The sequence below is a fragment of the Vidua chalybeata genome, chromosome 18 (genome assembly GCF_026979565.1).
Source record: "Vidua chalybeata isolate OUT-0048 chromosome 18, bVidCha1 merged haplotype, whole genome shotgun sequence".
Taxonomy (NCBI): domain Eukaryota; kingdom Metazoa; phylum Chordata; class Aves; order Passeriformes; family Viduidae; genus Vidua; species Vidua chalybeata.
The window spans coordinates 6276288-7421970 of NC_071547.1; the positions used below are offsets into that span (position 1 = coordinate 6276288).

The 1145683-nt window shown below is 43.2% G+C and overlaps 11 protein-coding genes, 1 long non-coding RNA gene and 1 other non-coding gene across 36 annotated transcripts; 6 read left to right on the plus strand and 7 right to left on the minus strand.

The window, feature by feature from the left end:
* Positions 1 to 119574: 119574 nt before the first annotated feature.
* LOC128797334 (uncharacterized) lies at positions 119575 to 120439 on the plus strand. Its single transcript, XR_008434093.1, has 2 exons — positions 119575 to 119783; positions 119883 to 120439. It is a non-coding gene; the product is annotated as an uncharacterized LOC128797334 (long non-coding RNA).
* A 106936-nt stretch (positions 120440 to 227375) lies between these two features.
* FBRSL1 (fibrosin like 1) lies at positions 227376 to 729230 on the plus strand. 6 transcript variants are annotated; one of them, XM_053959334.1, is made up of 20 exons: positions 227376 to 228040; positions 361288 to 361488; positions 446726 to 446827; positions 457643 to 457678; positions 559360 to 559389; positions 635540 to 635593; positions 675562 to 675607; positions 703599 to 703995; positions 705574 to 705827; positions 709874 to 710361; positions 712486 to 712536; positions 713458 to 713553; positions 716889 to 716960; positions 717524 to 717562; positions 718405 to 718476; positions 719728 to 719860; positions 723005 to 723082; positions 724509 to 724592; positions 725611 to 725851; positions 727868 to 729230. In XM_053959334.1, the coding sequence occupies exons 1-20, from the start codon at positions 227747 to 227749 to the stop codon at positions 729099 to 729101; spliced, it is 4002 nt and encodes a 1333-aa protein (XP_053815309.1). In that variant the 5' UTR covers positions 227376 to 227746; the 3' UTR covers positions 729102 to 729230. The 6 variants fall into 6 exon arrangements, with proteins under 6 accessions (XP_053815309.1, XP_053815310.1, XP_053815311.1 ...); XM_053959335.1 differs by having other exon boundaries at positions 710126 to 710361; positions 717524 to 717553; XM_053959336.1 differs by having other exon boundaries at positions 710126 to 710340.
* Positions 729231 to 763723: 34493 nt separating this feature from the next.
* CHFR (checkpoint with forkhead and ring finger domains) lies at positions 763724 to 784888 on the plus strand. Of its 2 annotated transcripts, none has more exons than XM_053959494.1 (18): positions 763724 to 763796; positions 764182 to 764329; positions 766052 to 766151; positions 770849 to 770958; positions 772502 to 772561; positions 772715 to 772927; positions 773621 to 773836; positions 774127 to 774283; positions 774511 to 774665; positions 775107 to 775269; positions 776115 to 776257; positions 776741 to 776860; positions 777137 to 777220; positions 777944 to 778014; positions 778619 to 778706; positions 778873 to 778980; positions 780011 to 780083; positions 782170 to 784888. In XM_053959494.1, exons 2-18 carry the CDS (start codon positions 764194 to 764196, stop codon positions 782210 to 782212), a joined length of 2040 nt encoding a protein of 679 aa, XP_053815469.1. In that variant the 5' UTR covers positions 763724 to 763796; positions 764182 to 764193; the 3' UTR covers positions 782213 to 784888. The 2 variants fall into 2 exon arrangements, with proteins under 2 accessions (XP_053815469.1, XP_053815468.1); XM_053959493.1 differs by lacking the exon at positions 763724 to 763796 and adding an exon at positions 763846 to 763951.
* Positions 784889 to 788529: 3641 nt separating this feature from the next.
* Positions 788530 to 820545, minus strand: LOC128797273 (uncharacterized). Its single transcript, XM_053959660.1, has 8 exons — positions 820438 to 820545; positions 801500 to 802494; positions 797416 to 797467; positions 797215 to 797317; positions 795828 to 795991; positions 791807 to 792052; positions 791141 to 791185; positions 788530 to 791044 (listed from the first exon to the last, which is right to left on the minus strand). The coding sequence occupies exons 1-8, from the start codon at positions 820543 to 820545 to the stop codon at positions 790430 to 790432; spliced, it is 2328 nt and encodes a 775-aa protein (XP_053815635.1). The 3' UTR covers positions 788530 to 790429.
* Positions 820546 to 826789: 6244 nt separating this feature from the next.
* On the plus strand, positions 826790 to 851539 carry GOLGA3 (golgin A3). Of its 2 annotated transcripts, none has more exons than XM_053959439.1 (24): positions 826790 to 826875; positions 828570 to 828922; positions 831712 to 831993; positions 832857 to 832969; positions 833444 to 834135; positions 835320 to 835431; positions 835825 to 836131; positions 836732 to 836934; positions 837150 to 837287; positions 838254 to 838415; positions 839195 to 839563; positions 839899 to 839976; positions 840940 to 841203; positions 841709 to 841803; positions 841967 to 842183; positions 842765 to 842908; positions 843549 to 843746; positions 844235 to 844351; positions 844582 to 844721; positions 845510 to 845642; positions 845837 to 845959; positions 846296 to 846460; positions 846666 to 846826; positions 847267 to 851539. In XM_053959439.1, exons 2-24 carry the CDS (start codon positions 828793 to 828795, stop codon positions 847472 to 847474), a joined length of 4551 nt encoding a protein of 1516 aa, XP_053815414.1. In that variant the 5' UTR covers positions 826790 to 826875; positions 828570 to 828792; the 3' UTR covers positions 847475 to 851539. The 2 variants fall into 2 exon arrangements, with proteins under 2 accessions (XP_053815414.1, XP_053815415.1); XM_053959440.1 differs by having other exon boundaries at positions 831712 to 831870.
* An 826-nt stretch (positions 851540 to 852365) lies between these two features.
* On the plus strand, positions 852366 to 870084 carry ANKLE2 (ankyrin repeat and LEM domain containing 2). Of its 5 annotated transcripts, XR_008433993.1 has the most exons (14): positions 852389 to 852707; positions 856196 to 856627; positions 857564 to 857755; positions 858579 to 858772; positions 859612 to 859800; positions 860107 to 860229; positions 860576 to 860642; positions 861287 to 861468; positions 862841 to 862947; positions 863799 to 863992; positions 864602 to 865283; positions 865413 to 865544; positions 866307 to 866611; positions 869750 to 870084. XR_008433993.1 is itself a non-coding variant. In XM_053959248.1 (13 exons), exons 2-13 carry the CDS (start codon positions 856207 to 856209, stop codon positions 866524 to 866526), a joined length of 2703 nt encoding a protein of 900 aa, XP_053815223.1. In that variant the 5' UTR covers positions 852366 to 852375; positions 856196 to 856206; the 3' UTR covers positions 866527 to 869466. The 5 variants fall into 5 exon arrangements, 4 of the variants coding, with proteins under 4 accessions (XP_053815223.1, XP_053815219.1, XP_053815220.1 ...); XM_053959248.1 differs by lacking the exons at positions 852389 to 852707; positions 869750 to 870084 and adding an exon at positions 852366 to 852375 and having other exon boundaries at positions 866307 to 869466; XM_053959244.1 differs by lacking the exon at positions 869750 to 870084 and having other exon boundaries at positions 866307 to 869467.
* On the minus strand, positions 870020 to 879290 carry PGAM5 (PGAM family member 5, mitochondrial serine/threonine protein phosphatase). 2 transcript variants are annotated; one of them, XM_053959250.1, is made up of 6 exons: positions 879016 to 879290; positions 875738 to 875916; positions 874375 to 874500; positions 873891 to 873979; positions 873464 to 873594; positions 870020 to 871651 (listed from the first exon to the last, which is right to left on the minus strand). In XM_053959250.1, exons 1-6 carry the CDS (start codon positions 879270 to 879272, stop codon positions 871501 to 871503), a joined length of 933 nt encoding a protein of 310 aa, XP_053815225.1. In that variant the 5' UTR covers positions 879273 to 879290; the 3' UTR covers positions 870020 to 871500. The 2 variants fall into 2 exon arrangements, with proteins under 2 accessions (XP_053815225.1, XP_053815224.1); XM_053959249.1 differs by having other exon boundaries at positions 873464 to 873597; positions 879016 to 879289.
* Positions 879291 to 890884: 11594 nt separating this feature from the next.
* Positions 890885 to 1003054, minus strand: ZDHHC8 (zinc finger DHHC-type palmitoyltransferase 8). Its single transcript, XM_053959593.1, has 11 exons — positions 1002871 to 1003054; positions 917461 to 917582; positions 913977 to 914134; positions 910682 to 910854; positions 909401 to 909503; positions 906054 to 906145; positions 904298 to 904430; positions 903306 to 903423; positions 902467 to 902576; positions 898566 to 899602; positions 890885 to 897233 (listed from the first exon to the last, which is right to left on the minus strand). The coding sequence occupies exons 1-11, from the start codon at positions 1002972 to 1002974 to the stop codon at positions 897062 to 897064; spliced, it is 2322 nt and encodes a 773-aa protein (XP_053815568.1). The 5' UTR covers positions 1002975 to 1003054; the 3' UTR covers positions 890885 to 897061.
* A 7412-nt stretch (positions 1003055 to 1010466) lies between these two features.
* On the minus strand, positions 1010467 to 1020476 carry RANBP1 (RAN binding protein 1). Of its 6 annotated transcripts, none has more exons than XM_053959907.1 (6): positions 1020381 to 1020476; positions 1018231 to 1018367; positions 1017069 to 1017226; positions 1015228 to 1015356; positions 1013242 to 1013307; positions 1010467 to 1012334 (listed from the first exon to the last, which is right to left on the minus strand). In XM_053959907.1, exons 1-6 carry the CDS (start codon positions 1020474 to 1020476, stop codon positions 1012213 to 1012215), a joined length of 708 nt encoding a protein of 235 aa, XP_053815882.1. In that variant the 3' UTR covers positions 1010467 to 1012212. The 6 variants fall into 6 exon arrangements, with proteins under 6 accessions (XP_053815882.1, XP_053815881.1, XP_053815886.1 ...); XM_053959906.1 differs by having other exon boundaries at positions 1010467 to 1012337; XM_053959911.1 differs by lacking the exon at positions 1020381 to 1020476 and adding an exon at positions 1020142 to 1020247 and having other exon boundaries at positions 1010467 to 1012337.
* LOC128797444 (small nucleolar RNA SNORA77) lies at positions 1013032 to 1013163 on the minus strand. Its single transcript, XR_008434138.1, has one exon. It is a non-coding gene; the product is annotated as a small nucleolar RNA SNORA77 (small nucleolar RNA).
* Positions 1020477 to 1020479: 3 nt separating the features above from the next.
* TRMT2A (tRNA methyltransferase 2 homolog A) lies at positions 1020480 to 1031242 on the plus strand. Of its 2 annotated transcripts, none has more exons than XM_053959904.1 (12): positions 1020480 to 1021306; positions 1022001 to 1022109; positions 1022590 to 1022771; positions 1023619 to 1023733; positions 1023991 to 1024106; positions 1024676 to 1024787; positions 1025260 to 1025382; positions 1025674 to 1025749; positions 1026248 to 1026364; positions 1026588 to 1026684; positions 1026982 to 1027337; positions 1030880 to 1031242. In XM_053959904.1, exons 1-11 carry the CDS (start codon positions 1020726 to 1020728, stop codon positions 1027265 to 1027267), a joined length of 1914 nt encoding a protein of 637 aa, XP_053815879.1. In that variant the 5' UTR covers positions 1020480 to 1020725; the 3' UTR covers positions 1027268 to 1027337; positions 1030880 to 1031242. The 2 variants fall into 2 exon arrangements, with proteins under 2 accessions (XP_053815879.1, XP_053815880.1); XM_053959905.1 differs by having other exon boundaries at positions 1026982 to 1027073.
* On the minus strand, positions 1028571 to 1047939 carry DGCR8 (DGCR8 microprocessor complex subunit). 3 transcript variants are annotated; one of them, XM_053959901.1, is made up of 14 exons: positions 1047830 to 1047939; positions 1041329 to 1042328; positions 1040749 to 1040911; positions 1039475 to 1039617; positions 1038491 to 1038773; positions 1036794 to 1036991; positions 1036336 to 1036437; positions 1035690 to 1035788; positions 1035217 to 1035299; positions 1034031 to 1034131; positions 1033502 to 1033608; positions 1033157 to 1033284; positions 1032727 to 1032840; positions 1028571 to 1032387 (listed from the first exon to the last, which is right to left on the minus strand). In XM_053959901.1, exons 2-14 carry the CDS (start codon positions 1042049 to 1042051, stop codon positions 1032304 to 1032306), a joined length of 2328 nt encoding a protein of 775 aa, XP_053815876.1. In that variant the 5' UTR covers positions 1042052 to 1042328; positions 1047830 to 1047939; the 3' UTR covers positions 1028571 to 1032303. The 3 variants fall into 3 exon arrangements, with proteins under 3 accessions (XP_053815876.1, XP_053815877.1, XP_053815878.1); XM_053959902.1 differs by lacking the exon at positions 1047830 to 1047939 and adding an exon at positions 1047227 to 1047407; XM_053959903.1 differs by lacking the exon at positions 1047830 to 1047939 and adding an exon at positions 1042680 to 1046208.
* Positions 1047940 to 1053750: 5811 nt separating this feature from the next.
* Positions 1053751 to 1082460, minus strand: TANGO2 (transport and golgi organization 2 homolog). Of its 4 annotated transcripts, none has more exons than XM_053959618.1 (9): positions 1082282 to 1082460; positions 1074023 to 1074144; positions 1070015 to 1070103; positions 1069695 to 1069814; positions 1068587 to 1068701; positions 1061696 to 1061766; positions 1060211 to 1060364; positions 1058396 to 1058500; positions 1053751 to 1056712 (listed from the first exon to the last, which is right to left on the minus strand). In XM_053959618.1, the coding sequence occupies exons 2-9, from the start codon at positions 1074076 to 1074078 to the stop codon at positions 1056592 to 1056594; spliced, it is 831 nt and encodes a 276-aa protein (XP_053815593.1). In that variant the 5' UTR covers positions 1074079 to 1074144; positions 1082282 to 1082460; the 3' UTR covers positions 1053751 to 1056591. The 4 variants fall into 4 exon arrangements, with proteins under 4 accessions (XP_053815593.1, XP_053815592.1, XP_053815594.1 ...); XM_053959617.1 differs by lacking the exon at positions 1082282 to 1082460 and adding an exon at positions 1079327 to 1079399; XM_053959619.1 differs by lacking the exon at positions 1082282 to 1082460 and adding an exon at positions 1079108 to 1079223.
* Positions 1082461 to 1145683: the final 63223 nt, after the last annotated feature.

A 1145683-nucleotide genomic window follows, 5' to 3' on the forward strand; every position in this document is an offset into this window, starting at 1 on the left:
TTGGTGACAAGAGGGAAAAGAGTGGCCCAAGAAGGAGCTCTTTAGCCCAGCTATTCGCTGGCAGAGGCCTGGAGCCATGAGCAGGGAAACATTTCCCAATTTAAAACTGGAACCCTGAAAAAAAAAGAAGACTTGGAGTATCCCTGCTAAAAAACCACCTGTGACAGTGACCATCCCCAGATTTCCTCCCAGTGACCAGGACAAGCTCTAACAAGAAGTACTATGAGAAGATGTGTGTTGCACATCTATGGTCTTTGCATCTGTGTGACAGCATAACTGTGCCTCAGTTTCCCCCACACAGGACGAGGCTACAGCCTTGGCTTTGTCCAGTCCCTTTCTCTGGGGGCCGTGGCAGCCGATGCCCAGAGCAGGGGAGGTGCCACAGTGCCACAGCAGATGAAGAGCACTGGCTGAACTCCCTGCCTTGTGGCTGCAGCAGTGCTTGTGACCACAGCCACGTGGACACCATGCCGTGAGGAGGAGTTTTCAGGGGAAGAGAGACATTTATTAAAAGAGCCCTAGAGGCAGGAGGAAGGGGCTGCTTCCCAAAGCACCAGGCTCCTCTCCAGAAGCCCCGCTGCGTCCCGCTGGACTGCCAGCGGCAGACAATTAATAATGTAGTGGCTGTCTGCTCCTGCCAGGGACCCGGGGGAGGCAGGCCAGCAGCTGCCTGCTGCTCCATTATTGAACAGATCTGAGAACAAACGTAATCTGTTTTCCATTTACTCTTCAGGGATTACTGCATGCCGCCTTTGTCTAGAAACTGTCTCCACTTTGCAAGCCTTTTTCCATCCATTTGCACAGCCCTGGTCAGTCTCTGGCTTCAGAGGGGCTCCTGATTTCATGGCACATCTCCAGAACTCTGGACCTTCTAATTAAGCCAGGCTGCAAAATTAGACCATGAATGACCTCTTGGTCTGGGAGAGTGAAACCCCCCCAGTTTCACAGGGGTCCTCTGCAGAGCATGTGAAGAGGAGTTACAGGTGTAAAATTTGGGGAAACTTTGGAGATATAGTCTTACATCCTTTAATTTAAAAATCAAATAACCCAGAAGACATAGATTTGGATTTATCATTGGAGCAAGCCACCTCTCCTCACTATCGGCATCAGCTGACAGGAGATGGTCCCACACTCAGGACATGGGCATGGCTCCAGGCAGAGAGGGGCAGGTCTGTCACTTTACCTGCTCCTGCTTTGTTTGCCTTCTAGTAGCAGTAACAGATTCACCAAGGAAGGAGGGGCATTTGCCTTCTGATTTACCCAAGACTACAAGCTGTAGGAGAGGTTCTTTAACAAATCTCAGATCACAACTGCAAAGTAAATCCCATCTCTACATATATCCCAGAGGACTGAGTGGAAGAAGACAGGATCTAACAGAATCCTTCTGAAGTGGTTCAGACTATATCTCTGGCACCAAGAACAACAATCCTCTTCCTAGCAGATCATCTTCATCTGGATCCCTGGGGCTGTCCCGCTACAGAGCAGTGCCACTCCTGCAGTTTACAAACAAGGCTGGTCAGAGCAAGGCTCTGATTTGTTATTGCACTAAGGACAGATGGATGATAAGGGTAGCTAATCCCTGATCACCATCCAAAAGCTTTTCTGCAAGATCTGGAGCAGAAATATAAAATTTCTATTCCCCAGGCTATTTCTACACACTTGCCATTTGCATCTGTCAGCAGGTAGCACAGGAAAGAGAATCTCAGCTCTGCTGCCCGAGGCAAGGAGACCATGGATGATTCCTATGAGCTTTTCTGAAAGCTATCTGTAACTTTTGGGTTCACTCAGTCCCTCCAGCACTCAGTATTCCTTTTCTACATGAAGAAACAGCTTAAAGTGCTGTCATGAGCTAACAGACAAATCTTAATGGGTCTGCACATCACCACCCAACCTGCAGGCAAATGTTCCTCTGCATTGAGGCAGGGCTACAAAGGAAGGACACCCTTGGGAGTACTGCTGGCACTCCTCACACCAGTTAATGCTCTCCCTGCAGAGAGATTAAAATTTAGGAGGAGAGGAAAAAGAAGAACAAGATGAGAACGAAGAGAAGAAAAATAGATGGAATCTGCCAGTGTTGCAAGATGTGCTGGCAAGTGGGCAGCCAACTTCTCTCTGCTTGAGAAAGGACATGTTACCACAGGCTGAGGCCTCAAGAACTTGGCTGCTGTACCTGGTAAGCAGACATTCACTTCCCCAAATTACCTGGTTTCTCTGCAATCACTGCTGGCTGCCAGCATTTCACTAACTGGAGAGCGAAGCCCCCACCTAAGGACACGCTGCCCATAACAGGACCCCAGTGATACCATAAGGTGCTGTTACTTTTGGGTCTGACCTCAGGGCTGAAGGGGTCAGAAGAGCTTGTTTGCCAACAAGATATAGGAGACCATTTGAGAGCTACTCAGAGAGGCTTCCTAAAGTCCAGGGCTGAGAACAAAAGCTCTTTTGGTACAAATCCATGACAACACTAATGTGTATTAACCCATGGCACATAAATCCTTTAAACAGCATGAAGAAACCATTAAGCAAAACCCATCAAATCCATATAAAATCATGCTTGCAGAGCAGGAAAGGGGTGGAGGAAACATACAGTGCTTTCTAAAAGTCTGGCTGAGGAGGAAATGTTTGCAGAAAGAGTGCAGAGACCCCAAGGAATCCATTAAATTCAGCATCACCACAATGCATTGCCAGTGTGGAAGGCCTCATTACTCTCAAATCACAGCCTCTAACCCAAAGCACAGAGCTGCTTCACTGAGATCTGTACCTAGAGAGGATAGGCAGTACTTTATTTCAGAGACACTTGCTGTCTACAACCTCTTGCTCTGACACAGGAGGATATTTGATGTCCACGTGCACTGCACTGAACCAGAACACACTCCCATCTCAGCATCTTGAAATAATTGAGAGTCCTTGGAGCCAAATGCAGAAGTGCTGTAAGGCAGCAGCACTTCATTCCCATGCTGTGTGTTCATAAGGAAGACCTCAAGGCTCTTTGAGAACATCACAGTGTCATAAGGGCCTTGCTGCAGCCATTATTAAACTCATTTAGCTGGTGTGTAAATGGAGGCCCAGACAGGATAAACAATCTGTCTGCTGAGAAGTGAGCACCTCTGAAATGGCAGTCCAAAATGATTAAAACTCTCATTTTCTTTACTTATCCCAAACATTTTTCCATTCCACTGGTGAGGCAAGGGGACATTATTGCAAATGTTTCCCTCCCCATCCAAATTCACTCTTCATCCCTGTCTGTTTTGAGACAGCAGAAGCAAAAGAGTTCCCATTTGTGGGGAAGAAAGCATCTCCTTCCCCTTTTGGGTGGGTCAGCACACTTTTATGTCTTTATGTCTGTGCTCCTGCACAAATGCAGTCACAACTGGAAATCTCCACCCTCAACCTACAATTGCCATGGGCACACCAGTCTGTAGCATAACAACAGGTCTTGGTAAGCAGGAGTGCTTGCCACACACCAAAGTGCTTGGCTGGATACACAGAAGTAATGGAAAAATGGAGCCATCCTTCTGCCACATTAAGGACATTGATCAATGAAAATGCTGCATTGAACAGCCTAATAGAGTTGTTAAAAGATCATTGCTGCTTCTTGAGCTAACAGGTCAGCTTCTGAAAAAATCATTTTTTATGGAACCCAAGAAGATATATCAACACTGGCTGAGATAGCCAGCAGGTGTAAATTGATGTAGTTCCACAGATGGCCATGGAATTGCCTTGATTTAAAATCAGCTTATAACTTAAGCATGTAGTATTTTTCAGCAGTAAATAATACCCATGAAAATTAGACAGGGGGTGAGGGGTCAGACAGGCTAAAGCTATTTTCTGTCTGTAGTCTCCATGCTATTTCCATGCTGTGGAATTCTTTCAACAGTGCCAAGAGACTCAGGGTCACCTGTAGGGTCCTAGCTGATCTGTGACACTGTCATCAATCAGGCTATTTCCTTCAGACTGAAAACCAGGGAAGGGTGTGGTGGCAAAAAGAAAATGCAGGATTCCTTCTCTTGCCATAGCTACTGGTCTAACCCCAAATTATTTGAGCCAGAAGTGCTGCTCCGAAAAGGGCTTTATTTTAAAAAATGGGGTTTGCTTTCATGACCCTTCACACTTCAGGATTCTTCACCCTGATCCCAGAAGGTGCCCTGGAGGTGGAAGAGCCTTCACCAAGAGAGCAGGCTCCTCAGGGACCATGCACTGGGGCAGGGTGGGTGCAGGTTCAAAAAGCAGGGGTGGTTTGTGAAGGAAGCCCCTGCTGTGCACGCAGCAACACGATCTGCACAAGCCCTAATCCCATCAGCTCTGGTTAAACCCATAGAGACCATTAAGATTAGCAGGATTCCAAGGCATGGTATCCAGCTGACTTCCCACGGGAATTAGACAGCTCTGTCCTTGAGATCTTCCCCTCAGGCTCAGGTACTGTGTTTCACTTTCCACAAGCAAACAACGCTGGAGAGAATACAATCAACACAGCAAAAAACAAGGCAAGAAATGGAACAATTTCCTGCATAAGTGCCTCGTGTGCTTTGTCTGGAAGTGGATTCTGAGGACATGAGTAATACCAATCCCAGAAGAATAAAAGGCAATGTGACTGCAGCCCAGGGAAGGAAGCATCTCCTGAGAAACCCTGGAAGCAGACCAGCATCCCACAGAGAAGAGCGCTGCTTTTGCCAGCCTGATCCATGAATGCCAGCAGCTCTGCCCAGCAGCAGCCAGGCTGGTACCACCCCTCCCAGGATCTGGCATCAGTCCAGAGGCGAGAGCTTGAGCTGATTCCTGCCCTTGACCTGGGCCACCTGAGCTGTGCAGGCAAGGCTGGGCAGCAGCTCAGGAGCTAAACCTGCCCTCACTGCCCATTCCAGCACCACTGGCTCTCAGTTGTTGTCCTGTTTTTAACTCCATGAGCCCCAGAGCTCAAAAAAAGGCGTTTTCATCTTCCAGAGGAGGAAACAGCTTCACCAAGAAGGCAACAGATTAGAGAGGTATTTATCAGGGCCTGATCCTTTATAAAAAACAACAAGTAAATGAGGGCAAACAGTCCCATTTTTGCTCTCTCTTTGCTTCTCTAAGCACCACAGACACGTGTTCAGACTCCCCCGTGGCTGGTGCCACTGAGCAGAGCAGACGAGCTGCATGCAGCCCTTTGCTGGCACCATTGCTCTGCTGCCTTCCGGACGCCTGGCAAGCAGCAGCTTCCCCAGCCCATAAATCGCACAGGACTCAAAATTAAGTCTCCTGCCTCCACTCCTGGTTTATTAACCCCATGAGGCATTAGGAGACCTTTTTAGAACCAGAATGGCAGATAAAGGAAAAGGTAATAAAGCAGAATTGGCTCTCAAACAACAAGATTTAGTCCCCAGGAAGATGCTTCTGGTCATATCTTTGAAACATTTATTCTGCCTCCACCAGCCCTGCAATAGCAGCACATTCAGATACCAGCAGCTGATGATTTTCTAAAGACTGCAGCATAAACATGAGACAACAAGAAGCAACACACCATGTTGTAAGCAGCAAGACATTTCAGGAGCATCTGTGCCTTGCCAAACCAACTCTCTATGATCCAACACCTTGGAACACCTCACCAGGAGCTGGACTGTAGATGAAACCTCTCCCCCTGACTTTTAGGAGGAAAACCTCCAACAACTTCAAAGGCAACAACATTTTCACCTTTTGTGAGGAGCAGCTGCAGAGGTGCAAGCCAAAGATGCTTTTATCACCTCATAGCACTTGGCATAAAGGATGGCACATGAGAGGGTCTGGTGTCACTTCTGTCTCATTCCAGCTCTGGTCTCCAGGCAGAGAAAGCACCAAGACACCCAACCCAGGGCTTATCCACCTTCCCAGCACCTTGGCACAACAATGCCAAGGGATGTAATGGTGACCTGTATCTCTAATAAGCTGCCAGATCTCGGTGTTCCTTCACCTTGCTGCCCCTGTGCAGCGAGGTGCATCTCACTAACCTGCTTATTTCACCGCGCCTCTGCCTGAAGATCCTGCCAACAGCAGCAAAACCCATTCTGTGTATCAGGTACGCCTCTCCTCCCCATCACCCAGCCTCCTGTTACATCCTGCTCTCTGGAGAAGGGAGCCTGCCGTGTTTTGCAGTTCCATGCCCTGCTCTTCAGACAGATTTCACAGTAATTGCAGAGCCGAGCCGCCTGGGCTGCGCGCGGTGCCTTCGCTTCAATGTTTATCCAAGGTGCCACGGATTTCCAGCTGTGATCTGTCAGTGATTATTTCCATACCCTTCACTTCACCCCTGTATGCAGGCATGTACCGAGGAGAGAGCAGTAATTAGAAGAATTGGGGTCTATTTAATTAGCTTCTGACATGATAACACAGTGGCTGCCTTCAAAGCAGGGAGACTCCCAGCGAATCAGGTGGAACGGCAGCAGCGTGGGACCTGCATCACATTAGCACAGGTTGCCTCTGCTGGCAGGGGGGATGGAGCATTTGGTCCTGGCTGGCTCAGCAGGAGGCAAGCTGGGCTTTGGAATGAAGGGGGGTTGCCCAAATTCACCCACAAGAGCCAGAAAGAGTTGGTTTCACACAGGTTCACGACACCTCATCCCTCAAGAAGAGGAAAGGTCTCCTCCCACACAACTTTCCCCTCTCTCCTTAGCAGCAGCGCCTGATTTCAAGAAGACAAGAACAGCTTGGGAAGGCAATGGGTAGTGGAGGTTCAACCTGCACCTTCTATAGCCCAGAGACCCTCAGAGGACCCTGGGGAAGGATCTGGACTGTTCACCCACAGCCTTTTCCATGGGAGAGCTGAACAGTGAATATCAACCACCACACAGCCTCAGGAGAAGCACCATGGGGTGAGTGGTTCAGAGAGAAAACTCGAGCAGCCTGCATGTCCCAGGGTGCACTCCTGCACTGGAACATTGGCACTGAGCTTCTCACATTTGTTTCTGTGTCAGGATGTAATTGCTTCTCCTCATCACCCTTTCACCCTGCATCCCATGGGCTGGGTCTAAGTTTGTACTCATGAAGGTCATGGTTCTGCTAAAGGCATCTTATTTTTGTTTCCAGCTCAGGCAGAGGGCACAGAGCTCTGGGGAAGGATGCCCCACTGCCCTGCCTCCCAGCAGGTGACCTCAGCCCTCCTGCTGCAGGAGATGACTTTCAGCAGCTCTTCTTCCCTAACACATCTCACCTCCGAGCTGTACCCTCGATCCTTTCGGACACCTCCTGCCTTAGGGGAACACAATTATCTTCAGGGGTGTTTGGAAATTAATAAGGCCTGGGTGATGGCTGGAACACATCTGTGCCAGGACCACCAGAGCAGCCTCAGGCTCGCTCAGTCCTGCCTTTGGGGATGCCAGCTGGCTCCCCACACCAATCTGTCACAAACCTGCGGTGAAGAGGCAGGATGTAAAACCCACAAACTGTTCCTCTACAGAAAGGAAATGAAAACCAAGCAGAAAAATCTAACCACACACACCCAAGTTCATCAGGAGACAACCAGAAAGAAGGAAAAAAAGGAGATCCCTCAAGATGACAGCAGAGTCTGTGCCACCAGCCTGATTCACACCAACTCCAGGAGGAGCTGCAGGTGCAGAGCACCTCTAAAGACAACATGGTTTTAGCTTCGTAATTCACCTAGGAGCTCACAAGAAAGACACCCCACCATCTCCTCCTAAACAGAAAGCCCTTTCAGAATCTGTCAGGATATTGAGTTTTTTCATGACAAAAAATGAGTTACGTGAAAGTCTCTTCCCCAGAAATGATTAAATGAATTCTGTCTCCACTTCTCTTTTGGTTTTACTGGTGCAAAACAAGAGAAGAAGATAGCTATCTTCTCCTAAGCTGTTTGCTGGGTGTATGCAAAACCAGGATATTCTGGCTGATTTTGGATGTAGGAATCAATGTCCTATCTCTGTTCTGCAGAAGGTGGTTTCTCTCAGAGCCTAGCAAGAATATGCACATCTATGACTTGAAATTCATTCTCTGGAAAAGTCCTCCATGCTTTGTTTAAAATTCATTGTTTCTTGTAAAGCCATTTGCTAGAATATTAATAGAAGGAAAATATATAAAAGGAAGAAATGCAGCTGACAGGAATTTGGTTAAAAATTTAAACCAATGTTCACAGTACTTTTCAATTTCTCTGCTCTGAGTTACATAATTTTCAATGCACAGGCCCTGAAACAGGCCTGACTTCTAATGCTATTTTGAAAAGAAAAGAGATGATTAATGTTTTGGCAGATCCTTGATTTCCTTTTCAGCTCACTGTGAAAATATGATTGAAAATGCAAAGATGCCATAAAAAAAAGAAAGGAGATGAAGGACAGAGCATTACACAGGAGAAAAGAGCTTGCATATCCAAAGAGGTCAAAAACTGAATTTTCCTTAATGAAAGGCTTGGCAGTGCTAGGTTAACACTGGGACTCAGTGATCTTACATAAATGATTCTGTGGTTCTAAGTTTGGGTCCAAAGCAACCACAATAAGACCAAAAGGTGCACAAATCCATTTTCCTTTGGTGGTGCTCCAGAGGAGTGAGGAGAACAATTTATAAGACCAATGGCTTGGAAAACACCTGCAGCTCCTTTCCCACAGCCACCATTTGACTCCACAGTGCAGGGGTGAATGATGCCTGAACCAGTGACCAACTCATTACAGCATTCAGGTCTGTACCTAATTCACATACCACTGCATGTGTTTCCATTAGACGAAATAAATACATATGATTCTATGAGTAATATCATTCTAAGTTGCAGAAGAAAAGAAATTGGTGGGGAAGGCAGGAGGGAGAAATGACTGAAGCACTTATTAACGAGAAACTACCCTGTAATTACACAGATTACCATTACCCCATCAAAAGGCAGCAAAACCACACTGAATTAACACCCAAACACTCCCAACAGGCACAAACTATTTCATAGCAGAGCTCTCCTTACCACAGACCCTGCAAGTAGCAGAAGACTTGGCCTCACAGATGGCATCTGCTCTCTATCCACCCCCTATTTATCTCCAACCATAATTAGGAAAAACACCAGCAATCAGAGGCCATCAGCTGCTCCCAGCCCATATTGGAACAGGGCTGGAACAGCTGTGTCACAGCTTTGTACCATTATCCTTTCTCCAATTCTCTAACCAGTAACAGCTTCATGAAGAATAAACCTTGCTTCACCTGAAATACTTCAAAATAAAGGGATGGCCTGGCTCTGCTTCAGAAGCAGCAAAAAGGGGACAGCACCACAGTGAGCTGCCTTACTGGATCTGTTCAGTCACTACTACTGGTGTTAAAAAGTGCAAAGGCTTGATGTGACTGTGTCACACCAAATAAAGCAAAGATTCCTCTCAGCCTTTATTCAAGCAGTTAACCAAGATCACTGCTACCCTTCTGGGGCTGGAACATGACCCACAGTAATCAAACTCACCAGTACAGGCCAGAGGAGGGAATTACCCTCATGGGAACTGCAGCTGCAATTTCAAACGAGCAGAGCACAACCATCTGCACTGGAGTCTGGCTCCGACAGCTGCTCTTCAAGACTTCTTCAGACTTCCTACAGCCTTTCAGCCATCTTTCATTTGCTGTGCAAATCCCCTCCCAGAATTCAGCCCCTTGTAAGAACATCAGCAAAAATGAACTGTTGAGTGTTAACTTAATGCAGGGCAAGAACAGAGCCAAATTCAACACCATCCTCCACGAAGGGCATGACCAAGGAAGAGCTGGTCAAGGGCACTGGTGAGCCAGCCCAGCAGTGCTCTTCCCCCACTGTCTACTGAGAGCAAAGCTGAGGACTGCTGCAGCCCTCTTCCCTCCTAGCTCTGGTCCCTCCTGACACGTGGGCTATGGCATCTCCTGTCACCCATGGCCTGGCACTCCCTCCCTGCTGGTAGCACAAGATGAGCACAAAGCAGCAGCACGGAGCTCATCCATAGAGCACTGGGCCACTCTGTTGGGCAGACGAGGCTGGGACAGCAGTGCCTCTGAACTCCCAGTGCTCAGTGTTTGAATGGTCTCACAGGGAGAACTGGCACCACACCAGTAACAGTGTGTAGGTACTAACTGCAAAAGGAGGTCTCAGCAGTGAGTAGTGCCACCCTGAGCAATGCTTGGTGGTGTTACTACATGAGTTTCCAGGGCCATTGCCATGGTACCTGCCCATGACACCCCAAAATCCTCCTGGCTGGGCTGGGAGCTGCGTGGGTGGCCGGGAAATCCTCTCCCCAGACATGGGGCTGAACCCAATCCAGATCACCCCCTCTCCCACTCCAACCACATGCACACTCTTGTGCAGAAGGCAAAACTCTCCTCATGGAAAACCCAAAAATGGCTATTGCTGTATTTGTGAGCGTGGAGGGAATTCTTCACTGGTGAGAAGCACTGGCAGAGACTCTTCCCAGTATGGGGTTTTGCCAGGACAGAGCCCATCCTGCCCAACAACTCAGCCCCAGTGCCCAGCAGGGCATAGACAGGATGGGCCCCCAGGTGCATGTCTGCATCAGCAAAGTCTGCACAAACCACAGAGCCATTATCAGGGGTAAAATTAGCTCCTGTTACTGACAGCATCTATCACTCTTTCCTACTCTAATCTCTACCAAGGGAAGGATTTACAAGCAACAGTGATGAAAGAGAAAAGGGAAGGGGGAAAAAAATCAAAGCAATACAGAGGGGAGAAGAAAAAAAATCAAAGCAAAGATAACAAAAGTATTTGTGAGGCTGGAAGAAACAAACTACATTGTATTACAGGGACCAAGGGATCCTTATCATGCCCAGATAAGATTTTCATTCACCATGTTGGGAATTTTTTTTTTAACTGTTTAAGAAGATTCAAATACACTGGCAGGTACCTCCAGCTCTATAAGGATTTCCTTTTAGCCATGCAGCATTGCAGCAGCTTGTCCTAGTAAAAATCCTAGGGAAACACACACAATGGGAAGCACATCAAAGGGACACATGTTGTAAGTCTCCTACCAAACAGGTATAAGAACTTAGGGTGGGGAAATTCAAAGGTCAGATTTTATGTCAATGTTATTCTTTAAGAGAATAAAAAAGGATTTTTAAAAGGATTATTAAAAAAAAGGATTTATTAAAAACCTATCATTCACAGAATAACCAGTTTTAATAAACCTAACCTTTAGATGAATGGAGAGTACACTACTAGATGTGCATTAGTAAATGATTATGTAATGCAGACATTAATGAGATGTTATGAAAATTATTATTAAAATATGACCAAAAGAAGAAAGAAAACTACCAACACTGCTGCTTGTTAGCTCCCAAATAACCTTTGCTTTGCTTGCCCTTAATAAAGTCCTTCAGTTACTGGCAGAATTAATCACCACAAACAAATGTAACTTGTGGATGCACTATTCTGTGAGCTGCCCAGGAACAGAGCCTTCCTTTCCTGAAGGGACACACCTAATGCCAACTCCACAGGAGTCAAAGGCACCTCAGCAACCTGCACCAACACCATCCACAAAAACAATCTGGTTAAAATGTGCCTTTTATGCACAGACCTCAGAACACCTGACCAGTGGTTATTAATGGAGCTGTTCAGCAAACCTACCCTATCCTGCTCCTGTGGCCGCTGCTGTGCCAGGGGAGAGCCAGCCATGAGCTTCCAGCCTGACTTGGTGTCACACAGCCAGCTGGAGAAACAAAGGAGAAACAAAACTGAGTGAAGGGCCTGCCTTGTCTTTACAGCTTCGCCACAGGCCAGTCTCCCACCAGGTTTCTCCAGACTTGTGCTCCTGAGCACCCATTTGGATGGGGATGCCTGTAGGATATGGGCTAGTGGGAGCTGAAAGGCAGAAAGCCATGGGCTCTCAAAACATACCTGCTGGAGCTGCTGCCAGGCAGGGTCTCACAGTGAAGAGTAAAGAGAATGTAGGGCTGTCTGACCACCCTGTAGTACCCCTCTCATCCCTCTCCCTTCCCTCCTGGCAAAGGGAAGGCATCAACATCTCTCTTGTAACAACATTGAAATAAATGTGAGGAAATTACCCATTTGCAAAGAGAGGCGATATGTATGCATATGTGTGTTGGGAAGTCTAATTTGCATTTCTGGGCCTCAGAGCACCCCTAATAGAATTTACAGTGGGTTGTGAAGATTGCCATCCCAGCTAATCAAATATAATAAATAGCTCTGACTGAGCAGATGACTCTCCTACAGCACTGTGGTTATCAGAGGGATCGGTCTTAATTTGAGACTCCATTCATCAGCCCTGCTAACAGGATTGTGCCGAGAGTGATATTTGACAGAAGTGTTTTCGAAATTCCTAAATGGAGAGTGTGCATTGAGGGAGACAAGATGGATGTTTCCATTACAGTGACCGTGCAGGATGTCACAGCAGCCCCAGATTCCCACCCAGCAACAAATAACTGACAGACACATGCCATTAAGGTGAATGCAGTAGCCACAGATTCCTTCTTGTTTTCTTTATCTAAAGGAAAATAATGAATTAATTCTAGGGATTAAGTGTGGCAGCAGCTTGTGCTCCTGGCTGTACATCACAGTGACAAGCAGCTGTAAAGCTCTACCTGGGGACAGTGGTGAAGGCAGGGGAGGCCTGAGGAACACAGGCACACTTGTGCACATGAGCTGCTGCAGTACCTCCCACAGCCCTGGGCAAAGGGGTTGTTAAGGATCAAAGGGCAGAAAGGACCTCCTGATTTAATGATTCATGTACTCCGCAGGTGGAAACATCTTAGAATCCCTTTCTGCAAGTTATCATGTCTCCGTAAAACCAGTTGGGTTTTTAGACCTCACTGCTCCCACTGGGCACTCACCACTCCGTGTTTTGTCTTGATCTTGACCTGCAAGAATGGCTCTCCACCCTTCATACAAGGAGCAGCAGGAACTCCTCTCAACCTTTGCTTTGCTAGCCTGAATGTCCCTTTAGTCCCTTTAACCTCCATCCATAACATAAACTTCATTTTGCAGCCATGCCAAACTGAGCTCCCCTTGGTCACCTGGGGCAACACCCTACTACAGGTGAGTTTATGCTTGCCCTTCCCCAGCCCTCTCAGGATCCTCCAGACCACTGGAGCTGTCTCCAGTTTGCCCCCACTCCACAGGGAGAAGTGCAGGGAGACTCATTCAAGCTGGGAAGAGCTGTGATGAAACCAGACCTGTTTGCTTTGAGAAGCTCTCCCACAGCAGATTGGGCCATTGATAAGAGATTAATGAAAGACTTGTTAATTATCACCACCACCATCATAGACGTGCACAGGTTTTGAGACACAGTTGATAGCAACTTTCAGCACAGAAACATCCTCTTCCATTTCCTCGGAGGAGGATAATGCAAAGCCATTTTCTCCTTCTGTCAACAGCACGGGCGGAGGGGCAGATCAGATACAGCAAGCTGATGAAGGGCAGCGTGAGAAACACCACTCCTGGCCCAGCTGTGCAGCAAGCAGGTACCCAAGTGCCCCACAAAAGCATCTCAGGGGCTGTGAAGGTTGGTTGCTCCTGAAAGAACAGGGCAGAGGAGCAGAAAGGAGCAATAAAACCCAGGAATGACCAAGTTGTCTCAGACCCATTCATCCAGGCAGTACATTTTACCCCAGATTTTGTAAACAACACGGTGGAAATGGTAAATCACACAGTTAAAGTGACATCCAATATTCTTTCCATCTTCCTTCTCTTCATCTGGAGCCATTCCTTTTGGCAGAAACAAAGGGAACATGAAACATGCTGGAAAAGGCTTCTCAGCTCTTGCCTGCTTGTTCCACCTTGAATAGCCACAGAGCTGAGAGCTGCTGTCCCAGTGTGAAACAAGAATCACTGTGAATCCTCTTCAGAGACAACCCCATGCTCAAGGGACAGAGGGGAGCAGGGGCAGGTCAGTAAGGAACAGGAAAAATATATATAAAAATACGGTTTTTCTATAAATTAAAAAAGAAAAGATAAAAGGAAAGAAGGGAGCTTATTCTGCAAGTCAAAAACAGTTTGGCATTTCCAAGTTAAATAAAAGTGAAGCTTCTGTCCGCATACTTCATTGTAACACTGTTGCTCTAAATCCCCTTTTATCCCTTTAATTATGCATGGAAAAACCACACGACCTCCCTGCTCGTATGCTCAGCCGAGCAGTGGCTCACAGTGCAGAAGGCTCATTATACAGCTTTAGCGGGGCTGAGTGCTCTGAATTATTTAAATCTCCATTAAGCCTCCACTATGGCATATCTGTGTGATAAACGGATCAGGTGCTGCTGGATTTCTCCCCTGGCCAACCTGCTCTCCCTTCTCCTTCCCTCTCCCCCTCTCCTTCCTCCTGCAAAACTCAGTAGGAAGGGAGATAATTGCCAAAAGGGAAAGAGTTTGCACTCGTGCTATCAAGTGTTTCGTTGTCATTTAAAAAAGGCCAACTGAGCCAAGTAATAAAGACACTTAATCAGGATTAGCACTAGAGGGCATGGTAAGGTGGTCAATGCATAACTTGTTTAATGGCCATTTTATTGTTTAAATTAAATAAAATTTAAATCATTATGTTTGACTTAAGCGGTGTGAATGCCCTGTCCCTGTTCCCGCAGCACCACTTCAGCAGCACAGAGAAGAAATGGTGTATGGCCAGAGATGGGGCAGTGGAGATGATGAGGATCAGTGTACCCAGAGTGGGGATCATCTCATTTATCCTCCCTGTCCCTTTTTCACATGCCCACTGTTCTACAGGCCAGTATCATCAGGAGAGCAATGGTCCAAGGAAGAGTGAGGAGAGGTGGACTGAGGGATCTTGGAGCACAAAGGGTGAGGGTGTTTGTGGAACAGCCTTCTGGACCCACAAAAGGGGGAAGAAAAAGAATAATAATCACAGTGAAACACAGCAGTCCCTGCAGCTTCCCTGGGAGCAAGGGAGTTCATCCCAGACCAAGGAGAGGCCCTTAATCCCTGTGAAGGGCAAGATCAATCCTCCTTAGAGACAATTTCCTGCTGCCACAGAACTCTTCAAGCATGAAAGGATGGGGAAACAGAAGAAAAACTCTTCCTATTGCTATGCAAAACACCTCCTCAAGGCACGGGCAGACATACCCAAGAGCACCCCAAGGGCCATGGCAGGAAAGCTGCAGGTTAACACTTTTGTTTTCCTTGATTTCCTACTCCTAGGGACAAGTAGGCATGGGTGATACCAGGTCTGGGAACCCAGCAGCCACAAAGTCTGGAAAATAATTAACAGAAATCTCAGGTAGAAACACTTTCAGAATGCTTTTGGGTTTGGGGAAAAAAAAAACCCTTTTAATGAAAAACACCACCAGAGCTGAATATACCTCCGTGGTTATCTCAACACCAGGGAAGAGGAAGGATCCTTCCTTGGATGCCACCACTGAGGACCAGCACAAGTTACTGAGAGTTCCTCACCAAAGCACACTCAGCTCACCAAGAGTTGTGTGGCATTGTCACATGCCACAGGCACCTGTCACCTGAGGTACACACCCCAGTAAAACAGACCTCCACAGTCAGTCCACAATGGCTGTAAGGGAAGCCACAACCCAAAACTACAATTGTTGTCATGTTCAAGTCACAATTCCCTACCCCCTTAAAAAAGTGAACAGGATTTAGCTCCTGATCAACCCCAGGTTTCCTGAGTGAGCATGAAAAAGTCCCAGATCTCCACAGGCTTTGGCTCCTGGCCTGCAAGATGGAGATAAGGGTCCATCTGTTCCCCCCTCGTGCTGTGGAAAGGCTGGAGGATCCCGAGGAGCTGCTGGAGGCTGAGATAACTGCCTGGCTCTCCCCACGGCCTCAGGAAGCACCCGCTGAATGGGGCAGGAAGCAGGTGGAGACAAGGAGGTGCGTTAAGTTATTTATTTGTGAAAGCAATGAGAAAATGTGCTGAGGAGAGGGAAAAAAAGTCTTCTGTGTTAAAAAATAACCTCTGCCTTAAAAATATTTAAAGGCATCTTATTTTAGAAGTTTTCCACCATATTTACTTGAGATAAATGGAAGCAGCACAGTGGCAGCATTTTCTTAAGACTTGAGAAATAGATGGCAGGACTCTAGAGACAGGTTTCACTCATATATCATTGCCTTCCCCTCCCAATCTCTGGGGGACACATGTTGCTGTGACATCTTTTACTAAGATTTACAGAGCAGTCATCCTGTCAGGGATGTGAAGGCAGCCTTGCTGCCACAAAGCTGCTGTCAAACCAGCCCCATGTTCAGGAGGCAGCAGCTAACCTTGTTTTCAAGCCACAGTTTCTATATACAGAGGCAGCAGGGACAAAGAAAGAGCCCAGAATGCCCCGCTTCTTCTGCAAGGGGACTATTTGCTGTCTACTTACAGTTTTTTAAACTGGTATTTATTTTGCTGCCCTGGCAGTGCTTATTTCATCAAGATGCAGGAAAGCGATTAGAGCTGGGCATCCTGTTCCTGGCTCTGCTCCTGGTTCCCTCTGGGTTACCTTTGGGGATGGTGTGGGGGAAGCCTGACCTCAGTGGCAGTGCTGGAGCTGCCTTTGCTCTCCCTCCATGCCTCAGTTCATCACACTCCTGCCAACTCCCGTCTGTATTTTTAAAAACAGCATGAGTCAGGCATGAGTCAAAGTCTTAAAATGTGAGGAACTGGCTTTAAATTCAGGCTGCATTTTAAGGAGGAAGGTGCCAAATTTTGTGTTTGTGAAATCTCCAGCACTGACCCCTAGGTTCTTCTTCTAAAAGTCTGAGATTGATAGTAACTATATAATATTTACAAGCGTGAATCATCTCAGTTTACACAATATGTTTTCCCTTTTGCTGACAACTCTCAAACTAACTTGACTACATCAGGGCAACCTTTCCCAGGCAAAAACCATAAGGCATTGTCTCCCATGAACAATAAAGCCAGAATAATATTAGGCCAGAAAGGGAACTTAGGCCTCAGAGCTTCAATGGGTGCCTCGAGTGACTGTCCAGACCAAAGTTCAGGGGCTCAGCCAAGGGGAGGGGATGCCTCAGCACCCCCAGTGCCCCATCCATCCTCCTGGGGAGCCACCGTGCTGCTCCCAGCTTCCAGAGACTGATCACAAGCAAATGCTTGCAAGATGGATACCCAGAGAAAGTTCAGTATTAAAAGAAAAGCACTATCAGTTTCTAACACAATTAACAGCCCCCTGCCAAGAGAGCCAGTACGAGCACTTCATCAGACCATTATAACCCTGGAGGGTATAGAGAGGCTGCCACGGTAACTCCTTTAATTGCCCTTAATGTTTCATTAAACACAATTACATTTAAACCTAAACTGTGCCATTTGTTGTGGTTTTAATTAGACAAAGGGCAAGATAAAAGGATTGGATTAACCCTCCTCTTCCCTCCCTCCTGTCTACCAGGGACTGGCCACAGTCAAACTGGATTGAAATAGGGAGAAAAGTAAAAAGGATGGAAGCACAAAGCACATCCACAGACCTGCACATGGTGGAGAACAGCTGGACCTGAGCTCATCAGAACCTGATGGGGAAGGTAAAGCAGTGGCTGTGCCTCTCCACAGGCCTTGCAGTCCCCATCCTGGGGCTGCCACCCACCTGCCTGCAAGGTGTGTGCCACTCCTGAGCCCCGAGATCCTCCTGGCTCTGCCAAGTCTCTGCTGAAGTTATCAATCAGTGGTCATTTGCTTCAGCTAGGGCAGCACTGGCTGGATGTGGGATTCCTCAGTACAGCCACACCTGGGAAGGACAGTCCCAGCATGGGTGGGAGCTCTGGGTGGACACTGGCCTGAAGGAAAGGCATTCCTCTACTTCCATAATCCCTGTGCCGACAGCAAACAGCGCTCTCTGAGCTTGTGCAGATCACACTTACCCATTTTATCCATCTGAAATCAGTGATTTCCCTTCAATACACCCCCAGTTACAGCCCTTACACCATGGATTAAGGTCTCTCCAAGATCACCAGCTTGTTTCCATGCTCCAGCAGCCTCTGCAAGGAGAGCTGGCAGCACCCTCTGCTCTGAGCCTTTCTTCCAAGTCCAGCACCCCTTGCTGGAGTTCCAAACCTCTTTTTTTAAATCCAGTTCTGCAGTTTCTTTGGCACAATGACTGATTCCCATGGCCACACAGTCACACTGGTACTGATGCCTTTCCTCTGCTAGGAAGATGCATCAGCCCAACTCCTCTGAAGAGAGGCCACTGTGCTGGATGTGCTCTCAGTCCCATAAGCCTTTAAAGCCATTCTTGAAACACACACTGAAAAAGAGCATGCAAACACTTATTTCAGCCTAATAAAAAGAAAAACCATACAGAATTTATTCGGTACTTCTTTAAGTATTGCTTCCAAATTAGGTCTAAGGCTTAAATGCTGAGACTGTGCAGTCCTCTTTGATGCTGCAAACAGCTTTGGCAAACCAGGCTGTCTCCTCCATCTTTTCTGAGCCTTTCAGTGACTTACAGGAGAAAGAAAGAAGATTTAGCTGCGGTGCCACACACCCAAATCAGAATAAACTGCTGAAATGCTGCTCTGTTCAGAGATTTATGATACAATTAACATTTTCGTTGGTTTCTAATGACTTCTTTCTTCCTTTCTGAAGCTGACAGGAGAGTAGGAATAGCCACGGGGTATAATCAGACTGTCTGCAAGGTGGAAGGGAAATGAACAGAGCAGAAAGGGACTCTCTGAAGCAGCCGGGTATCATTATTATCTCTTTGTGGGAGCATTAGCACCATTGGAGGGCACTCGGGCACCACTGGAACAAGAGCAGCATAAGAACTTGAATAGAACCGAGGAGAAGATTAAAAGAATGAAACAGACACTCAGTGACAGGTCTGAATAGTCTCCTTTGTGCCACAAGACTTGCTGAGATTTTGCTATCGCTTGACAAGTGCCAAAACTCCACAGGTCTGATCCGAAGACTGCATGTGTCAACAGGAAGCCTCCCATTAACTTCAGGGAAACTTAGCCCCAGCCAAGGTGTAATAGATCATGTACCACCATTACAGGGAAATAAGGGAAATCCATCTTGGAATTCTCACTACTAATTTTCAGCAATTTTTCACAATATATCTCATCATCACAGTGTCTACTCACACAATAAATCAATGCTTCTGCAGAGCGGCGAGAAAAATGAGGGGATGGGGCGGGTGGGAAAGGTGGTAGGGGAAACATGTGCCATGGCTGAGCAGGGAGTAATTGCAGCAAGAACAAGCCTCCCTTTGGCCCATTAACACAGCTGACTAATTGCTGCCAAGGTGCACAGTAGCATCACCAGTTGAGGAGACAAAGCTTTAACACCTCTGCTTGGGATGGGAGGGAACTGAGGCACGGAGATTCCTCTGCCAAGGTGCTGAGAAAGGAACAGCTCTTGTGAGATTGCTGTGGCCACGGCTTGGTGCTCCACTTGGAAAAAACTGCCAGAGCAGGGCCCTCCTCCATCAGTGGAGGCTGCCTGTCTCCAGTAAAGCTCCAGGTGCTGCTGGAAGAGCACGTGCACATCCCTGCTCCTGCCTCCAGGATTAAGGGGTGACCCTTAGGTTTGAGCTTTGGGAAGCCAGAGGGAGTGAGGGGCAGAGGGGTATGAGGGAGTGGGGAGAACAGCTGTTAAGCTGTTAGAGATAATAAATTGAATAGCTCTGAAATTGGACCCACAAGGATAAAAGTGATTTTAGTGCCTATAAGACCGACTATAAACTCAATCTGTCAGACAGCAGCAGCTGTTAAAGATAATGGTCCTGGTAAATTTAACTTCCAAACTGCCACAAAGGGACTAGTGTGATGTTAAGTTTCTCCCTTCTTTGAAAGGGGGTAGGGAGAAGAAAAAAAGGCATCAAAAAACCACAAGATCTTAAACATGCATCTCCCGTCAGCTCATCAAAAAACCTGCTTTGAAGAGCCAGGATGGGCAGTACCCCCATGGGGGAGAGAGATCTCCCAGAGGCTTTTAAGCAGATGAATACCTCTGGGCTGCTTTGATAGGATTCTACAAATAATACCAAATATTTGCTAATCAGCCAAGGTCAGCGGGGAAAGAAGTGACTCTCTGCTCCAAAGCCAGGCATCTCCTAATTATTTAAGTCCATGCTGTGACTTTTTCATCAGCTCTAGGCAAAGAAAATCATCTAGCTGGACTGCTCCTGAGCAGATGGTGATGGAAGTGTTCCCTGTCCCTCAGCCCTCCCTCGTCCTGGCAGGGCACAGGGATTGCCCAGCACAGAGTGTGGATGGGGCAGTGAGGGGGCAGCCCCAGCACAGCACAGACAGGCAATCTTTGCTCCAGCTAGGGATGCACTTGCCTGCTCACAGAAAATTGTTGCTTGTACCAAGTGTCCCACCAAAAACACAAGGAATTTTACCACTGAGCCCAGCAGGGTCAGGGTGTGGCTGCAGAAGAAAGTTCTAGACTGGCAAGTAATTCTTCCTGCCAAGCAGGTGATACAGCATGGCTAAGGACATGGTTTACACTGACCACTGTTCCAAACAAGCCATTTGCAGCGAGTGGTTTTAACACAACAATCAGAACTACTTAGGCAATTTTGGAAAGGCAGCAGGATTTGGCCACAGGAACTGAACACAGTCTAGGTAACTTCACCTAACAAAGCAGCTATTGCAACTACAGAACCGTCATCAATTTCTTAGAGAATAAAGCAAACAAGACCCAGATGGCCCAGGTGAGAAGGGAGGGCTGGTCTTGCTGGACTGCCTCCTCATCCCTGCTTGGCTCCACACCCCCAGCATGGTTTGCAGCATGTCCACTTCTACAGCCCTTCCCAGGGCACACCACAGGGACATGAACCTTTCCTACATGAACCTTTCCTTAGCACATATTCTTAATATCCTGCTTGATTCAGGATCAGAGGAGGGCTTCATCTCAAGAGGATTTCTACACAGCTCATTTTTCAACTGCCTGAGTGGTACTCTTGGCCTCTTGCCACTCTGAGGGAAGTGGTTCCTTTGGAAATGTTTTTATCCCAATGGAGACAAGATTTCTCATGTGCTTAGCATAACATCTGTGCCTGGATGGATTTGGATTTCACTGCAGTGAAGGATATGGTGTCAAATGCAGCAATGCTTCCAGTCAAGGTCTTGGGAGAGGACCATGCAACTGCTTTGAAGCAATATCCTAGAGTTACTTCCCAAGCCTGGGATATTTTTCAAGGGGTTGGAGGAATCACTCCTTTTGGATGCACTTCAGCAGTACTCATCATTTCTAACCAGTAGTCAAAGAGGGTTGAAGGTCTAAAGTCAGAAGCAGAGCAATGTAAAATAGCTTTAAGCTACTTTGAGTTAAAAACTCCTGATTTTATTCAACACTATGGTTATTTATCACTGTTGCTGTCACCCAAGGACACAAGAAGAGTCCAGTCCAACTTAAATACATAGAATACCTAGGGGGGCATTTACAGATATGCTAATAATAGAAGAGAGCAACCCCAAAGCCCAGTGATTTACACGTTTCATTGTCACTGGAGAGCCCCGATTCAAGAGCAGCTCCTCCAGCCTTTTCTGTATCAGTGATATGTAAGGACAGTATGGAAAGGATTGAGGGTTAATCCCTGTGAAATGATTTATCACAGCAACCATGTACAATACAGCTTCTGTCACAGTTGTCTGTCACTTCCCAGCAATGAACCAGGGAACATTATTCTCAGGAACATCCAAGTTTAGAACTGGAGTTCCCCTAAAGCAATTCCCCAGATATGAGCAGCCCTGTGCACACAGCACACACTAGTTATCTACCTCCCATCACATTTCTTTGTGCTCTCATAGGGGGAAAAAAAGAAAAAAAGGGCGAGGGAAGGGAGGGGTAGAAAAAAAACTGGCCTCTGCAGGCCTCCGGGTTAAACTGTGACCTACTTCAATCCACACTGCTGCCCATTATTACCAATCCAATTATTCCAGACAGGTTAACTCAGCTTTAATTTATGTCAATCCAATTACTTTTTTTTTATTATTTATTAAATAAAAAGATCACTTCATGCTTCAAATGATTTATGAATACTGGGTCAGCATCCCAGGGAAAGGACTTGGGAATGCTCAAGGTCAAGGCTGGCCTCATGCAGGAAATCCCTCCCAGAATTTGTGGAGAGAGCTTTACTCACCTCATCTCTCTTTTTGCATTTTAATTGGATCTCTCACACAAAAGCCTGTGGCTTCCAGGACTCTGCTCAGTGAGCAGGAATGGTATTCCAATTGCAAATATGTTTCAGCTGAAGTAAGAGGCACTTAAATTAACTAGATCTCTGTGTCTGCTGCAGTGTAATGGGACAGTCTAGCACACAGCTTTCCCCTTCAGGGGAAAAATGAATCCAGGATGGACATTTTTCAGACACAAAGGGGAGTCAAGTATCCAATTCCTGCAAATGTCCACTTCATCCCCCTTTGGTGACCTTCTCTAGAAGGCAACAGCAGAGCCGTTTTAAACAGCCCCATCCCTACTTTCACTCCTACCTTCAGTCACTGCCAGAATTCTGGCACTTCCCTGTGAATCAAGTGCCTTGTATCAGGGTGCTGTTAAAACATGCTCAGCAGCTCCTCCTCAGCAGGGCACAAAGCCTCAGCCTCCCCTTTGCCTCCAGAGCCAGGACTGAGGCACCACGAGATGCTGTGTCTGCTTTCTGACACCTCTGGAACTGAGCCCACCTCCCCCCAAAAAGGAGCTCCAGATGACCCAGCTCAACTTCTGCCACTAACCCACCCTCAGACCTTGGCAAACTCCTTTTGACTTGGGTGCCCTGGTTTCCTGTCCCACAGAGCCACCCACCCACTCTGCCTCCTACCCCTGCTCAGCTTGGGCTGGCCACTACAGCCCCTGCCAGGGAGCAAGACAATCTGACCCAACAGCCTTCTGAGTGTCTCCCTGACTCCCAGACAGGCCATGAGCAGAGCTGGCTAAGTTCTTAACACATATTCCTCAATTATTTTCTCCCCAGTGTTTCTAATTAGGACCAAAATAGTTTCACCCTTTTTTCTTTAATACTGTGCAGCCGATCTCGGCTGCCGTGGCAGCAGAGTCAGTTCTGCAGATAACGTGGATGCCAGACCATTTCCAAGGCTTTGAGTTAAAACCTTGAGAGGTACCTTGAAGATAAGATAGAGTTGCTGAAGTCGGTGAGACCCAGTTTCCCAAGCCAAATGGCAGCAGCCAGGAAGCCACACTCTACAGAGGATGGTGCTTCCAAGCCAGCCCTGGAGCAGAGCCTTGGGGGTTGAGGCCACAGAGGCATGCTGAGTCACAGGGAAGGGGATGTAAAGCCTAATTGCATCCAGATGGGGAAATACAGGGAAGAGAGATTTCAAGGATAAGCATAAAATCACTTCCAAAAAAGCATCTTCCTTTTGGAAAAAGAAAAGGGAAGAAAAAGCATCTCAAATCAAGAATATGATTTTAACAGCCTCCTAAAAATGCTTCCTTCACCTCCTTAGGTGAACAAAATGAGGACTACCTACATCTCAGCCTTAACCAGACAGTTGGACAATAGGGTTATCCAAAACCATCTCAATCATGGACAACACAGCAAATCCTCCGCCTGAAAGCATGTGCAGACATCCAAACACTGAGTCACTTCAGTATCCCAGCCAGTGTGTCCTTGGGGGAGAAAAGCCAGACACTCAGCTGGGACACCCCAAAATGCCAGACACCCCCCTGAGGCAGAGCCCCTTCGGAGCAATGCCAGCCAGAGTGAGGATCTGTGGTAAGAGGTGGGATCTCGTATTACCCTTTCCCAATCTCTCCTGACTTTGCATCCTCACACTACCCACTATCTCCAGCAGCCTGGGCAGCAACGCCTTCCCATCCCTCCCACATTGTTTTGGGAATAGGGCATGTCTGTTTTTATCTAACATCCTAAGAATAATTATCTGTGTGCACAGATTGCTTGTAGCTGACTGGGTATTGTCATCCTACCCCAGTTTTAGATGAGGACACCAGAACAGGTCAGTAGGCTACTAATAGGTACTCAGTTCCCAAAGGCACCTCATTAAGGGGTGAAGGACTTTAGAATTTATTTAGTACAAAGTTAAATGCTGGATAAAGAAAGCATTAACATGCACAAGCCTATTATATTATTCCTTTCCTTATCCTCAGGAATAATATTAGAAAATATGTGCCATTAGGAAAGTACATGAGAAACTGGAATTTGCTGTATGGCTTCAATAGATGTCCACGTGCTTCTCAAGGACTTTTTGGATACAGCTTTGTGGAATGCACAGCCCAAAGTCATTATGTTCTGAAGCAGTTGTTGAGTTGTCTGAAAGCAGACAAATGGAAACAGAACCCTAACCAAAATTACTAACTTTTGCAAAGAGGCATTTTTGAAATTCAGGAAATGCATTACTAAAGCCAGAAAACTTAAAACTCACATTTTGCATGCCACCAAAGAAATGTGGATAGGCCTCCTTGGAGAGAAAAAGAAAACAAACACACACAAATAAAAAGAAAAAGTACACGTCCACCAAGTGGCTTTGAAATTTCCATCCCAAACACCAAGATGGCCCCTTAGGCTGGGACTGCGTTGTTTCAATTAGTGCTGCTCTGCCCAGCCTAATTGTAAGTGTTGGGAACAGCCAGCATTCCCAAAGGGCCATAAGCTCTTCCCCCTATTGTTTTAGGCTCAGCATTGAGAGAGCAAGTGGAGGAATACCAGAGACAAACAGGAGAGAGGCAGCTGTAGTCACTTTCCCTAGGGCTATTTCTGCCAAGTCTTAAATTAATATTGAGATCCTTCACCCTCCTCCCTCTACATTTTCTACCACAGACACCAGGTTTGTCCCAAGTTGGCTGTGACCTGGTACTGCATCTCCTGAATGGAAGCCCCACTTTTGAGGGCAAAACCTAATGTGGGCAGGTGAAAGAAAAATCCTTACGGCTCCTGCCTTTGGCTGAATCCCGGGAAGAGTTTGCTCTCTGCAAACAAGGGCTGGAAACACTTCCAGTTCCAGGCTGGTATGCACTGAGGGGAACCAGTCCCGCAGGACCCTCTCTCTGCCCTTCATTTCAGAAGAAGTCCCTCAGCAGGCTCCAGCTCAGCATGTGCTGTCAGTTCACTCATGACACGTGCTCGTGTTGCTTTTCTGACAACCCTCTTCAGAAGCAAAAAGGAGGAGACAAAAAAAGAAAAAAAGTACAGCAAAAAAATGATGCCACTCTCAAGAAATGGCACTTTAGGCAGTCTCCACTACATCAGTAATGACAGTCAATAGTGCCTCCAAGGACTTCCTTTCTTCAAGTCAATACTACATTCTGACAGCCAGTTTCTTCCTGGATCCATGAGCCTCTCTTCCAGATTCAATCTTGCTCAGACAATCATTCCTCCAAGGCTTTTATCCAGCTTACAGATAGTGCAGAGATACAAGAGCCAAACTGTGAGGAAATCTTTCTGCTGCTCTCCAGAAATGCACTTCTTTACTAAGTGGCTTTTCTTCCCCACCAGGGTCACACGCAGCACTAAGCAAGCCAAGGGTCATGACAAATACAGCAGAGATGCTTAAACAAATACCTCATCCTGGATTCCACACAGCTTAGGCTTCAGGTGATCCCCTCCTACAGCTTTCCCTCTAAGGGGATTTACACTGCACTGGCTTGCAAACACATGCACAAGAGGAAAGCAAGCCAGAGAACAGGACCTTCCAAGAAGACACCACAACTTAAAATCTACAAAGCACATTTCCCTGACTTGGCTGCCTAAGCTAAGTCTGTCACCAGTTTTGGTGTCTCAGCAAGGAAGGTCCCATCTTGTTAAAGAACTGTTCACCTCCATCATTAAAAACATCTTTAGCAGACAGTCTTTTTCCTCAGGCACCAAGGATGAAATACACAGTCATCCTCTAAAGAAGGCTTGGAGAAGAGAAATCATGTACTAATATAATTAAGTTCAGTGCAACAAGCCCCTGGCCTTCACCTGCAAAGACACAAGTGTAATTGCAATATTAAACAGACACATGAAAGGCCTCCAGGGCATAATAGGTTTTGCAGAGATCAACAGCAAGTCCTGTGCCTTGGCAGCTTCCACACCAAAAGGGAGGTGCTTTGTGATCATCTCTACTGATGTCCCTGTTTTACTCACAGCCTTGTATTTCAGGAAAGCCATATTTGCTGTAAACCTTGGACAGAGCCTTTAAGGTTTTTAAGGTACACTCAGTAAGGACCTGTTCCTGCTTCTGCAGAGGCCTGGTTTTAATGTACCTGAGTGTTGTGTGCTGCCAGGAGGAGCAGCAGAGGGGTTCCCTGCCAGATGGTGAGCAGCACAGGCAAAGAGATCCACTGTAAATTAACCTGCTGCTCCCAGCTTTGGAAAGCCACAGTGGGAAAGCCAGGTAGCAGTGGTGTCCTTGAGGTGCTCCTCCTTTCCTACATGCCAAAAGCCTTTTATGACATGAAAGCTATCTATCAAAGAACATTTCATCAGCTAAACTGGGCTCTGCCTCATTCATCACCAGGGCCTCTGCCCTCCTTCCTGCACATCTGATACCTGGAGCGAAGGAATGGACACCAAGCCCCACAGCTGATGTTGTTCAGTGAGTAGATGAGGGCAAGCCTGAGAAACAAGGAATGAGATTTTTTTCCAGCACCTTACACCTACCTCTGCAGCAGCAGTAAGAGCATTACACACCCACAGGCAAGACTCTCCGGTGTCACAGAAAGTTCACCATCTCAGAGTGAGAATGTTGGTGACTGATGGGGTCCAGGGAGGGAAGGATTACTGCTGTTTGTACAGCTTTATGGAGGAAGCTGTAAGAGTGTTCTGTAGATGAAATCAGTACATATTTGCACATTAATGTAATTTAACCTGAACTCATTCTTTCTTTTAAACCTCTGGAGTGGCAGGGAAGACCCATGAGCAAACAGGCAAAGAACATCTTTATTAAGGAAAGGCTAAAGTGACAGTCTGTAACATGTCAGGCAGCTAAGGCTAGCAGGAGGCTGTAGATCCATGGAAGAACAGATTGCAGGAAAGAAATGTCTCAAAAGTGTTCTCCAGTACCCACACAGAACAGAGAATTTTACCTGGCAAATGCAGTTAAAGCAGTGTAATCCTACACACTCAGGAATAGCTTGTTTGCATGGCTGTTCTCTTAGAAGGAAATGCTTTACCAAAAACAGATGTTCACACAAAATCCCCAGAGGCTTCTGAAAATCCCCTGCAGTTAGGAGCTGTCATGATCAGTATTTTGTACAAAATAATGCCAAGGACTGCTCAGTTCCCCACAGGGCAAGGTAGCTCTTTAGAGATTTGTTACTTCAGCCCTCCTCTCCTCATTGTGCTGATCTAGGACAAACTCACCTTGGTGGCCCACAGCAGCGAGGACAGGCTGACTGTGCTGCTTGGCTTTGTCCCAGCTCAGCCTGTCCTTCCACAGATGGTGCAGGAGCACAAGAAGTCACCTCAGGTGCTGCAGCTAATTCAGCAAATATGAGCATAGAGTGGACTAGCTTGTCACACACACAGCCTCAAATATTTTTGGCCACAGCGACCTCTCTGTCACAACACCTCTGTGGAGATGGCCCTTCCAGTGCTGCAGGATGCACCTCCAGAGCAGCCCAGACACACCCTGAGCTGGGACACCCACCAGCAGCAGGAAGGGTGTCTGTGAGGGCTCTCTGCAACTCAAGCAGGTGTTCCCAGTCATGCTGAGCTCCTCACTGGCACCGCTAGGCAGATCCCAATGCCTGGCACAGCTTGCCACCCTGCTGTGTTCACAGGCCTGACATGAGTCCAAGTCCAAGGCTGTCAGCTTTGTCCAGCTGGAGTTAAAGCTCTCTACCAGTAACAATGATCACAGCATTCCTAGGAAGGGACTGACTCACAACAGACCAAGTAGTGGATAGAGCTGAGTCACATGGGATAAACTCTTAGCATAACCCACTTAGAAGAAAGCTACCTCCTCAGCAGGAAGAGAAAGGGAAGGAAAAAAGGAATATCCTGAGAAGTGATTAAGGACATTGCTTAGGAAAATGTCCTTAATGAGTTGTAGGATTTCCCATCATAGCTTCAGGGTGAAGCTGCAGAGACAGGACACAGAGCTCTCTCTCCCACACAGTCCCTCCATCCTGTGCTGCAATCAGGGAAAGCATTCCAGCACTCCTCCAGCCACAGGACTGCTGTTCCCCAGCCCTCTGACCACAGCTCCTCCAGTCAGGGAGGCCAGAATTGTCTGCACTACAAGCAGGACATTTTGCCTGGGCCCCCTCAGATTCAGATGTGCAGCATCTCCCAAATGCCAGTGGTCCTGCACTCTGCCCTCATCCCAGAAACAGCTCCCAGTGGCTGAAGCACAGGACAGTGCTCACCCCCAAATCCAGGGAAGCATGCTGCTTCCTGCCAGGTTGAATGCATTAAAATTACACCAGGAGCTTCAGTGCCTCTGGTAAATACTGCACAGACTTGTTTAGCCTGTGGCTCTTTACACGCACCCACCAGGCTCTTTAGATGTTCCAACATAGCTTTTCTTATGGAGGACAGAGTTAGGAAAGGCTGAGCAATGAAAGCAGAGATTGTTACCAGCTTTAACAGGCTTTGGATCATGCCAAGAACAAGTTTCACTGTTTTAGTTGCTTCAGTATGATAATCCCACATCTTTTCTATAATAATCAGATGCTCCTACACTGCAGTCAGCAGCAGAAGACAAAATGAGTAGTAAAGAGATGAGCAGCAATCTCTTTAAAGAGCTGAGAGGACTGCCAAGAATATATGTGATCTGATTTCATCCCTTGCCTTCCCTGACCTGTCACTGGAACCCAGGGTGATCTACACAGTGGGTTTCAGGCTGTGGTACACAGAACACTTCTGAGCAAACCAAGGAAAGCCAACTGAGGGGCAGACTGAGATTCATCTCAGGCCTACAGCACTGACCTATGCCAATTCATTATGAAGGACTTTCACTTTATTACCATTTATGAAGGGGCTTCACTTTATTACAGGTCACGGAAAAAAAACCTAGTCTAGTAGGGTGATCTATTTATTTTAGGGAAAAGATCCACTGAGTAAACTATGACCTGAACATCAGTTCCTCACTATCTACAGTGACAAAGACATAGCTGAGATTGAAACAAATTTCTAACAATTTTTTTAAAGTAAAGAGACTTCCATTGAACAGTATTGAAGGTGAATTCCCTCATGGGGAAAGAAAAAATTATTTATCATTTGCTGTCTGTCACAGCAGAGATGAACAGTGAGAGCCCAGCAGGGTCCTCTCTGTGCAGGACACTGAGAACTGCAGCCACTTGTCACCTCCTCCCTGCAAGTCTGAAGTGACACAGGCAGATGATCTTTTTGAGGCATGTAATACAACACACACAAAAGAGTAAAAAAGCCACACCATGATTCAGTGGCAGCACAACTGTCTTGCCTTGCACAGGATTGCTCTGCTCAGCCAAGGACCTTTTCTGCAGAACGCACAGGAAAACAGCTGCAATAAGAGCTCCATGCCTTCAGAGGGATAATAATGTTGACAGTAAAAATATGAACCCAGCATAGCTATTTGTGCTCATTTACAAACAAGACACTGCACTAATTTATGCTCATTTGCACGTGAAAATTGCTGGAGTATTTACTGTACATTTGGGTGATCAGAACAGCTTTGGAGCTGCTGTCCTGTGACCATCACAGCAAACAATTAAATACATTTCATTACTCATTTCAGGGAAGGCATCCACAGTTACAAGGGAGAGGCTGAAGTGGATGACAGGAGTGTTACATAAATGTTATTGATTTTGTTTCTCCAAACATTCACAGCAAACACAGCGACTGGTTTTGCTGAACAATGCAATGCATCATTCAGCTTTCCAACAGAACATATCAGACATCAGCTATGCACAGTGTGTTCACTGGATGCTGCCATGAAGGACTGAGGAAGGGTGAAGTGGTGATCAGATAAAGGGAGTGCATTCACTCCTCTGGCAGCAATGCAGCAGCTAAATTTCCCAGAAGCAGCAGAAATATAGTGGTACTTCTCAGGCAGAATTTACATTCTAAAATATATCTTAAATCAGCCTCTTTCTTGGTAATATCTGTAGTGACACAGGAGTTCTGTTCATCAGCACAGCAAAAAAAATCTCCACCCTAGTGCTGTAATTGGAAGTAGGCACAACAAAGGAGGAGGGAGAAGATATCTTGTTCTTCCCCCTTGGGAAGAAAAGATCCAAGTGCTTAATGTGGTCACACACCAAAAAAAAAAACAACCCAACAAAAAACCATAGCATTTTTATGTTAGAGGCAGGAAAAACAATGCTGAGGAGAAAATATCACCAAAAAGCGCAACAGATACTTATGGGCAGATCATCTGCAAGAGAGGGCGTTCCAAAAAACAAACCAACCCATGTGGCCAAGCACAAGGATAATGTTGTCCTTGTTTCACCCACACCTTCTTTCCCAATATGTCTCTTTCTTCATCAGCTAGAGATCTGGTAAAAAAAAAAAATCTACATTTAAAAAAAAAAGGAAAATTATGTAACTCACAATTCTCCCATATGCTCAGTGTCTGTTTAGCTCACAAATCATGGAATTGTGTTAACTACCATGGCAAGGGGTGGATGGACACACAAAAAAGCAACAGAGACTGGCTTTGGTATGTAGAGCCTTTGGGCGATGAAGAAATCTGTCGCTACATGTTTTTAACACTTAATGGTTTATTTTTCCTTACTCAACAGAGGGAGAAGAAGAGGGTGCTGAAGATGTGAAATACTAACTACTTTGATCTTTCAAGAGTTTGGCAACAGAATTTGTGCTTTGATACATCTAGTTCCATAAATCTCAAGACACAAGGAAATAAAAATCAATGGCTAAGAGAGATGGATCACTCACTGGGATGGAGAGAAACGAGTCAGCTTGTATCTGATCAGCCAATGAGGCCTAGGCAATCTGTCAAAATGCATTTTTTCAGGGGCAATAATCCCCTTAACCAAGGGGGAGAAGTCTCAAGTACCAAGGAGGTGAAAACTTAACGAGAGAAGGTAAGAATTCTCAAAACATTTTGGGTAATCTTTTCTATTTTAACTCTGAAGCATCGTTCTTAACTCTTTCACTCCATTGAAGAAGGATGGGACATCACAGACTCATTGCAGCTTCACTCCTGTATCACACTTCGAATGGAACCCTTGTGGCTAACCAAAAAAACATCCTACGTATCATTTGTTATAAAACTCAGATCATGGAAACAGACTGAACCCCTGCCCTGCTAGGAAGAAGGAAAATGGCATGGAAAATCCAGCTAGCTGCCTCCCTGCAGCACTCAGCTCTGTGGGCAGGGGCTGGATGGCATGTCCCACAGCGCTGCCATCACCTACACACCCCAGCTGGTACCTGCCCTTGGAGAAAGACATCAGCAAATGCCTTGGCAAGCCACACTCAAACCACTTACAGGCTCCTTCAGTAGGTCAAGTTTTCCCTCTAGTAACTCAGCTGCCCCACCCTCATGTATTTTTAGCATGCTTAGGTAAGACTTTTCTGGTATTTCCTCACATCAGAATTTCACCTGTTGCATCTTGCAGTCAACCTGGGTGGGGCTTTTTTCTCTCTCCTTTTCCTCCCAGAGCATTTTGTGGGCAAGCAACTACTTGGGTATTGGATGGGGGCCACAAAGAGGAAGGGAACGCAGGTGGTAAAGAACTGGAGATGCTTTTCCTTCTGTTTTTCTGTGCTGGCAACAATAACTGAAATGCCACACCAAAGCCACCCTCTCTGAAAAACCTGAGCGGGTACAAACACAGAGGCCCATCTGCTTAGCAACACACGGTGCCAGCAAACAGTTTCCAAGCCTCAGGCTGAGGCTCGCAGATATGGCAAAGGCACATTGGGCTCCCAACTCCACAGACAGCCATCCAGAGAGGGGGCAGGGCAACAGTGGCCTTCCCACAGCAGGCAGGTGCCACCAGCAGGGCACACCTCCTTCCCTTCTGGCAGCTTCACACAGCAGCAGCCTGCTTTAGGATCTCCTGTCTTCTGCAATCCTCTTCAGATGCACCCTCTTCCTCTGCTCCTTCAGTGCAAGGATGCTCTGTGCAAGAACACCTTTCCTTGAGCTCAGGAGCAACATCCCCAGTCAGACAGCAGCTTCTCCCCCCTCTCTCCCCATCCAAAACACATTTTCAAATTTTCCTAAATGCATTCTGACACCTGACCTGCTCTCCAAAGCTCGTAAGAAATGAGTCTCTACAGCATGAGCTACACCTTACAAATGTCCCATTACAGGGGTGCTCCCTGATTTCCTGCTCTCCTTCCCATCTCCCAGTGAACCCCTTTACGTTCCTTAGTGTCAGCCTGTCCCAAGTGCTCAGCTCACAGCAGCTTTACCTCTTTTCTGGAGCTTCTCTGCTGTGCTGGGCAAGGATCAAGGCTCACATGTGCTGTCCCACACCCATCCCTGCTGCCCTGACACAGCTCAGGCTGACAGCACTGCAGGGGAAGTGGCTTTATGGGATGTGACTGCAGGATTTCTGATGCATGTCACCCTTGATGCCAGCAGCTGCAAGAATTCCCCGCATTAGCAAAACACAATGAAAGCTGCCCCGTGGGTCACCCTGCAGGTCAGGGGATGGGAGCTGCCTTGCATGTGAGTCAAAGCACTGCCAGGGAAACCCAGCAGAAGATTGGCTTTGTCTGAGAATAAAATCTTTGGTTCAAATAGATAAAATCCCACCCAGGAGAAAACATCTGAATGCTCTGCTCAGAAGCCCTCCCCAGGACAGACATCCTGGGTGTAGCCCAAACACAGCATCCCACAGCCCTGCTTTGGCCTGGAAAAATACAGAACAGGTGGAGTGCTTGACCAAGAGAAATCCTGCTTTTTGACATCCAAGAGCAGACAGCGATCAGTCCACAAATCAGGACAAATAATGCAACTGAAGGCAACAGAGCTATTAGCAATTCATAACAATCCGGGTTGCTCTACAGGGTGACAAAGTTGTGGCACTTGAAAAACTCTGTCAATCGAGTGGGACTTCAGAGAGGTTTATAATAGAGAAGAACACACTTGGTGGAAAGTTAACCAAAAAACCTGTGCCAAACATTAAAAACTGGCACAAAAAGCCAGAGAAAGTCAAGAACAAACAGAAAAAAGGAAAAAAAAAAAAAAAAGAAAACACAGTTAGAAATGCCTGAGTGATCATAAGGAAATTATGTTTTGTTGCATGATCCCAAGCCCTCTGCCATAGGTGTCATATAAATAATTATTAATTATGTTGTTGATTATCTGTGTGAGCAATAGAGCTAATGAGCTGGTTCTTACAGGATATAAATACAGCTTCTAAAGAGCAGGGCAGCCATTCTGCCAACGGCAAGCAATTAGAATTATTTCTTCTCTGCTGAGAGTTTGCTTTTTTTTTTTAAACCTAAGGACAACCAATACACACTGTAGATATTTGCTATTAAAAATCTACTCCCTTCACAGTCCCAGTAGACATAAACTGAATTTCCTTTAATGACTGGGCCCAATTAACTGGAACCTGGAGCTCCACTTTGAAAGCAGCAGGGTTCCTCTTTGGAGGCTTGGCCCCGATGGGCAGGAGGCATCCAAAGGTTGAGGATTAAAGTTGCTTTGTTTCACTGAGCATGTACACCATACTGCAGGATGGTTGGCATGGGAACACAGCTATGGAGCAGCCTGTAGTGCACAATAAACAGTCTCCATAAAATACAGAAGCAAATAACTGGAGAGATGAAGGGTAAACCCTTCACCTATCATTGGGAAAGCTCAGCAGATGGAGGAAGAAGGAGCAGCCCTTCCAATTCACAGCCCTTCATCCACACCTGCTTGCAGGATTTTTGTTTTAACATTAGTGCTTTAAGTGCACAAGTGTACTTGACCCATTTCACCATCTGGTGTCCAAACCACGGGATCCAACAGGAAATTCTACTTTAGCTGCTGTCAGCCTTGAATTGCCACATCTCTCAAGGTGCTGGTTAATCCTAGGACAGAATTTGAGAAGAGGGTTGGCCAGCAGGGGCCTGAATATCCATCAATAAAAGGAAAAGGGCAAGTTTCCTCTACAGAAAAATACTCTTTTCCCTCAGAGTCATAGATATAGGTTAAAAGAGGTTGGACCCTAAGTCTAATTGACAGAAAGTGCAGCAGCAAATAAGGAATAAAACTCATAATCCTTCTGCTGCATAAGAGGGGAAGTGGGAGGAAAGGAAGAGCAGGAAGATAGAGAACAACCTTAGGAAACTTGAACATCTCTATTAACACTTTGCTTTGCTTCTTCTTTTACAACAACAGAATTACCAGATGAAACACCACAAGCATCTTCTGGAAGTTCCTTTTCTCTCTGATCTCACCCATGGCTGTAGTTCCAGCACGCTGACCTTCAATCTGTAGAAATTTCCTGATCCTGATCAACGCACTAGATAAAACTTGCAAAACACTGACCCTGGGGATTTGCTCAAGAGTCAGGAACGCAAAGATTCAAACAGGAAAAGCTGGAATTCATGGACTTGCTGGCAGTCTGGCTACAGTGTGGACATCAGTCTTCTGCAAGGGCTGAGAAAAGCCATTCTTTGTTACGAGCAAGACAGATCAAAACAGACAACATCCTCTGTATACCCAAAATTATGAATTCTAAGTACCATCCAGCCCCTCCACCACTAAAAGCAAAGACACATCTTACACCAACCTGCCCTGAAGGCCTTCTGATGCAGCTTTGTCCATGGTTTTGAAGTATGCAGTAGGAAATTAGTACATTTTCAGGCCTCTGAGTTACATTTCTTTTCTTTAAGAAGAAAGTCCATGGTGCACTGACACAGGAACTTTAAAAATGCAGCTTTAAAAGGAGCACCCTGGGCACTGACCTACACAAGCTGCTCCACTCAGCCAAGCCATCCACTTCTTTATTAGACATGATCCACAGTACTTTATGCATTTCCCTGCATTTAAAAGGGATCAGACAAGAGTTCCCAAACAGGCTTAGAGCTACCAAGGAGCCCTTGCTTTTTCCTCCCTCTTTTGTTCTTCAGTAGCCGTGTGCTGGGAGCAGGGCTCTGCATCCTGAGGTTATTACACATTTCTCTAATGGATCTCCATGCATAATAAATTAGCTCATTAATGAATTGATTTGAAGGAAGAGTTCACTGCAGGGGCTAGAAACCCAAAGACACACACCTATGACTGAACAAATAAGTCACTTCTGCAGCATCACATCGTGCATCCTGCTGGTGAAGGCCCCATTAAATCACCTGGCGCTGCTGCTGCCTGTTCTCCATCCTCACCATTATAAAAGATATATGGGAACTGCTTTTGCCTCACAACTGCTTATTTGTGGAGGTCTGGTCTCATTCCTTACAGGCCTTTTCCATTTGGGACTGTCAGGTTTGTCGTTCACGTTGAGGGAGTTTGTAATTCCAGCAGCAGCTTTTGCAGTGTTTGAATGATTTGGATTGCGGCTCATTTGGATTGCAGCACAGGACTGCAGGTCCACCCTGAGGGTTGTTACCAGCCTGAAAAATCTCAAGGCTGTGGTGTTTGCCTGCTATTGCTGCCCAAAATGAGGGAATCATGTCTGAAAACAGCTGCCCTGAGCTGCTAACTGAATATTTCCAGATGATCCCAGGAACCTACCTCCATGCTCCAGCACCAGCGCTACCTTGTAAACAAACGCCCTTATATAGGTCTGTGTGGGCAAAGTTAATTATCTCCAAATAGCTTCCAGAAGCCTCAAATCAATTTATGAAAACAAAAATTAACTTTCCATATAAACATAATTACAGTCAGACAACAGTATCCAGCCTGGTGCTACTGCTGTTTTTGGAAGCTGGGCAGAAAGCCAAATGAGTTCATTAGGCAGTGTAATTAATAATGGTTTTTTCCTGCTTTAGGAAGCCATTTATGGTCCTAAGAGGCAAAGGTACTGGGGAAAAAACCCACAACTGACAAGTTTTTAAAGGTGCTTCTGCAACAACAATTTATTTTAGAGCCTCTATGAGAATATATATCATTTAATGAGCAGAAAAAAAATTTACACTGCAGTGAAATCCATTCACTCTGCTCACAAAGATGCCTTGGAAGAACTTTCTTGAGAAGGAACCACCCAGTTTCTGCTCCAGGAATAAGCATCTCCTACTTCATAACCCAAGAGGCACAAAGACAGCACCACATAACCAGCTCCCCCTGTTCAGTTCCCCACATCCATTGTGCCATGGCCCTAGAACAGCACAAGATTCTACAAATGCAAGAGGAGTCCACAAACAAACACCATTTCATGACTCTGGTCCCAGCAAAACCCTGGAAGTTTCTTTGGTTGCTAAGTCTATCTGATTATTACTTATCAGTTCTGAATTGCACTCTCTCAGGTTACAGAGACATGCACTTTGCAAAGACAGATCACTTTGTCTTTCAAGGTGGCAACACAATCTGAAGTGGAGCTTCTCCATGTGTGAGAAAGCCACATCTGTTACCCTCTGTCCCACTAGAAGTGTGTGTTGATGCTACCAGAGAAGTGCCAGCTGGTGTTGATGGACACTGCACAGGGTGGTCAAGCCAGAAGAGCACAGGAGTTGAGCCACTTTTCACTGTGCACTTGTTTCTGGGGAAGTAGAGGGTCAGAACTGTGCAAGTCACCAAATATCTACTTAACAGGACGAATTAAAAGCAGATAGAGACAGCAGCCATCTCATCATCCATATCTAAATATCTGTGTGGCTCTAAGCCACATAAAGGGAATATTTGGGTGTGCATGCACCAAAGCCAAGAAAGTTGGCAATCCCTGCCCTCTAACACCCCAACTCAGCTTCTTGCCCAGCTGCTTCACCTCCCCATAGCAGAGGGTAAATCCCCCTGCCATGGATTGCCTGGTGGAATACACAAACCCTGGCTCAGCCCTGCAGCACAGCAGTGTAATCTATTTATGAATGGCAGCGGAACTCCGAGATTGAATTAGGAGGCAGGTATTCAATCAGGCAGGATGTGTAGCTGCTTTCTAACAGACTGGAGGATTAAGAGAGCGAGAGAATACATCCTTTCCTTCCACATGACAGCATCTCCCTCTTCTCCCCTCCCCAGTGAAGAAACTAGCAGAGTCTGTACTTGAAGAGAAGAGGATTTGCAATGCTCAGGACTCACAAGAAGGATTAGAGAAAGGTTAAAGAGAACATGCATACAAGAGACAACTCTCCTGTATCACGCCCAGCAGAAGAATTATTTAAAAGCAGTCTGTGCAAGACAGTGCAAACAAACCTGAGCTACCAGGAGAAGAGAAGGTGCCGCTGGAGGAGCTGCCAGCTGCTCAATTTGCACTGTGTCTGGGATAAAACCACAGCACCTGTTTTTAGCAGAGCTCAAAGATGAGCTTCACAGTTTTTAAAAAGCCTGTTCAGTGCAGGGAATTGCAAGCAAGAGAACCTGCAGTCAGTTGGTTTGAATATTCCCCTAACACCCAGGGTTCATTGCCTCTAACTGCTCTAGGTCCTGCACAAGCAGAAGAAAGGAGAAGTCCCTACTCAAAAGAACACATCACATGCAATGTAGAAATCCCCATTTTACCCATTGTCACCATTCCCAGGGACATGGAATGTCTGGGCAGTAGCAGAGTATGACAAAGAAATATGGAAATTTATGGCTTAGAACCTAGAGAAGGACACAGTGCATGGATGTGAAAATCACCTGATGGGAAAAGGCTGCAGTCTGGTGCAAGAAGACAGAGGACAGTGTTTCACATGGCACAGGGAAGAAATTCTCTATCTGATGCAGCAGGATTACATCATGTCTGACGGCAGAGGCCCATTGTACTCTCGCTTGTAAAGGAGGATTACTGTATATCTGATCTGCAAGAAGGATTATTGTGTTTGAAACGGGCTTGCTACAATCAGGATGAACTGAAAAGCAGTAAAATATGCTGGTGGAAAGTTTCACTGGATTTGTGACATGGCAGATGCAGAGCTGTGTATCCCTCTGGCACTAACAACTATGATTCACACATTGGAAGAAGCCCCCGGACCTCCTAGAGATGATTTCAGCATGTGGCACAGGCCCACTTCACTGCCAGCCCCCAACTCACTTGACAGGTCACTGAACAAAACTTATGCCTTAGCCTATAACAGAAGTCCATGTAGTTCTGGGAAGAAATGCCAAACTCACTTAATTCTCTTGATTTCAGTCTCTCTTCTGTCCAGTCTGACCCAGAACCTATGCTTAGCCCTTCCCTGATCATAATTTCCCATGCTTGAATGGTCAATTCTTTTGATTTATAACTAAAACCTTAATTGGATTTGACAGTGATAAACATGCAATGTATTCTTTAATGTCTTACAATATATGAATTCTGGGACATGTATCTATTGCATTCTCCATTATCAATAGTTCAATAAACTTTCTGTTAAACCTTGTTATAAGAAAATTGAATTTTCATCAAAATCACAGGACCGGCCTATTATAGCAAGAACCATATCAGGGAAGACATCACAGCCACTCACACACAACACAAGCCAGACAGCTCTTAACACACTGGGGGCATTTATCAAGATACTGACTATAAATCATTGCAAATGGAACTGCAGGAGAAGGAAAGTCCTAGGGGGCTGTTGGGATCATGCAGGCTTTGTTTTATTTCATGCTGGGTCATGCAGGCCTTATTTTATTTTATGCTGGGTCATCCCTAGGTTTGTCTTCAATAACTTTCTTAGTTCTTTATAGACACCATCCCATCAGCAGGAGAAACCCTGTGCCTCACCACCTGAGCTGAAAGTTCTGCATTAAACTCCACTTTCAGCACTTTAGCTGAGGCATAGCAGCCATGGGGACTTGGCAAGAGAAGAGGGAGCCTATAGACTGCAGATAACCCTCCCAGCTCCTCATCTGAGCTGCTAGGAAGTTCATCCTCAGGTTTGGCACAAAAAGAAACCTCTTTATTAATATTCACCCACAAACACATTTCATTCTTTCGTCCTTCTTGCCAAATCCTCCTGCTAGAACCCATCCTTCAGGAGAAAAAGAAAACCAAACCAGTAAAACCCTTCAGCAAAGCAGGCAGACTTGCTGCACTTGTACTTGACAGAAGGGAGAACAGATTGGGACTCCATGAAGAGTGACTCATTATCAGCAAATAGTTTTAAGTGATGATTGTTTCATCACCACCCACCCAGCTCTTCCCTCTGTCTGCAGGCTAGCGCAAAAACTCACTGAAAGAGGATGACAAAAAAGAAAAATTAGGCAGACGACCTTACCTCTTGCTTCCTCTCCCCGGATCGTGAGCAGAACTGTCTAAAAAGGGATCTGTAACCTTGGGTTACAAATTGAGCGCTTAAAGGTTGTCTTTTCTTCCAAAAGCAATGTGTAATATTGTCTCCCTTCTTAACCTATCCAAGAAAACGCTGAAAAACATTTTCAGATAGCTGCCCTTTTCCTGCACAAGCATATGCTGAGCCTAACCCTTAGGGACACTAACACCCTTGCAGTCATTTAGCCGATAAGCCCTCGCTGTAGGATCAAAGCTCCGTTGCAATGTGCCAATTGATGTTGCTGTAAATGAGCATTAGCACATTTGGGATCCAGCAGGACTGGTGCCTGAAGGTGAAGAATCCCATCCTTGGAGTCAAAACACATCAAAACTCCATCAATAGCAGGGTACAGAAGGTTACAGCAGCAAAAATGAAACCCTGGCTGTATCACGTTGCTCTCAGCAACTACTTCCAGCAGCGAGCTGCGTTCAGAGCAGCTGCAGAGCAAACGGAGAGAGAGGGAAAGAGCAGACTCTACCTAGAGAGGGGGTTTGAATTGAAATGGCCCAAGGGTAACCATATAAGAAAATGGAGTTGTCTGGCTCCGGGCACAACAGACGAGCTTCTCCTGTCGTAACCGGGAGAAAAGAGAGAAGGGAAGAGAATGGGGCAGGCCCCCATGGTGGTGTTCTCCCACCCACACAGCAGAGGCAGCAGGGTCACAGACTGGGCTTTCCAGAACTGTGACCTCTCCTGTCCACGTCTCCAGACAATAAAAAGCTGTTTCAGGTTCCCAAACGCTTTCAAAAGGATTCTCGGCAGGGAATCCTGCTCACTGAATAGCTAATCCAGCACCTTCCCAACCCTTGCCAGGCAGAGAAGCACACAGGAATTCTGTTCTCAAAAGATAATCACATCCCCGGGGCATTACCAAGCACAAAATGCAGCTGTGTCTCTAATCCTCTGGGTGCAGTTACCTCCTCATTCACCGTGCTCCCACCTGCCCTCAAGCTGCCTTTAGTTCTATTAGGAAATTGTTTGTACTTCTAGATTGCTTTAAATTATTGAGCAGTATCTGAAGCCCTGAAAGGCATTATTTCACCTATCCAAAATGAGTAAATAAATAAAACCCTTTGCCATCAGGACATCCACTTAGACCTGAATATTCCAAAACCAAACAAAATTTACACAAAGGCTTAAAAAATTCCTTGTGATATTAAACACAAACCCACACCATAAGAAACTACTCACAACTCCTATCATTTCAACATCCAGATATGCTTGTAGGCATTTTGCATCTCAGCTTCCAGCGTGGGTTGTATTTTGCAGGCTTCACATTGCCACCAAAGCTGGAGACAGCCATCATTGACTCGTTTGCCAAGCAGTGATACAAACTTAAAATATTCTTCAATTGCTTTTTTTGTACTGAGGGCTATCAGCCTCATCTAGTTTCTAACCAATGAGATCTATATCTTTTGATTTCTTCTGAGTCTCTGAGGAATATAAAACCAGGCACAGTGGAAAGGAAGATTCATGCACAGTTTCTCCTCCAGAATTTAGTGATAAGGAAGGATTCAAAGCCAGATGAGTTGGAGATGATGCCAGCTATCTGTTTCCAGGGAGGGGAAGAGCAGGTGGTTACCTCCCCACCCTCCCATCACCTACTTCAGGATCTGACCAGAAAAAAAACACACTGCCATGCTGGCAGCTGCCACCACTTTATCAAAAGGTACTTTAGAGGAGAACTAGTTTTAATGACTTCCTGTTCTTAGCTCTCTGCCACTGTCCCTTAAAACATCTCTACAACATGGAGGTAGGGAGCAAGGAGAGAGAAAAACTGCAAAGTGACCCAGCTGACCTCCCTGACTGACAGAGGTAGTCTGAAAGTCTCCATTATCCAACAACTCAATCCCTACAGGGTCATGCAAGTCACCCCACAGGCCAAGGTCACCCTTAATCTCCATTAGCATCAGCTCTTGTTTATTTTCCAACCTTTACTCCCAGGAAGCTGAAAGCCCAAAGCAGGGCAAGAAATACAATTCCTTTCCCTGGACACTTACTGCATTTATTAAACATGGATTTAAACAAGGTTTTCTATCTGTATGCTAAAACGCCTTTTTTTTCTTTAAGACAACTTTGCCTGAGGGAAACCACTCTTTGTTTTGGCTTAACTGAACACCCATTAATTTTATAGGAAGGTCTAGGGGGAAGGGCTTGTGTCTCCACAGATTTATAGTCTTTTCATGCCAACTGGGAAGGAAACTCTCACATGCTTGTGTAGCATCAGACTTCTCCCACAAAGCTCATATTTACAGAAGAATGCAAAGCTCCCCCAGGGAGTCTAGGAGTTGATGAGACTATGAGGATCTGTTCTTTATATTATAACAGTGCCCAAGATTTTTGGCCATTGCACATATTCGGGGGAAGATGCAGCCCCTCTCTGACAGGGTTCACGCTCATAGCAAATTACTCACTTTCATGGAAATCAGCATGAGTTACACGTGTTTTTCTGGAACAGAGCTATTGGTTCACACAATCAGAGGCAACCTGATGCCTTCATCTCCCCACTCCAGCAAACAATGAGCCTACTCATTCGGATCATGGCTGCTGTGCCCAAACTTGCCAAACAGGATTTTTGGTCGAGCAACAGAAGAGCCATCCTGTGCCAGGTGCACCAACACCCCCTGGGAGCAACTCCACTGGAGTTGGTCACTGGTGCTGATTGTGAAAGAAATTTGTGTGCAATCTGACTGAGTTTATGAAGCAGTTGAATTCCTGAGAGAATGCTGGATCAACAGAGCTGGTGTCATCACTTCACCTTCAAACCACAGATGATTCATCCCAGTGAACATAACCTGTTTTCCACCTGCATGTGCTGGGAGGCACAGGGTGAAGGAAAGCTGCACCATGGTTTGCCCTAGGGACAGAGAACCCTTTCTTTTTTTTTCATAAGAAAATCTGTATTGAAGGGAAACAAGTTATTTCACTGACTCGAAGGCACTCATTGAGCTTACAGAGCCTTCCAGTATGAAAAAGGCTGATATGGCTATTATCTTTAATTCACTCTGAATTTGCCTACAAGTGTCTGGTGCAGGTTCTATGGGAGCTTTCTAAAATATCTACAAGAGAAAAGAAGGGATGGGGGAAGACAGCACTATTCAGGAAAGAACAGACTATTCAGACTAAGACAGACTATTCAGGAAAGAACCAGAATGGGTAGGGGGAAGAACGGAAAGGCCCAGTAAGGGTCAAACACAGAGTGACTTCTGCAGACCGCAAAATCCTTTTCCTATTTGCAATTCATGTGCAGAACACAGAGTGATGGACTTAAAAACACAGAAAGAAAAATGTGAATTAGAATGAAGAAAACCCTTTCTAACAGAAAGAGCAAAATTTGTAAATGAGAGATGCCATGGCACCTCAGCTTTGGAGGTCTGCAAAGAATTGCCCAAGTGCACATGGTCTGAAAAAAGAACTTACTTGGAGTCCCCTACCAGTCCTACAATGAACACAGAACTCTGAAAACAAGTGGTGAAGAAATTCAAAGTGTTTCCTAATGGCAGAGCTCTGGCTGAGGCACACAGGCAGTTTCATCACGACATCCCAATCTCTCAAGCACACACCAGGCGGGCTGCATGTGAATGACAGAGCTCCAGGAGGAGGCTGGAGCCTGCTCAGGGGACCAGCAGAGCCCTCCCATCCTCACACCAGATTTGAGTAAGTCAATGTCGTGAACTGAGACCAGAGGCAGCACAAGCAGGAACAACTGTATTTCCCAAATCTTGCCCGGGGCAACACTACACACAGGATTTAGCCAGAAGTGCTCTCACTCCCAGAACAAATCTTCCCACAGCTCAGGTTCTCCTGGAGGTGATCTGAGCATCCCTGCCCTCGGGGCAGCAGGCAGGTGCCTACCAACTCCCTTTCCACATCAGATTTTACTTTTTCTCATTACTTTTAACTGCTGATAGGAAGCAAAGCCCGTTGTCATACAAGGGTTTGTAAGTGATGAACATTTGTCTCTCTGCCTACGGAAAGCTGCCAAATCATAAAGCTCCATCCTGTTTGTAAAATAAGCCCTGGGGTATTATTTTTCCTAAAGTCAATGATGTCACAGAAATACTACTTGAAAACAGAATCTAAAATTACACTCTTGAGTGCAGTGCATTCTGGAGTTTTCATTGGCACTGCTAAAATTGTTCTGTTGTGTTTTTCTGGCACAGTCCATAGTCAGATAATTGCTTGGGGCTAATCTTGAGAAGGCAAAATATACACAACCAGCACAATTCCACTTCTGCTCCATCTTCTATTAAGAAACAAATATTCTCCACAGCATGAAGTCAGGTTTTTGCCAACAAACTCTACTAAATGGAGCAGAGTGAATTTGGGGGAGCAGGGGGTGGAGTGTACAATTTTGGCAAGGCAAAAAGCTTTTGTGAATTATTGCATGGCCAAACTGTTAGCTTTTTTTAAAAGGGGGAGAAGAAAGGCTATAACAAGAGGTCAAAGAGTTTTGTTTAGTCTCAAAGATTTCCGAATTATTTTTCCCTCCAGAAATACATATGAATGAGGAGAAAAAGGGACACCTATGCTATTTACTCTACTCTGGCTCCAAACAGAATTTCATGACTGTTCCAGACAAGTTCAATCAGCCATTTAAAGACCTTTCCACCGCCTATATTTACTGTACTATAAAAGATTTGCTGTGCAGCATTATTCCACCCTATTTCCAGTAGCAGTGCCAAGAGCCAGAGCACACCAAGTCATGTTGGTGAGGTGGTAACAAGCAGTGCCAAGTCCAGCTTTCAAGAATATGCTTGCAACACCACCAGCATGATTGAGTCAGATATTGTGTAATTCAAGCAGATATTCACTTGACCTGGTCTGGCAGAAACACCCATCATTCCCAGATGGTGTTTTCACCTCAGCTTTGCTGGTGGGTGACTTACAGAGACTTGCTGCTTGTCCAGCAAGCACCCATTCCTTCACATGAGTTCCTCTGTGTGGGTGAACAGCCTTCCTTAAGCAAAGCAAGACATGCAATTTGGTTTAATACACTCTTTTCAAAGGTCTTACAGAAGTTAATACACTTTTAAAGGCTGCATAGTTGTCCTCCACCTGTGAGGAGATACTGTGTTTGAAGAACAAAAAAAATTATATGACCATCAAATCAAGATACTGAGGACCAGAGTGCATAAAGTGGATCACAAAAAGTCATGTATAGGATTTAATCTGTCAAAATAATACAAGCTGAGATTTCTGTAAGAAAGGTCAACCTCTTGGACTTGGAGTGAGAAAACCAAAGAGTCGGATAAGACCCAGCAACTCATGCTGAACCAGTATTTCTGGTTGCATGTGGCAAAGTTCACATTCCCTTTTGAACAGAAAAGCAAAAGCCTGCAGAGGAGAAAAACTGGAGAGAAATACAGGGGATGTCACCTCCCTTTCATATCCCATATTACCAGATAGTCCTGAATCAGTGTATTTAATACCAACAGTCATTTCAAACACGGGATGCTGACTTGCTCCAACTTATCACAAGTGAGAACACTGAACAGGGCTGAGCCAAAGCCTGCACCATAACCCAGCTCCCCACCTCTGAGCTGGCAGGGGCAAGACACTATTCCTTCACCCCCTATAAATCAGCACAATAATTAATAATATCCTATAGGGAGAAACAGCAGGATGTAAAATCTCCTTATTTAGGTGCACTGCCAATGCTTCCAGTGAAACCATCCCATCTTCCAGCCAGCTAAGATTTCTAATTAGAATATGAGGAATTTCAGCTTCAGCTGACAGTAAAATACTTGAATTAGCCACAAGCCATGGTAATTTGGGATCCTGGTTTCTGTCATCCCCTGCAAAGCTGACACTACAGTATGCAATTTCTGCAAAGGAAAAAAGTCAAGTTTGTTCAAGATAAGGCTCTGACGCAGTTTATTTATTTGCAATCTTTAGGACTGCTTAGCAAGCTCTAGAAACAGGCAAAATGGAGAGTAATATGATTAATTCCATTTATTTAGTCCATCAATGACACTGCACACACACCCACCTTCCCAAAACAGCACTCTTCAGGTAACACAAGTCAAGGCACAGCCAGGGTGGTGGAGGGGAAGTCTGCTTTCAGCCCAGGAAAAAGGGAGTGGAAAAGCTGAGAGCTCTTTTTAACTCTAAACACTGCACTACAACCAACCAACAAAACAAAGTAATCTTCCTACCCATCAAGGACTGCTGTGACAATTTAATTCAGAGAAATACAGCATAATTTCAGAGAAATTATGGCAATTTTTGTTGGCAAACATTCTAGTGGCGCAGTGATGCATGTTTCTCAAATGCCAGTAACTGTTATTTAGGTTTCACCTGAGCAACATCTCTGTGGGCTGGGACCTTCCTTGGGAGCCACAATGGGTGACCTCTCTTTCCAAGCAGAAGGGCTCAGTGGCTATTTCATTGTCTCTCCAGAGACAACAAGAAGGGGAAAAAAAGTCTTACTGTGTGCCTTCCTCAGCAATTTATCTAAGAGGCCAAATGCCTCCAAGACAGAGACTAATATTTCAAATAAAGTCTCTTGATTATCCTCACAAAGCTTCCCAAAGGGGCTGGAAGGAAAAAGATACTCTGTGCTGATCTGGTCCGCTGGATTCCCTCAAGGCAGATTGTTCCACAATGACGTAAGAAAACACTCCAGCTAACAACAGGCCCTCTTACTTTCTTATTTTCTTTGTGAGGCTTGGAAAATCCCAACCCCAGCCACTCCTGCTTTATTTTGGCACCTTTGCTATTGATCCCAGATGAAGCCAGATACCACAGAACTGCGGAAACATTAAAGAGAAATGCACACCACACTTCATCAAAACTCAAACTCCAAATCCTCACAGTTTGGGCAAGTACACAAGTCAGTTTTATTTTACCTAGAGGTTGATCCTAATTAGAATGAGCATATATGTAAAGAAAAATCTATGCAGAGCCCAAGTGTGCAGCTAGTCAGGGAACACAGAGGTCATACTTCAACCACTCAGACCTGATTTCAGGCTGGGATTTGAACACAATGCTGAAAATAAAAGCAAATACCTGGAGATCAGGATCAGCACAGGAGCAGAAGTTTTAGGAGCCTCCCAGGAAAGCCAGCACTCATGCTTTGGATTCCCATCCTCCAGGTTCAGATCAGCCACTGCATTTGATGCCAAACCAAAGCAGAATACCAGGTTTCTGGGGTTAAGTCAAGTCTAGCTTATTATGCTGTAGTGCTTCTCAGCTGTGCTCATGCATGCAGTCACAGAGGAGCTGCTCTGGTGGAACTTGGTCAGTAGTACTCAGACCTGGATTACAGCAGGGGTAGTAAAGAGCATCAAACCAAAGGAAAAAAAAACATCTGGGTGTGGAGCATCAATCTCCTCCCAGCCTGTTAAAGGGTACAACCAGCTCTTGATATAGCATGTGTCACTGCTGTTCCCTTAAAGCCAGGGCTAAGGACTCTACTCAGTGCTGAGAACACTGTAGTGCTGTATTTCTACAGCAGCTCAAACTGGCAAATCCCAGGATGCTGCAGGTCTTGATTCCCTGCTGAGCCACATGCTCCCACATGCTGTACGAGGAAGGCTTCCAAACAGGAGGCTGCAGATCTTGAGTGGCCACACATCCCTTTTAGCATGGGGAGCATTCCTTCCATAAGAGGAATACATAGCAGTTTCATGGACGGGAAGCACCCTGGATCCCCCTGCCACCTAATATTCAACAAAACTGAGAAAGTGAGCATGGTGTCCCTGCACGAGCAGCTCACCGATACCTAAAATGCACAACGAGTGCCATAAGTTGCTTCTGAATTCCCTCGGGCCAAGGCTTATTATACAGAGAACAAAGAGCTTTTTTATGTATTTTTTTTACTCTCAGACAAATAAAAGTCCTGCCTTTTGCCTGTGGGCTGTGCTGAGAAAAGGGCTGTGCCTTGCAAAGTGAACAAGCTGCCCTGAGGCTGACAAATGCAGGGAACAAGGCAGCTCAGGGTCATCCCGAGGGGGCTGGAGGACCAGAGCAACCTCAGCTGAGGGGTAGCACCTTGTCCACAGCTGCATTTAGCAGCAAAGATGGGACCAGCCGGGGCCAGACACAGCTACAGTCAGTGTGGGGGTCATCTTCAGCTGCACTGGCGTTTGTGTGCTTTGAAGAAGCCAGAAGGAGCCCTTTAAGTGTAGGAAATCTGCTTTAAGGATGAAGCGACACCTTCACAAGGCTGGCACACGAGTCCAGCTTCAAAAGGAAAGCTAGAGGCAGGAGTTCTGGAGGGTTTCAGCCTTTCACGGGGGGAAGTCCTGTTACCTGCACATCTCTGTGCTGCACTCTCACATTACATTTCCTCCAGCATCACAAGGAATTTCACTGCAGATGAGCAATGCTTTCAGACAGACAGATGTGCAGAGAGGCTGGATAAACATCACAGCCCCACTGGCTAATTCAGTGCTGGCCCAGGGGCACAGATTAAAGTGGCTCACAACCTTTGTTCAGCCCTCATTCCCACAGGTAGCCAGAAGATGACAAACAGCAGGAAAGTCAATGCCTTGTAGTCATACAAGACAAGCAGTGGCAAAAAGGTCCATGCCCAGCTGCAGCTGGTCAGGAAGCATGGCCACATGTTTTTTTCATTGTCGTTTCACGTCATAACAATCAAAATCTTGTGAACAATTTGAACAGGTTCTAGAGTTGGCAAGACTTCCCACAGGCAGCCAAAATATCACACTTCTGTCAAAACAAGGACTTGAGCCCTATTCTCCTCAATCACTGGCAACTGCTGAACTGTTACGCTTGCTATTCACAATTAAAGTTCATGAGATTTACAGGGATATCCTTATTTTGCAGGTGAAAGCCAGTAATTAGAAAATAGGGAGTTGTGTAAACACCTCCAAAGGGGATGAAAACAAGAACCTCAGCCTTCTCATGAGAAGCATCCAACCCCTTTGTCTCCATCACCTCTCAGCCACTTTCTCCAAGACGAGCACTGAGCTACAGCCACCAAGTCCCAGCAGAGAAAGCAAGATGGCAATCAATGCTCTCCAGGGCCTACACAGCTGCAGCAGAACTGCAAGTTGCCACCCAAGGGCTGTAGCAGCAGCCACCATGCCCTGCTGATTCAAGTGGGTTGGTCACTTCACACAGTTTGCTCAGCCGAGTCCCAGGAGAGTTTGGTCACAGCCAAGCACCAGCCCTTCTGACAGGGGAGGCTTGCACTGCACAGGGAGGGCAAGCAACAGAGGTTGAATCCAAAAGCTGTGCTTCAGCAGTGCCCAGGGCCCCATGCCATCAATAAGAGCCCTGTTAAGCCTCAGGCTGTACAAGACAGACAGGTAGCTTCAAGCCCAGGACAGAGATTATTTCAGTTTGAGATGAAGCAACAGGGGAACAAAGTAAGTAGAAAATGAAAGTGGGTAGCATGAAAGGAGCAGTCCTAGGATAGCAGTGAATAGGTTTAAACCTGAACTCTCACAAGTGTCAGAAATACTGGTCTAGCTACAGCCCTTGAACAGTTCTAGGGCTTGTGCAACCACTCACTGTGCAAAAATAAACTCGAACAAAACACCCACTCACTCTTCTAGCACTGAAGTAGCTGCTAGAGATGGACCAGAAATGCAGATGAATGAGAGAGTGGAAAATCTTCTCTTTTGGTTTTGATCTTAAGATAATACTGTGGACAAGAGAGGTGGTCCTGCAGATATTTAATGGACGACAAGCATGTGCCTGAACACAAATGGTGAAGACATTCTACTTAATGTGGCAAACAGGCAGTGAAAGCTGCAGCTCTGACAAACAAAAGGGAACAACAGCACTCACAACAGGGCAATAAGGCAAGAAGTTTATGAAAGGACTGGAGAGAGCTGAGGCAATCGAAGTGACTACCAGCTTTTTGCAACAACATCTGGACACACATTTCCTGAATGCACCGGTGACTAGTGTGGAAATCCCTGGAAGATGCAAGAACTGGAGCAGAGATGGAGCCATGACATCTAATCTGGGGTGACATCTGCTTCTGGGCTCGAGCAGCGAGATTGTTTTTGCCACTACTGGAAAGAAGATTGCTGTAGTCAGGAACAGAGCCACTCAGGGAAAAAAAGAAAGCAGTAGTGTGAAGAGAAAGCAGAATTCAGTATTATTCAGAAAACTGAGGTGCAAACTGGACATGATCTGTAGAACAAATAAAGCAAATGCCAGTCTGTAATCCTTGTGGGTCACACATAGTGACTGAGGAGTGACACAGTTTGGGAGACAGGCCAAGTACCTTCTGTGTATCATTCTGACACTTCAGTTGTGGCAAGAGCCATTTGGCACAGACACCCTCCTGAAGTGGAAGGACGCAGCTGCAAAAATGGAGACCACTTCCAGTAACACAACCTGCAAGGTATGAAATCAAGAGAGAAGCAGGATGGACACAGGCAGAGGCATGGAATAAACAGATCAGATCAATTTGGGCTTAAAATGAAAGACATGTTAGAAAGTCAAAATGAAACGTGTCTGTTTATTGATAGATCTTTGAGACTGAGCTAAATTTAAATCAAGAACACTTGAAAATGAAACATTCTGCAGAGATGTGGTTTTTTGTACAGCTTTGGTTAACACCCTTCCTGGCAGTGAAATGCGCTTTAATGTGGTAAAGGCAGTGCAAGAAGAATGTTGCTGTCTTCTTCTCACCGTGCCTTACACATTAATCTTTGCATTTTCCTTACAAAAATCCTTGCAGATTTTTGCCCCATGTGTCTCTGTGCAGCCCCATCCCCACAATCAGAGACCTTAGAAGTTTACTCAAGTACCAGAAGGTCTAAATCATCAGTTCCCAGCACTACATTACATCCCAACCACAAAACAGAGCATCTGGAACAGCCTGCAAAGCATGGAGCTCCCTCAGCATCACCCAAATCTGGAAAAAAGGATTCTTCTTTCCATTAAATCCCAAGTCTGTCATTGCAGAGGGTCAAGGCAGACTCCTCAGAGAGTCACAGGCTTCATGCTGTCACTCATATTAATGATGCAATGCTTTATTAATTGGAGTTTTCCTGAACAGCATGTGTAGTATCAGTGACACTCATAATTAAATAGGCAGGCAGCATTTTTTTTTAAATGAGCTGAGAGTTAATTGAATTCTGGAGTCCCTGTGATCAGCTGTGAAATTTATACCTGCAATTTGTGCAGGCAGCAAGAACTAGAGCCTTTGGGGCCTTGTTATTCATCAAAAATAGGCTGATTTATTTGTGCCAAGTATCTCTGTAGGAGGCTCTTGGGCCCGATGTACAGTCACTTTCCTCCAATTAACCTCCCTGGCCTAGAGGGAAAAGAGAATTAGACATCTGTTAAAAGCACAAACCTAGTCTTGAGAAAGTAGGCACATTTCAGTGGAAGCCAGCTCTCAGCTGAGTTAACCTCTGGCCACCACGGGCTGAGGAGTTCCCAGCATGAAATATGTCAAAAACAGCCGACACAAACTACAGAGTTAAAGCAATCACAGATGATAAGAAGTGGAAGGGTCCTGGCACAAGTCAGCTGGACCACTCTGCTTCACAGAGAGCAGACCCCTCTGGATGAGGGGGAGGACCCCTGCTCTGGTTGACAAGTGCTGGTGTAGGACAACAATTCCTCTCCTCCTGTTTCCTATCTCTGCAAAATTCACTTCCCAGAAGAATGGGTGCTTAGCAACCTCTTTTCATGGCACCCTCCTTTCTCTTACTGCTCAGCATGGGTACATTGTACAAGGACTGGAACTGGTTCACTTTTTTAGTTTCCTTAGGTTGGGGCCAAGCACAAAGCAGCTCACTGTGGTGAAACAATTTCTTAGTAAGAAGTATACACACGCTTTCAGGAAGATTTCCAGCCACAGACTACTTTGTGTCAGAATCATAAGGATCAGCCAGAAGCTGAGAAGAGATCTTGAGGACTGGAGCTGTATCTCCATTCTGTACAAATCCTTTTGGGATCCCTTCTTAGGGCCAGTCATTGCCCAAGAGCACCCATGAAATGGTACAGCAGAGCCAGGAACCAATAATACTCCCTGTTCAATGGATTTTCCAGTCCAAAGTTAACTCTGCCAGCAATATGACAACATTGTTCTTCATCACTGAAGCACGGCACTGAAGCATTAGCTAATCCCTCTCAAGTGTGTGGGAAATAGTTTGGAGTTCTGCAGTTGGCTTTTATAAAACCGTCCACCAGAAATGGCTCCAAGGCACAGACAAGTCTGCCATGTGGCCATTCTGGAGAGCCCAAAACGTGACTAGTTTTGCATGGGAGAAATACAGGCCAGCATTTATTTAATAATGTTTGCTTTCACAGAGAAAGTCTCAGATCAAAATGGCACCTGCTACCCTCAAAAGTACACCAGAACAAGCACAGCCAAATTGTCCACCCTGCTTTTGTCCACAGCAGATAGCAGCACCAGGTTTTTATTTTCACCATACTCTTTCCAGCTATGGGACCTGTGACTTGTGATTGGGATTTTGTTTGCCTCTTTTTTCAGTGCTGGATTTCCTTTAAAAAGCTGTAATTTAGTTTGAAATTTATTTTGGTTGACTTGGGTATAAAGTTTACTCTGTCCACCACCTAAGAAAGCCTATATCCATGTCTGCTGGAAATCATGGGTGGTCAACATGCTTCTCTTGAACAGTTCTTCTCCCCCATACAGTATCACTGGTTGTTTTTGGACAGTCATTTAGGGGTAAAACAAAAACCCAAACACACAAACCACAATAACATACACCATACTGACGGCCTGATCAGCTGTTAAAAAGCCTATCTTTCCATATGACTAAAAGCAGCCATTTAAAATCAGCAGTCAAGACTTGTTAATGACTCTTGTAAAGACCTTCAGTGATGCCCTATGACAACATCATCACAAGAATCTATGTAAAAACTGTTTATATAGAAACCAGTCTCACAGGCAAACTATTTCATAAATAGTTTTAGAAATTCTTCTGTATCTCAACTGGTATTTGTTTATGAACTAGCATAAAGTGCAATGCAACTCAACCTCCAAGAAGCTTAGGTGGTTGATTACCAAAAAAAAAGGCAATGGCAGAAGCTGGTCCCAGAAGTCAGCCTGGGAACCTCTTTAGAAGGACATTTCAGTTCCCCGAGACACTCCTGCCACTGCAGAAATGAAGTTGCAGCACAGCAATTGTAGCCTGCCAGCATTAGGTGGGATCTTCAGTAGGGTAAGAACTGCTCCAGTGATCCTGGATGTCTGCAGTTTCTCGCAGGAGCACTTCATCGTTGAACCACGCTTTAGGGTACGCTGCTTTCAGCAGGGGTCTCAGCAGGTACCTTTGCTCATTAAAGCAGACAACAGCCCAAGATTTCCTGCTGATCCAGGAAGTTTCCCTGCTAAACACACAGCAACTCCAGAAGCACACAGTTTCACATCCAGCCACTACTTATAGTGTCCGAGTTCAGTGAGCAGCAGAAACACCACAGTATATTACCAGGGAAAGACATAACACAAGTATAACTGCACAGGAGTTACATGACAGGAGTCAAATGTTTAAAAGCATGAGATACACAGGTCCACAGTGAGGTAAAAGAAATCCCACAGGAAACAACCAGGCTGCTAACTAGGACAACACAACCAGGACTTATCAAACAGCTTTGGGTACTTTCTGTGAATGCAAAGCTGCATCTTCAACTTCAGGCATTTTAACAGGATTTGAGTACTTTAAGCAACACAAGCTATTTGCAGTAGAGAACTGGGTACCAGATATCAGGCTCTGCCAGCCAGGGGGAGGACCATGCCACCCCATGAATGAGCCTCCCACCCTGAGCCAGTGTGGTTGGGACAGAAAATATCACTGCTGGCACTTAGAGCTCTTCTGGATCTCTGCAGGCAACAAGCTGGAATGAGTTTGGAGCTGCCTTCCAGAAAGTCTCAGACAGTTCATGGACAGCATGCTAACTCACAGCTATGTTAGAGAGAGTCACTCAGAGAAATCAGGGCACAGATGCAAAAAGGGCAAAGTTTTCAAGCCATTCATGGCAGAGGATCACCACTGAGATTTTGTGTTGGTTTCGTTGTTGGGTTTCTTTTAAGTATATACATACACCTACATGTAAACACGCTTACAATGAAATCAGAACATGTACCTTGAAGTTATTTATGCAATCTCTATAGGTTTAGTCATCATAGACAAAAACATTGCATCCATCTGTCATGCTGGATCAGATAACCAATCCCTCAAACCTAATAACTACTTCTGGAAAGCAGGCAAAAAACACACTTGCTTAATTCTGCCTCTTAAAGACACAGCCACTTGTCTCAGTGTGGGCACACAGGAGCCAAGCTCCAAAAGGACTATATCAAAGGGCATCAAAGGTTTGCTTCAGGTCTCTTGAAAAAAAAAACTCAATCACCAGGAAACATAGAAGGATGAAACAACAAGAGGCTCTCCTGGTGAGCCATCCAAAAGTCAGCCATCAAGAACTGACCCTAAAAAGAGGTCATCTTCAGTACATCTCTTTTTCATCCACCATCATCCCAGCTAACGCAGCACCGCAAAACGCCCAGAACTCCCTAGGGCACTGGGAGTGAACAGCCCAGACCTCACGTACCTCGTGGTGGGGCTCTGCAGCCTTCATCCCAACAGGGATCACACAGCGGGCTCTGCATTCCTGCATCCCAACAGGGATCACACAGTGGGCACTGCAGACCTGCATCCCAACGGGGATCACACAGCGGGCTCTGCAGCCTTCATCCCAGCAGGGATCACACAGCGGGCTCTGCAGACCTGCATCCCAAAGAACTCACAGTGGGGCTGTGCAGGCTTCATCACAACAGAACCCGCACAGGGGAGGTTCTGCATGCCTTCGTCACAATGGAAGCCCCTCTCTAGGGTTCTTCGCACCTTCCCCACCATGGAACTCTCGCACGGCAGGGATCTGTGCCCCTTCTTCCCACGCTGGCTGGGCACGGCAGCAGGCGGCTGCGGGAGCTCTTGGGCCGCCGCGTTTCAGCCATCGTTGCCCTGCAAAGCCACGCAAACCCCCAAATCTGTTCTTTATTGGAAACACATGTGCCTGCCAGGGAGCTGCCCGATACCCAGCTGCCCGACCCCGGGCCGGGGCGGCGCCGGCCACAGGCGCCTTGGCTTTGCCGCTCGCCCGGCCTGAGGGCCGCAGCCGGTCCCGCACAGCCACCGGCCCCTGAGGGCAGCAGGAACCCCAGCCGGCCCGGGGCTCTGGGGCAGCCCGCAGCCGATCCCGCACAGCCACCGGCCCCTGAGGGCAGCAGGAACCCCCAGCCGGCCCGGGGCTCTGGGGCAGCCCGCAGCCGATCCCGCACAGCCACCGGCCCCTGAGGGCAGCAGGAACCCCCAGCCGGCCCGGGGCTCTGGGGCAGCCCGCAGCCGATCCCGCACAGCCACCGGCCCGGGGCGGCCACCAGAGGGGGACAGAGCACCGCACTGGGCCGGGCCGGGCCGGGCCGCGTTGCCCGGGCCCACCGCGGGCGCTCCCGGCCCGGCCCCTCGCCCTCCACCCGGGCTGGCCCCTCCGCCGTGCCCGGGCCGGGCGAGGGGCACACGGCAGCCTCTAAAGGGCTGCAGGAGGTTCCCCTGCTCCCCACGGTCCCCCCGTGTTTGGGGTGTTGCTGTAGGGTCTGCCCGCTCTATTGGGAGCTGCCCGGCAGTTTGGGGTACCCCCCAAACCTACAGCTGACCCCAGCATCGCCATCTGATCAAGCACCGCAAATAACGTTGTTTGTTTAAAAAAATACTAGAGCAGCTCTTTGCCATAAGTGACAAGTCATTATTTAATTCCTTTGGTATTCACGGAAATAACATCAATCAACATGAATGCATCTGCTAGCTAAATATGAATGTAATCATCCATTAAAATGTTAACATTTATGAAAACTGTTTATTAAAATAAAGTTATAAGAATCTCATTGTGATTTGATAATCAGTTAATGTCCCCTTAAGGCAGAATTTGAACATTTGATGTTTGGAACTAGATAACATTTTAAATGCCCCATCAGTTTATAACTCCAGTTATTCTGAAACATGATTAAGCCTTAGTGTTGCAGCCCTGGAAACAAATGTCCTTTTTTTATCCTTGTGCCCTGTGCAAAAATGGGCCTTCCTCCCTCCCCTAAAAAACCCAAATTCAGATAAAGAACCAATGAGGTGAATGTATGGAACCAAAATGAGGTGGTCTACCCTACCGGATCTAGTAGGGCTTGTGTGACAACAAGAAGTGCTGAGTTAGGAGAGCCCTTTCCTTCTGGCAGGGTGAAACTGGGAGGGGGTGACAGAGGAGCATCCTCAGTACGAACGGGCTGTGCCCAAGGAGACACCGATGTGACCAAGAAGCCATCCACGTTCCCAAATGTGCCTGCAGCTGTGGCCCTACAGACCACACTCTGTCCTTGCCCTTGTGTACCTCCCAGCTGGCATCTCCACTTGGATATGCACACTGGCATCCTCCACCTCAAACCCAGCCCCTTTTCCAGGAAGGGAGATGTAATACATGTAATTAGGTACCACTTTGCTGTAAGGCAGCTGACAGCCATCCGCAGGTTTCATTCTGAGTCATGCTTTCTATTAAGCCCATATCAGGTCTGCTTCCCTGTGCAGAAGCCCCAGCTCCCCAGGCAGCTTGCTGTGTGCCCAGCCTGGCGTGCAGGAACTACACGGTGCATTCATGTGCACTGAGATTTCTCGCCTTCCCTGTTCTGGTAACTCTTCGACTCAGATTCAAATGTGACTGCGACAAATTCAGTTGGCACCTGTTTGCTCCATCCAGCATTTCAACAGACAGCTCTGAGGGGAGCCAGGCTCCTAATTCCTGCTATGCTTTAATCTCCAGACTCAAGCCAGCTCTGGCATATCTCCATAGAAAGCTCATATATGCCATTGTCCTTGACAGGTACAGTTTGATCCTAAAGGACTATCTCCACCACAGTTAATAATGAATCATAATGAATAGACTTCGCAATAACTTACTCAGGAACTAAATTGTTTCAGACACCCCCAAAATTGGTATGATTAGTCATAAAGTCCTGTGTTGAAATATGAAACATCCAACACTATATGGGAATAAGAGAATTTTGTATCTTAATCTGGCTTTGTGTGTACTCTTTTAAAATCTTGAGAACTCTTAACACATAATAAATAGGGACTTTACAAATTTCTGAGTTTCAGCTGTTTCAGTTGAATTTAGTAAACTGCAGTTTCATAATTCCCAGTCAATTCAGCTATAAACCCCCAATCACTGCCAATTCATTACATATTAGTTTTACCAGAATAGATCCAAATTCCTTTGATAACCACGAGGAAACTGTCTTTGTTCTGGAGAATTTCCACTATCATTCAGCATTAGTCAAGCACTAATGGACATTAAAAAATAAAGAATTGCTGTAGACTGTAAAAAAATACATGATTTCAACTTTCCCATGTGACTGACGCCTTGAGAAATTGACTGACATAGCTATAACAAAATAATTATCCTGTTATAGCTGTGCCTATATAACTTCTCCACATGGACACTCTATTCTAAAATTTAAGTGACTTTATTACAGAATAATTACTCAAGGACTTTAGACCAGAATGAGGTTCTGCACAGGAGAGTTTTGCCAGTGTGGCTCTGGTGATTTAAATTCACCGTACTAAGCAGGTAAATTTTGCTGTGCGGACTCTCAGGAGAGCCTGCCAGCAGTATTAGATAAGACATCCCAATTCTGTATTATCTGAAAATTGAACTTCTGCACTGTGCAGGGCATAGCATCCTATTTTGCATGCATTGTCAAACAGGCAGGGCTTTTGCCTCCCAAGGGAATGTCTTCTTGAAGCTCAGAAGGAAGGACAGACAGGCATCGCTCCGTTGTAGAGAAAAGAAGTGAGGACAAACCCAGAGTCACATTTTCCAAGTGCACTATCACTTCCATTTGCAAACACGAACTCTGATGTCCAGCCTTCCCACCCACTTGCCTATTCTTTTTGGCTAGAAAAACACACCTCTGAGGCCAAATTCCTTTTGCTTGCTGGTATTCTCCTAATGGGCTCTCAGGAACACGCGGGCCTCACACGGGTTACAGCTGGCCCTTCAGACACGCCGCGCTCCCAGCACACGCTGTCCGGACGTGCTGCCGAGCCCCTGGCTCCTCTGCCCGCTCCTGGCTGCCAGCCCGCTCTGCCTGAGTCACCCTGGCCACAAATTATTCATTCGAGCCACCGAGCACCATCACAAGCCACATTCTTTTAACAAGACTTCACACGCCTCTGCTAGCAAATGTCGTGATGATTTGGGTCGTGGAGACACGGCGAGAACCTTAAGTGTGGGATGCACAAGGGAGTTGCAACCTCCTCCTCCTCCTCCTCCTCCTCCTCCTCCTCCCCGCATCAGCCGGGCTCCGGCGGGCGCTGGTTACACTGGAACAGAGAGCTGTGTTTTGCCTGATCTCGGCAGCAGGAACAACTCTGGTCTCTGCACAGAGACCACCCGGGAACCTTGGGTGCTCCAGGCACAGAGTCATTTACCACGTGTTTGAAATTGAACTAGTGGAAAGATCTTGTTCGGTCCCAAAACACAGCTGAGCTAACACACAGGAATCAAAGGAAACAAGCAGCCCTATTAACAGCAGGATCAGTGAAGCCTGGTTTGCTGCACATTTGTCTTTCAAAGTTGAGCTGCTCTGTGGATTCCCTCGTGCCTAAAGACTGAGTTTGTGCCTTTTATTTGACGGACAAGTGTACTGGTTTGCATGACAAGGTTTTGGTGGCAGGGGGGCTACGGAGGTGGCTTCTGTGAAGAGATGCCAGAAACTTCCCCTATGTCCAGGAGAGTCAGAGCCAGCTGGCTCCAAGACAGACCCACTGCTGGCCAAGGCCCAGCCCATCAGCAACAGTGGTAAAGCCTCTGAGATAATATTTAAAAAGGGGTGGTGGGGAGGGGATGGGGGGTGGGAGTGCCTGTGCAACTGCATCTGGAGAAAGAAGCAAGAGAAACAGCCCTGTAGGCACCAAGGTCAGTGAAGGGGGAGGATGTGCTCCAGGCACCGGAGCAGAAATTCCCCATAATGAATGATGGCAATGGTGAGGCAGGCTGTTCACATGCAGCCCGTAAAGGTCCATGGTGGAGCAGATACTCACATGTAGCCTGGGGAAGACCCCTCATTGGAGCAGGAGGATGCCCCAAGGAGGCTATGACTTTGTGGGAATTCTGCACTGGAGCAGGTTTGCTGGCAGGTCTTGTGCTCTCCCTGGCATCCCTGAGAGGGTCAGCTTTCCACTGAGCTGTGGACCACTCCACAGGACAGCTGGGGGGGACTGTGCTGGAGAGATGGGAGAAATTATTTTTCTGTAGACCTCTTCTTAGTCCAAAATCAGGGGGAGTAGCTATACATGGGACATCCTGTTTTGAAAGAGATTTCTTAAAAGTAATCCTTTTTTCCCCCAGAAATTTTGACACTTCTCATTCTGGACTCTACTCACCATAAGTTTGTCATGGAAAAAGAGTTCTGTAGCATTAGAAAGCAAGGAAATACTGAACAGTTCTTGCCTTGCAGCTAAGTGTGATCCAGGCTCCACTGCAGTCAGAGCCAGGAGTCCCATTGACATCAGTGAGGCAGGGATTTCACTTCTGAAAGTTTGGGTTTTGTTTTGTGTTTGTATTAAAGAGCCTGAGAACCCATGCTTGATAAGGTCAAGCAAGCCCAGCAGGGTCAATACAATGCTCTTCTCCCCTCTCAGATCCCAGGCACAGCCCAGACCACTCCGTGTGTGTCTGCCTCTGAATTATTTAACTGTCCAGCTGGTTAAAAATAGCACAGCAGCAACTCCCTCTCCAGCCTGTGACTGTTAAATGGGCCGTCAGAGCCCAGCCAAGGCCGAGGTCGTGGCCTGGGCTGCACATGTGGCCAGGGCGAGCTGGATGCCAGAGGGAGGGAGAAGCATGTCGCCGCAAAGCCTGGTTCCAGCACGATGATATCAGCCTGTGAAAGAAAGGCAAGGCAAACTCAGAACACTATGAAGCTGCCAAAGAAAACACTGTCTTCACAATGAACAAAAGTCTGATTAATTATTAATTGCCTGGCAGCTAATTAGCATTCCCTTGGGCAGCTGTCTACAGAGTGCCTTATATTTCCAACACACTGTGGGCCAACATCATTGATGCAAATGGCTTTGGATCAGAGTTAGCAACTGATTTGTTGCCTGAACCAAGTTGTACCCCTCCCATCTCCCCATCTCCTCCTGTCACTTCTCTTTTCTCCACCCAGGGACTTGGGCTCATTACAGTGTGCACTGAGCAGAAACCATCCCTTGCTGATGAATCTCCTTCCTGTGGTGCTTTTCCAAGGCAGCCGGACACCTCCCAGCAGCCACCCCTGTGCACAACCCCAGCCTGCATAACAGGAGGATGACTGCAGTGCTCCAGCCCAGGAAAAAGCCTTCCTTGGCTGTTTTGTGACCAGAGGGGAGGGGAGCAGTTCTGGGTGGTGAGGCAACTGCCCAGTCTGGGCTTTAGAACTCAAGGCAGCATTTAGGGAATGCAGCATCAGCTAATGATGGAATCATGTAGGTTAGAAAAGGTTTGTAATATCATTGGGTCCAACCCACTGCCAAGGGCACTACTAAGCCATGTCCTTAAGCACCACATCTACACATCTTTTAAATCCCTCTAGGGATGGTGACTCCACCACCTCCCTGGGCAACCTGTTCCAATTCTTGACAACCCTTTCAGTGAAGAAATGTTTCCTAATATTCCAGCTAAACCTCCCTGCTTGCATTCAGCTCCTATTAATGTTAATGGGACTTAGGCACATGCATCAAGGGCAAGCAGACCCCTTATGAGAGCATGAACATAAATTAAGCTATGCACAGGCAGAGCAAGCCTTCAACTTGCCAACAAAGATGCACTTTCCATTTTAAGAACTTAGCAGCTTTAATTTTTTTTTTAATGGAACAAGTCAATGGAATTGGTGAAATGCTGCAGCAAAATCTGAAGATTTCTCAGTTTACCATCACAGCACTTGGCAAAGGCTGTCCATAAACCTGTGCAGACTAGGAAACAAGTTTAGGATTACTAGTGTCTTCAAAATGCACCTTTCTGAGGTTTAAGTAAGTGTCATGCTGTCCCTGCAGTACAGAATTAATTTCAAAGAGTTTTTGACATTTTCCCTGAGACATTCACCCAGGCTCTGTATTTTTACACCTGACACCTGAGTGTACCTGTCACTCCTACTCATTAGATGAAGATGTGTCTTTAAAAGGCAAACTTTAAAAGGAAAGATGGTGAAGGAAGCAAGGATCAACTACAGAGTGGGCTCAGATGTCAGCTTTGGCCATCAGGAGCCAGGAGTACCAGAGAAGGTGAGCTGACCTGGAACCCAGCAGAGGTAATGGATATCACCCCAACAACTTCACCAGAGCTCAGCCTGATGCTCCAGCTCCAGACATTAGAGGAATGATCGCTTTCCTTGCAGACAAGGCCAGGTGATAAAAGCTGCCATGGTGATCAGAGGAGCCCTCATTAACAGGAGCACAGAATTGTTGAGCCAGAGAGCAGTTTCCTGGTCTGTTTACACATTTTTTGGAACAAGGAGTCCTGCATCTAAGACTATGTGTCCTGGCTGTTACTGCAATATAAACATCATAAAATGACTGTTTTCCTACCCAAAAGCCAGAGGATAAGTGCTGATGCAGCAAGATGATTGAGATAAGAACAGTTGTTTTCAGAGTGAAGGGATGCAATCTGTGGGAAGTTCTTTGTTTCTAGGCAAAGAACTTGAGCTACCAAGTGAAAAAAAAAACCCACAGTCAAGTTTCAAGTTCTTATTCTCATTCCACAGGTTTACCCTGCCTGCTGCCTTGCTCTAGCTCTACACTGTGCCAGCGAGGCAGCACATTAGTCAAATATGAGACCATTAAGTTATATCTCTGTAGATATGGAATATAACCCCTTGAAATATATATGCACTGCAGAGGAGCAGAGCATGGTTCTGTTGTACTCCTGTTAACAGTTCTGCAAGGAACCTGCAGCTATGATGCACAGCCAGATATTTTATTAGACTACATTTCTCCTCGCATACATGAGTCGCATAGAGTACATAAACTCATGAAGTCCATCTAAGACTGGCATAAATCAGGGGTAACACCAGTGGAGCCAATAGAGTTGCACTGGGGTGAAAGTGGCATAAATCAGAGGCTGATCAGGTACACATTTTCTTTAAGGTAGATAGACCATTAAGTGGCTTACATAGACTTCTTATCACATTACAGTTCTGTAAGGTAAATAACAGTCACCAAGCACTGTATATAATGAATTGCAGCCTGCAACATACAGCAAATGGCCATTTTTCTCTGGGAATCTCTCAGCTCAGAGCTCTGAGACCAAAAATAATGGGCAATATTCTCCAGCATTCGTGTGTGACATTCCCATTAGTATAAACACGAGGTATGTGCCCAAAGTCAGGATGTATTCATCAGCAATCTGAATTGGATATTACTGAGGCTCCCAATGAACATTCCAGTTTCATCCCCAGCCATGACCCTCCTAGGGAGCAGCCACAGCTCTTTACTTGCCTTTGCACGTGAAAAATATTTATTTGGTGCCAGGTAGGGCTGGAATCAGAGGAAGCAGGGTAGTCTGGTATCACTCACCTCTGAGCATCAGCCCCCAGAGGAGCCTCACACGGGCAGCCCAGCTGGCAGCAGGACTCACAGGTGCATGCAGTGGGCGTCTATCACAGCAAACAGCATCAGGACTTGGAGGCTGCATGGCAGCTGAAGCCTGAAAAAAGTAACAGAAGTGAAGTGACCACAAAGTTACAGGACAGATCAAGAATTTTACAACTTAAATGACCAGCCTGACTGTTTCCTCCCAATAAAGCCTGTTTTCTGCCTATATACACATTTATGGTACGTTGGAAGGGCAGTAAAGAGATCAGTTTGTTTAAATTGAAGTTTAAAAGTAATTTGTCTAGATCAGGGTAGAAAGATGCTTCTTGAAAGCTTGATATACACATTAATTGCTTAATTTTTAAATTAGACTTCAAGGTGACTGGAATACAGAGTTCAACAGGCAACCAAAGTGTAGCTGACACAGGCAGGGCACGCATGTGTACACAGCTCTGTTAACAGGAACAAATTGCTTCCTGCCCTGAATTGCACCTAAGAAGAGCCATAAGCTGGTTCAAAACTAAATATACACCACAGCATACGTACTTGCTAAGAAGGTCATTAGAACACAAACCTAGGGGAGACAGCTGTACCAGGAGAAAATAAATATAAAAATAAGATGTAGTGAAATCTGTGCAAGAGAAAACTGAAAAGACACAGAAGGCCAGGGAGCACAGCTGCTTGAAATAATTCTTTAGAAAAGAAATGGTGCAGCTGCATGCCTTATTCTAACCTCCTGTCTCTGAAGGTAGGAACCTTAGCAATGCTATTCCTGCTCTACTCAAGAGTAAGCATCTGGCACTACAGAATGCCTTATGGAGAGCCAAAGATGAGACTGCCCATCCAGCCTAAAGAATTTGGTTATAAGGTTCTGGAGGTCTTGGCTTTGCAGTTTAACAAGTCTCCCTAGCAAAGACTTTCTCCACTGCACTAATACAGACTTCTCTCAGCTCTAAATGTGAGGGCTTAATCCCAGAGTTATTGGCTTGTCAACAAAGTCTCCAGAATACTGTCCATACCTTGGACAAGCTGCAATTAGTGTAACAGAACAACATAAACAGGCCTCTAACCTAAACGTGACTGGCAGTGATACAATAGAGGGGTCAGGGGGAAGCTAATCCAGAAATTCAATGTGCACCCCCTTAAGCAAGGAATTTGAGTGCAACTAAAAATAGAAGGTGAGACTATCTGACAGCTAAATTGCCAGTGGTAGTTTAGCATGTATTCGGTTACATTGCTCAGCGACCCTCAGTGAATTAAACAGATTGAAATGCTAATGATAGAGTGAATTCCCAGTACAGAGGTAGAATAAAGTAGTCAGATTAGGCTTCAGAGAAGGTGAGTTCAACGGCAGCAAAGAGATCAGAGTTTGTTTAGATCAAGGTACAAAAGTAATTTGTCTAGATCAGGGTAGAGAGATGCTGCTTTAAAGCTTAGGGGCTCCCCAATGTTAAGTAACATGTCAAAAACAGTGTAGACCTGAGAAGCTATTTCAGTGACTGCTATTTTAGGTGATTTCTGTCAACACTGGAACATTTCTCACTGGTCTCAATACACTCCTAATGGCATCGTCATTTATCTCCTAATTAATTAAATGCTACTCTGATGACAGATGTGCGACAGTTCACCTGCGCTGTCACTCAGACTGTACTCGTTTCATCTCTCTGGATATTCCAGCTAGGGTAGTGCTGCAATGAAACCAAAACTGTGGCATTTCTTCTCTTTGGGGTTTACAGGTGTTCACCATGACATCTCAAGTACACAGAGGCTCATCCCCACTGCTCCTCCTAAAGCTCAGGAAGCAGAAAGAAGTCACAGGCTTGATCAAGTGTCTTACCTGCCACTGCACAGACCAAGCCCAGGCCAGCTGCTTAACAAAATTTAAATCCCAGGCTAATGATAATGGAAAGTGATACTCACAAAGCACACACAAAAATTAAGACCTGAACTTGAAACTCCACTCAGGGTTCAGCTATTCAAAACAACTCTGGAGGTTCTGCAGAGCAAGTGTATTAATACATAAATTCTAGGATCAATTTAGCCTCAAACAACTGATCCATCCCTTCTCTTCCAAGGTCACAAGGCAAGTCAATGCCATTAGATTAAAACCAAACTTGATAGAAGATGCACTGTCCTCACAGTGAGGGCAATTAAAGACCTTACTTGACAAGATAGCGGGCTCACCATCACTCAGAGTTTTAAAAATGGGATTAGGCATCTTTCTAAAGGATGTGTTTCAATTCACTACCCTTGTAATTCAGGATAGTTATTCTCATAAGAAAGTGACATTGCAGCTTGTCATTCAACTATCAATCAGCAGTGTCATAATACTTCAATGTCAGTTGTCTGTTTCCATTACAATAAATAAATAAGAATTACGTATTCTAGTCAAGAAAAAGCAATGTAAGCCTTTGTAAGGTCAGGGGAGGTGTAACATGTCATGCCCATGGGAGTTGCTTTTGCTGTAGTGCTTAAATGAAGCGAGAGCAAGAAATCCAAGCTCTCTGACACCCGTGTTTTCAGTCTAAGCACCAGACCTCACCATCTGGCCATTGCGTTAATTACCATATAGGAAAAACTACAAGAAAAAACATCTCCCAGAGTGATAATTTGATTTAGGTTGCTCTGCTTGAGGTCTGACACAAACAGGACCAGTTTTGAGGTGGCAGCTGACTTGGCAGGAGTCAGTCCCTCAGACAGACAGGCTGCACTTTGAGCAGTCACTTCTCAGACACCGCATATGGGATGGGACTCACTTCTGCCTTCCTCTTCACAGAGGCCAGTTGTTGGCTTACTCTCAGTATTACTACAGGAAAAGGCTCCGTGGCCAGTATTTAGGAACTGTGTGAGACAGCTTTGATGACTGCCCATGAGGCACCACCTCAGCACCAGCAGTTAGCAAGATCTGGGACCAGCGCAAATCTGAGGAGCTGCAGTCCCACAAGTACAGAGGAGCTGACAGCAGAGTCTCACCCCTTGTGGTTCCAGGCCAAAATGAGATGCAGCAAGTGGAAATAATTCTTGAGAAGCAGAGCCCTGATGTGCTTTCTCCATTCATAGTAACAGTCCACTTTATGCCAAGTGACTCATTACCGTGAGTGAAGGGAACGTGATTCAACCAGAAAAGCACATGTAATTTGCATAGATTACTTTTCCACTTGGTTTCCATGCTGTGAAGTAACAGGGACTGCCTTCAAGAGAAAAAAAAAAAAAAAAAAAAAAAAAAAAAAGTGAGTCCCATGAGTAATTCTGTGCTTAAGTATTAAGATATTATAGATTGAAGAGACATTTGGATATGGCAATCTAGAGGAAATAAAAACAAACCAAGCATTGTGTTCCAGTTATTTCTAGTGTTGCAAAAGTGAACAGAAACTATTGTTCAGAGAATGCTTCAAACATCCTTGCAAAAGAATAAATAAATGTTTCTGTGAGCCCATGGAAGAAAGACAGAGGCGGCAGACTCAGCCATGAGTTGGTGGGATTTCAAGATTTGTTTTTCTTCATCGGCTGAGTGCATCTTGTGTTTTTGTCAGTGGTGACACCACCCTTACCAGCCTCTGAGGAAAGACCACTGCAGAGCTGGCTACTCCCTCTGAACAGGGTGTGTTCTCCTTCAGACTTGCACCTTGCTCTGGACACCGCAGCATTTCACAAGATGAAATTCAGAGAGCTTTCAGCATCCATATATCCAACCATTAATGTAAAACTAGGATGTGATTTCACTTGTAACTGCACTGAAATGCAGTGGCTGCAGTGGGTAGTTTGCAATTTCTTTTGCTGAAGCACTTGCTGGCAGAATTGTGATAAGAATAAGCAACTGGTTCCAGTGAAGTCACAAGGGCAAACCCAAACTGCTTACTTTGTGCATAAATGGTTTAATGTGACAGGGCATGGGGAAAGCAGAAGATCTGTCAGAAAAAATAAACAGGAAAGAAAATATTACTTCAGAATAACTCATCCCAAGTAAATTGAGCTTTCCGAAGAAGCAGCTTGTAAACTATTGGGTTTCAAGAGTTGCATACTGGCTCCAGGCAATGTATGATGCTTCACTTGACAAACAAACCAAGCTCAAGAAAAACAACTTTGCTAGATTAAGACAGCAAGGAGTTTTTGGGAAGAACTGAAGTGACACACGGCTCACCAGATACAGGGCTCGTTTCACTGCAAGAGAGCAGTCAGGCTTCAGATGAGGCAGATAAACAAACAGCCCTGACACCCACAAAGTCTTTCCCCACATTTTGAACCAACTGCAAAGATCAATAACACCATATTTTAGGAAATGTGCAGAAGAAAAGTTGCACCTCCTTACAGCAGCACAATGAAGACATGCAAATCAACATGCAGCTACAAGCCTGGAGCATTACCCAGCTTTCTATCCCCAGGCCTGCATCTCCTGAAGCCTTCTCCCTCTGCCTTGCATTTCTTTTACTTCCATCTCAGTGGCTCAGAGGTGGTTACATACCTGAAATTGTGCTACTGAAAGAGGAGGTTCACCTCTGCTGTCCTGAAGGATAGGAAATGTCACTGCAGAGATGGGTTACATTACACCCTCTAGAAGGCACTCCCTTAACATTCCAAGAAATTTATTATGAACCTCATATAAGAAACCACCTGAAAAATAAAGAGAAGATAAGTAATAGAAGGGCACTGCAAAAGTAAATAGAATTCAGCAATAACAGAACAACAAAAAAATCCCTGTTAAGTCTCTGATCAGCTTCACATTTTGATCTGGTCCATCTCAGCACGTCCCAGCATCTTTGACAAGTGGGCCTTGTTTACAAGTGGCAGCAGCTGGAAATCTCAGCTCCAACTGAGATCTCCTTGGGCAGAGCTCCCTGAGGAAATGGGAATCAAAATGTGCTGGGTGAGAGTTTACGGCAGCACAGGAAGGTTAATAATAATGATACTTCGCGTTTCTTTATTGCTTTAAATGGCCCACACCCTTTACAGACGTTGACCCTCCCAATGCCCTGGGGAGAGGTGACTGGCTATTATTATCCTGTTTTTTCACCTATGGGGACAAAGAGGGTGAAATGTGTCATTCCTCAGGCCATGACAACTGATGAACATACTTCTCTGTTTCAAGTCCAGCTCAAGTGCTTAATGAAATAGCATAGTATTCTCCTTCTGATCAACCTTGTCTTATTGTTCCTCCTAACTGCAGACATTTGGAACATCCTTAACTCCTTTGCTGGAACAGTTGGTTGGAGGCCAAGCATAAGGTGCCCTCACCCTTTGAGGACAGACAGCTCCTTTCCCTGGGACATCACTCTAGCCCAGCCCCACCTGCCAGCAGCATTCCAAGTGTGTGTCCTTGCTGGGCTCACTCCTCCTAAACATCTTACTACAACCACCGATTTTATTGCTCCAGTGCTTCCTGTAACAATCTCCTCCTTTTCCCCTGCTTTTCCAGCTGAAGGAGGACCACACAGGGCTGGGAATGGGGCTGAGCAATGATTTCTAGGAGGATAAATAGAGAGAAGGGAAATAGCTACCAGGCAATGTTGACATAAGTCTGAGTGGAAATTAAACAGTTTCTCACCAGCAGAGTAAGCTCTGGAACAGGCCTGGGAGAGCAGTAGTGGGGAGTAAATATCAAGGACAAAAAAAAAAAAAAACCCTCAGCCAAACTATGTAGTTTTAAAATGGAGCTTGTTCAGTCTATAGGGATGGACCTTATAGGATGATCTGCTGATGGAGGAGGTCTCCCCAACCTGGAACTCCCTGTGACTTCCTTGAAAGCACTGAGCTGTGCAGCTCACAGCCACCAAGGTCATTTCTGTAAAACCTTGGCTGCCAAACAAACAAAGTAGTCATCAAGAAAATTGCATTGCAGCACTCAGCTCCAGCTCTGTTCTGGCACTTTGGGAATCCGTGTCTTTATGTCCTGAAGAAGTACCTCCATCCCTCCTATGGCAGGAGCTGCTCAAGTCCCACCTTAACGAGGTCCTGGGATGCTTTGCCATAGGGCTGGTGGTCCCTGGCTCCAGTGGCACTCATTCTGCCTCCCCATGTCACACCCAGCTGCTCTGATTCATTTTGTTCTGCTCCAAAATAAATTTACAGCCAGGGCTTCCTGTGGCTGGCATGTCCTGTGGACACGGATCACAGGCCCCTTTGGTCAGGCTTGTGGAGAAGGCTGTAACAACAGCAAGGGGAGTTGGTGTGATTTAGGAAATGTTGGGAACTTACATTCAAGAAGGCAGCCCCTCCACTCCCCTCCTTGCTTTCCCAGGGTGCAGACTGCCCTCGTCCCCCCCAAAATCAGCCATGCAGTGGGCACACTTCCAGCCACAGGGGATGAAAGGGACGGGTCAGAGGCCAGGTCCTACTGCCTGACCCAGGGGGTGTCAGAGGCAGCCAAAAGCCATCCATCAAATGTAAGTGTTTGGTTATCACAGAGGGAGTGCTCGAGGCTTTGTCTCCATGGGAAGATTGTACTGGTATCGTTCAGGGTATGAACACAAATTGCTGTGATCCCTTGAGGCCCTTCTTCGCTAGAAAAATGTGAGTCCTTAATGCTCATTAATTAACTTAAAGGAGGCTTTGCGGGAAATGTGTAGTTTTCACATGAATCAGGAGGTTATATTAAAGACCAGCTCTGCATATTTTATTGCTGTATGATTCAGCAAAACTCAAGCATGCACTTAACTTTAAACATCTGCTTAGAGCTCAGTGAAGTCAAGGGAAGGCTGCTAAAACACTTCAGTGAATTGAAGCTTATTTACACTGGGTGTGATTTAGGAATCAGCACTCAAAAATTTCCAATACTTTACCTTGTACTGTAGTACCTGAACATGTCCTCCTTTCCATTTGGCTGGAAAACTGCTGGCACTATGGGAATAGACAAGACCCAAGAGTACAGATAATTCAAGGCTGGCAGTCATGGCACAGAGGTGCATATTTCTCTCTGCAGGACTAAATCATCCCAGTGCAATAAGGACCCATACATTGGTTTTCTGCTTTGCTGAAGGCTGTTGCATTACAGACTGAACTGCTTTGTGCCAAGAGGCTACAAGGTGCTGCCCAGATATGCTAAAGAGCTTGTAAAAGTGCTGTGTGTGTTTGGAAGGCACTCACAGCCCTGGGATGACGAGGTACTGCTGTAAAGTTGTGAAGATCAGCTGTGCTTTTCAGCCTGGATAGTGGCAGGCGTAAAGCATGTGCTGCCACAAGAAGGCAATTCCTGGAGCTCTCTTTTCCTACCATAAAACAGCGATATAAGAGGGTCCCAAAACCAGCAAAAACACCATCCTTCAAGCTGGGGCTGACTCGCAGCTGGAGCAGCAGATGCAAGACCCAGGCTGTTCCCCACTCAGCTTTTCAAAGGGCTCCCTTCCTCCACCAAAGCCTAATGATTGTTCTTTAACCTTAAAATATGACAGCCCCGTGCTGCACTTCTGTGATCCTGTAATCATATCTTCCTACAGACACCCTTCTCGTGCAGCTTAAATATTTTACAAATCCATGTCTAAGTACAAATCTACCACATTAACTCTTGTATAGAGGGTACTTATTTTCAGCTGTGTGGCTGGGATTCCTATCAGTGTAATTTACCATGCAGCATGACAGAGCTGAGCTAGGAGGCACAGCTTTTACTAGCTAAAATACAATAAAATATGCTACACCGTGTTTCACAGATGAATCACTTCTAAACCATGCCTTTAAGTATTGTCTGTCACTGCAGTTCCTTATTGTAATACTTTGTGAGAGCTAAGAGAAGGAGAGAGAAATTGCCCTTTAAATCTCTACAAAGCCTATCATCTAGAAGAAATTAAGGACATTTGTTCTTGGAGTCAGGTGGGTTATGTAAGATAAAACTATACACAACAGGTTTTATAGGAGTGGAGGTGAGGCAAATGTGTTTTCACTTATTTATATTATGTTTTATTCTACGAATATTCAAGGACCAGCTCACAAACAGAACAACACCCAAACTCTGTAAAGAGCAGCTGCAGTCCAAAGGGTGCAGACAACTGTTTCCTCTCAGCTCAAGCTGCCAGGCCACCAGCATAGAGACCCCAGGAGAGCAGAACTTCCTGATAGCTGCTCTGAATTAGCTCCCAAGGGGAGAGTCAGCAGCATGTGGACAAAGTAGAGGAGCAGGTCAGACAAATCAGCAGACAGTAAGGTATTCCCATCGGCAGTCAGTGCCAAATGGTCTTTGCAGCCCTTGCTCCAGAGGACAGCACTGGAAGTACTGGCACGAGCCCCAGCAGCCACAGAAAACCTGAGGAGCAGACAGCTATTTGGGAAATGGCCATACAAGACCCATGCCAAAGATCTCTGAACACTTCCCAATGTCTAAAATCAAACTGAAGTAGGAAAGACCCAAAGTTGCAGGGAGAGAGGAGTAATGATCTCCAGTGGGATGTCTAGAGTCTGGCCAAAGTCTTTATAATTTATGTGATTGGAAGGCACACACTTCATTCCTGCTGCTAAATACATCTCCACTCACCAGATACCCAGATTTTCCCTGCATTCCTTGGCTTGCCTGCAAGGGCCCCAGAGCCAAGTGTCAGGTTATCCCCAGGGCTGCTGGAGCCCTTCACAGACCCAGAAGTTTTTTCTGCAGATTGCAGCAGGTTGTTTCTAAACCAGCATCTCCTGGGCTCTCCTCTCAGTTCTTTAAGGCCACCTCTGAAATAATGCAGTAAAGACAAAGCTGGAGCAAGAGGGCTTTCACAGCTGGTGGCCACAGCTGCAAGGTTGGGCCAGAACACATTGTTCTTCCTGCTGCAGATGCTTTCTGTTAATAAGACACTTACCACAGAGATGTTTTCTTCTTTGGGCATCTACAGCACAAACCAAAACCAAGGTCAAAGAAAAAGTCTATTTTTTTCATGTACCATTTTTGAAGGATAAACAAGAAACGCTTCAGTCCCATTTGACATAAATTAATAATGCTCCTGTTATTCACTACCTGTCAAAAGCTTCATCAAGCTCAGGTTTTGAAAGATATCCAAAGGAGATTAAAATGCTGATGATAGAAGAACACTTGACCTTGAGGGCAGAGCTGCTCAGCAGCAGTGCAGGAGCGGTGCATGGCTGCTGCACGGGGGTGCACACACACAAACAGCCTGGTCCCTGCAGGGACTGCCACTGAGCTGCCAGCACTGGGATGAGTGTTAGAGCTCCCTGTCCCGTGCACACTGAGGGTACGATCCAGAAGGTTTCTCTCTCCAATATATTGCAGAGAAGCCTCCTCTCCTGCAGCTCTGAAATCAAGTGCAGCAATCATTTCATGCTGAACCACAGCATTCAGCTCCAGAGATGAAGGCCCTCTGGATTGTGTAACACTGCCTTTTGGTCACATAGATCTGAAAATAACATAATCAGAGGGGAAAAACTGAGTATCAGCTCAGTGACAGTCCTCTCTTCCAACTTCAGAGAAAAGTGTGATTTGGGGTTGCTGGAGATCCCTGTCATGCCCAGGGCTGGTCCCAGGCTTGCATGCAGCTCTGGGTAGCTTGGCGCAGTTTCCCAGTTCACTCCACCCACAGAGTTCGGTTTTCTGTCTCAGGCTGCACAACTGAGTGTGTCTCAGTACCAAAAAACAGCATTAAGTTAGCTGGACTGGTGCCTTCCTGTACATTTTGTAAACAGTTTGAGACCACGGGGTTTCACTATGTCTCATGGCTTCTGCAGAAGGAAGGTGAGTCAGAACTGGCCAGTGAAGAAAGCTGTTGTGTCTGGGACCCTGCTCCACCAGTTTCAGAAGCTAGAAGGTGCACATTACACTTTGCATGTATGTTTAGTTCACTTTCTTCAACTGCCCTAGTGGTCTGGGAAGGGGAGCCATGAGGAAGGGAGAATTTTTCCTTTTCTATTGTGACAAAACCAGAAAAACCCCAAAACCCACAGAAGTATCAAGTCTCAGTTTTATGCAAGAACCTTCACAAAGGTCCCCCAAGCATTTGCATCTAGAATAGCTCTGTCTCCTGCAGGCACTAACACCTGCTCTCATCAATTTCCATTGAGCATCACCTCACCCCGTGGTCCCTGCAGTCACATAGAGCTCAGACCAGTGCAGGACAGAGCAGACAGATTTTCCAGCCCCTCACTGCCTCCATCCCAGCCATGCACCACACAAGAAGGCTGTGTGAATTTGAAGGCATGCAAATCTCTGCCTATAAACCTGGCTCTGCTCAGCTGCTCTTTCAGCCCCAGAGATTTATGTATCCCCTCCCTTTTAAGTAAACTCTTTTTCAAGATCATGACTGTAAAGGTAAGTTCAGGCATAGAACTGTGTAAATTATATGGTTTGAGCTCCCCAGGGATCAGCATGGTTTCTGCAGTCTCTCCACTGCTCAGGCTCCCCCGTATGCTCCATAATCATTTCCAGGTCCCTTCAGGCTCCCTGACTCAGAGCTGTAACTCAGACTGTCACCCTCTGTGCTGGAGAGGCCCCTCTGGCAGCTCTCAGCTTGCCTGGGGACCAGCCCCCGGGCAGCTCCAGCTGGGACGGAGGAGGTGCCAGTGGCCTGGAGCAGTGGTGCCCTTCCAGCTGCCAAGGTGGGACTGGGAAATATGCCCTGGTTCACTGGGGGACAATGGACTGTCAGTTGAGGAGACCTGGGTGTTTTTAAAGATCATCTATTTTACATCTACATTGTCAAACTGAGTAAAAGTTGCCCTTGTAGCAAACGACTTCTATAAAGATCAGAAATGGATGTTGCTTATTGCCTATTGATTTCCTGGATGAGGAATGTGCACATGGCACAGAGCAGAGCGTTCACACTACAAACACTTGTATAATTATGGGAGAAGTACACATTAATGAGGGGCTGACTATATTTTCCTTAAGTGGAAAGTGTATTTAAAAGGAGAAGGCTCCTAGAGCTTTTGAAGTCAGTAGTTGTTAAACAGTCAGCAGCTGGAAATTTAAAATTCCTTCACATCAAGGCTCTGTGATCAATAGGGATTAACTCAGACAGGACCTTTCAAAGCCTTCAAAGCTTCTAGCCTTATTAACAAATAGGTATCTGAAACACAGAGGCACTGTGGAGGTATCTGTGAGACCTTGGTGCCAGGAGAGAGGCAAGGGGACAGAGGCTGAGGCAGAGACAGGACCATTGTACCTGGCTGACTCACCTACAGCCACAGCAGCCAAACCTGGATGCTCATTTCCCTTCTTTTGGTGCTGCCTACTGATCACATGCCAGTCTGAAGAGGAGGTTTCCTGCCAAGTTTCCAGGCATCCTACTCCTAAATATGCTCCTTTCCCACCAGGAGCTCTCTGTTGTAGCTCAGATGGTCACAGAGGATCAACCAGTCCTGGGAGCAAAGACCCACCTGTGGGCAGGGAAGGTGCAAACAGCTGCTTTGCATTTGCTCTACTTGCAAACGTCCCTGGTTTTATTCCAATTGCTTGTTTGGGTTTTTGTGTTAAACTTAAAGCTTCTCAATTTTCTTTGGGGAAGGACTCTGTCTTGGAACTTGTTTCTGCTGCTGCTTAAAGCCCCAAGGCCTGTGAGCTACAGGTAAAGTAAGATTCCCTCTGGTACATGTTCACATCACAAAGCAAGGGGACTGATTTGTAAAAAGATCAGCAGCTCATATCTCTGCACCTCTGGACCCACCTGAGCCCTGTCTGAGGACTGATATTGTGAAATGCCTGGTTAAGGGATTACAACAGTCTTCACTTTCTCCTGTCACCTGAGAAGCACTGAAAAGAGGAGAACAATGGATCTGAATATCTTTGTCTTTTTCTATTTTTTTTTTTAATCAAGGAAAGGGAATAGATTAAGATCCTTTCCCTTTCCTGACAGTTTTCCATTAAGTATGGACTGAAAAAGCATTAGGTCCTGGGCCCATAGAGAAGGTGTCCAGGCAGCAATTCTGTGAAAGAGGAGCAAAGATTAAGAGCTTTCCTCTGATCAGTTCCAGAAATCAATTTCTTCTTCTTGTAGGATGTTTTTATACATCAGTTTTGCAGTTTTACTAGAGTTATAAATATGCTGTCTTTTGAAGAAAAAAATAGATTCCTGCAAAATTAAGAAATCCAGTCCCTTTCTTTTCTTTGTATCCAGCAGGTGCGAGCTACCAAAAGAGATTTCCTTCTCAGCAGCCGCTGTATCCGAACACTGCGGGTTCATTTACAGTATTTCCTGCATGAATGAGCATAGCCCTGTTGCTGCCACGTCTTTGGATTTACGATGTGGTCAACAGTTTGTTATTTTCTTCTCTGCCTTCCAATCGCCTTTGTCTCGCTCGGGTGACACAGGAGGCTGAGGTGAGCCTTGTGGCCACTGGAGACTGCTGTGCATCTTCCCCAAGTGGCAGTGGGAGCTCGGGGACCCCGCTGATGTCTCAGCCAGAGAGGCACTGCAGTGACAGATGTGAGACCAGAACAGCTCAGAGCCCGCTGTCCTCGGCACAACATCACCGCACTGACGAGCAGAGGGAAATGTTTTCTGTTGCTGTGAAAGGAACCGACGCGGCTGGAGACTGAATTGTTTTGGATTCATCCTGGCACAGTGCCACCGGTGTGTACAAATGGAGCATTTAATGTTTAAAGCTCTGCTCTGGCTGCGCTCTGACCTCGGTGCGCCATGGCGCGGTGGGGATTTCCAACACCGCGGTGCCGCACGCGGCATCGCCACTCCCAGCGTTTGAAGTGGGTGAAAAGCACTCACCCTGACACTGCAGCCTGCCCTCCGTGGGCTTGGCACCCAGCGAGGGACCTGCCTGGACCAGGGGGCTGGATGGAGAGCTCCACTGGTGGCTTCTTGGCATGGCAGCACATGGTTGTGGTGCACATCGTGACAATCCAGGATGTGACTTCACTGACCACGCCGGTCTGTGCCTGTTGAATAATGTCAGAGGTTTGGAAAGGACATCCTTCTGATAGTGTGGCACCTGTTTAGGGCAAACACAACCATGTGGAAAATAAGGTTGCACCAGCTGCAGCAGCTTCCTCTTCCCGCACTTCATTCCAGATCAGCTTTCCACAGCTGGAGACCACAGTAGGAGGAGACTGCAAGTCCTGCATCCCCCTCTCAAAGCAATAGCAGACCTGGGTGAGGAGAGCTGGATCTCTGCCTCACATTGTGCAAAAGTAGAATGAGTACTAGAATATTATGGAAATTGAATCAAATGGGGAAATGCCTTTTTTGTGCATATATTTTTTTTTCCATTCCTCTCCCCGGCCCAGCAAAATGACAGACTCCTACAACTTGCAAGCTTCCTGAGGATGCCTTTATCAGCCAAAACAGGGATTGTTTGTAACATTCCTCTCTTTCTTTCTTCCACATCACTTTTTTTGGCTGGTTCAGCTTCCGCTGCCATGTGCTGTTCACTCCTCCAGCAGAGGAAATGAGCAGCACACACAGGCTGGGCAGGAAAACAATATTAATGAAGGAATTGGGTACCATTTAATGCAAATTACCCTGGGATCAGACTGAGCCTAGCCACTGCTCCCCATCTAATATCATTTTTGTTTTTAAGAAATATCTAAACGCTGGGAGCAAATTTCAAGTGTTGTTTGTACTTGGCCCCAGTGTGGGCCAGACAATACAAAGCAAACTCCCACATGCTCTGCCCCAAGGAGGCTGATTTCTTCTGCACTCTGATTTCCTCCTGCCCTGAGAAGTAGGTATCATTTGTTACTCAAGCATTTCAAATGCCAAATGTGGCAGGATTTGTTCTAACCAAACTCAGCAGTACTGCTGAGAAAGCAGCTCTGAATCTGAGATACTTTTTTTTCTTTGAACATTTCCTCTCCGTTGCTAAACCTTACAAGCACTTTCAGCATCTGGCAAGTTTCTTGGTTGGGTTTCCTGGGACTAGACCTCAGGAAGCCACACAGTTCATCTCCTTCCCCAGGGAAAGTCTAGTTAACAAAGTCATCCCTGACAAATGTTCACCCTTTTTAGAAACCTTCCCAAGATGGAGGGTTTGTAGCCTCCTCATGTGAGCCATTTGAGTGCTTCATAATTGCAGAAAATACATGACACCTTGGGAAAATCTCCATAATATTACCTCAACCCCATTCTGCCATCTGCTTTGGTTTTAGTAATGACATCTCTTAGCATTAGGGAAAATCTCTAACTCAGTATTTGCAGGACAATGGCACACACAGGTATCATTGCAGGGAGAAACTCCCAGGAACAAGTGGATTTAAAGAGATTTGCTGAGCTTTAGTTGTGAGGTTAACTCTGGATATGAGAAGAAAACACAGAGGGACCGTGAGGTATCAGAAGAGCTGAGTTAGACAAAGAGGTGTGGAATGGTGCAAGAGAAGAGATGTTCTGTCCTCACAGGCATCGTTATCCAGTGGAAGGAAAGACCTTACAGAGGGCAGTACTGCAGGCAAAGGTCAGCCTGTCTGGTCAGAGCATCAGGACAGCCCTTTCTACACCATAGCTTCACAGGTGCCAGCCTACTGGGAACCAGACAGGACCTGGCCACTCATCAGGGCACTGAGCAGCCTCAGGGAACGCCGAGCACATTCGCTCATTACTGACGTGGTCTGATCTGGAACCTCTGTGGTGGAAGGGAAAGCACCTCTGAGTCATCCCCGCTCTGTTTACTGTTAGCAGTGAGTGCTGAGAACGGAGCAGCCTCCTGGGGCACCTCCTGCCACAGAACCACCTCCAAATGGCCCACGCTCTGCAGAGCAAATGGAAAGGCTGCTGCAGCTGGAATTTCCTAGTGGGGAATGGTTCAGAGCGGAGTGAGGCTCACTGTGGTTGCAGTTTGCACATTCTATCAGCTTTCACCTCCAGCAAGTGCTCCTGCGTGCCCTGTTCTCAGGAGTGTATTTTGGGACATAATTTAACTTCCCGGCCAGGCAGATCAGCTGGGTTCCCCTCCAAAACACTCAGCCAACCCACTCAGAAGGGCTGGTGACCCTCACTCCCCAGCTCCCAGTCCCAGCTGCTTCCCAGAGCACTAGTTGCTGCCTCACAACCTCCTCATTGCTCAGGTCCAGGGGAGAGGACAACTTCAGCACCCCTGATCTGGTCCCACATCCCTCAGCCCCCATCAGCTCCAGATGCTGAATCTCACCTGGTCAAAGCCAAACCTGTGGATCCAGGGCTTGATCCCAGCAGAGAAAAGAAAAGGAAAGTCTCAGGAACACAGAGGCAAGAGACAGCAGGCACATCGTGTCCTATTCACATTCACACAAGGGTGCAGCTTGCCAGCATTTGAAAGTTCCCATGTTCTAATGTATTTTTTAAAATAGGCTTTTTTAAAAGTCCTCTCACACAGAGAGGATTTTTTTAATAAAATAGTATTTGAGGAAAGAATAAAGCTGGGATTTTGTTGAGGCCAGAGGGCCTAGATAACACCACTGAGTAATGAAACAGTGTTCCCCATCCTAATGGGCTTATCTGGATGGTCCTTGGGTTTCTCTTTGTCTCCAAGCCAAAACTTGAGAAAACACCTGCAGCAAAAATCTTATCTGCACTCTTCAGTTTTCTTCCCTCCCTCATCTCCTGCACTATGTGTTATAAATAGTTTCTTTCCCTCCTCCCACTATCCCATTTATCAGCACAGCACTGGTTTCGTTAAAATAACGCTACATCTAGAACTAGGCTCCAAGCCTATTCGGAAGGATTTGTAAGTATTATACATTTCTTTTGTTCAGCAAACAGAAATAAAATGGGAATAAATCTGTGAAGGAGCTCGAGGCTGATACCCTGACCCCCTAGCAACACCATCAGTTCTGGCAATTTTCTTAGCAGGCACTGAGCTGCTGTGAGTCCCCCTCAGGTGGCACTGCCCGCCCAGAGCAGATACAACACAGATGGAAAAAGGCAGAAATCAAAGCCCAGGAAGGGACTCTGTCAGCTTACCAGAAGTTTAAGGAAATTTTGAGTAAATTAGAGCAGGTTGTGCTGGCCTGGAGAAGACAAGGGCACCTGAGATGTGTGCAGGTGGCTCTTGTAGGTGGTCTGAACAGGGAACACACTGACTGCAGGGAAAGCAGATCCCCAGCTGTGCTTCAGTGCTTTTGGAAAGGAGGGATTCACAAGAGGATAAAGCAGAGCTCCAGGCCCAGACATAGGTTTGGAACAAAGGTGACTCCAGCCTGATGACTCTGAGAAAGGAAAAGCAGGTACTTGGGAATCATCCTGCAGTAGAAGCTACAAGAATAAAATGGCATCTCAGCCTCAGGTAAATTTATAAAGGGAAGAGCAAGAAGAAGAGGACAGAGGATGTCAGGACAATGTGCAAACATAAGAGCAGCTGACTGTGCATACCCAGAAATGTATCTGAGCTGGGATGCATCTCACTGTACTTCAGAGGCATCTCTGTCCCCCTCATGGTGACTCTGGGCTCCCTTTATAGTCAGAGCAGAGAAAAGGGCCCATTTACAGAATGATTCATCTGACCTATTTTAGACATTTACTCTAGCATACAATGACTCATGTCCTTGGGGTGCCCATTTCTTTCCTATAAACAAGAGTCTAGACAAGTAACTCAGATGTAGACATTCACAATTAGATGTCTACGTTTGGACAGATGAATTCTGCCTCTAATGTTCAACCAGAAATCAGCCTAGAAGCTCTGCCAAAGACAGCTCTGGTTGATAGCCACGATAGGGAAGAGAAACAGGGTCATTCATTCTTTTTGATGGTGCGTAGCTCCCTGCACAAAACGCTCAAAGCACTTGCTGAAAGATTAAATATCCTGTGAAGGGCTGTGAGAGCATTCCTGGAGCAGCAGCAGGGACCAGTAAATGCAGATTCATTATTGCAACTATTTTTCTAACCTACACCTAACGTGTCAGATCCCTTTTCAATCAAAGTCATTTGGCAAAAGGAAACACAAATCAGAGGAGTCTGGAGTGCCATCACCTCTCGGGGTGGTTGGTGATGGTAAAGATGTGCATCTCACATGGCCTTCCACTCGCCCAGACTTGAGAGGCCACAGGAAAAGCTGGTGGCAAATCTCTTGCTAATCCCAAGGGTCCTTTCTGCTCTCAGCAGAGTTAATGCTGGGGCTCTCAGAAGCTCCTCAGGCTCGGAGGTAGCTGGCAGGATCTTGTGATGCTTTAGGAACCAATAATCTGGACAAGTCAGGCCAGACCACTGGGAAGACTTTTTGTTTTGACAGTTTTAAAGTGTTTCTCATTTCAGTCTGTCAGTCTGATTTCCTATGGCTCACACACTCACACTGGCTGTGTCTCCCTCAACAACTTTGAACTCATTGAGCAATTTCAGCCAAATTTGACAGAGAGATAACAGCCTCAGAGACAATTCAGTTCCTCAAAGGTTCACAAAAATAAACATCCACGTAAAGGAGAGAGTTGTTATGAGTAACCTCAACTGAACAAAAGGCTGCAACGTGAGCTCAGCCTTGAGAATCAGCACCAGACATTCCTCAAAGGAAGGAGTCTTTGCAGATCACTCAGACCCCAACCCTGGGAACAGTTTTCCTGACCTCCTCAGCATCCCAGACACACCACCCCAGAGCAAACTAGTTTCACCCAGCAGCCACAGAGCACCAGGGTTATTCTCCAAGCAGTTTTGGTAAGAATCAGCTGAAGTTTGAGCACAGTCTCACCTCAAATTTGAAAAAGCAGTTCTGTTGGGTGGGTGAGTTCTGTTTTTAATGTTACAACTCCATTTTCAAATGTGTAAAATCAGGATACTTATTCCCACAGAGCTGAGTTGTGGAAGGGAAAGATAAGCGTTTTCTGAATTAAAGAGTGTGATAGGGAGGCTCCCCAGCAGCTCCTGCCATCACATCCCCCAGGGCAACCCTTCCCGGGCAGCATTGCCCAGGGAAGCGCCGTGGCTGCTGAGCCTGGGCAGGGAGCACAACCCAGCCCTCACTGCTGGCACCAGCCAGCCGATGTCCCTGCCCTGGGTGGGGCTCAGGAGCTGCTGGCTGCCCTCCCCACCCCCCCCTGAGCTGAGCAAATTGGGTTTATCAGTGCCACCAAGGTTCAGCTCTGCTTTGGGTCCCTCAAAGCTCCTTGTGGGCTCTGCCAGCAGTGGCTGGAGATGCCTCAGCTCAGCAGAGGCTCCAGAGAAGCCTCTTGCTTCCCTCTGATAAGGGGTGAGTGGATGGGAGGCTGCTGGCACCACATCCCCAAACTCAGGCAGGGGCCAGGGAGTCGTGCAGAGACAGGCTGCACAGGGGGACTCAGCTCTGAGGCTGGCACCATGGCAGCCAGGTTAAATGGCTCACAAGGCTGCCATGGCTATGGATGAAAAGGAAAAGTTCTGTGTCAGCAGGAAATTTGCACGCTCTGGGCCAAGTTCTGCATGGCTCACTCCCCAGCCAGAGCCAGGTGCCTGGCTGTAGGAGCAGCCCTGCTCCCAGAGCCCCGGGGTGCAGGGAATCAACCCTGAGTTACAGCTGGATAACTGTTACAACTTCCCTCTGCCTGCCAAAGGGACTGCCCTGCAGCAAAAGGGCAGCTGGAGAGTGAGTGAGGAATGAATCCCTTCCTCAGCACCACACAGAGCCATGGGCACTGCCAAGGCTGGGAGGCAGCAGAAGGCACAGCTCTGTGCGTTCCCCTCATGGCCAAGTGGTGGGAGCAGCCCCACATCAGATCAGGATTTCATCATGGGCAAGCACGGGTTTATCAACCCAAACCAAACCTCACAGCTTCTGGGCACTGCGGGGGCACAGGCTGTGAGAAGGAGGAAATCTGCAGCATCATCTGATTTCTGTTGCCACCTGCCAACCCTCTCTTTCCCTTCCCACAGCACCCCAAGATGCAGCACCTGCAGAAGCCCTGGGACAGCTCTGCTGGCCCAGAGGAAGCAGTGGCATCAATGGCAAACACAGGGCTCTGTTTTCCTCGGTGGCTGACCCTTGCAGTACTGCAACAATCCAGCCCTGCACAGCCAATGCCTGGAAAATTCCTCCAGGCTGCCCCTCTGGTGACCCCCAAGTGATGAGATTTTATTCCCTGTCTGACTTTATCACTCCCACAAGTGGCAGAAGCCATAAGAGACCAGAAATGCATGCTTGCACTGGGCTGCCACAGTTTTGGCAAAAATCAAAAGGGCATCAGAAGAAGGGGGCTGACTCCAAGGGAAGAAGCACATAAAAAGTTCCAGACATCCTGAAGTGCTCAGACAACTAAGGCGGGCTGTCAGCCACCCTGAGAAAGCACAGATAAGCCAGAAACCCCCATTTCCCACTTGCCAGAGCTCTGTGAGCTGGAGGAGAGCTCAGCCACTCCACAGCCAGAGCTGCCTGCTTGCCAGAGCTCCTCACCAGTGACAGGGGAGCAGCAGCAGGAGGGGAGACGTCCCTTCAAGGCACCACCAAGATCATTTAGACACACACCAGTCTAAATGATCACCACCAGACACCAACTTATTTTCAATACATCCCTTTCCCCCCCAGCACAGCTTCTCCTGCAGTTCAAGCAGCACGAGTGGTGCATCTCGCTGCCTCATTTATTTTAAATGAGATTTATGTTGGTTTTACTGAAACAAAGCTGTCTCCCTTTCACAGCCATAACGTTAATGGACAGAACCAAAACCCCAAACCAGGCTCTCTCACCAGCTCTGCTGTTCCAGCCCAAGTGGCAGAGGGACCTAAGATCACACCTCATGCTCTTTCAGGTGGGTCCTTCAGCCCAGCACTGCCCAGTGCCCTCTGTGCCCAGGTGGCATCACGCCTCCCATGACACATCAAGGCTGCAAAGCCTCCTCTGAAACCCAAAGGAGAAGGGAGCTTTGCCCAGCCAGGGAAGCACCTGGCAGTGGGGTGCAGAGCTCCGAGCATGTGAGTGTGGGAGAGGCTCTGTGTCTGCAGCAGTGGCTTGTGATGGTTCCTTCCACACTGCTCTGCTGATTGATGGCTCACCAGGAGCTGTTAACGCAGCAATATCCCAGCCCTATTTACAGACATCTCTGCACATTTACTTTGTCACAAGTAAACTCTGCACACGGCAATAAAGCTTAAGGTAATGACTTCTTCAGCACAAAGCCAGCAATTTCCTGTCAGCTTGGTTTACAAATGGCCAACTCTGCGCTTAATTTTCAACTGTGGCTCCAAAGATGGCTATGCAAAGTGGGGGTGAGGGGAGGGAGAGACTCCAGGCTGTGCCACTCTGAGCCGTGGCAACCCTGCTCTGAAGGATGAAATGCACCCCATGCTCACCCACAGTCACGCTGTTCTGCTCTTTTTCCATCAGCAGGAAGGCCAGGGAGTGGCAGCCCCAAGTCTTGGAATAACTGCCTCATGTTCCTGTGGTTGTGTGCCCTTCTCAAAGCCAGCTTGGCTCTGTCACAGCTGCCGTGACACAAGGGGAGACCACAGTGGGTTTCCTCTCCAGAGGCCTGTCTGAAGGAGATGCAGGCATCTCATCCCACTTCCTACAGCACCCTGCAGCAGTGCCAGTGTGACCTGGGTGGGAATTGTGACCACACTCCCTCTACCATGCTCAGCATTACCAGAAACAGAGCAGATCATCAGCCTGGACAGGCCTGGGAGTACCTGCATGGGCTTCAACACCTTCCTCTGGAGCAAAGGGGAACAGGGCAGGGAGGCCATAGACCAGGGAACTGGGCTGCAGGTAACCTGCACACAACTCGCTGCAGCCATCAGGGAAAGCAAAGTGGCTATTGCTGCTCTCTCCTGCAGCATCAACCTTCACGTGCTGAAACTGTGCTAAACATCTCCAGCCTCCTGCTATAATTAGTGCAGAGAGAGAATGTCTGAGAAGAGGAATCTATTTTAGGTGTCATGAGTCACCTTCCAGAGATGTGGATTTTTTTTTTTTTTTTTTTTTTTGCACTGACCATATAGAAAGATCTGAAAGTAGATACTTAAAATAGATGGTATAAATACGCATTGAAAGCTTGGAGCATCCTGCCCTTTAACTGGGTTATGATGTTCCTCCTTACCAAAGGGTGTGAAAACACTTTGTCACACTGAAATCTAAGCTGCTGCACCTAGGAGGGCTGTCAGCAGCCAATCCAGGTACAGAGGCACAAAATGATGCTGGTGGAGTTTTTCCAAACCATCCTGAACCAGCATCCTCATCCCACTGGAAAACAGCAACCTGCTTTCCAGCACAGACCCTGGACTGTGAGAAAACAGCTTTGGCATTGTTGAAAAGGGGGGGAAGTTAATATATTTCCATCTGTGAAAAAAGGGTCAAAAGATCAAGAGCTCTTGTCAGCTCAGTCTCCAAAAGGCAGGTCTATATGTAATGTTTTCATTTTAAGCTGTGGCTAAAAGGTGAAGAAAATAAAGATGGGAAAAGGCATGCTCTTGATCTATGAGGGGAACAGCTGCAGTGAAGCCTCAGAGGTTTTCCACACTGGAGCCCATGATTTGGGGGCTTCCCATTTTCCTCTTATCTTTCTAGTTTTATTTTTCCCACTTAATGTTTCTCTACTCTTTCACAACAATTTTGGACACAAAAATTGTGTTGGCTAAAGCAAACCCCTGTGTTTTCAAGAGCCCAGTCTTTAACATGTTTTGCTTATTCTTATTGAGATCTCACTCCCATTGTTTCATTTCTACCTTGAAACCCCTCAGTCTCCTGTTTCCACTATGAGCTGTTGTCATTGTTCCTTTTTTATGCCCATTCCAATTCACCCTCCTTTAAAGGTCCTCCTTTACCCTCCCAGCTTCCATGAAGACTCCCTCAACCCCTTCTGTAAATACTTCAAAGCTTTAGAGAATGAACTGTGTGCTTCAGCTCTGCATCGGCTTAAACAGTTCGCTGAATATGCTTCTTGTTATTTTTAAGAATCTCTTAGAATTAAATCCCTGTAAGAAATCTGCCACCATTGTGGGGGAGAGCACATTAATCAAAGACACAAGCTTCTCCCCAGCTGCCTGGGCATGGCCCAGCCTGGGATTGATAAATTGCACCTGGAGGTAACTAATAAATCTGAGAAGTCATTTGCTTTTTATGAACAGGAGCTGCAGGAGATCCAGCTCCCAAAGGAATTTGGGTGGAAGCAGAGCACCCAGCACATTCCTCTTCCCATTCCCCTGCTCACTGTTACACCTGATGCCACCCCCTGAGCCACTGCCAGGCACAGCAGGTCCTGCCACGCTCGGATGGGGAATATTTCAGTGAATCCCTGGGGTTTTTCTGAGGCACAGGGCAGGAGAGCAGCCAGAGCTGCATCTGCTGGCACAGCCTGCACAGCTCCAGTGGGAGGGGAGGATGCCCTGGCCTGCAGCTCTGCCCAGAGCAGCAGTGCTGCTCCTGCCAGGGGCTGTGACAACTGGAGACACCTCCTCCATCCACGCTGCCTGTGCTGGAGGAGGAATTTTGCTGTTCTCAGCATTGGAGCAGCAGAGAACTTCCTCATGAGGGGCTTGGAGGTGAAGTTCTGAGATTCCCCAGCTCCTGTCACATGAAGGTCAGCACCTTCCCCCTCATCATGTTCTGAGCAAACTGTCCCCACTCCCCACTGAGCAGGGGCACCAGAAGAGTCACCCCTCGTGCCGCAGCCTCAGTGCCAGCACTGGGACCCTGCTTTCTGCCAGCATTACCATCATGTACATGCAAATTACCAGCCCATGGGCAACTTTCTCTCACTGCTATCACTGTACACATTTGACTATTACCTCACAAGTTTAGGAAACACATTCCTTGTCTTTCTTAGTTGGAAACAGTTACATGGTGCCCACATCATAAAAATCTGCAAAAACTAGGATAAATCATTAATTAGACATCTGGTCCTAGAAAATACTACAAATGACTCCGTTCAAAAACACGGGGTCAGTGAAAACCCATCTTCTGTAGCACTGCCCAAATATTATTTCCTGTTTTCTCCAGATCACAAACTCCCATGGTAAGCAGCCTTTTGTACCCAATGCACTGCACAGAACTGAACACAGAGCTCTAGAAAACACACACCAAACACCTACACTTCAGTGACCCAGAAGGGAGGATCAGACAGGATGTGATCACAGGAGGGATCATACTTGACATGGGTTAAGATGTTTCCTCCCTCCCCTTCCTTTTCTTTTCATGTGAACATCATTAGGGCAGGCTGGAAGAGCTTTCCTGACACAAGCAGTGCTTTTTCCAGGAAGCCAGGACCAGGCATGGGCAGTGGGGCTCAGGCCCTGGGCACAGAAGGAGCAATCTGCTGGCACCCACTTGATCCATGGTGGGAAACAAATGCTTTTCCCTGATACATTACAGCACAATTTAGACACCAAACTTCAAATCACAAAGCTGCATTACAGCCTGTATTTCCCCACTGACCTCACTGCAAGAGAGGATCAGAAACATGTTTAGAAATTCAGAGGTGTTTGGGGTCATGCTGAGATAGAGGCAATCCTTATTCTGCTCCAGGATGTGCTGGCCTTTGCCAAGGCTCCGATTCATTTACTATAAAAAAAATATCTCTGCTATCCAAATGTCCATTTTTTCCAAGTCATTCTCTCTGTGGGCAGGGAGAATGAAAGAGCCTCATCTGCACCTCTCAGTAGCACACCTGGGGATAAATGTGTCCCCTCCCCTGAGGCACTGTGCAATACATCCCACTCACCCAGAGATGGACACAGATGAGCATGTCACATCCAGTGGAAATCCTCCCAGTGCTCCTGGCCACATCCAACACCCACACCACATCCATCACTGTGGAACATCATCCCCAAACCCATCCTCTGGGTCACAATCAGCAGCTGTGACTTTTATTTTCCCTTTCCTACACAGGGCTGCTCTGGTATTTGTTCACAACACGGGCTGTGTATCACATCAGAGGGGAATTACTTACTGCCAATTATTACATTAAAGTTCAAGTGGAACGATGCACTAATTGTCTTGTTATAGCTATTAAAGCTCTGGTGTGCAAGCAAGGCACTTTTCAGATTATCTGCATCCTCTGTGGTGACACATGAAGCATAACACGATCTGCTAAGAAGTGATTGCTGATACAGTCATAGACTCTTTAATAATATGTACATTAAATAAGCAGATATTATATATAAATCTAATAATAATTACATATATATGTAAATAATAGAAGCTTTCAAGTTCAAGATTTGCTGGGGATTCTGCAATCTCCTGGAAGCAGCTACTTTCTCACTGCCAAAGCAAAAGTCCTTATGAGGTACTGACCATATCCAAAATTTTAAAAGGGAGTAAATACAGCAAGAAGTACCACTCTAGTAAGAAGAGGAGAGGAGACATCTCATCTCTTCCCAACATGACACTGGCAGAAAGCCATCCCAGGCATTTCAGTGATCCCTGCCCTCCCCAGGGTCTGATCCCTTGCTGGAGGGTTTTGGACATATAGGAAGGAAGAGGAATCCTCTTGTGAAGAGGAATCCTGGTGAGATTTCATGGAACTCTGAGCTGTCTCTGGCATCTTTGCAGGGAGTTAATTCACTTCCTTCCAAAGGGCTTAACAGGTAGATAAACGAGTGAGCTGCTCCAGGGACTTCCAGCTGGGGGGGGCAAGGTGATGTGAATGGCACCATGACTTTCTTGCAGCTAGGGGAAGAAAATAGCCTGCTGTATCCCTGCTTCCCACCACTGGGATCAAAGCAACCTGCTGGATCATGGTGTCATGGTCAGAGACTCAGCAGGAGCCAGCTCTGCTGTTCAGACATTGCATGAACATCTCAAGATATTAATAGGAGGTAACTAACTATTCCCTCAAAGCAATGTGTACAAAAGGAGGGATGAAAGGCCAGAATGGGATAAAATCAAGTTTAAAAGGCTGCTGCAGGGTTTTATCCTCAGTCAGGTTCTTGTACAAGCTCTCTTGCAACTACTTATAATGTTTTTCCAGAGCTCCAGCTATACTCCTTGCACAATTCTCATAGACCACCTCTGGGGAAAAGCCATTCCCTGGCCAGATTCACACAGAGGTGCTTTACAGCTGGGACACGAGTCCAGCTTCCAAACACACAGCTCAGTCCAGCACAGTGGGGTCTGTGGCTAGAAAATGCCTCGCCAGCCTGGGGGCCATGTGGACCCAGAAAGATCAGAAGCAAAACAGAGATGAAGCAAAGAGCACCAAGTCCCCAAAGGAGGGAGACCTGTATCACTCTGCCACATCCACCAGGTACCTCTCTCCTCCTTGCACAACCTCCCCATTAGCAGCAGATACCTCCTTATTGTGTGACCAGAGCAAGAACCAAGATCTAAGTCTTTCCTTCTTGAATTGCTCCTCCACTGGCTCAGGTTGAGGATGCCAGCACAGCAAAATCTGTCACCAGCAGCTTCCACTGATGGGATGACTGAAAGCTTTTAGAGATTAAAGGAAAAAAACATGGAGAAAGAAACTCCTTTCTGTGCCAGAAACACACACTAAAAGCTAAAAGCTTTCCACAGTGCAGGAGAGGATGAGGATTTGGGGGGCCTATTCTAACACCCAGTAAAGTCAGTGAAAATATTTCCTGAGTATTTTAGTGGGCCCAGCAGAGGAAAGAGTAGTGCTTAAGAAGTCCTTTAACCTTAAAGTCTTAGAGACCAGATCTGTTCAGATTGCTGCTTTTGTGGGTTTGGGGAGGATTGATTGAGAAGAAGAGACAGATAGGAGCTGAGTTTCAAAAAAAAAAAAAATAACCATTGTTTTCTTTGTGATTATTTGAAACTGTAGCTTAATGTTATCAATCCCTTGGCCTGGTGCAGCTTGGTACCAGCTCAGACCATGCAGGCTGGCTGGTGTCACCACTAAAGGGTGATCCTGCTTTTATAGCATTGCCTCAAAGGGAGGGCAAAGCAATGAACTCATTTTGGCATAATCTTTAGTAAGACATAGGAAAAAAAGTGTGAGCAGAAAGTGTTTTACAAAGGGGATAATGAGAGATTCAATAATATTCAGGTATAAACAGGAGCTCCTCTAAACTATCCAAGTTAAACTCCAGTCTGAAACTATGCATCACACTAGACACAAATTGCAACTAAAAATAGACAACTTTTGCAAGGAAACAACACTGCAAGCTAACCAAACAAATGGCTTCCCACTTCAGCCCCAGCTTTGTCTTTCTCCTGGCCTGGGTCCCCTTCCAGCACACAGGGCCCACTCACAACAGCCCACACCCGTGTGCCTGCTTGCAGGGATGGAGCCACCTCCCCCAAAGCCCCATAAATCCAACCTGACGTGGAACAGTCAGCTCCAGCGAGCCCTGAGGAAGGCAGCAAACCCTCCTGTAGGCAGCAGGGCTCCTGCTGCACCTCTGAGGTCTGAGAGAGGACAGCAATGTGCCACAGCCCCCTGTAACCCATCGGGGCGTGCATCAGAGCCCCTGGGATGCACTGACTCAATTATCACCCACATGGGCTCCTCACCGACCCATCCCCTGACAGCCAACAGAGCTGCAGGTTCCAAACCTGTAAGGGGGAGGAAAACACCACCAAATAGATTAGCTCCACAGTTGGGCTCTTAATTATGGGTCATTTAGTTCAGTTAATCAATAGGCAGACTTCTTTAACCGGCTAATTATGCCAAACTGCTTCCACAATGAGCAGGTTTGCTGCTGGTTGTTAACCATGAAGGGATAATATTTCACTGTAAAGATAAGAACGGTCCCAGTCCTCAGACAAATGCTTTGCAGTCACGGGCTGCAGTTTAACCCATTCCACACCAAACAGAGGCTCCCAGCTGGAGCAAAAAGGTACCAGCATCACTGGCTTCTCAGGGCTGAAGCACCAGGGTGAGTATTGCCTCGAGTGAATCACTCAGATCATTTACTCTCCAAATCACTCCTGTTCAAGCTAAACAGGAGCTAAAAATTATCTATGCAAATCAACCAGCTGAACTTTTCTTGTGGCAGCACTGATACAAACTAGCCAGCCTCCTTTGCCTTTCAGGCAAGGAATGCAATTCCCTCCCTTGCTTTGCCAGGGAGTTGCATGAGACAGCGAGTCCCAGCTGAGGCAGGAGTCTGGAGAGCCAAGCCACATCCTCCTTCCAGACCCTGCAAGAGCAGATCAGCATGCAGAGGAGGAGGTCTAGGCCCTCGTTTGTCAAAACAGATAAAAGGCCAAGACAACCTCTTGTAACTTTTAGTTGTTTAGAAAAAAGAACGGATTTTGTTGCAAACTCGAAGAACTGATTACTGGATTCAAGGCCTCTGCTGAGGTCATCAAATAGTTATTGCAATAGAGCAAGATAAGAGCTAAGTGATAGCAAAAGTTTGTAGCTGAATTTCCTGGATATTTGTTTTAACAGAACAAAGCAATCTGTGCTCAGGGTTTGCTGGCAAGTTGCTTTAACTGGGGAATAACAGCGTGCTGAGAGAGCATCCCCAAGAGAGCCCCTCAGGATGCTGCTCTGCCAGCCTGGGATCCCTCTCCCACTGCTGGGGTTTCAGACACCTCTCTCCTGGAGGGCTTCACTCCCAGCCCCAAGGATAACTGGGACTGTCCTCAGTGCCTCCACTGGCTTCTGAATGACTGCAAGGCAAGGCACAGTTCCTGTCCTACCTGTATCCCCTATTTTGATTTCCCCATCTCATTTCCCCTTCTTAACACCCACCTACTGGCAAACCAGACCTTGGCTTTTGCTGCTTGAGAAAGCCCATTAATGGAGCCTTAAATAAAACCCCTGTCCTTAAGAGCTGGCCAAAAATTTATCTGCATGGAAAAGTCACACTGCTGTAGTTTACACCAGGATGACTGATCCAGTTTGATACTGTCATAAAAACACAACTGAAAGCAACAAATACCTTCACCAGTAGTATCAGCCATCTTTGTGAGGAGGACAGTTCAATGATATGAGCAATCAGAATCATTTTAGAATAAATCACTGTGTGTCTAATTCAGCCCATCACACCAGCACAAAACTTGCATTTCCACAGTTCTTAGTAACAGGGGATTCTTGAAATGCAGTGCCTGGGCCAGGGGATGGCCCACAAGCTGCCTCTGTCACCTCTTCACATCTCTGATGACTTTTTTGGGACCACTTCACTGCATTCTCAACCACAACAGACTCAATAGCTTAAAAAATTAAGATTTTTGCTGATAAAAGTTTTACCTTTGCTCCCCATCACCTTCTTTTTGGCACATGAAGCTGTATTGTTTTCCAAGGAAGCAAGGCTTTAACTTCAACATTTGTCTGCCATCAGCTCGTTCTAAAATATGTTGTTGAAGTGCAAGCTTTATGTAAGCTTTACAGTTTTAGAAGCTATTTTCTAACCTCCTAAAACATTACAAACATTGCAATGTTGACTGGAAAAAAAAAATGGAACACAGACTTGTAGAAAAACAGGCATTGCTGAATCACTAAAAAAAAATCTTTAAAGAGCAGTAATGTTTGTATCCCAAAGTGTATCATCTGCAGAATTTTCTTGCTGAAAAACAGGGTGCTATCAAAAAGGGCTGCAGTTGGATTCCAAGGGAGTTTGGGCAGAACTGCAGGATCAGATTCCAGGCTAATTCCATGTTTACTCTGCAAAAAAGTGCTACTGAGATTTAAACCCACTATTTCTAATACTATAAAACATCATACATTCCCACATGCAACTGATTTATTAAAATTTAGTGCATCTGCCAGCAGCAAAAATATCAAACTAGAAACTAGGAAACAGAAGCTTAATAGTTCATGTTAAGGAAAAAAAAAAAGTCAAGACTGTTTTTACTGGGATCACGAGAAAACAATGGGACAAGGGGTATTCCTCTGGGACATGCAGTGCTAGATTGCAGATGTGATTCACAGAGACATTCAGTCAGATGGCACATCAAAAGCAATGGTAAATTACACGTCTTCAATAAAAAAAACCCATTAACTCATAGATAGTTGGCCACAGAGGAAGGCAATTAGACTTAGCATTATTTGTTAAACAACAGGCACAAGATGATACATGGTGAATTTTTTGCAATAATAGCCATTCCTGGTCATTGGTTTTGAAGAGAATAAACCTGTCACTTGAGTGAAAACAATTGACAGCACCATTTATTACCCTGCATGTTTCAGAATAACAGCACAATTTACATGTTGCCCTTTGGCACTGGGACTCTGAGCTCGCCTAGAAACAAAGCAAAAATATCTACAGACCTGGTAGCAAGGATTTGAGCAGCAGATGACCTTATGGGGTTTATTTAAACTTCTATAATGGGCTCTCTTGTTCAGCCTCTGGTTGTAGAAGAAATAGGTTCTTCTGGAGAATCCACAGCCTTGAGACTCTGAAACACGAAGGGTCATGCAGAGGTCTCTGTGTGTAATAGTTCAGAGAGTAATGGTTTAGCTCTGATCCTCTGAGATATCTCCTGGGAATTAAAGATATTTGGTTTCCTTTCAGAGGCTTTAAAGGGCTGGGTCCATCAAAAAGGAGGAAATTTTCCCCTAGCTCATGAAGATAAATCTTTGTGCTAAATCTTTCTTTTCCATATGAAAAAGGCCATGTCCTCAGTACATCCAAGCCATTAAGCCCAATGTAAAATAAACCAACAAAGTCTAAGGGAAATATTACTGGAATAGAATATACTCAGCCAAAAAAGAGACTAAATATCTGAAGATGCTGCCTTTGATAGTGACATCTGTGTGGCATTAGCTGTTGGCTGGTGTTTCTTTTTGAGAAGGTGTCCTATGGCACCTGTAACAAATACATGAGACACTCAAGTTTGGGTTCAGTTATAATGGAGGAGAAGTCTGAAAACAATTTTGGAAAGGCATTTTAAAGGTATAATTAGCTCTTTGAATCCAATAGAAACACTTAGGTTGAGAGCTATTATAAACCTCTACAAAGCACTTCTGTCTACTTCAGCAGCAAAAAGTTGTCCAGAATAGGTAAACTGAAAATAACTTACACTTACCCTTATGGAATTAAACTGGGATTTCAGGTCTATAAATGGATGCTTGGGACAGCCAGGTGCTGGCAGGACTTCCTCTCTGCACAGGGAGGTCTCCACAACTCCAGCACACCCCTGCAAAAGCCAAAACACAGCTTTTCCCACCACAGAGCCCTCAGTTTAGCAGTGGCAATTCCAGCTCCGAGGGTTCAGGCTGCTCTTCCCTTGGCAGTGATGCCCTGAGCCTGAAGAAGGGAAGGGCAGGCCAACAACCCTCTCTTGTTATGATTACCATGCAGACTGGGCTGTTTGGTTTCATTTCCCACTGCTTGGTAGCACATGGCCAGATCAGTAATGGCTGGGCCATTTACTGAGGAAGGGCATTTCCACCAACCCAAAGCACTGCTCTGCACACGGTGAAATTCTAGGGCATTATTAGAGCTGGAAGTAGCATTTATATTTTCAACTCACACCTTGTGCCTTTGTGCCTCTTCCTGCAGCACCCTGGTCCTTGTAGAGCTATGAAGCACCTGTCACTGAATTTTCCTACTCTCAGCATTGTGATATTGTTATAATAAAGTCAATTAAATCCTGGATTTCAAGTACCTTGACAGATTTTAGCCCTGTACTGTTAGAGAACATTTGCAAAGATCCAGGCTATATCTGCTTTCCTAGTATTTTTTTCCCTAATTCCTGGAGATGCTAATATATAAACAAAATGTCTTTTTTTTTTTTTTCCTTTTTTAACAGTTGTCACCAAACTGTAGTTATGTTGTCAAATAAACTGCTGATACAGGTATATTATTTACTTCAATTTCTAGTAGGGCTGAGAGCAGAGTTTCTTTTGTTTGTTTGTTTGTTTTTTCCTTTCTTTAAACACCACAATGTAAATTCCCACCTGACTCACATGTCAGTTCAGAGCTCAAAAACACCCTAAATCCATGTGAATAGACTGAATGACCAAGAAACACATGAGAGGGTTCTGGACAGCCCAGGACCATGAAAGTCCCTGTCCATAAGAGCAGACAGAAACCACCAACCAACCACAACTCCTTGCTACAAACAGCAAACACCTGGAGGTTTGAACCTCTCCCTCTCCACTGGAATCAAGAAACAAAGGCTCTAGGTAGGGATTATTTAGCTATTTAACCATTCAGCTTCCATTCAGAAGAACCTCGGCCAAATCTTGTAGATGTTGTAATTTTTATAAAGAGATTTGCGCAGCGAAACTCTGCGCAATGGGATTTTTGTTTTACTTTATTTCCTCTTCCTCAAGTCTGACACAGAGATGTTCAAGAGGAATTGTGCCTAGTCTGTGGTGTATAAGGTGAAAGCTAGATCTCCTCACATTTAGAGTTCTCTTAACCAGGCCTGAAATCCTTTATCCAGTTCCCTTCATTGTGCTCCACATCTGCTTCCTCTTTAAAACAAAATTTGGCAATGGATAAAGCAGCACAATACCAGGCTTGTGGGGCAAACAGAGGTCACATAACCTGTCTCTGCCTGTGGAGTCTAAAAGCAGAATACTGAGTGTTATTAGCTTTTCTGCATGAGTGACCAATTCCAAATTGGACATAAGGGTGCCATGGACAGACTGATAAAAGTAACATTTATTTTTTTCTGAGTGAGCTATTTACTACTTACTTGGGACTACAATAGCAACTGCAAGCTCTCCTGCAGTGATGTGCTGCTATCATTCTTTGTGATAAGGCTGAAACCATTAGGCAGACAATAAACAAACAAACAAACAAAGGGGAAAGTGCTCATGTAAATGCTAGGGGAATACTTGAAGGCAAACTGGATGTCTGCTAAGAGAAATGACACCTCTAAATTTTATCCTTCATAGGGCTACTCCTGCTACCTCTCTACAGGGATATCTGAAGAAATAGAATAATCTACCAATTTTAGGTAGGTATTTACCCTCAAAGGCTCTACTACACAGGGGCAAAAGACTGCTTCCCTTTCTCAAACACACTCAGATAACAAAATGCCCAATTCTTGCACAGTTTTCCTTCACAGCCTTTATTTATCTTTTATTTCATAAATGGAGAGACGAAGTCACAGCCATGCTGTGCCAGGCAGCACAGCTGAGTTTCCCCATGTATAGCTGTGGGATTTTGCTCACAAGAAGAATGAAAACCCCACCAATGAATCACATTAAAGTTCAGATGACCTTCAGCAAGTCTCAGAAATTAACTCTGACACACCCATACACCTTGTAAGGCAATGGGGAATTATCACCCAGCTTTGACACATGGTCCTCCCAGGGCCTTTTGCTCTTCAGATGAACTTTCTCTGAATTTGAAAAGTTTCTGCCTCCTGGGAAGCAGGGCAGCTGCATCCAACAGGGGCACATCTTACCAGGTCAGGCCAAGCAGTTGTTCCTGAAGGTGAATTTGAGGGCCACCACAGCCCTTCTGCATCTTCCCTATTCTCAAATGTCTAGAAGGAACTGAAAGAAGTCACGTCCTGGAATCAGGGAAATCAGAGCAGGGCACTGCCTTCAGCCCAGTCATGGCCCCTTGCATCATGAGAGAGAGACACCCATTTCTTTAAAATATTCCCTCAGCTTCTGGTTTTTTGTTTCACTTCCCTTCCCTGCTCTTTGACACTGCAGACCTCAAGTTTGGGCTTTAGCACCCAGGAGCCAGCAGGCAGACCAGCCTGGGTCACTCCTGCCCCAGGCCAGCAGTGCAGGCACTTTTGAAGAGCATCTGGTCCACCACAGGAGGTAAAGCAGGGAACAGTCAAAGGGCTCTGAAATTCATACTTTGCACTTTGCCAGGTAATTCCCTTTTTAAGCATTGTCCTTTCTATATGGCAAGCATGCCAACCTGCACAAACACCTTGAAGTTACTTTGCTCCAGAAAATTTTTTTCCCAACCTCCACCCCCAGTAGGAAACCACCCCACAGGGGCAGAGGGTCATTGCCCTGTCTGAGCACAGTGGGCACCAAAGGAGCAGCACAAGAACCAAACTCTGTACAAAACAGTGCACGGAATTTCCAGAAGCCCCCACATAAATCATCTTAAACCCACTGAAATCACAGCCCAAGCCAAAAAACAGTTCCTCTTAACACTGGGACATTTTTAATTTTTTTTAACTGGCAGATTAACTGGAAAACCATTTTCATTTCACATGGCTTTACAAGTTGCTCCAAGTTGTTTGCAGCCCAGCAATTTGAAATGTCTGCTGCTGCATAGCTGTCTACATTTCTTGGCACAGCTGAGTTTTCTACTGCAGATCCCATGAAATTAATCTGTTCTTTAGAAAGTGAAAGTCAAACGAGGAAGTCCAGTTGCAGTTTTGGGAATCTTTTCATGAGCTTTAATAGAAACTGAACACTGGGATAACTCAAGGCTTTGGAACAGTCCACAGGCTTGAGACAGCAGACATGGGGAATGGACTGCAGTGATTGATGCATCCCTGGATAGTGCTACTCCCAGCTCTGACTGGCCAGCATGGAGCACATACACCAGAGCCATGTCCCACAGGCTGTCTGGGGGGGTTGTGGTGGTTAATTATTGTGGATTGATAAATGAGGGCAAACAGCACAAGCACACACCCACCCTGAGCACAGTGCAGGTTTTACAGGTGCCAGGACGCACAGTGTGCTGGCCCTGGCCGTTTGTGTCACACACCCCACGTGTGAACCACACTACAGCCCACAAGATCTCCTCAGTGGTGCATCCTCCCAGCCTCATCCCCAACTGCAGAGACACAAAAACCACAGGGGACAATGTCAAGGAGGCAGTCAGCCCAGGTCTGGGATAAATCTCAGGAACCAGACACCTGGCAGTCACCTTGCTCTGCTCCCCCAGCAGAGGCTTTTGCCTCTCTGGTGGAACTGCCTCCAGCAGCCATCCTGCAAGAGCTTGTTAAAACAAGCCCAGCAGCACCACTGCTGCCCATGCCAGAGACTTGAATCATGAGATCATAAACAGGGCTGATGGGATCATAACTAACACGCCTGACAGCTCTCGCTGCTCACTCCGCTTTTGTCTCGCACAACGGGGACAAAAGGGGGCTTGGAGCTGAAAGAGAAGCCCAGGACACATCCCTGCAGCCTCAGAGGTGTTACTGGGCTGTGCTGGGCAGCAAACACAGCTCTTGTAGGGCACTGGAAAACAAGCTGCTGCCTTGCTCCCTGCATGCCTGAGCGGCTCCGGCAGGGACCCTGCCAGGCTCCCTCCCAGCACAGCAGCAGGAGCCCACGTGGGGAGCCTGGGATGGAGGGAGGGGGCAGGAGAGTGCAGCACAGCCCATGCTGGGCTCTTCAGCTGTGGGAATGTGAGAATCATGGTGAAAGCATATTCTTTGACTATAACCAGAAAATGAGACACATAATGAGTCATAAACATGAAGGAAACTGCTGAAAATCAGCAAGAACTAGGAAAATACACTTCCTTTCTGCATCCAGAAAGCAAGGGTAGCAGTATTTCCTTACCTGGACAGGTAAAACACTTCTCTAGGTCTGCAGTTATTAGGTTGAGAGCATCTTCAGGGACTTGAGCAACAATGCCATGCTCAGGGAAGCAAAGGCTCCAGCCCCATGGGGTAAAAGGCAGGGCAGCTGCAGGAGCAGCCCAGCCCAGCCACCTCTGTGGGTATGGGATGAAGACAGATCAGCCCAGGGGGCTGCCTGGCTGAGTGGGGCCATGGCAGAGCTGGGGACACCCTACAGCATCACTAGGGAGGCAGAATGGCCCCAAACTGAGCCAAACCAGGCTCTTGTACCCCATCACCAATCACATGCAGGTGAAGCACTCACACACTCATCCCAAAGCAACTACTCTGGGGTGCAAGAGTCACCCCAGGCAGGGCGTGACCCCCTCCAGGGGGCTGACATCTCCCATTTATCATGTCCCACTGCACCCAGCTCAGGCTTCCATCCAAGGGGCGATCCAAAAATGCAACTGGGCCCCTGCAATCCCATGAGCTGCGGAACTAAAAGGAGATGAAGCTTTTTCTACAACTGCTGATTAGGTTATTTGCATGGATAAAACATTAATGATAGGTTTTTGGATGGTAAATGGGTATGGGAGGAGATGGATTTTCCAAGGTGTCAGAACATTTTGTTTCAACATTTTTCAAAATGAAAATGTTGACATTTTGCAAGGAAAAAAAAAAAAAACCTAATTTAGATTTTAGTTTAATATTAAATGTGGTTTCATCAAGAGGAAAACTCCAGAAAATTATCCATTTTTTTGTCAAGCATTTTAGAACTTAGGTCAAAATGAAATTGGGGTTGAGATTTGTTTAATTAATTGAACCCTTCTGGAAAGTACAGCTTTCAGCTGGCCTGAAGTGATACAACCCAGTTTACACATTCAGGCATGGAGATAGATAATTCTACATTCAAATAAAAGGGAAGTGGGGGAAGATAAGCCAGCTTGAAACACAAGGAATAGGTTGGGAGAGGGAGTGAGATGTACAGAATGGAACGGTGCAGATGTCAGGGGAGAATATTCTAAGCAAAAAATTATGTACAAGTGCATAGACCCCACTGGAAAGGGATAGAGGATTTGGCATTCTAGGGAAAAGTAGGATGCAGAAGACAAGGGGCTTTGCAAGCATGCCTTAATCCCTTTGCATCCTCAGGCTAAGCCCAGCTTCAGAAGATATAAATGCTTAAATAAACATGAGTCAATTTATTATTCCTCTGTGTTTCAGATCCTCCTCACCTTCTGCCTGGCTCATTTACTGCAATTAAATGCTTGTAAACAGATTATACCCTGAAAGCTACATTTTCCTGGTAAGTGGTCACCTTAACCTCCTCTGCTTTGACTGTGGCTAATATTCCCCAGGTCACACTATAATCACTGAGTAATGGGAGCAGAGTGAATCACGAGGTCACTCGGTTGGACAAAACTCTCCCCAGCATCCAAACCACATCTGGGACTGGGCTTTGCTGGTGGCTGTGACAAGCACTGCTTACACACTCAGCAAGAGGATTACTAATGTCATAGTTCTTACAAATCTGAACAAAACCTGCCCTGAACACAGGGCACACGCTGCTGTATAAGGCTGGTGAGCATAATGACAAACTCTGCACTCCCATGGGTTTGCTCTGTGCTTGGTTATGGCATTGTACACGTTGTGAAAACAGCCAAGTGGAGCCTGCTGTGACACAGTGCAATTTTCTGGAAACCAGAAAAGCTTCTCCAAACCATTCTTAGAACTGGTGTTCAATCACTTTGCTTTAACTTGGATCAAAATATTTTTCCTCACAACCAATACAGGTGTGGGGAACTGCATGGCCAGCTTGTGGAACCTTCAACAAGCCTGACTTTTTATGCTTTGTTTGGTTCTAGAGGCAAGGTCTGAGCTGAAATACTACTGACAGGGACAGAATTTATTATAGATTCTCAAATGGGAAGCAAGTTCTGAGATGGTGTGGATGAGCAACTCTCCTGAATCTAGGAGGGTCACCAGTTTACAGTAATTGGTAGTCTTGCTCTGTATTTTCTGTCCTCTGACTGTCAAACTGCATTTATTGTCTCTGTCAGAAAAAAAAAAAAAAAACAAAAAACAACAAAACACATATATATAGGGGAGAATAAACAATATTCCCACATTCAGATTAGAAGATTTTGCTCTCCTGAACAGGCTCAAGCAGATAATTTCTCTCCTACATTTCTCAGTGCCCACCCTTCATCTCCCCCAAACACAAAATAGCTCTGCAAAAATGAGTAAGAAATCTGAAGTTGTCATGGAAAAGAACTGCATTGCCTAAGCTGAGCTTGTAGCATGAGTTTCACAGCTGAGTGGTGCCTGTCATGGGCTGATCTCTCTACATCCCTTTGGAAAAGCAGCCTGAAAGTCAAGACTTGTGCTCTCCCCCAAGCCAACACGCTGTGCTGCCCTTCAGTGCCTCAAGCCCAGCAGAACAGAGGAAAGGAGGCTGCTGCATGCCACTCACTACAGGAAGCCAGCTCTTTGTTTTTACATAATCATCTCTATTCTGAGCTTTATGAAAAGTTCATAAAAGGGAAGGAACAGAAAGTCACGGTGACAATGCAGCCCAGCTCAGAGATGCAGTGTGGTACTTAGCAGTGTTTACCTGCTCCAATAATTCTGATCCCAGGGCAGAGCACTGAAGATTAGCTCCAGACCTCATTAGGCAGGATAGAATTATGTGGGTTAACAAAGTAATACTCTTGGCTTTCTCTTGCATTTTAAAAGTGGCTTGAGACCTATAAAATCCCTTTGAATTTTATTAAAAGTCTTCTGCAATCATTTTTCATCCTGCAGCCCAGTTGAGCTGAACTAATAAATTAGCATGTTATCTGTGTGGATATCCATTAGAGCTTCAAATGAAGATTATTAGAGCCAAAGAACTAACAATGCCACTTACAGCTGGGGAGGAAGCAAACTGCTCCAGTGAGCAATGGGCACGGAGGATAAGGAAGGAGGGACACATCAGCACAAGGAGGAGCAGCTCCAGCTGCCCAAGGGCAGGCTCTGGCCACCCCGGGCAGGCTCTGGCCACCCCGGGCAGGCCAGTGAAGGCAGGGAGCCCAGGCACATCCCACAGGGTGCTGTGTGGCCAGCGTGGATCTGCTGCAGGCTGCCAGAGCCTGGGCTCACCCTGCAGCAAGCTCATCACAAGGCAGGGTTTTAAAGGAAATGTCATCACATGCTGCCTGGCTCACTGAACCACAGCAGCTTGGTTGTGCTTCCCTGGGCTCTTTTCTTTCCCTTATACAAGACCCTTTTTCAGGGCTCCAGCCAAAAACTCGCTTCTCAGCCCCCACCTGCATCAACACCAATCTGACATTCATGTGGGCATGGGTTGTTCTTTCCCAAAAGAAGAGAGCTCCTGCCTGAGCTTGAGCTTCATGATGTGATACACAAAGTGAATTTCAAGATACATCTCCAAGCTGCTGCTCTTCCCCTGGGGTCATACAGTCAACCATTTCAGAATGTCTTTATTTCCAGCCTTCATCCTCTTCATCTAATTCCTTTTCACCTCCCACTCCTATCCTTTATTACTCTTCTATTATTTTCTAAGAGGAAAATGTTTCTTTTTTACTCTCAATCTTTGTTCTTTTCCTCCTGTCATTCCCTTCATGTCTCAGCCATGATGATATTTTTGTTCATGCAATAACTAGTTTGCTCTTTCTCCTCTTCCCACTGGGCTACTTTGATCTACTGCTCCTGTGTCTGTTTTACACATTCCTTTTCCTCCCTCCAAAGACACATCAGCCTATTTCCCATTCCCTCCTCCTTACTCATCTCTCTTTTCCTGCTCTGATCTATTCTTGCTGCACCAAGCTCGTTTCATGTGGAGATGGATTTAAAACCTGCTCTACTGCCCGGATGGGCACTACAATAAGTGCTGAAGGATATGGTCTGTCAGTCCAGTCACCCTAAACCAGCACAGGATGCCACTGTAACACCCTGCCCATGCTTTATTCAGAAGAACACCACCTGAATTCCAGAGGCAAACCTAACCCAGGGAGCACTAGGGACCATAAACCCTCGGTCACTGCAAGTTCAGCAGATCAAGTTGCAGCACAAACCTGGAAAAGCCCCCAGGGAGCTGTCTCACTGCCTGGATCTTTGACAGGAAGTGTGCCAACCAACAGGAATGGGCTTTTTGTTGTCTGTAATCAAGAAAATCTCCCCAAAATGAGCAAAATTCACTTGCAGCTTCACAGCATTGTGGAAAGAAGAGCTTTTAGAGCTGTGTACAGTTACAATAAATCACAGCAAGATCAAACAGGAGGGAGCCTGTTGCCCCTCCACAGCAGAAACAACCTGAGGGTGGAAATTACTCTTCCCCTCCACATGGCAGCCACTTGTAACCATTGTCCCTTGCCTGAGAACCTGTCTAAAACCCATGCTTTTCCATCCTTGCCAAACAAGACATCAGCACTCTCTGCAGCTTCTCCTCCTGATGAAAACACACTTCTACATAACCTGGCTGCTTCAGGGAGCGAGCAGGTAACAAATGGCACAGAAACTGCTGTAGCATCCTCTCCTGAGACAGAAAAATGCTTCCTCAGGGGCAAACACTGTGAAACAGGGGCTTTTGCAGCCAGAACATTTGGACAAAGAGCTCACATTTGACCATTTGGTGCCCAGCAAGTGCCCACTGGGCATCTGGGCTGGCTGCCAGGCCATTTGTCCAGCTGCCTCACCTCCAGGCTGTGCTGAGCAGCACTTGATTCAAAGGTTACAACAGAGAGTTTTGGCCACTTCAATTCATAGTACACCATCCAGCGATTTCATTAATGCTGTGGAGCTCTGGGACTCTTGCAAACGCTGGCATTCTCCTGGAAAGGAGTAAAGAGGCTTACTGCATTTTTCTGGTTCCAGACTGGAGAATAGGGGAACAAAGTGCTGTGCTTGTTGTGATAGGAGCGGTCTGTCAGCAGAGCAAGTCTAAGCTAAAAGACCCAGCTGATGGCAATGAAGAACAGTTAATTTACCATTTGCAATGCCAGTCCCAGGAATCTGGCCTTGCTTCTTTTACCTCAAACCACCATGTGAATCAGTCATTTTCAAGATGAAAACTGCAATGAGAGTCACAATAATGGCAGCAACCTGCAAGAGAGCTCTGTGTGCACTCCAGCACCCATGAAACAGCAAAGTGGCCACAGCAATCTTTGTGTTATTGCAAAGGTTAGGTGCAGGCTGCCCTTTGCACGCCCCAAATCCAAACCTGGGCTATGTCTGAGCAGGGAGGCAAGGGGGGGACTGAGATGAAAGAAGTCTCAGTGATTGCTTCACACACAGTGCATTGTTCCATAGCAGTGGTCTGAAACATTACACTCTCACAAGGCTGTAACTGCATCACTTAGAGCCATTACACAGGCAAAATGCAGTTCAATTTGGCAGCATTTTGCTTTGGTTTTTTTAGCACAGATGGGAAGAACTAGAAGCCTCGTGAACTTATGTAAGTCCATCCTAAATAATTTCACTGGAATGTAAAGTATCATGCCTCAAGTCAGTTCAATCTCTGGGGCATTAAATTAGCCCATTTGTTGAATAAATACCATTATTTCTATGTAGAAGACAGCAGTTCAAGTAGCTGACAAGCATCTATTGCCTCTTTGACATTCAACTGTGCCTGTTGTAATGGGCACAGATCTCCTGCATCCTAGATTCCAGCAGTATGGCCACGTCTCAAATGCTGCAGAGCATCAAAAATGTCACAAGACACCTACATTGGGGCACCTGATCCACTCCCACGTGGCCCTGCAACAGCAGGTGATGTAACATGATAAATCTCAGTGTGGAAAATCCCTCCTCTGCACAATTTCCAACCCACTTCTGACCATGAGCTCACTGAGGCCTCACAAAATTACCTCAGGGTACAAAGACAGTTGATTTAACAACAAAGTCATAATTATTAGTATATTTATGTATGGCTTCAATATTGTATATATTTGTGTCTCCCCTTTGTTTTCTGCTTACCAGTGGTGAGCAAATTCTCTCCTTGGAGGTACGGTGAAAGCCTGTGGGCTCAGATCAGGCTCCAGTCAAGGGCAGCATTTGTTCATAAACTGAAGTGACACAGGTTAATGGAGAAGAAAGATAATTTCATTACCTGAATCTGAGCAGATCTCATCATATTAGAAAAAACCTTAATGCAGTGCTGATGGCAAATATAAGTAGATACCTTAATAGCTGTCATCACTGCCTGAACCATACGAACACCTATCACAACTGCTGTGCTACAAAACAGCTTTTGACCTGCTGGTAACATTTCATTTTGAACTCAGCACTAGCCACAAAACCCAAGTCCATTGAACCTGTAAGGATGTACACACTGCACACACAGTGAACTCCTAGCCTTGAGGTCGAATGTTGCCTTACTTGGTGAAAATTGATTAGATTTGTCAGGCAAATAAAATTCTTTATTACATTTTCCCAGTTGAAACTTTGCCTGTGTATTTTATTTTTTCATTAGAGCACCGCTGAATTTGTCTGAAGTAGTTAAGAACATTTGTAAGTGATATGGCAGTAACAATTGGACCAAGCCACAGCAGAAACCCCCCAGGAGAACACACTTTGCCTATGGATCTAAACTCTAAACACTGCTGGTTTCAGTTTCTCCCTGCCAGAGGGGACCAGAAGAGAAACTAGGCTAGAAAGTTCGGGAGTTTTTTTTTAATTTTTAAACAAGAGAAAATAAAACCCTCAAAAACACCTCTCCTCACTCGCACACAGTCTGCCAGGAGGGACAGCACAAATATTTCAGAATTAGCTGTGAAATTTGGCAACAAGCATCAGGGCCAGGCACTCAGCAGAGCTGCCTCTCACCCTCCCCTCCCCTCTGTGCTCCCCACTGCCCTCTCCACACCAAACACATCCACGCCTGGGGAATTAGCTTCAGTTGCCCCAATCTGATTTCTAATTATGATGCAGGATGCACGGTGATAAATTTCCTATGGGATACTCATTATATAGAGCATATGAATGTGCTGTAATCGGGCGTATTTGTTGCTATGGAAAAGCACAGCAAGCACGCAGAGCCTTCTGTGTGGCATCTTTGGTGTCCCTGCACTCAGATTCCTTGGCAGTGTGTGGCATAGCAACATGTTATCTGGCACCAAAGCCAAGGACCATGCGAGTTTCAGCTGGAAAACTTGAGGGTTATTTTAGCCTGTTGCGACTTCAAGGGGTGTGGGATGGTATAAATTTGCATTATTCCCTTTTAAAGCAAAGAGATCAAAGAAAATGGTCAGAGAAAGCAGGAGGTTTAGAGTGTGACCTTTCCCTCCTCCTGTTTGCTGCCTTCCTCATCTGCAGACTGGCCACATCCCTTCCAGGAGGTGGGATGGGATTGCTGGTCCTGTATTCACGTGCCATGGCTACATAGGGCCAGGTGTGGCTTTCCCTGTGCCCAGGTAAAAAAAAAAAAAACAAAACAAAAAAAAAAAAAACAAACAAACAAAAAAGTCACTCACTCTGCTTATTAATTAAATCCCGTGTTAATCCCTTCTGTGAGAAGCTGGTGGAGGTGGGGAAGGTGCCAAAGCACAGTTCCCTCTGTGCTGCTGAATTAAATGGATCTTGAGGCACATGGGAACACTCAGCCCGTTTGTTTTATGCCTCCCATACTCTAAAACACTTAACCCGTGGCAGCAGAGCACATTCCCTGGGGGCTTGCAGAGTCTCCATGGAGAGACAGGACAGCAGCAAAGCCACCTCACTCCAGAGCCTGCTCCTCCAAAGGGACAGGGAGGCAACGCTCACTTTCATCTTCTCTAAACAACTCTCAGCTCTGTATTGCTGGAGGCTCTGACCCAGAGTCTGCTTCTTGTGAGGCTGTGCTTGGTGTGAGGAGTGAGATGGCATAGCTGAAGGTCTGCCTCCACACCTGTATGGCCCACACAGAAGTTAAACTGGGACAGTCTCAGCAGTAATCTACTGGCATGGCCAAGCACCCACCAGAGGGATGTGGATCCTCCCAGCTAAAACTCTTAGAAATTCTTCCTGTCAGGAAAGCAGGGTCAGTTCTTCTGGTGGACTTTTGCTAGGCTATGTGCATGAAGCTGGGAGCAGGCCAGTTTATATGCATAACACCATAAAGTCAGGGCTCCTCACAGTGCACAGCTCTCACAGCAGTCTGGGACAGAGACTTGGCTTAGCTTGAAGCCTGACTGCCCAGAGAGAAGCACAACTAATGAGGGACACACCCATCCAGGGAGCCTTGTGGCATTGTTGCCATTCTTGTCCTTATTCTTATCTGAGCATCTCAGGATATTCCACAAAATCAGATTAATACCATCACTCCTACTCCTTTTGAAAACTGGGAACCAGGGAGCAAAAACTAAAAAATTTTGTTTCATTTTCCTGCCAGCTCCTCCTGGGTTTTGAGGGGACACCACGCTGTTAGCCACGTGTGTGTACAGCCCCTCACACACCATCCCAATATCCCAGATGGATAATATCATCCTACTCACTCCATAAAAATTTACCAGCATCTCAAGCTCATATCATATCTCCCTCCAGAACAAGTTCACTGATGAAAACTCATCTGCAAAGAGGCTGTGATATTAAACTGAGCTGACAGCAGACCAGTGACTGCCACACTCCCCAGCCCCTGGCAAGTAGCAGGTTAATTGTGAAGTGTTATTCATTCAGCTTGAAGGAAAACTGTTCAAAACATAGCTGGTTTTGTTAGCACAGCTTTACACAGTGCTTATAAATGAGGAACTGGACAAGAAATGTGAATACACTGTTTCTCAAACAAAACACACATAAAAGAGTGAAACTCCCCTCCAACTTCAAGGGAAAAGTGTCTCATTTGCTGATGCCAAATACTGATTTAAAACACTGACAGACCCAGACCACTAAAACTTCCCGTAATAAACTGTGGTTTTCAGTGTTGGTAAAAAACCTCAAAACACAACAGGAAATGAGGCAAAGGGTTTGTTTTGTTTCCCCTACTGGTGCTTATATCAAAGGGAAATCGTTATTGTCTATTGCTAAATCCATAACTCAGAAAAAAAGACCTGATCTTCCCACTCCCCTGCCCCAGCCCCTCTCCCACACTCCCATGTGCCCAGGGGAGCTGCACCACTGAAAGAGGCACAGGTCTAGGTCATGCCAGGTGCAAATGAAAGCAGAAGTCTGGTGTTTTTTTTTGAAAAAACCTTCCAAAACCGCTTTTCTTTTCTGTCAGCTGCACACTGCCAGCACCACCACCATCATTACCACTGGGGCCTTTGGGTTTAAAAGTTTTTAGTGGCTTTTTGACTCTCTGCTGCATGTATTGATATTTTTAATCTCTCTGCTGAAATGTTTCATAGTCCCATGGGGCTTTTCTCTCTCCAAGCATAGGAAACCAACACCCATAAAGTTTTTTTCCAACTCTGAATTGAGTGTGAATGTAAGTATTTGAGGTTGCACTCCCAGTCTTGGGGACCAATCACACTTCTGGGCTAAGCTAAGTTTTACAAAACTTGAAATGTAAAAATATGCTTTTTGCAATGATTTCTGCCTAGAAACGATAAATAATTTTTTTTAATCCATAGAAATATTGCAGACACATTTCCCCAACTGTGTTCAAATTAGCTATGAAAGGAGCCTGCTAAGCAAGGCAGTATTAGCACGTGTAGCAGAGCAGCTCACTGCAGCGTTCATCTGCCTCTGCCACACTGCATTTATCCCCAAAGGACAGCAAACACACAGGACCAGCTCTCTGGAGTGAGAAGTGCTGCTGTTCTGTGAACAGAATCCAGCACGAGCAGCTGTAGATAGTAAAGGGGAAAAAAGAAATAGAAATTACCTTAGTTTTGAAGACAGAGTCCAAAAAAATCGCAGCAAAGATCCCCAAGCTGCGTCACTTTGGAGCTCAGCCAGAAGGTGCCATAAATAAGGTCTGGAGGGCAGGATGCATTAGGGAGGCACGAGGACAGTGTTCCCATGAACAGAGATGGCAATCTCTGCTCAGCTGCAAAGGGCTGCAGCTGCTGAATAATTGCTTCAATAGCAGTGGTTTCAGAGAGGGCTTATCAGCCCGCCCTGTCCTGCCCTTGGAGTGGGAGGTTAAGGTCCAGGGACAGAGACAAATTTAGAGGGACAAAGAGATGATAAGTAGAAGGAAGAGGAAGGCCTCAGCTTGCTTCCCATTCCACTTCTAGTTTAGAGAGATAAGGATCCTTTTCTTTTTGTCAGAGCAATAAAAGGGAAATGGATTAACTGTGTTGGCCAGGATTTTCACTGTGGAGCTTGAGGGAGGGGGAACAGCCAGCCTGGGCTGTGACTCTCTCCTGATGTCTGACTGTGGCATTACTGATACCAGCTGTCCTGGAGGTGAGCAAAGCCTCTTCCAAATGGGAATTCACCTCAGTGTAGCTACTCACTTTTTAAGGTGAAAAAAAAAAAAAAAATTACTGGTTTGTATACTTTTGCCAGAGCAGATGGGATTTTTTTAGCAAAAAAACTAGCACAGATTTATTAGCTGGGGCACAGCAGTGAGCTGATGCTACTCTACAGCTTCCAGGAAGCAATAAAGCAATGCCCAGCAGTTCAGCACACAGGAGCTCATCTGTGTCTGTTCTGGCCTGAAATAAGACCCCTTAAGAGCATTAAAAATAAAAAATAAATAAAAATACACCTTTTAAACCTGCATCTAGCAGCAGTGAGACAGAGGGCAGGTAAGTAGGAAGAGGGAACCCAAAAGCTTCAATGAAAAATTTATGCTCCCTTCATTTTCAGGAAGAAAATATCCAGCAGTACATTGTGCTAACACAGCACTGCTGTACTTAACAAAAAAAAAAAAAAAAAAACAACAACTTTGCAGTGGGTTCTCCTCTTGGCAGCAAAGCTGCACTCTGCTTCTGGGCTGAGGCTTGTGGAGAGACCATGTGCCCTCAGCCTGGACCTCCCACTTCATTGCACTGCTGGGAAGGGCACCGTGGAGGGGCACAGATGATTATCTTAGAACAGCATTTTTTAGTGGTTATCCATGGCTACACTCAGTTTTGTCAAACAGTACAGCACTGGGATGATGTCACTTCTTAAACCACAGTTTAGCATAATTCTTAGGTGCCTCATTGAACTCACAGGAAATTAAGCAGATGATTATCTAATCAAGAGCACAAACTGCAATAATTTCCCCTTATCTCCTCATCAGCCTAAGATCTCAAAGCAATTTACAGAATGAGTGAGTCAAGACATGTAGCTCATCTCCAAGGGATGGTACTGTGCCATTCTACAGATAGAGAAACTGAGGCACAGGAAACAAACTTTCACTTTACACTGTGGAGACTCATCCAAACCAAGGTGGGTGACTGTCGCCGTTGAGCAGGACAGGAACAAAAGACTCCAAGTTAGAAGGCAAAGAGAATGAACTGATTTATTTCAAATGTTCCGCTCTATATATAGAGAACATTGTGCAGATTAATTTCATTGGTCTTAGAGTAAAAACATCCCACACCATCAGTGTGCAGTGAATGATGCACGGTGGCAGAACGTATCTATAAACAATGTGAACAACAAGGTAGATTAGAGAATTATTTACATTCTTTCCCACCTGCTTCCCAGGCTCTCGCCAGGTTAGAAAAACCTTTCTCTTCCTCTCTGACTGAGCTGAGAATATCCACAGGTGACAGTTGAAATGGGAGGACGAAGGGAATAGGGACAGCCCCAAAAGCCTGAGTTACAGATCAAAGGTGGATCAGAGCAGGAGAGGCCTCAGGAGCAGGCGCTGCTCGGTGCAGCCATGGCTCTGCTCTCCCAGGCAACACAGAAAGTCTCTCTCCCTACATCAGTAGGTACAACACACGTGTTGCTCTGTGAAATCCATTCCTACACCACACTGGTGACTTACCAGCCCTCTGCAGCAGGGGAGGGGTGATGGATTCACATTAACATGCATCCCGGGAAGCAGGCACATCCCCAGGGGAGCAGCATGATTCATTTTTAATGATACTTCCCCGAGTCTGTAGGCCCATAAGCCAAGAATTACAAGCCTTGAAAGTCATCACTGCTGACTGGGCTGTTGTTGGTGAAGGAGGGTTTCCAGCCCAAGTGGGAGTCGTTACAGCAGAGGGATCATTTTAAACTAAGTGACAAGAATCTATCAGGGGAAGGAAAATTACACTTTCCAACAACTGAAGAAAAAAAAAAAAAAAACAACAAAACACACTTCCTGCCAGAAATTCTGATTCAGAAACAAGACAAGAAGGCAAATTGCGTCCCCCAGTCTACCCGGCATGGAGCAAACCTACACACATAGGTCAGAGGCCTGGCAAGAGCCTGAGGCTAAACTAATTATTGTGATTTGCTCGTCTTTTGTAATTAATCTAGGAAAGGCTTAAGGCTGTTAGCAGCTTTAAAGAAGTAAATCTGAAGGACCAATTAATTAAGAACAGCAGTGCTTAATGAGGACCTTTTGGTTCTCTCATGTTGATTGTTATATTTGTTGAAAGTTAAGTTTCCGCTGTCTGTCAGATCTTGTCTAGTCTTGTAAAATAGATCTTCTTACTTGGTGCTTAACCACTTGACACTGGAACAAAAGCTTTCGATTACAAAGCAATTTGTGGGGATTATAATGGAATGAGCTACGCCCACATTCCCTGATTTAACAATCAATTTCAAGCAATGTTCAGTTCAACCCAGAAGGCTTAAGGATCCTGAAAGTACAGTTTGGATCTCCTGGTTCCCTGCCTCCCGGCTAGACCCCACAGGTGCTGATGGTGGAGCTAGGTTGAAGCATGCACCTCAAATCCTCTGAGAACAAAATAGGGATGTACTTTGCCTTACTCATTCTTCGCTCAAATTGGCAATTAAGCACCCATCTCTCTCCACATTTTCTGTGTGCCAGTCTGGTGCAGACCAGGAAAATCATGGCCTGCTGCACAACCCAGAAGTGAAATTCAGCTGAGCACCACAGAGATACAGACACATCTTTATCCTCTCACACCAAACATCATGGATCCAAACAGTCAAACCACATCCTGAAAGAGATCCTGCACCAGCAGAGCCCTTCACCTGAGGCAAATGCAGTTGGGTGCAAGAGGAACAAGACACTAGAGATGTCACAGCCAGACTTGACAGGAAAGGTCAGTGCTGGTTCTGCTGTGCTCCTCAACACCTTACCTGATTTTCTCACCCATGGAAAAAAAGTTGATGCTTCAGTTTATTTAATTGGAGGAACAAATAATTCACCTCAAGAACAGCCTGTTTTTTTCTGCTTTTGTTAAGATGGATCTCTGAACCAAGTCAGAACAGTTCTTCTGTGGGGGGAAACATGGACAAACACATCACCTAGAGGCCCTGAGCATCTTGGAGAGACCAGCAATATCATTCATCAACTGAGGGAGGCATCTGCCATTCACAAACACCAGGACACCTCTGCCTGTTCTGTCTTTATGCAAGATAAACACAAGCGTTTTGTGCTGGAAGAGAGAGACCAGCAAAGGAGTAAACCAGTGTGAAAGGAACAAAGATCAGGTTACCAGCTTACCTCAGAAACAGTCCTTTGTGAACAGTCCTATTTTGCTTTGCAAGGAGAGGAGACATACCCATGCTGTTCTCTTTCAGACACCTTCCCTGTCATCTGTCCCCACTGCCAGCATTTTTCACATGCAGCAAATTAATTTTACATTCTCAGCAGGCATCTCTTCTAGAGACCAGCCAACTTCCTGATATTTTCTGTTCAGCTTTTTTATCTGCAGATCTATTTTAAATAAAAAGCTATGTGTTTTACAAAACATGAGTGCCAGTAACACAGAGAAAGAATGTGACATTTTTCTCCCCAGGATATTTTGACTGACACGTGAAAAAGTCTATAATCTTACATAGGCTCAAGCTGCTCATGTTGACATCCAAATGTTTGATGAAAAAGAGCTTGACTGCCTTCCATGAAAGGTGTAGTCTTCTGATTTAGTCTCTTTAGCCCAGAAAAAAAAAAAAATGACCCCAAGCTCTTTCTCAAGGTATTTTATTTTATTCCCCTGTCACAAATGCAGCAGATGAATTGTGGGTGAGTTGACTTCCAACTCCCTAACCAAATCTCCATGCAATACCTTGTTTATTTTCATCATGTTCTTATACTACCAGCTGAGCCTGTTCTGAAAGCCACCTCAGCTCAGTGCTCAGCATGGTGGAAATGCTCCCTGGCTTTTACAGCTATGTGATCATTAACTCAGTGGCCTTCTTAGAAGCTCCTCACAATGATCCCTCATCATCCTCCTGGAGAACCAGCCACCCCTGCAGACAGGGAGCATCTGACTGTGGAAGTGAAAAAGCCTTCCCTATCCCACACCACCACTGTGCTGCCTCATCTCAACGTGAGTCAGCTTTAAACACCTCCCAGACAGCGGCACAAAACTCCAAACAAGAGCTAGAGCAACATTTTATAAATTTTTTGTATCCTCTGGTTCTGTACTTGAGTGAAAGCAAGACAAAAAACATCCCCCAAGGGTTTCCATTCTCAAACACCACAGTGAAAATTCTGCAAGCTTTGAGTCAGTTTTAGACTTATTGTGTCATCAGATATTGGGAGAAACAGGCAGAACTCACCACTGAGCATTGCAGGGCATGGTAAATCTGCTGGAAACTGGGTCTCTCTGAGCAGAAACCCACAAAATCAGCTCTGCCACCCAAAATTGTAGAAGTAGGTGTGTTACCAATGTGAACAAGTTGCTAATCTCTCCAGGATGAAGACAAACACAGATTTCATACTGACCCTTGCAATGTGTCAGCATTTAGGAGTTCAGTTTGTGCCTGAGCCATATCAGTGCATAAGACAGGAAATAATATATGAAAGATAAAAAGCTTATTCTGCAGTGCAGGGAGAGGTCATCTGTCCGTGCTCCACACTAGGTTCTGAATTCAAGCACTGGGGATGGGGAAGCTGGCAGTTCACTGCTGCATCCGTGGACTCAAAATGTGGGATGTGTATCTGTGTCAGCAGGTGTTACCATACTTCACTTCACAGAAAGGAAAACTTGGGGCAAACAGTGGAAGAGGGAGATTTTTTTCTGGTTCATGCAGATACACAGAAGTTGACTGAGGGAACTGATGGTGGGGGGGTAAATGCACCTCTTCTGATCCTGGGTTTGGACATGAATAAGGTAATTTTGAAAACTGCAGAGCTAGAAGAGATTGCTACAGAGTCACAGCAGGGCTAATGCCTGAAAGGACCAGGGCCTTAGGATTAGCTCTGAGCATTTCATGGTCACTTAACTGTGGCTAACCCCAGTTTTGATTTATTTTAGGAAAAAAAAAAGTGGGGGGTGTGGGGGAAGGACATTTCACTGCAGAGCTGTTAAAAAACAGGGCTAGCCTGAGGGATGAGGCTGGCAAAACCCTACTCTTATATTTAATATTAGTACAAGCACAACTGGGCATTGCTGGACCCAACCAGCCTCAGAGCTGCAAGGGCTGGATGTTTATATGTGCTCTGAGACCAGTTTCTTGCAGAGCTCCTGGTCTGAGAAAGCAAATATTTACACACAAGTGTTCCCCTGCTTATGTCCCTGTCCCCCAGCCCAGCACAGCCGGTCTGGCTCTGACCCAGCTGGGCACCCCCAGAGCCCATCCCTGCCCCAGGCAGGGCCCCAGAGCCAACCTGCTCCAGATCCTGGTCCTGTCAGCCCTCCCAGGGAACAAGAGCAAACACAGCCTGCACAGAGGAGATCAACACCCAGAGGTGAAGTCAACAATTTGTGTCTGTTGATACAAACCCAAGCAGACAGAACCGTCTGCCACAGCACAAACAGGAGCCCAGCCCTGCCTTTTAACTTCACTTTCTACAGGACACTGGGCTTCTTTTCTTTAGCACTCTTTAACTGAGTGCTAAATATTAAAATCACTAAGATATTTTTCTTCTCAGCATAAGGTTTCCCAGAACTCATTTTCCAGCAGATCTCAGCCTGATGGTCAGCAGTTTTGCATAAACACACACACACACACATCAGCTTCACAACTTCCCAACCATAAATGCAAGACAGGCAGAAGACTGGCAAGCTGGTGATTGCTCTGATGGCAACTGGGAAGGGAACAAAAAATCCTGATCCAGCAAGGTTAATTCCTTGTTTGTTCAGCTCAACTTGGTAAAGACCATGGCAGCATCTGGCTGCTTCTAAACAGAGAGGACAGAAGTGCATGAGCATCTGATTTGTTGAGTATTATCCCTCCAGACCTGGGCCTCAGCACCTCTCTAGGACTGTGATTTTTGCATATTCACTTCAGAGTAGGGCCCTCCTGGGAATGAGGGAATCCAGCAGTCACTGGAAACACTGACTCCCTGCAAATCACAAAGTAGAAAATAGTGTATAGTGATTGGTTTTGCCATAATTCAGAGTAAATAAAAATCTAGTAAGATAATCAGGAAGGGAACATCTAAATGCTGTCTGTTTTATGCAGGACAAGAACACTTGTTTGGAAGCAATCAGAAGATGCTTGATAACATGTTTGCAGCTGTGTCACTGATGACCTATCAGTCTCCTCACATATGGAGATGGATGTCAAGGCTGAGCCATTGTGTATTCTTGAGATACAAAGGAGAATACTTTGAAAAGTAGTCCCAGAGCACTCCAGTCATCACCATGAGATGAAGTACAATAAGACATGTGAAAAGCTGTGGCAGTTGTTTTATGTCTCATATGTGTCTTTGTGAATAGCAGCTTCAGTAATTTATGTTCCTGGTTGAAAAGCTTTTTGTGGCCTTAATACACAGAGTGGTTAACCCTTCTAACTCCTCAGCTCAAGAATCTGTACAAGTCACTGAAGACAAATAGCACCATCCTTGGCTCCATCTCCAGCATCCTTTTTTACAGCTGCACACCAACATCCCTTATTTTCCAGGCATATAGACTGGCTGCAACCCTGAAGCACAGAAGATACTTCAGAATACTTCTTTTAGGGTATCAACACATTAATTTCTCTACCCTTCTGCCACCTACCTCTCCCTCAACATCCTTTGTTTTGTTCCTTTGGTGCTCCATCCTCTCCTTCCTGAAGAATTAATCTTTTCCCTTTGCTGCCTGTACATAGCTTGCCACCCAATCCTTCCTGCAAACATTTTGCAAGGGAACAATTCTCTACAGATCAATTCAACACAATTTCCAGTCTTTTTGGGCAAATTCAGGTCTTTCAGAATGACCTCAACAAATCATATTGAGATACAAAGAAACCCAAGTTGCACCCATCAGCTACTCACACTTTTTAGCTGGTAGGATTTCGATAGAAGCACTTGCAGTGGTTTTGCATGTGTGTGAACATGCACACAATGAAGGAGGTGATTAAGAGAACAGCATCACCCAAAAAAAGAACAGAGAGAATAATTTGTTGTAATAATATCAGTAGAACAAGAATTTTTATTGCTATGTGCTGTAAAACCAAAATAACCCTATCTTTAACTTGTAACGGGCATTACCTCTTGCCTACATGCCTCTATCCACCCTCAGCCTGCACTGGCCTGTGCCCAACTCTGTGGGGCTGAGAGTCAACAAAACCCTCAGAGAGCCAGTGCAGGGACAGGAGATGCACTGAAACCCTCTGAGGTGTTCACACATCTGCAGGAGAAAGTGACACTGCCTCTGTTACACCCTGCTGCCACCACATGTCACTGTTACGACAGAATGGCAATGAGTGACAGGGATTTTTAGGGAAGGCTCTACATTTCTCATGGAGGTGGACCCCACAGTCCTCAAGAGCTGCCCGCAGCTGTAGCTCAGCCAGAGGTACAGCTCTCCTGACACAAGTGCAGCATCAGGGCCTCAATAGCATTTGGGCCAAGATGAAAGCAGCAACAGAAGAAAAACACATGCTTGGAAGAGGGAAAAGGGGGGGAAATAGATGTGAGAAAAAGGATGTCAAGGGGAAGGACAAAGAGCAGTGACTAAAGATCACTTGCAAGCAGAACAAAGTTAGGTTCTTACCTCTGACAGTGTCTATCAGCAGTGAGCAATTTCACAGCAACACAACCATGTCTGTTTTAATGCTAACAACAGCAACAACAAAAAAAAGAAACTTCAGTGTGCCCAAAATTAATAGCAGCTAAGCAGGGACCACTACTAGCTGCACTTTGCTGGTGTGTTGGCAGCCCATCAGAAGCACAGCTCTCAGCAGCACTGTGACAGCACAGGATAAAAAAGCCATTTTCAGAATCTTCCCCCCCTGCTCCTGCCCCTGCAGCCACAGGAGACCCTCTGCTCCAGTGCAGGTTCTGGAGCATCTTGTGCTTGGCCTTGTGTGCTGGCCTCGTTTCTAGTTATGAGATCTGGGAGACTCATTTGAGATTAAACAAAGGACTAAAGATTAGGTGTTCTGTAATTTAGTACTTCCTTTGCCTGCTTTATGTTTAGCAGCTTTTGGCAGAGGAAAGGAGCAGCAGCAGCCAAGATGGGCTCTCTCTGAATCCACACAACCTAACCAGAAACAAGAGCATATACTTGACTCTAGTTAGCAAGAGAATTTTCATCCAGGGTCCCTTTCCAAACACTACACTTGCATTCATTTTGCCATCAAGCCATGTGGTTGTTTAACTAGGCTCATGGAAAACACATTAAAAAATAAACCATAGAGCAGATCCAGATGTTTTGAAATGCTAAACTTAGTGCCTCACACTCTTCCCTCCTCATCCAGCTTAAAAAAATTCCTGAAAAACTCAAAAGCATTCCTGAACTGGTTTGTCATGAGCCATTACTTCATACCAAAAAGTATACTCTAGCACAGACTTAAATAATCAATCTTTTAGCCATAAACACAATTACCAAAACACTTTGAAGGTTTGGATCAACTTCATGAAAGGATAAAAATTCTCTGCTCTCTCTCCTATTTTAAGTGAGAGACTTGTTTCCAATAAAAGTTTCTTTCCACATTGAAAATATACACGGAGAAGCAGGATGATATCCCTGAGTTCCAATCTCAAGATGATGCAGTAGGCAAGGAAGGCTGGAAAAGAAGGAGGCAAAGGCACGTCACACATGGTTTTCAAGGTGTTATGCACAAAGCAGGAGAAACAGAGCCCAGCAGCATTGCCCTGCTATAATACCCTCAAAATGGGAAGAAAAATTTTTGCCAGTTGTACTTAGTTCTGCAGTCAGGTGCCATTTCCATGTTACTCCTTTGTCCCACTCCTACATTTTATTTCCAATACAAAGATTTTTAACCTGATCTCCTTCCCTTGAGCTGTCCAGGAACCTCCTCAATTCCCTCCCCACACCACATGTCAGACTCTTAATTTAAATAGCTGCCAGGCCAGAATCAATTACCTCATTTTTCCCCCTTTCTTTTCCAGGTATTCTTCTAATGGTTCCTAAGCTCTCTCCCAGAATATTTCCTACAGCTTTCAGGCAGTTTGAGAAACAATGGAGATCACAATCTATTTTTTATAATCCTAGATGTGGTAATTGAAGCCTTACATCCCTGAAAAGCAGCTGAGGGTTGTTCACTGGATGAATGTCAAGTGCATGAATACATCCAGCTTCACATTCAGCCATGAAAAGCTTTACTGGGAAAGACATTAAGCCTAGGTCACCACAATGAGACAACTGAGGTGATGGCCACCTTCTTCATCCCTCAGGCCCAGTTTTCAGATTTATTTATGCACAAATACCAAGAATGAATGAGCCAGCTTGTCCAGGTGCTTTTGAGAATGCCCTGAAGGTACTCATCACCAGCTATAAGCACTTCACTACCTCTGAAGCCTTGATCCACAAGCTCTCCTTTACATATGGAGCACAGAAACCCTATAAGCCACCCAAACCTCCTAAAAAATGAGGGGTTTTAGCCAATGGGATGGTCTTTGCTTCAAAATCATCCACTGAGATACATAAAAAGGAAAGGGGAAATTATATTTTTTTTCTAATAAAGCTTGCATAAAAATGTCAATATAGTATTCCTAATATCAAAACTCTGGTCATGTCTGTGTATCCTCTCTGCACTCTTCTCCCTCTTTTCCCCCAACCCATCAGGTGGTGCCACTTTATCCAGGCCAGTTTGTGGTCAGTGTAAATCTTACATGCATCAGTGAAGATTTCCCCAACAGAGTTTCCTGTAAAAACAAAGGATCTGAGTCTTTGAGACTTAACTACACATTGCACATCAGCTTTAAAATCAGCTCCAAAACATTTGGAAATTGTTACAGTCCGCTGGCTCTGTAATTATAAAAAGCTGAAATTACTTTTGAAGCTTCATTTAGAGAAGACTAATGCTGCAATTACTCAACAGAGCCCTTTGCAGCCTGATTATCAATGAGGGTTCCTGTCTGCACAACCTGAGGCACAGAAGGGCAGGACACCACGAGCCACCACCCCCAGGCACCTCTCGTTAATGTGCTCCCCCCATAAAACAACCCGCTATCAGCTAAGAAAATAATATATTGCATGCTGGTTTAACTGTAATTTAGTTTCCATGTAAAGCAGCGCATGCAAGAGGGCACTGAGAAAAGCTGGAATGTTTTACAGAAGAGGCCAGCAAATTGTGACTCAGCTGTATGGGGGTGATTAGCACCTGCCTGTCGGTACAAAGCAGCAAAGCCCACAAACCATGAGCTCAGCGTTTGGCCCAATGCAGAGACTGAAAGGCCTTAAGTTTTCCTGGGCAATAAATCCAGTGATTACTGAGATTATTATAACTCAAATTAGCTCTCAACGTGGTTTTTTTTTTTTTTTTTTTTTTTTTTTTTTTTTCCCTAAAAGCACAAATAGCCCAGTTGGGCACAAGCCTTAAAGGTATTGCTTCCTGTGGGAAGGAGAGATGAGTCACATAGGAAAACCTGATCCTATGACCTCTACTCCACTCACATGAGTAGACTCTAAGCCTGGTGAATCTGCTCAGCAATCAAAAACTCTCAAATTTTACAGATGTTTGTGATGAGAAAAACTTCTTCAGTTAAAAAAAATATAAAAAATGACAATTTTTCTCTCTAAATGTTGTTCTTTCAATACACACACACAAGTAAATTCATTCTGCCAGCAGAGAACAACTTTTTAGCAATTTACTGACAAGCAAATAGTTTTGCCAGACACTTTAGCAAAATGAAAATACAGTTAAAAATAATTCCTAAGGAAAAACAACAGTTTATTTTGTTGGAGGGCTGGGTTGGCTCAGCTTGGGTTTGAGTTTTGTCTTGTTTGTTTTTCTTTGTTTGTTTGTTCTGTTTGTTTGTTGTGGGAGTTTTTTTTACTCTGTCAGACTCATTTTAATTACAAAGCTAATAGTGAGAGTAAAGATTGCAAAATTAAGGTCCTTGAGTTATTTGGTTGCTTTCAGCAAAACACACAACAGCCAAGGAGACTGTTCTTCCCCATGAGGAAGATGCTGTGCAAGGGCCACCACGAGCCCTGGTGCACCCAGCTGACATGCAGAAAAAGTATTTGCTAGGAAATCTGCTAGGTCATAATGTTATTCATCCTCCAATTTATAAATGCTGTAAATTAGGAAAAAAAATAGAGTTGCTGCTGTGGCAAAAATGCTGGTTAGATGCAGACAGGGTTATAAAACTAGGCAGAAGCATCAGTCTTCTCCCACAAACACACAGGCAGTGAGGAAGAGGAAGGCAACTTCCCACCCAGTTACTTCTTGCACGTTTGGCTCTAATTCTTTTTACAGGCATGCAGCCCTTTCTCATCGATGGAGCTGTGTGAGGAAGGCCCTAAATTCTTGTCTGTTTGTTAATATTGACTATCCTGGAGAGTGAAAAAAGTCATTCTTCTGCCTATCAGTGCCAGGGAGACGATGAGCTTAGCAGGAAAAAGAGCAGAGGCAGGATAACAAACATCTCCATCTCCCAGCACCTGCAGGGAGCTGGGGGAACACCTGGCATCAGCCTCGGTGCTGCTCAGAGGCTGCTGATGGTCTCTGCACATCCAGCAGCAGCTGGCTGCCTGCAGCACACCTGGGGTTCAGCACCCAGCCGGTCCCCCAAACATGAACCGCTTTGAACAGCACACTGCGGCCTCAACACGGCTGCAAACATCCCTGAACCAACACCCTGCAGCTCGAGGAGGGCTGGGGCAGACAGGGCGTTGCCACACGTCTTCAAGCAGACACCACCTGGGAGAGAATAAAAGGCAGCACTTTCTCCTTGGGTAATACTGACACTTTCACTTAATTAAAAGCGTTTAATAGGCATCTCCCTCCCTCACACCTCCCTGCTAGCAGACACTTATTCAGAGGCGGAAGATTAACAACACTTTTGCTACTTTGATGGTACCCAGCACAAATTAAAAGTTTAATGAATCTAGTTAGTCACTTCAAGTACAATGCCTTTTGTGTTACATTACTAGGGTTTTTTTTTTTTTTGTTTGGTTTTTTTTGGGTTTTTTTTTTTTTTGTTTTTTTTTTTGTGTTTTTTTGGGGTTTTTTTTTTTGTAGCCTGACACCCAAACTAGAAAGCAATTGGATACTTGTGTGCTCACAGCGTTCAAATTTTCTCTGTTAGTGTAAACCTGCCCTAAAGCTTTGACTCAAAGTTGTGAAGCCACAGGTATATGAGGAGGGGGAATAATTGTTATGCAAAATTATCAACATCACTGCTTTATAGTTCTGTTTACCTCAGGGGCTCCTTTCAATGCCATGTCCTGTTTGGAAAGTCAACTTTGAACCAAAACAGATACAGCACCACAGCAACCACAAAGTCAGCCTGAGTATCCCTGAGGATGGAGATTCCCCATGCCCTCTGGGCCCCAGCTCCAGTGCTAGACCACCCTCATGAGGAAAAATAATTAACAAAACAACAGCAGTTCTCATATTGTAAGGTCAGCAAGGGGATTTGACTGTTAATCTTTTATCAAATGTGCAATCTGAAGCAGCAGTGGTGTGATTGCATTTCTGCCTGAACCCCTGACCTCTGCTGTGCAGGGCTGCCAAGAGCACATGCACAAGAGGGGAAGAGAAACCCTGTCAAGAGCATCTTTGCTTGCTGCCCATTTGCTTGCTGAGGGGTAGGTTGTTCCTCTCCCTTCCCATGGAAGCAAGCTGTTGTTTCACTCCTCTGATAAAGCTGTTGGTGTGGTAAACTGAGCACTGAGAGGCAGAGTTCAGCAGTTCAGGAAGGCAGCTGTGAAGCAGCCCCAGCAGCATAGACTGCTCAACCCATGTCTATTAAAAACCTTGCCCAGAGCTGCTCCCTCTCCACATGGGTTTTTAGGTGCTGCTTTCCTCCCTGGACAGAAGTGCAGCTTGTAAATTGGGAACTGCAGCTACTCCTGTTAACAGGCTTCTCACCGTAAGCTGAGCCACACAGTTCCTCTCTGAATATTTTATCTGTTCCTAGCATCGAGAAAAATTGGCTCCTTCCCCTTGGCCTCCTGTGTTGACCACAAAAATGAAGTTACAGGATAAAGTACCTCCCCAGCAGCAGCACAGCCACATCACCATGAACCAAATCCCCAGTTTAAGCAAAGTTTTTTTAGAGAACCCAGACTTGTGGGCTCAATGAGCTCGTGTGCCCCTGTCTGCCTCTCTCTGCCCATCTCCAAGCTCTCAGACAGGATGCCCAAACATATCAGACATTAAACCCAGATCCAGCAGCCCTCTCAACTCTTCAAGTAATCACTCCCCACCTCCCGTGGTTTCTCTTCTCTCTCTGCAGGGCAGATGCCACTCTCCAGGGCCATGAAACTGTACCTCTATCACATTTTCTCATCTCTATATAAAGTCACAATCCCTTTCTCCCAAAGGCAACCTTGAGACTACAGTAATGCTCGGAAATGAAAAAGCCTATGAAAGGTACAATAATTAAAATTCCATTTTAATTCCTCTGCACAGGGGAAGGAGACAAAGTCTCCAGCACATGTTCTCCCACTACCACAAACAGTTCGTGCATTGTGTTATAAAATTTTTCAGTGCCATTTATTTTTATTTGGCCTGTGAAATACTTTGGGGAAGGCCTCCTTGTAAATGGCCCATAAAATTTGACAGGAACTAAACCTCCTACTGTTTTTGTGACTGATATAAAAGAGAACCAACTTAGTTGGCACCCTTAATGCATGTTTTATGGGAAAAGGAAGACTGTCCCCTGTACGAGCAGTCAGTTCCCGAGCAGGCCGAGCTCAGGCCTGTAAGGATCTTTTGTGGCCTTTTACGAGGTAAGGCTTTCCCTATAAAGTTCGGGCCTCACCACAAACCCACTTCCCTCTGGGCTCATCCATTAATAAGCACTTTCATTAAAATTCCACCTTTCTTAGGGAAACAGCCGAGCTAATTTAACAGGAAATTGACTTTTGCCGTCACCCGCGCGCTCTGGCTGCGGTGACACCGGCTGGCGCTGCCCAGAGACATCCTGCCATTAGCATTTCTCCTTCGTGCATCGATTTGCAAAAGCCACAGAGCTCCTGGCACGGTTTGGGGGAAGAGGAAATGGGACAGTCACGCAGAAGATGCAGCTGCTTTCAGATAAACATTGAGAGGAGATTGATCCCTTGCATCGTCGGCAATCGCCAGCCTCAGGAAAGCACAGGAGCGGTGATGAAACTCGAGGACTGGGTGAAAATAGAGTGGGCTGTGGGTCCAGTCAAACACACAGAAGATGCACAGCAGGAGGAGATCTGTGTAAGGGGGATTAAGTGCAGGACAGGGTCACACAGACTGTGGGCAGGAATCTGGCTGTCAGTCCATGCTATGCAAGCATCATCCTCCTCCTGAGGTGTTACTACAGTACCAAAGGATCAGCCTTGCAAAGAAAAACCCCAACCTCCCGAGACAGACTACATTCCAGAATATAAATTTCATCATCATGCCAATACTTTTGGAGCAGAGTTCATTAAATACATTATATGTATCCTGCATATTGGCAAACTTAAAAGAATTAAGGACTTTTTTGGCTTTATTGTAAAAATCTATTTCATTCTCTTTTGGCTTCCAAGACAAGCTTTCAGGTGGAAGGCTGTACGTAACGCCACTGTATTTAGAAATGAGAAATCAGAAATGACACTGACTCCATCTGTCCATAAAAAAACACAGCATAAAAAATTCTATATGAATTTATTCTGCATTCTAGTGAGGTATCTCTCTGCATTTCACAAGAAAGTGTCCAGGGAAAGTGACAGGTTTATTTTTAGCCTTTCTTTAATCTTTGCAGAGTATGGCAGCAGATTGCAACCCATCATGAGTATCCCAAACTAGGCTGAGATATGCTGCTGAAAAAGAATGGGTTTAGATTGACTGTCATACTGCAAAGATATGGAGATGTTCTTAACAACCAGCCCCACTCCAGCTATAAGAAATTTGATCATATGCATTTCATTCTCAGTGTCACATATAAGTGGGAGATACATTTGTCACTGGATAATACATTCAGAATTAACAAGAAGAACTTGTCAGGTTTTGGCTGCAACCACTGAAGCTAAAGCCTAGAGCGAAATAAACTGTCAGATCAGAGCTTTGTTAAAAGGATTAAACCCATTCTTAAGGGTGGAGCTGTGGAAAAGCTTTTAAGCTTTGTACTTACACCTGAAAGGTTTTAAACCAGGTTTCTAAAAAAGACTGACACAAACCAAATGTTTTAAAAAACAACAGCTAACCTGACCTTGGAAGCAGGACCATCTCCAGGATCAGCTGTGTCATGAGCCCAGCATTGAGCAAATGCTGCTGAAAACCCTGGATCCATCAGGCCGTCACTAATTATTGGCCACATTTCTTGGCATCTGCTCAAGTTGCTGTAGAATCAGTAACTGTTTTGTGGGTTAGTCTCATTACAGACCTACTACAGTAATTGATTTGCACAGTGGCCATGTAGTAACTCATAAAACTTTTCACAGGAGTCCCAATTCTGCAAATATTTCCTCCTGCACTTACGGGGAACAAAGCACCCTCTAGAAGCCAACGAGTTCAGGCACACGCCCAGCCGGCACAGAAGCATTGGGAGGGTAGATCATTGCAGTGCAGCCTTTATGTGAGGGGAAAAAACTCTTTTCCTACATTTAATTAGTTGCAAAATTGCACCACATGATACCCTTGCAACTGAAGTAGGTGTTACCATCCCACTCCCCTGGCAGCTGGGGAGGCAGGGCTGGACTCAGAGGTGCAGGGAGCTGCTCAAGGTCACACAGTAGCTCAGTTATAAATAGTATACAGGTGCCCAGCTCTGAGCTTCCTCACACTGCTTCTGCAGCATTTTGGGAGCATAGCTTCAGCTGCAAACAGGTTTTGAACCTACTCAGTGTTTGGCCTGTCCTGCATCTGCTTCTCTGCAGCAGGGAGGCTGATGGACACCAAAGCAGGTCGGGGGGGGGGCTGCTGCTGCACTGCCAGGGCCCTCCTTACACTGACCCAAAAAATGTGCATCAGGAGTGTCATCTGGAAGCAAGTGAATGGTGGAATCTGCAAGTGAAAACATCCTGCTGCAACCATAATAAATATATCCTACCACAGAGGCCACAACTCCAGCTGTCAAATGAAAGGCTCCACTACTACACATAACCTGTGGGCAGAATCTTCCCAGCACCCGAGTAACATCTGAAACTTCTGCACCTGTAATCAGCCATTGGCCAAGGACAGCCTGGATGGGACCAGCTTCCAGCACCTGGTCTAGTGGAAGGATCTCTCAGGTCCTTTCCAACCCAAACCATCTTATGATCAATAAAATACAAAGTGTGTCCTTCAAATCCCTGGCAAAGCTCAGACATGCAAACAGCTGAGGGTGACCTTTACCTCACCGGTTTGGTCTCAAGGCAAGGATATTGGGCTCTGCAGCTGTGGGAGCTTGTGAGAGTTGAACTTCACAGGACTGGACCCAAGAAAGAAGGGAGAACCAGCTGCAGACCTCCTGGCTTTGCAGCCTCTACAATGCAAGGACAAGGAGCTAGAATGAGTGTGCATCACACAAGCCAGATGTTTTGCCAGAAGTGCCATAAAATGAATACTGATAAGATTAAAGTTTAGTGATTCTGAGAGACATCAGGTAGACCTTTGACACTGTAATGGGATCACAAGAGCTGAAGTCTAATTTCACTACCAAATTGGTACAGTCATCTAGGAATGTGAGCAAGTGTCTTAACTTCTCTGTGTCTCTCTGCCACGTGATAGGATACATCTCCATTGACTTCATCTGTGCAGTTTATCAAGTCATCAGAGCACAGCCTGTTGCTCAGCAGTGCAACCCCCACCGCAGACATTAGCCTTCCATAGCAAGCTCATATTTAATGCTGGCCTCTGAGTGGTGTAGGCATTGCTAAATCATTTTAAGGAATATGTTCAGGCTTCTTAAAGCAAGGAATTCTTGTTTCACAGTTGAAGTCACTTTTGGTTCAAAAAGGCTCAGTTGCCCCACCTGGGAGGAAAAGCATCACAGCTTTTTTAGTGATCAAACCAAGCTCTGCAACCTCCCAACACCTTTAATCATTGTGTGCCATAACTGTGCAGCACCAGTCCCTGTGTGAAACTCTGCTCTCACCCCTCCTGCTTTCTACACCAGCCTGTTTTAGGGCTGGGTTGTTTCACTGTTTTGTTTTGTTTTGGTTTTTTAATATTTTAACTCAATTGTGGTAAACATTGTACACTCACTGAAATACCAATATACCCCTGGCCACCATTCCTGCCAGGTAATTAGGTTTGTTGCTTTCAAAAAAAAAAAAAAAAAAGGAAATAGAAAGCAAATAAAATAAAAAAAGTGTAATTATGGTTTAGAGCTCACTGGTCTAAATTTTTCTGTTCTCAAAAGTCCTCTAGGGAGACAAAGAATGAGCGCTACTTATTGATTTCATCCTCCTAACACTCACACACAAGACTTGCTGGAAAACAGGACCCCTTGCTAGAAATCACCGCTGTCCTCAGCTCCCCCAGGGAAACACAACTGAAGGCACTTGAGTTGAAAAGGGAAAAAAAAAATAGAGAAGAAAAAAAAAAAAGAAAAAGAGGGCAACAGTTTCAGCTTTCATTATAAGCACTGTTATATCAACAATGGCTGGGGAACAAAGGAAGCCATTTCCACTAGTTCCTGCTTCAATTAGTTATTTGAACTAGTGAAGATTGTGCCACTTTATCTCCCCCTTGTAACATAATCATTGTATTTTACATCTCATGAGAAAAAAGGCCTGCCAGAGGACGTTATCTGGCTCTGGGTCATACATCACAGGAGATAACATCGTTATTCATGTCAAAAGGGATGATCAAGGTCTTCCTGTTTTATCAGCGATTAGCCGGGAAAGAAAAGCTGCTGCTGCTGCTGGCCGGGAGCCAGGCGCTGTGCAAATCACAGGAACGGTCCTTCCAAAGCCTTCCAGCCCCGGCTGCTGGGGAGGCGCTGAGCGGCGGCGGAGATCTCCGCAGGGAGGGTCTGATCCTGCTCCCACCTTCGGTACCGCTGCAGCCCCCTGTGCGGAGCAAGGCTGGCAGCCAAGCCAGGCTTGTAACAACTTCGGGTAGTCTGGGAGGCACCCAAGTCCCTTGGGAAGGAGCCAGCCTGTCCTCTCACCCCCACATGCCCTCACCTTGGCTGCTGCCATCTGCGCTTCCCTCCATCTGCTGTTCGCACCGTTCCTGCTCATCCTGTCCACAGATGGCTCTGCGGTAAAGCTGGGGCACAGCTCAGCCTCTGGCTCTGCCACCCGCTGAATTATTCCACTTTCCCTGGAGCTCAGGGCTCTTCACTCCTGAATACTTAGCATATTCCCATTTTAAGCATCTCGAAAAGTTTACCTACTATCTGAGAGCAACAGTAAAACCTACACACCTTATCTCAGCTACAAGCCCAAAGGGAGTGAGAATTCAGTGCCTCGTGCCTCCAACACTAACAAAAAGAAGAAAACGGCTGCCATTTGAAAAATACACCGTGTTGAACTACAGAGGTAAATTCCATGGTGGCTTCCTGGAGCTGCTGAGCTTTATGTGCGTGATGCAGGGTTCATTGAACCAAGAAAGTGTTTCCACTCACTTGCTGAGCTCCAGCACTGTATCCTCTGGCAGTAACACAGCATCATGGAAATACAGTGCCCCAAATCACCAGACAAGGCTCATCTGAGCAGGGCTTTACTGCTTTCTCCCACCCAGCTGGCAATAGAGAGGTCCTTTCACCATCAGTACTGTCATAAATCAAAGCATGTAGAAGATCACATGCATGAGCTGGGTAATTCTTTTAAGAGGAAATATGTACAAGTTCTCAGTGTTGCTAAAATAAAATTTAAAAAAAAAAAAGTGTTTAACAAGCACAGAAACCCGTAAGGCATACACAAGCTCCTGCTGTGGGAAAAGAAAGAAGTCCTTTGAATGCACTCTTGGGATGGATGCATTCTGTAGGTTTTAAAAATCTTCCCAGATTATCCATCATAGGCCAAAGATGAGGAAAGACACACAGGAACTGCTATATCAAAACACTCTAAAGTTATTCCAACAAGTTACCCCAGCTCAGAGCCCAACATGCAATTGTGCTGTTGCAGCAGCCAGCATGAAACTGGAAGAGTGTTAATAGCAAAAATAAAGTGTGAACCAAAAGCTATTAAACCTTGCCATACGTTGAAAATAATAACATAAGAAACCTGAGACTAAGTGCCATTTCCCTTCAAAAGGAGATAAAATGAAAAATGACTCAGCAACTATGAGTCAGGACGGGAAACTTGTCCCAGAGCCAGTGATTGTAGCTGCAGTGGAAATGGGCACAAGGGCTCTGAATTGCTGTGGCTGGCATGCTCATCACTGCCAGCCCTGCCAAACACAACGCGTGACCTGTCTGCAGAGCTGCCCGGGACGAGCTCACCACAGAGAGCTTCACAGAGTCAGATGTTCCTCCAGATGAGTTATGAAAAGGAAACATAACTGCTCAAACAGACCACAAAAATAAGCCCAGTTAAGCCAACACAGCTGGGGCGCTCTCAGGTCACACAGTTAAACAGAAAAACAGCGAGTTTGGGGCACAGGTTTCTTTTTTAGAAGGGGTTGTGGTGGAAGGCTGTGAACAGAACTTTTCTGAGGGCAGAATTTTCCTCCTGCCCAGCCACAGTGCTGAGGTGATGATGTACAGCAACTGTACCCCAAAGTACAACCTAAACTTCGTCATCCTTTTGAGTCTGGGCACAAAAGGACTTGGACTGAGAGGCATCTTGTCTGACCAGCTGAGACAGCTGAGTCATCCCAGCTCTTACAGCAGAGCCATGGCTTGGATTTGCCACAAAATTCATGAAAGCGGAGCTGGAAGCAGCACCCTGGCACCCACTAGAGCTTAAGGTCCTGCAGTGCCCCTCCTGCTCCTCACAGCACAACAAGCAGCAGGTCCCTGCTTCTTTTTCATCTTGGGGATGCATTTTGCTGCCTTGGCACGCTCAGGACCAGGAGGAATCTCCACTGAAGTTTGGCTCAAACTCAGCTGATGTCCCAGCTGCTCATGAGGCAAATCTTGGGAAGCTGAGCTGTACAGAGGGAAGTCACCTCCACTGTCACCATCAAGACTAAGTCACGCTGATAATTGGGCTTCCACCCACGGACATCCTGGGCAAAAATATTCAGCCCTCATGAGCTCCAGTTACTAGAAATCATGGGATCCAAACTGGGAAAGGCTGGCAAATAAATCCATGAGTGGTTAGCAAACCCTGCACTGCTCTTTTGGAGCAAGACCCAGGAGATCGCTATCCAGATAGAATTCATAAATTTTTACTACAGAGATCATATAAGCCCTGCAACCTTTAATAAAGCCATTGTAATTACAGAGGATTCTTATTTTTAAAATCAAATGCTTCAAGTAGCAGGTATCTAAAAACACTGTTGCGCAAGCTGCCAAAAACGAATCAAGCAAAATATATTCTCTCCCAGTAATTAGTATTTATTAGTGGTAATTTGCATGCAATCCCTCATCAGATCTAGAAATGCCAATCCTGAATAACTGCCCAGTTTGTCCTTTGGGCATACTAGCCTTGCTCATATCCTGTCAAACCTCATAAACCTCAAAAGACCAGCAGAAAGAGCCGGTACTTGCTGCCACAGGAGGATCCTTATCGAGATGGAGCAAACTCCTCACGGGCCACGGCAGCAGAAGCTACAAAGCAAACCCCATATCTGAGCTCCATTAATTAGCTGATACATCTTGAGTTTAATCTTTTCCTCTTCAAAGGTGGTCCAGACCATCCCTCTGGTAGAGTCCTCCCAGGAAGCAAAGCCTCTCTTGCAGGATTTTCCCACCCTGCCTGGAGCAGTTTTCCCACAGCCTTGCACATCCCATCAGGAGCACCCTGCCCCCAGAGCTCCAGCCCTGCAGAGGGGCCCCGCAGCCCCCAGTTAATGGGATCATCGTGGCTGCTGGGGGATCTGCAGGAGCAGAGCCAGGAGCACAGAGCTGGATGCAACCTGGCAGGGCCAGCCCGAGTGCAAACCGGCCCTGGTCTGAGCTGGAAGGGTCTGTCACAGATAACTGCTTCTACACCCACCCCAGGAAAGCTCTCTGGGGTTGAGTAATGGATATTAAAATACCAGGGAGATGAAATCCATCTGCAAGTGTTTCTCGTGGAAGCATTGTGCACTACAGAAACTGCACACACTGCTCCAAGCCAAAAGTGTTATTTTGCATGGGCTGTACCACATGGTTATTTTTATTACTACACTTCATAAAATATTTCTGAAGTTTCCTGGAAGATACTGTTTCACATGCCACCAACAAACACAAAGCTTGCTCCAAGCAACTCCTGACACACATGCAGAGGAGAAGAAAAACAGATAATCACCTAGAGCTTTTTCATAAACCATATCTCTTATGCACTGCAGAGATAAGAGCCGTGACTTGTGATAGATGGGGCTATCACTGGAGTCCCACTCATGCAGAGCTTTCCCTGAAAACCACACACTCAGTCCATCAGGGCTCCCCTTGGATCTCAGCAGCAGTGAGATCACCAGCAGGACAGTTTCCCACACAAGTTTCCAGATGCACCCTGCCAGCACAGTCCCCTCTGCTACCACATATGGTCACTCCGTGACTGCTGCAGCCCAAGGGGAACCAGAAGGGGTTTTTGGGTGGCAGCAGCAAACCCCAAAGTGTGCTGCTCAAAGCCCTTACCAGCAATCCTCCCCCATGACTTTCACTTCTAATCCTGCAACAGTTGGACCTCAACAGCACAGAGAGAGCCCTGAGCACCCACATGTTTATTTCAGCCCAGCTCCTGAAGAGCCATTGCCCACAATGTCGTTTTATAGCCTGGATCTGCTCCACAGCATCTCCAGTAACTGGTATTTGTGTCCCACCTCCACACCTGGAACACCACTGACATCAGCAGTGACAGGGTTAGCCCAGCAGCTTCAGCTGGGAGAAAAGGAAACACACATTAAAAAAAAAAAAAAGGCACAATAGTATTTTAAATAAATGTGGAATGATAGCTCATAGAAGTGCTGCTATTAGGTAGCAGCTTGGAAAAAAAAAGTCTGCTAAAAAAAAAAAAACATTTAAAGTGGTGCTTGTTTATTCACTGATTTCTTAGGTATTTATCAGCTTGGTATGGGTTAGCAAGGCATAGCAACACACTGAAAAATTACTTTTAAACTCATACTGTGACAAAATAATAGCTGGATAATAATGCAATGACTTCTAAAGCCCACTTAACAGGGGATATTAATGAAGATATTCCCTAACTTCTAAATTACTGATATTGATTATATCTGTAGAATGAGGATAGATAGGATTTCAATTTGAGAGTTAATGCAAGTGCTGAAATAATGCACATGAAAACACTTCCACAACTCAGTTACTTTTGTTTCTTTAGAAATGCCGACTTGAAACATATTAACAGATTACTGGGATCTTACAAGAGAACATCCCAAATTCCTCCTTCATGTTTCAGTGAAGTGGGTATTTCCTCAATGGTTTCTCAGTAAATTTATTACAAGCGTCACACACAGAAGAATGTGGATTAAATACCTCAGTCTGAGAAATCGTTAATTTTTGGTATTTAATTGAAATTTTTATCCCTGAAAAACTGATGGCCTCCAGGCACGATCTAGCTATAAAGAAAAATAAAATCTATGATTCCTGTATTTCCTGAGGAGCCAAAGGAAGACTAGAAGCAAGCAGTGCTAAAAGAAATAATAATCATAAGCATAGACATGCAAAGTTCCTTTAGTCTTTTATTAAATGATTCAATAATTTGAATCCTTGTAATATCAAGCAACAAATTACTGGGAACACAGGGTCATTGTCCCATTGCTACTGGATAGTGGTGCCAGTGTAATTAATAACTCTCTCATGGATCCAAATGCAGATACTGGAAAAGGCTTGTCTTTGAAAATGTAGAAATGGGGAAAACCAAACAAAAAATGTTGACCTACACCTTTGAAATAGAAGCACAGATTTATCAAGCCCTTCTTCCAAGAACACATTTGCCAGAGAGCCATAATGCCCAGAGAGCATTTATAATAATAATTATCCATAAGAGTTATGGAGAATGACACTAAGCACTAAGTCCTAGACTCACTCATTGCTCCTGCCTCAAATCCCCTTGCTTTTTCCTTTGCTCTACTTCTACTTTTGTGGGGTTCATACACAAAATAAAGAAACCTTAAAATACTTAATTTCAAGCTCCCTATTTATCCAAGTTTCCATAATTAAGAACTTGGAAACAGCAAGCTCTATGACTTTTCATTCAGCACTAACCACTTTGGGATATACAGATTTTTTTTTTTTAATTAACCCCAAAATTTCTGCCAATATTTAGGGGAGGAGGAGATGTATCCTGGAAGGGAGGTGCTTAAGATAAGAGTGAAGATTCCTGCAGGTTTGTTTTGCTCACAACTTTGCATACACAATCAGTAGTCAGGGTTTAGTTTATTGACAAAGTTTGTGGCAGATCAGACAAGGTGTTTGTGAGATATGGGACTCTGAAAAATGAGGTGCAATTCAGCCTTTGAAATATTCCTCTAACAATTTATCCTCGAGCCATATCTCAAAACCTACTTGACCTAGAAACTTCAGGTTTGTTTTATTCAAGAGTCCTTGGCTAGATTCAGTGCACAGAAATGCTTGAGATAAGGTCAAAGTCTTATTTACTATATGTTACCCCCCATTGGTTTTTTTTTGTTTGTTTGTTTGTAGTTTTTTTTCCCTTCCTTAATCCATCAAACACTCCTTCAGTCTGTAAAAAGACTGCAAGACAGGCTCTGCCAGGATTTTGGCAGGGATTAGTTGCTGCGTGGGGATGTGGACACAGAAACACCATCACTGCTCAATTAGCTTGACTTCCAGAAGATTAATTCTTGCTCCCCAGCTATTCCCTGGGATCCTCACACACTGGCACTTGATTCACTCCTGCTGGAGCCACACAGACAGCAACACAGAGCCATTCTGTAAACTGCAAAAGGAAAATCACTCCTGTCCAGAGCCAGCAGACATCAGCACAAGCAGCAGCCTCCCACACACCCCCAGCAGAGGGGCTCCCCAGCACCTGGGCAGGAGATTTCCAGACAAATCTCACACCATTCTAAGGGAGAGAAAAGGAAAAGCCTTGGATGAAAGATTTGTTACCCAGGTTTCTTACATCACTCAACTGCTCAACTCCAGCTTCACATGGAGCATCCCAGATGCACCCAGCACAAAAACTGATGGAGCCTCACTAAGTCAGACAAGCTGGTACCTTCAGGCTGAAGGTAGGAAGGCTTAACAGGATAAACAAAGCACACAGATTTGTGATCATACAGTGAGGTGGGGTGTGGCAAGCACATTTCTCTCTCTGTGCACCTCAATAAAAAATCCTGAGAGAGAAATGTGCTTGCCACAGTGGGGTTTACCCAGAGCAGAAGGGGAAGCTGAGAGAAGAGTTTCCAGAGAGTTTCATTTTAATCCAGCTATTATTTAGAAGAACAAAAATACAAAGCCTGCAACTGCTGAAAGAATAAGTTCACCCTAGGTTTATAGATGTTGATGTAGCTTGTTAAAGTCTTCAGCAACGAGAGAGAACTCAGGTGTTCTAGAAGTGCTCCTCATGGCATAACATCTCCACTTAGTATCTAACATTCAGACAGACACATTATCTCAGCTTACCTCTCTGATATTGGTGCTGGTTTCTGGCACATAAAAGGCACTCAAGCTTCTGGAGTCTGAAGAAAAAATGGAGAGGACAACAACCAGCAGCTCCTTGGTACCTCAGAGGACACCACCCAGCTTCCCCAGGCAATGCTTTGGCTGAAAACCAAGGGATGAGGCACCTCACCACCAGAAAGGAACCACAACCCCCCTCCCTGACCCTCTTTATCAGCCCCTGTTTTATCACTCCCATCAGGCCTCCCCTGCCTGCCTCACCTACCCCTCATCCGTGTACTGGACCAGCATTGGCTGGAAATTGCCATCCATGGCGGATGGATCCAATTGCTTTTGACCTTACAATTTCAATAATCAGGTAGGCTTTTCACCTGTCACCTACCTTGACAAGCAAATTGATGTTGCAGATGGGAAAAAAAAAAAAAAAAACATCAAGGAGGAGGGGAAGAGAGGGGAAGGGGTGAGAAATGACAAGCTTTTCCTGTCTTGCCCCAGGTGAGTGTTGCAAATTGGCAGCAGTGGTGAGAGAGTCACCCAGGGTTGCCATGCAGTGATTTGAGTATTAACAAGCATCCTTCATTGTTTTAATCCATAATGTATAATTAACCCCTTGGAGCCACCAAGTCTGGGAGTGCTCTTGTAAGGGCTGATGTAAAAGGCAGCATGACACGCTGCACTGGGAATTCCTAACAGCCCACCATCAAAGGTTTAATCATATGCAATTTATGCCTTTGCAGTTTATTATATATTGGGGCTTGCTGGAGCCTCTCCTGTTATCATGCACCAACATGCAACAACTCCGTGTAATCTCCAGTTGAGAGCATTGTCTCACAAGTGCCCTTTCCCCACAGGAAGAAAAAAAAAGCCAAGCAATAACAAAGCATTTTTAAAGAGTCTAGACTGTAAATTGAATAGGAGGAGATGGAGGCTGAGAATGGAAGATATGAATGTAGCTCCTTTAATACAGGAGATCACGCATACATAACTTGCTTTACTTCTTGTGACAGTTTTGGAGCACACAGAGGGATGCCTGAACAGAAAGGTTTGACTTTTCTGGGCTCTAAAATACTTCCATTAAATATGTATATATCACTTTTCCCAGATGGAATTTCTTAATACCCAATATATGTGTTCTAGCAGCAATTAACAACAGAGAAATATTTATTAAGATACAAACTACAGCAGCAGACTGTCCAAAGGAAACTGCTGAGACTCAGTTTTTGTGTGGACAGTGTCAGCTCCATGGGATTCTCTGCTCCAAGCTAGAACAGAAAAAGCAGCTTCTCTCCTGGCTCCAGTGCTGGTTCTGCACAGGTCCATCCCTATGCACAAGACTGATGAGTTGAGCCTGGGGAAAGTCACAATATCAGCCCAAATTTATTTGTATTTGAAAAAATAGCAGATTCCAGCCATCTGGGGACATCTCTCTCAGAATCTTTTTTTGCACTGGTGCTAGTGATGTTCTTTTAAAAGACAAGACAATTAAAAAAAAATCCAGAGAACCCAGGAGCCAAGATTCTCATAAAGTCATTGAAGTCAAGAAGTTGGGATTTAAATATTGCAGAAAATCTCATGAAAATCTCAGTCTGGTTAGCGGTGAACTGGAGGAAACTGAAATATATTCCAAATCCAGAAGTTAATCACCTAAAGTACTTTATTGGTTCCAAAGAGTCTGCTGAGACTCCTGCACCCAGAAGAGCCCTGCCTGGACCACAATCTGATCCACAGAGAGCAGGCAGATGACAGGGAGGAAAATGCAGTATTGTGTTACAGATGAGGAAGAAGACAATTAAGTGACTTTATATCACAGGCAATATATATTTAAGTGGCTTTAAATCACAGGCAATATATAACAGAAATGAGGGATGAATTTAGACCTCCATAACTGTCATCCCAGATTATTGGCACAAAGCTGGCACACAGTGCCAGAGAGAAGCACAGAAGAGTCACCCAGAAGTCACGGTGTTAGAAATGATGGACGGCTCCCAGATAACAAATGCAAATAGATCTTCATTGCAAAACGTGGCAGGATGTTTTTCACATCTCAAAGACAAGGTCTCAGTGCACACAGGGATGCTCCCAAACAGAGAGGATTTAATTGTTCTGCAGACAGCACTGAAGGGGGAGTTTGCCTTTGCTGTAGCAATGCCACTGGAGGAATGTCATCCTCACCCAGGCCTGGGAGTGACACTGGAGCTCCTCCAGCAACGAGAGATACAGGATCACATGGCAGAACACCTGGGATGGGAAATGTCTTCTCGAGGGTTACTCAGCTCTTCTGCTTTCCAGTTTGCAGAGGAAAAAAAAAAAAAAAAGAAGTAAAGGTGGTTTGAAATTATGGAAAATCATCAGTAGTACTGAATGCTTGCATAAAAAAAAAAAAAAAAAGTTGCAAAGAATCCAGCCAAACAGGCATATTGCTCCATTCCCACTCAGAATCCATCTCCCACATCCCTCCTCCTGTAAGGCTGTGTGTCTTTAAATCTCGTATCAGCACCTCCCTTCTTCCTGCAGCGCCGGGCTGAGGATGTGTGTGCCGGGCTAGCAGGGTGGCAATGGATTTTGTATTCATGGCTGCACAATGCAAACTCTGGTGGCAGAGGAAGCAGAGGTCACACAATCGTTTGCTGCTGCTCACCCTGCGCTGGGCTCTCACACTGGAAGGAGGGGTTCCAGCTCACATCCTCACTCCCCACCCCAGCACGCCCTCCTGGCTGGATTTACACCAAAAGCAAACCCAGGGTCTGAACCGCTTGATGTAATCAGGGAACAGCTGTAAAAGGAGAAGCAGTGCTGGGCTGCTGCAGGGCTGGGGTGTGACAGCTCAGCTGGGGCTGGAAGCAAAGCCAGCTACCCCTTAGAGCTGGCCTGGAGGGGTTTGTGGGGACCAGCTCACCTCTCCAGTGTTTCATCCACCGCAAGCTGGATTCCAGCTCACCCCTGTCCGAGATGTAGTTAATTACCTCTGAGCAGAAACAACTCCACCAAGAGAGAAAATGACAACATCTATAAGCTAAAAGCCCTTATTCTGATTTTTGCAGACTTCTCACACATGCTTTCCCCCCACTTTGAACAGCTACTGTCCTATCAAAAATCATAACATCAAAGTTCATAACAGAGCTATCTGCCCAGGGGCTAATCATGTTTCTCACAGCCAGGAAGCAATTTGGGCTCTGACTTCTCTGTTCTGGGATCCATGTCAGCAAACCACTCTTCCCAGGTCATTCCTGGTCATCTCCCTGTACTTTGAGAGAGGCTATGATCAGTAACGAGGTGCTAAGAGGAAATCAGTCATTAGATTCGGGATCTCCAAAAAAACCCAGATCCAGTTTAGGATAAACAGAACTGTTGTAATCTTGGCTGCTTGGGTTTCCATTGCCAGACACACACACCCAGAAATCAAACATTCCTCTGCACTTCAGAGGAGGGATTGTGACAGAGCAAAAGCAGGTCTGTGGGTGTGTTTCCCTATCTCCCCTTAAGCCTATTTTCTTGGCATCTATTAAGAAATTACTGTGCATTATTAAGATATCTCTTAATTAGCATTAACTACATTACACTCCATTTTTTCCATAGGCAAACCAGATCTCTTTACAGCTTCATCATGTCAATAAATATCAGATGAACCTCAACCTCACATATGTTCAGCTTAGAAAGAAGTGTAGCTTCAATTTGAAGCGTCCATCATGCAGAAGGAGATCTGATACAGAAACTCTACTTTGCCATCATCCTCTGGCTGCTCCCTGAATGTGAGTGCAATGTACAGAGCTTCAGCTGAGCAGAGCACCTCCTAAAAAAAAGGGTATGGAAGCTATTAAAGTTTAAAATGCAATCATGTGCATGGAAGAGAGGTCATTCCTTCATACTGCTTTGAGTTCAAGGGAAAAAGAAAACAGTAAAGTATTTCAGCTGATTAGAAGAGGTCAGTGGAAAAGGACTAGAAAATGGAAGTGGTGGGGGAGAGATCCCAAAATAACTTAGACTGCAGTGTCCACATGATGCCCAGAACAAGGAGCAGGGCAGCTTGGTCAGGACACTGCCACCCCTGGCACATTTCTTCCCCTCTCCTGGCCTCAGCTCACCCAGAGAAGCCAGGCCAGGGCAGGGTTACACAGATGTGCACAGGCTTTCTTCTGAACCATCCAAATTTCAAAGTGAAAAATGTCAGGTGAGATGCAGCTCACATGGAAACAACCATCACTGGTCAGGGCTGACCTCTGTCCTTGCCCTGGGTGGAGCTGCCAGCACAGGGCAGGGCTGCACAGGGACAGGGGGACAGAGTGGGGACACCTCTCCCACCTCCCCACAGCCTGTCCCCACTGCAGACCCACCCCACAGCCTGTCCCAAGCTGGCCTGGTGGGAGGAAAGAGGAAAATATAGAAGACACAGATCTTACCCCTGGGAGACATCATGTCCTCCCCAAACGTGAGGATGTGCAGGGGGTGGAGGGTGAAATTGAACTCCCAGCTGTTCCATGAGGGAGCAGGTCGGAAGAGGCAGCCTGCTGTATCAATAAAACCAGGACAAAGAGTGCCAGAGGTGAGGAATACCTCACCCATGGCCCATTGCTCCCTTCCTCACCCTCCACCTCCACAAAACTTCTCCACAAATATAGGGGTGTTATTTTTTAACAGCAAAACTCCAGAAAAATGAGGGGAAATGGTGAACTTTGCCTCTCCAGCAGCATAAATATCTACATCTATTTTTCATAACATAATTCATTCTTAACCCGGGTCTCTGTCAAACTCCAATATTGGTTAAGACCTGTGGAAGCAATAATTTATAAATTACTAACAGTAGCAAACAAACAGCTTTTTCAGCATCTGTCATTGCTTGTGACAAAAAGAATATGCAAAGCTCTGGAAATCACAAAGTGTCACCTGAAGAAACATGCCAGGATGAGTTTCCCCATCCCTCAGAGTGACCAGCACATCTAACCACAGCTCAGAGCAGCAGAAAACAAATGCTTCCAACAAGCTGCTCTGTATTTGCTCTGGTGACTAACAGCTCGGGGGGGAAAATTTTGCAAGCAATTTATGAGTGGAAAAAAAAGGTAACACTTGAATATTATTCATTACAAATTATTCATGCTCTTTTTCATGCAAGTAGTCTGCCCATTCATCAAAATTTTTGCTCCATCCAGGGCTGGGAAACAAGCTGTTACTCATTTTTATTTTCTTGTATTGCACTCAAGGTATAATATATGAAGAAAGTCATATTCTGCTGGTGCACAGGCAAAGGACAGAATTACAGAGTGGAAAACTGCAGGCAGCAGAGCCGTGGGGCTGCAGGCAGCAATCCTGGAAAGGGATTACCACTGTTGGTGGTAAATCCACAGAGGAAGGTCTGCTGTCAGTGGGGAAAAGCCAGGCTTTGGATTGCACCCCACCTTCAGCACTGCCTCTGTTGTGGGGGTAGTGGAAAACCTGCAGAATCTGCTGTCACCCAGCACAGAGGGTCCCAGAAGGCCAGGGAACCTCCTTGCCCCCCTGGAGGGCTGAGGCCACCAGCACTGCTTGGGGACACAGGGCAGTGCTTGATGGGCTGAGCTGCTCCCCTGGCCCTGCTGCACAGGAGGGAGGAGGCAGCACATGCACCTGCACAGGGATTGAGTCATTGCATGTGGCAGGTACCAGACGGGCCTTTGCATGCATAATTATCCAATCTGCATTGGTGATAATTGCCTGGGCGAATCCGGCACGCAGGCGGGTGTTATCCTGGGCTTGTTAGACTGCTGATAGAAAGGAAAAAAAAAAAAAGATAAAAAAGAAGTCAGACTTGCTTATGCATTCCTGTTTTGTTGTTATTCCATCTCATTGATTAAAATGTGAGAGTGAATTTAGCCTTAATGAATGTCGAGGGCTCTCTTGCTGGAAGGAGAGCTAGTTCAGGCGCTGCTCTGCAAACTCCGGGCACGGGGCTGTGCCAAGGCAGAGTGTCCCGACTTGCCGAGCTCCAGCCCCACCAGAGCAGGGCACGGGGATGGGAATGCTGCCTCCCATCCATCCCCTGTGCCTGGGCTGCCCATCCAGGGGGAAGCAATAGGAAAAGCCAAGCCAGGCTGGCGTGGAGGTGCCAGAAATGCCATGACTGTGGTTCTGCTCCTGGAGCACCCACCCGGGCCAGGCAGAGGCAGCAGCTCCTGCTCTGCCCTTGCAGAGTGAAGTGTTTACCTCGAGCCCTGCCTTTCTGCAGCAGCTGGAAGTAGGTTGAAATACAGGAAACATGACATCATTTGCCTTCTCCCAGCACAAGATAGATTAGCTCCTTTGTAAGGGGAAGCAGTGGTGAGAACACACACCCCCAGCAGTAAATTCCACTATTACAGAGACACATTTATTGGGAGATAACAAAAGAAAGCTGCTTCTGCAGTGACTTTTTGGACAGAAAAGAGAAGACATCTATTTTATTCTTTGAAGTAGATGCTGTGTAGGAAATGGCTAGCTTTTTACAGCTGGCTGTGTTTTCAGCTATAGCTTTCCCCAAACCTGCTCCTGAAGCTATGTGCTATATGAGTCACTCCATCAAATAAAGAGCAATAATAAGTTATTGTGAGCACCAGGCTTTTAGATTTCTCAGTCTTCTCATCTGAAGAATAAAAATTACCCCCTTCCTGACTTCTTAACTTTGTTGGCCAAACTTTAAAGCTGTGGCTGAAAACCAAGCAAAACTACCAAGTATGCTACTGTAGTGCAACTGGTTTCATGTAGTTCAAAGTCAACATTCCTGGGTTCATTTCCCAGCTCTACCATGGCCTTTTCTTTTCTTTTTTTTTTTTTTATTAAACCTTCATCGAGTTATTTGATGAGTTTTTCCTCTGAAAACAAGCCTGTCCTGAAGGACACCAGGAGGTGCAGGAATTCATACAAGCAAATTGCTTTAAATCATTCTTTGCTTGTATAGAAAATCAAATTAATAATGAAATTAGTTGCTTCTTCCTGAAGAAATTAAAATTTAAGGTAAATGTAACCCCCTGTGGCTGTCTCATCCAGCATTTTTTTTAGGATAGAGTGCAAAGCTGATCAGACCAGGGCCTTTGACATGTCAGCCTGGGTTAGATGGGTTAGTTCTGGGGACATTTCACAGATTTTCTGCAATTAGGCTCTTGCTGCACTGTTTTTTGCGTTTTCTTATTCCTCATACCAAAATCTCCCTCCCGTCAGCCAGCTCCATCCCTGCAGCTCTGCTCCTCAGTGCTGGGATGGCTGGGGACAGGATGATGTGTCCCATCAGGGACTCTGCAGGGAGGACACACAGTTTTGGCACTGCTTTGGGTGTGGGGCAGCCTTTTTTGTCTGCAGCAGCTGATGTAGCTCCACGCCTTGCACTTCACACCCAAACAGAGAAAGGAAACCACCTCTGTGTGCCTCTGCACACACTGCTAATTCCCACAGAGCCAGGGAACCTGCCAGGAAGGAGTTTTTTTTTCGAGAGGGCAGATCCTGGCGAGGTCTGATTTCTAGCTGGGAAATGCATTATGCATCTGGTACCGTGGGGAATCCATGGAGAAGGCTGAGAGAGGCTGGCAGCGGGTAGCTATTAAATATATTGCAGCTATTATTACTGTGGAGAAGGCAGGCACCAGAATATCATTGAGGGGAGCTGAGGAGGAGAAATGCAAGCAAAATACAGGCATCACATAGGAAATTACACTGTCCTCAGAAAGTAACTCAGGGAAATGCAAAATGCTGGTAAAACGAGCTGGAACAGGCAGTTTTTCTGCAAATGTTCCCACATTGACCCCTCCACCTGCTCCTCAGGCACCATCAGAGCCCCATTTTGCACTACAGTGGAATGGTTAAACCCAGCAGAAACGCAGCAAAAGTAAAGGTTATGTGCTCAGTGTGAGATTCCGCAGCCGAAAGAGCTCATTGACTCCAGGGGTCCCTGGGTCAGGAATTCACTTGTACAGATTTGGTTGGAGCTATTCTGGGAAGGATGCTGGCTTGTTCTTCTGCTCTGCCTGTGCAGCCAGGTGTTTTGGGAATACCTGGCACCACGATACCCTGTGAACACTGGTTCTCAGAGGTGAAATTGCCATGTCCCTGAGGACTCTGCACTTTGGAGGAGATGGTCTGGAGGCAGGAGCAGGCAAAGTGCAGGGCTCTCCTTCATTTCCTGGTTTTGGCAGCATTTTGCTTCCTTAGAAATAAGAATTAAGGCTATCCTAACCATTTCAGAATTAAAGACTCCACCCAAAGCCCAGTGAGGAGGAATGAGAGATTCCCAGTGAGCCCGAGAGTCAGCCCACAGTGCATATTGCTCTCCTGATTTATTGGAGACTGAAGCTCACACTCCCATGGGATCCCCAGCAAAGAACAAATGAAATTAAGGCTGCTGCCTTTGGAAATCAGATTTCAAGACAATTAACTGCTGCAAAAAGCTTGCTGTTCACATCACAGCCCCTAAAACTGCAAAATTCTGCCTTTTATTCCTCAGAGGTCCTGCGGTAGTTCATAGTTCTGTTCATACAAATAACTCTTTCCACCCATAAATACCCCTCTAGCTTTCACCTCTCAGCTTTTTCTGTTAGTGTCCTAGATCTGCTACCAGGAAAGCATCCTTATTATTCCTTGTAAAGATTGTCATAGGAAAGTAGATACCACATGATCTAAATGCTGTACTGATGGGAAGTAAATCACTGCATTCTCACTTAAAATGTGATGGCATTCAGGGCTCATGTCAAAATCTGGATCTCTCTGTGCATGGGGCGGTGCAGACTTCCAGCAGATAACCCCTATACAAAAGGCAGAAGGAATTGGAATAAAGGTGTGTTGAAAGCACCCCTTTTATTCCACTTTGTTGAAAGAAGAAGAACTTTAGACATGTTCCACTTCTTTCTTCTAAGGAAATCAATGTGGCTATTGTCACCGTTTTCAAAAGAACCAAGATCAGGCCTTTCACTGAACACACCAAAACAGAAAGGAATACACTTTCCCTTCCCTGGAACACTGCTGCTGTTTGGCCAGCCTGCCTGCCCTGCACAGACAGGTAATGCTGTGCCAGCTGCAGCACGCTGGGACATCACAAAAGCCAATTACACTGAGAAAATTCAGTGTATGGGATTTTCCAGCAGCCAGGCCCAGTTCGGATGGTCAAATCTTTCAGGATGGCAGAGTTGAGGATAAGCATTTGCCACCCACCTCCCTCCTGCTAGGGACAAGCAGGTAGATGGAGGCTAAGCTCTTCCCATGCTTATCTCTCTCAGAACTCTACTTCCTGGGGAATTCCTAAACAAAGCTGCTTTTATTCCCAGCTAGACTGGAAGTTTCCCAGAGGAAATGTCATTTATGCTGAAGTGCATGCCAGGCTGCAGTGAGGCCCAGCTCTCAGCAGTGGAAATCCAGTGCTTCCTTGGCTGGAGCAGAGCACAGGGCATCTGTTCTGTCACACACGGGCAATCTGCTATCTGCAACCTGCTGTTAATTGCATGGGCTTTTGATGAATGAAGCACTGACTTTATCAGGTGCTTCCACAGGACAGTTCTGTGTGCTTCTGCTGGAGCCCCTCAGGAAGGTTCACACACTCCACATCCTGCTGCGGAGCAAGGCAAAATCCCCAAGTGCTCAGACACAGCTCCCAGCACGCAGGAGATGCAGGAGCTCTCCATCTCTGAACTGCAAACACTCCTGTCCCATGGAGTGTGGGCTGAGGTGTGCCCCAGGGCTGCCTAGGTGTCTACAGCCAGAGGGTCCCTCCACCCCCATTGCAACATTCATGTACATTTGGTCACTGGGCTGTTATGAACGCTGCTGGTGAAGGGTTTTTCCATGGAACAGCCCCATTCTATGCTAATGGCCAAGGACAGCACAGCTCCAACCAGCCCTGCACTGATGTCAGCCTTGTCCTGACCACCCCGCAGCCCCCCAGTGGCCTCACCAGCAGCTTTCCCTGCACACCCCTTCCTCAGCATCCCAATGTGCTCAGCAACACAAATCAAACATTTTTGCATCAGGCTGGGCTGGCCCTGGGCTCCATTTGTGGGCAGGCCAGGGCTTGTGAAGGCAGCACCTCCCTGCCTGCAGGGTATCTGGTGCTGCCTGTGGCTTGTCAAACCACTTGGGGATTTCATCTTCCCTCCAACTTCCTTTGAAAAACGCAGCCCCAAGGTTTCTCTTTCCCTAGCTCACATAGAGGGAAATTTGGGAGATGAGCTGAGGCAGTCAGGTTTACCTCTGCAGGGTTTGAAGGACCTACCCAGTCTGTACAGCCTCCTCTCTACTGCAAGGGGAGGAGTGAAGTTCCACGTGGTCAAGTCCTATTCCCCCTTTATCTTTTAATTTCCAGCCCTGCAAACAAGTACATCTGCCAGGCTGCATGTAAACAGAGTAATGGGTTCTCTGGCCAGCAGGAAGGTATGACTCATTAATTGCTTTACACCACACTATAGAAATCCATCAGCATCTGCTATGCCCAATCTCCTTGTAGGAAAGACATATTTGAACTTCATTGCTCAAAAGAAGTTTCTGTGTGCTCTGCCACTGTTTGCTATGCAAATTTTGGTGTTAATTGCACCAAAATGAGAAACATATTACTTAAATCAGTGCACTCCTCAGATGGGCATCAGTGTGTGTGTGTGATATTCTGCCAGATGTTATTTTATTACTGCAGTTTAATACCTAACCATCTGCTTCCTTCTTATTTTGTCATGGTTTGTATTCTCCCTGGGACCTCTTTTCTGTTACACTGGCTTTTATCATCTGCATTATGTATTAGTGTGGCCAGGGCTAAAGGCTGGCAGTATCAAGAGCATGGGATTTGAGCAGAGAAGCAAATGAGCAGCAGATCATTAAAGGAAGAGAATAGAACTGATACTCCAGTTGGATCAAAGAACAAAGTTGATAACAAAAAGATAAAATCAGCGTTGAATGCTCAGGGATTAGCTACAGTGATCCCAACTCAGTCAGAGCGTGCTATGCTCTGGCAAACATGTTGCAACTTGCATCACCTTGTAGCTTAAAAAATACCTATAATATTTTAAAGCCTAGGAGGGATGGACTGGAAAAAAATGTATTTTATGCACTTATTTGAAATTTCCTTTTTCTGCTCCTTTCTCTTTCCAGACTGCTCAGTGCTGCAAATGCCCAAACACAGACTAAAAGAAGAGACAGCAGCAGAGATTTTAGCTCAATTTCCCCCTTGCTTGTACCATGTTAGCAGTTTGAGCCCTGGCACCTTGAGAGCACTGAGGTGCAGCACAGCAGCTGCACAGGTGCTCACACTGTGCTTGCATGAGGGCAAGGGAGAACAGAAGGCAGTGGAAAATGCAAGAGAAATTTGTATCAAGATGAACTCTTCCATATTTCAGGAGGACAGTACTGCTAACAAAAACTAGGAGAAGGAAAAGCCCTGTTGAACGTGGATGTTGTCAGGGGTTGCCCAAACACAACGAACAACAACTGGAATTACAGGATATTTGCCTTGGACACAGGCATTCCTACCTGAACTGCTTCAACCCCATTTCATAAACCAAGTTCTTCATTGGCAGAAAAGAGTGTAAATACACCATCTCATAGCCACCCTGCAAAGGTCTTTATCAAACCTAATTTTTGTCAAACAGGGCCATGTTTCACTGCTCTTGATAATGGCTCTGAATATTTCCCTGATAGCAGTTAGGATTGCACCACGTACATCCAGGGAAGGGAAGATGTTGAGCCAAACAGCCACAGGGGCAAGAAAGTGAAATCAGCAATCAGATAGAAAATCTCATTCTTATTTCTCATCCATTTTTAAAAACAACTAGAGAAAGTTTATAATTTTTCTTATAATTTACATGGAGATGTTTTTAAGGGTTTAATGGACCACCAAAATCCAGGAGCCCACCTTTCCCAGGTTCAGTTGAGGTCTTTGAGGCAGTTTCACATTCCTGCTCTAGAGAGGAAATGAGATGATTCAGATAATTCATTTTATGAACACATAAAGCAATATTTTCAATAATTCTGCCTAGTTTTCAATTTTATTGTCTAGTAAGAGATAATGGATAAAAACAACCTGACCTTTTTGTAAGTAAAATTCCACTGGCCACACATAAAATTAACCAGCACTTCAGAGCTTTGAAGCAGCATACAAATACTTAGTGTTGGTAATTTTCCAGTACACTAGAGAGCAAAGAGTGCAGCATTTATGGGAAGCATTGGGACCACAAGGTATAAATCTCACTGGTTTGGGGACTGTACTACACCAGGGTCATGTCCTTGCCATGCTATCCCAGTTTGCCCAGTGGTCCTATAACTGTTGTGAATAATGCCCTGTAAGGCCATAAAACAAAACCAGTTGTGTAACAGTAACCCATTTCTGGCTCCCTTTCAGTTAAGAACAAAATTAACTTTCAATTGATTAGGAATTAAAAGCATGGCAGGGAATATAACCCAAATGCACTGCTCGACGGGCAACAGACCTGAGCACCAGAAGCTCCTGCCTCCAACCTTTAAAGCTATTAGCCCTGGCATGAATTTTTATTTAGTGTTAATTAGGGGACTGGCAGCAAAAATCAATTAATTAATTACATCTCAGATCCACTGGAAAGCATAATGGAAATCAAAGAGAGTTAGGTTATTCTGCCTCCATGGAGGAAAGGCTGCTGCACAGCCCTTGGTGATGGCGCTCCCTGTTTCTTTTACTGTAAAGAAACAAGTGTTAAAAACAGAATTAAAAAAAAAAATCTGGGCAAGATCATTTCCCCTAGTTGGAAATGCCAAATACCTCCTTGACTTGGCCCATCTGTCAAGGGCTGCTGCTTTCAGTTTTGCTTCTGGAACTCTCTAACCCTGGGGATTTCTTGCACCAGTCCTACAAAGTTCACCCTCCCCCTGCCTGCTTGCAGAGCACCATCCACACCCTGCCCACAGATCCAGGTTATGGGACCAGTGGAGAACGTCCAGAAAGTCCCCAAGGGAGATGTTTCTGCAGGACTCAGAAGCAGCCACATCCCTCACAAGAACACACACATTTGGCTATTTCATCTATTTCAACAAAATTATGTGTGAGGTTTGGGTTTGCTTGGGTTTTGAATGCCCAAGGTACAATTAGCTAACTAACATGGCTGGCAGTGATTAGCGGGTGCTAATTACAATAGAATTCCTGTCAAATTACACGGTGCATAAGTACAGCCTGACAAACTAGTTCAATTTTTAGGGAAGAGGGGGTGAGTGGAAGGGCTGGCAGTGCAGGCAGGCGTCTCCAACATTAACACCCCTCATCCTGCACAGTGTTTCAGGCAGCCAGCTACCACAGAGGGATTTTTATTTGGGCAGGACAATGACATTTGTCCCTTATGACTTCAAGAGACAAAAACCAAGAGGTGAGCAAGCGTGTGTGCTTGTGGTGGGCATCAAGAGCTGCCCAGAGCACAAAACTGCTGCTGTGGCAGCTTGAAAACCTTGAATTTCATTACAGGGATGCTTGAGAGCAGCTGGTTAACAAGGTCCTGAGTGTCCTAACTGGAAGTGTTCTGATGGGGTTGATAAGAGAAGGGCTGTGTTCCCTGCCAGCCCAGGAAGGTGCTGGTGCCAGAGCCCTTTGCTCCAGGAGAAGCAGGCAGAGGGAAGCAGCTCCACGAGCCTCTGCCGACACTGCTCAGCCCATTTATCAGTGCCACCACAGAGAATAAATATTTATAAATGGTGTGTCAGGTCTAATGTGATAAATTATCTCCAGTCATCACAGAGATGGTTCAAGATGTGTTAAGCCAGTTTTAAACATTTAGCTAAGAAAATGTCTCAGAGTGGAGTTGAAGGAGGAAGAACAAGAAAAAAACCCACATGTGCCAAAAAGAGGACAAAACATTTACCTGTTTGACTTTGTACCATACTCCTGGCCCTGGGTTTGTGAAGTGCAAGTAACCTGTCGAAGTACATTAAAACTCTCTTGACTTACCCCAGTTTATTGTAAATATTACATCAAATCCATTGTAAACAGCAGCAAGAGGCTTTTGGGAACCCATTAATCAAAATAAACTGCTCTGGAAAATGCCTCTGCTCAGCTTGTTTAACTAGTGCTGCAGCTCCATACTGCATAGCTGATTTCAAAATATACAATTTATTGCCTTGGATGTCTTTGCTCAGAGCTAGAACTAAATTCCTCTGGGTACTTTAACATACAGTTAATCAAAGCACAATGCCACCCCTATCATATTTACAATCTGGCAGGCAATTAGTCAATAATAAATAAAATGCATTGGAAAGACAAATGATATTACTGTGTATGTATCAATGGGCTTATAGGCTCAAAAGATTTATCAGTACCACCGGAGAGAATAAATATTTATAAATGGATGTGTCACTCATAAAGTGATAAACTATCTCCAGTCATCACATGAAGAATGCATATTTTCAAGTTGACATACTTTATTATCTACCTAATCATTTTTCAAAGGTGTTTTTCAACTTTATTAGCTGTACTTAACAACTGGAGGAACTTATTATCATCATCACTGAATTGAGGTTGTGCAGCAAAGCCCCAGTCAGGATTTCCACTGCAGGTTGTACAGAGAGAATAATAGATTCCCTTTCTGCTTTGGCCCCAGACTACTGGAAGACCTTCAAACCCTATTTTTGTGAGTAAAATCACTTTAAAAGGATTAAAACCCATAACCTACCCCCAAATAAAAATTTCAACATTCATAATATTTAAATTTCAAATGCCACTGACATACAGATACAGGAAACCCATTGGGACTCAAACATTTTGTTTAGTTCTACAACAGTTCCCTGCTGGGAGGGAGCAGGGTTTGAAACATCAGTACAAAAAAGTATTTTCCTTACAATTCTTTTCTCACCATCTCCAAAAATAGGAGCCCTTTTTATACCCAGTCCCGACAATCTAAATGAGTGATTTACAGTGTCCAAACTAAGGATGTGTTTTAAAACCCACTGATTTTTTTGTGTAAATATTTAAATAAGAGTACTTTTTAGGAAAGTAGCTTGTGTTAGCAAAAGTGTGAATGAAGTTGTATTTGCATAAAATTTAAGCCAATATAACTGCATCCACACACAGAAATGTTCACAGCAATCACACAGAAACCCAGTAATTCTTTTCTGCTTACATCCTCACCAACAGATCATTAGCTAATGATTAACTCAGCCGTACTTATTTATAGAACTTTGATTTTCATCTTATTATATGGTATTTTATTGACTGAAAAGCTGGAGTGGTTACATTCTGACTTAGCCACGCAACCGTTTTAGGGCCATTAATAACCCAATAACAAAGCTTTCCTTCACAACTAGAAATACCAGAGTTTGTCCTTGCAGGAGTCCAGCCAGACACCACATGCTGTGAGGACAGATGTTGGATGGCTGCTGCACCTCTGGGTTTCCCTGCCCCGGGGGATGGAGCTGTACTTGCACATGGAAACTTGTTAGTAAGCAAAGGAAACTGGATATTCTCCACATTTGCAAATCCGCCATGCCAGTTAGACCTGATAAAATTTTAAATGCTCCCTTGAATGAAGTTTTTTAAATGCTGCTGTTGTTATCCCACTCATTTTACATCGGAGTTTGGCAGCGGATGCCATTAGTGAACATTCAGTGTCAACAGTGTCATGATGTTGCTCTTAGAGATGTGTCAAGTACCGTAGCATGATCTTGTTGCATTTAAAATTAACCACAGCAGTGAGACTGTGCCAATTTCTTGCATTAGATCCAGAATGAAGCCAGCAAACGTGTCAGGTGCACAGAGCGTGCTTCAAGAATAAACAAGCAACAAAGGAAAACTCCTTTCTTCTGCTGCTTTTTTCTTTCCAGCACATCTTGTCACACAAATTAATTGTTAGGGAAAAGCCTTTCTTCTGCTCTGCTGTGCTGAGCAGCCTGCCTCTGCAAGGGGAGAGGAGAGGTGGTTGCCAGCCAAGGGCCCCAGAGCCCTGGGAATCCTGTAAGGCAGCCACTTACAGCCTGGGCTTAACTTGCTTCTCATTCAATATTCTTCACGGAATCTTTGGAGGCAAGACAGGAATTTAGATAAACCACACAGATCTAGTTCCCTAGGATAAGAAAAAAACCCCTTATTTTAGAAGTGTGGTGCCCAGGCCACGTTAGTTAGCAGATCTGACTAAATGTGCTTTTTTTTCCTGACGTAGTCACAGAGTTTCTCTCTGCAAGTCGTTTCTCTGTCTAAATCTTCAGTTTCTTGGAAACCACATGACTGATGGTCCTGACTGCTCGAGCTTGAGATAATCTATTGCACTTCAGCTGCAGACTTGCCCACTCAGCGTTATACATGGCTCTGGTTTGCACCACTTGTTTTATGAGGTATAATACCAGCTTTATATGCTTTGTAGCTGAAAGACTGACAATTTTTTTTTCTCTGTGATTCAGACCAGAAATGCATTTGTTGAAGTGAGAAATTCTCACGTTAAACCACTTTAACCTTGCTTATTCACATGAGAAGATTTAGGATGGAATCCCTGTAGTGTGCGTGCAGAACCAGGGTTGAGGCAGAGACCTGACATGTCAAACACCAAGATCAGTTTGCCCAGGGTCACCTGGGGCTGGCAGCAGGACTTGTGCGTGACCCAGGGACTTTGGCAAGTCCAGTCACCTTCAAAGCTTTTGAAAAAACCAACTCTGTTCCTGTTTCATAGCAGAGTGACGGAGACCTTGCCTTCCCAATACTGCTTCTTGCACAACTGGGTGCAAGAAACTGGAAAAGCTGCTGGAGCCAGGTCACCTCAGTCCTAAGGCCCAGCCCAAAGCCCTGCCCAGCTCCTGTGAGTGCAAGGCAGAGCTCACTCCCAGGTAAACCCTGCTGCTTTCATCCTGGGCATAGGGCTAGGTTCCCCATATCAGATGGGCACTGGTGGCAGCGGGGCAGGGGGCTCCACATTCCAAGGCCACATTCCTCCTGTGTGAGCAGTCCCAGCCTTGCTTTATCTGGCTGGGATGAGGCTCAGTTGCTGTCTGACCCAATGGAGATGTTTCCTAGGGATGAGAATTTTTTCGAGAGCTTGCAATAAAGCAAACTGCTGGAGGCAAAATAACAAAACTGGGAGTATGAGCTCTTCCAGTGGGTCATCTGAAGCTAATGCTTTGAAAATAGCAATCTTTCATCCAACTGCACCTCACCAAAACATTTCCAAGACAGATATCAAGTGACCTGCAACAAATCACCCAGGAACTTAGGTTAGAGCTGAAATTCCAAGAAAATCTGAGCTCAGGGAATAGTGGCTGAGCTCATGCGTGGGAGAGTAGACTTATGCTGTGAAAGGTTATTCTGGTGTTCAGTAACAGCGGGGGAAATGATCTTTCAAGTTAGAGATTTCTCAGCTGAGGGTGGCTGTTGAATAAGCCGACACCAAGGCTCAGGAGGACATTTGAAGGAGCTGACTCCTTACAGCAGTGTGCCATGCAACTGGCATTTTATTTCTAGCAGTTGAGCAAAATTGCAAACAGCTGGTGGATTTTTGGAACATTTTAAAACATTTCTTTCAAGGTACGTTATTGCTTCCTTAAAAATAAATACACATGCCACACATTCCTCCTTTTGCAGATACAGCGAATGTGTGTTCCAAGCACCAGTTATTAGCTGTGCTACAAAACCCCTGTGCTACAGTGGTGGGACTTGATTTTAATTCTTTTTTTTTTCCCTGAAGCCTGGTAGTCCCCCTATACCAGGTGAACAAGTGCACATGGTAAAGCAGGAGAGGGTGATCACAGAACAGCTGTATTATTATTGTTCTCTCCCTCCTGGGGCACAGCCCCTCAGCAGAGCATCCCAACTCAGCAGGGAACCAAGAGGGTGTTTCTAAAAGGTGACTGGAAAAACCTGATTACTTTATGCATGAGGGACTTGTTTCAAACGCTGCTGTGGGAACTCCCCAGAGGTCCTAAAAGCTAAGGATAGATTGCAAAAACCGCGTTCTTGCACGTGGAGGGAGGAACTGATGACTGCTCTGCTCAATTCCCTATAGCAAAGGTCAGGAATAGAAAGGCAAAAATTTAAATCTCAGCTCACAAATTGTCTCCCTGCATGAATATTTTGCCTCCAGTTAACACTTACTGCTGCCTGCTCCCAAATCCTTCCTGTGCCTCCCTTCATCTGTCACTGCTGAGAACACAAACATCCTCTCCACCACACAAGGTCATCTCCATCCTCCAAGCAAGGCCCCGTTGTGCTCACCCTCCCCTCGCCCTGCACTGGCACCGGGCTGCATCCTTTGCCTGCACCACTTGCAGTGCAGTGGGAACCAGCTGGAAACAAGCACAGACAAGGTGAGGCGACCCTCCAAGGCGAAGGGCACGGAGTCAACAGCACACAGCTGCTGGGAATGCTGAGAGCAGTGGGGGATGTGGCGCTGCACTCCGTGCATTTTAACACAGGCTCTAATTGAATTCATTATGAGAACCACATCCCCACATCATCAACACCATACGGTATTTTGCAGCTGTGGTCGTAACTCAGCTTCATCAAAAGCCTGCAGTGGCGAGGAATGAGCAATAGCAACGGTGTGTCACTTTGTCAAAGGCTCTTGTGCAGGGTATGCATAACAGGCAAGTGAGTGCAAAGTCAAGAGGAAAGTTGGGGACTGTGATTTTCTTAATTTTAATGGCAGTTTTGAAATATCAGAAAGAGAGACTCCTTTGCATATGGACACATTTTTTAAAAAATTAGCAAATAACAATGAAGTGCAAGGTCAGTGCTGTGGATGTACCTAGGGGCTGTGTTACATCAGGGACAGTTCCCAGACTGAGCAGATCCAGGGTTTGTTGTTGTCACAGGGCCATACCACATTCAGTCCCACTTGTCTTCCCTCTTCTCCATCCTTTCCTCTGCTCTCAGAAAACAACAATATGCAGCATGAGAGACATGTTGGAAACCAGGAGTGAGTCCTGACAGTCCATGTGCTTTAGCAGCTGTTACCTTGGGATAATGAGGTCAATCCTTTCCAAAGTGAACTTCACAAAATCACCATTCTGTCTGGAGTGACACATAAGGACGTCACAGCAGACCTCCTACAGACTTGGCACAACATGTGACACATTTTCACAGACTTCAGTTAACTAAGGCCTCACAGAGTTCTCCTGCATCCATGTGCCCAGGCAAGGACATTCCAGGGGGTATGGGGGGCTGTTCCCCCACTCACAGGGATAAGCAAATGAGGGGCAGGTGGGTGGATGTTACAGAGGGATGTTAGAGGGCAATGATAACACTTTCTCTTTTCCATCGTACAGCAACTAAACACTGGTATTAACTTGACAATGAATATTTGGTATTTCCCCTCTTTCCTAGGGTGTCAGTCTCTAGAGACCTCCCCTGCCCTATGCACGTGGGCACACTTGCACACACTCATCTATCTAAAATAACTCCTGCTTGATCCACACCATTTAAAAAGCCTCACAGGCAGTGGCCAGGACTCCTTTCTTTCTTTGTCCTATGATAAAACTGTTCAGCAAGCCAAAGGACAAAATGCCAGGAATTTCATCTTGGCTGATCATCGCTCTTTCTTCTCCCTGTCTCAGAAGTGCAGTTGCTTCCAGCAGCTCTGCTGCCTTGCCTTAGGAGAGGGTCTCTTTAGGAGGAAACCATAGTTCTCTTAAATTGAGAGGGGGCAGAGCTGAAAAAAAACTTGGAGGCTTGACAGGGCTTAGATCTGAAGCTTTGGTATGAGTCTCCCTAAAGACTGAGAAAAGGAAATTTCACAGAATGGTTGTTAAAAAAAGAAAAAAAATCTGTAATCAGTCTAATTTGATAACCAATTTGTCACAGCTATGCTCTCACCCTTGCTTTTGAAATGAATGTTGTTTGGAGACAAATGTCAGCAAGCCAGGCTGGAGTGTGAAATCCATCACAAGCACAGCCACCAGATGTGTTGGCTTTATGAACTTCGGATTTCCTGAACCTCTTGGTTAAAAAGCATCTGTCTCTATTACTCGAGATCAGGAGTGGTGAATTCAGCAAGTTGAAGCTGCTCATTGAGAAGTTTCTTATTTCTCGAGAAGTTTCATCAGATGAGGTTATTCATCATGGAATACATGCTCCATTCAAACAGTTTGATACTTTCCAACAATTGTTTGGTTCCAGACTCACTACCTGGATGCAAAATACTCTAATATAGTTATCATTTCCAGGTGTAAATGTTCAGTAATGAACCCAAACTTGTCTTTTGTTAAGGTCTCACAGTGGAACTTATGAGATTTATTAATCTCTAGAAGTACACACTTCTGATGCAAACTATAAAATTATCCATTTGAGGCAAATCCTAGATCTTCATTGGAAAAGGCTTGATTTATATGGTTGTAAAACTTTTGCAGGAAGCATACAGTCTTTGACTTACAAAGAAAGCTGGAAAAAGGAAAGCTTCTCCATTTGCAAATTCAGCGTTCAAGATCAAGAGCAACATTCTCGTCTTCAGACTTCCCTATAAAACCATTTTAACATCACTGAGCTACACTGAGTATGTACCCATATTTACAGAGAACTTGTTGGTATTTCTATCATACCAAGGTTTAAATTCAGCATTTTAGCTCATGCCACCTCTGCTCACACAGCACACATGGGAGATGTCCCTTCTTTTCCAAAAAACTCTGGGATGAGCAGCTCCCACAAAAAAAAACCAAACCAAACCAAACCAAACAAACAAAAAAAAAAAAAAAAAAAAAAAAAAAACCAACCAACCAAAAAAAAAAAAAAAACCCACCAGCAAAGCTGTCCCAAATCCAAGTTCAGTACCAGCTTTGCAATCTTCTGTCCAGCAACATTTGTTACAAGCACACATTTACACAAAGCTGGCTGGATCCATACAGAACAGGAATTGTACATTTTAAACATTTTGTTCTCAAATTTCTCTGCTAGGGTCAAGACAAAACAGCTGAACTGCTCATTCATCCGCCCTAATTTAGTTCCTTGTGTCTGGGACTGAAGGGCACAGGAGGCATCCCGTTCACATCCCCAGGTTTCGGGGCTGGATGCATTTCTCCCAGTGGAGAACAAGCTCAGGGAGGAACTTGCTCAGCAGCACCAACATCACTGAATGAGCCCCAGGCTGGGCACTGCCACAGGTGCCACCACAGTGCCCAAATGGCCTTCCCATTTTTCTCTTACCTCCTTTCTGCTCTTGATGACCATTCCTGCTCCAAAAGGCAAGAAAAGCACAGGGGATGCTACTCCTCCTCCTGTTTATCTGAGAGCCCAGCACAAAGGCAGTCCAGGAGCAACTGAAGTGTACTGCAAATTGATGATCAGGCAATAAAACTGTCTTTAGATAAGTAGAACAGTTTGCATGCGCCTTTGTGCGTGCACCTGCCTGTTCGGTGAGTCATCGCTCATTTCACAGCTCATTTCGCTGACTCTGGTCTGCAGGTTTTATCTCTTTAATTGGCCAAACAATACACACCTTGTCTCTGCACATAAAGTCCAGTGCTAACCTGTGTGTCTCCTACAAGTTGGTGGTTTGGCTCTTTTTTAATCAGCTCGAAGTAATGATGAGCATTTAAGGTGGAGGGTTTTTTTGTGATTGTTCTCTGTCTGCAATGCAAATACTCAAATTTTTGCAAGGATTTTGATTCTGGCCAATCTTTGAGAGCCCACATCTACTGAAGCCCAGGGGCAGAGTCCCTTTGATACCAAATGGCTTTGGGATGGACCCAGCAGGGCTAAAATGAAAAGACAAGAAATGTGAGTTCCCCTCCCTCCCAAGCAAGGAGTCTAAAGCAGAATAGGGTAGTAGCAGAAATTTATCAGTTACCCTACTTCAGGGGGTTTCTGTAGAAAATGATTGGGTTTGTAAAAACTCACAAGCAGTCACAGGCTTTAGGATCTCCACCGAGGCCAGCAGAGTTAATGCAGTTACAGCCTTGGCTCGGCAAGAGCGGCTGAAAGTGCCCAGGCAGAGCACGGTCCTCCAGCAGTGTGCTCTCCCTCCTGCTGCACCTTTCACTGCTCCCTCTCCCAGTGCTTCCAGCGCCGTCCTGCAGGGCACGGGCACAGTCCCTGTGCATCCCGCAGGGGGATGCAGGGGATGCTGCTGCTGCACCATCACCTGCCAAGGGCTCTGCACAACCCAGCTCTGACTGTGCCTCCCGCCTGAGCTACCAAGAGCCAGGACAAACACGACAGAGTGGACGAGGCTCTCTGGAAAAGGATGAGCACCCATCCCTGCGGCAGTTTGAGCAGCAAGGCCAGAGAGAACCACTCAAAAAAACACACACACACACAGGCTTTGCAGCATGATTAGTTTTTGGCGAAGACACACGGAATGTAGGGGGGGAAAGTGCTGTCTTTGTTCGAGGATGCAAATGAGCATCTTTTTTAGAAGCTGAGAAAGAGCCCCGACTAACCAAAATTGTGCATTGACTGAAATAAGCCAGGCTGCCTTTCAGATGTAGACTTCAGACAGAAAATGAAACATATCAAAGTGTCTGATTTGACGTGGCTTGCAGCTGCAAGGCAAAGCGACTGTCCCATTTTTTTCCCCTGAGGCAAACACTCAAGATTTTCTTGATCTTATCTTTGTCTTTCTATAAGTCTTTGAAAACCATCTGTAGAGATTCATAAAGGGTATTTGTGTTTTAAGTAAACTGCAGAAGTGATCTATACCGAACAGATGGAAACAAATCAAAAAGCTTAACGGGATGCAGAAAAACAGCAACACTTAGAAAAATACTAGATATGAATGAGTAGGCAGGTTGCCTCCCATTTGTATTACATTTCGTGTGGCATCTCTTTCCTGGAGCTCTCTCTGCAGCCCGCACAGTGAGCTCTCCTCACTCCTCTCCTGTCCTTGTTCACAGGCTGCAAAACACTCCCCTGGCTGCGTTTGCTCTTCTGGACAAGCATCCCCGTGATGGGAATTGTTCAGCTCCTTGGCAGAGCCCTCCTATCCACCCGGAGCCCTCAGTGCAGCTCCCTCAGAAATAGATTGCATTTGACAGCAAAGGGTTCTGATTTTTCACGACTTGCCAAAACATTTCTGCACAGGGAAGGTGGGGGAGAAAAGTGCTACAAATCAATCTCGGCGTGCTCGGGGATCCTGCGGTTGTTTGTTTGTTCCGGGTGATGTTTTTTTCTGACAGACGATTTCAAAGAAGCACAAGACTGCTTCCTCAGTACCAGCTTTTCATAGAAGACACAATAAGGTGCAAAATGATGTGTCTTACTGGAGTGAGTGGGCGTTAATGGGACTTCCTGAGAGTACTAGCAAAACCCACAGAGAAAAAGAGAAAAAAAACACTTTAAAAAAATTTCCCTGGTGTTTCAGCTGCAGCCTTGCTTGTTCTTGTCCCCATTAGTCAGAGCCCTGTGTGCCCAGTTTGAGGAGGATGATGTGGCACTGCAGGGGAGCATCAGCCCTGGTTCAGATCAGTCATTGCAGTGAAGCTGTGGCCGAGGATGGGTTTTGCTCAGGGTTACAAAGACAGTTTTTATATCAGCATAACTCTGACTTCACAAAATTCCCAGCAGTTTGTTGGGAGAGTCTGGTCCCTGCTAACACAAAGTCTGGACTGTATAATCTCCTCCATAAATGTATCAGCTTCCATCATAAAACCACTCGGACACAGGGTTGCTGCACAGCTGTTTCATAACCTCAAGCCTCTGGTGGCAGCAATGCCTGTTTTCCTTCCAGCTTACATGTATTAATGGCCAGTTTGTACCTTTATTTTCCCTCCTACTTTTCCTTTCTTTACTCACCAGTCCCTAACAGGCCCAAGGCAAAGGTTAAGGTAAATTCCAGATGGGAGACCCAGATGGGGATGGAGAAGCCTGTTGGAGTGACATCAAAGCACTCCTCCACTTTGTTTCTGTAGGATGTTACATGATAGAAGTTCAAGATAAATGTGTGCTTCTATTGAGCTACTTAATTTATTACGAAGCCAAGACATGGGTTCTGCCTTAAGGATCTCAGGAGGTGGGTGTTCTCATCCTGCAGTCCCCAGGATAGGTCCTCAAGAAGGACATTAGGGACAGTCCTGTCCCTTTAGACTGAGACTCTCTGCTTGGGGTCCCCAGACACACTTCAAATGAAGGAATGACAGGAGATGCTTTGGCCCCACATCAACCTTCCCCCACCAAGATGAAAGTCCAGCAGGTTTAAGCTATGGGCTGAGCTCAGCGCAGACCCAGATGTGCTCCCACTGCTGTCAGAGGGAATTCATCTTTGGCTTTGCTAGAGCTGAGCGGGACGATGTCAAAAGCATCTGAAATCTCAATTCTCCTCTCTATGCCAGGAGGCAGGGCCAGAGCAAACCCCTGACATCCCTCCACTCCCTCAGCATGGGGCTCAGGCCAGGAGCAGCTGTAGTGGGAAGGGCTCTTCTGTGACTATCCCCCAGCCTCCAGGACAATCACTGTGCTGTGCTACCCACTTTTGCCACCTCTCTCTTTGATCAAGGAAATGAAGCATTCCTATGTTTTTCTCTGCCCCTTCCAAAGGGGTCATTGCCTTCTGCTCAGTCATGCCAGCTCCCTTCTCCAGAAGGGAACAAGCCAATACTGACTTCCAGCCTTGTCCATCAGGCCACACTCATGAGACTATGTGTGGATGACATCTGGGGCATTGTCACCCTGAACACACCCATTTTCACCCCCTCTGGAGCTTAGCCAGCTCCAGGCTCTGCCTCCTGAGCAAAGCACAAGGCCTCCCATGCTGTCGTCCCAATGGCCCTTTGGTATGTGGGTCCATGTAAGTGCGAATTCCCAGTTCTATCCATCTACCAGCCTGGAGAGCCTTGCATGCAAAAATAGAGGCAATACTGTGACTGATATTTTTAGAAAGGGAATGCATATGTAAATTATTCCCCTGAAAATGTCTCTGTGCGTCAGCCTCTCCCCTGATTCAGAGAACATCCCTTCTATCTTTTCCTCAAGTACACGCTGCGTACAGAGAAGCTTAACATCTCAGGCAGGGAAGGTTGCTGCAAAGTGATTCATCTATCACATCCTTCACAGCTTCGGTAAACGGGAACGGTGCGAATCTCTCTGCCCCCAGCCTTGGCTGCTCCAGAGCTCCCGACTTCCCTCCCATTCACAGCTTCGTGCGCACAGCGGAAGGCGAGGAGCGCGGCTGGCTCCCTCACCTCGCTGTCCCCAGCCTCCCACCGTATGCTTCCTGCTGAGGATGCAGGCAGAATCCAGACAGGCCCATCTGCCGGCAGCTCCTTCCCGGCCGGCGCCTCGGGGGCTGTGGATGGAGCTGTCCGGGCGCTGAGGAGCCCTCGCTGCCCTCTGCAGCATCCCACCAAGCATCCCACCCGTGCTTCCTGCACCCAGAGCATCCCACCCGTGCTTCCTGCACCCAGAACATCCCACCCGTGCTTCCTGCACCCAGAGCATCCCACCCGTGATCCTGCACCCAGAGCATCCCACCCGTGCTTCCTGCACCCAGAACATCCCACCCGTGCTTCCTGCACCCAGAACATCCCACCCGTGATCCTGCACCCAGAACATCCCACCCATGATCCTGCACCCAGAACATCCCACCCGTGATCCTGCACCCAGAGCATCCCACCCGTGCTTCCTGCACCCAGAACATCCCACCCATGATTCCAGCACCCAGAGCATCCCACCCATGATTCCTGCACCCAGAGCATCCCACCCGTGATCCTGCACCCAGAGCATCCCACCCGTGCTTCCTGCACCCAGAACATCCCACCCGTGCTTCCTGCACCCAGAACATCCCACCCGTGCTTCCTGCACCCAGAACATCCCACCCGTGCTTCCTGCACCCAGAACATCCCACCCGTGCTTCCTGCACCCAGAGCATCCCACCCGTGCTTCCTGCACCCAGAGCATCCCACCCGTGATCCTGCACCCAGAGCATCCCACCCGTGCTTCCTGCACCCAGAACATCCCACCCGTGATCCTGCACCCAGAGCATCCCACCCGTGCTTCCTGCAACCAGAACATCCCACCCGTGATCCTGCACCCAGAGCATCCCACCCGTGCTTCCTGCACCCAGAACATCCCACCCATGATTCCAGCACCCAGAGCATCCCACCCATGATTCCTGCACCCAGAGATCCCCCCCGGCCAGAGCCGAGTGTGCTCCAGGCTGCTCAGCCCCCGGCAGGCGAGGTATCCCACCCATAATTCCTGCATCCAGAGCGTCCCACCGGCTCAGCCCCCCGCAGCCGAGGCATCCCGCCCGTGCTCAGCTGGAGATGGAGAGCCTCCCAAGAGGAGGAGGAGGCACTCCCAACCACCACCACAGGCAACTGTGTTTCTCCACCCCCTCACATTCACATCCTCCATCCGTGCAACCTGCCCAAAACTTCCTCCAGAAGCTGCTGGGCAGCTCAGGCAGGGCAGGAACTGTGCACAGGGATCTCACAGTGCCCTGAGCTTGGGGAGGTAAACAGCCCAGTCCCCGACGTTATGTTCCATCACTGTCCAGAAGCTATTAGGGAGCTAATTAAAATGAATAAATCACTTAAGTATTCAGAGTTCATATCCCATTAATTCAACAGTGCAAGATACAGAGGAAAAGACAAAGGCTGAAGAAAAGGCCAAGGACGCTACAGAAACCTTCTGCTGTGTGGATTTTTTTACCCTCCATTCTTGTAATACAAAAGATAAGTCTGTCTCCTGGCTTATCTAGATACATTTGTAAAGATTAAAACCACACTTCTTTGCCTTTGCATTCTGCTGTAAATGATTAGCCCATGGTATTGTTAAGCAGGCACTCTGCCAGCCCCAAGGTTCTGACTTAAGCCACAAAAACAGGGAAATTCAGAGGGGAACCTGCTGCTGCCTGTGAGGAGCAGCCAGGCAGGCAGGACACTGCCACTTCCTTGCCCTTGCAGGCAGATGGGGAGATGGGGCTGCACACACAGCCTCAGCTCTACAGGAGAGGCTGGCCCCAATACCTGCACCAGGAAAAAAGAGCATTTTCCTGTTTTTTGGTGCTGTTTGGGAACATGGACACTGGTACCCAGGCAAGGACATATCTCCCACCTGGAGCAGCCCAAGATTCCACTCTGGCTTTGAGGCTGGCTATGAGATGGGAGTAGCAGTTTCAAAAGCCTTGGGCACAATCCAGGGAGGTGTTTCTGCAGAGAAACCACTGTCCCCAAGCACATCCTGAAAACCCAGCTCAGCAGGAATGAGCAGGCTGCAGAAGAGGAGTCAGGTAGCTCAGAGGGTGGGAAATGGGATCACACCTTAGAAAAGCCACTGAAAACCAGCTGTTGCACAGCCCTGCAGCCTGTAAGGCCTGGATGTTCTCTGCTGCAAAGATCTGTTTGCAACGGTTCAGTGTGAGGCCTTGGAGAAATTCAAGAGTGGCTCTGGTGCCAACCCCACCTCGCACTGCCAGGTTTATGCTGCTCTATCACCCTGCTTCATATTCCTTTTTCAAACTGGCATTGCAGGCATCTAAGTCCTCTCTGTCTCCCTGAAAATATTGCTGGGTCAGAGAAATTCCTGAAGGCAACCTCTTGAAGAATGGGTGTGCTTGTACCCCAAAAGATTCTACTCTATGGTTTGGAGCTGAAGAAAACCTAACTCAAGGAAAGGCATTTCTTTGTCACATTCCAGACCAGCACAAATTAATGTATCGACATTAAAAGTCCATGAAAAATGGGGTTAATTACAGAAACGATGACCTTTATATAGTGCAGCTCAGGCATGGGCTGCTCTCATACATCATCACATTAGGAAGAGCCACTTACTGACACACAACAGCAAATAATAAATAATAAATAATTAATCCATCAAACTAAATTGAACTTTGTGTAATGTAGTCCTGACAAAGCATAGATTAATTTGCCTAATCCATCATCTGTTAATCCTTCATCCCCAAGAAATGCACATAAGTGCTGCAACTGTGTCTATTCCTACAGGCAGGGTAACTCAGGTACAGTCTTCCTGAAATCCATCAACTGAATTTCCCACCTTTAGCAAATACTGCCAGAGCTTTGCAGATTCCATATGTCAAAGGTGGATAACTGGAGCATCAGAAATTCTGGATTTATGAAGCCACAAAAATAACAATCAGGGGTTTATATCATCTGTAACTAAGACAGTTACACTGAGTTTAGTGCATTGTTTGCACTATATAAATAATAAATGCTAATATTCAATGTTAAAGGAAACTGGAGCTGTAACCCATACTAGTAGATTTACACCATAAAGCTCATTGCATAAAAGCTCATTGCATGAAGAGAATAAGGCTCTTGGTAAAAGGAGGAAATGAAATGGATTTCTAGGTTTCAAATGTATTTTATTCTGCGTCATTTTAGGGTTTTGCAGCTGTGGGAGAGGTAACACAGCATAGCTGGGGAGCTGTACCTGGAGAAGACACAGAAGTGGTGGGTGTGCCCACCTTACTACAGGTACTGGAAATTGGCACTGTATTTCTGTAGCCACCAAGTGCCAAAGTCCCAGAAAAAAACAACCACTGGATTTAAGTGCAATAAAATCTCCCAGACTTTCTGTGGTAATCAGAAGCTTTTGTGTCAGACTCAGTTGAAGTCAAAGGTGCAAACCAGCAGCTGGTACCGAGCCCTGTAGCAGGAGACAGGCAGGAAGGCAGACACCCAGGCAAGTTTGGTACTCAGATCTGCCCAACTTCCCCGGTTAGTGAGCAAATTTCATACAGAATCCTTAAATACTGAAGGAATCCAGTATTTTTTTCCCCAGGTCATGCTGAGTACAAGTTCCACAGCAGTGGAAATACTCACTTATCCAAACCATTATTGGAAAATAATGCACCAGAAAGGTGCCTACTCCCACACGAGAGCTGGAAATCTGTGTCTGGTTTTAAACAAAAAGCCAAGAAGCCAGCAATTAAATACTTTCCCTTCCTGTAACGGATTACTCCAAAGTCAAGTAGTTTCCTAGTCTTGTTGTCCAATCTAATTAATTTGTTCTTTGCAACACTGCTTGCATTTGCTTTAACTGTCAAGTGACACCATGAAGTGACAGTGCCAAACCTGCCCAAGAGGATCCCTGCAGCCCTTCTGCATTCAACATTAACCCCTTGTGTTCCCACTCAGCCTGTGCATTGTGGCTACTGCATCCTCACCGAGCAGATGGGAGAGTGTGCAGGCCTGCAGGGTCGTTCCCTGGCAGAGGGACCAGGAGGATGCCTTTTGTGGCACCAGCACAACACAAATCTTGAAGAACATTCTAGAGATGGCAGGAGCAGCAAGGACAGCTGCTGACAGGAGGGTCATGTTTTGCTGCCTTACTTGGCAGCAAAGAACAGCAACTTGCATTGGTCCTGCCCCCTGCAGAAGTCTCCATCCCCACACAATAAATATAGTTTGAGGGGAAAAGCTTTCAGAGTAGAAAGGCAGGACTGCTCAGTGGAAGACAACACAGCCAACCTTTGCTACACCTCAGGGAGAGGGCACTGCACTCCTAATGAAGTCTCTAGGGTAGAATTGCAAAGTATTAACATGCATGTGTGTAGAAAGTGCAGTTATGGCCGAAAGCTGGAAACCAAGGATTAATGGAAGAAGCCACAGTCACCTGTGCAAATGCATATTTAATGTTCTCAGAGGACAACTGTGCCAACTGCTCGGCAAGCAGGAACTCTTTCTTAAGAGCTACTGTTATAAGCTTCTGATCTAGTTCATAAATAATCATCAAATGAAATGATTTGCTGAACCAAAACTTTCTCTGTTCTTCTTCAGCTCCTCTTCAATGTCTGGGAGACGAGGGGATGCAGCAGAGCTGCAGGAGCTGGGGCTGATGTTGCTGTGCACAGGTTAAAATTGTCCCTTGCTTTGCCAGGGGCAGTGTAGGCAGCTGAACCTGGCACAGGGATACCCATGGGATGGACTTGGGGACAATCTCAGGATGCTCCTTGGGTCCCAATGGCCATGTCCATATCTGGGACCTGCCCCAGGCTCCTGCCCTGCACAGCATCCTTCAGGTCCTGCCTTGTGCCAGGCTAGGAAAAACTTATCCCAAAGCAATGATGATTAGATTTTTACCCAGACTTTAATCTCAAAAATCCCAGTCCATTTTCTCCAGTTATCCCTTTACTCAGAAGAGCCAGACTGACCATAAATTGACACCCAAGTGTTATACGATTATCACTATATAAATAAATGTCATCACATTTAAATCACAACCCAATCTAACTTTGAGGTCAGCCCTGCTTTCAGCAAAGGTTGGACTTGGTGACCTCTTGAGGGCCCTTGCAACCTAAATTATTTTTTGATCTGGTGGTTTTCCCTGACAGAAACTTCCTTCTCTTTTAGCAGAAATAACTTATTGCAAGCCACAGGAAAAAGAAAGTTTAATAACAGATACCTTCTATTTTGAAGCTATGTCGGACTCAAAGCTTTAGGAGAAGTAAATACATTTAAAAGACACTGGAGCCTTTAACAGAGGGCACAGGTTGCAATCCTGCAGCACTCTGCACAGGGCAGGCACCCAGTTCCAGTGCTGGCATGACTGCTTTTATAACCATTGCTATTTGATTTTATAATGGTATCCAATTACTTTTCATAGTATAGAAGACAAGACATAAAATATGCCCTATATTTATTTTTGTTTTCTTATTGCTAAAACCCAAACTCCCTTGTAGCAATTTACAGGCTGCCCTCCTCCTCCTGTGAACACCAGTCAGCAGCACATTTTTGGTATATTTATAGAACCTTGGGGTCAGATGGTTATTGTGGGGTGAACAGCCCCTTGCTAAGAGACCCCAGGAACTGCGTGTGCCTCCTGCCAGAGCCAGGGCTGTCCCCACAGCCCCTCCTGCCCCGCCAAGCAGCCGCAGCCGCTGCGAGCATCAAGCCGCGCTGGTGTCGGGCTTTGATGTTCCCAGGTGGAGGGAGCTTTAACGGCGCGGTGGAGTGTTGTTTTTACACAAGATTTATCAGCACAGTTAACACACCGCCACGGAGCTGCTCTCTGAGCATGCCCTGCATGGCAATGAGCGCTGGCAAGCCCGGCTGCTGCCGCAGGTACGCGCTGGCACTCACCTTCAAAGGGCTTTCCAAACAGCAGCCCAGGCAGCATCACCTCCGGCTCCCCGGGGAGAGCCCGGCTCCGCTCGCGGGGAGGGCAGGGAGGAGCAGAGGTCAGGACTGGCTTTGTGATGGGCTTGGGAGAGCCGGGATTCAAAAGAGATTTAAGTATCTTATTTTCACACAGACGTTTATATGAGGCTTACACATTGTACTGCCTGGAGGAGCCTCGCACTTCGGCGCCTGAGACTTTTGGTGGGTTAGGATGTATTTTATCCTGAGCTGTGTAATTTTTCAATATCCAACAGGATGAGCCGCTCTGTAAAACAGAGTTCTCAAGCAGAAGCTTTGTTGAATTTTAACAGAGACACATCAATGAATCCACACTGAGATCCCAGGGAGATCAAACAGGAGGCTAGAAAAATTACAGGGGAAAGCATCTGGGATCCTTTGGGGGGAAACTGTCAAAGTGTCACAGGAAAATATAAAGCTTGATGGGGTGTCAAGAGGTCATCCAGTCCAGTGTTTATAAACCTTTAAAAATCACTTAACTCTTTAATCTAGAAGTCACAGACTACTTTGTGCACTGCTGCCACAACTGCCTCACTTGCAAACCTAACCAGGATTTGGACCAATGCTGAAACACATTTTTTCTTCTCCTGTTTTCTTTTTTAATCTCCTGCATCATTTATTCTTTCCTGGTTGTCTTCTGAGCTACCATGGGAAGTTCTGTGAACACCTGGCCTCACCTTCCAAAGTCACAGGTAGGTGCCATCAAAACCATCCACACCAGCCCATGACAAAATGCTGTTCCCTTCAGTGACCTCCAGGCTCCATCCCACACGTCACCCCATCATCTGAGATCAGGGCTCCTGTGGTTTCCCTGCACAGGGACATGCTCATTTACAGGCTTTTAAAAACAGACCATCCTTTCACATACTTCTTGTCAAAACATTCCCAGTTTCTTCCAGTCAAAGCTGGGATGAATACGTCTAACAAAAGCAAATGGGTCCTTTGAATTTGCAAAGGAAGACTGCTTTGAGATACCAGAGTCATCCTTGGACCTCTGTGGACAGCACATTTTACAGATCCAGCTGTGCTGCCAAAGAGAAAAGCCCAGCAATTTAAATGAATACTATGTCTCTAATCCTTGTTGCTCACTGTCCTGCCCAAATTTGACTGTCTCCTGAGCTACCCATTGCTGTAGGAAAGGCTTATCAATACCAGGCACTGAGACCAGATAATCTGTGCAGCCTCTGTACAAAATCCTGATCTCACGCAGAGCCAATCCCACCTCTCCTAACCCTTGGTGCAGGACTCTGGGCCCATAACCATCCACCCACCAGGACACACAACCTTTGGGAGGACACCAAGCAGCTATTTTCCATATCCATACACAAAACCATTCCCCCATCAGGATTCAAAGCCTTTGATACGACACCAAGCGTACTTTGGGTTTGTTTTTTTTTTTTTTTTTTTTACATATTTGGGCAGATAGAAGCAAGCATTTCCCACACCTTTCCCACACCTCCTCCCCGGAACAAGCCCAGCCCATCCAACTCCTTTCCCAGCCACAGGAACCGCAACCCTCTGTGATTTGTGTACGTAACTAATGCGCCGAGGTCTGCTTTTTGTTTAAAGAGCTGTGAAAAGCAGAGTGTGTGTTTTACCCAGAGATATATTACACTTGATTAGCCGGGGCGCTGGAGCGCGAATGCTACAACAGGAGACGGACGTGCTTAACCAGCGGTTTGAGCCCGCGCTCCGGCACCACGGGGTCAAGGGAAAGATTAACTATATCTGACTGCCGTGTCAAAACACTCAATTGCAGCATTTATAAACCCACAGAACTAGTTGCCTCGGTCGGCAGAGCAGATTTATTTCCCTCTGTGTAGCTCCCACGAAACCAACTGGGGCAGTTGGCGGGGCCAAGCCTTGCTTTTGGCTCCTGCCAAAGGGCAGGGAGAGATGAAAAGTTCAGATGGAGATGGGAGGCTTTCAATATCTTCAGAGAAAAAAAAGTAAATCTTGGGGAGAAGGTGGTGATCTTTCCATTGCCTCTGCTTATGGCTGACACACAGGCAGGTGTATAATTCAGCTCTGCAAGTCACCTGACTAAACACTTTTAATAGAAGAAAAAAATCCCATTTCCCTGCTCTTCAACACATGTAACACGCACATAATAACTTCTGATTTACACTCAAAAACCTTGTGAAAACCAAAGTCCTACTTTTGACGCTAGGGATGTTTGGGTTTTATTGCTCTGTAGAATCCTAGAAATGTGTTTCTGTGCAAAACAAGTTGAAGGTGACTCCTGAAGAGAGATTCCCAAGGGAGCCCTCCCACTTCAAAAATCAGCATCTTTTCAGGATGCTGTGTTCTAAACTCATGGTTAGATTTGGAACTGCACATACAGCTATGTGCTATGCAAGTTTAGTCCTTTTTATCTCAGTATACATCTCCACTGGAAAAGACTGAGTGATGCCCAGTGTGAGCAGACAACTGCAGCATGTGGCCACTGAGAATCAGAATTTGGACAACTAGGATCACCACTTTAAAAAACCAAACCAAAAAAACAAAAAAAACCCCCACCATCTCTTCAGCTTTATGATATGTATGAGTAAGGAAAAAAGCTTTGGTTCCCTTCTGCTCCCAAATTCAAGAATTTTTTTCTCAGCATCCAGACTCAATTCTATCCAATTTACTTCAAAATTTTCCATATCAAACTCAGTGGCCATCATGTGACATTACTGACAGCTTATTCCTCCCTATTTCATCTGTGGTTTCAGCATCAAGGTCTGGACTGGAGATGTCACCAGCATTTAAAGAAAAAGGTGCCAGACATCCAGGGTCAGTGTCCCAAGAGCACACCTCCACTTCACCACTCACACTGCAGGTACTATTGCTATTGCTCCTCACGCTCTTCAAAAGCAGCAGATTCTCCATATCTCAAGCCTGTAAGAGCACTTTTGTTTCCAGGGGCAGGACCGGTGTATTCAAGAGCTACCAGAACTAGAAAAGTTCATCCTTCAAAGCCTCCTAGGTGTTTCTGAGCCTACTCCAGGCCCTGTGGACTCCCCAGCTCCAAGCAGCCATTGCTCGAGGGTTCCTGCTCTGCACCCTGCTGCACGACACAGCTGTGCCCTGGCAGAAGACACAGACATGATTTCTCCACTCAAGTCACAGGAATGTTTCTGGGTAGAGACTGTCTGGATAAACCAGATGCTTCAGCACCCTGAGCTATGCTGCAGGGGTGCAATTTTGTTTTTAAACTGCACTTAGTAGCGTTCTGACTTGTAGGTTTCACTTTTTAATAGTAAACACATTCTGTAGGTGCCAGAGAACATTTCAAAGCATTTCAATGGAGTCCTTTTACCCCCACAGCCTGGGGGCACATACACTGAAACAACAGCTGAAATCCAATTACTGAGGAATATTCCCAAGTGCATTTCCATAGGTAATTTGTTAGTCTGTTGGAACATGCAAAGTGATTTTTCTCCACTTCTTGATGCTATACCATAGGCTCCTAGATTGAAGATCTCTATCCAAATTGCCAAGTAACTACCACTGGAAGGGAATCCACATAACCACGGGAACAACCTGCCAGCACTTTCCAGGACCCAGCCCTCACCTTTGATTTGACAAAAAGTTCACCAGCCCAGAACCACCACAATCCCTGCTATCACCGAGTTTCTCATTGCCCAATCGGTTTGATGCATAAAGACATGAGAAGCCTGAAAGTATTTTTCCTTCAGCATCCTGTTTATTGATTTAGCAAGGAGCTGACACAGATGTGCAGTTCTAGAGACAAGGCGTAATGCAATCCCTTCATCTGCTGTCACTCAATATCACACAAGCTGGCTGCTGCCATAAGGGGAGGAGTGGCCACCCTGCTCATTTTGGGACTGCCAAACAACCCAGCCAGGAGCTTTGTCCTCATTAGGGAGGCACCCCCAGATTGCCACCACATCTGTGCTGTATGTGCCATCACAGTACATCAAACGCTGTGCCCAGGAAACCTCCACGTGCTGGGACAGCCATGATGTCCTTCCCTCCTCCCCACAGCCAAAGAAAGGGAAACACAGCACAGACCAGCCCAGAAACCACCCCTGTGCTGGCCCTGCTTGGGGTGCTCTCTCACACCTTCAACCCAGGGGAAGAACCCCTGGCCATGTCAGTAACACAAGACAGGTTCACAGCACGGGCTGGTCTGCAGGTGGGAGTACCTCATCCACTCACTATCATCCCCACTGGTGAAATATCACTGGAAATTGGTCTAATTTCAGAAAGAGGAAACAAAAATTAAACAGACAAAGTTTGGGTCAGAGTGACAAGGAACGTAATCAGAAAAGAGCATAGATGAACTGCCTGTGAGTTAAAGATAATTCAGGGCAAATTAAAGCATCTGAACTCCTACTGAGAGCCACTGATTTAGAATTATGAAGTTAACTTACAGCAATCATTTTCTATATGAAAGCAATTATGGATGGGTTAAAAGCTTCTGTTATTATGGATTGTGTATGGCTGCCACAGAGGGTTCAGTCTCCCAGGATGAAAATTTAGCCTTCGTGAAAAACTGCTACATCCTGTATGCCAAATCTTGTTCACCCATCAGAAAGTCATTGAACATCAGACATTTTATTAGCCAATGCAAATGCAGACGGCCAGGGAGAGGTAGATAGGGAACATCCTGCTCGCCAATAAAGCACATACACACAAATCACCATGGTTCACTTCCCAAAATAATCACACAGGCTCAAACACACAGCTGTGATGGATGGCAAATTTCCAAGTCTTAATGCATCAGAAAGCAGAACCGTTGTTTGAAGTGGTCATCTCTTGAGGGGAAGAGAAAAGTCGGGGGGAAGCTTGTGAGAAACCTGCAAGCACAGGGCCATCCCCAGGAACGGCCTGGTGGTGCCTGCAGGAAGGTCACCAGCCATGGTGACAGTGGCCTCCTCCATCTGCTGCTCCCCGGGCAGAGCCTCCCAAGCAGGTCCAGCTCCCACAGGGAGACAAAGGGATGTCAGAGAGCAACACCCCAGCCCCTGCTCCCCGCCCTTGGCAGGAAAAATGGGGCACTTGGGGTCTGGGGGCACAGCCTCTTGTGGGACAGCCCATCTTCATGTCCACAGCCCCCAGAGCTCCGAGGAGCAGCCCCCAGGACAGCTGCCTGCCCTGCCTGCCCCCAGACCAGCCCTGCCTGCCCCCAGACCAGCCCTGGCACTGGGTCACATAGCAACAGCTCAAAATGGAGCTGACGAAACCACTTACCAAAACAATCTATTACACTGAGCCTCTTCCTTCTCCTCATTCTTAATTGGGCTTTATTTCTTGTTCAGTGTTTTCTGAGCAGTTAAACGAATTGACAGACCTTTTGTTTCTGGAATGAAAATGAGATTTTGACTGCAATATGCATGGCAATGAGCCAAGTGTGTGAGGGCATCTCCATCATGTGTCTTTCAGGGAAGAGATTTGGAAGAGGGGGGAGAAAAGGGAAACCTGTCCAAGACCTATTGGAAACCAAAGGTTCAGAGGTGTTCTGTGTAGGTGCAATGGTGTAGATATTTGGATTTCTCCTGCTGCACAGGCTGTGAGGGCAGGAGGGGTGTGGAGTCACAGCCAGCCTGGCCCTGTGTCCAAGGAGCAGCCCTGGGGCACTGCAGGCATCCTTCAGCCAGGGCAGGGAAGCACTTGCTGCTGCACAGAGGCCAGCAGAGACTCAGCACAAGGGTCTGATGGTCAGCATGGATCCACAATTGACAGTTACAACAAATGAAATTGAGCAGCTGAACTGCGAGGGTTGTGATAACAGCACTGAACCCAGCAGTGCTGCAGAGGCAGGAGGAAGCAAGGCTCGTGCATAATGCATGAGGGGGAAACCCAGGGCACTGACAGCAAGGGCTAAATGCTGCTTACAGAGAGGTGGAAGGCAAAGATCTCATTGGATTCAGTAAAATCTGAGTCCTAATGAGGAGATAGGGCAGCTCATTCTCATCACACCATCCTCCCTGAGGACACCCCAGATCCTGCTCCTCTGGCTCACCTAAGGGCAGAGATCTTCTGGCAGGAGGGCTGTAAGCCTGAACACAAACCCTCACAGGTACTTCTGTGCTCTCCTGCTCATTTCATCACGCATGAGAATCTCTCTGTTTGCCACACACAGCCATCAGTACCCGTGGGTGATTGAGGTGGAGGCTCCTCATGGTTTTCCCAGGGCCAGGCAGAAATTCTATGCCAAAGCACAGCTCCAGGCACTAAATGAATAATGGAGCATCCTCCCTGCAGCTTTTGGGGAACTTTAGATGCTGGTTTCCTGCATGGGTTCCTGGCTCAAAGGTAAATGTGATAAATAATCGAAACAAAGCTTTGCATTCCCAGAAATCCCCTGCTAAGGTGGATTTGGAGTCTTTATTACCACCTCAAAAGTGCTGTTTAAAGTGGTATCTTTTGGGAGCAAAAATCCCCAAAGTGGCCATAAAAACTGATAAATGATCACTGGGAAGCAACAAAAGAAGAAACTCAATCTTTTTCCCTTTCTGCTCATCTTTTCTGTGCATGTTTTCCGTAGCATATTCAACACAAGAAATGGCACCTATTTAGCACTATTGATCCAACTTACTTCAGTAACAAACCACATTAAGTTAAAATCAATACCAGCCACTCTTAAACTGATTTAGGAGTGTCCACACAAAGGGGCTCACACCAGTTTAGACAGATTTGCTTTGTAACCAATTTAGTTAAAACATGCAATCCAGGGACTGATCTGTGCTGTGAACAGCTGGGAGGCATTAATTCCTGGGGTTCAAAGGCATCAATTCCCAAGTGTCATCAATGGCTCTCAAAGGACAGAATACAGGAAGTGTCAGTGACAAACATCCATCTTTCTTGGCAAAACATACACGTCTCCCTCACTCCAAAAGCCAAAGAGATGGGGGAAACCCAAAGAAAACCAAATTAACCTCAGAGTTCATTTTATTTCTACAGCTCAAACTTTGCATTTAAAAAAAGAAAAGGCAAACTGAAGCTGCAGGAGACAAACAGCTCAGAAAGCTGTGTTTTATTGCTCCCCCTGGAACATTTACTCCACAGGACACATGCACTGCAGATCACTGTGCCCTCTGTAAATCCAGCAGCACTGGACTTTGCAGCTCAGGTTGCAGCAGCAGCCCAGTGACCAAGGTTAGGGAATGCAGCACGAGGAAGGGTCTGACAGTGCTGTTTATCACGGCAGCCTCCTGCTGGTTGAACACCCGAGGGTGTGTGCGTGGGGCTGAGGGGAGCCCTGGGGAGCACAGCACAGATTTCATCACACACCATGACATCATGGCAGCGCTGAGCAGGCTGTAAATCTCAACACAGCAGAGGGATCTTACTTCAGGGGAGATGAGGCTTTAGTGTTTCGTCAAGGGCAAGCTCAAGGTCTCCATCAGATGTGATGCCAGGGAAAGGCTCCAAGAAAACTTTTGGTGTTGCCTATCCTGGCCAAGGGGAGGGAGCCCAGGCCCTGGGAGGTCCTGCCAACCCTGTGCCTCAGCACCCAAAAAGCTGACACATCATAGAGAAATCAGTAAAGAGTATCTTAGGCTAGAGCTTCAGAGGGAAACTATCAAAAGTTTGCTCAGGACTTGGGGATTCTTCAAGCAAACAGCTTTGGGCAGGAGCAGTTCTGGTTCACCTATAGCAAAGGAGAGAAGAGGAAATCAGGCTATTCATCCCATGCTTTTTGCCCACAATATCATAAAATTATTGCCTTCAGAGCTCTTTTACACCTTGAAGGAAAATGTGGAAAAGCATCAGGCCAGTGATGTTTGTTTGGTTTAGAAGCAGGTCTTTAGGTTTCAGATTTGTGGTGGTTACAGCCACGGGATGATCACAGAGCACCCACACAAGGCTGCCAGATCAGCAGAGGTAATAACCCTCAGAGCCCTTCAGGAGCCACACACCTCCATTCTCTAAACCCTGTTCATTTATTTCCCCTTTCTCCCCACTCCTTCCCTGCAGCTGCAGGCACCATTTCCCATCCCTGTTCATTACCTCAGGAGATCAGGATCAGCCAACCCACTAAAAGCCTTCCAAAAGGCAGGAAACACCACACTTCATTGCTGCTTATCCACCTACAAAATATGCATGTTCAGGCATCTTCTCACCTCAGCTGCTTTTAAACCTGCCACTCAGAAGTGGTTTGGGGCTTCAGTCTCAGGCTGTAACTCTGCTTTGTGATTTTCTGGATACCTGGAAGAGATTTTTAAATGGTTTTCCCTGCTGTTACCAGGTAATAATTTGTTTCACAGAAAGAGTCAAGAATTATACTTATGTTGCCGAATTAAACACAGGAATGTTTTGGAAATAGAAATAAACCTTTTGGGGTTTTATTATTTATTTTGCTTTAAAGCCTCAGGTGCTAAAAATTAGCCTCTACTGTTCCATAAAAATACAAGGAATGGGTTTTTCCCTAGGGTAAATAAAATAGGTAAAGAAAAAAAAATCATTTTCCACATATTCCTGCTGGGTGTAGACCGTTCCTAAAGAGGGACAAATCCTGCGGAGATGTCCTGCCTGGGGTCTCCAAGGGCAACAGGCACTCGGATCCCAGAGCCAAGCAGGGTTTGGTGCTGGCATCCCAAGTTCCTGGGCAAGGGGTCAGGTCTGGGACACGATGATATCTCCACATTAACTGCTCCACATTAACCACACCGAGCACCGCATCCCATCCTCACACTGGAATCAAACACCTCTGGGAGCAGCCAGTGCCTCTGCCCAGCAGTGCACTGAAACCCTTATTTAGCTGACAGAACACAATGCCCCTCACTCCAGAGACCACAGCTGGAGCTGGGAGGACTGGCATCTGTCATCAGGCTTAATGCTGCACTGCAAGGCAGAGCCAGGGCTCCGTGAGCCCAGGCCGGTGACAAACGGCGATCAAGGACACCGAGCCCGTGGCTCTGATTGCTATCAGGGCCTTACTGGCAGGGAAAGGCAGCATGCAGCTCACATGGCCATTTAAGGCCTTCTCTGATGCAGAGAAGGAGAGAAAAACCCTTCTGTGGGTGCTCCACTGCAGGGCAACATGAATTAAAATGCTTCCTGTGGTGAGCAAGTACTTTCCAAATCACCAGATCTAAAGAGAAAACCGAGACCCTTGTGGGCACAAAGCCCACGCTTGCAGAAGCTTCTGCTGAGGATGCTGAGGAGGATCTTCACTGCCAAATGCTAATGCCAGCTGCACTCGTGGTGGTGAGAGGGTGACATTTGGTCTGATCTCTTTCTTCTGAGCATGTACACACATTATACAGTGCCAAGGGCACTTTGCAACAGGAGGACTTAAAACCCAGTTGCAAAATGTGCTGCAAGCAGTGATAAGCAATTAATCTATTTTCACTGTCTAACCTAATGTGTGTGGCAAGGCTCCCACCACTCTGCTGGACCCACTCTGAGCTAATCTGAGAGAGCCCAAGAAGCTCTGCCCAGGTCACTCTGTTTCTGTTTTCATCAGAGCCACAACAGGAGCTGGAATGGGAAAAATCTGCAGTGCTCCAAAAAAACCACCTCCAAGCCCAGCATCTGAACCCCTCACCAGAATTTTTGGTATATACAGCCAGTCCTTAATTCAGTTTCACTCACAGAAAATGCCACAAGCCAAGTTGGTTTTGCATGATTCCAGAGAAAAATAAAAGTATTTTGGGGTTTGTGGCTTCAAAGGAAGCATGAAGTGCCTATTGACCACATCCTCCCAGTCATTCCTGCTAGGAGTTAAATTCACATGACCCTCCTGGCAGTGCCCTCACAGCAAGGCCTCACCCAAGGGCTCAGGCTCGCTCAGGGTGCTGTGGGGGCTGGTGTTCCCATCTCTGTTGTGTCCTCTCCCACTGTGAAGGTCCCATATAACCAGTGCTCCCCAAGGCACCCCTCAGGCACAGCCCGTGGAACTGCACTCGCCTCTGGCCAGCCAGGCAGGAAGAAGTTGAAGCCAAGGACTAAGAGAAGAAAGGTGGTCAGGTAAGGCAGACAGAGGGACTTCCTGTCCTCAGTTTCGGTGTGATCCAGGCTGATGGTGCAGCAGAGGCCACAGCACAGGCAGAGGTTGTGTTTGTGGCCACAAATCCCCCTTCCTACCATCCTGTCCTGTCTCCAGCCTGCACTTAACTCCCTCCACCTGCTGAGCATTCTCAGAGACACAAAAGCTCCCACCTGACTACAAATTCACTCTGCACAAGGGGCCAGCAGCCTTGCTGCTCTCCCCACACGTGTGTCCCACGCAGGGCCACCAAGGAGCCTCTGTTAGTGTGAGCTGCCACACGCACAGGTCTGACCCCAGGGACGTCTCCCACCTCTCCCTGCTCTGGGGGCATTCCCTGCCCAGGGAACAAGGACAAGCCCAGGTCCCTGTACAGGCACATCAGCCCCTGTGCCCAGGCAGCTCAGGCCAGGCCCTGGGAGAAGGGACAGGAGCCACCCAGCCCCCCTTTCTGTCTGGGCACATGGCTGTGGCCACCAGCAGTGGTCAGCTCGAGGGTACCTGGCTCTGTTTGCAGCACTGCCATTGATTCAGCACGCTCAGAGATTAAGAAAGCAGCTTTACCACATCCTGGCAGTATAAGGATTTCTTAAAAAATAAATTTAAAAACAAATCAAAAAGCCATTACCTAAGGTTTATTTAATCAGGATTTGCAAAGCACTGAGAGATATTCAGGCACCCTTAAGTGCAGATGAACATCTCCAATCACCAAGTGTCAAGATGTACAGAGCTGCCTATAGACATGAAGAGGCACTTGGCCCACAAAAGCCCCCCTGTTCCCCTGCTTCTGGAGTATCTCTGTGAGCCTGGGGCTGGATTTACCAGGAGATGCGAGGCCTCCAGATGAATGCACGGGATTTGAATGCACCTGGGAGGGGGCTTCTGCTGGGTGACAGCCAACAGCATCAGGCCACCATGGTCCAGGGGCATCTTTGGGTTCTCAGGCTGCTTTGGCTGCAGAAACAAAGCACTTTACCTTCAAGACAGAGCACTAGGGGAACCAGAGCATCTCCAGCCACCCTACCTCAAGACTAAATCACATCTTCTCTTCCTTACCTTCAAAGCAATAAATGCAAGAAAGGATTTATTGCTTTTTAACAAGTGCCACAGAACATGCATTTCATTAATTTACACGGGAGGTGGGGGGGAGGTGAAGCCAGTTCAATAAATTCTCCCAGACTATTGCTTTGAAACAAACAACTCTGCAGATCCAGCCTGTGGATGTCACAGCAGAGGCTTTTATCCAGATGAGCTATGTGTTCAACAGGGTGACTAAAATGCTTCAAGAAAATGAAAAAAAAAAAAAAATACCAAGAAGAAACCCAAAGAGGGTGGAGACAACAGAGCCGCTCTCTACAAAAGGCAACGTATCACTGACACGTTGTTTGAACTCCCAGTGGTGTATTAAAAAAATAAAAATAACCCCCCTCTGAACCACAGCTGCATCCTTAGCTCTCACTGCTGTGTTGTTTTAGCTCGGAGGGAAAAACGACATTGCTAATGCCTTTTTCTTCTCTCTTCCCCCCCCACCCAGAGAGGAAAACACGTTTGTTTTTCTTGCAGTGTTTACCATGTGGATGGTGCAGCTCCACTCCCTTCAGACTGGGGAGAAGGGGAAGAGTGTTTGGAGAGGGGTGGCTTCAGGGTGGGATCCTTCCCATCTGATTTAGTGGCCAGGCCAGAGCAAATAAAAGGGATAGTCTTTCCCCCACCCCGAGCACAGCAGGGCTGCAGATGTGAACAGTGAATACAAAATCCCGCCTGAGCCCACAGCATTTCTTTGACAATAGAAAATAAATAGCTCCATATTTGTTTATTTAGTTAACTTCACTTCTGAGGGATTCATTTTGTGCTACTGAAGAGGAGGAAATAGGGAGGAGATGAGGCTGGCTGGGCGGCCCTGCAGACCCTGCTGCTGCTGACACCAGTCCTTGCCACAAAGCCTGATGCTCCCTGACTGTGCCACCCCAGGGAAATCACAGGGATGTGGTGCCAGCCCTTTGCTGAGCTGCCTCAAGGTCACCAAACATCCCAGGAGTGATGTCTCACAGTGCCAAGTACCCCAAGCCCAGGGCAGGTGGTGCTGCCTGGCCAGCCAGGCACTCACAGGAGACCCAAAATGTCCAGGGGTTCATCCCAGCTTTGCCCTGTTTGTGACCAAGGACCACCACTCCAGCTGTCACCCCTGCACAGCTACACAGGGTCAGCAACACAGAACCAAACTGTGGGTGGCTGGGGAGAACCTTCCATTTGTCACCTGGTGCCAGGGGCACCCCAACACTCGTGCTGTTTCCTGCACATCACCAGTGCAGGGAGGGATCAGGAGCACCCTTTGCCCCTGGGAAGGGTGGACTGGGATGGGATGAAGCCAGAGTAGGACAGGGAGTGTGATGGGAACCTCCAGACATCATGAGGGGATTCCCCCTTTCCCCACACAAACAGCTGCACGAGGTCAGAAATGGGCATGAGACCACCGAGGGAGCAGAGGCAGGAGGATGGAGCAGTGAAACATCAAAGTTACCCAGTGGTTCTGCAACAGAGCCAGGACAAGAAGTATTTTCTGCTGGCACCTGCTGCACTGCAGGTTTCCATTAGATTATGGCATAAGGATTGGCACTTGAGTTGCACAAGCTCCAGGCATCCCAGTTTCCATTTTACCTTTCCATCTTGTATCACTTTTCTCTTACAAAAACAAACCAGAGGCAGACAGGTACCAGTGTGTGCAAACTCATCGTTACCCTCGCCCTCCTGAAGAACATATCAAACAATCTGACACCAGCAGCTCAGGCACACACTGTTCTCTCCCCACGCTGCTCTCAATGCCATTTATCAGGCACAAAGCTTTCACTTGCACACCTGTTTCTGAGTTCCAAATCAAAAGCATCCTCTTTCCTTAAAAAAATCTCCCAAATGAGCCAAGTAAGCAAACCACAAAGTCACAGTGCAGGCCCTGCTCCTGAGATGGGGAAGAACAGACAGATCCAAGGGTGCTCCAGGCCCACTCCAGGCTTCTTTCAGGATTAGGGCTCAAGCAGCAGAAATTCACCATCAGGTTCATTAAGGTACCTGGGGGTCAGGAGGAGCAGCAGGGCAGCACTGGGGGACCATCCTGAATTACCCCTGTCAGGGAGATCTGCTGGGGAGGAACCTTCCTCCAGAGCCTCATGGAACACCCACTGGCATTTCAAATGTGCCCTGTGCTCCTCTGGCCTCCTGGGAGCTGGCTGTGTGTCCTCTAACACAACTCACCCCGTTCTATGGGTTTTTAACACTGCTACCACAAAGTTAACTCAGTGTGGACATACACTCCTGGGATTTCCCATTTTCATTCAGGCTCTGTGCCTCTTCCCCAAGGTCTGCAGAGCTCCTGGGCACTGGCAGCCACTGTCCCCTGCCATCTCTAAAGGCAAATATTGAAGGTAAGGCTTGCAGGTGCTCATTTAAACAACTGGCAAATACATCACCCTTATCAGAAAATGTTCTGTTTGATCTGCTTTGCCATCAGATAAGAGTAAAAGCAGAGGGTTTTGTTTAAAAGTGTACAATTTTCCCCCCAATAATTACTGTTAAAATTATTCTTTTTATTTTCTGATGATTTCCAGACTTGTTTTTAAAAATCTTCCCGCAAATACCAACATTTCTGCCCTGCTCATTGCTACACCTTCTCAGCACCTCACAAATCTCAATTAACCTCAGCCAGCCTGGGAGGTAAAGGTATATTAATAATCCTGTCTCAGATATGGAGAGACCAAAGCTGTTAGCAAATGAGGCCAACACTTCTCACCGAGTGCCAGGGACTGACACTGCTTGATTTGGGGAGCAGGGAGGTAGAATAGGAGCTTCAGGGCTCTTCACCTTCCCAGCAGCATGTCCAGAGCACACAACACAGGGAAGTGGCTCTGGGAGCTGGTGGCAGAGCCAGTTCAACTGGAATTATTCTGCTAATTACATTTCAGCACCCTCACTGAAACATTTCTGCTCCACAAGATGCAACACCGAAACCACTAAATCAGTTTTTTCCCAGAGGATTACAGATTTTGAAACTGCTACGTTTCAACCCTAAACTCAGTTGATTCCTTTTCCCCCCATCTTTCCCCATGCTCTGGAATGGATCCCATCACCACTCCCTCGTAACTTTTACTGGGCTGATCTACACAGAATCTCCAAGATAACCAAGTGCTGTTATCCCAATTTCACAAGGCAGGAGGGGAGCACAGACAAATTAATTTGGTTAGCTGCTATCACAACCATCTATAGCACAGCCAGGGGAGGGACACCCCAAGTCAGAAGCTCAACTTAACATCTGTTCTATAATTCCTGAGATATCAGCTGGGATTTGACCTTGTAGCTACTTGAGCAGAGATAGTGAGCTCTAACACAATCTTCAGAGAGACAATATTACATGGCTGCTTCCTATATCACACAAAGATAACACTACTATGTTTTTAAATCATGTGTTATAAAAGAAGGCAATGAGAGATTAAGGCTACTGATATTTTCCTGGCAAAAATTTTCAGTCTCTCCACAGCAGCTTTGTCACAGAGTTTAGGGCTCTGAGAATTGCAGTTACTCTGCTTTATTCCCCCTGGACCCTCTCAAAAGCTAATTTCCCAGGTTATAAAGCTACTGGAATGTAACACACATTACCAGACTCCTGTCTTCTGAGGGCACCAGCCCATGAAGCACCATGGCAGGCAATCTCCAAAGCCTTGTCCATGAGCAAGAAAGCCTGGTGGGTGACAGCCTGCAGGTGACACCCACCAATTCTTGTGGACACACACCCAAATAAGGCATCACCACACCACAGAGCCCCCTCCTAGAGACCATGATAACAGCTTCTTATGCCAGCTTAACCAGGAGTTAACCAGCTCTGCTTCCACCAACCACAGCCTCACAACCTTCCTCTCCTCATTTGTTACAAATGAGATACATCCCAGCCAATTAGCTAATAATTAAACCTTGACTACCAGGGCTCAGAAGCTTTTAGGGCACCAGTTCCCAAGCCTAAGCCTCCTCCCAGCCACTTTCACACAGGTTTGAGCTCAGGATGCGTTTGTGTGTCTCAGGGCTCTGGGGTGATTCTTGGCACAGGGACTGCGATGAGCCCAGGCCAGCCTCGGTCACTGCTCTCCCTTTATCTCTCCTTGCTGCAATAAACACCAATGCAAGGACCCAGAGTTCTTGGTCCCCTGCCAGCGTCCCTTCCTCTCTGCAAATAGCCCGGAAGAGGGTTTGTGACAGCTGCCTTTGCACTGCCTTTTTTCCCTTTGCTTTGCAGGCGCTCCCCTCTCGCAGGGTGTGAGGTTTCCCTCACCTGCTCATTGGACACGCTACAAGCCTTCTGTCTGCTAGAGGTTATTCTGCCAGCCAGGAAACCGTGTGGGACTGGTGGTGAGACCCAAACTGAAAACAAAACTCGGGACAAAAACACTGAGAGCCTGCAAACCTGCTCAGATTAACAGCAGGCGACAAAGAGGCTTTCACAGGCAGGACAGCAGCGCATGCTCTGCCCTCCCTAAGCTGTCACTGCAAAATGAAATTGCTGATCTCAAATGCCAAGGGAAAAAAAAGACAAAGAACTCGATCCAAAGAGAAAATCTCACCCAAACTAGCCTTCAGATGGGGCAGCAATGGAGAGAAGTTGAGGCCCTGCTCCCCATTCTCCCCCTGCTCCAGGGATGCTCATTTTTATTTCCCCCCTGGAGCAACAAGTGGACCCATCCTGACTTAGATTAATTGCTTATGGAAGAAAATAGGCATTTCCTATCATATTTTCCTCCAGCACTTGGGTGGGACAGCAGCAGGCTGATGAGTTTTGGCAGCAGCAGGGAGCTGGGGAGTTGGTGGGAGCTCAGCCCAGCACTTGCTCAGGGTGGGACGGGAAATTCACTGTGGATGTCGGTCAGCAAGATGTGACTGCCTCGAGTTAAAAGCAGAAGCATTTTAATAAGAAATATGCCTCTGAGTCACGATGCTCCAGGGACCAGTGGTGTACTGTCTTACCCACCAGCCTCACTCAGGGACTTTTTAAGGTCAGAATCTGGGCTTAAAATTGCTCAGCTGTAAAGAGAATAAACACTTGGTCATGTTTGCTCACTCGAGCTAAAGGTGAGTCACCTGTAATAACTTTCAGAGGGAAAATTATATGAGTAATACTTTGAGAACAAGGTATGAAAAATACCAAGAGGGAGCCTTGTGATGTATTTAATAATCACGACCCCTTGCTGAATCATGATCCTCTCAAAGAACCATTCCCTCACTCCCCATCATTTGATTGCATGGCTCTGGAGCGTGCTAACCCTAAAACATTCTGCAAATACATTTGTGTCGCTCAGCTCTATCTGTGTTTAGAGAGTGCCTTGGAGAACACATTAAACACTTCAGCTGCTAAAGCGAGTGTCAGCGCCGTCCCAAGAGCCTCTGAAGTAAATGATGTCGTTAAGCACATCGTGGGAATAGTCATATTAATCTCCCAGCTCTGAGCAAACCTGCCTTTCACCAGAGCCACGGGGGTCAGAGTGGGTGTGCTGGCACATTTTCAGCAGCTCCCAGCTGCTGGTACCGGCAGCAGGACGAGCTGTGTGAGGCCTGACCCTGCTGCTGGCTCCTGTGGAGCTGGAAATGGAGGAGCAGGTGGGAGATTCTGGCCAGGGCTCCCCACAGCCTGTGTTTGCCTCGGCGCCTGGCAGCATCTCCTCAGCCCTGCTGGGCTCCTGCTCCCAGTCCAGCCCAGTGAAGGCAGTGGGGCACACCAGCCTCGAGGGATGAGCATCCACCCCTCAAGATAGCCTTGGATCAGGGGATCAGGACCAGGGAAAGTGCCTACTGCTGGGTATTCAGTAAGGCCAGGGGGCCTGGCTGCTCCTCCCAGGCAGCTCTCATGGTGTGCTATAATCTGCTCCTGAAGGCTGGCCAAGTCCCTGGAGAAGCTCAAGCATCAGCCCCGAGCTTCCTGGCAGGTTCCAGGTTTGGATTTACAGCACGCTAAAGCACCATGGGGGGCTGAGAGAAGGCTGAGCCGTGGGCGCAGTGGTAGCAGAGCATCTCCAGCCCCGAGGGCAGAGCTGCAGGTGCCCCAGAGCGCAGAGGTGCAGGGATGGGCTGTGCCTGGCAGAGCCAGGTGCTCTGCTCCCAGCCATCAGTTTTCCTGTGCTGTCCTTGCCATGTGCTCAGGACGCATTGCTCACGCTGCCGGGCAGCAGGATCCTGACACGGCTGTAATGTAATTTTGCATGTGTTAATTTCATTTCTTGGCTTTGCTCAGGATCAGCTATTATTCTGCTGAGATCGTAACCAGGAACGGGTGAAGCTGGTTCAGAGAAAACAGCCAAGCCCATGCCTTTCATTTCCTCTCTCCTCCCAACTGCTGTGACCTTTGCCCATTATTAGAACCAAAATTGAAATAAGCCTTTTCTTTCTGAGGCTCTGAAATACTCAGCTCTGAGTCAAATTCATGGAACAAGGGAACTGATTCAGACAGCCACAAGCTATTGTTTCAGTTCCACCTTAAAGCAGTTCCAGCTCTGTCAGCTCTTTTCTTTCCTCCTTTTAAAACCCAGCTCGGAAAAGCCCCAGTAAGAGGCCGGTTGACACTGGGGATGGAGGCACTGGGCTGCTCACAGCTCTTTCCAAAGCAGCAGCACACACCTCCCACACTGTCCCAGGCAGGGGCTGGCTCCCTGTCACTCAGGGGACAGACCCTGTCCATTGTCACCTTGCTGGAAAACCAGGGCCATGATATGGCAAATATGGAGTGGGTGGCTCCTGAGGCAGGAGCTGATTCTTTGGAGGGCCTTGGTTTCACTAGATCCCAAAAAAGCCAGCAGCTGGTACTGCATCCCTTGGAGCAGGGAAGAAGTCCCACTTGAAGGACTGCTCTGCACAATCTCACTCCCACAACACAATAGTGTTATTTCAATAAATAAATCCTCCATCTTCAGCCAGCAGCATGACAAATTCTGCCTGGACATCCCTGCAACCTCTCCCTGGAGGAGGGCTCCCTGCACTGGTGTGAGCATTTCTCCCAATTCCACCCTGTTTCTGAACCACAGGTTCGTGCTGATACAGACCTCGGTGTAGCTACACCCATGCTCAGTTCCCTGGAGAGGGTAAGCCAAGCCCCTAGGAAAAAGGCTATTATGGGATTCTCTGAGTCACCCTGTGCCTTCTCCAGTTGTACTTAAACCTGATACTGATCCATACTGTTGTTAAAAGCAGAAATTAAGCAGATAAACAAGTAGCTGGGAAGGCACTTTAAAGACTTCTCCATCAAAGGCGATTTCAAAATATTTTCCAACTCGGCATCCTTTAGCATAAATACACCACCCAGGTTCCCAGGGGCCTTTGGGGTAAGATCAATGTGGTAAGGAAGCCTCTTCTCTGCCAAAGTCTGATATTTGAGCAGCTCCTACTTGCAAAATAACACAGGCACCTGTTGTTTGTTTTGGCAATTCTGAAATCACAGTGTTCCCATAAACTCCACACACACACGCACATGGGTCCTGGGAGAGCCCTCACTCTCGGTGCTGGAGAAGATAGTGTTATTTAAATAAATAAATCCTCAAGGTTTCTGAGTGGTTTAGCCAAGACTGCATGGAAAAATTACCGTGCAACTGTCAGATAGTTGAGATTTAGGCCCAAAGGCCATGAAAAGTGTCTGTTCTTGTTTCATTGCAATGAAAGCTTGCCAGCCATGACCACAACTGAGCACAGCTCCTGGTAACAGAAGTGCTTCTTAACAAGGAGAGGTGGGATTTGCTTTTAGAGCACCTTTGACACCCAGTCCAGTGGAGATCTCACAAGGAATGTGGTAAAAGGTTAAATTCAGATGCAAAGCAGAATTTAAAACCACCAAGAGCTAGAGCAGGTACCCACATGTGTGCAGGCACGAAGATGTGTTGGTGCAGGACCCTGAGCAGGGATGGGCACAGGGATTCTGCACCACACTAGGGAGGAATGGACAGTGTTTGAAATGAGGCTTTTTGTCCTCTTCCAGAAAAAAAAAAAAAAAGCCCATGGTTGTTAAAACTGCAGAGCTGTGCATGAAATAACAACCTGTTACCCAGCCTCTTGCCTGAAACATGTTTGCTTTGTGCAGCGTTTATGCAGAAAATTTTTTCAGACACCCAAGACAGTTGTGATTACTCACCTTAATGTTCAGCATTTATCCATATCTATCTCATGGTAGTTAACATACACAAGCCAGCCAGGCTTAGCAAGTCTTTGCCCTTTCCTACATTATTGATCTGACATTTCCTCTGGAGTATTTCAACTGAGAATTAAATTAACGCCGTATCTATGGACATTACCTAGTTAAAGCAGACCAGCTGCACAGCCTGGCACACCCTTTGTTCAGTCAATCACCATCTTCCTTTTATTAATTCATGAAACCTTGTTGTTATTTCTTAAAAGTGGAAGATGCCATTAGCAATGCTAATGAAAACTACCAGGCTCATTATGGGCAGAGCTCTGCAGACAGCCCTGAAAGAGCTCCCTCCATCCTACAGAGACCTCGCTCTGCCCTTGCCAGGCAATAGGAACGAGCTGTTTGCTTCCCCTCAGACGTGTTCTTGGGAGAAGATGTGCCTGCACGTTAACTGTGTGGTGACCAGACAAACCTGCTCCACCTGGGCCATCTCCAGGAGTCCCCTGGAATGGTCCCACCTCAGTCCTGGCGCCAAGGAGGAGCCAGCACAGGTAGGAATGGCATCACCCCAGTTCTTTCCCTTCTCTTTTTAAGCTCAAACTAGATTGTTTCCACAGTTAAATATTAAGGTTGTTTCCACTGTTAAATATTCATTTTCCCTTTTGCTTTTATGTCACAGAAACACCACTGAAAGATCAGCAGGAAAAACAAATTACTCAGGAAAGGCTGTTTGGCCTCAGGAAGAGGTGTCCTCAGCATAGACTCAACTGCCTTCCTGGATTTACAGGGCTTTCTTTGGTATTTAATAAAGATTGCTGCTCTGACACTAAAGAGAAACATCTGCTGCCTTGTGTCTGGCCAGCTTTAACAGCCTTTATTTTTCCTTCTTAAGAGAACAGTTTGGATTGATTAAGACTCAAGCAAAGTATTTTATACTTTGATACATCCCCCAGCTTGTTGAAATCTTAAAAAAATCCCAAACAAACCTACAAACAAACAAACAAACCAAAACAAAAGAAAACAAAAAACCCCAAAAAAACCCCAGTATGTGAAATGAAAGTCTGGAGGACATGTGAAGGCCCAGAAACTTCAAAGCAGCACTTTCAAGGCTGAGGACTGGATCTAAAGACTTTTATATTGCTCCAGCCACAAAGAAGGCCTTCAGCTGGGCTCTGCTCAGGCTGGGGCTTCACCTGCACAAAGCTTTGCTGCAGCTGAGGGGTTCCCAGTTTGTACACACACACAGAGAAGCCTCATGAAGACCAAACTGGGCAAAATCCCCAGTTTTGGACTGTCTGACCTTCCACCCAATTGGAGAGCAAAGCATCCAGAAGTTTCATGTTGCTGGATCACTTGGAGATGTGATGGGAGAACCTAAGGATGCTCTAACACTTGCAGAACTGTATCTTCAGACTGGAACAAGACAAATTTTCAGTTTGAAGAGTGATAGTAACACAGAACAAAGAAAACAAATTGGAGGTGGTGCCTTTTATCACATACAAAGCTCTGAACAGGAATCAGTGCAGTCTTGTTGACTCCAAGCATAGAATACCTCTAGGTAAATAAAAATACTTCTGCGTCACACATTGCCCTGGGTTATTCCTCCATGGAATACCTAAAAAGAGGTTTTTGCTGTCAGATTTCACTTCCTTCTTTAAAACTCCTCTAGTTTTCATTTGCAGAAAGGAAAGCTGCCAGAGAAGATGATAAATGTTAATGTTGGTAAATGCACTGTGCTGGGTGAAGTCGTGGAGCATTCAGGCAGATGATGGCTCTGTAAAAGCATTTCAGAGGAGAGGAGATCAGGCTCAGGGCTGGCTTGATGCTGGGACATGCTCCAGGTTGCTGCTCTGCACCCAGCATGAGTAGGCACAGGGTAAGGGGTTAAGCACATGCAGCCTCTGAGCTGCAGCAAGAGGCCTCCCTCACGCTGAAAACTCATCACTTGAATAGCCCAGCTCAGCAAAAAAGCCTCCATTTCAGAGATAGGGAAATGATGTGCTACGGTCCCTTGCACAGCTGAGCTGATGGGTTTTAGGAATAATGTGCCTTGCTTCTGTTATCAAATGTAAAAAAATTCCTTGCTTCTGTGCACCCAAAGAGTCCGTTCGTGTCAAAGCATGGGGTGTATTTTGTACTGTGGGTAACAAGTGCCCACTGGGGTTTAGACTGGGGCTACTTCACCTCCCCCTGACCACAGGCACCAGCCAGGGACCACCCTCACTCAGCTCCTTTGTCTTCTGTTCCCCCTAAGGACTGTCCCTGTGTTGGGAGGGACATTTAATTCACTCCCTTCTCCTGTAGTTTAATTGCTGAAATTATATTATAGAACTGGAGAAGGACACAAACCATAGAAACCAAACCCCTGGAAACATTGTGACACCCAACCACAACCCACTCTCTTCACAAAGAAGAAATCACATCAGGTCAGCTTCTGCACAGCCAGTTTATTTAGCTAAGACAAGAGAGTTGCTGGAGCAAATAATTGAGGAATAATATGATAAAACACAATAACAGCAATAACTGCCTTTGCTGATGGGCCTCTGAATGAGACGTGCTCAGTGTGCTGCACGTGCCCCACGTGCTGTCATTTCCTTGCTCTGAACAGATTTGCTGAAGATTTGAGCCCTAATCTGTGCACTGTAACATTATCTCAGCATTTGTATTTGTGTGCTGATCTTCTGTGGTTAGACGTGGGCTTTGGCTCCCGCAGGGCTCCCTGACACACTGTGATCCTGTCTGCTCTAAATAACTGCACACCAGGTTTTACTTGGGGGGAAAAGGTTTGTTTGGGTTTTTTTTTAATAGGTTTTTCTTTTTGGTTGGGTTTTTTTTTAAAGCAACCGATTTGTGGTGTCTGACCCCAGTGCTCACCCTGGATTTCAGAACTGCAAAGGCATCCACTGCCTTTGGCAGAGGGCCTCATCCAGGTACCCAAAACAAATGACCTGAGCACAGACCCTCAGCTGATGTTAAATCAGTGCTATTCACACTGCATCCCAAGGCAGGACCTGTCTGATTCACTGACCACTGAACATGCAAGAAGCCAAGTGAAGACCCCAAACTGTTACCATATAACGTTGTTTTTTTAATGTGCTCAAAGCTAAACAGTCCATGTCAGGAGCATTATCCTGAGAAGGAAGAGCACCTGCCACTCCTATGGTCACAGTCTCCCTTTTTCTTTATCTTGGGCTTCTGACTCCTTAATCTGTTGTGGAATGTCATTTAATTAAGCATTTTCAGGGTTCACTCTAGGCCGTGGGATTATGCTGTAAGCAGGCAACGCTGGCCTGAAGTTGTGATAATTAAGGCCACGAAGGACAGCTTGGCACATTGTCTAATCAGGGAGCCAACATAAATATGCCAGAGCTGGTACTAAATATTTCCATGGTAGAAGCATTCAGACTTACTAGATGGGGTTTCCCCTAATCATAAAGGAATAGAGAAATAAGAAAAAAAATTACTTTTTCCAGTTAAATTAAATTAGAAAGGAAATAAAAGACATTAGAAACATTCTTGACAGAGGAGGGCCTGAAAAGACTTAATTCCAACCTTAATAACTCTATGATTTTATGAATAAAGGATTAATGAGCACCAGGAAGGGGAGGAGCTGGGCAGTGTAGGGCACTGCTGCCTCTGCACCCCAGCTCTGAGCCAGACCCCAGCCCTGTGAGCTCAGACTAAGGGAATTGGTGCAATTGGGCTGACCCAGGGAAGCTGCTGTGGATCCACCAGAAGAGCTGCCAGTGCCACCTGTTCAGTGCTGCCAGTGCCACCTGTCCAGTGCTGCCAGTGCCACCTGTGCCAGTGCTGCCAGTGCCACCTGTGCCCCTGGTCCCTCGGCACGGAGCAGAGCAGGGCCAGGCTGCAGCTGCTGAGTGCTGGCACCAGCTCCACAAACAGTCCCTCCCTCTCCACGCAGGGTGTCACAGCAAGAGGGGCAGCTGGGTCCCCACAGCACCCGTCGGGCAGCCTGGGAAAGGAGAAGAATAAGTTAGGGAAGGAGAAGAATAAATGAACTGCCCAGGCCCAGTTCCCTCAGGCAGTACCTCCGTGCAGTGGCTCACTGCCCAGTGGTGTCTCTGGGAGCCACAGGAGCACTCATGGGTCACATGAAGGACAGCCACCACCTCCTCCTACACTGCAGGTGCAGAGGTGTTTCTTGTATTCCTGCCTTCACTTCTCACCTTCAGCTCCAGCTGAGTTGTCCACACTGCTTCCTGGGCATCACCTCTCCTCCTGTCTCCATGCTCTCCCTCCCACTCCAGTTCTGTGCTCCACACCATCATTGCATTGTGCAGTTTCTGACAAATGCCGTGGAAAAAGACAGAATCCCTCAGCACAAGAGCACCTGCCAAGTTTCCATGCTGGTGAGACCCAGTGCGCACCCAGCACCCAGTGCTGGCACCCATCCCCTCCCAGCCTGGAGTTCCTGCACAGGCAACACCCTCAGGAATTTTCCCCTGTTCCCTGCTCCTCTCATGGGATAGGAATTTACACAGCATGATGTTTCTCTTAGTGATAATCTTGTCTGTTTTCCCAGTTTGCTTGGGCTTCTTATGTGCTGGCAGAGGTTTATTTTATCCTTGAACAGGCTCAAACACAGCAGATGGGTACAACCAGCTCAGCTACCTGCTGGAAAGTCTGTATTATGGTTGTACTATGAATGCTCACAGAAGTTTCTTTGAAAATTACCAAGTGTGACACACAGTTTTGGGTTTGAGGGCTCCTATTGTTTCCAGTATTGCCAGGCATGACAAGTTCATGTAATACAACAACAATGTTCAGGGCGTTACAAAGGAAAAGGGGGAAAGATGCATTCAATCTATACAATGTGATTATGGAAGAAAGACTGAAAGGCTGGATTAAAAAAAAAAAAAAGAAAAAATAGAGAGGCAAATGATAAATAGAAAAGAGCTCTATAGTCTAAGCATAACTTCAAGTAATAGTGTCTCCTGGTTACTGAACTGCATTTTACAGGACAGGGAGACACTTGTGTGTCCAGCACTGAGCACAAACAGGGCTCTCTGCGATCCTGTGCACCAGTGGATCTCACAGCTGCCATTCACACAAAGGCTTGAAGGAACCAGGTCATTCTCCTCCTTTCACCTGCACCTGAGTAAAACGCCAAAGAGGCTGGAAAGCAGCCCTGTCCTCCCTTTCTGTGGCCCTGTCCTCCCTTTCTGTGGCCCTGTCCTCCCTTTCTGTGCCCAGCAGGCCCCGAGCTGACAGCCAGGGCTGCGCGCGGCGTCGCTTCCCCAGCACCTCCTCATTAGAAGCCTCTCCTGAAACATGCTCAGTGTCATTTCCATTTAGCATCAGGTGACAGGCATTTCCTTCTGTAACATTCACTTTAACAGTGGTATTATTACTTTTACTTGAGTGCTTTGATTTAAGCCACGGGAGATGTCACAAATTAGTGTTTACAAAACTTAACACGAGGGGGCTGTCAGTACTTGCTTGAAGACAAGGATTTAGATGGTTGAGACCCCATTGAGGAGGTAGCAGACTAATTGCAGGAGCCAGGGTACAGAAGGATTCTAGACCCAAGTGTCACCTCAAGCAGAAGTGAAATTAATGATGCTCAGAGCAATGAAACACCCTTCCCCCTTCTGTTGTTTGTTGTTGTTGTTGCTTGGGTTTTTTACACAGTGCAAAAAGGAATTAAAAGAACAGAGTGACAGAGTCCAGCTCACCTTGGTAACTGCTCTATCTGCTTACAGCATCCTGCCACTGCCCATGACATACATGAACACACTCAAACGGTGAGCATCACTCATGAACCAGCACCAGAGTTATGTGCTGCAAGAGAACAGAATCCAAGAGGGCTTGAATAAATAAATTGCCTTGTGATTCAAGGAGGATATACAAATTCTTCTGTGATCCAAGAATTCAGTGATACTATCTGTTAGTTGGGAGACTGTTTTCCAGCAGTTAATTATCCAAGTGGAAGGAATCTATTTTGCATTCGAGAAAGTCTGAAAAATACATGTAATTGCTCTGACTAATAAACAGTCAGGAGAAATAAAAATTGTAAAAGCGTGATATTTAAAATCCTTCAAGTATAGAAGGCATCAGTGTGCAGAGGAATGCAGAGTATCCCTTAGAAACACGGCTCTCCTAAGAGGCCCTTCAGCAAGGCTAGGTATTCCCATGTTCACCATTAATGAACAACAACCTGCCACTAAACACACACCAGCACTAATGAGGAGTTTGATACAAGTGCAGCTTCCTTTGTGAGATGAACACACCACCCCAGAGCCACCGAAGTGGCCGAAGGTCCCATCAGACACCTCCTCTCCAGCCTTTCATCATGATTCATTGCACTGCTCAGTGCAAATCACAAGCTACAAAATTGCATTATCAGTACAGCTCTTTTTAATCAATTCAAGGTACTGATGTTTAAATATCTCCTGCACTGAAAAGCAATTGCTGTTTAAATCCATTTTTTTAAAGAAATCATTATAACATTCTCATAATTGCTTATCTCTCAGAAGAAGATAACGCAGACACAGCTGCTATTTCAAAGGCCATTTTAAACACGTAACTCAAACAGTCACATCTGAAATACAGCAGAGATTCTCTCTAATTCAGGAACCTATTTACTGCTGACTGCATCGTGTGGCAGGGCTGTGGCCTTAATTACACTCACACCAGAGGTATTTATACACTGTGACTTGCCCAAGGACTTTTTCCTCTGCTGGGCCCCCCTTCAGCAAAACATTTCAAGAGATGCTCGAGATCACACTCGAGCGATTTACTGAGCATCTCTACACTGGCTTTAGGGAGCTGTTTTCCTCTGGATGATGCTCCCTTTGCTTCCCCCAGCCAGCCAGGCAGAGCACCTCGTGTGCCCCACCAGCCACCTCTGCTCAGGGTGGGTGGGTGGCTTCAAACCTCGGCATTGCCCCACGCTCACCCTGGGAGCCCCAGGCCTGCCTCTCTAATAGAAAACCTCAGGAAAATATCTGTGTGGTAGATAAGGTCACATAATGCTGCTGGGGTCAACAGCCATCTCTATCTGTCTGGATTTTAAAGAGGAAATATGATCTTGCCTTGAAATTGAATATCTCCCTTGTCCACAGGTGAGCGAGCGCTTCCAGCTGCCTGTGAAATGGAACGCTGCCTCCCCACCCAGCACAGCCACAGCAGCAAGGCTGCTCCCCTGGGGCAGCTCAAATGCCAGTGGCCAGGGCCACGACAGCACCACAGATAAGTGCACCAACTGCTGTTAGCAGTGGGATATCAGCTCCCACAGGGTTCCCCGGGAGCAGCCCTCCCATCCTGCCATCCCCCTTTTTGCTGCTTTCCTCGCCCTGTGCAGCCTCCCAGCCCAGCAGGGAGGGGATGATCTCCCAGGACACTGCACCCCTGCATGCAGCAGTGTCCCCAGACAGTGCCCACAGCACGTTCCCACTCCCACCCCCTGGGAGCAGCTGAATCCCATATCAGCACCCTTTGATGCGGCGCCTGCTCTAGCAAATGCAATCAGAGGCTCTGGAAGAGTGCAATTCCCATTTCAATCAGTGATTAGAGAGCCCAGGAGCCTTCCAGGAGCCAAGATTTCCCACCAGTTCACAAGCAATTCATTGCCCTTCCCCTGACGTGGCCTGAGATGCAGATCTCCAGCTCCACAGTGCACATTCCTCTGGGGTGGAACCCATGACCAAACCCTCTCTGCCATCCTTTCCTGAGAGGAACAGAACTAAACACAGTGCCCCAAGCACCAGGTTTGGGAAGTCCCAAAACATGATGGCCCATCAGGATCATCCATCTTCCATGTAGTACAGGCCTCAGGGCTTCCAAAAATTAATGACAGTGGAAAACCAGAGACATTTCTTCGGAAAATACACATCCCGATGTTATTATTGCTAGTACTGAAGGAGGCACTGGTGCTTGTGTTGTTCCAACAGTTAATTATCTTCACTTTTAAAAATGTGCATCCTTTTTCCCCTGACAGAAAACTATGCCAACAAATTAGTCAAGCTAATCAGTGCCCTGACTCACTACCTAACATCTAAGAGCAGGAGAAAGAGATGAGATAAAATACATGGGTAATACAGGTTCTAGAAAACTACAGATAAAAATACTCTGGAAACTAGGTTAAATTACCAGGAAGATAAAGCACATTAAAAAACAGGAGGATATGAATCAATAATTTACATTTCAGAACAGTTACTCAGACATTTACAAGAGCTTTCAAATACCTGTCTCCCTCATCCCTCTCCAAATCTTGACCCTGACAATGATCCCCAAAAATTTCCTCAGAACTGAACTAATTTTACAACCTCCTGTGATTTTGCTAGACAGGAACATGGCAAGTGAATGGAAAGGGAGAATATATTTGGGGCGTAGGAGGGGCTCCAGAATCTCACTTGATTGCAATTGTTGCCACCAACACAGTGTAGGTGATTTCCCACCACTTATAATTTAAACAAATGAATGCAGTTCTGCTGCTAAACATTGTGTTTAAGGACACAGAGCCCCTGATGCTGTTAACACAGCTGGAATGCCAGCTCAGAAATGTCATCTTTCCTCCCTGCACTGCAAAAGCTCTACTGTTAATTTTGACATCTGGTTTCTAGTGAGATGCATTTCTTGCAGAGCAAATGCACACTGACAAATCCAGGGCCCTCTGTGTATTTTGGTAAATTGCAATCCATTATGAATATATATCTTGCTGTAATTAAATGTTAGCTTTGCAGTTGCAACGCAAGCTGTCCAAGTATCTGGTGGGAACATTTAATAACAATAATATTTTGCTACCTCATTTAAGTATCCCTAATACACTTGCCTGGATGAGTTTTTCCCCCGATATATTAACAGCTTAATAGCACACAGGTGAAAGCAACGAGGTGATATTGAGATAAAAAACTGCCCTGGCAGCTTGGAGCCTCTCCGCAGAGGAAGCAGAACATTGACATGTCTGCAGCAGCTCCCACTGGGATCTGGCTGACAGCAAACATCATGGATCAAGACAGTCCTGCGACAATGCACAGCTCAATTACTGCACACTGCTCACCCCGAGTGTGCTTTGAGGGCCTGGCCCAGGGACCTGGGGGTGGGGATGGGTGCACTGAGCACATCCCCCACAGGGAAGGAAGCAGGGCTGGTGAAAAGCCTTCCCTGCACCTGCTTTCCAGCACTGCAAAGAAGGAGTCCTTGCTCTTCTCGGTGATAAACTGTTTATTTTTCTTAATTTAGCCCAAAATATTCTGAATACAAAATCAGATCCTAATGTGAAGAGTTGCATCTGTCTCAGAGGAGAATGGCTGAGGACATGGTCAGGGATGCCAGGGAAGGACTGCATCCCCAGGGCAGCCTGAGTGCCCACTGGGGCTCGGGACTGTGCCTCCCAGTGCTGCTCCCTGCACCAGCAGCCACAGCCATGGCAGCCCAAATACTCCAGGCTGCATTTAGGCCTGACCTATTCAGAGATCCAGTTGCTTCAGCTGGCTCAGTTTGACTTGGCCCTGGATGTGTATCCCAGTAAATCACCTCCTGTCAATGGCACAGGCTTCCAAAGGACTCCAGGTCAGTCTGGTGGCACACCAGCTCCCTGCACTCCAGAGGGGCTGGCTGCCTTCTGCTGCCCCGGCCAGGGGGGATCTGGTGGCAGGAATGCTCAGCAATGCTTTGTCTTACAGGATCACATTGCTCCAGCAGACACAGTCAGCACTGAGCTGCCCTGCCCGGCTGGGAATGTGTTCCCTGCCTGCCTGGAGCTGCACAGGCAGTGCTCCCAGGCTGAGGGTGCCCAAAATCCCAGGTGACCACCCTGACCACAGGCTCTGTCAGCAAATACAGGAGCTGGTCAAGAGCATGAGGCTGTGTGCTTCAGACCCAGGGGAGAGGTGATAAAAGCCAGCATTGAGACAGACACACAAAGCCAGGTGCTCCAAACCCTGCAGTCAGGCACTGCTGGTCTCAGATCTGCACTCACACGGGGCCAGGGAGAGCAGAACAGAGCCAGAGCAGCCTGGGAAGTCCAGCTCATCTGCTGTTCAGTGTCAGAACCTTTCTGAGCAAAGCTGAAAGCAATCACCCCCCTGGCAGAGCCAGCTCGCAGCAGCAGGCTGGAGACACAGCCACCCCCTCCACATGGCATCACCTTTTTCTGCTGTATTGCAAAGTTAGTTAATTTATCCCAAAGCTTCAGGAATATCTGACTCTACCTGATATTAAGGATTCTGTCAGAAATAGATTAAAAAGGAGGCAGCAGTTGCGTAAATCATGGCAAGTTATGACAAGAAAAAGAGTACAGTGTGGCCTAGACACCAGAAAAACAGACCAAGGAGCTATTTAGACACAAGCATTACTTTTAATCTCATTAATTTTGCAAGAATTGCTCTCTTTCTTAAATTATATAAAACAAAAATAAACTATAGCATTTAGAAAGAAAACCTCAAGAAGTCATTAAAACTTTTGATGCTGTTTATAATCAAGAAAAATGAATATAAGGTAGCAGGGGGAAGGCAACTCAGCAGCACAGGTACTACAATTCCTGGGGATTTATGAGCAGCCTTGGTGTGGGGAGAGGGGAGTTTTCCCAAAGCTCTGCATGCAGACTGGATACAGCCACACAGAGCTTTACACAACAGGAAAACAGGCAACAAAGAGAATCGCAGGTTCTCATTTCTTCTGAATTGCTCATCATGTCTTGCTCTAGCACATAAAATTTGGAATTTTATCCAACATATATCAAGACTCCAGACAGTAAAATCTAGAAGGAATTAGGACCTGTGTTTTTTCATCTCAAATCAGTACTTTGCCCATCTACTGGAACAGTAACAGTTATCCCAGATAAAAAACAGTTTGCACCATCTGCTATTACTGTCAAACTTCTTATTATACTCCTTGGATGTATTTTATTTTAAAGTGCTACTTCATAGGAGGGAAGCAAAGCTCACAGTGGAAAGACTTAACTGACATCAGGGATCTGGATCAGGCCCCTAGTGAGTGGAAGAGAGTTAATATTAATTCCGAACTTTCCTATTTGAGCATGACGTGCCCCCAGGCTCGCTGCTTGTCTTAGCAGAATCACTATCTCCTGTTTAGGCATGACAATATTTGTCAAGTGTAATGCTCATTAGGCTGCTGTGTGGTCAGGCCAGCAGTGGATAAACTCTGGGGAAGATCAGGTGGGGACTAAAGGTCTGTGCTTTGTGGTCAATTACAGCCAGCAGCATTAATGATGTCACCATGGAGAGCCACGTGGGAGGAGAGAGGGAAGTGCTTCTCCAAGGCTGGTCTTGACAACACACCTTGGCTGAGAGGAGCTGGCAATGAAAAATGTAGTGTGCACTTCCAGCCCCTGCCTAACCCTCTCAGTGATTTATTTCAAGAATAGTCTAGTGCCTTCTTTTTTTTAATATCTGAATAAAAGACAGGCTTTCTAACCTGAAGTGCGTTCTCTTGTATTCTTCAGAATTCATATTGTTGATGATACTTCAACTTGATGTCTAATCAAAGAGAGAAAAGGCAACACAGGAGCTGAAGGAAGTTTCGTATCTATGCCTTTGTTTTGAGCTTTACACTTCTCCCCCCCAAACCCTGCAATTTCCCAGCAATCCCTGACATTTTGACTCTATTTGCTTAGAGAGTTCTTGTCCCAGTTTCTATGCAAACTGGAAAAAAACCAATATGGCTTCTTAGCCCTCTGCTCTTGAAAAATTACATGGTTTTGTTTGGGGTTTGTTTGTTTGTTTGTTTGTTTGTTTTGGGTTTTTTTTTTTGTTTTTTTTCTACTTTTAATAATTATTAAAATGGGGATTTAGGTTTGCAACCTCTTAAAAAGGGAAGGATAAAATAATCCACTTTAAAAGCAGAAAGATGCAGCAATACTTAAAAATACTCACTAAAGGAAAACTAATAATATGGATCATCATCTTCAACTGGCAACATCCCACTTACTACCACAGGAGAAGGGCCACTCGTCAGCCTCTGCTGCCAACCCATTGCAGGGCAGTGCTTTAGTGAAAGCACCATCAATGAAAGCAGAAACAGCACGAGCTTTTGCAATCCTTACTCAGCTCCCCAAGCCCACTGGAGCACTATAAATACAAAGGAGCATGAGACAGCAGTAACAGGTCCTGAAACTTGGCATATGCATAACGGACTAGGTAAGCACGGGTATTCCAAACTAAAAAAAATAACCCAAAAATCCATGGTCCAGCCTTTCCCTAAGCAGGAAATTACTTAAGCTCAATTTTAAGCAGGATATAAAACCATGTATTTAAGCTTAGGACAGGTTGAATGCCTTGCTGAAGGAGGAGTGCTTTGATCAGAGTCATCATTTGTTTAACCTATGACCATTCATTTCAATTTAATTGGCACCCATCATCCTCAGCAATGCAGTGTAACAGAGCACTAATATGGGGGGGCTGGCCATATTCCATTCCTTTAATTGCATTTGTCAGCCTAAACAGAGCCCTCCATGTAAGGTTATTTATGTACTTGTCCATGGACAAGCAAGCTAGCATTCAATATTTGATGCGTTCCCTAAAAAAGAAAACCACATTTTCTGTAAGTGAGGTGTAGCTCAGCCAGTAATTCAAACTCTCAGCATCCATGAAATCCTGCAATCCATTTATGCCTGCTTTGTAGAGCTGACGTGTGCTTGGTGGTCTAAAGCCTTTTATTTTTCTCTTTTCCTTTCCAGCATGCGCTCTTGTACTTACCAGGGCACTTACAATATTATTTAGGCTGCTGCCTGCAATATTTTCAAGCTACTAGAAGACAGTTTCATAGACATTTTCATAATGTTTTGAAATGCTGATGAGGATTTAGCATTAAAATTAATGGCAGCCAGCCGTGGTCTTTCAGATGTGAGACTGTGCAGTATTTTCTGGGAAAAAGAGGGGGAGCAGTGGGGAGAAGAATGGAGATATAAATAGCCAGTCTTCCTTTTCTCTAAGCAGGATCCTTTTAATCATGTAAAATAGATTTTAAAGATTAAAGATTCTAGGCTCCTTTCTGCCTTTGCTCATGTCTCGTATCACCAATTTTTTTGTATGTAATTTGAATGAAAAAGGACACACATGGTGTTTTCATTTGCATTATCCCAAACTGGAATTTCCCCTTGAAGAACTTAGCCCCTATCTCCTTTGCTGCAAGGAGGAAGCCACCATACCTGTGTGGAACAACACAAAACAGGAGAAAAAACAACAACAACGACAAAAAAATCGTTACCCTATTTCTTGGAGCTGGAACTTCAGTTTTCTGAGATTTCATTTTGGAGCTATGTCTTAAGATCTGAAAAGGAGACAGAAGAAATATAGTCCAGCAGCTGTGTATGCATGAATTGCAGCCTCAGATTTCATCCAAACACCACCTGCACGTGGAAAACCTGCACTAATTGAAATAGGGGCATCAGCACTGGGAAAAAAATGGCTGCACCAGGGGCAGGAGATCTCTGTCCTGCTCAGAAAGTTCAGTGGTTCCAGGGGTGCTCTGCAAGAGCTGCCAAAAGTGCAGGGCAGAGAGGAAAGGCCCAGCTCCACAGAGGAACAGTTAATCAAGGTTGTCCTGCAGGACCGCACAGCCTGGCAAGAAGCCAGAGGAGATGCTGGGAGGAGAGAGTAGATGAAAGGACTGAAAATCTGGGGCAGAGTAGCCTGTCCATGCCCATGAACAGCCTGTTGACAGAGATGGAACCAAGAGACTTCCATCTTCTGCCACTGGCATGATAAACCCTGTTTTGCCACATCACTCCCTCTCACCAAGACACACAATGCAACAGGACTTTGATCTCAGCACAGGTCAGTGCTCATTCTTAAATCTACTTTTCCAATGCCGGTTATGGTCAATTCCCCTTAGACATTGACCAGAGCATCCTTTCTCCACCTTACACTCCTCAGACTTGCAGCTACAGTCCCACTCAGTTTCCAGCTGCGACTCTCCTGGAGCAGGAGGTCCCTCATCTCCTCCTCAGGATTCTGAGGCCAACAAAAATCACTGCTGGAATGCATTGGTTTTATTATCTGTACTTAGTTGTACTTCCCAAATGACACAGGCACAGGACATCTGGATAATTCTCCTTGATTATTTATGAATACTCAGAGCATCCTAACTTTGTTCCGTATACTAAAATATCAGTGGCCTCATCAGCTAGATATTCTTTCATATTCATAAGCCAAAGAATAGAAAGGAAACAAAGGACATTGTTCATCAGACACAAGCCCATAAATCCTCCTAATGACATTTGGAATTCACCTAAAATCCTGACCAAACGTGAGACAGTTTTCTGGTGAGCTTCATCTCTGTGGGTTTAACAAGTAGAGTCTTGTACCCCACACAATTACTCTGCCATGCACGTGGCCTGTGGAGAGAGAGGTACCTAAGAGCATGTTTACATTTAAGAAGCTGTTGTCATTCTAAGCAGTGCCTTCTTGTTGGGACTGCTTGGTTAGAGTGAAAATAAATCATAGCATAGTTTGAGTTGGGTTAGACCTTTAGAGATCATGTAGTCCAATCCCTTTGCATTGACCTCAATGACATCAGGTTCCTCAGAGCCCCATCCAACCTGACCTTGAATGTTTCCATGGATGGGGTATCCACCACCAATCTGGGCCATGTATTCCAGTGTTTTACCATATTCATCGCGACAAAAAAATTCTTCCTTACATCTAAAACATACACACACAACCATACTACAAGAAAATAAAACATGTCTGTTATTACAGGGAATGACTTTTCCTTGACAGCTCTGGAAATGAAAGTTCACAAAGCACATGAAGTGTGGGAAGTGTCAGCACAAACCTCCCACAAGAGCCTCCACCAGCATGCCCGGGGGATGAGGGCAGCGTGTTCCCAGCTCCAGGCCTGGTCCTGCCTCTCTGCCAAAAGTGGCCACAAGCACTTTCAATTAATTCCAGGTGGGTTTGTTCCACAGGCACTGATCCACTTGGAGCTGGACCAAAACGCTCCCCTTGCTGCACAGATACTGCACATACTCTGCTCAGTCCCAGCCTGCAGATCTGTTTCAAGGTCCTGACCCGAGTTTTTAAAGCCTTTAATAGGCGAGGGCCTAATGAACCTTGGAGACTGCTTCTTATTGCACAGTCCAGAGCAGCAGCTGTGATTGCTCTGGGTGAGCAGGGCTAAGTGAGCGCAGGGTGAAGCCCTCCTTGCTTTCTGCAGCCAAGCCTCCTGCCACCAAAGCCTCAGCCCTGCCTTTTAACACCCTCAATCACTCATCTGCAGTCCTGCCATAGCTTTCTCCACTATGGCTGCTGCAGCATTCATTAAAACATAGCACAAGATAAAGAAAGGCTGCATTTTTTAAAAAAAAACTTCATTTTGGAAACAGGACATTTCTTCAGGTCTTTGCAGAAAGCCATGGTGAGCTCATGTCCTCCAGAGCAAAGGGAGAGGGACATCTTCTTAGATTGGTCTCCTCCCTGTGGGGCTACAGCAAGAGCAGCTCAAGCACGGGCACCCTGATGGAGCAGCTCTGCAGTGAACAGGACCAGCCCACTTCACGTCCAGAACAGCACAGCCAGACCCCCACAGCATCACCCTTCCTAGCAAACTCTGGGAGAGGCCGTGCCAGATGTGTGTGTGGAATCTTCATACTTGGTAGGAGCCAACACTGCATGCAGCTGAAAGAAGAAATTCCCGATTCCTGATATATTAATGCTCCCTCGTTTGCTTATCAGGCTCTTCTCACTCCTGCACGTGCAGCCTCTGCTTTTCCTGCTACACAGCTATGAATAGAAATGCAGAATTACCCTGCCCCTAAATGCTGATTTGAAAGCTTGTCTGTACCTCCATCCTGCTTGCCACATGCTATTTCATACTTTATTATCAACTTTAAAACAGATGAGAGGCTGCTGAGCTGAAACACACCCAGCCTGTTACTCCTACAGCACTAGCACCACTCTCTCCCTGCAGTCTTCCTCTCCTTCATATCCATCTGTCCCCTTTGCCTCCCTCTGCCACCTGCCCTGTCCTTTCAGCAGAGCACAGCCCTTGCTCAGCCAGAGCTCACCTGCCCCTTCCAGGGGCCCACCAGGCACAGGTTTTGCTGAATCCTTTGTCTTGCCAAGCAGCTCATTCCTCTGTTCCTAATTTTTGAACTTCAGCTGGCCACACTGGGCCCTTCTGGACAGCATGTTCATCTGCTTTCACAGCCTGCTGTGTTTTGTAAGCACAGGTTTCAAAAGAATAAGCAGTAATTACTGCAGCCACACCTATACTGGAAATGCCTGTGCAATGATCTGTAGCTCATACAAAGAAAACAAGAGCTGTAAAGAAATGAGCATCCATTTGATATCTGGTCCTTCTCTGCAGCAGGGACCCGGTTCTTTGGTGCCCTGAGCTGCCATAGCCCCTGAGGGACTTCAGCTTCTTCTCATACGTGCAAATACAAATCAGAAATCACACTACTGAAGCCAAGTGAGTTATGCAGGTGTAACCTCAGTGTGACAGCGAGAGCTCATGGACGTCAACAGAGCCTGGAACAGGTGCCCTTTCATTTTACACACGATTTTTCATTCTCAGCCACTTGTTTAGTGCAGCTACAGCAGCACATGTGGAGCTGGTGCAATAGGATGGCTGATATTTAGGGGAAATCACACGCTTAGATCAATGCACACTGCAGGTATTCAGCTGGAACCAAATATGTTGGAAGCAGTGTAAACCCCAGGGGGCTTGTTCACTAATCAATAAACACGAGGAATGTATGCCACTGAGTTATTGCTGCAGCGTTAATTGCAGCTATACAGGAGGGTTTTTTTCATTGCTAAAGAAACTGACATCTTCAAGAGGTATGGCTTTTACAAAACAGAGATGATACGAAAAATACATTGCTATTCAGTTCTCTGATGTTTTTGACTTTAGGAAAGCACAGGAGGGTCTCTGTTTTGTGGCTAATTAGAATCTCCCTGTGCTGCCTCTCCAAGGAGAAAGGGAAGTTCAGAGTGCTTCCAATGCCCTGGCTTACCACAAGTGACATTTAAGCAGTCACCTGGGGGAAAATCCCAATGGGAGCACTGACAAAGCTTACCATTTGAAAAAGGTCACACCTCCTCTTCTTGCTCTGAATAGATGGTGCTGACCTTAAAAACCTTCCAGTCCCAGTCCCCCTCCTCACAAGCATGTGATGGAGCAGCCAGGCAGGGCCCTTCCAGCCAGGAGGAGACACAGGGCACCATTGCTCTGCAGAACTTTCTTATGCCTTGTTTTCCTCTTGATAAATTGCAGATAAATCAACTCATCTGAGAGCAGGTGCTCCCGAGAATCAGCAGCACAGGCATCAGTACAGGAGCACCAGGCAGGGCACAGGCTGCAGGGGTACACATACCTCTCTCTAAGGTGACTGCCTTGAAAACGGGTGGCAAAAATGTAATAGCACTCCAAACTCAGGCAGACGTGGCATTTGGTGTAAGTGTGAAGGAAAAAGGGGGATTCATAAAGAGCAGCTTTAATCAAGGCACTCAGAGCAGGATTTGCCATTTAGCAGCCCTGATTCAGCCTCTGGAAAAGCCTGTTAGATACAGACACTGAAAGAAACTAGTCAGCTAAAGTTAGCTTTGTGAGACCCCTCTCTTGTTTCATTGATTAAGGCCCATCCTCACTCATCAATTTAATTACAGAAACAAAGAACAGGCAGATGGAGAAACAACATCTTCACCCTGTGGATGGAAACTAAACCTATGGTAACACTTTGAGCACAGGGTCAGGCAAGGCTCCCAGAGCAGAAGTCAAATCTAGGTTCATGAGGTTCTAGCTCAGGGCCTCAGGTGAACCTCCCAGTGTAATCCTCTTAGTCTGAACCTCTAAGTGTCAGCCCTACCTCTTCAACCTGATGGGGAAATGGCACCCTAGCACCAGGCTGCAAAGTAAAAGTAGCACCATGCCAGGCAGATGCACTCAAACACAGCTCTCTGCCCCCTCAGGCCCTGTCAGAGGGTGCTGATGTGGAGGGTGCTCTGCACAGGCTGCAGAGACTTGCAGCTGGTTTATCCTGTGGGATGAAACAGGACAGCCCACAGCAGTGATCCCAACTGCTGCAGTATGCTAGAAAATCAGTTCCTGACTGCTGCAGTCATGAAAATACAATAAACATGCCCTATGATTCCATTTTTAGTTGCTTTTCAATGCAGCACTGCAGTTTGTCAGGCTTTCTTGTCCCAGCTGGAATAGATGAATTGCTGATGCTTTTTAGGACCATTGGCAGATGAGCACAATAGAAACATCGCTCAGATATTGATGACTAATGCACACAGAACGTTTCCAAAAACTGTGTTGCCATCGCAGCTAAACAAAGTGTACTAAATTAACATTCACATGGAAGGAGAGGAGCTCATTTCCACATATTCAGCATTTAAATGAACCTATGGCACCACTGTGAAACTCAGCTGAAATCAAAAACTGGCCACAGTTCTCTTGAAAGTTTCATGGACCTACCAAACCCTAACTCAGGTTTCAGGTTGGCAGCAAAGCCTGGGATCTCTCACAGGGTTTGGGATTTCATTATAGAAACTTCTAGCCACTACTGGAAGAGCTTCTCTCAGGTCACAGACCTGCAGATATCATCCTCTCTTTAAATTATTGTTGCCTTGCTACAGAACTGACAGGAATTACTTGTAAGGAAGTGTCTGGCACATTTCAAAGCTCAGAAATCTTTTACCAGCTCAAAGGAATTAGATCAGCTTCTTCATGGGAAACCTCCCAGACAGTTTTCCCTTCAGGACTGGAAGTAACCTGCTTGAGCTTGGCACAAGACAGGGCTACCCTGCAGTGGTAACAGAAATCCCTGCAATGGCTGAAAATGCCACCACCACAAGAACTGAATGCACAGAAAAAATAACCTAATTTAGAGAGAAGCTAAACCAGCAATAACCAGCACATCTAAGAGCAAGACAAGGGAGCTACAGACAGACAAATGCAGCAGAAGGAAGAGCCCTCTGGAGCAGGGTTAAGAATATGACTCATGATGAAGTTCTGTTGCCATCATCTCTGACTAAACTTTATATTGAAGTCCAGATAAAAAATGATCTGACTCTATGGAGAGCTCAAGCACTTGGAAGGAAACAGAACTCCCAGCTCCAGTTCCCAGCTCACAGTCATTTGAACCCTCCTACACAGGGCTGATCCACCACTTGAAAAATTATAAGCAGGAAAAAAAAAAAACAAAACCACACCAACTTTTTTTTCCTGCCCTGTGTACTCTTAAACTTCCTATTATGACAGCAATAAAACTTATAAATGCAGAAGCACAGACCATTTCAAGTCTCCAAGAGAATGCTGCTTGTTTTGTGGCTGAAGTTATGCATTTCCTTCAACATTTTGTGAGGATTGATGCTTCAACACACTTAGAAATTGTCTTAAGTATTTTTTCTAGCACCCTCTTCAGATTATAGTTTGTTCTTCAGGTACAAACAGACAAACAGAGCAGATCTCACTATCTCTGGCTATGATGCCAAACCCAAAAAGTCCCTTTTTGTACAGATTTCAATTACCTTTGCACAGGTAAAACTTTTATTGACTCACAGTGTGCTTTCTGCAATGCCACTAACCATTAAGAACCCTAGAAACTGGCTCATATTTCATAGATAAATATCCATCCCTCCTCTTAAAACAGGAATATCACCTCCATGCTCCTGGTGATTGCAGCTGCTGAGAGCCAAACAGGGTGGATATATTTTAACAAAAAGCTCCCTTCCAACAGACTGAGCCCATATTAATGAAATTGTTGAGGGGAGAGAGGAAAGAACAGGAAATGTTCTTGAAAATAGTAGAATGTTTTTATATATCTCATGGATTTCTGTTTCATTAGATATGGGAGCAGTGCCTTTAATGTAACTAACATGTGGCAACCACAGGGTAACCACAGAGAGTAAATCTGTCCTGCAGGAGGAAGCTCAAATGCAGCAGGGCTTGCTTCAACTGAATAAAAAAATCTTTTTAGCACTGGTCTCAACTGGGGGTGGAGGGGAGGAGAACTGAGAAAACACTAATAATGACAGCTGAAAACAGAAATGTCTCAGCATTTGTGGGTGGGGGAATCAAACAGGTCCCAGCATCCTGTCAGTGCTCCTATTTCTGCTCCAGATTTGCTCTTGTTGGGGAAAAAAACATATCAAAGCAATAGATCTAAGTGTCTTGAGATGGTCTTGAGATATATCTTATTACCAGCAGTCAATCACAGCATTTCTAGAGATGTGCACATTTCTGTGCAGAAGCCATGCAAGCTGGAGGAACTGCAGTAAGGCTTGGCTCAAATTGCCCTATGGTTGGGAGATCACAGTCTGTTTCACTGCTTTCCTTCAATATTCCCATCAGGACTGCAGCTCCCTTGCTTTGTTCCCCACACAGCCCAGCATTTAACAGATGTCCTAAGTAAATCATGATCATTTGGTAGGCTTTGGGAATAGAAGCTAGATGGAAAAATCACAGTCTAATAAAACAATCAAAAAAGCACCAGCACATTACAGGCCATTTCAAAATAAATTAGGGTATCTTTTAAATCTCTATGCAACAATTTGTATTTGAAATCAAAAGACCGTATGTCATTGACTTTCCCCTGAGTAATCTAAGTGAGAGAGCTCTCTGAGGTGCAGTAATAGGATGTAAGTGAAGAACTGGGTATTATTTTACCCGTGCTGTGATAATCTGAATGCATCACTGCCCAGCATCATAAACAGTGAAGTGAGAAGAACAAACAGCACTTTCAAAACCCCCATTGCATTTGGGGACTGCAGGAGGGGGTGGGAGACCAGGTCTCCAATGAGAGGGAAAGCAAACATTTAAAACTAAAGCAGAAGCAACACAGTATTATTTAAAGTCTAAAGAGGAAAACTACAAAAGCCTGCTTTCCACCTCTCCAAGAAGTAAAAAAGGCAAGTCAGAAGCAATGTCAAGAAATAACGTTGCAAGCAGGGAGTGCAGATCTTAATAATCAGCAGTATTTTAAAGATCTTCTTGAAGTTTTGCACTGAGACACTGTAATTAAGGGAAGAAATCAAAGCTTACCAGTTATCATCTGTCTGGAGCAGGGAGGGAGCTGATGCTACAGGATTTTTTCCACGGAGTAACACACACTGCAGAAGTACCAGAAAGGGAAAAAAGTAACAGAGCCATTAAAGGCAACGACAGCAACCCCACAGGTCATGCTCTGTTTTCCTTCTCTTTCCCAGCCAGCCAGGGGGGTTTCCTCCTTCTCCCCCAGGCACAGCCCCCTTCCCCTGCCCAGCATCCCCCCACCCACACGGGGACAGGCTCCAGGCTCCATTTTAATGGTGTCAGGAAGGGAAAACCAAGCCTTTAAGCTGCCTCTGGAGCAGACTGGGGTGAACAATGCAGCCACCCGGGAGCAGGATTATCTAAAGGAAGGCTCAGCTCAGTTCTGAGTCTTACCTGCACTAATCAGGGCAAATCAATTCTTTTTAAAGCATGAAGACAGAGAAAAGGACGATTATGTGTAATTATTTTAAAGAACTGTTTTAACATCCTTTTCAATGTGAACTGTGCGAGTTAATGCTGCACACGCTGAGGAACCCACAGAGGTTTCTCTGTCTGGGAAAGGATTCTCACACACAGATTTGCCTCCCAGGAGATTTCTGTATCTGCTTGCCTACCTGCATCCTCCATAGCCTACCCAGAGCCTGCCCAAGCAGGGCACACAGCTCCCTCCTCCTCTTTTTCATTAAATGTGTTTGCCCACAGACAATTGGGATCATGAAGCAGAAGAGTCACCCAGCACACCAGAGGGAAGGTGCATCTGTTACTCTGCACCAAATCTGGAAAACAAAAAAGTGGCAACTGATAATCATATTCAACAAGCAAACTCCTGCTTTTCCCTAGAAAAACCCTTTTTTTTCCTCCTCACATTAGTTCACAACACAATTGTCAAGTGTTGTGGGTTTGCATCTGTTTGCCAGGTCATTCACGTTTAATTTCTTTTGTCTGTAATTTTTGTTATGCTTTCCACAGAGAAAGCAGGTAACACTACACAGAGCTCTCATGTCAGCAGGACCCCAAGAAAAACCCAGGTACAGTTCAGTGGGATACCTACCTGCACTGAATAAAAACCCTCACAGACTGATCTGTGAGCTGCTCCTGGATTACTAGGGGTGATTGGATCTGAGAAACACAATAGCTTTGTACACCAAGCCAGTCCTTTGACTCCAGATGCAAAATTACCATTTTTCTGCTGAAAGGGTGATTTCATGCCATAACTTGCATGACTAAGGTTTCCAGAGAAGACTTTTGTTTAGATAAGGACAAGAGATGCCCGGAGGCTTGTATTGTAATGTTATATGGATATATAGATAAAGAAATTTTTTGTTGAGCTGAGGGTGTGGTGTGATTTTTATCTGCATGATTACTTACTGACAGACACTGGGAACAGCAAGATTCTTCCTGACCTTTTTTCACCTCTGCCTGGTTGGTTACAAGCTTCACAGCCAGTGCAGTTCCTGGGTAGCACAGGCAGCCCAAAGTGCAGCTGGTTTCTCTGTGTGCCCACCACAAACTCTCCCAGGACACTCCAGGAGCATTGCTGGAAGCTTCACTGTCCTGTCTGAGGCCATTCACTATTCTTCTTCTTATCTTCTACTTGAGTCAGTGGATTATCTCAGTTCAGATTACTAGAAGGCTGTAAAACTCTATCTCAGCCTAAAAATTAATTCTCAGCAATTTCTGAGCTCAAGAGCAAAGCAAGGGATTGGATGGTTGGGGTTCAGTAATGTCGAAACCAGACTCACTAAAGGGATAGCTAATCCTGATAACTGCAAAGCCTTTTCAACCAAATCAGAGAATAAAAACCACTCCTGCTTTCCAGACAAAAAAAGGACAAATGAAACCACTGGCTGTCAAGGTATGACAGAGAACTTTCAACTGCTGGCTGAGGAAAGCTGCAGTAAGGCAGAAGAGAAAGACCCTGGGATAAAGCCCCTGCTCTGGCAGCCCTTCCCCAGCCCCCTCTGCTCCCAGACTGCTCTGGGAACACACACACAGCAAGTGGCTGCCCTCCAACTTTGCAGCTGAACATGTTTCCCTTCTCCTTGCCTTCTAATTGATATCCCAAATCAGAAACCTTGAGCTTGTCTTTAAACATGAGCATAATCTCAGGCTCAGACAACTGATCCTCCAGCAGGAACATAAAGACAGGCAGTAATCAGCTCCAGCAGTGAACCAGAGTCATGAGCAAGTCATGGAAATGGCATTTCACAGTATTCACTGTCAGGTTTTGTGATATATGATTTCATGGCATGCTTTGTTTTGTCCATCCATCTAAGTTTCAAAAGTTTCAATAGTAAAATTGAAGCTTTCTTCTAGCCAGAAGAATACCAGTGAGTGCACATAAGTACAACAACTGCAGTTTAAGTCACATAATTCAACAGTACCATTGCAACAAACTCCTGACAGTGGGACAAACCCAGTACCCTATTAATTCAAGTCCCAGGGGTAAGGTAGTTCAAAAACAAATGTGAAAATATTGTTGATAATATGAGTACTTCTAAAATGCAATCTGACTTTAGAAGCTGCAAAATATTAAAGAAATATTTTCCCATCTGGTTTCATAGGTAACAGCATTTGAAGAAGCCTCTTTCAGCAAAAAAAGTTGACAGTTTGAAAGGGTTTGAGGGCTTCTTTCCTCCTACTTTTGCTTTCAAGCTATCTGTGATGCAGCCCAGCATCACAGTGGCACTGTGTTAAGGGGATTGAATCCTCTGTTCCTTTAAGCCTGAAGATTCTTCACACTTTCAGCCTTATCCTTATTCAGCTGTGGGAAGGGAAATAATCTGTCTTGGATTTTACTCCACATTTCAAAATACCAAAACCATCCAAACAAGAACTGCTTGTGTACAGGGCAAAGTCTTTGTTTTGACTGGCACACAGGAGGAATTATGACATACTATCATCAAAGCAAACTGCAGATTACGGGGTAAGCAAAACGAGTTTTCTCAGTTTTCTGAATTTTCTCATCATACAAATATCTCTGTAATTAAACAGGTAAAATATATAGGTGTTAAAACCTTGGAACCAATGTAGAAAATTGATTTTCAAAAATTAACTACTGTCCACACAGAAGATGTTTCTTGAGCATATGAAAAACATGCAACTTTACTATATATATGTTTTTAAATAACATTCCATCAGGTTTTGTGGATATGTACACACATAACAGAAGTATTTAACACTTCCACATCATGGTCACACATGCACAAATACACTGTTCTGCAGTGGAAGAATGCTCTTCCTCTGCTTAGTTCTGTATAGGAAATACTAATCTGCTATAAATTTCATCTTAGCGTAAAGACTCATCCTGGTGCCTTGGAAAGAGGCTCTGAACCTTAAAAAGTTTGAGCACCAAGTTAAGACTAGCATTGCATAAAAATCTTTGGGCTGATTTCTTGAGAGATGTTTCTTCAGGAGCAGAAAAAAAAAAAAAAAAAAAAAGTTGTCATGGCTTTGTAGTTACCAAACACAGACATGAAGAGTTGGGATTTGAAACATTTCTGTAAGCTTATAAAAACTTGGAAGATGCAACAAACTAATTTGAATCGTTTAACACAAAACAAATATTGGTTGGGCACACACCAAAAGAGTCTTCCTGAAAGTCATGACCTCTCCCCACAGCACATCACCATCCTGACAAGATGAATAGGGCAGCCAGACACTGTCCTTGTATCTCCACATGAATAAAGTAACAGGTAAGGACAATGAGTAAAGATTTTTAGCCAAAATGCAAATAAGAAATTCTATATTTTCAAAAGTCTGGTTTTCATCAAGTTTGACCTCAGTTGGTTTCTTACCTCTCAAACATTTGCTTTTCATAATTCCACTTTTCTAACAAAGCTCTTCTGAAGCCCTCTAATCGAAGTGTATTTTTAAAGCCACACAGATCCTTTGTTGAAGTTTCTATTCTAATCTGGGAACTTTAATTTTCAGAGAAGCTGATTCCTTAGAGGTACGGAAGCATCAAGATGAAGGTTCAGTGAACCCAAGGTCAATAAGTCACGCATTTCTTTTGACTAGTATTTGTTCTTGACAAGCAGGCTGCTCACAAATCCCTTTTGCAAGTTTAAGGCTCTGTGTAGCCTGCAGAGACAAAATTAGAATATAAACATCTACTCACTAGAGAAAACAAGGGAGTTATTGTCACTGTAAGGAAGGAGACATCTAAACCATACCCCCTCTGCATTAATTCCATTATTGTGCACAGGCAAGATGACAGCTATACCACCAAGCAAACTGCAGTTATCTAGTCAAATGATCATTTAATGTTCTTTATTCTACTTTTTCTAAGGAAAATTGATTTCTTGCTATTTATGTTCTGGGTATTTCATTGTGCTGTGATTATAAACCAGACTGAATGCATTTCCACCGACTCCCTGCAAAGTGTGTTTTACAGCCCTTCCTGTTTGCACAAGGCAAGATGTCTTTTTTAATTGCCAGTCTGTTTTTTTTTTAAGTAGGATGCATGCTTGTTTGTTTACTCAGAAGCTCTGAGAGAGCCAGGCTGGACTCCAGTCTTCCAACAGGCTGCTGTGAGATATGGGAGGAAATATCCCCAGTAACGATGTCTGCTATGCAAATGACAAAACCGCCCACAGCCCATTAAACTTCATCAAGGCTTTGCAGCTCTCTGAAATGTAACTTGTAAGGACAATTCCTGGGGTGGGTTCTGGGTCACAGCTGTCACTTGTATCCCATCAGGTGTTCTCTTCCATTCTGCTGGAAGGGTTTCCAGCCTGAGTGGACAGTGCAGAAGAGCGCAGCTGGAGCTGGCTGAGGCTGCGCAGCAGGAGCACCGGCTCTGAACGCACATCACCAGATCCTCTCTCCCACACACCCAATTAGCCCCTTATCTCTGCCCTGCCAGCACACAGAAATAACATGAAATGACAATTCGGGGAGTGCTGCAGCAACTGGTGTTTGAGCTGATGGAACAGCAAGGCACGGCCAAGCTCTGCTGCCAGTGTGACACCAGCCCCACGCTGAGCCAGGTTTATCAGGGATTCACTCAAATTTCGTCATCTTTGAGGAAATTAAGTGATCCCTTACTTGAGAAGATGCAAACTTTCCACTTTTCATCTGGTTAATTTACCCACCCCTAGGCTGAGAGCCTTTGAAGGACAGACGCTTAGGCTCAGGTTTTGAAACACATTCAACATCCTGTGAATATTTTTTTTTAATTTCCTTCCCACATCTCAGTATGTAAAACCTTATTGCTGTGGAAATAAACGTGTGAAAAATCAATCAGGGACCTTTGCAAGCTATAAAAAAACCTAACGTAGCATCACAGGTTTACCACCAGCACTTAAAAAGAAGCTCTCTACAAAACTGTGTGGGAGACATTCCCCATGACATGAGGATTTTGATGGACATACACAGAATTTTGATGGACATACACAGAATTTTGCGTAATCCAGCAACTATTTACCTAGAAAACCAGTCACTTCCACAAACACATAGCTCTATAAATATTATTTTACTGCTGTCCTGGTCATCTTTAGCATCCCCCAGACAACCCTGAAACACTCAGGAAAAGTGGGATTTTGGCAACTGAAAAGTTGACAGGCACACACAAACACACACCCCATAACCCCAGATATGTGACACTTTCTTGGCTGCCCATACAGAAAATTAATGAAAACTACAGTGAATAGCATGGAACAGAGGTCAGCAAAAATACAAGAGTCACTCCATCAGCATGAGTATCAGCCCTTTGCTGACAACAAAAAGTAAGTTCATCAGAGCTTAACAGGGACGAATCTACATCTGAAAGAATTAAAAGCAAATAAACTCGCCTTAATCCAGCCTTGCAAACCCTGCTCTCCTAATTCCCTGCTGCCCAGGCTGGAGGGCGTTATGACACCTTGGCAGGACACGTTTAGTCAGCAGCATGACCTGACCTGTTGTGCAGGGAGAGCCCTCTGTGCCCACATTCCAGCCCTGCCCTGTGCTGCAGCATTTCTCCACCGTTACCGCGCACGGTTCCGTCCCAGCAGCATCCCAAGTGCACGGGCCATTGCCCTTCTCCTGCACAGCACAGCTGACTCCAAACACCCCCACCACGCTCCTCTTTGGGTTAGACAGAAGCTCAGCAGCACTCTCAGTAATGCCTTTCAAATTCCCAGCCATGCCTTTTTAATGGATTCTCCCTAAAGCAACCGCTGCTCCTAGAAGCAGCCTCTTTGCTGGCGAGATGTGCTTCCCAGAATTCTCAAAGGCAAGGAGCTGAAGAGGGGGCTTGTCTACACCAGACAAGCACATTAAGCTCTGCATGAGCCTGTGTGTGCACTCTATTCTGCAGACAAGTCATCAGCTGAGCTATTTCCCAGTCAGATTAGAAAGGAAAATCCCAGAATTATAAAGTCGAACTTGCAGGGCCTGATTCTCTGCTGGATTGGATAATTCTAGCAAAAAATTCCAGATAAAGCAAGTGTAAGGCAATGCTACATGAGAACCAACCTCATTGAAATCACCAGGACTGTCCTTTTAAAGGACCATCTCATTCAGTGTCCACGAAAATGAAGCTGTTCCCAAGAGAGGTCCAATTGCAAGTGAGAACTGCAAGGAGTTGTGAGAAAAACAATTCTCCCAGGCTTTGAGGATAAATCCTCACATCTCTTGGTCACAGCTCCACTTCTCCCAGGTTTGTGAGGAAGCTCACAGTGCTGATGGTACTGAGCTCATGTAAGTGTCAGTTATTTTGGAATCTCTCCAGAGAGAAATATTTTGACAGTCATATTCTGTTCATTATTCTTCCAAGAGAGGAAACACGCACATCATTATCAAAAGGAGTTCAGTCAGCCCACCATGCTCTTGCCTGACTGGCTTACTTATCTTGATAAATGCTGGCTAAGATCAGGACTTAGTGCCATTAGATGTGTCTAAAACATGAAGCTGTCATTACTGTGTCAGCACCAAGGATTGTTTCCAACCGTGATAATGGTGGGGCCACGTTTTGAACAAAGATTTGAGCCTGCACTGGCCTGCCACACCAGCTGGTTCCCATTACCGCACGGAGACCTTTTGCTCACGATTATGAGCTTCACCATTTCTTTCTTTTTAATTGGAAACCAGAGATATCCTCCCCATCTATGACTCATGTTGGGCCTAGCAAACGGTTACCTCATGGTTAGGGGCTGGCAGGGTTGGAGTCTGCAACAGTTCAAAGACCTATTTGATGCAAAGCCTGAAGAACAGCGGGTTAAGAGCTCCAGACTGCAGCCAGCTCTGCCACACAGATCCTGCATCCTGATCCTCCCACACTGCCAAAGCTGCAGCAGCACGGGCACCACGGACACAGAGCTGATGACACACAATGCTGATGCAAGAACACATCTCTGGAACACCTCTTTGACACTGGCCAGCTCTAAGGTGAGCAGTTTCACACCAACAGTGAGATGGGAAGAACTCAAATTCATTCCAACCTGACTCAGCCCAATATTTCAGCAAAATGCTTAAGCACTTCCCTGTCCAGCAAAGCATTTAAGTGTGTGGTTTAATTTATAAAAGTAAATGTTTATGTGCTTTTGGACTGTTGAACTGGCAGGTATTACACCATTACACCAACTGCTATGTATGTACATATAATTATATATAGACAACTGTTGGTAAAAATACATCTATAGCTGGTTTTAATCTCAGGTTTAAGGGATTCTCAGTGGGTTTGTAGAAATTACATAGCCCTGCAAACAAACATAATTACATACATCATTCAGTTGCTTTCCATTTTCCTAGCAGAGCTCTGTCCCTGCAAGGCAGCAGCCTGTGCTTTATTCCCCTGAGCCAGCACCTGAAGCTGCGTCGTGTTCCTGTCCCCACCAGACTGAGTGCAGAGGATTCCACACGAATATAGATTTAAGACTTGCTGCTTGAAAATGTGCAATGTCGTGTCCCACTGAGTTTTACTGAGCTGGCTGTGGCAATATCTGCTACACAGTGCAGCATGATCATTTTAGACTTTAATCCTGCCTAATCCTGTTCTACAGGGTTTCATATTCCCTCCCATCCTCTTGGCCTGACGGTTTTGGCACCTATACCACACACATCACATTACTTACATTGAAAATTAAGATCATCTTAGGGTAAGGACTTTTGCTGACCACAGGGTTTTTCTGAGACCCAAAACCCAGCACCTTGTGTTCTCACCTTGGAGTTCTGTCCAATCTCACCTTAAACCATTTAAATTCCATTGTGCTGAGAGCTCCGCACATTTTGCTCAGTTTACACTTCAGTTGGTGGCATCTCTTACTTACAGTACATTGTAATGCAAATAGTTTGCAGCTATTCAGCATAACAAAACTGTGATTTCAGAAGAAGCAGGAATCATGTGCCTCTTCTTTTGATTTTTTTCCCCCCTATGGCAAAGCAACAACTTACCATCCCTAAAATAAAACCAGTTAAGTAATTAATTTCCTAGTAAATAGACACAGCATTAGAAGAGGTTTGTTGAACTGTCTCACTGGAGCTGCAGGGTTAACATCAGGTGGAAGCTTGGCCCTTGCTTGATTAGGAGCTGCCAGTTTTGGAGCAGGCACTGGGCACCCTCCCCCCTGAGGAAGGGAGGTGCTCTTTGGGTGCCCACAGAGGCACAACCTCATTGCCATTCACTAACAGCCAAGTTCCACATTTTTAAGTATTTGTCTTCTGCAAAGAAGGTAATAATGCCTCCTGAAATGAGGAGAGAGATGAACCCACAACGAGCACAAGACTGAAAGGGCAGAGACAGTAAAATGGTCTTGTAAACAACTTAGTGTGGAGACACTTTGCTGCATACTGCTAATGCTCCAGTCCTAGAAAAATGACAGGGCTCCTGAAAACAGCTGTGGGCACTGCAATGTGAAAATAAACATCAGAGACTGCAAGGGCATGGTTTCAAAGGGCAGACATGTATCTTAGACCTGTCTTCAGGGCAGGTATAATGCAGCAAACCAAAGAGATGGAAAATAATCTTGTTCAGAATATGGCAACTCATGATCCCAAGTGGGCAGCAGTAATAAAGGAAATTGTTATTTACTATCCCCACAATGCCTGACAGGCCCTCATTTGAGGTAAAACACACAAAGGTCTCTTATGGACCAACCAGAAAGTTTTAAAAGGAGAACACCTGGGGCTGTATTTGGTAAGAGCTTCCAAAGCCACGTGGGTGTCAGCCCAAGGTTTTAGGGTAGTAGCCTGTAAGACAAACTGCTTGCAACCTCCTCAAGTGAAGGACAATAAGATCTGGTACTTCTCTTCTTTAGACTCTGAAAACTGAGGTGTTTCAGGGCTTTTTCATTAAGCTCAAAGCATTCAAGGGATTCACTGACAGTGAGCACCCAGATAAGAACCTCATCTTTGGAGGGAACCCCAGAGGAGAGGAAGGATGGCCCACAGCCTTTGCTGTTAGCTGGGATTGGGAAGTCAGAGCTCATTTCCCTGGTTTGATACCAGCTACAAGCCATGGTTCCTCCTCTGCCTGGACATCTCATCTGTGCAGTCAGAAAGACTGGGCTAACAGCAATCCTTTGCCTTCCACACTGCTGGTAATGAGCTGCAAGCCTCCCAGTACCACAGAGGCCCCAGACTAGAAGTGATACAATACATGATGGGTCAGAGCAGAACAGATTTTACCACAAAAGCAGCTGTGGATATCTCAGGCAGAGGTTCAATGCAGTTAACACGCTCCAAAATCATTCTGCTATCATATGTTGTCACTATTCAACAACTAAAAAATACAGATATAGATTTTTATGCCTTGAACTTTCTTCTTTTGACAAAGCACTTTTGCTGAGAATTTTGGAAGGTTGCTACACTATTTTTACTTTGTTCAAGTGTCCCTGATGACAACCATATCCTGGAGTGTATTAGAGTTTAAAAATACAGCAGCAAGATAAGCAGTGGCAGGAAGATAGAAGAATTCAGAACTTTGAGAGTCAGAAGAAAAGACATTTCTAATCTCTGCTGAAAATATAAGACAAAGTGGATAAGGCAGACAAGCATGAGGAGGCTGTTACAAACAGGAGAGGCTGGAAAGAAGGAAAGGAGGAAAGGGAGGGGGAGCTTCTCACAGCAGCAAGTGAGTTTGATAGCAAGATGAGAGAGAGAGGTCACAGCAAGACAAGTAGAGCAAGCAAGGAGAGCTCCACAGAGATACAGCCTAGAAGACAGGTCAGGGCAAGTCTGTGTCTATGGTTTGCTTTGTTCTTATTTTTGGCTTTCCACATACTTTCAAAAGGAGAGGTTATCAGATAAGATTTGATGGGACACCATTAAGACAGAAGGTTTTTCCAGCTCTATTGTGTGCATGGCATTCCTTCCCCTCTGGTCTCCAGAGAGCTGTACATCTGGGGATGTAATCTGCAAAGCACGAACACAGGACGGCACAGCGACGCTGCCTTTGGTGAGGAATTTGATCAAAGGTGCAATTTAAAGTGGGTGTTTAACGGCCTCATGGTGTTTCTTTACCCTGGGATTGTACAGCCCAGCCTGTAACATACCCCTTTGTGCTACCAACAGGTGCTGGGAAGTGTGCCAATGTCCTCCTCTCACTGAAAGTTTCTGCCTTTGCTGATGGACTCCCCATGCTAAAGGAATTCTAGACCTTCACTGCTGTAAGGCAGGAGATTCAGCCACCTCAGCTTAACAACAATAATTGGTACCAGATGTTGATTTCATGAGGGTTAAATCTACAAGAATATAATATATTGTAAGGGGAAAAAAAAGTAGTGTGTTTTATAGCAATGCTGAGGGAATTGAGGAGAGATGTAAACGGAAAGGCTGGTTTCCACTGCAGCAGTCAGAAGTGCCATATTTCTAAAGGTCAGAAGATTCTGCATAATCAACATGGGAAAAAAAATACTGGTGTGGAACACTTGGCAAAAAGAATCAGTAACCATAGAGGTGGATAATAGTATCACCAGTGGTGCTGCCAAGGTGAAAGAGGACCTGATGCTGTTAGCTTGCTGAATACACACTAAGACACCAGCAGATGAGATGGGGGCTGAGGTGGGAGGAAACTATCATTCTAAGATTTCAGCTGCTCTTTTACAGGAACCTACCAGTTCCTCCCTTCTCTGAGCTTTCTCTCCATTCACCTTCACACTGAATAATCTCCAACAATTCCATTCTCAAAGCATTTTCCATGTTGCCCACCGTATGGACCAAATTCTGCCAATTTATGCCTTGCATCAAAATTACTTTAGACTGCTTTAGTTTTAAAGAAACTCCAGGCCTCCCATGGCCACGTGGACTCAGACAGATGGCACTGGAAAACTGCTCAGCACTCCCTTTCAGGCAGAACTTCTCTAACTGACACACACAGGATATCACATTGCCCAGCACAGACACTGCTCCAAACAGCCCACCCTTGAGCCATTGGGTTTTTTCCCTCCCACAAGCAGCCAGAGAACACAGGAGAAAGCAGAAGCTATGACACAGCTAAATGTAGGGTCTCTGGGAAGACAACAGGGAAATGGCAGAGATGCATGAAGATATCAGAGGTAGAAGGAAATGACAACAGGGACATCAGGAAGATGGGAGAGACGAGGCTATTGCAGAGCAGAAACGAAAAGTCTGCCAAGGTTGCTGCAGCAGAGGAGCACACAGGACTGGACAAACCCCCATTGCTTGTCAAACAACTCCTTGTTTGCCATTTAATATTCAGTGCTATTTTACAGCAGCAGGATGCCCCTGACTCTTCCCCTGCTTTGGAATGTCAATAGCAGCTGTCTGTGCTGGTGGTGCAGAGCTGCAGGTGTGCTCTGCCTGTGCCACCAGCACGGCCTGGCAGGAGAGAGCCCAGCTTGCTAATCTTGACAGGCTTAGGAGAGAGATCAGATTTGAGCAGTTCAGCATCAACAAGACTTGGATAATTCTGGGCATGCAGAGGAGAGCTCTAAGTACCTCAGGAACCCTCTTGGTGGTGATACTCAGCTGCTTACAGAAGTAGGCAGGAGCAGTCAGGATTATCCTTTAGGATTTAGGTGCCTAAACTCTTCCTTAACATCCTCCTTAGGCATCCATTCCTTTCTGTAATTCCAGCACTTTAAAAAAAAAAAAAAAAAAAAAAAAAAAAAAAAAAAAAAAAAAAATCAGTGCCCCTTGTCTTCCCTATCCATGGTTTAAACCACCTCACTCTCCAAATAAATCCAGGCATCCTGGAACCTCATTTGCTCTTTGCAGCTGACTTTGGTACAGCAAGGTGATATCATAAAATCACAGAAATGTTTAGGTTGGAAAAGACCTTTAAGATCATTAAGTCCAACAGTTAAACAGAAGATAGATAACAGATAAATAGATAAGAAGATAAATAACCTTCAGAAATAGGCAAGAGTGCAAGGAACAAACAACTACAGCAGGAGATCGTGAAACAAAAATACAAAAACAATTACAAGATTGATCTACTTCTGTCCTAGTGAAGCAACTCACATTACTGCTCTGCCCCTGGGATTGCCTTTGGGTTCCCATCAAATTGACCACAGCCACACAATTGAGGTTTTGAGGGCTACTCATAATTTTTCCCTTTTTACTGTAACTTGGCCCCAAGAATCCCTCACAGGAAGCCTTTCTAATATCCTCTCTCTTTTACTAATTATAAATGAGTAGAAATATTAAGATCTCCTTGCAAGGAACCTGAGGATTCCTGCAGAGCTTGTTTCAATGTAAATCTCCTTAGTAACAAAGGAAATGGAGGGGGGAAGAGAAGGAGTCTGCACAGGATTTGCAGCCTGCTTTTCTAGGGGTGTTTGCTGCCACGCTGTTCCAGAGATGATTCAGCCTCTCCCCACCAGCACCCCTCACTGCTCCTAACTTCTGGCAAGGATCACCCAAGAGGAATGTGGGTTTTTTTTTTCAAAGTTCTCAATGAGGTATCAGCTGTTCTTTAAAGAGATTATGGTGGGAGCATTCCTAGCACATTGACTCCACTGTGCAGCCAGCCTTGTGATTAAATGGCTCAGCAAAGGTGGTTTCCAAGGATAAACTGTGCCAGGGATGACAACATTTCCTCACCAAAGGGGGGAGAATCTAATAAAAAATAAGGATAGAGGGAAACTGCTCTAGCTCTACAGCTATTATTAGTGTCTCAGAGCATTGTCACTGCTTTGCCTGTGCTGTCAGATGTCACTTTGCATCAGTTCTGGGCAATGCTCAGAAGAAAAATGGTGGAACTCATTGAATTCTGCAATGCATGACTGGGCTCCGCAGCAGGGCCGCACAGAGGGTTAAGTGACCTCTTAATGCTGGTGGGAGCACTGCTCAACAAGTTCAAGTGGGCTCTCCAATAATTTATGCAAACACCTTTTTGCATAGGCTGGCAATTTATAGTAATTTATCCCTTCTCTCCAGCTGCTCTCGCAAAGCATAAAACAGGAACTTAAAAATGAGTTCCAGCACTCTGTCCTACTGTCCCCTGCAGCTGCTCCTTGCTGAACTGGCAATCCAAACGAGGGGGAAAAGACAACTGAGGCAAGGAAATGACTGACATATAATGGACACTCAGACTTTTGGGCACACTGGCTTGGAACCCAAGTCTGGGTCACGAGTAACACATTAGCAGCAGCACAGCTAAACCCCTATACCCACCCTCTCTGGAAATTTGCTTTCCCACAGTCATTCTACTTTTTGGATGATCACCCTTTTCATGTTCATTTGTTTTTCAGGGGCAGCTTCTCAGCATAAAGCTGAGCAACTTTGTCTCAGTGAAGAACTCTGCCCTCAGCAGATGCCGACTCGAATTCTTTCTGCTTTGAGGAAGCACGTTATGAGCATCCTCTGCCCTCTCAGGAGGAGTCCAAAATCAGAACATGCTCTTTTTCCCTGTTCAGGATGACCGAATGGTTGAGTTCATTCTGCTGATCACGTGGCAGTTTACTTTGAACTCTGTGTACAAGCGAAGTTAATCGGAGCTGACGTGAGACCTACACACATCCTACAGCATCCACATTACATGCTTTACACGCCTGCCTTTGCTCTGAACTAAAAGCCACAGCCACCAAGAAGAAAGAAACGTATCTAGTTTTCCTTCTGATCTTAGTCACCTGCCAACACAGTTTGTCTGCTCTAGCAGAACACAGGATTGTTTATCAGCCAGCTAAACACAAGTTAAAATGGCAGCTTTGGGGGTGAGAACCAAAAAACAGTGGTTTTAGTGACTTTTTAAAATAGGCTAAAATCATACCTTAACATCCAAGCTGCAGACAGACCCTGTATTCTTGAGGTGAATTTTGGGAAGCTAATTTAAGTTCTCCTTTCAAAACATCTATTAGCAATTCGTCACACTTGATGTGACTGGGAGCAATGTCATGCTGACGGCTGCAAGATTTCAGCCAGACTTGTAGATCAGAGGACCTGATGGATTGCACTTCTAAGTACCTGCACAGCTCTGAAGCTCAAATTGACGGTCTGGCAATATTCTTTCTGTCCTGCTGCACTGGAAAGCTTGATTTTAAGGAAAACCTTTCACAGTTTTGACCACAGTGTCCAAACCTCAGAACATTGAGGAAAAACAGATTTTTATTTTCTGAAGACAGCAAAAGACAGCTGTGTATACACACAGGCTGTGATGTAACATTAGGAAAATCAGAGAGAGACTGAAGCCATTTTTGTATGCAGACACACACCTGATTCCCTGGGAGAAGGCAATGCACTGGCATGAATTCTCCATGGCTAGCCTGGAGGTGGAAGGCAGCTCTGACAGCTGCATGATGAGACAGATCCCACAGCTCCCATTTCATCAAGGGCCCTGTCCCCTCCATTTGCTGGGTTCTGCTCCACTACAAGTTTATTACTGGCCATGTCCTGCTACCTTAAGAGTCAAAAGCTCCACTAAGCATCTTTTTTTTTTTTTTTTTCCTAGACCAAATCAGGAATAACCCCAAAACTAGAGGAGAAGGAAATAAAAAAACCCTCATGCACAAATATTCGAGCTGTTAAGTACCACTGGGGAACTCTTAGACTAGAACGCACAAACAGAATTTAATGATCATCCAAAGATGCAAGTGTGGAAGCATATGAATTCCAACTTGGGAATGAATTCTTTGAGAGTTGTGCTTCTTTGTTTCCAAGGTCTGAATTTGTATTATTTATTTTAGCAGCAATACTACTGGTAATGTTTTCCCCCTTCCCTCAAGAAAAAATAGTAATGTCTACTTTAATTTGTTTTCTCTAAGCTGCTGCATTTGAGCTTTTCAGAGTGACACAGAAGTCTAAGCAAAATTTCACTGACTCCAAAACCTCTTCCTTTGGTTTAATCACAGTTAAAGCTTGAGCAACAAGCACACAAAGACTACCTCGAGTGTAAAAAAAATAAAAGGGTGAAGAAGTACATCAAGTGCATCTGCCAGGCAGAAAGCAAATGGCTAAATTTATAGAGGTGGCTCCTGCTAACAGAGGAGCTGCTCAGCCCCAGCTATTTCATTACTATTGCACTAAAGGATCCTAGGGACGTTCTTTTTGAGGTGTAGGCAATTCAGAGAGCAGAAACAGCACTGTAATTTGGCCTATGAAAAATGAGTAGGTGTTCACAGTTCATTTCCCAACAGAGAAAGTCATGCACATCACAGAAACCATCATCATGCACAGAACTAATAGCTGCCCTGCTCGGCAGGCACACCCATGCACATCGTGGCAGCCTTGCAGTGCCCCAGCTCTCACCACATAAGAACAAGAGACTTTGGTTGGCAACACTGTCAGCAAAGCACCTTTTTTCCCAGATCTACAGACAGGTGAAAAAATATAGCAGTGCTGTAAGTAAGTAAATACGAACAACCGACACTAGACTGCTGAAACCACAAAACAAATTGAAAACTGTGAAACATTCCCAGAGAAATCCCCTGCTCACAGCTGAACTGAAAAAAAAACCCACTGAGAGAGTCATAAACACAAAGTGAAAAACTCAAGGATGTGGGGGAGAGGATGCAAAGCTAACAAAATGTTGGATAAATAGAATAAAGCCCACTGCTGCTTATCAGAATGAGTAATATCAGCTGTGGTCAGAGGGCAGTGGCTGGACAGGACACAGTCTTTTTCACATTCCTGTTGTAGGCAAAGGAGAGGGCAAGGCTTGGGAACAACAGAGCACCAGCTCTTGGGATTCCAACAGTCAGCTATGAGCCTACACAGAGACTCAGCCTTAAGCCCATGCCAAGTCTTAGAAAACCACAAGATCCCCCTAAAAGACCATTAAAATGATTTCTGCTTGGATATTGTGAAAATAAACCAAAGTCAAAATTAGATGTGGCTGAGTCCAATTTCACCTTGATTAGTATTTACATAATGCACAGGAAAGAGGAGAGGGGCACATAAATAATGTACTGCTTGTTGCAGGCCTCTCAGGAGGAGAGTTCTCAGCTCTGGTATTGATCTGCACACACGCACCAGCTCCCTGTGCAGAAACCCCAAATCTGCCCTCTGTGCACAGCAGCAAACTTCCAGAAGCTGAGACACACAGGTTGGGGTGCTGACTCAGGCTTTACTACACCAGAGGGTCAGCCAGCTGCATTCCACAGCCTCTTATGGAAAAACATGGGGAGCTCCCAGATCTGGTTAATTTAGAGGACGTTCTCCATTTCCTTCACTTCTTTCCTTCTAGTGGATTTCACATTTATGACAACAGTTCCAGGAAATGCAAATTTGGGAGAGGCTGATTGTTGAATTTTTCCTTCTGTTACATTACCACTGCTTATCCACCCAGTCTTAATGCAAGTTGGGGGGACTCCAAAACAAAATTATTACCTGGGAATGACTCAGTACCACCAGTTTCTAAGGCAGCTGCACAATACAGTATTACTCAACAGCCACAAGCTGTCGGTGCCACCTGTGAGAATAAAGTGAGAACAGTTTCTCTTCCCCATTCTCATTCTTTTCATGTTGGAAGGAGGGGTTAACTTCATGCCCAGTCCACGTGGGTACAGGTGGAGGGCGTCAGGACACTTCTCTACTATATCTTGGTGAACATTGTTAGGAAAATAATTCCAATACTCTCTTTGAAGAGACTTTTCCACTTCTACTTATCCTACTCTGAACTTCTGGGTTTTTTTTAATGACACCACAATCCTTTACCACACTGCTCCCCAAAGCACCAGATGTATCTGATCCTGGTTTGCAAAGTCCTGGGAAGCATCTGCAGACATTCAGCCAGAGTGACAGAAGATGGTCATGTGGCAAAGCAACAATTAAATCCCACCATATGCTGGAAGCTACAGTGTTCCTCTGCAGGTTTACAGCCCTAAAGCTGGAAGTTTACAGCCCTTAGCTGTAAGCTAAGTAGCTGAGGGTATAACTAGTGGCAAGAGACATCTAAACTGTCCAACACAACAACTATTCCCTGATAAGACACTCATACTGAGCCAGCAAGAGAGGTACCACAAAGATTCAGCATCACTATTTTCCTGATGCATCAACATCTCAAGTTTGCAGCAAATGAATGTCATCCTCAAGCATACTGTTAGAAAAGATTGCTTAAAACTAATTAGCTCAGTGACAATGGCCTGTCATTATGCTACTAAGTCACCAGCACGAGCACATAAGTTACAGTGACAGCTCAGGGTATAAAATAAGCGCCTTTATATCAAAATTTGCAAAGTGCTTAGCAGTCAAATGCCAATCTATTCACTTCTGGTAATATTGCATAGTTTCCTCTTAATAGACTGCTCCAAACTCCCACACAAAGATATGACTTATTTTACTACAGAGAGGTCTTTCTACTTCACACACTGTCCGTGCACAAATATAGAAAGCTTTTTAAAGTGCATTTATTTCTACGGTGTTGATTCATTCCACATCAAGATGAACGTGAGATTCAGAACATGACTTTAGAAAAAGCTGAAGGTAATGGAACAAAAACTCTCTCTTGGGTGACTTAGCCAGGGATGCATGATAAACTGAAGGTAAGGACTGGATTTCGAGAGGCAAGAACATCAGCAGTTCCCACATGCAGCACTTTACAAGATTTCCCCAGTAGAGAAGGAAATAGTTATTGCTATAATTATTTCATAGTTCCAGTCAGCTGCATTCAGTTGTACTGTTATATTCCAATGGCAGGAAAATGGAATACAGTAAACTATAAATATCTGTCAGAATTCCTTTGAAAGGACAACAGTTAATTGCATAGCTTGATCTCCTGCCGTGCAGAGCTTGCATTTCAGGTTAGAAAGGTACAGATTGTTATTGATTTCATTCTCTTGAAACATGTGTGGTATTAAACTGTTCAAAAGACTTATGGGGGAGAAATATATGCTTCCAAAGGAAGTCCTACAGCACAAGACTGTGGCAGGCTACCTTCTTTTAAAATGCTTTCTGAAATTCAATACATTCCCTTCCAAAAGCCCTCACAGCCCCCTCAATAAATTGAGGCTCCTTGCTTCATTTGCAGAAGTGAAATTAAATCGTGAATCAGATGAAGGACAACAAAAGATTAGCAATAATATAAGGTGCATGTAAAAATTTTCTGTGTTAAGAATAATTCAGTTCTTATTACACACTCACTCTAACAGAGCCATTCCCATCTTTCCTGTTTTCCTTTCATCTAACTTCCAGTTCTACCTTCCTCTTTGCAAAATGATTCCAGGCAGTCAAGCCAATCCTTTTGACTATTCTATTCTTCTATCTTTGAATCCCCTTCTGATTTGGCTTGTGCAAAGTTGGTCTGGTGACCCAAAGACATCAGGACATACAACTGTGCATTAATTAGTTAAGCCTCATCCATTCTGGGAATAAATTTCCCCTCATAGGCATGGGCAGCAGTGAAGGTGAAGCCCTGTTTAACACTTGTCCAGCTCATCTACTTGCCATGAACAGTAACTTGACCCAGTGTAAATTATGTATCATTGTGATTTTGCCAGCCTCCCCCAGTGCTTAGCCTGCTGCTGGTACACAGAGAGCCAAAATCCCACTGCAGGGAAGCCTTTATTAACAAGTTACACAGCTACTAATAAATAGCTTACGCCCAGATTCTGTAATTAAGATGACACAACTTCCTGACGATTGCTTTAAAGAGACAAAATATTAGTGGAAGAAATGCTGCAGAAATGTTTCAGCACCTGTTTATCATGACCATGTGTTAAGCTCCATTTGCACACCCTGCCAGCCTTTATTAGGAGAGGTCTGCAAGTTGCAGACTGCCAAATGTACCTTCTCTGAATCAGTTGTTACTAGCATTCCCCTCACCTTCCAGGCTTAGGACACAAAACCATACTTACAGTCTTAATCTTCAGGTTTCCCAAGGTGGGTGGATGAGGGTTCTTTCTTGTTCATTTGGGAATTTTTAACATTTTTTTTTTTCTTTGAAGCATTAGCTGATTAATAATGTGCACTGAGGGATTAAAATGAAATACATTGCTTTAACAAATATAAGAGTCAATTGAGCACAACCTATGAGACACTTGGAAACAGAAGCAACTTCTACCTGAGGAAAATTTTTAACACTTGTACCCAATAAAACTGAAAAGATTGTGACTTTTATTCACCCCTAAACACCCTGCACCAGGACACAGCGAGCACTGAGGACTGCACACTCGCAGCGTTCTAAAGGCAAGCAAAAGCATCATCAAATAGATGACTGAGCCCAACAGGATTTAGGCATCCCTAGCCAAGCAAGACACCGCATTAGCAGGGCCTGACAGCAGGCACGGAGCTCTGCAGGCTTTTCCCAGGTGAGGCAAGAGGAGCTCAGAGCCTCCCCAAAGCCACCCGTGCCACCCAAAGCCCGGGCACCGAGCGTCGCCTCGCCAGGGCTGCAGTTGGCACTGCCCGCACCCAGCGGCTGCCACCCGGCAAAAACACAGCCGTGGGAGGGCAGGGGAAAGCTGCACCGAGGTGAAAAAGGTATGAAAGAATCTCTGGAGGAGAAGAATAAAAGAAATTAGAGAGATATTTAAGATAACAGACAGGATGCAAATGAGGAATTCTCCCAACGGATTTTTACCGTGCAGGATCACAGGAAGCGTTTGGGCTCAGTGCTGCATAGGTGAGGAATACAGCCTACTAAAGACATCATGGGAGAGGAACACTGGGCTTTTGTCTCTCGAGCTCCATTTCGGTGGTTTAAAGCAAGGATAAAGATAATAACATCCTGTCCTGAAACAATTTCAGGAGCTAAATAGAGTATATACAGTCAAGTAAAATTAAGCTATTGTTATTAACTCTCACCTTCTCTCACCCATGATATCAGATGAAAAAGACAGTTTCTCTGAAGAAGGAAAAAAGGCATCATAAGAGCTACCATTCACACTGCTATTACCTATAATAGCATAAATCCTCAATATCTGACTATTACAGATAGACTTGAACTTCCTCCAAAATTCCCTCTCCTTTGCCCACTCAGAACAGAAGCAGGGAACTCCTTCCTCACACCCTGGCAGTGAGGTGAATTGGGACAGAAGCCCCTGCTCTGCACACAGCAGCCTGGCAGGAGGGCTGAGTGCCCCAGAGCTGCTACAGCTGGGCTGGGCACAAGGGCTGCACCTTCCACCCCCTGCTTTATGGCTCCTCAGACCACCAAAATCACCCCATGTCAGCATATGGAAGCAATTAGTCAACGAGGGGAGGGTCAGATCCAGCTCTCTAAGCATTGATTGCAAGCTCACAGTTTCTCCCAAAGGCAAAAAAAAAAAAAAAAAAAAAAGTTCTTGAACCCTTACTTAGAGCAGATAGGCTGAAGCTGATTTATTGGGGTGATTTAGATCTGTTGAAACAAATTTAATTTTGAATACAATTTTATATCAATTAACAGAGTCTCACAAGTGTAGCCATTAAGGAATCTCTTTCCAAAACCAAAGCCAAATATTCAAGATTTATGAGACTGACTTGCCATATTGGAAGTAACTAATTATTCGTAATGATTCTTTGTACTCTGACAGTGATTATGTATTTTCAGTGCAAATGACCATGATGAAGCAAGTGATAAAGGCAGCCCATGTTTGTGTAAAGGATACTAAGCAGTTAAGGCCTGATTGTTTTGGCAAAGTATTGGTGTAGCAGGGAAAGAAACAACAGAAAACAACTAAGCCCATCGACACAAACCCCAGCTTATTTAACATCCTGAAGAGTCTCCTGGTGCATGTCAGAGCTGTAATGAAAGTCTGTGGTCTCCTTTTATTGCCTTAAGCAATTTTGTATTCAGTTTATTTATTGTGACCTTTTGGTTGTCCTTCCACCTTGGACATGACAGTCTTTAACAAAGCAAAGCCTCGCAGACTCAGCTTGCAGCATTTGCAACAGATTGTGGAGCGTGTTTGGGGTGAGAGGAACAACACAGATTTGGGGCATGATTCTCACTTGCATTGAATTTTCTTCACCTCTCTCTGATGGCACTGGGCAGAAAAGTATAGTAGCAACCCACCTCCAGTGGAAGAAGGAAATGTCTCTGGATTATTCTGCCCTGATTAAAGTACCTGTGAATCGAAAATGATAGTTACACAGGGATTGGGTAGATTTTCACGTTGCCTCAGGCTACAGAGGATACAAAAGCACCACCTTTCTCCTTTTTCATAACTTCCAGTACTGCCCCAGACACAGGAACAGAGTAATTGAGAACAAAGTCCCTGTTCCAGTGAGGTGCTCAGTGCCAGCAAGGTTAATGTCCAGGGGCAGGCTCGTGGCAAGAGCAATGCCATGTTTACTGCTGTGGTTGCTGCTGCTCTGATACCACACTCACTCCGGCTATGAACAAGGGTCTAATTTCTGATCCTCAAAAGGCAAAGGCACAGCAAGTTTGTCATTAAAATCCGCAGCAGCACGCGTGTGATTAAAATGTTAATGTCAATATTGTAATCAAGGTCTGACTCACAGGACAGCTGGTAAGAGACTTGATCTGTATTGCTTAGCCCCAGTCACCTGATGCAGACCAGGGTTACAGAACGGTTGTGCCCCATCACATGGCAGGGATTGGCATTCACTGGCTCATGTGGCGAGCTGGGGGCTGCAAAGGGACAATCTGCTCAAACCCAGGTCCAACACTGGTAAGTTCAGCTGCGCCTGCACTCCAGCCGCAAGAAAGCTTTCCAATAAATTTCCTCAGCATCACCTGAGCTGCAGCTCTGCTGCAAAGGCACTCATGTCCCCTGCCTACCTGCAGTGCTGCTCCTGGGTTGTCCTGTCCCCTGGCCTCACTCACCCATCTCTCTTGCTTTTGGAATTTTCTGTGCTAGTTTCTATCCAGTTGAGTTTTAGACATTTAAGCCTGTGGTAAATTTTGCCTGATGTTGTCTAAGCACCGAAAGAGCTATAGTCTGCAAAGCTTCTTTTCAGTAAATTCAGGATTAACGAAGAAGGCCTCTCTATTGTTGGAATGTCTAATACAATTATCCACTGAATGAATGGACTAGGCAGCAGTGGAGGGCTCCCAGGTTTGTGGCAGGGAATTGTCTGTTTTAACATCCATCTGTTTTCATTCCCTCTGATCCATTATCATTCACCTAGAGTTATAACATGATGAATATCATTGTATGGAATGCCATTTGATGCTGGGGGGAAACAAAACCACTGTAGGTCTGCCTTCTATTGAAAACACGAAATTGCCTTGGTGGAAGGAAAGGCATGATTGATTCAGAGACGCTGTTTCAAGCAGAGGCATCTTTTCCATGTGGACTGCTTGATTTTGTTAATTCCTTTGGATGACCCTTCTGCTGCATCTTTCAACAAGAAAAAATATATATACAAAAATGAGAATAACTATGGACAATCATAGTGCTGCTGAATTTGTGGAGTTAATTGAAAAAAATAATGGTATTCACAACTTTCCCCAGAAGGCACCTTTGGTTTACGTTCCCAGTGACATTAAACTCCTGTACGTAAACACGGGATGAGAATCTTGATGACCCTGCTGACAGGAAATAAAGAAAGGAACTTTACAGGCAATTTCCACTGTCCTTGTTGGTCAGCAAATTTGGAAGTGAATGAAAAAAAGAGAACTAGAAATGCATATTAATGATGGAGGGCCTATAGCACAACGGGAGTGAGATGAGTCCTAGCAAGAGAAAAGGTTAAAAATGCCCCAGTTTATCTTTTTAATGACTTACCCTTGTGATGTACTTATAAGCAACATAGGAATTACCTTGTAAATAAAAGGACATGCTCACCAGTGTAAAAATAACTTACTGAACTCAGTGTAAATGCTTTTTTCTATGAAGTGTCCCTTAAAATACTGGTAAAGCAAATGCAGTTGTTAAACCCAATCCAATGTTAAACTAGGTAGATCTAAACTGGGACCTTTAATTAACAACCATCTCCAGGATCTTGGTTGTGCCTTTCAAATACCACACATTCAAAAAATTTCTGTACAGTCATTTAATGAAACAGGAGAGGAAATACCCTTTGGAAATCCACAGTCCAGCAAAACCCAGGGCAGATAACTGTCTGGCTCCCCACTAGCCTGTAATTACCCGAGGAAGCAGCTAGATTTAGCTATCTTCCTTCTTTAATTGGCACGCAAAAGATTATAGGATTTTATTAGGACACAAATGACACCGATATGAGTGTGATTGAGGCATGCAATGCATGACTGACTATTTGCATTAAGAGGCTTTGCACTACACTTGGGATTTCTACCTTTGGTTTTAAATGGCTTAAATTTAAATGACGTTTCTGTGCTACATTTTAAGAGGATGATATTTATTTTAGCACTGGTCTAAGTAAGGTAGCGCAACGCTGTTGCCAGACACCAGAAACCCTTCTCAAAGAGCCTGTTTGGGCCAAGTGGAGCGGGGTTCATTTTTGACTGCTCCAGTGTTACAATTAGATCAAGAACATAAGAAAATGGTGGGAAAATGGTCATTGAAGTGCCCACACTGAAACCTTTGATGAGTGTCTTCTGGGGATACCAGCCTGAGGAAACCACCATCCCTGGTGATGACTGAACTGGAACACAGTGGGAGCAGATAGCTGGAGATTTTTTTGGTGTCCCTTACTTCCACTAACTCTGAATCTCCTTCATGGATTTTTTTTTCCCTTATACATGAATCTCAATGGATTTCTTTAGGCTTTATTTCACAGCCTCTTTCTAATGCCTCTCACATCCAGAACTAAAGGCTACCCCCCAGGGAAGGTGAAAGCAGCTGAAGAAGTAAGGAATTTAGGTGAGTCAGTCCAACGGAGCAAAGCCAGGCCCACACAAGGAAGAGAGCACCCAGAAGTGATGGTAGCGTGCTGCAATATGTGACTTTGTGCAATAAAAGATGATAACAGGAGGATTAGGTCCTGCTACCATTGTGATATGTAGGACAGCCCTGTGCAGGAGCCCTGATCCAGGCACACCTTCCTCCTCAGTGCTGTCCTTGGCACCGGGCACTGCACTGGCTTGGCAGTCAGCCACCAAGGCAGTCCCTGTCCCAAGGGAACACCTGAGGACCAAGCCTTTGGTCAGGCGATGTTGGAGAAAGGAGAGGGCCTGAAACTGCAAGGAATCAAGGAAAGAAACAGCCCCCTCCCACACTGCAGAGCCCGAATAAAACCTCGAAAGATGAATGGATGGGGAGCAGGGGCTAATGAACAGGGTCTCCTGTTTCCATCTCCATGAGTCTTAACCCTCGGTTCCCTTACACTGCTCCATGTCCCACCTAGAGCTCTGATGTCCAGCTCCCATGTCTTGCACCCTCATCACCAGCCCATTTCCTAACTTGTCTCTTGACACACAGATTGTTCCCTAGCTCACCCCTCCGCTCTCTCCATGCCTCTCAGCTCTTTCCTGTGTTCCCCAAGTTGTCCTGAACCCCCAAGCGATCCTTCAGCCTGACCCTCGGTTCAGCGTTTAATCCTCAACTCATCCCGCAGCTCGTCCCTGGCTCACCCTCAGACCCCCAGCTCACTCCTCGCCCCTGGGCTCATCGTTTGACCCCCAGCCCATGCCGCAGCTCAGTCCCGGTCCCACCGCTCGCTGCAGCTCGTCCCCTGTCCCCGGCTCCCCTCCATCCCGTCCCGGCCCGCGGCGCTGCCGGCGCTGGCCCCTCCGTGTCCCGGGGCAGGGCGGCCGCGGGGCCGCGGGCCGGGAGCCGGGCCGGGGGAAACTTTTCCCGGGGGCTCGGGCGGGCGCCGCGCCCCCGGCCCGCGCGGAGGGGAGGCGAGGCGGCGGCGGGGCGGGAAGGAGGAGGAGGAAGGGGGGGGGCCGGGGGCACGGCCGGGCCTGCGCCGGGGAATGACGCGCAGCTGGCAGCCCTGCTCATGCGCGGCCGGCCGGGCGGTGCTAGCGCCGCGTCCCAGCTCGGGGAGAATGGGGCGGCATCCGGGCAGCGCCGACTGAGCGGCTTCTGGGGGCCGGGGCTGCGCCGCGCCGCGGGCGGCCGGGCTGGGGCGGGCGGGCGAGCGCCATCCGGCAGCGGGCGGCGGCGGCGGGGGCGCCGCGCCGCGCCGGCGGGGGGCTGCGAGCCGCCGGCGGCGCCCGGCGAGGAGGGGTCGGCGGCGGCGGCGGCGGGCGGCGGCGGCGGCGGGCGGCGGCGGGGGCTGCCCAGGGATTGTCTCGCTCGTTCCGCGGCAAGAAAGTTGGGCGGCGAGCGCGGCGGCGGCGGCGGCCCCCCCGGCGGTGCGCGGCGGCCGGAGCGGGGCCCCGGAGCGGCGCTGCCCCCGGGGAGGGGGCGCCGCGCCTGGATTATCCCGAGCTGGGTCGAGCCTCCTGGATCTGCCTCTCTCCTCCGCGCCGAGTGAATCCGAGGTGTCCTCGTCCTGATCCAGATAAATCTTCCCCCCCTTCTCTTTTTTTTTTTTTTTTTTTTTTTTTTTCCTCCCCTCCTCTTCCCGTCGTTGCTTTTTTTGGGGGGTGGGGGGAGGCGGGGGGTGGAAATTTGTCAAGGTCATTCCGTGGATTTAATATTTTTTGTGTGTGTGTGTGCCGCTCGCCCCACCGCCACCGCCACCCAGCCTTGCTCTGTGGATTATCATCGCTCTGGATCCGAGGCTCTGAACAGCAGGATTTTTTTTTGTTGTTGTTGTTGTTGATTTTTTTTTAATTATTATTGTTATTATTTTTTAAGAGCTCCGGGGTTTGGAGAGGGGAAGCGGTGAGTTGGAGGGGGGCGACTTTTCTCTCCCCCCACGCCCCCCCCACTCCCACCCACCCCCCCTCTCTCCTGGCCTTCTCATTTTCATTTTTTAATTTTTTTTAATTATTATTATTATTATTTTTAAAATTTTTTAATTTGCTTCTTCTTCGGCGATGGATGGGAAAATCCGGCAGAGCCGGAGGTCGAGGTCGCAGCGGGACCGCGTGCGGCGGCGGGAGGCGGCGGCCCGCGACCCGCGGAACCAGAGCCCGTCCTCGGGCTCCGAGAAGGAGCCGAGCCCCGGCAAGGAGAACGGCGGCCAGAACTGCACCGCCCCGCGGGGCCCGCCGCCCGCCGCCCGCGCCGCTCGGCCCCCGCGCCGCCGCCGCCGCGAGTCCAGCTCCCAGGAAGAGGACCTGATCGATGGCTTCGCCATCGCCAGCTTCAACACCCTGGAAGCGCTGGAGGTAAGAGGGCCGGGGGGCTCTGCCCTCCCGCGGGGCGGGGGCTGGGGCGGCGGGGAGGGTTGGGGGGGGGGTGTTGGAAGGGAAAAGGAACGGGGGGGGGGGTGGGAAAATAAAAAAGGATTTGAGAAAGGAAGCGCGGCGCTTTCAGGCTGCTGAATTTTGCAAATAGCAATTAACGTGCATTAATCGTGGTGTCAGCCCGGGGGGATCCCGGGGCTGCGGTCAGGAGGGTGCCGGGCCAGCCCCGGTGATCGCGGCTCTGCTGGCAGCTTGCTGCCCCCCACCTTTCCTTGCTCCTTCCCTCCCCCGGTCCCCTCCTCTGCCCGGCTCCGGCCGGTGTTCGCCATCACTTCGGGCAAGTCAAATGTTTGTTTGGGGTTTTAATTGGCTGCAAAATAATTCCTGGCGTGTTGGGATGGTCCGGCATTGTTGTGAATGGTGGAGCTTCCCCCCCTCCCGCCCTCCTTCCTCCCACTCCCCCCTCCTCCAGCTCGGGAGTTTGTGTTTGCATTGCCAAAATGTTACTTTATCTGTCTCCGGAGATTGTTAGCAAATGGCTAGTGTTTGACATTTTGTGGAAAAGAGATGTTTAAATGGATAATAATCCCTCGGTTGTAATTCCCATTTTTGAAGTAATTGAACAAATTCTTCATCTCTTGTTGACTGTACATATTTTTCTGGTGTTAATAGGCTGGCAAAAAATATTGCTTGTCTAACTTATTACAAACAATATTTGCTGAGCAAATACTGCCTGCCTTGTCTGAGCTAAGTTAAGCAGAGCAGGAAATTTAATATTTTCAGAGGGGCATTGACAAACTATGACTTAGGCTTTTGATTTTTGTTTTGTTTGTGTACAATTGGAAGAAGTGAGTTGTCGAGAGGAAGCACCTCACAAGTTGCTTGTTGGGTGTAATAACTTGAATTCCCAATAAGTATGAGCAATTCTGGTGCTTTTGCCCACTTTCTTTGACACACCATGGTGGAAACCTGGGCAAAGTTTTGGGTGCTCTCCTTACTTTGGATTTCCTGCCACTTGTGTATCTGCTAACCCGTGTTACAGCAGTGAAGAGTTCTGCGTGGGCTAATGAATGCTCTGATTTGCCCTGGGATCTTGAACGTCTTTGGCTCAGACTGTGAGGTCCCATTTTGTTCGTGGGCTTTGCTGCTCCCCAGCCCACCCCTCCAGCCACGCAGGCCTCTGGTGACATCGTGGTTGTCTGGAGTTTTTTGCCTGTAGGACCAACTTCTCAGAGTCCCAGAGATGGTCCCTGTGTGCCCAAGGAGGTGTCAGCGGTGGCCTTGGTGTCAGGACCCTTGCTGGGGGTGCCAGGGGTTCTGCTCAGCAGGGACATTTAGCCCAGCAGTCCCTGAGCAGCTCTGGGTGTGCAGGTGCTGGAGAGGGAAGAAGGTTTGTGTTAGCTTGGTGGTGGCTGTTTTTTGGCTTTTTGTGCTGTCATTTGTGGGGTGTTGTCCTAACAGGAAAGCCAACTACTTTGTGTATGCAGAACTGATAATGAGCGAGCAATCTGCTTTCGTGTGCCTCTAAACCAAGCCCTAGACCTGCCTGTATAACCTTATTTTTTCTTTTTCTTGGGCATGCTCTTAGTCAAATATGCATCAGCAGATAGGTCCAATTAAACCCCTGAGTCTCTACTGAGCTGTCAGGGAAGAAAGAAAAATTCATCTTCCTGCAGAAATTTTCTACCATGATGAGCACATTATCAGGAAATAGAGTTCAAATGATAGTGCAGTCCCTCCAGGCTGACGGGGAAAACTCTGGGCTTTTCAGATGGGGAGAGCCTTGTTATTGAATCAGCCAAACCTTGACAATAAGGTACACAAGGGTAAAAAGTGACCTTAAATATCTGCCACCCCAAGGTACTTCTGTTTGTGGAAGCACTTCTGGTTTTTCTTTAAAAATAATAATAAAAAAAAAGTCCTTACAAAATGATCCACTTTAAAATTCTTGCAAAAAAACTTCAACGCCACCTGAAATTAACCCATTTCTACTCTATTTACGAGCATGTACGAGAACAGCTTCCTGGAATTAACTGCTACCTACTATGTTTACCAACATGTACTAGAACACTTCCCTGAAATTTTTACTATATTTACCAACATGTAAGAGAACACCACCTGAAATTAACTGATTTATTGTGTATTTGCCAACATGTTAGAAAACAACATGTGTGCACCTCTGCAACCATGGTAGTTGACACCTCAGTGGGAAAAGTGCGAGCAGAATTCACCTGTTTCACACCAACCCAGTGTGTTACATTCAAGGTTGTGTTCTTGGACATAATGATGGTGTGCATTTCCTAAATCTCTGTAAAACTAGAAAGAAGAAAATACATTGTGTGGATTTTTCCCTGCAGCACTGCCTTGGACCATGGGTGATGTTTGGCAGATGTGATGCAGCAGCAAGGGAAGGGGATGGTTAAGGCAAAAGCACTTTAAATCAGTATATACCCATGGAAATTACTAAAATGGCATGGTCATTTTGTGTGGTGTGGAACTGTGTTCTCTGGTGAACTTGACTGCAACAGGTAGTTTTCGTCTGCTTTGAGGAAATCTGTATATTGGTGTACATTGTTTTTTTAAGAGGATTTAAAATCTGCTGTAATGCTTTTTTAAAAATAAATAAGAATTGAAACCTTCTATGCTCATGAGGGGGAAGAAAGTGTAGAAGTGAGTATATGGCTTAGGGACAATACTGAACTAAGAAAGTATTTTATTTAATTTTTTAATCCTTAAAGGAGCTTTTGTTGCTTATGTTGTAGTTCATTGTGGTATTCTAGGTTGGTTTGTCTCTTGATGTTACAATGATCTCTGATTATGTTTAATAGACTAACTAAGCCTTGGGTTTCCCCTTGGAAATGAAATTTTTCAGTGTTTAGGTAGAACTTAATGGTAGAATCATTTGGGAGAGGTAAGGTGGTTTTTGGTTTGTTTTTCTTTGTATCTCACCATATTGTGAATTCCCCTTCCCCACTGAAGGAAATTCTCACTGCTGGTGTTCCTGTAAATAAAGGGTGCTTTATAGAATAAATATATGTATTCTTCCTTTGTGTTGACCTGGGAGTATGAGCAGTTAAGGTTAATGCTGAGGGATGGCTTTGAGGTCTCCTTTAGTTCTCTGGTGTGAATTTTAAGCATTTTGGATTTTAAGTCCTGTGGCAATGTTTCCTTTGGCAGTTGTCATCTGAAAACCATGTCTTGTTTCAGCGAAACTTGTGACTTATGTATCTCCTATCCTACCATCTTCCAAATAAAGACTGAGTTGATTATATATTTATTAAATTAAATAAAAAAGAACACAGACACACAAGCAGCACCCTGTTTCTGTGTATAAGAAGCTAAAACTTATCCTTTCTCTTCCTTCCCCTGGGTCTTCCTGTATAAATCCAGCCCAGGTTTCACGCAGTTTAGGGCTGGTGTGTGTGTGTGTGTGTCTAGGGCTGGTTTTTGGGGTTTTTTTTAGTACCCAGCCACTCACCACGACTTTGGACTTAACCTGGAAATGTAGTTTGCTCTGACCTCCTGGCTTGAGGTGGTCAGTGAGACGGTCAGCTGCTGGAAAAACCATCAGGTGCTGCCCAGGAGTGGTTGCTGTGCCAGGGGCCAGGAAGGCTGGCGGGCTGAGGAAAGGGGGATTTCTGCCCGCCTTCCGAAATGAATGGTGTGGATGTGAGCATGTGTGTATATTCATTACGTTCAGATGAAGCTGCTAATTATTCTTGAAGGTGATTGGTGAATCAGAGCGAGAGAATCTAAATGAGTGAGTCGGTAGTTGAGGGCTCTCTCTGATCATAGCTGTTCCTTTCAAGTATGAAAAACAGCGCTAAAAGGGAACTTCATCAGAATGTTAATGAATGCGATCTTTGAGAGCAATTGTTCTCCCAAAGTAGTTGAAAAGACAAGGGGTTGTGTTTTCTTTTTGGCTGTTGTTTATCATTTTTACAGATTCCAGCAAAGCTTTGGCGCTCTGAATGGAAATTTTAACTTTCTTGGGGGGAGGGGGGGGTGTGTGTGCAGTTTTTTTTTTGAGGAATGTTTAACCTGTTTATAGACTGTGGAGAATCCGTGCTCAGACGTGTGTGGAGTGCTGTGTGGAAGCAGCTCCCCGAGCTGAAAAGGGGCAGACCTTGACTCGGTGCACGTGGTGTTGAAGTGGAGATGCTGCCCTTACAAGCTGAGCTGGGGCCCAGCTGTGCCCAAGGAGATGGATGCTTTACCCACTCCCTGTTTGTATCCAGAGGTCTGCAGTGCTGCCTCGCAGTCCCTGCTCTGCCTCAGTGTAGCAGAGTTTAGAGAGCCTGTTGCTCCTAGTAGACTCCTGGACAAAATCCATAAGTTCTCCAGCTGTCATCTTGATAAGACTGTTTTCACATGTGTGCTGTACACTGTCCTGTTACTGTTGCTCTGATCTCTCATTGATAAGAAAACCAATGTATTTAACTGCAGCTTTCTGTTCCAAAGGTTTTGTGCTAGCTCCACTGACCTAGTGATGTAACTTCTGATTTTTCACCATCTCCATGTCTGCTTTGCAGCTTAGATTTTCCCATAGCTAGCTTATGTTTTAAAACAAGTTTCTAGATATTTAAGTATTATTTCCTTCTACTTAATTCTCAAGTGATGGTGTATCAAGCTAGCGTTTCTGATGGCCAGTTATTCCTCTTTAAAAGTGCTTTTGACCCCAGGAAAGCTAATGATTTTCTGGATGATGCTCTAAAGGCTCTAAATGCCTTTTGGTTTTCCTGAAGGCTTGCTAGTCTCTATTGATTTGTTCTCCTAGCTGTTGATTTTCTTTTTTGTTTTTGGTGTTTTTTTTTTTTTTTTTTTTTTTTTTAAATCTTGTCTGAAGCAGGTACTTAAAGTGTCTTTGTTGTTGTTGAGGAATCAGAGGTGATTAAAGCAGAGGAGGAGAGCTCTAGAAAGCTGTGCCAGGAAGGGAGGTTTCCCTGCAAACCGTGGCTGAGTGGTGGGCTGTGGTGAGGAGGGATCCAGCCCTGCTGCTGGGTGGGGAATTCTGCCTCCTCAGTGAAACCTGCCAGGATTAAAGGAGTGATGGGGTGCATGGCAAGTACAGCTCCTGCCTGGGGCCATCCCTGCAGCCAAGGTCAGGGCACATTTAGTGCACATAAAGTGGCTGCAGGGGTTTTGAAGGGAGGAAATTGCTTGGAAATCCCAACCAAGCTCAGGGGTCACCCTCATCCCTACCTGAGGTTTCATTTTTAACTCAAATTGCCCTTGATTCTGTCTGTCTGGGTGTTTTGGAAGAGCTTTTAATATCCGACCAATTTTTCTGAAGTAGTTTCCCATAGTATAACTGCTCAGACTTTCTTGACCACTCTGAAACCTGAGGCAGAACATGAGGTGAAGTTTGCTGAAATGTCAAGTAGACCAACCATCACAGAGAAATTCAGAAGATACAGTCAGTTTTAAAATAAATTAGAATCTATACTATTTAAAAAATAAAGTGCTCTGTATTGCACAGGTAATATTTTTTTTGTAATAAAAGGGACATAATAGAACTAGTGTTCCACTTCATTCAGATAATAAATGTTTACTTGCAGTAGTGCATTTGACTTCATGCCTAGTAAGAACTGAAAACTTTACTGTCCTCTCAGTGTGCTAAGAAGATGCACTTTTTATAGTTTATCTCAGTTATTTCACAGAATGAGACTGACTGTCACAATGCTACTTTCTGGGAAAATAGCAGTGAAGAAGGGAGCTGGGTAGGATGAGATCAGCCTGGTGTTTCATGTTGTTTTTTGGTAGATCCCTGCTTGCTCTGCAGAAGGGCTGATGGTCACGGGACTGCACTTGTGAAAAAATTCATTTCGGTGCAGATATGCAGTACTGTGGCTGGAGACATTGATAGAAAGGCTTTGGGGTGGTTTTGCTTCCCTGCTTTTTTGGGGTGAGGTGTGTGAAATTCTCCAGGCACAGCCACAGCAGGCTGCTCCCCTGTATCAGGCTTTGCATGCACACAGATCGCAACTCCTTGTGCACCTTGTCTGGGTGCAGTGTTGTCAAAATGTGCTTACTGCTTCAGCATCTGGGCTTTGTCCTGGTGGTGCAGGATGAGGGAATATTGTGTAGTTTGTGGTGCTCCTGCAAGTACTCGAAAGAGAACGGTATCAGCAGAACTGAAACGCTGTTTCCTGCTTGATGCAGTTTGGGTTTTTTTTTTTAAATAAAGATTTGAAATACAGTGCGTAGGGTGTGCAACTTGGTATCGGTTGTAGGTGAACATCCAGCTCTAAGTGAGAACAATTTCCAATTCACTGCACTTTAATGCCTCCAGTTTATCATGGTAAATGTATAAAAGAGTTTTATGTAGGTGAAGTGGCTCTTGCTGTTTAAATATCTCCTGGCTCTACCGTGTTCAGCACAACGGTGGCTGTGACTGTTCCAGCCATGCTCTTCAGAGGGGAAAGAGTTGCAGCACAGTGTTACCAGCCCTGGTCCATCTCCTTGAGAAATTCTCTTTCTCAAAACTAATGAACTGTTAAGAATACTGTTCTGATGCTGAAAGGAGAATCAGTCTTATGTTCTAAATCCAGAAACATTTAACGTGGAGGCAAGGGTTAACCAGCTCCAGAGCCGCCCAGGCAAAACCGACCCGTGTGTAGTAGTCGGTCCAGTTCCTCTGGTGCAAGAGTTGTGAAAGCTGGGCAGGTACAAACTGCACCAGCTGTGGCGCTCCCACCTGCACCAGCCAGGCCAGCAGTGCCGAGCCCCAGTGACAGGCAGAGAGGTGAGTGTCACCCTTTGCAGCCTAATTATTTTGTACTGAGTGACTGGATGGGAAGTGCAGAATTACCTGGCTAACAGGAGCACGGGGGCAGCTGAGTGCACAGCGCTTGGATGATCCAGGATGAATGTAGAGTGTTTCCTTTGTAGCTCTGTCTTGCTTCGAGCCAAAAAGGGACTGAATTTGAACAAAAGTTGCATCTGCAAGGTCAGTGGTTGGCATGGATAAGGGGATTGAAGGGATCAAAATTATTTCCCTGCGCCACTGGCTGCAAAACATGGGCTTATGGCACCATTCCTGTCTCTCCCTTTGTGCTCAGAGCAAAGCTTTTGTAAATCTTGTGCTGGCTATCTATAGTGCCACACAAACGTGGCAATTTGAAGTTAAATGTTCTATTTTGAGGGCTGCTGTGCATGGTCAGCAGGGCAAGGAGCTGTGCTTGGGCTCCTCTCCTCTGCCCACAGCCTGCCTTGCTCTGTCTCCTGCACAGGTTGTCATAGAGAGGAATTCAGAAAACACATGATGCAGTTGTGCCTGTAGTCTGAGTGTGAAGCTTATAGTGTTTGTGGTTTGATATCATTGTGTTACCTTGCCCTTCAACTGATGTTCTTTCTAGCTTCATAAAAATAAGATAGTGATTGTTTGGTGTTTTGATTCCCGCCCCCCCTCAATTTTAAATATAGATTGATTCACTCTGGTGCTGGGGTGTCCCTGACCTAACCTGTACTTAGTGATGAGATGCTGAAGTTAGGAGCAGCCCAAGTTGGGAAACAAATGGTAATTCAGAGCTGCTGGCTGTTGGGTGGCTGCTGAAGGCCACCAAGCTCATTCCTTTAACCCCTCCTCTTGCTGACTGAAGCTGCAGCTTCTTTCCTGGGAGCTCTTATTTGTAGAGAAGAGCAAAAACCCCCAAAGAATTTCAAGGAAAGTGATGTCTCAAAGCTTACAGTGACATCAAGTGCATCAGGTAATAAAATGCATTATTGCTGTTGATGTTTTGGTGGCTCTTAAATGTCTCTTTGCACTGCTGTGGAAGAGGATGTGCAGCCTCTTAACTCCATTTAGCCTGAGCACATACCTGCACTCAGGGGGAGTGAGACTCAGGATGGTGTGCAGCTAAGAGGTGTTTATTCAATCAGTCATACTTGATATAAAATAATTATGATGTTTTGACATCTTGTTAATAACTTGCAGCCATTGGGAGAAATGGAATTATGGCATTCTCAGTCCTTGATGGAACCTTGGCATTTCTTTCAGATTGTAAAATTAAAGAAAAAATGTGAAAGCCATTAAAATAGTTGGATGTGGGGCCTGGGAAAAATGATGGCCTGCTTAATTGAAAAAGTGCTTCTTTCCAATTGAGTTTCATTCCAGTTCAGTTCTGCCCATTTCCTTGCATCTGTAATGGAGAAGGAAAAGGGCTGATCCCCCCCAAAATCTGTCTGTGAGAGCGTTTTGGGTGTCACTTGGTTCTTCATCTTATCTGTGAATGAAGTGGAAGGAAATCCTAGTGAGCATTAGACATGAGAGAAAAGTCTTGTCACCTGTAATGACTAAAATCCCCTGAAGTGTTGCCAGCGTGTACTTTAGGAATCATATAATTATATGATTATTGAAAGAGACATAAAAGACCTCATGGCAAAAACCTTAGAAAGGGGGAGGGAGGGAATCCGTATGCAAATAAAGATATGCAGAATTTGCTGCCTCTCTCTTTTTTTTTTTTTTTTTCCCTAGTTATTTTTCAGTCCAAAGCTCAGTAATTGCTTTTATGGGGATTACTTAATAAAACTGGGGCATGCAAAGGAGGGAGAAATTGTTTATGCCAAGTCACAGGGCTGGCTTGAAGTCCTACGGAGTTGGAGTAAAAATGGATTTTTAGAAGTAAAACTGCAAAGTGGGTTTTCTGCTAAGAGAAAATAGCTATTTGTTGAAATGTTATCCTACAATAAAAGTGTTTTGTGGTCTGGCGGTTAAGCAGAGGGGTCCGGAAGTTGAGATAACGGGGTTTTCTTTCTGACTCTGCCACAAGTTTCCTCTCGCGGAGCTCTGGGCAAGTCCTTTCATCACTGCCTGTGTCACCCTGGCTGTGCCACTGCTGGGGTACCTGGTAGGTGCTGGAAGTGCCACTCAGGGAAACTCCTGTCACCCCTGACGCGTCGGAACTGTCAGACCTGATGTGAGTGTTTGCGCATCACCAGGAGGTGAGGGGAGAGCCTCTGATGTCAAAATCTCCTTGTGCAAACTCCTAGGGAAATGCTTCCCCTCTGCCCCACACCAGGTGTGGGAGAGCCTTTCTTGTGGCATGTCCTGAGCAGTGCCAGGCCCTGCTCTGAGTGTGCTGATGGTGCAAATGCAGCCTGAGATTTTCCTGAGCTCTAGTTCTCCTCTCAGAGCTGAAATACAGGCCTTGACTTCAGGCTTCTTAAGTTCCCTTAAGCTTCATCAGTCCTTACTGATGCTCTGGATTTATAATCTCGCTTCTCATAGCAGCACTCATTCATGCCTTCACTAGGAAACCCTCCTGATGCAGAACAGACGTATCTCAAGAGAGGTTTTGTTGCAAGATAGGCAAAAACTGCCTTCCATTTTTTTCTCAGGCTTAACTAAAGCACTTGGTGCATTAAAAAAAAAGGAAAAAAAAAATCCTGTCATACTTCTGTTAGTGTTGAGTTACTGAATTTTTTGCAAGATCTGCCCAGGAAAGAACACCACCACTTAGTCTGGTATTCTAGTTTGGCACTGAATGGTACAAAGTTGTGATACGAGTTTGCTGGTGCGATTTTTAGCTGAAAATGACAATGGTTTTCCAACCAGATGGATTTTATAACTTGCCTGCCATCAGCTCATCCATCAAACTCCGCAGAGATCTGTACATTCGTGTCAGCGTGCACATGGCAGTGTTGTTGATGACATCAGACAAACTGATAACTCTCTTGGAGCCCTGTTCCCACTCCCTGGGCAGCCCCTGGGGTGGGTTTGGCAGGGAGGGGAGCGGTGGGGGTTTGTTCCCAGCCTGTCCCCCAGGTTCTCGCTGGCAGCGTGGAGCTGAGCTCTGTCCCAGCTCCTGTCCGTGGCTGTGGAGGTGGCTGCAGCTGCAGGGTGCCTGGAACTTGTGCAGGGAGCGGACACAGGCACTGGTGTTTCCAATGCTGTTTGTGTTGGGTGAGAGCTTGGGGCTGCACAGGGTCTGGAACTTGGTTTCACACAGCTCTTTCATGCTCATACATGGCTGTTCTTCCACGTTGCTGGAAGATGCTAAGTCACACGGGGTTGTGACTTGGAAATTAAAATTTTAGCTGCATCTAGGCTAGAGTGATTGCAGGGCTCAATCAGAAAAGGTTCCCATGTTCATTACTAGGTCTCCTGTAGAACTTTTCGGCTTTTTGCAAGGAAAGATGCTCTTTTTAGCAGCTGTTGGATACAGGAGCCACATGTTAACATCAAGCTGGTTTGCCCTGGTTAGAAGATGACCCTGTGTTTTGGCAGGGGAAGGACAGGCTGTTTCCAAACCAGAGGTTATGGAACTGCTCTAACGGGGCCTGTGCAAACTAATGTAAACTCCCAGGTGACACCTCAGACAAACAGCTATATGCAGTTTGTTTGCTTGGTAGGTTCCCAAGAATTATTTTTAAAAAAAAAAGGAAATAGTTTACACAAGCTGTTTCCAGAGAAAGCTTTGGTTTCTTACATTCAGCTGTGTTATGTCCTGAGAAACACGTGGATGGGTTGTGGAGTCTGAGTGTGTTGCCTGGTTCTCCTCTGCACAGGAGATACTCAGGGTTTTATAATTATAAAGTTGCTGGTCTCCAAACACTGTAACTCTTGTGCCACAGCTCTGAGGCCAGCCATGCTACTGGACTGTAAGATTATTAATATTATTTCCTGTGACGATTGCGAGGTGCTGTGCTGCTCAGGTGGAGCAGGCGTGTGTGGCTTTCCAGGGGAGGCTGTTCAAGCCTGGCTCTCGGGCAGGAGCGAGGGCTCTGCTTTCCTGATCAGCGCTTCCTGCTCAAAATGTATCCGTGGATTTTCATCACCGCTGCCAAAATAAATGCTGCAGACAATCCAGGGCCAGGAATGTCATCATCATCATCAGGTTACTGAGTTTCTGCCTGAAGGTCAGCTAACTGTGACTGCTACTAAATAGCTGTTTGCTGATATGGTGTCTGCAATCATACAGCACGCCTGGTGGCACGTTTTCAGAGGAGTTTTGGCATGGAGCTGTGTGGCCCAAACACAGGGGCATGCTTGTTGATAATTGTAAGGGTGATACAACCTGAAAAGATACTAATTTGACCTAAAAAAGGACAGAGCATAAACTGTTGAGTGAGTGTTTATCTGACTTAAGTACAATGTGCTGGCCATCCAAAATCGAATTAATTTGGTTTGCTGTCCTTCTGTGGCATGGGATGGGGTCAGCACCTGGGGTGGTCTTGAGCAGCATGGTGAGATGCTGTAATGCAGAGCATGTGTCAGCATCAGGGCTGGTAGATGGGCAGCTTCTGGTGTTTCCTGCTGGCAAATAAAGCTCGTCTTCCCTTGGGCTGCTTCCCTTGGTTTGTTCTTTTGTGTACTTCTGATTAGCTGCTAGTTACCTGCAGGTGAATTTTCACTGTTCAGTGCACATACCTGGACAAAAAGGAGCAGCTACTGAAGAGGGGGAATAGATATTTGTCTCAAACAAAAAAATGAATTCTCCTTGTTCTTTTATGTCTTCCTCCTTTTGTGCTTGTGAGTGTTAAAATTCCCATTCCCTGTTTATATATGTTTATCAGATGAAGTCACTGGTGTTTTTTCCCAGTATTACCTTTACAATGTTATGAACATAAGCAGAATGTGATTATTCACTGCTGAATGCTGTAGGAATAATGGGTCTGTGCCTAAAGCATAAAGCCAGGCACATAAAGCGTGCCATAAGAATACGGACATGAGGGGGAAATGCCAAGTGTAGTTTCTTTTACCAATTTTACCAGAGCATTCAAGTACTTACTTTGAGTTAGGAGGAGGTTAATCATGATGTAAGAGTGGTATTTTGATGTGAGGGAGCAGAAAGTGGGGAGAGTGTGGGGGTCACTTCCCACCATGGGAATCTGTATTCCGTGGGGAGAGTGACAGCTCCCAGCAGTGCACTTTGTGTCTTCATGGGGATCAAGCCTTTTCAAAAAGAGTGAATTTTAGTGTCTTGCAATGTATTCCTGATGCTGGTGAAAGGAACAAAAATAGGCTGTGGAGGTTTTCCCACCTGGTGCATTGGCATCCCGTTGGCTCTGCCTTCCCAGGCAGCTGCCAAACTAGAAACTTTGGAATGTCTTTTTGCAGGTACTTTTTAAGAAGGTCAGAATTTGGGTTGCAGCTGAATTACAAAGTAAAAGCTTTGCTGTGATGTGCAGAAATGTTTTTAGACTTTCTCATTTTTCTAATGATACATTGCCAAGCTTTAAAGTTGAATGAACTTTAAATATCACCTCTGTTTAGCAGCAGTTGAACTTTGTTTTCTACTTCCTTCAGCCTCAAAAAAAGAAATAATATTGTGTCCTCTTTGGACTATGGCCACTGAAATGGTGTTTGTCTCTATTGTTAAAAAAAGAATGAGAATCTGGCTGCCTAATTACCCAGTGCTGCTCCTTTTAATTTTGAAAGTTCATCCTTTGCCCCTGCTCTTTTTAATGTAGATTTTCTAAACAGCGTCTAAAAATGTGTGTCTGAAAGACCTAATTAGTGTTGATATTTCAATATCTGAGCTTATAATTTAGCTTTTTTTAATAGGGCACCTGGGTATCAGCACTAAATATGAAGAAAATTGAACCTATCCCAAAAGCGAGTTCATGTAATTTTAATTGGGGATGGGGGAAGAAACAACCCTTAGACTTCAGACTGAATTATTTGTTTGGGCACACTTGGAGCGTGTCCCAGGGAGGGAGGGGGGGAAAATGGTATTTAATTAATGCTTTAGTAATACCATGCTCACTTAGCTTTATGGTTTTAGAAAAACTTGCCTAGCCAAAGTCATCCTGGCCGAGGTGGATATCTGTTTGCTTGATATTTTAAGTCCGATACAGCATTGTTCACACCTTCTTGGAATGTAATACAGGAATAAACGGGAAACCCAATCTCCTTAGCACCCTGAGTCACACAGACAGGCCGTGCTCTGAGACAGGGATTTATTTCATGCATGGTGGCCTAGACATGAAACAAATGTGTAGAAAGGGGAATTATGTAGAATTGAAAGTGACAATTATGCAAACATTCCAGTTGAGGAAGAAGTAAATTCTTCTCTTTTTCCATGTGCTCAGCTTCAGAGCTAACGAGCAGCCTCTTGGGGGTTTTGCTCTGTGTGTTTGTATCTGTCATATCTCTCTCATCTCTCTTGCTTCTTGTTCCTTTTTCTTTTTTTTTCTTTCTGGTTTGACCTTATTTTCCCTTTTGTTCCATGGAGTCATTCAATCTTTGTACTGCCGGGTTTGTTTACCTTGCCAGAGGAAAATGTTAGCACCCTTCCATTTCGGAGCCCAGGGCTGCTGTGCTCAGGCCCTTGCAGCCCAGCACCGCGGCCTTCGCTCCCTCCCTGGGCACAGGAACATGGTGACTGATGGCATCCAAGCCCCTTTATTCAATTGTTTTTTTGCTTTTAAAGGGAGTAGAAGCTGCTGAGAGAAGAAACAAGCTGTGAAAATAGCTCTGTGTTTAGATGGACACCCTTTTGCAAAGCTGAACAACTTGATCTTCCACGCTGCTGGGTAATTCCCGTGCTCGCAGAAACAGGGGGAGAGCGAGCAGGGAGCTGGGGCTGTGACCACTTTAATCTGACATAAGTATGTGTTTTTGCTGAAGGGGATGGTCCTTTCCTGCCCTGGCTGCTTGTCCTGATTACCTCCCTTGTGCCAGTGCTAGCATTTATGCTGCCAGGAAAACTAATTCCCTGGTTCCCTGATCTGGCTCGCTGCACAGCCACGCAAATGCCCTTCTGGCACGGGGCAGGCAGGATGCAGGGGAGGAGGGGATGCAGAGCAGATGTGTATTGATTAAAGAAACCCTGCAAATATGGCCAGAGCCTCTGGAGCAGGATTACAGCTCATGTTCTTCCTGTGTTTTAGGTTGTCTTCCAAGTCTGCTGAAATGGGTAGTGTAAAATGATGGTTCTGCTGGAGTGACTCTGGTCTTGGTTAAGCTTCTGAAGTTGGTCATATATGGGGTAGTGGGGAGTGACTGAAGGTAGAAGGGAAAGATGAAACCTCACTTGCAAGTTAATTGCTCTGAGAACACAGTTTCTACCTTGTTTTCAGTGATTAGTTTCAATGTGACAGGGAGAAAGAGCAGACAAGCCTTTTTGTGCTTGGCTGGTTGCTTGGAGTGGATGAGGTATCTAACTCTTTTGATGGCAGAAAGTTAAAAGCAGTTCAGTCTGTAAATGGCATTTGTATCTCTGTTCACACAATAGTTCTTCCTTTTTAGCCTTCTGTTATTTTTTTCTCCTCCTGTCTTTCTTTCTGTACTGTATCCCATGCATGTGTTCTATTAAAGAGAAGCCTGTATTGAATGTTAAATCCAAAGAGTGGGAGAAGAAGGAGCTCTTCTAATCAGTGTCGTTTTCCCAGCTGTAATCCCACAGAGGGATTGAAGAAAGTGTCAGGAGGATAAGATCAGTGTTTGAGCCCAGCTAAATGCTGGCTCTGCTGTGTGAAAATGGCTTTAATGGAGCTTGGTTGTGTGGGGAGAAAATTGCACATAAATTGTGCAAATTTCTCAATAAAAAGCATTTAATTGTGCTAAAAGAGAGGGAGGGCCCCTCTTGTGTGCACATCGGAGACTTCAGTGAGCATAAGTAACCTCTGTGGCACAGCAGTCACTGACCTTGTCAAGCCCTGCCATGGGAGGTCACGTGTGGTGAAGTGGGTTGCCACAGGGGATTAGCACATCTGGGCAGAGGGTTTTTCCTTCTGAGCCCGTGCACGCCAAAGCCCATCTCCAGCAGCGCACGCGGAGTCATCAGAGAGCGCGAGGGGACGGGGAGGAACCTGCCAGAAGAGCAGGGAGAAACCTGTCTGGAGCCAGGGGCTGTCTTGGCCCCAGCTGCCAGAGAAAGAGCACTTGGTTACACCACGGACTCCCAGCTCCAATGAGGAAAAGGTGGATTTGAAAATTAACCATAAAACCCCACAAACTTGCCTTGGTAATCTCATAATGAGATAGCTTTGCGCACAGAACTGTCTTTTTGCCCAGGTTTCCCTTACAGTTTTGCACGTACATATGTACTTTTGCATCCTGCCTGCAGCTGTTGGTTTGGTGTGAGAGGTACAGTTTTATGCAGGAAGAAGGCTGATATGCTTATTTACTGGGCTGGAAATATGCAGAGGATGATGTTTTGTTATAAGCCTCAGAAGGAATGAGTGGTGTATCGGCTCCCATGTAAGACTGCACAATTGCTGTGTGAAGATATTAGGCCCAATCCACAGATGGTAGTGTCTGAAGTACAGGGAAAACAGATAATTACTAGCAACTGATGCATTTGCTCTGTGCCTAAAGGAGAGAATATTTAAGGCTGGCTTTCCTGCTTGAATGAAGTGTTTATTAGAAAGCTTGAAGCCATGGCATCCTTGAAGTCTAAGCATTGCAGTGTCAGATTTTATACAGATCTGTTCTGCTTTGCCTCCTGTATTCTTTTACAATTCTGCCTTAGTTGAATTAATTTCATACCCCAGGAAGAAGGTATTAAAAGAAAATTACCAATACTTCCAGCAGGAATAGTTGGTATCTTAGTAGGCAGAAGAGGCATTAAAGTTGAAGCTCTCTAGTCTTTGTGTTTGCCAGTAAAGGATATAATTTGGCATTAATGCCCAGTCACCTCCTGGATGAGGAGAGAAATGATAATGCTCTGCTTCTGCCTTAGTTGTGAGTACCTAGAATGAAGCTATAGTTGGTTGTAGTTACTAGAAGACTGGGTGCTGATGGGGTTTGATGTTTGTGCTGAATTTTTGCTAGGCAGGGAAATGAGAGTTCTGCAAATTTATGAGTTATAGAAGGCACAGTCTGAACATTTTCCATCAGGAAAATGATGCTGAAGGTTGGCTGTTGGAGATTCTTTGTTCAGGCTCACAAGTGGCGTTGATGACACCACAGAGATGCAGCCCACGCTGGTGTTTTCAGCACTGGTGGCTTCTCAGACTTCTTCAGAGGTTACACAGTTCCTACTAAGAAGTGTTCATGACTGCTGGGCATAGGTGGTTTTTTACAGTCACCTTTAGAAGCTGTGCCTTGACTTCCTGCCAGGAACTGTGGGGCACAGATGAAAGTCTAGACCTGTGTCACAGTAGTGGTGGAGATCTGGATGGATCTGGATCTGTTTTGGCACTTACTGTACCGTATTGCATCTGAAATACCAGGTTGGACTTGGAGAATTAAGTGGAGCAATTATGAAGCAGAGGGAAAAAAAAGCCCACTTATGTGGTGGCTGTGATAAATTAGTCATTTTGTACCTCCAAATAGCCAATTATTCCTCTGACTGGCTTTTATCTGACCAATTTGCATGTGCAGTCATGGTAACTGGTTTGCAGATTAGGTGCAGAATTTCGTGTGGATCTGATGTTGCGTTTTCGTCCTGCTCCCTTGGAAGCAAAACACATGGATGAGGGGTTCTGTGCAACTCATTACTATTAGCTGCTTTGTTTTTTCACTCTCAAAACTTCTTCAGACTTGAAAGAAACAAGATGGCTCACTCTTGTAGGTTGGTGTTTTTTGTTTTGTTTCTTTTTTTTAATATCAGGCAAGATGATGTGAAGTGGTCCCAGCTCCATAGAAGCTGCAGCACAGATTTCATTTGTATTGGCGTTCTTGGCTGCACCTTTTGAGAACACATTGTTTGAGGGCTGGGAACTCACTGGAGTGTATTTCAGAAGAGATGTGAAAGGAGAAAAAAAATAAAAAAAGCTAAAAGAAAGAAGGCAAAATGAACTGAAGTAGCTTGGAGTGACCAGGGGTGAAATGGTGCCTCACTGAAGCAAGTGTCAAAACTCTGTGCTCTCTGATTTTGATCTGAAGCTGAAAATTAACAAATGGTGGTATATATAATACTGTACACCTAGAGAGCTAAGTGAAGTCTTAATTTGAAGAATATTAATTATTCAGGTAGCTGAATTTTACTAGTAGGTTACACATAAGCTCTGTTTCTGTCAGGGATTTGTGTCAATTTAGCTTGCTGTGGACTTTGGAGAATCTCTGATATGAGCAGTCTTTGAAGTGGAGAAATGGTATAAAATATTTGCCAACAGCCATCCAGCTTTTTAAAGCTTCATTTCCTTCAAATAAGCCTTTTTAAAAAACAAACAAAACTGAGTTGCAAGTACAATAATAAGTATCAAAAGCTGGAGTTTTTTATATAGGCTCCAGCAATGCAGCTGTAGTTACCTTGGTCTCCAGTGCTGCTAAAGACAAATTAAGCTAATAAAACAGTATCTTGCAACATCCTAACAAATAAATGGGCTAATCTGCATGCAAGTTTCTTGCTGCACCAAATTTACACTGCTTGAGCATTTCCTCTTTTGGTGAGAGGTAGAGATTTTTGTAAACATAACCTTTTCAAGGGTCTGTGGAACAATGCCTTGTCAATCATTCAGGATTTAGGGATTGAAGATTGCATGTGAAGAAGTATTTGAGGAAATTATATGTTTATTTTCTTGTGACAGCTTCATGTTAAACTGAAGGCAGGTTCCAGGGAGGCAGCTGTATCCACCTGCCTGCTGTTACACAATTCCATTGGTAGCTGAAGGAGTTCCCTGGTTTCCATCATGTCCCAGCTAGTATATGATCAGTATAAAGTGTACGTGGGTGCACATCATGTGTGAGCAAATGTGCTTTCTCTCCTCTATGTGCTTAAAATAGTTGGACTTGTCTTAGGTTGCTTGTAAACTCCTGCTTGTTCCTCCTGTTCTTTTGGATTGAGCACTCATTACACTTTGGTTTTTTTTTTTTCTTTTGAGTGGAGCAGCACCTGTGTCCTGGTCTTGCATAAAGCCCTCCATTAAAATAATTGCAAGTGGACAAACATCTAGCTTTAAATTCTCTGAGCTGTTTAAACTTACGATTTTTTTTACATCCTGCTTATTGAATTATCAGGGTGTATGTTCTATTAAACCTGGGTGTGAAATTTAATTTTTGCAAATAATTTTCTCTGCAGTAGCTGCTGAAGAGCCCTTCCAAAGCACTTTCAGCACAGCTTGGGGCAAAGCTGGAAAAATCAGAGTTGAAAATTGGGGCACGTCACTTTCCCCCCTCTCTAGATAAGTTATTTAATCTCTGTCCCTCTGTTTCTTCTGTAAAACAAGGATAACTTATCTCCTGGCACTTTACTGCTTAGTAGTTGTAAACCCTGCAAGCAGGATCTTTCTGATAGGGAGTACATTAAGATTAAAGTACACGGTGTTTTGTTCTGAAGAGTTTGAGGATGAAATTTATAGGCAACTGTAAGCTGCATGTTTGCTTATGATAAAATTGGGGGATGAAGTATAAAGGAACAGACATTGGTACTGGCCATGTAACTTGCAGCTTTACAGTACAAACAGCCTCTTGTTTGTGGTGATAAAGGCAAGAAATCCAGTGTATTCTAACAGCTACAAATAGCTGCATGGGGTAGAGCTTTTCACTCTGTAAAAATGGTCTTTTTCTCATTCTCAAATCAGTCTCTCAGCTGTTCCTAAAAGGTCCTCTCTCCACTTGTTTAGTGACTGTGAATTTTTGTTACTCTAACAGGAAAAAGCATCTTTCGCTGCTGAATGTCCTTCAGCCATTCCTCTCCTCTCCTCTCCTCTCCTCTCCTCTCCTCTCCTCTCCTCTCCTCTCCTCTCCTCTCTCCTCTCCTCTCCTCTCCTCTCCTCTCCTCTCCTCTCCTCTCCTCTCCTCTCCTCTCCTCTCCTCTCCTCTCCTCTCCTCTCCTCTCCTCTCCTCTCCTCTCCTCTCCTCTCCTCTCCTCTCCTCTCCTCTCCTCTCCTCTCCTCTCCTCTCCTCTCCTCTCCTCTCCTCTCCTCTCCTCTCCTCTCTCCTCTCCTCTCCTCTCCTCTCCTCTCCTCTCCTCTCCTCTCCTCTCCTCTCCTCTCCTCTCCTCTCCTCTCCTCTCCTCTCCTCTCCTCTCCTCTCCTCTCCTCTCCTCTCCTCTCCTCTCTCCTCTCCTCTCCTCTCCTCTCCTCTCCTCTCCTCTCCTCTCCTCTCCTCTCCTCTCCTCTCCTCTCCTCTCCTCTCCTCTCCTCTCCTCTCCTCTCCTCTCCTCTCCTCTCCTCTCCTCTCCTCTCCTCTCCTCTCCTCTCCTCTCCTCTCCTCTCCTCTCCTCTCCTCTCCTCTCCTCTCCTCTCCTCTCCTCTCCTCTCCTCTCCTCTCCTCTCCTCTCCTCTCCTCTCCTCTCCTCTCCTCTCCTCTCCTCTCCTCTCCTCTCCTCTCCTCTCCTCTCCTCTCCTCTCCTCTCCTCTCCTCTCCTCTCCTCTCCTCTCCTCTCCTCTCCTCTCCTCTCCTCTCCTCTCCTCTCCTCTCCTCTCCTCTCCTCTCCTCTCCTCTCCTCTCCTCATTTAGTTTGCAAAATTCCCCCCAATCCTTGGGCTTAATCAGCTGGAAAGTGCAGCCAGCAGCCTGGCAAGGCAGTAGGTTGCTCTGGATGCTCATCCTTCTCCCAGCCCCTGTTGCCTGCTCTGCAGAGGCTCATGGATTGATGGCTCTGGAATCACACTGGGATTGCTGCAGCACATCAGAGTGCCCTGCAGAGCACAGCCCTTCTCCTGCATCTGCCCTTGGGATTTCTGTTTTGCCTTCCAGAGCTCTGCTAAGTGCAACAGCAGCCCTGCTTTGTTTTTCCCACCTCCCAGCTCTTCTGGATGTTGTGTATATATTGGGAATACTGGGGAGGGGGATGAGGTTTGTGTGGAGGATGAGGCATTTTGGAGAGGGAAATTGGCTTGGTATCCTTGGGATATGATTTAATAACTAATAACTGGAGATGTCTCTTTGCTTCTCTCTGATGGATCCACTGTCTTAAAGCTTTTTGGCAGCAAGATTCAAAACTGATATTTAATCTTCGACAAGGGGAAAGATGAAAAGCTGGAAGATCATTTCTCCTCAAGATTGTACATTTAGATATTTCTGGATGTGTGTCTGTGGGTTGTTCTTCATTCCCAGCACCTTCCACAAACACAGCTCATCATCTTGTGCCATTGATCATTCCCTTGTGGTTTTGAGCCAGAAAATCTCAAAAGCTTTTCATACCTGCTTAGGGGATTTCTTAATAATAATGGGCCACTGGGGCAGGTGTCCAGGAAAGCTTTTCAATGGTGGATCAAAATTTAAACTAAAATTAAAAAAACCTAAACTGATAATACCCAGCACCAAACCCATCCAAATTGGGTAATGCATATAATGAACTGTGAGCCATTTGCTTCCCCAGAATTCACACTGGTGCACTGTTTAACCTGTGATGTGGGTTAAATATCCCTAAGAGAGGTTGTCTAGTCAAGCCTTAGATCTTGCAAAATGAACAAATCATGGTTTAGGCAGGTGTGTGAAAGGCTATTTTAAAAAGAGCAGAGGGCCACATTAACAGGGTTGTAGCTGGGATAATCAGGAGAGTTATGTGTGGAGCTGCTGTAATGATTGCTGCCAGGGCTGGTCTGCATCCCTTTACAAGAAAGTTACATCCATAGCATGGTACTAACGTGTTTACATGAAATCAGGGTGAGCCTGGGCTAGGGCACTACACCGTGCCAGACTTCTAGATCATTGCCTAAAGAGGGGATTTTGCTGTGGCAGAGGACCATCATGGGGAAAACTTTCCTTTGGGACTGTATTCCTGTTATTTTGTTGATATTTTTTCAATAAATTGCAGGAAAAAGCAGCAGAATACCCAGATATGGAGAAGCAGTTGGCTGGTCTGTGGGTCAGTGGCAGGGTTGTATTATGTTCAGTATTATTGTTACTTGGTCATTTTATTTTTTTCCTCTGCATTTTGTTGAATTCTCCATCTCTCCATGCACATTGTAGATGGGAAAATTGCAGGGAGAGTTGCACAAAGCTGCCTTTCTTGTCATTTCTGCTTAAATCTCACGTGATAGTTGGACAGAAGCTGTTTTCACTGCTTGAAGTGAGGGGGAGGTGAAATGGGTGGTGGATTTCTAAAGAAAACTATATATACTTATTTTTCTGCATGCAGGCAGCTTGTGTTTGTGGTGGTGTGGGCAAGGAAGCACCTCATTACACAATCTATATTGGGTCTGTAGTGGAGAGAGCTTCATTTCCTCCTGGGTACAGATTTATCTCCCCTGTCAATTGAGTTTGGATACCCCTGTGGAGGGGATTTATTCTGCCTTTCCTTCCCAACCAGTGACTGCTGGGGGAGATGCAGGCAGTGGGAACACAGGGTGTACTTTGCCTTTTTATTTCTTTCTTCCTTTTTTATTTATTTCTCTTTTCCCCTCCTTTCAGTGGAGAGTAGGTGCAGGGTGGAGATGTTTCTAAACCACATTAATTGGTTGTGACGCCACTCAGCCTCTGGCCAGAGCTGACCAGCCAGGGCCAGTCATCACCCCTGCAGCATGGCCAGACCTGGGCTTGCACCACAGCCCGAGCCCTTCACTCTCAGGAGGGCTGGAAAAAACACAGTTTAGCCGTGGCTGGGATTTCCTGGCTCGGATGCAGGAGCTGCAGCACTGTCTCCCCAGACCGGGGCTGGTGGGTTGGTAACTGTGTCCCAGCACACTGCAGAACATGGCAGGGCTGTGCTTCCTCCATCTGCTGCTGCCTCCCCAGGGCCACCTTCCCCAGGGCTGTGCTGCTGGGGTTGGTGAGGCTTCAGAGACACATGGGTGTGCTGGGACACCCATGGGCCCACTGTGACTGAAAACAAGGGCAGGGAGTCCAACTAGAGTAAATACTGAAACGGTGGAGAACTAGCCAAGCTTGACCCCCACACCCATTGCCTCCTTCACCCTGAGGTCAGTGGCTGGCAGGAGGACTGACTCACTCCTGGTTCCTACTGAATAAAACATTCCAGCTGCAGTCCAAAAGTGGAAGTGGAGCTGGTCCTGGAGTGCTGGAGCTCCTGGCCAGCCTTCCCAGCAGCAGCACAGTGCCAGGCAGTTGTTCATGTGGAGTTCTGCGTGGTGCAGCAAGCCAAGGAGAGAGGAGTGGTCCCTTGGTGGCCCAGTGGCTGCTGTCCCTCAGGTTGGGCTGTAGATGAGCAGATCTGTCCTCAGTGTGTTGCTTAGTGCTAGGAGCAAGTCAGGCTCTGTGTCCTGGTTTCCTGTGGCCACAAAGAAGTTTTTCTGTGAGAGGTCAGGTGAGCTGCGGGCATGGGTGTGCTGCTGGGCTTGGCCAGCTTGGTTACACAGCTCTGCCCCTCCTGTTGCTCTTGCAGCAGCTGTAAGGGAATTAAACCTCAAATTTGAGTTGGTGTTTTAAAGTCATGCACTCTTCAGAGCAGCAGTCAGGGCTGTGATACAACACAGTGCTGTATGGGGGAAAGAGAGGAGCAGTTGGCACTGGTATTACACACTCTGGTTGTTTTTAGTGTGATATTCTAGATGTCACTAAGGGGAAAGAATTTAAAATACATTTACTTGTTGATTTAAATCTCTACATCCCTGGACTTTGGGCCAGTTCAGGTCTAAAACTGAGGGTTTCTTTTGTTGCAGAAACTTCTTTTTTCTCATTCCACCACTTTCTTCTTTATAGGAGCGTGGGGATGCCCAGCCAGGCTCAGCTCATGTAACATGGGTCAAGCAGTGAGCCTGGCTTTGGGCGAAGGCTGTGAGCAGGGAACGTTATCCCAGGCTGGCATTTGTGCCCTCTGGATTCATGGGGACACACGGTGTACAGCGGGAACGGGTGGGAGAATGAGCCCCATTGTTTGCCAGGGGATAATGTCTGCACAGTGTGAAAGTCAGCTGGAGACTTGGCACAACAGAATTGCAGTGTGCGCACGCACGTGGTGCGGGGAGCCCTCGGCACAGCCAGCACTTCCCTCTGCCTGCCTGGCTTCTGGCGTGCTCAGCACTGAGGCAGGGTCTCCTATGGTATTTAGTAGGAAGGATGGGTGATCAGGTTTAGTTTGGATTGCCTTCATGCCTGTCTAGGGAAAACAACTTACAAAAGAAGGAACAAAGGTCATCTCACACACACGACAAAAAATGTGGCAAAAATACATTGCAGTTGCGCCAATTTTCTTTACCACTAGGACTTTATTGGACTAGAGAGGAAATAGGAACCCAGGAGAGGTATATTGAAGAGGTGACCTTTTGAAGTCCAAGGGAAAAATAAATTGTCCAAAAGCTTACAGTTACATATTAAAAGTTGTCACCTGCCTACCCCTCTCTCCGTATCTTTCTCCCGTTGTTTTTTCTGCATCAATCTCATAGACTGTTTTTCTCCTGGCTTCTTTGCTGACTCTAGGTATGTGGTACTTGTCTGTTCTCTCTGAATTCTGTTCTCCCTGGCCATCTGAAAAAGCCTTCCTTTAGCAGACAGCAGCACTGAGCAGCAGAAGCACAGGCACATGTGAGTGAACAGCAGAACAGGATTTGAGTGTTGTTGCGTGTTTTGAGAAATGGTGATCTTTCCCCTGAAGGACTGAGCTCTCACATCTGAACCTGGCACTCCCCCTAAATTGGACTTGGCTTTCTCTGGGAACTGTAAAACCAGCAAATTTTCAAAACCTCCTGCTAATGGCTTGCTGAGTGAAGATCAATAGAGATGCCTAGAGGAGCCAGGCCTGGAGAAAGAACATATAATGCAAGCTGCCTGATTAATTTGCTCTGGAGAATAAAAGCCTTCAGAGATGAGAACAGGGTATAATAGAAGTAGTTATAGACTTGCTATCCACTGAGTAGAATATGTTAACTTCAGTCTGGTTAAGGGTTTCCAGCATTAGTTTTGTAATAGCATAGTGTAATTCAGTGTGAGAGGGAATAGTCAGAGTGTGGATGAGACCCCTGCCTATTGCTCTGCCACCCAAAGCCACCTTTACTTCTAATCCATGTGTTGTGCAAGCACAGGAAAGGAGATGTGCTGCCTTCAAAACTGGAATATTTATCTGCTTCTAGTCCTTGGAGTAGGTTCATGATTTCTATTGTCAATGCAGGAGTTTAAACAGTCCTGGCTGTAAACAACAATAAGAAACTGTTTTCTTCCCTTTTGGGCAGTTTCAGTCTGTATTTAAATACAGTATTTCTTCAGGAGGATTAGAGTAATCTCTGTTCTCTGAGTCACGTTTAACCATCTTTGTTGGGCAACCACATCTGGGGTGGAGTGTCCTGAAATTGAAGATGGGCAGTGAACAAAGCTGCCCTTGGAAGTGTTTGCATGTTTGCTTCTCAGCTGCTCCTAATTCAGATGACTGCTGCCTTCCCCAGCCCAGTGACTTGCATGCTTGTGGTGTTGTTTCTGTTGTTCTTCTTGATGGCTCCAGTTAAGAGACAAGTCAGTTTTCCAAAAGAAAAGAACTTTAAAGGCTGTTTTTTTGCACGCTCTTCTGTTGCCATGATGATGCCCATGTTCAGATCATTGCTGGTAAAGAATGGAAATTGGGATTTTGGCCAAGACACTGGTCCTAATCTTCTCCCTCTGTTTAGAAAGGTTTGTTAATCACAGGTGTTCAGAACCCCCAGTAAATATCCCGGTGGCACTTTGCCAACAGCAAAGGTGTGGTGGTGGCTTGACTAGATCCTGGAGTGATTACTTGGGCTTCCTGCACTACTGTGTTTCCACTGAGAAGAAAAATGTTATCCTAAAATCTTGTTTTCATGTTTGTTCTCAAGCTACTTAACATGCACGGTTTATTTTTAGAGAAAACAATGTCAGCCAGATTTGTGCTAATTGTTGGCAACAGTATGTTAGCCCCTCAAATGCTGACAGGGAGACAATGTTTGGTGATTGCAGCCATGCAAAGCTAAAAATGACTTTAATTAAACAATCATGAAGTATACTTTTCAATGTATGAGTAAAATAGTGGTTTTTGGATTGGAGTTTCATTTATGTAGCTTTTTTTGCTCAGTTGATTGCAGGTGTTGTGTGACAAATTGGATCTCATTGTGTTCTGCCTTTAATTATTATTCCTGAACATATGAAAAAGATGAAGACTGTGGCATGTCCCTCTCCTTATGACCCCTCCCCTTTGCTAGCATTGTAGTTGCTCTCTGCTTTAATTGCATTTGTTTGTGGGCTTTGTTTGGTTTTTAATTTGCTGCCGTGGGGTTTTCGGTGGCGTTTTTTTGGTTGCATTTTCACAGATCTTTCTTTTCTCGTTTGAATGTTTGAAGGCCTTGGCTCACTTTGTAGTGCTGAGGCTCAGCTGAGCTACAAACACTGATTTTTCTTGTTTTGGGTGAGCAAGCAGAGCACATTGGGTGCCAGTTTTCTTGTGGACCAGTTTGTGGGGTGCAGCACAGGTGGGTCCCTCACCTTCCTCATGAGCTGCCCTTCCTCTGCTGGGTCTGGAGGGGCCCAACAGGTCTGGGGGCTTCAGTGAGTCCCCACAGTGCTCTTTTTGTCCAGCCGTGAACAGCACGGAGCATTTCCTGCCCTGGTGTTTTGCTCTGTCTCAGGGATGTTCCAAAACCCCCTGGAATCCTGCTTGGCCTTGGGAAGAAGAGCAGCACTTGCTCTCTGAGGACACACAAATAGTTGCTGTGTATCTGGTGCAATTACCAGCTGACTAATTTGGGAGTGTGCTTAGGCACCATGTGGTTTATTGTCAAGTTTCATTATAATTTCACAAAATCTTAATAAGAAAGTTTGGGAAGGGAAAAAAATCCCCACAACTCAAAAATCCCCACAGTCGGGAATGATAAATGTTCTCCAAAGTAATATTATTAAATTTATTTTTAATTTAATTTTTCTTTAAATCTGAATATGCATGTAGAAGTTGATGCTTCTGACTCTAGGGAAGTTCTTGTTAGCAGCCTGGGGGTCCTGTTGATGGCAATTGTAGTTAATGAATTTTAATAAATATGAAATTATGATTCTGTTCCAAATCTCCTACCCTACTAAAATACAATCGTGATTTGGCTTGGAACACACCCTTTTACTTTTGTTTTATAGAATAATGGGGCTTATGGGGCTGGTTTTTCTAATTTCTTTTCCTTGAGAAATCAATTATGTATTTCGTGTGGTGCCAGAGTAAACAGTGCATTCCAGAGCAGAGCAAAGAGCACAGCAGCTTGACTCTAATTCCAGTGTTGCATCTTGTCTACCTTAAATCTCTAGCCATTTTAAAACCACTTAGAATTAATTATTGAACTTTAAAGCACCCCTTCTCTTGTGCCTGCCTACAGTAGCCAGCAACAGAAAGGAGGATTCTATATAAATAAATGGTGTTGCATTGCATTCTCTGGTTTGAAGACATCTTTTTTTCTCTTCATTTATAACCTTTCAAGTGGAATTGCCTATTGAAACGTGACTGTTGGTGTTGAATCAAGTGGCAGGGCTCCATGAGGCTTCAGAGTGCTGTGCAGTGACAGTGCAGAGGAAATTAGGTGTTTCAAAGAGCTGAACAAATTAGAAGGCAGAGAGTGCTACTTATGGCATATTAAAATAGGAGTTTTAAAGGGCCTTTGAACTTATTTTTCAGTGGCTGGGTCAGAAACATGCTGTTTAGCCTGACAAAACTGCTCTTTCCTCTTTTGTTTGCTTGCATTGCTGGGTCTAGGGGAAGCAAGAAAGGAGGTTTTGTATAAGCAACCTTGTCAAAAAGCTTAAATCGGTTGGGTTTATTGTTGGTGTTTCCTAAATACTCTTTAGCAGTGGTCATGTATTTCTTAATTCTCACTTTGCCGTGGTGGTTATTAAATCCTTTTGCCTGCTGCAACTCAGACCAGGTCCAGTGTGTGTGCTGTTGGTTGCTGGAGTTTTCTCCAGAAGGTAAATGTATTGGTGTGACACCTTCAGAGCATCCTCACCACCTTCGGCAGTTGCTGTGTACCTGTTCTAACCCTCGTGTTCCTCCTCCAATCTTTCCCCTAGAATGCCAGGCTGCCTGCTGTGGCCATCTTTGATCAAACAGCTTTTATTTTCATTCTGTACTGTGAGAAACTGCTCCAATTTTAGTAATGTAAAAGAAAAAGAAACTACTTGGAGGAAATGTAGTGTATCCCAATTAGCCAGAAGAAGCAAGAAGAAAAACATTGAGAGCAAACCCAAGCAAGCAGCCAGGAAAGCCAGCACTGTTTATTTTTGGCAGGAGCTGCTGAATGGAAGCTGCTTGTAGTTAATGCTGTTGGTGGCAAGATGCAGCCAGGGTCAGGTTACAGCTCGGATTCAGTGACCAGTAAATGGTTTTCCTTTTTCTCTCTCCTGGTTTTTTCCCCCCTTCTCTTCCTTTTGCATAGATGTTTGGAGGACTTCTCTGGCCCTGGGTGCCCTCGGAGGAAGATGCTGGGGTGGTGAGATAATCTCCAGCAAACCCAGCAGCTCAGTGGCTGTTGCACATTGGCGAGGGTCTGAGTGTGCCCGTTGTGCTGCTCCTGGCACTGAGAGTGCTGCTTGTATTTCAAAGCAGTGCAGCAGAAAACTTCACAGGGAGAGCCAGACTGGGCCAGTGCCGTGAGCTGGGCCAGTGCAGCTTTGGCAGAGGCAGCAGGAGCTGCTGCAGTGGCCGCAGAGGTGCAGAGAGCCAGGCTGGCGTGTCTGCCATCAGCGTGCACACAGCGTATTAAACAGATCATGTCGGGTAATGCCGGGGTTTGATCACAGCCATGGGCAGGAATGAAGGCTTTTCAGATGAGTGAAAGGCCCTGATGAAAGGTAAATAGATTAATTCCTTAGAAAACAATAGGGAGATCTGCTGGAGGATGGAAAATGTATTTGCTGGTGGGTGGAAAGAGCCCCTTCCTTTCCCTCTGTGCATCCGCTACTGCTGCTGCCCCTCAGCCTCTGTGACTTTCAAAGTCACTTTTTGTTTGCTTCTCTCTGGAATCTTAGAAGGAGATACAAGTCACATTAAAAAATCGACTCCACAAGGAAAATAACCAACCCCCCTTTCAAACACAAGCAAACAAACCCAACCACACACAAGCAACAACAAAACCCAAACAATTTTAAAACTGTTTTGTGTTCTCTTTCCTGTCAACTACTCTGTTGCTTGTTTTCTTTCAAGGAGGAAAAAAAACCCCAAAACATAATTTGTGTTCATTTGTATTAGAAGAAATGTACTTCTCTCAAAACAGAATATGGAGTAGATGTTTAAATATAATTTTGCAAGGTAAATAGTTTCCCCTCAGTCTTCCACTTTAAATACTTGAATTCCCTGTTTTACAGTTTCTGGATTGAAGCAGCAAAGAAAATTCCCCCACCAGCATCCTCTGAACTGGGAGCAGAGATCTGTTATCTAATCCACAGTCTGGCATGTTTATTAATACCTTTTGCTACAGTGTTACAGTTCATTAACACCACGTTAGGAAGTTTTAAATCCAGACAACAAATACTTTCTAATTAGAGTTAAGGGATAGCTTGTTGCAGCTGTAATCTTCTGTTTTGCTGTAATGGTTTTAAAGTTAAAAAAAAATTAAAAAAGGAAGCTCACATCTCTACAGAGTTTCTGTGTGGCAGAACTATTGGAAAATTGGTCATCTCCTGGCAGGCAATGTCTGTGTTATTTTTCTTTCTCCTCCCTACAAATCAATGATTATAAGTAGTTTTCTCCTTATGCTGTGGTTCCCTTTTTGGTGCCTGTGTAAGGGTTCAGATGTGAAATACAGCATTACTGTATTTCTGTGTGGAAGTGCAGAATTGAAATGCATTGGCTGTAGTGCTGGGGAGCCACGCTGCATTTTTCATATTCCCATTTAGTGAGATGCAAGGATTAGCTGCAGCTCAGTCATCCTGCAGCATTTCTGGAAGTAACTGAAAATCCGTCTAATTACAAAGCCCAAGGCTAATAAAAAGCACATATGTGCAACTCACAAAAGAGAGCAGCTAAAGATGGGAAGGCTATTGTAATCTTATCTCAGTGGGGGAAAAATTAAGGACGTCTTTGGCTCGAATTATTCTCTTTGTCTCCCTTGCTGTGAGAATCAGTAATGACCATCTTCCTACAAAACTGGTGTTTTAAATTATCTCCTTTTTGTCACTGGGTGGTCACTGCACTGCTGAGGTGGGCTTGGTGGCTGCTGTGGGTGAGACTCAGCTGAGATTTCAGAACCCTGAGTGTTTATACAGTGTCCTCTTCATGTTAGTGCTGGGATTCTAATGTGCATTTTTCCTAATGTTAGGAAGTCTCACCTTGTGAATGACACCCTTTAAGTCCTGGAGGCTCCTGCTTGACTATGGTCACATAGGTGTTTGTAGAGCTACACTTGTTTGATGCATACATTACATTTAAATTGCTTTGGTTGTGAGCTAAGGGAAGGAAGGGCAGAGAGTAAATGACCTATTGATATGTTTCCTGCAGTGCATATACCTGTCCCAGAGATGAGTTTCCAGGTAGCAGCAGCTCACTGAGTTGGTTCACTTAATTCAAATGTGTCCCACCCCCCAAATGGTGGGACTAAACACCAGCTTGAGAATTTAAATATTGAAACGATTGATTTTTACTTCTGGGAAAAAAAAAAAAAGTCTTGAATTATTTCCTCTCTAAAGGAAACATTGAATCTCTGGATGGAAATGGTTGGTGTGTATTTCTGGAAAAAACAATTTGCTGAGCAGTTCCCAGCAGCTACACTTGTTCCTCTTGGAGCATCTGACCAGAAAGAAGGTCTTGCAAGGGAATCTAATGCTCCTGACTGGGCACACAAATATTCACACACTTAGGAACCGAGTTTAAAATTTAATAGACAAGTGTAACTGTTGAGAAAGCAGATGTACTACTTTTAGTTCAGTTGTGCAGAGACTTCTCACATGTTTACAGTTAAGGAAATGGGAAGTCTCATGAGAGATTGGGGGAAATACTTGGAAACATGCTGTGGCTCTCTGCTAGATCAAGGCTAATGCTGTACTCATTTTTCAATTTTAATTCTACTAACATTTTGCTAGCCAAAACCCCCTAAAATCTGCAAGAAAACTGTACAGCAGTGCTTTTATTTAATTTCTTATTCACAAGACCCTGGAGCAATTCCTAGATTTTCTGGTAAGTTGTTGAAGTGACTCCCATTTCACTGCTGCAGACACAAACCTTGCTAGTGAGACAAGAAGACAAGAATTTGCTTTAGCCAGTGTTTGAATGGGCCACCACAGTGTCCCTGTGACAGCTGACCCCAAACTGTGACAGGGTAGCCCCCCAAACTGTGACAGGGTAGCCCCCCAAACTGTGACAGGGTAGCCCCCCAAACTGTGACAGGGTAGCCCAGCTGCCTGTTCTCCCCACGTGTGTGTTGTACCAGATCCCATCTCTCGTCTGGGCTGAGTCAGGAGTTTCCCCATCCTCCTGCACAAAGTGCAGCCTCCAGGAAATGACAGCTTTGAATGTGGTTTGCCTTCTTAAAAAAAAAAAAAAAAGTCAGTTTGCCATATATTGCAGTTATTCTCTGAAGAGGAATAAACCATACTGCAATATTATAAGTGAGCCTGTGTAGTCTTTTCATTCCCTTTAGTGAGCTTCACCCACTCCTTGGAGCAGAGGGGAGCCTTTCTGCTGGCCACCGCTCAAAGCACTCTTGGGCCTTTTCAGGGCGGAATTAAGACTTTAAGAAATGGTGCAGTTTGTTGGCAGGAAAACACAGTGATGTTGTGTGTTCTCTGTGAGCACCTTCCCTCATCCCTTCAGCAGCAGTCCCAGTCCCAGAGCAGTGAACCCCAATGAACTCGAGTTTTTTCAGGTTCCATGGTTTGAGGCCTACATGTGGTAACTGTAGAGATGGACGTGTGTGACAGGCACAAAGGAGCAAAACAATAACCTCAATCAATTATGGTAATAATTGATTATAACCAGTTGTAATAATTGATAATAATCAGGCAATCTTCAACTCAGAGCAGCACTGATACAATGCTTTTTCTGGGCACTGCTCTGAGTCAAAAGTAGATGGAGAGTGAGCTGCTAGAGCTGAAATAAGTAGGAGCAGTTGTTTTTAATTTGCAGCAGGTAAAATAACGCGTTGACCACCTAGGTTCTTGGGAGTTTTGGGTGGGGGTTTTTTTTTGGGTTTTTTTTGTTGTTGGGATTTTCTGTTGGTGTCAGTGCTGTGTGTTCTGGAGAAGCATTAGGGACCATTAATAATTGAGGAACTTGCCCAGCTTTGGTTTGGTTGAGCTGTTTGTGGAGGGCCTCGTCCTGCGCAGGGGTGGTACAATGTGCTTGGGGAGACAGAGGGTGTTGCACTGGGGCAGGGAGGTGCAGCTGCTGGCTGTTTGCTGCTGAAGACAGGGCAGCTTGTGCCTGGGGAGCCTGCAGCCTGTGTGGGTGAGCTGCTGTTCCTGCCCGTGCTCCCAGAAGGGAGAGTGTAGGCATGGACTTGAAGGAGCTTGTCTGCCATTGCGGGTTGAACTTGGTGGTGTGATTCCCCTGCCCACCTGCTCTGTGGAGATTTCCCTGCACGACTCAGACTTTCAAATATACTTTCTACCAATTGCATTGCTTTTGCAGCAAAGCGTTATGGCAGGGTCTCAGTGGATGAGGGGTTTTGTGTGTGTGATGCCTTCAGGCTTGCATTTGGAAGTGTGGCTGAGGTGGAAGGCAGTGGAACATGACTCACAGTGAGGATTATTTCTCTCCCACCAGTGTTTGAGCAGGTTGAGTTTGATGGCTGAGGAGGTGACAGTCTGACTTGTCTGTAAGGTCAGTAGGATCCAAGCACTTTCTGTTAAAGCTCTGTTTCTAATATTTTCTGAAGTTCTTGAATTCAGTCCAACAGTAATTTCCTAGTTTGTCAGGAAATTATTTTGCTGCTTTATTGAATGAACTGCAAAATAATTCTGAGGAGAGGAAAATGTCTTAAGGAGAGTCTCAGCAATGCTTTAGCTGCTGGTGCCTGGTAAAACTGTGTAGATCAAAGGTACCCATCCAGCTTTTTTATCCTTATTGCTTTCAGCAATGATATTGAATTGATTCTCAGGCAACTGGAAAATGCTGGGTGGAAGCTAATCAATAAATGCACAGCAATATCTCCTCACCCATACCAGCAGGACCCTGGTTGATGGAGGAGCTGCTTTAGGTCCATTGAACCCTGAGTGCAGCAGAGGAAAAAGGCTGTGATATTTTTCCTCTCAATGACTTAAGTGGAAGGTTTACGAGCTGGGTTGAGGATCTTTTCCTTAATCCTCCTGGGCTGCTATTTTGATGTTGGGTCATGGCTGGGTTTGGTGTTGGCCCTTCACAGTGTGCTTTTTTCTGGACCTGGCTCTTACCTTCCACTCTATGGCCAATGAATGAAAAACAGCACACAAGGAATATCACATTTTACATCAGTGTCAATGACTTTTAATTTACAGTATTATGGAAACAATGTCTCTAAGTTTTCCTTTCATGGGTCATACTTAGTATTTACTTTATTATGTGCTCTCTGATAGTGTCCCACCCTCTTGCTGCATAACTTGTTTTCCTGGAGGCTGGACCTGCCTCTAGTTGAAAATATTGCCAAGCAAAAACTAAATAGCTGGCTCAGATGAACAGCTAGAAAATGTTTCTACTAAGTCTGTGTAGGAGGGTAGAAAGGGAGAGGCTGTATCATGGCTGCAGAATAATGTAGAAGTCATATGCTAAGTAACTTCCAATAAGTAGTAAACTTTTTCACTAAGTTGGTATTAAGAAATATGAAAAAGTGACACAGTAATAGTGCACTTTGAGTATTGTCCTCCTTCTCTGCTCTGGCCAGGCTTCTGCTCTGCCTGCCAAAGCCCAAGCTTCATATAATAGATGCTTTCTTAAAATAAAGCTGTATTGAAAACGAGTGAGAGGCTTTAGTGATACTAAACCCCCACCCAGTTATGAAATGCTCAAAGGGGTTTTTGTTTTTGTGGGGTTTTTTTTCCTGTTGTGGTAAAACTGATAGTGTGGTTGGGGAAATTAGGGAAGGGGCTTGGAACTTGAATATGTGTTTTAGAAGCAACCAGACTTTAAATGTTTTATTGCTGAGGTGAAAGTGCTTCTTAGTGCTGCTGAGGAGCAGGGGCTGGGTCCGTCCCCTCCTGGGGGTAGGGTATGGAAAAATACCTGAGGCTGTTAGCACCAACCTTCTAAGGCTGAGGACAGCCCGGATATCCTGGAGCAAAGCCCTTCCAAAGGGTTAAGTAGTCTCCAGAGAAATGTCCCCTTTGAGATGCCAATGTTTGATCCCAGACACAACTAGCTGTGTAAAAAAAACTGGGTGTAATTTACTGGATTCCTGCTGCAGGGAGGCTTTTGTTTTTGATGCACAATTTGATGGGCGCCTTGGGGAGGGTGTGAAATTCCTTCCTGATACCAGTTTTGGGACATGAGGGAGTGGACTTTCCATGGAGGCTAATGGCCCATGCAGTGTAGCAAAGCCACATTACTTCCCTGAGCCAGAGGCAGTGGAAACAATCCTGAAGTGAAAGTTCTGGGTGATCAGATGCTATATTGTAAAAATTTTTGCCACAGACATAACTTATCTTGGGCTTGTCAGTGCTTAGCATCCCCCTCCTCTGCCCATTTCCCACTTTCCCCTCGTGTTTTACAGCTGCTGTCAGCCCCAGCTGGGAGCTGTTGCAGCCCCTCCTTGGAGGGTCAGCAAAGCTGGACTCCAAGTGCTTCCACCACTTATGGAAGGAACACCTATGTGACAATAAGTCTGTTCCTGCTGTTCCATGGCCACAGCCTGAACAGTGCAGGGAAAATACCCCGGGAGCAAAGCGTGACTCAGCAGGAGAGCCCTGCTGTGTGCCTGCACCAGGCAGGCTGCTCACATGAAATATTCTTGTTCCCAAAGTGCTGCAGCAGCCCAAAAGCTGTGTGGTAGCTTTGCCTGTCGGCATTGCTCTAGGTAAGAGTTCTCTGCAGGCTTATCTCTATCCCCTCTAAGCAGGGACGTGGCAGACCTTAATTCCCTTCGGGCTGTGTCATTGAACCTCAGCATCTCATTTTATCCCGTTACACAGAGACTTAAGGAGGATCCAGCCATCTGAGGGCTGCTGGGGCTGGACTGGACTGGTGCTCCAGGAGGATCTGCCTGAGCCTCTGATGCAGATTTCTGGCATTTCTTTTCAGTCTAATGGGTTCTTGCTCTGTCTGCTCACAGACTTCCCTCTGAGCTGAGCCCTGGTGCTCACACTCCATGAATAAAGAGCTGCTCTGTTGCTCCTGGGATCCTTAACACGATGCTAGGAGCTGTCTGATTTGTATTTTGCTCTTCAAATAATTACTCAGACTTTAAAAAGTCTGAGAGCAAATTTCATGGTGAAGGAACTTCATATGTTACACAGAGCCCAGGCTGTTCTGCAGGAAGAGTTCATGCTTTGGCTTCTGCAGGATGTTTCAAAGCAGAGGAAAGAGCTGTGTGTGTATTGATGTGTATATAGCTGTGGGTCTGATGGGATGTGGATGCCTCAGGCTGCTGCAGAATTCACCACAGTCTGGTGATAGGAAAGTTGCAGGTAGAGGTTTGTTAAGCTTTGTTGAGCTGGCATGCGTTGTCTCAGATAAATGGGTCTGTGAGCCCTGATCAGAAGAACCCTTTTATTTTCTCATATTTTTTAACTTCAAAATCAGTTGAGCTGGATCTCAGAGAGCTCTGGATTTCAGAGCTGACTTGGACAAGTTGTTAATTGTGCAGGATTTTATATTTCACTTGCTGCAAGGGGAAGAAAATCCCCCCCTTACAAGGGTAAACTGATAGGGCTAATGGCTCTGTCTGCCTGCTCACTTGACCTGGTGTTCTGATACCAGGTGTACTGTCCAGCTGCTAGTCATGATGTAAACAAGATTCTTACCTGCAAAGAGATACCACATTAAGTCTCAGAGTAAATAGATGGATCCCACCTCACTCTGGCCAGAATAAGTGCTGTTAGCTGAGGAGGAAGGAGCTGTGCTGTTTCACCATTGTACCTTTTCATCAGCTCGGGCATCGCAAATTTTAATTCAACTTCCAAGGAATATTGGAAGAATTTCAAAACCCTTTGTTACTGATACAAAGTCCGGAAGAATTTCAGTGAGAAGACATGCTTGGCTGTCCTCTAACAATGACACATGTGTTACGTCCTGCTGTTGCTGCCTGTGCTCTGGAAACTTCTACAGAAGGCAAGTTGGATTGTAGCTGGAATGAGCTGGGCTTTTCTAGACATATTTGGTAAATACACAACGACTTCCTTTCCCTTTTTCTGACTGGTGGCTTGGAAATGAAGCTTACACATATTTGATGAAATCAAGTATATTTATTATGAATAAGTATATGGGATTTTTTCTTTGCTTGAACTCTATAGTAGGAAAGACAGGTGTATATTCTACTGTCATTTCTTCCTGATAGTGAAATCTCAGACTGAGAAGCTAGGTCAGTGCAGATAAAAATAATAATTGAAAACCCCCTAAGCTACCCCCTGCCATTAGAATTGCAGTGGAATATGTGGCACAGTGTGAATTGTAGGAAAGGGCACTGCTGTGGGAGAGGCTTTAAAATGAAGTCTGGTTGCAGGTGAGAGAGTTCTCTTTTGGGTTCCCTTTGAGTGGTGGAGCAGTTGGTAACAGCAGATTTTTCTCCTGTGTGGCCCTTGCTGTCCGTGTGCTCGGTCCACGCCGCTGAATTGTTCTCTTGGTAATAAACTGCTCAGTCACAGAAATTCTCACTCAGGCACTGGGGTGACACTGCTGTGGAGCTGGCAGCTGTGGGCTATCATGACTGTTGGGTTATTTTAGCATCATCAGAGGGCTGAAAGAAAAAAAGAACCATCAATATCTCTTGAAGCAATGGCCAAAACCCAGGATTGGCAGGAGGAGACCAGATGCACACACAAATGTCATGGTTAAACACTTAATAGGATTTGGGGGAATTCTTCTTTTCTCCAGATTGATTCTCTTAGTATTTCTGTAGTCTCCTCAGAACTGTGCCTTTCTTCAGTGATGCTAAAACCAATTAGGGCAGAAGTTCTGACTTAGGCTTTGAATTTTCAAGTTTAAACTAAGTTACAAATAGCTTTCAAGGTCAGTATGTAGTTGCATGCTATGAAATTTAATTGATATTTTTCTTCCCTAAAGCACTGACATATTAGCAGGCAGCTCATCACTTGCATAGTATTCCCCTGGACATCATTAAATTTAACCTGGGATGCTTTATCTCTGAAGGACTTGTATTCAAATTTTAAACGCTTTCTTTTTCCAGAAATAAGTGATAAATCCTACTTAATGTTTCCAAAGGAAGTATGCATGATGAGAAACAGGAGGAAGAATGATTTAAGAGTGGAAGTGCACACATGTAATACTGAGCAGAAATGTTTTAGGTGGAAAAAGATGGAGGAGCTGAAGTTAAAAGTCTTTAGAGAAAAACAAAGCAGAGAGTTTAAGTGTGTGAATATTGCCAAGAGAGAAGTGATTTTTTTGTTAAAATATTTAATGCAAGACAACAGCATTTTCATTATTGTGCTTTATATTGTACTTAAAATATTTGGAGACCATTTCTAAATCATTAACAAATGTATAGTGAACAAGCACCATTTGTCCTCGAAAGAGCACGTTTTGGGGGATCATTTAAATCACATAAAGGTAATATGCAAACGCTCTTGCCCTCTTCAGAGGTTTGGACTCTTTTCAAGTTTTCACTGGGTATCTAAGCAAGACATTCCTGATTATTGATCACCTCAGACTTAAGTCCAGGTTTTTCATCGCTAATGAGATTTTTCCAGCGTGGCCAGTACCTGAACAGTGCCTTTGGTATAATAATGTGCAGTAACAGAAAATGATGTGCGAGCCAAATGTTATGTGATTCCAGTGCTGGACTCTGTCCTATTTATTCCTGGCAAGAGATCACGTACCATAAGGGAGTGGTGATGCTTCCAGAAATCCGTGGCACGTGATGTGTTTTTCTGCACTGAGGCACGAGGCGATGTGCCATGAAATGTCAGCTCCCTCTCTGTTTCATAAGCGAGTTTGTTCATTCAAGGGAGACGGCAGCATTTGTAATTAGGCAGGTGAAATTGCTAGGAGAAGCATCCCGTGTCCCTTTCCAAATGCAGGTCAAGGTGTTGTGTGTGTAATGAAATCTATAAAGTAATTTGTGTTTATAATATAAGTTAGAATGAGCAAAATTCTGGCCTGTGAGAAGTTGGAGAGCAGAGGGGGTTTTATTTTAGTACATAATCAAGCAAAAAGAACAATATCTCTTTTATGTTGATAGCCAGGATTAAATTATTCTTGGACTCATTATTAAATGAAGCATATGATTAAATATTGAAATGAAGACTATTATTTTTCATATCTGCATTGGAATGAGGAAAAAGGGGGGGGAAAAAACCCCTACGGATGAGTCAGTTCCTGTATCCAAAGCAGTGGGAGAGAAGGGAGCTGTTTCCTCACAGATGAGTCCTGGGTTTGCAGCGTGGGGAGGAGGAGGTGTTCACATGTGACTGGGGGCAGCAGGCATTGCTTACTCCTCATCACAGCTGTGCAGGTGGAATGAGGTACCTCTTGTAGGTGCATCACCAGCATCATCAGTGCTTGGCATAATGCTGTAGGATCTGGTGCTTTTCTCAAAGGGATCCTCTCTCTGCCAGCACTGAGAGATAATGATCTCCCAGAAGACCCAATTTCCTGCTGCTGACTTGCATATGTGTATATCTCTTAAAGCAGATGCTGGCTCAAAATGTACATTTAAGTGGGTAAATAAATACTGGAGTATTTAGTTGCTGTGGGAGATCCCAGTGAGGTTAGTGCTGTGCTAAATCCTGCTCGACCGGGTCCTGTTTTACTCAACAGCCCCAAGAGCTGTGCCCCAAGGGTCTGCACAGCAAAGGTGATGGACAAAAAGGAATGAAAGGTGATTAACCCCAAAGTGCAGGAGTTGTGCTTCAGGTCCTCAGTGTGTAGTTGTCTAAAGCCATATGAAAGGCTTCCCAGAGATTGGAGCCCTGTCTTGTGTTTATGGCTTGGTTACACACGTGTGTACATAAACCAAACAAACCCCCACTACCACCAGCTCTTGCAGCGTGTTTCTGCTTTCAGGTGGGGGTGAATGTGCTTCTTGCCTGCAGTTTATGGGAAGAAGCTAAATTGGTAGAAGCATGCCTGAGAGACGTGGTATTTCTAGTGAAGTAAGAATATCGTAAGGGATAGAAACTGGGGAGGAAGTGAAATTGCCAGGCATAATTCTCAAGTCTGTTTAGGTTTACTGTATATGAATCAGTCTGATGGGAACTCGGCTGGGAGATGGAAAAAAAATTTCTTATGGATGCAGAAAGTTATGTTTTGTTGATTTGTGTGCTATCAAACCTCTTTACAAGAAAAGAAATTTCAGTTATGAGTGTTTTGGGTGGCAGCTGCATTGTGCTGTCAGCCCTTCCTAATGGCAGTGGCCTGTTCTGCTGGGTTTACTTTGGTTTTTGCATCCACTCTTGTGCTAAGGTGGTTAAAGTAGAATGACCCTTTTTCCCTAAATGAAACTAGAACATTTTAATTGATTTCTCTGCCATGCCCACAGTTGAGGAATTTCCCTCATGCAATTACTGGCCTTTTTCACATGATGAAAAAATAAGAATTTCAAATGTCAGAGGAGAGCTGCGAATGAGAAATTGATTTCAAATTCAGGTGGTGTTATGTTATGTGTGACAGTCTGCAGCGTGAGCTGAGTGCAGGGAAAGACTTCACGCTGCAATGTGCCGTTCCCAACCTCCTCCTCTGAAGGCACATCCCTGTTTCCCTTGTGTTGCTCCCAGTTCCCACAGCTGGGGTTAGAGGGGAGAGCAGGTGAGGAATGTGGCCTTTTTTCCCAGGGCTAGACATGTCAAGCTCTCTTGACTCCATCCACAGTAGGGTGCATGAAAGTTTTCTGCTTCTGAGTAACATCCTCAGTGTTCCTATTTCTGCCAGATCTCAGAGGTGTGATTTTGGCTGCTGCAGCTCCCTGATGGCCCCATGACTCAGAACTTTGACTTCACTCAGCCTACCACTGTCCCCTCCCATGCCTTGGCCCACTGTGTTTTTGCAGTCTTCATATCTCTGCTGTTCCCTCAAACGGGGAGAGGGAGCTTCCCAAATCATCATGAGGATGACTTTGGTGATAAGTGAAGCTGTGTTAGTTGCAAAAAACATGAGAGTGAGTAGCACAGCAACATGTGTGTTTTCTAAGGCTTTTTTTCTGCTGCTCTGGTGAAATAGCTGCCCTTGCACAGTTTGTTGCTTGTTTGGTAAACTTTCTAGTACAGCTATTAAAAGTATTTAGTTTGTTGTTGCATTGATGGTGCTATCAATAGCCTAACTTGGTAGGAGTGAGTGGAAGTCGATGCAGTAGTACAGGTAGGCCTTACCCAGGCTCCATTTTGTTATTTTTATTAGTGACAGATGTGCTTTGCTGGCATGCTGTCTCCCACAGCTGAAATGCATCAAAGTCCTCATAGTCTTGGAACGATATCATTAAAAAAAAAAAAAAAAAAACTTGTTTGGACTGTGGAGCTGAATTTTAGATTGAGTCTATGGGGTTGTGTAATTTCTTAAAAGTGTATCCCCAAACTTGCTGAGCTGTGTTTCTAATTCAGGCTTCAGTCCAGTTTGCAGTGTCAGTAAACCTCACGAGTGACTTGGCAGTTGGCTTTTGAACGCTCAGTGGGCAAAGTCCAGCTCAGCCGGGCCTGTGTCATAAGCAATACCCAAATGTCCCACGAGACAAGTGTGTCAAATTGCAGGTTAGTGTGTGTTTTCCTGTGCCTGGGATCTTGGAGTTCTTCAGCCATCCGAGGACCATCGGCTGCTGTGTTGGTTCACATCTTTAAATAACAGAACCTGCCATGGGCTGATCGCATCGATTCCAAACTGGCAACTAATGAGGCAGATCAAATACACCAGGGAGGCTCTGCTCTTCCAGAAATTAAAGTTTTCGTTATAGAAATGTGGAAATGGAAGACTATTAATTTTGTTCTCTTGACAGTTGTTATTAAATCCTACTTATTTCATGTGGTCTCAATTATTTTCAATTTTGACATTTCAGTGCACAGGAGATCTGTGCAAAAAAAAGCCCAGTCACTCTAGAAGTTACTGACAGATCTGGAAGTGTTTTAAGGGGGGACCCTTGGGGTTGTTTCTGCTTTATCTGGAGCAAAAATATCTGCAATGAAACTCCCATTGCCAATGCAAAGGCCCCTTTGCAGCCTGCCTCAGTCCTGGATGGGCAGCATTGTGTTCTTTTATATCAGAGCTCGCCTTTCTGAGGTCTTCAGAGCTGTCAGTAGAAGCAGAATGGGTTTATGTTCTAGCACAATTTCTAGGTGAAAAATGGTGTGAAAATGATTCCTTTTATCCAAGTCTCTAGCAGGGATTTCCTAAGCTCATGTAAGCCTGAGCTGGGAAAACATAAAGGGAAAGGTTTGTAAAATAAGATCCTTTTGCTCCTATTAATGCTTAGAGGAGGCTTCCCAAGTTGCTTTCAGAGAAGAGTGTTATGGATTTTATTTTAAAGCTATGTCACATTTACTTCATTGCTCAATTCAAAATATCCCAGTGTTAAATCAAACTAAACTAATTTTTTCCCCTCCTGTTTCTGCATTGCTGGTTTGATCCCTAGATATAGAAGATCAGCAGAAATCCCCCACCATTTAAAAGGATTAGAACTGGCTGGTGAGATTTTGGCTGTGGAATTAACTGGTGGGAGCAGTTTTAAAGTAATACTGCACAGGTCAAACATGGGTATGCATTGTGTGTTTCTGTATAGAGCAGAAAACAAGGTGTGCAGTCCTTAAGCACAATTCTGTGTCTGCTCAAAATGTGCTTTTATACTTTCTGTTTGGCTTCATGTTTCAGACTTTCTTTTTCACTTGACACTTGTATTTCAATTACTCCTGTTGCCTTGTACCTCTTTGCTTGCCTTTTGTGGTCTGGGCAGTCCCTTTCTTTCCAAGTGAAATTCCCCTTCTGCCTCACTGGTCGTCCCTCTGGTGTGGAACCTGCTCTGCTGGTGAACGTGATTAATGACCACGCCAAGCCTGCTTGTCTGAACTCTTACTTTTTCTGGCACAAATGGGGAGGCTGAAGGGTCCACCAGGGCTCACAACAACAGCTTTTCACTTTACTGCATTGCCTGCCACCATATACTCACAAAACTTCCTTTTATTTCTTGGAGCAGTAACAGGCACTTGTCTCCAATGGTGTGGTGGTGCAGCAGGGAAGGCTTTGAGCTGTTTGGGATGCTAGAAGGATCTCCCCCTATTGCCTTTTTGTTCTTGAAGTCTGTTTTCTGTGTGGCTTCCCCCTTTCCCAGTCAGTGGAAGGTGAGGGTCAGAATCTTGTGCTGCTAGATCCTGCAGCTGAATCTGATTCCTCAATCTCCACCAGTAGGTTCAGGAAGTCAGTGAGACTTGGCTATACCTGAGTGTTCCTTACCCTGTGAATTATTTTTGTTAGAAATGGAAATGAGCCTTCTGAGGAAATAAATTTGATTTATTTCCTAGAAGTTTGTCTTCTTACTCTCAGCTAATGTTTCTGGTGACTTTTTTGGTACCATCAGTATCTGATTGAACAGTTCTGCTGTACAAATCCAAGCTATTTTCAACATTGGTGTTAAGCCAGAGGTTTTAAGAGAAAGTCAATCAAACTGACTTTGGAAAACCTTTGTCCTATTCTGACTGACTCAAATCTTTGCTCTGGAGAGCCTGTGACCACTGCAGCAGGTGATCTGTGTATGTCTGCCCTGTGGTGGTGTTATCTGGGCCTGTGTTGGCTGTCCGTGCCAGTAATTAACGCCTGCACAACATCCTTAATTTTGAAGGGCTACAGGAGATGTAGATGTACAGAAACTCTTGAGAACTGTATGAGTGAAGTGAGAGAAAACTGAACTAGTGTGAATTTACTAAATTGTCTCTGTATAAGGGGTTGGAGACAACATTCTTCTGCAAAGGTGGGGGGCACCTGTCTCACTGTGCTTGTAGTTTTCATGTGAACACCTGGGGAAAAACTTAGATTGGGAACATAGCCAAATTTCCACCTTTTAGAAAGTATCTTGCAAAACTGGCTCCAGTTGCCTTGCTCTGGGGTTGGCTTCTTGCAACTATTGGGGAAGGATTGGTTTGGGTTTTAATTGCTTGTCATCTGAAATAAAGCTCCAGACTTTCTCTGGCTTGGGTTAAAAAAGACTTGTCCTCAAAAGTGAGTAATTTCCTGGCTATACTTCACTTACTACATGTATGAGCCAGAAAAAGCTCTTCAGTCTCAGAAATCCATCAAGCCATCTGAAGAGTGAGGTTTCTGGTGATTTGAATCTCTGTCTCCTCATGTGTCTATTGAGCCAAATCTAGAATGCAGCTTTTCCAGTGTATCACCAGATTGATGTGCACTGGTTTTGTCAGAGATGCTGTAGTTAAGGACTGGGGAAAGTACCTGCACTCCATATGCAATATTAAATATTACTTCTGAAATAAGATACTACTTTTGGTTAGTGTGTCCAGCTTAATCATTAACTTCAGGGAGAAAATTCTTCTAAATAAAACACTGGTTTACAGTTCAAGAGCTACCCTGACTAATCAGCAGATGCTTTTGTACCCAAAAGTATGTATAGCTGCTTGACTGAAATGTTATTTTTCATTTTTAGAAGTGGAGTGCATTGGCTAAGGCTTGGAGTTTGGGAGCTCTGACTGCAGTCAGTATTATCAGTTAGATTTTAGAGAGAGGAAATTGAGGCAAAAAGTAAACAATTTGCCTGAGGTTAAATGAGAAATACGTGACAGCTGCTGATGTCTCCTTATTCTTTGCTGGCCTTGTCTGCTTAGAACTTGTCAGAAGCTGTTTTTTGTTCCCCAGCCTTTTTATAGCACCTAGTACTCTGATTTTGATTTAAGCCTTTAGCCTTTGACTTGAGGGCACAGTGGCTCCTGTAACATGGTAATGTTGAGCCCTGTGAGTCTCTTGGCATGCAACGATCAACATTTGAACAGAAGTAGCAAAAAGATTGCAAATACTCTTAATTCCTTTTCTCATGCTGTCTGTTGTCGTGCTAATAAATTCACAAAGCTTATGTGATTAAAAACTTGAGAACCTGGTGCACTGTATGAGCTCCAGTTAAAAGCAGTAGAGAACATGAAGCTTTCTTTGAAGGGCTGGAGGTGGCTTTGAGAGCTGGCTGCTGGCAGCAGGGCTGTGGCAGTGTGGTGGGGTTTGCTGCAGGGCAGGATGTGGTTGTGTGCTGGTTGTACCTCTGCAGCTCCAAGCAGCACACCCGGGGCTCTGACACAGGGAGTGTCTCACTGACTCACTGGCGTCTTGCTGTGACCTGGGTAGTTCTGCTCAGTGCTGCAGTGGGTCACTGACTGATGTGGCTGGGTTCCTAAAGAGAACAAAAGCAGTCCTAGTAAAAATAAAGTGTTTTTTGCCAGTGTCTAGTCTGTAAAAGTGGTATGTTTGCATGGTGAGAGCCTTTATGTAGTGGTTCCAGGTTTAAAAAAAGCTTTCCCTCTGCCTCCAGATCCAAGGATGGCCCTTCATCTTCTCTCTTTAAATTGATGTGCTGCAGAAGTTGCACTCTGCTCTCCTGAGCTGCCGGTGCCACAGGGTCACTGATGGAATGTTTCAATGAAATAGGACTTGTGTCTAATTAGGATCAATGGGTAGCTGAAACCTTTGTGTCTAGGCTGCCTGGTCAGAAGCTGGGTGGGTGATGCTGTAGCCATGGGTGAGGTGATGGTGAAGGCTGGAGGCCATTGTTGTCTTCACCCTTGGCCATCATCGCCCAAGGAAAGCCATCACTGCCCTCCTTATGGAAGGAAATTGAAGTAAAGCAGTGTCAGGCTGTCCCCTGTCCTCCCAATTTCACTGCTTGGTTTTAGCCACAGTCCTGTTGTCTCTCTTAATTGGTCTGCTCTTGATTTACTATAAGAAAAAAAGGTAATTTTGGCTTTGAGTTGGTGCACTCAATAAACTCTGGCTTCTTGGCTGTTAACCTGAGCTGAGTAATGCTGAATGAATGAATCATCTCTGCACAGCAGCAGCTGGGGAAAGGCTTCCTTCAAGGATCAATCCTGCAGTTTGTTTAGCAGCACAAAGGGCAGTGGCTGTGGCGTGCCCGTGGTTCAGGGTACAGCAGGGTGGCTCTGTTAGGGTGCAGCATGATGAACTCAAATAAAGGAACACCAGGGCCCAACTGGGAGTGCTGCTGCTCAGCCCTGCCCTTCATCCCTGGGAACCAGGAGACAAGTACCCTACTCTGCTGGAAGCTTGATCTTATTAAAGAGTAATCAGCAGAGGATATGTGAGCATAATTTACTGGGTATCAGAAGGTCTCTTTAAACACTGCAGTGAATTAAAAAAGAAAAACTGCTATGCGTGGTTTTATTGTTTCTTTATGAAATACAGCTGTTCCATTTGTTTTTTCCCTCATTATATTCACTGTCCCTCAGCCATTCATCATTACAGCTCTCTGGAGCTGTGATTGCTCCCCAGTCTCAAATATTAAAAACCCATCAGAAGAGTCCAGTTGGAATTTTCCAAGCCTGCATGGCACCTTGGCATCATAGTTCTCATTACTTCTTGTGACGTGAAGGATTGAGATCCCACAGATAGTCTTTTGGAAATATTTTGTTTTCATGAATAAGAAAATGGTGAGGGAATTTTTGCCTCCAAACTCCTTTTTCTTGGTTTTCTTTTTTTATCTCTTGAAGTGACTAGATGCAAGTACTTCAGTTATCCTGTTGGTGAAAGCTCCCCTCCAGCAGTAAATGGGAGCTGGTGGTGTGGTAGGGAGCCTGTAGCTGGCACACAGAACACTTGAATTAAAGTAGCATCTCTGCAGGTACATATTTAAAGCTAAAATATTACAGCAAGTTAAAACAACTTTGGCAGCATGTGCAAATTACTTGGCAAAAGTGTTAATTTCCTTGTTAAACGTCGTAGCAGAAAGGGCCTTTGATCTCAGCAGCCTGTTGGGAGTCCTTCCTAATTGTTATCAAACTATCCTGTAGCTTTAAACAGATAAGACCTAATTAGCTAAAGTGGTGCTGCATTTTTTCAAAATAAAGAGTGCCCTCTCAGTGTTAGGCACCTGTGTTTCTGTGCTTTCAGCTTGAATTACAAATTTGGTGCAGTGCCCAACATAGGACTTCAAGCGAGAGCTTGGCTGTGGCGCTTGGTGACTGTGGCTTGTAGAGACCCAGGAACAAGGTACAAATAACCCCCTTCAGATGGGAGGCAGAAAGTGACACATTTTTAATGACAGCAATATGAAGGGCTGATATAACAGCCTTTGTTTTTGTATCCTTTGTGCTGTGAAAAGGAGCAGGGGAAAGTGCATCAATGAAGCGAGGTCTGAGTTCCTTGTCTTGATGTGAAGTCTTCTCCACTTCCAAAGATCACTTTAATGATGAATCTGAAATTCTCTCTGCTATTTTTATACTCAGGCTATTAGTGAGGCCACCACAGATAAGAAGGAAGGAGAGATGTTGGAAATGCAGTATTCTTGTGTCTCCTCCACCCATCTGCTTCCAATGGGAAAACTGAAGCATTAAGGATTTGGTTCAACACCTGTTAGGTTACTCAAGGAAAAACAAAGACTTTGCCAGATGTTTAAGAAGAAACATATGGCAGGCAGGGAGGGAGAAACTGTGCCAATTTGTCTGTTTAATCAATCAAACTTGTAACAATCAATGCTATTGTCCATACTCTTAATAAATAATTGTTCCCATGAAATGCTGGTTAATGGAGAGAACTTCATTAATGGCCCATGGCAGTGGGCAGAATGAAGTGAAGGGTGCAGTAGGCTTTCCTTCCTTCCCTTGCTGATGGTGCAGAGCTTTTGAATTTTTCTTGTTCTATGTGCTTAAGACCTAAGCAAAACAACAAAAACCAATCAATTCTGGGAATAGATCAAACTACCTGCACAGTTTTCAGAGGTCACTTGAATTTTAGTTTCAGCGAGTATCAGGGAAAGTTGTTTTGTAAGGTATTTTGTGGATATGGGTTCCTGGAAGTTCTGAAACTTAGGTTCCCTTTTGATATAAAGTAGAAATAAAAAATATCACCTTTGCTTTCAACGCAGGCTGCCACTGATTGCAGTCTAGAAAAATACTGTTGCTGTAAATCCAGAGAAGCCCCTTTAGTGGTGTGACATGTGTGTGAAAGGTTTCCAGTGGTTTATGGAGAAACACTCCACACCAGGTCCCATCAAAGATGCCTTTAGGACCTGCAAGGATGGAGCCCTGAGTCTTTTGCCTGCCCCCTCACCCTGGCTGCATCCTCCAGTCTTTGGCCGTGGGTCAGAAGGCACTGAGCAAGCTGGGGATGCTTTCTTAGTCATACAAATGTGGAGCATGTTAGGATAAGCAACTTGTCATTAGAGGCAGGGCACAGTTCAGCTGCTGACATTATCTCGCAGTGGTTCGCCTTCTGTCGCATCGTAATGATTAATCACAGCCCTGTGCCATGTGTTACCAGGCAGCCTGCATTTGCTTAGCAGTCAGGAACTGCTGCACGTTCTCTGCTGCCTTAATCCCCTGTGACTGTTTCCTAATGCTAACAGTGCTGAACAATGGGATATCGTGACAGCTTGTGATTGATTCTTTTTTTTTCTTTTTCCCTCTTTTGCAAGGAATTGGGAATTTCCTGGTTTAAGATGCTTACTTAGCTACCTTTTACTGTCAGTGATTAAGAACTGCACTGGTTGCTGCCATTATCAAATAGCTTCTAACTCCTCTAATACACTATTTGGCCAAGCAGAAAATAAGTGTATTTCCTTTCTGTAAGTTCAGTGTGTGAATTGTTTGGTAGCCAAGTACTAGGTCAAACAGAGGGGAGCATTTGGAGCTCAGGTTTACTTCAGCTGCCCTGTACAGCTCCTCCTCAGGCACTGGAGAAGTTGCAGCAGCTTGAAGGATCATGTGTCTTTAAAAAGTCTCAATTGACATCCTTGGATTCCAGCTCTGCAGTCTTTTCTTTATTACAGTGCAGATGGAACTAGTTTTATTCTGCTTAGGAAACAAAAAGCCCCAGTTGTCACAGAGTGTACAGTTTGGTAAAGGAAACTCAGGGTTTTGCTTTGGCCTCCACCACAAGAGTTGGATAGAAGAAGTCTTCTCCATAGCATGTGGGAACAGCAGTATGATTTTAAACAGCATTAAAGCCATCTACAGACAATATTTTTCTTAATTCATACATTTTTTTGCTGATGTCAGAAACTTGTTTAGACCCAGCTCAGTGTATACTTTAGCTGTCAGGCTCTTTGTGAGTGTGGTGATTATTGTTAAGTGAAGCATATGCTAATCCAGGTCGAAATATGCTTTTTCTCTATTGCGTGACACTGTGTTAATTAAAACATCCCTTTGCTGTAGGAGCTGATGGGGGGGAGTGCCATCCTGTTTCCTTAGAGCTCAGCTCAGGCTGGGCACTGCTGCCAGCCAAGGGCTCTGGGGGTTGTGGATCCTGGCCCTCCTTCTGCTGGGCACCGCGTGCCTTTGAGCAGAACTGAATTATTAGTGGAGGAATTGGCTAAAATTGCAGCTTTTGAGAAAAGCTGAAATTTGTGGGGGGGAGCTCCAGCGTGAATGATTTATGGCTATTTCTTCCCTACCCTCTGCTCTGCTGTGGTGTTGGTTTTCTGGGAATGAAAGATGCCAGAAGGTGGAAGGAGAAAGGGCTGTGTGGCCTATCCTTTTTCCCCAACCTCATATAATCTCCTTAATTTTCTTTGCATAAACCAATTCTCATTTCCTGGCACTTCCAGGCACATTTTTTCAAACTGTGGGAAGCATTATGTCCACTGAATTTCATTTTGGAGTAATGAAATTGTGCTTTGCGTTAGGGGCTAAATTATGCCCCTGTAGAATTTTTAATTGTTCTTTTTTCCCCCTTAACTTTCTGGGTATCTAAAGGAGGCTTTCCTGCTTTAATCCAGATCACTGGGATTTGGTTATATATCAGATGCAAATCTCTTTGCATCCATAATCCTTCTTTATAAACTGTTGTTGACTTTTCTGCCAATTTTTTTTTAAATTTTATTTTATGCCCTATCTCAATGAGTACATATATTCTGAGGTTTGAATTTTTGAGGAGTGCATCCCAAATGAGTTATGAGACAGATCTGTACTAATATGGTTTGACAGCCCGCTGTGAGGTTTGGAGGATTGTGCTAAAATACAGTATCTGCCCTGTATAAGCTCTTGCATTTTCTGAGATGCAGGGATGAAAAGTTTGTCACTGTTCTAAAGACTTCTGTGCATGGCTTCCCTGGCAGAGCAGTCCCTTGTGTTTACCAGGCTCGACTCTGGAACCAGGGGGAGGAAAAAAAATTGAGGCTGTGTTTTATTCAGCATTAATGGAATTGATGGGCGTCACATCCTGGTGTTGTCAAGTATGACGTTCTTCAACTCTGTGAGGGTTATAAGAGAGAAAAGAGGAATTCTGTAATTGAAATTTATTCTGAAGACAGCTGGATTTAGAATAAGTGTATTAAGCAATATGTGAGACAGTGGAAAACAGCATGTCCGTGGTTGAAAGGAGAGGGGCAAAGATGATGTCTTAGAGCCTGATTAATTGGTGATCTCATGTATTACTGCCCCTTGCTACAGATGGAGAAGATCCCTAGGATGACTTATTAAATGATTAGTTTAATCTTTGTGTAGTTGGTTGATTGCAGTGCAGTAAGTAATTTTGTTGCTATTGCTGTTTAAAATTCCAGTTTGATCTGGAGTAGAGCAGAAGTGTAGCAGAAATCGGGTAAAACATAATAGCACCAGACTCTGTGATTAGAGCCTGGAAACAGAATCAAACTGAGGAGTTATGATACAGGCAAAGGCAGGAGAAGGTGCTGGTGGTAATTGATCAGAGATGGTAAATCCTCTGGGATAGGAGGGATGTGGGAAAGACAGCAAATACCACTGGGCAGGGTCTGCACTTGGCTGGGAGGTGGCAGCTAGGACATGGTGTGTCCTGTGTGTCAAAAAGAAAGTGAATGCAGCAGTGAAAGTTTCATGTTTCACCTGAAATGTGTGCAAGTGATAGAAAAGCCAGGAATGATAATTCTAGGGTGAGCTGCTGCTACCTGAACCTCTGTTAGGCAAACAGTACCTGAGGCTGGGTTCAGCATGGGCCAGCCCCTTGTGTTCCTCTGTGATTCCTTTGGCTGATAATGGGAGAAAAAGCACTTCTAACCCCAAGTATCAGTGATCCTTGCCTTCAAGTAGGGTATCCATAGCATGGTTTAGGTGGAAAAAGACTTTCAAGATCGAGTCCAACCATATGGAACAAATCTTTACAGCATCTTCTATGTTGGGTGCTAGGAAAAGAAAATAAAACTTTTTTTTTTAATCTTTACTAGAATGCACCTAATTAAAGACAAGAAAAAAAAGACATCCAGATTGTAATAGCAAAATATGCTTTAATCACTGTGTGACCCTTTTATAATGGTTTTCTTGTCACAACTGTAATTGCTGATGCTTTGATACCTCCTCCAGCGTGGCTTACAAAAGTTGCAACATGAATATAGAAAGGATGTGTACTGAGTTTTGCAGTTTTAAAAACATCAAAGCAAAGCTGTGACATTGATTTTTATTCTTTTGTTGTTCATCTGCATATTCTTGCATCTGTAGGGAAAGCAGGCAGTGACTAACAGCTGGTGAGTAGTTAGAGAGTGGTTTGGGGTTGGTACAAGGTGAAAACACTGAGCAGTTATCCAAAATCCATTATGTATTTACATGCAGCTGTTTACCTTTTGAGGCAGTGGTTATAGTATTTAAAAGCCAGCTTTTGCTGTCACACTGTAGGATAATTTCCTTGTGTTGTGACAACAGCAGCAGTGCTGGTGTTTTGTCAGTGGATTTTCATTGCTCAAGATCCTTAAACAAAGAGAGCGACTCCTGGGCATTTCCCTCTGACAAAGAGTTTTATCTCCTTCTCCCTTGTGGCAACCCAGCCTTCCTTCCTTTACAAACATCTTGCAAGATGGTGTATGGATTGAAGGAAGCTTGGTGGTAATAAACCTGCTAGGATTTTTTGCCTGGATGGTAAGAATTTATAATAAATGCAACGAAAAGCTGCTCCTTGATATCACTGCCCAAAAGCAGCCTCAAACAGAAAGCTTTATAGCCCCAATGTGCTTGGGGTGAGACAGCAGGTTTATCCCATCTCCTTGGTGAAGGGCTCACATGAGGTTGTTCCAAATTCCTCTCCTGGAAGGTGTAACTCTCCCTGCTTGTTTATCCCTGTTTGCAGGCGGGAGCAGCTCCCACCGCCCGGGAGTCGCAGCGAGCGGGGCTGTCAGTGTGAGAGGCACACAATTGAATCAAGGCACTAAAACATGCCACTCCAAAGCTGTTTAAATCATCCTAATGCGAATTATGAATTTATTACAATACATATTACCTCAGGGGACAGAGAGGGAAGGGAGATCTGAAGGGGCTGTTTGTAAACATGTAAAACAATAAGCGTTTCCTGCGTTGCTACCGCGACAGGGAGCTCGCCTGCGAAAATAAAACCTAAATAAATAAATGTGTTGACAAGCAGCAGCTCACCTGGGCTCAGGTGGCTCCCAGTGGATCATGTAACAAACAGCTTCCCCCCCAAAAAATGAGCAGCAAACAACAATGACCCTGAGGGGGCCAGGAGGAGGCCAAACCTCTGAACATTATTTTGCTGTTTGTGGAGCAGAAGTGCTGTGCTCTGCATGGTGTAATGTGACCTGTGCTTTAGACAAGCTGCCACAAACTTAAAAGACAGACAAGGCTGGAAAACCACAAATTCAGCAGTGCTTCCTAAGGGGAGAGGAAAGAAATGCACACCTCTAGGGGAGCATCACAAAAAGTGCATGGACACTCGGCATTTCCCTGAACAATGCTTCTGAGTGTGCGTGGTGGTTGTTTGGGGATTTTTCTTCAGTTCTTAGCAGCAGTGCTGATCCTTGGTGTCTGACAGCCTCAGCTGTCACTTCTGAGATGCTTAGAGAGGTGAGATCAGCAGCAGCTGCCTTCCCCACCTTCAGCTCTTCTCACCATCAGTGGGCTGTGTGCTCCAAAGAGGATGGGCATCCCCTGATGGTGCAGAGCCCTGCCAGCCCCTCCGTGCAGCTCCCTGGAGAGCAGTGCTGGGATAACGAATTCCAGGCACTGCAGACTGGGAGAACATAACAAAAGAGACAGCAGCCAAGGAGGGATGGCTCCATATCCCAGTGCTTCTGCTTTTGAGAGCAGTGTGCTTCACGGGGGCTCTGCAGGGGATGGCACTGACTGATGTGGAGGTAATGATTTATAAAGTGGAGGACCTAAACATAGTGCAGGCTGCATTGCCAGCACGCTGGCTGTCCTCAAAGGACTCCGGAATCTGCTGCGTTGCAAGACTGCAGCGATTTGGCTGCAAGCTATATTTAGCCTATTTATTCTTTGTTGGTGTATAATGTGCAGTTCAGTGGAAAACTTGGTCTCTCCAAAAAGGAGGTTTGAACTGGAGTCAAGACAGGGAAAACACCATCTGTCTAGAAACCATTTTTCTTAAGCGATTAGAAAGGGGAGGCTGTGTACGTAAGATAAATGTGCATGGTGCTTGGTTTGCTGCTTGGGTCTTTTTATTTCAAGTTTTTTTTTCCTTCTTCAGTGGTCTTTTACCCTGTAAGTTATTAAAGGCTATTAAAAATGTAGACAGCAAAATGCACTTTGTAATTCAGCTTTATAGACCAATTCTTTAGTAAGAAAATGGAAATTGTTTTTCTACTCGCATCAAAACTCCATGTTAGGGTAAAAATCAACTGTGCTTTGAGGTGGAGCTTATTCCTGTTGGAAGCACCTTTAAATGTTGAACAAGGATTAGTCCTATTGTGTTAAGGAATGGAAAAGAGCAACAAATACTGTCTGTTTTAAAGTGCTCACAGTCTGGGATGAAAGGTTGGCAAACTGAATAGGTCACAGTGAGCAGCAGCAGGCTGGTGGTGGCTCCCAGCGATTCATGCATGCAGGAAATATTTGTGCTCTGCCTTGCCAAGGAATGTGTGCCATCCCTTAGAAATCAGTTCAGGAATTACCTTTGGGAAGAGTCTGTAGCCTGAGATGTGCTCCCCTGGGATTTCCTGCTTTCCCAAGACATTGTCTGCCCTCATGGAAATTTGAGCCTGATCACCTACTCAGAGAGGTAATTGCAGAAGGTGTTCTGAGGTTGGCTGGGGGGAAGAGAGAAATTCTGACAGCTTTGCTATCTGTTATTTTTTGAAGCTCATACAGTGTATCTGCATAATGATATAGGTATCTTAAAATACTGCTTTAAAATGACTGTATAAATAAATTCTGGGTAGACCATACATGGAACAAAATTCCATCTATTCTTTTTGAGTTTAAATAGGCAAAGAATCTTTATGCAGATAACACTTTCTTAGATAACATTTCCTTAGTTTTAATAATGTTATATATGAAATATTGCTTTTTATGGCTGTGCAATACCTTTTTATGCTGTTTCTTGGGTGTCTGTTCATCTGTCTCCATAATTATATTTTACTTCCTGGAATTACACAATCCATCAATGTCGGGAAGGGCAGGGTGGTTAAGGGTTGCTCTGAGACTCATCAGACAAATGCAATGCATTGCTGGCAGTTACAATTGTATCCCTATTAAAATGGAGAAATTTATTCTCCCCACCCCCTCCCCAGCTTCCATGATTCAAAAATACACCTCATAAAATAGAAATCTCAGTTTCTCACTGTGGCTTTATAAATTTAAAATTTAATTTAAAAATAGCCCATGGTGAGTATTTTTAAATGAATTGTTCTTTGGCTTTGATACAGCGTGCAAATATCAAAGGGTTTGGCTGTAATGGTGTTTGATTGCTGCCTGGCTTTTCTGGCTCTGGAGACTTTCCATGGGAAAACTTGGGTTGTACTTGGGGAATGTTCCAGCAGTGCTGACAGCAGTGGGCAGGAACCACAGCACAGTATATATTTTAGACAGCCTGAGTTGTACATGGTGGCTGTCAAGGACCAGCTTCAAAAAATGTAAATAGATTTAAAAGAAAAACAAATATAAAAATAAAATGAATGCTGTCTAAAAATAAGTACAACTTAAAAATCAGTAAAAAAGAAAAAAAATTAAAAATGAGAAATACATCTAAAGTTTCTTAAAAGTAAGGATAAGGGACTAAAGAAATATAGCATGTGCTGTACTTAACATATGCTGTGAAAGACTGAACTGAACTATTTTTGGTAAATTTAAAATGGAAAATGGAAGGGACTGGAGTTGGGGGATACATGGTTCATTCAGACAGCCTTACAAATATCTTATTGTGATTATTAATCCACCCCTGCAGAGCCCGGTGTCCGGCTCACCGTGGAGCAGGCTGCTCAGTCTTAGGAAGAAGTATGAAAAGTCTTGTGGAACAAAAACAGGCAGCAAGGTCTCGACCTCGCTGGGCACCGGGAGCCAGTTGTGGTGGTGAAGATGAACAGCAGGAATGCTGCCATGTGGGTTTGGTGGAAATCTGCTCTGATGAGCTGTGCTGCTTTTGAAGCCAGCTTCAAGCTCTGTCAGCTGGATGAGGCAGAGTTTCACCCCCAGGGCTCAGTGTTTTGGGATCTGGTGCACTTTGTTCTGCTCAAGAAAAAAAATAAACCTGAATTTTTAATTCGTGGTCCAATGGTGACTTTTTTCACCACGTCTTTTTTCACAAGCCGGTGAATACTGAGCAGGCAGGTATGATTCTCTGACTCCCTCAGCCTGTGCCATGCACAGATATTCCCACAGCAGACCATCAGCATAAGTGCAAATCTATAAATTATAAAAGCAGGTGATAAATGGGAGAGGCTGCAGGTGCACTTCAGCACTGCAGTCTCTTAAATCCTTGCTGAGGGTTTTCTTCTCTTCCCTTTTCTTCCTCAACAGTTAAGCATAAAGGCCTTGGGCTTTGCTTCCACCTCCTTGAATTCTTCAGAGTGCACATCACAGTGTCTTTAAACAGTGTGAGACACGTCGGGGAACTGAAGGCATTAGCAGAGCGCTGGGATTTATTGGCAGATTGACAGCCTGATAGGCACACTCCCTTTCTTCTCTGTTTGTCACTCTTTGATACTTTCCTTTTCACGCTCCAGGAGGAGGGAGGGGTCCCACTGTAACACTAAATGTCTTCAGCAGTTCTGCTCTGCAAAACGCTTTATCTTGGTTTAAGATTTTTTTTTTTTTTCAAGTCTGAAGTTCACCTTATCCTTAAAGGTGCATAATTTACCAGGCCTCCTGTGATAACTTTGTATCTCGCAGAGAAACTGGAATGGGAACTGAGCTTATTAAAACTAAATTAGTATAAAAATAAAAATGTTTTTCCTTTGTGGGAATGCTAGCAACTAGTGTGAAAACCTGAGATGTGCTGCTTTGTTGGTGTGAGGATAGCAAATGAGGTGGTATCTTGGGAAACTGAATCTCTCTCATGATCTGTGTTGAGCAGTGCTCAGTTTCAGACTCAGTAGGCTAGAGAGAGGCTGATTACGTGTGTGAGACTGGGATTTAAATACACTTCTCAGCTCTGATGTTTCACAGGTTAATCTCCCTGTGCCTCCCTTACCAAGGTTTTCAACAAGACAAAAAAAAACCCTCCCTCTGTCACTTGCATCTGTTCTGCCTTTTTCATTTAAAAGACATTTAAACCCAGCAGCACAGTCTGTGTGTGTTTTTACTGAGTGCACCTACACACTGTGGCTGTGCAGCGAGCCTTGTAGCTGGCTCAAAGTTTGCACCCCTAAAACTGGGGTCCGTACCACTCAGAACAGTTTATTTTAACCTACACAAGACAGCACAAAATGCTGACCCTTGGTATGCAGTTTACTTTCTGCAGCTCTGCCAGCTCTGACCGGGCACTGAGCTGAGCAGCAGCCAGTATTGCTTACCCTGGATCCTCTGCCTGCAGCAGATAATGCCTCAAAGCTGCTTCCTCCTGTGCATTTAAAGTACACAGCCGTATTAGAAGATTAAGTTACTTTGAACAGGAACAGCTCCTGTATTGTAGCTCGGGCTGGTTTTCACTTTGTTCCACTTAAGATGTTGCCAAGGCTCTCTGTGACTTTTTTCCCCCCATGATGTAGTTGCAGAGCATGAAATTGTTTGGTACTGGATAATTCGGTGACCATGGGGTTATTGCTGCTGCCTTCAACATATTAGGCAGCTGTAATTTCTCTTGACATTTTAGTGTCCAGGTGAGTTGGTTTCTGTGGGTTTTTTTAGGGGGGTGTGTGCTATTACTGTCACTTTTTTTTTTTTTTTTTTCCAGAGCTTCTTTCCCTGCCTGGCTTTGTACCTCACCAAACTGTCAGATGAGGAATGAATACATTTGGTAGAGAAATTAGACCATTAATTCCGCAAGATGTTTTCAGTGATATGTCAAGATCTCAGTTTGATAGAAAGGACTGGTTAGAGGAGGAAACCATCTGATCACTTCAGATTGAGCAATTAACTACTTAACAGCTGGAAAAAAGATTGCAAGTGATGTGATTCTTCACACCGGCAGCACTTAGCTATTCCATCCACAGTTTTAAAATGCTTTGAACAGGAGATTAGTATCTTGCTCATTTTGCAGATGAGCAAACAGAAGTACAGAGGGGAGATGAATAGGCTGAAGCAGTAGGTCAACAGCAGAGCCAAAAGAATGAATCCTGGCTGTCTAAATCAGCTCTGTTAGAGCTGAGGCAATAATGTTTTCCCCTAGGATTATTTCATCTGCCAGGGATGACAGGGCCAAAATTTTCAAGGCTTTATTTTATGTTATTTTTTTTTCTTTAATATATGGGTGACTGAACAAAATCCTCATAGTGAGTGAGTCTACGTCCAACACTTTGCAAACACGTGAGAGCCCCTGGTTCAGCATGCCTCATCTTTGTGATACCTAAAGAGCAAAACCAAAATGCTTCTCTGCACATTTGAGAGCTGGTTCAGTGATCCTTGAGCCCCAGCTCAGTGTGCTGACCACCTTTGCCATCCCCTTGGTGGTATTTTACAGCAGCTCTGGAAAAAGTAATGGGGCTGGAGCTGTGTAGCTCTATAAACAGCCAGTTGTGCATCCTGGTGGTGAGAGCCAGAAAGCTTCCCGCTCTCCTGCAGCCTGTATTTGGGCAGACCCCTTCATTTTCCACTCCCTCTGGACTCCTGGGGCTCTGATCTGATGTAGCTGTTCCATGGCGCTGCTTCCCCATTAGTCACGGACCCGCAGCTAAATTTTGGGTTGGAGTTTGGCTGTGGGAGTTCAAGCAGGCTCTGCTTCGCACTCGAGAGGCCTTGCTGCTCCCCTTGCTGTGTTGTTCTGTAGCTGGGTTTAAAATATATATTGTTGCTGGCATTGGAATCCATATCTGCTCCCAGCATATGCTATTGGCACAATACCAGCAGATGCTGTTGAGCAGTATCAAATCTCGAGGCGCAGCTCTGCTCTGAAGTGTGACTCTGTGAAATGGCACCGTGGGGCTCCTCCTCAGTGTCTCGGTGACTTACACGTGAAGTTCTCTCTTAGCAAGTGAAAGATGCTGGTTGTTTGTTTTTGACAACCGTCCTGACAAACCAAACCTGTAACTGGATTTGGTTTTAAGGGAAATGGCAGGGCTGGGGTGGGTTTCTGGCTGCTGTCCTTGCTCACAGCTCCTCTCCTGCCTCTTTCTGTCTCACTTGTGCAGCAGGGAAGCTCTTGGGGCTGGGAGAGGGGCATTTGTCAGTGCCAAAGGACTCAGGCTGCCCTTGAAGGTTAGAAATATTTCCATTTTGCTGTTTAATAACAAGTTGGTCATGCTCCATTTGAAACTCTCTTAAAAATGCAAAATCCATTGGGGGGAATAAAAATTTCAGAGATGTCAATAATTAGCATTGTCAAGAGTATGGGTTTAGTTATAAAAAAAGAAAGTAAATGAATACTGAGTTAATATTCTTCTTTACATCTTTCCATCCTTATTCTCCTTTTGCTTGTTTGAGATGAAATGATTATAAGCAAACTTACTGCACAACTGACTCTTTGCTTATTGTTCCTCCTCCTATGAAGTGCGGTGCCATCTGGCACATGGACAAGTGGGGAAGATTGATGGCTAACAAAGAGCACCATTCATTTTCTCCTACCAGATTTGGACAGAAAACAAACGTTTTTAATCAAATCTATATGTTTCTAAGGAATATTGGCTGCTGAAAACTTGCCAGCAGCTGAATTTTCCCCCTTTCCCTGCCTTGTGAGAATTATATCCTGCCAGGCTGATTCATGGATGGGACAGTGTGGGTGCTTTTTCTCCTGTGCCTTGTTTTCTTTCATCTTATTGAGAGACAAGCAAAAAAAAGGGCTGTCGGTGCTGAGGAGAGAGAAGAGGGGGAATGGCTATGTGTGGTAGCACAGTCTTAAAATTCAAGAGTACAGTTGTTTTAATGGCCTCACAATGAATCATGCAAAACAACTGTCAGAAGAAAACACACAGTTGATTTCAATGAAACAACTAAAACATCAGTGGAAAGTTTGCCTGCAGCATTCTTTCATTTTCCTGAGAAAAATGAAAGATTTATGGATTCCTTCTCCCATCTATCTTCTCTCAATAATTATGCAGTCACTGGATAATACAGGAATTTAGGATCCATAAGGGGAATTCAGTCATGGTGCTCAGCTGGGACGGGAGGAGATTCAGCAGAGATCCTGGGAGGGTGGATCCATGGTATGGAGCAGCTGAGCCACAGAGTGATGTGGAAACCCAAAGCTCTGGGTGAGGGAGCTTGGAGGAGGTTCTGGGATGTGGCTTGGCTTCCATGGAGCAGAGGACAATCAACTGCCTGGCGCAAGAAAGGAGGTGGTTAAGGCAGAGATGACGTCAGTTTTTGGGGATCAAGGAACATTGTCATAGATGTTTAAATATCCTGGCAAGTGCTGGATGGGTGCTGGCCTTGCTTAGCTGTGTTTTCACTAGGCACATTTAATGAAAGGGGCTTTTGCTTTCTGCTAAGATACAGAAAGGGGTGGGAAAAGACTTGGCCATTTGAATATTAAATTCAGATGCCTTTAATAGTACCTATAAATTAATAGGATTTCATGCCCAGCATTCAAAAATATTGTAAAGAGGATGTGGATATGTAAAGATAAAGTGGATTTTGTAGCGCTTTAGCTGTGGAAAGAAAATTATTTTCGTTTTGATTTTTAAAATGTATTTTTTCCCTTTGAAGTCAAATAATGGACTTAATTAACTCTAAGCACCTGGATTTGAAGCTTTGAAAATGATCCTTTCATTGCAGTGCTGCTGAATTTTCTGGAAAGTTGCATCTGCAGGTACACAGCCTTGTACAATGTACGTGTGCTGGTGGCAGGCACAGCCTGAAACTGCTGCAGGTCTGAGCCTGGAGTGTCCTGGGCCAGCACTGGGCTTGGAGCTGGGGTCCCCCAAATCCCCAGGGCAGGTGGGAGCATCTGCAGGGGCTTGAGGAGAGGGGAGAAGGGACAGCTCTGCTGTCGTGATATTTGAAGGAGAAATAAAACCAACTGAGGGAAGGGAGTGACTGTGTTGACACAAAGTTTCCAACTGTTATATTTATATATAAAGTTCAGAGCTTAAATTGCTCTTGAAGCAGGCAGGTTGATATTCCTTCCAAGCATTGCTGCCTGCAAACTGTTCCCCTCTTCTTTTCTTTCTGCTGCTGTAAATCTGGATGCTCTTGTTGATACAAATATTCTGTCTTTTAAAGAATTTTTCTAAACTTTCCACGCCCTGAATCAAGTCTCATGGACTTTGCTTTGCATGGGATGATTAAGTTTTCCCTTTATAAGTCTTTAATTTGCTGCCTTTTCAATATTTCCTTGCACCTTTTTTGCATAATAGGAAAATACAGAAGGAAGTGTATTTCAGACAGAGGGACAGCTGGTCTTTGTATTTGAAGGAGAAAGCTTGTGTTTCTCTGCTTTAAGATGGTTTGTAGGAAAAAAGTGGCTCTGAAGAGAATGGCATGGCCAGGAAAGGGTTCAGGGTGGAAATGTGCATATTCCCTGCTGCCTTAAAATGTTCTGGTGTGGCCTCTTAGCAGGGCAAAAGTGAGAAGCAGTGGCAAATCTTGGAAGGTTTTCTTTTTGCTGTGACTCTGCACAAAGGCTTTAATTAATGAATCCAGTGATGCTGCTAAATGCCTGTGGTGCTCCCCTGGGGACAGCCCAAGCCATTTGGTCCCCAGGAGGGTGCAGGATCCTCACTCTCTGGGCTGGATAGTGCTGCCCTAGGCTGGAGACAATAACCTTCAGTTTGGTGAGAGGCTTGGCTTGGTGTGTGAGAGCTGAAAATATTCAAATATGAGCACTGTGAAGAGAGGGATCTCATAATCTTCGTGCCTGATAGAAATCCGTGGGTGGGCTGAGGAACCAGCACAAAGCTGTATTTGGGGCTGGGTGTCTGTCTGCCCTCTCTGCCTGGTGTTAGTGATGACTTTCATGTCATAAATGTGTACTTAACCAGCAGCGTGGCTGAGCGAGCTGATGTGCAGCCTGTAGAAGCAAAGGGGCGGCTTTCCATTGTCTTTAGTGAGTTGTGGATTAACTCTCAGGAGAATAATAATATCATGGTTTACTTGGCAGTAACAATGCTAGCAGTGCTGTTTGACTGCAGACAATAAACTGAGCAAGTTATGGAAAACATGATAGCCCTGTCCTGAACAGGAGGAGAGCCACTCAGACGTGAAAGCAATCCGTTTTGCATACTATTTCTGTGGGGAACTTTCAGCAGGGTATTTTGACATATGGCTTCTACGTAGATGAAGTGCCAGACCTTAACTGGATAAAAGATATAATTAAATTTTCAGTGAAATTGCTGGGAGTGAAGTATGAAACTTCATTTGGAAGTTCCCAGAGAAGGGGAGACCTGTCTGCCCCTTGGAAGTGCAGAGCTATGGCTGTGAGATGCTTGTTGAGTTTGAGGGCTGGCACTACCACCCTTTGTGCTGTGCTGAGAGGCTCCCACTTCAACAGCTGTGCTCTGGAGCCGGTGGTGTGGTTTGTCAGGTCTGGGAAGGGACCTTCTTTGGTTTTTAAGTGGTTTTATATGAACTCACTGCAGCTTTTCCCGTTACGGAGATGCTGCTGCTGATCAGACCTGCTGTGTTCAGCAGTGTCGGTTGAGGAAACGCTCTGGGTTTGATGCCAAATTAATGATGTGGACTCTCAAGCTTCCCACAGGAGGATGAGAGCAATGTTGGAATGTTCACACAGGCTGAGCTTCCAGGAAGAGTCCTTGTGAGGCAGCAGTCATGGGTCTTCGGTGTCACTTAATGTTGGTTTCTGCACGAGACACAGGTGTGCCAGGGATTGTTGACTCACTGACTTGCTGTTTGTCCAGTTAGAGTGACCCTTCATGGTCCTGCCTGGTGGCTTCTTTGTTTTGTAGGTGGCAGTGTGAAATATATTTAAAAAAAAAAAAGGACCATGCTGTTGTATGCTTATTTAAAAAAATGGTGAGGAAAACGAAACAGAGATTAAGCCAGGGTTCTTAAACAAAGGAGTGCAAATCCTCAAGGCACCCAATGGTCTGATCCTCAGAGGTAATTAGTGGGTAGCCCTATTAATTTTAATGGCAGCTCTGAGCTGTTAAAGCTTGGCTATTGCCTCTATATTTTAAATATTATTAAATGTTACACATTCTAAGTACTTCATTGCTCTCATTTAAGAAAAAAAGGCAGCTTGTTCATTGGGTGCCTCACTGAAAATTATTTTTATTTTTAGTGCCTGTTGGAAAGCAGGTAGGCTCTTCTGGGAGGCAAACTGCTGTTAGGGTAATTGTACTCCTGTGCTGCTCACAGCTTCAGGGAAATCCCTTCAGGCTGTGCTGGTAAGAGGCTCCAGGTGATGAAGGTGTGTGTTGATAATCCTTGGCTTTGAATGTTCCTCCAAAGCCAGAGCTGTGCCACAACACAGCTCTTGAGTGACGGATGCTGGCAGCGTCACGCGGTGCCACAAGAAGTCATTTGATGCTGGAGTAGGGATAAGTGGTCCTGCCAAGTTTTCACAGCCTCTTATTTCTCTGGCTGGTAGGACTGTTCTTGGGTGGCAGAAGCTGCTTTGAAAGGCTCCCCCTTGGCACTTCCAGTAGCTCTCCCATACTTGTATGCCCTGTGTCTCCTTTTACTCCCCTGCTTCTCCCAAGCAGGTGCCTGGGCTCTCAGTTGAGCTTGTGACATGTGTTTTAAAACAACCCTGGAAAATACAGATGTTTTGAAGACCTGATTCTGCGTAGGGTTGTAGCAGCTGAAGATGATTGTGTGGAGGGTGACAGTGACTTTTTGCTGGAGGGGAGGATGGTGCAGCGGGCTGTCCTTGGGCCAGCAGCAGATGTGACCTCTCTCTGGATTTGGGAGTGAAGTGCAGAGCATTTAACCTTTCCCAATGCTCTGTGGCATGCAAGGTGAGGCGAGTTGGAAACCCCAAGTTTAGTGATTCCTTTGAGGGTGTCCTGGCAGCCTGTCAGGTCCCAGGCTATCTAACATCCACAGTGCTACATTGTTTTTCAAGTGGAAGAGGTCAGAGCTTTTCCTAGGCTTTTATTTATTTTGCTGCTAGTTTATTCCAGGTCAAGTTGTGAATGGAGCTACCATGGGCTATGCCCCAGAAATGCTTGGCTGCCCTACAGCTTTCTTCTGTGTGCAGTGGGGCGAGTATTGCCCAGGGACCTGCCTGAGGAGGAGCTGGTCATTATTTTTAGGGCATGGGGTAGTCCTCAGCAGTCCCACTGTGATGGAGATAGATGTTTGAGAGCATTGCTGTGCTAAGGGCAGGTGGGCATGGTGTGAGCAAACATCCTTACCAGGAGGGAGGAAGGATGAACTGCAGTGGCAGCCAGTGCTGCCCAAAAGCCTCTTGCCAGAGGGAAGCTGCTTGAGTGATGATCCCTTTTTACTCACTTCACGTGTAAAATATAACCTGCAGCATCTCCCTCTAGCAGCAATGTCCTTCCACATCTCCCTTTTATTGGAATACGTGCAAAGTGTTTTAAAACTCACCTATTCTTTCTGTATTATAGCACTGGGAGAGAGGGTAGTAAAAACAAGCCCCTGCCATTTCCAAGCAACGTTGTTTGTCTGGCACTGAGACTTACTGCTGCTTGCAGTTTGCTGCCTTCACAAATGGCTGTTAGAGCAAGAAGTGAGGCAGCTCTGGATTTGTGCCTCCCTTTGCCTCCCACCCTTAGGAAGCAGGCTTCCAGTGTGGTGTACGTGTATTACAGCAGCTGATTTTGTATTAACACAAAACCCCACCCGTGCTGTTATCTTCTGAGGGAGGCATTTTGAAGGGAGCTAATACTGGAACGTCTTCACAGGCTCACAGCAGGATGCTGAGTTACTCCAAGATGCTGTGCTCGGCTGGCACTCCACCAACAAGCTGATTTTGGTTGAGCAGATGTCTGTTAATCTTTGTGAGTGTGGTGGGCTGACCCTGGCTGGATGCCAGGTGTCACTCACCTCCTCAGCTGGCCAGGGAAGAGAAGGTGCAGCAAAAGATTTGTGGGTCGAGATAAGGACAGAGCGATCACTCACCAGTTACCATCACAGGCAAACCAGACTGACTTGGGAAATTAGTTTAATTTATTACCAGAGTGGGGTAGTGAGAAATAAACACAAATCTTAAAACCTGCCCAGGTTTTATTTTCCCCTTCTTAAATTCCTCATCCCAGAGGCACTCCCACTGGCACTGATGGGCTCAGCCTTGGCCAGTGGTGGGTCCCTCTTGGAGCCAGCTGGCCTTGGCTCCACTGGACACGGGGGAAGCTTCTGCCAGCTTCTCACAGAGACCACCCCTACAGCACCTCCAGCCCCTCCACGACCAAACCTCACCACACAAACCCAGCACAGTGAGCAGCTACCTTGCCATTCTGTCAAGCACAGCCTAGAGGACAGATGTTTGATGAAAGCACTGAAATATTTATCTAGGATATTTTTCCCCCTGCAGCCGAGATTGCTTGTTGTGCCTATTAATCTTTTACAAGTCTTGCATCTACTCAGAGGTGGGTTGTTTCAGGCTTTGAATGAATTCTCTGTGTGTGTGGCTTGAAAGAGTGGTGTAATGAACAAACATGATGTGTATATGAATAAATTGAATGCATAAAGCAGATAAATTAATCCCTTAGTCGCTGAAAGTCTCTTCCAGTAACAATAATAAGAAAATCCTATAATGCCCCTTCTTCTATGGGCATTTACTCCTCTCTTTCAGGAGCATCTTTGCCCTGTATTTTTAAAATTAGGATTTCAATGGGCATGTCCTTAAAGAGAGTTTGTCCTTTCATGTATGGTTTTATAAAGCCTGGGTACAGCATTGCTAGGTAGTGCAGAATTCTCACCCTGAGTTAGTAGCTCTCTTGTTTATTCAGAATTTATTTTCAGCTACAACAGTACCTTTCTGTAAAGCTTATTTCTTCTGCATGCACTTGTAATCAGAGGCACTTGTGTCTCCCTTTCCTCCTATTGTACCAGGTGTGTTCATCAGGGCTGGTGACTGAAACTCCGTAACAGCCTTGGAGAACCAGGGGCATTGAAAAAAAGCAAAGAAATCACATGCAAAACTTCCTCTCCCCCACCAGGAGTAGCCTTGTTGGACAGTATTTTATACCCTGTATTGAACTTCGGAAAAAAGTCCCAGCCCCATAATTAATAGTTAATAGGGATTAATACTTGTAAAGTTATTAAAGAGGTCTCCAATGCACTTTTTTCTTTGCTATTTCTGACTTAATGGCTCATAGCTGTTTTTTTTTCCTGGTCTATTCCAGCCTGCTTTTCTTTGAATGTTGCAATTCTGAGCTTAAAATCCAGTATTGTCTTTTAAGTATCTCATGGGTGTAATCCAGTTTTTGTTTTCTTTAAAATTCCTTGGCTTTTGAATCCCCCTCTTCTTTTCTCCCTGTATTAACTAAATTGAAGTAAAATGGGAAATTGTCACACAGAGCCATCTAACTTACCCCTTCTCTGAATAGATGATAAGTTACTCAGTAAGAGTAGCACCAATTTGAAAATGATTTAGCACAGCCAGAGTTCTACTAACCACTTTGAGAACATTTCAGGGCAATCCCATGAGATGATGGTGTATGATGATAATTATGCTTTAGCAGAATAAGCCTATGGGATGAACAGCTCAGGCTTAGACACTTATATCCAGTCTGTGCTTTAAGGTGTGCAATTTATTCAGTTTTAAGTATTCTGTTTTCTTCTCTGCATGTTCATATTTTATATGCAAGATTAACTTGCTTAGTCTGTAAAATTCACCAGATATTTTCTGTTTATGTGAACCTGCCTAGTTTGAGTGATGTTGCTCACGTCACAGAAAGTGACGACAGCCCCAGTGATGTCTTCTCTGAGCAAATGTTCTCAGAAGAGTCCTCACTTAATTGTAATGGAAAATTAATTGTTCAGCTGTCTGTCGTCTTTTTTCATGCCCTATGTATTCTGCTCAGTAGCATTCTTCTTTACTATGATTCATTAGTCTTCAGATTGCTTAAAAATATCCTGGACTGGAAAGACATATTAGCAAAGTCATAACTATATTGGCGGATGAATATAATCTCTTTTCAAGTGTCTGCATATGTGCCAAGATCACATCATGCATAGAGAGAATAAATGAGTGGGCTTGTGAATGAGCAGGCTTCTGAAGGGCTTCTTTTGTTAATCACTAGCAAAATTGGCCAGAGACGTTAAAGAAAAATCCAGTCGGCTTTTTTTAGAATTTTTATCACATTTTACTCATCGTCAAGGTGCTTTTTTAATGTAAGAACTCCTTGTCCACCTGTTCCTCCTGTGAAACCTGTTGTGCTGGACCTCAAAATATAATAGACTCTTCAGAGGTGTTTGTAGAATTGCTGTATTAATCATGCCAGATAATTATGGATTTGTTTTGGCCTGCTTACCTGGTTTGCACATCTCACAGCAGTGCTGCAGGGCAGCCCCCCAGTGCTTGCCATGTAAGCATAAGCAGGATTTTCCAAAGCACTGGCATTGCCTGAGAGGAAAAAATCCACAGGAGGGAGAGAAATTGTGATTCTTATTAGAAGCATAATTGTTACATTGTGATTTGCCATGGTTTTCTTGTTTTGCAAATCAGGCCCAGTTGATGGAAACCATTCTGTGGCAGAGGGACGGGAAGAGATGCTGGGGGCTGGAGGGCTTGGGAGGCTGACTCAACACTCTCATATCTGCTTGGCAATGCCTTTTCTCTTAACGGTGTTTAGCTGCTTTTAGGAGGGATGAGCAAGACATGGGTCTTGAGTTTAGCTGAAGGACTGAAGAAACGACAGAACTTGTCTGAAGTGGTGCACGTGGTTGTGTGTGCCATTGCTGCAGGACGCCGTGCAGCTTCCACTACATCATTTTGCTGTGTCGAGCAAGGGGAAGAGAGGGGGGAAAAGAAAAGTTGGGGACCTAAATTGTGACCTCAGAGCTGTTGATACATGTTGTGTCTCCATCTGTTCTGCACACATTGCTGAGTGGGGGTGAGCCCTGGCGTGGCAGCGTGGGACAGGCTGTGCCTCAGCTGTGGGCTCTGTTTGCACTGTGAGCCTTGACGTGACTGGTTAATGGAACTGGCTTTGGCAGAATGGAGTGTGTCAGGCTTTCCTTTTTGTTACGTTCATGGGTTATTATGTAGGACATCCAAACTGTCTTTCTAAATATGGTGAGCTTTAGTACAAGGAGTACTAAAGGAGTACAAGGAAATTAAAATGGAAAGTATAAGCAAGGCAGGCGTTTATAAATGATTGAACTAAATTGCACTCGGTAGAATGAGCTGCAGCTGTGACAGTGATGTTTCTTTCTTCAGGTAAATAACATTACCCATCATTACTGGTTATGCTAAAGAATCATAATTCCATGTTAACATGTCTTATTGCAGTCTGATAAGTCATAGCCTAATCTCCATTACCAGACTGGCCATAAATATTAGAGATATGTGGGACAGGGAAGGGAAGGAATGAAACCTGGTTTTGATGCAGCAGTATTGGTGCTGGCTGGCCTCTGACAGGTCACAGCTGAGTAATTTGAGATAAGGCAATTCCTGTAATGTGTATGATGACTTTGTTTTTATATAGTTAAATATAAAGCTGTTTTGTCACCTGCTCACTTTTCTAAGAAAAGGAAATTGTCCCAAAAAGCCTTGATGACTTTCGCACACAAGGAAATACAAACAAGTTTTAGCTTTAAGGTTGTAAGGGTGTTGTACCACAAATGCAATACTGCTGTTGTTTTCGCTTCACTAAGTTATTGCTTTTTGTGGACAATAAAACCACAGGCTGTTGAAATTATATGGTGTAATAATGGAGTCAAATCCACATGCTCAAGTGATCCTGTGTGTTTTTGACATTTTATTAAATTGATGAGTGAGTAAAAGGTTGGATTTTTTTCCCCCTTTGCTGCTAGAGTTTGAAGGAAAACAGAGAAACACAAACCTTTCCAGTTAACTATTCCTATAAAACATACATGGTATTTTTTATTTTTTTCCAAAACAGTTGAGAAAGTTCATCCCTTGGGATGGCCTGGAAGTGAATGACGCTGTAGTCCCTTCATGTTGGACTTCTTAACTTTTCAATTCATGGTGAATTGCAACCAGCACTTGTTTACTGCAGAAACCCTTAGACTGAAGTTGAAATCAACGGATTAGCTTTGTTTTGTGACCCTTTCAAAAGCATCCCGTGCCAAATCCACTGAAACAATTTCCATTGAAAGCTCAGTGTGGTTTTTTTTCCCCCTCCCTATTCTACACGCAGAATGTGCAGGAGCAGGGTTTTTAATATGTTTAAGTAACATGGGTGGCGAAGAGAAGTTTGAAACTGTTACTAATATCAGGTGAGGTGTTCCAACTCAGCTGTCTGTTCCCTGAAGTTATAATAGAATTATAGTAGAGCAGCACACTGATAACTCTCTTGGACAGCCTCATGCCTGGGATGGGGTGTGAAAGGGATGCTCTGTGATTTGTTTAAAAGGTAAATAATTTTGGGCTTTAATGGAGCAAAAGCTGACCAGTAGTTGTAAAAATCCTGTTAGGGAAAAGGGTGAGAAGAAACTTTTTTTTTTACTCACAGGGGTGTGAGTAAATCAACGTGAAACAAGTTAGGGCATGAACTTGGAAAATACCTGTGATATTTTAAAAGTCTTTTCCAAGCTAATCCCATAAATAGCTGTGTGCAGTGAGCGTGGGGAAGATCTTCCCCAGCTGCAGAGGTGGGTCAGTCTGGATTTGGGGAGGACTTCCACAGCAATGTGGTGATGGATACACCGGTGGTGTTTTCCTTGGATGAGCAGAGTGTGCACACATTCATGGGTTTGCAGAGATAAAATGACATTTATTTCCATTGCTTAGTTGTGTGTTTTCCTCTGATTCTGCTGGATTTTTTCATTGTTCTCTGTTACTAATCCATGCTTTCCAAGCTTGCTTTCCCTGCCTCGGATTTATTGAGGGAGCACGAGGGAAAGATGAAATGGAGTAATATATTTTGCTTGTCGTTGTCTTGCTGTCAATTGAGTCTTAGTGGTACCATTACTCATTTTATGACATGTTGCTGTACCTGGGTGAGTTTTGCTCCCCTCTGTGTGTTTGGCTGAATTTCTAAACATGTTTTTGTGGGTTGCCATACCCCCCTGAGACTGGAAAATGTGCATTTTCTAAATTCAGTGACTTTTTGAGCTTTCAGACCTTTCCTCCCCTCACCCTCTTGTATCAGTCTGTATTTGTGAGAGCTCTCCAGGGCTGGAAGTGAGTTTTATCCTTGTTGACACAATTAGCTGCTTTGCAGTGTGAGTGTGACAGCGACTGTGTGCAGGTCTGGTGTACTGTAATTACAGATCCCAAAAGAAGATATAATAGTGAGGCTGACCAAGGAATCTTTAATTTTGCAGAGCTCTGCTCTGTAAGGGTGCTTGTGGCAACCTCAAAGCTTATTTTACTTACATGAACATTCAGAATGGTTAGCTTTGTTAAATTTATAGAATCATACAGTGGTTTGGGTTGCTGGGGTCCTTACAGATCATCTCATTCCAACCCCTCTCTTCCCCTGTGGCAGGGGACACCTTCCACTAGACCAGGTTGCTCCACCCTGTCCAACCTGGCCCTGAACACTTCCAGGGGTGGGACAGCCACAGCTTCTCTGGGCACTCTGTATCTCACCATGCTCACAGGGAGGAACCCAGTTCTGTTCCCAGTCAAAATGATCACCATCACAGATGTTCAGGAGCCTTGACCCAAGGGGGTTAGAGATGGAGATGGATCTGAGCACAGCTCTGTGCTTTCCTACTCCTTCCTTGCAAACTCTAAGTACAGCAGAAAGGTTTAATGAAGTTCACATAGCACAGGAGAAACTGGAGTTTCTTTTCTGTCTGTGAAAGCTGTGGAGTCCTTTGTGTGTGCATGTAGCTTATGATTGCTGTTGCTAACAATTGGTTTATAGAATGTGGTTAGTGGGATTGGCAAGTGTGTATTGGCTCCAAGGAGCTGGATGCAAGCAGCAGGCTGCTAATGCACCCCTACAGAATCCTTGGTTTGGCACTTTTTGCAAATTATTATCTTTGGGCTCTACCTGCATGAAAGGCCTCTTGGGTTCAATGCTAGAAGTGTGAAGTTTGTGGTAGCAAGTGCCTGGCTGACTAGGTATAGTTACACTGGTTAAAACAGAGGTGTTAAAAATGTTTTCACTGAAAACTTTTAGCTGAGACTATGATTACAGATCACAAACTGATTCTAAAAGTTGACTAAAAGGGCGGTAAACATGTCTCTAATCATAACAGTGTGATTTTGAGCATTTCTTACAGGGATCGTTCAGCTGAAGGCTGAGAAATTTTGATGTAAAGCCTTCAGTGAATCACAGCTCGAGGGCAGGGAGGGGAGAGTTTGAGAGCAGAGAAAGAGAACCTACAGGTCAAATGAACCATCTTTTAGTCCAAAGTGGAGGTGCAGGCCAAGTTTTTTGTCCCCTCCACCACACTCTGAGCTTTCCTATATTCCAGCTTTCTTGAAAATAAAATAGAACCGAGTTTGTTTCCCTCCACTCTTCCTGACTGTGAGTTAGAACTGCTGGCTCCCTTGGTGTGAAGCCACCAACTGTGTCTCCACAAAGTGCAAGATCAGACCAGTCCGGAAACTAAGGCTGTCAAGTTCAATTTAAAGAAAAAGGATTTTTATTTAGTTCGGTTTCTTTAAGTGCAAGCATCAGGAAGACAAGCCAATGTCATCTACCACATTATTGCTATTTTGTGTTAAGGGTTATAATGCTTACTGTAATACTGACACAGGCTGGCATCTGTTTTGTCTCAGCTCTAGTGATTGAGAATTACCCAAAGCCATCATGCTTTTGGGACTGAGATGATGTGGAGGTGAGGGTTAGCCAAGAAGGCTGCTCAAAATGGGGCTGTTACCCCTGCTAAAATATCTCTGTGGGTGACTTGGATATTGGTAAAGGAGATTGCATGTTGGTTTGCAGGAGAATTCTTTTGAGCATAGACAGTAATTTCATAATTAGCCCTTAAAATTACATGGTAGTGAAAACTCAGAAACATTAAAGATCACTAACATTAAGGCATCTGTTTTGTATTTCAGCTATTCTTGTCTGGATCCCACTTGCAGCTCCTTAAAAAGGACGTGAAAAAGATAGTGTGCTTTGAATTAGTGCAAGGACTGGTTAGAAGGGTAGAGATGATTAAAAGCAGCTACTAAACTGGCCATAAGCACAGGCCATGGGATGCTCTGAAAGGACAGGGAAATATTTTTGCACAGTCAGAGCATGTGTGTGCTGAACAAGTAGATTAAATCTTCACTGTCTCTAATATTCAAGGATGTAAAGTTTATTTCAGGTAACATAATTTTCAAACATCCATTGATACCACAGTGATACTTCCACAGAGTACGGGACTTTGTCTCTTACCATGAACTTTGTGAGTTCAGGTAAGACTTCAGTGAACAGAATTCACAATTTAAAAAAAGCCTGATGGGTGTTTCCAATATTGTTATCTACAGAGATTTTTCATTTTCTTTCTGGTGACAGCCTGTTGCTCAAAAAAAGACAGAAAATGATGTCACTAGAATCAACTGTTATACCAAATTATGGAAATTTAGCATTGGTTTCCCCCTACTGCCTGCACCTTGTTTTCCTTACTTAGAAGCTGGTAACTGTTTAGGGATAAATCCTTCTTTTTTTTTTTTGCATTCCAGTTGCCCAAGTTGCATGTACACAGCTGGTTTAGGGACACGCAAAAATCCTTTTTCTGACTGGGCATTCTAAACCAGCTCAATTCCCACCTATGAGCCCACTTAAACCATTTGGAAGTGTTTTCAGAGCTTGTCCACAGGACACTGCAGGTAGTTACTGAACAATCCCACCTTTCTGTTTGAGCAGGTGGAACCACATGGCTGGGTCCAGCCTTCTAGTTATCCTCCACCTGCCAAGAAAGTCTGTGTCCAGTCCAGGTTATGGCCTGAAGCTCTGTAGACTGGAGCTGTGTGGGCCTTGGTTTTGTCTCTGATACTTGAGAAAAGGCTTCTTGTGATACAGACATGTGAAATGCTTTCAGCATCCCCACTGATGCCTGGCTGACAAGTCACGGATCAAAAACATTCAGAAAAAATCAATTTAGCAGTCTTTAACTTTGTGTTGTAGAGAAGGAAGATACAACTTAATTGCTTTTCTATAACAGTGGAGTTATTTTAAAAATTGTGTTGAAAAACATTTCCATTAGTGTTTGGTCTAAATAGTGGTTATGGTATTTTCTATCTAATTTATTCTGCCTGTATGTATTTCATTTCTAAATGTCAGTTTGCCTTTCGATGAAATTAAGTGTAAGGTGATGACTAACATCACAGCTTTTCCCAACAGTTTACACATTTGCATATTCCTAGGGCCTTCGTTCAAACAGAAAAAATACAGACTAGGTAGGAAGAACTTATTTCAGGAAATGTTTAAGTGAAACACTCATAGTACCAGCAAATGTATTGTCTTCTGAATTGTAATTTTTGCTGTCAAATCCATGTGAGTTTCTTGCTTTTGTTTGGGTTTTGTGCCTCTTAGGAGTGTCTGAAAGAGACTTGGAAGCCCAGATCTGCCTGGGCTCTAAAGGCAAGAACAGAGTCCTTTCCTTCTGGAGCAGATATAACTTGTGAAGAACCCAAGGCCATGGAATTCTGGTTCTGGAATCCCTATAGGGAGGAGGCACTTTCTGGCACTGAGGAGGAGAATGCAAAATAGCCTTCTCCTTGGGTGTGTAATTGCACACACACAGTGATTAGCCATGGCAGGCACAAGTGTTGGGAGCTGGCTGTAAAGCCAAACCTCTGGCACGCAGATCCCACCGAGCCAGCACTGGCCATGCCCAAGCCAGCCAGGCAGCAGGAAGGAAAATCACCTGGCTGGTTTTGAACCCATTTTCCTTTCTTCTTTGACACTGGCTTGTGTCACTGAGCATGTTGTCCAGCGCTCTGGTTTTGCTGTTCAGCCACAAAGCTGGTCAGCATTGTGAGGGGCAGGCAGGAGAGCAGACTGACACAGGCTGCACCACGCTGCTGAGACCTGATTGTGGTTAACACCTTGCTGAAAGAGCAGGGAGACCTTAAAATCATCTATCTCGTCACCACAGTGCTTTCCTGCCGCTTATCACTTCTTGTGCCCAGAAGAATTTTAAAGCTTTGAAATGTTAACGCTTGTGGTTTAAGTATCTCTTGAAAATACAACAGCAGAATCATGTATTTGTGCACGGCAGTTGAGCAAAACTAGGCTGGTGGCATCTCCAGCCTAATTTTTTATTCTTAAACACTGTATTGCTCAGTTCAGAGAGCACTTATAACCCCCATGCTTTGGAGGAAGCTTTTTTGTTTCCTGGACTCCTCACTGTGCTGCCTGCTGAACCGGTGGCCAGCCACTGGGATGTTAATCTGAGTTTATCTAAAGTGTGCTATTTTCTGTCTGCTGACACCATCCAAATCTCCCAAATCCACTACCTCCTCTAATGCTGCTTTCAGGGAAGAGAGTAACAGATGTACCTCATCTTTTGCAGGGTGGTCTAGACTGTCATGGAGGTTTAGAAATAGAATATATTAATAATGAATGTTCATAACACCGCCATTACCATTAGCGTTATTTATTCACAGCTGCTTTGATCCTCCTCTCTTCAGTCTTGGCTGCAGTGCAAGGGGCAGCATAAAACCTGTGATTTGAAGCCCTGGTGGGGAGGGGTGAGCTTGGGGAGTGGGAAGTTCCTTCACACGGAGCAAACCCTACACGTGAGGGTGATTTCTGCTGGGAAAAGGGCAAGAGGAGGGAATGGGAAAAAAACATTAAATGTTTGAGGCAAAGAGTGTCTTTTTGTTTAAACAAGCTTTTGTAGTTAAAAAGAAAAATAGGTTGAAAGAGGGGAGGGTACAATGAAGGGAGTTGCAGGGTGAGAATGTGAATTCAGCAGCCCAGACGTGCAGATCTGGCAGTCCAGGGTGGGGTGGAATTGCTGTGTGTCCAGTCTGGGCAGCAGAGTGGAGGTTTCAGATTTAACCAGAGCTCTTCAGCTGCTGTGGCAATCCCTGATGGCTGCCTGAGAGAAAATCTGTGTTCTCATGCATCCCCTGCCTTCTGAGGACTGCACAGATCCCTCTTTCCATGTGTGCTGGGGAGGGGTAATGTCTTAAATCAGCTTGCAAATAGGAACTGTACCCCAGTTTCTAAGGGGCGGCAAGTGGGGGAAAAAGCTCCGCCTGAATTCCTGGTATGAGAGGAAGCTTTATTCCAAGCAGACTTTTAAAATACATGTTCCCAGCATTTATCAGAGCATGCCCTGAGCCAAGTTATGATTCTTCTCAGATTTTTGTTCCCAGGGCCAACCCACCCTCAATGTTCATTAGCAAATAAAAGCACCACATGACCCACACACTTGGCTAGCAGCACCCCAGCCATCTTGTAAGCATTTGAAGTTATAGTACAACTTGCATACATTTCCCAAGCAAGCTCAGTAATTTTATGTTTAAAGAGTTTGAGCCAACTGGTATTACTTCCAAGAGAAACATTGTGTGTTCACCCACTTTACCTTTAAAGCAAGAGAGAAGGAAAAGGGTTGTATGGCCTGTGTTTTGCCATCTCTCCCATGGGGCTGCTTAACTGCCCTCTTGACATTTCTTTTACAAAAGAAATAGTAGCTTTCAATATTTTTCTCCTTGAGTTTCCTTAAGAAAATACAGTAAAAAGAAACCACCGAGGTGCTGGTCCCAGTGGAGGGAACTGACCCTTACTTGGTGATTGGCTTGTGTTGTTCATAGTTACCTTTTACAGACTCTTCTAGAAGTAATCAAAATACTTCAAACTGGAAATGGATGCAGTGGGAGACTCAGATGCTGCAGTGACACAGCTTTGGTACCCTCAGGGGGGATAGGCTGTCCCCACCATCTTTTCATCCATTGCAGCTTCAGATTTGTGGCAAGGCTGAGAGGAACGAAAGGGTTGCTGGTAGGTTTGAAAAGGCTAAGGGAGAAGTGAATGTGTTTGAAGCAGCCTCTGGGGATACTGATGAATGAACATCTGGTAAAAATTAAATATCAGTTACTGCAATAAAAATAACCCCAACAAAATGCAAGGTGGCTAACAGCCAGGAGATGGCTGCTGGTACATTCTGCAGACTGCACAGAGGTTTCTCCTGCTGCATGTACCCCAAGCCTCACAATCCTAAACATAACACAGCTGGTACCTACTGCCCTGTCCTGGGCTATCCCCAGCCCCAGTTAAATAGCTCTCCTCTAGACCATCAGGCATCTGCTTTCTAAAGTCCTAACCACTACTGTGAAGTGACCTGTGACTGTGACAGATGGTTCATAAACACATGCATATTATTTAGGTGGTCAAATCATGGTGCATTTTAGGAAGCTGATCTACGTAGGAGGAATTTTCAGCAAATTGGGTCCCAGGTTGTAAAAAGGACCAAATAGAAGTTTTAAAACTGGTTGAAATGGCCATCAGGTATTAAAATAACTTTCTTAAATACTGCATCCTCTGCTGATGGGTCCGTGGGGTGTCTGGCTTTCAGTTTATGTGTCTGAGCTTTCCTGTTGTAACCTTTGTGTCTCGGCTAAATATGTTTGAAATCAGGGCAAGTCTCTCTATTTTACTGGACCAAAGGTAAGAATTCTGCTTACAATGCAGCCAAATTAATTGTGAGGTATCCAGAAGGTTAGGGATCCAGAAAGTTTCTAAGGAATGTCATACTTTTCTCAATAAACTAAATTTAGTAAATTGACAGTGTTCTGTATTAAAACAGATTAGACAAATCATGTGTTCGCTGCTGTCAAGTGTCAACAGTGATCTGATTAATGCAAAGTAATGTTGTTTGACTGATTGTTTGTAGCTGTCCATAAGATTTTGAGTTTGAATGTGGGGTTGTAAATTAATGAGTTTGGGAACATTTTTCACTCCTGATGGTGGTCCAGAGCCAGATTTTGGAAAGAATCAAAGGCAAATGATTTGATTTGGATGTACTGTGTGAGGGAGAGAACATTCTGTTCCCGTGAGTGCTTTCCAGCAAGGGAACCTGCTTTGCCTGGTGTCTCTAGAGATGGCACATCATGCTCCAGCCTAGGGCTGATCCACCACCACTGCCCCTTGGCATAACCAGTTCAGGCTCTGTTCTGCCACCTGTGCAGAAGACTGGTATCTCAGGAAAAGTTATAGGAGATGAGAGTTCTGGTTCATGTGAGCAATTTTACATTTTACCATAGAGCAAGGAAGCAGCACTTGGTCACTGATGCACCTGAGCTGACTTCTACAAACCTACCTGGGTAATTATTTGAAATAGCATTTCATGCCTCAGGTGTACCATGTGTTTGACAAATACAGGAAGAAGTATTTTCTCTGAAAAGTATCTTTTAGGTGCACTGTGTGTCAATCACTTCTAGTCTTTCTCACTTTCCAGCTTATCTCTGACCAATTTAAATAAATTGACCTTTGGGGTTTTTAAGGTAAAAAGGAATAAAGATGTGACTAAAATGTCATGAAAGCCACTGGGTTGACTCTAGGGATTTCTATACCATGTTATCTTTGCTTTTATCTAAAACTCTGTTCTGATGTACTTTGATCTTCAAGGATTTTCAAAACATGTTTTTTTTTTAATGTGCAAATGGCTACTAAAAAGTTTACAGATTCATAATGTGTGTGCAGTGTAGGGCTCTCTCAAGACTGCTTTTGATATCTGACTATATCTACCCCAAAAAATAATCCTTGAGCACCTAAATAAGCTTATTTTATATGATAACACCTGGGTCTTACCAGTGTGTTTTGTCTCTGGGCGTTGAGGCTTTTTAAGGATTCGGTTTAATTTTCCTCATTTTACAGATAGTGGGGGGGGAATGGGAGTTGGGAAGTACTTGTTTAGGAGTGGGAGTGGGGAGAGAGAGAGAAAGAAGGGATAATTTTCATTTCCAAAAAGGCTGGGGAGTGGAGACACAAATAGCAGCTGCCTTGCCTGAACACCCAGTCTGGTACTCCATAGGATTGCATATGTTTTTTTCTCCTGGGCATGCGGGCTTACAGCTGATGAAATGCATGATGTCTGGTGTTTGGTTTGCATGAACATTTATTTTTATTTTGCTAAGGTTTTTAATATCTCATGAAGACATGTTTATTGTGCCTTAGAATCTGATTTTTCCCTTGTGTGATTTTTCAGGCTCTGGAAGGACTTCTAGTATCTCAGTTGAAACCAAAGCCTGATCTTCCCGTTTGGCTCTGGCAGATGTTGTGGAGGATAAACAAAGAAAAATCTGTGGAGCTTTTCTGTTTATTTGTAGTGCAGTCTAATTTGTGTTCTGGTGGAACAGGAGTAGGGTGTAGGACTGCAGGAAGCGCAGTACAAGTGGTGCTGGAGGAAGGGTATCATCTCGTTCAGATTGCACAGTTGGACTGTGCATCTGAATAGCTGAACATTTTCATGTGCTTTGCTAATTTGTTGTAAAACAAGGCTGACTGATAGCAGTGTTCCAAAGAATCTGAACTGGAAATGGTCGTGCAAACTACTCAGCACCTTTCAGTCACCATCAAAGCCATTAGTTTCCTTGGAGAATGAGCATTAATTAAATCAACAGGAATGGACAGGGAAAGGAGTAATAGATAAACAGCTGTTCAGAGATGAGATAAAAAAAAATCACACATCAAGCAGGACATGTGATAATGTGGGGAGCTCTTTTAAATACTTGGATAGTGGCATCCAGGAGTGGAGACCGCCCTTCCTCCCAAGTCTTTCCAGCAGTCTCTGGAAGGAGGCAGAGATCAGGGGAGCGAGCATTGATCTTGGTGACCCTTCCATGCTAATGCCTTCCTCGGTGCCACCTCCTGTGAGCTGGCACAGCCTTGCAGCACCAGCAGGCACGTCTACCCTGCCATCTGTCCTGCGTGCAGAGAGGCAAAGGTGCCAAATTCCAGCCAGGGCCTGGCGAGAGACTGCTCGGGGTGGGAGACGAGCAGGAATGGACACATCCCTGCACACATTCCAGCGTGCTGTTCCCAAACGTGGTGCTGCCTGCTCTCCTTGGGTGTCTGGGTGATTTGGGGTGAAGATGGTGCATGGAGCCCAGAGCTGCAGCAGCATCAGAGCCTTGGGTCCACTGGTTAATTTTTTGAGTCCAGCAGAGCACAGAGATCAAACAGTGAGGGGGCAGAGAAGAGTTGTGATAGAGTGAGGAGAGTTGCAGCCCTGATCTGTTCTTCTTTTGCTCCTCTTCACCTGCTAGCAGTTGGCTCTGTTTTTCCCAGTGCACTGCTGAGAGCTGCTATAAACTGCAATCAAACTTGATCTTGCCAAATGCAAGTTAAAATGTCACAATGTTCCTCAAATCCTTTTTTAAAACTACAGACTTCTAAGGTACTCTCCCCCAGTATTTTCTCCTCTTTATTCTTTTTTCTCCTATGATTCATGAAGTGACCGTGTGCTCCTGTGCATAAAAAAAAAAGCGAGCATTATGTTCATAATGCGTCAGATCACACAGAGCTACGTTTTGCTGGCACGTTTGTACAAGCTCCCATTCTGCACATTGGAATATTTTCATGCTGGCTTCCAAAATTCATGAGCAAGGGCAGGCTAGGTTTTTGTGTTGGACAGAAATCAAAGGATCTCGAAATGTAGCCAGTGACTGTAGAATAAAAGCAATTACCACATGCAACAGTATGTAAATGTGTTTATTAGGAATGTGTATGTCCCTTGTTAGTGTGTATCTTAGTGCCACAGTGTCTTTCATTGTGACAATGGTCTTGTGAAACATAATAGCGCTGTTTTTCCCCTTTTGTAAAGCTTCATCCTAAATAACTTCCCCTTCAAATTAATTCTCTTGGCCCCCTTTCAGACATGCTGTTATTTTCTTTTCTTACCAGCCATCTAGCGATGTGGTTGACCTTGGTTTTCATATCCTGCAGGCCAGATCAACTACTTCCTGAAAAATATTTGACCAAGGGGAAATGCAAGGCAGGACAGAGATTTCTGACACGTTCTGCTTTCTGTGCACAAGCTAGATGGTGATGAGGCAGGAGAAGATTGTAGAATAACCTTGGAGGCAGTGGGGATGATCAGGAAATTATCTTTTGGAAGTCTGTCAATGCTGACTGTTTAAAAGCAAATAACCCCCACCCCCCAGGTAAACAGACATAAACAAGGTGGTGTGTATGGAGTGGGCAAGGGAGGTTTTGCTGTACCTGGGCAAGAAACAAGATTTGACAGCTGGTTAAAGGCACAGGTGGTGCAGTGCAGGGTGCTCTGTGGAAACATTTTCTGAAGCACCGGGAGAGCTTTTGTTGTCATCTTTACCTTGAACCACATCTGTGCAACATCTGTTGTTTTAAAAGCACATACCTGTCATTAGGTGTACATAATTAACTTAATTTCATTTGAAACTCTGTTTATTTTTTTTGTAATGAAGCACAGGCTTGTTTTCTCTTCTGTGGGGAAACTTTGTTTGGGAGTATACTTACAGAAAGCAAGTCTATTCTAAAATGTAAGAGCAGCAAAGCTTTTGGCCTTGAAAAGAGGGTGAAGATTTCTGAAGAAAACACCTTCCACTTGATAATGTTTTGGCAGGAAAGAGTTCTTCGTGTCACATCCAACCTAACTTCCCATTCATGTAGCAATACTTTAAAGGAAATGAAATAGATATTCTCATGTTTTTTTGCCAGAGCCTGTGCAAGGTGAGGGCTGCAGGTCAGCCTCTCTGTGCCTGTCTCCTGTGGCCACTGGATGCTCAGTGCTGAAGTACAAACGTAGCATGGTGTCTGGCAAATCTGCCTCCTTTCCAGCTTGTGAAAGCCATCCTGAAGGCTGGAAACAGGACAGCAGTGTGAACTCAAGACAGGGTGGCTTTGGAAGAAAGGGGAAAGTAAATAACAAGTGCAGACTGCAGTTCAAATGTATAACCCCCTTCCTTCCTGTGAGCAGTGGCACAGGGATGGGCTGGCAGGTGAGTGGTGTTCACCCACTGGTGACTTTCCCAGCAGCTGTCATAATGTTATTCTTTTCAACAGCCTCTTTTGTTTTTGTTAAGAAACTGTTTCAAACATTTCAGCCTTGATCCTGTGAGAAGGAATTAGAAGTTTTGGCAGCTGGAGTTCATCCACTGCTCCCTTCCCTCCCCCCAAAAACACTCCTCAGGGAGCTGTGGCCATAATCGCTGTCTGCAGCGTCCCCAGCACTGGGGTGACTGTGGCTGAATGGCACCGGGGCGAGTGGCAGTGGCAGTGCCCCGTGCTGAAGCAGCTGTGACAGGCTTCCCTGCTGTGTCTGAGGGAGCCTTAATAAGAATTGAAAGCTCATTCTTGCTGTGGATACGGTTCAAAAGCCAGCACGGGTTGTTGTGGGGTGTTGTGCGGGGGACGTGCCATGGTGGGCGCTGGGGAAGGGGAGCCATTGCCCCTTGAGCTGGTGTTTGAGTGAGAAAGGACTGGGAGAAAGGCACCAGGGGCTGGCTCTCACAGCAAGTTTTCTTCAGCATTTGTGTCTGGTGGTGGGTGGAAGGCTGTGCTGGTCTGGTTAGCGTGGCTGGACACCCAGCAGGACTGGTGTGTTTGAAGTGTCAGAAAAGCCGGGGCTGAGCCCAGGGGCCAGGGCAGGGCACCTCTCCTGGCTGGGTTCTGCACAGCTCTGTGTCACATTCGGGCTGAGGGCTCAGCCTGACCCACCTGTGCCCATCAGCAGCAGTGCCCCAGGTCCCTGACCCACTGAATTTTGGCTCCCCAGCGCTCCTGCCCTCGCCTGAGGCCAGCCGGTGTCCTTGGCACCCAGCTGCTGTCCTGGCAGTGCCCAGCTCTGCCTCACCTGCCGGGGAGCAGCGGGCAGCAAGGGCCAGGAGGTGAGTTGGAGCAGTGTCCGACGTGGAATAAGGAATTTGTGAGGAAAATCTGCCAGGGTTATATTTGGGGATGACACTTGGAGCACGGGTGTGCCAGCAGGAGGGAAGGAGGGGCAGCAGTGCTGGGAAAGGAAGGCGTAAAGAAGCGGTGGGTGCAGGTGTGAGGTGAAACCCCAGCAGGTGCTGCTGAGAACATTGAACCAGGGGCTTCTGGCTCCTGGCAGGGACACAGCAGGGCTCTTTGTCTCAGAATTGGTGGGGCCCTATCTGGGTTTGGGAGGCTGTGGTGCCTCCTGGAAAAGGGAGCAGGTTTCAAACCATCTCTGCCATACCTGTGACAGCTGCCTGCCAGCTGCTGGCCACGGTTGATGGAAGGAAACCACAGAGATACTCAAGCCAGAGGTACAATGTGGGAAAAAAAATAGAAGAGAGGTAAGACATGTAGCCAGGAGAGGGAGGAAGTCTAGGTCCTGTTGGAATGAGGCTGCTTCCACAGCAGTAAGTACAGGGAATGGATGCACATTTGTGGTACTTTGGGACTGTCAGGCTCAGGAGACCTTTTTTCTTTCCTTTTTTTTTCCTTCCAGTTAATTTCCCACAAAAGGTCATGGCCTGACATGGTCATGGCTGATTTGCAATCCCTGCCCAGCCTTTCTGTGCTCAGGGATCCTTCGGCATTCAGGACTGTTTGCCCAGGGCAATGATTTGACTCCAGTCCACTTGCCTGTTACTCAGACTGCTAAAAACCCTTCTCTGCACTTGCCTGAAGTTAGGCTGTGATTTTTCTAGTTCTCTGAGTGATTTGCCTTCTCTCCTGATATAATTTAGACAGGGAACTGTAATCAATCAATCAGCATAGTAATTGCCTGCTTAGCATTGAGGACAGTTGAGAGATTGCCTTGCATTTAACAAGTCCTCTCTGGTGGAGACAGAGCTCAGAGGTCAGCACCCTCTGACTCCAGGGATCTGCTCCCTGGGGAATATGTGACTCTCTTTTGGGGGATACACTGCAGGGAGAGCAGTGCAGTTCAATTTGTAGTGCTTGCTGTACTGGTTTAGTGTCCTGGATAAGAATGGCAGCAGTGGGATTCTGAGAGATCCTCACTGGCTGCTTGGCTAAAACATTGTCATGGGATACATATCCAGGAAAAATCACAGTGGGATCATGGGCAATTGGTTTCTTGGGTTACTTGGAAATTTAAAAGTAGTATTTGCTCATATTTGGCAAGGTATCATGGGGGATGTGGGCCAGAATTTCTTTTGGTGGGGAACATGTTTGTGAACTTCCCCCCAGATATGTCTCTTAAGAGGAGGACCTGAAACAAAGGGAGAGGACAGTTTGCCTGTAGGACATGTAGAAGTTGACAAGTAACATGAGCAGACTATGAAGCTTATTCCGGGTAGTTATGCTTCCTGTGATAGGATTTTCCAAGTCATTGGGTTGACTTTATCAGGTAACAAGACCCTAGTGGGTTTTGGTCAACCTACTTTTCTTGTCCACCTACCTAACATCTCACTGCCTGGCAGATGTTTACAGCACTGTCCCAAAGTCCCTTTTCAAAAAGCAGTTATCCAGATAAATGGCAGTTCCTGCTTTGAAGCCAGTTCAAATCAGTGGTCAGTGAACCACATAGTTGTGCTGCTCTGAAATCTCTACTTCTGCTATTTACAATGTTAGAAACATGTAAAAAATGTACAGCTTTATCCCTTCCCCTCTCTTGCCTTGACAGCTGCTGTGTGGTGATCCCAGGCAGTTAACTTACACTGCCATTTTTGGCAGGAGCCAGGCTGGTTGTGTTCAGCAGCCACCAAAACCTCACACACTTTTCCAACCATTTGATTGTAGAAGTTCTCCCAGCAACAAGGTAATAATAAAACATGAAATCAACAAACACTCCTTCAGACCAGGAGAGAAAAATAAAATAATGGAAAAGTCAGTAAGCGGCATTAAAATGTAAAATATTGAGAGCACATAAAAACAAACAGGTTCTGGACAGAAAACATCAGTGGGTCTGAGCTCACAGAAATCTGAGCTCCAGTCCAGATGCCTGCAGTTGATGGTGTCCAATTAAACTGAGGGCACGGGAAGGAGTTCTCAGTCATACCGGTCCGAGCGGTTTTGTGTTTCTCGTTCCTGCACACGTGATGTGCTGTGCCAGCTGAAGGTTTCTGACATGGCTGAGTTCTTCCACACTGGTGGAAGCTCTTTGGTTCCCCTCCCCTTCACCAGTTCAGGGAATTGGCTGATCCTGGGGTGGCAGTGAGCTGTTTTGTGAAACCTGAGTATCATTTGTGCCAGCAGGAGATAGTCTCCTCCCCCCATTTTCTTTTTTTATGTTAAATGAGGGTGTTAATTCCTTCTGCCATTCTTCATTTCCCGGTCTGGATGTTGAAATAGTTGTACTGCCACAACTTGCAGCTGTGAGCACCCAGTGGCATGAGGCCGGGTACGGGGTGGGCAGCAGAGAGAAGGGAAGAGAGCATGACAGGAACTGCTGTAAGCCACTGTTACTGCCAGACACATCACAGAAACACAGCCTAAGTGCTACTGAAAGATTAAATATTCAGCAGCAGAAATATGTCCATTGTGAATTAAATTGTAAAGAAAATAGTTAATTCACATTTGGGCATCCAGTAGGAGGGTGTCTGTAGCTTGCTGCAGAATTTCTCTTAGCAATTGAATATTTTTCTGCTTATTGTTCAGAATTCCATTGTAAATTTGATATTTGGTTTCTGGAACCTGTTTAAAGATAGTCTTTTGACTATTTAACACCTTAAAATAAAAATTCTCTTGCAGTCTATATAGAGGAAATAAGCACTTCTTAAACTACTGTCATTAAAAATCAGCTGTTGAGGGTTTTACTGTGGAGCTTTGCATGTGGTTATGATCATTGTAGAGTCCTTTCATGGGGGTATGGGCTGTGCATCATTAGGGAGTGTACAGAAACAAGGAGTGCATCATTAGGGAGTGTACAGAAACTAAGACAAAATATGGCCGTAGAAATTGCACTGAAATGCTGCATCTAAACCAGCCAAGAACAAAAAGGATGAATCTGATGGTGTCCCTTTTCTGAAGACACTTTAGAGCCCAGGATTGCATAAGAGAGGAGCCGCCAGGTTTGCAACCTTGCTGGCTCCTGGTCTCATCAGCACTTGTTCTCTCCTGCCCATCTCCAAAGGCTCTCCATGAACAGCAGATTGCAGAGCAGGTGCTCTGTGACTCTCGCTCTCTAGCAAGGCAAAGGAGTGCTTTTGCTTGTGTTTTGCAGTAAGAGTTCATCTGTGTTGTAATTTAAGTAGATTCGTTGTTCTCCAAGAAGGTTTAACACGCACCTCCCCTTCCCAAATCAGAACGCCATCCCTGTGTCTTTACCCATCCAGTTTTCACTCCATGCTGCGTGGCAGTGTGAAGCCATGTGTTGCCAGAAGGCTGGCAGGTATTTTTAGCATAGCCTGTTTGGCAAGGAAAGGGACGTGTCCCTCTTTCCCCCTGCGAAAGGAAGCAGGACCGCAGGCCATGGTGTGGTTGGATGGTGCTTTTTAAAGTCTTATTGGGGTAAATAGTTGCCTTCCCCTCTTGTTTGTAAAGAAACATTTAGTGCATGGATGCTCCAATTTCCATAGCTGTCTTAGCTTTTGCCTGTCCCTGTCTGTCTCTCCCTATTTTTTCCTCTCTTTGTCTCAAATTAGCGCCACAATTAAAGTGTGAAGCCTGCTGGCAGCTCACTAGTAATTACTGTACAGTGAAAGAGAGGAACATCTGTCAAAGCTAGGACAAGATAACAGCTGTAATTGATTGCCACATCATGGAGCTTGACCACCAGCAGATGGCTGGGGCCAGTTTTGGAAAACCGGTAACAGCAGCGGTCCCAGGGATTCGGGGTGACTCTTCTGAGGTGACTGCATGGGAGTTACACCTGTTCAAAAGATGCAAGGCTCCATCCATTTGGTTCCTTTATTTGGTTTTCCTTATTTATTTTTGACTCCCTGCTCACCTCGGAAGCCGCAGCATGGAGCAGCATATGCTGGCGCTGGCGCCAGGCGCGGGGAAGAGCGAGCGAGGCACTGGAGCTGCAAGCCATGGCTCCGTGGGAATTGGCAACACTCGGCACTCCGCGGCTCAGGAAGTGCCTCCCGTCACTGCAGCACTTGTGAAAAAGCACAGAAGCAAGTTCAAATTCATGGCAAAACGCAGGGATCCCTTCCGAGGCGAGCTTTTAACAAGGAAATGAAGGGGGAAGCCATTTACTGCAGAGCATGGGGCTCCTGCAGCAGAAGTAAATGCTCTGAGTGCTTGCCCCGAGATAACAGGGCTTAGTCCCCCTGTTACATCCCCTCCAGTTCGTAGCTCCTACTCTCATCTCCTGTGTTGGGTTTCTGTGGCAAAGCTGACAGTAAAAGGTCTGAGTTTGTTACAGCATCACGATTGGTAAAACCTGCAGACTCAGGCTGTCCGAGGAGCTGTCATTGTTTCCACTCCAGTGCTGGCTCTCTCTTTGACTGCGTTGTTTCCAGCATGTTTGTGGCACATTCTCTATACATCAGAATTGTTGCTGAAGAGGTAGAGAATGAATAATCTGGAGAGAAAGGTCTAACTTTTATTGCACATAATGTCACATGCTTTGTGGTAGCAGTGAGATAAGGCCTGAGGAATTGGTTCTGTCCTGATTCTGTAGTTTTCCTCTTCTGGTCACACACATATGTACAGGAAGCAAAAGGGATTTTTCTTTTCCAATGTCTTCAAACCCAAAGGAGTGTGTGCCAAGGGGGGCTGGGGGAATCTTCTCTTGTTTTCCATGAGAAAGCAAAATGCCTCAATGTAAATGAATTGCAGAGACTGGATGTGAATCCCAAAGTGCAGAAGGCCTGAATGAATAGCTGCTGCCATTCAGCTCTCCTGGTGTTCAGTCATAGGGTTAATTGTTAAACAATTAGTGCTGCATTTCAAAGGCAATCAGACAAATTGGCTCAGGTATGGTGAGCAGTTTCACCTTGCACACCACCCTCCTCCCATCCTTGCTGTGACTCAGTTGGATGGAGCTTCCTGGGTTATTGTGTAAAACAGCAGCTTGTTCTAAACAGTGCAATCTGTCATTAATTCAGCTAATAAATCACAGCATAAGAACAAGAGTCTTGTGAGATTAACATCTACAATCAATTGGGAATTACAACATTGGCTTTCATAGGCAAAGCTGGTCGTTAAGTCATGGAAAATTTATTACTTTACGAATCTGCTTATAGAAAGTGTTGACTTGAAGCCTTTATAGATTGTACTTATTATCAGATATTCACAGTTTTTGATGAAAGGTTAAATAACTGTATTTGTGCTCGGGGTTTGAATTGCAAAAAGCAATGGGCAATTTTCTAAGGTAGATGGAAATTTTTGTGCAATGATCCTATTCAAGTATGTGGTTCTTGTGAATCACAATCTTCTTAGCTTGACAATGCCTATGTTAAATGTCATAGGAGGCCAAAATCATCTTGTGAAGTGTTCCAACAAGTCTTCAAACAGTTTTTGCTGGTGCAAGGTGAAGCAAGATGTTTTATTTTTTCTTTATCTGTGATGGGAGAATTCTCTTAGAGCTGCAACGCCACCATTGTCGAGACTGTCCTGCCCTCTAATAAGAAAAGGAAGTCTGTTGAAGTTTCCTATTAAGAAAACAGCAGATCCCTCTATAAAATAAAACAAAGTCCAATGAACACACCGTACAGTGAGTCCTGGATCTGTTGTGTTTGTTTAAGGGCTTTCTTGATCCCTAAAATTAAGCTCCTGCTTAAGTGAGAACATGGATTCTTCACCCCGAGTATCACCCTGTAATTTCTGCTCAGAATAACCAGAAGGTAACTGTACAGTGTATGCATAATACTAGATATTTTGTGATGTGCAGAACATATAACCTTAAATTTAATTGAAAGTGTTACTGGATATTCCAGTGGCAGCTCACTGAGAATGAGACTGAACAGCTGAATCCTGGAGATAACTAAGAGAGTTTCTGATATTTATTTATTTATTTGCCTATTTATTTTATTAGCTGGATTTTTAACAGTTGCAGCATTAAAAAAAATGTACAGATGTGATCCTGGTAACTGGTCACTTAGCACCTGTTCATGTATGTAGGAGTCATTTCCTACCTTATGGGTAGGGTGTTTTTTGGGCTGGAGTGTCTGTGAAATGTTATCTAAAGGGTCCTAACCCAAGTGTTACTGTCACAATTTGATTTGGGAAGACTCCTCTTCTTACATATATACATATGTGTGTGTGTATATATATGTGTGTATATATATGTGTGTGCATATATATACATATTTGTATATGTTTCCTCTTTCTGTGTACCCACCCTATTTTTTAATCCCAGGAGAGCTCCATCTGAAGCTGGCAGCTGGTGAGAGGCAGCAGAGGGGGCACTGGATGCTCGGGGTTTAGGTGTGGGATCTGGAGGCTGAGGCAGGCGAGGAGGTGATGTCAGCATCTGGGGCGCGTGCCAGCTCGGTGCCATTCATGCTGCGCTGGCAGCGGGCTCCAGAGAGTGCAAGAAAGTGAAGAAATGGAGGGGGAGGACAGAGAATGCAGAGAAAACAGCTTTGAAAAATAGAGGAGAGGAGAGGGCAAATGCAGGAATTAATAAATGAAGGAGCGTATTTATGGTGTGTGGACTGGGTACAGTACCAGCTGGGACTATGTGAAGCACTTAGGCAGCTTCAGAAATGAATTCCCCATCCCTTCACCCCTGTGCCTTGTTGGTGGCACCTCGGGGTTAGTGTCCTTTGCATTTATATGCATTCCAGAGCGGTGGAGACGGCGGCAGGCAGCACACTTGACATGGAGAGCCCCTTTGTGCTCCTGAGCAGCAGGTCAGCGAGTGAGCAGGGTTTGAATAAGCAGCCCTTGTGTCTTCATATGTCTCTCTGATCCCTCGAACAAAACCAGCATATGAAAGGCAGTAAGGCAATGTGAAGGCCTCCTAAATGTCACCATAATGTCAGCAGCACTGGGAGCAGAGCAGCCTCCGAAGAGCAGAAAGCTTTGTAATATTTATAGAAACAGAATTTGTTAAAAATACATTTGCCTGTTACAGTTCAACCTTTTGGAGTCCTCACTCCTTTCAGCTCCGGGAGTGGGTGGTGAGTTGAGAGTCTCTGCATGTGTTCCAGGCTGGGTTTAAGCTGTTGCAGTCAGGCTGGGATCCTAGCACATGCTGGAAATATGAGAGTTTTGTAATACTGTGGGCCAGGAACAGTCGTGGTCCTTCTACCAAATGAGTTCTAAGTCTCTTAAAAATAAGCCTTTTCTGCCTTTCTCTGTATAAACATGAAGGGGCTCAGAACCAGTTTTGTGTTTGCAAAACAAAGGTAAATGTGGTGCAAAGCAGATAGTGATATTTTTACCTCCTACTAGGTAACTGAGTCACTGGCAAGGCATGAGATACCTGGCACCCCATCCCTGGAAACCCGTTTTGTCTTTTGGTAGCTGGACTGGGAACTGACTGCTGAGAACAAGGCAGACCTGTGTGCTTGTTTTTGCAGAGCCTGCTGCCTTTAACTGCACTACCGTCATGGTTTGTCTTGTCACCATGATCACGGGCATGTAATGCTTTTACAGCATAACAAAGTGGACCTGGAAAACAACCAGGAAATGGAGCAAGAGAATGCTGTGAAACTACCCTGGATAAACCTGTCTCTTGCCCCCTGTTGTGCAGAAATGCCAGCGATGGCTCTGCTGTTGCACACTGCCTGTCAAACAGCAGTGGGGGCTGGCAGCAGGCAGGCAGTGTCCGTGACCCAAATGGTCAGCAGTGCTTTCCTCCCACAGCCCCAGCCCTCTGGAACAACTGGGAGATCTGCTCCATGTGTTGTGGGGAGCAGCTTCTGCTGTTAGCATTGGTAAGAGCATCAGGCTGGACCCTCAGTCACCTGAAGTCACAGGCACTTGTGCAACGTAAAAATTATTTTCTTTAGCAAGGCAGAACTGCTGATTCTCATGTAGGCTTTTTAAATTTTTTTCTTGCTCTTGATTTCTTGCACTGTTCCTATTCCCCTTCTAATCTTAGGGGAAAACCTCTTTGGTCAGTCAGCACCCCATCCAGAACTGTTAAAAGACAAATATTAGTGCTTGAAAACTGTTGTGAATCCCTTTCCTTTCCCTCCCCTTTCCCCCATTCCGGCTCTTAGTTGCTTACATTCCTGATGGTCTGGTGAGCAGGAGTGTGGAAGATGCATTGATTCTTGATTCCCAGCTTGGTGCTCCTGGTTTTGCTGCTCCCATTTATCTGACCTTTATCACAGTGAGGTGGAAAAAATATCTGTAAGCCCACCAAGCTGATGATGTCTGGGTTGAACATGCAGCTGTCGTGTTTTAGAGCACAGTCTAAGGCTACATAGGATATATTCCATTGGGGGAGCAGGAAATCATTCTTTTGTTCTATGTGTTTGATATTGTGCAACATTTCCTGGTACCAGATTTGCTACTGTGCTGCCCGCCTCTCACTGATGTCTGCTGGTGTGTAGCAGTGTGCTGGGAGAGCAGAGCACTCACTGCCCCTTCTCGCTCAAACCATATGTTTTGCAAAGGCATTTTCTCCCTCACTCCCACCCTTCTGAGCAGGAAAGGCCAACAGAAGACGTAACAGCTCCTCCTGGTTTCCCTTCCCTGAACATTAAAGTCATTGACAAACACACCTCTTGAATATTGTGGACTGAAAACCGGCAGAGCTCAGATGCAGAACCAAACTCTGTTCATGCACGGCTGTCACAGCCACCCAAAATCTGGGGCGAGGCAGCTGGCCAGGGTGTAACCACAGGAGCCCTCCTGGGCCCTGGTGAAATCTGCTATTTGTGGGTTTGCACGGACACGTCCTGACTGCCCTCCCATCCCCTCTGCTCTCACTGAAACTGCACATGGGTGAGTGGAGCTTCATTTTACTCGCGGGGAATGGATGGAGAAGTGCTGCTTGGTGGATTAATAGTGTTTCTCGGCAGTTAGTGGGTGCTTTGATTACAGTGTGTCTTTTTTAATGACCACTTGACTGCAGGTGGTGAAGGATGGCTTTAAAAGGCCCTTTTAAAATTACTTTCAGACTCCACAAAGAAATATAAAATTGTACCTTTTCCCCTTCCAGCAGAGCTCTAGCAGAGCTGTTACTTGCTTCTGGCATATAGAACTACGTGCACCTTTTTGATTTGTTTCTCTTATCAGTCTCTTCTTGTGTGGTTTTTTTCCCTGTGGGCAACTAAATTGGTTTGTAGGGAGGAGGAAGATTAGCAAAAGGAGTGTTTATCCATCTTAATTAGTGCTCTGTTGACAGAAATTATTTTGAGTATTTGCTGCACAGTAGTTACTGTTCATGTATTTTTTTTTTTTAGCTTGAATTTACATGTTTATTTCTTGAACTAAGTTATTGATGGGACTTAGTGCAGGTGGCTACTGATTCCACTTTGCCACCAGACCCTTGGTGACTTTTTGGTTAGTCAATTGCCCTGCAGGGTTGCCATAGGCTGTACTTACAGGACAGACCGTGGTGGCTCAAAGCAGGAGAGCTGAGCTCTGGCAGTAAGCTGGGGTCACCTGTTTTTGGAGCTCCAGCAAGAGAGGTTTGGAGCTGCAGCCCTGGATCATGACCACAGGGTGACTGTACCCAGGGGTGGCTGCAGGGAGAGGGCTTGGAGAAGGAAGGTGTCAGGACATGTCTGCAGAACTAAACGAGGACCCACTTTGTGTCACGGCCTCCACTCTGTGTGTTATCAGAAGGTAAAAAAGAAATGATGGGCAGAAGGACTTGAATGTTGAGCACAGCACTCCTTGTGTTCACTGGCTGTTTTTGGAAGCTTGCACTGCCACTTTCATTAATCCTCTAATACGTGTGAGAAGTTTTGTAGCAAAAGCTCAGCTATTCCCTGGCTTGGAGAGGAAGTAAAATATCTAACAGGGCTTGAAGGGATTTGTGGATTTGCCTAGCTCTTGTACCCTGTAAAAAACCAACCCAGCTCTTCTAGCCCATATCCGTCTGGAATAGGGACTCAGAAACTGCTGTGGGGTTCTGCAGGGGACTGACAATACAGTTCTGCAAGAACAATATGTGTTAAGGTGTGGGATGCATTGATTTCCAGTGGTGAGCATGCTGTTGCTCATAAATATCTCCCCTTCACAAGCTAGTAGATGACATTTAGTGGAAGATTCTCTGTAAAAGCCCTTTTGGTGACATCCTAGTGGTATACAACTGCAGTGTTGTATACAAAGAGATAATTTTCTCCACACTCTTAGGAGAAAAGGTGTCCATATAGTGTCATCCTGGGCCTAAGCTGTCCTGGTCACTAGTGGCTGGTTTAATTTCACAGATTTATGTTTCTAACTCAAAAGAAAAATAATACATGGCTATGGAGATGGAAGGTTGCCATCACGAATGTTTGCAGAGTGCCTTGAAGTCCTTAAGTGGAGCGTGCTGTAATGGATGGTCTTGAGGCTTTGTGGTATTGCATTAACAACTTCCAATGACATTCCCTGCCTGTCCTCTCCCATCTCCCTGCTCTTTTCCTTGGATTTTTAAAGAAATGTGGCAGGACCATTTCAGTTTTGAACCGAACTTTTCAAATTTAGTGTGAAAAACCGCCTGCCTCTGTGGTTTACTGACTCCTTGGGTAATGTCCCTTTAAAGCAGCAGCTGCTGCCAAGGTCTGGACGCCGTGGTCACTAAATCATTTAGAGCTGTGCTGTAGCTGAGGGCTTCCAGCTTCGCCTTTTGTTACTGTCACACAGTGGGACCTGGAGGAGCGCCAGGGCTGCAGGCGCCTATTGTGCAGGAAAGCCGCACATCTGCAGTAGAAGACGAAAACTGGATGTCAGCTGCCTGAGCAAAACTTCTCAAAAGTGGTGTCGTAAGGCCCTGAAAGGGGGCCTGGCAGGGCTTTTTCTCTTCTTCTCTGTGCAGCCGGGCTGTTCTGGCGTGTTTTGAATCCTGATCTGTCTCTGTGTTTTTAAGCTCTACCTTTCATTTTGGTGGAGGGGATGGTGGTGGTAAGAGAGAAGCGTGGCCAGAATCTTTATAACTGTAATAGACTGCGACAAAAGGTCTATTCACTTCTTGATGAACCGGGGATTTACGTGCGTTAGTCCCCACTCTGTACAGAGAGGGGACGACTGCCTGATGAAAGGAGAAATTCCTCTATTCTGTGCACCCCTTCTGTCACCCCCCACACCAAGTCAGTCAATGGTGTCTGTCAGTAATCAGGAATCTGCAAACTCTCTGCTTGGGGGAAGTGTTTCTGCACTTTGCTTTCTTGAACATTCACACAGAGCAGCAGGAGCTCCTTTATTTATTTTAGCTTTCTATTAATTTTAATTTTCAGTCCAAATGTTTGCAAACATAAATTAAGTAGGGATGGGTTTACATCACAGCCAAGATAGTTGTTAAATGAAATTTGTGTATAATGTATATATATAGTACAGAAACAGCATGCTTGTCTCATTAGTGCAGTCAGAAGTAATTGCTCTGAGTCTGAACATTTATGTTGCAGCAAAGCCCACAAGATTTAAAAAAGGTCCATGCTGCTGGATGATGTATGAACTTGTGCAGCAGAGTACAGTAAGCAAAAGTGAATGAGTTTTAAGACCTCCTTCAAAGTTCCAGACAAAGCTGTACTTTTTCCTTGAGTCGAGGGAATACCTTTTTCTTACAATGTATTTCTCTACCCATCCCACCTCCTTGTAAGTCCTCTGGGCACTCCACTGAGTCAGTCTTCTCCATGTTGTGAGGGACTGAAACCATACTCTGCCTTTGAGGGAGAGGATGGAGCTCCCACTGACCACTGCGTGTCCAAAGCTGTCTCAGGGCAGCGTGGTTATGGTGGGACTGACTGTGGGGCTTGGCCTGTTGCAGAGTTCTGTGGGGATCTCTGTGCCTTGAGATCCTGATCAACATTGGAAATAGCTGAAGTAACTGATGGAAAACATCTTGAACAGTGGGAAGGCCAAATTTGCTGTATTGCAGGGTTCTGAGTGTCTGTTGACTGGAAAGGATTATTCAAAACAGCAACATACGTGTATGGCGTGTGGTGTCATGCAGAGGAAAACTCCAGCTCCTGTGGCATCCAGCCCCTTCCTGTCTGCTGGTGCTGAGGAGCTGTGACCCTTGGCATGTGCTGCAGTCTCTTTGTGCCTGCACAAGTCTGGCAGGGACGATAGGAAGGAGAAGTGCGGCTTTCCTTTAAAAACAAAGCGGAGGACAGGAAGGAACAGCTGCTCTGTAAGCAGCTGTCTACTGATGCAAGTGTATTTTCCATTAAAACACAACTGGGAACGATGTACCCACACTAAGGGAAGATCTGATGCTGTAGTTTATGTATGTGTTTTGGGCTGGAAAAGTGTCCTTATCCTGTCTCCATAGCACTGTACTTTGGGAGCTCCTTCATTCAGGCTCCTGCATGCTGCCAAAATATGGATGTATTTCCAGGGACATGGGACCAACTCATTCTTAATTCCTCCTGAAAACACCTTCTCTGAACCATCTCCTTGGGCAGGCATAGAAAGAAGCACATTTTGTTTCTTCTTTTAACATTTAAGCGTGACCCCATGCTACAGTTCATGAAGTCAAAGCTGTGAATCCCCATTCCCTGGGGTTTTCTACTAGCTGTCTTTGGCTCTGGGATAATATGCCAGGAAAACTCTCTGGATTTATGAAACCACAGCCTGGCTGGATTATGCTAGCAATATATTTGGAAATGCAATTGGTCTCTTGAAACCAAAAATAACAGTGCACTATTTTTCATAGGGCTCTCATACTGCTGATACAGCTAATGATTAGAGAAGATTTGGAAAGAGTTATAGCAAATCATAAAAATAAATCTGAACTGAGGTCATAATTCAAGAGGAACCTTTGGTAAATCTAGGCACATCATGTTTTCCTGATTAGAGGTCACTCAGCTTGCATACTTTCTATAGTCAGTTAATTCTGCACAGCCTGTGTGTTAGTGTCCTGTATCCAGTAAAACAGAGCTGAAGCTTTCTTTTTCAAGGTATTAAATTCTGTAGCACTCTGCCAGTCTACTTTTATAGTTACTGACAGCTGTAGTTGAATTTTGAAAGGTGGATTAGTCCTCCTCAATTCTCTCTGTGCCCCAGTGCAGCTCACCTGCAGTACAGATGGACCTGGCTGTGTTGGGTGTTGGCAGAGGCATTGCAGGAGCTCTGGGGAATCCATCCAGGCTCAGGGCTTGGGCTGCAGTGACTGTGATGGTGTTTTGGTTGCAGACATGCTCCCGTGGTGCCTAAAACACCAGTCAGAAATTTAGGGGAATGAGAAGGTTGATACACAAATTTGGGATAGGAGAGTCTACAGGGGGGTTTGGTTTCTAAAAGACAAGTTTTGATCTTGAGGATCACCCTGCTACTGGCAATGGGTCTGAATAGGCAGGAGTTGGAAGCAGGAGGGGGGTGTGGGATGTGCTTGTTGGTGGTTAATGGTGTGCAGGTCTGTAGCTGGTACTGGCAGCTAGGGTCTTTAGATTATGCAAATGGCCAATGCATTATTAGTGAAGCACTGTTCAATTTTTAATGTAGTACATGGAAGCATAGTGATATTACTTCCATTATTTAATTAGAAAGTTGTCTGGGCAACAATTGCAATCCTACTTTGAATTTTTGCATGTTAATAACTGCTTTGTACCAAGTTGGGAGTGCCCGGTTTTAATAACATCACATGTGTAAATACTGTTGTCTTCAGATTGCTGAGACCTTTCCGCAATACTGAGGGGAGGGAAACAGTCTGTATACAAATGTTTAAACTTCATTCTGACCTTGTAAATCCTGTTTCCTCCCCAAGTGCAAATCTGGTGCAATGCAAACAGCAGTGCTTCAAAAATAACCCTAATTAGCAATTAGCTGCAATAAATCAAGCTTGGATGGGTATGCTCAGTGCTGTTGAATTTGATACTATATTATGGCACAAGTTGTGTAATAGACATTTAACTGTTTTAGCTTGTAACACTGCTTTTCTCACATTAAGTAAAATACCTAAATGTCATGTGAATTTCAGCAGCAATGTAGTGGATCATACATACACTTCTGGTATAGTGCAGATTTGCTTTCTGCATAAGGATAACAGATAATCTTAAATAACTACATGCTGCTGAGGTATTGATGTCTTTATTCAATATTAATAAATATAAAGATTCGGCCATTCTGGTTTCCTTCTGAACTGTGTCAGGTTTAAATATAATGATTTCTGATAGCAGCCAGAAAAAAGCTAGAGACATGAGAGGGATCTGGGGTCTAATTGGGCTTGTAAAAAGGCAAATGGTATTTTGATGATATTCTAACCAGACTGATGAGAAGTGCATTTTTATGGCCTGGGATACATGAATTTTCTAAGATCCTTTAGAAGTAACTGGAAACTATTCAGCATTTTCTAACACGTCCCATGCTGTTTGTGGGTACTGAAGAAGCAATTCTTCTCTGAAAACAAGAATCAGTGCTGGTGGTTTCAGGTGTGGGAAGATGACAGCGGTCAGCAGAGCAAGCACTGACATATCTCTTCAGCAAGAGATTTTTTAAAATGGTTTTAAACTCCACCTTTCTGTAAATGGCTTTAATTTTTCCATAGCAGCAAAGGTTTGACGCCCCTTGTGCAGCTGTGGGGCTCTGCAGGGACCCCAGTGGGGTGTGGGGTGGGTAGGGAAGCCCAAAGTGCTGCTGGCCCCAGAGCCCTTGGGCAGGGATTGATTGCCCTGCAGCTGCTGTGACTCAGGATTGCAGGGTGGAGCTCTGCTTTCGGGGCTTTCCTTTTGCTTTTGTTTTCTTCTGGCTGGTTTGGACATTTATTGCACCAGTGAGTTCTTGTTTACTCACTTTGAATTTGCCTTTGAAACTTTGTATTGCTGTTAGATCAATGTTTTGCTAATACAGATTTGGATTTTGGGGGATTTAAGTGTTTTCAAATTGAAAAGTCAGTATAATCTCTAAACAGTAAATACCAATGAATGTATTTTTCAAAGCAGCGATATAAATAAAACTTTATATTTTGCATACATCTATTTTACACAGTATTTGTTTCGCTTGGTCCTTCTTTAAGCTAGATAAATATTGCTGTCAGGCCTCTGGGTCAGCTGCTGAGATTAGGAGCCTTTTCCATCGATTCCCAATCCCACAGCTCAGTTAAAAGATTACATTGACTGGATTTGTCTTTATTTAAATTTGCCTCAATGTGAGCAGTGTGGCCTGGTGTTACATTCAGGGCCTCTAAAGTGGCCATAATTCATATTCTGACTTGGTCAGACAGTTTGCTTTCTTTCGGTTAAAAAAGTCAATATTATATTATTGTACAGGAAAGAATGGCATTAGTGTCTCTCACACCTCAGTTTCTTTGAAAGAGAATGTAATTATTGGTACTAATTTAGATGGCGGATCCCTAATTTATCACCAGCTATGTTCTCAAAATGCTTTACTTAATTCCTTTCTTGATTTTTATCTGTGCCTTACAGAATTATAATGCTGGTCTTAGAGGTCACCCCCCTTCAGTTTCTGGAAGGATGGTGCCTTGCTGAAGTTGTATCAAGGCAGGAGTGGTGCTGTTGTGTTGAAGGGGCAGAGAAAAGCAGGCGCCCGAGGTCTGTTTTTGTTTGAAGCTGCAAGAACTCTTGGTGACTTTGTTCTGCAGGGTGAGGGAAAGCACTGCCCTGTGTATGGTCAAGTAGCAAAAGTGACATTTTATCCTTGTGACTGAATGAGCTTTGGCAGAGTAGGAAAAAATAGAGGTGCATTTTCAAGAAAATCTAATTTTAAAAAATTCTAATTCTGCATGTACAGGAGCAAAGACACTCTTTTGGGGTGAAATTAGAAATCAGAATAACTAAGGGGTGATGATTTAAACTGTGTGTTTATGGCTTTTAATGTGAAATAAGTGCTTCCTCTTTGTCTATTTATAAATCTTCTGCTCTTATCATACCTTATTGTTTCTGTTGAGCTTCCCTGGGTGTCCTCACTGTGTGCTGAGGTCTGTTGTGACCCTGGGGACAGGCAGCTGCTTTTGGGAGAAGCTGGTGCAGGAGGTGTCTGTGGTACTGACCCCCCCAGCCCTGCCCACTCTGCAGGGCGTCAGAGTTGTGCCCTTGCGGGTTCTTACCCTCCCTTGGACTCTTCCATATATTATGGGATAGGTTGGACTGAATTCCTAAGTGAAATTCTATTCTCTGCAATGACTGAGTTTTAGGATTTACACCAAAGGAAGAGGCGTGTTTTCTTTTCCTACATGTTTTCAGTGTGCTGTTTGCATGCTTTGAATTTTTATGCAGAGACCTTCTCAGTGTATTTTGAAGACAGGTAGTTTAATTTTGAGCAGTGCTTTAAAGGATGCTGGCTCTTATTCAACTAACAAGTGAAATCCTTTAACAACTCCAATCTTAACCTGAAATTTGTGTTCTCTTCTCCATAATCTTACTCCACTCATAACTGACTGTGTGTCATGTAGTAGCAAAGATGCTGATAGTGTTGTCAGCACCAGCTGTCCCTCTTTGCTGCCGTTTCTTGTACTGAATTATTTACTACTGGGATTTATGCTGTGTATATAGTGTGAAAGTTTTATCACAGCAATTGTGCATGTAAACCAGTACTGGGTACAGAGATGGTCTCCAAAGTGTTAGAGGAATGCTGAAGGGGAGGACTTCAGTTTAATTGGTTTTATCTGTGGCTCCAGATTTAATTCTTCTCTTTATCTGTAGCTTTACAAATAGTCATTCTCCATAATTTGACACATTATATGGCTCAGTAATTATGTTCTAATTATGGAATCCCTTAACTGCAAGGTATAGTTCCACAAAAGGTTTGGGTCTTTTATTAACTTGTAGGCACATTTCCATGGGGTCTTTTTTTTCAAAGGAATGTGAGGGGTACCAATACTGGAAAACTTTAGATTCATGTTGTGATTCTTATTTTCAGGCAGTGAGACAGGAGTGAGTAATGGAAGAGAAAAATGAAAAGATTGAAGGGCAGCTGTTAGCCAAAAATCTTGGGTTAGTCCTTCAGTGCAGCCAGCAAGAATCACAGTACTTAAACTTTAGCTGAACTGAAAGGGAGGAGGGTGTCTGACTCATAAACTTACAGCATGATACATTGAAATGTAAGCAGATGATTTACGTAGTTTAATGTACCTGTGACTAGTGTCTTTTTTGATGACTTCTCTGGATATCTCTAATTCTAGAAAGCACTAATGTGCATCCATTAGGTGGCTGTTACAATAGTTCAGGACTTCTCCAAAGTGAAAGTCAGCAGATGACATTTTTTAAATGAAAAAGAAAAATCCAATTTATGAAAGGCTTAAATGTAGTGAGCCGGGAGTGTCCCTGGAGCATGGTCACCACTGCTGCTGGGTGGAGTATCTGCAGTGCTGTTGTTGTAGGTTTGGAGCCCATTGTTCACTGATGCTCTCCTGGGCAAAGACCTCACATTGTCTTACTCAATGTGCTCAGTTAGAGCTGCCTCCCTTATATCTGTACAGATTATTTCCTCTAATCTGTTGATTTAATGTCCATCTAGGTGACAATCTCTTTGTCCTTCCCCTGGGCAGTTGTCTGGCCTGACTGAGAGTGCTTGAAGACAACAGCACTGTGCAGTAAGGCCAGAGGTGCCTGCTGAGTTAGGTCATATCTAAGGAGTTTGAAAATTTTAGCAAATGTCCAAACCAGCAGCGTTATGTCCTTTCCCAAAACAGCATTTGTTAGTTGCCAGCTATTCCCTGCTGTATTAGAAATCTTCAGGGAAGAAATGCTCGCCCTCCTCAGAAAGGGCTGCATTATGTGATATTATAAAAAATAGTATATTGCAGAGCTTAATGCTCTTCTAAAGTGTATTTCCTAAAGACGTGTCCCAATTTTATTGTAATGTAGCATCTTGGATCTATCAAGACCTGGAATTGTTATGAGATGCTGGACACATTCCCAGCCATGTAATTTGATGCTGTTTTGTTTGACAAACAAGAATACGTAGCTTGCAGTTGCCACAGTGTGAGTGGTAAGTGATAAATCACAGGTGTGGTGCTTAGCTGGGGACTGCTGGATTGTTTCCAGTAATTTTCAGAGTATGTGGAGGTGGTGGTGCAAAGCAGACTTTCAAATCTGGTTTTCGGGGCTATGGCACTTGATAGGACAGGAGGGAAAGAGCAGAGGAAAACCCTTGATGCCAATCCTATTTGTGTGCATAGAGGCTGGAAAGCCAGCTACATCTTTTCACCTTTATGGGAGTTACTTTTTTGTTACAAAAGACATAAATATCACTTTTTGTTTAGCTGTTCATATAAATTTCTAAAGTGAACTGCCTTTAATTTTAGAGAGGGATGAAGGAGGTTTGTTTTCTTGTGCTTGAGCCTAAGAATTGCACTGCCTTCAGTTTTAGAGAGGAATCAAGGAGGTTTGTTCTCTTGTACTTGAGCCATGCTAAATGGGCATCAAAAATAGCTTCAGAAGGTGCTTAGGACAAGGTGAAGGCAGGCACATACACAGCCTTGTGTGTGCCTGCACAAACTCAGGATATTTCCCAAGCATGTTTGTCAGGGTAATCTTTTAAAAAGAATGGTGGGAGGATTTATCCAGTGGTCTTCAGCCAGAGGCACTCAGAGTTTGCTGTCCCATCCTCCTTACATAAAGGGTCCATAAAGAATAGGAGATCCTGGCTAATAACTATCCTTCTGTGCTGGAGGAGTTCCAGTTCAGAGGTGGACTGTCCTTTAGCTACCAGAATTGATGTAGAGACCCCTTTATCCAGTCTGGGTTTGATGTTAGATATTATTTCTGTCTAAAATTCTGAGAAGGGGATGTCCTGAGGAAGAGTCTGTTATTGCCTTTCTCGTTAACAGAAATTGTGTTTCACTACCAGTGGGCAGAATTTGGCTCTTTGGAGACATCCTATTAAATTGTCTAGGGAATAGGTCATACATGATGTGTTCATTTCCTTAGTATAATTCCCTATCACCAATGCCATTAAATGCACCATTACCAACCATCTTATGTAAATGATTTTTCCAGTCTTTTCTCTTAGCTCAAAATACCCTTTTGGAGGGCTCTTGATTAGTTGAACTCAATTTGCTCAAAGGTTAGCATGTTAAATTGGTATTTGGTTTTCATTAACCTGTGGAGTAATATCTTGTCATTAGGAAAGGCCCTTTGCAGGGTTTCCATCATCATTCATTTCTTGTAGCCAAATGCTTTGCCTTTTTTATCCAATTCACTCCGTAAAGGATGCTGCTGTAAAAAAGCAGCTTGTCCTTTGTACCACACAAGAAAAAACTCTGTGGCAGGATGTTGACCCAGAAGTGTTCTGTGTAGTGGGCTCAGTTAGCAAGAGTAGCTGTTTGATTCTGGAATTTTTTTTGGTTAGTCTTCAATTAGGTTTTATTGAAGTGTTATTGTTAAAATTTCTTAAGAGTATTTATTGTTTTGCTGACTGAGGCACAGTTGAGTGATCAAAAATTAACAGTATAAAGAAATAACCCTGGGGAAACAGGTGACTTTCTGCAGTGGCAGACTTTCAAGAGACACAGATTAGAAAATCCAAAATATGCTGCTAACGAAGGTTTGGCTTGTTTTTTGTTTCCTAAATAATGATGGCTTGCCTGTGTATCTGCAGGAGGGGATGTAAAGGCAGGGGTCTAAACATATGGTTGCAGTAGATTTCTGAATAATGCTTGGGCTATCTATTACCCTGTAATTGCTGCCTATCAAGGCTGTGCTGCATTAATATGACTGATCATCCGAGGTGGTTCAGGCATCTCCTGCTCCTGTTCTGCCCAATGCCTCATTCTGAAGTACAGTCATGTTCCTTCCTCCTGATGCATCTCTCTCGCTCATACCAAATTGATAAAAGCAGCATATTTGAACATAAATAAAATTAATGGAGCAATAAAACAAAAGAAATTGTATTCTACTAAATCCTCTCTGTTTGCTTTGCTTAAAAAAACAATACATTATTCCAGGGATAAAGGGAAGCAGCACAGGACAAGCTCTGAATCAAGTGAGTTTCTTATGTGCTTTCCATCTCAAAAGAGGGGGGCATCCATACAAATTGTTGCTGTAAAAAAGCAAACCCAGCAATTAATCTTTGGTGTCTAAGACCAACAGTAGAATATGGAGTGAGATTTTCTTCCAATGCTGAACAAAAGTCAAAATTGGAGAGAAAAGATGGCAAGCTCCTGTCCTCACAGAAAATGGGAATTATTTTTGTTTTGTAGGCTAAAGTTTCATCCTGCTCATGATTTATTACCTTTATCAACTCACCAGTTCTGGCTGCGGAAACTGTTTGAGTTTTGCACCACAAAAAAATTATTGTAAAAATCTTACTGCTTGTAGAAAGATGTGCAACTTTGGGCAACTCCTCCCCCATTTATTCATTTTATTAGTAATTTCAAAATTGCAATGTGTCCTTCTGGGGTTGCAGCAGAAATCAGAGTGTAGCTGAAATGCTGCAGGTTGGTGTCATCTCTTAGAGCAAACTGCTGACCTAAGTGAATTCATGTGGCACCTCTAAGATGCCACTGAGACAACTCTGTTCTTCTGCTCTGCCTGCAAAGACATGAATGTACCTAGGCAGAAGGAGGGAATGTGGATTTTTCAGAGCTTCTTCCACAGAAGAAAACAGCAGCTGTCCCCCAAGGGAAGACTCAGCTGGGTCATCCCCATTCTCACCCAGCTCTGAGGAGGCTGCAGGCTGGTCCTGGCATTGCTCAGTGGGAGGAATTGAGACCTGCACGCTTCAGATTTTTACCTGGTTAAGCAGGAATTTGAATGCTTTAGGAGTTTGAATTTTCTGTGCAAAGCTTTGCTGCATTAAGAATTACAGAAACAAAAAAACCCCTCTAAAAAACAGAAGTCACTCTTACTTTACAAAAAATCGAAGAACAGAAACAACCCAATTTATTACATTTCATTGAACAGAGATTTAGAAATTCCCTTAATAATTTATTTAATTTCCTTTACCAAACTTCTGTTGCATCTTGGTTTTTTGATTTTTTTTAAAGTTAAATTACACAAGTTTGTTATTACACATGAATAATAGCAAAGGGAAGAAAGTAGAACCTGATTAAAGTGTAAATTTCCTGGGGAGTGTTGCTTTAGCAAAAGAATCACCTTTTGTTTTTGAGGTGTCACAGTATTAGAATCACATGGGTTATGAATGATGTATATTAGAACTTTGTTTTTAAACAAAGTTAGGTTGGTTTTAAGTGGAAAAAAGATATTGCTGATGCTCGAGACCTAATGTAGGCAAAGGTTTAAGGCATCTGTTTCAGCTTTTACTTTCTAATCTCGCTGGTAATTGCTTGTTCTGCATTTGCCCTTTCACTCCTAGGAGAGGTTTCACTTTTCCCTTGCCAGGAGCAGCAGAAGCTGCAGAGTTTGCCTTGTGTGTGGCAGAGTGCAGTCCCAGCCTTTCTGCTGAGCCTGGGGAAGCAGCTGGTTCCCAGCTCAGCTGCAGGAACACCAGAGATGATGAGGATGCTCCCCAGCACCCCCAAACCTGTGCTGACAAAGAGCTTGGAACGCTGACTTGTTCCCCTCTGCAAGGAGCCGGAGCTCGGAGTTTCCTCAGCTGTGAGCAGTTTGAAGCATGGTGTCATAAAGTAATGGTGCTTGGCTCTGAGGAATTGCCTGGGATTGTTTCAGGCCAAACTATCAAGAGGGAAGAGTGGAGCAGCAGCTTATTGAATCTAAAGCCTGAGCTCACCTTTGATACGTCTGCATTCCAGTTTAAAGAGCCCTTAAAATCGCTTTATTCCGTGCCTCTCAGCAGTGCTGTGTGGGCAAATAGATGCTTGCAGAGTGTTTGCTCAGGATGTAAATACGTGCTTTTTATGAATAAAGTGCTTTCCTGAGTCGTGTGGCTCTGTCCTGTGAGGGGCTGGCTGCTCCAGGAACCCAAACAGCACAGACTGCATGGGAGTTTTCAGGGAGGGGCAAGGGGAAATGGCAACTGGAAAATAATTTGCAGAGCAGATGCTCTGTGTCAGTTTTTCCTGTTGCCATGCTCCAAATTTTCTGGGTCTTTGGGTGTGTTTTTCTTGATATTTTTTTTTTCTTTTTTTTTTTGCTTTTTAACGTTGCCTTTTGAGATCACTGGGATTCCTCTGGCTGAGCACTCAGGCTAGGTCAGCAGAAAGAAAATCAACTGCTGACTATTAGACCAAATGTGTTTAGATGAATCTGTCTCACCTGTACAGCAGGGAAGGCATCCTCAGTTACCAATGGAAATAGGGCCTCTCCTGCTGTTTCCCCACCATGCTCAGGTGCTGCAGCCCTTTGGGGAACCCTGGGCAAATAACACTGATCCTGTGAAGAGTGGGATTCCCCTGATTCCACCCTGAGCTGATGGGAAGTGTGATTAATTTCTGGCAGTGGGACACGGGAGCTGACAGCAAGTGGAGGGTGCAGGGCACAGGTATAGGCAAGCCTAAAGAATTTAGAGTGCAGATTGTGATAAGCAATGCTTGGAACAAAGGGTTTGTCACTCTGTGGATTCCCTTGGAAGAAAGCATACCAGTTCTTCTCTGCTTCTGTTGGTTTTATTCTCCTTTAAATCACTTTTGGAAAGGCAGAATAAATACTAACTTAAGAATAGCTGGGAAAATGAAGCCAAACAGTTGCAGGCTTAAGCTTTGAGCAGCAACAGCTGGCACAGGCACGTCTCCTGGCAAGTGACATCCTGACTTTGGAAAGCACATGCCACTTCTGGTTGGGGTTGTGTCAGGATCCTAGGACAAATTCTGAAGTTTTGAACCCTGCAGAAGTTCCTCTGATGCCAGAGCTGAGCTGGGCAGGATCATGTTGGAACAGCTCTATTTCTTTCCCCCAGGGCACTGTTTTCATCTCTGTCCTACCCCTGAAAGGGAGAATCCTGATTTGTTTCCCTCCCTACTCAGTGCTCAGCAATGTAAGCTTTAGTAGCAAATTCCAGTATATTATACCAGACTTAGACTTGCCAAAACTGCATACACCAAACAGACTTGATTGAAAATTGGAATTTAAAAAGTTGTAAAACCTGATCATTCATGTTTAAGACTTCCCTAGTTTGCATAGCTCTTTCATCCTCCTAAAACTGGTCTCTCAACCATCACACCTTCCCAAGCCTTCCAGATCAGAGCTTCCCTTCTCCAAAGTGCTGTGTTTTGTTCCTTCCAGGCAGCAGTGGGGATGGTGTTTCTTCTGGAAGGAATATTTTAGCCTTTTTGGTCTAGAATTTGTGGATAATTATCAAGGGTCCATGAGAGCTGATTGAAAAACCCACGTTTGTGTGTGCTGTAGAGCAGTGGATGTATGTGAAAATTCTGTAGATGTCCACTGGCAAGAGGCCACGCTTTGCAAAGACTGTAAACCATCACTTTATTAATCGATAAGGCCCTATTATTTTTTTTTTTTAAGATTTCTGGGCAGAAGTGAAGGAATGTGAAATATGCTGAGTTAGGAACTTAATAACCCCTTGCCCTCACATGTGCACTCTGCTACAGATTGGAACTGATCCCACAGTGCTATTTGTATTTTATATGTGTTCATTTCTTTTATTCTTTTTATGTTGACCAAAAGAAAATCTTTCATGGGAGTACAGTGAATTTATTTTAAATGATGTATTATTTACACAGTGGTAATGGCTTCTTTGTAAAGATGTCTTTTGAAACTTTTTAGCATGCATATTATCATTTAAATTCACACACAGAGACTATTTAAAATGTGTATTACAGTGTACATGTGTATTTAGAGGCTTGTGTATATTATTTTATCCTAATGGGTAATCCATCTTTTCACTGTGTATTTAGGGACACTTAAATCCATGGATTATTCAGCAGTTGAGCATGCACATTAGCTTTGCAAGCTGAAATTCAGATGAAATGTTACTGTGTTTAAAAAGAAAAACACACCCAAAAAATGAGGAGTAAACTAGCTTTCCTTGGACTGCTCATGGGGAGGGGGACCCTCTAAGAATCAGTCCATGTATATTTTGTACCAAAAGATATTGCCTTTATGTCAGAAAAAAAGAAAAAACCCTCCATTAAAAAGTAATGCTCTTACTCCTCTCCTGTCTTGTATTTGCATTCCCTTTGACTTGCAGACAAACAGCGGGGAATTGAAACACTTTTAATTTAAGAAAAAAAGATTTCTCTTCATTTTTGGCAGTAGCTCTGTCTGCTAAAGCAGAGTAGGGTTTTCTTTGTCAAACCTGCTTTCATTTGAAGTAGGGGCAGTTGGCAGTTTTGGAAAACTCTTCTTTATGAAGACCTAATTTTTGGGCTTGATCCTGGTCATCTCTTGGATGGAGAAATACCACTGACAAGCTTAGTTCTGGTCTCATTTTGCATGTGGGTTTTCACTGAGACCATGAAAAAAACAGGTTAAGGCTGGCTTGCTTTTTTTTTTTTTTTTCTTTTCTTTCTTTTTTTTTTTTTTTCCAAACAGCCTGCAAACCCAGAACTGCTGACACGTGGTGGAAAGCTTTACTGTCTAGAAGAAATAAAAATTCTGCTTTTCTCTCCATTTTGCTTGTTTATTTCCATGAGTGCTAACCTGAAAACAGATTGTTGCTCTCTGGATAATTTGTCTGCTTTTGGGCAGTCTTGAACTGTAGATAGCCATCAGTGCTGCTCGTTCTTCAAGGAACACAGAACAGCAGCTTCCAGCCAACAGCGAGCTGAGAACTTGGGCACATTTTAAAAAGTAAATCTTCAGATTTCGGGTGGATCAAGCTGATGAAACAGGAACGTACAGGCAGGAGAACAGGCTCCTGTGAGGTTCCTTCCCTTGCTCAGTGATCCTTGGCACAGAGCAGCAGTGTGTCCTCGGGATGCTGCCTCCCACCTGAGGAGCTGCTTGCTCTAGGCTTTCAGTGGTTGGGGTTTTTTTAAGGATATTAATCCATGAAAAATCATGACAGCTGCAACTGGATTCAGGACTGGAGAGGTGGCTGTAATCCACTGGGGTTTTTTTTCTTAAAAGAACTGTGGCTATTTTTGCTCTGAAGTCCCTTCAAAAATAGCGAGGCTGTCCAAAAGCTGGGAAGCAGCTGAAGGAAGTGGAGTGTAGGAGCTCCCTGCGTTCAGTGGCGGTAGCAAACAGTTTGTGAACTGCGTGCAGGTGCACAGGAGCATCTCACAAGCCTTGGCCAGCAGCCTCTGAGCATGGCCTGCAATCCTGCTCAAATCGACTCTTTGATATGCAAAAAGGGAAGGGATTGGCTTCAGCCATCCGAGACGAGGCAGCTCAGGCAGAGAAAGCACAAGCGTGTCCCGAAGAATGAGCCACTTGTACCTACTGGAGTCAAGCAAGCAGATGGCTTTCTGCTCTCTTGTACTCCACAAATATGGTATTTGCTGCTGTATAAGCAGCGATGCAAGCCAGTTGCTGGGAGTATCTTTTCGTCAAATGGCACAAAACTGATAATCAGCACAGTCTATTTCAAGGTGGAGGAGGGCATGCAGCAGAAAAAAAAGCCAAGCAGTAGCTTTTACTACATGTCCACAGATGTTGGACATGACCTCAGCCAAAGTTTGTATTGGCCCTCTGGGGAATTGCAGTTGGTGCTTTCTGAAACAGTGGAACTTGGGTCTGTGTCTTTTTTTTTTTTTCCTTTATTTTTCTTCTCTTTTTTTTCCCTGGAATATTATTTTTGCTATCTTCCTGACTATGCACTTTTCCAGTACTTGGGTGCATGCAGAGTTTCTCTTGGTGACAGCAGAAGGATTGCTATCATAAAAATATTTTTCAGCTCTAGGCTGTGAACCGTGGATAGAACAGACCAGACCATCAGTCCTGCTGCTAAGAGCAAATGCCATTCCCTGGGAGTCTCTTGCTGGAAGTAGCTGAGCTTGGTGAAGGGAACACCCAAACTAAAAGTCACCGTTCTGCTCTTTTGATTTTTGACATAAACACTGTAATTAACTTTTGATCACCATCAATTTTCATGTGCCTAATTCCATGGAAATGTTAATGTAGGAAAGGCACAGACATTTATCAGCTCTCAACCAAGTCATGGAGAGGTGTCTGTTCTGCCAAGAGCTTCAGGGTTTTGATACCAGTGTATTATTTACCATTTCCCCAAATAGCTCATAAAGCAGTGGTGAGTGAAGAGACTGCAATACCAAAGCATTAAAGTGTGAAGCTTTTGAATGTCTTTAATGGGTCATTTTGAAGGCTTTTTCCAAACCTCAGCTGTTCTAAATTAAGTGCTGTAAGGTAGATGTTACAGAATTTGCCTTCTGCATGAAGAGAGGGGAATTTTTCCACCCCCACTTCTCAGCCTACTATTACTGCTACAAGAGGCTTGTCATCCTACACTTCTTAAGGAAGCCAGATTTTTGGCTTGAGTTCAAACATATGTTTCTCTGCTGCTGCCTTGTGTGCTCTCTGATCTGCCATTGGAAACCAGTTTCAACTGATGCCCTTCCCCAAATTTCCTTCCCCCACTCCTGAAATGTTGCAAGCACCTATGAAGTACGACTGGTGGATTGACAAGAAAATTCATGTCTCCTTAGAAGACTGAACTTTATTATTCTATGGCCACTTTATAGATTTTTCAGTCTCTTTAAAATAAGTATTAAAAAATCTATAGCACTGTTATCCCAGACATCAGGAACCTGTACTAACAGAGAAAGGTACTGTATTTATTAATAGCAGTATTGTTAGTATTGTTTAAATATTTAATGGAGAAATTATAGACTGTTCATTGGCTGCAGTGCAGGAGTTTCAAGGACCTGAATTCCCATGTTAGCAATTTGTACAGGTCTGTGGTGCTTTCTAGTCTGTGTGAATGTGACCTGCATCTAAATGCAAGCAGCTGGTGGAGGCACGAAGTGCAAAGCATGGTGTTTAAACACATAAAGGCTGGCTGCTCCCGTGGGCAGGCAGTGTCCTGGGACCTTTGCCTTCTCAGCTTTTGGAAGTTTTAATGACCAGTCTGGGGGAGTAGCTAAAGCAGCAGATGCTTTGTCCTGGGAGTTTGTAACCAGGCCATCCTCAGATTGTTTCAGCCTGTAATGAAGTGTCAGTGAAAGGATGCTCAGTGGGGTTACTGGATGTGTGATTTTAAAAAGTACTTCTATATGGAGTAAAAAATGTAAAGAAAAGCCCCAATTTTGGGCCATGGCTATGAAAGAGGAGGCTTAAACTCTGGGAACTCCTGTGCCAAGTCTGAGGCATAAGGGCAAGAGTAACTAGTGCTTTGTATTTACCCGGTTAGAAAGTGCTGGAGGACTTAATTGTGTGAAGCCAGGGTTTATTATTAGGTTTGGGCAGTCCTTTGTTTTGGGTTTGTTACAGGTAACTTCAGATACTGATTAAAGAAGAAAAAATACCTCTGCAAAGTCCCAGTTCTCTGTGGATGTTTTCCTTTCCCAAATTAGCAACCTCTCCATGCAGGTCCTGCCTCTGTAAATAAACCTGCTGCTTCTGCCTTACCAATCAATTCCTGCACTCCAGGATCCTGCTGGGATCCTGATGCTGCCCATGGGTCTCAGGTGTGAGGCAGGGCTTAGCCAAGCTGGCACTTGGCTGCCAGCCCTGCAAACCTGGCCCTCGGGGCCACTGCAGGGAGGGTTTGATGTTCTTGCTCCCAGTGGGGATAAACTCCTCCAGCTCTCTGGGCTCTGCACCTCAGTAATTGCAGAGGACTCAGTCCACTAAGCTCATGGAGACTTTACTGAGCCATTTCTCACCCTAAATTTCTCTAGTCCTGAATCTGCACCTTTAAGGAGGAAGCAGCAAACAAAAGCATAATTCAAGAAAGAGTGAGTTAAAACTCAGCAGGTTTTTATCTGGATAGTCTCTCAAGTTTGTGGACTGCAGAGAGGTGTTGGGTCACCTCTGGCAGCTTTTAGTGGGTTTGTTGCAGCAATCAGAACACACCCCTTCTGCTCTAGCACGTGTTTGCCAGTCTGCAGGGCTCCCTGGAGCCTCTGCCTTACCTGTTCTGGGCATCACCTCTCTGTTCCTACCTGCAAGCTTCCAGCAGGTGCATCACAGCTTCATCTTCCTGTTATGGCTCAAACAGCAGGAAGCACTTCTGCCAAAAGGAGACATTTTCACATATTTATTTACTCAAGGTTAAGGTTACCAAGAAGGCTTGTAAAAATACAATAATGGATGTAGGCACACGGATGCATTTTCATAAAGGCTTCAGAAAGACTTTTATAAGTAGATGTTGAGTGACAGCTGTGTGCTTTGTTTGGAAGTTTTTGAGAAACGCTGGAAGGAAATATTTAGATCACGTTTGGTTTTCTGGAGGTTTGTTTGTTTTTTTCAAGGGGTTTGGTTTGTATTTGTTGATTCACAAGGTGTGTTCATGAAGTGATACTTTTTCTACAGTATTTGAAATTCTCACAGCAGAGGGAGAAAAGCTTAGTTAGCCCTTTAGCCTTCCATTCAAGTAAACAATAGTGGGCATAGCCAAAATCTTGCTAACAGGCAAAAGCCTGTTTTTACTGCTGCTGAGACAAACAGTGTTAATTATATCAGATAATCAAGAGTGTACTTTTAGTCCAAATCTCTGTTTGAGAGCTCTCAGACTGTGACTAGAGGTGTTGCTTGCTAATACAGCCCTGCTGTCCAGGGGCCTCTGCAGTTAAAGGGGTTTCACTTACTCTCTTTTGACCATCACTTTCCCAGCTTTTTATCTTGTTTTGGCTGTGGTTTTCTGTGGTTGCAGGGGTGTGTGCGAGTGCTTTGTGTGCTTTGATTTAAAGGAGGATTTTTAAGCGGAATAATGATAAATATTTTCCAAATTATGTCAAAATCTGATACATTTTTCGTCAGTCTGACATTTTAGGATAGAAACAGGATGGAAACATTGTGCTTCAATAGGATCATCACAATGATCTATGTAATGTTATCCTTTCCCTGAAATGCCTCATGTGCCAGATGATGCACTTGCATGCTTAGATAAATTTTCCAAAACCTTCCTGTTTTGAAGGAAAAGTAGTAACAAATTGATTGGAAAGAACAACAGAAAGAAACACTCATTAAAAAATTCCACAGTCTCTCAGTCCCAGGAATGAGTGTGGGCCAGGCCTTGGCAACCTTTTTTTTTTTTGGCAGCACCTTCCCAAAAGTGTCCTGGGGCAATGGGCTGTCAGGGTTCCAGAGGCTGCAGCAGCTCTGGCAGGGTCATTGCTCACAGTGCAGGGAAGGCTTGGCAGGAAGGGAAGGTGATGAGCAGCTTTCAAGTCCTTAGCACTAATGAGACATGGTTGTTACTGAGGGAAACTGTTGGTGCTTCATTTGTGCCTTGGGTTTAAAATTGAGGACTAACTTAAGTGTAGCTTCCAAAATGTTGAAAATCTTTGTGGTTGGAAATGTAGATCAGTAGGAAAATGGAAAGGACTTGTTCAGGAACCAAAGCTCTTCACTCTGACAAACCCCTGTCTTTTTGTTCCATTGACCCTCTCCAAGACTAAATACTGATGTTTCTTCCAAGTGCTCCTCCTGCCTTGACCTTTCTGATGAAACACTGTCCAGGTCCTTCTCATCTCTTGATGGCTTCAAGCCTCTCACTGCTGACCTCTTAGAGATTTTATACCTTTCCTTTATCTGCTCTGCCTGCACAGTTGTTCAAGATGCAATTTAGACATAATCTCTCAAACTTATCTCTGGCTGTGCCATCCCTGGTGTTGCTGCATTAGATTAAAATGAGGAAGGGGACCAGCTTCAGAATTGGTGAGTAGTGGACAAGAGGTTTGTCCTAGAAATGTATGTGTATTTGCTGAGTGGGGAGATCTCAGCCAAATCACTTATTTATTCATTCTTCCGCTCCCTGGCCTGCCTTGGCTGCAGGTGTTCTGATATCAAAAAGGCTGGTTACTCTACTGGTGGCAGTACATGTTTGCTTTATCTTTAACCTGACAAGCCATTTGTGCTCCAGGGCATGTGTAAGAAGAATTAAATGCAAACAGTCAGAGTCCTCTGCAGGTTAGAGACAAGAAAGATAGTGCAAAGGGATTAAGGATTAAAGGGAGAACAGCCATAAGCGGGATAGAAGGTTCATTTATGCACTTGGCTCCAACTAGATAAATATTTATGAGCAAGGGGAATGGATGGCTGTAAGAATTTCTGGCGTTTGCATAAGCAGGGCAAATATAAAATTCTTGAAGGTTTCGGCGCTGTTGACGTTCAGAGATTATTTTTTTTTCCTAGCAGTTTGAAGGAGTTAGGAGCGCAGATCCCATTTAAAGCCCTCATTAGCTAGATATTTATGGCCACTCCAATTCTCTTCAAAAGTTTGAAAAAATTGTATTTCACGGTTGAGCTGTACTTGATCTGCTTTTGGTACTCTTTTCACTTGCTTCTCTTCAGAGTAAGTTTTCTATTCATGGGTTTTCCCTATGCTATGTAGATAACACACTACTCTCACCATAGCATAATTTTCAATTTATTGTGAAGATTTTAAATTATTGTGGATCTACAAAATAAAGTAGTATGAGATGAGAGGGACTCTTTACCTGGATTTTTTGTGGTTTTTTTTTTCTTTTTTTGAAACAAATGACCAATGATTTTCATTGAGAGGACTGGGAAGTCTGTTGGCAATAGAAATGAAAGGAAACGTCTTTGAAAATGAAATGATGACACTAGGCCAAATTCCAGCAAAGTTTCAGGAAGACACTTGCAGGGAAATGAGGCTCGTTAATTGTTTGCCTTGAAGTATTAAATGATTAAGAGAGAATCTTGCCCTTAATGATTTGATGCTTTGGCGACTTGACTGGCAGCAGTCATTTGTGCAGTCTCAGGGGTCTAGGTTGGGTTTAACCTGCCAACTTTTGCTAGACAAGATAAAGGCTTTACACTGACATGGCTAAAAACATTGGCAAGTGTAGAGAAAGTTCATTTATATAATTTTTGTGGTAATTCTTATGAATATATTCAGAACCTCATTTTGCGGAGATGAGTCAAATCATAATTACAGGAGTGTTTAAACAAAAACTTTGCATGGGGAAGACCTGGAGTTGTGGTACTTTCAGAGCTGTTGCTGCAGCTAAAGGAGTAGACCAGGAGAGCTTTGCCTGGTCTGATTGCAGATTTACTTCAAGAAGTCCTTGTGGTTGTTCCTGCCAGGCAGGATAAGGGGCTTGTCAGTTCTAGTGACATGAAAGCCACTGAAAAATGACATGGCCAAATTTGCTAAGTGCTTTCCTTGGCGGGCAGAACGTAAGGAGGACAAATCCCTGGTGAGCTCGCAGAGCTGTGTGAGACTGATGGGAGAGAGCTGTGAGCTTCTCCTGGGCTGGATGTTGTAGGAAAGCTCCCAGTCCCTGCCTGCCCAGGCTCCCTGCCTTACTCCAGGCTGTTCCTGCCAAGTACAAGGAAAAGCAGCACCCTCCTTCAACCTCGGGATGTGCTCAGTGCTGGGGATAAGGTGCTATCCAGGCTCTCAATGCTGTAATGTGCAGTGTTGCCCATGAAACTGCCATTTTACATTGATTTCCTACACCTCTGCATGAATTTATCATTAACAGCTTTATCATGCTGTTCTAATAAGAAATTCCAGATTGTCGCCCCTGGGAAGTTTATCCAGGGCTATCTTTACAGCTCTTTGGGAAGTGGGAAGAGGAATCCAAGCATGGATTTAATTTCTTTAGATGAGGGGATTGAGAGACACTTGTTCTACAGCTAATCTTAGGTTTTCTTTGCACTTAAACTTAATTCTGTGCCTTTTATTCTCATCCTTAGTCCAGAATCTCAGCACTGACAAGGACCAGAAAGTCATAACCTCACTATTTTGCAGGTGAAGTTGCTTTTGTTTTCATTGGTGTTACTGATTCATTAGAGGACAAACCCCAGAAAGACAAAGGATGTGCCTCACTCCTGAGTTGTCCCTGTCTTTGTGTGCAGGTGAGATTTCACAGCAGACCAGAAATCCTTTAAAAGTGTGTCACTAGTGTGGAAAGTAGGCATCTTTCTTTGTGGTATTCGTTTCATACTTTTCCTTGCACTGGCTTTTTGGCGGCATTTGAAGTTTGTAGTTTCCAGATCTTAGATTTGGAGTGGCTCAGGATCAGGGTAATTTGAGAGATGAAGGTACGTATGGTTTTGTGCCATCAGGAGCATTTCTTAAAGAATAGAATTGGCTTTGATTGAGAGCAAGCAGCAAAGTAAGAGACAAATGGTAGAACTTGGCATTGACTTCTGCAGTGTGCAAACGTGGTGGTGCTGCTGGGAGGAGAGCAGTGGTGGGCCCTGCTGTCACAAGGATGAATTTTGGGGTTTAGACCCTGAGGATTCAGCTGTGTGTATTTAGATATCATTTAGATGTATTCCTTGCATCCCTTTCTCATGCTTGCTGGTCTGTCAGGGACCTATCTCCAGCAAGGCTTGTAGAAACATGACGTTGGCTGTGGTTGTGGCTTTTCAAAGAGACTTCAGAGCAGCAGAAGGACTTTGCAATTATGGTATTTTGATACAGAGAAATCTATTTTAAGCACAAAGCAGGAATGTGAAGTCTGGTTGGTGGCAGGTAGATGTACTGGCTGGTTTCCAGATACATCATTCTGTGGAGATGGGGGAGGAGGGGAGTGCATTTCACCATCTAGTCTGGATGACCTCCTGTTCCAGTTCTCTAGGATTTAGAAGAAACTGTGCAATAACCCCATAAAATAACTTGTAATGTTATGGATCAGCAAGCTCAAATACCTCCTTTTCTTGAAGTGGGGCTGCAAAGTGTGCTTGTCCCATGCAGCTGCCGTGGATGGGTGAGGCTGGGAGCTCACAGTGGAGCTGGCTGAGCTCTGGCTGGGGCTGCTTGTGCTGTGCAAGGGATGGGGGCACGTCTTGTACAGCCTCCTGCTCCTCTGGAGAGCCTTGTTCTTATTGCTCTTAAATCTCCTCCCATTACAGACAGTCTAATTCTATCGTGGTGGGATTAGGGGACCCCACTGAGAGGAGCTAAGGGGACCAGCTGCTCTGTGCTTCAAAGGCACAGCCCTGGTTTCCCTAATCTCAGAAGGCCACTCTGCATAATCCTGAGGAGTTTCCTCTGGGAGCAGGAGCTCTCCCTTCCTCTGCTGGGTGTGCTGCCAGTGCTCCTCCCAGGCCTTGGGCAGGTCGGTGACACCCCCAAATGTGCAGCTCTGCTCTCCACAGGGACATTGTAGATAGATGAGTGTGGACTCCTGGACACTGAACAAGCTTTAAGCTATTTACATGGTAGCTGGGAGCTCTGTTTTTCTCTGAGATCTGAAAGCCACTTGGTTCCAATATATTTTGAAGTCAAGGGGTTTTGTCCCAGCATTATTATTTGTTAATGCAGATACTGAACAGAAGCAGCATGAGAGCTGCATTCCAGACTGTCCAACTGGAAGGTTTCAGAAGTGGGCAGACAAAAGCAGTCTCCAGAAGGTATGTTTGTACTAGGTTCTTAGCATAGCACTATTTAACTTCTTTTAATCAGTGACCTGGAGCAGAAAAAATAAAACCATTACTCATAAAGCTCTCAGATAACACGCAGATTAGGTGGAGTGCAAGATAAGGCAGGGCCTGAGTGACTGGGATCGCTCTGTGAACAGTGTGTTCTGATGCAATAAAATGCCATACTCTAGAGACAAAATGAGGCCCTTCTGGTATAATGAGGAGATGGAGGAGGGATAGCTGTCTCCTGGGAAATGGCTAGCCTGAAAGAGGCTGGCGTGTCAAGGCAGATAACCATCTGAACTGGAGTTTTCCCAGCCTAACTGTGCCCAAGATTGAATGTGTAGACAGGGAAGTACTGAGCTGAGTAGGGCCAAGGTGGTTATAGCCCTATATTTGGCATTGACACAAGTGTAACCTGAATTCGGTATTCCATCCTGATGCTTGCAGTTCAAGAACAATGGTTAAAATTGGAGAAACTTCAGAGAAGTGTCATGAGGACTGTTAAAGATTCAGAAAATCTGTTTGGCAAGGAAGGACTCCAGGAGCTTTGTCTGTTTTACTGTAGGAGGGCAAGGGGTGACATGACTACAATTTATAACAGCCTGTGCAGGGCAGAGAAATTTGATAATAGAGAGCTCTTCTGTCTGGCAGTCAAAACTGTAAGGAGATCCAGTGGCTGGAAGGCTCTAACACTGATACTTTTAGACAAGAGATAAGCTGCAAAATTTTACTGGGGTGAATAATTAATGACTGTAGCAGTTTACCAAGGGTTGTGATGACTCCATCCCTGGATATATCCGAACAGAACCTTTCTAAACAAGAGGCTGTGTTTGAGCCTGGGATTAATTCAGATAACTTTGGTGGCCTGTGTTGTGGCATTGTGCCTGCAGTTTTGAGGCAGTAGATTTTTCTTGTAGAACAGTCTGGGAATTAATTTACACCTGAGGAAGCCAAGCTGCTGCCCAGGTACGTGAGTTTTAAGAGTTCTCTGTGCGCTTACCATTTTTGTAAGTTGTTCTCAAACACCTTGATCAGTTCCAACTTGAAGATGCTGCTACAGCTCTTGCTAGGAAACCTGCATTTTTGAGGTTAGTTGTACACCAGAGAGAAGCGGATCTCTTTCTCTGTCATGCTTCTGCTTCTCAAGATTCAAAACCATTGGGGAAGCAACGTTTGCTGTTTTTTCCTTGATACTGCAGTTATGTTTTGTAAACTGATGAATGCTTGGTTGGAGCTTTTGAAATGGGAGAGATGGGGACACCTGGCACCTTTGATGCATTGGTCCCTTTTGTTTGCAGTGAGGAGGGCTTGCACTGAGCTACACTGATGTTTTGGCTGAAGAATTACCTGAATTTTTGCTTTTGATCTCGCTGTAGAGGATCCTGCCTGCCTCCCTCCCTGTCCAGGATTTTGGGGGAATATATTAACAACTGACATGGATGATGTCAAGAAAACATTGTAATACAGGTGCATTACAATTGCTGGGGCTCTAAGCATTCTAATCTCTCACTTCTTGATGAGGTTTGTGCTTGTTTTGCTTATATGTCACCAAGTGGGTCATGACTCAAATTTAGCCAGCACTGTTGTTAATGCTGGAGCAAGTCTCCAGCAGGCTATTTTTAGCAGCCAGGGCTGTTGTTGAGCGCTTGCGCTCGCTAAAAATGCCTTGGAATGATTTCACAGGCGATAGTGTCTGTGCTGGAATTCGCGCACCAGCTGTCTGTCTTCGGGCCAGTCGGTTGTGTTGACACGAATTCCCTGTGATTTGTCATCTCTGCCTCCCGCTCCCGATGGCTGTGACAGGCGCGCTATCGGTGTCTGATGGCAGGGAGGGAGGGCTGTGACAGCAGCAGCCTCGTCACTGACAGCTTGGGAGAGGCTGAGGTGGCAGGGGGACCTTGGCCTTGGCCGGGCTTGGGTTTCTCCTGTGCTGCCAGCCTCCCTGCCAGCTGCCTGCCCCCAGCCAGGCCCTGCCTCGGGGCTGCTCAGCGGTGTTTCCAACATCTCCCCGATTTTAGTGGGTTCCCCTACTGCTGAGCTTTATTTTGTTACTGGGGGTGACCTTCTCCCTTAAGCTAAGAGGGTAGATAAAATGTAAGCCGAATTTTCAGGGAGAGAATGCCCCACGGAACAAGGCTTGACATGGGATCGCTGCAAATTGTGATTCTGGGTTTGACCTGTCTGCTGATTTCATGTGTAGCCTGGTTGTGCATGGCTCAATTCTCCCATTGGAAGTTAAAGGGTAAAGGAAAGATATGAGGTTTATAAATTAAGTGATTAAAATTTATTATGTAGTGTATATCCGGGGTAGTTTTTAACCTTCTAAATACAATAAAATAAAAAAGACTTGCTAATACTGGCAAGTGCCCTTGCTCCTGTGAACACAATACACAGAAATGTGAAACTGCACCTGTGACTATTTTCTAAGTAAAATTACTAGTTCAGTTAGCGAAATAAAAGGGTGTTAATGCTTATTCAGGGATTTCAGTGTGTTATAAGTCCTGGAAATACAGAATCGTGACATACCTTTGTGTTTTGTGACTGAGAGGTGAATCAAAGCTGCTGTGATTAAATGATTATGAATTCATTTCAGGACTTTGTTTTATAACAAATCCACTGATGAATGCAAACAATACAAATCTTTCAATTCACAGACCTTCAAAGCAACCCTTTGCTCTTGTCTCTTGAATCTGAAATATCTTACTAATTTTTTAGTGTTACACAGATAGGGATCTCAAGTGCATCAGGTGTTATGAAGTGAGTGCACATGCTGCTTCTAAAAGTGTTTGCTCTTTAGTTATTGCTATGAATCTCTGAGTTGGTGCTGTTAGTTAATCCGTTTAATCTGTTATAAAGAGATTCAGAGATGGAGCTCTGCTTATTGTTCTTGTACCTTCCCTCTTAGCATCTCTCCATTCACTAAAATCATAAGTCACCATGGTATATTCAGAGCATCAGGATTTTTTGGTTCCTTGTGGTACAAGGAACTTAGAAAAAGGTTCAATGATAGGAGTTTCTTATTCAGATTTCTAGCCACTTAATGCAGCCTCTGACTGATAAGAGTAGAAATAAAGTGTATACATTTTTACTGTAGTGTCCTTAAATACCCTTAACACTTGAGAAAAGGCTTACGGGTTTATTTAAAGAATATTGAGAGCATTTGGATTTGGTGACCTTTCTTTCAGTCAAACACTGGTGGAACTTCATCATCACTTCTGAATGAGATGATTTGACCTTTATCAAGAATTTAAAACCTCTGGACCCAGAAGAAGAATCCAAAAAACCTACTTCTTTCAGAGTAATTATAAGCATATGGCTAGATCTAGCAGTGCCATTTCTTTTTTAATTGGAGTAATGTGCTCCACACAAATGCGTGCAGAATATGAGCACTACTAAAGGAAGCTCAAATGAAAGAAAATTCCTGGGCTGGTTCTTGTTGAAAGTAGTTTCAGAAAATGCAAGTTTTCACAGTATTCCAGTTTTTGGGGGTTATTTTCTTCCTCCTTAAAATGCTTCTCTATGGAAGCCAGATGTGGGCAACCAGCATGGTTATTTACACAAATAATTTAAAAACGTGCATCAGAAGAAATGACAGTGTATGGGACATCATACTGGGTCAGCTGTTGCAGGCAGAGATCTACTTTCCCCCATGAAGAAGTTTATGAGGGTCTTAAAACAATGAAATGCTGTTTCCTCACTGTTTTGTCAGCCCAAACACAAGGTAAAATCAGCTACTTTTGCAAAAGTGTTCCTTGGGAGGAGAATGAAATCCACACTTCTGAATGAGTAAGTTCAGCTAGAGTAGATTATTTCCTCTTCCTTTGGTGCACAACAGTACTTTGCTTGCTTGTTTAAATCTGTAACCCATAATAAACCCTTAATTTTTGTGTGGTTAGCTTGAATTTACAGTTCTCCCTTTTTTATTTTTTTTAAGGTTTCCTTCATCTCTGTAACCAACAAGCTGCATTAATCCTTTCTGTATACACAGATTTATAATCTGTTGTTGAAAGTATTATCCTTTGCTTGTAGGGATCAGATGTCAAAAGCAGTGTTTGGGATTCTCTCTTTTTCTTCAGATTGCTGCAACTGTAGGGTTTTTTCTTCAGTAAATGTAGGCTAAACCACTCTCTTCCTTAAGTACTGTCTGAAAACTAGCCCACCATAATGGTTTTAACTTGGTAATGAGGGGTTACTCCTCCTTTAATACATAAGAAGCAAGGGCAGAGAGATGAGGGATGTGGGTTCATTGTCCCTGAGGGCTTCTGCTGCAGCAGCTGAAGGTGATTTAACTGTGATCAATTTATAGTTTGCAGTAATCCATCAGGTTATGAACTGCTGTGGGCTGGGTGAGCTCTGTGCTGTCAGCTGCACTTTGGAGTGGTAAATTCCAGCAGGAGGGCAGGGAGGAGTCAGGGCAGAGCTCTCCCAGCACTGTAATGGAATCTAGCCGAGGTCACAGGGACAGGTGCTTTAAGGACACACCTTTGCAGCCATCAGTGCCCAGGGATGGCTGGAGGGATGGCCCAGCTGGCTCAGCACGGTGACCAGTGGCTTGCTGGTGGCAGTGGCACCCCGGTCAGGACACCTGCGGTGCCCCGGGTGTGGCGGTGCTGTGTGTGAATTTTGCAGCTTTTGTTGCCCGGGTGGTGTTTGGGCTGTGAGAGGAGCTCGCTGCACTTTGCAGCCCTGTGGTATCAGCCAGCATGACCAGCATCACCTGAGCCAGCCAGTAAATTGTCCTGCCCAAGCCCCAGACTTTGCTCCTGATGTGTCCTGCCTGCCTTTCTGCCAGGTGCTGCTTCTGCCGGGAGCCTTGGGAGGAGCCTTGGTAATGGTTTTGCTGCGATGGGCCTGAAATTTCAATCTCAATTACTTTCAGCTGCACTTCTCTGAGAACTGTGCTTCCACAGTACATGCTAAATTGTTTGGAAGGACTACATATGCCTCAGGATCAAAATGCAACAGGAAACGTCAGCAGCATGTCTAAATAAACATCTCTGTCTCTCTTACAAGAGTGTTTAGCAGCTCCGTTGGCAGATGTTTCTATAAAATGTTAAATACTGTGCTTTCCAATCCTCCAAACTGTTTGTAATGAAGCAAATAGCAAAGGACAGAGAAACCAGCTGAGGAAGGTGTGGCAAAGAATGGGAGAGCCCTAAAGAATCAGAGGTTCTGTAGAATCAAAAAGTGAAAGTGGGTCCTGGGAATTAGTGCTTCATTGATAATGGTGGGGTTTAAAATCCTTTGTTACTGAAGTACTGTGGTTTAGACGTGTAAAAGTACAGAAGGCAATAGGTCAGTTTTATGCAAGTAAGGGGCTTTGTGACTGACTGATGTCTGATTTTAATGTATTGGGAGTTTTCTACGAGCATTTTTGTATCAGTAGCCTGACTTAACAAGTTTTTGAAGTGTAAAACCTGAACAGAACGTAGTGATCTGGTTTTGTGGATTGTTTTTGCAGTTGTTATTTTGTCTGGGGGATTTTTTTTTCCTTGTGCATCCCTTGCATCTTAAAATCCTTTTCTGTTTCTCTAATTACTTTTACTTTGGGGTGCTAGGGGAATAAGGGGCTTACTCTCTCTTTTTCAGTTCCTCGTTGTGATTTCTGTCTCTTCATTCCTTCATCCCACAATATGTTTCAACTTAAGCTCAGAATATCACTTGTTTAAGAACTTGTCAGTGACTTTGCTGGCTGGGGCAGTCACCAACACCTCATCCCCTGCTTGCCAAGCTCAGCTGTCCCTGCGTGGTAGAGTGCTGCTGCCTGCTGAACTGGGGCATGTGCTGCTGCCCAGATGTTTGTGCCGCTGCAGCGGCAGGGACCCATAAAGGAATTCTGAGTTGTCCCTCGGGTGCCTCCATCACCCCTGGTAAAGGAAAAAGCTTTCTCAAGGTCATTCTCAGCAGGTTTGGGCACAGCTGGGATGGGTGGCAGGGATGGGACATGGCCTTGCACCAGCACCTCCTCACTGCCCACAGAGACAATTAGCACCTTCCTTCTAATCTCCCTGGGTGCTTCTGCAGGCTGTTTTTCTTCCAAATGCTTTAAATGCCAGACCTGCGATACTGTCAAGTACCAGAAAGTGAGATTAGATAAGGGGAAGTAGCAAGTGTGTGCTGAGAGCTGGTGGAGGTTGCCAGAATGGAGCCTTTGCATGGGGACAGCTCTGGGCTCTGTGTCCCCAAGTTCCTTGGCTCTGGGACCACTTGTCACGTTTCAGGCTTGAGGCAAGTGCTGGATCCTGAAACCACAAGCCAGGCATTAGGGGCTGGAGCTGGGAGAAGGCACTGTGCTGGCAGTGGTATCACTGCAAAATTGAGGAAGGGATAATTGGCTTGTTCCATAAAGCCAGCTGATCTCTGGGAATGAATGAAAACAGGTCAGGCTCAGAACAAGATTGGACTACTCTGTGTAAAATACTGAGATTTTAGAAGGTGGATAGGCTGTCTGTATTTTCTCAAAGTGTAACAGGCATTTGGTCTGATTTTTGACTTGGCATAAACTAAGATCGTGATTGTTCTCTCTTCTCCACCACTGTAACTTTCCTTGTCTCAGTGGAGTTCACAGCTGCATAAAACCATGTAGGTGAATGCAGAATTGGATGGTAGATGTGATATGAGACATCCCACTTGTTCTCTTGAACAGATTGCAATTCATGCTGTTACCTAAGTATTCTCACTTCCTTATTGCCAAATCATCCCTGAAATGCTAGAAACTGAAACTAGAAAAATCTAGTGCATTGAGTCCTGGTAGCAGGAGAGAAGGAAGGAGTGGCCTGTGCCATGGCTGGGAGGCCAAGCTTTAAGAAGTTCTAAGCCATGGAATAACATGTTGGTTTTGTCTGCTGTGTGATGCCAGGAGAATGTCATGCAAGAGTGAATGTGATAATAGAGGTGGGAAAACGGGATTTTTTGAACTTATGGATTAGTTTTGAGGCAGGAGAAGAAGTGTGATACCCTCTGCTTCAAACCTATCCCAGGAAAAACATTTAGCGTTTTTGTTTGGTTTTGTTTGTGGGGTTTGTTTGTTTGTTTTTTACTGTTGGCAATGCTTTCTGCAAACAAAACAAATGCTTACCTGGATCTTATCTGCATGAGAAATTCTCAGCCCTTCTATTGCCCTGAAGTCACTTAACTGGCCCCGTGTTTGCAGCCTGCTGAGCTGGCTTTGCAAAGGCTGAAGAGATTTGGAGTCTGTGCTGCTGCACTGATATGTCACTTCATCTGTCAGCCAGGAGTCTCTTCTGTCCTCTTTGTATACACATGCCCATGCTGGCCAGATGGTGCTGGATTTGGGTGCCATCCAAAGCACTGCATTAGAAAGGCCAGGTTATGTGTCGTATTTCAGAAGCCAAGAAGTGCTGCCAGTTCTGCTCCTCTGGTAAAAAAACAGCTTGACTTAATATATTGGTCATGTTGTCCTTGCTATTCTCAAGCTGATTTCATCTAAGACACTCAAAGGGATATAAGGTTGAAGCTGTACAGATACCACCTGTTGCCCACTCTGTAGCAAATATCTGCATTTGCACATACTGTGTGTCCTAGAAAAATCTGCTCTCCACCACCACCATGAAACCCTTCCCAGTGCCAGAAGGAGATTTCAGTGTTTGACTGTTGGTTCTCCTGCAGCACAGAATGATCAGGAGCTGGAAGATGTAGATTTGCCAGAGAACTGATGTTTGATTTGGAGCGAGCTGCTTTGCATTTGTTAATTTCTCATTCTGTAGAAATAGAGGTCAAAATGCTGATTCCCTTTGTGTTGTGCTTTAAGAATTGCTAATGAGAAAAGCTTGATAAAAGCCAAATTGTGATGTTATTTATAAATTATGAAAGAACTTTCCCTCACCTTCTCAGCATGCTTTTTTTTTTTTTTTCCTAGAGGCAGACTTTTGCTAATGGGATGTGAAAGCCACAAACCCCATCTGTATCAATAAGAGAGTCGTGTGGAGAGAGAGATGGGGAATTAAGTGCCATTAAGCACGTGTTAATTAACATGGCCCTGCACTCCCCGGGTTGCTGCCTTCTGTGGGATGGGTGCACGCTGAAGCCGGTCTTTCTGGTTTTTAAAGCCTTTATATTGTCAGCCCCGGTCTGTAAGGTTTATGAATACACTTGCCTTGATATATTTGCAAAGAGAGTGCTGGTGTCTCAGTCACCTGCTTTTACAGATTCTGCTGAAATCTGAGAACTAATGCTTACAATTTTGCTCGGTCACAGTGGGGAACTTGAGAAAACCAGATCCTTCGCTGGAAACAAACACCTCAAAACCCCTGTGTTTTTAAACCCCTTTCTGCTTTAGTGAGCACTTCTGTTCTGATGTGTGAAATTTCCCCTTGTGCCCTTCTATCAGCTTTTTAAAACGGAGTACTCTTGATATTATCTTTTTATAAGCAGTTTTTACTGTCGTAGGGCTCCCTGAATTCCCTGACAAGAGCTGCTTTGCGCACAAAAGCGAGATTATCAAAGGCTCCGGGAGAGACGCTGTGACCCGTTGGGTGCCCGGTTTGGGAACAGCACTGAGGCACTGGGGGGGCAGAGCTGGAGGATTCTGCGGGCATCCCGTGGCACTTTGTCTCTTAGCAACAGCCTCCCGAGATGGAGGTGGCAGAGGGGACGCTGCCCTGCTGCACCCCAGCCTCTCCCTGCTCTGCTGGCCGGGGTCTCAGCTCTCGCTGAAGCGCTGCTGCCCGGGTGTGATGTGCTGTGGGCACCAGGAGCGCCCTGGTTGCAGCTGTGATGGAGATCAGAGCTTTATTAACAAACAGGAGTTGCAAGATGCTTTTTATAGGTCTTTGTCGTCTTGAAAGTTCTTTGTGTTGTTGCACGTTTGAGCTGTGCCTCAGCTTTTACGTGATTTTATGAGCAGGTTTTAAAACAACTTTTAGACTAAGTATCTCACACATGAGGTGTTCTCTGTTGCTTGTGCTGTTGTAGGGTTGTTAGGCAGTGTGTGTACAATATAATTGCCATGTCAGCTTTTTTGTTTCTGGTTATCTGCATAAGGAAGCAGAGAGCTGGTGGAGATGTCAGCTGTGATGTGGGTTATTAAGAACTACAAGACAGAAGTAATCACAAGAAACCCTGCTTCCACACAGGCTGTTCCCCAGAGTCTCTGGTTGCATCTGTTCCATCTTAACCTTCTCACATTGACTGGGTTTTTTGGTTCTTGCCAAAGGGTTATGCCTGTTTGAACAAATAAATGCTGGGTGCTGCCTCTGTATTTCTCTCTCTGTGATGTTTACTGTTGACAAGGTGCTGTGAACAGTAAATGAGAGGCAAGGTTGAACTCTCAGAGATGTACAAAAATCAGATGTTCAAGTGCTTTTAACTAATTTGAGTGGGTCAGCAGGGATGAAAGGTGCTGCTCTGTACCATGTTTAATTCCCTATTGTGTTTCAAAGTTGAAGGCTACCAGCAAATGGAAAACTTTGTATGAATGCCCTTTTCTCTAGTCTCTGGCTGGCAAAGTCTTTTTGAGTAAGGAAGAAAAATGTCCTATAAGCCAGCCAGCCTTCACTTTCGGGTCTGGGAAGTGCAGATACAAGTTTTTGTATCTGAAAGCTAAGCATTAAGAGAAACTTGTCATTTAGCATGGGAATTGAGGAAATGGTTGCAGAGAGACAGAGCTTAGCACCTCTTGGCTGGGGGAAGACTGAGGTCCTCTAAGCATGATGGAGAGAGAGTGTGAAAGCCGATGAAAACTTGGAGCACTGGCTCTGGGTTTGGTGAGAGGGCGTGGAGTGAGTGTCAGCATGAGCTCTGTCTCTGCCGTGGGTCGTTGTCCTGGCAGCTGTGCCTGCCCCGGGCTGTATTTGACATGCTTGGATGAGTGGATCACATCATTCCCATTCTGCACATGTTCTCCTCGCTGCAGCTTGCTGGGTTTGTTCTCTTTTATGCTTTAATTGTCTGCTGCCCTTGTTGGGTGTTTGCTTGGTTACTTCTTCCTTCATGGCAAGTGAGACTAACCAGGGAAAGTACAGAGGCTCCTTTTCCTCAGGACAGTAATGGATGTGCTGATGATTTATCTGTTCCTTCTTGGATGGCCCGTTGCAAGCTGATGTACCCAGGATCTGGTGGTGTCATTTGTCAGTCTCTCTTCCCATTAGCACTGCACTTGCCCTCCTTTTCTTGCTTTCAATTTCATGTCCCGGAGGAAACCGGGCTGGAAATGAGAATGAAATATGGGTTTCCTTCTTAAAAAGAAAATAAACCAAACCTTAAGGTCTTCCTATTGGAATGTGATGGGATTGGACTCCTATCTCTTATCCTTTGAAAATCCCAGCTGGAATTATTTAATGTCAAAGCCTGGAATTTCCCAGTGTGAAATCCATGGCTGGCTAAGGATGCAGTGGGGATTAGAGAGACGTCACTTTGCCAGGGTAGCGTTGCTGTCACTGCAGGACCTCAGTCACACAAAGGGACATTGCTGGCATGTCCTGCTTCAAAGCTGAATCTTGGGGATGAGATTCCTCAATTCCCATTGAGGTTACCTGCTGTGTGACTGACAGCTGGATTGGAGCAGAATAAACCAGAGTGAGAAACACTTTGCACTGGGAATAGAGAGGGAAAAAAATGAGGGAGATGAGCAAAACATAATCTGCTGATTTTCTTATGTGGTAAGAGGATAGTTTGCTAGTGTACATCTAAAATTTCCCCGAGACAACAGCTGGGTGATTTTGCTCATTTGACGGCATGATAGGAGAGTCAGATGATTACAATAATTTAATCTGCCCCAAAATTACAATAAAATAAAAATCTATGTTATGGGACCCTGTTGTCTTGCAAAGCTTTAGCTTAGATAACAGCACTCTCCTTAGGAGAAATCTCTAAGTTTTGGAGGATGTCTTCTCAGTATCAAAGTAGTTGTATAAAGAAAAAACAGCATATTTAAACAGGATACTGGGTAAACACTAAATGCTTTTTTGTCCCTCTGATCAAGGAGGAATATTTTAAGTAGGCATCAATGTCTGTATTAGGGATCTATAAAGGACTTAAGTAAAACAGAAGCTGGTGGCTGGATGTGCACTGATTGGTGAGGTGTTAACAAGGTGTTGTTTCTGAGACTCATAAATCAGCAGTGCTTTAGGTGATGGGGGGAGAGAGAAGAGCAGCTCTAAAAGCATAACCTTGCTGGCCTCTTTTTCTAAACTGTTGATCTATCTATAAAAGAGGATTTGCCCTGCTGTTCTAATAAGAGTGATAATATATGTGTAATTAGAATTTAATAATTATTTGTGTGACTGGATCTACTGCATAAGCTGGTTCAAGTGATTGTGTAACCTTTGCATTGTGTTCATTATCTAATGTTAAAATAACAGCTGGAAGTTGAGAGACTGACATTCAGTTTTAAAATTACAGAGCTTGAAATTGCTGCTGTCTGTAAACATATGAAAATCTATTAATGACCTTTGAGCTCTCTGACTGAAAATGTTTTGTAACATAGAACACATTAAAATTGCCTGCTACTATAGTGTTTCCATTTCTCAGCAATTGCCTAAGATATAAATGAATGTTTTGCCTCTGCCACAGATATCAGACTGTTTGAAACTATTCTAGGATGCCCTAAGGATATATTGAAACATTTGGCTGCTCATTGTTTGTTCAAGCAAACCAGTTATAGAAGAGCTGCTCAGGAGCACGTGATGTGCTCAGCCCCTGGATGTGGGAGAACATCTCTGCAGTGTTCAATGCATCCCTTCAGCAGCGCAGGAGCAGGGGTGCCCAAGGTGGCACAGATGCACTGTCCTGGGCTTTTCATTAGCACATGTGACATTTAGATAGTTAGAAAGGCATCTCTCTCTGCTAGAAGTCATCCTGCTCAGAACTTTCCCCTTAGGTTGCAGTAATGTGCTATGGGCAGCTGTTTCTGGAGGAGGTTGGCTTCTACATACTTCCTCTTGTTGAACCATTTATATTTTTTGTTTGTTTCCCAGCCAGAAGAAAACTACCAGAGGACTAATTATTGAATACACATTCTAGAGCTCATGACAGCTGAACTGAAAATTGTTGCCTACCACTGAGGGCAACTGCAGAGTTGGTAAAAAAATGCCTCTAGTGTCATGGTGCTTAAACATAAATTAATTTATAACGCAGCCCCAGGGATCAGGATATGGCTGTTTTTATTTCTGGAGACTCTCACCCCTACAGCAGAGTTGGCAGGAGCGAGTGAGCGAGCGCTTGTCTCTCCTGGCTGTGTCAAACTGCAGAGCTCACAGCCTGCTCTGCTGGAGCTGAGGAGCGTTCACCCCTCTGCTCTGCTGCAGCTTTGGGAGCTGCACCCTTCCTGGAAGGTGGGAATAAAGAGTGTAGGCTGGGAGCAGAGTCTCAAAACGTCTGCAGTTGCTGGTAGAGTGAATGTGTTCGAGGCTGTCACCGTGTGGGAGATTCGTCTGGAGCTTTCATGCTGTAGGTGCTACTGCCTTAAGAGCAGTACATTTTTCATGGCTGTGTTTTAAAAGTATGTACCATGAAGTGAACGTGTGGTGGAAACCTAAAAAATAGAGAAAAACTTTGTATTTAGCAGGTGGAAGCCTTGAATTACTTTAGAAATCAGGCTGAGGTTCTTGAAGTCATGACCAAGCTACCGAAGGTTATAGCTGTAGCTCTTCAGTCTCAGTATGAAGCTACTCACGTGGGAGTCAGTACAATCACACTGTGGTTGTTGTGTATTTCACACTGTCAAGATCAACACTTTAAATGCAGGAGCATAGATGGAGGAGAGCAATTTAGGCCCCTGCCTTTTGTAAATGAGCCATGTGTCCAGTCCATCTGCCCAGCCTCAGCTTGGCTCAACTCCATTTCCAGAGTCCAGCTCATGGAAGCATGACATCCCCCTCAGCAGAGGTAGGAGCAGTTGGGTCTTCTCCTTCTGTTTTTCATTTTAAAGAGTCATGTAGTATTTCTAAGCATTCCTGTCTATAGTAATAAATAGGCTGGAGGCCTATTTTACTCTACATTGTGTTTCTGGTTTTATCTGACTAGCTTAGCTGAAAATTGGTAATGATGAATGCATCCAGCTGCCACACCAGTTTGTCCTGGTAGGATCTTCATTGCCTTTTCCTTTGGCAGCTTAGGGCCAGCTGGGGACTGGGGGTTGTGTTACCTCCTGGCAAGACTGGAAATGAGGGATGAAGTGGCCACATCTGGCTTTAGGGAAGGAGCTGCTTCTTCAGGTCCTGATTCTGCTACTTGGTGGGAGCTGTTTCTTGAATTCAAGGAGTGCCTGTTTGAATAATCTGGGGAGAGGGAATTAGTTCAGATTAAGTGTTTAAAGGCTGCTCTGTCAAGAAGCATGTGTTTGCTAGCTGTCAGCAGTGAGGGCTCAGCAGTGTCCTTGCATATTGGCACACTTGAGGAATGTCTTCCCAAAACACTGCACCTGGAGCGTGTGCCTGACTGTGTCACTTTTCTTACTTGCTGGATGCCCATGGAAGTTACTTGAGATTGATGGCCCCAGGTTGCATTCTTCAAGATGGGGATGTTTTTGCATAGTCTGTCAGTTGTGGGATGCTGGGCAGTGTGTGGTGCTGCTGCCATTCCTGATGGGTCCCTTGGGACGAACTCCCAGGAGGATGGGAGTTTGCAGGAAGGATGTGCTCCCTGCTCAGCATTCACACCTGGCAGTGCAGCGATCAAATCAGCTGGAGAAGATGCTGTCTGACAGGCACAAGCTCTTTCCAGCTTTTTTGTACACTACATAAACCAGGCAGGCTGAGCTCCCAATCTTGGCTGAAAGCAGCTTCAGCCAAAATGTACTTCTTATCTGCAGTGAAAGCTGGGCAGGGTGGCCTGCTGGTGCATGGGCAGCAGCACCTTTCAGCACTCCTGCAGGGTGTAAAAGCTGGGCAGGCTGCACTTGCAATATGCCTCATTTCATCTACCTGAAAATGGTGCCCCAGCTTCCCTTCAATCATTTAAGCTCCCTTGCTCTCTGACACACTTTCCGCTGACAGTAATTCTGTGAGCACTCGTCGGGCATTTACTGCCATCACTGGAGGTAATACTGATGGCTTAAAATGGGATCATTTCCTTTCTGATGGACAGCAAGCACCTGTGGGAGTCCTAATAGCTGTGCAGTGTCTGTGAGTAGGCAGCGAGGAAGACGGGTGCAGTTCTCTGCGGCGAGGCGCCTGCAGGCTCTGAGGAGGAAATTGGAGGAGAGGGAGAAAGTCACGGCTGGCTGCCCATGGAGCTCGTGGAGTGCAGCTTCAAACGGGAGATTTTGTGTATCCACCTCCCCTATGGGTGATGGTGGACAGGGGTTTATACCAAAAACATGGGCAGCCCTATGCTCGCATTAGTGTGGATTTCCTTGGCCTCTTGCTGAAGTGAAGGTGTTTGCTGCGTGCATTCTTACTTTTATTGTCCCCTAAATGAGTGTTAAACACTCTGTTTCCCTGTGCTTCCTACTACTGTGGAAGGAGAGGACTGGATTTTTCCTTGAATAATTGAAAAAAGGAAGGGAGCAGTATCACCCCCTTTCTCCTCAGTATTTAAAAACAATTACTGCTCAGCACTATATCATCATTATTTATTCAGGTCACGTGCAGACAAAAAGAGCAATCAAAGCCTTGTAAATTCAACGTGGATTGAAGTGCATTTAAAAGAATAGTGAACCGACCTTCTTTTTTGTAATTTTGGACTATGTTTTGTTGAAGTAACATTTGTCCAAGCTTTCTCTACATGATACGATGTCTTTGAGGTCCTAGAAGCAAAGGTCTTAATTCTTGGGAGACATAACAAGTGGGCGTTCAGCAGAGTATGGCAGCTTGCTCTTCAGCTATTCATAGGTGACAGGAACATATCCTCTGGTAATAAATTTGAGTGTTTCAATTACAGTAAGTTTCTTGGTTCATCCACTTGTATTTTTAAGTTAAATCGTGTATCATAAACCTGCAGACCAGTGTCAGCTTCAAATGTCTTAACATTTCCAAATCTGTCTTGTCAAAAAGTCATCTTATTCTTGAGCTAAACATGTGACAGGGTCAGAGCAAATGTGATGCATTTTAAAAAGCAGGACCCAAACTCATCTGGAATATGTCAGCTGTGAAAGGAGAATTGCAGTCCAAGGTTAAACAAGCAAGGATTTCATTTGCAATCATTTTAATTGATATTGATTGCGCTTCTTGAATGTCGGGTCAAAGCAAAAAAGTCACTTTAGATCTAGACTCTTGTTTCTGCCTTTTAAAACAGCTTTAGTGTCTTTGGCTGAGAAGCTGGGGGGGCTTGAGTTATGTTTGCAGTGAAGTTTGCAGTGGGGAGAAGAGAGGGCTGGAAAGTAAAACAAACAAGTGTGTGTTATATTACAGGAGAAGTGAGAACTTCCCCATCGGTGGAAATTGAGCTGTCTGGCTGGGCATGCCAGCAGACTGCTTCCCCGAGTGCCCTGGGCTCAGACACACTCTGGGAGAGTGAGTCTGGGCTGGCCTCCTGCCATGGGGGCTTCCAGCAAGGAGCCACAGTGCTGAGCTATGGGCCAGCCCCCCTTCCACACCCCTGCCTGTCCTTGCTGCCAGCAAACTCTGCCCACAGCTCTCCAGGGCAGAGCTCAAACTTCTCCCCTCTCCCACTGTTACATGTGCTTCTACTAATTTTTGAGGTCTCCTGTTGTGTTTGCTTCTTGTTCACCCTGCTGAGTTCAAATTCAGTCACATGGCTGTAGTCCTACCTGATCCCCTTCAGTGGTCCTTTTTATCCCTTTTTTCTTTCCTTATTTTTCACCTAATTTCATTTGCCTGGTGGCTAATCATCTCTTCTTGTGCTGGCTCCTGTTCTTGTGGTGGTTTCTCTCTCTCTACAGACCTATCTTCAAATCCATGCTTTAAAGTTAGTCTTTCATGTACATTTCTCATGTATATCTCCAATATTATCTTTCCATTTTAATTACTGTCTCCTGTGTCCCCTTTAAACAAATAAATGGACAGTAGTGATCTGTCTATTTGTAATGTATTTTGTCTGCTTAGAAAGCACGAGAACATTGTCAGCAATTGTTTCTGTGGTGCTGTTCTATAAACTCTCAGGTCAGTAGAAATATTTAAAAATTAACCTACTTAAAAATAAATCTGTTTCAGATCCTTTCTGAGCTGGGATCTTTCCCTGAACTATTAAACAAACACATTTGATAACCCTACTGCTAATTGCATGATAAAGCTGATACAAGGATAGATGGTGCTCAGATCCTCAAGGGCTTTTCCATTGCAATTTTTTGAGAGAATCTGGAGGCAGAAACATGGACAAGCAGGGTCAGTTTCAGAGGCAGTGGTGTTTTTCATTTCCTTTGTGTGGATCCTTCTCCTGTGTGATGTTCAGTAGGATATTTTGCATTGCCCAACTTGAGGAATAAGTGCTGCAGTGAAGAGCTGTGAAGAGAGAAGCTGCAGGCTGTCTTCCTTCTGGGAAATCAGCCCATATAATCTGCAGTTGGCAGAGGCAGTCTGGCAGGAATGGAGTGTAACCAGTCCTTGGCTGAGCCTCGCAGTGTCCGATGGGCCCTGGGGACGGGGGATTGTAATGGACTTGATTTTGCACCAGGGCTGCATCTTGAACTGATGCTCGAGGGCTAAGGATAGTTATTTTATTGTCTGTAGGTGTTACTTTTATACCCTCTGCATCCCAGCAGCAGACTCGAGGGTTTTCATCTAGCTGTGTGGGTTTTGGACATTTTCTTCAGGTTCTTTAAGTGTTCCCTGTGTATGAAAGGTATTTACAACCACAGCCTTCCCCTGCACGCTTTCTGAGATCTCAGAGCTGTGTAAATTCAGAGGATTAAGGCTGAGTTTGAGCTGGGCTGAGCAAACAGGCAGTGATATCTCCAGCCAGTGGATGGCTGTGGGATGTGAGCTTGTGCCAGGCTCCTCCAGGGCTAATCATTATTTCCTGATCAAACAGAAAACGTGGAGTCCATCGTGCAGAAGTGTCTTGCTGTGGCATTTTAGGGGTAAGAACAGTCTCGTTCCAGAGCTGAGGGCTGTGCACCCACATTATTCCCAGCTTTACTTCTAAACTGGGCAGCGTGTACCTTGAGTGTCTTTGGAGATTGCAGCTGTGCTGTGGTGACAGAAGAAAAATGGCTTTTCAGGAAGTAGTGTTCCAAGTGATTTAGGGTTCCTGCCAGATCTGCTGCAAGCAGAGGTGCAGTTGCATAACTAGCTTGGGCTGATAGTGATGGGAAAAGAATCACAAAGGTTTTTATAGTGGACTCCCAAAATCTGTTGCAGGGCCAGCTTGGGCTTCCAGCCTTTGCCAGGGTCTTTGTCAGTGAATCTTCACAGCTGCTGGTGTGCGAGGTATTCCAGGGAGAACTGGAGGAGGTACCACAACCCCATTTTCAGATGAAGTGTTCTTTGGTGTCTGTACATCCAAATAAACAAATAGGGAGAGAGAATCTGTATGTTTCATGGAGTAACTGCCAGAAAAGAGGCTCTGAAGAAAGGCCTAATTCTTCCTTATCTGTAACCATGCAGCCAATTAGAACCATCTGCACTCCGTCTGCAGCCCAGACAGACAAGGGGGCTGCAGATGGAGAGGCTGTAGCCTGCCCTGGAAGGTGTCAGAAAAATTCTGAAGTGAGGACAGGTAGGAGACAGTCCTGGAAGCAATAAGTAGTAAGGAACAAAACAGTTTTCTATATTCTGGAGCAAGATTTAGCAGTCTTGTTTCTGGAACTGAGAGAATGGGCCTGGACCCACCAGCCTTTGCTGGAGAAGGGGATTTACTGGACCTGTGACAGCAAAGGTGGTCAGGTCTGCAGACTCCTGGGTTGGGCAGAAACCACAAGACCTATTGACTTTGGGATCTGACTTCAGGTACTGTCACTGTGTGAATCTGCAGGTTTTACCTGATGTGCAGAGGGTGAAAATATCTGCTGCTCTGGGCTCACCTTGGGGGGAAGGCTCCAGTGGGGCAGTTTGTCAGGAGGCCAGTCTCACCTGTAGGCTGGGATTTCTGGATTGAAGTCCATCAAGGTGCATCAATAAACGTCCCCTCTTGTGATGTACTGTATATTCTGGATGTGCTTAAATTTTCCAGCAATTGCCTGTGCACAAGCACAGATGCACATCCAAAAATAGTAAGCTCTTGTGCTAAGTGAGGTCCCCAACTTGGAGGTCATAAACTTTAGTAAAAGAGCAATCACTGGAAGGCTCTTTTAGTAGAGGAAATAGAAAGGAAACAAAGGAGGCAAGAACAGAAACCCCATTAGCCCCCTCCTGCTCTGTGCCTGAGGCTGCAGAGGTCTGCATTTAGCAGCCCACAGAACAGCCTGCTGTCACCCTCTGTCAGCAGGGACATGCTGAGTTCAGTGTCCTGCCTTGCCAGGAAAAAGTCCTGTGGGCTGTGTCCTCTGCTGAAGCAGGGAGAAAAGGGACTCTGGAGTGGGTTTTCTTGTCACACAAAGGTGGCTTTGTCCCTGTGGCTGCCCCAGGTCTCCCTCCACTGTCCCCCCATTGGAGGCAGGAGCAGCCTTGGCCTTGGGGCTTAATTCACGGCTGTTTGGAAAGTGCTTGAGATTCTTGGATGGCACTACAAGTGAATGAATTATTTCCTTGGCTTTGATCCAGCTATAACTGTATTTCATGAATTAATTTTGCTAGCAGCTCAGCAGTGAGACAAGCCTTAAATCTCCAGACAAAATAGGGATGAAAAGCTGCATTTCAAAGTAGGGAATTCTGTAGGATTCAGTAAGGAGAAAAACAGAGATTTGCAGACCAGTTTTGTGGTGATAGGAATCATCTGAAAACCTGCAGTGAATGTGTTGTGGGTACCAAGGGAAGACTTTCCCTAAAGCATTAACAGAGGCCCCACCACCATATGAAACCAGATTGAGTTTAAACCAAAAAGGCGATTTATTGGCTTTGAGGGCATCTGTAGAAGCGAATATTGCCCCTCAAGCCAGGAGGGCACGATTTGCTGGTGCTCTCAGGTGATGGCATTTCCCTGCCACAACCTCCTTTCTCCCCCATCAGGGGTCCATGTCATCTCCTGCAGCATCTTCCTTGCACCTGCTGTCACATCACAAGCTGCCTTTGTGAAGAAGTGTATGTTTGTGGTGATTTCTGTTTCTAATGTTTTGCTGAATATCAGTTAGCAGATACCATTTCCACGTGACAAGTTTTTGATTAGTTAACTGAAGATTAGCAATTTGATTTTTATCTCTGTAGCTTCCCAGTAAACAGCACAATATGACCTCCTTCAATTGGCATCTTGAACTGCTGCTTTAAAATGTTACCTTTAAACTAAACACCAAAGTGAGCAGGTAAACACTGATTTATATTCCTTTATCATTCATGGATAATAATGCCAGACAGGTATTTTCCTTGCTCTTTCCCTAGTAATTGACTTTGCAAGTTGAGCTGTGTTCTGGTGTGTTCTGTGCCTCCAAAACAGTGCTAGTTATTTTAATTTTGGTAGAAGAGTTGTATTTTGGGGGGTTTTCAACTTGATATATCTGTGTGTGCTCTAAGAGGAGCCTCCAGCCCCTCAGGACTCCTGTGCAGGGTGTATAGAGGTTGGGTGCTGACTGATTCTCTGGGAGCCTGGGCTGGAAGTGGAAACAGCTGTATTTTATTGCCTTGGTTCTAATTTCAATGTGTCTGTGACCCTAAAGTGCCAATGCATCATCTCACTTCCCAGGGAGGGGTAACTTTAAACAAGTGAGTGATTTGGAGTGGAATCAGCATGTTGCACACTGAGGCAGTCAATTCACTAATTAAAGGAGAGGGGGAGGAAGTAATCTGGAGCAATCAGCAGGGCATTTCATTCCAGTTCCTAATTTTCTTTTTTTGTTGGGCTTCAGTTTTTGAGAGAGTAGAGAGCTAATGATTTTCATGAGCTCTTTTGCAGTACTGAAGGTGTGTGCATTGATGTGAGCAGTTGTATTGAGAACTCCATTCATGAAAGATACAAATACTTGTCATGTAACTGCTTGAGTCAAAAGCAAGGCATTTAGAAAAATATCTGTGGCTGAGTTTTGGCATAGTAAGCAGCGCTTTTAGGGTATTTCCTAATCTATTCACCTCACATTAAAAAATAATCGGAATAGATATCCTGCAAAACATTCCCATGACGGTTCAGTTTTTACCCTTGAGCAGTTAATAAAAGACATAAGGGAAAAATGTATCTCGCTGTAGTGACCCAATGTCATAGTGATTTGTCATATTATTTCTTCAACTCCTTTTCCACACAGTGTGCATAGAGAGGGATTTTGGTACTGTCACTGGGAGTTCAGCTTCCAGTCCTCAGAGATGCCAGGGATAGCAGAGTAATTCCCTTCTCTGATCTCACTTCCAATGTTAATCATTATGACATGACATACCTGCTTTTAAACTGTGCTTAGATTGTGTGTCACAGCCTGGTTCAGGGCAGACACTTAACACTTAGAAGTGTTCAACCTCTGTTGTGTGTTTGGATCCCATTGATCTCTCTGGCTCAGGGAATTTGTGGTAGGGCTTTAGAAGTGCCTTTCTCCATATGAATGCTGCTGTGAATCACAGACTGTCAGCCCCAAGGGGGGTCTGATACTTCTCAGATCAGAAACAAAACAAAACCCACCTCCATTTCAGTTGAACAGTTTAAGGCTTCCCTTCAGGATGCTGATTTGCTCATGTGCCGTTGAGGTATGGTTTCTGAATTAATCTGAAGTGAGCTAATTTTCATACCCAGTTTCAGCATCACTGGAATTAACCAAACGCATAGCCTGGAATATTCATCCTAATCTAATCTAAAATTACTCTTTGGGTTGTGCATGCCTAATTATTCATCTTAAGTCATCTTTGGAAGATACACACTGTCTTGTTATTTATACATCTTAATGCTTAAAGGTGGCCACAAAGAACATAAAGAACTTACCATTCTCTTTTTTATTCTCCTTTACAGAAGGACATGTCACTAAAGCCTCAGGAGCGGAAGGAGAAATGGGAGAGGCATCCAGGCAAGAAACCTAGAGAATCTGAAAACTGTGTATCTGCTGAGCCAAGTGAAAATGGCCATAACAATGATGCGGGGAGCTCCGAGAGAGAGGCAGAAAGAGGCAAGGAGCGGATGAAGAAGAAACTCCCCTTGAAGCTATCCAAGCAGGTAGGGAAATGCTTCTCACCTGAAGAGACTGTCTTGGTGTTGGGCACTGTGAAATGTTGTCCTTGCTGGTAGCTGAGGTTGTCCATGTAAATGGCTTCTCTGGTAATCTGTGCTGGTGAAAACAATGCCTCTTAGGAGATTTGTGGCCAATGCACAAATCCTGTGTGGAGGGCAGCTTCCATAGGCTGAAGTGGAAGCCAGGTGTACTGAGTAATGTAGGCAGGAAGCAGCAGACCTCCCTGGTGCCTTCAGCTTTGAGACAGTGCAGTGGTTCTTACAGTAGATTTGTGGCCCTGATGGTCTTGAACACAAATAGGAATCATCCATCAGATCACAACCTCCTTTGGAGGATTTATGCAGGCTCTGAGGAGGAAATGTGCACCTGGGCAATGTGCACCTGGAAGTTGCAGACTTCTATGTCCATCTCACAACTCGAGTTTCATTTACCCCCAAAAGAGACTGTTGAGGAGGAGAGACTATTCAAGTATTTGAGAAGTGGAAAGGCATTTTGCAGGAAACTGTGCCTTGGGCAGTCTTTCCTGTGTACCCTTCTAAAATGTGGTAAAGCACTAATGAATGAAGAGTTGTCATGCTGGAGGGAATTATTCCAGAGACTCCATCTGAGTCGCAGTGTGTACAGAGGGGCAGGTGACAAAGAAAAGGCACTGAGGCTGGCAGGCTCTTTATCACTTAACTGCTGCTCAGCAGGGAGATTTGTTAGTGACTTAGTGTGCATTCATGGGTTGGCAATCCCCATGGCACAGCAGCATCTCTCCGTGGACACTTTCCCAGCTGTCCTTAACAGGGTGCCAAGTGGCAGCCAGTGGGAACACCAGTGTACTTGACCTTCCAGCATTTGTTCTGAGCTAAGAAACACACTAAGATGAAAAAGTGGTTTTTATTCTCCATTTCTCTAGCAAAAAAAGAGCTGTTTAACTCAAGCCACCTTCTGTTCTGTGAAATTAATCCCGTGTGTGTGCCAGACAGCCAAAGATTGAATTGTCCAGTTTCTGGAAGTGTTTTTTCACACTTGCAATACTTTTAACATTTAAAAATATGGTGAAGGTTATGTCATGAGACACTCCCCTATAACTTCTCCACCACATACTCTTTTGTGTTTCAGCATATTGATTTAGAAGGGCTCATCACATTTTAAGTTAGAAATTCTCATGGTCTGGTGAAAGTTATTTCTTCAGTTCTGTTACACTGCAGGAAATGCAGTGCATGGCAGGGATTTGCATAGCTGTGGATGTGTGAGACAGTGGGGAGGTTTCCCCTTCCTGCAGGAGGAAAAGGTTGTTAACAGTGACATCTTCTACATGAAATTTAAAACTGTTTCACATAGCTGCGTCCACTAGGGATTTCATGGCACTTCCATAGAAGCCTCTGGGGTAAGAGATTTTGTTGCACTGACAGATTCCAATTTCTCTCATACTCTGCTGCCTTAGTTTACCAAATATTTAGTTTCTTTGTAATTCAGCTTTGAAAAATGAGGATGTCTTTTACTTACTTCTTTTGAATAGTATTTGGCTGCCATCAGTGGTTAAATAGGAGATTTGCTGCCGCATTCATAAAAACCTGAATTCAACTTCCATAGTTTAATTTTTTTTAAACCTGTAAGGATAAGAAATAAACTCTTTTTCTAAAAAGAGTGAGGAGCTTGCACAAAGAGTATAAAAGAAAACCTGTGATGAGTGGCTCATTAATACATGGTGCCTCTTTAAATAGGTCACACTTAGAATTCCTGTTGTTGGAAAGGGAGGTTTTTTAAATACCTGCTATTATCCTAGCTGATACAGTTGTGAAAACCAGACAAGTTTGGAGGTCTGTTAAGTTGATTAAAGTAGCAGCAAAATCTAAACTACATAAACTAGGCTATTTTTAGTTCAAACTCATTATGCAAATGATATAGACAAATTCAATAATTTTCCTTTTTTTTTAGTAATCACAAAGTTCACACCTAGAATTCTGGCATTTCCTGCCAAGCTGTCTGGACAAATTTGCTGTAATATTAAGTTTCCTGGAATTTGGGGGGTGATTTTTGCATCTCAGGGTTATTAAACATAGGTTTATACCTAATTTGGATAGTTTACTGTAATTAATGCTAATTATATTGAGATGTTGCTTAGAAATTACTGTTCAATTTGAAGCTTTCCTTCTACTCTCATCCCTTCTCTTCACAATGCTACTGAATTGTCATCTTTTCTATGCAGCTTCCTCTAATAAATCAAATTGGGCATTATAATTATGGCATTCTGCTAATCCTTGTAGAGAGGTGCAAAGTGGTAAGCTGATTTCAGTGCCAGGTTGTCTGCTTTGTTTAGAAAATTAGATTTATACTTCACTCCATTTGACAAAGCATCCAGATTGCTATTGCTCCTGAATATTTGGTTGTTCTGTACCTCAGGCTATGGGGAGAGGGCTGCAAGAGCCAATCTGTCCTTTCCAGCCTATTACTCCCGACTGTGTATAAAAATCATTCAAACACATTTATCTCTTACTGTAACTAAGCAGAGGGAGAAAAAGGCATTTCAAATGGTCCTTTTCTCCAAGATTTGTCAGAGTTTGGGGCTGCTGTCAGCACATGTACACAGGGAAAGATGCTGACTTGAAGCTGCTATTCTACAATGGGGATCAACAAAAGCTCTTGCAATCACCAGGATCAGGTACATCAAGGATGAGAAAGTGTTCAGAGCTGTGGTGTATTTTGGTGTAGCCAGAGTGGCCTGCAGTAAATCCAGCCCCTCTGAAAGGCTGTAACGCCTCCAACACAGGAGCATTCCTTGCAAGTTGAGTCATGGCCTTTTCAAAAGGCCCTGTCCAAAGCTAACCCAATGGTTGGGGCAAAGGGACAGTGCTGGTGGGGGAGAGCAGCCTATCACCTCTTTAAAGGTTTTATGTATAATTTGATTAGATTAAGTAAGAGGTACATATATGATGAAACCTCTTAGTTCCAGTACTCCCTTATGTGTCCTATGTTCTTCTTTTGGTTTTTGGAGAGTCACTCTTTGAACTTTGAGTCAGTCTTTGATTAGCCTTAGCTGAGCTGTTCTTCTCTTTTCTGGTTTCATTTTTGGAGTTGCTTATTCCTCTGAATGTCTGAGCACCGTGGACATAGAATAGTTGGGGTTTTGGGTTTTTTCCGTCTTTTTCTGGGGTTTAGAACACGTTACCCTTTCTGTACAATGACCTTGTGAAAAGAGTTGGGGCTAATAGGAAAGAGTTGCTGTTATTTCCAGTTAGTTTAACCTCAAGCTCTCTGTTTAGTCAGCTTGGGAGCATCATGGTGTGTTGAATATATTTAGATGTTAAATGCGGCTGTAATAACACAGTGTTCTGCAGATAGTCATTTGTCACGAAGATTAGTGTCTTACACCTCCTCCTTCCTTTTCTCACCCACTGTTTAAATCACCCGAGATGAGGGAGAGTCTCAGAGAAGCTGAGGAGAGCAGGGTGGTGTAGCACGTATTTAGTGCTCATAAATAGCGTGCTGGGTTTGGAGCCTGGGAGGAGAGGGCAGGGGAGTTAACACGGTCCTGTTGCTCCGGAGGCGTGACATCTCTGAGACTTCAGCAGAGCTTCCTGGAGGGAGGGAAGGCACAGCTAATTCCCGAGCCTCATTCACTCCCCAGCCTTCCCCAAACTGCTGAGTGCCATTGGTGATTAATGTATCGTGTTGCCGCGGCTCTTGCTGGACTGGAACTGCTAAATTGCATTAACAAGTTTGATTACCTATTCATGTGGTTTCTCTGTGATGCTCATCATCTCGTTATCCAACCTTCATTAATGGATAGAACACCCTCCCTGCCCCCCAGGAGGGCTGTGCTCTGGGTTACTGCTGATCTGAGCTAAAGGTGATACACTAAGTCATTTTTTCCATCCAGGATGCACGTTGTTTCTTCTGATGTCTAGGTGAAAATTGATAGCTCCTTTTCAAACCATTTACATACCCTTGGCCCCATTTGTGAGTGCTGGTGGTACTGAAAGGCTGTGGGGCCTTTCCCAAGACAGAGAGAAACTGTCTAGAAACTTGTCTGGATAATGAAATACTGTGGAAAATTTCCTTTGGCATCATACTGCTCATGCTGACAGTTGGGCAATAGGACTGTGTAGCTGCTTGAGTTTTACTTGCATTTTTCAGATAACGGTAAATAGTATTTATCATGCTTGGATTTGTAGCCACTGGTGGGCTGGAGGCAGTGTGTGCTCCAGTGGTGCACGGTTCAGAGGCTGAAATGTCCCTTTCTTAGCTGAGGTTCAGCTGCCACACAGGAGAGTGAGTCTGGAAAATAACCTTTGGAGTCTTTGTCTTTAGCCAGAGGACACGGATATGCCTGTTCTTCCGTGGCTTAATAATGTAGCATTTGGAAGCTGAATTGTGTCTAAGAGGCTCTAGATATAACAGTAACTTATTCTGTTAGCTTCAGTATCTCTACTAAAACCAAATGAATTCTAGGCAGTCAGCTTACAGGAAAAAAAAAAAAAAGAGAAGAAAGGTTGCCTTTAATGTGGGTTTTGGTGATTGTTTTGGTTTGGTGTGTGCTGCTTTGGTGTTTGCATTTCACTGCTTTTGAACACTGAAATTATACAAACTAGTTTCTTTTTGTTTCTAATTGATGTTACCCTTTTTGTTAGCAGATATTGTTATTTAAGTATTCTTTGAAACCAAACAACAAAGCAAGAGGAAAAAAGTCCATTTTCTTTTAATCAGTAAAATGTTGCTTAAAAGCAGGATCCATTTCTACCTTTGTGAGTACAGGAATGTACAATTTGGACACGAAAGCTCTTACACCGTTTTTTTTAAAGCAGGCATTTGTGTTGGCTGGGAGAGCAGGGCTGATAAGGTGGTGCCATTACCTGTGTGAAGCCTCTGTCCCAGACTTTGGCCAGGCTGTCTGGAAAGGAGAGCCAGGGTTTGGCTTTTGGTAGCATCCAGAGTGGACGTGGCTGGAGCGGAGGTCACCGGGCTTGGTGAGTTGTGGTGCTGGGCTCCAGCAAAGCCTTCCCAAACACCAACTCCCTCTGAAGTTACAAACAGCCTGGCTGGCCCCAAAGCTCCTGCTGAGGGTGTAGGGCAGGGTCCTGGCCCCAGGGATTTGGGAGGAGGCCCTTGTTCCAGCTGAGCAGGGCTGCAGGCGCAGCCACAGATGGCCCTGCCCTGCTCTCTCACGCTAATCTGCAACTGCAGAGGCTCCGCAGCTGCTGGGAAACCACTGGGGAGCAACGGTGCAAAGCACTGAAATGGGCAACACAGCATCCAGGCATTAGGTTTTGCTAATCCAAGGCCTAAAATCAGCCTCATTTCAATCAATAGCAATCTGTTTGCACTGTCAGGAACTAATTTAAAAATCTGCTTTAAGTCCTGGTTAGGCACTTGGTATTCTGTTTTTTGGATCAAAGTGGAGGGAAGCAGTGGGCATAGCACAGCAGTGGCAGGAGGAGGAAAAATCTTTTGTAAATAAAAACTGGATGTTTATTTCCCAAATGAAACCCTGCTATTACAAAGAAGTGCTGTTGTTTTTGCTAAATTTATCCAAGAATTCATCAAGATTCTTGAAGTGGCTGCAGAGCCCGCTCTGCAGCAGAGGGAGAACTTTGCAGTGCGTGTAGTTTGTTTAAAATGCTGTACCAACCCTAGACCATTAAAGTCTGCATTATAGCTGTGGCACAGGTAACTTCATCATGGGATTGCAGCCACCTCTGGAGAGCTACAGAACGGCTCCCATAGCAGATTTCTGTAACACACTGCTTCAGGAGTAGTGCAAAACAGTGCCATAAACCCTCTGGGAACTGTGACAGGAGGCGGCCTTTGCTTAAGCCAGAAAAAATGTATTTCAAAACCCTCTGCAGTTCTGGTAAGGAAACATAAATTGAAGAGATCATGCTCATGAGAATTGTGGGGTGTCCAACTATTTTTAGACTAATGCCGAAGAATGAAACAGAAGCATATGCTGGATTTTACTAAACGGCAAATATTATTTTCTGAATGGTGCTGTAAAGCTTGTTTTGGCTGCTGGAAGTGTGGTATGTAAAAGAATGTGGCTTTGCCTTGCTCACTGAATAGTGAAACGCTTGTCTGGACCAGTGGGTTCCCGTTTAGTAGCTGACCCTCCCTTGCCAGTATGGCTGCTCCATGTGCCCCACTTGTCTCTGCTTTCGTAGAGCTCTCCTGATTCTTTTAGAGAGGCTCAGCTGCCTGTGCTGGCTTGGGCAGGGCTGGCTCACCTGGCCAGCATTTTACTGCCATGGGCTTTTCTTGAGTGAGGATTTGTTCCTGGGTGTCAGAGCAGGCAGGGCTTGGGGGGCTGTGGGGATGGGGATGCAGTGCTGCAGTGAGTGCCTTGCCACATGCGCTCTGCTCCCTGCTGTGTGTTTAAGGATCACACTGCTGCTGTTCACAGCATCAACGCTGCTGTGTTCACAGCTACACCCCAAGGCTTTGCCTGCAGCACTGGCTTCTGCTTTCTTTGTCCCTGCTTTTCCTCTACTCCAAAATTCCCCTCTGTCCCCACTCATCTCCATGTCAGCCTCTCCCAGCAGCAGGGTGGTCAGGCCTGCAGATGGCTGCTGGCACTTCTTAGGACGTGTTGGAGTAGATTTGGAGAGCACGGTGACGAAAGCACTGGATGCTGCCAGTGCTGCCTGTGCTGGGCTGTCTGCAGTGACTCCAGGGGCCCCCACCTGGGCTCCCCATGGGAGCAGAGGCAGGAGCTGCAGCCCCAGTGCAGCGTGGCCGAGCAGAGCTCTGGAGCTGGAGTTACACACTTGTAGGCATTTCCTAGCAGGGGCAATCCAGGGGAAGCTGCCCAGAGCAGCTCCCATCGGGCAGGACTCATCCCCAGCAAACAGGGGCTTGCAAACGGGTGGTTTGCAACCTGATGGTCCTGGTGGTTTCAAAGTTAAGACAGGTCAGAAAATTCAAGTGGTAGGAAGACAGTTAAGGCACGCTGGTGCAGTGTTAGGAAGTGATATTGTATGTGTGTGGGGAATCAAACCAGTTATAAACTCCATGTTTTAAAACTCTTACTGGTCACTTTTAACTTCTCTGCCTGCATTGAGATGACTGATAATGACTTTAGGTCACATTTGCTTAAACATAGCCTCAGAGAGGAGCAGAATAAAGGGAAACAAGGCGATCCTCTCTTCTCGATGACAGTCTGTAAGTAGTTGTGAATGAATCTCATTAGAGCAGCTTCTTTTGAGAGGGAGAAATAAAAAGGAAATTTCATTGCTAACAACTTATGTGGCATTAGATGCTATAAAAAAGGTTGTTGGTGGTCATTGGTTACATTGTTATAAAAGAAGAGCTAAATGGTCTGTAATTTAGAGAAGGGGATTTAATTACATGAAGTAATTTTCTGGAAGCTATAACCACTTGTATCTTTTTTTCTGTTGAATATAAGTGGTTGACACAATGCTCTAAGTCCTCTTTCTTTTCCTCCTTCCTTCCTCTCACTTTATTTGTTTTTTTTTTTTTTCTTTGAGAAGGTACCAAGATAAAGCACTTCTGTTGGATCTTGTGATTTTAGCAAGTTGAAAAATGGAGTAGCGTGGGCTATTTGAATAGATTCCTTGAATAGAGCCCTGGCTGGAGGTTTTTATTGTAAATCTCTTCATAGCTGTGAGACAGGACGTGCTCCAAGTGTCCTGTGAGATGTGTAGAGACATTATTCCCAGGTTCAGTGTGAATGCTGCAGGAGGGGCTAGGACCCTAAAGAAGCCACAGTCGTTTTGGATGTTGTTTTTCTGATTTGGACAAGAAGCATCTAAAGGGTTACTTCATCTTGCTTTAAGCTGCCCAATATTTTAGCTAACTTTGCAGAAGAGGCTGGGATCTGTTACCTAATTGTAGCCTCTGTTCCTCTGCTTGCACCACGTCTGCATGGTCTTTGGGATGATCACAGGTATTTTTATTGGTGTGAAATAAGCACAATTGATGCAGACAGCCAATATTCTTCTCCTAGCACACTTATCAGTATGATGACTAAACCATCTGCGCCACACCAGTCTAAATCTGAGCTGATTTAAAGCAAACAAAATGACATCCCAATGTGGTTGAGGCAGGATAAATACCTTTTTCATGAGGTACTGCTACTTTCCTCATGCAGAACTTGTCCCTGCTGACTGCTGGCCGTGGATCTCAGCTTCTGCAGGAGGCTGCTGGGATACCCAGTGTGCCAGGGCCTGCAGCAGGATGGCTTTGACAGCTGCCAGTCGTTGCCTGAAGTCATTCAGTGGCACTGGTCCAGCTGACTTGGCTTTCCTTGTGGAAGCCTATCAAAGCTGATGCTGTGTTCCACCTCCCAGTCCTCTCCCCTCCCAAACTGCAGCCTTGGGCAGTGTTGCCCACATCCTTCAGCCTCTTTCTGGGTGGATTCTTAAGGGAGATAATTTTCATACTTCTGCCTGATGGATGGTTTACACGAGCTGTTGAGAACATACCCAGCTTGAGTGAGCACATCTTTGGTTCGAAGGCATCTCTTAGGTAAAATAAGCACTTGCATTTTTCCTTCCAGCAAGGTTATTAGTAGCTATTCAGGTGAATGCCATTGCACAATTGTTTTGGCAGAATCAGTCTATTTTCCCTAATGTTTTGTCTTAAACAAACATAAAAATTAAATAAAGACAGCAGGGGTTTGTGATAGATTTAAAGCTCTTCCAAACTTACTGGCTGGGAGAGTCCTAACGTGTAGTTGGGTATGTATCTTCTAACTCAAGAGGCGAAATATGTTGTGTCTGTCTGTAGGCTTTTCCAGCTATTAGCACTCTAAGTTGATTCTAAAATTTTTCTGAAGTTTAGCCTTGAAATTAATTTATTTTAAAAAATCCTAGCAACATTTCATGTGTTCATTTTAGGAATTATACTTGTAAAGTCTTGTTATTGTTATATGCAAAAGCTGGTGCTTTTTTTTCTTTCTGGTAGCTTTCTTTCAATTTTGCTTTTTTCCACAGTTGGAATTGTTGAGATTACAAAGCAAAGTATTCTTTGGGTAGCTGCTAGATTCTGAATGTTGGTCTCTGAAGTCAACTGTGTAAATAAGTGCAGGTTTTTAAATTTCAAACCAAATCTTTTATCTTCACCTTTTCTTCCCCATTCCACTTTCTTCTGATTAAAGAGTTTCAGTTCAGCTCTAGGGAAAGGAGCACAGGCTCGATTCTTCCTTCATCTGCAGATCCATTGCCAGGTGAAGATTAGCAATGGGTTTCGCTTTGCTCTCTGACATTTCCTCTCACAGCTCTGCTTGACTCATTGAACTGAACAGTAAAAACAAGGAAAAAAAAACTCTCTCCAGGGCAAATCTTTTCCACTGGAATAATACTGCTAAAAGAATCCAGGGACGAGGTAATGGATCAAGTAGGGGGCATTGTCCAGGGCAGCTTGAATAACAGTGCCTTGGTGACCAGCCCTGTGATGCTGTACCATTGCAGCCTCCTGCAAAGTGGTACTAGATCTCATGAAGTTGTTTTTCTGTTGGTTCTCAAAAGTTTCAAGTGGTCATAGGGCAATATTTTATAATTTGACATGACATTTATTGGCTGTAGTGTCAGTCAGAAATATCTCTTTGGAGTTAGAGCTTCAGTCCTTTTAGGGTCGGAGCTGGAGGTAGCTCAGCAGGACATTGCAGAGTACATCTGCAGCTTTAACATGAAAACAATGGATGTTCCACTTTCCAGTTACTTTTTAGCTGCTGTGGAGCAATTTCAGTGTATAAAGGTGTAAATGGCGATGTCAAAAAGAGTCATATTGTGAGTGTTACCTGAACTGAGGGCTTTGAACTTGTTCCAAATTTGTACATGTGCTCCTTTTCTTCCTGGTTCAGACTGCAAAAAGCAGCGATAGAAAAATAAATCAGTCATTCTTTCCTTACTGCATAGGAAATAACAGCTGAACAAAGCTGAGGTCCTCAAAACCCAAACCCGATTCTGCAGAGGATTTGGTTTTTTCCCACCTTGTGTCCATGCCCTCTGTCAGAGGGGCTGGCAGTGTCACCTGGAATGTTCCTGAGCTGTGGTGGTGTGATGGCTGGGAGCCACTGGAGATTGCTTCCCCATTTTCGTCTCTCACTTTCCTTGCGGCTGCCTCATTTTGTTCATAAAGCAGCTTGTAATTGAGTGTTTGACAAAGAAGTGTTTACAAGCAGTGTTTCTTGTGCATAACTGCCTAGCTGAGGGGAATAACAATTTGGGTCTGAATTTCAGCCCTCCTTTGTCACTGTCGTATCATCGTCAGTGGCAGTGCTGTCTCTGCTTAAAGAGAAAGATGGATTAAAATTGTTTCAGGGCATGGCACCCGAGTGGGAGTGCATGGTCTTGGAAGAAGCTGCCAGCTTTCCTTTGTGGCCCCTGCTCGTCCTTTGTCAATGTCCTGATTTTGAGTGCACCAAGGTGTGTGCTGATTAATTACCAGATGTGGTGACTTAGGGGTTTTTACACCCCTGGAGTCTGCAGTTTTAGGGGGAATTCTATTCTGGCCATATGAAATGTGAAGGTTGGAGCTCTGCCAGATTTTAAACCTTCTCTAGCCATTGTGGTGGGTGAGATGCTGTCCTAATCTGCATGGGGATATGGTTGGAGTTCAGTCTTCATGGGTTGGAACTGACAGTGCAGATGGGACCGATGTAATCAAAATAAAAGCCACGTTTAGATATCACACAGGAAGAGAGGGGCTCTAGGATTAAGCTTTTTAGTTCAGGCAGCATGTGGGTGTTTCAATTGTCCATGCTAAAACCCTTCTGCAAATTATGCCAACCAGGCAGGGTATGAAGGGAATAGCAGCAATGAAGTTATGCATGAGTAAGGAACAGCTCAGGCTTTATTTAGACCCATTATAGGCCATTAGCAAGGGTTTTTTTTTTTTTTTCTTTTGAGGGGGGTGTCTTTTAAAGGGGCTGTTTGCAGGAATTAACATGTTTGCTCAGAAGTGATGGGAATCAGCCATAGGGAACAAGCAAAGACAATCCCTAGAACCACCCACAAATCACCAGAGGCACATGGAGCTCCAGGCTCACTCCAGGTTGGGGGGCTGAATGGGATGGTTCCCAGTAATACTGGTACCAGTCTGTGACTAAAATCCTCACACAGAGTGAAAAGAAATAAATCACAACATTGAAACAAAAGTCATGCAGTCAGGCATGAGTAAGAGTGGTACTCAGCATTGTGGCCAGTGAGATTAACTCCTTTCCTGCTGCTTGATGCAAGCCTGAAGTGATTTCTGTAGCAAGTTTGCCAGTGTCAGATCTGCTTTTCTGGGTAGAGTTATTGCCTATTGGTTGATACTGATGTGTTGAGCAAAACCAGACCTACAGTCAGAGCTTTACTGACAAAACTAGGGGAGGGTTAATGTGATGACTGCACTGCTCAGAGCATCTGTGAATTAGTGCTGTTGCTTGTCAGGGTTATTTGACTGTAGCAATGTACTGAACTGTTAAATTCCTGTACAAAGATGACCACACCACTCTCACATCCAGCGTGCCTTTTATTTGTCCTCATGCAAAGTACTGCAGGTGTTTTGCTAAGACATCTTCCAAATCCCCATAGCCTTGTTCTGAATCATCCTGCTGCTTTGAGTAGCTCGATAAATAAACAGTGTGGTTTTATATGCCTCTACAAATGCTGGTCTCTTACAGCTGGGTATTTCCTCCCTGTTTACCTGACTTGTCAAGAGCAGAGGGAGAAGAAAAATGTCTTTGTGACAGCTTTTTTTTTTTTCCTTATAGCAAAGCAAAGGAATAAAGGGATTATTTTTTTCCCCAGACAGTCTACCCACAGCAGCAGCACCAGGGACCTCTAGTAAATTGATCAAGGAACATATTTGACCTTAGGGCTGCTTGTTAGAGAACATTGTTATAGGCACGTTGTAATAGCAGATGTAATAAAGTCTGCATTGTCCCAGAGAAAGAAACCAAAACAGTAGCATGTTTTGTGGTGGGTTTTTTTGCTGGTGTTGGTGGGGGTTTTGTGTGTGTGTGTTATTTAGTAGGAACTGCATTGTTGTCTGATAATCTTGGGTCACCTCAAATAGGCATAAGCCTAAGGCAGAGCCAAAAGCAGATATTTTGGTAGTTAGTAGAGACTTCACTGACCCAAGAAACAGGGAAAGAATATTTTTCAGGAATTGGCTATCTTTATAGTGCTTTGTGTTCATCCAACTATCACGTAGCTTTGTAAAAATTACTGCAAAAACCCATTTTTATTCCTGCAGCTTTTGAGTCCTAGCTGCTTCAATTGCATATTTGTCTTGCCTTTTCTTCAGTTATACAATTACCACCACTCTGGATCTCAGCATTTACTGACCTGACAGTGTACTTTAAAAATAGGAATTTATTTACAGTCCCATGGTAACTGGTCATCACAAATGATTATTTTTCTAGGAGAGTGTTTCAGTGGCTTGAGACTTGGTGCTTGTGAAGTCTGAACACATCTGTGTGCTCTTCCTGTGAATAAAAAAATACAGGAGAGGATAAACTACGTTGGGAGTTTCTTCCCTGTGAGGGTGGGGTGGCTCTGGCTTGGACTGCACAGAGGAGCTGTGGCTGCCCCATCCCTGGAAGTGTCCAAGTCCAGACTGGATGGGGCTGAAATTGACCCCATAAGGATTCAGTTAATTGAGAGCCTAAATCCCAGTGACTTGTTGATGCAATGTGCCCCTCGTTCACTTCATCATTTACACAAATCCCACATATCAAGTTTACTCTGATTTCTAATTTCATATTCTGACATCTTTCACTAGAATAAATGTCTTTCTTCTACTTTGATAGATCCAGGCACATAAAATGTAAAAGCTGTTTTAAGATATTTGTTGTGCTCCATTAATGAGACTCAAAGTAGGATTTCTGATAATTCCAGAGGCTTCCTTCTGTGGCATCATGTGCTCGTTTCCTAATGGTTATTATTTATTTATTTTGGCAGAATGTCTGTGACTTACATAGGCAATAAGAGGAATTTCTACTGCTTCAGCTGTGTTCATTTGCAGGATGTAGAAAAGGAGAGGATTTTTGCAGCCCTCAGCACCATGTGGCCCACATTGATCAGGTGTGTCCTGCTGTTCAGAGACCTGTGGAGATGAGCTGTCGTGGCCTGAGGAGAATCTGCTAAACCTGCTAAAAAGCTGAAGGGCTTTTTCACTTGCTTCCTGCAGCAAAGGCTGTTAATGCAACTACACAAATGGGAGCCCTCAGTTAATTCCTAGTTAGGTATTGACACACTTGTTGACTTGGAGCTTGTTCTGACAGAATTAAGATTTAATCAGAAGTCAATCTTTTCTTTCTACCTATCCAAAAAATGAGCTGTTTCCAGTGCTGAACTATATATGTTACAATAAATATTAAGCAATGATACATTATTTTTCACCATCAGATAATGTCTTTCACCTAGTAGTCACTCTGTAAGGGATTAACTTGTACATGATATTTTTATTTCTGTATTGAATATGAATCTTGATCTCTAGCGTGATGGTACTTGGTGTCTGAGTTGGGTTTTTTTTGTGTTTCCAGACTCTGCAGGCTCATAATTTTAAAACCTCTTCTCTTTGTTCTCCTCAAAAAATAACTCTGTCTGGGAGAGGAGGAGAGGGCATATTCTTGCCAGTAGTGTTAGTTGGTAAAGTTGTCGAGTTTAAAGGATTTCTGCTACCAAGTTGTGCTGCTAGATTATTGGGCAGGAGAATTAATTGCTTAGTCATCCTTTGTGTGGCTGCTTATCTGTAATGGGGAGAAAATAATTTTTACTTCATTTTCAAAATGTTTGCAATACACAGAAGAAAAGTAGCAGGGGACATGATGATTATTGTATTACCATACAGGAAAATACAACACTATTTTTTCAACCTGAAGAAGGAATAGAGGAGGTCATTGCTGTAGGAGTCTGGGTCTTGCAGGATTTAAGGGACCAGCCTTAAGTTGTGGAACCCTCAGCATCCAGAGACTTGTCTGGATTTGGAAACAGCACTGGCACATCAGCTCGGGGCTGACTCAGAGCACAGCAAGCTGGTTCAGATGGAGGACATGGGAGAAGTGACTCCATCCAAGTCAGTATTTCTGCATCACGCCAGATGAATGTGCCAGGTCAGGTGCCCAGGATGGATGCCAGCATCAGATTTCAAGGACTTGCTTAGAGGTGCTGAGCACCACTCAATGATTTAATCCAGCAAGAACTTTGCAGAAAGCTCTGGCAGTTGCTGAGGATGATCTAATGCTGGTATTAATCATCATCTCATGATTGAGAACTAGGTGTGAGTACTGAGGGTGTTTCCACAGTACAAACCCAGGCAAGGATCTTGATAGCAAACTCGCTGAGCCAGTTTTTAAACCTAACCATTTTCTTTTTCTTAATTATATACCCTCTAAAAGTCTTCTAGGGTGAAGAGCTGGTTAGAAGTACTGAACGTGTAATTTTGTGGTTTTCTGTCCTTGGTAACTGGTTCTTGGGTAGCTTTAGGAAGGAATAGATCCAGTTAAGGAAGCTTGAAATAGGGCTCAGGTATCTACTGCTCTGAAATAGCCCCGCTTGATTAGAGTGAGCTTAGAGTATGAAATCTACATAGAGCTGATTGCAGTGAGCTAAACAGCCTTGCCAAGAAAATAAAAATTCTACAATTCAGTGTTATTTCATTTATTTTATTTTTCCCAGAAGTGGCATTTGTTTATGTGCTGCCCTTAGCTCAGAGTGCCAGACCTCCACCTCTCATGTGGTCTCCTGGTCCTCCTGCAGTGAGTGCAGGAGCCCTTTGCTTTCCTCACTGACCTCAAGTGGGAAGTGGCAGAAGGAGTTGTCAAGGTCTAACTGGGTGTGAGGGTGGCAGATCTGTGCTTCAGGGGGTTTGGCATCCAAAAGATTTTTCCTACCAGAAGATGGGAGGGAAATAGCAGCTGCCAGTGGGTTGTGTTGGCACCTCCGGTGTTAGTGGCTTACATTCTGTTTGCTGAAACTAACTGGAAAATATTCCAAATTCTTAAAATTCTGCCTGCCCAGCAAAATCCATGGGGAGTGTGGCATTCCTGGGCATGGGAATGATTGCCTCATTTAGCAACAAGTAATGACTATTCAGTGGCACAGGCTTCAGCAGAGAGGAGGAGCAGGAATGCAGGCCCATGGGGACCCCAGCTTGTTAACCTGGGCTGCCTTGGACTCTGCTACCTCACGTGTGCTACCTGGAAGGAAATCTGGGGTGCATTCATCCATGTCACAGCCCAACCTTGGCTTTGCTTCGTACGTGTTCCCGTGGAGCTGCTCATGTGGAAGTGGGACAGTTGGGCTTTGTGTGAATGTGAATGCATGTGCATGTCTGTCAGGTTTACTCTTGCAGCTTAACCGTAATTCATTACATAAAGCCTGTTTGTCACACATGACTTTAAATATCCACGGGCCAGTCTCATGTACTAACTCCAGTGTCAGTTGTAAATACAGTGAGGAAAGGACTGCAGTTTACCTCAGATCCAAGCACAGAGGATGAATGTAGCCCATGATGGGAATCCTGCTCCTCACCCAGTGCTGTACCTGCCTTTGTTGAAGCACCAGAGGTTCAGGTGACTTGTCAAAGGCTGCAAAGCAGGGGAGCAACTCACTGACATTTGATATCAGGAGCCTTCTGCTTCCCAGTCTGCTGCTGATTTACACTTTCATCCTTCAGTACACATAACTGCTGCTTGAATTAAGCCGTGACACGTCTTCACTTCAGTGTAAAATTATTTCAAGTTAGACCTTGCACAAGGAATGTTGTTCCTTCTGCAAACACCGCGTCGGTTCAGCCCGTTCCCACCTGGTCCGTATGCCAGTTCAGCAGCACCGACTAATAAATTACAATTATTGAGGTATCAATTCATCATGTCTGAGGCATGGTGTTGCCTGTTCCACTGCATTGACCGGAGCCGTTTGCTGGCTGCTAATGTGCTGCGGTTTTACTCTGTCTTGTCCCGTAATGATGGCATCCCTTGTACCAATTTGAATCCTATTAGATTGCAATTAATTTCTCTCTGCTGCAAACTGAGGCTGAGTCAAGTGCTGTTCAGTGCAGAGCTTACAACATGGATATATCACAAGGGTGAAGTGCTAAGAACCCAGCCTGAACAATTTTTTAATCTGTGCTTCATGTTCCCCAACTTCCCTAATGGCACTAATTAGCAAAGCAAATTCCTTGCTTTGGGAGCACAAGTGTGAGCAAGTGAGGAGCAGAAGGATAGAACTGGTTTGAGAATGAGAATCAGAAAGGGGGGCAATTGCAGAAAGCTGCTCTGGTGGGGGAGGGATCTCTGCCTTCAGGTACAAGAGGTTTTTATTTCACTGCAGTGGGACATTCTGCTACAAGACTCGTTGAGCTGGCTTTGTTTCACAGTGAGTCATTTAATGCATGGAAAGTCTTGCTACAGGATCCATGAGGAGCCTATTCAGGTGTGGCTTTGATGTTCTTGGTAGGAGAGTGCCTGGGCAAGGTTAGTGCTGTTCTAGGATCGATGTTTCTCCAGCAGTGCAGGTGTAGCCTCATGGGCACAGTCAATACACAGGTGCATTGAAACTCCTTCCTCAGAGGGAAGTCCTCAGGGCCCCAGGAAATCTCTTAAGTGGTCTTCCTCAGCTCTGTTTCTGTAAACATCCTGAGAATGCCAACACACAGTGAAGTCACCTGGAGAATAGCAAAAGTGAAGTAGCTTCAGGGAGGAAAATTGAAAAAAGAAACCAAAACCTGTCCTGGGACAAGAACCTCCATCTGTCCTTCTTGGTTGTCAATGCAGTGCTGGAGCTGTGCTTTCAGTGCTAAATAAATATGTAAATGTCAGCATGGAGTCATAAAACAGTTTTGTTTTATAGTTCAAGTCCAGATTTTGGAGAAGGAACTTGATTGCACCATCACAATGCGGTTTCTACTGGACAGATTGATCCTTGGAAGCAAACTAGATTAATACTAGGAGGAGACGGATTTAGAATTCGTCCTTCTCTGTGGTTTCTATAAACTGAGCAATACTTCTGGGCTCTTTGTTGCTCTAGCAATTTTCTCTCTGTTGGATGATGACCCTTTCAATAAGTGGTCATCCACATTGAATTTTTCTGACTCAGAGCTTAAAAAACAGGGCTTTTTATTGACTATAGAATTCCCATACTGTAGCTTGACCTCGCTGTCGGCTTTCTTTGGAGACCATACAGAGATTTCAGCTAATGCCAAAAGAAGCCGTTCACCTTTTAAGCTTTCTTTTCCCTGGCTCATAATCTACATCTGAGTGAAATACAAAGTATTGCTTATCTCCCATCTGCAAAGCTTCAGTAAGCTCTGGGCTACAAGAGTGCTGCCCGACAGCTGTGACACCGCTCTGCAGCACCAGAGCTGGCACACCCAGCCCTGGCACAGGTGGCTTTTGGGGCAGGCAGTTCCTCAGACAAACTGGGCATATTGCTTTAATTTTTCTTGACTTATAGAACCACTCACATTGGAAAAGACCTTTAAGATCGAGTATTGCATGTGAGCTTTGTAAACTTACTGTCTTTATTAACTTAAGATTGCTGTCACATATGACACTGAGAGCCCTCTTGGCTCCCTTCAGGAAAGGGAATGGATTTCTACTCGGTGTAAATCCAAACAAGAAAAGGAAATGCTGTTACATATTAATATTTGTAATTTCTATTTGAAATCTCATGTTGTATTTGTTCCAATTTTTTTGTTGGCCTTTCACTGAGAGTTTACAGCTCTCTGGGGATATCTGCGCAGAAAAAAATACTTGGGGTGGGATAGGAAGGAGAAGGAATGAAGGAGAGGATGCAAAGAAATTAAGAAAGCTTCTACTAAAGTACGATTCTAGTACTGTTTGTCAAGCTGAAATGGTTTTATCTTTAATTTTGAGGCAGGCACTCTGAATTTCATGTGCTGCTTTCCTCCTTAATTAAGTAATTTTGTTCTACTGCATATTTATACCATGTCTTACTACTGTAAGTAAGTGGCTACAATATTACCTCTAAACAAGGCTTCTTGAAATGATTAAAAGTTGATGTTTATGTATACCTTTATGTATACTTGTAGTTTTGGGCCTTTCCACTGGAAAGAAATATTTCACTCTGATTTACACTACATGAAAATCCCCTTAATGATAGCAGGAAGAAAAGGTGGTTTCTCGAGTGAGGTGCAGAAGGTGTATGGGTCATCTCTAGATCCACATATGACCTTCAGCAGGTTATTTAAGGTACTTTGCTCCCAACTGTTCTGTGTCTAAAGCCAGGCATAACACCTTCCTATTACACACAGGAGTTGTAGGTTGACATTTTGTGACCATTACATATTCCAATATTGCTGAGACTGGGATAGCCTATAAAAAGAACACTCTAAACTTCCACATGCTAGGAGTAGGAATTTGACTTTCAGACTCCCTTCAGAACACCCCTAATACAAAGCTATTAAATCTGCATGCCAGATCACAGAATGATGTAAATGGTGGATGTTGGTGGATGAAGGGTACAGATGGCAGTCTCTGGACCTTGTCAAAGTGCTATAAAAATCAAGCTTGGAAAAATGAAGGTTTTGAGAGTACCTTGTTAGGTTTGTGTGGGGATTTCACACTGGGCTTTTGCTTTGAATTACTCAGTGCTGCTTAGCAGAGGAGAGGTGGTGACTTTCCAACTGCACCCGTGGGCTGAATGCAGCCTGCCAGATAAGTTGGCTTTTTTGTCTGTACTTACATCCAGGTATCTCTGGATGATGGACCTCTGATTTACCCTAAAATAAAAAATTGCAGGAGGGGGTGGGTCCACCAGCCTGACACATGCTGATCTGTGCTCTTTCTGGTGAGCAGGGCTTCTTGGGAAGGGAAGTGCAGCACGTTGAGGTGGAGCTCCAGGGAAGCAGAGGGGCAGGTCTCCATCCTGTTCCCAGCTTGGAATGCTGGATTTCCCCACCGTGGTTTCCTGTCTGCCCCCTCCTCCTGAGGGCTGCTTTGCCTTGCGGGCTGCCCCAGTGACTCCAGTGACTGCTGGAGACTGACTGCAAGCTGGTTGCAGTCAGAGGAGATATTTTTACACTTCACATTGCCTGAGGGTCTGACCTGTGTTCCCTTCTTTGCAGCTCTCCCGCCTCTTGCCGTGCCAGGGATGTGAAATCCAGAACCTCTCCTAACGTGCACTTGGCAGTTTGTGTCTGTACCTCTCCAGCTGGAAGGGCAGTGGGGGTTGTGTGCATTGATTGTTGACCCTTTGAAATGTTGGCTCTTCCAATTGCTTGAATTTTTTATAAATATTAAGTCTCTGCATAAATGCTCTTGCACACCTTCTACAAAGCATAAAAGAGGAGAGATTAAATTGAAAATTAGGTATATTGGACTTCAGAGCACAAAGATAAATACGTATTTAAGTTGAAGTTTAAATGAATAGTTCCTCTGGATATGTACTGGTGGGTTCAGAGGGTAATTTTTTGTCTTAACCGTAATACGTTCCACTGCAGCCGTGCAGATCTAATTAGTGCGAGCAGCACTAACAGGGCTGAGGCACTTTCACTGTGCTGGGCAAGGCAGAAGGAAACCAGAGGCAATATTCTGGACTTTTCCCCCAGTCATCATTAAGTTTCATTCCTCTCAGTCCTGGCAACTTGCTGATGTTTCCCAGGCCAGTGGCCTGGCCAGGGAGGATATTCCATATGCTGCATAAACCCAGAATATCCCTGGAAAGGGTGGGTACTCCAAATATACTGCAAGCTAGTAACTCTTGGATTAATCATCTTTATTTTGGTTGCTTTTTTTCTTTTTTCTTTGACTTTTCTTGAACTACTGAATAAGTGATGCATGAAGAGAGTGATTGCCAATCCTGTGTTGTCTTCAGTGGTTTTTAGCTGGTGCACCTTCAAGGATGTGACCATCTCCATTTGTTCCTCTGCCACTTGACATGTCCTATTTGGCTTCTTACAGAAGTACCAGATTTTGCACAGATCCATCTGTGTTCTTCTCAGGGGCCCTATTTGGAAAACACATTTTCCAGACAGGAAGTTATTCAAGAATACTGTTGGGTGCTTTTACAGTAACGCAGACAAACCCCATGTGAATATCCTCGAAGTGCAGAGGTATTCTCAGATCAGAGATGGATTAAAAAAGTTTAAAAGACCATTTTATCATGTAAGAATTAGTTGATCCTCATTTCTGCATTATTCTAACATCAGTCACAACTGATGGCAAGTCATCACAATTGTGCAGCTCTAACAAAAATGGAAGTTAGGTCCATGGCTTTGAGAATTCCTGTGTCTTTGTTTTGTAAGCAGTCATAAACTATCTTAAAAAGATAAAACAATGAAAGATTTGGGTTTTGATTTAGAGATAAGGAAGTCCTGTATGCTGGTTGTTCAGTGTTACCAAATATTCAGAATCATAATATTGTCCTCAAAATAGATGATAATTCAACATAAAATATTTAAATCTGTATACTTGCCATTTAGGTACATAACTTTCAAATCCTGCAGTTATGGGGGCTGCTTAAAAGGCTTTATGAAAAGAAAAAAATTTAGATATTCAGATCCCAAGACTCCAGGGTGTTGACTTTGAGAAAAATCTACTAAATATCAGAAGACTGCCAACTCTCTTGAGTTAATGACTGTGTTCTCCTGTCACAATGGTTGTGCTTCATTTTGCATTATAATGTTGTCTAACAGCAAGTGGCACTTCTGATTCTTTTGTAATTTCCAAGCAAAAGGCTGTTTGCAAAATAAACATGCTGAGCATTTCCTAAACCTAATGCCATCAGCAGAAGTGAACTGCCTAGCTGGGTCAGTTCTTTGGTGGAACAGAGATGGCTGGCTTCTCTTAATAGTTGCTGCACAGATGTGAGCCCCAAATTGTTTTCCTCCTTCCTTCAGCTTGAGCAGACTGCAGCTGTGCTATGCCAATTTATTGCTGCGCAGTGGAGAATGAAGCAAAACCTTCCTACTTTGCTGCTTTTCAACAGAGTTGACAGTAAGACGAAGCAGAATTGCTGTGCTGCTGTTCTTGGAGCACTGCTCTGGTGAAATGGCTCCAGGACGGCTGCCACACCACGGGGTTTGAGCACCAGCTCAGGACAGATCTGGTAAAGGGAACTGAGCCATTTCTCCTTTGTATCAGCCCTCCTTAGGGAAGGGAGAGAGGGAAAAACAAAAAAGGTTTTGCTTAACCCCTATTGCTGTGGATTGTTCTAGTATTTAATTAAAATAATAATCTAATTAATATAACAAGAATATATTATGTATTCTAAAATACAATAAATTAGGGAGGTGGCAGGGTAAGCAGTGATGTAGGGACCTGGTATTTCTTCTCTTCATCTTTTAATGCTAGAACAATTCAGGCTAGAAATTAATGTATCTGTGACTGTGAAGCTTATATAGCAGTGGGCCAGCTTAACTGGGATGTGACCAGAGGGGTTTTTTTTGCCAAGATTGAGTTTCTTCCTCAGAGAAGCCTTCAAAATTTAAGGGTAAACACCATTAATAAGCATGGTTACTGTCACCTCTTCACGTATGCCGTGAAGTTTATCAGCCTTGTGTTCGTAGAATACTGCCCTGCATTAGATGAAAACCTTGAAGCTTGAGTGCAGAACATAACCCTTGGTAATAATCAAGTAGCTACAAAATTTACCTTTTGCCGTCAATTTCTTAGTCTTCCGCAGAAAAGTTCTTATGGCAGTGCTGCAGATGGGAAAGCTGCAGGCAAGGCTTGCGGTGGGGCTGGGTTCACCGTGGCTATCCAGCAGGCACACAGGGGAGGGTTAGACGCAGACCCCAGCCCCCTGTTCTCAGCTGCTCTGGTGGACTGCATTTCCTCCCTGTTACTGAGCCTGCAGTACGAGTGGAGATAACTTTCAAGAGCGAAACCACAGGAGAGCAGTCAGCCGTGCAGTGGTATTTGAGTTTGTTCCTACACATGGGCGATAACTGCTGGTAGTTAGATAGCACTGTAGGAAAACTGCGGGTAAACGTTGATTCATGTGTTTAAGGGTATCCGCTGTGGGAGCGGGGGAGGTTCTGAAGTTGTCTCTCTGCGTGTGTGTAGGAGGGATATTAAAGATCCAACTTGTCAGGGTGTAAATTCATGCCAGAATGAAGAAAAGAGAACGCTCCAAGTGGAGGCTTGCTGTATGGTTAAATTCCCGTGGTGCATCGGGGAGACAACAAAGGTGATGTAAACCGAGCACTGAGGTTGGCTGATGCAGAGGAACTGGAAAGGAAACCACAAACCCCTGCTCTATGCAAATGAGAGCAGTAGTGGCAGTGAAGATTCGTGCCTTCTCAGAAAGCTTCAGTGGTAGGCAGTGTAGGGGGAGTCCTGTCTGCAGGTCAGGGTGCTGGACCTGCTGGGCTGTTGGTAAAACTGAGCTAAAACACAGGAACTGTCTTAAAAATTTGCATGTAAGCTGCTGAACTTTCTTGGAGCAGAAGTTGTAGAAAGAAAAGGGAACTAGGACAAAAAGCTATAGTCAGTAACCCTGAGAGAATGAGGTTTCTGTTATTCTTGTAGAGCACATCTCACTTGGAAGGAGCAAATGACCCGGGCTCTCCTCTACGTGATGTCTGCCTCTGGCACACAAACACTCCGTGGTATCTTTTGGTGACTTAATATTTATGGCATGAGCCACAGGCCATCCAAGCCAGTCAGACCTAGTCTGGGAGAGCTGAAAATATGACAGCCTGAGTAAGTACCATTTGAGAGTATCAAAGAGCTATAATAATGTGGATAGCATTACATTAGAAAACCAAGGTGGGAGGATTACATGAAAGCAAAACACACAGACAGGCCCCAAGGGGAGACCATCCACCACAAAGGATAATTTCCTATGGGATTCAGCCCCAAGAGCACATTCCTCTGAGGCTGCTTTAAAGCATCCAGGCAAGACATCTAAGGAGAGAGAAAGAAATTCATAATGCTTTTCTTAAACAACTGTGTGTAGCTGGAGCAGATGCAGCAGTGCCTGGTCTACAGTTCTATCATTCGTCTGGACTCCTACATGTTTTCCTCCCTGTGATCTTCTTTTCAACCTAAGAAGGATGTTTTTGAGATATTTTTTTTTCCCCTTCAGGGAGAGAAGAGGGGAAACATCTTTCATCTGTGTTTTGGTTTTGTTTTTGCTATGTAGGCAGTGCTGCAGCCAGATCCAGGCTGTTCCCTGGGAATTGTTCTGACTTTGCAGGACAACACGGTGGTGTTACCACAGCTTTTCCCACAAAAACAGGAAGAGTTTTCAAACTACCTTCAGTGCTTAATCCTGGTGGTTGATAACCTAAATGCAATAAGTAGTGATTTTTGTTTTCCCCTCCCAAGTTAGGTGCTGTTTATAGCCCTTTCTCCCAGACGTCCTCTGCGGTAACTGAATCGCACGCAGACTTGTGTGCGTGCTCGTACACGCAGTGTCTGCATGCATTGCCACAAAGCATCATAGACAGCCTTGGACAGGGCAGGTTTAGACTCTTTGTGAAGCTGTTGCAGTGCTTTGCCCTTTAGTGTTTGTGTGAAGGGCCAGGAGGAGAATGCTGGCTGTGTTTCTCCTTTTTGCCCCTCTAGCCCATGATGGAAGCACAGCAGGACCGTGAGGTGCTGCAGTTCCAGACACGGTGCCCTGGCAGGAGGGTTGGGGTGTGTGGGGCACAGGTTTCTCACGTGGCAGCAGGATTTGCCTGTTGTCATTTCAGCTTCAGGCCTCTGGGAACAGAGAGACTTTTATTATGGGGAAAGTGCTGGGGAAGGAGCAGCAGCATTTAAAAAAAATAAAACAGTCCAGTCCCTCTGTGTGACAGTAAAATATTCAGAGAAATATGTGCTCTTTATCCAGTAGGCATCCTGAAACAAGGCATTGGCACCTCTATAATACAGAAACTGGAGCAAGATGTTTGGAAAAGACAGATAGACAGCTGGTTTGTGCCCAACTTGTGGTTGTATGTAATCCATCACTGCCAGGCCTGAAAACAAGCAGGAGCTCACAGGCACTGACTTCCTGGCACGGTGTCTATTCAGCAAAAACTCAGCAGTGGCACGAAGCTTTTCAGGGCTGTGGAGAGGTGCAAAATCCCTTCATTCTCCCTTTGCTGGGGAAGCTGCTGGTAGGTGGAAGCAGCTGAAGTTTTTGGGCTGCTCCAGTCCTGGAGGAGCTGTGAGTCCAGGGGTATTTTTCCTTATGATCAGTCTGCACCACTGGCCAGCTGGTGGGACAAGCCATGTTTTCAGGGAAAAGGAGAACAAAGCAGGAGGATTGGCCTTGGGGCAGAAGATTGTTTTAGAAGGTTTCCTAAAAACTCTTTTAGTGTTCTTGCACAAAATTTGTTGTTGTTATTATCACTCCAGAATCCTGTAGTGTGATAAAAATCTTCTGGCCATAGTGCCAGTACTGTGTCCTCAGTGGTGATGACAGAGCAGTTTGTGGGACCATGCAGCTGATATGTCTGTATTGGAATACCCATCTTATTGCCACGAGTCTTGTGGGACCTGTTTGTTCCTTGTTACCTCACTGGCCTGAATTCCATAACTCAGGTATGGACACCAGGCTTTCTTGTAGCTTATTGGATATTCAGCTTAGATATTCCTAGTGTGTGCTGCGTGTGAACCGAATTTGTTGGATGTGAGGATTTTCTGGGTGGTTTTTTGTTTTTGTGAGGACAACAGTACAGCCCGTGGTGCTGTGTGGTTCAGAGCATGCTGAAAGCAGCAGAAAAGGTGCCTGTGGATTGTGTAGGATTTGGAGGCCAGCCAAACACCACTTTATTGCAGATTTCATATATTTTTCTTGAGATGATTGCTACTGGATATATGTTCAGGCCTGTTACTGATTAACAGCCAAGAGGGAAATATCCTCTTTTCCCAAAATTGTTAATGATTTGCAAGCTGGTGCTCATGTTGGGAGAGGGTTTGGTGCTGGGCTTTACACAGAACGGGATTGATGTGTGGTGTAACTTCAAGTATCTGTTATCAACAGTTACAGCTTCTGTGAAATAATAGAAAAGATCATACAGAATCATGTAATTAAATATCCTGTTACAAGCCCTGAAGGCAAAGTATCAAACCAAGGAAAGGGCCTATTTTTTTTTTTATTTTTTTATTTTATTCTGGAGCCCACACTTCAACAGTTAACATTGTACTTAGCTGCCTTGTACAGTTCTGCTCACTGCCCTGCAGAACCTGAATAATGTGTCTCTTCCCTGCAGCAGGTGAAGAAAATATTTGGGGAATTACTGTGGCTTAGCCCTGTTGACTTCAGTACAGCTATTGACGTATTTGGGGTTCATTCTTTGTTACTTCAAAAGCAACAGTCTCTGGGTTTTGGGGTTTGATTTTTCATACCCCTCCTCCCCAGTATTGCACAATCCCTTTGATCTTCAATTGCTTTCTTGGTCTTTATTTAAGCATGTTTATGAGAGCTTCTCCTGGGTTGGAAAAATGGTTGGTAATAACGTATGTTCCAGTAAAACATGACACAAACAAACAAGTGATTCTGCAAGAAGTCCTGCTCAACAAAACACGGTAAAAGGCACAAAGCCTGTGATACAGTGTCTTTTCCTTTGGCAGCAATTGTTCTGCTCTTTGTATTATCTTACCCAACATGACCACACCACCCGCTGCTCTGACTTCTGAAAAAACAAAACTGTTCAGCCATGAGCCAAGAGGAACCAGAGTGATTCTAAATTACATAAATTGTAGAGGAAATGACTTGTTCAGTTGGGCTGCTTACTACTGAATGAGCTTCTCTTCATCTGCAGCGTGACACTGATCAACTCCACAGAATTCCTGATGGCCATGGGTTCCTCAGGGCTGTTAGAGGGTGGAGGCTGGGATGGCAGGTGTGGAGGCTGCTGGGTTCCAATCCATGCTGGTGGGCTCTGCTGAGCTGTTAGTCTCCAGAACAGTGCCCTGGTAGGCACAGGCACAGGATTTCCTGGCAGGAAACCCCAGGACAGCACTCCTGGCATCTTTACTGTCCTAAGACTGTCTTGCCTTCAGTCAGCTACACGGTGCTGCCAACCTACACCCCACATCCCAGCTGTATGCAAATGAAGCAGAATTATGGCAAAACTGCAGTGGCTGGTTGTCCCAGTGTTTTACCTTGTTACCCTGTTTTACCTAGAACAGATGTGTGTGTTAGTTGATTCAGACGTTCTTTTTTTGTTGTTGTTATTGCTTTTGATTGTAGCAGTTGAAAACATCTCAACTCCCAAGGCTTTTGCTGGAAATTTCTTCCCCACGCACTGTCTTATCACACATCCTCCCTCATTCTCACTTTGCATCCACTGTGAAATGGCAGTTTCCCAAAGGGGAATTCACCTTAGTGGTTGCTAAGCTGTTTATTTCACTGGTCCCTAACACCCTGCAATTTCCTGCAGACAGCTGGAGGGTTTAATTTGTGAGATGTCTCTGGTGGGTTGTGTCCTGCCTTTGCAGGGGACGGAGCATGTAATCTAATAGGTGGTTTGTTTGCTTTCCTTTTCCAAGTGCTATAGTTGTGTTTCTGTTGGAATACCTTTTCCGTTTTTGAGGTAATGAATGTTAACAAATCACTGGAAGTGAAAATAAAAATAGAGAAGGAAAGTAGGTGAGATTACCACTGCAAGCTTGGCTTGTGCTTCGTGGATTCTTTTTTAATAGCAAAAAAAAAAGTGACATCAGCTCTGCTGCAGGCATGAATTAAAGATGAGAACTTAATAAAACTTGTTGGAGGGGAGAGGGAGGCAGGAAAGTGGAGCTAAAGCAACGATGTCTTTATTTTTAAGCAGACAGCACCACCTCTGCTTCAGCTCTCTGAGATGGCGATGGAGAAGAACAAAAAGCTGCTTTTGAAGTGGTCTGTGAATCAAAAGTGCCCTCTGCTGGGAAAACCCTGCATGAGGGAGCGTTTCCAGACCATACCCGAAAGCCTAATTACCCTCTTTTGCTGGGGAAGAGGCTGGATGTGGTCCAGGATGCTCTCAGCAGTTGCCTTTGCCATTACATGCCCTGTCGGGATTGCAGTCTGAACATGTCACAGGGTATTGGAGCAGTCTGTGATTTCATTAGGGCTTGACATCATGTGTGTGTGGTTGCTCAGTCACTGCTCTGCTCCTTGTGAACAGAAAACAGGAATTTGCATTTGCAATATTGCCACGTGAAGGATAAGAATCTGGATGCAAATCCTGTGCAGATAACATCACCCTTGGCAAATAAAAAAGTGATAAAATGGGATGGAGCTGGGAAGGAGCCTTCAGTAGCCCTGATTTAATTCTTATTTGTTTTATGTGAGCAGCATTGATGAAATACGTGGTGTCCATGCCAAACTACACAGCCCTGCAGGGAGCCCTTGTTCTTCTGGGGCTCTTCTGTGCCCTGCCCCATTCTGAACCTGCTGGTGGCTTGGTTGCCCCAGCAGGAATAGTCATGGGATCCCTGCTGCTCAATCCAGTGGTTCTTCTGCATCTCCCATCAGCTCCTTCATGGGACTGCACAGAGGGGGCTCCAAGGGTGGAGGATGAAGGGCTGTGGGGAGGACATTGGTGTGAGGTCCATAAGGTGAGTCAGGAGGTAAGAGCTGAGACATTTCCTCTAGGTTTCATGGGGACCTGTGGATGTCCAGCCCTCCTGCTCTTGCAAAGCTGCATGCAGCCTGGACGTCCTTCAAATTTAGGGAGAGTGAAGGCTCCATCTACTTGCATGTCCTGTGGTTCAAAACTGTCGTGAAATGAATTATTTGTTTGCAAAAATACAGCTCCCACAAGTTCAGCTGCTTGCCTTCTCCAGCTGGGTGTTTCTGTTCCAATCTGTAAGTGCACAGAAGCACAAGCAAGAAGAATCAACAGAGAACAATAAAAATGCAATTGAAAAAAATAAACAAAGAACAATAAAAATCCAATTAAAAACATCAACTTAAGTGTACAAGGTTTCAGCTGTTAGTACTCTTTTCTGAGCTTCTTTAGCAATTTCAGTGACAAGGGCTGTTTCTTATCTAAAGTAATTTATCTTAACATCTGGAGCAAAAAGGAATTGATCTGTCTTGTTATTTGTCATCACAAAAGACTGTTTTAGAAGATGAATAGTCAGAGATATAAAAATAGCAGAAATCAGAGCAAATAGCTAAACTGATTTTAAAAATACGGTTAGTACTGGTGTGCTGTTTGTGCCCCTTGGGAAGAGAAGCTGCTGTACGATGCATCATGTTGATGTTATATAGCAGCAAGGAGTGATATTGATGAATTCTGAAAGAAGAGCTGGCCAGGAAAGGAGGGAAATAATCCTTGTGGCTATGAAACAAGCTTGAAATCCTCTGGGATTTGTAACGGAAGCCTTTTTTGTCAAAGGAGCTGTGGAGCAAGTGTCCCAGGTTTCACTCTACTGGCACTGGTTGATTTTGGCAGGCAGGAGTTTTTCCTATAATTGTCCTTGAGAAGCCTTTGATTGTTCTGCCTGCACTCGTGGGTGGGAAGGCAGCTTGATTTAAGGAGGAATAAATATTTATTCTCTTGGAGCACTTGCCACAGCTGCTGCTTTGCAAAAAGATGGTAGTTTCAGTTAGAAGCGAGTCAGGCAAACTCTGTGCTTTTATGAATTTGCACCTGCTGAGCTGTGGTTTGGGTTTGAGTGAATCTAAAATCTCAGAGGTAAAGTTCACCAAAAGTGGTAAGTTTTGACTGTCTAAACCCAGTGAATTATTCATTCCTTTCTCCCAATACCATTGAATTACCACCTTATGCTCCTGCCGGTGCTCTGGGTGGATTTCTTAGTAAGTTTGGATGTTTCAGGTGCACAGCAATCATTTGGCCTGTTTTCAGATTTGATTTCAGAAGAAATGCAGAGCTAAGTCTCGTCATCCAAAATACCTATGAATTCAGAAACGGGGGTTTGGTGCCCAACTCAAACAATGCATTGAACAGACAGTGTGATTTCTGTCTGTTTCAATTTACAGCAAGAAATGGTGGTTTTAAACTATGTGAAATGCCTGTTTGGTGTAGAGCTGTTATCTCTGAAAACTACCACCAGTTAAATGTCATATTGCCTGTTAGAGTGTGTTGTGTGCTTGGCAAGATGTACTTGAGCAAAACGTGGATTGTACAGGAAGTATTTACATAATACATATGCTCCTAATGGTATTTGGTTTCTTAGTTACTGGGTGTTTGTTAGTCTGTTCTGGCACTTCATCCTATCATCAGCTTTTAGATCCAGACATTCAGGAGTGTCCTTTTAGGAGTTGTAGGAATGGAGAAGTGTGCTGCAGACAAAATATGAGTTCAAATGCACAGGATTTTTCTAACTGGTTTCTTCAGAAGTGGGGAATTTAAGTGACTTTGTAATAGTTACTTTTTAATCCACTCCAGTTTCTTCCTGCTTGTCCATGGACAGTTCTAACATAGAACTTACAGACTGATGTTCCTCTTTCCAGGTAGTGAATATGAATCAGAAAACCGAGATTTAAAAAAAAAGGAAAGGCCCCATATTTTAATATGATAATGCTTATTTCTAAGCAATATTTGGTGCATTTGTAAGAGTAGCAGTGATATTTTCAGAGGGATTTGGTGCTTAGTTCAGCCCCAGGATATCATTGTCTTGTAATGGAGAAACTTATGCTGGGCTTCTGTAAAAAGGCACCTACTGCTGCAAGCTCCTTGGGAATGGTGTCCTAGCACCACACTGCCCTTCCTCTTCCACTGTGCGTGCTCTGTGTTGGTGCATGCAAGGCATGAGTCAATTCCACCTCCAAAGGCGAGAAACAGCAGCTGGCAGTGCCTGGGGGCAGTGCCAGCCTCATGCCCCAGCTCCCGTCCTTCCCAGCAGAAGCAGAGCTTCAGCAGCTCAGTGCCTCAGTGAAGGTTAATTGGGTGTGCTTGGGGAGAGTGCCAAGTGCTGATGGCATGGCACAAACGTGTCAGAGGCTGCTGATGTGTCTGTACCAGGTCAGGATTTGGTCTCTTTGTCCACACCGGAGTTTCCTGGAAAAGGGACAGGGAGTGCTTCTGATCACAGTGAAGGTCTGCACCCAGGGAGGGGACATGCACAGGGTCTTCTCCTCTGGAGAAGCAGCACATTGCCTTCTTCACACATTAGTGAAAGGGGATACATTTCAAGGGATTGATCCAGTGATTTGGAGTATGTGTTTAGTCAGCAAATCAAAGGAGGCTCAGCTGAGGGAGCTGTCTTGCAATCTCAGCATGGGTCATGGAACAAGATCTGTGAAATGATTCCTTGCTAATTTGTCTCATTAGCAAGATGGGGAGCTGTATGTAATGCAGAGTGTTCCTTTTCTATTGTTCCCCATATTGGTGATTTCTAACTATAACAAACTAAATTCCCTCTGCATAAGCAGTCCCTGAAGACAGCTGAGCCACTGGTGTTCCTCATCTCTGCACCTCACTCCTGTATTTCTGCATGGAGAAACAACTGCTTGTCTCAGTGCAGAAAGAAACTGATTAAAAAGCCACACTTGGTTGCTCTTTTGTCACTATTTCAGCATGGAATTCCTCCTCAAAGAAGTCCCAAGTTCTAAAATACCTGAAAGCTCAAGCAGGATGTGCTGCTGTCTCTGCCCCTTGCTGGGGAAGCGAGGGCAGCCTGAGCTCCGGGCTGTGCGCTTGCTGAGGTCAGACTTTCTTGTCTCTTCCTTCCAGTGCTTTTCATCTTTCCATCTTCTGATGAAATGAGGCCATCCTGATAGAAAGGAATGCCATGTACTCTCAGTGTGTCTGGTTTGTTTGTTTTTTAAAAAGCTTTAGCTTTTTTCATATTTCAGCAGTGCTTTAGTAAGAAAAATAAAAACTCATGCAGCAGTCTTCATTATTTTGATCATGATTCTTTTCAAAGATTTTTTTTTCCTAATAATAACTCCTGCTGTGTACATATGTACATGAGGTACATAGTGTTTGGTCATTAAAAATAAACTTTATGAGGAAGCTAAATTTTAGGAATTTCCTCTTACAGTGAAATAACAGATTTTGCTTGTGATAGAGCATGTGAGTTGTCACTCCAGCTCATGTCCATTGGTATGCAGCAAAACATGAAGATGGGGGAGGCAAAGAGAAAGGAGATGGAAATGTTTGTTTGCTTAGTTTGGCATGGAGACAGTGAGACAGCATCCTGAGTTTGGTTTGGACATTCAGAAATGAGCAGATACAAAGGTTTTGCAAGGTGCACTGTAGGTCTCCTTCTGCTAAGCTGCATCTCTCTGCAGACACTGCTCTGTCTCTGCTCTCCTGACCCCCCCGTGACTGCCTGTAGCTCATCCCTGCTGCACTTACTCTGCTCCTTGGGTTCTCCTTTCTCAAGCACTTTGAGAAGTGAAGGGTCTGATGAGCACCAGAGGTGTTCCACCAACTGCTCTGGATGTGGCCTTGTAGTCCAGTGTCAGTGGAACAGGAGTTTGAGGGAGTGTCCTGGAGTTGTGACGTGCATAGGAAGCTCATGTTTTGGGGAAATGATCATCACTTACCCAAAGAATCCTGCCAAGTGAGATGAAGAAAGCAGCAAATGTAACACAAAGTTTAAGCATCCTTGAGAGTGAAACCAATTAAGAAATTTAGCCTGAGTTATTTTCTATGCATAAACTGAGCCAGGTGTTTCTGGAATAATATTTTACCTATTGATGTCTGTATTGGTGAGCATCTTCTGCTTATGGCCCTGGCCTGGCTCTGGGGCCTTGTTTGTTGTTGAATTTGAAGTGCTGCTGAAAACCAGTCCAGCTGGGGTTTTGGTTTCCTGCTGGTTGAACTGGTATTTGCAAACACTGAAGGATTAGCAGTGTTGTGATTTGCAGAGCTTTGCTCTGCAGAGGGGAAAGCTGCTGCCATGGACCCATCCCACACTGGTGAAGTGCTTAAGCACCATCTCAGGCAGATCCTCACTGTCAGGGCAGTGTTAAAACAAGATGCTTAAACCCTTCTAAAGCTGCTGATTATTGAACAGAAACACTGAGCTCAGGAAAGCTATTAGTATGCCAAAGAAGCCTTGTTTTCTTACTTAATTTTAATGTGAATAACTTCATTTTAAATTGGTGCTGGTAAGAATTGGGAAAAGCTTTCTGAGTTTTTTCTTTGCTGTTAGAATAAGCTCATTTCAGGCTGTGCTGTGAGACTTTGTGGCAGCTCCTTTTTGTTGGAAGGTTGCCCCAGGTGACTTATGGTTCATGCACTCTTGTAAGTGCTATTAATTTGTGAGGTTTCAGTGGTTAGACTGAGCTGCTAAGTGGGCTCTGAGCAGATAATGAGGTCAAGCAGGGAAGAGAGGGAAGAATTCTGCAGGTTCCCACTTGGCATTTGTACCCAGGTTGCACATTTTATGGAGATTTTGTCCTAAAAGCGAAGTTCCTGTTAAGTCATAATTTTGCAGAGGTGATTTACAATGCTTGTCCAAGCCTGAAAACAAGCCTAGTTGTTCATGCTCTGTGGCGCTGCTCTTGAGATCACTGCTGTCATGCTGAAATGCAAATTTACTGCTGTTTGTTTTGGATCATTTTGTGCTGCATTAGAATGAAGAAACTACTCAAATGCTGGTCCTTATTTTCTGAGGGATTTTGCAAGGTGGAAAAGCTTAGGGCATTTTATATAGAAAGCAGGTTATGAAGCATAGGAGGGTGCAAAACCAGCTGTAGAAGGAGCATTATTGTCATGTGTTCAGTTGCTGGAAAGCCTCAAATACATTAGCTGAAGCAGTTTGCAAACAGTTGTCTTCTATATTTTACTCTAATCAGCTCCCTGACTTTGACCTTGTCATAATCTTCAACTTTTAATTATATCACAGAGGTCCTAGGTTACACAAGGATTTTGTATCATTTCTGGGATTTGATTATCCATTACATTCACTCTGAAAGTTTCAAATACAGTCATTCAGCATGTCCAGGGTGGGAGGTAGCTATAAGTACCTCATGAGAGGCTCTCTTTTTACATTTTGAGGCAGGAGCATGACCCTACACTCTTCAGAGTTGACACAAGTGGAGCCTTTGGTGGATGTTAAGTCAAACCAAGAGTTAAAGGAAAGTCCCATTGTTTCATCAGCAATCCTGTCCATTGAAGCTTTTTGTGTAACACTGAATTTTTGCAGAAGCTACTCTACTTTTTTACCTTTCAGGTGGTAATTTCAGTGGGATTATTGATGTTGCATATAGTGAAGTGTTAATGTAGGATCAAGATCATCTTTAAATCTGCTCCTTGCAGGTCCAAATACAAACAGAGTGTTCTGCAAAAGGGAACTGGCAGCACTGGTTCTGACCTACAGCCAGCTGCTCGTCCACAGATGAATCAAAGTTACTTGAAGAAACCAGGTCTTGAAAGGATCTCTCTCTATTTCCGAAAGCATGGTATGATTTTTAACAGCTGTCTTATTGACCCAGGCGAGGAAAGCTTCAGTCTTTTTTAATAGAGCAATGAGAACATGCCTGTTCAGTAATACTGCAGATGGCAAATGTTTCTGTGCTATGCAAAGTCTGCTGGGCGAAGGTGACCGTGGTAGTCATAAGACGTTTTCTGTAATAGCGCCCTGTGGTTTCAAAATGTGCATTTACGCTCCCTTGACACTTATTTTTTTCAGTGCTCAGGGTTTCATTAACATTGTAGTGATATCTTCAGTTGGATTTGATTTGCATACGGAATACTTGCTTAAAAAGGGGCTCGTGGCTGAGTCTTCTGTTGCTTTTTGGCTGATGTGTCTTTCCTCCTGAGCTGCAGCTCAGTGAACAGCACAGAAGTTCAGCATTGTGATGTTTCACTTGCCATTAATTTCTTTGAGAGTGGGAATTAGCATTGTGGCAACCTCCTCTTCTGTAAGCACAAGTGCACATGGAATAAATGCAGCACTTTGTGACTGTGGGTCTTTTCCAAGACACATACTGGGTGATGGTGTAATTTGGGTTTTTGCAACAAGAACGAGTCCATGCTGGAAAACATGGGTTGTGGGGAGGTGTTGCAAGCAGACAGAAGCTGTTCAGGTTGGTGTGGTTAGCAGCACTGACTGAGGCAGTGGCTGAAGGAGGGGTGCTGGGGCCCTGCAGTGACAGGGGCAGTCAATGGCACTGGTGTCCTGGGTGTGCAGGGCAGCGCTGGGTGAGTGCTCACCTGTGTGGAAAGAAAAGAGAGGTGTTAGTACAGAGAAGCAGAATGTGTTCTAAAACCACTGTGGTTAAGGAAGTACGTGTGTTGGTTGTGGACAGGCTGGTGCTGGAGTTCAGTGGCAAGGAGGGATGCAGAAGACAGAAAGCCTTTGGCAGGATGGCACCGTGTGAGCAGTGTGTGGTACTCTGAGCTGACTTCAGAGTCATCCTTTTGGATTTACAGGGCACACAACTCTGCAGAGGCACCATCCAGCTCTCTTGCTTACCTAGGCAAGGCACAGATGTGTCTGCTCTACCTCAAGTGCTGGTTTGAGTGCCCTATTGAGCTCTGTGAGGAATGTGGCTTTTCCCTCACAGCTGCTCTGGGAAGAGCTTGAAGAATCCTGTAAGCATGTGCTTAGATCTGAGTGTTGGAGCATGTGACAACATCTGTACTCTGCTTTGCTCAGGAACCTGCTTGAATAGAGTGGGAATATTGATAACAAGTAAATAAATGTGTAAAAAAATACTTCATCCACCCTGCAACACCCATTAGTGTCAGTGTTATTTAGAGTTGGTGTATCAGGATCCCCTATAAGAGGTGGGAGCTGATGACACTGAGCAAAATGCAGCCTATTGCAGGGGGGTTTTCTTGTTTACATTGGGCTGCTGATGCCTAGAAAATAGAGGAGGTAGCTTAGCTATCATCAGCTGAAGTCACAGTGCTTGTTAGTGGCAGGGTTTGGATCAAAGTGTGTATCACCACAGTAAAAATGTGGAAACTTAGTTATGTGTGCCTCATGTGTTGTCTGTTGCCAAATATTAGTCATAGGCTACTCCAGCAGTAAACTCAGTCCCTTCCTTCTGAAAGTATAACCACTTGCTATAACCTTCATAAGTTTTAATTAAAATGAGCATGCAATGATTTTAGGATTGAATCCAATTTCATGTGCTGTTTAAATTAAGAAATAAAATTATTTCCATCAGGCTTTTAGTTCAAGGCTTGTGACTGCTGGATCATTTCCTTTTTCATCAGTTTCTGAGTTTTAAAATGGCTTATGAACTTTAGTGAAATCATTTAGCAAAGGATTTAATGCAGGATAGTTAATAAATGGATAGCACAACCATGTAGTGAAATGAATCTTGTTTGCATCTCAAGCAGCACAAATTTAAATAAAACGCAGGGCTTTGCATAACAACATTTGTTTTTAATGCCGGCAGTATTTTTCAAGCCACCTCCAACGTCCTTCATTTTTCACCAGGATATCTTTGGCAGCAAGGAGGATTTTCAGGGGCTGATTCAAGGTACATAATTGGAGCAGTGAGACTACACACACAAAGTGTCAGTTAATGGATGAGGCTGGTTTAACTGTAGGCTGCTCAGAAATAACCCAAGAAATACTTCACTGGTAGCTAATGCAGAGGTGTAATTAGACTTCTACACAAGTGTAATTAGTCTGATTGCATAGAAAGAAAGACAGTTCATAAGGTTTTTCAAACGTGTGCAGAGACATTTTGTCTCAACTGCCTTGTCCCTAAGCTTCTGCTGTATTTGTGTTGAAATTGAATAAATAAGCACATTGGTCTTTAGCTGGCAGTTACCTGTAATCTTCCATCCTTCCACAGTGGGTTTTACATTGCTGTTTGTTTATTTTTAAGGAAAGCTCCAATGCTGCCATGCCCAGGCCAGGGTAAGGCTGTGCCCACGTTCAGCTGTGGGTCTTTAAAACAAGGAGGGGGTAGAGAGTTCTAGGGAGAAAAAAAAGGAAAGCCTGTTTTTTGAGAAATGGTGTCTAGGTTTTATTCTACATTTGTTTAAAGCATTTGTTAAGTGGTAAAGAGGAGGATGCTTGCAGTAATCTATAGTTGTTGCCAGTTGTGAGCATACAGAAATCCAGAGGAAATGTACCCCCGAATCAGGAGCATAAAACACAGGGCTGTTTCTAGCAGGATCTAACAAGGGAAACAATTTCTACTACAGAAAGCAAATGTGCTGCACAAGGGAGGGACACTGAGGGGATGCTGTGGATTTCTTTACATCAGCATGAATCAAAAAGTATAAAGCCTTCCAATGGGTGTTGTGTGTTCTCTGGATTCAGCATGACTGATGAATAGAGGTAACATGCAACATTTAGTGCTTATAAGCTGATGTTTTAATGAAAGAAACCCACATTTTAATCAAATATGGGCTATGTCCCCACTCCTGTTCCCAGCATCCCAGTGCATGGCCCAGAACCCCTCTTTGGACTAAGGTTTTTATCTTCATTTTGGAGAGACTGAACTAGAGATCAATAAATTAATAACTTTCTGAATCAACTAGGCATGAGTTCATCCTTAGTTCAAGTTATTTACTTCTCTGTTGAGAATGGAGTTAGGTGAAGTTTCAGCATCATTTTGCTGTCTATGTGCTTAGATAGGTAAATAACTTCAGTGAAAAATGAGTCTCACAAAGAATCATCTTAAGTTTGCCAATTTGTACTTCCACACTTGAGTATCTCTGAATGCTTTTGTGGAGTAAATCCCAACATATGGCTCTAAGTTGATTATAAAATACAGACACTTTTGTGTGGTTATCTGGCCCATTCTTCTCCCAGCTCGGTAATGGCCATAACTGTTCTGTCTGACAGCTGTGCAGTGACTTAGAGAACGAGACAGTGGATGCAGTCCAGCTCCCAGAGTGCCAGCATCTGCACTCCTTGGCTCCAGCCTGCTTTTGGCAGTCCTGACTGAGAAACCACTGATTCATTCAGCAGAGAGAATGAAGCTGAGTCTGACCCTTAGAGGATCTGCTGCTGGGTCAGTGGAGACCCACACTGGTGCATTGGGAGAGTTTACACCTTCTGGCCTCCTGCTGTGTTTTCCTGTGTGTAAATGTGACTTCAGCATCCTGGAATACCTGTGCAAGAGCAGGGCTGCTGTCTCTGAAACCTCTGGCTGCAGTGGTGCCCTGTATCACAGAGGAAAGGCCCATGGGGCTGGTCATCTCTAATGCAGGCTTTGTCTTTGCTGCAGAAACAGAAAAAGAGGGAAGAGTTCCCATAACCAAAGTCAGAGAACAAGAAAGCAGACTACAGTAAGTGAGGAGGTGGTGACAGGAAGTACGTGGTATGGAAGGGACAGAAGAGAAGCAAATCTCCTGTACCCTCATTGGGCTTGTTTTGGGTTAAGACCTTGTTGCTGTCTCCTGCTAGTCCAGCTTGCTCTTATGTGACCCTTAATTTCCAGTCTTTGCCTTCTCCACTCACATTTTTATTTCTTTTCCTGGTTACTGTGGGTTGTACTGATGGATAAAAAAGCAGGACATCATATGAACATTTATACTGCATAGCATTCATGACACATGGGCCCAAAAAACAGAGCTAGTGGTTTTATGGAAATGGTAAATATTTATTTCCTGTCCTGAATTGGTCATGTTTCTCAAGCAGAACATTCCTGACCAAATCCTTAACTTTGGTGGTTTTTAGAAGACCTCCCAGTTGTTTCTTTATCCAAGGTGACAGGAAAGAATATAGAAGAGCACCATCCTGAGTTGCTGTTACAGGCTGGCACCCTCTAGCTACCTTTAGCTGAGGCTCTTGAGCACAGTGTATCTTATTTTCTCTAGTTTTGTTAAGTGGTAGCATTTATTATCTGCCAGGTGCTGGTAAGTTGTGTGATTACAGTAGCTTGTTTGTCTTTGCCCTCTAGCTCAGATGGCTCTTGTGGGCCTCCATAAGTGAAGAAACACCATCTGGCTGCTGCTGCAGGATGCTGGGAGATTTCCATCTTTCAGTTCTTTCGAGCTGGAGACTTTTTTTACATTTTAGAAAGCCTAGGGACACTTCCAGCTCTGTTTTCCCCTTGTTTCTTTCCGAGCTGAAGAATGTCTCATAGCCTCTTATTTCCAGCCACTTGCTGCGGGCAGGCATTGTCAGAGAGCATTAAATGCTGGGAGCTGACAGAGCTTTTCAGGGTTCCTGCCTCCCTGCTCTCCTGGTGGCTCGCAGGGGAGGACCCTGGTGGTAGCTCGGTGAAATGTCTGACGGAGAATTGTTTTTCTGAAACACTGCAGATGTTACCTAGCTGAGCAAAGGTGGGTGTTCTGTAATTCCCCACACACACTGCACGTAGGGCTGTTGTCAAGAGGAAAAACCCATCTTCAGTGAGGGGTGTGTGTGTGTCAAATGAAAAGTTATATAATAGCAGCTCAGATCTGACCAGGCTTTTGGGTCTAAATTAGTATTTATACCAAGAGGGAGAGAGAGAGAAATAGATGTAATGGTTATTACTGTGCAGAGCTAAAGGTAGCTGGGGAGCAGCAATATTTAAGCAGGTCAATTCTCATCCCTCTACCTCCTCTGCAGCTGCATTAAAAATGTTTCTTATAAAATACCTATTGTCAATCTAATGAGGTAATGTAATGTAGCCATCTCTCTGTATTAGCTGCATAATTACAGGCAAGAAGGAAATCCTTTCCAAGAAGGAAATGCAATAAGATAAATGGGAGAATTGCTCAGGACAGGGGGGTTAAGGGTGAGCTCTGTGGCTGGGAAATGTTTGTGCCTTTGCATATGTAATGCTGCCTGAAAACCACCTTCACAGGTTGTTTTTCCCCATCCACCCTTCAGTGGGGAAAACCAGGGTATTATTTTCCCTTGAGAAATATAAAATGTTTGAGGTTTCCCCCATCTCCTCGTGTTAGAGGCTCCTGGTGGCACTGTGTGTGAAGGGACTGCTTTGAAATAGGGCTCATCCAGCCCTGAGTGTGTCTGTGGTTCTGCCATCAGGCTCCTCCAGGGTGTGGATTAAAGCTGGCTGGGAGAATGACAAAGTTGCTTTGTTGCAGCTTCTGAGATTTCAAAGTTTGTTTTGGTTCAATGTTGCAACAAAAGGAAAAGCTTTTGAATGTTGTTTGCAACATAAGAGTGTGTTGAAATACCTAATTTTGGGCAGCCTGGGTGAGGATCAGCCAAGTAGCTGCCAGATGTAAAATGGCTGGAGACAGCTTTGTGCTAGAAGAGCAGAGACTGGGTTGTATTTTATTCGCCTGGCCTTTTTCTTTAACACAGCACTCTTGGCATCAGAGAAAATGACATTCTTGCTTTGTTGGCCAAAAATAGCCAGCTAATAGCCACCTCCAGGAAGATTTTTCTCCTTAATGCTATATGGGAGCCATTTATTGTATACAGTTCTGGAGCAAGGTATTGTTTAGGCACTGAGCCTGTCCTGCTGCCTCTTTCCACCTGGCTATTCCCTAAGGCCAGCTTTCCCTGGTGGCAGGACAGCTGTGGCTTAGGATCAGAGTCAACTGGGTTTTCTCTTAGTGGGTCAGTTTTAGTTTTGTCTTTTTCTTCCATGTTTTGAGAGTTTTTTCAGCCATACCACTTTCCTGATGTGCACCATCACCTTTGCCGAGGTGCAGGAGCAGCAGTGACCTGGAGAAGATCCCACATTTCTGGCCTCTGTGTGGGTTTGTGTTGCATTGAAGTCCCTGTAAAATTACCTCCCTAAGGTTGTAGTAGGTACCAATATTTTACACTCATTAACCTCTTGAAGTTGGGAGATTTTTGATACTAATAAGTCTTGGCCAGATAGAGGATTTAGAGGGGAGGAGGATGAATTGCATTTAATAAAATAATACATCTTTCTCTCTCTTCAAGCCCCAGTATCCTGCTTGGAGCTGCCTTATCCCACCACAGTGGTTTACAACAGCTAAAACAATCGTGGGTGCAGTGTGATTGCAGGTTTGAGCAGAGTTGAGCAATACTCTTCCACTGTGGACAACACAACCTACAGTTTTAACAGCACATTAAAGAGTTTTTAGTTTTCAGGCAGTACAAACTATGACAAATTGTAATTTTTTCAATTAAAATCAATAACAATGCAAGCTAAATAAAAGATTTAACAGCAGGTGGGTGGTTCAGCTGGTAAATTGATTTCCTTTGGGTGCAGGTGAATGTGCATCATGGTGCTTCTGTCATTAAATAATTTCTGTGGTGAGAGACACAATCAGCTTTATTAATGTGAGTATTCTTGTGGACATCTAACATAAATCAGTGCCTGCTGGAAAACTTTGTGTAATTGGTTAGAGAGATGTCAAAGCAATATAATAGAGAGCAGTTTACTAATCTTTGCAAAGTGGATTAAAAAGTGTGTTGACTGGAGAGGAGTAGTAAGTGTTCATGCTGTCCTTTCCAGAGTAAAATCAAAATAAAGTTTACACAGGCTTAAGAAAAAAAAAAAAAACTCTACAGGATTTACAACTCTCTGTGTTGGTGCTACTGTGGCTTGAATGCATGATCAAAAACAAGATTGTATTGTTTTAGTAGCACAACTGAACAAAGTTCTGGATACTTCACATGTGGTAATAATTTTCAACTGTGGAAAGATCACAAAGTAACTGGCATATTGTGAATCAAGCTGGTTAATAATACACCAGAAATGATAAGATACAAGGCTGAAAAGTCCCTGAATCTTTACCTTCCTTATCTCTTATCACTCTCCTTAATAGTTATAGTTTTAGATTAAGTAACCTCTCATATCATAAAATAATTTATGTTTTATTGCTGCACGATACAATTTTGCTTCCTATTGCCTTTTATTGAGCTTTCAAAAATGTCAAAGGTCAGCTTTTTTTCTTTTGTCCCTTGTAGCAAGTGCTTTTCAATTCACAAGTAAGAATGTTGTTACTTAAAAGCTACTGATACTCACTTTCCTGGTCAAGGTTTAGAAGAGGATAAACCAGAGCAGAGGACTTTCAGTCCAGCAGCCAGGGTTAGAAGCCAGACACATTTTATTCAGGGTGCTGTGCTCCTCTCTGTGGCTTTAAGAGCTCATTCCTCACCTCAGTTTCCTCCTCTGCAAAATGGAAAGAAGACTCAACCACGCACTTTCCTTACTGTGGCTCTGCTAGTTAAATATTCTTAAAGATTTAGGGGATGGCAAGTCTTCAGTGTTAATAATTAACCTGCCTCTCTAACTGTCCTGCACTGTAACTTTCACTTCTCCAGCTCTGTATTTTTCTTTTTGTTCATCTTTGTGACTTCCAGCATTTCTTGTTCTCACTGCAGTGCAGAACAACCTTTCCCTGGCTCCTGGGGGCCATGCAGGGCTGTGTCAGCCCAAACAATCACAGACCCTGCTGCTGTGGGAGTTTCAGCCAGGCTGTGGCTGGGCAAGATGGGCTTTCCGTGGCAGTCAGGGGAAACAGACCTGGGGAACTGGGGCTGCTGAAGGTGGGAGGTAGGAAGGAAATAGTTCTGGTCCTGCCTTTCCCTTCAGTTTCTCTGTTGTGTGGGTGCCCCAGCATGATTGCTTGATTTCAGTTTTGACTACTTGATTTCAGTTTGGTGAGATGGTGGAAGATATAAGTATTTTTTTTTTCTTGTTATTTTCCTTGTTTTCGAACTTACTTGGTTTTGTTGGGGGTGGTGGTTGATGTACACAACCCTGTGCTGTACTCTAGAGATCCCAGTTCTGTTTTCAGTCCTTGTTTTTACTGAGAAACATTTAGTTCTCTTACTGGAATGTGAAGATACAGTGCAGACTCTTCTAATTGCTTATGACAGACCTCCACCTGAAGGAGAAGCTCGAACTGCTCAATGGCAATAGACTCATCCTCTAATGGGAGATTCTGCACGTTTCCAAATCCTCTATCAGTTTGTGAATCATATCAGTATTGATTAAAAACGGTTGTGTGATGCAAAGCATGGAGCAGGAGTTTAGGATGATGATGGTAGTATCTGATTCTCTGAATACAAAATTGGTGTTAATGAAAACATTTCTGGAGCTTGTGAAGTTAAGTTCACAAAGGGGAACAAGAGTTCTGAGTCTCAGCTGTTCTAACATAGAGCAGATGGTTAACTTGCCTTCTAAATCTTTGCTAAAATTGAGTAAATTCTCAGGACTATCTATGATCTTTCAACCCATTCCCTTTTTTTTTTTTTTTTTTTGCATGCTAGGAAAAGAGTAATTTGCAAATCAGATCCAGGCTGTGCAAAAAGAAGGATTTTGCAACAGTGAGAAAGTATGAGTCAGAAATAAGACCTCAGGTTCCACTTGCAGCATTTTGCCTGCTGCAGGTTGGTTTGCTGGAAGCTGGGAATTCTGTCCTTGAGGCAGTGTGGAAGTGAACTGTTTAATGCCTCCTCTCTGGTAGTCTCAGATGAAGTGCAGTATAAAACTGCTTAGTCTTGACATTCTTCAAACTATCCCAGCAAGACTGTGAGAAATAATGTTATTCTGAGTTATTCTTTCTTGTAATATCAGTAGTAATTTCAATTTCTCTGAAATTTTCTGTTCTCTGGTCTCTCACAGAACCTTGAGTTTCGTTTCAGCATTTCTCATGCATTTTCTTTTATTTCCTTCATGAAGAATTCAATTTGCTGCAGCAAAATAATCTTAGTACTCAAATAATAGATATATTAAAGTTGGAATTACCTTGGTGGCAATAAAGGACAGGATTTTATTGTTTGTTTATCAAGGGGGTTTGTGTTTATGAGTTCGCTGAGAAGTAAGAGCATTACATTAGAACTAAATTTAACCTGGCTTGGTAACAACAGCACACATAGATAATCCATAAAGACGGTTCAGATTTATATGGTAATAGTTTAAAGAAGTTTAAAAAAAATTTCAAGGGCTTTAATGTTTTTTTTATTTGACGATGAAGTTGTCGGTAGTATTGATAAAATAGATGAGTGTAGCTATTTTTAAAGATTTCCACAAAGAAAACCCAAACAACAGCTAATCAATAGGAAAACTCTTGTAGGTGGAAAGCATTCCTAGTCATCCAAGGAGGAGCTCAGGCTGCAGCAATTTGGATAATACTGATTAAAATCCATCTCTGTCTCTTAGGTAGAAATGAATGACTCTTTTCCAGACTGTATAGCTCAGCAAAATCAAGTGTTGTCAGCAACAGATTATAGGCCCTAAGTGTTTTATTCTTAGATCTTGTAAAAAGTAGAGGGAAAGAGCAGACCACTTTACAGGGTAATTCCATTTTCCAGGTTAATTTATATCTGGTGAGCTAGAGCTTTTACAAGGAGCAGTCGCATGTCAAGATTAGAAGCTTGGATTGACCAGAAATGTATAGTGTAAAGTGGTGAGTGAGTAGTTGGGCTGCTTCTACTGAATTTTCAAAAAGTCATTATTCGCTGTGATAGTACTGACTAGTGCTTTGTAATCTGAAAAACCTGGTTTGAATAAAAAAAAATTCAAGAGGGTTTTCTTGAGTTGAGCAACTTCACCAGCCTTGTTCCCTGAAGCACAGGAGTCTTTGGTTAGTGTGAAGATCAGCTGGGCAACTCAGCAGCTCAGCACCTGACATCCTTCTGATCCTTTGCAATTTAGGAATTTTCATGTGTGAATGTGTGAAGGCACTTAATAACAATTGTTTCAGGTAACAGCATGAATAACCACTCAAGACACCTGCTCCTCGGTCTCCATCTGGCCGCTGGTTTTGTGGGTACAGTGCCTCTGCTGTAAACTTCTGGATGGAAGATGATCTAAAATATCATGTGTTAAACAGCAGTTAATTAGAAGATCATTAATTAAGTTCATTTAAGTTACGGGCAGTAAGTTGCATTCAACCTATTCTGTTTGAGGGGAATATAGAATAGTTAATTCCATTATTACTTTGCCAGTGAGAGAGTAAGGCTGTGGTGTGGGACAGAACAACCACAGAAGGAGGAAGAACTCATTTTGTGTGGAGAAGTGTAGCTTCTGAAGGAGCTTTAATAATTGGCCAGACAAATATACTCACTTTTGCTTGCTTCAGAAGTGCAAGCAAAGTTGATGCAACGTGACCTCACATTTTTAGACAGCTCTCAGTAAAGGGGAATCTGAATTCTTTTCTATTTTGTTACGGGGTATTTCCTTTCATTCGTTAATTCGGTTCCCCAAATCACCATCAGCAGCAGTGGTCTCCCTGTACTCCGGTGGCTGTGCAGACACCTCACACTCATTCCTGCTGGCTCTTGACCTTGGTGTTGTCACTGGGTGCAGAAGCAGCACACGGGGACGGGCAGTGCCCACTGCCACGCGGGGCCATCGACCCGAGCAGGTGGGCACGGCTGAGGCCGGGGTCGATGCGCTCTTTGTCCAGCTCAGCACAGCTGGGTGGGGAATTGTTTCCATATGCTCTGCTTTAAAGGCAGGCTTTTGCTTTCAAGGGCAGGCAAGGAGGAAGCAAATCTGCAAAGTCTGAGCAATGTAGCTTTAATTGGAGTTGTACATCTTGATGGAGCAGAGGTGAAAAGGAGGAGACTGTATGGTGTAACCTTTATTTTTGTGAAGTTCCCTGATAAGCCATTGATTTGATAAGAAATACTGCTCCATTGGCTGAGCTTGCAGGGTGCAGTTCCCTGATAAGCATGTGTTTACTGTCTGCCATAAATGCCTGAAGTGACAGTTTATGGTGGGTTGGATTGAATGTTTTAAATGCTGAGTGGCTGCATCATAACTGTGCTTTCACAGGCGAGCTTGCTGTGCACTCAGGTTGGCTGGAGAAACAGGTTGAACTGTGATGTTCATTCCTCCTTGGAGCAGAGCAGTTGGACCCAGAGTAATGCACAGCCCTTGCAAATATTACACAAAAGGAACTCATTAGAACACAATATCCAGCCCAAATAACCTCCCAAAAGAGCCTTGCAGGAGGAACACAAAGATGATGTGTATTTTGATACAAACTGCATGGCTTTTATGACTAGATGATCACTTTCCTCCTATGTGGTAGACACTCATGCTGTCCAGATCTTGATGTTGCCTCCTTTAGAGCAATATTCATACACACCCAGATTTTCATACCCAGTGAATCAAACTGGTGGAATTCCTTGATGTAAGAGACCCAATGCTTTCCCAATCAGGAATTCAGGGATGAAAAAAATATTGGTTTTCACAATGTAAGAGAAAGGAAATAACTCCTCTCTCTTTGGGCTAATGAAGGCTACCATGATATATTTACGGTTCTGTTCCTACCTGTGCTGGATAATTTTTCTGGAACTCAGGATATATTCTGATTTAAACTGAAGACACTCTCTTATTTCTTTAACTACATTTATGTCCTGTAATGTAAACAAATTAGTTTGTGTTTCATGTTAGACACTGATTTATAGAGGAAAATGGGAGTTTGCATCCGGTATGTCTCTTGAATCATTAACTTTTGATTGAAGAAAGGTTTTAAAATAGGATGTAAAATAATTTTCCATCTTTAGCAAACGGATTTCTTGGAGTTTGCAGCATCTGGTTGGTTTTTTCCCCCCCTGGTGTGCGTATACCGAGAAATCTTGAATTCCCTTTCCTGATTTTGGAAGCTCACCCTGAGGGAATTGAGCAATTTCTCTAGTTTGCACCGTTCACTTTCTGTTCATATGAAGACAACATCTCTGGCACACTCAGTGACAGCAGCACAGAAGGGACCTGGCCACAGGCTCCTCCAGGAGCTCTCCTCTGGTCACTTGGGTAACTTTGGTGGCTCTGCTGCACTTGCAGGTGCTGGGTGTGCCCAGGGCCATTGCACAAGAGCTGATCTTGGCTCCCCAGTCCCGTGGGAGCTGTGGAAAGCCCAGGGTAAACTGCTTTGGTTCTAAAGCTGTTCTACCTGTCCCATATGCATAAACATTATGTGATATAGGCTGCTTAGCATTGGAGTCATAGCAATGTCTTAGTAGCTTAATTTCACTTCTCTGCTCCAGCATAAAGAGAGAAATAATTAGGAATTATGTCAAGGCAGTGTCTAGTAACCAGAGGAAATTACATCAGATGGACTGATGGTTCTGTCCAGTAGGGGTAGCTGGTTTTGTTTTGGTTTTGTATGTCACTTGCCAGCTACATTTAGCATGAATAAGTGTTTTCATATGTCCCATATATCAAAGTCTGACCTGATGTAAAAAATCTATTGCAAGAAGAAAGGTAGAAAGAGACACTGGGTGTTCTGGCCAGTGAATGATTTGGAAGATGAGCCATTGAGCTAATCCTGCCTTGTGGGTGAGGTGTTCTAGGTAAAAATCCCATGGGCCTACAAACATATTTCTACTGTGTTACACCCAGTCATGCCAGGGCTGGGGCTGGTCCTGCCTCGTGTTTGCTGCCTTTGATTTCCCTCTCCTCTCCCACACAGCAGCTTGTGACAGATGCAGCCACCACTTTTAACAGGACCTTTGTCAAGCTGGGGAAAATGGCCACTTGAATTCAGAGGGAAAATAATGATCCTTTTGATGAAGCAAGCCGGGGCTGGTGGCTGGGCTGCGCACACCGGAGAGCAGAGCTCAAAGGGCACCTGTCTGTACCACCAGCATGGCAGGAAGTGTGCCTGGCTGCAGGAGAGAAAATCTGGCCTTGTGTTTGGAAAGGACCGAGGAAGAGAGATTAGAGGTTAAACTGGAAAGGGTGTTAAAATATTCTCAGTGTATGATGGCTGTAGCAGTGGATTTAAATTGCTGAAATTACCTTGTCAGGATGCCTTATCAGCTGCTGTTCTAGTGATTGTTTGGTTTAGATAAGAACTGGAGTGTGATAAAGCCTTGATAAGAGTTTAGAGATTACAGCTCTTTTGAAACTGCTGGCACTTGCCAGGGGCTCTGAGCTACGCTTGGATTTATTCCACTACATTTTTTTTTTTCTCCGCCCCCCTTCTCTTCTTTTGTTTCATGTTTTTGTTTAAGTGCCTAAGCTGTTGGTTTAGATCCTCCTTATTCTGAGCCACGCAGCCTCTTCTGAGCGCTGCTGGGGAACGGGTGCATGTGCTGGAGGAGGGGAGCCGTGCTGAGGAGTGGAGGTGAATGCCAAGGCAGAGAAGAAGAACAAGGTACTGCTGCCCTCTTGCCATCCCATCCCATGGCAGGCTCTGAGCTGTGCAGTTTCCCAGGCTGTGAGGATACAGAGGGCTGGGTCCCACAGCAGGCTCGGGAGCTTTCTGCTGGGTACTTCCCCAAAGTTCCTGTAACAATCTGTTAGTTTACAGCAATGCATTGAATGGGGATGTAAAACACCAGCCCTTAAAAATCTATGCTGTGCTTGTGGCAGCACGTTTGTGTTCTTCATGCTGTTTTTGACTGTATTATCTCTTGGGGTTTGTGATTTTGTGGGGTTATTTTAAAATTGAGACTAGTAACAAGCCTCCAGCTGAACTCATCCCATCTGCATGCAATGAATGGGGCAAAAACCAGTGTGGTATTTTTGTCTAGTTCCTATTGAAGGTGATTTATATGGTATGGCAGTATGGCTGTATTTTGGTCCTGCTTCTCTTCTAATAAATTAAGCAATCAGCAGCTCTTGAACATCTGAAAGCATATGCTTCTTAGTTTTCCAGAATAATTCAGATTAGTTTGGTTTTTTGTGTAAATATAATTTGAAAGGAGGAAGCACAGGAACTTGTAAGTACAATGGAAAATAAGGAAAATTTTGAATTTGTAGGACTATGGTTAGAAAATGGAATCTGAGGTTGAATTTTTGTAGTGAAAACCCTTTGTAGCGTTTGCTTTCAGTCTTCTGCTTGTGCTTATTAGGATTAATAGTAAAGCAGTGCATCCAGGCATTCCATCTGTACTCATGTGTTTTTAGCCTGTCCAGCCAAAGGATAAAGTTAAAACATTATGAAAAAAGCATGAGGAAGAAATACTGCTGCTGTTAGACGGGTATTCATCCTGCTGCTGTTGTGTGAACCTGAAGATACTTTTGTCCTGTGGTTATGAAGTGTAGCTCTGCCAGGAGCTGTATCCAACTCCAGCTGAAGTTACAGAGAAAGTGGAAGGTGTTGGTGCTTCCTTATCTTGGTTACTTGTGCTTTTCATCCAACCAAAGAGTCCTGAGATGTCACAGTGGTTGCGACTCGAACCTGCTTCTTGTAGTGTGCTTGAATTTGGTTTTACATTTGGTTGTGGTTTGTGTAGCTCAGTGATTTTTTTTTTCTTCCCCTTTAGTAGCAAATCTGGCGTGTCCCCTGTTCCACTGGTCAGCCTGATAACACACTAAGTCTGCTCCAGTTGGCTCGGGCACAACATGTTCTACAAAGTTCACAACAAAACTTTGGACCACATAAGTTTGACTATCTGGGGATATGTCAATAATTGCAACACAAAGTACCGGGGGAAACTGTACTCTGGAATAACCAGACTTTGCTTCATTGTTGGCTTTGTTTTTGCTGGGTTTTATTCTTTGTTTTTAAACGGAAATGCTTCTATTTTTCTTATAACATGGGAGGAACTTTTCTGGCAGTTGACTTACTGAATATATGCCCATGCCTGCCTGCAACTGCTGAAACATGTCATCTAAAAGCACCAGTAAATGAAATTTAAGGGATTGGTAGTTCTCTATATTAGTATATCTCAAAACATCAGTTTTAAAATATCACTGCAGAGTGACCACCTGAATTCTTTAGGGTTGTAAAGGAGGTCTGTGAAAGAGGAATTTAGCAACAGATGGACCACAGCAGAAATACTACTCCAAACTATTTGAGTTATCAAATCTAATCAAATAATAAGAATGAACAAATAAGCTATCCAGCAACCAAGACACTTAATGAGCACCGGTTTAGAGTCTTCTTAATTGTATTCAGGCACTCCTGGGCTGTATTTGCAAGTCTGTGTTTATGACTTGAGACTGTACACTTTGTTTTTTCCTCTTAATGAAAGCTCAACATTTCTTTTGTTCCAGCAAATTCAGAACTTAGAAGATGATGCCAAATTATCACATGCCTCACTACAAAACAAAGAGCTGGCAGCATTGCCTTCCTAGGGAAAACTGGAAATATCCCAGGCTTGCTCCTGCCATGTTCTAATTTGAGGTTTAACGCTCTGTTAACATCAGCCCACGGCTGCATCCCTCGAGTAGATGTGGGCTGGGACTGGAGAGAGCCAGGAGCACTGCACTGGCCTCTGCACTGCACGGGGATGGTCAGAGCCAGGAGCTCAGAGAGGACTTGCACAGGGAGAGCAGGGTGGCTTTTACCCCCCAGGTCAAGCTGTGGGTGAGGATTGCAAAGTGAGCTGCAGTTTGCTCTGTGGTGGGGTGATTGACAGCTAATTGTCCATCAGAAGATTGCAGTCAGTGGCTCAGGTGAAAGTGGCCCTTGTGGGTCTTCCCTTCAAGATGCAGTTTCACAGAGCTCCTGTGGACACAGTCTCGCTGGTTCTGTGTGAGAAGAAGGTGTCAAAGCCAAGGTGAGCCATTTCATAGCATTCTTTGCAAAACTCAGAAGTTTTGCTTTTTACCTTAAAATTTCATTTTGAATCTCAGCTCCATTCCAGGTGATGCTAAAAGAGAAATTCAGCCAGCTCTTCTGGGCTGGAACTTACCAACAAAGGTCTTGCAGCTCACAAATGGTTTTCAGTGGGAAAAGGCAAAGGTGATAAGTCATTATTCTGGTTCTTAAGATATGTCTTAGGGAGAGTTACACTTCTGCAGGCACAAAAGCTAGATGTTCCTGCCCTATCCCCCTGTTGCTATCTGGATGTTTCAACTAGGACTTCTTACAGAAGGAGATCTCAGCCTACTGCTTCCTTCAGCACATTCTGCTTTGGCAATTAGGAGGTAAACTCTGCATTACCTCTGTGATTTGGTGAAAATAGTGACAAGACAGTGGTGTCCCTTCCTCTAGAGCCTGACTCTGGTTATGATGATATTATTCTTGAAACTCTTTGCATATCCTACACGCAAGTAATTCTGTTACCGTTCTCTACCACCAAAAAGGCAGTAACTCAAATTGCACAAAGGTTTTAATACCAGTCTCAGTGGTTGCTGTGGGCCCTGGCACCATGTCTGTCTGGAGGAAAGGGTGGTGACAGAACTGCATGCCCTGGGTTCGCTTGTCTTCCTCTCTGTGTGTGTGTGAAAATGGAGCATATACATGAGGAGGGTCTAACTAGTGAAACCACAGTGCTGTTGCAAAATGCAGAGAGGCTCAGAAGTTATGCCTCTAAAGATCTGGTTTGTGACCTGCTGGTCACCTTTCTCATGTCTCTTAAGACATGAACAGTCTTACAGTAAAATCTAAATGCAATTACAGTGCTCAGAACAGCTTCAAAGCAGCCTGGCTAATTTTGGGTTCAAGTTTGACCCCAGAAGCAGGTCAGTTGCATGGGATGGCAGGCTTACATCTTGAAGATTATGACTAAACCACACCAATTTATTTAGCTACAGTGAAGAATTTGAGTTATTCAGGGTTGGTTTTTCTTTTCCTTATAACCTCTCAAGAAAGGCAAACTTTAAGCTACCACACACAGCTGGTGTTTCTAATAAGACACAGATGTGTTTTGGGATCTCTTCCCATCTCCTGCAACATTTAAATGTAGATAAATAGAACTTAATCAGCTATAAATAACAGCATGTCATGCCTGTGGATCACTAACCTTCTCTGGGACTCCCACAGGACTAGGGTTAAGCTTAATTACTTCAGTCTACTGCGAACAACAGAATAATCAGCTGTTGGATATATATGTTGCATGGGGAAAGGTGGAGGGAGCATAAGGAAGCAAGTCAACATCCCTGGCCGGTGACTTGATGCCCCAGTGCTCAGTGCAGGATATTTGGAATGCTTCAAGACCGAGGGGATTCTTTTATTCCCTGTTTTGGTTTCAGTGCACAGGAGGTTTAATGTCAGTACTACATCTGTGAGCGTTGTTTTAAAAACAAACTCAGGAGGTGCCTATGAACTCTTTTCCCCTCTCCTTAGGGATATCTTCTTCCCCTCAGGGATAAATGCCCAGACTTGCTGTATAAAAAGGTGGTGATTGTGGTTGTTCAGCTCTGTTGTAGATGAAGGCAAGTTATTCCTCTGTGGCCACTGCATATTGCTAATTTAGGAGGGCAGATTGGTATGTCTGGTCTGCAGTGTGGTGGCCATCAGCCACAGGCAGTTCTCCTAGGCTGGAGGAGTCAATGGCTGTCAGCTTCCAGCTCTGGGCTCTGTGTGTCTGGCCAGGCTGGCAGGCAAGGGAATGTGTTACAGAGCTGCTGTTTTCTAGCAGCTTTCTGCTGGAGCAAATGTGAGGCAGATGGTGGTGAAACCACTAAGACCAATCATCCATTGCTGCTGGGCCCTGCTCCTCCTGTCCAGGCACTGCTCAGCTCTTTGCTCAACACACAGCTTTGTTTCCACACTTTGGAGGGACCATGGACATCACTCCTCCAAAGGCCAGGCCATGACAAGGGAAACTGTGATGTCTCAAGCTGCTCATTGTTGGCATTTGTACCGATAGGCTAATTACCATTTCTCTCAAGAGCACTGGTGAAAAGATATTTGCTAGACATTTTTCCCTTTTAGTTTCTGTTCCTGCCTGATGGTTAACAGAAATGGGGCTTGTTATTTCATAACCTTTTCCCAGCTACAGTAAGTTTGAGCCATAGATTTGGTTTTTTACAGTAGATTTGATTTACAGCAAAGCTGTTTCTGCCCCACATACCTGCTGTCCAGTAATACAAGTGTTGGGCTTTGCTGGGCAAAGCCTTGGGTGATTCAGCCAGGAACTCAGGGCAGTCCTTACAGCGCTCCTGAACAAAAGGGCCTCACAAGGGCTGTCTGGAAGAGAAACTGCAGTGCCTGGCATTCAGGGTGTGATTTGTGGTGTGGGTTGTATGCAGTTCAAGTGCAGGGACTCTGGGTTGGGTTTGGCTCAACACTCCGTGGCTTTCAATGCCTGCTACTGTCCCTGCTCTGCTTTTCTTCTCAAAGAGAGAGCAGGTTTTGGGTGTGCAACTAACACAACGTTACCTCTTTGACTTTTTCTCTTCCCTTGTGTCCCTGTAAGCTGTGTTTCCTGCATGGGAAGGTAGTTAAAGGTTTTATGAGGGAGGAGGGCCCTACCTGGAGGGCTGTGCTGGGGCAGAGCTGGCCCACGGCAGCCCTGCCACCCCTTCCCGCACACAGCCCCAGCTTGTTTGATTTCCCCTGCTGCGGGCCAGGCTCGGGAAGACAGGGGAATATTTATTTATAAGCTGTCTGTACAGATGTTTTCGTTGTGGTTTGCGGTGCATTGGTGCCACTTAGTGGGAGGAGAATTGAATTGACAGCTTTAACGGTGCAGGGGAAAACAAGGAGAGATGGGTTTCGTATTCCAGCCCCCCCTCCACCTTCCTGCAGTATTTCTGCAGTTTAAAGACAAATCCAAATCTGCTGCTAGCCACAGAGCTGTGGTGGGTTTGGGAGCTGGCTGTAGGCAGAGTAGTGCTGGCAGGCTGGGCATGCACTGACCCTCATCCCAACAGGAAAGCTGCATGGAAAGCACGGCAGAATATTAGTCTAAATAGGCTTTGCTAATAGAAAAAGCTAATCCAGCCATGCCTTGTGTTTAGCAGGTTTTGGTAGGCTTAAAAGCCATCCTCTCTCTGTTACGATTTCTATTATTTTAGGTGTAGCAGGAAGGATGATGGATCAGGATGGTGTTAGCTCTGATTCAGTTTTGGAGGAGCCAATCTATACAAAACGTTAACAGTGTTTATTCAAAATCATTTAACTAGATTTTGTATTGATTTCCCTACAGAAAGGCCTGTGGGAAAAAAAGAAAATCCTGTGCTGTGATATTTGAAAGTAGTCTATTCTGCTCCCCCTGATAAATGCTTAATGTTAACTAATGGTACCTGGAAATAGGCTTGATGTCTGCTGCTGGCAGCCATGGGCATGGCCATCTGCCACATGTCCCCATGGGCCTGGAGAGTCATGGTGAGGGTGCAGGGGAGCCCATGGCACTCAAAAGGCTTTGCAGCATCCTCTGTTGTGTGTGGGGGGTGTTCCACCTTGTCAAGATGCTCAAGAACATCTTGTCTTTGATTGGTATCTATGTATTTTTGTCTTGTGTAGGATGGGACACTTTGGTCTGGTTTTACCTTGAGTTGAATTGAACTACTGAATTGTTTTTTTTTTGTTTGCACATGGACTCCTTACTCTGTTGAGTCATTTCTCTGTACTCCTCATGCAGTGGTGCATGTCCCTGAGCTCCAGGGGCTCTGAGCCTGTGTTTGGAACTCCTCCATGTGGGGAACTGCTGCTAATTTTAGTGAAATTTCTGGGCATGGAACAAGTTCCACTTTCAGTCCTTAAGAAAACACTCTGTGGCCAAGGATTGTGCTCACTGGCTCTAATCATACCTGCTGTGGCTTTCATCTTAGCTGGTCCCATGACCCTCAGCAGGAAAAGCAGCCCTCGGAGAGGCTGGCACATCCCACCCGTGGAGATGTTTCCCGGAGCCCTCGGTGGCTCCCTGTGTGTGCTGTGGTGCTCGTGGCTGGGACAGGAGATGAACTGGAGCGGCTGTGGGTGCGTGTCCTGGTGTCACCCTGCGAGCTCTGCTCCAGCCTGACCTGTGCTCGCTGCCCGTGGCCCGTGCCATTCCTTCCCAGCTGTGCTGACAGCTCCTGGGTGATGCTCCTGGGGCACAAACTCTTGGCTCTTGTGCCTGGTTTTGAACCCGTTTGTGCCTCTGTTGCGCTCTCACCAGAGGGCACTGCACAACATGTCGCAGCCTAATAAATAACCTCTTAACCTGCTTAGCTGCTTTATGCTCAGTGGCATGTTTTACAACGTTACCTGGAGTCCTTGAATGCTGGTTCCCATGGCAACCTGATATAGCATTTTTATTCTTTATTACTATCACTGTTTTATTGCTGCCTTGTTCAAATGCGCTGTCATCTTTATTTTGCCTTGGTGTGTGCGTGCGAGCCACAAATCTGTTTCTCAGAATTATATTATTAAACCATTTAGTGAATTTAGAGAAAGGGTGGTGATCTGTCACTGTCGATTTAATATTAAATGGAGAAGCACACCATAAATGGAAATAAGCTAGAAAGGAAAATAAACTAGCAACCCAAATATTGATACAGACAGTTTAGGATGTTTGATGGAGGTGCAAATAGTTGGGTAAAATCAAATTAATTGAAGAAATGCTGTTTCTGTAAGGGAATATAATAGTCCTATAAGAGGGCAAATTGACAGTGTCCAGATGTTCTTAGGAGTGGAGTTTGGCCAAAGATTGTAACAGGAGCAAGGACCTCAACTGTCTTAAGATGAAGTTTAAAACATTCAGAGAAGCTGTATGGCCCAATGGGGAACAGCCAGAAATTAAGCTGGTAGTGTGGATAACTCAGGTTGTGAATAACTCATTGTTTGCACCATACTTACCCTCTATTAATCCTATGGCTGATGGCTCCTGCTTCTCTGCAAGGGTCAGGGAAGATTTCTTCTGGGTGATAACTGGGCTTCAGGAGTGGGGGCAGGAGAATCAGCTTCTCTGCAGGATGAGGTGGGGCTGGAGATGGGGTGCAGGTGCTCCCAGGGTTGTACAAAGTTGCAAAAGGCAAGCGTTGACGGATTTGGTGTTGGGAAGGACCGGTGGGATTAACCCAGACCTGGGTAGAGAGTTTGCTTCCTGCTCAGTGCAGGGCACAGTGTTCATCTGCTGGGGGATTGTTTGGGGTAGCTGTTTGTGCTTCCTGTGGGACCAGCCCTGCTGCAGCCTGGCTGGCGGGGGCTCCTTGGGGCCGGTTAATCACAGCTGACAGCAGGAGGGGGTTTTGTGCAGGGCAAAGACTGCGTTTGTGGGAACAGCAAAGCAAACAGAGTTAAAGGCAGGGTGATGCTGTGCACACAGGAGCCAGCTGGCAAAGCCCAGATAACAGATATCTTCCCAAGCACACGTTAGGAGCAGTGCTGTTTTCAGTGGCTCCCTTGTAGATGCTGTCGTCTCCCCATCCTGCTCAAAGTATTGGGGGCTGCTATAAAAATATTTGTTCTTTCTGAGCTCCTCTGTCTCAGTCACTGTTTCCTATCGACTGCTGCTGTGAGCGAGGCACAGCTGGAGGATTTAAGTATCCCTTGTGCAGAGAGAGGATGTTGAAAGGACTGGGGTCAGGGCTGACTCCTCCAGGGTGATCTCCCGTATCTGAGGAATGGAGAGGCATCATTTGGAAAGGTATAAATTATCTAGGACAGCACATAGAATTTTACAACCTGTACTTAAATCCTTCATTATGTCTTCTGCCAGCAGCAAGGCGGATTCTGCAGCCCTTTCTAAGGACACTGAGCTGAAGATTCAGATGCTTTGGAGGATGTGTTGTCTGTCCTTCCAGAAAAATCTTTTTTTTTTTTTATCCCACTCCCTTCATTCTTTGCCAGTTCCTCTATTTTGGGGCGATGCTTTGTAGTAGGACAGGTTTGGCTGTGATGCTTTGGCAAGAAAATGTCTTTTAAGTGCTTGAAGTACACCCTTGTTCATCTCCAGAACCCAAAGCAGAACAGATGCAAACTGATCTGTAAGTGGAATTCAGTCCTTGGGAAATTTAGGAAATTAGTCCACCTGGGCAGAATAGCCTTCCTAAAACAAAAACATTTCAGGATTGCCAGACTGCTGATTATTGAGTAGGAAAGTAGGGAGAGCAGCATGGGGAAGACAATGGGTTTCGTGGATGTGAATTTCAGTCAGCTCAGAGCTGCAGTCTTGGCAAGCTGCTCTGAGTGAAGAGGAAGTTTGGGAGAGTTAAAGGTTTCTTAGAGAAGCAAATTCAATGCACAAGTAGAGCTCTCTTAATGGAGAGGACAGATGGGAAACATAGTCAAAGATTACTTTAGCTAAATCACAGGGTCTTTAATGACCTGAAACTCAAAAGCAACATAAAAATGTTGGAGAGTAGGTAGAACTATTGAGACTAATTTTATCATGAACATGCAAAGAAAGTTGAGAAGCCAAGGTCCAAATGAGCCACAATTGGCAAAAGACAAAAAGGGCAGCCAGAGGGGTTTCTATGAATGTGTTTGCAGCAAGAGCTGGGCCAGGGAATGAGTTAGTCCACTGCTCAGTGGAAAGGAAAAGCTCTCAGAAGATGGAAGTGAGAAAGCAGAAGTACCAAATGACTTTTTTATTCCTTCTGTTCTTCCTGAGAGGGTCAGTGCAGCCAGCGTGCTCTAAGAAAAGAGGGAAAGAATAGGTTTGAATGCTTAGCAGAGCCTGGAGGAATTCAGCTCCAGACAGTTAGAAAACTGGCTTAAGTGATTTCAGTGCCATTAGTGATAATCTTTGAAAATCTGGAGGACAAATGAGGCTTGAGAAGACTGCAGAAAAGAAAATTTAATGTGATATCTTTCAAAAAGGGAGGAAGGGAGGAGCTGAGGGCTGAGAAGCTTGTAATGCCTAGGGAATATTTTTCAGGAAAGTATGATAAAGATGATGAAGTTGTTTCTAAGCACATGGAAGGCAGCAGTCCCTCCAAGCATTCTCCATCTATATTAACACTTGGAAGACACTCTAGTGATCACAGCTATCCTGCAGGTCATGCCAGGCTGAGACAGGTACAAGCACAGCCAAGTTCAGGACTAGGATCCAGGGGATCTGAAATAATAGAAAAGGTCTGAAAAAGGTGGGTTCCAGCTTAGCAGTGCTAAGCAAAGAAGGAATGAACTGTAAAAGACCAGAAGTGGTCAGGGACCTCTTCTACCAGAAATGATAAAATAAAGTGTGAGTGGAGGGTTTGGGGTTTAGAGGAGCTTGATCACTAAGTGCTCTGGGATCTGCAATGGCATCTTTTTGTAGGGGGGGAAAAAGTCATCATGAAATAGAAATATGGTTCTCTATAAAATATTCAAAGCATTTAGTTCCCTTTAGTCAGTTCTGGTGGTGGGTGCAGTACGTTTCATTCTGAACATCACCGTTCAGGGAGGATACAGGCTGCCAGAAGAGACATTAGGAGAAATTTGCAGCATGGGGGCCAGCTTCCCTGGGGAGGCTGCAGCTGCAGTGAAGCAAGAGGACCCTCAGGTGATATTTCAGCTCAAGATAGGAGTGATTTATTTATTATTTTTTAAATCATTCTTTTACCTCCTAGCAGAAAAGCTGAGAGATTTATTCACGCCCAGGGAGTAGTAATGTGAAGTAAATGAAAATAGAGAATTCCAACCTAATTGGCAAAAAAAGGGGGCTTTTTTGGACATGCAAGTTACCAGGTAAGACAGGTAACTTTTGGGCATCTCATGTAAAGGCTGTGTACCTGGACACTGCTTTTTCCTTTCTTTTTATTTTTACCCCCAGGTAGCCCAGCTGGATAATAATAGCAATAAAGCACCAACTTGTTGTGACTTTCACTTGCCTGGGATCCTTAAGTTGTTACAGTTGAAACATCAACAAAACTGTAAAATGTTTTCGTTTTGTTCTTGTACACAAACGTGGAATTTTCTGATTTTACATAGTGGGTTAGTGAGAGAGATCCCCGATTTAAATACTGGTTAAATCCCTGGTTTAAATGCTGGTTTGCATGAAATGCTGAAGCATGGTGCCTGCAAATTCCTTGGTTCATTGTTGATTTTTCATATCTCCTGTCTAACTCTAAGGGTGCCTGAAGACCTATAAAAACATAAAACCCAAATAGACAGAAATTAATACCAAGTTCTTCAAAAGGGAAATGGAGAATATAAGTGGTGTCTGGGGTGACATCAACTTTTGGATTCCCCTCTTTCAGTCTGAAATCAGGCTTAGGATGGAGATGAAATGGCATCCAAGAGTTTTCATGACAGGAAGAGTCTTCAGACATCAGAAGACTCTTTAATTATGGGCAGAGTGATTCATTCAGTGGTCGGCATCTGTATCTCGTTAAAGTCTGAAATCCTTCACTGTTTCTCCTTTAAATATGAAGGTATCCCTGTTTTATCTTTCTTGGCTTAGCAGAGCTATATTTTATGTCAGGTCAGTGCAGTGTACCATTTGAGTGAGCCTGAGTTATGTGCAGATTATTTAATGCTGAAAATGTTGAGCAAATGTAATTCACCTGTGCTGCTTTCTCCAGAATCTTTTCTCCTTTAGCAACCAAGCGCAGCAAAAAAGCAGCTTGAAATTAAATTGGAGGATTAATTTCAAATTATTTGGGGAATGGGAGTTATCAATGAAAATAAAATATTCTTTGTGTTTATTCCTGCTGGGCCCTAATCAACAAGTAAGGATTTTCCTGGAGTAAACTGTCTCAGTGAGCCCAACCCAACTTCTGCTCACATTGATGGAAGAAAAAAATCTCCTGTGGACTTCAATGAGAGCAGCCTGCTTTGAACTAACTTTTATTGTGGTGGGGAAATATGCATTCTGTCTGCAAGAGATTGACCATAAATACCTGTGCAGATGAGCACAGCTGCAGCTCAGTACAGCAGGATGGAGGTGCATGAGGGTCAGGCAAGATAAGCACAGGTGAAAGCTTTTTGCTGTATTCCTTCTGTTCTTCCTTTCCCCCATGTCACCAGAAAACTGCAAGGGATATTTTGGATCAATAAAGGAGGACTTCTCAGGCTAAAAAGTATAACTTGCCAGAATGTCTCAATTTCTTTTCCACCATCTTGCTGTGATTTTTTTTTTTAGATTTTGGAAAATGGGGTGTGTGCACACATAGGATTTTACAACCAAGTAGAAGCAAAAATCATTTTTCGTACATCAGTTGTGACTAGTGCAGGGGCTTTCTACTCTACTGCCTCTTTCCAAAAGGCATTAAGGCTGTCAGATGTAAATTGGGGGCATCAAAGCACTTTCTGCATAGGGTTATGAGCTGGTCTGTAGTGCAGCTTGCTCTGAATTTTCCCAATGTGTCCAGTGCCAAGCACAAATTGCATTTTAAAAGCAATGTTTTGTTTGGCCACCATGTATTAGTGTAACTGCATTCAGCAGCTGCGTGGTTAAATTCTAGTTTGCCAGTTGGCTTTAGGGTTTAAAAGAGAAACACAGCAGCAACAGGTTTCTCAGCCTTGCCTGTGATAAAGTGGTGCTGGAAAGAGTGGGAGAGGAGAGAGTGTGGAGATGCCTTAATTCATCAAGGGCAAGCACTGAGCCACGCAGGCGTTTGTTGCTCTTTGGTGGGTGTTATGATCTGCCCAGAAATACCGAAAAGAGGGAGACCTAGGTGGAAAGTTGGGACAAAAATATATAAGGAGCTGGAAAGAGGGCTGACTGCCAAGATCTGTGGTGTTACAGTTGGCCCCCAGCTTTGCTCCTTGCTTGTCTTGGCACTGTAGTTGCAAGACAAATATATTTGTTTTACTGTTGTTCATGAAATCTGGCTGGCTGCGGAGCAATGGTGCTGAGCAGCAGGGAGACTTCATCTCATGAGTCATCTGTGAATGGGGAGCCAGGATGGAGGGTGATGATTTGGGTCATGCAGGCTGGGAGGTGGGGGTTTGATGCTCTCTTTCATAAGCACTTCAGCAATAAGAAATGGCCCCAGGCTGAAGGCTTCTCTCCTGCAGGCTGGAGCAGCAATACTCTGCTGGAGTGGGGCTGTCTGGTAAAGGAGAGAATGTGGGATGGACCAGGAGCAGTTTTCTGCTGTCCCAAGAGGAAGCAGGTGGGGGGAGTAAGGAAGAATCATTGATGGTTACAGTGTCCTGATTCAAGAGATTAAGTCTCCTTGAAGCAGCAAAGAGCTGAATTCAGTCTCCAAGCCCTGTTCTTTATCTGTGGAACAGAAATCACATCAGTGCCCAGCTCGCCCGAGCACTGTGAGGATAAATCCACTGAGGACTCTGAAGTGCTCAGATAAATACCTATGAGAGCACAGGGAGACATTTGTGCTTGTATGAGGGATAAATGCTTTATTAGTAATGACCCAGAAAGGACAGAGCTACTTGCAGGTGTAGTAAGCACAAGCAAGTACCTCCTATAGTTGACAGGCTCTTGGTATAAATCATTTGTGGAATAAATGACAAAAGAGAATTCATGCTTCCTAGAGGAGAAGGGGGAAAGTCTCTGCTGAGTTTAATAAAAATGAAAATTTGGTAATGGATAATACAAGTCTAGAGAGGGTCACAGTCTGCTTGACAGGAGCTGTAAGGTCACAGATTAAGTAGGTGCCCAAGTCAGTTGCAGCAATATACAGGAGATTATTGAAGGGAGATGCATCCTGGGAATCTCTCCCACAGAACAGCAAGATCTGGAGTAGCTGTAACTGGGGTTTTACACAGCAAAATTCAAAGTAATTATTGCAGAAAACAGCTAATTATCTATTTGACATCATACCTTCCAAACAACCAGGTTGGGTTCCAGCCTCATCCTCCTTTGACTTTTGGAAGATCCCTGTAAAACAGGGCAGGCAGAGCTTGCCCTTTGCTGTGCTTCCACCATGGTCCCCTCTTACAGAGAGAGGGGTCTCCAGCCCCCTCCCTGATACTTCTGGCCACACGTTCCCTCTCCCTCAGCCAAGTGTTCATAACTGCTGCAGAGAGCTCAACCAGCCAAAAGCTAGCATGATGAGAAAAAAAAATTTACTTTTTTGTGGGATAATTTCCTGAATTGTCTCACCACTTAGTCATAAAGGTACGGGTGCAAGAGAGAAGGTGGGAACATATGGCTGGGGGCAAAGAGAGGAGTGGGAATTGGATAGTTTATAACTCACACCACCTAAAGCTGCCATGGGACTGTCATGTCTGGGCTGTTATGGCTCTGTCTCCTTGGAATGGAAGAAGTGCATCAGGCCGGGGTGAGGTGTTCCTTTGGCGTGTGGCAGCTCTGTCTGACCACTCCCCGTGTTCTTCCCAGGCCTGCTGCAGGGAAGGAGCAGTGGAGGCAGCATCCTCCCCATGGTCTCCAAAGGAAAAATGGGTTGACTGGGGAGCAACAAGCAGCTGCTGCTGCTCTGCGGTGGCCACAGCCTAGGAAAGCTACAGAAACGTACCTGGGCAGGTTCTGTTTGTGGGAAAGCAGGAATTTTAGCTCATTAAACCACCAAGGCTCCAAACATTGTAAAGCCGAGGTCAGGAAGTGGCTGTAAATTGAGTGACTGCAAAGGAAACCCAATTAGCTGCTTGTCGTTGTTCCGGAGCTCCTGCGTGGGGGTCATGCTGCTGCTCATCACTGCAAAAGGCCTCCAGGTTGGTGCAGTTCATCTCAATCGATACAGGCTTTCACTCTCCTGCAGTCCTGTTCCCCAGCACTACCTTTAACTGCAGGAAAAAAGTATTTGAAAGAAGGCTTCTCTTCTATATGGCTGGATTTTCCCTGTTATAGCAGTTCAGACTTCTCCTGTGAGTCTGATTCCTCCTGCTCTCCAGAATTCACATTCTTCAGGCATATAGCAACTCCTACCAGTTATTTTCCCCACAGTGATCACTGTAGAGCCAAGTTATACATCTCATGTTGTAGAAATTTTCTTTTAAAAATAGGTTACTTCAGCTCCAGTAATAAGTGTTTGTTAGTTTGGGGTTTTATTTCTTCCAACAACTTTATTAGTGTCTGGAAGACTGGCCAATGTACAGAATTAAGCTGCGTTTAGGCTGGAGAGGTGCAGCTCTCTCCCTTTTCTGTGTAATGGTGGCTTGTTTGTACCTAGCCAAAATTTTGCTTGCCCAGGCACCTCACTTCATCATGCTGCATACTCTTGCCTAGATTGCTGTTTTTCCTCACCACCCTGGACAACTGTATGTGCCAGATGCACTTGTGGTTCTTGAGACACAAAGCCATGCCCAGTGGTGTAACTAAGCTGGGAAGACACTTGCTGGCCTGGTCATCTCACAGCTAAGCCCAGGGGTTTGTAACTCAAGAATGAAACTTTCATTATTACCCTGAAAACAGAAGCATAAAAGGAATCAATTTGGAAAGAGCTTCATGTAAAATGTTTGTATGCCACCCTGCTGCCAAGATACCTTGCCAGCTGGGTGGTAGTAGCATGGGGCTTAACTTCTCTCTCTGTATGCCAACAGGATGACTTAACCTGTCCTCTTTATCCCAGAACAAAAGAAAAAGCAGATGATTGGAACAGATGTTTTGTAAATTAGGAGCTGGCTCGTGGTGCGGTAGGGGAGTGGTGTGGTCTTTGAACCAAGCTTTGTCATTTGCCCCTGGTGCTTCCTGACTGTGCCCCCCATCTTGTGCCTAGCCAGGTCTTTTTCCAAAGGACAGAGATCACAGATAGCCAAAGGGAGAGACTTTCAGGGCAGGAAAAGCTGGCAGCTTGTGCCTGATTGTGAGCAGCTCTGTTGTGCTGTCAGGAGAAACAGCAGCACAGCTCTGGGGGTGGAGTGGGAGAAGGAGTCTCGGTGCTCGTGGTGGGAAGGCAGCAGCAAGGGCTGGAGATGTTTGGGACAGGAATTGCAGTGTGCCTGGACAGGGGGGATATGGCAAGGTTTTGGATGTGCAGTGATGAGTGAGAGTCACAGCCTGCCAGGCTGGTTGTGGTGGCTGGAACGGATCATTCCCCAGAGGAAGCCGGGGCTCTTGGAGGCCTCCTTAATCCAAAGAAATGGCAGCAATTTAGCAACATCATTTTCCGAGTACATGTAGTTAAAGTGGTGCAGTCCCTTAGCATGAACACTCAAATTGGTTTAGGAGTGGCTGAGATAGATCAAATGTATTGGAACCAGCTAATTTGAGAGCGTCCATGCAACGGGGTTACACCAATTTAACATCATCAATTTCAATGCCAGTAGCTGCATTAGTGTTAACTGCAGTGTTTGCAGGCTAACGGGGACAGCAACTAGGAAATGGCTTGAAGCAGCATTTTTCACTCAAAAAGTATGCAAAGCTACTAAAATTAATAAAATCTTTGTGGTTTTATTCATAGCAGAAACTTGTGATCTGATCTCAAAGGGACTTGAACTTTCTGGGGACAGAAGGAATATTATTTTCTTAGTTTTTATGTAATGAATAGTGGAAGTGCATGATTTCCATATATTATGCTTGTATCTCCTAAAATATTTCAGAAACATTCCCCAAAAATGCAAATTTTAAGACAGTGAGAGATTGATTAGGGTCTGCATGGCAGTCAGGTGTCCCAGCATGTGGGATTATAGTCAAAAATGAAAAAATTAAGTCTAATGGTGGTTGGCATCCCTCGAGGTTGTTATCATGCCTAACTAAAGTTGGTGCTTTATGCAATGTATTTCTTCCTACACTTGAGAGATCTCTTCCCATCCTCCCCCTGCTCTGTGGTGTTACTGCACTTCCCCAGCTACAATTAAAATGTTGACACCTGGCTTGGCTCTGCAGATTAGGATTTGATTTTCTGTAATTATATGTTATCGCTCACATTCAGTAGCAATTTTGCCTTCTGTACAGTATGATAACACTTATTAATTCAATAAAAGAAATCAATTCACAGGCAATTTCCAAATGTAACACCTTGGTAACTGAGTACTAACCAATCAGATTATGCATCTGACATTGTGCCTTGTCATTTAATCAGTAATGGGTGATTGCAAAAGCAGATATATGTCAGATGTTAATTACAAGTAACACAGTTTGGGACCATAATGTTAGCAGTGCCTGTTTTGTTATGATGCTGTGCTGAATATAGCTAATATTTGACTTGCACTTAAGTATTATTTACAGTAAATGGAACGATAAGGATATTTATTCTGTCTCTGTGTTCCAACAGATGTATTAAATTTTCTTTTTAATCAGTGGAACACTGAGTGTTAATGGACTGCCACACAGTGCACGTGTATGTGGGATGTGGAGGTGGGTTTGTTTATAGTGAACATGCTCCATCTTATCTTTTAGAAAGTTATACAGTCTTGCTTTCCTGTGGCTTTTTAAATCTTTTTGAATTGTTTTACTTGGCATCTGCCAATCAACTCTTTCCATCAGAGTATTGTTATACTGTGGAAAAATACATGAAAGCTGTGGGTATGCACTGCCTCAGAACCTGCCAGGACCCTCCCACCTCTCCCTCCTGCCCCTTGCAACAGGTCCCAGGTGAAATTATGTTCTCCTTCAGTCCTGGGGACAATTAACTACGGGCAGATGACTGGAATCACCATCCTCACCTGCCATTTCACCCCTTCTGCTTTCACTCCCTTTACACCTGATGTTTTCTCCCTTCAGGACATCTCCAGGCTCAAACATGGTTCACAAGGCTTCAGCTGGGGCTCGTTGCCCTCCTGGGTCTGTTGATTGTGACTCACAGCATTGTCTGCCCTTATCTTCAGCTGCTTGATGGGCACTCAGTGCCACCCACTCTGCTTTCACTGGTGATCAAAGACATGCAGGACCTGGCCCTTTAATTTCCTGTCTTCACTTTAAAGACCCATTTGTTCTGTGTGATTAGTACCTATTAGTCCACTTAAATCAAGATGAGAACAGGTGAAATATGCCTGAAACTGACATTTCAGCTTAGCCAAATGTTATCATGCTGACACAACCTTCCTTTCTGCTTTGTAATTAAGTTAGAGCCAAGGCCACCAGCTATTGAACTCAACAAAGCAAATATATAAGATACAAGGTATCTCCAATAAAGTTGTAAACTTCAATTAGATGGCACCAGCCCAGGGTCCTGAGGTTTCATTGGATACTTACCTAATTTTATTATAACAGCAGAATTCCAAATAAGCAGCTCTGGGGCACAGTCTATTAATTTACCACTCTGCATATTCATTAAATCTTACAAACTAGCATCAGTGTTTTGTTTTTAGCAGTTTATTTATTCAAAGAGAGAGGCATATTCAACATTAGATCACTTACATTTTCTGTTCAGTAAACCACTATCATTCAGAGTTTGCCTAAAATGAGGCAGTTCATACAAGTTGGAGTAAACTTTCCCATTGAGGTAATTTGCTAATGGTTGATAGAGCAACGTGGAGCTTGTAAAACCATTTGCTGTGAAATTTCAACAGAGGTTTCTCTTCTGCCCCAAGATATCCTTGTTTTCAGGGAGGTGAAAGCATTGCAGATGGAGATGGCAAGACATTTTTCAGCCATAGCCTGTTTTCCCCTCACTCCATTTTACATACAGACAATGTAATGTTAATTTCTCTATTTTTATTTTTTATTAATCATCCTTAGAGAAGAAAAAGGTGCTTCAAAATAATGCTCTTCTATGTAATCCTCTCTGTTGTGATGATGAGTACTTGTTTTGGCTTCTCTTTTCATTAGTGTCCCTCTATAACTGAACCAGTCAGTGATGTCAGCAGAGCTCTGACAGCTCAGATCCCCCCATGTGTGAATCTTGGCTTATTACTTGCGTGGCTTTCTTGAACTTCTAAGGAAGCAGGGATGAGGAGAGCACCTAAACCTTGTAAATGGTCAGTTTTTTAATTGTCTTGTTGCACAGGAGTTTAGAAAACACCTTGTCCATTCAAGAGGTCTTAATGTGCTAAGTATGTGTTTCTCTAATGAAAGATAGTTATGGTGTTAATTTTTTTATGAAAAGGAATAACTTAAACTATTTTATCATGAGAACTTGCATTTCTAGTTTGGATCTTCTACAAGTTTTCTCAGTGTCCTTAAGGCAGTGAAAAAAGGTTTTCCTTCCCTGCAGCTGGGCCTGGGGAGCAAAGTATGACCCTGCTGTTTTCTGGCAGAGTGTAACTGATAGATAAATTGATACTGGAAATAATGTGGAACCACTGGAATTAGGTCAAGCTGCTGGTTTGTCTGTGATATGAGAGGCTTCTATTTCTCCTTTAGGAACGGATTTATAATGGGATTCTCTGCATGTTTGTGCATATTGAAGGAAAAGCAGATCATGGGCTGCAGGGTTTGATCAAGCTGGGACAGAACAGTGATTTTTACAAGGCAATACTGGCAGAAGCAGTGAAAATTTTATGAATGCACAAGTAACCTCATGTCACACAGGGATTATTCCTTTAATGTGTTTATGCCTTTATCAAGGATGGGATGGCTTTGTTGCCTAGCTATATAGCATTAACTTGCTACTATCTGAGAAATAATACCCATTAGTAAGTTCTGACTTAGGTATTTATTTCCCATGTTCCTTATCTGGTATAAGTTGATATAAATCCTTCTCCTGACAAATCAGAACATGGATGAGTTTCCTCTGGCAAAAACTGATATTGCAGCTCGTCCTTTAGCTCTCAGGCCTCACGGGTTTAACATCAGTGGTTTGACCCCTTCCCATTCTGAGGACACCCTGAGCACTGCTATCTGTAGAGATGCACGATGACAGAGTAATCATACTTGGTGCTGAAGATTACAGTGCTTTTGGCAGTCACAGATAAACTCAGCCTCACAAGCTGAGCATAATGACATTATGTAGAACTGGTTTCTATTTAGGGAAGGAAAAAAAAGAGGGAGGGAGGATGATAGTGGAGATGAATGTGCCTGATGTCAGAGCTGGGGTAGAACTTGACTCTGCCGTGTTTGCCAGCCACTGTGCTGTCCTGGCTGCTGGACAGACAGCTTGTGTTCTGCTGGATAAGCAGATGTCCTGGAGAATTAGGGATTGCTGTCACAGGCCTGATGGCAAGAGTCCAATCTGCTCTTTGACATGGAGGCTTTGCCTCTATTATCTCTCCATATGTATATTTTCCTGCCCAGGGATTTCATGGAAATGAGTGTTAGACATTGGGATGAGAGAGGCTCCTCAAGGTCACTTTGCTCTGTGAGCAGGTACATTGCACTGCCACTCACAACTGGGCACCAGTCAAACCTTCATGGGGCTATGGTGAAAAACACAGCATCACAGAGCTGAGTCTTCACCCAGCAGGACCTAGATTTGTCAGTGAAACTGGAACTCAGAGGCATTTAAAAAGCACTTTTAAGTACTTACATTCCTTCCCTATATTTAAATTCAGTTAGCACAGTTTTATGTCGGAAGTCTCATGGCCACCAAGAAAGGTTCACTGACTTTGGGAGCTGTCTCTCCTGTCCTGGTTGTACTGACTCAATACACATAACCAGTTACAAAGCAAGTAAAATTTTGACCTGTACTAAGCTCTTCATTTCAACAAAGAGTATTTCAAGACTTCAGCACTTTCAGACAGATTTGGAAGGATACAATATAGATCTTAAAATGCATGGTTGATTTAGTTTAAGCTGTGATAGTAAAGATGGATAAAAACAGAAATAAGCTCTCACTACCAAGGTCATTATTTCTCAGTTCTAGGTCATTTGATTTATTTGCCAGCATACTGCAGGCTCTGAGAGCTGAGTAGATGCTTAACCATGGTAACAGTTTTACTTTACCCCACCAGTGTTGCTACTGATTGGTAGAGTAAAACCTGGCTTTCAACCACGATGGAGGGGCACAGAGATGCTTAATGGCAAAGCTGGAATCTCTGCTTTCTGTTGAAGCACAAGGTTTGTCAAAGAGCAGTGTTGTTTTTTGCCATGCTGGTTGGAACTGGCTCTTCATCACCTGGTTTTCCTTTGGGAAATCAGAAACCCATGATAGCACCAAAGGACTTCATTTTAAGGCAGCGTGTAGGTCTCTTGAGCAGATGGGAGAAACTTGGGTTGAATTAAAACCATATTGTGAAAGGTGATCATTGTACTCCTCTCTGCATTTTCTGAATTTACTTAGGAGGATGTTTAGGAGAAGAGGGAAAGAATTTAAAATACCAAGTTGTCATCCTGGGAGTATAATCCCTGAGGTGCTTCCTTTTTTAAGGGGATTATACTCCAGAATTCAACAAATAATTAAAATTAGTCCTCAGAATGCTGACCATTGCACAACTATTCCTGTCTCAGCCGTGCAAGGAATGTCTCCTGCCTTTCTGCCAGCACCTCCCCTTCCCTTTCAGTGACTCTCCCATCTGTCCCCTGCTCGGGTCCCACTTCAGTCCCTCTTCATGGTGAGGCTTTCAGGGCTCTCAGCCAGCACGTGAACCTTGTGCTCTGTGTGCAGCTGTAGCTAATCCCAAAAGCACGTTCCAGGTTGCTGTTCTCATCAGAAACGTGGGGAGAAAGCAGGGCTGGGAAGCTGGGAGAGGGCTCAGCATTCCCACACATGACAGCAGCCCTGTGGGGAGGGGCTGGCTTAGGGGGAGGTTTAGGAGAGCAGCAGCAAATTTAAATCACTTCAGCTCTGCTTAGGGCTGTAGCTAAAACTTCCAGAAGTTCATGTGACCAATCTGAGAGACTCCCCTACCAAGTTATGTGATGAAAACCAGAGCAGATGATGTGAAGGCTCCTTACAGATGTCCTTTGCAGAGCCACCACTGCTCTTGGATTGATCATAAGGAATTAAAGAGCCTCTGCAGTGGCTAAGCAGGGGTGTGTGCCTTTCACAGCACCACGAGCTGCTTACATGGTTTGTGTTCCATGGTATATCAACAACAAAGCAGCCCGGGTGCAAAGCCTGTGTGAAAACTGATCCTCAGTGAAATGGGAATTTACAGATGCGGTGTGTTCTCTCAAAAATAAAATTGAGCTTTACCCATATTACTATTAAAGTATAAAGCTTTAATTATGCCCTAAATCCACTTCTTTAGCTGGGGGGGCTCACATGATTAGCAGCAAGGAAAAAAAAAAGGGCATCTGGAGAGGCTGTGTGGTGCCATGTTTTCCCATATGTGAAATTTTATACAGTACAAATTATTAAACACCAAACCTCCGGAGAAAGATTGTAATGAAAAATTTAGCACTCCCCCATCAGGCTGCAACTAATTTGCCTTCTGACTAGATCTGAAAGAACAGAGGGCTGTGCTGGTGGTAACCCTTGATGAGTTGCTGGCAAGAGGAAACAAGCAGTATTATAATATAGTGCAACAGGAGCTGTGGGGTGATGCTTCTGTGGACAGCCTCTCTGAGACACATTTAAGGTAAACATAAAATAAAAATAAATCACTGCTTTCAGCAAAGGTCTGTGGGAGCATATCCTCTTTTTTCTATTTTGGTTTTGGCCTCAAGCTCCCAATTTTCATCTTGCAACACTTTTTTGTAATAGAGATGTGCAGGAGAGAGGAGGCCTGGACCAGGTGCTCTCTGGCTCACGTGTTGGGGCGTTCTGCCCTGTTCATTCACCTTCCCCTGCCCTTCTCCTGCTCACAGCTGAACCCTGCACGCTCAGGGGCTTCAGATGTGAGAGCAGGAGCTGCTCACTGCTGTCAGAGGCTGTTCCCCAGGAGATAGTGATGGTGTTTATAGAAACAGGCAGCTAATGGTGGACTGTCTCTCTACCTGCTTTACATATTTGTTTGCAGAAGAACCTTAGTTAGCATTTCCTTTACAATGGTTAATGGATAATTTCCCTTTTTTCCCCAATTTCTTCTCTGCCCCCACACCCTTTTTATTTTAAGTTTGGCCCTGAAGAATTTTGAAAGCATGTAACTTGACAGGTAAAGCCAAAAGGATGCTGAAGGTAGCCTGATGTGACTGGGGGCATCCACTGTGTGCTTCTCTGTGATTAACCATTGTTACACTCTGCTAGGTGCTTATTACAATTAAATTCTTCCTTCCCAGAGCAGCCTGTGCCATCCTGATTGGCACGGGGGAGAGCTGACAATGTTGCAGCAAAAGGTTGGACTCTCCACAAGCACCTGCTTTTTTCTGGCCAGTTTTTTCCACATTTATTGCTAACAAAGGAAAGGCCCTGTGTGACCCCAGGGGCAGTTTATGCTGTCTTGTTACAGCTGGAACATGATTTTAACAACAGGAAAGTAACCTTGTCATGTGCAGTGTGTCCTCTGGCTCAGAAAGCCTCTGAATCCCTAATTTCCTTGAAGAATTTACCCCACCATCCCTAAGTTCATACTTGCCCCTAAAAGCCAGGGATCCATATTGCCTGGATACTTCAGAAGCAAAAGTCTGTAGGCACAAAAATCCTTCTCCTCACTGAGTCAATCTAAAATCCAGATTTTACAGTCTAAGTCCAAGAAAACTCAGCGCCAGCAGATTGCTCTTGGCCCCTGCCTGGCAGGGTGTTGATTAATAATTTGAACCTGCAAATCCTTTTTCAACTTCTGTGAAATCTAAATTGTCCATCTGAGGCTTGCTTCTTTCAAAACAATTCTACTGTGATTTTCACTGCCAGCATAATTCTTTGTAAAATAGATAACCCTGTCAGTGGCAAAGCTGTGCTGCACACCTGGAAGGCAGCACAGCTGCCTGGCTGCTGGCAGATGAATGTGGAGAGCTGAGAAGAGCAGAATGGAAAACTGAGTTCAGTTCAGAAATACCCAAATACATTTTGCTTCATTTGCACTGTACCATATATGTTTGTCTGCTTCAGAAGTTTTAATTTTTTTTCTTAAGGCTGAAATTTTGGGGGATAGACCAGGAGAGATTGGAATCTCAACGCCTGTAGGAGTCAAGTTGTGGTTAGAAAATCTCAGTTTTAGGACTCGCCAGAAAATAATGGTGCAGCCACTTACTCGAGCAAGTCACAGTTTGAGGCCCCACTGCATTGTCCCTGGGGCAGAAGGAGGTGGTTTAGGGGGGTAAAACAACAGAGGTTTCTGTGAGATGAGTTACAGGCTTCTGCACAGGTGGCCTGGGAGGTGGGAGCATGCTGGTCCTGCTGGGTGGATGATTTTTAGGAGGGACAACACCAAGCTTTGACAAATGTGTTGTAGTTTGTGAACTTAATGGTGTTACAAGATGCTTTCATGTTTTCTGCTTAGCTGTTCTGTTTCCATTTCGGCTCCTTTTTATGGCTTTGGTAAAATTATATGATTTTACTCTTGCATCAGTGCAAATCCATAGTAATTCTATTAATGCAAGAAAAAACAACACCTGGTTTTAGAAACCGTGAGAAAAGCAATTGCTGTGGTGTTTTTGAAAAAGGACCTTGTTTGCCCAGTAATTCAATATTGCTCTATCATCTCAATAATGAGAGTTCAGCTCATAATGGCAGCACATTTCAAAAAAGGCCATACAATTTAAACATGTTGTAAATCCAACTAATAAGTATAAATGGATATTTAAGGGGAAAAAATGCATAAAACTAATCTTTTACCATATGTTTCAACTCTACCAGAAACCTTACTAGAATGGTATTTCAATGTGCTTTACCTATTGTGCTACAAAATTTTCAGGCTCTGTCAAGTTGTACTAAAGCTTTTAAAATACAGATGGTGGTAAAATCCCCAGTGGAAAACAGACTTCTATTTCAAACTTCAGTACTGTTTTTTTCTCTTCTAGTTCATAGCAGATTTTGACAGATCAGAAGAAATATTCACAGCTTGATGCAGCTGGATTCTTCTTTGGCATGAGCAGAAACATCTGGCCCCAAAACAGCACATTTTACCAAAGGGCCGAAATACATGCACATGCATCTGTTGTGCTAATATATTTTCCTGTGAACTCAGATGTTAATTGCTTTGTTTTGCTGAGACAACAGTGTTAGTTCAGTGAGTAAGATTGTTTCCTTTAGCCCTCTGTTAATGGTTTCCTTTAGCAAGTAATCCTGTTTTAAATAGGAAACTGCCAGGTACAGTGTGAGCAGCAGTAAGATGCAAAGTGTTTTGAGCAAGGGTATTTACACTGCAGTGGTATCTGGATGTGTGTTGTTATGAAGAATTTGTATGTTGACTGAGACAATTATTAGCACAAAAGCTCCATGTGAGACCAGTTTCACATCTCCAGAAGAAATGTTCAATTTCTGCATCAATATTTTAGAGGCTTTGGCCATCCCTCCTTGCTACTTCTGTTGTTCTCTTTCTTCTCCTCTGCAGCCAGCAACAAAGGAGCCATAAAATCTGGATAATTACCTGGTTATTTAGCTCTAGCCATAGAGCCTTCATGAGATTTGTTTCTTTGGGCTTTGTTCCTTCTCCCAGAGTTGCTTTTTCAGGAAGAGCTACAGTTCAGAGAAGTCCTTTTGCTGACTTCTGGTCTCTGGATTGAGCATTCAGTTTTGTTCCCCCTGGTTTGGGGCCCCAGTGCTGCTTATAAAGGTCCCAGGTGAGACAGACCTTGGTCATTTCCCAGATCTGTGTCCCAGGTACTTGGAAGCCTCCTGCCTAGGGCAGCACTCAGACACAGATCTTTGTGCCACAGGAAAACCTCACTGACCCATGTAGCAAGAGCAGTCCTGAATCCAAACAAATCTTCCCAGTAGCAGAGGCCATGCTCCCTTATCGGTTTCCACAAAACCTGCCTTATCTGGTGGCTTCATTTTTTTCATGCTGTAACTCTGTGTCTCTTTTTACTAAAATATTTCCTGTGGAGGTGTAGGGTTTCCATGTAGAATCCAAGAAAGCAGCAATTCCTTTTTTTGCTTTCTCAGCAAGCTCTACTCTATTAACATTATGCTTTCATTTTAAGAAATATTTGCTTACATGTCACCCAGGGAAAATGATCTGGTGGTTAAGATGCAAGATGGTTGCTGTTAAAAGCTGCAGTGCTTTTAGCCATCCAGTTTTCTCTGTAGTTGTAGTCCCAGCCTTATTCCAGGTTCATTGCTTGATGTTCCCAAAGTCACCTAGTCTTTTCATCCCTTCCGAGAAGGGATGATAATACTACCCACTGCACATCCTTGCTATTTAAATTTGATGGGTATTTGCAGAGTATTTGGAGATGCTCTCAGGAAACATTAGTAGGATCATTAATAAATGCATCTTGCTATTACAGCATCCTCTAAGGTGCTGTGTATATAATTCTAGACTTTCCCACTGAACAAGTAGAAAAGCAGATGCTTATTACTGTTTAAAATACCCTTCTGCACCAAATGTGACAGGGAAGATGAGCATTTCCTGAAGCTAAGACCATCCTTATGGGAAGGACTGCAGCAGGCTCAATTAACTGGGCTGTTACTTTAATTTCATTTCAGAAGCTTCTTGTTCCAGTTCAAGTTAAACTGATTGATAACTTATTTAACCTGAACAAAATGAAGGTTTGGCTTAAAACTTGACAAGCATTTACAATGCTTTAAATCAACTTCAAATCAGGCTTTTAGTTGAACTAGTAGACTTGTTTATTTTGGGCTTTGGCAAGCCTTTGTGCCCTCTGTGAAACAGTGCAGGTGCAATGGCTCACATTTCTCTGAGCCTGCCTTAGGCAGGCTTCCCCTCCTCTGCACCCAGCTCATCCCCAGGCACAGCCTGACCCCTTTCTGGAAGGCAGCAATTACATTTTTCTCTCCAGAATCAGTGAGGAGAGGCTGTCTAAACTCACAGGGAGCAATTCAGGCCAGCTGGATAACCCTCAGTGTCTGCCTGGTGTCTGCCTCTGCAGTTTGCCCTTTCAGCTGTATCGAAGCTACAGAGTGTCAGCCAGTCCTTTTGTGACTGACAAATGTTAAAAACCACTGTTTTAGGGAATGGCTAGCTAATGCCAAGCCACTCCTGTGCTGCACATCATGAGTGTACAGCCAGGGCCAACAACAAGAATTTATCTCTACCATAATCTGCTGGAATCTGTGGGAAGAAGGCAGGGCAGGATCCCCGTCCATCTGCACTGAACTTTTGGTGCTGGCTTTAGTTCCTTGCACGTTTGGGTAGTGCCCTGTGTCCCTTGATGGTAGCAAGTACCAAGCAGGTATTTCAAGGAGCTCTGGGCTCAGCCTGACAGCAGAGCTGCCTTCTAAAGAGCTGCTTCCCCTTCCTCAGCTGTGAACATTAATCTCAAAGTTCAGTGGTCATTAGCTAAAATAATTGTCACCCCTTTTTAGTTACTTAGGACTGAAAATTACCAAAGGGTTTCACCTTAGTTGCTTAGCCTCTAATTATTCTGAGATTTTTGTTTTCTTCAGGATGTCAGTCAGCAAACAGGATGTCCCCTGGGCAGTTAGAGGAAATTGCTTCTGTGTTTCCTTGAGGAACTGGCTGTGCTTGCTCTGGTAGTTTCAACACTTTTCTCAAATCAGAAAACTTGCCCTGGTGGTGTAGGAGCTCATGGCCTTACTGCAAGTTTCCTTGACAACTCCAATGTTGTGACTGATCATAGTGGATGATCACAACCAGACACAGTGGTGTTTCAGGTTGCCTCTGCTTCAAGTCCAGACATGCAGAGGTGTGAGGTTTGCTCTGATTTTTGCCAGAGTTGGCTTGGTTCATCTGCTAGTGCAGGGAGCCTGGAGAAAATGGCTCTGGCTCTTGTGGAAGGGAAGCAGCTGTGGTCAGCTGTCCAGTGCCTCTGGGAGACTAGGGACAGCTGGCTGTGGGAGAAAGACCTCTGCCAGGGAAAAGACAGACCCTAAAAGTCTAGGCAGAGTTCAAGGAGGGGCTTTGTAGAGTTTGAATTAGTAATAAAAGCAAATTGTAGGTCTGGCTTGAACAAGGTAGGAGCTGGAATAAAAGTACTCATGGTGGCGTGTATGGGAATTGTCTCTGCTTTGCTAAATTCCCACTGTGCCAGCCAGCCATCAGTTCCTTCCACAATGAAGTGGTGATTCTTTTCTTGCCTTTAATGCCAGCAGCTCCCCCAGCTGCTGTGGGGCTGCAGCCTTGCTGCTGGGTTTTAGGGGATTGTCAGCCATAAAAGGGACATGACTGGGGCTGGTCTGTGGAACGGCTGAAAACACCAATGTCAGCCAGATCCTGGGCACGGGGGAGACTCTCTCCTGTGATTTGAACTGTGCCACTGCAGCTTAACCTCACCCCAGTGCTGGGCAAGAGAACTGGTTTGGGTCCATTTCTATTCCATGGGAATTGCCTGCTCCGATGGCCCAGGGCCAGGCTGTGACTGTCCTGCTGGGGGTAGGGACCAGCATGGCTGGAGCTCTGCTCAGCACTGTGATCTTTGACAGCAGTTTCTGCAAAATTCATTATTCCCTAGGCAGCCTTTGCATTTATTTATTTACTTTGTTTCTTTTCTTTTTTTCACTTTGGTTTATTAGTTGCACGTGTGGCTTTATCTGGATAAAAATGCATGCAATTTATGCATGCCTACAGTAGCATATGTTTTATATATTTGGTTTATAGGGATGGTACTGATTCCTGAATTAATTTGAACAGCAAATTGTTGTTGTATCTGCACACAGTATGTCTTTTCTTTTTTTAACATGTATTATATGACACACATCTGGTGGTGTTTTAATTGTGTTATTGTGGTGCCTCAGAGTCCTAGCAATGAATTTGAAACCCAACTGTACTAAGCACAGCTTTTTCACATGGGACTCTTGGAGGGGTTGAGCGAATTGTTGAGCTAGAATGTGGGTATTTTTGTCTCTGCCTTGAATTGTGGACAAGAACTCAAAGGGGTTTGCAGGCTGCCTTCACTGTTGGGCAGCTTTTGTGCTCAGCTCTAGGTAAGGAGACCTGCAGTGCCTCACACGTGGAGAGCTGCTGGCAGTTTCTGCTTTTTTAAATGATGGTTCAGTTGGTCTCTGTGATCCCCATAAGAAGGACTTGGACCAGTTCAGGACAACTCTCCAAGTGTGTCCCATGGGTTAGGCTGTACCCACCATGGCTTATCTGTTCAGTAGAGCTGTGCCTTGCTGGTGCCCTGAGGAGGCTGAAGACCTTCCAAAATCATTCCTGTCAATGCTGTATCCAAGAGAAAGTGGCCTCTCTTGCCTTGCTGAGGGGTTGGATTAGTTCCCTTTGGGTGTAGCATTATGCAGGAAGACCATAAAGACACACTAGTCCAGTGTCACCTCCCAGCTTTTCCCAACAGGCTCTGTTTGGCAGCACAGCCTCTCTTCTGCAGGCAGCTGCTCTCATTCCTCATGACCACAGTGCAGCCCTGCTTTGGGATACTTTTTTTCTCCTGAGGTGTGTTTTCCACAGAATTCAAGCTGCTGCCTAAAGCTGCCTTCCCCTCCTCTTCCTTATTTTTTCTAAAAAGGTATCATTGGCATCTATGAATTTTATCTGCAGTGGTTTTGATAACATTTTTTCTCAGATATTGATGTGACTATTGAATAGCTTCAAACCTTGTTTAAATCCTTTTACCTTCTGTAGCGAACATTAATGTTTATTTATTGACACTACTTTCTGAGAACTCAGCTGATCTGGTCTCCACTTAAAATATGCTTTATTGATATTTATATAGCACTAACTTTTATCAGAATGTCTTGTAGTATGAGTGTATCTAGAATCCTAAATGTATCATATTTATCCAGTTCCCTTTTCAGCCAGAATCACTGAAGAAATGAAACCAAGCTTATTTAAAAAGATTAATTTTCCAGAAAACCTTGTTGAAATAATTTGAGTCAATTGACTCCAGTTCTGGTTTTCTTTTCTTCTGCTGCTCAAGCCTGGTATCACAGCACTGTGCCTATAGCAGGCCAGCCAGGCCTTTTTGCTCTTCTGAAATATGTGTCCAATACTTGTCTTCTGTTTGTCTTCTCAGTGGATATTCCAAGATCAGCTGAAACATCTGTGTGACATGATCTCCCATTCTATTGCTTGTGTGACAGCTCTGGACTGTGTTCTTGGCAAATGTTGTCTAATATTTTCCCTTAGCTATCAGAAGGCTGGGGAATGTCTGTTTTCTTCCCAATGTTGAGGCTGAACTGCACTGAATGCTTTGCCTGTCTGACATAATTAGTAATGAATTTACCTTGCTTTTTGGGATCTTCTTTTACTAAAATCACTTTTGAAAGTTATCATCACCTTTCACATTGAAATCAAAGTCCTCAGTTTTGTGGAGTACCATTACCAGAAGAGAACTACTGTAATACACAGATATTTTTCTTGGTGGAATTTCCTAATATATTTTGAAACATCTCCTTAAGCTTCGGACAATTTAATATGTATATTAAATCTACGTTTGCTTGGAACATCACAGCTGCTGATATTAGCCTTTAATAGATGGTATCTGTATGCATAGATGGCAGCAATGTTAAAGCTGTCAATTCTGATTGCCTCCTACATGGTGTTTAAAAGCATCGTGTAAGCTCAGCCTAATTTAGTCCATTGGCTCCAGCTGAACACAGCTCTCTCCTTGCTAAGTGGATGCTCAGTCAATCATCCCCCTGTCCTGCTTGGAGCTACTTCCCTTACAGTGATCCTTTCGCTATGGTCCACTGCACCAGATTGGTAACACTTGATGCATCTGCTCTAAGAGTTCTCAGCTCATCTTCAGTGTATCCATTACTTTCCCATTACCAAAAAAACCCGTGCCAAATCAATTTTCTATTTGATGCATATTGGATGGCATTTTATAACCGAGAGTCACAGGTCCAAATCATCTTTATACGAAACTTGAACCTACAAATCTTATTTTCAAGAGGCACGGAGGCTTTCAGCTCTAAGAAGCTCAGAGGCTTTCAGTTCTCTCATGGGCTATTTATTGGATGCTACTCCTTGAGACCTGTCACCTCATTATGATCTTCACCACAGGCTCCAGGGGAACTTCTGCTCTGCTGCCTAGAGCTCCTTCTCCTCCTCCTCCTCCTCCTCCTCCTCCTTCACTGATATGGTGACTGCAGGGCTGTTTCTCTCGCATATTCTCACTCCTCTCTCTGGCTGCAAATGCTGCTGTGCAGCAACTTTCCCCCCTTCTTAACTGTGTTATTCCAGAGGTGCTGCCACCGTTGCTGATGGGCCTGGCTTTGGCCAGCCATGGGTCCCTCCTGAAGCGAGGTGGCATTGTCTCCACTGGACATGGCGGAAATTTCTGGCAGCTTCTCACAGAAGACTTTGCCACCAAGACTTCGCCACAGAAACACAACACATGCCCCTCTGCTGCCCTGCCTGGCTCATCCAGCCCTGAGGGCTCATAGGTGCCATCTGCGTGCCCTGTTGTGGAAGGCAGCTTTTAGTTAAAAAGGTTGGAATGCTGTTTCCCCCTCAGCAGTCCCAGTCCCAGCGCTGGCTGCCTGTAACCTAAGCAGGTCTACGCTGACACATTTTATCACTGACGTATGTCAAACCCAGATTTTCCCAGCTGTCTGCTGCCATCTGCCAAGTGCGGCTGGGGGCATGCAGAGTGCAGTTTGCTATGCAGGCCTGATGGCAGCTGTAAAATCGAGCAGTTTTGCCTGCTTAAGCACCAGCTTTTTTTCCAAAATAAGCATTAGCTCTCGCATGGCAGCGAGGCTCCTGATCCTGAGAGCGCGGGCCGTGCTGGGGAAGCGGTGCCGGCTCTGCTCCGCAGCCGAGGCCACCTGCCAGCCCAGAAGCTGTGAAAAATCACTGCAGCAGTTCCAGAGCTGCAGAAAAGCCAACCCTGCTGCTCCATACGGCCTCTGTGTGCTGGCCACTGGGGAGAGAGGCTTCTCCAGGCCCCCAGGGCGCTGGCCTGCTCTTTCCATGGCACCTCACAAGAACCATCAGGTCAGAGTTCCTCACTAGTCAGAAGTGGCACCAGGTCTGCAGAAGTGTCTCCCAGAGAGCTGAAGCTGAGCTCATTGCAGGATGTTGCCCTGGCTAATCACAGCACCAGACAGGAGTTCTTCCAAAAATTGCAAAGGCAGCTGCCTGTACCAAAGGAGCCTGGGTTTCATTTGCTCTTAGAAATGGAAGGTGACCCTCATATCTGGTTGCAAGCATTAAGATGTAAAGTTAAGTTGTTAGTAAGTAGTTAATGTTGCTCATGTAGCTGAGAAACTATCAGTGGCTTTTGAATATTTTGGTTTTTCACTAATAATACTTTTTATTATAAGTTGTCGTGCTTGCCTTGCTTTAGCAGCTGACTCAGTCTAAGCTCAGAAATCCTTTGCTAGCATCAATTCAAGCTCTCTGCATCTCAGGGAGAGGTAAAAGCGAACCACTGTGTCAAAGACTTCTTGGCTGCAACACAGGTTATTGATGTAAATTAGCCAAAAGAAACTGGTAAACCAGGATTAGGGAACCAATAGTCTGCGTAGCAGGTAAATGTACAAACACTAACCTTGGAAACATCATGGAACTGAGTGACTGTTAAAAAAAAAATGGACAATTTTCCTTCAGTATCATAACACTGCTGCTGTTTGCTTCTTCATCACAGTAAGTAAAAATAGACATGTCCTGTTTTAAATGACTTATGGCCACGATAGCCCATCACAGTATCCACAGTAGCACCACCTAATTAGAAAAACTACTCTAATCCAACCTGATGCTACTGTCATTTTTTTAAAATGAACCCTACTTCAATCATAAAATACTCAAACCATTATATTGCTTTCTACTCCATATGTCCTTATTTAGAGGGGAGAAAAAATGATTGCACCCTTAATTCAAAGGAAACGTTTCCCTCTGAGCCAGAACTCAATAAAATGTATCAAAAAAAATTGTGGAAAAGGGCAAGCAAAGAAAATCAAATTGTAGCGTGTGAAACGATTTAAGGAGGGACCTAGGGAATACATAATCTCCAAACTGCCAAGTTAGAGCAAGTATAAAATATACAAACAAGCTTGATATTTTTCCCAGTTGATCTCATTATGAGGTATGCTTGGGATAGATAAATTTTGTTAGAATGCATTATGGCTGGATTTTCAAGGAAACAAATCAGAAGTAATGTGTTTAGCTGATTCCACCTTGTTTTGATACGTGGGTCTTTTCAGGTTTAAAGAAGTACATTTTTAAAGCCAAATGGTTTGTTTTGTTTCAAACATTAAAACCAGAGGCAACTGGGTGACTTCCCCCCCTTTCTGGAAAACAGACGTTTATAATTTCAGCGTGATCTTTAATCATTGGGGTAGAGCTCTGTGCACTTTTTCACTGCCACTTATTGTTGCCTGCCTAAAATACACTGTGTAAGCCTTGAGTGCAACCCCTTAACAGACTGTTTCATCCACAAATAGTACTTTTTCCAAGTCTCCAATATATTTTAATTAAATTGTCCATTTGTATTTATTAAGGCAGTTTACTGTCTCCTGCTGCAGAAAGCTGCTACTGCTGATAGTCTACCAGAGAAACATGAGCTTACCTGGGACTTGATAATAAAATGCAAGCAAATGTTAGCAAAAAGTCCCCGAAAATACTGTTTAAGCATCCTTTCCATCATTTATTGGGAAGGGGACAGGCCATACAATTATTTTTGATAAGTTTTTTGAACAATTGGTGTTATCAATTCTTGTAGCCATAGTAAATCATGATCTTTGTTGATTGAAATGTTACCTGCAGGAAATTTTTCTTAAACCCTGTAGAAAGAGTTGAAAAAGGGTCCTTTGGCAGAGCTGATGATAAAGTCATTACCTGCTGATGAGATGTAAAGTGGTGTTCAGCAGCATTAGTTTAGATAGATGAGCATGATAAGGTTGATTCATCCCTGTCTCTGGTGATCTGAAAGCTTGGACCTAAATTCTGGGACTTGGACGCCTCTCAGCTCTACCCACTTACCTCCAAGTGGCTCCTGCCAAAATAGATTTACCATGAAGTCGGTAACATGGAAATCCAAAGGCTGTGTTTGGTCTGTCCTCTCTCTCAAGACAAATGAAAGTGGATCTTCCAGAGCTTTAAAAAGGAATTAAACTTTCTTCTCAAAGGTAATGTGCTCCTGAAAGGAGGTAACTTGGCTCAGTGCTGTGTGGAGCTCTTTGCCCTTCTGATCTGGAAGGGCAGCTTTGTTTTCATGGACCATTCCTGGCTCCAGAGTGCAGCACAAAGTGCCATTCCTGCTGGTGCCTGTCCACTGGCAGAGGTGACAGGATTAGTGGATTAATAGACCCATCTGAGCCACCAGAACAGGCATCCCTGAGATTAATATCTTCATTATGTGTCTCCCTGAGGCTTCTGCTTTCTGTCTTTCCTTCAGAACTGTGCAGAGAGAGGTTGCTGGGAATTTCTTTTCCCACCCTGTGTGTATGCAAGACCTCTTCTATGCAACACAGATACAAACCCAAGCAACAGCGAGGGGTTTAAAATGAGACCGCTGTGACTTTAAGAGCGAGGGAAAAAAAAAAACTGTTAAGGAAGGAAAATAAAAATCCCACAGCCTGTTGTAGCAGCTGTAGCTTCAGATCGTGTGGAAAATGAAGGCAGATGATTCAATTTGGCCTGTGCCCCGAGTACATTTCCAAATGCTTCTGTGTGTGCGCAAGATAATGAACAAATATATTGAGATGGCACAAGATCAGTCCGAGCTTGCCGCTGCACAGGCCGTGGAGCTCCCAGTAGGAGCGCACTAGCTGTGCTGGGTTAATGGGGGTGAGGGTCAGCAAGCCCAGCACCTTTCAGAACAACTTAAGAAAAGAATTTGTCTCCTTTTGCCCCAGGCTCCCCGTGGCACTCAAATGGAGCTTGTGATAAATCGAAGTGTATTTATTAATAATGAGCAGGGGCAGCGTGCCCATGATGGGAAAATAGGTGTGCCAAATAAAAACGTGCTTCCCTCTGACATCGGAAAAGCTTAAGTAAATGGAGAGCAGGCTGATCAATTATGATTAAAAAGCGGGGGCTGAGAGCCAACATAGTGGTAATGATAAAGCCCTTTTAGGGAAGCAAGGCCCATTCTGCCCATTCATATATTCCTCCACCCCCACCCCATAGGAAGAAGTAGGGAGGGGGAAGTTGGATGGGAGAGATGGAAAGGCAGCAGCATTCCAGGATAGCAGAGCTGGAGCTATTACCGGGATGAGTTATGATATTTAATCATGCTACACGATGTCCAACAGCGCAAGGTTCATAATTCTTGGCTCCAAGCGTGACTTGGGACTGTCCGTGAGCACCTGCAGAATGCAAATTGATCATGGCCTTACAAACCCTCTGTACCTGCCCCCAGCCCTTCCCCGCCGAGCCAGCCCCGCCTGCAGCCCTGGCCCGCTCCCACCGAGCTGGGAGCAGCCTCTTCCACCTTCCCAAACACAAATCTGTCCTTCCTGGTGAAAGCTGACTGCAGAGAGCCGGGATTGCCTGCCACCAGCTTTGCTCTGTGGTGTGTGGTGGGTCTGGGGTGTTATTTATCTTGCAGGAGACTGCATTGGTCTGGTTTTAAAGCAGCTTTGGGTTTAATTAATGCTTTTGGGGAATTCCCGTCAACAATGAAACAGGCTCTGCTGGAGCAAAACTTTAGCACCTATTCAGTGTTTCAGTTCCTATGCATGGACATTAATGTCTTGCTGTCTTAGGGTTTGGAAAAGATAAATTAACAAAGAGCTTCAGTTGTCCCCATGTGCCTTTTTATTTTCTTACAGCTTTGCTCTCCTGAAGTGACACAGTAGTCAGCTTTTGTCTCAGACAAGATTCCCTCCCACCTCCAGCCCTTCAGGAAATGAGGCTGAGGAGCACCTTTCCAAGCCCCTCTCTGCAGAGCTTTGGGCATCAGATTTGAGACATTTTCCTTCTCAGATGGCTCCCAAAACACTTTGAGCAGACCTAAGGGCAACTCTATCAAACACACTCAGGTTTGGCCCACACACTGGTCCCAGTCTCTGTTTTAGCCCTGTTACTCTGGCTGGAACTCCAGTTCCAGTTCGGAAGGCAGTTTGGATTATTCCTGCCTCAAACAGGGCAAACCCATCCAAAGGATTGTTTTTGCCCAAGTACCTGGTACACTCAGTGGGTAACGCAGAGGGATGGGGACATGCAATGTGTGTCTCAAAAGGATTGGATTTTGGGTGAGAACAGCCTGTAATGTTGAATTGCGTATGTAATTGTGGTTGCTGAAGGACATTGCCACTGTGTGTAAATACCCTGGACAATCAATATTGGCTGCTCAAGTTTTAGGTGGGATATTTGGCTCATCCACTAGAGGTGTTTCAACCCCATGGCTGGTGTTGCATTAATGCCTCTGGAGGTCCCTGGCAATGTGTTGTAGGAGAGGATGTAGTGTGTTTTGCCTGTGGATTTGGGGAATTGGTTTGTTGGGTCTATGCTGAGCTGGAGATGACATCCCCAGGCTGGGAGCAGGGCCAGGAGCCCACTTTTTGCCTCTGGCCCACCTCACCTTTGCGGGCTCTGGAACAATAATGACTTTTTCCAAGGGAGAGGAATACTAGTTTTTATAGTAAAACTCAATCAGGGAACGTGGTCAGGAGGAATTTCCAGAACTCAAGCAAAAACACCCAGAGAAAATCACTAGAAAGCAAGCAGCTGAGCCAGTAGCAACTTTGGGAAAGAAGCTTTGGCCAGTTTGCTAATACCCAGGTCTGCCGAGAGTGCCCCTGAAACCAATGCATTCATTTAGCAGAGCAACTTGTCCTCCTCCTTGGGTCCTGCATGTGGCTCATTAGGGTAATTACTGATGAATTAAGGCAGCTTGGCTGAGCGCTGGGGCTGCGGGTGTGCGGGCTCCCCTGCTGGCAGGCAGCAGGTGTAAATGAACAAGATCTGTCAAAAAGGCTGATGACCCTCTTAATTCACAGCAGCAAACTGGGGACAGAGGTAGTGCAGCAAGTTTAATAATTGATATTTACTTGGAAAGGTTAATGGCAGCAGTGATGCTTCTAATTTGCTTGCCTGTGCAAGACCTTGTCAGGTCAAATTGTCTCAATTTGTTACTGTGTGTGTAGGTGTAGTTTTCCTTTAATGAAATTTGGAGAAAAGAAACAGGTGGTGTTTGGAGCTGACTGTAACTCAAGAAAAGCAGCAAAAAGATCCAGTCTGGTAACAGGTTGGGTGAGTCTGTGCTAACTTTAAACAGCTGGCAGTTTAGTCCTTTTGAATTAATTCTAGCAACCATTTGCACTTGGGAAGGTGAAAGGATTTGGAATGGCATAATTTATTTTTCCTTTAATTTGCAGCTGTCTAGGAGTTGTTTAGGTCAGAAGTGTAATAATTTTGACAGGCTTTGATGTGTTCCTAGGTGGGAGGGAGAAGGTTATGGATCAGAAGTCAGAAAGCTGCAGAATTCAATGGGCATTTCTGTACTGTATTAGGGAAATTGTAATTCTGCCCTGTAATGGTTAAGTGGTTCCTATTTCAGGGCGAAACAAAGCACCTGCTGTGTCTGGAAGGATTGAAATTGGCAGGTCACATACTTTACATCCAAGAGTTTCAGAAGAACTGGCTGATGACTCTAAACCAGTGGAGTTGGGTTTTGAGTAAATGTAGAAAGACCCAGATGACAGAAAAAAGCTGGAGTGCCAGTGTTATGAAAGGCTGTAATTAATGGGGTATTACCATTTGTCTTATTGGCTTGGCATCAATCCTAGGCAAGATAATGGCATAGCTGAAGTAGTAATTGCTTAATAAAGACCTCAAAAAGAATAAAATAAGCGAATGACAATCATTTAATGTATTTAGGAAAAAGTATCTTACCAAATTTACTTAATTATATGTGGAATTAAAAATTTGATGGCTTATGGCCAATATTGATGTAGTACAGTTAGATTTCTCTTTTTGATGTTGTTGACCTAGTTATTAAGGAAACAGACAATATGGATTGAACATCATGAACTTCAAGTGGATTATTTCTTGCCTTGATACGTGGTGTGGATAGTTGCAAATGTAAACTCCCTGTTGTTGGAAATGCTTCTAGCAGACCCCAGCAGAGATTGCCTCTCATTGCTGTGCTGTGCTTTGAACATTTTGACATAGGAGCAATGATGAAATATTGGTCTTGATAAAAGTTTTTAGGTGGGCAGCATATTTGACAGGTGGTGGACAAGGAGTGAGACAGGGCACTGCACTGAGAACGGTGGTTGTATGAGGTGGCCATGAAAAAATTTTGATTTCTATCACTTAGATGTGTCTAAAAGTCTTATCCTGCAGAAGAAAGTGTATTGGTGAGGTGTAAGGTGGCAGAAAGGCATGCAGAGCAAGGACATTATTCAGAAATCTACTGAGCATCATACATTTCCTTCTACATCTTTTACTTCTGCTACCCAAGCCCATACAGGGCTGTGCACTCTGGATGAGAACTGGAGCTTATTCTCCACACAGTACCCTGAAAATTTCATTAAAAATATTAACAGACTGTGGGGCACTAACTGGCAGCACTATCAAACATCCATGGAGTGCAGTGATCAGTGCTCCCAGTGCTCAGAGTGCCGTGCCCACATGGTGACAGCATGTCCAGGGGCAGGGCTGCAGCACCACAAGCAAGCCCTGCTGGCTGCCAGCACCACCATGGAACAGGACAGCAAGAAACAAAGGGATTTTATTGCCATTAAAAATACCAATTTGTACAAGCCGACATTTTAAATAGTGTAATTTAAATGGAACCAAACTGATATGAATAGAACCTATTAATAAATTAAACATTTATTTCCACCCAATATTTCATGAGGGAATTAGCAGAATAATTTGTTAGTAAATGAGCCCAGGAATGAAGCTGTGAATGACATCTATCCTACCCCTCTCCTCCCCCTGTAACACTCCTTGCAGATGTAAGAGGAAGGTTGCTGTGATTTCAAACACTGGCTCTCTCACTTCTATCCAAACACAAGCACAATTTCAGGTGAAGGCAGTGGGATGATTCAGCAGTTAAAGCACCAGCCTTGGCTGTAAGAGTTAATCCTGATGTACACCAAATTCTGTGTAGTACCTCAAGCAAGTTGTTTCAGCAAGTGTCCCTCAGTGGCCATCATGACCTCTCAGTGCAGTCCCTGGGGTGGCCCCAGGGCCCATCTCTGGGCTGGGAAGGATGGCCTCGGTGGGCCAGGCAGCCCCAGCAGTGTTCCAGCTGAGGAGTGCTGGGAGCAGACTGAAGGGGGTCTGTCTGTCCGCTTCCCCCTCGTGTCAGGCCCGAGCACTTTGGCACAACCTCGCCTGCTTCCAGGAGTGCCAAAAGCACCTTCCCTCCCACGCTGATGAAAAGGAGCATGGACACACTCAACATGGTCAAGCACAACTGCAGGGAGCCCCATGCAGTCCCTCCCTTCCACGGTGCCGTGGGCGTGGGAGTGAAACATTGACTAAACTGCTGTCGGCAACCTCGGGAACAGGTGGCAGAGCAGTGCTTGAAAATCTCCTTTTTCCCCCTCCTTCTTCTCCCTCTAGATGAAGGTCCCTACAAGCAGAAGTGGCAGAAATAGCGAGGAAGACAGCATCAGGGAGGCCACAAGCTCTCAGCGGAGCAGCTCAAGGGACCGACTCAGTGATGTAAGTACCGTTCAGGAGAAAGCATCGCTTCATTGCAGCAATTCCCGCTGCTGACATGGCTTTTCATAAATCTTGCTGAACAAATGTTGGCATCCAGAGGTCACTGTGTAATAACTTTTTTTTATGTCATGATTGAGTGTTACGGCATAAGTGGTTGAGCTGCCTTGCAAACACTATAATCATGGTGCAAATAATATGATAAGCGAAAGATCAGAGATGGGAAAACAAAATGGAATTGTTATTCCTTGGGGAAAAATGGCTTGATGGTTTGTTTTGTTTTTTTCAAAGAAGTTGTGTTAAAAAGCTTTTTACAGCATCTTTGGGTTTAACTGCTGCACGTAATCACATAGTTTGGGTGCAAAGTTAGTTCATCTAATTTTATGCTTCCTGCCGCCAAGATATGAGAGGGTTTTGGGGGAAAGCTGTCTTTCTCTCAGGAAATTCGACGGTACATTGAGTGAAATGTTATGATAAAACAAAAGCAAATGGTGCCTTAGTGTGTAAACACACAAATGGGCTTTTGAGTCACCAAGAAATCAATGGCAGTGCTGGGATAATTTTATACGAAGGCTTTTTGTGTTAGCAATTAGCATTTCGCCTTCATTAAAACATGATTTTTTACTAATTAGGACCTTTCCCGTTAGGAGAGATTTAAATGAAGAACAATAATCAAACGCTGGCACGAGCATGTCTGAAATATTAAATTTGCCATTTCAATGGCAAGCCACAGAAATCCCAGAGCGAGTGGTTTTCATGTTGAGTTCTATTAATGTAAAATATGCTTCATAACTAAAACCTGTCACAGAAAACGGCTCACACCAGCTAAATTCAATTGGACAGTTAATTTAGCTTTAAAATTGAAAACACTACCTCCGCTTCAGGATGCAAAAGGAAGAGGGGGGGGAAAGCCTTTGATAAGTGTAATGTATTTGCTATTAAGGCTTTCAGAGCCCGTTCTACAGGAGGAGAAGGGAGAAAAAGGGGAAAAAAATGGCTCCCACAAATGTGTTTAAAAGCTGAAAGTATTTATTAAAAATGTCAGCAGAAAAGTGCTTTTGGCAGATTAAAGCGGGATTCAGCTTGACAGCTCTGACAGGGAAATGTGACGGGGGAAAATTCTCTCTACATGTTTGGAGTGTGAATGGGGTGCTGTAAACAGCCGACGCAGTGGGAGGAAGAGAAAAATAACATGTCCTGTGATCTGCTTCCAGGATTGCGAGCCCACGCGCCGCCCTGGGGCCAGGCAGCCGGGGGTGCCCCGGGACCAATCCCCTTGCTGTGGGACATCCTTGGCTGTGTTGTTAGTCAGTAATGGTGGTGATTTTATATACACACACATCGATGGGATTCTCTGCTTCCCCTCCCCTCGGCCACTCCTGACGGGTGCGTGAGCAGGAGTGCCTGGAGCTGCACTGTAGCTGTAGAGTGGGGCTGCAGGAAAGGAATAACATATTCCAGCTTAGCCATTAGCTTAGGTCAAAGCGTTAAGTGGTCTTGGAGACTTTTCTTGTTAAGCCGATGCACTTCCAGTATTTCTCCTCCTTTCCCTTTGCCCCCAAAGTTGCAGGCTGAGCCTGTAGGAATTGACTCCGAGTGCCTAATTCCTGCAAAATCTTCAAAGCCTGTTCAGCAGCCAGTGAAATTCAGTGGGAAATAGGCACTCTGTTCTTTTTTAGTCAGAGGAGACGTTTGGGCAGTGCCTGGAGGCCGGGGCACACTTCAGAGCTTTGCTGAAGCTGCTCTCATGACCTGGCGACCCATCGCAAATGAGAATTTTTCAAATTAGTAATTAAACAGTTTGAAAAGTAAGGTTCATGAATCACAGAATGCTCTTCGTTCGTTATTTGATGAGTGCAATTTAGCTTTAATTACATCTAACACTGCCTCGCGTACTGGTACACGTTCTGTAGCCTATTCAGTGACTGTCTCAAAGTCTTAGGAAGTCCCACGGGTGCAATCAGATGGTTTTCCCCATTTCTGTGCAAAGGGATGAGGAGGCAGGCTGGTTCTCTCGCTGTAGAGAGGGAGCAGGGAAAGAGAGAGGAGACAACAACATGCTACTGAGTGTTGATTTCTGCAGGATTTTCTGTCCAGCCATGCTTGGTCCCTGTTGGCTCTGGAGCCAGCACACAGTTTAAATAGCTGCTGTGCCACTGGAGTGGCACAACAACTTACGTGTCCTCAGGATCAGGAGCACAGGGCAGTCAGGATGCCCAGGGAAGGCAGGGATGGTGTTTCCTCAAGGCTGGTGGTTACAAACCGAGGCTCCAGCACCCAGCTGTGCCCCTGCAGATGGATGCTCTGCAGCAGGAGGCACCTGGGCTGTTTCTCACTGTCCTGCTGTTCCTTGGTGCATTTGGCCTTCAGGACTGCTCTCTGTGCTGCCTTTCCTTCCCGTGCCTTTCCCCATTAAGTGGGGTGAACAATGGAGTGACCAAGGCAGGAGGTGACAGGTCTGGCTGCTGTAGGGTAGCACACAGCAGGTGTGGTGGGAAATGTGCCTATCAAAGTGTCAGCTGTCGTGGTGCCATCTCAGGAGCACTAGATCCTCTCTCCAGCTTCACTGGTTCCCATTTCAGAGGTGCTATTCTGAACAGCTTAGCCCCTCTGTGCCATTTGTTTCTTAAGGTGACTTGTTCAGTGGGATGCCAGCAAGTTGTTCTTTATTTACATTAATGCATGTCATTAGTCCCTAATGGACCGTGAAGTCAAGAGGTGGCCTGGTCTGTGGTGAAATAATTGCACTCTAAAGAAAACTGAGGCAAATGATTGATTATGTTGTGCACACACACACACAAACAGCCATTGGTTCAACCACTATGAAACCCAGAGCATTTTGCTCCTTCCTTGCCACAAGTGAAAATTCTGTGGGGAGAGAATGACACGATTTCATAGTGAGACAGTAATTGTCTGGCTTGTAAAGTAAGTCTTTCCAGACATTACACCGAGTGCCATTTATTATGGGTCATTGGGGGAAAAAAATGCTTATTATGATCTAGTGAAATCATCTCTGGCTGCAGAGGTTTGATTTGTTGAGGCTGGGCTCTTCTTTGGGATGATGAAACTTCAGAGCAGAAAACCAATGAAGTTTTAGCCCAAGTTTTGTGGTGCAGAGAGGAGATGGGAATCTGCCACTTATTTATGTTCCCAGTGTTGATGTAAAATTCCCTTAAAAACTACTACTGAGCTAACATCCTTGTTACACATGTACTCTCAGGTCTTCTACAATCAAAACAGATTCAACAGCCTTTCTCCAAAATGGGATTTTCCTCTGCTGCTTTTCAGTGTGAGGTAATTGGAAGTTGCCAGAGAATTAAGAGCCAGATAAGCCATATTGCTATTTTGTTGTGTTGACCCAAGTAAAAGTGGAAAGCTTGGGCATTTTGTTTTGGTTTTCCCCATGTTCCATAATTGTCCTAATCTTTTCTGATGTCCTGAACAGTCCAAAAATCCACACAGAGCCTTGTATAATGGCTTGAAAAAAGGGTTTTTATCTTTTTCTTGACCCATCAGCTTAAGAACTGCCTGCTTTTTAATGGATTTTCTCCCTCACTAAATTGAATGGATCGTCCCTCATTATCATTTAAATAGAAGCCTCACTCCCTGTGAACATGGAAAATTTGAATGTGGTAGTAGAGCTGTGATAATTTGAAATATTCGGAAGGTGGGGGCAAGGAGGGGGAACAGGCGGCAGAGTGCAGAATTGCTGAATGTAATTGTCATGGATTCTCAATTTTGTTGCCACAAGATGGGAAAATAGACTAATAATTGTCTTCCAACCCTAGTAGAATAGTTGCCCTAGTTAGCTGAAGCTAACACTCTAATTGTCATGGGGGCACAGAGATGAATGAGGATGTATGCAGGGCACAGCCAGGGCTAAATTGAGTGATATACTAAGGCAAAGAGCAAATTGGCAATTATTGGCCCAGCTGAAAAGGTTGGCAGGTGTGCTGCTTTCTCAGGAGCCCTTAGGGGGAAATTGGAAATATAAAATATCGACCATAAATACTTGCTGATTAGGAAATATGTTGCAAGAGGTGCTGGCCACTTAAGAGTCAAAACTCTCCTTTTCAAGGGATTGGCTTCAGCTGTGCATAAAACCAGCAAGCACTGCTACTAAGTTGTTGAGAGCCTTTTCCTCTCATCCCCCAGGCTATCTTTTCTAATTTTTTATCATCCCATCCTCATATGTTTGTTTGTTTTTCTTTAAACATAATGAAAGAAAAGCAGTCTTTTAGGAAATACAAAGATTTTCCTCTCTCTAAATGTTCTTTGATAAGTGTTTAGCATATTGTATAGGCTAGATATAAAATTCTCTCTCTGGTAGATGAATACAAAATAACTTCTGTGATTTCTAATTCAGGCAGTTCACTGTGATCTGCTTTCCTTTGTGCCATCACAGGCACTGTCTCCCCCTTCCCTCCTAGTTCCTGTACCACGCTTCCCCTCCTGGGGCACAGGGATTGGAGCAGCAGCAGGGTACAAAGCTGGAGGTCCCTCATGTGTGCCTCAGGCTGAAGTACCTTGCCAGAAGCATAATCAGATGAGCCTCTGAAGTGAGAATTGGACCACAGTCACACATTTATCCACATTCATCCACACTGTAAACTTTGGTGCACGTGGGATGCCTGGTCTTGGCTCTGGCAGGGTGGCACTGGGACCTCAGAGCCATGGTCAGGGGTGTCACAGAGCACATTGAAGGAGTTTCTGGAAGGCTTGGAGTAGTAACATGTGGGCTGCAAACTCCTTGTGCTGTCCACTGTTCCCCATGTGTGACACACGGATCTGATCTGCAGTTTGAAGAGTGGACTAACACCATCCTAGTCAAAAAGAATAGCGACAGGATAGTTTTAAGACGCCTTGCACAAACCATGACTCTTGGGAAACTGGTTTGAATATACATGGAAGGATCATGAAACCTTGCAAATCCCAATCTTTTGGAGGCAAAAATTACCTTCAGCATGCTGTCTGCTTTTCTCTGCGTCCCACAAAACACCTAATGCTTGCGTGGAAACAGCTTCAGCAGAAATTAAGTTCTAATGACTAGCACGAAGTTTCAGTGAGGGGTAGTTAGGAAGAAAGAAAGTCTGGAGAAGTTTTGTGAAGCTGGCAGAGGTGATGGTTTGAACGGGAGCAGCACCCCTGTAGGTTCTGTGCATCTCTGAGGTCTTTTCATGTTGTTCCTGGCTAACTGCACTCAGTTTGTTCATTCCTGGTCAGTGGGCATCTTTCCTTCTGCTGTCTGCAGCCATCAGCTGTAGGAATAAAAGTGTCTTGTGTAGAAGCTGTTCTGTAGCTTATCAAGCCAGTTACAGATGTTCAGACCTTGTATAGTTTGATACCTTACCAGACTGGTTTTGCAGTGTTTCTTAGCATAACACTCTCTGTTTATCCAACAGAATAAAATGAATTCAAGAAGGAGCACATTCAAGCATTGCACGACATGCAAATCATTCATCATGTGTTGTGGTTATCTTGTCAGGTCCGGGTTCTGATCTCAGCGAACATCAGATGCACTGGTGACCTTTGCCATGTCAGTTGAACTCATTGTATCAGCACACAGGAGTGTGGCTGTGGAAATTAATTGCATTAAGAGTCTCTGTGTTAAGGTCTGGGATATCTCCTGCCCTTGGCTCTTTTTGCCCTCCTCTTCACTTACCCTTCTCATTCCAATATTTGGTATTTGAGTTTTATAAGGGATTTGCTTGGGAAGGAAATATGAGATTTCTCTAGTATTCAAAGCTGAACCCATAATCTTTTCTTGAATGCTCTGTAAATGACCAAAGGGAGGGTAAACTCATGCAAATCCTGGTGCCTCTGCCCTCTCTGACTGTGGAATTGGGAAAGAGTGGAAGGTGGGTACAGCTGAGGTGAGTGTCATCCTGAACAAATGTTATAAAACAGAATTCAAAATCAGATCACTCTGCACATACTATTGATTACCTCTGCTGAGTACTAACCAAGCAAATCAGGCTTTTGCAGCACTGATATGATAGGTTTGAGCCTGTGATTTGGCAAGGCAAGATTTGGCACTAAGTAGGAGTTGGGAATTCCGCCTCAGTTCCCTCCTCTGCTGGGGGCTCCTCAGGTGCCACTGGGCATATTTGAGTCTTTCCCTGCCTCAGTTTCCACACTAACACAAGGATGGCCTTAACAGTAGGTTGGAGGCTGGTTTTGGGGACTGTCCTGTGCCACATGGGAATAGCTATTGGCTGAACACAGCCATTTCAACAGCTGGCTCGGACGTACTTGATACACTCTTGGTTTCAGCCAATGAAATGGCACATGTCATAAAAGCAGGAATGAACTCTTGACATTTCTGGAATATGTTAATTTGTCCTTTAGCCAAAGAGGATGGAAGGGAGCACTACAAATGACCTCATTTTGTGGTTGCGCTGCCATCACCTGCTTTTAACTAATCCCCTTATAGCTGGGTTTTATACCAACGACACAAAAGATCCAACTTGAAACCTGCCTGACCCATTGAGAGTGGGGAATTGGTTTGAGGTGCCCTATTACCTTGATTATTACTGGATTTTAAAGCCCTTCCAGTTGTCTTTTGAGTTCAATAGTAACCCAATAGCTTTAAGAATCTGAACAGAGGGTGTCTTAATTTCTTTTGCATCATGAGAGCAATGGAAGGCCATGCTTTTATTTATATAAGGGAAATAACTTTTTCTGTCAATTTAATGGACAATCTTGGAAAAACCTGCTGCAGGTTATTGGTGAGATTTTCTCATTATTTTCTTTTCTAAATTGCAGTTGCCGTTTTTATCACAAAGAAAGAAAGAAATCTTTTAAATACAGTTGCAGATAGCAGTGTAACTCAAGCTCTCAAGGACATCAGTGGGGGGGTAGCAGAGTCTTTTAGCAGTAAGATTTTGCCTTTGCTTCCAGAAAGGTGTATTTTTTTATATCCAGTGTAATTAACACAAGGGCTATCCCAGGGTAGAAATAATTCACTCTGTGACATAACTGAAATGTCTTGTCTGTGCTGTCTGGTTTTGTTTTTAACCTTGGGCTTAAAAGGAACCAAAAATCTTTAGTTGTAAAAGAGCACATCATCTGCAAAATATTCTTAGCCATTTATCTTTATGCACAAATGCCACCTAGCAGTGCAGCTCCTCTTCTGCATCATTAAATGCACACACCATACTCATTTTGCCCCTAACTAATAACAGTCTCCCCTAGGAACGCTGGGTATTCCAAACAGCCCTGGAAGAGGCAAAAGCTGGTGCTCAGCAGGCAGAGAGGCTGCTGCCCTCCCTGAGGCTCTGCTCAGGGTTGCTGTGCAGCTGGAGCCAGAGGTCTGGGATTCAGTGTCTGGCTGCAGGAGCTGGCTGGGTGGGGTCACAATCCTGGCTTTGAGCTGTGTGCTTGTCAACCCTTTTCCTGCCTGCTGTGGTTTCTCCAGGCAGTGTTTAATTTTGAGGGCCAGAGCTGAGCCTTCTTGGGTGCCTGTGTTGAAGCTGGTTTGGGTTTCAGTCTCAGGTGAGCCAGAGGTCCCAGGCAGGTGCTGTGCTGGTGGGAGCAGCACCAACAGAAATGTGGCTGGCTGGGTACCACGGGCACCATCGTCCCCTGCTGCTTGAGGCCCTTCTGACAAGGAGAAAATTGACCAAACCAGCAAATAGCCTCTTTGGAGAGTGAGAGTTGTCTGACAGCCCTCCATGTAAGTGCTCCTGTCCTTGTAGGTAAGAGGCTTCGTAAGTTGTTCCAGCTGAAGGCTTGCCCCAGTAATTACTCCTGCCAGACAAGCACTCATTCACTGTGAAAGGAGGTTTCTTCAGCGTTGGGTAGATGCCAAGTTAAACTTCCACTAAGATTTCTTATATTTGCAGCCACAATTGATTACTTTTCTCATTATTTGATCTTGATATAGAGACATACGGACTGAGCCGCGTTTGTATTAACCCCCAAAGATTTTTTTTTCTTTAGGAACATCCATCACAGTTGCATGCAAACTGTTCTGCTCTGGCACTCGTAGCTGATATTAGCTGGTTTTTTTTTCAGAATTGCTACATGTGACGATTGGTATGGATTTGCCTAAAGAGCCGCAGTGTTCCCAGCTAACCAAAAAAGCAACAGTGGTTTGTTAGATGTGCATGCAAAGAGCCCTGGAGAGCGTGGGGCATGGTTGTGCATAAACCTAATTGTTGGAAAATATTTTACAAGTTGACTCCAAAGTATTCACCAGTTACTAATTTTATATATGCAAGAAAAATTCTGAGGGGGGGGGAACCCCACCCTTTTCCACTGCTGATTTTTCAGGAAATTTGATTTTAAAACTTTTAAGAGAGAAGAGGCTCTTGGATGTGAAAAATACCAGAGTCAATTGCCATTCAGTTTTCATTATTTCTGATGTAACACTTTACCCAACAACTGGTTTTATTGTTTTCTACTCAGTGGTTTTAAATCAGTGGTCTGCAGATTCCTGGGGTTCTTGGACAGACAGCTTGGGATGCCTGAAAGTTGTCTTAAGAAAAGCAGGTCTGTTGTTAGTGTGCTTGATTTGTTGTCCAAGAGTCTACTTCATCCCAGGAAAACATTTTGCATGTGCACAAAGCTCAAAGATTAAAAATAACTGTGAGAGTGAAAATGCTCTGAGGCTGTTTCCCTAGAGAGAAGCTGCTAATGAAACCTCTTGTTTCTGTTTTTGGTTATTATTTCCAATTTGTTAGACCTTGTCATTCTTGGTTAAATCTCAGTTGATGGAGGGCTGGAGTGAGAACTTACACCCTTTTTCCTTTCCTCCTCCTGCCTTTCCAAGCAGGTAATTTGCCTCCTCGTCATTTCTGTGTTTACTTTAGGTGAACTGCCTGGTCAAGCTCTCCAAAGTGTTGGAACACATAATTGTGTTCAGCTGTTTGACATACTTATGCAGATAGCAAGATATTGTTATTAACCTTTTTCTGTACAAGGCTGAATTCCATGAGTACTTCGGGGTATAGAGTATGTAGAGAGAGGGATAAGTTTGTCACAGTTTCTCAAAAATAGAGGTAAATGCCACTGCCCTTCATTTCACTGGTCTGTAGCCTTATTTCTGGGCAGTTTATATTTAGGAGGTTTATAAATAAATCCCTACTTTTTTTGTAATGTTTGAAGGCGGTGGCCAAATCTGTGTTCAATATGCAGAAGGTGGGAATTCAGATGGTGTTGTCAGTGTTGTTGCTGCCTCAGGCTCCCCTGTGGAAGCTGTCCCTTTCCAGCAGCACAGAGGTCTCTGGAGTTACAACAGGACAGAGGTGCAGATGTAGCATGCCAGGGGTGGGGACTGGCACCCAGTCACACTTTGGCTGCAGACGTGTGTAAGAGCTGGGTCACATCTTTCCTTCTGTCTGGCACCCTTGTTCTTGTGCCAGCTGGTGAGAGGGTTAACAGGGAGCCCTCCTCCTATACCCACATAATTGTAGGACTTTGCTCTTGCCTCTTCTTTGCTTTGGGACCTTTTCCTAATGGGCACTTGGCTGCAGAATTGCCTGTCTGGTGTCAGAGGCAGGTGCAAGCCAGTGCCACGGAGCTTGCGTGGGCAGAGCAAGACAATTGTGTCTTCCACTGAGAGCAGGAGACTGGAAAAGGTTTCCTGTGTACATCTAGGTATCCTCTGATCAAAAGGCTTTCAGACTGCTAGTACAAAGGGACTGTTATCTTGCTGGTGAAAAATTACAAGTATTTGCAATCAGTTTGCATCAATCTCTTAGGGGTATTGTGCTGTGCTGATTTAGTAACGTGATAACTTTTGGCACTGCTGCAAAAAGACAAAATAATCCTCACCATCAGCCTGCAACAATTTGGTATTTTTGGTACCACTAGAACATCAGTCTTAGAAACAGGACTCCCTGGATCTTGTTTAATAAAATCATGTAGTGAGGGCATCATGATTATAAATCACACTTGGAAATTGGCCTGCAGAGTACTTGCTGGGTTATGTGGTGTCGTGTGTTCCTGGCTCCTTTTTAATTTCCGAAAAGAAGGCATATAGCAGCAGCTGTAGCTAGAGGTGGAATTCATTTAGCTGCTTCGAGAAAGCCACTGCCAGCAAAAACCCAGCAGCTCGACAGTCTTTAGTTGTAGAGAGAGGAAAGGGATCCAAGTGATTGGAGCTGGTGTAATGAGAAGGAAAAGAACCAAATGATTTGGCAGCATGTGAAAGAGGTAAGGATGTGGTAGATAAAGGAGCAGGAGGAGCTGAAATGAAGAGCAGGAGTAAACAATGTAATTTAACTTATTCAAAAGGGACAGAGTGCTTATTAAAGCTCTGAGAGATGATAAATTAGTGCTTTGCTGCTATTGTTATTTCAGATAGAGTTGTCATATGGTAATGCTGCAGCAATGAAGGCTGGAGGCTCACAGATTCATGGAGGGGAATGGAAAGTGGGATATTTGGTTACATGATTGAGAGTTGGAGTCGATGAGGCAAAATGTGCAAGCCTGGTTCTGGAGAGCATCCTTACATGTGCGTGCTGTTCCCAGGAAGCGCCGTCACGTCCTGAAGAGGGATGGCTCAAAGTGTGTGTCCTGCTGCTGTGAAGACATGTCCCACGCTGACAGCTTTTACCTTGGTTGGGAGGAGCTGTTGAAGCCCTGCTCTGGCTTATGAAACCCTGCCTGAAATAACCCCAGAGCCCTCACCTGGAAGTGCTCTCTGCCTGTTACTCCTGTGGCAGCACACAGAGTATCAGGAGATCATTTGAGGTTGTGGAGTTTTCCCCTAAGGAATACTGGGCTGGGGGAGGGAATCGCAAAATGATTCTTATCTTACATTACCCAGAATCTCTTGCATTACTTACTGTGGCATATTGTTTCCTCCCACAGAGTTCTGCTCAATCGCTTTCAGGAAGAGGCTACTCCGTAAGTCATTTTACAGCTAATTCTTTCACTTCTGTTGATGTTGATTGCAGAGGTTTACACTACCTGTTGCACAGCCACTGACATGGAAGAAATGCAGAACAGAAACAGGGTGAGAGCACAGGGCTGTCATGCACCTGGCAGGGGACAGCCCTGACATGTGAGAGTGCATTAAGAGCCTGGGGGCCTCTTAATTTAATATTATACTTATAGGGAGGGTTTTTTTGGTCAGTTTATGGTGTATTCCAGCTAGATAGTCACCAAGACCTGAGTGGGGAGAGTTTTCAACACCAGCAGGAGATGCCTCCCTCCTCTCCTCCCCTCCCCCATACACGTTTTCATTTGTGTGTTAAATACAAGAATCAAATACACAATTACTCCCATTTTACAAAGAATTGCAGCCCTCACCATTGTGAACAACAAGAAAGCCAATATTCTCTTATTTACAAGCCTCTTAGTTACAAAACAAGCTCGCTTGTTTTCAGGGGAAGGTGTTGCTGATGTTTCCTTCACAGGAGTGCCATCGAGGGTGGTGTTACAGGGTCAGGACACGACTGCCTGTGTATGCAATGTACCAGACATGTTTAATTGTCCATTTCTGTTCATATGTACCTTATTTGTATGTGCAATAATGACATTTCTTCATATAGAGGTGGATTAATTTGTTTGTTTTGGGTACATTTTCTGCTCAGCTGTCCAAAAAGGCAGGCACAGACATCACTGAGTAAAGTAATACAGAAATAGGAGAGGGTGTGAGAGGCTTAGTAGAGTCAACATGAAAATTCCTGGAATCACATTATATCTGACTCTAAAAACAAATGTATGGTGGGGAGATATGACACCCTGATTGTTTAGACAGTAAGTCATGTGGAGTGCAAAGGTATATGCAAATCTGAAAATGGATGTCTCAGTCCAGTAAACAATATCTGCCTACACTGTTAAACAGTAATTGCTGTTTTCACAACCTCTGCCATGATAAAGTTTTGCCTTCTAGGTGAGTGGTCCCAAACTGTTTCATACCAAGAGCTAAAGCTGCTCATTCTCTATAGAACCAGAACAAGGGTGGATTTTATGTACTTCAGGAAGTTGGCGTGGAGGCCTGGAACACATTTCTTGTTACAATAATCACCAGAATTATTTACTTTCAATAATTTATGTTGTAAGTTTAGGGTGATGGAACTTGTTGAGCTTCTACCCAGTGCACAAAGAGAAAAAATTGCCAGGCAGTGCAGAATTTATGGTCCGATTTCATAGCAATACTGTCCCATGCTATCATGCATATTATCAGAAATTCATAATACAAGATTAAGTACATTTTCATCATAAAACCATTACAAAATAACATATGACTTGAAAAGTCTTACAGTTTTAATGAAATAATGTCACAATTTTTAGACAGGCTATTAAGTAGCCTGTCTAATTTTTAGGCTATTAAGTAGCCTCCTGTCTTGCCAGTGTCCTCCTAAATCTTGCCAGTATCCCAGGTGAGTATCATTGTTTAATTCATTGAGGGATGAAGAATGTTTGCTCTAGGACCCATTAAGTGCTGCTTTCCATACATTTGGAGAATCAGATTCACCTAAGCTTCTAAAGGCAGATGCTTTATCTTCTATTTGTCTGTAAAATGCCATGCATGCCCATGGCACCACATAAATAATAATGAATCATCTTCACAGATTTTATGACTGAGGGCCTGGTTTGGGAACTAAACAATTTCCCAGTGGCTATAACATAGGTTGCAAAATCGTAATGGAAAAAGGCCAAAGAATTCTTCTCAGAGTCTCAAGGCCAATAAATCATAGGACTCTTTTCCTCCATTGCTGGCTATTCAGAAATTTACTTTTGTTTCTCAGAGAAATGATTTTGAGAAAATTACTAGTTCCTTCGCTGTGCATGTGTGGGGACAAGGTTCTCTTATTTTGCCAACCCATAACTTCTCAAGGGAGGTAAGAGTTTTCTGCATGCCAAGGCAGTATTTTGAGATCATGAGTAGTATGAACTGGCATTGCTTTTCTTTTCGTCATTTTCCCTGTTAAACTGCCTTCTGCCCCACCATGTGCCAGCTCTTGAGGCTGGCTGTTTCCCCCAAGACTCTGATGCTGCTTTGAATTGATTGAGCAAAAGTCAGAGACTGCCACTTCCATTGGCCCAGACTCCCATGGGAAGCTGATTCTTGCAGGTGGCACGGAGATGTTCAAACCACCAGATCCAGACAACTGGCCCCACAGCAGGAGTTGTCCTTAACATCTATAACAGTTCTCATTTTCTCACAAAAGCAGCTGTCTATGAAACATTAAGTCACTGTGGCATTTTGGCTCTGCCCCCGTTTACATCGGACGAGTTGTTTCCCAGACATAGTGAAAGCAGTGGTAGCAGGAGGCATGGTGGAGACACTGCTGTGCTGGGTGTTCCTCCTGATAGCTGTGCTGATGGCTTGTGTTGTGGAAGACTTGTGGAATGATGATCTGTATCGTCACTCGGTGAAGTTCTTGTACTGGGTTCCATCGGCAGCTGTTTAAATACCACAGACTATTTTGTGCGTGCTCAATTTTAATTACCTCGTTCTGAATCTGCACTCTTCACCATTCACTTGCGTCAGCTGTCCTTGCAGATATGTTTGCTTTCAGAAACATTTGTAGAAAATGCACATTTTAAGGAAATGAGCATTTGCCAAGAGAGAACTTAAAACCTGCAGTAGGAATCTTCACGAAAAAAATCTCAGTGCAAGGTTTGGCTCATCCAGCTGAGCCATCAAGGCCTGTCCAGGCAGTCAGAGCAGGCTCATTGGTGAAAAACCTCAGCAAATGCCTCGTCCATGAAGTGCAGACCCTGGAGCTAGAGGCAGGAAGAAAACTAAATGCAAATGTCTAAATAACTAACTCCTGAGGATTGGATATTCCAGCAACTTCCTTGACTTTAGGCTTCCCATAGACTATTAGGTGCCTAAATAAGGAGCATGCTTGAAATAGCTGTGAAATTTTGGTCTTATTGAAGTTACATCTGATGAACTCCAGTTGCACGTAGATTTAATTTGAGCCTCAAAACCAGCAGTAACAGTGACCTGGCACATAGTTTCAGAGTCTCCTGTACATACCACGGACAAACTCTCTTAAAACACTATTTCCCCAAATTAATTTCCAAATTATGTTTACTTTTACTTGGATAGGACGAGAAATTTCTATGTCTGTACTGCTGGTGCAAGCTCTTTCTCTCCTCAGCAGCATGTGTTTCATATCCTTATCTCATTAAATGTATATTTCCGCTGTGCTGAGAAATAGAACACGAGTTTGTTTATGGAGGTTAATATCTCATTCCCTCTATGACTTGATGGTTACATTTGTGTGATAAACTACTCCAGTCATTTGTCACATTTCCTGCATGCACAAATGAGATTAGTGATCTTAGTCACAAAGGTCTGTCTATCTTCTGAGCAGACAAAACAGATTCTCTTTTTGGTAACAGGATGAGAGGCCTGTCTACCTGAAAATGCACTGATTTGTTGAAAAGTACACAGAGAATCAGAAATTAGAGTTAGAACTAGTTGAGATTTTTATACATCACTGATACATATCCACGCTGTGGATGTTTGTCAAGTTTTTTTCTGGTAGTTAATTTTGAACCAAACATGGTTATAAACTAGTTACAATGAATATAAGATAATACATACAGCTTGTTATTAATGGCCAAAAAGTTGCAGTTGTTTATAAGGTTGAGCACGCTGTAGAGACGAACTCAAGCTGCAGCTGAATTTGACTCAGTTTTGTAGAGAGGATGGAAAAGGATAGAGCAGGGGAATATGTGGTAGCTTAAAAAAATAAACAAAAAACCTCTTCCAATAAATTATGTAGTTTATTTATAGAGCATCTGTGCAGCTGTTCGTCTTCTGAACTGGAAGGGGCTAAAATATGGGAGTGAATAAAAGAATAAACTTGAAAGCATATGGCAAATGGATGGCCAGTGAGCCAACCTGTCTGAGTGTGCCTTGGAACAAAAGTACAGGAGGATGAGACATCTTTGTTTGGTTTTATTTGTTCTTGAAAGGGCTTTTTTTTTTTTTTTTTTAACTAAAACCAGTAACATACACTTGGCTACAGCAGCAGCTGATTTTTATTCTGAGCTTCTGTAAAATATCAAAGTCTTTGTAGCCTAGTCAAATCCCTGGCAGCTGATCAAATTCTGTTGATTTTACATCTTCTTTGTTGAGTGCAGGAAACCAGTGTCTCAGATAACTCGGGCTGGAGCTCGTGGAGAGAGAGAAATGTGCAGAACACCATAAGGCTTGCAGAGACTCTTGGGTCATCCAGAGTCAGCTCAGTGCTATCTGCAACCTTCACTCCACCTGCTTGGTGATGTAGCATGAGAACACTTATCTCATTCCTCAGGTGAAGCTGAACCTGAGGTGACTCAGGCAAGTGCTGGGTAGGCTTTGAGCACCCTGAGCCCACTGCACTGTCTGCCTGGACCCCAGTCTGCCCCTTCCTGGCTGTTCTCTCAAATGATCTTGTTCATTTTTGGACTGGCTTTCCAGCCAGTTTGGATCTTTGCTGGCAAAGATCTTTACAGCCATCCAGGACTCCTCTCCTGTGCTGTGTGCTCAGTGTTGCTGTACAGTGGGGCTGTTGCCCAAAAGAGTTGCCCACAACCACCCTGCCCCTGTCAGATCTCTTTGGCTCGTGCCCATGAGTGCACTTGCTGGGACATCCAGTTCTGAGCTGCATTCCCCTGGTTTGCAGCACAGAGATAGTGCTCAGCTCAGCGACCTCAGTAGGAGGAAGGACAGGTACAAAGGCTGCAAAGTGCTGGGAAATCATCAGCAGAGGAACTGTTGACTCTGCAGGTTTGTATCCCCTGTAAAGCTCTTTTCATGGCCTCTCTCAGTTTTGTGCCAGCTCAGTGAAGTTCTGTGAAACTCTGAAGCAGATGGTGCCTGCTAAGGAGACTGCTCTCAGGCCAGAAATTCTTGGTGTGAGCATGGGCAGGTTCGTGCCTTTGGTGCAGTGGTTACAGGGGCTCACTGAAGATCCCACCAGCAGCATTCCCCAATCCACTCTGTGCTTTGAGGATGCTCTTGTGCTGTTAGGTTGGAACCAAATTATCACTTGGAAAAGTACCTTTGACAACATCTTTTCTGTACAGACCATGAGTCAGTACCATTTCCCACATGGATCCCAGGGATGATTGTATACCTTGACATCTTTGAGATGGCCATGGAGAAACTGATGTCCTGAGAAGGATAAATTTCTACATAAAGATAAAAAAATTATTGCGATGAAGCATGTCATACTTCTGTTTGGGAACTCCTGAGCATGCTTTCCTCATGGTGTGGAAGCACGCTCGGTGACCAGAGGCACATTGGAATTGTGACACACAGGGTTTTTCCACCTGCTTCTCTGTCACACACTAATGAAAAATATCTTCTGTAGGTGGGTAACATTTCTTAGCTGGGCTGGAAAATTCATTGTATTTTAGGACTTCTGATAAATTAGCATTTTTCTGTGCCAAAAATCAGTATTGGAAACAGGGCTCTTGTTATGACTCTAAAACTCCTTGAGCTGGAGCCAAAGGTAAATGATAAAACTGAATTTAATATGTATTTCCTACAATAGTGTGCCTGTGGGCTGGCAATATGAGCAAGACTTTCTGGACAAGATTTATGAATAAAGGAGTATTAATTCCAAAATAAATATCAATCTCCTTTTGCCATGATGCCAAGCATAAAAGAGGTACTCTAATTGTCTTTTTCTTCTGGACAAGAAAAAGAATGGCAGATAGGTCTCCTTCAAGTGGAACAATACTTTGAAGACAGAGAAAAGAAAAAGGAGCTATAAAAAAGTGATGTGGCCTGCAAGTGCAATGACAGCACAAAAGATTTAAAAAGATAGAAAAATAATAATATGGAATAAAAGTGTAAAGTATTTGAAAGAACTTTTCCCTGTAAGATACCAGGAGTTTTAGAGAGCCAGGAATAAAATGGTGGGTATCAGTCCAAAGCATTTAACTTCTGCTGGTTTTCTTTTCCCATGTTCCTAAATAGCTTCACTTTACAAAAACTATCCCCATGCTTGAATTCACCTGGACAGGCTGAGTTCACTGAATAAATAGAGTTTTGTTTGCTTTTAGTGCTGTGTGGGATGGAGCCAGGTTGCTGTAAGCCAGCTGAGGAGTTGGACCCTTGGCTGCAGGGACTGTCCCATAAGCCATGAGCTCAAATTGAGCTGAGTAATTAGTACACATATTATTCCAGATCCGTGGGAGCTCCTTTGAGGGTTTTTGAAACGTCCCATGAAAAGCTTAAGCAGAAGTACAAACATAAATAAACTACATACTTCAGCTTTACAAATATTGAAGTCCGTGAACTTCCTTACAACACATTTTCCTTTAGAAGTTCCCTTTTCTGAAAGTCTGTTTCTTCTTAGATGACCTCTGCTTTTAATTAGGATGAAAAGTCCCATGGATTTTCACTCATCTCCACAGCCATAAGCAAGCACAAAGGGCCCTCTCTGTCTGAGTTTCCCCCTGCCTGAGCAGTGGCCTTGGCAGAGGGGCTGCCTCGGAGGCTCAGCAGTGGTGCCCCTTTGTCCCTGTGGCCGGAGCGGGACGGGATGATCCTGATTTCCATAAACCCCCAGCTGCAGGGAGGCACAGCCAGCTGACACCGTGAGCCCCTCGAGGGATGGGACATATGACTTGCGTGTGATTTTTGCCCGTGTTTTTAATCTCCCTGCCACTGCCCTCCGCTCGGGGCACGGTGGGGAGCAGACCTCTAATCTGACTAGAAAGCCGCTATTGTTAAACAGATGCATCCCCTGAAATTCCCAGTGCTCCTCGGCTTTTGGGCTGGGATAACCTTGCTGTCACCGGCCTTGCACGCTAAAGTGAAAAGTTGTCCTAAATCCATCTTGAATTCACCAGCCTGGAAAGGATTACATCCTGCTGAAGAGGAAAGGCAGAGGATTTTGAGAATATCTGGTCTTTATTTCTGGACCTTTTTGATTAAGACTGTCCTGAAGCAGTTGTGTCATATATGTGCTGTAGCTTTCTTTGTGTAGCAGAGCAGGGTATTTGCTTGTCTGTCTCAGCTGTTTTCACATTGTTGTTTGCTCTCATGACTCCGTTTCCTTAGAATCCATTGCCTTGTTTTAACTCTCTTTCCTTTCCCTTTACCAAAGCCAACAAAAAGATGATTAAAGCAGACAGCTGATTAGGATCAGGGCTCCTTACCTAACTACCACAGTGAGCAGGGGTTAAGTGTGGGACCTCTTGGGGGATTTGTTTTTCATTTTTGTTTAATTCTCTGATTGTCTTGTGCAGTGAGAATGGGCAGTTTTGGTGTTTTATAATTACAGAGAGGGTTAAAATAGTCCATTTTTGAGGGCTGCCCATGCACTGGTGCTGGATGCTGTGGTAGGTTCTTCAGAGGAAACTCACAGGGGTGGGTGGAAAAGGGGCTCACGCTCTCTTGTTTTGTCTCATATTTCACTGCACCCAAACCCCCAGCATGTAAGGGGAGCAGCAGTGGAAATAACAGTGCCACAGCAGAATGCAATTGTAGAAATAAGAGATGAACATGTTTTGTTGGCCTTGATGGTGAACAAGAGAGATCAAGGAAAAGGGGATCGATTGCATCAACTTTGTGGGTGTTTTGGCATTAGAGAACACTGCTTGTCATCTTGAAGCATCATAAATATTTAATTGTGCAGCTCAGTGGAATAACCTGATTGCTATCAGTCCTAAAATGGTTTTCCTTATGTTAAACTGTGTTGAAATAAAATAGTCTAGAAGAGGGTAAGTTCTTTGGGTGATGGTAAAACTAGTCACTGCACATTCAAGAGTGTAGGGAAGGGTTCCTGTAGGTTGGTGGGTTTTACTCACTTTCATCACTTGTATTTCTTCCTTGTCACTTTTTTTTTTTTTAATTGGGATTTGTTATTATAGATGAGAGAGATCTTTAGTTTCTTTCCTGTCCTAACAGAAGGCAAAAATGCAACTTTAGTTTAGCAAAACAACAGATGCAACCCTAAGTCAGCTCTCACACCAAAGAAAACTTTTGATAACATGCTGAAGGTGTGGGGGCTCTGCTGTGAAAGCTGCAAATGGGTGGAAATCTGCTGTAGGCTGAGGTTTCTCTCCTCACTTTGTGTTTCAGCCTGCGATCGAGCTGGCTGCTAAAATGTGAATATACTGGGCCATGTGGTTCCTGTGCAGTGGGAAGGCCGCTCTGCTCCATTCCTTGTGGGGTGAGAGAACAGAGGGGCTCCGTGCTGGTGTCCCTGTGCAGGTGGCTCAGGCAGGAGCCTGGGGCTCTGGGCTGCCTTTCCAGGAGCTGTTCAGCTCCTGCTGCAACAGTAGAAGAGTTGGTGAAGAGCAACTTTCTGATCTGCAGTGCTTGCGTGGCTGGAAGAGGAGCATTCAGATGGAAACCTTGGTCAGCCATGTGAGATGTTTTCTACGCAAGGTCAGTGTTTTCACTTCCTGCTGCCTCAGCATTTCAGCATCACAGCTACTCATGGTCAACACAAGCCCCAGTCACCATGACCTGCTGGTCACATTTTAGAAGGTGTCCTTTCTTCTTTTTATAACAAATACATAAATTAAACTGTAAGAGCCTTCCTATATGATACAAAAGGACCAACTGCAGTTCTAGAAAGCCAGGGAATGCAGGGCAAAGGCAGAAATGTCAATGAATCCATTGTAACTTGGGTGTGAGATAGGAATCACACCAGGGTGAGAGGTCTTTGCAATACCATTTGGCAAGTAATAAGGCTAAATACTCTCTGCTTGTTCCCTGTCTCTTTGTTTTATTAAATACCTTTAGGGAGGCAGTGGTGTAATTCTGAAATTCAAGCACTGCTGTATCCAAAAGTTGTTTTAAAACCCTTCGATCACTGGTACTTAGTTTCATGAAGAAATTTTTAAGTTCCAGTTCAGAATACGTTGTGTTTCAGCATAGTTTTCAGGTGATTGTAGCTGTTCTCTCTTTTCTCAGTTCGTCACAGGTCAGAAACTCAAAGGCATTGAGGTTGAGTAAAACAATTCTTCATCACTCTGAGCTCTGCTTTGTTTTTGTGGGAATTGTCTGCTTCTGTAGCACCTTCAGTTTCATTACTTGTTATAAAGTTTGGTTTACTAACCTGCTCTAGGAACAGATACAACCACCAAAGCCACTTTTTAATTAGCCCTGTAGCCCATCCGGTGTGGATGTGCTGACGTCCTGGCTGTACAATGTACTTCCAATGAAAGGGAACAGTCTGCCATAGAGTCTTGTGACCTTGAGGTCAGTCTTGTGTTCAAAATTGCTTTTGATTATGGAGTTAGTATGTGTCTCAAAAATATAATAAAAAATCCAGCAAGCACTAGCGATCCTTACACAGTGCTGCTGAGTTACGCACTCAAGTGGTATCACATCTAGATTTTAATGGAATTAACTGCTTTATTTATAGATACTTTCCAGATGCCGTGCTTCTGGTTGTGAATATTTAGAGGTTTGCAACCAGAATGATGGAAAATTGGCATACAGTTACATCACTGTGGACATGGCTGCAGTGGTTTCTACAGGAATGTAGCCTGATTCATATCTTTACTGTCTGCATTTCATCTCTGTGCTATATGATGGATAAGACTTTGTGTGACTGAACACTTACAGCCTAGATGTGTAGTAGTATCCTGAGGAATTTTCTTGTCTGATTAATTCACCACATGTGTTCACCAGAAAGCCTCAGGACATTGGCAGTTTTTGGGAAGATGCTAGATGTAGCTGCATGGTACTTGCAAACCTCAGTTCAGTTTTTTAGACTGGTACTTTGTTATCTGTAAACAACAAGACATTTTGGAGTTGATTAAGAAGCTGTCATGTGTGGTTCTTGGGTTTTCTGGACAGGGGGTTGAAATGGTTCATGCTGCCCTTGAAATCAGCTAATCAAAGCAGGACAATTTTTGGACATCCTGTAGCAATTAGAGTGCTGTAGATGAGGGATGGTACAGACTGTGCAGTGTGTGCTTTGAACTTGTGCAGCAGCATTCTCAGACCAGTTGGTAATCACCAAAGGAAAAAAATGTTGCATTTGAGTTGGGTAAAGAATATATGTGTTTTATTGGATTGATGAAATTCTGCCATCACCTGCAGGGTAGCAGCGGCATTGAACAGCTGAGAAGCTAAACTTAGTGGGATGCTTGTAATGAACCAAAGATTCAAAATTTGATCTCAAAAATCACTTGTCTAAAAGGCTTTCTCTGCAAGTATTTCTCATAGCAAAATATGAGCAGGTGTTGGCACAAGCAAGGTTATAAGGCTCATGACCAAAGTTAGATCAAACCAGTTCACAGAACACATTTTCCCCATATATTCATGTCTCTTCCAAAGCTGCTTAACAGCATCTAGTAGCATCCTGGTTTAAGAGAAAATGAGCTCTAGTCACAAAGATTAGGATGTCACAGTGGAGATGCCTGAGGCCACAGAGCACTTTGTAACTGGCAGGCATCGAGCTGTAACGGGTGCAGGATGCTCATGCTCACAGCCTTTGCAAAGTATTTTTCCTTTCCTCTAAAGACTTGTTCTCTGAGGAGCCCTAATTCAGTTCATTTCTAGAAAGCTGGGGAAGAGGGCAGGAGAGAATAATAAATGGTCCCTGGAAAACAAGAGGCAGCAATAGACGCCACACGACGACACAAACAGCCTATTTAACTGCAGCCAGTTTCCTGCTGAAGATTCATTTCGAAGAGATTGCGAGAGCACTTGAACAGGAAGCTGCAGCTTCACCAAACGGTTTCAGTATCAGTGTGTTATCTGTGGTCATTCCCCTCCACAGCTTGCGGCTGGCTTCTGGTTAGCAGAGACAGACACTTTGAGCTGAGCTGGCATCAGTTCCCACCTACTTAATCAGTTAAGTTGTGAGCCCTGTGGTTAGCTCGAATCCCCTGGTTGTCTTGTGGATTGCCAGTGACAGGAAGGGGGAGATGCATTGAGTGGTTCTGGCAGGAATAGCTTGGTTATCTGATGGTCACCCCAGAAACTGATAAAATTATGTGAGCTCTTTTCTGAGAAGACATCAAAAAAGCAGAAACTGTTGTCTCTAACCACCTGAAGAGTTTACAACGTCAAGGGAAATTTTGCTTATCTTGAAAGCCTCAAAACTGTTAACCCGCCTTCACCACTGCAGACCACAGCACTGCCTCAGACTCGCAGTGCACAGAGTGAAGTACAGATCGTCGTGTGCAGAGCTGTAAATTCTTACTGAGGAAACATTATCGTTCAGATCTTCCAAAATTACTTTGGCACTTCAAATTCAATTACTTTGGCACTTCAAATTCCCAAATTCAGAGGTGAACAACATGAAATGTATGAGAGAACCGGGCTTTTCTGAGGAAGCGCGCTCCATATTTTTAGAAAACTTGGCCTCCTTGAGTCTGTCATGTTGTCAGGAGTTTGGGCATGCAAAGTGATGAATCACTTTTCAAAGTGTAGCCTGTTTGATGAGCCTGGATTGGTCTGAAGCCAAAGTGATGGGGACTGACAAGGGCTTGCAAAGGTTAAACAGAGAAGGTGGTCATATCCTGGGGATGACTTAGGGTGTTTGGTTTGTTTTTGGCATGTGTTTGCTGAGCAGACTTCAGCACCAACATGGATTTCAGAGAGAAACCTTAAGTAAATGAGATTTTAAATCAGTACTTTCAAAGAGCCTTGGGCAGGTTCCTCTGAGCTTCAGTGCCTGAGTGTCTCTAGCCTTTAAATGGAGTACTGGTACTCGGGTCTTTTCTTGAGGTGTGTAGATGGGAGAGTGTTTTACTGAGTATTTACTGAAATAAGTGAGGTACTTTGGAAGATCCACCTAATGTTCTTGTCTTGTGCCTAGAATATAAGGAGCTGCTTGTCCCATGTCCCTGTCTGATCACCCCTCTCTTCAAACCAAGCCCCTCAGCTTCTGTCCCAGGCCACAGCTTGCAGCCCAGCTCCCCATGCTGCAGGTGCCTGTCCTGATAGTGGCTGTGCTGCTGCTGAGCAAGCATGGGAAAGGCATTGCCTCCTGCTGGAGCAAGGGGCTGGGATGTCTTTTTTCCATGGGAGAGAGGCTCCCGTGGCTGGTCCAGAGCCCTCATGCCCATCACACCAGCCCGGGGCATTCTGGCCCCTTCCTCACTGTTGGCCTTGGAATAAAAGGAAAGGTGGGCTTGGCAGCCAGGCTCCATCAGCACAGCCTCACCCCGTACCTGCACATCTCAAAACTTTACACTGAATTCACACAATATGATGTGTGATTTGTAGCTGTAACAGTCATCATGATGAAACCCTGCTTGTCTGCTGCTTTTGTCCAGGTTTTGAAATCAAGGCTGGGTGTTTGTAAGGGCGTGTGTCCATACAGGAGGCATGAGAGATGCTTTAGTTTGCTGACGTTGTTTGGCTTAGCCTGTCAACGACAGCCACAGCAATCAGTGCATTTTGGACTCAAAGCTATTTCCTTTCCTGCTGCAGATTATGTCTGGTATGCATAACATGTTAATTTAACAAAGCAGTTCTTTTGATACAGCTTTAATTTTTTAACAACAGCTCGAAGCCAATGATGTACAGATTATATAGTGTCAGTTTCCCAATTAAAGTTTTACAGGAAAATACTCTGGTTTTGCTTTAAGCCTGTTTTGAATTCTTCCTTCTGGCACTTGTGCAAATGGAAACTGTGCTATTGCAAAGCATCCATTTGAAACTTTGAAATATTTATTGAGGCTGCATTGAATACTGAAGCAGGAATCTTCCTGTAGGCTTGTTGATGTCTGTCATATGCATTTATTTTATAATTAAATATCTGGAATCTTGTGTGTGTGCCTGAGTGGTTGGTTTCTTGTGTTTTATTTTTTGCAGGTTTTGTTGTTGTTGCACTGGTTTTTCTGATAAATGCTTTTAACCTACCACTTTTAAGAGTTCTGTGAAAAATTATCCACAGCCAGACCACATCTTTGATGTATAGCAATGAACCTCCTACTAATTGTTGTGCAGAACACTGAGGAGGTGGCTAAACTGCTGCCCTTCCTAGAACACCAGACCTTGTGAAGCTCATTGCTGCAGCAGAACATGCCTGTTTGAAGACTGGGGGATGGAGACTAGATGAGAAAATTTCATTCTTGAAACACTACCCACAAACTGAACTATTTTATTATTTTTTCCTTCCCTCTTTTTTCTCCCCAGCCCTTTCTCTTGGATAGTATCAGGTCAGCGTCCTTACCTGTTTATATGGGCTGGCAGCAATTGATGGTATCTGAAATTGCCCCCAGAGTGTGTTCCAAGGGATGGGATGGTGGAGCATAAGCTGAACCTCAGAGGGCAAGGCACTGGCATTAGACAGGACCAGGAGTCACCAGCTCTGGTGACAGCAGACCATGCCTCTGTAAAGCTGCACAACCAAATGCTCCTTGGCTTTTCCCTGGTGGCTCTGTCCAAGTACTCCCCACTGCTCATCCTGACTCAATGCATATCCCTGCTCCAGGAGTCTTGCTCTCCTGGAGGTTGTGTGATGACTAGAACTAGAGTATCAGACGTCTAATTCAGATTAACTTGCAGCCTGGAGTGGCACGAGTTATTGCCCAGATTTGCAAGGCAGCAGGGTAGTATGAAGGTCTCTGTGGTTGCATTCCAATCCAGCTGCTTTTAAAGGACAGGGAAAATGATCCCTGAACCTGTGCCCACCCAATGGGCTGGAGCAGGCAGCTTCTCTGCCCTTGGAATGTGCTGAGAGTCTGAAGAATTCCCTGCTGCCAGTGTGCCAAGGAAGCCACCTGGCGCACTTTGAAACCAAATGCTGTGTCTCATGTGTTTATCACTTCCCTTGTTTTCGTTCTTTTTCCGTTTCCAGCTAATCTCTTTGGATTAGTCCTACTGCTGGATAATTATGACTTTCATATCTACATCTATTTCTCAAGTTTGGCTGCATTATTTTTGGGCAGCTATTTAAGACTTTGTTTATTTTAAAAAATATATTATGTCTGTATTTGCATATTTGCATTTCAGAGCTCACAAACAATAATACTTCTCACAGTACATCATTCTTCAAATATTTTTCTTAACAAGTAGAACTTTTTCAGGCATGCCAGAATCAGCTTCATTATATGAAATCTATTCATGGATCCTATTTAGAGCATTTGCAGGGAGGGAATTAAATGGGCTGCTCTCACAGATACATATGTCTGGTCCCATGTAGAAAGGGAGGGTAAAAACTGATATTTCAAGGAAATTGCAATAGTTACTGAGAAGAAAGGCCCTTCCCTTTTTTATTCTTTTCCTGTCTTTTTTTCCTTCCTTCCTGGAAATAAAGTACACATTTATGTGGGAAATAAATGCCAAAGCCTTCATTATCAACACCAAAAGAAATTGATTCTGCAGCAGTGCTTTAGTTCAGTGACTTTATTTCTATAAAGACCAATGAATGATGTAAAGATAATGGTTTTATCTGAAGGATGTTAGCACAAGCTGACATGTACCCTCTGCAGCACTGATGGGCTGCACCTGGTTGGTGCAGAGAGCACAAGTGTGGGCAGAGTGGTCTGTCAGGCCCGACTTCATCCTTCACCTCAGAGGGTTTTAAATCATCTCGGGGAAAGGGGGAAGTAGCAGCTCAGCCCAGGGATTTTTGGAAAGTGTTTCCGTTGAGTTCCTCAGTTGAATGATGGCCAATGAGCTGTTGGGTTGGCAGAATCAAAGTGATAGCTGGCTTTTAGAACTGAATAATGAAATCTGCAAATGTAAAAGGAAAAATGCAAATGTAAAGGAAAATGCAAAGGAAATCAGTTCTTCAAAAGTTTCCAGTACTACTGCAGAGAAATGATCAAAATAATGGAAGTTGTTTTAGGCAATGCAGTTTAAATGAAGAGGATGTGTTCAAACATGCATAAAGAGCAATGCAAGTGCACTGTAGATTTCATCTGGTGTTTAGAAAGGAGGAATTTGGTGTGTTTTTAACTAGAGTGTCAGCATGGTGCCCATCTTGGTGGCCCAAAGTGCTCTGACACGCTGCCTCAGTGACTTGTGCTTCAAAGTTTCTGTTCAGGTGGTTGGGTCACCCGTGGAAACAGGCTCATGGGGAGAGCAAAGGGGAAGGCAGGTTCTCCAAAGAGAGACAAAAATTAGAAGGATAGTTTCACATTAATTTTCTTCAATGCTATACTGGATAGCCAGGGAAAGAGAGCAGAAGATGGTTGTGTGGAGAGTTTGAGTAACGTGGAATCAAAGCTGCTTTGGGGGCTGCCTGACAGCTCTGAGGTGTGGGGCCGACAGGATGATCATTATGAGGTGTGTGAATAGTTCAGCCTCTGAACAGCACATTTGGCACTACCAACTGGTTTATCTAGAGGTTTGGGGGGACAAGGAAAGGGATTTTAGAGATTTTTTTCTTTGTTTTACTTGAGAAATGGAGTGTGAAAGAAAGATCCTCAATAGGACTAGTTTCTGCTTCACATCATGGATGGTTTACATCTGATCTGACCAAAATCTTATCTCTGATCTGTCTGCCTTGAGCAAACATCCTTGTTGGTATTCTGTTCAGGTAGCTCTTTACCTCACTGGCCTTGGACAATGAGTGGGAGAACAGTAGGATTTTCATCTCTGTCAATGACAGCAGTCAAAAATTGCAGGAATCCCAAGAAAACACAGTCTGGAGAAGGGAGTGGGTCTTTGTCAGCTCAGCAGGACCACAGCATGGCTGTGACTTGTGGCTTTACTGAGTGTGGTGTTTTTCACTCACCAGTACCTTCTCAAGTTGATTAATTTTGTCAGAATTTGTTTTAAAAGGAATGAATTCTAATCGGTGGTTGTGAAACTTAAGGCAAACCTGTCATTGAAAATAAGCTTACAGTGGTTTGATCAAGATCCTATGATTTGAGGTTTTCAGACATTTAAATGTGTTCAATTGCTGTGAAGCTGGAAGCACAGGTAGGAAAGACTCCTAATTAAAGTTGCATGCTGAGGAGCCAGCTTCAGAACTTCCTGGAGCCTTGCTGATGGCATTTTCTGATTCCAGATTGGTAGTAATGTGTTTATAATATTTATTTGGGTTTCAATTTGGTCAAAGTCCGTTGCCATTTTACCCAAACCTCTTTTATAATGGTAGGTTTCTCTCATACCTCACTTGGAGTCTTGCTCTGGTGGTTTTCAACCTCTTCCAATTTGCAAACAACCTAAGAAAAACACCACTAAAGTTGCAGAGCCCTATATTTTGAATGCAAAGCCATCTTGACCACAGGCTTGCATTTCTTAGCTACCTTTTTATAGCTCATTTAAGAAGTACTCAGCAAAGCTGGAGGTCTCATGTCCCAGGGCTGAAAACCAGTAGCTTAATGCAGTGGGGCCCCGTTTCTGGTTCCTGGCTCTGCTGTAGTATGAATACAGACTGTGCAAACCATGTTTTACAGAAATTTTGTTCAATAAAAGTATGTCTTCAGTATTAGCACAGACTCTGTCTACCGCAGTGGATTTTCTTCCTTCTGACTGGAGTTGGGGTTGGATTTGTTTGGATATTGTGGTGCTTTCTGACGCCTATTTAATTTTGCTGGAGTGGTATTTTTGTGACACCATGGTGCTGTGAGAGTTGTAAATTATTCTTTTACTCAAGTAGACTTTGTAATTTGGTGGGAAAAATTGCTTTCCAGCAAAACTCAGCCTGAAAGTTAACATGTTCATTAGTCACTGCAGTGGCCCACAGTAGTACAACTTGTGGATTATTTTACAATATGTACTTTTCTGGTTGCTTGCACAAATGTAATACAAAAGTTGCTTTTATATTAATCTTTAAAGTTTCGGCCTTGAACGCTTGTAATTTCTGCATCCTGAATATTAACCAACAAAGGAAGCGAGGTTTTGTGTTCAAAGCCAGGAGGAGGAGACAGGAGGTCTGTGCTGTATTCCCAGCGCTCCCGTAATCTTGCTCTGGGATCTGGGGCGTGCTGTTTGCTGTGCCTCAGTTTAGCTCATGCATGGGGCAGGGAGACCTTCTGGGTGTGTTCACTGGCCCAGTTGTGTGGAAGCTTTGATGCTCTATGGGATTGCTGGTGGGAAAATGTCATAATTGTGTTCAGCGTGCAGGAATCTGTGGGTTTAGAAGTTACCCCAACAGTTCCAAGTGGCATTTCTTCCACTTCTGGCCAGGGCTGGCATCTGCCATGAGCACCCCCACTGCTATTTTCCCCCTTATATGTTTTGCACACAGGAGCTCGAGCAGATGTGGGCTTTCAGACTCGGTACAACCACAGATGATGGTTCATCCTTGAATTCTATGTGCTGTTCTCCAGTATCCTGATCTGTAAGGGTGCCTCTCTGCAGAAAGTTCCTGCAGAAGCCCGGCACATTGTGTTACAGCTGGCCCCTTGTTAAACTCTGAATTTCCCTAGTTCCTTTGCCTCTCCAGGTTTGAGTTAGACGGCTTGATGTTACTTCAGAGCCGTCCTTTTGATGGCTGGAAACGATAATAGCCTGTGTCATCTGCCCTTTAGAGGGAAGGGTTATGCCTCGTCCTTTATTCCTCGTCTCTCCTGACAAAACCCGTCCCACAATGCGCCCGAGCCGCTCGCAGGTGTTCCCGCCGCTCTGCCCTCTCACATGCACCGCAAATTAGTAACAGAAGCTAATGGCCCAGCATGCGGCCATCAAAGCGCTGACAATTCCAGCCTTTGCAAAGGGCCCTTTATGTCAGAGCCCCCCACGAGAGCTGTCCGGCTGAAAAGGCCGTTTGTGTGTCCCTGTGTGCGGGCCGCTGCCGCGCCCCGCCGGCCGCGGGCCTCACGCTGCGCCCCGGGCCTGTTGCTGCTGGCAACAGATAAAAATCGCTGTTCGCCACAGCGGGGCCCGCAGCACATCAATCATCCGCCCAGATAAAGGCCTCGGGCCTTTGGCCCCATCCCTCGCTTGTTCCTAAATAATTTCCACTGGCTGAGCATGCTATGGTGTAGGCTGGGTAATTCAGTCCAGAAAACTTCATTTCACTAAAAATGCTTTGATTCTTTTCTTTTTTTTTTTTTTCCCTTTTCTTTTTTTTTTTTTTTTAAAAGACAGTTTTTGTTCAAATAGATGTTTGTTTCGAAAGGGGGAATTTAACTGATGAAAGGGATGCCGTGAAAGTTCAGAGTGAGAATAATAAATAGGACTGTGTGGTTAAATATAAAGTACAACCAAGCGGCAGCAAAAAGAATTAGCATTTACCAGGAGTAACAAAGCACCTTCGCACTTCAGAAGACACCTTTCAGCTTTGGCATCATTCAGCTTCCTGAATTTATATATATTTAAATAGAGATTAATCTTTATATATGGATAGCATCATTTCCCACCACACCTTTATTAAAGAGATTTATAGCCGGGTATCAAATTACACTTTTAATATAGCCTAGTTGATTTTTTGGTAGCAGCAAATCATATTTGTAACTCTGAATAACTAAACAAATTTGACAGTAGCAAATTTTCTCCTTGACACAGCTAATTCTTCATCCTGTCCTAATGTTCTGCTGTAAAGCCATAAGAAATTGTGATGCTTAGAGCCTGACAGTCATAGGTTTTGTTCTTGCCACTTAGCAATCCTTCAAAGAAGAAACCATTGCAATTTAAATTGAGGGACAACGCTCTTTGTAGATAAGCCCTGGTTTGTAATGTTGCTGGCTTATGCTGTAAGGATAGGGTAGGTGGGATATAGAGGAATACTGAAGGTAAAAATCAAGTGTAAGGTCACAAATAAAATTGCTGTGGAAACCCTAAAAATTAAATCTCAGCCAGCCTGCCCTCTGCACAAGCATCTTTGCATACTAATTGCATGGGGCTTTGTATTATTGCAGATACTAATTACCAGTAGTTCTCAGAGGGAATTGGACACCTAATTCTCTAATGCTGCTTTTAACCTCCCAGCTTACAAGCCTTGCATCTCAAGGCTCCTAAATCCCACTGCTGTCTTCGAAGTACAGGCTTGATCCAGCACACAGGCGCTGCTGCTGCTTCAGTGATAGAGAATCCTTCAAAATTTTGCAGTGTTGGTGTCATCTCAGGGTTGCATGCGATGATGGACTTCAGCAACAGCTGGAAAGGCTGGCTGAACTGGGATTCCTCTCTGAGTCTGCTGCAGTCACTATACTGGGCTTTACTTTCCCTTGTTGCTTGTATGGCTGTGTTGAAGCTGAAAGGGACAAATAAGGAGTTAAATTCTCACCTGAATGGTATTCATGGGAGCTGAGCCTTTCCTTTCACCCCGGCAGGACTTCATCGAGAGTGCCCTAACAAAGCGCAGAGCTTCTGAAATATGACTTGTTGCTTTGTAGAACCTGGTCTGCATTTCACACTTCACTGGACACATGTGATTTATATGAAGAATTTGAGAAGTTTTCTGTAGAAACAGGAGAGATATTGGCCTGACAAAATATGTTTGTGTGCTATGTCCTTCAGTATCATCTCTAAAAACAAAACAGATATTAAGATTGATCCTGTTGGATTTTGAAATAAGTAACAGTGAAATAGTTTCCACCCAGCAAGGTTGCTGTAAATGCTGGCATCAGATCTGAATGATGTGCCACTACCCTGTTTCCACTTCTGCTTCTTCTTTTTAAAAACTCCTGTATAATGCTGCCTAAGAAATATTGCAGGGAATGACAGGGAAGGGTAGGCTTAAATAACCCTGAGGGTGCTTATCTTCCTTGGCATTAACTTCATATCCACATTCATTACATGAATGGGCCAGGGAAACTGTTTCTGTGACAAATTGGAGTGCAGGGTAGGTTGAACAGACTCAGTTCAATTTTGGGTAATGGTATACAATCATCTCTATGGCGATGCGTAATGCATGGTGTAGTTCCTCATTTAGAGAAGTTTGAATGCATAAAGCCCTATAAGAAACACTGAGATAACTCAGTTTCCTATTTTCAGAAGGAGCTGCAGTGTGCACAATTAGCTCCTCCATTCCCTCCCCTTCCTCTTAATAACACCAGAGAGGAGCTTCCCTTCATCTCTAACACTGCCTTGTCAGGGCTGAGCTTCCATCGCAGCTGCAGTTGCGAGGAAGATGGGGAGCACGTGAGAGATGCTCAGGCAGGAGATGGACAGGCACATTGACACAGCCATTATTATTCCATGGCAGCCAGGATGGGTTACTCTTCCATCTCCCCGCTGTGTGCATACATCAGACAAAAGACAGCTTCAATTTGAATGGGAAGATGAGTGGAGTCGGTGCTTGGGGAGAGCAGCCTCCAGAATCTTAACTAACACGTCTGAGCCTTGCTGTACAACGTGGCTGGGAGTTTGCTGAAAGGTTGCTTGTGGAAAATGTAACAGAACTTGTTGATAAATGTTCTTTGTGCTAATTGACCACTGTGTTTGCAGACAGATGCGCTGACCTAGAGCTTCCCACGTGCTCGTGCAGATCCCTAAGATGGGCTAATTAACTTCTCCATCTTCATTTCCTTGGCAAAATCCACTAAACAGAGTTATGCAAAGCAAGTGAAAGAAAACATTGGGCTGCAAGGAGGAGGAGATCTGGGCTACATATAATTTGTGTGTTAAGAAAAGGCCAGCACTGGGTATCTCCAGGGCAAGACACAAAATTTCCTCTTTTATGTGTATAAATGAGAATAAAGAATGATCAGGAAGTCAAGAAATTGTTCTTCCTACCAGTTTTTAGATTTGGATGTCATTTTATCAGCTAAACCTAGAGCCTATGTGCTGCTTTTTAAGGCTTTTCTGATAGGTACCCAATGGAAGGATTTTAGTCACAGTGACCGCTGCTAGGCAGGGGGAGGTTTACTTTAGTTATTTAATTAGGTACATATCCACTGGCAACATTATATTCCATTTGTGTTAGATGGATGCCTGACTTGACCTAAATGGTTCAGGACTGTTCCCAGTATTACTGCCTTAGTTTACTGGTGTGCACTGGTTATTGGGTGCTGTACATTACCTGCTGATGGCACCTGCTCAGAGTTGCTGGTTGCACAAGAGGATGAGACAGTGTTGTCGTGCCTGTGATCTTTGCAATATGGGTGTGCTAATGTTTCAGCCTGCCTCGCCTTTTCTTTCAACATGGTGTGGATGCCACCACCTCGTGTGTTTAAATTATTGCTAAATTGCAGTGTTTTGAAGCCGCAGGAATATTGCTTAAAGAACTCTTCTCATAAAACAGCTCATTAATATGTGTGATATTCAGGGTTTGCCAAAAGTTTTGTGGTCTGTCTTGCCTCCTCCACTCTTCACTGCTCTCTGCCCTCAAAATGTCTGCAGGAAAGCGTGGGCAAAATTCATTCCCCTGTGGCTGTTTCAAACTACACAGTTCGGGCTCATCCTTTGATCCCTCCTCATGACTTTATTTCATTATCCCTTAAGTATAAGGAGGAAAGTTAATGACATCATAAAAACTAGAACTCTATAAAAGATGTTTCTGCTGATTTACTGCCAATGTACTAGCAGCATGTCATATAACTGCCCATTAAAGATGGTGAGTTGCTCTCCTGCCTGCAGCTTTCCTTATCACCAGCCCTTTTATTTATGACCAGATTATAGGGATTGGGTGTGCACGGTAAAACATAAAACTTATTTTTATCATACATATAATTAACCCTTTAATTATGGAATTAAGTTGCATCCATCCTCTTTTTTAATTTAAAAAGGAATTATTAAATGTTCCTGTTTTTTTTCAAAGAGCCTAATGTGTTGCTGGGAGAATGCAGTTCATGGTTTCTGATTATATCTCTCTTTCCCTGTCCAAGCATTACCTAAACAGTTATGATCAGTGAAGAGGACAGGAGGAATAGTAGAAGCTTCATTACTTAAATAAACAAAATCCTTTTTTTTCCTGTTAAAGGAAGTTGAATTTGGTCTATGGAAACCCTGATCTACTTGCTTGCCTGCTTCTTAAACTCTAGTTCTTTAGGCATCCCTCCTCATCCCTTTGGATACACAGTCAGCTTGGTAAGCAGTTATTTGCCATCACAGAATCCTTCAGCACTCTCACTGGGAGATGTGTCTGGTCATGCAGCTTCAGGCTGTTGCTTTGAGCAGCATAACATGAGTGTTTCTGTAGTACTCCTCCCGTTGGGCCCAGTACCTCCTGTTTGCAAGGAAAGCTTCTTGTTTTGGCTACCAGGAACAATTTTGAGTGCCAAACACTCCCTCCCTCCCACCTACAGCTCTAGGTACTTCAAGATAAGCTTTCCTGCTCTGAAATTAGGGCTTCTCTTAAAACATCTTGAATTGTAGACAGGAGTGAGGAAAAGGTTGGGTGTTCTGACATGACTCGTTGCTCCTGAGAACCTTTGTCAGAGAAGTTACTTGTTTAAAATTAATCATGTTCCTTGTGCATCAGGCACCTTCTATTAACACAACCATGGTGGTTTGTTTGCTGGATATGAGGCATTAGATCTTGGTCTTGGGAGTGCACTGTGATTGACTTTCTACATTATTAAAAGCTGTTTGTCTTTTTGTCTTTTACCCAGTTAGTTGTTCTGATTTTGTTTTGCTGATTATGAATTGCTGAGAAAGAACAGGCATTCCTCAAGTGAAAAGCCAGAACAAAGCTTTGCATTCACACCATCTCTATTACCCAGGCTTTTTATTAATACTGACATAGTTCTTGAAAACGTCTAAGAACAAATGCTGTCTAATAGCTGTTCTGCTGGGTTTTTCCTTGGCTAGCAGTAGGAGTTTAGGATTCCCATGTGTAGAGCTGATAGGCTGTTGTAGGGAGATGATAGTGAGTGGGACACTGTGCTGGCTACACATTTGCCACTTGTCTCAACTGGGAAATTTTCCCTGATTGTTTCAGTTGTTTTGAGCTGGTTTCCTCCCCCTCCTTCCAGGAAAGAGTGGGAAATGTGATGTATGATTGCATAAGATTGTTTTTATTCATGTGAGTGATGAAATAGGAGAAGTTCCAAATGAGGAAGTCATAAAGAAAAATAATAAAGGAAGGAAGCAATGAATTCAACTCTCAGTGCTTTGTTGTGTGGCTGTGATTTATAAAGAGGTATTTATTTATATCTTACATCTCTGCATAGAGTAAGACAAATAATAATAATGTTTAAAAATAAAGTATTTCTGTGTCCGTACTGGCTCCTGGCTGCCTGTGATCTGCTCACATTCATTTTATTTAGGATACAGTAGGTATCTCTCAGCTGACAATAGCACGCTCAAAATCTAGGCAATAGACAGTAGCTTTGTGTTTTTTAATATCCCCATTTTATGACTAGGAAAGAATAGCAAGTACCACACTGTTCTGAGGGAAAGGTATTGAGCATGACCCATTCTTAATTACAAAACTGTTTTAGTTGATCTGGTGGCTTTAAATGACGCAGAACAATGCTATTGCCTTTGAGGCAAACCTAATTGTAGAACTCTGTAATAGGTGGGTGTTCAAATTGAGTGGAGACTCCCAGGTCCCTGGGTGTCTATGCTGGAGACTCAGAACCTGTCAAACAGGAAAGGGAAGCTTTTTGCAGGAACCCCTCTTTACATTCTGATTTTAAGGGTGGTGGTATCTCAGTTTGTTGGCTTAATGAGAAGAGGCCTCCTAGATCATAAAGGTCAGCTATTCCATGTGTGTGTTGGACGAGGTATTCCACAAGCTCCCCTCCCCCTCTGGGCTTCCAAAGATCCTGTGCTCATTGAAAGCTTAATTAATTAATAAGTAATCAGTTTTCAGCTCTAGGGTATCAATTTGAAGGAAAAATTTATTTTCAAACCCAAATGTCTTAGACTATTTATATTTTGAAACTACTGTGCATGTCAAAGTTCTATTTAGAAAAGTGTCCAACTCCACTCAAGGGCAGGCAGCCTGAGGAATAAATTAATTTTTATCCATCCGTGGATGAGTGTTACAGAGAAGCTCTGAATATCAGTGTGCTGGTGAGAAGGAACCTTGTGATTCTCACACCTGAATCAAAATTGGCCAAGTATTTAAAATGCACATTTCATTGCTGCCAGACATTTACCTAGGATGAACATTAATAGGATGAGAGGGAAAAAAATTAGAGGTTCAACAATAATTTGAAGTTCTCTGTTTATAATGTGAGAAATCATCAATTAATTCCATACCTGGAATAAAACATGCCCTAAGGCCTACCATCTGCCCACATTTAAACTTGAAGATAATAGATTTGGAAGAGAAGTTTGTAATTATTTGCTAGGTGGTTCTGATTAATTTACAAGGAAAATTGCTAATACCGATAGTATATTACCCTGGGGCCAAGTGGAAATCACAATATTGCAGAAAGGGATAACAGGTAAATGATGGCTTGTGTGTTATCTGTTAGCCTGATTGGACAGTCTGATTATTTTTTCTTAAGCCACTAATGGATGCATATAAGATTAGAGTGTGCTTTGGACAACATGACTATAACTCTCACCTAACAGGCTGTAGAAAATAGGAAGTAAATATACCCCAGTGGCGCTCCTAGAAATTAAAAATGCTAAAGGCTAGATTGTGGAATTATAACAGATTTACAGCAGCGTGACTGAGATCAGAATCTTGCCTTGTAGCACTGAAAAATATATTTATGGGGTGATCTGTACTAGAAAGAAATTATTACACAGGGAATGCATGGGAGCAGACTAATCTGGCAAGTACTCGCGTGCTTTCAAGATGTGCTGAAAAAGCCACTGCAGAGTCTTGTATTGAATTCAAGTTGAAAAAGACTTTACTGGACTGTAGCCCAGTGAGTATGGAAGAAGATAATTTATTTTGAACTCTGAAATATTTAGTTTTGGCTGCTATTTACTCTCTTTGGAGAACACTGTGGACCGTCTGTGCACCATTACAGTTACAGCTGCGCAGCTGCACGATTTGGGACTGACCTTTAAAAAGGGTGTGAATTCCGTGTTGCCAAGGTACAACTGGTGGAGCACAAGGCGTGTATGATGTAGAGAGTCCTGCAGTAACAGCAGAAAACTGGTAAGGTGAGACAGGGAACTCATCTCCCTGGCTGCTGGCCAGAGCCACTGCCATCAGCTTCACGGCTTCTCCAGTTCGCTCCTGCTCCTGTGTGGGTTGTTTTACTCAGTGTAGCAAGAGCCAAATGGAGAAGGACTCCTAAAATGTTTTGGGTGGGTCTTTAGGTTAGGGAACTGTCTCATCAATTTAAAACAGGAACAAGCTTCCAAACAGAACCTCCCTCCCTGTGATAGAATTCTCCCAGGTAGCTGGAATCAAGCAGAGCTGTTGGTCCTCAGCAGCTTGTGTGCACATATCCTGGTGCCTGGTGACTTACAGAGATCTCCCTCAGTTCCATCAGACCCAATAAGTTATGAGTCTCTGAAAGACTGCTGCATTTTTAGAAGGAAGAGGTAGCAGTCATAACAGAGGGAAAAAACAGACTGGAATAGCTTTTTGTTTTCCTTTTCTGTTTCCCCATCTTGTGTTTTCTCTCTCATTATAGAACCTTCCCTTACCTCCTCCCTTCTGCTGGGAGCTCTCCTGGCTGCCACTCATCTCTAAATAGTTGTGATAACTTGCAACATCGGGTTTGTGCTGGTGGATTGTTGCCATACGCCACTGTAAGTTGTCAGTGAGCATCTGAAGCTGTCAGTCGAGACACTCTTTCCAAGTCCTGCTGCTGTGTGAGCCTGAAAGCCTCTGCAGATGCCCCTGCCTTCCCCCAGGACAAGGCTTTGCCCAGGCTCAGCGTGCTGCTGGGATGCAGCCAGTGCACAGGGATAACTGTGCTGCCATCAGACCTGGCAGGGATCTGGGCAGGAATTTATTTCCATGGTCAAGTGCCTAAGTTAGAGGGAAGCTGGTGCACCAGCAAGAAGAGAGGCTGTGGCAGGTGGCAGAGACAGGCTCCATGGCATGGGATTGTCCCCATGCCGTGGGTCAGTCCATCATCTCTCCGTGCTCTGTTCTCTGCCGTGGCCGTGGTGCAGGGGAATTGCATCCACCCAGCAAAATGCTCAGGAGGGGAGTGCTGAGAGGGGCTGAGTGTCTGTCTCATTCTGCTTTAACTTTGGCAGAGGGTTTGGTCATGATTGCCCCTGATTTAATTGTTCAGACAACCATCTATTTACCATCAGTCTGTACAGAGCTTTCATTCAAGCTAAACAGACACATGCTCTTTGTCACTGTCACGGTGTCAAAGTTGCAGGCACTGCATTTCCAACATGTCCTTTTATTGTCCAAAAACTATTCTGGAGAAACTGGAAGGAGCTACCTGCATTGTCTTGCCTGGATCTTCTTAGTTACACTTCAGCCCTTCACATTCAGGGAGTTTTATCTGAGAGTAATGTAATTTTTTTTTCCTCTGGTTACTTTTTAATTAATATCCCGTAACTGCTTCAGACTTGGGAGGAAAGTGGTTTTGAATTTCTCTTTTATCAGGTAACTTTAATTATTCACACCATTGGCTTCATTAAGTTAAAACACCTTAAAATTATGTGTGAAATGATGATCTTTGGAACAAGACAAAAATTATTCCTAGTTTTTTGGAAGCAAATTGGCTAAAGTGCCACCAAAGCCACACATCCCTGCTGTGAACAGATGCTACATTACTCGTGCTCTGCTGTGTCCCAGTGGGTGATGCCTGCAGTCCCCCCTCCTCAGCACTGACCCATGGGGTTAAATGCAAATTGACATTAAATTAGTTCCTGCTTCTGTTCGTAGTTTTTCGTTTCTGTTCCATAGCTTTGAGACTAAACCAAGGAGTTGATAGGTACAAGAAGGGACATTGGAAGCCAGTGTGGTGAGTTTGCTGTGTGATTATTGTTCTTCATCCCGTGGCATCCTGAAATGCTGATCATTAAAAGACTTTTGCTTTAGAAAAGCACCTCCAGCTTTCAAACTCGGGCATCTTAATGCAAAAAACTCGTGTCTTAGTTATATCTCACAGCATCAAAAATTAAAGTCTTCTAACTGGCAGGATTACAGTCTCCTGCCTATTGTTGTGAAATTCACATTGTTGGCAACATTGCAAATGAAAACCGGAAAATACAGGATAAAGGAGCATTGTTCCAGCAATTTCAGTGCTCCCTCAGTTGTATTTATTTAGATGTTGCCTGTGGATTTGGTTATTTTTGTGTTCCTGTTGGTTTTAGTAATTGTGTGGATTGTGGCAGTGTGGAACAATCACACTTGCATGAATTGCTGTGTCCTGTTTAGGACTGCATTGTCCTCCTCAGTTTTGCTGAACTTCCACTGGTAATCCTGTCATTCCTCAAACTGGCTGCCAAAGACATTAGGATCTTTTCATAATTGTTTGCTTATGGTTAGAGAAGTACCAGGATCTGCTTTTCTTGTGCCAGTGCAGATGGGGCACAGATGAGAAGTTAATAACAGTGTCATTCAGGAACCAAATAACCTCCAGTACACACCAAATCTGGTTCAGAAACTACGATCCAGGGCAGTTCTTACAGCCCTCACAGGTGGATGTGCACCCACTGAATGGGCAGCTCCATTTCTGCCAGCAGAGGAAGAGTTGCAGCTGAGGATGGTGTTCCTGGCTACCTGTGGGTGAGGTGTGTGCTGGTGGCAGGGCTCTCCTGCTCCTAAAGCCATGGACTCACAGCTGGGAAGGCACAGGGTCACAGCCCTGTGTCTGCCAGGCAAACCCTGCTCCCCTTGTTGTGCAGGGGTCCTCTCTGAGCCTTCTGCTCCCCTTCAGAAAAAAAGCATTTTAGTTTAAATGCACACCGTATCAGTACATTATTATCCTGTAGCACAGCTATATACTCTCCCAGTTACCTGTTCTAAGTACATTTATTAAAATGTGATAGTGGGAGCTGACTTCTAAAGGAAAATCAAACTGAGAGCTGCAGGCTGCCCTTTAGTCATGTAACAGTCTGGCTAAAGTGCTGCTGGGTCCTGTGCCCTAAAATCCTTTCTCAACCAGGGCAAGAAAATGAAACTTGCAAGCTAATTTGACATTTAAATATATATATATATATATATATATATAAAACAGGCAAGTAAATGTGTCCAAATCAATCCTTGAAAAGTGTGTTTTGAACTACAGAACATTTCTATCCTTGCAGAATGACAGTTAAAACAGTGCTGTTAAAGCAGCAAACGGAAATTTCAGTTGCTTGTCAAAACAAGCAGCACTTTCCTTCTGCGGAGCCGAAGATGCTGAACAATAGGCAGCACCTTGCAAAATGGCATCTTTGTTATGCAGGCAGGTTTCTAATTCATCCAGGAACAGTGTATTATTTCTCCATAACACTTTGTAATGAGTGGACATTAAATTAATGCTACATGACAATGGAATTCCTGCAGAGTTATGTACTACCCTGAGGCAAGTGCCAAAGGGATTTGGTGCGATTAAAAGGAGACAGTGGAAGTGGAAGGAGGAGGGAACTGATGGCTTAAGGCAGGCACCTCAGCTGAGCTGAGGATAACAGGACTGTTCAAGGGTTTCAGGCCTGAGGGAGGGCTAAAAAAATCCACAAGCCCAAACCTGAATTCAGACCATAAATGTTAGATTTTCTGGCTCAGGTTCTTGGGAAAATGATTAACATCCTTTGCTACATTCTCGCAACTTTAATCATTAAAATCCCTTTGTCTTAAATGTGAGCAGGATGCATATGTGAATTTGGCTCCATGGATCAGAGCCATGGGAAGCTGTAGCAGAGGGGAGAGTTTCACACACTTTGAACAGAAAAGGATGGGAGAGGATCACAGCTGTCTGATGTCCACATGGAGATCGTGCCAGTTCCTTACGAGATCTGTGATGGGGCCGTGCCACATGCATGAAACCCTCATTGGCAAGAGATCGTCTTTCCTCCCATTCCTCCTATCCAGGGTACTGAGTTGCAGCATGCTGATTAAAAGTGTTTTTCAGAGGAAATAAGAACCAGACATGAAAAAGAAAGAGCAGCAGCATTCGCTGTCTTCTTGATCATGATGGAGTCCCTTGGATTTGAAGAGAACACAAGGAAAAACTTGTGTTCATCTCTTCCATACAAAGCTGAATTGCAAGTAACAGGGAGTCCTGTATTTCTCCATTCCTATTGCCCATGCCAGTGTGCTGCCTCTGAAAATACCAATTTGAATCCAAGTGAGAACTCAAGAGCAGCATATTCATGGGACAAAAAGAGAGTTGTTATTCTCATGAGTATTTTTACTAGGCAGTGGCAGTCAATAGGCTTTTTCTGTGTGTGCCACGAAGGCGTAGCAGACAGTTAGAGAGCAGGCATGCAGGCATGCTGTATCATCATCCCTGCAGAGAACAGAAGTAGCAGGCCATTTCCTTCCTTCATGGCAGAGAGCCTGTAAATGAAATCTTCTCTCTGAAGACATAGCAGAGGCCAGATGGGAGAGGAAACCTATCCTGGAGCGTAAAAGCTGCGTCCTGCTGCTGACTTCTTGGAGGACAACAAACAGTCGGAGGCAGCCTTTGACCAGCTCGGTTGGTGGTAGGTGCTGATGAATAATTGGGCAGAAGGCAGCAAGTGCTGCTGTTTCATGTCACCAAGACTTGTTTCAGTCTGAAGCTGGAGCCATTTTCTCACTGGTACAGCAAGAGCTCTGTATTCCTTCTCTCCTGGGTCTGCAGCAGTACTGACCGCAGGGGAAGCTGCAGGGCCCATCCTTCCCCCTAAAGAAAACAAGACTTGAACAGTTCAGTCCAGGGAACTGCAGCCCTGTTTGTCTAAAGGCATGGTGATTTCTGCTCCCAGATCTGATTTCTCCACAGTCTTTACAAGAAGAAACTGTCATTGTATGTGTGTGTAGCCTGAGCACACACTGTGGAGCAGGTGTGTAATTGGTTCCCTGTTTCACTGAGCCGTGACCTTCCAGGAAGAGTCCCTGCATTTGTGCAGCACTTGATAATAGTTCTCAAACTCAATCCCAAAATCTCACTTTGGTTTGGAGTAATCACAAAAATGAGTTTCTGTGAAAATAAATAAATAAAGCTTATCCTTGTTAGCAAGTGCTACCTGAGGCTGTCAAATAGCCGCACTGACAGGATGTTCTGTTTCCACAAAGCTGTCTGTATTCACGAGGGTATAATGTGCAATTCACAGGCTTGGCTGCTGCTTTCCAACTTTCCCTAAAAGATCTGCAGTCTCCTCATGAGCAGATGTTACTAAATCCCAAACCCCTTATAAAGTCTTTTCAGGTAACTCGTCCTTCTCTCTCCTGTTTGATGCTCTGAAATATATTTTTTTAAACACCCACATTCAGCCAAGAAATACGACAAATAATTCAGATAGCACAGAGCTCTTTCTTCTTGGTGCCTTAAAGTTAACAATGCCTGCCAATGGTGTGCTCATGGCAAATAAATATCAGAAGTAGGATAGTCTAAAAGGATGTCTCAGAAAAGGAAATAGAGATAGGCAGAAACACGAAGATAAGTTGGAACAAAGAAATGTCACGAGCTAATTATTCTCAGCACATTATCAGAGATGAATGGCACGTACGTCATGTGCAGTTACCTTCCTGTGAACCAGAAATTACAGATTAGCAGCAGACGTATCTGCTAGGTCTTGACGGTCTGTTGGGCTGATCAATAGTATCAGTCCTATCTTGCTTTTCTCTAGATTAAAATAATAATAATGCCTTGCAGTTGGGTGGGCACCCGAGCTGCTGTGAGAGCACGGACAGGGCTCTGGGCCAGTCTCCGTGGGGTTTCTTAGACACTTTCCATTACAAGTTTGCCTAATTGCTATGGCTAGGTATTGCAGGACAAATAGTAGCAATAAGAAACACAACAGACATTACTTGAAAGGATTTGGATCAGCAGGGTTTTTGTTTTTAACTGCACAGAAGTAAATGCAACATATTGTGAAGGAAAAACTAGTGGTATTTAACACATGCCTACAAGTAGATACTTGCTGCATAATCTCATAAAAGGACAGTATGAATGTTTTCCTTGGGAATTACCTTCCCTTTCATGCTAACTTAGAATATTTTTGTTTCATGCTGAAGTCTGAGCTGTGTCCATGGAATTTGCCAAGCCTTCTTCCCTCCTCTGCAGCTCAGTTCCAAGCCTGGGTTGGCAGCAGGGCTGCAGGAAACAAAGCCCAGGTCAATCTCTGAGCCATGTCCTTGGTCTGTCCCTTCTCTGCCCTCAGTGAAGAAGGTGCAGGTCACAGCTTCATTGTCTTTTCCATCAAAATGCTGGTGTGTCTCATGCTGGTAGTTGGTTTTCTTTCCCCATGCCCTCTCTTTCGTTTTCTGGTATTCCTATGTCCTGACTTCCATCTTTCTGACTGGGGATTTCTAGAAAGATGCCTTTGTAACCTAATGGTGAGCTGAGGTTGATGATGCAACCTGTGCAAGTGAAGTAAATGAAGAGCACAGGTTCTAGCTCATTGCCTTGTTCTGGGCTGTGCTCTCTGGTGTGTGACTTGGAAAGTAAAGGTCAGGATAGTTCATTGCCTCTCTCAATCTTTTTTGCTTGTAGATTTATGCTTTCTTCCTCCAATTCAGCTTAAATTTCAAAAACCAATGGGCCAGACCTTTAGCTGGAGTAAATTGTCATAGCTCCATTGATTTCAACTGAGTGTGGTAGCTTTCACCAGTGAAAAATCAGTCCTGTAAGCCAAAATTATTAACTTACAAAAACATTTGATTATCACATTTGTAGTTTTCTATTGTTTTTAATGTACTGTGACAATCTTTAGAAGGATGGTAGCTCATGATTGAATTATCTTTTTGTCCTTTCTAAAAATGTAACTATTTTTTGTTCTGTTAAGGAGAGAGATGTCTGTGTTCAGAATATTTGTTTTGTAGTGATAATGCTTCGCAGATGCCAGTAAAATCCTAGTAGATTGGAGTTGAGCAGGAGGTTCTCCTTTTTAGTTATTACTTTAAATCTCTGCCATAAATTATTGGGTTTTGGTGTGCACTGCACCTGTGCATTATCTGCAAGGTATATGGGAATCCTTGGGAGATTTTGGGCTTTGTACAGTAGGGCAGGTCAGCAGCTGGCATGACTGAACTGTCTTGTCTCTAGCCCACACCAGTTAAGAGTCTGGACCAACCTATGAAAATGACTGTGGAATAATTTCGATGTAACTAAGTCCTAGCTCTGTGTGAAAAGCACCTGGGCTGATCTGCTGAAGTCTGTGAGCACTGGGTAATCACAGTGAGGATGTTGTTAGGGAGGCTGTGTCTCCTGTCCTCTGGTGCCATGTGCAGCTCCAGCCATTTCCCTCCAGAGCTGAGTATGAGCCAGGAATGACAGAGAAATATCTGGCAACCGAATGCTTAGATTTCTTGTACATAAGGAAAAATATTGGTTTGCCTGTGCTTAGTACGTGGAAGAATTAGTTATTCTGATTTTCTGCAATACCTTTCCCCACACCGAGTGACACAGGGCATTCGTCATTTGCCGTTTGACCTGGTTTTTATAGAACATACTTAAATGCAGTTTAATTTCATCAAGATTTATGCACAGTAAATTTCCAATTATTACTCATGTCTTAACGGCTTCGTCCAGAAAGCTTGAAGCTTTTCCCCAGCATATGATCAGATGTTCTTTAGCACTATAAAATTAGTTAGAAAGTAATTTTCTTAATTTGGTTTCTTGCAACCAAATAAATGAAAATCCATCTCCAGCTGAAGCTGCGGGATTTAGGGTTTTCCTTTATTAAAGAGAAATTATAATCTATAAAGCAGGGATGTGGCTGGGGACGAATATTAACTACTGAAAGGCTTATCTGCCATAATATCTTAGAGATGCTTCAGCAACTAGTAATTCCCCATTGACATTTCTTATATATTTTGCTTGCAGTAGGAAATAGGACAACTCTTATGTATCCTAAGGAAAAAAAAATGGAAGATTTGGTTAAACACTCTCTCCTCTTCTTCTTGTGACATACTGGTATAAAAACAGCAAGGACCCTGATTTAATATAAGTTTGACACCAATTCATGGAAGCATTTAAGCATTTGCTTAAGTACATTCTTACTCAACAAAGCACTTAAAACATTCTTGGCTCCAGGCACTTTAAGTCCTGGTTATTTTAATGAAATTTAAGCGTGTGCCTAACTTTAAATAGATGCTTAGCAGCTCAGCTGAGTGTAGAGCTACATTTTAGATACATGACACTGATGTTCTTTTTCTGGTGAGAAGAAAAACAGTAATTCCCCATGGTTATGGTTACTGAAAGATGTGGAGAGATGTCATGATTGACTGAAGGTAGAGGGAGAAAAATGACATAGTGCAGGTGCTGCTGACAGGACTTGAAGTGAAATTAGGAGCCTGAGATCACAAGCTCCTCCAAAACCTTGGGTATCTTCAATCCTGCCTCATCAAGGCTCTATTTTGCACTCCCAGCCTCTCTCCCAATGTCAGTATTCACATTGTAAACTCCTATTCCTATGGAATAAAGTCTTGTCACTTTCCTCCATCATCTGTCTGTCAAATTTTCCATGTTTTGTTGATTGACAACATTATGTAAGCTGACCTCAAGCCATTTCCATAAGTACAGATGATAATTGGGGCACCCAGCAGCCAACATTAACCATGCCAGCTCCCTGTCTTCTGCAAAGAAATACATAAAATGTGATAATGAGTAAATGAAGTGTGAAGGCTTTCCTTCCTCTGATTTATGTGCAGAAGTGTTTCTAATTTTCCTGATGTTATCTCCCTTTACAGGATATAATTACCTGATTTACTTGATTGCCTTCTGGGAATATTTTTTATAAATTGACTTAAAATTGTTTATACTGTTGCAAACTGATAATTTCATAAAGTGCCTGCTAATCTGCTTGAGTTGTTTGTTGTATTTTATTTTGTATTTTTTCCTCTCTGCCCTTCATTACTTCCATTTGTAGTTATTATGGGAAGTTGATATCATGCTTTGGACTAAGCTGGAAGTAGAACAGCTTGTCAAGACTATTCATGTTGTTGCCTCAACACGTTACTAAGAATAGAGCTCCTTGCTTCACTTTATCAAACAAAACCAGGGCTTTAACTTTTAATATACATGACAGCACCTCAGGAGGTCTTAGGAAAAGTTCTCCATGTGAAATGTGGTGCGTGAGATCCCTTTTATTCAAACAGATGTTGGCGAGAAACCATCTCACTTCACTCGTCTTAAATTCCTGAAAAATTTAAGGCTTGGACTGAGCAATAAAACGTGTTTCCATGTTTCCATTGTCCTTCAAAGACATTGAGGAAGGAAACATCTGGAGGAACTCTTGGGCTTCCTTGAAGTTTATGACAAGACAATAACAGGCTTTTTGTTTACAGTCATTACATGGACATAGGGTAGCGATTTATTCTTTGAAATATATAAAGCTGTATTTGGGGACAGAGGAACGAGCCTGTTGAAAAGCATTGAGTATTGGGGTTGTATTTTACATTTCTGAATGGCCTGTAGATGTAGTCCCTATGAATGCCTCAAGGATTTTTGTATTTTCAGAGAGGAAAGCAATTTCAGGAGATCCTTTATGTGCACTTCATTCTGCAGCCAAGAGCTCAGTGGTAGTGATGCTCCTGGTACTGTGGCAAATTGGTCATTTGGCCCAGGATTTCATGGTGACCTAGCTGGCAGTCCTGAGCCATTTCAGCTGTCACCTCTCAGCCACATCTCTGGCTTTCATGTTCATATTCCATCCTATTGCTCTGTGCCCATTACCCCTGTGTGAAGGCACCTGTGCCAAGAAGGTGCCAGGATGCTTCCACCTGTCTCAGGGCCAAGCTTATGCAAAGATCCCCACAGACTGTGGTGATGTCTCAGTAACTTTTAGTTGCCCCTATTTTGGGCTTGCAACTTCAGATGTGTTATGATTATAGAAGAGCTAACAACTGCTTGATGCTGTTAAAGAGAGGGATAATTATGATTTTATTTAATAGCTTCTCTACCATGCTGCTCTATCTGATTACCATAAGCTGAGCACTAAGCGAAGTGAAGAAGCCTCTCCGTCATTGCACTCGCTGTGTTTATTGTTATTGTGCCGTGTCCCCCCTCTGGAGCCGCCTTGGGTTGATGGCTTGCATTTGTTCAATGATACTTTACCTCCAGCTCTCCCAAAATGGCATCTGTTGCCCGGAGGCCACATGCTCCTCCCGTATAGGCAATTGTGTGATCTGTAAATAGCTATTAGACTGGCATGGCCTAAATTAACTGCAAATTGACAACTCAATTGTAAAACAAAAAATGACCCAGTAATTAACAGGATATTTCCATAAAGGCGTAATTACCATTTAGCAGGCCGCTAGTTGTACTTCCCTTTATTCTAATAAAGCCTCTTTTTATTTCATCCTTCTGCCACAGAAAATATTATTGTTCCAGTTTTTATCAATTTTTCAAGCTGACTTTAGGAAAATAAATGAGGATGAGTGAGTCGTCTGTCTCTGTCCTCCCCTTCCCTCTCCTGTAAGGAAGAGTCAAGTTTATTTGTAATAAACAACCTTCTCTTAGTGGGGGTTTGGTTTCTTTGTTTTAACTTGGCGATAGCATCTTAACTCTGCTTCTCAAAGTTAAAGGCCTTTCTCCTTTTGTCACTTACAATCACTGGTATGTTGGGCTCTCCCAGCAGCTCTTCCCCACCCCCTCGTCCTTTCTCCTCCTCCAGCCCAGGGAAATAATGGCACTGATGAGCTCTTATCTTTTTGTCACACTCCTGCCAGCAGAGGAGACAAATTGATTTATGTATGTGGCATCCTACTCCTGATAGTGCCATAATTTACCACTAAATATTGCTTTGACACAATAGTTTTGTAACAAATACATAATGCATATTGCTCTACTTTCCCTCCACCTCAATCGGTTTTTGAATTAATGGAGTGAGACTCCCTCAATTCAGAGGAATCTCTTGTCCAACGCCTGCGTGGAGCCTCACGGAATACCAATCTGCTGCCTCTCCTCCTTCTCTGCTTAGTGTCACCTTGAAATGAAGCTGGCTCCCCCATTAGGTTTTTTCCCCTTCCTTGCACTGTCAAATGAGGCGGTTCTTCACTCCTTCACAAGGAGTGATGCTTTACTCAAAAAGGCCTGACTTGATTTATTAGATAAAGAAATAAATTGTGTAAAAGGCTGGAAGGCTTTGCATGTCCTTGCACAGAGCTGAAGTGGTGCATGGGAGCTCGCAGCCGCTGGTTTCATTACACTGGAGCAACACACTTGGAAATGCAAAATCCTTCTTGAATAAAAGAGGACAGACACTTTCTGTCTGACTTGATTGATAGACTGCCTCTTGTCCTCACCACCACAGAGAACAGATCCCACGAAGGGGATTCTTCATCCTCAATAATTATTCAGGCAAGTGAACAGTTCAGTGCTTTTTTCTTTTTTTTTTTTTTTTTTTTTTTTTTTAAGGAATACCATCCATAATGATTCTGTCACTGAAACCATCCTTGTGTTTTCTTGTCACTTGGTTTAGAAACAAAGCAAGAGAGCAATGGTGAAATTGGGAAGTGGAGGTGTTGAGGGCCTTTCAGACTATGTGGTATAAAACACAGGCTTAAGCTGGAAATGCCATAAACTGGACCTGGTTAACAGCAGCAGGGGTGTGATGACTTTCTCTCCCTTTTTTTTTTTTACTCCTTTTGAGGATGTACATCAGATTGAAGTACATCTTTCCTCAGTTAACCTGATGAGTACTTTAAAAAGCAAAAAGAGGATAGAGAAAGATTTCTTTTCCTGTATTATTCTGTAAGTATTTTGAAGAACAAGGAGGACTGTGCCCCCATGACAACATTTGAAATTACTCTGCATTTGTGTGATGAGCAGAGTCTGCTGAGGCTGATTGAAACCACATCCCTGCCCTCCAGAGTGGTCTGTGAGATGCCATGATTCCCAAAGTCTGCACACTTGATAAAAAGTGTGTGGCATTTTTATGTTTGCCTGTTTTCTCTGCTTCCCCTTTGCTCTCTTTTTGATCTCCCATTTCTTCTTTACCAATCAGGGCATAGAGAACCTGGAGGTGTGGGGGAGAATTGTGAGGAGCAGCTGTTTAGCAAATCCATCAGTGACACAGGGCAAGCCTGGCAGGGGCTGAAATGTCATTTAAAGCCAGGCATTTTGCACTGGTTCCTGAATTCAGGTGTCCTACCCCACCTCCCTCATCCCCTCTAGCAGTTCAAAGCAGCCATGCTCCTGCTTTGTGGCAATTACCCTACACTTACGTGCTACTAATAATGGATGTTTGCTCCCTGCGGGTCTTGTACTAATTTTCAGTCAAGCTCTATTGAAAAAGAGGAACTTCTGAAATGATTATGGGTTGTAAACTCTATCTGGCAAATTACTACATATTTCTAGCACAGTTTCAGTTGTCAAAGATACTTCTCAGCCTGTATGCTTCCAAACAGTCCTATCAATTATGTTCCTTTTGACGTTTGAGTGGAGCTACTGTCAGCTCACTTAGTAGCAGTTTTTCTTTGCTTTTGCAGCTTTCTTGTGTAACCAAGTACACAAAGCCCAGGGGAGTCTGAATCCTAAAGCAGTCATAAACGAAAAGTTCTGTTTTCTATGATTTTTTATTTTCTAGCTGGGAGAGAGGTTATTTACAGGCAAGTCAGATTTGAATTTCAAATGATGGTGGAAAATAGAGATGGAAAAGACAGTTTTTCTAAGTTTGTCCCATTGCAGGTGATCAGATTGTGCCCAGCTGTGTACATGCAACCTGGCTGATGATGGCCAAAGCAGCAGCAGCCTTTCTGCATTCCCCTGGGAAGGCTGCTGAACTTCTGCAGTTGCTCTACATTGTAATTTATTTAATGAATCTTAGTATTTTTCCATTGCAGACAAGCCAGAAAAACAGATTTAATGTTTCCCCTCTTTAGGTGTCTATGTTTCAGTATATTGTTAGTTGTAGTTTTTCTTAACGTGATTTAATGACAACATACTTCCCCTCCAGCATGGCATTTTTGCATGGCTGTTGCTGTCAAGGCCTTCTCGTTCATTCTGTCATAAGTCATGAAGAGATTGCTTCAGTTCCCTAATTATTTTTGCTGTTTGATTCTCTCCAGTTGAGCAGCATCATTGTAATTCAGGAAGGTCTGTTGCTGACCGTGGTCTTTGAGCAGTGTCAAAGCTGTTAGACACAAAATGATGGATTCTCTCCTTCTCTGTCATGTAGTGCCTGCTCATACGTCACAGTGATACATCATCGCTGTAAGATTTTTCAATCAGTGTATTGAGCTGAAAATGTATGACCCAGCCAGCTGGTCTTAACTAAGACTGATGTTAATGCTTATGATTTGGCAGCAGAAGACAAAGATATTGCAGCATTAGGTGTACGTGTCCAACTTAACCTGTTCTGGATGAGCAAAGGAATAGAATTTAGCGAGGCTGCCACAGGTGTGTGCTGAAAATATGGGACTGAATATAAACCCTTTAACCCACTTTTACTGCTACCCATTTCCTGGTTTTATTGTCTCCTCTGTTTTGAGGAAAGGTCTCTTGCAGCATCTTTGGTTTTCTGTCATTTTAATGCTTGACCCCATGAATTGTGATGTTGTCAGATGCTCATGCGTTTTGAGGGGGATGCCATTAGATGTGATTCCTTCAACAGACTCAAGGACTGGTCATCTGTAATTACATATGGCCAAGAAAATTTGTTACCTGCTGTTTGTTAGCCAAACAGCATTCAAGATGTGAGATATTAGTATTTATTTCAAATTCCACATTTATGAAATGTAGAAAGCTGTGCTGATGAAAATTATGTGCAGTATTTAGCAAAGACAAGGCTGTCAAGTACTGGATTACTGCAGTTTTCTTAAATCACTTTTCTCCTTGAAAATCACAGCATCAATTTACTATAAACATTGCCTAAGTAACCAACACTGAGCCAACTCTTCCATTTCTCTTTTGTTTGAGAAATCCCTTCTTGAATTGCTCACTAAAATTACAGCATTTAGGAGAGGGAAATAGCTCACAGTCATCAACATTATCTCTTCAATCTTAAGAATACCAGTGTCTTATCACTCAGGCAGTTGTTGAGCAATTCATTTCTCTGCCTCTATGCAAGAGGAAACAAAACAGCTGGGTGCCTATCAGAAACATTCATTATAATGCCAGAGTAATTAAGAGGTTCTCTTAAATGATAACTTTGCTGATCTTTCAGATGATCCTAAAGTAGGGTACTTGCTAAGGCTGCAGTGTAAGGCTCCCTTATTGGTCACAGTTGGTTAATTACTGTCCTACAAGTCATTAAAGTTTAAAAGAGGAGCAGTGCTAGTTGCCACTAGCTCTGTGTGTGCTTAGAAATGCAACATCATGGAAGAGAGCACCAGTGGAGGCACTGAGCATTTCATACATTTGGGAGGTTTGATAGGTATGGGTAAGGTAAATCAGCTTGTTCTTCACAAAATCATGAAGAATTTGGCTCATGTCAGGAAACTGCCAAACCTTCGAAGTATGGACAGTCAACAAGGTATTTGTGCTGTAGTTCACGGCCACCTTAATATTTCCAATCAGGGGTAGTGACAGTTCAAGTACAATGCAGCCAAGTGCACTGTCTAATAAGGTTGTATAATTTTGATGTAACAGCCTAGCTCTGTTGTACTATTAAAGCTTTAAAATATTAATGCTCGTTAATGGTGTCACTCAGCCATTTTATATGATTAGTTTTAAGTCTCTCTTGGGTAGGCAAGAAGGGGAATTTTTAATGAAATGTTCCCTGCTCATCTGACCTGCTGTATTACTGCATGAATGCCATTTTTATGAGGCAGGTTTATGACGTTCATTACTCTGCTCCTTGAGCCACTTCATGGCTGCTGTAATTTTTAAAGAAGAGATAAAAATAAGTCAGTTCTTTCTTTGCAGTCAAGAAGCTCTGCATTCTAGCTTTGACCTTTAAGCTGTCATGCATGGATTAATCACATTTCAGCTGGAGATTGTTTTAGACTTAATACTAGCAGTGGACTTATTAGCTTACTTGCCTTACTGGAGACTTCTTAAGGAGGTTTGTCAATGATTTAGACAAAAAAGACAAATAGCTTTGTTTCTAACCTGCCAGCTTTGTGTGTCTGTGTGCATTCACACAGGTATACTTGCACGTGTCAAATCTACGTGGCAATGCATATATTTTGTATGTAGATAACCTTAGTGCTACAACCACAGGTTCTTAGCATGGAAATTTGTGATTTGAGCAGCACTGGAACAGGAACCAAAAGCCAGACTCCCACTTCAGAGCTGTAACTAAAGAAGCTTTTTCTTTGGAAAAGAGAAAAAAGCTAAATCCAAAAAAAAAAAGGAAAAAAAAAGAAAAAAAAAAAAAGAAAAAAAAAAAAAGGAAAAAAAAAAACAAAACACTGCCCCAAAACATCAACACTTGAACAGCTGTTTCCAGGTGAAATGGTATCACATTGTTATCTACTGTAAATGGGATCAGAAGTTTAACTGCAGCCAGCAGCTGCATACAGAAATTTGACAGAACAATAGTACAGAGCTGCTGCTGTTATTAGCAGCAGTGCAAGGTTTATGACCTTTGATAAGCAAATCTGGTGGGAACACTACAGTGAAGTACTCAGGACTGGCAGAAATGGTATTTCATGATTCAGTGATCATTTAAAGAAAGTTCTTGAAGTAGGATAAGAAACAAGTGCTGTCTCAGTCAGAATCAAAGTGTGGGAGAGGGAACTCTGCCGTTGGAAGGTGCAAAGACATAAGGAAAGCCTAGATGGAACATGCAAAGTGAGAAATTTAAAAATCCAAGAGTTCTTAACTTTTATAAGGGAACGCTTGTTTTTCCCTTTGGTGTCAGAACATTCCTGTAAGCACTAGAAAGTACACTTGCTTCCTAAACCAGATGTTTTGAGGACGTAGGTGAGAAATCACATTATAAAATCTTCACTACACAGTGAGAGCTGTGGCATTGCACAGTAAGTAGAGTTTTAGCCAAGTGTAAGGCTATATGTTTTCTTGTTAAAAAGATCCAGCACCTCAGTGCAACGCAGCTCTTCATTATCCAGCTGGGTAAAGACTCTGACTGCAGTCATCTGTTGGGGAAAGGCAAGAATGGTGAAGTCACCTGGTGACCCTGTGTGCCGAGCATCAAAGAGCCGTCAGCAGGACCATGGCAGGTGTTCACATGGAGAAATGCAGAAATGAGAAGGGACTAGAGAGTCACAAAGCTCAGCCTGGGTCTCCTGGACGGAGGAACAGCACAACATCCTTGTGCTGTGCTGTAGTGTGAAATAAATAGAGCCTGTAGCTTGTCAAACAGCAGACAAAAGATTCCCTTGTATGGGGTTTTGGGGTGATAAAATAAATCATGGCAGCAGAGGCAAAGCAGTTTGTGCATTCAACAAGAAGGACCCTGTGATAAAAATAAAGCTGTATAAGACATATTATGTAGATGTACTTTACTGTTTGATACTTGTATATCAATGAAAGGTGAAGATATTTTATTCCAGCTTCAAAATTTCTGTTTTCAAATGCCTGGAAGTGATTTCTCCGTGGTGCCATTGCTTTCATGTGACCTCTGTGAGCTCCTTTCTCTCCCGCAGTGCCTTGCTGCCTCCCTCATATTGCTGTGTTCTGGGGTGGGAGACTGAAGAAATGCTACTGCAATATAGTAGCCAGTTTTTTCTTCAATATTTAAGAGCTCTAGTTTTCATTTGTGACAGCAGTTTGAGGAATGTTACAGTGTATTATCACAGTACATGGTATTACTTAGTGAAATGTAAGGCTCTAAAAGGCACTATTTTAGAGTCCTGGTTAAGAAACAAATGTATTATGCATGCCTACATCTGCTTTTACTAAAGTGACAGGTACAAACTGTGCTGCTCTCCTCTTCCATTCACCTATTTAATATGATTATCTGACTGTTTCAACAGAGCATAATTTGAAGAATGGATTATATACTGAGCATTCTTAATAAGACATGATAAAAGAGCAATTCATTTACTCCTCCCTTAAGTTTCACATGAGCTGAGTGAAATTTCTGCCAGTGCTTCTTTTGTGAGAAAACCAAAAAGCATTGGTGCTGGGAGCTGCTCTCAGTCATGGTTTCTTTCTTACCTTTATAGGTAATGAGACAAAACATGCTGCAAGTGTTATCACATCAATTAGATTCAAAGGAGGGCTGATAAGATTAATTCTGTTTTATGGACAAATAGAGTTGTTACCACATGTGGGTCATTATTATGAAAAATAGATTTAAAATAAGGAAGATATTCAGTGTAGCAGGGATGGCCTTGGTGCAGCTGAGGATGAGGTCAGGGTATGATACTTCACTCAGAGGACAGACCTGTCACCATCTCTTGATGATGATGTTTAACCACATCAGCTCTTGGATTTGAAGCCCTGCTAGCTTAATCCTGACCTTTTTTTTTTTTTTCCTAAAAATTGATTGTGCAATTATTTCCTCTAAAAGTCAGTAGCTGTAGCTTTATCCTTTTCTCACTTTGCCTACCATTGAGATGTCAGTAAAAAGCTTTCTCAGGAAAGGTTATGGAAGAGGTGAGGTACCTAGACAATATTTTATTGGACAAACTGCTGTAGCTGGAGAAAACAGACAAGCCCTTCTTTAGGTCTGGAGCAGAAGTGTCAAACTTCCTGCTGAGTGCAGCTTAGGAACGGGTAGATGGGATGAGCTTATTGTGTTCAAGCACCTCCAGTCTTATTGAAGAAAAAATGAAGAAGCAAAAGCAAATCCAGCTTAATTTATCATGTGGGAGCTCACAACACGGCATGTTTTTCCCTTGCTAGGTGGTTCTGTGTTCTCAAAAGGCATTAGGTATTTCACACAAACACCAGGCAGAACGTGTGCCACGTGGTTCAAAGCTCTCTCGACTTGGCCTCAATCTGCGAGGGCTCAGCTCTTCATAAAAACAGAATAATTATCCTAGCATGGACAGGGAAGTGGCTTAGTGTTAAGCGACACAGAAAGTACTTGTTATGCATGCTGAAATAGCTATTTTCAGAAAAAAAAAAGCCTTTCAACCACACTCCTCCCTGGCCATGATAGCTTCTTCCTCCTGTTGGTGTGGGATCTGTATTGGAGCACTGAACCTGATGCAGGTAGCACTCCATTATAATGTACTTAAAGTTGTATAGCTAGATACATAAAGGGATATAAATTTAATTTAATGGAATTATGAAAATCAATAAAGTAAAGTTAAACATGCAAACTCATCAAACACCCAGTCCTGCATACACAGTCTTTATCTTGATGTTCACTTCTGTGTTTCCCCAGTTGCAAACACTATAAAATCTTCCCAGTGTGATCTCAGACAGGGTACTCACCATCTGTGCCTCCTTACCTCCTATGCACATCCTGACAGTATTTGCAAAGTGGTTTTTTTTTTGTGGGAGGGGGGGGTGGGTAGTTTTACACGGGCAACTTTCTAGCAATCAATTATTTTATGTGACGCACATGCTTTTCTTTCTTCGTTGTGCTCTTATGGCCTGAAGATTCCTAAATACTTTGCAGCACATTGTGTTCCCTCTGCAGGCACCAGAGAGGGAACGTGGCTGTGCTGTGTCTGACCCTCCTGAGGGAGTTTGGGAGTGCAGGTCTTTATAATGGACAGCTCAAGAAAAGAGTGATAATCCTGCAGCAGAAAACTCTGTTTTTAGAACAACCAAAGCTGCATTGCTTTCCCTCCCTTGTCATGCTCTCCAAGGGACCCTCCCTGCTCAGAGGAGCTGCCTGTGTGTGCACCTTATCCTTGCCTAGGCTCGTAAAATGATTCTAAACACAGACTTTGTTCTCTGTTACTTCCCACTTTCTAAACAGTGCCTATCACCCCCTTCCTCCAATAAAATAATCCTGGAAGCCTAATTGTGGTGGCCTTCCCATTGAACTGTATATCATGCAGCTGTCTCTGAGACAGCTATAAATTCCAGCATTTATGTACCCTGAGCTTCCAAGTATCTTTAACTTTTATTGAAAAAGACAACATTAAATTACAGAGTTGGAGTAACTCTCCTCCTCTCCTCCCATCTGGCAAGAGCCTGCCCTGCCTTTCCAAGTGGGCAAAGCTTGCAGGAACCTTTGATAAATTCACTGTTGACCTCCTGAGGTTGTGTTTTTCTCCACGATGCTGAGCATTTATCAGCATGTGGGACCTTTGTTTCCATCTCCCCTGTTGTGGTCCTCACAAATAGCCCATATCAGTGCCCCTCTGAAGGGCTGGTCAGGAGCAGGGTGCAGCCCAGGGGCTCTCACCAAGCACAGAATGCAGGAGGGCTGTCTTTGTGGTGCCGGCACCTATCAGCACACTGCTAATTACCTCGACGTTATTTATACCTCACTTCTTGAAGTCTGGAACACAACCCTTCCATTTTAATTTGAAGCCTTATCTTGGAGCTGAAAGATAAAACCAAAACACTGCATTTGCATGTAGATATCAGTTAGGAAACAATTTGGGCAACAATTAAGATACAGTCAGAGGGGGGGAAATTCCTCATGCTGTGGGTCTTTAAGGAGGCACCAGAAGAGAATATTTTAAAACTTCCAGTGATTTTCTGTGCACTCTGAAATGGCAGAGTTGCAGCAAGCAGGCAGGGCTCATTTCATCAGTGTTTCACTGAAGTCTGTACATTTATGTGCCCTGTAGGGCTGTACATTGTCCAGCTCAAGGGCTTGCCCTCTGCCTTCTGCCCAGCGGCGGAGAAAACCTGCACACAGCAGATGTGGAATTTGGCTTGACCGGTCCTGGGTTTTGGTTCGGGTGATGTTTTTTCTGCCTGTGGTGGTTTTTCCTTAGTTGGAGTCTGCAGTGGGTGTGCTGCTTTCCATCCCTGCCTGCAGAGCCGTGGCTGTGCTCATGCTGCAGCTCATACAGTCCGTGCTGTAGGCTGCAGAGGTTTCTGCTTTTCCTGGGATGTTGGCAGAAAGGGCTACAGAACATTCCCAACAAGGCTTTGAACCTAACTAGAGGTGAGGGTCAGTCCTGCCTGGGGGTCTAGGCTGGTGGAATGATTTCTCCCCTCCACAGCCATGGGCTCCCAGTATTTCAGGAACTCTCTGCCACTTTCTTCCCACAATGTTAAATTGTACTGCATTTCAGTTGTATTGCTAAATCATGTAAACCTTAATAGTTAGAGTCTCTGTTGAGCAAGATGTTTGTAGGTCCGCTGCACGTATTAGTAGAGAGTTTTAGTCATAAACATGTTTAATTTGGTGATGTGCAACTCTGCACTCAGCATGCAAGTAAAGATTTCACTGTAGCTGCTTATTAGTAATTATCATCACTTTATAGTCTGCGTTCTCTCTGTTTCATTGTTGCTTCATGTATTTCCTTAGAAATGTGGATGGGCAGAGGAGTCAGAAAATCCTCCTTATCTTCTTTCCTGAATTATATTTTAAAACTAAAAATTGGAAGTTAAACTGCATCTTGCCTTATGTTATTATTTTCCTGTCATGCATGGCGAAGGGGGAATCTTTGATTTAAAGGGTTTATAGACAGGTTCATTGACTTCTGACTTAGTAAAAATGCATGTTTCCCTTGGAAGTCTTGGATTCTAAAACTGATCCAATTGTCCTAAATTTGAAGAAAATTGTGCTCTGTTTTCCCTTTAGAGCTCTCCCATATGCTAATTCTTATTTTATATCATAAATATGCAGTGACAGCACTCGTGGGTTTTCTCTTTTTTCACACCATACATTATGTTACATGTTTGAGAGCAGAATTCATCATTTACACTCTGAGTGACTGGAAGGATGCTCAGTGCTGTGCACAAGTTGTTTGGGTGTCCCTGTCAGATACTGGAGGCAAAAACTGTCTGTGCAGCTCTTGGAGGACCTACTTTATTTGTAGTTTGTGTGTTCTGGCTAGATTTTAAATGTACTTCAATGATTACATATTTTCCATTTAAAAAGGGAGAAGGGGAGGGGAACAATATGATGGCAAACCAATAAACCCAGCAGCATGAAATGAGATCTTGGTCTAGGAAGTCACATCAGGAAGCAGGGAAAAGAAGTGTGAATGACCAATCTGAGCAGTTTGCTGTAGATTCCCTTTTATTTCCAGTACAACAAGCTGTAGGTCTTCCTTGCAAAGCACATGTTTAATTACAGCTTCAGGAACATAAAGCCTGTTATTATTTTAACAGAAGGAGCTGAGATTGAAATAAAGCTGAGCTGGGCCCATGTCTTTTCCTGGCAACTTGTAATTTCATGGATGGAAAAAACACCTGTTCAGTGGGGAATCCTTATCATTATGCTTTAGATTTCCCCATTAATTTATTTTACAGTCTTTAAGCACATATACAGATGGAAAGCAATCACGTTTAAGGCCTCTCATCACTCTCTCCCTAGGAATTATGGTGAGGATGTCACTTCTTCATTAATTTACCACAGCAGACTCAGGATTTACCTGTGCAGTGAGTGCTGGCTGGTGGCAGTGGGACACAGGGACATGTCCTGCAGGGTGCCAGGCACAGGTCAGCCCCATCCCTTGGAGGAGGTCACCTGTAGCTCAGCAGTTGTCATGCCTCGGGGCTCTGCACCCTTGTCAATATTAAAATCTTCACCTTCAGCTATCACCACATAGCCAGGAGTTATAAAACTATTTTACTGAAATAGCTCAAAAAAATTAGACTCAAAAAGGCACCTTTGTGTCCTTGTAAGCAGGATTTAGCAGCGTTTGTTTTTGGAGGTGGCTGCCTTTAGATCCTGACCCTGGGGCAGGCTTTGAGGATGTGCTGTCCCCCCTTGCTGGCAGTGGCAGGCAGGGTCAGGGCAAGGTGAGCTGTGTGGCCACACCATGTGTGACTTGGAGCATTAACAGGAGCATTTCCCAGAGCTGGAGGTTGGAGTCACAGCCATTGGGCTGGATTTGAATGAAAGCAGCAAATCTGTGAAGTGCTGAAAATGCTGATTTGGTGCTTTTAGTCTTTTTTTCTATAGAGAATATCTGGTTTTATTTTTTGTGCTGTCAAAGTAGAATAAGGTTTGAACATTGAACTGAAGTGACCCTTTGCAGGACCAAAGAGAGCACCTGGAGATGAAGGCTGAACTCGGTTTGGCTTGGAGCAATTAGCTTGTATTACAAATGACAAAATGAGATAAGGTGATCATGAGGTCTTCGCAGCTCAGGGAACTGCTAGTGGGATATAGAAATTTCCATTTTCACTGGGCAGCTCAAATCAGAATCAGTTAAAAACTGTAACTGCCTGATGCCTGTTGAAGACTTGAAATGAAATGCTCTGGGTGACAGCACAGTGTGTCCCAGCAGGTGCTTTGTGTTATCCACAAACTCTGGCAGTGCCACTGGCCCCAGGGCGACTGATACACAGAAGAAACTTTTCCCTGTAAAGGTGGTGAGGCACTGGAACAGGTTGCCCAGAGCAGCTGCCTCATCCCTGGAAGTGTCCAAGGCCAGGTTGGATGGGGTATTGAGCAAGGAGCAGCTGTGGTCATCCCCAGCATGGATGCGGCCACATGACAGCAAGGGAGCAAGAGCCTCCCATGTGTGCAGTGAATTTTGTGCCACTTCTCCAATTTTTAGCACCAGCACCCTAAAGGTACCGTGTGGGTAAGAGGCTGTGGGGTGGGCACACTGCTGGCACCGTTCCTTGAGCAGGGCCTGGTAAGGCAGAGGATGGAGTTTGTCGTAGGATAGACTGGAGTGCAGCTGTTCTAGCAATTTGTTGTTAATAAATATGCATCAAAATTGAAGCAAAAGAGTATCAGTGCTACTTCATGATCATTTGACTCCACATAAATTCCGTGACAAGGAGGAAAGTAATCTGTTGTGGGGGAGAGCGGGGAGGCTTCTCTTCTTTCACCCTCCCCTCCTTCATTCCTCTTTTAATAAAGAAAATCACTTTTCTTTGTCACCATTTTAATGATTCCCAGGGCACTTCACAGCACAGACATAAATCTGGAAATCAGCTCTCAGAAAGAATGAGAGATTTCTCTTCTCTAAATCACAAAAGTATGCTGAGCTCTTTGTAAATCCCCACAACAATGTAATTGCGGTTCTCCCATCATTATGTGGAATGTTTTTGGTGGCTTGTTTACAAGCTAAATAAATAGCTGTGCAAAACATCTGGAACCACAGTGTGTCTTAAAAAGCTGCTTTTAGTAGGGCTTACAATCTCAGTTAATACTGGGTTTGAGTCTTTCTGATCTGATTGGCATATATTAATAAACTGTATGGAAATATTTGCCTGAAATATGATTAATGCTCTTAATTATTCATTGTGAGAGATGGAATGATTCGTGTTTTATGGGGAAACTGCACTGATCTTTCTGTATAATAAAATACCCACAAAACCAAGGTGTAGCTACCTTTTGTCCAGATGGTTCCACTGTCCAGTTGATGTCAACAATTTACAACATGGGGTTAAGGCAGAACCAGGAGAGATGGAGGTGTAGGAACTTATATCAAAATCTTAGGTAAACTCCTGGTATCCCAGGGTTCTGTTGTTGTACTGTGGAGCAGTGTTGGGGTTCTTTTAGCCCTGTAGATATGTTTCTCAAGAAGAGAAGCTAAAATTCTTAAAATGAAAGATAATCCATTGAAGCTTAGCAGATTAGTTTGTGTAATAGTAAATAATAATAATTGTAGGCAGTGGCAAGCAGTGTGGTCTCCTAAAGTCTTGGCTGAAGCATCAGGAAACCTGCAACTGCATCCATTAGCTCATGGTAACTGAATATTTCTCAGCTACTGAACTTTCAGAGCTGATTTTGAAAACCCCCGTGCATTACTGCAAGCCTGGCCAAGCAATCTCATTTCAGCAGACTTTTTAAGATGGGTGGGAAAGCTCATAACTAGTTAAATCTTCTCCTCTGGGAGGGACACCCTAATTTTTTGTCTGTGATTCACTCAGTTGCCTTTGTATGGTCCTATGTTTAACACACTGTGGACATTTGGGATCAGTAGGAGGAAGGGTCTGGAGTGGAGGGGCTTCAGCTGGACACCTGCACTGGGGGTGCCCCTGCACTCTGAGTAGACCAAAACAGTTGTCATTTGAGTTCTGCAACATCCAGTGTAAGTTTTAGTTCCAGCACTCATGTAAGGACTTAGTAAATCAACATGAAATGTATGATAGTTACTGTACTGGTAAATCACGTTGCCTGGGTCATTGCCCACATTAGCCTAACACAGTAGCTCTTGTGATTTGTGTGGGGTTGTCAGTGCAGTGCTGTGCCTGGTACAGGTCTGTGTGTTGTTTTCCAACCCAAAAAAAGAAATTGTGAATAGGCTGGCCCAGAGCAGAAATTCTCCCCTGTGTTTTTGGAATGGTTGTATTAATCTAAAATGATTTCTCAAAGGCAGAGGCAAACTGAGCCCATGAAAGGCTTTCCAAAGCTTTTGGAAAAAGCAGAGGTGCTGGGGTACGTTGTCATCCTTCCAGCAAAGAGCATGGGAGAGCTGATCCTCCTAAGAGAAAGGAGGGGACTAGATGGTCCTGTCCAGAGCTGGGATGCTGGAACTTCACTGCAGGGTGAAGTTCTTCCCAAAAATCCCAGTTTATCTGGTCAAAAACCAAAGCTGGGTGGTAGGGCCTGGACTCTGCTACTTCTCACTGTTTGCCTCATTCTTCTAATTTTGTGGGCCTTCAGGAAACATTTGGGATTCTCATCAAAGTTGGACAGTTCTCTACTGTGCTTCCCTTTTTTAGGTTTTTACTATTGCAGCTGGGAATTTCTTTTTTCCCCCAGTACACAAGGGGATAACGGGCTCTGAGAGCAAGTGCTGCAACAGCCAGGAACCTTTGAGACAATAGGCCAGCCTTCAGAAGACTTTGTGTGATTGTGGATGATTTACTGGGGTTACCAACATGTTGAGAGAAGGGATAATTGGCAGATTCCCGTCCTTGTCACATGCAATGAAAAAGGCTTGACCCAGAAACCTTAAGTACTTTTCTCTATCAGGTGTTTGGGAATTGCTGTAGCCAGCTCATGGCCCTGCGAAAAAAAATTATTAAACTCAATGAGAGCAGAACAACTGATATGAATATGTGATTAAAACAAGCTTTTCTAGGCTTTACACTAGTCCTTGTGCTGGTTATTGAATACAATGGAAAATGCACCGTAAATTTTCCATGCAACATTGAGAAAATAATACTTACGGTATGTTTGATGGTCTTTTACACTGCAATTAGCAGGGAAAGATTGCTTTGGGGAAGGGTTTTCCCTTTTAAATACAACATTTCAGGATGGAATAAGACTTTGTTTACTAGTCTGATATTGAAGTCATTACTTTTAAAGCGTGACTTGAGCAACCCTGATTGCCTCCTGCAATGAAGGGGGAGAGAATGAAATTCCCATTTTCTACCACAGCAAAGTTTCCTTCCTTGTGTTGCTTGAAGGATCTGTGGTGCTCAGCCACATGAATTGAGTCCTATGGATTTCAAAAGTTTCGCTTTTCAAACTTGAGAGGAGCTGCACCAGTTGTAACTTTTATGAGGAAAAATCTGTTATAGAATAAGCCTAAAAGGGAAAAGAAAACATGCCTGTCCAGACTGGCCAACTGGCACAGGCCTGCGTAGTAGTAAAATGGGTAATTTTCAGCCACATGGGCCAGGGAAGATCCAGAGCAGGGCTTTTTCCCTTCCTTCCTTCTTTCAGAATGCTTTGGAGACTTCTAAAATAAACCACAGTTCAGTCCAAAAAAATAGCCACTCTAAAATCACTTCCATCCGTGGCTGGGGGTATGTCATACTTGAGTTTACTGGAGCGCTGTGGAAAGCCTATGCACTTGTCAAAAAAAACCAACAAAAAAAGGGAGCAGGGGATCTACCTCATCTCCTTTTTCTTCCAACCACCCCCTCTTTCATGCGCCTTCCCAAATCTGTCATAAAAGGTATCCCAAGGTGGTTGTTAGTGAGCTCCCCTCATGAGAGATGATTAAAGCCAGATGAGTCGGAGCCCCGAAACACAGTCCCTTTGTTAGGGAAAACAAAGGCCTTGGTAATTGGATTCACATTGAGTGAGGCACTTAAAACAGCAAAGTAACAAGAAAAATCTGCCGGGTTATGTCATAACTGCCAGGGTGGGTGTTTTGTTATTTTAAAAGAGCATGACCGTCTCATTTTTTTACTAGCTTAGTCTGGTATATTGAAGTGGAAGATTAAAAAAATATATATATCCCCAATTGTAACATATTTTACACAACCGACAGAGAGAGTTTGGGACATGGGAAGCAGCAGGATCCGGAGCAGGTCGCCGTGCTGGTGCAATAGCCATAAAGCAAGGAGCTGTTTCCATCTGTTTGCCAACGTTGTGATGTGTTGCAGAGGATATACCCTCCCAGAACCTTTGGTGGGGCAGAGTCAATCCCAGCGTTTCACTCATCCTTAAATCTCACTTGTTTGGCTCATGGATAAACTATTCAGCTTCCAGTTGGCCTGTAGAGTCGTTTTCCATAGCTTGGGAGCAGGCGTGTACAGATGGGAATTAGTCGTCACCATCTTGTGCTGGATTTGGGGAAAAAGCTAATAAATACCAAATTGAAGGGAGACCTGAGCTGTCTTGGGGATTTACTGCAGGAGTGCGTGTCTTCCAGACCTTTGATCATCGATTTTGCTTGGAGCACTAAGAGTACAAGGAACAGCTGAATGTGCCAGGTTATCAGGCCTCCAAAAAAACAGGTTGGTGTTACAGAGGTGCTAGTGAGATCTTGCAGGAAGGATGTGAAGTGGCTTTCAAGAATTGCTTTTCACTGTGTCATGGCAAACAATTTTAGATTTAATATGCAAATGTCTGCCAAAGAAAAGTATCTGGTTTGGCAAAGACTGATTTATTCCATCATAGGCTCCAGAGTAAAAATAAAAACAACTACAGAAAATAATCTGCTCTGAAGATCCCAGTGCCTATAAAAGATTAGTCTTAAGAAGAGTTAGCAGAGTGTTGAAAAATGTCGTGTCTTGTTTTCCATTGAAACTTGGCTGGCATTCTTGGATGGAAAACCCAGAATCACACAGCCTAACACCCGCAAAGCTCAGCACTTTTCAGCTCAGATTAAAACACTCGTCTGCTTTCTTGTTGCAAAGGCGTGATGCACACAGCTCCTGGGAAGAGCAAACCTTTGATTACCAAGTCAGTCATAGGTAAGGGGTAGTGCACATTCCTCACTTTGGAGACAGTAGAGATCTTCTTTATTAAAATTTCACAAAGCTCTCAGGGATTAAGGCACCCAGTTTCCATTAATTTGAACTAAGCATCCAGATCCTGCTGGTAGCTTTGTAAAAACAGCTTTTCTTCCTCAGAGTCAGTGTACCTGTAGTTCAGGATTTTTTTTCTGGATCCCAGCAGGAGCTGGGTTCAGTGTGAGCCACAACAGGTTTTGCAAATATATCAAACTCCTTCCCTGTATCGGGGACTGAGGTGATGCACAGCTGAATGACAGGACTTCTTTCCTTTTTCTCTTTGGGTGGGGTTACTCTCTCCCTTGAAGGAGCTGCGGCATTTGTGCTTCACAGGGTGTCTGTCTTCCTCTCCTCAGCTGCACAGTCTGAGCTCTTGGTGCTTCTCCATCATCCCTGTTCAGACCTGAGTTCCTGTGGAGGTCCATCAGCAGCAGCTTCTCTCTGTGCTGGCCTTTCTTGGTTCTTATTCAGCCTCTGGGTTTAAGCTCCCAGGAAAAGTAAGAGAAGAGATCTTGTAGGACTGGGGAGTTCCCACTTCATTCTTTACTTAGATGGGAACGAGCCAAAGGGATTAAATTCTCTTTTTGCCCTTGCTGACTCTGAGAACAGAGGGAGAAAGCTACCAAATCTGCTCTTTGGCTGAGTTGTTGCAGGATTTAGAGCCTAAAGCCATGTCTCATTTCTGTAAGGCCCTCATGCTCTGTTGGTAATCTCTGAACTGTTTCTTCAGGGATGAACAAACCTCAGTCACTGAGTGTGAACTGAAAAAAAAGGTACTAGACTGGTGCTGCTTTTCCAGGAGCTGTGAGCACAGGCTGATGTGTTCCACCAGGGAATAAAGTCATTTCCCTCCTACGCATGTGTTGTTACATCTCTGCTCCTGGTCCAGCACAAGCATAATTTCCCAAGACTCTCCTGCAGGGAAGAGTTGTGAATACAGCCCTTAAGTCCTGACTGAGCCCCTGAATCTTAGGCCTTAGTAAGGTTGGTGTGATATAAATTAAGCCTAACCTGTAAATCAATTTGCCAGTTACTCAGAATTGGCTGGGGTTAGCAGTTGAAATCCATTTCTACAACAGCTGCAAATGATGGGGTTGCAGAAGCTCATGCATTTGGGGAGCACACAGGGGAAAGCAGGGAGATAGATGGGCTCTCATCTGGGAGAGACCAGGTGGAAGAGAAAAACCAAGAGCCAGCAGAGTCTTTGGACACTCTTCCCAGCCTCATGCCCCCATGGTTCAGGTGTAGCGGGCGCCCCTCAGGGTGCTCAAAGCAGGGAAGGCTTTGCACATCTCCATACCAGCCCCGCTCAGAAATGGCAGTAGCAGGGTAATAAGCAGCTCAGCATCTAGAAGTGTGCTGGGGAGGAGGGAGCCACAGCTCTCCTCATCCCTGCAAACCCATTCCACGTTCTGCAGTCAGGCTTATTGCCGGCAGAAACCTGAGCTGCCTGTAATGCACCAGATGTGCAAAAAGAGCAGCCGTTCCTCTTGCTATCATAGGCAGCCACACTTACAACAACAGTGACTTGTGCTTTGATTGCTTGTCTAAAACTAAAATTCAATTATGCAGTGCAGGCAGGCTTTGCTGTGACACAGAGGGTTAGAAATTAATGTTAACACTGTTTCTGGTTAAGACTTTTTGTGTTGATAAATAATTCATAAGGCAGTTAGCTCTTTGAGTCTGACAACACAAGAATATATTAATACAGTAGACTCAGCTAAAGGTCAGCCCTGAACAGTGAAGCATCTGAGCCATCTTTTATTCATTTTCTGACACAGACTCATTAATTATTACCACATTTGAAGGTCTGCACGGGAAAAGTGCTAATGAGAAAAAGGATATTGGGTTTGATATCTGACGCTCACTCTTTGAAATTACTTTAGATTAAAAAAAAGAGAGCAGAGAGAACAATACAAAACAGGCCAGGTAAGACCTTTTCTTTAATAAAAATCAGAATTAAAAAATGAAAGACTAAAGATAAATTGGGAGACATTATTCAGTCAAAACCAGATGCTGATGGGCTGCCAGTTTGAGTGGCTGATGGGTGATGAAGTTTTTAAGAAAGCATTAATAAAGACATGATTAAAATATGTCCCTGTTTAGGTGAGATGTAGTTGCTTTGACTCTTATTTGTTGCCCTCAGGTTTGTTTTCCACATTTTTCATTTTGGCTGACCATTTACCTTTCTATACTGTTTATGATCACAAAAATGAAGGTTGTTCTGGCTTTGTGCTGTTGCTCCTGATGTTTTTCCATACTTTTTTCATGCCATGATGGTTTTAAATACCTTACAAAACCTGCCTTGATATACTTATCCATGCAGCCATCTACCACCAAAGGAGATGGTTGCTTTTCTCATTTAGCCTGGTTTCCTAAGAAAGCACGGTCTGTGCAATCACATGTCCTTGTGTGTGTGTGTGTTTGTACTTCCCTGTTCTAATAATTGTTTTAATCCCATCAGAGAGTTGGTCTATCAAATTTGATGGAACAATAAATATCTCAAACCCAGTAAACCTACAGTGTTTGTGGGGAAAAAAAAAAGAAAAGAACACATCTTCAGTATTCCCATAGGGAAAATGTTGAAGCTTAAGCTTACGCCTTATTGGATATCAGAGAATTTACACAAGAAGGAACTCTAAGCACAGGCCAAAGGCAATGGGGCCTCGTTGGCAATTCTGCTTGGGGAAGTGCCTGGGGACAGGATGTGAGCAGAACTCTGTTTATCCATAAGGCAGATGAGGTCTCCTCATGCTTTTGCATTTGTTAGCACAGGTGTGTCTCGTATTTATTAACGAAAATACAGGAACCAGACCTGGGCAGTTTGTGGAATTCAGTGATACCAGCTTGAAGGTTTGACGTGTGTGTGTGCAACTTGAAAAAAATACATACTTCCAGCTCCTGGACTTCCAAGTAAGGGCTTGTCTTTAATATCAGGTTCAAGTCAGGCCACCACTATACCAAATAATCTTTACTGCTTACAGCATGTTTCCATGGAGTTCCTGGGGAAATGCAGCAGCCTGGTAGGAAATACTGCACTGCTTACATGATGCTGGTCTATGAAACAGTCCTTATTTACATAGTGCAGCCTGTGTTTTGAAGTGATACTATGCCTGTGAAAGAGGTGAACTGAGGTTTTTTCGTGTGCTAGTCAATAAATGGAAACCTGTCTCATATGGGCAGAAAGAAATGATCGATCTATTTTGAGTTTCATTTAGTCTCACTCAGAAAAAAATATATTTTCTTAAACTGTGATGAAATGGTTGCTTTACAAATAGAGCTTTTCTCCATGCAATCAAAATTGCACTAAAAGATACACCCATTATTGATGGGAAAATTGAACCACACTGAAATACAGCTATAATATGGTGGGTTTGATGTAGTCATTGAAGGGAAGAGAGCACTGGAGCTAAGACCAAACTTTTCCTTAGCTTTCATGCCACTGTGCTTTGTTGCTGCTCAGTGTGCTGGAGGGGAGAGCTTGCTCCTAATACTGCACCATCATTCAGGGCCGTCGTGCTTCGTCACAGGTAACCTCATCTGTCTTGCAGGAGTTTACAGAAACCTCTTGTCTCTCCACACAGTAAAATGTCCTCGTCTTCACACCCAGTTGCCAACCTAAAACTTCCAGTACAATATCACCTCCTACAGAGAGCAGCTTAGACTCCTGAAATAAGTGCAATTATTTGTTGAAAATGACTGAACTGTGATTTCTTCCTAAATTCAAGGCAAAATTAACAATTTTAAGGTGAATGTTACTCACCTTGGTTAAAAGCCACCTGATATTTCAAGAAGGCTTTGAAATACAGACCTCCACTTCTCAACCATCCCTGGGTTATAGCTGCTGGTCAAACATTAGAGACCCTCCCTTTGTCAGAGCTTTGCTGAACAAACTGGCAAACTATTCACTAAACCAGTGAATGATGTTTCAAGGCTGTGAAAATATTAGCATGTAATGTAACATCTCTGGAAATGTAATGTTTGCTACAGCTGTGTATAAATTTGTTTAATGGGTCTCTAACTCACCATCAGACTCATAAAGGCAGCCACTGTACAGGCTATTAGGCTGCAGTAACTTAATTGCTCGTTAATTGGGTAATTAGTGCTTTGTTTTGCTTTAAAGCCTAAACACTCATAAAAAGTGAATTAGCTGAGTAAACAAGAATGGAATTTTCATGATATGCTGTCCCAGTTATTGCACATAATTAATCAACCTTTTATTATCATTCCTTTTTTTTTTTTTCCCTCTTGGTTACTGCCTCAGGTAGGTTGGATAAACATCCCAGTTCAAAGCCCAAGGAAGGAGCCCCCAGTATATCTCATTAGCTGAGGGTGGTGCCTATATTCCATGGCTAAGGGTGTACTGCTCCCAGAAGCAGAGAGGGCAACTCAAGAGGCTGGGACTTGGTGGAGCCAGTTGGCTTCTAGGTGGGAAGCTGTGCAAGAAAGGACTAATTTACATCTTCCTATTTCCTGGTATAGTGGTGTTCAGTTCCACAGCTCAGACTAATCTACCAGAAATGTAAATGAAAACCCAGCAGCCTGGAAAACTGGTTTATTTAACCAAGATGTGCATTAACATGAAACTATTGCTGTACTACTTTAGGTATTTGGGCAAGAGATGGGCCTGCAAATGAATGTTCTTAGCAGTAAATGTCCCCCTGGCTTTAACACAGGTAGTTAAACTAAATATTGGGAAAGGAAGAAATTAATGGAAAGCCTGTTTGCACCCAACTGTAGGAAGCTTAATTTGCACTCCCAAACAGGATCACAGCACCCTCATCCCTGCCAGGGTCACACAGTCCTGAATGCCAAAGGGATTGCAGTTGCCATGCTGCTTAAACAGTGCGCGTCCTTAATTGGGATGACGGCCGTTGTGCTAACGAGCGGCTGCAGTCGTGCTGTAGGTGCTCCATGGTGCTCTGCCTTCCATTGCTGGGCCTGGCTGTTTAATGATGTCTTAATTGGCTTTGAGAACTCCTCAAGAGGACGAGAGCCAGAAAGAAAGGCATTGGTGCATTTTTTAATATGTTTATTCTTGCTTTAGAGAAAATTTTAAAGGGAGGACAGCCAAGGTAGAGTAGTGCTCTCGTCGTGTAATATTACACATAGAATTTTACATGTGAAGAACAGTTTGGTTCCAGTAAAGCAATGGAAGTTAATGCTGGATTTCCACATTGAAGGGAAGTTAAGTATTTACTGGTAAATGCAAATGTCAGCTGCCTGAGCGTTCACTGACTAAGGCTAAAGGATTTGGTGCACAAAGAGAGCACGAAATGCAATTAAAGTGAGTCCCAGTAACTTTTATATTTGGCACTTGTGGTCAGATGTTGATACTAAATATAAGCAGAACTGTGCTGTAAAAATTAGACCTCTTTTATTGCAGAGCAATTGAGGTTTTACGAAGAATGGCACCAATCCACAGAGACTTTTTCCTAGTGAGCTGATAAAGGGAACAGCTGCAAAGTTTGACGCGTAGAAAGTTTGAGTTATAAATCTTTGATCTTCTTGAATATATGAAGTTAAACACTTCTTTCATGCTTCACGTTTTCCAGATTCAGCACTGTCTATGGTTACTTTCTTGGCTGTGCTCTGCACAGGCATCAGTTAGCAAAGGGCTGAATGGTCTGTGAAGGAGAGCACCAGTCTCTTCCCTCCAGCATCGTAGGCTGGCTCTGGATGGCCTCCTGGGAGCAGAGTTTCTTAGAGATCTGGTTTGGTGTGTGCTTTTATTTAAAACCCATCTGTCTGTAACGTGCAGAAGTTTGCCACGTAGCTGCTGCTGCATTGTGAGACACTGGAGCATGCAAGGGCTTGGCTGGTGGTGTGGCTGTGGTTTTCTAGTGCTCAGAATCCAGCTGAATGTGGCCTGGTCCTTGTATTAATTGTCAGGAGGGCTGGGGCTAAAGGAAGGACTGGCCAGAGTTAGGAACCAGGCGCCTGGAGTTACAATAGCCAGATGAATCCTGTCTTGATTGTCTCTCACAGACCTGGCATTTCTTGAGGTCACTAATTGAGCAATAAACACTCCTTTTCTATGTTGACTGCAGTAACTCCACTAGACCATCACTTATTCTTTTTTCTTCTTGAGAGATTGTGCCATACCAAACTTACAAAAACTCAGGAAGAGACTTTGCTGTTTTTACAAAAAGAATTAGAGGAAAAAGTGATCTTAATGAAAAGATTGAAACAATTTGAAATACCTTGCCTTTCCCTGCACTTTTTAAATGTATGCTGCAAAATTCCCTACAAAAATGCTGACTAAAAAAACACGTGTGAAAGGTGTGTATTTTTTTCCACATAATCTTATACCCTCACCGTTTTTTAAAGTAGCATTCCAGATAAGTTTCAGAGAATTGCAGAAAATGTATTCTGTAATTTGTACTATTCATGTACTTCAAGGGTTTATTTTTCCCTTTTGCAGAGATTTTTCCAGTCTACAAGGAAATATTGGCTCCTCCAAAACTGTGCTGGAATTTTTTAAATTGGCTGAAGGTATAAATGCCGGGAATTAACAGGTTTCAGCCTTTCTTTATGAATGCATATTAAGCTATATGTAAAACATACATTTCTCCCAAATAGCAATTCATCATCTATTAATGCTCAGGCTGCAGTGCCTGGCACGTGCTGGAAGGAGTAGACAGCAGATTTCCCGTTAACCACTGCTTGGCTCTGCCCATGAATTACCTACAGCCACATTCGTCCCAAGCAGGGTGCAAATTTGCAAAGCAGACAGACTGCCAAGGCGAGGCAAACGTGATTTATTGTTTCACAGTTGCGTAAGTTCTGCTTGTGTTTTGGAAACTTCACTTGCTCAGAAGCTGCTGAGGAGAGGGGGAAAGGAGGAGACAACCCTGTAAGCACCAGTGCTCAAGAGCCTTCTGTGATGGTCTGTTAGGAGCAGTCAACATCCAGATTGAAACCTCTCATTGAAGACAGTCTTCAAAACTGAAGCTCCTTGTGTTTTTTGCCTTGCATGCAAATACACTCTTACATTTATCTAACCAAGTGAAAGGTAAATTTCAGGTTTAACTTTTAATCCATTGGCCAAATGAAAACTTCTCTCACTTTTGCTTAGGATCTCATTTTTTCAGGATTATATTTTCCGTCTTTCATTTGTGAATCACATTCCTTGAAAGCACAGTTCATAGTGGAAAAAACTTTCCAGCTGGATGCCATGTGTTCCTTAGCGAAACTGAGCCTGAGAAGCAAAGTGAGCATTGATGGAGCTGGGGGAGGAGGGTGTTACCTGGAAGCTGGCATGAACTTCTTGTTAGCTAAGTGCTCTCACGGGAATTGGTGAAGTTCCTGGCAGGCTTGTTATTAGGTGTGGCCAATTAGTAGCAAAACAGATCATAATGGGGTGAAGCATTATCATGGAAGAGTTGTCCTCAGTGAATCCCCCAAATGTCAGAGGGGGATTCTTTTTTTCCCAAGTGTCTTGTCCCCAACCCTTTGGACCTAACCAAGGAAGTCAAAAGAGAAGCATGCAGACATTCCTTCTCCCTCCCAGATTTTTTGCTGAGATAAAGTGGTTCAGCTGGATGTTATTGTTATTATTGCTGGTATCATAATAAGGGTGACAGTTTTGTTGTGAAGGGATACAGCCCTCTGCAGAGCCCCACCCCTGGAAGGCTGTGACATTGTTTGGCAGCTGCCTTGATCTCTCTGTTTCAGGGAGTTTTCAGGAGGACTGTAAGGGCTGATAAAGGCTGACAGAGAAGATCAAGCTGATAAATAGTTGGAAAATTTTCACATACAAAACCCAGCAAATCTGAAAACAGAGCCACAGCAGCAGAGAGATTTATGTATTATGTATTGAAAAATACAAGCCTGGCATGCTTTGTGAATGCTGAATGGCTGGCTCTCCTCAGCTGGGCTTTCCAGTCTATTAAATTTCTCTGGGCCATAATCTGTTATAATAAATCGTTTGCATAGCACCTCTGGAGCACACTGCCAAGCAGAGAAAAACAGGCGACTTTTCCTCTGAAAAGCTTGTGGCCTGACCAGTGAGGAGTCACAAATGGGGCAGTGGTTCAGGAGAAAGGAGATGGAAAAATTATTAGGAAGGGGGGTGGCAAGGGAGGTTTTCCTGGGAGGTTTGTTTTTTATAGTGGCTGTGTAAAGGATGAGAGTTGGAGCTGAAAGATGAGGAGGGAAGAAGATGCTAGAAAATAAAAGAAGAGAGCAGAATGGGATTTCTGTCATTTAGCCTCTGTGGGATCAAGTGCATTACTGCTCTGAATAATGCCCTCGTTTAGCTCCATTGTGTGATGGATTTGAAGCTTCAAAACATAAATGAAACTAAGGGCCTAGATAGCCTAATGCTGTTATAAATTTTGAAGACTTGGTTTCAAATATGATTCAGGGGCCTTAGTGAAATGTGTTTGGGGATCTCTGCTCCATCCCTGTTGGGTAATTGTGCACATCACAGAAACATCACATCCTGGCATGATGCTGGTGCTCTGCCAAATGGAGGCTCTGAGGCTGCAATAGCAAGGGCAGCTGCAAGTTGTGATTTAGGAATGTTGGCTGGGAGATGTGGAGGCAAAGTCTACAAAGTTTCTGCCTAGAAAGCATTTTAAAAAAAGGAAAGAAAAAAGAATCTCCAAGTTTATTCTCTTGTGGAAAAAAGCATGTTGGGAAAGAGGCAAGTACTTTGTGAAATTGCCAATGCCCCATTTCCCTGCATTATAAAACTTCTGGCAAAATACATCAGCTGTATTCCCCTCCTCTTTCAGATTACATGTAGTGTGTTTGAAAAAAAACCAAAAAACTTTTTAACAAATCACAACATTTAAAAGGAGGATAAAAGTCTGAATAGTATCTGCTAGGTCAAAGATGAAATACTGGCCTAATGTGCAGCAAAAGTAGCTGCTTCCATTACTGCTGCTATTCTAAAACTCATGGTCACTGGCTGGTTGTGTCCACCATGTGGGATTATTGGCATTTTTCTCTGTCGTCCAAAAACGTAGAAAAACTTAGGCTGCAAACATCCTCAACTCTGTTTGAGTAGCTCTAATTTACATGACTTAGGTAGGCGTAAAAAGTGAGAAATGACCTTTTCAACATGACTTCAGATATTAAAACGATCTTACAATCTTATTATCATGAGAACATTTCGCAGAGTATTAAGCTCAATAAATTACCTTTTCCCCAAGCTGCTAACCCTCGATCCCTCAGGGGCAGCTGCAGCAACGATGTTGGTTCACGGCCTTCTTATTTTAGCTGAATTGCTTAATTGGTATGTGTTCTACATCCCCGATTGAGTATTTGGAGCACAAATGAAGGTTAGAACCTTTGCGCTAGTTATCGACTGGAAGAAAATTGATTCATGCTCAGGAGTGCAGTTGGGAGACAATTCACAATCCTCCCTTGGAAGGAAAGATTCTGCTCTTTTCTTTTCCCCTAGATTTCTTGCAAAGGTCACTCCAGCTGAACGCGGTCATATTTTTGGTGTGGTGGTTGCTTTTTACACAGCAAATCGCTGTTAGAGAGCCGGAGTTTGAGTTTCCTGGGCGTGTTTGTAGCTGAACTTGAAATTGAAGTGCTGGGGATGTTGTCCTTCCCTCTCCCTGCCTCCCCCTGGTCTTTGCACACCTGCATTTGCTGTTCTCCAGAAGAGATGTCCCTGTGTGGGGCATCTGTGGAAAAGCAAGTTATAATTCCCCAAGTGTTCTCCACCTTTGTTGGATCCAAGAGAAGGGAGGAAAGGGTTATGAAAGAATGCCACTGTTTCAGCTCCTAATCTCAAGATGTATCCCATAAGGTGACTTCCCGAAGACGTCTTTCCATTGTGCTGAGCATCTTTAGTTCAGTGAGTGAAAATAAATCCTTATGTAAAGGTCATTCAAGATGAAGCTCAGAAATGCCAGAAAGCGACAGCAAAATTTACCAAATTGCTGTGCTGAACAAATTTAAACTGAGCACGTGCTTTGTACTGCCTGATAATTGATCTTTTCTCTGCAATATGATCAAGCCCTTCTGCATCAGCTGCTACAGAAGCCTTTGTTTTTTTTGTGATCCTCGTAGCGGGAACCTGAGCTTTCTTGTGGCCTGTATTAATAGAAACATCAAAATGGCAGAGATTCTGCTTTCTTTTTATTGTTCATTAAAGGGCAAACATGTGACTTAGCCGGCCTCAGCAAGATTCCCTGTGGCTCCATGAGCATGCCAAAAAGAGAGGCAAGGCAGCCAAAGCAAGAGGCATTCCTGGACTACAGAGCCTGTTACACATAATCCAGAAGGGAAATGGAAAGAAAAAGCTTAAAAGTCAGACAGGCACGGAGGGGGCAGCAGGATGTCAGCTCAGCATGTTGACATGCCACAATCTGTTAGCTCAGTCTCATTAATACGGAGGCCAGTGAGAGAGGAGATAGACAGGATTGGAGGAGGAAATTTGGCAGCATCAAATAAACCCAGATAGAGTCACTGAGATACCATGAGATGCTTCGTCTAAGGAACACTGTAAAATTAGAATAGAGCTCTTCAATTCAGCAGTGAGCAGTGTGCCACCTTGAGTGCTTTGTTCAGTGGGTGGTAACTAATCTGAGCACTGGTAGATCTCCCCCATTGCTCCAAGGGACAGCAATACAGTAGAAATGGTGAATTTTGTATAATGCATGACCAGGTACAATGGGAGAGCCCATTTGCTCTGACAGGTTTCGCCTCTGTAACTCACTCACCCTGTGGGCTCTGCAGAGTTCCAGTGGCCATTGGCCACCATCCCAGGGTCTGTGGCTTTCCCAGGCACTGCAGAGGTGGAATGTTAGTGCAGCAAAGTGAGACAGTTGGTATCTTAAAGATAATTCCAGTGCTGGCTGTTGTCTGAAGGTATGTAAATGCCATAGTGGAAAGCTGGAAGTTTTTTCATTTGGCCACTTGCCTTTACATTTTCTATTTTGTGGCACCCTATACTTCATTGAAAGCCTTTGGATGCCACTGAGAGTCTTACAACTTGTGGTAAGCATTTTGATGGCTTAAATGTATAAATTTAGATTTGTTCTTCTGGCAAAAGAATAAGTGTTTTAACTACTTGCATAGGAAATCTAACAGAAAATTATCCACTGCATGAAATGCAATACAGAAAGATATCACTGTCCTAGAAATCTGTAAGGTAAAAATATAAAATATCAACCGCGAATCAGCATTCAGAGATATCAACAGTAGTTCTGTGAATGTCTCCGTTTGTTTTTGGATTTACCCTGAGTTGTATATTATCTTTATTTTAACACAGCTAAGATTTCAGAGCCAAAGACAAATATCAGCATGATCAGTGACTGACCATAAAAATAAGTAAATGGAGCACTCCCCTGATTCTTGGCACTTCTGCAATGTTTTTTCTTGGTATTGTTTGGAAGAGTCTCTTGGGACCTTCAAAATGAAAACGTTTCCTTATGTTTTCTCTTCCATTAAAGCTGACACTGAACTGGAGGTTACTCTTGCTGTCAAACTCTTGGTGTTCAGGGGCTTTTATTTTGGCTTTTTTTTTTTTTTCTGAGAGAAAAGTAAAAAGCTTTTCAGTCATTTATTTTAAATTTTCTTGCTTCTCACACAGTTAAAACAAGATAGGTAACAGCTCATGACTTAAGCTGAAAAAGAGATATTTTCTTCTTGTGTCACAGTAGTTACCTTACTTAGGTTGTTCCAGATCTCCTGCTGTGCCTGGAGGAGATGGGAATGTCACCTTTCCCTGTGGAGGAGACTCCCCTCCCAGTAGCAGAAGGGCCAGCAATGCCACACCAGGGTTTTTCCAAAGGAAATCCAGCAAATGTGAGCATGTTAGGAAAGATGCAGTTGTCTCATGCTGGAAGCAGAGATGGTGACCTGCCCTGTCCCCAGGGAGCATCCCCAGGACAAGACCTCCTGATGGACCACGCGCTCTCCTGTCTTGTCTCAGTCACAGGAAAGAAACTCCGTTCTGATCTTGGGCCTTCAAAACTTTTTGTCTGTTTCTCTTTTTCTTCAACAAAGAAATCCACACACACATGGATTTTGTGTGGTCTAAATGTATTTATAACTCTTCTAATAACCCACAGGGTTATCCTGGCTGGGTTTGCCCTACGACACGGCTGCAGCTCGTTTTGCCATTCTGATAAAGCAGCATAGTCGTTAAACCACTTGAGATCTCTCTTGGCTGAAAAGAAATATGTTTGTTATTAGGCTGTGTAGGGGAACGTAAATAATTGTATTGGGAGTGAAATAAAATTTGTAGCTTTTATTTGTATCGTGAATGCTTGCAGTGAAAGGTCTAAGGAGCAAATGAGCAAATACCTTTTTTTCAGTGTCTGTATCACGCACATTGTCTGCAGATACCAGACACCAATTCCATAACTTAAAAGTTATAGAAAGCTAACTGTAAATATGTCAACATTTTCTTTGTCATCCCAGAGCACTCAATAATCTCTTAGATAACTTGGATGTAAGCCGGGGAGTGCCGTAGCAATAAGGTCCAAGGCTTTGAACTTGATTCAAAATTGTATGGAAACTTAGTTTATATCGAAGATTTTGATGTTCTTACAGTAAGTTCTCTTGCCAAAGGGACAAATTCCAATATTTTGTATTACTTAGGATATTTGAGTGCTGTAGTCTTCATGCCTAACGTGCTGTCAGTTCTGTGACCTACATGGCAGCATTGAAACTGCAGTCCAGCTTCCCCTCCCTCTGGACCGTGTCCTTTGGCACTGCCTCAATTCCACCCCAGGTTTTTACCTTTTGTGTGTGGATCTTTCATAGGAAGAGAGAGACATTCGTGCACAAAATGTCCAAGCTCTCTGTGTCGGCAAAACCACCAAAGTGGTGGCAACTTGGAGGTGAAGTAATGGAGGCATGTGACACTTTGGGGACCTATCAGGTTTATTTCCACCTTCTTTATTCAGTGGTGTCGAGTCTTCAACAGCCTCTTCAAGGCAAAAGAACATGTCCCATCTTCCTGTAACATGTTTTTGCCTTGTGCCTCTCAGTTGGTGAGCTGCTGTCATTGACTGGAATAGCCAAGTTACTGAAAACCCAGGAGTCCTGGCTGTGTTCCCCAGGGGAAATGAGGAGGCAGAGGCACCCCATATTCTCGGCGCCGTTGCAGCAGTGCCCAGGCCGAGCCGGGGGCACAAGGTCCGTGAGGAGCCGGGAGCGGAAGCGTCCAATTCTCACCCTGCCAGCTCCGGGCTGGCAAACCTCCCTGCTGGCAGCCACGCCACTGGGGGCAGCCTCCGATTGAATTTCCCAGCCTGGAAAATGTTCTAAGAAAGGAAAAGGAGTTAAAACAGAAATAGACAAAACATGCCAAATGGCAGCCAGGAAGCCGAGAGCAGGTTCTAGGCCAGAGGCCAAGCGAGGCTGAGCGCAGCGGCGTCTGACGCGCAGTGACAGGACGGGGACAGGGCCGGCACCTTGCAGAGGAGCAGCAGCCACCAGCACTGGTGGCAGTGGGGTTTTGGAAGAGGAAACAGCCCTCCTAGTCTCCTTCTAGGAAAACCACATTCTAAGGGCAGAAGGGATGACTTTTTAAGAAAAACCAGGCAAGCCAGCGCAGCATTTGCAAGCCTAAAATTCTGGATTCTCAAGCCAGTTTTTAATTATTTCTTTTTGCCATTTTTTCACATCTCGATTTTTCAAGCAAATGTTTAAACTTCGGGACAAAAGTGATCCCTGTGACTCAGAGAGCAGCCGTGGAGGTGTGAAACGAGGGGCCTGTGGGTGTGAGAGCAGGCTGAGCACAGGGAGGGAGTTTGGATGAGCGATGCTGAGCAGCCAGCTCAGTCAGACTGCAGGTGATCAAATACAGGTGGCTAAGAGCTTTAGGGAGTTTTAAGCCAACATAGTAAAGTACAGAATATTCTTTCATAAAAAAGTAGTTTTCAGGGCCAGATGGAACCAGTTCCTTTCACACTTTATGTATAACCCAAACCAGGTAATTTTATTCTTTCAGTCTTGTGAGCCTGGTAACTTGGGTTTGGCCAGTTCACGTCATGCTCAGCTCTCCTAGTCTGGGTCAGAAGACTCTGAGCAGTGATGAACCGCAGCAGCTAGGCCAGGGAATGGGGCAGGGAGTGTTCTGGGAGGATAGCTGGACAGACACCTCTTGGCCTCCTTTCCTGTGCATACTGCATATCACAGCTGCTTCCGGCCTTGTCTTCGGGATGGTTCAAATCCACTGGTTTTCTTTCTCCTTTTTCATATTTCAGCAGCAGCAGTGACCCAACATCCTGCACCAAATTTTTGAATTTGTCCATCCACCATTTCTTGTTTAGTTTTCTGTTCATCCAGGAATAAAAACAATTATATTACCAATAAATCACTTCAAACCCAGTGAAGGAAATTTTGAAACAACAGTGATTAGCTTATAATCATTGTGGCCCTAGTTTTGGATTAAAGCAAAGAAGCCCATGTGTCCAGCATGTGAAAAGATATATAATTCTAGTTTCCATCTTCTGAAGCTCCTGAACCAGCAGTAGGAATCCTGCCCAAATGTGGAGGGCAAGTATGAGCTCAAAAGCTTTGAGGTTCTTGGATCTGTCTTTTCCTGGGAAGGGTGGGAGCAAAAAGAAGGCACAGAATGTTCTCATAAGCTTTCACAGGGAAAACAATATGGTAAGATTGAGAAGATACACATGTGGAAGGAATGTACTCTTAAAATCAAGGCACTCCAGAGGGAGATCTTGGGTACATGTGATTCCTTGATTAATTCTCATTGCCTGCACTTGTGGCAGAGGGAAAAAGGGAAATGAGTATGAGCAGGGTGGGCTTATGTCTTCTCTGCTGTGCTCTTCAGGTGCACCTTTTTGTTGTGTTCCTCAGCTCAGACATTTACTGCAGCACGAGGAGTTGCCTGGCTTACACCATCATCCAGGCTTCTGTGGGCTGGTTTTTTCACTGGTTTTCTCTTGAAGTTATAGCTATGCAAAAGCCATTTGTTTTCAGTGAGTTGAGCAAGTTTCTTCCTCCTGTTTCTTAGAAGGATAGCAAGCAGACAAGCAGGTTGAAGCAGAAACTGAGAAATGTTTATTAACACTTGCTTTGAATGTGTTTTACTGAAAAGAAGCTAAAGAATCAATATATATTTTAATTCTGCTAAAGAGGAATGGGTGACTCACTGACAAAACTCCACTGTCTGTGTTGGGTGGAGTTTTGCAGGTTTATGCTTGTTAACATTAGTATCTTCTAAATAGACAGTTTTAAATAAACAACCCAACTCTAGTCAGAAATTGTGTTTCTTTAATGCAAAAGAAGTAAAATTTTGCAAAATAGTCTTACCAATTAAGATCAGGATGTAAGTTTATCAGATGAAAAGTAAAGCATACTTTTCTTTGTTCTTTAATGAAGGGCTGGTTGTTTTGAGCACGTAGCCAGCCCAGGTCACTCAACCACAAAAGTCTTTTCAAAGGTATTTAAATAGACAACACAGCCTAACGCAAAGAACTTGTTTTTGTTTCTGTTTTCATTACAAAGAATTACATTAAATGAGGGAAGTTATCAGGCTGAATCTTTGTTATCCTAAACTTATGTTTGGAATAGAATAAATTACAGGATCAGGTTCTTCTGTAGTCATTGCTGGATTTAGTGATTGTGTAACTGAATATGAAATTATGACCTAGTTCTTTTGGAAGTGGTCGAATACACAAGTACAGCCAAAGATTTCTTTGATGTGGTCTTTTATTTTTGTTTTTGCAGTTGTAGGTTTTAAACACACAACTAAGCTTTTGTTAAAAACCCACAGGACACAGGTGATGATTAGGAACCAAAATGCTTGACCTTGAAAGAAGAGTTGAGATCCAGATTTACCTGTGTTGAGATTTGGAAAAGGAAGAATATTTGGTGATAGCTTTTTTTTTTTAATATGCACATCTTAGGATGTGCATATAAAAATGGCAAAGGATGCCACATTCATAGAATGTAAATGTCAAGTATATGTGAAGAGGGGACTGTGGCCCCTATTACAGATGTGGTGTCATTCCTCAGACTCCATGTGTTTTGAATAGGTGAGTTAATTTCTTGTGTTTAGGATGTTATTTGATGCCTGGATGATAAGATTTTTCAGGTCCAAGGACTGTGTTTACTCTAGAGAAGCTTAAAGTGGCCGAGAGAGAGAAAAAGAGAGTAAACAGTTAATGTGTTCAGGAAACAGACTTCAAAGATTGCTGTGAGAGTAACATTCTTCCTCCCGAAAGTTCAAAATGCCAGACTCTAAAAGCCACTCAGTACTTCAAAAGCAAATGTATCACAGTAATGCATAACCTTCTAGATAAGGTGTCTCCTGCCAGCAGGAAAAAAGAAAGTAAGCCTGAGTGTGTGTGAGACAGACAGAGATGTTGGGGTGTGGTGGGCAGGGTCTGGGTTCCAGCTGTGTAGAGATGGTTTTTCTCTAGTGAGGTCCTGAAGCAGGGCTGGAGACAGAGCCAAGAGCTCCTCAGTGGCACTTGACTTCATCCCATCTCTCCGTATTCCTCATGGCAGGAGGCGTGACAGAGTGGGGAGCCATTAGACCCCACTGTGCAGCTGCCTCTGCTCAGTCCAGCAGCATAAAAATTATCCTTAGAGATTGCATGTGCTCTGTGTCCTCCACATTTCTCAGTATTTCCAGTCCTGTTTCACAAAACCATGTCTGCACCAGTTTCACCAAGAGCACACACTGAGCATTTGGCAAGTGTGCTGCTACATGCAGATTTTTTTGGGAAGCGAGTCAAAGTGGGAGTAATGACTTTCATGAATCATTGTGGTAATGGAGAAATTCTCTTTATTGACCTGTGTGGCTGGCACTGATATCAGTCTTTACTCTGTGGGGCTGTGGGAAACCTTATGAACATCATTCATTTAAGCAATAAACAATAAAAAGAAAAAAGGCATCCAGACTGCATATTGTTCCCATTGCAGCCTCTTAGCAAAGAATTGTCTCTAGTCCACTGCAACTGTGTAACATTTCATACATATATGCGTTGTTATTCTTCCCCTATTTTTGCAAAGACATTTTAACTGTTGTTTTCTATAATTAAAGGATTGTTCTTCTCCTCCAAAGAGTACTGTACAGAAATCACAGGATTGTTAAGTGTGGAAAAGACCTCCAAGATCATCAAGTCCAGCTGTCCATGTAGCACCACCACCAAATACTCACCACTAAACCATGACTTCAAGTCCATATCCATGCATTTTTTGAACATCTCCAGGGATGGCAATTCCACCACTTCCCCAGGCAACAAGTGGCTGATGGTTAAGCAGTAGCTGTGTGACAGCAAACCCTTTACATTGGTGGGACAGTAATTTCAGAGGGACCTTTCCTGCAAGAGCAAAGACAGTTTTGCCCTCTGATGCTGCTTTCCATCCAGGTGCTTCGTACACTCTGGGATCAAGCTTCTTTCCATCCCTCTGTACTTGATCCTATTGTCCCAGAAAGAATAAACAGCCTTCTCTGAAGCACTGGACATGAAGTTGTGGTGGTGGGTCTCTTAGAAGAGCAGGACTGAGGGCCTTCAGCTCCACTTCCAAAGCTTCTACAACCCTGCACCTGGCCATTCCCTGCTGCCTCTTTAGCTTTGGAGCAGCAAATGTCTTTTATGATGTTTTGTTGTGGCACGTAGCCAAAGCTTGGGCAAGGGCAAATGATGAAGAATGATTTTTTCCCACTCTATCACCAGACAGGTACACAGGTGAGTCAGTAGGTAGAAGGAAAAGGATGCAACTAAAAGTATTTCCTCTCTTTCAAGCTGTAGCAATCAGCCAGTCCTTTCCCACTGATGCATATCAGATAGGTGCATAAAACCATACAGCTTCTTTTTTCCTTAAAGGCCTCTGCACGCAGAATATTCTGTCCTGTTTTCAGCAGCAGTGCAGCTGCACCAGGGCTAACAAAAATTAAATGCTCGTGTAGACAAGGCCTATTCTCTCAGTGGGTTTTTTTCATGGCATTGTAGTAAAAACACCTGAGCCCTGTCTATTTTCAGATGCACAGGGCTGTTGGGAGGTGAGTGTGTTTTGTAGGGTACCAGAGGCCGCAGAGCTGGCTCCTTGCTCTATAACAAATACCGCTGGAGAACATTAAGCAGCAATTCGCTGTTTCATTGGCAGGAAATAGGATGTTTTTGAAGTGTGACAATGTGTCTGTTTAAATTTTGATGAGACACAGGTTCACAAAAGGTAATAAGGGTTTGTTAACCATCCTGGAGTGCTTGCTGCAGAGGTGGGTGTCTGTTTTCAGTGTCAGCTGTTGGGGAAGGATGTTTGTCAGGCAGTGTGTGACTCACTGCTCATTCACTGAATCTGGTCTCCATGTGTTAAGGAGAGGGACAGAAAAGTGTCACTGGCCACTGAGCATTTCTCACGGCTGACCAGTACCTTGAAATCAAGCTATTCCAACCTGCTGGAGGTATGCACTGGAAAGAGTCCTTAATTAAAACTCACTTGGAATTAGAGCCTCATACAGGCCAGCTCACTGAAGAGCACTGCAGGGAGTGAAGGCTTCTGGTGTTTTACATATTAATTTGTTAGATATGCTGTAGGGCAAGCTTTGTCCTTTCCTAGGTGCCAGGACCGATGCTTTTATGATCTGGCATGGGATTTCTGTGTACTAATTTCCACCTCCCTTTGTAAGGCCACTATCCTGGTGTTCAAATTGTCCCTTCAGAGCAGATCTGTGCTTCAGGAGCACTGTGGGGTTGTGTGAGTCTTGCTGGGTTATCCCATGAGCTTATTTTCACAAGGTACATGTGAGTTAATAAGGCAGCTCCATTTCAAGTCTTAGGTGGCTTTATCCTTATCTTGTCTTCTGCTGGGAACAGTTAGCAGCATTTACCTTCTTCTTTCTCAGATGTCTGAGATGTACTTTGGACTCTTCCACATTCTTTGTTTGTGTAAAGTACAGTAAAAACTGCAAACAGGAAGGATGTATGTGATTGCCTGCTGGTTATGAAAGCTCCTGTAAGCGCCAGCTTGGAACAAAGGAAGCACTGAAAAAGGCAACTGTAAAGAAGCAAAGGATTAATTTTAATGCAGTTTAGAAATTCCAGCAACTTTTTTTCTGAGTGTAGAATAAACATTTTAGTGGATCGAGTGAAACAATCTGGAGGAAACAGGGATTTGTGTTCTTCTTGATGGACTTGATCCAATTTTTAGTGGAAATTATCCTTCAAAGCTTTACTGAGGCCCAGATTTGAAAAAAGCAGCCCTTCCTATCAAGCCTGTTCAGATGAATCATTGTTCATTATTTGTGTTATACATTAATGTGTGGTTGCTTCCATCCAGATAGATGTTCTGCCATCTGCAAGCACATATTAGAGACAGACTTTGCCAAGAGCCTTCTCGATAGCTGAGGGGGGAAGCAGGATGGGAGAGGAGGAGGAGGAAGGAGGGCTGGATGACGAACCAAGCGCCAACAGGGAATGTGATTTCCAGAAAAAGCCTCCACTGAAAGTCTGCCAATGTAAAACCAAGGTTGCCTCCCCACACATCTTCCTCTAATAGTCCATCATCCATGGACTCCCAAGACATTTGATTGCACCTACCTCCTCCTTGTATGCATTTCCTTAGCTGGGAAATCACACTGTCTCTGAGCATGATTTATTAAGGCTCAAATTGTCATAAATAATGGGAAGTGACTTGGTGGAGCTGTGCTGCTGTCCAGAGCACCAGCATAAAGGTCACAGAACATGCAGAAGAGTGTCACCTTCACAGCCCAGCTTCTGAGCTCTTATTCCTGGACCTAACAGTAGCCTTAGGAGGAGAACTAATAAAAACATAATGGCAGAACAAATATACAGCAGCCTGAGTACACCACGTCTTCATTTGATTCTGCATCAAATACAGTCTATGATTTTTATCTCCATCACCTCAAAGCAAAAATAAATAAATAAAATACAGCTTTTCCCACCTGTTATGCATTACTATACTTATCCTGTGCAATTGAATCAAAAAGAGATGAAAAGAGGGTTAATTACCATATGTCAGTGTTTCAGATTCCACAGATTCTGGGGATTATGACACTATTTAAAAATTGCCAAAGATAGAGAGATAAATATTTTGCTTCTCATCAACAAAAAAGTTCACTGTCTGGAAATATCCCATCTCTCCATCATACAAGATCCTGTACTGGAGCAGTGGCTGGGATCAGGGTAAAAAACATTTGAGTGCAGAGTCATTCCTGTAGGCACATTCCATTCCATAGATTCAGTGGGCCAAGCACATCATTGCATGCTTTGCAGCTGAGGAATAAGACAGCAGAGGTTTTGGCCCCTCTCTTCAGAAGTGAGAACCATTTATCAGGACTCCATTCCTGGTTCCTCATGTGCTCAGGGGGGGAGCTGCGCTCAGCCAAACGTGAAGGGGTGTTGGAGCACTAGAGATAGTTTATCTTTCACTAAAACATCCGATCTTGATTTTCAAGTGTTACAAGGTATTATGGTGTTAGTGATGGACTGCCACATTCAGACCTTCTGAGTCTGGCAAGAGCATGCATGTGCCACATTATCTGCACTTCACTTCTTTTTGCTCATATTAAATACTTGAATTTATTCCTAATTTCTGTAGGTAATTATAATTAACTGCATAGTTTTTCTCTCCATTTTTGCTAGTTATAATTAGATGTCACAGCTACTGTATGTTACTGTTCTTATAACTTTAGGAAAACAAAAAACACTGATATAATAGGTGTCATTGCTATAACATTTTCATGCCAACTTCAGAAATCACAGAAATGGTGAAAGATCTGAAACTCCCTCACTCACCAAGAGGGAAAGCGAGGAACAGCTGAGTTAGGTCAGTTGCTTCAGTCCCAAGTGGTCATGGCTTGGTTCAGAGCAGAGATTTCACCTCTGCACCTCAGGATCTCTCAGACAAACTGGGAGAGTGATAGGTACTCTGGGCTCTCACAGGGGTTTTCAAATCTTCTTTTTACCTTTCTTTCTTCTGAAGAAATGTGTAAAATAGGGTTGCTTTCACAAGATGTGCATAAAGAAGGCAGCTGTTACCAAGCTCTGAATAGACCTGATTAATCAGATGTATCCACAGCGGGATGTTGTGTGTCTTGTGTGTAATTTGGAGTTGGATGTTTTTACCTCTAGCACACCTTAAAACCCTCTCTGGATAATTCTCAGTAAGTCTTCCATCGATCATATGGAATTTTTCAGCTGAAACCTGCTTTCCATTTACTTTTCACCTTCAAATTGCAGTTCCCCAAGGTCCTTTATAGAGAACTATAAATTGTAGATAGACGTTTTTGATTCTTTTTATTCAAGCTTAATATCTTGCTCAGTTAGTGAACCCTTAGGAATTGCCGTGCGGCCCCTTATAACCGGGGTGGTAATAAAGTGGCGGATTTGCAGAAACCCTATAAAAATGTGTGCAACGGTAAATTGTATTTAGGCTACTACTGGGGAGAGAGGCATGAATGTACAATTATGAGAAGGATGTCCCTGAAGAGAGATTTCAGTCCGTTGCCATAGTCTAAATCCTCTATCTTGTGGTGCACAAGGTAATTCAGGCATAGAGCAGAGGATTTTTTTTCCTAAAGAGATTATATTACCCATCTCCTCTGTTGATGGATTTTATTGCACAGGTTCACTGAGAGTTTTATTATTGCATTACTTAATGTGTTTTTGAGGTTCCTGAAACATTTAAAATATAATAATGAGTTCAGCTGTATGCCTGCACTTGGCTCCTCTCAATCTGTGACCAAGGCAGAGCTGTGACCCCAGTGAGCGGCCGGCCCGGCCGCTCCTCGGGGGGTCAATGGCTGTGGTGGATCCCAGAGCCCTGATTCCCTGGAGAACGGCTTGAATGTTAAACAGACTTGTCAGAGATCATCTAAATAACAGATTCCAGTCTTTGCCTTCTTTCGAAACAGGGCAAGGGCGAGTTATGACAAAGATGGAGCAATGGCTACGGGATGTGCCCGTGATTGACAGGCTGCTTCTGCCACCCGAGTTCCTGGTGCCACATCTCCTTCTCAAAGCCAGCTGCTCAGATAACGAAGTGTCGTTAAGAGCCATGACACTTGTCACACCATTTTAAAGAAGTGTTGTGGTGTTACTAAGAAAAAAAAGCACTCCTATGTGGAAATCGTGGCATAACATCCTTCTTCATAGTGTGATAATGTGGACCACAGTCTTAAGTTCTCTTCAAATAGATAAGAAGTTCTTCCTAATTAGCAAGAATGTTTATATTGTGTTGATAGGATGATTTTTGAGACTTAATCCAGAGCCTTTTTAAAAAAAAAAAAAAGTGTTTCTTTATTACAGGGTTTTTTTCATAAGGAAAACAGAGGATTTTGCTGGCCTAACTGCATTTTTTCTGTTATTCTCAACAGAGTGGGAATAGTAGACCTGTTGGAATAGTTCAGCATTCATACATTGTTTGCTAACCCAATCTAAAAGCAGCTTGGGAATATAGATCTCTATTACAGTGAATTCCCATACTGCTAATGTCAGAAATGATACAATATTTTGGTAAAAGAGCAACTTGCACTACTAGCAGTAGGAAGGTTCCAGGTTTGTGATGTCAATTATATCATAAGACAAAAATTAACAAAACCACCATGACTGAACCATGCAAGAGGTTGACTGCTCTTTTGCAAGGTTTCCTTTGGGCTTTGCTAGGCTGTGGACTGCTGGGCAAATCCTGCAGAGTGCTGCCATGGCTGAGACAGGTATCTGAGCAGTCATGTTGGATTTCTTCTTTGGCTTTTCTTTTCCCAAATGGTTACCTGCAGCAGCACAAAGTTCTCCCAACAGGAGGAGTTTTCTGCACCCTACAGGGCTTAGTGAATTCAGTTTTCAGCATTTTTCCATTAATGGGACCCTGAAGAAGTTCAGTAGAATGCACACAAGTGCAGGCTTTTTACAGCTTGGTAAAGTCTCAAATGAGTTTGCCTGAAAGTTTGTATTCATAGCTTACAGAGCAATGCTTAACATGAGTAAGGCAGTACTACTGGATAGGGTCTCTTATTTAAGTCTTTTTCACTCTCCTTTCCAGTGAATTATGTGGATTTAGGATTTAGATTATGGCATCTGAATGTGAGGATGAACTGAGACCATTTAGCTCAGTATGAAGATGATCTAGCATCTGGATTTTAGAGGAACCATGTCTCTAAACTCCAGAAAGTTGCTTTATTTTTCAGTATATTGAAAACAAATCTACTTTATTCCCTTTACTGTTATTGCCAAATACACTTTCCTTTTGTGTTACCTGTGCCTTGCCATGTTTCTGATGCTGGTGAATAGCAAGTATCTAATGTTCAAAGGTTCCTTCAGGATTACATTCAGTACAACCAAAGCAGCCCACCTGTGCCTCTGAGCTCTTCTGTCTAGTAGTCTCTATATGTAGTTATAAGCCACATCTACAAATGAAGAAAATCCTGGATAGGCAGCTGGAGACAAGGGAAATGTTCTGTTGCATGGCTGAGGACAGTTAATCTGGCAGCCTTCGTTAGGCGATGCTTAGCTGATAATGAGCCTCAGCAAATGGCCTGCATTCAATACAAACTCCTCTGTGTGTTTCAATGTTTCACCAGTCCACAATATAGTTTAAGCTTTATGCTTCTAATTTTACTCAATGGAAACCAGATGAAATGAAAACAAGAATAGTCAAAAGAAAACAGTTTGAAATACAGGCCTGTGAGCAAGGAAAAACCCTGAATTCTTTCTAAACCCAGATGAGTCACCAACCCACTGTAAGAGATGCCTCAATCACTTGAGTACTCTCCATCTTTTATTAAGCTCAGCAGGAAAAGAGCTTAAGCCATGATAAAACTGACCCTGCAGCTGCGTTATTTTCTCGGGCTAATCAGCCTGGGATGGAGGACGCCGTGATTTCACAGATCTGGATGGTGGAGGTTGGCCACGTTTCACCCAGCAGATTAGTCACTGCTCTGGTGGCTTTGCCTGGTACATTCCCCTCTGCTTAACCATTGCCCACGATCGATTGGGCTGCGTCTGTGTCGAGTTTCCTCTTTGTGGTGGATGTGTAGGAGGCTGAATTTTGGTTCTCATGAAAGCGAGAGAGCGAGCGGTAGCCAAGCATGGGACGTGCAGGTGCTGCTGGGGCGCTCAGTCATAACCCAGAGCCTCAGCTGGGACCTGAAACTGCCCCAGCTATTTAGGGTTTAACTGCAGCCGCCGTGGCCCCAGCGGGACCGAGGTGTCTCGTGTCTTGGGGACACGGACACGCTTCCGTGGAGATCAATCTGTGACTCTGAATCTTATTTGCATTACTAGTAGAGACAGATCGTTTTTTAAACATAGATCTTTAAAATGTCAAGGTAAGATATCAACACAGTTTAAACATATTAGTAACTAATAAACAGAAATAAACCTCTTAGAGAAAAGAAATCTGGGAACAGACATGCTTTAGATCTTCTCCTCTTTGGTGAAGGATTTGTCCTTTCTAAGTTCTGTCTCTTCAATCAGACTTTATATTGTAGATTGGACTCAAACCGGAAAATTAAATGCACTGGGTAATAATTTAAAAATACACAAGCAGAGATGTCTGAAGGTATAAGCGGAAACAGAGTATCTGTGGTTTGGTACCATGGAAGTTCCCCTTATACCTAAAGTAAATGGTTTTTCTGTGGCAAATGATAGGCCAGCTTTAAGTTCCTGGTTTACTTTTTGAATAAGAGTACATTTTCATTTTTTGCAAAGCCGTTACCAGCACTGTTTCAGCTCTGTTTCTAGGACTATCTGGGAAAAACATGAGGGGTCCACTCTTTTATATACAGTCATTATGTTTGTCTTCTCCCTTGGAGGTTTAGTTACAGGATGTCTGGTAAAGTAGAAACCAAATTGGTCATGCTGGTAGTGCTGGTGACTCACATAGAGATATTTTCTTCTTTAAAACTGGAGCAAAGTGGTGCAGTTGCTGGCTCTGCACTCAAGCTTGATGAATGTTTTGGGCCAGCAACAATGGACGAAAGCTGCCCTCATTTGCTCCATTATGTTCTCAGTGAGGAGCTCCAGAGCACAAACCAGCTACAAATTGGTCCAGCTGAGACACTGATATGAAAATCTACAGGACACTTTCCTCTAGTCAGAACTTCTTTGTGCATGAGCTGCTCTGCGATCTAACACATTTCACTTGCAACATTGCGGTGATCTGAAATGAAAGACAGCACTTCCCACCATGGCAGGAACAGACAGGAGTGCAAGGGAAGAACAGTCAGGGGAAGCAACAGCTTTGTTGGATATAAAGCAAACAGAAAAAGAAGGCGCTTGGCAGCAGTGAAGACTGAAACAAAATGGTTTGCGAAGGATTCGTATTCACTGATACTGAAATTAAGCGGTGGAGCCCAAACACTCATTTCAGAAGGAAGCTGGTCAGGATCTCAGTAGCCTCAGAGTGGGAGGAAACTCAGCATCAGTGCAGGATTGACACCTGAACCCTGCTCTGTTGTTCCCCAGTGCAAACTCAGAAATTATTATAGAGGTATATTTATTTTTTCTTTTTCATTTGCGGGTCACCACAGTGTTGCATGATGAAGAGGTGCAAGCTCAGGTCTCAAGAGCAGCAAATGGATTTTGAATTCTTCTGGCTTTTAACAGGCCAGGTGTTTTCTTAGCAGTCACAAAGTACTGTTCTGCTAGAGTCGTGCTGGAGTCAGGCTCAGACTGGGACCAGAAACTTCCAAAATGTTCCACACCCAGTGCTGAATTCTCCATGTGTCTACCAAGCACTGAAACAGCCATATGTGGATGTGATTTGCGAGTGTAGGCTGTCCAAAAGACACAGTGAAGTACAGTGTCAGCTTTAGAAAAGCAAAATTAGTAATTTTACATCAGCTGTCTATCCCCACTCACTGTTCCCAGCAGATTTAGAGTGCAGCTGAGAATCCATCCTCACAATTTTGCCAGGAAGGCAAATCTCTGAAAGATACTTCCTGCAACAAAAATACACGTCCCAAGAAGGAGAAGATTGTTTGCTCAGAGAAGTGCAGCCAGGGAGCGAAGCATGGAGAAGAGCAGCTGGGAAGAGCAGCGTTGTGCCTTGCTGCACCCAGAGCAGCTGGGAGGAGCTGAGGCAGCGGTGCTGGAGAGCTGCGTGTCCTGGTGCAGCCATGTGGGAGCTGAGCACGGTTAGCTCAGAGCCTGTGGCAGTCACACAGAGCAGTGTTGGTACTTGAGAGAGGCATGCTGAGGTTAAATTCACTGCATTTTTCTTTATCACCCAGTTAAGATACAGAATTGATGAAGCCAGTGTGTTTATTTACTTTGCCTTTGACTTTTCATCTCTTGTTTACTGTGTTTCCTCTAAACATCAACAGATTATCTTTCAAAGGCCAGGATGGCACTCATCAGCAACAGTTTATAAAAGGAGAGAAAGAAGCTGCTATCATTCTTTCCTGTCACTTAATTGTAAAACAAAGACTTAGTATTCTGAATAACTTTTTTGCTTTTAGAGTAGAAGTTGAATCCCATTTCTTTTCCAGGCAGGGTCATGATGGCAATAGTTGAGTAAAATTTTTGTGAAGGAGAAAGTATATTGACTGAAGAGTTTGCTGCTTGTAAGGGTTTGTAGTTCTTGGAAACTTAAAACTTCCTGATTTTGGCGGCAGACACTTTTGGGGGTTTGACTGCATCCCTCATGAGTGTTCAGAGTCTTCTGCTTTAACTGATGGGCTGCAGCTTTACTCCTAAAGGCTCAGTACTGGGAAACCTAATCAAGTGTTGCCTTCCAATTCCAGTGTCATTATTAGAAAATTCTGATAAGTACCTCTGTGCCTGCCAAAACCCTTCTGGGTTTAGTGGTACCAACTCTAGCAAGAGAAATACTTCCCAGGCTCTTGAGTCACAAGCAGCATATGGTGTTACATATGAAACTAAGCCTAGCACAGGTATAGGAAACCCCTTCAAACCATTCAGACCAGGAAATTTGGGGTCTAGTTTCAAAACAGAGCTGTGGGAGAGAATGAGTATACATATGTGAAGTCTTGTTTCCACTGAGATCTTAAACACACTGCCATGATCATGAGAGGTTTTTCCTTGTTTAGTAATATTTTTAGCTGAAGGTTCTTGCCTAAGTTCAGAGACTTAAGCATATGTTAAATCTGTCTACTTGCCAAAAAAGCTTTCTGTGAAGTGAGATTAATTAAGAAATTACTCAAATTCACAATTCAGGCATCCCTTCTTGCAGCATGTTCCATGCTACTCATGTGTGGTGTTTTTGTGAGATCAACACAGATAGAGCACACAGACTGTGGTGAGGCTCTTGGCTTGTCTTTGTCCAATAGTCTGTTCTGGAAGAGGTGGTATGTTGAGAATTGAATTGGTATGTTGAGGTGGTATGTTGAAGAATTTGATGCAGAATAATTTTTAAAAGCATGGGAACACAGATTAGGGAAGTTTTTGATTTGAAGAGTGATTCTTAGTGACTCACCTGAGGGGTTTCTCTTTATTAAACTAACAAGGAAAGAAAACATTGAGCAGTTCAGACTTTGAAGGCCTCGTCAAATTCCTGCTTCTGCTGTGGTGAATTTGATTAGGGAAGGGAAGGAGTTTCACATGATCCCAAAAGCTTTTGTGTTACACTTGTTTCTTGTTAGTCCACTAAACAGCCTTGTTCTCCTCACACTTGATCTATGCCTGACCTACATGTCAGCAAACAGCAATTCCTTTTGTAATCTTAAGAAAAAAAACACCTCAGCTGAGTTTTAATAAAGGTGCAGCCAACTTGCAAAGCATTCGTGTGTCTAAAGCCAGTTACTTGAAAAGAGGGTTTAGATCTTCTTAGAAGCCATGCCAGACATAGTGGGATCTTGCTTCCCATTTAAAAGGTGACATTTTGGACTGCGTAGAGTCCTGATAAATTTTTTGTGACCGACAAAGTTTCCCTGGAGCCCAATACCTGCTTGTCAGCACAAAGGTACATTTGGGCCATTTTCACAGCGATATGCAGACATCAGCATTTCATGACACCAGATGAACCATCTTAGTTGCTGTGTTTTGGACAGGTTGGTGTAGTGAGTGCTGTGCCCTTAGCAGAACAGCCATTTCAGTGTTCACTTTTATTGTAAACTGGGTGAATGATGCTGGAAGACGCCGTTGGCCAGTGAAAATACGTTGACAAGGTCACATGTAGCCTATAAAACTCCTGTTCCTTTTAGATCCAGTTGACAGGCATCCTTTAAACTTGAATATTGCTGTGTAACCTTCCCAAGGACCTCCAGAGCTGAAATATTTGACAAGAAAACTGAAGCTCAGCACCAAGGTCTTCCCTGCTCATGAATTTTTCATGTCTTTGTTTGAAAAATGCTAGGCAGTAAAACCCTCTTGTTATCTCTGCTGTAAGGCACGGTAATTAACATTCACACTGGAAGAAAAAAAAAAAAACAAAACAAAACCAAAACAAAAAGAACTGTCTTGTTTCTGTTGAAGCCTAATTGCTATGTTGATTTTATCTTTTGGGTTTGTGTGTGTCAGTGAAGCCCCCACTCATACTCTCCTCTTTCTCTTCCTTCTTCCTCGCTCACCCCTTCTATTACAGATCCCAGTATCAGTCTCATGGCAGCCAACAAAACACACACCATTGGCTATGATGAGATCAGGATTCAGCCTTGAATCCTGCATCTCCCCGTGAAGCAGGATGGGTAGTTGGTGTTAGCAATGCCCTCCTTGGCATTTAGGTGCTGCTAAACTGTTGTGTTGTGATGGGTTTAATACAAGCCATGGTATCTTAGACCTGGCAGTCTAGACTGAAACAGTCCTGTTCCAGCAGCAATGGCTCCATCCCGCTGTGCTCCTCCAAAGTGATACCCTGTATCACAGCTCCTGCCTAGGTCTCACACTGGTATCCAAAGAAAATACTGTCAGCTTGAAAGTATATTCTGGGAGATTGTATAAATGCCCTTAAAATATGGAAGAGTATTATTCCCTGCCCTGTAAGGGAATAATGTTCATCCAGGGAGAGCTTTGGCACATGCCAGCTGTCACTTTTCTCAGGAAAGGAGACCTGATGCTTCCCAGGGCCTTCTCTGATCCATACTCATTAATAAACAGGACCAGAGAGAAGGCATATGATATCCATGTTCCTCAGGCTTTCTACAGTAGCTGAGATGAACTTTTAGTTTTGCTGACCTTCCTCATAGCCTACAGTGACTTTGAGACCCCAACTTCCCCCTGATGAACCGAGGTGCTGTACAGATCAGTCATGTTGACCTCCAGTACCCATTTTATGCGCTGTGGGCAAACGTGTGGTTGCAGAATGTTAATGGAAAGATAACAGTATAGCCTGACTTGCCTTTTTTTTGGTGCAAAAAACAATATATTGTGATAAATGACAAATTATTGTGCATTGTAAAGTAATACGATGACTTTAACACACTCACTGATAGTTCCTACAGCAGGAGTGTATGAACAGGTCAACCACTCCTCAGTTCTCTGGCCAACTTTCCTAACCCCTAATTATTAGCTACTTTATCAATGAGTATCTGAGAAATCCTTTTTTTTTTAACCAGAAAATCCTGAACCTAGTCCTTATTGCTGTTGAAAGGGAAGGGAGTATGCTGATTTACCTACGTGCCAGTTGCTCCATCAATGCGATGTAGTAAAACAATTGTGGTTTGGAAAATTTGCAGTTCATTTGCATTGAGGGTGAAAAAAATCTTTATTCAAAGATAATTATTGCTTAAGAACTTGCTACAAAAATACCAATGGATTTTTCTTTTTAAATATTGTTTAATATTCATAATATGTTACACAGAAGAAAAGTACATATCCCTACCGATCTGTCAAAGGTAGGACTGGTGAACAATAGATACTGTTCTACATGGGAAGTGCAAAAAGCTTTAGCTAGGATAAGGGTCATTATCATCATTAGTATTATCATTTTACTCCTCCTTAAACTCTGAAATAAATTGAACTAAGACTTTTCAACAGTTAAGAACCTGATGGAGTTTAATTAACCCGTTAAAGAAAATTCCACTACAGAGTTGAAAACTGATGAGGGGAAATTTAAATTAATGTATTTTAGTTGATCAAAGCTCAGTCTGTGGAACAAAAGCTTCTGAACATAATTTTTTTAGCCTCCCCTAGATTTTGAAGAGCATTAAGCCTGTAAAAATTATCATTAATGTATGTCAACTCCCCTAGTTTCATTTTCTGGTGACTTTGAGCAGATGTAGTTCACATTTATAACCAGCATGATCTTCACCATCTGAACATTCATGATTTTATGAAATAAGACCCTTGAGACATAATGTTTTATTCCCTCAGGGTGAGATGTACCCATGAAGTGACTCAGATGGAAAGCTTGTCTCTGTTACACTCACTAAACTTTCTCTCTGTGGTGGCACCAAGACTGTCAAATCAGTGGGCGGCGTGGTGTGATTGGCAGTGCCGTTTTGAAGGTCGTTTTGCTCAATGTATTCAAAGTGAGACAGATGTGGCTTTTTTTTTTCAGTTCTTACTCTGATTAATTGCCTCATTCAATTTCAACTCTATTGCAGTTAAACATTAATTCAGTAGGACTTAATAATGTATTCATTTATGATCTTGCTTGTGCATTAATGACAATGATTTGCTGTTTTTTTAATTATAGGGATCCATGCAATGCGTATTTTACATCCACTTACAGGAAAATGCTATATACTCTTGTTCTTTCATGTCAGATAAATTAAACACTCAAAGAAGTGCTGAAGTACTTTATGAAATATTTCATTCTAAATATTTGCTGCAAAATATGTGTTGCTACAGGCTCTAGCTTTAAAAACACTTGGCAAAGATTTGTATATACCTAGGGATTACATCTTTTCATACATTATGTGAGCGATAGTCCTAGACCTCTGCAAGAGCCCACTACAGACAAATGTGCATTCTGCATAATAAGAAAGTGCCTTTGTTTCATTTTAACAGTAATTAGGAGGTTTGCTTTGTTTTGTCTTTCTTCTGCCTCGGTTCTTTTCAGTAACTCAAGCACTGGAGAATAAGTGGTTTAATATGGTTTCTGCATCATGGTAATCTGTCTCCCAACCATGGGGCATCACTAGAAGACCCCACTTTCCCTGGTCCCCAGATATTGTTTTTGACGTCAGCTCACAAAGATTTTGCTAAGCTTGAAGAGCAACTGTGATGCATCTGTAGTGGTTTTAATTCTGCATGGTTTTTCCTTGGTCACATTTCTTACTCCATTAAAAAACCCCAATTTTTGTTCTCTGAGCCTCCATGTCTATTTCTGCATCATAATGGAGTTCAAAAGTGAATATTCACACACTGAGTATTTCCTTGTTTTGTGCCTACTGTTTCGGTACATTTCATCTTTATTTCATTTCAAACCATGACAGGCAGTGCCTGCTCCCGCAGATGTGGTTACCCCATCTTGCTCAGTACTTTTATAGGATTAGAGCCACTCATCTTCCCTGCATTGCACTGGATACAGCTGCCTCCTGGGACCTCAGTCTCCATTCAGACATGGCTGGAGCTGCAGGTACTAGTTTGCCTGGTAATCCTCAGAGGTTACCAGATTGGGCATTAAGAGCCTTCCTGTGGCCACATTTATACTACTCGTGGTTCCTGCTAGCATAATTACTTAGTGTAGCTTGAAAGGTCTGATCACCTACCGCTAAAATGGCACTTCAATGGGGATTACAGCTTTCCAGCTCGAGTGTTCAGTGGCTTTAATTAAGCAGGAAAAGGCCAGATCAGTAGCAGAGTCAACATCTCTCTGTTGGGTGGCATTCTGGTTTGATCCCAGGCTCTGCATTGGTCCCACGGGAGTGATGTATTGGGATGGCCTTTTGGCTGTAAATGACTTTACATATTCTGCCACATACTGTTCCTCTGATACAGATTGCATTCTGTATTACTGAAGTCCAGTTCCATAATTTCAGATGAAAGCTGGGCAGGAATTTCTTCTTTTCTTTTTCTCTTTTTCCACTCTCCATTCTGGGGGTACATTTTTTTTTTCCTTGTGCATGTCAGATTAAATATTTTTTTCATTCTCATTACTACAGAACAACTCTTGGGAAGATATTTGTTTATGTTCCACTAAGGCCATTAGATTTTTGAAGTTCAGCAAATGTTTACTGATTCCTGAGATATCTCTGTATCTCACAAACCAATGGGAGTATTTCTGGTGATAGGAGAGGGAGGTAAAACAGTGTTTTTCAAATAATTATGAGAGCTATCTTTCTGTCTTAAATATTTTCATCTATCTTAAATATCTTCACTGGGGCATTGAATACTCTTTCTCTCTCTCTTTTATACATTTGTTTATCCACTTGAAATTTAAAGCATTTCCTTGTGTCTCATGGGTTCTTCAGTCTTTGGGCAGATAGTTTAAACTTCTGCAGTTTTTATTTACTGATCTGGATTGCATTGGGGCATCAGCAAGCCCAAGCCAGAAATTCTAATTAGCACTTTACATCTTCAAAGCATTGTACAAATGTGAACTAATCATATATTAATCATGCTGAATTTTATGTTGGCTTATGTATTCTGTCTCATGTGTTGTGTGTTACAACCATCATACTATGAGCCATAGTATTGGAGAGATGAATACAAGCTCATCAGTGTTGTGCTCTGTAGAAGAAAGGCAGTTGTCTCAAAATAGCTCCTACTGCTTTTCTTCCTTGTCTTTAACATTTGGCACTATCAGTAGTCATTTAAAAAATTACTATCCTTATTTCTATGGATTGTCCATTTATGATTGCTCTAATCTGTTCACTCTGATTTCTTCTGATTGTTGCTTCACTGAGCTGTTATTTGTCATTATGTAGGTCCTGGAGTTGCTAAGTAGAACGTAGCATTGCTTTAATTTAAAAAAATATACCATGTAGTGTTTGTGCCCATATTGATTCTTCTTCCCTAAGTCCATTTAATTAATATGGAATCTCTCTCTTGCTCCTTGCTATTTGTTTCTAAATGAAATAGTAAGAAGTTGTTAGGATACCAGTACTGGTGGGTTCAGTGAGAGCATTGGCACTGTGCTGGGCTGTCTGTTACAAATGCAACCCTGTTACTTGTGCAATGGTTCTGATTCACATCTTGTCAGGCGTGACTTAGCTACAAGATCTACCAAAAATAAAAAAAAAATGCAGGCAATTTATTTTTAATAGCCACTCCTTGAGTAAAATAAGTAAATTTAATTGTGAGGAAAATTAGCTAGAGAGCATCTAATCAAAGTGTCCTGGTGTCATACTGTGGGTAAATATTTGGAACCTGGTCCTGTAGCATGTGAGTGCTGTCATTTCCCACCATCCCACCAACCATTTGCTCGTTGCAAAAGGTGTGTCCAAATGATTTCCAAACCTCAGGACAAATCCTAGTGGAGCTGTGCTGAACACCACAGGTTGGTAAGGAGCAGCAGAGCATCTGAGGTGCCAGGGTGTTTGGCAGGTGCTTTAGGATCCTGAAGGTTTTCAGGTGACTGAGCATTATGGAAACTTGTAATTCTTGCTGCCTGTGCTCAGAGGAGTATTTCTGATCTGAACCTCTATTAACTCTAGCATGATACAATTTGCTTAGACATTACTGTGCTAATTACATGTTAACTTTTCATACTTACCATGTCCTATACCTCCCAGAGGAAAATACTGTATTCAGAACAAAAAAGATTTAGAGTTCATGTGCTTAAAAGAATGCATAAGACTTTGGCAGGAAGAGAGTATTAAAGTAATCTATCTTCCTAATAACTAAAATAAGCAGCATTGTGTTGCTGTAGGAATTTTTTAGTCAACTTTGGTTAGTTCTTTGAAATATGGTAGGATGATGGTTCCTACTCATATATTTCATTTGTTTGTCATCCTTTTCAGAATGGAAATTTATGAGAACAGATTTTGCTGAAAACTTCTATAAACTAATTGCACAAAGTACAAAAATTTGTGTGTGGACTTAAGTTACAAATACACTTCAGAGCAAAATATAACTTTTGTTGACACTTAATGGGTTAGTACTGCATTTCTGGATATTACATTAAATCAGATCAATACAATAAATGAGGAAATGCATCACACAGTTGCTTTATCATGTGTGTCATTGTCTTTAGAGGTCATCAGATAAGCAAATAAGAAAGTAATTTCTCATTTCTTATTTTCAATGAGCAATTACTAGTAATGTTGAAGTATATTATGCATCATTACTTATTCGGTGTCCTTTATTAATAAAGAAGTGTAGAGGTTTAATGAAAGGTCTTTAGATAACCAGAAAGTTGTAGAAATATAGGGAAGTCACTTAAAGCAAATTTTAAATGAAAATTGAATATTATTGCTCCTTTTCTTTTAGCACTGTATTCTCAAAACAGGACTGTGGGGTGAAAGATGCATTACCATCATCCTCCAAGAGTCAGGAAAATCAAGGTTCAGAACCACTTGGCAATCTGTGGTTCAAGTTAGGAAGTGAATCCAGTCCTTGCTTGCACTCTTGTCTTCTGACCACTTCACTGCTTTCCAGACCTCCAGTGTATGAGCAGCAGAGAGAAAGGTGAAGTGGATGTTACCAGTAACATTTGCAGTAACATGAAGAGGAATTATTTTATTAACTCTGGCTCAGTACAGGAGAGCCTTGCCACCATCCCTGGTGGAGGAGCAGCCGGGGTAGGGAGGCAAAGCTCGAGCAAAGGTGGCTGATGTGCAGAGCCATGTCTCACTCTGCTTCACTAATGGTAGCCATGGCAACCCCAGGACATTAACTTACGCAGTGATTGCAAGCCATGAGCATCAAAGCAAGTAATTAGGGAGACAAATGGGAACTCTTGATGGATTCTTCCATCAAGATCAAAGCTTTATATAAGTTTTTTGTTCACTTGGGAGCAAGCGCTGAGATTATGTCTATGTTCTATTAGGCTATCAATGAAAATTGGGACCAAAGCTAGATTGTTTCATAACTTTTCAAGGAAGGGCCACTCAACTGAGCCCAAAACCATTTAATAGCCATGATACTAAATCAGGAATTGGACTTGTTGATTCAGGCCATTGGAGTATTCCATACACACCTTGGTATTTTCAGGAGAAAATTGTGCTGAACTGAGATTTTCCATGTCATTACCAGGAATGTTAACTGTAACTAAAAAATTTTAGGAATGCAATTTTTAATCCATGACATGTGCTTCTAAAGATTCATATGATTAGGGGATTCACTCTGAATATCTTCAGATCAAGAACAGAGGAGAGTTACTGTCTGAAGTGTAATGACTTGTGCTATATGAATGCTCTGAAGTGATGCTCTGTGCTCCCTTCTGCCTGTATACTTTTAACATGTCTTCTTCAATGAAAGACACTGGACAGCAAAAACCCTGTGGGCAGCATGAGGTCCTCAAACAACAAGGGAGAACATAAATTGAATGATGCAACAACAGCTACTTGTAATGTAGATCTTTGCACAAACTTTTGGATGGGCAAGTTCTCTCAGTACTGGGCATTTGGAGTGAATTTTCAAATGCTGCATTTCCTATTTTCCCCCAACTGCACACACTTCAATGACCATAGGGTCTGTTTCTCTTTGCTTTGATTGAAAAAGATTTGTTTTTCTGACAGGTAACTTATCTAAATTAGGCAGGAGTTTTTCAAATCAATGAAATTTCCACAGCACTCCATTGAGTACAGAGCTTCATGTGGGATGCAGCAATAGTCCCTAGAGCATCAATAATTTCATTTTGCTGGGATTTTAAGGCAGGCATTAATATTTGGGTTGGGCTTTCATTTTTAATTGATGAAGGAAAAGACTATCTCCCTTTCTTTGCTTCTTGATAACGCAAGCTTCTCTTTAGTAACTTCAAACACCCCAATTCTTCAGTTAAAGGCGAATTAAGTTTTCCTGTATTTAAAATTAGCTCTCTGAGGGTGGTATCAGCTCTCTTTCTTTTATGTTTTAAGTCCCAGTCCTTTAATCTGTTTCTAATACATTCTGTTCAGCAATTTTGCATTTCTGTTTTAGTGGAAGCAATGCTGATTAATTCCTTCTTATGACATCTGTGGCTGCATCCTAGATTAAACCTACTCTAATACAGAGCCTATCATTAAGTGTTAAATATTCTTGCAAGGCTACTTAAATTAGATTCAACATCAGTGGATCATTTAGTAGAGAGTCGTTAATTCTCCATCTTATGGCAAGGCCACATTCTGGTGATGCTTTTAATCAGAAGATTATTGAGGTATGATTTGAAAGGGATATGCTGCCCATATTTTGCCTTTGGGCAAATTATGAAAGGTCAAGTTGCCAAGGAAACAAAACTAAGATAACATTACTAATTCCTGACTCCAAGAGTTGTCTTTCCTGATCATATCATTTGCTCACTGTACATGCTTAGAAAAGATACCAGCTGACAATATCTCTGCCATTTAGTTCAACAGAAAATGGCTTTATAATTCTTGCTCCTCTAGATAGTGTTTGCAGTGATGACAAGGCTCACCAGAATACCTGGCCTCCATGGAATCCACAGATTGGTTGGTTTGTTCACAGATAAGGTAAATTATTCCTGATTTATGGAAGGGAAAAGAAGGAAGGGAAGGGTTACAATTTACATATTCAAAGATAGCTGCAAAGTTAAGATGTTACCGGTTTTGACAGGCTAATTTACAGCTCTTTAGAGAACCCTGATGTTCATAAAGTGAAGAGCACTTGATAACACAACTTCATTAAGGCCCCTCAAGTTAAACACTCAGAGTCGCTTCTTCTGGTCACTGGTCAGGCCAGTAGAAGAGCCAGGAAGATTTCTCCAATATTTGCTGCCATCCTGAGTGTCATGCTTCCTCTTTTTCTGCCATTTTCTCTTTCTCCTTTCCAGGTGGGAAACAGCAGTATAGGATTGGCCCTGGTGCAAGAGAGCCTGCATGGAGTAGCAGCGTGCTGTGATGAATCCATTCCTGCCCCTTTCTCCTTTCCATCCACGTGTGTGTGTGAAATGTGTGTGTGTGTTTGTGTTCAGTTTCTGGTCCTTCTTTTGAAGAACTCATGAGAAAGGAATCATTTAATTCCCTTAAGTATCAGTATCTGAGATTGTGGTAGATTCTGTCCTTAAATTTTCATTGGGAACTGTGCTGTGTCGTAGGACACTGCATAATGAATACGACCCTGCCAATCAAGACACTCTGTTTTATATCACTTATTACTAAATTGAAAATGGTGTTTTACTACAGCCATAAAGGGCTGGTACAGCATGAGGTACATTTTTATACAACTCTATGAACTTTGTCATTGAAAACATTATAGCCTTGAATTTGAGAGCACAGTGGAAGGCAGTATAATTTGATTACCTATATTAATCAAGTAGAGTACAACATATAAAACCAGTAATGCATAAGTCTGACTGGAGCCAGATAACCCTCTTGTGCATCTTAGAAAGATTTATTTTCTGTAATATAATTCATTTGACATGAAAGTATCATAATTGTAGTTGCTAGGAAGGATTTCTTTCTTTCCTTTTTTAGGGAAAAAAAACTATCATGCTTTCAAGAGCAGTTTGTTCTTCTAAAGCTCTGCTTACTGAAAATTGAAAACAAAGATTTGTTTTTGTAATTGTGGCAATTATTCATTAGCCAGCTGAGCTAACACAGTGGTTTGTTTTGAATACTGCTTCTGCTTCATGAACAAGTATTAGGTGTGAATTTAAAAGAATATTTTTTGCTGTACATTGATTTCATTGATTATTAGTACTGTCATTCTCAGCCTGTGCTTCTAAAAGCTGCCCAGAAGCTCTTGAGCCTTCAGTTACCTTTGCATAAGCTCTGAAAAGAACTTCCCCTCACTCACTCCATGAAAAGGCTTTAAAGCATGTTTAAAGACGCCTGATTGCTGTGCAGTCTGTGAAAACCCCTGTTGTTATTCGATATGCAGTAGGGACACGTACTAATAATAGCATTATCGTGAGTTGCTATTTATGCGTTTTATTGCTGAGTGTGGCTGCAAGCCACACGTGAGCTGGTTGGTGTATCACAGCTGATACAGCAACATTCACAAGTGAAAAAGGAACATCTGACTGTGCCACAGCTCCTTTGGAGCAGGAAAACTTGCCTGCTCCATAGTGACAGTGCGCACAAACTGAGAGGGGTTAAAATATCATGGTCAAGGTATTTTCCAGTCCTTCAAACAGATTTCACATTCACCTCTGTTCGTCATAACTTACTGGAAAATAAAAGGTTTGTATAATTCAATGTGTTCTGACTCTGTGACAAATACATAATAGCTCGTTCCAGCTAATTATTATTTCCTCGTTGTGCTAATGAAAGGTGATAGAGTCCATTCCCAACAGTGTTGCTAGCCCCATCTCATTATTGGTCCGCAGAGCAGTAAGTTGTTTTTTTTCCATTCTTACTCTTCAGTCTTCTGTTCTTTTTCTCTTCTTTCCCCTCCTGTTGAGATGTTTTCTCTTCTTTTTATTCTCTAATTGCTCAAGTCTGGATTAGATATACAGGGGGTCGTCAGTGCTGAGGGAACACTTTGGCATGTTGGAACTTCTATTCACAAATGGCATCTATCCACAGAGCTGAGCATTTCCTCATCAGCTCTGGAAGGAAAATACAAATTTTAAAAGTGACGACAGAAAGCATAAATTTGCTCAAGCCTGTTCAGAAAGTTTCAGGATGGCTTAGCTAAGGATACTCACATTCCCATCTTTCAACATGTACAGCCAACCCTTGTCTTGGTCTTTGAGGTCAGTGCTGGTCAAGCTACCTTGGAGTCTGAAAGCAGAGCAGTGAGGTAGGAGGCTCCATTTGTAAATCATCACATTTCCATCAGTCATGGGCATTTTGGAGGCTGACAAGAACAAATGAGTATCTAGGGGCTTTGAAAGAGAGGAGCAAATGTACAAAGGTAGGGAGAAGCCTTTACAATTTTACCTGAAGTAGGTTATATATTTTTTCAAAATTACTTAGTGTTTAAAGGTTTGTCATTTAGTGGTCCAAATAAGTATTCTCCAGGTAATGGCATAGGTCTTGAAGCTTTTATATTCAGCTTTGAAGGGCATAAATCTGTAAGAGTGAATAACGAAGTGTGTTATTTTCTTATCAAATTAGCTTGAAGTCTCTGCTATATTCCTTAGATTACATTGAAGATGCCCCAATGTATGTCCTAGGCAATGCTTGTCCTTCAATTCCAAGACTTTAATATTTTTAAGATCTAAATGGAAGGAAAGAAAAAAAAGCAGACTTAATTTGCATTGTATTAATGCTAATGACAACTGCTGGATATTGGGGGTGTGGGGGTGTGCAGAGGTGGTTTTTAGTTTTCATATTTAAAATCTTTTTTATTTCTCTCTTGGTGATTTTTTTTGTTCCAGGGTAGTTCTCCTGTCATGAGTGGGGCAGCCTTCCCTTAAGGTTTATTTTAAAAGCAGTGGTTGAAATCTGTAAGCACATGCTCTGGGTTTCCTTGGAGGAATAGGCCTTCTGTAGATGTCTCAATTCTTGTGCTAAATCTTTTACCAGATTTGAATTTTAATGTTCAATAATGCAAACATCAATGGTAGCTATAGTAAACTTAATATTTTTACCCACAACAACATAAACCTTGCTATGAGTTAAATAGCAGTGGAGTTAAATAACATTAATTATTATATTAATTATATATGAGTATAGTTAATCTTGTCCCTGACAGCAACTTTTAGGGACTAAAGGCATTTGGCAAAACAAAGCAGCTAATTCACATAACCTTCATATATTCATTAAGTGAAGAATAAGCTGACGTTCTTTTCACTGAATTAATGTATTTTGTGAACGCAGTAGGTGCTTTAGATTGTTTTCCACATCCAGAATCCCTAATTAAACAGTGCTCTAAAATACTGTATTTACCGGGGCAGTGGTGTGTTTCCAGGTGTGTAGCTGGTCAGTCCAGCTTCACCCACCTGCCAGCTCCAGCCTAAGTGCACAAGGCACAGCAGAGATTTGCCTTCACACCTGAGTCATGTCAGCTCTGGTTCTAAAATTAGTCCCCACTTCTAAATGTTCATGTTAGACATTTTTGGGCCTTCAGCTTGAATTTGAATGCAAAAAGCTGTAATATACCTGTGGGGGAGCTTTAGGGTTCTCAGATGGGTGTCTTCATGCCTAACCTGGTGTGTTCTTTTGTCGCTGCACCACTTGGACTTAAAGGGAGAAGTAAGGAGCAAAGAAGTTGGCAGCATGAGAAAAAGTGTGTGTGTGTATGTGTAAATACATCAAGAAGTTAAGTGTATAAATGAAATAAAGTAAAGATTCATGTGAATGAGCTGTAAGAAACCACAGCAGGCTTCATAACCAGAAATCCATCACCCTGATTCCGGAGGGTGGCTGTCATTAAGCAGGATAGGGAGGTATTTGGGAATGCCTTTCCTCCTGAGTTCCATGCTGAAATCCTCTCTAACAGCTTCCTGCAGCTCATAATGGTTCTGCACAGAGGGAAGACAGCCATGCATGTTCTCTAAATAAATATGTAAATGGAGCTCCCAAGCAGAGTCACATACCATGGAGTCACATAGCTGAGAATAACTAAATGCTTTCCCATTAGAGGAGGGTACTTTAACAAATTCTGTTGTTTTGTACTGGCCCAGTAGTTTTTGGTGACTCCACAGTGACGTGGACATGGCATAGTAATAGACTAGATTTGCAATCCAAATAGAAGAAAACTGATGTTTATAGTAAATGGGGAATTACTAGACAGATCATTATGGTTAAAGTGGCTTTTGACTATATCCATATTAAGTCCTGAACTCCTTAATTTTAGAGAAAGCTTATAACCCCCTCTCCAAACAGCAGCAGCCTCTCATGGTTATAAATAATGGCTTTAAGCCATTTTTCTTCTGTTGGATGTATCATCCAGGCACCCTTGCATTAAACAAAAACAGAGTTGCTCTGTGCAGTCACTGCATATCCCATCTTGGTTTCTGCTCCTCCCAGGAGAGCATGAGGGACCAAAGCAGCTGGGGCAGAGGGTCCAGGTAACCCTGTGACAGGAGGCTCATGGTAAAGGGGACAAGATGTCTCTTGCAAGCACATGGTGTTAGTCATAGCCTAAAACAAGAGAATTAGAAAGTAATGGGTGTTTCTCTGGTTTCTTAGTGAAAACCCATGTAACAGCTTCTGTAACATCCCCAAGAGTGTCTGTCTAATGAAAAGAAAAAGAGTGGCAGGTGACACAATGCCCAAGCAAGGGAAGAGTGAAAAGAGCTTGTGAGCACTTCAGAAGAGAAGCAGACTGCATCCCTTTTCTTGTCAGAGTTTCCTCTGTTTTGTAAATTGGTGAAATGCAGCATCAACCATTCAACTTTGCTGCACTGTTCTTTCAATTACCCAAGTGTGGCTGTGGGTGCACCACCGGAGATGGCGTGGAAGCAAGGAGAGATAGGAAAGAGGTGAAAAAGCTTCAGTTCATTATTTGTGTGATCCCTGCAATTGCTGGGCTAAGTGTGGTCCATAATTCACATTACCCTTTGGTGTAGTCATAAACAGTACAAGTGAAAATTACCTCCTGCATTGTTTGATCACTCTCCTTGGGAAATATGGGCTGAAATTAAGCATAAAAATTGTATGTTGGGTTTCCCAAGCTTTCCCAAGGGTGCTGAGATTCTGCAACCATAGATATAATGAGTCAATCACAGTCAGTAAATTGACTTCCAGGCAGCTCCATCAGCCTACCATTAAATACTTAGAATGAGTCCAAATGGTGAAAGAGAAAGTGAGGGAGACTATATATTGAAAGAGGTGTATTATATGGGGATAGATAGATAGATAGATAGATAGATAGAGCTACTTTTTTCTGACTATTGAGTAGAATAGATTGATTCTGGAAAGAGCATCATTAATTCATAAAAAAATTATGGCAAAGCATTCTACTGGTATATTAAGGCCTGAAGTAGGAGGTATAATATGGTGAACCAGCCAGAAGGCCTCTCCTGAGTGTGGTACCAGACTCTGGTCTGTAGATGACATTGGATGCTGACTTTTCTTTTTTTAATGAATGTGTCTTTATTAAGCATTTAAGTAGCAACATTCATGTGTGTAGGCTCCAGTAAAAGACTGCACTATGGAAAGATCTTTCTACCTTTCCTGTTGGGGGGAAAAGGGCAGGGATGTGGGAAATGAAGCAAAATCTGGTGGCTCTTACAGCTTTTTCAAGATGGGTTGGTCACTCTCTCCCTTGAACTAGGTAATTTTTAGACTTGGCTGGAAAGTAGGCAGCTGTAGATCTTATCTTGTAGATCTCAAGGAATAATTTGTGATTATTCCTTTTTCTCCAAAGTGCTTTCCTGTGTATAGGTATAATAATAAAGAAACCATTTTCAGCATAAAAGATGTGCTTGTCAAACCACAGCAATGATTTTCCAGTTCCTGGCTTTTTTAGTTGTGCAGCCTTCTAATATTTCTGCTTGAATTCTTTCACGACAGAAGCAAATGAAAATTACACCGTGGTTTTTAGGTCTCTGTTCCCTGATTTTTGCTTGTCATGTCATGAACTTCTTCGAAGCAGTGAAATGGCAGCCCATCTCCCTGAGAGCTCCAGACAGATTTCTAAAGTTGTCTTGTTAACAGCTTGTCAGAAACCTACATTTCAGTCTCGCTGAGTTTATATCATGCAAAAAAAAAAAAAAAAAAAAAAAAAAAAAAAAAAAAAAAAAAAAGTTGCTGGAAATTATGATTTTTACAGGTTCTGACATTTTTCTAAAGAACTGAAATGCTCAAGGCTGCTGTCTCCCTTAACAGGCTGTGCTGTTTTGGGTAATATTCTGCGTTGCATCAACTGAACATCAGAGCAACATTCAGTTTCTTCCCTTTAACATGTTCTTTGAATTATTTAAGGTGTTTTGATGTTGGCTAGAATTCGTAACAAAGTCCTCCAGCTTTTATCCTAAAATATCAAAAAGGTTGAGATTTTTTCCTTCCCCCCCCCTCCCTTTTCTCCCTCTTCTCTAACCCTTCCTCCCTCCCTCCTCCCGCTTTTAATAGATCCTTGCATGGATCATCAGGGGACTTTCTTTTATGTTGTACAGCATGAAATGACTTAGTCAGGGTCTTCCTGATTAATTTATGAGTGCTATGAAAAAGGGAAGGGGGGAAAAACAGTCCTTGAGGGATTGACCCTAAGCTGCAGCAGATCAACTCAATTTTATGGAATGAAAAGAGACTTAAACAGTATTTTTAGCGTCGGTTTCTCAACCCACAGAGGCAGAGAAGCTCCCTGCATCCGACAGGCTGGAGCGGGGCGAGAGGTGCCCATCTCTCCGGGTGGCTGATGGAGTGGAGCTCGAGTCTTTGGAGGCACCGAGCACGTTTAGAGTTAAAGCTGTGGCAGATTGGTGGATTAATGTGCTCTGCCTCCAAGGGACAAATGCTCTTTTTTTTTTTTTTTTTTTTTTTTTTTCCCTTTTCCCTTCCCCTTGCTCCCTCCTTCCCCACTCTGGGCTTGCAGATGACAGCTGTTGGTCACTTAACAAAATGTCCTCTTGATTGCTGCTTCACAACAGGGGCCCCCTCAGACCAAACAGCACATAGCCCGTACAATGCATCACTGCCCCTCAAAATTAGTTATAGTGCTCTGGGCTATTCTCGGCTGCCATAGCTAATACTCTCTTGCTGTTCTTCTCTCTCCCCCCCTGCCCTCCCCCTCTGCAGACAAAGGCTCAGCCTATACATCTGTAGTGCTCATAACCTCCCCCTTCCCCCAGCCAAATGCTGAGGAGAGAAAGGGAAAAAAAAAAAATTGCTGCCCTGAGGCTCAATCTGTTTCTTACAGCTCTACCCCGGCACTTGGAAGCCTGAGCTGGTCTAGCCGTGGGGAGGCCCTGACTCATTTCATCAAGCTGTCAGGGAGGCAGTGGAGCTAAGAGGACTCTGCTGCCTGGGGCAAGTTCAAGTCAACATTCGATTTCCGTCCTCCCCCCGGCCCCCGCCTTTCGCTTGGACACTTTCTGTGCTCTGGATCTAAACTTCTCCCCGAGCTGCAGCAGCTCACAGCTTCTTGCCAGGAGGAAGGACTTGTGGGACCTTATAAAGGACACAGTGGCAAAATTGCTGCAATAAATCAGTGGCCCTCTGACACTTGGCGGTAGCTTAATGTTTTGGCACTTTCTTTCCTGTGTATGCCTCAAGTCCCATTAGCAAGCTTTTCTGTCAGTCTGGCTCATGATAAAACTCTCTCTTCCTATCATCTTAAGCAAGCCCCTGCAGACATGAATCTGATGCCAGACTTAATAGGAAACAACACCCTCCCCTGCACACACAAGCGCGCATCCATACGCACTGCCACTGCTCCCGGGAAGTCAGCTCAGAGGGCATGGAGAAGGGAGGGCTCTGAAAAACAGGCTTGATTTTACTCCTTTCTTTAAAAGAAACATTAACAACCCGGGATTTAAGCTTAGTGCTTCCCCAAGCCTTGCTATTAAAAGGAAATTCAGTAATTAAATGTGGTTGGAAATAATAAGATAGCGGTAATATGGCTGTGGAGTGGGTGTGCAGGCTGCAATAGGTGTCTACAGTGTTCAGATATTCTGTGCAACTTTCTGCATACATATTCTACCCTGCCAGCTTTCATTGTAATGTTATAGGCAGTATATTTAATATTTTTGCCTCCTCTCCTCTCAGCTTTGCACTTCCCCAGACAGTTCTAGGTGCAGGTAGACTGGTTAGAATACATGTCCCTCCAGGCTGGGATGTGTTTCTTCACATGGCTAGCCTAGATGTCTATCACCCTCTGCTTAATCACAATATAAATAATATCTATAGGTATGTGTGTTTATGTGGAGAGTTAAAAACAAGCCTTTCTCTCAGCTGTCTGGGCAGGAACCTGTAACTCCTGTGCTGTACAGCATCTGGCACAACAGGGCCCACAGCCTTGGGACTGTGTAGGCACAACCTAAATCATAAACCACTGGGTTTGGGTGAAGTAGGAGATAACCATTTTTGTGTGGATAAGCTGAGGTGACTTCTCAGAAGCTTGGAGGAAGTGGCTCCATGTGAAATAACCATATTTCTCTGCACCCATTGTTGACATAACATCCAGGTATTACCAGTCTTGTTGGAGTCTTAGGAGACTTGGGTGGCTTTGTTTTCATTTCTTGAAGCTCTTATTCCTGGTATGAGACAGTTTACATGACAATGTGATGTCAGTTAATCAATGTAGTGTTTTTATTATGTGAAGAAAAGCTGGATGATACAGTAGTTAAAACATTGGTGGTAAGAAAAGAGTCGAAGGACATTCTCCTGATTCCTAAACTCACCAGAAAACAATGAGAATCATAGTACAGTTTTAATATAGCTTGTAAGGAGCTCGATGCCAGTCTAATGGTAAGAGAAGGTCCTTTGCCAAATACGCTGTTGCCTGTTTTACAGTAGCCGTAAGTCCATCTTTGTCCCCTCTTTGAGGTGGTTTGTAGAAGGAGGTGATGGAATGCATCACAGCTCCTTGCCTGGTTGAAAATCCATGATGGAGAGGGGTCTTGTAAAGAGATTTCACCCCAGGCATCAAAAAAATGAGAAGCCACAAAGCCCAGTCTGCACGCATGGATGCTCCGTCTGTGGTTCCTGAGTTTTGTGTTGTCCTGCTGAACCTCACCTCACGGGAGGCTTCCTTCCAACTGGAATCTGTCACTGCAAGAAATTGTTTCCAAAAAGCTGCACAATTAGGGGTCGACTTTGCAAACATTCTTGGTGGAATTGAGATGCAATTGGCACAACCCAGTGAATAATCCCTTTAGGAGCCTTTATGAACCCTGTACAATGGCTGTTTACAGTCCTGCTTATAGACCGGGAGTGTTAACAGGACTTTAGAAAAATCCAGGTAATTGAAGCTTTTGTCTTTCAATGAGCCCCCGTTGCTTTCAACAGTTGCCATTCTCCACATTTTCTTTAACTTTTTTTGTTTTGACAAGGGCTTTTGTCCCTCAACAACAGCAGCGTGGGAGGTGAGCCTGGCCGGGTGGTGGCCTCAGCCTTTGCAGCATGGCCTCCTCCTCCTCCTCCTCCTCACACGGGATAAGTTGGCTTTTAAGACACAGAAAATCCTCTGTGGCCAAACCAAAGTTTCTCCCATGACTGCATTATCCATTCCAACATCCCAGCGAGGCAGGGTCCCTGCCTCAGTCTGTGCTGAGCCGGGGGTGAGGAGGAGGCTGGAGGAGAGCGGGCGTGCAGAGGCTGAAGGCGTTCCCACAAAAACTGAACCAGCCCTTCGAAACCGGGGGTTTTCAACACGCACACCCCGGCCAAGGGCAGGGAGAGGGGTCAGCACTGGTTCTGCTTTTCGCAGCTCTGTCTGGGCCCGCTCGGTTTTGCTGTTGTCAGTTTTTCTGTGCTGTTGCTTGTTCAGCAGCCTCTGGGTTCCTGTTTCTTGATGCAAGTGTGGGAGCCTGTTCCTTTTACATAAAACAAAGAAAACCTGTGGGAATTCTGAAGCTTGGGGCCTTTTCCACCAAAGCTGGTTGTATTTTCTTCAGGAGAAAGAAAGTTTTTATTTTCTTGTATGTACTTGTCTCAAGTTTTTATTTTCTTGTATGTTAAGCAGAAGTCCAAATTTTATAAATATCAATGTGTTAAGTTTTCCCCACAATCTCTCATCCCGTAGGCCAGTTTGGAACATCCTCACATGGATTAAGATAAGTAATTTGGTGGTTTAAAGCCAGGTAGGAACCAATACAAGGGACAGTTTGTGAGTGTGAGTGATCCTACATGGCTGCAGAGGGGGCGGAGGATTTGCTTTCACAAGGCAAACAAGAAATTAGGCAACTCACTGCCACAAACGCAGTTTTTAAACCACTCATCTTGCAATCACAACTTCACAGAAGGCTCTGTGTCCACATGGAGCCACATCAACATGTGGATCTGCATCCACAGCCCTGCTGCCTTCTGCAGTTTCAAGACTGATGCAATCATGATTAAAGTAAGGAAGATGTAAGCTAAAACGAAACAAAATTCTTTGCTGTCTTTTCCATTTTAAAAACAATTAATTATGAAGTCTTTACAGATCCTGAATGGGGAAAAATGTATCCTCAGAGAGCAGATGTTTGCTTCGTTCGTATGTCTGTTTATAAAATCTAGCATGTGGATTTGATGGTTCACTGGCTTTTTGCAACTTTCACTTATCTACATGAGACAAAGTTGCATATTGGTACAAAGCAAAATTAGGCACCTAAATAAAGCAGTTCTGCACCTTTTAGTAATGTAAGCCATCTGTAAGAGGGTTTTATACTCGTTATAGGTATACAAATTTTGGAAGTCAAATCTGTTTTCAACAAGAAAAACCCTCTTGTCTCTTTTTTAACATCATAATGCAGTAAGAATTAGGAAGACAAGTTCTGTTACAAAACCAGAGAAGACTAAAATACTACCTTGTATTTGAATAATGGTAACTAAAGTTTCAAAAAAATTGTTTGCATCTCAAATATTTTTAAGCTAAATTTGGTAATGTTTACAGTACTGAGGTTTTATTAAACCAGGACTCATAGGCAAAAGTATCTGAGATTTAGTGATAATTTCAAACGCTTTCTGCTCAATGGATTTCAAAGTTTAATTTATTGGGTTATTTTATTACTGCAGTTAGAATTAGAATTTGTGTTGATTTTGCCTAAGCATACAATTTGAAGTAATTCTGAGTGTGCTAACTTATTTTTATGCCCTTCTTGCAATAGGTGTAATTCTACTGTAACATGCTTTAGTCTGAACGATGAATCACAGTGTCAAAATATTCTGCCTCTAAAATACGAGTGTTCATGTGAATAAGCACCAGGATTAAAATGGTAACTTAGGATACTTTAATGTAGACAGGCTTTAAAGGGTAAAATAACAAGGTCTTTGTGACCCACTCCATTATGCCAATAATTCGGGGGAATGCACAGTCCCTGTAGCATTAGGGCTTGATTTGAGCTCCCCCTGGGTGGAGGTGAAAGGCTTCCCTCCACTCAGCCAGTGTTTCTCAGGAGCATGTAAATAATAAGTGGACTGCTGTGACTGCACCCTCCCCCACCCCCCACCTCAGTTGTGATGAATGTGTTGCTCTGTCAGTGTGAATTATCGCTGTCTTGGGCAAGCACAAATGCAGCAGGTACTGGGGCAGCCTTTGCCCAGCAAACCTGTTTCAGCATGTCTCAATGTGATGGACCATTAGTCCCATTCCAGGCCCAGAGCAGACACTTCTAATTGTTTGTGGTTGTGTGACACAGGTTTGGGGAAGTCAGCAGATGGCTGCTCGTGGTGATTTATCAGGATTGATTTTACTTTTGGTTTGTGAAAAAAGCCAGAAACTGTGTTTCATATAATAATTTTCATAAAGGTCAGTGACAGAATAAAAGTCACAAAAAGGCACAAATGGCTTATGGCAAGGTGTTTACTAAAGACATGGCTATCTGATGTTCTTGCCTACTACAAAGCAATTGGCTGGGACTTTGTGCAGTTTGCTGGTGTTAACTCTGGTTTTTCCCATAGAGCTTGCCCACCCACAGCTCCTGGCCCCTGCAAGGCAGTGTCTTATTACTTCTTCCATTTTTCTTTGGGTTCTTTCTTTTCCAGAATGGTTTCACATACAATTAGATCTGTGCACATCCTGCTAAACAGTCAGATTTCTCTGTGAAAAACATGCTGCGGATCATGTGAGACTGTATAAAATGGTTTCCTTTTGAAAGAAAAAGAGTTCTGCTTAGTCAAGACTATAGAAAAACAGATTCCTTAAACCAAGCATTTTCACTGCAGTAAAATGGGAATAAGGTGTCAGTTGGGAAGCTGAGCACTCTTCATTGCAGAATTACTGTGGGAGATTCCTCCAATATATCAGGGCTGTTTGTGTGCCCGGTGTGTTTCAGAGAATTTAAAAATAGAAGGTTCCTCAAATATTTCGGGTCAGTCATTCCACGTGCCAAATAGAAGAAGAAGAGATGAAATATTCTCTCATAAATCAGCAGAAAATTAAGAATGTAACAGTTGAAATTTCTGCTGTGTGACTTGAGAATAAAAGGATGTGACAGGAAAGATCCCTCTTCCCCACTTCAGGAAGAAATCTGGACAAAATGACCAAACAGATCTATTCCTTCTTTGACATTCATGGCACCAAATCATGTGCACTCTCATGGGCCATTTCCACATTTGGAGGTTGTCACTGCTGGCTTGCAGAGTCCCCTCTTGTTGACCCAGTGAACTCTGTAGGGTGCTGCCAGTTACAGAAACCCACCAGGCCATGCCCATCAGCAGTTGGCTAAAGGAGAAAATTCCCATTGGGCACCAAGGCTACAGAACACACTGACCACTTCTGTCAGCATAACAGACACCAAGAAATTTACTGCTGTTCCCAGCTGTAAATCTTTCTGAGCACCAGCCAGCAAGATGTGCATGTCCTGAAATGTTCAGTGCTCAAGTTATCTCTCCATCATTTGTGCTGTGAAAATAGAGCATTTCATTTTCAGAGCCTGAAAGAGATTGCACTCCAAAACTCTCTAAGTAAACACTTCCCCCTGGGATCGTGATCTCATTCAAACTAAAAAATGTACCCAAATTTATGATGTATTTTAATTACCATTCTTGGTACCACTCATTAGATAGGAAATTGATTGCCAGTTTCACAGTTTCCTTGTTAGATGACAAAGTTCTTATCAAGGTGAAGCAATGCAAAACTGTTACTATATAGTCCATGATTTGGGATGATAAAAAGGCATGCTTTTTGTTGTGGTACTCAGGTTACAGTGGTTGTTATAATGTATCGTTGATTGTCTTTTTTATTTAAAGTTTGCTTTCCCCCATCCAAGTAAGAGTACACCATAAATTTGTATAAAAGAGGATCTGGCTTTGTCTGGTTTATGCTAGCAATGTAAAAGGCATTACTGCAGACATCAGAAGTGTGTTTCATTGAACTGTGAACATCATAAACAGCTATCCTAAAGATTTAAGAGGATGATGCAAAAGATCCCTATACATAAAGGTGTTTCTCAAAATCTTTTTTTCTCTCTCTAATCCACAGTGTGACAGCGAGAGCGATATTGACGATAAGGTAAGACTGAATTTTCTTATTTCATATGCTTGGAAATTCCATGATAGTCAAAATAAGAATGAATTTGAAAATAACATTTTCCTCCAGTCTTCATGTCAAATTTAAAAATATCTACAACTGAATGAAAAGGCGTCAGATCAGCTACTCTGTGATCTTCACTAGCTTCTATTTACAGGAAAGAGAGTCCCATTAACATAATAGTATTTATTGATTATTATGTGAGCATTTTGTGAGACCTGAGTTGTAGCATTAGTGCTGTTTCAGTGGAAGTTTCCTCTGATAACTTGTCAGGAGCCAATATTTTATATATAGTAACCTTTGAAGATGTCAGTTTTGTAATCAGTTAGAAGATGGGACCTGCCCTCCAAAGGCAGTGTGGTAACTGTCAAGGAGTGTTTTGTCATGTTGCATGCATATTTATCACAGAGCAATGATTTTTCTGACCTTCTTTTGAATACAGAGGTTGGTCATTGAAAGGTTGTAGTTTGTGTATGGGGATTTCTTGTTCACCTCTGCAAGGAAAACAGACAAGTCCCACTGTGTAGCACCAGTGGCACCATGCTTTTAAACATCAAATATAAAAAAGACTTGAGTATTCCCTGCCAGCTTCTGGCAGATCAAACCTGTCAGTCTCAGGTCAGCTCTTCATCAAACCTTTATTATATTTTGGCTGTACAGTCTCTTGCATTCATTGAGGAGAAGCTGTGGCACAGAGTTTTCTCCTGGATCAGCATTACACAAGTAAAGGCTGACTTCAGACAGCCTTGTGTCCTCAGCAGCACACCCAGCTGCATCAGAGGTTACCATGAGTTCAAGAGACTACTCTGAAAGCTTTTTGTTAGTGTTGTTAGAGCTTTAGAAACATCAGGGTTTCTTCAACTTCTTCTTTTAAAAATCCCATCAGATACTAAATATTCTTGGAGTATGGCTAAAGTTGTGTTTTGAGATGGCAGCTTGATGGAAGAGAAACATTTAAATCATGTGTTGAATGAAAGATACTGTACATATTTCATATTATTTTAAATTTATATGAGTATATATGTATAAAGTCACTCACTGAAACCACACCTCTCCCCAAGTTCTCTTTCTTACAAGGTTACACAGCAGCAGAGCTGACAGCAGGGATGGTGAGGGTGAAATATTATTCCCTAAAAGCTTAGATACCATGGGGTTAAAACGTTTCTCTGACTGCCCAATCAAAGGAAGTAAAAGCAATCACTTAGAAAACTGTTTAAAGATCTGCCAGTCAAACCTCAGATGAAGTTGTAAGTGACATGTAGTTTTATTATACAGCTATGCTATTAATGATTATCTAAATTACACTGGTAGACCCAGCTAGCGGCATTACATCTGAGACTGACGTTTGTTAGATTAGGTTTGACTTCACCTTGTAGAGAAGAAATTGAAATCTGAACAACATTGATTAGCTTTCAGAATGTGGGATCTGAGGTTACCTTCAGAGGAAGCTGCATTGTGTTTGGCTGGTAACTTGCTGTCCTTTACAACGAATGAAAGGCTATTATAGTGTTCCTTACCATTAATATGACACTTCTTTACATTTCTGTAACTGTAATTTGACTTTCTCAGCTCACCTATTTCCCAGCTACCTTCTCCTTAAGGTGACTCTGCCTTAATAATAACATTTCTTCATAAGGAGAGCAGCACAAGATCATCATCTTTCTATCTCTTGCCTGATCTGTGGACTCATAAAACATGACACAGTCCTATTAAATAGGTCTCTGGAATTAAGTGGGGTTGCTTTTCTTGTCAGCAAAGACGTGGGCGCATGCACACAAACTCACCAGGGTTGAAGTGAAGATGCTTCAAGCCTTTCATGGGGATAATGTAAGTGCAACGTTACCTTCCAGCTGGGGAGCACGGGGGCAGCCTGACTTGCTCTGTTGATAGCTGACATTCTGCACTCCCCTGGAAACTCATGCAGTGTTTGTCTAAAACTTAACCTGAGTGATGCAACAAAGAGCTGTAAAAATTTTGGTGTGACTGTCCTGAGGGACTACACTCATTTTCCTCCTCCCTGTGATGGCAAAATGTATCTCCTGCTAATGCTCCCAGGCTATTGCAGGCAGGTGGAGGATTCAGCACAGTGCCTATCCCAGCACCAGCCTTCCCAAATTACGTGATGGCTCGGCTTCTTTCCCCACTGCTACAGAGCAATGCTGCTCTGCTGCCTGGTCAGCAAGAACCAGCTTTTTCAAGGTACACCTACACATGCTGGCACTAAGGAAGGGCAGGGCAGGAATTACTAATGTACTTTTGATTTGCATAACATTTTTTGTTAGTCATAAACAGCGGGCCAGTGTTGCCTGCATAAAACTCACGAGGAAAGCAGACAAAAAAAGTTCGTGTTCAAGTACAAACTGAGTCAGCGACTGAGCTAGAAGCAAAACTGAAATTTTCCACCTCCTACTTCTCTCTCTGTACCATGCTAGTAATTATCCACTATTTATTTAGTTCATAGGTGTATGGGCTATTGAGCTCCTAATGTTTTCAAACATAGAGTAAAATTAAGGTTTTACCTTCCCTGCATTGTAAAATATAAACACACTCCTGATGGCTTGGTTTTTTACCTTGTGCAAGGCTCCAGGGGAGAAAAGCAATTGAGCATAGTCAGGCACACGTACAGTGTATCAGAGAGAGGAGCCATTACTTCAGTGCAAGGTACAGTTTCACAGCAGACTGTGAGTGTTTCCAAACATTGCACTGCTGTTTTTAATAACTGGAGAAGAGGAGCTCAAAGCAGGGGACTCGTCAATCCCATCTACTTTCTGAGAACTGTCTCTGGCCAAGTATAGCCTTTCACTTCTGCATCACTGCTGAAATCTCAAAGGAAGTAAGTGGGATGATACTTTCTCACACCTATCATTCTGTCACCATGTGCTTCTCACAGAACTGTTTGAGATACCCAAACTAATAAAGTGAGCTGTCCAGCCATTTAACCAAGCGAGAAACTTAGCAAATCATGCGTTCCCCGAGATGGAAATGCAAATCCTGTTTCCTTTACTCTGTGTTCAGTGAAGGGCATTGGGTTGGGCTCTGCAGCTGTAAGGAGGATTGCAGTGTTGCTTGCTGATGCTGTGGAAATGATACTGTGCTTTTTGAGAGGGAGGAGGGAGAGAAAGGGAATCAGTCTGATACTTGCATTACACTGTCTCTTCTCTGTGCACTAGCTGAGATGTGAAGCTCACGGTCCATAAACATTGTTACTGAAAATATATACTTCCTTTAATAGCAACAACAGCATTAACAGATAGCAATTACCCTTCATTTTCAGGAACTATAAAGTCTCCATTAATTCAAGATTTATGTAGTTATAGCATTTAGCACAGGAATAACACCACAGAGAATTGGTTTATACACATGTAATGAGAGAGCTTATGGCATACTTTAGTGAACATTAACATAATAGAGTAATATAAACCATCAACAGTTCCACTTATTGTCTCTTACCTGCTTTAGCATCACTGTGAAAAGTGGCTAGCAGCTTGGTAATGTGCTCTGTTAAATGGTGTTCTGCAGAAAGCCAAAAGTCAACTTGTGTAAAACAAGGGAATGAGTAATCTCTGCTCGTTACTCCAAAATGTTGCTCTCATTTTTTTAATAACAGTGTTCAAGATTGCATTAAAAAAGGCGCCTGTTTCTTTCTTTGAAAGTAATTCAGTGTTCATGTTCTTTCAGTCTTGGACTTCTGTCTGCTCTGTGTGAAATTGTGGGTTGTCAGCTTAATTACATGGCCCCGCCATGTAAGTGAGCTCTCCAAATCAGGGGTTAGATATCAAGCATTCTTCATTTAATGTGGTGCTAAGTAAGATGTGCAAAAATGGAACTGTATTTCTAAGTTCAGTCAGTATTTACCGTATATTCATTCTGTAGTTTATCTTTTAGCTATAGCAAACAACCTCTGAGACAGGCAAAGTTAAATCCAAGGTGGAGACAAAAACTTTTGAAGTATTTTTTTTCTCATGAATTTCTGCAGCAGCCCAGTGAGTTCCTTAGGCTGTGCTTGTGGCAAAGTGAATCAGCCTTGCCATGCTGTAGTTTGCTAATCCCAGCATCCCAGGAGGTGCCTGGAAGTCGGCAGCAACACGAGAGCAGGTGCAGTTCAGCCTGTGATAATGGGAGGGGAGCAGCACTGTGGTGCTGTGATCCCTCCACCTGGGGCTGGGTTCCCATCCTGCTACGTGCTGTAGAAACACAGACCAGCTCATGGGTTAAGGATGAGATGAGAGAGAAGGGACCCAGGTGAGTGGGGGGACACTGTCAGCAGCAGCGCTGTTTCAGTATGCCAGCAGCCTCGTTGTTGTCCAGCTTTGATTCCCTAGGTATTAATCTAAAGGGGGTATTTGTAGGTATTAATGTTTCAGGAGGCATTTGAGAGGGAAAGTCAGGTAGCTTTATGGCCATGAATGGGAAGTTCTTCTCTGTAGCAAAAGGCACAGTGGTAAGTAGTGGAGGTGCATATTTGAAAGTTACCAAGGGGGTGATTGAATCAGACCAGTGAGAGATGGAAGTTTGCAGCAATGCTGAATGTCAGTGTTGGGAAGAAGAAGTAAGCTGTGAAAGAGTCAAAACACAAAGAGTGATAGTTTGCCATTCAGAAAGTGAGAAGCTGTGTAGGAAGCAAAGCCACAGACTAGGAAAATGATCTTGCAGCTACTTTTCCGTGGCACATGGACACAGTTACATCTGCTGTCACCAAAGGAAAGTGGTAAATGAAGGGTGAGGTAGCTTGACCAAGAATGTAGTTGTGTGGATAAACAGAGGATGCTCATTATCACAAGGATATGCAGGACTTAAAACATAGGTTGAATGTTTTGATGTCTGGAGTATTTTGAGTCAAAGAGAGTGCTGAGAACTGTGGGCTTGAGTGAGAGATGGAGGTGATAAGATTAGAAGCAATGAGAAGAATAAACTGTATGGAAGATCTGGGGGATGAAATTATCACAGTTGTTTCAGCTGTGTTGACCTTGAAAGGGTATCCACAAGCCCACAGGAAAAATCATAGTTCAGGCAGCAAGAGAAAGGGATGCAATAATGAAGAGAGGCCTAGGAGCTGCTCTAGCAGGAATGGTCACTCTGTGTGTGTTTGTGTATGAGATAACCCAGCAATAAGAAAAGCCCCCTCCAGCACTATTGCTGGAGGCTTCTCTTCCTCTGCTCATTACATTTTATCTGGCAGTGGAAAAGGTGGGTTCCATCTGATTTGTTTTTGTGAGGCTGGAAGTTTAGTTCCCACTTCAGGTAATCTGTTATTTGCTATTTCTGAAGCTTACCCAGACCAAAGTCCCCAAACTGGTTTTGTCCATCATTCAACTGTCCTTTTCTCTGAGAAATTAAACTTGGTGCTTTCCCAGAAATTGAGATTCATACTGGTTGCAGCAGAAGGGAAAGATCAAACATGGAATTGAACTGAGGGCTTTCACATGGCAGTATTTGCACCTCTGTTAGCATTACACTTCAGTCTATGACAGTTTTCAGCTGTGGCTAATAGTGAGAAATCTCCATTTGCCAGTTACTTCCCAGCTGGGTTCTCAGACAGACCTGAAGTGGTTTTTACCATAGGATGCTCTGGCTTATGGACAGCAGTGCTGAATGTCCTTGTGGAAGTGTGTGGCTGGGCTCTGCTGCAGGCTTGGCATCCTGCAGTAGTGTTGCATATATGCATGTGCATGCACATACATGCACAGAATCAGTGCTTCTGCTGAGCTTTATTTCTTACAGACAGAAAACCCAGTGACACAGAGTGAAAACTAGTGAGAAAGCTCTCTCCTATATAGTAATAACTGGGTAAAGACTGTTAGTTCTCCTAATGGAATAAAGCCTCTGTTTTACAGACAATCTGCGTGTTGTTATTACAAACAGATCTGCTTTTTAAACAATATCAAAATATTGAATTTAAAATAACCTTGTAGCCCTTGAAAGATTTGGGTGCTATAAACAGGCAAATGTAATCTTGTTGCCAGTACAGGAAGACAAAAATTCACCACTTAGTGAATTTGTTTTATTTCATCGTTCTCCATGAATAGATTTACCAGAAAAAATAGCATCCTCTAAGCCCACTGCATACCCAGTTCACTCAGTTGCTCTTTGGGAAATGCCATATGGGGGAGAGGCTTGGCATGCCCTGGGCTTCCATCGTTCCACCCACCATGTGCGTGGAGCAGACACAAAGGTTCCCGCTGAGACTTGGGGCAGTTGAGTTAAGCCCTGCAAGTCCTTCCAGAGGGAGAGGAGCCTTCCAAGTTGTGCTTCTCAACTACAGCTCTGGTAAATATTATTAGTAATAATAGCCCTTCTTGACCTTTATATTTAAATAAAGCAAGAATGCAGTTAAAAAAAAGAAACAGAGTCAAAGCTTCAGCACCAATGTGCTCCCCTCCTACTGAGATTTTGTGGTTTTTTTCCTTATCCAGACAAAAACTCCAATTTTAAGTACATTAGTCTGTATATAACAAGCTGAGTCATCACAGTCTGTTGTGCCCATATTCATTCTTGAAAATGTAGAGAAGAGTTTTCAGAGCAAACAATGAGAAGAGCCTTTTAGTTCACTGAAAAAAATCCATCATTAATTCACATAAAAGGCTTGAAGAGATCTTATGTAGAGCTCTTGGGCACAACAGGATAATACCAGTTCTGTTGCTGGCAGTCAGCATGTCCCTAGCTCCCTGCTTTCTCCATTGTTTAAAATCTCCCTGTTCCAGTTCCCCATCCAGGAGCATTTTCTTATCTTACCAGGGACCTTGTGAAGAAACTTTTAAGATGTGAGGCAACAGAGAAGAGAGCAGTTCTGTACAGCTGTCTGCCCACATCAAAAAAAACCATTATAACATTATAAGGTAGTCTGAGTCCAAAGGGCTACCTGTGCAATGGCAGGAACTCCTTGGAAGGCGATCAGATAGAACATAACAGAGTAGGCAGGTGATAGGAATTGGCAATTGAGTTAAGCAATTCAATTAATTAAATCGAATTATATAATTAACCATAAAGATGCCAGGAGATGAGAATTCTGGAGGATGCATGCTCCAATAGCCACAATTGCAGGCCCTCATTTGGCTTGCAGATCATCTCATTCCTGTATTCCAAAATCATTTGCCAGGTTAAGTAATACAGAAGGGCACGGTGTGCACCATCGTGTCCCCTGGGCAGGAATGAAGGATACAGCTCAAGTGGGCTCTGTTCCTGCCCTGGCTGCACCTGGAGTGGGAAAATGAACCTTCCTCTGCCCTGCCCACCCTTGATGCTCAAAGCACATTATCTGCAAACATGATACTTTTCCCTCATCACAAAATTCAAGTTAGAATGTCACTTCTGATTCCATATTAGTCATTATTAGTTTCTCTGTGTGTACTGTAAAGATTGTGTCATTCCACTTAATACTTCATACTTTTTAACATTTCCTCATGGCCTTTAATACTGAGTTCTACCCACTGCATTTTTCTTGAGAAGGGAAATGTTCTCCTTAGCAAATGGCTCACATTTGGTTTTGTAGTACCAGAAAGCTTCACTTGATTCCTGGTACGGCTCTTGGTCTTCCAAAGTTTCTGCATTTTCATGAGTTTGCTCTAATTTTGTTCGATACCTGTATGATTGTCTGAGGAATGTACATTCAGTCAAAGCTGTGCATAAGTTCAAAACAGAGCAGTGGCTTGAATGAAGCTTTTATGAGTTCTTGTCTGCTTAAGGTGAACAAGCTGAACTCTGCAGCATGTGCTCTGGGGCACACAGTGCAGCACAGCTCCCATCACCTCTGTGTCTGGAGTGTCAGAAGCATCAGCAGGTCTTGATTACACCCACTGATGCCCAGTTTCCCACTCTTGGATGGTCAGATTGAAGTATCTCACGTAGCAGCCTCAGTTTCCAAGGTTTCCAAGCCTTTCCTTGGCCTTTGCCACACCTGTGTCAAAATTAGTTGGAGATCTTTGCCTAAGTCTTTGGCAGCAGCTGACTTAACTTGTGGTTTACTACTCCTGACAGTTTATTGGGGAAGCAAAGCGTGCCTTCATCTCCAATAATAAACAGCCCACCCGCCGACACTTTGACAGACTTAATGGTTTTTTTATACAAAAATGGACAGACTTAATGTTTCAACTGTAGCGATCATCTGTCCTGATCTCCTTAATGAAATTAGATTAAGTGCACCTGGGAAAATGCTGAGACGGCACATTGCCTTCATCACCTTCCTTAATTTAAAACCAATTTGCGGGGAAAATATCCTCTGAAGCTGAGGGAAGCAGAGAGAAGGGGGAGGGAAGGGGATTTTTAAATCTATCTGGATAGCTACTGGCAGTTTTAATTCCTTTCCCTGCTGGCAATGTGAAATATTAACAGCCATAAGAACTGAGAGTTTAAAGACTTACTAACCTTTTTGCCTTTCTTAGGGGAAACAGAAACAAAAAAATATCTTTACCGTCAAGATCACATATAGGAACAAAGTCCAGGATATGCTGGGGCTCAGACTTTGTGCTGGGCAGGGAAGAGAGAAATGGCTGAAATATGAAAGTGTCTTCTTTCAAGAGCTAGACCATGTTTTCCTAAAATATATTGTAACCTCTAGGTGTTGGTGGTGCTCACTGTCTGCTTTTACCTTGATAATGATTTAGTTCTGCCGAAAAATAGTAATTTACCCGCATAGCTGTGAAATCAGCTGCAATATGTGCAATATAATGTGACCTGGAAACGACTGCGAATGTTCCTTTGGCTCATTCTGAGGAGAACAAGAAACATGTCTTTTTAATTAAAAATAAAACGTTGCAAAGAATAACAATAACTTTTCTTTTTCTCCATGAAGGATGATTCCTGTTCTCTTACTGACTCCACTGATTGGAAACATGCTAACAGTTAGCTCAAGGTCTTCCAGTGCTGAGGTGGTCAGAGAGCACAGTAGTCTGTGATAGGCTGGAAAGTCTCTTTATAGCAGAATTTTAAATGCTTACAGCCTTTGTTATTTGGACTGTTACAGTCCAAGCTCAGCAATGCAGTTGATTTATCCATCTCCTGTCTCTGATTTCAGTATTGCAGGAAGAGGAGAATTCACACTAAAGATGGACATTTTCTGCTGCTTGGAGATGGTTTTCTCTATTTGCTTAGAATTGGTTTTGTTCTTGGTGAGATCTTTCACGCCCAGCTTGGGCAGAGATGTCCACCTCATGTCTGGCTGCTCTCAGGATCACTGTGAACCCACACCAAGAAGGGAAGCCCCAGCTAACCCAATGCTCTAGAAATGTCTGGTGACAGGCTGGGGTTTTGTTGAGGTAATTGATGCACAGTCACTCCTGTTCCTCCAGCTGCTGCTGATCACCCCTCAGGATGTCAGTCATGGTGACCTGTGAAGAAAAAGTCATTCAGAACAACCATGTTGAAAGTCTCAGCTAAATCACATTCATTAGTGAAGGTGGGGCCCCATTTTCAAAAGTGCTCCTCACCCTAATCAAAGTCAGCAGTGTCTGTGGATGCTCCCTGCATCCCAAAATCTGTTCAGCCATCTTCATCCACTTGACTGGTCTATCAGTGGGACTCCTTATGTAACTAGGAGTTTGTATGAGTAGCCCAATTTGCTGTCAATGAATAATTTAAATGATTTAAGCCTCAGACATGCTTCTTAATAATGAGGGAAATCAGCCCCATATGTCCTTGTCCATAAATACTAGAAGATGGGGACAAGTCACTTTTAAATGGGATTCATTTATTTTTAAATGGAATAATGATAAGTGTTTTAAAGGTAATCAAGCATGTGTCGCTATCCTGAATATTATAAATATAAAAGAATATTAGCCTAAAATTGAAGGGGATCCCATTCATATATAAACTCAATTAAGGTATCATGCAAGGATAAAAGCACAGAGTAACCTTTGGTAACCAAAAAAGATTTTAAGATGTCTGTTCTTTTTATTAATTGCCACAAAGGAGGCTGAAGTGACTAATGTGTTATACATGTCCCTGTATATTATGGACACTCAGATCCCAGTTACTGAGTGACTGCAGCCATTTTCACCCTTTAAATTTGTAGATAGCCTCACCCTGCCTGTAGAAGGTGAAGTCCAAGGAAGTAAGATTTTTTTGTACTGTGATTATTGAGCTTATTCCCATAAAACAACATAAATCCTACCAAAAAGGTCTCCTTCCTATCCTTGTATTTTTAGTCTCCCTTTATTTTGTGAAACATGAGTTCCTTGTCCTTTTCCCATCTCTCAGTTTTTGTCTGACAGCATCAGTGGCACCTCCTCTGCTCTGCCCGTGCTGTTGGCCCTGGGCTGTGAGATGCCAATCTCTTGCTGGTGGTTTCTCCATGAGACAGGCTGCCTTCAAGGACCAATCTGTGGCTCTTCCCCACAAAACCTAACAAATGTTATATATAGGGTGGTATGCAGTTAGTGATTGCTTGTATTTATAGCAAGTGTTACATTTTAGGATCCATAAGACAGAGAATCCATATTGAGACACAGGGAAAGGGAGAAGTATGCCTGCCAGTTATTTTTAGTAGCACTATAAAGTCAATTAGAACTGAAAGCAGATGTGTATTAGAAGTTAATTCATATTAAGACTAGCACTGCACTAGCTACCACTTTCATCTGGAAGCAGGTGCAAGTCTGTCTGTGCTACTTGCTTTTAATGTGATCTAGTGCAAAAAAAAATAATCTTTTTAAGCCATCTTATTAGCTTCAAAAGTTATTATATCCCATCTTCTTAGTCTGTATGATTAGTGGTGTTGAATTGATTTGTCAATGCTGCCAGCTTGCATTGCCATGGATGTAAAGGAGGCAGGAGGAAGGACAGTTCTTGCCTGGGCAATCTTACAGTTTCCAGCTACAGTTCTTGGCTGTTCAGATGGTGGATATATTTGGTACAGCAGCAGTGCTTGAAAACATTTCAAACAGGCCTGTAAGCCCCAGTGATCATTAAGTCCATTCCATCTTATAATTTCACTTCTATATAAAACACTTCTCCCTCCTTACCCTGTCTCCCTTTTGCCTTCCCTCTGCCTTGTGGTCCTTTCAAGTTAATGTTGTCCAAGGCAGATAAAGAACACAAAAAGGATTGAATGGAGGCAGGAGAGGTGGTGTTGTTACCTCTCAGTGTTACACTTCTGCCCTCCATTCGGCAGAATGACTGAGCAATGCTAATCATGTACCTAAGTCTCCTCTACATCAGTTTAAATACTTGGAGTGCTGTGAGAAGTGGATTAAGCTGTGCCCTCGTGCCCTGCTAAGACCAGATCTCAGTTTTCACTCCCTCCGAAGCACACGAAGCCCAGGGGCGCTGGGATCGTGTTTGGAGCGGGGCTGTGGCAGCACAAGAGCCATTTCTTGTGGCTGAGTGCTGAAACTCGCTGTTCTCTGACCTTCAGTTGTGGCTGTGTCTCAGGCTTGTACCTTAGGCAAAATTCCCATTCATCGTGCCATTGTAAAGAGCAAACATTGGGGGGGCAAAATAACTCAGCGGCAAGGACTGGATAATGTAGTTCAAGTCCATGGCCTAATTCCTCTGATGATGTTGTTTAAAACATTATTTTCTCATTACCCTTTGTGAGCTGAGCTTCAGAGCTCTCCATTAAAAATAACAGCAGTGACTTGAATTAATTGGTTAGAAAACATTTCTTCTCTCAGCCATGTTCCACAACAAAACCTGAGGAAGCCAAGAAAAATGCTGGCCCAGATTTGGAAGAAGTTTTGTTTAGAGGCCTGAAGCCTCCAGGTTGCTCTGCAGACAAACACACACATCCGTGGGTCTGTTGTAACTGCCTTGGGTTTACAGGAAAATGAGCCAGGCCGGCTGCAGGGCTCAAAAACAGTTGCTTGCCAGATTCTGATTTATTTGACAGCCTCCATAATAAAGTAACTATTTATCTAACTCTTCCTGATTAGTCTGAAGAGGTTCTGCCAATCTGAAGAAGATTGACTAGTCAGGAAATCGCTGGTATTTTGGCTTTTTTTTTTTTTTCTTTAAGGGCTGTGATATTATTTGTAATAATTTCTCCTTTATTAAGTTTGGCATTTCAAAATTATTCACTGCTGCAATGTGAACATTTTCCACATCAACAATAAGTCTATTACGGAGAAATTTACAAAAACAAAATGACTTCATATTGCTTGCAGATGTATTCTGTAAAAGTAATTGTTTTTCACTAGATTTTAATGTTTCTAGGCCTTTGTAAACATAATGCCTAAATACTTTTATTCAATAAACGAGACCCATTCAGTAATTGCTTGCACATTTGAAGTCCAGTAAATAAGGAGCAGATTTCGACCAAAATCTGTGTATCATTTAAGCTGCTTAGGTCACAGCCCTAGGGCAGAAAAGAACTGGTGAGAAACTTGTGTTTTCAGAAGTGGAGAACTGTGACTTCAGAAACCAAGACAAATAAGCCCCATTTCTCTTTAATTAGTGGATTCCTGCTTTCTTTATTCTTCGTTCAGTAAGGCTGGGAATTCAAAGGAGGCTGGAGATGTTAAGCATTCTGTTCTTTGGACTTTCTTTATAGTCTAGGGATACCAAAGTCCTTGAGGCTCCATTGGAAATCCCATCACACAAATCCATATTTCTTTCCTTGAATGCATTGTTTTCAGGTTGGAAGCACCATTGTGCATAGACAGAGAACATACACACATGTGGAATGGAAATTGTGGCTGGTGTCACTAACTGTGTGCCTTGGGTTTATGTGTATTAGGTTTAGTATGTACTAGTTTTTAAAAGACAGAAGTATGGGAGACCTCACTGAAGCTAGGAGAACCTCTAGGAAGCATCTTGTTGTCTTCAATTTGGGCAAAATGTCAAAACTTAAAACAAAAAAGGCAGTGCATGAATAACTGGATATTGCTTGTCATGGAAGAAAAATAACTTACAGAGCAAAGTAGAATCCAGAAATAAAATTGAAATAAAAACAAAAACAAACCAATACCACATGTACTGTAGTTTTTGTGTGAGACATGTTTGGTGGAGTCCTTAAATCAAACAGCTTACAGACTGCATTGATGAGCTCTCATCGTGCCTGAGGAAAGTAATACCCAGTGAAGTATTTTCTGTGGTGGTTTGTTTTCCTCTACAGATATTTTACAAGGCATGAGGACCTTTTAATGGAATCAAGGAGGGAAAAGGTCTAAAAGACAATGTGTAGTTTTTCCTTGGACCTTGTTACCTTCTCTTCTCCAGACACTGTATTTTCATGGGTGAATCTTTGGCCTGTTCAAAGGCAGCAATAAAATCCTGTTTTATTTAAGTATGACCAAGATTTCAGCTAGTATCAGCAAGAATGCACCTCACTGTCCCTTAGGCCATCATGTTCTTTTAACGTGGGTGCACAGGTAAGCAGTGGCAAAGTTGGCTTTTCTCTGGATGAAGGTGTGTGCAGGAAATGAGCAGTCAGCTCTTACGGCACTGGGGATGTGGGGTGCAGCAAGTCACACTGACCCCGTTCCAGGTGACAAGTCATGAAAAAGCAGACCCTTTGAGAAAAACTGGTTTTGTATATATCAGCCCTTAATCTTTTGTTCGTGTGTATGACAGGGTGCTTCCCTGCCATCGCAGGTCATTCCAAGCCAGCTCGCTCCATGTCTGATTCCCTCTCCTTTCCCCCCTCCTATCCAAAGAACAACAACCCTAAAACCTCATGAAGCTTTGCAGCTGTTTTCACACATAATTAAATTGTCCTGGGTAATCCTTGCCGGTGGCCTTTCGTACAGTGGTGGGGGAATCGCATTGAAGCCACCACCGTGATTTGATTACTGGGATTCCTGTCCACATCAGCTGCTCCACGAAGGCCTCTGTGATGTTTCCAGGGCTCAGTAAAGCTTCACACAGGGAGGAGACATTCCTTGTTCCTCATAGCAGCTGCCTCTGCCTGCATAGGGTGGAGGAGACACTGAGCAGGGAGAGGAGCTTTAGGCTCTGTACCTGTGGCTGTGGCTTGGATGTTGCTTGTGAGCCCTCCCTGTCAGACCTCTGGACAGGCTGCTGTGATCTATTCCATGTAGAAACTCCCTTAGTGGTTTTGGATTTATCATTTTCACTTGGCCAGAGGTGTGCACCTGCTCTTCCATCTGCACATCTTCCTCTCTTGTGCCTCTAACTTTTGGTTCTTGCTTTATCAGATATTTCATGTTAAAGCATAGTGTGAAAAACATCAAATCAAAGGAAATAAGGGGTGATTTGAAGTGACCCTTCTCCATCAAGAACTGCAGTTTTCTTCTGGAGTTTGCAGAGGCTTAGCATTTTTCAGAGCAGGAATGAGCTGAAAAGTCTTCTCTCCTTCAGAAAAGTCAGGAAAATCAATATAACAAACAGGGACATACCAAAGCCTTTTTTTCTCACTGGGTAGTCTCTCCAGGGAATTATATATGCTGAGTATTGCCATGATACATGCTCTTTATTATGTCTCTCAGCACACAGCACCACTGCTGAAAGTACTTCCATTCACTTGTTATCTAATCTCTGTCATCAGAGGTCAATGGATACAGCCCAAGGTCCTCCCTTGGCTTATTTCCAAGCAAAAGCCCTGCATCCCTTGAAAAAGCCTGTTTCAAATGAGTCTAAACAGGGACTTGCTTCACACACTGGCCAGGAATCCAGGTTCTTCAGCATTACTTTCCTGGGTTATGATAGTCAGTTGTGCAGCTTTGTCACTGATTTCCAGAGATGCCTGTGTTGGTGATGCTGGAGATGACCTGTGTGTTGTATCAAAGCCCCCAAGAGCTCTGGCCAAGGACCATATCCTCATAGGGTACTTAGGTCACAAAAAGGCTGTCCCCCCTACAGGCAGCTCATGTAGCAGGGAGAAGGCAGGAGTGTACATGGGCTCTAAAGAGGTCCCATAAGCCAACAAGGTGAGGAGTGGCTCTTTCAGACCTGGAAGGCCTAACTGCTGTGTGTGGCATTGCATTAAGGTAAATTTTGAGAAGGATAAGGAGACAGGTCTGTAGGTGTCAGTGGGAAGCTCCTCCCAGCTGCAAGGGGAGGCTGGAAGGAGGCATGGTCCAAGAGGTGGGTGCAGGAGACTGGTCTCAACCTGTTCCCACTGTGGTTGGGCGTGGAGGTGCTCTCCAGAGAACTGGAAAATGATGAGAGGAGATGCAGAGGAGGTGCAATGTTGTGTGCAGTTGGTGTGTTTTGTAACAACCTCTGTTATTAGAGGAACAGAAGCTTGTGTCCTAGGGAAAACACCCAGGTTGATAGGCTGTCCTATCCTGCAGTCTGACTAGACATTTATGCATGAAGGAAGGTCACATCATAGTAATTGGATTACCTAATAAATAGCTGGATGTGTGCCTGTTACAGACAAGGAAGGCTTGCAGAGCACTCCCACTTCTTTAATTGCTGCTTTAGCCTGCTGGTAGGAATTGGGAGGTGTTGGGAAATGACACAATAGCAGTTTCAGGAGCATTGCTCATGAATCACTGTCTGAGTACATCCTCTGCTTTAGTCTGTGTCATGCAGCAAGGGGGTTTTATGACTATTTTGTTTGTTCCTATGATTTATTCCTAGCATTCTTCTGAAGCTGCCAAGGCAAGGTAAAAGATGCTTGTCTCTCAGTGTGTTCTTGTAAGTCTAAAGTTCAGGGTTATTTTCTAAAGGCAAAATGAGCATGGAAAATCTTGTCCAATCTCTGCAAATTTTTTTTCCTTGAAACAGCATTTGTCTCTGTCATGTGCAGCTGACTTCATTTGCTGCTCGAAGCTTCTCACTGGGAAGCTTTGCTGTCATCCTGGATGCACAAATTATCCTTGTTTATTTTGGAATAGCTTTGGAGACATGTTCTCTTCATTCTGCTCAAAGTTACAGAACACAGAGGTCTTTTCCACCCTCCTGTAAACAGGATGGGAAGGAAAGCCAGATGTCAAGGTTATCCTACAATTTATACCATGAAGCTCTGCTTTTACATGCTTACAATCTGCCCAGACTTTGTCATTGTGAATTTCCTTATTGAGAGCCTTCTTCAGACTGAATTATTTGGGTGAATTTCAGCTGAAACACTTCAGCAGAGTGATATCTTCAACTTAATTCTCCTTGCTGCCAGCAAAGATCTGGAGCAGCGAGCATGGTAGATGGCAAAAGCACATCCGTTTACACTTACAGCTTTTCCTGTTGGCATCCAGCAGTGTGGAAGAGGATGACAGGTGCTGCAGGGTGGAGGTGTGGGCCTGATGCGGTGTTGGGGAACCAGAGCTTGTGAAGGGATTGCTGAGGAAATGTGGGAGCCAGATTTTGAAAACAAAACACTACTAAAGCATGTGTGCAAAGGGGAGCTAAACTAAGATCGCATGGACAGCCTGAAGTATTTTTTTCCCCCAGATTTTTTGAAGTGCTTTACTTTGCATCTTTAATCATTTGCTTTTTTCATGCCTGGTTTTATGGCACTTGAAATGAGTGAGACTATATAAAAAGCAGTGTTATATTTTGTATGAGCCAAAGAGCCATCCTAAAGTGAGAAGCAAGAAAGTGTTTATCAAATGCCTGTGTATGTTGTTGGGTGCAAACAGATGTTCTCTATGTGAAACTTGGATAGGAACACAAGTTTAGCAAAGCCTTCTCTCATCTTTTGCTGCTGCTTTTAGGGATGTATCAGCCTTCCAGAGATCAGGTTCTGCAGATGGTACAAACCATTGTTTTTTCTTAACAAGGTTTGCCAAGCTCATCCCTGATTGTACACCTTTATTTCCTGTAATTTAAACAAATGGTGCATTTCAGAAGTGACTCAGTTCCTTGAAATAAAGATGTATTTCTGCTAGCTGACTAGATGGAGGCCTGGTTCATCTATACTGCTGCCTTTCCCAAAGCTACTGCATAGCCCATAATGCTGCATGCAGCTCTTCTCAGCTTTGCTCTGAATACTTCCACAATCTCTTTCATGCCAACCTGAGTCTGAAAGAGCGTTTGGGTAAGTTTACAAACCATCAGTGTTTGAGTGGATTGGCAAAAAGCAAGGCAATTGTTTCTAGAACTGACACTGCTTTCCAGAAGAGCAGGCATGTTTGAGATGATCTCTGGCTTTGTGTCCATACCAGGTTACTCAGAAAAATCAGTGCAAGTCAACTAAAATGATAAAGCCAAAAGCCAAGTGAAAGCATGTCCACATGGAGGATGCCTTTTGTGACATTTCATTTCTGAACTGATCTGTAAAGGTCTGAAGTTGTTTTGAGTTGTGTAACTATTTTAACTAATCTGCCTTGTCTTTGAACCTCTGCTTGCCTTCCTTTCCTTCTTTACCATACCTGTATTTTGGGTGTCATAACACTAGTCTGATGCTCAGAAAGTCCTGAGCATTACCTCTAGTTAACATTAGTTCTTCCTTCTAACCTGTCTTACTTGCTGTCTGATGACCCATTAGGCAATTGTTTTTAATTAGCAAGTTAACTACTAGTTTGCAGTGCCATGATTTAAAAAACCCCAAACTAAACGAAACACTTAGCTTCTCAAAAGTGTGGGTTAAGTTATTTACAATACTTCTTGTAAACTTCTTGAGTGTTTTTCTTAAGAATGGTGAATTTTTGTAGCTGGTGGCCTCCTTATCTTGTCCTGCAGTGTCTTTGCTAAACAGAGAGAAAGAAGACAATGTTTGCTTCTGTTTGAAAAACCCCAAATTGAGCAAATTATTGTCTAGAACAGAGATTTCATCAGATACTTGTGGTCAGCCAGAGAGATTTGCACAGGCCTCAGACACCTGCATAAGAAGAGCTGCAAAACCTGTTGATGGAATGAATGACATGCAGGGACTCTACCAAAACTCTCCTTAGATTTCAGCATAAGTGAAAACAAATGTTCTGCTGTAAATATCCCCCAGGTGAATACATTTTTTCTCTTCACAGCTTTGAAACACGCTTCAGGCTAGAGAGGCTCCCTGGAGAGGGAATTTAGCACTCAGAGCTAAAGGTCAGGGTCAGGTCACTCTGCTCCATTTGAAATTTGGCACCTAGGTACATATGGCAACTGCATCATCCCAGGGGCTAATTTGCCAAATCAGATTGCATCCTCTTTCATTGCTGTGTGCCAAGCTCTTATGTCAGTCTACTCCCTGAAAAGTTGAATGTCGAACATCCAAGACCTTCTTGTAGCACCAGCCACTTTCAGCAGCTGAGCTCCCTTGGAAGAAAACCAGAGCACACCTACCTGATAATAAGAACAACATTTACATGGTGGTTTTGATTTCAAAACTTTATTAAGCATCAAAGGCAAAGTTGCACTTGACCCTTGGAGGCATTTACAAGCAGCTCTCTTCCTTGCTCATGCGCAAGGGCAGTGAGATGAGTGGATGGAATTGTAGCCTCCATAGAGGCGGGTGCAGACCCTGGCTCACAGCCTCTCCTGTGAAGCCAGCACCTCCCAGGAGTTCCTCAAGAGCTTATAATCAAGGCACAGAAGGATGAGAGAAGGAAGCAGAGACACTGGAGAAGGTAAATGGTAAGGATAAGGAGCATTTGTTTGGCTGAGTGCAGAATCCACGATGCTCTCGGCGTTATCGCGCTTCAGTCAGAGTCAGGTTATTACAAAGCCCCACTTGGGATGCCATGGTTATCTTTACACTACAAGTTCTAGCAGCTTAATTAGGTTGGTCTGGGGTAGGAGGAGATTGGCAAAAGCTCCTGCTGCACATGCAGTTATGCTGAGAAACTAGTTTTTTTCCCAGTACAGCTTAGCTTTGATAGGTTCTGTTACTGGGATGAGTGTTCCCGGCATTAATACACATAAGTTGTTAAGAGTTTCTAAACCTGGATGTCCTTTCTTCAAGACAGAAAAGAGGAGTCATGGAAGTGAAACAATGGAAGAACTGCAGTGAGTTTCTGCCAGTGATTATACTGAGATTTGGGATGGTTTTGTTCCTGCTTCTGTACCCAGGCAGCTATAAAAGGCATCTCTGTTGTGTCAGTCATCTGGATGCTTTTGCAGAGGCTGGGGCAGGGAGGCCGCAGGGGAGGGCAGTGGAAATGCTGAGATAGAGGGGGAAACCTTGGAAAACCCAGAAGGTGCTGGAGGCTTCAGCTTACTTCAATTAGTGGAAGTCATTGTGCACCTCCTTCCCTCACTGCCTCCCTTTGATCTTTCTTAAAGGTGTAATGCTAGAAACAGATTTAATCATGATACAAAAAAAATGGAAATGCAGTCTGTAGCTTTTATGATTATTCCCTCAAAAGGGCCTTGGAGATTTTAGCTTTCCTTTTCTTCTGGCCTTGGAGATAGGCATGTTCATATAACCCTGCTGGTTTATCATTTATATCAGTAACATGCCTGCTGCCAAGATCCAGCAGTTCCTGATACAGAGGCTGTGCCTAAGAATTGCCAGCTCTGAGGGGCTTTTGAGGATGATGGCTGTTTTCTCTGCAGATGGGTGTGAACAGTGGTTCTGGAGAGCACATTGCCTGCTGGATAATGGTGCACCCACCCTTTGCCCTCTGTTTCTGCCGAGCACTCAGTTGCCCTGATTTGTAGTGCTCTCCAATGCCTGTGCTCTTTTTTCCTCCCCTTTTTCAACATGACAAAAGGTTCATGTGTTTAACCTTCAGAGGCATTATTGTTGGCCTGTGTTCCCCTTGCCAAGAGGATGGGGATGTTTCTGAGTAATGAAGTCCAGGAGCAGGATGGGACTTTGGACCAGAGGGTTGTGTTTATCTGCTATGGCATCCTCACCACAGTCATGCAGTTGGGAGGAAAGATAATCTTGTATTTCGAGTGATTGAAGCCTCCTAACAGGAGATAAAAATACCTCTCAGAAAAATAGCTGGCTAAATATCCATTGGTATTATGCTGCGTCCAAAAGTCAGGGAAGAATTTTTAGCCTGTCAAGCTACTGAGAGCAAATGTGAGCCATGTTTTACCCTAATTCAGTAAAATAAAAAACAAGCCAAAATGTTTTGTAAAAATTAGTCTTTGATCTTTCCTAATGTGCAGCCTGTGTTAGTGGTCACAGCTGTCCAATTCTCTCAGCCTGTTTCTGTTCTCCCTGATGCCATTTTTACATTGGTGCAGTTTCAGTGGCGTCAGTGGAGCGGTTCCAGATTTATACCAGCAGTTTGGCAAACCCCAAATGTTTAAAAATCATGAGTCAGGCTCCAGAAAATTATGTGATTTTTCTTAAAAATCATTATTTAGAACAACACATTGGATTGGGGGTATGGTTTTTAATTTTCTTTTGAATGTTTCTGCTGACGGATGCAGCAGATTTTCTTTAACCTATCTGTGAGGTCTGGAAGATTAGTTTGCAGTTGCCAGTGAAAGCTGTGACTCCTGCTTGAGCACAGCACTCCTTTATAACTTGTAAACTTGGAACTTTTAAAGCAGAACTTCAGTCAGATATTCTTCTTGCTCTCTGGGCAGCACTTGGAGGGAAGTCTCTTTTCTGGCCCATGCTCTGAACGCTAACATGTATATAAAATGTGGTAATTTTTCAACACAATTAATAATCACAATTTTAATCAACATAATCAATATAACAGTCATCAGTATTTTATATTAAAATCCTGAGAGTTGTCAGAATTGCATTTCAGTAAGAACAGAATGCATTGATTCACCTCTCTGTTGGCTGATTTTTGCCAAGCCTGGAGACAGAACACAAAGCATCCTACCCCAAACAATTTTGGCTTTAGCTAGGAACCACGACACCAAGAATGCAGCCAAGTGCTGGAGTTCCTAGTGAGCTAATATTTTATACTCCTGGTTGGATTAGTTAAACTGCTCGGCAGGAAAGCCTGTGTGTGTGCACTTGCACGGATCTAAACAAAGCTTCCTCTCACACACACAGGAAGCCAGCCAGCTACTCCATTGATTGTGGGTTTGTCTTTCTGTTGCCTATGCCTGTGCCTTTTATCATTTATTTGGAAAGTTAACGAAAACAAGCTTAGTACAAGGAGAAGCACCCAGCAGAGCAGCCATCAATGCTGCAGAAGTTTCTTCTTGCTTGCTTATAATTAATGCCTCTTCCAGCAGAGAGAGACTTAATGTGGCAAAGCCAGCCAGCATATGCATCAGTCTGCTGGAACGGTGATTATTGATAATGGCTGGGAGGGAAAGCTCCCTTAGGTAGAAGGAAGACAGCATGTCTTACCTTGTGTCAAGGAAAGTGTGAAGACCATAATGTTTTTTTAAAAATAATTTTAAAAAATTATTATTTCAGCTGTCACAATGACACCATCAGCTCTGGGTGGTGTTGGCTGTGCTGTAGAGCTGCTCTGAAAGACCTAACATGTATTAGAAGTCCAGTCTGGCGTGCTGGTGCACAAATGCCACTTGTGTTGCTTAAAAACAGTGAGCCAAATGTATTTTGGAAACAAAAGATGAACGCAGTATGGCATCTCTGGTTAGTGTAAAGCATGGATTGAGTGAACTGGAATTAAATATGCATTGAGATTAATGAGGAAAGTTGTAAGCAAAGCAGAGGAGTGATGGATGGTGATCTCTACTGAGGTGGTCATGCACATCTCCTGGAATAAATGTCATTACAATTCACGTGGTTCATGCCACCAGGCTCACCACAAACTCCTGCAGCTCTTGGCCTTGGGCTTTGGAGACACTGCCCCACACAGAAATGCCTTCAGCCATACTCAAACCAGCCCTTTTCTGCCGTGGGATTTTAGAATTCTTGTGTAGATGGTGAGTTAATGACCCGGCAAATTAATTGCTTCATGAGGCTGCATTAATAATTGATGTTCTCCTTTTCATATTATATACAAACTCTCTGTTCAGCATCTGCAACTAAAACAGGCAAAATTACAAAATTGCTTATAATCTCTCACTGAGCATGCTGCTCTGGCAGGATGGGACGAGTACTCAGGTACTGCTTTTAGTGCTGTACCAGGGAAATCAATTGTATCAACAGGATCTGAAGTTGCAGGAAAACTTGCTGCCCAAGGGGTAACTAGAGGTCACTTTTTCAGATTAGGGGTTATGCCTTTTTTACAGGAAGCTGCATTTTAGTTGATACCTGCCCGGTGTCTGGAGGAAAGAGCTGAGAAAGCTCTGACTTAAATCCACACCAGCAAGAGAACACATTTAATTGAGAGGCCTTATCTACACAGAGTACTGTTGGTTGTGTGACTTTGTTTTCTCAATACATATTTCTTATTCTTGCAGCTCTACCTTTGAGACCCCCTGATAACAAATCACTGTGACACTTAATTGTCTGGGACTTTCTCCTTTCTTCAGAATATTAAATGAGGTGGTTTAAACATTAAGTGCAGGAGATCACTGATGGGCCTCTGTTAAGCTGCTGTAGTGCTGGGAGAGATAACTAGAGATACAGAGACATGTTTTCAGGAAAAAACAAACATTTCTAGGAGGAGATGGATGTGCTAGTGACTGGTGTTTAACGTGGTGTGAGGTTTGATGGCAGCTGATGGCCCCTGAGTCGCAGCCCGTGTTCCCTCTGGCACTGCCACCATTCTGTGTTTGTGCAATGAGCTGCTCCAGGAAACTCAGCTAGCTGAAAAGTTGGAGTTTTGGGGTACTTTTATTTGGCTTCTCTTCATCTGGGATATGTCTGGATTTCTGTGTTATTTTATGAATTCCAGTGCTGGCACTGAAGGGGAGATGGGAACGTGCAACCCACAGTGAGGGAGCCCACAGTGTTTAAAGCTCCTGTGGCAGAGCACCTAGGTATCAAAGATGAAGGAAGTTTATTTCTAATCAACCAGTCTTACATTTCAATCAAAGAGTTTAAATTTATACACATAAATAATTCATGCACTTATTATGCTCCACATTCAGAATGCGGAACGCACATTAACTTGTCCTTGTCCCACTCTAACAGATATGCAAGTGTGATCATCCCTGCTTTATTAGGGGAAAATGATTCCAAAGGTGAGATCTTGGTGCATTAAAATTCGTACAAAACCCCACCCCCCCATTGCAACTAGATTTTCTCTTGAAATAACTGAGGTGTCTGACTGTTGCTCTGAGGGTAGTAGTGGCACTTTCTAGCTCCAGTGCAATGATTGTGTCACAGAAAGGATTTTAGGGTAGTTATGTAGCAGAAATAAGTGAGTGTGGCATTGCCTCAGTGCTCCCAGGAATGCACCCAACAGGGATGTGAATGCCTTACCTGCTTTGCCATTTTTAGTCCACGGGGCAATGCCACCTCTCATCTGGTAAGTGTGATCACTAATGCTTTATGATAAAAAAGTATATATCCTTGCCACTTACAGAAGGATAAAATTTATTATTAAGCTTGATTGTGTTCAATTTTAAAAAATTGGCTAGTTCCTGAAAGAATTCTTTCATATGATATATATGAGTAAGCCTTTGGCTTGGGGAAAAGTGTTGTGCCTTTCCAGTTGATGCTCAGTTTTGTGTTGTTCTAATTCATTTTCTTTGTTTGATTTTTTTATCTTGGCAAGATCCTGACTTGTTATTTCACAGTTCGAGGAATTAACATTTCCATTTGATTGGAGATATAATTTAACATTATATGTAAATATTGTGTTGCAGCAAGTGTCACCTAAAATGTCTAAAGTAGACTCCAAATCTGTATGAATAATGGGTGAGTCTGTCAAGTGTTATGGAGTAGCCGTGATTGATCCATCTTCCCTTGCTATGAAGCCCCCCAGTTGTAAGGCTGTGCCTTCTACACTTCAGCCTCCACATTATCAGCAACCCACTCACAATGCACACCACCTATCACTGCTCCTGACTCATCTTAAAGAGCTGGCTGGGAGAGGGCACGGAGCTGACACAATGTCCATGCCTTCCTGGCCAGGCTGCAGGTGGAGCTGGAAGCCCAGCCCGATGTGGGGATTGTCTGGCACTTCCCTTGCAGGGCTGTTGACAATTGCCCCTAGCTTTGCCAAACTTTAACTGTTGGAACTGAAATTTTCCATGTCATGTGTCTGCCTGCAGCTGATTTCCTTTTCTTTGAAAGTTCAGATAGAAAGATTTGGCTGCCTAAAAAAAAATAAGATAGGGAGAAATAAATTGGTTTGGTCATGTTATGAGTGCTTGCAAATAGTTTGCTAAGGAACTTGCACACTTGCAAACTTTGAAGCAAGGATGTGAAATTTGGCCAGGACTTAGCCCTGTGGAAGACAGATGCCTTTTGCTATCTCTACAAAAGCTGCATAAGTCCTGCCAAATCAGAATACTCCCAGAAGGATCAGTTTGCACATTCTAAGAGTTTCAGGAAAACACAGGTAGGCTTTTGAAAGGAAAATACCATTTCCTAAGTAGTTTGCTGGATATTCTATATATGGAGTTTTCCAAAAGACAGCCTCATAAAGACATGTCTTCCATCAGGAAAAAAATGAATGCTCAGGATGGCTTAGCAGCCAAGATCAGAAGAAACCCCAAGTGTACTTAAAGGGCACCTGATAAGATCAGTGAAAAAATACCCATTACTGCCTCTTGCAGTCATGTAAATCTGTCTGCACTTGCCTTTCACACTTTTAATTGGAAACATAAAGGGGTGGGGGGAGCATTTGAGCAGATTAGTTAATTGATTGATTATTTACAAGGAATCAAAATTAGAGGGACAATGATGTCTTTTTAGAGAGGCGTCAAGGCAAATTATATGATTATCAAGTTTCCCATATGCACAGTTTGATATGCACAACTCTGCAGCATCCATTTGTACACAGATCATGCACCAGGGGTTTTCCTAGCACATTTTAAGAGAATATAACATGCCTTTCTCAAAACCACAAAAGCAATGCCATAGTGCATTAAGAATGAAATATTTAACTCTGGCAGCAAGCACTTGTCTGCCTCGTGGATGCCAGTAGAGGTTTCAGTGCAGTATTGACCATGGCTTTGCTGAATGCTCTGGGGCCAAATCCCTCTCCTGCTTATTCCTGGGCCAGAGACAGGCTCATGAAGAATGTGTGTTAATGTGCACCATATTCTCAGCCATCTGTTGACCCCATCTGACTTGCTCTTGCCTGTGCCTGTGGGGTTGCTCTCTGGGGAGAGCCAGCAAAGGTCAGGAGGGCACTCAAGCCTTGTTGTAAGCCGCCGAGTGACAGTACCATCTGTAAGACTTTCTTCCTCTGCTTCTGTTCCAAATCTGCCTTATTGAGGGTGGTGGACAAGTATTTTGATATAATCAGTTAATCCTGAAAAAGCCAGCCCCATCCCACCAGCCAGCAGTCCCGTCCCAGCTGGAGCAGACCTGCCAAAGGGAGGGACCTGCAAGTTCATTCTGGTTGTGCTGCTTGCTGACAGCCCTCGAAGCCCATGGGGATAGCTTGGCCAGAAGTGATTCCTTGCAATGAATGGTGTGATCTGTGCCAAGTGTTTAGAGACGTTTTCTTTTTTATTTTTTTTTTCAATATTCATGTATTCAGTACTTTTGTCTAGGCATGGACAGCCTACCATTTTGGCATTTTGAAATTTAAGCACCTTCCTTAGTAGCAAAAGGCAAGTTCTCAAACGTTTCCCCTGGTGACATTCACTCTTGGATGTCTGTTACAATCTTGGCAAGCAAAGATGACGGATCAAGCACAGAACCTGGCCTCCTCTCCAGGTTGCCTTGATTTCTTATCTCTGAAGCTGGATTATTTTGCACAGATCTTGCTGTTTCATAGGTTTCACGGTCCTATTTCATTTAATACCATCCTGGGGACACATGAGCCCAGTGTAAAATGTCATCACAATGTTTGAGAGTGGTTTTGAGAGTCTGTTCTGCACATACTAAAAACTGTGTCAATACATAGTCAGGCTTTTAAAAGTGGTGTTTATAGCACCATAATGACTCTGTATCTAGGTCTTGAATCAGAACAGGGTGTGGGCCCTTTACAATGAGAATACAATAACATGTATTAAATAACATTGAGAAGTTACTGCCAGTGCCCAGTAGCCAATTTTCCAATGTTAATACCTGAGAACAACAAATCGTGAGTGAGGCTGGCCAGGCTGGTGGCCTCGGGCCAGCTTTTCCCCAAGCAAGTCTCTCAAGTCAGCCTGGTTCAAGGTGAGCTCAGAGCTCGGTGGGGCTGAGCCTTTGCAGCCAGCAGCAGCGCCCTGTCCTTCCCCCTCCAAAGGCAGGAGCCCTGGCTGGGCTGTCTCTGACCCGCTCCCCAGGCTGCCCTTGGATGGCTGGGTGGGGGAGCCAGACTTTAGAGACCCTGTTGTGAAAGTGTTGATCTAGATCCCCAGGAAATCCTGTTAAGCAACAACAGAAGTGCCTGGGGCAGGGAAAAAAAAAAATCTGTCTGCTCTGAGCTGTGGCCCTTTCATTTGCATGCAACATATGTCCTCTTCGTTTGCGTGTCAAAATAACCCTGCCCCAGTTGCCTCAAGCAAAGAGATTAGATCTGGGGAGGAGGCTTGCACCAGGACAACTTTTAACACAACAAGGAAATTCTCAAAGAGTAAAGGTAATTAAAAACAAGAGATGAAAGCTAGCTCAGTCAGCTTGCTTGACATAGCCAAGTATCTCCCAATATTTCAAGAAACCTCTCAGTATCCAGAACTGTCCATCATCCACCCTGTTTTCCCCTGCCAGCACGATCTGGCATTTTAAAATTAAAATTGTTGTGCTTGTCCTGCTGACTCATATGTTGTGCATCTCTCTGCTGTCCAGATTTGGGATGAAATCTTGGCCCTTGTGCTGTAAGCCTGTGTTATGCAGGAGGTCAGAGCAGTTAATCAAAATGGATCATTCTAGCTTTATAGCATAAAAGTCAGTTAAGTCATTGGTAAAACTCCTGCGGATGCCTATAAATGCGGAATTCGAGCTATATAACCCCAAGACATCCAAATGGCTGGCTGTAAGATTCTGAGCCCAGCTCTTCTGTTTAGAACTCCAGAGTCTCTCTCTGCTTATTTACTTTCCTTTTTTTTTTTTTTGCACACGTCCCATGGATTTGAAGTGCTGAGATTTTTTTTTTAAGACAAAAGCAAAGCCTTGTTTCTTAGGAATAAAATGTGGTTTCAATGTATTATTTTTTGAGTGAAAATGAATGACTTGAAAATACCCCTAATCCATTTCTTACCTTTTTCACTGTGGATTTTCTTGTGCCATTGCAATAAAGCACATTTATTTTTAATAGGATCGAGGGGAAAAATTCTAGGATCAGTTTGCACCATATTTCTGCCTACAGCTGAAATCTCAAATCTAACATATAAACTCTTAAAAATAGTGAGGAGGAAAGGATCATTAATAACCTTAAAACTAGTTTTGAGACTCACCATAAGAACATTATCTGTAAAGGCTGCATGTTGGTTACACTGACTTAGCAACAATAAGCAATAAAAATAAAGCATACTGCAAGGCTGAAACAAGCACAAAATGTGAGTTTTGGAACATTCCATAGTGACGTGGTTGACCAGTGCTGCTGTAGTCAGGGTTTCTGCATGAAGATATACCTGCTGATTAGCACCTTGCCCCCTGCTTTGTTTGGAAGCTCTTGCTCCTGCTTTTCATTAGCCCCATTGCTGGAAAATGCAGCTGGAGCTGCACCACAGAGGACGTTGGTGGTTGATGGACCTGTGGAACACATTTTGCTGTGCATAGGTAACCTGGCAGACCTTCAGTTTAGGTGAGTCCTAAATAGAATGAAAGCTAGCCTTGGATCAGATGCACAGTTACCTTTGTGTCTTCTCAGGGGGCTGAGAAGTCTCCGTGGGGCAGAGGAAGCTCGAGTAAGTTATGCAAACGCTTTTGTGTGAGGCTTGTGTAAGGGCTAAATCATTTTAGCCTCTGGGCTAAATTGTTTGATTGGATGGAAACCATTTAAGATGAGACTGGGGTTTTTTTTCCTTGAAATAGTTTATTCCCTGACCACATTTTAAGTAGCTAGAATGTTTTGCTTGGTAGAGTGTATGACTGTGGGGGGTAGAGAGCAAGGGAAAGGGAATTGGGATTCATTTTTGTGGATATCCCAAAATAACCCAAATGAAGACAATCCAACCTGAAATGTAAGAATTCCCAGAGGCTGCTTGGTCACAGGATATATTTCCACATTGTATTAGAGCAATTCCCTGAACTGGAGAAGACAGAGGCAGTACTGGCTGACTTGTAGTTTTACTGCCCAATTGTTTATTAGCAATCCTGCTGTGCAAAAGCATTGAAGAAATGGAAGTTATTCAGAGGCAACTCTGAGCCAGACTTGATTGTTAGCAGCTTTAGGGATTTGGCTATTAGCTGGTGCGTTCTGTGGTAATGGAATATTGTAAAAATGTTTATATAAAAAAGTGCAAATGTCAAGGCTGTGTGTATGTGAATAACTCTTCATACAGTAATAGTTCTTAGAAGCAAAATTTACCAGAAGTGTAACAGTAAAAAAAAAAAAAAAAAAAAAAAAAAAAAAAAGTTACTCTGACAGATTTGGTTAGTCTTTAATTTACTTTGCTGTAAAACCAGGTCCTTTACCCTAGCCTGCACACCGGGCCCAAATTATAGAGTTTGGAACCCCAGAACTGTCTGACCTGACTACTGATGATCAAGTCAATTCTTTTTATTACTGCCATGGGGTTTGCAGCGGGCTGCAGGGTTGTGCATTGAAAGTACATCAGTGCTTTTAGGGTGAACTGGTGTTTTAGGTCGATCGGTAGGAGATAAATTGGAGCTTTCAGCACCCACTAAAGAGATGGAGGTAATTTTTTTTCCTCTTTTTCATCAGCAATTTGCACAGCCATTTCCAGTAATGGGGATAGGGCACATCACAGTTTGGGGGCCAATGATGACTTCAACAGCAGAGCATGAATGTGGAACCCTTCTTCATCTCCAACACAGCAACTCGCAGCTGCACCTGACTGCTCTGCTGCTCCTGTCCCCCAAAACTGCCATCCTTTTTGGACAGCCACAGAAGTGTAAATTAATTCAAGCTATCATTACACAGTCAGCCAGTTGTATTCATCTCCAGCCCGTGCTTGGTAGGTTTCTGAATAAATGCCCGCTCGTGCTGTCTCGGGGTCGCTGTTCCTGCCTGTTTCCAGCCTGGATGGCTGTGGTTGCATCAGCTTGTGCTCGAAGGTTATCTACCCAACCAGTAGGATTACAAGGGCAATATATTTCTTAATGAAAATGTTGATTCTGGAGTACAGTTATAGGGTCATTTACATTATTATGCACATAATCTCTTTCAAAGCAGGGGGTCTAGAATGACCTTTTAAGGTCCCTTTCTGTACTGCATTTCTATGATTCTATGAAGTCCTTGCTGAAAACAAATAAATGTTATCAACATTCCTATAAATTATTCATTTTTTAAATCCACTGGTCATTATAAGATGATTGGCATAAGTAATAATCTGTGTTAGGGATGAGAAGGAGAGCAAAATGATAAAAAGCCTCCTTGATGTTCTGCTGCTGTTTGTCATCCTTTTGGGAGAAAGAGGGGTCTGACAGCCCTCCAGCTTTGCCCTCAGAGGACCTGGGCACCAGGCCCTGCACTTCCACTGCTTCTTTTGTGCTCTTGACAAGTCATTAGGGAAAGACTGAAACAGTGTTTTCAAAGCATCTTAGCTGCACTTCAGCTGGCTGCCCTGCTGCTCCCATCCCCCAGACTGCCCGGCCTCGCAGACTGCATTAATCAAAGCTGTCCGTAGACATTCAGCCACTTGTATCCATCTCTAGCCTGTCCTGCTTCTGTTTGGCCCACAAGCAGGTTTTAAATGTGCTTCTTGCCTACATTCTGATTTTTCCAGGTTTCTAAAAGACCTTTGCTTTGCATTTCTGTTTTCAGACATGGATTGTAAAAAATAGATACTCGGTGTGTAAACACTGTGTCCCAAAATCAGCTTTCTTCTCCTTCTGCTAACTCTCATCTTGCAGTGACAGAGAGACAAGGGGAGCTGCTTGCAAGTGGCTCAAACACATCTGACCAGACACCCAGGGCTGCAGCTTCATTGTGCTGTGCCAGGTCAGTGGAGTCACCACAAATAGAGGGCTCCTCACTCCCCGGCTGACCAAAGTGCTGCAAAGCAAAGAACAAGAAATAAAGCTGCTCATACTCATTTGGCTGCAATAAATGGGTTTCAACCATAAGTCTTTGGTTTCCTCTGCAGACACTTTCAAACACTGTGCCTGTAGTTATTATTTTAATCCCTATGAACTCACAGCATGGGCTGGATGTTGGTGACCATGGTGGCGTGGGTTACACAGCTCCTCGAAATTTTGAATCTCACTTTAACTTAACCAAATGTTCCTGGTGGGCTCAGATACGTACAATTAGCTCACTTAAAATGATGCCTCCGGTGTGCTAAGACACTTAAAATTAGGACCAGAAGTTAGGCAGTTAATCTGTAAAGCTCAATAAAGCCCCCTGTTTCATCCAAGGGTTGTCAGAAAATTCGTTCCACATCTGTACAGAAAAAAAGCGAGGTGTAAACTGCCAAGAACCATTTTAATGATGGCTGGAGAAAAAAGCAGCCAGATGGCAGGCTCTGCTGTGGCTGCGGTTGGTATTTAACTGCTTTTTTATTGGAAAAATATGGGGTGAAAAATTGTGTGGGACTCATTAGGCAGCCTGCTGCGATTCTGATCAGCTTGCCAATCTGTTCAGTGTGGCAAAGATCCAAACAGCCATAAATTTTTAGCAGAGGCTTATAATCTATGACTTGGAGCTTGTTAAACCTTCTCTACTCCCCCCACTGCTTTTGTACACTGCTTGGTTTGGGTTTTTTTTTTCCCCCTTTTTTATTTTTTAATAAAAGCTTCAGGGCTCAAGCTGTGCTGGGAAAAAAAAAGGGGGGAGGGGGGGAAATCAAGTCTCTCAAAAAAAAAGCTCCAGTGAATAGCATATCTCTTTGCTCCTTCTCAAAGTAGGAGCCCATAACACAAGTTTAATTTTCCTGATCCTGCATATTAACTAAAAAATTGGGTGTGCAGCAACATCTAAAGCAAGAGAGTGAGTGGTGTTATCTTTCCACTGGCATAGAGGAGCAGAGGAAATCCTCCTGCTCCTCTTTTGTCATCTTCAGAGGGAGGAAGGTTGTTGGAGGAGAGGGCTGTTTTTGCGGGCAGGCAGCTCCACGCTGTTTTACCTTTTTCCCGAAACAATCCCAAAGTGAAGAATATGCAAATTTCAGGATTTCATAGCTTGGAGCAAAGTGTTAGGATCACAGCACGGCTGGCGCTCAGGGGAGACAGTAAACTGCTGGCAGGGTTTTAATTTTCCGTCGGAGTGGTGTCTGGATACCGAAGGATTCACAAAGGATCCTAAGAGGAAACTTAAAGCTTCCTTTTTCTTAATATTTGCATATTACAGAAATCAATTTCAGACAAAGGAAAAAGAGGTTTTAGAGGCTGCTGTGACATGTTTCCAAGTAACATACACAGAGCTATTGATCTGGCCACTTTTATGGAGATGGAAAATAAGCAGCCAGCACTCCTTCATGGAAGTATAAATATTGGTTTTGAAAGATTTATGGAAGCAAGAGGCCAACGGTGGTGTATATGGTCTCTAGTATATCTACTGTTAAAAATATGAAGTATTTCTCAGAAATTGCAACAAGAAGTGAAATAAAATTATAAGCTGTGGAGTTTTGATGCTTAACTGAAGCACTACTCTACTGAAATATTTTTATAATGATAACACTGAACTCACATATGCATTTATATCTGGGCATGCACACTGCACATATGCTGTAGGTTCAAGGTTATTTCAAGGAAATGTTTTAAACAGAGCAGTGAGCCAGTTAAAAAGATGTGTATGCAAATAGATGAGTGTGCACAATTGCTGTCACAAGCAGCTAAACCAGACTCCTTCTTGCTTGGACAAGGCAAAGGTGTTGACTCCTGGAAAAAATGAGTGGGACTCCAGCTGATTAACTTGGATTTTTCATGCAATTTTAAATATGGCAGGAGCATTAAAATGAGCATCTGTACAACCCCAGTGTCAATGATTGAGATTTCTTTTTATTTGAACTAGCATTTCCAGTAGCACGTCTCTTCTCATTATATTTTGGGACAACAGTGCAACAGAAATAGAGAAGAGCTAGCAGACTTCCTTGCAAATGCCAATGAATTTGTTTTAATGCTGGCCAAGCCTTCTCTAGCTAATTGCACCAAAATCAGAGCCCACATGGATGAATGTTCTCCTGCTTTGTCCAAGCTTACATGTACCTATTTCCCTCACCTTCTACTAAACGCTATGGCATTTCTTGCTACTAGCTGATTTCTTCTAGCTGTTGTCTTTGTCTAGAGTAAACATTTAAATAGGGAAGATGAAAGGTGAGTTCTTTCTTTCACAGAATTTATTGTAAAAACAAGAAAAGAACACTATGAAAAAGCCTAGGGATGTTGTCTCATATTTGCTATAAACATAATACAATCAGAAATTCTATGTTGTGAAAAGAGGATAAATGAGCAGATAGCGGTAAGAAAATGCAAGGGTGCAGTGATCTACTTGCAATCTTCCTCCTTTTTTGTGTTCTGCCAGTGGGAATATTTGTATATTCCTGTTCAAAGAAAAACTGTCTGTTTTCTTCATAAAGTAATAATTTATGATGCATGAAGGACACTTTTTATTCATATTGACTTGTCTGTGTTTAGAGAAAGTTGTGTTTTTCCTTCTGCTGCAGGATTTAGGGGTTTTGGGCTCAAGCTAGTTGTGGGTTTTTTGGGATATTTCTGCCACTTGCAGTGGGTTTTCTTTAAACAAAAAGTTGAATCACGCCTCTGTCTTCCCAGCTGGCCTCAGACTTGCAAAGACAGCCAATTTTTCTTCACTTCCAGGAAACTGGTTTATTCCTTCCCCTCCCCACCTCAACATACATACATTCATAAGACAGCTCCTGCCCATGGAAAACCTCCCTCGCCCTCCAGCACACAGCATCTCCTAAAGGTGTTGAGAGGACTTTACTCTCCGTTGCCGCCTTCTTGTTTCTCTTTATGCCTGTCTGCGGGGTGTGTAGCCATGAAAACAGCCTTATCACAGCCTGTCTAGCAATAAGATCCATGAATACTTTGGCTGTTCCCCAGGATGGTGAGAGCACAGCATGCCTGTCACTCACAGCAGAGCGGGGAGCAGAGCGGCAGGGTGACAGCCGAGTCGCTGAATTTTATTTGGTGTGGGAGGAGGCTGAAGAGGGACTACTGGAGTGTCACCAAATCTTATAATTCTGCTGCAAAATGTGTCCTTAAAGGAGCAGCTCCTGGAAATCTGCAATGAGATAAGGAATTTCACCTTTGCTACAAAAGATGAATTAACCCGTGCAGCCACTAAGGAGATTTGGCAATAGGAGTGACCCCACTGCAAAGTCAGTGAGCAAATAGAAGGAATTGTATTTATTTAATTAGGTTTTCATCTCCCAAGTTTGAAGCCAATCTTCTGATTTGTTGGTAGAAAGGGAGGAAGACAAAGGGGCAAATATTGATTTGTGTTCTCTACCCTTTGGTGGTTCATTGGAAATAAGAATTGTCAACATGCCTCTGGTAGTTCCACTGGGAAGAGCTTTTCCTCCTTGTTTTGATGAAAGTAAAAAAATGAATTAGGATAGCATCTTCTCAGACACCACTAATCTTGTCTCTGTCTCCAGAGGTTTCCATCAAAGGCCAGCAGTGGTTCTGGGAGGTGAATGCTACAGGTGGGGTGGATTCAGCCTCTTCTCACAGCCTCTTCTCTTCTTATCACATAATCAAATAGAGGCTGAATTCAATTTATGTCAGGAACCTGGAAAGGAAGGACCAAATTCCCCAAAACTTTTTTTCCTACTGCACAGTACAAAGCCTCACATCCTCCTGGCCAGGCTCTTCAGCACAGGGCAGTGTGAAAGGTGATGCCCTCAGAGCTGCTGCGATCCGGGCAGGAGGCTCCTGAGCTCTGTGTTGGGAATGGGCACCCATGCCACCTCAGAACAGGTCCCAGCTGGGCACAGCCATGTTCCAGACCAGGTGCTCACCACCATCACCTGCTGCATGGGCTGTGGGTGAGCAGAGCAGCATCTCCAGGACTACCTTTGGGTTAACAAGTGGACAGGAAAGATCTCTCTGGAGCTGCTATTATTTAACGGACAGCATGATACCAGCTGGCTGTATTTAGTGAGTGTATTTTTTTTTCCTGTGCATCAGCAACGTACAGAAAATGTTGTTTGCCTTATTTTAAATGCCATGTTTCTATACACAGCAGCTTTGTGGGGGTTACAGAACCCACACCAAAGCTGGGGTCAGCAGCCCCTTCCCTGTGCCACCTGCATGAACAAGCTGCTGTAACAGCCTCACTTTATAAGATGCTCTTTTAAATAAATAAAGACAACTCCCAGCAGGTACTAGCCCTTTACTTGCTAATAACACTCAAGTCCTTTTGGCTGTCCAAAACATCCCTTAAGAGAGGGGATTCTGCATTAAGCAACTTGTTCTGTCAGGAGCGATTCGCTCTGCGACAGGTCTGGCCCGCGGAAGAGACGGTCGTCATCTGTGCAGCCTCTGCCTGGGGAGGAGGAGACACAATAAATGAAACAGATTAGTCATCTGCAGGAGGACTTGATCGTCTGTCTTCCCAGATCTCTACGCTTCCAATGGAAGATCTAATTTTTCAATAAAGATAATTCAATTAGGAGGTTTTAATTAGGGAGTTGAAGCTGATTCCCCCCCACACTCCTTCCTGTAGCTGTCAGCCTCTGCACGGGAGAATCCGTGCCCCTCCATCCACGCTTCTCTTTTATTTATTTTTTTTCAATTTCTAATCATCCTGGTGGAAGAAAGCGGGGAAGGGGGAAGGATGATGAAGGGAGAACAGGGACATAAAAAAAAAAAAAAAAAACCAAAATAAAAAAAGACCCACAGCATGTTGTGTCATTAAAAAGTGCCTTGTATTACCCGGGAGCTTCTCCATCTGCTTTCGGTGGGCATCCCAGGAGGACTTGGCGATTATGAAGGAATTCTCGGAGGCCATTACTGGGAAGAGGAAAAAAGGCTTGCTGCAGACAGCTTAATGGACTAATTTGTAACTGTGAGAGCAGGAGAAATGAGTTGTTGGCCACGTTTTAATTTGACAGCGAGTGGCAGAACGAATGCGAAATGTGATGAGTGAGCAGGCGCGCTCCTTTTCGCAGTGCACTTTGCAGGGGCCCCTTGGCTTTCCCCTGGGGGCTGTCACTATTATTTTTTGCCTTCCCCATCCAAGCGAGGATGGTGGGGGCAAATTGGTGGGAGGTGCAAGGGGAGAGGACAGGCTGGAGGAGGGGAAGCGTGATCAAGCAAGCAAGGCTCAGGATGCAATTTTATGCCAGCGTGAGGAAGACAGGAGGGGACAGCTAAAGAAATTACCAGTATGTCTTAATTCTTTGTGTGATGAATGAGAGGAAGGTGCTGTATGAAGAGCATTTTCTCTGTACATAATGACTTTGTTGTCATCTGACATATGTGCAGCCCTGCCTCTAGTGATCCATGTGTCCAAAGGTGATGACCTGCCAAAGCAAAACTTGGTGGTCTTACCAGGAGAAACTGGAGCTCCTAATTAGGCTCATAAAGCTGACGTGCAGTTGTTGACCATTACCCAAAACTTGTGTCCTTGCTATAGCTACTCAGAGGCCCTTACCTTCCAGTGCTGGTGCTTCCACCACCTCACAGGGACCCCCTCACCACTCTGACACTGCCCAGTCCTACCTGTGCCCTTTGGGGCATGGCATTAATTCAGGTGGCATCTGACATGGAGCCAGGAAAGCGTGGCGATTGCCACCCCCGCTTGCTGCCCCCATGACAAGCCCTGATTGTGGTCTGATAGGCAGCTTCAGCACCCAGCAGCCTCCCCTTGCCCTCGGGTGCCTCTGGGCACATCTCTCACCCTTTGGACTGAGGCTTCTGCCTGAGGGCAAAGGCAGTGCATTGCCTTCCCTGCATCAGGAGGCCTCTGTTCCACGCTGACATTTTGTCAGATCCGTTGTTCTGTAGCTTGTGATGTTTAAACATCAATGCTTCCCCACCCAGAGGCTATAGCAGAGCAGCTTGTATGAACTGATAGATAAATGTTGTTCTGTCCATGCTACCTTCTTGGCAGCCAGTGCTCACCAGAGCTCCCCATCATGCACTGTATTTTTTCTATTACGTGTTCGTCACTGAAGCTCGCGTAAGGGGAAGAAATTCCAATTGGCTGCTGTGTTTTCCAGTGGGTTCTCTTCAGTGACCTGTTATGAAGTTGTATGATTTAAAAAATACTAATTCTGCCAGAAAACACACATGGATTGCTAATAAAATAAATTGATATGTATGAGCTCAATATTTATGGTTCTCTTCCCATGCTGCACTGTGAAGGTATCATGATGACATAAATTGCATGCGAGTTTCTTGCAGGACAGCAGTCCAGATATCATCCCACACCCATGATGGGTTCTTGGAGTTTCCAGTTCCCTGTCCTGGACTGCTGTTCCTCACAGTTATGTGCTGTATGAAGGGCTCCTCTATGGGCTGAGGGATCCACTACATGGCCCCTCTGTCCACCTTTAAGTGCCTGTAAAACCTAATAGGAGCCATCAATCTTCCTCAGAGCTTTTACTAAGCACCTAGAAGGAATTTTACTCAAATACCTGAGTTGTATTACAAGAATTTATTTCTATTACTGCTGATGGCAGGTACACAACATCTAACTCCCCTTGATTTTCTAAATGTTTTTTTAAAGATAGATTAACCTTGTTTGAAATCTTCATGTGATTCACCTTAATTATATGTAGCTCTGGACTTTTAAGTGGGGTGGGAAAAGATCTAAGAAGACAGAAGCCCACACTTGGTCATGGCACGGAGAGAAGAGGACAAAGAGAAAGGAGACTATTCTTACAGTACAAAACATTGGCTTTGTGCCTCCTGTACTCATTAAGCCTCGGCTCTTGCTTTGGTGTTTTGATAGAGGGTGACGGGCAAAGGACCTTTTCAGTGCTTATTTTCATCTCACCTACTTTCCTGTTTCATCTCTATCCCTGAACATGGATCTCCAGAAGAGAAGGCATTGGGATTTCTCCAAGCTGTCACCCAGCCTCAGGATGTGATCCATCTAGGGCAGCAAGGAAACTAAATATAAGGAAGATAGAGTGTATATGGCTGTATTTATCAAGAAGACTAAGTGAATGAAATCCATGTTGCCTCCAGGACTTCTGTTCACACCTCAACCTGTCCCCTTTGAATCTAGAAACGTGGCCCTCTGGTTTCAGTCCCGCATGCACAGGCAGACGAATGGAAACTAAAATTCCTAGATAGCAGCAGCCAAGATGTTCATTTACAACAAGCATGATCTTGTATGTGGGACTCCCACTCCCAGTGGGCTGTGAGTCCACCATAAGCTGGGCTGGAGAGCTGGGGGTAGGGAATCTCCAGGCTGTCTCATTCCCAGGTAAAATCTTTCTTTTAAGTCTGATGTAAACTTTTGGGAGTCCTGTGCCTTGGATCTGTGGTACCTCAAAAAGCAGAGCTGGAGCTTGGTAGATGTGTAAATCCCTGCCTTGCAGCAGCTTCCCTTCCCAAGCCAGCAAGGCTCCCGCTGCTGCCGTGGCCGCTCGCCCCCCTTTTACCTTCCAGCTCACTGCGTCTGTTCCTGGAGGCCCCGGGAGGCTTTAACAACCACTAGATTGTTAGTGACAGTCAGACACTTTAACACTTAAAGTAGAAGGTTTGATTTAATCGCAAGGCTGTCATTTATTATTTGTCTGCTGTGTTCCGCCGGGGCGCCCGCTGATCAACTGCCTGCTCCCAGGAGGGCTTTTTTTTTTTTTGTCCTTTTTTTTTTTTCTTTTTTTTTTTTTTTTTTTTTTTGTTATGTCTAAATCCTCAATACAAATTGCAGCACTCCTAGATCTCCCAGCGGGACCCATTACCGCCTGTGGGGCATTAAGGATCATTAATAGTGCTGTCAGCAAGCTAGCCAGTTGGTTAGCTTCTCATAAATAGGAAATTAATCCATCTACTTCATTAATAATGCCGAGTGTAGCTATTTTGTTGCACTTGATGTAAGGGGCCCTGTGTTTGTCTGTAATGCGATAAGACAGGACTCCAAATTAGCATTGAATGTCTGATACAAGAGTGCAGACTCAATTACTTAGTGGAAAGGTTTTTGTTTTGGTTAGGATTTTTTTGTGGTTTGTTTTTTTTTTTTCTTTTTCCCCAAACCTCTTTAAAGTTCTTGAGCAGCAAGGGAAAAAAACAACAACACTGATTTGCTACATTGTTTGTATTTTACAGGTTCTGTTTCCATTGCTTGTTTCTGTTTTTAAGAGTAAATTGTTGGGGAGGGAAACCAGTGAGTGAGAAATGGGGCCACACCTGGCAGGAAAAGCAAAATGCATTAATTAGAGACAGGGCTAACTAGCTGTGCTCATCAAGCCTTCTGTGCTGAGGGCTTGGGGAGGGGGGTTTGCCTTTTACTTGTGTCTCTAGTTCAGGAATCATTACTCCACTGATGGATATTATATTTCACTTTGGAGGAGGAGGAGAGGAGGAGCAGTAATAGAGCAGGTTAAAGGAGAAAATGATCCATGGTAAGAGTCGTCCAGCTTTTTATGAGAAAATCATTTGCCTACCCAGCAAACGCAGAGTCCCTGATGGGTGGTACTGGAACCACTTAAAGGATATGAAGAATTCAGACTACATTTATCTATTGCATTTCTAATTAGTTTTACTTAATAATATCTAAGCACCAGGAACAAAATAGAGAGTTGCATGGCAATTATCCATAAAAGTACTTCATCCTATGCTTCTGTGCTGTTCAGATCTTCCTGCATTTCCTTCCTTCCTATAACTTTCTCATCAGTGCATGGGAAAAAACAAGTAATTTTTCAGCCCTAATTATTAAAGAAAAGCTTTTCAACAGGGGAATGGTTTCCCTCTTGCCCTGGAAAGACTGTACATTTGCCTTTTTGTACTTCAGCCTTGTGAGTTTTTTTTTCAGCCAAACAAAAAATTCAACTCAGATGACTGGCTCTCACTAGAGCTGGAGTTACAGTATGGGGAACCACTCAGTTTCATGGGAATTTTATCTAAAGCTTTGGAGAAACTTTGCTGGCAGTCTCTTTTGTGATACTTGAAGAAATTGCTTTCACTGGCTTTTGAGCAATATGCTGTTAAGTAGCATGTAGAGGAGGGATTATAAACATGTAACCATATCAGGTCCCTGCCTCTGTCTGGGGCTCCACAGCACTGCCACAACATAAATAACAATCATTATAACTAATTACTGTTTGGGCATTGGGGAGGAAAAGCACTTGTATTTATTTTTATAATGGGAGGCAAATAAATTTCTGAAATATCAAGAGGAGGGAGGAAAGAGCTTCTATAAAGTGATGTGATAAATAGATTTGGAAACATTCCAGTTCTCAGAAGCCAGTAGTCTGGAATGGATATTTTCTGTTTACAAACTCTTCAAACCATGTGAGCTGTGCTGTATTTATTTACATCAGTTTTGCAGTAAAAATGCATTTTCCAAAAGTGGCATGTGACCGAAGAGGTACAGTACCACAGCAGGGATGATCCCAGAAGGAAAAGATGTAGAGGATTTCCATACCAGGCAATGGAGAAGTTTGCATTGTTTGTGCTAGATGCACGTTGCACGATGGTGCCATCTGAGAAACAGCCTGAAGTTCTAAACATACAAAGAAATACAGGAGGCATAGACCCTATCTCTAAAAATGCCACTATGGGCACCTTCAAGCTTTACAAATATTCATTGTTCAAATTCCAGTGGTGGTTCTGGATTTCACAATTGCCCTCTAGGACAAGCAAGAGCAAAGGGATAAGCCCAAACAACTTTGAATGTAGATTTGCACTGGAGGGAGGAAGGAGGAAGTGTTGGAAATTCATATATAGCAACTGTGCAGTTCCAAAGTTTCCAAAGTATATTTTTTTTTTTGACTGCTACCTTTTCCTGTTAGGAACTGGTTTGTGGTGTACAGCGAGTGGCAATCACAGCAAGCTGTCTGTCTCCATGTCCCCTCACCTATGTATTATTAGCAGCAGTGGTGCCGAGAATCCAGTGGCCGTAAAAAGCCCAGCTGCAGCCAAAATCCTAATGCACTTCCAATTCCCAGTGCATTAAGCTTGGAAGAGTCTGTTGTGTATTATCCCAGGCTCTGTCCAGTTTCTCTAGAGGTTTTCTGGTGCTAAAATCGTTGCAAGCATTTTTGTCAAATGCTTAATGCTTTAAAACTTAACCTCATTACACTCCGGTCTATTTCTGTATTGAAGGAGAAGGGAGCATGGGAAGGATCTTTTCCCTGAAATTAAAAAGTCCAGCCAACATAAGTTAGATGCTTTGGATGTTCTTTTATTGTAAACTACAGGAAAGGACTTTGGCAATGTGTTGAAATTGTTAGATTAAAGCTTTCTCCTCCATCATGCCCCATTCTGCCATTAAAGACCAATGCTGCTGTAAACAATTTATGGCTTTCTTAAAGGAAGTCAGATAATCCTGGCTGATTTGTGGCCATTCCTTTATTGCCTTGCCAAACTTTGCTTTGTCATTTCTGGTTGGAGGAGAAAGCACACACAGCCACATATGTGCAAGTTTCTGACTTAATTTTCAATGTTATGAGAGAGTGAGCAGATGTGTCTTTGGAAAAAAAAAAAAAAGCCAAAGAAAAAAATCCTAGAGTAAAAGAAGAATAATTTCCCTAGTAATTTTTATATTTTTTAAGAAATATGGGGTGTAAAATATACCATTACTGATTTTACAATCACTTGGCCAGTCAGGCAGGAGAGCTGGCTGACCCAAGCTAGCAGAGAGCACCACTCCGCATTAGTGTCAAAATGGATGTTTAGTCGTGTGCAGCCATGGTGAAATTGGAAGTGGAAAGGAGCCAGTGCTTCTTTCAGTGAGAGGGGAATAAGAAACCCTCCCTGTTGCTTTACAGATCTCTCCAGGGATGATGAAAATGGCTCTCTTCAGCATCCATCTCGTCCTTAGTTCTAGATCAGCACATGTGGTAGGAAAATGTGTAGATATGTCATGGCTTCAGCGAGACTGTGAAAATAAAAGGGGCACATTTTCCCCTCTGCAGCCCTCCTCCTCCTTGCATTGTGAATAATTATGTTACCAATTAGTGAATATTTATTGTTATAAGCAGAGCTTGTAGTTGAGTGTATAATGACAGTGGCCTGGCACATTTCATTAGATGTGCTTTGCGGTAGCAGGTGTGCACTGCCTGTGTCTGTCTGGTCTGGAGTGTGGATACACCCTGGATGGAGATTAAACTACTTAAGTTTTGGGATGGCATAGATGTGTCAACAAAAAATGTAGTGAAAGGCAAGAACTGACAACAAACAAAAATAGGTTGATTTTTAGACCTGTCCTCTAAAATACCTGGTGCTAAGATTGTTGAGCAGTTGATTCTGCTCTGTCCATTGCAAGTGCCCAGCTCCTCTCCAAGCTGGGCCAGAGAGATTTCAAGAAGTATATCCAGAAATTCAGGGACACTGGACTACTGTGCCATCTTTATTCTTAGAAATTGTGATTCTGAGATTTGTGTCCAGAGCCATATGGAGAGACTTTGTTGGAACCAGATTTTCCACTTCCTGGAGTCTACACTCTTCAAACTTTCTAAAAAGCAAGAGTGTTGAGTCTTTTACCATAATGGTGAATTGCTTCAGGAAATCTAAATCTGAAGGTATTTTGAAAAGCTGGTAACAAGGAGATTCTGATTTATATTGCTCAGAAATGGCTTCAGTGGAGAAGGCCTGCACAGGTTTTAGTGCCACAATGCTGCTACAGACTTCTCAGATACCAACTTCATTTCTCTTTCCTTCTGTCCAGTCCAACTGTGCATGAAGCAGCAGACTAGACTGGAGGTAACTGATGTAAAGCATAATTTGGCAAAGTGTTAAGATCTCTCCTGAACAGAGCATAATCCATGTTTGTGGTGGGGTTGGGCTGATTATGTTATGAAATGGCATTCGATGCAGAACAAAGTATTGCCACAGCAATCATTTCCAACATCCAGCTCCAACAATAAGTCATCCCCAGATCCCTACCACAGAGGGCCAGGCTCTTTGTTTACAGTCAAAATGAGAATTGTGAGACTGCAACCCTGCTTGCCTTAAGCAAGAGCTGAGGCATCTCAGCAGTGTTGTATTAATAAGAAAACTATTAAGACCCTACATGGCCGAGTCGTGTCTCCAACCTGCCGTGACCTCTCTCCTGACTGACTTTGTGTCAGTGGGATTTCTCCTTGGAGAGGAGCAGCAGGACTCAGCCAGAAGGGAATCTGCTCCTGAGGAAGCAACACCTGGGGAGGGAGAGCTGTGCTGAGCTCTGCCACATCTCAGCACTCGCTGTGAACACACACTTGGAGGTGGTTCCTTTCTCCAGTTACACTGCTGAATTGGAGTTGCAGAAGCCCAGGGCAATACAGCTGTAGTAACACTTCCATTTTTTCAGAAAGTCATTGGTACGTGAACTAATCCTTTCAAAACACATGTAACATCTGTAGGTTCTTAACTACTTTCCTTATTAATACAACAGTGGTGAATAAAGGGACAATGTTGTTATAGATTATTAGTAATAAACATGTCACCCCTTGAAGCATATATACTTTATTAGCCTCTTCCTAGCACAGCCCATTTTTCAACTGGTTATAATTTCTCCTACTTATTCTTTCCTTCATAAATTTTAGAAGACTTACTATGTGCATGCTTGCAATATATAGTGAAAATAGCCTTTGAAGATATGTGTGTACCTTTTTCCAGCCCATTTTTGAAAACTACTTTATTTTGTGTTTAGAAGGAGTGATTTTTTTTTTTTTAAATTGTAAACAAGGAGGACTTTTTTGGTTTTAAAGTCATAATCAATAGCAATTGCAGGGGAGGCCAGAGAACACTCTGGATTTGTAATGCCAGGAAAGCCTAAATAGGCTTTTGTGATATGATTCCTTGATATCTGGTGATGGTTTAACTCAAATGATAAAGGGATTTTCCCTATCACTCTGTGTTTCAGTGATGATGTTCCACTTCTTTGCTGGCTTATATCTGCCAATTTCCACTATCCACAGAAAAGAGAAAGAGAAAAAGTAAATGAAACACCAACAAATAGGGTTTTTTTCCAACAGTTTCTTTCAACTACCAGCTTCAGCAATGGCTGTTAGATTTCTTTAAACTGAACAGTCTCCAGTAGGAGCACATAATAAGTGTTTGGTGTCTTCTTCATCCTCTTGGAGCAAAGTTGTTTCACCAATTCTTGCTCTCTGATGGTGTTTGTATCCAGTGGTTGTTACTGAACCCAATTCCCTGCATGTTTGGTTGCAACCATTGAACAATCCCACACTGCCACTTCTTTATTGATACTCTGGATTCATCAAGCTCATAAAATTTAACTGGATGTGAAATGCTGCAATTAGGCTTCAGTAATATATGTGGTTTTAACATGAAATCATCACTGGTTTAATCCTGTCCATTCCTGCTTTTTCATATCCCAGTGTTCCTAATCTTTGGAAATGCAGTTCCCTCTGCATGGGGTGGGAACCATCCCCTCCAGAGCAAACCTGCTGCAGCTGGGTCAGGGCAAACCCCATCTGGCTAATTTATGAGCAGCACTAATGGGTCCTCAAGGGACCCCATCAGGAGCCTCATCCAGGATGCAATGCCCATGACACAAACCTCCAGGGGAAACTGGGGCTGGTTTTAGGAAGAACCTCAAGATGAGTGGGGGCATGGGGAACAGGAAAGCACAGGATATCTCTGGATGATGGAAGAATTATGGCACCCAAAACTACCATTGTTCTGTCTCTCATGATCTCTGAACAAATGTCCCTGCATCATCAGGTCAGAAATCTGCACAAATAAATTCGTGTGACATGTTTTTTTTCTCCTGTGTTTAATGGCTACCCAGTCAATAAATAATTATTAAGCAATGATATAAGAGCTGCACTCTCAGAAAATTCAAAGTTTAGTTTCAGGAAAATGAATTAATTCAGGAAAAACACCTTTGTGCAATAAAGACTTGAGAAAGTAAATGAGATTGAGGGCTTTCTTTCCCCAGGCTTGGATATTGCTTTATCAATACAGTTCTGTCAATAAGCTGTGAACAAACGCAGGCCTTGTCAGATTTACTAACTAATCACAGAAAAGTGTTGGCAGGGCTTAAAGGATTGAGTGACCAGACATAGTAACTCATTTTAAGTGTTTCTGCTTGCTGTAATTTTTTTCCTTTCCTGCTCCTTACTTTTGCTGTTTTGAGTGAATAGGACAGCAAATATCTTCTTCTGGCACCTTCTGTCACATAGAAAGGAAAGATGTGCAAACTCCATAGATTTTGCTTGTCTTCAACCTAATTCCTGAGCCACAGACACAAAAATATATATGTGCTTAAATACTGCCATTCATTAGGTGCATGCACATCTTTACAAGCAAATATACATATTGCATGTGTGTGCTGCCTGTGTAAGCATGTGGTAGATTTTTAATTGAAGGGATTCCATGGCTCTGATGGCTCTACAGTGATTTCCACCCTCAGCTTTAGTGGAGCTGCTCATTTGGGCTCTTGATAACAGGTTTTCCTTTAACTGAAAAGACGAAACGAGTACATTGGAAACACTTTTTTCCTCTTCCTCTCCATAATTTGTCATGAATTCCTCTGTTTTTGCTGTTCGTTCCCTGCTGGCAGTTGCCATCTGTAGCAATTTTTCTTCTGCCAGAAGGATTGGCAAGCAACTCCCTCCAGTGCCCACATCAGTGATGCCTGGGCGACAGCCCGGGTGCCAGAGCGCTGCACTACCTGCACCTCTCCCCCCGTTCCCCCACCCACACATTCCTGCTCACACAGCCTCAATATGTCACTTTTGGAACAAAGCTGTGCTGCCAGGGCCCCCAGATCTCTGCCAGCCTGCCTGGGGACTCCTGGGGTCCAGCCCTGGCATGCCCCTCCTGCAGCCTGAGCACGCCCCAAAGGTAGGGCTGCTTTTCCCTCCACCTTTTTCTGCAGGCACAGGAGGATTATATTTCAGTATTGCTTGCTTGAAAGGCACTGCTTGGCTGAAGCAGCTCCAGCTCACATTTGCTTTCCGTTGGGAGATTCAGACCTAAAGTTAGAGTTAATTAAGTCGATAGCCCCTGTTAGAAATGCCACAAAGCAATGATGGTGTGAGGAGAATCCTCCCTCAGAAAGGCTGGGGTTTAGATTGGAAGCATTAATCTTTGCAAGAGTGAGGGAAGGAAAGAGAGAAAGAGAAAAAGAAAGTGGGGGGGGGAACTAAGAAAGAAAGAAAGAAAACATTATTCAAGTATGAACATTTTTAGATCACAAAAAAAAGAAAAAAAGAATGTGTGCTTATGAGAGGGAGCAGATCCTCCATTTTCTAAAAAATGGGGGGGAAAGGGTTTTATTACAAGTTAAAAATAGTTTCATGTGTGTGAGGGTTGTGATGGTTATTAACCTGCTGGTTGCTGATGTGATTTGAAGGATGGAGCTGGTGTTCGTTCAGAGGCAAATTTTAGATTATTTGCTGTAAAGGGACATATATATATTTGTGTACACATATACAAGCACAAGATACATGTTTCCATGTGGTCTTTCACTTCATTTAAAGCACCCATTCTGTACTCCTAATGCCTGAGACTCTGCATCATCTTGAAAGAAGTTCAAACAAAGACAACTCGTAACTCAGCGCAGCGGTGGAAGGGAGCTGGCAGCTGGAAGATGCGTTGGGGTTATCACAGCTGCCATAAATATCCCCGAGACCTGCAAGGAGCCTGATGCAGTAGCTTGGCAGGCAGGAGCCATCTCGTGTTGGATTCTTCTGTCAGGGCCAGGGTGAGCAGGAGTCCTGCTGCAAAAATGTCCTGCAGAGGATTGCTGGTGCAATTTAACAATGGCCAGGGGTCAGGGCTGATGTTAATTTCTCTGCGTGTGAGAACGTGCATATCGACCTTAGGGTGAGCAGTCTGTTATTTCCAAAGCCCCAGGAAAGTCTGGGGCTCTGGTAAACCAGGGCTTGGCATTTGTGGTGTGAATGAATTTGGCCATGGGACAATTGGCTGCGGGTCTCGTGACCTGTGTGTGTCAAGCCTGGGTGCAGCTCCTTGTGCGTGACTTGAAGGGAGGATGTGGCTTCGCAATCATCTCCCTGAGCTCCTGTCCTCCTTTCCAGAACCCCCAGAGCTCTGCCTCTGGCCATGTTTCACAGTCAGGCTTTTTCCCTCTTTTCCCTGGTGGCAGCCCAGGAGGACCTGAACTTGGCTACCTAACTGCACCTAATGGAGAGAGCAGGGCTCCTGTTTCACCCGGCAGCCAGAGCTGCACAGCTTCCCCCCAACGTCTCTGCTGGTGCAAGAGCAGTTTCAGTGGCTCAGGCTCTGGTGGAAAGACTAAAAGCCTCTCTCTCCCCCAGCTGTCAAGGAAACTTGAGGAGGCATTCAAATGAGAGACACATGGATGTTTATAATTCACAGTTTTGCCATTGTTGTCACCAGAGATTTGTTCTTCCTGCTTGGTGAAGGGAAAAAAGGAAGGATAAAATTGGTACCATAACATGGCCAGACATAACTTGTTTGAAAGATGGGCCTCCAATTATTTACTTAAGGAAATAGTGGGAGATTTATTAATAACCTCTGGCGACTTAAATAGCTCTAGTGATTTCCATGTGTGACCTGAGGCCTCAGCCTTCCTGGCTGATTAGACACGAAACTCAACTAAAGAGCTGACCTGGTTGGTTTCAAGCACTGTGCTGGTTAAGTCCCAGATGTGAGGCCGAGGAAAAACAACGTCTGTCAGAGCCATTACAGAGCGCTCTGCTACAACAGATTTAATCTTGCCCCTGATTTCAGAGGAAACTGTGCAGTAGGAGGGCTGAAGCTGTAATGATCTCTTAACACAAAAAAACTATTCTCTTCCATGCATCTGAGAGTGAGCAAAAGTCCTCATCTATCACTGCCTGCGCCGGGAAGTCTCCGCTGCCGATTGTGGATATGTCACTTCTTTCTTCTTGACAAAAAGAAAGATTTTTTTTTTTTTTTTTTTTTTTAATATAAAACCCAGAATAGTATATTTTTTTTCTGGCTATGTGTAGTAGTATTTCCTGGGGCTGGTATCCATATTGCTGCTGTATGGCTTTGCCAGATGTTGTCTATATAAGATAGCTGGTGACCCTGAAATATCTCTTAGGCTTTACGTCACCACAACAGGATCTGCTCATTCTCTTTGTTTCTCTTCTAATGGAAGCTGCCATAGTTTAGAAAAAACTTTTCTTAAAAAAACACCAAACAACCCTCTTCCTGCCTTCCCATTGCCTCCAAATAAATAAAAGTACCCCATGAGGGGAGAAGAAAAAAGAGAAAACCAGAGGGAGAGGTTTGTTGGGGACCACTGCCTCTCCTTGGCTTTTGCTGGGGTCACCACACTGATTTCTGATGCTTTTGAGCACAGGGTGGATAACTTCTTACAGATTCCAGTATGTTCCCAACTGACAGGGATGAGAAGAAATGTTAATGTCTTACAGACTTTTTGTGGGACTAGAAGACTAAAAGCAAATTAGGGAAAAACAACAAATTAAACCAGCTAGAATTGCATTAGCATAGCATGGCTCTGATTGAAATTAAGGAGGTGTTCAATTACCAAATGGTTGCTGGTATCTGACCTGAAAACAACTTAACCTGATGCAACAAATTGAATAAAACAGCACTGAAAAATAATTTAGATCTACATAAAGAATATGCTGATGGTGTGAAACTTGGTGCTGTGTTAGCATTCAGCTTGATGTCTGTCTTCAAATTGGCTTCCATACTCAGGCCCTGCTCATGCCTTTTCTTTAATTTTGCAAAATTTATGACTAATAGAAACTGAAAGGAACAAATGGCGGTGTTGTTTATAGGTGGTAGCTTTAAAAAGAAAAAAAGAGGCTTAAGTGTTTTCCTGTGATTTATGAAGATAGCCAAAGGCTGACTAGGGGAGTTAGGGGTTTTGCTTGGTCTGTAAATCTTGGTTTCATCTGTAAATTTTCTGCTAGTCGTGCATTGTCCAGCTGACTCTAAAGGACTTATGGAATCCATGAAATTACATGACCAGGAAGGATCATCAGATGGAAAGCTTAAAAGAATAAAACAGTTTTACTCAAGCTGTTTAGGCTTTCTACTGCTGAAGATTCTTGTGTGTAAAGTACAGTGGATAAGGTCTCATTAGGTATATACATGTATTGTTAAAAAACTGTTCTGGACCATCTTTGTACAGCACAAGGTAGCAATAAAAGCACAAATGAGCATTTAAAAAAAACTTTTCTAAGAATTACTTTTACAAGTGCTAAGAAGTAAAATACATTCTGACTTAGGCACTGTTTGTATTCACATTTGTACTAGTCTCTAACTAAGGACATGACTTAAATAATTTGGCTTAAACTATGCAAAACTCAACAGGGACTTTCTTCTTCCCTTTTAAACCAGGATTAAATAGATTTATCTTGATCTTAATTTAAATTTGCCTAGGCTTATATCAAATTGAATTTGAAACAACTCATTGAAGTTTTGCCACACATTAGCAAAATTGTTTTTTAAAACAGTGGAAATTTGTACATAGACAGGATGTTATTGTGAATTAGGCTATTTAATTAATTAGATGGCTTTGGCTAACTGTTAGCCAAGGATTTTGAATCATGACGTTTTCATTATGTCTTACAGCAAATTCATACAGGTTAATTCCAAATCTGTGCTGTGCTTTGTATCTGAGATATGAGACTACAGAATGTGATTAAGAACTTGTGCTATTTTGGGGTTTGCAGAATATGAAATTTAAGTTACATATGGGTGCTCGCAATGTGGGACTCAGTTGAGTCTGATAAATAGATTTGAATCCCTTCCTCAAATATCACGTTTCCCAGAAAATGTTTTGTTTTTAACAGGGAGGTCTTGGTTTTTAAATGAGATCTTTTTCTCTGTCTTACCCCAGCCTTTGGGTGATGAGGGAATGCATTTAGATCACATTTTTAAGCTTCACAGTACTAGAAATGTATCATTTTCTGTTTCATTGAACATCAAGATTCCCTCAGAATTACACTTAGAGATGGGCTTCAAGAAAAACAACAACAATCATAAGACTTAAGAATTGCACTGTGAATTTAAGTCAGAGAAGGGGCTCTAGACCTCAGAGTTATGTCCCTGTTCATTTGCACCCTATTGAAGCAAATTCCTCCTGCATAAAATGCTGTAATAATTCTACTTTTGCAAGACATTTGGACACAGCATTGTTTAAATTACTTAGAGGAATAAGAGTCAAAAAACTCTGCTGAATATGCTCAGCTGTTTCACCAGAATTTGATCACAGTAATAGAGCAGCTGCACGATTCCCATAGGAATAAATATTTATTTTGTTTAATATCTTATTTGGATCTTCTTTTTGAATTGGGATGGCAAGAAGTGCGAGATACTTTGTCACTGAAATAACAGCAACTGAATTAGCTGTAAGAGTCAGAAATCCATCTTTTGAGTGCTATGACCAAATTCTTTCACATAATTTGCCTGACTGGCAGAAAAATATGTTGCTAGCGTCAAACAAGTCTGGAAACTTAAAATGTTTTTAATTCTGAAAAAAAATAATGCAGAGCTTCTTGACTCTAGAGATTAGCAAGGCTTGTTTTTATTGGGAACTATGAAAACCTGTGCAGAATTTGGGGGGGGGGGGGGGGGAAATGGCAGCATTCTGCATGTGACCGATTCCCCGCTTTGCATCAAATTTTAGAACTTTGTTCAGATGCAAATGTTGTGCGGATCAGAGGAATCACCATATGGGGCTGGTTTGTCTAGCACTGAAATCCCTGCTCTCAGTGGTCTGCAGGAGGGAGTGTAAGAAGCAGGACTATGCAGGCTGAACTTTTCCCCAGTCCGATCCTCCCCGTGCCTGGCAATCGGCACTTCAGGAACTTCCTGAGCCAGAGGTCGTATCCCGACCATTGTGTTTAATTGCCACTGGTGGACTTATCCCCCGTGAATTTGTCTGATCTTTTTTTGAACTCATTTATATTTTTGGCCTCTGCAACATCCTGTGGCAGTGAATTCCACAATTTAATGGCATGTCAATGTGGAAAAACTGCTTCCTTGTCTTTGCTGTAAAGAAAGGTTTACAGGTTTCATTCAGCAAAACCGATTTCAAATCAAACATGAGAATTAGCACTTTTCTGAAATGAGGTCTTGATTCAAAGCTCTCTAGAGTCAAGAAGCTCTGCATTATTTTTTTGCAGAATTAAAAACAGTTTAAGTTTCCAGACTTGTTTGACACTAGCAACATATTTTTCTGTCAGTCAGGCAAATTATGTGAAAGAATTTGGTCATACCACTCAAAAGATGGATTTCTGACTCTTACAGCTAATTCAGTTGCTGTTATTGATGGTGTTAGTAGTAAAAACCCACTAATACCCAGCCTGAGCAGAGTGATAGCCAACATATGGTGCTGCCTGAAGTCCCTGTTTCCTCAGAATTTCATTGATAGCAAAAAGCATTCGAGCTGGAATTAGCCAAGTGTTGTTTGTAGTGGAGTATGTTTTACTTCATTTTGACCACTTCAAACAAGTGTTTTCCTTTGGCTTTCTCCAGTTCTTGGTGACATTTCAAGATTTCAGTCAACCAAGAATTGGCGCAAGAAGTACTTTGGGGCTGGAGAGGGAGCAGATTTGGAGCCTATCAAGAGAAAGAAGCACATTTCTGCTTCCTACTGTGTCATCCTCCCAGCTCAGCTTCCCTCCTGTCCTGTGAAAAAAGAAAGGAAGCATGTCTGGGAGTCCTCAGAGAGCTCCTGGCTGTGTCCAGAAGCCTGAAGCTGGCAGGCAGAGCGCTCTCTTGGAAGTGGTGGGTCCCTGACAGCAGGCATCCCTTCAGGAAGGAAAAGACAGGGAAAACACAAATAACCAAAATAACACAGCGATCCCAAGTGTAAAACGGAGCACCAGCCTCCTTCTTCTTTGATGGGATAGGCCAAGGCAGGATGTGGAGGGAAGCAGAGGGTGCCTGGTGTTTGGCCAGCAGATGGAACTACGGCAGAAGGACGGGAGTTCTAGAACAAGGCCCTCACAAAAAGGCCACTGCAGAGGCTGTGTGTTCCATCCAACTATTTTGTACAATTAAAAAAATTATTTCTGCTATAAACCTCACCCTGTGCTTGTGGTGGCACAGAGGGGTTAAAGTGATCAGGACTTCCAGGTCACCCAGCAGCTCTCCCTCCATGTTGCCAGGTAGCTGCTGTGTCCACAGAAGGCTCTTGTGGCTTTTTCTGAAATGGAAGTGTGACAACCCCTGCAGCTTTCTCTATTTTTTCCCCAAATACTCCATCTCCTAAATCTCTTATTCTTAGTGGTGGAAGTTTTTTTCTGCAGCTGCTTGAGTAGAGTTGCAGAGGGCAGAGCTGTCCCACAGCTGGTCACCTCCCTACCCAGCAGAGGAGTCCCAGCAGAGCCAGAAAGCAAGCAGGTGTTTCCCAAGCAGGGATTTCATTTTGGGTGTTGATATCAGGAGGTTTAGTTAAATCTTTGCCTCTACTATAAATTCATTAGTATAGGTGTAAAAAGCTAAGAACCAAAATCCATTTTTGAGTTTTCAATTTGTCTTGATTTTCAGAGCTCCTTATCTTGTATTGACTTAGGTATCTAATGACCCAATTCATCAAGTAGTTTAAGCATGTCGCTAATTTTAATCAAGTGCGTAATCCCACATTTAGTTAGGCACACATGTAAGTATCTTTCTAAATGAAAAATGGGTATAAAGCCTAATTTAAGACAAATCCCTGCTTGAATGTATTGCCATTGTTCTTCCTGAGGAAAATGAAGTATTTTTGTAGGGAGATGTTTCCAGAGCAGATCTTCAGTGTGGAGCAGAAATGTGCAGGTGAGCTCTTCCCCCCGTGGGCCGCCTGTGAGGCGCGGCAGCGGCGTGTCCCGAGCTCCGCCTCGTGTGCTGACCCTCGCCTCCCTGACATCCATCCCCCTCGCCTAACAATGACAAATGGAGTTATAATATTGGTTGTTGAACCATAAGCTGTAGATAAATGTGCTTCTGAGAACCACCATTAAGTCCCTAAATGGATTATATATATTTGGTTTAGAAACCTAATATTTAATATTAGTGTACTCTCCAGCGGTTGGCTTTATTTCTCTTGATAATCTATTCCCACTCCATTTCCTTTTAGATTTCTAACCTCATTAAACCTTTCATATCACAGTTATTTTCTGTTCTAAACAAAATTAAAGACACACCATCCCCAGGTTTTAAGAGTCTAATTTTACTCCCGAACTGGAGGAAACACAGAGATAAACATTCTTTTCAGTGATGAATTTTAAAACCGCTTTACGAGTCAGCTGAAATTGCTAACCATATTGAGGATTGTAAAAGTCTGTGAAAGGCAGCATAATAAATGATGCTTGAAATGGCATTTGTTGTATGGGAGTTCAGATGCTTACATGCTATCTTCCCCTTCTTGGTTTTGTATAAAATGTGAGGCTGTATCTCACGTCATACAGTACCTTAAGAATTTATAACATTTTGCTTCTGGTCTGATTGTCTGCAAGGAATCTCTGTTACCAGCAGGGGTTCCTTAAATTCACATGGCCAGGAGAAAGCTGTATCTGTGTAATACTCTGCTCCCAGTGTGCACATTAAACTGGTTTTTCTTGATCGAGGACACATTTCTTCCTTATCATCAGGCACTTTGGCACATTGCTTGTTCTGATATATATAAGTATTGCACTCTGCCTTACTAGACACATTAAAATTGTGTTTGACCATTCTTCTTGTTATACAATGCCCTGGCCCCTACAGTGGCTGCTGTAAGAAAAAATGCAATATATGTGCTGTTGGAAAGAAATCTGCAGGCTGGAGGAAGCTCTAAAACATATCCTTTATTTGCTTAAATCCATTTCTTTTTCCCTTGTTTTCCTGTAAGGTGTATAGTACCTCTGTTAATTATCACATTGCATTAATGGCATTAAATGAGGGTTATACACTTCATAACCTGCCTGCTCCTTCTCTCTCCACTTCCACCAGAGTCCTATGGCTGAATGATGACATCCCACCAATGTGCAACATTCCCATCATAGCTGATGGGGATCTCACAAGCACAGGATCACAGGGAAGTCTCTGTTGCAGGCCTGTTGTCTGTGGTGCTACAGCAGCTCACATAGTTCTGCTACTTGTAATTCCAGTGCCAAGACCTGTAGTCTGAACTAGTAATTAGCACTTTGCATCTTTAAAAAAACTTGTCTTCCCTTTGCCTTGTGGCAGGGCATATACTGATATTTTCCATCTCTGTTGTGCGGGCAGGGAAGGTTGAGGCAGGGGCAGGGTACCCAGGATATTATGCTGTGCATCAATAGCCAGAATTACCACCAGCAGCTCCTGGCTCCCTGTCCTTTGCTCATCTGTTAGTCATAAGGTGGGAGCTAACATTTTAGGGATTTAAAATCAGAGACAGGGGGCTCTGCAATTTGCAGAAGCTCTCAACATGCCACAGGAGCAGGCCTGGTGACAATAGGCATTTGTTTGACATTGAAAAAATGATAGTGAAAATTGGCTGAGCAGTTTCTGATCACTGAAGTCCCTGCTGATAGCTTTGTGCTACTCTTGTTCGAGTTCACTGTAAGAAACAGCATGGTGCTAATCGCTGAGAAGTTCTGGGAGAAGCCTGGTCAGCAGGGTGCTTATATGAAGAGTGATGTGATGAAATGACAAGGAAATAGGTCTTTACCCTGACCCTTTTCCTCTGCCTTCCAATTGCATGGAGCAGTTAACGATCACCAGAAACTTTCCTGGCAAACTGACCCACAGGTTTACATTTGTTTCCAAGGGTTCAGCATCATTGTCTTCTAATAGGATGCTCTCACCTGGGATTTGGTCGTGGCTGTGTATAAGGTTCCTACATTTATGTTCTCCTCCTGTTTTCTTCCACCATACATAGCATCATCCAGATGAGGACAATGCCCTTGAGTGCACTGTGATGCAAGAGGATGCGTTATTACCACAAGGGCATTTTGAGCCAGTTTCCACCAGGATTATTACACCTTGTGAATTCATTAGGCTCCTGCTTACCTGTTCTTGGAGCATGTGACAGTGTTATCATCCTTCTTTCACAGGGCAGGAGCAGGCAGCTGGGCTGCTCAGTTTTAAGCTCTAATGGCTGCTTATTTAATACGATTTTATTTTCACCCACCCATAGCAATCATCACCTTAAAAATCACCTCCAGTATTTCCATTCTGTTCTCCACTGCTGAACAAATCAATGCCCCTCTGACAGTCAGAGGCTGTGTGAGTGTGCGGGAATCCTGAGGAATCAATCGCACCCAGGTGCATCAGAGAGGATTAGAGGTTTTCCCCAGGGAGAAGCGGCTGGCAATAGAGGCCCCCTGTTCTCATGACTCAGCAGCTCCACTCCAATTTCCCATTTCAAATACAGAACAGCAAGCTCTAAATCTTCCATGCCTGAGTGCAGAGTGGAGAGCCCAATACAAAGTTACATTTCCGTTTGCACTGACAGATGGAAAACCATAATAACGTCCCTTTCTCCATGAGGAGCGATGGGTTCCCACAAGGCAGGAGAGATTCCGAGTGCCGCTGCAGAGGCTCAGGCAGTGCCAGGAGCTGGATGCTCATGTGGGAATCCAACGGATGTTGCGTGGTGTCTCGCCCTAGGTGGGATAGTTGCCATCTGTTCTACAGTGATGCTGTCTCAGACTGTTTGCAAATCTTCTCCAGTACCCCAAAAATGCTGGAGGTTGCAGAAAGCAGGGGGAGTGAAAGCCTTCAAGGGTTGGGATAGATTTCAGGAGGAGATCAGGGTGAGAAGGCATGTTTCTACTCCACTGCAGAAGTGGAGACAAAGGATTTTAGATGTGGGCTTGGTACATCTCACCAATATTATTTTTACTCTTAGGGGTTAATATGGGGCATCTGAATCCACTATCACTCAGCAGGCATCAGGATGAAAGAGACAGATCCTTATGACCATAAAATAGTGATAATCCAATGCCATAATGTTAATGAGCCTCAGGTTTCCAGGCTTGCCATATGCAACCCCCCGTTGGCTTTAGCAGACACTACCATATGCGTCAGATGTCCAGAATCAGGGTTTTTTTTTTCCATTTCCCATGTTGGAAGAGATTCCTTTCTGCAGAAAAAAAATCTGCAAGTTTGCCTGTAGGTCAAAATAAAAAGGTTTTTCATCAAAGGAACAAGTTTCCTTCCCGTTTTGCTCACTGGTGCTTTCAGAAGCTCTTCTCATTTACGTCTGTCGTGCCAAGTCAACTCTTGGTGTTCCTGTGCAAGAGACACTCAGCCTGCCTCGGACTGACTCTGCGAGTTGGGAGCAGATGTTGGCTCCGTGACAGGTCTGTGTCAGCAACGTGTTTTGATAAGAACAGACTATTCCCAGCTGGTTTCTGTAGAGTTTTTCTCTTTTTCTGTTTTCCTTCTCTCTTGCTTTGAGCCCTTCATCAGCCTCAGAGCACGCATTCTGAAAAGATGTGCCCAGCTCTTTTCTTGATGTTGTTTTTTATTTTCTACACATTTTGAGGCCCTTTTTAAAATATTATCCTACACATGGTTGGGAATCTCCCAAATTCAGCTTTTCCTTTGCTGACTAATTTCCATGGAAGAAAACTCTGCATTTCTTTCAATCAAGCAAGAATATGGAGACATGCAGTCCCCGTTTAATGTGGCTCTGCCACCAGAAACCAAATAAAACCCCAGATTTAACACAGTTAGCTACATCCTTTCTGGGAACTCTTGGTGCTGAGCTTTGGTATCACTAATCTGGGCAGGCTGTGGGAGATGGGCACAGCTGAGCCCAGGGAGTGTCAGTGGTGGAGAATCACGTCCAAATGGGAATGCGTTCCCTGCCTGCAGCCCAGCAGTGCTGTCAGCCAAACCATGGGTTTCTGTCGATGTGTTACTGGCCTCCAAATAAAGACTTGAAGAGGAGGAAGCTTGTGATGTCTCTCTAGATTAAATGTGGGAACCGAAGTTCACCCACCATGCTTCTTATCTTCGATCAGATTCAGTGTTAGATTAGTGTCAGAAGACTGAAGACTGTTGGGATAATTTTTTATTCCACCTCCACCTTCATGCATCTGCTTACCTGGTTAATTGTGGTTGGAAAATCCTGCCATCCCTTATTTTAAATATATATGACATTTCTGTTGCCCTGACAGGGCAGGAGCTCTTGGCTGAGCCCACGCTCTTAGAGGATCCTTCAGAAAGACATCCATTTGCAGAGCCAGTAGCCAATTTCCAGGCTCATTATTGAAGCAGTGTGTGAACAAGTTCCTTGTCCTCTTTATGCTGTGAATCTATAAAACCAGAGGGAAAGTAGAACCTCTTGGAGCTCCAGACAATTCACATGCTATGTATTCTCTTGGGTGCCAGTGGAACTGCACGAGCCACACTGGCCCAAGTAAATAACTCTCCTTTTTTGGCAGGAGTCTGTAAGACCTGGTTGTTCATTCAACTGCTTTCTCCTGGAGTCTCAAACTCCCTGCAGCAGTTTCTAGGTGAACAGCAGGCTTGGGGACTGTGTTGAAATGGGAGACCTCTGTTTCCCTTTTAACCAGGACTTCAACCCTGCAAAACAATCAGCTCTTCCCTTTCCATTGAGAGGCAGCAGTATCTAATCAGGTTTCACTCCTTTGTTGTATCTATTGATCCTCGGCACTGTAAGATGCAAATTGCCATGCCTGACAGGATTCAGGGTGTTTTATCATCAATGGAGAGTAATTATCCTTGGCTGCACCAATATTGGATTGTTAAGCCCCAGGATAATGCACAAGGTAAAGACATTTAGAAGGCAGTCCACCTTGGGGATTTGTGTAAATGTGATGGATAGAGTGAGAGCAGGATAGCTGAATTACAGCCCCAGGGACTGACAGCTGCATGGGGCTGTAGCCTTGATAATCCTTACAGAGAAGCTGGTGCTGCAGTTGGTATTGAGACACAAAGTGTCTCTAAATCTGTAAGTTTCCCTTTCTGTTTAATCCTTGTAATGTGTATGTGCTGAAGAAGAAAACTTATGCAAGATTTTGAATTGATTCTATGCTCTTGTGAGAATGGTCAAACAACTACTTCTGTTCATTTATTTATTTGACCATATTTCAGGCTTTTCAATTGAGCATATTTTAGAGGCAAAAGGGTGTTCAGGTGCTTATTTCTTTGTCTGTGGATTCCAGTTCAACACTAAAAGCAGAATTACAATTTAATAAGTAGGAGATGCTTTTATTTTTTTGGAAAATATCTGGTTAACCATTGCAATATTCTGGAGCATAAAGTAGTTAAGCTGTCTTAGCTGTGGGGAGAAAATGTATGTCAACAGAGATGCCATGTTAGCTGACTAATCCTTGGCTGATAGCAGCAAACCTGAAAGTAGTCTCAGGGAAGAAAATCTCTTTTTCCAGAGTTATCCATATGAGCTGAGTCTTATACCTGTCACTTTTTCTTTTTTTTTTTTTTTTTCCCTAAACAGACCATTTCTGTAGCTGTGAAATAAATAAGAACAGAGATATAAAGAGGAAAAGGAGTTTTGGTGCCTAGAAACTGCTAAGATGAATGTTGAGAGTAGTTCCCAAAGACCTTCAGGCTTCAGGTGCAACACTAAACTTGCAAGCTGCGAGTTCTGTTAACATTTTTTAATGTTTTTAGTGGCAGTTTTTTTTGTCAAGCAACTCCTTGTGTTTGACCAAGGCCATGACTAAGATCAGCCAACTTGCTTGGCATGCAAAGCATGCTTTATTCTTGTTAAAGCTGCTAAGGATACTGCAGAGCAAATGCCAGAAACTTAAGCAAATAGTCCATGTTTTACCAGAACTGGGCCAGATTTTGCAGCTCTTTGCAGCCCTGTGCTGTCAGCCCGTGCCCTGTGCTGCCACAGAGGCGCTGGGGTTACTGTGCTCCAGTGGGATTTTTCTGACATCCTTCACAAGTGCCCCTGGCTGCTTCATTTCACACATTATCATCAAAGTGTGCAACAAGCTCCTCACAGTGCTCCAGACCTTCAGACAAGTGAGAGAGGGGGTTTGCTCCACAGTCAATTCTGACTGCAGTTTGGAAATAGGAGAAAATGGAGAAAGATTAAGAAAATTGTCTCACATACCTATGCCATTTGTCATGGTTTTAAAGGGGAACAAGTCGCACAGATGTTTTGATTGCCAAGTCAGAAATGCACTGCTCAGGAGGATGGAGTCCAGGGAAGTCATGCTGGGGGACAGAACAGCCCCCCAAGCTAGGAGGGTGTTCTGTGAAGGAAGAAAAATGATGCAGTAGAAGCTGATGCTGGTTGGGCTTCTCCCCCTGCCCTTGGCTGCCCAGAGCTTTTGGGATGCCCTCCAGGGAATGCTGCTGGGGGAAAGCAGCTCCTGCAGCCTCCGGCCCCATCTGCCCTGCGCTGCTGAGCTGTGCTGGCCTCGGCCACATCCCTGCAGGTGATCCCGGTGCCGGCTGTGAGCGCAGGAGCCCCCAGCCGCTCGGGCAGATGCTGCGGGCGAGCAGCCCGGAGCCTCAGATCCGTAATTGGCTCCCTGCAGCGCTGCAGGCAGCTCCCACCTCGCCCTGTGTTTTCCTGGGAAGCTGCAGCACCACTCTTCCCAGCTGCCCTGGCAGCCCACAGCAGCCTGGGCGTGGGACAGCCGTGCCTTGAACCCCCCGAGTGTGCTGGACACGCACAGCCTCGAGCAGAAACACTGAAATCCACATTTCAACGTGTCCCTGCTGCTTTTCTGCCTGTGCTCCTCCCCTGCTGCATGGGAGCACCGGGGCTTCTGCAGGCTGTCAAATCTGTGGCCAATTTCTGGAAATGTCAGTGTATGTAGGGCAGTATCTTTGGGGAATTTTGTTGCGTGCTCCCTCTTCCCCACAATTCCTCCTTTTTTTTCCCCAGAAGCATCTCAAAGCTGTGCAGTTCTGCAATTGAAATGTGCCACGGCTCATAGAATTCCTTGGGATGCAGAGAACGGGTTTGTGGCCAGCTGACAGGGCTAACCAATGTACTCATGGGGGAGACCCACAAGCAGAGCCATACTGTAGCTTTTAAAGATGAGCTGGTGCTAAAATTCCAAACATCCGAATCCTGGAGTTTGGGGAACTCAAGATCTAGACCCCCATTTTGTAGCAGGGCCTGAATCTGACTTAGACCAAGCCAGAAATTGTGTGAGCTGAGAGGTTTGGCCCTCAGAAGGGGGAAGATGCTGGTGCAGAACCAGAGCTGAGACCTTTTCTGCTCCATGGCATCGTGCCACAGCACAAAGCCTGCAGAATCCTGTAGTCAGTACAGATATTTTAGGTGAAGTATATGTGAGTGGAGGATCAATACCATATGGCATGCATGTTAAAATAAAAACATGCGTACACTCAGGGCTGGATTTGCTGTATTCCACACGAAAGTAGGGTTTTTTATTGGGAAAATGGTTAGATTTGATGGCGGTATGTAATTAGTAGTTTGCCAGCAATAATTACAGGGCTGTGCTCCAGAATAAATTATGTAGCATTCCTGTGCATATAATATGGTATACCACAAAATAGGAGTTGGAAAATTGCAACATTGCTGGATCATCATATATCTGACATGTTGAAGGGTTTTTTTTTTTTTTTTGCTCTGATAGTTTATGAAAAATAGTAAGTATGGTGCACTGTGAACCAAAAGGCTTGCTTTGTTAAATTAACCACAATTGCAACCACAAATTATGGCTTCACAAACTATAGATTTAAGACTGGCTTTTCATAAATAGAGCTTCTTTGTGTTACAACAAAACATACATGAAAGAATGGAGCTGTACAGTGATGCCAAAGTAGCACTTTCAAAATCATCAGCCCATTCAAGCCTTTGGAATACAATCATAATATTTGTTTAAAGTTTAATATTCAGAAAGGAAATTCATAGAAACTCCATAAGCTTAACACAGTTCTAGTGTAATTTCAGTGTGCTGTAATGAAATAATAGCAAGATAGCAACCTTGAAAGATAGGTTTGTATTTATTTGAAAGTTTGTGTACATTTGAAAGTTTCGCTTACACAAGTGAATAATTTGACACTAAGTGACTGAGCAAAGTTTCCACAAAATGAAACAGGATAGAAAAATCCTTCTGTGTTTTTTACACATAACATGTCCATATATACAAAGGACCCAAATCTTCCCAAGTAGAGGGAGTTATGCCAGTTTCTACCAAAGGTAAGTGTGCCCAAAAAAAGAGTTTCCTCCAATACAGGCTGATAGCTGTAGATTTCTCCAAGTTTTAAAATATCCTACAGATTATTGGCATGCTCATCCCAATTTTGAAAGGCATACTTTTGGCAGCAGCCAACTGAGGAGGGCCATGTGTTAACATCCTGGTTTAGCAATATGTATTCCCACATGCTAAGCTCTCGTACAAATGTAGTTTTTATTGCTGTTGACTTCAAACAAAGATGCTTTGACATCTAAAGTTGTATATGTTACAGATGCGATGCCTAACCATACTCATGCTGTATATTTTAGGATGAGCTGGCTGTGCTCCCAATTATCCAATGGAGTATAAACACTCCTAGGATACAGGGCCCCATACGGAGAGTCGCTTCCCTGTGTTGTGCTGTGTTGTACTGCACTGGAACATCTTGCCGTGTCTGACGTTTTGTACTCCAGCTCATTTGCACATTGTTGCTTAACACAATGTATAAATAACATAAAGGAGCAGGCAACATCTCTTGTAGTCTGCCTTGGAATGTGGAACAAGCATTGTCAAGGATAGTTTGAGTTCGCTCCCAAATCCACAGGGTAGCAGGCTCTCCCTTACTTTCCCATTCCACAGTCTCTCATCCTCACACTAACAGTGAGAAGGAGGATAATAATCCAGTTTGGAAGCATTTCTAAGGAAAAAAAATAGTGTTATTTATTGGCCAAAATCTTTATTCTAAGCAGTTTAAAGCTTGCCATTTTGAAATGGTGGTTGGTGGTTGGCTGTTCCTTTGCAGCAATAGGTTGGCTTTCTGGAAAAAAATCCTTTAAAAGTTGAGTAAATAATTATTCTCCTTCCATCACTATCCTCAGCAGGAAACCAGAGTTCTGCTTTATTTCTGCACCCGTCTTTACAAGTTACCTGAGGCCAGGAAAGGCTGGCTGGAGCTATCTTCTTCTGTCCTTGTGAAAGCTCCAGGTTTTGTCCTAGCTGCCATAACAGCTGTGTTGGGTCTCCAACGCAGTTAAACGACGACTCATCCACTACCTGTTTTGTTTAGACTCTCCCAGCAGCAGAAATCCTGACACTCCTTTCATTTGCATCCAGGAGGTAGCTGAGCCAGCACTTTTGAGGTGTGGAAGCACCCCCAATCTCTCAGGAGCATCCCTTTGGGGATGGTTTGCCAGGAGGGAGGTCTGTGAGGGCTGACAGATCCATGGGGAGATGGGGAACCCCCAGGGCTGCACCACGCTTGGCAAGAGTCCAAAAAAATACAAGTCTCACCCGTCTCCTTGTGGTTTTGTTCTTCAAAGGTAACTGGATTTGCACATAAGGTTTTCACTCCTGTGGCTGGCAGTGTGCGTACAGGAGTTCTTGTAATAATAATTAGCTGTAAATATTTTGCATCTAATTCTAAAAGGTTACTTCAAAGAAACATTCTGTCTTACGGCTCAGGATCTTTTCTGATGTCGAAATACACATTCATGAGTGAAGCACTGCAATTACAAGGATGTTTAGAGAATCACAAAGGTATTTATTCTTGTCCTGGCTAGTTTATAGTAGCAAAAATTGCAAGTGGAAAGGCTAAGAAAATGTATTCTAAAAACAAACGTGTAATTGTTTTGTTGAGAGTTAGAGTCAACAGTGTTTATTCATGAGGCTTAGCTGCCCCAGGCGAGAGCAATCAGACTGGAGGTACCACCTCCTGTATCCTTGTTCTCTTTAATTGGAGCCATAGCCTTGGATGCCCCGAGGCAAAGGGCCGTCTCTAAATGTATTCTGTTCGGTTTATGAACATTTGAAAGTGCAGTGGAAAAAAACATTCTTTTGTTTAGACAGTTCCTGACTTCCCCTCCCTTTTCTCTTCAGCAAGTGAAAATTGTATGTCAAAATTAAGCTCTTGAGCAGCTATAGATTTTGCATGTAATGTGATCCTCCAATGGCTAAATAGTTTTGCAGTGTTGTTGGGCCTGGGAGCAGAGCTGTGCGTCACCAGCAGGCTCTGGGATGGATGGAGAGCTGCATTCCTGCTCCGGAGCTGTCTGCACAGCCCTGGCACTCCTCAGCCCCACCGCACTCCCTCGCCCTGCACACACCAGCCTTGAGGCAAATCAGAGCGTATTTTAACAGTTGCACTGCAAATTCCTGTGTAACTTCACTTCTGCTTTAGGCCCTGTGAGGGTACCTAGCACAGCCCCAGCCTGGGAGCAGGTTCAATATCAGATTCAATAAAACTCCTCTCCGGCTGCCTCCCAGCAGAAGCCCAGGTGGGGACACACGATGCAGGCGGTGGCGGCAGCATCTGTTATTGAATCTCACCCGGAGTTTATCCAAGCTCTTCCTGAGTGTTTTTCTACTCTCTCTACTGTATAATCCTGATTTCCTCATGATATCTTTATGCAACACAATAGTTAAGTGCTCTCTCTGTCTGTTGTCAGCACTGCCAGTATCAAACTGCTAGAAGCTTTTAGCTCCAAAATACGAAGTGTGCTCTGTCTCACGGTGAGAGTCTTCTGTGCTCTCTTCAAGCATCAGTCTGGTCTGATGGATCCTGTCTCGAGGGAGAGCTCTCCACTTGAGACAGATATGCTGGTGGAGTGGATGGCCGTGATCCTGCAGCCTTGAGTCAGGCCTGAGTGAAAACAATAGCCCCAGCCTATCTCATCTCATCTCATCTCATCTCATCTCATCTCATCTCATCTCATCTCATCTCATCTCATCTCTGAGAACAATCACGCTGGCCCCACACCCTGGCGTCCCAGCACCTTCAAGCGATCAGCACCAGCTCAGTGTGGTCTGCTCGTGCTGTGTGTAAGGTGTTGGTGGTCAGATAGCATCTTGAAAAGACGAGAAAACAAGAATACACTCCATCTCAGCTTGGCTTTCACATTGCCCCAGCCCAATGCCTGGCCGTGGTGCTCTGAGAGTTCAAGCAAGTAACACCCGATGTTGTCATCGTGGTTTGCACACATTCAAGGGCTGAACCGAGAACACAAAATGAGCACAAAATTGCAGCCTGTGTGCACTTAGCCACCAATCCCTGCCTTTCTGGAAGGGTGTTAAGTGGTTTCCCCTGCCATTGATGCTACTTCAGGTTAATTCTGTGCTGCTTCAAACCATCTTTGTCCCCATTGTGTTCTACTGCAGTCAGAAGTAGACAAGAAGGGAAAGGGACGGTGTGGCAGGTGACTGATGGGATGAGTCCTTGGTTCCAGAAGACTTGTCTTTCACTGGTGGTGACTCACTGCCAGTTCCTCTGTAGGTCCATGCAAACAGAGGTTTGGAGCTCTTCAGAACCCTTTCAAGGGAATGGCCTTTCATTTCCCACATTTTAAAACAATGTTACTGAGTGGTTTACCAGGTATCCCAGATTTTCTAGGCTATCACTCCAGTCCTATCTTCACTGCAGCAAATAATGAGGCTTAAATAGCAACCTGTTTATTTAGTTATTTCATACAACTTGCAAGGCTGAAGTCCTGTCCCTGAATGGTATCAATTCTAGTAAGAAGTATGTCATAGCCCTGGAGACTTTATCTAAATAATCACAGCTTTCTGGAGTGCCGTTTTCAGATTTGAGTTATTAGATTTAAACTTCTGGTCTTCTTAGCAAAACACCTTCCCTTCCATCCCGTTTCCTTGCCCCTGATCCAAGGTTGAACTGTCTAGAGGCTGGCATAATATTTGCTGCATATTTGCCTTGACAAATGGCTAATTCCCATTCGGATCCATGGGGGTTTGCTGTGCACCAGGGACAGCAGGCTCCTTGGCTTCCTTGCCGAGAATATTTGTTTAAATGCAGCAAGTCCTTTCTCCACTGTTGTCTTTGCAGAATGTGGAGGGGTGAGCCTTTTGATGTTTGTATTTACAGTGTTTTCACATCTGGATGTGATTTGTGACACAGGCTCTCCTCCTTTTTCTATCCCTGTGTCTTCCTGTAAAATACATTTTGAACATACAAGCTCATGTGGCTTTAATGTGTGGTAGTCGGCCAATGCATTTAGCAGGCCTGTAGTAGGCCAATAAAGAGGTACCTTGGGTCATGCTGTGTGCTCTTGTAAATTTATCCCGAATTAACCCTGATTGGCATCCAGCTCCCCTGCTGTAAAGATACAGATGTGCATGCTCTCCAACATCTGCTGCTTCGTGAGGAGCTGTGCCATAAATCCACAACCCCCTGTGACCTGCAGTCTGGGCTGAGGGTTTGGAGATGCTCATGCTCCTGTGCTCCCAGATCAGGGTGGGTACCTGCAGGGGGCAGGTGGCAGCTCTCCTGACACAAGGACAGCTCCATCCTTGCGTTTTCACATGAAAATCCTGTTGGTGTTGCAAGAGCGTGTTCTTCTCCCTGAGCAACACCAAGGTACAGCCTCCAGTGTAGATCCTTCTTGTGGCTCCCTGTTTCACGCAAGTGGTTTGAATATCCTCGTCCAACAGGTTTCTTTGGGGCTCGTATTAATTCAGCTTCATCTTTTAAAATGCAAACTTGGGCATGGCAGAGCAGACTCCTTCTGCTGCCTTTACTTGCAGAGGAAAGCTGGGGAATGAGATCAGTCAGAGCAGCCAGAGCGTCGCTGCAGTCCTGCAGCCAGCCAGGATGCAAAGGGAAAAATAAACCCATCAATTTCTAAATGTCAGCTGAGATCCCCTGGAAATTATTTATTGCATCTGCTGTCGTATTTAATGATTTAACAATATACTAATAATCATAATATATTAACTTTGTGTAGTGATATACCAATCAATATAAAATAATGAACACATCTAATGGATTTAATAGTATACAGATGTTTACCGCCTTTCTCCCTGAGGATTTTCAGATAATTTTTGCAGGCCAGCTGAAAACCAAGCTCGGGCAGTTCCTTCCCACTACCCCAGAGACAGTCACAGTTCTGGGGCCATTTGGGGACACCCCAAAATCCTGCTGAGCGAGGGCCAGCAGTGCAGAGCGGGGTGTTGGGGTGCAGAACAGGCTGTTGGGGCACAGGCTGAGTGCACAGGGGCCGTGCTGAAGGCACATGGGTGTGACACCCCATCCCACACAGGGAGAGGAGGGCAGGGGCTGCCCCGTCCCCATGAAGCACATTTGCTGCAGCAGGTGTAAGCAGGCATGTCAGGCAGCGGGGATTGTCGGCCCTGTGGCCATTGATTAACCATTTATTAAAGCACCTATGAATCACAGCAATTGTAATTATATTTTAAATATACTTACTAACAACTGTTTTGCAATGGGGAAGGTTAATCACGATTAAACATTTCCTTTGCTTTTCTCTTCTCCCTCTGCTTGGATCTAAATCCCCTGGGGGTCCAAATGCATATCAGGGACACAGGAGGCTGCAACATGGAAAATAGAGGGAAAGGAGCCCAACCTCAGCCCATCCACGGACTGGTGGGGGGGAGGGAGCGTGTGCACACACACACCAGGGATGCACACGCCCAGGCGTTCAGAGAGCACTGGCACACTTCATCCACCCTTCGACCGTGTGCACACAGGCACTGTGCACGCAGAAACCTCACACACCGTGCACACACCTGGACAGCGGCTGTGTGCACGCACACGTGCACACACACGTGCTGTGCACACAGACATGGCACACACTGCACTGAACCACAGAGCACGCACACACACGGACTGTGCACACACAGACTGTGCACACACAGACATGGACTGTGCACACACAGACTGTGCACACATGGACACAGACAGACTGTGCACACACAGACATGGACTGTGCACACACAGACACAGACTGTGCAGACACAGACACGGACTGTGCACACATGGACTGTGCACACACAGACTGACTGTGAACACACAGACAGACTGTGAACACATGGACACGGACTGTGCACACATGGACACGGACTGTGCACACACAGACAGACTGTGCACACACAGACATGGACTGTGCACACACGGACACAGACTGTGCAGACACAGACACGGACTGTGCACACATGGACTGTGCACACACAGACTGACTGTGAACACACAGACAGACTGTGAACACATGGACACGGACTGTGCACACACGGACTGTGCACACACGGACTGTGCACACAGACAGACTGTGCACACATGGACACGGACTGTGCACACACAGACAGACTGTGCACACACAGACTGACTGTGAACACACAGACAGACTGTGAACACATGGACACAGACTGTGCACACACAGACACAGACACGGACTGTGCACACACGGACTGTGCACACACAGACAGACTGTGCACACATGGACACGGACTGTGCACACATGGACACGGACTGTGCACACACAGACAGACTGTGCACACACGGACTGTGCACACACGGACACGGACTGTGCACACGCGGACTGTGCACACGCACACACAGACTGTGCACACACGGACTGTGCACACACACACGGACTGTGCACACGCGGACTGTGCACACACACACACGGACTGTGCACACGCGGACTGTGCACACACACACACGGACTGTGCACACACAGACAGACTGTGCACACGCGGACTGTGCACACATGGACTGTGCACACGCAGACTGTGCACACACACACACGGACTGTGCACACGCGGACTGTGCACACACGGACTGTGCACACACACACACAGACTGCACACACGGACTGTGCACACGCGGACTGTGCACACACACACACACACGGACTGTGCACACGCGGACTGTGCACACACACACACACACGGACTGTGCACACACGGACTGTGCACACACACACACACACACGGACTGTGCACACGCGGACTGTGCACACACACACACGGACTGTGCACACACAGACAGACTGTGCACACGCGGACTGTGCACACATGGACTGTGCACACGCGGACTGTGCACACACACACACGGACTGTGCACACGCGGACTGTGCACGCGGCCAGTGCGCGCGCACAGACCGCGTGCCCGGCTCACGCGCACCTGCCGCGCGGACACACCCCGTGCCTGGCTGCGGGCCGCGTGTCCGCGCGGCCCTGCGCACCTGTGCGCGCGCGCGCGCGCCGACAGTCACGGGGCACGGAGCGGGCGCTGCCGCGCGCGCGCGCGCGCGGTCGCTGGCAGTCACGCGCTCGCGCTGAACTCGGGCTCACTCTCGCGCGCGCGCCCGCTGCCCCGACGGCGGGTCCCGCGCGCCCCCGCGGCGGGGCGGGGCCGGGGCGCGCGCGCGGGCGCGGCGCGGGGCCGCGCGTCTCGCGGCCGGATTGGCCCCGCGGCGCGGGCGGGCGGGCGCGGGGCGGGGCGCGGCGGCCGCGGCCGCGCGGAGCAGTCGCGCCGCGGAGCGCCCGGGGAGCGGCACCGCCGCCGCGGAGCGGAGCGGGCTCGGCGCGGTGCCTCCCCGTCCGTGCTTGGGAATAATGGCTACCGAGGCGTGAACCGCGAAAAGAAAGAAAGAAAAGAAAGAAAAGAAAGAAACCCGCCGCCGGGGGAAGCCCCTGGATGGGGCCGGGCTGGCGCTGCCTGCGGAGCTGAGCGTTCCCCTGCTCCCCTCCTCGGATGCCGGCCGGAGCCGCCGCTTGGGTCGCTTTTTTTTTTTTTTAATTTTTTTTCTGTCTTTTTGCCTTTTTTTTTGGTGCGTCTGTGGGCTTTTCATCCCTTCGTGTGTTTTTGGCCCCGCGGGTGATGGACCCGTAGCGCCGTCTACGCAGCAGCTCCGGGGCTGAGCGGGCGCAGGGGCGCAAACTTTGAGCCCTAGGTTCGACCGGGGGGAGAGAAAAAAAAAAAAAAAAAAAAAGAGGAAAAAAATAAAAAGAAGAGAAAAAAGCGAGGAGACGCTGTGCCTGCAGCCCCAGGAAGAGCGGAGGGAAGGAGCGAGCGGCGGAGGACCGCGGCGGGAGGAGGAGGCGGGGGCCGGCGGGACCCCCGGGGCACCTCCGGGCCGGGAGCCGCGTTGTGCTGCTGCCGGGGGGCCCCGAGCGGCTCCGCTCCGCGCCGCGCCCGCCCGGCCGCGCCCGGAGGATCATCCCGCGGGGGCCCGGCGGGCCGGCGGGGCTCGCCATGGTCTGCGCGCCGCGCGGTGAGTAGCGGCGGGCGGGTGGGAGCCCTCCGGGCCGGGGACTCCCCCCCACCCCCGGGGACTTCTGGTGCCCTCCCCGAGCCCCGTTCCTCGGCGGGGGAAGTGTTTTCCAGCCGGGGAGCTGGCGGCTTTGCGGTCAGCCGAGGGGAGGAAATCGCCGTGCTTCCCGCCGGTGTGGTGGTGGCTCCGTGCGTGCGGTCTCTGTGTGTTTCTCTTTTTCTTCTTTCCCTCTTGCGCCGTTTTCGGTGCAGCCGGAGAGGATGGTTCGGTTTTCCCGGCCGCGCTGCCGGCCCCCGCCAGCCCCGGTGGCTTCCTCGGGGTGGTTCGCGCCGCGTTCTCCCGAGCGGGGGTCGGGATGCGGAGGGGCTGGAGCCGCTCGTTGCCCGTTCCCGGAGGCGAACCGAGGAGCTCTCCGAGCAGAATTATGGAGGTTTTTTTGCGGGTGAAAACTGGGTGTGTTTAAATAAAACAGAAGACAAGAAAGAGGCGTAGCAGCGCGGAGCTGCTTGGATGCGATGCGCTCCCGAGCTGCCTTTTATTTTTTTTTTTTTTTTTACCCCATTTCGCACATTCCTCCAGTGCGACCGCATCCCCCTTCCCACCCTCGCGGGAGCGGGGAGAGTGAATAATAAATATTGAACGTCTGCCTTCTCTGGGCGGCAGCGGCAGCTCCCGAGCCGGGGGGCAGCGCGGGTGACCCGGCGGACACGGCTGCTCCCACCCGCGGGTGGCCGTGCCGGCCCCGCAGCGCGGCTCCCCGGGCGTCTCGGTGGTCTCTTTCAGCGGAATATCGCGACTTGGCTCTGTCGGGTGTTGCTGGCTGGCGCTGGAGCCGGCTGCCGGATGAGGCCGGTGTTGGTCTGGGATTTCTGGCTGTTCAAAACGGTAACAAACTCAAAAATCCGTGCCCGGCGGTTTAACCCCTTCGGTGCGGCCACAGCCCTTCTACTCGCAAGGAATAGCAAGTCTGAAAATGGTCGTCGTGGATTTTTTTTTTCTCCCCCCACCCCGTGTGTCTTTTGGCCAGAGAAATCACCGCCGCTCCCGAGCCGGGCAGGTTGTGCGGGCCAGGCTGGATCGCGGGGTGCGGGGCTGCCGGGCTCTGCTCCCCTCCCCGCGCCTGCTGCGGGGCCCCTCTGCTTAGCCTGAATGAAAAATTTAATCCAATTAAGAAATTAAACCTTGTATGTTTAAAGTGACAAATTTGAGAAGGGGAGGGGGAGGCGAAATAAGATTTCCAGGTCACTGGTTAACTAAAGATGGTTTGGAGAAAGAGCTCGGGAATAAGGTGAGGGCAGAGGGAAGGAAAGAAGGACCTTTTTAAATGGCAAAGGCTTGTTTTTCTCTCTGGAATTTAAACTGGTTTTTAGGCTTGTAAAATCTTCTTGAAGTTGCAAATTTATCTCAGGAGGCTGCTTGCCAGCTAATCTTCTCAAGGCATGTCCTGATTTTTTGTAACGTTACAGTATCTGAGGTCCTTTTAACCTAATTTTGTAACAAAGATAATTTCTTGTTATGTAAGTTACTGTTCTGAATGATTGCTTTGGGTCTTGGAGAGCGTCCTTAACTGGTCTCCCCTGTGCCGCAGAAAGTGGAATTATTTACTTCGTTATCAATTCTTGAAAGAAAGCCTTGCTCAACTGGAAAAGGCTGCCAAGGTATTACAGGAAAACAGAGTCTTACCATTCTTCTTTCTAGAGAGTTAAATCTTTGGTCATCCCTGATCAGAGTTTACTTCAGAGGTTTATGTTTATGTATAAATCCGATTTTCCCCACATACAGACTTACAAGGGTGAGCTGCTTGAATTATACACACGGCATTAACTTCCCACAAGTGGCAGGCTCCTAATGCTCTCTTCAAGAATTTTCTTCTTTGCTGACAGCAGTTCCCTAAAAGTGCCCTGTGCTAAAGCCAAAAGGCACCAGCTTGAGATGCCTGATTTTCTTTCCAGGGGAGATTAATGCTATAAGACAAGGCAGGCAGTATTTTATTTAGCTGGATACCAAGTTTTCACTAGTATACAGTGGGTTTTTTTAACATTTTATTTTGTTTGGACGGTGGGCTATTCTGAGTGAAACCTTAAGCCTTGTTTATCTGAGAGGGGCAGTCTGTTCTCATAAACAAACGAAGGAGTAAAATATATCCCAGTGTTATTCTATCGGGACACGCAGTCATCTGCTGGACCCTGTGGCCTGGGCTGGCTAAATCAAACAGCAGTGTCACACATAGCTCTGGTATTTTGAAGTTTAAAAAGGGATTGGGGTATGTCTGCAGTTCCAGTGATAAACTACAGATATTTCGCAGTAGTTGATACCTATTTTCCTCTGATTTTCAGGAATGTGCCATCTTGAAGTGTTAACTTTGAACAAGGGGTATAAATACTAGTGTTTGCTGTTATTGCTTTTTACAGTAAAAGCTGGTAGGATGTTTGGTGGTGATATGTTGACAGAAGTGGCTGCATTCTTCAGCTGGCTGGTCTGTGCTGTATGGTACTTTTGGAGAGCACAGATGTGTATGTCATTTTCTGCCTGAAATATTTTCTTTCTTTCTTTCTTTCTTTTTTTTTCTTTCTTTTTTATTCTTTGACTCCCTGCATCCTTATGTTGAATGACCCACAATATCTAGGGATTGTGGTGTCTGGATACACAGGAATATGAAACAGTCTTTTTAAATCCATTCAAATAAATTTATTTGTATCATCAGGTTAGGAAATGTAAGATGGTTAATTTTAATGACTTTATGAATTTGCAAGATCTGAGGTCAGGCAGGTATAAGAATGTGTTACACCTTGTTTAATAGCATGTTTGAGGAAAGACTGGCATCACACATCACAAATGGAAATTTTAGGATCTCCTGAAAGTTTTTTTTTTTTTATCCTTCTGAATAAAAATGGAAATTCTAAACTAGGTAAAGAAACATATGGTTTTACCAGAAATTATTTCCTAGACTGATCAATTACTAGGAGATGTAATGAGAAATTTACTCCTTAGGGGGAGGAAGGAGGGATTGCCATTACATAATATCCCTTGGGAGAATTTCTGTATCGCATAATGAGGTTGATGATGGAGCATTTGGGGAAAATGCCTATGGATAGGAATTTGTTCTTCAGATTTCCATCAGGAAAACATATTACTGGGAAACAGGCTTGTTAGAAGTAGTACTGATATGTTAGGAGGTGGGTGCTTTGCCTCCATACACATTTCTTTTGTTCTCATAACTACTGTGTAAGAGATTAGGTAACTGTAAGATTGAACCATCACAGAATGAGAGATGCCAGTGAATGATTTCCTCATTTACTTAACACCAAGGGTAAACCATTAAGGGCTTATGTTCTGTTCTAGGCTTTGCTAAATTATTTCTGTTTGTCTATTGAAAATAGGTCCTGAGGAGAAGTAAATCGCTAGCCTTGATGAGGGAAACTCGAATTGCCTTACCTTCATGCTTGTGAAAATGAAATATGTGGAAACATATATAGGTGATGTGTGGATTCAGCAAAACTTGGTAGCTGGACACATATTTTCAGAGTCTTTGTGATATCCTAAAGATCACCTAGGAGTTGTCTTTCAGATGGAGAAGCAAGCACTTGTTAAGAGTTACTTAAATAGAGTCTTACTCTTTTAGTAGCAGTTGCCTTAAGGAGGTAAATAATCCATTTCCACACACCTGCCCTTCAGCACTGTTGATGCTCAGAGTCCAGGGAGGCTCCAGGAACCACAGCCTGGCCCAGAGGTGTTAAAACCAACAGAGGAAAAGGTGAACAACCTTAGCACCTCTGTCACTGCTGGGGAATTTGCCTAATTTGAGCTGCTCATTTAAAACCTCGAGTGCTGGTGATTTTAGCAGTGTTTCTGATGGCTCGGCCAGCTTCTGTCCCTGGAGTTGCAAATGCGTTCCAGCTTGTCGGGCTGTGGGGGCGCAGTGACCCCTGACGGTGCCGGGGGTCGGTCCCAGGTGGGCGCAGCCCGGGCGGGGTTTGGGGCTTCAGGTGCGGGGCCGGGCGCGCTCGGAGCGCGGCGTGCGCCACCGTGTGGCTGCGGGCGCGCACTGCGCCCAGGTGCGCCCCCAGCACCGCCCCGGCCGGGGGGCTGCGCCAGCCCGGGGCAGTGTCACTTGTGTCACTTACCTGTCCTCAGCCGCGAGATCCTGCCCCAGCTCGGAGCAGTGTCACTTGTGTCACTTACCTGTCCTCGGCCGCGAGATCCTGCCCCAGCCCGGGGCAGTGTCACTTGTGTCACTTACCTGTCCTCAGCCGTGAGATCCTGCCCCAGCCCGGGGCAGTGTCACTTGTGTCACTTACCTGTCCTCAGCCGTGAGATCCTGCCCCAGCTCGGGGCAGTGTCACTTGTGTCACTTACCTGTCCTCGGCCGCGAGATCCTGCCCCAGCCCGGGGCAGTGTCACTTGTGTCACTTACCCGTCCTCAGCCGTGAGATCCTGGTCCATGGCAGCACAAACCACAGTGCTGGCCTCTCGCTGCTGACGGGTGTCTTACTGTCCAGATTTGTGTCAGGGCTTGGTTTTCCAAAAGTTAGGAACATGGGGCTGGATTTAAGCACTGAGAGTTCACATAAAGGAATTACTGATGTTTCTGCACCGTTGCCATCAAGGAAATGGAAGATAAGCATGATTGATACTGGTGTCAGGACTTGATTGCAAGCGGTGATTTTCCTTGCTGCCTGTCCTGTTAGAGCTTCACAGACGGGGACCCCTGCATTAACCATCTCAGAGGCACAGGTAGTGACAGCATCTCTCAAGGTAGATAATGTAATTTTGAGGACAACCTGTGATTGATTGTTCTTGGAAGCTTCAACGAGAATGGTGCTGTTGGCATGGACATAGAAAAATAGGTTCTTGAAAACACCCATTTGTACCTTATGTGGGTGCATGGGAAGGGTTAAAGATAAATGTGTGATCTTGATTACTATAAAAATAAACCTTCTTTTCTGGTGGGTGGTAAGAAGAGAGCTGGAGTTTACCCAAAGCCAGCATTTCAAGGTGGCTGTTTGTGTTGTTACCAAAGATAATTCTAGCTTGCTTACAAAACGAGTTTTCTTTAAAAATGCTTTTATTTTTTGCAAGTACTCAGTCTAGCTTTTGTTCTTGTGGAAAAGGTGTTACAGTTAAATTGTTGTGGAAGGTAGCTGCAAGGTTTTTAATATTGAGTTGAAGCAGTCTGGGTACATTGTTTGCCATAATGTTTCTGTGGGGGGTAAAAAACATCTGTACATGGATGCTGTTCCTGCAGTAACTGCTATTCCAGAGGAGAATCAGGGACAATAACGGATATAAATCTTAGGGTTTTTTTTCCTGGAGGAATCAACAATAAAAAGTGTTTAGGCTATTAAGATACCTGCAAGAATATCCTCACTCCAGAGCTGTCGGTTATAAAGTTATAGTGCATTCCGCCTTCAAAATGGTTGGAAATCCGTCATAAATATCTCTTTCCCACATCCCCTCTATCTCCCTGGATGATTGGCTTTCTAGCAAAGCCTTCCGTAGAGGGTGTACTGTAATCCTTTTACGTTACTCCTTCAGTGCAGATTACGCAGCGAGAAATAATTAGGAGATTAATTTTCACCTGTCACTGCCAATAATAGATAACCTTGATACAGTGACAGGGCGAGGAATTTGGGGGGAGCGGAAAAGCGTTTAACCCTGTAGTGATTGCTGCAGGGACCAGGCAGAAAATGGTTGCCAGAGCATGACCTCCCTGCTCGCTGTCACGGCAAGGCAGAGGCGTGTGAGGCTCCCGCGGACGCTTTGCCTTTATCCGCGAGCGTGCGCTGCGAAATTCGCTCTGTGCCGCAATGGTGCCGCGCGCGCCTCGTGCTAATCAGCCCGGAGCAGCCGTCGGAGACCTTTGTAGCTTAGTCTTTTAATTCAAATGCAGTTCTGTTGCTTTTCATGATTTCAATTCCCAATCTGACTGGTATTCCTAGGCTGCGAGGGAAAGGAGCAAACTAATGAAGATGGCTTCATTAGGCAGAGCGTGGTTTAGCCCTTGCTTCTCTCCAATAAATGCAGCTGAAAAAACATCCCAGAAGTAACTGGGGTTTTGGTCTTCAGAGAAAGCAGAGCTGAGGTGTTTCTGCTCCCTTTCAAAATTAATTACTAGCTCTCATCAGGTGAGCTTAAAAATGCAGCCTGTGCTCTAAGGCACTGAAGGTAAATGGGAAGGGGAAAAAAAAAAAGCTGCTCTCCCCCCCCACACACACAGTCTTCTTTTTTATTTTTTCTCTTTTGTGCTTAAGTTTACAATCTGTTGAAAATGTAATGGGAAACCAGCCTACAGAAAATGCCATTATTCATATCGTCGTGAGCTCATTTATTTTATCTGCAATAGTAATGATAAGACAGACTGCTTGGCAATGCTGATAAGCTGAGAAATATCTTAGAGCTATTTGTAAAAGTTAAAGCAGATCTTGGTACTGAGAGATAGGGAAACTGATGAGCCTTTGGGCAATCTGCAGAACTGAAAGCTAATAAAGATTTTAATAGGAAGGCCTCATTAGGATTAGGGAGATCTATTATCTGCGATTTATACAACACAAACAGTGGGGCAACTTCAATTTTTGCTTCTTTGTTCATTAAATACTATTGCTGAATGTGAAGCCTTTTAACTTGGATCTGGATCTCTTCCTCTTCAAGGAGCCATCACCAGTTGATGGTTGAGCAAAGATAAAAGGGGCAGCTGATGTGGGAATGTGTTTGGCACACAGGGGCAATGCTAGCAGGCCCTCATAGTTGGGGACCAGTCACTTGTTGGAGGTATAGAAATGCAGCTGTTTGTAGGTGCCTGGGTGGTAGAGTTCTCCTTACTGTCTTTTTTTTTTTTTTTTTCTGTTGTGAACAATATTTATAAACTTCTGGCCCTGAACAGCATCTTTAGAAAGAAATAAGCACATTGCTGTTGTGCTGGTTCTCTGGATGGTGATGCTGAAATACTGCTGTTGATAGCCTGGCCACCAGCTCAGCCTGGTGGAGTGGCTCCTTCATTAATTGTGATCACCTCGTGGATCTGTTCTAGTAGAGGAGCTGTCTCCAGTGCCATTGCTGTGGTAGGAGTGTGTGCCATGGGTGACCTGATCCAATGGTTTGGTAGTTGCACACAGGACTGATTGTAGCACCAGGTGCATTCTTAGACATCTGATGTAGAAAACCTCACTTTGAGAGGTTGTGCAGACACCTCATGGGCTCAATTGCTTTACTCCTCATATGTAACACAGTGTGTAAGGTGCATGTAAGCTGCTGAAAGAACATTAGTTTACCTGGGTTTACAGATGTATTTAATTTTTTTTTTCAAGGACCATCCAGGCATTTTTTGTGGTTGAACTGAATTGTAAAGCAGGAGCAGAAGCTGTGCTGGGAAATTCTTTGGTTTGCATTTGAGGTCCAAACCATGTTGTAACCTGATTCTGCTCACCTGCAGGTGAAACCATTTTTACCACAGGTGATGAGATCTAACTGAACCTCTAATGCAGATGAAGGGCTTTGTTAGTTGATATCCATGCTGGATGTGAGAGGCCACGTGTGACCACACTTGTGTTTGGGAGTGGTCTGTTTTCTTCTCTGTGTGGAGCACACATGTGTACAAGAGTCTTAGCTTCTCCCCATTTTCACGGCACACACCAGCTCCCTGCTGAGTCAGATAACCCCAGTGGTACCTACAGTAACATTGTGTCCATGGAAAAGTAATATTTGGAAAGGATATTCTTGTATCTTCAGCTGCCTTTAATATGATGTAGCAGCCAAAACCCAAAGAGAACCACAGCACCACCAGCCACAGAGAAGTCTATTCCAGACTGTAGATTGAGTTCTGCTGGTTCAAACCAGTGCTTTCGTAGGACCTACAGAGGACAGTGCAATGATAGATTTAACTCCAAGTATTCCATCCTCCATGTGCTTAAGGAACTCAGAGCAGCTGGAGCTGTAATCCCCTCCCCTGTGCCCTCAGCAGTGTGGAGACAGATGGGCAGGGCTGGGAGCACCTCCTGCCCAGGACTAAAATAGGTTTCTCCCAGTGGGTCGGTGTCAGTCTGTTGTACCTTGTCTGTAACCACTCACAGGTTCTGTCAGCCAACCAGCGTGGCCTCCGAAGGCAGTAGCGCTGTTTGCACCTAACGTGTTGCTCCAGCAGAGCTGCCATTTGAGACGTTTCTAATATTTATGTTTGATATGAATGAAACTTTTTGTTTTGTCTGTAGACCGCAACGGAACTGGAGCTGACTCGTATCAGGAGTGCCTTGATAACAAGCAAGGTATGAGATCAAGTCTCTCCAACATGGGCACTTGGGACTGATTTAGCTTGATTTCTTGCAGCTGAATTGGTTGCTGTCTCTGTCTCTCTCACTCTGTCTCCCTTTTCCCCCCCCCCTTTTTTTTTTCCCCCCACTGTCTCCAAGCCAATTCACTGTTAACAGTTCCATGTCAGCTAACCTGTTAGCTCAGGGTCTCATTGCACATTTGTGATCAGTCTTCTTGTTTCTAGCACCCCAAACCCTCAGCTGTTAATGGAGGAAGTGAGAGGATTGTAAAACAGAAGTAGCATGTGCAGTTGCTTGTAGCTGTCTTCTTCCTCGAGGTTTAGTTGCACAGCCAGGCAGAAAAATATTAAAGTTGAGCTAAGGGAAGGCACGTGCTAGGCTGGCTTACCTTAACACCAGACATCCTGTTATAATTTGTGTGCTGACATGCTGCCTCAGACTTGTCCAGCCTGCTGTCTTCTGCCATGCTAAACTTGGTAATAGCTGGAAACATCTCTTGTGATTTACAAGAGAGTGATGACGGTGAAGGAGGAATCTATTATCCTTTTGCTCTAAACCTGAAAACAAGAGTCACATCAGTAAAAATGAAAATTGTAAAGAGTACCTCGGAAACAGGACTTCAATGGCAAAATCATGGATATTGGATTTAGGAAAAGGGTTGGTGTGTTGTGTTCTGTTCAGATACCTCTCTGAGAACTGCAGTCAGAAGTGCCACTCCATCGCTGTAGCCATGTAGTACGTGTTGAACCTTCTGGTAATCAGGGAGCATAAGCACCCTTCAGCCCAGAATATCATTTGTCATAAGCCGCAGCAAAGAGATAAGAGGAAATGCTTATCCTAACCACGTTATAGGCATCAATTACAGGTCAACTTTTACCCTGCTGTTGACCCAGATCTGTAAAAGTAGCTAGAATGATCATTTCCTGAAATTCTGATCTTTCTTGCGTAGTTTTCTAAAGTAGGACCAAGAAACACAAAAAAACTGTCCCAGTTTTGGTGCTTGGTTGGGTTTAATTTTCCACAGGCGTCTCTGCTTTCAGTATCCATCAATCAGTGTTACATGTGCTTTAAGTCAAAGCTGCCATGAAGTGCATCTCCCCTTGCTTGTTGTTGGGTTTGGGATGGGATTATTTGGGGGGTGAGGGTTGGGATTTTTTGCTTGTTTTATTTTTCTTCTCTCAAAAATTAAAAAAAAAAAAGAGCTACGTTGTTTCTCTGATGGCCTTTACGATCATCTGTTTCTTCACTATTTTTCTCTACTGACTGTAGTAAATACCTAATCATTGCTAAGCTTTCATTTCAGAAGTTACAACTGGAAGACTAATGTGGAAGAACTGTAATCAATAATGGCAATTCTTATTAGATTAAGTTTAAAAGTCTTGTAGACCAGTGTAATTCAGGAGGCTCCTTTGATAGATAATTTGTTCTTAGGAAGAACAGTTTTCTCCAGTAACATTTTTCTCGTTGGCAGGGGGAGGCTGATCCACTTGTCATTTTGTAGAAAGCAATCAAGTTTCAGATTTAAAGAAAAATGAGTATTCTCATTTTTGGAAACTAATTGCAGTCCCTTTGATGTGCCAGTTATCCTGATTTATCTGACAGGTGGTATTAAATAGCGTTATATCCATTACTTTCATTTGTCTGTTAATACACCAGATTTTTCTTGTAGTGTGATAGGTTTCTTTGGCTTCACTGTTAACACATGAACCAACTGTATCATTATAAGTACTTTCAATCCAGTATGAATTGGATCTGGTTTGGGTAACTTACCCTGTCCATGCTGCATCATTGTGTTTAAAGCAACACCTTTAAGAATGCAGAGGTTGAAAGGAAAAAGTATACACTTGTAGTGAGTCTCTTACTGACTCCGTTACATTTTTTGAGCATGCCTTAGAGTTGAATCCACCATTTGCAACAATTTACAGAATATAAAATACATAGCTGACAGTGGACCCATAATTTTGGTTGTTTCTCTTACGTTCAAAACAAAACACCACCAAAGGCTGAAAGTAGCGATGGCTGTTTAAAAGTATTAAATCTTCAAGCTATGTGAAATGCTATTGCCATGGATTCCTTTTATAACAGCATGCTTGTCTCCTGGAAATTATGCTATAATGAGGTTTGGTTTATATATTTTACCCCTCTCCTCATTAAAGTGCTGTCTCTCAGAAGAAGCGCTTTGTGTTTTGAAATACTGCGCGGTTAAAACGAAGGCAGGTTTATAACGATTTAATGTACTTGGGAGCCAAGGTTTTGCAGCTTTATGGCAAAGATGTTTTAACAAAGGGCTTTATGGTAAGGGTGTGCTGTATTTTAGTCAGGCAGTTGCTCAGGGGAAAATTTTCAGTGTGAGCACGTCACAACAGCAAAGAGAAATTCAGAGGGAAACAGGCTTCTGAGATCCAGTCACCAGCTTGGCTGATATTAAGGCTTAATTCTTTGTACTTTCAAGCCCTGAATTTTTTTTTTTTTTTTTTTTTTTGTCTTTCACTTCTTTACTCAAGGAAGACAAAGCCTTCTGCCATATAATGTAACATCACAAGCAGGCCATTTATGCTTCCCAGTTTTGTGCTTCAAGGTAGGGTGCAGGAGAGCGTGCTGGCAACAGCCACAGGTGGGATTATTACACCCTCTCAGATTGGAGCTTGCTTTTTCAGCCATATAACTCAAATATTCTTTATTAAAATTGTACCCTAAAAGCAAGGCATTTTCTGAGCGTTTGTGGTTTGGAAGTAGAGAGGGCAGCAGTTCAGAGCAGTTGCCCATCCACTGCAGCAGAATACATGTCCTGGATCTGCCTTTTTCTCTGGGATACACTTAATATTCCATGGTTTCCTGAGAGCCAGGGGGTTCTGCCATGGAAAACAGGTATAAAATTACTACCAGACATAGTTGTTTCTGGAGCTTCTCAATAGGAACTCACTGTTATAGTTATTAAAACAGTGCTGGTGTAGAGGTTTAGGCAATGAAAAGCCCTTAGAGAGGGCCCTGCTGGCAGCCAGGTGATGTCACCTCTCATCCTTGAAACAGTGTATAGAGAAATTCAAGCTGATTCCAAGTGTTTCATATTATCATGTGTAGCACCTTCTCTTATTCATAGAAAATGGTGTTTTATTTTGCTTGAGCAGTCTTCTCTGTGTCTCTGCGCCCTCAGGTGGGCTGGTAATGGGTATTTTGCCCTAGTGGGCTCCAGCTTTCCAAGCAGAGCTCCAGGTTACTGCTGGAGAAACCCAATACCTTTCACTTCTCCTATGTGTCCTGAGGAGTATTTCCCCACAGGTAAATTAGCTGGTCTTTTTCCAAGATGAACATGGCTTCATCTTTTTGATGGCACCATTAACTCTTTCTGTTTTTCTTCGGATATGTTACACCACTTCCTGAGTTCAGTGCTGCTTGCTGCTGATGGATTTTGTTAGCTCATCTCAAGAGGGAGGATGAATGTAATTTGGAGCAGTGTTTGGGGGCCAGGAGGAAAGATGGTTAATCTTGACAGGGATCAAAATGTGGCTGCAGTTGAGCCAATAGCACCTCTGTCTGGGGGGATGGAGGACTGAGTGCTCCTCCCCTGGGTTTGTGCTGTGAGTGGATCCCAGCTGGACTGCTGAGCGCAGAGAGGATCTCTGTAGCATCAGGTTTGGTTTTGAAGCAGTGGCAAAAAACCAAAGACTTTCTCATCCTGTTTGCAGTCCCCTGGGCTGTGCAGTCCCAGTGTGTGTCATCTTCTATTAGTCTTGATGCAACCAATGACCTTGTTTGTGTGAGCACATTAAGCACAACATTAATAGCTAATTTGACTACTTTGGATTCAGACAGGCTGCAATCCATCACCTGAACTCTCCTGATAGCAAATATGGTTGGATGGGATTAAGGAGAAAGGATAAAATGCCTGCTTGGGCCATAACTCTAGGAAATTGGAAAACTGCTTGTGAGCCTGTGTAGCTGATGAAACTGTAGCACTTGGTGGAAGCATGTTCTTCACTAAAAAAAAAAAAAGCTGCAGAAGTGAGAAGAAGTGTGTGGTCTTCATAGATGTTTGTTCAGCCCTCTTCCTGCCTGTCAAATACTGGCATGGTAAATGAGACCACCACGATACAGAGGCATCTTTTAGAAGATGTTATTGGGGTAAGTTCTAACCTGTTCCAGTTTTTGGATCCTTTTTGATCCCTAACAGGATTAGTTTCAGGATGGCAAAGATAAATCATGAAGCAGATAAATAAAAATGGCAGGCTGGCATATAGTTGGACTGGAAAGTGCGGTCAGAATAGTTCTGTCACTGAAGATGTTATTTCCATTAAATGTTTTGAGATTTAATATTGATTTCAGTGAAACTACCCTTGAAAACAGATTTCCTCCAAACCTTTTTTTTTTATATATTTGTTTTGGAACTATTTTCGGAGGCAGAAAAATGAAACTCCAGCTTCAAACAGTTTTTATGTTTTGAAATGGGCTCTTTTCACTGTATGAACAATTTTTAAAATATTATTGTTATTTGTATTCCAGTCATGCCTGTGCACTCTAGTTATGGGCTAAACGTCATTTTGCCAACCACAAGGCAGACTGGGGGGGATCAGTTTGCCTGAAAATGCTTTGGGGTGTATTTCTGACGGGCTGCATTGATTGCCAGTACCTGTTTGAAGAAAAACCCAACAACATTCTCATTTTACAATATGTTGGCTGCCTTTTTGTTTAAAAAATTATAAATAAATCAGCAGATTTTCCACGAAAACACATATGCTTTCTTCCTGATGAGCACGATGATGCACCAAGAATCCTTGCAAGAGGCCTTGAGTTTCCTTCCAGTAGAGGGTAGGGCTGAGGTTGAAACTGAAATTTTAAATAACTCTCTTCTTTAAGAAGGATGCTGCTGGAGCCTTGTTAGCGGAAGAATTGCCATTTTCTGACTAATTTTTTTTTTTTTTGCCAGCATGGGAACAAAGAAAGAAAGGAGGAGGCAGAATAAAAGCCTGTGTGAGTGTACATACAGAGGCTGCAGCTCTCTAGACTGGTAATGGTATCTGGAAAGGGTCCAGGCTGTTGTAAATATGAACTTTTGTCAATATTCCCCAAGCTTCTCTGGACTCCAGGGTGGGCTTTATTAGCTGAAGGTCACACCATTGTTCTGTCTCCCTCTCCTGAGACCTCTGATACCTTCCTGAAAGGACAGCCCATTATCCCTGGGCTTAGAAGCCAGCTTTCTCTTCAGTGGCGCTGAAGCTGATAAGCTTAAGAGGCATATTTCATCCCCCCACTGCTGCTTTCAGGAAACAAACAGTGTTTATCATTCCTGATTAATTCCAGTTGAACAAAAAAATAAAATAGAAGGCATGTGTGTGTGCACACGGGATGCAGAGCTGAATTTTTTTTGAGGCTGTTCTTGTGTAAGGTCAGCTCATGGCACCAGCCACAGCCAGCAGTGTCTGGAGCTTTGCTTTTCCTGGGTGCTGTGTCCAAAGATGGATTTAGTAACATGAGAGGATCCTGGGCTGCAATCAGTGTGAGGAGAATGGGGTGCAAAAGGGGATGGGGTAGCAGCAGCCTGAGCATCAAGGTTGGAATTGATTTGTGGCAATTAAGCATTAAGGTCTGTGAGAGCAGGCCCACCTGCTGGGAGATTGGCTTTCCATCACCTGGGGAAGATGAATGGCCCCAGGAGAAAAAGGGCAGGGATTTCATACTCAGCTACCTGAAAAGAATCGTAAAAGCACCGTATCTCACTTGGGTATCTTGCAACCCTTTTTATCACAGCTAAATCCCTTTGCTGAGAGTTGTATGCAACCAAGTTGGAAGATAAAAATACTAGTTGGTGGTGCTTTTTCTCCATTTCTCTCTTTGGCTCTGGCTTGAAATTTGCTAGGAGGTGTCTTACTGACTTTCTTGTTAGTACTCTCTCAGTAGGACTGTGTTCCATACATGGCTCTCAATTTCTCAGGCTTATTTTTTTCCCCTTGTACAGAGATTCGGAGTGTGGAATTAATAGCAATGAATAACACGTGCAACAAATAACATATTGCCCCTCTGTGCTGATGCAGTATGTAAAGCACCCAGGCAGTGTGTTCCAGTGGCCAGGTCACCCACCCATGCTGTGTGCACACCCTTGATGGGCAAGGCACCTCACCTGGCTGTGCATCTTGAGGTTGTCAAGGGGAAAATGGGAGTCTTGGCACTGTCCCACAGTCCTGTTCGTTTGGAAGAATGTGTAGCTGCAGCCCAGGTCAGGTCTTCTGGTCACAGCCCGAGTTGGGTCACAGATCATCTAAGTAATGTGTGTTGCATCAAATATTTATTTCACTTCCAGCATGGGCTGTGTTTAAACCAGATTCTTGATACTGAGATTACAACTGGCTTCATTTCCTTTGCCAGAACAGAGATGGAACAAAATTTTAAAACAATTTTGCAAAGCTATGTTTAATTTTAACCAGTGAGGACCATATTTAAAGACAGATTTTGGTATCATTGCTCCAGTGCTAATGTAAGCAGAGTCTGATGGGAAAGGCTGTAAAATAATAGGGCTATTGGTCATGTTTGGGGGAAAAATAAATTTCCATAGCAGATTTCAAACTGGAATAGCTCTGAAGGTTTGACTGGACAAACCCAACTAGCATTTCTGATTTAAAATTGCTATAGTAGCACGCAGTGGAATGGTGGGCCACTAGTAGCATTTTTTCAAAGATAAACTACATGAGCCTTTCTAAATTTGGACATTTACTTTTGTGAATTGGGTTAAACTTGTCATTCTTCACATGAAATAGAATACGTTTAAGTTTTAGATGAGAACCTCCTTAGATATACTGCAAAAAAAGTAGATTTGAGGAAGATAATTATCTAGTAATCTTAGTGAAAGCTGCATATATGGTTTTTTCTCCAGATGGGTTAACATGGTGGAAAGATTTTTATCAGTCCAGTCGTGCACCACAGACTGCAGTAGCATATGTACTTGCTTGGACCCCGAGTTTAGTGATAAGTGAAATGTTAATATATGCTTGGCAGAGCAAGCTCTTAATTTCCCTTAAAATGGAGGGGGCAGAAATGATCTCATCGGACAAGATGTCTTTGGGCTACTGCCCACTGTTAGGTATGTCCTAGACAGGGTTTATTTACTCGGTGTAGGCAGATTATTTCCCTTTCCCTCCATAAATCTGGCCTGCGGTAACGGTTAGCAAAAGAGCTTTCCACCTCCTGTATTGCAGGAAGCATTTAAGCTCTTGTTGAAATATGAAGCTCCCTTCCTTTATTAAAATTAAGAACCACTTTCTCACATGGCAAAGTGATAATAAAGACTGAAATTGGATCTATAACTTCATGAAGAGAAAAAGAATTTTTTTAAAGACAAATCATGCATGGTAATGCCTTCATTGTTCTCTCGCTGTGTTCTTTGTATTGCTTAACTCCCTGCGAACAAAGAACCCATAACTGGAATTGTAAAAATAATCCAAGCATTTAAGTCAAAACTCAAAAGGCCCTTGGGAATCTCATGCGAAGGTGTGCCCTTGAAATGGTGGTTTATGAATTGTCTGAACAGGTTTGAACATCCTGGCCCTGAGGAAATCTATGGGAACTTTGCTGCTGACTTCAGCGGGGTCAGGATTCCAGACTTGGCGCTTTGTGCGCACTGCCGGGCATTGAGCAGAGCCGCCTTTCAGCCTTTGAGAAAGTCTGACTGCCTCCTCACAGGCAGGCGGGAGATTTTCTACTTGGTTGCACTTGTGAATTCTAGTTAAGGGAATTGCTTTTGGTCCCTCCATCTTTGTCACTTACTTAAACAAACATGCAAACTGGAAACATGCACTTGCTCAAGCTTCAGCAGCGAGTGCCTCCTCGAGATCTCTTGTTAGTGATCTAGAACTTAAACTGATTGGGAAAGTGGCTTTAAGATGAGGTTCAGTCGTGCTTAAATGAAACCAATTGGGCAGAGAGATGAGAAATTTTACTCGTACTTGCCATTCAGATATCTGAACCCAGCTAGTTTGAAGTATGAAGGTTCGGTCCCTGAGCTTGAACACAGATCAGTAGGGAGGTTGTAAATTGAAGCAATGAGTATTTCTTCAGCAGTTTATTGCAAAATAATGGGGTTTTGGAAATGCAGGGCTATCCAGGGTCAAAGTCGCTGGGAAAGAAAAGTTCTTAAATAAACAATGAGGGAATTAGTCTGAAATTTGCATGCAGACTCAGATAACATGGGCCCTCTAAAACCCAGTTGAACATACATTTAGCCCTGCTGAGGAGGAGACAGAGCCACAGGACCTCTCCCAGCCCCTCCTACTTCAGTGACTGATCAGATGTCTCATCCCTGCCAGGGTATTTGGGCAAACCAGTGGTTTGTCTGGCTCTGATTGTTGTAAACATGCACATTATCTTCCTCTGTCATGTCACAGTCCAGGGAGAGGAGGGGGAGTTACCAGAGTTGGAGGGAATTTCCCCATGTCCCCACTCTTCCACATTCATGGTGCAGTGGCCCATGACATCATCTATTGTTTAAGAACTGCTGTTGATGAAATAAGCTCTGTATTTAATGAAAAACAAAACCCAAAGAAAACATATTCCTCAGAAATATGATCCAAGGCACCAAGAAAATTGGCACACTTTAGTTGCCTCATCGTAGTTCTCCATCAAGAGAAAAAGTTAAGGAAAAATTAGTAGAGAAAACTTTCTAAGCTTTCAGCAACAATATCCCACAGACTGTTGTTCATCCAGAGTAACCCCACAAAGCTGAACAACCTGGTTTATAGCCAACTTGTTTTTAATTAATGCTAGTAAAATTAGGTCCAAAATGTGAGCTGTGTGCCACTTGTGTTGCTCTCACTAGCTGGAAAGGGGAGTTGGAAAGCTACATCCCAGGTATATCACAAGATCTTATTTAGACTTCCCTGCCACTCAGGATCGTAGAAATGTTGCAGTGGCAGAAAGATTGGCTGTAACCTTTCTGTGTTTAGCTGTAATGGAACGTGCAAAAGCTTGAAAATTTCTGGAAGGTGCCTGCAGAGGCCTGGCTGTTGTGTCAGCAGGAGTATGCGTTGAAAGCTGCTCAAGAGAGGGACACTTCTTAGAATAGTTTGCAAAAAGTAACAATCACAGCCCAGTATGGACAAATAGAGAATATTAGAAGTAAATGGTTATTTTTTCCCTACTTTTCTTGCTCAAAAAAGAAGCTTGGTTGTTCCTCACTGTAGCTGTGTCTTGAGGGCTTTCCTTAATGAGCCATCTCTTTCTGTCCAGTATGGAAAGAAAAACAAGAGAGTTAGAGACCTTCCTTTGTCTCCATGTGATTTTAATCTGATTCATTCATTCCTAATCATCTTGAAGGATTATAAAAGCAAAACCTGTTAAATCTTGATTCTTACTTCTTTTCTTTCTCTCCCAAACATAATTATTTGTTCTTTTATCATGTTGCATTTCTTTACCCATGAATCAGCTGCCTTTTTATTTTTCCTCTCTATAACAGAAGTCGGGTGGGGAGGGAGGGGGCGATGGGAGCGCTGCTTCCTTTGATTTATTCGACACACAAGTGTTCCTTGGCCTTTCATACTGAGGAGTGGATGCAGCTCTTGAACAAATTGGACCTACTTGTTTGCTGGCCTAGGCCATCTTGTTATCCAGCCAGCTGTGTTTTGATCTTGGAGGGCCATTTGAAGATTAAATTGAGACATCTTTTGTTACTATTAAGTGCAGTAATTAAATCAGCTCAGTGTTATTTAAGTGTGGAAAATGTCGCTTTGCTGGCCCATGGGTGTCTGAAGTTGCCATTAGACAGCTGTGTTGCTTCCAGTGCTAATGATGAAGAGGTAGGAGGAAAGAGCCAAGTGCTCTCTAAATAATTTTCACCTCTTTCTGGGTTATGCTGGATCCCCTCCCCACCTTTTTGTGTGCTGTTTCTCCTCAGTCTCCTCAATTCATGAAGAACAAGGTTTTTGAGAGGGAACTTGAGCTTTGTCGCGTGGAGAGCTGGCAGCAAGTGCCCAGTCCTGAGCGGAGGGTGGAACGGTGTGGGTGAAACATGCTGACTTCTCTGGATGGCAGCTGCTGCCCCATCTCCGAGTTTGCAGTTGTTGGCTCTGTGAACAACAAAGAGGCTGACCTAGCAGGGTGGATCTAATAAATGAGCAAAGTTGATTGCCTCCCCCCTTCCTCTGTGGTGGGAGTCTGCCAGTCAAGTCAAGCACGGCGAGTACATTTGTTCCCATGAGGGTCATTGTAATACAATTTGGTGGTGCAGACTGGCCTGACTGTGAAGCGGTGGCACCTGGGAGATGTGAACTCTAGCTCAGGCCAGGGCTGGTATCATTCAGAGGTCACCTGGGGCTTACTAGGGCAAGTCAGTTGCCCTTCCCCAGCCCCCTTTGCCTGCTGCTTGCTGAGCAGATTGCTTTGAGAGAGGTGGCTGGAGGTGATGATTGGCAGCAGGGAGCGGAGCAGACAGACGCTGGAAGAGAAAGTGAGAACCTCAGTGGGAAAGGCAGTTCTTCGGAGGTCGAGTATGTTTTAATGCTGGGTTAAGTTGCACAGCAGTATTGGCTCATTGCTACTGGCACCACTGATCACTTGAGCGTTGCCTTACCCTTCCCGTCGTGCCCTTTAGAGCCCTGTCTTACCTCCTGTGTGCAGCTGAACATTCTCCTTGCTGCTCTTGCTCCCTGGCAGGGCTCAGCCGCTGCCCGTGCCTGCCGAGGCAGAGCGTGCTGCTCCCTGCAGCCCACGCTGCCAGCCTTGCTGCTCCTGAGCCGCCTCGTTAGCCTGGCTCCTCCGTTAGCCTGGCCTCCGTTAGCCTGGCCTCCTCCGTTAGCCTGGCCTCCTCCGTTAGCCTGGTCTCTGTTAGCCCTGGCCTCCTCCGTTAGCCTGGCCTCTGTTAGCCCTGGTCTCTGTTAGCCTGGTCTCTGTTAGCCTGGCCTCCGTTAGCCTGGCCTCCGTTAGCCTGGCCTCCGTTAGCCCTGGCCTCCGTTAGCCTGGCCTCCGTTAGCCTGGTCTCTGTTAGCCCTGGCCTCCTCCGTTAGCCTGGCCTCCTCCGTTAGCCTGGCCTCTGTTAGCCTGGCCTCCGTTAGCCTGGCCTCCTCCGTTAGCCTGGCCTCCGTTAGCCTGGCCTCTGTTAGCCTGGCCTCCCGGATGCCCCCGGCTCTGGGCTCCCACCCCAGTAATTGCCCAGCAACGTCTGTTTGCATTGCTTTTTTACGCCGCCGTGTTTTACGGAGGGGGAAGTGTGTTTGCACTTCGTGAGTGTTTCTGAGCTGTGGCAAGGGCAGAAGAATGGCAGATGGGTGGGGATGAGAGAATCGGGAGCGTGATGAATCTGTTTTCCTTACCTTGTTTAAAACTGCCTGTTAAAATTCAGCAGCCGCACCTCCGATCAGCCTAATGGTGTCTGCCATGTTGCGAATACACAGTCATTAGTTGGTCCAATTCATGCATGCTGAGGTAGGAGGGTGATGTGAATGCAAAGGAGCTGCAGAGAATGGGAGCTGGGGGGGCAGGGGAAGGAGGGGGAGAAGCTTGGTAATACAGTGACAATGAAACATACGGTAGTCACACTGGAAAACTTTCTCCTTCATTAGCAGGGATCTGTTGAGTTTCTGCTCACATTAGGGTAATTAACACAAGTACAGATTGTTGAACATCTGTGCAGTTTAACTATATGGCCGGTTCCCAGGCTTTAAACAGGGCTGTGAGGAGCCAAATGCAAAGCAGTATGAAAAGCCCACACACTATTCATTTTACTGAAATTAGCATTTCTGGATGAAAGCTGATGTTGCACGTCGGCTATAAATTTTCTCTGGTCTGTTGCCAGGTTGGCTAATGATCTGAGGTTAGTGTTTGTTAAAAAAATTTTAAAATTTGTTACTTTTAATATTCTGGAGGGGAAGTTTCTTAAAAGGCAAAACAAAAAGCAAGCAAAACAAAGCATATGGGTATATTATATGTAATGTTCTTCTAATCTTTTTCCAGTGGCAACTCAGGAAGGAATTGCTGGTTCAGCCTCTCTCAGAGGCTCTTGGCTCCATGAAACTACCAAGGGTTTTTTAGTATTTCGGACCGAACTGCAGTTTTAATTTTCTAGCCTTGTAAATGCCTGGGAGGCTCCGCTTACTGTGTGTTGTAGACATGAGCTGAGTAAATGAAATGCGGAATTCTGTCTGCAGGATAGTGACTACACAGGTATTGCCTCTCTACACATCACCATATTTATGGACAGTCTTCTGCAGTGGTTATCCCAGAGGACTGTTGTGTTGCTGTGGCATCTCGAAGCTTCCTCCTTGCTCTTTTTACCTTGCCCAGCTGAGAGCACACGTTTTTTTCTACAGGTGGAATTAAGTGTGTTCAAGGCCAGGCTGGATGGGGCTTTGAACAGTGTGGTCTAGCAGAAGATGTCCCTGTCCATGGCAAAGGGGTTGGAACTAAATAGGCTTTCAGATGCCTTCCTACCCAAACCATTCTATGTTTCTGTGAGCTGCTGTGAGATGGACAGCCCTTATAGATGGGACAACAATTAGTGTGCCATGCATGCCAGGAAATTTTGTCTTAATGGAGAAGACTTTCATGTGTGAAGATAAAAAGCCTACCAATGTGTGTAAAAAGAACAATCCTCATTAGCGCTATTTTGTCCCTGCTGTTTTCACTAAGTAAAAATTTTGTTCATAATGGAGTTTTTTTTAGTGTAATCCCGGTGGGCTGATGTGAACAGAGCTGACATTTGAAACACTATTTAAATTATAAAAGATTTGTATATTTTTTTTGTTTAATTGGGAAAGGAAGGGGCTTGGTGTCTTGCAGGAAGTGTTATTCTTACCAAGAGTGAGTGATTTGATCCTCAGTTCACCCTCAGTTTCTGCTCTGTAATGGCTTATGCTCCAGCCCAGAATTTAGTTTGGCATCACTTGAAATTGTTGGTGAAATTGTTGCACTCACCAGCTCCTCAAAAGTCTGCTGGCAAACATCAGAAACTGTCAGAGCTTCATATTCTTTGTGACTAAAAAAACCTTCTGGGACCAAAATCCAATCTTCAGATTCAGTCCTGCAAATGTCTCAGCCTCAGGAGCACCATCACCCTTGTCTCTGTAATTCAGCCTCATAATGCTTTGTCATTGAAGGATCTCTTTCAGGGGTGAAAGTGTCCACACAAGACAGACTTGCTGAATCATACAAAACTCTGGAAGTTCAGTTAAATATGTGGTTTATTTCTGAAGCACTAATCTAGTCCAAAATGAAATTTAGTCTGACCTACTTAATTTTGTAATAGCTTTTCAGATAATTATGTGTGTATATGTGCACACAGGTGCACACTGGTTTAGTTAGGAAGGGAAAAACTGAGTGAAATGTTCAGCTACATTAGACTTCTTACCTTCTCCACAAAGGATGTCAGAAGGTGGCATGTTGCTTGGTCACAAGAGCTCGGAGAGCATCTGTTTCAAGAGGCTGACAGAGGACATTGGCCCTTTCAAAGCAGGGCTGCAGTGAACTGAGCATTGAGATTTCCTCTGTGGTGGTATTGCCAAAAGGGTCCTGACTCTTTGGATAAGAAATACTTGTTTAAAACTAAATTGGAAGAAAAAAATTACCCTTACTGTTACTGTTTGTTTTTTTTTTCCTGGACTCAATAATATGGTTACTTTGAGTACTGGCAGAATAGTGTGACTGCAATTAACGAGGATGTTCAGTCTTAACCATGGTTAACATCTGTGCTCCATGGATTTGTACCCTCTGTATCTCTGCTTGGATTTTATTTCGTCTCATTCAAGGAAAACCCAGCTCTGTGCAAGAGAGTTATGCTCAGAAAAAAACCCCAAAGAGTATTTCTGTTAAAATAAACAGACCTGGGTAATTTTCACTATTAAGTAAATCAAACTCACCTATTTGGGTATGTGGAACTGACCATGAAATTAAAGGGCTTTTGTATCTGCAGATACACAGCCAAAATTAAACAAAATTTTTCTTTATTAATGCCCCGTCCCATTTCAGCCCTGCTTTTTGAGAATATTTTCCACAAACTGGACTTAAAATGCCAGAAAATGGCGAAGGATCCAGAGAAGTGGTTTTGTGATTTTGGTAGATAGGAAAACTGCAGCTGGTGAAATGTGTCTGTCAGCTTTCAATCACATGGCTGTATCTGAGAATGTATGTGTAATGATTTTTTCAAGCAGAATTTTCCAGTATGTACTGAAATGCACTGAGAAACTTGAGGACATCATTTTGAAGGTCTCCCAAAGTTTCTTTGGAGTTTTCACTTCATGTATCACTAAGCCAGCTTCTGTGAAGCAGCAAGTTCTCTTGTGCTCCTGCTTTGAGCAGGCAGATGTATTTATTTAGATACCTAAAATAAGCTCAGAGAACTTGACCCTGTTGTTAGTGCAGGCTGCACATCCTCAGGATCTCTCAGACCTTTATCAGACTCCAAACTGAGCGTGTCTCGCTAACTCTGCAGTTGTGTGGTTGGAATTATCTCCATTGTGTAGATGGGAACACTGAAGCAGATTGGAAATTACTTGCCCCAGGCCATCTAATGCTGACAATAGACCACACAGTCCCTCGGCCTCTTTCTGTGCCAAAACTATTCTCTTGTGTCTGCATATGGAAAAAAACAGAGTAGATCGAGCAGAGAGCGGTATTTGTTGTGATAACAATGTGCATTGGGTCCCAAAAGGCCATTGGACAGTGATGGATACATGGCTGTGAAATTAAAATCACCCAGAGATGCACAGGAGGAAGGGCTGGAGGGGTCTTTGGGCAGGGGAGCAGGCAGGGAGGTGCAGCCAGCAGCGGGCCGGCAGCCCCTGCGCCAGCAGCACATTTGCATTCTCCTGTCAGGGAGCTGGAAGCTGCCACCGAGCAGTTTATACTCAGCCTGTGCTGGCCTTGAATTATGCATGACCAATTTATCATGCCCCCAGCTGAAAAACTAATTGTGTCCCTGGGATATATTTACTAGAAATTGTAGTTTGCTGTGCTGGGGTCCCCGGAGTGTCCAGCAGAGCTAACGACTGGGAAGTAAGAGCATGTTCAGAACAGGACTCCTGGCTCCACTGGAGCCTCGTGCTGTTGATAGATTTTTCACTTCGATTGCCTTTCCAAGGGTTTTCCCCCTCCTTCCTATTTTTTTACACTGCATTACACTTAATCGGGCTGCAGGAGTCCTTCCAGTAGTCTCCAGTATTAAAAAGCACACGATGTGCCTGAAAAAAGGCAGTTTATTCAGGAAATGCCAGCCAGGTTGGGAGAAGAGGGCTGGTTTCCTCTGTGTGTGGTTTTACTCTTCTTTTTTTTTTATAAGCACAGTGTGGCTTCATATAATGTCTCCAATTACCATGAATGTCCCCTCCCTCTCCAGGTCTAGAGTGATAAGATTCCCTAATTACTGTCATTTGAGCAAGAGGTTCAGGAGGAGAGGATTTCTTTTCCTCATGCAGAGCTTGTGGGATAGGCTGAAGCTTGCAAACTATTACCACCAGGTCTGTCGAAGGAACATACAGTGACCCAAATGGAGTTTCTCAGTGGTGAAGTGACAACTGCCAAACCTGTATCAGGCTGTAAACCCCTCATCAGGTAGTGCTAAATCATAAAGATCATCAGTGGGGGCGAGGTTTGAAAGGGAAGGTGGCAATTCACTGATAAATTAATCACTGAGTTCAGTCTGTCCTCCCCCACTTGTCACAGAAGGAGGATGTCAAGGAGTTAATCACAGTAAAGGAGTCAACAGTAACAAGATTCAGAGGCAGAAGAGCCCTCTGGAATCTCTTGTTCCCTTTCTGTTCTCCTCCTTGTCTGATCTCGTACATTTCCGCCTGATGCCGAGGAGCCACATCTCCAAGGTCAGGAGCTGTGCCAGCTCTGTCTGCATGGCTTCACTGCTGGCAGCACGGGCACATGAATCACAAGGCCTGCTCTTCTGAGAGGCTGGGAGCCCACAAGCCAGGGCTTAGGAGAGAAGGATTGCTCCCCTGCCCCTCCACAATGTCAGGAGCCTTTCTTCTGACCGGGCCAAAACGGGCTGTACACTCCATGGCCATGCTTTGACAGCATTCACTGCGTGTCCTCTTGGGAACAGAGCTGCAGGGAGTGTGAACTGGGCTGGAAGAAAGGTGCTGGCAGAGGTGCTTTCTTAAATAAATTTAAGATCTATGAAGTAGTTTATGCAAACTGTAGCATGAGAAGTTGAAAGACCTGCAGGTGGTTTTACGTAGTTTCTGAATGCCACAGATCTGGATCAGCTTGTAAACATTTCAGAAGCTCTCTGCAGCTTACCTCTTGGTAGTTCCCCAGATTTGTATTCATCATCAGTTCCCCAGAAAGATCTGGTGAAAAGATTTGTCCAGGGGACTACACGTCTTGCTGTGGAAAAAGTAGAGCAGATCTGCCATGTGATGAAACCATGCTCCTCCTTGCTGAAATATGTGATACAACCAGCATAAAAGTGGATCTGAAGCTTGTAAGATTGTTTCAGAGGGAAGGCATAAACAGGTTTGTCTCAATGCTGCCAACCAAAGCAAAACCAATACAGAGTTCAAGGTTGGCATGAACTGCCAAATCAGGACTACCCATAGTTTATCTCTTCAAACCCTGGTGAATGAGAAATAGTCATGAGTCAAGAGATGTCCTTACAGATCCCACACTCTAAGGTTGCCTTGCTCCCTTGAAACTGCTGATTTCCGAAGAACAGTGTGCTGGTCATGGAGCTCAGTGGTTTAATGAGTCTGTGCAGAGGGACAAAGGAAATTCTCGAGCGAGCTGTACAGTGTTTGTTCCAGTCCGTTTTTCTGGAGGATGTTGTAGCATTTAGGAAATTACTGTGCTTTTTAAACAGTGGGCAGAGCACAAGACACACAGCCTGGCAATAGGATGGAGACCACTTTGATGTAGCAGCATTTGTACTGGTATGGAAAAGATAGGGTAGTGTGCATCACAGCATCTTTTGTTCGTTTTTTTCTAGCTGTGGCAACTCAGTGTCTGGATGCCTTTGCCCTTTCATCATTCAGAATGAAACACTTCAGTGAATCCAGGTTATGTTCCTCTTGCTGGTGGTTCTTGTTAGCTTGTTAATGATCTTGCTAGATTTTAAGTGCCTACAAATGTGAGTTCATGGATAACTTCAGTTCAGGGCAGCCATCCAGGCACAGTGTCCTGATTTTTCCTATGAAAATCTTGCATGTTTTGCTCTATTCCAGCCCCTGTTAACTTGTCATTATACACAGAGGAGAAAAAACCACTGGCGCTGTTGCCTTATGGATATTGCTCTTCCCTGAACCTGCCTCTTATGCTCTTTCCAAGGGAGCTTGTCTGGCAGTTCAGTTTCTGAGTGGCTCTACTGGGGTTTTTTTTTTCTCCGTTTTATTATTCAAGCACTTTTGGCTTTGCTGTTTTTTGTCAGTCTGTTGCTGTGCTGTGTTCAAGTTGCCTGAGCTGTTTGGTTTTCTCTCGTTTGTTTTGCTGCTGCAATGGGATGAGAAGCTGCAGCGTTGCTGGGGAGGGTCAGGTGCAGAGGAACCCACAAACAAGCCATGGTAGAAGCTCAGAAGATGCAAAAAGGTGGTGAAATTGGGGTAAAATAGAAGTCAGTGGCTGTTTTAGAACAGGCTGCATGACAGAGAGTGACACTCCCCTCACTCTCTTACATTCTTCTCACCCAAAGGTCCTGTCCTCCATCCCTTTCTTCCTCCTCCTCTTTCCTTCCTGTAACTAGGATACACTGCAGTGTCAACTTTCATTTAGTCCTGTGCCTAAAGTTATGTAAATAGAGAAAAGCAAGTTGTGATCAGCAAAGGGAGATGTGATTTTAAGAAGGGATTTTTTTTGTTCATGCTGAAGTGTTGAGGGGAATTACGCTAACATCAGCTGCAACTTAAACACGGTACTTGCTACCACAGTTTCAAATCAGTGTGAACTTAGCTAAAACACCATTCTAGATTGGGAATTTTGGGAGGAGTTGGATGGAGCCCCATGTTCTGAGCATTTTTAAAGTGTCACCATGTTTTTCCCGGTCAGGAATGAGAACTAACAAAAATAGATGGCGGAGAGGGAGCAATGCATTTTTCTCATAATACAACCATGGAAGCATCTCTGGAGACATGTGCACATACAGTGGCACATCCACATCCCTGGCTTAGGGAGCTGTGGAGGAATTCTGAGGCGGGGGGGGGGGTGTGGTGGTGGCAGGGAGCAGGAGAATAAACCTCGCCGCTCTAAGAAATCCTGAAAATGTCCATCAGAAACACAGCGAGTATTCGGAGGCTGCTGGAAGCGTTCCAGTATCGGAGTCTTTGTCTCCATCCATCAGAGGCACTGCAATCTTTGTGCCCCCAGCTTCAAACAAGGGCTTCACGCTGTCCTTGCAATCTGCCTTTATGCAGCGGAGTGTGGAGGCTTCTAATTACGAGGCCGAGCGGCGCGGCGGGTGGGGAGCCGTGCTGCGCCCCACAGCCGCGCACCTGATTATCCGTTGCCGAGGTCGTTAGAAGGGTTACTCCTGAGTTTAAGCCTGCTCTGCAAGACCCCTAATTATATGCTGCTCTGCAAGTTGCATTAAAAAGAAATTGTTGAAAAGACAAAGGACAGAATAACATTTCCTCCCTCGTCTTCCCCTCTCTCCCCACCCCCCCCGCGGCACACACAGACACACTCCCCCACCTCTCCCTGCTGGGCCCAGAGCTACTTCTCACGCTTGAGTTGGTGCAAGCTCTGATAAAGCCATTGAAAGATGCAGCAGGGACACAGAGCGCTCCCAGGGACAGAGGGAAGCAGAAGAGGAAGCCGAAGTAAAATGACCCCCTCCCAGGTAGATACAGCCAGGCGCTGCTTGCTGAAGGAGTTGTCCCACAGAGCAGAATTAGAGAAGAGATTAACCGTCCTTTATTGTTTTGTTTCACTTCCTAGGGAGCAATGTAATGTGGTTTCTTCCATCGTGAAAAACCTGCTTCATCTGGAGCTCCGGGAAGCCTGAATCACTATAGATAAGGCATTCAAAGTGCAGTATCCCTTGCACATGCTGCCAGTTCTCATTTTAATCTCCCCAGACATCAAAAAAATTAAAATGTAAAATTCTAAGCTATGCAGTTGAGTGACATGAAGGCTGCATTTGCTGCAATGCAATTTGCAAATCTGGGACATGCACACATGTGTCCATTCCTGTCAGAGATAACAGGTTTATGTGTGCTTTCCATGAGCCCATGAAGTGTACCACTAGCAGAGATGGAGAATTGAATGGGTTCTTCATTACCACATGTCTGGGCTGCTAATGAAACTAAACCCAGGTTCATAACAGTAGCATTAAATATTTCCAGCACCTCCTGGTGCAATGGTAACATTTTCTTGTTATTTCAGGGGTATCTGCAGTACCAAGGGCAATGTTTTTTTTAAGATTGTTGTTTCAAGGGTGGGTGTTTTTATTACTCTCTGTGTTCTAGTTGTACCTGAAGGCCTGAGTGGCAGACCAGGATTTTACCACACTAAGTTCTGTACAAACAAGGTGGGGAAAAACGTATTCTGTGCTCCAGATAGGGGTTTTTTGAGATGTGGCTATGAAATTTTTTTCATTGCTTCTGTAGCTGTAGAGAAACTCATATTTGAACAGGAATTTCAAAGTCAAAATGTCAAGGTTGGAGTCACTTCTGCAGTGGAGTACCTTGCCGACTCTGTCATGTTTTACTGTGCTCTAATCTGTGAGCTTTAAACCTTGCTCGGTCTCTTGGATATCTCAGCAGCAGTGCTCCATTGTATGCTCCATTTTTCTTACTAGTTTGGCTTCATTTCATTCTGGTGCAAAGCACTGAATTCACTGCCCACCCAAGGCACTAACAGCAGGGGAACTTCTACCCCTCCTGTCTCATGAGGCACTTATTTTTTTCCCTGCCCATGTTTTTGTGCATTCAGTTTGTCTCTGTTTAGTGAGGAAGGTCCCTGCAGCAATCTCTGGGGTTCTCATGGCTAAAGAGAGCAGAGGTGCAGCCGTGCTGGCAGCACAACATGTTGTTCCCATGCCTTTGCTGGCATTCCCTCCAAAGCTGTGGCCCAGGCACCAGGGAAGGGTTGGATGTGCTTCTCTTGGTCACCTTGTGCTCACCCGCATTGCTCCCTCCAAGGCAAGATCCCAAAGCACTGAAGGATCACTTCCTTGTGTTAGTGTTTAATGTGGACTCACAAGCCTCTCCTGTGTACAATGTGAAATAATCCCAAACCCTAAATCTGATAACCCCCATTTTTTTTCTCTTAATCAATTTGACGTACCCCTTTTGCTTGCTTGTGCCCTGCTTTTCACTGCTGCATCTTGAAACATATCTTCGGTGTGGTTATGGTGGGGCATCGTTCCTGGCTACCTACCCAAGAGAAGGATGAAGAGGGCCCTTTTCCCACCTGCAGGTTTATATGGCTTTTATGTTTTGGCAAGATGGTACAACAAAGCTCCTTAAAGTTACTCTAGAGAGCAAAATCTTTGTTTCAAACAGTGTTTGGAGATCTTAGAGTCATGCCTCATATTTTTATGACATCTGTGCCTTAAGATAGTTCAAAATCTCTTTGATTTAAAGATGTCATTTTGTTTGGGCTGGAGGTGTAACCCTGTTTTCAAGCCAGGTGCAGGAGTGCTGGTGCCTGTTCAGTAGCTGTGGTACTTTCCTTGTCCTGCACACTCTTCAGTGAGTCTCTTGTTGGCTTTTCAGTTTTGTTCTGTGATATCTCCCTGCTTTAAAAGGTGCAAAGAGCGATCACGGTGTTTTCATGCATGGTTTGTCGTTTCTTCAACCCCAAAGTCCCCAGAGTCTGCAAGCTGAGTCATTTTTCTGCTGCCAGAGTTGTGCAAGAGGTTTGCCTCTGGAGACAGCAGAGAGTCTTGAGGCTTTAGCCATGTATTGTTGAACAGTCTCCAGAGTAAGTGTCAGTTTGAAGTAAAAGAACTTGAAATCTAGAAGCAGGGAAGATAAAAGTGAATTTGATTATAGTGCTTTTCAAACCCCATATATAGGCAAGATAATGAAGCAGGCAGCGTGTTCAGCCACAGGTCACTTAATTCATGTTTGATACCATAACCCATGGTCGTGGCTGCTGCATTTGGAACACAGAACTCTGACTTCCATCTGACGAGGAGGGGTAGAAGGAACCTGGTATCTCGTTTGAGCCACGACACCTTTAATGTGATCATTTTCCCTGTCTCAGAATCAGAAGTGTCTAAATTCTTACCTGTCATCTCAGAAGTCTGGCTCTGGTTCAGAGGTCACCTAGATTTGAACTCAGACAAGCCAGATATGGCTCACTCCCTTTAGACTGGGAAAAAGGTAGCTTACTATTTTTTCTGTTTTACCATGCTTTTCTTTCCATTGTGTGAAAATGGTTTGGGGAAACAGATAAGCAGTGGCTGAGATCAGGTGTATGTTTGTACTAGTGGAGGTGAACAAAGAGTGCTTTGATAGAGCTGTATTTCTTCATTAATTACTTCCCTGTTATAAAGACTAGATCTCCTGGCTGTAGCCCAGGTAGATATGAAATATCCACCACAAAATGCTGCAGTAGCAATGCAGAAGTGTACTTAGGTCTATGAGACAGTGATAAAATGGGCCCTTGAAAACACATGTGCCTGATGCAAACCCTGGCCCTATAGCTGGTGTTCATACTTGATGACCTTGCACACCAGAAGGATTTGCTGCCATGCACTATGACTCCAGTTCCACCCTGGACTCCTTCATTTTAGCACAAAAGAACTGAATACTTTACAGTGGCTGCTGCAGATTTATGTAAGGATTTGTGACAGTAAGTGTTTGTGGCAATTGTCTGCATCCACTTCAGTTTGGTGTGGCAAAGTGTATTAAAAGAACCTGGTCTGCAAGGACTTGGAGAGATCAGGGAGCAAAGGAAGGGATACAGATGAGACAATGAATGCTGGCAATTATCTGAATTTCAATGGAGTGTCTTAGCTGGGACTTCCGGAACAGTAGTGAATTTTTCTGTTTGAAAAACTCAAGACAAATCTCTTCCACTCTTGTACAGCTAAAGAAAATGTTTATATTTGAAGTAAAGGATGAGCAGGTGAAAGAAAGTGACTCTATTAGTGCCAGCCCTGAGTCTTACTGTAATAGAAGGTGTAAAGTCATAGAGTCAGTGGTCATGATTCAGAGTCAAAAGGTTACAGGGTAAAAAAGAAGTGAAAAAAAATAGAGTTCCTTATTTGTGCCTTCTAAGTAGTTGAGCTTTCTGTCTGGCCAGCTGCCACAGCCTTAGGACTGTAACCAGCCTTGTGTATGGAAGGTTTTCTTTTCTTTTCCAGTTGATCCCTCAGTTTATCCCTCCCACTCTTTAGGATTGATACTAGGCAAATATGTTTTACAAACATGGTCAGTGGCCACTGCTCTCGCCTTGTCTTCACCAGCACTTGTGTTGTGGCTGCAACTGGTGGAGCTGGGTGAGCAGAAAGCTGGGATGGATCAGTTCAGCAGAGGTTAATGCCACTGGTGTGCCACAAGAGCCCCATATTAAATCTGAGCCTTGCAAAGATGTCTGAAAGCCAGCAGAGCGGGTGGCTGGAAGATTAACTCTGCACAGGGACACTTTGGGGAGCAGAGAGCCACAATAGCTGTTTCAGTGCCAGCTTTGTCCCAGCTGCCAGAAGGGACTTTGTCAGGGGACTCCTTTACCATGGCACTGCTCCCCCAGCTGCTGGAACAATTGCTTGAGACCACTGGCAGTCAGCATGATTAAAGCAGCCTTCAGGCAGCTTTATTTTACAAGGGCAGCAATCCAGGCCCAAGGGTTGGCTCAGCCTGGAAGGATGCAGAAGTTTGCTGTGTTGTAGCCTTCCACATCTCTTCTTCGTCTGTGTTTAAGGGTCAGGCCTGGCTTTGTGGTTGATCTGTAGTCACCCCGTGTTGAGTCCATTAAATGCTCCCAGTACCTCTAGGTATTGACTGATCTGACAGGACAGACTGTTTTTCCTTTGCACAGAAAGGTGCCATTTAATTGAATTCATTACCTAATCTATTGCTAGATGAACTGGGATTTTAGCTGTATGGATTAATAGTACAAACTAGGAGCACCCTTAAAACTTAAACCCCTTTCTTTCCTCTCAAACTGGGTTGCAGCTGTTACATCCCATTTACAAACCATAAGTAATGGAACTGCTGATAACACAGTTATCAGTTCCATGTTGGGATTGAACTGCAGGAACCAAACAAGGCTGCTTGCTCAAGCTTCAGTTGTTTCCTTAGACCAGGTAAACCCTTTCCTTTGCCTTTGTATTTTTAAAAATGGGAGCTAGGAGGTGTGTTTACCAAAATGGATTTTTGTCCCAATGGGAATAGCCCTCTTCTGCTTTCCTCTGCTTTTTATATGTGAATATGTAAATATATGTAAATGTATACAGGGGCTTGGATTTACCCTCTTCGTCTCCCCCTCCCATGTATAATGTATGTGTTAAACACGTAATCATTAATCAACTTTGTGGGGAGTGGAGACAAGAAGGGCTCTTTGATGATAGATGTATACTTGTGACTGTGCTTGTATGCGTGTTTATTAGGCAGCACAGTGCTATCAAAAGAAACTCCAGGTCCCCAAGGATAAGAAACAGCACAGGGAACAAATGAAGAGGAAAAAAAAAAATCCAACCCCTCTTACTGTAAATCCCTCTGTCTTCTACCATCTGTCTCCTTTTTTTGGAGTGAAATAAATTGGGGAGAGAGCTTTGAATAAGGTGCTTATTTGTAATGCACTGAAACGCTCATGAGGAACAGAAGCAAAGTTATGGTTAATGTTGCCTCTGATGGCTGGGAGTGTTGGAAGCAGGATGACATTATGTCTTTTGTCTGTACATGCTGGAAGTGGCTTAGAGAAAAAAAAGCCTTCAGGATATCATGCACAAGCACAACTATTTTTAAGGTTTTAATATCATGTTTGATGTTATGGAAGGCACAAATTAAAGGTGGCCATTGCCCTGAAGTGTTCATAATAAAGACAACAAAACCCACAGTGGTTCTTTGTGAGTACCCAGCTCAGAATATGCTTCAGGCTGCTCTCTGTTGCTGGAGGAGGACTTGGGGCTCTGGAATTATGTCTGGAGATTAAGGTAGAGGCATAGGGATGGACTTCTTTGCATTACTTGCATACAGCAGTAAGTCTTGAGACCTGAAAGCTTTGGGCTGGATGTAGAAAACCAAACATTTCCTTGGTTGTGCTAGAGGGGAGCTTAGTCTGGTAGAATTGTGCTTATCATCTTGCACAAAATTGTGTTGTCCAAAACAATAAAGATGCAACAGACATGTTTGGGGGAAAAATTAAAAATTCAAAATATTTAGGTGCCTTTGATTATTTTTTGCTATTCTCATTTAGCTTGTGCCTACAAGTGCCTATTTTGAGAAATACCTAGTCGAATAGATATTTTAAATGAGCTTTAAAAGTGTCTTTGGCTCATTGGGTGTAGAACTGCTGCACTGTTTGCTTTGTGTTCTTGCAGAGCTAGGCAGGAGACACCAAGGTCTGATTGGAAGCGCTGGAGTGCGTAGGCAGCAGCAGTCCCAGCTCCATCAGCCATCTGCTCCGAGTCCAGGAGCCCGCACCAGCCAGGGCACAGGGGAAGGGCTTGCAAGTGTGTTCGTGGGGAGCAGCAGCAGTGAGACAAATGGGAAAGCAAAATTCCATTTTCTGCAGTCTGCTCGATGTAGAGAAGCTGATGGATTGGCTGCAGCATGCCAGATTCGTCAAGGTGTATCTGGTATTGTTTGAGCAAAGGAAAAAAAACAGTAAAATCCCAGGAAGGTTATACTCAACAACAGAGACATACATTTGCTTTCCACTAAGCTAGGCTCTGTTTATGATAACACACCCTCATCCATTCTGGCTATTTTTCTTTATTTTCTATTGATTTCTTCCTCCAATATGCCAGAGTCAGCACTTCCAAATTATTTTACAGATAAGCTGAAAGCCACAGAACTTCAGAATTTTCCTAAACTGTTGAATGTTCAGGTCTACATTTTTGGTTTTGGAGGTCTTTCCACCATTTTGTTTTTCACAGAAGGAATAAACAAGGCTTTGGTTTAGGAAAGTGCTTCAGCTATAGTGAGATTAAGCACATACATGGAGCTAAGCATTTGATCAAGTGCTTTTCTGAATGCGCTTTCTAGAAAATTGATGTCCCTTCCACTGCTCTTGCTAAGCTAATCAGGAGAGGCTGAGGTCTGATCAGAGTCTTTTGTACATTTTCAAGATAGTGTCTCTGGAGGATCATTACACACATCCCTCTGCAGAGACTACAAGGAGATTGTCACCAGGAAAGTGTTAGTCACTGTGTATTAACATGCAGGATTATTCTGCTTCTTTCTTCACTGTAAGCTTTTCATCTCCTTACTAAGCAAGCACAGTCATGTCTGGGCTAAAATCACAAAGGTTTCTTACAATGCTCCATTTGTGCTTCCAGTTCAGAAATAAACTCCTGTGAAATGAGCTGTTAGCGGCTGTGGGACTTTGGAAGAGAGGCAGGGAAAGGGCAGTGGCTGCAGCCTCTCCTGCCACAAAGAGTCCAAAGGGAGATGAGCCAGAACCATGGCACAGGAGCCCAGCACTCTGCTCCTGGAGGTGCAGGTGTGTGGGGGGGTTAATGACCTGACAGCTGAACAGAGTTGTTGATGCCTTGGCCAAGGAGCAGATGGGCAGCCAAGGAAGGGTCGAGTACAGCTTGCTCTCCTGTTCCTTCCAAAAGCATCTCCCGTGCAAAGCAGTGGTTGAACACACACCAGGGATGTTCCTCCTCCAGCTGGACAGCTTTCCTGCCCAGAGCCATGGCCATGCCTGTGGCAACAACAAGGCAAGCCATGTCTGTGAGTGTGCTGGAAGCTCTCCAGCTGGTGGCTGAGCATGGCAAGCATTAGTCAGTGACTGAAAAAACATTTGCCCCTCAAGACATCACCATGAAGGGAGAAGAGCAAAGCCAGATCAGTGGCGCTCTGCATTTTCACAGGTCCATGAGCAAACACAGTAGAGAGTTTTAGAACACAAAACAGACAGACATCTATCGCTCGCCGAAGGCAAATGAAACTTTATGGGTGAAATTGTACTGGTATATATGGAAAATTAACCTAGTAATTGCCCTGCAATTATGCTTCATCAAAGCAACTGCTGCTAGATGGCATGTCCTGCTACACCACCTTCCCAGTACAAGTCATGCATCTACACTTACAGCCTTCCATCCTTCTTGAGAACCACCAGACTCCAAATGGAGCAGAGCCATGTTTTTGTTGGAAATAGCTGGTTACTGATACAAGCCAATTACTGCAGATATTTCTTATAGCTTGTGTGTGAGGAAATGGCCTGTTTTTGTGGTCAGCAGTTGGCATGGTATGCATTTGACTGCTTTAATAGTTTTTGCAACCCCACCCAAATATTCGCTGTCGTACAAAAGAAATAAATTTGGAAGAGCTGCCTGGGTGTAGCTGATCACATATTCACCCTATTAGCTTCAGCTGGCCTGTAGAGTTCCTGCACTCAGAACATTGAGAACACACAGCTTTCTGAAATAAAACTAGCTGCTCCCTCTGTCAGATCAGTTCATGTCTGTACAAATGGTTTCTCAACTGGAATTGCCAGTAACATCATTGGCAACGGCTCTGAATGACATTTTTTGTCCATTTAGGTTTGGGGCTTTTTTTTTTTTTGTCTCTGATTGTATTCATAAAGGAAAAATTGCAAAGAAAAGAGTCAAAAGAAAGTCAAGAGGCATTGTACAAGAAGGAAAAGATTATAGCAGGGAGGCATAATGTATTGGAAGTGAAAGACTGTTCCCATCTATTGGGAATTTTCTCAAGAATGTGAATGTACACATCTACTAGAAGAATGGGGAAAGAAGGGCTGACACTTTGTGGGGTTCAGACAAAAGAATATAGATCCTTTTCCCTTCGCATCAAGTGGTCCATGGAAATTAAATTGTCCTCTAAATGCAGGGGGGAGTTCCTGTCCAGAATGGATCACAGCATGGTGGTGACTGTAAAGAGGGTTTCTCTTCTACTACCCTGCTCCACAAGGCATTTGCTTGAAGAGCATAATTAGGATGTGCATCTGAAAAAACACACTGCCAGACAGAGATACAGTAACACACTGGAACTCGAGTGTATTTCAGTCTGCTGCAGACGACAGAAAAACTCAGATGAGCACTGGCTAAACTTCCTTCCCATGAACTTTCTCTCATCATTTCTTCACACACTTTGGCTTATTCACATACAGACCTCTTTCTGTAACGGAGAAAGTTGGGTTGTTTAAATGCCATGAAAGAAGTTTGATTTAAGAGGAAGTTTTAAAAAGAGAATGAAGGCCTGGCTGGTGAGGCCAGGAAAGCTTTCCGTGCTTTGGACAGAGGGCACAAAGAGCCTGGGTAACTCTGTTGGCCCAGGGTTTACAGTGTGGCTGCTGGTGCCACAGCTGGTTTCTCACAGCTGGGAGGTGCTGAAGGGAGTTTGTTGTTTGCCAAGTTAGTCTTAGATTGCGGGGGGTGGCGAGATGCAGGAACTGAGAGTCTTTTAGGATTTTTGGAGACAAGGATGAGAAGATTGTTTGTGAAAGCAACTGGAATGGGGCATGGAAAAATCCAGGAAGGCTGCTTTACCCACGGGTGAAACTCTCTCTTTGGTTTGGACTATAGCCAGTGGCACAGAGTAACAGAAACTTTTGAATTCATGCATCTGCTGCTTGGCCAGTCCTCTCTGGAGGCTCAAATGGAGCTGCCTGTTCTGGAACCATTTTAGCTCAGATCAGCTCCCAGAAGAAGGTTGTTAATAACTCATGTCTCATCAGCCCTCTCCTCCTTCACTCCACTCCCTGAAAACTGGGCTGGGAGACTGTGCAGGAATCCGGGCTCTCCCGGGCAGGCCAGCAGCAAGGTGACAGGCTGAGGTCATCTGCTAAAGCCATCGCTGTCCTGCAGAGCAGCCACGATGCAGAGCACAGCCCTGCTCACTTTCTGTCTGTTTTAATGCTTTAAACAGGGCTGTGCATTCAGCAGTTATTTGTATAAGCATTCTCCAGGCATTTGAAAAAGACTTCTGTTTTCCAGAGAAGAGGAGGAAAGGGGCCGGAAGGAACTACGTGGGGCAGAGTAGGGGCGAGCAATAGGGGAGCAGCCAAAATAGAGGGATTTGGGTGAGCTCGTGTGGGGGTGGCTGTGGGCAGACACAGTGCTGCACATAGGCTTGATCAGGCTCCCCCACACCTGGTATTAAATCAGAGAAAAGCCTTCTACCTTCTGGTGCTGGGAGTTATGCTTTTTAGAGCCGAGTTCGACAGTTGTTATTGCAATTTTGTGGTGCTCTTTTGATTTACAGCTGTTTTTACGACCATTGAGGCAGCCACAAATCGAGGAAATCTCATAAAACAGAGAGTAAACGTCTCCTTCACAACCCAGGCAGAGTTTTGGCATCCGTGCTTATTCCATAGAGCAGGATGTGTAAACAATATTGTGTCCCCTGAGTGGCTGATATCAGTACAGTTAAGTGGTAACAGCTTGAAAAATGCATTTCTCGTATATTGGTGGTAAAATTCAAAATGGGCCCCCAGGCTAAAGTAAATTGGTGACATTTTGCAGCAGAAGGGGGGGGAAAAAGGGAAAAAAAAAAAAAAGGGCAGCGATTGGAAATGCAGAGCCCCAGCTTTGAAAGCAGTGGGACTGGAGCCAAAGTTGGATTTATCTGCATTATTGCAGCATGGAAATAAATGGGTCCACCACACTTGTTGCAAAGCGTATCTAATTGGAGAAGACAGATTATATGTTGGCTGCAAATGGGGGACTGCCCCATTCACCACCTCCTTATACAGAAGATGAGGTCAGTTAATGCCATATTTAATCAAGGTACTACAATGAGAGCTTCTTTCTTGACTTGCTGTATAGCACAGGAGAAAGCCTGGTGACCCTTTCCTGTAGAAAGTAGGTGAGTGCACTTCACTGCCCTTGAATGAGTGAGGGATAGGAAGCCAGATGCTTTGCAGATGTGAACCATAGGCTTCCTTCCATAATTTTTCCTCTGCAGCCTCCATTTGTAGGGAAATTTATATGCTGTCCTTTTCTAAAATATTCCTAATTCCTTCTGTTGGGTCTTTAAATACATGGCCCTGTGGTGTGCCTTCTGTGGTGGGTGAGGGTGTCCACCAGTGGGAACAGAGCTGTGGGGAACAGCCAGTGCAATGGAGATTTTTTTTTTCCCTAAAATGTAGAAACACGAGACCTGAGACAGAGGGAGAAGGGTTGATGGGCAGACTTGATAATGGAGTTAAAAGAGTCAATCTAATAAACACCAGAGAGACAGCTTCTAGAATTTCACCATGTTTTGGGATTACTGCATTCGTATTTTATCTGTTCACCCAATGAATATTTGATGTTTCCTTCATGAGTTGCTGTTACGTGGTGGGGGTGACAGGAGGTGTTGTTGTCCTGTAGCTTCTCCATCTGATTACCCAGGGTCTGCTGAGCACAATGAGTGAGGGTCCAGTCCAGCTCAAATTAATCTGGTGTCTGTTGGCGAAGGAGAGCCATGAGAAGACCTTGGGCAGCTGTCTGCTTCACAGAACCTGGCAGGGAGTTCTCAAATAAAAAAGCTGTCATTCCTTTCCTGGACTCATACTCAGCATCTACTTGCCCAGTTCTAATTAACCTAATGGATGGTGTTAAAACTGGGCATCTGCAAGGGTTCATAGACCAATAATCCAGGTGGTTTGGGAAATAGTTTCCTCACTGGATCAAGAGAGGGGGAGAAGGCAGATGATCATTCATTTTTGTTTGATTTGCTTTTCCAGTGCTGTCTGAAAAGAGTTAGTCTGAAGATGTTGAGTTAGGAGGTGGCAGCCCTCTATTTCTGCAGTTTCCTTGGGCAAAATGGGAATGGCCATTCCCCAAGATCATGCACACACCCGGCGCCGTTGGTGGTAAAGCTGCAGTGAATGACACTTTTATCCAGAGGTCATTTGTTAAATTCTTTACTGGTGTGTTAATAGAAAACACTGGACAGGAGGTGATTGCACTGTTTGCTTATGAATGTCTTCATGTTGGCAACATTTTTATTAAAATTTTACCTTCTGGAGTCGTGTTGCTGAATGGGAATCTCAGCTTCCACACATTTTAAACTTCAAAGGAAAAATCCAGCTGTGTGTCTTGGTCTCAAGGATTAAACTTGAAAACTTAAATTTAGAAATTAATGTTGACAAATGTAGACAGATGTCCAAATTGGTTTCCTTTAAAGTTGTATTAGATTTTAAATCTTTTTAGTGAGTCCCCTTGGTTTTTATAATTATTTTGCATTGTCCTGCCATGAGCACAGAGCTGAAGGGCTGCAGCAGGTACTAGCACTGAAGCAGAGGAGAACAATCCTTGAACCACAGTCCACTAGCAGAGGCAAATCTCCTAAATCTCTGTGCTCTTACAGCAGCTGAGGTGCTCAGAGGGGCAGGGCCAGCACTGCTCCAGTACAGCTCACATGACTGTAATATTCATCTTGTAATAAGAATCTCTCCTACACATAATTCTGGTGGGAATGAAAATTTCCCAGTAAACCTCTTAGCAAGGCTGCTGAATTAAAAAGAGGAGATACTTCTTAGGTGGTAAAGCCTGCCTGAATCACACAATCTCAGCAGGAGCTGCTCCTGCCTGCCTGTGCTCCTTTGCCTGGGCACATCCTAACACTGCTTTTCAGCTCCTGGTGGGCCAGTGGCCCCATCCAAGAGCTCTGAGTCTCATGGGATTTGCCTTCACATTCAGTATGAACACATCCAGCACGCTGCAGCTGTGGGTGAAACCAGGGATGTGCTTTGTGTCCAAACTGAGTAATCTTCTGCATGAAAGGGGAGCCCACTTCAGCAGCCCCATCCTCCTGGGCTGCACAGCTGTGCAAGGAGTGGACCTGGGAAAGAACGGTGCTTTTGTGCAGCACAGTTATGTGTTTAACATAATAAATGTTTATTGTCCTCTGGAGCAAAGGAGCAATAGGCTAAATTATAGCCCAGGGAGGGAAAGCTAGAATCATGAGGTATAGGCTGTTAATTATCTTTTTTTTTTTTAGCTGTCGTAATGTACTGGCGTTTGTCTGCCCCTCCCACTGCTCCATTACCTTCACCACCACTATCTCTTAAATATCTGCTTCCCCTACCACTGGGCCCTCCTCCTCTCTGGCCTCCTGCTCTTTCATTTGTAAGGCATCTCTGGCCTCCTGAGAGATTTGTGACTTCTCTCCCAGCAGCCGCTTACGGTGATAAAGGCCCTCAGACTGCCTCTCTCTGATTAATCAGCCCTCGTGCAGCCTCGATAGGGTGTTAATTTGTAAACTCAGTGGACAGGCAACTGTGATAAGCCTCTGCAGCTGCTGTGTGTCTGCCGGGGGGATGGGCAGATAAGGCTTCAGCCCTGGGATGCAGCCAAGAAATATTTTGGAGCAGTGAATTAGAAATAACAACAACAAAAGAGCCTTCTGCAGAGGCACTCCTTTGAGGTTGCTGTGGGTAAGACAGCAAGTTTCAATGGCAGCAGACAAGAGCTGCTTTCCTGATAAGTTCCCTGACCCCCCAGGCCCAGGAAAGGGCCACGTCAGGATTGCATCCACAGTGAGAAATTGTGTCAGAGGGATGTCCGTGTGTCACGTGCCATGGTCTGGGCTAGGAGGACGATGCCATCTTCTCTGTGCCTCACATACTCACCTGATGCTTTTCAGAGAATTTGATGCTGGTTTGTCAGGGCTGTCTGGCATGACATGTCACCTGCAAGAAAGGGATGGACACTAAGGGTGTCCAGAACAGCATCAGTGTCAAATGATTTCTGAGCACCCCTAAATGTTTGTTCTGTGATATGGTTCACATAAAATTCTGTATGGAATCCACTATGTATCTAGTGTATGGATTAAATACAAGAATGCAGCATTTTCCTTAGAGAGCAGACCATGCTGAGTGGTCTGAGACCCAGAGTAGTGCTCTGAGAATTAGCAAAGCTGGGGGTTAAGCTTTGGAATACCCAGGCAGATTGGAGAAGGCTGCAGTGATGACAGGCATGTATTCTGTTTGTCTGCTCAAGGAGATTATGTTGAATGTTTCTGGTGTGCTCATGCAATTTTCCCTTTTTTATTGATTTGATTATGTTTTCTTCAAAAATTGAAAGGAGGAGATATTTCACTGAATTTTTATCAGTGCTTTGGTTCAGCTGAATCCTAATGATCCTGCCATTGTTGGCCTCCCTAATTGTTCTAATATTATCTGACAACATGCAACAGACGATGGAAGCGGTTCCTTCCCTGTCTGCCAATGCAGGTTGTTATTCAGTTCATTTTTGAACTGCAGCAATCCTCAGCCAGACAGTGACCTTTTTATGAAATCAAATGTCTTGCAAAACCCTCTTGGTCTCTGAACTGTGATTTATAGCCATTTGTGTTGGAGAAAGCTGCAGGTGGGATTTGGGTGACACATAATTGGTTAAAAGATAAAATAAAATGAAGGTTGCCCTGCTGGTACAGTGATGGCAGGAGCTACAGGAATGAATTGCTTGGCAGTGCAGAGCCTGGCCCTCCTCCTCCCGCCCTCCTCCGTCACTTGCCAAGTCCTGTCTGGCAGGCCATTACAATGATAAATGCAGGTAGCTGGCAAAGACCACAGCTGAGAGTTTGTTCTAGCATGCCAAGCACTGCTTGGCATTCCCAGTTGGTGCCAGCATTTGCACTCTTACTCAGTTTGACGGAAACCAGGACATGAGGTGTGAATTTATGTCCGCATCCTTCCAGGAGAGAGTTGGGATAATGAAATGCCAAGGCAGCCCTGGGAGCAGCAGAGTAATTTGGTAGGTACCAAACAACAGTCTGCCACCTGTCATTCGCAGCACAGTCCCTGCTCTCCCCCATCACTCTTCCTACAGTGCAGCCTTTGAATTATAAGAAGTTTTAGATAGTTCTGCAAAGAGCACTCGCCGTTCCCTTTGATTTAGTGCAAATAAAAAGCCATATCCCCGCCAAATAGATGGGCTGACTAGATAGGATCAAGCTGTAATGACAATAATACAAACTGCTGTAGCAGTGTGTTACACAGCGGTGCCAACCTTTCCTACCTGAAGGCAGGTTTCCCTTTACATTTGTAGCAAAAGATAAATCAAATCTGTGCTTGCCTTAAGTGAGTGTCTGGGCAATGAAAAAAATTTGAATATGGAAGTGTAGGCTGAAGTCTGTTTTGGGAGGGGGTCAGCTCTCTGAGAAAGGCATGAGCACTCTGGTGTTTGGGATGTTTTAAAGCAGACCACACAAAGCCCTTTTCTCAGTGTGTCGTGGCGAGCTGTGTTTCCCTGACTGTGGTGTGTATCAGTTGCCTTTAACACAGACACATCATTGCCTCCAACTTACACTGAGAGCTGCAGCCTCATCCAGTGGCACATCCAGACTGTCCTCTGGATGCCACTCACAGACCAGAACACCCAGGAGCATATGAACATGTGTTATGGGGAAATCAGTGCTGATTAAAGTGGAAAATAGCAGAAATGTAAAGTGAAGGTAGATTTGGTAGTGGCTGGGGAGTTGAGGTTTGAAGGAGGAAGATCCTGCAATAAAGACCAAGCGCACCCTACTTTAAATTAGGACACACAGGCACACTAACATTAAGCAAGTATTTTGGCTGGTTTTAATGAGGGACAGCTGAAAATTTTCTTTCCTTGTTGGTGTCTCTGGAAACAACCAAGGAACCTTCTGCAGCTGTCTGACGAGGTGAGGTCCAGGAACTCCCCAGCTTCCTCCCTTCTCCTCCTTCACTAAATTTTTTTTCAGTACATGTATCTATTTATTTATTTATTGGAGCTGAGCTGGGAAGGAGAGGGAGTTTGATCTTTTCCTTTGGGAGACAGCAACTGCTCAGAGGAAGATGAATCATAAAGCATCGCTAATGGAGGGGATGGGAAGGGGAGAACTCTGGGCTGCAGCCATTCCCCAGGGGCTGGGGGGATGGTTTGAGGAGAGAGAAGGGGAGTTAGCAGGCCTGTGCCCCGGGGCTCTAATGGCAGACATGCTGTAGGTCAGATGTCCCTCTGTGTCAGAGGATTCAGTCACCCTTTGTCACGGGAAGAGGCACATCTGTGCAATAAGCAGCACACCACAGCCGCATATGTTTAAGAATTACTGCTGCTGCTCAATTTAAACTAGTTTGTTCAGTCCCATGATGGTTGTAAAATGATGAGAAACATGCTCAGGGTTCAAAACATTGTCAATTTAAGCTTATCACTGTCTTGCCAAAAGAGGACCAAAACAAGATGTCGAACTCGTGGAGGAGCAATGAGCTTGGTTCCTCACTGCCCTGCACTGACTGAGTCAGATCCATACAGGATTTCCTTCAGTGCCTTCCAGTTCCCATCCAGTTTGCCTCCCATTCCACTTGCTGTTGTGTAAAGTCAGTGTAATTCAGTGGTGAATTGGGACCAGTGATCTCTGCTTCTAGGCTCTTGGTGGCCTAATTTAATCTATGTTCCCAGACTCGTGCTAGCTTCTCAAAGGGGCTGTTGCAAAAAAAACAGTCATGGTTATATAAACTGCTGAGAGAAATGAGCATTCTTGGAAGAAAAAGTGACAAAGAGGCGAGTGCATGGTGACAGTCCCTTCCAGGAGCAGAGCAGTACTGAATATGTGTGTGCTAAATGATTGTAGGTGGGAACCTCAACAAGTGTGTTGCTGTATGGAAGTACAGTCCAAGAAACATTTTGTTTCTGGTAAGCATTCTATAGAGTAAACTCATGAAAAATACAGAAGACCCATCACTACCTCTCAGAGATGGCTTTAAGTCATAATTGAACTAGAAGGATCTGTGGCATTTAAGGCATTGCCATATCAATAAGTAGTTGCTGGTTTGGTGTGTTTGTGTTGTGTGTTTCATTGTGATGTGTTATGGTGTAACTGAAGGTACAAGTGTATAGTTAGGATTGCTAGAAAGGTGGAGACTCTTGCTATGGGAATATTATTTATTATTAGTCCTTATTTGCACTGGAGGTCAACAGACAGAATTCCATAAATGATCCCAACTATCAGCTGTAACCAGATTTTTCAGAACAACCTGGTCACCATTCAGGTTTCTAAATGGATTTTTGGAAATGCTCTATACCCAGTAGCTCCAGTCAGGCTGATGCCCCAAAGGCAGCTGCTGAGTGCTGAGCCCTCTTGAAAGCCCAGTCTATAAATTCTGTGGGAAGATAATCACAGTGTGGATTTGTAGAAGTCCTGTTCCCTCTTGCTTAATCCCTCACACAGCTGGACTGTGCTGTGTCCCAGCCGGCTGTGTACCACAAAGCTGGATATTCCTAGAAGGTTCACAAAAATGAGTGAATTGCAGATCTAACTTTTCTTTTGTCTTCCTAGCTGAGCTGTGGTTTCTTGCCAAAACTAATGCAGGTTTTGGAAAGACTGTAGGCTACTTTGAAACGTCCCCTCACAATGCAGGCAGTGTTGCCCATGAGCTGCTTCTATATCCTGAAATGTGTAGAGTACTTTGTTGGTCTTAAGGGGGATTTTTACTTTGGGGTTTTGTGTGCATGTGTGCTATTTCTAGGCTACTCTTGCACCTTTCCATATGTATCAATTTCCATTTCCTACAGAGAATCACAACCCAAACAATACCTTCCTGTTTTAGTTATTGTTCTCATATTACTGGATGAGGGGTCTGGTATGAATGACTTGCAGAGTGAACTGCAAAGTAGTAAAGCAGTACTGACGTGCTGAAATTCTCTGCTGGACAAACGATCAAGTGGCATTGGAGTGCTTGGTAAAAGCAAGGGATACAGATCAAAGGAAAGAATGAAAATTGATACAAAATTTTCAGGTAGTGTCCGTGCTTTCTGCTAAAACTTTCTTGAAGTGTATCGAGCACTTGTAGTTTGGAAATCTCCCAGAGAAGGGTTTTCTTGTGAACTTTTTAGTGCTTGCTAAATTCAGTAATTGTGCAAACAGTCTCTCTTGAGACTGGCTCTTGGCTGTCTAGTAGATAGGCAGCCATCCAGATCTAAAATTTAAACTGTATTTTACTGTCTCCTTCTTCTGCCTACTGTACTGGACTCACTTGGAGGGAATGCTGTACATGACATACATAGCAGGTCCTTAACACTACTTTGCTTGTTCCTTGTGAACCAGACCTGCAGCCTTATTAGCAGTTTCCCAGTGTCTTGCTATCAGGCTCCTGGAGTGTCAGGCTTGGATCTGGCATTTGGTGCTCCAGGAGATGGCATGAAGGTCCACAGAGCCTCTGTTTTGGTGATAAGGAGCAGTTCTATTCCCTGTTAGCCATTTATAGGCTATGGATAAAGGGGACAAAAAGAAGTAATTGCTGTGATGCCTGACATAATTTATAGTGCTGTCTTTGTCAGATGATGTTGTTCTGTTATATATAATCATTAAATTATTAATCTGCAAGAGTTCTTGGACCTTTCAGCTGGCTTGGGTTGGTGGGAACCAGGATGGATGAGGCATGGACTTCATTATGCCTCACTGCTCACCATCAGAGGAGAGGGTGTGCTACATCCTTTGTGGTTACCACCTCACATTTGAGGAAAAAGCTGCCTTTGCTGAGCTTTTAGTGCTGAAAATTGAATCAGTGTTTATATGTGCTGGGTTCAAGGGGAGGAAGGGGGAGGGACTGCAGCACCACTCCTCTGCTTGCTCTCCACAAAGCAGAAAAGGGCAGAAATGTTATTTCCCTCTGCAGTGTATTCAGCCTGGTTTCAAGCTGTCACAGAACTGGGTGGAGGCATTTTCCCCCTTAGGTCTAGAGTAGAAAAGAAAGAAAATCAAAAGGTGACAAAGGATTGGTAACTTCATTGACTAAGCCACAAAGGGGACTGGAAGGCTTGGCGTCATCGGAAGGGTGCTGGGTCTTAGAGATTTCAGCAGCATGAGGTTACCTCAGAAACTGCTGCTCTGAGGACAGATGTCAGATGTGCTTCAAGTGCCACAGTTGTTACTGGGGACGAGGGTGGGACTGTGCAAGCAGCATTTTCAGGAACACAAGCCTGTGGTGGGTTCTGTGGCTGTGGGCTGTGCTCCAGGGCAAGGGAGATGAGCAGCCAGTGAACAAGGAAGGGTGGAGGTGTCTTCTGTCTGTGAGCTTCAGGCTGGGCAGGTCTCGCTGCCTTATGCAGCAACAAAAAGGAGCTTGAGGGGTTTGTGAAATGGTTCTTCAGATGGAGACAGGCAGGAGGCAACGGGGGGGGGGGGGGGGGGGGGGAAGGAAATTTTTAGTTTCATTTTGCAATCAAAGAACATGTGATTTCCTGTGGTGGCTTGAACTCTGCATAAAAGACTCCAAATGCCTGGTTTTGTTCACAAGGGAAGAATTCCACTTTATTAATATTATTTTTAAATCCCTTCTTAAACATATGCAAATGATTTGCTTGGAACAGCAGTATTTGGGAGGGGACTTGTTTTAGCAGATGTGTTGGTTTGCTGGATTTTTTCACTCATTAGTGGGCTCCCTCAGACACATAGGTTTTATTGTAAGCTTTCTTTAAAGGGTGACTGATAGGGTTGAATGATGTATTCAGGCTCTTCCTCCCCCGGCTTCCCTCCTGCCTTTACAGCAGTTCGCAGAATGTCCTATAGCACAGGCGTTCACTGTTTCAGAATGGTGCTCGTGCCAAAAACTGCTCAGATCTGGAGCTAGAAATCACCAGAAGTGAGAGCAAAAGTTACTGTAAACTCTAGGTGTGAAGGATTGTGTCTGTGAACTGAAGCTGCGATGTTGAAAACGCTGCTCTGTAAATGTTGACTCTGATTGTGGAAGGCGGTGGCACATGCTGATAGCAGAAGACTGAGCAATAATCCGGGTGTTTTACTTTGTCTTTAAAGTGAATTTTCTGGCTTGACTTCCTCAAACATTGTTTTTTATATAGTCTGGACCTGTAGCACTGAGATCTTTAGCTCCCGGCTGAGCACTGAGCCCGCGGTACCAAGGTGCACGGGAGGGAGTGAGCTGGTGGCCGCCACAAAGTGGTGGCCGTGAGCCCGGACTCTGCAGACCAGGGGAAGCACAAAGCTTCTCCCAGCCGGGGTGGCTGCCACGGGCAGAGCAGGTCCTGCAGCCGTGGCTGGCTCCCCAGGAAGGGCTCTCCCAAGCAGGATTCCCTGGAGGGCTCCACACCTCAGCATCTGGACCCGGCATTTAGGATTTGTGGCTCAGCGGCCGATTTACTGCTGGGGCTTTAGTGCAAGCCACACTGAAGTTTCATTGCCTGTAAAATGGGGGAATCTTATTTATCCACCTGCCACGTGTCCGAGTGCTTGTGGAGTGCTTCGAGAGTAGGCCCTGGCTTTGTGTGAGCTGTTAGCATGGGTGAGTTCCCAGAGCCTGCAGATGTGTTCTGCGTCCGTGGTGACTTGGTGTTGATTATAAGTGAAAAATCTCCTAACAATGGGTTGTAAATTCAGAGTTGGCTGTCAAACGTTTTATGCACCACTGTTGTTGCTGCTGTGTGACACTGTTACACTTTCTTTGCAAACCAGCCTAGGCAAAACGTTGTTTAATCCTGGTTCTTCCTCTTTTTAATCCATGCAGTGAAGGGATCGTGCAGGTAACTGATTTTCCCTAAGATTTTAGGATCTTTTTGCTGAGCTGTGTAATGATCATACATGCCACAGCTACACGTGCAGCTTTGTTGTGGACATAATTCAGAATTTTTTTCTTATGTGTCTCAGCCTCAACCTATTTTTCATGTTGTTTTCCCTCTCTTTTTTATACATTTGCATTAAGTAAGACATTCAGTGCTTGCAGTGCCACTTTTCTTAGAAGTAACATTAATGGATCACTCTTGCTTCTTACTATATCTCATGCAGAACTTCTTGCATTTTACTATTTGTTTTTTTCCTTCTGAATCGTCATTTAAAATATATAGCAACGTAATACAATTTGTAATGCTCTTTATCATGCAAATCTCCCAAGGCACCTTAGAATAAAATCAATAAAATAAAAAAAATCAACTTAGTTCAGCCATGTGTTGAATTAATTAATTGTTTTTAAAGCAGAGCCAGGGGAAAAAGGCTTTTTTCACTTTCAGTATCTTTTGCTCGTCAGCTTTGTACTTCACCCATTTTATTCATGCAGCAGTCAGTGCCAACACGTTGATGATACTTTCTTGTAGATGGTAGTAATGTTGATCGTGCTCCTGCTCCCAGACCAGCTTTGATTCTGGAAAGGCTGCTTGCTATTTTATCAGATAGCGAGGAGGAAAAGCTTATGCTGAAATCGGTTGACTGCTTGATATCAGTGGGGGGAGGAAAGGGAGCCATCAAATTAACTCATAAAAGCTTTAGTTACCATGAATGGACTTTTTTTCCCTGTCTGTCGTTACCATCTTGTCTGTAACCCAGTGACCCTGATTATCATGAAGCTGTTTACAAGGTTTAGGTTAATTGGATTTCTTTAACTGTTTCCCAGAGCTGTGAGGAGCACAAATACACTGCTGTGAAGTTCAGACAGCATAGTGCAACCCAGTCTGCAAGGATACGGGCTTCTTCCAAGAGGAAGTCATTTTATTTCATACTCAACTAAGTGCATAGCAGCATGTACCTGTCATTTGGCATAATATTGAACAACACCTCCTTCATACAGATGTGTTCAGTTGCAACTTGTGTTTCCAATAAACAAATTACATTTTGCATGTTCAGCAAGAATTGAGCTTATTTTCAGTGAGAGAGCCTTTGAAATGTGTTTTGGTTTTTTTTTTTTTTTTTTCCTTCAGCTTGATAGCAGTTTCACTGGTTTTGTTTTTATATGAGGAATCATGGATAAAATAGCTGTGCATTGCATGGCTGCCTAAATAAACGAGACAGGAGGATGTAGTTGGGTGAGATCAGGACAGTCCTCTTGCTTGGCTTTCATCTCCTCAGGATGCATGCTCGTTCTTTAATGGCACAACATTGCACCCTCCAGGTGCAATGCGCAACTGCAGGTCTCCAGATAACCCACTTGTTTTATGAGCTGTGTTTTTGTGAGCAAGCCTTCCGAATTTCTCCTTCACGATTATTCACCCTCTCTTTCTCTTCCTTTTTCAGGCTTCTGTAGGCTCTGAGAAGCTGTTCTCCCCTGCAGCAAATAAAGGTAAGTGATCTGCAGAAATGCTTTCCTTATCTTACAGCAAGAGATTTGGGTTGTGAATCCATAGCGTGTGAATAGCAGGACATCAGTTTTGCCAGAGCCTGTGGCTTGGCCACACACATTGTCATAAAGATCAGCTTTACAGGCTTGTGATGATTTAAGTTAAAATTTAGAGCTGCATTGTCTCAGTGTGGGGTGGGACTTCTTCCCTTCCAGAAAGATTTGTATTAAGTATCTTGGAGAGAGGGATTACTGACAAAGGAGAAGTCAGTCCTTACTGTAGGGAATATGCTTCTCCCTCTAATACAATCAAATCCTCATTTCTTTTTACGAAATCAGTATTTCAGTGCTGTCTGTGTCATCCTGACAAGGGCTTGCACATCCCTCCCCTGCCAGTGCCCACGGAGCGTTTGTGCCTGTACATCTCGGTTCTCCGGGACGTGGTGGAGGGTGCTCAGCACGGCGCAGCTCCACTCCTGCTGTTAATGACAGTTACCTGTGATAGGCACTGGGTGTTGCTAAGAGACTGCCTCATTCCACATCCCCTTGGGGGGCACAGCCACGGATCTCTAAATAAGCCAAGTCCTCCTCTGAGGGCTCGGCACAGCCACAAAACCGGGCTGCTCTGCTTTCGTGTGTTCCCAGGGATAAGCTCACTGAGATGGATACTGGGCAGAAATGCCAAAGAAACAGCCTTGGAGGAGGCAAACTGTGGTACACGGTGGAAAGCATTGTGCTGGGAATGGTTTTACTTTGCCATGCAAGGCGGTTTGTGTGGCTCCAAATTAATTGCCAGGGCTTGTGGCTGTCTGCAGCATCCTCTGCATTGAGCTGCAAAATAAAATCAGTTCACAGCAGTAGTGGATGTTAGGGGCATGCAAATACCCCAAAGAGGGGAGATGAGGCCCATCAACAAGAAGTGATGAAATAACCTTCTTGCATTTTTTCAGTGGGGCCAAGAAAGGAACAATTTGCAGTTGTGTAGGAGTAGGTGCCGGACATGGAAAGGCGTTTTGGTGGTTGTGTGTGCTCCATCACCTGGATCCAGGCCCAGTTTTTAGCTGGGCTCTTCAGCAGCAGTAACTATTAGGAATTCTCTTTCTTTCCAAGCTTTGCAGATTTTCAATGCCAAATGTGGAAACCGATGACAAGCCCATTATGTTATTACATTTGTAGATATTTTTACAAAAGTATGCAGCTTTATCTGGGGGAAAGAGGGAAATTTAAACAAATGGTGGGGAAGAACATTTCTCTTCTCTCACTTGGCTTGCTGATAAGGCAAACCAGATTGCCCATATGGCACTGCCTCGACAAAACAAAAATCTTGCCATCCTGCATAATGCCTGGCACAGAGATCTGCTGGAGAGGCTTATGTTGAAGCGTTAGCAGCTTTGTTGGCTCCTCCTTGTGCTGAAGCCCAAGATCCTCCACCCCTTCATATCATGGAGCAGCTCAGCAACATGAGTTTTCAAAATACCTCCCTATCAGGAAGTTAAATGTGCGAATGCCTGTGAATTTGCTGTCTTGAAGTTTGCGTTCAGTGCTGTTTATATCTCTATAATTTCAGCCTGTTCCTGTTTGCTTTAATGTGGGTGTAGACATTGCCAGCTTTGGGTTCAGATCATGGGTTTTGTCTCAGACTTCTCTTTTACCCTGGCCCTGTACCGGTGTACCTCGCTTATGAAGCATGGCCTGCCATCGTGGGCAAGCTCCCCTGGGGCTACCTCAGCATTTGGCACTTGGCTTGATAGGTGAGAGAAAGTCACCTCTGCAAAGATTTTGTGCAGAAACCCAAGCAGTGCTAAATTTTACCCCTCGCCCTGTTATCACTCCCGCAATGCAAGAGCCAGATTTGTCTCTTGCACATGCAAATGAACGCCGCTCCTACACGACCAGGCTCGGGGATGCCATATGGCCAGGAGAAAGTGACTTTCAAAGCATTGCACTTAAATTCCTTTTGTGAGATAAGAGCGTTGATTTAAGGCCGTGTTCTCCAGGGCTGGAGCCCTGGTGGCTCTGTGGGGAGGGGATTAGCTCGACACAGTTTCCTGATGGGCACACGCATGGTGCGGCACGCGCTCGTCCTCTCCCGTGGGCATTTGCACTGTGCCCTTCTTTTGTAAACACTGGCGGCCTTTTTGGAGAGATATTAGCTAGCAAATGTGCAGCATCCATGCTGCAGCTTTTATTGAAGGTAACCAGGCTTCTAAAACACATAAAGTGGATTCATTGTCTGGTGCAACTCCCCGTGTTCCCAGTTCATTGTTCTGTGTAACTCCTTCTGTTCCCACAAACTTTCCCTGGGGATGTGTTTGGCCCTGTGTATTTGTTTTATGCCGTCCTAGTTTATCAGCAGCTTAGCAATGCAATTAAGTATTAAGATAGGCGGGTTACGCTTATTTGAGGCTGGAACAGCTGTAAAATGTAACCTTTGACCGCACTTGAGAGCTCCACAAAAGGCCGGAGGAGCAGTGTCTTTTGTCTGGGGCTCTCTGGGTAACGTTTGCCTTTGCCCCCTCCCCAGCAGGGCCACGGTGGTGGCCGTGCTCCTCCTCCTGACACCAGTTCATCTGCAGCAGCAGATGCACGGCGTGGATGTCCACTTCGGGGACCAGTCACTATTATGCTGCAGAGAGAGGTGTCCTGACCCGGGGTGACCTCAGTAGTCACAGCTGTGAAATAGGCTGAATGGGGCACTTTGAGCTTCCAGCAGAAGAGGAGATTAAATCCTCTGTGTGAGGAAATAATAATTAAAAGTAAGAGCAGAGAAGCCCTGATCTGCTCTGCTGACAGTCTTTGTTTTCTGACGCAGAAAAGTGTTTGTTTGGCCAACTTGTCACTGCAGTACAGAGTTACAAGGGCATTTGCTGCCGAGGGCCGGGTGTTACATCCTCCTGGAGAATAAATCAATAAACAAATAATAAAGGTCTGTTTGCTCTCTCATGGAGCTTCTTTCTCTCAGGAACCTGCCAGCCAGCCCTTCCTTTTTCTGAAGGGCGAGTACCAGGAAAGGCAGGGGAAGCATAGGCGAAAGCCAAATCTGTCCCTCTGTCTCCAGGTAGGAGCATGAGGCAGAGGGGTGACAGTCAGGGACAGGAAGGCAGATGAGTTGTGGGGCTGAGGAAGTGAGAGGGACAGTCACCCCTAGGTCATGGCAAGGACCTCCTCCTGCCTGCTGTGATCATATTTTGAAGTGTGTGGGGTAGGACAGTTTGTATTTTCTGGACTTGAGCGTTGGGTCCTCACTGCTGGCTCCCTCCAGCTGTGGGCTTCCCTTGTGGGTCTGGCTGGAGGCACTTGAGCTCCCTTGCACCAGTCCTTGCTCCAGAGCTGCTGTATGCCAGGGAAAGCAGGAGAGGTTTGTACCACAACAGCCTTGCAGCTGCAGCCCAGGTGACCTGCTGAGTCCCCAGTGTTTGAACCCAAGGCCACAGTAGCAGTGAGAGTGAAATGGATGTCTTAAAGGAGCTGTTCTCTGCCTTGGTTTGATAGGTCGGAGGCTCCAGGGAGGAAAACCTCCATCAAAAAGTGGAGCCTGGACAGCAGCCAGGGATTCTCCATTCATAACCCTGGGCAGGCTGTGACAGGGGAGGTGCCTGTGAGATGAAAGAAGTGTCCAGGAGCCCCTGGGGCATGAGATGCCCATGGAGGAGCCAGACCTGCACATCCCCATCTGCCCTGCAGCCCCGGGAGGCAATGGGGGGCAATGGGGGTGAAAAGAGCTTTGAAGTCTGTTGAGGACAGTATGTTGCTCCTGTCTTTGGATCCGAATCAAGCTGGGCACTGAGGGAGCAGTGTAATCCATCTATCTGGTGGCACAGAGTGGCTGGCCAGGACCCAGCCCTGCCCTGGCTGCTGGGGGCTCGCTGAGCTCCACGCCTCAATTTCCCCCTCCTGCGAAATGAAGACTAATGCTTGTCAGCCAAGTGCGCTCAGAGACTTAATTAATGAATGTTTGTCAAGCGATTTATCAAGAGATCCTTTTAATGAGAGATTCCATAAACAGTGCAAGGCTTCATTTTCATGGCAATAATAAATGACAGTGAAAGTAAGTCTTATCCTTCCCCCGCATACGCACCCCCCAGGAAAAAAGATTGCTTACCCTCCACTCTTACTTCTCCCTGGGTTTCTAGGCAGAGGGCTTTGAAGTGCTATCTTTCATCATGAACTGTACACATCCTCAAAGCTCTAAAGCTCACAGCCTGTGTCTTATCCCTCTGACAAGAGGGAGGCAAGCTTTCTCGGCATGCAGGTCATAATTGTCAGCCATGGGATGTGCCGCAGCCACCCGCCCCAGCGGGCTAATGCAGCTTATGCTTCTTTGAAGTTCCCTCCCTTTATTTTCTGTCCTCTTGACCACAAAACTGTGCCTTGGGCCAGTAAGAGAGATTTCTTGTTCAGAGACGACACTGAGCTCTGACAAGCACATCTGAACCAGAGAAGAACCCTTGTTCCTCTGAGATCACTGCTCCATAATGTTGTTGCCTTAAGGGTACTGTCTCTCCTTTTTCTCTCTGCTTCTTCTCTTCCTTTCTCTTATTCTTTTTTTTTTCTTTAATTCAGCACTAAACTGTCACACTAAATCATTTTAAAAGCTGGAACTACAAAACCTCCAGTGTAGGACATGCTGTTAAAAACTGATGGTTATTACTGTGAGATGGGGTGAGAGGGGAAAGGAGGGGCAAGGGGGGCAGAGGCAGAATGGGAGAGCAGCAAGTCAGCTCTCCAGGAGGAACCTGTGAGTGCCTGGTGAAGCAGAAAACAACCTGAGTGCAGCTGAGCTCAGAATACTGTGCTTGGCACAGGTTTGCAGCAGCACAGCTCAAAGGATGCTCAGCACTGACAGGGGAGTCAGGAGCCCAGTGTCTCCCGGGCTTGCCGTGCTGCCTGCATGCCTTGGTCCTGTCCCCCGGCGCTCTGTCTGCAGTTGTCAGGGCCAGAGAATCCCTGTCTGGGCTGGGACAGCATCTCCTGTAATCAAGTCCACCTCTCCTTCAGGGCTTTACCTTACTGTGCCAGGAGAGAGGGCTTTCCATCACTGGAAGGTCTGCACAGACAGAGCAAACAAGTCCAGTCAGGCCGTTAGCTGTGTTTTACATGAATGGAGGTCAGGAGAGATGTCATAGGTTTTCCCAGTTTTCTTCTGTGGGGTCCACAGTGGGATCTGAGCTGCATCCTGTCTCTTTATCTCAGTTTTATCCCCATGTTCTGGTTACATTTTGATGAGGTCATCATCTTGTGCTTGATTACCTGCGCAGCCAGGGAGCTTGAGGGAGATGATAATTTACAGCTGAGCCTTTGGACAAGAGTCCACCATGATTACAGGCATGCAAAAATTTCCACAGCAGCATCTGTAATAATAAATAAAATAAGTAATGCATTTATTTAGATAGGAGCCATATTGCTATGATTTATTACAGTGCTCAGGATGCTCTGCAGCTGCTCTGCTCCCCATGCTGCATCTCTGGTGATTTTATCACAAGCTTACTAGACTCTGGGTTTTTCATGAAACCCAGGCCCTCAGAGGATTGTACCAAAATCTAAGATTTAATTTAGTTATTTAGGCAAGACTTCAGTCTTCCTGACTACAGAGAAGAACCTAGAATTTTTGATTCTTCTGTGCTTCAGAGCCAGCAGGCAGTCATAAAGAAGTCCAGATACTTTGGTTTCAACCTTGTTTTAAAGATAGTTTGTGATCTGTAAGCGCTTCTGGGGTTGGCAATACTGGATACCCTGAGTTTAATGATAAATCCAGTGTGTGAGCCCATCCCAGCATCCTCTTTTTGAAAAGTTCTATCTAATTTTGCCACCAGGATGACTGAATTAGCTTTCTTGCATATGTATAGACATAATTATACAGTGGTCTGAGAAGGAGGATTTTGATTTTCAAAAAGCATGGGTAACCAAGATAATCACCCAAGTCACAGCCAGTTACCCACGTTACAAATCAAAACTAAACACAGAAAATAGTCCAGTAGGTGCAGTCTTTTACTACTGTAGTTTTCTGATCTTGCAGGCTCTGGAAAGCTCAGCTTTCTCTTTGGGAATGGGAGTGCACTCTGTGTCTCCCCTGTTAGCTTTTTGCTGTGTATATATTATCCAGGCTATAGCCATCCCTATCTGCAGCAGCTGTCTGTGAAATTATGATGGGCAAGCAAGAGACCATTCACCGTAACCACACTGTCCGGTTAGTTTGGTAAAACTCAGACTGCAAAAGTGGATAATTTATTGACTTTGACACAAACTGAGTGTTGTGTGCCTCCCAGAGCGAGAGCTGCCTCGTGCAGGCCAGCAGGGTCTGCTTGCACCAATGGCCATATGGTTTGCACAGCCATCTCCAGGCTTCTCCCTTTCCACTGAGCCAGCATAGAGCTTTCTTTGTAGCTTCAGGCTGCAGCCAGGAGAGTTGAAAAGTTGAATTATAAACATTTCCAGGCCTTCTGGTTGGTGTCTTGTGTTTTGTTTTGTTACTTTAAGGATGTGGTGGGGTATGTTGCTGCATTCCTGTCAGTGGGATTAGAATGAATAGAAGCAATACTGTAGGAGATAAAATGTGTTTAATTATTTATTTGAGAATTACAGACTGAAATTGCTTTTTGATTTAAAGCTTCCAAGTCATGGATATGTTTTTGGAGTAGAGAGAGACTCACAGAAACATATATATGCACAATTATCTAGGGTAATGTAAGAAGTCTCTTTGCTCAACTGCCCTTCCTCCACAGAATTTGTTAATTTCCTTAAAGATTTTAAATTTCAAATGCGGCTTTGTTAAGTATCACAGAAAGCTAACAGCATGCTGTGCCTTGCCCACCAAAACGTAAATAAAATAAATAAAGTCTTCATTGTATAAATGTTATGAAGTGGGTGGTTTATTTTCTTTAATTATACTTTTTATTTAAAATAAACTATAAAAGCAAAATATTATATATCCTGAATGGGCCAGCTCAAGCTCATATTGATTGAGTAGGCACATTCTAGCTTTTTTCAGTCCATGTAAAAGTAGATAAAAGGACCATCAAACTGTAAATCAGAAGAAAAAGATAGAAATTCCTTCCAAGTGCCTGTAGTAGTTTACATTGCCTAGGCTTTTAAAGGACATTTGAAAGATACCATCTTTTTCTCCTTGTTTGTAGTTTGTTTTTCTTTTTTGTCGAGTAGCAAAAGCCAATGGGTAAAGTCTCGGTGCTGTCTCCAGCTGTGGTCCCTGGTTGCATTTCAGCACAGAAGGATGCTGTAGGGTGGTGATGTTAAGAGCAGCAGCTGCAACCCCCACAAAACTGTTGGGTCTTCTCAATTCTGCTTTTAAAATACCTCAGAGACTTGTTTTATTCATGGAAGATTTTGTAAAGCTTCGGTTTCTGAGCAAATTAAACGCTGGGTATAAACCTGATTCCCTCTTCCAAAGGGCGAGCAGTGCAGGATGAGGGGAGGTGTGTGGTATGGGTCTGAGCTGTGCCCAGCACATCCCCAGGATTTAAATCAGCCTTGCTCCTTGCAAAGGAGAGTCCTTGCTCTCTCCAGCCGCCCAGCCTGAGATTCTGCTCAGCCCAGGCTTGTGCTGCTTTTCCCAGCTCTCCGATGCCCCTCTCCGAGCTGCTCTGCAGCCTGAGCTGTTTCTGTGTTAGTGGAGCTGTTTGACAGGGTATCCCTGGGCAGCTGTGCTGGGCTCTGTAACAGCCCATTAGGGACTCCTGCAGACACAGCAGCTCCTCACAGTGCAGGTCACCAGCACAGAACAGGGCGGCCTGGCCATCCACAAGGGATTTGACAAGGCAGTGCTGGTGCGGGGGGGGGAGCTGGATGTGACCCGGGTCAGCTGGTGTTTCCTTCTGGGCAATCAGTGGAGTGATCAATGAGACCAGGGCGTGCTGTTTAATTGCAAATGGATCTGGCTACTCTTTGTGTGCAGTGCTGGTGAGGTCTGTAAGTCCCAGCAAGAGACTTCAGGAGCAGAGGATGCTGTCAGCGTGTCGCTGCTTCTCCTGCTCCTCTCGCTGCCCCTCTGGAGACTGAGTCCTTCCTCCTGGGGCAGGGCTGGGGCTGATTTCAGGATCCTGCTGTCCTGATCAGCCTGTAGCAGTTCATGCTGTTTCTGGTTTGGGCTTGATTTTTTTGTATTAGCTTCATTTGAAATCAGTGCAGTGAGTGATGGAGCTCTCTGTTCCTGTCCTGTGGGAGGGGAGGGGGGAGGCTGGGTTCGGGGTTTGCTTTCAGCCATGGGGTTCCTGCCGTTTTCTTCTTTAATAACCGCGTGAGCCGTGCACGCATGTGCTCGCTGCCTCCCTCACCTCCGTGCTTCGCTGGCCATCCTTCCTGCTAACAAGGGCTGAACACATTCCCCGTGGAGCCTGTTAATGTTGCTGCCGAGCTGCCTGGAGACTCACAGCATGAGGCTTTCCTTCCATCTCTGCTGCTCCGGGCACTCGGCCCCGGCTCCCGGCCTCGGTTCAGCCAGGTAAAGCCATACTGACTCCATTGACTTCCCTGTATTTATTTGGTTTACACCAGTGTATAAGAGCAGGACTTGGCAGAGTGTTTGTGTTTGTGTGTCTGTGTTTATGAAAAGGATACTTGTTCTAGTTTGTTGGGTTTTTTCACCAAACAGTAAATATTTTCTTGTAAATTGCTGGGACAGAAAAGTGACTACAGTGCTTTTAGTTCATGTAGTTGCTTTAAATGGATGGCAAAGACTTGCGGAGGTAATAGGAAATTAAAATCTTTTAACCATCCTGAAAAATTTATTGCAGAATTATATCCTCACTCTGGGATTCTGTCGGACAGTTCAAAAAGCCTTTGGAAAGGTTCTTGTTCACCATTAAATTTTTAAAGTTATTGAAGTAATTTTATGGAACCCTATTAAGTTTCTGAAGAAACATACTGGTTTCATCACTGATAAATTCTTAAAGGCTTACCCATAAGGGAATAGTCAGTTCCAGATCTCTCTCCAGTGAAGTGGACATAAACATTTTGCCCTGTTGGAGATATATTCTTAAAAAGTGTCAGCAAGGTGAGTGGCAAAGCTGGGAGAGCATGATTGCACCCAAGTACATCATCGAGCACTGTGTTAGGTGCTTTGCCAGTCAACCCCGCTGGAGTTAGGGTGGAGATTTAGAAAGTGGAAGTTTGTTTGTATTAAAATGTAAGGAAGAAGATTGCAGATGCATCTATACAGATAAATCCTGGTGTGGTGTTAAACTTAGACCCTGACATCTGTTTCTGAGCAGCATCATGTTCAAGAGAGGTTGCAGCCTTCTCAGAAAGAGACACAGTGAGGCTTGGAACTCCCTGTGTCTCAGGCACTCATGGTGCTTTCAAAATAATACAAAATAATGCATTCACTGTGCTTTCGCACCACATCCAGAAAAGCACACAGAAACTTCCTCCCAGAGAAAGCAGAGCATCAAGCTGGCTTTGTGCTTCACTTAGTGCTCACAAGCGCCTTTGGTGTGTGAGTGCAGAGCCACCTGATGCACAGCAAACGGGCTAGCAGGGAAATAAAATTGTGTAATTGCCAGTTTCCTTCAATTCCGCTCCCTCTCCCGTTGTGCATAAAGGAGCCTATTTAAGTCTCAGCTGGAGTGAAGCTTGGTAATAAGCAGACATCTATGAACCTGCATCTGCTGCTGGTGTCTGCTAGGTTTGTTCTGTATTTCCATATTTGTTGACAATCCAGTTTTGGGAGAGATCTGTCTGAACGCTCCATGTCCCATACTGTGAAACCTGTGGAAGATTGGTTTGTCCCTTCAGTCCCATGAGTCCTCATCCTTGGGACATCTTGGGAAGTGCAGGACCAGGCAGCAGCACCAAAGCTTACATCAGAGTTTGCAAACCCAGACCAAGCTGCATTGGCTTGCAAAGCCAGAGCTGCTCCCTGGGAAGCTCTGTGCAAAGCAAGGTGGTAGAAAAGGGCCAGCCTTGTTGGATGAAGCAGCTAACATTTTAATGTTTTTCAGTATTATGTGATTTGGCTTCCAAACAGCTGAGCTGTCCCCAGCCACTTGCTTTTGTACGTGGCTGGCCTTCTCTGGGCACAGGAGAGGTGCTCACAGTGCAACCTCTGCAGAGACAACCTGATTTAATACAGGCTTAATGGCTGGAGGAAGAAATTTACAGGGTGAGCATTGAATGTTTATACAATAATGAACATGTCATTATTTGTGTTACTGAACCAGTCTTTGAAACTGAGCTAGAAACATGCAACCAAAAGCTAGAATATGTTCATTGCGTTCTGTACTGATCAATTGAGTAACCAAAGTAGAGCAGATTATTTTATGCCTTTCATTGTATCAACAAAAATGTTCTCTGAGCATAATGTACCTTTTGGCCTGAAATATTTTTGTGTTACAGGCCAATCTCTGGGCTCTTTATGTCATTTTAGCAGTATGTGCTGTAAAGCTGCCTTCAGGAGACATCTGGGGACTCCCCACTGACTGGCAGCACACTCAGCCAAGCTTAGTCCTGAGACCAGGGCAGAAAAGGGCCTGACTCAGTGGTTGTGAGCAGCAGAGCACCCTTTTGCCAGCCACAGAAGTGGGAGTAATTCAGAGACCTCTGAAGGTACTCCAGATGGCCCTGTGAGCTGTGCCAGGAGTTCAGATGCCCCCGAGAGTCCATGTCAGTCATCTCAAGGCTGGTCCTGTGAGAGATACTGCCCGGGCTACGCTGCTTGCAGTCTCTCACAGTAATACCATTGCTTCACACTAATAGGCCAGCATGGCTACATGAACAGCCAGAGCTTGAAAACACTGCCAGAGAAGCTCTCTCCTTTTCTCTCATCAATTCTCTTCTCCCAAAGACTGAAGAGAACTGGGTCTAGGTTTTTGGCTCAGACCCCTGCCTGCTGCATACATTTCCTCCACCAAATGGACACAACTATAAACCTCTTTCTGCATCATTTCCTGCAGGCCTGTACTAAACATGCCACCCAGGTGTCCCCGTGTAAAGCCACTTCTTGCTGTGTCTGCTTCTGTTGCTGCTGGCAGACTTGTCTTTGCGTGCTCACGGCAGGGCTCCCATCACAGCGTGTTAATTTTAAACAAACAAAGACTGCATTTTGATTTGGAAGGGACTTTCCCATCAGTTTGTGTCAGACTTTCTTTTATAAGGAAAGGCTGGATTTTGTTTTGTTTTATTTTCTGTTTTCTTCTCTTTTAATATGATCCCTGCAATTTTGTTTTCACTGAAATATTGACTGGCAGCATTGCAAATTGCCTGCATGCAGTCAGGAGCTTGCCAGCACTTTCTTACTCAGCTAGCCGTCAAGGTTGTGGATTCCACCACAATCAGTGCCAGGAAAGCTGTTGATCAAAAATATTCCTAACATCTGTGAGTCCTCTCCATCCAAATGAGATGTAGTTACATTCTCCTTTTCCCTACGCTCCTTCCAAAGTGTTGCTTCAGACACCTAGAAAGCCCTGGTTGCAAATCATAAGCTGATCTCTGTTTGATTTGCAGCTCCATTTCCAACTCTGTCGAAATCCAATATAAACTTCGAAGTGCCCTTCCCCCAAGCACAATAAGTGAAAAATATCTGCCTCCAAAGGGAGAGCAGATGGGTTTGCTTTGCCCCAAGCATCATTTGATCCAGATGCTGTCCCATGCTGTATATGGCCGCTGTGGTCACAGGCCAACAAGGAGGGTCTTGTGTGGGTGGGGAGAGAGGACAGGGTGCAGAGGAGGCTGCTAGGCATGCCCAAAGCCTCACACACACGTGTGTGTGTGTGTGTGTGCACACACAATTCTGCCAGCACAAGGAGGGGACTGGGGGCAGGGGGGGAAAAGCCTGGTTTCCCTTCCCCCCCGTTCCTACCACCACCACCAATTCACAAGCCAACTATTAAATAATTAACGTACCCAGTGGGGCAGGAGGAATCAAAAGCTGTTGTGTTCCCAAGTTTTCTCTGGCTCTGAAAGGCACGTCTCGCTGTGTATTCTGGCACCTCGGAGCGGGTTTTCCTCCCTCCTTCGCCTCCCCCTTATTATCCCGTATGTGTGCTGGAGAGGGAAGTGGCGTTCCCAGCCCAGCGGGGGATGCCTGTTATTTCAGACTAGCAACAGGGGAAAAGGAACAGCCTGTTGCCTGATTGATGTTTGTTTTTTGTGGACAGACACCAAAGGTTCATTAGAGACGGAAGGTTTGGGAGGAGGGGGGCGGCAGCGGGGGAGACGCTCGCTCTTAAGGAACTATTGTACCCCTGTGCACTAACCTGGGCCTGCACTTTCTTTGACTCCTGTGAATGTCTCAGCTGTACCATTTTGGCCCTGGCAACTTTAGGAAAATATACACGCCACAGAGGTTCCAGTGAAAGCTCTGTGATGAGGGGGGGTCAGGGAAAAAGGAAGGGGAGGAGAGAACAATGCAGTAGGTTTTGCTGTAATTAATTTCAAATGTGCTGCTCATCTCTTCTCCTCGGGTTTCAAAGGGAACAAGGGGAGCTTGCAGGGCTTTTCCTACCACATCTGTGTCTTTCCAGAGGTGGGCTTGGAAAGGCATCTTTCCTTCCATCTGTGGGTTTGACCAGTCTGGCGATGTGGAACACCAAGGGCAGCACAAACCCACACTGAAAATGATGTGCTGTCCAGAGGTGGAGGAGAGGGAGAGGAAGGGTGTGGAGGAGCTTCTCTTCTTACCACACTGGGTAGATGAAGCTGGAGAGACTGAGGAGGTTGGTACTGGGTAAAGCAGATTTCTCTGCAGAGAGTTAGGAGAGCCCGTTTGCTTAAATAACAAATGTTGCTGTATACTACTGTTGTTGATCCTGAAATGCTTCCAGGTTTTGGTGCAGGTGAACTGCTACAAAGCTTTTAAAGGTTTGGGTCAAACTCTCAATCTCTTAGTGACTTTATGCCTTCGAAAAATCTCACTTCCTAATTGGGTGGTAGCTAATAAATTTAGTGTTAAGCCTTTGGTATTATGGCATCTTGAGTCAAAAGAGTTTCTTCTGATTGCTGTGTCTGAAATGTCATCTGTTGAACTCTGCTGTATCACACACAGAATAGGAGCTTGGTATCTGCCACAGGGCATTGTCCTCGTGTCCTTTGCTTTCAGGTCTTAGTATCGATGAAGTCACACAATTGCAGCAGTAAAGAGAAGCGAAATGGGCCTGTTAGACTATTGACTTCACTCCCTCAACAAGATAACCAGATGCTAATTTGATAGCACTATGAATCTTAGCCAGAAAAATCAGTAAAACAGAAACTTAAATTACACTAAATTACTGTTACTGCTTTAACAGCTCTATTTTCAACTTGCTTCTAGCTTAGAAGCTTGCACTGAACCCTGGTGCTGGTGGATAATAACTTCTTGTTTAAACACATGGCTACTTTACGACCCTTAGCTCTTAGAAAAACCAACCTCAGAATCGGGCAGTGGATATTTCTGAAGTTTTCCCATAAGGAAAACATTTCTACAGGGTGATTGAAGAAAGTGTTCTCTTTTCTGGTCAGAAACCAATTCAGTGCAACCACAACATGCTGAATACCCCAAAGGTACTTGAGGTGGATGCTTGTTTGTGATACAGTCCTCTCCAGGATGCCAGTGCTGGTGTGTGACAAGCAGAGCGTGACTGTACAGTGATAAATGTTTCTGTGGTTCTTTGGAAGGGTTGTAAATACTGCAGCGCTGTTCCAGGCTGTGTAAAGGAGTGTGTTGGGTTTTGTAGTCTTACAAACTAAATAGATTTCTGGCACTGGTGTGGCGGTGGCTGCTGAGAAGCTGGTCAGTGATGGAGTTTCACCAAATGTATATGCAGTGCATGGGGTGAGGCGGGCATAACTTCAGGCTGTGAACAGGCAAAATTGGTATGGAGAACCAAAGATATGGGGAGAAGCCCAGAGCTTCTAAGTGTAGCATATCTGTAGAAGACTGCAAGGACTTCAGACCTTCTTCTCTATAAATTTCTTGTCGAGGAAAGGGAAATCACATTTGGAGAACGTTCAAACCCACTGCCACCCCCTCTTTGTGGAGAGAAACCCATATGAGAAAGGAGGAAGAGCTGAGTCAAGTCCAGGTTTAATTTCCTGATCCTCCTCCATAGAAAGAAATATCCCTTCCTTTTTAACTCTTGAACAAACAACTGCATTAGCCACATCCCTAGTGAAGTATCCCTTAGATCACATCCAGATAAACCTGGATTCCAGCATTTGCTCCTGGAGATGGATGTTTTTGTACCTTGTGCTTGCCAGCAAATACAGGAAAGAAGCAATATCTGAGGTCTCTGTAGAAAGCACATTTATTCCTCTGCCTCCTTTGCTTGTAGCTGGATTGGAGACCATATCCTAATTCCCTGCACACAGGGAGCAGCCATAACAGCACTTTGGAGCACAGCAGGGGTGCTTTGAATGCTCGCTCTGGAGTCTTGGCCATGCTTTTCCAGCTCGTCGCCTCTCCCTTCATCCATTTTGACAACAAGGGAAGAAGAAAGGCGAATGGCAGGGCTGGAGAGGGGAGCTGGGGAGTGAGCTGCTGTCCTGGGGCTGCAGTTCTTTCCAGGAGAGCTGCTGTCTCCAAGTGCCACACAGCGAGCCCAGCCTTTGCCAGCCATGTCCTGGGGGTCCTTTCCAAGTCAGACTTCTTTACCTGTCAAGTATAAGGCAAGAGATTAAGGTATATTGTTCACCTCAGTGTATTGTGATGTTTCTCTCCAAGGCTGAAGATCAGAAAGTTACTGTAGAGGGGTTTTGCTAAAGAATAAAAGCAAAGCCCCAAGGAGGGTTTTGCAGGTCTGGCTTTTTGATCTAGCACAAAACTTTGTTCAAACATTGGATGGTTTCTATATGTTTGAAAAGGATAGAGGCTTTTGCTGGTTTTGTAAAACTAGATCTCAAATCCAGGGCAGAAGACAGACTCAGCCCTTAGCCTGTCCCATCAGGCTCTGGAACTGATGCAGTGTTCCTGAAATCCCCCATAAAGCAGGCAGAGCCACCCTGCTCCCTGGCATCCCGGGAGGCAGGGGGTGCAGGGACAGGGAGGATGTTCATCCTGCCTGGGGCTGGGGTGCCAGGGGGGCACAGAACACACAGAGCAGCAGGATGTGCCTGCCATCCAAGCAACTCCCACAGGTGCTCAGTAAAACCACGGGAATCAGACTTTTTCCTCTCCTTTTATTGGTTACAAATGATTTTTCTCTCCTTTTGAAGGATTCCTACCACCTGTTCCTGTCAGCCAGCAAGATTTGCTTTAGAAGATCATCTTAAAAAGGGAGAAGGGAGGGATATGGGGTATGTCGGGAGCCTTGAACCACTGAGAGTTTGCCTTTGGAGATTCACAAGGGAAGAGCAGGAATAGGGAATGCTGTAGGGAGGTATTAAATGAGGCCCTTTTGTTTCACTCCTTGTAGAGCATGAAAATGCCCAAGGCATGAATACTCTGTTAAGATTATTCTTGAACATTTAAATGTCTGTTCTGGTAATTTATAAAATGAAGGGGAGGGAAATGCCTTACACAAGGAAGAAAAGGGAGACCTTTACTGGCATCCAGGACTGGTAACTGGGGAGTTGTTCTCTTCTGCTGTGGGAACAGGGGGAGAAGGTGGATTTATCTTGTGGATGCAGAAAAGCATTTGTCCCCAGAGATGTGGTGTGGCATCGGAGAGGCTGACTGCTCCCTCGGTGTCTTTTTCCTCCTTTCCTAATGGGGAATATCATTGCCTCCTTCCTGCCACTCGTGCTTGTGTTCAGTCTTAAAAGAGGACAGGATTTTTCAGAAACATGCAGCACCCAGCATAAGGGGAATCTGGCTTTGGTTTTAACAAATTCATGGGAAGAATTCATACTCATTCCCAGCAGGTTCTCTGAGCCTCTGGCAGGCTGAGAGCTCGTTGGGAACAGCCAGCTCAGAGCCAGCCTGCCTGCGAAACAAAGGGCTGAGGAGAACCCTCTTTAAAACACAGGAATACTTGCTGTCTGTGAGAGATTGTTCCAAAATTTGTTCCCTGCTTCCCATCTCTATATATAAAATAATGGGTGCTCTGTCCCTCCTGGCCTAATTCCTGGTTGTGGAGTGACCATAAGGTAGAATGTGATACCCCAGTCATTGCCATTAGCCATGAACATAACCTGTAACAAAGCCCTGTTGCTTGTGTTTTTCTTGTGACAGTTAGCCCACTGTGAGGTCCACACCCCCAGCATGGACCAGTGCTACTGTTTTCTGTCTCCTGGGAGCACTGACAGTGCAAAGCAAATGTAGGTCACTTCTGTGTTAGGGTGAGGAAGCAGGAGGATGGTGTGGATTTTATTACTTTCAGATATTTGGGCTAGAGGCTCTCATGCTGTCAGAGCTGAATCAACTCTCAGCCAGTTTGCACGCAACATATGTGATAGATTTTGCAAATGAATATGTTAATGTGGGAGGAGGTGGTTTTCCCTGAAACCAACCGCTGGCACTTTGGAGTGTTGTGCTCAAAAACAAAACCATATTGTGTCCTCAAAACCAAAACCAGTGGCACCAGCCCTTGGATTCTGCCCCTTGAGAGATGAGGCATTTCATTTGTAATCGTTGAATTGATTAACCATTTTGAGGTCCATTAGAAGAAATGCATTTCCCCTCCCTGCAAGGATCTGTGATGTCATCTCCAGTTAGTTTAATATGAGCAAAAGTACCTCAAACCATTGCTGAAGGGCTGAGATGAAGAACTGCATCATTGCACTTCCCTGTGAGCCTCTTTGGTACAGAAACTATGAACTGCTTTTTACTGGACTAAGATTTCTTATCAGTTGCAAATATTTCTCTTTCTGAGCCTTGCCTCGTGCAGAGGGCAGCACTCCTCCAGCCTGTAGGACTTGGAGTTGATGGCGAGCCAGGTGGCTCTGGGGGAGATGCAAAGGCTCAATTCTGACTTCACAGAGAACTGCTTGAAAGGAAATACAGATATAATGAGTGAATGCTGATGTCTGCTGTGCTAATGGGGAGTGAAAACTCTCAAAAATGAGCTTAGACCCCCATTTTCTTCTCCTAGTGTGCTAGAATCTGGGAATACAGGAATTTGCCAAACCCAAGTAGCTGGTTAGTACAGGATTGTAGGCATGTTTGTGTGTGTGCAGTTTGGAAAAACTGTGACATGGAGAGGACTTGAAGGAAAAACTTAGAGTGATTTCAGTGGGATTGTTGGTACACATGGTGAACATGTTAAAACAAGATTATGAATTATGCAGCAATTACTGTCTCAGAAAAGTATCTGCAGGCTAAGCCCACATACTTAACTTGTCTCTTTTCTTTCACCCAATATTGAAATGAAAATGTGCAGCAGTTTCAGACCAGACTATTCCTGTGATTATCTTTGCAGAAGTCTGAGCCTGTACTTGTTTGTTGCCCGGGACAGAGGTTAGATGTGGCAGTGCCTGCCCAATTCCAGCTCAGAGGGTAACGTAGGGATTGTGAGAGTTCTGGCTCTGCCTGGGGAGAGCTCAGAGCTGTGAGCTGCTGGGGCTCCTGCAAACCCCTGGCACCAAGAAAGCCAAATGCCTCAGTCAGTAGGGCAGTGAATATTCTCCTGAGCTACTTCCCTCACTACAGTGAGTAGTCTCATGCACGTCAGAATCACAAGGGTTTTCCATGGCCTTGACAACCTGCAGCAGATTCCATCCAGCAGCCTTGTGGAAATTGTTGTGCTTGATGATCTTTGCAGGGCCACTGCAGTGGATGTAAAGGGACCCCAAGGAGTCAGTGGGAAGAGGAGTGTAGAGCACACACATTTGTGTTTGCAAGTGCTCAGTGATTGTTCCAGGCTTTTTGCACATCCAGGTTGGCATTGCAGCGATCCATGCTGCCTTGCACCCTCCAGCCTCATAAGACTTTTTTCCACAGCCATAAACCCTCACACAAGAAGAGATTCAAGAGTACCTTTTCATTAATAGGGTGTGATTCCATTGCAATGCACGGCACAGTGTTCCTCTGTTAGGTCTTACTAAATGCCAGGTCATACATTATCCTCCAGCATATCCAGCACTAAAATATTTCCAGAATTTCTACTGCCCATTGAAGAATTCACACTTCATCAAAGGAGAAAGCTGGAAGGAGCTTTGCAGCTGCACTTCACACACTGAAATCATGCTGAAGGAGTTTGCCTTCTGCAGTGCAGTGAAGTGTTCTTTTCTTTCCCTTATTGCATACCAAACCACTCCTTCCTGTTTAGAAGGGAAAACCAATCATCCCTGGCATTTTTCTTCTCGAGCATTCTGCAAAGCCATCCCTCAGATGCTGTTGCTTTCTCTTAAGTGTGGTTCCTGTCGACCCAGGTGGGACAGAAAAGATTTTTCAGAAGATGCAACACCTTCCAATGTGAGGTGTGAAAACATTATCACAAAAAATCAAGGATTGAGAACTGAAGTGAAGGAAAGCTCCTCTGTTCTAGAACTTTTGTTATCAGTAGTTCATAACTGTGCAACACAGTCCAGTTTTCTTGATAGTGGGCATGTTTAAAGGTAGAGTGAACTTTTTCAATCTTAAAAAGCAAAAGGCCATCTGTGACTTCCTGATGCTGTTTACAAACATTTTTTTTTTTGCCTGTGCTGTGCTGTCAATAGCTGTATTTATTCATGGCTCACTCTGTGAATTAAAATGTTGAGGCAGCTCCTGACATGCTTCTTCCAGCACATCCTTTTGGAGTCAATTTTTGGTTGCCATAGGGACCAAATCCAAAGGGCACACACCATTCAAATAAATGTTCCCTGATTAACAACTTGCAGCTTCTCCCTTAAATATTTTAATTATCTATGATGCAACTGGAAATGTTGTTGAATGTATTTAATCTGTTCGTTTCAATATCTCAGTTTTTCTTAAGATGCCATTCCAGTAGCTCAGGAGCTGGATTTTGACCACGCAAAGAGAAGTGACGCCTTAGGACTTTTGAACTTGGAGGAAAATTCTTCCAGTTTCTCTTCCTCTTGACCCTGCATTTTCAACCAAGTTAATGGCAAGAGGTGCTGCTCCACAGCTGCTAGTAAAATGGAGGCAGCTGGGTAACTGGTGAACATGCTGGTTTAGGGTAGTAATGTGCTGCTACCATGGGAGGGCTCTGTCTGGAAGGGGCCTCCTTGTGCCTGGGAATGAAGAGGGAGGGCAGTGAGAGAATGCAGGGTATGGGGAGCTGCTGGTTGGAAATCTGTGGCCCCACTTGACAAGCACTCGACCTCAAGTGTTGTTTTCACAAATTATGAGCATATTAGCACTAATGTGACAGCAGCTACTGAGCTGTGAGGGCTGGACATAACAAACAAACAAGATGGGGTTTTGCTAATTTGTGCATGGTTGGTCTCTCCTCTCGGTTCCTGCTTAGCAGAGACTGTCACCTTGCAGCACAACTTTGCATTCTCACAGCTCCAGCCATAACATCAGGTATGGATCTCACTCTGAAACTGTTTCTAAACAGATCTGTTTGCCACCCTTTAGGAAGGAAGAAAACTGGTTTTGGGGGCTCTTTCTGCCTCTGATGGAGTAGGGAAGAGATAATCTCCCTGCCTTCCTTTGGTAAAAGCTGCCCGCTGGTGGGAAGCCATGGTGAGAACCCAGCAGTAACAATTCCCCTCTGCCTGCTGCTTTTCTTGTGGTGCCTGATCTGCTGCCAGTTTTCCATGCCAGCAGCAAGGGGAAGCAGGTAGGTAGGAGCCAGTGCCCCTAGGCTGAAGGGTAAGGTATGAACTCATCTTGATTAGCTCTGTGGTGTGGATCCATCACCACTTAATTGGCTGCCAATAGCTCCCCTAATGAAGGATGATGGATTGGGCTCCAGGGCTGTGGGAAGGGGCCAGCCTGTCAGAAGCAAGGATGTTCAGGAAAACATGTCTCACCTGGAAAGGATGGAGAGCCAAGAGCTTGAGCACAGACAGTTCTTTCCTTGCATCAGGACATGCATCAGTTGTCTTCCAAGGCAGAGACGGGGATTTCTGTGACCCTGCATATGCTTGGCTAGTTAGGACAATCATCTGTTCCCAGCAGAGATGATCTGGTTTTTCAGAATGTTGTTTCTTGCCTTTTTCTGGTTTTGGTTAGCAAGTGTGCTTTCTCAGCCAGACGTTGACTTAACTTCTCCAGGCTGGAAGATCCGAAAGGTCATTCACGCTCCTCCGGAACAGTCTCACTTTCTGATTTTACTTTAAATCATTCTTTGGGAGTTTGGAGCTCTCTGATGTCATTTAAAAAAAAGAATCAAAACCTTCATAAGACTGTGCAGATGAAACAAAATTGTTGTCTTAGCCCACACAGGGTATTATGCAGCCTGGCAGATCCCTTCCTTGTAGCAATAAGAAAAGGATTTGGCATTTAACCTCTTGAAATTAAACCGGAGTGTGAACTTCAATAGTTCAATCTTATCGGGGCTTTGCTAGAATAACAAATTGTGAAAAAATGTAATCATGTCTCCAATGTGACCTTGGCAGATCTGCCTCTGTGATGTGAGAGATTAGGTAACTCTAAGCAGATGTCTGTTTATTTTGAAAATAATAGTTATAAAATCTTTCTTTTCCCAGTTTGTTTGCACTGCCTGTGAAGGATATGACAGAGAGAATTGTGGTCTGCATGGAGCTCTGTGTTACAAGCTGCTCTATTATGCTGAGCAGTAATTGCTCTTGGAGGTTTGAGTTATTGATCTATTGGTGGGGGTTCAATTTCAGTGTAAAGACCTGTGTTCATGATTTAATTGGAGTGATTAATAACTCACTCGCAGGCTAGATGGGAATCGATATGGATTTCAAACAGCAAAAGTAGTACATTTTCTCAGGTAATGTAGTATTTGATGGTTTATTATTTGCCCTTGTTTGCCTAATTAAAATCAAAAGATTCCTTGGTTTATAACAGTTCTTGGTTTATAAAGCTTACAGCTGGAGTTGAGGATGTGTGCTTGCTTGCTTTCATATTGGAGGAGTGACTTTCTAAATAACTTATTTACCTTGTTGCTTGTCTGTCACTCAGATTAGGTGTACAAAGGCCATCATACATAAAAAAAAAGAACAAGACAAACATACCTCTAGCATACAACTACAAGAAGCTTTAGTAGTGTTTTCTGGCCAGGGAAGTAGAGTGGTTCCTATGTCACTGGTTTGTAGGCATTCAGCATCTGCTTAGGAGCATTGCTGAAGAGATTTAACCCATTTGATCCAGCATTATAGCCCTGGATTAAAAAGCCTGTATGAAACTTTCAATCTCATTACAACGCCAGCATCCACAGTAGGTGATTTAGCTGCAAATCCAGTTCCAGCTTTGCATTGAGATATTGCCAGAAGCAACATTGCTAGGAAAATGCAGTGTGACTTACTTTGGGGGGATTTGAATGGTGATCCTTCTTCTTTATGCTGTGGCCCCAATCCTTGTGTTTGGCACCCATTTTCATTCAGCTCCTGCAGCTTTGGTGTGTCATCATGCATGCTTACAGCTAACATGCCTCGATAGAGCATGGAAAGCTCCCAAATCTCTAGGAATAAAACATCCCATTAAAGAACCATAGAGCAGCAAATAGGCATCAAGTCCATAGATTTTATTGCTGCTACTCCTCAGTTTCTGCAGGAGGGGGTGAAAGCTTTCTGTGCTTCAAGCTTTGTCAACAAAGGCTCCTACCTACAGAGCTGGCTGAGGAAGACACTCAGTGTAGTGCATTTGAATTTTCTTTTTGATTTCTACAGTCCAGTAAGCTTTCTGGTGGATGGCAGATTCCTATGTTCAAATTAATCCTAGTGATGGCAGACCTTTTCTTATTGATTAACATTCACAAACATCTTGGTATATATGTGAGCCACAGACTGAAAGCACTGGTCTGGATGGAAGTGTTTTAATTTTAAATAGGTATTTCTTTAAGAAATTTTTCCTACCAGTTCTGGAAGAATCAAAGTAAATGTAAATTTGCTATGCTGGAGTTTTTGGTTGGGGGAGAAACTTTAATTATACTGAGAGTGGGGAATTGCAAAGCCCTTGAGGTGGTCGGGGTAACCTGAAGCCCTTGGGTTGCATCAGCTTTACCAGGGTGGTGGTGACCCATACCTGGCCAGAGCTGGCTCTGGGGAGTGCCCGCAGGATGTGTCTGTGCAGGTGCAGGAGAGAGGAACTCTCTGCCCAGGTGTGCTCCTAACGTGGAAATCGTGGAGCAGGTCAGTTCCTGGCTCTGTGGTAAAAATGTGAGCTGCTTTCTGTGTTGTGACATTATGAAAATGACTTGAAGATATTTCACTTTTTAAACTTGGGCGCTTCGGGAGGGCGCTTGGAAGTTAATTCTGAGGACCAAGCTGACAGCTTTTTGCCACTGTTGCTTTCTTCTAGGTTGAAAAGCTGAAGGCTTGTTACAGCCCCAGCATACAGCAATCTAGCAGGTTAAATGACTTGGGCAACACAGTTTATTAAAACTGGCAAGTGCTCGCTCCAGTTCTCTTCCTGAGAGTCAGGGCTGCCTGGGAGAGTAATTGATAGTGGCAGCTGTTGGGAGGGTGTTTCAGATTGCGGCGGGCGATGTGACTTGACAGACAGCTCTGTACAAATGAACTGAGTGATAGGGGACGAATCCAGACCGGGCTGGGAAGAGCTCCCCTCTTGGTCTTGGGAATGGGCTGTGGGAGCTGCACCAGGAACAAAGGCAGCTCCTCAACACGCGGGTTCAGAGCCAGGCACAAGGGCTTGTGCTCACTCTCAGATTGCTTTTCTCTGTGAGAAAACACTGTCATTTTTTGTGGAAAATCCACCAGGAGCCCATGGTGTTCAGAGGAGCCCATGGCACAGGAGAACATTGTTTTGACACAGCCTAATGTGTTGCACTGCTGTCTTGATGGAAACTTGGCCTTTGCTTCTCAGTAATGTTAAAAATCGTCGTGTGGCACAACCTTGGACCCGTCCAGACAGTAGTTTTATGTGCAAGTCTCACGTCTTTATGTCTTATCTTGAGTTGATTTGCATTAAAATAGGTGGAGGAACTCTGTGCTCCCTTTGTTGGGGAGCTTCTGTGCTGTAGTTCTGCTTGCCTTACCTTTGCAAACAGCCTAATCGCTTAAAGTCTTAAGTAGTGCTACTCTCCTAAAATGCAATGAAAAAGCCATTTATATAAAAGCAAAAGCCATCTAGGGATAAAGAATTAGCACTTAAATATTGATTTTCCCTTGTAAGCACTCTACCAGCATCAGTGTTATCGTTGTCAAAGCAAAATGCTTTATTCTCTCTTCTGGTTATGATATGTTCCATATCCACAGTATATTATGCAGCAGCCTAAAAGTTCCATTAAAAACCACACAAAATGTTTACTGATGTTTATTTAGTTATTTCTTTGTTTTGACCTACTGCCGTAAAGTCCTGCTCTTCTTTATTGCTGATGTTTCAAAACTCTTCTCTGGGACTCATCAACTCGCTCTGAAATTCTCAGCTTCTTGCCATGTGTAATTCCTGTGGTGCTGCTTTTCTAGCATTTCTTGCTGGAATATGGAGCAGGGTTCACCATAGCCAGTCTGGCCTCTGTCTGTTTTCAAGGATATGTACAGGGCGGATAGATGGGCTACAGATGGTGGTTGTTGTGTTTCTTGGGAAATTGCCATTGGTAAAGATGTCATTGATGGATGTAGGAGAGGAATTTCTTTCTCACATCACCCCATCACCCTTGCTGTTTGAATGCAACAAGGGAGACTGCAGAGGGAGGCTGCAGAAAGACATCTGAATGACTCCACTTTTCTTTTTTTCAAGAGACAAAGGAAAGGCGTGCAAGCAAGATTAGATTATTTCCAATCACATTGTACGTGTGTTGACAGTCCCCTTTCAGCAGCAACCAGCAGCTTGCAAAGAGCAAGAGGCAGGGCTGGAACTGCTGTTGCCCTAAGTACTGTTTGTATAACACAGTAACTGCTTATTGGAGTTCTCAAAGCAGCCTTTACATGTTTAATCCCTTGCACTTGAGCTACTCTTAATCAGCTTGAAAGCAAATTCCTGTAACAGAAAGGTTTAATTTGTGTCTGGGACTTTCTGTATTGTGCTTAGCCTGCAGTGCCGTGTAGTTACACACTGGCAGGCATGTCACCCTCTGCAGCCTTGGGGATGGGCAGTGCACGGATATTCCAGTCACAGATTCAGAATTCAGGGAACTTTCAGATGGGGTCTTGGCTGATGGTCTCTCAGCTCGGCTAACTCCTCCTGAAGCATACTTTATACAGTAATTTAAGCTGTTGTTGACTTCGGGGTTTCCCTTAACCTTCACCTCCGGTTTCTGCAGATTTACACAGCAGGAGCTAAAGCTCTCTGTGCTTTTAAAAATTGTTAACTTTTCTTCTTTACCAGTTGAAGCTGGAATTGGATGTAGCCCAGTACATAGGGAGGTTAACCTTTTGCAGCACTCCAAATGAACAAATTAGTCGATCAGGGAGGCAAGAATTACTAATCGCAGGTTGCTGGGATTTTTTTCTTGTTAGAGCAGTTTCAGCCTTTTCTTCCCTGTCTCTCACACTCAGTCATCATTCATCCCTGTGAGATCAAGACATGTTTCACTATCTGTTCATTTAAGAAAACCTCTCAATGGAAGAAGTCCAAGGTGTTTGGTTAGAAAATAAACAAAAGTTGGCATGCTCAAAAGGGGTAGTGCTCTGCACGGTGGAGAGTGGCAGATGTGATCCAGCCTTCCCATAGCATGGCTGGAACATGAATCATTACAAATGTCAGATTTCCTGTGAAGGGACAAGCTGAACTGACATGCGTTCAGGTTTAATTAAGGTTGAATTATTGGAGCTGACTGTCAAGTCTTAGGCAAATTGGCTCAGCCTGTTATCATTAAGCATGAAAATTACTCTAGGACTTGGTAAAAATAAACACATTTTTGCCTCTAGAACATTGCGGTGTGGTTGGGTGGGTCTGTGTTTTTGTTGGGGCAGTTGTGCTCAGCTCCCTAGGTCCATCTGCTCAGGAGGGCTGGATTAGCAGCCCAAGAACAGAAATTTCTGAAAGGATCTCAATGCAACCTGATCCAGTTTGCACAAAAGGGAATATTTGGTTGCTGTCCTTGGGATATTTCCATATCTGAGCAGCAGTCAGCCTGGTCAGAACTTGGGCATGCAGGAGTGTAGTTCTCTTAGGAGGGATATTCAAGTATCCTGCTGAGAAACTACAAAGTTTGAGATCCTGATCAGAATGGGCAACATCCCTCATTAAAAGCATTAACTTTCTGAGGGATTTCAGGAAAGAGCTCAGAGACTTCCATGTGTGCATTGCAGCCATCAGGAGGAAAAATGACAAAGTCAACAAATACCAGCATTCTCCCCTTCTTGTGTGGTGGCTGAGAAGGCTTGGGGACTGCTCTCTCAGATGTTTTTCCCCTCTTGCCCATGAATTCACATCGTATCTTTCCCTTCTCAGTGCTTCTGCTTTTGTGCAACATGGCTGCAAAAGGAGAGAAGATACTCCCACTCGTGCCTGTAGCTTTTCTGGCGAGGGGGAAACTGGCACGCGGATATTTTCATTGCTGTCGAGAATGAAACGCAAAAACATTGCGGCACTGCATCCTGAGAGATGGAAGTTGGCAGCAGGAATTAGTCATGTACCCCTAGTACTAACTAGCACAACCAGGCTTGGCTGGTCAATTCAGTCAGCAAGGGAGACTGAGCTTTTGCTTTGAGAAAATTGCAAATGAGAACTAATGCTGAAACCACAGGGAATCAATAGTTGCACATAAAACTGGTCAAACAGCTGCTTTTAATGTGGGACTTTATTGATTTGTTTTGGATCTAATTGACTTTTTACTCAACTAACTTTTGTGGTGCCAGTGTGTTTTGAATATACACCATTAGTCTACATTGCCTATAATTACACAATATGAAGTTTAACTCTGTAGGAGGAGGCCTGTTGGATGCAAAGAGCTAATGGGCTCTGAGGAAACCTATGCTCAGGAATGAAACCAAATTGCTTTTAATGGGTAGCTCCTGAAAAATAGTGGAATCTACAGCTGTGAACACACTTGATCCAAACCGCAGTGTTGGGAGCCCTGGCTTGACTAGGCAATGACAATTTTTCAACTGTTAGCAGTAAAAACTGAGGAAAATTTGCAAACGTATTATAAAAAATAATGATGCGCAAAAGCATTGAGAATTTTACTTCAAAAATAAATTCTGAATAGCATTGGAACCAAGTCTAGCTACAGCTCACAACCAGGTCACCTGTGATGCATGAATTCATATTTGATAAAGGAATTCACTGAAATGAAAGGCTTATATTTATTGTAGAGATTAATTTAGGATCTCCAGACATTGTGTCAAACCTGTAAAGATATATAAGGTGCTGGAAGGTACAGTGTTGATAGTACTTGCTGCCAGCCAAAACACTGGTGTTTGGAAAGGCTTCTGTTCCTGTTACTTGTGGGTTTGAGGCCCCAGGACCTCAAGACATTTTCAGCTGATAAATATAGTTCATATGTTTCCATTCGTCCTCTTCTTGCATTCTGAATTTATACATTTACAGTGATGAGCTGATTGATTGATGGCTGAGGGAAATGGTGCATTGGTGAGAGTGCAGGCAGAGCCAACAGCAGTGTGGGAAGCTGCCTTTTATCTCAAGGGAGGAGATGCCATCACCACGTGGGCATTCTGGGTACAGAACATGAGCTGGTGTGCTGCAGGCTCTGATTCATGCTGTCCTCCTCCCATCTAATGCCAGCACGGTGGCACTCAGGCTGTGGAAGTGGCACTGGGGACTCTGGCCTCGCATGGGCTGGTTCACAGACGCTGGTCAGAGCTTCTGCACGGCCAGAATTAGCTCACAGGGTGTGCTGTGTGTTATTTCCACACCCTCCTACATCAGGAACTGGCTCGGTCCTTTGATGAGACGGGAGAATTTCAAAGGTGGAATTTGTTTGTGAGGGTGTTGGGAGCATGTTAATGAGTGTAGGTAGCATCTCCTGCCTGTCTGCAAGGCAGCGAAATGCCAGCAGCCCCCAGCACGTGTTGGTGGGTAACAAAAGCGTGTCTCCTAAAAGTCAGAGGCGCTGTGTGTGCACAGTGGGATGTGTGAGTGTGAAACACACCGACAACCTTGTAGCCCATGAAGAGCTTTTCTTGTAACTGTGGGTATGTGTGCACTTAAGGATCCACAGATTATGGGGAAAAGGGAGTTACAGTGGGAGTTGAATTGCTTTCATGTTGGTCCTTTCAGTTGTCTTCAACCTTTTGGATACTGCTTGATCTGAAATATCTCTTCTTTCCTCCTTTTTTCCTTTCCAGCCTTTTAACTCTTTGGGATGCTTTGTTTAGCTTAATTATGAAAAATTGCAGGGTTTGGCACCACAGAAGGAGTAATTCCACATAGAATTCTCTCTGTAGGTGCATTTTGCAAGGTTGCAGCATTCCTGATAGTTTCAGCATGCTGAGCATACATATGTTTGCACTCTTTGGGGTGAGCAGAATTACATTTGGTTGCCCACTGAACTTCTGTCAGTGGGCACCCAAATCTAGCGTTCTCTGTTCTGTTCTTCCACACAAGTGTGTGGCCAGGGGACAGCAGCATCACAGCTTCTCTAATCCTTTGCTACAGAGATCCCAGGTACTCTGTATCCTAGAAGACAGGTAGGGTTATCATTAAGGATTGATGCTTGGCTCCTGGTGCATTGGAGCTGGAGTTGAGCCTAAATCCGATGTGGATTACCTTGAAAGGGCATTGAGAAAATGAAATGTCTTAATGATGAGGCCTGTGTTTCATGAACATGAAACTTACATTGAGCAGGAAATACTGTAGCAGTAACTTGAGACATGTTCACACTCCTATTGTACATAACCTTGGGCCCCTGAAGAAGTCACAAAGCTGTGTGTTCTCTGTAGTATGCATTCATTTAATGACAGCTAAGTCTCTTGCACACATGCTGAAAGTACCGTGGACTGGCCAGTCAAGGACAGCGGAAGGACAGACTCAAACACACATCCATCTTGTAGCAGCAGTGCTCCCACGGCGCTCCCACGAGCTGAAACATGACTTGTTTTTTCCCAGGCATATGTTCTACCAAGCAGAGAAAGACAGGCAAACCTTTCAGCACGCGCTTTGTTCTTTTTCTTGTTGCTCCATAAGGTCCCACCTTGAATGACAAGCCAGAAGCGAAAGCAGCCAATGTCCCAAAGGTGTCTGGGCTAGAGCGGAGCCGGGAGCTGAGCACCGACGTGCCCTTCGCCCTGCCCATCCCCAGCCCCCAGCCAGTCGCTGCCGTCGTGACTTCGACTTCCTCAGCGCCCACGTCAAGTGCCAGAGCAAGCCCCCTGCTGAAGAAGGAGCCAGTGATTTCAGCACCAGCACCACCCAGGCTCACGCCTCAGCCGCAGCCTCGGCCGCAGTCGCAGCCTCAGCCTCGGCCGCAGTCGCAGCCCCAGTTAATCCCTGACCTTCGGAGCCAGCCTCCGAGCCACATCCCTCCGCCTCTCAACTACCAAGTGCATCACCAGGTGGCCCACAACGGACTCAATAATATCAGGTAGGGGGAAGGGATGCTCACGTCATCTTCAGGCTGCTGCAGGGCTAAAGCTTGTTTCCAATAGGTGGAAATTGCTGGGAGGCAAGGCGAGCACTCATCTGGGGTGAGATGGTCCCTGCTTTGGATATTGGACTTCATGGGCTGACTCCAGGCTGGTTTTTCCAGCTGTAGTGGATCAGTGCATTTGAAACGTGATAAATGAGGGGATGAATGCACACCTTCTGGAGAAAGGGACGTGCTCCTTTCAGTCCAGTTTCAAGTAAAATTTTGCATGGTCTTGTCTGAGGTGGCTAGTTCTTGACTTAGAAATTTACGGTGGTTTGAGTTTGAGCAGCGCTTTGTTCCATAATTAGAAATTCTTCCATTGCTCATGGTTCTCAGTTTTTTTGGCTCACCAGCATCAAAAGAGGGATATCTGTGTTGGACTCTGATCCTTGTGGGTCCCTTCCAGCTCAGTATATTCTGTGATCTGTATTGAAAAATGCTGTGTCCCTGGAGACCAGGGCTCCCGTGTGGGCTGAAAAATCTGCTTCAATCTGACGTGCAGATCTTGCAGGAGGCTTAGCTCTGCTGTTTAAATTGCCTCCATCCAGTAAGGAGGGTGGGTGAAAATGGTATGGATAAAATGTTTCTAGAGAAAAGAGTTTAGTCAGTCAACTGGAACCTGTATAGTCTTTTTGCTGGTACAGAAAACATGCCTTGCCTCCCAAGCAAGAGCTAGACTAGTTTAAACAAGATGAGAAAACTGATTTAAAGCATAATATTTGACTGCACAAAGGTCAGAATATGAATACAGAGAGCTGCCATTAATGTGTATTTCATAGTATTCTGCATACTTAAGCTCTGTTGTGGTTTTATCTTGTAAATGCCACCATAGTATAAATGGTGAATAATATTTCAAGCTATTCGAGATCTCTCCAAGGTTTAACTTGCAACAGATATTCAGTACTGTGGGAATTACACAACTAATAACTGCAGTGATAGTGTGTTTCAGCCCACAAAACTTAGATCACTTGCAATGGAGTAATAATAATAGAAGAAGATGTAAAATACAAATTACTATGAGAAAAATTATTAACATGGTGTGCATTTGCATGCTTGTGTGACTACAACTGCGCAGCACATGTGCAGCAGATCCAGTGGGGTCCCAGTCACTCGTGCTGTGCAGCTCTGCACTCCCAGAACAGCAGAAAAAGGAATTGGTGTCACTGTGTCCTCTGGTCACAAGGATCCACGTGGACACTGCAAGGTCATCAGAGGCTCCATAAAGGTGCAAAATCCAGCTGCCTCTGTGGCCCTCATCAGTACTTACAGATAGCTCTGAGGATTGTAGCACCAGAGGAATGTCCCTCCAGAGAGCCCAAGGCCCGTTCTGCCCTGCTGGAGACGTTCATTAAGATTCGCTAACTATCTCCATTGCCATTAAGACAAGCAAAAGCATAACCTGGGGAGATCAATGTTCCATAGTTGTGTTGTCTCTGGCAGTGTATTTCTTGTACCATTTCAGTCCTGTATTGTAACACACTCTTTGTCTGTCTGTCTGTCTCTCTCCCCTCCCTCCCATCTCTCTCTCTGCAGCCGGAGCAGCAGTGCTAGCAGTGCAACGAGCATCAGCCTCCCGAAGCACCTGCCCCTGTCTCCCCAGATTCCACCACACCATTCCTCCGGCCCAGCTCTGCCCCTCTCCATCTCTAATCTTGCTACCTCGCACTTCTCTCTCAGATCGCAGACCCAACACCAGCACCATCCGGCCATGTTCGCCACCCCACCCACGCTGCCACCTCCACCAGCGTTACCCACCAACAGCCTCGTGATACCAGGGCACCCTGCGGGTAGGTCCCTTCTTCTCCAGGGCTAATCGGCCGTGCATGCACTGGAGGGTGTTGAGAGATGGGCTGGCTGGTGGGCAGGTGAAATACCTTGACACAGACCCCTCAGTGTGTGCTGGAACTGTGACAGTGCTCACAAAACAGGTAGGAGACCTTGACGTGCTTTACCAGATGAGAGATTGTAGACACATCACTTCCTATAGGAAGTCTTCAGAACAAATGCTTCAAAAAAAAAAGTCCTGTTTCAGGGCATGAGTTGTCCAGTGTGGCATTCCACAGCCATCAGATATTTTTTAGATTAACAGAGAAGTGATGCACAGTTTGCTCTTCTCCCCTTTCCAAAGAAAGCTGCTGCTGTTAGAACTGATGAGGAAATACTGTTTCTACAATTGTTCTAACCGAGCACTTGAATGTCACTGAATCCCCTGCCTGATCCTTCAACCAGCAGCACATCCTGCTGGCAGAGCAGGATCCTCTGCCTGCAGCAGCACAACTGCTCTGTGCCTATGGCTCCGTGGCCTTTCAGTCTGAGTCAGAGACAGCTCAGCTGACAAGCTCTGCTGTTCTACTCTCACTATCTTTGCATCCTTTTAAAAAGTTTCCTTTGTTCACCCTGGCCCCCATTCTATTGTCACTTCTGCCCTAAATGCCGTGTTTATAGCTTATCCATTAGCCTACAGCTGTCCCTGGAAGAGACCCTGGCAGCTGGAGACTTCCCAGCAACTTTCACTTGCTGGGGCCTCCTTTTGATCTGGCATTTGAATCCACAACTAACTCAGCAGGGATTAAACAGGACAAGCATTTTGCAAAAAACACACTCTCTGTTTCCTATGAAGTCAGTTAAAGGAATAAGGAAATGACAGATTTGCTGTGGAAAAATCCGATGGTCTTCCCACCCCCCTTTTTTGCTTCCAGGAGCTAAATAATGTCTCATTATTTATTACTGCTTCTCTAAATGAAAAAAAAAAAAAGAAAAGTACGAATTGGTCCAAAGTGAGCTCTGAGAACGATGATAGTGCTGTGGGTTCCCTGCCAGAGACAGGACCACATAGGCCAAAGCTGGCAGCTGTCACGAGCCCTGGCACCATCTCGAATTTCAACCACATGGCTGGGAAGATGTTGGCAGCGCTGTGGGAGACCCATTCATTGCTTCCCCTGTTTAAGGCGAAGGACTACTGTGATGGAGGCTTTGAAAGCACAGCAAAAGGAAATAGCAGAGCGCTCACTAAAAGCATGATATTGCAGTCACTGAAAGCAAGTGTGTTTTCACCATTAACTTCAGGAGATGCAAGATCAAGTGACCTATTCACATTCAGCAGCTTGCCAGGAAACAGTAACAGTCTTGCTCCTACTAAAAGGATTTCTCCTGCAATTTAAGTAGGAGAAGCTGAAGTTAGTGGAGGGAAAGGTCTGGGTGTCTAACCCTGCAGACAGTGAAATGCCTCTTGTCTGCACTATATGAAATGCCTGCAAAATGGCACATCATAAAATCAATACAGAGTGCTGCAGAGCCAGGAGCTTCTGTTGTCATTCACATAAAACTTCCTTAAAAGCAAACAATAATTGCTGAGCAGCCCTGAAGAGTGAGACAAGAATGCGCTTCTGGTGGCATTTCTTCCCTTTGAAACCTAAAGCTAATACAAGTAACTTAGGAGCAACCCTTTCTGGGCTTCTGCTGTGTGCTCAAGGGCTGCCCTGATGTGGGATACACAGAGGAAACAGTGGTCTGTGTCTCTCCTCTCCTGAACGTGAGCAGGAGTGACCTTTTAGTGCCATGCCCAGCTCATGTGTGCATGCAGGACAGTGTTGGCAGGTCCCAAGGGCTGCTCAGCACCCTGCTCCTGGTTGTGTTACTCTGTGACTGGACCTGACATCACTGGCAGGTACAAGAACTTAGTTCTGATCCAGACATTGCTCAGAGCCCCTGACAGAGCTGGCCTATTCCTTTGCAATTCCATCCTTACTATGAAGCAGCCACTCCTCCAAGTGCCACTCAGCTTCTCCAAACATCTCCAGGCCTTTTCTTTTCCTGACAGAGGCCAAAGTTGTGGTGGAGGGCTATGGGCTGGAGCCAGCTGCAAATCTATCAGTCTGACTTCCAGTCTCTTAAAGAAATTGGATATCAGAGCACTTAAAACTGCCAACTTGCTTTTATCTCTCCCTCCAGAAAAGTGGATTATCTTGATGCTAACAGAAGGATTCAGTTTCTTTAAGTCATGCCAGATTTAAAAGCATAAACACACACACATGAAATCATGCTCATACTCTCTAAAGAGGTTAGTTTTTGGACCTAAGTGCTTTCAGCCTATAGTTTTTTTTTTATTATTTGCTCAATCCAAGGAGAACCCATTATAGACTCTTTTGCTCCAGTGCCTTAGGCTTCAGTATCACAAATATATATACTTTCTGTTTTTGGATTAATTATTATATGGATTGTAGCAGTACACAGTACCTGCTCTTAGCAGTACATTTATTACTGGAAAGCAAATTACTTAGGCACCCAAAATTTGCTTTCAAATGCAACTTTCAATTGTAGGCTTCTAAGTGGTAGTAGAGACCTTGAAGTTCCCCATCAGAGTGCCTGTTTTTAAAGATCTTAACCATGTCACTTCAGAAAGTGATTGATTTAGACATTTCTAATGTTACTGTAAAAAATTGAAATGAAAGAAATCCCTGCAGAACATGAAATAAAACTTTAAAGTGCAGGTGTTCTTTTGCCCCTTTATATTCAGAACTGTAGTTTAAAGGGGTTGTTACAGTGAAAGAAGTGGATTCATGTAAATTCAGAATCAAGTAGATCATTCAAGACTGGGTTTGTGTCATCCACAGTTGGGGACACAGGCTGTTCTTTGCTTAAAAAATATATAACATGTTGGATGCTAATCCCTGTTTGAAGTTCTAAAGCAAAGCCACAGATAGATTTAATTGTTATATCAGCCGACATTTTGGAGAAGTGGACATCGGTCCTTACTGTCTTCAGTGACATAATTTCTAAAGCACGGGTGTCTTTCCCTGCCCTGAACCACGTTCACATTCAATGCAAGTTGTTATTCCAGAGGAAGATGCTGAGAAGAGGCCACGTCATATGGTGGAACATTTTGTTTCAGCAGTCATTGCAACCTTGATGAGAGCTTGAGGCAACTTCAGTGTTTGTCCCCTCCCCACTGATTCCTCCTCTGTATTTTCTCAGAGGAGAAAAGCCTGGAGGCAATGACAAAAAAACGAGAATTACAGCCTGTTACAAATTGAGGAAAGGACTGCAAAAAACTTACTGCAAAGAAGGCCTTGATTTATAGGATAAATGTTTCTGGTCACTGCGTGCATGTCCTGGGGCTGAGAAGCAGGGGATGGCACAGGGATGGATGTCCAAGCAGGCAGTTTCCAGCCACCCAAACCCACGGTTATCTCATTGCACTGCAGATCTTACCAAGATTTTACCTGTGAAGTACCTGTATGTCAGAGCTTAGCACACATCAATTCTCAGTGTGTGTGTGTGTGCCTCTGACTGTCACACACCCAGAGGATGAAAGTCAGTACTGCTTGTTTCAAAGTGAGCTGTTGGCCTCCAGAGCACTCCCCAGCACCTCACTGGTGCAGGAACATGCAGCTCCCGTGAGCCCAGAGGTGAGGCTGGACCTCTGAGGTGTGAGCCCAGAGGTGAGGCTGGACCCCTGAGGTGTGAGCCCAGAGGTGAGGCTGGATCTCTGAGCTGTGAGCCCAGAGGTGAGGCTGGACCCCTGAGCTGTGAGCCCAGAGGTGAGGCTGGACCCCTGAGGTGGGAGCCCAGAGGTGAGGCTGGATCTCTGAGGTGTGAGCCCAGAGGTGAGGCTGGATCTCTGAGGTGGGAGCCCAGAGGTGAGGCTGGATCTCTGAGGTGGGAGCCCAGAGGTGAGGCTGGCCCTGTGGGGCGTGCTCCCAGACACAGCTCGCTGCAGCAGGTGCCGGGGAGGACAGAGGCGGGCGGGCGCGGGGGCGGGCGGGCCGGGCGGAGTGCGAGCCCAGTGATGTTTTCTGCTGTGATGACTCATGGTGTTCTCTCTTGTCTTTAGATACCAGCCTGTTGATATCATTCAACCAACCAATCATGTATTGCCAGCCTCATTCGGGGATTCTGATTGGTACTTTGTCACAGGCATCTCTCTTACCTCCACCAATGAGTCCTCACGTAGAAAACCACCACAGCATGACCTGCAGAAACAGGGAATGCCAGGTGAATATTGACTCTTTCTCCTCCGTCTTTGTGGTACTCACAGGCCCACGGGCCTCTGTGTCTTTTTTTTTTCTCTCTCTCTCTCCTCTAGATCACGAACTGCTCAGGCAAGAGCTGAACAACCGGTTTTTGGTTCAGAGTTCGGACCGGGCCGCTGCCTCACTTGGCCCGGTGCCGCTGCTGAGAGCGGAGTTTCACCAGCACCAACACACGCATCAGCACCAACACACCCACCAGCACACATTCACTCCTTTTCCATCCAGCTTGCCCCAGACGCCGCTCATGCCGCCCTCTGCACCTCCCATGGTGCGTACCCCAGCCCAAAATGTGAGGATAAGTAGAGCATCTCTGGTCAAAAAGCCTAACCCACTCTTGTCAAACAAAACCCAGCCCTCTTCATTTCAGCCAGGTGTGCTGTCCCTGCCCTTCCCACCTGGAGGCCAGCACTCCCAAAGGGACCCCTTTCTACCCAGAGCCCCCACACCAAGCCTCCTGGTCCCCCATGCTGCTACCCACGAGCAGATACAGCACCCACAAGACAAGCCCAGAATCCCTTTATTTTCCTTTTTGTGTGTCCTGCTGTGTATTTCTATTCCCCCTTTCCCAGAGCCAGCTACCTTTACATATCAAAAGATGACACCAACCAGGATGCCACAAGATGGGTGGCTTCCAGCCCCAAACACTGTCTCCACAACTGCTGGGTGCAGGGCAGACCGTGCTGGCTTTCCCAGAGCTCTCACCACAGTGCAGCATCTTATCTGAGACCAGTTCTGTCCCTCTTCCTCCTAATACCCGATCTGTATTGATTTAGGCATTTTATTACTTGATTACATCAACAAGCACTAATCTGTGTGTGGCTGGTTCTGCTGGGAGAGATCCTCCTGGCCGTGTAATAAGCATTTGGTCATTGAATTTGCTTGTAACACAATGGGACTTTGCTGCAGCTGTTACAAAATTGTTAGAGGTCTGCTACAAATGGATTTTGTCAGTACTTTAAAATGCACTCTCTCCCCATTTCTGGCAATTACTTTGTGAGATTGAAAGCACAAGATTGAGCTTTTTTTCCTCCTCTCAGTTTCACACTGTGTCCAAAATGCAGAAACAACCCTGTTTAAGGCTAGCAAAAGCAGCCTTTGGGAAGAACTACCAAGGACTCAAGGAGCATAGTGTTTCCCACTTTTCTTTCCCACTGCTGGCTGCTCAATGACATTCTTGGGTTGTAATCTGCTTAGCAGCAAGACAATTAAAAGCAATATCATCCACCCAAAATCCAGCCCCAGGTGTTTGCTCAGTGTACTTGTGTGTAAACACCTTCCCTTCTTTGCTTGGTCTGTGTAAAACAACCCTGAATCTTTTCTCAGAAGTCTCCTGTGTTATTTAAGAACTGTGATACCCAAGCTTGTGAACAGCTCCCTCTCCCTCCACCCATGCCCACTGATGTCAGCCCTCAGATCAAAAACAACTTGCAAGGCTCTTTTGTTATATTTCACTCACATCTTCTTATATTCCACTAGATCAGGTCTGCTAATCCTAACACCAGAGAAGAGTGTTGAAATTACAGCTGCATGTGTTTGGTAATTTACAGTATTTACACTGGAGGGGACATGGCTCCAGTAATAACTGTAATTAATGAAATTACAAATCTACTCTCCTGCACATAGAGGAGTGTGAAACAGCAGCTGACTTGCCAAATAAGCAGCTTTTCCTGGGGTCCTACAGCTCCCTTCCCTGCCTTCCTTCCCATTCCCTCCTCCCCAGCAGAATGTACATACTGTTCAGAAATGCAATCTGTGTGTGCTTTGGGTTTTCTTCCGAGATGGCACAGGACAAACAGGGCACAGACTACACACGTGGAGGTGTTAAAACCCCATGCTGGAATGGAAAAAGTTTACAGTCACCTTTTCTCTGGGGAACTCTGCCTTTTGCAGGGGAGAGAGAATATACCGAGATTCATGTATCTAAAGTAATTCAGCCCTTTCCCAAAGAATTTTGATGCTTAGAGGAACCCAGGAAACTGGGAGTTGGAATTGGCTGCCCCACAGTAGATGTTGGGGTCTAATGGAAAATGTTTCTTACCCACTAGTCTGTGATCTAGTTCAGCGATCCAGGGGCAAATCCCAGATGTGGACCTGGAGCTGAACTTGCCTGTGTTTCACTGTGCTGCAGTATCAGGACTGCTCTCCTCCCAGAGCAGGAACCTGTTCATGCAGTGCCTGAGACAGGGTTCTGCAGTGAGCCTTGGCAGTGGCCAGCGTGGCCTGGGGGCTCCTCTCTGTTCTCCTGGGGAAGTCAGTCACGTCCCCGATGAGCGAGTGTGGAGTGACCAGTCAGTTCTGCTCTGTTAAACGCTTACACACGGGCCATGATTATTTGTCTGTGTTGAAATCCTGATGTGTCTGTTACTGCCAAAACCAAACTCACCTGTTTCCTTTTTTTCTCTTTTCTTTCCAGTTTGACAAGTACGCTCCCAAATTAGACAACCCTTACTTTCGACATTCCAACGTGAGTGCTCACCTTCCTCGTCGGTTTCTATGCTAATGGTTCTGCTTGCTCTTCTTTTGCTTGTTTTCAATTGATGAGTAGTGTTTTGATCCATTCATTTCTAAAGCTCTTTTTTCCGTCTTGATTTTTATGTTTTTAAGGTACCAAGTTTTCTTTGGGCTTTTTTTTTTTTTTTAATTTTATTTTTTAAAATTCTCTGTCTCCTGCATTTTTGCTGCTGCGGCTCTGTATGGCTGTGCCTGGGATGGCAGGGAATGCGCAGGAATTGCTCAATCAGTGGTCACTGCAGTACCTTTGCAGCTGGTGCTTCTCCCAGTGCAGCAGCCCGGAGTGCATGGCTCTTTCACAAGGTTTTGCTCAGGTCACAGGAGTAAGTCAGACTGGTGGTTTCTTCCTGGTGCTCCCCACTGCTCCAAAGCACAAAAAACTACATGTTTTGGGACTTGTAAAACTGCTGTGTGTGCTCAGGAGAGGCCTAAGCAAAATTTCACCCAGCCTACAGAACTACAAGGTGGTGTGCATGTTGCCTGTGATTAGAGTGCAGTGCAGCATCTTGTGGTTCCTTTTCTTTAAAAATTAAAGTGGGTCACATTTCAAAACAGGATCGATTTGTTTGCAACAGCAGAAAAATGCAAAGTTAATGGAAAGTGAACAAAAACCCGAAATTATGCTCTGTGCTTCCTGCATTAGTCCACAAATTTTAAAGGCACACTCATTCAGCACTGTCTCGAAAATTTATCAGATGAGTGCATTTTTCAAGTTTTGGCTTTGCTCTTAAAAATTTTGAAAGCAAATTTATTGTGTATTTTCACTGTGGCACTTGTTCAGCACAGTACTATTTTTGTATGTGCCAGGCTTGGCACCTACCTCCATTATTGTTCTAGTCATCCTGTGACATAAGCATCTCTTTTTCTTTTGTAGTTCTTTCCAACCTATCCTCCAGCAATGCCTGGAATGCCACCCATGCTTCCACATTCAGGTCCCTTTGGGTCACTTCAGGGAGCATTTCAACCGAAGGTACAAACTTCTTCTTCTGAAGGCTTTGTTCTTTTGCTGGGAGAGAAACTGTGTTCAGAGTCTTGTCTCTGGTGATTTTGCAGCACATGATTTGAATAGCAGAAGTGCAGCACAGGGTTGGAAAGGATCACCCCACAGAACTGTGAGCATCCTCTGCACAAAGCAGCCAACACTTTAGCAGAAATTTTCTCTTGGCACTGCAGATCCTTCCTTGGAAGGGATGTAGTGGTTCACTTGGGAGGTCTGCTGAAAGTGGAGGAGAAGCATACAGTGAAGCGCATTATTTTGATTGAAATATTTACAGCTCGTAACAGACCAATGAGTCCCAAATCATTTTATAAATCTAATGGTCTGAGATTGCAAAAGATAAACTGTGTTTATTCCCAGAAAAAACAATAAGAATTTGACTGCACAAGTGTGGGAACAATAGGGAGAGACTGCTGGAAATGGGTAGAGCAATTTGAAGGAGCTGAATTTTTATTCCCAGCTCCAACACTGTCTGACCTTGGGCAAGTTGCTTAAACCTTCTGTTCCTCAGCTTCCTCATCTGTAAAGTTATCTTGCAGTGGGTTTTATAAGGGTTGATTAATGCCTGCAAGCTTCTTTGAGATAATGTGTTTAAAAGGTGCACTGCAGCTGTAACATGTCAAATTACAAATAGCACTGATTGGCATTTGGAAATGTTGCCATCATAACCCCCATTTTTGGCAAATTCTATGGTGTGCACTGCTTTTTTTCCCCTCCCAAACATATTCTTTTTATTAACTATTTTTAAATGTACCAAAACTGTTAAATCTCTCCAAACAAGAAATAATGGATTGTATCTATATAGCATTTGTTTGAAAATGGAGCACATACTCCATCTGTAAGGTGACATGTTCAGCTTCCTTACATGCTGTGATTTTAGAGATTTCTTATCATGAGCTGCATTTCCATAGAATGCTGCTACTGTGTAAGAAGGCTTGAAGGAGCAGCACTGTGGCCAGGCCATTCCTGTTTGCATTTGGAAGGTGATTTCTATATCCACACCAGGCAGGTCTGAGGGATGTGCTTCCCTCAGCAGTCTCACTGATGTCAGTGGAAGTCACTAATTAGCAACTGCTGCAAACAAGGGGGAAGGTTGTAAAAGGCCTTAACTTAATGCTTTTAATGGAAGCCAGATGATTTCCTCAGTGCCCACTGAATCCTTGACATTCTTTTGTTTTAGGGATACGTTACAAATAGCAGAGTCTCTAAAATGGCTTTGTTCAGAGGCAGTTTGGGTGTGGTGGCTGCGGGCCTGGAGAAGGAGCAGTTCATGGAAGCAGAAGGGGGCAAGAGGGACAGAACATGGAGTTTTGTCTGCCAGTGTTAATTGTTGTTACTCTTGCAAGGGATGACAGGGAGTCCCTACAGACCCTGAGTAGTCAGGGTGTGAATTTGATTTTCCAAGAAAAGGAGCTGCAGGAATAAGGTGGAATTGGACAAATTTTGCTCACGTGCAGCCACGGCTGTTTTGCCATAAGACTCCTTCCTGTTCATGAGGAGCTGCTGTTAGACCAATGGCACATTCTTCTACTTTCCATCTTCACTGTAAAAAACCATTAGGCCAAGGAGCAGTTACATAGTGAGAAAGAAAAGGTGAGCACAGACCCTTTACATTTTTAAGCAGTTCCTAGTGCTGTTATAAGTACCTTTTAATTCATTTTAGGTACACAACATTTGCTAGCTTGAGTTTAAGCAGTGCAATCACACTCTGGTGCCGTGGATAATCACTGACATCATTTGATCTTTGCACAGTGCAGTATTTACATACAATCTAACATCTAAAAAAGAGAAGGATAGGTTGAAAAATGGATCTGCTGCTTTGGCATGTTACTTTCCCGTTTCCCAGAGGAGGCAGAGCTGAACTGGCAAAGCCACTCCAGTCATCGTTACTGCATCGTTCTTACATGGCCTCTCCCTCCCAAGCTGTTTGACTAAAGCCTGCATAATCACTACAGACCTGATGATTTGGCTTTAGCACTCTGACTCCTGCACTTCTTGCTTTCCAAAGCAGAGATCTTGGTTTTGTTTTTCCCCTTCCCATGTCATTTGCCTACAGCTGTGCGTGTGAGTCCACTGCACATAAATCCAGGCTGACGGTAAATTTCTCAGTGAGTTTCCCGAAGGCCATTTCTCACAAGCTAAGAACTTGAAAAGGTCAGAAGTATTCCGTTTACTTTGCTGGAGGAAGCATTCACATCTTTCTCCAGGGGACAAAGGGACAGGATGACACCATACTATTAACATGTTGTGATCTTTAAGCTCTTGCCTGTATGAAAGCTGTAACTTATTTGCCACCTTATATCTACCTCAGCTGTCAGAGAGGCCCTGAGAGCTCCGATCTGCCTGGGGAGTGCATTGACTTACCTACACACACACATGAGAATTCACTCTTTAATGAGTCTGGAAGTTACATAGCCTTAGACAAACTAAAACCTACCTTCCTTCCTACACCCAGGATTATACTCATGCCTTGTACTGTTTGAAATCTGCTATAATTTGACCTAAAACATGAGTGAAATAATCTCTTGGGGAATGAGGTTTAACCCCTCTGAGCTCAGCTGTGCGGAGGCACCAGGTGCAGTTGCTCTGGGAGTGGGAGATGGATGAATGCCAGAGTGAGGAGATGAACGAGTTCTTGGGGATCATTAGAACAGGACAACAGGTGGGATCCGGAGGAGGAGGAACAAGGATTCCTTCAATGAGGTGTTTAATTCTTGCTGGAAAATGATGGGGTAAACAATGCAAAGCTATAAAAGACCCACAAGCACCTTCTAAGGTTTCTCATTTTTGCCTTGTCGAAGCAAATAGATGGGCTGTTGCTGGTTCAGGCATTGTGTTACCTGGCCCCAGTCAGAGAGGGGCCATGGTCCAGTGTGTGGAATATGGGACTGGGATTGTCAAGTATTCTGTTCCTGACTGCTGTGCTGATTGCTGCCTGGAAAATGGAGAGAGTCAGGCCACCTCTCCAGTTCTCTCTCCTACCTCCTGCCTATTTTGTCTAAAGAATAAGCTTGGGGGACAAGGACTGTCTCTTCCCATGCACATGCACAGCACAACGGGGTGTGATCTCAGCTGGGCTTAGGGGTGCTATTGGAACACTGTTACTGCTGCTCAATAATAATAAATGACATGGTGGTTAAATGCTGTTGGCTGTCAGTAAGAGATAACATTTAGCACTAATGTAGCAATATGCGTGTTCAAAGTGCAGTGCAAACATGGACTAATTAATGCTGTTAACATCAGATAGAGATGTTAAATGTACCACTGGTGTGATACAGTATTATTCACGCTCTCTTCTTGTCTTTCAGACTTCAAACCCTATTGATGTAGCAGGTAGACCAGGCACAGTCCACCATACGCTGCTGCAGAAGACTCCAGGGGTAGGCAACAATATATAAACTTCTTTTCAGCTTATCTGGGTTTACAGTAAACACAGTGATTGCTGATAAAAAAAGGAGAGTTGGCTGGTGAGCAAATTGGCCTTCTGGGAACATGCAGTGAGGAGAGAGGTTGTGTCTTTTTCTGATGAGACAGCAATCTCCACCAGTCGTGAATTCAAAGGGATGTATTGGCTTCTTTCAAAAGTCAGAAGAAAATGGGGCAGGAAACCCCTTCAATGTCTTTCCTCTAAGTATTGCTTGGAGAGTACTTTTATGTGCTCCATTTCAGAATAATTACAAGGTTCAGAAAAGCACTGGCACTGTTCAGTTGCTGGCATGAAGCTGCTTTGTTTATCATAAAATTCTGCTGAGTTTGGTTCAAGGAATGAAAGAGAAGTTTTAAGCCTTCTTTAAGCCTTTTAGGTTTCCCCTGTCACAGGGGACTTCTCTGGAACGTTGCTTTCTAAATGCTTTCACTTGCTCAGAGGAAGGAAGTTCCCCACCTTTCTGTATATTGGCTAGTTTTAGAAAGAGTGATTGTTTTATTTCTGCTTTTTCCATAGGTGTCAGACCCTTATAGGCCTCCAGTAAGAGTAAGTAAGGTTTGTGGGGGATTTTATATACATACTTATACACAGACACTTGGAATATTGTGCATGTGCTTTTGAAATTTAACATGTCCAGTAGAAAATCTCATGCTCATCTTTTACTTCAAGCAAAATGTCAGTTAGCTCTCTGCCACTTCTGATTAATAACATTTATGTTGAATCCTGGCCTTATTTTGCATCCATTTATGTGCATTAATAGTTCACAGTATGAAATGAGGGTCACAGAAATAAATGACTGTGAGCATGGGCAGACATTCACCAGTGAACAGATTCGTGGTGGCTTAGTTCAGTGTGCTGATGTTCCACATAAACAGTGGAACAGTCAGTACCATAGCTCAGCTGAAAATAGGGATTTGTTCAGCTGTGGCACTGCTCATCTTGGGGATTGTTTCTCCCTACTTTTCCCTCCCCAAAAGCCAGTAGCCATAATAACCACGCATGACTTAGCCTGCAGTACAACAGGGGTGAATGAACAGGGCTCTTTTCAGACACAGAACTCTCAACCATTAGTTGCTTTCTCTTAAGCATGGCATACTGTTCTTTGCTGCCATTCATTTCAATTTGGGAAGGGGGGAGTGCAAGTAGGAAAGAACAAGGCAGGATCTCAGATGTCCATGAGATGGGGAAGATATCCCACATTCTTCCTGTTTCCTTCTTAATTTATACATCATCTGCTGCAGTACAGCAGAAAATGTTGATCACCCATTGTGCCGTTTTAGTAATCAGCCTTTCTCATTGCTTAGCTGCCTGGTTGACAGTAAGGGAAATGAAATGTTCTATCTGATGTAGATTGCTAACGTATAAATTAATCTAAATTCTTGTGCTTTCCACTGCAGAAACCCGGGAAGTGGTGTGCGGTTCATGTACAGATCGCCTGGCAGATCTACCATCACCAGCAAAAGATAAAGGTAATTCAGATGGTTTCTGGAACAAAGCCAAGTCTTTTAGCTTATAGATTGTATTTGAGTGAGTAATGGGCAGGAAGCAGTTACTGTGGTGATTCTCAAGCTTGCCTGTATTGATTAACTAATACTTACACGCCTTTAACATTTATTGTAGCAACTGTAAAGTTTATCTGAGGGCAGAGGAGCTGTGTGGAAGGGTGTACAGCCAGAAAGAGGGGAACAAAGTGAGGGGCAAAGTAATTTCCCCAAGTCAATCTTTTTTTTTACAAAGCATGCACATTTAATGTCGCTTCCCTTCTGCATTAGTACCTCCTGTGGAGGAGGTAATGAAATGGCCAATGCAGTGAAGAACATTACAGAGCAGAGAGCAGCAGAGTAGATTGATAACATCAGTGTTAGAGGTTCTGGGGCTTCCTGTGCTGCTGTGATGGTGGGCAGAAGGAGGGGGTTTAACACTCGAGAGCTAACAGGATGTAGGTACCCTGGGGTGCTGTTGAAGGCTTTAGGCTCCCTGTGGCAGGTAGAATAGCTGATAAAGGGACTCGTGTAGATTTTATTTTTTCATAGCTCCTGCAGCCGTTTTTTTGTCCCATTACTGAAGGCTATTCTCTGCTTAAATAGGTGCCTCTGGAAGGGGTGTATGTCCATATACTTTTATAAGCAAATACATAATCTTTAAGCTATTCATAGGCTTTTGTGACTAAGGTGCAGTTCTGGCCATGCTCACTTCTAGAGGGCAAGGATAAAAACAGTCTCTGGAGCAGCCTCATAGCTTCCTTTGTCCTTTGCCCCTTTCCTGCACACTGAGCTGTCCTGGCTGCAGGAAGGGCACACTGTGGGCACATCCCTCAAACTGGAGAGGCAGAACAGACGAGCCCATCACCCAGCTCTCGAGGCTTCTGTCGGCAGCTTTGTGCCTGCAGAGTATTTTCTGTCAGGCTCAGAGCGCCGGCTGCTCCTGGGGTGCCGTGCACTCGGTGTGTCGTGTTCCTGCTGCAGCCTGTGCTGCAGGCTGAGTGCTCCCTGCAGACCTTAGCCTGGCATGGGGCAGGCAGCTGAGAGGCTGCGGGGTGGGGTGGCCCTGCAGAGCCTGGCAGAGCACGGCCACGGCCTCGCTGCGTGAGCGGGGACGCTGCTGTCACTCTCACTAACGCTCCCTGGCAGGGCTAAGGAGGAATGAGCCTTAACTCCCTCTCTTGTTTTCCCATAAAAAAAGGAAGTGTATAATGAGATTTGTTTTATATCATTTGACAGCAAATGCAGCTGGATCCCCACAAGCTAGAGATAGGTGGTAAACTTGACCTGTTCAGCAGACCTCCCGCCCCTGGAGTGTTTCCAGGCTTCCATTATCCACAAGATCTTGCCAGGCCTCTGTTTTCTACCACAGGTAAGGGAAGATCATTCATTTTTTATTAAAAAAAAACCAAAACAAAACAAACAAGAAACAGTCAGTGTATGTCCTGTATGACTTTACAGCTACATATGCCTCAAAAATAGAAACAAGGTTGGTTCAAGAGGTGCAGAGACACTGCTGTGACCAGGGCTCTGCCACCATCTCCAGTGCAGGATCCTCTGCACATCACTGAGCTGCAGCAGTTGGCCCACAGTCCTGTGTGTGCAGCTGGTTCTTATGTCCCTGATTAATAGACTATAGAGTGATTTTTTTAAAAGCAATTTTGACAAAACACTTGAAAACATTTCCATTGCACAGGATTGGAAGTGGCCCCAGTCTCATTCTTGCTTTTATATTTGCCATGTTAGTCTTCTCAGCTTCTCCACTCACCAAGTTTCTGTTTGTTTTCTGAAAACAAGGTTTTTTTTGTAAAAGGAAAACTTCAATAACAGCATTGAAGATATCACAGAAGATGTATTTGTCAAGTGTTTGTTTTTTAAATAGAAAATTCCCCTATGTGTTACAAAGTTAAGCAAAGTTCAGGGCTTAAAATGATATATTGAATTTACAAAAAGCCCCAAAGAATTAAATACAGTTTACACTGATCAATTGTTTTCCAATCTGTTGGAGAAGTAATTACAATTACACAATTACCAAAGGACAGTAACCTTCACTGTGTTGTTCTTGATGGCTCTGACCATGGGAGACTGCAGCTCTCCTATTCTGGTCCAGGATGCCAGCGTGGATTCATGTGGACAACTGTCTACCAAATGCCAAATGTTGTTTTTATTCTCAAACTTAACTTTCTTCTCAACTTCTTCACATTTTCTCTCTGTGTTTGAGATGCCAAAGTTTGCATTCTGAATGAGCTGCATCAATTGACAAGATGTAACTTAGCTCATTATGTATGTAATTAATGGGCAAATAATGTAATCTTTTTCACTGATGTTACTCTGGTTTTATGATGCAATATTGCACAATCACCTTAACTCAGTGCAGACGTGGTCATATTCAGCCTTGGTTCAACCATGTGGAAATTAATGACTTAAGAACTGTTTTGAACTCAGTCCCAAAAATGACAGAAAAGCAACAGATGACAATCAAGCTGAAATTTCTGTGAGAATTGAGTTTCAAATGCAGGTGCCAAATAGCCTTCAGGACCTCTACCAGTGCTTCAGTCTGTCTTTCTGCTCTATCTGTGGATGGAAATTCTTAAGCATCAAATGCACCTTTCTACCACATGCAATCAGTGCTGGTACTGGCTCTGCATTGTAGGGTGCTACCCTGTATTTTGGTCTCTATAAAGGTGTTTTGATAGTACAAGGTCAAGATATTTATTGCATCTACTTGGATGCATAAGCACTGCTTATTTACAAACCTCTGGCTGTTTTTCTGTGGCAGATGTTTCCCTATCACTGTCCTGTGTTGTCATTACAAGAATCTTGTTTCATGTCTGGTTTTGCTACTGAAGGCTGTTCTGGACAGAGTTATCCTAACAGGCAGAAAAGCACCAATGCAGTTGGTATCTGGGGTTTTTTCCCTTAAAAGATGCAAGCATGGCTTGCTTTTCATTCGTAAAAGCAAGAGGGAAAATAGTATGAAACATAAACATTAAAGAAGGCAAACTAATAGAAAACTTTCAGTAGAGTGAAACAACCTTACAACAACTTGTCTGTGAGTATATTAATCACAAGAGCCATCACACAGTAAATCCAGGTAAAGAGTGCTGTCAGTGTGAGCAGACACTGCAGCTGGAATACGTGGAGGAATAAAGCTTTTACTCTGGAATATCTGAGGCTTTCTTTTCACCTTACTGAGCACGTGTGCAGTTGATGTGAATCATTGGTTCTGCTGCATTGCCTGGTTACTGGGGGAGACATAAGTTATCTTAGGGCCACCTGTCTCCAGGAGGGATGCTGGGCTGCCTGGCAGACGGTCTATTTAATAACTGCCTGACAGCCTGCAATGCTGCTCCTGGCTTTCTCCGGAGGATTTTTTATTATCAGCCCATGTAGTGGAGTTTGTAAGCTGTCTCCTTTGAAGAAATCTCCCATCCATTATACACCTTCTGAAATCTTAAAGGATTAGAAAGATGACAGTCTCCATCCGTCTTGAAGCATTGGAGCAGTCAGAATGTTTATAGAGAGGTATTAGATAGGTCTCGTTGCTGTGGTCTCTCTTAAGTTTCTTCAACTCATTTTCTGGCTGCTTAGGTTTGAGGTGCCCAAGCTGGTGAGGGACACAGAGCTCTGTCTCCCTCTCAGGTTTCACAGTTTGCTCATGTTCTGGACACATGAGTGTATTTCACAGCAACCGTCAGGGGCTGGGCTCTGTCTTCAAGGAAGGCCAGGTCAGGGGCTGACCAAGTACCCCAGTGACAGGTGACACCAGTGCTTTTCACACTGAGATTGCAAGCCAATTCAGATTCACACATGCCTGCCTGCAAAGGAAGAAAATCTCTCATTTTCTGCTCTGAAAGGAGAGCAGAGTTTTCTGCATAAGCCTGGTCCACCTTGAAATACAGGGCAGACCTGCTTGTTTCACCCCCTTCCTTCCCATCTCCTCAGCCTCCTGTAATCCAGCATGCTCAGCAGTGGTGTTCTTTCCCACGAGGAAGTGTGGCACCATGACAATGAGCAGTGTCTAGGAAAGGGAAAAAACACCGGGGGGGAGCCTGTGGATGCAGAGACAGATGTGAGAGCGTAGCTGGAGCTCTCATGGGAGAAGCATGATTGATGTTCCCTGCGTGCCTGTCATTAACTGGTGTTTCATACAGACTAATCAGTCACTTCCCAGCACCTTCTGTCTGGGCCCATAACCTGGGCTGGCCCTTTTTCATGTAAACCTGGAGTAAAGACTGAAAATGTCAGACAAAGAGCTTGGCTTCCCTGTTACTCCAGGTGAGCAGCAGCTCTCAGTGCAAGATCTTCTCCTGCCTCCTAGTGCCCTGTTGGACTCCTTGGTAGGGCTCTCAGGGAAATCCAGCCTGTTGCTCACTCAGCCAAGGTTTGGGGTCTTCCCCTGCCTTTGTTGTTCAAATGTGGCCTTTGCATCCAGCTCTTGAATGTGATGGCCAGGAGCTCTGTGTATGCAAGGAGTCACTTGCCCCTGAACTAAAAAGGGACCTTGTTCTCACAGGTGCGACACATCCAGCCACCGCCCCTTTTGGTCCCTCACCTCACCACAGCAGTTTCCTGCCTACGAACCACTTGGCAGGTAAGTGTAAGTAGCCCTGCCTTCACCTCTGTACCTCTGCCCCCTTCCTGGCTCTCAGTGTGGTCCTGCACTGTAGCACTAGGGGAGAGAAAGGCTTAAACTGCCTGAGGATCCAGAAGCTGGCCAGATTCTCATCCCTGACAGCTCCTAGCACATGCCCTCACTGTTCCCCAAAGGAGAGGGCAGTGCAGAGCTGTCACATCTGTCACTGCTGGGACATTGCACCGGAGCCAAAATGTGACCTGTAGAGTCCTGTGCTCCTGAATGTGCCTGAAGAAATGGGGGAAATTTATGCAAAGATACCTCAGACAAGCCCCAGCTTAAAATGGGCTCCTCTTGTACCATTTTCCACCTATGAAAGGTCTTGAATGGTTCTTTAAAAGAGTTCAGGGAACAGTTCCTGGCAAGTAGATGTTCTGCACATTTTGCCTGAACTGAAAGTCTCCTAATTGGCAGTAAGTAGAGCCTGATTTTGTCAAATTTCCTCATTTTAGAAGCTCACAAGCAGCTCATTGCCAATTAAAGTTCAAGCTCTGTTGATTAATGTTTTAGTAACATTCATCCAATCAGTAAATGTGGCATGCCACATGACCTAGTAGACTTTTTTCTCTTGCAAATACCCAGATTTACATCAATTCCTGAACATTCTGTCAAAATTAACTATCTCTACTGAGTCACTCAGCCACTGAAGATCAAAGAGGAAGGGCAAGAACATCTGGTTTAAATAAGTAAATAAGCAAATAGCTGTTTGCTTAAAGATACAAGCTATTTGTGCCATTTGCCTTGATATTTTAAATGTGATATCTGTGAGGAAGTGGAGAGCAGCATTACCTCCTGTAACATGGCAAGTTAAGGGCTTGAAGGGGACAGTCAAAAAACCAGTGGGCTGGAGGAGGAGTTGTTTAGAGATGACCAGTAGGAAAGAAAACAAGTACACTGGTAGGATTTAACCCATTGCTGTCTCTGGAGTGTGGAAACCTGAGATGGGCTGTGTGCTCTCAGAGAGGAACCTCTTTACTGAAAAAAAAGCACTGAAACAAGACAGTCATCTCCTCAATGCTGGCCACGGGGCCTGCTGAGATTCTTCTTTCAAGGCAATTGCAATGTTTCTACTATTAGTACTGATAAGGAAAGAGTTATAGCTCAGCAGCCACCCTAATTTCAGCTATTAGACCTTAATTTCTAACTCACTTCTGACTCGCATACAAAAGTTTATTACAGCACCTGTTTGCAGAGTGAGCACTGAATCCCTTCTCCATTTTAACATGATGGGAATTTTCTGTGCAAAGAACCTTGCAATGAGAAGGATCAGCTTAAAGTCTGACCTAATCCTACTTGGATTCAAACCGTTAAGAAGGGGAGGGGTGCGTTTCATTCTCCAACATTCTTGGCTAAATGCCTGCTAAATCCCTGTTTGCCTTTCCAGATCCATTTAGCAGGTCAAGCACCTTCAGCGGCCTTGGGAACTTAGGCAGCAATGCCTTTGGAGGATTAGGCAGTCATGCTCTGAGTAAGTACTGGCTGGGTTACTGCAGACAAACATCCCTTCCAGAAAAGCCACATGCTAATATTTACAGCAGCTGGTGGTAGTTTTTAAAGAAGTTTAATTCCTAACCTCCATTCTCCTATCTGAAAACACTGCACCTAAGATTTCCAGGTCTCTGCGGTGGGAGCTTTTCTGCATGTCACAGAGATCAGTAGCTGTGCTCTGTGCCTCCTCACTGCTGAGGGTTGGTACCTTGTGTGCTCAGAGAGGCACTGGAGCTGCAAAACCCCACCGAGCTCTGGGACCCTGTGGGCACCTAAAGTAACACCCTTCACCAGCGAAGATGCACAGTGGAGCAGCTATTGATACTATTGATACTTCTAATTCGTGTAGACATCCTCTGTAACTGTAACTGTTGGCTGAAGTTTAAATTATCTGTATAAAATAATTCTACTTCAAAAACATGTTACCTATAGGCAAAACATGCTTGAGAGCCACACATAAGAGAGCATGCTTGTGCATCTCATAGTGCAACAGGAATCAGCTGAAGATGGATGGAGGAAAATCGAGTGACTGTTCTGATAAGCCTACAGCCAAGCTCTGTGTTAATACACACACATACATACCACCAAATAGTCTGGGTTCTTCAACAAAAAAAGTCCCTGAAGCCTCAGCTGCAGGCAGCTGATTGCTTGTAACTACCCACAAATTAAAGTTTCTGCCAGAGAGAGGAGCTGAAGAAAAATACTGCTTTTGTGCTGGAGCCCTTGCCTGGGGTGGGGGGAGAAGAGAAGCTGGGCATTTTCAGTAGTCTCTTGAGTTACTGAAATGTATAAAGTTTCCTCCAACAACAGCCTTAAAAGAGCTGGTGGATCTTACACCCAGTGTTGGAATTACCTGTCTCCACTCAGTAGTAGCTCCCCCTCACCATTAAAAAGCCTTAAAAGGACAGTTCTGGTTGTGACTAATATTGTGAGAAATGTCTGTATAATTATTTGCTTTGAATTATTTTTAACTCTTCCTCCCCCTGCCATTATTCTAGCTCACAACAACATTTTTACTCACAAAGATGGCCCAAACCTGCAGAATTTCAATAACCCCCATGAGCCATGGAATAGGCTCCACCGGACCCCGCCGTCCTTCCCAACACCTCCACAGTGGCCCAAGCCCTCGGATTCAGAGCGGAGCTCCTCGGTGACAAACCATGACAGGGACAGAGAGCGGGAGCGGGAGCCCGAGAAGAGGGATCTTTCTCTGAGCAAGGACGACAGAGACAAAGAGAGGTGAGCACTGTGGGCTTCTGACCACTTCCTACTATATATTTTCTCTATATATTTTCTGTTCTCCCTAAAATGTTGCTGATCCTTAAAGCAGCTGATAGGCCTTTTCCTCAGATAAGCACAAGTACTAGCAACACCAAAAAAATTCCTCTTTGCCTTTTAGGATTTGTCTCCTGTGGAAATGCAGTAACCCAGACCCTGCTAGTCGGTTAACAAAACGCACCAGGCAGAGGAATTGAGTGTGCTGCTGTGTTTTCAGTGTGCTGAAAACTTGGTTGTTTTCAGTGCAGCTGCTTTAGGATTGCTGTGTATTCTGAAATTGTGATGGTTCCTTGGGAGACAGTCATAGTTCTCATTAATGTACAGATATGCTGATGAATTCAAATGTTAGCTGGACATTAACGAGATAACAATGCAAATGCCTGTATCTGGAGCAGTGTGCATGAATCCATTAGCAAAACTGATTTTTAAAAATTGCATTGTGGGCAAATCCTTATTAAGGATGGCAGGCCTGTATCACCTGGGCTATAGTTACTTCATTAGCTCCCAGTTATATGATTTTGAAGCTGTGAAGCCCTTTCTATTTCAGAGCCCAGTTGTCTCCAACAGGCTACTTCTTTGTAGGCAGTAACAGCCTGCAAGTCTTAGATGTGTGTGCTTGACTAGTGACAGGGGTTCATAGTTTGCTGGAGTGCTTTTAATGAGATCTTCAGGCAGTACCTGTGAACAAGATTATATGGGAGCAATAGGCTGAAAATCTTCTTGCTTTACATGTTAAATTGTCTGACATCCTTGCACAGATTTCGTTCAGGTAGGGAAGATATTCCTTCTTGGCTCTAATGGAATTCATTTGCAGACCAAGGTTACTTTACTCTCAGGGGTGTTCACACAGGGGTTAACAGCTCTATTACACTTCTATTAATTTAGCTTAAGCTGTCCCCAGCATCCCTATTTGGCCATGGTTTAATAAACCACATCCTTGACCAGCAATCACGACTACCACAGAGAAAGAAAACTGGGTTAGCAAATGTAATCATAAGGGATAAATACTTACACAGCCCCCTAAAACATCTCCAGCTTTCAGCACTTAGATCTTACAGCTTTCAAAAACAAACACAGCATAAAACTTAGGCAAAGTGAGCCTTTCAGCTGCATAATGCAGTTCTCTCAATCACACAATCATATTTTGCATTTAAAGTGTCTCTCATTCAGAGCAAAGTGCTTTTAGAAGGTGAGCAATATTTATTCCCCTGTTAAAAAGGTGGGATTAACTGTGACTAATTGGCTTGCTCAGAGGCAGAGGTGCAATTGGAAATGTAAACCTTTGTGCCTTTCTTTCTAAACCATGGATGTTGTCATCAGACCCCTTGTTTATCACAGCAGGTCCTCTTGAAACACAGCTCAGTTGCTCAGTTTCGTGGCTGATTCAAGGATGTTTCTCCTGAAGCATCTGGCCTACCTGCAAGAACTGCCAACAACAAAAAGTCTTGCAGTTCCATAGGAAAGTCAGCTTCACGTTATGACTGCTTCCAGTCAACGAGGTTGACTTGGGAAGGACCTGCATACATTTCTGTAGGCTTCTGTTTTGTGTGCCTGGATCCCTGTTTTAGGAAAGGAACCCAAGTTTTGCAGCTGAGAAGGTCATTATCTGGCAGCAAGATTTATACATGAGCACACAATAAGCATCTTTAAAGAAAAATAACCTGTCTAGAATCCTTCTTTCCCTGTATGTCTCAGTGAAATGGTCTTAGGGTGAATGTAGTAATCTGCCAGCCACATCCCCAGTTTAGTCCTACATTTGTGAACGTTTAACTTTTTTTTTGTCTTTGAAGTATGTAAAGGCAGCTCGTGCATATTGCTTAGCATAGCATCACAGCTGTAGCTGATGTTTGTAGAGCTTTCCAAATCCTTTCCTGAGCAATCTCAAAGTGTACAACCGAGCACAGCACTGTGCATGCCCGACATCACGGGTGTGTTTGTTCACACATAACCAAGGATGTACCTTCTGTCTTTTTACAGGGACCTCATGGATAAAAACAGACATTCGAACAGATCCTCGCCGGCATCAGCCCCAGTGACGCACCAGATAAGCAATCTCATCCGCAGCAACAGCCAGAGCTCCAGCGAGCCCATCAGGCAGGTCAGCCTCGGGGACAGGGAGAGGTCCAAGGAGCCCGAGCGAGAGCACCCTGACCGGCTGAGAGAGCCGCCCATAGCTGAACACAAGATCAAAGAGAGCCGTTCCCCAGTGAAGGAAACTCCAAGCCATGATAAGAGACCCTCTGAGGACAACACAAAGCCAGTAATCCAGTCTGTATCCCCATACAGCAAACCTGCACTAAGTGAGAGCCTGAAGCTTACCAATCTAATGAGCAAGGACATGGAGAGAAAGACAGAGCTTCCCAGCGACCTCCAGAAGATTAAGAATGACATCAAAGTCAAGGAGGAGAGGAAGGAAGACAGTGATGTGCTAGTGGTTGGGTCTGAGCCTTCCCAGCACTCCCGGTCAGTGGAGCATCCCCCACCGCCCACTCTCCATGGATTATCATTGCCTCACTCGATGGCTGCCTCCATGCCCATCTCCATGGGCAGCGTGCACCAGATGAACAACATGAATGTCCTGGACCGCAGCAGGATGATGACCCCGCTCATAGGCATGAACCCTTTGTCAGGAAGAGAGAGGCTGCCGCATCCCGGATTTTCCTGGGACCCGATGAGGGACCCCTTGCGAGATGCCTACCGGAGCTTAGACCTGCACCGTCGAATGGACTTCCAGCTCCGGACAGATCCTATCCATAGGTTTCCTACCACCTCTGGCTTTTATGACCATGAGCGTTCCTACAGAGACAGGGAACCACACGACTACAACCACGAGAACCTTCTGGAAGCCCGCCGAGAGCAGGAGCGGTTGCGGCAAGTGGAGGAGCGCGAGCGCTTGCACTTACGGGAAGAACTTGAGCGTGCCAGAATGCACCACTTGCACTCGTCCCCCATCGAAAGCCACCTGGCACACGTGCCATCCTTCATGCCTCATTTGAGCGGGATGCATTACCCCAGACTGAGTCCATCCACTGCCATGCACAACGGGATTTTGAACAGGAACCCGCCGACCGCAGCGCTGAGCGCGCCGCCGCCTCTCGTACCAGCCAGCAGCACCAGACCTGCCTCCCCTCGCAGGACTACTCCACTCACAAACTCAGAGTCCAGGGACTATTCCCCCTCTAGGAACCCCAAAGAAGTAGAGGCACGATAGTCCCCAACATTGAATTTTAAACTCACCTGTACATAAAACAAGCAAGCAAACAAACAAGCAGACAACAACGACAACAACAAAAAAAAACACAAACAGGAAAAAAAAAAAACAACAAAAAAAAGAAAACAACAAACCTTTTACAAAATGCACTGCTGTAAACTTTTTTTTTTAATGTAAAATTTGTAGAAGTTAAGCACATTTCCATAAATAACGGGGTTGGGGACATTCCAACAAGAAGGTTGCTGAGAATGGGAATTTAATATATAGGTATTGATTTTTGGTTTTGTTTTTTGTTTCTGTGCTAAAGAAAAAATGAGTTAAGAATATCAAGTTTGTACATTTTTTCCCAAATGTGAGAAACATTTTTAATGGATTTGTATTTTTTTTAATTTTGTGCTCTTTATTCACTTAAAAAAAAGAAGAAATTTTGCTTTTGTTTTTAGTTAAATTTGCATTTTAAAGGCCTCAGATCCTTAAGAAAAAAATACCCAGGGTTTCTTAAAAGTATTATTTATGGAAATACTGTAGTTTTACAGTCCACTGTGAGGTTCCCTTCTGAGGCCAATTGATCACTTACCTTGGTACTTTGGAACCGAAGTTACAGATATATATTAAAATATTAATAATAATAATAATGTACAAAACTGTTTGTTTTTTGCCTTATTATATTATGCAGAAATTTAAGAGGAATTTTTTTTGACTTCTTGTTTTAAACAAAAAAAAAAAAGAAAACAAACTGTAAATATTCTGTTAATATAAATGTACACCAATATTAAATTCTTAACATAGGTAGACTTTATAAAAATGGTTTCTAGAACCACTCTGGTTATTTGTTAACATGGTTACAACTCATACTCTTGTCACAGTCAGAAATTCACACTCAGAAAGCTCAGTACGGCATATATACTTCAACTATGCAAGAACTTGGAGGCAGGTCTTAGTGGATGTTGGGGGGAGGAAGGTTTAAAAAAAAAAAATTAAAAAAAAAAAACAACCCAAAAACAACCAACTCGCAACTCTGGAGACAGAATGGCAATGGCATGTGAACAGGAAGAAGGATGCTTGTGTTTAACAAAAAAAAAAAAAAAAAAAAGAGAGAGACTGAATTTTTTTGTACAAACACAAGGGACAGTTCGTCAAGGAAAGAGAAAGACACACGCTCCTGGAAGGGAATTTCGGTTTCCTACTTCTCAAGCTGGCAAAAGCAGATGGAACTGGCACAGTACCATGCGGCAGACCCTTTCCTTATTTTTTTTTCCTTTTTTTTTCTCTTTTTTTTGTGTTGTGGGCAGGATCGCTGGCAAGCAAGGACAATTTTCCGTGGACCCCTTGTGCTAATTGTGCAGTGTTCTTATTGGAATCTGTATACAAGACAAAGTAGAATTTTAGGAGTGCAAAAAAAAAAGTCTAATGGTTGATTTAAAAAAAAAAAAGAAATTCTGATATATTATCTATAGTACATGAAGACCATAAGCAAATGTTTGTTTCAGTGTGGTTCTGCCTTGAACTGCTTTTTGGCATGATTTATTTTTTATTTCCAATTTTACTTTTCATCCATATGTAAATTTTGCCATGTTTTACTTGCTGTACCATCCCCCCTTCCCTTATTTTATTTTTCAGTGTCCATGTTTTATATATCCTGGGCTTTTTCTCTCTAGTTAATTCAGCCATCCGCTACTATTTTCTTGGCTCTGTAACTCTTGTTTCCCCCCCCTCCCCGTCCTCCCCCCTGCACCCCCTGTAATTTTAAACATTCAGTTTCCTTGTAGATCAATGAAGATAAATACAACATTGATTTTGGATGAAAAAGGCAGTTGAGTGTTTGTGTGTCGTAGCCAGCGCTGTTGACTCGAGGCTAATGGTTTATTGACGGCTGGGAGGAGGCAGCTGGCAGAAGGGGCTGGTGCTGGGACAGGGATTTGCTTCTGCCTGTGAATCCTTCCCAGCAGAAGGAACACGCTTTGGAGGTCGGGATTTGGGGGTCTGGGGAGGAGAGCGGAGCAGTGCCCCCAAGCCCTGCAGCATCTCCACCCCACGCCCCGGGGGCACCTCGGGCTCTGCGCCCCCGGGGCTGATCCAGCATCCCCTGCCAGGGAAAAGAAGGACAGCGAAGGAAGCACAGCCTGTGTGCAGCAGCTCGTGTGGAGGGACCCTGCTGCTGGCATCACCGCGGGAAGGTTATCGCCTCCAGCGCTGCTCTCCACCTCCCATTTGCTCCCCAGGCTTTCCCGTGGGCTGAGCCGTGTGCGGGGGGATGGAGCCGTGCCCCGAGCCCCTCGCGCTCCGCGGCTGATGGAGCGGTGGGCGACGACGGGGCTTTAACAGCGTGGCACAGCTTCTGGGTTTAAGTCCGCGTGTGACTAAATTACTGAGCGTGAAAAAATAAAATGAAATAAAATAGCAGGGTCCTTAATCTGATGAAAGGAGGCTTAAAACAAAATAGGCATTAAAAATCAGCACCTGCTCTCCCAGCTGAAATTGGAGGAACATAGAACACATGGTGGATGTGAAAAGTGTGTTGGACTCAGCATAAAGATTCATAATGCTGGCTCAGGGGGATTGTAATTCTCCTGGTGCCAGTGTCCAACATGGGATCTTGTTTGACACCATTTCTGACATGGAGCGGCATAAATGAGCCCCCCTAACCTCTGTTAGAGTCCATAGCTGCGTGTTCCTAATACATGTGAGCAAGGAGGTTGTTACTGCAAACTTTAGAAAAAAATGCAAAAATGGGCCATACCCTTTGGAAGCATTTGGTCTGTGTATGACTTCAAAAGTGAGCATTAAATCAATGCTATGCTCCCCTGGCATTCCTGAAGGATTGCTTATTGCAGCCACCCTGGTGCCAGAAGAATTCATCATGAATGATGTTGTGGTGGTCTGAATATTAAAAGAAAATCAGTGGTTTGCCATTTACTGTATTAGGAGGCATTGCTCTCACGCCTTCGGAGGATGACCCATCAATAATGCTGCACTACAGTGGGATTCCTGTGGAATTACACAGTGTCGAGTATCAGCCTTGGTTCATCATGATTAATGGTATTATTACCTAAACAGAGAAACTAATTAATTCAGCCTTATTCCTTTAAGCCACCCCAGCTGAGCTGCCTTCTGCTAAAAGAACTGGTACAGAAGGACTTCCTGGGTTTTATGCATTTCTACCACTGTTCAGCTTTCATTTTGTGCCATTTTCACCATTTTTATTCTACTTTTGACTGTCTCCCCAAAGACTTCCCTCAGTCACCAAAAAAGGGTGGAATTTAGCAAACAAATGACAGTAGGTGGGAGGAAAAAGATGGGATTTGGAAGGTTCATTGCTTGCCTCAGGCAACCTGTGTTTAAAAAATACTCAGGAAGCTGTAAGGAGGGAGACCAGTGGTTGCACTTACATTACCTTTTGTCCAAAATGCCACATGCCCATGGGGACTTCATGGAAGATGTGTGCACCAGCTTCAGTTAATGGGGGTCACTCTTGGCCCAGTCAATAAAATAGACAACCAGGATACCAGGGAGTGAGGGAAAAAGCCAATCTGTAAAGCTGTAACACATCCTCAGATCACTTGTCAAAAATATTAACTGTTCCTTGGCAAAAAGATCTAGTGCTTCCCTAAAAAGCCAGCTTTATTGCCTAAAATAAGCATATGGGAATTGTCCTTTCCAGCCTATATAGATGCCATAAATATGTAGTTAGCTGTTGGTGACCTGGAGTTAGACAAACAGAGGGTTGATGCAGGGGAGCCCAAGGACTCGGCAGCAGGCTGAGCTTCCACGGTCAGGTCTGCAATGCCAGCCCCGCCCGGGCCCCGAGGAGGGAAAGCAAAAGGAGCCAACTAGGCAGGAATGCAGCGTCCTGAGAGCTTAGGGAAGAGCGAGACACACCAGCTGTGCTTTGGGCAGCCCAGCAAGTGCCAGAATGAGAGCAGGGGTAGAGATCAGTGGTGTGCAGCTCAGGCTGGAGCCGAGAAACCGTCAACAGAGGGGAAAACAAGATGTGTGTTTTCCTTGGCTTGTGCCAAGCCAAAAAAAAAAAAAAAGGAAACCTTTCCCTTACCTCCCTCAGGAAATTCCTTTTTGCCAAAGTCTTAAGAAAATAGTTGTGTTGCAGTGTTGGGGGATTTTGGCAATGGTCTTGTGAGAGGCCAAACTGGCATTACCCGTCACCAAAACCTGGGTGTCCCCATGCCAACACCCGTTGCAGAGCTCTCCCAGTGCTTCTTGGAGCCCCTTTGCACAGGCAGTTGGCTTTGGGGAAGAGTCCAGCTAAGGAAATAAAGAGAAATGGGGCTTGGGCAAACAGATTTAGCACTTCTGCTCAAATCTTGCAGAGCTGGTAGCCCAGGGCTTAGCTCAGAAACACAGTGCTTTGGGAAGAGCAGGGCAGGTCATGGGCTCCGCCTCAAGCTGGGCATCGCTGTGGGCAAGCAGCATTGTCCAGGGAGCCACTTCTTGTCCACTTGTGACCAGCAAGATTGTATCCCCCTGCTGAGGCCACGGCTCTTTCACAGCACCAAGATCAATACTTTGTCAGGAAAATGCCTTTCCTAGTAGTGCACTGTATTATGTGAAACTGAATAAAAAGCAAGGAGTGGGGGAAGGCTACACCAGGCCTAAATTACAGGCTCCCGTTTCTGAACATAATAGAGAAAAAGAAAAATCAAATGATGTTTTGAAGTTTAACTTGGAAAATATTTTTCCAAAGCCTTTGAGGGATGTGTGTGTGAAGTAAAAAGGTCGGCTCCCCTCATCCCAGCCCCTGCTGCTGCGGCACAGCTGGAGGCTCACTGCACAGCGGCTGGGACCTCCTTGCAGGTGTCGGCACGGCAATTCCTTTGTCTTCTCACAAAAAACCTTCTGCTCCATTAAGCTTCCCTAATTGCTGCATTTATCATCAGCCATTTTCTGCTTGTTCTCTTCCTCATTCAGCGAGGATGTGTCAAAATAGAGATCCACCCGCCGTCCCTCCGAGATGAAGCTGTTGGAGGCAGCGGCTGCTCAATTGGCCGTTCAGCAGAAGGTCCCTCATTACCGGCGCCGCGGCGGCTCGTGTGTCACACACATCACAGCAGCCGGGCTGTGCTGGCCGGGTGTCAGGCCCTTTGCACTGAGCCTTGATAAATAGCTGAAAGGAGAAAAATACAGGGCTTCTTTTTTGACTCAAAACCCAGCCAGCTTCGTCCTCCTCCAGCTCCTGATTGGAATTCACGCAGCGAAGTGCAGCTGCCCGCAGCAGGGTGAAGCCCTTCATCTCCCCCCAGAGCAGTGTGAGGAGCAGAGGATGTGTTTGACACCCAAAGGAGATGGGGCCCAGCTCACACCCACACCGGCCTCGGTCACACACCAGCAGCAGGGGGAACCCTGGAAGAAGACCACTGTGGCTCAGTGGGGCAGGCAGGTTTCTGCAGCTGCTTTCCAAGGAGTTGCCATCATATACGAAGTCATAATTAGCTCTTCTGCAGCATTTGCTTACTGTTTTATCTAAAACACTTTTGTTAATATTAATATTTCAGGAAAAGGAAAAACCAATCAAGACACTGAAGGAAGTGACCAGCTTTTCAAAAATGCTCCTCTCCCTTCCACAGCCTCCCATCCCTCCAGCATTTCCAGCTGATGGAGGGCCAGAGCCCAGCGGCGTTCCCCAGACACGCTGGTGGTGGTGGGATCACTCAGAGGAAATTGCAAAGCAGAAGAATTCTGCAAATCCAGATTCAAAGTGCTGGCCAGAGAAACACACAATGGTGAGGATCTAGTTTGGGGAAGCTTTTAGGTTTCAGTATTCAAAAATCTTTCCTTCCTTTTTGAATGCTATTAAAAAGCCTCCTCCTGTGGAGGGAACAAAGGAAAAGGGATTAATTTTATGGGGCTCTTTTCAAAACTAAGATGGTTCAGGATTTTTGGTTTGTTAATGGACATCTAAGAAACTACAGAGAGTGAAAAATGTCTGACAAGGGAATCTCATCTGAGGGGTGATTTGCACTAAGCCACTCGGGACAGGGGCAGTGGCAGTACCATAAAACACACTGTTACAGCTTCCATTTAAAAGAAACCCACCTTAACTCCCAGCACATACCACTGGTGGCCCTGAAAAGGCCAGAAGCTGTGCTCTGCTCTCACGGGGCTCTGCAGGTTAACCATGTATCTGCAGCTGGGAAAGAAGGGACCAAAAGCAGCCCAGCTATTGAAGGAATTAATTCAGCTGCTGGGGCTGGCTCTGGAGATCACGCACGGCCAGATCAGCCTTTCCAAGAGCTCAGCATTTTCTGCCATGTCCTATGGAGTTTCACTTGTCCAGCTCTGCAGAATTTAAAGGTTAAGCCTCAGGCACGATGCAGCTACTTTGCTGTCAGATACAGAATCAACGCCACTTCTCTGGCCAGCACACAGGGGCACTGGGCTGCTAATGGCCCGTGCCCGGGGCACAGCAGAGCCACAGGAGCAAGGAGACTCTCTCCTACATGGGCCTGCAAAGTCCACAGTGGCCTGTTTGGACCATTACTGACAGATCTTGTGGCAAAGGCACAGTACAGTTTTTCTACACCCTGCCTCCAATGTGTTCACTGGATGACTTCACGCAGCCAGACATGGCCAAAAATGTGCCTCTGTGAACTAATGAATTGGTTTAATTGTCTGCCAAACCTGAGAGCAGCCAAAAGTAACAAATTAAAGTTTACAATCCTGTGGTCTCATTTACAAGGGGATAATACAGCAACTGTTTATTTTGTGAGATGTTGGAGTGAGTCGGGAGAAAATTACAGCCCCTATATAATATTAATAATAATCAACATCATAAAAATACTTTTAATAGGAAACACCGATGGTCGTTTTGCTCCGTTAACTTGCGCTATTGTTCCAGCCCGTCTGGCTGCCAGCTCACAGGGCAGGGGGTGTTGATTCCCTGGAGGCCAAGCTGGCTCCACAGCCACAGCAGCTCACAGCAGCTTCACACTCAGAGTTTAATAATCGCTCTGGCTGTAGCACAGCAGCACCCATGGGAGGATCCACAGGACCAGATGATGCTTCACAGGGCCATGGGAAGGGATGGGAGTGGAAGGAGATGCCAGGATGCCTGGAAGCTCCAGGGAGAGTACAGCCGAGGTCCCCAGCCCAGAAGGAGCAGGCTGGGCAGGGAGGTGGGAGCAGCAGCTCTGCAGCGTTTGGAAGACGTGCGAGCCACAGTCTTTGCCAAGGGATGGAGGTGCAAGATCAGCCTTGATCACCCCTGCAGCCGTGTCCCAGGCAGGAGGGAGAGCCCGGCAGGCCCAGGGACACATCCCTGTTGCCCTGGCACACGCCCTGGGAACACCCATGGGCAGCTGGTGTCTGCTCAGCCCCGTGGCAGTGGCTCTGCTCCTGCTGCTCCCCAGGACAGGGCAGCAGAGCCGTGACACTGCCAGGGCAGGAGCAGGAGCCTCCTGGGCTGGAGACAGCCGTGAGCCCAGCGCTGCTGACACCGGCACAGGCCCCAGTGCCACAAAGCAGTGACCAGCTGAAGCACGTGGCAACATCCTTGCACAAGAATAGTCTCAGGCTTTCAGCTCTTTTCAAGCCACTGCATCAGAAGCCCTGGTTGCACCTTCCCTTGTGCACAGGTTGCTGAGCACGGAGTTCCCCAGGCTCTGGCACCCCGTTCACTCCAGCCACGGGCTCCAGAGAAGTGGGGGCTTGTGAGACGTGCTCTGGGATGAGGGACAGTCCTTAATATGGGAAAATTGGCACAACAGACTTCTTTTTCCTGCAGAAGAGATGAGGCCCATATGAAGCTCAGCAGCTGGGTGAACGGCTGTGTTGCCAAAGGCAGTTGAACGGGAATGCAAGAGAGGGAAAAATAAATAAATATGTCCGTACATCCCCACGAAATTAATCCCTCCCCATTCAGCTATTTCCCTTTATTTCTTCCTTTTAGAAGCAAGGTTATCGGGTCTAACATCACATCCAAACATTTCAGCACTAGCATTATACGGGATGCTCCAAGGTCAGCGCCTGCAGCTGTAAACTCATTAGTCTTGTCTTTTGTGAGAGAAGAAAGCCTCTTCATTCCTCTCTCACCCCCTTCCCCCCTAATTAAAATTAAAGTATTTCCTGGCCAAAAGTCATTTCTGCATTCATTCATCTCAATTCTTTTCTGTTTGGATAAACCACCCTTTGGTACTCCCAGGGTGTTATGTATACAAACTATAAACTCTTAATGGTCCTGCAGTGTGTTATGACTGGCCTAAAGAGCTAAAGCAGGCTCCGAAAAAGTGGTTCTTGGCAACGCTGTGTATGGAGTTCAGGCTCATCAGTCATATGCAATTAGAGATTAAAAGTGCTTGATGGACTATAGGGGAGACCAGCACAGAGGGAGATTAGGAATGTAGGAGAGAAAAGGCAAACAAAAGCTTTTATCTCAGCACAGCAGTTGCTACTACAAAAGCAGCAATGGAAGGACAGTCCCCATTTTCCAGAGGCACCCATGGCCTTTCCAGCCCGAGGGCCCCAGCATGCCCCATCCCCGTTGTGATGACCACCCACACTCCAGCAGGGTGATGCAAGTCCTCAGGAACACCAGGCTTGGTGGCTGTTGCCCAGGCAGGGCTCAGGAAGGCCAGGCTCTGGAGGACGCTCACACTGCAGCCCAGGCTTTCCAGATCCTGGGCCAGCTGCCCGCAGGCACAGTGCCTGGCAAACCAACCCCCCCAGGTGCTGGCAAGGGCCAGTCTGCCCAGAACAGGAGCACCTGGGAGGCATCAGAAGCCTGGTGGGTCTGTAGGGATGGAGAGGGAACAGCAGCTCTTCTTCGTAGAACAAAGGGGCGTTTCCCCATTAGGGTCCTCTTGCCCTGAGGGAAGGTGGGTGGGTGGCATGTAAATGCTTTTGAAAGGTTTGTGGCCATTTATTTCCTGTTTTGCTGAGTGTGGGAGCCTGCTAAACAGGGAGCACGCTAAACAGGCTATGGGGCACAGCAGCTCCCTCCTGACCATCCCAGCTGGATGCTCCCAAATACAGGAAGGAGCAGGCCACAAGGGCTGGCAGGGACTGTCTTCCCCTCTCTTTCCACACCCTCAGCCTATGCAACCGCTCCAGTTTTAGACAGGTTTAAAACACTGGGCTAACATAAGATACGGGGAGACACAGAAATTTTGTTTCTTCCAGCAGAGAAATATTGGGGTTTATAGACTGGAGGCAGTTTGTGCTTTGTGTAGGGGGAAGGTCTGAGCAGCTCTTCAGAGCACAGTGATCACAGTCTGATAGATCGATTGTTATAGTATCAGGAGATGCAGGTGAGACTTAGTGCCTTGTGCCCTTCTTGGTGAGGCTCAGAGTGTCAACCCTGGAAAAACAGGGAGCCTTCCCTCCTTTCTGTGCCCACAGCACAGTTGTGCTTCCATCCATTTGCTTTTCCTACCCACAGCTAACAAGAGAGCCATGGAGGCACTTGGAATGCCCAGCCTGAAGGAAGGAGCTGACTTTTTATGGAGTTTCATTATAGAAGTCTCAATCAGCCATTAGAGGTTCATTTAAATGGGTTTTCTTGAGCATTAACAGGATATGGTAGTGCATTCATAGCCAGCTTTCCGCAGGTTTTACTGAAAGTGGCATAAGTGGGTTTCTTCAAGTACATGTGATTGCTCATAGCCCCTGAAGTTGATTTGAATCATTTGCTACCAGGCTCACCAATTTAGCCTGATAAATTGTGCATTATTAAATGGGGGAAGGGAACAAAGCTGCGTTCTCCCAGAGAAGAAAATGCAGGATTTCTCATCAATGAAGAATGATTCCTCTCATCAGCACAGTCTGAAAAAGGCCATAATGAACCATTTGCACCTAAGAGCACAAGCCTTCAGTCTACTTCATTCCTGATCGGTCCTTGCGCTCCCAGATTCAGAGATGATGGGCTCTGTCCAGAGCCAGCCACGAGGGCAGGTAAATGTGACCAGCAATTCTCTGTGTTTAGCTAAGAGTGTGCTTGTATCAGTGCTGCCTGGCTGTGCTCATCAGCCATCAGTGCTATCCTCTGTACAGGCAGCTCTGCCTTTCTGCTCAGGAGCACTCACAGGCTGCAAACTGTCCATGAAAAGGGATTCAACCCCTCACTCCAAGCATTAGTTCTTGATAAAGAAACAAACATATTTGGAAGGCTTTTTCTTTGTGTTGAATAGGAAGCATCTGCCATGCAGGAAATCACTCTCTGACTCTGGGGAGCTGGTCTCACCCTCAGCCACACAAGCTGCTTGCCAGTCAACTCATGATCACACAGGAGGTCATGGACTGGGGCTTGGGAAGGGGCTGGTCTCCATTACTGCTGTAATGAGAGCATTGTTTTGGGCTGATGTTCTGAAATGCATTTAAGGCGGTTTCAAACCCTCCCTCAGCTGCAACAGTGTCTGGGTATGGAAACAACCCACTCTGGATGACACTGAATTTGGTGTTTTTAATACAAATACTGTAAGCACAAGGCTTTCTGGATCCACTGCTCCATCGAGACTGGCATCCTGCTTAAGTGTCCCAGCCTGCGTGGGGCTGTGTCATCAGGCACCAGGCTGCATTTCCCGGTCTCAGCAGGGTTATTAAAGCACTCTGTGTGACAGCCCCGTGCGCAGGCTGTGCCGCGGCCCCGCGGGGCCCCGCTCACACTCGTGGCCTGATGGATGGACCCGTGTTAATGAGCTCCGAAGGGAACCACATGGAGCCCTCCTAGCTGGAGGCACAGGCCTCTAAGGGAGGGAGTTAAAAGGGGGCAAAAAAGAATGGTAGAGAAAAGGGATAGACTCCAGATAGCTCCTCTGGGGATGTGAGGGTTGTGCTTGATTAAAAGCAGTGCTTTATGAAAATGTTATTTGCTATGCTTGGAAGATGACATTCAGTGCAATAAGAGCATACAGCAAACCTAATATGGTCCCTGTGGAAAGGGCTGGGGTGTGGGCCTGGGAATGCATCCTGCCCTCTTATCTTTGATCACTTCTCTGTAGTAGCTGGGTTTTTCCTCCTGGTGCTGGGAGGTTCCACTTTATCCCAAATACACAGGCATCCTTACTCTGTGCCAGTGTGCAAGGAATGATGTGGAAAACCTCTTTCATGAGGAGATTCTCAGAAGCAGAGGACTGTGACTGCCTCTCTGGGAGACAAGGATGACTGGTACCCAAATCTCAACCCTCCAATCCTGTCCTGAACTCACAGGGTGTATTTGTTTTGGCCGCCGTCAGCTTGGCTACACCAGCACAGCTGGAATGAGCCTTTCAGAAGGTGATGCACGGATCTATTTCCAAGTAGTTTGCACTAGACTTTGTCTGGATGTGTTTGGTTTTTAATGCTTTCCCAGAACACTTGTAAATTTTTTATTTCTGCTGAGAGCAGGAGAAACTAGCTGCTGTGCACAGAATAAAGTTGATTGTCTACAAAGTTTAATGCTGTTTTCTTGCTCTATTATTTGGCCATTCTCTGTTTGTGCAAAACTGGTTTAAAGCTCACTCAGAGCTCCTGGGCTGTGCAAAGAAGAAAAAGGGGAAAAGTTATTTCTCTGCTCTGCCAAAATATACAAAATTTTATGTACCATGATGGAAAGTTAAGGTGAAAAGGGCTGGATCTGAGACAAGAAACATTTCTTTAATTTTCTCTACTTTTTTTAACAGGATTTGCTGTTGCTTTGAAAGCCTCCTGCTATTTTACAGGCAATAAAAAAGAGAGACTGAAAGCATTTATTTCCTGAGACCTGCTTGTTTCTTGGGCTCTGTTAAACTGAGCTTGCCTAGCAAAGGAAGGGAGCAGCATGAGCCCAGCGGAGCCTTCATCCAGCTGGGGAACCAGGCTTTGCCCATAATAACTGAAAGCTTCGTTCTGCTTTGCAGCCCTTGTGCTGTGCCCTGTCCCGTGCAGCCCTGGGAGCTCCTGAGGATGGGAGCTGCCTCCCTGGTGAGCTCCTGGTGCTGAGAGGCCGTGCAGGGGATAAGCTCCCTCCTGCGTGCCTGCCTCGGTGCCTGCTCTGGGCTCACAGGTGGGGCTGAGGATTTTTCCCAGCCAGAGGCTGCTGGCTGCACCAACACCCCCCTGCTTGGCTCCCAGTGCCAGGCAGTGCCCTCCCCAAGGGATGGCAGGGGTTGCAGGTGGCAACAGTCTCAGGTGTGGCCCATGCCCAGCCCGGGGAGGCTCAGGCTGTGCCAGGGCTCCAGCAGGACAGTGACCCTGTGCTTCCTCAACTGTTGGCAAATCCAGGCCATGGACACGAAGGTCAAACCTGCAGCTGCACGTTAACATTCACAGACCATTTCAGAAGCATGTGCTGTAAAGGAGAGGATGTGTGAAATCAAAAATATTTTCACATGATTCTCATACAGTTTAGCCTTCCTTTGACCCACAGCTTTACTTTCACTTACTGCCATTGTTTTTGGCTGAAAATTACAAAGCTGAAAGAGCATCTGTTCCAAATAATGCTGGTCAGGCTTCTGGATAACAGCTTGGCAGCTTCCTGCCAGGAGCAGTTGCTGTGGCTTCTTGATTACTCTTAAGTATTCAATGTTTTGAGGAGGATAAGAAAGTATCGTGAGGATATCATCATCCATTCCAAGATATTTATTAGCAAAAATGATGGGAGTATAGCCACAAGTTGTACAAAAGCTAGTATTTTAGCTTTTAAAGAGAATAAATAAATAAAAATAAAACCTATTGCTGAGTTTGAGACTTGATCTCTCCAGCAGCAATAGCTGGAGACTGGGAATTACTGAACCTGCAAGCCCAGGGATTGCTGATGGGATCTTGTGTACACAGTGCTGGTCTGCATTCCTGCCAGATGGAAATGCACAGCAGGTTCCTTGTGTTTCTTGGGATGGGGTAGGAAGATCTGGTTTTCTCCTGATTTACTTGCCTCCTGGTTTCTCTGGTATCTTGGATGACTCTTGTTTGTGAACATGCCTGAAAGTTTCTCAGCATTTTTTTTTCTGTCCCTCAGTTCAGATTATTCCTTAGCTCACAGTACTTTTCTATTATCTATTCAGATGGTTAAACTAGAAATTAAATGGAGTAAAAAGTTATTACATTAAAAAAAAAAAAAAAAGAAACTTCTAAATTTTTTTGGCTGAATTCCCTTGACTAAATTATATAGGGTTTTTATTTCCTACAGCAGGTCCCCAGGCTCCTAACTAATGGTGCAAAATATTAATGGTTTCTCTCACTTTCCTGCACTCTTTCACCCAGCCCCCAACCAATATCATGGTCTGCCCATCCTGAGTGGGTTTTTGGGGTTGCTTTTAAAAATTTTTTTCAAGACTTTACTTCCCCATGGTAACAATGCTAGTGCTAGCACACATGGGCCATGTGGTTACCCCTAGGCTGTCCAAATCTGTACCCTAATCTTGACAGGATGCAGATGATCAAAGACATTATAAGAGGGAAATCAGTCAGATTGCCATTCTTGTCACTAATTTACACCCATGTGTAAATAAATATTTTCTTGCAGTCATGTTGCTAGGCCTGAAGGTAGACAGCTGAGTCTTTCAAGGATAAAATCGATCTTGCAGTGTTGGGCTATGAAGTGATTTCTTGGGATCTCATGGAGGAGCAGGCTGAAGCATGCCAGGAGGTTTCAGCCAAAGTGGCTGCCTGAAGGTTACATCCTCCTCTGGAGTGTTTGGAGTTTGGGAATAAACAGAACATCCTTGGCACAGACCAGCCCTGAGTTAGGGACAGACCCAGGGTGGGAGAGGCTCCAGGAGCCACTTGCCCAAAGCACAATCCCCCATTAATTACCAGGAAGGTTTCCATGTGCTGCACATTCCAAGAGGCTTTGCTTGGCAGCCCTGTCAGTCATTCCCAATGCACTCTAAGAAGGGAAATTTGGGCAGTTTATAATTCTTTGTTGCCTGCTGTGTGTTGAGCACAGACTTTTGCACCTGCCCTGCTGGTGTACCAGGCAAGTGCTTTAGGGGGGCTGCTTTGCCTTGGGACTGGGCATGTGAACATCTGGCAAAGCAGAGTCATATCCCTCCCCCTCCTCTGTGCTGTAGAGGCCAAAACCTTGCTGAAATGTTCATTTTTCTAACACCCTGCAAGACATGACACAGCCCTGCATTCTGGGGTCTGTCATGCACAAACCAGCTGCAGGTGGCGAGAGGGCAGACTACAACAGCATCATTTCAAATCTTTGAGTTTATTCCCATACTAAAAACCCTAAAAATATTTTTCCCTGGGTTTTCCCTGAAATGAAGCTCAATATTTCCAAGGCAGTAGAAAAGAAAAAAAAAAAAAAGAAAAAGAAAAAAGAAAAAAAAAAGACCAACTAAAATAAATATAAGGGAATTGTTATTCCCCAAACAATCATTAAAAATGTAGGAACCCACAATTTGAGCCACATTTTAAAGACACTGCTCTAAAAGCCTAAGCAGAGCACAAACAAACAAAAAGGTGATTTTATGAGTATGACATCCTCAGTAACCTCAACCTGACCCTGCAGTGACCTACAGAAATGTGGTTTAGGCTTGATCACTTCAGACAGAGCTTTCCAAGCAATGGGATGGTGGAGGATGTTGTTTTTTCTTTCCTTGACCCTTTTTGGCACTGCTGTGGGCAGCTTTGGTGTGAAGCAGCTGGACAAAGTGGCCTGGAGGTGCTTTGGAGCTGCAAAACATTTCTACAGGGACATGGAAACCACTGGAGCTAAAACCAGGAGTTTGCCACCACAGGTCACCCCCTGTGAGCTGTACAGCTCCTGCAGTGCACCTGGTGCAGGGGTAGGGGCATGCCTGATGGAACTGGGATGGACTGGTGAACGTGGAGCTGGATTTGGAGCTAATTCAGTCATTTATAGGCTATGCCAGACCCTGTACCAAAGGCTTCAGTGCTTTACAGGGGTTGCATTCCCACTTCAGTTTGTCCCCCTCACTAGTGCCACCCTAAAGCTGAGGAAAGGGCAGCCCTTAAGGATCAGGTTCGGGGCACTCACATGAACTTAAAAACAGGGGCAGCTGAGCAAGCTCATCTCCCAAAGCATCCCCTTCTGATGGAGCACTGCCTTGTCCCAGAGACATCCTTCCCCTTGTGCAGACCATCAGTCACAGGAAGGTGGTGAGAGGCTGAGTTCTTCTGTCATAATAACTCCATTTTCATTCCTTGAGGTTATTTGTAGCCTATATAATCATAGCAATTACATACAACCACTCTTAGCTGCATAGCTTAATTACAACTAATGCACGTCATTTCAATTAATTTTAATTATATGGAAAATGTGAATAGTCTGTTATTCCATTGTTAAAATCATTTGGGACAAACAAGACTAAAGTGCTAAATTTCATAGAGGACCTAGTTATTCATTTTAACTCACTAATGAATGGATGTATCTCTAAATTCTCTGAAGATATTGTCTCTACTTGAAGAGTCAGTGCTGTAGATTTATGGATATGCTGGCTTGTACAGAGATATTCAGTCCCAGCTTTAAATGCAAACTACTGCTGTCTCAAGCAATACTATCAAAGTTATTTCATCTTAATTAAAAGTAACCACCTTAAAATTAACATCCACTGTTGCTGAAATATCACTGTGTGGACATACTTGTGACAAAATAAATGTGGGCATGACCATTTACTTGGAATAATTTTAGCTTCTAGTTAATCCAACACATTTCTAAGACATTTTCTAGACCTCCTACTAGCTCATTTCTATTTAGTCTTTGAAAGAAAATGTTTTATGTTCTTCAGGCAAGTTTGGAAAGTCTCATTTATGATATGTACTATTTTTATCTGCTCTTAACAAATACAACTCCCTTAGAAATAAAATGTTTCTGGAGTTTGCTACATTAAAAGGAAAAGAAAACATAGCAGAAACTTTGAGTCCAGTTTTAAAGCATAAAAGGGTTTATCTTATCTAGAGCAACCAGTACAGGATAACCAGTGTTATCTTATCACCACATATTGATGTCAGGGTTTAAAAGGACTTGAGGCTGTTATGCTACACGGAGCAGAACTCCTACACTGATAAACACTGATAAAGCTGCAGTGCTCTAATCTAAACTACACCTTCCTTCTGCCCCAAATACACATGAGAAGAGCCAGAAACATTTTTTTCCTTGCACAGCACAATCCTCCGAGTGAGGGTGGGCTCCTTGTCCCACTGGTGCTGCCAGAGAAGGTCCCTGAGCGTAGCCAAGGCTGACAACAACCTCGAGGAAAAGAAACAAAACCTGTCTCCTGGCTGAGCTTTGCCCATGGGGATTGCTGAGCTCCATCCTCACAGGAATAACCTGAACCAAAAGCAAAGTTTGTCAAAGGGTGATGTTCATGTGAGAGGGTAATGAATGGGCCTAAAGCCAGTTCCCTTCTCTAAGTGGCAGCAGCCTGCACTCAGTGTTGACTGCACCAGCTCCAATCCTTCACCAGCCTGGCTGGAATCATCTGCAGTTCCTTTAGGAAGGGATGCTCAGCCCTAAGGACTTTGCTTGTCAGGTGTGGGATGCAGGGGAAGCCCAGGCTGCATAAGTGGTTTCTTCTTGCCTGAGTAACGTGGGTGCCAGTGACTGATGCTTAATGCAATCTTCCTGTGTTAGGCCATGGAATCAGCTTTCAAAAGGAGCAGCATGGATTCTAATTAATAGAAGGATGTTAATGACTTCAGGGGTCCTGCTTTGCCCCTGCACAGCCAGGTGCTGCAGTCCAGTGTTGCTCACTCACAATCCCAGGCTCTGGACATAGCCTATAGCTGGCCTAAGTTTGCTTCAGGGTTTGCTTCAGGGAAGGAGTGAGGGCACAGTGAGGCTGCTGGAGCCAAGAAGAAACCAAGTCATGGACAAGGTCCTGGCTCACCTCTGTCTGCACACAGCCTGTCGGTGGGAGTGGTGCAGTGCAACGAGGCAAAGGGCACAAGGGTGTACAACAGAAATAAGGATGTACAACATCAGTAACCAACATGAAAGCTTGTAGCAAGGACCAAAGTACAAGGCAGAGAGAGTCATGCTGCAGATGTTCAAAATGTAGTACATAGGACACCCACACAATCTACGCACGAACTCAGAGCTTGACACCTCTTGCCTGCTTGTGCAATTCCAATTAAATTTGGATGCATTAATCTCTCTATTCTTAATAGAAACTCACTTGCTTGCTCTCTCACCTCCATTTTCTGCCAACTGCAGATAAAACTCGCAGTCAGCCCTCTGCTTGTTTGATCCTAAGGTGAAGCGATCAAACACGCTTGCAGCCTCGCTGAAGGATCACACAGAATGAGAAAGTGGCCTGCAAGGCAGATTAGTGAAATCACTTCCATTACAGCTCCAGGCACGGACAGTTGCTGTCTTGGCACGTTTCTTTTATGACAAGCATAACTTTTCCTACTTTCCCTTTGGTTCTGCTGTGGCCTTGGTGTCCCCTTCTCTGGGTGCTGAGGTTAAAACCCCACACCTGGGAATCATGGCAGCCTTTAAGGGCCTGATGTTATACTCTACCATCAGCTGCACCAGCTTCTTTTACTTCAGTAGAGCTGCTCCACCCAGACGTAGGTGTCATGACACATATGGTACAACATACATCCTCTCTGTGCTGCCTTGAGCTGACAGAGTGTGATTCCCAGCCGTGTGGCAGCAGAGCCACTGCTCTACAGTCCTGGGACCAAGACTCTGCTCACTCTTTCCACACTTTTTTATAAACAATATGTGGCAATTTTACCAATTAAGTGTGTGGGGAAGCAGCGAGTTTGGATCAGATGCACACAGCAGCTGCCACAGCATGACTGCGCAGCACAGAGAGGCTGCAAGCACTTAAGCAAGACAGAATTATCATAGCACAAGATTAGTTCAGATATCATGAAGCACTGTTCCAACAGCTCCCCACCAGGAAATCTCCACCCATCCCTGCAGTGAGATGTGTATCCATCTTACAATGTTAATTGTGCTGGCCCTGCCACTTTGCCGTGGTTTCTGTAGGCAGCTCAACATAACAAACCTGGACAGTAAGGACATCCCAGTGCTGGAGTGAACAGTCCAAGAAGGAATAAATGTAAGTCATGTAGTTCTGCTGAACCTGTGGTTTAAAGCTTCTAATTGCTAACTTTCATCTTTTACTAGCATAAATAATAAATGTGGCATGTTCCCCATTTTCCATCACCACCACATTATTAAAGCAATAAAACAATTTCAAAGGTGTGGTTATCATAAGCTAATGGCACCTCTAGGGGATTACTAACACCCCAGGAGACTTCTTAGTCTTAAAAAAACCGATACCCGCTGTCAGTGTCTATTAGCTCAGTTGTGTGCCAGCATGTGCACAGCGGGCCCTGCTCATGCGATGCCACTCGGCACACAGGACAAGCCAAGTGGCACAACTGCAGGCATAATTAGGTCAGAAGATGCTTCCAGGCAGACAATTAAATAAAAGAGAGGAACCCTGCAATCACACGCAGTTCAGACAATGCACACATGCAGGTAACCCAGCTGCCTACAAACCAGCTGCAGCTCCTTCCAACTAGGTTCAGAGCGGAGGGAGAGAATCCCCCTTATGGGGAGAGCTGGGGTGTTGTCATTTAGTGACACTGGGGGGCAAGAGCTCCTTGCAGAGCACTGCAGAGGGAATGCTCTCCTCACTGCACACCTGAGAGCAGCTTCTCAAGAGCAGGATGGTGGGAGGGGAGTAGGTGACTTTGAGAGAGCCACCCGCCTGCCTGCAGGCATCGCTTGGTGGGGCTTTGTTGTGCTGACAGCAGAGCTGTCTGTGAAGACGAAACTCCCGTCTGCCACATCGGGTGATTTGGGAGCACTCCTTACACGCCACTGCCTTGTGGATACTCCTCCCTTACCGCCCCAGTCTCTGTAATCTTGGAATGACATCATCGGGAATTAGTTAGTTAGTTTTAGTATCTGCTGGGGCGTTAAGCCCAAGCTATTTAGCACATCAAAACAACAGTATTAGCAAACAGACCTTCCTTTAAGGTAATTACGCACCAAGGAGACTGCCTTATCTTTCATCTCCTGTTTATTTTGCTAACAGTCACCCAGATTCTTTAAGTAATACCTTCCCTGCTATCAGTTATCAAAGCAATGATGGAGGTGGAAGACAGCTGAATGCTCTAAGATCTAACAGCAAAAGCCTCGCAGGTGGGAGGAGGAGGAGGAGGAGGGACAGCTGAATAAGGATGAGGGATGAGGACTGTCTGTCTCTGCCTTTGTCTGCCTGCCAGCAGTGCTAAGCTGGGAGTTCTGATCCTACAGGACTTTGCACAACCTGGAGCAGGGATGGATTTGGAGGACATGCCCTACACTCTGTCATGTCACGGAGGCTTCACGTGAACACAGGCCTTTGCTAATTGCTCTTGCAAATGATCACAGTGAACCTTCAACTTCCACTGCGCCCACACTTCACTATCATCCACAGTGAAGATAAAGGGGGCAAGAGTGGGAAGATCTAGAGAATGGGCATAAGGCAAGGCACAACGGCCTCAAAGATCAGTATCAGGGTCTTTAGGTGAGCGCTGCCGTCCTCCCCCACATGAAGGATGAATTCATGCTCTGTGGTAGGCAGCAGAAGGCACCACAGTCTTGGCCACATCATCCAGAAAGCACCTGGGAACTGAGCTGCTTGACCCCATGCTCAGCTTTAAAATAATAATGAACAAAGGAATCTTAGGAACATTTAAAAAGTCCTGCAGAAGGGAGTGGGGTGGAGTGAGTCATGTCTTGGTGATATTAGAGCAATGGAGTACTTGAGTTTGGGAAGAAGTATTGCAAACTGGGGAGTCTTGCTGTGGTTTGTGAGGACCTGGTAGGCCATGAGGCCAGTTGTAGAGGTAAAAATCCTCTTCCTGTGACTCATCAGAAGGACACAGTACCTGTGTCCTGTCTCTCAAGTGCATTTGAAAGAAAGAGCAGTGAAATGCCTTGAGAGAACAAGACCTTGGAGAAAATCACAGTACAGCGCTCAAATTGCAAACCTACCAGGAATAAGAGTGAAGGTAAAATGCAGGGTCTGTCTCCATTAAGAAAAGAGCAGAGGGAAATGGAAGTAACGCTGGGACACAAGCAGACAATGATGTGAGCGTGCTGTGCAGCGCTCACCAGCAGGGAGCTCGGGATGAGCACTGAACCACCTCCCTCCCCTCACTTAGGGCCAAGCAAAGCTGTGCAGAGCAGGAACAGGGGCTGTCCTGCAGTCGCTGGGCTGCACTGGCACTCCGGGCAGCTCTGCCCTCTGTGTGTCCTTCAAGGGGAGCTTTCTCACAGGCTGTCATAACGGGGAGCTTTAGGGACTGTGGCAGCCCCAGTTGTTGGCGCAGCCACAGCATCCAGCTCTTCTCCTTTTTCACAAGACAGGTTGTGCAGCATTTGACCTCAGAGCATGAGGGTTGAAAATAACAGCATATCTGGATGAAATACAGGAATGCTGACAAGAGGAAGCGTGTTTTGGGGACACAGTCTACATATGCTTTCATCCTGAATTCAATACATGGATAAAACAAAGGGCAGAAAAGGTACTCTTTAAACTCACTCACCATCTCATTTCATTCTGTTGCTAGGTGTGATTGCCGCCATTCAAAAAAATTCATTTATTTTATTTTTATTTTATATTTTATAATGTTATATCCGTGAATCAAAGGACAAAATAATATTTTCTGCTAGCTACAACTAAGAAATGGACAATTGATATACTGGCAGAAAATAGGGTGAAAATTAAATATCCAAATAATTTTCAAACAGGAATCAAAAGTAATCTGGAAGTTACTGTAAGCTTATATTTAGTAAAATAATGCAGATACTAAGAGGAAAATCTTTTAACATTCAAAAGATAATGTAATTATGGCTGATAAACAGAACAATTGGGGGAGTTATTCTGGTTTTTATAGCTTTTTCATATGTGACTGATGGAAACAGTAATTTAAATCCTTTTGGGTATTGGCACAGTCATGCAGATGACAAAAGCATGAACTGTAAACAAAGGACTGCAGGAAGTGAATGCACTGTGTAAAAGAAGGACATCCAGGAATGTGTGATTCATTCATAGTTGAATACAAAGAGTAAATTGGGATACCAGAGCACTCTGCTGATTCCACTAAATGGGGAGATGTTTTAATGCACCTGGAGGAATAATAACCAAAAAAAAGGACCTAGATAGACTAGAAAGCAACAAAATTGGGAGATTTAATGTGGAAAACTGTAAGTAAATCTGTCTAGGGAAAACTAATCCAAAACACAGATGTTTTCCTGGAGAGAAAAATCTTGAAAGCAATCATGTTAAAGCAGACAAGGAATGACAACAGAGTTAATGGCAAGTCCCTGGTGCAACAGGCATCACAAATTAGGCTGGGGAGTTTGTCTGCATGGACTGACAGCCCAGTGTTCATCCCATACTCCTGCAGAGCACAGCTCTTGCTGTGAAATCCTAATTCTAGCTGTGCCGTGGGCACAGAGAGAACTCAGAGGGGAGGCAACCCTAAGAAGTAAGGTGTAAGACAGGGGATAAGCCCATTAATTCTGAAACTGAAATGTTCCTTGGCATGGCAGATCTAAAAACTAAACAGAAACTAGAAACCCAGTGGCAGATCATCTGTGTTGCAGAGTTCAGGGAGTCCTTTATCATTCATCTGAAAATTTCCTCTTAAAACCTGCCCATGACTGACAGATAAAACTCCATCCAAAGACAACAACAGAAAAGGCTTTGTCTGTGATTTTTATTAAGAAAAATACTTTCCTTTTAAAGAAAAATTCACTGGATTAAGGGTGATTAATAAAACGTCCAGAAACCAACTCTCAGAAATGTTATTCTGGAATCAGGAAAGGAAATGTTAACCCTTTCTGGGCAGCAAATTTGCAGAAGGCAGCTAGTGGTGGCAGTGCCTGGTGGTGCCCAGGCTGGTGTGCCCCAGCACTGCCTGCAGAGCTGCAGATATGTGGCCTGGTGACAGCTTGGGCACAAATGCAATGCTGGCACATGGGCTGCCTGCCCATGGGGTTTCGTGCCCCATAGTGTCTTCCATGGATCCCGTGGGTCCCAGCAGCAGCAGCTCAGGCTGGGCAGCGCGATGCTGCTCCCCTCGGCAGGAACACGGGTTGTGGCCAGCACTAAAGGCTGCTGGCTGCAGCTTTTATTTCCGGAGATGGATAAAATCTAATTTGGGAAGAGAAGCAGTTGTTGGAGGCACAGGACAGCGACAGCCACCCAAGCAGCATTTCTTTCCATGTTTTGCCTGAGGTCGGGCGGGATGCAGAGGAGCGTGCAGGGATGCGCGGTGATGCTCGGGGGTGCCCGGGGGTGCCCACCCCCCGGGCTGCCCTTGCAGGGCTGCTGAAGAGCCACATTGCCATCTAGTGCCGCGGGAGCACAAGGACAGCCGGGAGGCACCGCCGCCGCGCACAGGTGGCCCCGGGCCGCTCGCCCTGGAGCCCGTGACTCTCCTCGCTGCGGAAGCGCAAGGCGGGGCGGTAAATCTTAAACTGCTCTGCCAAAACTCAGCGAGTCATGTGCAGCCCGGCCATAGATCCTGCTTTGTCCCACGGACACTGAAGGGCTTAGGAAACGTGCAAATAACTTGGCTTAAGAGCAAAATATTACAGCTACTAACAACTCATCCTAACAATGGAGCAACTGAAGTAAAGTTCAGAAGTGTTTGAAGTACCTAATATTTCTATATTTTCATGGAGCTTTACAAGGTGATGTATCTCTTACCTACCCACCCTCAGCCTGGCTGCGGTGGCCCTGCTCTGCCAAGCAGGGCTGGGTGGGTGCAGGTTTAGTGCCCACAGGAGCACTGAGGTGGTGCAGAGGACTTCAGTCAGGTAACAATAAATGGTTTCAGTTCTGGTGAGAATTGAGGTGTTCACCTCGGTGCCCTAGCCAGGATCTGGCTGCAACAGCCCAGCCCTGCCAGCTGCGGTTTGCCTGCAGGGGAAGGAAGAGGCTGAGCGGGTTGGGTCCCGCCCGGTTCCCGGTGCAGCCCCTGTGTGTCTGTCCTGGCTGTGCTGCTCCTGCGCTCTCCACCCAGAGGTGGGCACGTTGCAGCAGTAAATCTCTGCCTCCAATAGATAAGACTGTAATTACAGTATTTTATGTGCTATTCTTCCATGCCAATCACTTTTATACACAAAAAGGCAGATACTAAGTATTTTTCACGGGACTTCCCACCTTAAGAGATTGAACTGTGAAGTGTTACTATGTGTGTCACAAGAACACCTAGAAGCCTCAGGTGAGACAAGGGTTGCAGTGTGCTCAGTGGAGTATGCATGTTTAATAAAACTCAAGGCTTGTCTATGCAGAGCTGGCAACCTGATTGGGATGGGACAGTGGAGTGAACACGGCACAGTGATTTGTTCCACATCATAAAACAGTTCAGTAGCTGACCCAGGTCTCCCAAGTTTCAGCTTGCCAGCCAGTCTTTTCAGTTAAATGCTGTGCACGGTGGAGTTTGTTTATTTTTCAGACTGTGGTTATGCCCTTATAACAGAGGACTCCCAGGAAAAAAGAGCCCCTCCATGGTTTCATGGATTCAATGATAGAGGAGAGACCCTGCTCACTTGCCTTCCCTTCTCATGCCATAACTGGGAACTCTGAGCAGCACTTGGCAAAGGCTGACAGATGTGGCACACTCAGCTGTAAGGACTCCTGAAAATTGTACCAAGCAACTTCATGACAGCGTGCAGTTACTACACTTCAACAGTGAAGTGACAATCTGTGACCAGCAAGAACTCATGGCTTTCCAGCCATGTAGGTACAACTGATGAGGTGCAGAGCAAGATCAGCCTGTTCTTGTCCCAGGAAGGATGGCTGGAAGGGCTGAAGCTTGAGGGCAAATGTCCTCCTTGCAGATCTTTGTCTTCTGCCAGGAAACCTCATAAAGAAAAAGCCACTCAGAAGCATCAACTGATTGTGATCAGCCACCCAGCCCTCACTGGAGAGTAGGTGCTCTGAGGGTCACTCATCAGGCAATGAAAAGGGGAAAACAGTACTGCTTTGGTAGCTGAATGTTTGCAGGTGTTCAGAAGATTGGGGGGAAGAGGGGGCTTAAACTCTTTCCACATTTTGCCTAGGAGTCTGTCTACAGTCTTACAGGTGTCACAGGGGTGAGACAGAGGGGTATGCAGGGATCCACAGTGATGCTCAGGAGAGTCCAGAAGTACCCACCTCCCCTTAAGTTGCTGCTCTCTGGAAAAACATCACCTACTGAAGCCCTATAAGCAGAACATCCTTTTATGGAGACAAGGAAACTTTTAGAAAACCAGTCACTGTAAAATCTTTCACCCCTAATATCAATTTTTCACTGAAATCTATTTATTTTAGGCCTGCTGTGTCAAAACATATCCAAGAGCTGCATTTTCTCTTGGAAAGAGACAACGTTTTGTTTAAAAATATTAACTTTTCATGGCATTCAGTCTCAATGACCATACAAGCTTTTAAACTCTGGCTCTCTGGTGCAGATGAAGGAACAGCTTCTTCCCCAGTGTAATTCTGCCTAAGCCCATGCATTTACAGGGTGGGGGGGGTGAATTTTGTCCATAAGGTTTGTGATTCTCAGGCAGAGGCTTATTGACAGGCAGTGTGCTGAAGATATTTACATTCAGCAAGGCTCATAAGCCACTGAACATCTGTTCTCTCGTTAGCAGCCTCCTCAGCATTTGCCCTGTAGGCAATAATCTACAGGACAAGTTTCCCAGCATCTAAACTACTGTAGGATAATTCTTTAACTAAATGGAAAGCAAAGCCCAAGGCCCTGGGAATTCGCTTTTGTACAATAATCTTTTGTGTGCATACAGTGGAAACCAGAGGATTATGGAGTCAAATCATGAGAATTCAGGTCAAGTGAGATTTGGAGGGGGGAGGAGAAGATGACAGAAGCACCAGTGGGAAGGTAGTGATCCCAGGGGAAGTAACGTGACGCTTACAGATAAGCCTGTTCTGCTGTCATGGTTTAATTTTACACATCAGTATTAAAATTTCTGAGCATTGCCGAACACCAACTCTCCTTTGCTGCATGAAGTCCTTTTGTGTTGGTTTTTTTCTCCTCTAGCAACTGTGTTATTTTGAAGTATCCCTATGTCTGAGTTATTTTCTTGTGGCAGGCCTCCATTTTCTAGCTCTTTATTATTTTTTTTCTATCTGAGAATTTGTGTGTTTAAATCTCCTTCCGCCATTCAGCGTTATTTTTCTCATTCTTGCTAGATCAAGGGTTTCAAAGATCCTCTAGATATACAAAGCAATTCATTTATCTCCCCTGGACATTTGCTTAATGGAAGGAAGGAAATGTCACTAAAGAAAAGCACTATGAAAAATGTGATGCTGCTTTTTCTCTTTCTGGCAAGGGATTGATGTGGATGTCCAGACCAACACCCAGAAACTCTATTCAAATGCTTGTCTGCTCTTCCCACAATGCAGAAAGATCCAGCTGAATCCAATCAAATGTTTCACGTGCTCTTGGCTGGTTTACATTGCTAAGCTGATGGGAGGATGTGCTGTTGGGCAGTGACTGCTGAGAGAACAGTGAAATAGAAGGTGTTAAATTAGACATTGGTGTAAGCAAAGGGGAAAACAGCATTGAGGAAAATTCACAAGACTTCTGCAAAACTGAACAGCTGTACAGCTCATCTGAACATGAGGATTTCCCTTACCTTTGTAAGAGATAGGCAATATGCTAGAAAGGTGATGTTCTACCTGTGGCCTAAAATCCTGTCTCAATTGCCATATGTGAGACCTGGAAAAATACCTCCTCTACTGCCTTTGTGAAATATACCGTGCTAAGCAAGACACTGCAAAAAGCAGCTTTACTTTCTGCTCTGCAGTGGTGGTGGTGGTGGCAAAAGTTTGAGTCTCTAGGTGTTTGGAACCATGAATGTGTTGCAGATTGGGAAATGTAAGGGGAAGATGGTTTGGTTGGGTTTTGTGTTGGATTTCTTGGTTTTTTTTTTTTTTTTTTTTTTTGGTTGTTTTTTTTTTTTTTTTGTTGTTTTTTTTTGTTTTGTTTTTAATGTTTTATGGGGGTTTTCTGGTTTGTTTGTGGTTTTGTTCTGGTTTTCCTAGGGTTTTTTTGTTCTGGTTTTATTAGGGTTTTTTGTTTTTTTTCTTTTGGTCACAGCATTTTTGCACTTCTAAGAAAAGAGTAAGTGAACCTGCCTGGATAGAATAGACCTAAGGTTGTCCAAAGAATTGTAATTCAGTGTTTCTCTGTGTGTGTTATGATAGACCTGAGCTGTGTGCCTACACAGTTTTCCTTAACACCTCTGAGATATTCTGTGTTCTTGCTCTTTTTCCTTTGTGTCCACTTTTTAGTTGTTTAATTCATATGCTCCAAATGAGGACAGACTGCATGCTGGGCCAGGGAGGGAGGCAGGAGGGATAATAGAAGTCGTTGTGGGAAGTAACCCACAGTTTGGATGTCATATTTTAAAAGTATGATACAGAGTACAGATGTTATGGGTTGTATTAGCTTGGTCTGCAGGGAATGACATCCTGTATTGGATGAAATGGTTTGACCTCTTCTATTGAAATGCTAATGTTTGACCATTTCCTCCAGCAAAGTGAGTCTCATTATTTCTCATTGTAGCCTACATTTACCCTTCCTCCACTCTGCGCCACCCTGACCCCAGAGTTTCTGCTTTTCCAATATGCACTTAAAATTCGTCTGCTATGTGATCGTTTTATGAGGTGATATCATGAAGCATAAGTATGTGTTCCAGCTGTGTTAGTGACCCTGCCTATAAACCAGGGAGGTTGGCTAAGCACTCTCTTGCCCTCTTGCTTAATGTGACTCACAACAAGAAGATGCAATGATCCAGACTGCAAATGTGAAAGAGAGTGAAAAATCCAGATTACACCCTGGAAAAAGGAAACTCTAAGTGAAACTGACTTTTTATCTCTTTGTGTCTTCATGTTGACACCACATTAGGAAGGCTGACATCAGATATCTCCAGAGGCCCAAATCCAATTTTGAATCAAATGTAAAAGACCAGCTTGTAAAGGCCAAGAATGAATTGGTTCTGCCAGAAGAAAAATTAGCACAGAAACAAGCTTATTTCCAGAGAGTCTAGTGAAATAATAACATGATGCCTTAATAGGGATTGTGCTTGTCTGATTTTCTATTTAAATTAGTGAAAGCTCACCCTTTGAAATGACCAATCTGTAAAAGGAACATATCCATCTCCAAATTTGTTGCATGCCGTAATCTGTAATTATTTAGTTAGCATTGAGACATTGCCCTTTTTATTCTGTGTCTGTTTTAGCACTAATCCCTGAACAAATACAAAGGCAAAACAGATATGTGCCTGTCCCATTCCCTTCCACTTACATCTGTGAGAAGCTGCAGCAATTTTGTGCTGCTTAGCTGTCATGCCATTTCTTAGTGCCAAGTTCTCATATTGCTGCAGTTCTAGGCCATTTGCTGTTGCAGGAGAAGATTTAGGTCAGTGGTTTTTCAACCTTTTTTGATTTGTGGACCCCTAAAAAATTTCCAGCAGCAGTGCAGACTCCTTTAGGAATTTCACATATGTAGATTGCTGTCTGGCACATATTAATTTTCTTTTTCTCAATCACTCTTTTTCAGATTCTTTAGAAGTTTTTCATGGGCTTGCCAGGCTCTGCAGACCATAAACTGCAAACCAGTGATTTAGATGAGCTCTTGAACCATTGCTTCTCCACAAATACATTGCTGTAAAAGATGAGAATGCCATAAAACCAGTAACAAGACCAATGTTTTGGGATTGTGACTTCCAGTGCTTTACAGTCTGTCAAAGCTGAATGCAGGGTATTTAAGTAGCCAGGGTTCACATATGAAAAACCACATGGTGATGGTGTGCCACCACCACGTTGTCCCATGCTCTCAATGCCTGTGGATGTTGAGCTATGGGTGTTCCAACACCCCTATAAATCATAGCCAGTTGCCTCCAGGCTTTTTGGCTTCTCAAATCCTACCCCAAATAATGGTGTCCAATTTGATTTCTTTAGACTGAGACCAGGCTTAGGAGAAAATGTGGAAAAATGGAACAAAGAGGCGATACAGACTGACAGTGTAGCAGGTAAGAGGTGAGCTTTGACTCTTAAAAGTTAATTAAAATGATAGGCTGGATAGACTTGGGTCAAAACAGATCTTGGAAAATTAATAGAATATCTTTTTCCTTGCTGCACTAAAGAATGGTGAATCAAAGGAGGGTTGTAAATAGAAAGTCATTTGGTCAAAGCAGGCCACTGAGCTGGCTAGGAAAAGGAATGGGGCAAAAAACCAAATGACAAAAACAGAGAGAATAATGCAGCGGTGAAGAGGCAAAGCAAAGAGAACATAATTAGGGGTTCCAGCTTCATGGATGGAGAGAAAGCATGTATTTCATTTGGTTTACAGAAAGAAACTATAAATGTGGGCATCTTGTGACCAGGAGTGCCAAGAACGAGGTCGAAGTTGAAGATGATGTCTTGACCTGCATTTCCTCTTCTTCTCCTTTACTCGGCCTTTGTTTTACTATTCTATAGCCTGACACTGATCTCAAGGTCACTGTTTTCATTCTGCTCTTATCCCTCCCACCAAGAGGTTTATAGAACTTGGTGTTCTTTATAATGAAAGTATAGTGCCCATCAGCCAATACTTCCAGATTTTCAATTTTCTTTTTGGCCTCCTAAGGCTTTAATCTGAAGCCTTCCATCTCACTGTCCATCAGAACTACTGCTCCTGAATTATGGCCGATTTCCTCTTAATATCCACAGCAGGGATTTTTAAGAAATCAAATAACAAATAAAAAATGTTGCCACATCCCCCAGGGTTGACTCCCTACCGATAATAAGCCAGACAAGATGTTTTGGGACCTTTTGTTTCTGTACAGGACATAGAAGACAGAGCCTTCCCTTTCTCAAGGGACAGTTCAGCATAAACCAGCTTAGTTTACAACTAACTGCACAAGTCTGCATCTACAAAGGTAATGCCAAACAAAAATATAAACATGTCTCTAGAATATGGCATTGAGAGAAAGTGAGGAATAAAGTAAAATGTTCCATTAATCCCAGTGTCTAGTCTGAAGATCATGCTATTTAGGGCATGTTATCATTTACCAAAACCATTACTAGACTTCCAGGTATGTACTGCAAGTGATTTTTATCTGTTGTCTCTGCTTCAGTGCCTACACCAGGCACAGCTCCCTCCATGGTCACAGAAACCACTCCCAGCACTCAAAGCTTTGGTCCATGAATTCGCTGTGCTTCCCCAGCAATTTAAAGTCTACACAAGTGATCATATATTTAGCTGATGCAAAGTTGCTGATCAGTGACTGCACTGGAGCTCCACTGTTATAAGCAGCTGAGAATTGAGTGAAGTGATTTTTGGAATAATAAGCATCTCTTCTGCATCTCAGTAGGGTGTTAACTGACAGCCCTGGGTCCAATATCACTCCAATAATGGATTAATATAATATTCAAGGTTTTCTTTCATTCTGACAATGTCCACGCTTATATGATATTATGGATTAAGTATGTTGGTTTTCACTGCTAGCATTGACTGTTGTTGCTAATCTCAAAGTAAGAAAAGTAAAATTGCAAGAGGTCAAATTAAATATATATCAGAGATTTTGTCTTTTAGTATTGGAGTCTCACAGAAATTTTCTCCTTAAATACTTATTCAGCAGAGATTTTACTGTCAAGTAGAAGATAACCAGGCACTCTTTCAGTAATATTTCTGTGGGAACCAGAATGGCTTGACTGTGTGATTATTTTAGCTGCTGTGTAGATAAAAGAAAAACATGAGCAGTGAAATGTTGAAAAGGTTTTGATATTATTATATGACTTCTCAACAATTTTCTTTTTTTTTCTTGCTCCTTTGTCTGGAAATAGTGATTAGATCAATTTCCCTAAGAGTAAAGCAGTCGCCTGTTCATGGCAAAGTTTCTGTTTTAAGTGACAGATTTCTATTTTCTGAGCCAGTGAAAATTCTCCCCTGCTCTAATGACATTTACAGACATCCTACTCATAGCTGACATTCCCTGCAGACCTATTGAAAACCTGATGACACTCCTGACCATGTTTTCTCCAGTTTTTCTGTGTCATTTTAGTTCTTGTGTCCAGGTTTCTGTCCTTATTCATAAGCTGGTTGAAGCTACATACAGCTGCCACTGCATTTGTTACTTCTTCCTTCCCCAAGGTCTCTTTTTCAAAGGCTGAGATAGATGTTATTTCTCCACTCAGCCACTCTTAAAGCTCTTTTCTCAGGGATGTAGCCTATCTGAACTTGGCAGGACATGTGTGTGACATTAATTGTAGGACCAGTCAGCAGTTTCTGACTTCGGGAGAGTTTTACAAGAGAACAGCTGAAAAATTTCACTCTGGACACTGGAGCCTTTGGCTCAGACTGGAGGGGTGCATCACTCACAAGGCAATTTGAAGGATGGACAGTTCTGTCCTTGGTGTGGATAACTCACACATTTTTATTTTCCAGTGATGTTAATCTGGCACCCCCTGGAGGAAGTATATTTCAAAACACTCAAAGGAAAGAAATATTTTTTAAACCCCCTTTGATGCAATCAATTCTGCAACCAGACTGTAAATTTTCCCAATTTTCTATGGATTCTTTGCAGAAATACTAATGTAATTTTTCTGTAGGCAGGTTTTCATCCTGAGATAATACATGCAATTTTTTTCTTCCTTAGACTAAACATGTCAATCTAAGATTTACTGATGAAGTGCTGGAGGATTTCTCAAACTTCATGAATTACGTGATCAAAAAGAAAACTTGGACTGTCACCTATAAATGACAAGAAGAACCATTAAAAAGGTCTGTGTCCAATCTGGTCCAAGAAAAGTGTATGTCCATATGCTTGTGGCTAGGGTGGGCTCCTGTCAGGTAAGATGGGGGAAGACTTTATTGTAGGGCTGAGCCTGGATCTGCAAAAAACCCCAAACCCATGTCTTGGAAAACCTAAGGCTATTAGGAATAGTTCCATTTTTCAAATCAAGTGGAATTGCTTTCTTTATTTGACAGAAGAGACCATCTGCTGGGGTTTGCAAGCTACCTACAGAGTTTGATGTTTGGAAACAAGAAAGTGCCAAAGGCAAGAATTTGAACTGCTTTCCCCCACCAGCCTCTGGAGAAGAAGGGAGTAAATAACGCCAAAAGATGTATTTATACTGCTTTAAAATTCCATTTGAATGTAACAAAATAGTTGTTAGCAATTTCTAAGTGTCAATAAGGTTTTTTTTTAAATTATTATTATTATCAGCTCTCATTGGGAAATACCTGGCTGCATTTACAGAGTGGTTTCAAAGACAACTGGGAGTGTTGTTGATCAGTGCTGCATCCAGTGAAACTCACTGGGGAAGTGTGAAAAACAGTTGCATTATTTTTGATCTCTGTTTGCCAGTTGGGCACAGAGCAGCCTCTCCTCATTGCTCCTTCTCCCCCAGCAACAAAGCTCAGCCATGGTCCCTGCTGAGAGGATCTTCTCCCTGGGAACTGCATTGCTTCATTAGCTCCCCTGTGCATGATTTTGGTGTGTTGGTTTTGTTTGCTTTCCTGGAAGGTCCTCTTAATTTCCCAGGGAGTCCTTCCTTTGGAGGTACTTAGACTCATTGCTGCTTAACTTTGTAATTCATGGGTAATTCCATACTGGCTTTCCCCACTCTGAAAGTGTCCTAAACACTAGAAGTGGTTACTAATGGATGTCTAGAAAAGGACATAAGTGACACTTTTCTTCTTTCCTTTTCATGTGATGTCTCTGGCTACCTTCCTTTCTCTATCACATAACAAGGAAGAAATTTGGGGCTGACTGCCTGACTTGGAAAATCCCTCATGTTAATAATGTACTCTCATTTACAGCATAGCAGGAACACAGATTATCTGCAGGACTGGCCTATCAGTATTTGGGAAAATGCTTGAGTAAAAGCCTGTCCTTGGTATGTTTTCTTTCACACCACAAAATTGTTTTTTCCTTACCTACAGACAAGCAGCCAGTGGTCAGAAAACACAGCTGAAGATGGCTGTGGGATAGCATTACTCTTGCTGGCTTAGGGTGTTTTTAAATACTTTCTTTTCCATGCAGAACACATAGTTATTAGTTTAATCATGAAATATGTTTTCCAAGTCGCTTTTTCCAGATCTGATATTAAGAATTTGATATTGCTTTCTCCAGAGGTGAAAAAAAAAAAAAGAGGAGAAAATTAAATAGCACCAGTTTTTCTGAATGTTATCTACAGGGTGATAGAGAGCTTCAAACATTAATGCAATACAAATGCATTTGAACATTTACAGTAGGATTTGAGTAGCTGCCTTCAGGTCCTTTTCAACTGAATTCATTTTTATATTGTACTTTGTAAGGATGTCCTAAATTTCTTCTGCTAGAACCAGTATCAGAGGTGACAGTTTCTAGCTCCATCCACGATGGGGTATTTTCAAACTGCTGATTTGTGTATCACTACTTGTAGGGAAAAAAAAAGAAGTAATATTTGTAGCTTCTTTTTCTGCTGGTATATGTGTACCTACACAGTTCAGAGCCTGAAAACTAATTCCATCTAGAATGAGCTTCAACAAAGCTAGGAACAAAGAGGAGGGGGAGGTATATTACTAAACAAACATTAACTGAGGGAACAGATGGGAAAGGTGATCTCTAGAAAGAAATCCTCTCCATTCTGCCCAGCTCTGGAGGGTGACAAGTACAAAATGGGGCTGTTGAGAGATGGGTTACTTGGAATGTGGTATAAAACTACCCTGAGCTGGGAGAGAAGTGTGGCGAGTGTACATGGAGAGCAGTTACAGCAGTCAACTGCACACAGCAGATCAGTACATCTCTAATTATTATTTGTCTGGCTGGCTAAGCAGTGCAGCATTTAAAACCTAATTTGTTGTATAATTTAATTTTAATTGAGTCTCCTATCCACACAGGACTCGTTAAGCTAGCTGTATGTTTCACTTGCTGTCTTTTTACATGGATACTATGGGAGAGCTGCAGGAGCTGAACCAATCATGTGCTTGCTCTGTGCTATCGCCGAGGTGCAGTAATTCCTTGGTATGATTGCAGAGGGATCTCTTGGCAGGAATATTTGGAAAATACGTTTTCTCAATGCCACAATATAACAAAACAACTTCCTCTCTCAGCTAATGCCACAGTTTACACAAAAGATTTGGTCTTTGGGTTGTTAGTTGCATCTCCCATGTGCTGGTATTTTCCTCTGCCACTCAGAGATAACAATTACCAGTCACTGTGAGCAGTAATAAAAATGAAGCACCATGACAATGCTTTTGAGTGATTGTAACTTCTATTGATGTGCTTCTCTTCAAATGTATAAAAGGCTCTATTCCTCAGTGAGGACAAAGTTGAAAGCAAGCAGGGTATTTTACAGACAAATCCTTTTGGAGGAATGTAAACATTCAGGTCTCAAAGAACCATTTTTTCATACTATTATTACTAAGGGAAGAGTTATAGACTAAGGTCAATAACACAAAGCTCTTAAGTACATGCATCAATTTTGACTCATGTGTGCTTATATTTTTTCCTCACCTGGGGCTCATGTGATTGGGACTGTGGAACAGTACTGTGTTAGGTATCAGTTAAAACTGCAGATCCAAACACGGCTGTATTTGAATAATTTTGCTTCTATCAGTGGCTCTGTCCAGATGTTTTGCACAGGCTGGTGTTACTGTGAGATTTCTGTGGCCAAGGGGATCTGCAGGGCTTCCAGGAAAGGTAAAAAAGCAAAATCTGAGCACTCAAGCTTGTGAACCAAGTGAGAGTATCAATACCAAGAATTGCAAGTTTTGTTTTTTAATGTTTTGTTTCCATATTTTTTGTCTTATTTAATTCAAACTTCAAAATCATTTAAGTGAAGGGGAAAAAAGGGGTCACTGCCTCTGTATAATTTAAGAAGCAGGGACATCCAGGATAGCTCAGATTCTTGTTCCTGTTTTGATTAACATAAAACTGTTTGGAGTCCTTCAGATGAATATGATAAAGGGATCTGTCACTAGAGGGATGTTGCGCAGAAGGACAAGAATTCATTCGGCTAGGAAGCCACTTTATACGGGGTGCTAATTGGTCTAAAAAAATTGTGGTGTGCGTGGTACAAATGTCCCAGGAAAAAGAAAGGAAACCAGTATAAACGAGCAGATCAACAAGTGCACAGCAGCGATACTGTTTTACACAAAGGAGCAGCAAATGGAGGACACGGAAACGAGGTGTTCGGTGCGGTAACACAGAGACAAGTGACGAGTCTCAAGGTTCAGAAGCTCTGTCCCCTGCTCTTGTCCCCGATAATGCCAGGGTTTACTTTGTAAGAATCTCCTGAGCAAAACTGGGGGTGCCTCCTCCGTGCGTGACCCCTCCATCAGCGGACACTGATCCTGCCTCAGTCCGAGCTTGCTTTTTAAAGCCTGGCCCTGGAACAGCAGGGTGTGTTCTTTATTTAGCCGCTGCTGGCAAACCAATGCCTGCTCAACATGCAAGAGTTAAACTACAACAATTTTTCAGGGGATGAGACCCCTGAAACGACCCCAGCCGGCTGCCGGCACACACACGCGCGGGGAAGGCGGCCGATTTGCCCGTAACAAAGATGGCGGCGCGCGGCCTGTACCGCCCACACCCAACATGTCCGCCCACATCCAAGATGGCCGCCTGGGCATCGTCACCGCCTCAGCCCCTCCGCAGGCCCGCTCTTCCCTACGAGCGGCGCGCGGCGCGGCCTCACCGGAAGCGGCGGCGCTCCGGCCGGCGCGGCGCGGCTCGGTGGCCAATGGGCGCGCGGGCCCGCCCCGGCCGCATCAGCTGCTGGGGCAATGTCTGTTGACAGGAGCCGCCCGGGCCGCGGCGCTGCGGTGAGGGGGCCGGGACGGGCCGCGCGGCGGGGGCGCCGCACCCCCGCGCCTCGCCGGCCGCCCCCGCCCCGCTCCAGGGGAGGCAGCGGACGGACGGAGGCTCCCCGCCGGCTCCCCCGGCTCCGTCCCCGTCGGGCGGGGAGCGGCCCTGCGGGGTGGGGGCGCAGGGAAGGGGCTGGGCTGGCTGCGGGGGGCCGGGGGGAGGAGGGAGGGTTTTGCGGCGCCGCACAAAAGGGAGCGGCGGGGCCGCGGCGGCCCCGGGCGTGTGAGGGGGCTGCGGGGCAGCGGCGCGCAGCGCCCGGCCCCGGGGGTGCCAGGCAGCGCCGTGCCGGCCCGGGTGCCGTGTGGTGATGGGGTATGGGCTCGCTTTGTTTGTTTTTGTCAGATGTGAATCCAAATGGAGCAGTCGGAAGGAGGCGGGCAGAGCCAGCAGCAGCCGCAGCCCTGGGGGAAGCTGATCCGGCTGGGTGCGGATGAGGCAGAGCCGCACGTCCTGCTGCTGAAAAGAGAATGGACCATTGGGCGCAAGAAAGGTGGGACAGGGAGGCGCTGCCCTGGCCTGGGGCGGTGTTCGGGGCACAGCGGCCATCCCCCCTCCTGGCCTTTACGGCGTTGGAAGGTGGACTGAAACTGGTTGGGTTTGGGGCTTCCAGCTGTTGGAGGTTGCTCCCCGCGTATTCCCAATTTATTTCTTAGCTGTACGAATATGTAGTTTTATGCTGACCTTTTCTTTTTCAGTAACTTGTGACACGGGCAGGTTTCAAAGTCAGGGTGCCTTTTAGGTAGTCTGTGGCAGTTCGTACAAACAAGGAAACCCGGTTGTTGATTCAGAAGTTTCTGTGCTTCAGTCTTGTTTACGTTCTAGTTTCATTTCTGTGGTTGAAATAAGTTGGAACTGCAATGCAAAATGCTTCGGCTTCACAGAGAAGAAAACACCCACATAAAAGCCCTTAATTCTTCTGACCATATAAAGACTGCCAGCAAGTACTGAAAGTTTCTCTGAGAGTCGATTTGAAAGCTTCATTCCCAGAGTCTAGGACTTGTACTACTTGTCTTTATTTTAAAGGATTTCATGCTCACTGTAGTTGAAACAAGGACTGAAGTTTTTAAACTTTCTTTTATGCTGCCTTGACAGTGCTAATTTTCTTTTTCCTGTTTCTCAGTTCAAGCTGTTTGGCTGATCAGTCACTTCCTGTAAATAGTTGTGAACAAACACCAGATGCTATAGCTCTATGACAAAGGCAGACAGTGTCTTGTAGGAAAAATGTTTTGCAAATTTACAGTTGGTGATACCTATTGAGATTGCTTATCATTAAACTGTGGGTAAATTCTTCAAGCTGATGTCTGTTTGAAGGTTGTCTGGCAGAAAAAAAGGTGAATTCTTTCTTGTTCAGTTGCTTTCATAGCTGTTTGCTAATGGATTAGTTAAATGGGTGGTTACTAGAATACCAAATTGTGATTTATAAGCAATATGAGGTAGTGCCTGCTGCTTTCCTGCTGGATCTGTTGTTGAGATCAGTTCACCCACAGTGTGAATAGGTGGAGGGGAATCATGGTTGTTTATTATAACTTTGTTGTAAGCTAGTGCTTTGAGTCCTTTGTGAGAGATCAGTGGAGAACCTTGAGTGTTGCTTTGAGTATTCAATGTTAAAGTGAGGTAAAAAGACAAGGTTTTCTCAGAGTTATTAACATAATAATGTCAACAGAGATGAGGAAGACTTTCCTGTTTAAAAACAAACAAAAGACTGTAAGATAGAACAGTGATAATAATTTTTACTTTTTTTTTTTTTAATGAGTTATTGGTTCCTACCCCTTCTCCCCAATACACCAGAATAAAACAGAAGTTAACCCCAATGAAACAGCATTACAATGCTGTGGAAAAAGAGCTGAGTGCTGTGACATGTGTGCCTTTAGGAGTTAAACTGAGCACTTCAGATATGTGTGGATATTTCTGTAGCACTCTAGAAAAGAGTTACTGTGATTTGATTTCCATCTTTGAGGACTAAGATTAGGGGAAAAAGGGAACTGAAATATCTTCACACAGCTGAAGTGGTTATATCAGCACACGGGGCTATCTCACCACTTGTATTTATGTGTCTCACACTAGGCTGTGTTGCTGCCTGTGTGACAGCAGAAGTTTTGAACTATTGCAGATGTACATGAGTCAGTTTATGTTGCATTTATAGCCATGTAGAATGCTGATCTGACTATGTAATGTGTATTTTTAAGCTTGCTGGAAAATCTTTCTTTTTAAGGCTGTGACTTATCTTTCCCTGGCAACAAGTTGGTGTCTGGAGATCACTGTAAAATCGTAGTGGATGAAGAGTCTGGTCAAGTGTCATTGGAAGATACAAGGTTGGTTTCTCAGAATGTTCTTGGAGGGACTTTTGTCAAAAGCTCAGCAGGTATTTAATACTAACCCTGAGCTACCATAATAACATTTAATTGCCTTCTGGGTTGAAACAGGGATTCAACATGATATCCTTCAAAACCTCAAATACGAAACTTTCCTCTTTATCTTTGTACATCGTGGGCACATTCCGCTGGCCTGCCAAAGTGCCCCTGATGGCAGCTCTGCCTCTGCTTTGTTGTCATCTGCAAGCCTGATAAAGGTGTATTCCCTCTCCTCTTCAAGGTTGTAATTAGAGATAGGTCCAGGATATCCAGGATAGATCCCTGCAGTGTTTATACTCCCAGGAGCTGTGGGACGGAATGCTACATTTTTGGGAAAAAAAGATTAGCTGAGATGTCTGGGAAGGGTTTATAGTTGTCATTCTCCAGTATAATCCTAAATTTCAGGATGTTCCAAATAGCAAACCAAGCTGTGTTTGCCTGTCATGGCAGTCTGAGTGTAGCTGTAAATCTCACTTGAGAAACTGTCCCTGGCAGAATTGGTTTAAACCAATGTTATGACAGAACAAGCTAAATAAATTGTGCATGATGCAGGAACATACCTGCCTATTTTTTTTTCCCCTTACCACCCCCTGAGGCAGAAGGTGCAGTCAGCAGAAAACTAGCAAAGCCGAATTAAAGTCAATTTTGTGTATGGTGTATTCATGAAAAGGTGAGGCTTGTTACAAGGTAGTGTAGCAGAAAGGCTGCACCCATGGAGCTTTGCCAGGGAGCTGCTTGTGCCTGTAACACTTCTGTGTATCTAACAAAGAGTAAATCCTTGGAGTGCTCTCCCTCTTGTGAGTTGAAGTGTGGCTGCCAGTTGCTGAATCAAGAAACCAAACAGGTTTGATACGACTGCTTGCAGAAAACTCTTCTGGTTCTTCTGGGTCTTCCAATGTTTGTGCCAAATAGCAGATGAGTCCCAGAAAATCAAGCTGAAAGAATATAGTTCTTGAATGTTTGAGTTGGCAGTAAAGATACCCAGAGTCACAGAAAAATACTGCAAGGTCAGCTTTTTCTTCTCTGAAGTGGAAAATAATTTGGAAGCATTGCTGTGGTCAAGCTCAGATTTTTCTGGTGAAGAGGAATGCATTGAAGGAGGCAGTGAGTGTGGGACAGTCAAACTGAGTGGACTTTGTTTCTCTGTTGTGTTTAATCCAAAGAATATAGCCAAATACATGTAGACAGCCAACATTTTGTCTTCTAATGCATAATGAGTTCTTGAATATACTTTGGAAAAATTACCCAAAATTTGCAGGTGAAAGAAAATGTGTAGAGCATTCAAAATTACTGAGTAAATAAAAGTTTGGAAGTAACAAAAGCCAAGAGTTAGCAAATAGTAAAATAAAATACTCAGACTTGCCCTCTTTTGGGATATGTTTCTGCTTTATTTTCCAAACCATGCACTAGTTGCTTTATACTGCTTGAAAGAAAACAAATTGTACAAGCTGACCTAACACAGTGGAGGCAGCAGTTGGATTTCTCCCAGTAAAAGCAGCTGTGAGATTCTCCATTTTGAAAAAGAAATTTTAAAGGCAACTAGTGTAATTTCTTGTTATTTTCTAGGATTTTTTCCTTTTAAGATTCTAAGTAGTAGGTGATGTTTCTGATCAGGAAGCTATTTGGACAAGGCTGATGCTCATGCAGATACTCCCTTTCTGTGGGTAAATCGGAGGTTTGTCTGCAGTTGGTGCAGGTGTCCCCTCTGCTACTGAATTTTCCTCACCCTCCAGTCAAAACTATATCTATGAAAATTGAAAGAGTAGAGAATTACAGTAGAGAAAGGATTCTGTACCTTAATAGAACTCAAAACTCATTTCAGTTTACAGTGTGTTCAGGATTATATGCACTTTAATATCAGGTAACTGTTAACCCAGAAGCTTTAACATAAACTACATTATTTTCCTGGATGGATGCAAATAAATATTAGAAATTATTAGACTGGCATTTTTCTTGGAAGGATATGAAAGTTTTGTACAGTACATAAATCATTCATCTACTTCAAAAGTAATCCTGTTCTGAGTGAAGCTGTTCATATCTATTCTGTAGAGCAGATGGAATTGGGAAGTAAACAGAATTTATGGTTCATTAATGAAATTGTAGAGTCACCAACCACATTGGAATTGAGTCAAGGCCTGATTTGTTTTCTTTCACTGTTTAGAAAAGTGACATTGGAACCTTTTGTGACACAGTTTCACGACACAGTTTATATATGATAGTACTGTTTTTCTTCTCCCCCTGAAAAATGGTACAGCCAGTTGGCATCAATTCAATATCAAGTCCTAATGAATGGCCTTCATATTTGGGATTCTCATTGTACTTTCTACTTATTTTATGGGGAGTTTAATTTGAAACATCAGAGGAACATACAAGTGTCATAATTTATCATGTGTGTCTGGTTAAAAAATACCCACAACATTAATCTGGAATGTCACCATATCTGTTAAAAGCCTCATGCTAAAGCCTGGAATTGGAAGTGAAAGACTGATAAAATTATCTGGGATATTGAATAATTTTTTCCCTTTGGTTGTTGGCTGAACGATAAATATGACTGCTTTCATTTACTACTGCATTGAAGGAAAGCTTATGATTTTCTGTGTTAAGTGATATCCATTTATTCCTATTTCATTTGGGTCCATGTGTGCCAAATAATTCATTAGTCAACTCTCATTGAAGTCTGTGTAACTACAGAACTGAAAATATTTGGCTGTCTGTGGTCGATTTGATGAGAAGGGTCTTGCATAGCTATTTCTGCATCTTGCTTTGTGTAACCAAGCCTGAGTGGTTACTAGATGTGTGATATTTTGGGGTTTTTCCTTTACCCAAAGATAGCTCATGTTATTGTCCCCCAGAATAATCTTGGAACTTGGCAGTCATGACAGAATTACTTCATAAAATACATTATTGTGACATTTTACCCCCTGTGTTTAGTGGGATGTTGGGGCTACGAATTACCTGTAAAAGCTAAAATTCAGTAAAAGACGAGTCTTGTTGCTTGAATTCAGCTGATTTATTACAAAAGAAGGTCTAGTACACTTGGGGCAGGTGGGAGATGCCTTCTGGAAAACTGAGATCAAATTTGATGTTTCCTAGTTAAAGGACCTCTGTTAGGTTTCAGAGGTTGGTGTAAACTTTACTATTTATTTGGCAATTTAAGGAAATACAAATTTTGCTTCACATAATCTTTTAAATGTTATCACTGCCATCGGTGCGAAGTTGAAAATCAGCGTTGTTTTTAACCTACTGACTAGATTCTGTTTTCCTCTTAATTGCTAAACTTTGGCAGTCATTCAGTGATTTCTCTCTTCTGCTGGTTCTTTGGTGCTTATGCCTTTCAGCCTAGTCAACATGTGTAGGCCTGAGGGGAAAAGTATAAGCTAGAGTAGTTTTCTTGCTCGTAGGAGAAGCTTGAAGTTTCATCAGTGTGACCCAAAAATTTTTGTTCATTTCTTGAAAGTTTAAAGTAGCATCTTATTTATGTTGGATTAGTTGATTCAGCCACATAGACTGTGGAAGCAGCTGCAGCAGCAAGACCAAGAACTAATACCTTCATCACGACTTGCTATAGTGCTTCCAAAGGGTTTGATTTTCCTTTTGAAATTTGAATTCATACTTTTGTGTTAGAAAAGAGAAGGGGGAAGGTGCTTATTTCCAAAAAACTCCCCTGCAGTGAGGAACAGTCCATGGTGCCCTCGGCAGGGGCCGTGCCTCCAGGAGGTGGCAGCACAGCTTTGCTGTTACTTCTTGCAGCTGCTCTGCAGAGGAAGAAAAGCAGTAAAAGCAGATATTTTCTGTTCATTCATATTTGGTACCAGTTGCTGAGATTTTGAGTGGCAGGAGTCTGAAATTCGAGAGGGCTGCAGCCCTGAAGCATGCTTACTGCAAGTGAGCTGGAATTATTCAGTACTTCAATAACTTGACTTGGTTATAAAACATTAATGGCTTATGTATACAACATGCCCATAAGGGGATAAAGAAATTAATCAGCAATGCTCTGCATTTTCATTTTCCCTAGTTTAATTTCTTCTACAAGTATTGAATTTTTTATCAATATCAAAATAATTCATTCAAACTCGTCTTTCATTATGTATCACTTTTTTCCACCTTGTTAACTTCTTGCTTTCAAGTTGCAAACAGTCTAAATAACGTCATGATTTTAGGTTTTTTCCTTTTTGAAGGAGGAGGGATTAAAAAATTAACACTGCATGGCATTCCTGACTGTAGAGAAGTTCATTTGTCATGGAACCTCTTATGAAATTTCCAGTATTAAAAGGAAAACACAGCCTGGAGCTTTTTGAATAGAACTTATATTGTCCTTTCAGTTTTATACATAAAGGGTGGAGACTATTGTACAGAAGCAATCATGTAATTATTTGGAGACATTGGCCAAATATCAGGGGTCTTTTGTCTGTCAACTGCCATCTCTTTACCAGTTGCTGCAAATGAGCTTTGAAGTTCCAGTAGCTCTGCATTTCTGTCTTTGGAGAAATGTTTTGTTTCTAGACTTCCTTTTTTTAAAAAATATTTTTTAGTCTACTTACATTTTTAGGGGGCAGCCAATAGCTTTTCTTCTTTAAAAATATCTTGTGCTTTCCCTTCCTTCTCCCATGTAATTATGAAAACATTTATGCTAAGTTATCTTTTCTTTCTCTTTACAGTACTAATGGAACAGTAATTAATAAACTGAGAGTGGTTAAGAAGCAGACATACCCATTACAGACTGGGGATGTGATCTATGTTGTTTACAGAAAAAATGAGCCAGAGAACAGTAAGTGAATAATACTTTTTAAATGGCATGCTTAGTCATTTTCTTTTGAGTCATGAGGGAAAAGAAATATCAGTGTAATAAAATTGAGTAGTTCTGCTTTAAAGGGAAATGTGTTTAAAATCAAGTCTCTAGAGAAGAGGTCATGGATGTGCCAGTTTTTACAGAGACAAATCTGAGCAACTGTCTGAAATTGAAATGTGCCTAGAAGTAATTTTGGTAGAACTAATGCATGGAATGGTAAGTAATGAGGTTCTAATCACATGTCCAGTGCTTCTTTTAGAAGTCAAATTGCTGGGGTAGTTAGTGATACTTTATATATCCCAGTGAAGCAGTTTTTAGCACCAGTAGGAAAGGCTGCAAAAGCTTTTTGTTTTGTGTGTGTGGGTTTTTTGTGTGTGTAGGTTGGCTTTTTTTGTTTTAAAGAGGGGAGATGGGGAAAGCCCTACAGTGAAAGTAGAATTGGTAAAGCTGGAACAATGCTGTATTTACAATTTTCATACAGTAATAAACATATAAACTGTTAATTTAAAAATTCTAGATGCATACTCACTGTTTAAATACTTCTTTATGAAATTGCTGTTAATTTATATACAGACAAATTTATGCTGTCTGGTGTAAATGTTACATGAAGCAGTGATAAGCTGTATTTTTCTGTCTGTGGAGTTTATCTCACAAATCCTTTCTAAGTTGGCACTATTGTAGTTGATGCTACTTAGATGAATCACTTGGGTGAATTTTCCAGGCAATGAACTGAATCACTGATTTCCATTTGGGTTAATAAGTAGTTAAATTACCAAGCCTCCAGTTCTGCTTTTTCAGCTTTTCCACCTTCAAACACAGAGAAAAATTTAAATAGGGCATGCCTGTTTGGCCATTCTAAGTCCTACTGAAGGAGACAATATTTTAACTTCTGATCAGAAAAAGGATTACTGCAAACTAAGACAGTCTTACTTGCTTGTAGGTGGTTGGAGGTGACAAAAAGGTAGCGAGGTAGACAAATTTTTGGGGCAATATTAAATTCAAGTAAGATTGAAAAGAAAAGGATATTATCCAGTTGGTTTTATTAATAGATTCTAAATTAGTTTCTGGCTGAAACTTATGGCATGTCCCAATCTGTATTTTCGAGAGTTCATGTATCTCACAAAGAAATGAAATAATATTGATTGAAGAGAAGTGAGCTCAGAAATAATAAGCTTCTTCGAAGAACTTTGATTCAAGTATCAGTAAAAATACAGTCTGTTCTGACAGAGCAGATTTTAGGTTTAAGAAATAATTAAGCCTCTGGTTCCATGGCTGGCACAAGTTAAACGTCACACAAAAGCTGCTCTGCCTGGTTTCCTGGGAAGAAAAGATCTTGCTGTGCTGCTCCTAATTGCCTCCTAAGTAGGAGTATTAACATGGTACTATTGAGGTGACCCCTTATTTGCCTCTTCCATTGTCATTTAGGGATGCAGCCACTTGTGAATAGAAGTTGTTTATGTGGGATTAAGTTTCTTGAATTTTTATTTAAAGAGCATGATTAATATTTTTAAATCTCTTTCAGATGTTGCTTATCTTTATGAATCCTTAAACACAAAACACGATGCAACTCAAGAACCAGTAGGTAAGGAAGTAATTCAAGATCCATGAAGAGGAGCTAAGCTCCAATGACTAATGTAACCCTCCTGAGAGAGTTTGATTCCTTGGAATTTTGAAGCCATGATGTGGTGACTGTGACACACATATTTTTCTTTCCTTTCCCTCCTTCCAACTGTAGAAGTTAATGTAGAAAACCAATGCCATGTGACCAAAGATACCTCAAGTACAGGAAGAAGTAATGATGAGACCCAAGTTACCTCATCACTGTCAGCTACTCAGTCTTGCTATGAGGAACCACAGCCATCTACTTCTACATCAAACCTCTTTAATGCTTCTCCTACCTCTCCGGTTGAGTCTGCATCTGTTCAGCAGGATAATCCATCTACATCTGGTGAGACTTGGGTCAAGTATTTAAAGTTTGATCACACAGTCGTAGAATATGCTGAGTTGGAGGGACCCATCAGGATCACTGAGTCCAGCTCATCAACTGTTACTCTAGTTTTTAATTTAAACAGTTTGATCTCTTGCCCCTATCTCAGTCTAGAATTTGCTTTGTAAAGTTCTAGTGAAAATACCAGGTGCAGTAAATGTGCAGTTTAACTTTCTCTCTATGGGCAGGCAGGGTGAATCCTGATGGATGAGTTGGAAGGAATTGTGAGAATTCCTGTATGCATTTGTCAGCAGTTCATTGGGACCTCATTGGCTCCTCTGGAAACAAAGCTTTCCCTTTGCTGTGATCCCAACCTGTTACGTATGATCAGTATTGCAAAACTTTGGCCTGGCATCTTTGTCAGGAAGACCTGGTGTGGATAATAGTCTTAAGAATAAGTACTTTCCAGTTGAAAGAGGAATGGGGATTTTAAGGAGGGTTACACAACTAATAGGTTTTTCCCCCCAGGTTTTCCAATTAGATTGGTTCAGAGTGTGTTTAGTAAGTTATGCAGTCTTTGCTTTTCTGCTCCACTTTTTCCTGTTCAGATGTTTGGATTGATGTGTGTGCCATGTCAGGATTTGAGTGCCTTTTGTTTTCACACATCCCATAGCTGTGTGGAGCCATGTTCATGTTTCTGTTTTTATTTTATAGGATCACAGTCCTCAGCTGTCACTCCTGTGCCTGCATTCCCCATCTTAGAATCCATGTGTCTAAGAGCACTGCACGACAAGCATGAAAAGGTGGATGCAAATGCTGAAGCCTCTGCAATTGCTTCAGAAATCACTGACAAAGAAAATGCAGAATCAGATTCTCAAAGAACAGGGGAGGAGGAAAGTTTGGAACCTGCTAAGAAGAAACTAAAAGGAGGCTAGTATACTATAGTATTCTGCAACTTAACCCTCACCCCTGTCCCTCTGGATTTAATTACAACAGCTGTCATCAGTCCTTCAGCTTGTTTCTTTTGTCTCACTTGATTTCTGGTCCCATGAAAATAATGTCTTCAGTAGCAGAAGCTGTAGTGTGTAAAGCAAGAGCCTCTTCTGGGACTGTTACCAGTAAACAGCGAATCAGTGCCTGTCTTTCAGGGATTTTTTAAAATACTTGAATAAAAACAAGTTAAAAAGCGCTTTAAAAACTATTTCCTTCTGTCATTGTAGATGAAGATATTTGTCCAAATCTTTCACCAGCAGCTTCAAGTGAATGTATAATTAAAATTGGCTCTGAAGATGCAAAAACATCAAATGTGAAACCAGATAAGATGGAAGAGACGTTAACTTGCATTATCTGCCAAGAACTGCTGCATGACTGTGTAAGGTATGTAAGAGTTGACAAAAGATTTAATCATGTGGTAATAATGCAAGACATCCAGTGGCAACTGTTTGAGGAGGTCAGGATAATCAGCATTTTCACAAGCCCTTTTGATTTTCATTTTCCTACCCTATGTAGATAGTCAAATCAATGCTAAATAGTTTTTTCAGGGTTATGGGTGTATCTGAAAAAATGAAAGATTTGTATTTTGACTCAATTTCTTTGTTTTCCAGCTTGCAGCCTTGTATGCATACTTTTTGTGCTGCCTGCTACTCAGGATGGATGGAAAGATCTTCTTTATGTCCAACTTGCCGTTGTCCAGTAGAACGTATTTGTAAAAATCACATATTGAACAACTTAGTTGAAGCTTATCTGATTCAGCATCCAGGCAAGTTGAACACTGTTGTCTATAAAATACCTGTGTGGGTTTTACCCTGCTGTTTTCTCTGACATGGCTTGTCAGAAAACAAGTGCTTTAACATCACATAATAACCTGTGGAAGGTGATGTAATAATGTGAGTGTGCTAAGAATGCTTCATTTTAATTTGTTACTTAATCATGAGAAGGATGCTTTTGAAAAATATACTTGAATGTAGATTTCATTAAGTTTGATCATGACCTCTTGAAAACAAAACTTAAGTTGCCTGATGCTGGACCTCCTTAACAGAGAGGGGAATTTAACAGAGATGATCTACAACTCTCTCATCCAAAAACAAGTCTTAATGGAAATGAAAACACAATAATGGTAACTGCATTAAGAAAGTAGAGTGCAGATAAGGGATGTGAGGTGTTATTTTCTCTTGAAATTGGAATTTGGTTCTCGTGCCAGATAAATGTCGCAATGAAGATGATGTTCGGAGCATGGATGCCAGAAACAAAATTACTCAAGACATGTTGCAGCCTAAGGTGCGGAGATCTTTTTCAGATGAGGAGGGAAGTTCTGAAGATTTACTGGAATTGTCTGATGTAGATAGTGAATCCTCAGATATCAGGTATGTCTGTTTTTAAGTTGTGTGCTGAATTAGATGTGCCTGTGTTTGAGTGCACAGACCCACAAACTGAGTTAGTTTCACAAAGGTTCTTATTCCTGATAGTGTTTCTGTGAGCATTGCCAGAATCTGTTTGCAGATTAATTTCACTCTTGACAGTAATTAACTTCGTAGTTTTGCTGGCCATCCTTTTGAACCTTGAGCAATCAGCAGAAATTAGAACTTTTAAGAAATCCAGCAAGATTCAGTTTGTGACCAACAGTTCTATGTTGAATTGTGCAAAAAAAAAAAAAAAAAAAAAAAAAAAGACAGGTTTGTGGCTAAGATTTTATCAGGAGATAAAGCAGTCCATGATCTATGAATGCGTTTGCAATGATTGTGCTTTCTTATGTGCCTGCAATGCTGCTCTCACTTGGTGTATGGTACCAAAGCAGCTGATGCTTGACTCTAGGAATTCCCAAGTACCAAAATACCTCCTCTTTATTTTCAACAGCAAACACTTTTTGCTCAATGTCTACATTGGAGCAGAAGAATTCTTGTAGATAATTCTTGTATGGGAACAGAAGAATTCTTGTAGATAACTTATCCAGCTTTGTTCTGCTCTCTCTTTCGGTCACATTGCTCTTTGTTTTCCTTTTGTTTAAAACTTCTTGAGGAATACTGCAAAACCCAAAGTTTTTATCTGTCACATCTACAGCAGAGCTAGGTACTGAGTTACATAAACTTTCGTCTGTCACTGAATGAGGAAGTCCTAAATTTAAACTTTGAGAGTCTGACCAGCCTTGTCTAGCATAGTGACGTAAGTTGTATTTGCATTTGTTTGGTATAATTTCATATTGTTCTTTCAGTCAACCATATATAGTATGCAGACAGTGCCCAGGGTACCGAAGACATTCTGTTCCAACTGTGCCTGGCACAGGCCAGGAGACAGAGGCAGGAGGAATGCAGGCTCTGGGAGATGCTCCATCAACCTCTGCCAACTTCCCTGCAGGTCAGTGTCACATTGCCCCAGCAGTGCAGCACTAAAATACTGCAACTCAGACACTTGAGGCAGAGTCACAGAATGGCTGGGGTTGGAAGGGACCTTTGAAGATCATTTCCAACTCCCCTGAGCTAAGGAATGAGCTGTGCTACAACAATGAACTAAATTAGACCTAAGCAAGCTCCCTCTCACAGGACTGTGAGAGCAACTCCACACCGATGTCTTTGCAAATACAACATTTGGCTGTGATTGTCCAAAATGGGTTGTTGATGGTTGAAAAGTTCTTAACCTTTTCTACATACTGAAATATTTTACACACCTGTGCAGTTTAGAAGTCTGAATGCTGTTTTTTTGCAGTTTTATAGAGTCTTTTAAAAAGGTTGCTTGTTACTTCAAGATTTTTATATTGTTAATATTCACTAAGATTCCCCATCCAGATTGCAATTGTGTAAATTGCTCAATCTTTGTTTCTTTCCTTTTTAACCCATCCAGCTGTTCAGGAATATGTGTGTCCTGCTCAAGGAAGTCATGTAATATGCACCTGCTGCTTTCAGCCAATGCCTGACCGAAGAGCAGAGCGTGAACAGAATCCTCATGTTGCTCCTCAGCAATGTGTGTACATTTTTTATTTTACTTTCTACAGAACTCTCTCCTTATTTATTATTAAACTTATATTTACTTGAAGACTGTTTTTTATATGAATCTTCTTTATTTGGACACTTGGAGTGACAGCATGCAAGAATCTTCCTTTAAAGAATTTATTAGTCCTTTAAAGAATGTATTTTAAATGAGAAAGTTGTACCTTTTTTAAACCAAGTTTATTAGGGCTCTGTTACTGATTTATGAGAATGTGTTCATGTCCTTACAAGGGTTTTCTTTATTTTACAGGCACAGTTTGTCTGCAGCCCTTCTGTCACTTGTACTGGGGCTGCACTCGCATGGCATGTTTTGGCTGCTTGGCACCATTCTGTGGTATTGTGGAGTAATTTTTTGCTTATCAGCCTGTTCAATTTGCAATAATGTCTGCCTGTTGTGAACTTTAAGTAACTTAAGAGACATAGATTAGTTTGTAGCCCAGTCATGCAAAAAGAAGCAAGGCCTGTGTCCTCACATCACAAACACAAAAAATTGAAGTGGTGTGTGTGTCTTAACTTTGAGAGGGTTTTTAACTTTGTGTCTTCATGCAATATTGGGGTTAGAAGCTACACTTGCTGAGCACAATTCTTTCCAATATAAAAAAACATGGTGTGTTTCAGTCTAGTAAGAGAATCATACAAACAAGTGCAAAAGCACAGAAGAACTGATGGTAACGGATCAGAAAATAACCTTGCCCTCTTAAACATGCAGACTTCTGAAACTCAGGGGTTTTTGACATTTAAAAAAGTAAATTAGAGCAGTTGGAAGGGCTTGGCTGCAGTTTGGAGCTAATGGAATATGCTTTACTAGCACAGGTAATTTGTGCAGCTTGGTAATGTTTGTGGACTGAAGCTGAAATTTTAAAATCTCAGTATCTTCTTTTTGCCACTAGAAGTTATAAATCACATGCATTAGCAAATGTTGAAGGCAGTCATGTACTTGGTGCTCACGTGAGCCTGTGCATGTTATTTCAGGAAACAGAAGAACCTTCAGAAAATGTGTGAGGGCCACCGGGTTTGGGCAAAAAATAGTAACTTTTCTTCTTCTTGTTCTGATTAGAAATAAATCTTGGTGATAAGTGTTTAGATGGAGTCCTGAATAACAACCACTATGAATCAGATATCCTAAAGGTATGTTTAAAAATCATTGTGTGTGATAATAACAAATATAAAAGTTTAAGATGTACTCACTAATGAAATGGAAATGATGTGCTGCCTAACAGTTACTGTGTCACTTGCAGAACCTGATTCTAAAAGGCTGATTAAATGAGCTCCAAATGATCATCCAAAATACTATTGAAGAGAAAAATAATTCAATAAAAACATACCAGGAAAGCTTGTTAAATATTTTGTCCCAGACAAGTATGGGAAAATATTTTGCCCATACTATAATAGGGTTGCCTAAATTAGATAAACTGAGTGAATTCTTGATTTGAGGGAAATGTGACCAAAGAGAGAATGAGAATGTCACCATGAGAATGTGACTAGAATGAATCTATTTGCAAACTTTTGGCAAAAGTGGAGATCTGAAAAAAAGATACTTAGTAGAAGGTTTTATTGGTGGTCTGAATCTATCATGGTAATTAAGTTACAGGTATTTAATTTTTACTTGTCATTAGCATAAACCCATTCTGAAAACATACTGATAGATTTGGAAATATTTGAGAATAAATGGCTTGCTTACTCTTTAAGATTGAGATTTTTCTAAATTAAACACTTAAATTGCTCTTTTCAGGATTACCTGGCATCCAGGGGTCTGACATGGAAAAATATGTTAAATGAAAGTCTCTTAGCTCTTCAAAGAGGAGTTTTTATGTTGTCAGGTATGTGTTGTGTTCAGTTTGCATGTGCATGACTCCTTGATTGGATGTAACTCAGCAATGTTATCAAGAAGTTTGGAGTTCTGTGTACAGAACAAGTGCAGTCCTGGCTCTTCAGTTAAACCTGATTCATTAAGCCTTGCATTTTACAAACTGTTATTCTCCCCAGATTACAGAATTACTGGGAACACAGTGCTTTGCTACTGTTGTGGCCTTCGCAGCTTTCGAGAACTCGCCTACCAGTACAGGCAGAATATTCCTGTTGCTGAATTGCCAGGTGGGGACTGTTTTGCACAGTAAGGAGGGGAAAAGTAATTTAAAGAGTTAACGTGAGTGTTATCTTTGTATCGGTGTTCTTTTGGCACTTTACATGTCGCCCAGTGCAAATCTTGTTGCAGGGCTAATGTCTTAGCTCCTTGCTTCACTTGTCAGCTGCTAAGCTTGTGTATAGTTATTTTCAGACTCCCTAATGGAACCTTTTCTTTCAGTATCATTTCTCATCTGTAGAATAAATATATCTGCAGAGTGAAAAGAGGAACTCAGTAAAATCAGAATATAGTCAACAGGAACCAATTGCTGCAATTAAATACATTTTCCCGTTTCAATACATAAAATGATGCATCTCATGAAGAATTTAACATTTTACCAGCTCTCAACTAGGAACAAGAGTGCTTTCATAAACTGATTCTAAATATTTGCATTTACAATTTTAGTATAAAACAGCATGCAAGCAGCTCTCCCTCCTTCAGACCTAAATTTTGTTTGGATCAGAAGCTGTTCCAACAGTTTGCTTTTAAATATTACTTTTGTCAACTTAGTTCTTGCTGTTAGCAACATCTTCCCAGTCTTAAGTTATTGAGAACTCTGTTTGTGCTGCTGTGCACAATGAGCAAAAATTGTGTACCTGGTTTGCCCTTAGCATTGCTTGTCAGTTCAGCTGCTGGACAGCTGAGTTGTAATGTATGTGAAGGTGGGGGAAAGCAGCAACTCTACCCAAATTAATAATCTTTCTTTTGTATGGAAATACATCTAGACAAATGCTGAGTGTCTAATCAAGTCCATCTCTATTAAAATAAATGGTAAAACTTCAGTTGACAGCACTGAGAAGCAAATACTTTCATCATAAGTCTGCATTAACATTAAAAACTACCTTCACAGAGTGCTGTGAAACGATACAGTTCTACAGGCATTTCTTGCCAATTATATGTTGTTTCTGATGAGAAACCACCATTAGCAGTGGCTTAATAATCTGGGTCACTTTAATGACTTTTGTAATAAATGCAGCATTTTGTTTGCTCTTCCTGTAGTGACTGTCACGTCACGTCCTGATTGCTACTGGGGACGCAACTGTCGAACTCAGGTCAAAGCACATCACGCCATGTAAGTTGTACACTTTAGAAGGTGGTTTTGCCTTATGTTTCTTAAAAAAAACAAGCCAACAACAATCTAAATGCAGCCTTTGAAGTGCCAGAACTTAGAGCATAAAGCAGGATTTGGTGAGCATTGGGGAATTTTTTGTCATTTTTCTTCTTAACACAACTTTGAAATTAGTCCTCCGTGCACATCAAGGGCACTGCCAGCACTTGTAAGTTAATGTAACCCATGGCTGACACTTCTTGAGTCTGTTTTTCCACCCACTGGGGTGGAAGGATTCTTTTAGTGAAGTGCAGCTTCCATTGAAGGGATCAGTTGGTGGGAATAATTAGCAACAGGAGCAGCTTGGAGCACGTAACATGAGCCACAGCAGGTTCCCGAGGAGTTTCTAGGTCTTACATTTCTGACCCAAGGAATCTGGCATGCCACAAAAATGAAACTCTGAGCCTGAAAAGAGATTAACCCTCTACTTGTCAGCCTTGGACTCCTGGTACCTGGTGAGAAATGTCCTTCCAAAGCAAATCAGGCTTCTTGAGTAAAAATATCAAGGCCTTTGATGACCAGTGCAGTTTTAGTCTTACAAAAAGATGCACATGTAGTAAGACAAATATTAAAGACTAATAAAACAAAAATTTTCTCCCTAAGAACTTAACTGGTTTCTGAGAGGGTTGAAAAATCCTTCTAGCCTTATGAATAATTCTCTAAATTCTCAGTGTAATTTAAGATAGAGGAGCTGTTACCCCTTATTGAGGAATTGCCTTAATGAATAGAAGATTCTGCAGTATTTTTCTAATGTTGCAACGTACATACCCACTTAGCATAATTCCTTTAATATTTCAGGTACTGTGGGTTGAAAATAACCAGTCTGAGCAGCTCAGGCAAGCAGATCATAAGACAGACTTGTAAAATATTCATCTGCAGTCTCTTACAAATTCAAGGGTTTTACCAAATAGCTTTCAAAAATAATTTTGGATTTAAGTTGCAGATGTAATTTGAAGTACCACTGCTATCTGTAACTTCACATTATAGGACTGTCTGTGTTCCCAGAGGAGATTTTGTTTTGAAATGTTAGCGTTAATTCAATATCAAAGTACTCACCAGTCATCTTTGTTCATGTTGTGGATAATTTCATCTAGAATAAAAATGACTCAGGGTTTTTTTTCCTTTTTTTTCCTCCTTTCTTTTTTTTTTCCCAAGCATTAGTCCTTCCTAGAACTTTACTGGCTGCTACTCTTAGTTCCTAAAATCCATAAAAGCAAACAATCCTGTCATACCACTCCTTTATATCCAGATAATATTTTAGTTTTTTAATTGAGATAATTTTTTCTGCCAAGTAATTAGATTATGTGAGCAAGATTTTCTGATCTTTGATCTAGTCCAGCTGAGGGGGAAATTCAGGATCTCCTTTGCACCATTTCCTCCACACGTAGTGACACACTCAACACCCCAACTTCTGTTTCAGTTGTGTGTGAGGGGCCACATGGCCCAAGCAAGAGAAAAACCAGGAGTGAACAGTGAAATGTTTTTGAGAAGTAGGAAGAAGTGCTTGGTACTAAATTATGTTACCTGTTTAATCCGTGAAGACAGGTTTGCCATTCCCATAAAGCTTACATAATACAGGCTGAGAAACTTTTTCTTTCCAGAAGATTCTAAGCCACTAAGATATGTGTTTATGTTGAAATGTAAAATTAGCCTGGTTAATTCTAGTTCTTAATGACTTGTGTAATGCTGTCTACTAAAAGTTACTAATATCTTGCAGGGGAAAATTAAATCACCGATTCCTGTTTTAATTGCCTTCTGGGTTTGAAGTATGCAGAAGTATAGAGGAATGCTTTTAATAACAGGTTTTCTGTGTGCATAATAAAACTAATGAGGGTTAGCCAGGAGAGATGTTGAAAATCCTGTTACGTGTAAAATGACAGTAAAGTATGATCTAAACAGGTTCTGAAAAAGAGATTTTTAGTGTGTAAATGGTCTTCTTTAGAGTATTTAACATTTAAAATACCCTGTGCAAAATGCTGACTTGCTTTTGTTGCCTGACTTCTGAGAACTTTGTTATATTTTAATATTCTTATGTTTTTCTTTATTTCAGGAAATTTAATCACATTTGTGAGCAAACACGATTCAAGAACTGAAAACTTGTAGTCTGTAGAGAGGGGACAAAAGCCTGTTACACTGCTTGTACAGTTTAATGTTTCAGGGGATCTGCTCAGTTCCCCCATAGCAGGGAATCATTAACTTTTCCATCAGGTAACCTGATGTGAAATTTTTAATTAGTAGAATTTTACAGCTGTACATGAATAAGGTAGATTTTTTTTTTCCAAGGTAGTCCAGCAAGCATTGCATTCCATGCTCATGACTACAGTGTCCCTGTGTCACTTCAGTGAAGAACACAAACAAATCACACTCACAAAAACCAGCCATATCTTGGGATGACCTAAGAATAAGGAGTGTATTTGCACTACTTGTGAAGAAACTAAGAAAAATCGTTAGACTTAAAATAGAGAAGCTTTGTAAAAGTATCTGATAGGTATTTCAAGAGCCATTAATATGTAAGAAGGATATTGTCAGTGTATATTTGTAACTGCATTTTGTTGCTACCCATTGCATTTGGGCTAGAAACCACATTAATATTCCTTTTTAAAAAATCCATCCAATAAACAGCTGTTTCAACTGAAAGCTTCTACCATATGTGCAGTGTTACAGTGGAGGTAATAGTTTCCTTTCTTAGTTTAGACGATGTTTTTATTCACGTGATATTGCAAAAAGAATTGCACAAAAATTTGAAGATCACATTTAAAGTTGGGGTAATACTTGAAGCAGAAGAGACATCTGCTAATATTACTTCTGTCATGTTTTATATCAGAAGACCAAACAGTGCTTTTGACATAGAGCAGCCAGTAGGACACACTGGTTCATTTTTTTGTATTTCTTTTTTGGTTTGATACCATGTGCTAAATATGTACCTCTGCAATGCAGCTGTTCTCTAGCATGCATACACTGGTGAAAACGTAGAAAAAGGTGTAATTTAAGACAGAATATAGCAGCTTTACTGGAAGGAACAATCTTACAGAAAATGAGTGTATTTGGACAAATTGTAGCAATATGGATGCATTTCTGGATAGGGATCGAGATAGGGATCATGAAGGGGCACACTGGTGTCACTGACATAGGAAATGTAGATTTTACTTTCATGCCTTCTGCAGAGCTCATTCAGGAGATGTCCCAAGTGTCGTTAAAGAAATCTCAACTTTCCCCCTTCCCTACAAATTGATATGATCATAATCTGGTTGCTAATGTTGACAAACCTCGACTGGGACCAATTTTGTTTTCGTCATACTTAGAAGAGTGAAGCAGAACGAGAAGAAAGCATACAAAGTTACCTCTGTAGAGACCATGTTGTTTTTAAGTATGCCTTATTTTATGAGCAGGATTTATACTTGGATGTTAAAAAGTGTACACACAGTATCTTGTGATATAATGGAGCACAAATGATGCAGCACATCGTGTCTACTGGTTGCAGTGAATTAAACAACTATTTCCAGTAATGCACATCTTAATATAATTGCTAATTAGAATGATGTCTTTCTGTTTAGATTTTTTATTTTTGAAAATAGCTGTCGCAAGGATGGGTCTGTTGACCATGCCCATATGCTATTAAAAATACACTTTGGTGTGGACTTCTCTTCCTAATCTCTGGGCATTTTCTCCTGTGAGTAGGATTGAAATTGGATCTGGAATATTACTTGAAACTTCCTTTGACAACAACAGTGTGTTTCTGTCTTTTAGTATTAACAATGTTCTATTGCTTCTGTATTTGTATTTTATGTTTAGATTTTTTAATGGTTATTGTATCTTCTCAGGACAACCATTCCCAGCTGGTTTTGATCTCATTTCATCTCTGGCTGTGCATGTAGCAAATTGAGTGCAGTTGTGGAGATCAAGCCTTTGCACATTATATGCAGAAATGTGCTTTACATTCTCATTCACCACTCCCACACCCCAGATGGGCTTTCAGCACAGCCTTGTCACTGTGCTGGCGTTCAAGCCTCTTGTGCTGAAGTTGTTTTGTTGGTCAGGAGTAATTTGCACTTACTCAAGTCATGTTTGTGTAGGGGTGTATTGTGTGACCATAAGGAAAAAAAATGGGGGAAAAAACCCCAACAGCAGAACTCACATGCTTAACATCTAAAGTACCTGTGCAGTAGATGTTCTTAAAATTCTTTTTCTAAACCCCTCTTCCTTTTTCCCTGTCACAGGTAATTAATCTGCCTTTCTATGCATATAGGGTTGCAGTAGTGCAATGGAATGAAGGGATTTTTTTGTCATTTATATTGTACCAGGAAGAGATCAGAAATTGACTTGCAGATGGAGAGGGTGAATAAATCCTGATCTTTATATGCTCTTAAGTAACTAAGAGTATCTGTCATGGGTATTACATACTCTACATTAGACCTTTTTAAATGTATGGTTACCAGGTGATAGTTAATGTGATAAATGTATGAACTATGCTTGGTGTAATTGTTTAAATACTTTAAAGGTGCAGCATATTTTTAACCTGTCTAAAGCACATCCCCACCTCCTTTATAAGAGATGTTTGGAAGCTGAGCATGAAGTGTGGTAGAATAGATGTGGAAACTGAGGTGATTATGATAGGATTTGACATAGTGGTGAACAAGGTAAATAGTCTCTCTCTTTGAGAAAAGTTCTTTTATAAAGAAGGTGGAGAGTAGTTCTTCCAGTTCTCTTTTGTGGTTTATTTTTTTTTCCTGAACTAAGAAGTTATTAATTAAAAAAAGAGAAAAAAGCTACTGAAGTTGTCTGTCTGTTTCTTCTGTGGCATGTACTGTCAGAATGGAAATGGATGTATGCAACACTTGCTAATACTTGGTGAAGCTGTTAATTATATGGATGTTGAGATTTTACAAGTAATTACCATCCCTGAACTTGTAGTAACTGAAAATGACATGAGTTATATCATTCTCAAACTTCCTTAGAAGTGTCTGATGATACTGCAGAGGATCATCAGTATCCCTACAGGATGTATAATAAATTGTATGAGCAAAAGATTATTAAATAGAACCAAGAGGGCTTCAAGATGCTAACAGATTAAAAAGCTTGCTACTTTTTAAAAAGTAGTTACTATTTTAGTTTCTTGCAACACCATAAACACTGAAGTGACAAGTATTTTACCACCTGACTTAACAGCAGCCTAGATGAAATTACTGTAATACTGTGTTCATCTTTATTATAATTTAATTTGTATAAATTTTAAACTAACTACTACAATGTTTTCTGAACAGAACTTTAGCCTTGTTGAGTAAATAGGAGGACTTGCCTGCACCCTGTTGTGTCTGAGGTGGAAGACAGGGATGCCAGAGTGGTTAAGCTTCAAGTTGTGGTTTAGCATCGCAGGATTTTTGTGCTGCTGCCATTCCCATACTTGAAGCTGGATACCCTTTAATGTTGTAATTTATGTTGCTGTTCTTAAACCAGCTGTCTGGCTAAATTTAAGTGAAACTCAAACTCAGGTTAAGTATTGTGAAAGTGAAAATACAGTGTTGTTCCATGCACCAGAAAGATGAGCTGATAGCCTTTAAAACTGGTAATTTTGACTGGCCTTGCACTTGCAGTGGTTGGTTTAAATGTTTTTATACTCCATTATGTCAACAAATGACTTGTAACTAATTTAGTTTGAGGAAGCTGCTGATTTGGGATTTATGCACTACTGAGAGATCAGGTCTGGCACAGCCAAAGCTCTTCCAAGCACTTTCTCTATAAAGAGTAAAGAAAAACTTTGGTGGGACTGAGGGGAGCAAATGCATGGCCACAGGCAGCTCCTAGAGCCCTTGGAGTGGCTCAGGTACTTGAACTCTGCAGGATAATTTCTGCTTAAACTCTGAAACACTTTTCATTGTATTTACCAGGAAAAACTTGGTATTTGACAGTCCAAGATTAATCATTAGCGCTTTCATTCAGCAAACAAAGTACATGCATTCGGTATCAATTTCTAGTCTTCAGCAGGACTGTGTAGGGCAGATGGCTTAGCCTGCAGCAAGAGCTTAGGGAAATAAGTTGATTCAAGTAAAAGGAGTTAGGACTTTGGGAAGTGAATGCTTATTCCAAATTATGACCTGAAAATCTGGTTTCTTATGGCCCCTTAGAAGTCTGCTGGAAGGGAGCTTTATTTTTTTATAGTCTGCCCTCTTAAAAATAAGTCAACAGTCACTGAAAGTTAGGAAAAAAACATCTTGATTTCAAGAACATGTGAGGATTTTGCATTTTTTCCACCTATTTTATCTAACATTCTTTCAGTATGATGTTTGGGAGCTGAAATATCACTTACACAATTCCAAGGAATAGGTTCTGAAGAAAACTAATTATACTATTTCCCACAGCAATGCTTAATATGCAAAGATTGCTTCTAAATCTGCTTTCCAGGTCATCCATCTTTTCTTCACACTTCCATTTTGACTTTCAATGAGGTAATTTCACCCTTAAGCTCATTAGTTTCCATAGGAAATGAATTATAAAAAATGCTAAGTGTGCCATATGAGGTTTAACATCAAAGACATTTCTAGACAGACCATGAATATATGTTGAAGCTGTATTTAGTCTCTGTTGGGTATTCTTTTCAGTGCTGCTGAGTTTCACTTGCTTTCATTAGGTAAGTGTTGGCTTAGGACTTACCTTTTCTTTTCCCTTGCAATTCAAATTAATCTTTAATTGTTTAGAATAAAATCTACTGACTGGACTGTTTGAGTCAAATGTGTTTTGTTAGGGCTCATGTGCCACCCTCCTGAGGGAGAAAAAAAACCCCAACAAAACAGTTCTGAGTAGAAAGAGTTGCAACCAACTGCTCTTAACAAAAAGTTAGAGTTCTGAAAAGAAACCTCAGTTCATGTTTTGCTACTAAGTTATAAGTGGATTTTTCTTGCTAAATGCTATTCTGAATCTTCCAAGTTAGGATGCATTACCTGGATGTTAAATCTGTTGTTTTCCCTTTGAGCCTCCATTCCCAACCAGTTCAAGTACCTGACAGTAAGAACCTCAGCACACCAGATTCTTGTCAACTTGTACAGTTCCAAGCTTTTATTTTGAAGCTCTGTTTGTACAGTGAAAAAATTGGGAATACCCACATATTTTTGTCCTATTTAGTCTACCTAACACATTGGCTAGGGTTTGACTAGTATATTCCAGAATAATTAATTTAAAAAAAGAATAAAGGTGAATATTACTCACTTTTGTTGAAAAGATTACTTCTCTTTGCTAGCTCCATAATGTTTTTTTTTTTACATTTTTCTCCCATGCAGTTGTGATTGGAATTATTTTTTCCCCCTCTTTAGTGAGTGTTTGGAGAGCTTATGCATTTTGCTGCTTGGTTACAGAACACAGAATCATGCAGCAAACCCTGCACTGCACAAGGGTAAAACTGAATCCAAGCCCATGCATGAGGGATGAGGTTTTCTGTCATTAAAAGTGGCACCATAGCTCTCCAAAGTAATAATAGCTGTTGGGAACAAAATAAATGCCATAAGTAATACTATTTGAACCTAATCCTAGTCAATATTTACAGCTGAGAGTATTAAAGCACTTTATTCCACCCAGAGCTGTCAGAATTCCTTAACTCTGCACTGTGACTTTTTGGAAGAGTTTACGTAGAAGCTGTTTCTGTTTGTGATCTGGGGGGGGGGGAGGGAAAGAAAATAGAAGAACTTTTAAACAGTTGCTTTAGCTATAAGAGAAGGAAAATATTTTATACATCCTTTGAAGGTACAAAATAAACACAAATACCTTTTCAGCAGTTATTTTTAGTGATCTGCCTAAAAAAAAAAATCCAAAAAACCCCTAATCAAACAAAAGAACTTCAAAAGGCTGGTCAGGAACTGAAGTCTCCCATGGGGTACCTGCAGCACCCACCTGCAGGCACTGAGCTTCAGCATCTTCTGGTGCCAGAAGGCATCACCTTTAAATAATTGGTAAATTAGCCACCTCTGTTCAGAGAATAAGCAGCACTGTTCAGTATTGCATGTTTGTCAGGAGCAGGGCCTCTCTCACCACATACATGTGTATATATATATATGTGTGTGTACAGTCCAGGCTGCAGCCAGGGTGTCTGGTGCAGTCCTGTAAATAATTGCCCATGTGCTGCTGCAGCAGGCACTGATGGATCTGAAAGGAAACACAAACCCCCACAGAAACCTCCTCTGGCAGCAGTTAGACAAACCTGGTGAGCAAAGTCTGGTCTTTGGTTACACAACAGGTAGTGGAGGAGGTCAGTGTAAACAACCACCTCATCTTCAGTCTCGGAGAAATTGGGAAGGATCTAAAAAGGAGTGTTTGCTTTTCTGCTCTTCTACCACCACTGGGGTACCCCACACGCTCTGCTGGTGCTCTGAGGCACAACTCAGGCTTTCAGCAAAACAAATTAAGTGTTGTTACACCATAGAAATGAGTAGTTAAACATGCTTTTATTGAAAAAGCCACTTTTTCCAGCCCTTCAAATATAACTATTGTCAATAATTGAACACAAGTACTTTTCAAAAGTAGATTTTAGTATTTCAAACTTTAGAAATGTAATAAGTAAGAGAACAATGTATATGAATTTAATTCAGTGGAAGTTACTGTTAGAGTGCTGAAGACAGAATCTAAGTATTTTTAAAATCATAAATATATTAATCTCTTCCCTTTGAATCAAGTAGCATTAATTTAAAACAACAACAACAAAAAAATACCCACCAAAAGAGAACCAACCAACATGGAGCCAGACTTTGGCACTGAACACAGTCTGGAAATAATAAATGCAGAGACTTGTTTGCTGTTCATGTTTGAGTCAGCTGCTAAAGGGCAAATGTGTTTTTGCTTCCACTGCTGCCAGCTGCACGGCTTCTATGTCTAGGTAGACGTGTAAACACACATAGAAAATATAAGGCAAAACCTATAGTCTTGTGTTGCATATCTCAGACATTAATGGTGCAAATGGAAGCTGTAACAGCAGGTGAAATCACAAATAATTCAGTTAAATATTTCAGCAATCAGTCTTAAATGCCTTCACAGAGAAGGATTAAGATAACTGGATGCACACTGCAGCTAATACAGGGGAAGACATGTGCAGAAGATTTCTTTCTGACACCTGTTTTATGACGTACTATTGCTTTAAAATTATGTGCTGTCTCAGCTGCAAAATGCAGCTTCAGAGGGAATTGTTTCATTTAAGAAAGAAAAACAATTCTGAATTGCGGGACAAACATGCAGGAGTCTCTTGCAAAGATAGGAAAATATCACCAGGAGGAAATTAAAATACTGATGGGGTTATTAAAGGCAATAGGACTAGCAGGCTTCCCTTTGGTTCAGTGTTCCATTGAATGCCCTGGATTTGTACTCAGGGAGGCACAGCCACGTAGGGTTAATTTCTAAAGAAAGTGAGCACTCAAAGTTTGCCCCACCTTAGTTTTGTCTTTCAAGTCTTGCCTGCTAAAGGAAGGGGAATAGCTCTCTAGTCAATGTGCGTTACCAGCAATAAATAGCTGGTGAATATAGGATCAGAGCAGCTGCAAATATCCAAGTGTTGGATGCTGAAGACTATTCCTAGTATTTCAGTGTTTTTGTACACATGCTCCTGTTGCCATGAGGAGTCATTTAATGTAGTGGACTGAGGTGTTCTAAGCCTATGTAGACCTAACAAAGATAAAGCTACATCAGACTTTAATAGAACAAGCATCTGCTATTGGGTTGCTCAGCTTGTCTGTACACTTCTCTAAAGAGTTAGGAGATGAGATAATCTTGCTCTTTAATATTAGAGTTGCTAATGCTTGGTAAGCTTTGTGCTAGACTGCAGAAGTTATGAAATACTTAAAATGAAGTTTACAGAACTGTATGCAAACATGCATGGTTGAATTCTTACCCTTGGCTTGGCAAGGCTTGGATTGTACAGGCAGAGCTATAAACAGAAGCTAACTCAGAGCTCCCAACAGAAAGACTCAAGTGATGCCACAGGGACAGGGGACTGATTTACATTTCAGATATAAACCACGGTGTGACTGCCTCAGGTGACTTTCATTCCCATCCCAGAAAAGGGGTTTTGCAGTCTGAAGTACCTTTTCGGAGGATGCTTTCTTGTACAAACTACATCCAAGTCTCATGCAGGAGAAGAGAGATGAGGTTAGTGAGCTGAAGGGGAGATGGTATTTGTGCTGTGCTGTGGTTCGTATCCTTGTAATCTCTGTCCCAACATGTGGGAAGCAAAGACTGCTCTCAACAAAGCTGCCACATGTGGCTGCCACACTCAACTGCTCGGCACAGCTTCTGCTCTGCTCATGTCCCTGTTCCCTCTGGGTTTGGGAACTGATGTTTCAGTCTTTCCCAGGACATCGCTGGACTGAAGCTTGGCACAGCGTAGGAGCAGCGGGGGTGTCGCAGTTCTGTGAGGGCTCAGCGGTGTTGGCATCTCCACCCGCTGAGCTCTGCTGGTCCCTGGAGGAGCTGGGGGCCTTCCCATGGCCTTTGTATGAAGTGGGGGATTTTGCCCAGAGGGGAAGGCTCGATGTGAAGGGGGCAGAGCTGTTCCTCTCTGCAGTCAGAACCACCGTGCTCCGCTCTGGCACGGCCGGAGCATACACAGCATTTTGCTCTGACAGGTGATCTCCACACTGACTAAGGTGTTCTGCCAGGACCAGAGGCTGCTGATCATCCCCTTCTTCAGAAATAACAAAAACTGGTTTATTTTTATCTGTTTCTACCATAAGCTCCTTTGTTTTTGAACCGTTGACCAAGTTGATTTTCAGGGGGTTGGAGCTCTCTAGAAGATTTTTTTGGCTTTGGCTGTTAACTGGAGATGCTGCCCCTAGATGTCTTGAGGGATCCAAGGACCTCATATGTTTGCTGTCAGGGGAACTGGCTAAAAATCCAAAATAAGGGTTCCCAAATCTGGATTTCTTCAAATTGCAGGAGGTTAACTTTCTCTGCCTCTGTGCAGACAGAGTGAGGGGATATGAGGCATTACTGGCAGATGAATCAGAGTAAACAGTCTCTGATGCTCCCTCTATCTCAGTGGCTGAGATTACCTTTCTGGTTGGCACACCTTGGGGTCTTGCAGCTGTAGAAAAACCCTGCACAAATAGTACAAAATTAGTAGATGTGCCATGAAAAGCAGCTCTCTCTCAAAACTTTGATCCCAAGAGAACTAAAAGTTAAAATTCCTGGTTATTTTAGAGGCAAGATGGATTCCTTAGCAAAAACCTATGTTATTACCTTAAAAAGGAAGAAACATCCTTTATTAGCTTTGTAACAAGCTGTTGGTTTGATGACTACAGTCAGTGAGACCCAGATATCCCTGCCACACCTACGGATTCCTTGCAGTGCAATAATAATACATCAATTATAATAAATTCAAGGCATAACCAGGGGAAAAAAAGCACATGTCAGAACACTCAATGAGATAATCTTGTCTGAAGGCATTTCTTAATGTTCTTCTGGACTGGGGATAATTTCTTAACCAGGTGCCAACTGCTGGAAAATACAGCTGCTTAATATTTTAGGAAAGCCTGGCTAAATTACAATATAATTAGGCCACAGAGTTTCCCATACACCAAGGAAGATGGACTGAGATGTGTTTGCACTGCAGGACAGAGAGCTGAGGCACTGGCCAAGGGGAAAACGTGTTCTATCAGTGAACAGTGGGAAATACTGGAGCTGAGACCCCAACACCCTCCCCTCCCTGCAGGACTTACACTGCTGTCAACCAGCTTTGTGAAGGGGCTGTTGGTGCTCCAGCTGCACCATTTTTTCTGTAGCTGTGGTATTGGAGCCAGGAGGTCGTGGAAGGTGCGGGCGCTCCAGGTGCGCTGCCTGGGACAGGGATGCTCCAGCTGCACGTTCCCCTTCTCAGCAGCGTCTGCCCCTGCAGCTGTGGGGTGGGAGCTCAGCCAGTCAGACACAGAGGCCGGGCTTGTGACGCTTCTTTTCAGGTTTTTGTCCTGAAAAGAGTAAATAAAGATCGTTTATAGGCATCTTTCATCAAAACGTTTTTAAAACACTTTGAAAATAGGCTGTTAGTTAGAAACTGATTCAGTCGTTCTCAAAGGACTCAGGAATGCAACTTCTCCTCGTTGTTCTTCCAGTGAGCTGCCTGAAGCTCGCTGGCTTCCCTGGAGGAAACTTTTACCTTGCTCCCCTAGTTTCAGGTTTAAAGCTGAAGTGGGAAATTTCAAGATAAGATATAGTCCTGCAACCTTCACTAAATATATGAAATATCTACAGCTTAATTTTAGTGGAAGTATTTGACAGATCAGAGTCATAAACTTCCCTGTGTAAAACAGAATTCTTACACTCTGCTTGGCTCTTGGAAGGCTCCAGGTGTGTCTGTCTGGGGAAATAAAACTTAAGGGGGATGGAGCCTACTGAAAGAAATCCAGAAGCAAGCAAGAAGAGAATCAGAAGTCTCAAAAATGCACAGTTTGGGAGAAAAGACTGAAGTAAGTGGTGCTCTTTATCCTATGTTAGGGAAGAATTAAAAATAATGAAAAATAAAGAGAAAGGAAATAATCTCTTCTCAGTGTCTGCGCTGAATAGAACAAGAAGCACAAGAACTGGATTGGAGCCAAGGAGATTTGCATTTCACATAAAAAATGCTCTTCAGGTGGACAACATGCTTTAGGAGTAGAACAGGACATCCCATCATCTGTAAAATTGGCATCATCAGGAGGTGAGACTACATTAAACTGCTGTCACCAGCCCTGTGAATGAGCAGAGTTGATCAGACATGGGAATGAATTACAGACAAACATCTCTTCCATACTTTGTAAGTTCTGATGTTGCATTTGAAATCACAATTTTTGCCCTTAATATTGATATAAGCTTAGAGCCAGGAAAGTTCAAGAATTCCTGACATTCCTATGAATCTCCGTTCATTCTTACTAATACTTCACCTGTTATTTAGGCCTCCTGTTACACAACTCTATACATATTTTTAATTTTAAGCTGTGTGAATATGGTTGTCATGAGAAGAATGCAAAATCCATATTCTCAAAGTTTACACAGTCCTTAAAGAGTGTCTGAAATAAATCCCACAGTGTCCTGGATTTTAAAATCCTGAGAAACCAGAAACACGTAATTTGTTATTTCTGAGAATCTGAATCTCCCAAGTTTCTGCAAATCAAAGAAACTATTTAGTGAATGTGTCATATTGGAAATGGATGGGCAGAAAGGCAAGAAATTAGCACTAGATCAGAAAAAGAAACTCAGTAGGAAGCCAGGAGAGGCATCAGGCTCTGTATAAGTTGGTTTCAATATTAAGCTCCTAGTCTAAGATTTTATTAAAGGGACAATCTTTATTTATAAAATTTTAAGCCAGCTGTCTTCTCCTTAGTGGCCCCTTCAGGCTGTCTTAGGATTTATTATTCTAATATTATTATAAATACCTCCAAACTGATGTAAAAATTAGCCACCGCTTTTGAGATAGATACACTGGAAGTAACTGTGAAGATGAACAATGTATTTTCTAGACTTTTGAAAATGTTTTGGCTATAAATGTTTGTTAAACTTCCATGATCATGCTCTTTACTCAAACCTTTGCATCTGAAACTTGCAGTGTGTGATCAGAAATCAGAGATCATAGTCATAAGTCAGCCAAAGGGTGAATGATGCCTTAAACCAAAGGGGATTTAGAAAGCCATGACTACTGGAGGACACCTGGAATCTCCCCAAAAGCCATCCCACCTCTGTTTCCTCACGCCAGTCACAAACAGAGGGGATTTTTTGCTCTTCCCTCATAACACAGGACTGGTGTCTTCAAATAGGTTTGAAAAGCACAGAGCAAAAGCCAGTTAATCACTGGCTCAGGCCCAGCTGAGCTGAGGCTCACACTTGGTGGGCAGCACAGGACCAAGCAGCCAGACACAGTTTCTCAGGGAAAAGGTCAAGATAATTTTCTTAATGAAAGCTCCGTATAATTTCACAAATTCTAGTCAAGCATTTTGCGTGAGGTGAGTCTGCTGGCATTATTTACTGTACTGTGAAGGCCCAGGATTTCACACATGTTTTCACAAGGGGATAACTGCTTAGCTCCTGCCAAGGAACGGGCTGTGCTCCAGCAGATATCTCATCCCACTGCCTAGTGCTGGGCCACAAAGCCATGCACCAACATCCTCTGGGAGGCCTGGAGGCTGGCTGGCCAGCAGCATTTCACACCCTAAAAATACACACCTAAAAATTCAACTGTAAACACGTCTAACATCCAGGAGCCCTCAGTATAAAGTGGCCTGGTGAGAGCCCGTTTGAGTGCAGGTTTGTAATTAGTCTGCTGTGCTCAATTTCCACAGCCCTGGAGAGGATGGTCTTCAGCTGAGGGGAAAGGCCCAGGGCTTTTAAAAAGGCCCTGCCATGCTTCCAGCCTTGGTTCCTTGAGGAATTTGGTTGGGAGTATTGTCTCACTTGTGTGCTGCATGGCCATCACTGAGGAGATGCTTTCTGACTTAATGATGTGTTAAATTCTTTGGGTTACTTTCACTGCTTTAACACTCTTTTATTTTTTTATGTATAAATGCCCTCTGAGGATTGTTTGCAGAATAATAGAAATGGGGTGAGTGTGTGTATTTGTTCCTTCTGGCTAAAGTGGGGAAAAGGGGCAGGACAATGCTTTTCCCTGCTGCCTAGAAGGTGGATGTGCGTGGGGCTGCCACCAGGTGAAGCTCTCTGCTCTGGAAAGGACTGGGGAGTGCAGGTGTTTGTTCAAGGGTGCCCATCTGGCTACAGCTCCCAGTGCCCTGCTCCACAGAAGGTCACGTTCAGGCAAGGGAAGGCTCCAGAGCTGTTTTCCCTTCTTTCCCTCTTTCTGTTCATCAGGGTGGCCAGCTGGAGGCAAAGCTCAGCACGTGTCTTACACCAGTGTAGGAAAATCCTGACCGGCCTGGCCTCCTGGCTAATTTCCTAATCAAGTGCAGGGATACAGAATGCTTTTGTTTTGTAAACTGTGACAGAAGTATTGCACAGCCTGTCCTGGGCATGTGAGTTCCTTGTGCTGGTTGTTTATCCTCTTGTGGGAAAAAGAGACAGGGCACTGGAGAAGAGAGTATTGACCTGGCAAAGGCTTTAGCAGACACTTGCAATGAATGTGCTCTGTCTGCACTCACTCGAGGTTGAAGAGGTGACAGCCAGATCTGAGGCTTCTGAGCCATCATCTGTTTCTAAGCAAATAAAGGACCAGGAGTCCAGGGGAAAAAAGCTAAAATAAGAGAGAACCTGCTGAATCAATTCAGGTTTCTGTCTATGAATTTGTGAGGGCCTCAGTGCTTTCACTTGAAGTATTTGATTTTTTTGGAGCCTAAGCTGTTAATTTTCACATCAGCTTGGTGAGACACTTTCTGAGGAGCTGAGAAGCTTCCCTGATCACTTGGAGTGGTGGGCAGGAGTAGGTCTGACTCTCAGGTCTTTCAGTTGCTACAGGTGGTAATTTTAATGAACATCAGCTTTGCCAATTAACATTTCTGCAGGTTGGTCCTACTGTCTGCTGGCAAACATCTCCATTATTTGCTAGTAGGGTTCTGCATTTGCTCTTCCCAAAGCTGGGAAGACACTGGCTCAGGGGATCACAGTCCACATCATTTGATGGCAGCTTAGCTTGAGGGGTAGGAGAACTGCCTGGTTCAGTCCCTGCCTTTCTAGAAAGTGGCCATTAGGCAAAAATGGACAGGTATGACAAGTGCTGTCCAGGAGAGACATCCTGCAGCCTGCTAGAAATGCTGGGGAATGTACCTGTATCCTGTAGGTGGTAAAGCTCAGCCCACTGGTTCCAGGTCCAGCAGAAATGATAAACACTTCATCACTCCCAGTCTCAGTGGTCACCGCAGAGATGGAGGAGGGCACATCGGGGTCAGTGTCCTGAGGAGACCGTTCTGTGCTGCCTCTGCAGGAAGTGACTGAGAAAGGAAGAAAATCAATAAAGACTGCTTGCAAGAGTCCAAAACATCTGTTTCCAACTCCTCCCTCCCTCACCAGACAATCTAGAACAGCCTTTAGCTGGCTGTTGCACCAGCCAGAACAAAATTCAAGTCAACAGTTTTCTCTCCTGAAACTGCAAGCTTTTAAAAACAAAAGAGGAGAGGAGAAACACCCTTGGGTCTGCTTTCTAATAAAAACAGACATGAACTGAAATTCCTTGTGTTAAACACATGAGGTTGTGCTGCAGATCAGAAACTTGCAAACTTGCTCAACTCATTATTTATTTTTATTTACTCATACCTGCTAATATTAGGAGCTGTAGTTTTTGGTTAAACCCTAGTGAATCTGCTCGTACAGGCAGCCTGATGCTCCAGGGACTGCCATGGAAGGGGATGTATGTCTGCATGTGTCCCCAAGGCCTGTCATCTGGTCCAGGCAAGGAGGACTCTGGCCACAACCTCCTCCAGAAGGAGACGGGAAGCGGTCATGGCTGGGAGTACAGAATTAGCTTTTTGTGGAGATACTCTTGTGAGAGCTGAGTGTGTAGCAGCTCATGTTTCACTGGGAAACTGATGGTGTGTCACAACACAGCACAAAGCTCCTCCCTGCTGGCCTCCACTAACCAAAAGGGGCACTGGGACGGTTCATGTGTTGTGACTCAAAATTGCAGCAAGTGACATTCTCTGCAGCTTGGCTGGGATGCTTTTTCCTGGAAGTTCACTGTGAGGTAAATGTCACGCAAAGCACCTCCATCCCTACAGACCCACAGAAACAGGGAGCTCTGGGAGCTGGAGTTGGCCAAAGACAATCTGAGCATTATAAAACCCATCCTTTCTGGACCAAGTTAGGCCCAGGGTAGGTGAAACTCTTCCCCAGTTTATGGGTCTGTGTAAGTTGTTTGTAGCAGCCTGAACCCAACACATTTGCTCTGCTAACCCAGTGTCTCAGCAATGCCATGTGCTGTGACAGCTTGTGTTGGCAGCGCGCTGGAGCTGTGCTTGTGCGAGCTCCTTGCCAGGGGAATTACCCTACCAGGGAGGGGGGAGCAGCAAGGGACAGTCCCCACAACAAAGGCTTTCTGCTGTGGAGTAGCTCTCCAGCTGTGCATGGGCGAGCCAGTGACGAGGGCTGCGGGGAAGAAAGGCTCTGATGACCTGGCTCGGGGTGCCCTGACCCGCTGCGGCCCATGGCCCGCGCTTACCCGCCTGCTCCCGGCTCACAGAGTGGTTGTTGTTTTCATTCTCCCGGCTTGGCACCACCAGCTGGAGCTCATTGATATCGACAGTGGAGTTCTGGATCCTGTTCTACAACTCAGAACATGCCCCAGTAAACATCGTCAGATAAACAGTGCAACAGCCAATATGAAAGAGAGAAACAAATTGCTGAAGCCAGTAGCACTAACCTCCTGGTCACTGCATGCGTTGGATGAGCTCCTTTTGGGGCACGTTCTCTGCCTGAAAAGGAGAGACAGCAACAACAACAACAAGCCCTCGGGTGAGTTAAAGATGCACAGCAGGAAAGTTCTCAGCCCTGCTCATCCTGCGAGGGGAACCCAGCAGGTTATGAGCATCCAAAATACTTGCCAAGACTCAAGGCAGCAAGGCCTGTAAACAAGGGGAGAAAATTATATGCTCATGTGCTGGAAAGTCAGCTGAAGAAGAGAAGAACCTGTCATCTTCTTCCTCTGCTCACTGCAAAAGCAGGAACAGAGCTCAAACCTCTGCCAAGTCCCACCAGGCTCCCCCCTGACAGCTGCTCTTTCACATCAGTAACTGAATAGCAGGACTGAGATCCTTCAGTCTGGGCAGTGACACCCTTCTTATCCTGCTAGACAGAATATTTCATCTGCATAGCTAATCCTGCATACTGGGTTAAATTTAGCAAGCAGAGAGCATCAGATGCTGTTCATTTGTGTGACTTTCACTAAAAGGCAGTGCTGTGGCAGATGATGATGGATGAACGTGCCTCTTGGCTGAAGGGAGACACATGCATGTTCTTAGCCATTTTTTCCACATTTTTACTAAAATTGAGATTACAATCTTTTGGATGAGTAAGACTTAAAGACATCACAAAGAAAGGCTGGCACTGGTGGACCTGATAATGACTGAAACAAGAGTAGTCTGTGCCCAATGGCTCTCCAGGGGACAGTGCAGACACAGGGGAGCATTAGGCACTGACTGATGGGATGCAACCCAGGTTATTGCAAAGGCAAATTCTCACCCCCAGGTGATGGATGGGCAGCAGGCAGTGACTGGCGGGGCAGCTTGGGTGGGGAGAGTTGGCAACACTGAAGGCTTGGTAGAGTCACTGTACACTCAAGGGTTGGGAGGCTATGCAGACATAAAGTGCAGCTGCAATTCATGGGTTGCAACCATACAGTGAAAGTTTGACTGCATGGGACAGGATTAAAATTAAATAAGATGGACGTATCTGTTGTTCTTGGGGCTTGGGAAAGAAAATAAAAAATCCCCCATTACTCGAGCCAGGCTTCATGGCCAAAAGTAATTAGAATTATTGGCCAACTAACAACTGAAGCTTTCATTCCCTCCCCAAGTAGAAAACAAAAGCTGCAGTGTGGCAGAGACTTGGAGTTTCCCCAGAGAGCTTTGCCCTGCTCAATGCAATGAGCCTGAGCAGATACTGCTGATGACTTGGTGCACTGGAGTGGCAGTGGGTGCCAAGCCCATCCCAGGCCATTTCTACTCCTGGCAAGGCAGAGCCTGCTACTTTTAGCTAAGCAAGAGCAGCAGATAGAAATGGAAAAAAAAAAAAAAATCAACAGCTGAACCTGGTACCAGAGGAATAAAAAAAGTATGAAGAGAAAGTTTATGAAGCAAGTTTACAAGGCCAAGAGCTTCCAGGTTCCTCTTGGCATCCTCTGCAGTGCCCAGTCCGGGCAGGACACTGTCCCTGTGCCTCGGTGGGCTGGTCCCAGCTCTGAGTGTGCTGCACTGGTAAAGCAGCATCATTTCCCCCTCAGCCCACCCTGTGCCACCCTGACATTTTCTGCAGAGAGGACAGACTGTGGCTAATACACATTTGACACCTCATTTCAAGCCTCTATTTAGGACAAGAAGCATAAAATAGAGCTTGATGGGCTCAATCTAAAAGAAGTTTAATGCTTAGTGCTTAATGGCCTCAGCAGTCTTATTCTGAGCTACATTAAAAACCCACAGCTGTGAGTTGTAGGCAAGATCCAACCAGTGCCAGTGGTTCTGGGGCCAGAGACCAATACCCTTGCAGCAGTTACCACAGTAGAGAGGGAGAAGAGGCTCTTTCAGTGCAACACAGGTGAGGTAACTCAGCACAGGTCATGGCATCACTTCCACCTGGTCTCACTTAAATGCTCTAAGTCTGGTAAAAAATAGAGCGGTGCAATCAAGGCCTCCCAGGAAAAGCATGCAGGGAATACAGGAGGCTGGGGTAGTAAACACCCTGTCAAGAGCCTGAAGGAGTAGGGCTAGTCTATTTACATTCAGTCAATAGCTGGCTGAGGTATAGATATCTTTTTTAAAAACAAACAAAAAAAAAAAGAATTGTAGAGCAATTAAGAGGCATAAATGGCAATGTTAAAAGAAGCAAGCCCAATCCTGTGCCATAGGGACCCCTGTAGGATGTATTCCCAGTGACCAGAACACACAAACACTGGTGTGTGGGGCTGAAGCCCTGTGAACTGTTTTTTCTGTTGGTCAGCAAGAGCAGAACATTATTTTGTAAACATCTAACAAGCAAAAAGCCAAACTGTGACTGTGAGCAGCATGGCTTGACTTTCTAAACAGGCTTTGCAGAGGAAACCTCAGCCAGTGCAGCCTCAGATTGCCGGTGCACTTTTTGGGTTGAAAAATACTCTGCTTCATGGATCGTTACAGTGAAATTAAATAAGGGTATTGGAGCAAGAACAGCCTACTCAACATGTGTATCAGCCCAGACTGCTGCCATAGCAAAGGGAGCCTGTTTCTGTCTCTTTTGAAGATTGGCAAGGGTATAAAAATAAAGTATTTGGTATCTGGAAGACATTTTCCACCAGAGATTTTCCTTTAGAGCTAGCAAAAAATTGTGGTCTAAATTAGTGCTCTGCGAGCTCTTTAAAAACAAAAAGGTTAGTTAAATGTAGTACATGCAAATTTAACTCTTACAGCTACAAAAAGCTCAGACCCTGAAAGCAGGAATTTCTATACATACAGCAACAGAGATGGTATTTAAGTTTCATCACTGTGCCCATGTTCTCTGGTGCCCAGTGTGATTGGCCTGCATTTCGTGTTTATTCAGCCAGAGCTAAAATGCAGCCTCCATCAGGACAAGGAAAACCAAGTTGCTCTGCCAAACCAGCCCCAGAGGTGAGGAGTGTCTGGGCAATCCTGACACTCTGGGGTTGGAGGATGAGGCAGGGGATGCAGAAGGGAGAAGCCAGAGCAGCTGCTTGATGGCTCTGGGGAATGAACACTCCTGACAGTACCCAGCCACCAGAGTGGAGCCCTGCAAGGGGCACTGTTTGTTTCAGTTCACCTGATGTTTTCATGGAAGTCAAATCATTTGAAAAATGGTGTTTATTTTGTCAAAAACCTGGGGAGAATGGGCTCTGTTTTGAATTTGTTGGAAGGGAGAGAGATAAATCACTGTTTCTACAAAAATGTTTTCACTAGGGAGTTAGAAAAATGCAAACATATGCTGGGGGGCGGAGAAGTGTTCCTTGGATAGATATAGAGAAAAGAAATATATAAAAGAAAAGCAATTGACTGGAGAGGCATGCTTGTGTAACTGTTAGCATTTAACTAGCTAGCATCAGGACCTGGAAAGCCACAACCCTGCCTGACCATCAGCTCATTTGACTGGATTGTTTTGGATTGCATTTGGGAACAATGAGAGCTACTGCAGCATGGCTCTGGGCTCTTCCCCAGCATCAAAGGGATGTGCAGATGCCTTCTTAACACACTGAATGCAGTGGATTTAGAATTTCTGCACAGTCTCTTGGATAAAATATGCTACAGATGGAAAAATATTTTAAAATCTTAATTCTATGTGGTAATACTTCACTTATTATTTACTTTTCTGCAGAGTGCTAGTGATGGTTAGTTAGAGCCAAACTGTGGGATCTCTGTGAAAAGATGCAGTGAGTGTCAGCTCAGCCAGCTCAGGAGAGTCAGGAAAGGATGATTTTGTCCATGAGCCAAAGCTGAGGTTCAAAGGCACCACTGCCATTGAAACAAAAAATGCCCAGAAAAGTCCTGACTGTTCAGGTATTTCTGCAGGAAAAAGAAAATAAATTTGAGGTACAGGAGCTGTAGAAGTAGGAAAGAAACCTGAGGAGCTTAGGGCAGGAGCAGTGAGGGGCATTGACTTCCTCTGTACCCACTCTACCACATTTGGAGGACAGCAGGAGTTAGCAGAGCAAAGGGAAGGTAACTCTTCTCTAGAAATGTACCTCTTTTCTGTTCATTTCCCTATGGATAATATCACATCCTTCTAAGGCTCTGGCATCACCTTACCTGCAGACTATGCAGAGGGCAGAGAGCAAAGCAAGAGCAAAGACAACAATCCCGGTTACAATTGCCAGCATCATCATGTTTTCCTTCCTCTCCTGCCTCACAGCATCCACAGTGCTGGGGTCGGTGATGTTCCTGTACTCGAACAGCATCGCAAAGCCTCGGCCCCGGTCCGTGGTGGTGATCAGCTCCATGATAACCTCAACCATTTCCAGAGATGAACCAAAGACCATGGTCTTGTTCACAGGGGAATTTGGGCCGCAGAAGCGAGAGGAAAATGTGATGAGATCGGAAACGTATAATACATCATGGGGACAGACATCCACTGCTGACTGAGGGCTGGAGGAGAGTTCCATGGGCAATGCTGTTGAGGGAAGTGTCCAGCTCTCTGCTGTGACTTCATCTCTCTCACTAGCAGCTAGGTGAGCAAGCAACATCTTCCTTTCCAAATCCTCTCCTGTTTCCAGGCCGCTGGTATTTTGCCTCTGCATTGAGGCACTACCAGCCACAGGGAATGGCAGCTCCTCTGGCTGAGCCTTGGTAATTGCTTTGGGTTCCTTCATCTGCTTCCACTGGTTTTCTTCAGATGCTTGTTTGGCTTCATTTTTTTTTGAGATGGTTCCTGGAAGTTCATCCAGATGACTAGCAAGGTCCTTTGACTGGTCTCTGGTGCTGCTCAGATTCTGAGCCACCTTCGATGTCGAGGTCTGGATAGAGGGTTTTGTGGTGTGGACAGCAAAGTCCAGGTTTTCCTCAGGAGAAGGCATGTCCTTATTTTCTGTTGTAGCAGGGGCTGAAAAGCCGTCCCAGGGGGTTGGAGTTTCACTAGAGCTCTCAAAAATGTCAAAGTCAAATATTTCCAAGATGAGATGGGTTCTCATGGGAATGAAAAACTGCCAGACGCAGTGTGTCCCTGGGTAGTAGTTGTTTGGAAAACCTGGTGACAAAATCAGGCCTCTTTCCATTGATTCCACCACTGCACCACAGGAGTAATACACCTGGGAAACAAAACAAAGAATCTTACATCTTGCCATAGATTATACCCAGGATGCAGTCTGCCAGACCAATGGAAGTTCCAGCTCTTTTCTCTCCCTTCAGAGACTGGTTTAAGATACCCTCAAGACAGGGAAATTCACTAAGCTTGTGCAAGTCTTAGCTCCTACTTTTGTGGAGCATCAATCTAATATAAGCAACTCTTAGAGACTATGGAAATGTATATTGGATGGTCAACCTCCAAGAAAAATATAACCCACATAATTAATTCACATAATTCTCACTTCCTACTACCGATAATTTGTGCTGTTGGCAAACACACAACTTTTTGACCACACAAATGTGTTGCCCTAAACAGTTAGTTGTGTGAGAAAAATCTTAAGAAGCTAAAGGGGAAATGTGTCACAGCATTTAAAATTCTGTGTTATTTTCATTACAAAAACATTTTCATGTAAAAAATAACCTTTGCATTGATGATCACCCATGATTCATCCAACCAACTCATCTTCTGTTTCAAGGACATTCAACCTTATTTACTTCAGTAAAATGTAGCTGCTTTTGATTGGGCAAATTGTCTCTTTTTCAAGAGCAAAGCCTCTCAGAATAGTAACAGCAGATAACAGCTCTCACCAGTAAACCAGCAACCAACATGCATTTTACATAACACAGTGACAGTTCCATGTAAATCTCCTATTTCTCCTTCTCCACAAATAGCCTCCAGCCTCCAAGGAGGAAGGAAGTCCATAAATGGTGGCAGTAACCACCATTCTGTGCTTTTCTAAAGGTGCATGAGGCTGCTTTTCCACATCATATTGACAACTACCTTCTCCCAAAGCCACTCTCAGAGGCTTTTTTTCAAGATTCTTTCATAAATTTGCAGAGAACAGAGCCCAGTCTGTGCCTTAGGCAATTGTTTTTGAAAAGGAAAAGAAAAAAAAAAAACAGAAGTGCTTAGGTCACAAGCCTGGTCTAGGAGCATGGGTTTATGAGCATTAATTGGAAAAGAAAGGGAATGCTTTGGGTTTGGTGTGGTTTTTTATTGGAAATGATTAGTTGCCTTGGTCTGTTATCTATTTAAACACAAAGGAACTTGGCAGTAGAACAAACGAAGCTTATGAAGTCCATATAAAGCCACAAAGATCAAAATACTCCAGATTTTTTTTCTCTTGGTCCCTCCCCTTGGCTCATATTGAAATGGAAAGGAAAAAAAATGCAATGCCAAATGTTAAAAGCTCCTAAATAGAAACAAAAAGCCAGACCTGCTCTACGAGGCACAGCCTTTGTTTTCCAGCAGGTGCTGCTCATATTCTGGGGGATTTCAGGGTGGATGCAGGATGGCCACAGAAAAGGACCAAAACAGTAACGTGGGTGGAAACTGTGCTCTGTATTCAACTTGGAATCCAATATTTGACTTGTAAAAGTGTCATCTAAATCAAAGCTTATGTTAATTATAGTGGAATAAACTACAGGCTGCTCATTTAAGGCACCTGGCCTGGATTATGGCTGGAAGTCTCAAGTGGAAAAGAAACCACATTCATTGCCACACACATATTATTCTCTGTCTAATGCCTTAGGAGTCCCATATGTAAAACCAAAACATATTAATAGAAATTTACTGATCTTTTCTCCAGAAGGCAAAATGTTCAGCTCAGTCTGCATTAGTTAATTCATGGTAAAAATCCAGGGGAAACAAGCAAAACTTTATGTCAATTTAAGAGGCTACAGGTCATAACAGTTAGATCCATTTACTAATTCACACCAGAATTATAGATACAGTTGTTTCCACTTGGATTTTACTGAAAATTGCTGCTTTCCAGTTAATATGCTCCTCTTTCCTCAGGGAGAGGATGGCTCCTACACTTGGAAGAATACTTCTCTTGTATTCCTTCCCTTCGTCCCAGCATATCAGTGCAGTCTTGCCTTTGTTCCACACTAATCTTCTGAGCTCACTTTTAAACAAGTATTTGCATAGCAAGAAACAGTAAACACCACCTAACTCTTGCACTAAAATATGTGCCCAGTTTAGGAGGCAGAATGTGCACCAGAACTGCTGCTCTCACAGGGTGGCACTCCTGGATGTGGGAGGATCACAGATTGGCTCAAGCTTTCTTAAATTAGCAGTGATTGAGGGTTGAGATTTTGTTTTGAGGAATATGTGAACTGATCCAGTTGCCTTTTTTCAGACACTGAGAAGGCGCTTGGAGGCGTTCACAGCCCCTCCTCTACTACCAGGAGACTTTGTTAACACCCCAGAGCTGCAGCCACCAGATCAGAGGGTCCTGTGGGATTCAGCAGCAGAGTGCTGAATGGGGAAGTGCATCCCCCCAAATCCCTCACCCCCACCCTCAGGATAAGCTCCTTTTCCTGCCTTCATTTTCACTCAGATCTGTCAAACTGTCAGCATTTGAGGAAGAATATCTTGCACATTCTGTGTACATCCAAGGAGTCTCAGATGCAAGGTGCCTCTTGAGCCACTAGCTGGCTACAATAAAAACCCCGAGAGCTGCCCTGCACCCCCAAATCTGGGCAGAGGGGGAAGTGCAATGTGGGAATTCCAGAAATATGGCTGAAAGGTTGTGGCAGTGGGGGAATTGTTAATGTATTATGGCTTGTGAGACCAAAAAGATTCAAGACTTGCTCTGAGATCAGGGGAAAAAAAACCCACAAGGGACAGGAAATGCAAGATGGATCTGAGGGAAGGGGAGGGGGAAGGATTTCTGATTAGTTTATAATCCCCAACTGAATGAATGACAAAATGGTTTTGTTCATTTGAATCACCCATTATGAACCCTGAGTTTTGCCAATTAGACACAGATGTTCCCTCTGCAGCAAGCTACAGACTTGTGGGCTTTTGACAGATGCATGCAAAAATACTGGCACATTTTTAATCTTTGCAAATGAAAGGTTGTTATCTTTTCAAAAACAACACTTGATATATGCCCACACCAATTAGGTGAATTATGAGCAGAGAGAACCAGATTACCAGTCCTGTTTGTCTGCTTTCCAGTACCTTCCTCTCTGGCCAGAGATTCCAAATGTTTCCAACAGTCATGTTGAGCTGAATCTCCAGTCCATCGTGGTCAGACAAATCCTGCTTTCTGCATTGGGGTAACTGGGGAACTGCATTTGGTATGTTTAGAAATAAATCTCAGCTACTGCTGCTCAGCCATAGACACAATGGTTGGCTATTTCAGAACATGCCAAGATGTTGCATTTCCCCCTTTGACACTACACAGCTCACTCAAAAGCTTAAATCCTGTGCCATTACTAAAAAATGCCCCATTGTCATGCACTTACCTCCTCCTGTGCTGGTGTTTGGACTGAGAAGTTAATATTGACATCAGCTTTGAGCTATTTAAGATACACATGTGTGAGGAGTTATCAGGCCTCTGCACCAGGAAACACAGGGCTGAGGAGTACAAGGAGGACCTTGTGCTGTCCCTCAAAGGTGACAGTGGAAGTGGTGCTCTGATGGTGCTGAGAATGCTCTGCTGCCCTCTGAGGAGCACGTCTGCATGTGTGATGCAGCTGTAGGGAGTTTTTATTACACATAAAGCTGTGCTGGGTTAGAACAGATGTGGCAGAAGTGGCTGCAGGACATTGCTCAGGAATCTCACTGCAGACACCAGCAGCTGCTTCCTGAGGAGCACCAGCTCCCAAAGAAAGAGAAGCCCTTGCTGTGTTATACATGGGTGCAGGACAAAGCCAGTGTGTCATTGCTTCAAACTGGATTCTGTACATCAAAGAGCTCTTGAGAAGCAGGAGGCACTGATGAAAAGCAGATTTCCCATGCATAAAAAGGAGAAAATTATTGTTCTGGCCAGATGGGATTTTACCATAAGGCCCACCCAAGAATATACACCAAGAAGAGTAGTTATCATCATCTGATATATAATATAACTCTTAACTCTGCTATCCACTCACACAACACCTACAAATGTAGGCCTGGAGCCTTTGCATTCTTCCTGTAGGAACACTGTCAGGGAATCAACACATTCTAAGGGAATCCCACTCTCTACAAGATTAATTTAATCTAATAATATAACTATCACCCTTTAGTCACAATTACTCCCAAACAAGGCACCAGGCTAGAGCTGGACTAGAGGCATGCTCAGAAGCAAGCTCCTCACTTTGCCAGGACAGGATAAGTTCTTGCAGCAGCTCAGAGCAATCCCATGCTCAAAACCTGCAGGGGTCTTGGAAAAAGCCGTGAATGGCAAGTTGTGACAGCCTCTAGCTGCCCACAGCCCCTTCAGTGATGGGTACCAGCCTCTGCCTGAACCACAGGGAGCAGGCATGGCTTGGTTTCTCAAGCTTCTCTGTCCTGCCTCCAGGAGAGAAGTGCTGCTGGCCTGAGGTGATGCTGGGAACCCAGAGGGAACGTGGAGGATGCTGTGACATGCAGCTGGTAAGAGAAGGTGACCATGGCCATGTGGCTCAGCTTGTTAAGATACAAGCCCTGCTGAAGTGAAGTGGAAACAAAGTGATGCAAGGCCCTGGGTAGGGAAATCCTCAGCCTGTTTGTGTTCTTAGATTTTGCTTCTCTTTCTTCATTCATGTTAGTGCTGGTTAAAGGAGCTGCTGGTTGCAACATCCTAGAGGACACTGTCTCACTTGCATCCCAAAGACTGTTTATTTTTAAAGTGTATTTATTTCAAAGAAGGGGAAGGAGAACATCCTGCCTTGATGTTTGATATTCCTCTGTGAGTACGATCTCAGATTCTCTGGCTTGGGACCTATTCAATGTAGCTTGTTCTCTTTTATAAAATACCCAAGAAATAGCAAGTTCTTGTGGTGGTAGTGGTGAGTCAAAGCTCAGCAAAGGAAACTGAAGACACACAGCTGAGCCACTGAATTTCCACTACATCCTCAGGGCCAAGCCACTCACCTAATAGAGACACCCAGCTGCAGGCTTGCAAGGAAATGATGTGCAAAGTTCATAACCCACTTTGCCCTCATTAATGCTTTATGCACATCTCAACTTCTGTGCATTTCTCACATGTATTTTGAGTTTCAGGCAGATTTAAAAATGTCACTTCCACTTCTTTTTAGAAACAAGCGTAGGAATAATCCACTATATTTCAAACTGACTGAACATTAAGAAATGGTGCATTTATTAGTCTTTTCAAGCACAGATGTGTATTAACTCCTTATCCAAGTAAAAGGGCTTTTTGGTCTTTGCTTGAAGGGAAAAAATAACGAGTACTGGAGTAATTAGTGGAGGTGAGGATAGAAGCTTTTCATGCAGACCTTAGGCCCTTTAAAAAATCATTCTGAAGAGAGAATATTTGGTTATGATCCCCTGATTTGAATCAGAGGGTTATTTTATGTTTTGTCCTTTCCTGTAAAATAGCCCCACTACTTAAACATTTCTGAGAGTAGAAAAGAAAGAATTCCTCTACAGGTAGATTTTTTTGCTTAATCTAAAAATCAAAATCCACTGCAGCTGCCTAGTGCCAGAACAGCCAGTGTATGGGCATCCCACAGTAGCCTTATCTGGTCAGGCTACAGCTGATTCCACAGAAGCCACAGGGGTAAGCAAATAGTTTCTGCACAGAGATGGATGCAGTCTTAGAATGCAAGATTGTTCAGCCTGCATGATTAAATTTAGTCATCTGAGCTCAACATAGCATCAGTGGGATGAAAATCCAGCAAGCTTTATTTGGGATCACTCACCCCTCCAAAATTAAAAACATCTCATGTGCACACATGCACACACACGTGTGTTTCTTTCAAAGAGCTGGAAATGCTTCAAGGCTCCTTCACCAGCTCCTTCACATTTATCCTGCCCAAGGGACCTCTTTAAAACTCTGGCTACACCAACATCTTTGCTCAAAACACAGAGGGAGAGGTATGGCATCCCAGCTACTTCCCCCTTCTCCCCTCCAAACATAGGAAGTTCATTCCAATTTAAAGATCACTTGGGCTCCTGAGGACATTTGAACAGAGCCAGCCACCTGGGATGAAATATGAAGTAGCCCAAACATTCAGCCTGAGCAGAGAGAAAATGCTAAACTTGGGGTTTTAAAAAGAAAATTAAAAAGAAAAAGGGAAAGTTGTCATTCCACAATCCCAGCTTACAAGGAAAAACAAAATAAAGATGAGTCTTTACTTGCTGACATGGCTGGAACTCCCTGCAAAGCTACCAGAAATACGTTTCTTGTGGTTCCCAGCAAAAGCCCAAGTTTTTCTCTCACAGTATTTCCAAGCTAGGGAGGTCTGAGCTTTTTGGATGCTCATCAAACACAGGATCTGAGGAAAGACTATCCCAAGAGTGAGATAGAAAACTCCAGTCCGTTGATTTAAGAAGTGACCACATTTCCTTCACTAGCTGACTGATCTAGAGATCAAAGCTGGTAGGACTTTTTCCAAGCACAGGACAAAGTTAATCAGAGACTTTGGAAAAGTAATGCTCTATTTAATTTGGTATTTTCAGCTCATCATTGCATGCAAGGTTTATTTTCTTCCATTAGAATGAACTAGATACAGCTGAAGCACATCTAACCTATTTTTTTCCACCTGGCAGTACCAGAGTTCCTAGAAATGCCTTGGAATCGCCACTTCCCTGTCTGCCAAATTGCCTTTGCTGTTTGAAGCATGAGGCAGCAGCAAAGAAGACTCTCTCATCCCACATTAGGGCAACTCTTCAAGTCTCTCTGGATGATTGAAAGTACCAGAGTTAGCACAAGCAGATCAGACAGAGCAAAACATTTTGCTTAGTTATTAGCTTCCCCCATCTCCTTTTTTTTTTAGTCTTTATTTGTAATTATTTTTCAGCTTGATCTCCAAAAGAGTTCCCATCAATTTTGAGAGCACCCTGCTTGCTGAGGGGTCTCCCTTGCCCTCCCAATATCCCTGTCCCAGCACAAACCCAGCTTCTGCACACATGTATGTTCTCCTTGCTCACTGAGCCCATTCACACAAAGAAGCTCTGAACAGGGTTCAGTGTGGGACTCAAGCTGGGCTGTGCAAACATTTGCTTTTAATACATTTATGGTACCAGAGCAGTTGCCCTCATGTTTTTAAACGAGGACCTAATACTTCTTGAAATGAGTGCAACCTGCTGGATTTAAGCAAAACCAAACCCACATTTTTTAACAGATGCTCTGTTATTTTAGTGGTGGGCAGCAGCAGTTCCACCACATGAAAGTGATTATGGATGTGACATTTCCACTCTGCAAATCCCATTTTCAGGAAACGGACTTGTCTTGTATTCCTTCTTGGCCCACATCAGACAGCTTCACAAGGCCCTGTTTTCACATTTATCTCCGAGTTTTCTATTGTTTTTAATAATTTGCAGGACATTTGAAGAGAACAGATATGCAGGTAGGAAGGGAAGGAGGCTGTGAAAGCCTCTTACTGAAGGAGACAAGGAAAACAAAAATACTGCTAGAAGAGTAGGGGAGGGAAGCAGGAATGCAGTTCAGCAATTAGAGCAAAGAATGCAAAGTCTGACTGAGACTTGAGGACTTGGAGGCCCAAATGTGCCTCAGACTGCAGACATGCTATTCTCTCTTATTCTTCCCATATGTGACTCTGCTGCAGTTCAAGCATCACAAGATTGCTGGGAAGGCACTGCTTTATTTCACTGGAGAACAGGCAACCTTCTCCTCACTTCCTATGAAAATAAGAATAGTCGGGGCGGGGGGGGGGGAATGTTTTCATGTCCTTGGATGGAGGCAAATAAGTTCTGCTGGGATGGAAAGAGGCTGGCAGGGCTCAGGGTACCCTCACCTGCTGTAGGTCTCCAGGGCCAGCTCCCAGAGCCTGCCTGTGGATGCAGCATTCCCTGCAGCAGCTTTCCAAACCGTTAGGCAGGCATGGCCACAACAAATCCCTGGGAATCAAAGCAGCTGCAGAAGAAGTGGCAGGAGAAGGTCAGTGATCTCATTAGAGCCAGGAGGCCAGGGCCCCCAGCCACAGCGAGGTCCCAGCTCCACAGCTGCAGTGTGTTTTGATACCTGGCTCTGGCAGATTGCATAACTGCACCATGAGGTCACCATCCCTCCTCCTTGATCCTCGCTCAGAACAGGAGGTGGGGAAAAGGAAAATCACAAAAAAACAAACACGGGCACTCCGACAACCACCAGGCACAGGATGCACTCCAGCCTCTGTGGAGAACAACAGCCCTCCTCATTTAACTCCAGAGATGCTTGTTCCCAAACAACAAAAAAATGCTTGTTCCCAGGGACACAAGCAGGGGCTGTTTTCTGAACAATCACCCATGGAACAGCCCAGCTTTCCATAGCATGATCAGCAGTATATGCACTCTGAGCATACATTGACATTTTGTGCTTGCCTTCAGAGCATGTGGAGGAAAGGCAGCAGAATGCTCTGCTGCTTTTGGGAGGTTCTGGTGAGAAGGAAAACCAGTTCATCCTCATTAGGCCAGAGATGCCAACCTACACTGCAGTTATGAGCAGCTGGCAGATTTTTCTGCAGCAGCCACAGACCTTTTTGAGTACCTGATGCAAGATTCCTATATAAGATGAAGAACACACAGCTCTGGGTGCAAGGAATGCTGGCTAATTTAGCTCGTTTTCTTCTGCAGGCAGAAGCCAGAGTTGCTTCCTACAGAGGGAGATTCAGAGCAATAGTTAGAGGTGGTCTTAACAGCCCTCTGGAAGAATATGTGCCCCTCTCAGCAAAGGTGGAACTGCAGGAGGCTCATTGCTAAGTCAGCTACATAAGGGATCAGAGGTGAAGTCTCAGAACACTGAAAGAATTCTTCTTTTCCACCACATCACAAATAGGCAGAAGTTTTAGTTCTCCCCTTTCAGTTCTGTAATTAGGAAGGAGTTGGATTCACCGACAAGATCTCTTACAAGTTACAGCTATGATCTATATTTTTAGAGCTATAAATGCTTATGATGAATAGTTTTTCTCTGGGCTTGGCAGCTTATGGGTACATTTGCTACCTGTCAGATTCCCAGATTGAAGTTATCATTACAGAAGTTATCCTAGCATTCACTGATTACTCAATAGTTGATGCATGTTAAGGTGCAGACACACTTGTGGAGTGAATAAAATGTTGGTAGAGTGTGAAATACAGATAGAAATGCTCTGGAAGAGACCTCGGCCAAGGCACAGGACATTCTTCCTTTAATTTCATTTACATCCAGGTGCTTTTACTAGAAACTAAGTGCCAGGTCTTATTCTGAACTTTTCTCTATCTTGACTGCAGTCCCACATTACAATATTAATTTCCTTCTTCTCATTTCAGTCTGAAAGGACAAAAGCCAGATTGTTTTACTGTCAAATGATTTGAAAAATCTATTTAAAATATGCAAATCCAGTGCTTGGAAAGACCCACTTGACTAGGGAGTGTTCCCTTGGGGACTGTAACCATTACACCCATAAAGCAGAACTATTTTAAGCAGAAACCTCTGATAGCTGTCTCATAAATTCATTGTGCTATGCTCATGCAACAAATGTGATCCATGTCCCTAGGGGAGCAGTCTGAACATTGGCTTTCCCCTTTCATCACAACACCAGCTTTTATGCCCAAGGAAACATACAACGTATCTAACATAACATCCACCAGGGAGTGCTGGAATTCCCAGCCTTTTCTTGTGGACCTTTCAGACTAATCCTTGCAGGGGAGGGGAAACAAAGCTAACTCTTGTGACTGGACACTCAGCAAACAAATAGAGATTCTCTAACAAGGATGCAAGATGCCCTATCAAATAAGATCCTTCATCTACACAAAGCTGCTATCCATGTTCTAGTTTGTTGGGTTCCTTTTTCAGAAAATACCCTCATTCAAACATACAAAAAAATGTAAAGCCTTAGAAAGAGAAACAAAGGCATCATTTAGAGTGTCTCCTCAGGCAAATAATCCTGAATATGATGGGACCACGGTAAATAAAAGTAAGGCAGTGTAATGAAGAGTTCAAGATGCCATGGCCATTTGCTTCAGGGCTTTAATAGGTCACATAGGTCTATTCTCTACTGGAGCAAGTTCTCATTAACAAAGTGTACACAACATATCATAGAAAAATTAATAGTAAATGATAGGGTTGGTGGGAACTGACAGGGGTGATGAGGCAATTTCCAGAAGATCAATCTGGTTTTCATTTTCTATAAATTGAGCAGTTTAAATCAGCTCAAATTAAAGAGCAGAAAACATGGTCAGATTGGTTTCTACTGCTTGGTAAACAGATGGAATATATAACAAAACAAAAGCTACAGTCCTGCAGTAAAAGTTTACTTGTGGAGTTCAGTATAAAAATTGAACACCATTAAACAAGTTATGTATATCCATAGGAATCTGTAAAACTAATGTTCCCAAATTAACTTCATATATATCACCTCCCAGATACATGGGGGAGGTTTAAATAATGAAATCCACAAGCACCATAGGTGCCCAAAACTGCTTTGTTTTGTTTTGAAAGGACAAGAAACAGGAGAAAGGAGAATTGAAAGGCAATCCCATGCAAAATTTGCTGGCCACTTCCTGGGAAATAAACTTGGATTTTTAAAAGCAAACAAAACACACACGTATACGTGTAAACTGGCCTGGCAAAAGGAGAGCTGTTTGTGCTTGGACTTCCAGCTACGTGACCCTATTGTTTCATTCAGACACTTCAGATGTTTCACATGCTGGAAGCCTATTGTACAAACATATGGAGAAGAAAACATTCCATATGTGAGTGCCAAACCTGCAAATATTCTGTGTCACCATTACCCTGCTGCAGAGCTGTTATCCCAGCCTTTTGGGAACCAGGTTGTTGTGTCACTAAATGTCACTAGCAGGTGGGAGGGCTTATGCAGAAGACATGGGTAGTGATCTTTCAAATGCAAGCAAAGAAAAACCCTCTCGCTTTCATGCAATCTTTTTAGCTGGGCTTCCACATGAGCCATTGCTGCAGCTGGAGCTGGAGCATCCAGGGGTCTGCTACAGTCCGAGTGCTCATCCTTAGTTTTGGATGGTATACAAACAGCAGCACTTCTCTCCACCTTGTTCTCCCAGGATTAGTCTCCTCTTGGCCCTGTGGAAAGGGAAATTTCCAAGACTCCTACTTTGCCAGGATTTCAGAGAGCAGGATGCTTGTAAATTTTACTTTATTGCTTACACATAAGGAGAGACCATGAGGGCACAGCAGGGAGGGTTGGGAGAAAGCTGAAAAAAGTATCACAGATACTGCAAACAGAGGAAAAACTAAGCCTGGGTTTGTTGTTACAGGGTCCCAACCAGTGAGCAGTTTGTTTTCCTAAAAAAATCTGCTTTGCAGACATCCTTTCTTCTTCCCCATTCAAGTTTCAACCAGGAAACCTGGAATAAGTTACTGTTGATTTTAGAGGCAAATCAAGTGTTCAGCCTGCTAAGCTTGCATTTAAAGTTAGTCTTGATGAGCAACTCCTTGGGGCCCTTGTATTCAAATAGTGAAGGCTCCGATTTACCTGAAGTGCCCACCCATGCAGACCTGGAGCACAGGAGGAAGTCAAGGGCATGGGCAGCCTGGGCTTTGAGCCTCAGTGCTACCAGTAAAGGCTTCACATTTTCAGTCAAAAAATCCCTTTAATAGAAACTGAGGTTTTTTTAAACAGTGGAATAGTTACTAACCAAGCCCAGGAGAAAGATGGACTTAAATAGAATAAATGGATTAGATCTCCCACTGCTAAACCCAAATGAAGCACAGTACAGAGCAGGCACACAGTCCTTGCAAAGGCTGAGTGACCAACTTTCTGGGATTTGGATCAGGCTGGACATTCAGAGGCATGTCATCCCAGAGCTCCTGTACCCAGGAAGCTGTCACTATTGGCCTCCTTAGCACTCGACCCTAGCGAAGTCCTGCTACACCCTAACAGAATAAAGAAATAGAAATACTACGAAAACAGATCAGTAAGAGATGGATGAACTTCCAAAATCCCTTCTTAAGAGCTGACAGTAGTTCTGAATGGAGGCTTGTGGCAGCCCATTTTGTTTAGCTCATTTGGTGTTGAAACCTGGCTGCTAATATAAAGAAATGAGAGGAGTAAAACACAGGATGAAAATGAGATAGTGCAGCAGGTTATGGCTTGCATGTGAAAAATTGCTTTTGTTTTGCCACTTTGAACACCACCCACCCCTGCTTTCTATTGAAGCATAATGGTACTGCCTGTACTCCCCCAGGACCAAGGATTTCACATAGTTTAATAGTTCCTGTAATTAGATATTTGTGAAACTCTGAAATGCTCTGATGAAAGGTACTGTAAAAGTATTACCAACTCTTCTGCCATGAAAGGGCTCCACCCAAACCCAAATACAGATGTTGTCCTCAATGCACATCATTACTAATCCAAGCCAGCAGTACTTATGGCCTGATTTAAATCCTCCTGAAGTCTTAGATGACTTCTGTGAGCTCCAGTAGGGCTCCAAGAACTCTAGAAAGGAAATACAGGCAAATTAGCCTTTGCTCCTCTCAAAATTGGAACCTCCTTTCCATTGGCAATGATGTGAGTAAGGATATTCAAAATGAACCATGGGGCCATTTGCTGCTGAGAGCTTGTAAGAGGAATGATAATGTTCTTACACTGAGTTTGAAAACCAAGACTGACAGTCAGGCTTCTCCCTACTGCTGCAAAATGGTTCCACATATTAATGCAAGCCCCTACAGTGCCCTGCCCCTACTCCACCCTTCTCCTGCCGTGAATTTGTACAAGAGGACGACTTTTCTGTTTAGTACTTCCCATACTCAAGCAAGTATCTAAATACCACACTGAATATTTATCATTTATAGATCTGGGATATCAGTGCATACAAAGAACAGTGTGTAATGGCAAGAACTGCTTTACCAGACCTAGCTACACTTCTGCTGGGTAGCCACTCTCTGGTACAAAATATGCCATGAGTTCCTTTATTTTTCATGAAGAAAGAGAGGCAGGAAGAAGGAGACCTGAATATTTTACCACCATTCCTGGTCTGTCACACAAAAAAGCAGAGGAGAGAATAGTAATTATTGGTTACCACAGGAAAGGTTGTTTGCTGGGTCTTTGCAAACCAGTGCAACAGGATTGTTTGCTCCAACCTCTTAGATAGTAAGGAAAAAAAATTATTTCAGCATTTTCACCCCAAGGACGGTTGGTATCTCTGCCAGCACAACAGTCTTTTAGCTCCTTCTGCACAAAGATTACCCACATAATTCCAGAAATCTTCTCCACTGGCTTGTTTCTCTTACCTTGGCTGCTGCTTCCATTGCTGGCCTTGGTAAACAAGAGAATTATGGTTCAGCTCTACAAAGAGAGAATCCCCTGTGCTGTGCAGGACTTGAGGCCAGCCTTGTCCATCTTCTCAGCTTTCAGCTTCTTCAGTGCTTCCGTAATTAGAATTATCAGGACTAAAACACTGTGGACATTATTGCTGCTTAGCGTGAAGCTAACAAGCGAGCGCCAGATTTATAACACTCTGGCCAGACAGAATTAAAAAAGAGTTACAAATCATTGCCCAGTTCCAGGGATATGTACTCCAGAATCTTATTTTGCCAGAGACTCCACGTGAACTTTAGCCTCTAGAAGAAATCCGCCTGCAATTTTCTAATTTAAATACCAGTCAGACCAGTGGCGGGATGTAAACTAACATGCATGAAAAATAAGGGTTCAATGACCCAAATCAATTATGTTTTAAGGGCACTGCTCTGGACTCAGTAGGAAATATTTTAAACAGGAAAAAGAACTAAATAGGATCATTCATTGAACTGACTTGGAAATGAGGCAGAAATTTGGTAAATAAGAAGTCCAATGCAAGCCAGGTTTATGAACCAAATTTAGTGAATTAAAAAAAAAACAACAAAACAACAAAAAAAAAAAAAAAAAAAAAAAAAAAAAAAAAAAGCCAGAAAAAAATGAAACAAAGCAACAAAAAAACCCCAAGTACAGATAATTTTTAGACTCAAATAATGTTTCAGGTTCCTGGGTACTAAAGTGAACAGGGCAGTAAACAAAGCAATTCTCATGCCTTCCTTGAGCCCAGGCAGTTTAACACCGTTTACTTCCAGACATTCAGGTTTATAGAAACCCTGAAACTGCACCTTTATTAAAATAGGACAACCTGCAGATCTTCTGTATAAAGAAAAATTAATCATTTTAAGAAAAAACAGCTTCTGAAATTCAGAACCAGACACTGTGACTGGATTTTTAAAACACATACACAGAGGCTAGGGAGAAACAGCTCTACTGCTTCAGAGTATATGAAGATAGCTGCTCCCCAAACTGGCCAAACATCCAAACTCTCTGCATGGTAAACATCTGATCTGCCAAGATACATTGTAAACACAAAAGGATGAAGTTGTGGCAATTAATCAAGATACAAAGAAAACAGGAAAGACCTATCATGTCTCTGCTCCTCAAGCACAAAGTACTTTCACAAAAAGTGAAGAGATTAATAGATATTGTCTACTGCCAACGAAACTTTCAGGTTCTTTGAAGGTGCCTTATTTGTCTTGACTGGCTTCATCTCCTGAGACAGAAATACAGCCTAGTGTGCATACCCAGTGCTTTACAGTGAGGAATAAAGCAAAAGCTACCTGGACGTAAAAATCCCATTAAAGTGTTATTAAAATAACCCCCACACCTGGCAGCTGCTGGGATTGGAACCAGATGTGCAGTACATCTGGTAAAGAATGGGATTGCTGCTAAGAAACACTGAGCTATTTGAGGGACATATTTTTCCAGTCCAGCAAGGGTCCAGAAAGACTTAGTAAAAGTTATGTATTTTGCCCCTACTTTTCTCAAGGCAGATGCTGACAACTGACAGACCTATTGTGTGCTAACTTAAAACATTTGAGACCTTCCCTATCCTCCTGCCCCAATCAGAGGTGCATATTTTGCTGCTCCAGTTGCATAATTTACTGATTCAGCTGCATGCTTGGTTGATCTGGTAGGAGACTAGTACAGTAGTTGAGATTCTGGATACATTGCCAAATGTGCAGCGTGCTTTGTTGATCAGGGCTGTAGAATTTAATAGCTGAAATTTCATACACTTTACTAATCAGGCCACATTCTTTGCTAATTGAGGTGCATATTTTAGTAGTTGATTTTTTTTTTAATCTTTCACTGATCTTGGGAAGGATCCTGCTCTCTCTGAAACCAGCAGGAATTTTGCCATAGTTCTTGCTGGGTAAAGGACTAAGACTTTCACTAGAGGATCTAGGATTGCTAAGATTTCTTCTCTTAAACAGAACAAGAAAGGCTTGATTTTTTTCTTTAAGCCAGCAAGTGAACAGAAGAATACCAGATGAAGGATGGCACTGGCATAGAGAACTCCTCCACAGGGATTTGATTAAACAGATAATATTTAATGGACATACAAAGACATAATTTTGACTGTGTTACTCTTTCATCAGGCTAACATTCTTCCTTCAGGATAAACAAGCCGCTTATCTACACATCTTGTTCCATTTGATACAGACACACAGAAGGAAACATCATGCACCTTATCTTCAAATTTTCTTTCATTTGATCTAACTCCTACTTTTAAATTGCTGTAGTACTTGGTGAAGGATTCCAGAGAGAGCTATACTTTGCCACAAAACATGTTGCAAACATCCACGCTACCTCACAGCATCACAAATTTTCTCAGCTCTTACTGGCAGAGACCACCTTCCTGGATGAAAAGAACAATTCATTTCCCTGTACCTCATGCAGACTTTGCCCTTGCCAAGGGAGTTTCTGTTATGTTTTTACATTGTTAACTCTAAGCCAGAAGACAAAAAATTTCTCATAAATCGTTGAATACCTTTTTTCAACTGATAAATTGAACTACATTTGAACCACTAACTTAGAGTGGGATGTATATTTCTTTACTAGCATAGCAACACTATCAGTGTAGCCAAAAAGATAAAAATAGTGACGCCTACGCAGCACAGTGCAGTCCTTGATGAGTGAAGAGCAAGTGCAACTTACTCCAAGAAATAATAAAAACAGGGAGCAAGAGATGTATACACACATCTGTTTGGACACAGAATTCCTTGTCACATTGAGGAAGATAAGCAATAGAAAATGCTTTTCATTCTACAAAATAAATTGTCCAGTATGTTAAGAGCCTATGAACAATGTGATTAAAAGAATAATTGACACAGTAAGAAGTCAGGTCGGGGAAAGCAGGCAGGAGACTGCTGCTTCTTCATTAAGAAGGCAGTTTCTTTTCTATAGTGCTGTTGGTCAATACTTTAGTTCAGTTACTGCCTGGTGTGAAATCAAACACTCCTGATTTCAGAGTTAGAGAACGATTGAAGTTGACTAGGGAACATTAGAGAAAAATTAGTAAAAATTAGAGAGTTTGCTGATGCATTCAGAGTCCCACCATTGCCTTTCACCCCCAAATGCACAGCACACAGCCAGTACTTGCTCCTCATGACTGTACAGGCAAAGGCAGAAGAGAAACAGCACAGGAAGGATGCAATAATTCAGGGAAGCAAGCAAGTTATGTAGTTTAATAAGAGAGGTATGCAACTGCATGAAGGTAAGCTCGCATTCTGCAATGCAATCCTGACTTGGAAGAGAAACAAAATACAAAGCCCTGCAACCATACAATTCAATAGATCTTAGTAAAGTTAGTATTTCAGGGCCAGAAATGTGCTTAATTAAGTTCTCACTGTAGCTATCTTCACTAGGATACCAAAGTGAGATAAAACATCTTCATTTCAACCACAGTCATTGCTGTGTGTTTGTGTGCTGTGGCAGGGAATTACTTTATCAGGCAGAATTATAATGCTACTTGCCACCAGAGAAGGCAACCCCACACCTTTTTTTTCCCTTTATATACACATATATATATGTAACAAGATATAAATGTATGTGGAATTATATTTTCTAATACTCTAGTGGCTCATGTTTTATAGAATTGAGAATCTCTACTAGAAGTGTCAAACCGTGGTTCTATCGGGATCCATAGGAAAAGTCCCACTCCCTTCAGCGGGACCAGGACTGCTCATCCTTCCCAAAGCTCAGAGCGACTGCTCTGCAGCTGCTCCTGGTTGTGGGCTGCTCCGTGTTTCCTCCTCTGCCTTTCCACAGCAGCTCGGCTGCCGCCCGTGCTCAGTCTCTCTCAGCTCCCCGTTCCCACTTGCTCTCAGCTCTGCCCGGATCCCTGCCCTGGGAGCTGTACCTGTCACTCGCAGAGTTTACCTGCTCTCCCTGCTACAGCCGAGGCGCACAAGAGCGGGGAGAGCGAGCGTGGGGACTGTAAAACAGCACGAGGTATTTGGTTTGGACTCCCCAAGCCAGGCTGTGCCCGTGGCAGGGATGCCTTTGGGCAAGTGTTGTCATTTCTGCTGGGAATCCGTAGTCATCGGGCTTTCACCGGATTTCTGGTCCGGCTGTACCGAAGCGGTGGGGTTGATTCGGAGTCCCGGAGCATCACGTATCGCGGTGCCTTTCGCACTCCGAGGCGAGTCCCCGGCCAGCCCTACACCCCAAACACCGAGAGACAGGGGCCGAAGGGGACCCGCAGCCGCCCCCGCCGCGGACGCCCCGCTGCATCCCTCCTCCCGGTGTCCGAAAACAGATCCCTGGGCGCATCCCTCGTCCCGGGAGCACCAGCGCACCCCTCACCCGGGCTGCCGGCAGCTCTGCTGCACCCCTCGCCCCGGCACTCCCGGCCCCTCTCCTGCTCCCGGCGGGGCTCCCGGGGCTCCCCCTCCCCGTCGGGCTCGCCGCTGCCGCGCTGCCCTGCCCGGTGCGGGCGGGGGCCGGTGCCGCCGGTGCCGGGGGTTACCTTGGCTCCCGCCCCGCCGAGGCAGAGCGCCGCGGCCGCCGCCAGGACGAGCCCCGCGCCGGGGCCGCTGCGGAGCATGGCGCGCCGTGCCGAGCCGTGCCGAGCCGAGCCGCGCCGCGCACAGCCAGCGGAGCTGCCGCGCCGAGCCGTGCCCCGAGCGGCGCCGCTGACAGCGACCCCCCGAGCCCGGCCTCCCCGCCCCTCGCCCCCTCCCCCGGCCGCTCCCGGCCCCTGCCCTCCCCCGGGGGGTCACCTGCGGCGCGGAGCTCGGCGGGGACCGGGCGAGGCGCCGCGGGAGCGGAGGGGGCTGGGGGGCAGCGGGGGTAGCCTGGTGCGAGCCCCCCTCCCCGGGCTGCTGCATCCTCGGCGGGCTTGGGAACCGCCGGGCTGGAGGCAGCTCAGCCCCTGCGAGCGGCGGCGGGAGCGGTCCCCTGCAGGAAAAGTTTCTCCTGCGGGGCCGTGGGAGATGGAGGGGCTGCGGTGCTGGCCCTGGAGAGGGCGGCTGTCCTGGGCAGCGCCCCCGGCCGCCGCTCCAGTCCCCTGGCCGACGCTGGAGCCCAGTCAGGGGAGTGAACGGTCAGAAGAATGGGAAATAGGAAAAAGGCTCAGGTCTTTCCAAGCTAAAGGGCTCAGGTCTTTCCCCGGCTTCATTTGAGCACGAAGCAAGGGATGGGAAAGGAATATTCACGGGCATCCTGGGGAGCCCAAAGCACAGGACCTGCACAAAATCCAGCAGTCAGGGTACAGCAGCCACGTAACCTTTCTGAAGGTGATGGGAGGGCAAGGGACACTCCTTGTTTCTGATGCAGCTCTCTGTTTTACACTCTCCTATACCCCATTCACTCACATCACATCCTGCAGTGTGAGTGCAGTGTGAGTGTGAGACCACAATGTAATCAATGGGAAAAAAATGGATAATACCTTCAGTTGGTGTCCAAATGGGTGCATATAACAAGTATGAAATTGGAGGGCTGGTGTCAAAGAAAACTTTTTTCTTCATAAATGCAGTCTTGTGTTGAATGCATCCTGGCACTGACCTCATGTCTAGTCCAGGCCCATTCACCTGCTCCATGGGTTTGATGTTCTGATTGTAGGAGATAATGACTGAATCCCAAAGAAGTGAAACAGATCTCCACCTAATCCTTCCAGTGCTTGTGAGGTGAAGCTGCCTGTTAGCCTTTACTAACAAACACCTACAAAAAGTAACAACATGATTAGCCTAAGGCTGAGGGAGGCTCAGGGACAGGACTGCTCACTGCCCACAGGGACCTTCCTGGGAAATGTACATATGCTAATTTAGAAATAGCCCTTCTATGGAAGGACACATAAGGAATGTCTCGATAGCTTAATTGGCTTCTTTATACTTCTTGCACTGAAAGGAGAAGACGCAAATAATTCTTTGTGTGACTAATTCTTATTTTACCCTTCTTTTTTTCAGGGCAGACTCTTGTAAAGGGTGTTCCTGGGCTCTGACCTTGTCAGTTATTTACTGTGACTGCCTGTATTTGAATTTACATTTTGCTCCTCCCGGGTAATATTTCTTTGAGTTACCTGTCAGATGAAAAAGCATAGATCAGAGAATTTATAACTACGTTTTATCTGTTCTGAATAAACACAAAACCCAGGACACTTGGCATCCTTGGCAGGAAGGTTTTTCTGAGCAGAACACTTCTGCCTGAAGGGCAGTCTGGTCTCTGTAGCATAGCGTTGTGGCACATTGCCTTTCTCAACACTCACGGTTAAATCTCAGGGCGATGTCACCATAAATGTATGTTAAGCTTTAAAAAATCTCCCAAACAAGAAATCTACTTTTTTTCCACATGAGGTTCAGTGTGACAAGAAGTAAATGCAGAGATTCCATCTGCTGTTTCCTTACGCTGATGCACAGTTGTTGAGGATGTAAGTCAAGGACTAGCTGGCAGAAAAGGACATTCAAAACCCTTCTTTGCTTGGACATTGCTGGAATAATAATATAAAAATATCTAAATGAAAGAGAAAGAACAAGTCTAAGTCTAGCAGCTCTCTTTATAAGGATCTTACACCCCTGTTATTTGGATTCCTTTCCAGGAGTCATCTGAGCGCAAGCACCCGTAAACCTTTAGAGGCAAAGAGGGTGCTCTGTGGGCTACGCTGCCATTCCAAGCTGTAGACCTTGGGCATGTAGCACAGACACAACTGTATGCTGATTTCTCATGTTTGTGTTTGCCCTGCTGTTGGCCTTGCAAACTCTGTCAGTGTGCCTTTGTTCCCTTATCTCAGCATCCCTCTGCTAGCAGAACCTGTCCACACCACATTTCATCACTACGGCTTAGCAATGACTTAGCATCTAGAATTAAGGATCAAACATACAGTAGTCTGCTCGTACAGTACTTTCAGCTCAGGTTGTTCACCCTTTCAAACCATATATTTAATGAGGATTATGTTTTGTATTTATTATCTCCTTCCGTGAGCAGGCAGGAGGACTCTGTATGGGCTTGAACAACTTCCCACAGCAGGCGGCACAGAAGACTGGGTCCAAAAGGTGTCTGACTGCCCACTGGAGGTAACGACCACGAAACCAGGCTTGCAAGTGTACCTGCAAACCTCTTCTAGGTGAGCTACCTTCCCCCAGTGTCACAGCTGCCTGTTGGACAGATGGGTCAGACAGCTGGAGGGTTTACTGGGAGGATCAAAAGACAGAAGGGTCAAAGGCACTTTGCTTCCTGCCTAATCTTTATTCCCTGTCTCCTACTCCCTACAGCCCCACATCTCACAGAGCTGCCACACAGCCCAGATCAGAGCTGTAGCCCATTCTCACCACACATCACAAAAGGGAGATACAGGGGCAAAAACTGTGCACATCCCTGAACAAAGGCCAAGCCTCTTTCGCAGTTATTGAGACATCTTTAAGAAAGTAAATGTCCTGCTCTCTGTGTTGGACTCCCTGTTGAAAACTCCAAGGTTTTCATGCTCTTTTAGCAAGTCTTTCCAAGGACAGTGTTTCCTACTGTACCATGCCATTTTGAGAGCTCTTGAAATGCTGAAGCAAGCACCAATTTCAGTAGAATAGTGACATTTATGAAGTTAGTGGATAGGACTTGTGTATGTAATGGCAGCACTTTCTTAACCAGTAGCTCCAGGCTGGGAAAGTAATTTCCAGGAAAAAAAAAAAAAAAAACAACAACTAGAAACTTACCGCTTCCAGACTGGCAGCAAAAATCATTTATTGTGGGAAATCTAAGCTTGAAATAAACCCCAGTAATTTCCATCAACTCTCTCTCTGCCACACACACAGAGATACATGGAAAGAGAACTTTCTGAATTAATTTCCTGGAATATTAAGGCATCCCGATACCAAAAGTAATTCTCCTCGCCCAGAGAGACTATTGTAGAATGTAGAAATGAATGCAGCTCTTAGCAGTTTCTGTTTTTCAAAACAGCTGGTGTGATCAAACTGAATCCAGATTTAAACGGGAGAAGGGCATTGGCAAGATACTTTCAGTAACAAGGCCTTAAATCTTAGTTTATTCTCTGTACGCAAGAGCTCCCATATGCAAACCTTATGGTTACACAATGTGGCTTTTTATGCTTTCCTAGCCTTCTCTTAGGTATAGTAAAGGTTGATTAAATCCATTCTGAGCTACATTGTTATATCAGACACACCACAGTTGCATCTATCTTCACTGTTTATAGAAATGAGTCAGGAAAGCAACGTTTTAAATACTTATCCATGCTAGAAAAGACATGCTAAAAATTGCTTAGGTACAATGCCATAAAAATGTTTCACATATATCAATAAAATTTATGGGTAAATAAAATACATAAATTAAATATTAAGGCAATGTTTAATAAAGCATGTTTCTGAAGACCTGCATTCTAATTCCATTGTCTGTATTTAATACAAAACTCTCTTTTTCCTCAGTGGGTGTGAGAGGTGAGCTGGATGCCTGAGTCTGATTGCAATCTGCCAGTAATAGAGCTAGTTTTATGTGGTTAGCACAGGTTTCTTTTTTGATGAAGTTTTTGCAGACTGAGTGACACCAAATAATAGAAATATGTAAGCAGAAAAACATGCAGTAAGTACAGGGAATTGGAAAAGTGTGTCGTCAGTGGCTAGAGAGCAAGAACTTCCCTAAGGAAATATTTAGAAAAACGTGTTTGTAGCTATAAAAGCTGTAAGTGGAAAGCACCACACATGGGCTTTGTGCTGTGCAGAGAGTGCCACCCTCTGCTCCTGCAGAGTATGGAGCCTTTCTCTCCTACCTGACTCTTCTTCCTTCACTAGTGCAGTTCTCAAGCAGTGAGTTACAAAATTAGCCAGCTGGACAGGAACTCTACAAATGGCCAGTACTCCCTGGTAATTTGTTTAGGTCAGCTCTTTAATTGCATTATATGTCTTTTTTTTTTTTTTTTTTTTTTTTTTTTTTTCCCTCAGAGGAAAGATGAATAAATTTCCCTTTCCCTTTTAGGAACAAGGCCCTGTGGGTTCCTGAAAAATTTTTATTAAGGTCTGACAGAGCTCACTTGGAGAGAAGGCAGCACGGCAGCTCCTGTATACAATCTAGTTGCAGGGTGAGAGAATGCTGCAGCTGGCTGTGGTTAAAGATTTTGTTGTGGTACCTTCTGATCTTTCTTCCTGAAGAATTAAAGAGTGCTCTGCAACAAGAACTCTAACAGGCTTTGGGGTAAGCCATGGGCTCTTTCACTGCTGGAGACAGAGACTGCACTTTATACAAGTTGTCTCCTGCAAATTTACAGGAATTCCTTCCCTTAAAGGCCTCATTCATGATAGTGTTTGACATTTTTTTCTGGCTTTTTAAACCACGACATTCCTGTGTTGTGCTAAAAATTACATTACTGATGATAGACATCTTTCAGTATGAAGGACTCTCCTTCAGGCAGCCTGGTTTAAGCCTGTTGCAGCTCTGTGCCATTCTTGGGCAATAGTCTCCAAACAAGTGGTTATTTCTGTAGCTGGGGCTTTGGTGCTATGTGGCAGAGTAGCAAGTAAAAAAGAGATACTTCAGAGCTTTACCCGAACATTACATTGTTCTAGACAGATGGGGTCAAAGTCAAGAAGCAAACACAGACAAATATTCCAACTGAAGAGAAAAGCTACTTCAGTGACTCAACAATTGAGTTCTCTGTTGGTTATTGTTTTCTGGTTTTGAGTTCTCTGCATGAGGCAAAACTCCAAGCTTTTACATTCTTACAAGAAAATCAAAACCAGATCAAATGAAGATCAAGCATTCAAGTCTTCCTCACCATATTGCTTTTGACATGTTCTGTGGAAGAGTATGCAGTGAAGGTCCCTACTAAAGATTTGGAACACTCATTCACGCATACAATTCTCAGGGTTTCCTCTCATATCTCAGCAGAGGCTCGCTCTCTTTCACTCTGCTCCCCTTTACACATTCAAATCCCACATATGGTTTATGAGCTCAGTGCCAAACGTGCACGCAGCCAAGGGCAAACTTCAGTTGTGGTGTTGAGCCACAGCCTGGGATTGCCCCTTCACACTGGCATCTGGCTCAGGCAGCAGAACAGCAGGAGGCTGTCCCGTGAATCCAGATCCACTTTCTCTGGATACCTCTGATCATCACGCTGGGAGCCTCTCTTACATCCATGCATTTGCACTTGAGAACAGTCTTCTTCCTGACTTAGTTTGTAAAGTAATGGTCTCTTCCAAATAATGCCTAGAGGGCTGTGTAATGTGTGCAGGAAAACCCCCAGCTGCTGGCAATATCCAGGAGCTCGGTTAACAGGTTTGCAGTTCAAACAACATGCTGGTGTTTTGGTCTATCAACCCTCTTGACTTTGGAACAGCCTCCCGTCTTCCTAGAGAAACAGCTCAGAGGATTCATGTTCATAATAAGGATAATTTGGAAAGGTTGATAACACAGGAATATCTGGCAAAGCAGACACTGTTTACCTGGCAATTATATTAAGGGTGGCAGTATGAGGTTAGCAGTAGTTTTCATTACGAAATTATGTGCTCTGAAGCACCAGCTCCCAATACCCCAGAGGACCTGTGGGATGGCCGGCTCCAGAAAGACGCTGAAAACTCATAAACAAGATTTATGAGGAAAGGGCCATCGGGAACGGTGAAAATGTGACATTTACAGGACATGTCAGTGGAGTCTCCTGACTCAGACCCTGTAAAAGGCAGCGCTAATGCAGGAACATGAACGATGCTGATACACAAGGCTGCGAGGGGCGTACCACTTTCACAAAGAAATGTAAAACTTTAATTTATGCACAACTTGATTTTAATTTATGCACGTCGGTGCCAGCCCCAGGGTCCCCACGGAGGAGCCGGTCAGACCCCCGCCCCTCAGAGAGCCGCGGCACCGCCCGGGGCGGGCGCTGAGGCGGCCCGGCCCCAGAGCCGCTCCCGCTCCGTCCCTCCCTCCCCTCCGTGCGCTGCCGGAAGGGTCCGTCTGGAAAAGCCGCCGCTTCGCCACGGGCCCGGCGGCCCGGCCGCCGCCTCGGAGCGCCCGTGCCTCGGCCGCCACTGTGCCCGGCGGGGGCCGCGGCCGGCGGCGCGGGGGCAGCAGAGCCGTGGGGCCCCGCGCGGGCCCGCGCTCTGCAGCGGCGGCAGCGCCGGGCCGGCGGCGGAGGGAGAACCGCGCTGCACCGCCCCGCCCGCCCCTTCCCGGCGCAGGCAGCGCCACGTCTCGGGCAGGAGCCGGCGCCGGGCGGGCGGCCTCAGGTCTGCGGGGGCTGGCCGGGATGGGGGGCGGCGGGGGCGGCTCGGGCCGCGGGGGCAGGGGCCGCTTCGGGCCGCGGGGCGCTCGGGGCTGCGCCGGGGACCGGGAGGAACCGCCCGGCCCGGCCCGGCCCGGCTCGGCTCGGCTCGGCTCGGCTCGGCTCCGTGGGCTGCGGCCCCGGGCCTGCCGCTGCTTCTGCTGGCGCCCAGAATGTGCCCGGCCCAGAGACCCCGCGGCCGTGTCTGCCGGTGCCTCCCCGGGGACCCGTTGTTGTCATGGCTGTTGGTGTTTTAAGCAAAATCGGTGTCTTTCGTACAGCTCTTTCCCTGTGGGCTCGTTGCTGTGTTCTCGTGGCGTGCCTACATTTATGTGTGTGTGTGCTTGTGCGCAACACAGGGATACGAAAGGACTCGGAGGCCAGAATACTCCAGCGTTTAATATTGGAAATGGGTTGTACAGGAGAAAGCCATTCTTCATCACCTTGATCATTTAAACGCATTTTATGACAAGGACAACAAACCGTCTTCTGTTGGCTGGATTTTGACAAGGCGTAAGGAGCCAAAATCTTGCTTGCCTTTTGTCTGTGATTCCTCATGGCAACCTGTCACGTAGCATCTGTTTGCTGTACAGTGGCAGTCCTAGGAGTTTTATGGAAAGCTTTATTATACTGAAAATCTTTAAAAATTAGTAAGGAATCACAGTGAAGGTATTAATTTTTTTTTTGTTTGTTTGGGGGAGGTTTCCCGTTTGGAAAGGTGCTGCAGGTTTCTGGATCCTTCACAGCTCACCTCTGTAAGGATCACCTACATAACCGTGTTTTCCTGTGAGTCCTGAGCTGTTTGCTGCTTCAGTAACATTTTGGAGGTGATGGTGGTGTTGCAGGGTGACCAGGGCAGTGTGGCACAGAAGCAGTTACACAAGTGCTCCCTGGAGAGATGGAAGGAATGTTGTTAAAAGTGTTTGTGTTCATGTAAAAATACAGTCAAAATATTCCTGATTTGACATCCTCGAACACTCCCCCCCCACCCCGGAGGTTAGATTAGGTATTCAGAGGTTAGATTGGAATACCTGAAGAATCATTTGCAAATTCCATAAACTGTTTGGAAATTCTTTTCTGGGCTGGTCATAGGAGAAGGCAATGTTGAGCTGCAGTCCAGGCCGTGTTCTGACTGCCAGCTTGTGCTGTAATAAGTAGTTCAGAGTCTGTACAATGATTCATACTTGTTATTCTGCAGATAAGTAAACACTAATGATGTATTTTAATTTTTAAAAAGTTAAATCTGAATTCAGTACTTCATTTTAACAAAATATATTGAAACTCATTCCTTTAAATTAAATATGTGGTATGTTTGCATATATATACACTGTAATTTACAGAGGAGAATACTACTCTGTTACTGGCTTTGTTCTTAAAGCAGAGGCCAAACAGATCTTTCCATTAAAAGGGACAATGATTCTAAATCAGCTGTCTTGCTAAATATCTGTTGCATCCTTCTGCAGTGTATCAGTGCTACTAAAATAGTGAGCATAAACAGATCACTTTTTATCCCCAGATCGGGATACTTGGTTATATTTCATTGTCTCTGTTGTTACCACGTGTCCTGGTTCTGTCTGTGGGAACTACTTTATTTTTAACTCCTATTTTAAGAGCCCTATGTTTGTAAATGTTTGTAAATTCGCTACATTTTGTTTCTAGAGGATGCAGCTCCTTGGTGATTACGACTTTGGCTGCGAGCTGTTTCCATGATGTGGAGTTAGCAGCTGCCTGCTGCACACCAACAGCTCTACAGCTCAGAACTGTGCTCTTGTGTGACAACTTGATGCTGTTCTTGCTCATGGAGAGAAACAGGACTTGGTAGTTCACTTGGTGGCAACTTGTTGAGAAGAAGAACTTTCCAGGGATCTGGATAATTTTTACCATGGACTCCTCATCTGTCCAGCAGGATGTTCACTTGGAGAGCAGAAGCAGTAATGGGGCTCCCAGCAGCTCTGAAGAACTTTTGGATTGTAAAGCCAAGTTACAGCTCGTTACTACAGATGAGATTAACAGTAAGTTATTTTAAATATACCAAATAATTTCCTAGCCTTGCCCAGGCTTTTATATAATCATCTGTGTTATTGTTCAGGTGAAGTTTTTCCTTGGGGTCAGGAATTCTTTGTACAGCAGTTTTAAGCAAGTTTGGTGAAGTCTATAGCTCTGTGTGTATGTATAACTGTTTTTTTAGCTATACAGCTTGTTCTTTTGAAAGCAAAATGAAACTATTAACTTAAATACTGTCAGGTGAGTATTTGTGGTTCAGGGTCTTAGTCTGTCTTCAGATATTTCCAAGAGTGTACACCTGAAACTCTCCAGAATGATCAGTTCTGAAATGACTGTTCCAGAGTAAGCTTGTGACTGGAGTACTTTATTCTGGCAGAAGAAATCTTTCTAATGAATTAAATCACTTAGGCAAATCTCAAAATGTCTGGCTCTGCTTCCCTTTATGAAAGAGAGATGCTGGCATGTACTCTCCAATTTATCTCAAAGTAATTTTTATATGTAGACAAGCTCTATAATAAAATAATCATGCAGCTGTTTACGAGAAGCTATTTAGAGTCCACAATCTGAATAGATTATAGAATCAAACTTGAGTTGGAAGAGAGCTGTGTAGGTTATCTAGTCCAACCTGCTGCACTGAGCACACCTAGTTCTGGAGCAAGATCAGGTTCCTCAGGGCCTCGTCCTGTTGAACTCTGAAAGTGTCTGTAGAGGGAGGTTCATCAGCCTCCCTGCCCATTCCAGTATTTAACTGCTTTCATTGTGAAAGTATTTTCCCTGCACTGAAATGAAATTTCCATGTTTTCCTGGCAGGAGTCTGAGGATATGTTGGATGTGGGGGTGGCTGGGTGGAGAGGTGTGTACATTGTGGCTGCGTAGATACACAAAACCACAGTGGTTCCTTATGTAAAAGGAGGTGACGTCATGAGGTTGGGGCCTTCTGGTACCACAGGTCTGTCACCTTGTCACAGGCAGCAGAGAGGAGGCTCTGACACTTTATTTGCTTTTCTTACTCTGCCTGTTATCAGAGTGGCAGAGTGTAGTTAGGTGATGATTCATTCATCTTTTATGAAGCGGGAGATCACACGTTCTTGTCATCTCTTGTGTTGCACGGTCAAATTGTGGCTTACAAATAGATTGTGTGTCTTTCTACTGTTTTTATTCTATTGCATCTCCTTGCCTATTGTTCTAAAAAGACTGCAGCTGTATTGACACTACTGCCTTAAATTACTTTAGTTCAAGGAGTGTTTAGATTGTGAGTGTCTCCTGGCCTCAGGAAATTGCCAGGAAACCATTCCTCCAGAATTTTGCTCCAGCATCCCTTTGCTATATGTATGTCACTCACTGTTGGGAAGAGAAAATGTGAATAAAGTATAAACCTGATGCAGCTTCTGAGATGGGCAGAAACAAGATTTCTGAATGTATGATCTGTTTTCTTATTTTTGTCTTCTTGTGACTATTCTTAGCATTGACACCTATTTGAAATTTGGTTTTGCCATTATTCTGGTTTTAAAATGTTAGTTATTAAAAAGCAGTCTTTCCCTCTGTCCTCCTTTACATCCTTGTTGAACTCACCCCTTCCATCATGCCTGCAACTGTTTTTGTGAAGACATGATGATATAAATCAGAGAAGTGGTTAAGGCTAAATGGCCTGAAATGTTGTCTGCATGACAGATAAGATACTCAGAAGTATTTTGATTCAAATCATAGAGCTGATGGATTTTGGCAACCTAAGTCTGAAAGCTTTATATTTCTACCCCAATTCAGTTTCCTCATTCAATTTCCTCTTTGCTGGTTCACACTGAGCTGGCTTGAGGAAAGATGCACTGCAGAGGTGGGAACTTGATTTTTGCACTTGCAAATACTTCGTGTTCATAAATGTTAAATATTTTCCACCATCTTTAGGGAAAAAAAATTAAATCTTGCATGTTATTCCAGTGGGTTGCAGTTACTTCAATGATAACATGGTGTGGGAATGAACAGAAAGGCAGTGGCTGTTTCAGTGCTCTGCTCATTTGAGATCTATAGTAATTAATTTAAAGTTAGATACACAGGTTTTTTGCAACAGCAGGTTCATAAATATTAGTAATCCCCGTCTAAGTGAAATAGAAATGTGTGAGAAATCCAGAGTATGAACCTGTGAAATGTTTATCTGGGTTTGAGTATGCTTTTTTTCCTGCTGGAAAAGAAAAATATTAGTAAGTGGGGATAGAACTGGCGTTGAAGTGGTTCTTGAATTGCATTTTAATTGGTAGGTTTATTATTTTGATGCACGTGAGCTTTGCTACTGTGCTTTTGATGAAGATATCCTATTTGAAAAAATGTAAGCTCAGTTTAAAATTGAGAAACTGCTTGGGCCAGGCTGGAAATGGGAATGGTGAATGCTTTCTCCCCAGTGCCCAGCTGCACATCAAAGAGCTGAATCATTCAGCACAGGCCTGCAGCTGCTGAGGCTTACTTGTAGTAGATTGTCCCTCAGAGTTCCTTACACTCGGTGTTTCATGCTTCTAAACCTAACAAGATTTAAAAACCTCTGTGAAGTTTTGAAGATACATTTTATGATGACTTTTGAGGTCCTGCTTGAGGGCAACATAGAAAAGCAAATGAAAAGTACTTGTTCTAGTCTTTTAAAGTAAAGAATCAAAAATTCTCTATGAAATTTCTCCTGCCAGTTGCTGTCAGTAGCAGTTTCTATATTCATACAATGTAAAGGCAGTAGTGCTGGCATTGTATTTGGGTGGAGCTGTGAAGATAAATTAAGTGGCTTGAAGTTGTAGCTCAGTAAAACTTTCTTTTCCAGCTACCAGTAATAACATCAACCAAGTGCCAAATGAAGAGGGAAGTCTGGACATAAACAGCAAAGTGGATGCCTGCCAGAATGGGCCAGAGTCGCTCTGCCTTGACTCTCCTGGATCTCTTGATCCTACCAGCAGTGAGCAGGGTGAAGAGTCATCCCCAGGTGTGACTGGTTTCCATGACAGCCTAAGGAAGTCTCAGGGAACTAGTGCTGAGGGCATAGCTCTTAGAAAAGAAGCTTTGCAGTCTCTCAAACTCAGTCTTCCCATGCAAGAAACTGAATTGTGTAAGCATCTGTTTATGGTGGTGCCCCTGCTTTCTCTTGCTGCATAAAGCTTTTTACTCTGAGCCTGGCTCTGGACTTCTGTAACATCATTTAAGCTTGAACTAAACCTTATTTTTGCAGTAAACTTTTACTTAGAACTGCAATTCATTTTCTTTCTTTAAACCACCCTCTGCTACCGCTAAGGCAAGTGCCTTACCATTTAAAACTGGCTCTTGGCTGGAGGGGAATTCACGCTTTCTGGGGCTGAAGCTATTCTAATCTTGATTATTAGGAGTAACAGGTGACATTAGGAAAAAAAAAATACAGCAGAACCAGGTGATTTTAAGCTAAGAAAAAAAGAAAAGGAAAGAAGTGCAATGAAGGGAGGGGAGAAGGGAAAGCCTTTATATTAAGGTGTCTAAAAGCCTTACTTACAGGAAAGGTTTAATGTGAGTTAAGGTTTAATGTGAGTTAATCAAAGGTAAGAAAATATATCTAGGGAACCATTTTCCACTACTTGTTGGGAATGAGTGGACTGTGTAGGTCTTGCTTAGTTTTATAATTTTAGTACTCTCAGAAATGCAGGACAGGTGAGATTAAGTGACAGCAATATTTTTCCTGCTGTATAATCTCTTGTTATCTCCATCTGTGGAGGAACTATAGCATTTGCAACCTCAGCAGTGGAAGTCCACAGGCTTTATCAGTGCTTACACAAGAATGTATTTGAAGAGGGTCATTTGAGGTGCATGTCAGTGGGCTTTCCTTTTGTTCCTTGCTTAAGCATGAAGCATGTTGCTGATGGTAGAAGGGGTTTTTACCTTTTGCATCCCTTTTATCTGCATTGGAGTTTTCTGTTTGACTGTGAAGATGCCTTTCCTTTACAGGCTCAGTAGAGTCTTCACTGCCATTGGAAAATGAAGAACAAATCAGACTTCAGGCAAGAAGGCGTCTGGAAGAACAGCTCAAACAATACCGAGTGAAGAGACACCAAGAAAGAGTGAGTACCACACAACACATCTTCCAGATTGTGTTTTGTTGAGAAGCTTAAAAACTTTACCATTTCTGTTCCCTGAGTTAAAACATTCAGTAGTTTTCTCAAGTGAGAGAAAGCATTTTTTTATTCTGGACAGGAAGATTTGGTTCTGTTACCTCATCAGTAATGTACCATTTTGTGCTACTTAAAATAGGGGAGGAAAAAACAGACACCAAACTTAAAGTAACCTAAATGTTGAATTTTACCTATATTTTTCAGTTACCTTATGGAGTCTCACATGAACATTTTCAACATCTATATACTGAAGCTTGATAGGGTTGATTGCTGGTATAATTCACCTTGTTTATGAAAGGACGTATGTTTAATATATGTGTAAGAGTGTAGAGCTTTATATCTTAAGCTACAGCAAAATAAGTCTTTGATGCTATTTCAGAGTTGACATTCTGGAATTTATTGTTGACTCTCTGCTTCTTTTAGTCGAGTCAGTCTACATCCAAAACCCGTCCCTCCAGCACCCTGGATCCTGAGCTGATGTTAAATCCAGAAATCCTGCCAAGAGCCAGCACTGTAGCAATGACAAAAGAATACTCCTTTTTGCGGACCAGCGTCCCCAGGGGGCCAAAGCTGGGTAGCTTGGGACTTCCAGCATCCTCAAAAGAAAGAAGAAGCTCAAAATCTAAGGCCAGCAAGATTCGGTCCTTGGCTGACTACAGAACTGAAGATTCAGATGCTCGAAATGCTACTGGGAATTCTGTGGCTACTGACTTACCTGGGGGAGCTCTGATGCAAAGCAGAAGTGGCCCAACATCAGTTGTGTCTGAGATCAGTCTGCCCTCTGACGTGGATGATCGAGTAGAGAACTCCTCCTTGGCAGGAGACAGCATTTCAGAGATTGATGGGAGTGAAGTGGGAATGAGGCTGGATGGAAATGAGAGCGACAGCTCTACCTACAGCAGTGTGTCAGGGAAAGGGCTGTATAGCAGTTCACAGAATGCAGAAGGCAAACAGGATGCTCCATATACAATAAATGGCCAGAAGATACATCCTGAAGCAATGGGGCAATTTCCTTCCATCAGTGAGGTGCTGCAGGCTGCAGCAGTGGAGCATCAGGCCCAAGAGCAAGAAGTTAATGGAGAGGTACGGAGCAGGAGAGACAGTATTTCTAGCAGGTAAGAATATCTATTGTTAGTTAATGATATTTTCTTGGAATAGGCAGCCTATTACTTTTCTCTCCTACTAACTTTAGATCCAGTTTTAACTTACACTGTTATTGAGTCTGTTAGTAGCTTACAAATTCTAAAAGAATTTGAGAGGTCGCTTCACTTGAGTACCTATTTACTAAGTATATCTTTAGAGAAAGATATTTTTGCCACTGTCTGTGTTAAATGTACTGCAAGCAGTTGTTTCTGTCTGTATAAAGGACTTTATTCACTGAATCACTCATGAGCCTTTGTCTATAAAGTCTGAAAGTATAGATTTGACTGTCTCAATGATATTTAGTATTGTCTTTTTCCTAATCTGTGCATGTACCTTTCAGACCTCACATAGTTAAGAAATGCCAAGAGTCTTGTCCTAGATATCTTATCCTCTTCAGCCCTTTGAGAATGAGATTTAGTTTCCCAAGCTTATGTGTATATGACAGATATTAAACTGATTCAGAAAGCTAGTGCATAACTGGTGAAGCCCTTAACAATGTGTGCTTTTTATCAGTTTTCTGCAGATGCATATTTTATATGTCCTACTTTTGAAAATACTTCCCCCTGCTTTATTGGAATAAAGTGTCATGCCCAACCATGTTGAGGTGTGCAATCAGTTGTTGATGATTATTCTGCCTTAGATTTATTTCTTATGGTAATGAGAAAAGATCTTTTTCTCCAGATGCCTTGGCTGTACAGCAAGGAATCAGCATAAGGAATCCCTTATGCCAAATACCTTTATTCCTTCTTTTGCAGCAGCTGATGGCATGTCTCAGGCATGTTAAAGCAGACAGTTATGAGAATAATTGTGAAGTTTTTGTGATCCCATCACGTCCAGTTGTCTACTTAAAATGGGATCTGTAAATACAGAATCTGATGAAGTCAATGCAGTTCTGAAAAATAACAAATATATACTGCCACACTAGGTTATAGTTGCTGCAAGTACAGGAAACTAAAGTATAAAGCCTTAGCATGAATATAATTTCCTTCTCTTTTTAACAGAGGTTGTTACACTGTGTTCTGGATCTATCATAAACCAGTAAAAATGTCATACAGTCTAAGCCACAGTGACTCTTAATTTCAGAGTCACTTTTCTTCAACTAGACAAGTGCTATATTCTAACCCTCTAACTGTGCTTGTGCTGTCTCTGTCTCCAGTGTTTCTATGGAAAGCTCTATCGCAGGAACTCATGACGAGATGCTGCAGGTTATGAAGGAGAAGATGAGACTTGAAGGGCAACTAGAAGCACTCTCCCTAGAAGCTAATCAGGTAGAAAATGAATTTGGAATTCTGTATTCGGCAAATCAAAATAATATTTTAATTAATTTTCAAGAACCTCTTGCTCATTACTTGTGGATTTGTGTTTTGTAAAAACATTGTTGAATGAGGTGCTTTACAAGAATGCTGTGGTGGGCTGACCCTGGCTGAATGCCAGGTGTTCACCAAAGCTGCTCAGTCCCTCTCTTCCTCAGCTGGTCAGGGAAGAGAAGAAATAACAGTGAAAGGCTCATGGGTTGAGATAAGGACAGAGAGATGGGGAATCTCAGCTCCAGAGCATGAGACCACCTCCTTTGTGCCTCCTTATCAAAGCCACATTGCTGGGCATCTTTTTTAGTCAGCCACTAATATATTTTCTCATTTTTATTTTGTGGACACATTCAGGCTCTCAAAGAGAAGACTGAGCTACAAGCCCAACTTGCAGCTTTGAACATGAAGCTTCAGGCACAGATGGAGCACAGCCAAAACAGCCAGCAGAAGCAGGAATCCCTGAGCTCAGAAGTGGCCACACTAAAGCAGTCTTGCTGGGATCTGGAACGAGCAATGGCTGACCTGCAAAATGCCTTGGAAGCAAAGAATGCCAGTTTGGCTTCTTCAAACAATGATTTGCAGTTAGCAGAGGAGCAGTACCAGAGACTCCTGCAGAAGGTTGAAGATATGCAAAAAAATGTTCTCACCAGAGACAGTACAGGTGGGATGATGAAAATGTCAGTCTTTAAAATTTGTTGTTCCATAAATCATTTTATTTCAACTTGATTCTGAAGTCCAAGAAGAAGAAGAAATTTAAACTTGTGTTTATTTGACATCATACTAATAAAATGGCCTCAATTTTAAGATTGATTTGGTTTTGATTTTGTGTCACAGAAGTGTCACAGTTTGCAAGCTGCTACTGCCAGCCTGGAGAAGGGAGGCATAGATATTTAGTCTAGACAGTGGCCTAGTTGTTTTTTGGAAAATTGTACAAATGCTGATTTGTAATGATGACTCTACGTGCCAGGACACCTACTTCCTGATGTTTAGTTAGTTCATATTTTCTGCCTCTAAGGAACTGTGAATGCTTACAGAAGTGATTCATTTAGTTTAATTTTATTCTGCTTATGACCTGGTACTTTGGATTCTAGCACTTTGGCAGGAAAAGCCAATCTTTATATAATTAGGCATATGTGCTTTTGTTCAACATCTAAGGAAAAATAGATAAAATTACAAATACAGCAATAATCCTTGAAAAAGTGTGCATAAAAATAGCACAGTGGGGTGTGTTAGTCCAAGTTCTTTATTTTTGTTTTTCTAGTTCATGACCTGCGACAGCAGTTGGCTTCCTTGCAGACCCAGCTTCAGAAGGTGCAGCTGGAACGGACCACACTGACCAACAAGCTGAAGGCATCTGAAACAGAAATCACATCTCTCCAAAATGTGAGGCAGTGGTACCAGCAGCAGCTGGTCCTGGCACAGGAGGCCCGTGTCAGGCTGCAGAGTGAGATGGCCAATATACAGGTATTGTGATTTATTGCATATGGGAGAACTGAGAATCTCTTTTTTGTCAGTTTTATCCACAGGACAGCCTAGTGGCCTTCTACAGTGGCCTGACTGCACCAGTGCCATGAAATAGTAACTGAAATAAGGCACTCAACAGTTTCAACATGGTTTTTTTTTTTCCTGAAACTTTTAAATTCTGTTGGTATTATCTGTGGTTTTTTTCCTTCCTTTAGGCTGGGCAGATGACTCAAGCAGGGATGTTGGAACATCTCAAACTAGAGAATGTGGCTCTCTCTCAGCAGCTGACTGAAACCCAGCACAGGTCCATTAAAGAAAAGGAACGTATTGCAGCACAACTACAAAATATTGAGGTATGGTTGTTGATGGTTCTCGTGAGTTATGTTCTGTTTGGGTTGTGTATTTATGTTTTGCAAAATCAAGATTATTCTGGCAAAGTAATATAGAATTCTTATGAATTGGTTCAAATCCTGCATTGTAAAAGCAGTAAATATTTCAGAGCGAATAAATTTGTGTGGCATTATGAAGAATTAGAGGGAACAAGGCCATATATTTCCCATTCAAAGGTGATACTTGCATTTTCAGATCTGGTATTTGTTTTTAATTGAACTTTGAAGGCAAATGTAAATGCTGTCCTTTGCCCATCCATGAACTTGTTCAAGAGGAAACTTAATTGGAAATTAATCTGAATCAATAATGTGCTTTTTAAGTGTGTGAAATTGCTCAGTAATCAGGTTTGTCCTTCCTTCCTTCCCTCCAGTAAGAAAAGCTGGGTAAAATCTGAAGTGCAGTACAGTCACTTCCAGAGCTCTTAGAACCTTAAAATCCTCTGATTTTCAGTGACATTCCTGATTCTGAGTCTCAAAGGAGAGTAAAGCAGCAGGTTAGTGGAAGCACCCCATCTGCAGTGTTACTGATAGCTTGTATAAGTGACAGGACTGTTTCCTGAGTAGCTACAGCATCTAAGGAATCCCTTTTGGTTTAGAATTTTCCCAAACATCTTAATTTTAATAAAGATTCTTTTTCTTCATGTCTTGCTCATCAACTGAGAAAGGACAAGGTGTTATTTAATAGGCATTCAGACTGTCACAAGTATGCAAGACATTCACTATTATTCTAAGGTGTTTTAAGTATAGGAATGAGTGACTTCAGTAAAGGCATACAGGTGTGTAAGGCAGACAACAGAATTATTTTTGTGTTTCTCCTCTACAAATTTTCTTGATAATTTACTTTTCTCTTTTCCTTTTTTTTTTTCCTTTTTCCCACTCCTTCCCCTCCATTGAAACTGTAGAAGTTGATTCCATGCTTTTTCTATGCAGGCTGACATGTTAGATCAGGAAGCTGCCTTCATGCAGATCCAGGAGGCTAAAACTATGGTGGAAGAAGACTTGCAGAGAAAACTGGAGGAGTTTGAGGATGAGAAAGAACAGCTTCAGAAAATGGCTGATTCTGCAGCAACATTGGAGCAAGAATTGGAACAGGTAGACTGCTGTTAATCAACTTCCCAGAATTCCAAGGGAAATACTTGTTTGGTAGAAAAAGCAATAGTAAATAGATACCAAGCTCTAAACTTCTTTTTGAAACCTGAAAGATTGCTGCAAAAATGAAGTGCATACTAAAGTCATTCTGCTCAGGTGAAAAGGCCTTTTTTCCAGCCATGTCAGTAATAATACTTTTAAAAAATGTCATAACTACTGTCTTGCCAGATGCTGGGGTTTTTTTAGTGAATTCAGTATGTGATTATTGTAAGTATAGACAAGAACCACAGATCCATGTTCAAAGTTGTTAGGCAGTCAGGATATCATTACATACATTTACACTTACAGAGCCCTGCTTTAACCTTATAACCTCCTGTAGGCACCATGTCAAGGGCTGCAGTGACAATGAAGTATGTGATACCTCAGTACTATATTCCATGTAATGATATGGTATTATTAATAATGCTGAATTTACCTGAATTTACTGTGGACACATTTTTCAAGTAAAACTTGAATACAATGAATATTATAAATATTTCAGGTTTGTCATTCTGGTCATTGCTTAGCCTGTAAGGTAACAGGTGCTGCTCGAGGCAGTTGATACAATTAACAGAGCAAATACAAGTGGCCTAGGAAAGTTAAAAAATATTTTCACCTTCTGTTATTTTCCCATACAGGCTAAAATATTAATTACTTGATACTTATAAAAACTTGGTTTTTATTAGAGTGCTTTTGAAAAGATAACCTTTGTTTTGTATTAATCTTAAAATATTTTCTGTCAGGCCAAGTTGACTTTGCATCAGCGAGATCTGCAGCTTGAATCCTTGCAGCAAGAACACCTCGACCTGATGAAGCAATTGACTCTAACCCAAGAGATGCTGCACACCAAAGAGCAGTCCCTGGATGACCTGCAAACACAGTATGATGAACTGAAGGCCAGCCTAGAAGAGCTCCAGAGTGATGCTGCTTCTAAAGATGACACAATCCAGTATCTGCAGAACGAGAAGATTGTGTTGGAGGTGGCTCTGCAGGCAGCAAAAGCAAGTAAAGAGCAACTTGATGAAGGGGCAACACGCCTTGGAGAAGGTACAGAAGTAACATCACAAATCTTGGAGCAGCTGAAGCAAGAAATGGCAGTCAAGTCAAGCCAGGTAATGATCTTTCTGAAATCTTACCAGTTTTAAACCACAATAATTTGGAGTACAGGTCACAGTGTGGGTAGTAATTTTGTAATGTGCTCTTTTCTGTGGCACTGTGGGCCAAACATCTTTCCTGTGCAGTAATTTGGCTCCCATTGTGGTGACCTGGTGAATGTATATCTGTATAAAATGCTGTGTTATCTAACCATTGAGATGCTTAGTCAGAAGCAGCATCCTTGTTAGATTAGGCAATTGTTAAAAATCAGACAGATAAGTTCACTGAAGAAATCAGGTATAATATGACATTTGGCACATACAGCAGTGTTTGCTTTTTCCCACTCTGGCAGGTGGAAAATCTGCAACAAGAAAATGCCAGCATCAAAAAACAGCTTAAAAAAGTGAAGGAACAGTTCCTTCAGCAGAAGGTAAGTAAAACCAAAGAAATTTCAAATACCTAAACCCAAGGAATACACTTTTTTTTACAGTGAAAGCATGTCCTTCTGGGGAGGTTTTGAGGATATTTAAATCTATTTTTTGTATCACAGACCTTTGTGACATTAAAATACAGAAACTGTATAAATTTCAGTTGAATTTCTGTCTGTAACTAATGTGAAAGCTGATCCATCAACAAATGCATGCTTTGATAGGGCTTCGGCCTTTGCCAAGTGATCCTCCATGGAAAACCTCTCTTTGGTTTGTTGATTAGGTTTGCTTTTGCAAAAGCACTCATGTAAATCTTCAAGCATTGTCATTTCCTTGCAGCTTTGAAAAATAACAGTTGCTTCAGTAATTAGATGGCAAATAAGTGCTTTACTGCAAATTTTATTCCGAATTTACACAGTTTTGAAAGAGTAATTTGAAATGGATATGTCATTAGTGTTGCATATATATGTGTCTTATTTATAAGGCAGCATCATTAATTTGCTGCTTGATTGCTTATTAACCTAATGTCAAAGTTTGTTTTAGCTTGTTATGTTTAAGTTTGGGAAGGCTGTTTAAACTGTCAGTCATAGTTAAGGCCTCTTCTCATGGCAAAAGTTGCTAATTATGTGTGTAGGATGGTTAATATTTTACAATTAGTTTGGTTTTTAAAAATGGCACATAATGCAGTTTCCATAAAGAATGTGAAGAAGAGTATTCCTTACTGCAGAGAACACTAAGGTGCTTCATTTAATAAACTGCTAATTTGGACTGTTATTTGATATCTGAGCTTGCATAAACGCCTTTGAACCAGAGTAAATATCTTACAGAAGCTGATGCTGGTTTGTATGACACCCCCACTCCCTCAAATGAAAATAATATCAGTAAATACTTTCTAGTAAATTAGTCAAAAATTTGCAAAGCTGAAACAGAAGTGACATTGTCCTCTTGAAACTCTTGTGTGCAAGGTCATGGTGGAAGCTTATCGACGAGATGCGAGTTCCAAGGACCAGCTCATCAGTGAGCTGAAAGCTACAAAGAAGCGGCTGGACTCAGAGCTGAAGGAGATAAAACGAGAGCTGCTGAAAATCCAAGTTGAGAAACAGTCACTGGAATCTGAGCATTCAAAACTACAGAAGGAAGTATCTCAGGTTCACCAGCAGATGGTGGAACTAGAAAATCACCTCCAGTCAGTGCAGAAAGAACGAGATGATATGGAAACACGCCTACAGGTATGGAAGGTGTAAGACTTTGAACATGGATAGTGTTACATCCAGGATACACTGCTGTTTCTGTTAACTTTGCAAAGAAACAGAATGACCACCTGCAAGTTAATGTTCTTGGTTATATATTTAGAATAGTCTAGACATTTCAACATATACCTACCAAAATTCTGTAAATGCATGACTGCTTACTAAGATCTCATGTAAATAAGTAGGGAGAAGCGCTACAGGAGTGGTAGAAGACTGATGTGGAAACAGTTTCCTTGGTCCTAAAGTGAACTCCATCTGAGAACAAAATCCAAACACTCTTCATATGTGTTAACAGCAGTGACCCCAAAGGAAAAAGTTAAAGAGAAAATAAAAGGGAAAAGAGAATATGGAGGACTGGAGAGCAATTTATATTTAGAGATGGAAGTAATTTTGAAATTTCATTATTTTTCTTTTATAATCAAACATACACAGCAAACATGCTTTTGTTCTTACACTCATGGGTCTTCTTTTCCTCCCCGTTAAGTCTTTGCAGTTCGATAAGGAACAAATGGAATCTCTTACTGAGGCAAATCAGGCATTAAAACAACAAGTAGAACAAATGCAAGCAGAAGCAAAAAAGTAAGTGTTCTTCTAGCACAGACAAAAGAACTACACCATTTGGGTTTCATATTTGGCTTTCAGATGTTGTATTTTGTTGGGCCATCTGAAAAATTGATCTTGTAGTACTATTTGTCAAGCAGCTTTTGTTTTCACCTGGTGTTTTCTTCTCCTTTCACACCAGGGCCATTACAGAGCAGAAACAGAAAATGAAGCGTCTCGGGTCAGACCTGACGAGTGCTCAGAAAGAGATGAAAGCAAAACACAAAGCCTATGAGAATGCAGTCAGCATTCTCAGTCGGAGGCTGCAGGAATCTCTTACTGCAAAAGAATCTGCTGAGGCAGAGCTGAGCAAACTAAAAGCACAAATTACTGATGGTGGGAATGACCAGATTGCTCAGGTATGCAGATGTCCTTTGACATTGTACAAAGACAGAGCTGTAAGTCTTGAAATACTATTTCACCCTGAAGTGATTAAACTATTTGGAAAATAAAGCTAGATAAGAACATGGTGTTAGGGTTCTGAGGACTGAGAATTTCTTTAACTATGTTTGAGAGAGGTGATTTGGCAAGCTAGATTTATTGATTAAATTTTTATTGTTGGTTGTTTTTTTTTGTGGATTTGTTCAATTTTTTTTAAGGGTTAGTATCTGAAAGTTTTCCAAGATTCTAGCTCTTACTGCTTTTTTTCCTCATTGACAGCTAAAAGTTTTTCAAGGTAGCCATAGCTTATTATACATGTTAGGCCTGTAATAAGAAAATTACTAAGGGAAGCTCCAATTTCTTGAACCAATGGAACAAGATATCAAATACACCAACAGCAGTAGCTGGATGCAGAGGTGGAAAGCTCTGAGCAAGACCTTTAAATTAAACACTGGCACCTTGTTTCATATTTGCTAGAGAAGCAGGCTTTTTAACCAAAACAGAAGTGACTCCTGAAGATGGGTGATGCACTAATCACATGTGACCCCTTTGTCTTTAGGAGAAGATCCAAGCTCTGAAAACAGAACTGCGAGCTGTGAGCAGCAGTAAGTTGATGCTGGAAAAAGAGTTGCAAGAAGTGATTTCACTGACCAGCCAGGAGCTTGAAGAATACAGAGAGAAAGTGCTGGAACTTGAGGATGAGGTGATTGCTTGAATTTGCTTGGTAGATGGGCATAGAACAGTAAAAAGTGCCTGAGAGACAGGGAAAAATTTTAGTACCAAAATTTTATTCAAATGGTGGAGAAAATCAGAATCGTGGACAGGAAACATCATGTCAGTGGTACTTGCAAATTTTGTTGCTTTGTGCTGGTTCTTTGTGGTTCCATGAGTCATTGTCCTATAGGGAAAGAGGATGAGAGAGAGAAGAGTGGTTCCTGTATTAGATATCAGCTGTGTCTGGTCATGAGACAGTGAGGATACATGAACCATTAGCTTTTGGAACTACTGGGAGTCATGGACCCCAGTGACGCTGAGGGCCAGGTGATGGTGTTCAGTTGTAGAGTGGCACAAAAAAAAAATATATATCAACTACTCTGGATCTGCACCTGAACAGTACTCCTGGATTCTTCTTTCTAGCAAGCATTTTAGTCTTCCAACAGGAAAAAATACCAAAGTGAACTTAGTATTTAATGTTCATCCAAAAAAAAGAAAAAAAGAAAAGAAGAAAGAAATCCCACTCTGGAAAAACAAGATACTTAATGAGTTTAACTCAATTTTTTTGTGATGGTAGCCTGAAGCTGTTTGATTATGTTTGTTTGATTTGTGTTTTTCTTTGACTATAGCTTCAGGAATCTAGAGGCTTCAGGAAGAAGATAAAGCGTTTAGAAGAAATGAATAAGAAGTTGGCCCTTGAACTGGAACATGAACGTGGAAAACTTACAGGTCTCAGCCAGTCCAATGCTGCTTTGCGGGAACACAATAATATCCTTGAAACAGCATTAGCAAAAAGAGAGGCAGACTTGGTACAGCTGAATTTACAGGTATTTGACTTTTTGGTGTAATAACTTCAGAAGGGAATTGGCTCATATGATACAAAGTTGGTGCATTTTCTCCAGCTCTGGGTCCCCCACATGTTGCGTAACAGTGTCAGTATGGGGATTGATCAAGAGATCAGAAATGGGACTTGGCACTAAATAGAGTTTTCTTTAGAAAAAAAAATAATAAAATTGCACTACAATATTTGCAATAGTGAAAGTGTAGGTAGTTGGAACATACCAAATCCATATGTGTTACACATGGATTCATTGAGATAAATAATTTTTATTTCAGTAGTAATACATTCATGTGGACATAGGCAATGAGCTACCATTTAACCATAGCTACTTGTAAGGCTGAAGGTACTGTGTGGAAAGAATGATCAGTGAACAGCAGAGAGCTGTTCTGCAATCCCTGCATTAGCTTGTGTTTATATTTCCTCTACTTCCAGTGAGCACTCAAAGCGTGCATTTATTTTTGTGATGTGTTACAGGTTCAGGCAGTCCTAAAGCGGAAGGAGGAAGAGGATCAGCAAATGCAACAACTTATTCAAGCTTTACAGGCTTCCCTAGAGAAGGAAAAGTTAAAAGTTAAAGACCTTCAGAAGCAGGTAATGGCTCATCTTTTATTTACTTACAAAGTGATTTAAAGGTATTTAAAAAGTATATTGAAATGAAATCTATGTTTTGTAACATACTGCTTCCTGCAGGGAGTCTGTCAGGATGGCCAGTGGCTGAAAGATCAGTTGATGTCTCCTCTGTTGTGTTCTGTGTTAAGGTCCCTTTATGATTCACCTGCAGAGGAAAAAGAAAGTAAAACTGCATCCTTTTGTCCTGTTAGGAAGCAGCAGCCAAAGCGGATGCAGCCCATAACCGGCGACACCACCGGGCAGCGATGCTGGAGCTCAGCGAGATCAAGAAGGAGCTCCACGCCAAAGAGCTGCTGGTCCAGGCCCTGCAGGCTGAGGTGGACAAGCTGCAGTAAGTAAATATCCCAAAAAGAACAGTAATTAAAACAAACCCTCTGAAAAAGCCATACGTCAGTGAATTTTTGGGTTTGCCCCTTTGGGGTGGATTATGTTGAATGTTCCTCAGTAGAACCTGACCATGGATGCTTGTTTGGATTCTGAGCAAATACCTGCATTTTTCTCTCTTTATAATTCAGTTAGACGTGAGGTACACTGTTTTTAGGCTTCACTATCTGCTTTTTTTTTCACTTTCACCACATGCTTCTACTGTTTCACATTGCTAGTAAGGATTAACACTTTATATATACTATTATTCTTCTCTTATACATCCCTGAGGAACTACTTAGAGAATTAATTTGTTTATTGACTATGTTCCACAATGTATTAAAATTCAGTTTGCTCATATATAAAATTTTTACTTAAATTATAAGAAATTATCAGACCTACATGAAAATGGATATAAGCTTAACCCTATTCCTCCAAAAACAAAGCAAAATTGCAGACAGGGTTTTATTTTTTTTTTTCTGCATAATCTGTTGTTTGTAATTGGACTATTACCAGTGCTCAAGAATTTAATAAATTTTTTTTCAATATTTACTATTTATACATATCTTCCATAAAATCTTCTTGTGATTTAACTCTTGCTCTATGAATGTGCTGGCAAAGCCCTCAGTCAAAGCTGTAATTAAACCAGGTTCCATGCACAGTCATGTCATTTGTAGTTAACTGGCTAACCCAGGGAAGTTCTTCTTCCAAAGAACAGATTGAGTAACTGCTGTGCCTGTTAATCTTGCTGTGCAGGGTAGAGGATGAAAAACATTCCCAGGAGGTATCTCAGTTCCAGCAAGAGCTGGCAGAAGCCAGATCTCAGCTCCAAGTTCTGCAGAAGAACCTGGATGACAAACTTAGTGAACAGCCTCTAGTAAGCCAAGAGGTAAAAAGTGAACACTTACTGTGTTTATTTGTATTTCTATTGCATTGTATGACTTTGTCTTTAATTCAGCATATTTAATAAAGTTTTGCTAGGTTTTCTTAAGAAGCTTTTCATGAGACATAAGAATATATTTCAGATTTTGTGGTTGATTGCACTGTAGATAATTCCAATTATATTTTTTTTATCCCTGGTAGGTGGAAGACCTGAAGTGGGAAGTAGAACGAAAAGAAAGAGAAATTGAAACACTTAAGCAGCAGCTGGACATGACTGAACAGCGCAGCCACAAGGAGTTGGAAGGGATACAAGTTGTCTTGCAGGTATTTAATCAAGCCAATCCCAATGGATTGAAATTTTCATTGCTGTAGGGGATAATTAAAGCTGTATTTTTTTTTTTTAAGCATACTTACACTTTTTTCTGAATTTTTATTTTGACTCTGCTGTTACCTTTGTATTTCTTCAACCTCTCTGCCATTACAATAGGCTCCTGACTTTCTTTTCTTTCTCTGATTTCCTGCCATGGCAAATTTGTTTCAAACAGCAGTGTTATGTTTTCCTTCTAGTTTCCTCTGGAAACTGAAAATATTATAAAAGCATTAGTTGGCTAGAATTTTTATGCTGTTTCTATACATCACACTGATTCTCCTCCCATTCAGAACATCAAGACTGAGTTAGAGATGGTGAGGGAAGACCTGACAGCAACTCAGAAGGATAAGTTTATGCTGCAGGCTAAAGTGACTGAACTGAAGAACAGCATGAAGTCACTGCTGCAGCAAAACCAGCAGCTGAAGTTGGACCTGAAGCATGGCAAGATGAAGAAGGTATTTAAATAGGAAGAACACGTTGTAAAGTACAGGAAAGTTCTCTGCTAATGCTCTTGAATAACCTAGCATGAATGTGCCTGTGATTCCTGCTCCTTAGTGCAGATGTGCACCGGTAGCATGATGTGAGACTCTTTCTAGGTGGGAAAAATTATACTGATGAAATAAAATTGTGTTTCTGATTCCTTTTTTTTCCTTTAACCAGAGGAAAGAACTGAAAGGCGAGAATAACTCTTCCAATCCAGTGACTCCAGTCAAGATTCCTGATTGTCCAGTGCCTGCTGCCTTGCTGGAAGAACTGCTGAAACCAACAGCTGTGAGCAAGGAGCCTCTAAAGAATCTGAACAGCTGTCTCCGGCAATTAAAGTATGGCCTGTTATTTTAAACCATATTAAGGAATCTTAAAAATGTTTTCAGGAAACCAGCTGCCACCATGAAGAAAAAAGGATTTGTAGAAATAATTCTTATTGGGACTATATTTAGGACAGTAGGATGTTCTGTTATTGTGTTTGCATATATGGTCATTGCCATAGTGAAAGAAGCCTTTACAATAAGCTAAACAAAATGTCCATCCTGAATTGTACACAGCAGAAAAACAGCTATTAATATTTTTTAATTAAGCACATTGTTTTGCTCTTAAGACAGTTTCTAAGCTTCTTGTAGATTTCTCTCTCTTGTATACAGCTATATCTTAGGTAGTCTTGGAGTAGGTGTCAAGAATCAGAAAAGTAATTATTTGGTCTTGCATTTAGCAGTCAGTTTTCTGCTTGCTAATTTTGGCTTTTTTTGTTCTCAATACATTCAAGGCAAGAAATGGACAGCCTTCAGCGCCAGATGGAGGAACACACCATTACAGTACATGAATCAATGTCTTCATGGACTCAGATTGAGGGCAAGTTAATGGACCTTACTTCTACAAGTTCTACAACTGCATCAGACCAGCAGGAGACTCCTACTGCAGATGAAAAGAAAGAGAATTGTAGTGTTACTGACAAGGAAGCTTTGACACTATAACCTCCTTATCAGTTGTCTTTCTTCCTATTGCTTTAAGTATATAAACAAATCTTTATAAAATTATTTATTTCATTTTTAAAATGGTGTTCAGAGTTGTGCTTTTGCCTGTAGAAGCAAAGGGCACTGATTTGAGAAACTGATGGAATAGGAATTGCAGAATGTGCTATTCTAAGGGTTTGTTTGAAACAATTCTGTCATGTTGGGTACTGCCAAGTAGTGAATCTAGCTCATTTAAGGGTTCAGTAAGAGATTGAGATGAAGATTTAAAATGAGGTCAAGAGGAGCATCTGGTTTCAAGCATGTACTTGTTCAGTCTGGGTGAGTTTGTTAAGGAATTACTGTTAATTATGTAACATCTAGGTTTTCTTGTTTGTTTATGTTTTTTTTTTAATTTGTGGGAGTAGGATGTATTTTTTCCCTCATCTCGGATTGTAGCCAAACTACAGAGAAAAATAAGTTCTTCTCATGTTCAACCATTAGCAGTGGTTTAGAATTGGATATGCTGAGTATTCTCTTGTCTCTCCTATAATCTCTTACTCTTGAAATTCAGATTATAGATATCTGTATTTGAAGGAAAATAAGTTACTGTAAGCCATTTCCAGTTTTGAAGATGACCTCTGACCTATAGCAGAAGAAACAAGACTGTAAAGACAAGCAATGCAGAGCAGTTGGTATCTTTGGCAGATTTGCCTGGCATGTTTGCTGATGTTTTTCTCTTACAGTCACAGGCCAGTAGTGAGCTTTGCTTCACTGCACAAATACTTTGCACCTTTTTATTTCAAGTTTTGAAGTAGACACCCATTTAAAAGTATGCGTGTAATATATATATATATATATACATAAGAAAAAAATCATAATTTTCTGACTTTGAATATCTGGTTTAATATGCTTATATACTGTAAGTTAAGGCTACAATGAGGGGTTTTGTTACTGCCATTGTTTTAATGTTATGTTTAAGTTTGCTCTTCTTTGACATACTGTACAAATGGCTTAGGGAAATGAGCCCCTAAAGCCAGAGCTTTTAGAAATGTAATTATTTTTACTTTAAAAGACATAATTATAATGCCTGTAAAATTATTATTTTTAATAGCTTTATCTTCTCCCACAGACTCCCTCTACTTTTTGCACCCTCTATTCCAAGGTATCCACCGTGAATGGAAGTGTTGGTACTGTGGCAGTCCCTCTGCAGAGCACCTTGACTAAGTTATTTTTAAAGCAGCTCACTTTAGTCTCCTTCATCTTTGGTCCTGTTGCTCCATGTGGCTCATAGTGCAGTGACAAGCCAGCCCTCTCCTCACTCGAAAATTCTGTGTTAGGGTGTTTGGAAGATTTAGTGGTTATTCATGTACTAGAATGTTTTTGTCCTTAAAACATAAAACAAGTCAATTATATCCACTGTAGTTTGGTGTTTACAAAAAAAACCACAACACCAAACTATTAAGTACAAGTGGATTTGAAGGCTGGAAAAAAATTCTAGTTCATGTATTTCTGCAAAGAGGCTGTCGCTGGGTTTGGGTTTGGTTGTTGCAGAGGAGGAGGAAGGATATTGCATTTCGTTTAGCAGTAAGGCAAAAAATAAATAACCAAACAAAACTCCCAAACCCACCTATATTTATCCAAAGTCTGATTTCTCGTAGCTACCACTTCAAGCTCTAGTCCAATTGGACACTTTGCACTATAAGTATTTATACTGAATGATTTCATGCCCTGCAGCTACTGAATTTTAACTTAGATTTTATTGGGATCAAAGTCAAGTGATGCTGACAGTCAAGGTTTTGCAGCTGGTAAAGGAAGAAATGCATTGATGTGGCATTAGATGCCCATCCAATGGATTTACCAAACAATTCAAAATCAAAAGCTTTACAAACTAGCTTAAGACACGTCTGCACACTGCTGCAGTCTGCTTTGTAGAGTAAATGGTACTGATTATCTCGCTGTTGTCATGTTCTTGAAGTTGCCTGTATATTAAGCTCAAGGAAGAAAAAAACCAAACCACAGTATTGTTAAAGAAAAAAATAAAACTGTAATGAATAATATATTCAGTACAAGAAAAGTACCAAATGTCCAGGATTCAAAATACTACTTGTGCAGCGTTAATGTTGCTGTTCACTTTATTAAATACATTGCCTACAGTTCAGAATCCACTATGTTCTAATCTGTTAGTTCAGCAGTGGTTGTATGGATAAAGGTTTTATCTGGTATCAAAGAAGCCAGAATTTTTAGAAACTTTCCTAGTTGTTCTGAATGTCAGCTCTCCTTTTTGTGTCCATTCTGCATCCTGCTGCAGTTTCTCTCTAGCTCCTGAAGACATCTGAGCTTGCACAATCAAGTAGCCTTAGATGTGTATTTCCTTTTCCAAGACGAGGGAGCTGTTGTGAATTGGCCCAACTGCTGCTGGCAGTACCTGGACACTGGGTATTGTCCTGTTATATTCACAATGTGCTTTTTCTACAAACACCATGTCATTTACTTAAATGAAGGACAGTGAGACTTTAGAGGGTCTAAATCTAGTGAGGTACCAAGTGAAGTTACAGAAGTCACTGGGAGGTCTTCTAGAAGGAGCATGCAGTGTGTGATAAAGGCAAGGCCTTTTCTTTGAAGCTCATCAGCTATATTTTTAATGACCCAGAGAAATAATTGCTGCTTTATTAAAAAGCCTCACCCTGAGGCTGAGCATGCTCAGTCTACAAAGCTTCAGGTCTCTGCTGTCTAGGCAATAAAATAACTTAGCTGTAGGAATGAAAATTGTCTCCCCTCTGCCTGTCACAGCACTGCCAAATAAACAGGAGAATCTGAAGAATAATCTCTTAAAATTTTATTTTACTTTTTCAAGCACTGCAATAGAATGTATTTTCTGTGTTTCTTCAGTGATTGCTACTTACTAAACCAAATCTAGTTAAGGAAGGAGAAATGTCACTGCAATGTGAGAATGTTCCCCATTGCTGAAAGCTGGTAAAATGTGCAGCATTATTTTTTCAGATGCTGTTGTGTTTTTGAGAGCTCTTGAATAACTGTGCATTTAAAAAAAAATCACAACAAAGACCAGCAAACCCTACAATAGAATAAAATGTTACTGAGTCTCTGGCATTGCTAAATACTGCATAAAGCTCCATTCTGTTGTCTTCCAGATTTCTTGGAAATATTTGTGCACTGCATTGGAATCAGCTGAGCCCCCTCTCCACTCATGCAGCAGGAGGATCTGATCCCATACTGTTTATTGAGGCAGTATCCTACCAGAAATCTGTGGGATTTTCTCACATGTAAAGTAATATCCAGGATGAATGTTCTACTGTTCATATTGTCAGGGATTATATATTCCTCCTTAGGGGGAGAGAACTGCAGTGGCACATCTATTTTAGTGTTAGCTGTGACATCAAAGGTGTGCTGGGGACAGGTAGTATTACCAATATAAATTTACCTTAAGGATGACAAATTCACTCCTGGTGATGCAGAAGCTTGTGATGTACATTTTATTAACTTTGTAGGGAAAGAGGGAATAATTGCATGTGAATTGCTGTGATCAGAGCCTTTAAGTATTTTCCTGTGAAAGCAATTGCTGTCCAGAGGAATTACTAATGCTCATCAGCTGCCATCCAATCACTCTGCCTCCTACTAATGAGCAACACTTGAGTCTTGGGCAGCCTCATTTCCAATACAGATGCACAGATTGCGTGGGGAGGGAAAGATGTTCTGGATATTGTAAATGAAATGGTTCTGTTCCATGTATGACATTCAGTAATGTCTGCTTAGGCTGTATTTGTAAAGATAGAAGTTAATAATTCCATGTTCTTGAAGAATGGATAACCCAGGGGCTGGAGGAGTTACACTATGTACAATTAATGTTTATGATCATACGAAGCATGTTGATTATAAAAATTATGTGCATAGGGATTCCTTTAAAAGTTTTGTGCAATAAACTATTTTTGCTAAAGGGCCCCATGTTGTTTCTACTTCGAAGGAGTTACCATTTTCTCTTTGGTTTTGGGCAGCAGTTTTTATGTTGGGATCCTGAATATGCTGTACAGCCACCTTTAAGGAAAAAAAAAATCTTATTTTGAAAGACAACGGTATTGTGTATTGATTTTACATACGCTTAAACTTCATTATGTTTATATTTCCATTATATTTTCCTTTTCTCAGTCAGATGAACTCATCAGGGAAGAAACACAATTCCTTGGCCTGAATTTGTCAGCCTTTGGAGTCTGATTGTACAAAATGGAACAATGCAGAAATGTCATCTTCATTCTAATTTAGCCAATTAAAATGCCAAGGAGAGAAATTCCTGTACCTTGCTTGCAATACTAAACAGTGTGAGTTAAAGTGACACTATCTTCTTCTTTAAGGACAGCAACTTAAACCACCAAGTGCCTGCACTGCACATAGTACAGGTGCCTGTACCCCTAAGGAAGGAATGTTGCACTTGCTGGGAGGGCTGGTTCACATCTGTGCAGGGAATTCTTTTCTTCTCATGCACTAGAGGCCTCCTGCTCCCCGTTTCTCTCATGGCTTATCCGAGACTGCTGCGGCATTTTGAGGTGAATAGCCGGACGGAACCTTTCTACAGCGGCCTCTGGAAGTGCCTGTGTGTTCCCGGTCCCGAGGGCCGGTGCAGTTCAAACCCTGCCCGCCTGTCCCGGCCTTGGGGCAGCGCCCTCCCTCCTGCCCGGCAGCCGCGGCTGCAGCGCGGAGCTCCGCCGCGTGTTCCGCCGGAGCAGCGGCGCCGCGCCCGCCTCGCCTCCCCCGGCCCTTCCCCGCCGCCCGGGAGCGGCGGCCGAGCGGAGCCGCGGTCCGGTGAGGCCCAGGGAGGCGGTGGAGCCCCGCCAGCGCCGGGCGGAGCCGCCGCCGCGTCTGTTGGGGGGCGGGCGCGGGGCGGAGGAGGTGGAAGCCGCGAGGCCGCGGAGGTACCGTCCCTGAGGGCGTGCGGGCACGGCCGGCGTGCGGCGGGCGGGCCGCGGGCCGGGCATGGAGCGGTGGGTCGGGGCCGCCGGGGTCTGGGATTCGCTGTGGGGAGCCGGCTGGGGCCCATGGCCGTGCTGGGAGCTCCTGGCCGCCTGCGCCGTCATCGGCGCCGTGGGCTGGCTGCTGCGGCTGCGGGACAGGAGGCCGGGCGGCCGCCGGGCGGCGGCGGCGGCGGCCGCCATCTCCTCCGCCACCCCCATCGCGTCCCCGGCTCCCCAGTCCGCCCCGGCGCCGCTCGCCGCGGGGAGCCAGCGCTGCAGCGGGAGCCGCCCAGGTGAGAGACTCGGGGGAGCCCGGGGGATGGTGCTGCCCCTCGCCCCGCGGCAGGGCCGGGAGCGGGCACCGGGCACCGCCCGGGGAGGCCGCGCGGCCGTGCCCGCCTCCCTGCGCGGCCCCAAGGCCCGCGGGCCCGGCCGGGCCCGACCCCGCCGCCCCGTTCCCCTTCCCCTTCCCGCTTTGTCACGGCCGGGCCCCGCCGGCTCCGACTCGGCCGCAGAGGCGGCTCCGCCCGCGCCACCCCGGCCCCGCTCCCGCGGCCCTGCGGCTGCTCCCGCGGCCCTGCGGCTGCTCCCGCTTCCCCTCCCGCCCCCTGCCCGCCCGCTCCGGGTCTAGACGTAGGTGTGCGTTTCTCCTCCCTGAAAAGTTGTCCCTTTTCCCTTCCCTTTCTTCTTTGCCCGTGGCTTATTTCAAGTTTGTTCACCAGTTCCCTTTCAGCCACGTAGTTCATAACTGGTGGCTCATTCGCCCACAGGCGGTACAGAGAAATCACCCCATCACGGAGCCATGGTTGCTCTAACATATGCAAATCCTATCAGCCGAATACAGCCAGAGACAAGATGTGACTCTCCATTCCTGCCTCGGGGGAAAAAAAAACAACCCAAAACAGCCAAAAAGGGCGGTTTTCTTACATTACTCATTTATTGAAGGATTTAAGGAGAGTAGCAGAGTAAAATAGTACTGCCATCCTTAGAAGTCAGTCGTTCATTCTGTCATGGGTCTAGTCTTAATTTTTTTTTGGAAGCAGATTCTGCTGTTTCATACTGACCTAGCGAGACAAGGGAAAATACAATTCTTACCCATTTTTCCAGGTTTTGATTGATGTGGAAGAGCCCTAGAACATGTTGTTAAAGCAATTATTCGTATTTGCAAAGGTAACTCGCAAGGCCTTACATGCTGAACTAGAAGAGGTAACAACCTCAATGCTGGCTGCTCACTTGTAGTTATATAATACATTTTACGGTTCAAATAATCTCATTTTGTACCTGCACGTAACAAACGGTCAAAGGGTTGTCTCAAAATGAGCAGTTGCTGTTTCTCAGGTTTGCAAGTCACACAATTTGTTTTGGACAGATTAAAATAGGTAATTAAATTAAAAACCAGTAATGCTTATCTAAGTTAGCTGAATTTCTCACAATCGGATTTTGTGAGAATTCTATGTTGTCACTCCAACAATGTTTTCCCTATTTCCACACCAAATGCCCTGTAGAAAACTCTTCATACTATCAACAGATCTTAAACCTGATTCTTCACTGCTGGTCTGCTTTGCCATCTTTTCTCTTTGCCATCATTTTGATTCAGTTGTGCCAGAGTTGTAATAGACACACACAAAGTAAATAACTTTTTTTTTTTTTAAACAGACAAAATTTTGAGCACTGAGTTTTAGGTACCAGGTTCTGTCAAAACATGAGAAAGCAGAGGGATCGCTCTCTCACAGCATGTTTTTTGCTTAACCACAAGGCAGGAAGGATTTTTGCATGTTCCTGTCTACTCTCCATACATGAATTATATATATGTACAGGTCTGCTCTTCCGCAGAATGATTGTGCTAGTTCTGAACCCTAAAAATAGAAGCATTTCTGAGCTAATTCTTGAAGGCATCATGTTGACTGCTCAGAGTGTTTTCATTGAGCTGTTTCTGCCATGAACTTTCTCACCCCTGAGTTTTCATCTTCCTTATGATTTTACGGTTATGCAGTCTCAAAAGGAAAATCCTTAGAATAGCAAGTTCAGATAGATATTTTATTTGACCTTAGGGGCACATCCCTTGATTAAAACATACTGGTACCAAATTTTATTTTAAAAAACAAGAGAATTAAGAATTAAAAACAAGTAAGTGGATCTTTCATATCTGTTGTTGTAGTCTTGTGGGCAAGTCAGATAATCAAAACAGTGAGGTTGCTTGGAGGCTCAGGAATCACAGGGGAACTACAATACTTTGGGGAAGTGGCTCAGCAGCATCAGCTGTGGCTCTGCTGCTGTTTGGGTTTTTTTACTTGGAATTACTCTCATTTCCCATTGTTTCAGCAAGGTTCCAGTAAATGCTTGTGAATTGTTCAGGGGCTGAGGTTATGTTGTTCTCTAACCACAGACATTTTTATGTTCAGATGTTCATAAAAAAGAGACAGCTCTCAAAGGAAACGTCCCTCCATGGAAGCAGCCCTCAAATTCATGTGACTGTTGACTTGTAATAATTGAAGGACTATTGAAGTTTGGCGTTAAGTACATTTTCATAGTATTTCCTAACACTAGGAATGTGTTTGTTCTAACTCATATTGCAGTGAAACTTAATGTGATGCTGTATTGATTGCTGCTGAAAGCTACAGAAACTTACTTTGTGCATTTGGGTTTTTTAAATATATGAAAAGTAGTCTTAAGTGTCATTAACTGAGGATGAAACCTAAAATTGAAAATAAAGTACTGAAATGGCCATAGCAGTACAAGCCTCATGAAATGGCTCAGCAGTGGAGGAGGTGACAGTGCAAGGCAGGAGTGAAGGCAAGCTGAGGGAATGGCACAGCTGAATCATTCCTGTCTGGAGCTTCCCTTCCTGAGCAGTGTGTGCCAGGGGAGTCACAGCCTGCGTGCAGGTACATGGCTGCAGTACCTGATGAAATAATGTGAAAGCTTCTTACATTTTTTGAGCTGCCCAAATCCTGTATTTTTCAGTTGTGTTTTGCAGAGCAAGGAATTTGTGTTGGCATCAGCTTGGTTTTAGTATCTTCTTGCTGACCAGTGTGGAAGCTGTCAGTGTGGATTACATGGAGGGATGTGAGCCTGGGGAATTTTATCATAGCAGAGAGAAGGATGTTCCTTTGGAAATGGAGAAATTCTCCCAGCTTCTGTTTTTTGTTGGAGAGGGAGATCTGAAAAGATGAGTTGTTTTTTGTCTTCTGGCTGTTTGCTCTCAAAACAGGCCTGGGAAACAACATGTTGTGTACATATTTCCAGCCTTGCATCACAGCCAGGGAAAGCCTGCCCTGGTTGCTGCGTTGTGCTTGTCCTCTAGACTTCTGTCAGACAGAAAGTCCTAAGGAAATACTAGAAATACTTCTGTGCCTTTAGCTGGAGGTGCAGCCCCTTGTCTTGGGGCTGACTGGTGCTCGTGTCCTTGTATTGCATTGCACAAATAGATTGTGCCTTCTTGTCGGGAATCAAATATTTCTCAGCCTGTCATAAATTTTAATGAATAAATGCTCTAGATTGAATTTTCACTTCAGAAGAAATTGAAAAAGGACTACCAAGAACAAAATGTAAGCTGTAAATATTATTTTAAGTAGTTGAGAGAGGAGGAAATAAATTTGCTATGGGTCTGGTAGGTTAAAAACATTGAGTTGAAAAATATTTTGTCTTTTCTGCATTGCAAGGATCTCTTCAGAATCTCAAGAAATTGCTAAGAGGCATTTTTTTCCTTTGCTTTAATACACCATTTAACTAGCAGAAGTTTCATTTTTTTTCAGTTTTTCTCCTCTCTTGCCTCCTGTAGGTGGAATAACAATGGATACAATATTGTCCCGATTAAAGAAGCTCAGCCACGATGAGCTTAGAGAAGAGATTGTGAGAGCAGGACTGAAATGTGGGCCCATTACTGCAACTACAAGGTTTATTTTTGAAAAAAAATTGGCTCAGGCACTGTTGGAGCAGCAAGGAGCATTGGAGGAGGAAGGGTCTGCTCTGTCAGAGGAGGCTGCTGGAAATGTCCCAGTGAATCACATCAGCCATGGAAGCGCTTCTGAGGAGGCAGACTTTGGGTACTGTGTGGGTCTGAACCCTCCAGAAGAAGATGCTGTGACACACATGAACTGTTCAGCTCCAGCCTGTGGTGCTGATTCACAAATCACTGCTCAGACACCGTCCAGAGATCCTCCACTGTTCTATGGTGTTTGCCCAGTTTATGACGACATACTGGCAAGGAATGGTAAATACTCTTATTTCCAGTGATAGGCATTTTAGTTATGTCTGAGTAGAATTCTTTTATGTAACAGGTGTTCTGAACACCACTGCTTTAGTATTGCAAGTATTGTTTGAAGTATTTCTTTGTTCCTATAAATAGTATTTATTCTGAGGCAGAAAGACAACAGTTCAAGACATCCCAGGTGTTTGCCATTACAGTTCCTATGTATGAGGATCCTCTACTCTGTGTAGCTCAGATGAAGAAAATTATTTCTTATTGCTACTCTGGACCTATCCTGTGCCTTTAATCCCTCTCAAGAATAAAAGTAATCCTGTAAATAAACAATCATTAAACTATTTATACTGTCATCAGTTGAAACTTAAATGATCTCTTCTAAAAGTTCTCCCATCTTCCTTTCTGTTCCTGACAGGAGTAGAGTAGTGCACAGGATCATTTCCTCTGAGACAGTAGTAAGAATTCTTACTAAGAAAAGGTACATTAAGATGCCCTTATTTGAACAATATAATTTAAAGGAGAAGGATTTGTTTATTATCTAGGTTTCTCAGTGTAGATCTTAAAGTTGTGGATCAGTTACAAAGTTGGTCTTTCTGAACAAGGCAGCACCAAAAGTAATGCAGGGTGAATAAGCTTTGAGTTTGCTTTTCCATCTAGAAGTGAAATGCTTTGTTGAAGGTGGCCCATCCATTAAAAGGGTGTTGATTGATGGGAATGGCTGAGCCCTGTACAGGGATCACCTGGCATAACCTGGACTGTGTGGGAGGCTCCTACTCAGTATCCAAGAGACAAGATTTAAAAGGACTTTTGACCTTTATGTCAGGTTTGGAAAATAAACAATCTGAGACCAAAGCTGGAATGATAGTCTAAGAATTCTGTAATCTGCCTAGGAATTGAAATCTGAGATTATTGAAGCAATGTAACTTTGGTGGTTCTTTGTTGCAGAGAGAATACATGTTTATGAAGATAGGAAGGAAGCTCTCCAGGCTGTTAAGATGATTAAGGGTTCCCGTTTTAAAGCTTTTACAAACAGAGAGGATGCTGAGAAATTTGCTAAAGGAATCTGTGATTATTTCCCATCTCCAGGCAAGTCCTCTTTATGTTTGTCTCCAGTGAAAGTGGGATCATTTAACAGAGGTAAGTGGGGAACTTCTTCTCGGTACAGTAGATGCAATAGACAGCATTGATTTTTATTTTTGGTTTTTGTGAGAGAAGCAACAACTGTCTTACCAATATACTAATAACAGAAAAAATTCAAAGGCGAAGCACTGAATAAACTGAAGTTTAAAAGAACTTTTATTTTAAGTGTAGAAATGTTTAAAATGTGGAAAATGTTTTAAAAGTAAAGTACCATTGCTACTCTTCTAAAGGTGAAATGTAGGTAATGGTCTGCATGGATACCTTGCTTAGTATTCCATGGTCATATTTGTTAGGATTTTATTTGATTCATGGACTTCAGGATTTTCAGGTTTAGTAAGACATTGATAAAATTGCACTGGATATTAAAACTGTACTCAATTTTTAAGTAAATTTATAAGTTCAGAAATAAAATGGTAAGCGCTGGTCATATTTCACAGCGTTCCCAGTTGCTAGATTAAAGTGGTTTAGGAGTTACAGAACTGCAGAAGCAATTTTAACAATCAGAAAATGGTTGTTTCTTGCTGAATTTTGCTTTTTAAATTTGGATGGGAGCAGACTGGTAATTACAAAGTTTACCAGTCCCTATTATAGTCTGAAACAGTTTTATAAGTTGATTAATCATTTTCCTCTCCCTCCCTATTGCTGACTACTGGTATATTTAAATGTCATCTTATTGAGTTCTGTTTCATTACTCCTGTACATTAAAGATGCCAAATTAATACATGGTTTAGATTAAAAGGATACTTTTCATGGTCTGGGTGTGCAAATGGTGGTCACTGGAAAGAATTTATCTAGAAAGGAGTGATTTGTGTTTTGATAGATGGTTTGTGCTCCCCTGAGAGTGACACTGTGAATAAGGAGAGAGCCAACAGCTACAAAAGTCCACGGACTCAAAATCTCACATCTAAGCTTCGGAAAGCTGTGGAGAAAGGAGACACAGCAACGTTTTCAGACCTTATTTGGAGTAACCCTCGTTACCTGATTGGGTCAGGAGACAACCCAACAATTGTACAGGTAAAAAACCTGTACAAAACCAGCAACAAAACAGGAAAATCCAGGTTCTGATGTAGTGATGTAGCTTTTGGAGCCTGAAAGCAAAAGTGGAAAGAATGATGTTTCCTGCTCCTCCTTCCAGACACCTTGTTCCACCCAGTGCAGGGTTTCTCTGTTCACTGACAGCAGCTGGGGCACTTCTCTGTAGGTCACCCCAGAGCTCCCTTTGCTCCAGCAGAGCTAAAGGAACCGAGTGTGCAGTTCTTCAGGGGAGGAATAGTTGTGTTCAGTAGTGCAAGAATAGGCTTGTTTTCTTACTCTTTGGTCTTCTCCAAGTAGTTGCAATCTTTTTTAAAACAGACTAAATTTAAGGACCAGGGTAGGGCCTAGGCTGTAATTAGGTGTTCCTACAGCATTGCTTATCTAAGTACCTGCATTAAATTCCAGAACCATGTATAAGGTGCCATTTAGCAAAATTGACAGTCTTACTTCAACTTGTATCAGACCAGCTTTGTGAAGTTGTTGAAATTTTTTATGTAATATAGCAAAGAAACTGAATTTTTTGTATCTATACCCATTTTCCTGCTCTTTATCTAAACTGAACTTCCTACCTCCCTTTATTGTGTAATATCTTAATGTACGTTTTTTGCCACATTCTTTATATAAATAAAGTCACTAACTGAGTGTAAGGATAATTTCATTAATTATAATATGGGTGTAAAGATAAGTATTTACAAAAATATCCATATAAAACTCAGTGTAGGAACCCACGTATTTTCACAGTTAAATCAATTACATCTCTGGGTGTAAGAAAGCTGTTTAGATTGAGGTTCATTCTAATACTGGTCTTTTTTTTCCAGGAAGGGTGTAGGTACAATGTCATGCATGTTGCTGCCAAGGAGAATCAGCCTGCTATCTGCCAGTTACTGCTGGACACTCTGGAAAATCCAGAATTCATGCGGCTGATGTACCCAGATGATAACGATGTCATGTTGAAGAAACGCATCCAGTATATTGTTGACCTTTACCTGAACACTCCAGATAAAATGGTAAGATCTCAGGGGTTACCTGGTTTTTATTGGTGTTGTTATTGTTATTATTACTATTATTATAATTATAACTGGAAAGGGTTAAGGATGTGTAAGGGAGACTGAAAGAGAGCAGAAGAGGAACTCCATGAGTTCTGTGGGTTTTGGTAATCATTATTCTGCACTATGGTGGGAAAAGATTTTTTAAGAGCTGAGACAATTAGTCATGACATGTATTTACTTTCTTCACTCTCAAAATTAAATGTGTGGTATTGACTTTATAATCTTTCTAAGTGCATGTGAATTTTTCCCTTTTTCCCATTGCAGTGGTTTGATACTCCATTGCATTTTGCTTGCAAGTTTGGAAATGTGGATGTGGTAAACGTGCTTACCTCACACCCAGCCATTGTAAAAAATACAAGAAACAAATACGATCAAACTCCAGCAGAAGTAAGTCTCTCCATGTCCACAGCAAACCCAGAAATGTTATCCTGATCAGCATTTTTCATATTCAGACATTACTGACTACCATGGATAGAAGACTTGTAGTAAGGTGCTACTGTCATTAAAGAGTAAATTCTGTATAACATTAAAAATATTTTATGCTGATTGTGTCCATGGAAAAGTTTTAGAATTTATGAAGTTGGATGTATTTTAGTGAATTTTACTATGAATTAAAAGTACTGAGTGAGATGGGTAGGGGCCAATAATGTGATTGTTCAGAAAGAGCACGCATTGCAGTTGAATTGAAAAGGAGGTTATTATGCTGCCCTAACAAGTAAAATTCTATTAACAGGTAGTTTGTGAAAGAAGCAAGAACAAATCTGCCGAATTGAAAGAAAAGATAAAAGAGTACTTGAAAGGTCTGTATGCAGAGTTTTGTACTATATCAGGCGTGTATTTTGGCTCTTGGCTGCCTTCTGTTTGCTTTCTGTAGCATTTTAGTTCATAAATGATGCTGCTGTACAGTGCTCTGAAAACCAAAGGGAAGCTCTGAAATTGAGCAGGGACAGAGAACTTTTTGTCTTTTAAATGACAGTCAGAACTCTTCATGTATGGATCACAGGGTTGCCCTTGTGGCTCTGTAATGTAGGCAAGGCCCTGATTCAGTAAGCCTGGAGCAGAGTGTCCAATCTAAAACAAAAACCTGTTGCAGGGCAAGAGGTGTATCTGTCATGCTGGGGAGTCCTGTCATTGTATCATTTCCTTGACACACAACTTTCTCTGTTTTGTCATGTGTGTGTTCAGGCAAAAGGAGGTTGTGAAAAATGTTAAGGACCCTGAGGGAAGGGCTTTATGGATTATTGCAGGTGTTTCTGTGCTTGAAAGACAAGGGAACTACACTAAAAGGTGATCTGTAATCACTGAAGCAGTGAGTCTGAATTACAAGTAGTTTTATGAATGAAGTAAAGTCAGATGGTTCAGTGTATGGGTGCATTGGTAGTCCAGGAAGAAGCAGCAGGCTGATGCAACATAAACTGAATGAGAAAGCTTTGATTTATTTTAGGTCACTATTACGTCCCACTCCTGAGGGCAGAAGACAATTCCTCAGCTCCGGTCATTGGGGCACCGTGGTCGCCTGACCAGATGGACGATGGCCCCCAGAGAGCTTGGCCTAAATACCCTGGCAGCCCCAAAGACCCAGTGCTGTCCATCAGGGCTTTTGCAGGCCCCATGAGCCCCTCAAAGGTAAGGAGAGAACTCCCTGTGACTCCAGTGCCTATGCTTCTCCTTTTTATGAATAAAGAAGATCTCCACAGGGTTCCTTGTGTGGTGTAGCTTGCTCCTGGAACAGATTGTGGCTCTCTCTTTGCTGAGGAGATGGATCTTCCTCCATGGAGAAGCACAGAAACTTGTAAATATTTTTTTATTGCTGAAAACAGAAATGTGGTGTAAATAAGAAGAGTAGAAGTTCAGTCAAAAATGATTTTCTTTTTCCTCTTGGAATCTATTCAAAGAGCACCTTTGGCAAACCTTTCATTTCTTACAGATAATTGCTGTAACTTTCAAACCTGAAGCAAAGCCTTTCAAAGCAGCTATGAATCAGTTTTAAAAACCTTAACTATATCTTTATTTCACTTCTAGAAGTTGCCACTGGATGTTAACCTCTACTTGTTGAATTAACATAAATGTATTTTTTTAGATGGAAAAACTGACAACCAAGTAGTAGGTGTTGGGATGGTTTTGGAAATGTATTGTCTGTATAGTGAAAATCAAAATCTTCAGTTTTTAGGAGGAATACTTAGATATCTGTTAAATATATTCCAAACTTATAGGTGTTTATTTGACTCATTTATTTAATGTGAACATGCTGTAAATATGACAGCTTTAGAAATAGTGAATAAATACAGTGGAGGACTGATGGTTGCATTCTTTAAGATTGAGGTCTACTAAAATGCTTAATGCTTTTTCTCCCAAATGTTCTTGATCTATTTTCTATTCAACTGACAGAAATGTAAATATCATTTATACTCCATAAAATATAATCTAGGGTGTAAACAGGTCATAATTTTGATTGCTGACAGGTATTTTTAATGTCTGAATGTAATTATTAGTCATCGTTGTGATCATTGTCATATAAAGTGAAGTGCAGGATTTTGCAAAAAAATTTCCCCTGAGGCATTCCAATTTCAAAATAGACAGCAAGAATTTATTCTAATAATTGTAGCAAGTCTGTGTATAAAAAGATATCCCCTTTGAATCCAATGACCAGGAAGCATTTGGAATTAAATAGAATGACATTGCAAAATCACAAGACAGTTCTGTTTCCTGATGCACACACATTAAAACCAGGCAGATGTGGTGTCTGTGCAGTTGATTTTCAGATGATTGTACATTAAGGTCCTTCTCTTTCATGAGCAGTTAAGAGATCAGAGTGACCACCAGTAGTGAAAGGAGTAACTTTAGATCCAGTGTGAGATCCTTTGTAGCTGGAGTTGAGCAGCAATTGGGGACAGCAAACAACTGAACATCCTCTAGACCTGCAGGCAGATGTGTAGCCAGCACTGAGTTAGTTCATACTGTGGGGGGTAGTTTTTGAATTTATTTCTGTTTCTTAAAGGCTGAAGAATTTCGCAGGCTGTGGAAGACTCCACCGCGAGAGAGAGCTGGCTTCTTTCACAATGTCAGGAAATCTGATCTGGAGAGAGGTGTTGAAAGAGTTGGAAGGTATCTAAAAGACTGTCAATATAAAAACTTAATAATAGATCATGCAAAAGCAAAAGACTTGCTGAGAGTACAGTTATTACTCACTGCACAATATCTTGGGTCAAAAGCTACTGCAGAAATATTTAATGAAATATTTTGCAGTTGGATTTTTACTGTATTTTTGTGTAAATAAGATAGTTAAAATGTGAGACCTATCTTTCTTAGCTTTGGCAATAAAGATATTTTAGCTGTTATTGATGGTATGTGTGGAATGCTTTTCACAGACATTTACTTGCCTCATTTGTCAGATCTAAAATTATGCATAGCCTGTTTGTTCTGTGAAAGTGAGGGATTGTTAAAAGGGAGCAGAATGAAAAGATTCTAATACAAATTTGCTGTTTTATAAAAGCTGTGTGTGTGTGGTGTGTCCTTGCAGCTAAAATACCTTCTATCAGCAACATATGGGAAAAAATACTTTGTTAAAAGCTGACTGCATTTCATTCTATAAAATAATCCCTCACTTCCTCCTCCCTCTCCCACCCCCAAATAGAAAAAGCTGGTGCATGCAGTATGAGTGGGGATTCTTCTCTGTCTAATGTCTAGATACAGTCAGCTTGAAGATAGCAATGTTTATGCTGCCAACTGTAAAAATAGTAGATGAAATGTGAAAAATGCTCTGGAACAAATGAGGTGATACTTTGATTGCTAAGGATGTGTCTGTGCTTTTGCAGACTGTTGATTGTGGTGGGATTGTGTTGCCTGGTTGCACGTTTGTGCTCCTGTTTGTAGCTGTTAAAATGTGATCAGAAAAGTTGTTGTCAAACTAATATTTATGTCTTCACAAATGATTCGTTTTATTTTATTTATTGCAGGGAGTTAGCTCATGAACTGGGGTTCCCGTGGGTTGAATACTGGGAATTTCTGGGCTGTTTTGTTGATCTGTCTTCCCAGGAGGGGCTGCAAAAATTAGAAGAGTACCTGAGTCATCGTGAAATGAGCGAAAAGGCTCAGCCAGAAACAGGGGAAAATGAAACCTGCAATAGATATAAAACTGCACATCCCTCTGGTAAGAAAAGGACAAATGCTGCAAACAATGGGTTGTACCTGGGGAGAAGAGGGACAGAAAAAGCTTGGTGCCCAGGGGAAGCAGTGTTCACCTGTTGTGGTTGCTATTATTCATCTGTTATCCAGAGAATCTGATTACTGCATCAAAAAAGGAGCCAACAACACTGTGAATGTAGAAATACAATCTTTATCTTTCATGTGAAGTAGTTTATTTGAGTGTAGCCCCCAAATGAAATCCCTCTAAGAAAACCTCTATCTTCAGTATGATTTCACTCAGAGCATTTGGGCATTCATCTTAAGGTATAGAATTTCATAATCCACAGATATGGAATAAATAACATTTTAAAAATAATAATTCTTTACAACTGTGAGTGTGAAAAGACACAAGAAGCAAAACCCAGGAAAGCTTTTATAGCTTAGACCACCTCTTGCCATGTGTGCATTTTGCTTTTGTAGCTTTAGTCATGTTAGTTCATGCTGTTACATATAGTCAGAGAGGTCTTCAGGAAATAGAATAAGGCATAAAGATTGTGCATTTTTCCCTAGCTTATGTACTTGATATTCTGTTTAAAGTCTTCTTATGTGTTGCTCTTGTTAAAATTGTTTACAGGCAAAAGCAAAAAGTCCTGCAATTCCATTTCTGTTGGAGCATTTCTGGATGAGGATGATGATGACATGAGCTTAGAAGAAATCAAAAACAGACAAAATGCAGCACGAAATATCAGCCCCTCTCTGGTGTCCAAGGAGCCCAGCATTGATGCCATTGGAGATGCTGAGTGTGATATCCTGTCCATGGAGTGTGCAGGAAACATCATAGAGACCTCAGCTCACCCTCGGCACTACGAGAAGGGGGCTGCTGCCAGCAAAAACGGGTTTTGCAGTCCTGTGTCCAGTAAAAGGATCATCAGTGACAGAAAGCAGCTGCATGATGGGTCAGAATGCCTCATGTCACCCGTTTCCAATTTGATGTCAGAATTTGAAAGCCTGTCATTCCAAGAACAAGAGGTTGCAGGAGTATCTCATAAAATCACTGAAAAAACTGAGTATGAGGGAATTCTGGACAAGACCTGCTCTGCAGTGTCACTGGCAAGTTCTTCTGAGCCAAGTGTTACAGGAAAACATGGAGAGACCAAGTTAAGGACAGACCACAAAATAGCATTAGAAAAGCAGAGAGTGTCCAGAGAATCTGGAATTCAGACTAAGGAGCCACAGCAACATCAAGAACTTCCTTCCCAGAAGTTTCTTTTGAAGACTTCACCCACAAATGGCAATTTAAAGTTATTCCTTCTTGGGTAAGAATAACTCTTACTTGCACAGGCAATCTCTTTGCTGATAGTTTATAAAACTGTTTTGAATTGGGGTGTTTCATTGCCTGAATAAATATATGGTTCTCTTTTCATCTAGTTTTGTTTCCATTCTAGGGAGCAACCCTCGAAGCTGGATGGTGATGTCTTAGCAGCTATAGAAGGAGCAGAGATTGATCCCCAGAAATTCCCAATGATTTACAAATGGAAACACGCAGTGCAATCCTACTCCTCATCTGACAGGCAAAGGTATTGCTGCAAACTCAGTCACGGGAGCTGAAGTACATTTTCAGCAGGTCAGCTTGAATAGCAGAATTTCAGGCCTTGTTGCCCCCAAAACTGTATTTCAAATTCAGCAGAATTAACTGTTTTCTGAAGTTAATCACCAAAGCCTTTTTTGACTGGCGTTTACTGATAAGGAGTTTCATTGTGCTGCAGTCATGTTCTTTACATTCTACTGCTGTTCCAAGTAACTTGGACATGTCTCCACAGACAAATTAGATGTGACTGTTTTCCACTTGACCAGTTTCTCACTTTGCTAATTTGGTACTTGGATCCTTCACTGGACCCAGTGATAGTTGTGCTTTTGGTTTCTAATTCATCCCTGTTTTTGATGCAGTGCAGGAATGTTGTGTTTGTTGCCTTGTTGCCTTAGATTGTGCTGAGGGATGTTAAGGTGAAATTAATGTCTTTAGGCATCTTTTTATTAGTGTTTTTTTTTTTTAATCCTTTATTACCCCAGTCCAAAGTAATTGTTCATGTGAAGGATGGTGTGTGTCATCATGGTCATTTTGAAAGAAATTATGTCTTACTGATTTGGGCAACACATCTGTATAGAATATTTCATGCTCTTCCTGTTCCTTCTCTTCTTCCAGATCTGTCTCTTATCAGACATGATTTTTCTCAGCTGGTGCATTGGTTCTGAGCTCTAAAGTGATCCTGAGTTCAAGTGCTGCTCTCATTATTGTAGTTTCCTTTAAAATGTGTGCAATGACTTCTGGTTTCTTTCAGTTGGCCAAGTCCAGCGTTGAAGGCAAGATTCCAGTCCCAGTCCATCGCTGCTTGCCTTCCAAATGCTTCAGTGTATCCTAGTTCAGGAAGAAACAGTCTCATACCAGGAAGTCCAGGGAAACACGGCAGCGCTGCCTCCTTCCCTCCGGAGCCTGGGAGCCCTGGGCGCTACAGCCCCGCCTGCATCCTGCGCTATTTTGCAGAGCCTCCTGCCCACTAGAATGCAGCTCCTCATCCTGGGACTTCAGTTCTGTTCTCATTGTTAGAGTGGAGGAGAAACTACAATGTTACTAAGGTGACATGAGGTTTGTACTTGGCTATTTATTTTTCCTCAATTGAGGACAACTGTATGTTTAAACAATGGAATATATGTCTTAATGCCATATACGAGGTAGATTATTACTGGTGATAAGCAAGAAGTTTGTGACAGTGCAGTTGTCCAGTAGCTGAATTAACCCTTGTTGCCAGTACCACAGTGGGCTGAACTGTCCTTAGCAATGGTGGTAATTGCTATCACTACTTATCCTCATTGTAATGAACACACAACCCTCAACTGCCTTTCTTGACCTTGGATAGTCGAGGAAATGCATCATCAGCAAATAAAACATGGGAGAGGAGACTGATGGCAGGAAGTGAAACATTGTCCTGCTTGCAGGGGGAAAAGCCTAAAGCATGCCTGGGAATGCAAGGACAACTTTGCAGTGTGGAGCAGAGATGTGAAACCCTGTGCAGAAGCAGAGAGTTTCCAGCCAGCTGGGCTGGGCAGTTGATACCCACACCCACCCTCACCTGTCTGTCTGTGTGTGTGTGCACAGATCTGCACAGAGACCCTCGAGTCTCTGCTTGTTCTGAGGCTGTTACAGACACTGAGATCTACCGAGTGCTTTAGAAACAGGGCACTGTAGAAACTATTGGGATTCCTTTAAGTGGTAGTGGGAAGATTTAAGGAAAAGCTTCAAAATTAGATGGTTATTTTTTCCCCAGAGAAGCTACTAACACTAGCAGATTTGAATAGTTATTACACAGAAGCACATCAGCAATAATCTTGGCAAATTTACCAGCAAGATACTTTATCTTAATGGTCTGGTTTGTAATTTATTAACATGGTAGCCAGTGGCGCAGGAGGTGGCTATTTCCCAACTGTAAAGAGAGAGGACTAAGGACAAAATATTTTTACGAAATCTGAGCTTTTACTGTGTCTCTAGTGTTGATGTGGTAATGAGTTTTTGTTACAGCAGTCAATAATTTTATTCTGCAGCCTTCTGTAAGAATGACTTGTTTTGACAGCATGATGCTGAGAGTAAGAAAGCTTTTCAAAACTCCAGAGAGTTTTCAGTTTCAAGCCTAGTGCTTGTAATGTTGCATGAAAGGCTTCCAGAAACAGCTCTCTAGGTTAAAAAAATGGAAAAAGAAAAAAGACCTATCTACTGTTACAAGATACATCTGATCAGAAAATGAAGTTCTGCAGGAGTGTGCTGGTGAGAAGGGATGGATTAGGATGGGCTGGTGCCACACAGTCAGTGAGAGCTCAGAGCCACCTGGCAGGCCTGGGAGAGAAGGGCACCAAGTTGAGCAAACACGGGTGGGAGGCAGGAGGGGCCGGCCCGGCCTCCCCCAGGGTCCCACCCTCGGGGCGTTGCAGAGCCCGGGGCTCCCGGGCTGCTCACACGGCAGTGACTGTTCCACACAAACTGTGCACCCTCACAGCTTCGTGATTGGTACAAACCTAAACACTGCACTTAATGCTTTTGCAAGCTCAGTAGTGCCTTTTGTAATATATTTTTTAATTAAGTTTTTTGTTCTTTTGGAAGTTTTTTTTTTTAAAAAGTGGCATCCACTTACTATGGGCAGATAAAATACAGTTTTTCTCTGGGCTTTCTGACAGGATGTCTTTTAATGTCTCTAAGTTGGATTATTTGGTGCGATAGCTCTCCATAGGTGGGAGAGACTCCTCTTTTAGAAATTATTCTTAAAAAAAAAAAAAAAGGCATATTTTGCTCTTTTGTTAAAATTGAACCTAGTTCTAGGGAGCTGGACATTAGTAAGACCTACTTTACATAAATGCCTCTCATTCAGTCATATTCCAGACAAGTACCAGGGGCCTGGGGGGGTCATACTTTAGGAAACATGTTTTTAAAAAACCCAGAACCAAAAACATAACCTTCTGCTACTAAGTATATTAACAGACTTATTTCATAAGGGTTTTTAAACTTATTTTTATGTAGCAGGCTCCTTGGTCTCAAAATATTTTTAAGATCCCACATCCATAGAGTTTTACTCCAAAAGGATTGAGATTGACTTTTTTTTTTTTTTTTTTTGGCTGGGTGGTTGGGTTTTTTCAATAATTTAACATAAATTACATCTTTATCATTCTGGAGAAATGGATCAGCTGATGAAATTGCCTAATACCATGTTAGAGCCAAACTGCTGGAGTAATTGCTGTGGGTGCAGCTGCTGTTCTCCACTCTGGTGCTTCAGAGCTGTGGTATAGCAGCATTGCCCTTTTGCTAAGAGCTTGGTACTGAGCCAGGAGACTGATACTAACACTCTAGTTCTCTGTCCTTTTCACTTTTATTATGCTTTATTTTTTTAATATTTAAATGTATGTTACTGGTATGTACATGTAGCCAGACACCCCCACACCACACCCTTGCCTTTCACTTTGAAATGTTGTTTTGGTTCAGTCAGGAGAGTATTTTTTAAACTGTGTTATATAATGTGCATTAGTCCAGTTGTACTTCACTTAAGAGGTCATTTTTCTAACAATGTGTTACTTCAGCTATGACAAAAATAGCAATTTATGCAGCAGTTTGATCATTTGTGATTTTGTGAAGAAAGCCCTTCAACACTGAGCCTGTGGAGACACTTTAAATCAGAGTGATAGTGCTTGAATTGTTTTCTTGGCCAAAAGTTCACTTTTAAAGGTGCAAAATAGCTGTGTTTTTGTTGGTTGTTTTTTAATTAGCAAAGTGTCATGTTAAAAATACAGACGTATCCCACTTTCTATTAAAATCAGATGAATAGCTGAAAGTGTCACCCTGTGTTCAATAGGGGATGTGGGGAGAAGGAGCTGGGCACGACAAGGCACATCACTGGCTTGTCCAGGCCTTGCTTGTACAATACCTGCAGCTTTTGTGAGTGTTGGTGACAATGTGACAATGGACTACACCATCAAAGACTTAAAAGAAGAGTCTTACAGTATTGAAGAGAGAGGAACTCAGACTATGGTAAAAAAGATATAATTTTAAATTTCACACTTTCCACCCCCACCTTAAGTGTCACCAAAACTATTGTTAATTTCTGTACCTGTGCAAAGAGGTGTTGTGTCCTCTGGTTACCCACCAAGAGCTCATTCACTGACACAGGATGTAGAAGGGGATGTGTGTGAGAGGGTACATGTGCACCCACACAAAACTAAAAATCACAGAATTTTCATCTTACAGGTGCTGGTGCTCCTGTTCCTCGTGGTGGTGACACAGCCCTGCAAATGGCTGTGCTTAGGCTACAGCAGTTCCCCTCCTGGGCAGCTCTGTGGCTGATGAAAATTAACTGCTCTGGCTCCCACCTCCAGTTTATATTGCAGGTGGTTGGTGAAAGAGCTGTTGCCCTGAGCAGTGTGGGACACACCAGGTCCTGTACCAGCAGTCCCCACAGAGCTCCAGCCACACTTGCTACAGCTGCCCATGCAGCCATTCAGCTGAAGAGACAGGAAAGAAAGACAGACCAAGTATTTTATTCAAAACTTTTAAAAAGTTAATAGACAAAAATGGATAAATTATTCTCATTGCATTAATGAGAGATACATCATGATGGTTTCCTCTTGCCCCCCACACCTTACACTACACAATGATCAGTTTATTCCCTCACAGTCCCTGTTCCTAACTTATCCTGATGATAAGCAGTTCAGTATCAAGCCCTTAAATCCTCTTCTCCATAGGCTGTTTGCCCTGATTATGCTTCATACAGCTCTGACAGGAGTAAGTTCAGCATCTCATCAACATCCTTACTGATCGGAGAATCTGCCAAACAAGTTAGTTATGTCTGCTGTCCTGCTATTCACTGAGCCAAGTTTCTACATAAGCTCAGGTGCCCAGCAAGCCTCAGAATGCTTCAGAGCCCTCCCCTCCCACAAGCCCAGCAGCATGAGAGCTGTATGAAGCAGGCCCTTGAAGCCTTCTGCTCAATGCCTGTCTGTACACTTGCCCTAGATGAGCTGTCCATGGCCACCTGCTCACCATTCTGGCAACAGCAGTTTGCTCCAGTGCTGCAGGACCTCTGACCTGCAGCATCACTTCCCTGAACTCAGTGGTATTGCTCTACTCTGAAAGTAAGGTATCAACAAAAACAAACCAATGGGAAAGCACTCAAAAATACATCAGTAACTGAAAGCACTTCGAGAAGATTGCTGCTTTCCTTTCCTCCCATCTTACTGCTACAGTCTGATCCCTACAGCCTTCTCCAGACCATGTTTTGGTTAAAGGCTTTACAAAACTGAAAAACATTCCTAAAAACATCTTAAAGGACCTCCTGAGGCTGGTGGAACACTTAATATAAGCAGCAGTTAGTTCTAGCACCACAGCTCTGAGGCAAATGGTTTTTTTACCCTCTTTCCTTTATGCTCATAACCTCCAGGCACAGTTTACATGGGCTTTTTGGGGGCAGAGGGGAACAATGACACAACATCAACATACACATTCAACAGCTTACAAAAAAGCTTTATCCCTTTGTCCTTTGGACAGCAGAATTCCCTGTTTGTCACTTCTGCAGGAGCTGGAACAAGCTGGCTCACCTTCTCTTTTAGCTGCGGTGTGATACAAGGCTGTTCCCACACCAATTGCTTTCCTGCACAAAAAAAAATACCCACAGGAGCAAGCTTTGGTTAGAGAAATTCACAGCGGGGTGAGGGAAAAGTCACTGCTCTTGCAACTGCTGAGCAGACATTCAACCTGTATTCCACAGCTCAGCTTTGAGTTGTGGGGAATACTTAAGGACTGGACATGTTCAGGCTTACAAAGGTTTCTTCTTTTCTGGACTGAAAGGCAGATATGAATATGAAGGAGGAATGGGGTCAAAGGACATTTTAAGACAGCATCACACCCCAATGTAATAAAAATCTAGTGGTACTGTAGCAGAATGTGCTAGTGCAAAGAGACTAGAGGCAGCTCCTGGACAGCCATCCATCCATTTGGCTCACTCAAGTGCGTGTGATTTTGTCTGGAGGCATGAAACCTGTGTCACCCAGTGTTCGAAGGGCCACTCTGCCGTTGGGACGTATCACCAAGTGAGTGATGCTGCCGTTGTTGAGAGACAGTCGCAGCCAACCTTCTGGAGGGAACTGCAGTGCTCTGGTGACAAAAACACATATATTAATAATTCATGAACAGTTAGATTAGCAAGCCCTCACAGCATCACCTTCTGTCCCATATAGGGAGAGGAGGAGGGGGAAACTCAAAACTGGTGGGCATTGTGCGGCTTGCATACCAATGCCCCCAGTCAGCCTTGGAAAAAAGTCTTTTCTTGTGGAAATCCTGTAAAACCGCAGCATTGGTAACTGGAGCGGGGCCAAGAGTGCCCTTGGCTAAGCAGAGTCCAACAGATGGGTGTGATTACTGCTGACAGGATTAGTTCCCGTGGACAGAAGGCAGCAGCTCCAACGCAGCGAGGCTGCCAGGAGTGCTCTGAGCAGCCCCGTCACAGACAGGGCAGGGGATGGCCCAGCGAGGCTGCAGCACCACAACACCTGTGCAGGTGGGACAGGCAGAGCTGGCTCAGCACCCAAGGGCTGCCTGAGCAGAGAGGACCTGGATGTGGCAAACAGTGACTGTCACAATCTCTTTCAGCCACACCCCCACAGCAGAGGCAGTGACACAGGATTCCCTACAGAGGCCTGCATGTGCCTAGGGAAGAAATTCACTGGAACTACTTTCCATGGGCTACATCATTCCCCAGGAAGGACAAGAACAAGTACCTTGTGCCTTCCACAGAAACACAGCATCACAGCTGGTCTGCAGCCATTCTGAATTCCCTAACTCAACAGCCTCAGGAGCTGCATCAATTGTATCAAACAATTTCCTAGCTGGAAAAAATACCATGTTGCCTCAAACAGCTTTTACCTCTGATACTGAGGAATAACTTGGTTTTGGCTCTTATGACAGTCTTGTAGAAAGCCCAAAAAATTAAATACCAGCTAGAGCCAAGCTAGATTTGAAGGAAATGTTACATGGATTGTGTTCAATTGTACTATCAGATTGACTGCAATCGAAGGCACAGAAGAGTCATTAAAAAGAGGAAGACAACAGCAAAGAGAAAAGGTAGGTAAGTATTTCAGAAAAAGCCTTGGCAAGAACAACAGGAAAGAATAGTCTGTTTACCTGATCAATAATTTCAAGTATAGCAATTTTGAAAAGCTCTAAATCAGCCCAGAGAGCAGATAGGCCAGCATTTACCTAGCTCAGCTAAACAAAGCTAACTGAAACTGTTGTAGGTATTGATCAGATTAAAGTTTAATCACATCTGTCCTGCTCACGACATTATCTTACAGACAGTGCTTTGTTGATGGGGAAGAGGAATAAAACAGACTCAGCTGACTGGATACAGAGACAGGCAAAGATCCAGAACTGTTTTCTCCTTTATGAACAACCTTGATGTTATCAGAAAGATCCACTCTCCCCTTAATCCAATACTGGATGTTACTGCAAAAACACACTAATGCAACTTCAACATAACTCAAAAATATCCATTAGTAAAGAATTCCCAAAACAGAATCAATCTTTAATTACGTAAGCTCAAATTCATGTCACCTCAAAGAGACGCATCCAGTAATTCATCTATTTGCAGTCTTTTCTAACAGGCACTACCCTCAGGTTTATGGAAGCAGGAGCATATAGTAATTAAAGTAACTCTCCAGATGTACAAAAAAAGTTAAGATTCAGTGACTTAGCCATTTTTGCTTTAGAATTAGAATGAAAGTGTTGTAATTATCAAATGTACCTTGATAAAGTTGCAGAAGCAGCTGCTCACAATGCAAGCACTAATCTCCAACCACTTCAAAGAAGTGAAATCAACACATCTCCCCCCTCAGTGGTGCCACAAGCCAGCCCTGTTTGAGTGAACCCTCCCTGGAGCAGCCCCAGGTGAGCAGGGCAGGCAGCCCGTACCTGCACACGATGTAGCGGATGACGTTGGCGTGGCACACGAAGATCTCGTAGCTGTCCTCCTCCTGCTTGGCATCAGCTCTATGAATGAAGTTTCGAAAAGCAGCCTCAATTCGAGCTCCATCTTCGTAATACTGCTGAGGGCACCGAGGTCACAGTTACACACAGCTCAGAGCAGCACTGCCTGCATCCCCAGGGACCTCATCTCCTCAAGAGCTCCTGGTTACCGGGGTGCACTTGGGGCTGAACTAATGCTCAAGGACTGCAGGTTATTTTAACTGCTCTGCACACTTACTGAGGAGGAGGAAAGAATACAATTATCTAAGGGCTGTGATAACCAAGATCAGCTCAGACACTTACAGTGTCTGTCCATACAGAGTATACTGAAAAAAATCCCAAACCATAAATAAAACTTTAAAGAAAAACTTACCACAGCTTCTGGTTTCCAGTGGGAGACTGGAGGGTCTGGTTCTATAGGTGCTCCCTCTCTCAGCAGATCAGTACTGATTTTTTTGACTCCTGAAATATTAGATACACATTCAGAAAGGAGTTGTTCACATGCCATGACAAACAGCCCCACAACTCTACAATACATTTTTCACAGTCTTTCTTTGAGGAAGGCTTACTCTTCAATGTGTATCTCTCCAACAAAACTGTTTTGCCATCAGCAAGACAACTTATTCCAACTGAACAGAACAGCCTGTCTGTTACACTTCGAAAAAGTGTATTTGTATTTTTAAAGATAAACTGGAAACAAACAGAATTACGGCTGTAGGTTTCTTTATAAATACAGACATTCACACAGGGCTGGGAAATGACTAAATAACATCTCAACCTTAAGGACAAGCTTAGAATTCTACTGGAAGCAGTTTGAAGGATCAGAAGACAATGAAAAATTAAGGGAAGTCTCTTACCTGGGAGATGTTTGCTTATAATTTCAGTTGTTTCAGTTGCTCTAGTCATGGAGGAGTGGATAATCTGATCAAATTTTAATCCCAAACTTGCCAGCCTGCGTCCAGTCAGTTCAGCCTGCTCTCGACCTTAAAAAGCACATTCATTATATAAATTGGTGACACTCCCATTAGAACCTCACACAAACTACCAAGAGAGTTGTCCAGAAGACATAAAAGGTCTGCATTGTCGCTGGGCTTTTTCCTTTTAAAAAGCAACTGGAAAACATTTTCATCAGAGCCACTACTCAGGCCAAGCTTACTGATTGAACAATTTCAAGTCATACTTGCATCAGTAGGAAATAAAATTCTTTGTTTCAATTAGGAAAAAAAAAAACCCAAAACCAAAACTTACTCAGCAACTTTCACTGAAGTACTCAGTACCCCTGCTAGCCCCATCCCCAGGAAGCAACAATCCCCCTCAGGCCTGACAGTGTGTTGTGGTTCATAAAGGCAACACCAGCTTGGCACAGTTCACAGCACCTGGGCAGCCTCAGGAAGGTTCATCCCACCTTTCAGGCAGGCAGGTGAAAAGACAACAGACAGGTTAAGTCACTTACTTAAGGCACAGGATGAGACAGGATTAACATTATGCTTTGTTTCCAGTTTAAGATAGCACTTGAGGCCTGCAATTAGCATTTCGTTCCTGTTTGCACGCCAATAATTGAGATGTGGGTAGGAAAAAAGTCCACAGAAATAATTCTTCCCCCTCTGAAAACAGTGTTGGCACATACATAATCAAGGAAGTGTTCACTGCATTTCAAGTACATTATTAAAATAATACTAATTAGCATCTGAGACCTAGACACAGGATCAGTGAGTTAAGATTAACACAGACAAAGGTTATCCTCAATTCATCTAAGTGATTAGCAGTACTCCCAGAAACAGTGACAGCAGCAAAAGTGCAATGTATTTAATTATAACACTCCAGCTGAAAGTCAGAGGTGTTTTTTTTTAAATAAATCAGCAGATTAAATTAAGAGAAACACAAGAAAAATCCATCTCAATGAAGTGTAAAAGCCCCAACCCTTAGGAATTACATCAGCTGGCACGAACGTTTGCTAAAGCAAACTTAAAATAATTTGGAATTTCCTTTGACAAGTTTCTTTACAACTGAGCGTGTTTAGAACTCTCTAAATCACATCTTAATGTTTGGATGAAAACTGAAGAAAACAAACTTATTCATGACATCTCTCTGCCACAAAGGAATACAGAAAGTGGACTGAGGTTTGGCAGCAAGACCCAGATCAGTGCTGAGTTACTAACCTCATCAGGTAAAAAATCATTTCCTCAAAATGCCAAGCATGATGCTGCTAGTGATACCTACCCAGTGGGGTCAGAGTTCTGTCTTTATCAGCCCGGCCATCCAAATGATACTGGGAATGGCGGATCAGGAATATGTGCCTGGTGGCTTTTGCTTTGCAGTGATCTAAGCGAGAGGCAAGCTCTTCTTCACCGGTTTCTTCATTTTTCTTTTTGAGGTTGATAAGAGCCAGTGGTTCACGTCTAAACAAACACATTTAAAGAGTCATTTCTAGATGGGGAGACTGAGAGGCAGGGGAATTTTACAGATATATAGCCTTGACTTAATTCCAGACATAGCTGAAGAACTAAAACTGACAGTTTAGCCACTTGTATAATAAAATTGATTCAAACCTTTGTGTGAAAAGTAAAAATAAATGCCTGCATGAAAACAAAGTTAATGTCATGGGTTAAAAGGTGTAACTTGACATAAGTAAATTTGCCACTTAGTGCCAGCCACCTGAATTAATTCTTGGGGAAAAAAAAGCAATGAGCAACAGAAAAACTTGTAGCATATAATGGTATGGGTTTTGACAAGAAAAACTAACCAGGAAGGACACCCAGGAAAAAAGGAAAATGACTGACCATGAAAGAAAGAAAATGCTTCATATCTAAAAGGCCCTGTAATAACACCTACAAAATTTGCAATTTATCAATCACATTTATATCAAATGACTAAAAAATCACCCCCCCAACAACATCCTAGAAAGATTCCAACCTTCTGCAGTGCACATTGAGAATTATTTTCTGCTTTAAACTAGGTCACATCAGTTCTCTCCAGTAAAACTTATTTTTCAGCCTGGAGTGTTTTACTTATCCTTTCATCTTTTCAGCACTCTCTCCCCTCATGCCACTTTAATCTCTCTTCCACTTGTCACAGTGCACACGAGCACCCTGCTCTGCACATCACCCAGACAGCTGACCTGGTTCCTCCTGAGGACACGGGGATGTCCCCCTCTCTCTGCTATCACATCTCTGGATGTGTTTAAAAAAAGACTGGACATGGCACTTGGTGCTATAGTCTAGTTGAGGTGTTAGGGCATAGGTTGGACTTGATGATCTTAGAGGTCTCTTCCAACCTCATTATTCTGTGATTCTCTTTAGTGCTACAGATCTCCCACTCTGGCACCAACCCTGCACCATCAGCACCAACCCCCCCAAACCTTCCCCACGTTAGTCTGGGCCCCTCTCTGCACTGATCCTCCACCCCATTAATACAAATCCTTTTTGTGTCACTCCACCTCAGAGCGTATTTTATTCATACCACACCTCACTTCCTCCAGTTTTAAACTTGTTTATCTGATAGATAGATTTTTAAAATGGAAAATAATTTTTATTCAGTTTAGGACAAAGTAATTTGTTCACAGAAAATTGCTGCTTCCCACACCTATTTCTCACAGCAAGACTGGCTGTGCACAGCCCTCTTGCCTCCATTTTGCTTTACTGAACACATGATTTCCATTAGACAATGAGACTGTACACATTCCTCAAGCTGTTAATTCTTCAGCAAGGCATTAAAAATGAAAGAACAGGCCCGTAACACTAAGTTCTATTGCTCCTTCACAGAATAGTTTTGATTCACTGGAAATTATACTGCTGGCAAGATCCAACAGGAAAACAAAAAAATCTTTAAAATCAATTCAAGCACATTAGTAAAGCAGCAAGGGGAATAACTCATCTGACGTCTGTCATGACATATTCCACATGAATGAAACTAGATCTGTCCTCTCTGAGAACTGAGCTGCACAATCCCTGTGCAAGCGGCAGAGACCAACATTCCAACTGTGATACCCTGTTAGACCAATAAGAAGTTTGATATTTGCATTTGTTTGTTTCAAACATGAAAAGCCATTAGTTGTTAAGAATATTGTAGTATCTAGTTATCTGCTCAAGACTTGCCTTTCTAAACAGTCCCTGCCCCCAAAGAGCAGTGGTCAGATATTCTGTGTATTTATAAGCCATTTAACAACTTTGCACATTAACTGCTTCTGCCAATAACATCCAAAAGTCAAGATTAAGATTTCAAGCAGGCACAACCTAAGCCACAACTGGTAGACCGCAAGCAGCAGAAAACAAATTGATCTGGGGTAATATATTCCACTGCCACTGTCTGCACACTATGACGAATGGTGATTGGCTATCCTGAACTGCTAGAAGTATTATCTGGCCATGTTTGCTCAGGCAGGGGTGACAGCTCTGTAACCTAAAGCACAATCTCTACTTCCTGGATTGGTTTAAAAAAATTACTTGAGTCTAAAAGTACTGTAGAGTCCTTGAAGAAAATCAACCATTTAGCAGAACCAGGAAGGCCTGGAGCTGCAGTTAAACAAGCAGCTTTAGTACCTCCCTCAGTAAAATTGTGTAACCAGCTGTAACTTTATTTAATGAAGGCATTATTTTTATCACTGGGGTGTGCATAGCCCTATTTACATGAGCATTTGATCCTGTAGCCTCTCAAAAATCAAAATGATGCATTATACAATAAAATCTGTTAGTGCTTAGGTTGGATTTACTACGATTAAACTGGAACCTGACATAAGTCTCCCCTGGGAGATAATTCTACCAGACCGAAGCTAAATGAGCCAAAGCTCCATGCAGATATCTGCACATTCCAATTAAAGATTCAGAAAACATGTAGTCAACCCTTGTGTGAACGTGTTTCAACGCTGAAGAACACGAGTGAGCTGGGTTCAAAGCGCCACCGCCTTGACAAGGCTTTCAGCCCAGGCAGGATCAAGAGCAGCAGGCCCCAGCACGGGAGAGCGCTCGGCATCCACACGGGAGCTGCTGCCGAGCTGAAAACCCTGCTGCGGGCATACAGCAACATCGAGGCATGGCTGGAAAAAAAAATTTAAAAGGCACGCTTCTGCCCAGTGCTTACACTTATCACAAGCCTGAGGCTTGGCAGTCTGGCTGGCGGAAAGCATCAGAATCAAGGGACCTGCACAGGGTAAGTCTCCGAGCTGTCTGAACAAAACCCAGCGCTGGCACATCCCTCCGGAGTGCTCGGGCGCTCCACGGGTGTTCGCGAACTTCATCTGGATTCTGCCCGGAGCAGGTCATCACACGGAATTTCACCGGGAAACGAGTCCCGTCGAGCCGGGGGCTGCTCCCACGGGGACCCGGGGCCCCCCGATCCCCGAGGGGCCCTGCCCCGCCCCGAGCCCGCTCCGCCGCGGGGCTCCGGAGAGCGATTCAGGGCAGGTCCCGCCGCCCCCGGATCCCCCCCGCCGGTCCCTCACCACAGCCGCGACCTCCCCGGGCGAGGAGGCGGCCCCGCCACCGCAGCCCGGCCGCGCCCACCTGTCCCAGTTGCTGTCCCAGTAGCTGCCGGTGCCGGCGGGTCTCTCGATCCAGCCGGCGGTCGGCGGGCAGGAGGCGGTGGGAGGCAGCAGCAGCAAGCCGGGCGGCGCGGCGGAGGGCACGGCGGAGCCCCCCGGGCGCGGCTCGCTATCGCCACCGCCGCGGGCCGGCTGCTTGCCCACGACGACGGCGGAGAGCAGGACGGAGCCGCCCGCCAGCCCGCAGGCGGCGAGCGCCAGGGCGCGGCGGACCGACATGGCGGGGCGGCCGCGTGCCCCTCAGCGGCGAGCCCGCCCGCTCCGCCCCGCCCCGGACGGAGCGCGGTGCGGGGCAAGATTCCTCCGCGAACGGGGAGCACGGGGCTGCGGGGAGCCCACCGGCGCCCCGGCCCTCACAGACCCTCACGGGCCCGGCCCGGCCTCTCTCCCCCGGCCGCGGTGCCCGCGGTGCCCGCGGAGCTGCGCCCGCCTCTGGCCGGTCCTGCCTGGCCGCTCCCAAACCGGTTTTCACCCCACGCGGGTCACCGTGTACGGCTGGGCAGGCGATCCCCGCCAGCCCTGCCTGGTTTAATCGCCTGGTGCGGTGATCAATCCTTCAAGGTGAAAAAGACCTGTACGTTGAGTCCAACCACTAACCCGGCACTGCCGAGTCCGTCATATTGAATTATAAGCCCTGAGCTTTATCACTGTGTCCAGCTGCTCCTCAGAACAGCAGAGACCAGGAGTTACCGGACAGGGTCCGGCAGAGGCTGCAAGGATGGCGAGGGGTCTGGAGCACCTCTTAAGAGGGCAGACTGTGGGAGCTGGGCCTCTTTAGTCTGAAGAGAAGACTCTTTTTCACTGGTGCCCAGTGATGGGATAAGGACCAATGGCCTTAAACTGGAACACAAGAAATTTCACCTCAACCCGAGGAAGAACTTTAGGTTGAGGGTGGCAGAGCACTGGGACAGCTGCCCAAGGAGGTCGTGGGGTCTCCTTCTGTGGAGACATTCCAAACCCACCTGGATGCATTCTGTGTCACCTGTTCTCGGTGACCCCGCTTTGGCTGGGGGGTCGGACTGGATGATCTCCAGAGGTCCCTTCCAACCCCAGCGATTCTGTGATTCTGTCATACTGCAATGGATCTCTCCAGGCATCACTGGGTCCGCAGCACTGGAAACCAGGAACCTGCGTTTTGGGAAAGAAAAGTGGTTACCAGCCAGGTGGACTCAGCAGAGCCGAGCTGGCAGCACCCACCTGGGCATTCCATCCCACCTCTTGTGCCTCTGGCCTGAACGCTGCTCCCTCTTCACATGGAGACTCCCTTCAGAAGCCAGAGCTCATTACAGCTCCACACATTGCCTTGTGCAGAAGAAAGACACGGTGGAACTGGAATGTTAATTACCTCACACTGGAATGTTAATTACCTGTAGATGGCCAATGGGGCCGTCTTAAGCTCACAACAGAGGCCTCATGGAGAAAGAATCAGAACAGAGCCCCCTTTTTCTGAGCTGACATCCCAAATTCAGCACTGGTTTCTGCCTGTCAGATTCAGTAGTTTGCAAATGGTGACAGAACTGCTGCTGAATGTGGACCTTGGGATGCCAGCAGATTCTACAGATTCCATTATCCAGCTTTTGTTTATTTAATTATGCATTCTTACCACCTGTTCAAGCTCCAACTCCATACCCACATTCCCCACACCACAAATTCTATAATACTATTCCTGCTATTCCACTGGCATGCCAGCTGGGCAGCCAGTTTCCAGCTGCCAGATTTCAACCAGTGTGAGTGACCCAGAGCCACTGAGACCAGAGCCTGTCCCCGGCCGAGTTAACAGGCTCAGGCTCCTGCAGCACGGACAGCAGGGGTACAAGGACGCTGTGCCTGCCCAAAGAAAATGGTCTTTCTGTTAAAGTTCAGCCACCTTCCAGCTTTTCCAGCAGCGTGTCTTTCCCCTGTCCACCACTCCGTGTCTCTGTCTCACACACACGATGCAGAGGAGGCACATCTGACTGGAGCACAGGTCCTCGGCTCTGGGGCATTTCACAGACAGACATTGGTTCCCAGGGGTCACATAAGTAAATCAGACCCTGATGAAAATCTGCTACACACCCTCCTTTATCCTTCTTGCCTGCCTATTCTCTGTGTTTAAGATACTCAGCTTTCTTTTGCTTCTGATATAGCTTTAAAATGTTAATATTTTCCTTCAATTTATCTTATTATATAGGCAGGTGTGTGTATTTATACTGTGTATGTTCTTTCTTACCGAGAACCCAGAAGAAAAAAGTTCTGTTTCAAAACCTCACATCCAATTCCTCCTAAAGTAGCACGGTCCCTCTTCCCCAGGTCTCAGTCTCCCAAAGTCCTGCAAATGCTTTCAAAATCTTTTCTCTCAAAATGCCTTTTCTCTTTTATCCCTAGTAATACTTATTCTCCATTAAATGCTCCCACTTGTGTCCTACCTCTTCCTCACCAGCCTGCCCTCTAACCTGAATCCCATTTGACCTCCAGCATCTCACAAAAGAAGGAAAAAACTGCACCAGACACCATCGCTCACTTGGGGACAGGGACAGGGACAGGCTGCAGCTGGATTGGACAAATAAAACTATTCCTGATAAATCTCTCAGTAGCTTGAACTGAATTCTAAAATCATATGGTTCCATTTGAAATTTCAGTGCTATTCAAGGTGCATTGCTCACAGAAGTACCTGTCATTTGAGGTCAAAATCCCAGTAATAAACACAGACAAGTTTCTGGAGTGCATGACAGTGTCACCAAATGCATCAGGGCTGAGCTCTGCTCACCACCAGAAAAGTTTCAGATTGTTATTAAGCAATAGTCAAAATTGTTTCCCCAGCACAAAAAAAGTATTGCTGAACATCTGAGCAATCTCATTATGCTAGAAAATTAAAATGGATAATATGTTTGCCTCAGTGCTGCATTTTGGCTGTCATTCTTCTGCACTAACACTTCACCATCAGGAATCTCCTGTGCCTGTGCTCCATTTTGCAGTTTATTTTTGCTTGGGTTAGGTACTAATACACTTAGACAATTTATGCTCAAAAGTCTTTTGAGATTACCTTAGATTTTCCTCAGTATGTCCAAAAATGTTATTAATTAGATTATAATTACCACTTTTAAAAACTTGCAATTCAATTAGGTAAAAAAAATCTCAAAAATAATTTGTTGAAGATTGAATATTTATAGCTTGAATATACAGTCCTGTGTTCAACAATAACTACCCAGCTTCTTGCTCTTTGTTCTTTTTATAAGTATTTATATTGCTGCTATTTTAATCCAGTTTTATTGTGTTGTATTTCATCTGTAAGCAGAAAATCCATCTAAGAGGATAACAACCTACTGATGCCCACTAATGGAATTATTCTGTTAGTGAAAACAGTAAATGCTTGTGCTACTGATGCCATAGGTCCAATCATCAGGGATGATTCCCAGGGGCTCATCCCATTTCTGTGGTTTGATGCAGAGGTACCTTCAAGGAGGATGCCCAAGGTTAGGGCAGCCTCTGAACTGTGCTGTGACCAGACCGAAGAAAAGAGAAGTCAGAAAGCCAGCAAAAGGTTTCAGAAAGGTCAGCACAGGTGGGGCCCAACAAATGGTTTCCCCTGGCAGGCAGAAAAACCCACAGCAGCCCTCGGGGCTAACTTCACCAGGAATACAAACAGCTCATCTCTGGATGGGACTTGGATCAGCACAGGGATGAGTCAGTGTTTGGATGTTTTACCATTAGCTACAGGGAGAGCAAGGGCAGGTCTCTAGCCTACAACTGGCAAGCAAAGTTTATGAATTTTCAGGCTTTTTTTTTTTTAACAAAACAGAGTAATAAAAGGACATCTAAAACAAGGAAAATGTGGTTTTGAAAAGCCTCTTCCATGACCTCAAAAATTTTTACTCAGCATGTATCACCTTCCCACTATTAAAAAAAAAAAAACCAAAAAAGTGTAAATTTATTCTCAAAAGAACAACAGAGAGAGAGGAAAAAAGCTAACATTATGTCATTTGAACCACATGCATTCAGACATACACTGTGGATTTACTGCTGGCTTTCTTAAAGGAAATATTGATGTCATCCTGGCCTGCTTCAGATCCTGCAACATTTAAATGATACACTAAACTTTTGGGTTATAAAATGATGCTACTTAAGCTCACTTAATAATTTATTTTTTTTATGGAGCAAGAGAGAATACCGGTTTTAAGCAACTTTTGTTAGTATGATCTGATTAGTTAAAAAAAAACAAAAAATATTTTGAAGCAGATGCTGGCTTCCTGACTGTGTCTGACTGCATCACTGAAGGGTAACCAGGACAAATACTGTGTTGGTTAAATACAGCACAAAATTTTGGGAGATTGTGGCATGAAAGAAACTCTACATATATATATTATAGCAGTGATTCAGATATTGAATTTAATCTAGGTTGTGCGAATCACCTACTGAAGGAGTCTTCATATTTCCTTTGACCAGAAAAAAATGAGAAGTACATTTAAGATGAAAGACTCGTCCTCTTCTCCAGGCACACTCTCTAGAAACATATTTAAAAGCAGGCCTCGCCTTATCTTAAGCATACAAAGTCTTTATATCATGAATGATTAATCTATTTCTTAATTTTGCTCTCACAGTCACCATCTTTCTAACTGAAGTGTATTGAAAGAATTTTTTTAGTAACAGTGGGCATCACTGGTCAACTGAAGTACCTGAAATACACCTATAAGGAACTGCTCTTGTTTCCTGGGACTGAATCCTTTTCCCTACTCCTTTAGTAAGGAGCGAGTGAGCCTCTTCAGTACACTGTGACGGAGAATCAAAAAAAAGTCTCCTTGCAAGGTCTTGTACTTCTTAAACTGTCCCTCAGTGGTTGAAACTGCAGTGACAGGACAGTTCTAGGACCAAGGCCAGTCTTCTGTCTATTGGCATGTGAAGCTTTGCCTCTGCTGGAAAACTTAAAAAAAAGAGTTTCTACAGAGGACAAGAATGAAAATGTAGAAAATTCCTTCAGATGTGGGGGTATTACCTGCCAGATCTTTGTGTGCTCTAGAATCACATGGAGTGTGCCTTGAATGCTACAGGGCATTGGAGATTTCTGAAATGGCTGTCACCCCATCATGTGCAGGAACTGTGTTTGCAGCCTTAGGTGTCTCACAGTTTGTTACTGACAAGTCCTCCTCAGTGCCTTTGCTTTCAGTCATCCAAAGCCAGAAGTTTTCACTCTACCAAACGCATTCAGAGTTGCAGATTAAGACACACCAGAAATGTAATTGTGAAAGACCTATATAAAAAAGTCACTTCTGAGCTGGAAAACCACTTTTATTAACAGTCTCTGGCCCTTTCATTAAGTAAACACCTCAGTTCTGTCCCTGAAGTCACACCCATGAAACTAAGGCTTTATAACAGCCGTACTAACACTGCATTATCTAATGTAACGCTCTAATAAATGATGATGTATCCTGCCAGAAGGGCTTAATTTGAAACAGATGGTCTAAAGAATGGAAACATAAGCAAAGTATTTCACTGTAATCATTCTCCAGGAAACAAAAGGGGATTTGATTTTATTGCCTCAAGGACCACCTGCCCCCCCCCCCAATGTTTTTGTCTTAGACAACAGTAAACTTTGATTTTGCTAATGAAGCACAGGTGCTGCTGATAGCTCCTAACAATGAAACAACTCAGGCATTTCTCCTAATCCTGATTAGCAAGTGAGAATTTGCTTTTGCAACAGCACATGCTGCTTTTGCAAAGTTCAACTGATCTCCCTTTGCACTGTTTTCTTTTATTTTTATGTTTTAGAAAGAAAAATAAATAGTTATGGTCTTGACAGTATTGGCTTCTATTGTGTTTGATAGTAACTGTCACTACTGAGCATTTAATATTTAGGCACTGCAGTCTGTAAACCCAGCACTGCTTTTAGGTGCCCTTGCAAACCACAAAAAAAACTGCTCTGCAAAATTCCCTTAGCAGGAAAGAGAGTGCTCTGCCTGCAGAACCATCTGAGACACCGTGACGTACATAATTACACACTTTAAGAGATTTCTAGTTCTAAGGATCCCTTTAATGCTTTACAAGAAATACAAAGGCAAAATTCTAGCTCCCTCAAATATTCTTTCCTATCTCTCTGCCAGGAGCTGTTTTAGCTATTCCCTGCTTTACTTCAAAAAAAATCACCCTAGGGATGAGCTTGGCACAGGCTGTCTAAACCCTGCTGATTCTCTTTTTGGCAACAGCATTTAAATGCAGTGTTTTCACATACAGATTGCATTGAGGATGTGTAGGCAAAACCCAGGGATGAAATAGTTTTGGGAGAAATGATGCTAGCTCCAGGTCTGGAGAGCCTGGGAGATAGTCAGCCACACAGGTGACATTCTCTGCTGGCCACAGGGCAGAAATAGCAGCTGTGGCAGCAATTTAGCCAGACAAGCTCTCCCAACATCACTCCCCCTTCAGAGAGACCAAGGTCCAGGCCAAGCCAGGCACTTGCTTACACTGCACCCACCTTTAAACACATGCATAATCTTTCTGAAGGCACTGGACCTTGTCAGTATTGTGCCGGTGTTTAAAAAATGCCACATTGTGCAGGGAAATAATGACCTTTGGAGAGACTCCATTTTTGTATTTCAAGTTTCTCTCTGCAATGCTGAAGACTATTTCTTCCCCTCACCTCTAATGAAAAACTCAGAAACCCCCAAAGCAACCATTTACTTGAGACTTCAGGAGCTTCAGGCCATAAAAATCCCAAGCATTGTGAGACCAGTCCAAATAGCTTGGAAGTAAGAGAAGCTAATAGGATATTCAACTGTTTCAACACAGATGTGTGCTTAAGTGTCTCCTACACATTAGTCACACTATCTAGTAAGCTTGGTACAAAGCCAGGAGCTAAGAAATCTTTAATATTAATGGCTATTCTCCTGAGTCACTGTGTGACCACTCTTCTGTAGTAACTGGCCGAGAGCATTGTCCTGGGTGCTGTGCAGTCTGTGTGAGCACAGGTGCCCTCCAGACCCTGCAGGGAGGAATTTCACACTGTGCTCACTGGATTTATACCTCTAGGGAGAATACCAGTGGAAAGGTGAATTTGTCCCAGTGACAGTATCTCTTGAAGAAAAAAAGGGATGTAATATACATCTACATGACTGCTGGAACACAGCAATAGCCTTGCCTCTGCTGACAGAGGTGATGAGCAGAGCACCAGACAGCACAGTGCTCTCTCCTGATGGTGTGGTTGTGAGCACTGCTTGCACATAAAAGGAGTTAATGCAGTTCCTATGTCTGATCAGGGTTTGTTTTTGCCTGAACACAAGTTGCAAAGTCCTGGATGGAGGAAACAGAATCTAATATCAGTTATGACAGTCAGCACCTGGATCTGTGGAAGTATTCCAAGCTTTCATTAGTCTGAGACCTCTCCTACAGCATAGTACACAAACCCTCAGCTTGAATCTCGTAGCTGTGAGCAGCACATAATGATGTTATTTCACCTGAGTGGGTTTTTAAAAAAAAATTTCTCTCAACAATTAGAAAATCTCAACAATTAGAAAATGGAGAACATCTTCTCATATTAAAATACTCATTACTACACATGCCATCTTTCTGTCTCATCCTCAACACTAATAAGCACAGGACCTAATTACCCCCATTTATAAATAACTTTCCTCATCCTATCTCTGTCCAACAATGTTTTGGCAGGCATCCTCAGCAGAAGATTTGAAATTATGTCCCTGCCAAAAACTATTGCTGCTGATGAATCACAGCACACACAGTTGAAAGGCTGTGGTTGGTTTTATAAATATCTGGGCACATACATATATATGTACTTGTATATTTGTGTGTGTGTGTGTAACAACTTGGAAATTGCAATAGGTATAGATCAGGCAAAATGGCATTGTGGCTCTTCCTCTCTTCCAAATGATGTTACTGAAGTTATTTCATCAAATTTCTGCTAATGTATTCATGCATTTCCTAAGGAAATGTTAGGGACCCTCAGGTGAAAATCAGCCTGCTGCATTGAGCCAGTTTGAGCACCACATTAGTGTAAGTTATTCAAGTCACTAGTTGTAGGATTCAAGTGATTAATTTATCCTTAAGCCTAGGATTAGGCAGTCATGGAGCATCCAAGGAACTCAGCTTCAAAAATCAAGTCATGTCAACCCAGGCTAAGGAGAGCATTGCTTTCCCAACCCATGCAGAGTATTGCTAATAATAGTAGCATAATGTATATGTATTTTTATACATACAGAACTGAACCAAAAGCAGAGAGCACACCCCAAGTCTCTTATGCCCAAAAAGGACTCTTTCCATCATTTGTGTCACAGTGCTGAAATGCAGTCCTGCATCCAGGGCTTCAGAGATACATAAACAGAAGCTGTATAAATATCCCTAGAATTCGAGTACATATAATAAAAATATTATTCTCAAAAATAAATGAAAATATTAATAGAGAACCATATTAAAATTCTGTTAAAATGAGGGAGAAATACACTAAATTTCTATGATATCTATTCATATGAAGGTTTTTACATGTTTTAAAATATGTAGTTATTTTATTTTTCAATATAAGTGGAAACAATTTTTTTGCCTTTACAATTAAATAAACTCAGGCGACTTCTGTTTACACATGGACACACCTATTTTTCTCTACTCCTTAAATCAGGATGTGTTTTCCTGTGTTAAAATCCCAGGAATTAATAGTTTCCATCTTATTCCTACTCCTTGAGTGAAAGACCATACTAGAAAAGGAATAATTTTGTGCACTAATAGACATTATTCCTCCTTTGACAAGCTTTATGTGCTGTTAATATGACAATGTAGATAAATGGATATGTACTTCTGTACAACACTGAAACAGACACAAAAAAAGACCAAAGTTAATAACATTTTTCACATGTCAACACAGCACTTCAGTCCCTGCCCTCAAGAGCTGTGAAAGGCTGGGTTTCCTCAGCTGCCCACAACATGTCAATGGCTGTGGAACTCAGCTCTTGATGTGTTCTGTGCCTCACCAGCACATCACAGTGTCCCCCTTTCTTGAGGTCACTCCCAAGCTACAGCCATTTCTTTTACTGCATTTCTGCTCAGTCATTTTGGATATTATTATATATATGTACAGCTGCTCCAAGAAACAGGCAGGGAAGAGCAGAACTGCTTAAGGCAATGAAGCATATGGTCTCTTGGAATGAGGATTGTGCTGTGTGGGTAATGTGCAGAGGCTTTGGATTATAGGGAAATATGCAGGGAGTCAATGGAAGGATCAAGGCAGAAATGTCTTTATCTGTTTACTAAAACAGCTTGCCAAAGTCAGTGTGAAATACCAAGATTATTGTCAAAAACACCCATCACAAACACCCAAAAACTTCCTCCTCATGTACATGACCTAGGTGATGCTTTCATTTGAGGCTGTGCCCTAAATATGCCCTACTGCTCCAGGATACCTATGGGAGGCATCTGCCTGTCTTCAGCTACAAAGCTGATTGCAGAACAGTAGGGCCTGAGCCTCTCACAAACACAACACATTTGTGAGTCAGCAAGTCACATCCCCATCCAACATGGAGCAAAGAGGCACAGAAAGACAAAGGAGGCAGCAGGAACCTGCAGTGGAGTCAGGAACTGGTGCCAGAATGCCTGAAGCCCATTCCTGTGCCTCACGTGCAGCCTGTGTTTGGAGAAGAACACCTGGCTGGTACCTCTGTCACTGTGAGCCACAGCTCGAAGCTGAGACGCTCCCAACAACAGCAGTGCAAAGCATGTGAGTTCTGATGGAGGAGATTGTGGCCAACAACAGAGCAGTTTGTCTCTACTATGTCACAGTGTGCCCAAAAAATTAGTCATAACCAAGTATCACCTATTTATAACTACTTACTTCTCTGTTTTTAAGTCTGTTGTTTTAGGTATCTGTCAATGAGACAGTAAGGGCTGATCCCAAGGCCAGATGGATCCATAATATACAGGCTGCAAAAAACGGATTATGCTGTTACTCACTGAATTTACTCAGACACTGCAGTTTCTACAAGATGAGTTTTTCCTGAGAAAAAGTAGCATTGCTTGTATTTAAAAAACACCCTCAACAATCCTTTCACCATCTGTTCCAATGACTGTACAAGAGAAAAAGCTAACAGCAAAGCTGTATTCTGCTAAACCACCTGTGTCTGTGACTAGAACCAGAATATAATGCAATTTTATGAGCTTCCACAGTCAGCTCTGACCCAAAGATCCCCATGTGCTCTGCTCCTATGTAACTGAAAGAGGCTTTCAAGTTATTTGAGTGTCCAACTGGCACACCAGGAGCCATCCACCTCATATCCATGGGAACAGTGAATGCAGGAGGAAACCACTGCCCAGGAGCCCCTCCCCTGCACGCTGCATGAAAGGACAAGCCAGAAGGCAGAAGAGCCCACACTGCTCCTCCACCATTAATCCCAAATTCCTCCTTGCTGCCTGCCACTCAAAAATGCCTCCATGAAGACTATCTCTGTTCCATGGAGTAGGGACAGAAGTTGCATTAAAAAGACTTGACCCCAGAATGGGATGTGTTTATGAAATTCCACTTTTCCCTTTGTGCTGTTGTGAGGAAGGAAGAAAAAAAAAAAAAAAAAAAAAAAAAAAAGGCAAGTATTTGATTTGCTCCAAGTTAGAGGCTTGAAGAAGTCCTAATGGCAATGAACTATAGCAAATTCCTGTGGGTACCACTCCTAATGGCATGTAAAGTACAATGAGGCACTGTTAAAGGAAAAACTAGCAGTGATTTAAGAAGTAAGAAAGTAAGCAAGATTTCAGTGTGAGCTAGGCATGGCACTCATGAGCTCGATATGTTATCATTATACTGAAAACAGGAATTCTCATTTTAGGTGTTCATTTGGGGTATCAAATCTTGTGATTTTGGTGCTGAAAGCCCTACTTTAAGTCCTCATGGCTGACTGTGTACAATGGTAAGATTTATTGAAGCCAAACCCAGGAGCATGCTTTAGTTCCAAAACAACAGTGCTAACTAAAGGACAGTTCTTCACTTGCATGGAAGGCGACTTTTCCCTTAGAGAGTTCCAGGCATTGCCATTTCTCTGGCTAACCACATATATCCTTCCCATTATTCTTTCAGTTACCACTGAACTCAGTGGGAGGGTTTCACAAACACAGACAGTGCTCAAATAAATCCTTGAAAATCCTGCTCTTACCCCACATTGAAGAGGATAGATGGATAGTCCAAGCCCCATGTGGAGGCTGGAAGTTAAAAGATGTGAAATAAACCTCAGAAGGCAGCACACAGCCTTTATGGCTTTTACATGGCTGATACTTCACCAAGTCTGCTGAAATAAAGGTTTTTGAATTACTAATGTTCATAAAAGAATTCTATTTCAGAAAGGGGATATTTTTTAAAATAAAAGACTTACCTGTGGTACTCCCTTTTTTCTACAATGCAGCTAAACCCCTAGAAAAGCTCCTGGTCTGACAGAATCTGCTGCCTAAGCCATGTTGGGCACTTCTGCCATGTAGTCTGATCAAACTGGTCCATGCCCACAAAGGCAGAAATTACTTCCATTAATGAGGAGCAGATTGACAGAATATCTTAACACAGTCTAAAAATGTTATTAAACCTCAGCATTGCCCACAGTGCTCACTGTCCATCCCAGCCAGGGATATTCTACATCTAATATCAAATGGACAGGCTATGTCAGTGCTTTATAAATCACTGTCTGAAAAATCCACACAAGGGATGGACATGTAAAAGGTGAAGAGGATGGCAACATAACTTCTAAGGCAAGTTGCTCTTACATATTCTCTACTTTCTCCACACTTCCAGCACTGCCTTCCCTTCTGTCTGAATATCCCTTAAAATGGTGGGTCTGTCTACTAGTCTTCCATGGCCTGGAACATAACCACTGGCAGAAACACTGTTTCCAGTCTACTTTATTTGCTTACATTTTTAAAAAGTAATTTCAGTTTTGTATCTTGCTGCTGATACAACCATTTTTTTTCTATCAAGACAGATCAGTTCCATTTAAAATGTATCAGAGACAGACACCTGTAACTAGTTTTACCTGACTATGTACACAGTTACATATACATTATATACATATAGGCATTATATATATACATATAAATATATACACATATATATAAGGCACTGTAAAATGTACCATCACTTCTCCAGGACTGTTTTAATCTGTAAAAGTAGATCATATTTTTTCATATAATTTGAAATGCTTTTAAACATTTAAAAAATGTTTCAGGGTTAGAGATATCAGCTGTGAAATAAGCCTTATGTTAAATTTCAAGTTATTGTGACAAGATGAACAAAACCAATTTTGATTAATTCTAATCTATTTATTGTAAAACTGATTCTCTCTTTTTAAAAGACATATTCACCTGTATAAAGAGTTTCCTTTGTCTCTCATTATGTTCCAAAATGTGAACCTAAACTTGTCCTGCAGAATGAAAAATAACAACAATGAAAAAATGAAATACAAACTTGGATAATTTACCCATTACTTAGAGAGAGGAAAGCCAAGATTGCTGTAAGCCAAGATATCTTTAAATAAAATGTATTGAAACAGATCATGGCCTTATATAATCCTGCTTGATGTAGCCAACATCCATGGAGCCTGGTGATTACAGTTTGAGCCATTTTATATAAAAGGTAATCTCTGCCATGTGAAGACACAACAGCACACAAATATGATTGGCATTTATAATGAACATGCTTGAATGGATCCTTGCTTAATGCAATTAGCCTATATATGCAAATTATGGCATCAGAAATCCCGCAGCAGCTGCAGGGCTTGGCAGCTGCATGTGTTGTAAGACAGTCTGACAGATCAAATGGACATATTTCCAAAGACTAGAAACAGATAGACAGATGAAGACAGATTAAGAATTGCGCATGTTTGGGATTTATAAACCCACATGACCTGGACAGAATGTATTCAACAAATACCAATATAAAAATTTTTCCAGTTACTCTGTGGCAGTGATTCAAAACTGTGCTGGACCACAGGATCCCTATTAACCCCACAACTTAAATAAACAGTACAGAAAACTTCATTTAGTGGTGCTTCATGGACCACTTACTGTGACCTCCCAAACGCCATTGGTCACTACTGGGAGACACTCTTTAAAGACTCACCATATCTCCTACTCTACCATAGGCATCTTGAAAATGAGATTTAACATGCAGTCACTTCCTTTAAGATTTTGTCAGTTTCATCCTTTGCACTGGAACTGGCCTTTCCAGTTCTGCTCTTCCAGTTCAGGTTTTGCACAAGTGGAAGTGAGAAAGGGCAGCGCACCGTGAACCATCTCAGCAAATGAATGCAGCTGAGGCAGAAACAGACTCTTGAAAATACTGAAGTGACTCAAAGGTTTAAAAAATATATATGTATTACGAGAGCCACAAAAAAGGTTACAGACAGAGCTCCACAAAGCCTGCACGGATACATTCCAACAATTCAAGGTGGCAGAACAGGTGAAATACAGACCATAAAAACGGTTTGACATTAACTTTCCAGACTGTCAGAGACAGAAAAGCTTGACCCCATCTTTCCCACACACACAAAAAAATATTGACTATATATATATATCTCTCTATATATCTCTAGTCTGGACCACAGATATAGTCCAAAGAAAACCACATTGCAATTTCCATATTAGGCTTGTAGGAGAGTAGGCATCATCTGAGGAACGTCCACTGTAAGGCCCGGGAGGGACCCTCGTGGGCCGAGCTGACACAACATCACGCTTGGTTAGAATTAGAACAGCAACACCCCACAGCTCATGTGCTGCACATGGCTACCAACACAGAGCTCTGTGCAACCCCCCGAGCTGGCTGAACAAAACTGAGTAAATACATTTGTTTTGCTTAATTAAAAAAAAAAAAAAAAAAAAAAAAAAAAAAAAAAAAAGCAGATGCAAGATATTAGGGCAGTTCCTGTTATCACCTTCCTTAAAAATTCAAGACTTGAAGACTTCTTTAATGTACTTGCTTACAGACATGTTTTGAGACTGTATTAATGATCTTCAGGAAAATATGCCACCCTGAGGCTTTTTCCCTTGTTCACTTCAGGTTATGTCTGCATCCAGTTTTGACATGGGGGCCAAATGCTGGTTGTCTGTCAGTGCAGTATTTGGCCCGGAGTTTCAAAGTCTTTGCTATTCAGACTTTCCTATGAGGTCAACAAACAAAGTAGTAAAAAAAGAAAATATTAAGGCTTCAAGTAAAAATATTTTCTCTCTCTCCCACCCATGTAGTAAGGTACATTTAATTCCATAATACTCAATATATTATACAACTAAAGGTATAGAGATCCAACTTTTCAAGGCAGAAAAGTACTACAATGAAAACCTGGAGGCTAAATGGGAGCATATGAACAGGGAACAAACAGATAATAAAATGCAATATGCAATGAAAACTGATGCATAAACGAAAAAAAAAACTATTGCTCTTTTTTAAATAAGTAATACAATCCACAGCTACAAATAAAAACATGTTGAAAATATTTAAGACTTTTGAAACATGAAATAAGCATGACAAAAACAAAGAAGCTACCTTACAGGATGTGTTAACTTGTGCTGGATTTTCATGGCTGATCCCCACCTACTATAAATTAGCATCATTTAAATGAGCTTTCATGGAGCCACACCAATTTACACCAGCTGAAGATTTGGCCTGCAGTGTCCGTAAAAACAGGGCATCTTGACAGAAGAACCTTACTGCTGAGAACCTGTAAACTGCTTAAAGAACTATGCTTTAATATGGGCTGGATTCTGCTCAAAAATTAGATTTAATAAATAGGTCCCCAGTCCCACAACAGGAACTATGGAACAGACACATTTATAAGTAAATAGCTGCAGGTTTAGTGCCTTGGATGGAAATGAAGCTGGATTTGCTGCATGCAATCTCCTGTTAACAGTTCTGCTTAGATTATTCTTTCAGAAAATCTGAACCATTTACTCCAGGCTATGTGCACTGAATTAAATGCAAACCTCAAAAGGAAAAAGAAAACAAAAAAAAACTTTGGTACCATTGTAAACCTATGAAAAAGTTGAATGTCTCTCAACTGTGGGCAAAACTACTCACAAAATACATAATCCTTACTGCTGAACCTGTACTGACACAGTGCATCCTTTTATTCTCCCTTACCCCTTGTGAACTATGTCAAAATAACCCTGGATATTAGTGCTTTATACACACAATACTGTGTTTAGTCTTACTGAGAAATTCTCTCATGAACTAATGTAGTTAACTTCAAAGGCTCTTTGGCCCTTCAAGTTCCTCAGTAGCTTTTTCATTTATAAATGCAAGAGAAAGAACGATCAAAGTGGAGCATCACTGGGATGCAAATCTCAAATATTACATTGGTGCAAATTTTCAGCCTTGCTTGCATGAATTTCATGTACATATTCAAAGATACATGATAAAATGTGCCCTTGTCTCACTCCCTAATCCCATGTGTTTCCTACCCCCTCTTTTTCAGGGCTTACATATGGCATACATGATACTTTAAAAATAAGTAATTCTGTGATACTCTATGCACCAGAGTGAATTCCAGTCCTTAAAGAAGTACTGCATCTTCCTGAGGAGTTAACATCAGGGTAGACTGCAGATTAATAACAGTAAAGATGGAAGAAATCTGTAAGGCCATCTGGTCTACCCCTTGTCCCTACAGATTCACCTCTCACAGAAAATTTTTAATGACTTGTCCAAATACAGTTTGACTGTCCTAAACAGTTTGTCCAAAACTCTGCTTGGAAGACTATTCACTGCCCCTTCCTCTCCATCTGTTCTGCCCCATTCCAAATGCAGACCATTGGTTACCAGTGACAACCCTTGGATTTACCTTTGGTTTTACAACTTTTAAGTAACATATTTGTAAAATTATGATACTCAATTTTCATTTCATTGCTTAGCCAGTGGCATGTTTTAGCCCTTTAAATCTTCTCATTAGCCAGCCCAGACAGTTCTTTAATATATGTTGCTCCATCAATACCTGATCCAGTTTGCCAGCATCCTTCTGGTACCACGGTGCCTCCAACTAAAGACAATGTTCTATGTGCCAGTGAGCAAATCTGCACAGCAAGACTATTGCTTCTCTGCTCTGCAATATCCCTACACCAGGCATTTAAAATATCACCAAGGCAATAAAATGCACACTGATTTCTACTTCACTCTCTCAGAACTTTAGCCTATTGCGGATGCATTGCTTTCCATGTTTCTTCCTTCAGGCAACATAGAGCGTTACACAGAGAGATGATTAACTTTCTTATGTTCTCTTCAACCTTTGTCTCCAAATAATAATGTGATATACAAGGGACATAATAACCATGTATTGCAGCAGATGTCAAGATTCATCAAATCAAAATATAAATTTTAACCAGGCAAAATTAAGGTCAATATTTGCCTTCTGGAATAATTAACCTCAACATACATGAAAACAAATAAGATACTATGAACACATTCTGAATTGCTACCAAATACCTGGAGAGCTTTCCATTATAGTCAAGGACTGAAAAAGATTTAACCCCTTGAAACGAATATCCTGAAAAATGATGGATTTAGATCTCTAATCAAAACTATTCACCAAGAGAACCAGGTGGAAAGTCAAGGTCTTGTATGCTGACTGGCTCGGTGACAAATAATAATTTTTAGTGACTTTGGCAACAGTCGTTCAGGATATTCTTAATTGCACACATGATCTAGTTAGCATTGGTCCAGATCTCAGTACTTTTGACTTCTCAGGTGTTAACTGAATGGTAAGGAAAAGGAGATAAAGAATAGAGAAATAAAAATCCATTTGTCCCAAAATTAGCTTTGCCAGAGTCCTCATATTTTTGACAAAAGTAATGCACCCCTTTCTTGTTTTTTACGATAAAGTTGTCTTTAAATCCAACAAAGTAAATGTAGTTTTCTGGAGACAGGAAAAAGAAACCTCAGAATGTTAAACAGATTTGATTGATATTATTTTAAAAAGTTGTTCCCCAGGGGGGAAAAACCCAAATTGAAAATCCTTTGTCTAACAGTATTGAAGACCAGAGGGAATGTGCTAGTAATTAGGCAGACAGAAAATTTATATCCTTTAGATGCACGCTTGGCTCAGTTACACACACTGTAAATTCGACAGCTTACGATAACCTTGCTGCGGGATTACACTGACGGCACCAGGGCAAGGCAGTAAACTCTGTTATTGCCTAAATCCAACAGGTAAGGAGGGTGCAGGGAAAGCAGCTGATGGCTGTTTAAAATATGTTTCCATCTGAACATTTCCTTTCTTATCTGCTTGGTTTTTTTTCTGGGTCAGAGAAGCCTTTCAAACCCAGAGGGAGCAGGAGGTCAGAGTGGCAGATCCTCGCCGGTGTTGCAGTCCTTTTCCATGGAGACAAACACGCGCACACACACACACAACTTCACACACAGGGAGGCCAAGGGCAGACAGGGAGAAGCTGTTGCTATCCTTTCTCCTGCCCCCATCTGGGACCAGGGAAGCTTTTAAAGAAGACATGGTGTCTGCAGCCCAAGTGGCCTTGCCTTGTTCCTTCCCAGGAGGAGGAACGTGAGCAGCAGCACCCGGGGGACGACGAGAAGCTCCTGCCCAGCGCAGGAACCCTACTTTCCATGTCAGCAGGAAAACAGCAGTTGGTCCTCTGGCTCCTGCCAGACACATCGCTGGCCAGAAGAACTGGGAAGGGGCATGGGAAAACTGACTGATCCTGGACTGACTGAACTGTTTCACAGCACAACTGGTACACAACAGAGTGGTTGGACAGACACGCGCACAATGGGTTTAGCGCTCTCTTGCAGGAAGGAATTCCACTCGGTGGTGGTCTTAGGTCGTAGCCAGTTCCTGCCTGTCGGTTCAGGAAGAGTCTGATAGACTGTACAATTTTATTATTCCCTCAAGAATAAGGCTGCAGCTGGTTTTTGGCCAAGAGAGAAAGATGAAAACAGAACAAACCCAAAACAAGAAAAGGAGAGTGGCCGACTGCTGCTGCTCCTTCTTTGTTGTTATTTGAGTCTTCACAGTGCTCCTAGCTTCATGGCTGGCTGAGTGGATGGCTCTTTGTTTTTAATTCATTTTATTTTACACTGAAATTTCATAGGTTGTTCCACCAACTCCCGACACCTTCTTAACATTTGAGTGTCTAGCAGGGCTGACTGGCGTCCCCTGGGAACTTGATGTTGAACCCAACCTGGCTATTCCTTTTGGCTGTCCATTTATTTTACTGTGAGGTGTCTTCAACTGCATATCATCCCTGCATCAAAAGAAATATCAAAAGATGCAATATTAGTGACAAAGTGTGATAGCAGAATGGCTTCATTCAGAATAAACAATTACCCCCGTCACCCTGAGTTCCCAACATTGCAAAATATTCAAGCCTGGGAGCAAGCTGGTTGAAGCCAGTGCATTCCATGAAAAGCCACTGAAATGAGAGAATTAATTTGGCCATTAGGTTAGTGGACCACGCCTGAGTAATATTTGTTAATTTAATTACTTGCTTAAATGCTTTGTTGTTCCAAACTAATTGCATAGGTATTTGTAGGACGCAGGAGAGTTTAACTGTTACCACTGCTCACCACTGACCTTAAGGGAAACTGTGTTTTAAAATCAGAAATAAATTCTCAGAAAAAACATTTCCCAGTTAAATATCCAGGTAAACAAAAGTTTGTTGCTCATCTCTGAAACAGCTTGTTTGCACTTAACTTCAGGAGATCTACAATAATGGTTCTCCCACATTTCAGTAAGTTTTCCAAAACTGTTGGATAACAGGAGAGAGAAACCTGGGACCTTAACCAGAGGCCAGCAGAGCACAGTAAGTACCAGATACAAAGGAAACTTAGATATTTCTGAAGAGCAGCTCTCCAGGTCCCAACTAAGTTGAAATACTGCATCCTCAGCAGGATCATGATCTCTTCAGACTTTGCAAACTCCATGGCTTCCAGAAGGAAAACAGAAGCACATGCAGAAGCTGCAGCTGAGCATCTTGCTCAGGTGGCAGTTATAGAGGCTTTTGGCACAGCAAATCCTTTCTCTCCATGCTTTCTCACAGAAAGGAAGGAAGTAGCAAGGCCTTAAGGTAATGTCATGAAGCTCTGTGCTTTTATCAGCACTCCACACTGCTAAATACAGAGCTGTCAATGTCAAGCACCAGGACTGGTCTCAGCCCGTTTCCCTCAGTGCAGGGTATGTTGCACAAGTAGGATCCCAGCTCTGCCTCTGTATCCACGCAATGTCTGGGTCAGCCTCCCTTCAGGCTGCAAAGTAGAACAGTTCCACCCTTTTGTGCGTAAGGGGAGGAATAATCTGCCTCACGCCTTGGAAATTATTCCCCAGTTCAGCTATGACACCGTATCACTATGAATTTACAGCAAAACTGACCACCTGCAGTTCAAGGTGCAAGTGCAAACGTTTTGTCATGATGAGGTTGCTGTGGGGGGTGTGACAGAACTGAAGAGCACCCACAAACCTCCCACTGTCATGGCCCACAGCAAACACCTCATCAGGGTGTGCCTCCAGCACAGCTCCAGCTCCAGCCCTTGTTCACAAGCAGATTCCCACTGCTCTCAGCCCCTCAAGCAGTTCATACCTCTGTGCTCCCACTGACTGCGCCTCTGTAATTTCCACAGTGTTCACAAACGACACAGCCTTCGGGCCTCCGTAAGAGGGTGACCTAGGCATCCCTGTGGGGGACGATGGGACCTGGTGGCCTGGGGATTTGTAGGAGCCATTGCTCACCCTGCCCTGTAGTGCTTGATGGGACTGCACATTATTATTGGCCAAATCAGCTTGCAGAGAGGTTGTGGAAGTCCTTGGGGCTCTTGTCATTGCACTTGAGAGTGAAGACACTGAGGACTGCAGTATAGGGTTCCTTGTGCTAAAGCTGGTGGCAGCCATCAGATTGTCCCTGGATCCGTATCTCATGGCCATGCTGCGCGGGTCTTCCGAGAGCGTGCTCACTTGCTGAAGGCTGTAGGAGCTGGGCGTGTCATAGACACCTGAGTCTGCAAACACTGAGTCAGGGTGCGAGTGGAGGAGCTTTTCCCTCTCTTCCATCTCTTTCCTTTCCTGGATGGATGCCATAATTGTCTTGGAAAGGTTATCATAGCGCACTGGGGAGGGCTCTCGCTGATGTGGGGCTGGGCTCCCCAGCACCGGGCTGAAGCTCTGCGGTGGCTGGCGCTGCAGCTCGCTGCCCCGGAGGTGGCACATTTTGGCTGACAAATATGGGGAGTGGTACCCGACAGAGCTGACTGCAGAATGGGCAATGCACTTCCTCCCCGAGGGAGACATGGGGTTCAGCAAACTGTCATATGAAAGACTCCCATTTCTGTTTGACAGGGAATTGGGAGAAAAGATGCTTTTGTAAGGGGTGGAAGCCGCCCCTTCAGACTTTATTGGATGAAGGGGCACTTTGTCTGTCCCTCTCCTGCCAGCAGATTTCAGGCTCAAGGATCGTGAATTGATGGCAAAGGAATCTATCTGGAGTGGGGAAGACTGGTAGGTCTTGTGGAGGGAGCTCTTCCGGTAGCTGGGGATGTCCAAGCTGGGTTCGGACTGGTAATCAAGGCTCCTGCCATCCTCTTCTATCAGAGCCCCTTGACTGTGTCCCTCCTGCAAGGTGATCTAAAAGAGAGGTGAATATGAGAAACAGAAGCCAGTGACATGTAAGTACAGGTTTTGTCTCTCAATGAGTGCATGGGAAGGACAGAGCTGAAGGTCTTCCCTCTGACTGTCAGCCCAGGTTCATTACAAAAAAATCTGACTCCTGTTCAACATATGGATTAGCACCTTAGAAGCAAGGAGGAGTTATTCATAGTAAGTGCTAAATAATATTGACAGTAAAAAGTAAGTTAATACATGGACACTGAAAACACTGAATGAGAGACCCAAGCTGAGACTCAAGTCTCAATCAAGGTATATCAGATTGTTATCTGATAATACTGCCCTTGGAAAAAGCACTGCTCTTCACTTTTTCTACAAATAGCTCTTGAGCTGAGGGATGTCTGGTCTTGTGTGCTGAGACAGAAATACTTTGAGCTTCATTTCAGCATGCTGGGGACCAGCACAGTCTTATCCGCTCTGCTCTGCACTATGAATATTCAGTAATTCTGAATTACTGGTCATAGGTCTTCAAAATTAGGCACTTAACCTTAATTAAAGCAGAGAGGCTCCTTCTCACCATTTAGACAATGAAATGAAGCAATTTTCTCTTTTTTATTGCCTGTGTAGGAGAAAGTGGCCACATCAGAAAAGGAAACAAAGCCCATAGTTTATTTATGTGCTTTGAAAACAGATAGGAGTTCACTTTGCTTTACTCTGTGAAAATTGCTCAGAGTTCTGTTCACTTAAAATGCCATTCTGTGCTAAGCAAATAGTTTTTGCTGTTATTTTTAAGAAGAGTTTGCCATAATGCACAATAAATTGGCTACACTGGCTTTGCAAACAAAGAGTTATTATCAGTCACATATTTAATCAGAAATGCAGTTGGCACAGCTTGTTCTTTAGTTTCTTTTAAAGGAAAACTATTGAAAAAAATAAACTGAATGACAAACCCCTGGTTTACTGTGGATGTTTTTAAAAAGCTTTTTCCTTTCAGCTAGAAGATAGAGAAATATGCAAAACAGCTCACTCTCTTCTAGAGCATGGTGCTAAATTTGGCCTTCTCTGGAAAAAGGAGACCAAGTGACAGCCTGTAAAGGAGGGTGAGAGCAATGACGTAGCTTTTAAGTATATTTGTGCTACTTATCCTTGTGTCCTAATGCCTCTTTCCTGCATCTTTCACTGCTCAAAAGCAGAATTACATTGACAGGCTGAAGAACTGATACAGAACAGACACCATGGCATTCCTCACAGCCCAGTCTCTTTCCCTCTGTACCTCCTTAGGCTTGGCAGACAAATCCATGCCCTCCTATGAGCTCACCACGTGAACCCCGTTTTATGATACTCCCAGCTGACTACTACAGAGTTGTCACTACTATAAAACTGAACAAGTCCCCAGAGCTTGCACACCAGTCAGCAACATCAGCAGCACTGTTTTGGGTTAGGATTGAAACAGGAACCCTCAAAGTGAAGGTGCTGTTCCGTGTTATCATTTCACAGCACTGCCCAGTCCCCTGGCCTAATCAGAACCTGCCCTGTATCTATATTGCATCTCTGGCTGTGCCCTGAATGAACACAACAAGCCTACCTTCCTTGGCTCTGACTTTTGCCATTATGACTCAATGCTGTGGCTTCCACAGCTCAAAATTGCTAGATGATGCCCGTAAATAGAGTATTTTGAACTGGATGTCAAGCCATTTTTCATGTAATAAAATGAAAATGATAGGATATTAAACTTTTTGGAAGAGAACTGTTGTTCTTGTGTTGTCTTTCACAAGCCACTCGTTTCTTCATTAAGTGGACAAATACAGAGAATAAGATTTACTATTACTGCAGCAAGACTAAAACTTAAACTTGGTCATAGCTGGAATTCCACTATCTATCACCATCTTTCTTTTCAAAATAAGAAGGATTCAGGAAAAGCTTTCCTCACCATTTAAGGAACATTCTGTCTTATTACAGTGTTGCTACAGTCAATTGTTTTTATCTACCATATTTTCCTTTCCTTACTTCTTTCATAATACTCCTTCCTATCACCCCCTGTTTGTTATTCCAGGGGTGATACTGAAGGACCTGATGAAATTAATTTTGAGAAAACTGCACTGTGTGTGGTATGTGTTTTTTAAGGATGTCTCCACTGGTGCATGAAGACTTGGATACATATTGCAAATATACAAGTTAGACTGGTAATTTTCCAAATACTGTTCTCAGGTCTTGGGGGCCAAGGAATATTTGAAATAAATCCATGAGAAATAAGTTTCATAACTTCTAAGCAAAAGAGAAAACTGTCAAAATTCCACAGCAAATCTGTCTAATTGTACCTCAGTTTTCTTGATAGGTGAAAATGATGCCAAGAGTTAGGATTGTGTTTTTTTTCCATAGAACCCAAATGCACTGAATAGGTGCTAAGGTCAAACATGAGGAGTCTTCTGTTAATTTTCACTAAAGGATATCTCAGGATGCTTTAAACGTTCTTTCTATGCTGACATGTTAAAGAATCAGTGAGTACACTGAGTGTTGGCTAAAGGGTCTGATCCAGAGAAGCACTCAGCCTGCCCAGCTCCCTCTGAAGGGAATGTGAGGTGGCACCTCTGCCAGGAGAAGCCAATGGAAAGTGACACTTCTCAGCATCCCAGGATCAGGCTGAGACACTGGAGCAGCGGCAGCGCACACCTGGCAGCGGGACAGACATGTCAGCAGGGGGAAGCTGTGAAATCAGACATGTTTCCATAAGGAGCACAGTGAAAATCATACACTGTCACACAACAGTGCCAAGCTTTGTTATTTACTTCTACACTCTGGCGTTCACTAGAGCCCCACAGTGAATTCCTCCTCAGCTCCACACTGCCTGGCGTTAGCTGGGAGCAGAAACTCCCGGGCTCGCTCACCTGCTCGGCCGTGGCGTGGTAGTGGACTTTGGGGTTGTTGCTGAAAGCTGGTCGGTATTTGTACATGGCAGGAGTGGGAGGGCTCATAAGTTTGGGTGAGAGGCCACCTTCTGCAAAAGAAAAAAAAAGTACTTTCTATTACAATGTGTGCGGACAGAAAGCTGTCAGCTGTAATTTCCTGCCATCCATCGTCCTCTGCAAACGGATCTGTTCTGGAGAGAAGAGAACTTGCAGTACTTTTGTGTAGCATTCCACCAAAATCAATGGAGTCCCTATGGCAGCAACAGCACATTGCTGCCAGATCAGCCACCTACAGAGAAGGAGAAATAACACACAATATATTGAATGGGGTGAGTAGAAATTTTGTTTTGGTGAGTAGAAATTTTGCCTAATTTGAAATACTAAATATTTGGGTTGGATTCAGCTACTAGTTCTGCCTGAAAAAAAAAGTTTTAAAAATAGTATCAAAGCATAAAGTTCACATTCTCACAGATGAAATAATAATTCAGTTTGCAACGCCTAAGAATTTCATGCTAATATTTCTGATTCCTTAGATTCCTTAGACATTTATAATTAAATAATTTATTTAAGAAGGAGTTTAAAAGAGTTTATAAATGCTGCAAAACTGACATGAAAAATTCAATCTAGGCTTGAATAAACCACTTCAAGCTGCCATTTCTTTCCCTTTCCTGCTGTTAATTCCCCTAGTCTGGAAATCATATAAATGGAAAAAAATCCTTCACCCAGATCCCATGTTTTGAAATAATACAAGAAACATTTTAAAGAGGCTAAAATAATTTCTTATAAATAAAAATAAAACACTGATCATGCAACTATACCTTCACTGGTGCCCAGCTGCCCTTTTAGCTCAGAGTACTTGCTTGGATCTCCTTTGGGTGGGAGAGGTGGTTGCACATCCATACTCTTATCCTCCAGACCTTCCAGGCTGATTTTAGACTGAAAATGATCCAAAAAAATCAATCATTCCATGCAACTTGGTTAAATAACAGATTGTGGCAGAGTGCTGGATGTACCAGAGGACCAGAACTACCTATACCTATAATGACAAACAGGATTCAGCATCTACTGCAGGCAAGGACTGTCACATGTAAAATTAGCATTGTCATAACCACCCAGGAGAATTTTAAATGCACTATCCTGGTCTACTTGGCAGGCTAATACTATAATCATCATACTAATTAGTATGTGGTAGAAGACAATAGTGCTTTCTAGCATTTTTCAGCAACTTTCCACGTAGCTCTAAGCAAGTAACTATCCAAAGTTACTTCCAAATGAAGTAACTATCCACAAAAATCTTGCAAGTTGGCTTTCTTTGAATCCACCACTTTTTATGGGACTAAACAAATCCTTCTCTATTATTCATGCCAGGAGAAACTGCAAAGAGAAGAGAACTCAGCTTCTGAGTTCCTTGCCCTGGACCACAAGCCTTCTTGCAGCCTGGAAGCTCAGAACATTCTTCAAAGTAGAACAGCTGACCTGGTCTGGTGGTACAAGGGTTCATTAAATTTAATTTGAACACCAAGAGGTGACAGCCCTTGGGACAGAAAATAACTACTGCAAAGAACAGTCAGCTTTTCCAAAAGAAGTCCAGAGGGATTCCATGCTAGAGCTGCCTGTTATTGGGTCAAAAGCTGCTGTTACTGAACCTGCAGTGGAGGATGAAGTGTATGACAGAGAATCAAGTATATGACAAGGACTCAAACTCTAGTTTCTGCATCATCTCAAAGAGATTTGCCAATGACAGACTCACTCCCAGCTTGATAATGCTCAATCCGTGCCCTTCAAAAGCAGAGCTTGGAGATTTCCTCACCTTGCTCCTGTTGAGGTTGGCTTGGATGCCGTTGTCGCTGATCTTCACTGTGATCTGTCGCTCAGACAACTCCGGTCTCAGGAAAGGAGGTTTCACACTCACAGCTTGCTTCTTCTTGGGCTCCACCACATACCTGATTAATTGTGCAACAGTTGTCATTAAAATAAACAGTAACCTAAGAACAAGGGCTGAAAATCTTCCCACTTCCAGGTTATGGTTTAAGAATGTGACAGAATCTAGGTAAGAACCTCCATTTATTTCAATGTATGTAATAATTAAGAAGCAATTAAAGAAAATTAGTGAGCAAAAGGAGAGGATGTATTAAAAAAATCAGCAATATTTGAAGCACTAATGGATAAGAGCACAAAGAGAGCAAGAGAGGCCTGCCACCAACAGAAGTGACTGACTACATCATCCCAGTTAACATGAAACAGCTGTCCTGTGGTGGGAGTCAGTGACTGGGAGACAAAGCCCAGCACATGAGGAGTTACCATGGAGAAAATGATGTGCTGCCAGTTCTAACTTACCACATGGTGACTTGTTTCTGTAGCATGTTTAGTGTTCAAATAAATGGAGGTAAAAGAGACTGCCAAGTCTATAGGAAGCAAAAAATCTAAGAGGAAATGGCTGACTTTAGATATCTAATTTCCCTTCAGTGGAATAGAATTCTCTAAGTGCAATTGGCCAGTGACTGTACTATGCCTAAATATCAATACACACACCAGCTTTCTCTGTTTTATGTAGTGAACAGGACATTCTAGTAGTGATGGCTCAGGGACCTTCAATACACAGAACAATCTGAACAGACAGTTCAGATTCACAAAAACACAAAACAAGTTCTGCTTGTTATAATTCTGTGAATAGCCATGATGATGGCACTCACACCCCTCTCTTAAAACAAGTATCTCACAGTGTTTAATACCCAGCTCTTCTCATCCACCTTGAACTGATTTTCACATTTTGGAAGGTTTGAGAAGCAGCTACTCCAATGTCTTTAACACATGTAGTAGTCCTTTAGGACTTATTTGTTGTATAATAAAGGGGAAAAGAAGGCAGATAAGAGAGTCAGGGTCTGGAATTGTTCAACACCCTAAAAAAGCTCAAATAAGTCTTATAGTAATATTATGAACATGTTTGCAGGCTGGACAGCTCAGCAGCTAGAATTATAGTCCATCTGATCTACTGCATTAAGATCCTGATTTCAAAATGTGAAACGATAAATCCATTTCCCCAAAAATAGAAAGCCATAAATAAAATCTCAAGTTCCGTGATGTAGATCTCATTGATAATCTGTTTTATGATAATGAAAGTGCCAGTGAGATTGAAAACCACAGCAGCCTTAAATTAGATTTAAATCTTAAGGAGAAAGGCTGATTTTAGCTTCCTTCCTTTTCCCCAGCAGACTGGACATTGTGTATAGTGTAAGAAGTAGTGTGGGCAATATGATAACATATGGATATGTACCTTGTTACTGAAATCCACTGGATAAACAAGCTGGTGAAGACAAGGGTGTAAGTTCAACATAATCTGACAAGCTCATTCCAAAAATACTTCCGGGACAAGGGTGGTGAATTACAGGTTACAGCCATGCAATATAGAAGCAGCTATCACAGAGCTCTGCCTTCAGGAGTGTTTTTGCTTTGCTTTCCTCTTATTCCATCAACGCTTGGCTTGTGAGTCCAGCCAAGCACATTTCTTCCCCTGTCCCAACAGGGACTCTTGCTCCCTCATTCCCAGCTGAGAGCATTTCTCTTACCTGGGAGCCAAGGGGCTGCAGAGCACATGTTCCACGTTTCCACAGCATCCACGGGTAAAAGGATTCACTCCCCCACGGAATTTCCCTGTCACCTGGAAACATGTTCAGGACAGTGCTCAAACCTCTGGTTCTATAAAAGTCATCATCTAAGCCTCAGAAAGCCAAGAACAAGTCTGACCCTTCTGTCCTTCCCAAAGAGATCATTTTCCTTTGAATGCTGCACTTTTTCTCTCTGGCTCTAACACACCACCTCTGTCAGCTAATTCCAGCTAGGAGGCACTCAACTCAAGATCCTTCCCAAAAGGACACGGCTGAATGTGACTGGGTTTCAAAGTGATGTGTTCATCTCTCCATGCTGCTCCTGCACTGGATTTGTGTCTGCTCCCAGCCAGACATCCTTTTTTAGTCTCTTTTGTTCCCATCACTTCTCCTCCTCTGTCCCCTCCAAACCAACAGCAAAGTCAAATCAACATTCCCAAATGCTGAATGAGAGCAATGTTTCCTCTCTCTCCTGAGCAGTAATCAGTACAAACTACTGCCTTATGTGGGAGGGTGCCAGGAACTCCCTGGTGATTACAATGTTTGCTTATAAATGAGCAGGTTTAATAAAAGCCAAGCCTCATTAGACTGGCGGGATCCATTCAAGGCTTCATAAGCATTATAAAGAGTTTGTACTCCACAGGCAGATACTCAAAAGTCACCATATGGGGATAAATACCAATAAAGCCAGGGAGATTAGTGGTGGTTGCCATTAAAAGCATTACTGTTGTTGTTTGCAAGTAAAGCATTTTAATCAGCTCATAGTTCTGATCTAGCAACAAGTTTACAGAGTACCAGAAATACTTTAATAACTTGCACATAAAATAACAAAGGTTAAATAATTCTGCAATATATTACGCTGCCTTGTTGATATAACATAAAGCTCTTTAAGAGGCTGAGAGAGGCTGGAAGTTCTGAGATTTGGAAGAGCAACCTTTTGATGAAAACACGGGCCTGGGACATTTGGCACATCTGAATTCAATCCTAGGTTCACACTGACTTGTGCCAGATGCTGGCAAAGCATTTCATATTTCTGTGCCCATTTTCTCAAAGACAGTATGAAAATAAAATTTCTCCAAATCACAGATTACAGTACTAATTATATCAGTTTGGTTTCTAAAGTAGTTTGAAAATCACTGCTAGAAAGCAGTCTAAGAAGGAAGGGTATTTATTTACTCTATTCAGAAACTAAAAATACCAGGATATGAACAGATGTTGGGTTATGGGTTATTTTGATTCCATAAAAGAATTTCAGAGGCATTCAGAAAGCTCAGAAACATCTAAACCCAGCCACTATGCACTTCTCAATCACAGCCTGCCTACTATGAATGCTCAGAACTTACAAACTCCAGAATTAATAAATACCAAAAATTTACAGTAAAACCCCAAAAATGTCTGTACCACTGGCCTATAAAATGTACTGGGAAAAGAGGACAAGATAAGCTGAGCATAGTGCAAATGGAAAGCTGACAGTAGATAACTACCAGTGTGAGAAAAGAGAATCAACACTGAGACTGCAGGAGAAAAGAGAATGTTTTAGAACAGTGGCAAAGCCAGGAGCAGATCTCTTATCCATCTCTCCTGGTCTGGTGCTCTAATTACTTAGATATGCTTCCTTTGAAAGAACCTCAGGGCTGGGAACATCCATCCTTCAGTTACAGATAACCCCTAAATATGACTAAACAGAAATTACGGCTAGATTATATTGAATTTTCAAAATGGCATGGAAAGGTGTAACAAATCTCAAGTGGTTTGGTAGCTCAGGAAACCAAACCAAGCTAGGATACATTTTCCAATGGTTATTTCAATCACAGAAAAATCCTCAACCTTTCTAAATTTTAGTGCAGCCACAAACACATGAAGTTAAATTTTACAATTTTTAAAGTTAAAATTTTCCTTCTTCTTCAGCTTAAAATTTTCATGGAGAGTTTATATCACTGCACAAAGACAAGCCTAAGGCAAATCATGATTTGGGCTATCAGACCAAAATGCCCTGTGTTTCATGCTACTATTGTTAGCACTATCAAATCTAATACTTGGCCAAAATGAATTTTAAAATTAAAAGCAGATTATTCTGAGCAGGTCAGAGAAAAGCATTTGAAGATGACAGCTATGGAAGCTTGCTTTGTTCAAAGGCCATGTTAGGCAACTGTTCAGGATGACTTCAGATTCCTTGCTTATGTAAACCTCCCACACTCTTCTGGATAAGAGTTTTTATTGTCTCTTGTGGGATGGAGACAATGTCATCTCAGTTTACGAAGGCCTGGCCTCAGACAGATGTTTTCATCGCTCACAGCCTGCCCAGGAGCCAGACTGCTCCACAGCATGGAGCCATCAGCCCCCAGGACAGCCAAAACAGGCCACTGGGAGCTGCAGAGCACCCACAGGGGCAAGGGCAGCAAAAACCCATCTGAAAAAAAACCCAAACCAAAAGGGAAAAGAAGTATGGTGGGGAAAAATGTGAAAAAAAGCCCAGATGTGAGGAGCACTTGGGAGCTGGAGCTGTGGAAGGATAAAGCACTGGAATGCACAGAGTTCATGAGCCTTGGGATGAGAGCAGTGCCACACCTGCAAACTGTCCTTGGGGTGGCAGGAGCCTGTTATTGATCCCATCACATCGATCTCTGTCAGCCACACCAAGCCATTAATGTGCACATGAATGCAGGTGTGCATCAACCACAGGGACTGTGGGTCATGGACATTTGAGTACCTGCAGGGGAACTGGAGTTTTACAGGCTTTTTGGCACAAGGTGTCATGTTGGCACTTGGTTTGGAGAAGCAAAGCAAGTTGGGTCCAACAGCACTCTGTGTGTGTATGAGTTCATATGCATGAGAACACAAGAGAGACACAGAGGGAGACAAAGAGCTAACTCAGACCCTATGATGGGCAGTGAGGGCTTGCTGGGGGAGTTCAAAATACCAGGAGAGAGGGCAAATGATTGAATATTTTCCTTTCTTTCTTTCACTCAATCTCATGGATTGTTCAATCTGACTCATAAAGTTTGAACTTCTTGGACTGATGGTGCTTACCACATAAAACCTATTTCAAGGACATGAGTAGATTTTAAATAATAAATAAGCCTGGGGTGATGCTCTGTGGCTAAAAAAGGGAAACATTTGCCTGCATTGTATTTAAAAAAATCTGAAAATAAAAAAATAGGCAGCCTTCCTAGATCTTCACAAAAACTCCACTAAGAGCATTACTGGTAAGATTTGGACTATTTTTAGCTTTACCCAAGCTAACTTGCTGATTTTCCTTCCCACCTCAGCACCTTAGCCACAAACATGGAGAAAGGATTGCTTCTTACCTGTTCATTCGTTGTGCGCCCTCGGGCCACTAGAACAATATGGAAGCCAGTGAGACCAATGACTGGGATAAAGAATAACCCAGCCACACACATGACAGCCATTCTGTATCCAGGAGTTAAAGAAACTGGGATGAGTGAGGGAAAAAAGAGTCTGTGAAAGACAGGGACAGGAAAAGGAGAAAAAAAAAATAGGGGAGTGTCACAGTGTCATAGAATGGTTTGAGTTGGAAGGGACCTTAAAGATCACCTAGTTCTAACTCCCCTGTTGTTGTCAGGACACATTTCACTATCCCAGGCTGCTCCAAGCCCTGTCCAACCTGGCCTTGGACACTTCCAGGGATCCAGGGGCAGCCACAGCTTCTCTGGGCACCCTGTGCCAGGGCCTCATAGTGAAGAATGGCATGCTACTATCTCATCTAAACCTGCCCTCTTTCAGTTTGAAGCTGTTCCCCCACATCCTTTCACTCCAGCCCCTTGTCCAAAGTCCCTCTCCAGCTCCCCTGGAGCCCCTTTAGGCACTGGAAAGGGCTCTAAGGTCTCCCTACAGCCTTCTCTTCTCCAGGCTGAACAACATCAACTCTCCCAGCCTGTCTCCAGAGCAGAGGGACTCGAGCTCTCTGAGCATCTCCATGGCCTCCTCTGGGCTTGCTCCAGCAGCTCCACATCCTTCTGATGTTAGTACAGCACTCCAGGTGGGGTCTCATGAATGCAGAGTAGAATGTTCCTCACCTTTAGCAAGGTCTAACTAAATTTCATTTCAAAGTCCACCTGCTCCTAGTCTGGGTCCTCACCCTTGAGATGGTTAAAAAGTAATGTGAACTCAGTGACTCCGGCTCTACCTTTCTACCTTGGAAAGAATATTCTGCACTGACCTATCAAGAGCAGTATCATCCCTCAGAGCCAGCAGTTCATGTGTTACACCAGCATGCAGGGGGCTACTTCCAGAGCACACTCTGCTCCAAAGCACAGCAAGAGAGTTTTAAACACAGCAAACAGCAATTGAGAGCTACACCTAGCTGTAAGTAAAATTCAGGGAGGCAGCTCATCCTTCTGCTGGGTTGTCATGACAAAGATTGAGAAAGACAAAGGGTCAGCTACAGTTTCTGGAGCAATCCATGCTCACACAGGTGCAACGAGAACAGAGGAAAACCTGCCCTGAGCATTTGCAGGAGGAGAGCAGTGGGGGATCAGGAGAGGCTCCACCAGCTCCCGGAGGACAAATATTCAGATTCATTCTTTCCTCAGTCAGCTTGAGTCTGGAAAGACCAAAAGGAAGGATACGTAATGGTAGTGTGAGCTGCTCCCAGCTTTTCCATATGGTTTAGTACGAAGATGAGCCCAAAGGTGAACACTCCGACCATGTGCGTACTTAAGGACAGCAAGAAGAGAAAAAAATAGCGGTAGTTCCTCCGTCCTATGCAATTGTTGACCCATGGGCAGTGATGGTCAAAATCCTTGTAAAGAAAGGGAGAGATAGGGAAAAATATCCAAACAGTGAAAGAAAATACATTGCCTTAGAGATGAATCTGAACCACTGTCATGTAAAATTACATCAGACGAGTTCTGCAGCTTTACAAAATGCTTGACTGTCTTTTATAAGACATTTTAGGACCAAGTTGTTTCTCTATCCATGAATGGAGAGGTACTTGAGTGTTTACAGGGTTTGAAGAGAGGATATATCAAACATAAAGGACAGGCTATTTATCTGCTTGCTGCAGAAGCCCTAATTTTTTATCATCCTTAGCATGAGTCAATTGCAATGAAGTTATTATAACCTAGAATGGTTTGAAGATGCAATAGTGCTGCAGAATGCCCTGTCCCACATTTCAGTATTTATACATCACTGAATGAGTCCACTTTGAACAATGGACATCACAAAAGCATCTTTTTACCAAGCAGGTCACAAAGAAAAAGAACAGCTGGATCAGACAGAGGCAAAGTTATGCATCCAAACCTAACAATTTGTCTCAGTCACAAGTCCAAAGTCCCTCACAAAGTCAGATCCCTTTTAACAGGAGATTTAATAACGAGGGCAAGCCACAGACACCCTCCAAGTGCCTTTGCACAGTTTTGTAAGCATGTAAATCCACTGTCTCCAGTGGGATTATTCCTGACGTGAAGACAAGATCAGGTGCAAGAAATAAACCCTTCTTACCTCTGTGTTCTTCAGAGCAGATATTACACATTCATTGCACTGACCAATGAACTGTTTATTCTTCACCTTGTGGCAATGCTATTTTTATGCACTGCTCAGTGATGACACAGAGGTTTTGTATTTCTAAGTTTTGCACAACGCATTTACCAAAAATTTACAAAATACAAAAAAATGGATTAGAGCTTTCTCAAAGCACATTAGAAAATGACAGGGGCAACTTAAATATTAAGATCATTTCAGGCTATATCTGAAATGCTGACATAACATCTGTCTGCTATGCAAATCTGGCTGTATGCAGCCCAAAATACCTATGGATTATGAAACTATGTAAGTACTCACTGCAAACACTTCAATTAAGAAAACAAAAATCTGACTACTTTTGTCACAGATTCATTTTTGTGTCCCTCTGGTAACAGCATGCTTTAAGTTTTAATTTGTTTTATTTCTGCAAGTGTTGTCTGCTTTGCTGTTTATTCATTTTTATCAAATTGGTACAGAAGTTTTATATTTGGGAAAATAATTTTTATTGTACATTCTAGACTGACAGTGAAAACATGTGAACTACAGCCCTGAGTGGATCCTACATGGAAAGCCAGCAGAGTCACTCCTGTTTACTGTCTCAAAGCTCTTCTAGAATAGGACAGGTGAGTGGAAAATAAGCATCACAAGAATCAATAAAACATGTTTAAAGCCATGATTTATTGATTCAGAAGTCATTAATACTTTTTGCCTACATTCCTCCACAGCAGTAATAATTTAATTACAAGCAGAGCTCTTTACTTGTGCACCAGAATAGTAGGGAACATTCTACTGACTTGACTATCAATAGAACTTGTGGAGAGCTAGCCAGAGTCACCTTGCTTTCTGCTATTTTATGGAGGTTCCTTTTGGATTCCCTCCCATTTTCATTTCTGCTGCAGAACTGACTCCCATGGAGGCCTTACATCAGCATGAAACTTCAAGTGTTTATACCACTGAGTTTTGAGCAATCTTTCTGAGAAAACTTCATTTCCTGAAAATGAATTTTTATGCTAAACCACCGAGGAAGGAGGAAGAAAGAAACTCCATGGGCCAACTGAGAATTTACCATCATCTTAACAATCCTCAAAACCTAGAATTAGTGAAAACATTTATGTTTTAAAACTAGTAACACACGACTCAGGTTCTCTACCAAAAATCTAGCTCTGTGCAACAATTCACAGCAGTCTAAACAAACAGTGTGTCACAACTTACAAATAGCTGTGGCTACTTTACCCAGGGACCTTAGCAGCTCCTCACTCTCAGGCTTCTAAAATCCCACATCCTTCTAAAGCCTTCCAAAACAGGACAGCCTCATCCTATTTATCAATGGTTACTAGGCACAGCACTGTTTCCAGATAATTATAACTTAGATATATGACTGACACAAGATATATCCAGGCAGCCTTTCTCTCACTTGTAACTGTGCTGCTCTCTTTGGGACTATTCCCTTGCTCATGGCAAAGAGGATTAGGACAAAGGTAGTGTATACAGCATTCCAGCTGACTCTGGTATTTTTTCCCCTTCTGATTAGTAATTGCTTTCATTTTAATGGCACAGCTGAGTATATTTTAGACATTTTAAGATTTCGTCTTTCTATTGAAAAAAAAAATAGACCTTGCAGCAGAAATGATCCTTTAGAAGTAGAATTTTTAGCTCAGCAATAAAAAGTCCCCTGGCAATACACTGCTGTGAATACAGTGCTCTGTACCTACATGTCTGGGAGATGCTTATAGCCCAAAAGCACATCTTACTGTTTAGGGGTTATTTTTTAAAAATCCTGTGTGACTCACCAAGACCCCAAGGGTAACAAGAGTCAAGAAAGTCCCCTAATTCAGAGCAATCAACATTAGAAACATGAATGAGTTCATACTGTGAGCTGGGGTGTTGAAAAACACATAGGTTCCTTCCATTGACTGGAGAACCATTTGCTGAACTCCGAGTTTTGTTCTCCTGAACTCACACACCATTGTGGCTTCTCTGCTTGTCCACTAATGTAGGCACCAGTTTGCTCCAAATTAAATGATGAACCTTAAGCTCACACATGACAAATTGAAATGGTTCACCCTGAATTTCTTGCTCTCTTGAACTCTGCACCAACTCTCCCATTCACCCCTTTTTTACATTCACAATCCCTTAGCTACTTCAAGGAAGATGCAGCCAGCATTATAGATGTTTATTTTAATCATCACTGGCGACAGGGCTGACAACGAGCATCGCTGCATTTGTAACACACATATAACTGAGGCTGTGCCTCGAATGGCGCAGCTCAGCGGGAGTCCAGCGAGGCCGCGGCTGAGAGCTCCCAAGAGCTGGAACTCTGGGGCAGCCCAGCGGGCTGTTCCCAGCGGCAGGGGCAAGGCCAGCCCCGGCACAGCCCGGGGCCCAGCGCAGCGGCGTTACCTCCACGCAGTTGTCGCAGACGCTGCAGTGGGAGCAGCGGGGCGGGCGGTAGAAGTGGCAGGTGGCGCACCACTTCATCCGTACTTGGATTCCTTTGATCTCCACGTTCTTGTACAGCGGCGCGCGGAAGTCGTCGTCTTTATCCTCATCTTCATCTGCTGCTCAACGCGAAACTGAGAGTTAGTGCAGCTGGCAGAGGGCAAGGAGAAAAGAGCTAAACCTGGGACACGGGGACACTGCACAGTGCCCTTACTGGGGACAATGCAGAGGACAGATGGTTCATCCCCTCTGCCCCGTTTAAGAAAAGAGCCCATTTAAAAATAAATGCACAACGAAAACCCCAGTCTATAAGAGACAAATATATACTGGGAAGAAAAAATATTATTCTAGATTCCTGTGATCTTTATTTGTTTCCTCCTGACAGAAAATCTAAGAAGTTCACATCTATTTAACACCTGGTTAAACATTATAGTGCAGCTGGCATTGGTTGACTGGCTCCAAATTAGGTGGAATTTGATAATGTTGTCCCAGAGGAGCATCAATTACTGTCATGCAGTTCTATATTAAATCTTCTCTAGATGTGTTATCATGATCCAATTTCCATTGACTTCAGAGGGAATTTCTCCCTTCACCTAGATGAGCTTGGAATCTGGCTCAGCTACAGTATTTATCTGCAAGAGTATTCTCTGGATTAACGTTTGTGCGTGGAAGCAGAGTGCTGTACTGGCACCATTCCCTATAATTTTCCTTCATAACTAGTCACTGGGACTCTTAGAGAGAGCCAGACTCTAAATCCCTTAGGCACTTCTATAAATACAGTCTGTAGGTTCTCCAATACCATTATAAACCTGCCCAAGCTACATAATACATGTGGGCAGATGAAAACAAGACACCGGAACAGTCAAACCATTTAAGCTCTTATAAAAAATTTGATTATGCTGACAAAAAGTCTGTACATTATATATACCTACGTGCATTTAAACATGTTCCTTTTGCAGAATTCAGAGAGTTTGTACAAAACAGATCCACATCAAAAATACTGAAACCCAATTGTAGTTGGTATAATTAGCCAGCAAAAAATATTGCCAGTCTCAGCCTAGACTGTAAATCAGATTTTTCAAGGCAGCCCCAATTTCAGTTACTTGATACTTCCTTTCCTACTCATTCATTCTGGTGTAGTACCAGAAATTCAGTCACACAGAGCCAATACTGATTCATACCAGAAAGATTCAGAGAGCCAACAAATTTAAAAAAAAAAAATTTAAAAATGAGTAACAGAGCTGGGAGTTTGATAAGCTCCTCTTCAACAAGCTGGGTTTCTGCAGCCCAACTTTTATCATTTCCCCCCACCGGCCAAGTTCTATCTGCCAGCCCTGTAAGGTCATATAATATAGCTAGAAATGTGCTTATTTCCAGTTTCCAGAGACCTGAGCAGAAGAATACATTGACAAAGGAATGTATCTTACTACGCAGATTCTCATACACTGATCCACTGACATGGAGCAGCCAAGTCTCCTATTTTTCTAACAGATTTTTGGTGGCTTCCTTACAGGAATTGTGTGATTTCATTAGAGTCTCAGCTTTTGTCCTGCTTATTTGTTGTTTTTTGAAGTAAATTCCTAACTATCAGAAATGTGCTAAGAAGCTTGAAAACCAAGAAGACTAAACCTAATTTCAACAGCAGAAAGCAAATAGAGTGATTGTGTATTCGTTTTAAGTCACTCCTACAATTCCTGAACTCCTTGCGCTGGCAGCTCTGTGGGCGGTGTGGGGTGGTGATAAGCTTTTTTTCACATGCACACTTGTGATCTGAAATAACATCTGCTCCTCTTTCCTCCCAGCACTGGTATTTATAGTCTTTTCCATCTTTTCCATTATCAGTTTTCTTCCTTCACACATCTAAACTCCTGCTCCATTACCTTCTCCTAGGACGATTGCCATGTCTTTTCTCTCCCCTTGCTCCCAGCATCTTCCTGACAAAGCACAGGCACAGAGATGCAAGGGCAAGGCCACAAATGAAGTGAGAGACAGTAGAGGAGTGAACTTTAGGAGCTCCTCCTCCTCCTGCTTTGCTCCTGACTCCCTTGTGTAAAGGGAGGTGGGATGGGAGGGAAGGTGATGAGAAAGCTTCTATTTGATCTCCCTGTGTGTTTCTTCCTTAAATGCAAAGTCCAAAATGAAGAACTTGTTTGCAAAAGGAAGTTAGAGAAGCCCAGAGGAAGGTATGAACTGACAATACACTCAGCACTGATCACACCCAGGGCCTGGTGATGTCCAGCTCTGCTCTGAGGGAACTGCCCTGCACAAACACACTGGATCCTCAGACTGATAATGTTTAATGTTTAATTAACCACTGCTATCTCTGCTGAGATAAAGAAACTAACAAGTCCAGGAAACTCCTTAAAACTCCACCTGCAAAAGTTCTTTTGAAAGTCACTAGCATTTGTAGCTTTAAGCACCTATACACTGTATCAGCTGATTTTACACAAGTGACTGGATCTTGCCTCTGCCTTAGATTGCCTTTACACACAATAATTTCCTTAATTGGAATGCTGCAACACTTAATCAGGGGTTCAGAAGCTTCAGCTGAGAGGAATGGCAGAGAGATGCTCATCATTAGACCACGCTACCTGGAGAAACCTGGCCTTGCTATTCAGGGAAGCCAGCAGGACTGGTACCTTGCTCTTGTCAGGTAGCAATTCAAAATAGACACTGAACTTGGTGAATAGAGGTGAAGAAGCACAGCTTGCAGACAGCACAGATCCATTGGTTTAGACAGCCTGCCTAGAGCAGTCTCTGCTGCAAACTGCGTGTGAATAATTATTGGAAGACAGATAAAATGAGGTGATAATTCTCTCATTAGGATGTGTTAAAAGAGATAGCTGCACTGTGGTTCCCATTACAAAAGCTGAGTGATCTCTATCCTATTTAATCAGCTGTGAATCAGTACTAATTTAAGCAGGAATATATTTCTAAATGTATACATTTTTAGACACTCTAAGGCAAGCCTTAATCATTATCTGTTCTAGCGTTCAATGCTTCTGCATTTCTTTTAAGGTATTCTGGAAGGACTGCTTTGATGAAACTTGCAGGAAGTTTAGCCTCTCCCCTCTGCCATGCTCTGCTACCTATTGTGAAGACAGTGACTTAAATCCAGTGTGCCAGCATAACACAGGGGATAGCAATCAAAATCACATCACTCAGGAGAGCTATCCAAGGAGAACCATTCTACACAGCCCTGTGCCCTCAAGTGCCAGTCTGAGCAAGTGCAAGGACACCCAGCAGCTCAGAAGGGAGCTGGAGGGTACCCAGCATTTTACTGCCATCCCACTCCTACTGACAGTCAAGTACAGTAAATAAATAAATAAAGTCTATAAGATTAATCAGCAAGTTGTGTGTTTGGATACCTAGCACCTCTTTTGGCTTGGATTTCAATGAGGTGTCCCCCCTCCCCCCATCCCTGCAACAGTCCCATTTCTGTTACCTCGTGGGAAAACTCCGGGGTCCATGAAAGTTGCCATGCTGAAGTTTGCCAGCACAAACAAGAAAACGAGTCCATTGTACACTGGGATGGCTGGGGAGATGGCTTTTGTCAACCAGGGGCACCTGTGGAGAAGAGAAGTTTTGGGTAAGGGCTCTTTCAGCTGTAACACATAGTTTCTTCCCACTCGCTGCCATCACACAGAGAAGTACTCTGGGCCACCCCAGCCATGCAGCAAGGCTGAATTTGCCATGTAACAGAAACTTCCACAGAGCCAGTTTCAGTGATCACTGCAACACCCTCTGTAAAGCTGCTTTGTTCCAGAGCACAGAAAGCCCTGATTGTTCACAGGGCTCACAGGGCTTTGCCACCCTATTGCCTTATCTGCAACCTGGCATTTTACTACTCTCTGTAGCAGCTTCATCCCATTGTTGCAATTCTTTTACTTTCTCTACTGCCTTGTTGCAGCTGGGGTTACTTTCAATTTTCCCTGGTGTAAAGCACAATAGGATTCAAACTATTGATCCACAAAGCAGGGGCAAAGAGAATCACATTTGCTTCTCACTAAGCTTCCATGATTTTCAACACTCAGAACCAACAATACAAAACCTCTCCTTTGGGGAAAGTTTTGTCAGACCAAGCATGGCCTTTGCAGGTGTCAGCAGAAAATGCAATATCAAAAAGAAAAGTAGATGGCATATGCCATGTGAACAATGTTCAGAAGCACCAGAAAGATTTGTTGCTTACCCAGTGAGTGCAACTGAGAGGAACTGAAGATAAAGAGTAAAGGAAAACGAGTAGGAGACTTTGGAAAGAGGATGGGCAAATGCCTGTTAATTAGAGGAAAATTGTTCAAACTGCAAAGAACACTTCCCACCAGCAGAGAAGGGCATGATGAGGCAGAAAAGAGCCTGCCTTACAGGCAGCTTCACCAAATAAAAAGCAGTGTGCATTCACTCAGCCATTCACAACCTCTGAACACCCCACCAAATGCATTTCTCCTGTCTGCAGGAGGAGGTTTGGTGTTACAGGGCCACTGAGGAGAAAAATCTGATCAATCTTATGATACTTGCAAATATAAATAAGGTAGAATGTGGGTCAAAGTATGTAATTGAAAAAAAGACCCCTCACTGAGTTGCTCCTTAGATTTCCACTTGTCTTGACAGCCAAGGACTCTTCCAAGGCTGCTGAGCAGGCAGACATTCAGCAATGCCTGCTGCCATTAGCATAAATCTCACACTGGCCCATGTATGCTGGGATTTTGCCTGCATTACATCTACAGTTGGATCTGATTGTCTGCCAGGCTGGAGCCTGTGCAAACAAGGAGAAAACAACAAGCAAGAAGCCCTCTTCCACGAATTTGCACTGGGTTTGTTACCAACAGGCTGTTTTGAACAGCTGAGAATGGTGTTATTGACCTTGAAGGGACACTGTCAAACTGCTCTTGTGATCAGTGTTAGGAAGTCACCAGTTTTGTTCTCCTGTTTCTTCGTGGGCAGGCAAAAAGAGACTGTTTTGCACTCCCCACCTCTTCACAGCCGGGCTTTTATCACTGCACTGCTGCAAAGTGCTTTTTAAAGGACCTTTCCTTGTGTGTGCTTCATTCAGCCTGGCCTGGGGTGAGGAAAAGATGGACAAGTCCTACCTAGGGTGAATGAACTGTAAAGCCATGAGCAAGACACATCTGTGGCCAAGGCCAAACCTCCAGGCTGACTAAGGCAGAAGGAAAAAAAATCAGCCAAAGGCAGCTTGACTCCATGAGGTACCTACCCTAAGAGCCTTATGTTTCCCAAAAGGTGGAATTTCAACAAGTAGTGAGGTCATACTGACTTGCTGCCTTGCTCAGTGTGCCTCAGAGCAGCTGCTGATGACTGCAAACCAAAGCAAGGCACAAGTTTCTCACCTGCCAGGAAAGGTGCTGCTGCAGTGACCTTGCCAAGCAAACTGCAGGCCTGCCACTAACAACACTTTCTGCCACATCCTTTGGAGGAAAGCAAAATAAGTCCTGAAGTAAGTGGTTATAAAATCAATTCTACTCAGGGAAGAGTTCTTCCCTCTAAATTATAATAAAATTAGATTCAGTAATGGGCATGACTGACTTAATTTCTTCCCATGAAGAAACTGCCTACACAGAGAAAGATTATGAAGTTACCCATTGCTTGTCAAGCATGGAGGAGAGATGTCCTTGGCAGTAAAGTCACGTAGGTTGGCAAATCAAGGGACAGGAAACCATTTCTTACAGATAACTAGTTACTCTGAACAAGATTATAATGAGAGAGACTGTCTCAGATGATTAATGTAAGCATTTTTTAACATTCTCATTTGTGATTTATTTTGTCATGTTCCCAACAAATATATCAAAATATTAGGAAGAATTTTAGCCATAAGATAAACTACACAGCTCATTTAATGGGTAAACAGTGTATCTGAAAAGACTTCACGGAAGTTGAAATAAAGAATAGAGTGAGTCACTGTACATACTAGCCACAAGGTCAGTTCACAATCCTTCCATTTCTTCTTCCCAGAATTGTTATGCAGCATCACAGATTACATAAAATTAGATGGGACAAAAGGGGCCTCATTTGTAAACTAGACTGGCCAATAAAAACAGATGTGGAGATCAAGTCCTGGCTCATAACTGTAAAAAGGTCTGAAAAAGAAAATTTCCAATAGGATTCATCAAAATGATGCAGCCTCCCTGCCCCTCTCCTCTAATGCACATATAATTTCTGGCAAAATAACAGAAATTCTAATCTGAGCCTAGCAGATTTTTTAATGACTAATCTACCATGTAAAAGCCTGGCTTCTGCCCCTCTGCCTCAAGAAGAAAGCTGCAGAAATGTTGGAGCAGGACATGTAGCAAGTTTCTTTTTACTTTGTGCATATTCTCTCTCCAGGAGATCTAGTTCCAGTAGCAATTATGCCTATTATATAGGAACAATTATAGCTTAACTTTTCCATTCCTTTTTGCTAACAGAAGTTGTTCCAAATCCAGACAAACAGCACACAGGATTTAAAGCTTTCTTTGGCTGGTGAACCCAAAATTTCAAGATGCTACAGTTTTGTGTCTTCAACTCATCTCACAGTGGAATTACATAGCAGGGAGAGTACCACAACTTTCATAGGGCTACATGAATTAAATAGAGCCAGGACCAGTGTATAATCCCCAAATGGAGCACCAGCAGATTTTTCTCTGAGAGAAAGTAATGGTACAATACATGTCCTATTGCAAGTTAATTTGGATCCCTCCCTTGAAGCAGAGGACCTGCAGGGTAATGTTGTAGGCACCAGCCAGACTGCATCAAGGACTGCTCCAAAGAGAAACTTCCCTTGGCTTTGTTTACTGGAGAGATTCAGAGCCAGCACACGCCACCATGGCACGCTGGGGATAATTACCAATCTCAAATTTTTCCAAACAAAGCACACAATTACACAGGCAGCATTTCCCTCATAATTATACTTCTCTGACACAGAGTGATTCTGTTCATAACTCAGTGGAGAGTAATTCAGGGCGACAGATGTAATCTCATTTATCCTATTTGCTCTTGAAACCCTATCCTAATAAAACGGAAAGTTAAAAAGATTAACAAATAGGATCACACAACTTGCTAGGTGTCAGATAGACTTAGCGTGATCAGCTGCCTTCCTCTGCTAAATTAAACAACAAATAATCCTTTCTGCTTTTTTGCCTGGTGCTTTGTAGCAAGACATGTTTGTGTCTTACAATTATAGTTCACCTATAATTAATTGAATAGGACATTTTTCTTGAATCCTGCTCTAAATTAAGATTTTGCATTTTTCATTAAAACATGGTTAGAGAAACAGTAGGGCACAGAGAATGGAGCCTGGGATTTCAAGAATTAGGTTCTAGTCTTGGCTCTGACATTGGCCCACAGGCCACCAAAAGTCACCCACTCCCCCTGGCCACCCCAGTTACCTATTCTGCAAATGAGACCAAACCCCTGTCAGACCAACTTCCCCACTGCAGGGCAGAGAGTTTGAAAGTCTTAAAGCATCTCTGTTAGGGCCAGGCTGGTGGCTGTGGTGTTTGTGCCCCTGGAGGCAGCTCTGGGCACCCACCAGCCTCCCCTGGATGGGGCAGGGGTGAGGCTTCTGTTGCTGGGCCATGGTGTGAGGATGGGTCTGTGATTTACCCAACAAACAAGGCCAGTGGTTCATTTTACAGCCTGCCTGCAGCACCACAAGCACATGTGAGCATGTCTGGAGGCCAGAGTCAAGGAGCAGGACATGGGGCAGAAGGCTACAACCCTGCCCTTTCCTGAAGCTGTTTGTGCAGTGCACAGAGATGTGGGAACCTCAAGAGATGGGCATCCAAGCTTTGGACATGTATCCACACCTAATAAGAAGACCCTCAAGGATTGTCTAATTGGCTGCTCAGCTGCACCTAATATTTGATCTGAGATTACCACACATCCTTCCCCTCAGCCTCAAACAGATGGCTGATGCACAACAAGACAATTTATTTCTCCACAAATCACAAGGCATGGGGTTACAACATGGAAAAGAAAGCATCTCTTAGCTCAAACATACTTCTGCCATTCCAGTGGTAAAAGAGGAATGTGGAATAGCTGATTCAGTGCATGCAAGTAGAAGCAGCTCAGCAAAATAGGGACTAATTAGATAAGAGGGGTCAACAAGCAAGCATAATTTGACTAAGAACAAGTAGTAATTTCACTGGAAACTTTCAAACAATGTCCAAAGACTGTAGAAGCCTGTCCCTGATTTCTTTCCAAGAGTTTCTAGCCAAACCCTGACTATTAAGAACATGTTTGCACTGTAAAATCCATATAAACAATTTCTAATAATCTGACCAAAGATGTAACAACTCTAATATCAATCCTAGGATGTGGAATCAACATCCTGGGCTGCCCAAAAGCTGCCCTGCCCTGTATGGCAAAACAGTCAGGATGGCTGAGAGGACACACCAGAGCAGGGACAGGTCCCCAGGGGTAAAAGTCCTCCTTAACCAGCACTGCACCAGCTGGAACATAAAGGAAAGGGCTATCAACTGACTGATTCTGAACACCCACGCTGTAGAAGGATTTGGAGTTGGATGTAAACAGTGTACTTCAAAGATCATTCCACCAGTTTGTATGTGGAACAGAGAAGGTGCAAGACACATCCTGAAGGCTGTGCATGGCCCAGTCTGCACCACAGAGCAGAGAAGGGCAGAGCTCTCTTAGTCTTTAGCAGTGTTAATCTAACACATTTCTCACATTTCCCAGTCTGGGTGAGATTTTTCTATTTATATGCTTTTTCCTACCCTGAAATTACAGAAAAGTACCTTTCTGGAATAGTAACAGAAGAAAAAAAAAATCACTTATTTTCCATTTTTTGTCACTATCAAAGACAGTGTGAAGATTATTGAACATCTAAAAATATTTTCCAAGGTGCTGAGACATCTGTAGGTTTAACAAGGCATCACTGGAAACAGTCAGGAGAGAATTTATGTGAGTGTCATAACCAATGTGAAACAGAACAGCAGGTCTTGTGAAAATAGCAGGAGGTTCTGGACTGCCAGGTTCTTTGCTCAGCTCTGCACATCAGATTTTGATAAGTGAACTAATTTCTGCACCATATCTTACTCATTGGCAAGACTGCAGATAATACATTGTTGCCATAGCAGTACACTCTCACTGTGAGTATGGCAGTAGTACTGACAGAAAGTGATATAAAAGTAAAGGATAACAAACCCAAATGTTACCAAAAAATGGGAAAAGGACAAGTAATTACTGGAAAATTTATTACTGAAAAGCAGTAAATGATGAGAGCTGACTGCTACATAGAACAGCTCACGCTGGTGATAAATAGGACCTACCAAAACATCTACCCGGAGTTTTCCGGTGTGGTTATCCATCAGAAGAGGCAAAAAATCACCTCAAATCCCACCACCAAAAACCTCATTAATTTCACGAGTCCCTTCCTCATTGAAATACAGACAAACACTAGAGATAGAGGTTCTAATCCATCACCTGCTTAACTGTGTTTAATTATTCACAAGAAATGTGCTGGGCTGGAATTCACTCAGGTTTAACAAGAGCTGATGGGGTTTCAGTGAACTTTCCATTACACTCTGGACTCCATCCAAAGGCTAGAGGTTCACGTCTGGCAACGTACAGATCAGAGGAGCTAAATCAATTAAAAAGTCAACTTGAGATGTAATGGTCCTTGGCAAAAAATCTTACCTGGGCTATACATCACCCCCAAATTAAAACACAATCTACCCTTTTCACAAAGCTGCCTGAAAGCTCTGGACCATGCTCCCTTCATCCTTTTTTTAACAGTCTCCGAACATCTGAGAAAAGGCAGTATTGTCATGTGAACCAATGTGGGAGAAACACAGAGAAGGAACAAGAGTACCAACAACTCAATCTGAGTGAGACCACCACAGGTGTAAACCCACCCATCACCCTCACATTCAGAAGCTGTCCAGCCACCCCAGACCTATTGTCCAGGCACAGGCTGGCCCTGCAGCCAGTGGGCAGCATGTGCTGTGTGAGCTGTAACACTGTGTGAGTTCACATCATGTGCACAGCCAGCAGATAGGCCTGGGCTGGGCTGGACTCAGTGCTCAGGCCTTGCAGAGATGCTCTCTGCACACTCAGTAGCTGCTGTGAGCCCAGAGATCTGAAAGAGCAGCCCCAGTTGTAGCCAAGCCATTGGCTGCTGCCAGGAGCTGCACTCACACTGCTCAGAGCAGGGGCAGGGGCTGGGCTCACCTGCAAATACACAGCAACCCAGCAAAATCCTGCTCTACACACTGCTTGAAATCTGCCCTGTCCTGCAGGGAGTTAAGGACCTGCTCAGAGTCAGTTTGCACTTACTGACATACATGAAGGCCCAGGAGAGAGGTTTTGATGTACTTGTAAAGGAATGTGCTGTAATAGTGCAGCAGCACTTGAAATGCCCAGCTCTTGGTTTGCACCTCAAATGGAAGGCATGCACTGCACACTGATCGGGGGTACAGCCAGGCTGCATTTCAGAGCACACAGTAACATTTTTGTATGAGGAGAAGGATGATGCTCACAGCAAAGTGAGGCAGTAGGTCTTCATGGCACTTCAAGTGTCTAATGGGCTGTAAGCAGCATCACTCCAAGCAGCAGAGAATGCTCTGGTGCCTCAGGAAAGGAGCCAATTGACAGTGCTTGAGCAAATCAGAGCAGATTCTGGGTGCAGGCACATGGGGTGAGCACACAAATCCAGAGACAAACACCTTTTGTTTGCTTTTTCAATCCTGGACTTTGCAAAGCCTAAAATGCCATGTAGGCTGGAAGAGGCAAGGACAAGTGTAATCCAGGGCTTCTCAGACATGCATCAACCTTTTATTAGTACCATGCTGGGCAGCTGGAAATGAACTCTGCTTTTTCCAGCAGCCAGTAAGAGAGCTGAGTGTATGGGTGGTGTTTGGGTCATGACAGAAAAGAAGGGCAAGGAGTAACAGCAAAAAAACCACAGCAGGAGAGACACTAGTGGCCCTGCCACACTGAAAGTTTTAAATCCACTTGGTTAGAAAAAGAAAGAACTGCTACTCAGTAACATTCCTTTGCAGTCCTGTCTGCATAGGGCTGGCCACCAGCATCACTGCAGTGCAACAGCTGCGTGACTTCCAGCCCATTCCAAAGGTCACACAAGTGAGTCAACAAGCCATGGAAACCTTGCTAAATGGGAAATCAGAGAATTATCTCCAAAAGATGCTGTATGAACCAATAATTCATAACACAGCAGAGTTCTCAGTGCATGAGGCTGCACTGCCCTGTCTGTGCTCCCACGTGCACCACTTCCAGCAATAATGACAGTCCAGCTGCCCAGGCCAGGGTCCAGGGAGGGCAGAAGATACCTCACAGTGTCTGAAAGGGACACACAGTGCTACACAAGCAGAGTTTTTCTGAGCATTTTTGAAAACACCATGTGGAATGCAAACCTGTGCTTCTAATTTGTAAACATCATAACAATGAAAAGAATGTCACACCAATTACAGCAGTGCTAAAAATGACAGCCCTCATCCTCAGTCCTCCAGAGTCCCTTTTCCCTGAGTAATGACAAACACAGCTTATTTGGTCACCACTAGTGACTCTCATACCTTCCACACCTCTCAGCAATCAGTAACACAAGTTTTTGTTGGATTGAAGGAACTGCATTTGCCAGATCCCAAGATGGAAAAAAGGCACAGGATAGCTCCTCCCTGGCTGAAGGATGTTCTCCTGTTTCTCTATTGTCTTCATCCTTGTCAATACACACATGAATCCAGCAATGTGGAAAGTTAAGGTGGGCTGCTGCTATAGAGTTGCCTTTTTAAAACAAGTTTAAATTATCAGCAGCCTAATTCAGACACACTTGAGGTGATCCCAGCTACTGGCACAAGTACACTTGCTCACTGTATTCCCCATCCACAGAGTGGCAGAACTTCTAGTACACATTCAGTCTTTGAATTCATGAGATAGTGGAGTAGTGGAAACAAGGCAGCTCATTTTAAGCATGTGGTGATGAGAGAGAGAAACAAGAAATATTATGATATAAGGAGTGAGGTGGTAACATCAGTGAAACAGCAGTCTATATTACCCTTGTTGAAAAGTTAATTTGATTTTTCAGATATTCCTTTTCCACATGAGCTCAGTAGAAAGAAATTAAACTTCACAAGATACCATCCCTTTACAGCAATTACCTCACTAAAAGACAGCATCTATTAGATTAAAGTATGTGCCACTTAAATTAACAATGAGCCAATATGCATAGGAAGCATTCAGTGTGAGCTCTGAACTCTGTGATCATGTCCTCGGTGCATTAGCACAGAACAGCGTAACACGATGTGCTTTCAAAGATGCAGGGAAAAAGAAGAAAAGCAGGAGCCCCAGCAGAGCCAGCCCAGGTGCCTGAGGCTGATCCTGGGCAGGCTGGGTGTCCTGGTGACCCGGTGCAGTCACAGGGCTGCCTGGGGGAGTGGGCACTGCCAGGGAATATCTCACTGGAGGATCTCATCCCTCCAGCACAGGCACCACTCCTCCATGAACCAGCAGTGAGAGCCCAGCCAGCCCTGCCAGGGATGTCACATGAGCAGCCCTGGAAGGACAGGATGGAGCATCCACTGCAGGTGAGGTCTGACACTGCCCCCACCACCCAGGTGTTTGGCAGAGCAAATGTACCAATGTACCAAATGTACCAATGTACCAAATAAATATACCAATGTATCCAAAACCCAGCTGGCTCTGACACATCTGCCAGCTGCTCTTTGAAGTGCTGGGGCACTATGGAGACTTGGACAAAGGAAAATCCTGTCAGGTGGGTGATAACAATTAAATTTCTTCCACGACTGGAAAATGCTGTGCAGGAAATTTACAATTAATTGAGACCAGAGGTTCTTGCAGACCTGTCTGGATTTTGCATTGCCTTTGAAATCTGGAAAGAATACCTGTCCATGGCCTGAATAACATGCTTCAGAGCTGCTACACAAGGTTGTTCATCTATGCAATCGCTTGCCCGTGTGGGAAAAGGAAACCAGTTCAAATCTGAACTCTCTTGTTTCAAGATTTCTAGACACATGGTGCAGCAAAATTACTGCAGTTATTACAAGCTTCCCCTGTGTGAACCAAAATGATCAGGGACTTCATATTTTATAGAAGAGATGAACAAAACAAAGAGATAAAGGGACCTCTATTGCAAATAGATACAGAAGATAGGGTAGAAAGTGTAAACATTCTCATATATCAAGTACTGGAACAAATATATAATAATAAAAGAAAAGTCTCTCTTAGAATCCTATCTTTAATTTCCCTCTGGAATATCCTCTTGAAGGGGTTTTATGGAAACCTGAACTGGAAGCATGACGTTTTTATACCTCATTCTCACTACACTGAGAAAGAACATTTGCACAGCAGGTATAAAGCCTTAATATATTAAGATTTTAAGCAGGGAATGAAAAATCAAAATTATTTTAGCTGATTTAAGAAAAGAAAAATATAAGAGACCATCATGTTTCAACATACAAAACTTTGCATTTGGAAAGAACATGCTCCTGTGGCCACCTGCTTTGGGATGCTTCACCCCTTCTTCAAGCCACCAGCTAGTAACCAGTCACCTTTTGAAACTGGACATCAGAGGAAAATCTTCAGTGATTCAGCCTATTTTGGCAACACCTTTAATCATTAACTGGAACAGACCTAAAAATGATGGCCAAGGTAACAAAACAGAGTAGGACACACCATCCTTTCAGCCCCTTGCTACCACAGACACCACGTGCACACCTCTCCTGGCCATGCACTGCTCTGAAACCTAGCAACACATTTTTATACCCCACATCTCTTCCCTGCAGTGTGGATGCCAGCAACAGCAGGGCAGAACTTGGATGCTCCCAAACTCCTTCCCAGCCCATTTCTGCTGGAGGTCTGGGACTCTTTTGGGGCTCAAGGACAGAGCTGAAAAATCCTCATTTCTTCCAGCAGAGGGTAGTGGGACACACAAGCCCGCAAGCAAATGTGTAAGATTATCTTGCAAGTGAGAGATACGTGCAGTTCAAACCAAACCAAGGGTGCAAAACCACAACTCCACTGCCTAACCCAGTGGAAATGTTACAAAACTAAACATATTTCTTCATTTGCATTCATCAAATGAAGAAACACATCAAAATCAGCTTGTTCTCATTGTCTCCACCCTTCCCCAGTAACATCATCTTCATTCCCCTTTCTAATTTTGGGAAGGACACCCCCAGGCAGCAGCAGAGTCAAAAGAGCCTTTTTCTAAACATCTCTACTAGAAATCTGCCTTCTCTTTCCCTCTGTGGAGCTATTCTCCTGTCCTTGGATCTCCTCGACTTTCAGACACTGTTTCATCTTCTCTCCCTCTGTCTGTCCTGTTCTAAATCAAATGACTGAGCAGTCCCACATGTCCTCCTGCAGCAGAGCAGCACGATGCAGTTGCTGCTTTAAGCTGGGTGTGTGGCCACTCAAAGGCATTCTCAGGTGCCTCCACGGGTCTGGAAGCCCATGGGCAGAGCTGCACACAGATGTCCCAGGCTCAGGGCAAAGGTGACACATGCAGAGGCTGTTCCCATGCATTCTCTCAACAGATACCAAGAAGAATAACTAAGGGAGAACAGTCACAGCCTTCTCAAACTATTAAATCACTGTCCCAAGACTCCCCTGCCTGCACATCAATGACTGAAACATCTCTCCTTGCCATCTAACAGGATTAGGACAGGCTTCTGGAAGCAGCCTCTCCTGCAGGGAAAATCTTATTACAGAACCCATCAAAAACCAAAATGCTTTTGGGGAGCAATAAAAACCTAAAACAGACCACAGTGACTGTCACATTAACCGTAATTTTTTTTTATTTAAATGATGAAACCTAGCAGCATCACCACCTTAGGTCTAAGTGTCTCTGTCAGATTGGACAAAATATAAAGCCTGTCTTCCAATATTTGTGCTGGTGCACAGGTATTCAATTCAGGTTGACAGAAAACAAAATTACTTTCTTAGAAAACATCCTATGAGGGGATAGCATCTTAATTACAGAGACAGGGAAATGAGATTCAGGCTGGAATATAGATTTGTTTCTTGCCCATTCTATTCCAAAGTGTACCTTGGATACCCCCCCAGCAGCCACAAAGGTGGGGAAGTGTCACTGCTTTACTTTTGTATTATTAACTATACCCCCAAACTCAGAACTTTTAAAGGCAGAAGAGTAGCTTGCTCACACAGTGCAGTGGACACAAGGTAGCTGTTTTCCCTATTAATACCTCACTGTTCACTAAAAGCCCAAGGATTTTGTCATTTTGGGGTGCATTTCTTTGGAAGAATCACAGAGTAACCAGAAAAGGTACAGTTATGCACTGGATGTGATGAATGAAAACCCTTCCAACTCTGTGGCCATAATTCAGGAACATAAGCTAATTACAATTACCTGAGATGCATTAACAAAGCTTAATACTCCCAAGTCAAAATGGGACAATTAGCAGCTCCTGTACCAAAATAGAAGACTATGGAAATGACATATGTGCCACCATCTGCTAATGATATGCAATAGGCAAACCAATTCAGGGATGGAAGAGAAAAGAAAAATAAAAAAGGAAACAGTTTCCTGATGAAACTTGTTCCCATTTCCAAGAATCAGAGTGAATATTCAGCTTAAGCATTACACTTTCCAGATTCCCAGCTGGGACCAGAATGAGGAGCGTCAAGCATCTTATGATTTAACTGTTGAGAAATTTCCAGGCCAAATTTTCAAGCAAGAGGTCTGGCTACAGATCTGAACTGTGGGATGTTTTGTCTGTGGAGTTCTGTCCTTGCTTCCAGTGGCAATAACTTGCATTAGTATGTGTACTTTTTAAATGCCCAGCTGCTCCTGAACTTTGTTAAGTTCTTAATTAATGTTTTTTCCCTTGATTTAATTTAAAGAGTAGGGATCATCATTCTGCTTTTCATAAAAAAATGAACATTTACTTCTTGCTGAACAGCTGTCATGGTGTAATGAAAATAATTTACTGTTCAGTTTTTCTGAATGAGTCCCTTATCCCTCCTGTCCTTTCTTCCCTGAATATTTCCTGAAAGTCATAAACCACCAGCAAACTAATTTTGGCTTATACTAGAAAACTTCTTTAACTCTGGGATACCTCACTGCCCTTTACATTCCTCTGTAAAAGCAAATGAGTCTGCCATAGTGGATAGGGGAAGTGTGGAGCTGCATATCACTGGAGAACAGCCACTTGCTGTTAAGCTTGCTAAGATGAAACTTCCCCATCATCTCCTTTGACTGGAGGGACAAAAAAAAAAAAAAAAAAAAAAAAAAAAGAAAATCAGAGTAATCAGAAAATCCAAGCACGGAGCTGTAATTCATACTCTGAGGAAAACTTTGAAGAAAACTTGTAATTTCTGAAATTGTAGTACAGGGTACCCGATTCCACAGGTCAAAAACAAGGTAGAAATGAACCATGTTCCGGGGAGTTAAATCCCTGAAGTACCCTTTGGTGAATGTGAAAAGCAATTTCTTTTTCAGAGCCAGAAGAGTGGCTTTTTTAGGTTTTAATTCCAGGATGTACATTTAAGTCATCCAGGTAATATTTTTCTCACTCACCCAATGGACTAAAAACAGGCTCTTGCTTATTTACCTGAAGAAGCATAGTCAGGTATTTTGAGTGACCTGGTTGGGGGTCATTTTTTTCACCAGTTTGTTTATATATTCCACAATTCAGCACATTTTTTCCCTCTGGACACACCTCACTTTTAACATTAACTTCAGCATTTTTGGGAAGTTTTCCATTTAAAACAATACAGAGATACGTCAATAAAAATGAACTGGAAAGCGTTATAGCCCATCCCATGAGAAGTTCACCAACTAGGTACAGAGATTTACTAAAAGAATGGCTGAAATGAATGACTCTCAGCAACAGACATTAAACATCCTTAAACAAGAGATTTACACTGCTGCAGGTTAGGCATGGAGATGCAGATGAGGAATGGGGCCCATCCTCTTCCTCATCTTCTGTCACAACAGCCCTCCCAAAGCTTCTTGCTTGTGATATTAATTCTGCCATATTTACAGGCCTGCTTCCACACACTACAGAGAGGAAAAGAGCCTTTAACATTGTTTATTCCTTGGACATGAGTGACACACTCATTTATCAGCTCTTCAACATCTGCTGTTCAACAATAAACAGAGATATCAGCAGGCTTTATTTTTTTTTACAATACCAGATCCATCAAGTCATTGACAAGTTAACAAATCTGCTTGCTTTTCATGGTGCTTTGCTTTGATTTTTTGTAATTAAACATAAGATTGTTTGGATCTTGCCTTTTCCCTCAAAATGGAGCACTGCCATATAGCAGTTTAACTCTGTATTTAGCTTCTAAAGTATCATATTTTCTCTTCTCCCTCCCTATGACAGCTCAAGGCAAACCACAGTCCCTGGGACATCTGGAGGTTGGGGTTTGACTGCATCCCTTCCTGCTAGGAACAAAAGCAATCAGCTTTCCTGAATTAATAATTATTTAGGAATTGTTAGTATTTCTGAATTGCAAAACTTCATGCTTGCAAAGGCTGTAAAGAACACAGTCCTCTGTCAGAAGGTTATTAGAAAGAACATAAAAGCTCCATGTTAGTTGTCTTAATCGTGCAAGATGAGAAAATGCATTTGCCTTGTTTTTTTAGTAACTGCTATGCAGCAGCTCCTTTGGAATTCCTTTCTTCTCTCAAATTCACATAACCATGGTTTAGTTTAAGCAGGGACTTCTTGTGGATGTTGGAAAAAAATAACAGCTAGAGGGAATGATATGGTTATGCTAAAGATACAGTAAACACAGCCAGCAGCAAAATCCAAGTATCCTTATTCTGAATAGGAATAGATGCCAAAGCAGAGGCCTGCCTTGAACTGGAAATGTTTTCAGTTAGTCACAATTTCTGCCAGCAAAATAAAAAAGGGGTTAAAGTGAATTCAGAACATCCTAATGGATGTAGAAAAGGCAGAGCCTGTGCAGAGCCTGTGCTCTCACTGGAGAGAGAACACTGGTGCCAGTGCTCCAGACACTGAGGGGCCTCTCAGTGATGGTTTAACTGTATCCATGCACTTAAACCATCCCGGCAAAGCTGCGCCCTTTGAAAAGCCAACCTGGGTGTGCACTTCTGGCAGAAGGGCTGCCTGGGCAGAGGGGAGGAGCAGCCAAGGAGAACAGGTTCCCTTTCTACAAGGATTTTGTTTCCTACGTGTTTGATTCGACTGCAAGCCCTCGCCTGCACAAACACCCAGGCGTTGAATTGTTCAAATTACACAGCCTTGTGTTGCTCATTTACAACAGCACAGGCAGTGACAAAGAAAAGAACTTAAAGTGCTCAGCGCCCTTCAAACAGGAAGAAAGCCCGTGGTGACAGGCTAGAGAATGCGTGACTTGTTTTTCCACCACCCCACAATGCACACACACAAACACCACATGGAGTTTGGAAAGCTCCAGAAAAGTCTGCACACAGGCTCACAGTTGTCTGCAAGAGAGTTAAACCTCCAGCTTCCCCTCCCCGAGTTAGGAGCACAAAGCACGAAAAGCAGGACCTCTCTGGAACATCTCTCTTGCAAATTGTTGTAATTTCCCATCTGTCTTCAGCTTGGATGACTTTGCCAGGTCCACAGGGGACGATTTCCAGCATTCGGTTTGGATTAAGGGTTCCCTCACTGTGACTCAGGAGGCAGAGTAAATGACCTGCAGCTGCCTCACAGAGCCATGTCAAATGGTGAAAGTGCCAGTCCCAAGGGGCTCTGCTAGTGGGTCCTAAGCTAGTTAAAATCCAGCAGTTACCACCTGATCTCAAATTATAGGAACCAATGACTGTGTCAAGTTGATTTGCAGACTGATAACCATGTGAAAGATTTGTTGGATAACCTCCATCAGAAAGGACAGGGTTTGTTCAGGCTTTTTTTTTTATAACTAGCAAAGTTGTTGGCTGAACAAATCCAATTCTTTTTTTTTTTTTTTTCTACTAGTGAAATATATTGTTTGTCATTTGCTTTTGTGTTGAAAACTACTTCTAACACCACACCTTACTTTGTGTGCAAACAATATTACAAACAGTTGTGTTTGGCTTGACACCTTGTCTAACTGCAGTGTGACTTCACAGAAGTTCACAAAGACTAACAGGCATAATAAGAATGGCATCTCCTGGATCAAAAACTGTTTTCAGAAAGGACACATAAATTTGCTCATTATTTCTCTGGAAACTTACGGGTTTTGGAAATTTCTGGACTTTTCAGTAGGCACAAAATCATTTTTCTAGTGAAAAACATGTTTTACCTTTGTCTTTTATGATGGCATTTTCTGTATACTCAGTGAAAGCCAACACTACAATACTGTGTTACTGCACCTTTCCCTCAATTTTCAGTTTCCATACAGTCACATTTTCGCCAGTCAATGTTGTCCCCAGTGCTATATGGACTTTCCTGTACTGTAACATTCACAAGTGGAGGCCAGGCTGTGAGAGTCACCTTGAAATGTTTTGCTTCTTAAGCATCCCATCTCTGCAGAGTGGATACACCCTCACAAGTGGATGCTGCCAGCCAGTATTGGGTAATTAACTGCAGTCTGGTAGAAAAATTGTATTAGCACAGCCAAGCCTAACATCGATCTACCAGGTCAGTGTAAATCTGCAATGCAGATGCAGAAGCCTATTTACTCAGTTTGCTTAAGTATTTTAATTTCAGTAACTGAAGCAACTCTACCAGTTTGCTGCTTAGCATCTTCCCCACTGTGGCAGATTCTGTAAAACTGACCTTAACTCTTGGTCACTGAGTGCTCTGTGTTGAAACACCCATGTTTGAAACAGGGGCAGTGCCTACATGTACGCAAACTACTCAGAGACTCAGCAACTAAATAAGCATAAAGTGCTGTGGGCATTATAATCATTTAGTGCTCCCTCATCTCCTGCCACTACAGCTGTGTGAGAGGAAAATGGGTCAAGGAAAGATATACCCTCAACTTTCAGATACTTCCAGTTATGCCCTGTCTAAATGTGGCTGCAAACTCTGGCCCCTCAAAGCTTTGGCAACCACTCACTGCAACTCCACTGTGTCAGACTCTACTCCATACTCCCATTTAAGCCAATTACAATGTGGACTTTGCAATTCATTGATAACATAAGACAGACTAAGAGACTAACACATTGCCTAATGGGAATGTGGAAGACAATTTCCCCTGGGTATAAGTGCATCCCTTCCTTCTGATCCAAGATCTGACAGGAACAGGACTGTAGTACAAGCACAGGAATCAAAAAGCTACCTTCCAGCACAGCTGGAACTAAGCACCAGCTGAAGCCAGCCTTGAGCCTGGTCAAAAGGACAGGCAGAAGCCTTTGCCTTCTAGAGAAGATTGGCACCAACATCCTGCTGGACCAGCTGGCCCTGTCTACATAGCAGCACACAGAAAGGAAAGCAGGACTTCTACAGCTTTCCCTACAACTTCCATTTGCATCAAGGAGTGAACTAGTTAAACCACTGCTCCATGCCAGCTGATAAATTCTGTTCAGAAACCAAGTAAGCATTTTGAAAAAGGTTTGAATACAGCTGCCTGGGGGCCTGGCAAGATGCAGGAAACTTATGTGACCCACTTATATTGCTGATCAGAAGCCTCTTCCTAGCACATGGTGAGGAGAAAGTCAGAGAAGCTTCAGGGGAAAGCTCTGAACAGAAATATTCTGCCATTCACTGTCTCCCACTTTCACTACCATCACCATGTAGCATTACAACTCTTCTGGACCTTTTTCCTCATGCAATTCTTCTAACTTTTGATTTGAACTTGTTTCCTTCAATGGAGCTTTTTCTTAACTCTGAAAAATTTTGCATACTAATAATGTGTCAGGAAAACTCCCTGTGCATAAAGAATTTACATACTATGCAGCATGAAATCTTTTATAATTGTTACTTTTGACCAGAAAGAAGGCTCAGAAAGAAGCTCCTGATGGCTCATAAGTGGCAGCAATGGTAAAGTAGGAGTAAAATGCTGCAGCCATGAAAGAGAAAAATAATGTAGTTGAATCATGAAGTAGATGCTTGGAACATATGTCAAGGCCAGATCAAAACAGCCAATTGTTGCTATTATCTACTTAATCTTCTGTTGTGTGGAAAAGGGAGTTAGGAAATTCTTTTCAGCCAACGCGTCTGTCTAAGCCAATGCCCAAGGCAAATAATGCTCTAAACAATAAGGCATTTTCTTTAACTCTGCAATAAATATTAAATTTGCAAAGACAGCTGTTTGGTTGCAGTCTCTTCCTGCAATTTCCAGTCAATGTTTCATATTTACACAAATGCATAACAGTACATAATCCCCTCACTCTCAAGTCTCAGCTCCTTGAGAGAACAGGCAAAAGAGTGGAATCTGGGGCTTAGAAGTTTAATCCTTGAAACAAAAAATTAGGCTAGGCTGATTCCTTGAGAGCTCCACATGGTGTCTGTTTGAAAAAGTGACATTTGTAAATTTTTACTTTGGAGTTATTGAAATCTTTTCACAAGATTATCAATCACAGAATAGTTTCACTGCAGAAGGAGCTCTAGCAGAAGAAGAAATTGACAGGAGCAGCTCCTGTAGCAGGGGAACTTGGAACAACCATAGGTCAGGGCAGCAATCTTTAACCTTTGTTTTCAGGGGAGCCTGACCTTGACAAATTACCAGCAGCATCTGACCATGCTGTGATGCTGCACTTCATGCTGTACCATGAAGTGATCCCTGATCTTTTAGCAGCTGTATTACTCATACAGGAGATTAACATTATTGTTTGCCCTATTGTTTGATTGTGAAAAGCTAATAAATCAAATTTGGCTGAAAAAGGTACATGCAAATCCATGTTATTATACTGAAGATGTCAGTAAAACAAGGCAAATCCAAACCAGAACTCTTAATCGAAAAGGACACTACCCTGAAGGTACACATACCTTCCTCTAAACTCAGTAAAGTTCTATCATTTGTCTTTGACCATTGAGACCACAATATTAATTCACAGATTATAATATAGACTGTAGACAGACGGAAGCATGTAAGTTTTAAAATATTTAATAACCCTCAAAATGCAGGGTTCTGGAAGCTCACAACTCTTTCCCAAGCAGTTATCCACTCTTGCATTCACAGCAAACTCTGCTAAATTTTCCACTCCAAGACCACCAGAGTCCCCTGAATAAAGATGAACAGACATGGTTGTTTGCAGATACAGGAGGAGACAGACAGAGCCTCTCAACTATAAGCATTCCCACTCATGACCAGATTTCTGCATGATGGCTCAGAACACCAGGGATGCTAATCCAGTCACTGCTGAAAACTCTGAGAATAAAGAAGTTTTGAATCTAACATCATCCTTCTGAAAAAAAGCAATTTTTTCCCTTTATGATTCAATGCAAGGCACAAGTCCTTGTGTTCAGTGGGATGAGTACAAATCTTTAACTTGATTTGGATCCTCTGCCATTTCCTTTTAGAAGTTAACTTACATATGGCCACACTAAGCCTAAAATAAATACATTTTAATGGAACCACAGACCATCCATGGACTAGATCTACAGAACAAAAACCCAGGTGTCTGACGTGCTATTGAAACTGCAGATGCTTGAAATAATAAAGAGGAAAAGCACGTGAGCCCCAGCATAGCTCTTACACCCAGGTGCATCTTGCCTCCCCTTCCCTCCTTCCTTACCAGGCACGCAGCCCGTGCACTGACAAGAGAGTTCTCCCAGTCTGGTTTCCCGGGAGTCTCTAATGGCTGCACACCAAGCCAAATGTTCACTTTGCTATCAACATAGACAGGGGGCTTAGAGATGCTCGCCAACCTTTGTTCAACCACTGTTTCTGTTTTACAACATGTCATGCTTGGTGATATTGAAAGGAAAAGCCAATAAAAGGAAAAATTCATCTTGTGATTAAACAAAACACTATGGATTGCTGGCTGCTGACACTGGCACCAAGCCACCTTCTTCGAGGACAGAATAGAACCTGCCTGCTGTCTTCACAACAAAAGGATTTTTACAAAATAAGGGTGTCTTGCTATGAATGATCAAAATGAGCAGCTTGGCAAATGTACCTGGCCAATCCTCAATTACAGTTTGGTTCAACCCCAACTTAAAGATGATTTGGCTCAGTTCCAGAATGACATGATCTTCCTCTTGAAGAATTTCTGCATGCCATATAAGTTACATCTAAATTCACAAAACACAGAATTTATAGCAAATTTGTAAGAGAATAAGAGTTTGGAAATTTGTTTTTAAGGTATTTGCATGTGTCAATGCAGCATACAGTTTGGAAGTCAGAATCCTCAGGGCTTGCTAAGCACCTGCTCTCTCAAAAGCAGGCTTATGTGCCATTGAAAGATTTGTGCTGGGAAAGGATTAATTCCTTTTCAACTAAGAATATTTGCATAGGGTACTGTGTTAGTTATGCCAAAGTCCTCTTTGATACTTGCATAAACTGCAGTTTTTGTCATCAGTTGTACAATGTTCCTTTTTATTCTGGCAAATGCTAAAGTTTAATTTAAACACTGCTTAGTAGGTCTCTCTTAGGCAAATTCAGATACACAAATAATCTTAAGGAAACAAAAGAGCTCATAAGCACAGTCAAATCAGAACACACCTCTGACTGATCATTGCTGTGCTAGAGAAATAGGACAGAAACTCCATACTATAAACAACAGAGGCTGGGTCTGTTGTTTGAGCTGGAAGATCTTTCCCAAAATCTATGATCTATGTTTCTATCTACAGCAAATCACGTGAGTGACCGATATAACATCACCACTAGAACCATCAACACCACCTTCACACAAAAACATTTAAAATGTTATTAAATCCAACCCCCAAACACTGTAAGACCTCTCATTTTTTATTTCAATATAGTGCACCCATTAATCTTGGCAGCACCAAGACCCTTCAATGGATCAGTGATCAATGTCACTTCTTATAAACCAGCTTTCTAAAAACCAGTTCCATCCAGCAGCTGTAAACAGCTGTCTCCCAACAAACGTGATGACAAAGTTGCTTCCCAGTAATAAATGGTAAAGATACCACTGCTTCCCCAAATGAATGCTATCTCTATGAAAACCTCTCCATTTGTTTTTTTTATGATCTTCAGTCATTCCTAAACTCATCACAGGGGACACTGAGAAGTCTTACTGAGAGTCAAGTTTATGAAGACATAAATAATTCCATCAGAAGAAAACTTTGACCAAATCTTTGATGATGAATAGCAAAATACCAGTTTCTGGAATCAATGTCTCAAACTTGAAATGGTTGTGGCAGACAGAAATGGTTCAGAGACATAAATCCCATAATCTGACATGGAATACTACCTGCCTGTTTGTGTGCTTCCCCTACCAAAGGAACTGTAAGAAGCTTTTCTGCAGCTCACCAGGCAGGAAAAATCAAGTGTTGATAGAAAAGTTGTGCTACCTAACGCTGTGAATCTATAAAGGTGATGAATAGCCCAAATGTTGATGCAGCTGGTGAGAAGCTGCTGTCAGATCATTAAGCATAGCCAGGTGATTTGTCAGCGTTCAAAGACGCAGAATTTCCTATCTTCCACTTCCTCCCTCAGGCTCCTTGCACATGCACATGTCCTCCAAAGCCATCTTTCATTACAGCCTGAAAATCATATTTTATCTCTTCTTCACCCAGGTTTCCAGGGATGATTTTCAGCGCAGTCTCTCCTTTCTCAGAGAGGCTGGGTCTGAGCACAAACCTTTATCAGCAAGTTTAGGCTTACACACTGCACTGTGATTATCATGTTCACTGTTCTAAGGAAAGTCTTTGCTGCTGCAGTAGCTGAATGCATGTGGACTTTTTCTCTCACTCTTATGGCTACAGACAATAAGCACTGCTGATGTGTACTTTTTACAGAGCAGCAGATTGATGTTAGATTAATTCTAAAACCTATTTTATCAGATTAGTTTGATTAGCTTGGATTTCACATCTCTTCTGTAAGACATAATCAAAATCTCTCTCCAGTTTAAATTCTGTGAGAAAAAGCAGTGAATTCACAAATGTATCCTAACAGAGACACAAAGCTCCTCCTAAAGAAAAACCCAGAAGTGAGAGGCACCAAGGCAACGACAAATGGCAGGAGTAAAAGCACAGATAAGCATGAGGAAAGCTCCTCTAATAACACCCTACCATGACCAGTGTGCCCAGGACTTTGTTAAGTAGCACTGCAAGATCACATTGAATTTTTTACTCATGTAAGCAGTCCTGCTTGGGCCAGAATGACTGAGCAACCTGGCAGGGATGCTCATGGTTTAGTCCCACAGACATGGGTAAGAAGATAATTGGAATATTCTCCATGTTGCTCACAGGATGGATGCTCTTCTGACTTACCCATAATGCTTTAAGTGAAACATCTCACTAGAGACAAGAGGAACAGACAGAAATACAGTGTGATCTTCAAAAACGCCACACAAAGTGTTTTTCACACTTGTGCAACTAAGGTAATTTCTACTGGAAAAATCCATCCCTCCTACAGGCTAGTATTTTGCATATAGTGAACATAACCCTGAACATGGAGGCTTCAACTATGACACACAGAAAACCAGATATCTTTACATTCTGAAAGCAAGCAAGCTTTTGACTGGTTAGGGGAGAGCTGGAGACACAGGAACCTCATTTTTTGGTCTCAACTGACTGCCTTCCTGTAACTCAACAGCAGCTCTGCACTGCATTAATCTTACTTTGCAAATGCTCCACAACATGGACTGGCTGGGCTTCAGGACAGTCAAGAAAAGCACAAGTGGAAACTGCTTGTGTTTGCTCAACACTTCATTTTCAGGCCACTTGTCATCTTGGTATTAACAATGCCATGGCAATTCTACTGTGGAACAAATTCCTTATAAATATGGATTTCCAAAACTGAAATAAAAACAGCAGAGACACAAACCCACAAGTAGGATCATATTTAAGACTGGTTGCAAAATATGACTTTACTGACAACTCTTCTTAACATCTTTATAAATTTCATGTATAATAAATATGCATTTAGACAATACAGTGAATAACAAAAGTAGCATTAGAAGACTCAAAAGAATGCAAGTCGCAGAAATGTAAATAGAGTATTTTATTATTGCACTACATTTTCAGGCTGCATAAATAAGTGTACATATATTGGTGGCTGTACTAAGCCACTGTGACAACTATGACTTTATTGTGGCAACAAAATGCCAAGAAATCCCTGGAGATTTAGCAATATTTTCTGACATCACAATCCTGCAGCTATCTCCACAAGCAATTAAATGAAAATGCTGCACTGCCTCCTGCTACATTCCAGAGAGCTGTATCAGGCAATTCAGCCTGCCTAAGAAAAACACTGACAATGTACAGCCAGTGACTGACAGCTGCCAATCAGCCACAACCTCCTAAATGGTTCAGATAGGCTGGCAAGAGAAATACTACACTGCATTACCCCATAGATATCAAAAATACCTTCCAAACAGGTTAAAAGGAAACCTATATTCATCAAGGGGGAAAAAAATACAGTTGTGGAAGATGCCAGGTTGGTTTGCACTTTCTGTGCCAATCCTCCCTGCCACCCCCGCCACAAAGAGAGAAACTGGGCCATGGTGTGGGGAGCATGGCAGCAGCCACCAAGAATATCCAAAGGGGAGATGCTCAGCTGAGTCCAGTCAGGCACCCAGTCTGTTGCTATCAACTTCGTGCTCGGCTGGAGGAGAGGGAAGTTTGCAGCTGGCTGAGATGCACCAGTGCTGGCACAAAAAAAAGCCTCTCAAGGGAACAGAAAGGATATAGATGTTTCCCAAGGAATAAAGCAAAACTCCAGTTAGAACTGGCTGCCTTGGATTAAGTGTGTAAAGGAACAGTAAGCGAAAACAGGGAGAGATGTAGAGGAGGGAACAGTGAGGCCAAAGTACAGAAGACAGAAAGGAGAGAAGGGTAAAGAAGGTGGCAGGAAGAGCTGCAAGAAAACAATAAGCCTGTTCTCCACAGCAGTGACATACTGAAGCCAGTGTGGGTAATTTTTGTTCCAGCAATGGCTTTGGGGAAGACAATCCTTCCACCTTCATTCCCTCCAGTGTGATGCTGCTCAGTCAGGCACAGTAAAAATCTCTGCCTCAGAAGGACTACTGGCAACCAACCAAGCTTGTCCTTAGAATAAAGCAGGGAGATGAACATATAAAGGTTTGGCATCACATAAGACAGGTCACTCAATGCTGCCAAGAAATCTTGTACATCCTCAAGTTCAAAGATACCAAGGGCACTTCTACAGTAAATTTACAAAATCTCAGTGGTCAAGTCAGAAACATGTAGCCTTTAGCTCTTAGAGGTTATTCAATGACTAGCTGCAAATTTTGGCTTCTCTTTTCTGGGAGGGGGGTCTCTTGCCTAGTTTTGGCTCTGTGTCCACTATGAGCTGGATTCAGTTTAAACAGCTGATAGCTCTGCTTTGTCATTCCAGAGCTGGAACTCACAGAGGTGCAGCCTGTATCTGTGTGACAGCCTCTCCCTCAGGTTGTTCAGGCAATTCCTGTGTGTACCAAAGGGCATGTGCTATGCAGGAATCTGACACACAGGAATTGATTTTAACACATTATTTAGGATTATGTCTGTTTTCATCATGTGTTTCTATTAAAAGCAAAATTACTTTCTGGAACTATTGAAGCCCTGGCATCAAATAGAGCAGAGCCTCAATTCCTGCCTGGAGGGTCCATGCTGCAGCACAGACTCAATCAAAAGACAAAGTTTGCTGATAGACAGCCAGACTTTTAAACTTCATTTGCTCAGGCTGCACCAGAAGCATCCAGCACTAATACAATTCTAGCAAACATAGCAATCATTTGTTCTGCTTGACAAAGGTCACCAGACATCAGCTTGAATCTCCTACTGAAGTCCCTTCACCAAATTCTGCTTTCAGTGGCAGAACCAAAGCTGGCTCACAATAAGCTGGGGCCCATTTTTTATAATAAGCAGTCAGGAATATTATGTGTTTTTTATACTCTGCAATTTAAAATTTACAGGGTATAACCCTGAAAACTAGGATTAAATTTAATATGCTTTGAATTCACACGATCTCATTACAGGATGAGATGATTCTAGACAGACTCCGCACAACTGCATGGTGAATGTACTCAGGTGCCCAACATGTGACAACTACGCACGTAACTCAGAATTCTGCCTGGAAAGAAGGGTTTCTATAATTTTACTCAAAGAACCTTTTGATTTCAGTCTTAGTCTTTTGGCTAACTGGCAAATTCTGAACACTAAAGTAGCCTGCCATTTAGCAGCAACTCCCCTTAAAGCTCTCAGATTTTATTCTGGGCCACAAAAAAGGTACACAGTTTTAAAGAACTTTAAGCTGGTCTCTTTCACTACAGCAAGCTATCAACTTGCTCTTATCTTGCAGTAGGATTTGCAAGGTAACAGCAGGTTGATACCTTGTCTAATTCACAAGTGCAGAGTTATGTGGCTTGTGTGTCTAATTCATACATGGACATTTCCAACTTTCAAAGGGGAAAATGTGATTTAAGTACACGATTGTCTGCCAAATTCCTCAAACAATCACAGATGTTTCATATATGTCTGACTTAAGAGGGCTGACTGCTGAAACCTAGACTTATCCAAACCACTACAAATTCCTCTACAAGCCATTTGTCTAGAGGCAAAGGACAAGATCTAGATTTATGGATCATGACACAAACTTATAAATCTTTGCTCTTAGTTTACGATTTAAAAAACATTTAACTATGGAGTTTGTCAGTCGAAGTAGATTTTGGTCCTTTAATCCCAAGTTCCAGTTTAATGGAGCAGAAGCAGCACTTGTGTTTCCCTGCCTTAATGTGCACTTACTGGTTTTGTACAGCGTGTCTGCAGCATGAACACAAGCAACCAAACCTGCAGAATTTTGGGAATGCAGCTGCCACCTCCACCGTGGGGAATACCAGAGATGAGGAACTTTGTTCCCCCAGCCTCAGCAGTGGGAGGAAGAGCCTGCAGGGTTCCCTGCAGAAAACTGCTGCTGCCACAGCAGCTATTGCTTCTCCATCCTCCTGAGAAGGTTGGCAGGGAAGGAGCAGACAGGCTCCTGAAAACCCACCTGCCCAGCACACAGAGTCTGTGCTGTGTGTCAGTATCACTCAGTTGAGTTTGGTTTTTCAAACAGCTTGTCTTGATATCTGTGGAGCAACCCCAGAACTGCCCCATGTTCAGCTTCTATTCTACATCAAGTTGCCCTCAAATCACTGTTGCATGACAATTCCAAAAAAAAGAACCTGTCTTCAGTTTCATCTAATGTACCAAACTTCAACAATTTTGGGGTGACTGAACATAAAATTTTCAATATGTGACAAATATATTTTTCAGTTAAATTTTTTAACAAGCTAAAGAAAACCACTTCTTGCCCAGTTAAAATCCAGCAACTTAATCTTTACGATACTAATGGTGATGATGTTTGGGGCCTAAAATTTGGCAGGGTGTTGCCACTGATTTCTTCAAACCAAAACTTTTAATCATATATTATCCCAATTTTTAAAATAGCTTTAGCTGGTTCAAAACACCATTTTTTCAGTGAATGAGCTATTCAAAAGTCCTAATCAGAGACCCATTTTACTAGAAGCTGTATAAACACAGCTGCTAGAAAGACTCTGGTACAGATTGCAACATAATGGTTTGAATTCTGTTTGGAGAAGAACCTCATAGTGGCAACTTAAACATGTCAAACACATTTCTGTGGCCCCAAAAAGTAATGTGATATGGTTTGATTAAAAATAAACCATAACAAGTGAGATGTTATACTGAAATACAAAGAGCAGAAGGTGAAGCCAAAGCAACCATGATGTAAGTTTATGAGAATTTGCTCTTGAAGAGCAACACCCACGAGAAAAAGAGGAAGAAGAGGAGCTGACGAGGAAAGAAAGCTCTGAGGAAAGAGAAGTGAAAATAACCTGAGGCAAAACCAGAGCCAAGGAGGCCACCTGAGAGGTGCTCTGCCTGAGAGAGCACTGCCAGCCCTGGCCATTGAAGCATCTGAGGAACAACTAATCCTGAAGGGAGGCTTCCAGGATATAGCACTAACATGTGGAAGACTCTTCAAATTGCATTCTGCTTCAGTCAGGTCATTTTCATTCAAAAGAATTCACTGCTTTCAGGGTTCAGGAGAAATCCTTTGTGAAGCCAAAACCAGATGGGAAAATATTTAACAACATGCAGAGTACTCAGTGCCAGGAGAAAGCCCCAACACAGCTATTTGGAGACAAGGCTCATGAGGCTGCAGGTGGAAAACAGCAAGAGGGCTGCTCCAGGTAGCTGCTTCCACGGACTCTTCTGGATGCTGCAGAAAAAGACCAAATACAGGTTATACACACTTTGCAGTGGTTTTACTGAGTGGGGCGGGGAATGGGAAGGTTGTTTGGTGTATTTGCTCAATGCTGAAATAGCTCTCAGTTGCAGCTACAGAGAGCTATAATCCCTGCAATCATTTTCTTGTGTCACAGAAACATATATTAGAGGTAGTCTGGCTGGGATTTATTCAGTACATATAACAGCAGCAAGGAGTTTTCAAAAAGGGGTTTGTGGTTGGATTGATGGACATGTAATCACTTTGGAAGGCAAGATGAATCACTCAAACTAGTGGGGTGAAGCAAAAATACACAATGAATTCCCCTCAGCCAAGGAAACAAAAGAATAAATTATCACATTCTACATGAACTGGGTAGAAAAAAAGGACCAGAAAATTTTCTAAGACAACTGACTTCAAACGGTATTTGAATTTCATAGTCAAAGGATTTCTAAGAAGAATCTTTTTGGAATGAATGTGAAATTTGTAATAACTCACTACACAGCTTACCTTCTTGCTGGTACTCAAATTCTCATTCCTAGGAGAAAAGAGGAACATATCAGTGTTGCATCACCAGGCTGAAGCTGGGGGTGTTCTTAAGGGAATTTTCAAAAAGATCTACTTACCAAACCAAACTCTGTGCCTCTCAGGTGAGGAAGGTCCCTGTAATTTGGGTTCTTTTGGTCATCTTCAATTAAAAAAAAAAAAAAAAAAAAAAAAAAAAAAAAAAAAAAAAAAAAAAAAAGGGGCTGCATTCTCAGATTGAAAATGCTGGAGTTACCCCACTTGAACAATCTGTGTTGGCTGCTGCAGACAAAATTGGCTATGGCAAAGTATGCACATTGCATAGCAGATGACTTAAATCTCTTCTCAAGCCTACCTGTACCGTACAAAGAGAGGGCTGCATTCAATTCAATAACCAGGCTGGGTTGCCTGAGCTTTTCCTTGGGTATTTCTGCTTGTTCCTTAAACTTATCAGCTCTTTTGACTGGACAATTTTGTACAGAATAAATGGTTCCTTCCAAAAATACCATTATAGACTACAGATTCCCCCCCTTCCCCCACCAGATTCTACTTCTACTGAAGTCCAAGTCTTCTCTTGGACTTTCCCTGCTGGCAAGGAAAGAGATCATTGCTGTCCTTTGGACTGTTTTTGCTAGCTTGTTTATAGGAAGCAGTCTGGACTTCCTAATAGGCTGCACCTGTGAGAGATTTGCCCAAGCAGCAAAATCACTCCCAGGAAAACAGTTCTTAGCCACACTACTTAATAATGATCTTTGGGATGTACTGTGGATTTCAGCATGTTGACTCACAAAATGTTTCCATGAAATGGAGCTTTTGGTCTCATTACAAGGATACTTCTTGCTGGGAATGATCTTGATGCTCATTTTCTTTATGTAGAGATTGCTAATTTGGAGAGGGAGATGAGGATAGCCAAGGAGAGCTCTAGAGGTCAAATCAAGGCCATGTGTAACTATAGATCCCTGTATTTTGCTGCAGTATCTGTACATCAGGCACTGCATTAAGAAATCTGACACAAAAGCCACAAACTCTGTACCATGTTCAATTCTGGCAACCTAAGTGAACTCTGAAGTCCAAGCCCAGTAGGAGGAAACCTCTACAATATATATATTTGACATGTTTGTTCTTATACAGCCCTTCCCTGTAATGGCACCCATAGACTCCAGTGCTTGAGTGCATGGCTCAGTGCTTGAGTTCAGGTATTTACAGTCCTGACTGAGGATCTTATTTCTACCACAACAGTTACGCAGACTCTCTGACAGGACACAGGACAAGATGATTTCAGGCATAAACTGACTACAGAAGAGTTCAATGTGTTTATTTTGCAGCCTTAAGAAGAAAATGCTGATGGATTTTCAATGCCTTATCACATCTCTTCCACGGCCATGTGGCTGGCATTACTTTGGACCTTTAAGCAAAGAAAACTTTCAACTCCACTAATAGATATGATCCAAGAAATGTTTTTTGGTGATCTCACAGGACTGCTTTCATGTCAACTAAATGTCTGTAATTACTGATAAATTCTTATCTGGGGTTGAACATAATTAAGATTTCTGTTGATTATCCAAAGCCTTGGAGACCCCTTAACTTTGCACCCTTAACAGTGTGTTTATTCCAATTGACATAAGTCAGTTTTCTTGAGCCTGTAAGGAAATCCTTCTGGGATGGATGCTGAGTTGATCAGAAGTGTTTGATTCACAGTTGTGGAAGTTGAGGACTTCTGCCTTCCCTAGTGCAGTAAAATACAGTCTAAATTCAAGTTTCTGTACTTGCTGTGACAAATTGTCCTTTCTATCCATTTTTTCTAGCTAGCAGAGTCTTTGCATGCCTTCTCAATCTCTGCTGAGATTAAGCTGCTGTACTTTAACAGACAATACAAGCAATATTCAAGCCAGTAATTTAGATATGATGGGACTGCTTTGCTAACAGGATTTTTCAGGAGGGTAATGGAGATATTTGTTCCAGTCTCTAATAGTTAAAACCTACAAGTTAAAATTTTCTCTTAACTTCTCCAACTCTCAGCCACTGACAGCACAACCATAAGTATTAGGAGTGTACAGTATGATACTACAAGTGGAGAAGATAAAACTGTGTGGCCACAGTTAAGTGCCTTTTCATTTTTATAAAATGGACAGACCCTTGTCTGATTGATTCTTTAAAGAAGTGACCTAAGGAATTAGCTAAAACATTAAGTTATACTACCTTCTGAAGTACAAGAATGAAGTTACAAATGGGACATAGACTGTGTCAAGTTTTGATTTTTCCTTATTTAAATCCTCTTGCCAAATATAATTAAAACATTGTTTAGGTTGCACTTATCTTTTTTTCATAGTACCAGAATACAAACACAAATATAAATTACCTCACAGTTCTCAGTATTAACTTAAGATGGAGCTTAAAACCTTCTTTCTAATGTATAACTTTGATTATCTTAGGTTTTTATTATTAACAGCAAAGTTATTTTTAGAGAAGTAAATGTTTATTTCCAAATTAAAAAGACAAAAACGTTTCTACTAAACAAATTGCTTTTCTCAGTAATCAAATTCTCCCCATCAAAACTAGACTGACTCTCAAATGACTGACCTCTTACATCAAGACTCCAGCAATAACCAGAGATAAACTGACCATTGTCACAGCACAGAAAGGGTCAAGTTTCAAGACTTATTTACTACCCCATTTCACAAACAGAGAAGGGATGCACTGAGGATATTAAAATACTTATAAAGTATGAAGGTAATACGAATAAATCTTCTTAAAATATTGTGGGCCAGCTCCCACAGCTGGGATTTAGCTTTTATGTTGAAAGACCTTGGTTCAAACCCACAAAATCTTTTGGGGTCACTGCATAAGTGTTTTAAGTTTCCAAAGATAAGTAAAAGATCAGGTTCATGGTCTGTTCTCCTTAATAAATAACAGTAATAATATGAATCATTCTCCCTTTCTGAGTCAAAGCTTCCCAGAATCATTCCCCCCCACCCTTATTTTCTAATAGAAATCCCTAGTAAAGTAAAATGAGGAAATTCGGTGCTTGTTTGCAAGAAGTATTCCCTCCCACAGAGCCAGCATTTTTCCACCCTTGGAAAAACACTACTTCCCAAAATGGGGCACTGCATTACATCAATATCCCTGTACGTGAACAGGCAGAGGCATGAATTCCCCTTGTTTCTGGAGGGCAGGGCAGCCCCCAGTGTGATAAAAAGCCTGACCCAGCAGGTGTCTATTCCCAGCCCAGGATCAGCCCAGGCATCTGGTGCCAGAAGTGCTGGAGCTGTGTTGCTCTGCCAGGGAACTGTGCAGGCCAATTCCCCACCAAGTCTGTTCCACAGACACACACAGGCACACACAGTCAGTCTCCTGGGAAACCTCTTCCTGCTTCAGTTCTGAGAGCATTTGAAACTCTTAATGGAGTATTTGACTCAGCCTTAACATAATCAGATCGATCAGATGAAGATGTAGAAAATGGTTACCAAAAACTATTAATTTCAGTGTTTTCTCTGGCAGAAACAAAAGTAAGTTCTGGTAAGGCTGAATATGTCAGGGGAAAACATCCCCAAAGGATGAGAGAGAAACTAGAGTCACAAAGGCAAACACATGGTAGAGAACCAGAAAATCCTCCACTGGGTTCCAACTCCTAAATTAACAGCATTCTGACGCACACTGGGGAAAGGCAGCAGTGAGACAATCTGGTTGTTCCCTTTATGAGATGAAAACAATCTCCTCTCCTTGCTCAACCTTTCACAATAATCCCATGGGGAATCACTCCAGCCAGGCACACACAGAGCCAGCACACCCACCCAGACAGGCTGCATGGGGCAGGTTTTCCCCACCACCAATCTCCTGTGTCCAAATGGTCAGTCCACAACTCCCAGCTCTTCCAGGGACTGGAGTGCATGTGGAAGGCACAACTGTCAGAGCTGCAAACCCACCTGCAGGACTCCATGGGATGTGGGAAGGGGAGGAAGGTTATCTTTTGACAGTAGAAAAGAAATGCAAACTTTAATAGCTATATAGGCAGTGCCTAGCACATGTGAGCAGGGATGATAAGGAAAATACCTATAGCAGTTCAAATTGGGTTTTAAAGAGAAAGGGCTTAATCCATTTCTAATTAAGTCCCACAAAGTAGTGAATTGACATTCTAAGTGTATATATGCAAAAGCAGCTGAGAAGAGAAGCTGTGTAACTCCTCTCAGCACAAGTTGGATCACTTCTGCAATCTGTAACTCATCTACGGACAGCACTCACCGTGCCAAAACTCCACGTGGCCACTTGGAACTGGAAAAGAAGCCAACAGCAGAGGACAGGCGTCCAAAGGGAACACAAAAGCAGATTCCAGCAGCTTTGCTTAGGGGCTCTATTCACGCTGCTTAACCCCACACAATGCAGCCTGGCAGCCCTTGCCTGACCAAATTAGCAGCGTGTCCCTAATGAGCCTGTCTTCTCAGGATGCTGCCGTTAACCAAGCAGCTGATGAGACTTCCCTGCTGCCTGCCCAGGTGACAGACCTGGCCCTCTCACACATGGCTACTTCCTTACGGGCAGGCTGGTGACCTGTTACAGAGGGTTGTGATTTTGGAGTTTTACAATGGTGTTTTCAGTTTACAGATAACTACAGCCTTAAGCCAAAGGGCAGAGAAAGAATCCAAATCCTCCTAGATTTGCTGAAATTACTTCTGCCCATAGAACTGTGCTCAATAAAAAGATACAGAACGGGAATACCCCTGCACTGATCTCCACTCAGACACTGCTCAGCCAGCAGCTGTCCAGGACTCTGGCAGCCAAACACCACTGTGTCCTTCCTCAGGGAAGCAGCGTTGTTGCTTGGTCTGATGTTTTTTGTAAGGACCTCCATCTCTCCACGCACTCCAGTTCCAATCTCCAATGTCAGATATTAAAAAGAAGAGAATGCTTCTTACAAGCATTCCCAACCAAAAAGGAAGTGATTGGTAGATCTGAGCCTTCCTGACCTTGAATTTTTTGATGGACATATGATTCAAGATGGGCTAGCACCACACTACTGAACTTCAAATCCAAGCTGTGAAAAGGCTTGGTAGTGTTGTTCAATATTTAATTTAAAAGTTTAGTCTCCTGATATATGATGTTATATACATTCAGAATTCCATAGTCTACTTCTATTCACCTCTTTCCTCCCTAGTGTGCATTCAAGGGCTCTCACAAGCAAAATTTTCATAAAAACAGAACAATCAGCCTAAAGGATATTTCAACTCTTACAAACCTCCCTAAATGTTTACAGTGCAAATGTAGCATGGGAAGCTTTCTTCTCTAAATTAGAATTCAGCTGGGTTGATCTCTAAAGCAGTTCAGACAGAGAGTGCAACCCCAAGGTTTTTCCTAGACTTCATCCTTCAGCTGGCTCTTTCACTGAAAGATGAAGTGTTATGATACTGCACTGCAAATTCAAAAGCAGGATACTGGGTATAAGATACACATCCAAAATGCCTGCAAGGATCAAATATAAAAGATATAGAGCACAGTGCTGCTTTCAGAGATATGAAAGATGATGATGATATTTGTTCTATGTTAGATTAAAATCTTCCAATATCAGGTCAGCAGCCACAAGACTTGTGAATGCTGTAATGACACTTTACTCACACTCTATACATTGGGTAGGCAATTGCCATAGTAAGGAGACCTCATCTATCCCAAACTGCAGCCTCTTTAACCTGGATTAATTAAGCTGCTTTCTAGCCCATGGTTCTTTCCTCATTATTCAAGCACAGGAGGAAGGTACACAGTTTCAAGCAGGATGGAAGTTGAAATGGCCCACTGAAATCCATAGTGACTCCTGGTCATCAGAACAGGACCTGCACATCTGTGTGAAACATGGGCTCCAATATGTCAAAGCCAAAGTTTCCAGCTCTAAGAGCCTCATTTTCCAAGAAACAAATTTCACTGATAACAATTGCTTCTCCAGACCACAACTGTCTTTCATTCTCAAATCCTTGTTTCATCTCACTAACAAAGCAAACAGTACTTAAGCAGCCTGGAGATGTCATGCACAGAGAGTTAGGCAGTCTCATGGAGCTATTTTACATTTTAAAAAGCACTTATATTTTTACATGTCTAAATGTTATGACTTACATTAAAAAAATAAAGTCAATCAACATTTGTATCTGTTAACACTACCAAATTGTTTTTAAATTTTACATAGGATATTTTTTCTTAAATTCCTTTGAATAGCAAGTTTCAAAACTAATCTGCAGTGGAATTCTGGGTGGACAAAATTCTGAACAGAAGACATTTGCAATTTACCCCAACACTGACAAAACTGTGACAACAGCAAAGCATACAACTCGCTCTGTCCAAATGATACTTTGCTTTGTTCAGCTTTTTTGCACACTTATTTAAGATGCTGTGAGAAAAGTTGTATTAAAAAATTTCCTGATACATAAGTCCTAAGTAATACCAAAAATAAGGACATATTCCTTCAAGGTAGAGTTCTTAAAAAACCCCAAGCAAACCCTTCAGTTTCACCTATATGCGAGCTTTCTTAAAAGGAAGTCTTACTGAAGAATCTTATCTCTTATAAAGTGATCTGCAATTAAAGCAGAACAATAACAAAATACCCCTCAAACACCAACAAAAAAGCCCTCTAAACCATTTTTGTGACCCTCTTGCACTGCTGGCTCTCCAGAGGGAGGACTGCAAACGAAACAAATCCATGAAGGCAGCAGTACACATTGGTTTCAACTGGTTTTGAAGTCTCAACACCTTTTCTACAAAACAAAAAAAAACACCTTTTTTTGTTTAAGCCAACTGAACAACAATAATTTGCTTTCACACAAGCTCAAATGCCTTACAACAATTACAATAATAATTTGAGGCTTGATTTTAGAGGTTAATTTCTCAGCTATATTGCTTGGGGGAGGGAAAAAGGGCAAAAGAAACCTCCAAAGCATAGATAATAGTAGTAACAAGGATATTGGGTTGAGAGTTCTCTGAGACTGTCAAAAGTGTATGTGAGGCACTAACCCAGCCTTACTCTTGCTGGTTTAATGCCATTGCTCAGCCTTGTCTTCTTCATCTTGCAGAGCAAGAAGATATGGGAGCAGATGTAGATTTTTGTCTCAAATCTGCCACTGTGTACTTTAGACCAGAAAGAGTTTCTGGATGGAAGACAGAGAGAGAAGATACATCCCACATGACACAACCCAACACCACACAAAACACAACCTTACTTAAAGGAGAAAAATGCAGGTAGGAAGATGACTTGTTTAGCTTATCTAGTCTGTTTTCAGAGCAAAGCTTGCTTTAATTCCTGTCCATTACTAATTATTCCAAAGTGTGTGTCTGTGCTCAGCATTGCTAATCAGAGTGTGCAGAAACAATACCCTCTCTGCACTTAGAGCCAAATTTAGAGGTCTGCTGTCCAGTTCATAAAGTTCAGGGTTTCTATGAATAAGCTTAATTAAGCCTTAGAGAATAGCCAGGCTTCAGGACATAATTCCCACACAGAGCCTTTGAAACAAGATTTCAGCATCATTCCTCCAGGAGACAAATGGATTTGAGTGATATGGCATCATATTTTTTTCTCCTTTAACCTGAGACAGCTTAAAATGGAACATTGTTATTGAGCAGGAACCAGCTCTTCCTTTATGTATTTTGTGTATTATGTCCTGGAATTTATCCAGATCCATCATTAGAAAGCATCCAGAAATAAAATGAGGAAAAGAGTGTATATGAGCAGCCCCAAGCTAAAATAAGTAGCACCTTACCCTTTTTTTTTTTTTTTTTCAAAAAATTCATCACATGTATCACCAAATTGCTGGAAAAACTCTTTCTTCCCAAGCCCTCTCTTCTCCCTACCTCATCACAGGTTCCCAATTCAAGGCCAGTGACTCAACACCTCAACAGGGAAAACAGTCCAGGCTGAAATTTATACCCAACAGGATGGGAGAATGTTAAGATCATTTCAAGTAGGAAGGAAGGAAAAGCCATTAGCAGTCAGAAAGGAAGCACATTTCAATAAGGCTCTTTTGTCTTTAGAAAAGGGAAAGCGAGTTAAGAAAAGTTCTCCCCACTACACAGTTGCACTTACATAGGCTTCTGGCTTGGAAAAATCTCTGATTTTGGCAAAAACTACACAAAAGAAGAAAAAACCTAAAGTGCTTAAGAAAAGAAATCTTCTGAATAACAATAACACAGATCTGTTCTGGACGAGATCTAAATATTTGCACCTTCCAAGTAAATAGGAGGAGTCAAAGCCTGAAGGTGCCAAATAAAGAACATGCACAGAGTCATTTTTCACAGGAGCAATGACTGACTGTCAGACTGGCTCTGGGTGAGTGGCTGGGCACACACCAGGGACACAGTGCTGGACCTTCTTTTCTTTTCTGTCTCACAAAACATAAAAAACAACACCCCAGCACACCCCAGAGGTTTCTCTGGTTGCCTCTGTGAGCCCACCAAGGTACAAGAACTCTTTATCACACAACTGTGCACTCCAAAATGGAGACTTCAGCAGGGATACAGGGCAATGAGGTGCTGCTACAAAGGAGGTAATGCTGAGCTCCCTAAGACAGGGCCTCCAGCACACTCCAGAGATGTAAGACTTGGAAACATAAAATAAGTCTTTGATGCATTTTTCTTCTACTACAGCAAGCAAATCCTGGAAACAGGCAAGCGTACAGCACTGGGAGAAATGCCAGGCAGGTTCCTCCCCAAAATGGCATCTCCCTGAGCTGCAGGGGCTGTGGGACCATCCATCCACTGGCACAGAGCTGAGGCCCTGTGCAGAACAGCAGTGCTGTCCTGGGGTCCCTGCTTGCAGCACATGCCTGGGTAGTTTTTCCAGAGAAGTTGCAGCTCCTCCTGCAGCTGTGCCCATCCATCTGTTTCCTGCCTTTGATGAAAACTCTGCAGCTTGGCTAGACTGGATTTGAGCCTTAACAGGGATTGTTTTAGTTTCCTCCAACCCTCTCCAGTGGAAATCAGATGTGTAAGCACAGCTATCTCCCAAGATCACAGAAGACAAAGTATTATCGGTTATCATATTAGCTCCCTTCCATCTGACAACTGCAAGAATAGGAACATTATGTACCTGTCACTGCTTGTCCCCATGGAACAAAGCCACAGTACTTTATGCTTCCATTGACAAGTTTAGGCCAAGAAGAACAAGTTCAAAACACCCCCAAAGCACCCAATGGTGGGTAGGACCAGCTCCAGCCCAGAGCACCTTTGCATGCACTGCAGACACAGCTTGGCCATGGTTCGTGCCACCACACATAAAGTGCTCTTCAGAAAAGGGCCAAACAATAAAAGATTTGTGAGATAATGTACTGGAGCAAAACTGAGTACTTAACATTTTGGAAAGTACAAGGGCTTGATGGGGCTGAGCACACTGAACAAAACCTTTCAGAGGCAGACTGGAGCTGCCCACATGTCACCAGTTACCGGCCTCCGACAGGCACGAACTGAGGCTCGATTGTGTAACACAGATCAGAGGCTTTCACCACAAGTCTGGCAAATTGAAAAGCTCTCTTAAGTTTTCAACAGTGGGGCTGTTAGCAGGAAGCATAGTTCATATGACCTTCACAGCCTTCCCAGGAAGAAAAGCAACAGCCTAGAAATGCAACGGAGAGTTGGGATCAGCAGTTCTGTGATAGTAAAACAGATCCTAATAACATCTGCTGCCCTTTATTTGAGGAGGCTTTTCCTCTGCATATTTCAACTCTTCAGTTTACCTGAATAGTTTTTGACTACAGAAGGTGTTCTTAACTTAGCTTTCTTATAGCAAATTTTTAGACCAAGAATCCATTATTCTTCAGTTATGCCCAAAACATAATATTGCTTGGAGTTAGGAAAGCAAATTCCCTTCCCCAGCCTGCTCCGAGTAGCTGTGGTGTGGGACTGCTGCCCAGGACCTGCTGGTGATGAAGGAGCCACACGCTCACCTGAGCAGACTGTCCCTCCCAACCTGGGCACCAGCACAGCTTCTCCATGGAGACAGCTGGAGCTGGACCTCCTGGCTCCTCCATACAAGGACCAAAAGCTGGCAGCCCCAGCCCTGGCACAAGCTGTGCTGCCAGGGCACTCTCTGCAACACAACCTGTGATCCTCACCTGACACTGTGCAAAGAAGGCACCACTGCTGATTTAAGAGCACTCTGGGCTGCAGTTGTGGGAATCAGGGACAGTATTTTGGCCAAGCATCTCATCTGGCTTGTTCTAACAGTCCTTTTCAGGCAAATGCTACTGGCTACAGTCACAGACAGGATATAGGGCTAGGTGGACCCAGCACAGCTGAACTCATAGTTGCAAAAGAGCCCTGTAAGAGGAAATACACATCAACGCAGATTAAGTTTTTAGGTGTCATACTGGGAATAATTTGGCCTGCAGAACTTTGGCAACAAGGGTTGAATAGCATGCTGCGACTTCCAGATCTGCATGCCTCACAGAGCTCTTCAGTCAAACAGCAATTCTCATCAAGAGCCTCTCTGGTCATTCACTGTGAAATATTCTGTTCAGAGGAAAAACTAGTTTCAAGTTAAAGCTGGGGTTTTTAATTTAAAATTATTTTTAAACCTATTGCTTTTTGGCCTGAAGCCAGTAGACAAAATTCTATTTATATTGATAGATCAGATTACCTCCTCATCATTCACACATCCATCTGTTTAGAAGATGTACTTTTCATTTATACCTTCTTAGGGAAAAAAAAAACCCAAACAAATCCCAAGCCTTTTAATTTCTTCAAAGCCTTTCAATGACTATAACCAAAATTAACAGCACCCACTTGTGCATAACTTCATTTCATTGCTATTTGTCATATAAGCCTACATACTGTAACTACAATAACTTAGATGACTGTAAGAAGCAAGGAATTGGACAGAAGCCTGTAGAAATATGAACAAGCCTGTAGAAAGATGAATAAACCTGGGGTGGATTTGGGCCATCTGATTCTGAATGGATGGGGAATGGAGCTCCTGCCTGCCAACACCCTGCTCGCTTCCCACGCTGCCACAGCCTAACAGCACACCAGAGGCTGTAAAACCCAAACTAGGAAAAAAGGAACAGGCCAACACACTCCTGTACAACTAATAATCACTTCTAACAAACACTACCTTGGATGGATGCTACAATCAGAGAGTTTTAAGATTTGGGAGTTTTTTAGGGGTTTTTTAGTAAAAGCTTGTCATCTGCCTCAGAGACAGATATGTAATGCAAATTCATGTCACAGACCACAGAAAACAAAAAATGTTTGGATAGTTCTCTCTTCAGGTGAACTCACAAACAAGAACAGTATATCAGTATCTCTTCACACAATCCTTCCCCTTTGCAGTTATCTCAAAATAGTTCAACCTGCAGAAATTCAAACTTTAGTATCTGCTGCTACAGTAAGCAAGAGGGAACCATGTCTAAAACAGAAATGTTGATTATCAAAGCCGTTCTTGCTTTGGCCCAGATTTTGGCAGTGGCAGCTTAAATCCTGGCCCAAATACCCCCCTGCTGCCCCTGTTTCAGCCCTGTCACAGCCCCACGGAGCAGAACAGCCCTGAGCCAAATACCCGGGAGCCAGTTCCCCACTACAGCTCTTCCCAGAACTACTGCCATTCCCCCTTACCCAGGCAGACTAAAGATAAGAACACTAATATAAAGGAAAATATTTACTTAATGCTGCAATCTCAGCAGTGATTGTTCTGGAAGGAGCAGTGGTAGCAATGCCTCTATCACTGCAAGCAAACGCCTGTTTTGCAGAGCGGCCTTGGAAGCCCCACCTGCAGCTCTGAGCTCACCTGCCAGCAGCTGCAGATGCTTAGTCACCTCCTCAGCACAGCAAACAGCCCAGCAGCCTCGTCTGTGCCTGCCTCTGATTTCATTTGCAAAGTTACAGATGTGCCTACTCAAAAGCACCCTTTACAGGCAGCTCCTCACAACATTAAAGCCCTTTTACACCTTCTGAATAATTCTAGCTGCCTGTACAGCAGGGATGTTATTTGTTATCCCATCCTTAGGGATTACAGTGGAATAACTTTGCTGTATATTATCCTCTACCCAAATATTCAAAAATCATGCTGACTGCTTGTCTGTGCAGGAAGTAAGAGTTTCAGCTGTATCAAAGGGGAGGAAAAATCCAAGCTGTGTCTACAGTGAACCTCCTCTAACATCCCTCCCCCCACCTGGTACTGTGCAATTTCAATGTCAGCATTACAGTAGTTCAGCCAGACTGCCAAAGCCTGCTTAAAAACTGAGCAACAGAGATTAGAGATGGAGTGGCTCAAAAATGAAGTTAAGCAAAACCTTTATGCATTTATCATAAAATGATAGGCTTCATAGTCCATGAGGATATTACTTGGAAAACAATCTGCAACTGTGATGAATTTCCTTAAGCTTCTGCAACCACAGGTCTGTACAAAATGGGATTAATTCAAAACCTTATCAGCAAAAATTCATATGGCCCAGTTCATGGATCCTGCTTTACAGGGTTAAAATTTAAGCTATCTGGTATACTAGGGAGGAAAAAATTGTTTTTACAACCACACTTACGATTCTCAGAGCACAATTCTGCCCTTGAGCAGGTTTGCTATTTCATTGTTAATAACGAAAGCCTAAAGGAAGAGCTCAAAGGAACTAAAAGGAAAAAGAAGAAATCTCAAACTATTTTTTTGCATTTAAGTCTTCTGCTGACATTGCCATTTCCCCAAAATAAATATTTATTATAATCCTTAAACAAAATAAGATTTAATCCATGGTTCAGTTTTGAGAGAATACTGAACATACTATGGGTTTTAGTTCCAGCCTTGTTTTTTTGAGGTACAAGCTGTAGGTGAGAACACCCTGAACAAGTGTTTCTTTTGCTGCTGATGTAGAAAACAAAGCTTGGGCATCCTGGGGGACTTTTTTCAAGTGCAGTGAGCCACATGCCTGTCTCTACAGTGATATGACAGCAATGGCCTCTCCCATCACTCAGAGAGGCAGATCCATGAAGCAGCAGCTTGTATTCATGGGCCATCAATTGGATTAATCCTGCTGTGAGCAGATGGCTCTCCCTCACCTTACAGCATGGAGGCTGTGATAAAGACATCAGTCATGGATAATTCAAGCTATCAGAAGCTCCGTCAGAAGCATGTAAAGGGTGCTGACTACACACCAGCTGGCTTCAGGAAATGGGTTTTGACTCGAGTTTGCACCATTTTGATTTCAAACCAGCCTTTTCCAATTTTGCAGAAGGCTAGCAAGATTAGTAAAGGCAGATTAAGATTAGTAAGGATGGATTTATGCAAAACTAAAATAGACTTGATTTTAAACTCCATGACGTTCTTCCCACAATGTAACAGATTCTTCTTTTGAAATTACAGTAAAGTGATATAAATTTGCAACGAGAGAAGCCCTTGAATATTCTGAAACTTTCTCAATATTATCTTTCAAGCAGAGAAGTTATCTCATCAAATCAGCTCTACTTCTCCTCCCAAACCCTCAGTGTGTGATGTTAACAGTGAGATCCTCTTCCCAAGATACTGGGTCCTGGGAAGCTGCTGCAACAACCACTGAACTTGAGAATCTAAAGCAAGAGATCAAGCTGAAATCTGCAGTAACTCCAGTTTAATTTTTGATTACGAGGCCAGGCCAGTTTCTCCACTCAAGGAGCTCAAAGATTTAAGAAATGCACATTAAGTTTAGCTGTGCAATGAGTAATGAGCATTCCTATTAAGAAGTGCATGCTACGTTTAGCTAAACTGTGATGGGCATTCCTATCTGGGAACATTAATTAACAACATCTCTTTCCATTGAAGAAAACACAAGAAGAAACTAACTTGTGAATCAAAGTATAAACAAAGACATCAAGTACAAACACTGTTGCTCCCAGAGATGCTGACCTCTGACAGGCACTTGGAACACAGAAGCACAACTACAAGTCACCAATGTCTTGATGGAAGCCAGCAGCCTGTGATCTATTTGAAACACTTTCCTCACCCAACACTTAATAGATCAGCTCCAAATTTTCCAGTCTGTTTGCAGTTTTTAACAGCATTAACTGATACTCAGCCTGTAATGAGTTCCTTTTTAAATGTAAATCTCACTGGATGCAATTCTCCACAGTTCCCAGAAGAAATGACTGCTAACTTCATGCCTTGGCCACTGGAACCTCATTTGTCCAAAACCAGTGCTGGACGGAAACTGAAAAACTTGCATGGGTTTCTTGTAAAGGACAGGAATGCAACTAATGGCCATCTCAAGGAGTTTATGATACCAGTATTCAAACAAACCTGATTTCAGAATTTGAAATCACAGGTTTGGCTGGTAGAGTTGATTGACTACTTAAAATTTTCAAGGCACGTGATTTACACCACATGATCTTCTGACTACAAATTTGGCTCGTGTCAATAAAGCACACACTAAATGGATTAAAGGTTGGCTAACTGACAGATCTCAAAGCAGTTGACAGTATAAAGTCACTGGGGAATGAAATTGCTTTAGTTTGGTTTTGCATTTATCAGAGTTAGTCAAATGCTCATGCAGATACATAAAAATGCTGAAGTCTAGATATAACCAGTTTCTTGGAAGAAATATTCTGCTAATACATAGATTGGCAGAATGAAATAAATAATACAGGTATAAAGAAGAAAGAAAAATTCAGTGCACATATTCAGTTGACTTCAGTTAAAACAGGCAAAGCCAGAGACAGAGCTACACCTCTGGTAACACAGAGCAGAGGCAACTGCTCCAGGAAAGGGGATGTCTTGAAGAACTTCAGCATCCTGGCAAGTGAGTGACTCAGGAGCAGCCACTGCCACAGCACAAGAATAAATGACTCACAGAGCCTTCAGCTTTCTAAAACAAGGGAACAGAAAGTCAGGATGTGATTCCGTGGCACCACTGATGTATTACATTCAAATCTTAGATCCAAATTTTTTAATTTGCATTGGAAAATTGAAGGTGGTAGAAAAGAAGCCACCATGAAAAAAAAATCTGAGTGTTGAAATGAAAGGTTTCTATAGGAGGCTTTAAACATACTTTCTGTTGGGAAGTGACCATTATAAATAGCAAGAAGTAACCCTGAGGAGATGCTAAAGAATTCTTGATCCAGGAGTGAGGACACAGTGCGGTTCAGTCCCAGAAACTGCTGCACAGTTCAAGCAAGACAAATTAGAAATATGATACTAATTTATGGGTGAGGCCAATTAAGTTACTGGAAGAAAACAAGAAGTAAAACAGCAAATCTTTCACTTGGTAGCATTAGATCAAAACTACCAGCTTTTCAGAAAAATATATTTTAATAAACAAGGATATGGGAATGCCCACAGGTGAGAGATGGTGAAAGAAGATAATTGTTCCTTTTAGCTGTACCTTTTTTACATCTGTGCCAGATCCTGCAGAGACTTTCAGGTATACTTGTGGGCATGCATACCTGTATCATTCTAGTAAGGGCTGGATATGAAGTAAACATTGAGTTACTTCAATATTAAATTTGAGAGTGGAGAAAGAAAAGGAAGTCATTCAAGGCTATGATGATGACATGGACAGAAACATTAAGTAATTAAATTAATATTGACATTTTCTAGCCAAAATTAGCACTTGGGAATACTGAATCAATATTAAAATCTCCTCTGAACATTATAGGGGACAAGAAGGTATTAAAGCTGCTTGGATATTTTATACACATTTACATAATCTTGCAGTCATTCCCTTAGACCCTTAACAAACTATACTTTTAAATATGAAGTTAAAGAGCTATGTTTTCCAAATTTCACATGCATTTTGAGAGCTTCCTGTACCAGAGCCTCTTAATTACGTATTGTATGCCTACAATTAGGTATTAAAACAAGTAAGAATGAAACAGGAAGGGAAGCAAAAGCTATGCAGAAAATAACCCAGCAAAACTACCTGCACTCATTCAGAAACAATACTGCAAGGCAACTTTTATGTTTAGACTACTGGGCCTCAAATTTCCATTATGTGAAGTTTCAATTCATAATTCAGGAGCCAGTAGTCAGGTTTTGTTTGCAGCTGAGCTAAGTCCTAGCCTTTTCTTGGATTAGATCCAAACTCTAAAAAGGGCAAGGAGGCCATCTCTAAGAAGGCAAAAAGACATTTAATCTATTCAGGAGCTTTCAAGACCTGCCAATATTAAAAAGCATCACATGTTCCTTGTCCAAGGCTCATCCAATACGATCCCCTAAGGAGTAATGGAAAAGTTTAAGACCCAAACCTACTAAACTGGAATATTTACAAAGGAAAAAAAATTAAACGTTTAATTAAGAGATTATTCCACTCTGCCCTGGATATTAAGATACAAAACACCGTTTCCCTTTAGTTCCTTATTAAATCAGGAGTGGACTCATCATCCAGTTAGAAACAGATGCACCAGGATTATGTAAATATTTTTACTGCTCACAAAGCTCTAATGTCAAAAGATAAAGTGACCCCATATGTGTGTCTGTGCAAGTGTTTGTAAGATCAGGATTTTTAAATTCATGAATGTTAAAGTCAGGAAATTTTAGACATTCAAATTAATCAAGGAGGGAGGAAGAGCAGTGAACCAAGAAATCAGCAAACTCAGAAACTATTTATGATGAAAACATTATTATTCATAGCACCAAGCTTAACTTGTTTATTTGCAATTTCAGATGTTCAAACTGGTCACATTTGCACAAGTGAAATCTAGAGATCCCCCTAGAAACTCAGATATTAGATAGATGGTAGATTCAATCATTTACAGTCTTAAACCTTGTATACACAAGTCCCAATTCAGTCTTTTTCACATTCAGTCATGCCTTTCAAACAAAACAACAGAATCTCTGGCTAAGACATAGACAGCTTTGCAAAGTTAAAGATAAAACCAAACATTCTGTTTCCAAGGTGGTGCGTAATGAACCTCTGATCATCTCTCTGCATAAATTCCAGGTCTCCTTCAAAATATGAATGTGATGGAGCAGCCTCCCATTTCCACAGATATTCTCTGACACTTGAGCATGATGGAGGAAAAAAACATTTGCCAAAGCTGCTTCCCTGAGAAAGTCCAAGGGAGAGTGGAGCGTGGCTGGCAGGAACGATGTGCAGCCGTCAGTCCTTGGGTGAAGGGAGCCAACATGAGGCAACATGAGTGCTTTGTTTGGAATTGCAGCCCTCCTCCTCTTTGGCCCAAGCATGATGCATTACAGCAGCCCAGTCATGCAGGACCCCCCTCCTTCCCCTCCTCTGCTTCAGAGGGAGCGAGGATTTTCAAAATTCTTAAGAAAATAACACTTGTTTGATACCAGAGCACAAGTTCAGCAGGCTCAGGCTCCTGTCTCTGACAGCGGCCAATGCTGTCAGATGCTTAGGAAAAAACCCCTAAGAACTACTCATTCATCACTTCTTATCTATTCCAGCATTCTTGTGCCACTGACAGTAAAGCTCAGGGCAGACAGAGCCAGCAAGCTCATAATTTAGCACCAACAGTAAAATGTTCCATTCTCATTCAAAGCAAGTCATCTGAGCTATCAGAAATTTTAAGCAGTTCAAGACACAAGATGAAGGGCAGGTACATCTATCAACTGTGCTTTTGGTTGAATGCACGTTTTTCATAGTGCTGGATTTGATGACCCATGAAGTTCCTCCCAGCAATAATATCAAATCAAACAGCACTTTGTTTTCTTTGACTTCAAGCAGTGAGATGAGCCCCAAAGAAAAATAACCCAGGGATCACAGCTATATTTCAGAGGAAATTTGTTTCAGGTTTGAGGTAGACTCCTCTCTGTCATTTGGTCTCATTTGACATGCTCAGGTATTTCTTACAGCTCTTTCCATTATTTTAGAGATATATGTGTATATAGTTCATATATAAAAAGAAAAATCTAAGTAAAGATGACCTGTCCACACTGGCCAACTCACTGGTCAGCTCCTGCCAAATGATGTGCAACAGCTAAATGCTGCTGCTTCCTCCTGAGCAGAATGTTCACTTGTGTCACCTTTCCATTTCAGAAAGAGCAACGCTCTTCCAGGCTTCCAGCTCTCTTCTCAAACATGAAAACTGACCAGTGAATTCAGAAATTATTCAGCTGACAGAGCAATTGCAAAATCCTGGCATTTCCTTAGGAAGCAGTCAAAATAGAGTAAATAGCCTTATACAGTATTCAGATTTAATCTGGGCATCTTTGGTTGGAATACCAAAAATAGTAAGGAGAGATAAGAAGTTGCTCAATAGAAATATCTTTTAAAATCAGATACTAGGAATGTAACATTTGCAGATATCTGCAAAGCTAGGAAATACCAATATCAGAATCATCCCAGCAGCATGCAAGCTCTAACTGTAACATTCAGTGGTTTTCAGCACCAGACCTCTGGCAGGTTAGTTCTTACCATCAGAGAGCACCCACCTAGACACAACTTGCCCTTAGTAAGCCATTTCAAACCTGGCCTAACAGTATATTAGTAGTTTCTATTATCTTCTAAGGTCAATTTTGGTTTAATCTCTTCTGCAGAGTTAGATGATTAGAATTTGCTCAGGAAACATTTTTCATGAAAAAAAACCAGAAACCATAACTAGGCTTCCTACAATAACACCACACAGCATGCCCAGGTATTCACATCTGTAGTTTTCATTTCTTATGCAATTATGTAGTCTGCTTTGTGTGTTACTAATTAGGTGAGTTTACCATTCTATTGCATTTTATATAAGGGCCATTTATATAACATCTAATCTCACTAACTGTCAGAACTAAAAGCTCATTGTTCTCAGTCAGGAAGGCAATAAAATGATCCCAGCAGAAAAGGCAAAGGCCTCCAGGGTCAATTGAGAGGGGCCACTAACCAAGTACCTCCAGGCTCTCCACGCACCTGAAATAAAGCTGTGCTCTGGAAATGGGCCTCCTCATGAAGGAAACTGTGCAAGGAGGTCAGAAAGCAATGGCTGCCTCAGGACCTCAGGTTGTCATTACAGGAGAGGCTACTTCTGTTCTTTTCTTCTATTCTTTTCAATGAGATGAAAGCAGTTGATGGAGACACTGATGAAGCCTGCAGACATTTTGTACCAGTTACTATCACAAGTCATTGTTCTAAGATTTATGGCACATGAGCAGTAATACAGAGACATTGAAAACTATATCAAAGAAACAAAAAACATTGTTAGTGAAGGCCATGATGAAGCAGCATCAGCCATTTTTCTAGGTATGCAATTTTTTTTTTTTTAATCCTTCTGTCTGTTGTGAAATAGGACACTATTTAACAATTTATTTAACCAAATATTTTCCAGCTCAGGAGAGAAGTTGTGTAGGCATCAGGCACTCAGATTCCACTTTAGCTTACAGCTCAGCAAGTCAGGTGTAGGTGTGGAGGGAAGTTTGAACCCAGATGTCTATTTGTTTAGATACCTTACTCTAACCCACATTTTGGCATTCCTAAAGGTCTCAAACACCCACAGACACTGAGTACTCAATCTTGCCTTTCACTGCCTTCCTGCCAACACACAAGGCACAGCAGATATGACCTCCAGAGCTGCTGCTTATTGTGTCAGTCTTGCACAGTGGAAGTGAAAAGCAGTTGTAAATAGTCCAATATGTTGACTTCTATTATCAAAAGTGGAGGCACACCCTCCATTCCCTTCAAGCATCCCTGCTGGCAAAAAAATGGCCTTGGAGGGCAATGTCATTTTGTAGACTCAACTAGGAAATAAAATAATCCCCATGTGAGGAAAGCTTGCATTAAGAATCTTTCCCACCTCCAAATCTACATCTCAAGCACCAACACCAAACATATTTCAGAGCACACATCAGCTGTTGTACAGAGAATTCAGGCTCAGTCTCCTAGCAGCACCACTATTAATAGAATCTGTTTAGATTAATCTTCAGTTTCAACCTTAGCGAACTCTGTGGACTGAATTCCAAAAGCCAAGATTATTTAGGTATCCATAACAAATTTTTCCTCCTCAGATCTCTGCAAATGATGTACGTAATGTCAGAGTAAGTCCAAACAACAACATCCTCAATAAGTGCCTGATCAGTCCAAAAGACCAGAATAAGAATATTTCACCTTCATTACAGATTAATTGGCTCACAGGAGCTTGTGCTTTTGCCAACGTGCTTGCAGAGATGTTTAGGAATTGTATAGTTCTACAGAGTTACTTCTAGAATTAAAGCAACTCTAATGCTAGCGTGATGCCTTTGAAATTAAAAATATACACATGCTGACATGTTTTCAAACTTGTCATTTCCCATCTGGAGCTGTATTCACTCATCTCTGCCTTCAGCTTTAAAAAGAGTGCTGTTCGTGGAACCACAAATGGAAAAGCACTGTGTGCACAACCCTGGGCCACAGAGCCAAAGGATGGGATCCATTTGAAAAGTGCAGCAGAGACAGCAATTGCAGCTGTATCACACTGACAGGGACTAACAAGTCTGACCTCCTTCTGCCCAGGCTCCCAGACAAAACTCTCTTCCAACTGCTCTCTAATGCTCCCAACTCCCAGAAGGACATGTGCTGTAAGCTCCAATGGCTTTTAGGTCTTTGGGAAGAAGAGTTCAATTGAGAGGTACTAACTACAAACAGCCAGTTTCTACTTAATAAACAATTATAACACACACATACAGCTGCTTCTTTCCCCCCATGGTTTTAAAGCACTCAAGCCACTACAAAGCCTTTGTTCCTTACAGCCTCTCTAAGTGTCTATCTCTCAGCTTAACCATTTACATATTGCTCAAAACTGTCTGTACTATCTCTTTGTTTTGGCTGTTTCCCCTTCAGTTCTACCACACCTGAACACCATTTATGACAGCTAAAAATATACAGAGATATTACTGTTCCCTGAAAGAATCTCAGAGCTGCTCTAACCTGCAGTCAAGCATGCAGGAGACGATCACAGATCTTTTCTTGGCAGCTGTTTTGCTTACTAAGCTACTTTTGCTCCCCCTATAAAGAAAGGGTTTCTTTCTTTCACTCCTCTGTAGCCTGAACCTTGAAACGTTGGTAGCCTCTGTGTCAGTGTCACCATGACTGTGGAGCCTCTAAACCAGCACATTCTGACCTTTGGTATCTGTTGGTGCAAATGACTTTTATTGCATTGCTTCTTATTCAGATGGATTTTTCATTATATCTGTAGTGCTTTGTGCATCTTCAAATCCCATCTACTGTACCTCTGACATCCATAATGACACCCTCATGTCTCTCTTTGGTGCCTTACATCCACTGAGCATAGAACAATTCTTTAGGGCAAGGATTATGTACTGCTTAGCATATTCTACCTCTTATTAGGCACAAGATAAATGATGATTATATTTTAAAAGGGACGTTGTCAAATTCAGGCCCTCAAAATTTTAGACCATTTTCAAATGATCATGAACTAGTGATATTTCTTTTGCATTCTTTTGCATTCTTTCACTGTTTTACCTTCTCAGTATCCAACAGCACCAAACACAGACTCACATATTAAAGATGTAACCCACCCCTGGGATCTCTAGTTCCTGTGATGCAGATCATCAAGCTCCATGAAAATCTTATGTTCTTTTAGCTGGCTACTGAATCACAATTCTAGAAAATGGTTCATTATTTTATACTCACCCTTTAATGTAAAAGATAACCCTTTCTGTAAGTCAATATTTATGTGAGATATTAAATGAGCTCCCTAAGGCTTTGGACAGGTCCTTTTAGTTTTTGTTGTTGACTTATACAGCCAATATATGACAAATGGAAGTAATTAATTCAAATATATGTCTATGTGAATAGCACCTGCATTTTAGGGGTGGAAAAACTTAGCTCTCTAACACTGTAACTTAACAAGAAAACAAAGGTGGTTTTGATCAACTTCCAGCTTAAAGGCTTGACACTAAGAATTTCAGTTTAAGTGGGGACACAAATCACTGGGTAGGTTTAAGTACTATCTGCTTGGTTGCCTTATGCCCCATGGAATCTAGGAACTGACATGTTCTGGACCACTTGCAAACCTGGTTGGATTGCACAGGAAAGAGTAGAGAGCAGAAAAACACTCCATTATAATCAATTCACCATGCACTTTCTATCCACTTGAATTTGCAGGGTGGCACTTTGCTCTGAAGAGGAGGTAAAATAAATCAGCAGCCACCTATACAAAATCCTCCTTCTTCTGAGTTCAGTTTGAAGCCCAGGAAATCCAGAGGAGAAGAACACCAGTATTTAAGCTGAAGAGTGGATCTCACCCTAGATAAAGCTAATCCACCCCATCAGGTCTGACTTTTATCCATAGTTGAAAAGATACTTTGAAGAGAGAATGTTTTGTATTTCAAATGCATCTGTTTTGTATTTCAAATGCATTTCAATTCTTATGAAAGACCATGCAAGGCAGGATGTCTCCTAAACCTCTCCATGAGAGACTGCTTTTCTTTACAAATCAAAGCAAGGACTGAACTGAACCCTGGGATCTGGGTAAAGTTCAGACAGTTTGGAGTTTTACTGCTCATGAGTAAATCACCTCCTGGGAAAATGGGGAAATAATGCTTCCTATTTGCCACACTTCCATCAACAAGAGGTTGGGTTTTTCCTGTAGTGGAGGGAGGAAGGAAGGAAAAAGCCTCAAAAAAACAGGTGGCGAGTAGATAGAACTGGGTTTACTACTCATCTGTGCTTAGTAGGACAATGTGCTAACACCTTCTGGACCCACATAAACCATCTGAAAATCTCTCAGGTGTTTGCCTCTCATATTTGGTTCCATTTTCAGTACCTATCCTGTAAACTCTGTCCACCTGACTAAATGCTGCCTCCCTTTCCAGACCTTTCTCTCCTGTGCTTTAAGAAGGGTGCAAGCAGAGGAATGTTTCAGAACATCAACAGTCAATTACCAGAAGGATTTCCTTCAAAAGTGGCACCGTAGCAGCCTAGGTAAAAGCTAATTTTATGTTGAGCATAACCTATTTCATCGACAGAATAACAAACTTCAGCTTTCAGCTAGTAAGACTCACTAAATTCTCAGTTTCTACATTAACATTTAGACATTGCTGGCAAGAGACTTGGTACAGATCACCTAATGCAGGAAGTTTTGTACTTTGCAGGCACACTTCTTGGGAATGAGAAATTAGGTCCACCAGTGTCCTGCCCCTGAAAGGAAACAGCTGGGGTAAGTAAGCAAACATTAGGTAGACTGCATCTGATCACACCTTATATCACGTGCTTCAGAAGCCCAAGTTATTGCATTATTTTGTGGGAAACATTAGGAAAATAAGGCCTGCAGTTTCAAAATGTGGGCCAAGTTTTCAATACTTGAATGCTAAACTAAGGCAGTCTGTTCTATATTGTTTCAGATATAAACTCCAGAAATAGAACATTCAATTACGTGCATGATCAATATTTAGTGTCAAGGAAAGCCCATTGGGTATTTTATGGAATTTAGAAACAGATTTACAGTCTTTTAGGAATGAAATACAGAGATACAGATTCTCTCTGGAGAAACTGATGCATGCTGTGGGTACTCCACAAGACTGAAGCACAGAATTTGGGACTAAGTTTTAGAACATCTGAGGTGTTAATAAGGATTTATTAAGCACTTTTCAAAACTTCAAGTCCAGTGAGTAGAGAGAGGGGGGAGAAAGTATGAAACCGTAAGAATTTATTTTGTCATCACCCAAATGCACATACAATATTCTGTGGAATCTTACCCAGCCATCTTGATAAGTACCACTGAAAAATGGCATAAAAGACCACTCCAATATGCTTCAAAAGTTTAAATTTCTTTATTTATGGATACAGATACCTAAGCAGCAATTTTGGCATTATGACTCCAGTGTATCACTGATTCAGCTCTGCAACACTTGGGATTCCCTATGTCCAGGTCTCTGCAGGCAGATAAGTCAGAGCCTTTGGTCTGAACACATTGGCTGTGACTGACACCAATTTACTGTTGGATTAGCTTTTCCCAGATCTAAATCGATAATTTCAATTCCAGAAACAGGTTTAAATCTGTACTGTTTGAGAAGGTTTACAAAAAGACAAAATAGAAGCTGAGCTCTGAAGGAAGCAGAATTACTACAGAGACTCAGAAGCCTATGCATGATCTTATTTTGTTCAACTGCATTGTAAATCCACCCACAATCCCACAAAAATAACAGATTGCACTATTCTGTTTCTTGGACGAGATTTTCAAATACTTTCTAGTTGGCCAAAACACGCTCCAAGACTTTTACTAGCAACTTAACCAACAGAAAAACTGACACGCCTCTGGTAGCACCAAGAGCAGTCCCAGTATGAGATGTGTAATAAAGCACTCGGCCTTTCAGCCATGCGGGCAGTTCAGAGTAAACACTGCCAAATATCCATCTTGAATGCGTTAGCAAAAACACCCCAGCCAGCAAATGATCTATGGAACATAACTGGATGTCTGCATGAAGTAAAAAAAAAGTATCCACAAGTGTGTTTCAATGTACTAAAATTGACTAAAAAACCTTCTTTTAAGTATAGCACTCCTTGTAGATAAAACCTTTCATTCCTTTATTACATGGTTCATTATAAAATTATATACAACTTCAATTGTGCTAACTCATAAAGCCTACATTTGATTTCCTGAACACTAAGATCTGAAACAGTGGGAAGCTGGTCAGCAGTCCTAAACCAAATCCTTCCACTAATACACCTTCCTGAGCTCTTCTGCAGAACTTTGCCACCACAATAAAGACACTTTTTGAAAAGAGCTCCTTTTGAAACATCTCTGAAGTGGCAGCTCCCAGGCTAGAGCTGTGTGAAAATACAGGAGTCCTGTAAAGTCTCTCCCTAGACCAGTACTATGCAGTGCAAACTGCAAACTTCTACAGAAATCTGATGAAGAAATAACACTACTTGGTACCTAATGAGAGCATAACCTGCTGTTGAGCCAATGCAGTCCTGTATTTCTCCAGATCAAAAGGCAGCAGCTGGTTATGCTCAGCTATTGACTGAGATTTGGTTCAAGCTTTGCACAGGGCAGCCTTCACAGCCTCACACCTTTCTGCTGCATTCCACAGCCAGGAGATTAATACAGCAGCAGGGTCTCTGCTAGGTTAGGAAGCCAGAGTAATTACCAGTCATTTACTGCTAATGGCTATTCAAACTCTCAAGGTACTGTCAGAAAATATATTAATTCAACTCCTGCTTTTTGCTAACCAAAGGCCAGCGAGTCTGCCCTGTGTTAGAGTGAAGAGTCTATTTAAATCCCACTGGAAATAATGGGGCTAAAACATGGCAAAGAGTTAAGGAAACGGAACCCAGACGTTAAAATAAGCACAAGTATTGCTGATGCCTTCCTTTAATGCATTTTTTCTTGGAATGTCATCAGCCTTGCACAGCAGTCTGAGAAAAGCTTTTTCTGTAGAAAAAGACCTCTAGTAAACTCCTACCTCTAGAAATCAAGACTTCAGCTCAAAGCCCTGATTGTATCAGGGATATACAGGAAAGAACGTGGTGGCTTTGAGCCATTTCCCACTCTATCATCTTTTCTTCCCACTGATCCTGAGAAGTTCAAATGTGCTCAACACTATTTCAGTTATTGCTTGAATAAAAACACTCTTGCCAAAGCAGAAAAGAGAAATCAATCTTGCAATTTTTTCTCTAACTATAACTTTGTCTAGTACAACCCTTCAATGCAGTCCCACCTGAAATTACTACCTGTGGAACAATGCCCTTTTGAGAAAGCCACTGTAGAAGCTTATACAGTCTTGGTGTGTTTTAGGACAGATTGCAAACAAGTTGAATCGCAGTCAAGAGTGATTCTTTAAAGAATTCCATTGCTTAGTTGTCCTGTAGCATCTCACATTCATGGAGTCTCCTTAAAACCATCAGGGGAATTTTATCACTGATAGAGTATTGAATGTAATCACAAAGATAACCACAGCCTGTGAAATAACCTGGAAGCAACTGCAAACTATCTACTGGAAAGTGTTAAGGCCAGTCAGCCAGGGAAGGGGAAGAAAAAACTGAAGCTTTTTGTATTGCATACAAAATGCAGTTCATCTGGGTCTACTTTGCTGCCAAGATTTTATCATGGCTGAGTTTGGGTTTTGTTTTTCTCTTCAAAAGATTAGTGTCCAAGCACATGAATACATGCTATTTGTTTTGCTGTCAAAACATAAATACCATGTGTTTTATCCAGCAACACAGTTCACTTCAAAGATTCATCAGAAATGGAAGACATACCATAGGTTAAGCTATTCCTCAATTAGGCAGCAGAGTCTGGGGCAAAACTTCTGACTTCCAGCTCAGCCTCTAAAGGCTGGTTATTTTATACTCCACAAGAAAGTACTGATACATTCTTTGCTCTTCTGTTGTTTGAGATCCACTCAATGTCTCCCAGTGCATGTGTTTTCTTTAAAATTTCATCCCCATCCTTAATTACTTTCTCAAAGGCAACTGTCAATGTGAAGAGGCCCATATATTTGCTCGATTTATAGCCTTTTATTAGCTCCCCCTGCATGTGATGCCAAAGGTTTTTTTTTGCCAAGTCTCTTCAGTCCCTGCTTAAAGCAGAAGCAGATGCTGTGCATTGTCAGCACAGAAATACATGTTCTGATTTAAGCCACTCTATCCCATTATTTATAGGTAATTTCAATTCTTGCAGAAGCTTGAATACCACTTTCTCATGGATAGGACAAGAATGGCTTAGGAGTTTAAACTAACTTGTTCCCAGATCCCTTCTCACTATGAATGATTCCCTCTACATCTACAAGCAGCCCATTTCAGAGTAGAACTGATCAGGAGAGGATTTCCCCCAGCAGCACAGCCCAGACCTCTCACTATGGCTCTGCTGAGTGTCTGGCCAAAGCCCTGCCTTCTCCCAAAGTACAGCACAATTAAACCCCAAGGCCATTGCATGTGCTAAAAGATTGGAGAGCCCTAAGTTACCTGACCAAGAACACCATCAAGCAGTGCTCCAGGTGCATGCTGTCCTCTAATCTTTCTTTTACACAGGTAGAGTTTCTACACTTCCACTACAAGTTCAAGTCTGCTCAAATTTCTTTCTCCTCCTTCAGAATTGATTTCTCAGTCTTGGTACAGAATAGCCATGATAAAGAGCATGTGTCCATCCTCAAGGACACAAGAAGAGTCCTATTCTTTTCAAAATCTGCTTGCCAAGCAAAGCCTGCAGCTTCAGAGATAGCAGCATGCAGCTCCAGGATTAGCAGTTAACCAGCTCCCAGACACTGGTAGACAGCTTTGTGCACATGCATTCAATGGATTCCATTCCCTTCCTCAACCAGACAGCAAGTCCACAGCATATGCCAACTTGGGTATTGTTAGTTACTCCTCTTTTCTGTCTGTATCCTTCTCATTTAGTGATCCAATTAGCTCCACTCATAAAGAACAAGTAATTTGTAGCACAATACAAAATAAAAATACTAAAAACAATTACTGGCTATGTCCAGTAATATCATGATCGTGTTAGAGTTTTTTCATTCAAGTTTCCTATCCAGCATATTGTCCAGACACCCACACCTTCTTGTACCCCTCTGGACTAAAGTCAAACTGTACATTGAAAGGATGAGCCCCTGAACACACCCGTAACACTCTGGTACACCCTCACTTTAAAATTTTCCATAGGATCAATACAGTAGCTCCAGTTGCCTTGGCAAAAATCTCAGTTACGCAGGCTGAATGCCTAAACTCAGAAAAACAGACCTCAGCCATCAAAATTCACCCTGGAGATTTTATTACTAAGAGTAAAAAACCCCACAGTTTCCTTTTCCAAACCAAACAAAATCCTGGAGTAGTTTCAATTTACTAGTCCAACACCTGAAAAGTTCAAAACATTATCTCCTGTTTGGACATGGGTTTCACTCACACATCCCTCATACACAAATTATTTTAAAAAAACCATTTAGGTGCAGCAGAAGGAGGGAACAACAAACTGTGCTGGATCAAACACAGCAATGAAGAAACAAAGTAGAGAGAAATGCAGGTCCTGCTTCATGGGTTAGAAACTGCACAGGATTAGGGAAAAATTGAACTACTGACTCTTCTGAACAAAGTATAATTGTCCTACTTCTATTGTGGGTGTTTTTATTTACATATATATGTGTGTATGTATATATATTTTATATATATATATGTGTGTATGTATGTTAATGCTGCATAAACCATTGAAAACACTATAGAGAGAAGTTCATTTTCCTGGCTCCCAACCAGTTACCTCAATCCTTTACTGAAGCATCTTAACAAATCCCAGGAAGCCAAAAGGCATCCAAAATGACATTTTCTTAAGTGTTTTAATTCTAGAAACATCACAAGAAACAGGGTCCTATTCACAGCCCATTTAGACCTCAACCAATGGATCTAGCAATCTTTTTTAAGTCACAGAGAGGCGTAAGAGACATGATTACTCCTCATTCTATAGTAATACTGAGGCTGCCTGGAACTGAGCTCTGCAGCAATGCATTTCTACTGATGCTTTATTGGCCCAGCAAGCTATTTAAAGGTTTTGACAGTTTTTGACAGTTATGAATTTGCAGTAATTTCTCCCTGCAGCTATTTTCTGATCTTTTCTGCATTCTGTCCCCTTCCTGCCTACCTGACTCCTCCAAACATCCCAGCAGCTGAACAGCAAATGTACAAAGCCACATCTTAATCCTGCCTAATAGACTCTTGAGCAGGGTACTAAGAACAAGTGGCTCAAAAGCAGTAACCTTCAGTAAGGCAATGCAGAGGTGTTTATGCAACAGTGTCTCCCTCAAAGAGCATTATATAAGCACAGTGATCACAAGGGCTGCCAGAAGAGTGAGGCATCAGCAGCTCTTGATTCCCCAGTCCAACACATCTGTAAGCTAATTTTACACCCAAGACTGTTTAAATAGTTACGACATGTGTGAGAATATACACCAGTGTTCCAGCATTGCCTCTGATACAACTCAAACCTTATGAAATTGTAATTTTCAGATGTACATTGAAAACATGCACTAATTCGTACCCAAGCCTACTTGACTGCAAAGAAACTACTAAGAATATGAAATTGGCCTGGTCAGTCAGGCCTACACAGATAAGAAAACAGTTTCCTAAAACACGTCCTAAACACATCCTCCCACTTACAATATACTTGCAAAACAATCTGATACGACGGAAAAGGAAAAATCATTCCCTTAACATCCTATCTGGGCAGACCATTTCATAGCTTTTTTTCCAGCAAGGGAATATATTGCCAGTTTTGTAGCTACATCTATGCTGTTCTTTGTTAGAAACACTCCTCCAGTATCTCAGAAAAACAGCAAATATGTGAGAGACACAGGAGGGAGATGTTGGCAAAAACAAACGTAAGAAAAACACACAAGGAGAGCCAAAACATGCAAAGTCTGGTAGATCTTACGGTTTTTACACCGGTACTTTGTCCTGCTTGCTTCATGATGGGTGTTCAAGAAGAGGGGAAGGACATGAGTATAAAAAACAACAGAAGCCTGGGCTCCTGGCCCACAGGAGTGGAACTGAAGTCTAAGATAAAGCAGAAGCAAACTACAAAAGAACCCAGATGTGGCCTTGCTAGAAAGAACTGACAGATGCTGAGGCACTGCCCTTCATCATCTCTTTGCTAAAAATATGGGCCAGATCCAGAACTCTTTCAAAATGACTGGAATCACTCCACTTAAATTCAGTAGGCTTTGGATCAAATCTTTAATTGGGCCAAAAGCAAACTCACCATTTGCTGATCAAAGCTCAGCAAGAGCTTTCAAAATACATACTTTCCTTGGTAAGGGCAGACAGCTTCTAAATTTTCAAAGTTCTTTCTGAAAAAGCAACAACCAAGGCAATTGTTGGCTGATCATTTGTGTGCCCTCACTATAGCTTGGGAATACAAAAAAAAAATAAATCTTTGTTTATCTGTTATTTAAGACTATTATAAGCATATTGATTGTACTGTTGCCATTAAATTGAAGCAATAAATAAAAACCTATTAATACAAATAAAATTTTTGAAAACTTAGAAGTGTAAAAATCCTTTAAAAATAGTATCCCAATGAAGCATTTCTCTAAGCCGTAACTTGGACAAAAGTCTCCACTTATACAGAGTGGCTTTCTTTTTATTTGTTTAGAAAGCTTTACAACTGTGGTCTGTTAGAAATCTTGAAAAAGCAGCCTCCCCATAATGCACCTTTACACTTAATTTACAGCCCTACTAAAGCAGGGCCTTTTCCTGCAAACACATTTTTGTGCTCCATACCTAAATAATAGGATATTACTGTAAAACATGTGTGCACTAGGAAGGAACTGTTATGTTTCCAATACAAAGTGAAGTGCCAAAGACTAGGCAGAATATCCTCCCAAAAGAGAAAACACCGTTTAGCTTCCATAAGAACCCACAATGAACTTTGCCCAGTGGACTGGCTGGCACAGAGGTATATGACCTCAGTGATACTAACACAACATCACTAGTATGAGAGTGAAGCCATTTCTTCCACTGGATATTAAACAGCAAAATATTTCACTGCTTCTAGTCCTTCCCCTAGAGGAAGATAAATCACTGCTGATGTGAAGTTTCCCTCCAGAAAATGTTTTATAAAGCATACTTAAAAAAAAAAGAAAAAGTGCTGCTAAGCTGTCTTATTTCTACAGCTCTGCCAGAGAAACTGCTCTTGCTATAAAGCTCTTGTTCCCTTGGACAAAATATTCAGTCTTAGCTTCAAAAAGAGAGTTTCTCACCTGCACAAATTGTGCAGGTATGAAAACCAGTTTAAAGCTCTCCCATTGAAAGATGCAAGGTGAAACAATCTGGCAGCTGGATCTGTAAGCAAAATGAATCATGTCCAGCAGAAGTGTCTTCTAGAGAATCCTTAAGTCTAAATGGGAGATGCTGCCAGCCTGCTTTTGCCAACTTTTGTGGGGGAATCAGACCTTTTCCACAATTAGGCTGTGTAACAGCAATGCAAAATGCTTTGATCAAGCCCTTTATTAGGGACACACTGGAAGGGACTTAAGGAAAACAGTCTTTCTACTTCTTTTGTGACTGAGGATTTGTTTAATTGTTTCTATGGACAAAAGCATTACAAAAAGGAGTCCAAAGTTAGTCACACACTTGTACAAAATTGTCTGACTACCTCCTAATAAGGCAAATTCACAAGTGGAGAGGAAAGATGAGCTCTCTGGCCCACACCACTTTCAGTAACTCAAGGGGAAAAAAAGCTTCATCAGTAACCCACAGATGAGAAACAAGTCAGAGAAGGGGCAGGGGGGCCTATAGGGTCTGTAAAGCACAGCCCTCCCAAGTTCAGCTTTTTCTTGGTTCCAAACCACTCCAGTACTCCAGGGTTTTCACCAGAATAACTCATTTCCAATGAACAATAGCATTCTAGCATTTTTATGGTCACACCTGCACACACATTTAGGAGGTTCATTTCCTGCCTTACTGTATACAAGCACAGAGAAGCTCCTAATTTGTTTATTGCTCTCCAGACAATATTTTTACACTTATGGAGAAATAAGATGTACCAAGTGATTTTAAAAAAGAAAATAAAAATAAAAAGTGAAGGGGAAAAATAGGAATTATCCTAAATGCTGGTAGCTCAGGAAATGTCTGTGATTTACAAGAAGGCAGCCCAAACACTTGATGTGGAGACAGCCACCTTTGCCAAGAGTCCATTTTTGATCAAATTGTCCAAAACTCAGGCATTACAGGATCTCCAGCATTAAAAAAATGTCAATCATACTACACAGCACCCAAGAGATCTTATCTTCCAGGTATATGCAAGCATCTTTTGCTTAGTTCCTCCAGCTTCAAGATTCCTGAAAAGAAAACTGGCCAGGGGAATGCCTCTCAGGATCCTCTGCTGTGCTCCTCCCCAGACTCTGCCTGGCAAACTCACACAGAGAAGGAGACTTCCTTCCTCTGATTGAAGAAGTGCAGCACAGGAGCTGGACATCACCTCATGGCTGCAAGAAAGGGGAGGAGATCTTGGCTTCTTTTATATTCCCTGCATAGGAAAAGGGATTTCCCATTGATAGGAACACATGAAATAGTTTGGCAGATGGGAAAAACTAACTGCAAGGAAAAGGGAGGGTTTAGAATGGTGGTGACCACAGCACTACGTAGATAAATGCAGAGAAATCAACAGCACATAGATGCTACTACTGAGCCTCAAAGCAGTTGCAGTGTTGCTGCCTCTCTACATTTTCCATCACGATTTCTTAATACTCCTCCACTCAGAACAAAAATAGCCTCTTCAATATGCCAAATGTGCATGGCAAACATATTTGGCTTCTACATCTCATTTTATAAGCAAAAATGAGGAAATGGGACTGATCTGTGACAAACAGCAAGACAGTCCAGTTTAGCATGTTCTCTCTTCAGTATAAATTTTTTTGGGAAAGGAGACTATATATGCAAGGACTTGGGAAAGGATATTTCAGCATAGCATCAATAAACGTAGATTTTTTCACAACAGCAATAAATGAAATGAAAGATTTCCCTGCCATCAAAGCTGTTAGCCCCTTCTGAAAATTATTACAAAGACACAACATTTCCCAGGATGACCATCATCACAGCTCAGCTTTGTAAGACAGTGTCATTCCCCCCCTCATTCCTCTTTACAAACACATGACTATCAAGTTCACTGAATTTTATTAGTTGTGCCTCTATCCCCAACTACCTGACTACCATGCTTTAAACTCAGTTCAGGTAGAGATCAGCAAGTTTGCTTTAGGGAGACTGAAGCTCTTCCTGCCCAGCAACCCTGCACTGTTCTGGAGCCTCAGCATTGGCTTACAACAAGCCAGGATGAAGCACAGAGTAAAAGACAGAGGAAAATATCTCCTGTGGGTGGCCACGTGCTTGGCATGAGCAGCTCATCACTTCCTGAAATTCTATCATTTGTCTCATCTTGTTTTTCTCAAGGTCACAAATCAGCTTTAAACTAGATTTTCTGTCCTTTCCTACTTTTACAGGAAATCACACCTCCAGCTGGTTAGTATTAAGCAATTTCCCTAGTTATAACCCAGGGAAGTCATTTCAGTAGCATAGCTGCATTCACAGTAAGAAACTAGCACATCTTAATATGGTTCATCCCTCACACTATTTTTAAAGAAGTCTTTCTTTCTAATTTAATTACTTGGAAGTGACTCCAAGTTCAGTTCCCTCCAGCAAGCCTGAATTTAAAAATACCTCAGACTGGTCATTCATCAGTGGCATTTCTGTTGCTCTGCAAGGCACAACGGCTTCTTTTTATCATTTCTGATTAAGTTAGAGGCTTCTTTTAATAGCAAGCAAAAGAGTGTTGTAAACTGAACTGATGCTCAAAACCCAATTAACATTGATATTCACCAGAAATACACATGAGCTCTATTTGTTTTTACCGTCCAGTGTTGCTCTGTGTCATGAACAACCTACCAGCCAAAAAAGTAAATATTTCCACTTCTAAAGCACTGCAGTTTCCCTTCTGGATTGCTCACAAAGAAGTTCACACAATAAAATGAGCCTTTCTGCATGCCAGACGAAGAAAAGAAGTGTAAGCCCTCCTTTCAGCCATTCTACACAAGATCTGATGAAAATTTGGAACCATACAAACCAAGATAATTATTTTAAAATATTGCAGTATGCTGTTACTCAATGGAAAAAGCCATGCAATTCTTTGTATATTTGGTACAAGTTCAATGATTATTCCAGGCTGTGAAATTTTTATACTACACATTCCTGGAATGAGTTCTTTTAGAGGTAGAAAGTTGCCATTTGTTTCCTCTAGAAAAAGGGATGTTTCCTTTAGCTGAACCACTTTATGTTTGCAATAAAACACTCCAGGGTGCGGTGACAAACTGTCTAATAACCACCACACCTACCCGTGAATGAAGTCAGTGTGTCCCAGCACACATTAGGTGTGGCCAGACTGGACAGCCTCATTGTATCCTGTTGTTAAGTTATTACTTAATGAAAAAAAGCATAACTGGAGGCAGGGAGGGTTAAGTGGTGCTGAACTTTAAAACAATTCTACACATACAGTACCCAGCATGGAAAGACAAGGAAGCAGACAGAAGGATCCATGTGCATCATTTCCATTTGCAAAGTTTGCCAAAAAAGATCCTTTCCTAAGTGTAGACTGTGCAGACTTTTTCTTCCTTTTTCCTCCTCTTCCCCTGTCAAAAGAGGTTAGAATAACTTTTTTTCTGGTGGGATGATCCAACACTTACTGGGCTTTTACATTTCAACAAACAAATTACATGAGAGGGAGAAGGACAAGCAATAAACACACAAAACTATTACAAACCTTCCTGAAGTCAAAGCAATGCTTGATTTGGTATCAGAGATCATCTTGACATTGACCAAAGCTCATTACGCTTTTTTTTTTTTGCTAAAGCCAAACCAGGTTTAAAGTTTATATGAAATTTAGATAACAGCAAACTCCTGACACACAGGAGTTGAACTGAAAAATCCCACGACTATGGAAAGGGTGGCTTGGCATCTTACAGAATACTGTACTTCATTCTGCAAGTTTTCTTTCCAAGAAAAGTCATCCCATGGTAGAATTATCCTTCCCTGAACTATTCCTCTAGCTCGAGTTCTAACAATCAAAATTTGAACTCTTTACCCATAATCCTACAGAGAAAAGAAACAGGACTCCTACTAGAGCAATTGTGATTTAAAACTTGTGACTGTTTCACAACAGACGTTCTCAGTCTAAATGTTCTTTTTCAGTATCATAACATTTTTCATATGTTTACACTCAAATCAATGTAATAGTGTCAATTTTAAGCGGTTGCTTAGAGCAATAATTATCTTTCAAAATAAATGGTCCAAACATTTTCTCCTGCCCTCTGGGAAATGAACAAGCTTTAAGAAGATGGCTGGTTGCTCAAGCAGCCAGGAGACACGGAGGCGACAGCTGTCAATACAGACAGAAACCCACAATTCTCATAATGCAAACCAACAAACATTAGGATATAAAGAAGTCTAAATATAAATCTGTTTGATTTTTTTTCTTCCCAAGTTTCTTTCTTGCTATAGAATAAAGAAATTTTGATTATACTATTCCAGAATGGAATTATAACCACTTTCCCAGCAGCCAAGTCCTCCCATTCTACTCCTGTCCACCCTTAACACTGCTGCTACTAACCCCAGTTTGATTCCTGTGGGAATAAAGTTCCTTTCTTAGTAATTTTAAAAGATTGGAATTTCATGGAACCCAAAATGTTACCAGATTTTTAGCCTGTTTAGTCTTCTCATACACACTACATTTTTTATTCTAAAAACAATTCTGAAGATTTTTAGAGAACATAGGGAATTACATTTAGACAAGAAATTATTTATGCTTATCTCAAAGCCTGAGAGACATAGAGTTTGGCTTCTTCTTTTTCCTTAATCCTTGAAAGTACTAGAGGAAAAAGGGATCTTAAATCTGTGCAGTAGGATTTATAGGACACAATATCTTCCTTCTTTATTGTGCCACAAAAACATGGTGATTACTCCTTTTCCCCTTCCCATCAGGGACTGATTTATTTGATTGAATAGCTTTGCCTGTAAGAATTTGAAATTCCAGTTATTTCTGCCTCAAATACTTGCCATGCTTGTAATTATTTCAAAGAATAATAATTACTTTCACCCAATCTATTTGAAGTTATAAAAAATCCACCAGTTTTTGAACTCTAATCCATAAAACCACAACTTGTAAAGTCATAAAGGATTGCAAAAGAGTCAAACTTGTGAAATATTAAACATCATGGAGAATGCAAGGAGGCCTAAGGTTTTGTTCTTAAAATATAAGACATATATTTATGATACTGCTTAATACATCATACGATCCCTTTTTAGAAGTGAGAGATGGAAGCATCCAAGATCTTCCAGAAATGTGACCACAACAAACTGAAACCCATAATTCTATTTGTAAAAATAGGCTGTAGGCTAAGATTAATAGACTTTACTGTAATTCCTGGGGAAGCAAGCATTTTTCTGAATATTTCTGCATGCAGTAACATCTTTTACTTGCTCCAAGATCACTGTGATGATTTTGACAATAAAGAAGAAAAATGCATTGAAAAAATCCAGATCAATCCAAGGGAACCCAAGTTATTTATAACCTTTAAACTTTTCCACTTTATAGATATAATATTGGATTTCTCACCTTCCTCAGACTAATAATTGAGCGAGAAAAAAAAAAAACAGCCCTGAGCCCAACACTTCTTTTTGCAACTTGACACTGTAAGTTCATATTCACCATCATACTTTTAAAATACATTAAAGTGACAACACTGGCATAAAGGCAAGTGCTCAGAAAATTGGACTGCTGGAAAAAAACTGCCCATGAATCTTGCATGTAACAAGAGGGCCAAATTTAATCTCTTTATTGCCTGTATTCCCTAGAGGGCTGCTGCTGCTCTGCATGCTGGCTGAGCAGGTACTGTTCAGGATCACTGTACCCCGCCAACATGTGGCCTCGGGCCATAATCGCTGCATGCCGCGCACATTCTGTACTCAATATAGAATTGTTCTCCTTCTGGGATGTTCTGTTATAATTAACTTCATGTGAGTGTTTTGCTAACATCAGCATTTATCATTTTAACACTCCAGGAGTTGTTATCATCTCTCCATCTCAGCTGGATTTTGCAGATGGGAACCTGAAATGCTGTGTGTCCCCCAGAACCGGACTTTTCAGGGACCTTGGCATTTGGCAGACAGTGAAAAGGGCACTGCCAACATAACATGAACTTAGTATTGCTCAGAGCTAGAAGTTCAAGATGACACTGCTCTGCAAACAAACCAAGGCTGCAGTCACTGTGAGATGACTGAAACCAGCTCACCCAGGTGCTCACAGGCTCTCTGCCTTCCCCTGCCCAGCTCCCTGACTGCCCACCTTAGAAGCACTGAGAAAACACAGGACTATTTCTGAAACATCTGCTTCTGCCTTCATGTCTGCTGCTTGCAGGATCCAAGGCCTGGGCAAAGGCCCTAGGCACTAGGTCATGCCCTGTGAGGGTGAACATCAAGAGACTGTAGCACTCTGCCCACGAACACAAACCCCACTGCTCTTGTAGAGGCAGAAAAGTCCAACCACAAAAGCAATCCTATTGTCCCATTTCAAGTCCCTAAGGTTTAGTCTTGCTGAACTTGAAGGTTCTGACAGGCAAAACCATTTTAATCATTCTGGTTTAGCCTAAGCACACAAAACCCCCTCAATGTGAAGTGCATTTCTTCACCCAAATGGCAAATTTCACAGAACTAAACCTTAGGTCTCATAGTGCAAGTGTTGGGAGTAATTACGATTAAGGTACACTGCAACCTGCAATTTAAATTTCAAAGCAGTGATTTCATGCACAAGGGAGGCTAAGGGTACAGTTACACAAAAAATTGATGCAACAGCAGAGAGAGCATAGAACCAACCCTCTCTGCTATTGGCTACACAGGAACTGAACCACAACAGTACACCCGATGAAAGCTACCATCAGTGCTGGCACACAAGGGGTGTAAAGGGACACCATAGGGCATATGGTCTGGTAACTTTTTCAGAAGCAGCATAGGGTAAGTCCCCTTCTGCAATCATAAACAATGTCCCAAAAACAATCACAGCTTTTAGTAATTCCACTGGTTGCTTCTGTCTTCCACTCATGTCAGAATCCATTTCACTGCTTGATGTCTTGCTTTCCCATGTTTTCCCTCCTATTCACATAGTACCCAAAGTGGCCAGCAAAGTTAGAATCACAGCCTACACGTTTTATTTGTTCAGGTTCCTTACTTTTGGAAGCTTTCCAGATGGAAGCCAGGAAAACAAGTTTTAGAGACGGGGAATACTGACCAAGGGCTTAAGAAGCATCTGAAAGTACTTGCTTTTAAGAGGACTATGTTACAACTATTTTTAGTCCAGCAGTAGAAAGCTGGGCAGTTTTTGATCCAATGCAAGCCTTGGTGGCAACACAGAAATCTCTGATTTGGATAAATGATCTGCACTACTTTGACAGACCTAAATAAATACAGAAGCTAAAAAAACAGTAAAAAGAGACATTAAATAATACCTTGAATCTCCTGTCTCATTAACCTATGAGAAACCTGGGAATGTCAGAAAGAAGGGTTCCCTCTCTGAAAGTGTTCTGTTTTAGAAGTAGTACAAAGCACAAACAGTGGTTTCCTACAGCTTTACTCATCTCATTTCCAGACAAGCTTGCTGCTCAAATGGGAGGACAAAGAGCAGAAATTACAGTGTCACTTCACACTGCTGTGGTTCTCTGGAGCTGTGTACTCTGCTCCCTCATGCCCAGGTGCCAGTCCCAGCTGCTGCAGTTTTTTGAGGGTCTGCAAATGGAGCTGCTGTGAAAGGGCACAACTAGACTCTGAAGTCCTACTCAAAGAGTGAGCTGACAAGGTCTGCAAAAATTGCAAGTCCTTTATTTTAATTAAACACATGCAGATCAATAGTCACTCTTCTAGATATGCATAGTCTTGAGTTAATTAAACCAGTTCATTCTTTTCTTTCCACAGCAATCAATGAAAACCATTTTCATTAATTAACCCAACGGCTAATCCTGGCTCTGAAGAGTTTAGTATAAGCTGAAGCACTGAACAAGTAGACAATATACAGGGGAGAAGAAAACCCACATGTCTTTAATCTGTGAAGAGGAATTACTTAATTTGAAGTTCTGTTTGCTTTCCAAACAAGGCTATGCTGAAAATAACTATGGGCCATAATATCTTTTTTGTTTTCAAAAGAACACTTGGCACAAGAGTTTATCAAGGCCAAGTACTTACTCCCTTTCACCACAGAGGAGATAAAAAGGACAGACAAACTTCCAGAAAGTGAGTTGCACTTTTCATTAAGAACATAACTTTTTGAGAACGTGCATTTTCAAGTTTTGTAACTAGAATATAAAAATCATACAGTACACACCAGTGATCGAAGAAGCTACAAATTACAACACAGAATTTCCAGTTCTGCTCTCCATCCATGCTAGCACCCACTTACGAAGATTAGTTGTTCACACAGCTACAGGAATGAGACTGGTAATCATTGTAGTGCAGTTTATCACTTTTTTTTGAAGATGAAAGAAAATGAGCCAAAAAAAAATCAATTTGTTCTTTACATATTTGCTGTTCAGTGACAGACTAGGTATGCAAAAAACCCATATTGTAACTAGGTCTCCTTTCTTGTCTTAAATACCATGACAACTTCAGTTCTTTGCCTTATTTGCTCACTCAAGTATTCATAATTCTTTCAGTATGACACAAAGAGACACATCAGTTCCACTAAAATTTCAAATACTCTTTTGTACTACCTTAAATCAATGAAATTGCTTGTATACAGAAAGAATTGAAGTCACCAACAGGCACATGAGAGTCACTTCATTTTTCTAATGTGTTTTAAAATAGCTAATGAATGACAGGCTTTTTATAAAGCTTGGCATGTGTGTAAAAAACATTTAAGCCTTAGGATCTGATTTTTTATTAGCCTCTTCTTTTGGACCTCTGACACTGCCCACCTGTCTCTGGTCACTCTGGATCACATTTCACCCCAGAAACAAAACAGGAGGCAGCAGGATAGACTTGCTTTCTTCCTGCCCAAAGACTTCAAAGGAAGGTCTCTCATGCCTCATTCCTGGGGAGCAAAATCTCCCTGCCAGCCCCCGAGCACCTTTCTGAAACTGCCAATGCTAAATGAAAATCCAGAACAGTGACCAAAGCACTCAGATTCACTTTACCTCTCACTCTCTCCTGCAGGTTTGTCCTGTAAGCTAGCAAAAACCACTGTTGTGAGGAGCAGCACTGTTGAAAAAGCACAGATTAAACACCCACTGGTTCCCAGTCACTCTTCACCAAAACGTATTCATTTGGGCCTCACCTGCTTAAGCAAAACCCACTCAGGTGAAACAGGGATAGTCCAGTGCACCCCAGCATGAGACAACAGGGCTGGGGCATTGCCAGGTGCTCAGAAAAGGCCAGAAGCCTGCGGTGGAACTTGGTACACAGGGATCATGTTTGTCTGCCTCAGGAAGCTGCAACTCCTGCTTGTAACAGAGTAGGTTTAAGGTTCCTGTGAGTCATCTCTAAGCAGTATTGTCCTTCCTTTCAGCAGGTGCCAGCCAGGGCTGTGCCTCAGAGGAGCTGCTGCTCTCTGAGCAGTTTCAGCACAGGAAAGTGGAAGGAACATAGTGAGGAAGATGAGCACTTTGCAGCACACAGCTGAGCACTGTAAACCCCCAGACAGACAGAGGGTTGTTACAGCACACATACGGACATTCCTCCCCAAACCCCCAAACTGCTTAAACAGTCTTCACTCTGTCAATAAGGAACAGGAATGTTCTTCAAAAGCCCAGGATGAATTTGCTACAGGAGGATTTTTATGCTTTGCTAATAACTTATTGAATGAGCCAGCTAGGCTCACTACATACAATTTGGGCTTCAAATATTCAATATTCCTGGCAACAACTCTGCTACGTACTGAAGGAGCTCCTACTCCAGCAGATATTAGCTCCAGTTGTAATTTTAAAAAGTAATTCATTAAAATGCTGTCATAGTATGATAACAATGTTTTTAATAACCTCTAAATCATTTAAATGCCTACATTCTTTTGAAATTCAGGAAGATTTAACTACTGCCCATAGTACACAGGGCTAGCCAAAACACTGACAGAAGAGGTATTCTATACTCCAAATCAATTTTCTTCTCCAGTCAGCCTTTAAAGCTCATTGCTAATATTAGCTTTGGGACTGCATGATATTTTAAAAGTGAACACAAGAGAGGCACTTTTCAGAGGCACTCTGGAAAAGTTTGGTTCCTTCCAACAGGCACTGAAGCAAAATTCTCCATACTCTATGTCAGTGAACTATCAGCTGCAGCAAAGCTTTTGCAGTGGCTTTAAGATTTGGGAGAGCAAGGGAAAAGGATGATCACTCTTCTGTATCATCCAGGCTGTGAGAAAGAGTTGATAAGTTCAGTGATCTGAGCCTGGACAAAAAAGTGATAGTGAGCACCAACTCCTTGCCAGCCATGAGTAACTGGGGCAGAAGGATATTCACATGGGCAGGGAGAGCAGATGTGGCAAACTGGCTTTTAAACCATTTGGAAACAAATTGTGACTTTAAGCAGCAAGTTTGATTTAAACAACTCCAACCTTGCACTCTTGCAGGATTATCTGTTCAACGTTGAGAATAATTCTTATGTTTCAAAACAAACTTATAATTTATTTTACGTTTCAATCTTTCTCCCTGTGTGGAAGATATTTCTATCAGAAATAAAACATTTCCAAAACTGTCTTCCAGTTAATGAAGTCTTTGTGCATCAACCTAAAGGGACTTTTTTGGGAAAGAAAGTGTGAAGAGTAGGAGATTAAACCCACTGCATTAAAGTGGATTGAAAGCCCGTCAGCACAGTAAAGAGCAGCTTATATCTCATTTATATTTGCTCCAGGCACTCACAGCAGAATTATAACTTCAGTTCAATGTAAATAACACTATTTTCATGTATTTGTATTTCTTGCATCTAAAACATTAACCAGATTTCAAAGTTAACCTGGAATTTGTGCTGCACAGGTAGACAGCAAATTAAAATAGTTTCTCATCAACTCATCAAGCTTAAATACAGATGACCTAATGCAACTGGTGATGTTCACAACCATAGGTGTTGATAAGTCTGACTAATGAGCATCACAGTACCAAGGATCACTCTATCATGTGGTAAGGAAAAACTGCTGCTGAAACTTAGCTTAGGTTGCATTAACTATTACTGCAAGCCAGAGTCTGACACAAACACATATTTAGAGTGCACCAGCTTTTTCTATCCAGCCATGAGGCACTGAAATCTTAGAGAGGAGCCTTAGCTTGTTAGACTGTGCTATAAACATACTTCCAGCAGTCTGGATGCTGTACCAAAATAAACAGAGACATTAAAAGCATTTCTCCAGTATTTTTAAAGGGGGCCAGGAAGGACAGTCAATTTGGTTTATACACAATGTGTTACTGGTTGGCATTATTTCTAAATTAGGGGGAAAAAAAGCAGGTAGACATGAGCCAGTACTAGAAGATGGGCACAAGCCACCTCTGTTCTGGCAGAGCAAAATGCATTGCTGCCACACTACCAAGTTAAATGCACAACAGTGTCATATCTTGACAGGTGTATTATGAGCAAAGGCAATTATGATGGAGTGCTTCAGGACAGGAACAGAGACAACTGCGAGCTGGGCTGAAGCTTTAGTGTTTCTGCTCTGGAAACTTCATTTCTCAGAGTTTTTGACCTAGTCACTTTTCCTGACATTGACAGAAGATGATTACTTCTCCTTGGCTCTTCCTACTTAGTCTCCAATAATAGGGTACAGCTGCCAAAGTTACCCAAACATATCCCTGTAAAACTGTGGTAAATGGTTCACATTTTGTCCTTCTACTACATGGATTCAGTGTGGGCAGTCACATCTTTAAACCCTTTTTAGTCCCCGGAGAAGAGGCAGCTATTTTCTGGAAAGTTTCCTCTAAAAATCTTAGCCCTATAACCAAACCCCAGTATTTAAGAGGGGTTAAAACTAACCCCATCAAGTTTTCTCTGGGATTACCACGAGGGACAAGGCTTTTCAGCAGCCAGCCAGCAGCAATGCAGCTGGCTCGTGAGGCTACACAGAATTAATTACCTGTTGCCAGCCCCTGGTGTGGGGACATTTTCAGCCACAGCCTCCCACCAGTGAACCCTCTTCACCAGCAGCTTGTAGAGCACAAGAACTGATGGGCTTTGTGTCCTGTGCTTGGCCTCCAACAACCCCCAGACCATGACAGAGAAACTACAGTGGAATATGCAAATGAAGGATCCTCGAGTCACAGCTAAAGAAGCCACATTAACATGACTCATAGAATCACAATGGAAATTCTGAGGAATTTCATAAATCAGAGTGAGCCATTGCTGCACTCTGACATTCAGCAATTTTCCTGAAGAGAGATTGTTAAGCGCTACGAAAAAAACAAGTCATTCACAGGCAGAAAAAATGGGCAAATCCATTTTCTTCCCAACTTGTTTGACTGACCTTGAGGTACAGGTGGGGACAATGAAGGTCAAAACTGTATTTTTTGCTAACAGACTCCTTCTCCTGTATGTAAAGACTCATTTAAATGTAGAACTGCTGGAACATCTATGTAGAAATGTTTACTCTTTGGGGTTTGGGTGCCTGTTCCCAGACGCTGAGGGCTGCTGGGGCTCTGTGAGGGGAGCCCTCAGCCAGGCCGCGGCACCTCGGGAAAGGGCAAAACCTGCACGGAGTGTGGGGAAAAGTGTGAGGAATGTCCCCGGAGTGAAGGGAAAAGTGTGAGGAATGTCCCTGGGAGTGGCTGTGCTGGATTCCCTGGCAGCTAGCACAGACCAAATCCACACTGCAGCCTGTGGCAGAGCCTGTGCTGAAGCAGGGGGTATTTCCTGAGGGAACCGCAGCCCATGGAGAGCCCACAGTGGAGCAAGAGAGGGGCTGAAATGGACTGACCACAGCCCGCATTTCCCCTCCCTTTGGCCCTGCTCAGGGCAGGAAGAGGTAAAGGAGTTGGGAATAGAGGAATGAAGCTGAGCTTGTAAAAAACAGGGTGTGAGGGGAAGGTGTTTAGGTTTTATCTTTGCTTTTCATCGCCCAAATGTAATTTAATAATTATTAAATTAATTTTCCCTGGGTTGAGTTTGTTTTGTCTCTGATGGCAACTGGTAAGTGACATCCCTGTCTTTTTCTCAACCGCGAGGTTTTTCATCCATTTTCTCCCGTCCTGTGAGGGGGAGAGTGCCAGAGTGGCTGGGTGGGCATGCAGCCAGCCGAGGTCACCCGGGAAGGGCAGGGCAGAGGGAGAGCTCTGAATGGGAATTGGCCCAGGCTGCTCCATGCTGGGCTGCGAGCAGCATGAAGCCCTTACACAGCACTAACTCTGCTCTGTAGCGATGGCTCCAGCACCTGGAACAGACTCCCTGCACAGAGTATTTCCAGCATCTCTAGCTATAAACCAGCGATTCTATAGGAAACATAAGCAAGGATGCATTTAAACTGCTGTCAACACCAGCTCTGATCTTTCATGCTGACATTCACTACCCTCACAATCCAAGACTGAAGGAATGGATGGAGGAGTGACAGGTCTCACACAGAGCACTGAGGAAACAACAGCTAAAAAAGAAAAAAAACAAAAAGGAAAAAATTATGCTTCAAAGCAAAGAAAAAAAAAAAAAAGAGAAAGATTACTTCATCAAAAAACAGCCAGACAGATTTTATTAATCCTGACTGCACTTGCAGGATCTCCAAAGGACTACAGACTAGTGTACTCCTTATGTAATTCCTGCCAATCACCTCTTTAAGCCAGAAACACCAGACAGAAAGCAGTCTTACAAAAAAAAAATAAATGGGGGAAAATTCAACTTTTTAGCTTTAGATTCAATAAGATACTGGACTTAATGAGAATAGAGGGAAAGGAGATAAGAATCAAGAAGAAGTAAAAAGAAAAAAGAAAAAACCCCAGCATTTGTTTTGAAGACTGTTTATTTTAAATTGCTGCTGACCATAAAATGAACAAAAGTAACAGGAAATAAAATATTGCCGTATCTAAGTGCCATGTTTCCATGATAATATGGAACAGCATCATATGCTGCAATAAAATGTTTTAGCTGATCATTTCTTGTCTTTTTGGCACTCTGCTGACACACTTTTAAAGTGTTAATTAAAAAAAAAGAATCAAATCAACACTACAAATTGGATAGATTTGTGCCCTACAAACAGTCTCTTCTGACCAGTAATTTGTGGAGCTGGGGCTCAGCCAACTTCCAGTGAATCTGTGGAGAGTTTCCAGCAAACTGTCATCGCAGCAGGATGCAGTTCTTGATAGGGTGATCATACATGGCAAGTGAAGTGATGCTGAACTGTCACTAAACAAGTCTATTTTATTGTGCCTGAACCTTCCTTTAAGGCTCACCCAAATATGGAGATTGACAGTTTATATCCAGATAAGCATTTATACCATAATGCACCTAAAACCCCATGGTATCCACATGGAAACAAGCTTTTTGGATGACTGTCATGTTGTGGGAGAACAACAGAGAACACTAGACCAGCCACAGCTCTAGAACACAAACACTTTTTTATATTTATAAATCAAATAGGCCATGACAAAGAGACCTGAACATGCAGTACTTTCCCCTTAGGGGTTCTGACTTCTTTCCCTTCTATTTTCTTTCGTTTGAAATAAAGAATTTGAGATTTGACATATATGAGAGCATTTTAAGTGTGCCTAGCACAGCACTCATCCTGTATTCGTCTATTGCTAACATTTTTAGAAGGCTATTTCCAATATACAGGTAAATAAGCACAAAAACAAAGCTAATCTGCATGTGGAATACAAACAGTAATTTGGAAATTCAGTGTAGATTCAAGATCTCTTGACTTTTGAGAGGTTTCTGCTTTCTGAAAATGGACCCAGTCAAGGCTAGGCAAATACAGAGTAAGAATCAGCAGTCTAAGCTTCCCTTGATGTAACTTCTCTCCAACAGCCTTCAAAATATCACAGGTAATGTCAGGAAAGTGATAGTGAAGTGTTTGTGTACTCTTGGAGGAAACAGAAAATTCCTTCTGTGTTACTGCCATGGAAATCAGAATATCCCGTCTCACCCTACAACTTCTTCCGTAGATACGTAAGATGGGGGGGGAGGGAATGAAAGAAATCCTTGCCTACTGCACAATAATTCATAATAGCACTATTTTATATTCTCCTGTCTTTCCATCCTGCCCCCTACCACTTAAATGGGTGCAGACGGCAAATTGTCTGAAATGTCTTCTAAAAGAGATAATTTAGCTTAAAACCACTGTTTTCTGAACTCAGAAGAACAAAAAGAGTAAACAATACATTTTTAAGACTGTATGGAAGAAGCAGATTTAAGAGGACTGACTTTCAGAGAGAAAGCTCAGGATTTCCTGAAATTTAGAAAGACCAACTTGAAAACTAAGGAGCGAAGAGAAGCATCTGAAGACTAGCAGCCCCTGGAAAAGCTGATGGAATGTGTTTAGATATCTGTTGATGGGACTGAGAAGGCACAGGTATAAAGCAATATTGCTTATTTTCCATCTGAATCACTTTGCCAAATTAACTGTTAGGCTGCAATCTTTCTGCTACCTCTGCCCTTCAAGCAAAGTATTTGTCCCAATTAAGACTTCAACCAAAGTGATTCAGACATTTCCAAGAGGAAGCTGAAGAATGTTATTCTTTTCTCCTGTTGAAAAGCTCATCCCTTCAGAGCTACAGAACAGGATCTTGTCCTTGGGCCACAGCCAGCCATCTTTCAGAAGGGTAAGGCCCAGGAGATGTGCACGCTAAAGGCTGCTGAAGGAACACAATCAGCCAAGCCAGGAGGACCAAGAGCCCTCCAAGGGATCTAAACCAAGCATGCAGTCCCTTGGATACCTTGGAGTAATCACTTTGCAGTGAGATTTTAATGGGCAGATCAGGAGATCAGATTCAGGTTCCAGCTTTAGATGGGCTTCAACCCATCTCAGTAATTCTTACACAGCTTCATCAGGTTATGTAAGTAGGCACAGTTGAGAAAAGTGAGAAGGAAGCTAAGAGATCTGAAATAGATGCAGGCTGTTTAATTAACTAGCTCAATATAACTGTAAGCTTTTTTATTAAAAAGGAAAAGAAATACCTTCCAAAAGAAGAGGCCAAACTGGGACTAAAAGACAGAATGTATATTAAAACCTCAAGTTTTCTAAGTGAGGAGTTGGCAGGACTCACATGCCCAGGGGAATCAACCCCTCATCAGACATGCAAGTATCCACCCATCGCACATGCATAGTGTGCTGCTTTGGAGACTTATCACAACATACACAATGTCAGAAGCAGCCCAAAAGAAATGTATTTCTAGGGGAACCAAGAAAAAACTGGCAAGAAGAGACACTTTTTTAACGATGCCAAGTCAATATTACACTCAAAATAGCTTTTTCTCATTTCCAAAACAGTTGAAGCAACAAAAATAAATAACGTCACTCTCAAAGACACAAACAAAAGCATGAAACATATTAATCACAAAAATGCAGGATCACTGTCTCACTCCACTAAACAGGACTCTCTGTGTTCAGAGAAGGACAATGTAACTGGCAAATTGCTACACATCTCTTTCCCTTTCGACCAGCCAGCAACTCAGCTTACTGTTCTGGAGCAAATAAATTCACAAAGAATACAGAACTTCTTAGTGGGGAAGAAGATAGAAATGTTGGTCAGCTTCTTTGGAGAGGATGCCAAATATGTGTGAGTCACAAGAAAGACAGTGGCCCACTGAGAGCACTTACAGTTTCAATACAGAAGAGTTGTTTCATCAACCCCTAAAAGCCACCCCAGCTCAACAGATGGGATTAGATTTTGAATTGCATCTTGTAAGGCCTCTACTCTGGCATTTCAGAGGGGAAACAAGCAGTGGATCACCCTTTGTGTATTGGGCAAAAAGGTCTTATCCACCTGAACAGACTGAACTGGAGATCACCTGTCGAGAGAGACAGAGAATAGCAAAAAAAACCCAAAAACAAACAGTACAAGAGACAGACAAGATGCAGCCAGATAAGCCCAGGAAGATCCAGAGTGATGGAAAAGACCAAACATAGAAAGTGAGAGATGTGTTCTGTAAAGGGCTCATAGCTTAGTCCACAGCCATGCCTCTCCCTGAGAGGTAGAGTGGCTGGAAGCAGCCACTCAGGACACTTAAAACCCCCATAGGTCTCCATTTCCTTCTGCTGTCAAGTGCCTCTGAAAGGTAAACCATGTAATTGGGTTATGCTAAAAGTCACGGGTCATGGCAGTGGGCTGTGACAGCAGCTGTGACGTTTGGGTTCAACACAAGCCCTGGGGCCAGATTCTACAGAGGATAAAGAGTCTCATCTGGAAATGAGACGTGGAGAAAATGTGTGTCTGGAAACATTCTTCAGGAGCACTCTAGGGCCCAAAATTCACAACCTTCCAGCACCCACCACAGGAAGAATTAAAAAATATCCCATCTAGACATAAATGTAGAGATGATAGCTGGCTCAGAAGCTATCAGAAGCTCAGAAGCTATGTCTCTTATCAGATATGAATTATAAATCAAACACAACAGGCTAGAGGAAGAATCATTAATTTTTCAGTTCTCAAACCATAGATATCATGTTTAGCTCTATCCCACTAGTCATTGTAATACAATGCAAGAAAAAATACTTGTAAAAGTAACTAGTCATTGTGGAATCACATACAAATAAAAGTTTAAAGACTACAATGTTACCATTAAACTTTTAAAGAGAGACAACAAAGCTTTAGTACTTTCTCTATTCATACATTCATGCAGTGTTCAAGAAACAAAACAGTCTTGCTGCATCATAGATGGCCCAAAATGACGTTAGATGGAGTAGAAATTGTAGAAATAAGCAAATCTTCAGAAGCCCTCTCTGAAAGAATTACTTCCATTGAGTCCTGGGCTGACAGGGCTTCAGCCTGGAGTTGGCACATCTGTGCAAAACTTGCTAAGCACCAGCACTCCAGTTGTATAGTGCCTCTCTGCCTCAGTTTAAGACGTAAACAGGGATCATAGCACTGATGACCTTATTCACAAGTTGCACTACTAGAGACCAGTAGAGATGGAGACTTCCTAAGAAGTAGCACAGCTTTGCCCCAGCAAAGTCTTCTCAACTGAAGCAACGAAGGAAAGCAGATGTTTTCCAACCTGTTTATTATCATCAGCAGGCCAAATTCAATGCCACATGTAAGACCTTGTATCTTATTATCATTGCAATCTATTTGTCAAATGCCTTATTCTAAATATACACAAAGATGACACAACCAGAACCATTTCATTTCAAGGAACCAACCCTTCCAATATTATAAAAACCTGTATCTGCCTGTCCTCCTCCACTGTCCACCAGATTCTTGACAGCACTGCTCATACAGACTGGCTTTGATTTCAAAATTCATAGATCATGTAAAATGAGGGAATATTCTCAGCAGAGGTCTGCCAAGAAGAGGTGAGGTGGTCCTTGCATTTTATTTCTGATACAAAACAATCTGGACATAGATCAGAAGTTTTGCTTCACAATTAAAAAAAAATATCTCATTGATTCAATGGCTGCACCCAGAAAGTCCTGTTATTTTAATACTGCATTGTCTTTGCATTGAAATTTCTGTAGCAGATATTCATTTCCTTTGTTGCTGCAGATGCTACAATTTCCATACATGATTTAGAAGTCATCAGATTCAAAGGCTTCATATCTCCTTCTGTTTGACTTGTACTGTGTATCAGAAAGCAGCCATTTTATATACCTCTTTCTACAGAATTCTCAAAACCTAGTAATAAAAAAATATCTAGTGCCTGTTGATGCTCTTACTGTTTTTGCCACAAAGACTCATTAGTCATTTACACAAGATACAGTATGTGCAAATCCAGCTTCAAAGAGAAAAGCAAGATGTGAGACTTATGCACCACACAACAGAGAAATTAGACAAGAACCTAGAGATCTAGGGTTCCTGGTCAAAGCCACGGGGCTGAGCACATGAAGATGGCCATAAAGACATCCTCGAGACCCTGCTCCATCATTGTGCCTTGGAATGTTGGAGGATAAGCCAAGTTCACAGTGTGGTTCCACAGGGAAGTCTCGAGGCAGTGGCTCCTGAGCCCAGTGCCAGACACAAACCCCATGGAGGGAGAGCTGCCCACCTACACAACTCCTGGCTCCTGCTGCTTGGAGCCAGGAAACTGCATCATCAAATGCTGGGTCTTGGTAAAACACAGGAGGCGGTTCAGCAAGTTGCTGACAGCAGACAAGGGTTAACCACAGCATTATTAGATCATAACACATCTGCAGAGTCTTATTGCTGGGGCAAACATTAATCTTCAGAGAGAGCTAAACATGCAAAATGAGATCTCACTCATGAGGAAGAACTGAAAGGGAGGTTATACACAATGAAAATAATCCTAAATAACTTTTGAAACTGAACTGGCTGAAAAGGGGGAGAGGAAGTGTTTTTCCATAAGAAAATACCTACCTCTCCTTGCTGACTGGGATCAGAGTAAGTGGAAAAGTTTTAAGCTGAACTTTTCCATTTTGAAGCATTTCTATGATTGACCTAAGTTTAAATTAAAATTATGCTTGTTTATAGAAATGTCCAAACTTTCCTTATTCCCAGAACTGTACTTAAATTGTGTTGATATAGATATTACATTCCATTATTTCCCTGAAGACATGAATAAGAGCTAATGTAAATGCCAATTTAGTTTTAAGAATCCTTGGAGAGTAATGCTTTGTCTGGCTTTATTTATGAAGGCCCTTATATATTGAAGCAGTCTCAAGTTTGCTTTGTTGGGCTCCAAATTAAAAAGTAATTTGTTCATTTAAGAATATTCTGCAATTAGTTTAGTCTGAGTGTGTACCAAGCTTTTCTGGAGAGTAGTCATTTCATGATGCACACATACACTGGAAACAGCTGCTTTGGTCTTTAGATTTCAAATTCAGGAGATATTTTTCTTGCACCTGGCACCTCTGTCTTCTGTTGTTCGATCATCTCAACACACAGCAGCAGAGTACAGGTATTTCATAAGGATTTCACATTTGAAGTGCACAAATTCTGTGTTTACACTTCCACAAAGAACCATGGTAACCACTGCGATATCTAAATATGGGTTACTGTACAGTTTATTCCATAATATCCATCCTGAGAAAAACAAAGAATCAGGTACCCACTAGTGTTTGCACAATAGAGTGCAGAATTTTAGGCACTTTGGACAGTTTTGAAGCTAGTCTAGCTAAATTACATTAGTAATTGCAAAAAACCAATCAGTGACTAATTAAATCCTCTTTCTGGATACAGATTACTGGCTGAAGATTTATGTAGTAGACACTACACTGTGGTGTACTCACTGGAATTAATTTTTCCAATCACCAAACAAGGATTCCTAAAATTGCCTCTCCATGGTAAAATAAGATCAAGGCTGAGTAGGTTTTTCCAATCTATGGTATTCTTTGCAAAAGAACAATACAGGATTTCTATTAAAAACTGCAGCATTCCTGTCTCAACCCCCATGCCTCTTTCTCTCAATTTCATTAGCTGCACCCAATGACAAATGATCAACTAATAGTATCTCTGTAACAGTGCAGCCAAATTGAACATTACTCTTGGATTATAGAGAAATAAGTGTTGTATGTATTGGCTTGAATCAAAGGGCAGTAAATCAGTGTTCCCCTTCTGCACTGATTACACAAGTGTATCTCACTTAGCTTTTACAATATTTCTCCCCTACTCCAGCGTGCATCTCCTTCATGCTCTAAATTGGCTTACACCACTTTACTGCTGTATTTCAGACATCTCCCAATGCAAACTGAACAAAGCTCATGGTTTCCCTTTGTTGGCCTTGAAAAGTTTCCTTATAGCTTATACACTATGTGAGCACAGAAATCCTGTTCCAGGTCATCTCTCACAGGTCCCCCAGAGATCCCCACACCACAGGGTCCTACAGCTGATTTCAGCTGAGAAGCAGGTAGTAGCAGAATAAGTTGTTTACACAATAATGTTATGTGTATAATTAGTGACTAGCCCAGGTAATGAATCTCAAAAATCAGATCTCCAAGGTCACCATGTGTATTTATCTCTCAGTTTAAGTTTTTTGGTTTTGGCAATAACACTCCTTAGTTGACATTACTAACAAACCAATTGAGCTTGAACAATCTTGTAGAGATGGTTTCTATTTATAAAAGGATACACATGTGGCATACTTGGACAAACAAGGACTGTATTTAAATTAGCATCTTGAAAGGACTTTAGACAAAAAAAAATTGATTGTATGTTATTGTACAAAGGCTGAGAGGCCCACCCTGATCTAATTGAGACACTCTCATTCCTATTTCCATATGACCTTAATCTCTGCTTATTAGGAAAAATAGAAAGGAGGTTGCTACTGGCATAAATCACACTCTGACTACAGCAGTAGCCCATGTACAGCAATAACTTCCATTCCAGTAGCTCTTCTGCCTTTTTCAAAGCGGATCTACAGTGAGCACTGAAATGCCACTGCAGTGGCTGCAGAAAGCTCCGCATCCACAGCTCAACATGTGTAGCCATTTACTACCCTCAACAAACATGATTCTCCTTTTTACTTTCTCAAACTACAAGAAGAAAAAAATATTCCCACTAATAATAAGTATCAGGTTTTTTTCCTAAAATAATGAATTTTAATAGCTTTCAGAAAGGTCCTGTATTGCCAACTTTGCTGTTGGAGGCAAAGATCACTGCCCTTGGAAGCAAAGATCATAAAATCAACAAGCTAAAAACAGTAAAACTGAGACTTCTTAAAGCATTAAAAAACAAAACCAAAAACTTTTCACACTTCAGTTAAATATATTTTCCTGTTGAGACTGCCTGTCTTATCTAGAATGACAAGTTTGTCTAGATTCTATTTCCAAAAAAATTATAGGAAGATGAAATTGCCACAGCTTAAAAGGACATTTCTTTGTCATAACCAAAGTAAATATTTTTCAGAAGCTTACAGACATGACAACTGAGATGACTCAGGTCAACCAGGCAAGCATTACCTCTTTTGGATTGCAGGTAGAGTGGACAGGAAAAACCTGCCATTAAAAATGCATTTAACATGGAAAATGTTAAGGTATCTCAGGAGGCCAAACTGCACTGCTTGAAATCAGTATGTAACTGTGAAGTCAGTTTTAAAATTCACCTGATTCAACCGATGCACACTTTTTTGCACACTCTTTTCTCCCTGTACAGTGTCATCTGCATGGTTGTCAGTGAAGCTGCTCCCTACCAGTTCCAGTGATTTCTTGGTTTGGCATATGGAAAGCAATAAAAAAAAAAAAAGAAAAATCAGAAATACATTAATATTCCAAGTAGTGAAGAACGGTGTGGAAAGAACGTTCAAGGAGGGGGGAATTTGTTCTGTTTCATAATTAGCATTACCACTATCAAATGTACCAAATGGACCCCTGGCTAGAAACAGACAAGGTAGAGGAGCTTTGTGCTCCAAAGTTTTCAGAATGCCAAGGATATCTGATATGATCATCTGGTTAGAATGGGGGGAAGTGGATTTGTGGAGTGGCAGTGTTTCCATGTGCTCTCATACAGACCACAGTACACCTGGAGCTTCTGGCATCACACAGCACAAGCAACTGCCACCAGAGCTCTCCCAAATCCACAAGCAGCCTTCAGCAGGTTATTGGGCAGAAGCCAAACTGTAAGAAGGATGTAAGACCACACTCTAAGGCAGAATTCATGCTGTCCAGCAGCATATCAAGATAAAACAATCTGAGCTACAATTTTATCTTTATTTTCTTTATTGTGCATCTACTTCTCAGCATTCAGTTCTATTTCCTTTAGGCTGGTATAAAACACACCTGTGTTACAGATGAAGCTCCATAACATCTGCAATATACATTTTAAATCACATTTTATCATTTGATCTAACTGAAATCAGAACACTGAACAGGCAGAAGTGAACATCTGCACATCTGGAACTAAATACTTCAGGCAAGGAAAACATCTTTGGATACAAATCAAATTCACTAAAGCAAAGATGATCTTCTATTAGCTTGGCCTTTGCTAGTGACTAAACAAACCCAAGTGAAAACAGCAGACTGTATTTTTCCCTTTGTGAATATATACAAGTCATGAGAGGAAAAGATCTAACAGATAGTTCAAGAACTCTAGGTACACATATCACTATATTTTCATTAACTACCATCCAGGATGGTTACGATAGTTTTAAACTTTAAAGTGCTATTACCTGTTTATTTTAAAGCTGTTCCAGTGCAGGATCAGATAACTGCAGGAAGGGGGTAGTTCTTATGATTTAAGGGGTGAATGTATCATAAGTGCATCTGGGTTCATACATGTCTAACTACCGAGTCTTTCGTAGTTCATGGAGGCTGAGTCTTTCTAGTTCATGAAATGCAGTAACATGATCTACAAATGTAGGGAGAGCACCAATTTTTTTAAATATTCATTAACCAAAGCCAAGCTTTCCTCCCTGTTAAGGTAAATCCAGCAGCCCTGCTATGGAGCACAGTCTACCAGCCATTCTTCCTCCTTCTGCCATCTGAACAGCACAGGTTTAGGCTATTTCTCTAATTTCTTTCCATCCCTACCGTGACTTCAACTTCAGTTGCTCTTCTACACCAATTTATCACTCCTCAATTGTTTCCTGAAGGCTATTGGTATTAGACTCCCTGTGCCACAGACTGCATTAGAGTGCCAATTGCAGATATCTGTGGTGTGTATCTATGATTATCTCCCATTATGACTCTTAAGAACAAAGTTGTTCATATTTTCAGTACTGACTGAATGAGTTTTCACCTTATTTGTGCTTTCACTTCACCCAGAAAATTACCCATTTTATTACCCCATTTAAAGAAATAATATACAGCAGTGTTACTACCATTATATCAAAGAAGTAGTGGCACCTAGACTTTTGTTATGAATTACATGTTTCCACTGTATTTCAAAGATGCTCAAGAGGCTGCATGCTACAGAAAATAGTCTGAAAATGGGTATTTTATGAGGAACTTCAGGCCTACAATATTCAGTGAGAGAATGATGAGCTTTTTTCTCCTTACTAAAACGAGCCACAGTTTCCTCTTAAAACCATATGCTTTCAGCTGGCTGTGTAATCTCCAGACACAGGCATTGCAGCTGCTGAACTATCTCAGAAGTTCTCAGCACCAACACCTACAGCAAGTAGCCAATTTAAGCAGATGAGAATTATTAGCTCCAGAATAATTATAGAATCATTTAGATTGGAAAAGTCCTTTTAGATCACTGATTCCAGCTGTTCACAGCTGACATGCTGCTTGCTGATAATTAAGGTGCATTCTCTCCTAACACTGAAGTTGCACAGCCTAAAATGAGGTGGGAAGTTCTTGAAACTCAGGGTCTTTGAATGAACACAATAAGGTCTACATCACAGCACCTGGTAGTTCAAGGCATAAGAGCCCAGACTTCACTGAAATAGGTTAAATTGTTACCTCTAACAAAAAGTCTTATGAGAAATATGAAGAAAAAATTATTTTGGTAGAAATAAGTTCAGGTTTGCTAGAACTGAATCACTGGATTTGTCCTATGTTAAGAGTAATTAGTTCTTCCTTCATTACACCATTTGATTTGCTCATATAAGTAAATTAACTTAATCATTCTATACAACATTATTGATAAGTTCCTTCATAGTGCTTAGAGTTAATGCTTATTTACTCTCCCACTGTGACAAATTAGACCACCTACTCACACACTGTATTTATTACTGAAGGAACACACATGGAGTGCTAAAAGCCTGCAATAATACAACTCCAATATTTAGTTGCCTTTCCAGGCAATAATCTTGATAGCTAAATAGTTTAGTTCCCCCTCATAAAATCAGAAGAAATATAGCAGTGATACAGCGAATCCTAAATGCTTAGCTGAGGAAAAAAAATAAAGGAGAATCTAAAATGGAATTTTCCTAAAGTATAACAGTACCAGAGATCAGCACCACGATGAACTAATAGCAGACGCTGCGTATTTCAAACACTCTTTATGTGTTGCTTTTTAGCAAAGGTGTTGGGAAAAAAAACCTAAAAATAAAAGACCACATTGCTAAAAAGCTAACCCTGGCCTTCAAGTTCAAAGAGCTTTTCATCCAGCAGAAGACACTCATAATGTGTGGCATGAGACCACAAACGTGTCTAGGGAAAAAGCCAAGTCAGAGGCTGTTTTCATATGTGTTACTCAGAAACGTTTCCAGTGCCCTAAAAGCTTATTTTTTCTATTCAGTAAGTGGTTTAAAAATAGTTATTATCCAATTTTTCCATATATATTATCCTCTGTTATTCAATTCCACTGTGCTGAAGTTGCTCTAATCCCTGACATCCCACTGAGGTGATCTGCACCCAAAATTTGATAGGAACCCTGTCCACCATGATTTTCATGTATTTATACACAGGTTACTTCATTAACAGACAGAGCAGCCTTAGAGCTTAATGACATAAGTAATTAATAAACACATATGTAAATCTTCATCTGATTAAGTTCTTGTGGTATGACAAGCAAACATGGATTGTATCAAAAGCACTGCTAAAATTGCTAAAACAATTTTAGGCCAGTGTTTCAACTGCCACATATCAGAGCTCTATCCAACATCAAACGAGTCGTATAAATCAACACACCTGAAAATTCAGGTCTATCTTAGCCTTTAATAACATAGCACAACAAAAAGATCTTCAGGAGACAAAACATTGCCTGTGGAAAAAGATAAAAAATTGAAATGCTAAGGAAAGGGGAAAAAACCCACTGCCACACAAAAGAAACTAATCTCATGCATATGGCTTGCTTTGATTCCACAACAAAGATGGATTTTACTAACACTGCTCAGCATGAAAAACAACTCCAATCCCATACAAATTCATCTGAGTATTTTTGAATGGACAGGACTTCAGATTCTGCCTGACAACAGTTGCTCAATTATGTGTTACTTTTATTACACACAAGACTTGGCAACAGCAGAGAACGTATGTCTGGGACAATCCTCGAAAAATTTACTAACACTTCAAGATACACAGGCCAAGTTACAATATGGAGAGATCCTTAAAATACTTCATTTTGCATGTAATTATTCACTGATAACAGAGGGAGCAGAGTGAAGTTTCAGATTTGGTAATAGATTAAAGGCAATTGCTTCTTCTGTACAAATTGTAAAACGAACATCTCAGTTGATGTCCTGCTGCCAAAAGGATGTTTCAACAACAACTGCGTTACCAGGAAAGTCTTACATCACTAAGTAATTTGCAGCTCTACACTGGAAGTATCATGTGAAAACAAACATACAGCTTCCAAAACAACCTTAGCATACATCCATTCCTCAAGCAGCCAAAAAAATAAATGCAGGCATTAAGGGCCCCTTTTTTTTTTTTGCACCATTTAATATTCACCACTCCAGTGTCAACCAAGTACATCACAAAAGCCAACTTCTGTCCAGTGTTTGCCTGTGAGCACCAAACTATAATTAGACCACCAAAATTATGAATGATAGTCTGATACTTGTACTAGCTCTTGAGACTTGACCAGTTCTTGAAACAGTGTAATATCCTGAAAGGATTTATCTGTACTTTGTATCAAATGCACTGAAAACAAACAAGGAAAAAATCAACGCACATTAAGTCAAGAGCAAAACTCAGTGTCAAAATCTCTTCTGATTTACGAAACTGTTAGACAAAACAACATTTATGTTTTATTCTGAAATCCTACATTGAGATTACCATGCCAGTGACAAGCATTTTGAAACATCGAGAATCATATCACAGCCAAACCACAAAAGATAATGACACAGACACATACTCCCACTCTTATAGAGCCTTCTGCTCCCAACAGCTTCACGGAGCTCGGTTAAAAAATAGCAACGGCAAAACAAGGAAAACAGAGTTTCAGAATAAGTAAAACAATAAATCTTAATATGCAATAGCCATGTTTTCACCTTCCCAAAGCTTAGTCAAAGCTCCTTTCAGAGCACAGTTTTGTAGCATCTCTGGAAAAACGGACACCTCTGCAGGGAGGGTGGTGCTACCCCCGCACAGGAGAGGTTAGCGAGCTACAGAACTCGAGTGTATGGAGAGGGAAACAGCCGAAGCACTACAGCACTCACATATTAATATAACTACAGGACAGCTGCAAGGCGACAACCACAGCTCCATGCCGCATTTGAGGGAGAAGGGAATGAGAGAAGAAGAACCAGAGAGGGGAAAAGTTTCCTCGTCTTTCCTTCAAGCAAATGTGAATTTGTTCATTAGCTCCTCAAGCTTTCAGGAACAGTTACATAAAAATATGTAAAATCGGTAATGCTTAGAATAGGATTCCTTCCACTTCAAAAGGCTGTGCCGGATAAACCCTGAGACACGCGAGAGATTGACGGGAGAGGCCAGCTCTCCCTCCTGGAGCACAGACTCCGGCCAGCTGAGGCACAGGCTGGATCCACGCCTGTCGGCAGCGGGGCGGCTGGGGCTGCATTTCTCTCCCGTACACCAGCCCTGCACAGACGGGCAGAGGGGCTCTGGCATCTCTGATGCACACAGCCGGCAGCTGCGGGAGGCTGATGGGGTTTTACGTGCCATGAAATGGTGGATCTGACTATCAGGCACATTTTATGATAGGGAGAGATCGTGAGCCTCTGCAAAGCAAATCCCGGCAGGGATAGCAGGAGGCAGGCGGGGAGCAGGACCAGCAGCGGCAGGGCCTGGAGGACTGTCAAGCCCAGCCGCCTCCCCCCGCCGGGCCGGGCGGCCCCAGCCCGGGCCCCCCCTCCGCCAGAGCGGTACTTACGTGAAAACAAAAAATAAAGTAGTCGAACCCACTAATAAGGCAGCTGCTGTGGATACCGGGATGTATTTTGTAGGTTTAAACCTCTTTCCAGTGCTGCTGGGCATCCTGTAGTTTACACATCACTATGTAAATCCAACCCGAGAGGAGGGAGCCGGGAGGATGCGGGTCCCTCCGGCGCGGGGAGAGCGGGACCCGGGCGGCTGGGAGGGACGGCAGAGGGACGGGAGCAGCTGACCTCCAGCACAGGAAATCCCACCCACACCGCCCAGCCCACTCGGCTGATGTCAACCAGCCCCTTAAGGTAGCGCTGCGGGGAGACGGGAGCGGGGCGCACAGCCAGCACAGCCCCCGGAAAGGCGGCGGAGCCGGGGCTGCTCGGGCCGCCCGCAGCGGGGCAGACCCTGCCGACGGGGCGCCCCTAATTCTATCCTTTCTACAAGACAACCCACCCCCCCCGAAAAGAAAAATGGCAATGCGTTGAGCTCCACAGGGCGCTGTGTGGGACGCCGAAGCTCCTGTAGCAGCTCCCTGAACAGCGGGGCTCTAGAGGGGGCTGCGGACGCGGAACCCCGCAGAACGCGCGGAGCGCTGCGGGGTCCGCGCAGGGAGCGGCTCCGAGCGGGGCCCTGCAGGGCACGGCCAGCTGCAAGCGAATCCTGCCGTGCTTGTTCAGGGAATAAACCCTTACTTTTCATTCTGCTACAAGCAGAGTCACAGCATTAAGGAAACTGCTGCACTCTGCCAAATTTAGCTGATTCCAAGATCCATCACTGAGTGCAAACACAACTGAAATTACACTATACTCTGTTCTTTTAAAATCTATCCATTAGCATCAGGAGGCAGACAGAAGAGGTAATTTAAGGTAACAACAGAAAGTTCACCGAATCAGCTTTCCCAAGAGCAGTGTGAGAATGGCTCCTCTGTTCACACTCGGGGGCACCACCCAGCAGCTCGCCTGTCTCAAGGAAACCCTCATGGAAAGAAGGGTTCAAGGCCACTTGGAAGTTTGGAAATCAAGACCAGGAGCTGCATACATCCCGCTCCCTCCCTCCTGCTTTCTTTCTCAGCTAATCCCTTTTCTGCAGCTGCCAACATGCAGATAAAGTAACCCCTGCCTAACACAAAAGCCACATTTGCAGCATCTGCTGGGTGTTGTTAAAAGCAAGCTTGCCCTAGAAGGCATACACTGCAGTGCTGTTCAGAAAGGATATTTATAATTTCTCATTTTAAGAGACTTAATTAGTTCCACAGTCCTAGAAGTCTTAAGAACAGAACAAGTAAAACCCGACCAAAAATCTGTAAGGGTCCTCGACTTTGCAGTTTGCAAAAAATACCCCCACAAACCAAACAAAAACACAAATCTTGAGCATCAGCTTTAACAAAAGCAAAGCCAGCAAGTTCCAGCCTGAGGATATATGGCTATGTGAAATCTCATCTTTTGCTAACAACTGCCCTTCTTCAAAAAAAGAAAAAAAGTCTTATCCAAAAGGGACTAAAGCCACAAGGCAACTTAAAAATAATCTCCAGACTTAGATTTTTAAGGCACAGGAAGGAAAACATCTACCTAAACTTAGTTATTTTTGCCTGCTTGGGGGACTGAATGTTTCCTATGCTTCACTACCCCTTGTCATGCCAGCTTATTGGAATTAATTATTCTCAAACCCCTTGTAACTAATTAAAAGGTCAACAATTTTACACAGAACCAGGCTCTGCATACAAAGCTGAAAGGCTTCAGGTCCAGCTACATGAGCATGTTAAATCAGATCAAAGGCACACCTGGGAAGCAAATCTCTCCATCACCTCCACTTACCAGGTCTCATGTGTATTGCTGAGTGGTCTCCAAGGAATCAACTGTGTCTCTTTTCAACAAAAGTGGGCTGGAAGATCCATTTCAGGAGCACACCTAATATTCTGGGCTACAAGTTAGTTCAGCACCACTTACTTGACAAAAGCAGAGACTTCATCACTTACATCAATTTAATCAGCTTCCTCCTTCCCACTCAAGGGAAAAAAAATCCTTCCCTTCCCATTCTGTCTGGGCAAAAAAATTAAGTTGCAAACAGAACTCTGAATAATTTTCTAGTGATATTTTTATTTTAATCTAGAAAATGTTATCCTAAGCAGCATTATAGACTGTCTATGAAGTTGGGTGAATGTCCAGTAATGGACAAGATGAGAGTTACAAGATGGGTGAATGTCCTGTAATGGACAACATGCATTTCTTAGGTCTTAAAAAATAGTAAAGAAGTTCTCTCCCAAATGATAGTCATATCTGCATTTTTAGCATGGACCTGCAAGCTTCCTTTCTAGGTGAGCCACAAAAGCATCCTGTCAAGTTTCTAGCATGAGCTGGGAAGCAATAGGCACAAGTTCATTTTAAGATATATATCTGGAGTTTGATGATTTATTTAAATTTCATTATTTTTTAAAGATTAAGCCTTTCTGGGACAGTAACATTCCCTCATGTGAATTGTGGATTTAATCTAAGGAGACTATGCCTCCTCTGCACCTCATTATTTTCAATTGTATTTTCCCCTAAGGACTCTTTCCTCTCTAGAAAGTCTGCTTCTCAAAGACAGCTTTGCAAGTGGGGAGGATTCAGCACTTCTGCTCATTCCACTCCTCAGAATGGTTTTCCCTTCATCACTCTGACACACTGATGCTGATCCAATCTTGCTGTATCAGCCCCCATTTGTTGGGCCAATCTTTCAAGCCATTCCTGTTCTGAAAGGGGACTCTCAGCATCAAGCAACTTTGGCTTTTTTTAATATCCCAATCACAAAACACTTCTCTAGAGGGAGACTAAAGATAACTGAGTTATCAGGACACAAAGAATTGTACCTTTCATAGCAACAAGAAGAGGTGCATCTCCAAACTGAACAGATCTTGAAGATCACAGTGCCAGCAGGTTTGGGCTGCACAGTCATCCTGTGGATCATGACACCTGTGCTGCGTAGTCATGCAGACCCAGCATTTCCAAAAGAGGGCTGAGACATTCCATGTTACAAGGCTACAGTGTTATGCTGAACTGGGCTTTGGGATTACTTTTTTCTGGTGCACATTGTAGATTACCTATCACAAAGCAGTAATTTTCTGTAATTTTGTGTCCAAGAGTTCCCACAGCTCACCTCATTTCCTTCCCACTAACACTCCAGTTCTCAAGAACGCTGTTTTCAAGCCAGCACAAAGCACTGCTGAGCAACACTCAATCTTGTTATTACAAGCCAAGTATATTTAAAGCAGTCAGATGACTTTACCTGTCAAACACTAAGGATGTCTGAGGAGGACTTGACTAAAGCAGAACAGGCATGTCTCAGAATTGCTCTCCTGGAACATCTTTATTTCAAGGACTGCAGTTTCTGGATTCACACCACCTTATGAGCATGCCAGAAGATTTTGGCAGCACTGAGGTAAACAGCAATGGCAGCATGAGTTAGGGAAAGATTTAATGACAAAGAACAAACACAGCTACAAAGAACAATCTAAAAATAATCTGGCAGAGCATGGCTAGTAATTGCATGTCGTCCTGCAAGATTTTACTCTGAGGTTTTACCCCAAAGGAGGAAGGGCCAACCACAGAAGCTGTGTTGGAGCCACATGGCAGGGTATCCCTCTCAGAGCTGCTAAATGAAAGGAAACTTATAACAGAGCAAGAACCAAGAAAGCCTGAAAGCCATGCAATTTTCATATCAAGTCACAGCACTCATTTTAGCTGGAAATCTTAGCTACGTGGTTAAGAAAATTATTTTATTTTGCACACTTGAAAGTACTGAACATCCCTGGAATATTTTATTGGTCACTTGCAAGTTAGTTCCTAGCTCAAATTTTCTGTTGCCATTAAACAGTGGCCATAATAAATAATTATATTTTTCTTACTGCATTTTCTTACTACAACTACAAATGATGTTGCCAGCCCATGTAGTACAGATGACCTGCCAACTGTTCAGGGTCATTGGGAAAACCCTCAAGGATCACAAATCCGTTGTTTAATAAAAGCTGGTTTTCCCCTCAAATTTACAGTGCTCAGAACAGAGACACCTGGATCATCTTGTGCTGCACAGTGCTGCCAAAAGTCCAAGCAAGGGCCAGACAGTTCTGAGTACAAGCCAGGCCTAGTAAGTTACCCACTGAAAATTTAACATGACAATTTTAATGTAATTGTTCATTTCTTACCAGATAAATCAAGAAATTATTGCCTAATAATGACTTCTCAGTAGCCTTAAGAGATTTATGACAAAATTTTCTAGATGACTCCAATAGGTATTTTTTGTGGGATGGCATTTGTTCAGAACAGATCTGGTGTATTTCCCAAGAGCAGTGACGGAGCATGTCAAGTTGCATTTACTATGAGACTTTAGTAACTCTGCATATTGATTCCTAAGTGATCCTCACAAAAAACTACTTAGATCAGAATGAGGTAGGCCTCCAAGCAGTTTTAAAGATTCACTAACCATCCTGTTTAAAACCATTAGTAAAGTGCAATTCTCCTCTAAATGAAATACCACTCTAAATGATTCTGCTGAAACTCTGCAAGCCAACACTGTTCATAAACCAGCAAAGAAGATGTTAAAACTGATAAGCACTACTTATATGAAGCAATATAACTTTAATTATACCTGTTAGAATAGTCTTGAGAAATATCCTCCAAGCATACAAAATATTCAGTCATTTTAATGTCCAATCCATCTTCCTTCATGTTTACAATAACCATAATTGCTTTTGTGGAAAAAAAGCATTAGAAAATGATGACATTTAAACTACTTGAAGTGAGGCCAGCCAGCACAACATGAATAGGCAAGGCTCATGACATTGGTAGCTTCTCTCTTAGGTTGTAAGTAAATTACACGTCTCGATACAACAGTTCATACCTACAATACAGTGAATCAGCTGATGTAAATTTGTAGAGTCAAGACTGATAAACAATGAGCTGGACTTTCCCAGTTTGAAAGTTGGAAACGTGTTTAAGACTGCAAAGTTGCTGAAATACTTGTGGTAGTCAGACACCTTCCACAAAATAAGAGACATTTGCTGTATGCAACATCTAATCCAGATTTGTGCTAGCACCTTCTTTGTACTTAAAACATTATATTGCTGTAACAGAAAATACACCCCACAAACATTACCTGCACCATTAATACCTAAAAAAAAAATGTGCATTTCTACAAAAGTAATTTATTTATGGATCTGATGTAGGTTGCATTTTCACTAGACTTCAGCAAACTAGTTTGACAAGTCTTACAAACATGAAGAAGTCTTAAGTCAGTGGCTGGTGTCTAATGTGACTTAAGTGGACAAAGATATTCCATACCTAAATTTGCATATTATAAAAATATAGTGGTCATAAAATCTGTTGCATAGCTGTAGACACTGCTCAGCTCTTAAATTTTAGGAAGAGTTTTGCTCCTGTGCTTGTCAGTTTTCACAGCCTCAATATTTATTTCCTTATTCTTACTTGCACAAGCTGCTTACTTGAGAAGCACCTTGTTTTCACACAAACTAGTGTGAGAAATCACTTACATGTGGAATCCACTCTACAGCTCTTTACTTCAAACTTTTCTTCCTCAAGCAAAATAATTCTGATCTGTTGCAGTTAAGTTTTCCTTAGCTTGTTACTCTGAAAATGATACATTGTCAAAGATTTAGTTAAGGTTGGTAAAAAACTGGCAATTTCTCTTCTATTTTGAAGAGTAATTCTAGCTAAATCTAATTAGGAAGACCTTTAAAGTAGATCCTAAATAAACCATCATCAAATAAAACAAAATCCTTTATACACAGCTCACTTCACTGAACTAGTGTAAGTTTACACATGACCTCAGCAATGTAAAAACACTTTGAATTTAGTTTGGCTAATCAAAATTAAAACACTGGCTTGCCATGGATACCTCAGAAAATACAGCTTGCTAGAAACAACCTGGAGCAGCCAGGACAGATGGGTGTCCTGGCAACAGGAGGGCATAAATGAAGACAGCAGTGGGAAGTTAACTGGGGAGGTTTGGGGTTGTTTAAATAATCACCCACTCTTCAAGGACTGAAAGCCAATGGCAATTTGTACAGATCAAAACCCAGCAGGGCAGTTTGTAACGTCATCTCCACCATTATCTCCATTTCTACATAAATAGGTGCAATTTAATATTACTAAGGTGTCAAGCTGAGTTTTCTGAACTCTGATTCAGAGTCTTTTCTTTAGAGTAAAGTTTCTAGTAACATTAAAGTTTTTCACTGAGCTAGGTGAAGGAATGCACTGAGATGGAGCAGTACAAGGCCCAGCACTGCTGAAGGACATCAGAGTTCAGCACAACTCATCCTGAGCCACACACAGCATCCACCAGAGGACACAACACAAACTGGTAACAACAGTTAGCAACAAAATCCAAAGAACTACTCAGACTCATTTTTTTCCCTTTACATACAGGTATTCCTCAAGCACGTTGTATTAAAATTAAGAATTTACAACATTCTCCTATTTGCATAGTGTTGAGAAGAATTTTAATTTTCTGAGATTTTGGTATCACTGAGAACTTGTATTTGATACAAGCTACCTTATTATACAGGGAAAAAAAAATCAACATTTAGTGTTAAAACACAACAAATTGGGAGTGTTTGCAACCTGTGAATGAGACATTTAGTGTTACTAATACAAACTTATTCCTGAAGAAAAACCCAACAGATTAGTCTAGTCTTCAAAATAATTAACATGGGATCTAAAGTGAACTACTTTGAATTAATTTCTATAATAAGTAGACTTCTGTAAGACCTAAACTTGCTGTTAAGAAGATACTATTGTGATGCTTGTCAAAATGTAACAATTTGTAAATTGAATTTATCACTCAGGAGTCCTCATTCATCCATCCATTCAGCACATACACACAAAACCATTCGTACCACCAAAGACTGGATCACTAAGCCTGGCTATACATAACACCTTTCTAAACCTGAAGCAAGCAGAAAATTTGTATGAATTGCAGACTTTAGCACCCAACAATGCTTTATTAACCCTGTTATATTTTCCTTGTTTATAAAAAACAGATTAGGACTTTTTAAAAATCTTCACTTGGCAGTCTACTTTACCTATAGGCAAGTTAAATCATTAGAATGACTTGCACAAAACAACAAGACTTATTTCACTGAGATAACTTTTAAAATACTTACTGCTTTTTAATGTGTAGAACAGCTAAAGTGACCAGAACTTTGACTGACCATCCTTTAGTTTAGAGGACTAAAACATTCTTCAGCCAAATGTTACCCAGAGAAATTATTTGACTGAGTGGTCTCTCTTAGCTTTGCTCTTTGAGACTGAAGACTTGCAAGGATGGTTTCAATCCATGAACTGTAAACACAGATCAGTTAACCTAAACAAGAATGGAAATGTCTTGAAGTCATTTAAGCATGCTGAAGTAAAGAGGGGGAGAGGGTAAGAACATTAAGCAGGAGTCATCGATAACTAAGATAAATTAAGTCGTTCAGGTGCTGCCCCCTCCCTTTTGAACAATGTTTGACAGTGAAATGCAACTCATCTATTTTGCTGCCTTCATCACTTTGCCCCTGCAGACTAAATATGCATTCCCAGTAAGAATTCTCAAAATAAAAAGCAAATCCTTTAAATGAAAATTTAAGTTTATTTTGAAATTTTTAAGTAATTTCTATCAATTTAGACACAGTTTGACATTATCAGATCATTTACAGTGATTCATGGATAAAAGATTTGGCTTTTACATTCAAATGTTAAATACTTCAAAATAGCTTTGTCTTGTTACTTCCAAACCAGAAACACTAAAGAGCATTTTATTTTGCCTTTCAACCATCTTTGTTAATTAACAGACTTTTGATATCTGCTGTAGTTGAAGGGGAACGTGCAAAACACCAAAGGAATTATTTTGTTTGAATGAAGTGAGTACCTTAATTACAGTTCCAGATTTAAGACTCATTCACTGTAGCATCAAAAGGCAGTGCTAAGAAGAAAGACATGATTTATTTTTAAAAAATATATTTTCCTTAGGTAGACTGCAGAACCTGACTGAGTTAAAAGCCTCTTTACAAAGACAAAAAGGTCTTGCTATCCCATGTTAACATCATTCAGTCTTACAGTTTAGCAAGTTTTGTCCAGTTTTCATAATTATTTTGGAAACTATAATAGAATTTCATCTCTATTCCTAACACAATCCTTGTATTAGTGTTTAACAACAAAATTCAATTTATCTATCAGACATAATTGCGTTGATTTTATTGCTTACTATAGTTTATTTTCTTACTCTGTAGCACTAATTTGAAATTGGATAAACAAAAAACATTTGCAGGGAAGAGATTTGACCAATTTGCCCATTCTGGCAAGGAGGGTGTCCCTCAAGCATGTGCACCACAATTAACTGTTCCAAAGTGAATTCCAGCCTGCTGCTCTCCAAGAAGGACAGCCTCCCTACCAAACATCTGAGAAGTTCAAAATTCCTCCAGTTTGTAAAAACAGGAGCTCCAAAGCCCTGGGAAAAAAGCTTATACATTTTAGACCTATACATTCTTGAGACTACAACAATATACTGGCGAGGGTGTAATCTCACAGGAAGGTACTCAAATAGTTCTGATTCCTTTGCACACACCACAGCATGACAGGCTGCTGCAGCTGCCTTCAGTCAGCAAGCAGCACCATGGAAGATCTGGGACAGCAGCAGGAGCTTTCTGCTAGAATGAAGCCTTTGTACTATTAAAACTTGGGGCAGGGGGGGAAGCACAGATTTCATTTTGTGAGAAGAAAATGCTTCTCACACCTGACACAAGAAATTTTGTCCCCCACCTTTATTTTCACCATCAGTGTGCCAGGAATGCTCTTATTGTCTGATTCCAGAAGTCTGCTGCATTTCAAAAAGTACAGGCACATTCCCTGCTCAAGTACACACAGCAGCAGGTGTGAAAGGTCTGTTACATTACAATTTAGAAGCCATATAAGAAACACAAATGCAATCCTAATCTTCCCTGCTGACAAAGTCTATTAACCTACTTAATTCACAGGAATGATGATATGTAGCTCAATTAAACAAGTGTATTCATAAGCCTTTACAGTATACAGAAAACTCAGTTCTGTCCCCTGATGCTGTTTTCAAGTTTTATTCACTCTTTTGGATGACTGTAAATAAGTGTTTCCACTATGGAAAAGAAAGTTAGCACAGTACATTTTCATAACTGGGGAATGAATTTTTCTGAAGACACCTTCCAAAGGGCAAAAGCCTAGAAAAAAACAATGTGAATGTTGAATGCAGTTCCATATAAAGTCCCTTGTAAAAATTAAAAAAATAACCAAAGGAAAAAAAAAAAAAAAAAAGTAAAGGAAAAACTGCAAGGCCGAGGATGATTTTATTGCTTTTCTTCAGTTTTTTCCTTGGTCTCTTTCTTCTCAGATTCTTTGCTCTCTTCCTTTACAGAAAGCTCTTCTAGTTTTTCAGCAACTTTATCAGCACTATCATTTTTGTCTGTGCCTGCTAAAAGATTGGTTAGGAAAGATATTATATACAAGCAGTAATGCATTTTCCTGTGAGAAAGCATAAAGAAGTAGAAGGTGAAGGGGGTGGGGAAAGACAGCTGGTATTGGACAAAAAGATATTCTTCACTGACCACTGGAGTGACTCATTCCATTTCTTTTCCTCTGGTAATTACTTCAGATGTCAGATTTCAATTAATCATTACACGAGGGCTTAATCACAGGGACTGAGGAATGTGTAACATCGGGCCAGCTGTTCTGCTACCAATAAAGTATCCAGATAAGCCCTTAGTTTCTTGGCATCTTAACCAAAAAAAAAAAAAAACCCAAAGTCAAGTTCCCCAGTTTGAAACTGGGGCATAGGAACTCCTACGACTGGAAAACTCCAATCTAAATATCTTGAAGAATGCTGACTGCAGACCACTGGTAGTCTGTACTTAAGAAAGATAGAAATGTTTATTTTATTTACATGGTGACATACCTCATCACAAACGCAATTCTAAATGGAGGTGCAATAATCTGTTAGACTTGTGAACAACCTCACACACACTAACAACCACAAAAACCAGTAAGTATTATACATTTGCAAAATTTGGGAAAAGGACCTGGAAGGAAAAAAGCACTGTGGTTGCAGTGTTCACAGTTCATTTGTTTACTATAAGCCATAAATATTTCCTTGACAGCCTCTCCAAAGCAGCCATGTCCCAACAGCAACTGTAACAGCCTTCTACAGGAAAGAAGGCCATCGTCACTCCTGTGAGCTCTTACTCTCGCAGACAGAAAAGCACCTGAACTGAAGGCTGCAGTTCAGCACAGAGTGAGTCTGCTGGAACACGACACTCCAGGGTACTGCAACACTCACACAGCTCAGAAATGTGGCACCAAGTACACTGAGACTACCTTACCTTTCTTTGCTGTCTTGCCTACTTCATTCCTGCATTCTTCAAATTTTGCCTTGAACTTCTGTGCATCTGTTTCAATGAAAATAAAATATTTTTTCATTACTTTTACCACCTCACAACATTGAATACTTCTAATCTTGAAGAAAGATACCCCAGGGGAATCTTTGTGTAAACAAAATTTGTAGGGGCTTATGAAGTAATCTAGTAAATCATACAAGATGCAAAATTCTTCAATCACATCTTCGTGCAAAAGTAATTCATCTTCTTCAGCAAGCTGACTAAAGCATCTTATTTTGCAAAATATTCACAATGTAATGCCAGCAGGAGCTGTTTTGTAGTTATTGCAACTCCCAGCTGTCTGTAGCCTAAAGGAAGAGGAATATGATGTCAGAGACTGCTAATACAGTTATCTTTATGCAAAAGACTGAAGATTAGCTTTGAACTGCTATCCTTGCCAACTGTGTTACACCTTAAGAGTCTTCCACAGCCTGACTATAACTGGGGGTTCTTAGCATCAGCAAAGGAAGATAATGCCTGTTTCACCAGTACAGCATTCAGACTCTGTACCCAAGGGCTATTCCTCGCTGCAAAAGCCAACAATGCATAATCTTCATTACATTCTGGTCTAAGCCACCACTTGATTCAATAACCATTCTAAGCAGCTGATCAAATTGTAATAATGTATCTACACAAGTAATACAAGCAAGAAGGGACTGGGCAAGGAGGTTCCTGACACCAGAATGACCAAGGCAGTACTACCCTGGCATCCCAAGCTGGTCTGGCTGACCACAGGAGGTCACTGTTGCCCCACAGGAATTCTGAAGGCACTTAGTAACTAGTCCAGGAAGTGTTTGTATCGATTCCTTTTCAAGCATCTCAAACAGGAGAGACACCTGAAGGACAAACTTAGGTCTGTTCACCTGTCACCTGCTTAGTCAATACTGCAAAGTGCAAAGAGGAAGAAAGGACTACTCCCTCAAGACAGAACATTCAATAAGCTGAACAGCCTCTACCAGAAAGAGGGAATGACTTTTCAGAGATTAGCAAATAGTTACCCCTTCATTTCCTACTTGATTGAGAAGCAAGCACTAAACAGGTGGACCAGAAAGGTTTATTTGGCTAAACAAAATGACATCGGAGACTTAAGGCAAAGGAAAATGGCAAGATATACTAAAGTTCTTTCCTGATGTAGTCAAATCCATCAAGTTTTAAAATATTCAACTACTTCATGATTCATCTAGTATGTATGGAGAAAAGGAGGCTACCACACTAAACTTGTGTGGCAAATTGTAAAGCAAGAAATGCAATGCTTTTTCATTTTGCTCCTTTGAGAAGAAACCCCGAACCAACAGCAAAACAAAACAACATAAACCCCCTCTGCCTCCAAACACTTCTTTGATTTAATCCTAGCTGATCCATTATTAGAGTTACTTTTCTGGTACTCAGTGTACTCACTTCAGAAAAACCCACCAACTAGTATGATGGGTCTGACTTGCACTTTTCACTGAGGGTTCCGTTTAATCAAAACAAAGAAGATACTACATACGCCATTAAAAAAAGAAAAACCAACCCAGATGTTCTGCTAATGCAGACGGACCAGAAATATCAGGTCAGGATTTCCTTGTTTCTAATGCAAAACTCTAATCTTAACTACAACTGAGCACCTGAATCACATGAAAGTAAGCTGTATGTGAGTCTCTTAAGGGCCTGTAGTTTTATTCTAATTCTAGCACTTACATAGCTTAGGTTAAGAAAGTGCCTAGGGCAGAAACTGTACAAATATTACTGCAGACCCAATTGCTACACTGTTTGTCAACAGATATAGTTAAGTGATTAACAGACTTCTCTCAGATAAAGAATTAATTAGCTAACACTCCCATGCAGAGGTGAGATACAGCACATCTCCAACAATGGTTTAGAGCAGCATTTAGACAAGCCAGGGAACATAACAGTTTACAATCAGTGTAAGCTCAGTGCCAGTCCACTCACTCTCTGCGTTTAGAAATCGAATTGCCAGAAGTTCGGGCTTGGGGCTTTCATCTGCAAAGTCAGCATGTGTGTTCCAGACCCACGCCCTGTCGCTCCCAGCATTAGGCTTCAGCTCCATTAACGGTGTGACTGAAAGGAAAGCATTAAAAGATGTACAGAGAACAATAGCAAATGTTTTCCACACCAGACTCCATAAATCTCAGCGAAAACGGGCTGTGATCGTTACATAAAGCACTTGACAGAGAATTACTTTGGGATAAATACAAGACAGTGGTGTTCATATATATTTTTCTTTACATTGTCAAATAAATTATGCAAAGCCATTACTGTGTGAGAGGATGCTGGATTCACTACTGTTAGGAAAAAGAGTTGGATTCAATTTTTGCTTAAAACAGATGATTGTGATACTAAGAGATGCTAAGAGTCACTGAGTACAGCTCTGAAGTACAGACAAATTATTTAGAAGGAAAAGGCATCCAGACAGACAAACAACACTTATTCTTCTTCTGCACACCAAAACTACTACCAAAATTAATTTTAAAAAGCATTTTTCCTTCAATTAGTCATCAGGTTAATTACCTCTCCCATCAGTTTAAAGCTGTACTACAAGATATTACAGAATTCTGTGGTGCTGCAAAGTATACACAGTGTCCTTTCAATCTATTTGTCCTCTCCCAGTAAATGGGGCCCTGTCCCTCCAAGACACTACAATTACTTCACCTGACTGACTGGAGAAGTTGAAATGTTACTTCCCACAGTATCTTAAGACTTTTTACATTACAGACATGCAAAGTGTAAGCAAGACTTTTTTTCTCCTTGGGCCCTGTCTAGTTCAGGAGAAATCTGAAGAGTCTACTCCCTTTCCCTGCATTTTTAACATCTAGACATCAAAATACATTTTGCTCCATTTAATGCTTTGCAAAAATGAAGAGAGTTCTTTTGTCTGACTGTGAGTCAGCATAAATTCAATAAACAAATCTATATGGAGAGCAGCTTTTCCAGGAAAAAAAAGCCTAAACAATGTTTGACATGAATACTATAGAATTCTGTTTTCCTATGTGCAACATTTATTTCCCTAAACAAAAGGTTTATTCGGTCTGGTTGGTGGAATTATTGAGGTTTGCATTAAACTACTTCTTATTTCAAATTATCTAAATGTAGTTTAATACCACAGAACACTATAGACTCCTCATATAAAAATCTGAGTATCAGCAAAGCAAGCAAAGTATCAGCAAACTGGTCTACTTGTTGCAAGTTGTGCTGACTTTCAAGTCTGTCTTGCTCTTTCATGGTTTTTTTTTTTTAATTCAAAGAGGATTCTTTTTTGAATGAGTCAGCCCAATATAACACATTCATTTCAGTTTATTTCCCAAGCAGAGAAAGGCAGACTCAGATTTGCTTAGCACCTCAGTATCTGTTTTCTGATGGTTAAGGATTGGTTTTGGAAATTCAGACATTTAGCTCAAAGTAGTAAATTATTACATCATGGTTTTTCTCACTCTTTTACAAAAGCAAGCCAGCATACCTTAAATTCTTATTTCAAGCAGTATTAAGGCCTACATGTTCTACACTTTATTAGTCATTAAAATAAAGCACACACACACAGAGGAAGCAATCACATAATGCCTGTCTATCACAGCTAAATTTTAAAGTGACTTTTGTTAGTCTTACAGCACTACCATACTCTTAAAGAAAAAACCTCCAGCTTCCTTCCATTAATAAAAGTAAACCCTCATGGTTTTTGATGCCTGAAGCCTTGTATGAAGAGCAAGAAACCACCATACTTCAATTCTACAAGCTTAATTTTGAATCAAGAATAAGTACAGAAATGTAAAACATACTGTAATGATTTGCACAGATTTTAAGGGTTTTATCCCTCCTCATGAGGAGGCGAATTGTTCCCTTCTCCTTGTGTTTCAGGAGTTTCACATCACCAGTTCCTCGTTCTTTCCATTCTGGAAGGTCATTCTCAGATGCAAACCGGAAGAGCTTCGCTCGCCTTGGAGAACAGAAAATTTAATTAGCCTGCATGTATTAAAATACCACACCCGACCAAACAGCACAGTTCTTTTTAAAAGCCACACACAAGAAGGAAACAATTCCTTTAATAAGATCCCCCGTTCTGCTTCAAAATACACATTCAGAAACTGATATGATAAATTAAAATCTAATAATATAATATTAGGAATTATGTAATAACTGTACTAAAATTCAACAGGTTCTGGACCCTCTTAGGGGATGATAAACATATTTTGTGTAGGCAAACTTTAAATTCAGGTAGCTAATTAACAGGTTTTGCTATAGCCAGAGTTAACCACACTACCTTGTCAGGAACAGACCATCACTTTAGTTATTATCAGAATCTGTACAAGGAGAACTGAAATCTCTCTTCCAGATGTGCAATACCATTCTGTGATTAAGCAAAAGCAGAAATTTTAAACCTATTTCAAGCCAGCACATCAGGGATCAAATTCAAAATGCTTCTTATGCCTTTAGACTACATTTTTCTTCAGGCAGATCAAGCCATCCTGATCTGACAATAAGCATAATCTAAGGATAACCTGTGTTGAAGACAACAGACAGGAACTGCCACAAATGGCCCAACACTGTACTGCAGCTGTTGCTTTTATTATTGCAGTACCTTGTACATCACCCTTTACCCAGGGATGCATGGCAGCAACACCACATACATCTCATTTCCTTCCTCCCAAGGCACTTGTTTCACATTCTGTGATCACAATTTCAATGATTATTACCTAAATTGTTGTCTTCTTTTATGCAAACAATGCTAAAGCCAGTTTCACACTATCAGCTCCCTTCTGTGGTTCCAGAGTTCATTTTCTTGGGGCAACATCAATCACCCCCCACTCAATCTCTGCCATCGCAGTGCAGACCAAGTCAGCCTTCGTACAGAGATTGCTGCAAGTTATGCAGCTTTTTATAAACACTGTCAAGTTTAAGCCTAATGAACATTCAGATAACAGTGAAAAGTATTCTACTCACATCTTAAAGAGTTCTTCCTCATCCTCTTCCAGAGTTTTTATTTCTTGCTCTGGAAGGGAAACTATGGGTTCAAACTGAGGATCATGGTTAGAGTCATCTGCATTTTCAGTAGAAGTATCATGCTCCTCATGTGCTTCCTGAGGAGGAAAAAAAGAAAACACAAACTTGCTATGTACCCCAACCCTGAAGTACTCACATCTGCATTTAAAACATTTATGACTTTTCAGCAACTAGATCTTATTAACCGTAATACCCCATAAAAGTAAAGAAATATGATTATACCTGAAAACAAATTACTTCCAAGTCAACATACAGGTGCACTAAGAAACAAAAAGGTGCTCATGCACTTCTAGGTGTTTTAATCCTACCACTCATGAATTGTGCAGAGGCTTGGCCTTGGAGTAATAGCTCTGGGTTATGGGAAAATAATTTCATCAACAGTTCTTCCTATGTAATGTGTTTTATGCTACTAAAACCCTATTTCTTAGTGCCTAATGACCCTAATGTTAATGGGAAAATTAGGAAAAAACCCACACAACATCCACCTAACCCAACTTAAGGGACATATTGCATCCCAAGTTCATCATTCTGTCTTATGTATTAGAATCACCCACAGTCAACACAATCAAAGATATTTTGAGGCACAGCTGTAATACTCATAAAATAATTTAGGTTTCTTGCTTTAAGACTCCTCAACGAACTTTAGGTTACAGGTAAATGGCCAAAACAATACTTCCTATTTAAGTTGTTTAGGAATCTGTCAGAGGACTCATTAAGCTTAAGAATAGTTTTTACTACTATGACTAGCAGGTAAATGATAAACATCTCTAGTACTTCATACATACAGACTGCTAAGAAGCACTCAGCACACAAGCCTAGGAGGGAAATTCATATGCAAGTTTAGCAAAGCCACAGAACAGCTATCTCAGGTCTAGGGAACTGATTTGGGTTTGGGTTTTTTTTGTTGCTGCTTGAGTAACAGAAAGGAAAAACAGTCTACACATACAACACAGTTAATAATACTTTTACTTTACAAATGGAAGAGTCCACTCTTACAGGCTCTATTCACAATGGCCTTTAGAGTAGGTACACACCACGTGTGCATAAAACAACAGAAATAAAGCAGCCTATTTTTACTAAATAGTAAACTAGAGAAAAAAGAGGGGGGCAAGGGGAAATTAGGTAAAAAATGGTGCAAAATAAAATCTAGTTGTATCAACCACTAGACACAAGGTATCGCAAATTTTATGTCCCCAGTGTTCCAGCCTGGGGAAAAAAGCGAGAAAGGAATTACATCACATCTGTTTCCTAAAAAAAGGAAACGTTAGCCAAACTTTTATACATTGTATCCATGTGTGCAAGAAGCACGTCCCGGAGGGTAATTCATCATGCGTTCTGCGCCTGAGCAAATAATTACACAGACCACGAGAAATACACAATTCACAGCAGGCACATTCGAGAACGTGGATCCCGTTATCACGATACGATCCCGCCCTGCCGCGATATAAAGCACGTGAGCAACTGGTGTGGCACGAGGGGCCCGGGCAGCGGCCCGGGGGAGGGGCGGAAAGAGGGAGGAGAAGAAAGGAGGGAAACGGGGAGAAGGACTACCCGAAAGATCCCGGGTCGCCCGGGCTCCCTCATACCGGGGAACGGCCAAGGCGGGTGGAGGGGCCGGCCCGAGCGGCCACACGTGCCCGGAGCGGCCGCAAACCCCAGGCCCAGCGGGCGCGGCCACTCCAGCCCCCAGCAAGGCCCAGCGTCCGTCCCCCCCCCCCCGGGCCCTGCCCGACCTCGGCTCCCCCCGCCCGGGCCCCACCTGTTTCCGTTACTCTCCCACCCCGGCCCTCGGTGCCGCCCTCTCCCCCGCGCCGTTCCCGGCCCGGCCGCCGGCCCGCGGCCGCCCCTCACCGCCGTGTCCGCCATGGGCCCGGTCGCCGCGCTCCGCTCGCCGCTTCCTGCCGCGCGCCCCGCCCGCCTTTACCTCATTCCCGCAGCCCGCGCCGCGCCGCCGCAAGGCTCGATGGGAAACGCCCGCTCCCCCCCAGCCCCGCCTCCGGCGCGGGCAGAGCGCCGCCCGCCCCGGCCCCGTCACACCGATCCCCCCATGGGTCCTCGGAACCGGCCCCGATACCGGCCCTGCCACCGACCCGCGGTACCGACCGCCGGCGCGGCCCCTTCGGCCCCCGAGAAGCGTTTTTGTTGTCCCGTTTCCCAGGCGCTTTTCCCATAACCCCCCGCGCCATGGCGGCGACCGCCCGCGTCCCGGCCCAAGATGGCGCCCGCGTGAGGGAAGGGGTGATGTGTGAGCTGCTGTTTTTAATGTGCTTAAGGGCCGCGGGTTCTCTCGGGCGCGGGGAGCCGCAGCGCTGAGGGGCAGCGCTTAAAAAACAACCAGATCGTTCCTCCGCCGTCATTGTCATCGCAGCGGCCCGCCCGTGAGGCTACGGCCCCGCCCCGGGAGGTGCGCGGGGTGGCTGAGGGGTGGCGGGACCATGGCGGAGGAAGGCGAGCGCTGCGACCCCGATCGCGGCACGGCTCCCGTGGCGGAGGCTGGAGATGGGGCTGAGCCGGACAGCCAGGCCGGGGAAGACCCCGCGGAGAGCCCCGACGTATACAGATACATTAAGGGAGACTTGTTCACCTCCGAGATTTATAAAGTAGAGATACAGAACCTGCCCAAATACATTGGGTTTAATGATGTGAAAAAGTTCCTTGCCAAGTACGGGCTCAATCCTCACAAGATAAAACTCTTCGGGAAGCAGACGTTCGCCTTCGTGACGTTCAAGAGCGAGGAGGAGCGGGACAAGGCCATGCGGGTGCTGCACGGCGCGCTCTGGAAGAGCCGCCACCTCAGCGTGCGCCTGGCCAAGCCCAAGGCCGACCCCATCGCCAAGAAAAGGAAGCAAGAAGAGGACTCGGAGCAGGGAGAGGCGAAGCGTCCGGCTCCCTGCGGAGAGGAGCCTCTGAGCAAGCGGATCGCGGATGTGGTGACCCCGCTGTGGAACGTGCCCTACGAGGCGCAGCTGGCCCAGAAGAAGCAGGAGTGCGAACAAGTGCTGCAGAAGCTAACAAAGTAATTCCTGTTTGTAACGTAACGTGTACAAGACCTGGCTTTGTGATGGGATATAGCTAAATTCACACCAATTGATACCTCTAAACTGAAGTGAGTTAGAGGTAGGTCAAAACTCGGATCCCCTGTCAAAGTAATTACAAGATAATCTGCGATGCTACAGCTTAAAAGCTGTTCCATCTGACAAAACTTGCTATTGATCTTGGTCACCTTCAAAAGATTGCTTAGTGAAGGGAAATTGGTTTTAAAGTCTGTTTTAAAGCAGAAGAATGTTTGTGCCTGTAAAAAACTGGCATTGTCATATGCTGTAAGAGAGAATCAGTCTGTAGAGATGGCAAATTACTACTAGGATTTTCTCTTTTAAAATCCCCTCAAAAATTTATGCCTGGTCTTTGAAGATCAAAGTATCACTTCTGTCTCTTGCCGTGAACAAAACTGGCATTAATTATCATACATAGGTACATTGATAAATTCAGTACATAACCATAATGCAACCACTACATTAAACCCTTACTTTTTCAGGTTACAGCTCTTACAAAATTGGAGAGGGTTTGCCTGTTAAAAAAATCTGGAAGAAACACTCTTCCATGTGATAATCTGGTTCTTTTTTGTGCCCTCTACAAAAAAGTCTTGTGCAACTCTTGACCTCAGTTTTTCTAAATGTGTGCTTTACATTTTTTGTTTCTTATTTGGGCAGGGAAATAGGAAATAACAACAGAGCTTTACTACCCTGGTTGTTCCTGCAGAAGCAGAAGTTTAATAAATTATGTTGCCCAGTGGAGGGAGTGAAAGCATCACCCTTGCAGGTAATGTAATCTCAGGTAAAGTGTGGAACAGGGTTAATGAGCTGAGGGTTATGTTCATTATTTGGTTTTGAGAAGACAGTGGGCAAACTGAGTATTTGACTTTGTCTTGTAATAAATGATGAATTTTAGATGTTGTTGTCTTTCATGTAAATACTGTGTGGCAATATTAACAGGAAGCAGAAAAATTGATAACTGGACATTATAACTTTACTATGCAGTCTTTGCAAGCCTGTGTTGTAAGCTAATATGTTCCTCAACAGAGGCAATATTTTGATTTTTAAATAACAAGATTTACTAATACCTTTTCATTATTACTGTTAGTCCACACACATCAAAATCCATCTGTATTGTCCATATGAGCTAAATGTCCTGTGCCCATTTTCAAATGCATTTAACCACGTGGGATTTTTTTCAGGGGAAACTTGGCGTGTGCAAATAAATGCTGTGTAAATATCTTACATAACTTTATTTTAAATCTAGACTGAATATCGCAACAAATGTGAGTTCTTGATTGGGATTGGTGTAAATCAAGAAGACAAAACTGTGGGTTGTCGTCTTGGCAAATATAAGGGTGGTACATGTGCTGTAGTGGAGCCATTTGATACTATTCACATTCCTGCTATTGCCAAAAAAGTAGTAAAAGCTTTCCAAGACTACATAAGGTGAGCATAAGTAAAATGAGTTATCCATAAAGGTTTTGATATCTTAATCAAAAATATTTATAAATTTAATTAGTGTTTGTTCTGAGCTTTGAGATCTAAGATATACCAGTCTCACATTTTAGCGAGTCTTTGTTTCTGCCTTGTGCCTGCATCATGGGGAGTTTTGCCCTTGGTCCTGCTCAGCTGCTCAGAGATGGGGTCAGGTACCAGCTGAACACAGCTTCATTGCAAGCAAAGGGATGTGTAAGTCTGCAGTCAAAAGTGTGTGTTACTCAGGAGCTTCTTCCACTAACTAAAAGTAAAGAAGCACTCAGAAAAACACTTCTGAAAGGAGGAATTAATTAACCAAGGTCCATTGTTTTCTTGGATGAGAAGAATCATCCTACAGAAAGAAATAAACCAAAAGTTGCACATTTAAGCAAGAGTACTTTTTTAGAAAAAAAGGATGCATTCTTTAAAAAGCAGTTAAATCCACAAAAATGGAAACCTCAGAAGAATCATGAAGATGGAAGATTTGAACTTGGTGTGAAGCAGAGAAGCTAATGGAAGCATTATAAAAAGTTATGTCATTCTCTGAATGTAGTGAGAAGCTGCCTCTTGCCTCTGTAATTTTGCATGGGTTAAAACAGGCAAGAGGATTGTGTGAAGGAGGGACAGGTTATTTTGCTTTAGGAGATACTATCCATCAGTCTTTCTTAGTTGGAAGTCATTCTTTGTTTGACAAATCAATGTACCCTCTTTTTGTACTCAGCATTTTTTCCATCACTTCTTTTGATTCAATAAACTGTTTAATGTTACACAAAAAAAGAATTCTCTGTATAAGTGACCAAGCTTCTGGAAATTGCAGGTCAACTCCTTACTCAGTGTACAGCCCCGAAACCTACGAAGGGCACTGGAAACAGCTCACGGTCCGCACCAGCCGCAATGGCCACATCATGGCAATTGCTTATTTCAATCCTCAGGTATTTCATTTGATATGTAATGGGCAGCCCAGGCTCGGCTTTAACTACTTAAATTTGGTTTTATGAATTCTGCATGCAAAACAGTAATAGAAGAATTACTTGATGGTGGTTTGCCTTGCTTCACTGCTCTAATTCTGTTTAGACTAATCTGATACACGGAAATGAACAAGTAATATTCTTATGTAAAGCATACACTAAATCATATCTTGAAGTCACTAAAATAATTATTCTCCCTTTTTTTCACATGAAAACTTTAGAAATTGAGTAAAGAAGAGCTAGCTGACTTGAAAATCTCTCTGGCAAAATACTTCACAGAAGGGATGGGAAAGAGCAGTGGTGTTACTTCCCTGTACTTTGTGGAGGAAGGACAGAGGTGAGGGAGTTGCCTTTTGCTTTGGGGGATTTTGGTGGTGGCTGGATTTTTGGTCTTTGCAAATGCAATAACATTGTTTTGTCTACTTCATAGAAGTAGCAGCAGTTGTTACTAATTTGTTGAAGTTATTCACCTTTGCCACAAGAGACTCCTGAAATTTCTCATTCTCTGGATAAAGGCAGCAAGAGTTTCAGTGGGTGAACTCACTGGCCATTGCTGGCTGTCAAGCTATAGAAGTATTTACTGCAGTAGATGAATGTTTGTTATTACAGAGTAACTCCTGCCTTTCTTCCCTGTTTATGTGAATTTTTCAATCTCCCCATCCTCCATGGAGCACAAGGCTCGCACTATCTTCATCTAGAGATGGTGGAGGTCCTTGCACACTCTGAGACATTAACGGCCAAGGAGAGTCTCCAAGAGCAGATGATAAATGTTACTGCTTCGGATGTAGCACTACAGTTTTTGGGATTATTACAGCTTTGGTAAAGATTGTAGCAAACATGTTTGTCTTCTTTTTGTGGTTTTGATTCCCCCTCTATTTTGTCTCCTCATTCCTCCCCTATCCCCAGGAAATCTCCCAATCTAGAAGACTTGCCTTTGGAGCATGTGGCTGGTGATAAGTACATATATGAAGAACTCCTTGGCCTAAAATTTAGAATTTCTCCTCATGCATTTTTTCAAGTAAGGATGATGTGAAGCTGCTCATTTAACTGGATCTGCATGAATGCTCTTGAGCTTGACTAATGCTGTGGAACAAGATGTTACATACTTAGAAATTTAACTTTTTATATATTTGGTATGATTAAATAGCAGTAAGTGTTATGTTTGGCTGTAAAAGCAGTGAATGACTGTAAGCTTGATGGGAGCACATTGAAGACAACTTTTTCTATTTGCTAGTTCATTATAATTTTCCTCCTGTTTCATGGCAGCCTTTTGTAACACTGAACATGCAATAATACAGTTCAGGAATCTTGTATTACTAATCTTTGTTTGCTTTTCCGAAACTTATTTCTGCCCTTCCAACACTTTAAAATGTGTTTTTAGCATATAATGATTTGTTTATTAGAAACAAGAAAACATGCTTTACTAAGACTCATTAAAACATATTTACTGTTTATGAAGAAGTAGATCTATTGGAAACTTAATTTCCCAGGTGAACACACAAGCTGCAGAAGTGTTGTACACTGCCATTGGGGAGTGGGCACAACTGAGCCAAGAGAGCACCGTCCTGGACATCTGTTGTGGGACAGGAACCATTGGGATTTCTTTAGCAAAGGTTGGCAATTTCTCTTCCTGGATAGAAGCTACTTTTTACCCATTTTTAACTGTGGCTACAAGGGAAGAAAATACCTTATGTATGTGAAATGCAACAGATTATATCTTCATTTTTTGAATTAATTTGTAATTGAGCTGCCAGCAGCTGCTTTACCACATCATTATGAAAGCTCACCCTTATGTTGAGCAGGCTAGGTAGGAGTCAATGTCCCTGTTAATTGCTGCTGCTATGAAAAATGGTTACGTTCACACATACAGACCACAGAGGGATCTTTTTCCTTTGATTCTACAGAGAGTGAAGAAGGTAATTGGAATTGAGCTCTGTCAGGAAGCTGTGCAGGACGCCAAAGCAAATGCCCAGATTAATGGTGAGTTAAGCTGAAATGCTGAAGCCTTTGTTTGATAAGGAGTAGTTGCACAGCCAGTTGTTCTTTACCTTATCTAAGCAGCCTGGAATTACATGTTGTTGATAGTGATCTTGTCCCGTTTAAACACTTAATCGCTCTTGAAAACAAACACCTTGTTAGCCCATGAGATCAATTTTCCAGTTGAACAGCTTTTTTTTTTTTTTTTTTTAATTGAAAGTAAAACATTTATTTCAGTGTAAAAATGAGATGAAACCACAGCTACCCTCCTAAAGAAAACATTAACAATAGCTGGTGTTTGTGGGCTTTTGCTTTAGTCCAGATAGTGGAAGATGCCCAAATTACTGTTGTTTGAATGGTCTGAAGTTCAGTGATTGTTTAAATTACACTGATTCCAGAGTAGACTAAACAATTTAAAGTTTCTGAGGCATCAAAACTTAATATCCAAGGTAAAGAACTGAAAGCTACTTTGACCAATAACATCTTTTCTTTTTCTTACAGAACTGAATAATATTGAGTTTTATTGTGGGAAGGCAGAAGATATTGTTCCTTCCCTAATGAATGTTTTAGCTCCTCAGAACCTGATCACAATTGTAGATCCACCACGAGCAGGACTGCGTAAGTTAGGGTTTAAGTCTTAGACACAAGACACAAGTCTTAGTGGGTGTTGGGAGGGAAGCCAAAGAAAACACCATTGGGATAAATTGAGTGGAAGCTTCGGGTATAGCTTGGAGCAACACTGCAGCAGTTTTGTTCATGCTGAGTATAACCTGGCATTTTTCTGTGGGGCTCTTGCTGCACACAGAACCAGTAAACAGCTGTTGTGGTTTTGATCATCTAGATTCCAAGGTAATTCTTGCCCTTAGAAGAGCTGAACATCTGAAGAAGCTCATCTATGTCTCCTGTAATCCCAGAGCTGCAATGAATAACTTTGTGGAGTGAGTGTTTCTTGCATTGACTTACTAAATGTGGTAAGAAGAAAACTGTTTTTTGAGGAGGGGGGACCATTGCTGGACTTCTATTTGCAAGCCATGTTCCTTGAGGCTTACCTTTCACCAGAAACAGCTGGGAGCTGCAGCAGCTGGCTTGGAATGGCACAAATCATAATGAAAATATTAGGGGTAGTGAATAAGCCTATGGGGAAGAAAATCCTCTCTGAGAAGAGCAGCAGGGATGAGCAGTGTACTAACATATTAATACATTTCTTCCTGCTCTTCTTTCCCTTCCCCATCAAGCCTGTGCCGGGCCCCTTCCAACAGGGTGAAAGGAGCCTCCTTCCGGCCCGTGAGAGCCATGGCTGTGGATCTGTTCCCTCAGACCAGGCACTGTGAGTTACTGATCTTCTTTGAGAGGGTGGAATATGCCAATGGCAGCTCTGCAGCAGCAGCACCTGCTGCCAGTGAGATCACAGCAGCAGCCTGTGGCACTGAGGGTGAGGATGGCATCAGCCCAGCAGCCAGCGAGGGGAGCCAGGCAGCTGCTGGCCATGGGGACTGCAGTCCAAGAGAGGGCTCACCTTAACTCCTGAGACTTCGCAGAAACTACTTTTGCTTTTTAACTGCAGCGGTAACATCACTTCTGTAGCACGCAGGTAATAAATCTCTGTACAGAGTAATTGCAAGGCTTCCAACTTATTTCATCACCCTAAGTTGAATTTAGTTTCATTATCATCAATTCCCAGAAGGGTTTGTGTTGGAAGGGACCTTAATGATCATCTCATAACCAGCCCTTTGCCATGAGCAGAGACACCTTCCACTCAACCAGGTTGCCTGGTCCTGAACACTTCCAGGGACAGGATGTTACATACGACTAGCCCAAATCCTACTTTTCTCTTCCTGCCTAGATACATACATAATATATATGTATACATCTACTCCCAATTGGGTGTATATATACACACCCAATTCCCAGAGCAGGTCATCTTGCTACAGGGACCTGGACCTGCCTGTCAGTACTTCATCATGCTCTGTCCTCCTGTCAAAACTGTGCCATGTTTTTTTCAGTATGCAAAATTAACTATTTCAAAAAGAATTTACTTGCTAAATCTTTATTAGGAAGTAAACTCAGTCTAATAAAAATGCTACACTTTCCACAGTTGAAGTCAGTCTTACTCTCAGACTGTAGCATCAATGACAAGACAATAAAGGCTGTAAGTTTCCTACACCATACTGCTAAAGCTGAGATGACTTTGCTCAAGGCAGGCCCTCACCACTGAAAACTGACAGCCAGAACTGAACTGTACTGACAGCAGCACCTTACAGTGCACTGCCAGTGCATCTACTGGAGGTGAAGGCAGACCTGGCTCCAGAGCTCCACAAGATGCTCTCCAGTCAGGATTTGCTGCAGCCAGAGGCTCAGCAGCTCCCATTAATGGACTGTGATCCACACTACAGAACAGACAGCAACACTCTTGGAAGGAGTGACCACCTTAAATCTCAACTTACTTCTAATATACATGTAATACAGCCTAACACCAACAAAAAAGTTCTGCTACAGCCCATGGCTGTGCTGATACCACACCTTTCCAGTGTTTGGTACCTGTACCTAGAGGTACCAAAACCAGCACTTTGAGTTGTAACATTTCCAGCCTTGCCATAGTTTAAGTAAAAATACAAACCCCAATTCAAAAAAAGGTAACTTAATTTCATTCCAAGTGTTTAACTATGTGAACATTCAGTTTCCCACCACAAAAAGAGATTCAGTATTGCCATAATCAATGAGGCTGCACTGATCTAATTTCTCTTTAAAAATACCTAGAGGACTTGAAGAATAAGAGTTCCTTTATATAGGCTTACACTATTGTAATACTGATCACACTGGCACATTTTATAATATCAAACTTTATTGCTCGAAACTAATTGTCTGAAAAATACACATGTAGTACTCAAAGACCAAACACAGAGGATTACATGATTGTGCAGAAAAAAAGCAAGCAGAGGCTCAGTGAAAATGAGGCTTTATAGTTGTACCAATTTAGCACTGGCACCAAGCAACTGCACCCAACACAACTCAAAACAGCAACCATTGTTACCTGCTGGGGCAATAAGGATGAACTTTGTTTTGTTTTCCATGTTCTTAGATACACATTGAAATACTGTCACTGATAATTTTATTTGGTTAATAACAGCATGGCTTCTTGCACTTCACATTTCTTCCCACAAAGTTAGGAGGCTATCACTTCCTGAATTTCACTCCAGAACCAAAGTACAGTTTAGCGAATTAATAAGATAATCATAATGCTTTTAAATACTTGGACGTTACAAATATTATTTGTATAAAGCCTAACAGCATCACAGGAGAATGGAAGTTTACATACAACAGTTAAGTTTATGCATAATAGTCTTTCCAAAGTTCTGAGTACCCAACTAATTCAGTTTTGTCTAATAAATATGTTTAAAAAAGCTGATGACTGGTGTTTCAGTAGGTAGCATCTGACTAGTCACCGGAAGTCACAGTAAGTTTTCTGTCAGTACCATGAAGATTTGAATGCACATGAATTTAATCATTAAAGTCAACATACCACACTTTTGTCGAGAAGCACGTAATATGCAAAGCAAAATCTGTCTAATCCCCCAAGGATGGAACAGTTCTTAAAAATACACTCCATCCCTATAAAAATACCCATCTTCCCCTGGATATAGAAGGGATAAATAACAAGTATCAGTGACAAAAGCAGCAGTTTTATGCATTCATACAATCAGATCTAAACCTTTACAGCCGATTACCTAGAAAACACACAAGAGTTACAAGACAAGTTTAGGATACATCTTGAATCACATTGTAAGTGTTCATGCAGAAGCTGAAGTTAATGCAATGGTCTATCCTCTATCACAGCAGCTCGTGCTTATGTGCAAATGCAAGACTGTTACACTCCAAACAATAGTAAACATTAAAACACAAGAATACTTCACAATGACATAAACAGCAGTTACGTTGTTTGTTCCAGCAGTTATTGCGCTATTTTCTGGACATCTCTCCAGTTAAAGGCTGCAGCAAGGTCTAATACCATCTTTTGACGTTTGTTTTTGTTTAGAATGCATAATATACGTTCTAGGCTTTGGTTCACAATGAAATCTCTGGATGTTTTAATTAAGGGCAATGGTCACCTTGTGATTCTGATAGTGGCAGACTGAGGTAATAGAGCAATCCTCGTAAAATTACTGAAAACAAATTGGTAAGTGAGGCATCTATGGATATTCTGCAGGTGACCTGCAAATGCATTGACATTCTGATTTCAGAAAAATAAAAAGATCTACAAGGGTGATTTGTCTTTTACAGTGCCATCCAAGAACAGATTTTTCTGCTGAAAACACAAGCTGAAATAAAACCTATCTAAGAGTAATACATTTAGGCATAGAAGATAAAAGCCCTGTCTTTATGAAAACAGAAGAGTCCCAATAAAAACAATGAAAGAGACAAACAGTAATCACTGCTTGTCACTACTGCACCAATATTATATACCCTTCAAAACATGGAGATTTATTAAAGCTATACAAAAAAAAAAAGCAGAGGCAGTGTTTTTTTGTTGGTTTTTTTTTTTTTTTTTAGACAGGCCACTTCTTTAAATAATAGTTTATATATTGTCTTCCAACTACCCGTATCCTGTTTTAACAGGATTACAACTCAAGGAACTAGAAAAGTAAATATAATAGTAAAAAATGGGTGGATTCATATTTGCAGAGACCTCCAAGCACATCATTTAAACACAGAAACAGGTCCATGACTCCTCCTGTTTAACATCATATGCAACACATTAGAGAACATTAGTTTGAAATATAAATTAAAATCCGCATATTTCCAAAGTAATGTGTGATGTTAAAAGGAGGTCTTACAATACTGATGCCAACATTTTTAAAATCCAGTAGGCACTAAATTCAATATACTGCAGCACTCTCTATGTAACATGGTCATTTAAAAAACAAAACCACACCAAAATCAGATTAAAAACAAACAAACAAACACCCTCGAGCTCCTAGATCCCTGTCAATATAAGTACCAGGAGCTGCAGCAGGTACAGAGAACTGACCTTTCATTCCCAACAGGAGCAGAAGGAGTGTAAAAATGGAGCAGTGCAGCTCCTGGATAAGTCACTGCAGCCCTGCCACCAACTTGGCTTTCGCTCTCTTCTTTCAGACCAAACCAAAAAATGGTTGCAAGAGAAGAGTTCCTGCAGTCACCCAGTGAACCCCGTGTGAAACCCACAAAGCAGTACTTTCACACAGCCACACTACTTCTTTTGTGCTTGGCTTAATAAAGCCTCAGATGACACAGTGAGTACTGCCTGTTTGCCAGGATTGTACTTTAGAGTAGTTGCATATTTGTGATTTTCTTATTTATGAGTATAATTGGTTATGGTCTCATTCTACTTATTACTCTAGGTCATATTCCAAATCTACAGTCTAGTTTTCATTACAGAAGTTACAGACTTTCTTTAAAAACTAAAAATGTAATTAAAAAAGTAAAAATAAAAACTTCTTAAAAATCTAAATTGCTGCAGTCGGACTTAAGAGTTGTGTTCATTTTTTTTCTAAAGTCTTTGCTTTTATGGTGCAAATTAATTAAGACTTAACTGATCAAGTCAGATGCCATCTGACACCAAACAAATGAGAAATTGTTTTATTGCTGGGAAAAGGGAGTGGAAAGTCATTGGCAAAATATTTTCAGACTATCAACCATCATCAGCTGCATTTTGGCTCCAAGCTTTGAAAACAGCCTTTCAAATTACAGTTTTTATTTTAATCATATAAGCGGGGCCATATTTTCCCTGTTCAACTTATCTGTAAACCAACACAGGCTCTTTTCATTTAAAATAAACCCCAGTAATTTTGAATCTCCAACCTGTTACTCTTAACACTACCAGGTATTCTTGTTCTTTTCAAGTAATAACAAAATCTGCATCTTCTAATCTCAAATAACTAAGCCTGGCAGGAGACAAGAAACAAGACAAAAAGGAACAGCGTTACTGGCCTAATCCTATGGCATTAGAAACATTGCTCATCACTTTCCTGTATTTGTCACCAAAGTGTCTTATCAGTGCATATTATTATGTGCTGAAATGCAACAAAACTTTTCACAAAAATAGTTTTAGGCATGTTCATACAAGAAGATGTACATATACTTCTTTTATATATACATATATATGAATGTGTATATATATAATATCAGCTTCAACCTGTACATAGATATTCTGAATTTCATACTTAAAATACATCCATTTCAAACAACATGGATGGCTTTCCAGGAGAAAGTGCTTGATTGGTTTTATCCTGTGTGAACATGCCTGTCCTCTGTGCATTTGCCCCAGTAGAGATCTTTAGGATCAATTCTTTAAACGTACATATCTCAGAGGTATTAAACAAGGAAAAAAAAAAAAAACCAAAGAAAAAGAAACTAGGAAAAAGCAATATTGCCCTGATGATGCAAAACAAACAATGCATAACTGAAGCAGCTTGGATTTTAAAAGTTATCTTGCATTCTGCAGCAAACAATTTTTAAATAGTTGTTGAAAATCTAGCTCCTCCATTTGTGTTATTGCTCCTCACTTGCACATTTTCTCATTAAACATCAACAGTACAGAGAGGTTCGCTACCAGGTTGAGCTGATTCCACTACTGTCATCTTGGGTTTCTTTCGGGTTTCCTCCTAAAAAATACAGAGCAGCCCCCACCACACAGTCATAAAGAGAAGAGAATCATAAAACAGTAACAATTCTGAACCACTTTAGCTGAACTTCTGTCAATTGTTGCAAGAGGCTAACTAGGGCTAATGTTAAAAACAAATGTATAGAAGTAGGTACAATCAAGTTAAGAGCCAGTTTAAAAGACAGCATGACAATCTCCCCAGAAGCAGACCCCCAATGAAATTCTGAAGACCTCTCTTTACTTAAAATACTGTGTAAAGTAAGCCAAAAAGCCCTGATCATTGGTACATGTGACCTATGACATTCATGCAATTTGTCAATACATGAGAATATATACTCACTCTTTCCTGTGCCAGTTTTTTCATTTCTTCCTGTAACTTGTTCAGGATGTGCAGATTTGGCTTGTTCTTTTTGGCATACTGCTGAAGTTCTATCACACTTCTATCAGAGGTTTCCTATTCAATAGAATCATGAGCAACAACCCATCAACTTTTTATTGAAAAACATTAATGTACGTGGAGCAAAGTTCAGTCTGTTGCATTTCTGTAGTTTAGTCTGTAATTAGTTTACCTCCTTAAGTAGGAACATCTACTTCACTAACTTAGTTAAGTAGATCTTTAATTTTGACATGGAAGATGCAAGATTAACACAATTATTACCATCAATGAAATCCAAGCACCTTAAAGTTTTGTTGTAACAAAAACTTAAGAAAAATCCAGAAGCAAAATTCCAGTCCCAGAGTAGGTTATACTCTAACAAAAGCCTGCTCACCTGTTTAACCAGCTTGCTATTCTCTCTGCCATACATTCGCAAGAGAGAGCCCCAATTTTTCACATGTGGATGCAGTAGCTGAAGGATTTTCTGAGAAGCCAATTGCTTCCCTACTCTTTTATTTTTGCCTGTAAAAATAACCATGGAAGTGTGTCAATTCCAGCACATTATGTGATGATAGCCACAAATATTCACTTGAGTTAGTCAAAACTGAGATACCAGAGAAGAGCATGAGAAGCACACAACGGGCTCGGTGGCTGAACAAGCACCCTCAGAATGGACAGCAAAGGAGAACAGGAAGAGAGGAAGAGGAGATTCACACATCACACCAGTTATTGTACTTACACCAGCCTCGCACTGTGTGCTTGCCACAAGTCATGACATATTCACTCTTCTGATTTTTTCCAGGAATCACTTCAAACTTTATGGATGTATCACCCATTCCGTGGTTTCTTGAGCATAAACACAATCAAGATCACATACTAAGTAAAACTACAAACAAGTGAAGTGGTTGCAGTTATCATCTTGGACAGTCATTGCAATGAAATTAGATATTAATAATAAATGTCAATACATTGATTAACAAAGATTTTTTTCATCAGTAACTTGAGTTAAAATGAAAAAGCAACCCTGTACGAGAGAAAGCAAAATACATTTGTCCAACAACTACATCCTGATCTCCAAAGAGGCACGAACAGCAAATGTGAATTAAAGAGGAGTTGGAGTTAACCAGGTCAGCCCCCACCACGTGTCTCACAGGCCCAGGGAGCTCAGCAGCTCAGGCAGGGTCACTGACAAACAGCAGCAACAAGCCAAGAGCAGGTCCTGAGCCAAGAGCTCACACCACACACGGGTCCCCATGCTGCAGCCTTACCTTTTAAGGCACTCATGGAGAATCTGATATGGAGACAAGAGTCCAGCTTTACTGGTGAGTTCATATACCCGTGAGTCCTCAATACTGATATGGTTAAAATACTGCAAGGGAATTGAAAAGGGTTATTGTGCTTTGTGCAAGTAAAACCCTAATACTGTCCTTAACCCTAATTTCTCCTTTGCTACATTAAACCCATTCTGTTGCTCTGTGCTTAGTACTTTAAAAAGTGTTTTTAAATCCATAATGGGTTAAAAGCAACATCATTAAAACCGTCACACCTAATCAAACATTTGCAGACAGAAATTTTAACTCTAATCTTACATTATTCAATATGTACATAAAAACGACAATCTTATGAATATTGTCATTTCTCCCTCAGGACAAGGTTATTTTAGCAAATTATGAAACTCTATTTACCAAAATGCTGTGGTTTACTGAAAGAGAACAGAACAGCTATTGGCACATTTGGTATTTTATTTTAAAAGAATGGAAAAAATTGTCTGCATTTTCTTAATGACCATTTCAGTAGTGCAGGGCATACAATACAGTTCTAAGTTAAAGCAAGGGTACAAACAACTCCTGTATATTACTTCATTTTAGAAAACATTTCTTTCAGGTTGCTCACTGATTTTTCCTTTACTCCTTACTGATGGTATCACTGATCAATGAGCTACTTAATTTTCCTAGTACCTGAGAAAATAGCACAACTGTCCTCTTAAAGATTTTTTCCCTTTGATTTTCTCAAATGTCACTGCCCAAACTATGGGATTTCACTGTGTGGTGATAAAAAACATCTCAGAAGCCTGAGCACTTTTACTTCTTGCTTGGTGTCCTGAGATGATCACAAAACCAAACAGCACCTGGCTCTGAACATTTCCTGGCGTCAACCAGAGGATTCTGGAAGGCAGGGCAGTACAGGCAGTCTGCTGCCTTGGAACATCTCAGGTGTTCAGTAAGTGACCTGTTGGTCAACCAGTTCTCTGCATCAGAGCAAATTTTCTGATCTATTTCAATAGAAAAAAAAGTATTTTCTTTGCCCTAAGTCTTGCTCTAAATGGAGGATTTTACACTTCCATTTGACTGAGAAAACAATCTTACTAGTTTTCAGTAACATTTCCGATAATAAATGTGCAATGTTTTAAAAACAAACTGAAATGATGCCAGCCAGGAAGCATGAGCTCAGTACCTCAAGTTCTTGACTGTCTTTGGGCTTCTCCTCAGAGGTCTGTTTAACAAAGTCAGGAATAAGGATTTCCAGTGTAGCTCGAGCTGCAGAAAGTGATTAAACATCTTCATTAGGTTTATTTTAAACAAAAACATCTCACCTAGAAATTGTCAGGCATTTTCTAGTGGTAAGAAATTCATTCACTTACACTTTTCAAGGGAAAAAACTTCTACTAGTTCAGCCTGAATATTAAAGCCTGATAACTAATTAAAATAAGAAGAAACTACTTTTTAAAAGTGCCTACATAAGGCACTTATGAGACATAAGTCTCATTTTTGAAGTGACATAGTGCCTTTAAGACCAAAACAAAGAGTTATCACCCCCTAGTTCTTACAGCCAAACCCCAGTACTAAATTACTATGGCTGTTGGAACAGGTACAAAAAGCAAATAGAAACAATTCAGCAGTTGGTATTGAGAAAGAAAAAAACGTTACCAGCTTTATTCTTGGCAAGTTTTTTGCTGCTGGCAGTTCCTGCCCCATAAGTTACTCCATCAATAATCACTGAGGCTCCAAAAGGTTCACTTGGGTTCTCTGGAAATGGAGGAGGAAAGTAAAGAAAGCTTTTTGGAACTCCTGATGTACGTGAAATATCACCACTATCACGATTTGTTTTCTTCATTTCAGCTTCAAGAGGGATGAAAATGGTTTATTCTTCATGAAGACCAAAAAATTGTTTAACAGAGTTTTCTATTAACAGACTTACCACCATATACTTCATTCTTCCAAATAAAGAAGTTAAAAAGATTTTAAGAGACCACTGGTAATCTGCCAGAACTCAGATTCCAAATTTTTTGTATCATGGTGTGAATACAAGAGCTACACATTCTGATATAGAAATTTCAGTTGTGTTATGTACTGCAGATACAGGAATAGCATAACTCTGAATAATTATAAGGTACCCTCAAAAAAACCCCCAAACAAACAGGAAAAGCAAGAATTAATGGAACATACATTATACCACTTACGGAAAAAAACCCAATACTGACCCAATTCCAGTTCTATTTTTCATATACGCAACATCTTTGGATTCTTGATTAAGCATCAAGACTGGGATAGAGTTGTTTAAGGAAACACTTACCACATTCAAAGAAATTGTAAACAGGGCGAACCTTTAGGACTCGTTGCATATATTCATGCAAGATGCAAACTTCAGACTTCCCATTGGGATTTATGACAAACTCTGTAAAAAAGACAGGAGGAAGGGAAGAAGCTCCTTAGATCCAGTCTTTGAAAGATAATTTCTGTTACAAACAAATCAATATGAGCAAGACTCAGCAATGACAAGAGCTGAAGGTAGCCATTACTTACCAGGACTGTAACCTTAAATATTTTTGTTTAGAAATTAGTCTTTTGAATAAGAAGTATATTTTGACAGTATTTTTCCTTTCCTATGTAATATATGATGGGTCAAAGGATACAAAATACTGGATCAGAAACTAAGGGGACTTATTACAGGATTTTTTTATTTTCAGTCAAGCTCAGAGCTGCAATTAGTCTTCATCGCAGCCTATCTGATCTCCGGCTAGATGAGCTCACCTTTCTTTATAGGTGCATCCTGCACAGACAGGGTGATGAGTTTCTGGTTGGCCGGCAGGATGGGCCGCTCGGACTCCGCCTGCTTCCGCTTCATCTCTCGGTTGAACTGGCGTCGCTCGGCCCAGGTCCGGAATTTTTTTACAGTCACTTGTTCGAAGTCAAAACGCTTTTCGAGATAGCGTCTAAAATCTTCCAGATCTGAGAAACACAACCAAGTTACTCTCTCTGCTTCACCACCGAACAAGCATTAAGTTCTTTATTTCCACTGTTTTAAATGTGCTGTAATTATTTTCTTAGAACAAAAGGTTAAGATGCTGTTTTGGACTAACAGAAATAATGTTAAGTTCTCCTATTATATTAAATTAGATTAAATGCAAAATGTTGTGCAAACCAGAAACCAAAACCACATACCATTTTATTCTGCCACTTGATGATTTTACTAATCCCTAACCAGCATCAGTACCCAACACAATATGCATCAAAACACCAGTAATTGTCCTGCTTCAACATCTAATCACCTTCCCTTTACCTGAAGCAAGGTACACAGTGAATACAGTAGTTGTGCTTCCAGCCTCACTTCCCTGAAGCCAAACCCAACTGTTGCTGCCTACCTATTATGTAGTGTACCATGAAACACTGTACAGTGATGTTCCATGAACTCCATGGGTATCTGCAGCCTCTATGCAGAATTTAACACATTAAATTCACATACAGAGTACTAAAAGATTGCCCCCTTTCAGTACAGCTGCTTCTCCTTTATAGGATAGTCTGCAAATATAATCAGCAAAAATAAAGAGTAGCATCCACAGATGTAAACAAACAAAAGCAAGCTGCTGGTATTGTTGCCATCCACAAGGAATTCCAAATGCAAATCATGCTTATACTCGATCACTCAGTATCTTTTTCAGTAATACACAACAGATCCTATTTAAAGAGAGAGATAGACAGCTGAACTTCATGTAGAAAAATAAGTGCTTCCTGGCTTGAATTTTGCAGCTAAATATTGATGATTTGGGGTTTTTTTTTCCATCTTTTGGCATGGTTTTTGGACTGGACATGACACATGTAATGGCAAGGACAAGTTTTATGTCTGAGCACTACAAAGACAAATGTCAGCCTATGACCCATACCAATACTCTGAGCAGCAGAAATTTACTGGATGGGATTCTTGGGTATGCAGATGTGATAAGCAACACATGAGCTTCTTCTCTGCTGGGTGGTGATTTTGACATGGTGTCTTTAGACAACTTTTTGTGTAGATGCTATAGAGTTGCATAAATAAAATAATGAAGCATCACACCCCTCTGTATGAGTGCAATTATATTTGCATGGCTTAGTCTGCTAGACTTGCGCAAATACAGAAATACAGTTTAACTACATTTATCTTAAGAGATCATCCTGAAAATAGATATAACTCAGCCAATTCAGAGAGTGCATAGAAAAGCTTACTTAAGGAAGTCACATGAACACATTTGACAACAGCAAATGAACACATTGACATAACTGATTCTTATACTGAGATGAAGTCTACAGGACTAAACTACCAAAATGTTCACTTTTTCTGTGTAAAACCTTTCCATGTAGATTCTCAAGGCTTCAGGAAAGACTGTAATTCAGTAGTCAAGTCTGGAATAAAATTTCCCAAATGCCATTAACCCCAACTCAAGTCAAGAAAAGACTCTACTTCTCATACATACCTACAGATTCATCTTTACATACTTCAACTTTGGCCTTCACTTGTCCCAAAGCTCCTTGTGCTGCATCTCCCCCAGAAGGGTCTTTGTCATCTAAAGGCCCAGAATCAGCAGCAGTGGAATCTGGTTCTTCTGTTTGGCAGTCCAGTTCTGAGGATTTATCTAGATGCTTTACAGGTGATACTTCCCCGTTTGGGGTTATGTCATTGTTTTGTTCCCTTTCCTCATTTTCTTTCATTTTTTTGTAATGAAAGCAGGGAATGCTACTAAGGGGAGGATCATGTTTCTGCAAATACAAATAATACAGAAGGTTTCAGTATCTCAAGGTCACCAAAAGTAAAACATAAACCCAAAAGACGCAAGCAAGATGGAAGCTATTTGTATTCAGTATAGGCTCAAGCTCCTCTTTGGTCAGCAAAGTAATTCTACTCAAGAGCTGAGCAGGGCCACTCCTGGGGGCCTTCACACTGTGTGACACTGACACAATCCTGCTGGTTTAGTTCCAGACTACAAACTGTTCAGCTACATGCAAATACTGCATGCTTTCATAAAATCCACTGAACTTTCCTGAGGCATAAGCCCATTGCATTAAATCCAATTTCTGCAGATTCCTTGGGTGCAAGAATGTCATAGCCTTACTTCTGCAAATGTGGACCATAAGCCACAGCTCAGACTAATTCATAGCTACAAATAAATGATCCCTAGATATATGTCATGGTGCATTAAACCCCCAATTCTGCAGCCAATACTAGAAAAGTGAAGGCACCAAACAAGATCACCTCGTTCACTTTAACTGCCCAAACAGAAAAACAAAGCACCTAAGAAAAATTGTATCAGATTTTCAGACACAAAATACTTTCTTTTTCAAGGATCTTAATTCAAACACTGGAAACAAGCCTGCCAAAGCAGAAAAATATTCAACTGCTTTCAGGAGCATATCTAATTTTTTAATCTTAGTTAAGTATTTAAAAAATTGACAGCTCTCACCCTTATGCTTCCTGTTCCCAAAAAATAAGGTCTAGACCAGGTAACAACTCTAGATTCTCTGTGCAGATATACAGGAATGCCCGAATTATGGAATGTCATGATCCATCCATCTGGCAAAGGTTCTGTAGGAGGGCGGCCACGACCTTTAAAGCAAATAATGGCTTTAAACTTGGATAGACTGCTTAGAAGAATAGAAAAAAAAAACCCAGGTTTTTATTTATTGCTTTTTCTGTCCCAAAGAATAAAATGGCACTGAAAGAAGATTATCAATGTTTTGTAGAGAGATGTTTTAATAACAAGGTATATGCCTCTAACCCAGACTAAATCCTGCAAAATTAGATTCCATGACATTCCTCAACTAAAGGCGACAGTGGCAGTAATTTTTATACAGACTGATTTGTTTGTTTCATCATCAAATTCTCTTTTCTTTAGTCTTTTTATACTTATCACAAGCACCACAGGGAAGTATTTACTGGAAAAGTCATAGCTGCTTCAGAAACAACTTCATTTTCCATTAAAATTTTTTCACTTGACACTCAGGAATAAATTTGCATCAAAATGCCACCAGGTTCACAGACCCAAACAACCATCAGAGAGCTCATCTCTAAACCAAGGTCTCATGTCTCTCTAAATCACAAATCAGAGACTATTCATCTTTGCTGGAAGTTTCCTGGCAATCCTCTGTTACTATACAATTTTGAAGCAAAAAGTTATTTATCAGAACACAGTGAAGATGTAAAATACTCCTCTAGTACATGTTTAAATTTTAATTCTAATTCAGAATATTTTCCATTACATTCTTCTGGATGGGTTTGTGTTCTCAGCTCTTTATCAGTAGTTTCTAACACAATGAAATTGGATAAATGTAAGCCACTGACTTTTCTAGTTATTATATTTAACCTAGATGGCATTCATAGAGACCTCACATGGGGCAATTTCAACAGCAGAAGTTAAGTAACTGAAGCAGGAAAAAGGCCAGAATGTCCAGAGACAAAAGCCCCAGATGACCCTTGTTCACTCATTATTCTACACAAATCCACGCACTAAAATATATTTTTATTACATACAATAGATCAAAAGCAAAAATCAATTTCACTGTTTAAGAATATGAAAAATCATATTCCACAATAAGAAGTCTCCCAACAATAAAATTCTCAAACACATAAATGATTTAACACAAACTGCTGTCCCACACTTTGGTTTTTGATATTCTTTTGTTCTACAGACATGAGCCATAGACAGGACCTACAGTTATTAAATGCACATTCACTTACTCTTCAGTACAGTTTTAATTTTGGTCATCATTGGCTGCACGCTTGTCTCTCCATCAGACTGGTGATCACTTTCACCACCGTATTTCTCATTATCTAGTCTCCTTGTCTTGGGTGCTCGAAGACCCTCTTCCAGCAGAGCATCCACATCATTATCAAAGTCATCCTGAAAGAGACTTCATCAGACACTATCCTCCTGGGCCTACCAACCTCCCTTTTCCCTTGCAAAGAGAAAACAGACATTTTAGATATGCACTTCCATACAGAGAGAGAAACTAGAAATTTCCAATGATTCCAGTAATAAGACTGAAAAATAAGAAAATAAGTTTGTGATGATAAAATGAACTACAATTGCATGAGAAGACTTTTAAAGGCTATTTTTACAGAGAACTATAGAAGCTGCAACACAACTCAGAAGTTTGACTAAAATAGTTTACAGAGTTTCTCAGCCAAAGGTCTGTCTCTAAAAATTCTGTGGCTTTGACTCCTGTACTGCACACTTCTAGAAGAGATTATTTCTTTGCATATTTTTTCTAGCCACTTGGAAACATCTTACCCAGCAAAGACCAGTGGATTTACTTACCTCATAGGAGAAATTCAAGGTTTCTTCATCCACTTTATCTCTTTGAACGATTGCTTTAGACGTGAACCCTCCTCCTTCTTCATCTATTTCCATCAAATTGTCGGTAAAGTCTTCTAGCTCATCCAGAACTGCAAATTCCACTCTCTTTTCCTGATCAATATCATTTTCATCATCCTTCTTGTCATCACTTTCACCCCCTATCCCTGCAGCTTTACCATTACTACCACCAAAAGGACAAACATGCAAATCCCCATTGACATTATTAGCACCAAACTCTGTATCTGCCTTATAATCCTGCTCAACTCCAGTGTACAGAACTTTCCTATCTTTGCTTTTGCAGCTTTCTGTAAAGCTAACACTAATCTTCACATCCTTCAGTAACTTAAGATCTGGGGTGAACTTTCGAACTGACGGTGCGTGACGAGCAGTTCTCGGGCTTTGGTCACTACTGTTGGGGTCTATGATAAGACGACTTTTGTAGCAGGCAGATCCCTTTGTGAGCAGCTGTGTTCTGCAGAGACTGTGCGTGTCCCCAGCAGGGGTATCTGACTGTCCATCACCACCAGAGCCAACGTCCATTACCTCTGCGTCACTGGACGTTTGCAGGGGAGGTGGTGGAGGCTGTTCGTTGGGCGGCAGAGGTGGGCGACAAGAGTGATTCTCCACATTCAATTCTCTTGCAGGTTCTTTAGGGAGGGGTGGTACATTTTCATAGCTCTCCATTTTTAAAACTACTGTTTTAAAAAAAACAATGCTTTAATAAATGTTTATCCCTATATTCCTAACATGCATAAGTCCATCAGGATTGGTTTATCATGTCCTATTCAATATGCAACACTGATGATTCAGTTAAGCTGACTACATTGTTCTTTTCATTAATGTAGACAGCTTTCAGAATCACTGTCTCAATTATTGGAAATCACAATGCATTCAGCTTAAATAGCTGAAGACTAAGAGTGCATCTTCACTGGACAAGCTGGTCTCCTTTTCTTCTTTCAACCTACAAGAGGAAAGAAAAAAAAATTGTCACAGGAAAAAAATGGAAATAGTATCCCAGGCAGAAAGAAAACATGTCACTCCTTCTAGCATAAATTTCAAGTAGAAGAGTGACACTTTTACAGTGAGAAAAGCAGGGTACCCAGATACCATCTTGAATGAGGCCAAAACTAGAGCGGTTTTATCACTCGAGCTGTACACCAGCACAAGAATTTACTAACATAGTTGCCTTTATGATTAGTTGATTATCTCTGCTTTGTTAGCAGGCAGGGCATTAAGCATGACAGACTAAAAACTGCATTTTGGGGAAGTTCTCCCATAATCTGAAACAAGCTGGTATTCAAGCCATACTTACCCACACAGCAGAAAGGATAATTAGCTTACAGTTTAAGACAATCTGCAAAACCAACAAGATTTTAAAGACTAAGGTCATGACTTTTCAAAATTTAAGTCATCAGCTACTTCTGAAATCTCACAATTTATTAAAATATCACAGAAAATTACTCTCTAGATAACCAGGTATTAGACATTTGATCTTTTATTTTCCACTATTATAGAACTATTTATTCATTATGTCCAAGGAATTCAGGTTCACATACACAGCATTAAACTTTAAATTACTTTTGGAAGGTATTTAGAAGCCTATGTTTTAGGGAATTTAACCTGGAAAAAGTATTCAGTTCCTCTAGGAAATTTTACAGAGCATGGGGAGTGTTTGTTTAAGGCTTATTTTTCACATTAGGTCGTCCTTTCTACCATGTCTGTGATGGCTTCTTCCATTATACTTTTGTCATCTGTGCAGGTCCATAAGCACCTGGGGAAAAGAAGGATCATTTCTTACCTGCTTATTTTGGTTTCTCCAAGTCCCTCCAAGCCAGCCCAAACCAGGCTTAAGCTAGAAACGAAGCACTGCCACTCTGCCCCAGGCAGCCAGCTGGCTGAATCTGCTGAACCTCCCAGCTAGCAGAGAAAGTCTTCCCGAGTACTTTGGAAAGACAAGCTCCAAGATCTCTCATGCTGCTGTGCAACATTGGAGGCAACAGGGCAGAAGGTCTGGGTTGTCATGAAGGAATTAGAGAAACCAAGGGCAATTCTCTCATGCATCTCTATGCCAGCCCAGGCAGAACAAACCAATAGCAATATCCAAACACCAACTGGGGCAAGGCACAAAGCTGGGAATCAGAAGTTGTAATGGGATCAAGTAAAATTCAGCAATATACAGAAGTTACCTACCTGGAAGCTGGAAGAAAACATAATATAGAGCAAACTCTAATATGGCAACAAAGCAAGTTTTGCTGGGGCAGGAGAAGAATTCATATTTCAAGGTGTTTTTTTGATGTGTTTAGTGTTTTTTAAACCTACTCAATTGTGACACATCCAACATGCTGAGTTTGACATGCTTTTTAAAATTACTAAGGAGAAAAACTGACAAGAACTCTAAAATAATCCCATCTTCTCTGATACCAATACATTAATTCTCAGATTGAAAAATGGCTCATTCACCAGTAAGACAATCAGTTCTATATATCTAATTCCATTCCGTCCCCAATTCAATGACCTCAATACAATGAACAATTCTTTCATCTTTCAACAGGTTCTGGTATGTATAATGTAGAGAACACTCCTAGAGATAAATTTGTCTATAAATTTCCTCATCTTCAGATTAAAAAAGTGAATGACAAATTATTAAATTCTTCACAGTAAATCACTAGTGTCTTAATTCTGAACAAAATAATCAAAAGGCACAGCATGAGTTCAGTAACTCCTGGAAACTAAATGCCTAAGTCCTCTAATTTTTCCATCTTAAAGACTCTTGAAAAGAGCAAGCAGAATTCCCACAGAAATGGAATACTGAAGTCAGCATACTAGAATTTGAAAGAGCAAAACCTTCCCTTGTGTTCAAGGAGCTCCCTGGTCCAATGAGAAAGACTTATTTTTGACAAGGCTAAGACCTGATTGTGAATGCCACTTCCAGACCCCTGATATATGTCCTGCTCCTATGCTAAAGTGTTTTAACACCACCAATGTCAAAACAGAACTTAACCTTTACCTGCCCAGCTTGGGTAGTTCACTGATACAACACCTCTGCTCTTTGCAGGAAAGATGTCTTGTTATTCTATTCAAGCACTGGTAACAATTATATTCTTGTTGTCTTCCCTTTCTTGCTGGCTGTGAAAGGATGAATAGCTGAAGGATGAACAGCAAATCACAGCCAGGGATTGTCTGCTCCTCAGCACAAACTTGGGTCAGGAAAAGTACTAGACCAAGATGGGTTCAAATGAGCTTTTTCCATTTCTAGCCATGAACCTGCCACATCCCTAGGGTAAAATAATAGGCTGGTAGTAATGCGAAAAAGAGTTTTGCTTTTTATACACTTTTCATAAATTTGCAGCTCTGTAGACTACTATTATATAGTTATGTAGCTCCTTAATTAACTCTGGTACTTTTCCTACCCTTTCTCTTAGACTTTAGAACAATAAGCTGACCTTCTAAACACATTCCTGGAATATTGTTCAGTCTTACTCTAAGCAGGGGACCTACAATAAGACACAATAAGAAGTGGGCAGAGACCCCTTGGACCAGCTCCAAGGGGCTGACCCAGGGATAGGTTACTGGGGCAACTGAATCTCCTGGGTGTACCTGTTAGATACCCTAATTAATTAACCTTTTAACAGTACAAATCTGTTGCCAGGTGTGCCCACCATGACTGGACACTTGGAAGCTTCCAAAGAAAGGTCTGTTTGTTACTATTCTAACACTGTTGCAAGGGTTTTTTCTCTCTTTTGATTATAGGTAACAGTAGCTCTACAGTTACAGAGGGTTACAATACCTGCCTAAAAGCCACAAAAAGCAAGGCAGAACCAGTGGAACACAGGTCCAATTCCCATCTACTTCCCTGCCAGCTGACATTACAATATGCCCTTTATATCAGGGGCTGGGAAAGAAAAAAAACAAAAAATAACTCCAAAACCAAAAACAAAGCAACAAAACCACTGAGCTATCAGGTATTTGAGGAGACAGACAGAAGGGAGAAAAGGCAAAAAGATGAGTTAGATGAGCTTGTGAGTTACAAACAGCCAAATGGACCTTAGACAAGGGAATATAACAGCCAAACACAAAAAGGCACAGCATACCAAGTTACATCATAACATAAGTCAGTTTCCTATTGTCATCCTTCACTGAATTGTCCTGAAATAACATATTTTATTCTCCAAGGCTCCACCAATTTCCATTAACAGTTTCCATAAGAATTCATTCCTTCCAAAGAGACAAACACCACTGGCAGCTGCACCAAGCAGTACAAACACTGAAAATGCGAGTGCACAGCTCATGTTCTGCAGACTACCAGCACATGGAATTTCCACAATTTTAACTGCTTACTCTTATTTTAGCTAATAATTTTAAAAAGTTTCATGCCACAAAGTAAACTGAACAATGCAGATATGGGGGGAGTGGGGGCCATATAAATGTAATATAGCAATTTTAGCATCGCCCAAACTCAAAGAGAAATTCCTTTCCGTTACAGCAGGTCAGCAGTCTAGAAATGAATTTAATAAAGAGCATATTTTCTTTACAAATACATGTAGCTGCAGCAAGGAACAGCATACCACAGATTCTCTCTTCACAAAGTCACTTTTGAAAAGAAACTGTGTCAGAGACTGCTTACTTCACATTCAGTGGACCCCAAAAGGAAGAGTGGCTCAAAGCAAACTCCCCTTATTTGCTAACTAAATACAAATCCTCCTCCTCATCCTCCAGCCCCAAATGGCAATTCAGGTGCTGATCCATTAACCCATGTCAAAGTAATTCCCCCCTCTCAGTCATCTACCTTCTTTTCGTTAATACCTAGTGTGTCTTTTCAACACATACAACTCTAGAAATAAGTTAATCCTATTTATTACCACTGCTAAAGAAAAAAAAAAAAAAAAACCACAAACCCGAAACAAAACCTGAAGAGACTTATTTTCTTTAAGCCAGAACTGAAAGTACTAAAAGAAAAGATCCTTTAAGATAATACTGCATGTAAGAACTCAGCTCTCCTCATTATCAGCTTTACTGTAGAAAGGTTCTGAACGATACAACCACTTTGTGGAAGTCAGTCACAAAGGATGGTTAAGAAAATGCAGCCAGAGCCCAACAATAACATTATCAGTGGCAAATACAGACAAGGCTCAAGAACTTCTCTAGTTCATAACACTTCATTCCATTTCAGAACAGAGTACATAATTTTGGAAAGCCATCCTCAGAAACAGCAAAACAACAGTTGCTTTTAGAGCTTGAGCAGTTTTCTGGCATGGTTTAGATGGCTTGATTAATTATGTAAGACAAGAAATTGATTTGCAAAAGGTGAAAATCAGAGCCTAGGAAAGAGCAAATATATTCTTCCTTTCCCATCATATGTAAGCTTCTTACTTGAAAAGAAAAACAAGAGACATAAGGAATCAAAACCCCTTCTCTTTCCCTAAAAAAGCAAAACAACCCTGATAATCAAAAGGAGCTGCCTAGCGACCCAACTCCTCATCCAGAATTAAAAATAGGAGTCCCCACGTTTAATTACCCAAACAGAACAACCTCTCAAATCACAAAACAAAACCATAAAGATCTACTTCCAAGACCTCTAACGGAATAAAGAAAATTGAATGTGTTCACCCAATTCCAGTTTATGGTCGAGCAACGCCTGGGTATTCAGGTCTCAGCGGGCAAACAAACTTTGCAGACAAACCCGAAGCTTAAGGAAAGGAGGTACAAAAGAACGAACTGTTTCCAAAAAAAAAAAAAAAAAAAAAAAAAAGTGAAGAAAGTTGGGAGAATTAACCTTTCAGAGGCTGAAGAAGATAATTTGCTATTAATAAAAAGAACACATTAGGAAATATCCTGAGAATTACAGAGACATCACATTACCTTCAGTGTACCAGAACTAAAAAATTCCCTGTGCGCCCGCGCACACGTTGGTGCTTTTTCTTCCCAACTCTGCTGCGGAGCCCAGACACGCTCCTGGCCCTGTACAAAGGGCTGCGTGCGGCGGAACCCCCCGGGCCTCCCTCGGCCCAGCCACGCACGGAGCCGAGGCACGGCCGCAGCCGCTACTCCCCATCACCCCCGGGCCAGGAGGGGCCGAGGGCACGCACATGGCCTTGCCTTCCCGAACACAATCCCACGGCGAGGCGAGTAGGGAGGTGGCTGGGGGTAGGCGGGAAACGAAAAAAAGTCCCCCAAAACACAAAACAACCAAAGAAAAATCCTGAACAAAACAAAACATCAGCTCTGAGCAGAGGCCGCTCAGGCCGGGCGCAGGAGAAGCGCCGCACGGCAATACCACCCGGGCAGGACGGCGCCTTCCAGCGATGGGGATGTTGGTGCTCGGGAAGAAGCTCCGCGCCCGGGGGCCGCTCCGGGCAGGCGGCAGGAGCGCGGCGGGCCCGCTGGCGCTGCGGCCTGTGGGGCGGAGGGGTTGGTGCCCGCGCAGGCCCGCCCTGCCCGTCACCCCGCGGGGCCCGCACCCACCTGGGCCATCCCCGGCGGCCCCGCCGCTCCTGTGCCGGGGCTGCGCGTGAGGGCGAGTCCGGCCGCCTCACGATCGCCGTCCCGCACTCCGCGCTGCCGCCATCTTTAAACGCCTGCGCTGCGCCCCTCGCTGCCCGCGGGCGGGACCCCGCGCGCGCCGAGCCAATGGCGGCCGCAGCGTCCGCGGTCACCGATTTGAAATCCCGGCTGCCATTGGCCCGTTCCCGTGCCTGTCACCGCGTTCGGCCAATAGAAACGCGAGAGACGCCCGCCCTCACGGGCCCGGGCCATGGCGGGGCGGGCGGATCCTTTGTGTGGCCCGGGCACCGCTCGGGCCTTTTCCCCCTGTACGGACCGGCTACAAAAAAAAAAAAGCCACTTTTCCCTGGAACCGCTGTTTTGTATCTTTAAGGAGCAAACCTACAGCATTACTACAAGACTGATTTACCTAAAAAGGATAAATCAAAGTAGGGCCGTTTCTGCTGCTCTGTGTACCAAGCAGTACACAGAACAAGTCCCAAATCTGACTGCAGTGTTTAGACAGGATTACTAAATAATTATTGAAAATACCTTACATAATTTATGTAACATTACTTCGAAAGTGTTAACATTTGCTGTCCTAATTTGCTCTATTAGTTTATCATTTGCGAACAATATAGGGCTTTTATTGATATACTTATTTATAGGGTTACTTCTTTCGTTCTTCACTGGTCTGAAATCAATATCAGACACAAAATACTGTGATAATGCATCCTGGTTTCATCACCAACAGTATGTTTGTGCTTGTTTCATGTGTGACTTCAGGACATTAAAGTCTTTTTCTAGTATTTCACTGATCTCATGTCTCTGAGGTCCCCAAATACTGCTATGAAAGGTAACTCATATTTTAATAAAACTTTAAAAACTTACTCAGAAGACTGCTGTTTGGTCTTTCCATCTTTGTGTGTGTCTCGCTGCACCAACATATCTAATGATAGAGTGTTAATTTGGACATAACATCACGGTACCGTGTCAACACAAAGATCAGGTTACCAAAACTGCTTTAAATCATTGCAAGCTGCCCTCAAAAACTAAACGCAGTTTCCACTAAAAGCGGTTTCTAATTTTTAATTCCTTGTAACAGGCTTCTGCACTCAAGCCATAATTTCAGTGATTTTTAAATTATGACTGCTTTTATTAATGCTAAACCAAAACACTTCAGAATGTGCATTTAATAAACATCCACAGTTTGCAAAACAGCCACTCACGTCACACTTCAACTGTCAAAGCTGAGGAAAAAGATCTCACAATGAAGTAAACAGCTTGAGTTGATGCTGGCATTTGTTCTGTCAGGTCACCTCAAATTGCTAACACTGGGACAGAAGACTGTCCCTCTCAAAGGGCCTATCAAAATACAAGTATTGTGACTCATTGGCACCCCATTTATGTGACTGTATAAATGAACTACTGCAATAAGTTTGCATACTTCAGAAAAGAGGTTATATTTTTTATATGTACATGAACAACAGTGCTTCAGTTAGGATCAGATGAGGCACACACACAGATTTTTGCATGGAGTTGCAGAATCAAAATGCCTGCAGTAATTAGAAAATGAAAAAAAAAACAGTTTTAGTTTTTCCATTGTGCATCTGTTCTCAGAAAATCATAATACTATGGCTTAAACTAATGGTGCAACAGCTGATTCTTTGAGACACTGACACTACAAGGAAATAGACTTCTAACTTGTTATAAACAGAAGGATAATAATTCATTAACAAAACAATGTTTTCATCCAAAAAATGCTCAAATTGTGGTTAAATTTTTAAACCAGAAGGTTGATGTAACCCCTGGAGAATTAAACCTGATATGATCTCATCTGCTCTAATAAGGTGCAAAATTCACCTGAAAATTTTCATCACCTGGACTTCTGACAGAAGACCTGTCAAACATGCACAAAAATCTTCAACTTTTGAATTAGAAGTGTACAGGTCCAACTGCATAGTGCAATCAGGATTAACCATAATACCGTGGAGTGTCACCTGCAAAAAACCAGTTCCTAATGACAAGGAGATTTTCACATACGAGATATTGAAGGCTGGACAGAAACTACTGCTGTTCACACAAAATAGAGCCATCAAGCCTGTAAAGACAAAACTATGAGCTTCCCAATGAAGTTAACAGGCTGCATTAATTGGAACGAAAATTAGGTGGAGCCAGTGGCTTTTTCATATTCTTCCTATGTCAGTAACTGCAGCACATACTGTGCTGTTCCAACAGCAAAAGCTGCTGCAATACAGGTTTTGCTCAGCCTTCATTACTTTTATTTCAGTAAAATAAGTTGCACTGCAGCGTTTTACATTTTTTTGGGCATTGGTAAACTGGTATTTGCTTGCATTACACATCTTCGTCTTTCACTTTTTGCTGCAATCTGCTCTCCTCAAGCTAATCTGTCAGACATCACAGCCATGGAAAGATGTCAAAAGGACCCCATGAGCAATCTCAGATAACTTCTCGAATGTTAAAAGAGGAGGTTAATTGCTATAAGAACTAATCAAAGTAGACAGATTCTTTGGCTCAAGGATACCACAGAATTACTAATCACTCTTGCCATACACAGATTCAACATAATCTAAATTGTGTTACCTACAGAATCACATATGACTTCTGATTTTCCTGTTGGAAATACTTCAGCCAAATAGTTCTCCCAAGTTTCAGACTGCTGGCAGAATTTTCCCAATAATGCAGACATTTTTCTAAAGACAATATTGCTTAAAGTGGGGTATGATGTCTAAGTGGTCAAATAAAAAGTAACAGCTTTGCATTAAAATCTGGAAGTTAAAACAAGAAAAAATAAGGCCAAACCCAAGTGACCTTCACATTACAAACTGGGCTGCACAAGCCACGCAGAAGGAACATTCTGTTTAGTTGCCAGTTGCACCTGGGCTAGTGTTATCTTACAGTGACTGAGGTTTCCCTTACTTATTCTTCATACATAGCACAAACCTATTCCTATGGCTGAAGACCCTGCATTCCTAAATACACTCAATTTATCTAGGGGGAATATTAGAGAAAAAGAAATACTATCTATCTGGGACAGAACAGTAATCTTCAAACTTTGCTTTTTGTCATCCAAATAGTTAGAACACTGTGCTGAAATAGGCAATATTTATCTGCTCTTTATAAACCTAAAAGAAGAAACATCCTCTCAGTCAGCCTTGTGGCTGTATGCACATCATGCATCTCCACCAGTTAAACTATCCCTGCAAGTCACTTGCACTGACAACTACTTCAGATATTCTGGTTTCCCCAGCTGCTGTTGCATGGTAATTTTTCTTGTGAGCCATCATACAGCATGATGTTTGTAACTCAAAGCTGTGGTAACAAAGCACACTTGGTTGTACACACTTGGTGTGAACTACAGCTAAGAAGCTGCTGCTGCAATCCCTTAGCCTGGACTCGTCTCTACACTGCTGGCAGCACACAGACATGAATCAGGAGCGTAATCTTTGGCTGTCAAAAATCCAGGTGTAGTTGCACTTATATAAGTAAAACCATAAATGTCAGTACCTTTGTTTTCCCTGACAGAGGCCAAATAAATTACACTTCTGAAAGCACAGTTGTGCTGCTAGGGTTGTTTTTAATACAACTGCCATCCTGGGATTGCTTTGCCAGTCTAAACTCATGCACATTATAACAAGAGAGAACTCAGACTTGACTGGCATAATATATTGCTAAAGAAAACAGAAAAAAATTGCAACTGCCATATTGCAAAGACAGTGATACAACACATCTATACATGCTACATCTAGAAGTACTAGAGGCTAACATATGAAGATTTATGCAGCAAAACAATTGGTGCAGAGAATTTAAATCTTCACACGAGGTGCATTTCAGACAGTTTTGCTCTGGTTAAACTCATTACCTGTTGGAGAACACTTGGTGCATTCCTCAAGCACACTTACCTGTTCTGTTCCATCTGAAACAGCCTAGACCCTGGCACCTGAGGCTGAAATGTGAGCCAAGGCACAGTAAACAGGGACAATCGAAAACTATGTAAGGGTACTAATCAAACCAGGGTGATAATGCAGACCCATCTGTAATTGAGAGGACAATTAATTCCTCTCTAAATCCCAGTCATTCCAGTGAGACAGAACAAACAGGAGATGGATAATGCATCTGAGTAAGATGTGGTTTTACATACTTATTTTGAGTAGCTATTGACAGCAGAGATAGCATAGGGAAAGAAAAAAAAAAAACCCTAACTTTCTCATTCACCTTTTCCTTGGAAGAGTACATTCCTTTAACAGAGGCAAAAACCTCAATCATTGAATACTAATTATAATGTTGTACCACAAGAAGAGACAGTACTGGCCCCACATATTTTCCAGTTTATTATTTAATATATGTTAATTAATATCTGAAAAGTGATGTGGTTTTCTCCACTGAACAGAAGCAAGCAATGTGTTTACCCAGTCTGGCAAGTTACTGACCAGAGCTGGCTCTGTGTGTCAGGTGAGACATCGATGGAAAACACCCCTGCATCACCAGAAGGAAGCTGGAAGGCACCTGAGTGCCTCAGTAGGCACTGTCACTCTCAGAGGCCTCAAAGAGAACAGGATCACAAACCAAAAATCATTCTGTGCTCTCTGTTTTCCCCTTCCTTTCTCCATCTTCTGATCTGCATTTAAGTTTCATTAATTTTTCTCCATTTATCTTTCTAGTGCAGAGACACAAAAATTTAATACGTATCAGCAGAGATACTGCTTTTTTCTCATTCATGTTGTGTATGACTTGTGCATTGCCATTTTCGCTTGTCCTGCTTAATATTATAGTATTTATTATTTCTTCCTCATCTGTGATCCTAAGTTCAGTGCTTATGTCTTCTGTTTTAAAAGATAAGGTAAATTTGAGCATGTCAATATGATACTGGCTTTTTTTCACTCAGCTTCTAAGTTCTTGATACACAATGCTACAGAGATAATTTATATATATATGAAATATATTCAACATTTCTTCACTCTGTTCACCTTAACCTACATTTTGCAGCATGAGTCACGCTGATGGGTTTTGTAATTTTCACAGTTCATGCCTCTCCAGCTGATTGCAGTACTGATTCTATTTTCACCAAGTCAAGACTATTTCCTAGATCCTCAGAAGCTATCAACAAGACTTCTCTGCAGAAAAGGAATCAGATTAAGAACATCAGCTATGTCCTGTTATTTCATTCAATCTGAATGAAATAAAACTAACTCCTACTAGCTAATATTCCATATAAATAGGGATGCTTGCTAAGCCATAAATGTGCATTAAGTTCTACAGGCTAAAATTGAAATGTGAGATACTTTAATTATTGCCCTATTACTGCTTAGTATTTCATAGATTCATTCCAAAATTACTTATTTCCTTATGATATTACAAAAACAGTGTTCCAAGTCTTATCAGTATTTTATCTTAATTATTCAGTTTGGTGTATTTCATTTGTAACAACAAATATCAATTAAGCTTTGAACATAGTGAGGGCCTCCAAAGGCCCAGCTGCTCCTCTGCTCTGTTCAGGTGTGTTTTATTAAGCTACTACAAGGGAGATGAGACAATTCCACCTCTGCTGCAGGGACCAGTACAGCAGAGCATTAATGCAGGCTCTACTCAGTGTAACAGGAGAGTCTCAGGTCTGCCAAGGATCCAGACCTTTTCCACAGTGAACATGGATTCCCCATCCTCCAGCTGAATTTTGTGAGGCTCCACTTTTCCCTAAGGAAGCATCGATTCCCACCTTTCCCTAAGGAAGCTCTCTCCTACTTTTCAAATATTTTCCAATTTGTAACCTGTGTAAGACAGCCATACAATTAGGAAATACCCACAACAACATAAAAACCCCAGAAAAAATACAGCACTCTTAAAATGGAATTAAGTACCAGAAAGAGTACACAAATTACAGCTCCTTCATCCTTAATATGGCATTACAGATTTTACTTCATTGTATCACACCAAATTACAGACAAATTAACAAAAACATATGTGCAAAAATGCACAATCTACTAATGCCAACAAAGACTGGTCACCAGCTTGACTTTATTCTGATTCTAGTTTTGAACACACATGTAAACAACAATTATGATACAATTTTAAGCAAAAAAACATAGCTGAGGTTTTACACATTTTAAGATTTCTTCCACTACCATTCCAATAGAGAAAAATCAGGAAACAAAAATCTCTTGCAAATGTATGACTGAAGAAATGGTATGTATAAGCAAACTTAGTAAAATGCCATGCAGTAGTTTCCTATATACACCTTTTTCCTTTATATCCTTTAAAACTGGTATTTAAAATTTCCTTTTGTTATTAAAAATACTTTTACAAAAATAAAGCACTTTCTTTGTTAACTGTAGGTACAGTATCCATTTTCCAGTGGATTCATTGCAACTCTAATTTGCACAGAGTAGATCATGCACTTCACAAATATCTTATTACTTCTATGGTCAAGCACCGCTTGCTGATATCTGCACAGCAGTCCTGATCCTGTTTCCACTGAAGCCAATGACAAAACTCTCACAAAGCTTCTGAAGAAGTTAAAAACCCTCACTTTATTAGCTATTCTGATGTGATAAAAAACAGCATCCAAGGTTTGGGCTCTTTCCTGTTTATTTTAATTGTCAGAAAAAGCAAATCCCAGATTTAGAATTTTGATTCAAGCATATCAAAATACATTATTATAATCCATATTTACATCTAAGATATGACTCACCTTTCTTTGCCTATATGTAAAAACCAAAAATAAATTTTCATTATTACTGAACTGCTATAAAGACTGAAGTTTACAAATGCTTTTAGCATGATACTGCATGCAAGTATTTTGCTTGCCTTTATGATAATGTCTTCAAATAGAATGTCATGTTTAAATATCCACTATTTGTAAGTGGATATTAAAAAGTTTGCTATGCAAACTCTCAGAGCAAGCTATTGAGGCAGGGCTTTGTTTCTAGGTATGCATGTGTCAAACTCAAATTTAAGACAGCTTTAGCTACTTCTCTGCATCTAAAAATAACAGTTAACATTTTTATCCATACAAATATAGGGTTTAAGAAGTCATCAAAAATTTTAAAAGGGCTGACCATTTCCTGCAGCTCAGAAGGACAGTCTGGAAGGCTTTGAGTTCTAAACCATGCACAACCCAACACGATTGTTGATTGTCTTGCAATCAAGGTGGTCAAAAAGTCATTTATACAGAACTGAATCCACAACCTGCAACTAGTCATGTAAGCAGTCCTGGTATCTAGAAGCTATTTAAATATGCAAATATAAAGAAGAGATTTGACTAAAGGATGCTTTAGCATCTCCTGACAATTACAAATCTGGGAATGGCTTTTCACAGTACTTCACCTCAATGGACAGTCTCATTTACTGCTGCCTCCATTGCACACACACACACACGAGAATGCCCAAACACACCAGCTTGAGTACAGAAACACAGCTGCACATCTTCCAAAGAGTAGGAAAAATCTGGCTACTTTGCAATAATTAATTAAAATCAGAGGCTTGTGAAAATTAGTCAGCATACCTAAAGGAAAAACATAGTGGTGATCCATTACGAACCTAATATTCAGTATTCAAAATAAGTCAAAACAGAACACCAGTAGAAGCAAAAATAGCTTGGGGTTTTCAAATATCCTGTTATTAGCTAGAATCTTCCATTACCTGCACTGGCACTGAATAATTGAAAAAAGCATGCATTTAAATAGCTTTTTAATTCACAGGTCTTAGAACACAGGAAGTACCTCTTAATATTCAACTTTTTCAGCAATATAAGACTGCAACAGTGTCACCTTATAATACATAGCTATTTCTACTAATAATCCATGAGATGGAATCCACTCCAGGCTGTAACACATTCTACCAACAAAGAAATGAATCCAAAATTTTCTATGTACAAAACAGCTGATACATAAAACCTCATCTTCAGCTTCTGTTTGCAAACAGGTACCTATTCCTTACCTGCTTGCTGGGGAAGAAAATAACAAAAACAATACTGCTAATTAGACTATCAGGGAACAGGATGTCACAGCACAAATATTTTTATTCAGGTCAAAGATACGCAAGTCTGCTCCCATGGTTCTTTCAGTAAAAGTGAACAGAGACTGAACTAAATTCCCTACCTTGATTCTCAGATCAAGTTTAAGAAATAAGATCTATTGCTATACTATCTATAGAAAAACAAATGTAAAGAGTCCCCTTCTCTGCCCTCCCCAGGCAGAACATTGCACCATGGCACTGAGAAGCTTAAATTAGACTAAAGCACTTAATACTACCAGGATAACATACATTCATTTAATGCACATTGGCATCAGCTGTACAATCTTAACAGCATATGTTGAAGATAAAGCAAAGCTTGGTAAAACCTTCATATAGAACAATAAAAGCAGCAAATATTTCCCCACCATTAGAACTAAAACCAAGTTTAAGTGCTACTTATAACATCTTTAAAAACATCCACACCTACGAAAAAGTGGTGACTTTGTCTTGGACAAAGATGGCCTTGCCCTGAAAGCAGGGTGGTATTAAATAAAGTATTTCTGATTATAAGTTGCTACTTCATGTAAAACAAAGCATCTTCATCTGGTTTTCTCCAAAGCATTTGTAAGCTTGATAGGGTATGCTACCAGTTTATTTAAACTTTTGCTTTCCTTGCTATTTTTAATTTGTGGAGGCTGGCACAAAACATTTACTAGAGCTTAATGGCTTGTTGTCTCATTGCTATTATTACAAACCATTCATGTGGAAAGTTGTTAACTGTGTAGTTTGAATTCATAGGTGCTTGTTTGCCACTGGTTGACATCAGCATTGATCATGTTGCGCTCGGTGAAAGTAACGCATCCCTCGGAATCGATGAGCACCACCGTGTTCGTCCTGCAACAGCACAACGGCACAAGGTTACACCTGGGCTCCATCACAGAAACTCCCAGGCTGCCATCCCTCAATCCAAAATGTTTTAACTTTTTTTTTTTTTTTTCTGTCACAGCACTGCTTTGATTCCCTGCTGCACTTACAGCAGCTGACACACAAACTGCTCATTGTAGCGAGTATAGGGAAAACTTAAACTTAGTGCAAAGTGCTCCATTCAGAAAGAAGTAGCATAAAACTAAGTTTTTCTTCACACCCTACATGTACCCATAAGGATTCCTGATATCAGTAGTACTCTCTTCATTCCTTTCTTTCAAACCAATTGTATATTATTGTGTTAATTATTATCACAGGACATTGATATACGATAAAGAACAAGGTGTCTCTCTAGGAACCTTCCAAAGAGGAAATTCGTTGTCATGAAAAGCAGATGCCAGTTGTGCATCTATTCCACTTTGCCTTGGCTAAGCTGTTATTTCTCCATGGACACTGCAGTACCCTTCCACAAAGGGATGACTGACAGTAGGAATTTTGCACCATCTTGATCTGGTGGCCTTTCCCAAGTCACTTCACAGTTGTTCAGTCATAAAAAAACCCCACTTAATTTCTTCATAAGAAAGTGAGGCCCAGTTAACAACCTCTATTCACTAAGCCCTGTTGCTAAGGGAAAGGTAAGTGTGAGCATACAATTATAGCAGTAGGGAGACTTGAAATGTGTGCTAATTCACCAGTAGAAGGTCAGTATTTCTACCAAGTTATCCCTGTTTCCTTTGAAATGGCTGAACTCCAATCTGTGAAGTAAGGGGAGCAAGGTGCTTTGTCACCATGTTAAGTCTTCATTATCCTATATTTAAAATGTTCTTTTAATACATTTAAAGAAACCACTGTAAATACTGAGTATCTCTCTCAGAATACCAACTTCAAATGTCTACAGCAGTAAGCACTCTGCTTATCAACTCCCATTTCTACAGAGGAAATACTATGACTGACCATTCCACAGACCAATCTGACAAAATTACTGGCAGACTTTTAGAGCAGCAATTCCCTACCACCAGCAACAGGGTTCACCAGCAATTTTGTCCCATTGAAGATAAAATGAAGATTTGTATTGCATTATTCTAGTCTTCTTGCAGCTTTGGTGGAACAATCAGAGCAGAGAGTGAGAATACCTTAGTAAAAACAGCAGCATGAATTAGGGGAGAAGTGGAAATACAGGTTCTTCTGAACAAGAGCAATAGGTTCTTAATGTATGAAAATGGCAGATCCATTTTATGATGCAATGTCTAAGGAAAACTCTGATTTAGCAATGCAGATGACACAATTCCTTCTCGTGGAGGAAGGAGAACTGTGTTCTGCAGTATCTCTGGTAAAATCAAAGTTAGATCTGCTCAGATCTGCTGTTACACTGGGGAAGCAGGAGAACTGTATTATCTCGTCTGGGACAAGTTAAAGCTGTGCTGTGCTCTCCATCAAAGATAAACCACAGTGTGAGCTTCAAATGCTCTTCAGCAGCAAATCCCAGACACCCAAATACTGACCAAGCAAATACATTACTGTATTATGCCAGATTAATATATGAAAAAAAAATTAAAGCAGTCACTATAGAATTTAGTCTTACAATAGCACAGTTTTGATTTGAGATGTGCTTTGATGCAGTACACATCTATTTCTGGCTATGAATTTTTTTACCTTGTTCCGTAACCTGGGCAACGAACACATAAAGCTGCATACTTGTTCAGTATGGGACGGATGTAGTCCTTCCCTTGGTCTTCAATTGCAGGGTCTGGTAATTGACTGGAAAAAAGGAGGAAAGTAGTTAAAAAAAAAAAAAAACAACAAAAAAAACCCCTCCAATATTAACACATTCATCCCTCTTGATCTAGAAGGTGTTCCAGGACATCCCTGAGATCACAGTCAAAGGCAGGGCTGAAGCAGAAGAGAGAGGGTAAAGGACAAAAACCCATCAGGAAAGAATGGAATTCTGTGATTAAACCAACCGCTGTACCCACTAAATTCCTGTAATATGCACATACAAAGAGATCATAAAGTAATATGAAACAGGATATTTTAAGAAAGTTCAAAGCTAGTGCATATCCACATGTTCATATTATGAAAAGATCATTTCATCTTGAAGTGTGATTCGGAAAGATTACAGGCTTAGTTTTAAATATTGCTTTTTGTAAGTAAATATTTCCCTTTTGTAGTCAGGTGGTTTCAGATGAGATCAAATGGAATTACTGAACATTAAGGGAAGATCATTTGATTATATTGTATGTTATACCTTTGTCTTTTTACTAGTAAAAAGTATAAAGTCTAACAATTTTTTTTAAGATCTCTTGATGTGATAGCAGATGAAAAAAGCTATTAAGACAGCTTAGCAGACTCCCAAATTAGTACTCATTGCTCAGATGTCTGAGTTCTTATACAAAACTTTATTTTGAACCACTGAAAAATGCTACATTCATGAATGCTGGCATTAAAATTTGCTGTTAAGTTTGGAAAATTGAATCTATATACCAGAAACAGCTTTGCTTCAACTCTAATCACTTCCCAGACAGATAAAAGTCAAGGTAAACATGAAAGTCACCAGATAGTGAGCAATGATATGAATTTAGACCACAGCACCTCCTGTACCCTACTCCATGTCTGCACACTGAAGTGGTATCAACTGCCTTTCCCGCTGAACATCCAGCTGATGGGCTCAGGTTCACTGTGCCATCAATTGTGAGTGCAGGAACCTTCCTTACATCTCAAACTCATCTCTTGGGGACTGCCTTGACTGAAACTTCCTTGACTGAATTGTACACTTATCTCCTTCCCTCACTTAGCCTGAAACAACTGCACTTTTGAGGAAGGCAGCTCTTTGTACTTTGAAGTGTTGCTTTTCCACCCTCTGCCTACACTCTGAGCAGCAATACAGAACAGCAAAACCTGCTAACACAAACCTGCTCACCACCTCTAAGGGTGCTGAGGCCCTGGCACAGGTTGCCCAGAGAAGCTGTGGGTGCCCCATCCCTGGAAGTGTTCAAGGCCAGGTTGGATAGGTCTCTGAGCAACCTGTGCTAGTGGATAGTGTCTCTGTCCGTGACAGAGGCTGGCACCAGAAGATCTTTAAGGTCTCTTCCCTTTTAAATAATTTTATGATCTATGTAAATAAGTGCTTTCTTTAAATGCAGTAACCAAACCTATGTGAGCCTTCAAAAAGCTGACAGCAAGCAGCTTGCACATCCCTAGCCATGCACTCATTGCCCTTATTAAGAGAAGTGCAATCTTTAAAAAAAAAGGCACAGAGAAACCAGTGCACAGCTGATGAGGTCTAAAACTGCAGTAGCTTTAATTGTATCTCCTGCTTAAAAATCAATACTGTTGAAAGTCAGGCTCTGAGAGAACACTACTTTCAATTAATATGAAGGTAAAGTCCTTTTTTCTTTCAAAACAGTTTCTATGTGCATTTTTTAATGTGTCATACTGTATTTGAGTAAATTCCAGCTATCATGTTCTTACGGCTCCTGATTATTCATCACTGTAAGAAGCTCCTTCACCAAGTCTTCTTTGGTAAGGTCTTGACTTCTCTTGACCACTTCTGTGAAAAGCTGCTTCCCATACTGAAGTTTCTTCCATGGTGTATCCAACAAAGAATTACTCAATCCATATATTCCTACACACATACACACACAAAAAAGCCCAATTTAATTGGAAAGTGCATTCTGGTGATTTCAGTTGTCATTAGAGACTTTAAAAGATTTTAATAAAGTCTAAGTGACTCCCCAGCTAACCTTTACCTTCAGGTGTGCCATAAATACACAAGCCCCATTACTGAACAGGAGAATACAGCATCTGATGCTGGGCTGTGCTTAAGCATTCCCCTCATGCTAATGCTCAGTACTTGGTTTTAGTTGCACTCTTAATTCATATCTACAGCAGTTAGTTTAAATTTCTGGTTTGCTAAACCATGAAGGCACAACAGAATTTTATAATTTCTGCAATCTATCTAGTCTTGTCCAGTGTAAGGGTAATAATCCTAAGTTATCTTTGCCTCTGATTTTACTCTTGAAAAACACTGCAAAGCAACACTGGATGACGAGAAGGACCTTTCTCTTTAAAGGCGCTCTCTAACCACAAGTCAGACAAGAGAGACTACCAAACATCCTCTCCTCCTAAAGGCAGCCATGTACACATGCCTGTTGTCTAAGCACAGAGACCAGAACCATCTTTGGTACAGTCTGCAGATACCTAGAATTTGTGACTTGTTTCTCATTATAACATGGTCAGATTTTAAATTAAAAAAAATGTCTATATTAAAACCTGTTTTATGTTTGTAGCTGTACAAAATCTAACAGTTGTTTCCAAGAATTTATGCTGTAATTGCTACAATAACAATTTGCCTACTGGCAGCCACATCCTGACCATTAACCTAAGCTGGCTAAGTAAGGCTCTGCCATCAACTGTTCCCAACCAGTTACACTGCTCAGAGCCTTCCACGTGTCCTGGTTCCATTTAAACTGCCTTTCTGACGATGACTTCTGGAGCACTGTTCTCTGTAGCTAGCTAGCAAAGAACTAGATTTGAAATATTTTTGAATCAGTTCACCTAATAAGACAGATTTTATTTTTTTTAAAGCCAACTTTGTCCCCGGGGGAGCATCGCCATACTGTGACCTTCAAACTGCTGGGTAAGGGAGGTAGGGTCAGACCCTTTGAAAATTGCTTTTCTCAAGACAGATTCTGTCCTTCTGCCATAGTTACCTAAGCAGTATTCCACTAATTGCACTGCAGGTGGGTACACTGACACTGATAGAAACTTTTAATGAACTATTGATTCTTTACTGAAAGTTATTAACAAAAACTTATATGAATTCAAGGACATCTAGTAATATTTTCTTTTAAAGAATGCAAAGAAAAAGACAAATGCTTAAGTAGCTAAATTACTAGAACAATACACAGCTACATAAGAAAAAGTAATATTCAGACCTTTCTGAAGAAAACCTACCAGCATTTAGGAAAACAGGTTCTGGTTCTCCTCTGTTTCCATAGTAGCAAATTACATCTCCTTTGGTGGTACTGAAAAATATAAATACAAATTTCTCCTTGAAAAGCCATCAGCTTCTATATTTGATTATGCTTTAATTTCATGCAATCTTTGAGCACATTAAGATGCTTCTCCCACTGTTACTCCTATGATACCAGACATTGATGTGTTTTATTACTTTCCTCCTCTCAAAACACTGCACCATTATCAGGAAATAGCATTATCATTTTTAAACATAACTGCAATAAAATTCAGTAAAACCCCGTAACTTCTGCATGGAAGTAGCCAGGCTTAGTGACAAAAACCTGGTTTTGATTAACTGGAGATTTAGTTGCTTGGGAGAAGGGAGCATGTGAAAACAAAGGAACTGTCCATCACAGCAAGTACCCTTTTCCCCATCCCTTCTTTTGAATCCTTCTTGCATTCTAAGCCAGTGACTGCTGTGGGCCACTTTAGATGGCAGAAGTGCATTTCAGGCCCACTTCCAGCAATGCTGCAGGGCATAGCTGGGTCCTTTGTGCATTTCTTGGCTGTTTTCAGATCACTGTAGTCACTGAATCTCTCTCTAATTGGAGGCACTGGCTGCAGCACTAGCTCTCTCCTGTGCACAGAGTACAGGGAAGGTCTTCCACAAGGTTCAGAGACAGCTTCCAACATTGCAAACAATTCTTATTTGACAGAGATGGTATCAGCATATCCAAACAGCAGGGACCTACATAGTTACACTGATACAGACAACACAAAACACCAAACCAACTGATAAGGGAAAAAAAGAGAAACAAAGTCATCAATAAGCTGTGTGTGTCCTGTGGGAAATGGATTGCCATTAGATGGCTCACTCTCAACATCCCTCACTCAGCTGACATGGAATAGTGATTCCTCAGATCACTTCCACTTGGTGGAGTTTGTTTTTTTTTTTTTTTTAATTTGCCAGAATACAGCAATGAGATCTAATTCTGTATTTTTCTCCCAGTGATTTACTTGCTCACAGTTACCAACAAACACATTCTGATCATAGTTCAGTTTTTAATTTGTCTCCCAAGCTCCAGCTCCTTAGAGAGCAGATAGAGTTTCCAAATTAAAAAAAAAGAAAAACAATGAAACAAAAAACCAAAACAAACAAAAAACCACCAAACACAAAACTTGCACTTAAGACTGAATTTGGATTAAGTAGCATAAAGCATAGTACAGAAGAGAAGCTATTTCCAACTCCTCATTTTTTCCCTAAGATAAAAAGGAGTATCTCTGCGCTGATGCAAATCAGAGTATATAGAATGCAATCTCATTAATGATGTACTGGAACTTAAATTGCTCTGCATAACTTAGCATCCGCTACTCAAACCTTAATAACAAGCAAAACAGTCTTGATTTAGCTGTTTATATTCTTCTTGAAAAGCCATTATGAAAGACATTCTACAGTGTCCTTTGCAAGACAGCCAAATGAAGAAGGAAATATTAACTTATTAATTATAGAAGTCAGAGAAGTCAAGAAGAGGAATATGAAAAAATTAACATAAAGCAAAAATAGAAGTGCCTTTCTCTGTGCACTACTCTTCCTCCTCCCAAACCTGTAAGAGCTTTCTGATACCACACAGAAAGATTATCAAGTTTTTCAGCAGAGGCAGAAGACAGCAATCACAGCAAGCATATTGTGTACACTATTTTTATTGCTAAATATCATATAAGACATAACATCAATTATGATAACATCAATTACTCAATTCACAATTTATCAACTGTTAAAAGAAATGTGTAATATTTCTGAACTTTCCCCTAGTAGCTTAAAAGACATTTATTTTCCTTACCTTTTTCTTCTCATCCATAAGATCCTTGTTCAGATTTATTTATGCTGATGTCAAGACTTACTGACCACCTGAACTCTCTACAGAAAACAGCCCACCTTAGGTTTCTTAAGACATCAGAAATCACACAAACTATTGTATTGGTGCATTAACTACTCTCTTTTCAAATACCTGCTGTAGAAGGTCTGTGAAAAGATCAGAGCAATTGTTATAACCTGAAGTCTCACAAGAATGTGTTAGATGTAAAGGTGGACAAATGGCCCAAGCAGGCCCTGGAACACAGCTGTAAGACAAGGCCTGTCACAGATGAGACTGCATGGTGAGTAAGCTGGCACTGCTGACTTCCCTTAGAATGGCTTTTTACATGAAAGAATATAATCCTCTAGCATCTCTTCCAAGATTTGTGTCACTGACAAATTCAGTAACAAGATCCCCTGGAGTTTATCAAGAAGATGGGGAATACATACAAACTGCAGGGTCACTAATACAGGACATTCGTATTTTATGGCATGCACACTCCCCCAGATGAGTGTTTTCACTTACTTCCACTGCAGCACTGCTGCTGCCTTCTGTCAAAGGAAGACTAAAGCCTCCCAAGAGACTTCTGAAATGGAGATACTTTCAAAATTTAGTTCACTGTGCCAGTCAGCTACTCTTTCTTTTATCATTTGGCTCTGCCTATTCCCTTCCTACTGTTTACAGGTACTCAGTACTGAACATCAAAGCAGAAGCCAAGATGAAAAAAAATCACTGTAAGCTTGATCGCAGCAATAGCCTCAAAACCCTGGGCTATACTCAAGATTCTCTTCCCTCCCAGCCTTACAAGTATAGATACCAATTTCACTGCAGAAGTAATAAAGGCGTAATTAAAGTGATGACAATAGGACCCAATAGATATATTTTTAAATCCCAGCCATAGCTGACAGCAGAAAGAAACTAAAATTATTCTCTTAGATACATAATTCTGTCAAAAAATGTAAGCAATAATAAATGGTCTAGGAAATATTCTAGGCAGCACAAATCTCAGTGGTAATAGAAGCTTCACAGCAACATGAAAGCCATACAGAGTTTGCCACAATCACTTCTTAATGCTGATGAAACATCAGCAATGTCCTTCTGCACTCCTACCCTGCTTCAGCTTCAAGGTGGCTCCAAGTCATGTCCAACAAAAACTCAGAATGAAAGAAAAAGGAAAATAGTGAAGCAGTAAAGCTGCACAGAGTGGTTATCACCAAGTGATCACTCCCCTGGGCACTGAGCTCTGCTCTGCTACAGACAAGGACATTGGATTGTTTTAAGAATAATCTGTGCATGTATTTTTTGTGCAAGGACAAAAGACGAAACTGGCAGCAACACCAAAGTGCTGTACAGTAGTTTCCAATAAGTAGTATGGTTCACAGATTAATTTTCTTTTCTTCAGTGTTCATGAGCTAATCAGATAACTCTTTCTGTTCTGAAGCTAAATATAAACAAGCAAACACCACCAACTATAAAGCCCAAATATGTACCAACTACCATCAAATAAAACGACGAAAAGAATTCTGCCGGATACTCACAGCACACAAAGTCTGCCTTAAAACAGACTCTGATTTTATTGTTAGTGTTTAAACATTTCTTTGGCACTGTCCTAATATTTTGGGCCAGGCAGAAGCTGACAGCAGAGGAAAGAGATAAAAAAGTTTTTCGGAAGCATTTTTCTTTCTTTTGACATTGGACTCTCCATCCATCCACTGGAAGTGACTAAAAATCCATGCAGAAATAACCTCATTTTCATAAGGGAGCCACAAGAAACAAGACAGGTATACTCTGCAAAAGGTGATACTGAATTAGGACAGTGCATGAGAAGAAAAAGGAATGAGCTTACAGAGCAATCCCAGGGACTTGACCATCCATGTTCTTTTCATACCAGCACTCTGACCCTACCTCACTTTGAAAAGGCACCTAAATCCAGTCTCTGGAGAGCAATCAAATCCTTCCCACCCTGCCAGGTCACGGGAACCATGCTGAATGAGAGCCTGCAGGTGATGGTATAGTTTAGTACATTTTCCCTGCAGGGACTGAAAACTGGCTGTGACAGGGGAGAGCAGACAAGCTCACCCAAAAGGCAATTTTCTGCAATCCCCTCCAGCTGACTTGTTTGTAAGGCACAATTTATCTATTCATCATGGAGAAAGTGATTCACTCCTGTTACACAGGGATCTCATTGCACATAAACTATATGGGTTCTAACTGACAGCCTGTCAGAGACTACACTTGCTCGGTGGGTGACAAGAAGCTGCCAATTTGTCCTTCAGGGCAGTCTGTATTACACACTTGGCAGTAAGGAACACAAGTGAGATGCTGCCACAACAGCCCTGACACAAGTTCGAGGTACCCATGAAAACCTAAGTAGGTGTAGCAGTAGATTTGTTGAACACAGGTTTTCCCCAGGACAGAAATGCTGTCCTGATCATCAACAAAAGCAGCTCACTGCCTTCAGGTATTTTCACAAATGGAGAAAGAAGGAAAACCCCTTTGAATATTGAGCAGGTATCTACTTTACAGAACAGTCCAGCCTCTGATAACCTTGTTCCTTTCTAATCAGACCTACAGATAAGTCAGAGTGAGAGGAGTGTCAACACTGCCTTCCTGGAAGCCAATTTTGCAGATGCACAAGACTCTAAACAGACACTGTTTGCCACACGCTATAATTCAACATAAAAGTATGTTTAGCATAACTGAATAAATATTCATGACTCTCATAATCAGCAGGTACACCCAAGATGACAAACTGAAAAATCAGAAAAATAAAAGTACTAAGTAATTTTCTTAAAACAACAAATCAATAGTGTTTAAATTGATATAAAGAGATGCCACAGAGTAAAGAGATTATTACACTGAAAGTGTCAAAACCCACGCATATTAAAAATAAGAGTCACACCAAGCTGTGCAGATAAACAATGAGATTTTACAACCTGTATAGGTTTTCCAGCTCCCCTTCTTGTATTACTGCACCTGTCATCTAGCATACTGTCATAGTCATATCGAGAGAAGATAAAATTCCTTTTTCTGAAATGTGTGCCTGAAGATTCAAACATTGTAAAACTCCCTAAATATGCTGCTTACACTCAGCAGAAACATGTGCTCAGGTACACCCCTTTCCACCAGTGCTTCATTTACACTTTCAATCTGGGTTTCCCCTCCATTTCACACACTCTAACACAGCCAATCACTATTTGTTACACAATGGAAGAACACATTAAAGATAGTCCTCAATCTTTGTTTTGAACACTAACATGGCCCAACAAAATAGCATCAACTACAATACCATTTTCTATTTACACAGAGAACTAGCTCCCTTTCATATACCACATTTCTCTTTGGAGTAATTCTAATTTCCTAAAATGACAAGTTTACAAATATTATTGAAATTGCTCTGCATCATTAGCTTGCCAAGAATTTCATTTCATCAGAGTATCCCAAGGCTAAGAACATGTCAAAACAGAGAAGTTAATCAACACACACAGCTTTCAGAGTGATACTCAACAAGGAATTATGACCTGTATCACCACTGCAAGACTATTCAATTGAGCATACAACTCTCTATCAGCCCAGCATGAAGGAATAAACAAACAAACCAACACAGGAATGATTGCCTTAAATAAAATCAATCAAACCTACTTTGGCATCATCATACTAGCAGCCATTATGATTATACTCTTTTCCTACATTAGAAGGAAGAAACTCAAACTTACTGCTTGCTAGGTCACACCTTGAGTATGATGCTTGCTTGAAAACACCTATTTCTTCTATTGCCTTTTTAGTAAAAGATAGCCTTCCAATTTATGCAATCTAGCCAGGCAGCAACATACAGCAGAAAGCTCAAAAAGTCAAATTCCCTGACCATGGTAAAAATTAATTTAGGCAACTGAAAAATTTTGGGAAGTCTCTAGTGAGATGATGAACTTTATAAAGTAGAGAGTAAAAAGACCAAAAAGCATCAAACCCTCCAACTGCCTGGCCATCTTCTGGATTGAATTTCTGGAAACATAACCTATATGTTTATTTCTAAGCAGGCACACCAAGCAGAAATACACCCATGGTATCTTCACAGAACTGACTGGTAAGTCTGAGCCATCAGCTGAAGGTGGTTTAATACAGAAAGCGAAAAATGTAAATACAAGGCCAGTTAGTGAGAGGGTGCTAGAAATTATTTCCACTGAAAACAGTAAACACTCTGGCCTTCTGCTTTAAGTGTATTCCCAGAAGCATGCAGAAAAGCTGAGTGCACCATCAGGTTGTCTAATAAAATTAATGCTTCTGCAGCAAGTGTGCCAAAGCAGCAGTGTGCTCCTGGCAGTTTAGATGTGCTCCCAGTCATGCAGTGTGCATCCAGCTGGGAACTGACACAGGGCCTGGAGATGCCTTAGCCCTGGATTTCCATTCTTCTCTGTCAGGCAGAATGCAAAGGCAAAGTAGCAGATGTACTTGTGCATAGACACATGCACAAGCAGTAGAAAGGATTGTGCCAATCACACCGATTATAATCAAGTATCCAACATCCTTTCTTGGCTACAGAAACTTTAAATGAATGTTTATTTGTCTTGTGCTGATTTTTAATGTTTCACGAAAGATGAATGACACAGACACTCTGACAGGAATAATAGCTTGAAAGCTTTCAGCTGTTCTAATCCTGCTACAGCATGTCAGCTCTCAGAGAAAAAAAGGTGTCTGAGAAATTATGAGCCAAGGTTTTGTCTTCTCAAAATACAAACCCCAGAGCCTCCAGGGTAAAGACTGGCTACAGCCTATCAAGGAGTTGCAAGAAGTTTTGTGGGAAGCAATGGTTAGAATACAATATAGCCCTCCAGTGTTTGAAAGATAATAACAAAGGAAAGGAAGTCTAAAATAAAATTAGGGCCTTGCATGCCAATTAGCAAAAAACAGGAGCTCTAACTTTAGTTTGTGACAGGCTTTGTGTTGTTACACTTCGGTGCCCTGACTTGTACGTACAATACTGTTATTATCTTTCTCCCTCTGACATTTGAACTGTGATATTTTATAGACTTACTTCAAGTCAGCTGCTAATAAATTAAATCCATTGTAAAGATGTCCCTCTACTGAAACTTTCTTCAAGTAAGAGTAGCTGTCCAGATCTGCAGTCAAGAAGTTTGTTACAAGAGCACCTAAGAAAGAGAAGTACATAGAGCAACTTGTATGTGTGTGCTCACTATTCTGACAGGCCTGGTAAAATAAACAGAAAGATAAAGATTCCTGTTGCCAACAGGCTGTAACAGTGGAAGAAAACCCCAAACCACAAAATCAACCCAAGTGATAAACCATCCTTTATAAGTCTTACATCATCGTTCACATTAAGAGCCTGACTTTTACTCTGAAGAACTCAGTCAAAAGCTCTTGGTCAAAAATTCTAAAAATTCACATTTATTAACTATTCTGGACTGGATGCATCTTTCCTCTCCCCCCACCTTACAAATTCTTTCTTGCCTTGCTTCACTTCCCTGATATATGACCCTAAAATTAAATACAAATGACATGGTTCACTTGTTTCTCTGTATAACATGTTTTGTCACTGCAATATATTCCCAATCCAGTACATATGACAGTTACAAACACATCTATTTTTACTTTTAAAAACCCCACAGATGTGCTGTTTTGAGCATCCTCTTTGAAAGAGGGTTTACTATATTATTTCTCCTCCTCTGACTTATCAATGGGGAAGAAGAATCTTTTACGCTACCTCCAGCATAATCCAAGTTGCATTCCCTGACAAAGGTGTTTGAATATGAATATATACTTTAAGAAGTCTACTATAGTCTAAAACTAGCTCAATGCTTGGCTAATTTTTCTGCCTGTTAATTAGAATTACTTTCCAGAGGAGATGGTGCTGCTGCATAGCTTGTATGAATGTGACTTCAGGCTCTAGGCACCACATCTTGTTTTACTTATGCCTGTTCGATCAAGAAATCATAATCCAAGTCAAGTTCCTCACATATGTACTCAAACTCAACAGTTAAAAAAATTTGTTTACAGCACATAAACATTCTCTTTGTCCATAAAGCTGTTAAGAAAATTAATATTGTAATCATCACTATTTTACTGGAACATTAGGGCTTGTTTGTCCACTTTCTTTTTTGTTTTTTATTTCAACTCCTCCATACCTCTTCCTTTTGCATTTTTATCAATCTTTGGCTGCATGTAGTTTGTCAGGGCTGCCATCTTGCCTTTCTTACTGATTCCCAGCCATGTCCCTCCTTCTTTTCCCTCCTCCATATCCAGACCTAATGGAATAAATAAGAGTTAGGTTATTAAATACATTAAAAAACGTTTCAAACTTACAACATGTTTTCCTTAGATATATAAGGAAGAAGAAAATTTTTTATTAAAAAGGCAACACCATCACCCTAATAATGAAAAAAACCAGGCCATGATTCCCTCATAAATCATATAAAAACCACTCAAAACAGCAAGACATACATACCACTAAGGATCTCATTGCTGCTGTCCCAAAACTCGGCTGATTTGGATGGTCTGTGGTAAAATTCATCCCTATTAGCTGCTAGAATAAGCCTGTAGAACACAAGAGGAAAAAAGACACTATTACTTACAAATTGGAACTTCACAGTACAGGCAAGGAGCAGAATCCAATTTTTTCCAGAGCATTAACTCATTTGAAGCATGAAACTATACTTTATCTCCCATCTCACCTCTATCACTCAGTGTAAAGTTCAACTGACATCTGACAGCAGCCTTCTCTCTCACTGTCCTGAGACACTCAGCAAGTCCATCTTGGTGAGTGAATGAGGCAACTGGTGTTTTCAAAAAATAATTCTTACAATAGAAGATGCTGAATTAAGATTGCATAAACAACCTTAAGATTCCTCAGCACAAAGTTACAGCTTAATTAAAGAAAATTATTATTATTTTGAATTTTTTTTTTTTTAATAAAAATTAATGGTAGAATACCCTCACCTGAGGAGCAGGTAATGGATTTGGCTGATCCAAGTAAAGGTAAAAGACAACTGTGACCCAGGCAAGCCCTGTGTGGATGCTCAGGGCAGCAGGTGACTGCAGACAGACCTGCACAGCTCCAGTGCAGCTCCCAAAGTCCTGCTCATCAGTACCCACAACATGACTTGCCTTTATTTCAGCTGTGAGACAGTGAATGCTCCCCCTTTCTCTCCAGTTATGTTGCTTCATTTAATTTTAATGAAATGCTATCTTTCAAAAACCTGCAGATTTTCTTAACCACTTTTTCATAACCTCAGTTATCTTCTTCACTGTCAGTTCCTCCTACCAGCTGCATCTCAATTACAGCTGCACAGCAGAAGACAAGTTTGCTACTGGAAACTGAAGACAGACCATACAATTTTAATTCTAATTTTTAGCCACAACACACGAGAATCAATTACAATGACATTTCATTACTTTGTTTGGCATTCAGATGTACTTACATTTTCTGCAGGTTTCTGAACTTTCCTGCAAATTCATCTCTTCCCTAATACAGTATTTTAAAAGAGGACTGCAAGGTACAAGTTGCACTTTAGAAATACTACAGAAAAAGAATCATAATCAACCATAGAGAAACTAGAAAAACCTGACACTTCTATGGCATCCTTTCTGTAAGGTAAGTACTTAGTATTTTGCCCAAGAAAGATAACATCTGCTGGAAAGAAAACTGTATGTACATTTTTATCTTTCCAATGCAAATATAATATTGTTCCTTTCAAACTTACATAATTTCTCCTCTTCTAGCTGATTCTAGTCTTTGAGCTATAGGTTTTCTGCTGGTTTACTATATTTCTGTCATCTTACTTCAATATGCTCCATTAACAGGATGCAGCCTCCTTTCACAGATTTTTATTTAAATGAGTATCTCCACTGTTAAAAAATAGTTTGCCTGAAGTGCACTTCTTATCTCCTGAAGCTTCAATTATACTTTGCCTTCAATAATTCTTGACATGAAACTACATCATTTCTATTACATGAAACGTCATTACTATTTGTTTATAGTATCTAAGTACTAAAAATAAGCAAAGTCTTTTTTGTGTGACTGAATATTCCCCATCTCAAGTTTAATGCAGACCTCTAAATTTAGCACAAGACTAGTATACAAAAGCATAATAATAAAAACATCTTTATTTTGTAATTTATGAAACATAATTATAGTGAAAAGGAGCAATATAAAGTGACCCTCATCTTCTAATAAATTGCAAAAAGCCTATTCAGCTACTTTTATAGCTGAAATAGTTCAACTGTATTAGGATTTACATATTAAGATTTATTTTAATATTGAGAGAAATGAAAACATGAGAAATCATTTCATTGAAGTGATTTCCTACAATGCAATTCAGCTCCAGAAAAGAGCCTGTGATTATAGCTTTGAAGCTTGAAACATTAATTTATTTGTAAGATGCACACAGTACTATTCAGAAAGATGTAAAGGCAGCATATTACCTATGACAATAATAATGGACTACAGTAAAGTGCTTGTTACACTGCACTAAACTTTACCACAAACAGGCCCCAAGAGGGAAAACAGAACCAGTTGTAAACGAACAGGCAGATGGATTTGCTAGTGTGTCACAAGAGTGACTCTTTGCTTAATTAGGTGCTCAAGAAAATTGACCAATATATTGGTCTAGAAGCCAGAGTCTACCTGGATGGAAAATTCTCCCAAGTGTTACAGAGAACATGTTTTAGCTTGGCCATTTTCTCCTAGCCAGTAAATTCAGTCAATGACAAGCTGTTTGTCTTTTCAACTTTTAATGCCTATTACTGACACTTGCTTTCAGTTAGAAATGCAAAGCAGAGAACAGTAAGGAAAGTTTAATTGCTTGCTTTGTGATGGACAAAGAAATTAGTGTCTGCAGGTACAGGAATCCTCTTTTGGTTGGGAAAACTGTTCCAAGACCTCACCATGAAACAAACAGAGCTACAGCACAGTGATGCTTGAACTGTCAAGAAAAATCACCCATAGCAAGAACTTGTAGAGAGATGTCTCACTTGGTCCAATGGCTGTAACACTGCTTGGAATTAAGAGGGCTGGTGTTAAGGTAAAAAAAGGACTAAAGCTGTGTATCTGTTGTTAAAATCTGACACCAAGAACACACTGGCCTGGCATTTACCACCCTAACAGGTAGCTCAGAGTGATTTATCTCAGGTATAGAGCAAGGCACTGCTTAACAAAAGATAGAGAAAGTTAAATACAATTAAACACTCCTGAATTTGGGCCAAACATCTCAAAAGCACTGTCCTATTCTGACACTGACAGCAAGCTGCTTTCTGATATAAATTAATAATTTCAATCTTAATGCAATTTTTGATAGCAAGCAAACTACTCTAAGTTCTACATTTAAATATTGATCATAGCAGAAAGTTCACTTGGCAAGCAACTGCAGTTTACATCCAAAGGATTTTCCCAAGAGGCATCAAATTGATGAATCTGTCTTTTGCTAACTACCAACACAAAGAAAGTCAGACCAAATAAACGGATATATTAATTCAGCGCCAGTCACATCATAAACAAAATCCCTCTTTAGTCAAGCTCCAGATGCAGAGAGGAATGCACTCTGGACAATTGAGATTTCCATTCTCCTTTCCTCTCTTTCTATAGAATGGCATCCGCTTCTTAATACAAGAGGACAAGAAAACAAGTCAGTGAAAGGCACAATGATTCACTGAGCAGACTGACTGATGGCTTCTGGATGAATACCAATACTTGTACCCTACAAGGTAATATGTACCTATAGAGTATATATAAACACAGCAATAAACCTTCCTAGTCTGTTTATGGCCTGAAGTGCTTCCTGTCTTTTTATTACATGCTCAGTGTACTCAAAGATACTGATGTTGGATATGAAATTTAAAAAGGACAGGCTACAAGGAGAGAGAATGTTTAATACTTTGGAAGCTCACTGTATGACATCGAGACATTCTTATAAACTGACCTAGAAGCCTGCAAGCTTATTTTTTCTTTAGTTTTTGGCTGAAGATTTCATACACATGACTTAGTTACTGCCCACAGTTTTAATTGCAAGCAGATTTTGGGGAGGGGAAAGGCTAGGACACTTCTTAGAAGTTCCTTGGTTGCAAACTGGAAGCCTTAAACATATCTACCACACTGAAAGCAGGGGACAGCTACAACTATGATGCCCAACAAACAGGATTCCCCTTAGTTTAAATAATAAAGTAGAAGGCAGGACTTCCAAACACTGGAGTACAATATTCAAAGGACTGACATAGCACGAGAGATCACCAGCAAAAGGTCCATGATTACAAAGCCCGAGACTTCTGATATAGTCTAAAACCAAATGATTCAAAAAAGGCTACAGTAACTCTGCCAATGGGGAAAGCATGAAGTTAAACACTACAAAAGCACAATTGAACACATAATACTGATTTGAGTTTGTAATTCACGCACTGGCTACAAAAAGGAATTGTGTAAAATGTTACAGAAGCAAGTCTGTTTTAACTACATCCATCTTACCTGTACGCATTTTTTGAAACTGGCCGTGGGTCAAATTTGAATAGAAGGATGCACATTGAAGAACTGATGTTTAAATCTTGTTTCTTCCACAAAGGCTCAATGCAAGGTCATTCTGTAATAGCCTAAAATGGCAATAAAGATTATCTATTACACTGCAAATTATAAAAAGAGAAATTTGCTGCTGTGCTGGAGCTTAAGGATTGCAATGTACTGACTAATAACTCACAATACAAATACATAAATAAAATACAACTTCCAAAACAGAATAGCTCTAAAGACTGATTTACTAACCAAATTCTTACAGTAGTTCTTTCAAAGTTATGCCTGGCTAGTTCAGATTTTTAGGGAAAAAACCTGCATCAGGAAAATATTGACAAAGTCTAGAGTGCTAGCAATACATGAAAAAAACACTGTTATGCAATTTTCTGCTCATTACCAAAAAGCACCTTTACTTTTTTCCCCCTCTCTTAAGGAAGGCAAAATGCTTCTTTTAGAATAAAAGGGAAAATAAGACTCAAACTGTTGAAGAAGACAGAAAAAGCCTCATTAAAGACACTCACAGACCTGCAAATAAAGTATAACTTAGGCCAAGCTACTATCAACGTACAGGAGAAAGTATTATTGTTATTGTTTGCATTGGGTAAAAGGTCTGGTACAAAAAGAAATACGATAGACATTTTGTGTTCAGAGTTTACATTTTGATGAGGAGTTTCCAGCACTTGTGCAATATTTAAAATTCTGGCCATGCAGATGGAATGACAAATGGGCTTTCCATTTCTAACCAACAAAACAGCTTTCAAATATTTTGTGTTGTCCAATTAACATTTTCTTGTAATAAAACTGCAGTCTGATCTTTACTTTTTGTGGCTGCTCAAACAATTATTGGAATGCCACCACCCAATGATGCCACACACAACCATTTTTTATTGTTACTGAGAGGTTTTGCCATGCAAGGACTTTCAAGGTAAGTCAAGGGGAGAGGGAGGTAGAATTCAACACCACAACTCTAAGGCCATCTGAGCAACCCAATGACTGAAAAAACTTCTGTATAAAACCCAGGATTTTTAACTGCACTTTCAAGACATGTAGAAAGCATCTCTCTTGCTCTTTAATTGCTACATTATCTGTCATAAGAGATATCTGGAAATGGATCATCTTTACTACATTCACATTACCAAAAACAGAGCTGCAAGTGCAGCATTTATACAGGTTTTTTCTCAAATTAACAGCTTGTCCCTAGCTGCTGGCTCCTCTCAAGTCACAGTTCAGCACTACAACCAGCCTGCTGTTGTTGTCATAGCACAAGTTCAGTCTTGCAACCCAATATGCTGCAAAGGGACTCTTCTGCTGCAGGACATGAAATAACTCAATAAGAGGTGCAACACTTCTGACATGCTTGACAAGAAAATTAGTGCACAGGAGCGTGTGTGTGTCTGTATATATATAAATATACCTCAAAGTATTTTAAATTCTGTTCACTGACAAAAGGAATTTCCCTCCCAAGTTGACTCATGATCTATGAGCTAAGAGCAGCAATAGCAGAGCTATACAACTATTTTGTGTTTAACAGGTTGCACAATAACGTACTGTTGGCTTTCTTTGCCTCTATCAAGTCAATCCCAAAATAAATGCCTTAGAAATTCATCATAAATGAAATGAAAAATAAAAAGATGTAGTCTTGAATTTTGGATAATTGATTGACTAGCCAGGTCTTTAAGAAGACCCACAGCCAGCTTCATAGAGAAAATCTAACCACTTTTGAGGTGTTATGCCCCTTCTTAGACTTTATTGCTGAATTTTCAGTAGACTGCAATCATACTGGACTTGAACTGCCAGTACTGGAAGACTTAGATCTTCTACACACAGACTATTTCAGAAACAACACTCACAGCTCAGAAGAGATCACCTTCAAATCTATGGGTTTAGAGGTTCCCATCTACAGCAGTAGTCTGAGTATGGCAGGGAATCCTAAAAACTTTTTTTTTGGCAAAGTGCAAAGAAGCTCACTTGGTAAAAGCAGGGATATAAAATACAATTTTAATAACAACTGTCACTGAGTACTCTTGCTGACTATGGAGATATGTCTGCTAGGTGCCTTGCCAGATAATTAAATGGATTACTTGATAGAAAACTGTTTGCAATTAATCACTCATAAGACCTCTATTTTAATAAACTGGTTTCAGGTTCCATTAGCTGATTTATTGGGTTCCCTTCAAATAATCAAGTAGGTCCAGCTGTTCATGCAAAGTTACTGGCCAGCATAAAGATTAAACAAAACCTGTCAGTCAGAAAACAGCTGCACAATAAGTTTGCAATACTCATCACAAGTATCTAGAAGGACAAATATTTTGAACACTTCAGTACCTTTCTAGAATCCCCAGTCATTATTATTTAGGTACTACTGCTTTGACAGAATGCTTTTTGTCACCCCATCAACCTTGCTTGATGTCATTACAGTTCTTTAAGTTACATTTATGCTTTTATTAACCCCAAATATCAAACCAGCATTTTTTATCTCATGCTCCACCTGCCAGCCTTGAGACAAGCATAAATGGTTTTTTTTTTTTTTCTTTTAGACAGAAATGTTTAAGGCAGATAAAACAGAGCTACCCCTTAAAATAGCAGCAACACTTAACTGGCAAAGGAGGCAAGCAATGTATTTTGGTACCTTCTTTGATTAAAGCTGACATTGCACTTGAAACACCTGTTGTGGATATTACCCTTAAATTCTTAAATAGAAGCATACTGTAAGTCAGACTCAGTTTTGGATATTCTGAAATTTACAATAATTAACAAAACACTATGAGAAAAAAAACTGAAGGGCTGTCATAGATACTGTAAGTACATAAACATTCAATCAAAAAGTCTTTATGCAGGTGCTATTCTCTCGAGCCCAAACTCACATAAAAGCTGCTGCTGCTGCAACCACGGGGATGAGAGGAGCACATTGCAGAGAGCTGGAGCTGCAAAGCACATGTACTCAACTCAGCCTCCTCCTCACTCAGCTGAGTCTCCACAGACCAAGGAGAGGAGAAGGTGAAAAAGATTAGGCCAGCACTGACTTCCACTTGCAACTTGATCCTACAGCAAGTCCAAAGCTAGATCAAAAGCTGATTTTCAAACTCCATTTCTGCAGAAAATGTGTCTTCAGAACCATCCTTAGAGATGCAGAAAGTGCCATAGTTTAAAGAGCTCAAATAGAAAAGGCTAAGTTGTGGTACAACACTTGCTTTCTGATTTTGTTTTTGAGGAGAATACAAGCCAGAATATACACCCTATGGAACATGGCAAGGTCTGCAGGAAGGGGGGAGAAATCCTGTGCTCTAGGATGGAGACAGTGAAGACTGCTCTCTGGATAATGAGCTTTTATAAACTCTAGTTTGCTTATTCCTAGTCAACAAGACAACAGTTACCAAGGATGACATGATAGCAACAATCTCCTATTTCTGTAATGTTTCTAGTTTGCTGTCCAACTGATGCCTAATACACACAAACCAGCTTGACAAGAACCACAAACATCCTGTAATTAAGCGTTCTGCTCCAAATGGCACCGCTAATTTGGAAATGACATTGAAGTAACTAAGATTCTTGTTCTGTGCTACAGCACTCTGTTAGACAGCACAGTGTGTTGTTTTGCTCATTTGAAGGATCTGTTAAAAGTCTGAGTGGATACACGCCAGCATAAGGTAGCATTTAGAGGGACTTTCAGGAGACCCAAACATGATAGATTGTGTATGTTCTTTCCATAGGGTTCTACCATGATTTGGTTGATTAGAAGCAATCAGTTCACAATTTGGCATAAAACTATTTTACCCTTAAGAATTCCCAGTAGGAGGCTTTGAAAAAGGAAGCCATTTGTTATGTATTTTGCATTCACAAATGAAGCATCATAAATAATATCTGTCAGTTACCACAGTGATCTTAACTGCTTCTCAACTCATCCAAAACTATTGTTTAGGTGCAGTCTAAAACACAGCTACAAAACATTATTCACTGGAATCTGCTAATTCTATCTATTACAACAATAACTTGTGTTCAGCAGAGTAGAGAACTATTTTACTGTCTCTTTTGAGTATGTCCAAATGAAACTGAGCCCTACAGTCCTCAAATACCCACAGAAGTGCCATAAAAGTTGATGTATTTTCTTGCACTACTGAAATGAAGTTTTTAATAGTAAACTTTAAAATCATCAAAAATAAGACATGCTTGATTAGTTCCTAAAAGTAATCTATTTTTCTCCCTCAGAGAAAAGTGTGCCCTGACTGCATTTTTAAAGCATTTTACTGTTTCATTTTTGCACTTCCCTTGTGTACCACATGCTCCACTGCAGCCATACTAATAACTACAGATGAAGTGGAATAGATGGATCTATAATTTGATGACTTCCAGGTTGTTCCCTGTGAAGAGCACTTGTAAGTAACCCAGGCTTTGTAACCCTACCAAGGTGAGGAGTCAGTCTTCCCTGCAAGAGACAGCAAAGTGAAAGTACAACACTTAAGAAACACAGAAAATAACATGTAAGGTGAATGGCACTCCCAAATTTAACGGGTTAATTTTATTTTCAGCTGCTTGATTTCTGTCTGGCATTTTACTAAATTAGGTCCACTGTACAGCTCCCATGAGAAACAAATGCCAGTAAACATAACCTTTCACCACATCATGTTTTAGAAATATTTACAAGAATTGAGTAAAAAAGCCTTTGCCCCAGTTAATAAGAGCACGATCAGCAACGGATCTGCCGACTCAGAGCCTTTTGCAGGGCTTGTTCCTTAGATAAAAGCTGTATTTTTAGCTTGTACAGTTCTTAGGTTTTCTTCAGGGAGGAACCACCAAAGACATTAGCAGTTTTCACTGTCTAACTGTGACAATTTCTTGACCTCCAAGGGTCACTAGATATTAAAACTTAATTTAAAAATTACTTTCCTACTCTTGTACACTTACAATTACTCCTGTACGTGACGCAAGTACCAACCAGCCACCATCCACGCAGGAATGAAATGCCACCGCATAACCAAGGAAAACAGGTGCGAACTGACACCTGAAAATATCCCCCGAGGTGCTGCTGGATAAATTTAGGATAAAAACCTTAAGCAAATGGCGCTCAGGAGCAGCACCTTCCTCGGCGGGGAGGGCCGGGGCTGTGGCGGTGGCCAGGAACGGCACACACAGCCCCCCAAACCAGGAGCCCGACAGCTCCTGGAGGATGGCGGCAGCTGAGGCGGCCCCGGGCTGTGTCCGAGCCCGCCCTGCAGGCACAGTGACCCCCGGCCCCTCGTTCCCTCCCTCACTCCCTCACTCACTCACCCCCGGCCGCCGCACCGCCCGTCCCCCGCGCCGCTTCCGGAGGGCGGCCGGGCCGGCCAGCACCGCCCCTGCGGGGGCCGGGCCCGGCTCCTCCTCCCGCCGGCGCTGCCGGTACCGACACCTTCCCTGTGCCCGGGGACCGGGCCCGCCGGCACCGACACCTTCCCTGTGCCCTGGCCCGGGACCCGCGGGCCCTGCACCTCCGCGGGCTGTGTGCGAGGGGCCGGTGCGACACCGCCCGGCATCCCCCAGAGCATTGGGAAGTCATCTCACAGCGCTTGAGCTGCTTCTTGGCTGCCTCAGCCTGCTACCAGCCTATCTGGTTTCAGGCGGAGACGAGAAATTCGGGTAGTAGAAAAATGTTTTTCACTGTTAGGGTGGTCAGGCATTGGAACAGATTGCCCAGGGAGGTGGCAGAGCTGCCATCCTTGGAGGTGTTTAAACCTGGTAATGTGGTTTAGTGGTTTATAGATGTTACAGTGGTTAATGAGGTTGGACTTCATGATCTTAAAGGTCTCTCCTCACCTTGCTGATTCTATGGAGGTGTGAAATAAAAACATTATATGCCTGATCGGAGCTTCACAGTGCTCATACCTCTGAGGACAAATAGACCCAGGCTGCTGACAACCTTAGCAGGTTTGGATGCAGCTCCTGACCCCCCAGAACAAGGCCCTGTGTGGGATGCTGTTCCCCTGACCACCTTCAGCAGAGACTCTGCTTCCAGGAGGGCCCCAAAGTCACTGAGCCCTGAGCTTGCAATGGGATGGATTCCAGCCAGGACAGCTTTCCTGAGGATTGAGGAAAACACAAGTGACAACATCAAGTTTGCTTTCAGTTATTAGCACAGCATGATCAGAACTGATAACCAAACATTTAGTAATTTTACCTAGATCTGCAGATTTGGGTTAGGACTGGATCTGTGTCACCTTTTTGTTCTACTGAAATATTATTATTTCATTTTTCAAACAAAATCTCAAACTTTATTTCTGACTTTTTTTTTTTCATGGGTGGCAATAGAGGGCTTCAGTGGAGCCTGAAAATAACAAAATGTTTTATAGTGAAGCCTGTAAGGAAACACCATAAAAGCCTGGAGTGTTCTTCCAGGTTCTAACACTGATAAACACAGTATACACAAGATGTGAAACAGTAATTAAAAGAATTCTCGGGGTATATGGATGTGTTAGGTGGCTTGTCAGGCAAAACCTTTTATCCTGCATACAGAAAACCTGAAGTCAATTGTCAGGTTTAGCACTGCTCTGGCATATGACATTGAGCAAGTTCACCTCAATGCTTTCCTTCTCCATCATCAACAATGGGATGATCACATTGACCTTTGCAAGGTCTCCTGAGATCTACTGATGAAAATTACTGGGTGAGTCTATGATCATCATTCTTTGTACTACTGCTTCTGAAACACAATAATAGATTGCAGTAATTACGTTGAGAGATATAAACCTAGAATGTATTAATGTTTTCAGGTACAGAGTTGTTATTTAAAGCAGTTATCTGGTGACTAAATAGACAAATTATACAAATCTCTGTTACATTGAAATTGGTAAAATGCATGCACATTAAATGTAATGTATTGTTCTTTTTGGCACTCTGAGTCTTAAAGTATAGATTCATCACTGTGACCAAAGATTGTTTAGCTTCTATGCTCAATTCTCATTTAAAATCTGCAGATGGTAATCTGCAGACCTTCAACAGCAGTCACATCTATGGGAAGAAGAAAGTGTCCATAGGCTTAAAACGGAATTGTGTTTTTTACTGATTTTTTTTTTATTTTTAATACATATGGGAAGTAAGAATAAGTTCAGAGTCATTTAAAAAGCCTTTTAGGAGGCTGCACAAAGAGTCCACTGCAAGAACTTGTAAATAATGGATTTGGTGGCCATTTTGACTCTTCCTTTTATTCTTGTGTCTACCTTTTGTTCTGCCTAAATCAGCTTGGTTATTGTTGCCCCTTCTAGACCCTGTCCTAGGGGATCAGTGCATAGCTCCCATTGTTTGTCAAACTTGAATAGACTGATCCCAAGCAGGCTCTGCTTCTGTATCCACTTTAAAAGAGTGGTACTGTCAGGGCAGAACCTCTCTTGGAGAAAGCTAAAATACAAGCAGAAGCTTAATTAAAGGCTTATAGAATTGTCCTGAGTTGGTTTCAAAAACTAAAAGATAAATACTCCTGACATTTGTTCAAAGAGTTTGTTCCTTGAGTCCTGGAATGCACATTATTTGGAATACATAAAGCACACTTTAGATGGATTAAATATCTTTTCCCTGAGAGGTCTCAAAAAGCAGCTTTAAAGAGGAGACATCAGGGACCCTGACAATTTTCTAGAGATGGGTTCTTGCCCAGATCTAGTTTAATACCTCTACCGATTGTCTACATGATGCAAGATACTTATTAGTAAATTTTGTAGCCTAATAAATGAGTGGATAATTCACCACTGGTTACAAAATCATCTCATGTGCCCAATAAGTCATTCCAGTCCAGTAAATTGCATTTTTAATATCATAAAATGTGAGGAAATGCATCTGGAAAGAATGCAGAGATGGGGCTGGAATGGCAAAAAGTACCTCAAAAAAGAATTTAGTTGTTATTATTTCAGTGTGACCTCTCAGGATAATACTGTGGTAAAATGGACTACTCTAACCATTTACTGTATAAAATACAGAATATATAGGGGAGACAGGGGAGTGACATTGTCTTTGTCCACAGCACAGGGACATTGCTGCACCATTTCTGGCACCCACGGTTAGGGAGGGAGGAAAACCACAGGAAATTATTCAAAGGAGGAACATAAATTAAAACGCGATACAAAATAGGGGTGTAGGAAGCTCAAGCTATTGAGGTTACCGAAGACTAAGCTGATAGGAGACGATGGCAGCGTACAGACTGCAAACGGCGAGAAGGTCAAGTTAGACAAATCCTTGCGGATGGCGTGCCAGCATTACCTGGCTGGCTGCACCTGACGGGCCCTCTGCCACAGCATTTCAGCCACCAGCTGGGCCCGCCGCCCCCGGGCGAAGAGCTGCGCAAGGCGGCGTTCATTCCCGAGCGCAGAAACCCTCCGGCCGCGCGTACCGGTGCGGGGAGATGACCGCGCGGTCCCCGCCGTGCCGGTGCGGGGAGATGACCGCCCGGTGCGGGGAGATGACCGCGCGGTCCCCGCCGTGCCGGTGCGGGGAGATGACCGCCCGGTGCGGGGAGATGACCGCGCGGTCCCCGCCGTGCCGGTGCGGGGAGATGACCGCCCGGTGCGGGGAGATGACCGCGCGGTCCCCGCCGGAGCCCCGCTCTCTCTCTCCCGCCCCGCGCCTGCGGCCGCTCCTTCGGTCACTCCCGCCGCCCGCCGGGGGCGGGGCCGCCGCGTTTGACGGACAGGCCCGCGGGCCAATGGCGCGCGGCGCGGCCGGCAGCGCGCGGCGGCGGGGCGGGGCCGCGCCAATGGCGCTCCGGTTGCCGGGCGCGATCGCAGCGGCGCCGCCCAATGGGAAAATTCGCGGCGCGGGAGGCGCGCGCCGCTTCGCGTGCGGCCGCAGGCGGGCGGCGCGCGCGGGGGTCGGCGGCGCGGGCGCGCGGCCCCGGGGCGGGCACGGCGCGCGGCCCCTCACGCGTCCCGCGCTCCTGCCCCCAGGTGCGAGTGTTGAGGAATGTGCCCCGCTTGGAAAAATAAATAAATAAATAGAGAGGTGGGCGGGCGGTGGCATCATGGTCTGGCCGGGCAGCGCGCTCTCGTTTCCCCGCGGGTCGCTCCGGTTGTTTTCCGAGCAATAGTTTGGGGAGGGCGCGCGTTTTCCAGCCGTGCCCTTGGACCTTTTTACTGGAGCGGCCTTGGGGCCGTCGGGAGCACCGTCAGCGGCCGAGGTGGAGTGCGGGAGCGGGGACCCCGCGGGCCCGATGGTAACGAGTCCATGTGCTCTGTAGAGAAGGGGAATTCCCCCGTGCGCTCCAAAAATCACAGTAGAAAATGTATATGCAAGAAAAGGGTTAATGAGTATTTCCACCTCCCCCTCCTTCCTCCCCCACCCCCCGTTGGATAAAGATGGTCTTGGATACCCTTTGTAAATAGGAATGTGGAGGTGGGAGGGGAAAATCAGCCCGGCTCCGACTACTCGGCTCCCTCGGTGGGTGAGCAGGCGGGAGGAGCTGGTGCAGCCCGGGCGCTCTCCCGGGGAACGCGCGGGGGACGGACGGGCACCCGCGGGGCGGGCACGGCGGGAGCGGCTCCTGCGCGGGGAGCGGAAGACAAGGGGCTGACATGCTGCCCAGCGGCTGCCCAGCGGTTTATTGAAGAGTTGGGGGGTTTCCCCTTTTTATTTTTTTATTTTTAACATTTTTTCTTTTCCTTTTTTTTTTTTTTTTTTTTTTTTTTTTTTTTTTTTTTTGTGCGCCACCTCCTTGAAGCCAGTAGCAGCAAGGAAAATAAGCTGAGGACAGAGAAATAAAGACGGAGATGGTGAGCAGATCGCTGGGTTGGGGGGGAAATGAATGAGGTTGCCGGGCTATTTTCTGTGAGGTTCTTGCAGGGTGTAGTACGTTTTGGGGTGATTTTGCATCACGATTCCGGGCTAGACTTCTTTGTTTGCTAAAGGTTGCTGGTTCAGGTTTAACAGCGTTCATCAGTTTATTGTGAGATGCGCAACGAGGAGTTGATGTATGCGAATGCCTGAATTACATACGCAAGCCACACACACAAGCAAGCCCTAAACAAACCAACATTGTAATAATCCTGCAATATGATGGGCAGCTCGTATCATGGAGGGAAGTCATTGCTCAGGTTATTTGTGGCATGCATAGGAGATGAGTCTCTTTGTAGCAAAGACCAAACAAAATTAACCTATTTCTTCACTCACGCGACACCCATTACACACTTAAAAGCCAGAGTTAGGGGTTATTTTTTCATTTTCGCTTTCCCTGTACTATTGAGGTCCACGGTTAAAATCTGACGTTTGTAGAAGTTGAAAAACTCTCTGAAATGTTCACTTCTAGTGAATTTGAAATAGTAAAGACTATCTTTCTTGCTTTTTCTCTTTTTTTTTTTTCACGAAGGCACTTGTTCTTGTATGTGAAAGGGGGAATTCTTAAAAGATGCACTTTGCTTGTTACGCTGTACTGTTGTGCCTTTAGGTAGGTCACAATGCAAAACGTGATTCATAGCATGTTAAAAAAAAACTCTAAGCAGATTTTTTTTTATCAAGTGAAGACCTGTTATCGTACCAATAGCTTAAACCCTAAATACAAGTTTTGCAGGGGGGGTGGGAGGCAGGAAACAGCCCTCCTGATTTGTATTAATCGGAATGCTTTATGGTAAAAAATCCTGCTTCTAAATGACAGAATATTGACATTGCCTGATTGTAACTTCCTCTGGATAAGGTACTGCAATCTGCTGAATACACTAGTCCTTTAAGGCTCCATAAATTTAGACATATTTTGTTTACAAAATTGTGTAGCACTGCATGGTGCAGTAGTAAAATCTGAAATTTTAGTGATTTTAGAAATGTTGCAAGGCACTGCCAAAGAGAAAATATGCAGCCTCGTATTAAATCTCCTTTGGAAAAAAAAGGAAAAGGTTTGTTGTAATAAAGTAATACAGGGTATGCACGGTGACTAAAGTAACTGCAGGGGCTGGAAAGTTTGGAGTTTGTATAGAAAAAATAACTTACCAGCTGTGCTGGGGTCTTCATCCTGCAAGGTATCTGGATGGATGGTTCTTAAATTTATTTTAAGCAGCATCTTTGTCAATTCTTGTCTGAAATATTTAAATTATACGCTCCATTAGGCAAATGGGTTTATCTTCCCATTGCTTGGCTAAAGGAATGCATTTGGGAGGCAAGAACAATAGTTTGACTGCATGGCTCATCCTTGTGTATTGTTCAGAGATCTCATTTTGTGTTTTATTTGACATTGGTGATCTTTATAAAGTGGACTTTGTTTATTTTATTATTATGCCATAGTTGCTGTCAAATAACTGAATTTCAATTTATATAACCATAGTTTTGATGTACTATTTGGCTAAAATAGATGAAAAATAATTCCCTTATTTGAATTTTGTCTATTACATTCAAAATCTCTGCAATTGATTTCAGTATCAGAAAGTTTTTAATATTGGAAGAACCAACAAGAGCTACAAATAGAGGGAGTTTCCCATTTTATTGAGTTAGGACACTGTACTAGAAATGGCAAAATTCCTGCTTTTTGCTTCTACCTCAAATTTTGTACAAACTGTAGTTTAGATTAGATATCTTGTCCTGAAGACCATCTGTATGCATATTACAGTTATATAAAACTAAGCTTCTGTACTTGATTTTATGTAATGCAACACATTATATCTGCAGTGCTTTTAGTGGATCTTGGGTAGTGTCAGAATTGATACACTGCAAGGAAAACCTGTAAGAATTCTTGTGCTACCAAGTTTATAGTTTGTTGCTCTTAATATTTTATTGTGTGAGTATAAATCATTGACACAGACATTGTAAACAAATGCTGTAGCAGCTAAGTGTGATTTTACATTTGGCTTGTGTCTTTCCAGTTTAACCAGAGTATGACAGTATTCTGTCAGGTGTGGGGACATCCTAATAGCCATCATAGTTACCTTCAAAACACTTAGGTCAATTTTTTTACTTTCTTGTCTGTCTCTACAGAATAAGGAGGAAAAGACCAACTCTAGGGTTACACCAATGTAAATAGGGAAGGAATTTCACATGTGTTGCATGCAGTTACCTTATTCAGACTTCGTGTGCGTCTCCTGGAAATTAGCAATGAGATTTTAAAGATTAAAATCCACCTATTTCTATTTTAAAGATTAAAATCCACCTATTTCTAGAAGAAATAAATGTTCTTTCCATAATGCAAATCATTTAGAGTATACATGTAACTTGACAAACATATTTTCTTCACAGATGGGCATTAGAGGTTTCATGGGTTTAAGCATTAAAATAAGAACAGGGAGATTTTCTTAAATTTCAGGTAGGATGTGGTCTACCCATGAGCTGAAGCAAAGCAGGTAACCACCTGAGCATCTGAGAAGAGAAGCAATCAACTTAGATAATGAAGTGGCTTTTATTTCCTTGTGTAAAACAAAGCCAACCTCAAAAAACTGCCATGCAAATATTTTGTTCCCTGTTTGTCCTTTTCACTTCTACCCTTGAATTTCACAGGCAATCCAAAACAAACTGAAAAGCTACTTCTGCTGCAGTCTGCTGAGGTTCTAGAGGTCTATATTTTCTCCATTAGCTTAGGTCACGTTTTAAGTAGTATGTAAGAGAATTAGCTAATTCACTTACATAGTGAATCCAGTTCTTTTGTGACTGGTTTTGTCAACATTCTAAGAACAGACAGCTTAATTTAGTAAAATCCAGTCTTTTGAAAGCCTGACAGTCAACCCTCTGGCATTCACAATTTCAACTAGCATTTGGTGTGTTGTCTGTAAATGGCTAATCATTTAATGGGAAATGGACAGCATCTATTACTCAAACAAAATAATGTGATCAAACAAAATAATATTTTGGAATCCTGATGAAACTCATTGATTGCCACTGTTTCAGGGTAGTCTGACATTTTGACCCACCAAAACAAATGCTTTTCTTGGAATATCAGTTATTCTTATGGATTAAAAAATGTGGAAGATACCCAGTAAGAATGTATATATGGGTGGCATTTTAAAGTATTTAACCTTTTGTAGAGAATGCCTTGATTTAGTTAATGAAGCTCATATCTAGATACTCCTCATTCGTACAAAGAACATATATTTTCTTAGTGTTGTCATTACTGGGAGCTTACCATTGTTGGAATGAATGCGTCTTTCTGAAAATAATGGCTCTTAACTAAGGCAGCATTATACCCTTGAAGTGACTGGCTTCAGTTTTTTAACAGGTTACTTTATCCAATTCTGTAAAAATTGAGACTGCTTTTGTGTGTATATATATATATATATATATATACACCTTTTTATATATTTTGCTTTGTAGTTTCATGGTTTTTGTTCATCTAGATCAACATCTCTGTGAAAGACTTGATTCTGCAATTTTTAATGCTCTATATAATCAACTGCTTTTAATTACCATAAGTCGAATGATATTTTTGGCTATAATAAAATATATATTTTGACTGTAATACTTAGAATAAAATTGTAATATTCAGATCACAGATTCCAGACTAAGTGGACCAAGAAGGTAGTTCTCATCCAGCACTTGCATAGTGGTGATGCTGCTGCTGGCAGTATTGCAAGGTACCGAGATCCATTGAGAACATATGGGCAGGGTTGTGCCTCTGTCTCGCTCTCCAGTTTATATTGCGCTGGGAAGACCTTTCTGTTCCTGAGCTGCATGCAGTATGCTTCATCTCTTCAGATATGATGGCTTTCTTAGACTATTTGGGATTTTTGTTCCATAAGGTCCTTGACTGGGTTGTCAAATTCTTCTGTGCATGCTTCAGTTGATGTTATTTATAGTTATGCTTTTTCTGCATCTCAGAGCACATGCATTTTGTTTCAGAAGCTGTGACAGGGTTTCCATGAGATGCTGTGCAGATATACACCAGTGCAACACTAATCTATTAGCTTCTGATTTGTAGGTCAGGGAGGAATTGAGATTTTGCTATCTAAGCAATATCACCTCTTTGCTGCTTCAGTGCTTACATGACATCTAATGTTGGCTGAAAATTAAAAGGACACTGTCAAGGTATCTTTGACAATTTCATTTTTATTGTTTATTTTGTTTACCTTGTTACTGCTGTCATAAGCCATCGGAAATTTGAAGTCTAGTGTCTTAGCAACAGGCCTTTGTCCTCCAGAACAGGTACTGTTTAGCTGCTTATGGTTTATTTAAGAGTTGTGAAGCATTTTCTGTCTTCTGAAATGCAATATTGAATTACAGCTTAAACATTGCAAGTGAGAGGGAAGAAGTGAGTAAATCAGTTTGGGGTAAGTTCTAACATTTTGTCACTACAGTAAACTTGAAATATTTTATTATTTTCCTTATTTCTTTCAGAACCTAGTAATTTGGAGTCTAGAATTAGGCATCAGTGCTTCCCTTGCACTGTTATCCTTGAGAGTGGACTTTTCAGGGGATTGGTACCAAGACCTGCATTCTGGTTGGATATAGTTGGAATTATCTGATGAAGTAATCTGTATAAGAACTCTTACAGGTGCAGTGATGACTGAGGTGCTGAGCAGTAGTTTTACAGGAGCTGGGCTTTGTACATTACAAGTGCCTTTTTTCTACTCTAAGCTTGGTTACTTTCCCCTCTTATTTCTACTCTCATAAAAGGAATGATTGGGGTTTTTTCTACAGAAAAATGTTGCCCTGACTTGTTGCTATATGAAAAAGCATTTTATTAACTGATCTACATCCATTGCAATGTAAAGTCAGTGAAACTAGACCTACTGTTTCCAATAATGTAACTGCCTCTTCATCTGCTCTGGTGGTGGAAATTCTACCCATGACTTAGAATATGTCCATGGAACCTTCTTATTATAGTAAATGCTCTCTGTTTAATTTGGGTTATGTAGTGATAAAATTTTAAGTAACTGCTCTTCAGACCAATGATAGAAGTGATGACACAGACTTTTTTACTGGACTATCCTGTTGGTGAGAAACTGTATTGTGATGTTTCACTATCAACAGTGTCCATGGCTACTGGATTCACAGCTTGATGAGAGTTGGATGTATGTAATGAAATTGGATAGTTTAATTCTTGCAGGTTTTAAAGGGGAAAACTATAATCTTTTTAACAGTATGCAGAGTAGCAAAGCTTGCAGAGATTGCCCAGAGGAAAGCAAATTGCAGTGTGACTTAAAATATGGTTCATAAAGTGCCAACTGTCTTGGGGAAGGATCTCAGGTGACTTTAGGCATGTCGATTAGATGCCTCATTTAGTGAGGGCAGCCACTTCTGGCTGTGGATTAAAACAGTGGATACAGACAGACTTCTCTGGAGGCTGATCCAGTCTATGAGTTTGAATCAAGTCTTCCAGTTGGCACTTTATGACCATCTCTCTGCTGAGTAGCAAATACGGGTATTTTATGGAGACTAGTTTCCAAAATTAGGAATTAAAAAAGCTGAAATAATCTAACATTCCTTCTACAATTCATAATCTGTTGCAAGGAAGCTTCAGTCATGTTCATCAGTAGAATGTCAATAACCACTCATAAAACTTGGATTCAGTTTTGCATAACAGTACCTGTAGTCTAATGGTCCCAAGGCATTGAAAACTGTTAGTGTATGCAGGATCCCTACATTTGAAAGTTTTTTGGAATGTTTAAGACACATACTCTCTTGTCCTGAATAAGGATCACATCTGAATTTATTTTATCAATGTAATGTCAAGTGAAGTCTCAAACACAAATCCTTAAAAACCTAAACCGGCAGTGTTTTACTTCTTTGCACCACAGGCTGGGTCATGCCATGCAGGTATAGCTTCTCCTCATATTTTTAGACTGGTTCTTTTTTAATTCAGTGTGACAATACAAGTAGTGAGTTATTGATGGCAGCTAAAGTGAGACCATTATGACTGTAATCAATAACATACCTGCATAGAATAACAACTACTACCGGGGACATATTTTCTATTGATTCAGAAATTTATGCTGTCTCCACTACACCCAGTCTGCTACTTCCATAATTTATGTAATAAAATTTCTACTTTAGAGAAGCTGTTACTAAGTTAAATACCAGGAAATGATGACATATCAAGATGTAAATTACATATTGAAGATTTTACTACAAGCAGAAATAGCACTTGCTAAATTCCTGTGGGTTCTGATTCAGGACCAAGGCACTTCCTTGCTGCAGGCTGGAGGATAATGGAAGTCAAAATCATGTTCCCTCTCCTGAAGCAGTATTTTAGAGCTGCAGGGTAAGGTGCTGTTTTTAATGTGGTGTGACGATGGAAGATTATTGAATTGTACAATCCATAAGTTTGAAACCTCTGTAGGTTCCCACATTTTTTTTTCCTATGTTTCATTGTGCTATATTCCTGCAGGTGATAAACAGTCTTCAGCTTTTACAGACTACTTGCTATGCTGATGGTAGGGTTTCTGAATCCCAACCCATGCTCATCTATCTAGACAAGGAAACAACCACCTCATTGAATTTATGATTCCACAAACCACTTTCCACTGTTTCAGAAGCAGAGAAACAGTATGATAACTCTGATTCTTAGGAACTTCAGTATTTTAGATTCTGAAGAACTAATGTTAAACAGAACTGAAGCTTGTTATATATACAAAAGAAACATGAGAGAATCTCAGTTATATATTTAAATAAATTGATACTTTGACTGAGACTTTCAGTGATCTGTTAGAAGTTTAGGCCCAAACTCTTAAAGGGAATTAGGCACCTAGTGCCTGTTTAATTCCATTATATTTCTTTACAATATTGTCACTGAAACCAAGGGTTTAGGAATCCTTCCGAAAGCTTAGATCACAGGTGTATAAACTTCCTTGACTTGTTTCTTTCAGGTTTGTGTGATTATTACAGCTTTATTTTCAAATACGGATGGATTAATTTGGTAAGACGTATTTACATGTATATTTAAATTATTGCGACTATTTGAAAATGCAGTTACAGATCAGTTTAACAAAAATGTCAATCTCCACAGACTACTACCAAATTTAAGCTCTGAGCATAAAACTTGATTTTTGATGTCAGCATATGTGAATATTTGTATACATTTGGATTTGAAAGACACAGTCGTACAATAAACACAAGAATTACATGGCCTTTCTCATCATCCTTGTTGAAAACTGTGCAGCTTTGAAGGCATGTAGTACGTCCTCAAAACCTGAGCAAATAATTGAGATACATACAGCTGTGGGGAGTTTCAAAAACAAAGTTCCCATTTATACTGATATAAACTGTGTAATTAAGTCCAATTTCCAGTTGAGGTTGTATAATTCAGAGAATATTGAACATCCACACTTGCTTCAGGCTGTCTAGTGGACTATATTGCCCGCAATTAAACAGATGAATGCACAAATAAGGATAGGCATCCTTCCAACCACTTATAGCTATATTTAGCGAATTCTTCTCATTTCCCTCTCTGTAGGAGTGTGATGTTGGTAACCTTAACATTGGCCAAGAGAGCTCTCAGTGTCTTAAGCTCTGCCCTACAAGGTGTTTTACTTTCTCATATTATTTTGACCTTGCATTTGTTCCCTTTCTTTTGGATTAACCGTTTATATGATCTAAATGAAAAATTTGCTTTGCATTACACATCTGAATGTAAAAAGAAGTAGAAGGTCATTCTCCATGCCACAAGGGATTAGGGAGATCTTTAAAGTTTCACAAGTTAAATGTTCTGAAATTCATTAAAGATACAACCAAGGCAGGGGAGCAATGCAGAGAAATATCCTTTTTATGGAAATCTAAAGTATAGATTCTGTAATTTTTTGCATTATTTTATGTATCACTATTTCAAGAACTACGGTGACCCATGTTAAAGTGCAGTAGCCTTTCTATGTAGTATTACCTTTAGAAAACACAGAATTGGGCTGAGAGAAGTCCTGTAATTGGCAATAAAAATTTAAGCATAAATAAGACTATGTATTGGCTTAATTTAGATATTATTTTTTTGTGCGACAGGCTTGCTACCTGTGCAATAATGAGTAAATACAGCTGTGTTTTGAAGATGCAGTTTTTAGCCAAAGAAATTTTGCTACTCATCCTGGTAGTGAAACAACTTAACAGGTGCCAAATGCAGATGTGTCTGTCGCAGTAATGCAGTTGGGAAGAGAAAGCTGTGAGGCAGGGGTTTGGTATATATGGGATTGAACTGTGTGATTCCAGCAATGATGCAGAAAACAAGGTCTGAGATGGAAGCTTTTTAGCCCTTGATTAGTTAAAGTAATGCAGGGTATAGTTTGTCGTGGTGTCATGAAAATAGGGAAAGACTAATAAGAATCATGGGATAAACACAACTATTTCTTGTGAAAAGAGGTTGAAGTCTAGGGGAAAGCAGCTGGTCTCACACAGGAGAGAGGGATATTTTAACTTTTTTTTTTCTTTGATGTGCTAAACCAACATACTTTAGAACTGTAAAAGCTTCAAAAACAGTAATACAGGTATTTCTGTTGTTTCAGAAATAGACAAACTGTGGAGCTGTCATGTGTAGGAAAAGTACTGATCTGACAGTTTATGATTTTGGTTAAATACATAGGGATAAGGCATGTAGTGATTTCAGAAGTTTTAATGTCTACATAGTAGTTCAACTAAGAAAACTAGAATTTCACAGTGTCTGATTTAAATGAGCTATCTTCTGTCTGTAATCTGTTATCTGCCTGTACCTATGAGACTGCTATACAGAGCATATAATTATTTTGTTGACCATTTTGAGATTGATGTGGATGGAATCAATACCAGTTACTTTGCTTTTCATTACTGAAGGCATCTGAAATGTTGACCAACCTTACCTTCCTTGTGTCAAATGGATCACAAAGCCCTTATATACACACCATTTGACCTTCTAGGACATTCGTCAAAGAACTGGCAGGCTTAGCATGTCACTTTTTTCCTCACTTGAAGAAATTAAATCTAATTAGGAGGATCCTACTAATACAATGTAGATACAGATTACAGGTGCACACTGTGGAGAATCCAGAATGAAAATAGCTGTAATAGAGAAGCCGGGGGAGGGGGAAGACCCTGAAATAGGCTGACTTAATTATCAGTCTTGTACTCTAAAATAAGAGACTTCAGAAGCTGCACTGATATAAAACATTTACAGCAAGTTGGAAAATTCTATTGGGGAAAAAAATCTCCCAGGGCATTTTCTTCTAGACAATATAAAATGAGAAAGGCATTATGCACAAATGCAACAGTTCCACAATTTTAGTATTAGTGATTAATAGTTGATACTTATTTTTCTCTTCTTCACTCCGGTGTGGTTTGGCTGGGTACACCTGAATTACCTAAGTGCTTTAAGAGTGGAAGCATGAACAGAATTGAATTCTCCTTGGGAAACCTTTCACATTTCACTGGCTGTTAACATTGTCCTTCTTACAGCAAATGTCACTTGAGACTTTTGTAATAGAGAACAAAAAAATATGCTTGTGCATGCTTGTCATTTCACATGAAATCAAGTGACTGATTTCTGATAGAAATCTCAAGAGCATTGAATTCATACAGGTTTCTCACAGATCCTCCTCAGAATAACTGGGTTTTGAAAATAATTTTTGAGGCAGGGAGTATTGATAGTAGATTATTCGAGAAACTATTTAAGATACCTTTGATGCTATGAAATTGAGAGAAATGTGCCAAGAATGTACAAGACAAAATCCAGCTGGTTTAAAGTAGGTGTAATATCTAGGACTAAAAAAAAAGTGTGCTTGTTTTGTGTGTCCTTGTGTGACTGGGGAATTTAGAGCAGTCATTGGAAGATGAAGGAATCCAACTCTCTGCATTATTGGACCCAGAGGCCATACTGTGTGATTACTAATGCATGCAGGCATGGTCAATAAATTTCATGGTTACATATCTCATTGTCATTTTTGGAGCTCATTGATTTAAGCAGCTTACGCTGATCAAGAATATTACAGCAGGCAGCACAGCATCATACGCTGACAGGTACAAAGTGGAGGAGTCTTACTTCAATCAAAACTGAAGAAAAATTTGCTGTTTAGTGTGAACTGAATGCTGGAGCAAGTTGGCCAGAGAAGGTAGAGATCATGTTGCTGGGGATTTTCAACACCTGACTGGAAAAGATCCTGAGCAACTTGCTCAAATTGACTCTGCTTTGAGTAGGAGAGTTGCCAGGTGCTATCCAAGGGTATTTCCAGTCTCAGCTGTTCTGTGTCTGTTGTGCAAAAACTAGAAGGTAGTTCCAGGGTTGCAAGACAATATCCCTTTATGTTTCTCACTAGTGGGTATAAGGCATCAGTGAATCTCCCCTTTCCAGTGCTGGCTGTGAAGGGGGAGCTGGATGGACAGAGCTGAGTCAGGCTGGGATGTGGCTGCAGGTCTGAGGGCACCATTAGCAGCTGCATTTATGAGACCGCAATTTGTGATTTTAACCAACTTGGTTGTGTCTATTTAAATTAACATTTAAGGTCAAACATCTGCCATTAGTGCAATAAAGAATTTTAAGAGATTTATTCAAATTGAATGCTTCCACTGTCACTTTTTACAGCTGGCTTCAAAGCATATTGACTTACATTGAACATAATCTTCTAATGAGTTTTTGTTTTTGCCAGGAGATACATGTTTCTTCCATTATCTTGTTTGCTTCTATTTTGTACTTTGTGAGTAATATTTGCAATTACTTTTCTTCAGTACCATGTTGGTAACAGCAGCAGGAAACCATAGTTAGCTCAGCTGGAACATTTTGGCCTCTTGTGTTGTTGTTACTGCATTCAGAGTAAGAAATAACTGCCTGCTTATCTTTGTGGCACTTGGATGCTCTCATACCCTTTTTTGTTCAATATTTCTTTATTGGTTAGACTTAAGACAGCTGGTAGGAATAGTAAATCCAAATTGATTGTAACAGATATTGTCTGACATTGGCATGTCTGTAACTAGGAAGATGAAAACAATGTGCAGTAAGTATTTTGGACAAGCTGAAAGAAGTTGCTAAAATAATTCTTAATTGTCCTGCCGGCTAGACTGGATGAACAAAGTGAAAATTGTTTGCTTTCATTTGTGCACATTTTTGAAGAGCCTCAGAATTGCTGTGATGGTGTATTGAGCTGTATGTCTGCTGAGTGCTTTTGTGGACGTATTTCATGTTACGTGTAACTTCTGTCAGAGCAATGTTCCTGTGGAGAACATGTACTGTGGCTGTTGTGGGACTGGGAGAGCTGTGCTCAGTTTGCACCTCAACAACTGGTCTGCATTAAAGCACCTTGAAGACATATTTGTAATATTAAAATAAAGGTGAGTAGCCTTTGTTTAAAATCCTGTCTCTCTGGAAGCAGGTTACCTAATGAGCATGTTTTACTCATCTCATGGGGACAAAGCTTGAGCTGTTAAATTTATGGCAGCAAAATGAAACAATTTTTGAACCAAGTCATCATTTTCAGCATCAATAGAAGGTGATGCCCTTGTCAGCTGGCGTTGGTTCAGCATAAGGTTCCAGTCAGAATTGGCTGCGTTATGCTTGGAGCTGCTCTTTAAGAGACCTTCACCCTTCACTCTGTTTGGAGCTGCTGCCATGCTGGGTCTATTGAATATTTATAAGAAACTATTACGAGACTCCTTCCTGCAGTCACAGTGTAGACTCGTTAGTTCTCGTCTGGCAGAATGCAGCTTGTTCAGGCTCATGACAGACTACTTCCATAATTTCTTCTCTGCTTACTGTTGTGTGTTAAGCCACGATGCTGATTTGAGTTCAAAATACAGCTCCGCTTGTACTACTACAGTAGTTTCAAGGTTGGCTTGGTTCCTGAGAAATTCAGACCTTGCAGGACCTGGAGTTTGGCAGACTAAACTTCTTAAACAAGGTTACGAGTGAAGGCTGGAAAGCTTGTTCTCTTGCTCTGCTGCTTGACTTAACTAATGTTTTACTCAGCTGTGTAAATCACACTGAATCAACACCCCTTGAAATTTTAAGAATATGATATTGCAAAAAGTTAGGGATCTGTTTTAATATTAGGTGATTGTTCTCATCAAAATTTTTTACAGTACACTTGAATTTCTCTTCCCATTAACATCTTCAGATGCTGGAAAGAGATTAATTTTTAATCAAATGTTAATTCTGAGAATGTCAAACACACTTTTTGAACAAAGTTGCTCATAAAAGAGAAAAAGTTATACATAAATGTACATTATAGATAATTATAATTTCTTCCTGAAGTCTTCTTAGGTCTTAGAAGCATGTGTGGTAGCAGGGTATCCAGGTTTTTACCTCAAGTGATACCTTGATTTATTGAAAATTTACATTAAATCAGCTTACTGTCGATTTCTGTTTTTCTTCCATCATCATCAAGAAATTCACTGATTATTTACTTTTTTTTAAACAGACCATAATTTTCCACTTGTTTTGAGAGTAGAAGCTATTAAAATGGTTCATACAAGATAGACATATTCAATTAAAAATAATTTTAGAAGTGCAGTTTAGGATTTGTTGCTATGTTTTAAAATTTTATCAAGCTATTAGTGGCAAATACCCAACTGATGTAAAATCTTAGCAAGCTATTAGTGGCATTTTTTTAATATGTAGCATTACCCTACTGATACCTGTTTAATATTATTTCTGATTATTACTATAACTTTTTTTTTGTTTGTTTGTTTAGAGGAAATTGTTCATTTTTTTTCTTGGAAAAAGTTTTTAAAAGTGAAACTTCTGAGGAAAATTCTTGCCTGAGGTTGGATTTGCACTGATTCAGTATGCTTTTTATGATTAGACCATCTCCCTCAGTGCTGTTTCTGGAACAACTTGACCCTTTTAATGAATTCTATTTTGTGACAAACTGAATTTCCGTGTACGTGCTCAACTTGCTTGTGTGTTTTGTGTTTGTGATGTGGTTTCTCCTTTGTTCTGCAGCACTTAAAAGCATCTACTTATCAGAGTTGAAGATAAATATAGCATCCTGTTAGTAATTAGCTAGATTTTCATTGTGCCATCCTAAAGGCCCTGGAATTACTGTATTGAGACATAGTGTTGTCTTAGAACTTGTAAATTATGAAATGAAAAATAAAATTTACCATGGAAGGTGATGACACCTGGGGAGAAGATACAGATTTTGGGAGGCAGCCAAATGCTGAATTGCTTAAAAGAAATGGGGGACAAACCCTAAAGTCTTCCTTCATAAAAACAGTCTGCAGGTAGTTGTGTTCATATTTTTTACGTCACTTAAAAATCAGTTTCTGAGATATAAGAAGCTGTTTTTCCCAGTGAGTTCACATACATCCTTTGTGAATCAGAGTGTTAGTTTTGTCTGGTATTAGTGGGTTCAGGTGAGGCCTTGTGGGTGAGCATCTTCACCCAGAACAGTCCCTCCCCCCCCAAAATAACCTCTAATTATTTGTGAGATTCATTACTTAAATCCCTCTGTGTCAGTGTGACTGTCCTAGAAATCCAGTGTAACCAGCAGTAGAAGGGTCAATGGCCAGTGGTGCTTTGGCATTGTAGTGCTGTAGCTACACTTGGGCATTTATTAATCAATTGATTGATTTATATATTTAGTCCAATCACAAATGATTTTTGCATTTTATGACCCAAAGCTGTCAGTAGAAACTTTGCCACATACTAGAGCATTCAAACCAGATAGACATTTCAGCGTTGAACTTTGATTTTGGGAAGCAGGAGCTCTAGAGACGGATGAAAGCCTTGACTTCAGCTGTTTTGAACTAGGGACAGCAGTGCAGTTTTGGCAGGTGTTTGGGCTGTGAACTCTATAGGAAGTTGTCTCATTCCTCAGGTCAACAAGCCATTAGTGACACTAGTTAGAGAGTTTATTCAGAGTTTGATCTGCCTCTTATGTTTTCCAGGGGTATCCACAACTGAGTTGTGCTTTATGAACAAGGGGAGGGGCCTAACAAGTCGCCTGAAAGGGTGGTAAGAGTTGGCAAAATTTCTTACATATATTTATATTTCTTGCATTATTACATGTGTTCGTATGTATGAAATCTAGAAAGCAAACTTGTCTGGGGCAGTAAATAGAAAGATAAAAAAAGTAGCAGTCTCACAGTTGACATTTGTTACACCAACAATGAAGTGATAAAAGGCTAAATTCTTTTTATAGTAATAGCCTGTAGTGACCTTCCTCTCAAACAGAAGGACTTTTGAACTGAGTATGGCTAAAATATGCAAGAGTTTGAGTTAGCCTGCTTGGAATACCAAATCACCAAACAAAAACAAATGTTTGTTATAATCAAAATATAGAATAATCAACTGCATATAATGTAGCTAATAATAAATCTTCCAAAACTTTATAAATGGGCCTTGTCAACTTGTTTTGTTCTGCTGCTGCCTGGCTTTTAGACAAGAGGTGAACTGACTTGCCACCTCCTGACTGCCCCTTCTCAGCCGCTGTTTTGTGTCCAGCTGTACAGACAGATTTCATTAGGGGTTGTTCCCAGAGCTCTCTGTGCAGAAATCTGTGGCAGGGGAATGTTGCACAGTTCTGCACCCTGTGGTTACCTCCAGGCATGGTGGGGTGTGGGCCTTGCTGCCCCAGAGCCTCCCCAGTGTAAGAGAAGGGTCTGTGGCAGAACAGCTCAGTCAATGTAGGAAAGAGCAAGCAATTTATTAATTTGTGTGACTTTCACTGATCTTAGAAGTTATTGCTGAGACCTAACCAGGCAGAAGCTTCCTTAGACAAGGAAAAGTCATTAACATTGGTATAAAGGAACATAATTTAAAAAAAACGGATCTCTTAAATAACTAAAACCAGAAGATGGCTTTACTTGCTAAATGAATAAAAATGATTGAATAATTCAAACTTCTAAAAGCTTTCATTTATTTTTATTAGTCTCCTTTTAAATTTGTTTAAGGGAAAGTAGATTTTTGGTTAGAAGATGGGAATACAGTTTACACAGTACAAGCAGAACTGAGAACTACTGCTTCTGAATATCCTAAGCATTATAGAAGAGGTGGGAGATTTCTTAGGGGATTTTTTCACTATAATAGTCAGCCTGAGGTGAAATTCATACTTCAGTGAACTATTTAGAGCAAAAGAAAATTACTGTAGGGGTGAAAGGGAATAAAGTAATAGGAACAGAAGGTGTTATCTTTCACCAAACAGATTCATTACTTGTTCAAAATTAGGTAAAAAGGTATAAGGCAATCAAATGAAATGCTGTTTGTAGTGACATGACAAACACGTATCTGTTTTTATTCTGCAGTATATTTGTGAAGGTAAGGAATGTACAGCTTTGAAAATCTTCCTGGTTTTTGTACTCTCAAGATTCAAACAACACTAATTGTCCTATCATTACCAAAGGGCTTTTTTACAGAGTTCATGTCTAAGACTGATTTCTTGTTTCAGAAGAGAGGTATTCTCTGTATTCCTTTTAAAGAGCATGTCACCCTTAATCAGGAGAGCCATACATTTTCAGAATGATGGTGCTTTCAACTTATTGCTTGTCAACCCTAAAGAATGCTAGTAATTTTCTTTACAAGTGCAACTCATTGACTGAGACTGCTAACTTATAAAGCAATTTTAGGTTTATTTTGATTGGTTATTGGTTTGTGGCTTTTAATGATGAGATTGAATTGTATTTCTGTGCAATAGACATTGTGGTGGAAAATCTGGAAAGCTGGAGCCATTTGGAACTGCTCTTACTCCCACTGAGGTCAGCAGTAGCATTTCTGTGGCTTTCAGTGGGAGTAACATTATACTGTCTGAATGAGAAGACTTTTGTTTCAAAAACCACTTCTAATAGTCTGCTTTAGTTAGAGTTACATGAAAACTAAGTAACTATTGTACTGCTTGTTTATGGAAAAAAAAGGTATTTCCTAAGTAGGAGAAAGATGATGTAACCATTTCTGTTGTGCCAGCACATTGGGTTTTTTAATACCTACAGCTCTGGAAGTGGTTGCACCACAAAAATTGGTTATCTAAAACAGTTCTGATTATATCCTCCAGTGTGTTTTATTATATTGTCTGTGGGAGTAGATTTGGGCAAGCTGAGTACCTTCTCACAAGGCAGGGAGTGTTGCAGGATGAATCCTTGAAGGTATTAATGGTCATGTAAATGAGGAATCTGGATTGGAGAGGAAGCGTCATCTGAATATGTATAGTTTTCAAAACTGTGTATTAGTTCTTGACTTTTAATAAAAAGTTAATTATTATTAGTGGCATTTTCACTGATGTCATTTAAGAAAAGGGTTATTTTCTACAAAGGTGAAATTTCAAAAAGTGCTATGTTTGCTATGCAATAACTGTCAAAAGATTTTTTTAAGCCCTTCTATGAAGATGCTACTACAAGTGAACTTGGCATAAAAGCATCTAGCCCATGGTTGCCCAGAAAAGATTTCTTAAATATTAAAAATAAATGCCTTTTCAGTAATTAATGCTAAATAGTCATTTCCAGAACTGTAGTTGTGTGATTTAAATGGTCAGTTTTGCTTGCAGTGTACAAAATGGAGTTGACTTGATTTGAAATGTGTTCCAGGCTGCCAGATTTCAGACCTCAGCCCTCCAGAATGAGTGTTTTTTAGCTATTAAGGACATTTTTTTTTCCTTGTAATTAATTTTCTTTCCCTAATTCATTGCTTGTGGATTTATGGCTGCTTATTTTGGGTTTCTACTGTATTTTCTAGAATGATCAAGAGTGATGAATTTGTCTTAATTGATGGATTACTATACATTAATCAAACTCTTACTTAATATGCTTGATATTTCTTGTGCGTAAGCTATTTTTAAAAAAACTTCTGTAGTTAAGTTTATTAAATTAAGACTTGAGCATATAAGAGTCTCTGTCACATATGGGAAGCACAAGTTATGACCCAAATACTCAAATTACCCAAAGTTAGCATTTTGTTTCATAAGCATTTGCAGCACAAACAAATCTGAACTAAATAATTTTAGAAAGGAATTTCCCCTCCATATAGTGTACATTATATGTAGATGTTAATTAGGGATTTTTCACCTGTGGTTCTTGGAGATTTTTTTAATCTGGTTTATCTGATGCCAAGTCTATTTATCGTGAATGGGGAGTTTTACTATTGTCTCTGCATGACATGGTTTACAAACTAAGTCTGACTCTGTGTTGTGTGCCTGAGAATTTACCTCTACATGGTTATCGTTAGTTAATGGTCATAAAAGCTTTCCAGAATTGCTGCTGAGTCCTAATTTTGCCTTCATTATTATCCACACCATGGTAGTGCCTTTGGTGGTGTTGAATAGATATTAAAAAGTACATTGGATTCTTATGTCCAATATGCACAAATTTAATAAATTATAGTTTAGGGAGCATCAGAACTACCGAAATACTGATTACTGAAACAGGAAGATTTTTTTTGTAGTATGTCTACTAAATGTTTGCAAAATTCTTAACCTCTCTGAAGTAGAATTTCATTGAGTTGCCTGGCTAAGGTTGGCCTTAGAATTCTGTATGATGCATCATTGTGTGCTGCCCTGCTTTCTGCTTCATGGCTTGGAGAAAACCTGCTTCATTTGAAATGTATTAGTATTCAAACCCTGGATGCTTTTCTGGACTCAAAGGAGTCATAATCTGTATTTGGAATATGCATGTGGAAACATGCTAATGTACACCTATCAATGGAGCTGTACCTCTTTGCACACATTAGTATTGAAAACAAATATGTAACTTCTGATTCTTGCGGTCCAAGTGACAGTGTTTGTTTTCTGGTCAAATGTGTGATGCAGCTCCTCTGTCATATCTTTGCTGGCATATTCCCAGATGCCATACCAAATTTCCCCATATGGATCCAACGAGGAGATTACAAGTTTAGAATTTAATCTGTAGTTGCATAGCAAGAGTCATGGTAGGTCTTCTTAATATTCATTCAGTGTTCGTGGAGATATGTCTAGCAAGATGGAATAAGATTGGCACGGTCTATTAAAACTACAGTGAATAAAACTTTAGGACCCAATCTCTTGATTTACATTTCTTACAGCAACATCTCTATAGAATTGACAAGACATAAATATTAGACAAATTTTCTCCTTTTATTTAGATTCATTAAAGGCCTTTCCAAACAGATAAAGGAATCTTGGATGATGAAAATAATTAAACAAAAAATGTAAAGCATTATCTTAGAAAAGTGTTACAATACCTGCTCCTTAGTAAGCCAGAAACACATCCTTACAGAACAGGTACAGTTGGAATTGAAATGCAATCAGTTTAGCTGTTGCACCATCCCATGGTGACTGTTTTTAACTTTTCCTTTAGGTGTTAAAAAGTATATTTTATACAAGAGGAGAGGCAATTTTATTTGGCTTTGGGCTACTTTCTTGATTTCTTCTAGTTTCAGTATTATTCTTCCATTGTAAACTTTCATGCCTTATGGTAAGCAGTGATTTTTTTAAAATTTGCTTTATATGGTGTATAAATTGGATCTGGGCTTCAGCAGGGATGTACATGGAACAAGTCTTCTGAAACTGATTTGCAGCTGTAGAAACGTGTTGGAAATTGTTAGGGAGACTTTATCTTGCACAACTTAAATAAAGGGTCTTCCTGTTAAAAACCTCATGACTTCACTGAATTTTGAGATAGGTTCTAAAATACCTACATAGTGAAGTCGAGAGCATTTGGACTCTAATAAAACAGTCCCCTTTGCATTTTGGATTTAAAGCTGAATTTTTCCTCCATCTGGAGGGTAATGCATGAGCAACTGCAGAGATGGGTTGTTCCATGAGGGTTCTGGCAGGGATTGTTTCCCTGGAATGATGCATTCAGGAACAGAAGGGAAACGTGCCCTGATCTGTCTCAGAAGCTTAAAGCATCGCTTGTTCCTCCTCTCCTTCCTGACTGGAATTCCAGTAATTGTTGTAGCTTTAGCATCGCCCACATCAGTAGAAAGGAAGACATTGTTTCTTGCCACTGCTCCCTACCACTGCCAAGATGGACCTAGGGCATTTTTGACTGGGGGTATGAGGGCGTATTTATTTATCTCATTAAAGTGATCATTATCATATCCTTTTGTTGACATTATCTTCAGCATGTTCTTTCTTTTAATTAAATTGTAGCTTATTGTGTGGTAATTCTTTTGCTTTGCTGAAGTGCTTCTTCTCCTTATGATAGGTATCTGTACAGAATCCAAACTGACAGCTGACAGAAGATTCACTTCATACATAATGCTGTAATGGATTGCAGTACTTCTTGTTTTGAGCATTTCTTCTTTTGGCACTAGGCAATTGTGAAAATATTTGCTGGGTTTTTTTTTTTCACGTTTTTCTATATACATGTATAGGATGATATTTTGGCACAAAAATGTTACACTTCATTTAGTGAGAAAGAAAATTTCAGCATTCTTGGAGAAAGTTGGTATGTTTGATAGTTGCATGTCACTCTCAGGGTATTTATAGGTACAGGGGGCAGCACAAAGATTAGATGCTTTCCAGCATTTGTTAATGCAGTATTATATCTTTCATGAAGGTTTTTTTTATGGAGCTGAGCTTAGAAGTATGTTTGAAAACAGCCTTGTCACACATGTCATCAAGGTCAGAAGGGAGAGAAAGCAGACATTTCAACATTCCAACTAAGTTTTGTGAAAGGACTGTAGAATGTGAGTGCTTGCTAACCAGTGAACCAGTCTCTTCATGCCTCTTCAACAGTCCTGCAGTAGAGATGATGCAGTTTATCCTCTTCCATGAAATTTTGAGCTTTCACTGCTTGGGACTTGAAGGTTAAACTTTCAGGTACTATAGCTGATAAAAGCCACTAATTGATTATGAATCCAAAGTGGCACCATACAAAAGCCTGGAGTGCATGGTGTGGAAAAGTCCTCAAGTGAGGTTGGGAGTATGGTGTCTGTAGTTGGAAATTCTCTTACTGTTGATGTAGTGGAGAACAGCAGTTCGTTCTTGCTATGTATAGACAATGGAGGGTTTTCTGGCATTTTTATCGTGGTTTTCCACCATGAGTTCTGGAGAAACATGAACAGTTGGTTCCATGTTGTAGCACCTCATTGGTGGTGAATACAGTTCATTCCTTGGAGTACTGCTTTAGAACACATTTTAATTTAAAATAAATATCCAACTGAAAAACATTTTGCTGAGCACTGGACCTAATTAACACTATCATTACGTGTTTCGGCATTTAGTAATTTAAGCTCATTACTTACGGTTTTGGGAAGCTGATGTGCATGTTGATAACATTCAGGTGTTAATTAAAAAACACGTAAGTAAGTAAACATCAGTTAGACTAATATTAGACCCCAAACCTGGAGGTGTGCAGCCTCATCAAAAGCAGACTTTCTGTAATACCCTTTGTGTGCCAGTGACAATGAAGGATAATGCTGCTTTGTATTATCCTTATAACTTGAAAAAAAATTATACTGATTTATTGGATTTATTCCTGACTTAAACCACTGTAGAAGCATACTACTGCTGTGTAAAACCTTTCTGCCAGCAGGTGGAAATGTATATACAACTCGTCCTTTGACTTATGTCTTTCACTGGCTGATGTTTCTTTCCCAATCACTGAAGTTGAAGGCTAGTAAAAATCCTTTTTAAAATTTCAACATAATGGATCTTGCTGTGCCAAAACTTGCAAGTTCTTCTCTTTAGCAGAAACTGGAGAGTCTAGACTTTCTGGAAGGAAGGAATACCAGAATAGTGTTCTGTATTACCCACTACAAATAATTAAAAGCTGTAGACATTGGTTAAGATGTCTGTGGTATGTTTCTGGAATGATTTTCTGTGGAATGGGGATCCCTGTTGAACTTGGGACTGCTGTACTGCAGTAAATATACCTGTGGTACAGTACTAAGCACATGCAAGCATGGTCTTTGCTAATGAGTTTATAGTTGACACAAAGCTTCACTGGCTTTTCGTGGCAATCTTTGCTGTTTGGAATTCAGAGTGTCATGCTATTCTGACACAGTTGGACATCTAATTGAAAATAACATCACAGAAGTAATTTTTTGTTAGAGTTGAATCTGTTTGTAAGATCTGAATTAGATCCTAGCTTTGTATTTAAGATTGAAGTTTTGTACTATTTCCATTACTATATAAATACTGTATGGTAAAGAGTTGATATTATTTATGCCATTTCAGTGGAAAGTCAGAATTTCAGGTCAAGCAGAGTTGTGGGATAATAAGCTTGACAAGGCACTAGGTGAGATATTGTAGATCTAGTTTTTAAGTACTAAAAGACTGAGGAAGACTGTATTTAAGTCAAGGCAAGGAGAAGAAATTAGAGGCATTGATACTTGAGGTTCAGAAGGCCAATTCTAGAAATGAATTTGGAAGGCTTTGAATGATGGGTGATAGTGGAACCAAGGGACAGAGTACATGTCTGGAGTTACAAAATGGCTAAACTAGCTGTTTATTTTTATTGCAAGTGGTACAATACAGCATTCAGGTGGTATTAAAGCTACGTAGAAGGAAGCTAAATAAGAAAACTCCTGGGATTTTGAAGATACCATTCTGCATTTCTTTACAGTCTCTAATCCCACCCAAAGGTGAATTCTCAAATATGGGAGAGCTTGCAAGCTCATGCTTTGTTAGGCAACTTACAGGCTGAGCAAAAAATACTGCCTGTATTCAGTGGTGTGCATGATTTTTCTGGGCTGGAAGGAAAGAGTTACAGACAAACTTAGAGCCTGTGGAAAAAAGGTCTTCACTCACAATGGAATTTGTCAAGCAGACACAGATATGCCATGGAATTTTTCACACTTGCTAATAGCTAATGGTCTGTCTGGCAGCTCAGTTTAACTATGAAAACTCTTGCCTTCCTTTTTTTCTGTATAGCACCACATGAGGAGAGAGCATTGCTGATCATCCAGTGCTTTTGGGGTGTTACACTGAGAGCTGATTCCACCCTGATTAACTTCTGAGAACAGGCAGCTCACAGCATAACACTGTTCTATTTTTTAAAATTTATTTTCCACTCTGCTTTCTTGCTTGATTAATATTACAGCTATTGCCTGAAACTCAGAATTATTTCTCTGTACAGTTCTCATTGAGAGATCCAAAGGGCTTCTTTCCTAGTATACCACAATTAAATAGGAAAAGGTTATCTGGCCTTTCTGAGAACTCATTTAAAATTAAGGAATAAGAATATTGTTTCAATTTTTTTCTTTCTGAATAATAACGTGCAGAGATTACATTTTGCACCTTGGTCCAAAATCCAATCAATTCTTTTTATTTCTGTATGCAATGTAATTCCTTGGCATTTGAAGAAGATGGCACTGGAAAACAGTGCATATGGGTTGGGTTTTTTCTTTCTATAAGCAAGTTATTTTGATGTAATGAATAGAAGCTGATCCTCTGTCAGAAAGAGTTGATCAAATGTGAATTAAATAACCAGACTGTATTAAAGTCTGTGCCTAAAATGGTAAATGTTAATATGATTCATTCAAAACCATAGGTATAAAATACAGTAGATAAAAATTTAACGTGGTCTGCTAAATTTAAGTTAATTGGAAGAAGGGCAGTGCAGAAGCAGGTGGCATTTTGTTTTGTCATGTTGTGACCACAGGGTGTTTCAGAATAGTTTGAGTTTGTTAAAAGGCAGATTTTGCTGGAAGGGATAAATGCAGGATTGTGTTTTGTCAATTTCTAATAGGAGTGGAATTTCATTAGCACTACTATTCATTTGTGTTGTGGGAGGAAGAGTAAAATAGATTCTCATTGACTTAAAATGTCACTGTCAATTCTAGCTGCTGGAATTCTCTGCAGTTTGTTGGCTGAATATATGAAAGAAAATAGGACTATGGGTCAGCCCTGTTCATTCTAATTAGAATCCGTGAGGTTTTGTGTGGGCTTACACATTTGTGGGTTTTGTTGTTGTAGTTGTATAACATTGTGCTTTTGTCTTTTCTTCTAACACCCACACACTCTTTGCTTTCTGATAGTGCTTCATATTTATTTCTGTAATGCAAACTCTCCTCTTGATTGTAGAAGCATAATTTGTCGTGCCTATACTTCATATATTTCTGTCCCTGATCTCTTGGAAAGTCCTTGACATTTCTTTGCTTGGTCTACCCAACATAATGGTTACATGATTTTCTTGTCCCACTGCTGACAGTCCTTTCTTCAGCGTTTTTCTCAAACTTGTGTTTATCTTCTCCTTCAAAGAGCTGTATGATAAATCTACATATCCCTACTTCTCTCTCTGCACTCATTTTTCTTCTGTCTTTCTAAGCTGTGTTCTTGTCACAAATTTCAGAACACTCCTTACAGGGCAGCCTTTGAAATCAAAGTCTGCATACTGGCAGAAAGATATATGTGATTAGTTTTTGCTTTGGCTTATACAGAAGAATTACCATCTCTGCCAGTTTCAAACACACAGACTTGCAAGCTGGCTACTAAATTCTAAACGACTTGGAATAAGGTTTTTTATCTTCTTTTGTTTTGGTAGAAATACTTAGTAAAGATTACTGGAAAATTCTGTCCTCCCTGCTCAAAGTGACAGATGATTTTTATATGGAATTTCCTGCTAGTTGTTATGAACAGCCTTTGAATTATGGCTGCCATGAAATTCTGTACTAGTGCACAGTGAAGTGACTTGAAAACAAAGCTAATGAACTCAGAGATACCTGTTGTTAATCTTGCATTCAGAAGTACCACATTAGCTGAAAATCACTTCAGCTTCTTGTGACTTCTTGGTCCTGTAACTTATAAAGTGTCATTCTCCTGCAGTCATTTTCTTTATCTTAAAAAGGAAAATTATGTGAGGAAAGGCTTTCGTTTGTAGATGATCAGTTTCCCCATCAAAATTTGTAATAACTGTGTTATTTTTCCTGGTTTTCCTGCAAGTTTTTAAACTTGCAGAATAACTGCCTACATTCCCTTTTCTAATAACCTCAATGGCAGTTATATTACCTGGAAAGACTTCATTGCTTGTTCTCTGATATTTTTCAAGTTTCTATCATTGGTGTTCACTATGGGTATTGAAGACCTCATCTTTACAGGTCTTTGAGGAAAAAAGACGTGTCCCTGCGAACACTTGGGTACTTCCTCCTCGCTTCAGAGAGAAAGGTTTGATGTCTTTATAGGAGCAGTTGTTGATGGCAGTGTGTTAGACAAGGAGGGTTATTTCTCTAATTCCAAAAGAGCACATGTTAGACATTAACAATTACAAATACAAGTATTGTTAATCCCCCAATTGTTCTGTAGCAAGTAAAGTCTAGCACTTCCTTTTTAAAATATGGCTTTAGTTGAACTACTGCTTCTCAAAATATTTCCACTTATCTCTGAAGTCGTAATTATGGTATTCATCATATTTGAATATAATTGCTGCATTTTGCATTCTGTTCAAGTCATAGGACATCAGTTAGGAATTAATTTGAGCTATTGCTTTCTTGCCTACTGGAATCTGAATTTTGGACTTTGGTTTTTATCAGTTACATTGTAATGTTTCTAGTGAGGCTGTCTTATGCATAGATATTACTCTGAAATGGAACTAGACATTTACAAAATAATAAGTAAATACAATGTAGGTGGTTATCAGGTGCACAGAGATTTCTGGATATAGCAGCTATAACAGCTCCATGTTAATCCTGTTGTAGACAAATTCTCCTAAATTATTTCATCTCTTCTGAGAAAAATATTATCTCTGTATAACAAGATTTAATTAATACTTGTCAAGTGCTTGAGGTGCTCTGCTTTACAAAAGGTATTGCTGGGTAGTTAAAAATATATATTCTACTGGGTGCAGTAATAAACAGTAATAAACACATGCCTCCCTCACGTGTCCTGAAAGAATTAAAACACTCAAAAAATAAATTGGAATATTTAAAGACTTGTGCTCCTTGTAGATGAGGACTTTATGAAGCATTTTCAAAAGCTTGATAAATGCAATAAACTACAGATGCATCAGCTTGTTCACTGTGTGCTGTCAATCACACAGAAATTGGGACGAAGCTTTGAAGTAATGTAGGACTATATAATAATATTATTCTGTGCCTTTTTAGAATGTGTGACCTCTTCATGGAAAGAATTGCACATCTGCACTCTAAAGTTTGGAACTGATTAGAAAAGAGTTGCTAAGCCCAGTCATTTTCTATTACAACCATGGTGATTTATGTATTTAAATGTAACAAATTTCCTCCTAAAAATAATTAGTGTTTGTGTTTTGTCCCTCTTTATTTGATTTGGAAAGGCTTTCTCTGATGGGTAAAATTGTCCTGATTTCCACCAAAATGAACATCACGAATAGCTGCTCATTTTAGAGCAATAGAATTTGAGCTCTCATCAGTGAGAGCGTTAATGGAACATGACGATGCTTGACCTTGTTGTCCCTGCCACCTTTCTCTTTTCCTTATCTCTGCTGAAGAAGAGAGAGTGAGTTTTGGGAGATGTTCACAGTAGCTTTCTCTCTTGCTGCTTCCCCAGGGCTGGGTCCCCTCATTTGCTGCCTGAGTCATGCCTGGTGCTCTCTGCTTTGCTGGGCAGTGACATTGCTGCTGCACACACTGAACACAGGAATGTGCAAGTCAAAGGCAGTGCAATAGAGAATGGGGCCTGAGAGGCTTGTGGAACATCCCCAGCTTTCTCCACCAGCCCAGGGTGAAGATAGGCTCAGCACATGCTGAGCACAAATAATTTTGAGGCTCTCTGCACATTTTTCTTTATCAGTCTTTTACTGGGATACTGTGAAGTTTCTTAGTCCTTGGGTATTATTTCCATGTGCAGCCTTGCAGCTGAGCAATTGTAGCAATACCAGAGTTCAATTTAACAGTAGTTCTTCAAGAGCTTGGGTCCTTGACTGATTTGTAGAGGACAAATGAAAAGAGCAATTGCAAATGGGTTTCTGTGCTATTAGAGCTCTAAACAGCCTTCCCTCTTGGCTGTCTGTCAGATCATACCTCAGGGAGGGATGGGTGGGCTATGAACCTTAAAAAGATTTAAATACTTAAATGCAGGGTCAACTTTTCATATCAGTGGGTGTCTTTAGCTGGTCTCGGTGTGCTCAGCAGTAATAATTTTCTTTAATATTTTCAGGTAGCTTTGAAGGTGGTAATTGAGTAGCAAGTGTTTTGAGTTCTTACATTTCTTAATCATATTTCCCTATAATTTACTTAAATTCACTATAGAACGTCAGTTTTGGATTCATTTTAAAGAAAACATCATTGCAACTTGTTGTGCTGTGGGTAAGATTTGTATCTAGTATATCAATAGCTGCACAGAAACTGGTAAGCCAGAGAGTGAACCAAGCCAGGAGAGGAAGAGGTTGTTAGGAAGATCTTCTAAAGGAGAGACATTAGCATAAAACTTCCTTCATTACTCGGCTATTTTAGGGTATTCCATCAATGCATAACATTAATCAAGGGAAAGGGAGCTACTAGGTTGTGGCCTCTACCCTGTAGGTCCTTGAGGCTGTGTAACTTCTCTTCTCATACAAATTTGTAGACTTAACCTGTTTCTGGAGTTACCAGTTCCAGCATACTGCAGCACTGGCCATTTTCCTCAGTGACAGCCCCCTTTTTTTGCTTTATTCCTCTCAGGTGTGCAGAAAGTGGCAGGCTTGAATTGATTCTGGCAAGAAGCCATTATAGTTGATGCAAGAAGGCTGTCATCTTCTGCTACACAGAAGTGGTTTCTAGATGTGAAATCCATACCCTGATCCTTTGCTTCACCTGGTGTTTCAGTGGCACTGCTTGGGTTCAGTCTGTCACTGAAATGTTGCTGCTTTGTTGTTTACAGATGGTTCTCTGTGGCTGATGTGTGACTCGGTGGGAAGATGACTGCCTGGTCTCTTCATTTCTCTGTTATTTCATGTATGAAAAGGATGTATTGGCCACTATTAAAGAAGTAGCCTTATCAAAGAGAAAAAAGATAATTACAAATCACCATTAACATTCTTTGGGGATGGCTAATTGTGAGAAACTGGGGGAAACAGCAGAATGGAAAAGTTTAAGTGCCAGTATCTCTGGCCGCATCAAGCCTGCCTTGTATAATAAAAGCTATTTATAAATTGCTGCTCTGTTAAACGTGTACAGAATTTTACGATGCATAAATTGGGAAGCAGAGCCAGCTAAGGGACTTAGCAGAGTGATGAATGGATGACAGGGTGCAAGACTGAAACTGTGTTTTATTCATGGATTGTGAGGTCAAGAAGAAGAACTGCTGGGAAGGGCTGGCAGTTGAAGGAGAAAGATATAGAACCCAGGAGATAAAGAATCCGGTAATCTGAGAATTATCAAGGCACATTGTCACACTTCTTTTTGACAGTTACAACTCCAGGTAGTAGCTTTTTATTTTTACTTTGCTACATTTTCATGAGTTATTTTTATTCTTTCTCCCACTTCCAATTGCATCACTGTCATCAGCTACTTCCAGTGTCATAGCCCTAATTCTCCTAAATCTCAGTAATTTATTCCCTTACATTTTAAGGAACAGGTAAGAAAAGGGTTTTTTTCAGCACACACATACACACTTTCCTTTTGACAGAGCCACCCACCCCCATCCATTTACAGTGTGGAAGGTGTGTGGTCATGCAGTACAAAATCATTGTCTTGATCTGGGGCCCAGCTAGAAATTTATTAATCTGTTCCGTTTGGGCTGAACTTGTCAGGGCTCAAAAGATTGGTAGAGGCTGATAACTCATTAAGATGCTGTTTAATTCCCTTGGTCATGCAAGTATTCCTGAGCAGAATGCAGTTAATGAAAGTTAATTCCAAACACATGAGTTAAGTTCATTGGTTTGCAATCATTATTTGTAGTTTTGTCACAGGATATGTTCAACCTGCGGGTGGATTCTATATCCACAAATACCACAGAGTAAAAAACAAATCAAGACGAGGCTAGAATAGAGCTGCTTTGGACCAATTAATGAAATCTCATTTCCTTTCATAAATTTATTACAGGTTCTTCCCATATTTAGTTTAAAATTGGTAGATAGATTGTTTAAGGAATATGTGGTTGCACTTAAAAATAGATGTTGTTTTCTAATGTATTCTCTGTGTCTTCCATCTGTAAGGATTTCTGCCAAAAGCATTGGAAAGGAGATTAAAGAGGGACTCAAGATAATCATCACACAGAGAAGAATTCCCTTACCTGGTAGCAAATGAGAAAATATACCCTGATTAGTTTTACAGTAGCAGTGACCTTTAATTTTCTTCTGGTAGCTTGTATGGTATTTGAGAAAACGGATGAAGTAAAGGACTTAGATGTTTGGGGAAACTGCAGGAATTTTTTCATGCAGAAATGACAAAAGATTCACTTTTACAAGCCCCAGTATCCTGACATATTCTTGCTATTGTCACATTGTAATGCTGTAATTTGAATTCTAAAAAACCACAGGCAAGCAGTATTAAATAAAAAGAAAAATAAAATATTTGGATGTGATTCTTTGTAAATGAAATACATCTAACAGTGCATATAGTATTGGTTTTGGTCTAATTTGTGTGCTGCAGATTAACAGTATTTCCTGGACAGATTTTATCCTGCTTTTGCCACCAGTGTTGCTCAAGACCTCTTTAGAACATGGAGGGAGTGGGTTGTGAGTGGGTTCATTCTTTTCATAGTAGAATGAATGAATCATATCATTCTTTTACAGTAGAATGATATTTTCTGGGAATGCCTTTTGCTCTCCAGGCTTGTAGTACCAATCTGATCAGCCTGTAGTCTGGGGATGGATGAGTGGGGTCCAGAGCAGTTATTCCAGTGGAGCTGACAGACCACATGGGCACTCCTCTTCTCTGGAACTGCTCTGGGTACTGGCTGGTGTACTAGGAAAGCTGACAGGGCTCTATGAAAGGTTTTTCTCAGCCCTCCCTTAGTTCAGCAGTATAGCCTGTATCTTAGTCTGCTAATTTTACCTACTTGTGGATCCAAAATGTGACAAACTTGTTTGGTGCAGCCATCCTCACTGGTTAGACTAAGGTTCTTCACTTTACAGTGAGTACTTGGATTTTTATTTTTATTTTTCTATGGCAAGTGCAATTTGAGTGGGATATTAAAGTTTGTTTTCACCAATAGTACCTTGTGGTTGGAATAACATAAATGTCTGTTCTGCAAATAATGGCAAGTACAGTCTGCTAAACAGAATGCAATGGAGCATGGCAGTTGTTTTGTGAATGATTCTAGATCTTAACCTTGAAGTTAAGGAACTGTTAGCTCTATTGTAAAGTTAATATTTTTGAAAAATAAGTTAGGCCAGGTTTCTTTTCCCTAATAGTAATAAATTGTCTTCTAAACTGTCAGTGATGTTTCTTTTAGGGGAACATATTTTTGCTAGCTATTTATTTTATGCATAAAGGTAATACATACGTATAAATATTATTACTAGTGTTAGTATTGTACAATAATCAGAAATTATTTTCCCACCAGTCTCGATAAAATTTTAAAATTAGGTGTAAGAACAAGCCTTTCAGTTTGCAAATTAAGCAATGTGAAGCAATACATAAGATATCTCAGGTAATTTTTCACTTTTTACTCTATTCAGAGTAGGAAACCATTTTGCCATGGAATAGGACTAGGTTTACAATAGCTAGTAACAGCACTTTTTGGAAACGCTACAAAGATGGCATTGCCTGTTTCCACATATCACAGTTGGCTCACTAAGTGCCATATTTTCTCTTAAGTGCTTTCCCTGCTGTTATTTCCTCCCTGAAAAGTTGATGGTTGAATCAGTCCCTAAAAGCAGAGTGCCCCTGGGAGAAGCTAAGGACACACAGGATACAAGCTTAGTCTCAATATAGGTGTTGGCTCATACATGAGCTGGATTTACGTGCTGTAGTACAATCAGATAAAATGATGAAGTGAAGAGAATTCATTCTTTCAGTGTCCGTTGCTTTGTGCTTTCTGTATATGAGATTTTTATGGAAATTAGTGGACATGCAGCATTATGCATTTGGCTTGAAACATGAAGTGGGAAGGAGAGTACATGATGTCTTACACAGAGCTCTGGAAAGGAAGCAAATTGCATGCCTACCTGAAAATAAAAGGCTCACTAACGTGGTGTTGAATGTGTTTTCCCAAGAAAGCAATTATGTATTTTAATCCTGAGGTCTATGAAGTATATGCATGACATGTGTCACTTCTGTATACATTGTTTTGCTTCTCTCTGGATTTGACAAATTAGACTTAGTTTGGACCACAGCCAAATAATATGAGCCAATTTCATGCCTTGTGAGTTATTGAAGAGAATGTTTGATACCTAAAGCTTCAGTTTGCTGGCTCCCCTCCCATTTCTCTTAATCCTTTTGGGGAATCTTGGTTATAACTCTCTTTCAGAGGCTCAACAATTTCTGAGCACTGGGTTACTATACTAGTGGAATGGAAGGAATTTTAAATATGATCTCCCTTTCCCCTGACATTTGTCCCTTTCTGGTTTGCAGTGTCCTTTTTGCTAATTCTAGAGAACAACTCTGTGAGATCAGAAAATGCGCTTTGGTCTGAATGGATCTTAATGTCACAAAAATCCCTATCTGAACTTGGGATCAGAGGATGTTCAGGGTAGTAATTTGATTTTGTTTCCTGTATTTCTGTAATATGTTCATTAAAGATTCCATAAGCTGTTATCTTGCTAAAGCATGTGTTTCTCTTTTGGTTGATAAGGTTCCTTACGAGGCAGGACTGCTGGTTTGCTGCTCTAACAGCAGCATGAGGAAGACAGACAAACAAGTACATTTGACATACAATTATGTTGTTGGAGTACAATATGCTTTGGACAAATGTGGTCAAATGTGAGCTTTTATAATCATTTGGGGCTGGATTTTGTTGCATGCAATCCAATGAATTATGTGAGTTTGTGAGATGACCTATGTACAGGGGTGATTTTAAGAGCACTGGAGATGCCTATTAAACTTACTTTAAAAACTTTTATTTTTAATGGTCTGTTACTTCTCCTTGTACTTCTATTTTATTTCAATTTGATAAGGTCTGAAATAGCAAATATTTTAAATGGGAGAAGATATGTAAAGATGTACTGAAAATGTGATTTGTGAAACTCCTTCAAATTTTTTGGGATATAAGTATAAATACAGAAATCCTGTTAGAGCATTTTGAAGACTACAAAAGAATAGTTTTCATGGAAAGAAATTATCATTACATAACAAAGTGAATGTATTGATCATACTTTAAGAAGTGAAGGTCAAGATTTTACTCAGTTTATATGGGATGCTGCATGGAAACACATTCTTTAAAAGAAATTCAAATCCTGTTAATGCCCACCATCTAGAAATGTTTGTATAGCAGCTTTTGCTTTTCCCGCATAGGAGATGACTTCTGTAATCTCTGTTACTGATACACTGTAGAAAGTTTAATAATTGTGCAGCTTTATTAGTGCATAAATCTCTGTTGTGGCAACATAAATCTCCTATGACAAATTTTAGACAGAATCATATTAATTGTGTCCTTCTGTTGACTTCAGCTGAGTCATGTACAGATTCTTTGACAGAATTAAATATGAAGAAATGCAAACAGGCTGCTTGTCAGCTTCATCTATGTAGGCAAAGTAAAGCAATTTAAAATAGGGAGTAATTGTGTTAACACTTCTTGGAGAGAAGGCGGTGTATAGATACTGATGAATTTGCCTCTTTCATGATCACAAAGTCCTCAACCACATTCCTTGTGTAACTAGCTTTATGTAGAAGGAAAAAAATTTAGTGTCATATAACCATAGTAATTGACATTAATATGTTGTAGCTGAGATTCCAGGCAAGATGGGCTGGAAGATGAGGAAAATCATAATCTGGTAGCATAAGCTCCTCAAGACAAATCTGTATCTCTTCTCAGTGTAGGTCACTGCCTATGGGGAATGTCCTCATACTTTCCTAATGTTGCATGTGGCAGCCACTAATATGGACCTTTGGCTCAATTGATTCATTTCTGACTGCAGTTGCTTACCCATGGTGCACTATAATGAGCTTATTTTCCATAGTGATTGTATTTAGGTGGGGGCAGTGTAGAGAGGAAAAAAAAAAAAAAAACAACTGGAGGGATTATAAAGAAAGCAAGGAACATGATTTAAAATCCTTCATGTGGAAAGAGGGGCTTAGAGATTCCTCTTTTTCCTCACTTTTTGCATGGATACTCTTCTTAATTTTACTAGCATCACTAATTAACTAGCTCTGTTCCAGTGGCCTTCAATATACAGGCAGATATTTGCATGAAAGTGAGAAAACTTAAAGAGGTTAAAATTTGGCTTTAGCTTCTACTCAGTCTGGTTATTTTGGTTTTATTATAAAGATTTAGATTCTGAGGATAATGACCACAGCATCTGATGTGGATTAAGATCTGACAGGAGAGCTATTTTTAACCATGCTGCTAAAAGTTCCAGTAAATTATTAATAAATTCAGTATCTAATTTGGCAAAACCTGATAATACTTATCTTCAGTGTTCATAAGCTATGTAGTAGGCTGTTGAAGGAGTTTCTTTAGAAATTAAGGAGAAGTAGCAATATATAAAGGAAAACTACATTCTTTGTTTGAACTCTTTTAGGGTGTAGGTAAACAACTTCAGCATCATGAATAAAAACCCAGAACAAGTGTGGAACAGTTTTTGGTTTTACAGTTGTTATTCCTCATTAGAAGCAGCTTATTTGTCTTTATATATACTGGGAAAAAGGATCTGTATTAATTGCAAGTTCTCAAGAACTTAACTGTTTTTAACAGACTTGTACTGTGCTACAGAGGTTAGATCTCATGACAAGCAGCACATATTGAATGAAAGGTGGCAGGGTTGGGATGTGGCACTTTAAGAGGAGGATGTACAAAATGCTTCTGATAGCTGGAGCCAGAGACCATCAGTCAATGACAGTCTGTCTTGTCTCTTGGTAATGCTGCAGCTCCTTGTTCTGAGGCAGAGTTCACCTTTAAGTTTAGACACGTGAACTGTCACCAAGTGTAATCTGTTGTCAAGAGATATCAACTGTTTGCGACCTTGGATGAATAATTTATCTTATGAGGAACAGAGATGTTATTTAAGTAATGAAGTTATTGTCTCAAAAAGTCTGGAGCACAAGTCCTGCAGTTTAAGATTATGAATATATAAGCATTCAGGTATTTTCAGGGACTCCAGTAGGTAATTCCACTCATTCAGCAATCCTTTAATGAAATGTGCCTTCTCTTTCTTCCCTTTAATATTAGTCATTTAATAACAACAATAGATTAAAGAAGTTGTGGGAGAACTCAGAAGCCCAATGAACAAGTTTAAAATACATCATAACTCTGTTTCATCTAGCCTGGTGTTTGTCAGCTGCCCTGTCAGCTGTCACCTGCCTTAGCATCTGGGCAAAGCAGAAAGTTTTGAATTACTGTTCTCATGTTCCTGTTTTATCCTGGTTCCTCTTTCCTCCTCCGTATGAGAACTGACTATTCCTGCTTTTTCATTTCTTGCTGCAAAGTGTAGCATGGCCAAAAACACAGGATCTGGCTTTATAGCTCTCGTTCCTATGGATATGAATGCTTCATCCTCAAGCGAAATGCTGAGCAGGAATGATGCTTAATATGCAGGATTTTACTACTATACAAGAACGCAGGGAATGTTTTGGCATTAACTATTAGCAAAAAAAAAAAAAAAAGTTGAATAGATTCATCTATAAACATACTGAGATTTACAAACCAGAGAAAATGAGGCATCCTTTGCCCTTCATCCCAATATGTGCTGATCAGGGCCTGGGGAGTGGGAAACCCGATTCAGCACAGAGGCTGTAAATTATCCCTCTTCCATCTCAGGCAGGTGCTTACTGCAGGGTGTGCTGGCCCAGGCACTCTCCCTTTCTTTTCTCTTGCTTTCTTCCAAGATATTTAAAATGTCCCAGCTTGCTTGCAGTCTTCTGAGTTAGCTCCAGAATAGATTTGTGTGCCAGGAGACTTGAGTTCAGAAGGTTGTCTTGCAGCTTGCTTTGAAGATAGGTGTGCTTTGGTCCCATCACTGGAGAAGGTTCACTTGGAATGCTCAGTTTTGTGGTAGATCTAGTTTAACCCATTTACAGTCCACCCAGAAAGCTCTCTCTCTCCTTTCAGTGCTGCTCATGTTTGACAGCAGCAGTGCAGGGAGGGAGGTTGGGACAGCTCCTGTCACCACGAGGGAGCTGCTTGCCTTGGCTTGGCTGCTACTCCAAGTCACAGGCACAGAAGGAGGAGCCCCCCAGAGCTTTGCCATCAAGGGGAGCTCCTCTTTCTCCTCTCTTTTTTGTGAATCTGGCCTTCATTTCATAACTTTTGTTGCAAGTCTGAAATGGAATATGTCATGTCAAAATGAAATTTTGAGAGGGTTTGAGCAAGAAAAGGAGATATTTCAAATTCAGTTCAATCTGCCAAACCAGGAAATCAATTATTCACACTGCCTGAGTTAGGGCATAAAATGAAATAGTGTAATGTCTTCACTTAACTTTTCTCTCAGTAGTTTTAAGCAGGGTATTTTAGCTCAGACAGGGGGTTGGGGGGAGGTGTTGCTGTTGGGGCTTTTTTTGTTAGTTAGCTAGTTAGTTTCTTTTGTTAGTGTGTTACTGTTTTAGGGAGTGGTGTTTGTTTGTTCGTGCAGTGAGATCTTTGGGGATTAGAATGTAGGGAGCATTGACTGTGTGGGATGGCTCAGACTAGAGGGGAGAAGGACACCTGAATTCCCAAGGCAACGTAGTGAATGTGTGTCTGAGTGTGGAGTGAAACTGAAGCCCCTGAGGCTGGGATCTGATGAGGGCACGGTCCAGGATGTTGTGGCTGCAGAGCCAACACAAATGAGCCGAACATGAGTACAAATGTGCTTTCAGTAATGGCTGATCTGTTTCACTATAAGAAAATAGGTCACTGAATAGCAAGAAATGTAAAAATGATAAACTGTATATATTTCAGCAAATGTGGGGTTTTTCAGATCTAATACAAGACTCTCTGTGGAAGAAGTTTTTAAATTACAATTTTAAATAATTTTTAGCACCTTTTATGTTGTCTGTGAAAATATGCATCATCAATGGCTGGTATTAAGACAGCGTGTTCTGCATGCTTAGTCTTGCATCAAGCAGTTCATACCCTAAAGGAATATTTGACTTAAGGGAATAGTGCAGCAATTAATTTGAGATAATACACAACTCTAATGGTACCTTTTAGTGTGTTAGTGAATGCAGAAAGGCTTTAGCAAATCCTTATAGGCCAAGAGGGTAAAAAGTGACTGTCTGCCCTCCTGAAGACTCATCTATATAGAGAGGGAATCATCTTTGTTTTCTTCATTCAGTACCCCAGGCCAGCATGTGTCTCAAGCTCTTTCTGGGATTTAGTGCTGCAGCTTCAAGCTATTTATATTGGGATAGGAGGGAGTAAGCTATTCATAGCTAGGCACAAGTGGAAGGAGATACAGGGAGGCAGAAATGGCGCTGGGATTAGGATCCTTTCAGTGGGCAGTGACTTTATAGCTTTTCAGCTCACCTGTTTGTAATGAACCTTCATTTCCCTGGTGTCATGTCTGCATCTTGTCTAGGATTTGTCATTCTATCCTCAGTCCCTTTTTTCCTTGAATTCTTGTCTTCCATTTTCACTTTTCTGTAAGACTCTTCTCCCTATCCATTTCACTCCAGTTTCCTTATAAGTTTTCCCTCACATAGAAATAATGTTTCTCACATATCCCTGTGTTGAATCCCACAACATTATGCTGTTTCCTGGTATAGGGTGTAACTTTTTGCCAACACTTTGAATGACTTGTGCACTCACAGTATGTTGTTTTAGTTTTCAGAGATGGGAGGCTTTAGGTGATAGGAAGCCATCATTTTTTATATTTTCTAGGATACAGATATCTTCTGGATGATGTATTTGTTGTGCCACCTATCAGTGATTTCTAAGCTGGGGGGAAGGAAGAGTCTTCTGCTTTTCCGTGAAGTTCCCATACTATGCTGAATGGAGGAGAGCACTTCATTTTATGTTTAAGTAGTGATTCACAGTTGTAAATGTGGTTGTATAAAGCTCTTGACTTAATGTTCCCATATATGAAAATACCATACGTTACAGATGCACTGGGAGATGTAGCCAAATAAGAAAATTCGGTTCCCTTTATTTTATTTTTAAAATTGACTTAATTCCACTAGAAAAATGTCATTTATTAAATGAGTAGGTGTTCTGAAACAATTTCAAACCTATTTAGAGAACTTTAGTAGAGATTAGATCTGTTTATAGAACTTCACAGTTTTAATGGCAAAAATCCACAAATGTGGTCTTATTCTTTCTTAAAGTCTAAATAGATCTTCCATGAGAGATGTGTTGTTTTCTTTTCTTTTGGTTTTCTCCTAATTTTATTAGTCATTGGAATTTGCTAACATTCCTAGCATTTAAGAGATCTAAAAATTGAATCTAAGCCATTGGAAGTGGTCTTCTGTCTTCCTTGTGCTTTATCAATTTACATGAAAAAGTCTGGGTTATTGACACTGTATCATATTTATTGTAGGTTCCTGGATCTTGTTGCCATAGTTACATCTGGTAGTCAGGAAGAGTTTTGCTAGGCTCAAAGTTATGCTAATTGACAGTTTCTTAGGGAGAATAATCCTCAAATTTCAAGGAATAATCATTCTTTCTTACTCTAAAACTTGAGGAAACTATTTAGTTTTCAACCACAAGAATATCCCCCTCCAACCCAATTTGATACCAATGCTGTGTGTAGTTAATTTTTCTCAGAGAAAGTTCTTTTTTCTTGGTACTTTTTGCTGTTTGATCAATCCTCCTCTTGGCTTTTCTCCTCTTCCCCCATCTCAGAAAACAATGGCCCTTTTCTGATGCTAGTATAGATTTTTCTGAAGAAGTGACAGTAATACAATGTCTGCCTTGAGTTTAAAGGTTCTGCTTTTTGTGGGTAATGCAACCTATTGTCCAAAGTAAGATTATCAGGGTTAATCACATGGAAAAGCAAAATATTATTACTGATGCACCATTAATCTCGCTTACATATTCTTAAAGTAAATTTACTTCCAAAAGGAAGGAAAAAACCCAAATGCAGAAAACCTCATCAGAACTTTGTTTGTTATTTGGTCCTGGACTTTCTTTCTTGTTGTTCTTGAAGAAAAAAGAGAAGTCAGGTTGGTGTAACTGAACAGAGACATTGTACTGCAGTTCCATTCTAAACAACCCTTGGTCTGTGTAAATGGTACCTAACAGGAAAGCTGGAGCTTCAGGATTATCACAAATGCCCAAGATGTGGTCAGTTATAGAACTGGTTAATTTAAATTGTTTGAAGATATAATCAAGCTGTATGTACCTTGAGATTCCAGTTTCCTTACATTGGTGTAAACTGATTTGCAGCATGGTAGGTTTTATCTCATTTCAGGAGTTTTATCTAGTTTCAGTGCCTTCTGCGGTCTTTGCCACTTTCATATGGTCAGCTAAAATCCTCTTACAGGAAAGGCTTTATTGGAGCAGACATTTAGATTTTACAATGCACTTAGATTTTATATATTTAGTGTGTAACAGTACTCATCCTGTAGTAGACTGGGAGAAAAGGAACAGCTGCCTGTCCAGCTTTTCATTATAATGTCCACCTAGTGCTATATATTCAAGGTGTTTTTAACTTTACTCTTCTGGATGATACCCAATTAACATGTCTTACCTTGGGCACTTGTAAGTCACCAAAGTTATCAGCAAAACTTCTAAAACTAGATAACATATGATTTGTCTCAGTGAAGAGGCAATTCAGAAAGAAATTACTGCAACTATGTCATTAAGCACATCTGATGAAAAGTCTGATTTAAGAGCCTTTAAATGCTTTTTTTTTTGGACTAGTGATAACTAAAGACTTTGCAAAGGTAAAGTTTTTACTGAGGAGCAAGACAGGGTCTTTTGCATCTGCTTTCTGAACCTGCCTGTTCACACGGCTTCACTCTTGAAGGGCTCGCAGCTTCTGGCTACCATGACTTAGCAGTGACTGAGAACAGTCACAGGTTTAGTCTGAGCCCCCTGTGCCCCTGAGACTGCTGAGTCTGATGGTGTGGGGGCCTTCCAAACAGAGAGAGAGATTAGTGGGAAGGTGTGAGATGGTGTGTTTAGGAAATGATGCTGGGCAGACAAGTCTTGCCATCTGTAAGTATTAGCGTGGATCTCGGGGCGGAGCGGGGCACTGTCTGGCATTACTGGTGTGCATCCCCTTGCCATGGCTGAACTGCTGTCCAGGCATTGTGAGCTTTGGAGTTTTCCTGTGTTCAGGCCACCCTTTTATTCCTGCAGTGTGTGCATCCTGTTCCACTTCTGTTCCTAGAAAGTGTTTGTCAGACTGCTCTGCGAGCCTTGGAATGTGCAGTGCAGGAGCTGGGCTGCCCAAGGGTTCTACAAATGTTTGGGGTTTTCATTTAAAGCTTAGTGACTCGCTGGGAGTACACAGCATTACTTGCTGAAATCAGAGCCATGGTCTAGTGAGTTCAGAGCCAAGAGGTCTGTATTCTACCCCTCGCTCCTCTATTGATTTCCTGCAGCCTTGCACATTTCATTTTTACTGTATGAGTCTTTAATGACACTTTTTTTAAACAGGAGAGAAATATGAAAAGGGGTAGTAGTGATGGCTTTAATAATATTTTAAAGATTTTATGGATTTAAGTTTATAGATACTGGCAATCCTTGTCTGTGCCAGTGGTATATGATAAAAATATTTTTACTATAATTTTCTGTTGGAATTTGATACAGCTACAGTGGCTTTGAGATTGGCAGGGTTCAAAGGGTAGCTTACGTGTTCTGAGTTTAAATTCAAAATATAGCCTCTGTATTCTGTCCTAAAGCTGTAGTTCCTTTTTACTATTGTTGGGCAGCAATTGTATGCCTGTCTCCCCTTATCACAATCTCTGAAAGGCTACTGTTCAAAAGTGGATTAATATTCTTAAATTTAGTACCTTGTATTGCCAATTTAAATTTGTAAGTTGTTTTATTTTCTTGATAATAACATGATATATAAACTTAGAGCATGTTTTTGCCTTAGGTAGTTTAAATTGCTTTCTGTTGGTATTTTTTTGGAAGGCTACTTTTTTCTGCTCTTTCCATGCACTATTCTGTCCATTTCTTTCAGAGAGTTGGTGATTTAGACTCATGTATAAGAAACAAATTTAGCTACAGGATGGTGTTAAAATTATCTTGCAGTGTACCAGTCCTACTCTAACATAACTTGGCTTTATAATATTACCTTTAGAGAGAAGAGGACAATTAACAGAATCCTCACATCCTAAAATGTTGGCATTTATTTGAAGAAGTACTGATTATATTTAGCCATTGAAGTATTTAGAAAAATACACCTCCTATAATCAGTGCAAATTTTAGGTTAGCATCTAGTTGCTTCATTATTTTGCTTGTTGTATTTGCTACCAACTAAAACTTGTAATTAGTTCTCTACTACACGCATTCTAAATTTTACAGATTTAGTTCAATCTTTGCCTTTTTTCCCATGTGTACATTAGGGCTTAGTTTTCTTTGCACATTTACATAAAAATAAACTCTGAAGGCCTGGGGAAAGGACTCTGTTAAGAATGTCATGTTTCTGAATGCCTGCTTCTTAGATCCTATACTAATGTCACATTAAAATCACAGAGAAATTAGCTTATGGTATTGTTTTAATTATGTAACAGAAGTGTGATTTCCTTTTTTGAGTACTGGATTATGCAATGACTTTAGAGGCAAATTTGTCTCTTTTTTAAAGTCGTATTAAATTACTGATTTTCCACTACTTTGAAGCTGTCTGCAGATAAGCAGATCTTAGAATTAAATCATGTTTAAATCATAAGGCCACTGACTACGTTGAAGTTGTGGGGATAGGACTGAAACTTTCCTGAAGTTTAACAGTGTTTGAATGGGGTATTTTAATTCAAGCACATCTTTTGTTCCTGAATTGGACAGCAGCCAAATTGTGCTGTATCTTTCTGCTCCTTCAGGGAATTGTAGGCATTTTCAGCTTTATTTTATGCCTTAGTTGAACATGCTACGTTCTTTGGGTGTGCATAAGGGAAGAGAAGGAGGAAACCAATCTTTGAATACTCAGGCACAATACAATAAACTGTAGATCATTAATAAGGAAGGATTTTTAATGACTTAAAATAGGTGATCAGTAGCTTCCTGATAGAAGCCCTCAGATGTGGTAGCTGCTTTTAAAAGCTGGCTGGTTTTATAAATATGTTTCTCTATCTCAATCACTGTGTCTCCAACAGAGAGATGTAAGGCTCTGCTATCCAGACCATGGCTATGAGTGTAACAGTACACAGAGCATAACTTTGCAAACAGGTTTGACTCTTCTTTGATCTTGACTGGTATGGCAGTGCTTAGGTTTAATTACTGGAGTTTTGTGGTTGTATAAATACTTGAGTCTCTCAACCTGGAGTTAACACCTTGTTTTTTCCTTTACCTGCTTTATAATTTTCTTCAAGAATGTATGTGTGTGTTTATTACATTTCACAGGAAAGAAAAGCAAATCAGATACTAATTTTTCCTGTTGAATAAAGAAATCAACTTAATGATGTTTTAAATATAAAGTGTTCTTGCATAAGTTAGTGTTTTGATTTACAGTGTTCTCTTTGTCTTTTTATAGCCACCTGCTTCAGGAATTGGTTTGTGTGTCTGTCTCTTCAGACCTGTTCTGAAGGTCACACTGGCTGCTGGTTGAGGGGACCTGCTGCAGTTCTTAAGTTCTGGCCTAAGTTTATATTACATGATTCTGATGCATGATGATCTGATTATGCAGTAAGCTACAGTGTGATTCATGAGATCCAATTTTGTGGTGCCTGGGATGTTATTGAAGCTGGTGCTCTGATTATGACTTTGTGACATAATTTATGACATTATTTCCAAACTCAGTTTTTCTTCCTTTTAAAAGAGCACCACTGTGTACTGCTATCCTAGTTAACATTGAGGATCAGGTCATGCCCTTAAAATGACATTAAAATTTCTATTTTTGAGTATTAGAGAGTATTATATTCTGAGTATTAGAGTATTAGATTCTGAAAAAGAAATAGTAAGAAGTTAAGTGCTACTGGGTAAACAGCAGAAAAGGATGGGCCTCTTGGTACTCATCATTTATAAAGGTATCTGTCATGGTGAATGTGTGTGTGTGTGTGTGTGCTTATTTTTACATATGTAATGTTTGTAATTAGCTCACTGTTTCAGGAGATTCATAAGCAATCTTAGGCTAAGATTTTTGTCTCTAAAATGCATTAATCATGTATAAATGTGAGCATGTATATATGAATGTCATAAATGACTTAATCTACACAGCAGATTTGGAAGCAAATTTAATTTAGGCATAGCAAAAAATAGGGAATGAGGAAACAGAAGTGCATTTTTTTAATGTAAAGTGCAGTATGCATTTTTTAATAAAGAGGGCTATAATATAAAAATGTTCAGCCAGATTTTTCAAATGTCAGGTGTGCAGTTATGTGGAAAAAATATGCGTAGTACATAACTAATGTGATTGGGATTCAGGGATTTGTTATGTAACAGAACTCAGGGATTTGTTATGTAATAAATGCTTTGGATGTGCTCACAGCTGCAGTGGAGTTAACATTTTTTCAATAAGACACATAATTGTACATGTTGCAGGCACCTTTTTTGTTTGTTGATCTTTCCTGAACAATATTGCTAAGTAGCACAGAAGCCAAGTAGTATAAAACCTTTTGTCGAAAATATCCTCATCTTTCATTTTTACTGTAATAACTTACTTTGGTTAGAAATATTCATATATTATTTTATGTAAATTAAATGTATTTGCCATAGTCTGTAATTTTACAGCTCCTTATGCTTAAACTGAAGTAGCAGGTTATAAGGAGAAGTTACTCAGACCACTGGATGTGGTTTCCCTTCAGTACAAGTGTGTTATGTTTTCATGATTTAATATTTCATTTGCTGTCACTGGACCAGACCTAACCTAGGAGTCCCTGTGTCAACCCACGAGTACATAAACTCATAAACACTGTTGTGTGTGTTTGTCTCATTGAGCAGTTGAGATCTAGTGCTAATCTTATTTTATGTATTATATTGAAGATACTGAAAGCTCTTCTGTTCCTTTCATCTTAATGTGGTTTACAGGTCTCAGAAAACTTCTTGAACCATTAAGCTCAGGCTTTGGCCGGTTTTTTTTAAGCACCCACTTTGCACAGTATCCTTATTATTTGTTAGTGATTTGATAGAACTGCATATGTCAAATTATTCCTCAGTTTTTGAAGGAGCTGTAATCCAATGCCAATATGAGTGTTTGAATTGTTTTTTGTGAAACTTAGTTTAAAATAATTGCCATTTTGCTTTTGTATAACTCTTTCAAGCAGACAGTTCCATAATGCTGGAATCCAAAAGCATCTTATCTTGGCTAGATGACCTGGATCTTAGTTTATCTGGGCAGTTCTTCTTTATGTCTAGCCTGGCATGATTGAGAATTTTCTGTTGGTTCTTTGTCTCTTACAAACATGGGAATATTGGAACGACTTATTCGCTCCCTGAAAGTCAGTGGAGGTTGGTGTTAATGAGGGAAATGCAGGGCAGAGCTGTGATGGAGTCCACTGCAGTTTTCCTTAGGGTATTAATTACTTGCTGTGCAGGGCTTGCTCTTGCTCAGGGCAAGGTGCTGGGAACAAAGCCTCAGGGTGTTTTTGCACCAGCAATTAGGCCTCCCCTCCCCTCTCAGCAGGAGCCAAGGGGAATTCTTGCATCTTCTGAGGTGTGCCTGTGTGTGTCCTGAGCAGGTGGCAGAGGCTGGCTGCTCCGAGGCTCGGCCCAGATGGGCAGTGCAGATACCTCTGTGTGCACTTAGCCTTTGCATAGCTGTGCTTCTTCCTGCTGCTGTGACCCCAGGGCTGGGATTAGGATTCCTGGATGTGGCTGGTAGTGTAAGGACCCTTTAGCTGAACAAAGGAATTGCTGTACTGAATGAGCAGGAAGGATGTGGCTTGCTTGTGTATCCCAGTTAGGGGAGTGAAATCTCTGGTGGAAGTTACAGTGGCAACAAGATGATGTTTTGCCAGAGCAGGCATCCAGCCCTATGCTGCAAGAAGTCTTCTGGGAATATTTTCCTGTCTTGGTAAGGTCTGACAAACAAGTTCTGCTTTCAGATTTGTGCATGTGTAAACTTGAGAAGTTACATGAAGACATTTCAGGTGTTGCTTTAATGGCAATGTACTCCAGCTTTTGGAAGCAGTTCTGTCTCAGGAGGGTGCATATAGGGTAAAGGTAACCACTTTGGTTTTGATATTCTTGTACTTGTGTAAGACTAGTCATTTATTCATGTGTCTGATTCCAGGCATGTACTCTAGTTCCAGTAATAACAGATGTGATTTAGGTACACAATTAATTATCCCACTGAAATGGCAGCAGTTCACCGAATTTTTCAGTCTAAAACTCTGCGTGGCCATTTCTTAAGTTGCTATTATTGCATCATAAAATACTTCCATGTTACATGGAGCAAACTTTTTCATTCAAAGTAAGAATATTGACACTACTTCTATTCTATTTAGCTCGCAAAAAGGCAGGATATTGAAGTATTAATTTATTTTAAATTATGTTTTTATAGGACAGGTGTTCTGATTTTGCCAGTTCATTCTAGTGCACGGTGGAAAATTGCTGTAAGTTACATACTTTTTGAATAATAGATGTTCAAAAGTTACTCCAGCCTTTAACTCTACAAATAGCATAATCTTTCTGTATGCATTTTATCTATACAATTCTGCTTTCTAAAAAGAAGTCTTTGGTCCCTAAAGAGAGAATTAATTAAAAGTAAATTGAACATGTGTTTATTTAATGTACAGAACACACTTGATGCAAAGTACTATTTTTGGAAAACGTAACTGACAATATAAATTCCAATTTCCTTTCCAAATAAAGTGAGGAATTTAAGGATAAATAAAACAACTCTGTAAATTGTCTTTCATTGTTGTTGTTGCGTGCTGTAGCCATAATTAATTGGATGTTTGTGCACCAGGAAGAGTCCACAATGGTATTACTAGAATAAAAAGGTTTTGCATGTTTTCCATTCTGGCGTGGTGGCTGCCAGCCAGCACTGGAGTGAAATCCTGACACAGTGCTGACGTGTCTTGGGCTTTGCTTTGATTTGTGTGGAGGGAGCAGTTGTGATAAGGAGCTCTGCTCCTCTGAGTTAGACACTCCTCACTGACCTGGGCCGTGTCATCCTGGGAAAGTAAAGTGGCCACTTCTAACCTGAAAACACACAGAGCAGTCTGGTAGAGAAATTTTTTTTTTTTTTTTTTTTAATTTAAACAACATTATGCTTGAGTTCTTCTGATACTGGTGGGACACTGGTTCTCCAGTCTCAAATTATCATTCTGAATATAAATGGCATTGCTCAGATGTGTGGTTTGAATAGCACTAGCAGAGATCTTTTGTCACACTCTTTGGTGTTGTAACTATCAAACTGCATCCGTAGCAGGTATTACAGTCAGGTTACTCAGCTGCCTGAGCAGTTGGACAGTTATCTTTGTGAAATAGAGAGCTGACTTAAATACCTGGCTGCATTTGACTTGGAGGAAATATTTGTTAAAGGAGCAGGCAGACAGAACAGGCGGATTGTCAGAAGTACCCAGGGTGTCAGTAAGGCATGACCCATCCATCTGGCAGTCAAAGTTAGGGCTTTTTTCTCTTAACAATCACAATTCAGATCCTGGAGAGAGCTGTACAAGCATGAAATCATTGGAATTATTCAGTAATAAACAAGAAGTTTCCTCTCTGTATATTCATAAGCCAGTCTAAATTTGATTGTAGCCTGGAACAGTCCCTTAGGTGTCTTGCTGCAGCTCCATCTTTTCTGGCACACTCATTAACCTGAAAATGAGTTATCTGAGACAGAACCCAGAAACTCTGGTTTCTTCAGAGGGGCATTTCCTTCTCCTTACCAGATGTGGTTTTGAGCTTATTGGTCTCTCTTCTGTGCAACTCTGTTTCAGGTTTCCCCCATCTGATGTATAGCTTTATAAGGGTTAAAAGCATTAAAGTTCAATTTACTTCATTAGCTTTTGGTTTTCTGCTTTAACTACTAAAAAGAGAAGCCTGGCCTACTCCTCTCTTCATTTTAAGATGCAAATGCCCAAAACTTTAAGTATTCTTATTGAGTGCCCTTTTTAAAAAAAAAACTTGATTTGCACCCCTCTTGCAAGTCCTGCTAAGCCTGCATTTATGGAAGAATTAGAAATCTGATTATACAACGTTGGAAATGCACATATATTTATAGCATTTATGCATGTCTTGGGAAGACAGCTTTTTTCTAGCACATAATGTTTGCCCCTATTCTTTTCATCTTTCCATTTCAGTATTTCAGGGTATCAGGTGTCTACAGTAATGCTCTGTGCTTGGAGTAAGCACGCTGCTAACACTTCCAGAGGATTTCATCAAATTCAAAAGAACTTGTCACAATAGTGAGCACTGTGCTGAGCTTTTCTTTGTACACATAAATTATGAGATCCACAGCATTGGCTCAGCATCTTTATCTTCTCTGTGGGACGTAGCATGTTGCTTTAGCACCACATACTAAATAGTGGTACTACCCTCTGCCTGTGGAGAAGGCTTTATTCAAGATACCAATGTGTTTTAATCCATCTGCCTTCAAGGCAACACCACTGGAACATAAAAGTAAGGAATTGCATGAATATTAATACCAGCTCTTGATGTGACAGGTACTATAGCTTATGTGCATAGTATGGTACTTACAGAATCTGAGAGACATTTTTAGATGAAAATGAATTTTGACTTTGTCTGCTGCTGACAGATTAAGGCTATTTAAAATGGATTATTTTTCAGTTTTGGGGCTTTCTTGCAGAACATGTATTAACTCTTAATTTGCCGCAGGAGATTAAAATACAAAAGTTTTTCTGACAGGTGCTAAGTTTCAGTGTGAGACTTTGCCATGTCCCTGCTAGAACCCTTTGACATGACGTTGAGGAAATAGTTCACATCCTGTCATGAACATCACAGTGGTCTATATTGCCAGAGGTGGGATGCCTGATTTCATTGGTGAGATGACAGCACTCTCTTGGAACTCATCCATTTGAGCACAGCTGAGAGCCAGCAGCTGTGTTTAACTATATTAATTTGGAGAAAAATAGTAAGCTTTCATCAAATCACCTCGGCAATTCAGAATTCAAAGTTATTTTCCCAACATTTGCTGGCCACTTTACTGAAAATTTTTAAGATTACAGATTGTATTCCTGTGATTCAAAAGGGAATGTTTCTCTGTTTTGTTTTGGTTGGGGTTTTTTTGTTCAAGACATGCTGGATTCTCCTCATTTACCTGATGACAGCTGTGATAAATTAGTTCTGTTTTGTTCCTGACTGCTGAGTGTAAATCTTGCCTGACGGTTTTTAGGCAAGTTATGTAGCTATACTCAAGTAAGTGACAGCAGAGATGGCTAATAGTCATTGCTCCTGGCTTAGTGCTGTGTTTATTGACATGACAGAGATGTTGACATCAAGAAACTGATTTGCAAATTCAACTGTTAAGATTTATTTGACCAGTCCTTACAGAGAAGATTTACTTTCATGTAGTAGTAGGACATATTCAGTAAATTAACCAGAGACACAAGCCCATCCTTCTTTTAAGAAACTGTAGTCTTAAAAGTATGAATTCCTTTCTTGAAGGAACTCAAATGAGAAAGCACAATATGCATGGTGTAAACATCCTTTCTGTGTTTTGATACTGTTAAGGAGAGGACTTGATTAGCCCATGTAGGCTTTACTATGAAATCTGCTGTAGATTTCACATTAAACCCAGCCCTGTTTAGTTCTACTGCACTATGGAATCATTTTCTTAATGAACTAATTCCTCAAACTTTCAGCTGTTAATGAGTACTTGTCCAAGAGCAGTGGTTTCTGGACAGAATCTTGAAAACCTCTCGTTGTCTATAAAAACTGGGTAAATGATGTGTCAAACCATTTTAAAATGCTTTCAGTAGCATTTGAAATGAAAAGTTCTGTTAAGGTAGATAATATTCCACAAGTGATTGGAGAATTTGCAGTTGGTCTTTTGATCTAAATTTGAATATTTTAAACTGTTTATTTTGGTTAGAAAAATTGCAGTCTGATTATAATGAAACAAACACGTTTAACAAAATAAACTGCTGTATTATGAAGATGCATCTGCTTGTCTAAAAGGCTGTACTGAGCAGGGAGAGAAGACTGTGCCAAGTCCTTGCCTCTAGTAAGGATAAAAACCTCTGTAGGATTTGCTGAAGGTACAACCAATGCCTGATGTTAATTGCCTGAGAATTCAATGCTACACAATGTGTCCCTTGAAGAAATGCTGTTCAGACAATTGAGTGACTGCTCTAGATTACATTTATCTATTATCTTGTGGAGGGAAAAATATGGTTTTTTCCTCTCAGCAACATGTTTTGAACAAACCAGTGTACACAGTTGGACTCTCAGCAGGGAGAAAGTCCAAGGACTGACATGTTATTGTAATAATGGCAAGGTCAGCAGCACGATTGGTGCTGTAGTACAGCCGAAAGATTAATATCAAACAGATTTATTTTTAACATGAAGCATAAGAGAATCTGTCTTTAGCTGTAGAATATGTTAATTTTACATTATTGTAGAATTACAGGGCCTGGTTATCTTTCAAGTTTCTATAAATCTTATCATATTTAACTGATAAAGAGATTAAGTTTTGCAGAAAATAGCCTTCTTGTTAAACTGTGAAGATTTCAATCAGATTAATTACTCCATATGAAAAATATGTTAAAAATTTAAGTGTCCTTGTACTTGGTTGGTTGTGCTCTATATTTAGGAAGAATGGTCTTAAAATTTCCCCAACTTGTAAAAATATATCACATCAAATGTATCTAGGTATGTCCTCTTCTTGTATACCTGTCATTAATATTTGGATATGCAAAAGATGCTACTTTTTTGCTCGTGTAATTGAGGTTTTGTCATAAACTCATTAACTGTAAAGCTTTCCAAAAGTAATTCTGAGGTGCAAGTCTGTGGCCATTTGTCAGTATTGAAGATTCCAATGTTTCATTAAGACAACTGTTGCAACACTTAGGAGAAGGGAAAGAAAGGGGATCAGGAATAAATATTTTGTGGTTTTCTTCTCATCTGTGTATTGGGGTGCTAAAATTGGTCATGAGTGTGAATGCTTGATATCGTGTGTTCTTTGAAATTAAAAAAATCCCAAAGACTGGCTTGCCCACATTTCCACTTGAGGAAGTATGTATGAAAAAATCTTTGAAAAATAGTTGGAGTGACTGACATGAAATTAGATCAATTGCAATATTGTTGACATTGATTGAGGAGTGTTAAGTGAGGGATGGAAAAAACCATATTTGATCAAGATAAATCCTTTTTCTGCCAATGCTCCTGGGACATGTATAATAGTTTTTTTTTCCTGTAAAGCTGCCTACGGAAGACTGAAGAGCCAAATCATGATTTACAGAAGTCCATACAAATTCTGGACCCAAGGATCTTTGAAGATTGTACAAAGGTCTTTAAAGACTTCTAATATTTATTACTGTGCATCTTTATTTTAACTGAAACTTCACTATAGTTTAAGATGCTGAAACCATTCAGCATTGTGGATGCATAGTTTTGTCTTAAAATCCCCTTTTCTCATGCCCCTGGGAAAACTGAAGTGGAAAGTAAAATTATAAATGCTTTGAAATGATTTGTGTGTTTAAGTGGAAACCCACCCACAGTTTTCCCAGAGTGCAGGTCACTGAATCCTAATGCTTCTCTTAAAGAGAAGGGAACTTCAAAAACTGCCAAAGATACAGTTTAGAATCTGAGTGGGAAATGAAGTTGCTTCCTGTGTTCACTCAATGCCACTGAAATGAAGTCTGTTTTATTTGACATGTAGTTGAAAAGTTCCAAATACAGAGCTAATGTTTGAAGTTATCTCAAACCAGATTTGGTTGCAGGGTTTTTCTGCAACAGCCACAGTCACATGGAACTCCTTATGTAAGTCTTGGATAACATGTACCACCTCCAGCTCCTGAAAAAAAAGAAAATCCCTCTTTTTAGTTGTATACCACCTCTTTATCTTTTGATCTCAGTCTTACTGTTACATATAGCAGAAAGTGTATATTAACCTTGGTAATAAAATGGACTCTCTTTTTGCATTATGAAAAATAGGGCAATTTTTGCTGACTGTTGCATGAAAATGCTCAAATGCTGCAGTTATCAGTATTATTCACTTTCAACAAATCCTAATTAAACTTGTGGTAAGTCATAATTGAAGAGGGTTTTGCCTCTGTGTTTATGGAATTCCTGACAGCTGGAAATCCCAGATACGTTCACTGCTTTTACAAACATGCTTCCCCTTTGCTGCTGTCCATGGCTCTGTTGGAGCCCACTGGATTTTCCACACGTGAGCTGTGTGTGCGCAGCACACAAACGGTGCTGATGGAAAATCTGGAGCTGCTGGATGTGTGCTCAGAGGGCACAGCCCCCACTCCTGTGGGGTAAATCAGGGGCTGCACAACTCCCTCAGAGTTTCCAGATACTCCTCTGTTCCAGGCACAACACAGCCAGGCACGAAAAGGCCTCCTTTGAGAGCCCCAGATTTCTATCAAAAAAGACACTGGCTGATGGGAGCAGATTATAGCAATTATACATCCTCAGAAGATAATGGTCCATTATAAACCGTGGGGTTTCTGGACCCTTGCTGTCAGAGAGTTATTCAGCATTAAACCTCAATCTGTTTGCTTCCACTGGAATTTTGCAAGGGTTGGAGCTGCTTCTCTGCTAAGACCAGGCTCCAAGAAGGTTTCTGATAGTTTCACAATTGTAATGCCAACAGTGGGGACTTCATTGGTGCATTAAGTCCAGATAAAATAATATTTTAATTAAAAATCCACAATCACTTTGAAAGGGCCTATGTCTAATTTAAGGTTAGCATTAACCACCAACTGGACTGTGACAATGCTGCCAATCTGTCAATATCAAATGTTTGTTTTTAACAGCCAGCTGACCCAGCTGGAATAGCTGGGACGTGGAAATTCAGGCATAGAGAACATCAGTTGCAAGTAATAGGATGTTCTTGCTTCCATGCTGATAAATGGATTCATGTCCCTCTTGCAGAGTTTGTCTGACATGATAGAATGAGCTGTCCAAATGAACAACAAATGTTCATGTGATTCCTTAAATGGGATGAACCAAATGAAAGCATTTCATAAAATCCAAGATGGGGTGGGAGCTTCTGCATGTTGTAACAGTAACTGAAGCGTTACCCCTTTTCTGTCTGTTGGGGATTACCCTTCAATACTCTGAGGCCTTACACTGAAGTTCAGTGATGGATGCTGCTTTAGTAAGAGGAAAGCTGCACACTGGAATCCAAACTGCTGGGTAACTGAGCCCAGACTCTTACCAGTGGAGTGAAATGGCTTATTATAATGCTGTTTACTTTCAGTTTTTGCTTGACTGTTCTTTGAACTTTATTTCCAAAGAGATGAAGCAATCTGCACTATGTTATTTTGTAGTTCCTTATTACAGGATTGTAGATTGAATAAGTCTAAATTCATATGGAAGAGAAATTAAGAGATTTTTAAAACTTTTTTTTTTTTAACCTAAATACTAATAATCTTGAAATTCAGAGCAGTAAATTGAATTTGTGGAGTGAGCTGTATTATTTCTGTTAAAGGCACAGAAATCTCAGATTTAGACTTCTGGGTGACCTGCTGGGTAAGCATGCTTGTTAGGAGATAAGAAAGATGTCTCCCTCTAAAAAAAAAATGAATCCATGTGCTTTCTAGACTAGGTAGAGCATTCTGTCTAACCTGTGCTCACTTCTTCTAATTCTTTTTCTTCTTAATGCTGAAGTGTCTATAAACTTGTACAAAGATGGATTTAAAGACGAGTTATCAAACTTTTAAATCGGGACAGAGCTTTGTCTGCAGAATCTGTTCTGCTTGTCTATGAGCACAAGCAGAATATGGGAAGAGCCCATCACAAGAAGCCACTGTTTACACTTTAAAAGTTTTTGTTTAAAAAATAGAATGCTTCTGTTTATTGTAGTTCTCCTAAACACTCTGGGTTTTGCCGTTCAGTGAGGTTTTTTATTAAGCATAAATTCCACTGACATTTTTGCTTCCCATTGACTTGTTTAGAACTCCTTCTTCTGCTGTGAACGAGACCACAAATTAAACACTGGCTTGCAGTATTAATACTTCATTGTTAATTGCCTTGACTTTGTCCCTTGCAGTGCAAAATTAATGTCTGTGCCTTCTCCTTCTGCAGTCTTAATTGTAGCACAGGCAAGTTTAATCCAAACGGGAGCAGCCTTGTTCCCAGAAAGCTGCTGGAGCAGCAGTCTCCGGAGTGGGGTTCTGTGGAGGGTACAGCCGGCCGAGGTGCAGAGGGAAAGGACTCCTTGGGAAGGGGCAGGAAGGCTTTGCTGTGCTTCACGAGGAGCAGCTGCCCTCCAGAGCTGCTCCCCGCACTGTGCCAGTCGCTGGCGTTGCGCTGGCACGGCCGGCCGGGGGCGGGAGAGGCGCCGGGGCAGCGCGGGGCGGTGTCCGGCTCATCCCCCGGGATGCGGCCCTGCTGGGATCCGCCTCTGCAGCCCCAGCGCTGAGCAGCCCTTCCCCGGAGCGCAGCGTCAGCGTCCTGCCCTGCTGCTGCCACGGCTTCTCCTGCTCTCCGGAGCGTGGAGCAGCCCACTGCTCCGCAGGGGCTCTGGGAACTGCTGGGTTTTGTTTTTCTTGCTGTAATGCTTTATGAAGAATATATGATACTACAATATAACAGATACAACCCAGAGAATATTTTTAACAGTATTGGCTTGGAATGGTAACGTAGAGAAACATGTGGTTTCTGTAATGGTACTTAATGGTTACAAACCAAATTAAGTCTAAATATTTGAGGAAATTAGCCTGCAAAACTGGATGCGAAGGAGTGAACACATACCAAATTGTTCTGATGAACAGAAATTACCGTCTAAAGTAATGTGAACTTGGGATGACTTTTTGCTCTTTGTGTAATGAGGGGAAAATGGTTCATTTTTGCTCTTTAACAGATGCTGCCTTTGAATTGTAACAAGAAGGGGGGAGACAGATAATGATTTCCAGTGAAGTCTAATTTGTTAAAAGGCACAATTAAGCTCTGAGATAAATGATTTAGCTTTTACAACACTGAGAGTAAAGGAATTAAACTCAATTCTCACCCACTGCCTGTAGGGTAGCTTTTTGATTTCTGTCAAAGGGAGCATTGTGATTTAAAAAAAAAATAATTTTTATGGTTGTGTTCTTTCTCTGAAACCATACATGTGCAGTGACAGCTATTTTGCATCTGTTTTAGGGCAGGTTATCTTATTTGATTCTTATGAGAAGCTGAGCAGTTGCTATAGCTACTGGGCTGTGGCACTGCTGAGGTTTTTTCATCAATTTCTAAATGTAATTGTTAAATAAGTTTGGTATAAGGTTCATGATATTCTGCTGTTCATTGCACTTGGAGATTTTTTTTTTTTTATTTCCAGCAGGTACACTGAATCATATATATTTATGTACATATGTAGCGACGATGTAATGAAAAATGAATGTGCAGGTTTTCCAAACTAGCATTTGCCTCAGAAAGCTCCTGCATTCCATTTGTTCCTCTTGTGGTTGGGTGTGGGTTCTGGTCTCTATCCACACCTGCAAGGCGAGATGCTGCTGGATGGGATGCTGTGAGAACCACGCGCTCAAACTCTGTTTTCCAAATGATCTTTTCTTTCTGGTGTGCTACATCTGAAACAAATGCACAAGCAAAAGAACTACTGCTAACAATACATTGCAGCTATTAGGTACAGGTTTTTAACATGTGTAAAGAGCTGTTCAGAGCAGAATTAGCGTGTCCTCTAATTTGTAAAGGCTGCTACCAGTTCTTGACCCTGCCTGTAGCACTTGGTGATTCTTTGTTCCCTGCAGCTGTGGTCCAGTTGTTACACTGGCTGTACTGATACCAGGCAACATTACTAAAAATGTAGTGTTGGTTTTGTCATGGGTGGGTGTGGGTTTGAATATTTCCTTTTTTTCTGCCACAGTTCACCAGAGGTCCAAGTCCTTTATGATCCTTATGGTGGGGTTGTTGAGGCTTTATGTGTAGTTTTTTCAGCTATCCTGGCATGTGGCAATTGGTGAATTTCATCTGCAGAAGCAAAATCTTTAGTGCAAGCCTATTGCAAGGAGGCCATAGTGGTGTATATTAGCGGTTAATGGCTTCTTGTCAGGCAGCAGTCAGATGGGGAAGGAAAATACCCTCTAAAGCAGCACTGGAAGGCCAGGATATAAAATATGGGCTGAGCATTTAGCGATTGAAAGATACAGTGAAATTTTTCAAGCTGCTGATGTTGATTAGTACTCCGGTGATCATTCACATACAGAACTGGAGACACCCTTGTCCTGGGCATTTTAGGGAATTCCAGACCCTGTGTATTTTTATGTTTAGTTTCTTTATGAATCCTGCATTGTGAATGTCTGACAAATTCTCTGGTAGCAGTGGTGGATTTGGTGGCCACTTGCTGAAGTTGAGTGCCTGGGATGCAGTGCTTCCGAGCCACTTGGGACAGTGTAAATTTATTCTTTACACAGATTTTATTCAACAAGATTAGTGTCCTATTTAGGCTGCAATAGCTAATTTTGTAACTGAATAATTTATTCTGGAGCTCATAATTTTCAGAGAATGGTGTATATGTAGCTGTTGTGATCCTGTTGGATAACACTAGGCATTCTGAGAACAGGAAGAAACTGTATTGAAGAGATTATAACAGAATTAAAGTACTGGAGCTTGATACTGCAGACTTCTTCAGAGATGCACTTAAAGGAGGTTCATAGTAATTAAATGGATGTTACCTTTTTAGCACAATCAGTCCACTCACTGTTGTGAAGAAAAACCCCTATTTCAGGCAAGTACCTTGCTCCAGACTTCCCTCTTAGGCAGTCTTTATTTACCTAAGGCCGAGGTGTTCCCAGTCATCTGTGGATGGATGTGGTGTAGGACCTCTGCTGCAAAGTGCTGAGCTGCATTGATGACTTCTTTGTTCAATGCCCTCTATTTCTGCTCAAATAGTTACCACAATTTTAGGCAAATCCTACCAATTCTGCAGCCAGGTACACAGATTTAACCTCTTAGGATGTTACCTCTGGCAGACAACTCCTAAAGTGAGCAGCAATTATCCCTATAAGGATTTGGATTACCTCTGTACTTACTCCCAATTTTTTGTTGCTGCTTTCCTGCAGTTCCTAAGATAGAATTATGCATGTAATCTAGGAGGTGAACAAATGAATGCAAATCCTGGTGACCTAAGAGATTTTTGATAAATGGTAATTGTGAAAATATATTCTTTGATAGTCACCTCTCTTGATTTCTGACTGCAATATTTGGTTTAAAATGAGTAATCCTGCAAAAGTTTTCAAGATTTATATCCTAATTTTGGTCTTAGGTAAATACTCAATTGTCTGATCATTTAGTAAAATATACTATTGTGTAAGATTGTCTCACTGAACTGTTTATGAATATGAGAAATACGTAGTGTCTGTATTGTGTCTAAGTGTGTGCATACAGGTTGAAATAGTCAGTTATACAGACAAATTCCCGTCTCAAAATCTAAAGTACTTTAACCACTAAATTTTAAAGGAATTAAAATTATTCTAGTTTAATGAATTGCACCAATATCTTTGAAAATAGTATGAATATTTGCATGCATGCATAATCACTTAAGGTGCTTATCCTGTAATTTACTGAGACCTATGATGTGAGAATTCTTGGTTTATAAAAACCTAACCTTTAATGTCTACTGTAAAAAATAATTGGAATTGCAGTTTAATCACCATATAAAATGCAGATATGCTTAAAAAAACCCTTACTTTTGCTTTCTAACCAATAGGTGGTGTAGAATTTATCAGAGTGCTGCTGGAACATTACATTACCAGCATTGCAGGAACCTAGTAATTTCATAGTAAAAATTAATTGGGCAAATCAATATTTTATTGTCAGGAATTGACTGAAATACTGAATCAATTCCTGAATTTTTTTACTTTTATCCTTTTCTAAAAAAAAAAAAATCCCTGTAATATATAAAGTATGCAGAGCAGTCATTGATTTACAGCTGAAGCACAAGCAGCTTTGGGAGAAACACAGAAGCTGTTTAACAGCGGGACTGCTCTGTAGCTTAGGGCAGGAAAAAAGGATGCTCCTTCCAGTTGGAGCTACTGGAGGTGTAACACGCTGGTGAAGCCTGTTGTGTGATTTCTCAGTTGGCTGATCTGACTATCAAAGAAGAGACTGCTGCTAGTTCCAGCTAAAAGAATTACTCATTTAAATCAGTTGAACGAGTGCTGGTGCTTTGATGCTGAAGATTAAAGTTCAGTGCTCACTGGCAATCACTGGGGGTATGACATTGTTGCTATATAATCATCTATGCTGGGATTTGTTTGTGACGTTAGGCTTGATATGTCTTTCGTTTCAAAGTCTGCTGTAGGCTCACTGGCTGTAAGATAGCTTGGGTTTCATATAAATTGCTTATTATTATCTTATCCCTCACTTGCATTTAGAAGAAGCTATTTCACAGAATGAGGAGCTACTTTTCTAATACAGGGTAAATTTGCAGCTCTTACTCATATAGACACATAAGAATTATTTCACTCAGTCATATACTCATTTGAATACCAAAAATTATACTTACCTGCTCTTTAAATGGTTGAATACTGTAGTTAGAAAGTAGATAAATGGACAGGGGTGTATGATACACCTCTGTTACTGTACTAACAGCAACAGCCGATTCCTCAATTAAAAAATGCATCCTTAACTTTCCAGTGTCATTCTCCTCCTCTCTATATTTTATGCAGAAGTGCATAAAAAGTCCCAGGTTGATTTTAAACTTAGAGTGTTGAAATGAGAGGCAGACATGAATTCTGCAAATAATCCTCACACAGGTTCTCTGCCAGTAACCCTGAGCCTTTTGCAGGGGTGGAAAAATCTCTTACTTGTCTTCCTGATGCTATCAGTGACAGTTTTGCATAGACCAATGCTGGTATCAGTAGTGGAAATCTGTATCTTTGCTTCATCTCCAGATCAGGTAATGCTACCTGAAGTATTAACTTTGCTGCAATCACTTAACAAGACAGTATCTACATTCTTGCTTTTTGTAGATTGCAAGTTGTTCATATTTGGATCCTCTGGAATGAAAATAATCTTAAAAGTTCAAGAACATTATCATTCACTGAAGTGATCTTACTTCCCATTATGTTTTAACTTTCAAACTTTTCCTCCATGCCATTTTGGATATAATTTTTGAGAAGGGCTCTCCATGTGTTAAGCCCTTAGGTTTGTGCAGGGTCCCTTGGAACATGCATATTCAGAACCTCTCTGGCTGGCCAAGCCCCTGCTTTGTTCTGCTTGTCAGAACGGCTTGTGATTTTCCTGCATTTCCAGTAGAGCTTGGAATTATTCAGATACTGATGATCTACTGAAACAAGCATAGGTGTCAAAATTAACATGGCTTTTATTTGTAGCTTGTTTTGTGCGTGGTGTTAAGCTGTAACATTAGAAGAAGAACGCTTGCTGTGCTGCCTTCCTCTGGCACCTTGTGTTGGTTTATGGCAAAGCCAGCTGGGTGGCACTGCTTCCTGGCTGGAATGTTTGCAGGCAAGTTTAGTGTGGCACAGAGCCTTGCATAGTTATGGTTGTGTGGCTTCCAAGTGGCTTGAGGGTGGGCAAAGGCTGCACTCCAGAAAACACTGATGTGAGTGCAGAGAGAAGGCAAGAGATCCTTACATAGCTCTGTGTTTAGAGCTGCTCTTTATTAGTATCTCAGTGGTAAATGTAAGCCTGAGTTTTAAGAGAGGAAAAAATTTGGAGGTAGAGTTCAAAGCTTTTGATTAGAATTTCCTGCCAGTGTCTTACTAAAAATGGAAACACAAGTCTCTGCTTTTTTATGACTCTCATCAACCTGTAGTTGACTCCTTCACTCCTATGCATACATCAGTTGTAATATATAATATTGCATAATATATTGGAATATTATGCCAGTGCTTTCGTTGTCACTGATTGTACCCTAGAAATGTAATTGTAATTCTTGATGTTGTCCTGATGCCTCAGTGTTAGAATGTGACGGATGAGAGATGTTTTTGCATCTGGCAATTGCATGTATTAGTGTTTGCATGAATAGGTTGGTTGCAATTACTGACTGTGCTGTAAGTGTTTCTCACTTTGAAGGGATCATCCCTGGATAGTTGTAGGGGTTCCACAGTGATATTTTGGATTGAAGATCTAGAACTTAGGGGAAGTTGAAGCAGATCTACTGAAAAAAGGACTGGGTTTAGAAAGAATAAAATAATCCCTACAAATCTGTGGTTTTTATTTTCTACTTTTCACCATAGTTGTCTTTTCAAGTACCTGGTGATTCACTGCTACTGACTGCAGAATCCTGCCTATGTGCACAGACACCTTCACTGTGTTTTGGGTCAAATACTTATTCTGAAGCTCACACATGAAAATTAGTGATATCACATAGAATTAGTGTAAGCAGAGTAGTGACCATTGTGTTGACTACAGATTGGATTTAAGAGGCGGTGGTTTGTTGTTTGATTGGTGTGACACTGCTGCCAGTGAAATCTGGCACTTTGTGTGCCTGTAGTACACTTTCAGTGATTCATATTGATTTTTTTTTCTCTTTTTTTCCCTTCCTCTAACTCAGGGCTTTGTTACAGTAAAAGCTGATGGGCAAAAAAAAAAAAAAAAAAAGATATTTCTGGGACTTGCATACCAAGCACATAATTGTTTTTATGCCTGTTTGAAATAATTGCCTATGTCCAGCGATAATGATACACGGAGGAACAAATCAAAACCTGGTCAGATAAGTACCAGAGTTTTTCTCTTAATAAAAAGAGTGTATTCTTGCTGCACAGTTGGTTGCTAGCTCCAAGAAAAGCTGGAAAGCGCTGCTTGTCCCTCAGAAGCCTTTCCCTGCTGACATGGTTTTGATGAGTATGTGAAGGGAATACCATCTGCCTTAGGGATGTAGAGGGAGCTGTGTAACACAGAGCTCCCAGGGGATTACAAAGCTGTAGGACAGCTTCAGAAGTGCTGAGGAGAGAGAAAAGAAGGGCAAAGGGAGTCTCTTCTGCTGAGAAGCAAGGTTTTGAAGCAAGGTGTGGGTGCAGTTTCTCTTGTGTTTTTGTATCGTCTCAGTACATCCCAGCTCTTGCCTCTCAGGAGTTTTACCAAGCTGCCTTCTTCCTATCCCCATAAGTCATTAGTGACATGATGGAGCATCTTTTATAGCCTCTGCAGACTTAACTGTAATTTAGAGCACTGCACCAATGTGCTAATTGGCTGCTTCTTCCTGTTGTCATGTGCAGACTCTGTAGGTGTCCTTACTTTCATTCCTCATGAGTTTCATGATTCTGCAGTCTAGAGGCAAATGGTTGAAAGGGCTCTCTCACAGGAATGCCTTGGCTTAGAAATGCCACACGTTTTCTTGATTAATTGATCTCTCCCATAGATTGTAGAACTGATCTTCTTGAGTCTACTGATCATTCACATCTCATGGGATCTCTGTTGGGCTTACTCAGTTTCCTCTGGGGTAATTTAAAAAGGAATTTTACCTCCATTTGATGTACTGCTGTTCCATTTGTCCTACAACATCACAACTTTATGAATGTCCAAAAGAAAACCCAATTTTAGTAGGAAATGATAAAACTGGAAAAGAACAAATCAGACAAAATTCTGTAGCTAATGTACACTCAAGCACAAATGTTGTGGAATAGCTAGCACTGTTAATGCTGGAAATTATATCTGTATTGTGGCATAACAAAATCCTCTTCATGGACCATGTTGCTTTATCTACTGGTCAGGAGGTCACAAACTATAAATCCCGTGTTTGTGTAGGGCTGAAATAGGCGAGTGGAAATGGAAGTGATTGTGTTTGGGAGGATTGAAGAATTGCCTGAAAGCCTGGAGTCGCTCTAGGGCTGACGGAAGGTTGTGAAATAGTGAAGCAGTCGGGGGACACTGTTAGAACAGTTCTCATCCATCCCATTGTGGGAGAATGGATTGATACAGGAGCTCAGTAACCCAGTGTTATACCTGTGGGTAGGTACATCTGTGGCATCAAGACCTACAGCCAAATCAAAACAAGAGCAATACACATTCAGGCTTCATGCACTAGAAGGTGAAATCAACAGCAAGAGCAAACAGCTTCATTTTACATCACAGTTAAGAGTAAAATTAAACCTTTAACCTTTTAATTTTCTTGTTTTCATTACAATACTTCATAAACAGACTTAATAAAACCTCACTTCCTATGATTTTCTCTTCAGAGATGGCCCATTGTAACCCAGCTGCAGAGGAAGTTCTGCATAGCATTAATTATGCACTGAAAATACAAAGAAAGAACTTGACATTTTTCCCAGATCCATATTGTGTTGTTTTACTGGTTTTAGGTTTGGGGGTTTTTGGCATTATCTTTATTTATTCAAGAAATGGGCTTTGAAAACCTGCTCTAGAACTTGCTTTAGATGTACAGGATCTTCCCTCACTGATACATAATGATCAAAGAAAATGATTATTTACTCTCCCTGAAGATCGTTTAGAGCTATATCTGGAGGACTGTAGCTAAACATGACTAATGAGATCATTGGCAATTACTTCCTGTATTGCCTTTCCTGGAAAGAACACAAACAGAAACATTTTGTTTGTCCATTGGTTGCATTATTATTAAACCAGTAAATCAAACCCGCTGATCCTGTTGGGTCCCTTCCAAGTCAGCAGATTCTGGGATTCTATGCACATTACCACTTCACAGGATGGTCAGAAGACTTTGATTTTGTAGCACAATCAGGAGCCAATTACATTTGGGGTCTGACGCATACACAGAGCTTTATTACTGTTCATGGCTTATTTACTGTTCATTCTTTCAGGACAATAGTAAGTACTGTATTTTGAAAAATAATTAACCTCAACAGAAATCAGAGTAAACTTTAAAACACTTGAGCTAGACCTCTAAGGGTGGTGCTCTCATTTTAGGAATGAGAGAACTTAAGGTATAGAAATAAAATGAAACTATGAAGGCAATTGGTAACAGTGCCACCGCTAAAAGTCATATGACACAAAGTCTGTCGTTCCTCTGTGATTCAGAAGATTTTAGCTGCAAGAAGCTACATGGTATTTTTTCTGTTTAGCCTGGAATACTGACAGAAGCAGCAGCAAAATAGAACTTCTTGATTTATTTTCAAATTTTATTTCTTGTGTCACAACAGAACAATTATAAGTAATGAATGAAATTGTTCTTAAGGTGTTTTGTAACAAGTAAAGAACAAAAGTTTTCAAAGAAATAAGACAGAACCTTTTAAGAATCCTCAGCTTCTCCTAAAATGCAAGTCTGCTCACACTTCCACATGAATTGCTGTTCTGAGCAAATCAACAAACCCGAAGTGAGAGCCTGTGGAGTTTCCACAGCAGCAGCATGCAGTTTGATGCAGTTTGTCTGAGAAGTTGGCAACATATCCTTTGTCTCAGTGATGTAGGTCCTAGTGAGTCCAAAGAGAGAGAGAGGATCCTTTGTTGCCTCTTAATGCTGGAATTATTTTGAGTAGTCATCACCCATCTCTCTGTTGGTCTTGATCTCCATCCCTTGTTGCTACAGGCAGCAGTAGCCGTGAGAGGATTGTGCTCTGGCCAGCCTGGAGCAGGATTCATTCTGGATGGAATTTCCATACAGAAATGTGATGAAAGGGTGGCAGTGGAAATGCAGCTAGAATGTGTTATTTGAGCACTGTAATTGCAACAGTACTTTGCAACAAAATACTTTGAGACTTGTAAACAAATTTCATTTAATTATGTGTTGGCCTGTCAGTTAAAAGTGCAGGAAGGACTCTTCCAGTGTGAGGTATTGTGTGTGTTCACTGTCACTCTTGCAGAAGGGCAAGTTAATTTGGAATGATCAGCTTGGACTTTGTGCAGCCTGGGTATGGAATTCACAGTGCTAAAACTGCTTGTTAATCTCATTTTGCCTTTACATATCTGGCTTTAAAATAAAGCTTCATAACAGCACATGCTGTATATTGGAAAGCAGGGGGAGCTCCTTCTGTCTGCTGCATTTAAAGAGATCAGTATTTGTGCTAGTTCTGAGTGAAAATGTTCCCAGCCTCCTGATAAAGCTGCAATTAGTAGAGTGTACCAGCTCCTTTCCATGAAGATACATAGCTTTGAGATTATCCCATGATTAGTAACTTGGCTTTGTAGGTGGCTAAGAACCTGGAGTCAGCCTTTAAGAGTGCCTCTCCTGTTCCTGTGCTCTGATTCCACTGGGCAGTTGCAAAAGGAAGTGTTTGCAAGCAGATGAGTAGGGTGAGGAAGCATGTCTGATGTGGGATGGAGGCTGTGTGTGAATGTATGCTGGGATGGGAGGGAGAGAGGCAAAGAAGTTATACCAGAGTTTTTACACCAAACCCTGTCTTCATGATAGCAGTCACACTAAGGTCTCTAAACCAAAACCTACTGAAGGGGTGAGGGGCTGTAATTTCCACTGACTTCAAAGGAATTGCTAATGCCCAATTTCTGTCAGCATTTGACCTCCTGAAAATTCAGAGGAATAAAGCCTCAAGGTGTGGGTCCTTTTTGAAGGCTTTAGAGACCAGAATGTGTTTTGTCTTAAAATCTCTGAATAATATATGTTGGAAGGGACTTTTGGAGGTCATCTGGTCCAAACCTTCTTCAAAGCAATGTCTTTAAACCTTTTATGACGTCCTTGTAAGATTGGGCATATGTGAGTGGTTTGAAGCTTTGTCAGGTTTCACTCAGTCATAAACCATAAACTATAACCCTTTTAGCTGAAGCTAAACAGTGAGAAAAACCCCATCTTCACATACTGAGCCCTCATACTCTCTGTGGCTGACACACAATGCTGACTTAAATATGTTCAGTCTTGAAATGTACCAGTAATAGTTGGTAGGATCGTTCCTGTGGGTGTAAGTTGGGGTTCTTCCCA

Excerpts from the sequence above, each read along its gene's own strand:
- ZDHHC8 (XM_053959593.1), bottom strand. The coding sequence starts at position 1,002,974 with ATGCCCAGCAGCACTGGAAAGAGGTTTAAACCTACAAAATACATCCCG. Across the intron at positions 904,431-906,053 it reads TGCAGCCCCTTGGCTCCCAG|GTATGTGGTGGAGCCCAAGA; the intron begins GTAAGAGAAATG and ends ACAATTAATCAG. Across the intron at positions 899,603-902,466 it reads ACCACGCCACGGCCGAGCAG|ATCACCTTGCAGGAGGGACA; the intron begins GTGAGCGAGCCC and ends CCTCTCTTTTAG.
- ANKLE2 (XM_053959244.1), top strand. The coding sequence starts at position 852,437 with ATGGAGCGGTGGGTCGGGGCCGCCGGGGTCTGGGATTCGCTGTGGGGA. Across the intron at positions 856,628-857,563 it reads CGACATACTGGCAAGGAATG|AGAGAATACATGTTTATGAA; the intron begins GTAAATACTCTT and ends TCTTTGTTGCAG. Across the intron at positions 863,993-864,601 it reads TAAAACTGCACATCCCTCTG|GCAAAAGCAAAAAGTCCTGC; the intron begins GTAAGAAAAGGA and ends AATTGTTTACAG.
- LOC128797273 (XM_053959660.1), bottom strand. The coding sequence starts at position 820,545 with ATGCAGCAGCCCGGGGAGGGGGGCTCGCACCAGGCTACCCCCGCTGCC. Across the intron at positions 802,495-820,437 it reads CGCCGAGCTCCGCGCCGCAG|GTGTATTACTCCTGTGGTGC; the intron begins GTGACCCCCCGG and ends TTTGTTTCCCAG. Across the intron at positions 791,045-791,140 it reads AAGGTGTGCCAACCAGAAAG|AGGCAGAGAAAGTTAACCTC; the intron begins GTAATCTCAGCC and ends CTGTCTGCACAG.
- CHFR (XM_053959494.1), top strand. The coding sequence starts at position 764,194 with ATGGAGCAGTCGGAAGGAGGCGGGCAGAGCCAGCAGCAGCCGCAGCCC. Across the intron at positions 764,330-766,051 it reads GACCATTGGGCGCAAGAAAG|GCTGTGACTTATCTTTCCCT; the intron begins GTGGGACAGGGA and ends TTTCTTTTTAAG. Across the intron at positions 777,221-777,943 it reads CTGCTTGGCACCATTCTGTG|AAATAAATCTTGGTGATAAG; the intron begins GTATTGTGGAGT and ends TGTTCTGATTAG.
- PGAM5 (XM_053959249.1), bottom strand. The coding sequence starts at position 879,272 with ATGTCGGTCCGCCGCGCCCTGGCGCTCGCCGCCTGCGGGCTGGCGGGC. Across the intron at positions 874,501-875,737 it reads CAGAACTCTGACCCCACTGG|GTCGAGAGCAGGCTGAACTG; the intron begins GTAGGTATCACT and ends GTGCTTTTTAAG. Across the intron at positions 873,598-873,890 it reads ACTGGAAACCAGAAGCTGTG|CAGTATTACGAAGATGGAGC; the intron begins GTAAGTTTTTCT and ends CGGTGCCCTCAG.
- GOLGA3 (XM_053959439.1), top strand. The coding sequence starts at position 828,793 with ATGGACTCCTCATCTGTCCAGCAGGATGTTCACTTGGAGAGCAGAAGC. Across the intron at positions 841,804-841,966 it reads ATGCAAGCAGAAGCAAAAAA|GGCCATTACAGAGCAGAAAC; the intron begins GTAAGTGTTCTT and ends CTTTCACACCAG. Across the intron at positions 843,747-844,234 it reads TGGTACAGCTGAATTTACAG|GTTCAGGCAGTCCTAAAGCG; the intron begins GTATTTGACTTT and ends GATGTGTTACAG.
- TANGO2 (XM_053959618.1), bottom strand. The coding sequence starts at position 1,074,078 with ATGTGCATCCTTCTATTCAAATTTGACCCACGGCCAGTTTCAAAAAAT. Across the intron at positions 1,069,815-1,070,014 it reads CAGCAATGAGATCCTTAGTG|GTCTGGATATGGAGGAGGGA; the intron begins GTATGTATGTCT and ends TTATTCCATTAG. Across the intron at positions 1,056,713-1,058,395 it reads TGCCCAGGTTACGGAACAAG|GACGAACACGGTGGTGCTCA; the intron begins GTAAAAAAATTC and ends GTGCTGTTGCAG.
- RANBP1 (XM_053959906.1), bottom strand. The coding sequence starts at position 1,020,476 with ATGGCGCGGGGGGTTATGGGAAAAGCGCCTGGGAAACGGGACAACAAA. Across the intron at positions 1,015,357-1,017,068 it reads AATCTGTGCAAATCATTACA|TCACACCGTTAATGGAGCTG; the intron begins GTATGTTTTACA and ends CTTTCCTTTCAG. Across the intron at positions 1,013,308-1,015,227 it reads TCGATTTCTAAACGCAGAGA|ATGCACAGAAGTTCAAGGCA; the intron begins GTGAGTGGACTG and ends TCATTGAAACAG.
- TRMT2A (XM_053959904.1), top strand. The coding sequence starts at position 1,020,726 with ATGGCGGAGGAAGGCGAGCGCTGCGACCCCGATCGCGGCACGGCTCCC. Across the intron at positions 1,025,383-1,025,673 it reads TTGGGATTTCTTTAGCAAAG|AGAGTGAAGAAGGTAATTGG; the intron begins GTTGGCAATTTC and ends TTGATTCTACAG. Across the intron at positions 1,026,685-1,026,981 it reads GCAATGAATAACTTTGTGGA|CCTGTGCCGGGCCCCTTCCA; the intron begins GTGAGTGTTTCT and ends TTCCCCATCAAG.
- DGCR8 (XM_053959901.1), bottom strand. The coding sequence starts at position 1,042,051 with ATGGAGAGCTATGAAAATGTACCACCCCTCCCTAAAGAACCTGCAAGA. Across the intron at positions 1,038,774-1,039,474 it reads TGGGAACAGGAAGCATAAGG|AAACATGATCCTCCCCTTAG; the intron begins GTGAGAGCTGTC and ends TTGTATTTGCAG. Across the intron at positions 1,036,438-1,036,793 it reads GGATGCACCTATAAAGAAAG|AGTTTGTCATAAATCCCAAT; the intron begins GTGAGCTCATCT and ends TCTTTTTTACAG.
- FBRSL1 (XM_053959334.1), top strand. The coding sequence starts at position 227,747 with ATGGATGGGAAAATCCGGCAGAGCCGGAGGTCGAGGTCGCAGCGGGAC. Across the intron at positions 457,679-559,359 it reads TTTCAGGAAGAGGCTACTCC|TGTGACAGCGAGAGCGATAT; the intron begins GTAAGTCATTTT and ends TCTAATCCACAG. Across the intron at positions 703,996-705,573 it reads AACGGACTCAATAATATCAG|CCGGAGCAGCAGTGCTAGCA; the intron begins GTAGGGGGAAGG and ends CTCTCTCTGCAG.